Source organism: Peromyscus leucopus, chromosome 18, assembly GCF_004664715.2.
Source record: "Peromyscus leucopus breed LL Stock chromosome 18, UCI_PerLeu_2.1, whole genome shotgun sequence".
Lineage (NCBI taxonomy): Eukaryota > Metazoa > Chordata > Mammalia > Rodentia > Cricetidae > Peromyscus > Peromyscus leucopus.
Window position 1 is genome coordinate 39870189 of NC_051078.1, and position 1132739 is coordinate 41002927.

Here is a 1132739-nt window from a genome sequence, read left to right on the forward strand (position 1 = left end):
AAGTGTATATATACCAGAACTCCCAGGGCAGGAGAGGACAGGGAAGAGAGAAGAGAATGGAAGAACTAGACGGGTAAGAACCTGAGAGGAACGAACTGAGATGGGGAAGAACTAGATTGAAGGGCTAGAAGAGAGGACTAGAGGAACGAGATGGAAGATGAGGAAGAGCCAGATGAGAGAGAAGGAGACGGGAGAGGAGCTGATAGGGGAAAGAACTAGATAGATGAGAACCTAGAAGGGACAGAACTAGATGAAGGAATTAAGAAAGAACCTAGAGGGGATCACAGACAAGTGTAGAGAGAAATCAGGCTAAAGATGACCTAAATATGAGAGCAGAATATACGCTTATAACTGTCACAGAATAATAAAGTATATGAACTAAGGAGTTTTGTGTACATAGATTCATTTCATCTCATCAAAGATTAATTATCAGCTGGTTGTAGATTCTTCTCGGACCCTGGGAGGGGACTATCGAGGGGCTGGACCCCCATAATCCCCGATAATACACTCTTACTTCTGAACTATGCCCCCAACCCTCTGTGAATTTGTATCCTTGAGGATCTATTCCTCCCCCTTCCTTCTCTCCTAACAGATGAAAACAGTGCATTCTCATGATCTGTCGGAGTCATTATCTTCTAGGTCTTGGGATCACAGATGAGGATCGTAAGGGCAGTTTGCCTTCTCTTTCAGATAACCTCCCCTTTCTAACTAGATGCTAACGGAAGCAGACTTCAGAAGCATCTGGAACCCACTCTTCTTGGTACCCCTCCCTATGCTGTCCCTGGCTCAGAGGCAGGGGAGACCCAGGCCTTTGTTTGGGGCTATCTTGTCCTGTTCTGAAATGAGAAATCTTCCATATGTGAGGAGGATGGCCGTCGACTATGTGGTTCCACAAATCTTCAACCACCACATCCTTCCCAGATCTGAGACTTTACTGGTTCCTCAGCTTTGGAGGTTTATTTCTCATTTGGTTCACATGGGAAAACGTGTTAGCACTCTGCTGGAATCCCAGCCAAAGCCAAGGTTCTAGTATCTCCCAGCTACTGGTTTGCTAGAAACAACAAATCTCTTAGAATTGGGAGCAAAATGAAGATAGTCTCATTCAGATTATAGGTCTCCCTGGGACTCTTCTCCAGGAAGGAAATGTGTCATGGGAGGGTGGTGAGGGGGGTGGGGGGTGGAAGTGGGGGGTAGCTTTGAGGTTTAAGAAGCTCAACTCACTCATTCTTCCTTCTGACTCACTCTTCCTTCCAGCTGCCTGAGGACCCAGATGTAGGACTCTCAGCCCCTTCTCCAGCACCACGTCTGCCTGCACTCAGCCACGCTTCCCGCCATGACAATAATGGACTAAACCTCTGAACTGTAATCCAGCCCCCAGTTAAATGTTTTCTTTTATAAGAGTTGCCGTATGCCGGGCGTTGGTGGCGCACGCCTTTAATCCCAGCACTCGGGAGGCAGAGGCAGGCGGATCTCTGTGAGTTCGAGGCCAGCCTGGTCTACAGAGTGAGCTCCAGGAAAGGCGCAAAGCTACACGGAGAAACCCTGTCTTGAAAAAACAAAAAAAACAAAACAAAAAAAAGAGTTGCCGTGATCATGGTGTCTCTTCACAGCAATAGAAACGCTAACTACGACACTGCCCCAGTGATTGTGTGTGTGTGTGTTTCTTTCCATGATCAGTAGCATGACAAGGATTGAAACATGAGTGAAACCAAAGATAGCCTGGATACATTGCTCTGAGAACAAGAAAGAGAAATGCGGCCGGGTGGCGGCGGCGGCGGCGGCGGCGGCGGCGGCGGCGGCGGCGCACGCCTTTAGTCCCAGCACTCGGGAGGCAGAGCCAGGTGGATCTCTGTGAGTTCAAGGCCAGCCTGGGCTACCAAGTGAGCTCCAGGAAAGGCGCAAAGCTACACAGAGAAACCCTGTCTCGAAAAACCAAAAAAAAAAGAAAGAGAAATGCATTTTTTGTTTTGAAGAGTTTATACAATGGACAATGGATATATTCACAAGGATGGTTTTGGATCACCAAGATTAAGATCTAGGATTGAGTCTGTTTGTTTCTGTTGGGAGAATAGACAACCTTCTGGTTTAGCTGGTTATGTCTTTCGTTAAAGTAAACAGGGCTCTGGGGCCACGTCGCTTCACCTGTGTTGCCTGGTGCAATCACTATGTAGGGCACAGACGCAGAATCAGCACATCACACACACACAAATTTTAGCACATCTAAAAAGCCAGTTCTGCTAAACACTCAAATATTAGTGGTTGCTAGGAGTTAAATGGAGAGAGGCATGAGTGGGTGAAGTGCAGAGGGCGTTTAGGGCAGTGACAGGAGTGTCTGTGACAGCATAGTATGGCTACATGTCACTTTATATTGGTTCACATCCATACAGCATAGAACACCAATCACGGACTCTCATGTGAACTGTGGGCTTTGGGTGATAAGGACATGCCCTGTAGTTCATCACTGTTAACGAATGTGCCACGCTGGTACAGTACAGGGTATTGACAGTACAGTAATGTAGTCTGAATATGAAATGTCTCCCTCAGACACCCATGTGAATTGCTTGTTCCTCAAGTGATGAAACTGTATTGGAGGTGCTGGGAACTTTCGAAGGTAGAGCCTCGCTGGAAGCCGTGGGTCACTGGGGTGTGCCTTTGAAGGTTATGTCCTAGCTTCGGTCCCCTCCTCTCCGATTCCCGTCCCCTGTGACGTGAGCAATCCTCCTCTGGCACATGTTATTGGACACATGGTTTTCTGCCTCAGCACACATGAGAAATCAATGCAGCCCAACACCAAGACTGGAATCTCTCGAGCCATGGTTGAGAGTAAATATTCTCACTTAAACTTATGCTTTTGGGTATCTTGTTCATATCAATAACAAGACTAACTAATACAGCAGGAGAGGGGTTAGCAATAAATGTGAAAATTCCACTCGATTTGGCTGTGAACCTAAACTGATCTTAAAATTCCATTTTTAAAAAAGTCGTTCTTCCTTATAAAGTTCTGAAAAGACTAACAACAAAACCCTGATAGTTCATTCCTTCTTCAGGAGGCTGGAGAACAGTGTGAGCTATGGTGTTGGGAGGATACAGCTTGGTCTCCACTGGTTGTATGAATAAGGCCCCCAATCCTTTCCTCATCAGTCTCTTGTGCTAGAGGATTTTAAATAATTTCTTCTTCTGGCCTGTGAAAAGAGGACTTAGGAATTTTCAATCACAACTTCAAGTCTAAGTTTTAATTTAATAAAACTGATTTATATATCCCTCATTTTCAAAAGAATTAAGCAGTCTATAACAATATATACAGCTATTAACTTTATTAAATTATTATCAAAAAGACAGATTAGGTTTCAAAATAAAGGGTCAGTGTATTTAATAGTTCTAAGGTTAACACAGTCAGTATGATAGAGTTGATTACTGCTCTGAGCCTCTAGACAACCTTGGCCATGTCAGTTTTAAAATGAGAAACATAAAACATAAAGTTTCTCAGTATAAATTTTAAACAGTTTGTGTAATATGTCTCCCATGATACCATTAGAAGGGATATGGGAGAAAGTGTGGTGATCTGTCTCCCATGATAGCATTAGAGGGACTACAGAAAAAGGGTGTGTGTGTGTGTGTGTGTGTGTGTGTGTGTGTGTGTGTGTGAGAGAGAGAGAGAGAGAGAGAGAGAGAGAGAGAGAGAGAGAGAGAGAGAGAGAGAGATGCTTAAAGTTTGCTGAAAGGGCCTGGAGAGATGGCTTAGTGGTTAAGAGAACTAGCTGCACTTCCAGAAGACCTGAGTTTGGTTCCCAGCATCAACATCAGCCAGCTCACAACTGTCTGTACCTACAGCTCCAGGGGATCTGATATTCTCTTCTGGCTTCTGTGGTTATTGCCTGCTCCCCACGTATGGTAGCCGGAAGTTTCTCCAGTCCTGCCTGGCCCTGTGGTCGGGACCAGTCTCTCCCACCCACGTCCAGCAGCTGCTTGGTCTCAAGTAAACACACAGAGGTTTGTATTATTTACAAACTGTGTGGCCTATGGCTCAGGCTTCTTGTTAGCTAGCTCTTATAACTTAACCTCTTCCTATTAATCTATATGTTGCCACATGGCCATGGTGTTACCGGTCTGCTGGCATCTTGTGGCTCCTTGGGTGGTTGACTGGCATCTCTCTTTACTCTCCTTTCTTCTTCTGTCTCTTCCATTCCAATGTCCTGCCTAACCTTATTCTGCCTCGCCAACTGGCCAAATAGCACCAATCAGAGCAACCCATATTCACAGCGTACAGAAACACATCCCACAGCACTTCCCCTTTTCTGTCTAATCAAAAAAGAAGGTTTTATCTTTAACGTGGTAAAATTACATAGAATAAAACCGTTATCAAGCAAGAATTACAGTTACAATATCCGGTGGACAGTGGTCCCTGCAGACTCAACTGGTGAGAGTGTTGAGAATAAGCCCTTAACAGGACATCTATCACCTGTCCCCTGTCCCCCAAGGCTCAGGATACATCAGAGAAGAAGGGAAAGAAAGAGTGTAAGAGCCAGAGGATGGGGAAGAGTGCAGTGGAACTTTATCTTCCAGAATGACATACCTGTATTCATGAACTTAGCTGTGGCTACTCTCACAAGATCTGCAAAGGATTAGACTTGCCAACAAGGATCCCTTCAAAGTGTTCTATTCAATGTTTCTCAGTGCATTGGCAACATTGTACAATCACCTCTATCATCTAATCCCAGACCATTTTATCACACCCAAAAGAGGCCCATGTTTAATATAGTGATTCACTTGTCGTCCCCCCACCCCCACGCCAGTAAATTATGAACTAAAAGAAAATTAAGAATGAAAAATGAGTAAGTTGAAAGACACAGAACATTATCTCTGGATGTTTTGGGTGTAGAACACATGAATCTAAGCCCTTCCTTCCTTGGAAGACTATGAAGAATTAGAAGCAGTATTGCCAACGCACAATAAGATATGCTATGCTCATGACAAAATGACAGAAATTAAAGTCCATCACTCTGGGGCTGGAAAGATAGAGCTCAGCTAGTGAAATGCTTCTCTTCTAAGTATGAGGACCTGAGTTGAATCTCCTGAACCCACATAAAAAGCCAGGGTTGGTGGTGAGAGCTTCTAAGCTGGGGAGATGGAGAGAGGCAAAGTCCCACGTTCTATTGAGAGACTCTATCTCAAAAAACAAGGACAGCTCCTGAGGAACACCTGAGGTTAACCTCTAGCCTGGTGCATGTCTGGCAAGGATACATACAGTTGTACACGCACAAACATGTAAATACACCTGGGCAGCGCACACACATACACACGCACGCACGCACACACTCCATCATCTTCAAATTCTTGCAATAGAAGCTGTCCTCTTGCCCATCTTAGACATTTTAGCCTGAAACATAGGCAGAGCAGAGACAGGGGAGACAGCATGAGGGTGGTGGGACCACGGAGGGGCTACCTGAATGGGTAGCGGGGAGACTGAGAGGCTGTGAGCAGTGAAATCAGGTATATTTTCGGAACAATTTACCTCTTTCATCAAGCAAGTAGGATAAAGAGTCCTGGTTGCTCTAATTGTGGAACAGCGGCACTGGGGTAATCTGAGAACTTCTCAGAAACGCAGAATATCCGATCCCACCTCTGCATCAGAATGTGCATTTCAACACGGCCCCGTGTGAGGAGCACGGCTTTCCTGAAGTTCTAAGGGCACTTTACAAAAGTAAGAGAGAAGGCTGAGTGCTCAGTACCCAGTCCCTAGACCTGCGAGGACAGGCGGCTTGGGAACCAAGAAAGGGGTGGGGCCAGAGCCGGAGCTGCAGAGTCCAACCAACCAGCCGCTTCTGTCACCCATTTCCAGTATGCATTTGGCTACCTGTCCTCGCTTTCTTGGAGAATCCCCTTCTACGGCCCCGGAAACTTGGCTTGCCCAGCCTGGGCCTGGGAAGTTCGTCCTGTCTTCCGAGTCTTCTGAACCGTGGAGTCAAAAGCAGGGCGGTGGGCGGACGGACGCCCGGGCCCCGCCCCCCAGCCCGGGAGCCCCGCCCCCCGCCGCCCCGCGGGGGCGGAGGGAAAGCCAAGCCCCTCCCCTTCCGAGCCACCCGGAAGTGACGTCATGTAGGAGCGGGCAGGTCTTTCGGTGCTCTTCCCCCTCCGGTGCTCTTCCTCCCCGGTCCCTTCCCTCCCTTTTCCCCCTTTACTCCCCGGGGTCGGGGTTCTGCGGCCGCGGGAGTGGCGGAGGAGATGGCGTAAGCGCCCGGCGGCGGCCAGGCGCGCGGCCCGAGCAGCCACAGCCCGGAGGCATTGAGGCAGCGGGCGGGGGCCGGGCCCCAGCACCGCCCCTCCAGGTAGCCGGCTGCGAGGTGAGTGAGTGACCGATCGCGGGCGCCGGGCGCCCCGGGGTCTGCGGCCAGCAAGTGGGCTACGGCCTCCCCGAGCCTCGCGGCCAGCGACTGTTGCCCAGTGACGGGCCGGGTCGAGCGGGCCGGCGGTGGGAGGCCCGGGAAGACCGACCCAGGTAGCGCGACAAGCGGAAGGGAGCGGGTCTCAGAGGACGGTGACTCCCAGGCGAGGCCTTCGGGCGACGGGAGGGAGACTCGGTGCCGGGGTCGCCGACTGCTGGGAGAGTTCCCCCCGAGCCGGAGCAGGAGCTCGGGTTTCCGCGGTGGAGATCTCGCTATCCTTTTGGGAAATTGGACACTGCACCGGGACTGGTGAGACAGGCCCCCTTGTTTCTGAGACTCGGGTTCTGGTAACCTGGGTCACCAACTAAGGCCCCCCCGCACTCCGCTGGCCCTTCTCTGACGGTGGTTGTCTTTCTGGACTGGACGGTTATTGTGTGTGAGGTGGGTGGGGCAGATAAGGTTTGTGAGAATAAAATCCCCATGGGGGCTCCAGTGCGCTTGTTTGTTTAAGCTACAGAGAAAGGATAAAGGTTTAGACAGATAAAGCTTGCAGAAACTTCTTGGGATTCAACTGGACACGTTGCCTGTGATCAGTAATTAAGGCCACCACTGTCACCAAATCTACCTCTCTACCAGGATTGATGAGACTCCAGGGCAGCGACTTACAAGTGATTTGATTGTAAGTTCCAGCTGTGGTTTTTGCACATCAAATCCAGGGATTGTATGGTGACACTTTAAAAAGCTTTCTTTAAGTTATCTAGGTAGTATGCCTCTGTTTGGAAAAAGTAATTTAACAAAAATGCTGCAAATCAGTCACCCATTGTAAAACCCGAGCCTGTCTGGTGATTGCTGGAAAGATTCCTTTTCGACTTTGAAGGCTTTTCCCTCCTTAATAAAGGCTGGAGGAGAAGGGGGTTGTGTAAGGGAAAGTAACCCATCTGAAGATATGGGGCTTTATTCTGTTCAGATATATCTTACTCACATGGGAAAATTCTTCATTTCGTCTGTAAGAGCCGTAAACAACTAATACTCGTGTGTTGTAATTCCACACAATAGGACATTGCCATACAAATCCATTCTGTATTTGGAAATGATACCATTTTGATGTAGTTGAAATTTGTGATCTATCCTCTCAAGGAAAGAGTAGGGTCCTCTTACTGTGTTTCAACTCCCCTTCTATAGGAGTTGAAATCTGTCAAGTCTCTATCATGCCTCATTCTCCATTTCTTATGAAATCCTGTTGACTTTACCTTTTAAACATTTCTTGAGTTCTCATTGTCTTCATCTTCAGCATTACCTTCTAGTTCTATCCACCATCATTTCTCTCCCATCCCATTAAGTCTCTAGCATCTAGAATTGTTAACTCTTGGAGTTTCTATGCTAGAATTGATTATTTTCAAACTATAGATCTGATCCAGTTGCTTCTTCTCATTGGTTCTAGGATTACCTGGAAATCTTAATGTGCTCTGTAAAGCCCTGCACAGCTGTCCCCTCTGTGTGCTCTTCCAGCTTCATCTCTACAGTGCCTTTGGCATTCTTTTCCTCCCTTGTCACTGTGTCTACTGTCTTATCTTTCTGTTTCTCCTTCCACTACGTGGCTGTTGGTTATACTTCCCAGCAGTGTCCACGAGAGCCTGGAGATGTTCTAAAAGACCTTTGCTTCCGGTTAATGCCTGTTATCATATTGTTCACTTCAGGGAGACTTGATCAGTATAAATTCTCATCACTAAGTGTTCTCAGGACACCATCTCAGGGTTCCTATAGTTATGTCCCTCATCTGCTGATACTGCATAAATGCTTGTTAAACGAGTGAATTCACTGAGTGCTTACTAAGTGCACCAGAAATGTACTAAGTATTCTAGTTGTATCATTATCTTTAATAACCACAACAGTCATTAGGAAGTGTGGGTGACTTTCCCTCCTTTTTCATAGATTAAAAATTATGTTAGGTAGACTAATGTATTAGTTGGGGTTCAAAGTATATTATAAAGAGGATTATTAGGTTGGCTTCCACAACAGGAGCCGGGCAGTTCCAACATTGGCCATATGCATGCTAGAGTGCCTAACCTGGTAGATGTTCAGTCCCCAAGGCTGCATATCTGTAGGCCCATTCTGGTGTAGAAGGTTTGGAATATTCGTGGAGAGCAGCTTGCTTCTGTCTCTATTGGGAGGCTGAAGAATCTGGGTTCTGCTGTCAGCAGGGACGGCGACAGCAGTGGCAGCAGCAGGGTAGATTTAGTCACCTGCGAGGCATGAAAGCGGGCAGGGAAAATCAGCCCTGCTCCACCCTCAGATCTCTGTAGATCAGGGCTGCCGCTGGAAGGAGTTGCCTACTGGGGGGGGGGGCAGTCTTCCTCCCCACAGTTCATTCTTCCACAAAATCCCCTCACATACCCACCTTAGTTGACCCCAGGTCCAGTGATGTTGACAAGTGATGGTAACCATTACACAGGGTATTAGCATTGGTATTGGCTGTTGCATACATGAAGCCCTCGATTCTCCTACATTGCCGCATGTCAGAGTCACCAATGTACCAGTGATCAAGCCTCAGATGCTCTAAGTGCAGCTTACACACTGCAGTTTATGGTTCTATTCTTAGAGTCGGGACAGTCCATAGGACGCGGTTACCAGGGACTTAGATGTTTACCAGTTTGAAACCTTTGTGTTGTGGAACTCCTAAGTGTTTCACGAGTTCATTGTCACACATAGTGCTACTTTACACTTCGATTTTTCCCTTTCCTTCCTTCTGTTTTCTCCTCCCTTCTTTCTTTTCCCTTCCTCCCTTTCTTCCCTTTTCCCCTTCCTTTCCTCCTTTCCCTCCCTCCTGTCCCCTTTCTTTTAAGTTTATACACAATTTTTTTAAAAATTGCATTTATTTGGTATGTGCACTGTGTGGGTATTTGTGCTATGGTGTACATGTTGGGGTCAGGGCAAATTACCGCAGTAGGTTCTTTCTTCCACCGTGTGGGTCCTAGGGATGGAACTTGGGTCAAGTTTGGCAGCCCTAGGTTTTTAGGAAGGCTCTCATGTAGACCAGGCTGGCCCTGAACTTAACTGTTTAGCCAAGACAGGACCTGAACTCCCGATCCTTCTGCCACTGGGCATGATGGGTTTCTCTCTCTGTCTCTTCCTCCTTCCTCTTTCCTTCCCTTCTTCCATCTGCTTCTCCCCTCTCCCTCCCTTTCATCTCCCGACACTGTGTAAGTAACATTTTTATTGTAATACATTGAACAAAAATGCAAGCCAGTGCTAGTTTTTAATACTCTTGGGCAGTAAAAGACTCTAGTTATTTGAGATGGAAGAGTTATTCTAGCATAATGTGATTTTACGTATTACTTTTTTTGGTTGTATCTAGTGTTCATGATCAATTAATTCCCTGTGTAACATGCTACCCACTTTTGCCAGGTATATATGCAGTCTAGTGTTACAGCAGATTCACCTCTTGGTTCCATCGAAAGCCAGATGGTAGAGGGAGACAGTCGGGGAGCAAGACTGAAGTTACTTCACTCAGATTCATAGTCACTGAGCTTAAAGTGGCAGGGGGAAGATGGTTGAGGTTGAGTTCCAGGTGACATCTTAGTGGATGAGAAGAAATGGCTTGGATATGAACAAACATTTCTCTCATTTATAATTCTGTCTTTTAGGAAAAAAATCGGCTCATTTCTCTTCTCATTAATCAAATAAAAATTGAAAAGCTATCATTTTTAGAAAAGATCCAACCTGCCTGGGTCAAGTTTCTACCAGGCTAGCACTGCGCACTTTTAATCCCAGCATTTGGGAAGCAGAGCTTGGTGGATCTTGGTGAGTTTGAGGCCAGCCAGGACGAAATGGTGAGACCCTGTTTCAAGTACACAAACCAAAAGCCAACCAACCAAATCTCATGTAAGTTTAGGTAGTAATTTACTGTGCTGCTTTTCATTTTGTTTTGTGTTTGTTTCAGGCTGTATTTCATACATAGATTCACTGAAAACAATCCTCCCCTTGGCCTGTTCCACTTACTTTGGTTTTTGTTTGTTTGTTTGTTTGTTTTGTTTTTTTTTTCCGAGACAGGGTTTCTCTGTGTAGCTTTGTGCCTTTCCTGGAACTCACTCTGTAGCCCAGGCTGGCCTCAAACTCACAGAGATCCGCCTGGCTCTGCCTCCCGAGTGCTGGGATTAAAGGCGTGCACCACCACCGCCTGGCTATGTGCTTTTCCTTGAGTTTCTTTGGATGACCCTTCCCAAGGCAACAGTCTTCTGTACTTACTCATGGTGCTTAAAGTTTTTCCATCAGTGCAGACACCTGTCTCAGTTTGGGGCTTCTATATCAAAAACTCTATATTTCCTTATATTGTTATTTGCACAACTCAAATTATCCATATCCAAAATTGAGTTCCCCCTCCCCTACCAACAGTTACACCAATGCCCTGACTTGGTAAATGGCTTCCTCTCCACTTGGAGTTTGGAACTGGATTGCAGGTGAAGAGGGGGAGTCCTGGCTTTGTCTCCTCCCTTTGTGAAGTCACTAAGTTCTTGTCACTCTAAGCAGAACTTGTTTATCTTTTCTTTGTTCTTCCTCACTGCTGTTTCCTTGCTTCAACAGTTTGAAATGTGAAGTGTAACAAAGTTGCATAACGTAGTTATTTCATAATTATAAAGACATTTCTTTGTAGCTAGCCATCTTCGTCTCTGTTTCCACATGTAGTTTCCTTGGTTCTCTTGGTTTTTTGCCGTCTAAACTGTGTCATCTCTGAATACATGGTGACGGTCTCTCCAGCCTTCCATGCTCCCAGCCTCCACCCAGTGTATCTTCTGCTCAGTTGGATGAATTGACTAGTCATCTACACAATGCCAGGGAGCCTTCTGTGACTTCTCAGGGCCGGGTTTGTTCATATCATTCATTGCTCTGGGTAGTCTGGACTTTCTGGTGTCCTTTGCCATATTTTCTTCCTGCTTTTGTCTGAATGGCTTTGTTTTTATCCTATATCCTTCCCATTCTCTAGTCCTTGCTGCATGCCTTAAAAGCAAACATCTTTAACTTTACTCTCTGGGGAAGTCTTCGGTCCCTATGACTTTGCTCTGTAACGCTGCATGTCAAGTATGTAACATTTTATCACTTGTCTGAAGAATGAATCCTTCATAGTTCATTTTCCTTTATTCTCCTTCCCTCGGTTTCTTAGAATGATATCAGTCACCTAAGGGGTTTTCAAAAATAACTGATTAATTTCCATGTCTCCTGCCTGTGGGGGACCAGCCCCCACTTTTACAACCAGGGTACTCTTGAGCAGGGAGAAGTGGGAAACATTTAGACAGAAAGAGGTGCCTAGACGACGACGAGAGGAAAGAGAAACACAGGATAGCCTCGGGAGGGCCTGGAACAAAACCCACAAGTCCAGAACTTTATTCCAAAGGGCTTTTTATAACAATGCCAAGGGGCAAAGCAAAAGGACCTCCCCCTGCTAGAATCAACCACGTGTAGACCCTTCCAAACACCTGGTACCCAGGCCCGTGGTCCAGTCATCCTCTTATGCAGTCCTGCTGGGTACAGCCACGAGGAAACCTCGGTGGGCTCCCACACCTGCCTGTGTAATTAGCGTTGGTTCTGTTTGGATGCTCGATGGGTACCTCAGATTTGAACATCAAATCAGATTGTGAAACTCTTTTGTTTTCATCCTAAGTATTTTTGTCATTTTCAGTGTACATTATGATCTTTTCTGTATCACGACATACAATAGTCCTTTCTTTAATATTCTGCCCTCTTTTGTTCCCACCCGAAACATTTTGAGCTCACCTTTTTAAAAATGTTTTGTTTTTAGATTTATTATATCTTAGGTGTGTGAGTATTTTGCCCACATGTATGTATATGCATCATGTGCCTGGTGTCCATAGAAGAGAGAGGAGGGTGATAGATCTATGAAATTTTAGATGGATGTGAGCTACCATGTGGGTGCTAGGAACCAAAGTTGGGTTCTCTGCAAGAGTAACAAGTGCTCTTAACCCCTAAGCCATCTCTCCAGCCCTTTTGAGCTCCTCTTAATGTTTCTATAACATGGCACATTCATTCTCTGATTCATTGCTGGAATTTTGGCAGTCTGGTCTGCTGCAGGACTGATCACCTAAAGAACAGAAATATTTCCATTTACATCTGTCTGTATCCTGCTGTATAACGATGTGCAGAACATGCATGTGGTGCTAGTCTGGCAGAGCTAGAAGAGTGAATCAGTTGGTTTTGAATAGGATTTTGTATTCCTGTACCTTATCAAAGTCAGCAGCAGATGTTCCCAGAGAGCAGCTTGGCACAGCAAATAAGTGTTTTCATAATGCCAATAGCAATATTTTCTGACTGCTTATAAAATGCAGCATCACAGTAGAAAGGGAAAGTGAATCTATTTCCACTTATGTAGTTCAAATCTTTAATCGCAAAAAGTAGGTTATATTTGCATAAATATAACTAACAGAGCAAGCAGAATACAGGCAAATGCTGCTTTAGTCCCGTGGTCTTCAAATATTTTGCTTATGTATCCAGTAAATACATTTTGTGTGTTTTTAGGTTGATGGTATCTGAAGATTTTAAGAGCTGAAATAGTTGCAGAGATCTAATTTCTAGATTGTTGTATAGTGTGGTTGTGCTTTATTTAATCCGAGCCACGGTGTTTAGGTAAATATCATCACAGAGATGTATAGGACCTACAGTTTTTGTTATTGTGTGGTACCAGATATTGAACTCAGGGCCTTGAACATAGGTACACACGCTTGCTACCGCTGAGCTTTATGCCTAGTCATGAGTTAATAGTGTGATGTTTCTGTGTTACTGAGCTAGACCACCCCCACTCCCGTGTGTGTGTGTGTGTGTGTGTGTGTGTGTGTGTGTGTGTGTTAGTTTACTAGGATAGAATCATCTAGGGTCTTCTACATGCTAGAGAAGTGTTGTGCCTTTGGGCTGTGTCTGTAGCCCCCTTTCTACTTTTTAATTTGAGATAGTCTCACTATGTTTCCCAGGCTAGCCTTGAACTTGTAATCTTCTCCCTCAGCTTTCTAGGTAGCGTGATTACAGGCCTGTGCCTCAAGGCCAGGCTTAAGAACTCTTGATATCTCCAACAAAAATGGTGGATTTTTTTTCTTTTAATTCTGTCCATTTTTTTTTCTGCATTTATTTCAAAGCTGTCTTGTTGGGTGTATAGACACTCACAGTCGATGATGAATTGATAGCTTTGTTATTATAAAATGTCCTATTTGTGTTGTAGTCTGTTGTGCCCGTATTAGTATATCTCTGCCATTTTGTTGGACTTTCACACACCTTTGTATTTTTAGTGTATTTTCCTCTAAGCAGCTTATAGTTGAATCTTTCTTTTTAAGTAGTTTGATATTGCTACCTCTTCAGTGGAATTTAAAAGTTATTTTTTCCTGGATGTCTTTATTTTACTTTGATTTTTGAAAGTTTTTCTCCTAACCTATGTAATTTGTGGTAAACTATTACTTTTTTTAAAAAATAAGATTTGTTTTATGTGTGAGTGTTTTGCCTGAATGTGGATGTATGTGCACCATAAGTGTGCCTGGTGGCCACAGAGAAGAGGGTGTTGGATCTCCTGGGCCTGGAGTTAAGCATGGTTGTGAGCCACCAGTGGGTGCTGGAAACTGAACCCAGGTCCTCTGGAAGAGCAGCAGCCATCGTAGCCACCTCTCCAGCCTCAGGGAAGTACTTCAGCACTGAACAGACCTCGTTCAGTTATTCTGTACCTCCACAGTGTATGATGCAAATTCCGAGACGTGTTTTCTGTGGACACTTTAAGTCTTAGTCCCTGATTTTGAGTTACTCCGTGCGATTGTTTTAGGCATGTTTTTCTTTGTGTTTTATCCTTTTCTGTGGTGTACTGAGTTCCTTGGAACTTTGTATAGTTGGATGAAATTTGGCAAAGAACTGCATATTATTTTTTGAAATATTTTTCCATCTCTAAATTTGGGGATTACAGGTCCGTGCTGCCTGTTTGGTGCTGCAAATGAAGAGGGCAGGCTTACTCTGTTTTCTCTTTCTTCATAGTCAGCTGATAGAGTGATAGTGATACACCGTGTGAAATATTTAGGCCTAGAAAGGAAACCGATGGAATTTGAAATAATTTAAAAAGATTGAGGGCTGGAGAGATGGCTCAGTGGTTAAGAACACCGACTGCCAGAGGTCCTGAGTTCAATTCCCAGCAACCACGCTGTGGCTCACAACCACTTGTAATGAGATCTGATGCCCTCTTCTGGCCTGCAGGGACACATGCAGGCAAAATAATGTATACATAATAAATAAATTAATTAAAAAAAAGATTTATAAAACTATGCTGAGGACTCTCTCTCGATGCTTAAATAAACAAAATCTAACATGGGGTTCTAGTGATACCTCCAATTCTCTCTGGATTCTTTTTCTTCACTTTTTTGTTTTTCTTTTTTGAGACAGGATCTCTATGTAGCTCTGGCTGTCCTGGAGCTCTCTATGTACACCAGACTGGCTCGAATTCACAGATATCCACCTGCCTCTGCCTCTCAAATTCCGGGAATAAAGGCATTCATCATCATGCCTGGCTCTCTCTTTGAATTCTTTATCTGACTTTAGGTTAGAAACCTCTATTTTGAATTGTCTAAGCTGTGGAGACCCACAGAGGTTTCCTAGTGAGAACTGACTCAGGGTCCCAGAATCTGAACTTTCTTTACCCAGCAGGGCTGCATCAGGGGATGATTTGACGATGGGCGTGGTTACCAGGTGTTTGGAAGGGTCTGCACTTGGCTGTGCGGTGTGCTTTGATCTTGCAAGGGGGAGGTCTTTTGCCCCACCCCTTGGCATGCTATAAAAAGCCCTTTTGAATAAACGGAAAAGGCTGTTGGGTATTAATTCAGGCCCTCATGAAGCTATCCTGTGTTTCCATCTTCCCGTCAGGTAGGTCTCTAGTGTTTTCTTATTTCTCTCTCATAAGAACCCGTCAAAAGGTGGGAGCTGGCCTCCCACACTAAGCCCATGTCTTTGAAAAAATTTCCTGTAATTACAGACTTAGGGATGCTCTAGTTTGAAGAAAACTTCCTTGAGACAGCAGATAACATTTTTAAATGAGAAACGTTAAATGTAACAATTGTTAATCATTAACAAAAAGTTACTGATGATTATGTTTACTAAGCAGTTACTAATAAATGATCATCAAAAACACTGAATTATATCAAATCCTCATTATTTATTTATTTATTTATTTATTTATTTTTAGTTTTTTTGAGACAGGGTTTCTCTGTGTAGCTTTGCGCCTTTCCTGGAACTCACTTGGTAGCCCAGGCTGGCCTCGAACTCACAGAGATCCTCCTGCCTCTGTCTGCCTTCCGAGTGCTGGGATTAAAGGCATGCGCCACCACCGCCCGGCGTCATTATTTATTTTTTGATCAGGGTTTCTGTGTAGAGAGAGATGCCTGTTCTGGATCTCGCTCTGTAGACCAGGCTGGCCTTGAACTCTGAGATCCGCCTGGCTCTGCCTTCCAAATGCTGGTATTAAAGGTGTGCAGCACTGCCCGGCCAAAGCCTCATAAATTAAGTACATTTTATGACCTCATGCTTATCTATTTGTGTGTGGCTGGCAAGAAAGAGGGAGGAGCTGTGAGGGTGGGAAGAGAGTGAGAAGCCTCACTGTGGCTGCCTGTGCTGGCCAGAGGACAGCCTCGGGCTGGTTCTGGTCTTCTGTCTCTTGGAGGCAGGGTATTTTTTGTTCACTGTGTGCCCAGTTAGCTGGCCCAGAGCTCCTGGGTATCCTCCTGTCTCTGTCCCTCCTGTAGCGGTGCTGGAAGCATGGATGCTCTCTACTGTAGCTGTTTTTTCAGGTGTGTTCTAGGGTTGTCGGGCCTGTGTGACACGGTTTACCTACTCGGCCACCTCCCTAGCTTTTGTACATTTTCTTTTTCCATTTAATCCCCCTCCCTTTGCTGTCAGTGTTTTCCTGTTCCTGCTCCTCACTGTTGTGTTACGGAATAGTATTACTATTATTTTTTTCCGGGACAGAGTTTCTCTGTGTAGCTTTGGCACCATTCCTTGAACTCACAGAGATCCGCCTGCCTCTGCCTCCCAAGTACTGGGATTAAAGGCGTGCGCCACCACTGCCTGGCATAGAATATTATTTTAGGGTGTGTTGCTCTTGTTTATGTTGCGTTTGTTTAACTCTGTGAAGCTGTGTTACTTTTCCTGTCTGAAACACCTGATAGTCTAATAAAGAACTGAACGGCCAATAGCATGGCAGGGGAAAGGAAAGGCGGGGCTGGCAGGCAGAGAGACTATATAGAAGGAGAAATCTGAGAGAAAGAAAAAGAAGTAGCCAAAGGAGGAGGACTCTAGGGGCCAGCTATCCAGCAAGCTATGGAGTAAAATTTACATAAGAGAATTGGAAAAGCCCAGAGGCAAAAGGTAGAAGGGATAATTCAAGTTAAGGAAAGCTGGCAAGAAACAGCCATGCTGAGGTCGGGCATTTATAATTAAGAATAAGCCTCCTTGTGTGATCTATTTGGGAGCTGGGTGAGGGGCCTCCCCAAAAGAGCAAAAACAAACAATATATATCATTGTTCTCCTCTTCCGAGGCGTGTCTCACTCTGTAGGCCAGATTGGCCCCAGTTTGTAGCAGCTCTCCTGCCTTAGCCTTCCAAGAACTTGTTTCATAGGTGTGAACCACGGACATGGCTTGTTTTTTGAGATGATTTCAGACTAATGCTGCTCAGGTTGATTTTGAACTCCTGGACTAAAGGGATTCTCCTGACTCAGTGTCATGAGTAACTGGGACTATGGGTCACATCACTGTACCAAGCACTACTTTTCTTTTAGAAAATGGTTTCAGATCATTTCAGGGTTCAATAGTCACACACACACACACACACACACACACACACACACACACGATTTATTGCTGAATGAGACATTGGGTCCTTTAAGATTTATTTTGTTTTTACTGTGAAGAGTGTGTTCTGCACTAAAATTTCTACTCATGGTTACATTTTTCTGAAGACAAAAAAGTCAGCTTACAACTTTATATGGTGGTGTAGTGGTCTTTTGGGGAAGGGGTACATTTAAAAAAGTGTGCCTAAGACAAGTAGAAACTATTCAGTTTTTCCATAACTTTTTGTGTTTCTAGGTAACTTGAACTACCAAGTACTGCAGCCATGGAGTCCATGCTTAATAAATTGAAGAGTACTGTTACAAAAGTAACAGCTGATGTCACTAGTGCTGTTATGGGAAATCCTGTCACTAGAGAATTTGATGTGGGTCGACACATTGCCAGTGGTGGCAACGGGCTGGCCTGGAAGATTTTTAATGGCACAAAGAAGTCAACAAAACAGGTTAGTTATTAAATGTAATATGAACTACACACACCAGATACCAGAGTGAGTGCATTTTTCTATTACGAAATGCCAAAAGTTCTTGAATGGCTGCCCTGAGACAGTTAGTCAGGCTGTCCTCATACTCCAGCTGACTGTAGTTGGGGATGACCTAGAACTTGAATGTCCTGTCTCTACCCACATGTGGGCATTATAAGAAGGAGAGCCAGTAGTTCTGAATGACGTCTTTGTGTGTGGTTTGGACACGTCTAGGTTTGGGTGAACATGTGTGAGGAGGCTGGAGGTCAGCAATGGCATGTCTTCCTCAGTCCCTCTCTGGGTTATCTTTTGAGATTGGGCCTCTCATTGAGTTCAGTGCTCACTGGGTGTCTAGGCTGGCTGCCCCATCATCTCCGGGCACCCGTGGAGTTGTCTCCTCCCCGGCAGGCACCTCTCATTGAGCTCAGTGCTCACTGGGTGTCTAGGCTGGCTGCCCCGTCATCTCCGGGCATCCGTGGAGTTGTCTCCTCCCCGGTAGGCACGTGGTGCTTGCGGGCTCTACACTGGGGTCCTCAGGTCCACACAGCCAGCACCTCTGCTCACTGGCCATCGTTCCAGCCTTCCATGGCCTCTTCGGTGGACTCTTCAGGGCTCCTCTTATGAAATCAGAGCAAATGCTTTGAAATACCTCCTCTGTCTCCTGGTTGCAGATATCTCCTGGTTTGACATATCACCTTGCACTTTATGTCATGTTAGCATTTAGATGGTAATATTCAGTGAAGTATGTGTTTTAGGATAAAATTCTCAGTCTCTAAATTGTTTTAGTGTTTGTCAGTAATTACTGACAGAACACTCTGTTAATTTTTACCAGCATTAAGTATGTCTTACGTAGTACTTTTGTTGTTGGGTAATAGCATTAGGGAATTGAATATGGGTTTCAGACGTGTTTGGTAAGGACTTCACCAGTGAGTTGTACCTCAGCCTAGTTGCTGTGTTATTTGCTCTTCTAGTCTATAGAATTATAGAAAATAGATTTCTCTAATTTTTGTTTGTCCATATTTATTTACTTGGGTGTATTGTTAAACCTGATAGCTTTTACCACCACCAGAGAGGTACAGCTATGGGATATAACCTATTTTAATGGAGTAGTTTGAATGAGTTATATTGAAAAAATTGGCTTAAGACACCAGGAGATGTTTTTAGAAATGTAAAGGATGATTATTTAATTAATTGATAATGTGTATTTGTGCCGTGGGTGTTGGCACATGAATGCATAGACCTTCAGAGGCCAGAGGCAACAGCCCCTGGACTGGAGTTACAGGTGGTTGTGAGCCAACTTGCCATGGGTATTGGGACCGAATTTGAGTCCTTTGGAAGAGCAAGCACTATGTGCTGTTAAACACTGAGCTGTTGTGCCAGCTCCTGTTAAAATTTAAAAATGTAGGTAACTTTTTATTTATTTTCCATATACAACTGTGCCCCTGTGGTGGAGGACAACATGTAATTGATGCCTCTTCCCTTCTACTGTGTGGGTCCTGGGGTTGGAAGTCAGGTCCTCAGGCTTGTTGGCAATTGTAGCGCAATTGGTGTTACAATTTATTAGCAGTTTCTTTTGGAAATATCCAGCTTTAGCTGGGCAGTGGTGGCATATGCCTTTAATCCCAGCACTTAGGAGGCAGAGGCAGGTGGATCCCTGAATCTGGTCTATAGAACAAGTTCTAGGACAGCCAGGGATACACAGAGAAACCCTGTCATGAAAAACAAAACAAAACAAAACAAAAATCCAGGTTTAAATTTCTGTAGAAATATTATTTTCTTGTTTTTTTTTTTTTAATTGCCATTTGGTTGGAAATCTATTGAGATCCAAAGTTGATCTGTCTCTTAAACGATGGTTGATGTAAATTGTCAGTTTTGAACCTTGTTTTCTCTTTCAACTCACTAAGTCTGTCTAACAAGTGAGTGGTTACTAAGTATGGCCTCGCTGAGAAATCATCATGAAGGTGTAAATGGACAGTCTTCTACAGCATTAGTACAGATTGCTCCTGTAGTCATTTTCAGCCATATATTGCTGATGACTAAGATCTATTGTAAGAAATATTGATTTCTTCATTGTAGGAATATCGTAGTGTCATTAATAAACTATGACAACTTTGATATTATTAGGCAGTATAATTTTGGGGGGTACTGTCGTGTACTTTGATGACTAACACATTGTTATGCAGTGACTATGAATAAGATGAAAATCCAGGCCAGACTTAGAGAACACATTTTTATTAGTGTCTTATGCCTCACTAGAGAGTTGAGGGGCTGGTGTTGATGTCAGGGTCCACATGGTAAAATGCCTTGGTAAGTGAGGTGGAAGCTTCTGTTGCTGCTCACAGAGCAGGAGGCCAGGCACAGATGTCAGAGCCACAGTCGGCTGCCAGCTGTTGACCATGTATGAGCGGCTTCTCCCAGGAGGCCTTGCTCTATTCCATTCTTTCCTTAATGTGTTGCTTTGGGGAGTGGGAAGTATCTGGATAAACCAGTGTGTGTGGACGACATAGTTTCTGGGTTTTTTTAATTAACTTTTTTCACAAAATACATTTTGATCATATTTCCTGTCAACTCCTTCCAGATCCTTTCTACCCACCTAGCTTATGTTCTCTGTCTTAGACAACAGCAACAAACCCCCAAAATCAGAACAAAACAAGCAAAAGACCAATAAGACAAAGCAAAGCAAACAAAACCAAATGGAAATACAGTTTTGAATGATTTGTCTTTGGTGTCTGCAACCCCGGGGTCTTCAACCCACAGTATTTCTCACTCTGTCTTCCTCGTGCTGGGATTATTGGTGTGTGCTGTCATACGGGGTTGGCAGGTTTTCTTTACCTAAGAACTGTTGGAATGCTCTTAGATGTTGTCTTAGTTGGGGTTTCTATTGCTGTGGGGAGACAACCATGACCACAGCAACTCTTATAAAGAAGAGCATTTAATTGTGGCGGCTCACTTACAGTTCAGAGGTTCAGTCCATTATGGTCATGGCAGGAAGCAAGGCAGCATGCAGGCAGACATGGTGCTAGAGAAGGAGCTGAGAGTTCTACATCTTGACTCACAGGTAACAGGAAGTGGTCTGTCTCACTGGGCGTGGCTTGAGCATATATGAGACCTCAAAGCCTGCCTGCACAGTGATTCACTTTCTCAACAAGGCCACACCCACTCCAACAAGGTCACATCTCCTAATAGTGCCGCTCCTTTTGGGGGCCATTTTCTTTCAAACCACCACAGAGTACCCGACACATTCCAGTGGAATCCTACACTGCTCTGTGTGTTCTGCACCAGTTTTTTCAGTGGTTGGACCCTTGTAGACTTTGACCAGCTGTTAGTTTCTCTACATCCCTACCAACCTTGTCACAGTTATTCTTTTTAGTTTTACATCCAGTTTTACATCCCTGGTAGCTCTGAGATGGCTGCACACTTCATTATATAATTTAGATTTATTTCTTGAACTATATTGTTTTTGGCAGACTTCAGCCAAGCAAGGAGCTTTAAAAGTTATAAATCAGGTCCTCCTGCTTCAGCTTCTGGGGCGTTAGTATTATAGTGTGTTACCACAACTGGCCATTTTTTTTCAATAATTTTTTAGTTTTTTTTTTTTTTTATTTAAAGTTAGGCTAATTAAATACTATAAGAAAATAGTATTTAATTTTTTTATTACGTGAGGATTTCATACAATGTGTTTTGAACACATTCATTCCCTCAATTCTTCCTGTAACCATCCTCTTCCACCTTGCATCACTTCCCTCCCAACTTTGAGATTTCTTCCTTTTTTTCTTTCCCGTCCAGTCCAGTGTGTTTCCCAGAGCGGGGCCTGCTCTGGCATGGGCTGACCTCCTGGGTGTCACACTGTTAGAGAAACCGACTCTCCCTCTCCCTCTCCCAGCAGCTGTCCAGTGCCACTGGCTCCTCAGCTAGTGGCAGGAGCGGATGCCCACTTTGTAATGTGACTTTTGCCTGGCTGGAGCTTGCATAGCTCTTGTGCACACCATGGAAATTGCTGGGAGCTCATATGTGCATCTGCCTTGTTGTGTTCTGGAAAACACTTTATTTGGTGTTACCAACTACTTCTGGCTCTTACAATCTACCCACCTGTAATGGCTGTTCTTGGTTGTCAACTTGACTATAACTGGAATGAACTGTAATCCAGAACTGGAGGATACACTTGTGATTCGATCTTGAGGCTGGAAGGCACACCTTTAATCAGGGCCACACCTTCTACTGGAAGCCTATATAAGGACAGTGGAGTTTGTTCTTCGCCTGATTGCCCTCACCTCCATCAACACATTGATTTCCTTCAAAATCCCAGCAGTCCCAGAGCTGAGACATTTAGCTTTGGGGGACTGAGCAGCTACTAGATTCTTGGACTTTCCATTCATAACTAGCCCTTGTTGGAAGTCATTCCCTGACTAATACACCACCTTTTCCTTCCTGAGCTTTGGGAGGGAGGGATGTGATATGTTTGCCTCATTTATGGCTGAGCACTGCATAGTCGCTACACTTTTTAGATGTTGACCAATTGATCAACTACTATTATTAATATTAATTAATATTAATCGCCATCTACCGCAAAGAGAAGCTTCTCTGATGGGGTTGAGAGGTGCTCTGGTCTATAGGTCTAGTCATTAAGCAGATACTCATTTAGAATAATAACATTGGTCATAGGCCCTAGGGCAGAACCCAATCTAGTCACAGGGGAAAACAGTACTTTTAATGTATGCAGTGAGTAAACAATGGAATACCACTTTCTGAATTTTCACTTTAAAGAAAGATTTATTTATTTTTATGCATATGAGTACAAGTGAGTGTGAGATATATATATATATATATATATATATATATATATATATATATATATATATATATATATATATTTTGTGCCCAAACTTTTTGTTTCGCTTTTTCATTTTTGTGTTTTTGAAAGAGGGTTTTGTTGTTTAGGCTAGGCTTACCTCAACCTGGTGATCCTTTCTTACCTCAGCCGAGTGAGTGCAGAGGTACGGGCATGTGCCAGCGACACCCACCCAGCTTCTCTTGCCTAATCATGTAGTGAATAATATGGTTTCATTTCTCTTGTATACTTGAAACTTTGTATTGATACAATGAAAAAATTAATTCAAAATGATAATAAAAATTGTGCTAATTGCTAGTCTTCAGTGATAATCAGTAGACACTAAACATTTGAGAATCTTTTAGGTCTAAGACATTGTTACAGTCTATGATATTGTTTTGTGCTACAAAAACTTGGAATGTCTGCAAGGCCACAGGTACAGGGATTTTTATGGAAGTGGTGTTAGCAGAGTGGCGAGTACTGACTAATTGCCATTTCATGGGTTTGTGTGACCAGAAGTATTTCAGATTTTAGAGGTTTTTAGGGTTTTGGAATATTTGTAGACTTGACTTGTTGAGTACCTTTCATATCTGAACTCTGAAATTTTCTGAGCATCCAGGTTTCAATTTAGGAACATTTTAGGTTTCAGATCTTCAAATTAGGGTTGCTCAATATGATAGCAAAATAATAAAAATACAAGCTGGGAATGACATTGATATATTCCAATGAAAAGTTTAAAAGTGTAGGTATTTAATTTACAGAGTCATCAAGAGGCTTGACGAGGTTAACAATGCAATTTTGTTGAAATTGATTAATTGTAGTTAACTGAAGAAGAAAAGTTTTAAAGCTAGTTGATAAGCTCTTGTGATTTATGGGGGAGGAATCTGTCCTCTGACCTGGAGCAGGAAATTTACGATCTTCTGATAGAATTGTTTCTTTTTCCTCCTGAACTGGAGTGTTCTTCTTTAAGAGCAGGGAAATGGCAAGAGTGAGTGCCAGAGCCGTTTCATGTGATACGTTTTAAAAAGACACTGTGAAAAACACACTTAAATTAGATGCATTTATAAAAGGTGTTGTAGAAGAACACTTTCTAAAATAATTCTTTCCACATGAACACAAGTGAACAGTGAGGTAGGAACCTAGACTTTGAGGCCACTTGTTTTTAGATTTAGTTAGGATCCTGTGAGACTTTTTCTTTCTGGTTGTGCTGTATTTCTTAATAGTCAAAGAGGTAAGGTGCTGTAGATGTACAGTTTGAGTATCCCTAGTCTAAAAACCTAAACCCAACATGTTCTGCTTCTAACAATTTGAGTGACATGTGTTAAGTAGAAAATTCTACACCTGATTTCATGGAGCAGATTGCATTAAAAACCAGTGCCTAAATACTGTTTAAAGAATTTTCTTCAGGCTGTGTGTAAAGTGTATGTAAACATAGTGGACTTCATGCCTAGACTCTCGTCCCATCCGCAAGAGAGCTCACACATTTGTAACATCCTGTGTCTGTCTCAGGAACAACCCTGGTCCCAAACAGTTTTCTTTGTATAAGGGTTATGCAACCTGTATATGAAATTTAAAGCTGTCACTCAACTTCATTGACACCTACCCCAAAGGTATGTATCATATGAATTCTCTTTATTTATACTGTGTTATTTCTGACAGAATGGTGTGTTTGCTCTAGAATTAAAGACTAGATGCCCTGGGCTCGGACTCTTCATCTTTCTTGTTGTGGAGTCTTTACAACATTCATTCGCCAGTGTCGTTTTTTTAATGGGATGACTATAAAATAATATGTCTGATGGGATACTGTGAAGAATTGGATAATCCCTGAAAAGTACTTAGCCCAGTACATGACACATAATTGCAGATGTTCCCTGTTTCTGTAATTAATCAGCTGACTTGAGAAACACTTTATACGTTCAGTCTTTGGTAGACTAATGCCTGCAAGTTTAGCTAGAGGGCTTGTTGCATAAGTTTATTCCTCACCTCATTTCCTCTTGTAGTACTGTGGTTTGAAAATAACAATAGCCAGGTTTGAGTTCAAGGTCAGTGTAAGAAAAAGTGGCAAGAGTGGTATTCCAGTTTGGACTTGCATGCTTCTAGAAATTGGATTCTTTAAAAAAACAAACAAACAAACAAACAAACAAAACCTGTATTTGCTTAGAGGGAGGGGTGACAGTGAATGTGGGCACACTTGCCATGGCACTCATGTGCAGGTCAGAGGATATACTATGATAATTCTGCCTTTCCACCACTGGTCCTAGGGATCGAACACAGATGGATAGGTTGGAGACAGATGTCCTTAACCATAGAGCCATTTTTACTGGCCCTGGAAATCAGACCCTTAACCACTGTTAGTTACATTTTCGGTGTTAAATGTCTTTGACATTGGAGTGGCATTAGATTTATACCGTGCCATTTTACACAATCCTAATGTATTAATGTCCCTACTAAATTGGCATGAAACTTACCTGTTTCTTTCACAGATACTATTTGATCTTGAATGTGCAGATCATTGCTCAGGTGTATAGCATTGATCAGATGGGTATTAGCAGAAAATTGATACTTGTAGTAGAAAAGAAACAAAGGATAGGTGTTGGTGTTTAAGCTAGTGGTATTCCATGATGCTTATAGTGTGTCAGGGATTGTGGCCATTTATTTCTATAGTGTTTATTTGATCTTCAGGGATCAAATCTTCCCTTCTCCTGTTTGAAAACTTCAATGGCAGCTGGTTGTTGGGAGGGAAACTTTCTCAAAACTCTAGTCTGAACTTGTATAAATATATTGAGTGCTGTGTTCTGTTTTATTATGGTCCATGTCTTGGTTTCCAAGTGCTTGGAGTTCCTAGGTTGTCTCTCTGTGTTGCCTCTCTTTAAGGCCTTCATTCTCTAAAATCCTTAACCCACCTCTCTATGTATGTGGAGTGTCCAACTTGTTATATTTGAGAAAACTATTGATTGGGATTTTTCAATAAAGTCTTGAGGTGAAGTAGGCTTCCAGACTAACTTGTAAAAACAGTAATCCTAATATCTAAGCAAAAACCAAAAGCCCAGAAAATAATTAGAGAAGACAAATTAGTAGAATGGGAGGCACTCCGGGCTTTTGATAGTGACGGAGCAGTTTAATTTGAGGCTTTTGAAGGGGACTTTGAAGACTCAAGATCTCTGCTCAGAGAGTCTTGGCAAACACCCACTAGTCTGTGCCAATTGCTCCCAGCTTTCTGGAGTGCCGGCCACCTGTTGATGCGCTGTTTCTAGACTCACATAGACCGTGTAAATAGAACAACTTTCCTTGTGTATCTGAGAAAATGAAAATGGCAAAGAGGACGTAGGCTTTAGTGGTGTGTGTGTGTGTGTGTGTGTGTGTGTGTGTGTGTGTGTGTGTGTAATATAAAACCAAAAAATGGGAAAACTGTTAATGGTCTGAGAAGTGGGGGAACGGCTCCTGGACTGTGGACCGTCCGGTGACTGCCATGGAGGACGGGGAGAGGAAGGAGGAGGATAGGTCATTCACACGGAAGAGCTCCTTACATTGGGGGTTTGGGGTAGATGATCGTTCCTAAGGAGAACCTGTCTTTGTAAAGACCTTTTCAAGATTTGCTGGAGCTGGGTGTGGTGGTACAGACCTGTAGATCCAGTGCCCTTCAAGTAGAGGCATCCTTTTTAAAAATTTTATTCAATTAACATTTTTTTACATACTGATCAGTTTTCCCTCTTCTCCTTCTCCGGCTCCCTCCCCCACCACCCCATCTACCCTCCCTCCCCATCTACCCTCCCTCCCCATCTACCCCCCTCCCCATCTACCCCCCTCCCCATCTACCCCCCTCCCCATCTACCCCCCTCCCCATCTACCCCCCTCCCCATCTACCCCCCTCCCCATCTACCCCACCACCCCATCTACCCCCCTCCCCATCTACCCCTCCTCCCCATCTACCCCACCACCCCATCTACCCCCACCACCTCATCTACCCCCCACTCTCATCCACTCCCCTCCCCATCCACTCCCCTCCCGTCTCCATTCAGAAAGGGGCAGGCCAAGTAGAGGCATCCTTAACCTACATAGCCTGGGCTATATGAGACTCTCGTAACTTTTAAATTTAATGCTGGAAAGTTATTATGAGCAGCATTTTGAATTTTGAAGCACTTTAAAACACGTTTAAGAGTACTACATGGGGAAATGAGTGTTACATAGTTTGTGTGTGTGTCTTACAAGACAATTTCAAGATGGGGTTTTCCCAGTGTGTTCATTATTTGAGGACCTGGGGTCTTATACTTCTAAATATATTCAGATTTATTTATTTTTTTACTTAGCTTTTTGATCGGTATGTTATTGCAGTATTGCTAAAATTTCCATGATATTAGTTTTAGTTATTTGTTTATAGACTGTTAGATCACTTAGATATGATTTTACTGCTTTCATATATTTTCTAATAAAATTAGCTACATGTTTTTTTTAATTAGGAAGTGGCTGTTTTTGTGTTTGATAAAAAGCTGATTGATAAATATCAAAAATTTGAAAAGGATCAAATCATCGATTCTTTAAAACGAGGAGTCCAGCAGCTCACCCGGCTACGCCACCCTCGACTTCTTACTGTCCAGCACCCTTTAGAAGAGTCAAGGTAAAATTTTGAAAATTCCTACAGGAAATGTCCTGAATAAAGAGTTAAAAGTAACTATTTGGTCTATTTCAAATATTATCAACAAAATTTCTTGAAAAGTAAGTGTTGGGCTCTTATGGACCATTTATTACCCTAAAATTTGTTATTGTGCATGCGTGTGTCTATTTTATGTGTCTGTGTGTTGCTTGGGAGTTTATGTGCGCCGTGTGTGTACAGCCCGCAGAGGCCAGAAGAGGGTGTCACCCTGGAAGTGGAGGCGGTGGTTGTGTGCCACCCTGTGGTGCTGGGAGCAGAGCCTGGTCCTCCGAGGGAGCAGCCAGGGAGCTCTAACGAGGGAGCGAGCCTGTGCGTGTCATGTGGTGTTCGCACTTTCACGTTGTCAGGAGTCGGTAATTGCCTAGAGAGCTGTGGAATACAGCCACTGCCTGGGAGTAGATGGCCTTGCTATCGGCTAGACTTTCCAGTCTCCTTTTCACTAACTCTTTGGCCGTCACTTTTGCATGTGTGTCAAGCGCTGCTCTAGACACTAAACCTTTATGTCCAGTATGCCAGTCTGTGGTCCTCACTTATTTTACCATCAGTTGGACTTAAAGATTAGCTTGGGAGAGGTGGCTGAGATAATGAGAAAATAAGATTTATGCATCTTGACTGGACCAATCCTTTAAATACCCTTAAATAGCTTTGCAAGTTTTTCTACATATTCATAATCAGTTATTCAGACTTGGTTCCTCCCTCCTCCTTAGCCCATTGTTTCCATCCTAATTCAGAAGGGCTTACGTTGTCAGCCAGTTGTGTTATGTGTCCTTTAGGACGGTAAGGATAAGGCAGGAGGAGGCAACTAGAGGATTCCAGGCGTCCCATCTGCCTTCAGCTGGGGCAGCTTTCCTTTTGTCTGCATTACGTTCTGTTTCTGAAAGTTCATTGTTTGAAATCCGCAGTAACACTCTCCGCTCATGACTGCATACAAAGGCACAGACATTTACCATGTGCAAAATTGTGCTAGATGCTTTGCATCCCTTAACTCATAAGCTTTATAATTACACAGATTTGAGGGCTGGAAATACTGTTTCAACTCTGGCTTGGATGGCAGACCTGGGAGTTAGCAGCTTGCTTCCTAAGCCTATGCTTGCTCTGTCTGTCTGTCTGTCATACTATGTTGTGCCTACCAAGAAGTATGCTCACATCCTTTATTATAAAAATGTCTGTTATGTTAATTTGATCTGTTTGGCTTATATCTCATAATACATTTGAAGTTTCTTGAGGCGAGAAGGGCTTATCCCTATAGCTTCTTAGACAGTGATTTCAACATTCTAGAATTAGGAACTTAAACATTTTTGTATTAACTTGAGTGTGATATGGATGTGTTGGCACACATGTCATGATGTGTGTGTGGTGTAGGTCAGAGGGCAGTTTTGTGGAATCGGTTCTCCCACCATTGTGTGGGTTCTGGGAATTGAACTCAGGTCAACTGACTCAGGTCAGATTGAACTCAGGTACTTGCATAACAAGTTCTACCCGTTGAGGCATCTTGCTGGCTTTACAGTTAGGAATTTATCTCTGTCATCAGGAAGAGACACAATTCAGAGATTACTTCATGACATTTAGTTATAAGGTTTTTTAGAAATTGCAGTAAACATGATAGGAGGAGGGACACTTCTAGAAAAGAACTTCACTTTAAATATATTACTAAGATTGAGATGATAGCTTTAGATCCTGCATTTCTTGGGTTCAGGGCAGAAGAAGTTAAGCAGTATATGGCAGACACAGAATAAGAGTGCATAGCTGCTGTAAAATGATTGGCATCTTGGTACTGCAGCTCGGCTTAGCCTTGGTACTTTGTAGGTTTTCATTGCTAAGCATAAAGAGCTAAAGGGTTGGGACTTGGGCCCTGAATGCCTGGTCATTATGATGGCAGGGTTAATTTTAGTGCGCATGCACACCAGCCACTGGTGCTCTGCCTTGGCCTTTGCACGATTGTCTCATTTGGTTCTTACCATAGCCCTCCAGGACAAGTGGACAGAGTGAGGCTCAGAGACAGTGTGCATCATCACCAGGACAAAGAAATAGGAAAGCAAGGGCTGGCTAGATCTGACCTGTCTTCCAAGCTTGAGGTGATCAGTATGACATGGGCGTGGACTATTGGTAACCGTGGTAACATTCTCTGACACAGGCACAGACTGTTGGTATCCTTGGTAACATTCTCTCACATGGGCACAGACTGTTGGTATCCATGGTAACATTCTCTCAACATGGGCACAGACTGTTGGTATCCATGGTAACATTCTCTCACACGGGCACAGACTGTTGGTATCCATGGTAACATTCTCTCACATGGGCACAAACGGCTGGTATCCATGGTAACATTCTCTCACATGGGCACAGACGGTTGGTATCCATGGTAACATTCTCTCACATGGGCACAGTCAGTATTCCTCGGAACATTCTCTGAACATTAAAATCTTACAAATCAGGAGAAGAGTATTTGAAACTTAAAAACCATTGAATCCTTTCAAAATGGTGGGCAGAATAGATAAAATGAAGCAGTTTTGGTTGAAGAAAGACTGGGGACCTGTCTCCCCCTACTTGATCCTGTGGCAGATGTGAGAAAGCTGCGGCTCTCTCTGAGAATTACAGCCTTCTGTGTAAGTGTATATATAATAGGTTTAATGAGTAGTTTTTGAGTCAGGTTTTTGGCTTTTAGGCAATCATTTAAAAAGAAAAATTGAAATAGTTTACCTCTTGACTTTTAAAATTTAACATAAAGTGTATCTCAGTTGTCACAGAACTTAGTTTAAAAGACTGAATCATTTATCCAGTGTGATTTGTGTGTAAACTTGATTTTGTTGGTTGAGGGGTGTCATAATTATGCTGGGTTAGAAACCACAAAGTTTCTTACTAACACTTGATAGGTTATCTGCTATTTCATTTGTATTTAATTTGTATAATGTGTACAATGATAGTCATTCCTCTTCTGTTTTGAAACAGGGATTGCTTGGCGTTTTGTACAGAACCAGTATTTGCCAGTTTAGCCAATGTGCTTGGTAACTGGGAAAACCTACCCTCTTCCATATCCCCAGACATTAAGGATTATAAACTTTATGATGTAGAAACTAAGTATGGCCTGCTTCAGGTATGTAGTTTCATTTAATATGAAACAAGTTTTTTTCTTACAGTTTTTCACTGTTCCAAATTTATCTACCATGTAAACTGTTTTATGTAGTTTTGGTCCTTGACAATAATTTGAAAATTATTTCCGTAACTTAGAATTGTTGTTGTTGTTTTTATCATTAGGCTTAAGTTCTGTTTTATGTACTCGCATAAACAAACAAACTAGGGTCTCACTATGTTGCCCTGACTGGCCTGGTACTTGCTATATAAACCAGACTAGCCTTGAACCACAGTGCCTTGCTAAGTTATTTTAAATATATGAAACTGATGTATATATATATATATAGTAACCTTTGAGGAAGGCCACTTATTGGATGTTGGATAAGTTCTTTTTAATTCTTTTGAATCCTGTAGATTCATTTCATAAACAAAACTTTAAAAATGAAAATAAAGGTATTTAGTAAGAATAAAATAACTTTAAGGAAATTTAGAATATATTGAAAGATATTATTAGTCTTCTCATACATGCCTCAATTTTACGATTTTTTTCCTCTGCCTTCCAGAGAAGGAAAACCTTTAGCACCGTGAAGTAGACTCACTAGGAAATTCTGAGTTCTTCTGAAAGATTGTATTACTAAGTTTTAAACACCGTTTCTGATTTACCATTGTGTGTTGAGTGGGGGGGCACGTGTGAGGTCGGGACAGCTTGTGGGCGTAGGTTCTCCCGTGTGTTCTGGGTGGAACTCGGCTCGTCAGGTTTGGCAGTGAGTGCCTTTACCCGAGGAGATGTCACGCCCACCTTCTGTACTTTTGATGTTACGTCCAGGACGGGAGAACTTACGTCCTGAAATGTCTCCATTGTCTTTCTGAGAGCTCTGTAGTTTTTTGGTCATTAATACATTTTGAAATGGTTGATTTTGTTTGTTTTATTGGAGGTGGGGGACCCTGCAGTGTATCCAGGGATATTTTAAAGTGGAAATAAGATGATTTGCATGTATATTATTTATTATTGAGACAGGGTCTTAGTTCGTAATCATGGCTGGCCTGGAATTTTCTATGTAGACCAAGCTGGCCTTTGAACTCAACAGAGATCCCCCTGCCTCTGCTTCCAGAGTACTGGGGTTATGGGTTGAAGACATGTGCCACCATGGCTGGCTGACTGGCTAAAGTAAAAAGACAGAAAACCAGGATAACTCGGGCTTTTGTCCTTAGCAAATAGAAAAACAAGTGAGCATTAACTAGTATGGAAAGCATTCTAGGAGAAGTGAACTAAGTTTGGGGTAGAAACTCAGTTTCGGGTTGCTCTGAGACTCAGGATTACAGGAGAGTGGAGGGGAGAAAAAGTGGTCAGGTACTGAAGTCTAGATGTGAACGCGGAGGCCCAGCGAGGTCCGCTGGGAACAGTCAGCAGGTGGGTGATGCAAACGTGAGAGCCCTAGAGAAACACCTGGGGGACAGAATCGAGGAGCCAGGAAGAGAGACCGGAAAAAGTGACTAGGAGAAAGACGGGGACAGAGGTTTCTTGGAAGTCTGAGAGCACTCCCTGGCCAGACCTTCCTGTACAGACAGCCTTCTGTTTGTTTACCGGACTCCATAGTCAACTTCACACAGATGTTACAATTTAATCAGTGGGACAGTGAGTGCACAGTAAACATTTAAAAACTAGGCATAGTACTTACTACTTAGAAAAGTTGGATTTTAAAAATAAAGTGTAACTGCACAAAAATAGTAACTATCTGTAACTAAATGAGAATTCTTATGTTTCGAACTCCAGAAATGAATGAATTTAGGCAGCAGAAACTTCTTTCTGTTATTATAAAATGGAACTCTTCCACCCCCCACCCCCCACCCCTTTTTTTTTGAGACCTATTTCTCTGTGTAACCCTGGCTGTCCTGGAACTCACTCTGTAGACCAGACTGGTCTTGAACTCAGAGATCTGCCTGCCTCTGCCTCCAAGAGTGCTGGGATTAAAGGCGTGCGCCACCACCGCCCAGCTAGAAAAGGAACTTCTTAATAGATGGCTGCACTTGAGTTTTGTTGCAAGATTGCCCTCACTAGTTTGATTGCTAGCTGACTTGTGAAAACTTACTGGGGAGCCGGCAGGTCTCGTTCGATCTACAGTCATTTTTTTCAGGAGTAGTTTTGTTTTTCACTGCAGGTTTCTGAAGGCTTGTCGTTTCTGCATAGCAGTGTGAAAATGGTCCATGGGAACGTTACTCCTGAAAACATAATTTTGAATAAAAGTGGAGCCTGGAAAATAATGGGTTTTGATTTTTGTGTGTCATCAAGCAATCCTTCTGAACAAGAGGTAATGATGGCTTTACTGTTGGATTTGTTTTAAATCCTGGAGATCTGTGGTAGGCTCTGCAATGAACTAGAACATGTCAGGCAGTCTGGTAGAGTGTGAGACTCGATGATGGTGTACTGGTACATCTAACTCTAGAGAGAACTCCTGGGGTTGGTTGTGCCTGAGAGTATTCTCCAGATGATTAATTCTGTAGCTGTCTCGAGCAGTCGACTTAGTTAAACAGGAACTTCTTCCTTAGAAATCTAAATATACAAACTGATGTTGTAACTCTTAACACCAGGTGCCTGTTTGTGAGAATATGGGATCTTCCTCAGGGATCACAGAGGCAATAATGGTGATTATGTGCTGACATTTATTGAAGTATTTTATTAATTTAAGAAATTGGTTGAATTTGTCCTTTGGCAATACACACGTGCATAGATTACATTCTATTTGTTCTCATCTCCTTTTATTTTCTAAGGTTCCAACGTTTACTTATTTAACCTGACAGTAACTCAGTGTGGTATGGGGACAGTGCCTTTAGGTGGGTGCTGAGTGTGCAGCTGGGATGGGGGCCCCACTTCTTTGCCCCCAAGCACTGGTTTCCCAGGGATTCAGGGCACCTGTCCATTCACACTTAGAAACACTGCTTTAGGCAGCCATGCCCTGCGTTGATTGGTTCCTTATGACATCGAGTGGGACAGGGCCCCTGTTACAGCTTAGGTGTTTATTGGATGCATTTTCTGGATTTGGTGATTTGGGAATTTTAGAGTTAAAGGTGGTAGTAGCATTTTCACTTGCTTGACTCAATACAGATTTTTGTTGTTTATTTTTTGAAACAGGGTTTCTCTGTATAGCCCTGGCTGTCTTGGAACTCACTCTATAGACTAAGCTGGCCTTGAACTCAAGAGATCCACCTGCCACTGCCTCCTGAGTGCTGGGACTAAAGGCTTCGCCACCACACCTGGCCGGGTCAATGCAAATTTAAAAAGAGTAAAGCCTTCCGCTGTTACTCGACATTCTGACCTTGTCATCCCGTTTCTGTCTTCTTACAGCCCAAGTTTCCTTGTAAAGAGTGGGACCCAAACTTACCGTCATTGTGTCTTCCAAATCCTGAATACTTGGCTCCCGAATACATCCTCTCCGTGAGCTGTGAGACAGCCAGTGATATGTATTCTTTAGGAACTGTTATGTATGCTGTCTTTAATAAAGGGAAACCTATATTTGAAGTCAACAAGCAAGATATTTATAAGAGTTTCAGTAGACAGTTGGATCAGGTATTTATCTGTCAGTACTTGTTTACATGTTTCCTCAGCTTTTTTTTTCCTAAAATACAGACAGAAAATTCTTAAAATATATTTATTAATTTTTTAAGAATTTCATATATTTTGATCATATTCATTCCTTTCCTTCCCCTGAATCTTCCCAGATCCACCCCATCTTCCCAACTGTCCTCACAACTCATGTTCCTCCTTTTTTGATTTTTAGTAACCCATCAAGTTTGGTTTGTGCTGCCCATGTACTCAAGGGTACATGCTCATCCATTGGCATGTTACAGGCATGTTACAGACATGTCAGGGGCCATCCCTAGAACAGCCTTCCCTTTCCCAGCAGCAGCCGTAGCTCCTGAGAGCCAGGTGAGGGTGTAGGAGTCGTCCTCCCACAAGCTGGAGTGCTGACTGGCTTGATCTCGAGGATTCCTGTGTAGGAGATGGCATCTGCAGAACCTTCCTAAAAGTACTTTGTGTAAAATCAATTCAGGAAAAATAATTTCTGTAAAGGTTTCTGAAAGCTGGTCATTACAACTTTCATCATGGCATTTTCTAGAGTACCTAAAATGCTGCCCATCTTACTTTAGCAATGGAAATACTTTCCAGTATTAAAGATGTTTTTAGCCATTTTGGAAGAATAGTTAGTATTTGTGCAGTCAGCAGACAGACTGAGGAGGACGTCTGTGCTCATGTGTTTTTGCTCTTTTGAATAGTTGAGTCGTTTAGGATCTAGCTCCCTTACAAGTATACCCGAGGAAGTTCGAGATCACGTGAAACTGTTGCTAAATGTCACTCCGACTGTAAGGCCCGATGCAGATCAGATGACAAAGGTGAGTACAGCGAGGTTCGTAGTGGACGGTGGGCGGAGACTGAGAATGGAAGACGACGATGACGTAGGAGAGACGGACACCCGTCACTTGGTCTTAGATACTGGCTGGGTTCTTGAATGCACTAAAACTTGAGCTTTTAGCGTGAAATAGCTAAATAATTGATGCACATAGTTGTGAAGAAAATTAAGATTGTAAATGCACGGAAATCCTGATGCTCACAATTAGAGAGGCAGACATTCTGGATGCCCAGAGAAGTCAAAGCATGGTCTTTAACTTAGCAGATAACTAGTACTCATGCTTCCAAGGTATTTTATTTTAAACAGTTTATTTATTTTTAATGGTGTATTTGTGTGTGTGTGTGTCCGTCCGTCCGGGTGAAGGGGTGTATGTGGTGTCGTCCCCCCCCCCCCCCCCCCCCCCGCCCCGTGAAGGGGTGTGTGTATGAATTCAAAAGTTGCCTGATGTTTATTCTGGGAATTTAACTCGTATCCTTGGGAAGGCAATGCATGCTCTTAACTGGGGAGCCATCTTTCCAGACTCAATTCTCAAGCTGTTTGAAATTTCAGTATTTACAAATAATGTTACCGCTCAGCTGACTCACAGGTACTGCTGATTTGAATTTGAAAAGTTACTTATTTGGAGTTTTCTAGTTAGATTTTTTTTAATGTAATATTTAGAATATTGCTGAATGTTTTTGAATATTTTTTCACTTTGTTGTGGACATTTTAGATATGAGTAATTTTAACTGAATATTTATCAAAATAAGTGATGTCCATACTTTTAGATTCCCTTTTTTGATGATGTTGGTGCAGTCACACTTCAATATTTTGATACCTTATTCCAAAGAGATAATCTTCAGAAATCACAGTTCTTCAAAGGATTGCCAAAGGTTCTACCAAAGCTGCCCAAGGTTTGTTACCAATTTTTTTTTTTATTACATACGAGATTTTTATTTAATGTTTACTTGATTTACTATAAACCACTCTTCCAAAGACATAAAACAACTTTACCTGAGCTACATAAATGACAGTAACATACTACAAACTAAAGCCAAAGCTTAGTTATGGTACAAAAATAAATAGGATTTAAAAAATGAGGATGCTAGCCGGCGGTGGTGGCACACGCCTTTAATCCCAGCACTCAGGAGGCAGAGGTAGGCGGATCTCTGTGAGTTCAAGGCTAGCCTGGTCTACAGAGCCAGATGGACAGGTAGCAAAACTAAACAGTGAAACCCTGTCTCAAAAAACAAAACAGAACAAAAAAATTAGGATGTTGCCTGCGTTAAGGCTACCTGCGCTGGACATTCCGTGTCCATAAAGATGGAAACTGTAAACACCGCCAGTGGAGCCCACTGCCTCATCGGCAGTTAGGGATGCATTGGTGTTGGTGCAAACCTCCCCGGTTCAGACCAACCCAGTTCCTTCACTGGTTCTCTGACTTGCTAAACAATGAATGCAAACTCTTATTAAAGACAGTGATGAGGCCAGGTCTGGTAGCGCACGCCTTTATCTTCACTCCCAGCACCTGGGAGGCAGGGCGGTGGGTCTCTGAGTTCTAGGCCAGCCAGACTACGTAGTGAGACCCCCATCTTTAAAAGAAACCATAGTCGATGAATGCTAAGGAGGGCGCTATAGTAAAACTATGAATTCCTGACTAATGAAAGCTTCCAAAGCTTCCCCAGTCGCAGCCATTGGCTGTCTACCCTTTACGTAGGCTCTTTGGAGAGTGAACAGAAAAGTGTCGTCATTCCTCCTGAGGCCATTAGACTAAACAGAGGCAGGGTTGCCATCTGTGAACTGACAGAAAGTCAGGATAACACTATTAGCTAGGTGATAGGAATCAGTAGTGATGGCAGGATTAAGAGGAGAAACACTGTCAGTGGACACTAGTTAGGGATTTGCTAATGGTGGAAGGATGATCATGTGTCCCGTTCTTCTCCTGATAGTGCAAGCTGTGCTGTTTTATTGTAACTAGCAACAGACTCTTATTTTTTCTCTAAAAATGTTTGTTTCAGCCATGAACTTTATGGCCACTTCACACTGCAGTGTAAATACTGAAATTCTGAAATACGTTTGTTTTAGAAGTTTCTATTTCCCCTTTCAGCGTGTCATCGTGCAGAGAATTTTGCCTGCTTTGACTTCAGAGTTTGTAAACCCGGATATGGTCCCCTTTGTTCTGCCTAATGTTTTACTGATTGCTGAGGAATGCACCAAAGAAGAGTATGTCAAATTAATTCTACCTGAACTTGGTCCTGTATTTAAACAGCAGGAGCCAATCCAGGTATGTTGTGAGTACTTCTGAATGTTTACACAGTTCTAGTGAGAACTACCACCACTAAAAACAAATCGGTGACCTTTTGAGCTTTTGAAAATTGAGTAAGTTGCCAGGCGGTGGTGGCGCACACCTTTAATCCCAGCATTCGGGAGGCAGAGGCAGGCGGATCTCTGTGAGTTCGAGGCCAGCCTGGTCTACAGAGGGAGATCCAGGACAGCCACGACTACACAGAGAAACCTAGTCTCAACAAAACAAATAAAAACTGAGTAAGTAGGGGCTAGAGAAATGGGTTAGCATTTAAGAGCACTGGCTGCTGTCTCGGAGGACCTGGCTCGGTTCCCAGCACCCACATGGTAGTTCACACCATCTGTCTGTAACTCCTGTCCTAGTGGATCGAAGTTGGGATTCTGGGAGCCAGACACAGATATAAATTCAGGCGTAACACCCATATACATCAGATAAAAATAAATTAAAATTTTAAATGATTAAAAAAATTGAGGTAAGTATAAGATTTTTTTTCACTCGACAGAAAGTTACTTGGCATACATTTGAATCATTGCTAAGATAATTAAACTTAGCAAATGAGTGTCTGTGGCTTTCATTCTTAGAAAACAAATTGTAATCAAATTGTGCATGTGTTACATAGTTCCTAATTGAAAGATAGCAGTTGGAAAAATATATTTCTAGTTTTAGATGTTTTTATTTGGTTTGCTATTCCAGTAGTGAATTGGCAGATGATTTGTTTCAGTTGTTTCTCTTTATTTTTTTACTAATAAACTTTCCTCTAGGAATATGTGTGTGTGTGTATGTGTGTGTGTGTGTGTATATATATATATATAATCTGTGTATCCATGTGAAAAATGCAAATTCTATATGTAATGTGTATGTGTAAGTGAAGTAAATTATATAGGTTTTATTACAGTATATATTTGTCAGAAACAAAGTTGTCTTAAGTTTAAGAACAGTGGGATTGCATACCTGGATTTGGATATGGGTTTATCTCCTTTCTAGAATACGTATTAGTCATTATCATGTGAAAGCTGTTGCTGTCCACATTTCTGAAGTGGAGAGTTGTGGGCAGATACTAAATACCGTTAGGTGTTTGCACTGCTGGGTGACGGTAGCTTAGTCATCAGCTGTTAATTCTGATGCAGTGGCGCTGTGATGCTTTGTAGATCTTCCTTGAAAACGCAGCATTTGTCTTTTTTTAAAAATGAGCATGTAAGGTGTTAAATATCATCAGGATGCCTTTGAGCAGCATGCCTTTGAGCGATCCTCCTCTTCCATCCCCCAGCTATCCCTATCCCCCTGTTTTGAGATGGGGTTCACCACGTAGCTCTGACTCACTTGACACTATGTAGCCCAGGCTAACCTCAAACACTCCCCTGCCTCTGCCTCCTGAGTGCTGGGATTAAAGGTCTGCTACGAGGCCTGCTACCAGTTCTTCTTGTGGTTTTCCCCAGTTTCTCTTCCTTAAAGAGGGGACTCTAGAAGGCAGGCTGTGGGTGTGTTCCTCCGAACCAGGGAAAAGTCACAGGACAGAGGCATAAGCTTTAAAGCAGGGCTCCCTTCGGTTGTCACAGTGTCGCGAGGAAAAGTTGGTGGCATCACACTACCTAAATTGTTCATCAGTCGTGGTACAATCCAAAGACGCATGATCTCAGTCCCCATTTGACCCCATTCTTTTTATGATGGTAAAGTTTGTGGTTGGTCGGATACTGTGTGGACTCTCCTGAGACTCTCACTGTGACAATTGGCAGATCAGGTTCTCCTGGGGCTGTGCTTATGTGGGCAACAGCAACATTTCATGGGCTATGTCCTGTGCCAAATGAAAAGGAGAGAGCTGAGCCACTGGCAAGCAGTGTGTGTGTCTGTCTCTGTCTGTGTATCCGAACATCCTGTACTGAATGAAAAGGAGAGAGCTGAGCATTGGCAAGCTGTGTGTGTGTGTGTGTGTGTGTGTCTGTCTGTCTGTCTGTCTGTCTGTCTGTCTGACTGACTAGCTACTTCAGGTTCCTGCTGCCATGACCTTCTTAGACATTGGACCTGGGATTGTGATCCAAATAAACCCTTTATCTTCTAAGTTGCTGTGGTTATGGTTTTTATTACAGCATCAGGAAACCAAACTAAGGTGACTTGGTATTCTTTTTCCTCTTATTTTTTCAGTTAGTAAGCCCTCCTGAAAATTTTTAATTGAGCATTGGCAAAACTGAGTATTCTGGGGCCTGGAGCAGTGGCTCAGCAGCTGAGAACTGGCTCCTCTTCCGGAGGACCCAGGTTCGATTCCCAGCACCCACGTGACAGCTCACAGCCACCTGTAACTCCAGAACCGCTTTCTGGCCTGCATGTAGACACGGACATATTGCAGGCAAAACCATCATACACATACAAATACATGATTAAAAAAATCTCATTTAAGTATTTTGGTTTGTTCATTTACAATTTAGGTATGTAGAGGCAGCTAGGAAAAAATATTAGGAACAGTTAAACATGTTTATTTCTAGAATTTTTCCTTACAGATCTTTTTATTTCTTACTTGCAGAGAAACCGAGTGATAAAATTTCCCCTTTTGAGACATCTAACTTTGCTTTTATTTTATTTTTTTTAAACCTAGTAGTTTTCTGGATAGTTGAAACTTGTAGTGAAGTCATGTGTTACTGTAGACATGTTGGAGGCTAGTCTTTATTTAAATGAGTAAGTTGAAAACAGTTTAAAGTGTTGTACTTACAGAAATGTAAGAGACTTGATGTGTGTGTTTTTGTCTTTCATGCCTTCAGGCTAGCAACATGGTGAGTGTCAAAATACACAACTTTTTCTTCTGAAAACACTCAATTTTGACATATATTAAATTTTCTAAAGATTCTAGATTTTAATATATCTTTCCTTTTCTCACACAGATTTTGTTAATTTTTCTACAAAAAATGGATTTGCTCCTAACAAAAACCCCTCCCGATGAGATAAAGAACAGTGTCCTGCCCATGGTCTACAGAGCCCTGGAGGCTCCTTCCATTCAGATCCAGGTACAGTACCTGGTTTGTCTTTCCTTCATGATGGTCTCAAGGTAGGAGAAAGATATAGTAAGGCATATTACAGAATTCAATCTTCATGTTGTATGTGTGCTCAGTAGTGAATGTGTTCATTGGACTGCCCTGCTGATGCACTGTTATTCCTGTAGACTGACTTCTAACTAAAGAATAGACGGGGCTGCAGAGATGCTAGCAGTAGGTGCTGGTGTTTGGAGATGTCTTATTGTGTAGCTCAGGCTGGACTCGTTCGCAGAGCTCTCCAGCTGCTCCCTTCTCCTAAATGCTAGGATTAAAGATGTGTGCCACCCCACCCACCTTACAGAGAACACGAGTTCGGTTCCCAGCACCCATGTCAGGCTGCTCACAACTGCCTGTGACTCCAGCTCCAGTACTTTGTTCTGCACTCCCCCAGCACCTGCATTCACAAAGGCATGAACCCACATTCCGGCACACATGCACGCGATTAAAAAAGAAAAAAAGTTGGAGTTCAGTGTGGCAGCATATACTTGTAATCCCAGCACTTGAGATGTAGAGGCAAAAAGACCAGGAATTCAAGGCTAGCTTAGGCTACATGATATCTTGTCTCAAAAACACTGTGGCTGGGGTTGTAGGTTTGTACTGCCTTGCATACCATGTACTTCAGTCACGTTTTTGATGCATTTCTCTCTTTCTCTAAGTTTACTCAAGAGTGTGAGGTTGAATTTTTCCCCTCGTAATTATAGGACTCGTGGAAGCTGTACTTGCCTTACTTTCAGCTCTCTGGAGTTACAGCCTCGTACAAGTGGGGGTGCTGGCCTGTAATCCCAGTACTTAGGCAAAAGCAGGAGGGTGGCAAACTGAGGCCAGCCTGGGCTACATAAAGACCGTGTCTCAAGGGAAAACAAAGCAGTGCAGAACTATTTGTAGCACGCCATTGTAGCACGCCATTTTTCAAGTGATTATAACTATTATTTTCTTTTTTAAAAAAACTGCTGTAAGGACCAAATAATGTAAAGCATATGGGAGTTTATTTTATACTGTGAGAAGTTAGCCCAGTATGTGAGAGGAGGTCGAGCGCCTTTCCTTGAGACTGATCTGATTTATTTTTTCAATAGGAGCTCTGTCTAAATATCATCCCAACTTTTGCAAATCTTATAGACTACCCATCCATGAAAAATGCTTTGATTCCAAGAATTAAAAATGCCTGTTTACAAACATCTTCCCTTGCTGTAAGTAGTTAGATATTAAAATTTTTTCATGTAACTTATTTTTACACGTATTTGCTGTGTGTTGTTTGTGTGTGAGATCATGTGTGCATGCATGTGTTTGAGTGTTGTAGTGAGCATGTGGAAGTCAGGACAGTTTGTGGGAGTTGGTCCTCTCCTCCCACCGTGAGGTGCCAGGGATCAAACTCACATGGTCAGTTTGGCAGTTCCTTTGCCTGCTGAACCCTCTTTTCAGCCCTTCATGAAATTTCTGTTTCCCAGAACTTAATGAATTTGCCTTTTATAAAGCTTGATCATTTTACCCATCCATCTTTATCTTGTGGTGTGTGAATTAGAATACACATTAGTAGCTTAACATAGACTTACAGGTAAAGGCAATGTGACACAATTTGACCAGACATCTCCTCCATTTCAGTTGATGTTCCTTGGTAGAAAAGCTCTGATAGGGAAGATATAAATACTGAAGTAGTAGAAGGAAGCCATTACTGAAATGCAGGCATGGAGTGAAATGGGTTTTGTCCCTCTTTTGTTACTGACTGCCAATGGCCTTGAGCATGTCCTAATACTTCTAGGAAGCCCCGATTTTATGATTGACTTTTCAAAATAGATGGTTAAAATCTCAGTTTTTAAAATGCCATTTCAGAAACCTTATGGTTTATTTATACCATTATAAATTTCTCTTAATACAAGTCTTAAAGTATTCTGCTTCAGTTCTGTATAAATGTGAAGGGGTGTGTAAAAGTAGGGTGCAAGACACTTGGTGATCTACACTAGTGTCCATTGGTGTCCGCGTCTTCTAAAAATGCTAACTGGCCCTGGTCCTTCAAGACGGGGTGCTAGGGCTGGAGAGATGGCTCAGAGGTTAAGAGCATTGACTGTGCTTCCAGAGGTCCTGAGTTCAATTCCCAGCACCACATGGTGGCTCACAGCCCTCTATAAAGAGAGCTGATGCCCTCTTCTGGCCTGCAAGGACACATGCAGACAGAACATTATATTACATAATAAATAAATAAATAAATCTAAAACAAAAAAAGACAGGGTGCTGATGAAGATGTACAGGGAATACGTTTTAGAGCAGTAATTCTGGAATGGATTTGCATTTTATATGTTACTTTTAAAAACACATTTTACATGGAACTTCCAATGCTCCCAGCTTACCTTTGTGTGGCAGATCAGAATTTCTGCAGTATATTTACAGAAGCCCCAGCCCACTTCTTTACCTTAGGACGTGGTCTTTCTGAGCTTGCTCTGTAGCCCAGGCTGGCCTTGAGCTTGAGCTCTTCCTGCTCCCATCCTGAATAGCTGGGATCACAGTCCTGTGACACCAGAGCTGGTCGAGGTATCCTATGCTAACAAATGCCAGTTAAAGGTCCAGGAAGATGACTTGGCAGGTGCTGCCATGCCTGACCCACCTGACTTTGATCCCACAATCTACTTGCTGGAGGAAGACTCTGGCCAGTCATCTCGGACTTGACATGCACACTGTCGTATGCACACAACCACCCACATAAATCATTCCATAAATGCAACCAGTTCCAGCTAAATCTAGGGTCTGATGTGTATCAAAAGTTGAATGAATATAAAAATTTTACAGGAGCTCACAAATGTTGAATTTTAGTAAGTATATTAAAGATGTATTTAGAAGTATAAAGTTTTATGTAAGACACACATGGATAATTTTATAGAAGACTGGAAGCATCCAAGGTGGAATGGCCATAGATTAATAAGGACAATTTCAGTTAAAATATGTAGTTCTAAGAATGAGTTGAACCTCCCTTTAAGTAGCTGAGTCACTGTGAAATTGGCTATTGATGGAATATATTCTCTTTTATAGTTAAATTTTGCTATAAACACATATATAAAAGCCTTTAAAGTCCTGGAGGACTGGGATTGTCGCCATTGACAGCTTGGGTGATAGGTATAAGGGTCTCGTTCCCTGGCACCATAGGAAGTAATGAGTGAGCCGTGAGTGATAACTGTGAGTGACTGTTCCTGGCTGAAGCTGGTCCTTATTTATCTATGAGGATCTCAGTTGAAGTAGTCTGCAGTGCTTTCTGTAATGTGGGAAATCAGTGAATGAGTGCATTGCTTTGTTTAGTTATTTTTTTGTTTGTTGTATTTTGGTTTTCGAGGCAGGGTTTTTCTGTGTAGCCCTGGCTGTTCTGGAACTCACTCTATAGACCAGGCTGGCCTTGAACTTAAGATTTGCCGCCTTCTGCCTCCCAAGTGCTGTGATTAAAGGGGTGTGCTACCACTGTCCATCAAATTTCTTATGTTAATAAAGCCATGCTTATAAAATCTACTTTATATTGAGATTTTTAGCATATGTCTATTTGAAGACTAAATTTATACTAAAGTATTTCATTTTACACATAGAAACTTTACCTGACAAACTTACATTCCATTTCTCTCTTAATAGGTCCGTGTGAATTCATTAGTGTGTTTAGGAAAGATATTGGAGTACTTGGATAAATGGTTTGTCCTTGACGATATCCTACCCTTCCTACAACAGATTCCCTCCAAGGAGCCTGCAGTCCTCATGGGAATTTTAGGTAGCTGAGAACTTCATGTCATTTGGTATCATTCTATCTTACATAATAGTTTCGTAATAAAATGTTCCTTGTGTAAAACGGTTGCACATTATTTTTAGGTATATGACATTATGGAGTTGTAAAATGATTAGATAAATGCCACAATATAACTTCTCTCTGTTTTAACAGCAAAAGAAGTAGACTCTTGACATTTATAGACGAGAATGCTGGGGCTCTAGCACTTGACTCATATGGGCAAGTCCTGGATTTGAGTCCTAGGTTTCGGGAGTGGGGAGAAGATAATTTTGGTTGATGTGATAGTGTGTAATTTCCTTCCATAAAGTAGTATAAAGTACAAGAGGCCAAGCTGCTACACTGAGTTGTATTAGCAGAAGAAATGAAAGTGTAGACTGTTCTTCATTGTATTTATATTGAAACACCTTGACATACAGGGCTGAAATAGATGCTTTCAGGGTAAGATATTATTCTGTAACCTGATTGCTGGATTATCATAACCAAGCCTTTAGTTTTGTGTTGTCATTCTGTGTGTTCTTTTGTATTTTCGAGACAGGGTTTCTCTGTGTAGTTTTGGTGGCTGTCCTGGAACTCACTCTGTAGCCCAGGCTGGCCTCGAACTCGCAGATACTTACTGCCTCTGCCTCCCGAGTGCTGGGATTAAAGGCGTGCACCACCACCACCTGACCATTCTGTGTTCCTATACCAAAAGAGCACAGGAAAAATATGCCCTGGTGTTTTATACATCTGGGCTGATAGTGCAGCTGAGTCACTGTGGTCCACATGGAAGAGCATCCTCATTGTAAGAGGAGGAGATCTGTTACCAACCGCTTTCCATAGATACTGTATGGTCATGGTTTCTGTGAACTTTGGATGCCGGTTTCTAAAGTTTATTACACTGTTTTCTCTCAGGTATTTATAAATGTACTTTTACTCATAAGAAATTGGGGATCACCAAAGAGCAGCTGGCTGGAAAAGTACTGCCTCATCTCATTCCCCTGAGTATTGAAAACAACCTTAATCTCAATCAGGTGGGAATATTTTGTGTGTATTCAATTTCTTTTTGCTACTTGAATTATGTGCTTTTATTATATTACAAATACAGGTGACCAAAGTAAGTAGAGCATGCCACAGAGTTAATAAAGGTTATAGAGTGGAAGGCTAGACACACAGGCCTCATTGGGGGAGGCAATGAGCAGGGTGCTGAAAGATGTGGAGATTGCCTCTACTTTAGATTTGGGGCTGTGTGTTGATATGAACAGTCACAGACTGTGTTAGGATATTATTGCTGCATAAAAAAATCACCATAAACGTTTTAGTATTTTTAAGCAATGCATACTTACTAATCTTACATTTTCTGTGGGTCAGCCACGCCAGGGCTTGGCATAGTTGAATTTGTTACTCAAGACTTTCTTATCCTGTTGTAATGGAGAACTTGGTCTCATCTGAAGGATCCTTCTGGGGACTCATCTGCTGCTTGGTTTTCTTAAATGGTTGTTGCAGGACTTGGCTCCTTCTGGGCTGTTGGGCTGTGAGGGTCTTGTTTTTAGCTGTATGTTAGCCAGGTGCTGCTATCAATTCTGTATGCATAGCTCTCTCCCAAGTAGCAGCCTTTTCTAGCCAGGCTGAAGTCACAGTGACGGGACCGATGAGCTGCAATAAAGTAACATGATATTGGATGGACTTGAATATCTATCTGCTTTAGGGATTGAACTGTGAAGATGTGGTAAATGTTTCAGCAAAGGGGAAGAAAAATTATTACAGAATTGTTTCTGCATGCCCCTTTTGCTTTAGCTTTCACAGCTGTGTGTGCACTGAGATCTTGGCAAATATAGTCTCCTGGAAGCTGGGTGTTCTGCTTATTCATTATAGCCCAGTCATAATGCAGTGCTAGAAAGAGACAGTGAATCAACAGAAAACAGTAGAAACCTGGTGTCTAATGAAACATGCAGGGCTGAGCAAAGTCATTGTTTGAGGATCACTGGTAGATAGGCAGGGAAGACTTAGAGTTAGGATGGAAAAGTGAATAAGAGCAATGGAGAATGAAGAGCTGGGGGAGAGGAAGGTTTGGGCAATGGAGAAGAGTTCTGAACAGGCAGAGTTGTGAAGGAGAAGAAATGTACAGTTAATTAGACTGAACATTGCATCTCAAGTAGTAAGGTAAGCCTTTGACCTTTGCTCTTAGATTTAATGCTTCCTGTTTATCCTGGGTATCAGGTTAAGGTTGGCAAATGGGAAACACTGAATATGAAGAATAGGATAATAAATAAGCCCAGAACAGATCCCGAGTCTGTCATTTTCTCTGTCTGATTGAGGATGTTTTAAAGCATTTCCAAGGGCGCGAGAGAGAGCACTTGTTGCTCTGGCAGAGGACCTGACTTTGATTCTTTGTACCCACATGGTGGTTCATAACCATTGGACCCAGGGGATCTGACACCTTCTTTTGACGTCTGTGGACACCAGGCATGCACATGGTGCCCATGTATATGTGCGGACAAAACATTCATATACATAAAATAGAATAAAATTTAAAATCCCAGAACTTAAATGCTTTATCAGCCATAATGTCACTTCCGTACAAAGACGGAAAGCTTGCATTTGTGTTCTGAGTTTAAATGGACTGCCTTTGTGTCTTTGGTGCTCTGAGTGAGTCCTGTTCCACTGGGGAGTAGAGACTATTAGGATTAACTTACTGACTTGTCTTAACTAATTACATCCTCACCATATCCGTCTTATTCTGCCAGTTCAGCTCTTTCATTGCCGTCATAAAGGAGATGCTGAGCAGACTGGAGTCTGAACACAGGACTAAGCTGGAGCAGCTTCACATGATGCAGGAGCAGCAGAGGTGAGCAGTGAGATCCAGGACAGCTTGTGATTGATTTTCCAGAATATTGAGTAGGGAGATTGATGGATTTTCATTTGACTATACATGAAACATTTAAAATTTTTCCAACAGATTAATAATTTGAAATCATTACAATAGGACATTGTTGAAAGTGTGGAAATGGAATGTGATATGATCTTAGCATAAGGAAAACTTTGTTTCTTTTGACAGAAAATATGCTGTCAGCATCAAGGACATAAAACGAGAAGAAGGGCATAGGTATTTTTGGGATCTGTGAACCCCTAATATTATGATTGTTTCATCTCTTCTCTAGCCCCAGAAATGTGTAAGCATGTAGTAGTTCAGCATTGGCCCTTTTACTTTTAGAGGATTTTTAAGAATTATACAGAAAACACTGGTATTCAACAAAGATGGAGGTTGTTCATCGGAACTATTTTATTCAGGTCAAAAAGTTTACTCTGTTTGCTCCAGTGTAAAACGTGAGTTTGTGAGTTTAGCATATACCCCAAGAAGTATCTCAGAATCAGCAAAGTGTACGAACCATGAGCAAGGTCCCCATGTAGAAACTCTTCTGTCCCAGAGTGTAAGGTAAAGACTTCAAGGAGTGAATAGTCATGATGTAGTAGGTCAAACAACCCTTGTGTCTCTGTTCTCTGTGTTGTAGGTGTATGTGAGGCTTAATGCATTAAAGCTATAAAATTCATGTATTTTAGGTGGAAACAGCAATTAGTTTTGTTGCTGGGCATTGAATATAGAGCCTTGCACATATTAAACATGAATTTTGCCATTAAGTTATACCTTCAGCCTGAAACAAAATTTTAACATTTAGTATTTATATTGGATGGGCCAGGCAGTGTTTTGTTTTTCCTGTGTGAGTCCTTTTTCCTTTTCAAGCCATACATCTGGTCATATTACAGTGACTACAACATTTCTTGTTGTATTTTCAATTTAATCAACAGCCTATATCACATCCTGTTTCAGTGATATTAAAATCTTCAACAGTAATAACTAGCTTCGCTTGATTCATGGAATACTGGTATATTCATTAATCTTTTAAAGTTTTTAATTCTTATATTTTTGCTAGTAAATCTTAATTTTTAAGTAAAAGATGTTTGGTTTTTTTTTTTTTTTTTTTTTTTTTTTAAGGTGTATGTGATTCATATGAGTGTGGAGGTCAGGGGACAACTTGTAGGACTTAGTTTCCCCTTCCACTGTGTAGGTCCAAGGGAATTGAGATCTGTTTGGCAGGCTTGGGGCACACAAGTGCTTTTACCTGCTGAGCCATCTTGCTAGCCTGTTGGAGACCAGTCCCCACACTTATTTACCCAGGATTTCCTGAGGAATGAGGGCTAAGAGACTTAGTTAGAAATAGAGAGGGGAGAAAACAGAAGACACAGGATAGACTCAGGAGGGCCTGGATCCTTATCCACTGGCTTAGAACTTTATTCCAAAGGTCTATTTATAACAATGCCAAAACGTGCAAAGACCTCCCCCTCGCTGGTTACAAAACACCTGTACTCAGGCCTGTGGTCCTGAGTCATCCTCTCTTTGCAGACCTGCTGTGTAAAGTCACTAGGAAACCTGAAAATGGGCTCCCACACTGGTCTAAATATTTCCCCCAAGGTTTATTGACTTATTATATGCATGTATGTATACCAGTGTTTATGTGAAAATAGAGCATTAGATTCCTCAGAATCTGGAATTACAGGTGTATGGGAGTCATCTGATGTGGGTACTGGGAACTGAACAGTAGGCCATCTGGAAAAGCAGCAAGTGCCCTTAACTGCTGAGCCATCTCTCCAAGCCTGCCGGCCCAAATCCTAAATGTTGAATTTAAAAACAAACAAAAAAACCCAAATGAAAAAGCCAATGTAGAGATATTTTCAGTCTTTATCTTTTTTGAGAGAGAGAGAGAGAGAGAGAGAGAGAGAGAGAGAGAATGAATACGAGTGTTTGTGGTGTGTGTACATGATTGCCGATGCATGCAAGCCACTGCACGTTTAGAGGAGGAGGCTCTCTCCTTCCACATTGTTGAGGCAGGGTTGTAGTGATAAGGCCCGCACTACCACCACCTGTTCACCATGTCTGAGCGAGGGGCTGTGGATCAAAAAACAGACAAAAGACAGCGGGTCATTCGCCTCAGCAGAATGCCGAATGCTGTTTATTGAAGGAGGGAGGAGGTCTTAAATACAGGCTTACAGCACAATGGGAGAACCCCAGAGGGCAGAAGTTCACTACTGATATTTACAATCTTGCATCTAAGCTGTTAACACTCAATATGCAGGAAATACTCAAAATGCAGGATACACAAACAAGAAACTTACCTTAAGCATTCAGGAGGGTGGAAACTGGCAGGGAATTAGCATAGGGAGGACATCAAGGTTAAGGTCAGCAAACAAGACAACAGTTACCCAAACTGGGGGCCAGGGCCCTACAGGTCTCCCCTTTTTACTAAATGAGCCTCTGACTTAGGTTGCGTGGGATGTGAGCAGGTCACCTTACCCGTCATGGAGACACCTGCCCAGGCCACACAGGTGCTCACCTTAGGTTGGTAACTACCCCCCAGGTATTACCCGTCTCTGAATACTCATTATCATACAGACTCAACCATGTGAGCTGTAGAGTTAACTGCTGCCAAAGATCTCAAAGTGGTGCTGGACTTGCAATCTGTGTGTTTGACACAGAAAAGACCAACAGAAGTCCTAACCTACCCATAGCCAGTAGGCTAAAGGCAATTGAGCCATTCCCTTCCTTTGAGGCTTACTGCAAATTGGAGTCCTCGTAAGATGGTATCCCAAAAGCAAATGGAACTTGAGTTTTATAAATTTTATAACTTTCAAAGCCAATTGAAATGTATATAACTATTGAGTTAAATTTATCATGCCCAATAGAATGAAAGAGTAATTAACTGTGGTAGCTACTTATGCTGCCAGGGTCTCCATTGTGCTAGCTGTAGTAACCAATATGAAATGGTAATCCCAGAAACAGTAGCAGCGGTGGCCGCCACTGCTATAACAGCAACAACGGCAGCAGCAATGTCAAATTCTCTTCTGGAGTGTGTGGGCATCCACTGGTATGGACACAGCTCCAGGAACATGAACCACCAAGGCCCATATTTCTTGATTCCAGCATGACATAAGCTGGCAGCAAAAGAACAACTAAGAACCATAAAAAAAAAATAAATAATAATAATAAAAAAAAGACAACACACAAGGAACAGAACTAATGGTCTCATAATGCCTACATTCAGGCTCACAAATTTTAAGGTATCTTCAAAAGTGGTTAGATGAATTTTAGGAGGCCAATAAATGTTGCACAGAGCCATTCCTGAAAAGTAGGTACTACACCAGCTTGAAGAGGGTTGCAAAATGTGAAAAGGCTTAGCTGGCATGCTACTGTTAACAAATGGAGGTCAGTGACCTTCAGGGTTATCCTTGATCTCCAAGGTGTCTGGGTGACATGTTCTCAAACATACTTGAAAAAGCAGTTACCATACATTACCTTCTGGAGAATCCAACCTCATGGCTACAGTTCCTAGGCTTATGTTAATGCTTGCCAAGGCTGGCTGTATTGGGCTCTCAATCCCCATTGGCATCAGAAGGGGAGAGTTTTTCACAAAGGCCCAATAGGTCTCTGCCATGTTGGGCTTTAGCAGCAGCCACAGGGCACACACAGCGCTCAGGAACCCAAAGAGGAACCTCATTGTCCTGCAGAAAGACACAAACAGAACCCCAGGCCCACACCAACACTGGATTGGGTCCCCTCCAAGTACCAGTAGAAAGATCCTTCCATCGCACCAGAGGATGATTTGCAACAGGAGCCCTCCAGTGCTTATCTGCAGCAGATACTCCAGCAGAATCTACCGATAAAAAATTTAAAATATATAAAACAAGGGAAAGAATAGAATGTGGAAAGGAGAGGTGAGCCCCTACCTCCCCCCTTTTTACTTTAGCAATACATGTTTTTTCTTTTCTTTTTTTTGGGGTGGTGGTGGTGGTGTTTTAAGACAGGGTTTCTCTGTGTAGCTTTGCGCCTTTCCTGGATCTTGCTCTGTAGACCAAGTTGGCCTTAAACTCAGAGATCTGCCTGTCTCTGCCTCCCGAGTGCTGGGATTAAAGGCATGTGCCACCTCCATCCAGCAGCAATATGTTTTTAAGGTACGATCGCAGTGTTCTACTATAGCATGTCCTTGAGGATTATAAGGAATACCAGTCTTATTAACGATAGAAAAATCTTGGCAGAATTTTGAAAATCCTCTTGCTGCTGTAGGCAGGACCATTATCAGTCTTTGCATTTTGGCACTCCCATGTAAGCAAAAGCATGAAGACAATGATTCTTAACATCTTTAACCTTTTCCCCTGAATGGGCAGAAGCAAAAATTAGAGAGGAATATGTATCAATAGACATATGGACATATTGTGATTTTCTAAAGGAAGGCACGTGTGTGACGCCCATTTGCCACACATGATTAGGTAAAAGTCCTTAAGGATTAACTTCCAAATGAGGAACAGGTAAAAATTCAGCACAAATAGGACATGATTTAACTATCTGGATGGCTTGTTCCTGGGTTATGCCCGTATGATGACAAAGAGATCCAGCATTAAGATAACGTTGATGCAACTGAGTAGCATTTTCAAAGGCAGAACAAACTAATGTGACAGCCATACGAGTAGTGGCATCAGCCCTCTGGTTACCTTCACTTAGAGGTCCAGGCAATTGAGTATGAGCTCTAATGTGGCCCACGTAAAGGTTATGTGAGCGGGACCATATGAGTCCTTGCACTTGTAATAAGTATTCATGAATGGGAGAGATGGATGGTATGTAGGCTGCTGTCTCCAAAGGCATAACTGCATGTGCTACATATTGGCTATCAGTATAAATGTTTATAAGCTCATCAGAAAACATCTGTAAAGCAAGCAACAGTGCTTGTACCTCTGCCATCTGGGCAGCAGTGCCCTGGACTTTCATTCTCTTCACTATGTTACCAGAAACTACCACAGCAAAACCACATGAAGTGCCATCAATAAATACCACACAGGCCTGAGGAATAGGAGTCATCTGTACTATCTTGGGAAATATAACAGGATGCAATTTAAAAAATTTACACACATCATTGGAGGGGTAGTGAGTGTCAAACTGACCCTGCATGGAGCATGTCAATATAGCCCAGTCATTATCATTAGCTTGCAACCATGCTATTTGAGACTGAGTTTATGGGGTCACCACAATATCTGGTTCCTTACCAAAAGTTTGAACACTAATCTTGATTCCCTTAAATATAATCTGAGCAACAGCCTGAGGATATGGAGTAATGGTTTTAGCTGGAGAAGCTGGGGGATGTATGGGGGATTCCCATAGAATAGGATCTGTTTGCGAAAACACTCCAGTAGGTGAATGAGAAAAACAACGTATCAAATACAATAAGGGAGAAGAAAGATCTATATATTGCACATGAGCCTGCTCCAGGGCCTCTTGCACACGTTGTAGGGCTGTACGCACTTCAGCTGTTAATTCACGGGGAGATAAAGGGTCAGAGTCGCCCTTTAAGACATCATACAAAGGACAAAGTTGACCTGTTGGAATCTTTAAAGTGGACCGAAGCCATTGAATATCTCCCAAAAAGGTTTGGAAATCATTAAGTGTGCGTAGCTGATCCATACGCAGAGTAATCTTTTGTGGACGTATGCCCGTGTGAAACAATTCATGACCTAAATAATGACAGGGTAAAGGATACCTGTACCTTTTCTGGGGCTATTTGTAAATTAGCCAGGCTAAGAACCTCTTGTAATTTAGAAAAGGCATCAAAAACAAGTTTTTTTTATGTTTAGCAGCCAATAAAATATCATTGATGTAGTAAATTACATGAACATCTGGAAAAGCTTTTCAAACTGGAGCTATGGCCAAAGACACAAACTTGACATGTAGTAGCACTATTGGCCATTCCTTGGGACAAGACCACCCACTGATATCTCTGATAAGGTTCTTTGAGATTTTCTGATGGAACACTAAAGGCAAATCGAAGACTGTCCTTGGGATGCAAAGGAATGGTGAAACAATTCCTCAAGTCAACCACAATTAAGTGCCAATGTTTAGGAATTGCCACAGGGGCAGGCAAACCAGGCTGTGTTGCTCCCATGAGAAGCATGGTTTTATTTACAGCTCTAAGATCCTGTGATATCCTCCATTTTCCTGACTTCTTTTTAATAACAAATATAGGTGTGTTCCAAGGTGAAGTGGAAGGAGTGATATGTCCAGCATCTGTTTCTTAACTAAAGCGTTTGCAGCCTCCCCTTTTTCTTTAGTAAGGGGCCACTGTTCCACCCATATAGGGTCATCACTTTTCCAAGTGATTTTTATTAGTTGTATTATGGAAGGCTGCTGTACAGTGGCCCCTATGGAAAAGACTCTAATCCTCTAGTATTCCCAGGACCCCTAGTGACACAGTTTTTGTCGGTCACAGGGAGTGGGTCTCCTTGCAACATTTTCCCTAAGCCTCTGCCCGGGCAGTAGCCCTGACTCTTCAGCATCTGTTGTACAGGCTGTGTAGTAAGCACAGTTCCCATACCGTCTAACACATCCCATCCCCACAAGTTCACTGGAATGTCAGGTAGCACAAAGGGTTGAAAAGTTCCTGCATGACCTTCCTCATCCTTCCAATTTAAGAGTAGTCTACTCTGCAATGGCATCTGAGCTGTGCCGTATACCCTGTAGGTTGGAGGTGGAATCTTTATCTAACCTTTGGGCCAATGTTTTATAGTGATAACTGAAGTGTCAGCACCAGTATCTAAAAAGATCCTGAAAATTAGGATCATTAATTTTTAAATTTAGCATGGGTCTTTGTTCTGAGGTGGAAACCCAGCAGGCTAGAGGGCCCATAGAGCCAAATCCACCCTCACCTCTATGTGGTTTAAGAAAAGGATTATTAGTTTAAAAGTGAGGCATCAAAAGCAATTGTGCTATGCAAGCACCCCGGGAGATAATTGTCATCCCCTTACCAGCCTCAACCATGGTTCTAATTTCACCTTCAGAGTCTTCATCTATCACTCCTGGAATTACTCTAATACCTTGCATAAGAGCACTGCTCCTGCCCAGAATCAGGCCTAAAGACCCTGCAGGTAGTGGACCCATGACTGCAGCACTGAGAGCCTGGGGACCCATCTGAGGTGTTAATACTGCTCTGGCGGAGGTGCAGAGGTCCAATCCTGTGCTTCCAGGGGTGCCTCTGATAAGGTCTTGGACAGAAAGGGATTCCTTCGAGGAATGAACTGGATGGGATGGTGGGAAACTGAGGTTGGGACAGGTGTATCCAGGGCTCCATACACCTGGCTGTGGGGGTTCTGGAGCAGACCCCGCTGCCCGTTTCCCAAAGGTGGTAACGGATTTCCCTGAGCATTGACCTTAGATCGGCACTCCTTTCTCCAGTGACGGCCCTTTTGACTTCAGGGGCAAAGTCCCGGTGTCTTTGCCACTGCTTGGGCTTGAGGACAATTTTTTTCAACATGACCTTGCTGGCCGCATCCAAAACAGCCAGGGGTACAATTTAAGGCAGAAAAAGATTCAAGTGTAGCTGTGGTAAAAGGAGCATGGGGCCCATATGACATTACAGCTTCCTTAAGCTGTTTGATGCTTTTAAAATCTAGGGGATAGTGTTCCCTTTGAATCTGACCGTCAGCATTTTGAGTCTCTCTAACTGGGTAAGCAACTCCCCTCAATAACCCCTCTATGGGTGCGGAAGGAAGGACCTCCATGTTGCAAAAGTTAGGGTTACGGGCTGGAGGTCTATCCTTGTAAGAATTCTGTGATTTCCCTCTTAAGCATCTAGTATCTTTTTCTAATCTGACTTCTACATCATCACCCTCTGAAGATGACTCTGCAGAGTCAGAAACATTGGAAGTTTGAAGGGATCTGAGAGCCTCCTCTGAGACTCCTCCAACACAGCTTTAGCTCTAGTTAATTGTTCTTGAACTTTAATATCATCACTAAGCAACGCATCTTTAACCAAGTGCCACAAAGAAAAAGTAGCTAAGGATATGGAATCAGGCCCCTTCTTTATGCGAATATTTTTGTAAGTCAATCTTAACCTGTTCCCAGTCTGGTATAGTAAATCCTTCGGAGACCAGAAACCAAGGACTAACATTGTGGAGGATCTGAACGAAATCTTTAGCTGTCTTGCTCTTAATGACAGTGCCTTGTTGCCTCAGCAGTCCAATTAACTGTACCTCGAGGAGCGACTGTAAGCTAGCTGCACCCGTATCAATTCACCCTTCTCTTTTTTTCTATTTAAACTGCTGGCCAGCCTTACCTCCAGGTGTCCATCAGCTTGTCCCTTCTTTCTCGGATCTCAGTGGGACTCCATTTGTAGCGATAAGGCCCGCGCTACCACCACCCATTCACCATGTCCGAGCGAGGGGCTGTGAATCAAAAAACAGAGACAAAAGACAACGGGTCATTTGCCTCAGCAGAATGCCATTTATTGAAAAAGGGAGGAAACCTTAAATACAGGCTTATAGCACAATGGGAGGACCCCAGAGGGCTGAAGTTCACTACTGATGTTTACAATCTTGCATCTAAGCTGTTAATGCTCAATATGCAGGATACACAAACAAGGAACTTCCCTTAAGCATTCAGGAGGGTGGAAACTGGCAGGGAATTAGCATAGGGAGGACATTAAGGTCAAGGTCAGCAAGCAAGGCAACAGGTACCCAAACTGGGGGCCAGGGCCCTGCACAGGGTCTCCGTTTCTGCTGTGCTGTGTACTGCAGGATAGCTGGCCCTAGGGCCTCAGTTGATTCTCTGGTCTTTGCCCCGTGTCTTGCTGCAGGATTGCTGCATTTACAGATGCATGCCACCACATCTGCTTTTTCACTTGGGCTCTGGGGCTTGAATTCAGGTCACGAGGCTTTCATGGACCTAGATGTTATTATCATCATCATGTTGTTATTTCTGCAAGCAGACTAACCGTAGAAAATATTGGGAAAATCTGAGCTAAGGAATAAAGTTAGTTTCTTTTAACTACCTTTCCATAATTCTGTCCATCTTGTAGGTCTTTGGACATAGGAAATCAAATGAATGCTTCCGAGGAGACAAGCGTTACCCATGCTGGAAGTCAGGTAAGAAGACATTTATTTTTACAGAAAATGTTTGAGTGTGTCTCATTTAAGAGTCCTTAATCTTTAAGGAATAAAATAACATTTATTGGGGTGTCTTCAAGTGTTGAACTTGTATTTCAGCAGATTGACAAGGTCTTTAACAACATTGGAGCAGACCTTCTAACTGGTGGTGAATCAGAAAATAAAGAAGATGGGCTGCAGAATAAACAGAAAAGAGTAAGTTTCTCTACTTTAAAAAATATATTTTTATTGTGAGACTTCCTATAAACCATATATATTTTCTGGGAAATGCTGTGTAGTTTGACTCTTTATGAACTGTATTGGGAAGGAATGTGTGTAAGCTGTTTTGGGTTCTTTTACTACTACGCGCACACACACACACACACACACACACACACACACGCACACGCACCTGCATGCACGCACGCACGCACGGTGCCTTGTCTCCATTGCTTGACTCTGCCTGGCTGGTGCCGTCACTTGCAGTTTGCTTCCTGTCTACTCCTCCTGAATTACTGCTTATCACTAGTTACAATTTTATTTTTTAATTGTGTGTATTTGTGGTGGTGGGAGGGTTGTACACGTGAGTGCAGGTGCCCACAGAGGCCAAGGGCAGGTATTGGATCCTCTGGTGCTGGAGTTAGAGGGAGCTGTGAGCTGCCTGACGCAGATGTGGGGAGCTGAACTTGGGTCCTCTGGAAGAGCAGGTGACCCTTTCTAGCCAGTGAGCCGTCTCTCCAGCCCCAGCTTTTCAGTGTTCGAAGTCTCTTCTTACTACTGTCAGTATGAATGCCAGGCTGTTATCTTTTCTGTGGTTTCTAGTCCATGGTGATCCCTAACTTTTATGGCCTTCAGATATTCGTTCAAGTTGGGAGTTTGTTTTTGATATTGCTCAGGCTAGTCTTGAACTTGCTCTGTAGCCAGGGGCTAGCCTTGACTTCCTGGTTTCCTGCCTTCACCTTTATGTGCAGGCGTCAGAGGCTGGAGCCACCATGCCTCTCTTTCACTGACGTATTCAGAGGCTAACCCGTCGGGTATCTGGTAGCATGATGCTCAGTATGGAACTACCTGATATTTTCTCACAGTTAGACTAAGGTTATACCTGAACTTAGTCTTTTACTTTGTGTGTGTGTATGTGGGCATGCACATGCCATGATGTGCACATGGAGATCAGAGGTCAGCTTGTAGAAGTCAGTTCTCTCCTTGTGTGTGAATCCTAGGTATCAAACTCAGGTTATCAGACCTGATGGCAAGGATCCTTACCTGCTGAGCCGTTTCCCCAGCCCAGGCTACACACTTTTGGCAAGAATCCTATAAAAATGATGTGGGACTCTTCTTGATTTATTTTACTAAGGATATATAATGTTGATAAGCATTATTAGTGGGGAATGATATTTTAAAGAAAAATTTCAGTTAGATACAATTTTACTTTGCAAGCACCTAAAAGCACTCTGAGTATAGGTTTTATTCTGTTTCCTTTTTAAAGATTTACTGTCCTTATGGTTTTGAACAGTAAACCATTAGGTAATACTTTCCTATTGAAATAATGGTTTATATCCAGTAAGTCAAAATAAATGTCTTACTACTGTTGAGTTCATTCTTGTATTTATTTACAAAATACAATTATCTGTATATAGCGCTAATAGACAATACAGAGACTTGCAAAACTGTAAAAGAAAGTCTTATGAACTTGCTGTTTAGCAAAGTAGGAGTATAAAGACACACAACTCGAGGCAGACATTCATAGCAAAGGAGCATGTTTAGTTAATGCTTTCTTAGTCATTTATTTACTTAAAAATTTTTGTGGTATTGAGATTGAACTGAGGGCCTTGGAAATTCTAGGCAAGTACTCTAGTACTGAGCTCCCCAGTTCATATTTTACTTAAATTTATTATATTTATGTATTTACTTATTTTGTATGTGTATGTATGTATCATGCCAGGGCATTGGTGTGGTGGTCCGAACAACTGTGAGAGTCATTTGTTGCCTTTCCACCATGGGAGACCCAGGGATTGAACCCAGAGCATCTGACTTGGTGGCAACCTCCTCTACCCGCTGAGCTGTCTCACTTGCTCGTGTGTGTGTGTGTGTGTGTGTGTGTGTGTGTGTGTGTGTGTGTGTATGTATACCTGCCTACCTGTTGTGTGTATGTGGCAGTCAGAGGAAACTCAGGTGTCAGTGATTGCTTTCTGCCTTGAGACAAGATGAGCTTTCTTGTTCACGGCTGTGTAGCCAGGCTGGGGTCACAGGTGCATGCTGCCGTGTCTAGCTGTACTGGTTCTGGAGTCCAAACTTAGGTCTCCCAACTGCTTAGCCATCCCTCTAGCTCCTCTCTTTTTGAGACAGGGTTTCTCTGTGAGGGCTTGGCTGTCCTAGAACTCGTTCTGTAGGCAGGCGGGTCTTGAACTCACTGAGCTCCTCTGCCTCCCGAGGGCTGGGATTAAAGGTGTGCGCTACTACACTGGAGTCTAGCTCCTTTTTTAGAAATCTGGTTCTGCAGATGGAGTATAAAGTGTGGTTGACTTTGTTGTTCTGCTTTGCTCTAAGGCATCGCTTACACTTGAAGAAAAACAGAAACTGGCGAAAGAACAGGAGCAGGCCCAGAAGCTGAAAAGCCAGCAGCCGCTGAAGCCCCAAGTCCACGCTCCCGTGGCGCCCGTCAAACAGGTGCGCTCCCTCTGCGTCGTCTCAGGCACCCTTGGTAGTGAGGAGCAGAGTGGTGAGCAGCTAGTGTCTGTACAGATGCGTTTAAAGGATGATATGATCAAGTCAAGAGTGGGACCTAGGCTTCCCTGAGTAACCTGCCCGCCCCAATGCAGTGATTAGTCTCGGTGCTGTTACCAACGAGGAAATGGGGTGAATAGGTGGTTTGTAAGAAAAGATGTGGACTAATGTGTCATCATCAGGAATAGTCTATTCACGTCCTTAAGTGTTTCACAGCTGGAAGAACCTGCCTGTTTCTGGCTTTTCTCTTCTAACTGGCTTTGGCTTAGGAAGAGACATCACCGTCGCCTGACCACATTGATTCCCTCTGTTCTGGGCACTGTTCAGACGCTGGTGCTGCTGCCCTGGGGACGGGTCCTGCCTGCAGAGTTTACACTCACTGGTGTAGCTCGGAAGTATTTTAACTTACTACTACCTGTTCTCCCTATGTCTTAATCACCACAGTTCTTCCTCAGATGAAACAATGTGTGCGGGCTAAAGGGCAAAATTGAGAATTATTGGTGGAAGTATTAAGGTAACTCCACGTGGTTAAAAGGGAGGTTTATTTGGGGTTTTTACTTACAACAAGTAAAGGGATAGGTTACAGAGTCCGGGAGAGGTGAAGTGCTGGAGAATCAGCTTGGTCTACCTCCAATATCCAGGATTACCAGGAACCAAAGAGAGCTGACACATCTGGATCTCTGGGTCTTCAGGGCTTCTGTCTTAGCCCCGCCTTGTAGGCGGGACAGTTACCAAAGCCTCAGTGGGGGTAGTACTTACAGGTCAAAGCTGGAACAGCTACCCACTACATCTCCCCCTTTTGTCTAAAGAAGTTCTAACCTAATACAAATCTATATAGAATAGGAATGATTATCCAATATTGTCCAGGAGGAATAAGGGATAATGACCTAGACAAGATGGAACTACAACCAACACGAACAATATCAAACAAGAGACACATACTAAAATCCAGAGAATTCTGGAGCATAGGTATTTGGCACGTTACAGAGATCATTTCAAAAGGTGTCATATCCTAAAGAACCTAAATCTAACACTTAATATGTTCTAAGATACAAGAAGATTGTAACTATAACTGTTAGTCTCCAATCCCATCAAAGACCTGAGAAAGAATATAAAAATACCTGAGAAATGGGAGAAGGATGCAAGCAACTTTTGGGAGTCTTTTGAGAGTAGACAGAGACAGCTGGCAGCCTGTACAGTCACCTAAAGTTTCTCAGCATCTCTGGTGCATTCACATTGGCTACAGCCTAGAGTATCTGTCAGACCATTTTACCGTCAGCAGTTGAAGCAAGGGCAGGTCTTTGTCCAGTAGACCATTTTGTGCCAAGAAGAAGACAAACTTCCAAACAGAAATGTCTCAGAAGCCCAACATTCTCTCAGGATCAGATCAGTGTTGCCAGGAGCAATCATGTCTCACATCAAAAGAATTCCAAGTTATCAAAACATTTAAATGCCATAGTCTCCAGGTCTATGAAGTGTTTGAAGATTACTTATCCATCTGACACATGTTTCTGTAAGTCTGGAGAACCTAACTAACATAACTATAGAGATGACAAGCATAGGTGACTATAAATCTATTAAGTCTTATCTACCTAGATAACCTAAGGACTAAGGCTTCATGTAAACAGGGTAAACAGTCTGTAAGCAAATGTACAGTAAAAGGACAATGACCTCAAAATTGTGACAATACACAAAATGGGTAAAGCAGAGGTAGGAATGTATGGTACAATATGCAACATGACAATAATCCTAAATATGTATCAATATACCAAATATCCTAAACAGAGGTAGAACATACATACAGTATGACAAATAGAATTTTACATTTGTATCAATATACAAAACATTTCATATAAAAGTAGAAATATATGTACATTACAGCAAATATGTTTCTGTATTTGTATCAACATACAAATTATCTGGAATAAGAATATAAAAAGTTTACATTTATATCAATATGCAAGAATCCATAGCAGTGCAATTATCTAAGGCTGATATTTTACTAGATTAGTTTACTAGTACATACAATAATCTACCTTAATATCCTATACCTATCCACCACCACCCCCTTTTTTTTTAGGGCAGTACCGAGTCCAATGTTTTCTTCCACCCCATACATACATACATACATACATATATTTACATTATTTATATATATATAAAACCATCATCCATAACCCTCAGAAACATGAAACCTTGGGGAGTGAGGGCGTCATTTTCTTAGAATTGCTTTCTGCTGTTCAGGGCGATGGTATCTCTGAGTCCTGTAAGAACGCTCAGATAGTTAAGTCTCAGTTGGACTATCTGTCGATTCTGTAGCCAGTCTCAGAGTCATGGGTGAGACTGTCTGAGATTCTGGCTGGAAGTGAAGTATGATGAGTACCATGGCATCATTCTGGACTGGGTAGAGTTGTTGTAGTACCTATAGAATAGAGAAAAATGATGAAATTCAAAATAAATGGGAGAATTTTCAATTTTTTAAAAGCTACAGTTTTAATGAAAAGAGTTCTGCCCGGCATTTCACGTAATTGTAGTTTAAATTTACCATCACTGTCATCAAGTCAATTGCCCAGTATTGCTTACAAAAACTACAAAAATAAGTGGGAGCCGTTACATGGTGTGCAGGTGGTAGTTGACTGACTTGGTGTAGGTCATCAGCTTAACTGTAATTTGTCCTTTATCATGGTCTCTGTCCATGCTCTCAAGTTACCATGTACCACATCTGTCCAGTGCTCACTAGCTAGCATGTACTCTGTGCAGTGCTTACTAATAAAGTCCTTTGTGTTTCTTGGAGGGAAAGTAATTCACTCCTATTTTTCAGACTAAGGACTTGACAGATACGCTGATGGACAACATGACCTCTTTGACCAGCCTTTCTGTTAGCACTCCGAAGCTTTCTGCTTCAAGTACCTTCACGTCTGTTCCTTCCACGGGCCTCAACATGATGTTTTCTACACCAATTGATAATACAAAGAGAAATTTGACAAATGGCCTAAACGCCAACATGGGCTTTCAGACTTCAGGGTTCAGCATGCCGGTCAGTCCGAACCAGAACTTCTTCAGCGGCACGAGCACAGCTGGAGGGGGCACAATGACTCTGGGAGCCCCGCCCACTCTGTCAAGCTACAGCTCTTTGAGCAGTGCTCCTGCTGCTGGGAAGCAGGCGCCACAGAGACCAGCCGACATGTCTGCCCTTAATAATCTCTTTGGCCCTCAGAAACCCAAAGTTAGCATGAACCAGCTCTCCCAACAGAAACCAAATCAGTGGCTGAATCAGTTTGTACCTCCTCCAGGTTCCCCGGGTATGGGCAGCGCAGCCATGGGCTCACAGGTGAATGTGATGGGCCAGACTACCTTTGGGATGCAGGGCAATCCTTTCTTCAACCCCCAGAACTTTGCACAGCCACCAACCACCATGACCAGCAGCAGTTCAGCTAGCAATGATCTGAAAGATCTTTTCGGGTGACATGTCCTGAGCTGCTCTGTGGAGGGTCACTGCAGTTTCAATCATGGGTAAGCAGACTTCTGCCGGTGTGCAGCTGGCTGGAAGAAACTGCCTCTAGGGAGATGGATTGTTTCTCTGACAGAACACCTGCTTCCATGCCAGCCAGCGCAGGAGTTGTGCGGATCCTAACCAGTTGAATTGTTTTAAAGCAGAGGAGGATTTTCTCCTCTGACAAACTCCTCTTCAGGTTTTTAAAGATCCAGTCCTTACCAGTCTCAAAGTGCAAAAGGACAACCCAGTTATCTTGAGTAGCAGTTTTTAAATCAGATGTTTATTTTGGCTTGTAAATCTTCATGTTATTAAAAAGCTTGAGTTGATGGTAACCGGCAGTTCACCTGTTATCTACTTTGTGTTCATTTGTCCTCATTTAATGTGAAGAATCCTGATGCCGTGTTGATTTGTTTGCAATTCTATGACTGGGTGGTAACATGAAGAGAAAGTGGTGGGTCATTTGCTTTTTCCAGTCTTATTTTTCAAAGCATCTTAGGCTTCATACAAGAGACAGTAAAAGTGCTGCAAATCTAATTTATATTAATTTCATTGGTTAAAACGATTATTAACCATCTTAAATGTGCAAACTAATCATTGTGAATTATATTTTAGCATGATCTGCCTCAACTAGCAATGTATTTCTGCCTTTACTTGAATATGTTTAGGATCACCTTTTCATGTTGTATCACAGGAGAGCCATGTACTGACTTGTACAGAGAACAGAGCACCCGGATACGGCTTTCCCGGCTACTGCCCTCATACTTGAGTTTGAATTCAAATTTCTGAAGTTGCAGCATATATGAATTACATTTTCAAAAGGAGATTTGTAAAAGAAAAATATTAAACTATATTTAATGAGTAAACTTTTGAGATTTCTGCCATATTGTTTTGAGTGTAATAAACTCTAAAAATGAGCCATTGGGTACCAACAGATTAAATGTTAGCTTGCCATGATAGTCCAACCTTGTTAGTTACTACTACTACAATTTAATTATTTCCTAGGAGTTCCAGAAACTTTTTGCTTGGACCTATTAGTGTCTGTAAATCAGTCACTGTTAGAAAGGAAGAAGTCAGTTCTAACAGGACACGCCTCCCTTTTCAGAACCTTTCTCTGATGTTTATCTTTAATTTGCCGATTCTACCACAGAGCCTTATGCTATAAATGCCATTTGTATTTTTAAAAATTATATTCCACTGTTACGTGATAACAAAAGAACTCCTTTAAAAAAAACTGTGTATGTATTATAGTTGCTGCCATACAGTTTGTGGTTTTTAATTATCTGGAACCAGCAATCATTTAAAATAAATCGTATGAAGTTTAGTGTGCTGATACTAAGTTTATTAAATGGCTGAAGGTTCATTGAAACATAATCACATGTGCATGTGATGTACGGACTCTGCAGTACTTGATTACAAAGTAGTTTCCTGCCGTCACCAGTGCTGACAGCATCCAGTGAAAAGCACACTTCAGCAATGCAGGTTGGCGTTCAAACCTGGCACCTGTCTAGTTTTACTCCAGAAGAACTGGTCAGATGCAAAGGATTCATCCAAGAAATAAAAAGGCATTTTTGTCAGATACATTCACAACTTCACCTGACTTGTTTCAAACACAATAGTAATATTTCTTTTGGGAAATGTTTTATATGGAATAAAATTGTTGTTGAACATTTTTTTGTAACAATTCCATAGCTACTCTTTACTGAGAAATTCTTTTGAAATTTTTATGTTTGGGTGTTTTGCCTACGTGGTCTAGGCGCCCCATGAGCATGCAGTGCCGGGGACGGCCAGAAGGGGGCGCTGGATCCCGTTTCAGTTATTCCACGACAAAACACCATAACCAACGCAGCACCTTATAAAAGGAAGCGTTTAACTGGGGCCTCGCGGTCCCCCATCATGGTGGGAGCACGCGCTGCCTGACCCCCAAGCTTGAGGCAGAGAGAGGGGAGATGGAGGAGGGTAAGCAAGCGGACAGGAAATTGTGTTGGCTCTTGGAGTCTCAAAGCCCAACCCAGTGACACCTCCACAGGGCCACCCCTCCTAATCCTTCCCTAACTGTTGTGTCAATTGTGGACCAAGCTTCAAATACAGGAACTTTTGGGGGAGCTTCTCTCATTCAAGTCACCACAGATATCCGGGGCCTGGAGTTAAGATGTTTGCGGGCCACCACGTGACCGGGATTCAATCTCAGGGTCTCTGGAAAAGCAGCCGCTTAACCATTCTTAAGCACTGAGTCATATCTCCAGCCTTTTATTTTATAAAGTTACTTGATATTAGTGTTGAACTCCTTATTGGAAGGAAATAATATAATCATCTATATATGACTTTAAATATGCTGGTTGATTATTTGAAAAACGCAATATATAATTCGTAAGTAACTTAGAAGTGTTAAAAGTTGCTTAATGGCCTCCCTCCCTGAGGACTCAGGCATAGTCAATGAGGAAGGGAGAGACATTTGCATAGTTCATAGGAGTGGAACTCTAGTGGTATAGACATTATAAAGCACCATGCTCCTGTAAATAGCCCTAGTGAGACACACTCGGGGTAGGGTTGGAGGAAAGGGTGGTTGGGCAGAAGGGCATTAGAAGTCGGGGGTGGGCTAGGGAAGGTAACAAGGGGGTGAATGACTGAAATTATGTACATGGATGTCAATGAAACCTGTTATGTGTAATTAATATAGGCTAGTTTAAATGTTGATTATTGGGATGGGGGTATAGTTCTATCAGTAAAGTGCTTGCCTTGTGTGAGGATCAGGGTTAGGTCAACAGAATGCATGGAAAATCCCAGCAGTGAGGAGATGGAGACAGGAGGACCCTGGGGCTTACAGGCCAAACAGCCCAGCCTAATTGGAGCACTCTAGTCCAGTGAGAAGGCCTGTCTCAAAGGAGGGTGGGTGGTGTCGGCTTCCATTCACATACCCACCCACCAATGTAGGTGCGCCCTTCCCCGACATTTAAATTTATTTTTAAAAGTTGCTACTTGGTGCTGGAGAGATGGCTCAGAGGTTAAGAGCACCAGGCGTTCTTCCAGAAGTCCTGAGTTCAATTCCCAGCAACCACATGATGGTTTGCAACCATCTGTAATGAAATCTGGTGCCCTCTTCTGGCCTGCAGGGATGCAGGCAGAACACTGTATGCATAATAAATAAGTTGCTTCTTGGGCTGGGGCTCAGTTGATTAAGAGTACTTGCTTAATGTACACAAAGCCCTAGGGTTGATCTCCAGTATTATATAAACCTCTCGTGGTGGTGCATGCCTGTAATCTTATCAATCTGGAGTTGGAGGCAGGAGGATCAGAAATTTCATGGTTATCCTTGGCTGCAAGAATTCAAGGCCAAACTTGCTACAAGAGAGTCTGCCTTAAAAAGAAATCCATTGAGAACTGTGCTTTATGTTTCTAACAGAGTTGTTCCTACAGTTCTTCCCACTTTGTCAATGGGAATTTACGTTGTTCCTATCAATTGAATGATGGTATTGCTGCTCCTGTTGTGAAGTTGCCCTGTATTTAGGCTAATGTGTTTCTTTATGAACCCAATTTTTAAATTGCTAGACATTCTTAAGTCCATTTCAGAAACAAAGCATTTCAGTCTCTTGTCTTAAAATAGGAAGTTGCTGGGCAAACTCAAGTGTCAGGGCTGTTAATTTCAATGACAGGTGAGGAGGACTGGGGGACCCCCGTCAGTGGTGCTGGCAGCACCCAAATGTCATGGAATTAAAGTTGGTAAACCTGGGGAGGAGAGTACAGCAGGAGCAGCCAGCACTAACTAAATGGTGCTTGCTGGATATTAGAAATGTTTTCTATTCCAAGTTCCAGGTGTTCCTGCAGCCTGGAGTGTGTACCTAGGCTATGAGCTGTAGGTGGAGTTTTCCTGTCCCAAAGCTGCTCTCAATCACTCAGAGGCTCAATTATAAATGCTCAGCCGATAGCTCAGGCTTGTTACCAGGTAACTCTTACACTTCACCCATATTTCTTATCTATGCTTTGCCACATGGCTCATGGCTTGCTACCTCATTTTCTACATGCCCTGCTTCCTTGGTGGCTGGCTGGTGTCGCCCCTGACTCCGCCCTTCTTCCCATCATTCTCCTAGTTTGGTTGATAATCCCTGCCTGGCTAGTGGCCAACCAGCTTTTCATTAAACCAGTCGGAGTGACAAACCTTCACAGTGTATGAAAGGATTATTCCACAGCAGCAAGCCACATGTGTGGTTTCAGTGTTCCCATTTTAAAAAGTAAAATTCATGTTTAACTTTTCCCAAAATACTGTCTGGGTATGGATTGATAAAACAAATCACTGGGATATTTTCATTGCTTTTTGGCTCTTTAAGACTTTACATGTTTTTGCGTTTAGCACATTTCAATTCAGATTACTCGGCCTCCACACGTAGCTGTTCTCAGCAGGGAACTGGCACATTTCAGCTTAGCTCCAAGCTCCACACTCTGCCAGAGCTGGCTGCCCTAGACTTCCTCTTTGCTGGCAAACACTAGGCTTCATCACGAGAGGGCACTGGAGCTCCTGCATGGGAGCCTGGCTGTAAGCAGGGAGGCTTCATCAGGAGAGGGCACTATCCCTTAAGGGAACCTAGCTCTAAGCAGGGGAGCTGAGCTGCCTCTGAACTACTGTGGGCAGATTCAACTCTGCCACCCTGGCCCATGCCCTCCAGCAAGTTCTTCGTTGTGGTGGAAACAAATGGCGAGGGTAGTCGCAGGGTTGAGCCTCCCCATCTCTGGTACCCTTCTTTAAAAGGAAACCTTTTCCTCAGCGCCTAGCACTTTTTAAAGCACCTGCTGCTTGGGTGTCTTTTTTTCGTCTTACTCTTTTAGTTGGCCAGCTTCTAGCTGATGATTATTAACAATTTCTTGTTTATGAGGCTCTCAGGGCCCTACCCCTCCTTGGGAAACAACTGATGGATGCTGATGAAGGAGGAATTGTCTTCAGTTAATGTAGTCAGTAGATAGCTCCCACCCATCTTATGTGAATGGCCCTGGTTAAACTCAGTGTATCACAGAACAAAACTAAACAAACAAAAAACCCATGGCTGTGAGAATGAGACTTGTGGGGGGCTTTGATGGGTGAGAGTCATCAATACATTATACATGTAATTGTCAAAGAATAATTAAAATTTTTTAATATTAATTAAAAATTAGTGTGATTCCTGTCTCCTGCACAACCTTGATTCTGCTACAAAACTCTTTTAAAGTGGGTCCATGGTATACATGCACTCTAGCAAAAGGCATGGAATAGTTCATATCTGCATGTTCTATAGTAAGACTTCCTCTTTGAAAAGTTCTGAGTTGGGCATGGTGGCTCAGGTATGCAACCCCAGCATTTGGGAGGCTGAGATGGGTAGATTACTGTGCGCTGGAGGCCAGCCTGGGCTACGTAGTAAGTTCATGGGCAGCAGAGTGATACAGCACCTCAAAGGAAGAACAATTGTGAAATTGCTTGGAATGTGCTGATGGTAGTGGAATTATGGTTTGGCTGCTTTAGATCTGTTTGATAGTTTTAATGCCGCCGCCGCCGCCACCACCGCCACCACCACCACCGCCACGCTCCCTTCTTAGTATGTCCCTTTGTGCAGTGGTCTAGGTTGCTAGTAAACTCAGTGTTTGACTTTCCTGCAAAGGAACAGTGTAGAGACATGTCCGGAATTTGGACATAAGAATCGACAGTGATGCAGGTTTAAATCGTTCCTTGGGTGTCTAAGCCTGCTAGCCTTTCTAACTGTGGTGATGAACCGTCGCCAAAGTGAGGTATGCTGAAGGCATGCTAAAAGCATGCACTTGCTGGACTTTGGAGCCAGATAAAGGTGTATTTGTGTGCTGTTGGTTCTTCTTTTGTAAATTAGGCCAAAGTTACTTGTTTGTTCAGGAGTTAAACAGCCAAAATTGTCCAAAACAAAACAAAACACCAACAACAAAAAAAACCCTCTCCTTGTGTTCACTTAATTATTTGGAGACAAAGTCTTGCTGCCTTGAACTCGTGACCTTCCACATCAGCCTCTTGGGTTCTGGGATTACAGGCATTGATCACGAAGGCCAGTTACTCAAGGTCATTCTTGTAAATGGATGGCAAGGTTCCCATTGAGGCTGGCATCCTCACGGGTCCTCATCTAAGGAGTTATTTTCTGTTTCAGTTTCAGTCATTATGATTCTGTGACTGACATTCTGTCAGCATCAACACACACACACCAGAGAGCAAGCTTTAAAATCTCACCTTTAGAAAGGCTCAAATTAAGCATCCACTTCTCTGGAAATTCTGAATTAACCCCACTTGCGCCCTCTGTGCCTGGGTGGCTGAGTCTGGACCATGGGCTGTTACCTTTGTCACATTTAGCTTTGAACCGTGTTACGAAACCAATGCTGGGTGCCAGGAATGACTGACTTGCTCTGACATGGAACAGCTGCTTTGAGTTCCAGAAGGACAAATGTCAGGCTTCAGCTCACGAGGAGCGAAGGTTTAATTGTCAACTTGATGTGACCCAGAGTCATCCCAGGTGATGAGTCTCAGTGAAGGATTGTCTGCATGGAACTGGCCAGTGGACATGTTGGGGGTGTCTTAAGTAAATGGCCTGGGAGGACTCAACCCACTGTGGGGAGCACCATTCACTAGGCAGGGGATTCTGAATGGTGTAAAAGCAGAGAAATTGACTGAGCAGAAGCAAGGAAGCATTTGTTTTTGTTTTTTTTTCTGCCCCTGACTAGATATGATATGACTAGCTGTTTCCTGCCTTGGTTTCCCCACCATGATAAACTATAACCCGGAACTGTAAGCTGAACAGACCCCTCTCTCTCCTGCTTTTTGTCAGGCCCTCTTTATCACACCAGCAGAGAAACGAACGTGAGTAAATGTGCTTCGAAGCAGCTCACCGATTACTCTGTTCTTTTGAGAATCTTTAATTAGCAAATCAGGTATGGACAGCAAAAAGGGCCGGCCAAATTTTCAGGGTACTAAACTGAACATACAGGGTGTCACTATATGACAGGGGTCAGGGCTTACCTCCTGGCTGTGTGTGTGTGTGTGTGTGTGTGTGTGTGTTTATCCTTTGCTGTGATTTCCTTTTTTATATAAATATTATAAATTATGTGTGTATGTGTGTGCTGGGTGTGTTTGTACATATGAGTGTGTTCTTGGAGGCCAGAAGAGTACATCAGATCCTCTGGAGTTCCAGGTGGTTGTGAGCCAGAATTGTGGGTGCTGGAAACCAAACTTAGGTCCCCCATAAGCACTGAGCTGCATTTCCAGGCCATGATTTGCTTTCTTAAAAATAGAATCACATGGTGCTCCTGAACACTCCTGCTTTGGAATTAGAGCAAATATTTACACAGAGTGAGTGTTAAATATGTGTCTTTCCCAAAGCAGGGCAGGTTTTCTCAGGCAAATTCAGGGTCACAGCTCCCAAGCACAGGTCCGGTAGGGAAGTGTGTCAAGTCCCTGGTGTGTGCCCTGGACAACCCACAGCTTCCTGACAATGGGGCATACACCTTCAAACTGCTGGGATGAAAAATAAATGTCCCGTTGAGCACTGTTTGAATGCATTCGTTCTTCAGAAACTAAGCCTCTGAGGTGTTACGCACTTGGAATGGTGAGAATCTTGGGGCATGGATATAAACAGGCTGTAGCCTTGCCCCCGGGTACAGGTAGTACTTGCAGTTGTACAGGTAGCTGCGTAAGCAGTCAGTCTGAAGATTGGGAGCCAGAGAGCAGGCACTTGGGCTAGCCTAGGGGAGCTCTTGAAGAGGAGACAGGGCCCGAGCCTGGGTACATAGAGTGCTTGAGCCGGGCGGTGGTGGCGCACGCCTTTAATCCCAGCACTCGGGAGGCAGAGCCAGGCGGATCTCTGTGAGTTCGAGGCCAGCCTGGACTACAGAGTGAGTTCCAGGACAGGCTTCAAAGATACACAAGAGAAATCCTGTCTGGAAAAACCAAGGAAAAAAAAAAAAAAGCTTTCCAGAAGAGTGCTTGTGCTATCAATGGTTACTGAGAGAGAAATCACACTTTATCAGATTAAATTGGAGATGCTGGGGAGGGGATTTGTCTAGATAACTCCCAAAGTCCTTCTGAAACTGGAGGTCATGTTGAATTGACCAAATTTGCTTAATATTACTATATTTTTTAACACAACCTCGCTATGTGTTCTAGGCTGGAGTAAAACTTGAGGTCTTCCTGCCTCAGCCTCCTCAAGTGCTGAGATCACAGGCGTGCACCACTGTATCGGTTGGCCAAATAGCTCCTGTTTCACATTGTAGCCCAGGTTGGCCTTGGGATCCTGACCTTCTGCTTGCTTCCGTCTCTCCGATGCTGGGATAACAAGTACAAATCATGACACCTGGTTTCAAGTAACTTTTCCTGTGTGTACATTGTGGACGTGCTGTGCATGTGTGTATGCGTGTGTTCACGTGCATGTGTGTATGCGTGTGTTCACGTGTGTGGGTGCACCTGTATAAGGGTGTAGATGGCAGAGGCTGACACTGGGTGTCTTCCTCAGTCACTCCGTCTCTCACTTGAGAGAGTTTGCACTGGGTTACCCTGTCTCCAGTGTGCTGGCCTTACAGCTGGCCACTGTGCCCTCTGGGTATCACAATTCTGGTCCTCATGTTTGTGTGGCAAGTACTTGTGCCAACTGACACGTCCCCCCAGCTCTCTTCCAATAACTTTTGATGATAAAGGAAAGGTGGGGTTAATGTTAGCTTAAAATAGTTGGTATTAAGGCAACAACACATCAAATAGAAAAATAATCAACAGTGTTATTTGTAGCTCACCATCGATATTCTGAGTATTTTGGAAATTTAAGAATTCACAGGGTTTTGGTATGTATGTAGATAGAATAAATAACATTATTTGAAGACAGTGGCTCATTTCTGGGGGGAAATGTATGCTGTGAGTGAATCTATTTCATCTACAAACTACCAGAAGATGTCACTGTTTCCCAAGTGATCAGCCTGTTTTCCAGGTGCGTTCTTGGGATATGAAGAGGCTGTGGAAAACCTGGTCATCAGGGATATTTGACTTGTGGTTAGAACAGGACCTCAAGAAAAATTGTCTGGTCACTCAGGGTTCTGCCTGTACCTCAGGCACAGCAGAGGCGGGCCAGTGGGATGACTTAGCAGGAGAAGGTGCCTGATGGCCTGATGCCTGGCATCCACATGATAGGAGAGAACCAGCTCGGGCAAGAGGTCCTCTGACCTCCACACCTACATTGTCTGCCAGGCTGCCTGTCTGCCTGTCTGTCTGTCTCTGTGTCTCTGTCTCTGTCTCTCTCTGTCTCTGTCTCTCTGTCTCTGTCTCTCTGTCTCTCTGTCTGTCTGTCTCTCTCTCTCTCTCTCTCTCTCTCTCTCTCTCACACACACACACACACACTAAATTGAAACGTAGAAGTGACAAAAAATATTTCAATATGTCTCGCGATCTCGACTTTTTCTAGCCTTTCACTTTGGATTATTATGACACAACTGAATTTACTACATTTACCAGATTTTATCATTTATTTTGGTTTTGGATACCACCTAAGTATCGTTGACATTCTTAAACTCATTCGGTAAAGCCAATTTTTTGCCCCTATGGTAGAACGACACATGGTGAAAAGAGTCAAAATCTTCCCATTTCTTCAAGGGGGTGGGGAGGGGCACAGAAGACTCTGGCCAATGTTTGCTCACAGTCTACAGGCAGCTGGTGACACAGGAAAAAGAAAGGAGATCCCACTGTCATTACCACCAGGCAGAAGTGTAAGATACCACTGTATTTTGTTGGGGAGAGTGATGCCTTCTAAATGGGAATGGGAAATACGTTATAAACAACCAAGGTCGCTGGGCAGTGGTGGCGCACGCCTTTAATCCCAGCACTTAGGAGGTAGAGGCAGGCGGATCTCTGTGAGTTCGAGGCCAGCCTGGGCTACAGAGCGAGTTCCAGGACAGCCAGAGCTACATAGAGAAACCCTGTCTCGAAACAAAACAAAGAAACAACCAAAGGCAGCAGGCAAGGGAACCACGGCAGTGATTTATTTGTTTTTGCTTTTGAGACAGGCTCTGACTGGCTAGCCCTTCCTCCTGCCTCTGCTTCCCGGGTGCTAGAATTGAAGGCACATGCCACTACCCTTGGCTCATAAGTAGGAGTTCTTTTATAAAAACTGTGTGTGTGGTGGGGGGCAGGGCACATGTGTACATAAACCATTGGTGCTCATGTGGAAGTCACAGGACCTCTTTTGTGAGTCCCTTTTCTTCTTCACCTTGCTGAGGCAGAGTCTGTCTTGTTTCTGCCATCCTGCCATGGGCCTCTGGGTAATACTCCCGTCTCCATCTCCCATCATCTCTCACGAGGAATGCTGGGATGCGTACCATCAGACTTTTTTTTTTTTTTTTTTTTTAACATGGGTTCTGGGGATTGAACTGGATGGATCCAGCTGGTACAGAAAGTGCTTTCCCCGAGCCACCTTGCCAGCCCGCGAGTGTGATTCTTGTCCCATCTCTGCCTGATGCACATCATCGGCCATCTCCATTCCTTTCCTTTCAACATGAGGTGCAGTGGTGTGCCTGTGGGAAGTTCTGTGTGACATTACAAAGCGGAAAAGGATACAAAGCTGAAGGTATGAAGTTAAAAGTGTTTTATAAGTTGAATACAATAAATAATTTCATTTTTTTAAAGAAAATATTTTCTCTCTCTGACTCACCTCCACGCCCTCCTCCGTGTGTGTGTGTGTGTGTGTGTGTGTGTGTGTGTGTGTGTGTGTGTGTGTGTTTCATGTGTGTGCAGGTGCTCATGGAGACCAAAAGAGGGCATTAGAGTTACAGGTGGTTGTGATCATCCCAATGTCAGTGCTGGGAACTGAACTTAGGTCCTCCGGAAGAACAGCAAGTGTTGTTAACCACTAAGATATCTCTCCAGCCCTTTTCTTTTTTATAATAAAATGGGTTCTTTTCTTTTTTAAGCGCACAAACTATTAGAAGCTTAATAGAGGGAATCATGAAGCAGATAAGATGTACTAAATGTATTTTCTGTTTGTGCAGTCTCCATCAGGTTCCTTTGCTTTGCAAAGGAATAAGAAACTCGGACATTTTCCGTCTCATTTGTCAGCCTGGGTCAGAACATCAGCAACTTCTCAGATGCTAAGTGGAGAGTGTGGCTCATACAACATGTGACTGTTGGGCCTGGACACAGAACTTCTTCTTTTTAAATTTTTTTTTTTTATTTTAAACAGTGAAATATTTTCTCTGTAGAAAATAGTAAAAATGATAACATTTCCCATTAAGCCCTTTTAAGCCAAATAATAGCTGAGTTATATATATAAATATTGATTAAATTCTGGGATACTGAAGAGACCTATCTTCATCTGTTCAGAGATATATGTTTTACTTAAAATGTAAATGAGATTCCTATTCATCTTCCCCTTCACTGTTTGATGTATGGCAGACATTTTTCTATAGGCTAATCCATAATCTAAAAAAATTTTAGCCTCCCCTCCTGAAAGTATAGCCAGCATATCCTTTCATCAGCTTGATACAGTACAAAATCTAATCCTAATAGTGAGATGTTTCACTGAGGCTTGCCCAGTGATTGGGCAAAACCAAAACTTGTTATAAGCCACAGTCATCCTAGGGTCCCCCTGCTATGTAGCCTCCCTGGTTCTGTGGGTTGCAGTCTGATTGTTCTTTGCTTTACATCTACTATCTACTTATGAGTGGATTTGTCCATGTTTGTCCTTCTGAGTCTGGGTTACCTCACTCAGGATGATATTTTCTAGTTCCATCCATTTGCCTGCAAATTTCATGCTGTCATTGTTTTTCTCTACTGAGTAGTACTCCTAAAATGGGTACTTTTTTTGAGAATTTCATACATGACTACTGTATTTATGTCACCTCCATCCCTCCCAGAGAGTCTTTTCCTAAGTAAATTCTTGAGGTCCACGTTAATCCAACTCCAGCACTGACTGGACTCCAGTGAAATTGGTGAGAGAAGTTTGGCAGAGTAAACAGAATTTGTCATTAGGTTTACATATTGCTTCACACACACACAAAAAAAAAAACCCACTAACTTTGGACAAATTCTTGAATAGACTTCAGATTCCTTATCTGTCAAATGGGAATGATTGTTTGTTTGATGATCTCTATCATATCCTCTTTTCTATTCTAGTTTCTAAGAGTGAGACCAGGAAACTGAAAAGGTAAGGATTAGCCTCCTGATGGGGTATCTCATCCAGTCTGGGGTCGATGGTAAAAATCCTAAGTCAGGATCTAGGAAATCAATGCTTTGTGTTTGTAACAGGAATTGCTAAACAGTCTTATTAATAAAAAACCAAAAGCCAGCTATTGGGGCGAAAGCTTGAAAGATCAGAGAAGCAGAGCCAGCCACAAGTTCTTACCTCTACGAAATCCTCAGTCTAAAGAGAGCGAGTTCCTGTTTACTCACACCTTATATACCTTTCTGTGTCCTGCCATCTTCCTTCCTTCCTAGTGCTGGGATTAAAGGCTTGTGCCACCATGCCTGGCTCTGTTCCCACTGTGACCTTGAAATCACAGAGATTCTGATGGATCTCTATTGGAGAAATTATTTTGGCCACTCCACGTAGTTAAAAGGATATTTATTTAATGGCGTAACTCACAAATTAAGTAATGGGTAGGTCGCAGGGTCTGGGGAAGGTGTAATGCAGTCCAGCGGTGTTCTCCGGAGCTCTACACAGTCAATCTGCACTGGTCAGCGTCCCGGCACCGAGAGAGCGCCCAGAGCGAGCGCTGGCCCATCCAGCTCTCGGGTCCCCCGGCGCCTCCCCTCGCCCCGCCTCGTAGGCGTGACAGTTGCCAGAGTCTCAATGGGGGTTGGAACTTCCAGATCCAAGCTGGAATGGCTACCCACTACAGATCTCTGCCTCCCATTAGGATTAAAGGTGTGTGCTACCACTGCCTGGCCTCTATGTCTAATCTAGTGGCTGGCTCTGTCCTCTGATCCCCAGATGAATTTATTGGGGTACACAATATATTGGGGTACACAATGTATCACCACATGTGTTAATTTATTTTCACTTTGCTATTAGTTTAATTTCAGTCCAAACACTAATGAAAACGAATGTCTTAGGGTGCAATCTTGAACACTAGCCCCCTGCTGTATTAAAAAACACAAACAAACAAACAAAACAAAACAAAAAAAACTTCTGTAAACTTACCTACCATTAGGTGCACAGTAGGTTGCACCAGATTCCCACATGAACAAGTTCATACAACAGGACACACACTGCAAGCTCTGCACGATGCCCTTGTTCCCATGTGCTTTGGTTGGCTTCACTGTCACTTCCTGAAAGCGTCTGCCACCCCCTGCCACACAGAAGCCCTCTTCCGCTCTTCTCTGCAGGCTGCTGCTGGCATCCCCGCTTACACTGGAGGGACTCTTCCCTTGTTCATGTTTCTTTGTTTCTTTAAGGGAAATACCATTGTTTACACGGTATCACTGTCACCTAAAAAGCCACCCAGAAGACCCTCAAGAAAAGCAACAAAAGAATCTGTGAAGAAAATGAGCTCAGTTCTGAAAAGTTTGGTCATGTGAGTCCTAACTTCCTGCTCCTACAGTTAAATAGCCAATGTAACCAACCAATAAATGAGAACATTTATTTTGGCTTCTGATTTTGTATGCATTAGTTAATGATCAATGGGCCCTTTTCCTTTGAGTCTATGATGGAATGTTACGGTGAAAGTATGTACCAGAACAACATCATTTACCTTTTGGCTGAGAAACAAAGGAAAAGAGGAAAGAAGGATCGGGGTTCCACATTTTTCTTCACGCATCCAAATGACCTAAAGACCTCCCATTTGGCCCTGCCTCCTCAGGACTGGTGACACCAAGCTGAGGAGCAGGCCTTCAGCACACACACATTTGGGTTGTGAGGGAGGAAAGTGTTTATTTAATCTTACTTTCCAGGTTTACAGTCCATCACTGATGGAAGTCAGGGCAGGAACTCAAGGCAGGAACCCAGAGGCAGGAACTGAAGCAGAGGCCATAGAGAAACGCTTTTTTTAAATTAGCTTGCTGTTTAGTTCTTTATTTAGCTGCCTTTTTTCCCATCTTTCAATGGAAATTTTAGTATCCTACAGCAAATAAAAAAAATTATAAGGTGGAATCAATAGTATAACTATATGACTTAGAAAGCACACAATTTTGAAAGATAATTAGTTAAAAATTAAGTTTCCTGTGTATCACAATGAATGGAAATTGGTAGAACCAAGTACAACTCTTTAAGTTTTGAATTATAGCAAAGAGAGACAGCCCCTGGCTCACTGAGATACAATATAACTTTAAAAAATTCCATACATTGCCATGTCACGTGGTGGTGGAATATGCCTTTAGTCCAGAACTTGGGAGGCAGAGACCGGCTGGTTTCTGTGAGTTTGAGGTCAGCCTGGTCTACAGAGTGAGACCCTGCCTCAAACATTAAAAACAAAAAAACTCATATGAATTGTATTTCCTCCAAATAGAACTTTAACATGTATAGTCATAGCCATACACAGACTATGTTTTTCTACATTTTTTTAGTAAAAGTGTTAATGATGCAGAAATTTGTAAGAGAAATATTTTCCTGTATTACTTATAAAGTTATAAAACCTGATAAAGTTCTGCAAATTATGTCAACACCATTCAGCACTTCATTTTAATTAGGCCTATTTTAAATATCTTTATTTTGGAGATTATAATTTAACTGCATTTTTTTTTTTTTTTTTGGTGGGCATTTCCGATCCAAACTAGAACACTGGCTGCATGCTCAAACAACAGGTCTATACAGAGTTAAGAGATGAGTTCTAAAGCCAGGTCTCTGAGTTCTAAAGCCGGGCCTCTGAGTTCTAAAGCCAGGCCTCTGAGTTCTAAAGCCAGGCCTCTGAGTTCTAAAGCCGGGCCTCTGATCCCAGCAGCTAAGTTCCTTAGCTGTGTGAGCCTCAGCAAGTTTATTTAACCCCTCTGTTCCTCGATTTTTTCACTGGGTGCTACATAATGATAGAGCCTACTCAGGGTCATTGCGGGGATTAAATGAACCAGTGAAGAGTAAATGCTTGCAGTCTGGCACCTGGAAAATGTTCCAAACATCATAGTGATTATTATCACCAACCGTCCACAGCACCAACAGACTCATGTCCAGTACTTTCCTCAGCAATGGCTGGTGCTCTCAGCAGCCACTGGCCCTCAGAGACGCATGCGGTCTTTGCTGAGTTCTGCTCCCAGCATGTAAGATATAAGTAGTCTGAAACTATTTGGGAGTTGACGAGTACATAGACACTCTGCTAAGGGGATGCTTTCTGTGGAAGAAACTGCTTATCATGTTTGATTGGCTTGCATTTGCTCTGAACAAATGAGTGATCTTTGAGGGGAGAGATGGTAGAAGACATGTGGTTTCCTGGGTCCTTCAGGCTCTGTACCATGCAGGATTGCATCGGCAAGGCTGGTGACAAGAAAAGAAAATATCCCTTTAAGAGCACAGGGCTGGGCAGGTGTGTGTGTGTGTGTGTGTGTGTGTGTGTGTGTGTGTGTGTGTGTGTAGAGAGATTAACAGTGAGTATGAGAGATCTAGGTAGGTGACAGAAACATTCTAAAATGGCTTCATGGAGATGGGTGTACAAGTTGGTAAATTTTACAAAGACTCATTGTACTGTCCACTTTGGAAGAAAGAGACAATGCTGTTTGGGTATGCTAATAACAAGCTGTGTGATCTCAGACCCAGCTAACTTCGTCTTGCCTCAGTTTCCCGTCACTACAATTGGGAAAAGTAAGAAGTCATTGCATGTAAGCCACAGTAGGGCAGTCGTTATGGCGTGTGGGCAGAGTGCATAATACAGTTTGACTGCAGGAAGACTTTGGGAGGCACTAGGTCTGCTGGGCCTCTTAAGACCCACCGCTATTGAAGCCAATTCACATCTGGAGAAGGATTTGGACTGCAGTGTGTAGAGAACACTTGTAGCCTTGTGGAAATAGTTGCTGGGATCCTGAGGGTCTACCCACGCAGGGGGTGTCTCACAGCAATCTTGGGCTTGGAGCACCAGAGCTTCCAAGACAAAGCTGTTTCCTCACCGCAGCATTAGTAATGGAGGCATCATCTTGAAGCCTGTAATGTGGAAGCAACTGGCTATTTCCACACGAAGGCCCAGCAGGTGGTTAGGCCACAACCACTATCATCCAGGTCCAGGCAGTTTGGTGGTGTGGAAGACCGCCAGTTCTCCCAGTCTATGAGGCTTTGAAACGATGATGCCTCGGAGAGACAGGAATCTCCTGAAGCTGTGTAGATGAAGGGGCAAGAAAGGTTACCTCGGCAAGGGGTATCCCTTGAGGAAACCCCCGGAAGCAAAAGGGAGCTCGCTGAGTTCTAGCTAGGGTTGCTATGGAGAGCAGAGGGAAAGGAAATGGGGGGAGGAGTGTGGGGGGGCAGGGTCCCTGGAGAAGTTTCAAGTGCCTCAATGAAGCTTTTACTTGAGACAGGCAACAAGGAACTCAGAGCAGGCTGTGGGACAAACCCAGGTGTCCTTAGTCCTTAAGGCATCTGTACACCATCTCTCCTAGACGCTGTGGGGTACGCATTCAGCCTAAAGTGCAGCGCTTCCTTGAACAACATCCAAGCTTGTACCCAGCTGAAAAGCTGCCTTCCCGCTACCCTGAAGGGAATAAAAGGCATGAAGTGGTGGCTGAGAGCCTGTGTGTGGGGCTGGACCTCAGAAAAGGAGAGGGCTTGTAAATGTTTCATAAACTTCACTCGGGGCTCCAGCCCTGGCTGACAGCCCATTAATAAAGGGGCAGGTGGTGCGCTGGTTTCTACAGCATCACTCCGGGGAAGAAGCTGACAGCAGCCTCAGCAAGCTGAGGGAGGCAGGAGGGGCTGGAGCTGGCCTCCGAGGCGGCTGCTGCTGCTGCTGCTGCTGGGCTCAGGACCCCATGGGCACCGGAGCACATTTTAGCTTCTCCAGCTGCAGCCAGGGAGACGGGCTGGGCTCAGTCTGAGTGTGGCTGCCCAAGACAGCGGCCACAGGCTGCTGGCTGTTCAGCCTGTAGCTTTTGCAAGGGGTTGGATTCCTAACTAGCAACCCCCCCCCTCCCGCCCCAGCCTTGTTTATTCTGGAACAAGAGGAGAGGGTTTTCTCTTCTTGGAACACCTGGGCTGGGCTTCACCTTCTTTCTGATTTCAAGTAGTTTCCCCCCCATGAGAACTGAATTTGGAGTGTTTCTCAAGGGCAAACACAATGCCCCTGAGCTGGAGATGAGAGAGGAGGACAGCTCCTGAGGCTGCCTGCGGAGGGCTCAGAGGTGCCCCTCACCCCGATTCAAAATGCCATTTAAAGCATTTGATACCTTCAAAGAAAAAATTCTGAAACCTGGGAAGGAAGGCGTGAAGAATGCCGTGGGAGATTCGCTGGGGATCTTACGAAGGTAAACTCTGAACTCAAACTTGAGGCTCATTTCTGAGTACCCTCAGATTGCCACCCTCTGAAATATTTTGCGTTGTGTTTATAAAACCCGCATTTTAGTGGGAAGGGGGTGGGTCAGATTACATGGTTTCTGGGGTTTCTTCCAGAGCTAGATTTATGCCTGGAGACGAAAAGATGCATCAGAAAGTATTGGGTCTTGCCTAGTGTGCACAAGTCCCGGGGTTCAATCCCCAACATCGGGATGGGGGGTGGGAGTGTTGTTAGCTCAAGTTAAGAAAACACCAAGTCAAGCACTCTGTCTATCTGTTAAGACTAGTACTCACAGCTGGTGCTGCCGTTATACATGCTATGCTTGTCATCGAATCAAAATGAAATTTTGGAGGCAGTATTTCCTGTTAACTCAGTAGTAATGATATAGTTGTGCTTTGGGCTGAAATAACTTGAGATGTTCACTCTGATAGTCAATTTTTTTTTTTTTTTGCAGTAGTTTTTTTTTTTTTCCTTTTGGCTTTAAACATAAAATACACAATACAAAAATATATGAAATGGCTCTTCATAATATCATTCTCGAAAAGGAGAGTGGTTGCCAGGTAGTTTGAAGATGGTAACTTCAAACATTAGACAGAAAACTGTATATAGGGGCAGCGGGAAAATTCAAAGACTGTGAGTGATTTCAAAGTGATTTTAGTCTGTGCCCCAAATAAATATTTTAATGTAAAATATATTCCTAATAGCAGGAGAGTTTGCCATGTGTGAATGATTTGGTGTCACATTTTAATTTGTTCATTTTTTTTTAGATAATAGTAAATGTCTTCTCAGGTTTTGTGGATGAATTAATCAGTAGTCCTTATGTGCACAGTAACATGGTTATGTTATTTCTCAATATAGGAAATGTAAATAATATCCTTGATATGCTTTTTTGTATTTGAATACTTATTTCTAATCCTAGTGTGAAAAATGTGGTTTGGCTTCTTTTACTTTTCTTTTAACGTAAATGTCAAAGCTTTAGTGCTTAAAAAGGTCACTTGTGGGTAATCTGGACGGTGTCTGACATTCTTCCCATCTCTTGTATTTTACACCATATGTTCCTCTTGGTGCTGAGTTTTAATTGTGTTACTCTGGATCAGGGTTCATCCCAGAAGAGGATAGAATTAGCAACCTTCTTCCTTTAGTAATTAAAAACAGAAAGGCTTCCCTCTGAGATGCCGGACCGTCACGTGCAGATGAAAACTCGCCTCAGTGATAGCATATGAACCAGACAAATATAGAAAACGACTATAATGTTTTTAAATGAGTGTTTTCATCCCTCTGCTTGCCCTCTGTCCAGGTGGCACCTTATTGTGGTGGCCCTCACTTGATTCTAAATATGCAAAGACAGCACACAGTGTAATGAGCACACCCAAGGGCTAGCAGAGAATCTGGCAATGTCAGGAATGAAATGCTGGCTTTGGGCCGGGGTCACCACTGTAGCCACACCCTCTGCTGAGTTTGGGAAGACTTGACCAAAAGTACTGAGTCATCAGAAATGATAACTTTGTTAAGCTGAGGTCCCATGATTTCATTCTTCCCATAAGTGACGTATGGTCAGATTTTGCCCTCCATTACTATCCATTACATTTCATCAGTAAGAAGGAGTATTTGTTTCCCATCTCATTATAAACATATTTAATCTTAAGCAACCCCTCTGATTGCTTTTTTTTTGAAAATGTATCATTTTTTTGAAAATAGGAAATGGCTATCCTACGAGCTGTTTCTACACTTTGGCGGGATGATGCACATGGAGAGAACTTTGTGTACCGAGTTAGCTGGCTCAGGTTCATAACTGAACTTCCAGGTTACACAGCTTTACCTGGAAATGGAACTGTGGATCCGAGGCTCTTTGAGCAGCGCCTGGAGCCGTGGTTCTCAACCTTCCTAACAGTGCGACTCTTTAACATACTTCTTCATGCTGTGGTGACCCCCAACCATAAAATTATTTCGCGGCTGCTTCATAACCATAATTTTACCACTGTGATGAATCATAATGTAAATACCTGATATGCGACCCCAGAGGCAGGGGGCACGACCCACAGGTTGAGAACTGTCTGTCCGGAGACCTGTACCATAGAACAGCTAGCAAAGCAAGGCTAGGTGGAGAGCACACTAAACACACGCTGGACAGTGTCATTGCTGACATAATATGGGATGGCTTTAGAACAGACAAGCCAAACCCAAGATTCAGTGTGTTCATGGGGAAATTGCTGGCAGGGCAAAGAAGGGAAGATTAGAACTTGAGCTGTGATCGCTAGCCATTTTTGTGTCAGAATTATCCAGACCAGCTCTGCCACAAGTCTGTAAGATGATTGTTTGCAAAGTGTCCTTCCAAGAGTCCAGCATACAGGGGACATTTCCACCTTTTCACATAAAAGCAGGTGATAGCATCTAAGCTGCACGATAAAACAAAGCCAGAGCGGTTGTCTGTTTACAAGGGCATTGGGAAGGTAGAGGCCCTGCTGTTAGCTCCGCAGGGGAAGGGAGTAATAGGCACAGTCCTGTCATAATATTTAAGACTGAGAGTGCCATCTCAATGGAATTCTTGAGATGCTTTTTTTTAAATCATGGACTGCTCCTCCTGGTTAGGGGAGTGGCCGCCAAGCAGGGGAGCCTTTGAGAGTTCACGCATGAGGCTGATTACAGGCAGGCATCATTAGCTCTTGCTGGGGAATGGCTTCTGGCAAGAAGCTGCTGAACAATTGTTCAGCCAAAGGCATAATAATAGTTTAGAAGTGTGGAGTGAACGAAGATGCCCGGCTCTTAGAGTGGAGCCTGGGAGTGTCTCGTTGACACAGAAGGCTCTGAACTTGGAAAGCATGTCCCCAGATTGGCATGCAAATGTGCTCAGCTTCAGTGATGATGAGGGCATCCCATGATTGTTCATCTATAAAAAGATAATAATTATGGCAAATGCATACCGTATTCCAGACACTGGCGGTTATTTAATACTATTAAAAGCCCCACGAAGAGGAGACTACTACTGCTTCAGTTTTATAGATGAAGACATCAAGAGGTTGAGTAAGTTGTCTGAGGGCACAGACCTTACAGGTAGTGCGGCCTGGGCTTCAGACCAGAAGTTCTCTGACCAAATTCTTCTTGCCACTTTATTTTCAATTGACACAATAATTGCGCGTATTCATACAGTGTGATGATTTAATGCATTTACAATGTAATTTTCATATCAAGGTAATTAGCATCCCCATCTCCTTTAGCATCCAGCATTCTTTATGTCTCTTGTACTTTACAAGATAGATAATATGTTACTATCAACTATGGTCACCTCCTTTGCTGTCCTCCCATGCCCCATTCTCTTTCTTCCCTTCCTAGCCTCTGATGGTCATTATTCTACACTCTGCTTCTGCAACATCACCTGTGTGTGTGTGTGTGTGTGTGTGTGTGTGTGTGTATGTCTGAGTGTGTGTGAGTAGTGTGTGAGTGTATGTATGAGTGTGTGTAAATGGGTGTGTGTGTGTGAGTGTATATGTGTGTATGAGTGTGTGTGTGCATGTGAGTGTGTGAGAATGTATGTGTGGATGAGTGTGTATGCATGCATGTGTGTGCATGCATGTGTGGGTGTGTGTGAGTGTATGTATGAGAGTGTGTGAGAATGTGTATACATGTGTATGAGTGTGTGTGTGCATGTGCGTGTGCGTGTGCGTGTGCGTGTGTGTGTGTGTGTGTGTGTGTGTGTGTGTGCTTAGGGGGGATACTGGGAATTGAACCCAGGGCCTCACGCAGGCTAGTGTTGCATTTGTGTAATAAACAGATGTGCCACACATGGACTTACTGTCCCATCAACAAAGAACTACGTATTCAAGATGCTCTGAGATCAAGTGCGCCTAGGTCCCAACTGTTGTGACATCCTTTATCTGCATGACCTTAGGCTACACCAGGTGATTCTATTAAGCTATGTCAGATCACACTTCACCAAAGCTCACAGTGTCCCCAGAAATTCTACTTCAGTCCACTGGGTACTGTGTAGCTCTCTGGCACTTCTGTCCTGGCTTTTGCACACCCTGTTCCCAGGAGAGCCATCTAAGCTCACCTCCCTTCCCCCACCCACTTCCCTGTCCCTCTTGCTTCACTTTATTCTACCTCTGTGGGGCAGGGTTCTCTAAAAGCAGAGTGAGTCAAGGAGTTTGGGTGAGCCTGAGCTATAATTTATGGAAAGAGAGCTGGTCCATAAGAAAATGTGATGGAGGAGCCGGGTGGTGGTGGCTCATGCCTTTAACTCCAGCACTTGGGAGGCAGATTCAGGCGGATCTCTCCTTCCTCCTCCTCCTCCTCTTCCCAGCAAACGAACTCAGGGCCTTGCTCCTGTGAAACGTGCTCTGCTCTAGGGCTATGTGCTAGTCCTGGAAGTTTGTTGTTACCCTGCTGCCGAGACAAGGCCAATAGCCCAGGCTGACGTTAAACCAGCCTTCTGAGTAGCTGGGGTCATAGGCTCAAAGGACAGGACCTGCACAGCACCCGACCAGATCTCGCCATGTTATTGCCAAGTCTCAAACTCCTGGGCTCAGTCCTCTCATCCATCTTTTGAGTAGCTTCTTTTTAAGGCCGTAGGCCACTGTCCCTGGCTTTATTTTCTGGTCTCAAGATTATTTTTTTAACATTTTTCCCAAATTCTCCAATACATCTGTATAATAGCTAAATTCTTTAAATGCTTCTTTTAAGTGTAATACATAAAGAACCCACAGGCCATGTTTATTTTGGACACAGACATACTTAATGTATCAACACACAGAAGCGCTCTCCACTTCCATCCAGCAGCACGCTCCATCACTCAAAGGGCTTAGCTGCAATCAACAGACTGATAAAGTGGATTGGAAGCTAGGAAAGCAGGTCCAAGGCTGGGTGCTTTACCTTCAGAAGAAAAGCAGTGTACAACGTGCTGTGTGATGCCTCTAGATTGTTCTGGATGGAACATCACTACTCCCCCTTCCTGTCTGTTGGTACCAATTATAATTTGCTTCTAAGTCCTCTGACAGTGACCACAGAGCATGGCCCCTTCTCCATTTCACAGCCACCATTGTCCTTGTCATTCTTCCTGCCTCTGCCATCCTCTTGTTCCCTCCTCCCCCTCCTCCTCCCCTTCTCCCCCTTCTCCTCCCCCTCCTCCCTCCTCCTCATCTTCCCCCTTCTCCTCCCTCCTCCTCCCTCCTCCCCCCTCCTCCCTCCTCCTCCCTGGTCCTCCTCTTCACCCCTCCTGAGACTACCTGAGACTCCAGGAAAAGCAGTTTTCTCTGCAAGATCAGAATCTTAAGAGGCAGTTAAGACACTGGGCAGCTGTGGATAACATTAGTTTACTGAATTTATCTGCTCCTAAATGTGATTTTTATTTTTCTACTTTTGACAGTGACATGGGTTAAAAAAATACTAAATACATTTTTTCTTTTGAGTTTTAGCTGTAAGTGTCCTGCAAGTATATAGTGTGGCAACAGAGAGTAGTGGGGACTGCAGCACACAGGGGACCCATTTGCACCCAGGAGAGAGTGTGGACTTAATAATTCTAGGTCTTCAAGATTTTCAAAATAAACCAAAACTCCATTATCTCCAGACCAACCTATGAGTTTTAAACTCTGGCGGTTAATCCAGATCCTGCAAATACTCTCCAGCTTCACACATGCACACCACGCATGCCAGATGTGGCCAGATGTGGCTGTAGAGCTGTTGGCATGTCACCAGTGGCCCAAGGTCTTAGAATGAAAAGCAGCGATGACACACAGAGACTAAGTTTTCAAACACTCACACTGGGGCAGAAACAGCAACCCGGCCGGAAAGAGGAAGCAGCAAAGAGAGGAAGTATAAAACAGCATAGACTGACCTCGGAATCTCTGAAACTGCTGGATGGTATGGAGGATCCTAATCTGGGATGATCGGTGTCCTCACGAGGAGGCATTTATAAACACTTGAGGGACATGGAGGCGTAGAGGAAAGGCCGTGTGAGGACACCAGGGGCTGGAGTCCATCTGCAAACCAAAGCAGAGGATGCCGAAGAGACCAGGCTGGCCCAGACCTTAACCTTGGACCTGCGGCTTCCGGAGCTGTGACAAAATACACTTGTTGAAGCCCCCTTCCGCGGCGTTTCGTCCTGGCTGTCCTACCAATAGGTGTTATTTGCCCTCTTGCAGAGACACGTTTGCCTCAGAACTGTTGTTGTTGTTGTTTGTTTTTCCCATATGCTCAGTGAGTGGCTGGCTATTCGCTGAGGCAGAGGAAGTTAAAAGCACTGGCCACCACTTCCCTCTAGGCACCTGTGAACTTTTATTTTTAAAATAAACGTCTTGCTGATTGGATTACTGCTGTCACCAAATACCCTCCAAAAAGCAATTTAAAGGGAGGAGAGGTCTTCTTTGGCTCCTGGCTTGAAGGTACATGGTGGGGAAGGCATGGTGGCCAGAGCGGATTGTGGCTGTGGAGGTGGGAGTGTAAGGCTGCTTGCTCACATCTGGGTAGGTCAGGAAGCAGGGCTGGGTTATAGACCACAAGGTTAAGTCTACTTGGTGAGTCTCTTACTCCAACTGGGCCTTCTAAAGGTTCCTCAACTTCCCCAGATAACAGTTACATCCAGGGATCAAGTGTTTGAGCATATGAGCCTGCAGAGAACATTTTACATCCAAACAATAACTATATATATATATATATATATATATATATATATATATATATATATATATACATATGTGTGTATATATATGTATATGTGTGTATGTGTGAATACACTCCTTTAGTCCACAACACAGTCTTGAGAGAACTTACCCTTCTCTTACTTGGGATCTCACCATAAATACACGCCCCAAACTGACAAGTGAGTGGAATTTAAACACCCGTTAAGTGATCTGTGTGCTCTACCCAGTGTGTGTGATTGATATTGAGCAATTTCCTCCCAAGTGCCAAACCTTCTTCACACTCCGCGGACCATTTGGACTCACTGACAAGTTAACTGTTCTGAAAATGCTCGAAGGCCGCTCAGAACATCTCGAGCAGTCAGACGCCAGGGCTCAGATGCTTACTGGACAATTGCACGCGAGAACAATGGAGGGAGCCTCCCTGGTGTGTCCAGGGCCCCAGCCCCGTCTGCAGTTTTCTATATTTGGAGAAACAACAATGCTGGCTGTCCTCCTGGGAGGAATGAAGACTCTCTGAGCTAAAAGAAGAACCATAGGCAAAGATGGAGAGAAACCCGAGCGGTGGAAGCAGCTATTACGGATAATTAAAGTCCTCTAATTCTTAAGAACGGAATTCTTTTTTTTTTTTCCTTATTCTTGACCAAATGCACCCCCATCCTTCCTATAGAGATTATTTGGGGGCAGGAATGAATCGATTTTTCACCCTGTGTCTCTAAGGGCTGCAAGTCTGGAGTGATGGGGGCTAGCCCCCAATTCCACTCTGTTGGATGAGGATTCATTGTCTCCAGGAACTGTGGAACTAAAGACAAGGAGATAGCTCCCGCCCTCTGCATGCTCACCGTCCACCAGGTGGGGCAGGTCTTCATTCATTCATGCACACATGCATGATGTGGAATATTTACTCTCCACCCCCTATATGGAAGATAGCAAGACCTCTCGAACTTGATGCGGTAAGCATTCAGACAGAGGACTGTAAAATCTTACAGTGGCAGGTAATGCAGAGAATGTGCTTAGCACAAAATGAATGAAGCAGAAGCCAGAGCAACACATGAAACACCAAGGATGGCACAGAACCTCCTCTCATTTAGTCCATGTTCACTCCTTTACTGGCTGTAATGTCTTATCACTTGTAATTTAAAATAGTAACAGTTCTGTAATATTATATACATATACAGATACATATATACATACATATATATACATACATATATACATACACACACACACACACATATAGTTTTTATTTTTGTTTTTTTGAGACAGGATTTCTCTGTGTAATTTTGGTGCCTGTCCTGGATCTCGCTCTGTAGACCAGGCTGGCCTCGAACTCACAGAGATCCTCCTGGCTCTGCCTCCTGAGTGCTGGGAATAAAAGCATGGGCCACTGCCGCCTGGCTAACATATTTATTATACAGAAGAAGAAATGGGAGATTCATAATAGCCAAGGTACCTGCCTAAAGTCACACGGCTAGGCATCACATACAGGTTGTATGGTTATCTGGTGATTTGTCTCTCAGTCTTCCTCTTTGAGCTTGCCTATATAAAAACACCAAGCTAAACCAGCAACAAAACACAACAAAGTCCCAGTAATTTTATTTCTGAGACTGAGTTGTGCTACGTAGCCCTTGCTATTGAGGAACTCACTATGTCGACCCAGGCTGGCCTTGAACTCACTGAGATATAACTCTCTCTGTCTCCAGAGTCCTGAGATTAAAGGTATGTTTCACTAGGCCTGACATAATTTATTTTTTAATTTTATCATTGTTATGTTTTTGTTTTGTTTTGTTTTTTTGGTAGCATGGAGAACGAGACCCACAGCTTTATACATACCAAGCAAGTATTCTTTCACTAAACTACATCTTCTCACTATTTTTTAATATTTTTGAAACAAATCAATCTGATTTTTATCCCTTCCCTGGTAAAAATTAAATCCTCATTAGTTTGATGTCTTCCCACCACCATGCAGGCTGAGCAAATGACTCACAGACAGCTCAGAGGTCGCTCTAGGATCTACATTTGCTTCTGACTCTATGGTCTCTTAAAGCAGCGCTCAGCTATCACTTTTCAGGAGGGAGCCTGGACCCAGTGCTCAGCATCCTCTTAGATCCAGACTCCCAGTCTCTGCCTGGGCTGTGTTATAAGGAGGAGACTTCAGGTCAGGCAGCTCTGGGTCCTGCTACTCAAAGAGGTCACCCTTTCTTCATTTGGGGATCCTTACCCCCCTTTTGACCATTTTAATTACTTCCATGACCCCCATACTGTTGTGTGGCTTCTTGGGAAGGGTATCTTAGCAGGTACCATGTACAAGAAGATGCGCGTACTCAGTGGGGTCTTCCAGGAAGTAGACTGTAAGACAGGACTAGACATGGGAGGTGCGTGTTGAGGGAAATTGAGGAGGGAGTGGGGGTGTCTGGGGAGCATTCAGACCACGTGCTGTCTGTGGACAGAGAGGGGGGCAGGTTATGGAGACTTTCAGATCACACTACAGTGCGTCACGCAGAGACTATCACTGCGTACGTGTGTGTCTTCTTCCCTACCAGCGTAACTGCGGGAGGAGCATGGGGAACACGGCACGTGCATCGCTATTCTTCGCCAGCAGCACAGTCCCCGGCATGCAGTAGGCGCCTAGTAAATGTCTGCTGTGCTGACTTGAATCCAAGGATTGTTTGCTTTTCTTCCGTATATGTGCTTCGAATCTTAGCAAAAGAAGCTGTGAAAAATCATCTCCTGTATGCATCAGTGCGGAAAGGGAACTTTTGTTTTGGAAATTAACTATTTTGTTACTAATTATATTAGCTACTTATATTAATTGATGAAAACTGAGAATCACACTCAGAAGGATGATAGCATCACAGGTTATAAATAGCTCTTTTTGTGTTGTATGTGTGTATCCACATTTGTGTATGTGTGTGTGTGTGTGTGTGAAAGAGAGAGAGAGAGAGAGAGAGAGAGAGAGAGAGAGAGAGAGAGAGAGAGAGAGAGAGAAGGTCAGGTTGATTTTGAGTGTCTTCTTTAATAACTGTTCACTTTATTCTTTATTATGTTTGTTTATAAATATTGTTAGAGAGAGAGAGAGAGAGAGAGAGAGAGAGAGAGAGAGAGAGAGAGAGAGAATACACACGTGCATGTTCTTGCCACTGTGTGCATGTCAAAATAAGAGGATACCCTTTAGGACTTGGTTCTCTCTTTCCACCGTGGCACTTGGGGATAGACCTCAAGTCCTCAGGCTGGCCTGGCAAGTACTTTTCCCTCCTGAGCCTCCTTGTCTGCCTTCCACCTTATTTTTGAGGTAGAGTCTTTGCTGAACCTGGAACTCATCCGTTTGTCTACGCTGCCTTTACCTCCCACCTCAACAACGGGATTACAGACGTGCTCTAGAGAGTCTAGATTTTTATGTGGGTGCTGGGGACCCACACTTGCCTCCTTGTGCTTGTGTGGCAAACACTTTACCAACTGAACCATCTCCTCAGTTCACTAACCACTCTCCTTTCATAATTGATAGTGTTGTTTGCTCAATTACTTTTATTGCTTTAGACCAGTGGTTCGCAGCCTTCCTGATGCTGCGACCCTTTAATACAGTTCCTCATGTTGTGGTGACCCCCAACCCTAAAGTTATTTTCATTGATGCTTCAGATCTGTAGTTTTGCTACCGTGATGAACCGGAATGTAAATATCTGATATGCGACCCCTGTGAAAGGGTCACGACCCACAGGTTGAGAACCACTGCTTTAGACCACAGTAATTAGTTATAAGGACATGCCATCCCTTGAGCCTATAGAAGTCAGTGAAAATAATCTGTGACTGTTTTTTTTTTTTCTGTATATCATCTTAACAAGTTTATGTGACCTTAAAATAAAGGTTTCGTGACCCAAATGGTTGGGTCATGCCATGTGGTTGTCCTGTTTTTCTTTCAGCAGAAATTCAGGGCGTCATATTGTTAAGGACACGGAATCTGAATCTGGGCTTGCAAGCCTCCTCAAGTGAGATTTCCTCCTGTATAAATGGCGCCAGGGTACTCTGCCTCACTGTGTTTAAATGAAATGTAAAAGACTTCTTTTTTTTTTTTCCTTCTTTCTATAAGGCCTCACTCTGCAGTCCAGGCTGCAATGAGACTCGCTATGTTCCTCAGGCTTGCACTTGAGACCCCCCTGTCCCCACTGCCCCATGCTGGGATGAGAGGAGCACACGGCCAACCCCAGCAGGTCTGGATGATTTGGTGCCAGGAAAGCCCAATGCAATATCCAGAGCATTAGTCATTTTAGCCATTTTTCTCTCCTTTAGTAATAACGATGATGATAACAACTTTTAAAATACAAGCTGCACCCTTCTGTGGGTTTCTTCCTTTTGTTCCTTGGCCCCACTTTTATTTTTACTTTGTGCATTCTCCCTCACCTTGAACACTGGCTCTTATTCTCTCTCTATTCTTTGTGTGATGCAGAAAAATCGATGGGACCAATGAAGAAGAAGATAACATTGAGCTGGATGAAGAAGGAAGGCCCGTGCAGACCTCCAGGCCACGTCTCCCAGTCTGTGACTGCAGTTGCTGTGGCATCCCCAAGCGGTACATCATCGCCATCATGAGCGGGCTGGGATTCTGCATTTCCTTCGGGATTCGGTGCAACCTTGGCGTGGCCATCGTGGAAATGGTCAACAACAGCACTGTGTATGTGGATGGGAAGCCAGAAATTCAGGTCAGTATGGCGCTAAAGCAGGAGGGTGTGTGTGTGTGTGTGTGTGTGTGTGTGTGTGTGTGTGTGTGTGTGAGAGAGAGAGAGAGAGAGAGAGAGAGAGAGAGAGAGAGAGAGAGAGAGAGAGAGAGTTGTGTAAAAGCAAAGAGAGCAGTTCATTAATTGATGTAACAAACATATAGAGTGACAGCCCCATACTGGGCCCTGGACATGGTGACAGGGACAGAATGCTGAATGACACCGACAGGGACCTTGGACTCCAGGAGACATATGTAAGTGCATGTGACAATTTGGTGTGCCACTTACTAGGTCAATATGGCCCCAGATTCCTGGGCTCCTGTAGGAGTGAGCATATCAAGATTTTGGTGTTGTGACTTTCCAGAGAAAGTGATGGCAGAACCAGACAGAGATTTGGTGGGGTGGGAAGAAGGATGTTTGAAGAAAAAGGAACGCTGTATGTAAAGGATGACAAGGGAGACAGACAGACGAATCATGGTGTGTTAGAAACTGAGACATGTGACCCTCACTTTTCTGTGTTATAATATATAAACCCCTTTGAACCCTGTGAACAACCTGGTGAACCTTTGATCAAAGATAGTGTTTGAAATTCTTAGCATAATAGACAAAGAATTATAAAGGGAGGTGATTATGTTAAAATGTAGAAGAACATATTTAAATTTATGGTATAGAATCGTGGGCTTTCTTACCAGTACATCCAAATGCAAAATCTAGCAAAGTTTCCGAAATTGCTATAATTTTAATTGAAGTATAAACAGCACTTTGTGATCATGGCAACAATTATACTATAATTTGAACATGTTTCTGGCTGTCACTCAGGACACGGTAGTGGGACTGATTTTACCAGGTTTTTAACAGTGTTTATATTTTCAGAAATTCTAAATTTCAGTCAGCAGGTAGTGAAGATAAAAGTACTGACTTTTCTGTGGTTTACTAGAACATTTGACTGCAACTTTGCTGGATTACATGGAATTCCAGGGATACGGAGTGTTCTAGAAACTTGAACCAAAGCAAAATGCTTACCTCAAAGCATTCTATTCCAAAGTTTTACCCCAGCTACAATATAAATCAAGAAATTGTTTTGCAAAATATTTTCATGAAAGCAAACTCTTAATAAAAATATTATATATTAAGTTTGGAAAAAAAAACCTGGACTTTTCCCCATCTGAGTTCACAGACACACTGGATTCCTCCACAGATCTCAGAATGATTACTGCCCAATGGAAAGAGGCCTGGTAAAAGTTCTCAGGCTGGTGGTGTTGTGTAGAAGTACCGATGTTATTTAATAAATTGTTTTTTATGAATCCTGGAAACATAAACCTAGTTTTATTTTAACCTCGGGAGGCTTCATAAATTATAGGATGAATAAATGTCCCCGTAGACAGCCAGCCCTGTAACGTCTGCTTCACTGAACTGAACCCGGGCGTGAAGTGATTGTGGTAGAGCCTGGCCCTTCCCGGAGAGACATCTGGTGGATCTCTGGATGTCGGGGTTTGGATGCACGCTTAGATCAGAGTTTCCCACGCTGGTGTCTGGGAAGCCATGGCTTTGCTTACATGGTTTCGTACTAAGAAGACATAGTGCGACATGAAGCCTGGACCGTTTCTGCGTGCTGTGTGACTCTGAGGGAGGGACATGGGAGGTACTATTTCCTCAACAGTCTTCTCTTTGATGTCACTTCTGTTAGCATCACCCAGAACAGTCTCCTGCCAAGGACTGGCTTGGGGAAATTGGATGTCAGTTCATGAAAAAGAGGTCTTTAGCCGGCCTGCAGGCTTTCCTCTTTCTTTCCGAGAGATTGTTCTGCCGGAGCAAGGCAGCACCATGGAGATGCTTTAGTCTGCTTTTGATGCCTCACCCGTGTCTGTCTGAAAAAGATAGCCTGTTTATTTGGGGGGAGGGTGGTGGAGCGAGGAGGTGAGACAGAGGGAGAGAAATATTCAATGCATTAAAAAAAAAAAAGGGCTATTGGTAGGGTTTCAGATGTGTATCACATGCATTCTTTCAGCCTTTCGAGAGCAAGCCTGGCTGATTAGAACCTGCCTGCTGAGGCACAAACGACATGCAGTTGGCATCTGTTACCTAAAAAGCCAATGGGTCAATAGAGGCTGAGAAATTAGGGCAGAGAGAAGGCATTTTAATCACACGAAGGAGCAACGCTCACATGGGCCCACCAGTTTCTATGATGTCGCCTAGAGGGTCTGATCGAGATCTAAAATATGCTTCATACCATTCTGTCTGGCATCAAGAGTAAGAGTTTAGGAACTAGGCATGGTGGCTTATGCCTACAATCCTAGTACTCAGGAGACTGAGGCAGGCGGACAGGGTTGAGTTCAAGGCCAGCTTCGGTTAAATAGTGAGTTCAAAGACAAACTAGGTTACATAACAAGACCCTGTTTCAAAACAAACAAACAAACAACCCAAAACCAATGAAAGAGAGGGGAAAAAAGGAAAAATCTGATCCCCAAATAGGACCCCAAACAATAACCATCCCCTTGGTAATGAGAATAAAAACCGCACCCAAAACAAACAACAACAACAAACGCTCACACTCTAGCACTAATTTATGGCAGGCTCTTCCCTTGTCCACACAGCACAAGTTAGGTATCAGCTGAGTGTGACCAACAGGGTGACAATACTCTGAATGGCTGGCGTTCCTGTTTCGGTGTTTAGGTATTTTCCACCGATAGTTTTGGAAGCCTCATTTGTGGGGCAGGGTAAGTGCCATGAACAGGTTAAGTCTTTCGAATGCGTCCATGGCATGCTTTCTACAATTGGTACACGGGGTGATTTGGCTGATGTGTGGATAGTGACATTTTAGTCTAACGTCACGAGTTGCTGTGATGTCGCAGCTCAGGGGCAGAGCATGTGCTGAGCGTAGGTGAACCCTGGGTTCAAGCCTTGGCACTCCTCCCCCGAAAATTTATAAGTTAAAGCATTCGTAGCCTTTAGTGTCTGGCATCTGTTGAGCAAAAAAACAACTGGAGACTGAGAAACTTTGCAACAATTTCTCATTAGGGTTTCAGTGACTGGACTTCTCCTCAGAGGCGCTTTCAGACTTCATTGCTCATTAGCTCTCGGGCCTTGGAGAAGATGTCCTTGTGCCCTGGTCAGGGAATGCTGGTCACAGAGCCTAGAAACTCAGTGAGAGCAACTCAGATTGACAAGAGGATGGCAGAAGATTCCAGAGGAATCCCGTGAAAGTGAAGGGCAGAAAGCAGGTCGGCTGTGGAAGCTGGTGTGGGTGACCCATCTTGGGTCCAGCGTGCCCTCTCTCAAGGGAGGAAAGGCATCTTTGGGTAATTCTTGAGATGAACATAGCCCCTGTGGGAGATGTACACTGTCTTACCTTAGGGGAAAACTGGAAAGTTCTTTGCTAAGGTCTCTAGCTTGTGCGCCTTACAGGTTCTCTCAATTGCTTCTCCCAGTCTGCTCCAATTTCCTGTGTCTCCTCACAGACTACCTTCTGTTTTTTTTTTACCATGGCTTCTCTCTGTCCCCACAACTGAACCCCGTGATCCCGTCTGTGGTTTGGCTCTCTCTTCTGGTGTGCATCAGCTGCCACAGGCAGAAAGGAAGTATCCTGAGGCTGGGGAAACAGAATGCCCTCGGAAGGAGGGTAAACAGGGAGACACAAAACAGCACTCCTCGCCATCTTTTGCTAACCCTCACGGCCCTTATTGTAATGGAATGAAAAGGACTGTTTATAAATCAATAAGATGGGCTGGAGAGATGGCTCAGCGGTTAAGAGCACTGGCTACTCTTCTAAAGGTCCTGAGTTCAATTCCCAGCAACCACATGGTGGCTCAGGGCCATCTGTAATGAGGTCTGGTGCCCTCTTCTGGCCTGCAGGCATACATGCAGACAGAACACTGTATACATAATAAATAAATTAAAAAAATTATTTCTATTAAGCACCTCTGTGAGCTTCCTAGGACAATCATTACCACAACTTGGTATCTTAAGACAACACACATTTATTCTCTCATAGTTGTAGGGAGACTAGAAGTCAGAACTCAAAGGGTTGGCAGGAACTCATGTCTCTCTTATCCCTTGCAGAGAGTATCTCCTTGACTTTGCCATCTCTGGTGGTAGCCGACTGAATCATCCCGTCACTGCCTTCATCTCCAGAGCCCCATCCTTAATGTGACTTCTCTTTGGACTCCCATTTCCCTCTGTCTCCCCCTTTTTAAGTACACTTGTCTTTGGATTAAGGGTTCAGCTGGATAATTCTGGCTATCTCATTTCAAGACCCTTGACCTTTTCACATTTGCAAAGACCTGTTTCCAAATAAAGGAGCATTTTCAGGTGGCAGGGCTTTGATATGGGTGGCTTTTTGGGTAGAGAAAGAACTAAGAAAGAACCTCTAAGCTATAGTTTTCATCATTATTTTACTCTTCATTGGAGACAGGTTCTCATTAAGTTGTCCAGGCTAGCCTTGAATTCAAGTAGGTCTTGAGCTTGATTCCTCTGCTTCAGCTTCCTCGGTGGCTGTGACTGTTGGCCTGTTCCAGCTGGTCCAACTGAGAGCAGCCCTCTTGATAAAAATGTAAGTGTACAAGGCATTATCATTGACTGTAGATGCAGTGTTGATCTCCAAAGCTTATTCACTGGCTTGAGGGAAATACTTTATCCATTGATTGATTGATAACTCTCCATTTCCCTACCCCTCGGTCCCTGAAAAATCACTATTCCCCTTTTAATTCTATTAATTTGGCTATTTCAGATTCCTCATGTAGGTGGAATCATCCGGGATTTCTCTTTATATGTCTGCCTTGTTTCCTTTGATATCGTCTTCCAGTTCCACCCAGGCTGTTGAATATTACATAATGTCCTCTTTCCGCTGAAAGCACTTGCCACACGGTTCAAATTTATTTGTCAGTGGGTATCCAGGTTGTTTCCATATTTCAGATATTGTGAACATGAGAGTACTGATATCTTTTGGATAAATATTCCAAAGCATAAATGTTGAATCACATTTTTATTTCGGTTTTTAAATTTGTGGGGAAACTCTATACTGTTTTTATGAATGATTGCACCGTCCCACGTTCCCATCAGCAGCACAGAACATTCCGGTTTCTTCACATCTTCACCAATTCTCTTCTGTCTCCTCTTTCTATATGTACACACACACACACACACACACACACACACACACACACACACACATACACACACACAGAGAGAGAGAGAGAGAGAGAGAGAGAGAGAGAGAGAGAGAGCGAGCTCAGTTGTAGGGATATATAAACCATCCTGACAAATATGATGAGATAATTGTATTTCCCTGAAGGTTAGTGATATTTACCAATTCCCAATGGTTATCTGTATGACTATTGGCCATTTGCTTGTCTTAGTCAGTCAAGTGTTTGAGTTCTTGTTTGGCCCTTATTATTCAGAGGGACTCAGTGATGCTGAAAGTCACTTCTCAGTAGGTCTCTGGTTGTCAGGTATTCACAGAGCAGAAACACCATCTGCACAGAGAGGAAAGTGTGACAAGGAGACGGTGTCATGGACCGTTAACAGCTGGATGAAGCCGATAGACTTGAGACTCACCCGGGCATGGTGGTGCATTTCTGCAACCCCAGAAATCAGGAGAGAGGCTGGGGCATCACAAGTGTGAGGCCAGCCTGAGTTACATGATGAGACCCCCATCTCAAAACAATGACAAAAAGAAGTATTTGTTTGTTTATTATTTATCCTGGGGATTAAATCTAGGGCCTCACACAGCAAGGTAGTCACTTTACCACTGACCTACATCCCCAGCAAAATACATTTGATAATGCAATGATAACTCCCCCCCCCCATTTTTGGAGATTGAGTGCTTTAACCACTTAAATACTTCTGTAGCTCTTAAAAATATTAAAAAGATGAAAAGAATAAAAGGACTTGAGAGATCTAAGAGTGTAGTTACTGTTAGGTTCTCAGCCCACTGGCATCTGAACAACCCAATAAATGACATGGTAACTCCAGAAGGTGTTTCTTGTTTCCTTCACAAACTGTTTTATTTTCTCCTTAGCACACATGGCTATTTGGTATGTCACATTTTACACACGTGTGGGTAGGTACTTACCTTTGTGCATCTCTTCGCTCTCACTGGAAGGTAAATGTATAAGACCAGGGACCCTTTGTTTCATATTCCCACTGCTGTACCCCAAGTACTCAAGACGTCTTCCAGAAATATCCTCGGAAAAAGGAAGACCCCCGCATGCTGTCACATGGTGACGAATGGTATCAGTTGTCCCTTGCAAACACAGCGGCGTCTGCTTCTTGTTTTCAGACGGCGCAGTTTAACTGGGATCCAGAGACGGTGGGCCTTATCCACGGATCTTTCTTCTGGGGTTATATCGTGACACAGATTCCCGGTGGCTTCATTTCAAACAAGTTTGCTGCTAACCGGTAAGAATAGCGGGCATGATGAGTACTGCCTAGGCTATAACGGGGCCTTGTGCCTCTATTAAGTAAGTCTATGTGCTTGTTCTCAGAGTAGGGGTGCAGGGTGGGGAGCAGGAGCCATGAAGGCAGATACAGTTCAGAGACACTGATCCCAAATGGCATTAGTTTTTTTGTTGGCTTGCCCCCACCCCCCAATGTAATTTACCTTCTAGCTCACTAAGTGATTATGTGTAAGAAGAATAATTATTTGTGAGTCAGGGGAAGCGTTCTTGATCCCTCACTGGCTCAGTGAATTACCTCTACTGAACCACTTCCTACTCTTTTCTGGGGGAGTTTCCTCATCTGAGAAATGAAACAGTAGATTAAGTTGTGTTTTGGAGCAGTGGCGGTCTGTCCGTCCATCCGTCCGTCCGTCCATCAGTCTGTGTGTTTATGTTAACGTCACCAGCACAGCAGGGGTGCTGTCCTGTGAGCACTGAGGACTTGCCTTTACACCACAAGATGCTCATGACGTTCTAAATGCTACAGCAGTGGTATGGGGTGCAGTCCCTCCAGAACAGAGTGAACTGTCTATAAAGGAAGTGAGGTCTCTATCCCTACATGGTTTCGATGAGAAGAGTGTGTCCATCGCGGGGAGATGCCATAGACAGAATCATGGTCCAGAAAAAGAGTGGACCAAATATCCAGGTCTTTCCAGTATATTTGTCATGAGACATTGCATAAGTCATCTTCATGAAGTATATCAAATTTTGCAAGGCAGTTTCTTTTCAGTCTCTGAAATCACAATTTACATGGTTGTGAAATCAGGATAGTGCTTTCCAATGGGAGTTTTATTTGAAAAAGAGAAGAACAGAAGAGAATATAACTAAAGAATAGGAAGACAATAAAGCATTTAAATATGTTGTCTATGAGAGTTAAGTATTGGTTTCCAAAACTGGTCTCATTTACACGAATGTATGAATGTAACTATATCCTGGGCTGTAATATGATTGATATATATGTATATTTATCACATATGTGGTGTGTGTGTGTGTGTGTGTGTGTGTGTGTGTGTGTGTGTGTGTTAAGGTGGAGAGAGTAAGTAGCTGTCAGGAAATACGGAGTGAGACAAGTTCAGCTCAGTCACAGGTCTCCAGCTGTTTCCTGGATTGTGAGTATCCTCTTCTGGTCCATGGAGAGCACAGTGGGAAGCAGGAGGCAAAGCCCCAAACACACAGAAGTCACAAATAGGAAGGGTCACTTGGATGTAACCGGGTTGGATGTAGGTCTACATGAAATTTACCTTGGCACAGTCATCCTGTGGCCTTCTAGGACCTCATGCAAGTCGGGCATCCCTGTGCCACAAATGGTCCATGGACTGGAAGTTGAGAATCAAAGCGGCCCAGGGACCAGCTGGGGACATAGCAGATTGTAGTATACTGTCTATTTCTCAGAATTAATTTCTCTTAATTTCCTTCATGATCGTTCATGCACCTCTAAGCTGTTTTCTGATGTTTGACGGAAGTGCTGCATCCACCGTCATCCTGTCCAATAATACAGCGCTTTGGTCCCCAGGGTCTTTGGAGCCGCCATCTTCCTGACATCAACTCTGAACATATTCATCCCTTCTGCAGCCAGGGTACATTACGGCTGTGTCATGGGTGTGAGGATTTTGCAGGGCCTGGTGGAGGTAGGAGACCCATTTTCTTTACTGTTTTCAGCCTTGCCAGAGAAAGCATGGTATTTTAGAATTTTTCAGTTCTTGAAGAAAACCCCCTTTTTCTCAGTTTTTCAGGTTCTCTCTAGGACTCCCTTTTTGCATCTTTGAAACCACAGGTTGGGTGTGCTGGTTACATTTTGACATAAAACATTACATATAGGATATATGTCGACCAGTGATAATTAAGAATGTAGTCGGGCTCTGTGGTGCAGGCCTGTAATCTCAGTTGCTGAAGGGGCTGGGGCAGGAGGATCTCAAGTTTCAAGCTTTCCCGGGGAACTTAGGGAGGCCCTGTTGCAAAATAAATCTTAAAAGTAGCTAAAGGTGTATTAGTGATAGAACACTTGTCTAGCATGTGCAAAGCCTCGTGCTCAGTTCCCGGTTATCCTCTATAAGAAGAAAAGGCAGAAACATTTAGAGTTTGTTGAGTCTCCAATACCACTTTAGTCCTGTTGGAAGGATATATGCTGTACCTTGATAACTACTGATGTGGCAGAAAGAATATGACATTCAGGGCTGGAGAGATGGCTCAGAGGTTAAGAACACTGGCTGTTCTTCCAGAGGTCCTGAGTTCAATTCCCAGCACCCACATGGTGGCTCACAACCATCTGTAATGAGATCTGGTGCCCTCTTCTGGCCTGTAGGAATACATGCAAACAGAACACTGTATACATAATAAATAAATAAATCTTATAAAAAAAGAATATTACATTCATAATTGCGAAGACCAAGGCTAAAACCTGGTCTTAAGGCATCTGAACCTCAGATTCTGTGCCCAGAAATGAGGAGACGAGCTGGCCAACTGTGGAAGTCACTTCCTACACTCATATTCTTTAATAATATGAAATACAGGTATGACATCTCTCTGACTTTCCACCACACTAATATTTGAACTATATTTTTGAATGTCCGGATTGGTGTTATGAGTCAAATTTAGTTAAATTTAAAAAGAATTTAACAAATTAAAATCTGTCTGGGGGTCAGTAACGCAGCACCACAGATAATAGGCATTTATTTCTCATGGTTCTGGAGCATGGGAAGTCCCAGCTCTGTGTTGCCAGCACATTCAGTGACTGATGAGGGCCTGATGCCTGGGTCACAGACTGATAGTCATCTCTGTGTTCTCACATCACAGGGAGGGTAAAAGTGCTGCCAGGGTCTCTCCTGTAAGGGCACTAATGCTACTCACGAGGCCTCCACCTTGTGCCCGTGTTATTCCCAATGCCCATATTCAAACACAACCACGCTGGAGATTAGATTTCAGCATAAACACTTACTTGGCAATGTACACACATTGCATTTTTATATTGTACCTTGTGTGAAGCAGCAGCATTTGCATCTTAAACACAGAAAGGAATTGGAATAAAACTCAATCATCCCATGTTTAATCTTTCTGCCAGGGTGTGACCTACCCAGCCTGCCACGGGATGTGGAGTAAGTGGGCGCCTCCCCTGGAGAGAAGCCGATTGGCCACAACTTCCTTTTGTGGTAAGCGTGTTAGAATCGTAAGTTGGTTTAGGAGGGGCTTTTTGGCTGCATGTAACTGAGAAGTCTGCACAGAATCTTCAAAAGAACCTATTTTCCCCACACGACAGAATGCCTAAGGTGGATACTGCTGGTGCTGGGTCTAAAGCTCACTGAGCTGTCCCAGGTCCTGGAATGTTCCCTCCCTGGGACCCATGCGGTAGAAGGAGAGAACCAATGTCCATAGGTTGGTCCTCTGACCTCCACCCTGTGCCATGGCTTATGTATGCCGCTCCTATGCCCAAAAAATAAATAGATAAGAATATAATAAAATATTTTAAAGTGGAAGAGATGGGATTACCAAGTTCTGAACCCACGTTCATAATGAAGCAAAAATACCATGTCTTATTCGAGGTTGCAAAGATCCTCAGTCATGGAGCTGAGCTGAGACCGCTTGGTTCACAATATGGAACTTTCCTTACTACCCATAACTGTCATGTACACATTGTCACCAAGAGACTTAGTTGTGGGCATTGTATTCCAGATAAAAGATGAAGTGGAGTCCATTCATCTTACCTGAAAGCAGACCAGAGGTCCCTAAGTATTGACATGACTTCAACTCTTGGGTCTCCGAACTTTGTATCACCAAGGTTCTCTTCTAAGCATGGCTGAGAGAAGTCAGTGTCCTGTCGGGTTTATCTCAGTACTGACCAGCGAGAGAAACGAGAGCCACCAGCACAGTTATAAAATGCATTTATTTTTATAGAGGAAGGGGCCCAGGAAGGCAAAAGTACCTTAGTCCACAGAAGTTACAATATGATCAGGCAGTTAGAATTAGAATTTAGGTATGTATGACTTTTTTTTTTTCTACAGACAGACCATTATTGTTGCATTATAGGGCAGTTATGAAAATAAGTAAGTTTTTCCAAAACCAGTTTCAGCCTTAAAAAGAATCATTTACTATGAAAAAAGCTACCGTTATAATTATTATGTTTAGAATACATTTTATTTAAGTGTTCTTAGGAAGTGTTTTGTAAACATTTTTTGTTTACTTTTACTTCTAATTAATTTCTGACCCTTTTGAAAAGGAGTTAAAATATATTATTGTATACATGTTTTGCCTGCACATGTCCGTGTACCACATGCGTTCCCAGGGCCTGAGGGGGCCAAAGAGGGGCACCGGATCCCCTGGAACTGGAGTTACTGAAGACTGTTAGCAGCCATGCGTGTGCTGTGGGAACCGAATGAACCTGGGTCCTCTGCAAGGGAAGAGAGTCCTTTTAACCGCTGAGCGATCTAGCTCTCTAGCCCTTGGTTTTTTTGACTCTTAACTACTGGTTTTTATTTTTTGTATGCGTGTATGTGTGTAGGTGGTGGCGGCGGCGGCGGTGGTTGAGGTGGTGGTGGTGGTGTGTGTGTGTACGCATGCGTGCATGAGTGCGCATGAGCATATGCTATGGTACATGTGCATAAGTCTCTAAGTCTTCCCTTCCCCCCCGTCCCGCCCCCGAAACCTGGTATCAGTCCTCACCTTCCACCTTGGATGGTCTCTTGTTTTGTTACTGCGCATGCCAGGCTAGCAGGACTTCAGGCTTCCAGCCTCTGCCTTCCATCTTGGTGCCGGAACCCTGAGATTACAGGCGCTCACCACCATGCCAGTTCTACAAAGGTTTGGGCGTGGGGTGGGGTTGAATTCCGATCCTCACGCTTGTGCAGCAAGTACTTTGCCCTCTGCGTCATCTCTCCAGTCCTGCTCCATTTTTTGAGGCAGAATTTCACAGTCCCTTCGGACCTTGAATTCTTGATCCTTCTGCGTCCGTCTGCAGAGAGCTGGGATCCCATGGTGCATCACCAAGCCCTGCTCCCTGGTTCTTATTCTAAAAGGATACAAAACATCCCACCCTCCCGCTGACCTGGGGTTCATTTTCAACCATCGAGTGAAGATTGGGTCACTGAATGCCAATTACTGCTACAGTCTGGGTAACCTATTGGATTTTAGGTTTTTCACCAAGGGGACTAAAGCCCTTTTCTTTGTGGAGCTGGTTTGTGAAATGTCTGAATTCCCACTTCACCGCCTCTGTGAGCCGTTATTTTATCAGCATGACCCCACATATCCGATTTTTTTATTCATAATTAAAGACTTCTTAAAGCTGTTCATTTTGTTTCTCTTTAAGCCTCCTTAGCATTTCCTTGCGTAGTTCAGCTGGCTTTTTCAGTTATGAGGATGGTTTGGTACATAAGCAGCTGGTCAAATTGTCTGTGGGAATGTGATCTGCGGAGGGTTTTTTGAGACAGGGTTGGGCTGTGTAGCCCAGGCCAGCCTTCCAGCCTCCAACTCATAACCCTCCTGCCTCTGCCTTCCTAGGGATGTGATTACAAGGTCTGCACCACCACACCCAGCAATCTGATTTGTTTTTCAAATTATTTATTTATCTGTTATTTATTTTTATTTGTGTGTGTGTGTGTGTGTGTGTGTGTGTGCGCGCGCGTGCGCGCGCATATGTGTATATACACATGCCAGGGCATATGTAGATGTTCTCTTCTACTATGTGGGGTTGAACTCAGGTCCTTAGGCTTGGTGGCAGGGGCCTTAACCCGTCCTGTCTACTCAGTTCTTTCAAGCTATCATGTCTTTCCTAGGATAAGCTGATTTGAACTTCTTTACCAAGGGGAGAAGCCAACCTTCCTCTCTATTAATATGAGTGTCCTTATTTTTCTTTTGAAAATGATTTATGATATGTATATGGATGTTTTGTCTGTGCATATGTTTATATGCCGTGTGCATGCCTGGCACCTATGGAGGCCAGACGGTGGCAATGGATTACCTGAGACTGGACTTAGAGATGGCTGTGAGCTGCCATGCAGGTATTAGAAATTGAACCAGGGTTCTCTGGAAGAGTAGCCAATACACTTAACCTCTGCTCCATCTCTAGTCCCATTAATTCTCTTTTTTATTGTCTCCTTATCTCCTTTCAATCATCTTTGTTGCCATAAACTATCCCCCGGGAGTTTGGTGGGAGAGAGCGTCCGTGCCCCTGTTTTGTGTCTAGTTTGAAAGAGTGCTTGGCTGAGAGGTCTACTTGTCTATCCTCTTGATGGCCAGCGTGTATCCCCACCCTACAAAAGTTGCAACCAACCCCGGAAGATGGAAGACTGCCCACACGCTGTGGGTGGTGTGACCCTTGGCCTCATTTTCCATGACAATTGATTGGCAAGACCTTTCATTTTGATTTGCCAGCAAAATGAGTGTGACTAGTAGCCGCTCCCCATTCTCGGAGCGGCTTTATAGCCTTCAAAGGGCTGATTCAAAAATGGTTCGACTCAAGGAAAGGCTACCTGGTCAAGGTCGCAGGCCTAATTATGTTTCCCAGCTGGGGCGTGGCTTTCTTTCAGAGAACAGTTGAGGGGAAATGTCATTAAAAAATAAACTTAGGTCTGAGGTCAATCCATTCTTAGTCTTAAAAGATACTGGAGTTGGAAGAGACTAGAAAACGTGAGGTCACAGCCCATTGTTTTAGCGTTGAGGAAACTGGGGGAGAGAGGTGAAATTAATGTGGCTAGTGAGAACCGAACTCAGGATTCCCTCCCCCTCCTGCACGTCTCCGCTCTTCTCCATGGCACACCACTCCCTGAGGGCTTCATCTGCCCTCACGGGAGTAGGTGGGTGCTGATGTCCACTCTGCTCTCTAGGGTAGCCCCAGGGCTGGAGAGCCCACTGGGAACAAGCCCAAGGGGCTGTAAGTGAGGGGTAGATGACAGTGGAGCTGTGACTGAAGAGGACGGAGAGTCTGATAGACAGGGAAGGCAGTCTGGGTCAGTTATAGTCTTTCCAATGAAAGAATGCTTCTTTTCTTTTTTTGTTTTTTTTTTGAGACAGGGTTTCTCTGTGTAGTTTTGGTGCCTGTCCTGGAGCTCACTCTGTAGACCAGGCTGGCCTCGAACACACAGAGATCCGCCTGCCTCTGCCTCCCAAGTGCTGGGATTAAAGGCGTGCGCCACCACCGCCCGGCTGAAAGAATGCTTCTTACAGTGGAGGATTGTTGGCATTTGATGGTGAAGGAGGCAGGATTGGAAAACCACAGAGGCAGGATGGTGGTGGCGCAGGCCTTTAATCCCACCCCAGGGGAGGCAGAGGCAGGTGGATCTCTATGAGTCTGAGGTCAGCCTGATCTACAGGTGAGTTCCAGGACAACCAGGGCTACACAGGGAAACCCTGTCTCAAAAAAAGAAAAAAAAAAAAAAAAGGAAAGAAAGAAAAAAAAAAGGAAAATAAAAACCACAGAGTAAGGCCTTCTCTGGGTTTTTACACCCCTGTCATCAAAGACAACTCACATTTCCTCAGCCCTATAAAATGGGGGATAATATTTGTGTCTCCCTCATCAGTTTGGAAGAAGCTGAATAAAAATTACAGGTTCAGGATGCTTGGCCCACTACTTAGCATACAGCATGCACGGTAGCTGCTCATTATTTCTGACTCTTTCTGTGCCAAGGACAACTTTGGATCATGCAAACTTCACCCTAATACTCCCTGGGGCAGAAGACCACTCTGCATACACACATACACACACACACACACACACACACACACACACACACACACACACCACGCATACATGCACACACACCGTGCACACAGAGTGAAAGAAACAAACAGAGAAAGACAGAGAGAGAGAGAAAGAAAGGAAGCAGAGAGATTTCTTTGCTATTGTATGCTCTGGAATGTTTGCTTTATTGCTGTGAAGAATTCTGAGGTTTAAAATCAATGTGCCTTAGGGCTGGGGTTGTAGCTCACTTGAGAGAAAACTTTCTAGTTTGCAGGAAGACCTGGGTTATGATCCCAGTACCACCTGGGGACAGATGTGGTGACACAGCCCATAAACCCAGTACGTGGTAGGTGGAGGCAGGAAGATCAATAGTTCAAAGCCATACATAATGAGTTCAAGGCCAACCTAGGCTACCTAATAGCCTGTCTCAAAACATGTGCTTTGTTATTCTGTACATAATAAAAGCAGTGGCAGTTGGTGTCAATGAGACCATTTCCATTTACAGAGCATCCTGACACCACAGTGTAGATAACACCCCCAAGAGGCGGAGACATCATTCCTATCTTATCTTTGAAGGAGTCTTTCTACTTCCTCAGATCTGGAAGTCACATTCCAGGTCCCAGGCTGCCCTGTCTTAGATCAGGCCCAGCTTAGGCAGGTGTGATATTTTCCCATTTCCCTGGAGCATGACCCACTTCCTAAAGATCTTGCTTGGTGTTGGATTTGGGAAGTGAACTTTCCTTTCGTGCTACTCACTTTTCTTAAGGAAAAGCGTCTTGTTCATGGCCTGGAATGGGGGTGGGAAGATTTCAGAGAGGAACTCTTTTACTGAGAGTTTGCAGGGTTCTGGTTTCCCTAGCAATGTCCAGGGAGACCAGATGACCGCTTCTAGTCCTCACAGCAAGACAGACCTCCTCACACAAGCATACAAAGTTCAGAATTCACAAAACAAGAAATGTCAAAGGACAAAAACCACTGAAGCCTACGTTTAAAGATCTCAGTTGGCTTTCTTCTCTTTTCTAGAATCATCAGCAGTTCAGCCCATGAGACAGAATGATTGTTGCAAAGGGGACAAGCAGGAGAGGTTGGTTCATGGGCACAGAAGGGATGACATGGGGCAGGAACTAAGAACAAGAAGCAGATTGACCATTTCAGTGATTTTCCGTGCATGACCGCAGGGCAGACCGGGGACAACAGAGAAGTAACCAGTTAGCATCAGGTGACCCTTTTAATGTGAGGATCAAGGCAGAGATACTCAGAAGTCTGTTGTCACACCCGTGGAAACTAGTCTGTCACTTTTCCTGGTTTCTTAAAACAAAAATCTGATAAATAGTTTGGCTTTGCCTTGGTGATGTAAAGCCCTGGAGCTAGTGACTCCATTTCGATTTTTAGTCTGGTCTGTTGGGGCCAGTGTAAGAATCCACATCATCTAAAACACAAGTCTTCTGTAATTTTTATTCAACAGAAATGACCTTTAAAATGTACCCATTTAGGAAGTGGATGGAGAGAAAAGTTGTCCTGGCAGCCTAGAATCTTCCTGTGTGTGTGTGTGTGTGTGTGTGTGTGTGTGTGTGTGTGTGTGTGTGTGTTCTTTTATTTTTGAAAAGGCTATGAAAACATCTAGGTGGGGTCCTGGGAGCTCTGAAAGCAGGCTCCATATTCTTGTTCTTTCTGTCTTTAACACCCAACACTGTGCCTGGCTGTATTAATTTTTTATTTAATTTTGTTAATTTATACATTTTTAAATTTATTAATTTTCTTATCCTTTTCTCATCTCTGGATTGTTTGCTCATGGCATTCTCAACCGTGGTGGCCAAGCAAACTTCGTCTAATCCTTGGATGTGTCTCTCAGTGAAGTTACAAAGAGCATCCTGAAGACTTTCCTCTCCTGGACACTCTGTTTTAAGGCCCGCTTGGGGGCTGGGGTATAGCTCCGTCGCAGAGATGGGGCCTTAGTCTCCTGTACACTAACAACAGCTGTAACGTTCCCTGGGAGCCCCTGACTGTTGTCATGGAGCCGTCTGACGCGGCCTTCACCACACACGCTCTGCCTGGGCTAACCAGGCTTGTGTGATGACTGGTCAGTGTCCCTCAATCTTCTCTGCTTCCAGGTTCCTACGCTGGGGCAGTGGTGGCCATGCCCCTTGCGGGAGTATTGGTGCAGTACATTGGCTGGGCCTCTGTCTTTTACATTTACGGTGAGTGATTTGGTTTCCTGGGGTGACACAGATAGATATATTTTACTATATTAGGGTATACGGTTAAGGGTTTGCTCTGTGAAAATGGAAATACAAAGAGAAGTTCATTATACAATTGGGAAGCTTGCTTGTGATCAATTTAATAGTTACATTAAACTTGGCATTTAAAACAAGCAGAATGGTGCCTTCCTTTGAGTCCCAATCAAACAAGATAAAAACCACCAAGATGCTTCTGAGTGAACACACATTATCAGAACAATGAACCACTATAGGGATGGGAGCCAATGAGGCCGCGCCACTGAGCCTTTTGTTTTTTATCTGCAGGTATGTTCGGGATTATTTGGTACATATTTTGGCTGCTGCAGGCTTATGAGTGCCCAGCAGCTCACCCGACGATATCCAACGCGGAAAAGACGTACATAGAGACAAGTATAGGCGAAGGCGCCCACTTGGCCAGTCCGAGTGTAAGTAAGGATGGAAGGTGAAGTCCGCGCTCTCCCCGACATGTGCTTCTCTCCATGATTGTGCTACCTTCTGGGGCGGGGCGGGGCAGGGCGGGGCGGGGAGGTCCCTGCAAACACTAGCCGACAGAGGAATGATCCACAAAAGGCAAGAAGGAAATCCAGTTCAGCTCTCTGAACCAGCCATTGCTACTTCCAACTTCTAGAGTCTGACACTGGGCAGTTTGTTTTAGACCTATTTAAGTACAGTACAATTTTGGAAAAAAGTTTCCTGGTAACAATTATCTTAATACAACGTGTACAATAAAGCTTAAGGTATGACTAGACGGGAACTCTTTTGCAAAGTACATGTGACCTCTATCATGAAGATGGGTTCTATGGCTTAAGGGACTCGGATCTGGTGTGGTCTCAGTCATACAGATAGTGTAGAGGTCACCGGGATATAAAGGACCTGTGACCTCTTCCATAAGGATGGGTTCTATTGACTGAGAAGCAATGCTCAAGATAAAGGTCTAGGGAGGGAGGGTCTGTGATAAGCATAGTAGTCTGGGAGATTTGGGTGATGCCTGTCCCTATAGATAGCACCGATCACCAGGTTATTAATCACATCCACTCCCAGCCTTCTGGGTGGAAAACAGGTATGCACATCCTTTCTGTTGAAGAAACAAGCTGGTGTTCCTAACATTCTTGGTTTTCCCTGTGTTTATCTGTGAACACAAGGACCTCAGTGCTCTCTCTGTACACCTTCTTACAGAACTAAGATGTCACCGTCTTCACTCACAAGCTCATGGTCTTTTTTTCACTCCCTAGAAATTCAACACACCATGGAAGAGGTTCTTCACATCCTTGCCTGTCTACGCGATCATTGTGGCCAACTTCTGCAGAAGCTGGACCTTCTATTTGCTCTTAATAAGTCAGCCTGCTTACTTTGAAGAGGTCTTTGGGTTTGCAATCAGTAAGGTAAACATATAGATGCTTCCAATGCTCTTGAACTTGAACTGTCTCGATCCGATCGAGAATAACTTTACATGATAAAATAATTAAAATGGCTATCATTCACAAAGTTCTGCGACACGTAGCATCCCAGAGGTCAGACAATAGTCTGACTATTTAATTTCTTTTTAGTAGGGATCAAAGATGTATTAATCTGTGTTTAATGACGATGCCTCTAAACTAAGGGTGCTTCTGAAGCTAATGCAAACACTGAATATTAGTTCAAAGGTAAAAGTATTTAATGGCGTGGGTTTTTCTCTTCCTGAACTACTCCTGGGCTAGCGAGATGGCTCAGCAGGTAAAGGTGCTTATGGTCAAGTCTAATTACTTGTGTTTGGTCCCCAAGGACTCAGGTGGTAGAAAGAATGAATCAATTCCTGGAAGTTGTCCTCTGACCTCAGTAATGTGTGCTATGACCGGACCTCTTTCCCCCAAATAAATAAATGCAATAAGTAAGCTGCTAATTGGGTAGCAGAAGGAACATTGAGGCTAATGTTTCAGACCAGTCCCTTTTTTCATAATGGTAAACGTAGCAGTAACGGTTGCTTGGGATAGTTTAGAAAGAAGCTCCTTCAATGTCTCCAGCCATAGTCATTAGGTCGCCTGTGTTTCAGGGAGGTTTTGATAGTGAAACAATATCATCATCATGGAACAATAGAGCTTCCTTTCGTCAAGAGAAAGAGCTGTAGCCAGGCATAGGTAGATGCCTAACTAGCTCAGGTGCTATCAAGCAGAGACTGGAAGATCCAGCAGAGTCGTGTGATGGTCGATACCAAGTATGTTTTTCCTCCACTAGGCCTTGTTCTAGATAGGGGGGCCTTGTGATGAGTAAGACTTGTCTCTGGCTCTACGGAGCTTCCAGTTGGGTGGGAAGACAGTTGGTCCGTACACAGAATCATCACCCCATTCGTTCTTACTGATTCTGAAGTTCAGTCCTCCTGAGATCCCACATTAGATGGTTAAAGTTGGTAATGGCTGTGGGGCCGTGTAGTGGGGGTGAGCAGGGACTTGTGAAGATCTCTCAGAAGAATTTAAGTTGGGTCTTCATTTCCTTTCCTTCTAGGTGGGTCTCTTGTCAGCTGTCCCACACATGGTGATGACCATTGTGGTGCCTATCGGGGGACAACTGGCGGATTATTTAAGAAGCAGGAAGATTTTGACCACAACTGCTGTCAGGAAGATCATGAATTGTGGAGGTACTGTGCCGAGGGGCTCAAGTGGTTTCTGGAGACTTAGAGCAAACAGAATTGCAGAGCCAGCTTTAGAGGCAGCCCGTTGTCTCCCATCTAAGTACTAACTCAACTCAAGCCCGCTTAGCTTCTGAGATTGGACTCCATCAGGCTCAGTCAGGCTGAGCCTAGACGTTGTAATGGATCTTGAAGACATCTGAGTCCATCTCCTTGTAGATAGTTGAGTGTTGTCTGCCATATCCCTGAAATGTTGCCATGTGGCCATGTAGCCAGTACAATCTGGGGTTAGGACAGTGGCTTAGTTAGTGGCTGATGGATCAGGACACACTTAAAACCCAAGAAACACTTCTTCCTTCTATTCTGAAGCCAAAGTAATATAACTTCTGGTTATGTATCTGCTTGCTATTTATCTTTTCCACACATCCTTCCACTTATTATTTGCCTACATAGTTTACTTCCTCCTCTTCCTCCTCCTCTTCTTCAACTTATGTGTACATATATGTTTGGGTAAAATACAGAGGATATCACATAAAAAGTCAACGAAACTAGTCACGAGCCTCTACAATGTTTATAACGATTCACTTTTCAACCTCTCCATTTTTTTCTGAGCTCCTCTAGTTTGCTTTTTGAGTGTGCACTCTCGAACACTTTCAGTGCTATGCACTAACCTAGGTAGAAGTTTTCTTAATAGAGGAAGCAGTGGGTCAAGGGTCATGGCAGTAGAATTGAGCCAGAGGGATGCAGCTACAGGCTGAGCATCATGAGCAGACTCCATAAGCCAGCAGAGGCAGGAACAGATTCACCCCTCAAGTCTTCACAATGAACACAGCTTTGCTGACAGCTTGCTTTTATCTCAGAATGGCCCACTTAGGACTCCTGACTGACACAAATGTATGATAATATGTGTTGTCTTGAGTTGTTAGCCTTATGGTCATTTTTTACATCAGCAAGTGGAAGCTGTGAAAATAGCAGGTATCTCACTCCTCTGTCTCATTCCATACCAGTTCACCGTCGTCCTGGACAGATGTGAACATATCTGGTGTCTGTGATGTTGTTCTCTAACATCCTCTTCACTGTCAGTCCTGCTCACATTCTCTTTTTACCCCACTAGTCTCTACCAGTCATCAAGAGTTTAGATATGAATGACCCCAAAGGATGATGTGTTGAAGATCTGGTCCTCAGCTTGCAGCACCATTGAGAAGTGATTGGATCATGAAGCATGAGTAGGCCAATCTACAGATGAATAAATGATATTTTCTTCTTCTTCTGAGTATAGTATTCCTTTCAGTGTTTTCTGAAATGTTGACATGATTGTCCTGTTGCTATGTTTGTGTTTACCTTGGTATCTTCAGATTTTTCCATCAACTAAAAAGAGCTTTGCTAGATATAGTAAGCTTGGTTGGAAGTTACTTTCAGGGCTTGGAACATCATCTGATGCTCTCCTGAGTTTTAGGTTTGATGGCAAGAAATCTAATGTTCTGATATGCTTCCATTTGTAGGCAAGTTGACATTTCCTTTATGGTTTTTAATATCATTTCTTTGCTTTGTAGTTTTAACATCTGCCTCTGACATGATGTGGATAGGTTTTTTTCTGGCCATATCTGTTTGAGGGTCTAGATACTTCTTGTGTTTGGATGCTTACTTTTCCTCTAGATTTGGGAACCATTCTGCTATAAATTTATCAAATACATTTTTCATTCTTTTTTTTTTTAACTTTATCTCAACTACTCCCTTTACCTTGTGGGTCCTTAGGTTCAGTCTCTTGAATGTGTCTTAGAATTCTTGAGGATTTTGATTATGCTTATTTAGTTTTGTTTCCTTACATGTGTCTGATGTCTTGACCCTGTCCTCTGTCTCTGACATTTTTTTTCTTATGCTTGGTCATGTTTGTTGATGATGTTTCTCATTGTGTTTCATTTGGCCAACTAATTCATTTCCAGCATTTCTGTTTGGTTTTTCTTCAGAATCTCAATTTTCTTTCTGAAAATGCCTCCCATGTCTTAAAATACGCCTTCCAAATTGCCAATAATCCACGTTGGTAACTTTTAAATCTAGGTCCTGAGTGTATTTTCTTGCTTCATAATCTGCTTATTTCATTCTCCCCTCTCTCTATATAAATAATTTTGTTTTAAAATTACTTTTGGACAATTTCATACATATGTATAATTTGATCAAGTTCATCCTAATTCTCTCTTTTATTCATGTCTTACTTCTCAGAAATTCTCCTTCTTACTAACATGTCCCTTTCCTTCTTTTATGTCTTTTTTAAATTTTCCACAGAGTGTAATTATGGTTGCTTACATGCATATGGGTGTGAGTTATTCACTGGACCATGCATAACTTACCAGCAGCCATACTCTTGAAGAAAAACAACTCCCCCTCTCCCAGAAGTCATTAATTGCCAATAGCTTTTCAGCTAGGAGTTCCCCTCCCCCATCTACATTGGAATGTTGACTGGCTTGACCTTGAGTAGATACTTTGCAAGTAGCTTCAGCTGTTCCTGCTTTATGAATGCAATAGTCACAAGTCTTTTTTTTTTTTTTTTTTGGTGCCCCTTTTTTCTGTGATGTTCTTTGAGCCTTGTGTTGGAGTGGGTGGGGAGTGATCTGCTGAAAAAAAAAAAAAAGCCTTTCTGACAAAAATCAGCACTAGTCTATGGGTATAAGCATGAAAGAATGCAGTCCCATAAAATGTCCATTTAGCAAAGCAGCAGCAATAGGCCCTTCCCCAAGGCCTATGACCTCCTAAGTGAAGTGCTTTGACCAGATTTACAGAATCAGACATAACTTTCCTCCTATGGAGAGGCCTCATATCCAGTCAGGGAGTGGTTTGTTACCTCCATAACACCCATGCCACTTTGCACCAATGGGTACATGTTATGTGGCAGGCCTTATTGTATCGTGTAGGGTCCACTGTTGGATAAGACCATTGATGGTTTTTCCCCACAGGCCCAGTATACGATTCTGTATTTTTATCCCCTTATCTTTCCTTGGCACCAATTAATTGTGATTTGTTCAGTGCCTATTACTTGCTAGCTTGGTTCTGTGTTAAGAGTGTAGTTCTAGGATGGGGAGGTGGCTTAGTGGCTAAAGTTCTTACCACAGAAGTGTGAGGAGCAGCATTCAGGTCCCTGTCACTCACACAGAAGATAGCTGGGCAGGCATGTCTGCTTGGCAGAGGATCCCTGAGGCAAGCTGGCAAGCTAGAGTAACTGAACTGTGGGCGCTGTGTCCAGTGAGACAGCCTGCCTCAGGAAGTGGAGAGTGATCTAGGAATATACCTGTGTCAGCCTCTGGACTCCACAAGCCTGTGCACATGTGTGTACTCACAGACATGTGAACACACATAGACGTGTATGCATACCATGCGCAAGTCATACACACACATGCCAAAAAGTGTACAGTTTTGTAAGCTGGTTGTTGTGAAACACACCTATAAATCCTAGCACTCAGGAGTTGGAGGCAGAAGAGCATCAGGTCAGCCTAGGCTACACAGCAAGACCTTGTCGCAAAAAGCCAAGGATTAGGGCTGTAACACAGTGGTGAGTGTCCACCTAGACTGTCTAGCATGCGTAAAAATGTATAATTTTGTAGGAGAGGTAAAATGCAAATTAAAAATGTATAAGGTATTAATGATACGTTCTAGAAAATAAGAGCAAAGGAAGAGGAGAAAGAGGAGGAAGACGGCTTGACTGGTTGAGCTGAGGATGCTGTGGGCTGGGAAGCAGCTGGAGGGCTGTGTTGCGCCTGCGCGGAAGGCCGCTTCAGGATAGGCTGGGGAGCAGAGGTGAGGCTGGGGAGCAGAGAGGTGAGGCTGGGGATCAGAGGTGAGGCTGGCGGACAGGGAACTAGAGGAGCAAGAAGGGCTGTTACCAGACTGTCCTGGTGATGTGGAGCCCTGGCAAACACAGAGTCCCACTGAGCACGTGGTTTAGGAAGACGTCAAAGAGGGAAGGCCACCAATCGGGTGACAGGTGATAGAGCCTGCAATTAAGACAAAGGCGGAGATGGAGAAAGCAGAGGAAGATTTGATAGTAACTTCGGAGGCTGAGTACACATAATTGTATGTGAAAACTGAGGATTAAAGAGCACCTACGGTGGTTCTGACGCTTCTGGTTCTTCTCTCTCTCTCTCTCTCTCTCTCTCTCTCTCTCTCTCTCTCTCTCTCTCTCTCTCTCTCTCTCTCTCTCCTTCTCTCTCTCTTTGGTTTTTCGAGACACGGTTTCTCTGTGTAGCTTTGCGCCTTTCCTGGAACTCACTTGGTAGCCCAGGCTGGCCTCGAACTCACAGAGATCCGCCTGGCTCTGCCTCCTGAGTGCTGGGATTAAAGGCGTGCGCCACCACCACCGCTGCCCGGCTGGTTCTGATGCTTCTGCTTGGCTGTCTGGCAACCACGTGTGCACCCAAGTGCTACTTCAGCGTCTTGCGCCCCCAACTTCCTGTCCTTTTCCAGCGTTCCTTTAGGCTGTGTGGTCAGCTCTGCTTTTTTAATACGAGGAGTTGAAGAGATTCCATAACTAGTCCAAGGGTCCACGAGTCACGGTTTGGAGGCAGAGTCTGAAGTCAGGCTTTCTGACTCCATCGTCGACGAGGCCCTAAACAGGGCTAGGCTGGAGACTAATCAGAGAAGGGGAGGAAGACGTGGGAGGGGTGGTTTGCCTTGGGGTCTTAGGCGTGACAGCAAGAGGAGCAGACACTCGGTTTGCCACATTGCCCTGGAAGTTTTCCAGACTGAAGCCTCCACTCCAATCACTCCCACCCTTTGTGTACTGCACGGGGTATTAATGTCATCTCTGTCTGCCATTAGATGAGCAGGCTCTCTCCCTCTCTCCCTCTCTCCCTCCCTCCCTCCCTCCCTTCCCTCCCTCCCCCTCCCTCCCTTCCCTCCCTCCCTCCCTCCCTCCCTCCCTCTCTCTCTCTCTCTCTCTCTCTCTCTCTCTCTCTCTCTCCCTCCCCTCTCTCTGAAGGGAATACATGTCTTTATAATTATCTCATCTCTTTTTTCTTACGCTGGAATCACTGATTCTGATGAAAAGAACAGGAAGTATGTCCCCCTACTCTACTCTCTGTGCAAGTGTCTCACACTTCTTCCGAGGCCTGAAGCCTCGGTGAACTAGCGAAATGGACGTTTTGACTTGGGCTTCACTAGCACCAAGGCAGCCCTTTGTTTATTTATTTACTTACTCCTCCCCTTCCCTACTAGAGATGGAGCCCAGAGTCCTGTGCATGGCAGGTGAGCGTTCTACCCTTGGGCTATCAGCAGCCTGCTTTCTCCTCTTCTCTTCTCTTCCCCTCCTCTTCTCTTCTCTTCCCTCCCTTTTCTCTCCTCTGCTCTTCCTTTCCTCCTTCCCTCCCCCTCCTTCCTTCCTTCCTTCCTTCCTTCCTTCCTTCCTTCCTTCCTTCCTTCCTTCCTTCCTTCCAAGATAGGGTCTTACCATGTAGCCTGGGCTGGCCTGGCATTCACTCTGTAGACAAGGCTGGTCTTGAACTCACAGAGCTCTATCTGCCTCTGCCTTCTAAATACTGAAATCTGCTTCATCCCATTTTTTTTTTAATTGAAACAGGGTCTCACTATTTGATAAACTGACTTTAAATTCATGATATAGCCCAGGCTATCCTTAATCTGTGATCATTCTAACTTGGCCTCAGTCTTCAGGCCTGAGCCACCATACCTGACTAAGGACCTTTTATTTCAGATGATTATTATAGTTTTTAGAAGAAAATATTAAAGGAATGTTGTCATGTTATTTTTATGGAGAAAACCATAACTTACATAGACAAAAGGGGTCACTGGCTGTATATACAGCATTCAGACCAGCATGAGCAACCGCCCAAAGATTAACTACTCACATCTCTCATCCTGGGACCATCATTGAACCTACTGGGACCATTTGTTGTTCAGGGTTCACCAGGATAAGGTAGAAAGTTCACAGAACACCTAGGCAATGGCATGGTCACACAATCATGAACACTGGGGAATATCGTAGATACTGAGCTGGAATGTATGCACTTAAAGACTCAGGTTCACGAAATTTGGGTTAGGTTCACGCGCTCAGTCAACAGCTCGGCAGACTGACAGACACACGATGGTTCTTCTGTTTCTGTTGCAGGCTTCGGCATGGAGGCGACCCTACTTCTGGTGGTTGGCTTTTCCCACACCAAAGGAGTGGCTATCTCCTTCCTGGTGCTCGCTGTAGGATTTAGTGGCTTTGCTATTTCAGGTAAAACATGCCCTGGGTTTCTGAATTGAGTGTGTTGATTCACTAAGTCTTAGGAGGAAGGAAGACAAGGAAATTGTAGCACCTTTATTTAGCAGCCGAGGGATTCCTAAGGAACAGGGCCACAGTTTCATCAAGTGGGAAGGCATAAGATCCACCAAGGATGTGGTCGGAGCCCATTCTAGCGGGGATTGTCCCTACTAACTCTATCAGGGGAAAATTGTAAGTGCAGCTGATTTCCCTGGGGTATAAGCAGAGCCAGGCATGTATCCCAGGCTAGCCCCAGTCCACTCTACCTGACAGACTCACTTCCCATTAAAGGATTGGTAATTTTAGTTCAAATGGCCAGGCCATTTGACATGTGGTCACAAGCATTGGGAGCATTTAGGGCAATTTCTATAGTTTTCAATGAGCTTCTGTCTTCTTCATTGCTTTAATTTTCCAAACAAGAATGTGCAGATCTGAGGTGGGGTGGAAATCCTTCAGAACAAGTAGGAATAATAATAAAAATAATGATCTTGTGGGCTTAGTGTGATCAAGCATGGGTTCGATGCTGAGAATGCTCAAAACCCTCTACCAGCCGTTCTCACAACTACCCTAGGGGGTTTTGATGTTATTAGTATTTTCATTTGACAGGAGCAGACAGTTTACTGTATGGAGAAGATAGTGTGCAAAGTACCATCCTTACAGACTCCAGAAAATCCCTATGCTGAGGCCAATGAGAATGTAAAATCTGGTTATCTGTTTCTATAATTGCATCTGCCCCACAACATTTTCAAGCAAATGATGATAGCGGCATTTAACTGAATTTTTCATTATTTTACTGAATAATAATAATAATAATAATAATAATAATAATAATAATGGTTCTTCCCATTGTCACACAGTTAGTGGCAGACACAGACCTGCCTGTCCCCAAGTCCTTCTTTATACCTGGCTACCTTAACTATCAAACAGAATGGAAATACACCAGCACAGGAAAATATTGAATCTGTTTCCCAAACTACCCGAAGACAGAGAATTGAAGTATCTATCAAAATAAACAGAGCTTATTAGTAGGTATATTAGGGAAAAAAGAAAGAGCTGGAAGCCAAGAATTTGGGTTTGGAAGTACACAGAACTGGGTCTGAGATATTTCTTGACTTCTCTTTGTGTATAAATAACTTGCTGAAATTTTAAGATTCTGATCTGGAGACTGGAGGCTGGCGACACAGTGGTAGGTTGTTGGGAGGGCACCCGAGGTCTTTCTTTCCTTCTCTCACACTAATGACCACGTCACGGTTCTCATCAGCACTGGGGACATTGCAATGAACAATTCCAATGTTTTGCCCTCATAGAATTTATGTTCTAGGGAAAACAAGTTACTCAAAGGTCTTATCACAATGTTGGACGAGGAGCGAAGTTTTAGGTACTTACTGTTATCATTGTTCAATTACTCTGCATAGTGTGAGCTCAGTACTTCCCAAACGTTCACATACAGAGAAGGTACCCAGGGCCTAACAGAATACAGTTTCTGAATAATAAAGGTCCAGTGTGGGGCCCCTGAGAGTCTGCCTTCCCAACAAGCTCTGCAGAGCGATTCCGATTCACATCCACACTTTTTTTTTTCCTTTCGGTTTTTATGGAGGACCACAGGGCTTTGTACATTCTAGGCAAGTCCTCTGTCACCGAGTGACACCCCCAGTTTTTCTGGGTAGCTCAGCCGGATGTTGGACTTCCTATGCAGCTCACGCTAACCTTGAACTCTGGCTCCTCCTTCCTCTGCCTCCCAGTACCAGAATTACAAGCGTGCACCATCATTCCCGGTGGCAGTCCACACGCTGAATAGCAAGAAGACAGCAATCCAGATGTGTTCCTAGCAGGATGGGGAGGAAAAGCTTTCCTTGATGAGTCTACCATATAAGAGAGGTTCATATCCTCTCCTCAGAGATACGAAAGCCTCCAAGTTTGTATTGCTTCTTTTCTTCAGAAGCAATTTTTGCCAGTTAATTCTCAAGCAGAGGTTAAAATAAAGCAAGTCACAAATCCATTCTTCCAACCACAGCAGCTGCCTTCAAGCATTTATCCCATGTTGGACACTTTTTTACCCCTTTAAAAGTTTTTTTCTTTTTTTGAGATTATAATCTAATCGCAACATTTCCCCTTTCCCCTTCCCTTTCTCTAGAGCAGTGGTTCTCAGCCTTCTTAATGCTGTGACCCTTTAATACAGTTCTTTGTGGTGTGGTGACCTCTAACCATAAAATTTCCATTGCCACTTCATAACTGTAATTTTGCTACTGTTATTAATTGTAATGTAAATATTGCCAAAGGGTTCGAGACCCACAGGTTGAGAACCATTGCTCTAAATCCTTCCACATACAACTCCCCACTCTCTTTAAAATTCATGGCCTAATTTTTAAACTAACTCTTACTGTGTTCATATATATATATATTCCTATATAGTATAACTGTTCAGTCCATCTAATGCTACCTGTATGTATGTTTTCATGGCTGACTGTTTGGTATTAGATAACCAACTGATATGCTCTTCCCTAGGGAAGGCCACGTCTCCTATTTCCAGTCTTCCTCAGTTACCTCCCTTCCAGACTGCCTGTAATATTTTCATGTGCTACAAAAATCTATCAATGTCTCAGTTTCTCAGTGATTTTTTCTCATCCAAACACCAGCACTGTGTAGATAGAAGCCTAAACGGCTTTCCTCAAATTCTCTTTAGCTGGATGCAAATGTGCCGGCTGGCTTTGTATCCGAACAGAATGCTCAACAATCACACTAACTGGCTCTTATCTCTAGTTTCTTTTCTAATAAAGTATTAATTACATTCCAACCACAGCAAGATTAACCAATATTGCAGCTGTTCTGTGTTCCAGTTGTCTGGTACTTTGAGCTGAACAAGAAGATGTATTTATTACAGAACACATTTTAAAAAATTTCTCCTTGAATATAAGTAGAGAAAAATTACCCAGATTAGATGACAATTTTCTTTTAAATCTGTTTTCAGGTGTTTTTTTTTTTTTTCCCCCCCACAGAACAGAGAATTAAAAACCAAACCACCCATCAGTCGTGAATGGGTGAAGGGCTGGTGGGGCCCTACCCTTTGCCCCTCAACTCTTAGCTGTCCTGATAGACTCTGGGAGGGTGGGAAGCGTTGTTTTCTGTTGTACATTCACCGCTGAGCCCAGCAGGCTTCAGTAGACAGCTCCAAACCTGTGTTCAGACAGACAGCCTGTTTAAACTCAGCAGGTCACAGAACGAAACAGACAGGAATGTGAGAAAGAGGTTTGTAGAGGAGTGCGGGGGGGGGGGGGGAGGGGTAGCTGCAGGTGAGATTCCTATAGGCCAGACACTTCGAGAGTGCAGGGAAGAACGTGGTCAACAGGACAGATGGCTGCCTAGACCTCACATCCACGCATGTTGCTAGAGGTGGCTTATGCCTGTGATTGCCATTTCTCGGGAGGCTGAGGCGAGAAGATAGCTTAACTCCGTGAGTTTAAGACACTATCTCTAAATACATAAAATGCATAAACAAAAAGTGAAATCGGACCAATTTAGAGGTAGAGAGGCATGAACTTGGCTTCCACTTCTAGTTACCATTTACTTAACATCCCTTATTATTTAATTCCTGCAATGGTTTTCTAAGAATGATCACTCCAATTTACAGATGGAGAAACTGAGGGCCAAGAGAGTTGAATCTTTAGTCCAGATTAGCATCTCAGGTGAGCTACCAGAGCTGAGGTCTGATGAACTGGGCTCTCTGGGTGGAGTTGGTTCTGGGGATTTGGCTCTTTCAAGGCTTGGCCATGCTCCTCCTCCTTTTGATTCACACGTTCTTCTGAGAGTGGAAATGCAGGGGCGTTTGTCATTTCATCTCCCAGCAACATTCTCTCTGGTCGAAGACCTTAGTGCAGGGGAGACAGGGAGACGCTGCCCTGGAAGAGCAGAAGCCCAGCAAGTGTTGTGTGGTTAGAGTAGTGTGTTCTCACCATGGAACTGTGTGGTTAGAGTAGTGTGTTCTTACCATGGAACTGTGTGGTTAGAGTAGTGTGTTCTCACCATGGAACTGTGTGGTTAGAGGAGTGTGTTCTCACCATGGAACTGTGTGGTTAGAGGAGTGTGTTCTCACCAGGGAACTGTGTGGTTAGAGGAGTGTGTTCTCACCAGGGAACTGTGTGGTTAGAGTAGTGTGTTCTCACCATGGAACTGTGTGGTTAGAGGAGTGTGTTCTCACCATGGAACTGTGTGGTTAGGGTAGTGTGTTCTCACCATGGAACTGTGTGGTTAGAGTAGTGTGTTCTCACCATGGAACTGTGTGGTTAGAGTAGTGTGTTCTCACCATGGAACTGTGTGGTTAGAGTAGTGTGTTCTCACCAGGGAACTGTGTGGTTAGAGTAGTGTGTTCTCACCATGGAACTGTGTGGTTAGAGTAGTGTGTTCTCACCATGGAACTGTGTGGTTAGGGTAGTGTGTTCTCACCAGGGAACTGTGTGGTTAGAGTAGTTTGTTCTCACCATGGAACTGTGTGGTTAGAGTAGTGTGTTCTCACCATGGAACTGTGTGGTTAGAGTAGTTTGTTCTCACCATGGAACTGTGTGGTTAGAGTAGTGTGTTCTCACCATGGAACTGTGTGGTTAGGGTAGTGTGTTCTCACCAGGGAACTGTGTGGTTAGAGTAGTGTGTTCTCACCATGGAACTGTGTGGTTAGAGTAGTGTGTTCTCACCATGGAACTGTGTGGTTAGAGTAGCGCAGCTGTTCACCACAGGTGTTCACATCTGTATTTCTCCCGTGTTGTGTCACGGCATCTGTTACAGATAAATAACAATATTATTCCTCTACTTGGTTACATGATGGAAATAAGCTGTGAACCCAACCATGTGGATTTGAAACATAAAAGTCCTTTGTAAATTATTCAGAGTCCTGTCTACGTTTATGAAAATAAACATATGAATAATTATGAATAGTTAGAAATGTCATTTTTAAAATAAATTATGTGGCCACCTGGCAGACTAGTCTATGGAGGACTTTTAGGACTTTTTGTGGTGGACTGGGAGAGGCCATATGGGAAGATAAGGTTCTTTCTATTGTTTTTGATGGATACATTCTAGACCTTAGGATTTGGGGTTTTAGAGTTCCAGATCTGCTGGGCACATTTTCTATAATTCTCACCACCGTACACGCATCGCTAACCAACACAGACAGTCCTGCTTTGTGCAGGCACAGCCTGGCAGTGTCCAGCCCGGCCCTCTTGGTAGAATATCCGTTAAACATATACTAGAGAAGAGCAAATGGTTGAGCCTGGGGGCCAGCCACACATTTCCCCAAGGGTCTCAGGAACTCCGTTCTCCACTCTGATGCTGAGGTTCGGGCTCTGCCGTAGGTTTTAATGTCAACCACCTGGACATCGCTCCGCGCTATGCCAGCATTCTCATGGGGATCTCCAACGGAGTGGGAACCCTGTCTGGAATGGTTTGTCCTCTCATTGTCGGCGCCATGACCAAGCACAAGGTAATGACCTCCTTTGTGGCTGTGGGGCTACAACATCAGGGCAGAAGCACTGCACACACTTGAAAGCTCAGTGACCTACCCTGGTGTGTATGTGTGTCCTTGTCTGTGACTGAGTCTCGGACAACGCCTCCTTCTCTTCTTCCCTCCTCGTCTTCTCCTCCCTTCCCTCCTTCGCTTTATTGTTTATTGATGGCACCAGGACTAATTGTTATCTAGCTCCACATCTCCTCAGCTGAGACATAAATGTCTGGAGGAAAGAAGTAAAGGGCATAGATGTTGTTTAGAGACACAAAGAAGAAACTCAGGCGAGCCAACCCGGAATGGAGGTTTTTTTATTTAAGACTGTTTTATGATTCTAAAGCGGGTTAGCCCATGGCCAGTCATGACTTAGCCCGTCACACATGAAGTAGTGATACAGCTTCCCTCCTTGTTTAGGAGAAAATAAACAAGGCGTTAATGGGCTTTCTTAAGAACCACCTTGTCCAGCCTTGGCGCAAGGGGAGGAGCTAGGTCCTGTGATGTGCCATGCTTTGTTCAAGTCCATGGGAGACCTGCCCCTTTCTGAATGGAGACTGAGGAGGAGCTGGGGTGTGTGTGGGGGGGGGGGCGTTGTGGGGGTAGGGAAGGTGTTGGTGTGGGGAGACAGGAGAAGAGGAGGGAGGGGAAACTTCGGTTGGTATATAAAGTAAAAGAAAAAATGTTATTTAAATAAAAAACGAACCCTCGAGGGGGCAGGAGCGATGATTCAGAGGCTCAGCGCACTTGCTGCTCTTTGAGAGGACCGGGGTTCTCTTCCCTGCACCCACGTGGCTCCCAACCATTAGTAACTCCAGCATCCGATCCCCTCGAGCTAGTATTACAGGTAGGTGATTGTGAGCCACCTCTGTGTGCTGGGAACTGAAATTGGGCCCCCTGTAAGAACATCCAGGGCGCTTAACCACTGTGCCCTCTTCTGGTCTCCATGGGCACCAGGCACACATGTGTTACACAGACAAACACCCATAAACATAGTCTATAAATCCTGAATCTTCAAGGGTGTGGCGCTTAGTTTTTATTGAGCCTTTTTTTGTTGTTGTTTTTTGTTTTTCAAGACAGGGTTTCTCTGTGTAGTTTTGGTTCCTGTCCTGAAACTTACTCTATAGACTAGGCTGGCCTCAAATTCACAGAGATCACCTGGCTCTGCCTCCTGAGTGCTGGGATTAAAGGCGTGCGCCACCACTGCCCAGCCCTTTGTAGTTTTTAAACTTATTTTTATCTTTAAAAATATACTTACATTTATTCTATGTGAGTGAGTGTTTTGTCTGCCTGTGTATATGTATATCATGAAAGCCAGAAGAGGGCATCAGATCCCCTGGAGCTGGAGTTACAGATAGTCATGAGCCACCATGTGGGTGCTAGGTATTGAACCTGGGTCCTCTGTAAGAACATCCAGGGCACTTAAACCCTGTGAACCATCTCCTCAACTACATGTAACCTGTATTTTTTTTTTTACACACACACACACACACACACACACACACACACACACACACACACACACACTATCTTGGCATTCATTGTAGTCTTTCATATTCATTTTCAAGCCCTCAAATTAAGCATAGATTCTGGATGTTGACTCTATCATATGTCTACCCAGAAGCACACTGTAGCCTTTGAGGAGTGGATGTTTTCATCCCAGGAAAGGATTCTAGGGCTCACTGGTAATCTCTGTTTCTGCTTAAAGCAGTAATTGGATATTTCCTTTCTTAGACCCGGGAGGAATGGCAGAATGTGTTCCTCATAGCAGCCCTGGTGCACTACAGCGGTGTCGTCTTCTACGGGATCTTTGCTTCTGGGGAGAAACAGGACTGGGCTGACCCGGAGAGCCTCTCTGAGGAGAAATGTGGAATCATTGACCAAGATGAATTAGCCGAGGAGACAGAACTCAACCATGAGGCTATTGTAAGTCCCAGAAAGAAGATGTCGTACGGAGCCACCATCCAGAATTGCGAGGCCCAGAAGAGCGGGTGGAGACAACAGAGAGAAGCTGCCTTTGACGGGGAAGAGGCGTTATCCTACCAGAATGAGGAAGGGGACTTCTCAGAAACATCCTAACGCCCAGCTTCTCCTCAGCTTACGGCCAGAAGTATCCATACCCATTGCCTTTCCCATACCTCGGCTTGCCAGGGGGCCAAACCATGGGACACTGGAGGTAGTGGGAGAGGAGATTAAGTCAACAGCGGAGAAAAGAGAAATGCCTTCTCCCAGAGATAGGAGAACGGCTCTTGTTCTCAGTCGATAAAATAGTTGATCATATTTTTTTGTGAGGTGGGGTAGGGTGGGGGTTGGCTCTTGAGCTTTCTCTCAAAGAACTAGTTATTCAGAAAGAAATGGCTAGAAAAATAAGGAGTAGCTTGTTGCTCAGACAGACTTTGAAAGGAATCCCTCTTTGGCCTGGAGAAGAGTACACGGTGGTTGTCAGCGTGTCTCCTAAGATATTTGTGCACAGGAGAGCTTCCCCAACCTAATGAAGGGACCCACTCACGGAGGCCCTCTGTTGTGCCAGGTGCTTTATGAACATACTTACTTAACCTCCACACCCTATTACATGTAGTTATTGTACCCATTTTACAGCTAGGGATGCTAAAGGAATAGGATGACCCACCCAAGGTCGTCCTCTCAGGGCCAAGACTGAGACTGGCAGATGAGTGGGAGTTTTAGAAGGGTTCAGCTCAGTGTAGGGACATTTTCAATGACAAAAACTGAGAATGGAATCAGCTGTTTTGTGGGCAATTCCAAGTTTGGTCAAGGGTGTGTTTGTGTGTGTGTGTGTGTGTGTGTGTGTGTGTGTGTGTGTGTGTGTAAATATTTAGACTACGGGGGCAGAGGGGATTCAAACTTATGAAATTCTAGACTCAAAACCATTAAGGTCCTATATTACCTGATGGATCAAACAATTTGGTGAATCAATAGCTTTTTTTCTTTAAAAGTCACAGACTGGTAAAAATAAATAAATAAATAGAATAAAGCTAAGCAAGATAGCTCAGTTTCCAGGAATGGTTTAAAAGAAGTATATGGACCAGGTGGGATCATGCCTTTGATCCCAGCACTCAGGAGGCAGAGCCAGGTGGATCTCTGTGAGTCCGAGGCCAGCCTGATCTATAGAGCGAGATCGAGGACAGGCACCACAACTACACGGAGAAACCCTGTCTTGGAAAAACAAAAAACAAAAAACAACAACAACAACAAAAGAAGTATATGAAGAGTTGGCTATTAAATTTAAACCCTCTACAGTATCAAGAATGTGGTCAAATAATGTCCCAAGTTAACTATTAGCCCCTAAAACATTTAGTAATCTAAGAAGTGGTCTCAGGAGAGTTTTAGCCATTGGTCTCTGGAAAAAGTTTTGTTTAAGCAAACGTGTGTGACCAGCTTTCCCTGACAGTGAGTAGAACTGGAAGTGTGATCAGATGGCATGATGTTATGCCCAAAACATTTGTAAGGAATGTACCTGGAATGTTCACTGAAAACAAAAAGACAGCAGTAGTTTCACAGAGACATCCTGCAGCCAAAATGTCCGAGACACCCGGGCCTGTAATTGGTGTTGGAAAATTCATCTGTGATTGTGTCAGGCAAGAACATGAAACTCTCGGATACAATCCCAAGTGCAATGGTGGCATATGAGAGGTTATTAGAAAATAAAATTGTTTTCCTGCTTTGAAAATTTTGTTTATATTTTCAGAAGGAAAATTTAACATGATGAAAAAATACAGATTTACTTGTAGTGTATTATAGTGTCATATTTGTTCTCCAGTTTGTCCCACTTTATTTCTGGCCCCTTGTTATACTTAAGGAGTTATAATGTACTTGATAAAAAGACTAATGTTAGATTTTAAAAGAGAATGGCTGATTCCCATTAAATAATATTCTTTCGATCATTTGCATATAATTTGTGTTATCAGATGTTGTTAAATCTCCTTATTGCATGAATCCTTGTAAGTCCCCTAGAGCAGTTCCTGGCATAAAGAAGTACTTAAGAAAAAGTAGCTGTTACATCATCATGATCTTTAACTCCTGGGCGACCATGTCATTTGTAAAGAAAGAATGCTGTGTCCTTTCATCCACTGGCCACAGACTTTATTATGAAAATTGCACTGTTTTCTAAGTAAAAAAAAAATTAGAAAATAATAGCCAGTATTTATTTCTTTGTGTGATAATTAAGCACAATAATTATATGTATGTTAAAGCCTCATGATGATCATAAAGACAATGTTGTAGACTGTGACACAATCTGTTAGTGGTGACATCATGCAGGAATACCACGTTTTGCTTATAACTTGCATGTACAGTAGTTTTTTTTTTTTTTAACAGTGGGCTGGACCATGGCATTAAATGCTATACAGCACATTGCCTTGTGGTGATGTTCTTTCCACACAGATTGCACAGGGTCACTAATTATACTTGAACAGCATTGACAAGTGACAGTCCCCAGTTTTTTGTGCATCTTGCTCTTGCTGTCCATTTGCAGAACTACCCTTTGGAGATGGAGTGTTGATTCTCCAGCAGGAGGGGTCCTGAGGATGCTGGATTACTGAAATAAAGTCTTGATTGCACTTTTGCAAATAGTTGCAGCTTTGGCTATTCCTGAAATTGAGAAGAAGAAGAATGAATAGTGTTTTAAACACAATGGACTATTGTTATGTTTTCCTGGTTGTTAAATCCAATATGGAGCCCAGTATTTCTATTTCACACCACAGCCTCTCAAACTCAACAAACCTGTTTTTCCTTTTCTTTCATCTTTTCTTGCTTAATCATGTCATCCTCTGTTCAAGACAGAACTCTCAGAGATGTCCTTGATATAAGAAAATTTCCAGAGTTCTCTCTTTTCTCTGCCAGGTTCCTTTAGTTTATTTTTTCCATTTATAGATCCATGTCTGACACAGCTTTGGAAAATTCTACCATCATCTCTCAAGATGCTGCTTTATCTGAAAAAGTTATTAGCGTATATCAATTATTCATAACAATGGGTTTCATTATGACAGTTTCATTAACACATACACGCAACGTTTTTTGATTATATCACCCCCCCATACTCTGATCATGGACCCCCTTTCTGATCCTCTCTATCTCCCTATCTAGTCCCCTTCTACATTAATTTTGTTGTTGTTTTATGATCCAAAAACTTTCATTAGGCCTGCTTACCAGAGCCTGGTACCTTATCAGTGGCACTTACAAATGTCCCTTCCCCCCTAGCAACCAGTAACTACTTGTAGATCCTCAGGGAGGGACAGGCCCTTGTGAGCTCCTCCCTACTCTGTGAATGGGGAAGATATTGGATTTGTCTCAAATTTGTGCAGATCTTGTGCAGGTAATTATAGCTGCCATGAATTTGAGAGTGCAACAGCCATAGAATGCCTGGAAGATAGCATTCCACAACATTCTACTCCTTCCCCTGGCTCTTGTATTTTTTTTCTTGCATTTTTTTCTACCTCCTCTTCCACAGTGCTCCTTGCATCTTGGAAAGGGTGATGTAAATGTCACACTTACGGTTGAGCATTCAGCTGCTGCTTTGATCAGTAATGCACCTCTGAAGCTACCGTCTCTGACTAAAGCTGACAGCTACATTAATACATAGGCATAAACATGATTTAGAAGGCAATTCGATAGGCACATCCTTCCATTTAGCAAAGCAGTAGCCGTAGCTTCCTCAGTAGGACCTATATTTCTTGACTGATTTTATGGTACAAAGCATGAATTTCCTACTGTGAAGTGGACCTCAATTCCAACCAGAAAGTTATTGGTTGCCTCCATAACTGCCATAGCACTGATGCACAAGTAACCACATCTCGCCTGGCCGCTTGAGTGTAGGACACAGGGTTCACACCTGTGTAAAGCTGTTGACGACTCCCCGCCCACCCCACCCCACCCCACCACTGGCAGGCAGCTTGTATAGAACCTTCTAGCATTCTAAAGTATAGTCTGCTGGGAGGAAGCTTCTAGCTTTGTTCCAACTTGATTTCTGTATGTCCTGGCATGAGAATATGTAGTGCCTTTGGCAATGGGATCTTACCGTCTAGTTTTGGTCGACAGCTGGCAGCAGTGGTAATTGCCTTTATTGTTTCAGAGACCCCAGGGGGCACCCTGTCCAGCAACTCATAGGGAGGTCGCCCACGCTGGCACTGAAATTCTTACTCACTAACCTATGACGTCGGAGATCAGCTATATCTAGCCATGCAAGGCATCTCCCATGGAAACACTTATATAATTAACTAACAACTGCCTCTGTCTTTGGAATGCTTGGATTAAGAAAAGATGAGGGCCATGACACCCTGCTTTATTTTATTTTTAAATTAGCTAACAAATATCGGGTTTCCTTACAGCTTCTTCGTCCATCCTTACGTTGGTTGTCCCTTCCCGCTGCCTGCCCCCCATTTCTCTTCCCCTTCCTTTCCCCATTCAAACGTTTCTCCCCATGGGGTTCCCCCACTTACATGCCACATGTGCTCATGTATGCTTGCTTTCTGCTTTCTCAACTCAAGACTTCCATCTCTTCAGAACCTTTTGCTTGTTTATGTGTCAATCAAGATATCTTCGTCTGACTTATTTTCTTTAGTTTTTTTTTTTTTTTTTTTAATTTCTCTCCTTAGCAAGATCTAATCTGCAACAAGCTTTTTCCATTGTGTTCCTAATCTGGGTTATTTTCAGTTTTAGAATTTTGGGCTCTTATTTCATTTCTGCTGTCTTCTTAAAAATATTCCTGGTTGTCTGTTGAAGTTCTCACCATTGTATTTTTTTTTTTAAAGAAGAAAATATGTTTATTTGAGATTCCAAGTCAAAACAAGCAAATGGGGTGGTAGTGATCATAAAAATATTGCAAGTTTTATTTTAGTTAATCTGTGACAGAGGAAGCAATCCTAATGTACAGAAAAGAATGATATATTAACATGCCCATTCAAAAAAGTTCTAAGAATAATTATTTCATATATACAAAAGAATATTCAATGTTATTACATGCTACACCAGAGAGAAAAGCAAACTGACTATAGATTTACTTCTAAAATAATTGGCTACAATAAAGCAGTGTTTGGGGCTGAATGTATAGCTTAGAGGTTAGCAAGGACCTGTATTTGAGTCTCAGCGCTGCTACAAGCTAAAAAAAAAATAATAATAAAGTGATGTTTATAGTGTATTAGTGGAAAACACTAGAACTTAATTATTTTATAGCTATATATCAATTTTTTTGCTCGTTAAGCCTGACACTTTCTACTCATGTTTGTGTAAAACACTCATTTCCCCTTTATGACTGTAAGTAAAATATGCTACGCTAAAGTGACAGGTAATGAAAAATAAAAATGTAACAATAGAGATGCCATCGTATAAAAATTACATTCTGAAAATACAGAAATCATTTGGAAAATTCCTTTGAAGATAGTATGTCTTGACTATTTTATGTTGAGGGCCCCTTGAGCTGCTCCCCGGTGGCGGTCGGCTGTTGACAAGGCCACTCCAGTGCAGGCTCAATGGATGATAAGCACGGTTGAATTGCGTGGATGATCGGAATGGCTGTTATCCCGTCCAGAAGACAGCGTTCCACAGCCCTCCCTCCTACCTTGTGGCTCTTACAATTTTTCTGCCCCCTCTCAGACAACGTTTCATGCACTTTAGAGGTAGCGGAATAAACGTCTTTATGGTTGAGCACTCCATATTCACTTACTCTCGGCACCTTGCACAGTCACGTGTCTCTGCACTCACCACCGCTCACGGCAGAGAGACACCTATTTGATTAAGGCTTACGGCAGCATTCGTCTAGGAGTATAAACTAAATAGTTTTTTAAAGACCTTTCTGAGTATCTTACCTAGAGCCACTTCACTTTGCCAAGAAGATGTTTCTCCTGGCGTAGTGATGCCGTGACAATCCGGGGCGGGCGGGGGAGGGGAACCAACTGCTTTCTGATTGGATTTGAGGGCAGCTCTACATCCCATGCACTGTTAATATCTAGACTATACAAAGAACTAGAAACAAAAGCGTCACAAAACAAACAACTCAATACGAAAATGAGCCTGAAGAGAGTTCTGGAAAGAAGAGATGTAAACAGCTAGCAAACATTTCACCAGCCATCAGGGCCATGAGAACCCAAACCTTGAGTTCTGTCTCACCAGGATCAGAATGGCTGTCATCGAGAAATCAGCAAATGCTAGTGAGGATGTCGGCAGAAGGAATCCTTTTTACCGCTGGTGAGAATAATGCTATATGGTCCTGGGAGTCTTGAAACCCACTCTGTAGCCAACACTAGTCTTGAACACATAGCAATCCTCCTGCCTCAGTTTCCTGAATGCTAGGATAATAAGCGTCCACCATCACATCTAGCTCCTTAATTTTCAAATAAGGTTAATAAATTTGGGGCTGGAGATGTGGATGATGTGGCTCAGTAATAGAAACATTTACTGCTCTCACTGAGGCCAAGAGTCTGTTCTCAGCACCCTGTTCATGGCTCGCAACTTCCTGTAACTTCTGTTCCAGGGATCCCAACACCCTTTTTTCGGCCTCTGAAGGCACCAGGAACACACACGGTGCACCTATATACATGCAGATGCTCATACACAAGCATAGAAACAAACTTTTCAAAGATTAATAAATTAGTCTTTAATTTTTTTGTACTGAGGATTGAACATAGAACCCCATAAACGGTAAACACATGCTACATCATTGTACTAAACAGCAGCCCTAATTCTTAATTCAAACTAATTAAATATGAGATTTCACCCAAGGAGTGAATTAATTAAATATCAAATTTAGGATTAAATTCATATTTTGGTCTAATTTTAGTTTAATCTTCGACTTAGTTATTTATGTTTGCTTTGGTCTCCTCAGCTTCTCTGTGTGGCAGTATCTCCAGACAATGGTATTCTCAGCGACAGCACCGAGTCCTGCTTATTTTAGTGTGAAGGGAAAACCCTGAGAGAAGGAGCCTGGCAGTTTGGTCCAGGCCCAAGGACAGGCACAGGTGAAAACCAGATGAGCTGGTGGGCTTCCTCTTCTCACCCACTGCTCAGCTGGAGTGAGGGCCCAGAGCCAGGGGCTCCAGTTTCCTGTTTCCGCAGCTACTTACCGGGGAGTTATGGTAATTAGGAGGAGGAGGAGGGTTAAACCTGAAAGAGGGGGAGAGAGAGTGGAAGACGGAGGGGAAAGAGGGAGAGAGGGAAAGGGAGAGAGAGAGAGAAAGAGAGAGAGAGAGAGAGAGAGAGAGAGAGAGAGAGAGAGAGAGAGAGAGAGAATGCATGAGTTTTCCCAGGGGTCCTGAATTTTTTTCCTCAGGCATCCAGGGTTAGAAATAACTTGTCACATGCCCTGCAGCACATACAGGTACCCAGTAGTGGGGCTCATTCCTCAAAATCTACTATGGTATTTATGGAGAATTATATTGTCATTCAGGTAGACTTATTAAACACAACAGATCAGATGTAGATGTTTATATCGGCTTTCTAAAAGTGTGATTAAAAGTTTAAAAGCCAAGCCGGGCGGTGGTGGCGCATGCCTTTAATCCCAGCACTCGGGAGGCAGAGGCAGGCGGATCTCTGTGAGTTCGAGGCCAGCCTGGGCTACCAAGTGAGTTCCAGGAAAGGCGCAAAGCTACACAAGAGAAACCCTGTCTCGAAAAACAAAAAAAAAAAAAAAAAAAGTTTAAAAGCCATGTGTAGACGAGTCATATTTAGGTATTTTTGGGGAATGTGTGACTCTTAACTGACTTCTGAGGAACCGACTCGGAAAAGGAGGGCGCTGTCTTGGGTCACAGCCAGCGGGGAAGCTGCAGACTTGAAGGCACCAGGTACCAGCACCTCAAGAGGAGAGAGGGAGAGGAGTGAAGTGGGGTTGGAGAGAAGGGAGGAAAACATCAGGATTGGCTGGAAGTCAGGGCAGCTCAATTTAGCGTCCCCATTGATAACGCATGATGGGAACAGCAGTAGCCCAGAGCCCAGCTCCCTCAACCAGGAAACGGCTTATACCGTTCCTGAGGCAGGATGGTGGATTCTGGACTCCAGAACACCCATCCAGGTCAATAGTGGCCCCAAAAGGCAGAGTGTTCAATTTATGTTGGTCACTGATGTTTGTGAAGTACTGAGAATAGTGTCTGGCACTTAATTGTTACTTAGTAAATATTTGTCAAAGGGAGGAAGGTTACAAAAAGAAAATAATGACTTTTTCCCCCCTGAGACAGGGTTTCTCTGTGTAGCTTTGTGCCTTTCCTGGCTCTCGCTCTGTAGACCAGGCTGGCCTCGAACTCACAGAGATCTGCTTGGCTCTGCCTCCCAAGAGCTGGGATCGAAGGCGTGCGCCACCACCTGGCTAAGAATGATCTTTATTAAACAGGGAAATTAGTTAGAAGAAAAAAAGAATTTACATATGGAATGCTGAAGATTTCAGCTGCTTTCCTGGGCTGAGCTTCTGAATTTCTGCCAGTCAGGCTCGTATCCCTTATGCCGGTGATATATAAACCACAAAATGAAGGGTGGGAGCAGATTAAGAAAACGAATTTGCCAGGCGGTGGTGGCACACACCTTTAATGTCAGCACTCGGGAGGCAGAGGCAGGCGGATCTCTCTACAGAGTGAGTTCCAGGACCGCTCCAAAGCTACACAGAGAAACCGTGTCTCGACAACAAAACAAAACAAAAAAGAAATGAGTTTACAGCTGCTATTTGGGTGTGTCCTCATCAAAACAAGTAGATCCTTGCTCAGTGGTTTCCCGGGAGGCCTGCACAGTAAGCAGGAGAGATTCCATTGGTGGTTCATTCATTCATTCATTCATTCATTCATTCATTCATTCATTCATTCATTCTCTTATTCACTCAATAACTATCTAGCACCTACATTGAGCACCTGCGTCAAGCACTGGAGCCAGAAAGCAAGTCTCTGTTGTTGTTGTTGTTGTTGTTTTTTAAATGATAAAGCGGTGCTGGTTACCGTGAGGAAAGGTCATGAGGTACGAGTCGTCACGACAAAACTCAGTATCAGAGCTTTATTGTGGGGGACACACAAAAGAACCGGGCCTGGGGGAGATGCACGTGCAGAGAGAGAGAGACAGAGACACGGAGAGAGATAATGGGGGCAGGAGAGAACCGAGCAGAGAGAAGGGGGAGGAGTCTGTGTCCGCTCTTTAAGGATTCTCGTGCACGTGCGCAGGTAAGCTTACAGGGCAACACACACACGCGCTGATTGTGTGACCATGCTGTGTATATGCACGTAATCACCAGCACACACTGATGACATAAGACGCAAGACCCCTTGCTTAGCTTCTGAACTGCGCATGTGCGGTCATGCAGCTGGAGTGGGGGCAGAATCCTAACACACATGCTTTGCATTGTTTACATTTACAGGACAGATATAAAAAAATAGGTGGATGACTAACATATCACCACATGTCAGCTTGTTCATGGGATGAGAGAGCTCAGGAGAATGTGTTATATTAATATTCAGGGCTGACGTGGACCTTGATCAGAGAACTGAAGGCTGTGAGGGGTGGCATCAAGAACGTGTTTGGACAAGGGTTCTAGGCAGAGGAGAAAGCAGGAATAAAGACTTCCTGAGGGGGCAATGTTTGGCATATATCTATATCTATATAAATCAGCAAGTTTCTTAAGATGGCTAGTGTTATTTATTAAGTGGTGTTGTTTACTGTTGGAGAAAACCACGAGGTACAACAATGCCCACTGTAAGAGTTTATTAAGGGAAGGGAACAGAAGGAGGTGCTTAGGCCTATGGAAAGATCCTGCAGGAAGAGACGGGAGGGATAGGTGGAACCCGCTTTTTATAAGTTCCGCCCACATATGCGCATAGGGGCTTCCGTAGCTACGCCACGCACATGCATAAGATTAAGTCTTCACGAAGCACATGGACTACCTACGACTGAGGCCCTGGGATGACTAAGCATCTTGCCAGTGCATGCACGGTCATGGGGGAGTGGCTAGGAATTCTAAGACCTGACTTTTGAACAAACTTTCATGGAAGAGGGAACATTTCCTGAGAGGCAGGCGACCAGGGGAGGAGTAGATATGCTGATGGTGGGGGGAGAGGGTGAGGGCGGAATCAGACGTTAGGCTTGAGTTTGGAGGTCTACTTGTCTACGGGTGCTGTTGGGTGGGCAGTGTAAACACAGCCTGGAATTCAGGGCGGAAGTGGAGCTGCCTTTCATGAGTCAGCTTCGTTGGTATACAGAGATGAGATCTGGTGAGGTCATCAAGACTTCAGAACAGAGGACACAGTTGCATCCCGAGAAAGCTTCAACTTCAAGAGCCCGGGAAGATGAGCTGGAGCCGGTAGAAGGAACGGAAAGAGTAAGGTGGGGTAGGGGGCACCCAGAGAGTGGCCCTCAGCCGAGAGGAGCTGGCATGACGTGGGAGAGAGCTGGGCAGTTGTACCCAACCAAGCCTTTCCCGGGTCAAGTAAGGAAAGACAGAACAGACCATTGAGGTTAGCAAACGTGGGGGGTCACAGTGATCCTGACAAGAGCCGTTTTAATGCCCTGGTGACCGCAAAACCCCCAGGTGGTTTATGTTCAATAAAGGGCAGGATTTTTACTGCCTTCCTTGCTCTTGTGACATCCAGGCAAGGAGCTTCTCACAGATGCGGAAACTTTGCAACACAAGCAAGAAGATGCCTGGAGGAAACTAAGCCTCCCAGGGGGCAGAAAAACCCTCAGTTCAGAGGAGAAGAGATCTTATTTGTGAGACAAAAATAGAATTCTACTCCCTAGGAAGGGAGGAAGCAGCCAGAGGTGAAACAATGGGGTTGGACAAAGAGAATCCAGAGTATGGTCCATCAGGAGATTGTTGGGTAATTTAGAATGAGTGTTGAGACCAGGTTGTGAGGACTGGAAATCAGGGAGAGTGCAAAGAAAACCAGGTTAAGAGTTTTTGTTTGTTTGTTTTCCTTTTATTGAAAATAGATTTTTTAAATATATAATATATCCTGATTACAGACTCACCTATGCTGAGCTTTTGTCTACATAGACCATACAATACATGACATTTGAAAACAAAGGTTTTCCCCTAAGAAAATATAATATATATTGTTTTGTTTATTTTAATTTTAGAGACAGGGTCTTGCTCTGTAGGCCTGGATGGCCAGGAGCTCACTATCTACACTAGAATGGCCTTGAACTCACAGAGATTCTCTTCACTCTATCTCCTGGGTGCTGGGATCCAAAGTGTGCACAATCATGCTCATCCCTAATACCTCGTTTTTACAGAAAAAGTTCAAAACACATAACAATATACTGAAGGTAATAAAAATTAACTACCAACATTAAACTTACTCTTAACATTCAAGCCCATGTGCCTTCAGTATCTTTTCTACATAGTCATATTTTTGAGTAAAATTAAGTAGTACCTTCAGTAGCTTTTCTACATAGTCATATTTTTGAATAAAATTAAGATGTACAGTTTTACATCTTGTTCTTTTCAATTCATTATGCAATGAACTTTTCCTTCCTTCCTTCCTTCCTTCCTTCCTTCCTTCCTTCCTCCTCCCTCCTCCCTCCCTCCCTCCTCCTCCCTCCCTCCCTCGCTCCCTTCCTCCCTTCTTGTGTATATCTGTATGAATGTATGTGCATAAGTGTGTGTGGTGTGTGTACCTACCCATGTGCATCGAGGCCAGCAGAGGGCATTTGGTGCCTTCTAACACCCTCTACATGTTACTTTAAAAAATTTTTATTTTTACATTTATATTTATTCAGTGTATGCATAACTTTTATGAATTAAACTCCAATAAACATTACTGTCTTTTTGTGCACATGTGTTTTCTTCTGGCAAGTAGTTCTAGGTTACAGGGTACATGTGTATCTAACCTTTTAATAAGGCGCCAGTTTTCCACAGTGGCTGTACTATTTTTACTTTCCTACCATTTATAAATACAAGTTCTACCTGTTTTGTATTCTCATCAATGGGGATGTGATTATATAATGGCGGACTGGATTGTTTCACATTAGGCATCCAGGCGAGTTGTTTTAGGTTGCTTCTAGATTTTTTTCATTATTGCAAATGATAACAATGATGTTCTTGATTATAAATCCTTGCCTTTGTCCATAAGAGGTATTCTCAAGGGAAAGTTACTAAGTTTGCTTGTCTAAATTGTCTACCATCCACTGAGTAACGCGTTACATTTATTAGCTGTGACAACAGAACAGGTAGTGTTGGTTTGTGTCTGACTGTTCCTCAGAGGCCTGTGTGTTAAGGGCTTGCTCCTGAGCACGGCACTGTCAGAGGGGGTGGAGCTCAGTAGGTGGGGTCCAATGGGAGGTCTTAGGTCCTTCAAAGGGCGCCCTCAAGGTGCATTGAAAGAGCCCTATATCCCTGGTACCAAGCTATGAGATGAACAGATGCTTTCTGTCTTATGACCCCCTCCCTGGGAGGCACAGGGTCAACACAAGCCTTTGCAAAGCTTTGTCAGTGAAGAGAGGAACTGATTTTAAGGAAGCTTTGTAAAGCATTTCTTTAGGTTTGAAATAGACAGGCAGATGACTGAGATTTGAAATAGACAAGCAGGTGACTGAAATTCCAGGACTTTTAAAAGCACTTTAAACACGTATGTACCCAGTGTAATTATCAGCTCCTCCCCCTTTGTAAATATTCGAGTATTGTAATATGATGCCCGGGCTCTGAAATAACGTTTGCAAGAAACCACTAAGACATACCATTATCATGGGAGAACTTTGACCACTAAGACATACCATTAACATGGGAGAACTTTGACCACTAAGGCATACCACTAACATGGGAGAACTTTGGCCTCGTCGGCCATTTATATGGTAGAACTCCCCAGGAGCACCTGTCTCTAATGGAGATGGATGGCATCAAGCCTCGGTCAGTGCACAATTCATTTTTCTTTTCAAAGCCAGTGTGGCAGTAGGGATGTTTGGTGAAGCTCCCACACTGGTTGCCGCACCTTTCTCTTGTTGAGGAACATCACGAGGAAGGAAAAATGATGTCGTCACATCCTGAAGCTGGATAAGCATTTGGTGCTCTGCATGGACAAACTTCCCGTGTGTTGAGGTGGGACCTCCAGACTTCCCATTTGGTGGCGCATGGGCGGGACTCATGACCACATTCAGACAGTGTGATCAGAATGTCTATGGATCTGTTCATTTCTCTCAGCACTCATCGCCGGCTCCTGTACTCTTAGTGTTGACTTGATGTGACACAGGCTGAAGTCAGCCCAGAGTGAGCTGCAGACAAAACGTGTCGCTAGAGCTGCCTTTTCTGGAAGCCCGGTGCTTTGACTCACGCACCCAGTCTTCCTTCTTAGCTCCCTTTCTTCTCTTTTTGTTTATTCCCTATCACATTTTCACTACTTCCTTCCTTCGTTCGAACTTTTCACGTCTTCTCATCCTTCTCTGCACCGCCTTTCCCCTCCTTTTCTAGGTCACAGAAGTGTGGCTTGTAGTCACAGGTAGTTAGGCAGGTGAGAATATCTCCGGCACTATCCCTTTTAGACCCATCCCTACCCTTCCAGATGGCAACGATAAGCCACTGAAATTAAAAGGCTGAACTCAGTTTGAAAGTCCTAGCATATTTTCCTCTCAACTATGCCACACTTGATTACTATACGTACCCAAGCACGAGGAAGAACATTCCAGGGCAGTGGTTCTCAACCTGTGGGTCGTGACCACTTTGGAGCGGGTCACATATCAGGTATCTTGCATATCAGATATTTACATTATAATTCGTAACAGTAGCAAAATTACAGGTATGAAGTAGCAATGAAGTAATTTTATGGTTGGGGGTCACCACAGCATGAGGAACTGTAATAAAGGGCCACAGCATTAGGAAGGTGGAGAAGCACTGGTCTAAGAAGATAATGGAAATGTCTCTGAGACATGGAAAATATTCTGAGGTACTGGGAATAAACAGCTATAAAGACTGGCTAAATACTACTACTTAAAGAATTGTTCAAAATAGGCCTATTTATATAATCAAAATGAATCTTGTTTCTCTCTGGATTAAATGATTATGCACAGCATGAGTAAGCTTTTTACTAATTATGTAACTTTTTTTTTTTTTTAAACAAAATAGCTTTTCATGTTTTTAAGAGTTCCATTTGTTCAAAGTTGCTTCCAAGGGTTCATGGTCAAAGATCATCACTGAGTCTACATTTTTAAGAATGATGTAATGCTTCCTTGGTATTTCTGCCTCATGGGATCAGAACACTGTGGAGTTCATGGATGTTTCATTTTAAAATCTTCTTTGGGAATAAGTTTCATAACCAGTTCTGATAATAAATATTATCTTGATTGCTATGAGATTTTTAAAATCCTTCATTGAAATGGGAGTTGAGTCAAATGACTCTTTTTTTTCTAGGGCTTGTGGCTCCACATGGTTGGACTATGCTTGATGGAAGAGTTCACTGTGAGGAGGAGTTCCTAAGGTCCACTGGTCCAACACAGCTTCGTGAGCTGCTCTTTCTCTCTGATAAAGGCCATAATATATATATTTAATATATATATTTTACATATTTTAGAACTGCTGAAGACTATCCTTTTTATAGGTAAATTCATCAACATATTTGCGTCAACAAACCTGAAGAGCTGTATATTATTTTTCAGTGCATGATGAACTGCTGCTAAGTTTCTCTGTTTTCAGTGCACAAACCTATTTACTTGCTCACAATCCTCTGAGTCAGAAACCTGGGCGGTGCTCAGCGAGACGGTTCTTCTGCTGGCCTCCTCTGGGCTCAGTCCTGTGACTACAGTCATCTGATGCTTGGCTGTGAGTTGGCCTCTCACAGGTATTTGATGCTGCCTGTGGACTGTGGTTCCCCTGTTCCACCCCGTGTGACCTCTCACACTCCATTCTGGTGAACCTGGCATCTTAACAGGGTGGACTTGGGTCAGTGTTACGAGGAGGAGGCAAGAGGAGCTGCGGGGCCTCTTGAAGCCGGTTTTCATAGTCTCACAACGTCACGTCTTCTGTGTTCTGCAGAAGAATGTAGGCAGCTGAAATTGGACTTGTTGGGTTAAAGAGGATATGGAGTTGGGGATGGTATGGAAAACAGTGGATGTGGGAGGAGTTAGGAAGAAGAATATGGTAAAAAAAATCGTATGAAATCTCAAAGAATTATTAAAAAAATATTTTAAAATAGAAAAGAACTGACATCGTGTTCCTACCTGCCTTTAGTCCCATCACTTGGAGACCGAGGCAGGAGTGTTGTCTTGAATTTGAGGCCTGTCTGGACTACATAGCAAGTACCAAGTCAGTCAGTCAGCAAGACCCTATCTCAAAAACAAAAACAAACACAAACAAATAAACAAAAGACCAAGAGGCCGATGAGATGACCCAAAGGTTCAGAACATTGTTCTCACAAACATCCCAGTTTTGGCTCCCGACACCCACATGGCGGTTCACAACCATAAGTAACTTCCAGGGACCCCACACCCTCTTTTAATCACTTTGGGCACCAGGCACACATGTAGGCAAACATCATACACTTGAAATAAATCAATAAAAAAGTGAACCAAAACCACAACAAATAAACAAGCCCCCCCCCAACAACAACAGATGAGATATAAGTTACACATGTTGAGTGTGTGACTTTTAATCACCACACAAGAAACACTGTACTCATTAATAATCATCCTCCCATTCCCTGCCTACTTCCTGTCTCTATGGGTTTGCCCATTGTGACCATTCTTGTAAATAGCATCCTATGAAGTATGGTCTTTTGGGTATGGCTTTTTTCACTTAGCGCACTTTTGAGGTCCACCTATACTACAGCCATTTCCTGGCTGAATAATAGTTCACTGTATGGATGCACTGTACATTATTTTTATGAATCTGTTGATAGGAATTTGGTTTGTTTCTGTTATTTTAGACATTATATATAAACAATGCTTAAGCCTGCCTCTTTAAGAAAGTTTTTGACTACTGGCCTTTTTCAGTATTTTAAGGATATGGTAGAAACATCTCATTGGGTCCCCACAGTTATTAGAAGGATGCTAATAAGATAAAAGATTATGGGGGCTTGGGAGATGGCTCAGTGGCTACAGGTACTTGTTTTTACAAGTATAAAGAGTTTTAATTTCCAGAATGCACATAAAAAGCTGCGCATGGCTATGCATGCCTGTAACCTCAGCATTGGTTGCACAGGGGCTGAGGCAGGTAGATACTGAGAATTGTATACTGAGAGCTTGCCAGCCAATCAGCCCATATAAACCAAAGAGTTCTGGGTTCAGTTAAAGACCCTGCCTAGTCTTGAAAAAAACAAAACAACCAAAAAAAAAAAAAAAAAAAAAAAAAAAGACTTTGCCTCAAGGTAGTAAGGCAGAGCAATAGAGAAAGACACTGAGGTCCTGCTTTGGTCTCTGCATGGCATGTACACACGTAGATATATGCATACATGATTGTACAGATCACACACACACACACACACACACACACACACACACACACACACAGATTGGATTATGCTTTATTTTTTTCCCCTTAAAAACCTCCCATTGGCTTTCTTTTCATTCAGAGTAAAAGCTGGTCCTCAACACATCCTCGGATCCTCTTCACTTTGTTCTGGGTTCATTTCTTTGGGTTTCTCCTGCGCATCAGCTTCCCTGGGCTTCTGTGTTAAGCTTAAACATATGGCTTGGCTCCATTTAGGGACTTCCAGTACATATTCCATCTTCTTTGTTAGAGTGGAGAGCACATAAAGGGGAGGAATCACTAATGTGTCCCCTTTACTACTACATCTATGGCACACAGAAATGTGCCCAGCAGAATGTAGGTATTCAATAAATATATGTAAAATGAGTGAGTGAACATGCTTTTAAACCAAGTGGCTGCTGGCTCAGTCTGTATAAAACAACAGGCATTTTTGTGCTTGCCTGGAAGTGTGGCTTGCACTGTGAGCCTAACCCATGCTGATTAAGAGTCCTAACGAGTATAGATCTTTGACCAGGCCCATCCGCTAGACCCATTTCAAAAAACACAGAAATGGTTATGTAATGCATCCATGTATTTGGTAGGGAAAAAAGGGTTGGAAGCCTGGGATTTATGTGGGGGAGACTGTGGGGAAACTAAGGGGAATGGCTGGTGATGAGAAGCTTGGGGTCAACAGCTCCAAACGTCTATCTAAGAGGGTCTTGGAACATTTGGGTAATTACTGAGAAATTCCAGGAAAAGGCGCTTCATTCTAAATAAACGTTTATCAGCACATACCACTTGCCGGGCTGTTCAAAGGTTCCTGTTGCAACTCATTTTGGCAGCTCTTGTATTAAGCCGAGGCAGCAGAGAGTGGCAAAGGTTTTATTTATCTCCCGTCATTATCTGTTGACTTTCGAAGAGCTCCGTGACGGGCAGCTATAGATTCGCTGAGCTATGAGGAAGGGTGAAGCAATGTCTTGGGAGGCCCAAGGTTCTGTCAGCCCCCTCTTCATGGAACAGCTGTCTGGCCAGCCAGCACCCGGGGAGCAGAAGAACAGACTCAGAACCTCTGTAAAATAAAGTCTGGCTGAGGTAGACAGAAATGGCTGGTTTGAGAGATTGAATACTAACTGCTGCAAGTTCAAAGCAGACCTTTGACACCTCTGTGTCAGCACTACCTGGACTGCAACCTGTTGGGACAGGCTTGATCTTTCCCATGTAATATTCCAGAGATGAAGACACACGGAGGTTAAGTAATTTGCCCAAGGTTTCAAGTACAAAGCGGACCCGGGGTTCAAATCTTAGTCATCTTTGACTCTGAAAGTCCGTGGCCTTTCTTTAAATGATGGTGTGGGAAACTCTGTCTCCAAGGGCCTCACCATTTCTCTCCCTTGACATTCTCCAATGATTGATAATGACAGGCAGCGATGACAGCGTGTATTTAATGGTTGATATCTAGCAACAGCAGGCGTAACGCTCCAACTTCTGGGAACGTATAAATATTTAGAAGAAGAAAAATTCCTGCATTTGTGGAGAAGTAAAGATAATAGACATAATGATCATTTTTTAAGGGTGATAAATGTGGTGGGAAAAATGTAGAGCAAGTGGAGGGGGCTGAGAAGCATCCAGTGGCCAAGTTCAAGGGCCTTGGTAAAGGAAGGCAGCCCTCGCACAAAGGCTTCGAGGAGATGGAGACGTCCTGGATGGAAATTGGGAGGTAGAAAAGAGAGAGGCGGAGGCTGTGAGGTAGAAAAATCCCTTTGGATGTGAGGGACACCGAGCACAATACTCTTCCTAGAAACATGAGCACCAAGTGGAGAATGGTGGATGCTGAGGTGAGTGAGATGGATGCTAGGCGGTGTGAGGCCTTAAAGACCGCCGTACAGACAGACAAGGCGCCGTCCAGTGAAGAGGGGGCCTTGAGAGGTGTCAGGAGGAGAAATGGCCCGATCCAGACTACATACGAAGAAAAGGATCCGCTGGCTGAGTGGCGGTTGGGAAGGAAGGCCAGGCCAGACTCTTTGGCAATGTAGATGAGAGCGCCTGCAGTTTAAACCAGGTGGTAGCAATGCTGCTCGAGGGCAGGGCTGGATTTTGGATACGATTCCCTAAGAGACTGGAGGGAGAGAAAGAACTCATTCCTGACGGGTCCACCTCTCTCCCTGGACTGGATCTTCTAAGCACAATGCCACTGGGGATGGAGGGTTCCAGAACCTCCCCAATGTTTGTGACACATTAACAAGTAGTTTGTAGGCAGAGAAGGAACTAAAATACCATAAAGTAGTTCATCAGAACACTCCATTATAAGATATAATCTTTATAGTAGCAAGGATCAGAACCTAAACACTTTAGCCCTCTGTTTGGGCCGTTCTCAAGGCTATGGTCAAACAGAGCCCTTGGTCTCTCTGAGCCCTCATTTCTTGTGCTGTGAAATACGGAATACCCTTCTGCCCTGACTGCAAAGCAACAGGACTTCCATGAGAACAGTGGCTTTGTTTGGAATACTACCGGCCGGGACACTTGGCCAAGGTGCCTGGCACATAGTAGGTTCTCAATAAATACATGTTGGGATGACTAAATGAAAGAGAATGTTCTCAAAGACATTTGAGAAAACTCCATAGACCTATGCCATGTTAATTATCAGAGAATGAAGAAGCTGCTGAGGTGAGCCGCTTGTGGCAAGGCCTGAATTCACGAGGTAATGACTTTGCTTGGACTCAGCCTGTCATTCTGGTTGTTCAAGTAACGGAATAAAAAGAGATGCCTTCCTGGAGTTTCTAGCCCCTGGTGGCCCCTACGCCTTCTCATTAGCCAGGCATCTGGACAGCTGACGTAAGAGCAAGGTCGGATGAACATAATCTTTAGACAGTAGGAACATCTGTCCTCTGACCAGCTTCATTAGGGAGCCTCTTCACACCATGTAACTGTGAGACAGACAGGGCAGACACAGCGGGGAGCAGAAGCTAGGGGACTCCGGGTCTGATGGCAGGCAGGTGAGTCAACGCAGGAGAGCGCTTAGATTGGGGACAGCATAGCCCCGGGAGGCGCTGGCCATCCTCACGGAAGCGCTGGCCCTCCTTCCTACCATTGAGAACTCTCCCCCTCGCTCCCTGCCCACTTACCTCGTAAGTGATCTTGGGCACTTGTTTTTCTGGAAGGTGCTACGTACGTTACACGCAGAGGACAAGGAGTGAGACGACATGCCTGCTCCTGCGATCATCACCTGACGGCAATTAGAAGACAGTGAGGTGCTCTGGGGCTGGGGATCAGTGAGGAAACCCTTGCCTCGCATATGTGAGCCTCTGGCTCAGTCCCTAGCACTGAAAAGAAACTGACATTGGCAGCGTTCAACCTTTTCCTTGACAGTAGATCACTAAATGAATGTAAACACACTCTTGAGTGACTGTCCTTAGGTTCTCTAGACTTTCAGGTCCTCCCCCATAACTACTTCTAAAAAAATATTTAATATAACATTTAAGTATCTGGACTAATAATACATTTTTTACATTTAAAATTTTAAAATGCGTTCTTTGGAAATGTCATACATATATGCAATATAGTTTGAGCATATCCATACTGCACTTCTTCCTCTAACTTCTCCTGGGCCTCCCCAACCATGCCCGCTCCTGACTTCATCTCTTCTTTCTCCTCCTTCTTCTGCTCCTCCTCCTAATCTTCCTTCTTAAACAGCCCACTGGGTCCAATCGGTGCTACCCATGTGTGCATGGTACAGGGCTATCCACCCGGACACGGGCAGCCTACTAAAAGGCAACATGCCTGAAGAAACCTCTCTCCCTCAGCAGCCATTAATTGCCAGCAGCTTCTCAGCTGGAAGCAGAGTCAAGTAAAGCCTCGTCTCCTCCATGCTGGCACATGGGTTGGCTGGATCTTGTACCGGTCTTGTTCATGAGTGCAGTGGCCCAGTCGTGTCTAGAAGATCCTGTTCCCCACCAGTCCTCCACAGCTTCTGAGTCTTATAATATTCCCACGCCCGCCTCTTCCAGAATATTCCTTGAGCCTTCGTGGGCGTGGGGGGGGGAGGCTGATATAAACACAGCACTTCATATTGAAATACCGTGGCTCAAGACTCTGCTGCATTCAGAGTCCTACCTTAGCTTTCCGAGGACTCCTGTTGGTCATTTCCTGCTCTTCACGTGCCATCTTGTTTCTTACTTTTCCCTGTGTACTTTCAGGACAGACCTAACCACAGGGCAGGCCAAAACACCACTTCCCCAACTCAACGTTACTGTAGAGAAGAGTTTTTTACTATGCGGTTTGTTGGTTAACGTGAGCTGATGATATGCTACTTGAACAGACTAGGAAAGCCACTTCAGACGTGTGGCAGACTTCCTTAGAAGTATGTTTAATCATGGGCCCCAACTTCCCCATCAGAGATGGTCCCTTTTCGATTTTGATGTCTTGCTTTCTAAGTGGGTATTTTATTCCCCACAATTCCACATGCCTCCCTCCGGTTCTCCAGGCAGGTAGGTAGAAAGACACGAAGTAAGGCTGCGGCAGAATCCAGGCCACTGACTTTGGAACGTTGGATCAGCAAAGGTGAAGAGTAAAGAGTGAGTGGATAGCATCAGGATTGAAGGTAGATAGTGGACATCTCTGCTAGTGGATTAGATGTGGGTTATGGGAAAAGGAGGAAGGTCAGAGGTGAGCACATGAGTTTTGGTCTAAGCAAAAGTAAACAATAAAAGTAACTCATGATGATGCAGGTTATCTATACGATATCTAAAATATAAAAAGACAATACTTTACCACAGCCCTCTTGTCAATGTTAGACACTTGGCCTGTTTGTCTTAGATTATTTTTTCTTCCCTACTAATTATTTTATAGGCTTATATGTAAACAAATTCATACATGTTTATTCCACTAAAAAACCTAACATTTGTGAAAACATCTTTTTCTGTTAGGCACTGGAATTCAGACAAGCTTCCCTGTGCATTATCTTTTGGTACTTTGTTGTTGTTGTTGTTGTTGTTTGAGACAGGGTTTCTCTATGTAACCACCCTGGCTGTCCTGGAACTCTGTTTGTAGACTAGGCTGGCCTCAAACTTACCGAGACCCGCCTGCCTCTGCTTCCTGAGTGCTGGGATTAAAAGCATGTGCCAACATGTTTGGCTTATCTTCTGATATTTTGAATATTTCTCCATGTCATCAACAGATTTTAGAAAGAGTAATTTCAATAGCTGTATAATGTCTCTGATGATGTGTCTATGAAGTAACATTTAAGCTAGTCTTCCTTTGTTGGACACCTTCACCCTTTCTGTTTCTGTGAGTTTAAAATAATGTTACTACCTTTATTCATAAATATTTGTACATCAATCCAATGATATTTTCATGAGAGACTGCTAAGTGTGAAGTACCTGGTTAATATTTGTGGTGGTTTGAAAGAAAATGGCCCCGTAGGGAGTAGCGCTATTTAGGAGGTGTGGCCTTGCTGGAGGAAGTGTGTCACTGTGGAAGTGGGCTTTGGGGTCTCCTTCGCTCAAGCTACCCTCAGTGTGGCACATTTGCTTCGGCTGCCCTCGGATCAGGGTGTAGACGTCTCAGCTCCTTCTCCAACACCGTATCATCCCGCCTTGAGGATAACGGACTAGAACTTTCAAACTGTGAGCTAGCCCCAATGAAATATTTTCCTTTCTAAGAGTTGCCATGGTCGTGGTGTCTCTTCACAGCAATAGAAACCCTAACCAAGACAATATTCTTTTCTTTTCTTTTTTTGAGACAGGGTTTCTCTGTGTAGCTTTGGTGCCTTTCCTGGATCTCGCTCTGTAGACCAGGCTGGCCTCAAACTCATAGAGATCCGCCTGGCTCTGCCTCCCAAGTACTGGGATTAAAGCTGTGTGCCACCATTGCTGGGCAACAATATTCTTAAAGTAAAAAAATACTTTTTGATTATTGATCATATTTCTGTATAGTGACTGTGATAGCCATTCTTGGCTGTCAACTTGACTACATCTAGAATTAACTAAAACCCAAGTGGCTGGGGGCACCTATGAAGGATTTTTTCTTACTTAAATCATTTGAAGTGGGAGAACCCAGTTGTAATCTGGATCTTTTGAGATGGGAAGACCCACCTCTAATCTGGGCCACAGCTTCTGCTGGCAACTTATATAATATAAGGACATGGAAGAAGGAAACTCATTCTCTTTGCTGGCTTGCTCTCACCCTCATTAGCAAATCCATTCCTTCACTGATATTAGAGCCTACATCTTCTGGATTCCAGTACACACTGAAGACCACTTGAGACATTCAGTCTCATGGACTGAACAATTAACTTGATTATTGGACCTTGGGTTGGTAGACAGTCATTGTTGGACTAGCTGGACCAAGCCTGTAAGCCATTTAGCGATGTTCGAGGCAGTGGGCTAGCTCTTAATAGGCATAATTTCAGTTCTCAGAGCAGTTCTGTGGAGCTGATACTTTTATTTCCATCTGACCGATGGAAAACAGACTCAGAAAAGGAGAGACTTGCTTAATTTCGAAGTTTTTAAGTGGGGTCAAAATCCAACACCAGACTCTGTCTAACTTCAGAACTCTTTCTCACGCCCTTTCTTCCCCTTGTGCTAAATTAGTTTACCTTGAGCATTTCCAGAAATTCACAGCTATCTCACATAACGTATGCCCTGACCTCAGCTCCTTTAAGTCCTCATCGGCTCCACAAAAGAGTAAAGGCATTACTCCCACAGTGTAGTATCAGAGAGCTTGTAAGTGTTTATTCTAAGTGACGGAAGAGGAATAACTTATCGTTTCCATTCGCAACTAAACACTTGACAAGAGCAGGCACTGGGAGAGGGATTTGAAGGCGGCCAGTTCGCTAATTTGGTGTGTGGTGTTGTCACAGTTATGCATCAGCTGAGCTTGATGCTGACAGGCAGTTATCTTCCGGGAGCCAAGTGAATTTTGTGAGCATGGAATCTAGAGATGCTCGTTCTGCTTACTCAAACGACTTCAAACAGATTCTTGATTAGGACAATGTGGTGGTAGGGGAAGAAAGTATGATGGCAGATCCCAGAAATTCAAAAAAATACACATTTTTCAAACACTGTGGTTCCCGTGTTTCTCCCTCCAGTGTCTTTCGATAAATATATGGACAGTTGCAATTTTTAAAGTTAAATTGGTAGTTTCAAACTGTGTTTTCTTCAAATGACTTTAAAGTTTAGAGCAGTTTGAGCGTCGCAGCGACGTGAAGAGCATGCTGTAGGAGTTCCCTACATATGCCTTCCCTGCATAGCAGCCTCCTCCATCATCAACGTCCCCCACCGTAATGGCACATTTGTTATAACTGATGAACTCATCACCCACACAACGTCACCACCCGAACTCCATAGGGTTTGTGCCTGGAGCTGCACAATCTACGAGGTGGGGTGTGTGCATGGGGATATGGATCTTCCACTATGCCACCCCATGGGGTGTATTTAAAGCTGTTTCTTCCTATTGTCTCCTTTGCCACAGTGCTGAATCTGATCTGCTGTGCTTTGGAGTGCCAACATCTGCTGGGTGAGTCTTGTTGTACCCGCCTTGGCAGATTCTTCTCTGTCTTTTAACACTGGCATTTTTTTTTTTTTCTGACTTCTTCAAAAATTGAATTCAGTGCCATGAAGGTCGGGCTTTCATGAATGAGGCAGTGGATGGACATGAGCTTGCAGATCAATTTCTTGCTTCTTTTCTTCCACAGTTGCCTGCTCTGAGGAGCAGTGATTACATACGGTCACCCAGTGGCTGTCCCACATCAGCCAGCAAGCACTGGCCCCCGGTGTCCCTGACTCGCTCCTGGTACTGACAGCTCATGTGGACAGCAATGATTGGCTTGGAGATGAAGTCTCAGTGGGGTTCTGTCATACTCAATCTGTGCTCCACGGCCAGACCTTGTCTCTGAGGAGAGAAAATTGGAGACGTTAGGATATGAGGTGGTGATGGCAGTGTCTGGGACGCGAGCCATCTCTGGGACTGCTGGACAGAAAGGCAAAGAGCCAAGGCTGGAAGAATACACGAGTGTGTACAGAGCTTCAGGAGGGCATGAGCTGATTTCAACACAAGCACCGTGCATCACCATCATGTCACATGAAGGAATGGGGAGAGGGTCCTAAAGGACTTAAAACCTGACATAAGAAAAGCCATATCACACACAGACACACACAGACACACACACACACACACACACAGAGACACACACACATACACAGACACACACACACAGATACACAGACATACAGACACACACAGATACACACAGACACACACAGATACAGACATACACACATACACAGACATACAGATACACAGATACAGACACACACACACACAGAGACACACACACATACACAGACACACACACACAGATACACAGACATACAGACACACACAGATACACACAGACACACACAGATACAGACATACGCACATACACAGACATACAGATACACAGACACAGACACAGACACACACACACACACACACACACACACACATGAAAGAATTCTTTCCACTATGTTTAGTTTCTGTTTTCTTTGGTCATTTCTGCTTTTTCAAAAATTTATCATTTTTTCTCTGACAATTTCTCCAAATGCTATCATTTGTTATACTTAGAATTAGAACTTTTACATTTAAAATTCTCATTTATTTTTCCCCCAAAGTCAAATCCCTATAAGTAAAAGTTTAAAATAATTGGCTTAAAATAAAAAATAATGTCCTCATAAAAGAAGATTTTTTAATCAGAAGACAGAACCGTAACTCAGAAGGAAAAGAAGTTAACGCTGAAATGTTAAAATTCTGTGGGTCAAATTAAAAGATAGAAGATATTGCCAGTGCATACATCTGAAAAGATATGTAAAGAATAGCTACATATCAACCAAGAGCCAAACAACCCAGTAATAAAGTAGGCAATAAAAAAATTAGAGGAAAATAATTGAATAAAAAAAAACCTTAATGGCAAAGAAATCTAAAAAACAATCAGAGAAATGCAAATCAAAACAAGAGAACTGTTATTCTGAATGTATTATATCGAGAAAAATAAAAAAAAAAAAACAACCCAACAACACCATATGCTAGAGATGTAGTGAAATGGGGTATAAACTGGTAGGGCCAGTATGAAGAGCAACTTAATGAAGTTGAAAGTTGAAAATGTGTGTAAAGCACAACACATCAACTTCTCTTACTAGATAGAACCCTAAAGCATATTCAAACCGAGACACCTAAGGTTAAACATAAAAATCTTCCTGCATCACTGACTGAATTTGTGAAAAGAAAAAACAACCTTCATGAGATTGTTACTAACCAAAAGTTTGAAAAAAAAAAAAAAAGAATTTTATGTGTGGTTTATAACCAGATAGGCTGTGGAGATATAAAAATATGTGGAGGAATAATTTATATACAAAGCTTACCATAGGCATCTCTCTCTCTCTCTCTCTCTCTCTCTCTCTCTCTCTCTCTCTCTCTCTCTCTCTCTCTGTGTGTGTGTGTGTGTGTGTGTGTGTGTGTGTGTGTATGTATAGGTGTACATGCCCTTATGTGTATATTTGGAGGCCAAAGGAAGACATAAAGTGCCTCTCTGTCTTATTGTCAGCTTCATTTCTTTGAGACAGGGTCTCTCCCTGAACCTGAACGATGCTGTTTGGCCTGGGCTGGCTGGTCAGTGAGTATCTAAAATCTTCCTGTTTCAGACTGGAGAGATGGCTCAGAGGTTAAGAGCACCGACTGCTCTTCCAGAGGTCTTGAGTTCAATTCCCAGCACCCACATGGTGGCTCACAACCATCTGTAGTGAGATCTGGCACCTTCTTCTGTGTACATAATAAATAAATAAATCTAAAAAAAAAAAACCTGCCTGTTTCTGCCCCACAATGCTGGGGTTACAGGCCCATGCAGCGGCAACTGGCTTTTACATGGGTGCTGCTGAATTTAAACTCAAGTTTTAATGGCAGCCATCTTACCCACCAAGCCATTTGCCCATCCCTGGCTTTTTTTTTCTTGAGGTTTAAAAATGTATATTTGTTTCTGAATGTTTGAAGACATTTTATTATTTTAAAAAAAGAGGAAAGTCTTGAGGTAGTACAATGTATAAGTTTGCTGAAATCTAAACAGGAAATTTTAATGGAACTTCAGTGTAAGCTCAAGTTAAATTTAGAAGAATGCTACATTAATTAGAATTAGTTGAAAAATAGCTAAGTGCATGTAAAATGCAAATTTTCTTATTTGTAACAAAAACAACAAAGGTCTGTTGACTTGTTAAAAGCCCGCAGGGTGATTTTTTTTTTTCATGAAAGAGCAAAACAAAAAAGAGACAGGAAATAAATGAACAGATAATCCAATTAGAATGCTTGTCATGATATCCACTGATGCTGCTGATGTTTGCCAGTGTTTGAGTGGCATTCGGTAGGGTACTGTTCCAGCGCCTGCCACCGAGAACTGATAAAACAACCTAAACAAGGGAAAGCACTTCCTCCTTAGTGTAATGATGGAAAAGGAGCTCTGCAGTGTGACTCAGGCTTTTTGTCTCTCGTTGTGTGTGTGTGTGTGTGTGTGTGTGTGTGTGTGTGTGTGTGTGTCCTTGTGCACTAGGGGCACTTGGAGGTTAGAGGACAGTTTCAGATGTTCTTCCTCCAGTGTCATCTACCTTTTTGTTGTTGTTGTTGTTTTGTTTTGACTGGGTTCCTCACTGGCCTGGAACTTGCCAAGTAGGTTAGGCTGGTTGGCCAGCAAGCCCTAAGCATCCACCTCTCTCCTCCTCCCCAGTGGGATAACATCATCATGTGTGTGTGTGTGTGTGTGTGTGTGTGTGTGTGTGTGTGTGTGTGTGTGTGTTTTGAGAGAGTGGTGGTGCTGGAGATTGAACGCAGGTCCATTTATATACTGTGGTCTCTCTCCAGATCTGTTTTCTTATTCTCCACTTACACTGTCCTTGGTGCTGCTACTCCGGTTTCCATCATCACTTCAGCCATCTCGCAGGAGGTGAAAGGAAGACAAGGGCATACTCCATGCACCGTCATGCACATCCGTTCTGAATCTATTCCACGGCTACACCTAGCTGCAAGGGAGGCCGAGACAGACAGTTTTTATTATGAGTGTCTATGTGCCCAGCTAAAATTCAGTAGTCCTAAGTAGAAAGGCAAGAATAGCTGTTTGATAACAATTAGAAATTTCTGCTCAAGGCACAAAAGAAACTCTTTACCAGTTGACATGAAAATCTTCCAAGTGAAGGGAATGCCTTTGTTTAGGAAAAAAGCTTTATGGGTTATTAGGGTCTGAGGATAGAATTAGGACAGCTAAAAACAGAGGCTGGGCGGTGGTGGCACACTCCTTTAATCCCAGCACTTGGGAGGCAGAGCCAGGAGGATCTCTGTGAGTTCAAGGCCAGCCTGGGCTACCAAGTGAGTTCCAGGAAAAGGCGCAAAGCTACACAGAGAAACCCTGTCTCGGAAAAAAAAAAAAAAAAAAAAAAAAAAAAAGAGAAGGCACAATAAAATAAATCTGGATATTTCTCTACAAAGGTAAGTGAAGATGGGAGGAGTATCTTTCTTTATAAGGAGGGAGACAGAGAGTGCCAAGTTCCATTATCCAAGCCTGGACACCTCAAGTTTATATTAAATTACATTAAATTCGTATTAAAATTATATTATACACAAGGAAAAGCTCTTTGAGACTGGATTTTAGATAAGGGGCAAGGAGGATAACTGATTATCTGTGGGATCAAATATTGTGCATGACAGAGAAAGCACCCTGGAACGGAACAGTTCACACGGGGCAGCATGGTGGTACTCTGGATCCAACAGTTCTGCACCTTTGGATCCAATCAACCATAACACAAAATATTTTTATCTGAACTGAACACATACAGATATTTTTTCTTGTGATTATGCCATAGACAATGCAGTGTAGCAACATTTACCTTGTAGTAGGTACTTTAAGTAATCTCAAGCTAATTGAAAGTATACAGGACAGTGTGGGGAGGTTATAGGCAAGCACTATGCCATTTTACATGAGGGCCTTCCACACCTGCAGATTTGGGTACCTGTGGGAATGCCAGAACAAATCTTCCAAACAAGTCTACTCAGAGCACCCTCAGCGTTACACTCGGTTGTCACCTGTGAGTCTAGTTTTGGAAGCATTATTTCCTAAGACTCCCTTCAGGGCTCCTACCTTATTCATGCTGCTGTGCCTTGGCCCTAGAAAGAACGCAGACCAGCCTTCACCCATGGGCTTTACAAAACTCAGGCTCCCATCACTAGAGAGAGAGAGTACCGAACGAGGATTCCATGCAAAAACACCTCTGAACTCAATACATTTGTGTTAGTAATATTGTTTGAAAATAATCACAAGAACAGTCATGAATAAAATTGTCATTGTCTTAGATGCAGGTATGCCTCTGTAATTTGAAAAAGCTTTTGTTTTATAGCTTAAAGTTAAAAATAATGTTTAAGTTGATATTGTTTTTAAAGTTTTATATATCTCAAGTAGACATAGTGAGTGACATTCATTCATTCATAGCTTTTAATTGACTGTTCTAGTTATTGATGCAACAAATTCATTAAAAATTTTTGTTGTATGTATTCACTGCACATGGTACTGTGTTAGAGAAGAAATTTTCATATAAGTATGTATTATTTTACATTGGACATATTCTTTATATGCTCTCCCATCTTTTTCATCTCCTTCCCATCGGTCCCCTTTGGTCCCTTAGACTTGTGTGCTTTTATTTTCATGTCATGTATACACATGTGATTTAATGTGTCTGTATGGAATCCAAGAACTACATAGAAAAGAAAACATAATATTTGTCTTCCTGGGGCTGGCTTAATTCCCTTACTATGATTATCTCCAGTTGTATCCATTATTTTGCAAAATGACATAAATTTGTTCTTCTTTGTGGCTGGAAAAAATTTCCATTGTGTATACATATCACATTTTCTTCATCCATTCCCCCACTGATAGACACCAGGTCAGTTTAATAACTTAGCTGTTGTGAATAGTTCTGTGATAAACACTGCATCGAGTATCTGTGTGATAGTCAGCAAATATTTTTGAGCATCTATTGTACACATTTGCCACTGAGCTAGGAACGGTACATAAATGGGGAATGAGATTCCTTTCAGTCCACAGACTTTGCCAGAGGTGAGGCAGGTAAGGAGAAGAGTAATGTAAGACAGTGTGAAGCTGCTGCAGAACAGAAAAGCTTACTGTGCTGTGCCTGTTGATACCAAATAAATACACAAGTTTTAAAGCTATGGTCATTTGTGGTATCTTTCAGATAAAGTGGTGGGGGCACCCAAGAAAATGAAACTGCAGACTGGGAGAGCCCTTCTGGTTTCCAAAGCATCTGGGATTTCTTGGTATTGTTTATAGAACAGAGCCTGAGAAAAATCTTTGCTGCTAACAAGCCAAAATTGAGTTTATAATTAGACAAGAGGGCCTGACCACGAGACAACAAGGGGAGATGGAACATGGCTAGGAATCCGAGAGGAGATGGAGAGGAAGCAGTTTGAAACTAATTTAAAATTTCAGCTTTTAAAAATGTCTTGACGTCCATTGGTACCCAGCCTGACCCATCTCAGGAACTGGATGAAAAGCCCCGTTGTACAGCTAGTTACCTTTCAAAATATAAGTAGTAACTAGCAAAAACTTGTAGTGCCAGGGGCTTCTTATATTTGGTCTCAATCTTCATAAACATGTCCCATGGGGGTTCTTAGTCTCACTGTATGGGAGTGGAAACTGAGGCTCAGAAAGCATAATTTATTCACTTTCTGCTGTTAGAGGTAGAGGTATTCTGAGCCTCAGACCCTATGATCTTTACAATAAGACCATTTAGCTGTTCATTATGGTTATGTCCATGCTTCTTACTTCCAAAAGATATGTATAGTGAAACACACTTTAGTAAATGTGTAGAGATAGCAGTTATGATGACGAAGAAGGAAATCAAAAGCCCTTTGAAGGAGGAGCAAGGCCATCAAACTATCGACTCCCCACACAACGGTTGGTCGAGTAAATAGATTAATGGATTAAACTAGAATTAGCCAGATTTAACTTAGAAGTTTCTCTAGAGCAAAGAGGGAGTCGTCAGAGTTATATATCCGGCATCAAAAGGCATATCAATAAATTAGTGAAGCAATTTGTCACGTGGACATTAATGCCAGGACAACATAAATGACGTCTGAGATAATAGTTCAGAAGAAATCAAGATGATTTATACATGAAAACCATTTTCATGGTGCCTAAAAATACCTGGGGAACCCTATGAAACATTAAGAAACAAGCTAATATTCTGTCGGCCTGTCTTCTTCTGATGTGCTGGTTAATGCAGTCATTGAGCTCAGACATTGGAGAAGGATCACGGACTGGGGCTGGTAAGATCCCAGACCCCTGTAGACCCGACAAAGTGTGATGGGGAGAGAGTCAGTGGGTGGGAAACCAGGTGACCCAAGGTCCAGATCTAGTCCCCCTTTCCTAGCATTTCGCTCTTTTCTCCTTTCATCTTCTCATTTGTGGATTTATGGAGCACAGTGACAATTACTGAGATCAGTAAGAACGGCCACATAGTTGTGTGTGTTATTGTGGGCTTTGTTTGTTTGTTTGTTTGTTTGTTTTGTTTTCTGATATCTAATGGGGAAGGAACCATGATTGCCTTCTCCCAATCCAGCCACCACTAAGGTTGTCTTCCATTAGCTAGGCAGGAGGGGCAGAATGGAGCATGCGTAGGTGGGCACTTAGATGACTTTGGCCAATAATAAATAAGAGTGATGTGGCACACGAGGGACACTGTCTTGTGGGGTTTTCTGCTTAGACTGGTGGGCATGTCTTACTGCCTAGCAAGGATTCCTAGAGCCCCTGGTTCTTAGTGGAGGACAAACTATTGTAGAATATTACTTTAAGATGTGCTACATTTGTTTATGCTCTGGAACATTTGTTTAATGATGCAAAGATGTGTTGTATTATTTTATGTTGCATTTGTTTAACTCTGTGAGACTGTGTTACTTTGCCTGTCTAAAACACCTGATGGCCTAATAAAGAGCTAAATGGCCTATAATGAGGCAGTAGAAAGGCTAGGTGGGGCTGGCAGGCAGAGAGAATAAATAGAAGGAGAAATCTGGGAGGAAAGGAAGAAAGAGCAAGAGGAGAAGGAGAGGAGGACGTTGGGGCCAGCCACACAGCTTTAAGAGTAAGAGTGAAAGTATGATTTACAGAAGTAAGAAAAGGAAAAAGCCCAGAGGCAAAAGGTAGATGGGATTATTCAAAGTTAAGGAAAGCTGGCAAGAAACAAGCCAAGCTAAGGCTGGGCATTTATAATTAAGACTAAGCCTCATTGTGTGACTTATTTGAGAGCTGGATGGCAGACCCACCTCCCCCAAAGAGCAAAATCAACCACCACCACCAAACTCCTTCAGAGAGAGAGAGGGGGGGGGGAGGAGAGAGAGAGAGAGAGCAATACCAGCAGACTGGTGAGCCTCTGACCAAAGGTCACTGTTTGGATTTGCTAACCTTTGACTTTAGACAAGCCCCTACCCAATGTCAGCTACCTTATCTGTGCACAGAGAGAGCGGTATCCACCTTGGAAAGCTTGTGTAAGTGTTAAGATAGTTCTGTGACAGCGGCAGTCAATACATGACAAACAGGATGACATGACGATCCATCTTCATTGTCAGCTTGGTGGGAGTTAGAGTCACCGTAGAGAGACAGCCCTGAGTATCTGTGCAAATGTTTCCTGAAAGGGCTGAGAGGGGAAGACCCGCCTTGAGTGTGGGCGGCACCGTCCCTGTGGAATGGGGCCCCAGACTCAATAGAAAGGCGGAGTTAAGTTGAACACCAGCGTTCATCATCTCTCTCTGTTTTCTCACCATGGACCCGATGTACCAGCTGCCTTACGCTCTGGCTGCCATGGCTTCCCTGCCATGATTGATTGTAGCCTTGAACTATGAGCCAGAAGAGACCCTCCCACATTTGAGTTCCTTTTGCCAGGTGTTTTGCTTCCGTGATGAGAAAAGTAATGAATACCGATGTCTATCTAATTTTCTTTGATTCTCCTACTTGAAGCCATGGAGGTTTAAATTAATATTGACCTCTGTTCTTTTCAGCTGTCTTGAAATTTTATACTTTTTCCCACTTCAGTCTTTTTACTAGATGATGGGATGTATTTAGTCAGAAAACAGACTCTGCACTGTTGAACAGCCGGGGACTGCCACAGAGCCGAGGCTCTGTACATATGGACCGACTGAATGGATGAGTTAGTGCAGGAGTGATGGACTGAGCAGGAAGGGGTTGTGTCCACAGCTACCCTCATCCTGATCAGACAATGCATTGAGGTCCCTGAGTTCATAAATAAGGGGTACAGGATATGTGCTTTTGAAGAAGCTGAGAGAAGTGATTTCTCCCCAGCTGCTCACTGGCCTAATGTGTGTGTGTGTGTGTGTGTGTGTGTGTGTGTGTGTGTGTGTGTGTGTGTGTATTCATATTCCTTCTCCACTGTTGCCCATGGACCAGCTTGATTTTTTTAATCCTCCTATTCACTTCCTGGTACACCTCCCGAGGAGAAATGGACTCCATTTATGATAACTTTAGAGTTTGTGTATGGCTACAAGGGACACATTCACTTATTTTATTATACGGATAGAAACTCTTTTTTTTTTTTTGATAAAATATGCTCAGCAGTTAAGTACAGGGAAGTACACATTTGCTGGTAGGTGCTTCATATTACTACATAAAGGTGGTAATTTAACAAATTAGTTATTAATTTTTAAAAAGCCCATAGTAGTTGTAGTTGATCATCGACTATGATTTCACAAAGCCAACACTACCAAAATGATTAATAGAGACCGATGTTGGGACTGAATTAAAAAATCAGTTTAAAACATTAATAAGCCAAGTATCTAATTTTCATAGATAGGTAATAAAATCAGAAATGATGGGAGTAACTTCCAAGAATTTTCTTTAGAGGAAGAAAATTAAAGGCGGCATCCATGACAAAATTAAACTAGGTAATTAAAATCCAATGAGTAACGATGTAGTTTTTTTTTTTTTAATAAAGCACTCCTGGGCCTTGTTCTAATGATCATCTGATTGCCTTTGTTAAATACAATATCAGGGAAGGATAACAATTTCAAAATGAGCTTTGATAAACTAGCAGGCCATTGGTCTTTCCAGCTTTATCTGTGCTATCAGATTCTCAGACCTGATACAGATACACTCACTTCCTTTGCCTCGGAACAGGAAATAGAGGGCTGGGCTGACACAGATCTGCAGTGATTCATCATTCTGCAGCGAGTGTCTCCCCAGAGCACCACATCTTCCCGGTACAATGGACGATGATAAACGACAGTCGTAAGAACCTGTGTTTGTTTCTGAAATGCAAACCCCCAGAGATCAGTGCAGACAAGCAGCTGACCTTCTGCCTACTGTCCATGCCCTCCATGGAAGACGGCAACCTGGGAGCACATACCCAAAGGGTAGGGCCCGGTTGGTGGGCTGCACCAGGGAAAACTTGCCTGTCATGGAAGAAGCAGAACACAGCTCAGGAGGCAAGATTACAGCCACAAGGGCATGCTTACCTCTGAGGTGTTGGGTGGATGAGTAATCAGGTTGACCCCTACCAGAGATGCAAGTCAGAATGGTTAGCACCAGGAAAATCGACAACACCAAATGCTAGCAAGGATATGGTGTGTGTGTGTGTGTGTGTGTGTGTGTGTGTGTGTGTGTGTACGTGTGTGTGTGTGTGTGTGTACGCCCACGCATGCATATGTATGCAGTGCAAATACCCGTGTGTGTGTGGAAGTCAAATGTTGAAGTCAGGTGTCTTTACCGACTACCTTCCACTTTATTTCCTAAGGTAGGGTCTGTCACTGAACCGGAAGGGATTCAGCCTAGCTGGACAGTTTGCTCCACGGACTTGGATCACAGGCAGGCAGGCTGCTCTGCCTCCCCAGAGACTCCAAACTTCCCTCCCCATGCTTGTGTGGCAAGTGCTTTATCCATGGAGCCCTCTCTCTAATCACTAAACTTGTTTCTCTTCAGGACTCTTCTCCAGGGTTGTGGCAAGATCTTACTTGCAGCCAAAGTCTTTCCAACTGCAAGATATCATCCACACCATCCATCATTTGGCCACCCATTATCCGGGCCTGGGCTCCTGTGGCTCAGCAGTTTCTCACCCTGTGCTTGGGGTACCAAACTCCTTTCTAAGATTTAGGAACTTTGTGCCTACAAGACCAACTTTCTAGAAGCCCCGTGTAGTTACTTCCTGGGAAATCTGCCCATCATCCAAGGTTGGGTAGGGTAGGTATTCTTTTTAATTCTCTTCTACCTCCCAGAAACTAAGTTGAAATAAACACAGTAAAGGCAGCAGGGAACGCAAGGACTTGCATGTATGTGCAGCACTTTCTGAAGAATTCAGTAGTACAAAGAACTTTGGTTAAATGAAAAACCAAGTGTAATTAGATTTCCTATATTGGATACTATCTATTAGTATTGTTTCTGTGTCTGGCTGTGTTTGGAGCAGGGCCGCTGTCCTGATCAGTTTTTGTCAACCAGAGTCACTAAAGAAGAAGGAACCTTGATGGAGAAATTGGTTCCATTGACCAATGGGCATATCTGTGGGCATTCTCTTGATTAATGATCTGTGGAAGGCTCAGCCCCCTTTGGGTGATGCTACCCATAGGAGGTGGTCCTGGGCTGTACAGGAACACACACTGATTAAGCCATGGAGGGAAAGCCAGTAATCCACGGTTCCTGCATCTGCTCCTGCTTAAGTTCCTGCCCTCAGTTCCCTCGGTGACAGCCTGTGGTGGGGGTGTGTAAGCCAAATAATGCCTTTCCTCCCCAGTTGCTTTGGTTCACTGTGTTTATCATAGCAACAGAAATCCAACAAGAAAAGTGGTCTTAGCATCCTATACCTTTGGGTACTGGATGCTTTAAAATCTTAATTTGCCTCCATATTTACTGTTCCTTCTGCTTCCAGAGGTCTGTCTCCCAGTAGCTTTTGTTTTCTTCTCAATTAGCCTGTTTCTGCCTGTCATCTGTCTGTCTGTCTGTCTCTCTCTCTCTGTGAATGTGCAGCAAATGCATAAACTCTTCCCTCTTGGGCTGTGGTATGGCTTTTGTGGAGGCAGGCTGCGTCCACAAGGACCATTCATTGACTATCCTGCCTGACTTGTTAGAACTCATAAACATGATCCAGCACAAAATTTGAAAACACCTTCATTTGGTTTCTTCAGGACCAAGGCTCATAATGTCAAGTGTCAGGTTAATGTAGGCTCATGTTTATAGGGTAAAATGCCCAAGCAGTTTTTCTGGAATAATTTATTTTGAACAATAATGATGCATCTTTCGCTTAGTGGGAGAAAGAGTTCATTAACTCTGATTTTTCAGCATCCAACGCATATTTATTTTTTAAGAAACAAAATGTTTAACGCATTTTTGTTTCTCATTTTTGCCGCTTGGATCAAAAACTTTCCCCAAATATGCCCTGTTCTATTCTGCCTTCAGGATGAAGGATACACAGCATTGTCTTCTTTCTGTGGCCTCTTCACGATGGAATTTTAAGCTGAGTTCAGGCTGTGAGCAGCGGTGGGTGTCTCAGTCTCTTCCACTTCTGTTCCAGTTTACATGACTCCTAAGTTCTCATCAGCATTTCTAGCCTGCCACCTGTGGAGACAACTGCCACAGGAGAGCTAGAGGGTCTCTGGACTGTCACCTGAGCTCAGCTTAGGTCGGGACTTCACACAGCTACTCTAATGACAGGCTATGCACACTTATTTTGTGTCCTGATCTGAACTCTGTGAGACACTGAGACAAAAACCACTCAATTCTCCTTTAACTGATGAATAAGTAGATCCTCGGAGCAACGAAGAAAGCTGTCCTTAATTGAGGATGTAGTTCAGTGGTCGAGTGCTTGTCGTACATGCATGAATTCCTGGGCACTGCAGAAAACACAAAAGCTTTGCCCAGGGCCATTAAACCTGTGCCAGCTTTTCAAACTGTGGGTCATAGTAGTTGATAGGTAACACAATCAATTCAGGGGATCAAAACATATTAAAAAAAAAAAAAACAAAGAATAAAATAAAACAGAAGACACAAAGTAGATCATAAATAGAAGTTGTGCTTTCCTGTAGGTTTCCATTTCAGTCACTATTGTATGAATGTGCATTTGGACCATGTTGTAATATGAAGTTTACTTATCATTGTGAGCTGCAGTCCAACTCATTAGGAAACAAAACAAAACAGATGGCTGCTTTCTACTTGGGTGTTACAGGGAGCTGAGTTGTTGGAAATGTAAATTTTGGGGAAAATGGCAAACACTGAACTTCTTACAAGCAAATAAATGAGGTGACGAGTCAACTACCAATTTTCAGAGAGGTTACGCCTTCCTTGTGGTTCAGTGTGCATCAGGGCTAGGGGTGGGGTTCAGCTGGTAGAGGGCTTGCCTAGCCAGCACAAGGCCCTGGGTTCTATTCCCAACATCACCTGAATTGGGTGTGGTGGTGTGTGTGCCTATTTGGAAGGTAAAAGCAAGAGGATCAGAAGCTCAGGGTCGTCCTTGGCAACCTAGAAAGTTCCAGACTAACCTGGAATATGTGAGACCCTGTCTGAGTACAGAATCATGGTGGAAGCTGTGTGCACATACTTAGGAGGTACTCGGAATATTTCCTTGAGTTAAAGACACCTTCGGGGAACATTTTACACATCTGTCTAGTGAACTTAATGACGGGAGCCATAAACCTAAGCGACCCTTGACACACATGCCGCCATATTTGGGTTTCTCTCCTCTTTTCTTAGATCTAGGCCTTGCTTAAGTCTCCATAGCACCAGAACCTCTTCGCACAGATATCGGAACCTCTTCTCAGATATCAGGTGAACGAGCTGCTGTTAGGCAATTAGGCAGTAGACAAGGGTAGATAGATAACCCCCAGGGCAACATTTTCTGCTGGCTGAACAGCCCATAATTAAGTCCCTTCCTGCTCTCAACCCCCTTTGCCTTCCTATATATGCCTTAAGAGAAAAAATAAAATTTTGGAGTTGATCAGACATCCTGTCTTGCTCTTATTCTTTGTGTCTCTTGTCTCTCTCATTCGCCAGCCCTCCCTTTAGGTCCCCGTTGAGGACGCCGCTGGCCGGGGCAACTTCAGACATTTGTTGTGAATTAAATACCTTCTTTGTTACACAGAACACAGATACTCTTTATTGAGAATTTACTACATGCTAGGTCCCTTTCTAAATGTAGGGGTTCTAAACACAGGCTCTCTCATAATCCTATGCCAACTTTCCCCAACACACGGTCTTGCTATGGGTCCAGTGTTTTCCTACTGTTTCAGATGAAGAAACTCATATAGAAATGTGGAACGGCTTGCCTTTTAGAACTGGAATTCAAAGCCAGGTTGATTTCTGCATCCTTAAGAGAAAGGATAGCAGGTCCAAGTCTTTTGCCAGAATCTTTTCCTTCAGTGTTTAACAACTTTAGTTTTAGGGTTTTTTTTTTTTTTTTCCTCTGACAAAGTTTTTTCAGAGTTCCATTTAAATCGCTCACACTGCATTGAATCCCTTTCCCTCTTTGTCCCTCTTTGTGGTACCACGGAACAGCTGGTCACCATTCCCCCAGACAATGAATGGTGAGGCCGTCATCCAGAAGCGGCCAGTAATTGTCCTTCCTCAAAACCAACAATCTCAGCTCCTTGAGCCATTTTTCTCTCGGTCCTATTTTCTCCCAAACCTTCAATTACTTCATTGTTTCTTGCCTTGTCTCTTGGGGATAGCGCCAGAACGTATCCTTATCAGCCCTGGCTGTGCGGACTGGATGAGGTGTGGACATTTTTAGTTCGTATTTGTGTTCCTCTGTCCATAGGATGGGGGCCCATGGGCTGACTTCTCATGTGCATCCTGCCAGCCACTCTGGACCCCAGCTCGCTCACAGGTCCACTGCCCTGAGTCCTTGGAGTGGTACCTCTAGTGACCTTCAAGTCATTTGTGACTCACTGCTAATTGTCACAGTCTCCTTACCCCTGTTTCTTCCCGAGGATGCCCTTCCCCTGCTCCCTAAAGCACCTCACACGCTTCCTCCTCTAATCGGGTTGGACATTCAGCTGCACTTGGCCTGTGTATTGTTTTTCTTTCTCTCTAAGCCCTTTTTTAACTTTCTGTCTCGGAGTGTTTATGTGCTTGTCATCACCCATTTAAATATTGTTAACATGTTTAATTTATGAAACATAGACATGCTATGAAATTCAAACAGTGTAAAAGACACACACACATACACACATACAGAGAGAGAGAGAGAGAGAGAGAGAGAGAGCTCTCATTTTTCCTAATCCACCGTCCTCTGGAGGCAGATGACTAGCATTGGCAGTTTCGTAGACATCATTCTAGACATGTTTTATACATCCAATCTGTGATCTTTTACATACACGTATGTGTACCAGGCATTTTCATTTAGGTCACTAACCAGCTCCTAAATCAGGACATGGAGACTTATTTTTAGTTTTGAATGCTCCGCCTAGCTTAGGCTTATTTCTGGCTAGCTCCTTTAACTTAACTCAACCTGTTTCTCTTTATCTGCCTTTTGCCTCGGGGCTTATTACCTTTCTTATTTCTGTCTTTCACTGCTTCTCATGTCTGCTGGCTAGTGGCTGCCTGGCTTCTTGCCCAGGGCATCTCCCACATTCTCGCCTCCTCCTTCTCTCATTCCCCCCTAGCCTCGATTTCTCCTCCTATTTACTCTTTCTGCTTGCCAGCCTGGCTTATCCTTTCTCTGCATAACCACTGGCCATTCAACTCTTTGTTAGACCAATTACGTGTCTTAGGCAGGCAAGGTGACACATCATTACACAGCTAAACACACATCCTTACATGTTAAACAAATGCAGCATAAACAAATGCAACACACCTTTACACAGGTAAAGCAGTATTCCACAGCATAAACAAACATAACACATTTTTACCTAGTCAAAATAATATTCCACAACACTTATGCATGTACTTGTATATGATACATACGCACTTTGCGGTAGGCATGCGTGCATCCGTACATGTCTACAAACTGCACAAACTGGATGGCTAGGTCATTATGTATTTTCTTTTCAGCAGTACAGCTCGCTTACCACTCTGCTGGGCATTATAAAGAACCTCAGCTTGTATGTGACATTCCATTCCCGGGATGAATCCTAATTTAGTTCATGAAACCCTTTCCGACACACATTTGATTTTAAGAGCGTGGACTTTGGAGTGGCATTGCCCGGCAGAATCCTTTCTCCGCCACTTCCTAGCTCTAAGGACATGGCCACCCACTTCTTTGTGTGCTAGCTCTGTCACTGCAGAATGGAAACTGTCACACTAACTCCACTTCGGGTGACTGTGAGGATTAAATACGCCGATCAGTGTGGCACAGAGCTTGCTCCAGTCGGCTCTGTCTGCTGATTAGACTGTTCCCTAAGTTTGGCTAGCACCCCGTGTGTTGCCGTGAACAGCCTTGAACATAGGAGTGATATCCAAATATTTAACAACTGTTACGTCGTGGACACTGATTAATCAGTGATGCTGGCTGCAGTGCTGAAGTATGGTCCCAGAGGAGCCTGGTAGTAATAGGTGGCTGCCTCTTGGCTTGATGAGTTGTGCAAGTCTGGAGGTTTTTGGGAAAGGCCTGGATCTCAGACAACAGCGCTTGCTGTGAAGTGAGTGGCCAAGGGCTCTGACAAGCGGGTGTGGCATACGCCAGAGCGAGGTTAGCCGGACAGTGAAATCTACTTCCATACCCTCGTGTACATATCTTTTAGGATAACCGCCTAGACGAGGAATTGCCAGAGGAAAGCTTTTGCACACTTGCAGTTTATTCTCTTGGAGAATTCCATCTGCATCAGCAAAATGTGGAAGCACTGTTCCCTTGTCCCGTGATAGTTAGTGAACTTCTTTATGCCTTTGCTCATCTGCATCATTGCAAAATGACACCTCAGAGCGGTCTGAAATTGCACTCCTCTTGTTATAATTGGGTTTGGATGTTCTTTAATGCATCCAGAAGACACTTATAATATTCTTATCTGCCATTATTATCCCGGTTATGATCAAATGTCTTTATATGCTTAGCAGACCATTTCACTTACTTTTCTGTCCATTGTCTCCACACACCTTACTCAGTTTTCTTTGTTGTTGTTGGTCTCTTATTGATTTGTAGGCGCTGTTTATATAGCACATGCAATTCATTCTTCTACTTATCTGTAGAGATTCATTGAGTACCTAGGGCAGGTGGGGTACTATTTTAAGACTAGGGGCCATGCCGGGTGGTGGTGGCGCACGCCTTTAATCCCAGCACTCGGGAGGCAGAGGCAGGTGGCTCTCTGTGAGTTCAAGGCCAGCCAGGGCTACCAAGTGAGTTCCAGGAAAGGCGCAAAGCTACATAGAGAAACCCTGTCTCGAAAAACCAAAAAAAAAAAAAAAAAAAAAAAAAAAAAAAGACTAGGGGCCACATGAAAAACAGCAGCAGCCGTGGAACACAGTTCATGGCTTCAAGATGTCAACTACTGGAGGAGACAGATAAGGGAATAAATAGTTCTGATTAAAAACTCAGAAGTGCTCTGAGTATGGTGGCATTCTCTGGGAGTACAGGGGAGAGAGAGAGCGCGTCCGTGTGGGCTGTGTCTAACTGGGGATTCCACAAGCGGTGTTCAAAGCCTTGAATAAGTAGATGTTTGAAGGATTCTCACTATCAGTGCATAGGCTGGTGAGCTCCTCCGTTTCAGAGCCTTTTCTAAGAAGCTGAGCTCCATGATTTTCCTGATATCAGATACTGTTCTGTAGTCAGTCTTATTCTCAGCTCTGAGACACAAAAAGAATCGTGTGAATGCAGAGTACAGCTGGAAGGCCTAAAGCCTTGCTTTCTGATGATAAGTACTTTATTTATCTGAAAGGACTGTCAGCCATATTTCCCAAAGAGCCAGAGACCTTTCTAAACATACCCCCTGTGTGTTCATTTGTCCTGCCTAGTAATAACCTTTAAGCAACTATTGTTTTTTTAAATACAGGTTGGACACAATACAGCACTCAAGCCCTACAATGACCTTCACCTTTCTACGGTGTCTTTTATTGAGTACTTGCCATGAATATTTCACATCCAATTAACCCGCATAGTAACATAGCATAAAGTGGGTCATCCCGCCTTTTAAAAAATGAGTTAAATGTAGTTGGGCCAATTGATTGCACTTAGGGCTGAAACAATGGCCATGAGAAGAAGGAAAATCCGAGGCTGCTAGCGATCCCTTTCTGTGTGGTTCTTTGGCTCCCAAGCACAGCCAAGTCTATGAATAGCATGTGTCATACACTCTCAAGCTGGCCTGGCTCTACCCACCAGGTTGAGAGTTTCTGCTTTAGTTCTCGAAAGTACCAAACAAAAGGGAGACTATTGTTAGAATTAATGGATGAGACTGGCCACGCCATTTATTGGACTCCATACAAACCAAAAATATGAGGCCTCTTATTAGGAAATATTGCGAGTTTCCAAAGGGAGGCTGCGGAGTATCCATCAAATGCAGGTGCTTGAGAAGTACAGTCAGATCCACAAGCGTAAACTGAACAAAACTAAATTACATGGAGAATGGAGGAACAGGTTCTTAGCCACGTCTTGAAATGTGTAACTCTTGCCAAGCCACGACTTGTGTTATATAGCTTGTGTGTGTGTGTGTGTGTGTGTGTGTGTGTGTGTGTGTGTGTAGGGGGACATGCATGCATGTGTGTACATATACATGAGGAGACTAGAAGAGAGCCTCAAATGCCATTCCTCAGATGCCACCCCCACCTTAAAATATTTTTCATATTTATTTTATGATTCTATATATGAGTATTTGCCTGTGGTTCCAGGGTTGGGCTCTGGGACCTCCTGCTTCCCACCTGCACATTGTTTCCCACAGCTGGAGATCAAAGACACACCAATAAGCAAGACAGAGATTATCTGTCCATGTTTCGTGTGGTGAGACAGACATGAAATAAGTAAATACATGTCATGTGCTGGGAGGGAAAATAAAGCAAGGGAAGAGGGAGATCGGATGGGGCAGGAGCAGGAGGAAACGTGCACTCATAGCCTGTATGTCCAGAGAGGCCCCTCAGCTACGTGGGTGGAAAGCTAGGACATGATGGCAGACAGCTGACCAAAGAGCATTCCAGGCTATGGAACAGATTACACAGGGGCCTTGTTGTTAATTTCCCCCACTAGGGGAAAACAATAAACATAAACAGAACCTACAACCAACTGAGGCTCAATTCTATCAAAGTCCCCTCTGGGGAATCAGGAAGTTCCTTGGGCTTACTTACAGAGCACGGGTGAGAAGGATTACCTATGGGGGTGTGAGTAACTCTCCCCCAAAGACTGAACCAGACAGTCTTTACTCAGCAGGGTGATGGCTTCCCCACAGCAGAACGGAAGAAGCCTCCTTCTCCTAGTGTTTGGTGCTCTATATACTCTAGACCCTCCTTGCCTCAGGCCGTGTACAATTAAGGCAATATCGTTAGGGAGCGGATAGATATTCAGGTAAAGGTCATGTGACCCTCCCCTCTCTGAAGAGATGTAAACAGTCAACGAAACAGCTAGGGTGATCAGAGACGATGCTTTATGGGTTCAATGAGTGGGAAGGAAGCCGTGGGTCTAGAGCAAGTGATTGAAGACACTAGGGAGATGTCACAGAGTGGGCGTGGGGAATGTAGGTCTTCGTAGGTCACAGTAAGAAGTATGATCTTTGGTCTGGAGGAGATGAAAACCCACGGGAGTTTTGAGCAAAGCAGTGGTATGATGTTTTTAAGTGTTTTTTCCTCATTCTTGAGAGTCTCAAGAATACATACACACGATGAAATACGATCACGTCCACCCCCATTCTGCTTTCAACTTCCCCTGTGTCCTTTTACTATGTCCCTCCCAACTTCAGGTTTTTTTTGTTTTTTTTTTTTGATGACACACTAAGTCCAGTTAGTGTCACCCATATGGGGTAAGGGGTATGAGGTTGATCACAGGGGTATAGGAAAGCTGCCAGTGGTTTTACTCCCACGGAAGAATGATTCTCTCCTCCAGCAGCAATCAACTGCCAAGAGTGCCTCAGTAATGGGCAGGGCCTAGAGAGCTCTCCCTTGCTGTGGTGGTTTGAAAGAAAATGGTCCCCAAAGGGAGGGGCACTATTAGGAGGTGTGGGCTTGTTGGAAGAATGCTGTGGAATGTCGTTCTATATGCTGTGAGTGTGTGTTGCTCTCATTGGTTGATAAATAAAATGCTGATTGGCCAGTAGCCAGGCAGGAAGTATAGTATAGGCAGGATAAGCAGGCAAGGAGAATTCTGGGAAGAGGAAGGCTGAGTCAGGAGTCGCCAGCCAGACACAGAGGAAGCAAGATGACAAGGCAGAACTGAGAAAAGGTACCAAGCCACATGGCTAAACATAGATAAGAATTATGGGTTAATTTAAGTGTAAGACCTAAGTCAGTAATAAGCCTGAGGTAATGGCCAAGAAGTTATAATTAATATAAGCCTCTGTGTGCTTACTTGGGTCTGAGCCCCTGCCCTGGGACAGGGCAGGACACAGGAAAATTTCTGACTACAGAGGAAGTGTGTCACTGTGGGGCAGGCTTTGAGGTCTCTTTTGCTCAAGCTTCCCTCAGTGTGACAGTCAGTTGACTTCCTGTTGCCTGCAAGACGTAGCACTCTCAGCTCCAGCACCACGTCCACCTGCACAATGCCATGCTCCCCTTCATGATAATCATGAACTGAACCTCTGAAACTTTAAGTGAGCCATCCCAATTAAATGTTTTCTTTATAAGAGATCCCAGAGTCCTGGTGTCTCTTCAGAGCAACAGAAACCCTAACTAAAACATTTGCCTAGGCTAGAATTTTGACCGGCTTGATGGTGTTCAGGCAATCACAGTCCCATAAGCATGTCATATTTAGAAAACAGTATTTCACGGCATCCCTCACCATCTTCCAGCTCTTACATTCTTTCCACCTCTTCTTTATTGACACTCTCTGAGCCTGGAGGGGCGAGGGTTGGGGCTTGATAAAGATATCCCACTTAGGGATGGTGCTTTTGTTTTATCGACATTACTCTAGCCACAGTGCTGGAATGAACAGCAGAGAATGTGGAAATAGAGAGAGCAGCTGGGAGCCTGTGCTGTGAATCCGGAAGAAATCAGCGAGGCTCAGACTGGAGGGACGACAGCAGAGCGGGTGAAGAGGTGTTAGGTTTGGTGTACATATTTTGAAGGTAAGTTTTAAAAGGTTTTTCTGGTAGATTAATTTAATGGTGTGAAGTTGAAACACATAGTTGTTGAATTTTTTGAGAAAGCACTTACATAATGACCAGTGCTACTTTGTACAGAACCAGTGATCCAAAAGAGGGGGAAGCCCTCTGGACTTAGGGAACATATGGTCCTGTTGGGCAAACTTCCAGAGAAAATTCTAGCAATCTACTCTTTGCTGAGAACCTTCTTACAAGAGACAACCCCCGTGACACCAGCACTCCGCACACATTGATCCCTTTACTCTTTCAAATCCCTCCATGGAACACATAGGAATCACATCTCCATCTTACAGATGAGAAACTGAGACCCAGAGCTGTTAAGCAAAAGCCTAAGGCTTAACGTCACCCAGGTCATAAGCGGCAGCGCTAGGAATTAAACCCAAGTGGTTGGCACGAGTCTGCAACCATCACCTCCACTAATGCCAGAGAACAAAACCATAAAGTGGTTTTTTTCTCCCCACCAAGAAGAGCTGGGCTTGGAGTTACTGGGGCAGGTCTGAATTGAGGAGCACAGGAAGTGTTGGCACGATGCTTCTCTAAACAAAGGAGACTTGACAGAGTCGGAGCAGTGTGCTGTAGGACACCGGGAAGGTACCAAAGTGTGTGTGGGGGGGGAGGGGGGTGCATAAGACCTAACTGTGCAAAAGAGCGGCATGATGTAACATTTCTAATAGATTTGAGTGTAGATCTCCCATTAAACAGACTTCACACCAGGACACAGAGACACACACATACAAGCACACACACAGGGAGATAAACACACAATTATACACACATGCACACAAGTAGGCATACACGTGCATATACACACACACACAGACAAACACACAAGTACACACACACACATACACATACACAGAGACACATAGGCACACACAGACACAGGCACACATACAGGCACACACACACAGACAAACACACAAGTACACACACACACAGAGACACACAAGCAAGCACACATACACAGAGAGAGAGACAAACACACACACAGATATACAGGCACACACACACACACACACACACACACACACACACACACACACACGGCAGCCATGCCACTTTGAAAACTTGCTAGTTTCTCAGCTCCTTCATTGACTGCATTACAAGTGGTGATGCAATGCTTCCCGGAGAGACTTCACGGTAAACCAAGGATCACCAGCAATATGCCTGCTGCCGTGCCCGCCTTCTTGAAATTCTGCCTTTATAGAAGAATTGAGTGGAAACTGTAAAGTAGAAATAAGGCTGAAAGCATCCGGGGCAGGGGAGTTGGGTGGACAGAGCGGGGCAGATAGAGAATGAGGCTACATGATGTATGGCTATGGAAAGAGGGTGATGTAAAGATTATGTGGGAAAAGTGTGGTTGAACTTGTAGAGACAGGAGCTTGGCGCAGATGAGCAGAAGTTGGGATCTCTGAGACACAGGATGTGAGAAAGTCCTAGGAAACCAGATTAGGAAGAGGTGGCCGGAGATCAAGGGGTTCCCAAAAGTCTGACATTTTATGTGTACTTTTCCAGTGATGAGAACCAAAATGGGAGTTCTGATTAGGTCACATGGACACATATGGATAATGCTTTTAACAAGTAATGATTAGAAAAGAATTAATGGTGCAAAGTGATTGAGAAGTTGCTATATGCTGGGCACACGGCAAACCTTTTAACTACTCGTACAATTGATTGTCAACATATCCCCTCAGGTAGCTTCTCTAGGTGCATCAGTTCACAGGTTGAAACCAAATCTGAGAAAAGCCAAACAAATGCCTCCCTCGACGTCGAGGGCTTCTGAGTGTGCATCCGAACGAAGCCCAGGCTCAACGCAACTGGAAGACGGGAAAAGAGAAGAGAAAAGGAAGCCACGGGCTACCGCTGTTCTTCAGAAAGGAAGCTGGGGTAGACCCGACCTAGCAGAGGAGCAGGGTGCCTTGGAAAGAGGAGGAGGCATCCCAAAGGCAGAATCAGAAGGCATCGCTTACAACTTGATGCGGGAAGCCTGGGAGGAAGAAGAAGACTCAGGCAGGCTCATCTTTTCTAGCTTTCATTTCTGGGAAGTAGCAGAACTATGAAAAGAAACTGCCAAGCGAGGGAGGGCACATAGCAGAAATCTGGGCTCCCGGGACCCTTAGAAAACCGCCAGCTGATTGTCGGGAAAGGTGTGGTGTAGAGCTCCGATCTCTGGATTGAGCCGAGCTGTGGGGTTCTGATCTCTGGATGGTGCCGGGAATTTCGAAACTCTCTGAGGTTCCTCTCTGTGTTTATATCATTTAGTGGGGAAGGATTGTTAATGACTAATCTGTGTCCACGGGGCGCGGAGCCAAGGGAAAGATGCTACAGCTTATGCCGGAAGGCCGCCTGTGGTCACTCAGGCTTTTCCTCGAGTCTCTCCTCTTCCTGCCCACCCCACCGTCTCCTTATCTCACCCCAGAGCAGAAGTGAATTCTGAGCACCAGCAGTGAAATTTCTGGGCTTTGGAAAGGAGGACCGGGCTCCGAACCCTCCCAGGGCCTTGGACATCGCTGTTCTAAGACAATCCAAGTAAGTACCTCGTCGGTCTGGAAGAGGGAGTGTGTAACTCAAGGTGGCGGAGAAAGAACATGGCTTGCAGGCATCTCCTTGATACCTGTGCTTTTGGGTCAACAAACGAACTCCAGAGTTAGCAGGGGTTGATGTAAGAATAGTGGAGCACCGGAAGAGAAAGCTATTGTAAAGATGAAGACCGAGGTTGCTTTCTTATTGAACAATAATTGATAAATGACAAGCTTTCCACATTCTGGTCTCCCAGAGGGCACCACTGTAGATGGTAAGTGTCCCAAAATGGTTCAAGTCTGATTCTACAGAAAACCTGACCTGGGTGGTATGCTGCTACCTTTTGGCCATTTGCCAAATCTCCCTGTCCATTTGGGAGTATTGTCTGGTGACCCCGGATTGAAGAACGAACACAAAAATCTACACTTCAGTGCCGTGAATATTTTTCTTAGAGGGCTGGCTTCAGAGAGCTTTCTCTTTCAACTTCAGTTACACACTCCTCTATGGCTTTCCATTTCTAGCACTAATATCAGAAATATTAAAAAGATCGGAGAAAAAAAAGTGATGAAGGACTTCATTATTAAAGCGCCCCTGGACCAAAGCTGTAGATAAGGCCTGCTTGTCTGTTCACTGACAGAGTGGCACAGGCTGAGGAGCTCAGACAATTCCCCCTAATTGGACTTTGATTTAAGGGGGGGGGGCTACCAGACGACTCGCCTGGGGTTCTTAGTCTGAGCAGCGCACCCCTGTGCACTGAGGAGCTCCGACGGCACACCCCTGTGCACTGAGGAGCTCCGACGTCGTCGTCTTGGGTGTCCTCTTAGACCAGCCCAGCAGAGTTGCAGAGTCAGGCCTGGGGACCCTTCAGTTCATGTTCCTAAGACGACAATGAGAAAGAAACCATAGAGGATGATGAACAGGTTTATGGCATAGATTATGGTGATGGCTTTACATCTTTTTATGTCAGCCACACCTTAATAAAGTGGCGTGTGTGTGTGTGTGTGTGTGTGTTTCTTTCCCTTAAAAATGGGTGTGAGAGGTAGGAAGAGACAGTTGGGTGGCTGACATTGTGTGCCTGGCTTTGCTTTTCTACAACGATAGACACTTTCATCTCTGGGTCACTCCCTCCCCCCACCAGAGAGTGACCCTGTGCCGTCTGCACCCTGGACCCTTCTGTTTGGCTGACGGTGTTGCAACCAACATGACTGATGGAACTCCCAACTCACAGCTGAGGTTCCAGGCAGGACAGAGCTCCGCTGTCCAGAGACCCTTTGCAGTCTCTCTAGCGATCTCTAGGAGCGTCCCGCAGCTCGCAACTCTGCTGCAGAGGGAGAAGGAACACGGTACCATCCTTGGCTTGACTCCAAGATCAGAGCAAAGTGTACAGAACACACAGGGATTATGAGGCCTGAGGACCCCATCAGGAAAACGGAAGAAATGGAGGTGTGTGTGTGTGTGTGTGTGTGTGTGTGTGTGTGAGAGAGAGAGAGAGAGAGAGAGAGAGAGAGAGAGAGAGAGAGAGAGAGAGAGAGAGGAGAGAGAGAGAGAGAGAGAGAGAGAGAGAGAGAGAGGTGAAGCCAACTTTAATTCCATGTCTACTAAATGTCGCAGGCTCCCCCTAAACTGCCTGTTTCCTTCTCACAAGAGCGCTGTGTGGTGTGGAAGTCTTGTGAGTGCCCATTTTATAGATAAGGAAAACAAGACCCCAGAAGGATGAGTAACCTCTCCGTGGAGAGACAGCTAAGAAGGAGTGGCGTTGGAGCTGGAGCGTGGCTCTGTCCCTCGCTCCCCTGATCTTGCTGGGAAAAAGCCGACATTGACAGCTGGCAGCCATTTCAGTTAGACTGGGCTGGTTGTTAAAACCCACAAATGTTTTGGCGATTCCTAAAACCTCACGCACAGGGCATTTTCTAACGACTGCACTATCAGCACAGGAAATGGAAAGCACAGCACGCTGCTCTAACCCACATGCCACCAGAGCTGATGGGATACTTCAGTTATCAGCATCTTAATTAAAGCCCGGAATGATCACAGCGTGGTGCTGTGATTTAAGGACATTCTGGAAGGGATCCCAGCTCTGTGGTTCACAGAGGCCGCGGAGGGTGATGGACGCTGCAGCAATGCTTATCTTGATATGACAGAGTTTTAAAGGTTCTCACGGCAAAAGGCAAGGAAACGAGGTTCTTTCCTTGATGGGTCAAGCTTTCCCCACCTCGCTTCCAATCTCGTTTTCCCTCTAGTTCTGGTGACATGGATCACTAAGTAAAAAAACACGTTTCCCCCTAGTATTGAGGGGGAGGGTGGTAGGGCCAGGATTTGAACCCAGGGCCTTGTGCACTATAAGTACCTGCACTATCACTAAGGTATGCCCCCAGCATTCTCCTGCCTATTTCTTTTGTTTTTGTTTTTTTTTTTTTGTTTGGTTTTTCGAGACAGGGTTTCTCTGTGCAGCTTTGCGCCTTTCCTGGAACTCACTCTGTACAGGCTATTTCTTATTGTCCATGTATTTTCTGCAAGCAGAGATGGAGCTCAAAGGCCACATGTTGTGAGTTTCCTGAGTTCTAAGCTGCTGGTTCTCTCCTGCCGTCTTTCTACGGTTTTCAGGGATTGAATTCAGGCGGCCAGGCCTACACAGCAACGCCTTTCTCCTCTGAGCAATCTCACCCACCTGAATCTCTCTCATTTCAGTTAATGTCACATCTGAAAGGAAGGAGAAAGAGCAGAGCTCTGCATTTTGAACTCACGTAGATCTATTTGACATGGTTATCTGGACGGTGGGGTTGGTAATTCACTAGTCCACGGAGAGAAGAGTCCTGATGAGGAATGTCACCGACCAGAGGATGGCCCGCCCTTTGGGGCTGAGATTGTCCCTGACAGACTAGAAATCAAGCAACTGTCAGTTGCCCGAGAGCTGTGGGTGTTCTCAGCATAGACAACAGTCCACATTGCAGGCCTGGAGAAGCAAAAACTGACTGTTGTCCAGGGTTGGGTATAACAACATCTTTCTAAAGTACTTGTTTGGAAGCCTCTTGATCCATAGGGTTCTCGGCTCTGAATCTGAGGCCATGATTGGGTGCTAGGATCCAGGTATCCTTTGACACTGTATTTAAAATACATACACTTTACAGAGAATATTTAATCTGTAGGATATATAACACTAAGAGTGAACCTTAAGGCAAACTATGAATTTTGCCAGGTAACAGCATGTCAACATAGGTTCATCAGTTCATGAAGTATGTACCACTCTGGTGGAGGATGCAGATGGTAGAGGATTAGCTGTGCCTATTTGGAGGTAGAGAGCAGCTGGGAACTTTCTGTTCAATTTTCTTTAAACCTAAAACTTCTCCTATCAAAAATTTATTATTTTTCAATGTGTATTTTATGCTTTTCCTTAGAGATTTTTAATTTTCATTCCAACACAAAAATGCTGCACAACTTAAAAAAATAATTTTACTTTTATTATGTTTAAAATTCTAATTTATTTTGTGTATGATACTCTAGGTTGAACACATGGTCTTTTTTTTAATTTGTTGAAAACAGATTATTTTGCCAGGTGTTGGTGGGGCATGCCTTTAATCCTAGCACTTGGGAAGCAGAGGCAGGTGGATCTCTGAGTTTGAGGCCAGCCTGGTCTCAAAAAGGAAAAGAAAACAGATTATTTTCTCATACCATATATCCTGATTATAATTTCCCCTCTCTCTACTCCTCCCGGTTCCTCCTCATCTCCCCCTCCCTCCAGATCCATTCCCTTTCATCTTTTGTCAGAAAAGATCAGGCTTCTAAGAGATAACAACCAAACATGACAAACTAAAATATAATAAGATGAAGGGAAAACTGTCATATCGAATTTGGACACAGCAACCCAACAGGAGGAGGAGAGTCCCAAGAGCAGGTACAAGTCAGAGACCCACTCGTTCTCACAGTCAGGAGTCTCATACAATTCCAAGATTAAAACTATACTATATACACAGAGGACCTGGTGCAGACCCAGGAAGACCCTGTGCTTGCTGCTTCAGTCTCCGTGAGCTCAGATGCCCTTGCTTAGTTGAATCCAAAGGCCGTGTTCTCCAGGTGTCCTCCATCCCCTCAGGCTCTTAGAGACCTTCAGCCTTCTTGTTCATAGGATTCCCTGAGCTCTGAGGGGAGGGATTTTATGGATATGTCCAATTTAGAGTATCTCTCTACAGAAGGTCTGGCTGGGGGTCTCTACATCTGCTGCTGGAGGAAGCCTTTCTATGATGACTGGATAAGGCTGGTCTATGAGTATAAGAGTCATTTTATTGACGCATGTTTTTAGACCATTAGGGTTTGGTTTTTATCCTAAGTTTCTGGGCTATCTAGTATCGGGGTCTTGGTTACTCAAGCAGTGTCAGGCATGGGCTCCCTCTTGTGAACTGGACCTTAAGGCAAATTGGATATTAGTTGGCTACTAGTTCGAACACAAGGTCTTATACTTGCTATGCTATCATTGAACTGATCTCCTACCCTCTAAAAATTCTTTCAAAGTGTATCAATATATCTGCTTATAGTATTGAAATATACAGTTGGCAAATTGGAAGACATGGTGCTGTATCTCACAGAACTATATACTTGGTGATATACTCTGGTGGATTCAGGTTTTAGAGAACATTATAACAGTGTAACTAAGTCTACTATCTCTCATGACCTACCCCAACCCTACTCTCCTTTACTTCTCTCTTTCAGGGCTAAGGCATGCGATACCGCCTCAAACTTCTTAACCATTCCTTAATGCAATACCTAAGATACCAGGCCACAGGGAGTTTGTCCATTCTGCCCTCCATAAGCACTTAAGTAACTTTCACTTTTCACCATTAGAAACTGTAGTTTCTGTACTGCAATGGGAATCTTTGCATCGTGGGTTAAGGTTTTAGGGAGAGTGCCTATGAATTAGAGTTGCATCTTGTTCAAATGCACACTGCTAAAGAGCCCTCCCAAGAGACTAGACACCATACCCTCACCAGTGGTGTGCGAGAATGCCTATTCACACATGCTTTCCTCATCTTTGAATATTTATCAAACTTAAATCTTTAGACAACGTGATAAGTAAAACAGTAGCTAGTTATACTAATTTTGAATATTTTTTGGTTGTTAATTAGTTTAGTTGTGTGTGTGTATTTGTGTGTGTATGTGTGCATGTGTGTGTGTATGTGTGTGTAGTGTGTGTGTGTGCGTGCATGCGCATGTGTGCGTATGTGTGTGTATGTATGTGCGTGTGTGCGTGTGTGTATGTGTGTGTATGTGTATAGTGTGTGTGTATGTGTGTGTAGTGTGTATGTGTGCGTGTGTGTGTGTATGTGTGTGTAGTGTGTATGTGTGCGTGTGTGTGTATGTGTGTAGTGTGTATGTGTGCGTGTGTGTATGTGTGTGTAGTGTGTATGTGTGCGTGTGTGTATGTGTGTATGTGTGTGTGTGCATGTATGTGTGCATGCATGTGTGTGTATGTGTGTGTATGTATGTGCGTGTGTGCGTGTGTGTGTATGTGTGTAGTGTGTGTGTATGTGTGTGTAGTGTGTATGTGTGCATGTGTGTGTATGTGTGTGTAGTGTGTATGTGTGCGTGTGTGTATGTGTGTGTAGTGTGTATGTGTGCGTGTGTGTATGTGTGTATGTGTGTGTGTGCATGTATGTGTGCATGCATGTGTGTGTATGTGTGTGTATGTATGTGCGTGTGTGCGTGTGTGTGTATGTGTGTAGTGTGTGTGTATGTGTGTGTAGTGTGTATGTGTGCATGTGTGTGTATGTGTGTGTAGTGTGTATGTGTGCGTGTGTGTATGTGTGTAGTGTGTATGTGTGTAGTGTGTATGTGTGCGTGTGTGTGTATGTGTGTGTAGTGTGTATGTGTGCGTGTGTGTATGTGTGTATGTGTGTGTGTGCGCGCACACACACTCGTGTGTGTGTGCATGTATGTGTGCATGCATGTGTGTGTATGTATGTGCGTGTGTGTATGTGTGTGTAGTGTGTGTGTGCGCGCACACGCGCGCACGTGTGTGCATATATGTGTGCATGTATGTGTGTGTGTATGTGTGTATATTTGTGTATGTGCGTATGTGTGTGTGTGTGTGCTTGTGTGTATGTGTGTGTATGTATGTGTGCATGGGTATGTGTGTGTATGTGTATATGTGTGTGTGTGTGTGTGTGTGTGTGTGTGTGTGTGTGCTTCTTGGTCACTTGTGTTTCCAGTTTGGTAGATCCTCTTTGTATTCTTTGCCAACTTCTGCCTTGGATTGTTTATCTTTTCTGATTTTATTTATAAGAATTACTTATATATTGTTTGCTCTAATGGTTTGGCTGTTATTTGTTATCTTGTAGTTTCAGATGTTTAGCTTTGTTTATGGTTTGTTTCTGGGTTGCATGTTAATGTTGCAAAAGTTACTATTTTCCTACTTGTATCTTAGTAAATTAGTCCTTAATCCCCAATATTATAAAGATAGTAATGTAGCTTCCCATTATTCTGTCAACTAGTTTTGATAAATTTTGAAGTCAAATCCATCTGAAGCTGATTTCCAAGGATAATGATGGACATAAATCTTTGTTTTCATCACTAAAGTAGTAACTTATTTTCCTGACACAATTTCTCAACTGGCCATTCTTCCACTGATCTGAGCTATTTAAAGTCTCTCAGAACATACTGTTCCTATACCCACTTCCAACGAGCCATTCTCCCTTTCTAATGGCTACACTTTTTTATTTTTCTCTTTTTTCCTTCTCTTTTCTTTCTTTCTTTCATTTACTTATGTGCACCACATATATGCCTGGCACCCATGAAGGTCAGAAGAAGGCATTAGATTCCCTAGGAACTGGAATTATAGATGACTGTGAATCACCATATGGGTGCTGGGAGTCGAGCCTGGGTCCTCTGCAAGAGCAACAAGTACTCTTAACTCTTGAGCCATCTCTCCAATCCCCTTTCAATACTAGAGAGCAGATTCTACCCTCTGAAAGACTCCCTCATTCTCTGAGTCACATTCATGTTGAAAAACTACCAAAGACTTCCCCTTGGGGTAAGTTTCACACTCCCTCAGCCATGGGGGTGCTGCCTGCTTGGGTCTCATCTCTTAGGGTCCTTCCCTGAATGTCTCATCTCCACATACCTGGACTTGCATTCTTCTAACACTCCAAGCACAGGCTTGTAGTCCTTGCCTGGCCTTAGTTCTCCTTTGTGTAGTTTGCTCTCTGTCCTTCACAAATATCTGTGTTTGGTTTAAAGACCTGTTGTTGGAATTCTGCCATTTTGTCTAATGGCCAATGGAATGGAGTGGTTTGGCCCAATGGGTGTGGTCTTCTCCAAAGATATGCAACCCTTTAAGAACCCACTTTTAAGAGAACTCTTCTCTGGTCACCTTCTCTGGTATCCACCTAGATCCCTCTATATTTATCTCTTTTATTTTATCATGATCACTGTTGCTTACTTGTATATTATTTGTCTTCTGCTGGAATGTGAGCAAGCTCTTTGCTTTAGACACCACTGTATTTCTAATACTTATATCAAAGCTGGGAACATAAGAGAGTGTCAGTGAATTGGGTGAATGAATGCCCAACTTTTACTCCTGTTGGGATCTGAGTTTTTTTCTGTTATGATAATAATAATAATAATGACAGATTCTATGCTTTCATATGGCTGGTTGTCTGACACAGAGTCAATAAATGTATATTGACTGAATAAATGAGTGAATGAGTTAGAAACTGACATTGAGATGCTGTTTTTAAAAAGAATATAGTACTTTTAAGAAAATGCTCACTTTAGTCTAGATAAAATAATGGTCAATTTGTCATATCATTGGGAGGGGTTGTAGATAATCATATAACAAGCTGTCTCTCTCTCCTCTAATTTAATGTCTTAATTTTTCACCTTTTAAAGTGTTTTTTGCCTGAATTGAATTGCATGACTACTGTTAACAATGCCAAGTTAAGTTAGCAAAGTCTTTGCTTCCACACATGTGGACTCCATGTTGGCCGAGACACCTTCTTCTTGATATGACAGTCTTAGCATTCCAAGGGGAAAAATAGAAATCCAATGCCCACTTGAGGTCTAACCTCAGAAGGAGTACATTTCTATTCATAAAATCAAGTCACAGTGACAGCCCATTCAAGGGTTGTAAAATAGACCACTTATTTATGGGATGATTGTCAAGGTTAGCTCTGGCTCAAGAGGTCATTGCATTCACTAATACAATTTGCTTGAATACCGTGTGTGTCAGAGAAAGAGAGTGAGTGAGAGACAGACAGACAGACAGACAGACAGAGAGACAAAGACAGAGACAGAGACAGTGGGACAGATAGAGACAAGGAGTCACAGAGAAAGATAGAGACAGAAACAGAGAAAGATTGAATGAGTTAGCCTTTTAGAGCTCATTCATGCCTAAAAGATATGTCAATGTACTATGGAGTTTATTTGCCCATGGGTAAATACCTAGACAGTTAGAAATGTTTTTTTTTCTAGATGTCATTCTCTTTCTCCTTAACAACATACCTTTGCACTGATTCTTAGTCTCCCTCTGACCATGGAGTCACGATGATGCATTAAGCTTTGAAGAGGGAATCCCACAGATGCTTCAAGTAGTCTATGTTCCACAGCAGCTGTATTCACAGGACAGGGTTACCAGTGCCTTTGTGTGTGACTGTACACAGTGAGTCCACACATATGATCACCTTTTACATGCATCTCCCGAGATCTGAAGTTGCTCTCCACCAGCCAGAGCTGTTTAATTGGGACAGCATCTTTTCAAGGTCTCCATTTACAAATGGCATATGCTAAATTGGAGTCTCTGTTTATATCACAAACTTCCTGTGACATGTAGTATCTAAACAAGTGAATTTTGATAACCAGAAAGTGGGGGTCTATGCCATGAGCAACTATGTGTCATATTACAATAAAAACAAACAGCGCATACCACTTTCGAAGTCATTCTGCAGGCCTTAAATTAAATCTTTGATCACAGTGTTGTAGGAATAGACATCAAATATATGTTCTGTTCTGCTTGCACCAAGACCCAAGGCTTACTCTTTGTATTATCAGGCTTCTTCCCCTCCTTCGTCCTCCTTTGACTGTTTTAGGTTCCTGCCTCTCGGTGTCTATAGATGCCACTCTGGCGTGTACACCAACCATCTTAGTTTACCAACAATTTCCTAATTTTTTTCCTCCCTTGTCCACAGCTTTACTTCTGCCTCTAACATTTCCATTAAAGCACTCTTCTTTTTAAAAATATTTACTCATTTTTATTTTATGTATATGAGTGTCTTCCCTATGTGGTGGTTGGAATAAGCAGTGTCTCCCATAATTTCAGGGAGCTGAGCATGTGGTGCTGATGTTTGGGAAGGTTTAGGAGGCGTGGCCTTGCTGGAAGAAGGTTATCACTGGGCGTGGGCTTGAAGATTTCAAAGCCACGTGCCGTTCCTCACTTGTTCTCTCTGCTTTGGTTGAGATACGAGCTCTCAGCTTCCTGTTCCTGTCACTGTGCCGACTGCTTGTTACCATGCCGCTATTCCACCCACCATCATGGCGCCTTTATCTCTCTGGAACCATAAACCCAAACAAACTCTTTCTTCCATAAGCTGCTTTTCGTCGTGGTATTTTCTCACAGCAACAGAAAACTAACCACTATAACCTGTATGGATATGTGTGCACCATGTCCAGGTACCTGTCAGGGGAGGGCTGCTCAGGTTCCCCAGATGTGGGGTTACAGATGGTTGTGAGCCCCCCCATGTGTAGAGGGAACTAATTCAAGTCATCTGCTAGAACAGCAAACACTGAGTCATCTCTAGCCCCTAGAGTACTATTTTTTTAAAGGATGTATTTGTATTGCTTTTATTTGTGTGTATGTGTGTATTTGTGCACCTGAGTTCAAATGCCCACAGGGGCCCTAAGAGGGCGTTGGATCCCATGGAGCTGAACTAATGGGTGGTGATGAGCCACCTGAAGTGGGTACTTACAACTGTACCCAGGTCCTCTGCAGGAGCCAGCAAGTGCTCTTAACCACTGAGCCATCTCTCCAGCCCCTGGAGTATTCTTAAAGCCATATTCCTTGAGTCACTCAAAATATCCAGTATACCCTCACCGATCCCAGTTATGTCTGTCAAAACATTTTTCAGGAAGGCATTACTTTCTCTCAAAGCTTTTAGGAGGGTAAGAGTGACACTCCAATGAGCTTCCATATCTTTACAGTTGAGCAAGCTTTCTATACTGTATCATTAGGATTCAGCCAGTCATTTCATCACATGTATATGTGGATGTATAATTGTGTATAGTGTATATATAAGTTCACTCAATCTTTTCATATGAAATATTTCTAACATGCAAACAGCAGAGTAATATAACTAACTCCCTTGTATTGCTGCCCAGTGTAAGGTCAGCATTGAAGATGTTATAGAAATACTCTATGCACTCAACTCACTCACATGCTGAGTGACAGAGCCCTTGCTTTCATGTACATACATAAACAGAGCGGGGACGGCAAACTTCTTCTGTGAAGGGCAGAGAGCAAGTGAATATTTCAGGCTCTGCAGAGCACGTGGAGTGTTTTGCACCTATTCCACTCTGCCACTGTATTTTTACAGCAGCAGAAGACCAAAGGGTGGAGCAGGCCCCTGGCTCTGACGTCCCAGCTTTCTGAGCTCTGCAGTGGAGTGATAATATGATGTGTTTTGCAAATCTTTAAACATATATAAAGTACATCAGATCATATTTATTGCTCTTCATATAGCTGATTCTTCTGTTCCATATGATGGTTTTCACATATCCATATGAATACATGAAGCCCTGGTTCACTTTGTAATAGTTTTGTTCAGGTTATAGTAATTTAAATTGCCACACAGTGTCTGCATAATGTTTATTTATTGCACCCATTCTCTTGGTGATGGATGATCCTGCTGTTTCTGACTTTGGGAGTATGGTGAACATTTTTTGTTCATGTCACCCTATACACCGGCGTTGAAGTCTAGGGGAGGCTGCCTCTTTAATCTTCGCAGGTTTGAAAAACTTCAGGGTTGAAAACTTCGTGCAGCAGTGGCGTGAGCAGATCAGGGTTGAGTGATCCGTTCCAGGCCACACTTGAAAGAACTCAGAGCAGGCACCGTATCCCTGATCTCCTCATGTTTTGTCCTTTGAGGTTTTCCCACAAGACCACAGCTGTCACTTCTGCATGTGCAAGGGGTGGTTTAAAGGAGAAAGGTCACCCGTGGGTTCATGAATTTGAACACTTTGCCCTCCTTGTGTTGTTTGGGGGAGGGAATGGAACTTTGAGGGGGCACAGGCTTGCTGGAGGCAGTCATCACGGAGTGAGGTTTGAGGGTTTTTATACTTATCACATGTCCTTCCTTCTTGCTCTGTCTGCTTCCTGTGTGTGTGTGGAAATGTAACTGGTGAGTTTCTGTTCCTCCTGTCACTCTATGCTTTCCCTGCCTTTTGGACTCCAAGCCTCTGGAACTGTAAGCCAAATGGACTTTCTTCTTAAGTTGCTTCTGGTTGTGTTATTTTACCACAGCAAAAGAAAAAGTAACTGATACAAATCACACCCTTGCCAGTGCCGAAGGATGCCGAGGCACACAAGCTGATCCCTGTCTTCTAATGGTTTGTCATCTAGCAAAATAGTGAAGATAAAGTCAATGAAGGCAAGTTATTAACGATACACAAGAAAAAGGGAGAAGACTGACATGGGAAGCATCCGTTGGCAAGCTGGGAGGTAGACAAAAAAATCTGCAAAACTGAACTGTAAGAAGACATTTGAGTAAATGAAGACGTTCCAACGCCCTACAAAAGTACAACCAAAATATCACAAAACCCGTAAATAATCTCCTCTAAATAAATTTGGTACCATCTCAAATGCCCAGAGAAACCTTTTTAAAAGGTAATATGTCATATAAGTCACACTCACTAGACAGATGAGCCACGTGTTCAGCTGTAGATGCGTCTGTATCAACCTTCTCAGCCCCAGAAAACACTAGAAGGGTGGGCAGAAAGAATGTAAAAGTCAGGAGAGGCAGGGAGAGCTGTGAAATGCCATCTTCTGGACACGACGTAGCTGATGCATGCGTCACTCACAGCCTGTACAATACCTGCACCAGGTAAAGCCCATCAGAAGTCCAGCATGGATTGAGGAGGAGTCCCCGAGGCCTCTCCTCTAGCAGAAGAGCCACTGGAAGTTGATGGCTGCTGAGGGAGGAAGAGTAAGTTCCTCTGGGGATGTGACTGCTGGAGGCCACCCACGACCTATTGGAGAGCCCCACATCCATTTGCACATGTTCAGCACAAACTGGACTCATGGGCTGTCAATAATAACAATAACAAGGAGACTTGAAGTTGAGAGGAAGATAGGTTGATGGACCCTGGGGGTGTTGGTGAGAGGAGGTGGAGTCAATAAGATAAAAATGCATTGTTTATATGTACAGGGTTTTCAAAAATAATATATATATATATATATAATTTAAAAGGTACTATGATCTAATTTATGATAGGGAACAATTTGATGGAATATCTTAGGAAATTTTTGGAAAGAATGATATTGGTTAAGAAATGTAACCAAGCAATCAACAGAGAACCACAGTCAGGGTCAAAAGGACACATTATAAGGCAGCAATGAAGGCAAGATGTTCTTTCTCAACAAGCAATTCAGAGAAAGTCTATCCTGTAACATAAACTAAACATTATGAGCAGCAAAAATCAGCTTTAAAATTAATATGCTTAACCACACTGAATAGAAAACTTTTGGGGTAAAGATAATTTAAAAGCCATATATTAAATATTACCAAAATGTGAATATAGTCAACAACAACAACAAAATCTCTTCTAAGTCAACAGAAAGATGAACCACTCAGCAGAAAACTGGCAAAGACAAATGGAAACTGGAAACCATCACATATTGCCAATGAAGGCATTAAAAAAAAACTGTAAGAAACCTTATTACCAACCAGAGAGATGTATTTTAATTAAACAAGAAAAGGTTTGTCGCCTAGAGAATCATGAAGTATTGCTTGTTAAGAGTGGGTGATGGTACTGAAATTGTGAGGGGAAAGGATGCTGATGGCTGATCCCTATCGTCAACCAAGAGCAGGTACAATCACCATGGAAACAGACTCAGAGTGTGTCGAGGAGGGCATTTACAGAAAGGGTTCCAGGAAAAACAGTTTGTGTATTAAGTAAGCTAAATGAGTTCATTGAGAATGACTACATTAACACAGCGGGGGTGCTGATCCATCCATTCTGCACTCAGCCCATCCCGGGGCAAGGGTGGGGAGTGGGGAACTGAGGAAGGAGGTTGTGAGTGGGTGTGCAGAAATGGAGGTGGTCTTCCCTGTCTGTGCTAATTCGTTTCTGTGTAAAGAAACATGTGCGGCGGGAGTGGTGGCTTCCTGCTGTCTGGGCTTTTAATACTGACTTCAGAACCTTCGCGGGCTCTCAGTCTGTAGTTGCTTAATTTATTATTTGGGTAAAACCGTTAGCTCTGTTTCTTGGGGCTGTGCCATGTCACCTGCCTGTGGCTGAGGCCTGGTGTGTCTGCATTCACTCTTGTATGACAGACGGCTTTCTCTGCTTGTGCCCTTTGACACCGAGAAGGAGCCTCCTATTTGTAGAAATAGACTACAAGGCAGGGCATGGTGTTGGCCCGGTGAACACTAGCAACAACTAACATTAAACTCAACACAGAACAATTTTAAGTGTTTAAAATCTTAAAGTCTCTAGAAATTAAAATCAATTCATATATATATGTACATATGCAGAAAATCATATTTTAGTGGCTCCTTCTACATAAGGCAGTTTATTTTTCCATCCCTCAGCTACGTTGTGATGCAGCAGGATACCCTTGCTAGGCTATTAGCCCTAGTCTCTAGCCACCACTGGCATGAGCCAAATAAATCATTTTTTATATTGTAAGTTATTCAGACACAGGCATTTTGCTATAGCTACCCCAAAAAAACTATAAACAACATTTCCAAAATTAAAGAGTTCCCGTTCTAAAAGCCCCTTTTGGGGGTCAGTTGAGCCCAGGGAAATTGGTTTGAGTGGACCCTGCTAACAATTTGGGGCTAGGCGACTCTCTCGCTAGCTGGTCAGGGATGCCAACACTGTGGCTTCCCAGTGAGCAATAATCAACCAAGGGATGCAGACTTGGAGGAACTGAGCTTTTGCTTGGATGACCCAATGACAAATTGTATCCCGATAACAGGAGAATGTAATCTCTGTGCCAATTTCCAAGGGAACACACCAGATACAACAGAACTTGGCAAAACTATGCAAGAAAAAATAATAAACACAAATAGTTGAAGTGAGCCAACATTTCTTTGGCCTATTATGTGCCTGCCACTTGAATTTAAGAGGTAGGCATTAGAGTGAAAAATGCAAGTCTCTAAACATTCCCTAGCAGAAAGAAATCAAGTCTCTCCTAGTGGAACAATCTATAAATTTTGACCTATTGATATAATGCATAAATAGCCAAGGAAATTACAATAGGGAGTGCCATGAAGCTACTACTGTGTGCTTACCCATCCCCATTCAACTTTTAAATAAAGTTAAGAAAATAAATCAAAGATGATCCCTTTCTTAATTAAAGTCATTATATTTTTTCTGTTTTTCTTTCTATATATAAAAGAAATAGCCAAGAGGTGGTGGCGCATGCCTTTAATCACAGCATTTGGAAGGCAGAGGTAGGCACACCTCTGAGTTCCAGGCCAGCCTGGACTACAGAGCGAGATCCAGGATAGGCAGGGCTATACAGAGAAACCCTGTCTCGAAAAACCAAATAAATAAAGACATAACCTAAATGTTATCATGTCCTGTCTAAATCTCCCAACTCCTGAAATTTAAATGAAAAAACATGTGACATTTAAAATTAGAAAACAGCTCTTCTGAAAGCATATAACTTAAACATTTTAAGTGAGGTATAACCATAGTATTGAGACAAATGCATAAGAAGGCTATAGAGAAATCGCTACAGAGGAATCACTTGGACATCTAAAGGTCTGCTTACTTTCTACCTGTTTCTCTGGAGCAACTCCTGACCCCATATTGCAACCGTGAACTTCTCTATGTATCTGCCTTTCAGGGTTCTGATTTGAAGGCCCTGAAAATCCATCACAGAAGTACATTCTCAGACTGAAAACTTTGAGTGGTGTCCAAGATGAATCTGATTGAGCACTCCCATTTACAAGCCATGGATGAATTTTCTCTTTCTGAAAATGTGTTTGGTAAGTTGTCAAACTCATTTAAACAGGAGTCAAAACTATTTCAGAAGAAAGCCTCTGTAGTGAGTTCAAGAAAATGGTCTTGCTTCTTTTGAGTACTCAATAAGCATGAACTCTCCCGCCAGGTTGGACTTTGGCTTCATTGAACTCAATGGTCGCTTTTGTTTATAGATGAGGAATGTCAGTTTCCAGGGCTTTGCCAAGGCCATGCAACTAGATAATTAACTTATTGCAGAGTAGAAGCTACTTCCTGATCTAGAGCGAATTCTAGTGTTATTATAGCAGGCATTAAAGAATGAAATCATAGTGCTTATGGCTTAATATGATACCTATTAAAGGCTGAAGTTACCTGGTGCTCTGGACTGGGGGATCTATGGCACAGTGTCATGATTAGTCATTTAAACTAGGTTGAGGACAAATTGTACTAAGTGGTTTTAAGTAGATCTGTAACTAGATGACACCATAAAATAATATATTGCTCCACTTTATGCATTTATGAAAAACATCTAAGTATAAAGAGTTCAGTTAAGAACATCAGTGAAGAGTCAAGTGAGGACATGTTTTGGGTGGGGTGGGGAGCTTTTCCTTTCACTTTTTTAATGAATTATTTCTGTATACTAACCTTGCCCAATGGCTAGATTGCTCCCAGTTCCCATCCAACGTTATGTAGACCTTGGTAGAGTATGATAATTAAAAAGGGAAACACTTGCTCTCCCACCAAGTTCGACATGTCAAGTCATGATCCCTTATTTGGAGTCAGATATCCCTAGGAGATCCTAGCTATTGTTGCTCTATTCCCTACTGGCCACTATCTTTTTCTGTGTGGTGGTGACAATTCGTGCATTTCCAACCAGGGCGTCAGTATTTGCATTACCTACTTTGATATCTGCTTATCCATATACAGTGTAAGAACATTTAATGGTATCAGTTATGCTTCATCAAGCCTTGAATACTGGATTGATAGCAATCTAGGAATAAATAATAGAAAGGAAGCGTGAAAGAGGCAGAAGAGGGGAAAAGAGATGTTGATCTCAGAGAGAGCATATGCAGCAGTAATTTTTTGTTTAATGCCGGTTTTCACACATTGTCACGATGTTGTATTTCTCCCAAACGGCCACCATCCTGTGGGTCAGTGTGAGCAATGAAAGGCCGGGCCTCCATTTCTGATGACTTGGTCACTTGTTCTAGCCCACTCTTCTACATTTCCTTAGAAAAATCGACACATGGATATCTGGATAATTTTTGCTTCACCAATCAGAACTCACAGAATAATTAGGATTTTTACTCTTTATCATAGATGAGGGAAAATTCCATTTACGATTATTGTTTTCAAAAAATAAAACAAAACAAAACCCTACCATTTCCAATTCTAAAGTTTTACAGTGGTCCATTGAAATTTCCCAGTCTTAACATGATTAAAACAAATCATGTTGAGTTCAAGTTTGCACATGGGGAGGACAATGGGGAAAATGTAGATTTTTTGCTTACATGCTAGTCCCGCCTTATACCCCAGGTTGACCTTAAAGAGGAAAGGCTAGACGGTCCTGTCAGACTAGCTACACCAGCAAATGATAACGACGCATGTGCTGTTACCCCTGCTTTTCGTGCTGTGGCTCCCTTAGCTCTCATCATAAGATTGTATTCTTACTGGGCAGCGGTGCACACTTTTAGTTCCCAGCACTCAGGAGGCAGAGGCAAGCAGATCTCTGTGAGTTCGAGGTCAGCCTGGTCTACAGAGAGCTAGTTCCAGGACAGCCAAGGCTACACAAAGAAACCCTGCCTTGAAAATAAAAACAAAAATGAAAGAAGATTCTATTCTCATTTCCTGGTTTCTGTGCATGAGCTGCAATGTACAGCTGCTGTTTTTGGCTGGAATCAGATCTCTAGCCGGCCCCGCTGCTGGTAAAGCTACCTGGAACAATGCAAGACTCCTCTTATTTTTCCTCCTTAAGTTCTAGAGCAAGGCCTAAGCATTCCTTCCAAATCTGTTTCTTCTGGGGCCCAGTCACACCCTAATCTACATACTTGGGCTAGAGGTGAGAATGGAGTCCTTCATTCTGCTTCTCAGTTTTCTTGTTCAGCCAAGTTTGGGCTGCGGCATGTCAGCGCGAAGACTGTGAGCCATGGATGAGTAGCCCCCGGACCCTAATGCTTTACACTGTCATCTTCAGCTGTCACAGAGACCCAGAAATCTATAGCTTCAACTGAGCGGGGAGGCAAACTCTTTCCAGTGGTCTGTGTACTTAAAACCCAGCAGCTGTATCGTTATAAGAGCAAGCGAATTGCATGACAAGCATATGGGATCACTATCATTTTTGAACACTGATAATGACTGGGACATTGAAATAAAGCAATCAAACAGGGAAGATCTTAGTGGAGAATGGACTCACATAAGTATGCCCATAAGTAAATTAAAAAAATAAAACCACATAAGTATTAGGAAATAATACGGTAACTATTCGGAAAATAGGGTGATGTCACAGGGACTGAAAGGATGGACTGCCTTAATGGTAAGGCCAGTGAAGGCTTCTGCAGAATTGACAATTGACTCAATACTGGAAGCCAAGAATCAAAAACATTCTAGAAGGAAGGAATAGCAAAGATTTGAAGTCTGGAATGGACTTAAAAAGGTGTTGCAACTCTGGAGAAGTGGCTAGTTATTTTATATTTAAGTTATTGTAGAGGGCACTAATGACCTTCCTAAAGGTAGCTTCCAGGTTCTTCCACTCTCCAAAGACTACTTAAGATGAAGGGGGAATTCCAATACCTTGCAAATAGTCACTTCAAAAGCTAGTGTCTGAAAGAGGGACTGTGCAGGCACCTTAGGAGTAAGGGGAGAGGACAATGGGGGGCGGAGAGGAGAGAACACAGTGTGAGGTAAACCGTGAACAGGATAAGCTGAGACCATTGAGGGATTTCAAAGTGGGGATCAAGGACAGGGGCATTTAACAGCTGGTGTCTTTAGCTGAAGGTTCTGAGGCACCAACTCCCTTACCCTTCCAGACTATTCCTAGACTCAAACCAAAATGCTCTCTGTGGTATTAGAAAACACAGTGCAGAGTTGAGGTGGGCCAAAGAGCTGTGGTACTAGCATCAGTGGAGAAGAAAAAGCTGGGGCAAACGTGATATAGAATTTCGAGAACCACCTCTGCAGGGTCCTTTAACTCATTCCGGCACCCTATCAGACCCACATGGAAATCTAGCCCATCAGTAAACAGATCCCCAGGGATGGAAAGACAGGGAAACCTCATCCAGATAACTCTCCTTTCTCCTGGGATAGTCTACAAGCCGGAAACTTGGTCAAAGATTAATTTGATGGCTTAAAATGGGCATCTCTGATGAAAGAAGGCAAAGTTTTATGTAATTAGTGCACAATAAAAAGCAATAATGGCAAAGTCCAGGGCTTTCTGCAGCTCAGCACGGTGAACAGGGTAGGAGGTAGCATATTAATTGAAATCTGTGTTTTGTTTTAGTAAATTTTAGAAACTATGACCCCCCACCCCCGAACTCGAAAAACCAAATAAACAGACAAAGAGCTCTAATAACAGGGCTGTATAAGCAAAGGCAAGAACAGCTTGGTTCCTGGTTCATAGAGCAGCATGGCCCGAACCACTTAGCTCTGTGATGTTGGGCAAGGTACGCTGAATGGAAGTGGGGAAGGGGCAGTACAATTCAGAAAATCCAAGCCAGAGGCCCGTGGTGCTCTCCAGACTTCAGTTTCCTCCGGTGTGAACCGGTGAGAAGAAACCGCCTGGCTCACTGCGAGGACCGAATGGGCTGTGTGTGAGAGTGCTTCTTAATCCCGAAGGCATCACGAAACATTAGGGTTAATCTGGAGCTTGACTGCCATGCACCACATTTAAAATGGCTCAAATACTGAACACTACGCCCCTCATTCAAGGAAGGAAGTACTATTTATCTCAGCGTCGTTAATGATGAAGAATTTTCAAGGAGCCAAAGGGAATCTACGATATGTAAACAAATTTTGGGGTGTCTTAAGGAAGGAGAGACATGTACTGCCTCACCTTAGCATTACAGCGTTGCAATAGTAATAGTTTTGAAATCCCATGTTTTACATATTCTCTTTTATTATTTTACCTAACAGTTTCCCCAATCTCCACCCCACAGAGCAGCCCAGTGAGGAGCAGGAGGGAGACCCCACACAGTCCTGTTCCCATATTCCACAGCCTTTGCTTATTCCTCTTGATTTATATGCCACTAAACTATTTATGTCCATCTTCTCTGGGTATGATTTATGTTTAATTAGCGGACACTCACTTTGGAATCTGGTTCTTGCCGAAGTTGTGTACCTCAATTAAAAAGACTCTCCCAGATGTTGCAGGCCCACCCAGATGTTCCAAAATATAATTAAAAGTCTTGAGATGAGGATTTGCAGAGTATTTCTGACATTTGATTTCAAGTGTTTTTCCATCTCACTGAGCTCAGCTCAAGCGAATGCAGTTCCAACTTGTTGGGTGACCTAAACCCAAAAGTCTACAGAAGATGGAAAATTGTGCCAGGCTCAGACAGAATAAGCCTTATTTAGCATAATTGGGGCTTTTGTTCTTCTCTCTTTCTGTCCCTGCCCCCCAATGCTATGGATCTAAGCCAGGGCCTTACACACACTGTAGAAAAGCTCTCACCACTGAGCTATCCCTAGCGGCGGTAACTCCCTCATCCTTAAATCTTCCACAGCTCTAAACGGTCTCTGAAGTTTTCGATAATTCACTGTGGCTTTAATTTTTCCTGTCTCGGGAAATCTCATAGCCTGTGTTCTCTTTGTGGGGTATAGAAATGGAGCAAGGGAAGGTACCGAATGAGCCTTACCCTCTTACAACACCGATTGCTGCTGCTTTCAGCTAGGGCGTGCATAGCTGGGTAAAGGCACGGAGCGGGATGGAGAGTTACAGATAAGTGGGCCAGCTGCTCCGTGACTCTTCTAAATTCTAGAGTTTAGCCCTCAACCCTGTAGGACAAGGAGCAGATCCTTAGGGGTGCCAAGCTGAGAAAGAGTAATGATAAAATCAGACTACAAACCATCTCCCCAATACTTTCCGTATGTCAGACACCGTATTGACTAAGTACATTTTAGGTTTAAATCTTTTTTTTTTGTTGTTGTTCAAGACATGGTCTCAGATAGCTCAGGCTGGCCTATGTAGCGAAGGATGGCCTTGAATTCCAAATCCTTATCTCTCCATTTCCCAAACACTGAGATTTTTATATTCAGCTATTTTATGTATTTTTAAAGCAGACTCCCTGGTTCACTTCCATCTCTGCCCTCTACTGGCCTCTGGTTGAGACACATTCCTTCATTCTGTGCAAATTACTGGCCTCATTAAGTCCTCCTCCCAAAGCCAGAAGTGTCTAAGTGCCTGTACTCTATTTGCTTCTAACATTAGAGTTACAGCAATCCTCACAGCCCCCCTCTAGGGCACCTGCCGTTCCTATTACCCTTTTATGGAGAGAAAGCAGGCATTTAAAGATGTCAAACAATCTGCTTCGCATTCCTTCAAATAGCTCGTAGACCACCAAACTATAATTAGGACGAGGAACCGCACCTGGATGCTTAAGGCCCCCGGCTAAGAGAACACTTATATTTCCCTTCCTTAAAGAAGAAAGTCTTTTCCATAAGGCTGTATCACAGTACGCTGCCTCAGCTCCTCAGCAGGAGAGTGCTTAGACAGGCGTTGCCAGGATTTGCTCCAGGATGTCCCGTTTCTACATCATCACACCAGGTGCCCGGTGTGCCTTGGCTGGCCCACCATTCACACGGATCTATACACTCTAGCTGTGCTGTTCTCCAGAACATCGACATGTCCTGAGTCCACTTTACCCAGTGTAGCACGCACTGTCCACACTCGGAACACTGAAGTGTGAGGAGTGAGACTCAAGAGCTGGCTCACCTTTACTTAAGCCCAGGTGGGCACGGGCAGCCCGTGGCTAATGTCCCGGATGGCACACCTTTGCAGGAAAGAGAAAAATGGGTAACAGGAGGCAGTTTGTCTTCGTAGGGAGAATGGAGGGACCCAATCCATCTTTTGTTAAGAGCATCATTCTGTGTGAGGCTTACTGGGGACAAGAGGATTTCCTGGAGTCACTAATTGCTCATTTCTATTTTTCTTAACATTTGTATTAGCATATGTTGATTATAAGTAATCACGGGTTGCATTGCAGAATCTTCATGTATATCTGTATATAAAATGAATTTTTATCATTTGCATGACCCGTCATTGTCTCCATCCCCTCCCCAAACATTCCCGAGGATACCCCAGTCAGGTCTCTCTTTTACTCTCTTGTCTTTATTTATTGAGTCGTTTACAGAGTCCTGGGTAAAGGCTTATTTCTAGGAGTGTGACTCCTGAAGAAAATCTCCCAGCAATCACTGAGGTGCCTAGAAAGATTCAGGGAGGTATATATTCTTGAGAGCATCCTCTGCTCGGCTACCATTATCTGCCTGTAGGTCCTGGGTGGGCACAAGGGCCCTCCTCACCCATTATCGATGAGGCTGATCCAGTCTCGGGCAGGTCTTGTGCTGGAGATCTCAGCTGCTGTGAGATCAAGAGTCTAACGGTGGGTCGTGTTCCCGTGATAGTGTGCTACCACGATCAGCTCCTTACTCCTGCTCTTACGTTCTCCCGAGTCCTACAGGGCGTGATGCAGTTTGCCTTAGGTTTTTAACCATCGGATTCTGATTCAGGAGTCAGGTGTTAGAGTCTCCGCTTCAATTCCCTGTAAACTATACACAAATTATTTAACCTCGCTGAGTTGCTTTTCATCCTCTGTAAGATAAGGTTGGAGACAGCGGGCCTCATAAATAAAGCCCTGCAACATACGGTAGAAGTGAAGACTGGGTGAGAGGATACGTAAATACACTTTGTACACTTGTAAAGACTGTAGGGGAGCAGGCAATTGTGACATGCATTACCTTTGCCTCTTGAATTGGCTTTCATGCTGATTATCTTAAGTTTTCTTCACAGCAGGCCCGCGAAGGAAGTAAGCAGGGATATCATCTATATCTTACCGTCTGTTAATGCAGACAAATGGGGTCTACAGCAGCTCCGAGACTTACTGAGAGTGACTAGCACATCTGGAATCAACCCTGAACCTACTGAGTCCCCTGTTAAAGATTTCTTGCAAACAGAAGCAAAAACAAAAACAAAAAAATAACAAAATGAACAACAAAACCCCCAAACAACAACAACAACAACAACAAAAAAAAAGAGCAAAGTCTTAAGGTTGAGATTCAGAAATTATATGTAGGGTTGTTTTGTTTTTTTAAGGAACTATGTCTATTCAGTAAGAAGCCAAGCTACCAGTCTTAGCAGTAACTATAGTACCAGCGCAAGAACAAAGGCCACCCATATGCTTCTACCATTTCTGGTATCATTTTATTCAAATTGGATCATTTTTTATATTTATTCAAACTGGACATGACTATGAGTTGTGTTATGAACACCCTTCCTTTGAAAATTAGGAAATCAGGGCTGGAAAGATGGCTCAGCATTTAAGAATGCTTGCTGCTCTTGCAGGGGACCCAAGTTTGGTTCCTAGCACCCACAGGACAGAACACAGACAGCCTTCTGTCACTCCAGTTCCAGGGGATGCCATGCAATCTTCTGGCCTCTGCAGGCTCCAGGTACACAGGTGTTACTCATACGTACATGCTGGCAAAATGCCCATATACATAACATAAAAATAAATACAATCCTTTTTTTTTTAAAGGAGGAAATAAAGACAAAAAAATGGCTCAGGAATGTGTTCATGGTCCACAGAGCTGTAAATGTCAAGAAAGACTGTATTTATTTCATGGGGGAGGGGGGTTTACTGTGCCTGAATACCACAAACTGCATGGCCTAAACAATAGAATGTATTAGCTTTGAATTCTGAAGGTCAGAAGTCTAAAATCAGGGTCAGCAGGGCTGACTCCTCCTGAGACTGCCAGGAAGAACCTGTCCTAGGTCTTCTGTTTGGCTTATCAATAGCATCTTTTGTCTTCCCACTTCATTCTCCACATAGGTGTTTGTCTGTGGCCTGGTTTCTCTGTTTCTGTCTTTGTTTCTCTGTCTCTGTTTCTCCCCGCCCCATCTCTCTAATAAGGATATGAGCCATAGTATATTAATCCCCATTTTGATTATCTCTCTCTATAAAGGTAACCCATATGGACCTTATCTCGAAATGAGGTCATACTGTAAGGATTTCAACATATGAATTAGACTGGGACATGTGAGTGGGACATAATTCTCCACAGATTGCCAGATACAAACCCATTTGGCCAGGTAGACTTCTAGGGCTAACTGTGAAGTATTGTTCACTAAGGCTTCTGATGCTACAAATGCATCCTGGGAACAAATGTCAAGATCCATAGTATGGCATTTGACCTCCGGCCAGTATTAGAGGCAGTGAACAGAAATTTACCCTCTAAACGTTCTTAAGCTGGGAAAAGGCTCCCAGAAATGTTTATCTAAGACACCGGTTTCCAGCTTACTAGGCAATTTGGCATTGAGGACTTTTCTCATAAACATTTACAAATATTCTGCTCAGTGATGAAGTTAATCAGTAAACCATACAACCTCTGGCCCCTGTTACTTCTTACCTAGTCTCCTTTCCAGTTGCTGTGACTAGGCTGAGCATGGTGATGCAGTTTCCAGGCTTAGAAAATCCAATTCAGATTAGTCTTCCCCACAGCCACAGGCTGTCAGGATTTCTCCCGGACGTGATGAGCCTGAAACCGGGGAAAGGTAGGATCCTACTCATAACTGTCCTTACTCCAGACTCTCCTAGCGCACTGAGGAAATCTGGGGGTCTTCTGTTAGAGGTTAGAGGTCTCCTGTTAGAGGTCTGCCAAAGGGAGCCTCAGACAACCTGGGAAGACTGGGGAGGAGAGGGTGTGGGAGGTTGATTCTTGTAGTTCTAAGCATGTGGGTATCATATTGGGATAGTAGTTCAAACTGGTGCTATCCTTTCTAGTCAGTCAAATGTTAACATTAATGCCAGAGGGACACTTGAAGAAAAAGGGTGCTACTTAATGCTACATTTTTATGATACTGGGCCCCAGTCTCGTTGAATTCTGACACCTGTTCAGTGGCTGGGAACCACCATTAAAAACTAGAGTAGAATAAAGAAAACATCAACGTGCCTACCAAGAAGTAAAGATAAGCTTATTTTGTGGAATTTTGATTCAGTCGCATATGCGTAAGTGTGGGCAAGGGTTGTGATGAAAAAATGCATTGCAGACTGTGGTGTGTGGTAAAAAGCAATAACCAGAAAAGAAGAAATATCAATTTCAGCAACTAGTTTTGGAGCAGATTTCTTCTAGCATTTTCTGGCAAATGAGACAAATGAAAATGAGATTTAGGTTTAAGATATTTATTTTCTCTGAATTAAAACGTGCTTTTTAATGAAAGACAGTATAATATAAATATTACCTTAATATTTTTCTCAAACCATAAACTCACTTTTCAAAACTTCCACCAAAAAATAAATGCTAATCATTTCTACAATGATGCACATACTTCTGGTCATAGACTTGATGGCATCCAATTTTACTTAAGAGTGGTATTTCAGAGTGGCTGACGCTATATGTAGAAATAGAAATTACTTACACAGCTTGGTAAGGAAAATTTCCACCCCTTCTGTTTAACAAACATTTATTTAACATTTCTAATGTGCCAGGTATTGAGTCAGGTGCCAGAAATGATAGAAATGGGAATATAATCTAGTATTTCCCTCAGAGAGCTCCCAGGCCAACCCCAGCAGGAACAAAACAGAATGTACTGAATGTTTGCTTTATGTGGAGAATGCAATTTACATTCCTGGTCTCAGTTCTGCCTTATTGCAGCCTCTGACATAAGAGCACATTGCTCTGGCTTTATGGAGGCAGAAGCAGAAGCTAAAATAACCCCAGTGTCTTCCCCAAGTTCACAGATGGAGCAGTTTGCAGATGGAATGAGTTCAGATCTGCCACCTTATCAAAGAGATCCAAACATCAAAGAGATAGAGTTTCTCACAACACCTCAAGTTTAGCGTGGAAGATAAGGCTGTGAATAAATAGGAATGGCCATGCTTGCTCCTGATAAGTGTTATATTAGAAGTGTGTACAGAGGTTAGGAGACATTAACTATGCCTGGGGAACTGGGCCAGGCCTCACAGAGGAGGTCATCAGCTGACACCACTGGGAGAAATACCTGAATCCCAAGGCCTGGCTCCAGGAAAAGCCGACAACTTCACAAACGAAGCCATGTTATTGGGCCACGGCTTAGGAAATAAGAAACACGTTAAGGCAAGTTTCCACTCCATTCAATGCCACAAATATGCCTTGAACATTTGTTGTGCTTGGGCATCATGTCCAAGGTTAATAAAAAGAACTGGCAAAATGGGATCTTTTGCAGCAGACACTGACACTAACTGAAATCGTGGGAAAGAATCACCATTAACATTGTCTGTTCACAAACTCCCTAAAGATGTACTGCTGAATATGACTAGCCACATTGACTATTTAATTAAAATTTTTTATTACCAAGAATGATTTCAATTTAAAACCCTCTTATTATTACTCACTGCATCTCAGCTGTTTGATAGATATTCTCACATGGTTAACAGCTGTCATGTTGTTAGTACTAATCCCTCCTTTCATCTCAGAAAGTTCCTCTGGAGGAGAGTCTATGGAAAGCCAAGGGCCTCTGTCCAGAAACTGGCTTTCTAGGAGTTCTCAGACTCCCCTGGAGTTTATCCATATGTTCCTATTTAAGAACTAGTTCCTAAACTCTCATGGAGTTTCTTATCCAAAGGATCCAATAGATAGCGTGTAATAGATAGAGTGTGAGGAGTTAGGATCTCATAGTCAATTATATAGTAGACGTTGCTCTGGTCCAACCAATTAAAAAATGTCAGGGTGCTGAATCTTCAATTTCACACCGTCTGTGTATTTACCGCTCTGCTCTGTGGCTGGCCATGCAGCAAACCGTGAAATGTTAGGTGTGGGTATGCTTTGAGAATAGAAGCATTCATTTGTATTATTGTAAACTAGTCTCATACTTGGCCATGTTTTACTCTTTTAGTATCTTGAAAAAGCTTTATACTTGTGTGTATGTGTGCATGAGTGTGTGCTCATGTGCCCAGGTGTGTGGATGAAGGCTCGTGGAGGTCAGGGGTCAACCTCAGGTTAGTCTTTAGATACTGTTTTTTTGTTTTGTTTGGTTGTTCAGGGTTTTCTTGTGACAAGGTCTCTCACCGGCATGGTGCTTGTCAAGTAGGGTGCTCCGGGCACCTTTTTGATTCTGAATCTTCAGCTGGGATTACTCGCAATTCAGAATCAAGAAGATCTGTGGTGCTCACCCGGCTTTTGACGTGGTTCTGAGGAATGTAGATCCTCGAGAGTGTGTGTGGCTGGCATTTGACTGCCCGGATCGTCTCCAACCCCATTTGATGTTTTAATTTCGATGTTGCGGGGATAAATATGATGCTGATACCATTAACTGACCTGAGCTGGGACTCTGTTGTTTCTTGATTATGGGACTATTTGCTTTACTGAAATAATGCTCCGAGACCTTGAGCTGTCATGTGAAGAGCAAAAGTTCACCATTTTCCTGGGATCTCCAGAATCCAGATTCTGTTCATCGGTTCTTTGACCTTGAACTAGTTGCTCAACCTCACTAACCTGTGGTGAAGGGAGGTTGGGCTGAGGGTCAGGGGAGACTTGAGAGAACATGTTAGAAGCCTGAGTCTAGGCAAGAGTGAAACCAGTAACTTTTCAGTTCTTTTTCATGCTATTTATTTCTGAAATTTCAGTCATATTTGGTAAAGAAACGGACTGGGATTTTGCTTACATTTTATCTTTAATAATTTCTTACTTTATTCTTCTATACTGTACTCCTAAGACGAAGTGGCTTTACCCAGATCTGTCTGTCAGAAGCACTGTTGTTTTCTCCCCTAGCTGATACAGACAAGTTGGGCCCGAAAGGAAGGAAACTGATGTTTGCACAGATACTGTATATTGTGTGCTTGCTCAGTCATTTCCTGGGTCAGTGTAGAATGTAGTCTCAATATTTAATATGTGAAGATTCAGCTTTGCCATTGTAGAAAGTTTTGAATTCTAATATTCATAAAGAAGTCTTATGCTTATGAGATTTTAGATAGAAAGGACTAGAGGATGTTACATCCTTTCTTTATAGATGGGCAGAGAGAGGCCCAGGCAGGGTAGTAAGTAATGGTTTGGAGGCACCATTTAATTAAATTCAGAACCATGACTCCTCAGATCTAGCATCTGGGGGGACCACCCACGCAAATTGGTCCTTACGGTGAAATTTGTAGCCAAGTGAAGGTGAGTGTAATGAGCTCTGGAAGAGAATAGCTATGCCGAGAAACGGCCAGGTATAGGGAGCATGTGTGAAAAGTCCTGAGACCGGAAACAGCAAGGTAGCCAAGAAATGGGAAAGCTGGAACACGGAAAAATGGCTGGAAGGGAAAGGATCGTGCACGCGGCGCCTTGCAGACCTGTTTGAATTTTCTGTGCAAGCAGAAGTTGCAAGCTCAGATACAGAGGGCAGAGGAAGAGAAAGTCGTTGCCTCCCACGCTTTTTAAAGTGTCTCCCAGTTAACATCATTCCAGGGAATCCAGGGATTCTGTGCATGGGCTCTGAGGTCAGACTCCAAAGTCTAAACCCCAACTGCTTAAGGGAGGTAGGAGTAAGAAGTAACTCCAGCAAAGGCATTCTGTCCAGAGATGAAAACAACACTGAATCGTTGGAAGTGTGAAGAAGCAGCCCAGGAAACGCCTTTGTACACGAGAGAAATAATGGTACCTCATCCTACTGTTGCAAGGAATAACAGAATTGCAAATGCTTAGTATTAGGAAGAATTCATAAAAATGTCTGCTACTAGTAATAATGACAACAATATCAACCATTTGAGTACTTTGAAAACATTTCAAAGGCAAAGCGCACAGGTCCAGAATCCTCAGTCCAATTCCAAATTCCCAAATCACTTGAAATCATTGTTTTTTGTTTTTGTTTTTGTTTTTGTTTTGTTTTGTTTGTTTGTTTCAAGACAGAGTTTCTCTGTGTAGCTTTGCACCTTTCCTGGAACTCACTCTGTAGCCCAGGCTGGCCTGGAACTCACAGAGATCCTCCTGCCTCTGCCTCCCAAGTGCTGGGATTAAAGGCGTGTACCACCACTGCCTGGAAAATTGTTTTCTTTCTTTGTTTTTTTTTTTTTTAGACCATTGTTTTTTTAAGTTTAATAAGAATTCCTTTTGGTGGCCATTCTGGGGCTAAAGGACTCTGGTCATTCTTTATTCTACTTTGTGACAATGGTCTTAGAATTTCACTGAGGAAATCATTTGCTGTGTTTGCTTTTTACACATCACACCATGAGTTCTACCCAATGTCATGAACACCACTGTATTCTCTTCTGAAGTCTAAAAGAGACGTTTTTCTCTTTCTTTGCAGTTCTGGGGATCAAACCCAGGCCCTTGCCCAATCAAAGGGTCCTAAATTTTATTTATTTGTTTATTCACTTTATTAATTATATACTTGTGCATGCATGTGTGTATGTGTGTATGTATGTGTGTGTGCATGTATGTGGGGGAGTGCACTCACCATGTGAGTAGGTGTAGGAGACTAGAGGTTGATTTCACGTGTCTTCAGATGAAGACAGTCATCTCTCTCTCCACCTTATTTTTTGATTCTCTCATGGAACTGGAGTTGTGCCATTCAGAGAGACTGGCTGCTCCTTGGGCTTCTGGGACCTTCCCTCCCCCTCCTTGGTGCTGGCATTAGGGGTGTAAGTCAGCAGGGCTTGGTAGAGGGTGCTGGGACTCTGTCCTCATGCCTGCACAGCAAACACTTTACCCACTGAGGCCTCTCCCCAAAAAAGTTTTAAATTCTAAGACACATATGATTGTGTTTTCGATGAGGAGCTGCTAATCTGTCTATTTCAGTCAGCTATCAGTGGAACGCTTTATCTAGAAGTTTCCCTCTCCAGCTGGAGGTGTGAATACTGAATATGTATATGTATATGTATATATGTATATATATGTATATATATATATATATATATATATATATATATATATATATTGTATTTGCTTCAAGTCCCACTGCTCAGCAGGAACGGAGCTGGATTTGGGCTCTAGGGCTCCCTGACAGTGCGGGACAGAATCAGATGCACATCCACACTGTCTTGTCTTTTACCTTTTTTTTTTTTTTGCATTTTGCATACTTTAAGCATTTTGTTTTCTAAAGAGCACAGCTTGTATTTCCAACTATAGAAGTATTTTTGAAGCCCGCTAGTTTTTCTTGCCTAGAGGTTTTATATCTAAGCATCTTATTGAATAACAATGCTTTTAGGAAGAATTATTATCGCTATTTTAATGTCATCTCTACATTACATCAGGGCACCTCCTTCATGTCAAGTTTAACAACATGTTAGGTGTGTACTACCTCATTTCACCCTCACAACTAAGTTGCTATTGCGTCATCATTCCCCATTATCTGAAGAGAAAACTGTGGCTGCTAAGAAAATTCCCATCTGCACAGAGATTAAGTAACCGAACATGGATTTGAATCCAGGTAGACTAATGTTGCTGAGTAGTGCATTCTTTTCTTAAAAGCTCCCTTCTATATTATAATAATTAAAATAGCATGCCTATAACAAAAAAAAAACCTCAAACAGTAAAAACATTGTGTGGTTTCTTACCCCAGAAAATAATGTAATATCACCTTTCACACGCACCCCCATGTGGTTTATTAAAGATTATGAAGAAAGTTGCCTCACCTTCAACACACACACACACACACACACACACACACACACACATTACTTTTTATATTTATAAATATACACATTTTCTACAGTTCTCCTTTTGAAAATAATAGCTGCATATAGTAGAAACCCTTCCATATCATCACCATCATCATTATTGTACATTTTAATAATACTTGTGTATAAATACTGCAATTTTCCACCATATCCTACTGAAGTATGTTTCCAACTTCTTACAAGGTGCTGAAAATGAATGTCTTCATTTGCATAAAAATTCTTTTCATGTGGGATTAAATATATCTCTAAGATAAATTTTCCTGGCACTGAAAAAAATTAATGCAAGATATTAGAGTCTTAAATGCTGGAAGATTCTAACAAATTACCCTCTAAAAGTATTTGTTTTCCCAAGACTGTCTGTCATTCAACCTAAAACCTTCATAATTTGAGGATGAAAATGAGTATTTTATAGATTTAATTTGAGTTTACTTGTTATTTATTTTTAAAAGGGAAACATTTTTTTTGTGGATTTATGCAACAGTTTCTCAAAACTATTTATGTCTGACTTCTATCCTTCTCCATACGCTGTGGAATGTTCTCTTATTAGTTTTCAAAAGCTCATTACATATGAGCAACCTGCCATTTGTCTGTCCTCTGGGTGGCACATTTTTCCCTGCGGTTGTCATTAAACATTTTAATCTGTCTCTCTATATAAACACACATAATATATATAAAATATAGTATATTTATGTTAGATATACTTACAGATAAACACCTATTTTAAAAGTGAATTTTGTAGGGCTGGGGAGACTGGTTAAGAGCATTTACTGCCTTCCCAGAGGACATGGGTTCGATTATCAGCACTCACATCAGTGGCACTCACCTGCTTATAACTCCAGCTCCAGGGGATCTGATACCCTCTGCCTTCTAAGGGCACCTCCATGAATGTAGTGCACATAAACTCACCTAGGCACACACATGTACAGTAATAAAAAATAAATAAATAAATAAATAAATAATAAAAAATCTAAAGGTAATTTTATGTAGTTAAAGACATTTTTATAGTTTTAGCTTTTACATAGTTTATATTGAAATATATTTAGAACTGACATATTGCTCTGATTTCTAGAATGATGACATTAATCCAGTTCTGTCGGCCCTTCTGTTCAGGTGTGCTAACAGAACAGGAGGCAGGTGCTCTGGGGCAGAATCTGGATTTGGAGTCGTATTCACCATACAGCAATGCCCAGTTTCCTCAAGTCCAACCACAGATTTCGTCGTCTTCCTATTATTCCAGCCTGGGTTTCTACCCCCAGCAGCCGGAAGAGTGGTACTCTCCTGGAATGTATGAACTCCGGCGAATGCCGGCTGAGACTGTGTACCAGGCAGAGACTGAGGTGTCAGAGATGCCTGTAACCAAGAAGCCCCGCATGGCCACATCATCGGCGGGAAGGATAAAAGGGGATGAGCTGTGCGTGGTCTGTGGAGACAGGGCCTCCGGGTACCATTACAACGCACTCACCTGTGAGGGCTGCAAAGGTGAGTGCTTTCTGATTGGGTTCGTTTTAGTAAAATTCTCCTGTGTTTAGTAAAAGTGACTGCCACAATTTCTTGAACCAGTTTGTGGGTTTTTTTTGTTTTTTGGTTTTTTTTTGGTTTTTCGAGACAGGGTTTCTCTGTGTAGCTTTGCGCCTTTACTGGAGCTCACTTGGTAGCCCAGGCTGGCCTCGAACTCACAGAGATCCACCTGGCTCTGCCTCCCGAGTGCTGGGATTAAAGGCATGCGCCACCACCGCCCGGCTAACCAGTTTTATATGCAAGGAAATAACCAAACTTACAAATTAAGTATAAAGGAACTACAGAACTATCCCAATGAAACAGTAAGATGTGTTATGTGGTTTTGTTTTTGAACTGTCAGTAAGGCGTGGCCTCTTTTGAGTTTGTGTTAGAGTTTTGAGTTTGGCTCTGTGTGCCACGAAAGGCTCCATTTCTCCACCGCTTTTCTCTGAACCACATCTTGGTTCATTCAGAGCTCCACTGAGCCTGAGCTGGGGACGTATCGTGCGTATTAACTTTACCTTTGCTTTTTTTCTCACTGCTCTTGATAATTAAGTCACATTTCTTGCTGTTAATGAGATCATGGGTACAAACAAACTCTGAGGGCAACTGGTTTAGATGTCAGGACAAGATGGCCATAGAGATGATCCAGAGAAGCTATTATTAGTTTTTAAAAGACTATTATAAAATAAAATGCAATAATAAATTTAATATGGGGCCTGTGAGATGGCGCTGTAGTTAAAAGTGCTTGCCGACAAGTCTAGTGTCCTGATCCCCGGGACCCACATGGTGTGGGAGAGACTCCTGGAAGTTATCATCTTACTTCCATACACGGGCCGCAGCACGTGCATGCCGCCCTCACTTAAATAAAAAGAAAAAGCATATATAAATAAAAATAAATTTAACATGGGTGAAAGAGTTAGTAAAATGTATGGCACACAGTGAAAACTCGCCAAGTCTCTGCTGTTATTCCCGTTCTATTCCAATTTGTAGAGTGACGTAGATGTACAGCAGCGTGTGGCCGTTTCTGGAAATGCAAATTTGGGGGGTCCCACTCCTGGCCTATGGAGTGAGAATTTCTGGAACCAGAACCCAAGAATCTGTGATTTCACATGCCCTTCATGCTAAAGTTGGAAAATTCTGGGCATAAGTTATATCTAAAAGGCACCCAAGAGGGTTGGTTCACCTGTCTGAGCACTGTGGGGGGGGGGGGCAACAGAGAACCTGGGGGTGGATGCACTCTCTTTCTCTCTCAGGTCGTCACAAGGACAACTCCATACATAAAAATGAGGACTGGAAATCTGACTGGACAAATGCCAGTCTAGGTCATGTTTCCTGCCTGAAGAGAAAGAAAATGAAAAGAAGGTTCATAGCTTAAAAAGTCTAGATCAAAGGAAAACTCCCAACGTAACCACTCTATAACCTGTATGTGACAGTGGTGACTATAAGGGCTGATTCTCTCTGGGCCGTCACAGTAACTGTGGGAAATGGGCATTTTGTGTGCATCCGAAAGGGGAGAATACCATGAAATCCCTCCCCTCAGGGGCTCAGGGAACCCTGAGGAAGAGGAGGCAGAAAGAGTGTTAAGAGCAGGAGGGGATGGAGGAGACCAAGAAAACAAGGCCCTCTGAATCAACAGGATCAAAGCTCATATGAACTCACAGAGACCGAGGAAACCCATGCAGGGGCCTGACGGGCCAGCACCAGGTCCTTGGCGCACGTATTACGGCTTTCAGTTTCGTGTCTGTGTGGGATTCCTGAGTGGGTCTCTGTTCCCTGTGCCTTGTGTCTTCTCTTGGGCTCTTTTCCTTCCGTTTGTGCTATCCAATTCTGATGTGTTAGTTTTTGTTTTATCTCATTTATTATAATTTTATAATAATATTAAAACTTATATAACTTTATTATATTTAACATTTATTATATTTTATTACTTGATTATCCCTTAGAAGCCTGTTCTTTTCTAATGAGAGTCGGAAAGGGAGTGGATCCAGATGGGGGGGAGGGAAGGCGGGATTAGTGGGAACCAGGGGAGGGAAAACAGTAATCAGGCTACATTATGTGAGGGGGGGAAGCTATTTTCAAAAAAGAGGGAAAAAGTAAGGAAACAGAGGGATATACATATTATATCAGAAAGAAGCTGTGGTTTTGAGAGACCAGTGATGCGAACACGTGGAATGTATTTACGGCATTTACATTGACCACAACAGGGTTCTTTAATTTTCATACTGTGTGCTCATTTTGTTGATGAGCAAACTGAAGCCCAAAATGTTAAAGAACTGACCTAGGGCTTCCCAGCTAATGGCGGTGGGGGGCAGTCAGCTTTAAAACTATAGCTTATAAATCTAACTCTATACCTCGTGTAAGAGTGACTTCCAGGCTGAGCGGCTTGTCCTTGCTCGCCCGGTAAATGGGAGTCCTGCTCCTGGGCTGTCTGCTCACAGTGAATACTGATGACCTCAGTGCCCAAAGGGGGAACGTCAAATGCTTCATTTCGATACTGAGGTTTCAGTATTACCTCAGCCCACGGATCAAACATCAAAAGTCAGAAATCTGGAACAGTTCACCTCATAAGTAAACCCAAGTAAAAAGGTCCTAAGAGTTCTGGGGCATGGCAGAGTGACCGCAGGGAGACCAGAGAGCCAAGGGAAATCCCCAGGAGCACTCACCTAAAAGGCCTTCAGGGGAGGAAAAGACTCCCCAGGATGGAGAAGCTAAGTCAGAGGCAGCAGGCCTCCAGGAAAGCATGGGACTGCAGTTAGCAAGACACACAGGGTGGTCAGAGGAGCCTGGCCCTTTGAGACCATTAAGAAGGATTTGGATGTAGATACATTTTTAAGAGCAGAGGAAAGCAGGGTTTCCTTCGATTGATTTTGGTTTGATACTTCGCCCCCATCCTGCCAGCAAATGACATGCTTGCAAGACGGAGCCAACAGGGCCCATCCCCAAAGGGCCAGACTACAAACATGTCAGGATCTTCGACATGGACATGTCTGTTGGGACGGCTCCACTCTGCAGACACAGCACATATGCAGACCTGTAGAGTAGCCGTGGCCTATTATGGAAACAGGCAGGAGAATGAAGACCAGGGTATATTCTGTAGCCTGCTAGCACCCATTCCCAACCACAGACGAGGGCCAGTAACGAGAACCAGTAACCAGAACCAACAGCAAACACAGCAAGAACGCTCCACACCTGACCATGTGGGCAAGAAAAGGAGCCTCTTGCCTAATTGGATTTGATTCAACATCAGGCCCTGGGCTTCATTTCATTCGATTCCCAGGATCATCCCCCTACTCCTGCCCAACATCTTCTGAGTTGTGGTCAGGTACCAGGTTTAGCAGAGTGCTGGGGAGTGACGGGGTGGCTTTGTGGTGGGGTTGATCCTCAGTACTCTTGAGCTAGCCTGTTGGGGTGATGTTCTGGCTACTCTCCAGTCACCAGCGAGAAGATGAGGTGCTGTGCAGCAGCATCCTGGGGTGCTGAGTGCATTCCTCCTCCACCTCTGGCCCTATCTGTGCATTTCTTTTGGGTCAGGGACGGGTCCCTGCCGTTGCTGCAAGGCTGTGTCGAAATACCCGGCTGTACCAGGACCATGAAACTGTTGATGTGCTCCGTGCCAGGCTGGGCACAGGGGACCCTAAGCACGCAGGATCCCAGATGACACTGGGTTCTGTCAACTCTCAACCCACCTCTAGGATTCAGTCTGAAAATGGGGACACGGGAGGAAGAGAGTTCCAGCATCCCTTAGTTCCTCCTCTTTGGCTGCCGCCCTAAACACTGCTGGTCACAGGAGTGTACTACCTTAGATGTCGTATAGTGTTTGGGATTTGGGAGTTCAGGCTTTGGTAGGTTGTTTGTTTTTCCTCTTTTTGTCTTTTGGGGGGAACCGCCACCCAGCTCCCAAATAAATCACACACAGAGGCTTATTCTTAGTTACGAATGCCCAGCCTTAGCTTGGCTTAGTAGTAACCAGCTTTTCTTAACTTCAATTATCCTGTCTACCTTTTGCCTCTGGGCTTTTCCTGTTCTCTTACTTCTGTAAATCTTATAATGACTCTGTGGCTTGCTGTGCAGCTGGGTGACTGGGTGACTGGGTGACTGACCCCTAAAGACCTCCTCCTTCTCTCTCATTCCTTGATCTTTTCTCCTCCCAGGTTTCTCCTTCAATATATCCTCTCTGCCTGCCAGCCCCGCCTATCCTTTCTCCTGCCTTGCTATTGGCTGTTCAGATCTTTATTAGACCATCAGGTGTTTTAGACAGGCACAGCAAGACAGCTTCACAGAGTTCAACAAATGCAACATACACAAAAGTAACACAGTTTGAAATAATATTCCACTGCATTGGTGACTGAAAAGTCGGTAGCAGTCTGCCGTGTGGTCTTGTGTGTTCTCATTAAGAGAACAAGAGAACCTGCTGTAGCTTAACCATCAGGGAAGGGCAAAGGGCTTCGAGGAAGTGAGAGCCGCACAGAGTAGGATCAAATACAGTCCACCGAAGACCTGTTCCGGGAAGGTCTAATAGCTCAGCCAGCCCTGTCCCCACAACCTGCGGCTCTCGGTGGCGTATCTCCTCAGATACAAAGCTGATTTCACTCCGTAACGTTCTTCAAGAAGACTGTGGGCTGTGGAGTCAGTCAATCAGCGTGCCTCAGATCTTGGCTCTTTATAAATAATCAAGTTACTCAAGACGGCAGCTAGAACTCAGTGAAGTGAAAGAGAAAGCACTATTTCAGGCAGAGTGGAGCAAATACAGGGACAGGCAAAAGAGCCACAACCCGCTCCATGCTAACCTCGAGGAGTCTGCTCAGAGCTCTGCTGCAATCCTGGCCCGCTATGGCCTGGAGCTATGGCTGCTCGGCCACCGAGTAGAAAATGGGGACTTGAGAACGCACCACCATAACTATTTGCCACAGCAATGCACACCTAAGCTGCCATCTAGGGCCCAGGAAGTTGCCTTTGCTGGAATGAATGGCTCCAGGGCCGTATCTTGTCTGTTGAATCCACACACGTTGGTGTCCTGTGTCCTCTCTCTCAGTCTGCTCACCTGGAAGCTCAGCTGTTGCCATTACAGAATCCCATGACCCTGCTTGAGGGTAGAAAGGCCAGAGCACAGCAGCAGCTTCTCTCCTGTTCTGGACTGACTTCTAAAGGTGTCCTTATGGCAGAGCTTTGCAAGGGAGTCTGGGAGAAGTGGCCTGGAAGGAGGATGCCGTGGATATGAAGCTAGCCAAATCTCATTCTACCTAGCACTTTATTTTGTGTATGCCCCAGCTCTGAAAGTGAAGATATTGTCTATAGAGTGAAGAAGATTACTGTATATAAAGCTCCTGCTTTCTCTCTCATTTTGGGGTTGCTTTACAGGCTGCAGGGCTTATGAGATTTGAAACACAACCCCCAAAAGAGAAAATTTTGAGACTTAGAAACAAACTGGAGAGCATAGTGAAATTTCTTGCTGTTGTAGCTTCTGTCTCTAGTTCCATAAGAAATATCCTAATTTATCTGAATGTCTTATTTGTCATAGATACAGCATCAGTGAGAGAAATTGCAGTTTCTGGTGTTTTTTTAAAGTAACCACTGAAGACACAAGAATAGTGTAGACAGACAGTGACTGGCATTTGCTTGGCCCTAGATTAAATCTAGACCTTTCTTCCTCTGGCAGTCATCAGTACCATTTATGAAATAGTCACGTCTGGATGAATTTTGATTCAAATCTCAAATGTTGGCCATCAAAAGCCCATCTGCGTCTGACTGGGAATTTGGAACAGCTGTGTTCCCTAATAGGTCAACATCTGTCATATCAGCCTCAGTATCACAGTCTACATATGCCACAGAGAGGATGGTAGCACTCTTGAAAGGCACTGTTTGGTTTAATGGGTGGCCCCATTGTCCTTTGGAATATATTTTTATATAAGATCATGAACCAGCATTATGCTTAGTTCTGAAGTTATAGGAAATCTTCCAAAAATATTGAGAGGATTATCACATGAAATGGATTTAGGCTGTTTCCAATGGGGGACTTTGTTTATGGACCTTTCTGACTGGCAAGTAAGTAGCCCTGATACTCATATATTGAGATCGCACGTGTTGAGACTCTAGCTGGGATCAAGCACAATCTGGTTTGTGAAATTTAGTAATGACTCTAATAAGGTGAAATTGTTATAGAGCATGATGTAGTATGGGTTTCCAAGGATTTCACGGCACTGGGAGCCTTTGATAGGTGAGTCGTGACGTCACAGGTATAGGTCAGGACTTCTTTTTCTAGCTGTCCTATGTTAGTTCCTGTCTCTGGAATTCAGCCTCCTCACTTACAAAGTGAAGGTAATGCTGATGAGGAGAAAGGCGAGATGACAGGGGAGATAACGGTGGCAGAGATGACAGACAGACAGATGGAGAGGTAGATAATAGGCATCAGGTGATCACCACATGGAGGCCCTGCTCTGGGGCTCACTGTTGCTATAACTCATTTGACCTTTGGTGTGGGAGCCCACAGAGGTGTCCTAGTGAGAAGCTGAGCTTGCTTTACCCAGCAGGGCTGCATAAGGGGATGGACTGACCACACGCATGGTGTTTGGAAGGGTCTGCACTTGGATGTGTGGTCTGCTTTGATCTGGCAAGGGGAGAGCCTTTGCCCCGCCCCTTGGCATTCCTGTAGAAAGCCCTTTTGAAGCGACAGAAGGGGCCAGTGGATTTTGATCCAGGTCCTCCCGAAGCTAGTCTGCATTTCTGACTGTCTTATCTCCACTATCTTTCTATCTGCTAATTCCTTATGCCTCTCTCTTCCACATAAGAACCCAGTAAAAGGCAGGGGCGGGTCCCCCACACTGGCACAATTCCTTAGCTAGGTATTTACAGATTGCCATGATGTAGCTCTGATGTTCATACAATGCAGTGCTTTTTAACCTTCCTAATGCTACAACCCTTTGATACAGTTCCTCATGTTGAGGTGACCCCCAACCCTACAATTATTTTGTTGCTACTTTATAACTATAATTTTGCTACTGTTATAAATCATAATGTAAATATCTGATTTGTAGGATATCTCATATGTGACCCCAGAGGGATCGAGACCCACAGGTTGATAACCATGGATATGGTTGAGATCAAATGTACTGAGACTATAGTTGTATGGGAGGCAATTAACACACGCCCTGCCAATGGTAAACACTTAGTGCATGCTTGCTGCTATTTCATTACTTTTGCATTGCTGTGTTGAAAAACCCAGGCACAGCCTTTAAGATATCCAGCTCTCTATCTGGCATGCCTAAAGCTTCCTTAGGCATTTAGCTGTTGTTATATTTTCTTAGTGAATTTTTCTTATTTTATCATTGTTTCTGATTTGTTCATCTACATGCCCTAACTGGCATCACACCCTGCCTTCAAAACTATCTTCCTGGTGGTTAATTAAGTAATTAATTAAATTCTTTACTCATAAAATATCTTTAAGTATTACCTTATATGCCATTCACTCTTCGAACCTCTAGGAGATGCAGTGGTGAGCAAAACAGAAAAAAAAATCCAGTTCTTAAGGTTACCATTGTCAAGCAGTAGTGAAAAAACAATGCATCTAACTGACATACAATAGAAACAACAAAATGTATCTAACTGACATACAATAGAAACAACAACAATGTTTCTAACTGATGAACAATAGAAACAACAATGTATCTAACTGATGTACAATAGAAACAACAATGTATCTAACTGATGAACAATAGAAACAACAACAACAATGCATCTAACTGACTACAATAGAAACAACAATGTATCTAACTGACATACAATAGAAACAACAACAGTGTATCTAACTGATGAGTATAAAAGAAACAACAACAAAGCGAACTATAGAGATTCAAAACTATCACCTATCAACAAATAGTATCTGAAAAACCATACAGAAATCTAAATGGTAAAAGGATGATTTTAAGTGGACAAAATGGATATTTCAAATGAATATATAGGCAATACATCTTTAAACATGGAAAATGCCTAAGCATATAAACAATACGTAAATAGTGATTAAGAGAAACTTCGGAAAGCACAAACTATTAAAGGAGAGCAGTTACTGTTACATATACAAGAATAAACCAATGAAGCATGTAAACAACGATTCAGAGGGAAAGGGTTAAATTCCGGTAAGAGCAAACAACTTTGTAGGCTACTGCTGCAAGCAGCCCCAGATGCCACCCGTGGTGGAAATTTACTTATGGGAGCCCAGACCCCTGAGGGGTGCTGAATTCAGGCCGAAGCTCCCAAGAGTTTGTCTACATCCTGAGTGTCTAAATGACTCTTAAGGACATGCGGAGCCATGGTTTATCACAGCGTGGTCTCTGCCCTCTGTTCTCAGCAGGCACCCAGTAGGGACAAGGGTGTCAGCGGAATTATACTTTCTGTCCTTTTAGACTCTGTCATCGCTTAGTAAACATGCCCCCGAAGAGAGTCCATGTAATTCCGAAGCCAAATGAAGTTAAGGGAGAACTGTCAGGAAATGGCCTCTGCCCCCGCCCACTTCTACTCCAAGCCGCTCTGCAGAGGCTGTCACCGATGACATCCCACTTTCTAGTTTTTAGGTCTTTGGTTTCGATTCATTTTGTTTTTTATTTGGATAGTTGCATCATCTTCCCTCCATTCAACATGGAAGAAAAGACAGAGGAGGGCCAGATGAGAACTGACCTTGGAGAACATTCCAGCCCAGCTTCTGCTGGGTGAAGGAGAAGGTTGAGGTCCTCGGAGTCTGGGTGGGGGTGGCCTGCTCCTCTTCTGGTCTCCCAGGAGGCTCTGACAGCCTTCCAACACTTTTAGCCTGTTGATTATCTGAGAGGCAGTGCTTTCTATACATGTATTTGTTTGGGTTGTGGTAATGGGAAAACGCACATGCTAGAAAAATGCTCTACCCCTGTGCTACATCCACATCTGAGAAGCAATGTTTGGGGGACGGGGAAGTGCTGGCCATCACTTACGCCAAACCTGGCTGGCAAGTCTTTAAGGCAGTTTGCACATATCCATCCTTCATGGCGCACCATCCTCTTGGGCCCAACAAAGCTGCATGTATAGCAGCGTGCAGTTCTTGTGTGGTCTCTGAAGTCCAGAGCGTTCTACTCATTAGTGCCAATGATATTCATGACTGCCTCTTTTCTAGGCAGTTATGACAGGCAAATTCATCTTGGTCTAGTTACTGTTGCCAGTAGTCTTGATGAGCCAACAGCTGCTGATAATGGGCTTTATCCTTAGAGGAGAAGGCTGAGAGACTTTGTGGTGTGTGGTTCTTCCTGTTGGATTAGAGTCAAGGTGTTCTGATGTAAGCTCAAATTTTGGAAAAAATGATGAAAGGTTTGGTTCAAATCATATCAAGAGAAATTCATTTCAGAATCTACCCAGTGAAGTCATCATCATATAACAGAGTTGAAACCACAAGGCCAGACAAAAACAAAAACAAAAAATTCTAACGGACTGGGGAGACGGCTCATGGGAGACCACTTGCTCTGTAAGGACGAAGACCTGAGGTGAATCCCAGACATGTAGACTAACAGCCAGGCATGGCTGTGCGCACCTATAACCCCAGCTTCAAAGAAGACAGATAGATCCCAAGAGTCAGCTGGACAGCCAGCCCAGATGAAATGACCTTCCAGTGATACGCCCTGTCTCAAGGCAATAAGACTGAGTGACAGAGGGCCACACCCTGAAAAGCCTGCTCTGACCTTTGCGTGAGTGTCAGCAGGCATGCGCACCTCCCCACACACCCCATACAAACAAAGGAAAAAGAGATGGAGACCTATAGTTTTCTTTTCTTGAAGTGTTCTTGTGTATTTTTTGATATTGAAGTATTGCTGGCCTCTAAAAAGGCTGGAGAGTGTTCCTCTGTCTTCTAGAAAAGAGAATAGACAGATGGTCCTTTGTCTTCAGATGGTTGATCCAATTAACCAGCAAAACCACCTGGGCCTGGAAGTTTCTGTTTGGGGAGGTTGTTTATTAGTTAAGTTTCTTTTATTGGATAAGACTGTTTTGTCAATCAGTTCCCCATAGGCAAGTGTTGATTGGCATTATTCAAGGAATTCCATCCAAGTTATCAAATTTGTGAGCTTAGAGTTCTTTATAATCTATAGAGTTCTTTCTTCCCTTGTTTTCCTTATAATGGATCTGTACTGACAGGGCCATTTCACTTGTGTGTGATATTCATAATCAGTATCATTTTTATTGATTAGTCTCTCTAGGGATTTATTAATCTTATTGATAGGACTCATCTTTTAGTCTCATTGATTTTTTTATATTGTTTTCCTATCTGAAGTCACATTGATTTCTGCTCTGATTTTTTTAAATTAGTTTTAATTTGCGTACATTGGTGTTTTGCCTGCAGGTCTGTCTATATGAGGGCATCGGATCCCCTGGAATAGGAGTACAGACAGTTGTGAGCTGCCATGTGGGTGCTGGGAATTGAACCTGGGTCCTCTGGAAGAGCAGCTGGTACTGTTAACCACTGAACCATCTTGCCAACTCCTCTGCTCTGATTTTTTAAAACTATTTTCTTTTCTTTTCTTTTTTGCCTTCTTTGTGATTAATCTTCCCTTCTTTCTTAGCCCCCCTGAAAGCAAAGCTTAGGTCACCGAGTTTTAGATCTCAACATAGAAAATGCATTTTAACTCTGTCAGTTCCTCCCCCTCCCCCACCCGCACACACATGCGTGCCCCTGAAAGTATTCCTTTTGCTGCACACCTCCAGTCTTGATAGGTTGTATTTTCATCGATTCGTTTTCAGTGAGCTCTTCAGGCAGACACCTCTTCACAGATTTAGCTTATGTGTAATTTCTCAGAGGCTTTGAGCTGCAATTGCCATCCCCACTGAGGTTCGCCTTCTCTCCGGGGACTCTTCATGGGTGCTGGGCCATGATTCACAGAACCTGTGAGATTCATTCCATTCCAAAGCTTGGGGCAAGTTCTCCAAACTCTTCCCAGCTAAGCTGCTTCTGCTTCTCCCTACTCTAGATGTATTCACCAGTCTTTTACATTTGTGATGGTCCAGAATTACCCTTTCAATGAGAGCGAGACTTGGTGAAGTAAACAAGCACAAAATGATGACTATCCTCTTGGGATGGAAAGAAAATGAAAAATCAATCAAGCATACACAAATGACTCAATATTTTGGTTCATTTTAACATTATTAAAGAGACTGCTGGGGCTGGAGAGATGGCCCAACGGTTAAAGGTTAGGCTCACAACCAAAAAATATAAGAGACTGCTAGGTACTCACCATGGATCCAGCTTTGGGGAAGGTAACAGATCTTTGTTACAGGCTGGGTTTTTCCATGCTGGGTGAGATTTGGGGAAATTAACGTCTTGAGGAAACATTTTGGAATACAAACTCCTTATTCTATTTGAAGGCCCGTGAAGGTAGTGGTTGATAGCAGAGTCTGAACTGAGCCTACCAGGATTCAAATCCAGGCCCTACAATTCATTACCTGTCGTACTTGGAGCAAGTCAGCCTCTGTGGAACTCAAGGTCCGCTCCCATGGGACAGAAATAATTAGCACTACCTCACTGGATTAAGGATTAGATGAATACCACATGTATTTTTGGAACAACATATGAAACAAAGTAAGGGTATGTAAAGCGATCTTTGTGTAGGCCATGTTCTATATAAAGAATTCTGAGTTCCATGCTTTTTGCTGCTTTAAAATCCTTAAACATGTAAAACATCAAATGATAGTTCATGTCAACCACCAATGTCCAATGTGACATACATGCATATATGGGACTAGCACATGGCGCTGGATCCTATCTATATAAAGGACAAAAATGGTGGGTAATATTCGTTAGAATTACAAGATCCATGAAAATGCCATCTCCAAACTGTTCTGCAAGCCAGGGATTCCCTATCCACAAATTGGCCATGGCAGTCCTCCCCAGGCTCATCTATTATCAGGAAGGCTCTGTTCCTCTGTGACTCTCCTTTCCATTCATTTTCAAATGACTTTTCTGATATGAGCATTGTCGAATATGCACAAGAAAGAGCAAGATAGAGGCATAGCTTGTGTATGGATAGATTTGCATAAAGTATAAATAGAGTATATGTGCCCACATTTAAATGATGTAGTGATAATATTGTCTTGCTTTCCCAGAGTGAAAGCTAATTAATTCAGCTATTGAGATGATAATGATTTCCTTTTCAGATAATACCAGAGTTAAAGAGAAAGAAAAAAACCTGCAGGCTTGTTCTATGCACCCTTCCTTTGATTCATCTTGGAATAAGGAGTTTCATTCTCTCAAATATTGAGCTGTCTATCAGTATCTATTGCAGTTTTAAAGGGAATCATTCCTAGGCGGACTGGAGGGAAGACTGACTCATGCAGGCAGGCTAAGGTGTTCACTGAGCTCATGGTTTGGCACTGGGAGAAAGAGTTCTTTTTGCTTTACTCACTAAAAATGCACACTGTGGTATTTGCCCCCTCAATATCAATGCTAATCTGAAGCATGAAGTGTTCTTTTTTTGAAAGATTTGATTTGGTTGGATTTAACATTTAGGAAAGTGTTAAGATCTTTCCTCCTGAAATGCAGACAGCTGACAGAGGAGCCCAGGGCTAAGCCGGCCTTGACATACCTTTTCGTGCAGCCTCTGTTTTCACATTTAGTGAGCTACCCAAGGCTAGCATGTTCTCTCCTTTTCTCTTTTTAGGTCTCTCTCCCGGTCTAGCCTAGGCAGCATCTCTAACCTCTCAGCTATGGTATGGTCACGGTCTCCAGTCTCCAGTTCCACCTTACTACCTCCTGTTCTCCAAGAATTTTCTCCACATGAAGCTTAGGCCATACCTTCTACTGCCAAATTCTTCAAGAACCCCTCTTTTCCTACATAGCAAAGATCCCTTTGTGTGGCTTTCCAGGGCATTCAGTATTTATTTTCTCTCTTTAACCCCTTAACCACCCTTCACTCATATTCCCAGACTCTGCACGGCTCTACCAGGATGGATTATCTGCTTTTCTCCAGAGCTTCTGTAACGCTCTGCTTTGCTCCTTCTCAGAAGGTCTCTCCTCTCTCACGGTACACATTTCAAAAATTATTCTGTAAGCCCTCACTCAAAGTTTTTCTAAAGCCTTCTCTGATTCCCCTGCTTGGAATTAGAGTCACCCCAGCTCAACATCTGATTCTTTCCAATTTGTAGGCATTGGGAAATTCTTATACTATAGTTAATTTATTGTAATATATATTTTTGTTTTGTTTTGTTTTTTTGAGACAAGGTTTCTCTGTGTAGTTTTGGTGCCTTTCCTGGATCTCACTCTGTAGACCAGGCTGGCCTCAAACTCACAGAGATCCACCTGGCTCTGCCTCCCGAGTGCTGGGATTAAAGGTGTGTGCCACCACTGCCTGGTTATTGTAATAATTTTTGAATGATAGCTGGATAAGTTTTCATAATACATATGTAACTTTCCATATCTACACTATAATTGCTCCCCTCTCTCTAAAATGTGACACGACCTTTATAAGCACTTAGAAGGACCCCAAATTTTCTTTCTGTGGCTGTGATAAAACACTCTGACCAAAAGCAACATAGGATAAGAAAGGTTTATTTCATCTTATGCTTCGAGGCCCCAGTCTGTCACTGAGTGTAGTCCAGGGAGGACCTCAAGACAGGCCTGTTGGCTGTTTCCTGCAGCGTTACCTTCAGCAGAGAACTCCTTCATGGCCAGAGAAGTACAGTAGAGACCAAGCTGCCGACTCACTCCTGGCTTGCTCAGGCCCACGTTTGGCCTTAGACAGCCCAAGACTGCTCAGGGAATGGTACCACCCACAGTGGGCTGGGCCCTCCTACATCAGTGAACACTTAAGAGTCCTTCATAGCTATCCTCACAGACCAATCTAATAAAGACAATCACTCAACTGAGACTTTTAAAAATCCTGTTGATTCTAGGTGGGGTCAAATCGACAGCTAACACTAACTGGGACAGGAGTAAACCACCAAATCCCTCAATACAGCTATGAACTAGAACTGGAACAGCTTTGCTCTCATCAAGGAAGTGTGAATGAAAGTATCCCTGTGGTGGGAAAGGTAATTCATGACCCAACCCCAAAAGGAGTGTCAACTTGGAACTTGCCACATACACCCAGCTTATAACACAATAGTGCCCCTCATCCACCATGGCTGAATTCTAAGATACCCAGTGGAGGCTTTGTGTGAACCATATACATAACTATACAGGCACGAGTTAGGCAAGGAAGATATTATCAGTAATAGTCATTGACAAAACAGAATGATATGCAGTAGTAATAGTTGCACAAGTGAGATCTCTAAGTGCCACTGGGTGGGTCATCTGTACACCATGGATTTGCTGGCTAAAGAGATGATTCATATCCTGGGTGAGACTGTGCGAGATTTCATCACACTGCTCAGAAAGATGGACAATTGCAAAATTTATGAGGGGCTTATTTCTGGAAGTTTCTATTAGTATCTTTGAACTATGGTTTACCACATGTCATGAAAACCTCGGAAACTGAAACTGTGGGTGAGTGTGTAAGCTGCTGGACCAAGCAAGAACGAGTTTCTCTGTTACTTCTCTTGCTTCCCAAATACATGTCCCTGCTCACCACCACACCGAATCGGGAATTATTGGAATCTGTGGTTGACCAGTTGGAAGAGAACAAGTAGATGTGGGTCCCGAGGGCAGAAGGGGGTCGCCCCCCTTTCCGGCTTTAGGCATCTTTCCTGAAGTGGCTGCAGCTGTCTTCTCTCTTCTCTGGGGAGATATCACCTTTTAAATCGGGCTTGGCATTTTTATTGTTAGCCAAGGCTGTCATAATAAGTGCTGAAAAACTAAAACCTTGAGTCCAACTTTCCCCCTGAAATGCCTGGTGAACAACAACACACGCTCTGGCTTTTTGCTTATGGCTCACTTTCTAAGCTTTAGGAAAGGATTCTGTATTTCCTGTTGTGTGTGGTCTGAGTGTTTTTGTCTGCATGTGTGTATGTGTACCGCCTGTATGTCTGGTGTTCACGGAAGTCAAAGGAAGGGGACAGATTCCTGGAACTGGAGTCGTGGATGGTTGGAAACCACCATGTGAGCTTGGAGAACCCAACCCCGGTCCTCTGCAAGAACATCCAGTGCTCTGGACCACAGAGCCAAACCTCTAGGCCCTCACGTGCTCTATTAACCATTCCCTGCACTGGCTACGCCTCAGCACGCATCCAGTCAGCATCCACACAACCCTTAGTCTTCTCTTGTTTAGTTATTTGCATGCATTTGCTTTTGTTCGACCTTTAAACTCTGGGAGGGCAGGGATGGATTGCTTGCCTTTATAGCAGCAGCACCTAGGACTTACTGGCCTGTAATTGTCCCCCAATAAAGATAAATGAAAGTAATATATATTTAAAACAAACTGATTTTTTTTTTCCTAAGAAAGGCCCTAATTCCCCCTTGCCATGGTTTTAGAGAGATAAATTTAAAACAGCTGCCCTTTCAACAACGGCACAGGCAAAGTATCCATTGCTGCAGGTCCCCTTGCTCAAGGCTCATCTGGGTGATCCCCAGCAGTTAATGAAAAAATGCCCTGATGTACTTGTGCGGGACCTTCTCATACTTTCCAGTGTTTCTCCCGCAGGTTTCTTCAGGAGGAGCATCACCAAAAATGCCGTGTACAAGTGTAAAAATGGGGGCAACTGTGTGATGGACATGTACATGCGACGCAAGTGTCAGGAGTGTCGACTCAGGAAGTGCAAAGAGATGGGGATGTTGGCTGAATGTATGTATACAGGTATCCACTTCAAGCCATTAAATTCCACTAAAACCTCTTAAAGGAGGCAGGTGCCAGGTAACTCAATCATCCCACATTAACGACAGAGTCAGTTCTTGGAAAGGACAATGGCCCACTCAATGGTTTCAACGGCCACGTAAAGAGCATCTTATTTCTCTGAAAGAAACGCCTGGGGTTTGGTTTGGGTCTTGTTTTCCTTTGTTGTCAGGCATTTATACAAGGAGTGATATGTCATCAACATATTATTGAAATAACTTGGTTCAGTGAGCTTATAGATCGGCATTCTGAAAGGTTCCTCTAAATTTGATTTTAATGTACCTCTTATTTATTGCTTAATTACCATAAAAATTCATAGTCTTGGGACAATAACTGCCTCTGAATGATCTAAATAGTGTTTTAAACTAAGTCATTTTATTAAGAATTCGTCTCCTCTTGGCGTAGCTGTGAGCCAATTTGTATAGGTTTACACAGGAAATTAACTACCCCAAGTTTTAATATAATTTTGTCCTTCAATCTGATAAAGGGGCACTGTATTAAACACTGGCTTTATGAGGAATCGCCATCTTCAGCAGAAATTGGAATGCATGTTAGAATAACATCATTAATTTTTCATCCTACAGCCTACTCAGATTTAGAGATATGCCTTGTTCCCCCTCAAAACAAACAGTCACAGAAATGTCGCCAAGGGGATGACAACATTCAGGAAGGAATGCCCCATGAAATAAAAGTCCGGGGAAGGTGACTCCGGTCCTATTGTTCCCAAACCATATGGGTCACTGGGATGCACCCAGAGAAACAATGTGTGCAGGAGGGAGAATAATCGGTCTGTGTAAATAAATAATCCAGCCCTGGATGGATGAAAGTTTTATACGGGCTGATCACAATCACATTTTAGCATCCATGAAATAGGAGCCTGAACGGGGGTGGCGGCTGCAATCCAATCTGGCAATGGAAAGCCATTGACGCAGGGGGGTTCATGTTGCTCATTACTTAAACATGAACTTGTTCCATTCGAGCTCGTTTGGTAGGAGACCCTCCCCAGAAAAGTCTGCAGTTTTATTTATAAACACAAAAAGCTCCCCGTCAGAGATGTAGCTGTTTGATGAGTTTCTGCACAGAGAACTTCCTGGAGCTATTGTCGTTGAGAGAACAAAGAAATCCAGTACGTATGGAAGGTGTTTGGGCCTTGCTTGTTAAAGCTCCGAGTGTCATCAATGATGACATTACATGATCTTAAAAAAAAAAAAAAAAATTCCGACACTTTGTGTCAGTCATGTTTCTATCATTATTTAAAAATACCCAGGAGAAGAATTATTAAGAGAGACCGTTTCCTCTGGGTTCACGCTTTCAGAAGTTCCATGACCGTTTTCCACAGTGTTTAAGCAGCTGGTGGAGGTGCTGCGGGGCAAAGGTCCGGGGCTGGTGACAGAGCGCAGAGCTGTCCTCAGGACGTGGAAGAAGCTGGGGTGCCACAGTCCCATCCGGGGACACACCACTAGTGACCCACAGATCTTCTGGGAAGCCCCCCCTCTTAGAGTTTCAAGCACAACACTAGGGCTTCGTCTTTAACACAATCACACTCCTTAAGTGTTGTATCCTTTATGTTTTAAAATAACTCCTGTGGGTTAATAGGATTTCAATTTTTTTTCTGAAAGATGTTCGTGTTTGCTTTATTCAATAAGTTTAATGTGAAACTGAATGCACTCTCTATTGAACAGTATTAATATAGGTGAATAATAGTAATTGTATGTTCTGAAGCCAGAATCTCTGACCTCCTAGACCAGGAACGGGGAGCCTGTCACTTACCATGCTATTGACTGAACATCTTGTGCTTTGTATAATCCTTTACTATCACAAATTATTTACATAAAACCCAGCTTTTTAAAAAAAAAAAATGTAAAGCATTTAAGCAAAATTCTGCAGCAGTTTCTTTGTGTTTTACAAATGAAGACAAAGACTCACAGATGTCAAAAATGGGCCTTTTACCTGAGATTTATTTTTATTTATGTATATGTGTTTGTGTAGAGCATCCGTGTATGTAGGGTACCTGAGGAGGCCAGGAGAGAGCATGGGATCCCCTGGAGCTGGAATCACACACAGGTGGATGTGAGGCACTCTACACACACGTGATGTGGGCGCTGGGAACCCAGCTCCTCTGGTCCTCTGGGAGAGCAGCAAGTACTCTTAACCATGAAGCCATCGTTCCACCTGGTCTTCTCCTTTTAAATACCAAATGAGGGCCGGAGAGATGGCTCAGAGGTTAAGAGCTCTTCCAAAGGTCCTGGGTTCAATTCCCAGCACCACATGGTGCCTCACAACCATCTATAATGAGATCTGGCGCCCTCTTCTGGCCTGAAGGCATATATGCAGGCAGAACATTGTATACTTAGTAAATAAATAAATAAATCTTTAAATACCAAATGAGCTAGAATTCATTCTGCCTGTCCCCTCAGCTGACCATATAACGGCTGCTTCAGGACCACACACCCCATAGGATTTTCTATGCTTTTTTTTTTTTTTTCCAGGTTTGTTAACTGAGATCCAATGTAAATCTAAACGGCTAAGGAAAAACGTGAAGCAGCACTCAGATAAGACGGTGAATGAGGACAGCGAAGGCCGGGACTTGCGACAAGTGACCTCCACGACCAAGTCTTGCAGGGTAACAGAGAGTAACGGCGTTGCCAAGGTCAGCGGGAACTGTGTTTCCAGGAACCTGCCGGTCTGGCCAGGAGGCTGAGGCCTTAGCCACAGCCAAGTTCCATTTCAGCTGTGTCCTGAAATGGAGTCCTTTTTTTTTTTTTTTCCCCTTTTGAATCAAGAGGGGAAGGTGTGGAATTTTAAAGAGTAGCTGTGTATAAGGTAAAAAGTGAAGGTTCTTCTCTCCAGGCTACTACTACCTAATGGCTGCCAGTGGGGATGATTTAGTCTTCAGGATGGAGTGTTCCACTTGAGGTTTTGATTTTGAAACAGGATCTCACTGTCGACATGGCTGTCTTGGAACACATTATTTAGACCAGGAGAGCCTCACGCTGACAGAGATCCACCTGCTCCTGCCTCCCAAGGGCTGGGATTTGCTTTTAAAATTCTGAGATTAAAAGCTTGAACTGCCTGGCCTGGGTTCCAACTGAGTTTTTGAAGACCATACCCCTACTCCCCACCCTCACCCTTGCCCCTGAGAGAAGGAAAGCTCCAACTTGGGAAGTCTGGACCCAGCAGAGGCTAGGGATTGCTCCTCATCAGTGGGTAAAACAGAACCCCACATATATGTGGGCCAAGAGAGAAAACCCTTTTAATTGAACAACAACAAAAGTCTCTTAAGAAATGTGTTGACACACTAGGGACAAAGTGAGGAACACCTGGGCTGGTTAGTTAGACACACACAATGTTAAGTCACAGAACATCTGGAAGGATTCTTACGTGCTGGGAGCTGAAATACCAATAAACCATGATATCCAAGCTACGCTTTTGCCTGTATTCGTTCGGCAAGGACAACTTCATCCACTGTTAGGTTTTTAAACACATTCCTTGGATTGACTTCGAGAGAGCTAACCTTATAAAAAAGGATCACTCTGCCAGAGTGCCTCATCAGTAACGCTTTGGTGTAAGAAAGCAAAAAGTGGACACAATGGTTCATGTTTCTCAAGAGACAAGGAAGAGGGGAGAGATGCTTGGGGTCCGGGTTGAACAGACTGATGACTGTGGTCTCAGAAGACTTTTTTTTTCCTATAATGGGTAGATATGTAGGAGTTTAGGCTTTGGCCACACATTCCTCATGACAACTGTGTAACTGCCATTTTAATTTGAAAGCAGCACAGACGATATATCAGCAAAGGAACATGGCCATATTCCAGTAAAAAAAGGTCGATTTGGTCTAAAGACCACAGTTTGCCGTCCTTGAATATAGACGCGTGTGCATAGATGGACTCTCTGTCTAATACACAGGAATCTTTTTTATTGGTTTTTGAGACAGGGTTTCTCTGTGTAGTTTTGGTGCCTGTCCTGGATCTCGCTCTGTAGACCAGGCTGGCCTCAAACTCACAGAGATCCGCCTGGCTCTGCCTCCGAAGTGCTGGGATTAAAGGCATGTGCCATCTCCACCTGGCTCACAAGAAGCATTTTAAAGCTATGATTTAACCTTGAAATTCAACTGACCTTCAAGCGTGATTGGACTCAACAGCCTCCATATTCACACTACCATTTATTCCCATGAGATACGTGAAGAGGATATTTTATTGTTCGTATTTTCTAAATAGGAAAACCAGCAAGTTGAAACAACTTTAGGGAAATATGTAACTGATTGTGCCTGGACCCAGAGAAACCTACTTTCCACTATGTGTAAGCCCATAGCTCTTAAGGCTTTGAAAATCCTTTGTTATCAGTTCATTTCAGATGGTGTACATATTGGGATACGCCCTCAACTGCCCTCCCTAACATCTTTCATTTTCTTGCCAGTGTAGGAGAAAACTGAACTCACCCCAGATCAGCAGCACCTTCTGGATTATATTATGGATTCCTATAACAAACAGAGAATGCCTCAGGAAATAACCAATAAAATCGTATGTATGCTATCTGAATATACACTTGTTCAAAGTTAGCATTTCTCTGGAGCTGTTAGTGCCTTTAAGGTGGGATTTATGTATAAATGTGTTACTCAACGTGATTGTATTTGAGACTTCAAGTTATATATTCAAACTTTCCTCGGCCTTAAGCAATTAAACAAAGACGTCATGGGTCTATCTTGTAAATAGTAATTGATTTCCAAAGATCTTAGAAATGTGATCTGGGTCTTTAAATTTCTCTAGTCAAGTCTGTTGTTTTCCTTTAGTGATTTTATATTGAGTTATCCTTTTCCTGCCTATTGACTAATCATTCACTTTTTTTTCTTAAAATTTAGTTAAAAGAAGAATTTAGTGCAGAGGAAAATTTTCTCATATTAACAGAAATGGCGACCAGTCATGTACAGGTTCTTGTAGAGTTCACAAAAAAGCTTCCAGGTACTTTTTACAACAATAAATGTTAATATTCTTGAAATGTGTGAGATGTGCCATGATCATATTAATCACTCTGTGGGCAATATTTTGTTCAGTTCTTAAAGCAGTCTTATGTGATCAGGTCTATTGTCGTGATTTCTTTTGCTAGGTATTTTTCCATTAGCAATTACTCTACTACATTGTACAGTTTTCCTGTAACATTGAGAGCTTCGATTCACTATAAAATCAACATCGTATCTGACTTAATCTTTCTAGTTGCTATGGACATGAAAAGTTATAGGCAGAAAGCATATTCAGGATTATTTATAGTAACTCTTCCTTGGGCTGAAGTTGTAGTTCAGTTGGTATAATACCTGCCTAACATGCATGAAATTTCAAGTTTGATCCATAACACTGTGTAAACTGGGCCTTATGGTATGTGCTTATAAATCCTGGCACTTAGACGGTAGAATCAGGAGAAACAGAAGTTTAGGGTCATCCTTGGCTGAATATTAAGTTTGAGACCAGTCTGGTGTACATTTGGATCCTGTCTTAAAAAAGAAAAAAAAGTCTTCCAAATCAATAGGTCAGAATCGAGACTTTGCAAAGTTGGCATTTATTCACTTATCCAATAAGCAGTGGTTGATGCCCCATTAAGGCTATTCCCTTAAATAAGGGTAGTTAAAGGATATTACACACACACACATACACACACACACACACACACACACACACACACACACACACAGTGCTATTTGAACATAGAGGAATCGGGTTTGAGAAAACCTAAGAGCCTTCAGAAAGAATTATATAAAAATTGGATATTTTTAAAGATTTATGTTTGTTTTTGTTTTTTTTTTCCTGTGTGTGTGTGTGTGTGTGTGTGTGTGTGTGTGTGTGTGTGTGTGTGTTTGTGAGCAAGTACCTGCAAAGGCCAAAGATATGGACCTGATTTTGGATTTCCAATGCCCATGTAAACAGCCAGGCATGGGTGTTATGCTCTTCTAACCCCAGAACTGGTGAGGAAAGGATAGTAGGGCCCCCAGGACTTGCTGCCAGCCAGGCTAGCTGAATCGGTGAGGTCCAGATCAGTGAGTTTGTCTCAAAAATAAAATGGAGAGTGTTTGAAAAAAACACTCAAGCTACACTCACATGCACAGATGCACACACAATCAAAAACCACACACATGAACATATATGTCATCCTGCACACACACACACACACACACACACACACACACACACACACACACACGATGGGAGAAGAATTCCAGTGTGGCTACAGAATGTCTTTGGCAGGCTCTTGGATTACATAGTAAAGCAAATTGGCAGCAGATGATCAGGGCCTAACTAAGGAATTTAACCATTGCCCCCTGGGTGGTAAACAGGTTTAGGAAACAATGACATTTTTGTTGCAGATAGATGGCCTTATCAGGTGTATATGAGGCAGACCTGAGCGGAAAGAGACGAAGCGGGAGAAGCATTTGGTCTGCTACTAGGGAAGTCTAGGGAAGAAGGTTCAAAATAAAATAGTAAGAGTAGAAGAGGTAGAAGAGAGAAGGAGGAAATGTGGAAGATCGATTCAAAAATCTGTAGAGGTTGAGGAACGATACGTGTAAAGGAAAGGAAAGGGTGTGTCCCGAAGTGCTAAGTATATGAGCTTCTCCAGTGAAGAAACTGAACCACATTTCCCAACCTGCCCCATCTGTGTGTCCATGCCACTGAGACGTGCCGGTTTCAGTGGAAAATAAAAACCATCAACAAAGCTAGCCTGAGCTACCTAATCAAATGTCTCAAAAGAATTTTTAAAAAATGTTAGTGCATTTACAATTTCATTGTAGAGAGTGCCATAAATACCCATAGTAACAGCATAATATTCGTTAAGTTCCAGACAACAACCTCCAACACAGGTTTTTAATTAGACATGCTAATTTGCCTCTTTTTGCCAGCATTATCCTATTCTTTTATTAAATGCGTCACAGACAAACATTAGCCTAATGAAACTCATAAAACGTGGAAAGTTCTCACTGTCATTGAGACTTTAATATTCTCTTGTGTCTTTACTAACAATGAGGGAGAAGCTTAATTTGTTCTATGCTAATTAAGGTGACACCCCCTCTTGATTCAAACCAAGATCGCACAAAAAGAAGAACGGTGGGGGGGGGGATAAATAAAAAAGGTAGAGGGCGATGACATTTTTTAAAAAATTATTTATGAGATGTTTTTCAGTTCAAATGGTCAGTCGCTTTGCATCTGAGAAATAATAAGTGACGAGGCAGATAAGATGCAGCTCTCTGAAAGATATGACATCATTCCTAGTCCCAGTTTCTGAGGGGGAGCACAATTAATGTGTGTTCAGTGAATAAGGCAGAAGGAAAGATCTTAAAACACAGAAGGAAATAAAGGCAAAAAGCCTTTGCCAATCATCCCCCCAATAGCAATTATAGAAATAACATTACAGATATCAGCAATGGTAGTATGATGCCAATATTGAAAGGGGATTTTGTAGAAAATCAGTCTTTCTATTTAGTACATCATCTGCCAGACACTGTCCACAGTGCTGGGGACCCAGTAAGTAGAAAGCATGGTCCCGCCTGCAGAGGAGCCCTTAGGTTCTCAAGATAGGGACTCTTCTTTTAGACAGGGTCTCATGGAGGCCAGATGGACCTCAAACTCATGATAGAATAGAAGATGCCCTGGAACTTTGGATCAACAAGTACTGAGGTTACAGGCATGCACCCCCACATCCAATGTTAAATTTTATGCAGTGCCAGGGGATGGGTGGTCCCCAAGGCTTCATATAGGTTTAGGCAATCCTTCTATCAACTGAGTTGACTCTCTGGGCCAGGTTGTGACTGTTAGTCTTTAACATTGCTGCCTTTGAATTCTCCTTGCTGGTTCCTCTCCTAAGCTATTAGACATTGATGACGTTCTCTTGTGTGTTGGTATGCACAAAAATTTGTGGGGTTTTGTCATCCATCAACTCATTCATTCTGCTGCCCAGCAAATAATGTCGGGTACCTATTATGTGTCAGGCATTGAGGTTATAAGCGTAAGTAAAATAGACAGTCTCTGCTCTAAAAAGTTTATACTGCAACATAGGGAGCAGCCATTACATAAACCAGCGAGTCCATTGCATCATGACAGGTAGTGGTATGTTCTGTGGACAGTGATGAAGCAGATGGGGTCTAGTGAGAGCCTGGAGCTTTACACAGGATAGCCTTGCAGCGGAGAACTGATGCCTGGGGGTGGGGTGGGGGGGGGAGACCAGGGAAGGGCATCTCTGAGACAAACAGCACACATTCAGATCTCAGTAGAGCCAGACCCTCAAGAGGAGAGACGAGGAGAGGGGACATGTGGAGGAAGTCAGAGCAGTTGCTGGGGCAGGAGGAGGCAGTTCTAAAAGTCTGAATAAGGACTTTGTGACTTCCAGATGGGGTTCTAATCCTTGAAGCTAATAGTTCTTCCTCAGTTTCCTCTGTTTCTCCACATGGCATGGTGCAGACCTTAGCTCAGAAAACATCCCTCAGGATGACACTAATGAACTTGTGGGATATGTTACTCATCCTCTGCATTCTGACTAAGCCCTGGGAGTCAGCCCAATATTTAGGACACATGAAGACTATTTTTCTGGCTCTGGATGCTTTTCTTTTCTGAGTTGACCCTGCATGCCAGGTGTGACCAGAATAATGACTCCAAGAGAATCTGCCTACCCCTGGTTTCTGAGGCTTGTTTCGCCGGAGTCAGCTTGTTTCTGCCATTATGTATGAGCTTGCTGTGCGCTCGGCCTCTGTTCTCACTGCATCTCTCACAGTAAACCTGACTCAGTGCAGGAAAAAGTCAGCTTCTTTCTGAGGGGTTCGGTAAGGTATTCAACGGACTGCCCTTGAAGACCTGCTATAAAACAACTACAAGATCAGTTGATGGAAATGCTTTATCAGTATGGATGACGGATGATAAAATCTTATCATATGCATGCAATACTATCCTATGTAAACAGTGTGAAATAGTGTTGGACAAACTCCTTGATCCTGTTTGATCATTACCTTAGGGTTTCAGACATTGGACCACGAGGATCAAATCGCATTGCTGAAAGGGTCAGCAGTGGAAGCCATGTTCCTCCGCTCAGCAGAGATTTTCAATAAGAAACTTCCCATTGGACATGCAGACCTGTTGGAAGAAAGAATTCGAAACAGTGGTAAGTGATGGAGTTAAAGGAGTTAATCCAAGTAAAACTGGTGCGCATACCATGAAGATGGCCCCAGTCTACCAGGCAACGTTACATGACCCTGTGCCTGGCGTGAAGAAAGGCTCTAAAAGATACAGGTTAAATGGGTGGGTTTTTTGGCATCTTGGCTCAATAATCCTTTTGGTAACAGCAAAGTAATCTTCTCGGAACCAAGATGAAGCATCAGAATGAGACTCCTGAAATATTAAAAGGTGCATCTGATTGAAAATAGTACAACGGGACTGTGTTTATCCAGTTTAAGAAAAAAAGCTTCATTTATTCCCAACCTATAGGTATAAAAGACTAGTGTCAATCTATTATCGATCCTATTCAAAATAAAATTTAGAGAGAAAGTGCTAAGGTGAAGAGATTGATCACACAGGTTGCCTCCCTTGTGAAGTTTAAGGTCTGGTAGAGAGAGGATCTTACAAAGTCCAGTAAAATAGAAGAACAGCTAGCTGAGAGCTAACTTCTAACTGGGGAGCTTTCTAGTGTTGCTGGAGGGCTTCTCTCCAGGTTCTCCAAGCCCCGCAGTCCCACAATCCACTTATAAAATAATCATTCAGACGCTTATATCACTTATAAACTGTATGGCCATGGCAGGCTTCTTGCTAACTGTTCTTTTATCTTAAATTAACCCATTTTTATAAATCTATACCTTGCCATGTGGCTGGTGGCTTACCAGAGTCTCTACATGCTGCTTGTCCTGGCGGTGGCTGCAGTGTCTCTCCCCTCTGCCTTCCGCTTCCCAGAATTCTCCTCTCTCCTTGTCCCACCTACTTCCTGCCTGGCAACCTACTTCCTGCATGGTCACTGACCATCAGTGTTTTATTTATATAGAGCAATATCCACAGCATTCTAGTCTGGAAGGTTTTGTTAGCGTTTGAACTGGGCCTTGAACAGTACTTCATCCAGATGCTTGGAGTGCACTTGTAGGTCAGAAGGAGCAGGGTGGGTGAACGATTAAAGATCAGAAATCTGGGGCGTGTCCATAAGGGGTGGGTGCAGTTGAGGCAATGGATTTAGGCTTACAATAAAAAGGAATAGAGAGAGGGAAATACAACTAGATGGTTAAGGGCCTTGAATGTTGGGCTAAATATGATATTTTCTAAGCAATAGGGAGATATTGAAGGTTTTTGAACAGAAGAGGGAAAACATGAAAATAAATGTTTGCAAATCTCCTTAAGATAAGCCAGGATAGAAGACACTGTGGAGGAGATAAAAGGTCTCAAGAGTGTAGTCCCTGGTCCTGGGGAGAGAGAATGAGCGATCTGAGGCTGTTGTTCCAGACTTTCACCTTCTGAAAGGCATTGTGTTGTCCAGAAGTATGGATTATAGTCTCCATTTTTAAAGTATTGATTCTGGCCCAGAATATGTAGGCAGTAAAAGGCTGCCAGATACATTGCAGGTGGTAGATTTTATTTTTCACATGTGTTAGGACCTTGCTTTAAGCAGTGTGTGTGCATGTGCATGTGTGTTAGAGGTGTATAGGTGTGTGTGTGTGTGTGTGTGTGTGTGTGTGTGTGTCCCAGCACGTCGTGCTTCTAGGGGTAGGTGCTTGCATGCTGAAGAGACGTCTGTAGAATTAATGGGAGGAAGAATGGACAAATGAGTTGAGGTCAGAAGGGGAATAAATCAATTACCCATACATTCTAATATCCTAATGTTCTTCCTGTCTCTTTTTCCTCCCTCCCTCCCTCCCTCCCTCCCTCCCTCCCTCCCTCCCTCTCTTCCTCTCTCTCTTCCTCTTTCCCTCTCTCCCTTTCTACCTCTCTCCTCCCCCCATTACTGGATTTCTAAGAAGAAAATTCTCAATGTTATAAAAGTAATTTCTGCATGATCTGTTAGGGGCTGTGTTGATTGTGGTATCCAAAGTTAACACCGATTCGGTACCTGGGCTTCCTTCTAATTTTGGAATCTTTGGGTCTCATCAGAAGCAACTAAAGGATGAGATCAAAATTGCAAAGGACTAATTGATGGAAATCTCTCTGAAAAATAACAGGGGAGGAGTCAGGGTTAGCAAAAGAGAGCCTTCACACCGCCATGTTGATCCGGCACTTGTGAAAGGGGAGAGGAAGGCTTGACTGGGAAGAGATGCAGAGTGCAGTGCTGAGGTCTAACCTAGGCTAATGGAGAGGGATGAGGTGGGAGATGCCCACATGAACGTGCTGGCAACTGACATTGGTGTGTTCCTAACATTCACAGGTCGTGGCCCACACCTTGCATCATAAACATACATAATTTATTCTTTGTGACACTTAGAGATAGATTTTATTAGCCATGCACCAGACGTCGACCCTGTTAATACCCATACGTCTCCTCTAAAAGCTGCAGTGCCTAGGTTTTTGAAGAGCTGGGGCAGGAGTCAGAACCATCTACTGCTCCAGCTCACTCACATCTTCAACTCTGACTCTGGTGCCTCTTTCTTTTAAAGATTTTCCATTTACCGTCATCCACGAATCTGCCATCCGCTGGCTGAACTGCCTCCTTCCTCTGTGTGCATGCATGCGTGTGTTTGTATGCGAGAGTGGGGACACACGTGTCATGGTGGACCTGTGGAGGCTAGAAGACAGTTTCAAATGTTGGTCTTCACCTCAGACTTCGTTTGAGACAGGGGCTCTCCTGTTCTCTGCTGCACTAGCCACTCAGCCAGGTTTCGGCAACTCTGCGCCTGTCCCCATCCTGGTCAGGGTGTGTTGCTATTGCGGATGGTTGTGCTACTGTGTCTGGCGGGTCTGGGGATCCACACTCAGGTGGTTAGGCTGGCACAGTAAGCACTTTACACCAAGTCCATCCACTATCCTAACACCACTGGACTGCTTTTTGCCCGACTTCATTTCCCTCAGCCCTTAACTTCCGCTCCATCAATACGATCCTTTCTTGGATCATTTGCTGGCCATACTCAACTCCTTACTTATTTGGGGAAAGTGGTTTTGAGACAGGTTCTCCTACAACCCAGGCTTGCCATGAGCTCGCTGTGCAGCAGAGGATGGTCCTGAACAATTCCCGCCCCCCCCCTCCCCCCCCCCCCCCCCCCGGCCTCTACTTCTGAGTGCTGGGATTTCAGCCACGTACCATCTGCTTGCCTTATGCTCTGCTAGGGGTTAAGTCCAGAGCCTGGTGCGTGCTAAGCAAGCATGGAGCTGCAGCTCTTTGCCTTCTCCTCGCCCGAGACAACGACTCACCTGATAACTTGCTTTAACCGGAAAACAAAGACAGCTCGCCTTATGGTGCTGACCACAAGTGCAACCGAGGACTCTCAACTTGACACTCTTCCCCAGTCACTCGTAACCTTACGGGAAGCCATTGCTGTTTCCTCCTCCAATTTCCAATGCTCCTTTATTCTTGGCTATGCCTTTGTTAGAAAAGGTAGATTTTAAAACCATGTAATGCACTCAGCTAAAAACGCTGATTTTACAGTATAGCAGTGGTCCCCAACCTGGGATGGTCCATCCACTTCCTCCCTCGGACACTGGCAGCATCTGGAGATGTTTTTGATTGTCACATTTCGGGAAGGGGACACTACTAGCATCTGATGTGGAAGCTAGCCTCCCCCGCCACCACTAGCAACCGATTTATATAGTTCAAGATGTCAGTCAGGCCAAGATCGAGCAACGCTGCCGTAGACGGGTAAACTGAGCCACTGGGGCCATTTAACAGTGCCGTGTGTGTGTGTGTGTGTGTGTGTGTGTGTGTGTGTGTGGTGTGACGCCTCCTGCAGCAAACGTTGTACAACTGTAGTGTAGAGTGATGTGACATCATGAGGTTTTTCCATGAAGTTATTCAGTTGTCTTTGGACAGATCCATGTTGAACACTGGGGTTGCCCCGCATGCACAACTGTACAGTTGCTGAGGATGTATGGACAGCAGCCTGCCTGGCCTTTGTCCTTCTGGACCTGCAGGCTGGTGGAGGATATGGGAGAGCATCAGGAAGGAGCGTTGTGTAAATTGGAACACGGAGGAGCACGCTCACATCCCTGTGCAAGTGTGGTGGGCGGGCTCAGAAGTTGACGAGTGAATCCTGAAGGGTGGTGAGGAATGTGTTAAGCTATGAATGTGAGAATACAGTAGAGCAGGCGCAGCAGATGCAAGGGCCTGGCAGAACATGGGAGTTTCCACGTCCAGCATTCACAAGTGCCCTGATGTCTTAGCAAGTATTGCTTATGAAGCTGAAAATGCATTCGGCCGTTAAGGACACTGAATACCGCAGAAGTAGTTTAATTCCAGTCCAGTGGAAAACCTTCATCATATCGGAACAGATGCGTTGTGATCTTAGTTTGACCCCCAGAAAGAACCTGCTGGCTATAACGGAGATGCAGAGCTACAGGGGCTGAGAAGAAACAAGGAGACATATACAGAAACATGGAATATCTAAGTGAGAAATGATGAGGTGCTGTAGGGTTAAATGTGAATCAGAATCTAAAAAAAAAATCTTTATAATGTAAGCTTCAGAACTGTGTTTTTTCAAGTTTCATGAAGGTTCAGTGATAAAGTTTTCCAGAAAATAATCTATGCCAATAAATATGCATGTCTCTAGTTTATAATAAGAAACTGTCTCCAAATACCAACTCCGTTTTGTGTCAGTGAAAACCACCCGGACCCACATGCGGCTTTGTATTTTATTATCTATAACGGCGTTTCTTCCATTCATTAATATTCATGAGTCCCTTAGTCCTAGTGGATTTTTCAGAACATTGTCTTGTCCACGTGTCACATCAAAACCTGATCTGGCAAGATGACCTTTAAGAATAACTTTTTATTCTCATGCTAATGTAGTAATTCTCCTTCCCATTATATATTATTTCTGGAATAACACAGCCTTTCAAATTTACCCTGTTGATGCCTACAGAAGTCTTTAAAGTATACAATGTAACAATTAATTTTCTTATTCTGCCTATTCATACTCTTTCTATTATCATACCCAAATTATAGACACAAAGATGCCGCCGTCTCCTGAGATGTAGCTCCCGAAAGGGAGCTAGTGTTTATCTATGTTCACTGAAGCCACCCCGGAACTTGAATCTGACAGTCTGTGGGGGTGGAGTTGTTTCTATATCATTTGATTGCATCAACAGTTTTAATCCTAATGTAGTACTGTAATGCAAACTCGGCTTCTAACCTTCAAGTTTTAGTAAAAATAAGAACAGTCATTGAATACTATAAAACAGGATGGGACTGACATGGGCTTGCTAAAGCTAACGGTCGTGCATTTCAACGGCAAGGCACTCAGCAGCAGTAATCTTATCAGACGGAGCAACCTGTTCTATTTGCTTCAAATTTAACTAAATCCTAAAATTAGCAGGGCTTTTCAGTGTATCCTTTTTTTTGTTTCCACAATAGACATAAACTAATATCCAATTCACAAGTATTTGTCAGGATGACAGTGTATTTCAAGATTTTGGATGTTATTTATTTTCTGTTATCATCTTGTAAGTATTCTCAGTGGTCTCTATGGGAGGGAGTCATGGTCTGTGTGTCAAGGCTGCGTGGTTGATCAGCAGACATCAAGGAAAGGAGAGCAGGTATTTTGGAGGCCCAGGGCTCTTTCTATGTATTGTCCCTGTCATTTACCAAGGTCTAACATCTACCAGATTTTGGCCGGTCAGAATAAAACCCAGACAAACACATCATTGCCCCTTAGCAAGGAAATAAAATATGAGCAGTGGCTAGCGATACCAAGTTGCTTCTCTATGAATGATTACAGACAACGAGGTCAGAGAAACAAGAGACTCGTATCGGGGTGGGGGATGAAGCTGTCGCGAGCCATAGAGCCATACTAGACGATCCTGTGTGCGGTAAAAGTGTACACGGCCTCTTTTCTGGCCTTTGAAACATTCACGAGATAAAAACAGTATAACTACATTTTGCCCGAGAAACAGGTAAACCAAGGATGAGTTCAAACACTGCCTTTCAAAGGATTGGAAATGCAAAGTTCTGACTGTGTGATTCTGACTGTTTATAAGAAAGGCAAATGCTTAAGGTAGCTTACATTCTTTTTTTTAAGGAATTTTTTTTATTCATTTTACATACCAATCACAGATCCCCTCGCCTCCCTCCTCCCTCCCCTCCCTCCTCCCTTCCCCCTCAACCCACTCTCCATTTCCTCCTCCAACAAGGCGAGGTCTTACATTCTTACACCTCCGATTTTACTTTTCAAAGTGATCATGTGTTGATTTGGGCATGGACCACCTGAGGCTGCTGTCTCCGTCTCCTCTCCTTGTGTGTCGGCTTTAACCTCAGGCAAGTTCTTCTAGTTAATGGCCAGAGCCTGTCCAAGCAAGACAACCGTCAGGGTTGAAAATGAGAAGGAGAGCAGAAATCTCTAAGGGGAGCTTCAGGAAGAGGCTCTTTAATGTATGTCAGTGGCCAGAATTGTGCTGCCGTCTCTGGAGACTGCCTCTGTTATGGGAATGAGACCAACAGTGGCCCGGTCTTGGTCTGGAGCAAAGGAAACTTTAGGATGCTAGAGGAGTTGTTATTCCTCCATCAGGAAAATACTAGGGTAGGGGAAACTTAGTTTAGAAAGTTGAAGGCGGCCAGGCAGTGGTGGCACACGCCTTTAATCCCAGCACTCGGGAAGCAGAGCCAGGCGGATCTCTGTGAGTTTGAGGCCAGCCTGGGCTACCAAGTGAGCTCCAGGAAAGGCGCAAAGCTATGCAGAGAAACCCTGTCTCAAAAAACCAAAAAAAAAAAAAAAAAAAGTTGAAGGCACGCACAACCTTGGATGCTATGTTCAGATGTCTATTTAACTTCTGTGCTACTGGGGTGGTGTTATTTCTGGGGAAAATTCAAATTACATGGTCTTGAGCAAATAGCATCACTTTTAACAAGATGCCTAGTCTATCTTTTTTTTTTTTTTTTTTTTTTTTTTTTTTTTTTTTTTTGGTTTTTCGAGACAGGGTTTCTCTGTGTAGCTTTGCGCCTTTCCTGGAACTCACTTGGTAGCCCAGGCTGGCCTCGAACTCACAGAGATCCGCCTGCCTCTGCCTCCCGAGTGCTGGGATTAAAGGCGTGCGCCACCACCGCCCGGCTGCCTAGTCTATCTTGAGGCCACCAGTAAAAATAAATCATACAGAGGCATCAAGAGTACAGGGAAATGTGGCCTACACGATACACAGCCTCACATACAATGCATATTCCCACACCCAAAGAAGCTGCCTGTTCTTATACCTGTTTAATATTGGAAAGTTAGCCAGGTAAGAAATGATACATTTTAAAGAGAGCAGTGGTTGAGTACTTGTCTAGCACCCCTGGGACCCCAGGTTTGATCCCTAGCACCCTCAGAACACAAAACAAAGAGAAACAAAGCACAGTGGTGTTTTGCTATGGGTTGTTCTTTCAGATGGTATTTGTCATCCTTAAATAACCAATTCACCAATCATGGAGGTTCCCCACCCCCTCCCAAGAGAAAACAAACAACAGAGGTACAGAAAAAAGCCATTTTTCTTCTTACAACTCAAACTTTTCTGTTAGTGTCTAAGGTTGAGTTAGAAAATAGCGCCCTCTTGTGGCCAACATTCCCAAGTGAAAAATGAAACAAATTCAAGCGGTTAGGAAGAGGGAAGCCGGAAAATGGGAAAGGGCTGCCCCCTTCAGGATCATGTTGTCATTACGCTACATTTATAGCGGAAACGACTTCTTGTTTACACTGCTGTCCTTAGTAATGATGCGGACTCTGGCACTTCATCTGTCTTGTAGGAAAATTTATTTTAAAAACTCACCTATAACTTATTTTATCTATTTTTCTATACCCCTGGCTTCTACAACATGTACAAAATAAAATTGTAGCAAGCATTGTAACTTATTTTTTCCCCTAAACATCATCAACTATAATTAGCTGAAGGAGGCAGCATTTTTGGAGGATAAGTGAGGATTTAGAAGGATGAATGAACTAGAAAATTTGACAATCAAAGATGAATTCTAAATATTGAACATTTTCAGATAAGTTGATTTGGATAGTCTCTCTAAATCCCATGGCATTTAAAGTTATGACCCAGGGCCAGTGAGCTGGCTCAGCAGGTGAAGGTGCTTGCCAGATAGCCTGATCATCTGAGTTCGATCCCAGGGACCCTCTCCTAGAAGTTGTCCTCTCAGGCCGGGCGGTGGTGGCGCACGCCTTTAATCCCAGCACTCTGGAGGCAGAGCCAGGCAAATCTCTGTGAGTTCAAGGCCAGCCTGGGCTACAGAGTGAGTTCCAGAAAAGGCGCAAAGCTACACAGAGAAACCCTGTTTCGAAAAACCAAAAAAAAAAAAAAAAGTTGTCCTCTGACCTCCATATGTGCGTCATGACGTGCCTATGCACATACATACACACATAAACAAACAAACAGATGTAATAAGATATTTTTATGACTCACAGCTAAGGATTTAGTCTCATCTACCATCTAAGTGTTTGGCCTCTAGTTACATGCTCCAAGGAAATGAGCCACACACGCTTCACGAGACATCTGTTCACAGATCAGTTCTCTTCAAAAGCAACGTCCTGGGACGAATCAGTCATTCATAAGTAAGTCAGTGGTTCAAAAATAATAAAAATGCAATTGCTCATTCACGCAGTTGAGTCATGCGAAATGAACAAAAGTATGTGTGATCACTAGCAAATAGAACGAGCAACTCTCCAACAGATACATAACTATATGACATGTCCTTCTGTGACATTTCCTTGGTCTCTAGTCTCTTTACTGATATCTGCAGATGCTGCCAGTGAAGAAGCAAGGGTAGGAAGCAGAAAGTGTATTCACACGCACTCCACACACACTGCTAACAACGTGAAGATAATTTGGCTAGAAACAGATTATTTTGGTACTCAGGCCAATTAATTCAAATGTGTTCTAGAGAAATTTCAATAAAAATTAATCATTGCACTATTAGAAAAGTTTAAAACCTTCAAGAATTTACTGAGGTTCTTTTTTAAACCATTAAAAAAAAAGTTGTGGCCCAGTCATGACTTTAGCTGATTTTTCCTGGTGGGTACAGACCCTGAATATGGAAGAGGCCTTCCTTGATTTTAGACAGGGTCTTGCTGTGTGTCTTGGGCTATGCCCTGACCTCAGCATCTTCCTGCCTCAGCCTCCCAAGTGCTAGGATTAGAGGCATAGAAGTCCACTTACAGCTAAGACTGCTAATTTTTGAAGGTAAAAAAAATCTTTAGTTAAAAAAAAAAAGAGTTACAAACCTTTGTATGGCTTTAATGTCTAGAAAAATGCCAAGGCACATCACTGATCAGATAAGTTGTTTTCATCCCAAGTAAAATGTAAAATTATTTTTTAGCTGGGTGTGTGGGACAGGCCTCTAATCCCCACACTTGGGAGGCAGAGGCTAGCCTGGTTTACATAATAAGTTCCAGGACGGCTAGGGCTGTGTAGAGAGGCCCTGTCTCAAAAAACAAGAAACTAAAAGACATTTTAAACACAACATACATACACACACATCTGGCCTGGCAAGATGGCTCAGCAGATTAAGATTCTTGCTGCCAAGACTGATGGCCCGAGTTTGATCCTTCGGATCCACACAGTGGAAAGAACTGAACCCCAAGAGTTGTCTTCTGACCTCCTCATGGGCACTGTAGCACCCTACTCCACCTCACATGCACAAGAAATTAAGGGGAAAAAAAATATAGCTTTGTAGAAGCAGAACACAATTTAATCTAGACTAAAATAGACTGGTGTTATGATGAGTTTGTTAAAGCAATTAATCTGCATAACAATGGCAAATAGTATGTCTCTTTTCTTATTTATTCATTTTTATTTTTGCAGTCCTCAGGATTGAATGTAGAGCCTCCCACTCTAGGCAAGTGCTTCCCCCGGCTGTATTTTTTTACCGTTTTGAAATCGATTTTTATTTATTTATTTTAAGGTTATTTTTTGTGTCAGTTCACTCACCCTCCCCTCTCCAACTCCTGTGTCCTCTCCCCCGTGAACCCAAGGCCTCCTCTTCTTTAACATCTATTGTGTTCATTTGGTGTCGCTCCTAGGTGCGTGGGTTGGGGGCACACCACTTGGGATCAGGTAGCCTATCAGGGCCTCATCCCTGGAGAAGATGGACTCTCCCTCTCTTACCTGTAACTCATCTAGGATGGAGACTGGTGGAGAATTTCCCACATGCACGTTGGCACATGGTTTCTACGCAGACCTTAGGTAGGCAGCCATATCCTTGAGACTGCATGGGTGCAGAGCCGCCGCCACATCTAGAAGACACTGTCACAAAGCTGTCCCTCTGGTCCTCTGGCTCCTGGGATTCCCCTGAGCCTTGGGTGTCGGGGTAGTGTTGCAGATGTACCACCCGAGCTGGATTCACACCGTCACTCTATGCACTTGGCCACTTGTGGGTCTCTGTAGGTGGCTTTCGGCTCTCATAGTCGCCCAGCTTGCCTCGGACATGCTCTGTAGCTCAGGCCCGCCATGCATCCCCTCTCTTTCGTCCTCAGCCTCCCAGGGAATGGGGACTACAGGACTGCCCCACTGCTGGGGTCTCACTGTGAGGAAGCTTTGCAGTCAATACTCTGTATCATCTTATATAATATTATCATTGTACAACACATTTCACGGATGAGAAAACCGTGGCTTCAAACGTTTTCCGTGCTCAAGACCATATCAGGGCATCTGATTTCAAAGTCACAAGTCGCCTCACGACCTCTCACCCTGTGTTGGAAGCAGTGAGTTGCGTTCCCAGGCTCACACACCCCAGGCCTTTTAAGTTGTATCTAGTTCGGTCATGGGTGTTCCACTCAGTTCTGTAGCCGCTGGAAAAAGGGCGTCCTTCCATGTGATGTAATCACCCACTTGCTAAACAAAGACTCTGCTGTGGAGAGAGTCCACCAGGGTCAAGAACACCATTGAAAGTGCCTGGAGGAGAGGGGAGCACTGTGTTGAATCGCTGGGAAAGGCCAAGGGCTCAGTTCGGAAGAGACGTCAAACTCTCCCAAAGGTGAGGATTTGGCTTGCTGACAAAGCGGCTTTGTATCAAGCGTACTGCCAGTTGATGGCGGCACTCGGGAGTGCCGGGAATCCACCTGTATTCTCATTTGGCTCAGCCAGAACTCTGTGGCTCTAGATTTGGTGTAGAAAGGAAGAGAGCAGTGGATTCTCCCGTGGACCAGTCCTGACATGCTCATCCTCATCTCCATTCCTCAGCGAGTCATCTCCAACTCTCTCCTGGCTCCTTGATTCCTTAGGCCATGCTCCTCTGGAATAAAACCATGCATGTAACAAGCTCCAAACTAATATTTTTTTTCTTTAGTAAGTAGAAAAAAAATGGCACAAGAAGTCTTAAATTATAAACAAGAATTACGAAGTTAATTAAGAGAATTAAGGTTTTCCAAGAAGAGACAGCCATGTGTGTACAGAGACTGGGGAAACCAGATTGCTGAGGGAAACTGAAGTGGCTGAACATGGCTGGAGGAAAACTGATCGAAAAGCAGGGGAAACTGAGTCAAAGCCTGCCAACTTTGGTTTGAGTCCTGCACCGACTCTCACTAGCTGTATCTCTTGGGACCAGTTACCGACTTTTCTGTAAGCAGGGAGTGCAGGGATCCTCAACACATGGGTCATGACCCCACACGGGGTCACACATCAGATCTCCTGCGTGTCAGATATTTACATTACGATTCATAACAGGAGAAAACTTAGAGTTATGAAGTAGCAACGAAATTATTTCATGGTTGGGGGTCACCACACCTTGAGGAACTGTATTAAAGGGTCACAGCATTAGGAAGGGTGAGATACCCTGAGCTTGTGGGATTTAGAAAGCTGAATGAAGAAACAGCAGGAAAGGAGTGGATTTAGAGGAAGGTAGTTGGGTTTTAGTTGTCCTTCCTTCCTTCCTTCCTTCCTTCCTTCCTTCCTTCCTCTCTCTCTCTCTCTCTCTCTCACTCCCCCTCCCTCCCTCCCTTCTTCCCTCCCTTCCTCCCTTCTTTTCTTTTTCAAGAAAGGGTTTCTTTGTGTAACAGCCTTAACTGTCCTGGAACTTGCTCCATAGGCCAGGCTGGCCTTGAACTCACAGAGATCTGTCCACTTCTGCCTCCAGAGTGCTGGAATTAAAGGCATATGCCATCACTACCCAGATGAGAATTTGGTTCTTACCTGGTGTCTTTGATATTTGACACACTCAATTTACAAGGAGTGGCCAAGAAGTACCTACCACAGAGCTCAGTGCACACTGAGGACTCAGGAAACACAAACTCCGAGAGGCACAGGTCCCCATTTAAAAGTAAAGTACACATACAGCAAAAGCCATAGACAGGTTTTGAAGGTGTGTAAAAAGTAAGGAGAAAGTACGTGCCTTGAAGTTCAGGAAGGGTATTCTAGCATCTGGATAGAGAACGGATTGAAGAGGAATAAGAGACATGAGAGAAGAAGCAATTGCTGTGCCTCGGATAATGAGAGATGGTGGCTGAAACTAATTCAGTGCCAAGAGCTACAGAGGCAAGACACCCTGGCGTAAGGGGGAGAGGATAGGGTCGCAGGACCCCACACAGAATCTCAGCTGCCGGTCTGGGCAACTGGGTGGCAAGTGTAGCCATCACTGAGGACAGAGACATCAATCAGGAAAGGGGTGGGTTTGGAGAAAGTTGGGAGGGTTGGTCCCTACCTGGCATCTATCATATTTGATGTCCTGAGTTTTTAAAAAGTGGTCCCATACTGATTAATCCACAGTAGGCAATGGAAACCTCAGGTAGGTCCAAACCCGTTCAATCCCGGCCAACTGATTCCGTGTAACTGGTTATGCTTCTGAACGGAAGCACAACTATTTTCTGTTCATTGTTTAAGTTGCTCTCTGTCTTGAGTGTATCTACTGATGTTTAAAGTAACAGCCCCCCCCCCCCCCGAAAATGGTGCAATTATAGGAATTTTTCTAGCCCAAGAGCATTTTCCTTTATTGTTACACACTGGTGGCCAAAGACAGTACTGGATTCAAAGACAAACGCGTCAGACGTGAGCTGTCCTTTGAAGATTTTCCTTACATACTCTGTCTTTGGCTGAGATGTCCAATATACTATAACTAAATGAATGTATGTAGCTGGGGGCAAGTGTGAGTGTGCCCGGTTCTGGCTTTGCACTCTTCAGTCACTCTCAACTTTTCTTGGGCTGGTGAGATGGCTCTGAGGGTAAAGGTGCGTGTCACACAAGCCTGGGGACATGAATTTGATTGCTAGAATCCATGTGAAGGAGAGGACCAGCTCCACGAAGTTGTACCCTGACCACAACATGCATACACACACACACACACACACACACACACACACACACACACACACACACACACACACAGACACGCATGCACGCACGCACGCACGCGCGCTCACTCACCACGATGATAATAACCAAAATTGAGAGCCTTTTGCTGTAACTGTGTTTTTTTCAACTCCTACACAGGCATCTCTGATGAATATATAACTCCGATGTTTAGTTTTTATAAAAGTGTTGGGGAACTGAAAATGACCCAGGAAGAGTACGCTTTGCTGACGGCAATTGTCATCCTCTCTCCAGGTAATTTTACTATTACATTTGGATTTTTATACTGCCTTCTTCTTTCTCCGTGTCGTGTAGTTGGTGGTTTTTTCTTACTCGTAGTTCTTTGACCCTTTGGGGGCCCTGTCACCCAGCTCCCAAGTAAATCACACGGAGTCTTTTTCTTTCTTATGAATGCCTGGCCTTAGCTTGGCTTGTTTCTAACCAGCTTTTCTTAAACTATCTGTCTACCTTTCGCCTCTGGGCTTTTATCTTTCTATATACCTTTCTTTCTTTCCTACTCCACTGCTGGTTGTGTTGCTGGGTGGCTGGCCCCTGATGTCCTTCTCTTCTCTTTCTCTTGCTCCTTGATCTTCTTCTTCCCAGGTTTCTCCTATTTATCCTCTCTGCATGCCAGCCCCACCTAGCCTTTCTCCTTTCTAGCTATTGGCTGTCCAGCTCTTTATTAGACCAATCAGGTGTTTTAGACAAGCAAAGTAACACAGCTTCACAGAGTTAAACAAATGCAACATGAAAGATTGCAACACATGTTTGTATCATTAGATGAGTGTTCCAGAGCATAAACAAATGTAACACATCTTAAAATAATATTCCACAACAGTATAGTCAAAACAATGTCTATTAAAGAATACACAGAGACATACAAAGTAAAACGGTCCATAATTCTACTATTCAAATAGAACATTATTAATATTTTAATATTTTTTCAAAATATTATTCTCATGGTTTTAGTAGCTGCCTATTGAACATTTCGTACATAGTGAATATGGCTCCAGACTTTAGGAGTAAATTGGATACCACTTCTCTGAGACTTGTTCTCAAAGAGTGAGGAAGATAAGATATTTTTTTCAGCAAGTGGAAAATTCTATGAAATATGTAGTAATAATAGACAAAGTGACCCATGCCTGTAATTTCTGTGCCTGAGATCTGATGGAGGAGTACAAACTTGAGCTCAGCCTGGGCTATACAGTGAGAATTCATCTCAAAAACATTATAACAATAGACTATTTGGGAAGAAGGTGGGAAGAGACTGAATGGGATGTCCGTTAGTTGTTAGGGAAGATTCTCTGCAGAGGCTGACACCTGAGCAGGGATATTGAAGAAATTGTATATGTTATAACATAGCAAAGATCTCATCCTTTAAAAAATTCTTTAAGGGGGCTGGAGAATGGCTCAATGGTTAAGAGCACTGGCTGCTCCTCTGGAGGACCTGGGTTCAATTCCCACATGGTGGCTCACAACTGTCTGTAATTCCAGTTCCAGGAGATCTGACATCTTCACACCAATGCACATAAAATAAAGTTAAATAAATTAAAAAAAAATTATTTTAAAGACTTATTAACAGGTCTGCATTATGTTCCATTTTATGACTCTACAAAGACATAATCTTCATTGTGTTTGTACAGCTGTATGTTTCCAATTTTCTTGTTTTAAAAATTGCAGAAATGAATATCTCCATGTATGAAATTTTCTTTTTTTAAAGATTTATTTATTATATATACAGTGTTCTGCCTGCATGTATGCCTGTGGGCCAGAAGAGGGTGCCAGATCTCATTACAGATGGTTGTGAGCCACCATGTGGTTGCTGGGAATTGAACTCAGGACTTCTGGAAGAACAGCCAGTGCTCTTAAAGGCTGGGCCATCTCTCCAGCCTGAAATGTATTTTCAAAATTCACTTTAGTGATTTGGGTGCAAGTAATACTGTGCTCATAGTCTGTAAAACATATTGCGCTAGCCTTAAATGATTTTCATATGTGATAACTAGGCAGATGCTAGTTGCTACTCTTCGGGCATTAATAATTGTGATTGAAACCTGTTTGGCAAAGCTTCCTAGAGGAACACATGAAGATCCGCTATGGCCCAGGAAGTCTGGGGATGTCCCCCTGAGACAGAATGTTTACACCTGTTATGTGGGGTTCCTTCAAGGGATTTCATTGGCAAGGGAGTTTAGGGGAACTTCTGATGTTCCATATCTTGGTTTACATGTAAGTCCATTGTATATACATGTATATATTTTTGTTTGTTTGTTTGTTTTGGTTTTTCAAGACAGGGTTTCTCCATGTAGTTTTGGTGCCTGTCCTGGATCTCGCTCTGTAGACCAGGCTGGCCTTGAACTCACAGAGATCCGCCTGGCTCTGCCTCCCGAGAGCTGGGTTTAAAGACGTGCACCACCACTGCCCGACGTATGTATGTTTTTATGCATGTGTGTGTACATGCATGTAACTTTATCACACTGAAAATTCTGTACATTTAAGCATACAACATTTATAGACACACATTTTCAAAAGCTTAGCCATTGCGATAATTATGCACAATCGTTGATTTTTCACTTCTTTACCTTGCCGTTTTATTTCCAACCCCCAAATAGACAGACAATACATCAAGGACAGAGAGGCGGTGGAGAAGCTTCAGGAACCCCTGCTTGACGTGCTACAGAAACTGTGCAAGATTCACCAGCCCGAGAACCCTCAGCATTTTGCCTGCCTGCTGGGTCGCTTGACGGAACTTCGGACGTTCAACCACCACCATGCTGAGATGCTGATGTCCTGGAGAGTGAATGACCACAAGTTCACCCCACTCCTCTGTGAGATCTGGGATGTGCAGTGATGTGCAGGATGAGGGACTAGCTACTCGTCCCCCCCGGGACATAAATCTGATGTTGGGCATCCCTTACTTCATTTGTACCTGGTTTCACTCAAGAATCTCAATGAATATTTATGTAGCGATTGTATAACTCCCACAACTGTAAATACAGGCTAGATAGAATTGCTTTCTCTACATTACATTTTACAAGGCTTCAGGAAGCCCCATTGACATGCCCTGTTTGCCTAATGAAATCGATTGTTACTTCAATTCTGTCTGCTGAACTAGGGACAACCTCATTTTATTCATCATTTGACAATATTACATTTATTTTATTAAAGAGCTGTTTCCACTGAAACAATAAACCGAACATAATGGCAACAGACTTCTCTTTTGGAGAAAAAAAAAATATCGACGAGTATTTCTTTAAATGATGATGGCCATCTTATTGAGTCACAGGGTCGGTAATTTCTAGAAGGTAAACTCTCAGGCTCAAAAAGGGATGTTTCCATTCCTGGGGAAGCCATGGTTGGTATTCATGCCTAGGAAGTTAATGATTTTCTGCATAAAATATTCCCTGAAGCACTCCCCTCCCATGCAGTTGGGGGGGCACATGCAGTCAGGGCTCCCCTCCCATGCAGTCAGCGTCCCCCCATGCAGTCAGGGCCCCGACGCAGCATTTCCAGACAGAGCATGCAAATAACAATAGGGAGGGGACAGTCTCTCATCTCTCTGGAAAATGCACTGTGGCTTCCGCACACGCAGTTCATCATTTTTTTTTCTCATTGTTTTCTCCCCTACAGCTGGGTGCACAGCTGTTTTATACTTCCCCAAAGCAGGAATTGGTTCATTTCCTTCCTTCATCATTCAAGTGTGGCAGTCCTCTCCCCATTCTCCTCTGCTTAAGACAATAGAACACCTTCTGTAAGCAATGAGCTGAAATCTCCCCTTCTCCTGGAGTAAGCCCCGATGGAGTTTGCTTAGTAAGCAGAAGGTTTCTTAGTGAGAAAGACAAAGCAACCCCAGAATTCAAATAGAACACCGCTTGGGTTCTATTTGATACAACAAGGAACGTCCTCTTTAAATGCAAAGTTCTTTTGCTACTTTCCACGGAGAATACAGAGTTGGTTAAGATCCTGGAACTTCTGGGAGGGGGTTGTGCAGGAGGGCTGTGGAACGCAGGGAGGGGCTAACACAGAAACCTGAGAGAGTCCCGCGGCACAGGTAACACTTCCCCTGGGTTTTAAAGAATAGCTCGCTCTTTATGAGCCAGAAGGCACAAGGAAAAGAAAGGGCAGAGACAGAAGAGGGTGGGAACTTGAGAGGAGGAGGCAGAGCCCGCCACTGGGGACCCAATGTGGTTTGGTGTCTCTGCATCACAGGCAACACATGGGGGAAGTGGTGGGAAGCAGGAACTCGTGGGCACTGCAGACAACTCCATCCTGTTGGTCTGGGGGTACAGAAGTGGTCAAAACCCTGCAGGAGCAAACACTATGCTTACCACGTGGAAGAGTAATTGGGATACCGTTAAGAGTTGTAGTCTTAGGCTTACGTTAATGCTTGCCAAAGCTGGCCATAGTGGGCTCTCAATCCCCATTGGCATCAGAAGGGGAGAGTTTTCACGAAGGCCCAATAGGTCTCTGCCATGTTGGGCTTCAGCAGCAGCCACAGGGCGCACACAGTGCTCAGGAATCCAAAGAGAAAACTCATTGTCCTGAGGAGAGACATAAACAGAACCCCAGGCCCACACCAACACCAGATCATGTCTCCTCCAAGTGCCAGTAGAAAGATCCTTCCATTGCTCTAGAGGGTGATTTGCAACAGGAGCCCTCCAGTGCTTATCTGCAGCAGATACTCCAGCAGAATCCACCGATAAAAAATTTAATTATATAAAACAAGGGAAAGAATAGAATGCGGAGAGGAATGATGAGTCCCTAGTTCCCCCCTTTTTTTTACTTTAGTAAAATATGTTTGTTTGGATTTTTTTAATAGTTCAAATTTTTCTTTTTTAAATTAATTAATTTTTCTATTATCAGCTTGATACAGTATATTCTTATCTTAATGGATTCTTTTGGATTCTCCAGAAGGTAATGTATGGTAACTGCTTTTTCAAGTATGATTAAGAACGTGTCACCCAGACACCTTGGAGATGAAGGATAACCCTGAAGGCCACTGACCTCCATTTGTTAACAGTAGCATGCCAGCTAAGCCTTTTCATTTTCACAATCCTCTTCAAGCTGGTGTAGGACCTACTTTTCAGGAATGGCTCTGTGCAACATTTATTGGCCTCCTGAAATTCATTTAGCCCCCTTTGAAGATACCTTAAAATTTATGAGCCTGAATGTAGCCATTAAAAGACCATTAGTTCTGCTCCTTGTGAGCTGCCTGTTTTTTCTTTATGGTTCTTAGTTGTTCTTTTGCAGAGCTGCCAGCCTAAGTCGTGCTGGGATCAAGAAAAATGGGCCTTGGCAGTTGGTGTTCCTGGAGTTGTGTCCATGCCAGTGGATGCCCACACGCTCCAGAAAAGAATTTGACATTACTGCTGCTATTGTTGCTGTTATAGCAGTGGCAGCCACTGCTGCTATATTTATGAAATTACCATTTCATAATTGCTTACTACAGCTAGCACAGTGGAGACCCTGGCAGCAAAAGTAGCTACCACAGTTAGTTAATCTTTCATTCTATTGGACATGATAAATTTAATTCAATAGTTATATACATTTTGATTGGCTTTGAAAATTATAAATTTATAAACTCAAGTTCCATTTGCTTTTGGGATACCATCTTACAAGGACTCCAATTTGCAGTAAGGCTCGTTAAGGAAGGGAATGGCTCAGTTGCCTTTAGCCTACTGGCTGTGGGTGGGATAGGACCTCTGTTGGTCTTTACACAGAGATTGCAAGCCCAGCGCCACTTTAAGATCTTTGGCAGCAATTAACTATGCAGCTCACATACGATTGAGCCTGTATGATAATGAGTATTCAGAGACGAGTAATGCCTGGGAGGGGGCGCTCATCAATCTAAGACAGAGCACCTGAGTGGCCTGGACAGGCATCTCCATGACGGTGACCTGCTGATGGGTAAGGTGACCTGCTGACATCCCACGCAACCTAAGTCAGAAGCTCATTTTTTAGTAAAAGGGGGACCTGTAGGGCCCTGGCGCCTGGTTTGGGTAATTGTTGCCTTGCTTACTGACCTTGACCTTGATATCCTCCCTATGCTAATTCCCTGCTGGGTCCCACCCTCCTGAATGCTTAAGTTCCTTGTCTGTGTATCTTGCATAATGGGCATTAACAGCTTAGATGCAAGATTGTAAAACATCGGTAGTGAACTTCTGCCCTCTGGGGTTCTCCCATTGTGCTGTAAGCCTGTGTTTAAGACCTCTTCTCTCCTTCAATAAACGGCATTTGGCACTTAAAAAAAAGGGTTATAGTCTTGGACTTGGTTCCCAATTCCAGGCACAGATTCAAAAGCTCTCAGAACTCAGGGATAGTGGACAGCCCTGACTTCTCCCTGGTTTTAATGGGATTGGTTTGAGTTTTTCTCTATTTAGGATGTTGGCTATGGGTTTGTCATATAGGCCTCTTATTATGTTGAGGTCCTACACTCTCTCTCAGACTTTTACCATGAAAGCTTATTGGTGGGCAGTGGTGACGCACGCCTTTAATCCCAGCACTCGGGAGGCAGAGGCAGGAGGATCTCTGTGAGTTCGAGGCCAGAGCGAGATCCAGGAAAGGTGCAAAGCTGCAAAGCTGCACAGAGAAACCCTGTCTCAGAAAAAAAAAAAAAAAAAAAAAAAAAGCCTATTGGATTTTGTCAAAGGCTTATCCTTGATCATGTCATTTGTATTTAAGTCTGTTTATGTGATTAGTGATTTATTTTTATTGATGTTGTGTGTTGAACCAACCCTGCATCATTCAGTGGTGGGGTAAGAGGAACATCTGACATTCATAGCATGCTTCCGTTAGCCACATCTAAGCTTCTGCTGAGGAGATGACCCTTGGTGGGCCCCTAGATAGCTTCAGGATGGGCCAACCATGTGGTTAAAGGGCTACGATTCTCAGTCTCCACCCCCAACCCTCGGGGGTGGGGGGTGGGGAATGGGGATCAGATTCCATCACCAAAGGCCGAAGATGAAACAAATCATGTCTATGCAGTGGAGTCTCCATACCTGCCCTCTCCCCCAATAATGAGATTTGGAAAATTCTGGGTTGGTGAACACACTGGGGTGGTTTGAAAGGTGGCATGCTGGGAAGGGTAACTTGGAAGCTCCTTGTTCCCCATGACCTCTCACCTTGTCTTGTACATCCCTTCGATTTGGCTGTTTTGGAGTGGATGCGTCTGAGTGTGAGACGTCTCCCATAGGCTCTGGTTTGAACATTTGGGCTTCCCCAAGTGGTGGTGTGATTCTGGGGGGTGATGGGACCTTTGAAACACGGGATTTCACTGATGGAGGCAGGCTACTGCCCAGCTCTGGTCTAGCTCTGGTCCAGGGTGTGAAACCATACTGCAAGCTCCTGCTGCCGCTGACGGAGCCTCTGCATCCCCCAGCCTCCCTCAACACCATGGGCTGCGCCTTCTAACTGGGAGCCAAAAATCCCTCTTCTTCCTCCAGCAGCTTCTGTCAGGAACTTTGCCACAGCAGTTTAAGGCCACTGCAGCCACTGACCCAGTGACAGAGCTGCTTTCCTGGGGTCTGTGAGCTATTCTAAGGATTTACTAAACCTGAATGGGTGTTGCAGGAACTGGCAATTTATAGCCGGTTGGTCAGAGTCCGGTTGTAAATTGAGCCTTATGACTGTCGTTTGAAGAGACAGGGGAGGCTTGTGGTACTGAGCCCTTAACCTGGCATCTGTGTTAAATCAAGATGATTAGCATGGATTCGGGCAAGGATGTAGCTCAGTGGTAGAGGGTTTGCCTTAACTTGCTATTCAGTGACCTCGGTTTGCTCCCCAGCATTGCCAAGAGATGCTTAGCATCGGAATTGAACTGTAGTTCTCTGGTGTGAGAAGTGGATAATAGCCACATACTCCGTGTCAGAGCATTCTGAGTAAGAGTGAATTTTTTTTTTTCCCCTTGCAGGAAGAATTTTTTGTTTTTGTTTTTGGTGAGACTTCATTAAAAAAAAAAACAATTCTAGGTTTTCCTCCATTAGAGCCTCTCCCATTCTTGGGGTTTTCATTTTGTCTAACGTTTCCTTAATACATCTATGCTAAAGAGACCAGATCGGGTGGTACATGCTGTGCCAATCGCCCCAGCACTCTGGCAGAGTCTGAGGCAGGTGGATTGCTGTGAGTTCAAGGCCAGTGTGGTCGACATATGGAGTTTCAGACCAGTCAGGGCTACATAGAGAGAACTTGTCTGATAACAAACAAACAGTTAATCCAAGGGGGCTGGAGCGACGGCTTAGCAGGAAGAGTGTGGACTACGCTTCGGGGACCGGAGTTTGTTTCCTAGCACCCACCCTGGGCAGCTTACAACCACCTCACACTCCGGCTTCGGGCGATCCCAGGCCCTCTTGCCTCTGTGGACACCTACACTCGTGTATACATTCTCTCTCTCTCTCTCTCTCTCTCTCTCTCTCTCTCTCTCTCTCTCTCTCTCTCTCAAGCTAAAAAAAAAAAAATGAAAATAAATCTTTATCTTAAAAAATAATCCCAATGAGCCATGAGTCATCTGGACAGGAAAACGTCCTCCAGAAAGCAGTCAGTTCTAGAAACATCAAGAAACATGGCCATCTAAAGACACGCTGAGAGGGTGTCCAAGCTGTCCCCTTAATGAGGTGGGGACTTTCGCACCCCAGAAACCCTTCATCACCGCAGCGGCTATAGATCTTCACTGCTAAGCCAACCCAGTTTCTGAGTCCTAACGCAGGAGCATGACTTTGTCTGAGCTTCATCCTTTTGATCTCCCTGGTGTGAGCATGGCCTAAATCCTAACCCTCCTTACCCAGCCACTGAGCTCTCTCTCTCTCTCTCTCTCTCTCTCTCTCTCTCTCTCTCTCTCTGAATCACACCCCACCCCCACAGCTGCTGGCAGATTGCCATTGCTACACCTGTCTGCTTTCTTGGCCTCGAACTCAGAAAGCATGACTTTCCCTCTTAGTCATCTCTTTCCAAAAGCAACCTGCCCTGTTGTTTTTTAATTGCAAACTCCAACAAAATTATCCTTGAGTTTCCCTCTTGGTCTGTTTGTAGATCCTTTTAGCTGAGTCTACGGACCTGTAAACAGGACTCTGTCCTGAGTAACACTTTGTACGAGACTAGGAAGAAGAACATTGGCCTCCACCCACTGAAGCTGGGCGTGTCTGCGTAGCTGGCTTTGGGCTATGGAATGTGTGCTGCAGTGGCAATGTGCCAGTTCAGAACCGAGGCCCTTGGAGGTCTGCATGTTTCTGCTTGCTGCTCTCAAATCTACCATCTGCCATTTGCCACGAGAAGCTTGCCCTGGATAGTTGAGACCCAGAATGGGAGGCAGAAAAGAGTTTACCTTGACTGTACCCATAGCCTGAAGCAATAAACCCAACACCCAGGAGCTAAGGTGAAGATTTCTAAATAAGACACTGATGTTCTTCTTTTATTCTGTTTTCAGAAGCCAATGAAGTTGATGTTTCCAAGAAAGAAAGGAAGAGGGAGAGGAAGAGGGAGAGGGAGAGAGAGAGAGAGAGAGAGAGAGAGAGAGAGAGAGAGAGAGAGAGAGAGAGAGAGATATCCAACTAATGTATTTGTTTGTGTTCAGACCTACCCTTCCCATTCAGCTCTGCTTGTACTGGGAAGGGCAGCTAATTCCCAACAGGTTGTATCTTACACACTATGTGTCAGCCGCCTTTGGCCAGGTTCCATCAAGGAAGGCACTGGACAGATGACAGGAAGTTCCTCCCTCACTCTCTGGTGAAGATGGCATCTTCCACACGGCTCCCAGCTCTACAGGACAAACCCTGCCCTGGTGCTGATGGCTCTGGAATTTGAGCTCTTTCTTTGGACTTCCAAGTCTAGAACTGTTGTTGGGGTTTTTTTGGCTCTTTTTGTGTGTGTGTGTGTGGGGGGGTTTGCTACCCAGCTTTCAAATAAATCACACATGGAGGCTTACTTTTAATTATAAATGTCTGGCCTTATCTTGTCTTGTTTCTAGCCAGTTTTCCTTAACTTAAATTATCCTACCTTTTGCCTCTGGACTTTTCCCTTTTCTTACTTCTGTAAATCTTACTCTTACCCCCGTGGCTTGCTGTGTAGCTGGGTGGCTGGCCCCGGGAGTCCTCCTCCTTCTCCAGCTGCTACCTCTCTCCTCCCAGATTTCTCCCTCTATATCTTCTCTCTGCCTGCCAGCCCTGCCTATCCTTTCTCCTGCCTTGCTATTGACTGTTCAGGTCTTTATTAGACCATGAGGTGATTTAGACAGGCACAGTAACACAGCTTCACAGAGTTAAACAAATTCAACATAAACAAAAGTAACACACCTGAAAATAATATTCCCCAACACAGAACTATAGTGGTTCCCTGCTGCTTCCCATCTCTGGGTCACAGCATTGGCTCTTTTTTAAAATCTCCTCAGCAATTCCATTTCCTATAAAACCAAATCCAGGCTAACCTGCCTCTCTTTGAAGCACGTAGAGTGGTTTGTGTTTTCTAACCTGACCACTATACAGAGTTAGTTGTAGTGGGTAGCCGTTCCAGCTTTGACCTGGAAATACCACCCCCTTTGAGGCTTTGGTAACTGTCATACCTACAAGGTGGAGCCAAAAAAGGACCCTGAAGACCCAAGATCCGGGTGGGGGAGCTCACTTGGTTCCTGGACCCTGGACACTGGAGGTAGACCGAGCAGAGTTCTCCAGAGAACACCGCCGGACTGTGCTACACCTTTCCCAGACCCTGTTACCAATCCCTTCACTTGTAAGTTACCCCACAAAATAAACCTCCCTTTTAACTACGTGGAGTTGCCTTAATATTTTAACCCAGTATGTGGCGCCCAATATCTGGCACCCAATGTGGGGCTCGAACCCACAACCCTGAGATTAAGAGTCTCATGCTCTATCGACTGAGCTAGCCAATAGTTAGTCACTTTTTTAAGCTGAGCCTACAGGAATGTAGAGTTTGTGGAAAACATCTTGTAACCAAAGGGAATCTGAGAGTTATGCTAACACTCAAAAGAGAGTCAACGGATTCTGGTTGTCTTAGTCAGTGTTCTATTGCTGTGAAAAGACACCATGACCACAGCAACTCTTATAAAAGAAAGCATTTAACTGGGGGCTTGTTTACAGTTTCAGAGGGTGAGTCCGTTCTCATCATGCTGGGGAACATGGAGGCATGCAGCTCGATCCTATGGTGGAGAGAGAGAGAGAGAGAGAGAGAGAGAGAGAGAGAGAGAGAGAGAGAGAGAGATATCGAGATCTGGCTCCAAAGCCCACCCCCAGCAACACACTTTCTCCAACAAGGATACACTCAGTCTAAAGAGGCAGCAACCTCGGTTCGAATCCGAGTCACGGCACCAGATGTTGGTTTTTAGTGATGCTCTTGCTCTGTGAGGAAAAGTCACAAAACACGACAGAATCCACTAGCAAGAGTTCTGTTAAGATGAGGAGAGAAGGACAGATGTGATCAGACCTGCTGAAGGATACATGAGTGAAGGGGCGTGGGGGAACATGGGGACTGGCTTTTAAAGGCCAAGCCCCACCTTCGAACACAGGCCCACATGGCTACTCATGCACATAGATCACATGGTTGTACTGCACACTTTACAAAACCACGCAGCTACAGGGTCATGGGTCACGCAGGACATATGACCCAGAAATGACTAGGTGGAAATGACGAAGTGTCCCACTGGGCATTCATGACCCTGGGGGTGTGGTGGGAATTCCTATCAGCCATACCTCCTAATTCTTCCAAGCAGTTCACCAACTAGGGGATTAAGCATTCAACTCTATGAGCCTATGGGGGCATTTTTATACAAACCACCACACTGGTGATGCTATTTGGAAATCTTAGCTCACACTGCATGAATCTAGAGAATTTCATCGTAAGATTAATTATTTCTTTTTTGAGCTTTTGTGAAATGAGTTTGAAGATTTTTTTTTCCCATTACATGTAACTAAATGTGATGGAAACTTGATGATACTTGGATGATAAGCCAATCAGAGAAAATATGGTCTCCACAAGCCCCTGTCAACATTTGGGACATCTTAGAGATGGAGCAGGGGTCTGGGAAGTGCATCTTCATGCTGCTGTTCTAGCTGTGTGGTTAGTTTTATATCTCTGTTCAGATATAGATGGTATTGTCTCCATAAGTTTGGCAGCCTTAGACAACAGACATTCACTCTTTCACAGTTCTGAAGGCCCAGAGATCTAAAATCAAGGCTCCAGCAGAGCCAAGCTCCCTCCAAAGGCTCCAAGAAAATCTTCTCTTGAATCTCCCAGATTCTCATAGTGGCTCTTAGCATTCCTTGGTTTATGAATGCATAAGTCTAACCTCTGTTCCTCCCCCACCCATGTGTGTGTGTGTGTGTGTGTGTGTGTGTGTGTGTGTGTGTGTGTATGTATGTATGTATCTGTCTGTGTATCTGTTTGTCTGTCTGTCTGTTATAAGGAAGACTAATCAGATTTGGGGCAAAAGCCTACTTCCAAATAAACTCATATTTGGAGGGCCAGGTAGACATGAACTGGAGTGCATAATACTTAACCCACTACATAGACATTAATCATAACTGTTTGTAGGTAAAGTTTTCCGGTGTCCCATCCTGCCAGCAGTCAGGACAAATCTCTCCTATTAGCGTCCCCCAAGGAAACACACAGAGACTTATATTACTTATAAATTGTATGGCCGTGGCAGGCTTCTTGCTGTCTAGATCTTACATCTTGAATTAACCCATTTCTATTAGTCTATAAGTTGCCACGTGCTCGTGGCTTACCGGTATCTTAACATCCTCTCATGGCGGCAGCTGGCAGTGTCTCCTGACATCCTTTCACTTCCCAGCCTTCTCCTCTCTCTTTGTCCCGCCTATACTTCCTGCCTGGCTACTGGCCAATCAGCACTTTATTTATTAAACAATTAGAGCAACACATTCATAGCATATAGAACATCCCACAGCAAATGTTGTTATCACAAAAAGTCATACCTACCAGGCTTTTTCTTGTTTTATTTTGTTTTTTGTTTGTTTGTTTGTTTTGTTTCTGTTTTTCAAGACAGGGTTTCTCTGTGTAGTTTTGGTTCCTGTCCTTTATCTCACTCTGTAGACCAGGCTGGCCTTGAACTCACAGAGACCTGCCTGGCTCTACCTCCCGAGTGCTGGGATTAAAGGCGTGCACCACCACTGCCTGGCTCAGGCTTTTTCTTTTGGGCCACCAACCAGCTGCCAAATCATGACATGGAGACTTATTATTGGTTTTGAATGCTTGGCCTAGCTTAGGCTCATTTTTTTACTAACTCTTTTAATTTAAATCATCCTGTTTCCCTTTATCTACTTTTTGCCTAGGGACTTGTTACTTTTCTTTCTTTCTATGTATCTGACTTTCACTGCTTTTCCTGTCTGGCTGGCAGTTGCCTGGCTTCTGGCCCCATGTACCTTCCTTGTTCTCTCCTCTCTTCTCTTCCTCTGGAGCCTAGATTTCTCTTCTTATTTGTTCTCTCTGCCTGCCAGCCCCACCTATCCTTTCTCTGCCTAGCTACTGGCCATTCAGCTTTTTATTAGACCAATCAGATGCCTTGGGCAGACAAGGAGAAACATGCAACACATCTTTACGTAATTAAACACACATCCTTACATTGTTAAACAAATGCAGCATAAACAAATGTAACACATCTTTACACAGTTAAAGTAATATTCTGCAGCATAAGCAAATGTAACATATCTTTACATAATTAAACACACATCCTTACATTGTTAAACAAATGCAGCATAAACAAATGTAACCCACCTTTACACAGTTAAAGTAATATTCTGCAGTATAAACAAATGCAACACATCTTTGTCCAGTTAAAATAATATTCTGCAAGTCATATTACATGAATTACTTACATAAAATATTTATTAGTAAAATCAGTAGCATGCTTACAGTAGCACAGAGATCAGTATTGTTTTTATTGTAGCTAGATCTTAGTTGACATCTGCTGAAGGTATAATTTAATTGTGAATAAATCAAGATCTCTATTACGCAGAGATTTCTCACACAACACACAATGCACACTCCATAGCTGACACCCAATAATGTCAAACCATTAAGAACAGTTCCAAGGGGCTGGAGAGATGGCTCAGTGGTTAAGAGCCCTGACTCCTCTTCCAGAGGACCCGGGTTCAATTCCCAGCATCCACATGGCAGCTTACAACTGTCTGTAATTCCAGTTCCAGGGGAACTGGCAAAACACCAATGCACTTAAAAAATATATATATAGTTCCAAAACCATGATGTAAATAACAAAAGGTCTAAGAAACTAACTCAAAGCAAAATGCACATCAACCACAGTGCATTTTCAGCAACAAAGCCATTCTTGTAGGGCTGTAAAGAGATCATACCTTGGGGGACAGTGGAAGTTTTGGAGGATCTTCTGTGTTTGAAAAAAGGTTTTTGTTTTGTTTTTGTTTTTAGTCAGACAAATAACTCCCAATGTAATGTGCTTTAAAAACTCAGGCTTTCAAACATGATGCTTCCCGAGTGGGACATACTTTTGAAACTGGGAGGTCAGAATGGAGGGACTGGTTCTGATGGAAGAGAACTGGTTTTGTTGTTTTTTTAATGTTACATCTATGCCAATTTCAATTAAAGAGACAACCACTAAAACATGGCTATTAACCTAACCACCAATTAGAAAGCCTACACATGGAAAGTAGATTGTAGCTTATTTGCTGGAACCCTCAATTACTAATTGTAGTGTTAAAATCAAGGTAGGCAGGCTGGTCAGTGTGCTTAGGGGATGGAGTAATAATTAAGAATGAATACGGATGTGACGTTGTGAATGAAAGCTTGAAGTGAGAGAGAAGCAAGTTCAATCAGGGGGTCCCTCACCCAGATCCACACCTAACCAATGAGGAACACAGGCTGAGAGCAGTGACTGGCATGGATTTCCCGCCTCTGGTACACTTGCGACCACACTGCCCTACATCCTTGTAACTCCACAGACAAGGGAATAAACACAAGGCAGTCCTTAAAAAGGCCGAAAGTTTCCAGCAAGTGACTTAAAAATATTAAGAGCCATGTGCAAAGGGGGAATGTTTGTTCATATTTCTCACTGAGCATAGTTTCAGTTCTAAATTAATCGTATTCAAATATTTAGGCATGGGGCATACATGTAAGAAAAAAATTTAGAATAAAAATTGCCAAGCCGTGACTCATCAAGCAAGATTTATATAGCACAATTTATTATTAATGAATCAAAAAGTTTTTTTGGTGCTGGGGACTGAGCCACAGTTATCCTTAAGGCTTTGTAGGGAAGTGTACATATCTTCTTTTGATATCTAATTTAAAGCATCAACTTAAAACCTGCCTAAATGAGGAAAATTGCCCCATAGTTTTAAATACAAATATTGGGAAACACAAAGTGATTTTAACAGACTTTGTAAATTTCTATATAGTCAGTAAAGAGTTCTGAGATGAACTGCAATTAAAAAAAAAAAACAAAAACAAACCCCAAAACAAGAACAACTACAGTCTGATATCATCAAATCCATTTATCATGAGTTTGTCAATTTTTAATCACTGCCTTCTCCACTCAGAATTCTGGGAGAGCAGGATCCCTGGGCTTAGCCTGACCCAGAGCAAGAATGCAGTAATGCGGCTGAACTGTTCTCTAGTTCTTACCTTCCGCGTAGACGGATTGAAGTCGCTCTGGACAATTCTACTATTATCGGATCATCTCTCCTTCCAGGTCTGTTTCACACTTCAAACTGAATACACCCAAGGAAACCACACTGGGCCTCCACCACAGCTTGTTTTACCTGTAGTCCTACCTCCGTCCGTCCGGTGCCACCACATAACAACCCAGGCCCGCTTACATACTTCCAGACACTTCTTTCACACCCACCTTCTGAGCTAGTTTAGAGAGTTGTCACTGCTTTTTACTTTTATTTATTTTTAATGACAAACTAGCCTAGTCCCTTCTTCAAAATCCTTGAAAATGAACCCCCGCACGCACCCCCTACACACAAATAAATTCCCTCCTTATAATCATCTCAGCTGCCTCCGGGAAAGCATCTACGTTCTTCAGTATTGGTTAGTCTACCTCCTTCTTTGCACATACCTTCGGACTGTTGCTATGCTCTCTCTCTCCCGCTCCAAACTTCGCTTTATTTAAAACGAATACTCCCCAAACATTTCGCCTGCCTCCCCACGACCTGTATCTGCTGTTCCCTCTGCCTCTGCTGTTCCCTCTGCCTCGGAAGCACTCCTTCTTCCTTGCAATGACCTCCTCTGGCAGCTTCTTACAGTTCCTTCAAGATCTAGCCGCTCGCAAACCTCTGACCATCACCCTCCTTCACAGACGTCCGTTTCCACGCTCCTCAACACTTTGAAGACTCAGACTGTTCTCATGTTTCATATGAAAGCAACCGTGTGCCGTATTGTTTTTGTGAGAGACCACGCTTCCGTTCATGCCCACGCTTTTAGAGATGGAGAAAGACGAACCACCGAGGTGTCATGACTTAACAAAAGGGACCCAAGTGGCTGGAGGCGAAGAGCCTGGGCCAGAACACAGACTGCCAGGCTTTCAGCCACATAAAAAAAAAAAAAAAAAAAAAAAAAAAAAAAAAAAAAAAAAAAGCCACTTTTGAAGTTAATTCCCATCTATCACTATAGTATAACACAACCACATGGTTACATTGTTGCTTTGACATTCAAATCCCCTTCCCCCAGGTTTCCTGAAGGAAGGGCCAACATCCTCCTTTGGCAACCAGTGGTGACGGCAGGGTTCCTCTCCATCTCTATCTTTCACAGCCCGGAGTAAGGGGGTGGGGGATGCTCTGTCTGAAAGACTTCTGTTGAGGATCGGTCCCTGCTGGGTTAGTTTGTGTTTCTGGAAGCCTTCAGCGCCCATCCGGACGTGAGCGGATTTTAGGATCGGAAGCGGTTTTAATCAAACTCCTGGGAAGAGCAACATTCCAGGGCGCTCAGAAGCCGCCTAGTCCTGCGTGGCAGGACAAACAGAAGGGGTTGTCGCTGCCACTGACCGGCCAGACCCACGGATGCTCGGGTACAGCCTCCAGCGACCTGCAGCCCCGGGGGAGGGGTCCTCCTCCGTCCAGCGGCGCGGCAGGAAGCCCCGGGGGGCGGGGCTCCAGGCCACGCCCCCCAGCTCTGATTGGCCCCTTCGAAACAGGCGGCGAACCGCGGCGGCGGCGGCGGCGGCGGCGGCGAACTGCGGCGGTTGGCCCCGGACTGCTTGCACGCTCAGATTGAGCCCGAGTCGCCCGGCAGGGAGAAGTGACTTCGCTCCCGGGCTGGTGAGTGACTTCCCTGTTGGATTTCTTTTTTTCCTCCCCAACTTTCCGCCCCTTTCCTTCCCCGGCGGTCCCGCGGCCTCTCGGCTGCACGCACCTCGGCCCGGACTCCCGCCCCTTCGGAGTTCTAGCGTCCCGGGTGAAGTTCAGGTGGGCTGCAGAGCGGTGGGATCCCCCCTCCAGGAGCTCTGCCATTGGCTGGCTGGAGGGAGCCGAGGGCTGCGATTGGCTGCTGGGGCTGTCACGGTGACGTTTCAGCTCGCCTCCTGACACCTGCCCGCTCCGGTGGGTGCGAGGGGGCGACAAGTGTGAGCTGGCCGGTTAGCGGGAGGGGCGCCGAGGTGGAGCCGCCACCCGGCCAGCTCTGAGCGACAAGCTAGTGCAGGATGGATGGCCAGGGCACCCTCCTCCTCAGCGCCCAGCCAGAGAGGGTCACTGGATTACCCCCATCAACGCCCGGGGAAAGACGTGATGTGAAATCACGGGCCCTGGCCAGACTACGACTCACGATCACACTGCTGTCCCGTCCCGTGGCAGGCACTTGCAGGCTCTTCCCTATTTGTCCTCTGCAGGGCTCCGATCTCCCAGACTTAACGGAATTAGGGAACCTGAGTGGCGCCCTTGCGCAATGCTCTCCCACCCACACCCCTGGTTTTGGAGAACTGAACTGGGGGAGGCTTGCAGAATGCCCTGGGGAGGATGGAGGAACCCTGGCGTCCCTATGCAGCCGCCCCCGGGTTGCATCCTAGCCCTTTGAAACCGGGGGACCGAGTCGTACACATTAGAGTGCTCTGTACTCTTTACATTTTTTTTTTTTTAAATGTGTTTTTCTGCAGGCCCATCTAGGTCAGCGTTTGGGTTTTGCACAGCCCACGTGAGAGCGTTAATGACTACCCTTAGAAGATAAGCAGCTGTGAACTGCTATGGGCTCACTTCTCTTTAGCGTGACCACAGAATGATTAAAACTTGGGATTTTCCCACACTTTTGATTCCCTTTAGGAGGAAGGTAGTAAGAATATTCTGGTGTGGCTCCTGACGTGTTGTCATATCTGACTCATCGGTTTAAAAAAGCTCACTATGGCCAACTGACACTGAATGTTAGCTGTCTGCTGCTTTGACGTTGTTGAGTTGAAAGTGGGGTTTTCTGTTTGTTTGTGTGTGTGTGTGTGTGTGTGTGTGTGTGTGTGTGTGTGTGTGTTAAAGTGTTTCAGAGTTGGTAAGCATGTGGAGTTCGATAGCACTTTTTGCTAGATGTGCAACTTTAGTTAAATTATTAAATCTTTCTAAGCCTAACTTTCCGAATCCATTTTTAAAAAAAGATTAATAACAGCTTCTCCTCTATTGCCACGAGGGCTGTGGGGATGAAATGAAATAATCCATAGAATTACTGTAACATAATGCCAGACACTTGGTGATTATTATTTCCATGCTATTTAACTTGGGCTAAAAGTTATAAAACCATTAGTTTTTATTAAGCGGCTTCCCTAGACTGCCTTGTTTGTAAGGCTTAGATTGGTGCTTTGCTATGCAAATAGACTTATTTAGAATATTTCGTGATTCAAAATTACAAATAACTTATGGGAATTCAAAGTGTGTGATGGGAGATTGTCAAAACATGCACATCATCAGTTAAGAAAAAGGAATTCAATGGTGGTTAGAAATGAGTTCAAAAGGAATGCTTCCTAATTTGTATTTTCCCATTTGGTTTTTATTAAGCTTTCCCCTCCCTTTTTAATATCTTAATTTCAGTTTGGAGATAAAGGGCAAAGTCACTTACCTCAATAATGTTTTTCAAACTTACGGTTGAGAAAAGTGTAGAATTAAAATTAATGTGTACAAGGTTGGGGATTTAGCTCAGTGGTAGAGCACTTGAGGTCCTGGGTTCGGTCCCCAGCTCCAGAAAAAAAATTAATGTATACAATATTATTATATTTATTGTCTTTCAGTAGCGTGTGAATATATTTATCTTCTTTTTACTCGTTTTCCACGTTTGGATTAGGTACACCTTTACAAACCTAATGATGGGGTGTATATTGAGAGAATGGGAAGCAAATCTAATTTATCTCAAGTTGAGTTTCTTTATATTTAATTAGAATTTTATAATCATAGAGAACTGCCTCAGAAATAATTTTTGCAAGACAATGGTTGAAATTACATTTCTTAGGTGTTTCTTCTAAGAACCCAGTAAGTTTTCTCATTGAATTACACTGTGACACACCAGATGTTTTGATTAACAAAAAGTTACTAAATATTTCATATATGAATTATAAATCTTCACAGAACTTAGCTGTAATACAATGTAGCACATACATGAAATGTAATTCCATCTTTGTTGCTGATAGGATCTTGGGAGTATTTACCCATACTCAGTCAGTCATATGCTAGGTATGGATGGAGTGCTTCATGCAACATAAATTTATTGTAAGAACAAATTATGTTAGCTATGGTGGAGTCTCTCTTTCTTTGTGTGTGTGTGTGTGTGTGTGTGTGTGTTTGTTTGTTTTGGGGGCTGGAACTGTGGGCTTTATGCATGCATAGGCAGCCTATGACTTATTTATATTTCTGGCTGAAAATAAATTTAGTTATTTAAAAATGTTTGACTCTATTAAGAATTCTTTCTTTCTCTTTCTCTCTCTCTCTCTTTCTCTCTCTCTCTTTCTCTCTCCCTCCCTCTTTCTCTCTCCCTCCCTCTTTCTCTCTCCCTCCCTCCCTCCCTTCCTTCCTTCCCTCTCTCCCTTCTTCTCACTCTTTCCCTCTCTTCTTCCCTCCTTCCCTTTCTTTTGACCTGTGCTGTGGGCTGGTTTGAATGAGAAAGCCCCCACCTCCACCCCCAGGCTTATATGTTTGAATACTTGGTCCCTAGTTGGTAGAACTGCTTGGGAAGGATTTGGAGGTGTGGCCTTTGTTGGAGGTGTGTCACTGGGAGGCTAGTCTTCATTCCCAATTGGCTCTTTCTGCCTCATGCCTGTAGGGTGGAGCAGATGTCAGCTCTTAGCTACCACTCCAACTTTCAGATAAGGATGTAAGTTCTCAGCTACCGCCCCAGTACCATGCTTGCCTGCCTGCTGCCATGGATGGTCGTGGACTCACACTCTGAAACTTTAAACCCCAGTAAATTCTTGCTTCTCTAATCTTCCTCGGTCATGGTGTCTTATCACAGCAGTAGAAAAAAAAGCAACTGTTGATTTGGAACCCAGGCTATCCTCCTGTCTTAGCCTTCTGAGTGCTGGGATTAATGGTGTGTACCACCATGTCTAGAGAAAAGTTTTTACTTTTTACCCACACATATTTTCAGAACAGTACGAATGTTCCTTAAACTGTTTGATAAGTTTTCAGTTAATGGATAATTACATATATTTTTTCTAATATTTTGTTATGTTGGTGTACTATATTTCCCATGCAGTCTTTTAATTGGAGTGATGAAATTGAACTGATTTTAAATTTGCTTTAAGCCAGGCGGTGGTAGCACACGCCTTTAATCCCAGCACTCAGGAAGCAGAGGCAGGTGGATCTCTGTGAGTTCGAGGCCAGCCTGATCTACAGAGTGAGTTCCAGGACAGGCTCCAAAGCTACACAGAGAAACCCTGTCTCAAAAAAAAATTGTTTTGAATGTTTTGTCAAGGGTTGGGGGCTAGAGAGATGGCTCAGTGATTAAGATCGTGTACTGCTTTTGCAGAGGACCCAAGTTCAGTTCCCGGCATCGCTGCTGTGAGGTAGCTCAAAACCACCTATGACTAACTCCAGCTCCAAGAGATCGGGACCCTCCTTTGTCCTCCTTTACCTGAACTCACATGTATATGCCTTCTTAAACATGCACACAATTAAAAAAAAAAATCTTACAAAACAGTTTTTTGTATCCCAAAACTAAACTGAAATTTCTAAGATGAAACTGAGGTTTTCAGATTCAATATCTGCCGAACACTGTTAAGAGATGTTTTCAAATTCTCTAGCAAGGGAACTATCTCTGTATTTTGTAAGTGATATGTGATGTTTTAGTAAGTGAACTGAAAATCTTGCTCCTTGAAGGGCCTTGTGTATACTAGCCAAGTACTCTATTATTGAACTATGTCTCAGTTGACAAATTGTATTTTTCTGAAAAGTCTTCATCCACTATTGAAGCTGCATTTTTGGTAGGTGAATATACCACAGATGTATGTCATTATTAAGTATTACCTTTTAACCCTTAATAATATACATTGAGGTACCAATCTAGTTTTTGCTTTATGTTAATTTTTCTTCTTTTAATTTTGAGGCAGGATCTTGCTATATAGCCCAGGCCTTGAAATCTTAGACTTACTGCCTCAGCTCCCCAAGTGTTAGAAGGGTTCAAAGCCACACAGATTTATTGTCTTATAGTTTGAAGATAAAAAGACAGAGTTTTAATGGTGCTTATGAACGAAGGTGTGGGCAAGGCTGTATTACTTCTCTCCCTCAGAAAGAGACCTCTTTGCCTTTTCCAGTGTCCAGGAAGCCCCTGCATTCTTTGGCTCCTTCCATCCTCACAGCCTTGGTCTAGCATCTCAGATCTCTGACGTTTTCCCATCATGACCTCTCTTTGCCTCCTATGACTGTGGCCTTTCCTCAACCCTCTTTTAAGAACTCTTGGGATTACTTGGGATCCAACTCTTGAGATGGATCATCTCTCATCTCAAGGTCTTTTATCTATCTGCAAGGTTCTTTTTGCTTTGTCCCAGCAGATATTTTTTGCAGGCTCTGGGCAATAAGGATCATCTCTGGGTACCATTTGTCTGTCTGATACAGATTACAGTATAATAATATGACTGCATCCAGAGGGGCGGTCATGTGCATCCTTGAGTATCACAGTGGTCAGAGTCCTTAACCCTTTGTGCGACTATTTTGTCCTGCAGTCTTGGAACTCTGCCTGCCCTCCAGACTTGGTCGTTTGCTTTTCTTAGTGAGCCCTCTGACTTAACAGCTCATGTCACTTGCAGGTACTTCGAACAGTCAAAAATCCTTGCCAAGCTCAGAGTCGCTCTCTTGATCTGTGGATCAGGATGTAGCTCTCAGCTACTTCTCCAGCACCACGTCTGCCTGCGTGCGGCCATGCTCTGCTGCGTGATGATAACGGACTGACCTCTGAAACTCTAAGCAGGCCCCGAGTTAAATGCTTTCTTTTCTAAGAGTTGCCTGGGTTGCTGTGTCTCTTCACAGCAATAAAGCAGTGACTAAGACAGAGGTATATGTAAATTCTGTTTGTATCTGCGGGGGAGACACTTGTGGATACCAGTTCAGTCAGCGTTATCTGGCATTGAACTACTTTTGGGGCTTCCTAGTTCTCCCCCTTTCAGATTGCGCTCCCTCTCCTGGGGAGGCTCCCTATGCTGCCTCACTGTCTGTCCCTGTCTCCCCCCTGGTTCCTTTCCCTCAGTTCTTTTTCTTACATCTCCAGCCACATGCATTTCCGTTTTCTGCTCAACTCAGTTCTGTTTTACTCCTCTAGCCCTTTGTCCCCAGGGAGCTTTTTAAAACTCTGAGTGAGATCATGCCCCGACTCCTGCATTAACACCGTTTAGTGGTTTCCCGCTGCATCTAGAGTGAAATCTAATTTCCCCAACACTGCCTGTGTGGTGGGGCCACTCTCCAGCGTTATTCTAAGCTGCGCGTTCTCCATCCTTCAGCCACTCTGTTTCTGTAAGTTTTTGGAATGCGTCATACTTTCTTCATACGGGGCCTTTGTTAGAGCTGCTCCCTATGCACAGAACCCTTTTTCTTTTCTTGGCTAGACTATTACCATCCTTCAGATTTATGCTTTTCTTACAGGAAAATGATTTCATTCCATTTAAGTCTAAAGTAGGACCCTGATATTTTTCTCTTGAGAGATTCTGTTCTTTGCTGTTAAAACATTGCATGGTTTAACATCATACATGTATTTGTCTACTTTCCATTTCAGTCTCCTCCAGTGGGGTTTGTTATTAGCTCTGTAAGGGCAGTAACATGCTCATCACGTTTATCTTATTTATGGTAACTAGTTCAGTAAAGTATGAATATGATCAAACATCAATAGATGTTTATTGAGGACATGAATGTGTGTGTATATCACATGAAACAGGATATGTCCTGAACAGTGACCGAGAAATAAGGCTAAATGGAGCAAAGAATCTGTGTTTAAAATACCAATTTATGGGTGGATGACATGGCTCAGAGTAAAAATACTTTCTTTGCAAGGATAAGGACTAGAACCTATATAAAAGCAGGTCTTGCTTGCACATGTCCATAACCCAGCATGGTGAAGTAGAGATGGGCAAATCCTAAGAGCTCCCTGATCAGCCAACTTGCCTAAAATGGAGAGCATCCAGTTCAGTGAGAGACCCTGTCTCAAGGTACCAAGGCAGAGTGAAGGGCGTGGACTTTTGATGTCCTGTGGAGGCCTCTGTATGTGTGGCCTCTTGTGCATACACGTGCATTGCACATTCCACAACTTTATGAAGACTTATTCTAGCAAAGAGAATCCTAGGTTGTGTATTCTGACTTCAAGTTTTGATGTGGCTTTTATTTTCTTTTATAACCATACATTTGTTAGCAAAAGTAGCCTTCTAAGTTATATTTAATGGTGTTTGAATTCTGTTGGTCTTGTCTTATCTTTTTAATTTTGTTAAATGGACTGTAATTCTGTCTCATCATAGGCTTAATTTAAGTCATTTGCTAAGTGCTCCTAAGCCAGGTACTTTCTATGTGCCATCTCATTTTATTATTTTTTTTGAGACACCTTTAAACTTTATTCTCTAGTTTTTTTATGTTTCCCCATTTTATTCTTATAACAGCCATCTGAGGGTGATTGTGATACCCTGTTTTTCTGATAAACTTTTAGGTTCCAAGAAGTTAGCTATATCACGGTCATATAGCTGATTTATGTTGGAGCAGGACTTGAATCCAGATGAATCTAATACCTTGGACTATCATAGTGCTATTTTGATGGTGAGTATATTAGTATATACTTTAAAATATATGAGAAATATTTGGTATAGCTATGGCATTTCTATTTTCTCTGCTAAGCATCTAGGAAATATTTTAGAATTTTAAAGCTAAAAATTTTAAATTTTGACATATATCAGGAATACTATATTCTTCAAATATTATTTTAGAAAATGACATTAAAATGGCAAGGCATTTTGACATACACTGCAGGCATACAGACTAGTAGAAAATGCCACTCCTTTACTGCTGTTCCAGCTTGGCGCTGGTCATATCCTGGCGGCTCACATGTATGGGCAGTCATGGGGTGGCTGAGTGCGGGATGGATATGTGGGTCAGTAGCAACCCCGCCCCCCCCCCTACAAAGAATCTTACCTTGTTTGCCATTTTGCATCTTTCCCTAGTTGAGGCCAGATTTCTGTGTCACGGGACTTAAGTCCTTCCCATCAGTCCTGTAATATGGAAGTGGAATGAAGTGTGTTGTGGTTCAGAGCCTGCAGCTCTGGGAAGGAATGCTCCATGGAATGCTTTTCTCTCCTGTGATCTGAGGTCAGAGTTACAGAAGAGCCTTAAGAACAATAAATGCAAGGATCTCACTCTTGCTTTCTGGAGTGAGTGGGTCTGGCTCAGTCCTGGTCAAGTTGCATGTGGAAGACACATCCTGTTTCTAACATTTTCCCTGGGGTTTCAAAGCCTTATGTTTGCTTGTGAAAGACTCCCATCAGGATCGGGGTGCAGTTGGAACTTGGTCACGTGAGAGTTCTTGTTTTGTTTTTACTCAGCCAGAAGGGGGTAGAAGCCCGACAATCAAAAAGTCCCCGTTAAGGCTGGTAGAAAATTGAAGTCAGCTTCCCCAGTAAGACAGGAAGGAAGAAAGAGAAAAACTAAGTGAAGTGCGCCCCCAGGAATGAAGTGCACCCCAAGATCAAGGTGCACCCCCAGAATCAAAGTGCACCCCCAGGAACAAAGTGCACCCCCAAGATCGAAGTGCACCCCCAGGAGTGAAGTGCACCCCCAGGAATGAAGTGTTGTTGCTTCAGATTGAGGCTGAGATTCAGGGGAACCTAGAAATAAGGAAGACAGGATAAAATGAGGAAAGGATGATTGAGTTTGTGGTACGGACCAGAGTCGGGTTGACCAAGCAGCTACTCTTGGATGTGGAACTGGCTTACAAGAGGAATATGAAGAGCTAAGATTTGTGTGTGTGTGTGTGTAAATGTATTATCTGTATGTATATAAATATATAACACATGCATATATATACTGGCTCTCTATATCCAGAATGTAGTGAGTGCTCATTAAGTGCCTGATTAACTGATTTAGTCTGGACAGTTTATAAAAGTTTCCCCCTAAATGAGTAGTGCACACAATAGCTTTTCATAGCTGAGGATCTGTTACAACTTACCCGAGGACTGTTTATTACAAATGAGCTAATTCCTTTACTGCTGTAGCATGGGTTGAGCTCAAGGCTTGGCATACGCTGGACAAGCGTCCTGCAGCCGAGCCGTCCCTAGCTCTAAAGAAGCATTTTTAGAGGTAATGCGGGGGGGTTACGTTTCTGCCATTTCAGGAGTGCTGCTGTCTGTTGTTCAGGAAGAATTCGAAAACATACGACTTTTGCTAAAGTTCAAGTGATTGTTGTGCACACATTCTTCATTTCCTTCATAAAGCGAATTTTGTTGCCTTTTCCGTAAAAAAGTGCAGCTGCTGAACATTCCTGTGACGGCTCTTTTGTGAATGTGCCACTGTTCTGGGTGCGCGCACGCCTTATAATTGCAGCTTTCTTTTGTTGGTGGTCGGCAGCTCCAACTGCTAGAGCTCCTGTCTGAGTATGTGGAACTTCATTTTAATGGGAGCAGCTTCTTGGCTGCATTTTTAAGACATGGTCTCGGAAGCTTCCCACTGTGGACCTTTGTTGGGGACAAAGGGTTATTTATGTTAAAGGAAAATGTATTCCCCCCTGACTTAGCTGGTGGGCAGCATAACAGGCCCATTAATTAGCCATGCTCGCCTGTGCCTTGGCCTTTTCTGTGGCGGAGGGAAGGAAAGCTGAAATCAGAAAGGGCAGTCTGTGGTTTTTTGCCTTCTGCAGAGAAAATGCGCTGTGACGTTAAGCTCTTCGGCTAGCTTTAGCACGGGTTCCCCGTGGCACTTAGAGCATGCAGTGTGTAGAGTGTCTCTGTGCAGGAGATGTGTGCGGGGGAGCTCGGGGGAGGGCATAACTCTGGAAACAGGTGACAGCTGAGACTTACAAACAGTTCATAATTTTCTCTGAAAGTCTTCTAGTGGTAGTTTCTGATAAAAACAGAGCACGTTACGCTGCCGTAGACAAGCAACAAACCTATGCTTTTATGTAGTCGATATTCTTCTGTCTTCAAGCCTTCCACTCACTTTCTCCCCGAAAACACATTAGAGAATGTATTGACCTCATTTAATTTATTAAAGCTGATCTTTCCTTTGTAGATTTCAAGAACAGAGCTTCGGAGCCAACACTGCTGTTCCTTTTGTTTTTGACAAAGTCTCACAGGAAGGTATTGAGTGGTTTTTTTTTTCAATATATTTTTTAAGATTTATTTATTTATCATGTATACAACATGTATGCCTGCATGCCAGAAGAGGGCACCAGATCTCATTACAGATGGCTGTGAGCCACCATGTGGTTGCTGGGAATTGAACTCAGGTCCTCTGGAAGAGCAGTCAGTGCTCTTAACCTCTGAGCCATCTCTCCAGCCCCCAGGTATTGAGTGTTTTTAATTCACAGTTGAAACTGATAGTTACCTTAACTATCTTGTTATCTTGAGGGAAAAGCTTATGGCTAAGCATGTGATTTATAAAGTCCATCTGACTCATAAAGATATGATCACTGCAAAGAGATAAAAGATGCTTGAGTTTCAGTGTCTCAGGTGTTGAGTCAGAGGGAGCGCTGGGCAGTGGTGGCACTCGCCTTTATTTAATCCCAGCACTCGGGAGGCAGAGGCAGGCGGATCTCTGTAAGTTCGAGGTCAGCCTGGTCTACAGAGCGAGATCCAGGACAGGCTCCAAAACTACACAGAGAAACCTTGTCTCGAAAAAACAAAACAAACAAACAAACAAAAAACAAAAAAGAGGGAGTAAAGCACATGCCTGATTCTTGTAATTTGGGATTTGAGGGAGTAGGAGCTCTGTAATCATCTGCATGCTAATGCCTTTGTCTCTCTCCAGAATATTAGTTTCATCTCAGAGGACATGACCATGCAGCCTGCAATCCAGGTAAGTTTTCTTCTTGTAAAAGAGGAATATAAATTATGAATTGATATTATTTATTGATGCAGTTCTTTTCATGGCATGAGTTTTTTTAACACTACATTTTAACAATAGGCATACTGCATTGTGACTTTCTGGCTCCCAGATTTTAATTCTGAGTTTGACTTGTGCTAGATATTTGAAAGAATCAAAAGTACTTGGGGGCTGGTGGGCCAACCTGGGCAAATAAGTAGAATGTTTTAGAGCCTCCCCCTCATTAGACCACGGGACGTGTTTGCAGTTGAAGGAGCAGGGAGTACAAAACAAATACAAGATACAAGTCTTAGGTAATTATACATGTGCTTTATAATGACCCTGTACCTGACTATGTGTTAAAACTGATATTAAAATGAGTAGGGTTTTTGTTCTGTTTTGTTGTTGTTTGTTTGTTTGTTTGTTGCTGGGTGAAGCCAGCTGTAGGGAGTCACAGAAACCATGATAGTCTTAACATTTAAATGATTTTCAAAGTTGATATTTGCTGTATTTTTTTTACTTTTCTTTTGTTAGCTTTGCGCCTTTCCTGGGACTCACTTGGTAGCCCAGGCTGGCCTCGAACTCACAGAGATCCGCCTGGCTCTGCCTCCCGAGTGCTGGGATTAAAGTCGTGCGCCACCACCGCCCGGCTTTCCTTGGTTCTTAATAGAACAATGAAATGTTAATTTAAAGGCAAAAGTCACAGTGAACCTTTATCTGGAAAGATGCAGTCAGCTGGGAATAAATACACTGGAAAGTCAGAACTTAGAGTCAGTCACAGCTTAGTTCCGCTCCCACATCTGTCAATCTCAGGAGGGAGAGTCTGGTGAATTATCTTGCCTCTTATGCCTCTGCTTCATCACCTGGAAGGTAGGGGGAGGGTAGGAATTCACATTCTGCAGGGTAGTTGGGAATCAGTGAGAGAGAGAAAGCACACAGGGAGAACCTGCTAGGTCGCATACTGCCTAGTGGCCCTTCCGGAGTTTGTTTCTTTGGACATTCTTTCTCTAACATATGTTTATCTTACCAGAGGCAATTGGAAATGGGCTTTTCTTTTTCCCCTTTATAGTTTGTCTGCTCAAGTTCAAGCCAGACAAAAATCCCAGGAAAGAGAAGGGAAGTGCTCATGAAGACCCACCATAGCCAGAAGCCATGGTTGTTATCTGCTGGGAGAGGGACCATCTATCACTTTCCTGAGTGCAGAAACCGGGGTGTATAAACGGCACTCCACGGCAGACCTCCCACCCAGCAGTAGTTGAACAACAGAAGTCAGATCAACTTCCTGATTTTTTTCTCCTGTGACTTTTTGATCCGTCATCCTTGGAGTGATGTTTGGCTTTCTGTGGTCAGATCCTAAGGTTCATTTCCCTCCCATTCCATACTTGTCTCTTTCTCTAGCAGTGGGGAAAACGGCCTCCCATTCACTAACTCTCTCTATGTGTGGAGAGCTCTCACTGTGGCTGCGCCTTCTCCCGGTAGAGACACAGCTCACTTGGTTCAGAAGCTGTCTGTGGAAGCTGCCTGTGGGCTGTCCTGCTTTACTTCAGTTGAGTCCCTCATGTCCAGTTCCGAAGCAGACACCTTGCATAGGGTCATCCTTATGCATCCCTCAGGCTCCTGCTGTTTACATTCCAAGTCACCTCCCTTGAATAACTTCCTGCTCACCTCACTCAGGCTCTAACACCCCTCTTGAGGACAGGAACCATTTGTACTCCTTTAAAAAAGTGACTTCATGATTGTTTTTTTCATATTTTGCACAATTGAATCTTTCCTATAAACAGTCTGAAAGCAAATCTGTTTATATTTCAACTATTTTCAAGTGTTGACTTGTTAGTATATTTATGTAATTTTATTCTTATTTTTTACTTTAAATTATAAGCAATTATTTTAGGCTTTGCAGGCCAGTAGGCAAAATTGAGACTGTTAGATGGGTACTTGTATAGCAATCATTTTAAAATGTTTTAAGGGCCGGGTGGTGGTGGCGGCGGCGCACGCCATTAATCTCAGCACTTAGGAGGCAGAGCCAGGCGGATCTCTGTGAGTTCAAGACCAGCCTGGTCTACAGAGCGAGATCCAGGACAGGCACCAAAACTACACTGAGAAAACCTGTCTCCAAAAACAACAACAAAAAAAAGCTTTAATTGTAGGTCATAAAAAATACAGATAAAACAAATTTGCTTGGACTATAGTTTGCCATTCTATTACTTTAATCAAAGTATTTAGAAAAAAGTTTAAAGATGGCATTGTAGGGGATGGAGTGATGGCTCAGTGGCTAAGAGCACATACACTCCTGCGGAGGACTTGAGTTTGGTCCTGGGACCCAGGTCAGGTGGCTCACAGCTACCTGTAACTGCAACTCCAAAGGATCTGACGCCCTCTCCTGGCCTCCGTGGGCACTGATACTAATATGCACAAACCCACAGACACACACACACAAAATTAAAAATAATCAAATAAATATCTAAAACATGACAATTATGATTTGAAGTTTGCAGATGCCATTTATGCGTTCGTCCGTGGATCCACTCAACAGATGTTGGTTGAATCTGCTGTCTGTCAGGGCCAGTGCTAGATGCTACAGATGTGTGTCTTGTGAGGCAGGTGTCATTAACCCGTTTTATAGCTATGATGTGGGGATTCCGGTTTAACAAGTGGAGAAAAAAAGTACTATTGTTGAATTGTTTTCCTCTCGACTCTACAGCAGAACTCATTCATTAATTTAGTGTCCATTGACATGGACCACTGTGTTAAATATTGAAAACATTCGGAAAAATCCAGTTTGCTTCTGATTTATGTATTTCTATGAGATGGTGCAGTTTTGCTTAGTCTGTATGACTTATGCCTGCCTATGTAAACACGGACACATGTGGGTGGGTTACGGTGACTTTCCGCAAAGATTGGTGTCTTTCAGCTGTTCGGTGTTTTGTCTAGGTGTGGTTTGGAGAGGACCTACCTCTGAGTCCCAGGTGTCCCCTGACCCCCAGACACGGACCAGGACTGGCTGACGTCTGTCAGTATGACGAATGGATATCCGTGAGGCACGAAGCCACTCTACTGCCCATGCAGGAAGACCTCTCGATTTGGTTATCAGGCTTACTGGGTAAGACTTGCGAAGATACTGATTTTTTTTAATCTTCATTAAAGAAGTGATTGATTGTTCCAGATGCTGGGGATGTGCTAGTGAATGACAGCCAGGCCCTTGTTCTCACAGTCTGCAGAGCTAAAAAGATACTCTCGCTCTCAACTTTGAACTGTAGGAAACTTGAAATTTGATTGAAGTGGCCAGTCCTTTTGAATAATCAGTACTTCATGGTTAATTTTAATATGTTTCAAAAAATTGTGTATGTCTAATATTGATATTTTTATTGATTTTCCCAATCTTATATGAGCTGTAAGGTTATAAATGGAAGATATTGTTAGTTATTTAGCTGCGTTGTGTTCTTACCCTGCAAGGAAATGTCACGAAACACGACAGAATCCGCTTATAAGAGTTTATTAGAGTTAAAGGGATAGAGAGTGTGCAGGCCTGTGGGAGAGACACATGCGTGGAGAAGAAGGGGGACTGGGAACATGGCGCTCCGCTTTAAAACTGGCTGGGGGCGTGGCCAGGTCACATCACTACTCCACGCGTGTGCTTAGATCACATGGTCACATTGCGCGCTTACGTGGCCATGTAACGTCACCGATCCTGGTTACACGAGACGCCTTGACCCGGAACTTGCTAGGTGGAGGTATCTAGGTCCGTCGGGTATCCTGGTTACGAGAGACGCCCTGACCCGGAAATGCCTATCCTGACCTGGAATTGGCTAGGCGGAAGTGTCCGCCTGGTATATGAGACTGTGGGAGCGTGTTGTGAACCCTTCATTCCCGACTCTTTCCTTTTTTAAAAAAAAGAAAAAAATTGTGGTTGACTGGGTACGGGGGTGACGTTTCTCTCAAAGACTGCTTCCAGCTGAATAGTGGGCATTGGTTGGCTCTTGGGGGGGGGGGGTGAGAGGTATCTTGTGAAGTCCTGGGATGATGGTGGAGGTCCTGGAATGACGGTCTGCCGTCTCCTCATTCTGCAGCTGTCCATCCGTGCTGCGGCTGGGGACCTTCTGTTTGACAAGATACTGTTGACATAGAAAGAGCTTAGAGAGAAAGAATCATTATTATTTTATTTTGGAGTTGGCATTTGTCTGAGGTAGATTTGGCCTGCCCAGATAGAGGCATGTGACATTTACCTGAGGTAGATCTGGTCTTAGTACTCTGCTTAATTTCTATCTGAGACAAGCCTCATTAGAGGTAGTTTATTTAAGGCACCTGTTTCCCTTATTAGGTTAGCACTTGGGAAACACAGGTGATCAGTTGCTGAGTATTGAACAATGATAAATTGTAGTATTACATTATTCCTTACCGCCTGGATATTTTTGATGGTCCTTTTTGCCTCCGGCTCTGTGTGGCCCTGGTTGGGAAAGGAGGGGGTGGTACCTTATTCCTCTGGAATTGGCGGCAAAGCAGGGAATCCTGATGTCCTCTGGAGCTTGAGAGTGAGAGGCCCTGTTTGTTTCACTGTATATGAAGAGAGATTTTTCTGGGATGGAGGTGAGATAAAAGGTTTTAGGTGAGACAGGTGGACCCAGTGAGGAAAGCCCTCGAGTTTAGCAGCTGTGGGGGTTACAAGAATTACCTTGAAGGGTCCCTGCCACTTAAGGCAAAGAGGTAAAGGGCGCTGGCCTGGAGGAAAGAGAAGAACCTGATCCCCAGTGTGTATTGGAGATGGGCAAGGATTGTCACATGGCTGAGGCAGTGAACAGTCCACATAGCTCCATAGAATAGACCTTAGGTGACATAAAAGAGGAGTTAACAGGCTATCTGGAACAGTTGTAGGTTTGGAAAAAAGACCTGGTGTTAGAACTGGCCTTCCATACATTAGTTCAAACGGAGAGATTGAAAGAGGCTTTTTAGGAAGAGCCCTGAGCCTGAGGAGAGCTAGAGGCAATAATCTTACCCAGTCGAGATGAAGTTCCTGTGACATCTTGGTAAGAATGATTTTTAAAGACCGGTTGGTACGCTCCACCTTTCCTGAGGACTGGGGGCGGTATGGAATATGGAAATTCCATGAGATATTAAGGACCTTAGCTAGTGTCTGAGAAATCTGGGAAGTGAACTCTGGACCATTATCAGACTGGAGAGAAGCAGGGACTCTAAACCGAGGAATAATCTCTCGGAGAAGGAAGTCTGCAACTGTCTGGGCCCGCTTGTTAGACACAGGAAATCCCTCCACCCAGTTCGAAAATGAGTCCACCATCACGAGGAGATATTTAACTTTCCTGACAGTGGGCATATGGGTAAAATCAAGCTGCCAGTCAGTGCCTGGAAGGGAACCTCTAGCCTGGTGGGTGGGAAAAGGCTGACTCCTGTACTTGGTATTGGGATCTGTTTTTTGGCAGATCTCACACAAGGCAGTAATCGTTCTTAAAAACTGTAGATCCTCAGAGGTGGGCTGCAGGTGAGCTTTTACAAATTGAGACAGAGCAAGATTATTAGGATGAAAGAGTTGGTGTAGATAGGAAAGAATTTGTCTGGTGTCCGGAGTTTCCTGTGAGGGTGTAGGCTGTACTGTATGGATTCCCTGTGGTGGGTGAGGTGAGACTTGGCCCTGGACGGCCGCTGTTCTGGCTGCCTGGTGAGCCCGGTTGTTTCCCCTAGAGATGATGAATACTGTTTCTGAAACACTGAGGGGTAGAAGCAAAGAAAACCAAAAAGGAAATGTCAGTTGGAGAATTCCTGGCATTATATTTTTTTTTTTACTTTATTCAGGATTATGATGAGTGTTCTGAGCTTTCTTTCTGGGGTAGAGGCGGGGCTGACTTTTTGCTTTATGTATGTGTGGGTGTGTATGTGTGCATATATGTGTATACGTGTGTGTGTGTGTGTGTGTGTGTGTGTGTGTGTGTGTGTGTGTAACCCTGTGCATGCTAGCTTAACTGGCCACAAGCTCCAAGAATCTGCCTGACTCTGCCACAGGTACACCAATGCACCTCACTTTTATGTAGGTTCTGGGAACCCAAGCTCAGGACCTCATGCTTTACTAGTGAGCCTTCTCCTGAGTCCCTCAGGTCACTTAGCTACAGACGCTCAGATAGCATCCTGAGATTTTCATGAGAGGGAAAGCCTGAAGATGGCCTGAGGCCCTTGGAAGATAACCACACACTAAGCAGTTACACTAGTTTTGTCTCAGCTTGGTGATTGGAAAGTTGGCAGTGTAAGAATGCTTTTAAAGAAGTTATTTTAGAGGCAGAAGTTGATATTCCCAGACTGCTTATTCTGATACTGTATTTAATCTTTAAATTGCAATGTAGTCCATCTTATTTATAAAGAACATTTTCCCCTGTACAAGTGATATTAATGTGCAGTGAATTTATCTAACATAAATGTACATGTATTTTTTCTGAACTTTACGCACCACAGATGTTTTTCTTTTGTGTTTAACTGACATTGTTTTAATATACCTTTTTTAAGGGTGGAAACTTAGTTTCATCTGGTATTTGTTTAGTTTTCTAGGTGTTATCTGATCATGTTTAAGTTGTAGCCACTGCTTTTGAATTTGCTGCTTCTAGGTGGGTCTTAGCTTTAAAATATGTTTTTAGGTATTGACATTAAGGCAGAAAGATTGTTGGAAGAACTTGATAATGGAGTGCTGTTGTGCCAATTAATCAACGTTCTTCAGAATATGGTAAAAGCATGCCACTCCGAAGAACCAGGGGTAAGTAAATACTGACCACGGTGAAGTTAATTGCTCATGTCTACTTTATTTATTTGTTTTGCATCCTGACCACAGTTTCCCCTCCCTCCTCTTCTCCCAGCCCCTCCACCCCCTCTGCCTCCTCGCCCCATCCACTCTTCTGTTTCTATTCAGAAAAGGATAGGCACGCCCACTTATTCCCTCTGTGTGGGTACATCATATAACTGGCTGCAAGGCTTTGAACACTGATTTAACGTTTTGTGCATCTGAAAAACCATTATTTGTAAAATAAAGTCAGTAGCATTCACCTTGAGGATTGGAAGGTGGCTCGGTTGACAAAGTGCTTGTCGTATAACCTGAACCCATGTAAAAAGTGGCTGTGGCAGCTTGCGTCTGTAAATCCCAGTGCTGGCACATAAAGACAGGCAGGTCCCAAAGGCTCACTGCCCCACTAGTCTAACTAGTCAGTGAGTTTCAGGTTCACTGAGAGACCTGTCTTAAGAAACAAATCTCCATGGGCATGCACACACACACACACACACACACACACACACACACACACACACACACACGTGCGAACACAAACGTATACACACCAGAAATAACAACAGCACAAATGTTTGCCTTGCGGGATTTATTTGTGAATGTTCACTGATGTTAAGTCCATAGATGGTGTCTAGGACAGTGCCTGGTACACTTATTGTAGGTGATCTCCAGCAGCTAGATCCTCCACACATTGACAGTACCTTCCACAGGACTGCTATGTGGTTATAGGAGAAAAGAGTTTATGACAGTCTCTGCCTGTGCTGCCTAGTTTTATATCAACTTGACACGGGCTAGAGTCGTCTGTAAGGAGGGAACTTCAATTTAAAAATGCCTCCGTAAGATCCTGCTGTAGGGCATTTTCTTAGTGACCGATGGGGGCACCATCCCTGGGCTGGTGGTCCTGTATATAAGAAAGCAGGCTGAGCAAGCCATGATGAGCAGACCAGTGAGCAGTACCCATCCATGGCCTCTGCATCAGCTCCTGCCTCCAGGTTCCTGCCCTGCTGTGCTGACTTCCTTTGATGATGGACAGTATCACATAGAAGTGTCATCCAAATCAACCCTTTGGTCATAGTGTTCTGTCACAGCAATAGTGACCTAACTAAGACGACATCATCTTCTCCTCCTCCTTCCTTCTCCTCCTCTTCCTCCTTCCTCCTCCTCTGTAGTCTTCATCTGCTACCTAAGTGGTAAACTTATAAATATTGGTGGAATATATAGCATTTTAAAAAGAACAGCTTAAAGTGATGATTTGAAGTAGATTAGGTTTTCTTTCTTTTTATCAAATGTTAAGTGTTTGTGGGAGCTTGGAGCCTAGACATACTATTAGTTAGATGCAAAGTGGTGCCGTTATTCTTGGAGGACAACAAGTGAGGCACCTCTCTGTATGTGGATGTGGACATGCACACATGTGATTTCATATATGTAATATTGAAAACAAAGTGCACCTTTGATATATGAAATTCTCTGCTTCTAGGAATTCATTCTAAGAAAATAATGGGTAGAAATGACATAATCTGCTTATCAATAGAGGAGTTGTAAAATTGTATCACCTAAACATTGGAATATTATATATTTATTAGAAATAATTAAATGTGTTCTTCTTAAGTCTTCAATATGCCCACAACCTGTCCAGTGTACATACGTTCAAAGTGCATGCACACACATGCACATTGAACTGTAGACTCCTATCTGTGTGGTACTTTCTAGGTACATATGCATGGCTTTGCAGAGAGAGATTTTATCAAAATGTCAGTGAGAGGGATTCACTTAATACTAACCATCTTTGTATTTTGCTATATTTATTTGTATATTTTTGGTAATGATAATATATTCAGTATTTAATCATGCATGCAGGCTATTTCAGTTCTGCAAAATAATAGCACCCGGAAGGAGACACGTAGATTTGGTAATAGCGGTTGTCTCCAGGGAGAGAGAAACCAGCAGTGATGGAGGAAGACCTACTGTACCTATTGCATTAACAACATCACTCTTAGGAGTTGCCAAGTAAAAAGTAAAAGCAAAAGAACTCCCCTCTTCCCATCCCAGCCCCAGAGGAATAGCAGAAGAGTCTGGAGCTAGACAGTTAAGAAAACAAAAGTAACAACTTAGGGCCTTATGAAACTTAGGTCATCAAAGAACCCGAATTTAGAATGGGCGACTACTCCCATATTTTAGTCTCTGTAAGAGACTCAGGGTAGCCTTTATGATTCTGTGTGGGAAGAAGGAAGCAAAACTGAATATTTGTTGATCTAAAGCATAGCGTAGTTTTGTATTTGAGTAGAACTGTGTGGAGGGACACCGTTGATGCTTTGTAATTACCAGGCTGCCATTTAAATTGTGAGAGTCTTGTGCTATTTTAAAAAGAGGATTAGAGAAGCTTGAATCTACTGCTGATTTGAGTCGACCATTTTCCCAAGTGTCTTTTTCTGGAAGATACTTAAAGTAAAAGAAGAAGGTCAGTTTTGAAGATAATTGTTTTCCCTCCAAATGGTGTCGTCCATAGTTGTACTTAATACATCGAACAGTCACTTTATCATAGTAAAATGAACACTAATGAAAACGTCATTGATTCTTTTTTCCCCCTTTTTTTGGTAAATTGTCCTTATGTCTTTTCTAGAATTTTCCAATGAGAAAAGTGCCTTGTAAGAAAGATGCTGCGTCAGGTTCATTCTTTGCCAGAGACAACACAGCAAACTTCCTTCACTGGTGTCGGCATATCGGGGTTGATGAAACTTACCTCTTTGAATCTGAAGGTTTGGGTAAGTATTGTTGCTGTCGGAGCTTGTAGTGTTTATTAGGATGGGTTTGTGTCCCTCGTCTCTAAATTTCCTTTCTAAATAGTGACTCAAAATGCCATATCACTATTACTTACAAAATTAGTACTTTAGTTGTATATGAAATAGTTGGAGAATCAGATATCAATCAAATATAGTAGGCTTTTCACTTACGTTAATAGGCTTTGTATATCTAGCATTTTCTGAGTTGGCTGCCAGAAGATTCTGTAATAATGTTCTACTAATATTTTCCTGAAGATTGACTCTACCAGGTCTAAATTCTAACAATTCCTCTTTAACTAGATCATTACAGAAATAACAAGTGAAATGAGCTTATAGTATTTGGATTTAATTGTAAATAATAGCTGCCATCTTTATTATCTAAAAAGAATAATTTTTTTTTTGACATTTCACTAAAGAAATCATGCTCCAAGGTAGGTGGTGGTGGTGCATGCCTTTAATCCCAGCACTCAGGAGGCAAAGGTTCAAGGCCAGCCTGGGCTATAGAGTGAGGTCCAGGACAGCCAGGGCTACACAGAGAAACCCTGCCTTGAAACCCCACCCCCCCACACACAGAAATAAAATCGTACTCCACTGAAAAATTGTCGATGTATTTTTCTGATTTTTCTTAAGTCAGCAGACGCATTTATATGGCACTAACAGAGCATCTGGCTGGCTGTTTTACACACACGTTTCAAAGCATTTATAGGTGTGTATATGTGTACATAGGCATGTATAAAAATACACATGCATGGAACATATAATCGCTACATCGCAAAGAGGACACCGTATTCCTGGACAGAAGTTTTATCACTGGCACTGTTTACAGGCCCTGATTTATGGGGATGATTAAAAGCCAGCCGACTTTTAGTTGAATTTGTTAGTTTTAAAATTCTCCACCAACAGCGTGAAGTGTGGTCTGCTCTTGGATTATTTGCAGCCTGTTGGTGCTTCTGGCCGCCCCCTGCCCAGGATAGAATGGGATGCGGTGCTGTGCCCTGAAGGCCAGCTGTGCCGGACCCAGGTGTGCTGGTCGTTACTGACAGTGAAGCTGATTCAGTGGCACATCCAGCTACCAGAGATCAAAGGGAGGAAGAAGTGCTTTGAATCCTTTCCTCTGTAGCTTATTCTTTCTGAAAAGCTCTGAGATTGCCATTTATTTTTTAAATGTAAAAGACGTCTTCCAGACTGCTGAAGGGCAGTGTAGGACTAAGAACAATACTGTCAATACCAGTCACTCATTTGTAGGCATTGAAGTGAGAGATACATATTTACATTTGCTTGGAACTCAATGTGATTTTTAAAAATTAAATATGCTATTTTAAAGTACTTAGGATTTTATAAAAATAGGTTTGAAATATTTCATGTTAAGTTTCTTTAGTTGTGTAGATTTAAACTGAAATAGAGGCCTTTTGTTGCTTTCAAAGCTAATGCTTTGTACCAGGCATGTTGGTACACACCTGTAATCAAGGCCTGTTTGGGAGGAAACAGATGGGTTAGTGTATATAATAGATGCTATTCACGCCTCGGAGAACAAGTGCCCTTTCTGTTGGTGGAATCAGTGTGTGGGCTCAGAACACACTGCACATTAGGTTACGATTCCAAGACTTCCTTAGAACTTCTTGTAAACTCCAGGGAAAACCATTTCCACAACTGTCTGATTAAGCCAGCTTTATTTAGACTGACCAGATGGCTGCCTCCCCCTAAATTGGGGTTTCAGAGAGCAGCCCCCCACTGGCTTTTCGGGTCCCTTTTATGGGGAAGGGTTAGGGTTTATAGTAAACAGCTGTTGAGATAATTGGCTGTCAGCGCCTGGACAGAAGAGTCGGGGCTCAGGGTTCAAGGCTGCCTGTGGGGTAGATAAGCAAGAACACATCATGTGGAAGGCAGTTGTCAAGGTGTCTGCTTAGACACATTTTTGTAAGGCAATCATATATCACAGGTTCAGGAATTTAGCAAGGTAAATGGGTCATTGTGGGGTCACAAGTTCAGCGCAGGCCTGGAATTACAGTTCTGAGCAGTCATGTGGAAATAAACCAGGGTCCTCTGGAAGAGATTGGTGCTCTTAACTGCTAAGCCTCTCCAGCCTCAAAATAAAACGTTTTAAGTTTAGCTTGCGGTGGTGGCACACACCTTTAATCCCAGCACTCGGGAGGCAGAGCCAGGTGGATCTCTGTGAGTTCAAGGCCAGCCTGGGCTACAGAGCAAGATCCAGGACAGGCACCAAAACTACACAGAGAAACCTTGTCTTGAAAACAAAAACAATTAAGTTTGTCTCTTTTCTTTACTTTTTTGTACTTTGTCATATCTAAATATTATTGCCTAACAAAGGCAGTGAAGATCTTTACCTGTTTATCTCTTATTGTCTTGAGGCCACAAACAGTGCAATGTTGAATAAACTGGTGAGTTATCTTTAACCTGTCCTTGGGAGGAAGATTTTCCACCACTTACCTTACGTGGAAATGGTATTAGAATGTTATTAGCCGTACATTTTTCCTGGATGCCTTATCAGATGGAGAAAGTTCCCTTCTGGCCTCTTCGTCTTTTGTGTCACAGATTCACATGGTGTTAGATTCTTTCTGATTCTTTGGTCTGTGTGTTGTCCCCCTTTTATGTGGTGCTAAAACCCCTGTTTCTATTACTTACCTTGGTTGATTTTCATATATTGAACTGTTTGCCTTCCTGGCATAAATCTCACCATCTCCTTGCACGTACTTTCTGTATGCTGCTGGGTTGTGTTGACTGTGTGTCAGATCGTTAAGTCACGTCTTATGAGGACTTAGGTTTTAGTTTTCTTGTGATACCGTCCTCTGGCTTTGTAAGGAATTGCTGCTTCCTGTCCTTGTAAAGTTTGAGAAACACCGTTCAGAGTAAACTTGAAGTGACATGTCTCTTCTAACAGCAGCTCCTGTGGAGTGATCTGTCATACACTGTGCTGGGGAGAGGGCAGAGGTCATCAACAAGGGTCTTCAATGTTCTCCACCTTATTGTTGGGGCGGGGTTTCTTGCTAAACCTGGAGCTCATCGATTCATCTAAATCCGATGGTCATTGAGCTTCAGGAATATTCTGTCTCTGTCTATCCCAGCACTGTGGTTATGGATGTGTGCCCCCATACATGGCTTTTGCCTGGGTTCGAGATATCTGAGCTCATGTCCCAATGTCTGTGCAGGAAGAACTTTGGATGGAGCCATCTCCCAGCCCTTAACACCAGTTAGTGCTACTAAGTCCATAGATTTCAGTCTGAAATGCTAAACAAGTAAATGTCCTTGGCCACTGCCTGTTCTCTTCGTGCTCGCTGGTTTATTTTTAATGCAGAGGAAATTGCTGTGGTGACAATAAAAATGTCTTTTCTGAGTCTTGTCCAGACAAGTAAGCCTGTTGTCTGCAGTATTCTTTCCTTTTGCTCTCTCCTAGGCCAGAATGCATTTCCCAGTTTAGATCTGATTCTAAAAACATATGGTCTTATTTTTTTCCCCAGTTTTACATAAAGACCCCAGACAGGTGTACCTTTGTCTTCTTGAGATTGGTCGGATTGTGTCAAGGTACGTATTTCTCCATATTTCAGCATGTCAACATCAAAAATACCTTCAAGCAGTTTGATTTGATCGTAGTTTCTATCCCGAAAGAATACGCCTCTTGATTGGAAATGAAGTACCCGATTCTCTGTCCTGTCTCTCTGTGTCTTTATTCATATCTGCATGCTCACGGGTCAGCATTTGCTGTCTTCATTTACCTTGCTTCTTCATTTCATATGAAGTTGGGAAAATGCTACTTAAAATTTTCAGATCAAGAATAGGGTAAAAATGGGTAATTTCAAGCAGTTCAAAGCAAATCAAGTCCCATTTGGTGAGAAGTCTGAGGCTTTGTGTCCCCATGCCTGCATCAACCTTGTCCATCTACCAGCTTGTTTTGAAACTGCCTTTCGGGACTCCAAAAAAATATTGAAAATATCACATAACCCAGATATATGCTATGATATAAAGATTATAGTCTGGATTTGGGGCAATCTGAAACATTAAAAAAGACCTCTTCTAGCTGAGCGATGGTGGCACACTCCTTTAATCCCAGCACTCAGCAAGCAGAGGTAGGTGGATCTCTGAGTTTGAGGTCAGCCTGGTCTACAGAGTAAGTTCCAGGACAGCCAGGGCTACCCAGAGAAACCCTGTCTCAGAAAAACAAAACAAAAAACCCAAAAAACAAAAAAGAACTTCCAGCTGTCCCTGGGAAACAGTTTGTAGGGAAGAGTCGTGCAGACTTCGCTCCAGAATAAAACGTCCCCTGTTTTGACTGTTTGATCTGCAGAGATGTAGTTGGTACACATTGCATGATCGGATTTCCTGGCTTGTTTTCAGATATGGAGTTGAGCCACCAGTATTAGTGAAACTCGAGAAAGAAATTGAGTTAGAAGAGACGCTGCTTAATACCTCAGGGCCTGAAGAGTCCATCAACATCCCCAAATCTTGCTGTCAGCATGAAGAACTACACGAAGCTGTAAGTAACTCCTGTGCTTTGTGGACTCTTCCACCTGAAGGTTTACAGTTTTATGTATTTCTAAATTGCTGCTGGAAATACTGCGTATAGAAGAAAATGGTTTTTATTCAGAATATATGCCAGTTACTAATCTGCACTCTGATGAGTTCTGAGAGTATGTGAAGAGTGTTAGTTAGAGGCTGTGAGAAGTCCATGTTTTTGTCTTTGTTTTTTAAATATAGCATTATAATCTGACTTGTAAATAATAAAGGGTTGCTTTGTTGGTCATGTATTGTTTGTTTTATGGTACTAACCCAAGCATGAAGGGACGAGAGTTTCAATTTAACACACTAATGAGCAGTGGAGCAAGAGGAGCAAATGTAAGCTGTGTTTAGGAAGGAGAATTGACAGGATTTAATTCATGACTGGGAGGGAGAGAGAAGTCCAAGGTGGTTGGTGAGGTTGAGTAGACGGTACGCAGGTACTTGGAGGCTACAGGCGGAAGAAGGTTGTGAGGGAAAACTGGAGGGTTTTTCTGAACATCGTCCCTAACAGACAATATGCAGACTTTTTAACATGACAGGCCGTGTTCTGATGGTCTTCTCAACAGTACCTGTTCCTTCGGTAGAAATTACTAGAATTGTATTCCTTTGGCTCTAGAGCAGGGGTTCTCAACCTTCCTAACACTGTGACCCTTTAATATAGTTCTTCATGGTGTGGAGACCCCCAACCATAACATTATTTCGTTGCTATTTTTTAACTGTAATTTTGCTACTGTTATGAGTTGTAATGTAAATATCTGTGTTTTCTGGTGATCTCAGGCAATCCCTGTGAAAGGGTCATAGAAACCCCAAAGGGGTCACGACCCATGGGTTGAGAACCATTGCTCTATATCTCCTTCAATGACTGGTATAAGTGATTGAGGTGGACAGAAAAAACATTTTACACTTACTGTAATTTAGAATAACTAAAAGATTTGTGGCATTTTAAAGAAAAGTTTAGTGTACAAAATTACTTAATAATAAGAATAAATATTTAGTAATGCTTCTTGTTAAATGTAGTTTCTTTGATAAATCACTCAGCTTAAGGCCTAGAAAGCAGTTGATCAAGTACCTCGGCACAAATGTGAGAAACTGAGCTCAGATCTACAGCACCCCTGTGAAAACCAGGTCTGTGCTGGTCTGTGTTTGTAACGCTAGTGCAGGGACTCAGGCAGAGACACACAGCTCCCCAGAGCTCGCTGGTCCACCACTCTAACCAGTTGGTGAGTTCTGGTCCAGTGAGAAACTCTGTCTCAGAAAATAAGGTGAATGAAGAAGACACACTTAGTGTAGACTTCTTGTCTCCACATACATGAGTTCACACATGTGTGCACTCACATGTATGTAGACATACACAACATATAGATGAACAGAAATGGGCTGAGTTTAAGCATAAGTGCTAGTCAGTAGTAAGCCTGAGCTAATGGCCAAGCATTTTTAATTAATATAAGCCTCTGTGTGTTTACTTGGGTCTGAGCAGCTGTGAACTGGTTGGAACACAGGAAAACATTCAGCTACAGAAATATATTTTGTTAAGTGAAAAATAATTTATTATATGAAGACAGTACATTTGATAAGAAAAACACTTTCAGTGGGCAAATGTTCAAACAAGAGTAAAGTATAATGTTGACACTTGGTAATTCAGGGAATAAGGTGAGAAGAAAGTCACAAAATACCATTTTGTTTTAGTAGCAGAAGTTTTAAAAGTTGGAAAATTGAAAACTGTATAAATTGTGGTGAAACTATACTTAAGAATTATTATTGTTAATGAAAACTCATGTATAATTTTGAAAAATCAAAATTAAGAGTTACAAACATACTCCATTTTTATTATAATTGAGTTCAGTAAAAAATAAAAATGTTTATTTTACTATTATTTATAATGGTGGAAAATTTAAGTAACATACAAACCCTCCAGTAGGGCAAAGGCTTGATAATCTCAGTATTGTCACAGAATGATTGTTTTATGTGATTGCTATGACAATTATGTAGCAGGGAGAAAATGCTGATTTTATGAAAAATATGTATACATAGACAAAAATATGGGAGTGAGGAGAATGGAAATAAGGCAATTTTGATGTAGATTATTTTCTTTAGCTATTTCCTTCAGTGTTAATTATGCAATAAGTAGATATAGAAAAAAATCTTGTCCGTAGCTCATTACCTTGTGTAGACTCTGCTAGTACAGCTCTAGCATTAACAACTTCATATTGCTAAATGTAAGCACTTATTTGGGTATTCTAATCAGGGAAAACGAGGGGCTCAAATATAAGATCTGAAATCTTACTGGGAAAGCTAAAAACAAATATACTTTTTTTGAAATGTTAAATTAATGCTATGTTTACCTATACATGGATATGATGTACAGATATCCTGGATTAATATTTAGCATATAGGACAATTACTATTTGATTGATTATTTTGGAGCCTGTTAAATATGCAAATAGAATTTTATAAACTTCAGAAATTTTTACAGAAAGTAATGGCTAACAGAAACGCCTCCCATCCAGTTACTTTGGTTAACTAATATATAAACGTATTCTACTAACTGTCAGCTTTACCAGATTTCAGTGTCTGTGGTATATATGAACATAGATGCATATGTACCAGTCTATGAACAAGAGAAACCTTATTGAGTGACTTAGAGATTAATCCCAGTTGTTTGCAAGCACATTTTCCTGTTACGTAAACAACATGGAAATTGATTCTATTAATGTTCTTATCAAGCCCTGTGAATCCATAATTGTTAACTTACTTTTGGTAGATAATTAAGGCAATTATAAATTCCTCTTAGTGAGCAGATAAATTGGGCATATCTAAAGAGAATGTTTAAAACGTTAGGCCTAAATTCAATTAAATGAATATATTTTGATATGCTTTGTATGATAAGTAATTGCAAAAAATAGTTACCTTTTTTGTTGTTTTGTTTTGAGATGGGGTCTCACTGTGCCACCCTGGCTGGCCTGGAACTCAGTATGTAGACAAGACTGGCCTTAATAGAGATCCCCACCCCTTTTTCTCCTGAGGGTTGGGATTAAAGGTGGGCACCAGTGTGCTATTTCCAGGCATGACCTTTTTTTTTTTTCTTTTTTAAATGTAATTTGAGGAGAAAGCTCAATATTTATCTTACTGGCTGATATGTAATGTTTTTCACTTAAATCATATTTCAAAATATATCATCATTTAATCAATTTATTTTCCTTGTTTAAAATGTAGAATTACTAAATTTCTTTTTCTAGCCACTGTAATTTTACCATTTTCTTGAGGCTTCTCTCAAAGTTCAGGGACCATTCTGGAAGGGAAGGTCCAAAGACTGTAAGATCCAGAGGTCATGGAGGAGTACTGTGAAATAGTTCTGATACACTCTTGAACTCATAAGACGTGCACCACAAGATCAAGCCAGTCAATATCCCAGCATGGATGGGCTAGGATCTCAAGGCTTCTTAGCCCAACTAAGAAGCAGCTGGCATTTTATCCATATGGGGGTAGGGGTCAGATTTCCTCAGGTTGTCTGGCCTTTGTAGGTTGTCCATGATCCAATGGGTAGTGGTGTACCTACTTGTATATGGCAGCACTAATTGTACTCAGTGGATTATCAAAGAGACAAGGCATGAAGTTGGGAGGGGGACATGAAGTGTCTGAGAGGATTGAAGAGGGGGAGTTGGAAGTGATAGATGTGGTCAAAATACATTGTATACATGTTTGAAATTCTTAATCAGTAAAACAGCATTTTGAGGGGTAGAAGTAAAGTTATTTTCCTTTCCTTTCCTCATGAGGTGTTTGAAATGGAGCAAATACTTCTAGAAAAATGCTTCCTGAATTGAAATATTAAGAATTTTACCCCATCATGAGCATATAGACATATGTCTCTGTTTATATTAGCAGTAACTTGGAACACATGTAGGTGTTTTTCTTACATTTGTTTATCAGTTTAGCGTTGTCTTAAGGGAAAAGCAAAAATTCTTACTCAGCCTGTATCTGACTGGATGGTCTTTGATTTGACACAAATGTAATTATTCAGAGCTTAAAAATAACTCAAATTTAATGATGAGCTCATGTTCCTAAAGGTCAGCACAAGTGTTTTAAGTTGACTCTATGGTCTTAATCCACTTTCAGACCTTCAGTGTTTATAACTTGAACCCTGGTTTCAGGTCTAAGAGACAGGGAGACCTGGCCCTCACCATTGCTGGCTGTTGTGAATTTAACCGTCTGATTTCAAAAGCTGTTAGCAAGGAAAGGAGAAGAGATATTAGATAGGTGAACCGGCTATTTATTTTCCTATCCAATAACATTGCTTTTGATAGGCTATTTTTTCTAATAATATTGATATTTATTTTTAATTTTAGGTTAGACACATTGCTGAGGACCCTCCTTGTAGCTGTTCACATCGGTTTTCTATTGAATATTTATCTGAAGGACGGTACCGGCTCGGGGAGAAAATACTCTTCATAAGGGTCAGTTTGCTGTCGGCAGCCTGCATTCATACAAGCTTGTCTTGGAACTGGGCTTAGTCTTCACCAAGCTTCTGTTGATCCCCCTTTTACTTGTAAAAAAAAAAAAAAAAATAGAATAAAGGCTGCTATTAATGGAAGAATTTCACTGGACAGGAAAATATGGTATACTTGATTTCATGAATTTTAAGTGAGTTTGGGCAGATGCTTTTAACATTCAAGCAACTAGAAGACAGCTGAGACTATTTAAAACATTGAATATAACTAAATAAAATATCCTCATGTACTTTGGGGGAATTTACTGCATTTTTCAGATTTTCTTAAATGCAATGATTTTCCATCAGCTCCCTAAGAAAAAATGAACAAAATACAATATCCAGTAAGATTAATATTAATAGTAAGAAAATAAACAGAAATATTGCCATTCATAATGATAAACACTTCCAGGTGTCAGCATGAGATCCTTTTCTTAGGTTATAAACCATTGTGCGGATAACCCATGTTTATGGCCTTCCTTTGTCCCATCTGCAGTTAATTATTTCACTTTTGTTGATAAGGAAATTAAAATTTCACCTGTTTAGCATTTTTCTATTTCTTTTGATATAATGTAAGAGCTGTTTTCTCTCAACTGAGGAACATAATATAAAAGTACTCAAACATACAATTTCACCATCTACATTTTCCTCTATTTTACATAGAATCATCATATTTCCAGCCTGTATCCAGCTCATATAAAAACACCCAAATTCATTTTCTGTCTCCTAATTAGCTTTCTTGAAAATCTTTATTTGCTAATTTCCTTGTTGAGCGATTTCAGACGTGTACATGCTGTATTCTGATTATTCTCCTTGCCTTCCCTCCATCCTCTCCTTCCTTCTTCTCACCCCCACCCTCCCACCCCCGCACCCCAACCTCTGTCAACTCAGTCTCCTCAGGGCAACCAGTCCCTTCTGGTATGTACAACTTTAGTTTGGTTTGGTGACTTAATTGTTTTAATGGGGACCATCTTTGTAGCTGCTGGATTGGAAACTATTCACTGGAGCCCGGCAGGGTCATCGGTGGTTACACCTGCAGGCAATTTCCCCTCTCCATGAATCTGCTGAATAGCAAATGGAAGCAGAAACCAGGTCGACTTGACTGTTCATTTATTACCCAAACTGACCCGAAGAGAGATCAGGGAATAAGTGACTACTGTAGAAGCTTCCTGTTTTCTTTCTTAGCAAATAGTCGGCAGTGCGAGGTGGAGTCCCCGAAGCCCCGCCTCCACGCATGCCCCGTGGTTGGGCCCAGTCTTGTTCAGACTCTGCAGCTGGTTACAGCAGCTGGGAGTTCATTACTGAGGGCGGTGTCTTGCCCAGTAATGAACTTCCTCAGCCCTTTTTCCTGTCATCTGGCTCTTACATTCTTTCTACCCCCTCTTCCAACATGTTTCCTGAACCTTAGGGGACTGAGCACTCATCCATCACATAGACTCAGCACTCTGTGCAGCCATGAATCTGTCTTCACCACTGTTTACTGGAAAGAGGAGATTCTCTGGTTAGGGCCAAGAGTAAGGAGCACTTATCTGTGGTGCGAGCCTGGTACACTCAGAATGGGACAGAGAGCCAAAGGTGAAAGCTCCGCCCATAGAGATGTGAAGATTACCAGCTGAGGGGACAGGGACCTAAAACCCAGCCTGGGCTGCATTGGCAGAGCCGGGGTTTGTTTTATCCCCACAAAAGCCTGGTGTGATCGAGGCTAGCCACAAATGTCTTCATCTCTCTGAGCCATTCATATCTGCAAAGACAAAGTAATAGTAATTTATGTGTTTTAAAGATGAAATTGATAGAATATAAACTTTTAAATTTACAATTTTAAAATTTACAGTTTTAGTTTTAGTTGTTTTTTTCCTCATTACTTTTTGTCTCCCACGAGGCTTTTTTCTGCCTCTGTTTCTTGTTCCTTTCCTTCCTTCAGAACTCGATCCAATGAACAATATCACTATTGCAGTTTTCTATATTAACTATGTGGATTGTAGATGAAAATTACTTGTAAATATTTTTACTACAAAGTGGAGCGCTTTTATTACTAGCTGTATAATCTAATACTAAATTTATTATTTTAATACCAAAAAGAGACTGGTGATTTGAAACAAAGCTATTGGTGAATACTTGGAGTTTCACAGGTCACAGAAAATACAAATCATGACTGTTAACAGACTGAAACTATAAACCTCACAGTTTCACTGTTCTATTTTTTTCATTCTTGTTTTGGGGCAGATGCTTCATGGAAAACATGTGATGGTCCGTGTTGGCGGAGGCTGGGACACTCTGCAAGGATTTCTGCTCAAGTATGACCCCTGTCGGATACTGCAGTTTGCTACACTAGAACAAAAAATTTTAGCTTTCCAAAAAGGAGTTTCTAATGAAAGTGTGCCAGATGCACCTGCCAGAACACCCCAGCCCCCAGAAATGAACCCTTTGTCAGCGGTTAGCATGTTTCAGAAACAAAACTTAAAACCTGGCACGCCCGCGAGTGTGCCAAAGAGCAAGGAAAAACAGGTGCGTCCACCGGGAGTGTTGCCTCCAGCATCCTCAGGGAAGGGTAGTCCAGCTTCCCTGTCCGCCCGTTCGAAACTCCCCGAGTCTCCAGCATCATTGTCCCATGCCAGGGTCGCATCCTCAAAGGGCAGAGCACAAAAGCCGCACGTTCCTCCCAGCACTGCGTCGCTTTCCCTGGCTTCTTTAAATCCAGCGGGGAACAGCACCACACCAGCTTCGTCAAGCACTACAAAGTGTGCATCGGAGCCAGCGGGAAAATGTGTCACCGTCCCCAAGACTGCTAAGACCGTGGCTACTCCAGCCCAGAAGTCAAGAGACCTATCTCAGTCTAGACTTTTGCCAACTAAGTCTTCTGGAAAAACTGAACCGAAGTATTTGAAACACAGTCATCTTTCTTCCAGGGGTGAGTCACCTATAAATTTATCATCCAAGTGTCCAAAGCTCCCTAAAGGAAACATGCACGGAAGGCCTAACCCTTCTCTTTTCCAATCCCCTGCAAAAGTGACCAAACCCAGTTCCAAAACCAGAGCCATGGGTCTAGGGACGCAGACTCAGCCCCCTGGTAGAACTCTGAAACCAAGGGTCATCTCAGCACCAAGACTTCAGTCCACCTTGAATGTCAGCCATCCAGCTTCTGTGTGTTCAGCGTCCTCCACAAAAGCTGCTCGGGAAGCAAAAGGTGAGAATACAGTTTCAGTTGCCAGAAAGCAACCCCAGAGTAAGGGTACCTGCCAGAAGACAGGACCTGGCTCTCCAAAGTCTCCTGGCCGTACCCCACTGTCCATTGTGAGTGTCCCCCAATCTGCTGCCAAGCCAGAAACTGTCTCAAAGTTAGCACAGACTGCCGTGAAGGGCCAGTATGCAGCTAGAGGGCCTCCCAAAAGTGGCATGCCACCAGCGTCCACCAGGAAACCACCCTCATCTGGGAAGGGCACAGCCAGTGGAGATAAAAAACCGACTGCCAAGAAGAAGGAGGACGATGACCATTATTTTGTTATGACTGGAAGTAAGAAGCTTAGAAAATAAATACACTTGCATCATTTTAACAAATCCAGGTGACCGAGCAGAATGGGGATCCCCTCCACCAGGACCTCAAAAGGTCTTCCTATGTGTGTTTGTCGGGAGAGCTACAGACGTGAGGTCAAGATGGAGGATGAAGTCAGGAGACAGGGCTGGGTCGAGGAGAAGACTCACACGCGTTTTGTATGTTAATAGGCACATGCATGAGTTTAGATCTGTGCCGTCTGTTAATGTCTGCTGCTTGAGGAAAAATGCAAACGTTCAACAACACTACTAGAATTGTAACCATATAGTGGGTGTGTCTTTGAAGAGGTATTAACTATGGAGATTTTCTGCTAATAGCAACTCTGATGCTTTTAACACTAGTTACTGTGTTCAGTCATAAAGCAACGATGTGTTTGGCTTTGGGGTGTACCCTCTAAACCCAGCTCTGAAGGCTGAGGCAGGACACCTGCCCGGGGTACCTAGTAAAACCCAGCCATGGTTGACACATGCTGTAGAAGGCACTGAAGTTAACTTTCTGGTCAGGAATCCTGGTCCAGCAATCCTAAGTACCGATGGCTGCTGCTGCTGCTTGGTTTGACATTCTGGATTAAATGGAATTCTTATTATTTAATTCTCTATAACCTTTCCATATCAGAAGGAAATGGGTTTTTTTATTAAAATTGGGCTTTTATTAATATTAGTAGCATTGTATAATCAATATTTTTGGTAAAAAAAAGAAAACCCAACCAAGTAAATTAACTTATTGGAACATAACCTGAGATTTAGTAAAAACTAAGATATTTTTTTAATATGACAACCTACACACTTTGTATCTTATTTTTTTAGATGAAATCTGCCGTATGACAGGGAAAGAGACTTAATAGCTTCTAGCATATTTCCTATGTGTGCAGACAAGTACTTTTACATTAAAACAATGTGTTTTGATATCAGAATTAGGTTTTAACGATCTTAAAACTAAGATGATAGGGACTGGGGATCCCTACAGTTTGGATCCTTAACCTACATAGAAATGGGTGGGCATGATGGTCTACGTATGTAGTCCCAGCACGCAGGAGGAAGAGATGGGATCTCCTGGGATGAGCTGTCTGGTTAGACTAGGCAAACTGATGAGCTCCAGTTTTTTTGAGAGATGCTGACTCATTAAATAGAGTACTAAATAACAAAGGAAAACACTCAATACCAACTTCTGGTCTCTCTAGACACATCCTTGTGTGCCTGCACATGTGCACACACACAAAAAACTAAGATGATATTAAAAGGGCCTTGAGTGATACTATGTACACATTCTATCAGGTGACTTGTATGTCTTTTGATAGCACACTATCAGTTTTAATTAGATTCTCCAAATTATGTTAATTCTCATCAATAAAGCCATATTGTACTCAGTTTTTCAGTGGCCAGCAGACAGACAGTATGTGTGTGTGTCCATCTGTCTGTTCTGTAAGCAGGTCCTCTTCAGGAACATCCAGATGATGTAATGACAGCATAAATTCCTTCCACCCACAGGGATACTTGTAAATAATTTGCGTATGGGTCTGTCACTATTTAAAGTTTATTAATGTACTTTGGGAAGTTTTAAGGGTTTTAAGTAACTTTATGGTATTATCAATTGTCATAAGTTTTAGAAAAAAAACAGATACAGTGGTACATGCTTGTAATTCCAGAACTTGGGAAATAGAGGCAGGAGGATCAGAAATTCAAGGTCATCATCAGCTGTGTACTGGAGACATGTCTCAAGGAAAAAAAAATGGCATTTTGACTATTATAACTCCAATGCCTTCCCTTTTCTACCTCCTTCTCATCTTTCTTTTCCTTCATTTTCTCTGTGATACTGAGGATCCATTCTGGGACATCTCACATGCTAGATAAACATGACCACCGGGCTTCATCTCCAGCTCCTTTACATACATGCAGTTCCCAAAGCCAAACAAAACAGTTTACACAGAAGGGCAATCATGGAGTGACTAAGCCTCTTAGCTGGCTGCTGCCGTTCTACCGACGTACAGTGAGAGAACCTTGTGTAAAAGTCAGTGATCTTTACCCAAGGATTATGCTTAAAATCAAAGATCTACTCAGGATAGCTTGCAATAGAAAGCCACCGAGGTCTTGGTTTACTTCCCCTGTTCTGAGCGTTGACAATGGCCGTATTTACATCTTTGAAAGCACCTCTAGTGTGTAGGAGGTGCCAAGAACATTTCTAGTAATCGGGAATATCTAACCCTCCAAAGAGGAAGGGCTGTACCTTTATAGAGGTTATTCCCTCATGTAGGGGACCATAAATAATTTGTGTATCAGTAACTTCTGGGAATTAAGAGAAAAACGTAAATGGTATTATAGGCAGCCCTAGCTGTGACTCGGTAGATTTTTACAATTTTAATTATCTTTGTGTTGGGTAATCAAGAGTAAAGATAATTGCTCAGGTACCCGGCATAAATTCTAGAATTTAGAATTATTTATTTGGAAAATGAAGTGTATTGGTCTGATCTTCTGCAGAAGAGAATTTCTCCAGCTATAGTCATATAGAATGAATCTCTCCTTCTGTGTAGCTTGACTTTCCCAAACATACGCTTTATGTGAATAAGAAATTAAATTCCATGGGGCTGGAGAGGTGGCTTAGCAATTAAGAACACTTGTTACTCTTGCAGAGGACCCAAGTTTGATTTCTAGTACCCCCACGGTGGCTCACAGCCATCCCGAACTCCAAAACCCCCGGTTCAGGGTGTCTGATGCCCTCTTCTGGCCTCCCCAGGCACCAGGCATGCATATGGTACACATACATACATGCAGGTAAAACATTCATATATGCAATAAATGTAAAAAACCTTTCCCTCCCTCACAAATTAAAACTTAAAGTTCCTTCAAGTATATTGTGAAATTTTCTAAAGAGCTGATGAATCACTGGTACAATTTAAAAAAATATATTGTAGTTGTATTCACTTTTTCTTAGTAATAGTGTAATATTACATAAGGTATTTTTACGTTTAATATTTAATAAAGCAAATATTAAGCATAAAATGCTGAAGTACCTGGAAGATATGCGTGGTTTCTTAAAAATGGAATGTTTTTATTTTTCTTTGCTATAATTTATGAATGTATAATTATATAAAACAGAAAAGTGAAACACTTGTTTTTAGATCGGCCCTCAAGTAAGGTGTTTGAAGAGTGTGCCTTCAGAATGCTTGGAGTAATCAGGGACCTAGAAGTGTTGTCCACATTATTTTTTTCTTAGACAAGATCTCCTTATATAGATGTGGCTTGCCTGGCACTCTCTATGTAGCCCAGGCTGGCCTTGGGCTCTGTGGGGCGTTTACCCACCAACCCCACAGCTCCCCAGAGTTTTTTTGGGTGCGAGCAGCAGGAAATATTAGATAGAAGGATTTATTGCGGAGAATCTTGTGGAGATAAACATAGAAAATAAAGGATAGCCTCGAGAGGGCTTGGAACCTTTTCCAACGGGCCCTGACTGTCTCTGCTCCAGGGTATTTATAGAGACACCAAGGGGTGGAGCAAAAGACCTCCCCCCGCAGCACAGCCAAGTGCAGACCATCTCAGACACCTGCACTCAGGCCGGTGGTCCTGATCATCCTCCTCTATGGGGACCTGCTGGGTAAAGCCACAAGGAACCTGAAAATGGGCTCCCACGGGGCTCATAGCAATCCTCCTGCCTCAGACTCGAGTGCTGATTTTGAGCTACTACACTCTGCCAGAGTTTGTAGTTCTTAATGGATAAAGGAATAGTTTGAAGAAAACATTTTTTTTTCTGCAATCATTTCATGTCTAATTTAAAAATCTGTTACTTCCTTAAAAGGAGCTAATAAAGGTTTTGATGTACTCTTACATCCAAGTTTATACCGACTCTATGTGAGATTGGATTTGTATGGATTATGTTTTTGGTGTGTTTGTGTGCCAGCAGTATTTGTATCCAATTTAACTTATTTTTTCTCAAGTATTAAAATGTAAACATAAACCATAGTCTCTGCTTTTTTTTTTTTTGGTGTATTCTGAATGTATTTATTTGATCCATGTTGGAAGTTGCATACATAGAACTCATAAATTGAGAAGAGTTTGAAATCTTAGGTTATGTTAAATGTTTTTTTATTGTATTGCTCCTAGATGTTTGTTTCAGAAAGGCCAGATTCATAGTTAATAATCTGTGAGGTCATAGAAATCATCAGTTATTAAAGTCAAATTCTATAGGTCACACAAGCATTGTATGTTCAGACTTCTGGTTAATAATCTGTGAAGTCATAGAAATCAATTTTTTTTATTTTTTCTTTTATTTTACAGTACTATTCAGTTCTACATAACAGCCACAGATTCCCTTGTTCTCCCCCTTCCTGCCCCCTCCCTTCCCCCCAGCCCACCCCCCATTCCACCACCTCCAGATCAAGGCCACCCTGAGGACTGAGATCGACCTGATAGACTCAGTACAGGCAGGTCCAGTCCCCTCCTCCCAGATTGAGCCAAGCGTCCCTGTATAAGTTCCAGGTTTCAAACAGCCAACTCATGCCCAGGACCTGGTACCACTGCCTAGATGCCTCCCAAACAGATCAAGCCAATCAACTGTCTCACCTATTCAGAGGGCCTGATCCAGTTGGGGGCCCCTCAGCCTTTGGTTCATAGTTCATGTGTTTCCATTCGTTTGGCTATTTGTCCCTGTGCTTTATCCAACCTTGGTTTCAACAATTCTCGCTCATATAAACCCTCCTCTTTCTCACTAATTAGACTCCCAGCGCTCCACCTGGGGGCCTAGCTATAAAAATCAATTTTTAAAGTCAAATTCTCTAGGTCACCCAAGCATTGTATCTTCAGAAGGTCCCATAGTCCTGTTTTAGTTTCATGCTTTGATACGATGTGAATGTATTTGAAATACTTGTCTTATCTCATTTTTTAATGACCAGAGCAAGTATAAAAAGCAATTAATCTAGTATGTATTTCTGTGTTGTTTCCAAGAATGAAATCCAAAAATCACAAATGAAGTTTTATGTTTTCCATAAATGTGGAGAAAAAAAAAAAAAGAAAGAAAGAAAGGCTGGGCAGTGGTGGCACATGCCTTTATTTAATCCCAGCACTCAGGAGACAGAGCCAGGTGGATCTCTGTGAGTTCGAGGCCAGCCTGGTCTACAGATCGAGATCAGGACAGGCACCAAAACTACATGGAGAAGTCCTGTCTTGAAAAACTAAAAATAAATAACATAAATATAAAAAAATAAATGTTTTAGAAAACATTGGGAACACTTAAAACCTTTTGGAGTAAGTCTGAAAATACAAATTTTATTAAGTAGTTTTGCAGTATCTATACTGGTTATGTAAAAGAACACAATCTTGAAGAAGTAATACAAAGATAGTGTATTTCTATCTTTCTACATCTAGTTGGGAACAGTTAAAGTAGTGGTTACAGGTTCCATCAATACATACCTGTTCATAATTAACCTCCATGGCCCATCTTTTGAGTTCATACAGTGCGCTGTATTGGAAAGGATCAATTTTCTTATGTCACTTTAAATTATTTCACAGATTACAAAGGTATGCACCAATGGAATGCATTGAACTTGTGTATGACTGTCTGCCTCTAATGATAGCAGTGTTCAGGTCGGGCTGCTATGCGGGAGAGAAGGACGTAAGAAGAAGAAGGGCATTATGTTTAAGATTTTTGGGTGTGTGTCACAAAACAATTAGGTAACACCTGGCTTTCCAGGGATTCAATGAGCTAGGTATTATCTTCCCTCCACTGTTAGAACCATTGGGAAGGCAAGAATTATAGCTAAGAATTATAGCTATGTCGTTTACCTCCGTGTTCTCAAGAACCTAGAACAAAGTTTGGCACAGAGTAGGCATTTAGTATTTTTAAAAAATAATAAAAGTATTTTTATTCATGGAGAATTGTATACAATGTAAACTGATCCTTTTCACCCCTGGTCTTCCCCCACAATTTCACACACACACACACACACACACAGAGTCTCTTTATGTCATTATTTCCTCCTCTTGTCCGGTCCTCTGGCTTTTTATGATCTTTCCGCCGCCTCCTCTGTGATGTTCCTTCCCCGAGCCTTCAATGCAGGGCTTGTGTTGCAAATGTATCACTGTGGCAGGCATCCCGTGCTCCACTGGTCTCTGCGTTTTGGCCATTTGTGGATTTCTGTAGTGACTGCCATCAGAGCAAAAAGGAGCTGCTTTGATGAGGAGTGAGAGCCGTACTAATCCCTGGATGAAGAATTAGCAGTAGAATGCGGTTAGGGGTCGCACTGGTTTAGGAAACAGTGATAGTCAGTTGTCCAAGTCCCAGATCAGCTCCTCCAAATCCTCTGTCCTAAGTGTATGTCGTCTTCAGCAATAGGCTGTTACCTTCTTTTTTGGAAAGTACCAAGGATGATGGCAATGGCCTATATTGTTCTGGGGTCTCTTGTACTCACCTTTGGGAGTTCAGTCGAAGAGAGGGAAGAGGGATTATATGAGCCAGGGGAATCAAGATCATGATGGGGAAATCTACAAAGACAACTGAAACAAGCTCACAGGAACTCATGAACTTTAGACCAACAGCTGTGGAGCCTGCATGGGACCGGACTAGATCCTCTGCATAAGGGACACAGTTGTGTAGCTGGGTCTGTTTGAGGAGCTATTGGCAGTGGGATCAGGATCTATCCCTGGTGCATGAGCTGATTTTCTGGAGACCATTACCTTGCTCAGCCTTGATGCAGGGGGGGGGGAGGGGCTTGGTCCTGCCTCAACTGAATGTTCCAGGCTTTGCTGTCCCCCCATTGAGAGAACTACCCTTTGGGAGGAGGGGATGGAGAGGTGGGGGGTGGAGTGGGAGGAAGGATGAGGGGAATCTGTGGTTGGTATGTAAAATGAATAGAGTTTTAAAAAGTGGCACAATCAGAGGTGAAGAAGGGTGGAGTCGAAGTCGCCAGCGAGATGGAAAACAAGTCGAACATACAAAATGGGATAGAGGTAAAGGCCACGAGCCTTGGGGCAGTACATGGATTAATAGAAATGGGTTAAGTTGTAAGAACTAGTTATTAACAAGCCTGAGCTGCTGGCTGAGTATTTACAGTTAATAGAAGCCTCTGTGTGGTAATTTGGAAGCAGGTGCCAGGATGGGAAAAGTTCGCCTACAATTCTTCCTCCTTATGTAAGTCTCCTCCACTGTTTTTCCCATTTTCCTCTTCTTAGCAAATGTATCCTACTGTTCACTAAATGAATAAACTTGATCTTTTATAAAATGTGTTATTTATGTGTATGTGTCCATGTCAGGCACATGGTTGGGAGCGTAAGCCACAGCGCATGTGTGAAGGTCAGAGGACAGCCTTGTGGAGTCAGTTCTCCTCATCCAGGGATCAAACTCCAATGGCCAGGCTTGCACAGCGAGCATCTTACTCCCTACGCCATCTCCTCCACCTAGAACTCCCTTCTAGTGCGTGAGAAAACCAAGAGAGTTACTTAGTGTATATAAAATACCTACTGCGATTGGTTAAAGTTTGTTTAAAGGGCAATTTTTAAATTTATTTATTTGTTTGATGTTTGTTTTTACATCCCGACAACAGTTTCCCCTCCCTCCTGTCCTCTCAGTCCCCCTCCCCCACCCAGGCCTCCTTGATTTCTTTTCAGGAAAGGGCCGGCCTCCCATGGATATCAACCAGCCATGGCATATCAAGTTGCAGTGAGACTAGGCACCTCTTCACCTATTAATGCTAGAGGAGGCAACCCAGTAGGAGAAAACTTTTCTAAAAGCAGGCAACAAAGTCAGGCAGCCCCTGTCCCCACTCTTAAGAGTCTAAAGGACAACTTTTAAATTATATTTATTTTCTGTGTGTGGGTACATACGTGTGTGAAGGCCAGAGGACAATTTGCAAGAGTTGGTTCTCTCTCTCTACCATGTGGGTTATAGAGGATGAACTCAAGCCTGGCTGACGAGTGCCTTTACCTACTGAGTCATGTCATTGTTTGTTTTTAACTATTAATAATCTCCTATAAAATGTTGATTTGCTCTTTATGTTAACATGAGCCAGAAAATAGGATTTATGTACCATCTTTTTAAAGATCTGCTTTTAATTATTTCTGCTTTTTCACTTTCTTGGAAAAAAAAACCTCAATATAATTGCTTTTTAACAACCCTTTTGTCAGTATTGTAAATGTTAAAATTTAGATATTAGTTTATTCTGAAACTTTAGTTTAGAATTTAGATATTAGTTTATTCTGAAACTTTAGTTTCATTGTAAAGTACCTGACTATGTTTAAAGCACTGTTGTTAGAACAATGAACTATTGCATTAAGTCCCCAGGACAACAGAATAAAAATGCTCTGTAATTAACACAGGTAAGTGAATGAATAAAAGAAATGAGTTAAATGCACTACAGAACACTTATCTCAATTAAATTGACAGATAGTATAGTGGAAGTGGATGTTGGTGAAAGAAGATATAGGTGTCGTCTAGAATGTCCTTTATTTAAAAGAATATTTTTTGAATAACCAATGCTTCTTTTGAGTCATCAGGTTTCACATTTTTTTTAACAAAAGGGATAAGGGACAACCTTGAACATGTGATAGCACTGTGTGTTATGCAGAAGCCTCCAGTAATGTACCTCATGGATGCAAAACACGTTGATGAGTTGTTGGTGTTTATTGGAAGAGGAGTGAAATGGATGTTTAGCGTTTCTTTAATTCCAAACTTTGAAATAAAATCTAAACAGCAATTTGTAATGATTTCCGTTATTTGAAGCATCAGCAAAAGCAATTTCTGAAGTTCAGGAAGCCCCAGGAGTTCTTGCAGCTTGTCTTTTTCTTTCTTCTTCTTCTTCTTTTTTTAAATCATCCCCGCTGAGAATGACAGCCTTTGAAATCCCACATCTCGAGGCTCTGAGGGCAGGTTAAGAAAGGAGGGTGCTTTGGAGTGTTGAGGGTATCCCAGCAGGAGGTGAGGGCCAAGAGCTGTTCCTTGACTTCACTGTTTCCCTCACCTCAGCTGACCTGTTGGGTGAGCGCTGCTACCCTTCATTTGTCAGTGTGAATATCACTCCAAGGCTTCCACATCCCTCCGGCTTGAGTGGATGCTTACGGTGTCCTTTTCCTTACTTTAGTTTTTGCTGTGTCGAATGTAGCCGTGGGATTTTCCATTGTCTAAACCCCTCACCAAACCTGGACCGGGACTGCTATCTCATCCGTGTCCCTGTCTCCTGCATTTAACATGGCACCTAAATGTTTCTGGAAGGGAGGGAAGGAAATATCACTGATGGAAACCACCTCTCCATATGCAAAATCAACTTTGGGCTTCATTTTGTTGACCTACAACAGTACAAGAATCTCCCAGAGAAAAATACCGAGGTAGAATTGGAAAAGCAAACCTAACCTCATTTTTTTGGAGAAGAAAAGAATGAGGCAATAAGAGATGCTGAAGTGATATTTCTTCAGTTGGGTGGACATTTAGTAGAGATTGTAGTGTTTTTACAAAAGTAAAAGGTGGGCAATAGCCACATTTACCATCCAGGCTTAGTTTAAAATATCTCAACTCATAACAACACACTGGCTCTACTTAGCCAGTGCCTTGTTACCTACCACCCCTTCTCCTCATGCTGAGAAGATCTGGACACCCAGGCCAGCGACTCTTGATATGGTGAGTTTTAATTCTTCAAGACAACGTTGGAGCAAGGAAAGGAAGTCAGAGGGGGAGAGACAGTCATCTCAGGTCTTCACTTCACTGTCCAAGTACTGGACTCTACAACAGAGTCACTCAATGCATTGGATGGAGTCCAGCACATTTCTTGTGTTACCTGTCTTTATGATTGGTTCTAAAGCTGTCTACTTGGCCATAATGCAGTCAACACCAATCCATCCAGCTGCTCCTTCAGCAAACAGCTTTTCTGAATGCTTACTTGACACAGCACTGCTCTAAGACTAAGCTAGGTGCTAGGAATTTGGCGGTAAGACCATCTACGATTCTTTTATTTGTTTATGTTTTATTTTTATTTATTTATTTATTTTCGAGACAGGGTTTCTCCGTGTAGCTTTGCTCCTTTCCAGGAACTCACTCTGTAGTTCAGGCTGGGCTTGAACTCACAGAGATCTGCCTGGCTCAGCCTCCTGAGTGCCGGGATTAAAGGCATGCGCCACCACCGCCCAGCTATTTTTTATTGATTCTTGGTGGATTTCACATCATGCATCATACATTCCAATCCCACCTACTTCCCTGTCCCCTCAAAACTACCCTCTTCTCTTGCAAGCTCACCCCAAAACAAAACCAAATGGAAAAGAAAAGCCCAAAACCCAACAAAACAAAGAACACACACACACACACAAAAGAAGAATCTTGTCATGGAAGCTGTAGTGTGGCCCAGTGAGTCACACAGTTTACCCTTTAGTCCATTCATCTTGTGCTCATTGCTGTGAGTCATTGGTCTGGTTTTGCTGCACCACCGCTAACAGGCTCTCACTGGGACTCCTCTTGGATATCCTGTTGTCCTGTGTCATGGAGATTCTGCTGTTTTGGATTTGTAGGTTCATCCATTTCATGAGCTCCAACAGAACCAACCATTCCAGGGCCAGTGAAGGGCGGGGCTGTCTCAGCACAGCATGGTTCCAGTGATCTCTTGACATGGCCCTGTGCAGCAGCTCGGGGGCCCACATGCCACCATGGCTCAGGTGACAGCACAGGCCCCCTCAGATCAGCATAGCCCACCCACCCCACCCCCAGCATCAACATGGTCCCAGGTGGCTGGCCAGACCCCGGACATCTGCAGAGCCCTCAGTGGCAACTGGAGCCATGGACACCACCCCAGACCCTGGCCTTCACAGGGCCATGGACCCAGACATGGCCCTAGGCATCAGCCTGAGCCCAGAAGTCTCCATGGCTCTAGGTGGCAGCACCAGTCACCCAGATCAGCATGAACCTGGTGTGGCATGCTTCTCTGACACTGACATGGTCTGAGGTGGCCGACCAGACCTTGGTCCTCTATGTGACCCTCGGTGACAACAGGAGCCCCGGACATCAACTCAGACCCTGGCTGCTATAGGGCCATGGACCCAGGGACATGTCGCTCTGCAGCAGCCTTGGCCCAGACAACACCATGGCCTCGGGTACCACCCACAATTCTTAAGGAGGTCAGGTATTTATTATAATGGCTTAGTTAGAAACACACGAAAAAGGAAAACATTCTTTTAAACCATTGTTCACTCAGTTCTTTGTGATTATTTCACTCATGGGATAAAATACCTCCATGAGAACAGTTTCTATTTCCTTATATTGTTTTGGTTTAGGAGCCCATCTAAAGCTGAAAAAAAAAAAAACCCAAACAAAAAACAAAACAAAAAAACAAGAACAAAACAACTAGAATACTAGTTGTTTGTGTTTGAGCCTGAAAGACAAATGCTAAGAATTGCTACTCAGAAAACAGAAGAGGAAAAAAATCAATCCTAAATAAGAGGTTGAGTTAAAAATGAACCTGGACTTTCTTTGGGTAAGCCATTGGTTTAGAAATTAAGAAACATTTCTTGGATATCAGCGCAATTTACCAAGTGTGCTATGAAGACAGATCTGCGATCACCAGTTCCCTGAGCAGCAGACTGTTTTCTTTCTAGCCACTTTAGTGAGGGGAATGATGTGCCCTGTGACATCTCCTGCTGCTTTGGCAAATGGCAGAGGAAACATGTGCTGTAAGACTAACAGCTCTGAACCATAGAAAACACCTTTGAGCCGACTTTCCAGTCTTTCTGCAGCCCAAAGGGACCCGTGGGCATCCTGGAAAGACCTGACAACTTTAGTTCACCTCTTTGAGGTTCAAGAAACAGATTCAGTTCATCTTTTTCTAATAGTAAGTCGTTTTTATGGATACAAAACCAAAAGGACAGCAGGAATCTGGCATCAGCCCCCAAATTATCTGGACAGTGCCCCTCACCAAGGCTTGGATCGGAGAGTCACCCTGCTCATCTCCCAGCCTGCTGCCGACTCCAGCTTCCTCCTTGGTGTTCTGCAATGACCATTCTCTTTCTAAGCTTCTGCTTTTGGCTTTTGCATTTTCTCTACCCAACAAAAAGTAAAATCTCTCTGCGATTGTTTTCAAGTTCAATCTCAAGAGACAATCTTATCACTGTTGTCTCTTTTGGGGCAGAGCCTCTAACAATAGACCACTGCTGCCTAGGTTACCAGTCAACCAATGACTTGGCAGCTTTTAAAACTTGACAAATCAATATATGAAGAGATAAGTCACATGTTCTAGACCCTGGCTGCGTCAGAACAAAGAATAGTTTGCCTTTCTTGATTCTCAGCAGAAGCTGGTGCCAGTCTCTCTCTCTCTCTCTCTCTCTCTCTCTCTCTCTCTCTCTCTCTCTCTCTCTCTCTCTCTCTGAGACAATGTTTCTCTGTGTAGCTTTGTGCCTTTCCTGGATCGCTCTGTAGACCAGGCTGGCCTCGAACTCACAAAGATCCACCTGCCTCTGCCTCCCGAGTGCTGGGATTAAAGGCGTGCACCACCACTGCCCAGCCAGACATTTCCTCTTAAAAGACTGTTTTGTCTAATCCTCTTGGAAAAAAAAGCCTGATGTTTACTTGGGTTTTGCTTGTATTACCTAAAGAGGTCCTTTTTGTTAAGGATCCATTATTTTCAACATTGAACTTTTGCTGTGGGGTGGTCTTTCTGTACACTGTGAATATGTGTTGCTACCATTGGTTAATAAAGAAGCTGCTATGGCCTATGGCAAGGCAGAATAGAGCCAGGTGGGGAATCCAAGCAGAGAGATAAGGAGAAGAAAGGCAGAGTTGGGCAGATGCCAGCCTGTTGTCTAAGAAGCAAGATATGAAAGTACCGGTAAGTCACCGGCCACGTGGCTTAATAGAAATGGGTTAATTTAAGATGAAAGAACTAGCTAGCAAGAAGCCTGAGCCATAGACCAAACAGTTTGTAATTAATATGAAGCCTCTGACTGGTTATTCGGGTACCAGTGGGCAGGAAAGATCTATTCAGCTACAGGTTATTGTGACCAGTATGGTCCAAATGCATCTCTTAGATAGTTCCTCCTCCTAGTCCAAACCAGTGTTTTTGGTGCCCAATAATACTCAAGCACATGGAAGTTGCAGAGAATGATGTCCAAATCAGCAAGGCTGTTTTATCCCTAGATAAAGAGATATCTTTATCCTGAATAAGCCCACACTGGGATCTTTTCAAAGCCCTTTTCTGAGTGGGAAAGAAAATGTTCTATGCTCTTACTTTACACTTTTGTTTTGAGATGCCCCTTAAAGATCAGTTTTTTCTTTAAAGGCTTGTTTCCAATCCTGTGGTATTATTGGGAAATGGTGGAATTGTAAAAAGTTTGGACATAATGGGAGGAGGTTTGGTCTTTGGAAGCACTATTTTGAAGGGGTTATTGGGACCCCATCCTTTCCTTAGGAGCCACAAAGCAAAGACAAGCTATATGCTCCTACCACAACACACTGTCTCTATAGTTCCAAAGTCACAGGGCCAAGTCACCAGGGACTGAAATCTCAGAAGCTGTGATCCAAACTTGATTTATCTGAGACATTTGTTACAGTCATGGAAAACAGACCAACACACTTCCTGATTTCTAGAGGTACCACTTCTACATTTACATGATAACGTCAAAAAAAATAGTCATAAGTCACTCCAGTTCTTAGGAATTATGGAAACAAAACAATGGATTAGTTAGTTATTATGTTAGAGACTTGATATTGTGTAGATATAGTTTGTGTTCAGAGTCTGTCTGATGCCACTCATTCTTATCTCTGAAATTCTGTCCCAGTATAACTTTCAGTGACTCGTTTAAAGTATTCAAGGACTTTTCACCTGTTGTGAGTCTTCCATTGTTTTCTATTAGATAAAATAGCACCACAGTGTTGGGTAAATTAGGATTGATTTCTATTTAACAGTGGCTCTGAGGCTGGGAGAGATATTTAAATATCCTTGTCTCTTACCTTACCTCTTTGTGGGGCAGCAGACTTTTGCTGCTCTCCAGAGCTTGTCTTATTCACATGATTGTAAAACCAGACCATTAGCAGATTTTACCACCTACGGTATCTTCTTCCTCAAACCTGAGTGGGTTGGAGACCGTACCCCAGTAGAATGCATGCTAGCCCCTGTTCAAAACGCTAATGCCTAGTAACTCCGTGAGGTGGTTTCTAATACTATCCAGAGGCACCGGGAAGCTGTTTCTTTGTTTCTCTATGCCATGGTTTGAATGTTTGCGTTCATTGAAAATCCATGTTGAAACAATGTCTGGAGGTTAGAAGGAGATTAGCCCACGGGGTTCCATCTTCATCACTGTTCTTATAAAAGGGCTTGAGAGAACTAAGTACGGTTTTTCTGCAATGTAAAAACATGACATTTCCTCTCCATAGGATACAGTGACAAGATACTGTCTTGGAAGGAGAAAACCTTTACAGACACCAAGTGTTAGAATTCCTATCCCCCACCCCTCCAACCCTCCACCCACTATATAGGTTCTACCTATTCTTTCTCTCTCTTCCTTCATGGTCATTTCATAGGCCTATGCACACCCCCTCTCTATTCCCTTAATAAACTTTTTAAAAAATTTTTTACTTATATTTATTTATTTGTTTTGTTTATTTTAAGACAGGATTGCTCTGTGTAGCCCTGGCTGTCCTGGAACTCACTCTGTAGCCCAGGCTGGCCTCTAACTCACAGAGATCCACCTGCCTCTGTCTCCGAGTGCTGGGGTTAAAGGTGTGTGCCACCATCCCCCGGCTCCCTTAATAAACTCTTACAGTGAGTTTTGTTGTGCCTCGTGGCTTCTCTCGTACGGTAAACAGTGCCACTTAATAAATAACATTGCGCTGCTTAATAAACAACACCAAGTCTGCTGGTGCTTTGGATATCTTGCTTCCAGAATGGTGAGAAACCCAGCCTGTTAGATTTTGTCATAGTAGTGCAATTGAACTAAGAGGAAAGCCTGACACAAAATTATCTCAGACAGGGACTTGATTGTTACCTGTTTACCTTTTACTCTGTGATTCCCCCAGAGAAGTAAAACAAGCTGGTGATGCCTGCTATGGAATGTCCAGTATGCTAGTCTGTAGTACGCCAGAGTGCACAGGGGTAATTCTGCCTTTGGATTCCTTCAGAGTCATCACTGACCGTGACCTCAGCTCTTCAGCCTCTCTCTTTCCTCAAATTCTAAAGTTGCCTTCCTCTCTCCCTGTTTAGTATTGTTGTGTTGGGTAAGTTTCCCAGCTTTTCATCTTAATACTACATTCTCAGAGTCTCTGATTATACTGTCTTCTTTGTTTTGAAATCCTTTGATCCCAAGGGCCAGGCTGTGCTGCAGAAACTGTAAGAGTCTCGGTGACATATAGTTCACACTTGACATTTATTGGGGCTGGTTTCCTTTCATTGCAGTTGATCAGGGATCCAGGCTAGAGGTTCCATCCTGATGAATGATTCAGTGATGTCACTGGCAGGAAGAAGGGGAGCGGCCTGCCCTTTAAGAAATGCCATTCAATCCTCCTGTCGTAGGCCTGAGAGTTTGAATCCTGTGGACACTTACTACCGTTTTCTGACCTGCCTGCTTCCTCACTTCTTTCCCTGTTCCCAGAGGAGCAATCCTTGGTCTTCTTCTAACAGATATTCTTTCTTGGCAGTTTCTTAGAAACCACGGTCTCCAGTACTGGTTCCTTGTGAATGATTTTTAGATATTATTTGAAACCAATTTCCCCAGGTCCCAATGCCTGTGTCCATCGCCATTGGCCTCCTTCCATGATGGCCCGGACACCTCTTACCAAACAAAGAACTTAACACCCCCAGAAGAACCGTGTTTCCTCCTGACTTCCTTATTTCTGTTACGATCTCTTTCCCTCCCCTCAGTTAAACGCTCACATTATTTTAGAAGGTGCCTGACATTCACCCCTCTCTCTGTTATGCCCAAGTTCTTGGCTTTCCTCCTCTCCTGGAGGACAATGGCCTCCTGGGAGCCCTCCCACCACACTTTCAGCTTTTCCCTATGACTCAAGGGACACCTTTCCCACCCCCCTCCACATCAATGGCATCTCCTGCGGGGCTGCTCCAAATGGCCTTACAAGGCCATGCCTGCTGAAATCTGCCCACAGTTCATTTTGTCATTGTTGTTGTTTTCTGTTTTTTTAAGACAGGGTTTCTCTGTGTAGCTTTGCGCCTTTCCTTGAACTCACAGAGATCCGCCTGGCTCTGCCTCCCGAGTGCTGGGATTAAAGGCGTGCGCCACCACCACCTGGCTATAGTTCATTTTGAATCCTGACACTATACTGCTCAGAAATCTTTGGTACCGGGAGGATTTTGAGTTTGGGACCAGCCTGGGCTACACAGAGAGTGCTAGACTACACAACACCCTTCCCCTCCCCACTCACACATCATCCTCCCCACATCACCATGAATTTCCTTTCTGTCGTATACTAGGTAGTAATTGATCTGCTTCATGATAATGATTGAAGGATACTAACATTTGCTTGATAAAAGAGAAGTTATTCCTTAGTTGGCACAATAAATTAATAAAGACCCATGGGTTACAAAAGATACAGAAAAAAAAAAAGCAAGTTAAAATGGCGTACGTTTAACTGTGGCCCCTTGTCAATCCTGAGAATATAACTGAACTGTCTGTCATTTTGAATAGTTTCCTCGCTACTTGACAAAAAAAAGAAAAGAAAAAAAGGAAAAAAAAATGGAGGAGGTGAGTTTGAGAGGCGGATGTCTTGGCTCCCACACATGAGAACACAGGCAAGTGCCTCGGGCATGTCTGGCTGCCAGGCTCCACTGAGATCCACAGGACTCCCCCGGTGCCTTTCTGTTGAGGAGCCGACACCACAGCAGGCCTGTCTGGCAGGAACTGGAGCCAAGGAGGAGCCACAGCTGCTGCCAGGGATGCTGCCCAAGGCAACCAGAGGGAAAGAGAAAGTCTGGCTTCTTCCTCTTGTCCCTGAATGGCCCACTGGTGCCTCTATTGGCTGACCCTAGAATCTGGAACATTCAGTCTCCACAGCTCGGAGCAGGCAGGGAAAGGGCAGCGGTGGGCCTTCCCAGTCTACCAGCACAGGAAGCTTCCCCAGTGACACACACCGGAAGTTGGGTTGTGGCTCTGTCTGTGGTAGATATGTGCCTTCCACAAAGAGGAACCCCAAGGGCCTGGCTGAAGAGGTAGCCTTTGTCCAGGGGGGAAAAAAAGAGGAATTTGTGGAAGGAAGGGAAAGAGTTAAGGTAATTTATCTCTAGTTATAAAATACCAGAAGCAGGAAGGAAATATTTGGGCTCTAAGATACAAAGCGAAGCCATTCTAAAGAATAAAAACTAAGAACATAAAGCAGGGCTTCCCTCCCTGAGTTTTGGGTTTGCCGACGGTGGTCCTGACAGCGGAAGTGGGACATGGTCATCGTCTCCCACGTTCGGTGAGGTCACACAGGGAGCTGGTTACTCTGCTGCCGTCCATATGAGCCCCATGTTGGGCTTTGCTAATATTTCTTTCATCTTTTGAAGTGGCTGGAGAGCACTCGAGGTAGTGACCTTTAAAGATCTCTGATAGACACAAAGTGGATAAAATGGTCCTTCAGTTTATTCCTCCTTCAAAATCCCCAGGTCTCACGCTCAGGTTGGCTTTTTAGAGAAATGGCTTGACTTGACTTTCAAGTGACATTGATGGAATGTGCACAAAACTAATGTGAACATAATTAATAATAATAATAATAACAATAATAATAATAATAATGGAAAATGCAGCTAGGTGTGCTGAGCAGATTGAGAGACTTTGCATCATTCTTAGGGTAAGACTGATTAGTGATTAATGCCCTTTTGAAAACTTAACAGTAGGTTATTTCATGCTATTTTCCACAACTGGGTAAACTAAATTTTTGTGAGCCATGTAACATCTGACATAAGGAGATACACATAACATATTAATATATATGTCAGATGTTAACATATAATACACATTATATTAGCTAATATACATAATATATGATAAATATGGGGATGATATAGGGGAACTATGTCATACAAGCTAGGTATCTGTGGATTGCTGACTTTACAACTATTAACATCAGTTAGTAAGTATCAGTCCCTAGGCAGCTGGGAATATTAGCTCACCCCTCTACAGCCTAGCACTCATAATTCATTCAATCACTATTCATTTATTCATTCATTATACATGAATGAGGGGCATGCTACCTTCCATGAATTAAATAAATGAAGATTTATTGTGACTATGTGCTCCATTTTACATTATGGTAAACAAAATAGACCGGGAGCTAAGAGTCAAGTGCAGGTTGTATTAACTCTTTAGCAGTGGGGATGGGTTTTTAGCAGCATGACTACAGACTCAGTGGTCAGTGGATAAACAGTGTTCGTTGGGAATGAGTGGCCATCCCTCTTGAGCGTCCAGGGAAGGTTTCTCAAGAGGCTAATATAGACAACTTGAAGGAGTTGATTCTCACCTTCCACCATGTGGAGTCCAGGGTTCAAACTCAGGTTGTTAGGCTTGGTGGCAAGTATCTTTACCCATTGAGCAATCCTACCAGCCTCACCCATGGATATCTTCAGTGTACTGACCTTCAGAGCTGACTATAGCTCCATGTTCATAAAGCCTACCTGGTCTGCTGTGTCTTTATCTACCTTAGCTTGGAGCTAAGTATGTAGCACAAAAATGTTAGCTTCTCAAGGGCAAGGGATTCAATCTCTTCTGTTCACTGCCATATTCATACATTGATAACAGTAGTTAGATGATAGTACATACTTGATAAACATTTGCTGAATGAATGAGTATTAGAATATCTATAAGAGTTGGAACAAGAAAAATGACGAAGAATAGAAAATTTGTGGTGTGGGGAGTACAGGTATGCAGCTATGAGGAAATCCTCATCTCTGCTGGCATGAGACTTTTCAGTGATGCAACTGTTTTGGGGTCAACCACACTCCTTGTCACGATATCTGACCAGATGGTAGAGATCAAGAACGCAGACATTTCTAAGGACATGCAACAGGATGGCATTGACTGTGCCACACAGACCATGAAAAAATGCAACACAGAGAAGAACATTGCTGCCTAAATGATGATGATAAGAAGTAAAACCCTATTTGGCTTTGTACCATGGGGCAAAATTTTGGCTCAACTATGCCACATGTGAGCCAAAGCATTTCATCTATTTTTCTACGGGGCAAGGTATAACTCTCTTCTTCAGGTCAGGCTAGGTGCTTTGATGAAGGTCTCAGCCATGGCTGCAGTGACGGCGAGCAGGGGATGTTGCTGGGACTGTTCTGCACTGGGGCCAGCATCAGGAAGTCCTCTCCAATGTCCATGTTACTGCATGTACTGTACACTCGATTTCATGTGTGTGTTCCAGTAAACAAAAAACAAACTTCTTCCTGCTTGGTTGCAGTGTGTGTGTGGTGGTGGTGGGGCTGCTTTATGTTTATTTTTTTAAGGCTTTAAAAATATTTTTGGTTGTACTACACTAAAAAGTCTCCACCAGCCCTCCTCTTTCTCTGCTCCCTTACACAAAATAAAAGGCCCTCAACAAAGCAGGAAAGACTAGGAGGGCTGAGGAGAAAAAAAGAAAAAAGAAAAAAAAACATTTAATAAATCTGATACTGGCTTAGCCACCTTCCTGTTGCTGGGATAAAATACCCTGACAGAAGCAACTCAGGAGCAAAGGGTATTTTATTTTGGCTCACAGTTCAAGGTCATAGCCCATCATGGCAGAGAAATACAGCAGCAGAAGCTGGCGGCAACAGGCCACATTGCATACGCAGTCAGGAAGCAGAGAGTGAGGAAAGCTTGCACTTAGCTCAGCTTCTCCCTTTCACACAGTCCAGTATCACAGGCCAGGATCTTAGGGAATGGTGCCACCCACAGTGGGCAGGTCTTCTTACTTCAATTAATCTAATCAAGATAATCCCCCACAGACGTGCCCAGAGAGGCCCATCTCTCAGTCTCAGAGGGGATTCTAGGAGTCATTATGCTGGCAATTGAGATGACCATCAGAACCAACAAGCATGTACTCAGAAAAGCTTGTGGTGGGTTTTGTGAGTGGGCCTTCAAAACATAATTAGATATGGGTTTTATCCTCAAGGCATTCACACCAAGTAAAACCATTATCTACAGAATCAAAATACATTTTCATGTACATAAAAATCAGTGTGGCAGGCTCATGAGACGGCCCAGCAGGTAAAAGCTCTTTCCACCAAGCCTGGCGACCTGGGACCCACAAGCGGTTCTCTGACCACATGCAAACCATAATACACATACGTGTAAATGAATAAATTAAAATACCAGGAAGGATCAGAACCAATAGTAATTTTGGTTTTAACAAATAAAATAGGAATTTCATATCCCTTTAATTTCAATATTTAAAAAATTTTCAGCATGCTAACCTTAGCTAGCAAGAAGGAAATTTCAGAAAGCATATTGGAGAACAGTCTCCGAGTTATCCAGTAAAGGTAACAAAACATCAACTGTCTTCACACACTCTCTCATGTGTATCCATGGATACATGGACTTAGTGCTAACTGAAGCCCTGCTGGAAATGAATAGCCAGCAGCAAACAAGACACTCCATTAGTAGCAGAAAAGATAAATAAGCTGTGGCTGCCGACAAACAACAGATTCTTCTAGAGCTGTGAAAGCAAATGGGCTTGAACAATAATTATTCACATGACTCAATCTCACAGATACACCCAGCTTTAAAAAAAAAAAAACTCAAAAGCTGGGCGGTGGTGGCACACACCTTTAGTCTCAGCATTCAGGAGGCAGAGGCAGGTCGGTCTCTGTTGAGTTCGAGGCCAGCCTGGTCTACAAAGTGAGTTCTAGGACAGCCAGAGCTACATAGTAAGACCCTATCTCAAGACAGAATAAAGTAATAATAATAATAATAATAATAATAATAATAATATAATGATAATAATAAAACGATATTAGTAATAATAATAATAAATACCAAAGTAAAATGGTAATACAGCATGATACCATTATAAAAAAAACCCAATACATTATTTATATATACACATATACATATATGTAGGAAAATAAAAACTGCCTGGTAGTGTGACCAACTATCTCTGCTTGCCTAGAACTTTCTCTGGTTAGCACTGGAAATCATGTGTCCTGGTATAGACACATCTCTTTGGTGGTTTGAATAAGAATGGTCCACATAGGCTTGTGTATTTGGATGCTTAGTCACCAGAGTGGCACGACTTGAGAAGGATTAGGAGGTGTGGCCTTGTTGGAGGAAGTGTGTCACTGGAGTTGGACTTCGAGGTTTCAAAAGTCCAAGACAGTCTCAGGGTCTCTCTCTTCCTGCTGCCTGCAGGTCCAGATGTAGAACTCCCAGCTCCTTCTCCAGCGCCATGTCTGCCTGTGTGTTGCCCTGCTTCCCACCATGATGATAACGGACGAACCCTGTGAAACTGGAAGGCAGCCCTCGTTGAATGCTTTCTTTTATAGGAGTTGCTGTGATCATGGTGTCTCTTCACAGCAATAGGACACTGAGTAAGACAGTCTCTGTCCCAGACAAACCCAGCCAGTGGGTGACCTGGCTTGAGAAGGGCAAACCCTCAATTGAGAATAGTGGCTGCTTCTTGAAGGAAGAAAGCAACTGGAAACCAGATGCATTTGCGGTACGTTTTCCTAAGATGGATTATTATCAACCTGGTGAGAGAATGCGGTGTGGTCAGGTCTGGAATGAGGAAACCAAAGAATAAAGCTATCTTGGAAAAAGAAAGTGCTTCTCAGGGTAGCCATGTACCCACACACGCAGCAGGCCACGGAGAAAAGGTAACCGTTTGCTTTCATCAGGACCTGCAAACAGACTGGAGCAAGAGCCACCTCATCTGAGGTGTTCCTTTGAATGTGTGTCCCTCCTCTCCTACCACCATGTCCGCCACTCCATGCACCTAGACAGCTACTGCAAAGCCCAGACTGCAAGGCTCCTTGTTCTAGAACAGCACAGAAACACATGCCCACACCCACACCCAACACTCCTAAAGCAGCCTCCTAAACTTCTTGGAAAAGTACAGTGCCTCCCTAAACAAGGTCCAGATGGGGACCATGTGTGCCACTGAGTTCTGTGAGCAGCACATGGGAAGCACCAGAGCCGGGGCCCTGTAAACAGCTCTAAATTCTGGAGCTGCCACTTACTGGCTATATGACTGTTTGTTTGTTTGTTTTTGTTTTTCCTACTCTTTTACTCTTAGCTTTTTTGGGGGCCCGCCACCTAGTTCCCAAATAAATCACACATGGAGGCTTATTGTCGGCCCTTAGCTTGGCTTGTTTCTTGCCAGCTTTTCTTAACTTAAATGATCTCATTTACCTTTTGTCTCTGGGCTTTTTCCTTTTCTTACTTCTGCATGTCTTACTTTCATGCTTACTCTGTGGCTGGCTGTGTGGCTGTGTGGCTTTATGGCTGGCCCGTAGTATCCTCCTCTCCTTGTTCTCTTGCTCTTTCTTCTTTTCTTCTCAGATTTCTCCTCCTTTTTATTCTCTCTGCCTGCCAGCCTCGCCTATCTTTTCTCCTACCTCACTATTGGCCGTTCAGCTCTTTATTAGACCATCAGGTGTTTTAGACAGGCACAGTAAGACAGCTTCACAGAGTTAAACAAATACAACATGAAAGAATGCCACACATCTTTGCATCATTAAACAAATATTCCACAGCATAAACAAATGCAACCCATCTTAAAATAATATTCTACAACACCTACAACACGTGACCTTGGACAACTCAGTTCTTCTCAATTCCTCTACTTTAAAGTGGGTGACACTCTGTGCTGGCTAGTTTTATGTCAACTTGACATAGGCTAAAGTCACCTGAGAGGAGGAAACCTCAATTAAGAAAATGCTTCCATAAGGTCAGGCTGTAGGCAAGCCTATAAGGCTGTGGTTCTCAACCTTCCTGATGCTATGACCTTTTAATATAGTTCCTCATGTTGTGGTAACCTACAGCCATAAAATTATTTCATTGCTACTGTTATGAATCATAATGTAAATATCTGATATGCAGAATATTTGATATGTGACCCCTGTGGGGGTCACAACCTACATCTTGAGAACTGCCGATAAAGTGCATTTCCTTAACTAATGATCAATGTGGGAGGCCCAGCACCCCTGCCCTGGTGGTCCTAGCATTATAAGAAAGCAGGCTGAGCAAGCCAGTTAGCTGCAGTCCTCTAGGGCCTCTGCATCAGCTCCTGCCTTGTTTGAGTTCCTGCCCTGGCTTCCTTCAATGGACTGTGACTCTGAATAAAGCCAAGTAACCCTTTCCTCCCCAAGTTACTTTTGGGCATGGTGTTTCATCAAAGCAATACCAACCTTAACCAAGACCCCATCCCTCCCAAGGTAGACACTGTATCTAAGGACGTGTTAGGTACCCTGTTTCTAAGTAGAGTGAAGGTTTCATAAACGGCCAATTGGTTAAAATTTATACATTGAAATGAACTCCCTTCTAAGGAGTAAGGGCAAAGTATATTACATACATATTTCAATACTATGCAAATTATTTTAAACTGTGATATAGGATTAAAATAAACCCAGTGAGGAAAGATGTGAAGAGTCAACTTCTCATTCTTACCAAACCATCTGTGGGAGAGTTAAAATTAGAACATTCTTGTGACAGAGAATTGTCATGTTCGTTGAACTGCATTGAGAAAATAACGGTCAGGTTCTGTTTAGTGTAACGGTTCCTACGAAAGTAATTAAAATCTGAAGTTCTGGTTCTATTTTTTTTGGACATAATGTCTGCTTAAAATGGGCTCTAATTGTCCCTATTTACACCCTGACTACTGAGCGCCAGTCCCCAGTGCCGACAACTCTGTAATTAGTTCCATTCAAGAGCAAAACCATGGCCGTGTCTCAGCTGCTTTCTGGCTTCTGAGCCTAGGAGGCAAAGGGGAGGTTGGGTTTTTTTATTTCTTATTTTTGGCTTCCTTGCAAAATGGAATTTAAATCTGCCACAAGAAGTCAGTTGCAAGAATGATAATTGCACAGTGTGTTATAATTGATTTATAAAGGCCTTGGGAAGGAGTGAAGATCTCCTGGCTAAAACTGTCAAATGAATAACCAGTGATGTGTGAAGTTTTCCTTCCTTGGGATGTTAAGGGCTACATTGAGAATACACTCAGAATGTTGACCTATTTAGCATACAGTGTGCAACCAGTTGATCTCATGGAAATATTCCAAATCACTTGCATAAATCTCACTATCTTTTTTTACAATTATTTTTAAAATTTTATTTTATGCATATGGGTGTTTTGCCTTCATGTGTGTCTGTGTACCACATGTGTACATGTCCACAGAAGCCAGAAGAGGGCACTGAGTCTCTTGGAAATGGAGTTTCAGATGGTTTTGAGCCACATGCGGGTACTGGGAATTGAATCCAGGTCCTCTGGAAGAGCACCAATGCTCGTAACCTCTGGCCATCTCTCCAGCCCCAAATGTCACTTTCATGCCTAGTCACCACTCTGCGTTATATTCAGTGAAGGCTTTTAATGAATGGGGTAAAAGCAGCTGAGTGGCAGCCTGTGCAAGAATGCATGCAGTGGTTAAAATTGTGCTGCTCAGTCCACAAAACTTGGTCTGCCGCCAAAATCTTGAACAAAGAGCATGTAGATTGGATGAAGGGTACCCACCAATACATGCACATGCACATACATAGACACACAGACACACAGCAGTGACACATGCTCAGAGGAAACAAAGTGCATCCTAGTTTGGTATGTTTCATGCAAATATCATTTATTAGCATATAACAAACATAATATGCTAATTTATTATGGATTCCATACATATTTATAATGTATTTTTTTTTTTATCATATTAACTCCATTACTCTATCACATCTCTTTCCTACTTTTGCCGAGTCCTTTCCTCTTCCAAATAAATCCTTTTCTGGCTCTCAGGTCTCCCCGCCCCTCCTCCCCAACCCAGACCCTTGCACTTGCTAGGCAAGCTCTCTACCACTGAGCTAAATCCCCAACCCCATCTTTCTGGTTTTGTGAGTGCAATTCTTCTGTAGAATACTGAACATGACGCAGATTAACGACTAGTCAAGAAAGTGATTTTTACATCAATATGGGAAACTAAGTAGTGGCTCTGCCTCTGAAGAAAACATCAAACCCTCCCCAGCAACCACTGGCTGCTCCTCGGGAAGGGTGGGGCCTCGGGTGCCTCTCCCCATCCATGACAGAATGCTGACAAGCCCCTGTTTTGTGCAGATATTCACAGCTGCGTGAGTTCATGACAGTAGTGGCCATGCCATACCCCAAAGACAGCCATTCCGCAACACCCTTCCTTTCCTCTGGCTCTTCCATTCCTTCCTTCTTTCTTTAGTGATGTTTTCTGAACCCGAGAGAGGGTGATACAGATGTATTTGGGACTGTCACTTCTCAGGACTTTGACCAGTTAACCACCTCTGCAGTAAAAAGAAGTAGGTGCACACACTGACCTGTGGGCATATAGACAATGCTTAGAAGGCAGCTGGATAAGCAAGCATCTTATTGGTTTAGTTCAGCCCAGGAGTCTCTATGGCGGGAGTTTAACCCTTCCACACTTACCCGAGAGTGATGTATTCGACGGTACCCTCTGAGGCAAGTTTCTAGTCGCATACTTTGTCATTTGTTCCTCTTCGTCGAATCCTTCCCATTTTGTGTTATCTTTCCCTCTTCTTCATTTTACCAGTTTGTAAACATCCTATTTGTAAGGTCTCAAACCAGGGACTATGGGCTACCTGGGGTTTCTATTAACATACCAAAGCGGACGCTGCCGGCCCTGCTAGATTCTCCCAGCATCCTTCAGTCTCTACCCATTACAGGGTTATGACTGGCATACCTCGCCCCCTACCCTAAACTTCTCCAACCCAGGGGCTGGGCTGCCCTCCCCTCAGCTGCCCTCCCCGCAGATGCCCTTCTCTATATAATCCACCCATTTTGGTTTCTTCGTTCCTCTTTTTTGGTCTACCCTTTGCTCTCTTGGTTAATCTCTTGGCACAGGCCACCCTCTTGGTTGGCTGCTCCTCTCTCCTTTCCTATCCCCCCCACCCCACCCCGACTCCTCACCATGGCCATGTTCACCCCGGACCCTCCCAGATGCGCCTGCCTCTGACTATGCTCTCCCTTTTATCTACACTACATACACTACTGATTGTCACTTTGGTAGGGTTTTGTTTGTTTGTTTGTTTTTTGTTTTTTTTGGTAGCTGTAATGACTTTTTTCTCTTGGGGGGCCTGCATTATTTATGCTTCATTGTATGTGAATGTTCCGACTTGTTGGGTTTGATGGGCCTCTCTCAGGGGTCTGGACACCTCCTCTGTATCCTTCCTTTTTTTTCTTTCTTTCTTTCTTTTTTCCATTCACCATTTCACTTGTTTTCCTGGTTACATTCAAATTTGCAACACATACAAAAATGCAAGTCTCAGACAAACAAGGAGCTTAGACTATTGGCTGCCAAACTGTGCCCACCATCACCTCTCAAGGCTTTATTATCTACAGTTTCACCCCCCACGGCTTTAAATAAGAAATAATAATTATTATTTCTATTTTTATAGCTAGTAATTATTGCTCTTTTATAGTCAATAATTGCATCCTTCCTTTCCTCTTGGATTTATTTTCCCACTTCCTTTAGTAATTGTCAGGGAAACTCCAATAATAACCTTGCTCAGCTTTTGTGGGAAGATAGTATTTCCTTTTCACTCCATTGTTTGTTTTTTGTTTTTTTAAACAAAAAAAAAAAAAAAAAAAAAAAAAAACCTAACTTTTGTTCTCTTTTAGCTTTCCTTAACTGTGAACAGGGAACACCTTCATATATACACCATTCAAGCAAGCCAAGCAAGCTCTTGGAGACACCACTGCATTTATTCTGGTGTTTATCTTTGCTGGTTGTGAATTTTACATCTGATTGTCACTTTGGTAGTTTTTTTTTTCCCCTAGCTTTAATGACTTTTTTTTTCTCTTGGTGGGGGGCTGCATTATTTATGCTTCATTGTATGTGAATGTTCTAACTTGTTGGGGTTGATGGGTCTCTGGGGGGGGGGGTGTTTGGATCACCTGAGTTTGTAAGCCTGTAGCCATAGCCTTCACTCATTGTTAACAGAGAACTCTTTTTTTTTTTTTTGGTTTTCCGAGACAGGGTTTCTCTGTGTAGCTTTGCGCCTTTCCTGGAACTCACTTGGTAGCCCAGGCTGGCCTTGAACTCACAGAGATCCGCCTGCCTCTGCCTCCCAAGTGCTGGGATTAAAGGCGTGCGCCACCACGGCCCTGCTACAGAGAACTCTTAAACACTTTTATTTTTATCATGACTGTAAATTTGAGTATATATAAGGATTATAACTTACCATTTTGCTGTAGGTGGACTGAACATACCGAGGTCCATGTAGTTTTGTTCCTCTATCGTGACCAGAAATTATTGTTTGATTTTTGAAATTTGAGAAAAGATAAAGCAGAAAATTTTATCAAATGTATTTGGTTAAACAGGATACCCTGAGAAGCATTTGCAGGTAGATTATGGCTGTAAAATCTGAAGCTCCATCTCCATTGAGAGGTATATTTAGGTATAATGCTTTTTTTTTAAAAAAAAAAAACAACTGTGGCTTATGGAATAACAGTTTTAGTTTTGAAATTCAAAAATCACTTACTAGCCGGGCAGTAGTGGCGCATGCCTTTAATCCCAGCACTCGGGAGGCAGAGCCAGGCAGATCTCTGTGAGTCCAAGGCCAGCCTGGTCTACAGAGTGAGTTCCAGGACAGGCTCCAAAGCTACACAGAGAAACCCTGTCTCAAAAATAAAATAAAATAAAATAAAAAATCACTTACTAAATGTTTCTTTATAGAACTTTGTTGTGTAGTTTTACAGAGGTCACTAAACCATAGTGCTGTGGGATGTTCTGTATGTCCTGTGGGAGCCCTTCTTGGGTTCCTTGTAGCGTTACCCAGCAGGTCCGTATAGAGGATGATTAGGACCATGGGCCTGAGTGCAGGTGTTTGAGATGGTCTGCACTTGGCTGTGCTGGGGGATGGTCTGTATGTCAAGTTGTTCTGATTGGTTAATAAATAAAACCTGATCGGTCGTGGCTAGGCAGAAAAGATAGGCGGGACTAACAGAGAGGAGAGATAAAAGGACACAAAGGCAGAAGGAGATGCTGCAGCCACCGCAATGACCAGAGACGCTGCAGCCGCTGCCATGGCCAGCAGCATGTGAAGACGCCGATAAACCACCAGCCACGGGGCGAGGTATAGAGTAGTAATAAGCTCATAAGAAGTAAAGATACTAGTTGTGTATAAGAAGCAAGAATGGGTTACTTAAAGATATAGGAAGAGTTAGCAAGAAGCCTGCCACGGTCTTACAGTTTGAAAGCAATATAAGTCTCTGTGTTTACTTGGTTGGGTTTGAGCGGCTGTGGGACTGGCGGGTGACAGATTTGTCCTGACTGTGGGCAAGGCAGAAAAAACTCTAAAGCTACAAATGGCGCCCAACGTGGGGCTAAAGAAAAAAAGGGCTAAAGAAAAAAGGGCTAAAGAAAAAAAGGGCTAAAGAAAAAAAGGGAAGAAAAAAAGAGGGACTAAAGAAAAAGGACAAATGAACAGGGATAAAGGCCGGTGTTAAAAAAGAAAAAAAAAAATGCTAAAGACAAAGTCCCTTAACCAAGAGGCGCTCCAATAAAGTGTGATCTGAGAAGAATCCTCGCGTGGTGGTAAAGAGGATTCAGAACTCAACACACGGAGCGGTGACGTCGGTAAGTTCTCCAGGAACGGTGACGTCGGTAAATGCCCCACAGTTCCTAATTCTCTCTCTCAAATGAGCGGCAGCCGCCGGTTTGAGTTACTGGCGGGTTCCTGGCGTGTGCGCTTAACCTGCAGTAAGGCGGAAATGAGGCCTCTGCAAGTGGCACATTAAGCTGCGTGGTGGATTTAGCCTTTGCTAGTTACAAAACAAAAAAGGTTTCTGGGCTACACGCTGCTTGGATAAAAGCACAGACCCAGGATGGCTCCCAGAGCTGGTGGAAAACGTACCACCGCCCTGTTGGGAAGCTGAAGGGGGCGGAGCCAGCAGCCACAGAGCTGTTTCAGGCTTAGAAGGCTACAGTTTAAAGCAATAAGTTTGCAATAAGACAGATTCAGATGGAACAAGACTTTAAATGCTTTACAATGTGTGTAAAAATGTACATAGGCTTGGAAGAGAGAGGAAAAGGAACATAGACAGTTATATAAAGAAATAGAAAGTTTAAAAAAATAAAGTCTTTAAAGAGAAAGTAAAAGTAATATAAAAAATAAGCCATGTAAAGATGGATATCACACAGAGAGTTTGGATTATATTGTCTTTGGGATTTTTAACTGCAGAAAAACATTTGATCGTAAAAAGATGTTGAGTTAAACCAATATGTATATATTAAAGATATCTTGACTTTAAAATTTGGATATAAGGATGTGTTACTTTGGAAAGGAGACTCCGCTTTTGTTTTCACAGAAAGCCAGAGGCTATGGATTTGTTCCAGATTAAGATACATCAGGTTTGACCAGCCAAGACCCCCTGAAAGGTCTCCGATGACACCATGGCCCAGATGATCCAACATCCAGAATCGTTTCAAGGCAACTGGCTCAGATGATACAGCCTCACGGACTACTCCATGATCCTTAAATATTCTTTGTATTCCCATAAGATACAGCGACCCCCTCCAGCAGGAAGTAGTTAAGAGAAGCTACGCCCAAATTCCCAAATATACCAAGCTGGCTTTGGAGATGTTTAAAAGTTAAAACCTTCCTTTTTTAAAAAAAAGAAAAGGGGAAGTGCTGTGGGATGTTCTGTATGTCCTGTGGGAGCCCTTCTTGGGTTCCTTGTGGCATTACCCAGCAGGTCCGTATAGAGGATGATTAGGACCATGGGCCTGAGTGCAGGTGTTTGAGATGGTCTGCACTTGGCTGTGCTGGGGGATGGTCTGTATGTCAAGTTGTTCTGATTGGTTAATAAATAAAACCTGATCGGTCGTGGCTAGGCAGAAAAGATAGGCGGGACTAACAGAGAGGAGAGATAAAAGGACACAAAGGCAGAAGGAGATGCTGCAGCCACCGCAATGACCAGAGACGCTGCAGCCGCCGCCATGACCAGAGACACTGCAGCCGCTGCCATGACCAGCAGCATGTGAAGACGCCGATAAGCCACCAGCCGCGGGGCGAGGTATAGAGTAGTAATAAGCTCATAAGAAGTAAAGATACTAGTTGTGTATAAGAAGCAAGAATGGGTTACTTAAAGATATAGGAAGAGTTAGCAAGAAGCCTGCCACGGCCTTACAGTTTGAAAGCAATATAAGTCTCTGTGTTTACTTGGTTGGGCTTGAGCGGCTGTGGGACTGGCGGGTGACAGATTTGTCCTGACTGTGGGCAAGGCAGAAAAAACTCTAAAGCTACACCATAGTCTTTTCCTCTGTAAAATGGGGACCATAACACATCTCAGTCAACGTTGTTGTTGTAGAGATGAAGACTGGTAAGCGCTAATCCAGTGCCAGCGTGCTGTAGGGATTTAATAGGCGGAATAGTTGTTGTTAATGTCTTTGTTGTTATGGAGGTGGAAGATAAGTGGGTTCATTAGTTTGTTTTTGTTTTGGTTGTGTGTGTGTACCTGAGGCCAAGCAGTAACAAAGATTAGAAGTCTGTTCAGCTCACGGTTACGGAGCCCTAAGGGCACGGCTCCGTTCTCACGAGGTCCGTCCTTGCTGCGTCATGGAGTGGCGGGTCCTCTCCTGGTGGGGTCACCTGGGAGATGAAAGGATAGTGAGGAAGCCAGAGGGCCTGGGAAGGAGAGCTGACGTCACCTCTCTTTTGTGGTCGAGAAAATATGAAGCTCAGCAAGATGCCTTTTGTGTGGAGCCCCAACCACTAAGGGCAGACACTTGCGATCCATCCCCTTACCTTCTCCTTTGGTACCTGCGTCTCATTGGTGGGGACCCCACTTCCCATCCCATGATGCTTCCTCTCCAGGAAGAGTGCTTTGCCCCCTCCTCACACCACGCCGTGACAGTGACTGCAACCTGGTTGGTGACTTTGAGGGAAAACTCTGCCTTTTCTTCTTTGTGAAGAGAGGCTGCCTGACTAGGCAAAGCACTCTGCTTCGAGGTAGAGAGCATGGAGGAGAGAAGGCCCTAGTGGGAGAATGTTTATGTTTTGTTTCTGCCTGGAATCTGCTGCTTGACTTTTCCATTTCTGTCAGCTGACCCGGCCCCTTAAGACCCTAAACTCGACCCTTTCCCCAAGCTTCTATTATGAATAATAGTTGTTATTTTTGTTTCTTTCTTTCTTCCCTCCCTCCCTCCCTCCCTCCCTCCCTCCCTCCCTCCCTCCCTCCCTCTTTCTTTCTTTCTTTCTTTCTTTCTTTCTTTCTTTCTTTCTTTCTTTCTTTCTTTCTTTCTTTCTTTCTTTCTTTCTTTCTTTTTCTTTCTTAAGAAAAACAAGGTCTCAGGTGCCCAGGCTGGCCTCAAATTCAATATGTAGCTGAGGATGACCTTGAATACATGGTTCTTTTATCCCTACCTCCAAAGTGCTGCTCTCAGGCCTCAGCCACCAGGCCCCCTTTCATTTTTTTTTTCTTTGAGACAGGGGTTCTCTGTGTAGTCCCGACTGTCTTGGATCTTGCTCTGTAGACCAGGCTGTCCTAGAACTCACAGAGATCCGCCTGCCTCCACCTCCCGTGTGCTGGGATTTTAAAGGCAGTGCCACCACCGCCTGGCTCATTTCTATCTTTATATATTATTTAATTTCCCTACTTGCTCAGAACTGTGGCAGAGGCGATGATTATTATTTACTGGGGGTTCACTCAGAGAACCCCTGCATATAGTACTCTTGGTAAGCGTTTAGAAATAGGAAGAAAGCATGAGTTCAAGCAATCATGGGCAGATACTCCAATAACCCCAGGATGCAATATGATTCAGAAAATATATTGGACATTAACAGAAGCAAGCTTGGAGAACCCACTTATGGTATGAGTAGCAATTAATAGATGGAAATGCTGAAAATTAAACCAATTCTTCTAGGAGAAAAAAATCAATAGAGTAGAAAACAGATTGGCCTCTCTTACTGCCTAAGGCTCTAAGAGAAAAAAATAATCAATATAAACTGTCTATGCAGCCATTCTAAGACATACCATCAGAAATGAAAACTCAGGTGACTTGCACATTTGGGGGAAACCCAGGACCTACCACAGAGTTCCCTCATTCGTTCTCCTCTTTAAAAAGCATCTTAGGATGCAACCTGCCTGGATCCACAATGCTCACATGCCTTTGTGTTAGTGCTTACTACACTCCAGACACACGCCCCATTATAAACACACACACACACACACACACACACACACACACACACACACGTTGTGGATCTTCAGAACAAAGAGCTTTAGCAAACTTTTGAGTTGGGGATAACCTTGAATTTATGACAAGAAAACTCCTTCCCTTTGGAGCAGGGTCAGAAAGTTCATGGATGTGTTGTTGAAGATCAGGGTTCTTGCCTGGCTTAAATCCAGGATAGCCAGGGCTACTTGGAAAAACCCTGTTTTGGGAAAGAAAGAAAGAAAGAAAAAGAAAGGAAGTGTAGCAGGAATCTTAGAAGGTCTTTTTAATAAAAATCAAACCTGAGGCCAGTTATTGGGGTGAATGCTGGAAAATCAGAGAAGCAGAACAAGCCACAGCTACCTCACCTCGCCAGTTCCTCAGCTGGTCCTGTTTCCTTAGACTGGAAGACTCTGAGTCCTCATCCAGAATGAATCTCAGCTGAACTGTTGCTCAATGGCCTGAAAGCTTAACCAGCCAAATGCTTCTAGTTTCTGGTCCTCATGCCTTATATATCTTTCTGCTTTCTACCACCACTCCCTGGGGTTAAAGGCTGGCTTTCTGGGATTAAAGGCGTGTGTCACCATGGCTGCCTGTTTCCAGTGTGGCCTTGAACTCACAGAGATCCAGATGGATCTCTGCCTCTGGAATGCTAGGATTAAAGGTGTGAGTGCCACCATTTTCTAGCCTCTATATCTAGTGGCTGTTCTGTTCTTTGACCCCAGATAAGTTTATTAGGGTGCACAATATTTTGGGGAACACAATACCACCACAAGGAAGGAAGGAAGGAAGGGAGGAAGGAAGGGAGGAAGGAAAGAAAGAAAGAAGAAAGGAAGAAATAAAGGAAGGAAGAAAAGGAAAAGGTTTTAGGGTAATACCCAGACAATCCTCCCCAGGTCAGAATAGATAACCACATCACAGAGGGAAGGCTGTTGCTCAGCATCTTTCTGATTTTTTTTTTCAGCTCCTCTGCTTCTCTCCCAGACCTGTCAGTGTGTGTGGACAATGACCCTTCCCTCACTTGCTGTAAAGGATCTCTACTGAGTTTGGATTGCTTTTTTGGATGAGGAGATGAGTGGAGTCAGGGTGCATGATGGGAAATTCCCAAAGAATCAATAAAGAAATTACGTTTAAAAAAAAAGAACGAAGCGGCAAAAGACTAACACTTCATACCATTCTAGAAATGTGTGTTGGAAGTGGTGTGATGTGCGTCAAGTACAGAATTCAAAAAAGAAGGGCCACAAGCCATTCATTCCGTACTTCTTTTTACAAAGACTTATTGTTTTTATCTTTAATTATATGTATACATGTGTGTCTGTTTGTGAGGATGTGCAGGTGACCGTGAAGGCTGTACTAGCCAATGTCATTGGAGTGACAGGCAGGTGTGAGCTGTCTGGCGAGGATACTGGGAATCAAAGTGAGGTCCTCTACAAAAGCAGTGCAAACTCTTAACTACTGAGCCATCTTTCTAGCTCCGCATTCCATGCTTTTTAAATGAGCAAATATTATATAATTTATAAATATTATAAAATTTATAAACTTGTAATTTTAATAAACTTATAATATTATATCATTTATAAATATTATTATTATTATTAATCTTGAGATTACAGTAGCTATGGACTGTCTAGTTAAGCGAACGAACAATGATTTCACAGATAATAGCATTACTGTGAAATTCAACATTAGAATTAAAGAGGAAAAAAACCTAAAATTTCTGGAAATCTCATATCAAAAAAATGATCAAAAGCAAATATGGCATGTTATCCTTGACATTCTGTGGTTTTAATAGTGATTTTTGCCCTCTACTTTGAGATATGTGTGTAAACTTCCAGCAGAGTGTAAGTTCCGTAGCAGCAGGTGCTGTGTCTGATGAATACGCAGTCCCACACATAAAGACTGTGTCTGTAATGAGTCTTAGATGAAAGAATGGTCACAGTAAGACATCCAGCCGCACAAACTCAACAACTGCTGGATTCTTGGACCTTCCACTGGGAGACAGCTATTATTGAACTAGCTGGACCTCAGCTTGTAAGTCACGCTAATAAATCGTGTGTGTGTGTGTGTGTGTGTGTGTGTGTGTGTGTGTGTGTGTGTGTGTGTGTTTTAGAATACATGGATTCATTTTATCAGAAGAAAGCACTGTATGGAAGAATTCCAGCCCCAAGTCTGATATGAGCAAGAATTTTTCTCTAGATATTTAAAGTTGGTAGATCAATTTTGACATATGTGTTTAGGGATGCAAACAAAAGAAAAATCTTTAGTATAACTAACCTTAAAACAAAAACAAAACTTTCATTTGTCAGAAATAACTTTATTAGGATTACTGTTTTGTTTTAAGATAAAATGTTGCTGTGTACCCCAGGTTAGCCTTGAGCTTAGCATCTCAATACTGGGATTACAGGTGTGTGCTTCCATGCCTGACTGGCCAATGCTAAGGATTGGTTTAATAGTTCTTAGTCAGCAGCACCAACTTTGGCTGGAGTCAGCAGTTAAGAGCACTTGCTGTTCCTGCAGACGACCCAGGTTTGGTTCCCAGCACCCACATGGTGGCTCTCAACTGTCACTAACTCCAGTTCTATGGGACCTGATGCCCTCTTCTGACCTTTGCTGGTACGAGGCATACATATGGGGCACATACAGACATGCAATCCCATCAGAATGGCTGACGGCATGCCATTCACAGCCCTTTTCTTCTTTTCTAATTGTGGGCTGTCATTTAAAATATATTTTAACATTTTTTACTAGTAAATGAAAAATGTTTTTTAAATTCTCATTTATTTGACTACTACTGAGGTGGAAAAATTCTTTTGTGACCATCCTTTGCTCCTTTTATTTTTTAGAAGTCTCAGTGAGCTTGCTCAATTGCACAGTCATTATTACACAAAGGTAAAATATATAATCCTTTTCTTGTTCCAAATATGTTCTGCACATGCTTCTGAGTCTATCTGTGGTTTGGCCACATGTTTTATATGAAATTATAAATACTAAATTGTGTTCAGTGAGGTCTTACCTTCGTTATTTCTTCCATTACTCTCAAATGTTTAATACCTTCATTTTATTTTGACCTATCTTTTATTGTTTATTTTTGTTTATATTTTTCATTAATTAATTGTCTGGCTTTCAAGTAGAAAAAGCCAGGGGTTCTGAAGTTCAAGCTCAGGTCCTCATGTATGCAGTATAAGGACTCTAACTACTGACCTCTCTTCAGCACTCCACAGAAATAATTCTGTTTGAATTTTGCTTGGATGTCACTAACTTACAAAAAAAAATTGCCGAGCTTATTAAGATGACATCTTTAGATTTTCCATTTTCCAATACTGTGAATCAAATTTTCCAATACCTCTCCGTGAATCAAAATGTTAATGGAATGATTTAGTGCTTAGTTAGAGTGTACAGAAGCCGTACATGTCTCCCGGGAAAGTCACTTCCAGGAACTCAGACCGCTACTATAATGGGATCTCTTCTGCACCGTGTTTCCCAGGTGCTTGTAAGTGGTGTGGTGAGATGTTATGACGTCACATAGTGTGCCATTTAGTGTTTGTCTTGTTTCCTATTGTTTTGGAGTGTAGGCCCCACTTGTCAGGGAGCCTTAGGCGAAACACTGGGGGGGGGGAATGCGGGGGTGGGGGGACGACCCTCTGCATCATTAGCAGTCTGTGCTCTTTGTCTGAACTTGGGACAGGCCTCAGCAGTGACAGAGATGACCTATGTCATCGGGGTTACCTGGCCTTGAACTATTCTTTTCACTCCCACCCCAGGACAGCTGTCATGCCAGTTGTAGCCAGGAGCTGCCACTCAGGAATTTTCCTGACTGGGTCAGTCAGTGCTCCTGGCTTGTCTCTTTGGTGTTCCACATCTTGCTTTTGCCCGTAGACTTGGCCAACATTTTCAGAGTGCTCTTTGTGGCTCATGGAACTTCGTCCCTATATTAGTGTATTAGTTGGGGTTCTGTAAAGGAACAGGACTGATAGAATGAATCCATATATTCTATCCATATATATGAATCCATAACACACACACACACACACACACACACACACACACACACACACACACACACTGGATTTATTAGCGTGACTTAACATGCTGAAGCCCTGCTAGTTCAACAACAGCTGTCTCCCAGTGGAAAGCCCAAGAACCCCACAGTTGTTCAGTCCCTGAGGCTGGATGTCTCAGCTGGTCTTCAGTATGGGTCAGCATCCTGAAGAATAATGCTCTAATATCAGTGAGGTGAGGGCAAGGGCAGCAGGCAAAGGGCAAAAGCTTTTCTCTTCCTTGTCCTTTGTATGAACTGCCATGAGAAGGTGTGGCCCAGATCTGGGGGGTGGGGAGTGGAGGGGCTGGGAGGTGGTCTTCCAACCTCAATCTGGATTTAAGGTGGATCTTCTGACCTCAAGCAATCTGGATTTAAGGAGGGCCAATGATCCAATTAACTAAAAATCTTTCCCACACGTGCCCAGTGACTTGGGTTTTCAGTTCATTTCAGATACAGTCAAGTTGACAACCAAGAATAGCCACCACAGTCCCTCATTTACATCCTCACCAACATCACTTCTCTTGTTCTGTTGTCGCGGGTGCCACTACTGGGAGACTCTGTACCTATCTGAACCACTTGCCTGGGAGTCCTACCAGTCAGCACAAGCCCTGGTTCTCTTCAGGACAGAATCCAGAAGTAATAGGAGATCTTAATTATGTTCTAAACCCCAAGATAAATGTGTAACTAGGCAGCCTACTCCATACCTATCTTTCCTTTCACTTATTTAATTGTTTATCCTTTGACAATTTCATACATGTACATAATGCATTATTGTAGCTGAAGTTTTCCTGGTCCCGCCCAGCTCCCACTGCCCCATGGTCCCATAGCCGCTCAGACCCAAATGAACACACACAGGCTTATATTATTTTTATTTTTATTTATTTTTATTATTTATTTATTTATTTATTTTTTTGATTTTTCGAGACAGGGTTTCTCTGTGTAGCCTTGCGCCTTTCCTAGAACTCACTCGGTAGCCCAGGCTGGCCTTGAACTCACAGAGATCCACCTGCTATGGCCATGGAAGGCTTCTTGCTAGCTAACTCTAATATCTTAAATTAACCCATTTCTATAAATCTGTACTTTGCCACATGGCTCGTGGCTTAGCGGTACTTTACATCTTGCTTCTCTTGGTGGGGGCTGGCAGCGTCCCCTCCCTCCCCCACCCAATGCCTTCTTCCTGTCTCTCTTTCAATTTCCCACCTGCCTCTAAGCTGCCTTGCCATAGGCCAAAAGGCTTTATTTATCAACCAATCAGAGCAACACATATTCGTAGGGTACAGAAAGACGTTCCCCCATCACATTATTACCCTCCTCTCAACCCCTCCCATGCCTGCTGGACTAGCCACCTCTTCCCAAGTGCCCCTCCTACCATGTCGGTGTGTGACCCACCCAGTTTAACTAGACTTGGTAGCATGAACATCTGTAGGGGATAGAATGGGGAATGTAATAGTGGCTGTTCCACCCAAGAAGATGATGACTCCTTCCCCAGCAACCACCAACTGCCTGTGGCTCTCATGATCCTCCCCTCCACCCCTGGTGGAGTGGTAATGGGCCAATCTCATCGAGTGGTAATGGGCCAATCTCATCGAGTGGTAATGGGCCAATCTCATCGAGTGGTAATGGGCCAATCTCATCAAGTCCTGTGTGAGTAACCACAGCTGCTGAGTTCAGGGGTACAACGGCTATGGCTTGTCTAGAAGACAGTGTTTCACAGCATTCTTCCTCATCCTCTGCCTCATAGATTCTTCTGCCCTCTCTTCCATGATTTTTCCTTCGCTGTTGGTGAGATAGATCGCCTGTTTAGGGCTGACCACTCAGAATTCACCTATTCTCAGTACCTTGAACAGTTATGAACAGTCTCCGCATCGAGTCTCATCTCTTTTTGACGGTTTTCAATATTACATTTTTATCATGTTGTTTTATATATGATTTAGTGTCGTGAAGCACCTCAAATATTTTCTTAAAGTAGGCACAATACACACCATTAGCAAGTATTATTACTAGTAAACAAATTATGCTGTGTCCACCACACTGGAGAATCCTTTATCAGCTTGCTTTAAGCCCAAAATGTTTTGAATTTCAAATTTTTCCAATTTGGAATATTTTCATGTATGTAATGATATGTCTTGGAGATGGATCCAACTCCAAACACAAAATTCATTTATGTTTTATATATGTAGCCTAAGCTAATGTGTGTGCATGTGCACATGGGCCATGGTGTGTGTGTAGATCAGAAGACAACCTTGGGGAGTCTGTCCTCTCTCACTGTTGCTCTGGAGACTGAACCTGACTTGTACAGGAAGTGCCTTTGCCCACTGAGCCATCCCTCAAGCCCCTGAAGGTAATTTTATACATTACTTAATTTTTTTTTTGAGCCAGGTGGTGGTGGCGAACTCCTTTAATCTCAGCACTTGGGAGACAGAGGCAGGTGGATATCTGTGAGTTCAAGGCTAGTCTGGTCTACAGAGCTAGTTCCAGGACAGCCAAGGCTTTTACACAGAGAAACCCTGTCTTGGAAAACCAAAAAAGAAATATATATATGTATATGCACAACATATATATTTATTGTACACACATACATATGTATATATACACATATGTATATATAGCATATGTATATATATTGTGTGTATGTATATATATATAGTATATGTATAAATATATCATGTGTGTGTGAAAAAGTTGGTGTCCTTTGTGTTCAATTTCTCTTTGCTGTGTCATATTGGCATCTAACAGATTTGGGGTTTTGAGCATTTTTCAATCCTCACTTGTTTGATAAGGGATGCTCAGAAAAAAGATGAAGCATTGAAGCAAGAACATCTAAAATTGTTACTAAATGACTAATTTCCCTTAAAAAGTAACTAGAATATATTCTAGGTTCTATGTGTTTCTGTAAACCTGTGTGTGTGTGTGTGTGTGTGTGTGTGTGTCCATGTGTCTGTATGTACAGGTCAGTCTTTAAACATATCTGTGTGCATGGATGCTAATAAAATATTTTACAACGGTAATATAGATTAATATGCAAATATAAACATTTTCTAACAAATCTGCTAAAAGATGTACGTTGGGATTCAAGTAAACTTTCCAGTACTTCTAACGAATTCTAAGTTATTGGCTGAGTTTTAGAAGCTGCTGATGTGAACTTTCATCTGGATAAATAAAGCCCCCTTGTAGATCATCATTTCATCCAACGCTCTTAGCTAGTTCTTCATTGAATGTTTAGTGGTCGTGAGTGGGCTGTAGCCAGGATTTGCTGTAGGTGGGGTGACAAAGTCTGCCATTTGCTGTCACAGCTTTGGATGACAGAACTTCCCCATGGCCGAACCCACTGCCTTCTCTTTTTGGTGGGGCCACAGCTTGCAGCCTTGCTGGGAAGCAGAAGCCAGTCTGGAGATTTCTGAGGGTCTGTACTGATGAGACCAGAGTAATCTCAGCCTTCCGTAGACCACTGCCACCAGGTGGCGCTAGTCATAGCGTGCCAGACTGAAGCTCTCGACAGGTACTTAGTCTAGCTTAGATGCGACAGGGCATGTACGTGACTGAATTATTGAACTTGCTGTGTTAATGTGGGGAAAATCAAATTTTAGGTCAGTATGAGGAGATATTTTAATTCTTTCCTTTTCCATCATTTCCTTTTAAATCTGGGAAATGATATACATGAACAGTACAGGACAAGGTAGCCTCTGTGCACCCTTCCCCTAAACTCACCAATTCACTTACACCAATTCTTTTAAATTATTTTTTAACATTGTGTGCATGCATGCATGCATGTGTGTGTGTGTGTGTGTGTGTGTGTGTGTGTGTGTGTGTGTGCGCGCGCGCGCGCGTGCAAAAGCACACACATACATGAATTGAGGTTAGAAGAAATCTTGGGATTTGATTCTATCATTCCACCATGTGGATTCTGGAGATTGAATTTGAGTCTTCAGCCATCTTGACCTTGACACCAGTTCTTAATACTTTGCCACGTTCTTTCTCCACCCCACTTACTCTCTACATATGTGGGGGCATTCCTACGCCCAAACATTGGAGAATTAATTCTTACATGTCACCGTAGTATTCCAGCATGTGCCTCCAAAGAACAAGGACATTGCCATGGTCACACTCAGAAGTGTAGCCTCGGAATGCCATCTTTATGTAATAGACAAGTGTTGGTACTAAAGTGCCTACATTGTCCTGATAAAGCCATTTCCATTTTAACTTTCACAGTGGGGTGGTTCTTCAGTCTATTAGGGTGTGTCTTTTATGAAATTCAAATGTCTAGACAGACCAGCTAAGACACTTTCAATTTTCACATTCATTTTTCATGATTAAATGTAGGCGAAATATTTTTGGCAAGGACATCATCAAGGTGAGTTTCATTCTCCTTACAACAGCCCTCAAAAGATTCCAACAACTGTATCTGCACAACATACTTCTTAGTTCTGAAAAGAAAACTGCTAGCCACTGGATCCTAAATCAACTTTGAAGCAGGCTCTCATCTTTCTGACCCCATTTCCACAAGTATACCCCTGATAACATGGAGGCCTCGAAACATGGAAACAGAAAACACTGGTAACTCATGCTCATAAAGGGATTGCCTCTAACCATGGACCTCCTGGTCCTCATACATCCTGTTTCTAGTGAACGCCCATGTCTTTTCCCAGAACTCAACTTCCCCACTGTGGTGACAGGTCCAAAGATGGGCAATGTGACCTAAGCTGAGCCCGAATCTTCCCTTGGAGGTTACATGTGGATTCTAAAAGAGAAAGGCCCCCTTTCTCTGGGATTAGGACACTAATAATAATGCTGGTGACAACTCTCTGCAGTCATTGTCCCAACGCTGGCTCTGTAAGGGAGGAGAACGAGATTGACACACACAATAAAGCCGAGGTGAGCAGAGTCAAGAACACTGAAGAAAAGGTGGAGTTTGTCATCCCCGTGGCTTCTTCAGTCCATGGATAGAGAGCTATGCCTGACATTAGTTAGAATTCCCTTCTCTGTAGATCTTTAAATGCTATGAGCTACTTTGAGTTTGGTTCCTGCGTCTTGCAACTGAGTCTCAACTAATGTACTTTGTACTTAGGATTCAAGGACTTCTCAGAAGCAGATATATTTGTGTGTGTGTGTGTGTGTGTGTGTGTGTGTGTGTGTATAAAGCTGCAATGGCAGCCTAAACAATCTGGCAAAATGCCTCAGTTCCTTTAGCTGCAAGGACAAAAATACCCACTTCAGAGGGTACCAGTTGCACAGATTAAGGAGGGAGCCAGTCCACAGTTTCTGAAGCATGTTAGAGAGTCAATGGATGCTAGAACAGGGGCAACAGACTAGCACGTCTGCCAGCCTTCATTTCCTCTGTGCGCCTGAATGTTCCCTCACTCCATCGGACTAAGTCGGGCTTTGCTGAGGACAGTGCTTGTCAGCTATTATTCATTGCTCACGGCCCCCATTTTGGTTATTGGCGTTCCATTTTTCTTATAAGCAACGTGAACAGAGCACTAATGTATCTGGAGGGTGATGGCATTTGTATACTTGTTTTTTTTTTTCTTCCAGGTGAGAGAAGCCATGGCTGAGACTCAATAGCACTGAGTGGCATCGGCATTTTTGGCAGCAGGCATTCCGGACCTGACTGAGAAGGAAACAGGAAGTAAGAAATGTTGGGGCCAGCAGGTTGATTTTCCTTCTACTGATTTTCTACTAGTTTGGGCCTAATTTATCTCTGTCCGCAACGGTTCTGAGAGGGAGTTTATTCCGTCAGAGACATCCTCATGTTCTCTGATGCCAAAGGGGTTTGTGGCAAACAGATTTAACAAACGTACGTGCAGGCAAAACACTCATATATGTAAAAAAAAATATCTAAAAGAAGAGAGAGAAAATTCCCAGAGAAGTAATCAGAGAGCTGGTGGCCGTGTGTGCACAGCTCAGGCACATTGTGGGAATTCTGTAACTTCAAAGACACACAACTGAGGTGGCTTTCCTGGTTCTTTTTTTTTTTTTTTCTTTATGAATCATTTTATTGCTATGTTTTTTTTTCCTTTGGGATTTTTTATTATTATTATTATTTTACAACACCATTCAAAATATGGAACGCTTCACGAATTTGCGTGTCATCCTTGCGCAGGGGCCATGCTAATCTTCTCTGTATCGTTCCAATTTTAGTATATGTGCTGCCGAAGCGAGCACGGCTTTCCTGGTTCTTGACGTCATTACTTTATCAGCCACCAAGAAGACACCACCAGGATAGGACCAAGAAGATGCCATGACTTAACTTGGAGCTAGATCACTAGAAGTGACCCAGACTTGCCGGCAGGGACAGGCTAGCCCATGGTACAGGTATCTGGCTGGCCTGGACTTTCTGTGTCTTCCATGCTCTGTTTGGAATGGGGAACAAGGGTGCAGTTGGCAAACCCCCCTTGCAATCCCCTCCAGTGAGAAGAATCCGTTCACTCACATACTCCATCACTCAACCTAGTGTCCTGATGACCCACGCTGTGTACTCCAGTGGGATGCTGGAAACATCAAGTTGACTTTTCTTGGTTCCTGGGATAATAATTGGAGAGTAATCGCTTTCCCTACTTGGACTCACTAACAGGACAAGGGTTAGTGGGTAGGTCTGGTGGGAGCCTGTCTACTTGAAGGGATATTAAATACTTTAAGACTTTGTCTAAAACACAGTGACTACAGCACAGATTTCACCCCAAGAGCCAAGCTGCTAGTCCCCAGGCAGGAGTGGCTTGAACACAGCACAGTCCATCTTGGAGCACTGTCAACAGTACAGATGAAAACCCAGAACCTCTCCCACATCTCACATCTGTGAGCACTGGGAGCACAAGGCATGGTTGCTTTGGACTAGCCTTTGGGAAGGGCCATAAAGGCACATCCAAGCGCCTTGTCTTTTTAGCAGAGCAGTTTGGACATCTCAGTGGGACGTCAGGGCTCAGTGGAGAAGGATGCATGATGGAGAACAATGGTAGCCACGAGACATAGCAGGATGGTAGCTCCAGTGGGCCCTAGTGACTCCGGGGTCAAAGACAGGTAACAACTGCCTGACAGATCCCCTGGCAGGCACCCGGGGATGTGCCAGCACCAAGCTTTCAGTTGAATTGAAACTTCTGCAAAGACTACCAGGACAGTGGTTGGTAGGGAGTTGCACAGAAAACATTGAGATAGATCTCAGGGTACAGTGAGGGGGCAATGGGAGAGACCTGGGGACTTCTTTTTTACTGTAAATGTAAGCCCACCGCAAACCCTGACAGGAGAAATGGATATCGCCTATAATTAAAACCTGCCTGTTCAGATAACAAACAGTTTGTGGCGCAGAATTGATGAGGGGACATTCTGCTTGTTTGGTATAAAACCAGTTTGTGGGAAGCTGAATTTGGCTCCCTGGCACTTGGAGACCAGCATGGAGGAATCATAGTGGCCTCTGGAGGTCATCACATAGCCTTTCTTTAATTTTCCTCAAGGACTAAGAATTTGGAGTTCAGTTGAAAAATGTCTTGGGATTTGTATGCAAAAAGGTTTGAACTGAAACATTAATAAGAGAGACAATCATATCTATGTTTACAAAAAATTCTGAGCATGTGTCTCTCTCCAGGTGTCGATTGCCCAGCACTTAGATAACTGACAACAAACTGTGTAATATTTAGATAACTCTGATATAAGCTCTTTGGAAATACCATTTACAGAAGTATTGATTGAGCATGTAAAATCCATTACACCCTAGTGAGGCTAATCCATACACAGAAGTGTAAATTATAATAGGATTACTGACGTTATAATGTCTTTTAAAAAAAATTGTTCCACAGAAGACTCAGTGCGACACAGAATAAAGGATGTTGAACTTGAGGTCATGCCCTTCACTGTCTGGCTTGACCTTGAGGTGAGCATATCGACGGGCTTTGGCTCACCTACAGGTGCAATGTGGATACTAACATCTTGCTGACTTCCTGTCATTGTGTGCAAGAAATGAGCATCTCTAGGTTTCATCACGAATTACTAATGTAATAGTTGTGTGATCTGACCTCAACAAATACTGGACAAGCAAAAACAGCTCAAATAAACACACACTGCCAATTGAGCTGAGCACCGACATGATGACTGCAGTTGGCATTTACGTCAGCACTATTTGTTTTCAGTGTTCTGTTGGCTACAACCTTGGAGGATGCTGGCAATGAGGCTCAGCAGGTCTGAGCTGAATTGAAGCCACGGTCATTTCAAGCTGTTTGAACCTTGCCCTATCTATTGAGGTGAGAGGCTTTACTACCCTAAAGAAATAGAAGCCTGGATGCTTGGATTAAGTTTAGAGGAATAAGGACTGTGATTCAGCTATATTAAACATTCTAGAAAAATCAAAGCAAGAAGGGAAGAAAGAAAGGTACACTCTTGGTCCTCTGTTTAATTCAAATTTCTACCCTTGATTATCCTTGAATTAGGCATGGTGACTTGACTTTGTGGTTCTTGTCCCACACAACTGGACCAGTCCTGGGTAGACTACACAAAGACTTGTGAAGGCTCAGAGTCACTGTATCAGGCTAGGAAGAATTCAGTTGGAGGTAAATTTGTGAGTGTGTGTGTGTGTGTGTGTGTGTGTGTGTGTGTGTGTGTGTGTGTGTGTATGTATGCTGGTGCATAAGAGAGCTAGAGAACAACTGTGGGTGTCATTTCCTAGGCATTACTCATCTTTTTCAGATGGTTTCTCGTTGGTCTGGAGCTCATCAATTAGGCTGGGCTGCAGGTCAGTGAGTCCCAGGGATCTGCCTACGTCTGCTTCCAGGGTGCTAGGATTACAGGTGCACACAATAGCCTCAAATAATATAAAATATCCTGGTGTAACTCTATCCAAGCAAGTGAAAGACTCATATGACAAAAACATCAAGTCTTTGAAGAAAGAAATTATAGAAGATATCAGAAGATTAAAAGATGTCCCATGCTCATGGATTGGTAGGATTAACATAGTAAAAATGACCAGCCTATCAAAAAAAAATCTACAGATTCAATGCAATCCCCATCAAAATTTCAACACAATTATTCACAGACCTTGAAAGGACAATGTCAACTTTGTATGGAAAAAAAATCCAGGATAGCTAAAACAATCCTGAAAAATAAAAGAACTGCTGGAAGTATCACCATTCTTAATATAAAGCTGTACTATAGGGCTACTGTAATAAAAACTGCATGGTATTGGCATAAAAACAGACAGGTTGATCAACGGAATTGAATTGAAGACCCAGATATAAATGCATACACCTATGGACACCTGATTTCTGATAAAGAATCCAGAAATACACAACAACAACAACAACAACAAAAGGTATCATCTTCAACAAATGCTGCTGTTCTAACTGGATACTGGCATGTAACAGAATGCAAATAGATAGATATTTATAACCCTGCACAAAACTCAAGTCCCAATGGATCAAAGACTTCAACATAAAACCAAATACACTGAACCTGATAGAAGAGAAAGTGGGGAACAGCCCTGAACACATTGGCACAGGAGACAATTTCCTAAACAGAACACCAATAGCACAGGTACTAAGATCAATAATTAACAAGTGGGACCTCACGAAACTGAAAAGCTTCTAGAAGGCCTAGGTCACCATCATTAGGATAAAATGGCAGACTACAGAATGGAAAAAGATTTTTACCAACTCCACATCTAATAGAGAACTAATATCCAAAATATATAAAGAATTCAAGAAGCTAGATATAAAAGCCCCCACATATAATCCAATTAAAAGTGAGGCACAGATGTAAGCAGAGAATTCTCTATTGAGAAAACTCAAATGGCTGAGAAACACTTAAATAAATGTTCAGCATCCTTAGCCATCTGGGAAATGCAAATCAAACTGCTTTGAGATTCTATCTCAACTTGTACAGCTACCATGGAAATCAATATGGCAGTTCCTCTGAAAGTTGGGAATCAATCTACCTCAAGATCCAGCTATTCCACTCTTAGGCATGTACTCAAAGGATGCTTAATTCCACCAAAAGAACATTGACTCAACCATGTTCTCCGTTGCTCTATTCATAATATCCAGAAATTGGAATCAACCTAGAGGTCCCTCAACAGAAAAATGGATTTAAAAAATATGGTATATTTAAACAATGGAGTATTATGCAGCTGTTAAAAAGACGACATCATAAAATTTGTGGGTAAATGGATGGAACTAGAAAAAAAAGTATCCTGAGTGAGACCTAGAAAGATAAATATGGTATACATTCACTTATATGTAGATATTAAATAAATGATAACCAACCTATAATTCATAGACCCAGAGAAGTTAGGTATGGAGGCAGGGGCTGAGGGATACAGCCTGGGAGGAGGAAATAGAATAGATTTTATGGATTGACTGGGAGTGGTGTCAGATAAAAATGGGAGGATCATATGGGGAGTGGGAAGGAAGATAGGGCCGAGAGGGAGAATGCAGGGAAAGACACCTATACTTGAGGGCCATTTGAGGCATGGTATGGAAACTTAGTGCAGTGGAAACTCTCTAAAATATATGAAGACAATCCTAATGAAGCCTCCTAATAATAGGGGTAGTGGTGGTTTGAATAGGAATGACCCCCGTAGATTCCTGTGTTTGGATGCCCATAGGGAGTGGCACTATTAGGAGGTGTGACCTTTTTGGACTGCATGTGGCCTTGTTGGAGGAAGTGTGTCACTGTGGAGGTGGCTGAGGTCTCTTATGCTCAAGTTACACCCAGTTGTAGCACACTGTTGCTTCTGCTGCCTGCGGGTCAAGATGTAGAGCTCTCTGCTCCTGCTCCAGTATCACGTCTGCCTGCACACCACCATGTCCCTCGATGATGATAGTGGACTAAACTTCTGAAACTGTACGTCAGCCCCAACGTAACGTTTTCCTTTATGAGAGTTGTTTTATGAGAGTTGTTGTGGGCTGCCTGCCCAGGGAAGAAGCCAACCACACCACCTCCCTGGGTGGGCAGGCACTCCAAGAGGTGCAAAGGCAACACTGTGACCCCATGCCCACTGGGCACGGGGGGGGGGAGTGAGTAAGTAGATGGGGGAGTGATGGGCGAGGAGGAATCAAGTGAACGGGTGGTGGAGAAATGGAAGACAAGCAGTTTGTGGGCTGTGAAGGGGGGCGGAACTGGAGACACGAAGGAGGTTGTTCTTGCTCTTTGGGAAAAGGTGAATTACACCACCCATCCATCAGGCCAGTGACAAACACAAGTGTCAGTTTAGTGGGCCTCTGCTGTCTTCCTTTAAGAAAACCGACCACTGTATGAGTAACTGTGACTTCCAGAGCTGCATTCTAACCCAGGAAGAAGAGCAACACCTGCAGAATAGAGACCCACAACTGACTGGACGTGTCCTGTTGTGCCTCCTTCTCATCACTGGCCTAGCTGGCTGCTAATCTCTATGGTTGTGATGGTAGCAGCTCAACCATGAGACTGAACGACTCTACGTTGAACTATAGTTTTCTGTGCTGTGTCTAACTTTGCTAGAGATGTATTTCCTTTGGAAGCTTTGGGTTGGACAAACATTTTGAAGACACCCAGAGACCCCACCTGTTGCCTCACAGAGTAAGCAGGAAGAAGATACCTAGAGGCCCCTAGTCCAAAGTATAGCCGGCCCACAGCATGAACCATGATGTGTAAGTGTGACGTGGAGAGATGGGAGAGAAAGAGAAGCAGAATTGTTGGAGTTCTACAAAGAGAGGTGGATCTGAAGACTCAAAGGTGGAGAGGGACAGCCTGATGTGAGTAGCCTGAGAAGCCACCTGAAATCATGGTGAAGTTTTGGCCCATGCTACCACTGAAGGCCATGTCTGGGTCCCTGGTCAAGCAGCAGCAGGGGACTGTGCCAATGTCCATAGCCCATGGCACCGCCAAAGGCCATATGGCCGCCCCTGGTCTAGACTGCTCCCTGGGACCATGTTGATATCCAAGGACTGCACAGAGTTGGTCCTGCCCATCACTGGCTGCAGCACTCAAGAGAGCGGGCCTGGCACTACCTGGGCAGCACAGTAGAGCTGACCCGGTCGTCAGGGGTGTGGGAGTTTGGGGTAGGAAAGCAGTGGAAGGCTTCAAGCACTGCTTAATGGGCCATACTAGTAGAAGCATGGAAGACAGTGGTACTGAGGGTGATTTGAACTGTGGGAGCCTGGCTCAAGACGTTTCAGAGGAGAAGAATTTTAGTATGTTGCCTAGTGATTGTTCTTGTGATAATTTGTTGAAAAACATGGCTGCTTTTTGACCTTGTCTGAAAAGTCTGCCTGAAGCTGAAGTGAAGAGATTTAGATTAATTGCATTGGCAAAGGGCATCTCAAAACAGCTTAGAAGAGACTCTGTTGTGTGGTTACTAGTGTTGACTCTTATGAAGATTTATAATGAAAGGGAGCAGGATAAGCAAAAGGAAAAATACAAAATGTACAGACTGAGGAGAAAGAGCACCAGAAAGTGGAATGGAGCTAAGTCCTGTGTTCAAGGAGATAAACAGATTAAGAAATGGAATAAAGAGCATGGTAACCTCAGGACAAGATCCCACCCAGCTAAGTTTCCAACTTGTGAAAAGGAATTAAAGAACAGCTCAGGTCCAGGCATGGCTGTGCACACCTGTACTCCCAGCACCCTGGAGACAGAGGCAAGCAGATCTCTTAAGTTTGAGGCCAGCATGGTCTACAGAGCAAGTTCCAGGACAGCCAAGCTTAGGCAGTGAAGGAAACAGTTGAAAACAGAAAGCTAATAAAGATGTAATTGAATGAGGGGGCAATGTTCCAGCCCCAACAAGCAGAAAAACTTGGGCAGTTTTGGACACATGGTTCTGGAGTTAGAGTCAGGGATAGAAGAAAGGGGTTATGGAATCTTCCTTCGAGACTAAGGAAAGCTGCTGAGGCCAGGCATGCATCAGGGGTGTCCCTGAATGGAGGCCCAGAGAGGCCATTGTGTGAAGCTGTGAAAGATGAAGCCTGGATTGCCTTGGGGACCTCAAGATGTTAGCGATGACAGATTTGTGGTACACCTGCCGAGGAGAACTGCTAACAGGAAGTGGGACCAGCCCAAGAGAAAGAAGTGTGTTGTAATCAACAAATCTAGAAGGAGTTGGAGATCTGAAGAGCGATTTGACATCAGACATGGAGATGCAGAGTTTGGAGTTTTCCCCACTGGTATTTGATCTTGCTTTGGTCCAGTATTTCCTCAGTATCCTTCCTTTCCTCTAGTTTGGAATGGTAATGTATATCCTGTGCCATTATATGTTGGAAGTATGCGATTTTTTTTAAACTTTGATTTTATAGGTCATTACAGTTAAGAGATTATATGAATCTCGAAAGAGACTTCGTATTTTGGATTTTTAAACATTGTTGAGACTGTGATAGACTATAGGGACGTCTAAATTTGGACTAAATGCATTTTTGTATTATGTTATGGCTACAAGCCTGTGGAGGCCAGGGAGTAGAATGTGGTGGTTTGAATAGGTATGGCTCCCATGGAATCATGTGTTTGCATGCTTGGCCCATAGAGAGTGGCACTGTTAGGAGGTGTGACCGTGATGGAGTAGGTGTGGCATGGTTGGAGAAAGTGTGTCACTGTGGCGGTGGCCGTTGAGGTCTTATAAGCTCAAGTCTGACCAGTGTGATTCAGTGCTTTCTTCCGCTGCCTGTGGATCAAGATGTAGGACTCTCAGCTCCTTCTCCAGCACCATGTCTGCCTGCAGGCCACCATATCCCGCCATGACGATAATGGACTAAACCTCTGAAACTGTAAGCCAGCCCGGATTAAATGTTTTCCTTTATAGGAGTGGCTGTGGTCATGGTGTCTCTTCACAGCAATAGGAACCCTGACTAAAACAGGGATGATGGGGTCCCAAGTGGCCATCTCTCGTCACCAAATGAGTCTTCCAGTAGTAGGACTGGGATATGTTCAACTGAGTTGTTGGCCAAGGGGGTCCCATGGAAATCTCCAAACTACCCAGGCTGTTGCTACAACAATGGGTTGCTCTCCAGTAACTGGCTGTGGGGCCCCATTACTGAGGACAACACCCCCAGACCTCACTGACCACGAAGAAGTCAAGCTGGAGCCTGCATGGACCCTTCACCCCTACATTTTAGTGTCTTCGGACAGGAAGGTACTCTGCAGGCTACAAAGAGGAATGTCAACATCAACCCAGCCATAAAACCTTGGACCTACAATCTGTCCTGCCTGCAAGCTATGCCAGGGCAATGATGGTATAACCTTGAAGGAGTAACCAACCAATGTATGATCTGACTTAAAGCCCACTCAATGTGATGGAACCCATACCTGCCACTGCTTGGGTGACCAAGAGCCAGAGACTAGATAGCCCTGAGACCTATGGTAAAACAAAATGCTACTGGTCTTAAAAAAGAAAGGAACAGTAAAACAATTCCTAATGATATTCTGCTATATTCATAGGTCAGTGCCTTATTCAGCCATCAACAGAGAGGCTTCTTCCTGTAGCAGATGGAAACAGACCCACAGCCAGACATGAGAGAGAGAGAGAGAGAGAGAGAGAGAGCTTGGAACACACATACGAACTCACAGAGACTGAAGCAGAAAGAACAGAGCCTGCACAGTCTGCACCAGGTCCTCTCTGTATACATTATACCTTTCAGCCTGTTTTTTTTTTTTTTTTTTTTTTTTTTTTTTTTTTTTTTTTTTTTTTTTTTGTTTTGTTTTGTTTTGTTTTTTGTTTTTTGTTTTTCGAGACAGGGTTTCTCTGTGTAGCTTTGTGCCTTTCCTGGAACTCGCTTTGGAGACCAGGCTGGCCTCGAACTCACAGAGATCCACCTGCCTCTGCCTCCCAAGTGCTGGGATTAAAGGCGTGCGCCACCACCGCCCGGCTCAGCCTGGTATTTTTATGGAACTGAATTCCTGAGTGTGTGAACAAGTGGGTCTCTGATTCTTGTACCTGCTCTTGGGGCTCTTTTCCTTCTGTTGGGTTGCCTTTATCTTACTATATTTTATTTTGTCATGCTTGGTTGTTGTCTCTTAGAAGCCTGTTTCTTTCTAATGAGAGACAGAAAAGGAGTGGACCCAGTAAGAAAGGGAGGTGGTGGGGGAACTGGGAGGGATGGAGGGAGGGAAAACTTTAATCAAGATATATTGTATGAGAAAAGAATCTTTTAAATAAATGAAATGAAAACAAAACAACAAAACAAACAAAGAAAAACACCAAAAAAAAAAAAAAATACCACAGCGCCTGGCTTTATTCTTCTGGGCATGGATGTCATATAGCCTCATGTTTGTAATGCAAGCACTTTATTGACTAAACTGTCTATCTAGCTCAGGATGTGAATCCTAAAAAAACGACACTTAAAGGGTGACAGAGAGGCCAATCCATAGACAAGGAGCAATTCAACACTGCAGTGAAAGGGAACCATCTGTGTAAATGAGTGAATGAGTGAATGAATGAATGAGTGAGCGAGTGAATGAGTAATTGAATGCCTGTTGCCTAGGAATAGACTTGTCTCTAAGACCTGGCTTGAATTTCTGGTATTTAGCAGATCATACTGACCGCTCACCTTGGAAATGAACTTAGTGGCTAAGTACATGTGCCGTATGACTGGCCTCTGCTTTACGTCCTGGGCTGTCCTGGTTACTTACCGAGTGAGATATAGAACTAGTTAGTTCTCTCTTCTGTGGGGCCTCAGTTTAAAAGTCCTCTCAATTAAATGGAGGATGTGACTACCTCACAGGGTTCATGTGGTTAAATTAAAATCTGTACGCTCTTGGTACAATCTTTGACAAGTAGTATGCCCTGTTGGGTGGAGGGTAACATTAGCCATGGTTCTCCCTCTTCATCAGGTGACTTCCACTTAAGGAAAACCAGTGACTCCCTGTAACGAACGCAGGAGCAGCAGTCAGCAAATCCCAGGATGAGCTCGGTGATCACAAAACAAATATTTCCAAAAGAAGTTCACAGGTTACACTCTGAGTAACTTTCCTGGCCACACATGACTCAAACTCTGAGACTAGGAAGTGGTTTGGGGTCCCATCTTTGAACAGGCATATGGAATCAGACCCAGTGTACCAAAACGTAACATCCAGAAGGATGCGCTAGGGACTGTGGTTCTTTGAAAGAAGCAGCCTGCAGTTTCTTCCCTGACAGAGGGAAGGGTGGCGTGCAGGTGAGACAGAACACAATTGCAGAATTCACTGACTCCTGCAACTTTGGGTGAGTTATGTGACCTCCTCCATGTTAGGTTGCTCCATCTTTAAAATGGAGCCGCTGTTCTTAACTCCCAAGGTTGTTGTGGACACCGGACCAATGACTGAAAGCAGTGGACAGAGTTTCTGTGACCAGTGGTACCAGTGAAACCCAAAGGCACTCAATTCTTAGATGACTCACTTTTCTCAGAGAGCATCTACCTTTAATAAATATTTTAAGGAGATGAATTATTTATTTATTATATACTTGGATGTTCAAGGAAGGAAGTTGGTTCCTTTAAAATAATCACATCGATTGGCGTAAATAGCAGAAACAGCACTCTTCCATCCTCATTTGCAGACCCTGGACTCAGCTCCAGCACACGGTGGCACATTATGGATATATCTTCTGACCTTTAGACAAATATGAGGGTCAAAAGATCAATTAAGTGATCTGAACTCCTGAGTTGCAGGGGAAATACTTCAGCTAAAACATTGATCTTGATTCTAAAATGTAAGGCAGCTGAGCTAAATAAGTTCACGTATTCACAGACAACAGCATTGTTTCCTGGCTTGGATCCCAGCCTCGGAGAATGTCCCTGACAAAAGGCATCGGAGCCCAGGGCTGGAAGAAGAGCTAAGGGAATATTTGTAAAGGGCTTTTTTTTTTTGGTCCAGGCATATTACCTGGCCATGCCACATGGTCAATGCAGCTAATGAATGCCTTTTAATCCCTGAGACATTAAGTTCCCTGTATTCAGGTAATACCATGGACTAGCAGCAGATGCCATTAAAGTCAGGCTCCACCTCAAAAACCAATGTTCTTTATCACCTCCAATGGAACCATTTATAATTTCAGCCAACTCACCCAGCTTCTGCACCGAGAACCTGGGATGTAAGGACTCCTGGTAAGTTCTCTGTTCTGAAAGAGCTCACAGGTTAAAGATAACCCATAATTACCATATAGAGTGAAAAGGTTGAGAGGCCAATTCCCTATGACTTTAGCTTCAAGACTCCTCATTTTCTATACGTTCCTCCTAAATAAATGTAGGTGTCCGTCAGTATCTGTCTGAGATCAGTTCAGGATTTGGGTGCTAGACTGTTTAGATAAAACAGTGTAGTACTTGCAAAGAACCTAGATACATCTTCTCAGATACTTTCAATCACCTTTACACCACTTAGAATACTCCATACAATGCAAGGCCATGCAAATCATTGCTATACTGTATTTTAAGGATTAATTTCAAGAAATGAATGTACATGTTTGGTATAGATTCTAACTTGTCTTCCATATAGTTTTGATATGTATCTAGTTAAAGCGCCAGAGGTGGAGTCCCTGGGTGGAATGTGTCTGAGGTTTTATTTTTATTTATTTATTTTTAATTTTTTAAGACGTCCTCTTAAGTTGTATAAATTCCAAGCCCTCCCATGCCTGGCTTCTCTCTTTGAGAGCAACACACATGTGGGAGACAAGAACATCTGTATCATCCAGGAAGGCTTCTTGGTGGTGTCCCTTGTAATGGAACATAAGCAAGAGAAGGATTTTTGATCTCCGTAGGAGTGGGGCTGGTGAGTGGAGGTGGTACGGGCAAAGGGAACAGGTCACGTGAAGCACAGAGAGGACTAACACGTCCCAGCTTCCTCAGGAAGAAATGATGCTGTTCTCTGAGGTTGTATTTTAGAAGCTCTTCCCTGCAACAGGGCAGAGAATGGCTTGGAATTAGGATCATCAACCCCTGGCCTAGCCACTATTCTCCCAGCTTTAGTATCAAAAGCTCTGGCCACTCAGAAACCTCAGGAAAAGCAGGACAACGGATGGCCCTACCTGGGGAAATCACCAGAGCCAAGACCTCAGAAGTCGTCTCAGCCACCTCTCCAGAGATCCAGATGCTTTCTGCATCCAGCTGTGCACCGCTATGATGTCGTATTGCCATTCCAGGCTCCATGTGTTTAAAACCCCAGGACCTGCGAGCTTTGTAAAAGTGAGAACTGTGTGACTCGCTTTGTCCCTGCACATCCATCCAGATCTTGTGTGCTCAGTAAGGCCTTCCTCGAAACCCTTTTTATAACAGGACCCCAGCCCTAATGTGCCTTCTTGATAAACTTGCGTTGGCTTTGTTCTGAGCACTTACCATCACCCACCATGATAGCTATGCTTTTTTAATGTCTCCTTTTCTCCACTAGTAAGAAACCTCAGGAGGGCAGTTTGTTTTGCTCACTGTGTCTGGGACAGCGTCAAGCATGTTGTATGTATTTGGTGTGATTTGAATGTGAAATGGTCCCCAGAGGTTCGTGTGCTTGGTCTCAGTGGGTGGTGCGGTTTAAAAGGCCCTGGGACAAGCCGGGCAGTGGTGGCACACGCCTTTAATCCTAGCACTCGGGGAGGCAGAGCCAGGCGGATCTCTGTGAGTTCGAGGCCAGTGAGCTCCAGGAAAGTCGCAAAGCTACACAGAGAAACCGTCTTGAAAAACAAAACAAAACAAAACAAAACAAAACAAAAAAAAAAAAAAAAAAGAGGCCCTGGGACCTTCAGAAGTTAGAGCCTCCATGGAGGATGGGAGCCATTGGGAACCAGCCTTGAGGTTTTCTAGCCCAATCCCACATCTTTTCTGCTTTGGACTTCCTGACTGGGGATGGGATGTGAGCGGTTGCCTCCTGTTCTCACTGTTCTGTCTTCCCTGCTATGAACAAACCCCCATTTCCTTCAGCTTCTTCCTGTCAGGACAAAGTGATGAGAAACTTAGTAATAATTATTAGTAATAATAATACTGTTTTACTGAATGAAGACATCCTTTGGTCTTCTGTAATCTATCATGTGACACACATGTAATGACCAACTGTTGTGTTGGTTTTATGCCCAAAACAGACCCAGGCACAATCAGTACTCATAACTCCCTTTCCACTACCATGGCCTGAGCCACATCATAGCTCTAGGAGCATTCTTGTCTGATCTTCCTCTTTCCACCTCTACTTCCTCATAGTCTATTTCCAAGACAGTTGCCAGGAGAGCCTGTTAGAATGAACAGGAGGTCCTGTCACTCTTCTCACAGATGACTCTGTCTGAGGGGACAGCTAGCTGCCTGTCCCTGCACAGGAAAAGCCCCAGTTTCTTGCAAGGCTCTCTGGACTGCTCTCCAGTGCCCCTCTAGTGCCGCTCCTCTCTGCATACACTTACCTCAGCTTCTCCAAGTTCATCTTCAGCTGCTTCCAAGCATTTGTTCCCCCTCCAGCTACGTGGGCTTTCCTTACATGTGTCTGTATCCCTGGGTGTTGTCCTGCCTAGGGGCATCTGTAGTGCATGTATAGCTAGTATGCCTGAGCATTACACAGACCTAGAAAAAGCAGGGCAGAGAGAGAGAGAGGCAGCCAATTTCTGAAGATGTAGGTCGAGTCTTGGCATGTTTGAATATTTTACTATAGGTTGATTGGCTATTTTTTGCTGAATAAATGAATCATTGAGCAGACTATTTCTTTAAAATAATCTGAACTGGATTTCAGTCTTTTGAAATAGAGAATATTCTGTTAAGTACACCCTTCCTCACTGTTAAATGATTGTGTGTGTGTGTGTGCGTGTGTGTGTGTGTGTGTGTGTGTGTGTGTGTGTGTTTGTATGACAGACAGACAGACAGATGACCAATAAATGCTGTACATGTTATAGCAACAACCAACAATGCTTCACTCCCTGCTACATCTGTTTTCCCACATAAGCATGTAGTGGAAGAGTACATCTTCTGCTTCAGTATACCACTATTGTCTATAATAGTGTTTGTGGGATGAGTCATCCCTAATAGGCCTGAGGGCCAGCTGGCCCAAACCAGTAATAAAATATTTCCTGAGAGCCAACCTGGGTCTGCCTGATGGTCTTAGCAACAGCAGCTGAGACACAATCTGGGGATGACCTGAAACAATGACAGGCAGCCATGTTACACCAGCTGATGCATATTTATGAGACCTTCCCCCAGGATGGGGTGGAGGGTATATAAGTCCTGTCTCTTTCTGAATAAACTGAGCTTGTTGTTTCGACATCCTCCCTCCCAGAGTCTGTGTCATTGGCTCTGCACCTACTTACCCCCTCCCCCAAAGGGAACAGCACAGGACGCTGCCACGAGTGTTTGCTGAATAAACAGAAATTTGTTCCCCACCGTCTTAGTCAGGGTTTCTATTTCTGTGAAGAGACACCATGACCATGACAACTCTTATAAGGGAAAACATTTAATTGGGGCTGACTTACAGTTTCAGAGGCTTAGTCCATTATCATCACGGCAGGAAGCATGGTGGCGTGTAGGCAGATATGGTACTGGAGAGCAGCTGAGAAATCTACATCTTGATCTGCAGGCAGCAGAAGCAGCTGTGTGCCACCCTGGGCATAGCTTGAGCATAGGAGACCTCTCTACAGTGACATACTTTCTCCAACAAGGCCACACCTCCCTATGACCAAGCATTGAAACACTAGTCTATGGTGGCTATACCTATTCAAACCACCACACCCACTGTGTTGTATGGTTTGAATGAGAAATTTCCCCTCTAGGTTCAGGCATTTGAACACTTAGTTCCCAGTTGTTAGAGCTGTTTTGGGACTTCACAGGGAGTTGCATCCTTGCTGGAGGGAGCATTTTATGGGGGTGGGCTTTGAAAGCTTAAATCCTTACTACCTCTCTTCCAGTTTACCCTTTGCTTTCTGTGTGTGTTTGGAGATATGATCACTCAGCTTCCTGTTTCTTCCAGCATGCCCACCACTTATGTCCATGTCTCCTGGTTTCTTCCTCTGGAAGCATAAGCTAAAATAAACTCTTCCTTCTATAAGTTGCTCTTGGTCATGGTGTTTTAACACAGTAACAGAAAAATACAATATAATATTTGTATATAATAGCACAGTAGAAAGTTAGGAAACTCAATTGAATACAGATGGCATCTAGGAACCTCTTTCATCATCCTTGGTGTGTTTATGTCATGTCAGTGATGGATAGTCAGCCTCAGGTTTTCTAGAAAGAAACTTAACTGTCAAAGAGATATAACTGTCATTTTGGTTCCATTATCTTGAGGAGAGATAAAATCTCCATGGTTAGTACATTATGGCCCCATGTAATATGGGACCACATCGAGTGTAATAATAACAAAATCTGTATACTACTATGCTGTGGGATGTCTTTCTGTACACTGTGAATATGTGTTGCTATGATTGTTTAATAAAGAAGCTGCTCTGGCCTGTGGTGATTCAGGTTATAGCCAGGCAGGAAATCCAAAAGAGAGACAGGAAGAAAAGAGGCAGAGGCAGAGAGACACCAGCCACTGCCAAAGGAGAAGCAAGATACCAGCAGACCGGTAGGTAATGCCATGGCCATGTGACAACTTATAGATGAATAGAAATGGGTTAAGTTATAAGAGCTAGCTAGCAAGAAGCCTGCCATAGGCCATACAATTGGTAATTAATATTAAGCCTCTGAATGATTATTTTATAAGTGGCTGTGAGACCGGAGAAACTTACAGCTACACTACTATGTGCTGGCAGATGTTCCAGGTGTTTAAAACTCATCAGTTCCTCTGACATGGCCATTTTATGAGGTAGATGAGGTTGCTAGATTCATTTACACTGGTAAGGACAGAGGCAGAGAGAGATTTATAACTTGCTGAAATCACAGAGGTAGCACATGGAAGATCCTCTCCATAGTAAAGGACAAAGTCAAGAGTGATGGCAGTAAACCAGAGAAGTTACTAGAAAACCACTTGGGTCAATAGAAGGAAAAGCAAGAGGGAAGGACTTCATCTCACAGAGGAGAAAGTGAAGGTCCAGATCAGGGTTCATTTGAAAATTTTGCTTTGGCAAAATAGGGACTAGGAGGATTTATAATCAGCTCTTCCCTTTCAACATGCACCTTCTCCAGCTCAGAGCCTTCCATGCTTGCATGCTTTGGATATTAACCCCCTAAGTCCACGCCTTGAGCCTCCTGCTTGATTAAACTCCCTCCCCTGCTTCCGGTTGGGCCTTGTGCACCCACGAATAATGAGTGCTAATACATTCATTTTTTTCTTTTGTCTTTTTTGTTGTTCTTTCTAACAAAGAGTGCTTGGAATTCAAACAGAGAACTCCCGAAAACAGTAATAAAATCCCTTAGCCAAAGGAATATTTTGGCGTGTAATTATAGGCCTAGAGGTCCAGAGAAACTTGGATGCTTTTGATAAGAAAATAACTTTGGCTTACTCTCAATGGATGCTTGTTTTCAGTATCGCTTTGTGTCCAATGTTTATATGCTGTAATAGACATTATTAGTTTGCACTCAATGTGTGTTATTCAACTCATTTCTTCCACACTACAATAAATTGCTTTTTTCAGCTGGGCTCGTGGGGATGACTGGGCTGAAAAAAAATTCCCGGCTACCTTTGCTGTTCCTGTAGTTGCATGGTTATTGCATGGTTAAATTCTGGCCAGTGGGATACAAACTTCTGGTGCTAATTGGGGTTTATGGGAAACTGTCCTTAAAAGGGGAAGATCATGCTATTATATACCATCCTGGTAAGCTCCTGTCTAAGTTAGGGCTTCCAAGGCTGTGTGATAAAACACCACGACCCAAAGCCACTTGGGGGAGTAAAGTTTTTTTTTTTTTTCAGCTTAGAACTCTCAGGTCACACTCCATTACTGAGGGAAGTCAGAGAAGGAACCTGGAGGCAAGAGCTGATGCAGAGGTCATGGAGGGATGCTTGGGCTTGCTCTCCATGGCTTGCTCAGCCTGCCTTCTTATAGCACCCAGGACCACCAGCCCAGGGATGGCGCCGCTGACAGTGCTCGGCTCTCCCACATCAATAATCAAACAAGAAAATGCACCACAGGCTGGTCCACAGGCCAGTCGAGGGAGGGCATTTTCTCAGTTGAGATGCTCTCTTCGAAATGACTCCAGCTTTGTCCAGTTGTTGGGAGCCACATGGTCTAGCTTCAGATCAGCATATGAATGCTTGTCCAACGTGTCTCCACAAGAAAAAGCCCACTGGAGACTGTCTCACACGGCAAGGACCAGTGGACTCCAGGACAGCGCAGAATGCTGCTGGAACCATGTGGCCTGCACAATCTCTTCTCTCTCATAACGCTGATGATTCTCTTCGAGGTTTTTAGTATCACATTGTCAATCATGCATGGGACAGATGTGATCACTCCCAGAAACTCCATTTTTTTTTTCAAATATTTTCCCTTGGAATTCTTTGGTAACTGATGCTTCTCAGGTTTCTTGTCTGGAAGTACCAGCTGTCACTCCAGACCCTGGGAACTGTTCTGGTTCCGTGCTATCAGGATCAGGGACAATAAAAGTTAATGGACAGTTGAAAAGTGCAAGCTAACTGTGTGCCGGTAGCTTATAGCAGATCACCCCTGTTTTTCTAAATATGCTTTGTTAAGTTTTGAACTATATTGTAATTCTTGAAAATGTGTGCCTGTGTTTATCACCTGTTAGCTTTTTAAAGACAGGATGTGCCTGGCTCGATATTTAGCCAAGCTAGAAAAATGCTAAGCAATGTTTTTGTTTTAAAGATGTTTTGATGTAAAAGTTGGGAAAAACCATATTTGACAAATTTGGTTTTGCCAGAGGTTAACATTGGATGGGTAGGCGGTGGGAATACATGCTTGTTAGTATGGAAAAACATTATTTTTGAAGTATAAATAAAGACAGCTCAAGGAGCTATTTGGGGCTGGGCATTTGTATGAAACCCATCTGGTGGTCCGATACAACATCATTTCTTCACCAAAGCCCCTTCCCCACCTCAGGACTCGAACCAGGGCTGTGGTAGAACCATGGCAGAGTAGTGCTGAACAGCGTCCTGAAGATGGTATGTGCTGGGACTGAAGGGGGATAGGAGCCTGTCTGAGGGAGGTACAGTCCCGCCAGGAGAACCCCTGGTTAGAGGGAAGGACAGGTAATCAAGAACTGTTGAGAAGTGAGTGCCCCGTTCCAGCAATTATGGGCCAGTGTGGTTCTAAAGACTTGCCCTTTATGCCAATATTATTAAACATATGGTCAAAGCAAAAGGTTTAAAAGTTTCTACTAGTCATGGAGTTTCTACAGTTTATTATTTATCTAACCTCCTGATGAATGACTCTTGATGGTTGGTTTTGGGTGACTAAAGCCTATTTAGCTGGAGGCAATTTTTTTTTTTATTATGGAAAGTTAGATATGAGGACTTAATTCTTGTATACTATTAGTGGGACCAGCCTTAATATTATACATCCCAGGGGCTCAGGAGAGAGAACTACTAATGGCGAGGACTATTTTTGGGAAATAGAATCTCAGCACACCGGGCTCTATAGTCCACTTGCTTTAATTCCTCTGGCATAACATCCTATATACACAGCTTCAGTTCTGTTCTCGTGCCTAGCTCCTTTCTTGCCTGATTTCTCTCTATACTTATCTATTGCTCCCTCTAGGTTCTATCTTAATTCTCTCGTCTTAATTCTGCCTCATCTAGGTCCTTTTCAGCTTGTTCTTACCCAGCTAGTACTTCCCCATCTGGCTCTTCCTCATCTTCCATCTCGTTCCTCTAGTACTCTCTTCTAGCCCTTCAATCTAGTTCTTCCCCATCTCAGTTTGTTCCTCTCAAGCTCTTACCCATCTAGTTCTTCCATTCTCTTTTCTCTTCTCCGTCCCCCCTGTGCCCTGGAAGTCCCGGTATATGAAGCCCCTGGAGGGTCCAAGCTAAATTGTGTAAAGCTATTACTTAATGTCCACCTGACTAGGCGGTGTCTCCTTGTGGAATTTATCTTAAATCAGGAGACTTGTATATAGACTGTTATTACTGGTAGTCCTTGAAAGTGGCTAAGGGAGATAATCTGATTCCAGAGGAAGCCTTTCCTGAGGCTGTTCTCCAAATACCTGGAATGTGTATGTCCAGAGAGTGATCAGTCCACTCTGTTAGCCCTTCTTAGGGAAAAGTCAATTGGGAAAACTATGAAGGCACACATGATTTTCATAACAGAATACAGATGATATATAACAAGCCAAATAACACCAAAAGCTCCTTGGAATTTGGCTTCCTCTGGAGGAATTCCCTGATCCCTCCAGGTAGTGACTTCGCCATAACCAACTGAGTTCTTATGATATATTCCTGTGGCCCGCAGCACTTAATTTGTAAGGAGCTACCTATGGCAACACAAAAGAAGGAGGAGGAGGAGGAGGAGGAGGAGGAGGAGGAGGAGAAGGAGAAGAAGAAGAAGAAGAAGAAGAAGAAGAAGAAGAAGAAGAAGAAGAAGAAGAAGAAGAAGAAAAAGAAGAAGAAGAAGAAAAGAAGAAGAAGAAGGAAGGAAGGAAGGAAGGAGGAGGAGGAGGAGGAGTTGAGTTGTAAAACGCTGTGGATGTGGGGAAATGGCTGCTCAGGTGGTGAAATTAACAAAGAAAGGGTTGCGGACAGTGTCTCCCTGCTCCTGACACTAAACTGAAAATTCTGAATGGCGTTGAGCATGGTGGCTTCTGGTCGCCAGCTTACCTGTGAGTGTCCGGCCTGGGCAGGGAGCACTGCCAGGAAGAGCCGGTCCATCCCGACTTAGTTTCGGTTTACTTCGGCATCATTTGGACATTCCCTTAGAAGAAAAGAGACTTCCTGGACATTCTATGTGGAAAAGGTATTTGGGAATCTCTTTTCTATGTGTGTACCTATCGTTAGGCATCGCTCACACTCACTTTAAACCTATGCAGGGCTAGGGAGCCTTCCCAAGCTACCGCATACGTGAATTCCATGCACTTTGAAGTAAATAGGTTTCTATCAGGTATCAGCAACTCTGCTTTCTCCAGAAACTGTGGTTTCTCTTACGGTCTTTCACAAATGTCAAGTCTGGGTAGGGTTGGTCTCAGAGAAGAAGGTATTTATGTATCGTATAAAACTTAGGCCACAGGAACTGGCATTTTTCTTAGTGTAGAAATTTAATGAGAAGTCCCCAGCAACCACATGGTGGCTCACAACCATCTGTAATGAGATCTGGTGCCCTTTCCTGGCCTGTATATACATAATAAATAAATTAATATTTTGAAAAAAAAAAGAAACTTAATGAGAAGTAATCATAAAAACCTCAGGAAACTGAGGTGGGAGCGTTATGGGAACTGAAAATGACAGCGGCCTGTGGTGATGGCAGGTAATGGAGATTCACGCGACCCGGGAAGCAGGCGCTGGTTAGCTGCCCGGCCCAGTGTGGCTGTGGAGAGTGCTGTGGCCCTGAGATCGAGCCCTGCGCTATGTTAGCGGGTCTGAGGGACAGACGGGAGCCTTCCTTGGGACGGGAGTACCCTCAAGTGGGTCAGCCTGGCTACTCTTTCGCTGACTCAAATGCGGGTTTGGCTTGCCTGCCTAGTGTGGGACTTCGGCTCTGCTAACAGCAAGAGTCCCAGATGTCCCTAAGGGTCGCCGGGCTGGGAGATGACCAGTCGTGGAGGTTTTGAGAGAGAGACACTGTACTACGGGGTACTACAGTGCTACCAGTGACCCAGATGATTGGTTTTAAAGCAGCACTCTTACCCTATGAAGAAAAGTCATGAAGCACAACAAAACCCACTATCAAGAGTTTTAGGACGGGAGGGGACACGACAGGGTGGGGGAGAGAGTAGAGAAGGAGGAGTCTGTGACCGGCTTTTTAAGGATTCCCCTGCACATGCGCATATGGGCTCATGGAGCTATGCCAGGCATGTGCATAGATTGCATGATTACACTGAGTACAAATTACATGACCAAGCTGTGCACAGATTACGTAGGACGTAAGGCCCCTTGCTTGGCTACTGAACTGCACATGTGCGGTCGTACAGCTGGGGGCGTGGCCGGGAATTCCGACACAGATACTCGCAGTGAGACTTAAAACCCCGGGGCCCACAGGGATTACATGCAAACTGGGTGGCAGGTCTTGGACCGAGAGTTGGCATGATGCTGGTGATGGGTTGAGATTCTTTGCCCTTAGGGCCCTTCTAAGTGTGTCCTGGCCCAGAAGCATTCCTTTACACGGTGATGATGTTGTCACTCTGATTGGTTTAATAAAAAGCTGACCGACCAATAGCTAGGCAGGATTTCCAGGCACAGAGGACACTAGGAAGAACAAGAGGGAGGCCCAAGGACACACGGAGGAAGCAGGAAAGCAGGATGGGCAGTATGTAGATGAGGTAAATGAGCCTCAGGGCAGCACATAGATTTATAGAAACAGGTTAATTTAAGTTATAAGAGCTAACTAAAAATAAGCCTAAGCTATCGGCCAAGTTTTCATAATTAATAATAAGTCTCTGTGTCCTTTTTTTGAGGTGGCGGACCAAAGAAAAATTCGTCAACAGACTTTTGAATGTTTTTCTCAAAATTCCTAACTACCTCTGTCCGACCTGATTTCTGTGGACACACGGGGTGTGGTATTTCTAGGCAACTTCAAATGCCCATTTTTTCTGCCTAGTGTTGGACAAAAGAAAAAAATTTCTTAATATTCAAACAGTTTATTTCATAGTTGTGTCCAATCTTTCGTCTGAATGTAAAGATCACTTTTAACCCCTCAAACACCAGGTGGGTTTTATTTTATTTTCACATGACTGTGCGTTTCTTGCTCTATGTTTCTGCTTGCCTCATCCAGCCTGGAGAAATGTACTCTGCTGTCGTGTTCGCGATCGTTATTGTCAGTTTATTATTTCCAAATCCATGTTCTGTTATTTGAGTATTTGAAAAATAGCGCCGTGCCAGTCTTTGTCTGGGAAAGCAGAGGGGCGTTGCCGGTGGCGGCACACGCCTCTGACTCTGGAGCTGTTTTCTCCCCCGTCTGCCCCGAGCACGTGTCTTTCCCCTCCTACCCGATAGGTGTCACTACAGAGTTCCCTGCTTTGTTTTACTTTTACTACAAAAACCACACCCTCGTGCCAGGAAGCTTCCCCCAGCCCATGAAGAGCGGTGCCTCTCCTCTGTGATTTGGGACATTTCTCTCCGACGAGCTTTTCAGTCCATTTGGAGACGTCGGCATTGAAACTCTTGCTACCACGACACGTACCCCCCTCTGCTTCCTCACAGCTTCCCTTCTCTCTCTCCTGGAACTTCCTAAGGGATGCCTACACTCTCCAATTCTCAGGAGACAGTCTTGACAGTTTGACATAAACTTTTCCTCTTTTCACCACGGAGTGGCTATTTTGGTTTCTTTAACTGCATCCATTTTCATTCATGGTGCCAACCTCCCTGTGGATTGTGTTTATGATTGAAAAGTTTTATTTCAATACTAATGACTTCCGGAAGAGGGTATGCTTGTGTTTTTCCCCAGGACACTGACACACCTGTCTGGATTCCAGATTGTCTGTGAAACACGGTGACAACCTCCCTGTTTCTACCGACTAGCAGAAGATACAGGACTGTGTCCTCCTCAGCTGATGGAGCAGATGCCAGAAGAGCCAATAGATGATCTGTCTGATGATAGAGCTGGGCGGAAAGAGGAAGTGATGTAGCTGGGCAGAGAGAGGAAGTGAAATGGCAGGACACAGAGAGGATAGAGGTGTGGGTAGACAGGAAGTAGCTCTCTCTGGAGGCTGAGGAGTTGGTAAAGTGAGATTGGCTGTGGCTTGTCCTATTCCTCTGATCTCTCAGTTTTCACCCCAATATCTGGCTCTGTTTTTTTTTTTTTAAAAATTTTTATTAATAAGACCGTTTAGCAATTCATCTTACAGTCTGAGGATCCTCTTTTGTCTTGACTGTGTCTCATCTTTCAGTTCATTCTGAAGGTCATTCTCAAGCTGCACTTCCCGGCTGGGGTCAGATGAAAGCACTTCCAGAGTGGAGGATCTTGTACTTGATCAAGACAGCGACACAGAGCTAGCCAACAGAGTTGCTAAATTTGGTAACCTCGTAAGTCGTACCTTTTGAGGGTCATGGAAAAGCTGCGGGTGTTATTCTGATGAACGTTCTCCTGATGGAAACCAGAGACATGGGAAGTCAGTGTTCAGGAATTTTTTTTTTTTTTTTTTGGTCTCACTTTTACTTTTGGAAAACTAAAGACCAGTGAAATAAAGCCAGGTGGGACTCAAGTTCAAATCATCCTGACTGGAAACCCCGTGTGCTTAACCAGTATGTTATAATTTATTAGGTTGCCATTATTAATCCAGTAGCATGCTGGTAAATATCTAACTTGATGGGGTTTGGAGGAATAACTGATTTCAGCAGTTGTCAGTTTCCTGGTTGTAAATAACTCTACCAGGCCAGTCTCAGGCCAGGCCAGTAACTTGTTTGTAAAACTCATGAAGAGTTAAGAGTTGGCTCTTATGAGTGACTATAATAAGTCAGCTCCACAGTAGCCATGGAATATTCTCAGCTGGGCCTAATCCCAGGAAGTAGCAAGATATCTCCAGTTGTCATTCTTAACACCCAGGTTTTATGGCTCTGGCATCAACTATGGTGACACCATTTTAGAACAAGCAGAATATCTCTTGTCCCCGCATGATCTGGGGTGTAAAGTGATTAAAGTTTATTGGTTTTCCTTACTGCCTCCAAGGGATGTGAATGGACCTACATAGGAAGTGCTTTCCTGTTTCTCTTTAATGGATCAGTTTTCAGAGACCACAAATAGCAAATGGCTCTTCTGGCCAACAGTGGTTGCAAATATGTTTCCTGCTCATCAGTGCCAGGAATGCCATGGCTGGAGTGGAGGGAATGTACTTCTGCAGAGGGAGTCAGAGTGCGTGGCTTGGCGAGGGCATGCTGTTGCCACACATCCGCCATCAGCATCTCACAGGGCATATTAAAGGACATGGTCTTTCCTGTAGACATCAATGGATTGCAGACTCAGAGTTCAAAGAGAGCGGTAATTTGAGCATCTCCTGGAGAGGAAGACAGAGGCTCTTTAATTCCGTGGCAACAAGGGCAATGGGGCACACAGTGGACAAACCCTAACATTCTCTTCGTTACCACATCATTAGGAGGAGGGGCTAGGAACTCTTCTTGACCCAATGTGGGTTTTTTGTAGCGTGTTAGAAAGTGAGTTTGTGCTGCAACTATAAGTAACAGAGCTGGACTTATTTCCTCCCGTTGAATCATTTTGTTAGCTACACAGATTTCGGAGCCAGAGCCCCCCCCCCCCCCTTTTTGTTGAATCCAGAGTCTCAACCCAAAGACACTTTGGGGTGAGATTCAGAGTTCCCTGATCAATATAAGGCATTCAGCCAGAGCCTCAAATCCCCTCAATGGAGGCCCGATCCCCACTGTCCGCAGTGCCTGAGCAGGGTACCTTGGGTTGGTTCTGTTCTCACGCCTCTCTGCCCTCCGAAGGAATCTCCACCAAGGTAAGATGTAGTGTCTTTGATCCAGAATGCTTACTTTGAATTTGTTTTATTGTCCCCAGGTTGACATTACAAAATCACCCCGTTCATGCAGAGTCTAGTGTCCTCCAACTTCAGGACTGTAGATGTCTTACCAGAAGCATCGGAGGCTAAGGGTCTTGCCCTCCAATCCCACAATGCGCCTGTTCACAGAGGCACAGCTTTTGCATATTATTCGTCTGTGGACCGGCTTTGGAGAGCGCATAGACTCCTGACACGGGTGGATGGTGTCACTGGGTTCAGTTTTCTGGGCAGTAAGCCTATTAGCTTCCAAGGGGACTCTGAACATTGTCCTTACTGTACGAAATTGTAAGGATAAACTTAATAGTGTGTTCTTTATTTCCTACCGGCACTTCTTACACTTGGAAATAAGACCATATCACTTCCTCTTCCTGTTCACTAGGTGTAATATTTCTGTTACCTTAAGCAAAACCAAAACAACAACAACAACAACAAAAAACAAACAACAACAAAAAAACCAAAACAATAACATCAACAACAAAAAAATCCTCTGGCCTTCTCTGAGAAACCTCTTAGCAATATAGATAGACATGTAGGCGGAGAGAGTTGAAATTAATATTTCTAATCTGGGTCTAGTGCATCTTGTGTAAAAATATGGGAAGTGTTGATGAGAAGGCCCTGAGATGAATTTTAATTAGCAAAAATAAGTGAGATGGCTGAATAAAAACTTTCAGTATGTAACAGGAGAGAGTAATTTTCTCCAGAGAAAGGGTCTACTGTGCTTAAGAATGAGAAAGAGTGATGAGCAAGAAATCTTTAATTTTGGGTGACTTGCAAGGTACCCCTGGGTGAACAGCCAGGACATGACTAGGGAGCTTGTCAGAAAGGAAGGTGGGGGTGGTCCCAGCTTTCACCCCAAACCTGGGCCATCAGAATCCGTGTTTAGAGGACGAGCCTGGGGGGCTGATATGCAGGCAGAGCTAGGGAGTCATTGTACTAGCCCAGAGGTTCTCACCCTTCTTCATGCTGCGAGCCTTCCGTACAGTTCCCCACGCCGTGGTGGCTCCAACCGTAACATTATTTTCCTTGCTACTTCCTGACTAATTTTGCTACTGTTATGAATCATAATGTGTTTTCTGGTCGTCTTAGGTGACCCCTGTGAGAGGGTCACTTGACAACCCCCAAAGCTGTTGGGACCTACAGTTGAGAACCTCTCTGTTCAAGCCCATGTGTACCAATTAACCTGTGGGGGTGCTACTGTGAGGCTTTGCGAACGTCTCTTTTACCAACAACCTTTCACCCAGTGGCTTTAGTTTCTTAATGATGGTTTAATCAATGTAATAAAGGAGAAAAAAAAGAATACCCCCCATCTCCTCGTACTCTTCATGTATGTACCTACATGCATGTCTGTGTACCAAGTGCATGCCTGGTGCCCACAGAGGCCAGAAGATGGCGTCAAATCCCCTGGGACTGGAGTTATAGACAGTTGTGTGGCACTGTGTTGTTGCTGGGAACTGAACCTGAGTCCTTCGGAAGAGCAGACCATGCTCTTAAGTGCTAAGCTGCCTCTTTCTCCAGCCCCTCTTGGAATTTTTATTTATTTATTTTTTTAATTCTGAAAAGTGGAATTGATGTTAGCCATACGCTTAGAGGTCATTGCATCTCTTTCTGTGTGAGCTGACTACTCCTACCTTTCATGGTCACGTGGGCCTTTAACACGTGTTCTAAAAGTCACCAAGTTCTGTTTGTAACTTTCAAGTTAAGAAAAGACATCCAAAAAGGTCCCATTTGATCCTAAAAGCTTTTGAAAAGCCAGGGAAGGATAAGGACGGTGTTGTTGAAATGGAACAGCCTGAAAGACCATCTCATTAATCTGGAAAATAGGGATATAGCTACAATTATACGCATGAAATGTCTTGTCTGATGTTGTTAGGGACCTTGAGCAGAATGCTTGGGGGTAGAAGATTCGCAACCCTGGCTGAGGGCAGTCTGTAACATCTTTATAACCATCTAATAATGAAAGGAAGGCTGAAGTTGTCACAGGAAACTCAGATTGCTTTTCTGCTCATCATTTGCCTAAAACGAGGATTGGAGCGAAGGGGGCTTGCGTAGCTACAGCCACAGCTACAAAACATCACAGCCAGATGGGTGTCTTCCCTCAGGTTTGTAGGGTTCTGTTTTTAAGTGAAGTAAGAAAAAAATGAATGCAGCCAGCTCACCCACAAAGGAAGTTAAGTCAAAGAAACGATGGGGAAAAAATTTAAAGGACAAACAGCTCACCAGCTTCCCTGTCGACCTGAAAATCACCTAGAATAGTGGTTTTCAAACCTGTGGGTTGCAACCCCTTTGGGGATTGAAGGACCCTCTCACAGGGGTCTCCTAAGACCATCAGAAAACACAGCTACTTACGTTATGATTCATAACGGTAGCAAACTTAAAGTCATGAAGTAGCAAGATAAATAATTTTATTGTTGGAGGTCACCACAACATGAGGAACCGTATTAAGGGTTGCAGTGTTAGGAAGGTTGAGTACCATTGTTTTAGAAGAAGAAAGGAGAGAGAGAGAGAGAGCTGCATCTGTCATTCATAAGCCCTCATTCCTGGGCAGGAAGAAGAAATCAACTACCCCCATTAAGCTAGGAACTGCCTGAGAAATCACACTAAAAACATGCTGGGTTGGAAATGGAAGGGATGGATGACTCTGGATCCATGTAGTGGATGCAAAATAGCTCCTTACCCCCACTTGCAGGAGATTCCCCAACCAAAGCAGAGGTCAGAAATGATGGCACATGATTACCACGTAGAGGTAAGCACAGATTATAGATGATGAGCTATTTGCTGGGTGTGGGAGGCCATGCTCCCACTTTTCAAGGGTTCTTATGAGGTGGGGAGAGGGATAAGAAAATATTAGGTAGAAAGATAGCGAGGAGGAGAAAGACAGAAACACAGGACAGCTTTGGGAGGACCTGGGTCAATACTCAATAGCCTTTTTTATTTATTCAAGTGTCGTGATATTTTATTTGTGCTGAAATGTGATATTTTATTTGTATGTTAATAAAATGAAGTTTGCCTGGAGATCAGAGGTCATAGCGAGCCATAGACAGAAGTCAGGTGGTGGTGCACTCGCCCTTAATCTGATCACATGGCAGAGTCTGCGTGGTCAAGGACACAGCCAAGTGTCCTTTCCTTTAATCCCAGCACTAACCATAGAGACCTGGAGGTCTGTATAGACAGGCAGTGACGAGGAAGTGATATGGCTGGGCTTAGAGCCAATGAGAAGACAGAACAGGAAGGCAATCAGGGTGCAGATTAGACAGAAAGAAGCTCTCTCTCGGGAAGCTACAGCGAGGTGGTAAACTAAGGTTAGTCGGTGGCTATTTGCTATTTCTCTGATCTCTTCGGCTGTTACCCCTGTATGTGGCTCTGTGTTTCTTATTGAATAAGACTGTTTAGCAATTCATCTGCATTCAAGAGGGCTTTTTATAACAATGCCAAGGGGTGAGGCAAAAGACTTGCCCCTTGCTAGATCAAAGCACACCGCACAGCCAAGTGTAGACCCTTCCAAACACCTGGCAACCACACCCATGGTCAAATCATCCCCCTTATGCAGCCCTGCTGGGTAAAACAAGTTCAGATTCTTGAACCCTGAGTAGGTTCTCATTCTGCTGTGGGTCTCCACAGCCGGGTCTCCACAGCCAGACCTCGGTATTACGAGAGAATCTGTTTAAGAGTAATATACAAAACCAGACCATTGAAGATGAAGAGTGAGGCAGGAGACTGTATATTCATGAGTCAACTTGATTAAGATAGAATTTGTAAACAGTAAAATGCATGCATTGGAAAGGTTTTAACAATCTTCTACACCCCTTCTACTACCATTATTGATGTGCGGGATGTTTCCTTAATCTCTTAAATTTCCATTTTTGCCTCTCCCCATTCTGGGGGTCAGGCAACCGCTGATCTGTGTTTATTCGGCATAGATGAATTCAAGCTTCCCTTCGTGGTTCACTAACTAGAATTATGCACTGTTGCACACTTGCTCATCTTCTTTTGCTCTGTGTAATGCTTTGTGATCCTCTGCTCATGCCACCAATTAGTTCCCTTCCATTTATTTATTGTCCAGATACATCACAGCTTGTTCATGGACTCATTCATCGGTTGACATGGGAGCTGTTCGCAGTTTGGGTCTATTATGAGTGAAGTTGCTGTGGACATTTAGGTGTGAGTCACTACAGAATGGATGTCCCGGGTGTTAGCTATCCTTTCTCAGTGCTGTGGCCAAGTACCCGACACGAACAACAGAAAGGACAGATTTATTTTGGCTCACAGTTTCGAAGGGTTCAGTTCTTGGCTGCTTGGCTGTGGGTGCTTGAGCAGGTCATCATATGAGGGGGTGTGGTAGAAGAGCTCTCCTCTGGTGATGGGTAGGAAGCAGAGAGTGAGAGGATAAATTACAGCCCTAGGACATGTCCCAAGTAACCTACTCCCTCTGGAGAGGCTTCACTTCCTAAGTTTTTCAGTACTTTCCAAAATGGTGCCATCACCTGGGAGCAAGTATTCAATAACATTAGCTTGTGGGAGTCATTTCACAATCAAACGGTAACATCTGTACCCTCACTAACACTTGGTGATGTCAGCCCTCTAATGCCAGATATTTTAATGGTTTATAAGTTTGTGTTTCTGTGATAACATATTCCAAATGACTATTGGTCACTTATATATGCTTTTTTAAATAAAAATATCTGCTCATATTTATGTTCATTTAAAAACTGTACTCTTTTATCGGGAGAGTTTATATAATTTTTTATATATTCTTGATTCAAGTACTTTATCATAGACATATAGTGTGAATATTTTCTTCTCTTTTGCGTTGGATTTTCATTTGGTTAACTTTCCAAAGTGATTTTCATTTTAACAAAGCATTATTTTTTCCTTTTTATAATTCATGTTTATTCTGTTTTATTTAATAAATCTTTGCTGTACTAGCTATTTTAAGACTTTTATAATTTTAGTTTGTTCTCTTTTTGCTTCAGATACTTTGAATGTCTGTTTTGAGTGCATACATACTGAGAATTACTATGTTTTCTTGATGCAGTAGATTCTTAACATCTTCCTCGTCTCTAATTATATTACCTGTCCTGAAATCTACTTTGATAGATGATCATAGGTCTATGTCAGCTGAAACCATTAGTGGGTGGTGGACAGGTTTACAAGGCAGGAGAGTGAATGTTTTTGCTGGTCTCCTTCCTCCTGTTCGCTACTATCCTACATTCTGGGACACTATGAAAAGATCAAACATAAGAATAATAGGAATAGAAGGGGAACAATCCCAGCTCAAAAACCCAGAAAATATGTTTAACAAAATCACAGAAAATTTTCCTAACCCAAAGAAGGGCATGCCTATAAAAAAAGTACAAGAAGCTTACAGAACTCCAAATAGATTGGGTCAGAAAAGAAAATCCCCATGCCACATAATAATCAAAACACTAACCATGCAGAACAAAGAAAGAATGTTAAAAGCTGCAAGGGAAAAGGGCCAAGTAACATATAAAGGCAGATCTATCAGAATCACACTCAACTTATTAATGGAGATCCTAAAATCCAGAAGGGCCTGGACAGATATGCTGCAGACTCTAAGAGACCACAGATGCCAGCCCAGACTACTACACCCTAAAAAACTTTCTACACCATAGATGGAGAAAACAAGATATTTTATTTTACATATAAAATATTTTACACATAATATATATATATTTTACAAAGTCACGTTTAAACAATATCTGTCCACAAATCCAGCCCTATAGAAGGTACTAGAAGGAAAAATCCAACCCAAGGATGTTAGCTACACTCATGAAAACATAGTCAATAGATAACCTCAGACCAGGCAAACCCAAAGAAGGGAAACACACACACACACACACACACACACACACACACACCCCACATGCTACCACCTATAGATGAATTTCTAAATGGTCTTATTAAATTAAAAACAAAACAAAACAAAACAAAACCACGGAGCCAGATATATGGTGAAAACCTGAGAGATCAGGGAAATAGGGAAAGCCGCAGCTAACCTCACCTCACCAACTTTGCAGCTTCCAAATGCGAGATACTTCCTGACAACCCATGTCTATATGCCTTGCTGTTCTGCTATCTGATTTGCTCTCTCTGTCCAGCTACATCACTTCCTCTTCCTGCCCAGCTCTGTTACTTCCTGTCTGTCTGTACAGACCTCCAGACCTCTATGGTTAACTAGTGTTGGAATTTAAGGTGTGTGCCACCACAGTTGGCTCTGTTTCCAGTGTGGCCTTGAACTCACATAGATTCCTGCTTGACAAGTGATAGGATTAAAGGCTTGTGCTACTGTTGCCTGACTTCTTTGTTTACTTATAATGGTTGGTCTTTTTTCTCTGATTTCCAGGCAAGCTTTATTTATTAAAGCACGAATAAAATATCACCACAACCACCTCCACCAAAAAATTAACAGGAATTAACCATCAGTGGTCATTAATATGTCTCAATATCAATGGACTCAATTTGCCAATAAAAAGACAGAGCCTCCAGAGGATTCTAGCAACAGGTTGGCCCCATGCCATGTGGCTGGGGCACGCAGGACTCAACCAAATGCAGCCGGGGGGGCCTCTCCCCAGGTGGCTAGGCACTGTTATGGTGAGTATAGGGTGGGGAAGTGGAACAGAGAGAGAGAGAGATGGAGTGGTTCATCGGCTAAGGAGAGATGTGGATCTGAAGAGGTAAGGGTGCTGAGGAACAGGTTGACATGAATGGCTTGCTTGCTACCCAAGTCCTAGGTGATGTCTGGGCCTGAACTATAGCCAAGAGCCAAGTCTTGGTGCAGGGCCCTGAAGCAGCTGAGGGGGCCTGAGAAGAGGTGTTTGGCTCCTGTCGACACTAAGGACCGTTCTGTAGTCTGGGCCAACACCTGGGGCTGTGTTGGTGTCAATGGGCCATGCCAATCTGAGTGCCCTGCACTGCCACCAGGGCCATGGGGACAGCTGGGCCCTGGCTGCTGCCAAGAACCATGTCTAGATCCATGATCCTACCACAGCCAGGGGCCAGGTTGATGTCCAATGACCCTTGTTGCCACCAAAGGTCACACATATGCCTGGGGTCTAGGATACAGCTTGTGTCCATGTTGGTGTCCAAGAGCTGTGCTGTGGGACCATGCTGACTTGAGTGGCCAGCACTGTCACCTGGGGCCATGGTGTCATCCCGGCCAGGGCTGCTGCCAAGGGCCCTATCTGGGTTGGTGGTCCTACCACAGCTGGGGTCTGCATTGATGTCCAGGCTCCAAAAACACTGAGGGCCATGCTGATACTGGGGGTCAGGGCCACTGCCTGAGGACATATTGGTGTCTGAAGGACACACTGCCATGGGGGCCATGCCAAACCTGGTGGCCTGCAATGTCACCCAGGGCCATGGTGTTGACCAGGCCAGGGCTGCTACTGAAGGCCATGTCTGGGTCTGTGGCCCTACTGCAGCCCAGGTCTGAGTTGACATTTGTAGCTCTGGATGCCACCAAGGGCTGTGCAGATGCCCAGGGTCTAGTCAGCCACCTGAGAACAAATTGGTGTCTGAGGTCCACGTCACTGCAGGGGCCATAATGATCTAGGGGGCCTGTACTGCTATCAGGGGCCATGGACACATCTGGGCCTAGGGTGCTGCCTAAGGCCATGTTTAGCTCTGTGGTCCTGTAGCAGCCAGGGTCTGGGATGATGTCCAAGGCTCATGTCACCACTGAGGGCTCTGTGGATTCCCAGGGTCTAGTCAGCCACTGGAGGCCATGCTGGTGTTTTAGGGCTATGTGGCTGCTGGGGCCATACTAAGCAGGGTGGCCTGTGCTGTCACTGGGGCCATGGCAATGAGCAGGCCCAAGCTGCTGCGGAGGGCCATGTCTGGGTCCATGGTCTTGCTGTAGCTGGGGTCTGTGCTGATGTCCATGGCCCATGTTACCACAAGGGATCATAGGAACCACAAAGTACTGAAATCCCAGGGCTGTGTTGAGCTGGCCATGCCCCTCACTGGCACTGGGATGGCTGGCCCTGCTCCTCACAGGATACTGCAGCAGGAGAGCTGCTCCCTCACCCCCCCCCCCCCACTTAGGAAAGATAGCCCCACCCAGCATCATGGGCTTTTACCTCACCTGGGCAGCACACAGTTGACTCTGTGGGTGATGATGCAGAAGACCTCCCCCTGAGGGCATGAGAGTAGGAGAGATGACCTCCCCGTCCCCCACCTGTCACGTAGTGGCGTGGGTGAGGAAAAGATGCCCCCGCCACCTTGCTACCTATGGCAAGTGAGAAAGGAGAGAGGGTGGGAGAACCAGCCCTGCCCCTCACCAGCTGCAGAGCACAGGAGAGTGGAGCGTGCAACTCACCAGGGCACCACCCTGGAGCTAACCCTGTTGTCAGGGGTGCAGGGGAGCCAGCCCTGAGGGTGTGAGAAAAGGAGAGCTGATCCCATGCCCCCTCATATGCCTCCTACAATAATTGGGGGAGACCCTGCACCTCACAAAACAGTGGAGCTGGCCCTGGTGGTGTGAGTGTGGGGACCTGAGGACCTGAGAGACGAACTGGCTGCATTGGATGGGCTGGCTGAGGCAGTACTGGGGAGAGAGAGAGAGAGAGAGAGAGAGAGAGAGAGAGAGAGAGAGAGAGAGAGAGAGAGAGAGAGCTGGCAGGCTGACCGGTCCAGCTGACACCCAGGCCCAGGACTGGGGCTTTGAGTTGGCTCACTCCAACATCCACCTCATCTATGAACTGTTAGAGCACAAGAAGGGGAAAAGCCTACAGATCCAAAACCGCAGGATTTCCACGACAGAGGACAATGGCGGGAAGTCCAGGGGGAGCCCGGTGAGAGCTGGTGTGACAGAGGACAGAGGCCGGGAACCACACTGATGACTCATGGCAATGAACACTTGTAAATGCAGATGAAAGGACTGAAGGGTGAAGTGTGTGCGTGGCTTACCAGTCCACACCACAGCGTCCACGATGAGATTTTTTTTTTCTTTCCTCCTTTCCTTCCTTCCTTCCTTCCTTCCTTCCTTCCTTCCTTCCTTCCTTCCTTCCTTCCTTCATATCTCTCTCTCTCTCTCTCTCTCTCTCTCTCTCTCTCTCTCTCTCTCTCTCTCGTTATGCTTTGTTTGTTTGGTTTGTTTTTTGTCTTTTTCTTTTAAGTTTTGTTTTGCTTTGGGGGGCATTGCAAGGGCAGATGCAGTGGCAGGGTGGGAGGGGAGATGGACAAGATGGGGATGCATGAGGTGAAAAACCACAAAGAATCAATAAAAGTTAATTAAAAAAGACACAGGTTAACAGAATAGATAGGAAAACAGGATCCATCCTTCTGCTGCATACAGGAAACACACCTCAACATCAAAGACAGATATTACCTCAGAGTAAAGGGTTAGAAAAAGATTTTCCAAGTGAATGGACCCAAGAAGAAAGCTGGTGTAGCTATCCTAATATCTTTAAACCAAAATGAAACAAAAGAGATGGAGAAGGACATTATATACTTATCAGAGGAAAAATCCACCAAGATTCTGAACATCTGTGCCCCAAATACAAGGGTGCCTACATTTGCATAAGAAGCATTACTAAAGCTTAAATCATACATCAACCCCACACATTAATAGTGGGAGTTTTCAACACCCCACTCTCACCAGACAGAAACTAAATGTAGAAATAATGGAACTTACGGATATGACACAAATGGACCTAACAGACATCTACAGAACATTTCACCTAAACACAAAATAATATATCTCCTTCTCAGCACTCATGGAACCTTCTCCAAAATTGACCATATTCTCAGTCACAAAGCAAGTCTTAACAGATATAAAAAAAATTAAATTACCAGATCACCATGGATTAAAGCTGGATTTCAACAACAACAGAGACTACAGAAAGCCGAAAAACTCATAGAACTGAACAACTCTTAACTGAATTACCCCTGGGTCAAGGAAGAAATAGAAAGAATTCCTAGAAGCAATGAAAATGAATGCATAACATACCCAAACTTATGCGACACAATGTAAGTTGTACTAAGAGGAAAGTTCATAGCAACACTAAGCGCCTGCGTAAAGAATTTGGAGAAATCTCACACTAGTGACTTAACAGCACACCAGAAAGCTCTAGAGCAAAAGGAAGCAAATACACCCAAGAAGAGTAGACTGCAGTAAATAATCAAACTGAGGGCTGAACTCAATAAAACAGAAATAAACAAAATAATACAAAGAATGAATGAAACAAAAAGTTGTGTTTTTTTGGAAAAAATCAATAAGATAGACAAACCCTTATCCAAACTAACTAAAAGGTAAAGAGAGAATATCCAATAACAAAATCAGAAAGGAAAAGGGGGATATAATAACAGATACTGAGGAAATCCAAAGAATCAATAGGGCAAACACCTGTACTCCACAAAATTGGAAAATCTAAAAGAAATGGACAAATTTCTTGATAGATAACCACACACCAAAATTAAATCAAGATCAGATAATCAATTTAAATAGACTTTTTTTTTTTTTTTGGTTTTTCGAGACAGGGTTTCTCTGTGTAGCTTTGCGCCTTTCCTGGAGCTCACTTGGTAGCCCAGGCTGGCCTCGAACTCACAGAGATCCGCCTGGCTCTGCCTCCCGAGTGCTGGGATTAAAGGCGTGCGCCACCAACGCCCGGCTTAAATAGACTTATAACCCCTAAATAAATAGAATCAGTCATTAAAATTCTCCCAACTGAAAAATAAGCCCAGGGCCAGATATTTTTGGTGCAGAATTCCACCGAACTTTCAAAGAAGACCTAATATCAATACTCCTCAAATTATTCCACAAAATAGAAACAGAAGGAACATTGCCAAATTCTTTCTATGAGGCCATAGTCACCCTGATACCCAAACCACACAAAAGACTCAATAAAGAAAGAGAATTATAAACCTATTTCCTTCATGAACATTTATGCAAAAATACTCAATAAAATACTCGCAAATGGAATCCAAGAACACATCAAAAAGATCATCCACCATGATCAAGTAGGCTTCATCCCAGAGATGCAGGGATGGTTCAACACACAAAAATCTGTCAATGCAATCAACCATATAAACAAACTGAAAGGAAAAAAAAACCACATCATCATCTGATGTTGAAACAAAACGTTTGACAAAATCCAACAATCCTTCATGATAAAAGTCTTGGAGAGATCATGGATACAAGGGACATACCTAAACATAAAAACACATGTGGCCCCTTATGCTGGAGAGGATGTGGAACAAGGAGAATGCTCCTCCATTGCCGATGGGAGTGCAAACTTGTACAGCCACTTTGGAAATTAGTTTCTCAGGAAATTGCGAATCAATCTACCTCAAGACTCAACAATACCACTCTTGAGCATACAGCCAAAGGATGTTCTTTCTTACCACTAGGACACTTGCTCCACTACATTCATAGCAGCTTCATTCATAATAGCCAGAACCTGGAAACAACCTAGATGCCCCTCAACCAAAGAATGGATAAAGAAAATATGGTACATTTACACAATGGAGCATTACTCAGCAGTAAAAAACAATGACATCAGGAAATTCACAGGCAAATGGATGGAACTAGACAAAAAAATCATCCTGAGTGAGGTAATTCAAACCCAGAAAGACAAACATGGTACATACTCACTCATAAGTGGATATTAACTGTAAAGTAAAGGATAACCAGGCTACAATCCACAGCCCCAGGGAGGCTACATAAGAAGGAGGGCTGGGGGTGGGGTGTGGATCTCCCTGGAAGGGGAAATAGAGGAGATCTCCCGGGTGGGCTGGGGACAGGTGGGCATGGGAACTTGAGGGTTTGAGTTGGTGGGGGTTGGGGGTTGGGGTGGAAGGAGAAAGTGCTGAGAGAGATGTTTGGAAAGATGGTTGGATAGAAGCTTGATGCAAGGGAAACTCCCAGGAGTCTACAAGGATGGCCCCAGCTAAGCCACCGGGCAGCAGTGGATAGAAGCCCGAAATGGCTATCTCTGTGACTGGATTGGTGACTACCCTGAATGTCATCAGAGAGCCTTCATCCAGTGACTGATGGAGGCAGAGTCAGAGACCCACGGCCAAACACTGGACCAAGCTGGAGGAGTCCTACCGAGGAGAAAGAGGAGTGACTGTAGGAGCCATTCCTGGCTCGTGAGAACTCACAATCTGAACCAACAACCTCGGAGCCTGCATGGGACCAACCTGGGCACTCTGCATATATGTGACAGTTGTGTAGCTTGGCCTATTTATGGGACTCCTGGCAATGGGAACAGTGGCTGTCCCTGGTCATTGGCTGGCTGTTGGGAACCTATCCCTCATGCTGGATCGCCTTACCCAGTCTGAATATAGGGGGAGGTACTAGGTCTTAGAGCAAGTTGATATGCCATGCTTTGCTGATGCCCATGGGAAGTCTGCTCCTTTCTGAGTGAATATGGAGGAGGGATGGATCGAGGGAGTAGGCAGAGGGGAGGTGGGGAGTGGGAGGAGAGGAGGGAGGGAAGGCTATGGTCAGGATATAAAACAAACAAACAAATAAATAACTTTTTTAAAAGGTAGAGAAAAGAGACATTGGTAAGCCAAGGAAGAAAACAACAACCAACCAACCAACCAAACAACCAAACAAAAAACCCCATGACTTCCCTCGACACAAGAGCTCAGGGTCTTTAATTAAAGTCCCATTTCTCACCATGACACAGCACCCCAGAATCTTCCTGGTTTTAGCTACCACCATGCTCTTCCTTTTGCCTTTCAGGATGTTCTCTGGAAAGCCAACAATGAGCTTCTGGAGTCTTGGAGACTCTTCAAGAACATGCAGGTTCCCTTCTGACCTTGGCGGGGCAACATTGATTTGTTCCCTTCCACGTTAGTAAATATTTTAAGACTCTGGATTGGATTTTTAAATATCAGAGTCTTATTTTTATCTGACATAAAACTTAACTGAATTAATATTGGAGCACTAAATGATTTGATTCTAAATATTTGTTGAATAAGTCTTTCTAGAAGTCTTTTAATGACTTGTTTGTGGTGCATTGGTCTCTCCTGAGTACAGAGGCCATCAGATCTGGAATATTTCTAAGAGTGACAATATTGTTAACCAGTAGAAAAGTTTTACAAGCATGGGGGTGTCATTTAGGAATAGTTCCCTGGGAGCTGGATAACTTTGGAGTGAGTGCTAGAAAGTGATTTTAGTTAATCTGTCACTAATAGCAAAATGTTAGATTGCAATGAATAATCCCCACCATTTTTTGAGGGATTAGTGTGTTCCAGGTACTGGGGTGAGCATTTTTACGTATTTTCTCTTTTGAAGCTCACAGAAGTCTTCTGAGATAGATAAGACTGTAGCAGGAGGGGAAGTCTAAGAGAAATTAAATAATGTGCTCAAAGTTCCTCAGTGTGAAGGTGAATTTAACTCAGTCTAATGCTTGAGCCCTCACATCTTAATTATTCTTAATTATGGAGGTTTAATAGTTTTCTTCTCTGAAAATGAAGTTATTGGGTCATATCCAGGATTCCTAATTTGGGACTACCTTAAAGATGTGCCACCCTATCTCCTTCAAAACACCTTCTGCTATACAAATGGATGGCTGGTGGACAACTCATGGCCAATGACTGAGCTAGCGTGGTCACCAGCTGCTTCAAAAGGAATTTCTCCAATGGACAGATTTGGTTCAGGGACTCACCAACTGTCCAGCACTCCCTCAAGACTGCACTCCCATTTTAGATTCTTCCTACCCAGTCCCTTCCCTCCTTTCTCCAGGTTTTGAATCAATTTGATGATCTGAAGTCTCTCCCAGCTCCTCCCTAGCCCTAGCCCATTCATCCTTCACAGAAATTTCCCCCAGTGCACCTGCAGATCGAGTCCAGTCACGGCATCTGCTACTTAGGGGACCAGAATCTATACAACTTCCACCATGGGGAGAGCAAGGAAATATTTCAAAGGGTGCCCCTATCCAAGAAGTGGTCTTTGGATCCTGGATCTCACCCGCACATAACTGCAACTTTCTAAATGGATAAGGATGATAAATACAGTGCGTAATCATTTAAGAGCATGGGTGAACAGACAATACATTTTTTTCAGTATGTTTTCAATCAGTGAATTTTAAAAGAGTGTTTGCTAGAGAGATCATCATGCTTGAAAATACTGGATGACAGTAGGCGGACATGACTACGGGCTGTGTTGAGATCACAGACTCTCTGGCATCAGGCAGGCTTCACTCTTACTTCTTGCTGAGTAAACGCAGGCAGGTTGTGTTGTCCCTCTGCATATCTGTTCCTACAACTATGTACTGCAGCTGCTAATAATAACTGTTGTAGAAGTGGAGTAAGACAGACGAATATAAAATATTTTCCCCAGCACAGAGCAAGTATGCAGTGAGAGTACATCAGCATCATCAGCATCATCGGCATCCTTTGTTCCATCCTTTCTCTTCTCTTTCTAACAGGACCTCACTAGCCCTGGCTGCTCCTTAACATTGTGATCCTCCTGTCTCAACCACCTAAGTGCTGAGATCACACCACTGCACCTGGCTGTGGCTTCATCTTGTATATTAATTTTCACTTCTAAAACAAAAATTTATGGTCTATTTCATAATCCCTGACTCCACCTTTATCAGAAAGGGAGGCAATATTCCTCCTAAACTATATAATATAGCTCATCCTTCTTTGAAGAAACTGCATCTTGTGCTCAATACAGTGCTACTCCTCTGAGTTTAGACCTTCAAAACCAACTGTGCTTTCACTTAATCATCTGGAATAATCTGTCCCAAAGCATTTTTATCCATGTGTGATATCCCTTGACAGCCAGTTTGTCCTTACCGCTCAGGCTAGTGTTAGAACAGCAATGCGAAGAATCGAGGAAACCCAGCACCCACAGAACTCATCTCAAAAAGACGATTATTTTAGGCATATTTGGGCCCTTGAATTTTGGGTGCAGGGCAGTTTCAGAATAATATAAATAATTATTTATTGAAGTGCTGATTTTACAGTTGGTGGCGAAAATTCTTGTGGGGCAGCTCATTAGTAGACAGGTGCAGGCACAGCTGTTCTAATTAATGTGTTAGCAATCCAGTTCTTGATTTCCATTAGGGATCAGAGGAAGGTTTTCCTCTCTACCTGACTACATGAGAGACCGAGCGAGGCGGGGTAACATTAGGGCAGCTGTGAGTTGATGATAACAAAATACATAACTTCAGTGGCTTATCCAGACAGTTTGTTTTCCTCACATCAAATGAAATGAAACCAGGAAGCAGACGTTTGCTGGTATTGGTTTATCAGCTCGATGATGCCCACATTTATAGTCCTGAGATTCTTTGGATCTTTCTTATACTGGCCCCAAGTGACCCTGAAGGTTCTAATTCTCATCCTCAAATTGGCACAAAGGAGGGAAAAGGAATGGAGAAAACAGAACATAGGCAGCCATCATTGTAAGCAGACCCCACATTTAAATCTTTTGACTCTGCCAGGTGGTCTCTATATAGCTGCAAAGGAAGCTGGGGAATTAAGAATTTCACTTGAGAACCTTTGTATGATGGATATAACTAGGTTTCGATCACTAAAATAGCCAAGAAAGTATATTGTGAAGGCGGTTGGTCCTGTTTCCCGTCAGAGGCAAAGGTAGAGATGTAACTGGTATTTGTGTCTTTTCCATCACAGGAGGAAAGAGAGGAGCAATGGGTGTGGTCCGTGTCAAGTAACCATGCTAGAGGTCAAATACATCACAGCAAATGCCAGTGAGATGTTCACACTGCTCTCTCTAATTAAACAGCCACAGTATTTTGGGGGTTCAAACTTAGACATCTTATTTTAGTGGTAGAGAATTTGTTTTTGTAACAATGTCTCGGCAATGTGATTTACCTGCAACTACATAATTATAGAATGCAACAGATTAACAGATTCATATTCTTACGAAATTGCCTAGTTTCTCTGAAGCAATGAATCATATTTAGGAGAAAGTGCTGGAATCTGTTTGAGGGGCAGTTGAAATTTACTGGAACTTGTTGTCTCTAAATTCACAAAGTATTTAAAAAATAGTCAAACGACATCAGGAGCTTAAGCAGAATATAAATAGATCCTGTAGTCCTGAGGTGTGCAATATAAAATAGGCCATGCCTCAGGAGCCTCTTTGGAAGATGCCTGCAATGTGAACTTTTGGACCCTGATTCTGCAGAAATTACCTATCTTCAAAGCTGGGTGAAACTGTGGAAGTTGAACTTTTTCTCAAATGTTGACATTTTTCAACCTTTGATGACAATTGAAATATGTAGTTTGTACCTTATTTACATCTCAGACACTACTTAAAATTGATTATGTATTTCTTAAGGGTCAAGTTTGACAAGTACTATATATCTGTATTACTTATATAATTCTCACCTTCATTGATACGTTTAGTATGACATTTTATAGTCATAGTGAATATCTTTTTTAAAGATTAGCGATACTCTTTTTAAATTAGAATATCATTTCATCCTTTCCTCCTTCTCTTTCTTCCCTCCAACATCTCCCATACCCTGATCTGTTACACCACAAATTCATGGCCTCTTTATCTTTAATTGTTCATGTACACATATGTTCATATATACATTTATGTATGTACACATACATAAATATAGTAAGAGATAGCATAAAGAAAAATGATTTGTGATATTTTCAGACTATGTTCTTTCTGGAAAATTTAAATCCTAAAGAAAAGTAAAAAAAGGAAAATTTCAAATTATCTAGATATCTACATGCATTTATTGGTTTCTAATGATTACTTGGTCCAGCATCCAAGATAGATTGGTACAGACATATACAGTGATGGCACGTGCTTTGAATCTCAGGGCAAATATAATACTGTTCTAATCTCAAGTGACACTTGATGAGAGAGAGCAACCCACACCGCTTTGACAGGAGTAATGACCTCAGGGAGCGCAGTGATATTGGGAACTGGAGGAGGAGCTACAACTCATTTGTCATCTAACACAGAGGGAGCAGAGCGAGGACCTCATTATACAACGAGTGAGGTCCGCTAAAGTTACATGCTGTTACTCAGAGCTCAGGGATCATCCCAGAGAACAGTGGCCCTAATGATCCAAAAACATGGGCTGTTGCGCAAGGGAACTGCACACATTCCGTTAAAAATCTCTGTTTTTGTCAATACATTTCTCTTATTTTTGAAGATAAGCTTTAGATCTACATAAAAATAACACTGGGCAACTTGGATCTCCTAAACGTTCCCACATGCTAGCACCTAAAGGGTTAAGCTTGACAAATCAATACCCTGTTTGATTTGTGGTGTCCGGTGGGCACAGTGGTTAGTTAGTTCATATTCTGAATATCGTTCCACAGTGACAGGAATGGAAAGGAAAGACTAATTGGTTGGCAGTCTCTGGGTTCTTCCAGAAGATCCTGGAGTGGTAGTAATGGCATTGTCAGCCACTGAGAACTTCTTTTTGGTTAAAGGTGATACAAGGAGTGTCTCCCTATATGTCTCAGTTTGGCTACATCGGCCTTCAGGACACCGGCATGATGAGTATGTACCACTCATCTGTACAGAAGTCATTACTGTCAGAGCCATTGTACAGAAAAAACAGGAGCCAGCGGTTGAGTTTCCACCCAAGGAAACTAATAAGTGGTTCATTTACAGTATGTGCTTAGGCTGACTCAGACCCTGTGGTCAATTCTAAATCTCTCGTGACTCTGCCTTCTGGGAGTCAGTGATAAACACTTGCTGTGTTCTATTGCCCAGAGTTCTGTGCAAAGCACTGTGAGTGAAATTAAGAAAAATAAGACCCCCAATCCTGTTGGTGTGTAGTTCCCTGCTTAGAGAATTCGGTCAAGCTTCCCACATCCCCTCCTGCCCTGTTCTGAACAATACACATGTCCCTTCCTGTTTCAGGAGACCATTTAATGGGCAAACTTCAGAGTAAATATTTGCTGCATAGGACTCTTGATTTCGTAGTGCCCACTGTGGATTAGAAAGGTAGTTTTTTTTTTTTTTTTTTAAAAAAACAGTTTCTAGGGCATGGAAAATGGCTTTTTATGGCAGTTTTTAATTTTCCATACAGGGTTGGAGGTATGTGATGATGTTGTTCATAAATATGAACATAAAATAAAGAGATGAACTTGAACTCCATCCAGATTATTCTGAATGTAAAATGTTAACATCATTTCGACAGAATCTGACGAGAGACGAGTGTTTGTCCTCAGAAAGAAACCGGCATGTCGTTTATAAAATAGGATAAAGAGGGGAATAGTTTCCTTTAATCCATCATGGGCAAAAACAAAACAAAACAACAACAAAAAGAACACTTTTCTGGAAAAGATTTAGAGCATAGCTTTCATCAAGGTTACGGTAGCTTGTATTTTATCCCTGAAAACAGGGCAAATGAATAAAATATAAAGTTTGACGGATAGGCTTATCTCGAAGACGTGTTATTGGCAACTTACAAATCCTGAACTCATCTTTCAAATGTCACTGCCTCGGTGAAGTCCTGTGTGAATCCTGCAGAGAGAGCCACTTGCTACCCCAGGGGGATTCTGCCACTGTTTCATGATGGCATCACAACTCTTCATCTGCCTTGTTCCCCAAGAGTGGGAGGCAGCTGCAGAGCCCCCCTCCTGCTGCACCCAGGCACCCAGGTAGGCTGCTTCAAGGTCTCAGTCACGGCAGACCCGAGAACAAGGGACAGGCTCAATACCAACCTCCCAAAGAATGAAGTAGGTTTTTGCCATCAATTCCTCAAAAGGAGGCACAGAGTTCACGACCTCCATTCTGCCAAAGGGTCTGAGTATCTGAAGGACTTGCCTGGGCAGAGTAGCCCTAAGAGAAGTGTTAGTTAATTAGACACCGTCTATTAGTTCTTGCTAATTAGAAGGAGCTGCCAAGAAGAATTAACGTGCAATTTGTAACTCATTATCATTGTCTTTCCTCACAACGAGCTGGAACAGCAGCAGCAGGAGAAAGGAGTAGAGGTTACAGCCCACACTGCGTGGCCTTGGGAACACCCACGGGAGGCAGAGGCAGCTTCAGGTTTCTGGGGGATCACCAGGAGAGAGGACACTCAGCCAGGGATGCTGAGGAGTGCTGGGTGGGGAATGGGTGGGGTGAGCTGCAATAGAGGCTTCTGGGGCCAAAGTGGAGGCTTGGGGGGCACTTCCAGTCAGGAGCCCCCACATCGACCCGTTGAAGACTAGATGGATGACCACGGGCTCAAGTTCAGCCTTAAGTAGAGCTAAGCAGAGCCAAGGTGAAGAGACCCGGATGGAGAAGCAGCCTTGGACAGGGAGTAGAGGCAGAGATGACACTCTCCAGAGTCCAGCCAATCTCTGTGACAGTCCTGTGCGGTGGATATGGGAGTATTAACTCAGCAGATAGTGCAATGGGGCTCTGAGAGGGTGGCTGGAGAAGGCTCACCCAGCTGGAAGGTAGCTGACTGATGCTGAATAAAGCTGGCGCTAGCCTGGCACTTCTCTGGTCTTGGCCTCCTTTCTCCCAAAAGGAGGAAGCATGAGCACTGATGTTTCCTAGAGCCTGGCTCACTGGTTACCTGCTGTACCTCGCTGCTCTAGGCTACTAGGCCAAAGGGAAGTGCAATTTGGAAAGCTGGGTTAGGCAAAGTCAGGCTGAAAGCTGGGGTGCACGCTGCCAAACCTCCTAAAAAGCCTCCAGGTCTTGCCCTGTCAAATTTCTCCTCCTTGTGTGTTGCCCAAAGAGGTGGATTAGTCCCAAACACGGAAGACTAGCCTTGATGGCGTCTCTTCTATCCAAATTCATTAGGCGCCGGTTCGTTTAAAGCTGGGATTGCCATCACCATCAACCTGGCGCCACAATGTCAAGGATGTGATCATCGTGTCCGCAAGACTGTACAGTTGGGAACTCCAAAGCCTCCAGTGCACCCGACCCCAGGGCCATCGCGTCACCTTTCCTTTCCTCGTGATCCGCTGCCCACAGCTGCTCAGTTCTCTTTTCATCCACTCTCCATTTCCTAGACAGGTGATTTCCAAACCAGTGTTCTCAAAACAGGATGGGTGGGTTTGCCAAGAGGCACACCATTCAGTCATTCAGCAAACTGTGTTCCAGCTCCACCAGGAGGCAGGGCCACAGTAGTGAGAGTGAGACAGAAGGCTGCTCACAACTTCCAACGTCCCACTAAAGGTGATAGTATAATGTGCTGCGATGGGTCTGAACGGCTGTGGTCCGAATTACCGACTTGGCGCTCCACGCCTCCACCAAAAGTCCTCCAGTCAAGGTTGCCACCCTCCCCTGGGCTTTGGCCTCAGAGACCAGGCCAACCCTTTCTAAGCCCGTCCCCTGGGCTGGGCATGGTGCCTGAGAGTCACAGACCGTCGGACCCACCCCCTGCGTCCGGGGCGCGCGCTCTTCTCCGGTGGATCTCGCCTGGGAAGAGCCAGAGGCTTAGTCAGGGAGGTTGCGGATCCTCCCGGGACTCCCGGGCTTAGCCCTCATCACCTGGACCATCCCCGGTTCGCCCGGGGTCAGGGTAGGGGGGCACCGTTTGGCTCGCACCCAGCCGGGTCCCTCCGGCCGCCGCCCACCTCTCTGCACCGCCCCGGTTGCATCCCCGCGGAGCCCCCCGGAGCTCGCCCGCTGCCCACGCCCTCGCCGCCGAACCCCGGCCGAGGCTCCCGTACGCCGCACCTCTCCGGAGCGTGGCGGGCTGACTGGGCATGCTCCGGAGCCCGGCCCCGCGCCGTGGGAGCCGAGCGCATGCACTCGCCGGGCCGGGGGCTCGCCGTCCAGGGGCGCGGCGCTCAGGCGGCCGCTCTCGCCGATGCGCTGGCCAGCCTGCGCCGGACCCGAGCCAGGATGGCCTCCCTCACCGCCTACGGTACGGCTGGTGGGCGGGCGGGCGGGCCGGCGGGGCGTGGGAGCCGAACCGGCACCCCGGGAAACTTCGGGGTTCGGTTATGGTCTGTGGGGGCTGCCAGGGAGGGAGCCGAACCCTTGGGCTCAGGAACCCACATCCGCATCACCCGGAGGATGCTTGGGAGCCAGGAGGAGGGTACCTGCCAGTAGAATCCGGGGACCCCAAAAGGCTCACATTTGGGAGCCTCGGGAGTCCAGAAAAATCCCACTCTCTCTGGAGTTCTCACAAGGGACGCGGGGTGTGAGGTCCTGCTTAGGGTTTGAGCCTTGGACTTGGGGGACACGCGTTTGCTCAGAGGCCGCCTTGTCCCTGCCTGACCTTGGGCAAGTTATTTAAACTTTTCTGCTCCAGCATGTCTCCATCTGTAAAAGTGAGGCGAGAACATCCCTGGCAGATGCCGTGGAGTTAAAATAATATGCACCGATTTTTTTTTTTTGGATGCAAAAGGGAAATCAGATCGAGGCAATAAAAGTCCTGAGGCAATCAAAGGTGTGAATCCCTCACCCCATTTCTCGGTTAAAGAATATGTATCTGAGTACTTAAAAGCCTACAGACATGTAAGGGCATCCCACAGTTCTGAAGGCAGTCACCGGGAAGCTTTGAGATCCTGTGAGCAACCCTAGCAGGGCAGCTTCTTATCAACATTCCTGCTTGTGTGGGGAAAAAAGCAATTCTCTCCGCGTGGGTTAAAGGAAGCAAGCTAGCAGTCTGCTCGCCCTTCCCCTGCATGCAGTCAGCTGTGATAACATCTCCATTCCGAGTTTCAAGGGGAAGGTTGTGAACAGTCTTGGGCAGTGTTTTGCAGGGACACCTGCAAGTCTGGGGTTGCTGGGAGGCAGTGGGTGCTCTTGGGTGTGGAGGTCTTGGTCCTCAGGCCCGTGATGTCCCTGACCATCTCCCCAAGGTTAAAGGGGTGAGGTCTCTTTTTCTCTTCCTGATGATTTGGGTATTTCACGGCATTTGCAATGGATTCTTGGGAACCACTAACACACCGTGGATAGATTGTAAAGGACATACAGAATGGCCTATGCTTTTCTTTTCATTCAAAGCATATTTCTTTTTTTCTGGAATGTGACTGTTCATATTCCTCACACATCTGACATACAGTTTCCTCTTTCCTGGGTTCCTATGTGGGGGATAATTCAATATCCTGATGGTATTCTAGGCATATTCAATTGCCAAAACCTCACTAAATTTACATCTTTTTCTGTCAAAGAGTCTAACTTCTGATTTTTTCTTTTACACCACTGTAGATGCTGCCCTCAGGATACCATCAGTAATAGGTTTACATAATAATCAATTTTATAAGTTTCTAGAAACTCTAGAGATTTACTGGGACCCAGGGGGGAAGATAAAGTCATAATAAGTGAAATTACTTTGAAAAGCAAATATATTCAGTAATCAAAAGAAATGGGGGCTGATTAACTTGGGGGGTACTTAAGAATCACACAGGTTCTTCTTTAGACACTTAAAAGGAAGTAAACTGATTTAAATACAGGTATCATCTAGAAGTTGTGCTATTTTAAGTATTTTCCTCCTCCCCTCTTCCTAACACGTGAATACAGCTGGCTACCAAGTCCATGTTAATTCCTTGGTTCATAGTGAAGTAACTTCAGTTGCTACCCAGGTGGGTTAGTCCATTGGAGTTTTCAGCTTACTGAACTACTTAAAGAAAAACAAATTGGAACACATGCAGTATGTTCACCGTTCATGGAATGCTATGAAGACAATTATCTGATGTCTTTGGGTGGGGCTTGGGAATCTTCTACACACATCATTTTCCCGACAATTGAACTGCTCGTGAAAATGCTCCATTTCAGTTCTACTAGATATGGGTTTAGCATGATGGAGGGTGGTCTGAAGTAATTATTTTTGCCTAGAGCTTGTAGAGGCTCCAATTTTTGTATTCATTTGGCTGGTCTAATAAATGCTTTAATTCTGTCCTTAGCACTGGGGTTGTGGAGAGATTGGATACTTCCACTGTAGAGCTCATGTTTTAGTTAGAGAGATCTGGCTTATGCATTTCAGCTGCAGCAGACTCCAGTAACTCAGCTGCCTTCCAACGTGCATTTTCCATACAGGATTAGAACGTGCTCTTTCTATATTTTAAAATGGCGTTTTCTTTTATGCCACTACCTAAACTCAAATAGTCTAGGAATGTGAGGTGAGGGGGGGAGGTAATACATAGTTGTAGCATGCTCTTTGATGAGCATCTGTTCCATGAACAGGGTGATTTGGAAGACTCTTGATTTTTAAAGTCTCAACCCTTTATACTCAATATTGAAGTTTCTCTCCTTGTCCTTTAAATAGTTAGGCTCCTAACCACTTTTAGCTCATTACATAACTATATGTACAAGGCTAAAGATGGGTGACAAGTCTGTTTTGGGGAGAAATGACTGGCCATGCGATAGAAAGCGTGGAGCCATGTCCCATGTCTGATCCAGGAAGAGCCTTCTCTTTGGATCTACAAGGATGGCCTTGAGTGGCAATCTGGGATCTCAGGATGTGTAATAAGGAACTCAAAGAGGTATCATAGTGGCTATTTTATACAGGGGAGGCATCTCTGGGGAGATGTTTGAACAGAGAGCTGAATGGTTAGAAGAGAGTGAGCAAGGCATTCTACTGTATGGGGGGTGGGGGAAAGATGGTTGGTAAAATGATCCTAAGTGTAAAAAGGCCCTGTGGCAGGGATGAGCTATTCACATTCAAGGCTAGTTAGGAAGGCAATGTGGCTAGAGCAGAGAGAGCTAGCAGAAGACAGGAAGATAATACAAGTCATAGCTGGCACTGTTGTGACCATGCTCCCCTCGACTTCCCTAAGTCGCTTGTTTTCTAACTCCTCAGAGTAAGTCAGTGTTCACTTTGCCCTTGGCCTTTTATACCCCCACTCTCAATCACGTCCATAGTCTTGGTTATATACTTATCAAGGGCTAGACAATGGCTCCAGGTACAGATTCTGTCTCTTAGTGAGAAGCCTAACTAGGGAGAATAGAGTCTTCTGACATTAAGTAGAATGTAGGTTGTGCCTGGATGCAAAGATTAATAATAGTACAAATATTAATAATAGTATTAATAACTAATGATAATTATGTGAGTTATCTCTGCAAATTGTCACACACGACCTTTCAAGAAACTAGTCCCATGTTAACTCCATTCATTTGAAGAAAGTGTGGCACAGACAGGCTAAGGAACTCGCTTAGCCTCTGATGATAAGGGAGCCCAAATGCCGATGTGGGGAGTTTGGCTCTGAAGCCTGGAAGTGAGTGGGTGTCGTTAGGAAGAGCGAGAGAGATGAAGCCGTGCGTGTGTTTGTCAGAGTGTGGGAAACCTAGCTGAAAGGTTGGCTTGAGCCAAGGCTAGAAGACAATGGATATCCAGGCTCGTGCTTCTGACTGGAAGTGGGTACAGGTGGACTGAGTGGGAGGGACCAACAGTGCAACGTGTGAATCCAGAGAATCTGGAAGAAGGAGCCCAGCTTGTAACTTCTCCTTCTTCATTTTTATTCAAGTGTCTCCACATAGAAGTCAACTCAGAACTTCTTTCATGCAGGAGCTGGGTTTGCCTACCAGCTGTCTGCTAGACTTTTCGACTCGCGTATCCCGTTACCATGGCCAACTCAATGTGTCCACAAGACAAAATGCCTGCTTTTGGATGTCCTGTCTGCTATGAATATATGTTGCTAAAGCCATGAGCCACATGGCAAGGTATAGACTTATAAAAAATGGGTTAATTTAAGATGTAAGAACTAGACAGCAAGAAGCCTGAGCCATTAGACCAAACAGTTTAAATAATATAAGTGTCTGTGTGTTTATTTGAGTCTGAGTGGCTGCCGGCCCGGGGTGGGAGAGCTCCAGCTACAAATTCCCATCTTCCAGGAATGTCTCCAGTTGCTGAGCTCAAACCAAGTGTCCTGCTCTCCCTCGAACCCAGGGTTCCCAGGGTGAAGGAAAGAGCAGCGTTTCTCTCCCGAATGGCAAAGTCAACCAGAGCAGATAGATTCATAAATGAAGAGCTATAGTGGGTTGGGGATGCGAGTGGAGAGGGACGGGCCAACCACAGTTCCCCAGAAGAGGAGGAAACAGTAGTTAGAGATTGGTGGGGAGAAAGAAGGCATTCTGAGAGCAACAACGGGTGTAAGCAGAGATGAAAGAGACAGCCTCTGGGAGTGGAGGCAGCCAGGCAACAGAGTTCAGGGCAGCTGGGGGCATGATGAAGGAGACAGGGGTGTGGCCAGAGAGGTGCAGAGGCTAGTGTGCTCAGCCTCCACAGAGGCCAGGATCCTGGTTGTCATCCTCCAGCACTTCTTGGTAGTGGCCTTGGGTAGAGTGATCTACCTCCTACGCTGTTGCTTCTTTTAAAATCTATAAAGTAGGGCCATGGTGAGCTTTGGATGCAATGGTACTTGCAAGTGTGTATGAAGGGCCCATAGTAAAAGTAACTGGAGCTTGAGATCCGTCTTAGTTACTTTTCTCATTGTTGTGATAAAATAAACATGTGGTACGAATGACATAAGAAAGGAAGGGTTTATTTTGGCTCCTGGTTTGAAGGTATCGTCCATCGTGGTGGGGAAGTCATCATGACTGGAGGTTACAGCACCTGGCCACATTGCATCCTCCGTCAGGAAGCAGGGAGAGGTGAACACTGGTTCTCAGCTAGCGTTTTAGATGTGTCTAGGACCTCATCTCATAGCATGGTCAACTTACATTTAGGGAGCATCTTCCTATCTCCACTAACCTAATCTAGAAAAGCCTCCAAGGTCATTCTAGATCCTGTCAAATTGGCAGTCAAGATTAATCATCAAAGTCCACAGAGCCCCACATCCATGGATGCCCAAGTCCCTTGTACAACGTGGAACATTTGCATATAATCTGCATGTGTCCCTCTGTATTCTTTTAGTAATTTCTGGATCTCTGATAATACCTAATACAATGTGGGTGCTACAGAAGTGGTTGTGTTGTTTAGACAGGGATAACAAGTGTTTTGGAATATTAATTTAAGATGTGTTACATTCATTTATGCTGTGGAATATTTGTTTAATGATGTGAAGATGTGTTGCATTTGTTTGATTAAATAAAACTAACCTGGGGTCAGCAGGCTGAGTCAGCAGCTAGCTGACAGGAAGTGGTAGGGAGGAACCATCTGTAGTTTGGGTTCTTAAGTGGGGGCTGAGCAGAAGGACGCCCAATTTGGGGTGGGGGGAGACGCGGGCTAGAAGAGAAGGTTAGCTACTTGCTATTCAGCCTTTCTGAGCGGACAGAATTTCATCTCAGCCTTTGAGTCCTGAGTTCTGTAGAGGGATAGAGATCTAGATAAAGTTCCCTTTAGCAGTGATAGAGCTGGTGCCTGAGGGAATAGAATCTTGCGTGGCCACAGCCAATGTGGCCAAACTCGGTATCTGTGGAGTTGCACCTGCCGATTAGCAAAACAGTTGCTTAAGGGACAGCTACTGAATTTAATGAAAACAACAAAAACAAAACAGCAGACAAGTACACACACAATTTGTAAAAAAAAAAATTTTCTATGATCAGTTGACTGCTTGCATGCAGAATCTGCAGATGTGGAAGGCTGGCTGTTCTCTGTACTAGCTGTTCCCATCAACTGCTTCATCCAGCCGAGACACTCACCCACCAAGTCCTGTTGATTCTTCTACTTAAGCTGTTTCACTTTGGTTTATTCCTCTCCCTTACCCTGGCCAGCACCATTGCTCAGGCCGACCACAGCAGCAGCATCTCAGCGGCTGGTCCCACCTACATACCTCATTCTGTTATTTCTCTGCTTGAAACTTTGTTCTGGCCTCACTCTGCCAAGGATTGGGGTCCATCTACCCACCCTTCTTGCCCTTGGCTACATCGTACACTTTAGGGGAACAGGAGATGAGGATTTTCTTGGTTTCTTGGGTGCATTCTCTGAAATATACCTCCACCTTCCCTATCCAGATCTCATTTGTTCTCCTGACATCTTCTCCATGTCACATGGTGCCTCTTCTGTAGTTGGAAGTTTTCCTGTGTCCTGGCCAGCTGGTGGTCAGGACAAATCTTTCTGACTCCCATCCCTCAAGTAAACACACAGAAGCTTATATTAACTATAAATGTTTGGCCATTAGCTCAGGCTTATTACTGACTAGCTCTTACACTTAAATTAACCCATAATTCCTATCTATGTTTAGCCACATGGCTTGGTACTTTTTCTCAGTTCTGCATTGTCATCTTGCTTCTTCTATGTCTGGCTGGTGACTCCTGACTCAGCCTTCCTCTTCCCAGAATTCTCCTCATCTGCTTGTACCACCTATACTTCCTGCATGGCTACTGGCCAATCAGCATGTTATCAACCAATCAGAGCAACACATATTCACAGCATACAGAACTACATCCCACAGCACCTCCCCTTTTCTGTCTAATCAAGAAGGAAGGTTTTAACTTTAACATAGTAAAATTACATATAATAGAACAGTTATCAATCAAGAATTACAGTTACAATATTGAGTCTATTTGTATTTGGCAAAATTAAAGAAAATATTCTATCTATCCTATATTTGTGAGTCTAAAGTTTCACATCTAATTTATCTTTTATCATAACTTAGGAAAATTATAACTATCTAGTCTTCAACCACATCAAAGACTCCAGAAGGATATAATATTACTTAAGTAAACAGGAAATGTATTGTAAGCAACTTTCTGGAAATGACAGAGACAGCTGCCTGCCTGGACAGTCATCCAAAGTTCCTCTGCAACATTGGGACATCCATCTTCAACCTAGAATCTCTCAGTCATTTCTCTCTGTGTCCTGTAGAATGTCAGGCAGTTTCTTATGTGAAGCAGGAACCTAAAAGACCATCTCGCCTTACAGAGTTCAGTGGTCATCTTCCTATGGGTCCTGTATGTCCAGTTTATATAACATCTTGTCACATAGTCCAGGCAAGAGCAGTTTCTTGCCCAAATGGCCATTTTGTGCCAAGGAGAAGATAAATTCCATACAGAGTGTCTTTGTTGCCCATCTTCCTCTTTGAAGTAATTGGTGCTGCCATGAGCAGACATGTCTCACTGTCCAGAAAAGTCTTAAGTTTTTAAAACATTCTAAATGCCATATTCCACAGGTCTTTGAAGTGTTTGAAGATCACCTACCTAATTGAAATACATCTATGTATATCTAGAAAACTTAACTAACATAACTATAAGCATGGTTATCATAGATGACTGATTATTAATCTGTATTTCTTAATTATACATTGCAATTTTAAATGAGTTGCTTAAACATAATACCTTAAACAAGAGTAGAAATATATGTACAGTATAACAAAATTAACTTTAAATTTGTATCAATAAACTAAAATCCATAGCAATGTAAAACATTTTTAAGCAAGTTGTTGCTCTTTAAAAGTAGATTCAATAACCTACCCTTTCATCCTATCATATCTATATCCTATATTTCTATATCACTCTTCCAGGATGTCTTAACGAAGCTAAAGAAAGACTTACCCAGTAGCTTCCTGTTTTGTACTGCAACGAGTGTGTTGTAAGATCCCAGAGTGAAAGCTCCATTTCTTCCATCTCTGTGTTCTTGGTGCCTAGTACCATGCCTGGCATGTGACTGGCTTTTGGCTGCCTGCCTGACAGGAGGGCTGAGGGGACTCTGGACTGGGCTGTAGCAGAGAACAGTCGAGTGGTCCATCCACCCTTCCCAAAGCTGTTGTTTTCCTTTTAGAGATATGATCTCTGTGTTCTCCAGGCTGGCCCTGAAATCCTGGGCTCAAATAACCTTCCACCTCCAGCTACCTGAGTAGCGAGGATGACAGGTGCATCTGGCTGTCCCCAACTTTACACACACTTTTCAAGTTTTCTTTTTATTCTCTGACAGTCTTATAAATGTATATCATGAATTTTAGTCCTTTTTGCCCTGTAGCTTTGTCTCATCCCCATTTCTCCTGCTGAAATTTTCACCCTACTTCTTAACAAGTCCCCTCATGCTTTCATGTTTCATGAGTGTGTGTTCCGTGCGCATGTGTGTGTGTGTGTGGTGTGTGTGTGTGTGTGTGCGTGTGCGTGTGTGTGTGTGTGTGTGTGTGTGTGTGTGTGTGTGTGTGGTGTGTGTGTGCATGAGTCCCTGTGCACACACCCGTGAATGTGCACCTGTGTGTGCATGTGTGTGCGTGTGCGTGTGCGTGTGCGTGTGCGTGTGCGTGTGCGTGTGTGTGTGTGTGTGTGTGTGTGTGTGTGTGTGTCCCAGAGCTTAATTAGGGTTGTCTGCATGCACAATGATTGGAATTTTCTGGAGCATGGGCAACTTAGCAGCAACTACACCATTGAAGACAATATTGCACACGTCTTTGAGATTTTGTTTTCCTATTGAAATTTACAAACAAAATTGCCTTTAGCTTCCCCACCCCCAAACAAAACAAAACAAAACAAAAATACCCCATGAACATGCTGAAGAGAAGAAAAAGCATTCTTGCTACTGTGAAATGAGACACATGCTAGCCGGCTAGGACTCATGCTTCACTACAAATGACTCCAAGGAGCTAGCTGAGGACTTCTGTTTCCCCATCACCTCCTGGCATGCTGGTTTATTATGCAACACAGACAGTCATGGTCAGCACTGATTCGGATCCTTTGACTAAGGACTCTCTGCAAAGCGTATAGGGACTATTCTTTGACTTTCAGCCCTTCACATGGTGTAAGTTCCTTCCTGGGGTAAAAGTAAGTTGAAATTTTGTTTTGATTCGATGAAGAGTCATTTCACTTCTTTCCTGTAAAACATTCTATATGCATCTTTTATAAAAGCGTCTGAGAATATCCCAGGCTAGATATAACAAAACACCGTAGATGGAGGGGTTTCAACAGCAGACATTTATTTCTAGACAGTTCTCCCCGGTGGAAAGTGCCTCTTCATTGTGGTTGACTTGGACCCTCCTAGGCGTGTGCTCAGGGGAGAACAATATATTTGTTTTCTTTATGTGCACTAATCTTACCATGAGGCCCTACCTTCCAAAGCCAGTTACCTTCTAAAGAGCTTACATCAAATACATCAGGGGTCACAGCTTCAACCTGTGCTAATAAAAGTCTTGCGGACACAGACATCCAACTCGTAACAAACACTGATGTGGACTTTTCTATGAGAATGTAAACGTAGACAGATCCTTCATCTGTGGCTCCCAAGGAAGGTTCTAGAAAAAAATAATTCACTCTACCCTTTGTGTAAGGCTTACTGTGTGCTCAGCACTGTTGTTTCTGGAAGTACAAATAAAACTTGCCTGTTTAATGAATCTTAATATAATACTAAGGCTCAGGTCTTTATTCTCTGAGGAAAACGAACATGAAATGTGTGATTTTTCAGCACAGAATTAAGTAGGTTTGAGGAGGAAAGGAGAGAGTTCTCTAGTTAAGGTTCACGAAAGGACTTCTGTTAGGTGCCCGCTGCTAGAGTGGAGTCAAGAGAAGCTGAGATAATGAGTATCAGGCATGGTGTTTAAAATGCGTGAATGGTGGCTAAAGTGTTTGAAATCTTTCTGGAGGCATCTGGCAAACATTCGTTGTGCCTTGTGTACATGGGACAGAGAGAGCCAGGCACCACGGACATGGCTGCCTGAGAGAATGTGGTTCTTCCTCAGATCGGGAAGAGGATGGTGAGGATGTGCTGCTCAAGTGTTCGTGCAGCCTGGCCTGGCTTCTGGAAGTGGGCATAGAACACAAGGAACTGATGCACAGCCACTGTAATGCCAGGAGATGCCCGGAGCAGAGCAGGGCAGAGCTCATGGCGTGCTGTTTGTCTTTATCGCAGCATTAGAGAGACCTGGTTTTACAGAAGAAGCTACGGAGGCAGGCTTACTCTACATTTGGATGGATTTGTCAGTAGCTTAGCGAGAACTCCCCACACATCTGTTTGCATCTGGAGCTGCTCTGTGCCAGCTGTTCATAGGAGGCGCCAGTGCATTTTAGAACAGGTGACTGTCAGTCACAACACAAAGAAGAAAGTCTCTGGGAGACTAGGTGGAAAAAAAGAGGATGTTAGAAATGTTTCTACACAGCCAACGGGACATTGCAGCACAGCATCCTGTGTTGTGGTTTTTCTTTTGGGGGGGGCAGTTTGAGCTAAATCCCTCAGAATTCATCCCAGAGGTGATGCTCATCTAACTTGCGATTTGCCTGGTGGTGGGAGGGCCCCACCACAGCGTCTGTTCTTCTGCACCTGCGGGCAATTTTCCTCAGCAACTTCCTCTTACACGGATGTACTTTGCAAGGTGAATTCTCTTTATGGCACTTGTGTGATGTGTTTATCTTGTGATGATTTTCACTGGACCGTGAACCAGGGAGTGGGCATCTTATTGTAAGGGTGTTAACCCTTCAACTAATAAGGCTTCTTTTTTTAAAAGGTCTTTCCTCCTCAGAGCAGATCTTTCTGAGGTACAACTGCTTGAGGAGTGTTGCGGCTGTCATCTCTCTCTATGGCCTCAGGCTATCTGTGCTCTGCAGTTTTATATTTCCTTGGGTTTTGCCCTTCCTGACACATTGTGCTTCTCCCAGCTCTCAGCACAGGCTAGATCACACAGACCCTTAAAACTATCTTTGGATGGTTTCCAGGCTTTTGAAAATATCACCAACAAGCATTAAAGTTAAGCCATGGAGAAATGCCTTTTGTTTTAATGAGGTAGCAAGTAAGTCCCATGGGTATCTCGTTGAAATGGAGATCTTGATCTGTAGTTCTGGGGTGGGCACTTGTGCAAGAGCACATGTGTGCATGCACACACACACACACACACACACACACACACACACACGTAATTGTTACCACTCTTCCTCTGTTCCATTGCCCCCCCCAAAAATACATATGATATCACAGATTAAAGTTAGAAAGAAATACCGTTTGATGAGATCGATTTGTTTTGTAATTGTTGGCATTTACTCTATGATCTCATGTATCATCAAGTTTTGTAATAGTACAATATAGGCTTACTAGGTAAAGATGTAAAGGGCCTGGTGAGATGTCTCAGGGGGCAAAGGAGTCTGCCACCAAGCCTGCTGGCTTGAGTTCTATCTCAGGAATGGACTCCCACAAGCTATCATCAGACCTTCATACATGTGCTGTGGCATGTATGCACACCATACACATACACACAAAAAAAGTGTAATAAAAGGAATTAAGAATGTGTGTTCTCTGAAGCGAGGCTTACACTGAGATTATTTATGTTATGCAACTTTTTGTGTGTGTGTTTGTGAAAGCCAGAGGTCAATGTGGGGCGTCTTTTTGCGACTGTTGTCAACCCTTGTTTTTGAGACAGGGTCTCTCACAGGACCTGAAGCTCATTGATTTGGCTAAGCTGGTGGTTGGTCAGTTTCAGGGAGCCACTTGTCTTTGCAAGTCTGCCCCCCAAATGCTGGGGTCACAAGCACATGCCTTCTGACTTTTTTTTAGGACTCAGTGATTCAAACTGACTGTTAAGATCATGTTTGCCTGACAGTCCCTTTACCCACTGAACCAACTCCCTAGATCTCTTTAGCTTAAAAAATGTTTCATTAGCATATGTTAGTCACACATAATAATGAGTTTCATACATATACATAATACATTTTGATCATCTCTCCCTCCTCCCCCCATTACCCTCTATTGTCCTCTTCCCAGTCCTAATGATCATCTTCCTTCCTTTTACTTGTGTGTGTGTGTTTGCACTACATTTTTACTTGTCCAGCCAATCACTTACTAAATCTATGTGAAACTCTCTCCATCTGGTGTTGAATGTGCCGATCTTTCTTTGTAGTGTCAAAAATCAGTATACTAATTTCAATTTATTCATACATTTTGTAGTTACTTTGAGTGCACAGCTTTGAGCTTTTCATATCTTCCTGGAGAATCGAACCCTGAAATGTCTGTGTCTATTGCTGCTTCTTTTGTTGCCTTTTCATCTAAAGGTAACACAGGCCTTGGGTTTATTTGGGATAATATTTGCGTGATATGTTATCATTTCAGATCATTCTGGATCTGTTACTTCATTGTTTCCTGAGTCATGTTTTAGATGTGTCTTTCATCAACAATAATTTGTTTTTGTAAATCCATCTCACAGTTTTTTAAATAGCAGCATCAAGGCGTTTGTTTGCATGTACTGCTGCTGTCACTAATACGCTTGGGCAATGTTCTAGCATCTTACTTTTTACTGTCTTTTCTTCTTTGCAGTTTTCTTAGTTATTTCCTTTTACTAATTTGAAATTTCCATTAAATCCTGTCTCTCATTCTCTACCCGAGTTCTACTCCTGAACCCAATGAAGGGCTCTGGAAATTTGTGGTTTTCTATTTTTTATAATTGCTCTTGTGCCTTTACTTACAATTTCTTAACATTAGACATTCTCATCATATATTTTAAGTAACTCTAAATTGACTGTGCTAACTCGTTCTTGAGTAATACTTAGCCTTTTGAGCACCCGGCTTCTTGCATATTTTTATTACTTAGTGCTTTAAGTTTTTTAAACCTCTCAGATCAGACTAATTATTATTCTCTATTAATAATTTTTGTTCCGTGTTCCTACATACTTAACAGGTTTCAGTGGCAGGACTAGGCAAGTCTAGGTCTTTCTCTCTGTAGAGCAGATGAAAGGTGAGGTGCATCGGATCCGATTTGTGGGTGTTGTTAGATCATGTTGTTTATCAATAGAGTGAGAATAATTTGAGACACACGTGTGTTAATTTGCTCACACTTTCAGCTGAGTGGTCCCCTGAAGACAGATTCTGTTACCCAGAGCCCCCTTGCTTAGAACAACAGATAAATGACTTTCAAAGGCACAGTGTTGACCAGGGAGGCCTTCTCGGTGCGTTTCAGGGATGATGTCACGGAACACAGCTTGCTTGCATAATCTGTCCTTCTCTCTTTGTCTCTGTTATCAGTTCTTTTTCTTTTTTTTCTGTATAAAAATAGCCAACAGTTTATTTTTTTCCTTTTTTTTTTCTCCTAAAACTTTTCACAAAGAACTTCAATTAGAATATTGACTGTTTGATGTATGGACCATCTCCACCGTTAATTTTTCTAATCTCTCAGTCTGACTTTAATTATTTTTCTAGTGTGGGTCGTGACCCCTTTGGGGGGGTGTTGAATGACCCTTTCACAGGGGTCACCTAAGACCATCAGGAAACACAGATATTTACATTATGATCCATAACAGCAAAATTACAGTTATGAAGTAGCAACAAAATAATGTTATGGTTGGGGGTCACCACAACATGAGGAGCTGTATTAAAGGGTCACAGCAGTAGGAAGGTTGAGAATCACTGGGCTAGCTGTTCTGCCTTCTCTTTTGTTATATATATATATGACATATATATATATATATATGACATTCCAGATTTGTCCTACCACAATATCACACCCTCTGGATTTCTTTTTAAGTTATGAACTCTAACTTTGCACAAGTGGGAAAGACATGTTTATAATTAAACAAATAGTTGTAAGATGAATGCCACAGGACCACTGCCCAGGTCAAGCAATAAATCATAATTCGCAAGACCTAGCCATGCCCTACACCCTCTCATGATTTAAACTCTCTTTTCCCAACCACTACACTCACTTGCGTGGTAATTATTTTTATTATTTTTACATGCAGGTTTATTATCCACATATGAATCCAGGAGCAATGTAATTTAGTTTCTGTTTTAAAAAAAAGTGTTTTTGACTCTGTGTGTGTGTGTGTGTGTGTGTGTGTGTGTGTGTGTGTGTGTTTTGTGGGTGCATGTACATGCATGTGGACTCCAGAGAACACTTCATGGGTTGTTCATTTTTTGGGAACTTGCCCTGCAGGCAAGGCTGGCTGGCTGGTGAGTCCCAGGACCTGTCTGTCTCCACCCCTCTTGTCTCTCACTGGCATTACACAGAACACCACCATGCTAGGCTTTGTTTGTTCTTTATCGTGTGTTCTGGGGGATCAAACCCAGCTCCTCACACTTGAAAGGCTTCATTGATGGTGGTACCAGCCCAGCCCCTGTCCCCAAGTTTTCAGTAACAGAAACACATGTATTGTTTATTGTTTTTTAAATTCAATGTTATGAGATAAATTCATGCTACTTTATGTGGATTTCTGCCAATCATTTTCTTTCTATATAATATTCTGGGGTTTTTTTTTTGAGACAGGGTTTCTCTGTGTAGCTTTGCACCTTATTATTTTAAAAATACAGGAAAAGAACACTAGTCAACACCAAGCTAATGATTTATGTTGCTAGATGTGGTTATAGAAAGAGTCTGTTGTTAACTGATTTAATGTTCACATAGTAAGTCAAGTGCCTTTATTATCCCCACCTCCAATACAAAGGACCAGCTATAGAGACCTATAGAGAAATAACATGCCCAAGCATCGGAACAAGCTGTCTAATATATATATTGACTCCAGGATCTACAGGCTTCGTTGATGTCATTCAGTTTCAGATTTTCCCACTGGTTACTTGATGTTTTCACTTTCCTGAAGTTGGTTCCTTAAGGACTAAATCAATATTAAGGCTATCCTGAAAAGTCTGGTTTAAGTGCCCCATGTAAGTTGCTGATTGGTGGTTTCTGTTTGAGGCCCATAGGTGTGTGCACTTTTTTCTACACGATTTCCGTGTGTCACAAATTGCCACGCTTCTTGGTACGTTTGCTGTCCTACGTTTACCGTTGTGAGCGGATGGTTTTGCCATTCCAGTTTATCCTCCTAGGCACTGATTTCCAGTTCAGGCATCCGGCTTTTCTCTTGACTCCTCGTCTTCAATTCTCTTTCACGGCCAGCCTTCACCAATAGATGCTCTCTCTCTGTTTGTGTTGTGTGTATTTTCCATGCCTTTAACTTTGCCCCCTAAAGATCTCCTTTCCAGAATCTTCTAAGGACAGGCTGCTAGTGAAAGCTTTGGAAAGAATCTGGAATGACACCTTTAGAGTGGGTAGACTCCTGGGCTATGCTTTAGGTCTGGATTTGGTTGATGCAACAGATTCCACACATACTGACTTGTGGGCCACATTTATGTTTCCTGTGACTGATCCAGTTCTCAGGAGCTGCATCTTAAATCCCTGTCGCTCAGGTCAGCCTTAGAACAGCCAAGTTCAGGTGGAGATAATAATACTGAAAGGAATTAAACAACTTGAACAAGCTAAAGAACTTATACGGAGCAAAGCTGGGCTTCAAACCCTGGTCCTCCTGTTCCTTGTCTGTGATCATGACCTCTTTAGAGTTATAACTGGGAAGAATTGACATTGAAATTCATGTGCATATGTACTGTAACATGAATTGCTAAACGGTCTTATTAATAGAAAACCTGGAGCCAGATATCGGGGTGAAAGCTGAAAGATCAGAGAAGCAGAGCAAGCCAGCCACAAGTTCTTACCTCTATGGAATCCTCAGTCTAAAGAGAGCGAGTTCCTGTTTCCTCACGCCTTATATACCTTTCTGTGTCCTGCCACATCACTTCCTGGGATTGAAGGAGTGTGTCACCACTGCCTGGCTCTGTTTCTCTCTTGTAGCCCGGTGTGGCCTTGAACTCACAGAGATCCAGGGGGATCTCTGCCTCCCGAGTGATAGGATTAAAGGTGTGTGCAACCACTGCCTGACCTCTATGTCTAATTTAGTGGCTGGCTCTGTCCTCTGATCCCCAGGTAAGCTTTATTGGGCTACAAATATATCACCACAGTATACCTCCTGTAACTTTATTTCTCCCTTTTGTCTTGCTTTGAATCAATGAACATTGTGAAGTAGTTTGTATCTGCCCTTGACAATTTGCGTCTATTTGTCAATCCCTTGACAGGTTCAGGGATTGCTGGTGTGTAAAAGAGAGCACACAACCTTGTTTGCTTAGCTCCCACGGACCAGCGGATGAGTGTGAGAGCACACGTGTCACAGACACAGAGCCAGCTTTACTGTTTTTCTCAGTCGTAAGCTCACGTTGTGGTCATGGCAACCGTGAAGCTGTCTTAACCTTCTCGTCTCATTTTCTTAGCAGACAAGGATGTGAGCAGTGCGAGCTATAACCTGTCGTCTGCAACGGGCAGTTACTACAGCTGTGTCAGCCAGATCACCATCGGTGAGTGATCGCAGCAACTGTTCTAGAACAGGGCTCACCTGGGTGGGAGGGCGGCTTAGGAGGGAACGTGTCGAAAATGCACCTGGGGAAGAATTGATTCTCACAGCCAGCCGCGTGGGCTCGCTCCCTGCGGCGCCCTCTTGTGGATGCTTGCCGCCATTGAGAGGAGTTGGAAAACCTCGTCTACAGTGAACTAACTAGTCTTGTTCTATTTTAATAACTTTCTAACATTCTCTTAAACACTCTCATTGGTGCATCATCTGAACTGTTACACACTTATTATTATCACCATTGAGTTCCTTTTCAATACCTGTGGAGCATTATCAAATGCTCTTTTAGAAAGAAATCTTCTGTAACTGCAAATAGGAAATTAATGTTAGGAAATACTACCTGGATTTTCCCCCCCACTGATTCTTGGAGTAAGGGTGTATCCCTTCTGGTCTGAAGAGCGTGGGAAGCAGGTGTTCGTGTGGCGATAAAATCCAGAGTCAGACTCTCCTTGTTAGGATCTGAACCGAAGAGAACCAGACAGACATAATGTTCTCTACCTCCTCATTGCCCTTTGGCACCTAGTCAGGTTTACAATCTTGGCCAGCCTGGAAGGCACTCTGTGGTCTGAGGAACCCCGTGTGTACTAGCCACCCTGTCCCTGCCTTCTAAGAAATGATGTCTCCACATCCTACAGTATGTGACATTGGAAGTCTGAAGTCCGCAGACTGGGGCATAGTGTTCTCTTCCCTCCCTGCCTCAAAGCCTGCGGGACCCACAGTGCGTGGGCAGAGCACAGTGTGTGCACCTGAACTCTCCTACCTAAGCTTAAGTGTATTTATTGTGCCCTAAAGGGGAAGACCAACATTCTTTATTTTCCTGTTTGTTGAGTCCGTTCTCTCTACTTCTTTAAAAATGTTCTTGCGTCCAGAATCTTAAAAAGTAACTTACCAAAAAAAAAAAAAAAATTTAGTGGTAACCACAGCTCATGTTTATTTTGTATCTGTTGCCATTTTACTTACTAGGAACTCTGTGAGATATCTTTTCATTGTACAGATTAGGAGAGTTATTTTTTTTGCCATTCATCCAGTTATTAATATGCTCAGGATTTCAGTACAAGTCTGTTAGACTCAAAAACCTGTGCCTTGAGACTCTAGGCTGTGGCTCCTTTAACTGCCACGGTGGGGAGCTCTATAAAATAATGATGAAACTGTAAAATGGATTTAAATTCTTTTGATTATCAAGTTGCCCAAGTATATTTGAACATAAAACTAAACATAGACACCTTCTGTTCTAAATAGCCATAAAAATCGCATTGAAATTAAAAATCCTATAAAGCAAAATAGCCCCCCAATTCCCTGATTAGTTTAATAAAGTATGTGCTGTGACTTTCCTGGGGTGCAATTGCTGCTTGCAAGGCAACAAGCTAGTAGTTATAGTAAGAAGACCTTTGACCCCACACCGTCCTTCTGGGTATTTCATGAAGGGTCTACACTCTCATCACCTCTGTCTAATGTACTAGAAAGTCTGTTACTGCTCACTGGCATGAGGGTCCTGAATCTTTATTTGGTGAGTACACCCTAACATATCTACCCCTCCTCACCTCTCATGAAGTCTGTGGATTGCTATCACTTCATTCAAACACCAAAGCAGACTCAAGCATTGAAGTTAAATGGTAGAACTTGGCCCAGAATTTTGATTTTTTTTTTTTTTTACTGATTAACTTTAAAATGAAGAATAATGACATTAAAAATCCTCTGGGTCCACCCTTCAGAGCTAGATTGAAAATAGCAGATACTTGAAATGTTTTTAGAAATATTTGCCAGTCATTGGGAGGCCATAGAGGGAGGGCCTGCCGTAAGAGAATGAGAAGTTGACTGACCAGCATGGACGAGAGATGATTCTGAGTGGGCTTTCTGTGTTTCCTGTGGGAGAATTTGGTGTCCTAGGAGAGTTAGTGGCTGTGACTAGTCTTGATTTGAGACAGCAATAAACCAACTGTGCAGGGTTAAGAAGCACATCCCGGGGGAGAGGGATAGGATAGTGTTCGAGAATACTCACTGACTGCGTCTGAGGGTAGACAAGTGTGCTTTTCGTTTTGTGATTTTGAGTTAGAGTGACAATGAGTCTAGCCACTGCCAGAAATACGTAAGTTTGGAAAAGGATGCCACACATACAGTCTAGATGTGCTGGGTACAGCCATGATAGTGTAGATACGGGTTGTGCATGAAACTCCTTAAAATCCCTTGTAGGACATTGGAATTGTGGGTAGAATGGTCAGGGGATAAATCTAGAGGCACTGTCTGTGGAGAGGTCGGCCGAGTCTTTGGGATTGCCCAAGATTATGAGAGTAAGAGTTGCTACCTTCAGTGTGCAGGAGGCCGAGGACCTGCCTCTGAGGGAAACCCAGATAGGCGAGAAAGGAGCAGAGGGAAGAGGATGAAGCAAGCACATTTCTTGAAAATCCAGAGCAAGTCAGAGGTCACAGTCAGCTGTGGTGACAACCCTACAGGAGGATTCTGCAGGAGGATTGGTGGGCCCTGGATGGAAGACATTCCCAATGGAACTGGAGGAAGGGCTAGGAGGAATGATAGAGTCTTCTAAGAAACTTTGGGGGCAAGGTTTTCCCTAAGTGCTGTTTTGAGTACTTTTCTGTATTCACTCATTTAATAGTAACAAGGTCCTGAGGTAGCTATCACTATTGCCTCCACTTTATAGATGAGGAAACCGAGACCCTGGAGAGGTAAGCAATCGCCACTAGATTCACTGGTACTGAGAGAACTGGGGTTTAGGACCTTGCTTCTGTTGGAAGGCACTCTTGTGATCTGGTCTCTTGCACACAGGAACAAATGAGGTCTTGGCCCAGGAGCTGTAGCTACCACGTCAGGATGTATGGGTTATACTGTGTCTCCCACAACGCATCTTGAAGTTCCAGGCTTCCATGCCTGTGAACATGCATGTGTATTTTGAATGTCGTCACATTAGGATGACGTCATACTTGCTTAGTATGGACCCTAAATCCACCAGTGTGCCTTTAATGCGAGGGGTTACAGAGTTATGAGGGACAGCGCCATGTGATAATGGAGTAAGATGTCTGTCAGCCAAGGAATAGCAATGAATTTTAGGAACATAGGAACCAAGAGAAAGGCAAGGACCAGATTCTGGTGGAGCTTTTAGAGGCTGCATGGTCCTGTGACACCTCACTTTAGATTTCTACTGTCCAGAACTATGAGACAATACATTTCTGCTATGTTTAGCTGTATAGTTTGTGGCACTTGGTTACAGGAGCTCTACAAATCTAACCTCTGAAGGGGAGGTGGGGACAGAAGCTGCCTAGTCTTCTCCAAAGGTGACGATGTAACCAAAAGATTCCTGTTTCAGGTCCCTGATTGGCCAAGACCATAAGGAACTTATTATTTCATTAACAGAAGGCCAGAGGCAGGCCTGTTCTTCTAAACTGTTGTGAGAGGTCTGCTCCCCTCTGCCCTCTCGATGGTTTATCCTCATGGTGGCAGCCACAGGGTGGAGAAAGACACAGTGGTTCCTCCTCCTCCTCAGGCCTCCACTGGAGGGGCCTCAGCAGACCCGGCTTGTATCATCAGGTTTACGGGGTCCCGTGATCATCCCTGAGCCAATCAACTCACCTTATTCCCATCAAGGCCGCTTGAAGCTCCGGACAGGTGTGTGGGGATGAAATCATCTGGTCTGAGTCGTAGGGCTCTTCAGGGATGGGACAGATTCCCCAACAAAGTCAAGGCTGTTGAAGAAAGAAAGAGCATAGGATTCTGCAGAGGCAACGGGCAGCATCCACGTCCTACAATCTGTCCAAAGTCCAGGCACTTTGGTAACATTCATGGTAAACACAGAAAATGGCTGAGAACTCTACACACACAGTGCTAGAGCCACTGGTTCAGGGAATAGTCACCTTGCACAGTAGCCTCATGGGTGAAGATTCTGTTTAAGATCCAGGACTTGTGTGGCTTAATCCCTGCATGAGCTGCTGCAGCAGAGGTGTCAGAAAGGTCCCAGGCCCAGAAAAAACCACTCTTCCAAACCCTCCCAATATGCCTTGGCTCTTGGCTGACTCCTTATTTTATGGTGGTTCTTACCCACGTGTTGAATGTGCAAGAAGCCTAGAGGCGAGGACCACCAGTGTCCTCCCCAGACGGCTGACAGCGCTGGGCATGCTTTCTAGGGTTTCAAGCCTTCACAGTTTTGAGTCTGGCAAGTGACAGCGTTGATGTTGGGCTTTGGTTTTGTCTTGTTTATTCTTATTTTGGGATGTTGAACTTAAAGGGAACTGGCACACCTGTTGCCACCTTTCAGGCGGGCAGGAATGGTGTTGCAGGGGGCAGCACGGGCCTGCCGCTGGTGTGACGTCCCTGCCGCTGGTGTGACGTCCCTGCCACTGGTGTGACGTCCCTGCCGCTGGTGTGACGTCCCTGCCGCTGGTGTGACGTCCCTGCCGCTTGCCTCTTTAATGCCAGCTGTTCTTCCGGTTGGCTCTTCCCCCAGAATACTTTGACCTCATTGCTACTTTTAAATTTAGAGTGCCCCATTTATATTTGATCATAATTATGTGATTCTTCTTATAGCTCATTTGTATCAATGAAATGCATTGAAATATTTGCTAGTGAACTCCGTTTTCTGGAGCAAATGTTAGGAAAGGCTCCAGCCCTGTGAACAGGGTCTTTTCAACATTAAAGATGTTAAAAATTAGCTATGATTTTGGATAAGACCTGGTAAAACCTGAAATTTTAGAGAGTCCAGAGTTTTTTAGAATCTTCAAAAATTACTTTTGAAGGAAGAAAATATACATATAGTTATGTTGAATACAGTTATGATAAATTTGACATGTGTTTTAGGTAGATATTTAGAGTTTACAATGTGATATTTGATATATGCAAGATGTATAATATATAATATGCATATAATCAGATAATTATTAAGAAAGTTAACATAGCTATTGATTCCCGGTTTCCTTTAATTTTGTGTATGGTGTGTGCGTCTAACATCTGCTCTTCTAGCACATTTGCAGTGTATAATACAACGTCATTAACTCTAGTACTTATGTGGTAGATTGATTTATCTTTAATGACTAAAATGTGGTGTTCTTTGACCCACATTTCCACATTCCTTCCTCCTATTCCCCTGAACTACACTTTACTCCCGGTTTCTGAGTAGTCGACATCATTTGACTTTTCCTTCCTCAAAGACTGCATAGATAAGTGAGGTCGTGTAGTATTTTCCTATCTGTGCCTGGCTTGTTTCACTTAGCAAAATGTCCTGCTTGCTTATTATACAAGTGGCAGAGTCTTTTTGTTAAAGGCTCAACAATGGCCCATTGTTTATAAGTTTTCCCATTCTTAAATTAAGGGACACTTGTAGAGCCTTGAACACATTTTCACAGTGTGCTCTGTTCTTGGTAATGACTCTAGGACTTGGGAAGGTGGAAGAAAAAAAGAAAGAGACTTGTATGTGTATGTTTTCAGGACTGACCATTTGGTCCCGAATAACCAATTGGTGTGCACGTCCTTGGTGTGCACGTCCTTGGAGAAGGCCCTTTCTCCTGCTCTCAGTGTGCTCCTTAGTTGACTGCGCCTCTTTGTCTAGGACTGAGGCCTTGTGAGCCTTCTCCCCTTACACACTAGTATGCATATTGGTGTCGTCCTGCTCAGGTCATGCTTAGGAAGCCATACTGCTGAGACTTTATGGATGTAGCTTCTGACATTCTTTTTTTTTTTTCCGCTTATAAGAGTTTATTAGAGATACAGGGATAGAGAGTGCGCAGGCCTGTGGGAGAGACACGTGCGTGGAGAAGAGGAAGAGGAGAAGAGGGCCGGGAATATGGCGCTCCGCTTTAAAAACTGGCTGGGGGCGTGGCCAGGTCACGTCACTACTCCACGCATGTACGTAGATCACATGGTCACATTGCACGCTTACGTAGCCATGTAACGTCACGGATTCTGGTCACGCGAGATGCCTTGGCCGGAACTTGCTAGGTGGAGGTGTCCGGCCTGACCGGAATTGGCTAGGCGGAAGTGTCCGCCTGGTAAATGCGACCGTTGTGGGGGGGGAGGCGTGTTGTGAACCCTTCATTCCCGACTCTTTTATTTTTTAAAAAAAGAAAAAATTGTGGTTGACTGGGTACGGGGGCGACGTTTCTCTCAAAGACTGCTTCCAGCTGAATAGTGGGCGTTGGTTGGCTCTTGGGGGTGTGAGGGGTATCTTGTGAAGTCCGGGGATGATGGTGGAGGTCCTGGAATGACGTTCTGCCATCTCCTGGTTCTGCGGCTGTCCATCCGTGCTGCTGCTGGGGACCTCCCATTTAACAAGATACTGTTGACATAGAGAGAGCTTAGAGAGAAAGAATCGTTATTATTTTATTTTGAAGTTGGCATTTGTCTGAGGTAGATTTGGCCTGTCCAGATAGAGGCATGTGACATTTACCTGAGGTAGATCTGGTCTTAGTACCCTGCTTAATTTCTATCTGAGACAAGCCTCATTAGAAGTAGTTCATTTAAGGCACCTGTTTTCCTTAGGCAAGCCTTGCTGGAGGTAGTTTATTTAAGGCACCTGTTTCCCTTATTAGGTTAACACTTAGGAAACACTGGTGATCAGTTGCTGAGTATTGTACAATGATAGACTGTTGTATTACATTTTTCCTTACCGCCTGGATATTTTTGATGGTCCTTTTTGCCTCCGGCTCTGTGTGGCCCTGGTTGGGAAAGGGAGGGGTGATACCTTATTCCTCTGGAATTGGTGACAAGGCAGTGGATCCTGATGTCCTCTGGAGCTTGAGAATGAGAGGCCCTGTTTGTTTCACTGTATATGAAGAGAGATTTTTCTGGGATGGAGGTGAGATAAAAGGTTTTAGGTGAAACAGGTGGACCCAGTGAGGAAAGTCCTCGAGTTTAGCAGCTGTGGGGGTTACAAGAATTACCTTGAAGGGTCCCTGCCACTTAGGGGAAAGAGGTAAAGGGCGCTGGCCTGGAGGAAAGAGAAGAACCTGATCCCCAATGTGTATTGGAGATGGGCAAGGATTGTCACACGGCTGAGGCAGTGAACAGTCCGCATAGCTTCATAGAATAGACCTTAGGTGACATAAAAGAGGAGTTAACAGTCTATCTGAAACAGTTGGAGGCTTGGAAAAAAGACCTGGTGTTAGAACTGGTCTGAGGAGATGGCATATGGGTAAGATCGAGCTGTAGCCCTGAGGAGGTGGGAAGCCTCCAGCATGGCCATTATATGGCCTGAGTTAGACACGGATCCTCCTTTTGCTGTGAGAAGTCCACGCTCCCTCCAAATAACAGCATGGGACAGGAGGATATGAAAAGCATATTTGGAGTCTGTAGAGTTAGTGGCTAGGAGAAGAAGTAAGAGAGCTGCTGGCGTGTCTGGGAGGAGGCAAATGTGTGGAGTGAAAAGAAATGGACGCTCCTACCTTAGCTAGGAGATCCTTCCCCATTAAAGGTACAGGGCAACTTAGCACCACTAAGAATGTATGTGTGAGAGGGATGCCTCTGAAAATACAATTAAATGGTGGTGTCTGCTGAGGTAGATAAGGCTGTCCCCTGTACCCGACAATAAAGGAGAGGTGGCATCCCAAAACTCCCAGGACTGAGTCAATGGCTCTGGTGTCCAGAAGGAAAGAAACGGATCGCTTCCCTGCTGCGTTCTGGGTTCCCTGTCATGTCTGTAGCCAAGCCTAGGTCTGTTGGAGGTCTTAGCTTGATGTACCCATGCATCTTGGTGCCTGGGGGCAGTCAGCTGACTCTGTCTTTCTAGGCGGCACTTTTAACAAGGCTGTTGATGGCCTGGCAGGGCATTCAGTAGCCCGTGGCCTTTTCCTCATTTAAAACAGGGACCCAACAGCTTTTGGAAGTCAGCAAGTGCCAGCACTTGGCAATTTTGTTTTCGGGCTTTTATCTCTTCCCTGGCACACCCTAAATGCCACAGGTGACTCTTTTGCCTGTGGGGTCAGGAGCCTCGCTCTCCAGATGCTTAAGTTTTAGTCAGGTAGGTCTGGGGAACAAGAGACAGATTTTCGTATTTATCCTGAACTATTTACTGGTTTTAGGGCAGCCTTACAGAGGCCTGTCAGGAGACAGGTAATAAACTTATCTCTGGCACTGACAGCCACTCTGGGTGTTGTAGTCCCAGTGTGGCTCTTGGTCAGAAACCGCTTCGGCTCCTGGGGGGGTGTGAAAGGTTAGTTTAATGAATTTCGTCTGCGTGAATCCTAGCCTGCTCCCATACCCGCCTGTGTTCCTCCGGGAGTAAATTATTAGAAAGTATCATATATATATATATATATATATATATATATATATATATATATATCATGAAAGGTAAGACTATAAAATTGAGTTATATATTGAAATTGTTTAATAAAGGAAGCAGAATTAGACGTATAAGAACCCAGCTTAGTTTCTATCTGAGAGAGTTCTGCTAGAGAGAATGGAACATGAACTTTAACCAGTCCATCCACACCCGCCACCTCTCGCAAAGGGAGAACAGTGGAAGGTTCTGGATGGCTGGAATCAGCCAATTTAGCAGCTCGAGAGCGGGTGGTAGGGGGAGTGAAGTTTGGAGCCAGGGCAGGGCCTTTGGAAGCAGCCGCTGCAGAGGAAGAAACAGCTTTAGAAGAGGAAGAGTCTGGAGCGGAAGGAACGGTTGTTCTAGGAGTTGGAGCCGGAGGTCGGATAGGTAGAGGTTCATTAGCAGGGTCTAAAGTTAGAGAGTCCAGAGTCAGAGAATCCTCCGGTTTAGGCATAGCTAACATCATATGAGCAGGAGAGAAGGAAACGAGAAGAGACAGTTTAGCATTGAGAAAGAAGAAAGCAACTCTTTCCATTTGCCTGAACGCCGACAGTGATTGGATAGCTCCCATGAAATATCGGGATCTAAGGAGCCGCTCGGCGGCTCTTTGTTATTTTTTTAAAGCATACTTTGGCCACTTTTTTGAACATAAACAAGTTAGCTTAGAAATCTTTATATAAGGCATTAAACTGAGAGGTTTTATAGCTTCAACAAGACAGCCTAACGGAGAGGAAGGACTAACAGGGTTGGAAGCCTTGTTTCCCATGTCTGCAGCGGAGGCAGAAAAATAAAAAATAAACGTGATCCGGAGCCAAGGCCCCAGGCGTCCCCAAGGCTAAGGGCGGATACCGGGCGCAGGCTGCTCCTTGACTCGTCAGCCACAGAAGCAGGGGCCCCCTCCACGGTGAGGAAAGGATTCCCCGGGAATCCAGACAGCGTTTACCCCTTCGTCAAGGAGATGGACGTGTCGGCCTCACGTGGCTCCCAGAACGCACCAACGGTGGTGGCCCTAACTCGAGAAATATCTCAGGCTGCAGACGTGGGAGACGGCTAGAAAAGTTAGGCCTGCGATAGGGGCCGACCGTAGCCAATGAAGACCATGGTCAGGGGTTCCCCCGGTCTCAAGAACACGTGTGAGGCACTGGACAATCAACGGTCGTTCTCACAGATTCAGGAAACCGTTTACATTGGCCGAAAATGGGGGAACTCACCAATCGAAGAAAGCGGTGTTGGATGCAATTTGGATGCGATTCAGGCGAATGGAGAGCGGTCTGTTGCGTATGGAGCAGATTCCCCGGTTCGCGGGTTTCCAGGCGCAGAGCACCCGGGAGCGCCCGCTCGGTTTCGGCACCAAAATGTTAGTTATTTAGCTGCGTTGTGTTCTTACCCTGCAAGGAAGTGTCACGAAACATGACAGAATCCGCTTATAAGAGTTTATTAGAGATACAGGGATAGAGAGTGCGCAGGCCTGTGGGAGAGACACGTGCGTGGAGAAGAGGAAGAGGAGAAGAGCGCTTCTGACATTCTTAAGAGACACAGTCTCACAGCATACATGTGAGTAACATGGACAGAGCAGGTTGTATTTATATATTTAGGAATACACACATACACACACACACACAACAACAGTTAAAGGAAAAGAGGCTGTGAATTTGAAAGAGAGCAAGGTGAGGGAGTACATGGCTGGTTTAGAGCAGTGGTTCTCAACCTGTGGGTCATGACTCCTTTGGGGGTCGAATGACCCTTTCACGGGGTTCACCTAAGACCATCGGAAAACACAGATGTTTACATTATGATTCATAACAGTAGCAAAATGACAGTTATGAAGTAGCAACAAATATAATTTTGTGGTTGGGGGTCACCACAGCATGAGGAAGTGTATTAAAGGGTCACAGTGTTAGGAAGGTTGAGAACCAGTAGTTTAGAGGGAAGAAAGGGAACAGGAAAGTGATGTAATTATATTATGTCAAACAAAATTTAAAAAAATTGTTTAAAGAAAGAGACTCACCGGGCAGTGGTGGTGGTGGCGGCGGCGGCGGCGGCGGCGGCGGCGGCGGCGGCGGCGGCGGCGGCGCACGCCTTTAATCCCAGCACTCGGGAGGCAGAGCCAGGCGGATCTCTGTGAGTTCGAGACCAGCCTGGGCTACCAAGTGAGTCCCAGGAAAGGGGCAAAGCTACACAGAGAAACCCTGTCTCGAAAAATCAAAAAAAAAAAAAAAAAGAAAAAAAGAAAGAGACTCAAGCAGGTTTCTGAATGAAGTAACAAGGTAAGGATTCTTTGACATAAAAAAAGGCATTATATTTTCAATTTTTAAAAATAAGAAGGATTATAGTAAAATATCAATTTAAATGTAGTACTCTGGAACCTTATTTCCATAGCCTGTACTATCGTAGGAGTTAGGGGAGATTCAAGAGTATTGAATCAGCAGTTTAGTCTGAGAAACCTGACTGGGCTCAGTTCTGAGAACAGCATTCAGGCACTCTGGTTCTACCACAGTTCAGAACACTAGGAGTTTGAATTCTTGTTGATGAGTTCCAGGGGCTTCCTCATCCTTCTGGAAGATTCACTCACATTCCCTGCATTCCAAGTGGTGCCTTCTATGAAGATGACCAACTGAGGAGGATCAGAATAGCCCAGCTGGTGTATGTTTAGCACTTTCTTTTCCTCAAGTATTCTGATAACTGGGTTCCTTTATGAAAAAATGGTCCAGAGAGGAATAAACAATGTAAGGCTGACTTTTCAGGGCACAGCTCCCACTTCTGGCTCCCAGAATTGCTCTTGACCACTTTCTTAGCAATAGAGCATGACTTAATGATAAAGCACACCTGTGTTGTCTTCAGTGTGTCTGGCCTTAAACCATGATGTTTGTGTAGTCTTGACCTTGGGGGAAGGTATAACTCTCTTTAGCCTCATCTATCTCTTCATCTGTCTATGGGACTAACAGTGCAAGCCAGACAGGGATCTTGTGAGGTTGGCATGAGGTAGTGCTGAGAGTTCCCTTGGTGCTGTGCCCAGAAGTACTAGGAATATTGTCATTTTTTATTCCTAGGCTTCAGTGGTGACTTCTGTGGGGATGACGCCTGGATTTATGACACTTGCCGCGTCTCTCTTTGCCATCATTTCCGTTTTTCACGCTTCCCACCAGACATGTCCACATGACTGTTTCTACTAAAGCTCAAGTGCCCGATGTCTCAAGACATCAGGTTTCACTCAATCCTGGCAAAGCTCAACCCTTCTGACTACCTCCATTGAGCTGAAGAGATCACCAGTCTCTCTGCCATAGTCTTCTCCGACATCTTGTCAGTGAGAGGTATCCTGTTAGTTACTGTTCTGTTGCTGGGATGAAACACCATGACCAAGGCAACTTATAGAAAGAAGTGTTTTATTGGGCTCATGGCCCTAGAGCAGTGGTCCTCAACCTTTCTGATGCTGCGACCCTTTAATACAGTTCCTCATGTTGTGGTGACCCCCAACCATAACATTATTTTCATTGCTACTTCATAACTGTCATTTTGGTGCCGTTATGAATCATAATGTGAAACTATTTGACATGCAGGATATCTGATATGTGACCCCCCGAAGAGGTCATGACCCACAGGTTGAAAACTGCTTTTCTGACAAGATAAGGGTCCATCATGGCAGAGGGGCTTGGTAGAAGGAGTAGGTCACCAAGAGCTTGCATCCTCAACTGCAAGCCCTCAGCAGCAAAAATGAACTGAAAGTGGAGAAAGACTATAAGTTCTCAAAGCCCGCCCCACCCCAAGTGACGTACTTCCTCTAGCAAGGCTCCACCTTCCCAAAGTTCCACAGTCTCCCCAAATAGTGTCACTGGGCGGGGAACAGATACTCAAATATCTGAGCCTAGGAGGGACATCTTCATTTAAGCCGCCACAGACAGAGTTAGCGGGTGGCTGCAGCCTCCTTTTCCTCGTGTCCTGTGGCCGTGTCTGCGCTGCCTTTCCAGATGCCGGTGCTTTAATTTGGTCCTTTGGTGGCCTTCCCATGGCCTCTGTTCCACAGTCTTTCACCTGGTCTCCCTGCCGCCCCGTGTTGGGGAATTAAGTGAACAGAGAGTGTCAGCCCTGAACCAAGCGGCTAGGGACTTGGAGGAGGGAAGTGAGGGGAAAAAAAAAAAGCCGAAGAAAGAGTGGAAAGGAATTTTGAAGATAACTGAAGCTCCGTCTGTTTCAAGGGAGCCGCAGCTCACGGTGGAGGAATAAGGCTTGTCCATAAAGTGTGGATGGGGACAGGGTGACGTGAGTCTATGTCTGAGTGGTGTCTAGCATGGTGTAGGATGGAACGAATACACATTCCGTCCCTGCAGCCTCCCTCCCTCCCCTCTTTGTCTTGCTGGGTCTCTCAATCTGTCCTTCCCACACCAGGACTTTCTTCCTACACACTTCTGGTCCCTGCACACTGGTACCTTTGACTACGCATCACTTTTCCAGGCTGATACAGTGCAGAGAAGCCAGTAGCTTCCTGGAAGAGGGGATGCAGAGGAAGTGATGGTTCCGATGTCTTCACTAACACTAATATAATCAAAACTGTTCCCACTTGGCAGACCTTTAAGCGCCTTGCTTTGCCTTCTGAAAGTCCAGCCTTCGTATCTTGGCGTGTCTTGTAGTAACCCACCCTTTCATCTTATGCTTTCTTCAGACTGCATACGCATTACCCTCCCGTGGTCTGTACCTAAGTTTCATATGCAAACATCTGCAGAGGTCAGACATGCCCAGGAGACCAGTGAGGAAAGCTGGGGTGAGGGGCTAGGGAGCGTGGGGACTGTGGCAGACAGATATCAGTCTCCTCCACTTCCAGCAGGTGGGACTCCCATTGCTCTAGGTGGCAGCTGCCATGTGGGGATATGATGCAGCATTGTTTGATATTCATGAGAAGATCAAGAGGTTTTTTTTTTTTTTTTTTCCATGAGAAGTCAAAAAGCAGTTTTTTGGTGAGAGTGTTTTAGATGTAGATTTTATTCACTTCAGATTTTATTTCAAACTACCAAAAAGGTTGGTATACTGGGTGGTTTTGTGTGTCAACTTGACACAAGTTATACAGTCATCAGAGGAAGGAGCCTCAGTTGAGGAAATGCCTCCTTGTGATTCAGCTGGAAGGCCTTTTCTCAATTAGTGATCAGTGGGGGAGGGCCCAGCCCATGGTGGGTGGTGCCATCTCTGGGTTGCTGGTCCTGGGTTCTACAAGAAAGCAGGCTGAGCAAGCCATGAGAAGCAAGACAGTAAGCAGCATCCTCCATGGCCTCTGCATCAGCTTCTGCCTTTAGGATCCTGCCCTGTGTGAGTTCTTGTCCTGACTTCCTTCAGTGATGAACAGCAATGCTGAAGTATAAGTCCAATAAATCCTCTCCTCCCCAACTTGCTTTTTGGTCATGGTGTTTCGTCACAGCAGTAGAAACCCCAAGTGAGACAGGTAGGATAAACAAAATATTTCCACACAACAGATTTCTCCCACTGGCTGCTAGATGCCAGCTTTGTCTATAAGGCTGTGTCCTCGCCTCCTTCTCCATGGCCTCACTTCCCCACCATGGAGGGCTCTCGCCCTGAACTCCTGAGGGGAGATTCCCATTCTACTTCTGATGTTTCTTTTGTCCTCTTTGTATTGTGGGCAGTTACAGGTTTGGACTCAGGCACCTCTGGGCTTGCTTTCTACCTTTGGCACATGTGGGCTGGCTTGATCTAGGGAAAGCTAATCGCTCTTTTCATCACCCACAAAGCTGAAATAGTTAATAGTGCCCTTTACGGTTGCTGTATGGGTTAGAGATTGGCGATGTGAAATGTCTAGCATATAGTTGGCTTTCAATTGATTTTTAAAAATTTATGACCACAGAAGCCAAAGAAATAACTCAGCAATTAAGAGTGTTTGCTGCTCTTCCTGAGGACACATGTTGCGTGGCTTACAACTGCCTGTAATTCCAACTGCTTGGAAATGGACATGATCATTGGGCCTTTGTGGACAATTGTGACACCCCCCCACACACACCACAAAAATCCTTCATGTCTACAAATCTTACGTGCTTCGTTAGGGTAGCCAGAAGGCAAAGACTGGGCGTGTAACACACAGCATGTATTAATGTGATAAGATGAACACAGTTCATCAGTTGTGACAACACCTGCTTGTTGTGAGCATGCATCATTTCAGACGGTGTTTGAGTCGACTCACAGCTTAAGACTTTTGAGAAATACTAAAAACAGCAGTGTGTAAGGTTTCGATTGTGGTTACTGACCTACTCTGTTTCTTTCCACAGGCTATGATGTTGCTGGGCCTGTTGCAATTGGACTCACCCACTGGAAAAACCCCTATGTACAAGGCAGACCCACCCTTCCATCAGATCTGCCCCTCTTCCTCTCCAAAGATGCGGGCATCCCTGTGTACCACCCATCCTTCGCTCGCAAAGCTGACCTGGCCACACCCTTGTCTTGTCCAGCCTCGCTGTCCATCACCCCTGTGCCTTCTTACAGCAGCAGCAGCCAGGAAACCCTGAGTCAGGACACATCAGGTAAGGAGTGTTGGCCTCTTCGGAGGTCCGGGTCTTGGCATAGCTAAGGTTCTTTTATGCATTTCTCTGCTGAACAGACGGCTCCTATACTGCTGATGTGTGATGATGCTCTGGACTCATAGGATATCTCCAGGTTGCCTGTGTTTAATCATTTAGCTGGACTAGAAGGGAGGTTGTGCTTGGAGATGTGGGGCTGAAGTGTTGTTCCGTTTGGTAAAATCCTTTCCAGGAATCAACTTCAAATCAGAAGTCTAAGAAGAGTGTAACAAGTTTTTGCTGTTTGGTTTCTTTTTGAGTAACTTCGAGCCAGGTCGCTTTGCCCCACCAAATTGACCCGTGTCTGGGATCTTGAAAACCACTGCTTGGAGGCGAAATCTGGCCAGCCAGCTTCTTGCTTTTGAACAGCCAAAAATTAGGAGCAATTGTTTGTTTTTTTTACCTATAAAGTCCCACCAACATGGCTGCCTAGACATGTGATGAACAAGGACAGGTGACATGCTAAAGCTGACGGGGAGAAGACCATGAGGTCACAGCCCTATACAAAGAACTCCAGGCAACTAAGGATGCCGAGAGCAACAGAACTAGCCTTCCCCAGGGAAGAGCACGCCAATTGGTTATCCGATACCAAATGGTCAGTCCTGAAAACATACATAAAGTAACATTGTACAGACTGAGCAGGGTTATACTTAGTGACATACACATATATATAATATAGATTCGTATTTATGTATACACATATACAATACATTTGCATGTGACAACAATTAATGAAAAAAGAAACCATGAATTTAAAAGAGCATGGAGAGGTATATGGGACGGTTTGGAAGGAGGAAAGGGAAAGGTGAAATGTGGATTATATTATAATCTCAAAAATAGAAGAAAAAGTAGTTTTTTTTTTTACATTTTAAATGGTTGGAAAAAATTAATAATATTTTATGTGAAAATTATATGAAGTTTGAATTTTAGTTTCTTACATTGTGTCTTATTTGTATACAGCCATACTTTTATTTATGCATAATCTATAGTGATTTTTGCATAGCAATGCAGAATCAAGTAACTGTAACAGATTTTATATCCCATAACACCTAAAATATATGCTGTCTGGTCCCTTTTCAGAAACTGTTTGTTGACCACTGATCTATGTAATCTTTGGAAGTCATTAAATAACCAAGGCAAAAAAAAATTATGACCTGTCACATTTGACATCAGCTGCAGAAAGCTTGTCCTGTGCAAGGATGGCATGCTCACTGTCTTTATTTCGGAAGTCTGAGGTGGAGGTTTAATTGATGTAAAAATCTATGCTGCTGTATTTTCTTCCATAGCCACAGCACTTAGAGATAAGGTTTAACTACCCAAACACAATGCTGATAAGCCCCTATTCAGGAAATAAATCTTTGCATGATGGGAGTCCTTGGCAAGCAACAGTTCACAGATGCTGCCACCTAGAGACAAGATGCTGATGTTGCAGAAGCTCCAGGTGATCAAAGTCAATCACCAGATGCTAAGAATCATCACTGCACTTCTTCTTCTTCTTCTTCTTCTTCTTCTTCTTCTTCTTCTTCTTCTTCTTCTTCTTCTTCTTCTTCTTCTTCTCCTCCTCCTCCTCCTCCTCCTCCTCCTCCTCCTCCTCCTCCTCCTCCTCCTCCTCCTCCTCCTCCTCCTCCTTCTTCTTTGGTTTTTCAAGACAGGGTTTCTCTGTGTAGCTTTGTGCCTTTCCTGAAACTCGCTTTGGAGACCAGGTTGACCTCAAACTCACAGAGATCCGCCTGGCTCTGCCTCCCGAGTGCAGGGATTAAAGGCGTGCACCACCACCGCCCAGCTACATCACTGCACTTCTTAAAACTGAGGATCCCTAGGCCTCTACCCCAGGGGCTGTGTGCACAGTTCCACCCTCACCAATCTGTGTTCTGCTGACTGCCTCTCCTGGGGTTTTCATTGCTCACCTTCCCCACATACTGTAAGATCTTTTCCCCAAAGTCTTTGATGAAATTGTTCAGTTGAAATCTAAAGAGAGTTAGGGATCACTTGCGTGGACTTAGCCTTCTTTCTGTTTTCCTGACTGTTACTTTGGCTGTAGAGAAATCTGTGTGGTAAGCTAAAAAAAATCTCTAGGAGTTGATTTTTTTAAATTAATTAATTAATGTGTGTGTGTGTGTGTGTGTGTGTGTGTGTGTGTGTGTGTGCATACCTGAGTGCATGTGTTGTGTGCTAGCAGGTGCCTGTGGAGGCCAGAAGGGCTATAAAATCCCCCAGAAATGGAGTTAGAAGACAGTTGCTGGCCACAGTATGGATGCTGAGAATTGAACTTGGGTCCTCTGAAAGAGCAGCCAGTTCTCTTAACTGCTGAGCCATCCCTCCAGCCCCAGGGGTTTGAGCTTACTGTGAAGAAAAATGACCATGCTTGCTCTCATTCAATAATATTTGAAGAAATCCTGTGCCTTCTGTGGCCTCAGTAAGGAAGGTTATGGCATTTTTTTTTCTGCAGAGGACTGTGAAACGGGGGCCGCCAGCTGAACATTTTACATCCCTGTCAGTTGGCCCTTTCCTTCCCGAGGAGCAGGGTATGCAGAAGCAATCTGACTTCGGAGAGCGGTTTCTATTTTTAACTTACTGGTTTTCAAAAAAAAAAAACCAAAATAAATGTCCACAATTCTCTTCATTTCAGGGCTTTCCCCAACAATGATATTGAATTTCTCCATGTAACTGATAAGTTTTTATATCCCGATAAGCCTCAGACCAAATTAGGAAAGACCCAGTTTAATGGGTAAAGCATTCCCTGGTGATTCTCCCGCACCCCAGAGAGGAGCCGGAGATGTGAGATGGGAGATGGGAGTCTGTTTTCTGGGATGCAGCTTATACACCCTGTGGGAGTGGTCTTGAGCCTCTCTGGGGGAGGAGCTGTGTTTGATGGCTTTGAAGGGGCGGGTTTGGGGAAAGAAATGGGGGAAGGGAGTTAAGGTGGATCTTCCACCAGAACATTCCAGAGTCTTTGGGTATATGGATGCCAGGGTGCCAGGGGCTGAGGTGGAACTCCCATCCAAATGGTAACCATTGGTTACTATTTTCTTATCATTATTACTGCTGCTGCTATTTGTAACTTTGCAGAGTACAACTGAACATTAAAGATGTACTGTACAAGCATGTGATATTAACTTTTAGAAAATTATAGATGTTGGAGTAGCTTCTATAAATTTCAAGATTATGCTTATGTTGTAGGCCTATTACATTTATTTTCTTATGGCAATTTATTGATTTCAGTGTGTAAAATATTTGTGTGAAAGTTTTGCTTCCTTATTTATTTCTTTTAAAATACATTTAATTTATTTGTAGCTTTTCTTTTTTATTTTTTTCCCTTCTGTTTCTATCTAGAAGAAAATTCTGGGAGGAGAGGAGTCAGTGTAGCCATGCTAGAATGTCTTGGAAAATCCAGAACTTGCTAGGTATCCTTTAATGAATCTATTTTTTTCACACCATAAACTTCATCACTGATACAGAAGAGCTGATGAGGTCTGCACTTATGTAACTAGACAATTATTTATGGATTATTGGGATTTTCATATGTCTATGAACCTCCATAATCACATTTAAAAATCATTTTTCACGTTTTATAAATACCATCGCCGGGCGGTGGTGGCGCACGCCTTTAATCCCAGCACTGGGGAGGCAGAGGCAGGCGGATCTCTGTGAGTTCGAGGCCAGCCTGGACTACCAAGTGAGTTCCAGGAAAAGGCGCAAAGCTACACAGAGAAACCATGTCTCGAAAAACCTAAAAAAAATAAAAAAAAAAGAAAAATACCATCATTCTACATTCTAGGGTGAATTAACAAAACACAAGATGAACAGAAGCTCTTGAGCCCTCCATTCATGTTTTTACTGCTTTTTAAAATATATAACATTTTTTATTCTTTGAGAATGTCATACAATGTGTTTTGATCATATTTACTCCCCAGCTCCTCTCAGATCTACCTCTACCTCCCAACTTCATGTTCCCCCTCCCCACTTTTTAAAATAACCCACGGAGTCTAATTTCTGCTGTCAGTGTACTCCTGGGCATGGAGCCACCTCCTGGAGCTCAAAGAAATCTGACTTTTCCTTCTCCAGGAGCAATCAGCTGTCTATAGCTCCACTGTGAGGGATGGGGCCTCATGAATCCCTTCCCTTTCCAGGTTCTTCTTATTCTTGTACCATTCTACTCTACTCTATTATCTTTCTCTTTGTGTGTAACTGACCTGTCCAATAGGTCATTCAACTCTATCATCTTTCTCTTTGTGTGTAACTGACCTGTCCAATAGGCCATTCTACTCTATCATCTTTCTCTTTGTGTGTACCTGTCTAGTAGGTCATTCTACTCTATCATCTTTCTCTTCATGTGTAACTGACCTGTCCAATAGGCCATTCTACTCTATTATCTTTCTCTTTGTGTGTAACTGACCTGTACAATAGGCCATTCTACTCTATCATCTTTCTCTTCGTGTGTAACTGACCTGCACAATGGGTTCTCGTTCATTAGACTTAGCCCGGCTTGCCAGTGTGTGTAGTGAACAAACTGTGAAACCTTGAACATACTGCTCCTTTCTCATGGCAAATAATGTTTTTGTCAGTAAATAAATCGCAGCAGGTTAAGTTGAAAAACAGTCTCTAGTGCTGGCTTTCTTTATCGATTCGTCATCTATCCATCCATCCATGCATCCATCCATCCATCTATCCACCCACCCATCCATCTAACCATCCATCTACCTATCCATCCATCCATCCATCCATTCATCCAAAATGTACTAAGTTCTCTCTTCTGTGCACTGTGATATGATCTTTGGATAGGAAATTAAGAAAGACATCATAACTCCCTCAAGGAGATCAATGATTAGTGGAGAAAACAGATAAGAAAGTATTCTAAGTTGGTGTGATAAATATTAAACTAGAAGTGTGCTAGCTAGTTTTATGTCAGCTTGACACAAGGTAGAATCATCTTAGAGAAGGGAACCTCAATTGAGAAACTGCATTCATAAGATTGGGCTGTAGGCAAGCCTGTAGGGCATTTTCTTAATTAGTGCTGGATGTGGGAGGGCCCAGTCCATTGTGGGTGGTGCCATGCCTGGGCTGGTGGTCCTTGGTTCTATAAGAAAGCAGGCTGAGCAGGTCATGAGGAGCAAGCCAATAAGAGGCACCTCTTGTAAGCTCCTGCCTCCAGGATCTTGCCCTGCTTGAGTTCCTGCCCTGACTGCCTTCGATGATGAACTGTGATATAAAAGAGGAAGTAAAATAAATCCTTTACTCCCAAAGCTTTTTTTCCCCTCATGTTGTTTAATCACAGCAATAGAAACCCTAACTAAGGCAATAAGATTTCAGAGTGAGGAGTCACATGCATGCACAAACATAGTTCAGTCTTAAAGTAATTAATTTAGTATTAAAAATACCAATACAGGTTAAGTATTGCTTTTCAAAGATTGTTGGGACCCAAAGTGTTTCAAATTTTAGAATTTTAAAAATAATTTTGAAATGTTTTCATATACATAATAATACATCTTGATTGTGGAAGCCAAGTCTGAATTTTGAGTTCATTTAAATTTTGGATGTGTTATACTGTTGCTTGAGTTTTCCTGCCTTGCCCACAGTCAGGACAAATCTTTGTCACCCGCCAGTCCCACAGCCGCTCAGACCCAACCAGGTAAACACAGAGACTTATATTGCTTACAAACTGTATGGCCGTGGCAGGCTTCTTGCTAACTGTTCTTATATCTTAAATTAATCCATTTCCATGAATCTATACCTTGCCACGTGGCTGGTGGCTTACCGGCGTCTTCACATGCTGCTGGTCATGGTGGCGGCTGCAGTGTCTCTCTGCCTCAGCCTTCCGCTTCCCAGCATTCTCCTCTACTTGTCCCACCTACTTCCTGCCTGGCCACTAGCCAACCAGTGTTTTATTTATTGACCAATCAGAGCAATTTGACATATAGACCGTACCACAGCATTATACACATAGCATGAGGTAATTTTATACAATATTTTTAGTATTCTTGTGATTTAACCATGACCTATTACTTGAGGGTCAGATGTGGAATTTGCTACTTGACACATAATGTCGGTACTCAAAAGGTGCTGGAATTTGGAACATTTCAGGCTCTTTAGATCAAGGATCCTTAACCTGTAGATGTATAATATTATAAAATATATCATTAAAATATTAGTAAGACTATATTAAATAGAGATATATATTTCTTCAATAGAAAAAGATGAAGCCGGGCGGTGGTGGTGCACGCCTTTAATCCCAGCACTCGGGAGACAGAGCCAGGCGGATCTGTTAATAAGCTTAAGATAATAAATAACTATTTGTGATGTAAAAAAAAGTAGGCTAGGGAGCTCAAGATCAGGGCAATGGGAGAATTAGTCCCTGTGGAGAGGCTCTTCCTGGCATTTACACAATCATCTCATGGTTAGTGCTCTGACATTAAAAACTGTATTTATTTATTCACTTATTATTTAATGTGTATGGATGTCTGCCTGCATGTGTAACTGTGCACCACGTGTGTGTCAGGTGTCTGCAGGGGCCAGAAGAAGGTGTTAGAACTCCTGGACCTGGAATTGCAGTAGCTACCGTGTGGGTTCTGGGAACTGAACCCAGGTCCTCTGCAAGGGCAGCAAGTGCTCTTAACCACTGGACCCTCTCTCCAGCCTAGTGCTCTGACTTCTTATAAGGGTAATAATCCTTTTCAGGAGAGGTCTGCTCCATGACTAGATGCCTCCCAAGACACTGTCTCCAAATATATCCTGTGGGGATTAGGATTCGAGCAGGTGAGATTTGGCAGGACACAGGCATCCAGTCTGTTGAACCATTCTGATTCCCAAGCCCCAGACTTGGTGTCTGTATACTTTATCTGCTGGCTTTCAGCTTCTGTAGGTAGGTATGTAGGTAGACATATATTACAGCCACCTAGAAAGTATCTCTAATCAAGACCGTCTTCTCCATCCCTGCTGGCACCATCTCAGCTCAAGCTCTCATTTTCCTACTTAGTCCAATGGCGTTCTTCTTCCCAGCCTCTTTATTCCTTCCCTTCTGTGTCCAGAGCATTGACTTTCTCACATTCATTCTGTCCTCTCTCCCCCTTCCTCCATTCTCTTCCCCCTTCCACTTCCTACTTCTCTGGTTTTCTTCTTTTTTCCTCCTCCTCCTGCTCCTCCCCTCCTGCTCCTCTCCCTCCTGCTCCTCCCTCTGTAGTTGGAATTTTCTTTGGGCTGCCAGCCAGCTCCCCAATAAAGACATGGAGACTTATTTTAACATGAATGCTCGGTGTTAGCTTAGGCTTGTCCCACTCGTTCTTTTAATTTAACCTGTTTCTTCTATTCATCTATGTTTTGCCTCAGGGTTTTTTACCTTTCTTTCATTCTGTATGTCCTACTTTTCTGTTTCCTGTGTCTGGCTGGCCCCTGGCATCTCCCTGGTGTCTCTTTGTCTTTCTTCCTTCTCTTGAGCATAATTCCACTTCCTACTTACTCTCTCTGCCTGGAAGTACCACCTATACCTCCTCCCTCACTATGGGCCATTCAGCTTTTTATTAGACCAGTCAGGTGCCTTAGGCAGGCGAGGTAAAATAGCAACACACCTTTACATAATTAAACAAATGCAACACATCTTTACATAGTTAAACAATTATTCTGCAACATAAAAAATACAACATATCTTTACATAGTTAAACAAATCTAACACATCTTTCATAATTGTCTTTTGCAGACTGTGCCTTCTAGTTTGAGAGATTTTTTTCCCCAAAGGTAGAGATATTTTCCCCCTAAAGATGAAAGTCACACCCTTGATCTTTACTCCCTTATACCACCAGTCCCCAGTTTACACACTGAAATCGTCTTATAAATCAGATATCTTCTGTTAATGAACTCTCTGCCTCTCTATGTGTGAAAATAAATGAGAACTTGCTCCTCCTGTATGGCCCTTCTGCAGGCTCCTGTGTCTCACCCCTTTCCCTTCACTGGTCTCCTGCTAGAGTTAGGTTCTAGAAAGAGAACATTAATGAGTTGCAGTATTCTTTATGGGATTCCTAAGTATGCTCCTCATTGGTGGAAGGTCTTGAAGATGTGAGATAGCAGCTCTTTATTTCATTTGTCTTGTGTATCTAATGTCTGGGCAGAGCTCTTGGATCTTGTCACAAGGTGGGAAATACCTTTCCTCCCTTGATGGTTACCTATTGGGGCTTTCTAGTAGATGTAGACATGTGTGTGAATGCTGGATTCTTGACTTGTGCCTACTGGTGGTGATGTAATGAGTTTGTCAGGGGTATAGAGTGTCTTAAAACAAGTGCCCATTTAGTAACGTGAATTCAGTATCTTTCAACAAATTGTGACCAGATACTTTCAGGATCGATGTCAAAGGAAACATGGAGGAGCTAAATTTTCAGAGGTTGGATGCCATTAATAATGACCTTGCAATTTGAGCTACTGATATTGTATGGGGTACAGAGAGTAATCTGACCTTATTAGAGATCTGTATGATACAGGTTGGGGTCTGTCTGTGCTTTAGAACTAAGAGAATTATTTCAAACATTTATTTGACAGGAGAGTTGCCTATGAGAAGCAAATCACTGAGTTTTGTTCAAGTTTCTTGTTTCTCTAAATTGGATTATTCTTCTCAGAATTCAAGGCCATGCCATTCAGTTTTCCAGTCTAGCACAATTCTGTCAGTTCCTTCTCCATGTGTGGTAATTATTTTGTCCTAGAAGACTAAAATCAGTGGTGAATCAGGAACAATTAATGGCACACGGGGACAAAGCCAATTAAACGATATGGTTACGAAGTTACTTGAGAATTATAATAAGAAACTGAAAAACTTGAACACAGACTGCCTTTGGATGATATATTTCAGAATTGAACACTAAGATGCTCCATTAGAGTTATCCATTCACGCCGTCCATCACCTGAACTCTCACCATTCAAAGTGTGGTTCGTTGTTGATAACAGGGTCTGAGTTAGAGGCAGCTTTGGTAACCCTTGGGGACAGTGGTCTGTGGTACCAGAGTGAATGGATGTCATGAGTACTCTCCAGTGCCATAAAAACAGAAGCTCCTTTCTGCTGCAGTGACAACGATCACAACCAGAAACAACTCATCCATCACACCCCCGACCAAGCTGTAGGGAACGGGGGCTGGGGATGCAGCATCTGAGACACCCAGTATCAGCTTATGGCTCATATAAATGCGTTTGGACATTGATTCATCACTAAAATGACTGGGGCCTTTAAAACAAACCTGAAGCTCTGTGGTTTGAATGAGTAATTCTCAAACTTTATCATGGACACAATAAACTGGAGAGTTTGTTGAACTGCAGGTCTTCCTTTGGCTGGCCTGGGGAGTTGGTGGTACAGCCTGTGTTTCTAGCTTTTTCTCAAGTGATGCTTGTGCTTCTGGTCTCAGGATGTGGTACTATACAAGACCCAGATTAAAAAAAAATATTATGCCGAAGCATGCAGGGTAACCACACAGGAGGCAGGTATTATGAAAGATCTGAGTGATTTTAAAGAGCTCAGGCAGAATTATCTTTATCAAAGCATCCCTCTGAGTTCCTAAAACAGCATTCCAGAAAGGACATTTGCTTCACCCAACAGATATAAGTGAAAGGTCTGCTTGTACCCTGTTACCAGGAAGTTGCTGATTCATGAGATACATACTCTGACTCTCCTGTAGACATTGTGTAGACAAGGAAGCAAAATGCCAACAACTGTGACACTGACTCAAGAGTGATCTTAGTCGTCTTAGCTCCAGTTCCCGGGAAACTGATTCTGAGTCACAGATCTACATGCATGAACATTTACTGAAGTAGTCCTTGGCAGCAGTGTGTGTGTGTGTGTGTGTGTGTGTGTGTGTGTGTGTGTGTGTATGTATGTGTGTGTATGGGGAGGAGGGTAAAGGAAGATGCCCAGGTAGAGGTAAATTTTGAGAAATGGTGCTGTACAAGGAGGCAAGGGAGATCTAGAACTCTGACTATGCTCCAGGATGTCTCATAGCAAGGCGTTTGGGCCTCTCCCATGGTTGCCTGGATACAAGCTGCCACAAGGAAGGGGCGTGGCCTTGAAATTTTCTCTTTGTGGGCAGTTCCTCAAGAGAGAGTGATCTGGAAGCCAGCACCATCAACATCCAGAACAGCAGGCAGACTGAGATCTGTCACATCAGGTGAGCAACACGAAGCAGTTTATGGGAACCCACAAAAGTTCTCGGTGAGAATTCTGCATGAGAAGCTCTGCTGGCCTTTGTGAGAAGGGGGTATGTGCTTAACAACTTGTTTGTTGAAGTAGGATGGGGCTTTAAGAAGTTTTAAAAATGACGTTTTATTTATTTTTGTGTGTGTATGTACGTGTGTGCCCTACCACGTGGGTGGAGGTAAGAGGTAAGAGGATCACTTGTAGTCATTTCTTTCTTCTCATTGTGTGACACCCAAGGATAGAACTCAGACCAGCAGGCTTGGCTGCAGAGCACCTTTAAATGCTGAGCCACCTCACCAGTCCCCTAGGCTAGGGCTTTTGAGATCTGGTTTATCTGAATTCAATTAGTGGGACTGTGGACACCAGTTTGGCAAGTGATGTTGCCAGTCCAGACCAATCACAGAGTCGTCAGGAGCTCTGAGGTTTGTGTGTGTGTGTGTGTGTGTGTGTGGTTTTCTAATGTCCAGGAGCTGATGAATGCCTGGATTCCCATTCAGTTTGTAGTTTTCTCATTTGAAGGGTTGGAAAATACCCTCTGGTTACTTTGACCCTAGCTCGGAGGGTACATGGAAACTATAGTTCTTATCTTCATCAGACAAAGAAAAATAGAAGTAATTTAGGGTCATCATTGTATAATGAAGGTGTTAGTTCAGTATCTTATTCCAGGTTCTGTGACTCTTTTATTCATCACTGTTTTTCGGTGCTGAGTATCCTGGAATAACCCCAACACTCAACTTCTTTATGTAATAATAGGGGAACAGACCAGCAGAAGAGATAAGTATTAAGTAACTACACAAATAAGAAAATCTGGTTAGTTCAATAAAGGCAAAGAATACTCATAGGTAGACAATAAAGCAGGGATTAATTTGCCCCTGTATGGTAGTTTGAAGGAAAATGGCCCCCATAGGGAGTGGCACTATTAGGAGGTGTGGCTTTGTTGGAGTGGGTGTGGCCTTGTTGGAGGAAGTGTGTCACGGTGGGGGTGGGCTTTGAGGTCTCCAAGCTCAAGCTATACCCAGTGAGAGAGTCACTCCCTGTTGCCTGTGGATCAAGATGGAGAACTCTCAGTTCCTTCTCCAGCACCATGTCTGCCTGAATACCACCATGTTTCCCGTCATGAAGATAATGGACTCAACCTCTGAAACTGTAAGCCGGCTTCAGCTAAATGTTTTCCTTTATAAAAGTTGCCATGGACATGGTGTCTCTTCACAGCAATTGAAACCCTAGCTAAGGCACCTGAGGGTGGGGGAAGAGACTGAGGGCACGGCAGTAGGTTGAGAGAGAGCTCCAAGATGTCTTGGAGCTTATGGAAATTTAGTGAAAATGTGGAATAGAAGACTGAAGAGCTGGCTGCTGTCTTCAAATCTGATGACCATCACGTTACCTTTATCTGGAGGACTTGACTCCTTGTGTCCCAGTCTCTCCATCTGTACAATGGTGTCATAAGGCCTAAAGAAGAGAAAACAGGCAGGTGTGCTTTTGAGATCGTAGACCACAGCAAATGCTGTTGTCCTGGTAGTTAGGCCAGGTGACATCCTCCCCTTTGACTCTTCCCTTCCTTCTGTCCCCTGGGCTGAGCTGGTGGGCTGATTCTAGTTAATGTTTTAACGCTGGATAATTCTCTTGCCTTCTGGAATTCAATTTTTTAGGCTGACAACTAAATTAAAAGATACTTTTGATATTGCGTTCCACTGCTACTCCTCTTTCTGTTCTCTCTCTCCTGTTTACTTACACGAGAAAAGATATTTCAGGAAGTGATAATCCTTATTTGTCAGATCCTCCCGATAGTTTTCAATCTACTTACTCCATTATGTTTGGAAATTGGGCTAGTCAGGGTGTAGTAATGTGATGTCACTGCCTACTGATGAGTTACAACTTGTGATGTAAACACTGATCTAAGTAAGATAGGACCTGTAACATAGCATCTCCTTCTGAGATATGCAGGACTCCAGGAGCAATTGGTTCTCTAATATGTGGAAGTTCCAGTATAAGAAGGGATTTAATTTCCAGTGTATAAGAGGTGATTTGATTTCCAGTGTATAAGAGGTGATTTGATTTCCAGTGTATAAGAGGTGATTTAGTTTCCAGTGTATAAGAGGTGATTTAATTTCCAGTATATAAGAAGGGATTTAATTTCCAGCATGTAAGAAGTGGTTTCTCATTGAAGACTGATTATTAATGTTACATTAAATGCCCATAGCAGGGAGACAGCTTCCTCATATTGGCAAAGCCGTGATCTCACAAAGGGTCTGTGTCGCTGAGATTTTCACTGTGGTGAAAGACCCTGTCCCATTAACTGCTGCCACAGGAAAGCTGCCTACCAAATATTACGGTTTGGATATTAACTATCTCCCAAGCCCCATATGTTGAAAGCTTGGTTTTCAGTTGTAGGAGGGAGTTGTCATAGGTCTGTTGTTGAATGGTGGACTGGGATTCCAGACCCCTTCTTTCTTTTGCTCCCTAGCCACCATGATGTGAGCAGCATTTCCACACCATACACTTCCACTCGATGGTCAGTCTTACCACAGGACCGAAGTGATGAGGTCAGGTAACCATGGATGGAAACCTCTAAACCTATGAGCTAAAGTGTAGCTGTCCTCTCTTGACATTGAACTCAGGAGTTTTGTTACGGTGATAGGAGACAGACCGACATATCCAACCCCGAATCTCAGTGGTCTATAACACAAAACGTCTACTCAAGTAATCTCAACTCAGATGGGGGCTGGCTGTGGGGCTCCGCTTTCACGTTGGCTGATTCAGACCGACTGTGGCTAGAACCACGGGGGTGGGTCAGCCCCGCTCCACCGTCTCATCCTGCAGCAAGCATGTTCTTGAATGTTCTCAGGACAGGGACCGAGGGGCAAGAGAAGAGGCCAGGCTGTTCATGCCAATGTCAACCTTGTTCTGCTAACAGAGCTGCTAATATTCTGTCAGCCAAAGCCACATGGCAGGGATGAGCCCAGCACGAACTAGAGATGGACAATGTTGCAGCTGACAGTGAGACCACATGGCCATTAGAATTATGAATTATGGGAATTATGAATAATCAGGAGTAATGATACAATCTGCTACATCTGTCTTACATTCAGTCTACTGACCCCAAACAGATATTTGGGTATAGTCTCAAACCAGAGTCCTTGGGGGTGGGCCCAAGGACTCTGTTCCCCTCCTCACTCCTTACTTACAGTACCTCCCTTCTACCTGGTCCTCCCCAGACTTTCTTATGAAAGCCTTTCCCCCTAGTGGAGACTGTCTTCGCAAAGCAGGTTGCCTTCCTGTCAGTCTATGAGAGGAGCCTGGGCCTACCTGGATCTTGGCCATGGGTATAATGTAAATTAAGTCATTACACACACCAGATATTTCGCTGTCATCTTCTGTAGTTAAAAGAGATTTGTCCTTGCCTTGTAGCATTTTTTTGAGTTGATTCATGATGCTATGCCTCTAAATGAGAGATTTTAATGAGTGAAGCCACCACTGGTATGTATAAGAATATTGTCTTTTGTCTCTGCTTTTCTCCTAAGGTGCTGCTCTGGATCTCTCGCTATCTCTTGGCCTGCTTTGCTGTGTAGTCTCATGAAGACTTGTCTGTTTCTGTGTCTTCTGACGGCAGCATCACCATCTCTCCTGCTCTGAAACAGGGAGCAGAGTCATCTTTAACCCTCCGCTTTCACAGTCCTTATCTACCTCTCATGAATAATGACCATTATCCAACCAGACGCTGAAATTGCTCTTGGCTCATTTTCCGGGCAGGTTCTTCGCTAAGGAGTAGGGGCTGTGAGTGACTAAGGCGTGACTCTCCTTGAAGCTCTGCATTTCGTTGAGGAGGTGAAGTGTGACTACATAACTCGAGGTAATGGGGCTGTGAACAGCGTGTTCCCTTCCACCCCTGAACACACCTAATTGCTCATCAGTTCTTGCTCATTCTGCCCCAGAAAGAGCCTTCAAATCTTACCCTCTCTTCATTTGCCCTATGGCAACTGCCCTTGCAGTGGTTCAAGGCTCTGCCCTGTTACCCCAGGGGGCAGTAGTCTCCTGTCTGGTTTCTCTGCTATCTCTCATTCCTCAGGCTATCCTCTCACTGGACCCAAAGGGTTTCCACTTGTTATCATAGTCTCAAATATTGATCTGAATCTGTCCTTTCTTGGTTTAGAAACAATCACTGGGATGGAAAGTTCTTCACTAAGTGGGCAACACAATTACCAAATGGCCTAGCCATTCTACTTCTGAGTATAAACCCCTCCAAGAAATTCAGAGAAAATACTTCAAAGCTTGCAAGAAATGGCTATACCATCACTATTCACGACAACTAAGGATGGACCCAGCACAAGGCTCCTCAACTGAATAACAAAGTGTTACGTGTCTGTGCAGTGTCATATCGCGCAATCAAAAAAGGGTTGGCATTGGGTGTGGTGGCACATGCCTGTAATCTCGACACTGGGAGGCTGATGCAGGGGGATTTTTTGTGAATTCAAGGCCAGCTTGAGCTTTACAGTAAGAGCTTGTCTCAAAAGACAAAACAAAATATAGAATAAATAGTGCTATGTATTGTAATTTGGGTGATCCTCAAAAATGTTTTTCTAAATCAAAGAAGCTAGCCATGAAAGGACATACAGCAAATGATTCTGCTTATATACAGTTTCCAGGACTGGTGAATCTATAGGGAAAGAAAGCAAAATTATAGTCCCCAGGGGCTTGAGGAGGGGAGAATGAGAAGTGACTATTCAGTGTGTTTTGAGATGATAAAAACATTCCAGAACTAGATGAATTAGATAGCGGTGATAATTTCACACACACACATACAACACAAATTGTGATATAATACACAGACACACACATAGACACACACATGTATAAATTGTGATATGATACACATACATAGACACAGACATACAGACACATGCACACACACAGACACAGACACACACATATATAAATTGTGAGATGATACACAGACACACACATATAAATTGTGATATGATGCACAGACACACACAGAGACACAGACAGACAGACACACACATATGTAAATTGTTAATATGTTACACAGACACACACGCACACACCACTGTATCCATCAGGGTTCTCCAGAAGAACAGAGCAAATAGAATGTATTTGTGCTAAAAAGGGATTTCCTAGAGTGACTTACAAACTGACTGAGGCTGTGTAGTCCTACAGTGGCCATCTGCATGCTGGAGAGGCTGAGAACCGGTCCATGAAGCTGGTTTTCATCAGCCTCAGTCTAGAGCCAAAGGCATGGGAGATTCCTAGAGGCTCTGGCCTTCAGTCCACACTGGAACCCGAGAAGCTGGGTTCTGACATCAGTGAAGGATGGCAGCAACAGGAGCCAGTCCCAGCAGCAGGGGGACTACCCATCAGCAAGAAGTGAACGCCCCATAGGCAAGCAGCATGGCTCTGCTTTGGTCCTCTTGATGTCTGGGTCACCACCAGAAGGTTCACCTGATCTAGACCCTAATTCTCCCATGATGTTGACCCTTCCTGGAAATGCCTTCACAGACCTACTCAGAGGTGTGTCTTTTTTTTTTTTTCTTTTATTTTACAATACTATTCAGTTCTACATAACAGCCACAGATTCCCTTGTTCTCCCACTTCCTGCCCCCTCCCCTTCCCCCCAGCTCACCCCCCATTCCCACCACCTCCAGATCAAGGCCACCCCTGAGGACTGAGATCGACCTGATAGACTCAGTCCAGGCAGGTCCAGTCCCCTCCTCCCAGATTGAGCCAAGCGTCCCTGTATAAGTCCCAGGTTTCAAACAGCTAACTCATGCAGCGAGCCCAGGACCTGGTACCACTGCCTAGATGCCTCCCAAACAGATCAAGCCAATCAACTGTCTCACCTATTCAGAGGGCCTGATCCAGTTGGGGGCCCCTCAGCCTTTGGTTCATAGTTCATGTGTTTCCATTCGTTTGGCTATTTGTCCCTGTGCTTTATCCAACCTTGGTTTCAACAATTCTCGCTCATATAAACCCTCCTCTTTCTCGCTAATTAGACTCCCAGAGCTCCACCCGGGGCCTAGCCATAGATGTCTGCATCCAGATTCCTCAGTCCTTGGATGAGAGGCGTGTCATTAAGTCAATTCCAGATCCGGTTAAGCTGAGATTCAAAGTTAGCCATCACTTCACTAATGGTACATTTCATTGTCAGTTAGCACAATAAAATAAATGCAGTCCCTCTCCCTGCACATGCCAAGCCCTCCATCAATTGTCCCCGAGTCTGTACGTCATAAGCATTGACTTCCAGATCCTTCCGGTCTGTCCTCGCCTTCTGATTAACCTTGTGGTCCCCAAGCATTCTGGCCTCTAGGTCTCTCTGTGCTCTTAGTAACATCCTTTGCTTGTGCAGACTCGCCCACCCCTGCAGGGTTGTGTCCTACTTGATGGAACCACATCTGGTTCACATGCCAGTTCCTCTGTGAGCCTCTCCCTGTGCCACCTCACACTTCCTGTCCGCCATCACACAGCACCTGCTTTAGTTGTCACAGCCAATCCCAGCTGAGTAGATACCTTCACTGTACAAGACGACTAATAAAATGTCTGGTTTGAATTTGGGTCCTTGCTGTCCTGTGTGTGACACACAAAAGCTGGTTAGTAATTACTGGATGCAATGGCTTGATAATTTAAACCTTGGTTGAAATCTGCCTTTAAACTAATGTTGTATCCCAACCCTTTAATTTACAAACTTTGTAACGACCACTGCACTTGGATGATGCTCTTTCTTGTTTACAGTTGTTGAATTAATCGATCATGTTAGTTCAACAGACTTCTCTGCAGGTTATGAACACCCGCTCACCGCAGATATTTGTCCTCTTGGCAGTTGGAATGCTCACCTTAATTTCCCCTGCTCTCAGGTTTACTGATGTTGTAACCGATGTTTTCCTACCTCCTCCCTTCCCTGTTCTTTTCACTCTTAGCGGACAGCTCTGATGGAGGGTAGTTTTACTATTTTGCTAGAGATCATGGGGTCTTTGAATGATTGTCTTCAAAGGCGTTCTAAGTGGTCAAGCACTAGGGGATAGAGGCTAATGGTTCCCACTTAGTCTCAAGTCAGGGCTTCTGTGTTAGCGTCGTTATTACTATTATTGTTATTTTCTCAAGTGTTAAGATATGTCTTTCTTATCAAAACTGCACTCCTGGGGCTGGGAAAATGCTCAGTGGCTACAGTTCACGTTGTTTAAACATGAGGACCTTAATTTGGATCCTCAGCTTCCATGTGAAAGCTGTGTATGATGGCTCCTATCTGGAAGCCCAGGGCTGGGAGCCGTGTGGATGAGGGGGGTGGGCAAATTTCAGGGGCTTGCAGGTCAGCTCAGCCTAGGTGACAGAGAAAGACACCTGACAGGCACCTTTGCCCCAGCCCCCCCCCCCACATCCATAGACACATTTGACCACAAAATTTTAAAGGTTATGTCTAAGCGTTTTATTTTTTTATTTTTTATTTTTTTTTATTTTTCAAGACAGTGTTTCTCTGTGTATCTTTGCGCCTGTCCTGGATCTTGCTCTGTAGACCAGGCTGGCCTCAAACTCACAGAGATCCGCCTGCCTCCCGAATGCTGGGATTAAAGGTGTGTGCCACCACCGCCCGGCCTTTTTTTTTTTTTTTTTTAAGATTTACTTTTATTTCATTTGCATTGGTGCTTTGCCTGCATATATGTCTGAATGAGGGTGTTGGATCCCCTGGAACAGGAGTTACAGACAGTTGTGAGCTGCCATGTGGATGCTGGGAATTGAACCTGGGTCCTATGGAAGAGCAGTCAGTGCTCTTATCTGCTGAGCCATCTCTCCAGCCCTGACTAAGTGGTTTTTAACACTACCCATCCACACTGTTTTCGCTGGTTTTGACTACAAGGAAGGCTGCTAAAGAAAATGTTTTCGACGCTGTTCCTCGACTAATTCTAGAAGGGTTGTGATCACAGTGTTATGTACCCTGCAGTATATTATAGTTTGGAGCCTTCCCACATTTAACAGATTAGCAAAGATTGGGGGTGAGACTAAAGTTACCATTTAGATTTGTGCATGGACCATTATTTTACCATGTTACTTGTGAGAGAACAAACATTGCCCAGGGAGTGATATAGGAAGACAGGAGATGATATGACAAATTTCTTCCCACTCCATCCAGTATCTGAGGGTTTTTTTTTTTTTCAAAGCACTACCATATCTTGAAAGAGTCAATTGTTCCGCTGACTGAGAAACAACTACTACTTCCCATCTCAGAACAGTAAATAGTGAACCAGAAGAAAATTCGAGTTATCTATTTTGTTTTAACGTTTATTTTCTCAGGCTATCTAAATAAGTGTAGCGATGATAATCATACAAACCTCATTGTGTTTTTGTAAGAGTTCAAAGAACTACACAATATAAAAAAATCACAGAAGAGCATCGGCACCTACTTATTGCTATAATTTTATGACCATGCATCTTAATTAATGCAATATTTATGGAACACCTCCGATGTGCATGCCATTGTGCTAAGGACTGTAGATATTTGGAAAGATGCAAATGTAGGATCCCTGGTCCTTTTGGCACAGAGAGAAGAGAAGAGAGTTACATAAATAGTTATGATTCAACACTTATGATTCACTGTGATTCAGTAGTGTGCATGCATCCCGTCACCCCCCACCCCCATCCATGCCCACTCTTCCCAGAAGTGGCCCCATCTCTTTGGTCTCATCAGGGATTTTACTTTTCTAAATTGTTCTTCTCTCCTGCCCTCCTCCCTTTAGCACCATAGTCGCTCAAGTTCTACAGCTTTATAAACAATATAAATGCTCAGTCTATAACTACAACAGATGAACACTGAGCCGACATGAAACCCGGCATTCCCTCTAGATAGAGTCCTCTGCCCTTTCCTCCATAGTTCATTTCCATCGCAGAGAAGAGACCCTCTTGATTTCTCTACCTCTCGCTCATTCCCACCTCTGCATTTGGTACCTTCCTTATAGATGACGGCACCTGTTACACAGAATGTGAGCACAGGAGGTCATCAGTGAACTCCTAATGGCCAATCCCAAAAAATAACTTTCCATTCTTGCCTTCTCCACTCTCTGACAGGTATTTCCTTTTTTAATCAATTGTTTTTATTTTTTAAATTATGTGTATGTGGGTGGATCCGTGTCTGAGGATAGGGTCCTGAGTAGAGGTGCCCAAGGAAGCCAGAGACACTGGGTTCTCTAAAGCAAGAGTGACAGGTGGTTTTTAAGCTGCTCAGTACGGGTGCTGGGAATTGAACCCAGCTCTTCTGCAAGAGTGGTATGTGCTCTTAACTACTGAGCCATCTTCCCTTCCCAGACCCTCTGCTGGGCATGTCAGCTCTTGGGAGATTTCTTCCTTAAAGCTCCTCAGCTTTGGGGTTGGCTTCATTTATCTGTTCTGCCCCATATTACCCTTCACTGACTCCTTCCCCTTGGGTCTCGTAATGTCCAGATATCCAGAGCATGTGCCCTGGGCTCTCGTCTCTTGCTGTTTCTGCTTCTCTGGTCTCGTCTGCTACCCCCGTTTCACCAACAATCTGCATTCTGCACTTTTGGCTCAGATCTCTCATTTGATTTTTTTCTGACTCCCTTTCCGGATGCTCCGTCTTACTGTCTCTCACGCATAACAATTCAAGTTAACCAAAACCCATCTCTTGGCCCCAATTTCTTTCCTGTCCACACTGTATTTTCTATCTTGGTGAATGTGCCCAAGACAGAGGTCTAGACTAGCCATAGGCTTTCCTCCGTCCTGTCCATCATATTGAAATAGTATTGAAGGGACCTATCCCTCTGTCCCCATCCTGAGCATCCCTGCAGTGATTGGTTCAAAGCCTCGTGACTTGGTTTCCAGTTTTCCTTGGAGTCTGTTCTATCCATTTTCTACAAGGCTGTTGGGTAAATCTCTTAAAGGAAACATTTAGTTGTGTCACTCCCTTCTAGAAAACTTTTTTGTGGTTACACATCATGTTGTGTAGAACTCAAGTTCCATCCTTGTAGTCTGTCTGGTTGGCCTCTGCCTGCCTCTTTCCATTCCTGTCTCTGATAGTCTACCTACTCTGATGTCTTTAGTCTAAGGTAAGCCTGGTTGTTAAGACTCTGAGTCCTGTATGCCAAGAACAATAGCCTTATGGAAATCCTTGTCCCTGTGGAGGAGAGTGGCCACTGGAGACTTTGCATGAGAGAGAGCTGAATTCCACACTGGGAGGGATCTTTGAAGGCTGCTGAGTCCACTGGCTCCATTGATCTCCAAACACAGACCACCAGCCTGTCTGTTCTTTGTTCTCACGATGAAATGAGAGCGGGATTAACTTCCATGCAGGCGTATTGTGAAGTCTAAAGCAACTGTCAAATCTGTCAAGAAAGATTGTCTCTTTTTCCACATACATTCCTTTCCTATTATGCATTCTGCCAATTTTCCTCCCCTAAGGTCTTCATCAATACACATTTTATACCTTTTGCCCAATTTGAATTGATTTCCCACTTCCTTAAGAATTCTGTAATTTTTAATTTTTGTTATTTTATTCTTCTCTCATTACATCCCAACTGCAGTCCTCCCCCAACCCCAGTCCTTCCTCAACTCCTCTCTCCCCCACATCTACTCCTCCCCCATTTCCCTTCAAAAACAAGAGCAGGCCTCCAGGGATATCAACTGAACATGGCGTAACAAGTTACACTAAGACTAGGCACAAACCCTCAAATCAAGGCTGGACAAGGCAACCCAGTAGGAGGAAAAAGGGTCCTAAGCACAGGCAAAACAGTCAGAGACACCCCCACTCCCACCCCCACTGTTAGGAGGAGTCCCCCAAGAACACTGTGCTATACAGCTGTAACATATATGCAGAGGGCCTGTGCAGACCCACACAGGCTCCCTGGCTACTGCTCTAGTCTCTGCTCAGTTGAGCTCTGCTTAGCTGATTATGCAGATTGTGTCCTCATGGTGTCTTCCACCCCTCTGGCATCTACAGCCCTTCTCCCCTCCACCCCCACCCCCTGCTTCTTCTATGGGATTCTCCTGGCTCTGCCTAATGTTTGGCTGTGGGTCTCTGCGTCTGTTTCCATCAGTTGCTGGATGATGCCCATCTGCTGACAACTGGATTAGGCACTGATTTATGAGTATAGAGAATATCAGGAATCATTTCATTGACTTTTTTTTTTTTTGCCAGTTGTGTTTAGTTTTATCCTGGGTCTCTGGGCTATCCAGCCCCTGGTTCCTGGCCATCCAGGCTGTGACAGGCATGGGCTCCCTCTCACAGCATGGACCTCCGGTTGGACCAGGTATTGGTTGGCCACGCCCACAAGTTTTGTGCCACCATTACCCAGCACATCCTGCAGGCAGGACAGATTGTAGGTTGGAAGTTTTGTGGCTGGTTTCATGTCCCAGTCCCACTGCTGGGAACCTTGCCTGGTTATAGAAGATGGCCGGTTCAGACTTTGTATCCCCATTATTAGGAGACTTCACTAGGGTCACTCTCATACATTTTGGGGAGTTTCCACTGCATTAGATTTCCACATCACTCCCCAAATACCCACCCCCAATTCCAGTCATCTTTTCCAGTACTCTCTCCCTCAACTTCCCCACCCCCTGCCTGATTCCCTTCTGTTCCCATTCCCACCTGCCCCCAGTTCACCCATACAATCTGTTCCATTTCCCCTCCCCAGGGAGATCCCGTGTCCCCCCTCTTGAACCCTCCTTGTTACTTAGCCTCTCTGAGTCTGTGGCTTGTAGCATAGTTATCCTTTACTTAACAGCTAATGTCCACTTATGAGTAAGCACATACCATATTTATCTTCTGGGTCTGGGTGATCTCACTCAGGATGATTTTTTTCCAGTTCCATCCATTGCCTGCAAATTTCCTGATGTCATTCTTTTTAACAGTGGAGTAATACTCTGTTGTGTAAATGTACTGCATTTCCTTATGCATTCTTCAGTTGAGAGACATCTAGGTTGTTTTCAGTTTCTGGCTATTACGAATAAAGCTGCTATGACCATAGTTGAACAGACAGACAGGTTGGTCAATGGAATTGAATCCAAGGCCCAGATGTAAATCCACACACCTATGGATACCTGAGTTTTGATAATGAAGCCAGAAATACACAATGGAAAAAAGAAAACATTTTCAACAAATGGTGCTGGTCTAACTGGATATCAGCATGTAGAAGAATGCAAATTGATGCATATCTATTACCCTGCACAAGACTCAAGTCCTAGTGGATCAAAAACTTCAACATAAACCCAGACACACTAAATCTAATAGAAGAGAAAGTGGAGAATAGCCTTGAATGCATTGGCATAGGAGACTACTTCCTGAACAGAACACCAATAGCACAGCACTAAGAATAACCATCAATAAATGGGATCTCATGAAGCTCAAAAGCTTTTGTAAGGCACAGGCACCCTAATAGGATAAAACAGGAGCCCACAGAATGGGAAAAGATTTTCACCAACTCCATATTCGACAGAGGGCTAATATCCAAAATATATAAAGAATGCAAGAAATTAGATATCAGTAAACCAAATAATCCAATTGAAAATGGGGTACAAATCTAAACAGAATTCTTTTTTTTTTTTTAAATATTATTATTTTTTTTTTTAAATTTGGTTTTTCGAGACAGGGTTTCTCTGTGTAGCTTTGCGCCTTTCCTGGAACTCACTTGGTAGCCCAGGCTGGCCTCGAACTCACAGAAATCCGCCTGGCTCTGCCTCCCGAGTGCTGGGATTAAAGGCGTGCGCCACCACCGCCCGGCTTAGAATTCTTAACAGAGAAATCTCAAATGGCAGAGAAATACTTAAAGAAATGTTCAACATCCTTAGCCATCAGAGAAATGCAAATCAAAATGACTCTGAGATTCCATTTTATACCAGTCAGAATGGCTAAGATCAAAAACACAAGTGACAGCTCATGCTGGCGAGGGTGTGGAGCAAGGGGAACACTCCTTGCTGATGGGAGTGCAAACTAGTACAGCCACTATGGAAATCAGTGTGGCAGTTCCTAAGAAAATTGGGAATTGATCTACCACAAGACCCAGCCATACCTTGGATATATACTCAAAGGCCTCTCTACCCTACCACAAGGATTCTATATTTTAATATAAGAAGAAAATAAATTCAATACTCTAAAACATCTTATTAGTCAGGAAAGGTCAGAAATGTCATGGGGCCCACATGGTACTCAAAAGGATTATGAAGAATGAATGCTTTCTAGGTTGGATATAGGCACTCAGGAGACTTTCAGCAGATTTCTCCTTCTTCTGCCTCCAGCTCTTCTGCCCCGAAATGTTCTGACCCAGCATTGCAGAGCTCACAGAAGAGGTTCTGGGTCCCCAGTCACCTGCTCTGGGTCTTGGCTCATTCAGAATGAGAGTAAGGCTGACATTGACCTGTACTTGGATGTGTGTTGTTGGTGCAGATGGTGGCCTCGGTGTAATGTTCAGCATGTGGCCAGTGCCTGGAGCAGATGGCAATCCTTTTTCTCTACCAGCTGACACCTGACTCTTCCTGAAAGGCATGAATGCAAGCAGAGTGAGGCCGTGTGGAGACAGCAAGCTTCCCAGACACTACCCACAGAGCTGTGCACCAGCCACCTGCCTGGCCTCTATGGAAATTGCAGCCAGAGTGCATCTGTAGGTGCAGGTCTGGAATTTTCTTTTCTGAAGTGAGACATGCTATTCTCTAAAATTTTATGAATCAGTAATGACAGTCACCACTTACGCCATATTGAAGAGTTCACGATGTGCTAGTCCACACACCCATTCATACGCTGTTCACCTTGGCCCTGTGTAAGTATCAGTTTTTAGGCCTGCCGGACAAGCTTTTGCAAATGTGGTAGCACAATACAACACATGTCTATTTTCCCACACTTCTGAGGGCCAGACGTTTGAAAGCAAGAGGGGAGGACCGTTTCCTGCCTCCCCCAGCTTTCGTGTCCCTTAGAAGCCCTCACTTTATGATGGTGGCCTCGGTGTGATGTTCGGTGTAACTCCGGTCTTCATGTGGCCTTCTGTGTCTGTCGTTCCTTTTCCTGGGGTGCTTGTCTTGGATCTAGAAGCCTTCCAAATCCAGGGAGGTCTCATCCCAAGAGCTATAACCTTAATTAAATCTTCGAAGGCCCTTATTCCAATAAGAGCAAATTCTTTGAGGGCAGAGATGCTCTTCAGCTTGTCACAGCTACGAGTCCTCACCCGAGGAGGCGTAAACTCGGGATAAACGCTTTTGCTGGTAGACACAGTAGGTGAGTAGAAATGAGAGGAATGTCAATTTCTGTATGTGTGCATGCACTTGTGTGTCTAGGTGCACATGTATATACATGTGCATGTATGTGGAAGCCAGAGATCAGTGTTGAATATCTTTCTCAATTGCTTTCTACCTTGCTTTTTAAGAGTCTGTTTTCTGAACTCAGAGCTTACCGATGTGGCCAGAATGGCTGCCAGCAAGTTCTAGGCATCCCCCTGTCTCACCTCCTCCCCATTCAGTATTACAGCTGTGCTGTCATGTCTAGCTGTTTAATGCAGATTTTGAGGGACTGAACTCAAGACCTCACATTGGCACAACAGTGGCCATTGCCCCCTGAACATTTATTTTATTCTGTGTATTTATTAAGCACTTGCTGTATGCCCCGTGAACTGTAAATATATCTGTCGAACTATGAACCAAGTAAACTGGAATTATTTCATTATCATGACTGAGGCCAGGGTCAGGGGAAAGTGAGTCTTGGCTCAATCACGTCATTTTGTTTATCTTCTGTATCCTGTTGTCAGAGGTGTCAGGAAGAGCTGGGCAAAGCTCGGATGATGGAGTCCTCTGGTCAGTGTGGCTCAGCTGACCTGGTAACTGCCCCAAATCCTCAACACGCTAATGGTGGCAACCTACACTGTTTCCCTTCTTTTTCGGACAAAAGGTACCTACATGCCAAATTGAAAACTTAAGGAAACACAGACAGTGTTTTTGTTTCTCTGTACATTTATTAGGAGGACCATGGAATCTGAGATACAGGCCAAGGTTGTGCTATGCTTTCTTTTAAAAACTCATTTCATAATGAAACATTCAAGTATCCAGTTGTCTCAGACTCTTCCCAGGGTACTTTCTCTGTCCTCCAGGGGTACTTTCCAAAGTGCTAAAGCTTTTCTTTCTTTTTCGCCTTCATGTGAAGACTTACTGATCTACTGTGCCATTTTTTTCCCAAATAATTTTCTATTGATTTCTTTTTATTCACTTAGACATTTTATTGTGAACTATTTTGGATGTATTAAAGTTATTAAAATCAGTGTATCTTCCAAATTGGATAATGCTTTTCTCTGCACTTTCTGTGCAGGCTATGAGAGAACCCAACTCAAGTAAGTAAGACTGAGGTCTCAACTCAGACAAAACTTTTAAGTCTTACCTGAGTGGTGCTGGTGCAGGGGAAGAGGGAATAATCTGGGCCAGAATCACTAGTGCCTTTGACGTCTGACTGCATTATAATCTTCTCAGTGGAGAAACATGGCTTCCTTGGAGGGAAAGGGCCAGAGACAAGGCAGATAAATAATTTGAGAAAATCCTCTACCTGAAACATCTGCATGGAAGTCTGGAGATGTGGGGGATTGGGTGTAAGAGCTTGTCTTCAGCTGTAGGTGGTATTGTCGTCAAAGAAAAATACAGCTGGGCTTCCTGCTCAGCCTGTAGAGGTCTCAGTCCCTTCCAGAACCGTTAGGTCAGACACTAGGCAAAGACAGACGGGTGGTTCTGGGGTGGCCATGTCCTGAACACCCAGCCTGTGCCCAGTACCGGTGCTTACCCATGCACTCAGAACTCTTGATAGCCAGTTTCCACACCAGCAGGAAAGTAGGGAGTTCCTGCTTGGCTCATTGGTGAGTCCTGACTCTAAAATAGTGTTCAAAGCACAGCACATGTCCAGTGGGTGTGCACCAAGTGAATCAATGCTGCTTCCCATTGAGTCTTCAGAGCAGCCTTCTGGAAACTGTTAGGTACTGAGTTTTCCCTTACAGATGAGATATCTGTACCTATGGGTCTCAGTGAGATTAAATAACTTGCCCTAGACGTATACCTAGTAACTAGGGATGCTGAAATTTGAACCAGGTTTCTAGGACTGTGAATATGGGGTTCCTCTAGAATATGCTTCCGTGGTTTCCCTGTAACATTCTATTCATATCATGCTTCACTGGGAATTTACTTTTTAATTGTTGCTCAATTTCGGCAGTAATATCTCATTTCTGTAGAGTCCACATGGTCCGAAGAGCCTGAAACCACTGGCCAGAAACCCACTGGCCTGGTAGCACTCTCATTCCAGGGGACAATCCTTGTCTTATATCCTACCAGATAGTTCTCCTCCCCTTAGTCTGAAGCAAATTATCCACAACACATATAAAATAGGAAAGTGAATAAATGCACACAACTACATCCCTGTAAGGCTTACATCCCCCTGGAGGTATTTGTTAATTGGTTAAACATTTAGTTACTCCCCGACCCCCTGTTCATATATCATGTATGTTCTTCTTCCATAGGTTCAAATAGGAGCTACTGATAATAGTGCACAGTGTATTTTAGCTTTATTTCACATGACTTCACTTGGGTGCTTTATTTTAGATCACATGGGCTTTTGTGAACTAGTCTTAAATTTGGTCAATATTTACAGTATTGTTTTTTCATCAAACCATAAATCCTCCTTACAGTGATTGAGCACATGCCAGGTTCACATATAAAGTGAACACACAGCCCCTTATTCATGTGGAACTTGTTTTCTGAGTTCTAAACAAGTAAATAGAAGCCACTTTCTCTCTAAATGTAGGACTGTGTGTTGTGCATCTAAGAGAAGCAGCAAGAGCCAGGGCCATATTTGATTCACAGTCCTCTAAGGACCTTAGCTGTGGGCTGCATTTAAACTGGAAAATCTCCCGACAACCCTGAGTGGCTAGGCTAGTTACAGGTGGCCATTTTCATTCATATCCGTCTTTGGGATATCACTTAGTCATATGTGTTCTAGAATGAATGGTTCAGGTGATGCATAAAGCTAAAACTTGTACTATTGCTCACTGTTATTTGAGGATAATAGGTGAGTCAAGAAGCTTTTGTTGATTGTGGATGAGTTCATGGAAGTGCTTACTTGATTATGCTATCATAATCATCGCGATTGAGTTTTATAAGGAGAAAGTGTTCTATCTGTCAGGAATACACATTAAAGTGGGTAAAAAAAAAAGTCAAATGTCTTATCTTCTTAAAGAAAGAAACATACTGAGGCAGAATAAAATTTTGGTGAAGCCTTTAGTTTCCTTAAAAGAGTGAGGCAACACTAATTTATTGTTAATGTCTTGAAGAAATATCAAAGTCAATCTTTTGTACAGAGGGTCTGTTAGAAAGTCAGATTTGGTCTGGTTCTTACATAAGTCCCAGCTCATGGATGATTTTCCAGAGAATCATAGACAAATCTAAATAGCACCATGCCTAATGCATATTGTACATTAACCAGTCACTTGTGAGTACCATTTTAACGCACGAATGTGATTCATAGAATGGAGTTATATGGCAAAGTGATAATAGGAGGTGTGTAAACTCCTATTTAAAGACTTCTAAAATATGTAGTAGTTGAGGCTTTGTGGAATTGTAGCTGTGGAAAACAGGAATCTTAATGTACAAGTTCCTAGAAAAGAGCTGTCAGTATGGTGCGGTGGTCTGGGTCTGTCATCCAGCTACTTGGGAAGTAGAGGCAGAAGTATTGCTTCAGTCCAGGAGTTTGCATCCAGATTGGAAAATGTACCTAGACCCTGGCTGAAATAGATAGATAGATAGATAGATAGATAGATAGATAGATAGATAGATAGATAGATAATTTAAATCTGAGAATAGCCATCTCTCTCTTCTTTTCTCTAAGAAGCTGAAGTCTTGCCCTGGAGGGCTGTTGACTAGCTCTCAATACTTCATAATGTGTGTATTTCTTAACCATGCTAGGAGAAATCGAGGTGAGAGGGGGGTCATGAACTCTTCTTACTCTGTGGTTCCAGAGAGCCAGTGAGGACAGGCAAGGTGTGACAGGGTTACTGTCCCTTCAGTGAGGCCTTGGAAAACCATTGCATGAAGCTGTGGGGGTGAAGCCTAGATGTTGGTGGATACCCCAAGATGTTAGAGCTGCCAGAGCCATGAGTCATCTTCTAGGGAGATCTGCCTGCTGGGAGTTGAGCCAGCTGGAGGAGAGGAGCCATCAAGCTGGAGGAGTAGAGCCAGCCAGGCATCTTGAAGCCAAAGACCCAGATAAGAGACAGATTTGATGTTTGCCTTGCTGGCTTTCAGTCATGCATTGGACTAGTTTTTCCTTGCTATGCACTAATTAATTCCCACCTTTTGGGATAGGAATGTGTGTTTTGTGCTGTTTTAGTTTGGAAGCATGTCATTTGTCTTTTGATTTTTACAGGGAGTCTCAGAGGTTACCTTGCGTCTTAGAAGAGACTCTGAACTTGAATTTTGAATAGCGCTGAGACTGCTAAGGACTGTAGGGGACTTTTAAAGTTGGAGTCAGCAAATCTTTCATCATGAGCTGGTCATGAACTTATTGGGGCCAGGCTCAGCATGTGGTTTCTATGAAAATGTTTCCCCTGGGCTTGTATATTCAAAAAATTGGCCTGCAGTTGGTGGTGGTATGTGGGAAGGTTATGGGACCTGTGGGGGTGTGTACTTTGCTGGAGGAAGTCCGTCACTGGGGGCGGGCTGTGAGGTTTGATGGCCTTGCCCTACTCCCTGTTCTCTCTTCTGTTTCTTGTGTGTGGATGAAGATGTGATCAGCGAGCTTCCTGCCTCTGCCACCATGCCGTCCCTGCGCATCGCCGTCCCTGCGCATCGCGGTATCTTCTCCCCAGACTCTATCCTCCTGCAACCCTGAGCTGGAATAAACCCTCCCTTCCCTGTGTTGCTTTTCGTCAGGGAGTTCTATCGCAGCAACAACAGCAAGGGTAACAGAGCCTGAAGCTTGGGTTCCCTGGAGCCTGGAGCCAGGAGAACGAGCTTGTCGGTGTGGTGGACTGTAACTATAGGGGCTGGTCTGGAGCCTTGGTTAACCGAATCTGGTCCCAGCCCCTGGGGATGTGCGGCCAGTGTGTTGCTCTGTAGAGCTGGACTCTGAATCTGAAGGTGCTGGTCTGGAGGCTGAGTTCATATGGATAACCAGGAGATACTAGGACTTCACTGTAGTCTACTGGGGTGATCCTAGACTCTGGGTCTGCTGGAGCATGGGGTGTTAGGGTCTATTCTAGTATTGGAAGGCTTTGTCTGGCCATGCTGTCCTGGAACCTAGGGTAAAGGGGGTTGGCCTAGCCCATGATCTTATTAGAGTGCTCATAAATTAGGTGTTCACATCGTCCTACTTCCCTCCTATGCTGATTAGGCTTTGACTAATAACACAACTTACACCCATCTGGGAAGAGGGAGTATCATTTGAGGAATTGCCTCCATCAGATTGGCCTGTGGTCATGTCCATGGGGGCATTTTTCATGATTTTTAATGGATGTATCAGGGCCCAGCACGCTGTGGATAGTACCATCCCTACTTAGGGGGGCCTGGAATATCTGAGCAGGGTAGCTGAACAAGTCAAGGGAAGGAAGCCAGGAAGCAGCCTTCCTCCAGGGTCTCTGGTTTGGTTCCAGCCTTCCTACCTTGAGTTCCTATGTTGGCTCCCCTTGATGAAGATGAAATGAACTCTTTTTTCTCCTCAAGCTGGTTATCACAGCAGTAGAATCTGAGTAGAACACCTCCTATGTGGGTGTCTTTCTCTGTTCATTGTAGTGTTTGGGACTGAAGGAACCATGAAGCCATTCTCCATACCGTCTATATGTGCTTGCTTACTTCATTATAACAATGTGCTATCATCTCTAGCCTGCTCTTCTTAGGTCTTGTGAATTATTTGTATGAATGGGAAGTTGTTCAAATTGATATTTTTTTTAAGGGAACAAGAGCTGAAAAGTCCTGTCCCACCATTTTGCTGCTGTTACTTCTAAACACTGCATTGTTATCTTGCACAGTTATGTACACTGCACTATTACCTTGCACACTTATAAACCCATGTCTCTCTTTTGTCTCTGAGTCCCTTTGTGTCAGACCATTGTCCATATTTTCATTGTCTGTCATTGTTCTTTCTATAGTAGCTCTTCAATATATATGTTGAATTGAATGGCTTTATTTGGTTTGTTAGAATCATTTGTTTATTTGCTTATTTATTTATTTATTTATTTATTTATTTATTTATTTATTTATTTATTTATTTCAAGACAGGGTTTCTCTATGTAGCACTGGTTGTCCTGGAACCCACTCTGTAGACTGGCCTCGAACTCAGGCTGGCCTCGAACTCAGAACTCACAGATCCTCCTGCCTCTGCCTTCCAAGTGCTGGGATTAGAGTCATGCACCACCACTGCCTGGCAGAAGTTTAATTTTTAAATTCCACACATTTATGTGGATAATTTTATGAGTATCTTTCAATGAGAGGAATTGGATAATTTTCTGTCACCAAAAAATGTTACCATTTCCACAGATCCTCAGGCTTCCCGGTGCTCAGTCCATGGCACAGCAGTGTTTGGTGGTACAGCTCTGCCTTTGTGAGGTCTGAAAGGGACTTTCTTCTCCTTTAAATCTGGGCAATTAATAGATATTACATGTCATGTCATGCATCTCTGTGCCTCTGAAAAGTGTCAGAGGTGTACAAACCGTTTGTTAGGTGGCTATTTATGAGGAGATCAAGAAGCAACCAAAGTCTAAAGAAACAGAAAACACCCGATGTGTACATTCTTAAGCTAACAGGACCTCTGTGCTTTTGCACAAAAGATCAGTTTTCTTTGGTCGTATTTGTTGAATTATGAAATTATACATCTGTATCAGTCTCGCTTTTCTCACTGGGGTGCCGGGTATCCTGAGAGGTATGCAGCTAGAATTTTAATACAAAAGACAGCTATTTCTGATCTGGCTGACTCCTGAAATCGAGCTAACTTCTTAATAAATAATATAGGAAGATACATAGGCTAGTGACAAAGATAATGGAGATGGAATTAGTGCTCAGGTATTAGGATGTAACAATGAGAGCTCACAGTGTGGTTGTGCTATGGGGTAGAAGAAGATGCCCTGATGTCCATTCTGGCCTGTCCCTTTACTAACCATTGTCCAAGGGCAGCCCTTCAGACTCTCTGAGTCTGGATTTCCTGTTTGCCAAATGAAGCTCCTAGAAATTTGCATACAATGTTGTGATATTTAAATTAATATGCATTGGTCGGAGGAGGCCTTTGAGTGTCTTCTGTCAATTGCCACCTTTTTTTTTTTTTTTCACTTTTTTGAGACAGGGTTTCTCTGTGTAGTTTTTTTTTTTTTTTTTTTTTTTTTTTTTTGCCTGTCCTGGATCTTGCTCTGTAGACAGGCTGGCCTCAAACTCACAGAGATCTGCCTGGCTCTGCCTCCCGAGTGCTGGGATTAAAATCATGTGCCACCACCGCCTGGCTACCACCTTATTTTTTTGAGGCAGAGTCTCTCACTGGATCGGGAGCTCACCTTTTCAGGTTGGAGATTGTGTTCCAAGGACCCACCCATCTCTGCACAGTACTGGGTTTACAGGCACACGTGACGGTGTTCTGTTTCTATGCAGGGCATTTGAACCTGAGTTTTCTCTGCAAAAGCTCTTGCCTTCAGAGCTGGCTCTTCAGTCTGGGGGTGGGTCTATTCTAACTGTACAGGTAGATAGATTGTATCTATATTGATATCTTGTAATTGTACAATTAGAAAAGAAGAGCAGCCTACCTGGTGTGGGTTATTACTCCTCAGGAATCTCTTGGTTGATTGGGCTTAGTTCAACACAGATTCATTGTAGAATGATAGAATTTCATGCATGTGATCTCTTCCCTGCCACATCCTGTTCCATGGTAGGGCCATAAGCCATTTCTTATGGATATTCAGAAGCTACAGGCAAACTTATATTAGTCAGTGAAAAGATATTTGCTTAACACAATTTCAGAAATACACTGAGTGCTATTTGGCATATTTTCCTTACTAAAGTTCTCTAAGTTTTCCAGAATTCTCCCTTATTAATTCCAATTCATTTAACTTAGAACAACTGTATTGCACAGGTAAAGATACACATTATATTATTTCTAGACTAAATACAATGATATATATATATAACACAATGTTCCCCTTTTTGCTTTGGCTACCAAAAAGCTCAAAGCTCTAATTTCAGTTTCGTGATTATTTTAGCCAGTGTCAGCACCGCTTAGGGGATTGGTGTCAGAGTCACCCAGATTTCCTGCTCATGGTCCTTATTACAGGTCTAGATTTTTTTTTTTTTTTTTTTGTTTAGTTTCAGAGCTGAGCATCTACATTCCTGACAGAACACTGGTTATTCTTAGGAACACTAACATTTGAAAATTACTGGTTTGGGATTTCATATTTGTGCTTCTTTCTCTCATTACAGTTTTGATTATTTTTTTGTTTCTATCATAGTAGGTACAAATTGTAGGCTTTTTGAAAGTGAGCAAGAGCAGAATGACGGAAAACAAATGTTCATTTTCAGAAGTCACAGTGACGGAAACAGTTTGTACTTGTCCCCTGGCTTTTTCTTTCCTTAGCTCTAAGGGCTGCAGGTCAGCACTGAGGGAGGCAGGGAGGAGAACGTGTTGCTAGGGGCTGCTGGCTCCTCGATGGCTCCTGCATCTGTTAGGAGTGACATGTACGTGGTAGAAGAGTTCCTGGAGACCCATGCATTCCACAATTAACACTTGGAAAGAGGTCCCATCTTGATTTCTCTTTTTCCTTGATGCTTATCTTTTGCTTGATTACAAGATCCTTCCTAATAAAAGGTCAGACTGTTATTTTTGTACACATCTTAATCAGATCCCAGTGCCTCAACTTTAGAATTCATTTGGAAGGTGAATTATGTTGATGGGTATCCATAATCCAAATGTAATTACTGACTTAATTTTGAGACTTTCTATATCATTGAATGTATCTATCTTTAAAATATACATTAAAAAAACCAATCTAAGTTAACTAAAAATATTACTCTCTAGTTCTCCCAATACCACATACTCTATTGGAGAGGAATGGATTTGGCAGGAATTATCAGGTTTTGACTGTGAGTCAATCTACTGGAGGCAGGAGATGTTTGGCCACTGGGGGCAGCATGGACCATAGCAGTTGAGGACAGGGAAGCTGGAGTATGGATGTGAAAGACAGAACACTCCGCTCACACCCACAGAGACCAGAGGGGTCTGTGAGGTACTTAACTGAATTGAGCAGCCAGGGCTCAGGAGTAGCAGGTGAGGAAAACAAGCTAACATGAGAGCAGCAGCTGAGACTTCAATCATATTGCAACAGTGCAAGCCGCAGGCTGAGCTAGAGAAAGCTCTAAATACTCGCTGGTCTATGTACTCTCGTGTACGGGTGTCGCAGTCAAGCTTAGGTGCACCGCCACGGTGTAGGGGGGCTTATCTCATTGCTGGTGGAGCTCAGCACATAAGAATCCTACAGGTGTGTGGAGCCAGGGTCAGCAGAGGAACTGGAAGCAAAGCAATCGAGCGGACTGGGTCAGAACGGAGAGAAGTAGCTTCAGAATTATCTCAACACCAAAGAAAGTGCCTTGGCTAGGCATGCAGAATGGCATGGCCAGGGCACTAGACTTCAAATGTTTATGGAGACTTTAGTGCATTGTCTGTGTACCAGGTCTGATGCAGAGAAGGGTGGTTTCCCTTGGGATGTGTAGTCCTTCTAAATGCAGAGGACTGGAAATGATCTGGACTGGAAATGATCTGGGGGTGAATAGGCATGCACAGCAGTTAAACACCATTTAGTAGAGCTGTCCTTACAGCACTCAGGTTGGCACTGACTAAGGAAGCATGGCTGAAAAAAGACAGCTTATTGCCATGGTGACCTCGGCCTTTTGTTTCTCCTGGTCATGAGCAAATGCTCTTTCTTCTTTAACTCATTTAAAAATGGGTTTTCATTAATTATTGAGGAGATATAAAACATTTACGAAGTGTAAGTAAGACACAAAGGATCACGCGACCTTAAACATCTGTGTATCCATCATCCAGTTTAAACAAAAGAACAGGACTGTGGCTTTGGAAGGTTCCTGTGGCCTCGCCCCACCTCTCCCACACTTAGAGGTAACTGCTTTCTCAAATTTGGGGTTGCCTTGGTCCATTTGGGCTGCTGTAATGAGATAGCATAAATGGAGTAGCTTATAAACAACAGAAATATATTCCCACAGTTCAGGAAGCTGATCAAGTTGCCAGCCTATTCTGTGTGTACTACAGAGTCCACTTCCTGGCTCATAGATGCTGTCTAGTCACAGTATCTGGGTAAAAGCAACAATGGCCTCTTTGGGGGTCTTTTAATGAGGGCACAAATTCCAGCCCACCTCCAAAGGCCCTGGGTTCAATGCCATCACTTTAGAATAGGCTTTAAGCATATGACTTTTAGAGGGATACAGATGTTTAGGCCATAGTTCAAATTTATAGTATCTTTGCTTTTGATTTATAGCTTTATTATTCATTCGTATCCTTAGAGAGCACAGAGTTTGGTTTTGTATGCTTTTATATAAACACATTCAGCTCTCTATGTTATTTTTAAGGCTTAACTTTATTTACTTTGAGGTGATCCTTATGGTTGTGAAGAGCTGTAATTCATTTATTTCCGTAGCCATTTAGTCCCCAAAATATTAATATATCCAACATCCTTGCATATTCTAATGTTCATGGACACCTACATGCTTCTGATGGGGGCTGTTAAGAAGAATAGTATTGCATGCAAATGATGTCAGGTGTGATTGCAGCTCTGGTGTTGGACCCTCCAGTGGACTCCTTGAGTCACAGGACATGAACCTGCCCAGCTTTACGGAAAAAAAAAAATCAAAGTATTTTCCAAGTTAACTGTATCAAGGAACACATCCACCATTGGTCCACTGTAACAATTTCAGGGGTAATCACGATGGTGACTGCTGATGGTAGCTAATTCACATTGCGTCACTGCACACCAGACTCTGTCTAAGCACTTAATGTACAGTTCATTTACATCCCATAATGATGTGGCTTGTCCTGTGTGTTTCATTATCTTGCAGCACCCCAACCTGACTGGCTTACATTTTTTTTTCAGTAATCTGGAGACTGTGGACGTTTATCTCATCATCTCATTGTGGTTTAATTCGTATCTTTTCTGGTTGTTACCTGTGCCACACATCTCTTCACAAGTCTATAAAGTGCTTTTCCACTTATTTCCTTGAATTTCTAATTGTGTAACCTGTGGTGGTATATTGTGTACCCTAACAAAGCTTGCCTGAGGATCAGAGGACAGAGCCTGCCGCTAGATTAGACACAGAGGTCAGGCAGTGGTGGCACACACCTTTAATCCTAGCACTCGGGAGGCAGAAATCTGTCTGGATCTCTGTGAATTCAAGGCCACCCTGGACTGCATGAGATTGACTCAGTGTAGGAGAGAAACAGAGCCAGGCAGTGGTAGCACACACCTTTAATCCCAGTACTTGAAGTCTCATGCCTTTGCTTGGGAAGCACACATCCCAGGAAGTAATATGGCAGGGTGAAGAAAGGTAAATAAGGTGTGAGGAGACAGGAGCTAGAGGCTCTTTTTGGCTGAGGCCTTTCGGGTGGGGACTCAGAGGCTTTCAGGATCGGCTGAGGAGTTGGCAAGGTGTGGTTGGCTGTGGTTATTAGGGTACACAGTATATCACTACAGTTACCTTTATACATTATTCTTTAAATGGGAATGACTTTGTCTAGTTTAAAAGAATCTCTTTATTGCAATTTGTGTCCTATCTTCTTTGGTTTAATTGTAAGTTTTCTAAAAGACTGGTAATGCCTTAGATATGTGTGTGCTTATAAACCAGGCATTGTTCATTGAAGCTGGCCATTACACAATGATATTGATGGAATGAAATAATCAGAAGGACACTCTTTGGCTTGCATAGTGATGATCCTTCCCATATGCTCTTCACATAGAGATACACTGAACACCTGCAAAGGGATTATTACCTGGAGAGGAAGTGGACAACGTAACACAAATTTCCACTAACTCAAATTTCTCAGTCTCTGGGAAAACTCCTTCCTGTCCAAAACAGCTCCTTTGTATTAAGCCTCTAAACCCTGACCCACCAGGTTCCCTGAAACCCACAGTTGTCTGCTTAAAATGCACCCCAAGTTTCTTGTAAAATATAACACAGGTATGCAGGCCATTGCATAAAAAGCATAATGTATTCAATTATACAACATTCAAATCACTTTAAAAAAAAAAACTTCTGTTCTGATAAGGTTGAAGGCTAGCCACCCTCTAGAATTCAGCTTCTTGGTATGGACCACAGAGTTGGCAAACTGTGGGCTAACCATGGCCCACTGCCTGGTTGCGCTAATACAGTTTTATTGGAACATGGTCATGCTCATTTGCTCTCATATCATCTATGATATTCTAATGTTTTGACCACAGAGTGGAGAAGTCACAGCAGGGATCATACAGGCTGCAGGGCTGAAAATACCCACTATTTGGCTCCTTATAGAAAAGCGTTTGCCAACCAAGGCTCACTTGTAAAAGAAATAATTTTCTCTATGTCCTGTGTGGATTTACTCTCTCAGAAAAGCCATTCTAATGGATCTGTTTGAGGATAGGAAGTTAAATAATTATAACATTCAAATATATCAAACTGTATAATCTATTTTAATGAAAGCTCAAGAATAGCAAGAAACTAAACTCAAAGCAAATTATCTCTAAATCTTGACCTCCTTAAAGGTCTGCTGAATTACACCAACAACATTTATAACTAGAAGATTGGAGCAGCCCAATCATTTTTTAGGTCACGGGGTGCAACTAATTGAATAGAAAAGGAGATCAACACCTCGAGATTCTATCCCTGGAGAAGGTAGTACCTGAAACAGATTGAGTTTTTTGATTAACTTATTCCTTAGTGAGTAGAGGTTAAACATCCCCACAGATGAAAAGACCTAGAAGGGAATAGAGGAGAGCATCCACCATTCTGTAACTGACATTTGGAAAGTGTGTTTGCACAGCATGCCTTTCCCACAAACCCACACTCACATGTGTGTGTGCTCACAGTTGCAGACCGATGCCTAATCGGACAATCCAAAATGAAACGGCCCCTGTCCACGTGTTTTCTCCTTGAACACAGAAGGCTTTGGATTTAATTCTTTTCTGCTCCCCTGTAGCAAAATCAATTTAGTTTTCTCTGGACAATCTCATAAATGGAAATAAAAAGCGGGCAGTGAGTTAACTGGCTATAGGGGAAATGCATTTGAAGACAGATGGCTGCGCAGACTTCACGTTTTCTAAAAACTCAGCTTCGTCTTTCCTTGAAGCTGTATTTCAGTCTAAAGCTTTCTAATACTCTGGAGAAAGTATTGTTTTGCTTCTTGGAGGCCAAGAATGAGTTGTAATCCAAGAAAAAAATATATACAATTCCAAGCTTCATTACGCTGCCTACCTCTTATCTTCCTTCCCAATTTAAAAAATAATTACATTAAAAAAAATTGTCTTTCAAACTTGCACTCAAAGCATGCCTGCTGGGTAGGGAGAGGGGGATGCCTGCGTGAAAACGGAATACTTTAAGACAGAAGCCTTTCAACTGTATGGAGAACTGTTTCCCCTCTCCTGCTTTTGAAGAAAAGAGAATCGTCTATGCCTGGTGATGCACACTTCTAATCCAAGCACTCTCGAGACTTAGGCAGGAAAACCTTTAGTTTGGAAAGAAAATTTGGGGAAGAGAGAGGAAGAAAGGGAAGAAAAACTTGAGTAGCTTTCTACCAATTGTGTATATGTAAGCACCTAATGGACATCACCGTCTATACTAGTCTATTCTGAAGTCGCAGGCTTTTCGTACTGGGAACAGGTACCAAAACTGTTAAACGATAATTACAGTATAACACTTAAGGCGGGCTCACTCTGCGTCCGCTATTCATTTGTGAATTAATTCTTTTAGTCTTTGGAAAATCCTATAAGGTAGCAGTTTTATTTTCCTTGTCATGGAGGAGGAGAAATGGAAGGACCAAGGGATACTGGCCAAGTTTCACAGACAGTGTGATGGTTCAAATAAAAAATATCTTTATCAGGGACTGGTGTGTAGTTGTGTCGGTGGAGTGACCAGTTTTAATCTCCAGTGCCACATAAACTGACATGGTGAGATCCACCTGTAATCTCAGTACTCAGGATGTAGAGTCAGGATGGTAAGAAATTCAAGGTCATCCTTGCCCATGAAACCAGTCTAAGGCCAGCCTAGGGTACTTGAGACTGGTTTCCAAAATAAATAATAGCTTGTTTTTGATTTTCTGTTTTGTTGTGGTTTATCTTAGCAGGTTTATAGCAGGTTTGAACCCTTGTTTCCCAGATGGTGGCACTGTTTGCCTTTTGGACTTGGGGTCTAGCTGTTATACAAGCAGCAGGGGCAGGACTTCATAGTGAAAGCTGGTCACAAACTTCCCTAGGCCGGCTGCTTCCTGATAGCCAAGGAAACGTAGCCAGGAGCTTCCTGCTGTCATGGCCAATCAGGAGCTGCTCAGCACCGTGCCTACCCCACCATGGTAGATGATCCCCTACCCCTGAGCTGGGAGCCAGAATAAGCCCTTAAGCTGTAGTTCTCACCCTTCCTAATGCTGGGACCCTTTAATACAGTTCCTCATGGTGTGGTGACCCCAACCATAAAATTATTTTTGTTGCTACTTTATAAGTGTAATTTTGCTACTGTTATATAGCAGTTATGTACAATTCTTCATGTTATGGTGACCCCCAACCTTAAAATTATTTTTGTTGCTGCTTCATAACTCTAGTTTTGCTAGTGTTCTGAATTGTAATGTAAATATCCGTTTTCCAACGGTCTTAAGCGACCCCTGTGAAAGGGTCATTTGGCTCCCAAAGGGGTTGCAATCTGCAGGTTAGGAAATGCTGGCATAAGCTGTTTCTCTCAGGTATTCTGTCACAGAAGTGAGAAAAGCGACCAATATATCCAGAAACGAGTGGACCCAGGAGTCCAGGATGGGCATGGGAGCTTCTCTGTGAAAGTTCTCCACAGTGACTGGAGAGCTAGCTCCCTCCAGACCCACCCCGGAGCTCTAATTTGTTAATGACTTAGCTGCTCATCCCTCCAGTAATTTAACCTGGTGGCCTGGGAAAAAAGAGACCTCGCCAGCACCTTACCTTGCCCTGTTTTCCTTCACCTTTCACCAGGACCCACAGAGTGTAGAGGCTTCAGTATAACGGCTGGAATCTTGTTCGGGTTATCTTGTGGGACCAACATTTGGACAAGAGTAACTTACAGTGTGAAGGGGCGACTTAACCTCATCATAAAAATAAAGATCACCTTGAAGAGCTAGTCTTTAATTGATTAGTTAACATTTAAAAAAAATCTCCTCTGTCCCAGACCCACCCATGGCTCTTTTAGTCTTTGTTTTGCAGATACAAAAGAGCAAAACCAACCCCCTAAAAACAACAGTGTTGTCTTTTTCCAAGAATTCCTGTCCTCCTTTCCCACTGTGAGTACAGAATGAATTCCTTGCAGACTGAATTGTGGAGAGCTGTCTGAGTTGAGAGCAAGGTGCTCCAGTGTTAGGATGTGAGAAAAACACTCATGTTGGGCTGTACAGGGACCCCTGAGGGACACTGCTTACCACGTGTCTTAGGTGAGTGGACAGGAATGTAACAGTTTCAGAGTGGTCAAGGGGCCCTAAAGAGAGTTCTTCGCTTTGTAGCTGGGGCAGAAACCATCTCTGCTGAAATCCCTCTCTGCTTCTCTTTGTTTATTTTAGAGTGCTGTATGGGAAGAATAAAAACCCAGGAGAAAGGGGCACCCCTCAAAGACCCCCCCCCCTTGACTAGGAACTAAGAGTCCCAATATTCAGCTTTTCTAATACCATAAAAAGAGTCTGTAAAAATTACAAGTCTCCTTTCTATGTCTTATTTGGTGAAACAAAACAAAACAAAAACATTGCCACTCATATATAAATTTGGTAATAACCAGTATTCTTATTTTGTATCATTATTGCTTAGGTTCAGACTTACGAAGTTAATCCCTCTGTTCCCTCCCACAGAATATATTTTGCCCTTAATAAAGACGGCAAAGACGAGCCAATAAGCTTTCCCTTATATTCATAGTTCTCACTCAGCAGCATGATTGAGTGTGCTAATAAGCAATATTCACACAGGTTCTTAACGCTGCCACTGCACGGTGAGATTCCCTCGGAGTTAAGAGCCTGGCTTACTTTTATTTTAGAAGACAGCATTTACGATTTTGAACCTTCTTTTTCCTTCCTCTTTGCTACAGAATAGTTTGATGGACTCAGGTACTTTGATGACAGAGAATGGGTGTGTGCTTGAATTTCCTCTGGGATCTTAGCGTGCTTGGCGGTGATGTGACTCAGGAGGGCACGGGTGTGAGTCAGTCAACACGTGCAGAAATGAGACAGTGACTGTCTAGTACTCCAGCACTTAGTGTTGTCTTCTTCGGCCACTGAGGAGACTCAAAATACAAAGAGGGCAGAGAGATGAAGTCCAGAAAGGGCAACTCACAGGAGTCTCTTCTGCCCTGATTTGGGGCTGCCTCTCTGGCTGGAGGGTCTATAAAGAAGATTGCCTGAAGGTCAGAAAGTTCTGGTCCCTGGGAACTAAGGACGCTAGCCAATGTCACCTCTGTGGCCCGCAGTCCTTTCAGTAGTAAAGTTGGCTTCTGCCTGTAAAACCTGTAGCTGTCAGCTCTGGTTAAGCATGCTAATCAGTCAGACCTCGATTTCCCCAAATTTTATTGTAAGATTTAAAACACAAGAATATTGGAAGATTTTTACAATGAACACTCACCACCCCGATTCTATTGTTAAAATTAGGCTGAACTTCTAATATTTATTGACCTCCCTCCCTCCCTCCCTCCCTCCTTTCTTCCATCCCCCTCTCATTGTAGACTATATACCTATGAACTTAGGGAGAGTAAAGCAGGGAGATTTTTCTTTCTGTGTTATATGCCTGCATTTGTAATTTGTTTTAACAATAAACACCTATTACTACATTATATTACTAAAACAAACAAACAAACCGAAAACATACCATAACAAAATACATGCACCTATACTTTTCACCCAGGTCTCTTAACTCCAAGGTGTGTTTACAGTAGATCTGAGTTGGGGTTTCCTTTTTTTTTTTAAGTGTAACTTGGATTGAGATCAAGAGTTGCGTGCTCTCCAAAGCGCTATTGGAGTCTAGTATCCTCTGAGCCATGTTCTCTCCTCTTTGGTCAACCTGAATTTCCCCTCCATAGTGGACTGGTTCTCCCTAGATTGGCTGTGGTTTCTGTGCGCACCTCACAGTTCGACACTGCCGCTGCCATGACAGTGAGCTTGCAGCTAACCAAAAGTGCTTCTCCGTCTTGGAGAGAGCCTCCGATTCACAGGATTGCAGGCTTGCTTCTTGGCGGTTTCATTTTTATATTCTGATCCAGTCTACCACGGCAGCCAGCAATCTCAGACCTTCACCCGGAAGCCTGACAACTACCTGCTTCCGCTCCTTCACTGGAGGTGGTATCCCAGTTGGCTGTGGTTGAGATTGAGACCTGCCACGGCCGTCCTGGGTGACTCTGCGGTCACATGGCATGGACTCAGTTCAGATCGCTCCCCAGAGGAATCGTTTCTCACGCCTACATCTCTTCGGTTATTCTGAGCTCCCCAGACATCCCGACCTTTAGGGCGTCCCATTACTGTCCTCAGCCACATTGCTACCGTCTCTCTGTGCTCTGTCCTCCCTAATTGGTCTTTCTCATCTTTGGGTCCCCAGTTGGTGACACTATGTAGGTTCTGCATACTTGCCCTCTGGATCAATAGTGGATGCAAAGTGTGTGTGCTTTTTAAAATATTCTTGGTAGGACTTTTGTGCCTCTGAAAGGCTATTTGTATTAGCCAGCCATTTAAACATTAATTTTTAGTTCATTAAAGTTACAAATTCATAAGCCTAGCTTTTCCCTTAAGGTTTTTAATTTGCAAATATTATTCTCCAATTTATGAATATAAATAGTCACTTATAAGGAATATGCAGTTACAGTTTGGTTTCATTTAATTAAATTCCCCTAGAAACATTTTAATGTATTAATAATTCTGATAGCTCTTTTTTTGTTTTGTTTCGCTTTGTTGAGACAGAGTTTTCTCTGTGTAGCCCTGGCTGCCTCTGCTTTCTAAGTGCTGGAATTAAAGGCATGCGCCACCACTGCCTGGATTTGATAGCTTCTTTTAAGGACTTTTTCCACATAGCAAACAAAATCTCCCCCATTCTTATAAATCTACTGAACTAAGAGTATAAAAACAGTAAAACTTACATTCTGGTAAACATTTCAATATTTTCACAAATTTTGCAATTTTTTTCTTTTCTTTTTTTTTCTTTTCTTTTCTTTCTTTCTTTCTTTCTTTTTTTTTTTTTTGAGACTGTGTCATACCATGTAGCCCTGGCTGGCCTTTTACTCATTATGTAGACTAGGGTAACCTTGAGTTCCCAGAGATCCTTTTGGCTCTGCCTCCCAAGTGCTGGCACTAAAAAGGCATCTGCCACCATGCCAGAATCTAGCTTTTAATTTGAAATCTCAAGTGGCAGCCACATACTTTACCCAACCACACACTTTAATTAGTGTCTCAGTGCTTATTTATTAGATAATTTCTAATATGCCAAATTCTCTTACAATCATTAGCCCTTTAATTATCACAAATAATGGTGCTGCCGTGACAGACTTGATTACTCCATGTCCATGTTTTGCCAGGTTTCTCAACCTTACAGCTACTTGCTGAGGGAGTAGCCCTCCTAAGGGTTATGCTGCTGTGCTAGTTCTAAATTTGGGAGTTGCTGGGGTTCAGGTTCAGGTAGACCCCCTTTCTGTAGATGCCAGAGAGGCCCCCGAAACTGCATGTCTACCAGGAACAGTCTCACTAACCTAGGCTTCCCTTCTCCAGCCTGAGGCCTTTAGTCATCCAGCCAAATTGCACATTACTAGATTATAATTTAATTAACCTATCTATTGTTTGATGGAATTCCTTTGTATTCTGGCCACAACATATTTAGAAAATTGAATAATGTCCAACTGTCTTATATTAATTCTAATGACAGTTAACAGTTGTCTTCCCAAGAAGGATGCTTTTCATGATTCCCTACCACAGATGTACGTTTTTGGAAGACTTAAAAAAAAAATTGACATCATTTAATGAATGGTAGTTAATTTGTAATTGCTTTCTTCTGGTTACCAGAGGATAAATTTATCCACCTATCATAGTTTCTCATCAGCCTGGGATAATCAGTGCTTACACAATGGGTTGACATAATTCCAACCCAAATGAAAGAAATCACTTCTGTTCACAGGAAGCTTAGTCAGAGGCAGACACCTAATTTCTTCAGGCTTATTGCAACCTGAGGATGGTGCTTCAGGTCCTCATTATTTCCCGTGTAGACGTCAGGTTGGGAACCACAGCACAGTCCTACTATAGCTCTACTATAACTCTACTATAGCTCTACTTCGTCCTTCTCAAAGGCTTGCTTCTTTGTCTCTCATCATCTTGGGGTTTCATTGAAATGTTTCCGTGAATGTAAGCTTTACCCCTTTTATGCGTTTAGTTGACCTTCCTTCCTGCATCTCCACGCCACTCTTCTCTCTGGTCGTAAGTATCCTTCCTTTCACTAAACTCGTGCTTGGAGCAGGAGAGATGGCTGGGCGGTTAAGAGTGCCTTCTGTCCTGAGTTCGTTCTCCAGTGCACACAACAGGTGGTTCATCACTCCAGCACCGGGAGATCTGATGTCTCTGGCCTTCGAGGGTACCTGCGCTCAAGTGACTATACCGCCGTTTCCCATATACACACAATGAAAAATAAGACAAAAGAATTGGCTTTGTTCAGGGCCTGGCTTTCTTCCTCCTTCTAAGCCTTTTGAAGGTGGCCCACAGGAAGCCCTCATTCTTTTCCCCTTTACGCCAATGGATGTAGCTTATTTTCCTCTTTCACACTCCTCCCTATTAAGGACCACTTAATTATAGTTAAGTGCCATCTCCTCTGGGCATTTTCTAATTGCCGTAGTTAGCTTCAGTTATCAATTTGACACGAACCTAGAGTTACCTAGAAAGGGGGAAATCTCAACTGAGGAACTGCCTCCATCAGATTGACCTGTCTGTGGGGGCATTTTATTGATTGCTAATTGACGTAGGAGGGTCCAGCCCACGGTGGGCGGTGCCAACCCTAAGCAATGGGGCCGTGCTGTGTAATAAAGGTAGCTGAGCAAGCTTGGGGAGGCTTGTAACAGCATTCCTTGTAAACTTGTAAACAGCATTCCTCCATGGTCTATCCTTCAGTTTCTGCCTTTAGTTCCTGCCCTGACTTCCTTGATTGTGAATGATAACGTGTAAGCCAAACAAATCCTTTCTTCTACTAGGTTGGTTTTGGTCAGTGCTTAGCATAGCAGCAGGAAAGCACAGTAGAACACTGATTGTCTCTCATTTAGGCGCCTGCTTCTTTGGTTCTGGGTTGTAGCCTTTCAAGTCCATCTTCTGCTTGTGAAATATTGTTTCCATCTTTATTTTCTCCACTCACAACTGTCTCTTTCAGTCTGGGTACCACAACCCATGGCTGAGCAATGGCCAGTGTTACACCTTGAAACACAAATCTGTCCCTGCCTTACCTAATTCTTACAGCAAATGCCAACCAGGAATCAGGATAGGAAACAGAAGTCATTCTTTATATTTTGCATACATGAAGATTAATTTTAAGTTTCTCATTCCTCTCCATCAGCACATATTAATTATTTAAATGAATGGGTTCCATATAACATACTCATCCATGTATACAATGTACTCGGTCATATTGTCTCCTTTTACTCCTCTGGACCTGTTTGCCCTTCCTTTTGGCTTCCTTTTCATTTCCCAGACAGCCTCCTTCAATTGTCATGCCTATTTAAAAAAAAAAAAAATCTAGGTGGGGAAAAACATTTAATGTGAGAATTTGTGGACTTCGAAATCAGTGGAGGTTTAGAAGACAAGATATGGTCTACCTCTAAAATCTCTGTAAGAAATGTAGAGTCAAAATTCTTTTAGCCATAGTCACCATCCATGGGTCACGAATCCTGGGATGCCACTCACCAGATGTGCCAGCAGCTGTCTTCCCATTATTATGACAAAATACCCACGATGACCAATTTGAAAAATGGAAAGGATTCATTTGGCTCAGTTTTGGAGACCTCAGCCCATCAATAGTTAGATCTGTTTTTTGTTGTTGTTGTTGTTTGTTTGTTTTTTGTTTTTGTGGGGGGGCAGTGGTGAGACACTACATCATGGCAGGGTCACATGGTAGAAGAACACGTTGATTCTGTGGTAGTCAAGAAGCTAAGAGAGAGAGGAGCAGGGGCTGGGGGGTCTCAGTATCACCATTAGGGATACAGCCACAGTAACTTCCATTCAGTTCCCCGGGTCCTGCTTCCTAAGGTTTCAAAACTTTCTAATAGTGCTGCAGGCTCATGACCAAGTCATTACCTTCTAGACCTTCAGGGGTATTCCAGATCTAATCTACGGTACTTGCCCTTCCTCAGTCAGGAAGGGATGCCCATGATGATGATGCCCTGCCGAATGGTGCTGTCAAGAAAGCACACATCTCTCTGATCTTGTCAAAGAGGAAAACAGAGTATCAAGGTCAGGAAGATTATCCCTACCTCATTTCCACCTTCTGAAGCTCATACAAGAGCACTGTGGAACCCTTTCGGCCTCTGCTTCGAGGAGTCTGATGAGAGCAAGGGATGCAGGGTAAGCAGTACCCAGGGCTTCCACCCCACCAGGCTGTGGCTGCCTACAGCAAACGCAATCTAACCTTCGGGGCCGTGTGCAGCTTCATCACGGGCAGCTGCATATGACTAAATCCCTGGTCTTATTGTGTTTGCAGAGCCACTGACAGGTCCTGGGCATATTCTTGTCAAATGCATGAATGAGCCTGTGAATCCGACCCTGGCCCAGTTCTCTTGCCTCTGGCTGTGGCTTTAACAGATGCAGCCTCCCTTACCTTCTGCTACCTGCTCCAGGCCGGCTTCCTCCCCCAGTTGCTGGTTGCCCTTTGTGTCTCTACATTATGGCTACTGCTGTGTCGGAGCAGAGAAGCGGGTGCAGCTGTGTATCACTTTTACCTGCACGCTATGACTGCTGGGAAGCAGCAGGTAACTTCTCCTCTGACGGGGCACCCCTCGCCAACCCTTATCTTATGTTTTACCTCCACTTCTCCTCACTTTCTATGGCTATCGTGAACAGTTCTCTTCTCTGGATAGCCATTTCCTTCCTCTTTATTCCACTATGGTTAGAACTGAACTTGGTCAGTTGTAGACACAATAAAGTCTCCTGTGGCCGATCCTCATGTGTTGGTATTCTTGCATAGATCTCCACATGCTATTTTTTTCTCTGCTAACATGTTTCCTGTTTTGGCCCTGGGCAGGGTTGCAAGGCTTGGAAGGAAAGGGAAGGAAAGGAAGGAGTTCTTCTGTAAATTTCTTTTACATTTTCTTAATAGAATTCACTGTGCAGCCTTTGTTGTTTGTTGGGTCTTGACAAAGGAACCGTACTGCTGGAATATTCCATTTCTCTAGTAGTCACAGTTTGTGGAGGTCTGAAACAGCGCTGACTGAGTCTTCTAGAACTTCTCTTGCTTTCTGTGGGGAATGAGAATTCTCTAATTCTCCTCCCTCCTCTTCCCCCTCCCCCTTTACCCTTCTTTTCTGTTCTCTCCTTCTTCCTCCTCTTTCTTCGCTTCCCCTCCCATCTCCTTCCTCTGACTCTTCCTACCTCTTTTTCCCTTCTTTACTCACCCTGCTCTCTTCCTCGCCCTCTGCCTCTCCCCTCCACCTCCTCTCTGGACCTGCTGCATTGCCTGGTGTATATGCTACATGAGGTAACTGAAATTGTTTGTATGAGCACGCACGCACACACACACACACACACACACACACACACACACACACAGCACATATACACTCACACACAGCATGCACTCAGCACACACACACACACACACACACACACACACACACACACACACACACGTTGTGGGGGGCAGGAGGCAGGGTGTGAAATCACAAGAGATTATCTGCTCCCTCCTCTGAGGTGGAGTTAAAGGTCTTTGCAGGATGCCTGGCTTGCTACACAGGTTTTAGGATCTACCCTGGCTCTCACGGTCATGAAACAGGTGCTTTTAGCCTCTAAGCCGTCTCTCCAGCTCCTAGATTTTAGTTTTAGAGCCGGTTTTGGTTCATAGCAAAACTGAGTAGTTATCCCTCTGCACCTCCCGGTTCCTCCATCAACACTCCGCATCTGCTTGGCTCCTCTCTTGCAGCTCACTTACCTCACTGTAATCATTAGTCTTTACTCTTTGTATTATCCCATCCATGAGTTTGGATGAATTGATAGAGACACAATATCACTGTAATATCACGCAGAATGGTTCCAGTGACTTAGAAATCTCCTGTGCTCTGCCTATTCACCCCTCCTCTAGTCCTCGGCTGCTGATAGTATTGTCTTCATAGTTGGCAATGGACAGCATGCAGCCTTTTCACAGTGGCTTCTTTGTTTGGTAATATAAATTTAAGATCTCCACACATGTTTTTTGTAGCTCAATGGCACACATTTTTTTAGGCTGAATATTATTCTGTTGTCTCAATAAACCACAGTTTCATGTATCCATTTATTTCCAGAAGAGCATCTTGCTTCCATGGACATTCTGGCAATTATGAATAAGGCCACTGTCAACACGCATGTGCAGGTTTTGTGAGGAACTGTTTTCGGCTCCTTTGGGCAAGTACCAAGGCACATGATCGCTGAACCATATGATAAGAGCATGTTCAGCTTTGTAAGAAGCCACCGAACTGTCTTGAAAATGGCTGCACCATCTCTCACCCCTACCTGTAATGCAGGTTTGTGTATGTTAGCGGTTCAAAGGACATCTACAAGTTTAAAAGTCAAGAAAGACATCCCTATAAAGATATGGACCGTTCAGTGTATGAATTTAGTTTAATTTTTATCAAAACCCAAGCATATCATAGCCCTTTAAAATATTGGGTCTGCTTTCACCTCCTGGTTCAAATCACAGAACCGAAATTGGTTGCTGAGATATGAAGGGACGTTCCATGACAATGGGGACCGGAGAGTCACCTCACTAGCACCAATGTTACAGTTCACTCACAGTGTTTTGGCCGTGTGTCAGCAATGCTGGGAGGCTGGGGGAAGCAGGCATACTCCAACTCCTTGCTGTCAGGCTTTTTAGTCAGGGCCCTGCCATCTAACGGATGGATTTCCTTGCTGGTGGATTTAACCAGACTAGTATTAAACCATTCTTTATATACCAATAGTCATCACAGCTGGCTTTGTGCATGTGAGTTTTATTTTCTCCAGTTCTTTGGATGCATGGCAACTTGTTTCCTAGGAGGTAGGGAGAAGAGAGGAAGGAATTGTGTAACCCTGAGGCTGCTGTGGAGAGTCCATTGGACACCCAAATAATGCCCTGTTTCCTAGAGTCACATCTACAGCCATTCATACAATCATCCTCACATTGGGAGGCCACTGGGCTGCCCGGGAATATCTGTAGTGAAATCCTCCTCTCGAGAAGGTAGGGCTCTTGCCACTCCCAACTTAAGTAGTGGTAAGATCTCTCTAAGAATTCCTTTCTGCCAGAGTCCGTATCCTTTTCTCCACCAGGCAGTTCAAAGCAGAAAGTATGTGTGGAGTGCTTCATTATCTCCAAGGGGCCTCCATTAGTTGGGCTAGCCTAAAAAGCCAGGAGCTTCCAAGGAAGTATCCTTATGAATTAATGCCTGTGGTGTTTTATAAAGGAGAAAAAAATTAAAGATTTGAACTTTTTTTTTTAAAATGAGCTAATTAGAAATCAGTCCAGAGAGTATTTTTTTTTTCCTTTTGAATACTTGGAGCCAATTTTTTCCCTCTCTTTGGGCCAATCATATGCAAACCAATTCCACACGTATGCATTAAGCACCCATATGCTCTAGGCATCATAATGAGCTGAGTGGTTGGAAAGACAGGTATGATTCTCTTTTAGCTCTCGGAAGATATGCAATCTAGCAAGGGAGCCAGATACACCGAGAAGCAGGGCTTTTTATATCCATTTATTTAAGTGCTTCCAGAGAAAGTTCCTTTCGGGGGATGTGAAGATGGATAAGACTCAGGCTGGGACTTCCTTGTAGGAAGCACATACTAAGGCCCCTTTATGATTTTTGTCTGTTTTTGTCTGGACTACAAAAATGTAGTCCAGGCTGGCCAGAAACTGGCAGCAGTCCTCCTGCCTCAGCCTTCCAAGTGCTGAGATTACAGGAATGTTCCGCTGCACCGTGCAGCAGTTATTTTACTATACAATTAGTGCCAACGTCGGGGGTGACCTCATCTCTTCAGATGTAGGAGGAGTGATGGGGAATACTTTAAATATGGAATAGAAATGCTTGAATTGGGCCGTAGAGAAGAAGCGTTCCAGGGACGAGGAGACATGAGAGAGCTGTGCCGGGTCTCTGCATATTAGGATGTGCTTGATGAGAGGGGACAGCAGAGGGGTGGGAGTAAGAGGAAAGGGAGGAGGGAGTCATGGGCTCCCGTGTGCTACAATCAGGAACATCCTTGGAGAAGGTAAGAAGCAGGGAAGAGTTTCTGCCAGGGAGGATGCTGTGGTGTCCTCATCCCAAACCTCACAGGCAGCAGCGTCAAGGGTAGATGGGTTAAACCGTCGTTTTCGACCTGGGGAACATTGGCAGCTAGACTAGGGCAATGGCTGCAGGGGGAGGGTGGAGGAGGAGGAGAGAGATGTTTAGGAAGGGATGTGGGCATGATGGGTAAGGCAGAAACAACATCAACACTGAGACAGTTACTCATGGAAGAGCTGAGTTCAACTGAGGTCATTTTCTCTAGGTCACAGAGCCCATCAGGATGCATAGAAATGGAAAAAGAAAAGCCAGAGAAAGAGTGAACTGAAGAGAAAAAGATGGTTTTATATTCTGTCTAGGGAGCCTTTATCTTCTTAAGAAAAAAACCAAAACCCCCAAACTTCTTATTTTCTATTTCCCGTGATGTAAAGCAAGTTCATATGACTGTTTGGTCACTTACCACGCTATTGCTAATTGAAAATATTCTAATTGGAATGACCATCGGAAAGTAGCCCTCATACATTATACAGGATTGCTGTGGTTATTTATTTATTAGGCCTCCTGTAAGGCTGAGCTAATCAGGAACAGGGACGCTCTGGACAGGCTCTGGAGGATTTTTGTGTGGCTTGCCTTTGAGATAGCTCCCTGAGAAGAAAGAAAAATTGTCTGGATTGCTGGGCTCCCCAAAACTATTTGTTCTTGTCAATACTTCAGAGATCAAGGACTGTACACATTTCTTCCCAGGGTACACTGGGGCCAGAACAGTTTTAGCATAACATAAGAGAAGGGAAATGTGAAATAGGAATCCAGGGCAACCGCTGATTTATGAAGCAGCGGCCAAGCAGCAACTCTTAGTGCTTCAGTTCTGCAGGTGAGAGTCACTGTGCTGGGCTTAGCCCTTTCTGGGCTTTCCGAGCTGGCAATTGCCATCTTTGTTTGCAAAGTCCTCCCATCTCTGGATAGCATTTTAATATTTGTTGATAAGTGTCATAAATTATTAAATGCCTATGCAGACTTGAGCATTGTGGCACGGTTCTGGGTTGTTTTATTTTATTTTATTTTTTAATGAAATGACCTCCAATACATTATATCTGTCCAATAGTCAAAGGTAATTTGAACTTCATACAGCTATAAAGGACACTGGGACACATCTGTAAATGTTGGTCATGCTATAAATGTTCAGGGAGTGGATACTGAGTAGGCATTCTGTTTTGGACTCCATTAGTAAGGAGCATGAAGCAAATGGTCCTCACTCCAGCAGAGCATTCAGTGAGGCATGGAGGGTAAACACTAAACACGTCATCAGACACGTCAGTTTGTTACACAAATGGCATGAGAAGGGTGACGAGAATACAGACTGGTGATATCAGGGAAGGCTTTTGGATGAAGCGACACCCCCAGGTCTAGGCTGAGTGGCTCCAGGCAGAGGAAACTCTTAACCGACTCCTGGCAAGTTCAGGAAACAAGGTGAGGCCTGGCCCTTATATAGATGCTTGGCATTAGGAAGGAAGGACTGCCTTTCCCAAGCCAATCATGGAATGCTTATCAGATTCATAAACACAATAGAGGATATATTATTGCACAGATACATAATTATATGCATTGATATGTGTATTATAGATCCCGTCTAATTTGACCACATGCCAAAGTATGTATTATTGTTTCCAATTCCTAGATGAGGGGCTTGGGTCTTAGAGACCAGCTCTCCACACCAAGAGGTTGAATCTGAGTCCCAGGCTCTCAGAGGCTCTCTCTCCACTTCACCCCAACTGTAGATGAGCAGGCCGAAAGCCAGGCACTTGGGATGACTTCAGTGCTGAGTCACTGGCTCCCAGGCTGGTTTGCATAGGATAACTGTCTGCACACGTTTTGTGATGACTGATGAAACCTTAGTAGCGACAGCAGTCACCAGGCAGTGGTGGCAGTAAGTATGTCTCCAATCATGTGTTTATACAGCTTTAGGTACTTTACTCGCCAGTCAGTACCTTACTTGTAGCTCAGAGAAGTCCTGGCATATTAGAATGTAATTTAGTCTCTTTGAGGTCGAGGAGACACAGACTAAGTGCTGGGACTTAGCCCTTCTGATTCTAATCCAAAACCCTCTCCTTAAACCACAGAAACTCCCATTGGAAGGAGGGGCTATTTATACACTGCTGATAAGTCTGTACTCCTGCAGACTTCCAGGAAACAAGCTTGGGCTTTCTTCAAAGTGCTTTTGACTGTAAGAGGCATAAGAAGGAGTCATTCATTCATCATGCACTATTGCGCATCCGATGCTTAGGGTATTGAAGGATCTCAATAAATTGCTTAAAAGGTACTAATTTAGTATAATGTATTTGTTATTTGTAGTTGTCACACGAGACTGAAAAAGAATACATTATGGGAAAACAGAAGTGACTGAATCACATCGGACAATTTGGTGCCTTGACCAAGAAGATGATAGTGAACTGGAAAATGAACAGTAGAGTGTTTCCAGGGAGAGAAGTACGGATGACTGTTCTAGGAAAGTGGATTACCACAGCCAAGGAAGTGGTGTCCATGGGGAATCCTAAATTATCAAGTGTAATGAAAGCATACAATGTAGGGGGCACAATGGTGGGAATTGACACCAGAAGTGTAAACCGAGGCCAGATTGCAGTAGGCCCTCAATTTCAAGTTCAACAGTGACTGCATTTGGTCTGACCACTCCAGATTTTTAACAAGGAAATGGCATGATGACAATTGCTTCTATTTTAGGAAGAAAATGCTAATGATAATAGGGAGGTTAGCTTAGAACAGGGGAGAGACTGGAGGCCATTTTAACGTTTAGAAGAAACAATAAGCCGGGCGGTGGTGGTGGTGGCGGCGGCGGCGGCAGCGCACGCCTTTAATCCCAGCACTCAGGAGGCAGAGCCAGGTGGATCTCTGTGAGTTCCAGGCCAGCCTGGGCTACCAAGTGAGTTCCAGGAAAAGGCGAAAAGCTACACAGAGAAACCCTGTCTCAAAAAACAAAAAAAAAAACAAAAAAAAAAAAAAAAAGAAGAAGAAGAAGAAGAAGAAGAAGAAGAAGAAGAAGAAGAAGAAGAAGAAGAAGAAGAAGAAGAAGAAAGAATAGTGCTCCAAATTGGTTGTTGAGACCTAAGGACTAATTGCATGTAGACATTTCAGTAAGATTTTAGATGCATACACTGACATGCATGTCTGTGCATAGATGCATTCTCTCTCTCTCTCTCTCTCTCTCTCTCTCTCTCTCTCTCTCTCTCTCTCTCTCTTTCTCTCTTCATTTTTCTTCTGTAGACTCAGCCTAACTCTCCGTCACTCTTTAGGTCAGATATTGATTTACTTTGCTATCTTCAAAAACAGGAGGAAAAGCAAGCGGGCTGTGATCTTCATGGATTTTTTTTTTCTGCATGGTTTGATCTCTGACAATCCCGGGGGATTCTTCTGGCTTGAGGAATGCTGAAAACAAACACATTTTTCAAGACTTGGATGCTCTGGTTATAGTTATGAGCCTCAGATGCCTCTCATGTACTTGGAGCCGCTGTTGACTATCTGAAAGCCCGCCTACTAAGCACTTTGGGAAATTATTCTCAGCCAGTCAGTGACCCTTAGCAGGTCAACCTATTCTCTCTGCATTCCAGACCTCCCACAGGAAGCAGAAGGACAATTTAGATATTAGAAACGGGACTTTAATGTTTGTGTCAATCCCATGCTTTTCTGGAATATTCTTTCCTTTTCTTTTTCTAGTAGTTGAGGACAACTCAGTCTGGCCTTAATATGAAACTGTAGGGTCAAAGTTGAGGAAAATAAATCAATAGATATAAATTGTTTTCTCTTTAAATTGTGAGCATTTTTTTTTTTGCTGTTGCATAAAAGGTTTACATTTAGTCTCTGAAGTAAATAATCTTTTTTTTCTTTCTTTAGCTTAGACTTTCTCAGTCCCACTACACTCAAATTAAGGTGACAGTATGAGAAGGGTCCTCTTTGCAGCCACATGGACCGAATCAGAAAACATTCTTGAAGGCTTCTGTGTCCACCTCAGTATATTTCCATGAAAAAGAGGAAGTGTTCTGAGGCCAATCAAATTGGCCACATAGGCAGTCTCTTTCACCGCCCCTGTGTGCACATTGCTCATGTCTTAGGAGTGCACCCATCAGGCTGAAAAACACATGGCATCACTAGAGTAAAGCCCGGGATGAAGCTGGGTTAGCAAAGTGGCTAGTACCTTTAGATGGAATGGTTACCTTATGCAACTTATTATAAGTTGTCAAAACATCGACTGATAAAATGGTATCTGAATTTCGTTGATTCTCATATCTCCCTTGATAGGTTTTGATGTTAAAAATGGAATGGGGGGCTGGGGGACTCGGGGAAATGACTCAGTGGGTAAAAGCACTTGGAGGACCTGAGTTTGAATTCCCATGTAAGACTGGGAATGTAGACATCTAGACAGGGAGACAGGAGAACCCCTGGGAGCTATCAGGCAAGCTAGCCTGGTAGGCACAGTAGAAAACAAAACCAAACCAACAAAGAGACACTGCCAATCTCAGATAAAGTAGACAGCCAGGACCATATCTAAGGTTGCCCTTTGCCCCTTATGCATGCTGCAGTGTGTGGCATCTTTATGTACACACACAAATTGTAAACACACATGTACACAGAATTATACAGCCATCTACCCTTGTAAGAGTAAGCTTTTTTTTTTCCTTCTTAAGCTGGTTACCAAAGGTAGACCCAAGCTTTACTGTTCCCACCCTGCTTTTGAAAGACTTGCCTCGACACATCTTTATCTTCTGGCTTTATAAGTTGTTGCCAGCGAACTTCCTGGGAGATGATCTCCTGAAAGAGCATTGCTGTGGGATGGTCTGTATGTCAAATTGCTCTGATTGGTCAATAAATAAAACACTGATTGGCCAGTGGCCAGGCAGGAAGTAGGTGGGACAAGGAGAGAGGAGAATTCTGGGAAGCGGAAGGCTGAGGCAGAGAGACACTGCAGCCACCACCATGACTAGCAGCATGTAAAGATGCCGGTAAGCCACCAGCCATGTGGCAAGGTATAGATTTATAAAAATGGGTTAATTTAAGATAAAAGAACAGTTAGCAAGAAGCCTGCCACGGCCATACAGTTTGTAAGAAATATAAGTTCTCTGTGTTTACTTGGTTGGGTCTGAGCGACTGTGGGACTGGCAAAGATTTGTCCTGACTGTGGACAAGACAGGAAAACTCTAGCTACAGAGCATTCGTTTTTTTTTTTTCTTTTTAAACAAACTGATGTAGGTACATAATTCACTTTATAGACAGAAAGTTCGACCTATTGAGAAGTCTTAAAATAAGGCATTAAATCATGCACTTGTAGAAATTTAGTAAGACTCTCCTTGGCCAATCAAATGGCCATCCAACAAATATTTCTTGGGACCTATGATGTTTGGTGCCAGCAAGCAAGGTACAGTGTGAGATTCCCTGAGTTTAACTGATTTTTTTGTTTGTTTGTTCATACAGTGCAAAATTAAACATTGTTTATTGCTGTCTGAAGCTGGGGCATTCCTATCATCATTTGAAGAGGGAGGAATAGAGAAGTGACCAAACTTTAAAAATTAATGACATTGGAGTGACTAGAATACCATTTTCATTGACCCAATTGTCATATAAATGTACAATTATTTAATCTAGTAGGCAATTTGTATTTCTGAAGCATTATCCTTTTCACGCTTCATTATCCTCAGACATAGTCAAGGTATTGAGTCCATTTCATAAACAGTATTAATCTCAATTATTCAGGAGCTTTGAATAATCCCCTCTTTAAACACATGGTTTGATATGCTGACCATGTTATTGTCACATTTGGAGCTGCTGATGCCAATCAAAACAAGTACTCAGCTAAAGAACCTCAAATGTTAGGTGTTAAATGTGGGCCGGAGAGGTGGCTCAGAGGGGTGAAGGTGCTTGCCACAAAGCCTGATAGAACTGAGTTCAATTCCCAGGACCCACACGGCAGAAGGAGAGAACTGCCTCTCACAAGCTGTCCTCCATACGTATACTGTGAGTTGTGCGCACCTACCACCCCACATACGCACACAAAATAAATAAATCAAGATTATTTGTGCAGTTATGTTTCCCAGATAGCTTGGGCCGTAGAAAATGCCCTATGAAATGCACAGCTTGACAAACCTTTAAAAAGAATACTTTCTAGGATATTAACATTTGCCTGTGGGACTATACACTCCTTGAAGGCAGAGGGCATCTCTGCACCCTTTACACACACAGTTGATGGTCTTCCTTATATTTGCCAATTTGAGTTGAACTAGCTTGAACAATGAAGCAGCATTTGAATCTCTCAGATTTCTCTCATTTAATGTACACACGACCACCCTGGTAAGCATCCTTTTCTTCCTCATTTAAGCAATCTCATTTTATTAGACTTGTCTTTGATGGGGACCATTTTATGGGCCCCTGCTCTGACTCATTCTGAAGCCATGCTCACTGCTTCCTTGGAACCTAGCCCTTCTTTTAAAGCGGTGGTATTCAGGTTCCCCCGTGTCAGCCTGCAGTTTGCCCATGGCTAGATGGCATAACAGAATGTCCAGTGAATGTCCAACCTCTGAGCGAAAACGGAACTAAAATTAGAAACCCAATGTCACATAAAACACAGAGGGCCGGTATCTTCCTATTTACTCCAGACTAGAAGAGGGAATTGGCTCGTCTGCTGAGAAAGCGTCTTTAAACACTCCTCCAAAGTTAAAAAAAATCAGCAAGCTTTATTATGATATCTCATTGAGCTAGCATTTAGCCTCAGAAACCACCTCCTGATCCAATTTAATCATCACAGGCAAACACAGCTTCATGTATATATTACCAGGGTTCTAGGCTTGATCTGAAAATAGGGCAAATGGGAAATGTTTAGAATTATCCATCATTGGCCATCAAGGCCTTGGCTCTTTTCTGTTAGCATAAACTGCGGCGTCTCACTTCAGTGTTTATAAATTAATACTATTTACCTAGAGCATGTATGTCCTGTCTTAAATCATGGCTGATTTAAGAGCTGTCGAAGAGAACCCTAAACTGTCCCCGGAAACTCACCTCTAACGGCATTTTTATACAAACATTAATACAGAAACTTAATGAAGATGGAGGGTCAAATTCCCACAGAGACCTTTAACCCTTTTTCTGTCTAAATTTCTCCCACGACGTGGAAAGCTCTGTTCCTGGCCATCCCCACCTACGCTTTGGCCATAGAGAGGCACAGGTCCAGAGGACCACTTTTGAACCCGGGGGCGACCTTGTGGAGGGTCCACGTCAGAGTTGTCTGATATGTGAGGGATCACCGTGCCTCACTCCCTGGGCTTCCTGCAGAAATCCGGTGGGATGCCTTGGGAAGTGACTGGGTGGCCGGCGTAACTACGGGGCTTTGGGAATCGGCACACGGGCAAGCCCATATTAACGGAGACTGGGGAGAAGGCAAGCTGCCAACCCTGCCCGAACTTCTGTTGCTGTGTGCTGCTGGCAGGGAGCTGTCCTGCAGCTCCCAGGACCGGCTGTCATCTGTACTCCCTTGTCACACAGACAACAGCCCCCTAGCTGGGCTGATTGGTTGCTGGCAATAACTGATATGGAATACTGATGTGCTCACCGGCGGTTCCTTCCACTCCAAAGAGACTCCTTCCTAACCCAAACCTTGCTTTCCAAAGCCTAGCCCGGTCGTCTCCCCCCCCCCTCCCCGCCCCCCACATGCCGCCCCTGCACCCAGTAGGGAGGACCTGTCCTGGGCGTGATGCTCTGAGATTGTGGTGAAATTGGCCCCAGCTGGCTGCTTTCACTCCGGCTTGCTTCCCCCGAGAGTCCTGTTCCAGACTTCTCAGGGTTTCCACGGCACCAACAACTGCATGCGGGCTGGAGGGGAGACTGAAGAGGACTTGTGTGTGGCGGGTTTGTTGCCTCTCATCACTTTCCCCGGCCTCCGCGCGGAGTCAAGCCTGGAGGTTCCCTGTGAATTTCTCTCCACCACAGACACTGAGGAAGGATCCCTTCTCCTTCTGTTGACTCTTTCTATTTTTATGGTAAGTGCTTGCATTGAAGCAGCCCGTTCTGCTGCAGTGAAAGGATCGCTCCCTCTCTTCCCAGCTAGGCTTAGTGACCTTCCTTCTGCATTTCTTCTGTTCCCATGGTCGTTTTTTTTTTTTTTTTTCTGGAGGACCCAGCGAACTAAAATACCTGGGGTCATCTGTCTGCATAGTCTGTCTTTGATTTATTATTTCTTCATAAACCCGAGCCCTTCGGCTATGACGGAAACCTAAGTGCTAGCTCTCTTTGTCCTTGAAGCTGCGGCTAGGCAAATGTGTTCTCCACAGCAAACTGCAGCAGTGTGCAGGGGATCTGTGCAGGCTGGCTGACAGATTCCGGCAAGACGATTCCTCAGCATTCTAAGGGGCACTCTCTCAGAACCTGGAGGGACCAGGGGTGACCTGCCACATTGCAAAGACTTCCATCTTCCCCGGGGTGAGCATGAGCACACACGTGTGAGTTATGTTGGAGTCTGTATGGGCAGCTGTGCTTTGAACATCTGCCGGTGGGTCCAGAGTGGCCCTGTGTCTTGTGGGGTTTACAACTTGAGCAGGAACATTAGCGGTGAGAGGAATCCTGCCCTGGCTGGCAGATGAGTAGACTGCATGACCTCATCGCTTCTGAGTCTCAGAGCACCCAGTTCTGCAAACCGTGCGCTGTGTAGCTTCTTCGGAGGGTGGTGGGAAGTGAAGGGAAGAACGTTTATTTTGGAGTTGACAACATAGTTTCATCTTCCTCCTGAGAGATAAAAGCTTTGAAGCTGTTGGAATGGTTAGACTTTTTTTTTTTTTCAAGAGAAAACAAACAGCTTTCCAATGAAGAGCGTGTGCATGGCAGGTTGATTATCCCAAGGCAGGCTGACTAGTGCTTTCATTTCCCACCTGGGCTCCCAGGTTGGCTGTAAAGAGTATTGCAACTTCAAGTCTGTTACTGGATGCCTTGGGGAGCCCGAAGGAAACCTAGAGTATTCCTGGAGTTTCACCTTGTTGAACTTGTGCACTGTAGGAGTCTTTCTTTACAGGGAGCTTTCCCTTCCTTCCTTCCTTCCTTCCTTCCTTCCTTCCTTCCTTCCTTCCTTCCTTCCTTCCTTCCTTCCTTCCTTCCTTCCTCCCTCCCTCCCTCCCTCCCTCCCTCCCTCCCTCCCTCCCTTGCTCCCTTCCATAGCATGGTGAATTATGTTAGTCAAAGCAATAATGTAAATCATAAACTTCAAAGTTGTCATTCTCCTTAGTTTGTTTAATAAGTTTTGGGCTAAGTGTTGGTTATCTACTTGTACGTGGGAATTGTGTGTGTAACTCTAGGAAGAATTGCCATCAGGTGTAATTTAGCCACCAATGCATGTGATTTGTGTGTGTGTGTGTGTGTGTGTGTGTGTGTGTGTGTGTGTGTGATGAACAAGGGGGGAATACAGGGTGAAGTTTCTGATCTCTCCCCTTGCTCCTTGGGAGTTTCGAGGGTGAAGTTCTGGCGCTCTCCTGCTCTCTTGCACCACCTTTATTTCCACTGTCTGTACATTTCTCTTAAACTAGTCTTGATGACGGATGCTTTTATCCTGTTTCCCGGGTCCAAAGTAGATACATTTGGTGTTTTGTTTGCATTTTGTATTTTGGTGATTATTATATTTTGTTTGTATTATTTCTTGCATTAAAAAAGCTTGAAGGCATCCCTTTACATGGCTCAACTATTCAGATGTTTATATGACCCCTCCAAACCCACTCAAGAGTAGAATGAGCAAATGTTAAAATGTCTCTTTAACAGTAAGAGAGAAAGGGGATTGTTCTTGCAGACTGCAGTCGGAATCCTTAAATGATGTTTGAAAGACTTCAGCGGTACTGGAACTGTAACTGATACATAATCTTTCCTGTGTGCAGTCGTGTTTTATGGCAGTATTGGGATGTGCCTGGCAGGTGCTTCGTTTCCTCAGATTCTTTCATGTACAGCTCTTTGCATTGTTTCTTTAAGGTACAGCCCTTTACTTTGCTTAATCCCATCTCCAGCTCAAATGATTTTCTTGGGAGTCTGGGGCCGGCAACTTGTGGTATTCATCAGGATGGAAAGAGTTAGAATCAGCTTAGATGGATTGGAACTAACCTCTGCACTTCACCCTCAGGCAGTGTTCAATGCATTTAGAAAACATTTCATTGTAATTAGCAGCAACTTTAGTGTTGAGACAAAAAGATCCTTTAGGCTTACTTTGTTTTGTTTAACAGATTGTTTCTCTAAGTAATCAGAATCATATATGTGTGTGTGTATGTATTTACATGCATATATGTAGAAACACATTTACAAGCAAATATACCGAGATACTGTTTACTTTTGATATTATGTTCACTATAATTATAAAATTAAAACTATGAGAGGGAATTGTAGGAAAATTCCTGCGACATTGACAAGCATTGTCTAGAGAGCCTCATGTGTGTGTGTGTGTGTGTGTGTGTGTGTGTGTGTGAGAGAGAGAGAGAGAGAGAGAGAGAGAGAGAGAGAGAGAGAGAGAGAGAGAGGATTTCCCTACTCTCCTCACTCACCTCACTTCCAGATAATGCCTTTGGGGATTTCTCTGAATCAGGGGAGTGTTCTCCTCAGCACCTCTTTGTTTCACAGCAGGCTGTCATGTTAATTCCTCTGCAGTCTCTGCATAGGAAAGTACCCCAGGAACTGATGAAAAGCTGTGCCGAGTGGAGTCTGTGTCCTCAGTGTGATGAAGTCACTGCAACGTTTTATCTGCCTGTTTATTCTGTTGCTGTGCAACTGAAGTTATTTCAAAAGGGTCTCAGATTCCTAGACCGGCGCAGATGCAGTGGTTCATTTGTTCACACTCCTTAATCACAGCCTCCATCCAAACCTTCCTCTCCCTATTTCTTTGGGTGACATTTTAATTTGAAACCTATAGCTTGTATTGTGAATCAAGGGTCTCTCCATTTTTATTCTCTTGTTTCCTGTATTCTGTCTTCCCTACTTTTCTGTTCTCCATGTTTGAGCCCATATATGGATACCTTGATAAACTCAGTGAAAATGAAAAACGTACGATGATTAATGAAGTTATAGCTTTTCTTTAGGTAACCAAACTGCAATTGTTCACACTCTAATGTAACTGGGAGATGAAACTCTCCACATTAATATACATATCACCTCATGGTTCTGCAGGTATTCTTGTCATCGAAACTATTTTCCATAGCTGATTACCAAGGGACCAGAAATAGCATCACTTTTGCATTTTAATTAATGGCATTCTAGACCTGCCTAGGTTAGATTGCCCTCGGTTTTTGACATGTTTACTGTCTGAATGGTTTTTATGTTAAGAGGGAAAGTTTGTGAGTGATACAAAGTAAAGTCATTTGGTTATAAGATCCAGCCTGCCTTTGAAAACTGCCTGAGCCATGTTATTAGGAGGTTTTCTTTCTGTTGCCCTTTTCAATGTAATTAAGCCAATGTATCCCCCTTTACCATCTTCCCACGAACTCCTTTTCACAGAGTAAAGGGACTAATGTACAACTCCCACATCAGCTTCCTAGAGGGAAGACTGTTCCTCAGCCAGCCATCAAAACCACTTCTCTCACCAGCCTTGGTGATCTACTTGAAAAGGAACTCACTATTCCATTGGCCGCACAGACTAATTGTATAAAATAGGAGAGACGTTTCATGAGCTGTTTGTCAGTGACTGTGATTAGGATCTGTGCCGTCCTACTGAATTTAGAACTACAGTCAGTATATCAACCTCCTAGGGGAAAAAAAAAACCTATGTTCCCAGTAGAATAATAATTAATCCAGATTGTCTTAAATGTTTATGTTGTAAGTTTTATATCTTGGGTGGTAGTGGGGGATGGCAGAACTCTGGAGGATAACCACATCAGAGCCCCCAAATAATGCAAGATGAAAGGGGGAAAATTGTTCCTATATTTAGCATTCAATTCTCCAGTCAGACCGTTGGTTAAGTCTGAAGAGCCAAGAAATTGTTCAAACATATCATGACAGGTTTTGTGTACTTTTTTTGCTATTAGAAGTCTTTAACCCTTCATCAGGCAGCTGAGTCAGCTGGTAGCCTTTCTTACAGAGCACAGACATCAAGAACTCACTTTAGTGTTCTTGTTGACACCCTGTGGGGAGTTCTTGTAAGTGGTGGAGTGGTTGCAAGTAGAAAGGATTGGGTATCAAAGATGAGCTGGTTATAGAAGCATGTCTTTGGCACCCTTGAACTCTAGACCTTACCACTGTCTCTGTGATTCAAATTCTGCATGTGTTACCTTAGGCTTGGGCCAGCTCTTTTCAGAAGATGCTAGTCTAGCCATGAAAAAAAAAATGTGAGATGTTGTGTTTCCATTTATCCATTACTAATCTGATGGAGATACTTGACTCATGTTCGGTCTTCCTGAAGGAAGTGGGTTGCACGTTCTCTTGACCCTAGAAAGCTCCCAGAACTCAGATCTTAATGTGGACGTCAGAATGCCTCAGATCAGTATGAGAATTTTGAACTGTCCTGAACAGGGCTCAGGTGTGATCACTTGCTTACCCTATGACATTTTTAATGTCCTGTTGTCAGAAATGACGTTGAGGAACATCTGACCTTATTTGGTACAAGCTAAGGAAATAAAGCCATTCCCTGAGGTTAGAGATCTGCCTAGCATCTGGGCAAGGTGAATTTAGTGCAAAGCATATTTATTTATTTACTGGGAACCCTGCTCTATTTCTGTTGTGGGACCTCTTCCACAGCACACAGCTGACATCCACCATCATTCATTGCTTACAAAACTGCTTTGTGGCAACTAACTCACTGGTGACCATTATGTCCGGGCTCACTCAATGCAGATTACGTAGCTGTACCAGTCAGCGTGAGTCACATCAAGCAAATGTTTATGGTAATTTCGCTCATGCTTGTGTGGTAATGCTTTTTTTTTTTTTTTTTTTTTGTATTGAAATTTTGCTTTTCCTATGGGCATCTCAAGAATTTTGCAAACACTATGATTAGGCTTTCCTTTTACACTTAAATTATTCAAGTGATTATGACTGTTTATGGATTGATTCCTTCATGCAGTTATGAATTTGCTTACTGTTTGCCACGCATACACTATGTCCATCCCACATTAGATACATTACTGAAGCAGCCATACATGGCCATCACCTTTGCTGAGTGCTGTCTACTCAGGCTTCATACAGCTTACCTCCTCTTGATTCTTAGCCTGTGTTCTGCTTGCTGTCATATCTCATTTCTGAGGGAATCCAGTTGCTTGGGCAGTTGGTACCTTTGGTTTAGTCACTGAGAATTTCTTTTCACAAGAAGTCAATCTTTGCTGTTACTGTAACATGCGTCTTGCTGTTTTCTAGAGCGCCTGCAGCTTGTGGTTTTGTTACCTGACTGAACAAAAGAGATTAATTAGGGAAACTGGTTTATACCATTGCCATGTGGTGAAATGACAATTCCGTTCTTGGGGAAAACTCGCCTGTTTCCTCGGATCCTAAGTGACAGCTTGGGTGGAGCAGCGTATATGGAACTAATCGCAGGTTGAATTACTCTTATGAGCCATGCCCACCTTAATGTTCAGCGCTGGCTTCCTTGTCCACCTTGTTCTGAAGCAGACACGGGATGTTCCAGGAGTTCTAAACCCATTTGCAGTTCTTAGAAATGCCCAGTGTTCTGACTTACCTCAGTACCTTTGCACATGCTGTGTCTTCTGCCTAGATTGTCTCCCCTCTTCATGCAGTAAACTTTGAAAGCACATGTAGGAACAATCCCCCACAAATTCTTTAGATGCCATTCTCATTAAACCTTTTTGTCCAAAACCAAGCTAGCTGACTCTCCTCGAGTGTGGGAACTACACTTTCATCTCTGTACCCCAAGTCTCAGCTTAGTAACTAAGTAGTAGGACAAACACCAGGTCCCCTGAACAAAGGATAGGGAATGGCCATCCAAATCCTGTGGCAGTGTCTGGTCTGTGTGGAAAGGTTAATTTAAGAATACAGTGTGTCTCCATGACTTAGACTGAAAAAGAGAAAGATAAAGAGAACTAGGTTTAGTCCACTAGAAGTCCTATGTAAAAACCCCTCAAAATGTCTTTGCCTCTGTTAGACCCCCAAAAATCTAGGGTCTCAAGTGGGCGCCCCAAGAACCCAGACTCCAGTCCAGTTGATGCAACTGCACGAGGTTTATTTTTGCGGCTGTACAGTCGGGCAAACTCAGCTCCAGAGAGCAAGAGTCACATCTTATTGCAATCACATGGGTACTTTTAAAGGAAAAAGCCACAAAAGCCGTAAGATTACAATTCCCATACAATTTCGTTTCACAAGATCATGGTCTGATCACAGAGTGGGTACAGTCACATCTGCATGTACATTCTTCCCGAAACCTCAAGGGGGGATATCAGGGCAGGCGTGGAGTTTACACAAAGGTCACAGTGGTCCTTCCTGGAACACCTGCAACTATCCCAGTCACAGTTGAGCGCATCTCTTAACAGAGATCTCTTTACATTGTTGCATTGTGGCAGGGGTGGTTGAATAAAGGCTGAGTCAGGTTGCCCTTGGAACTAGTTTTCTTTTTAGTTCCTTATTCTCCTGGGGCTTGGGGGTGGGGGTGTGTAAGCCTGAAGGGTTAGGGTCTTTCAGCCTCCAAATGAATTTAGATAAAGTAAATGTTGAGAATATATTGCGTGCTCTCCATGGGCAAAAACCAAACCAAACCAAACCTAATTCCTGTTCGTGAAAAGGTTATACACTAGTAAGGCTTAGCCTGGTGTGTAAATTACCTTACTTGGGAGCAGACAGTCATAAATAGAACAGGTAGGCCATGACTTGCAAATATGACAGAAGAGAGGGGATTCCAGATTAGGGGCCTGGGGAGGGGGGGACTGGACCTGATGGAGTGTATCAAAAACGAGGAGGTTTTGGAAGGAGTGGAAAGGGGTAGTCATAATGCAAGGGCGATGGGAATGGTACCAGAAGTTCTAAATGTTTATACTTGGGAAAGTTGGGGGATAATCAGTTTAGGAAAAGTCAGTTGTGGATATGTGTTTGAAATCTCTTCTTGTGCTTAATTACACCAAAGCCCTTCATTCATCAGAGATGGCCGTTGCTCTTAAGAGACACACTTTTCGCTCATTCCTTTTGTTCACTGAGGTAAAATGGGACAGTCAAAGTCTTCCCAAAGAGCCAGGCTTGGTGGACTGGTTATGTGATTGTATCCAACCAAGAGCTTAAGGCAGGAGGATCACATGTCTAATGACTACCTGGGCTACAGAGTGAGTTCTAGGCCAGCCTGGGTAACTTAGTAAGACTGTCTCAAAATTAAAACGTAGGAGGAAGTTTTCGATGCAGTTTAGTATTAGAGTGTATATGAGATTCTTGGGTTCAAGCCTCAGGAGCACAGATGAAAAATCATGGCAAGGAATTAAGTCAGAAAATCTAACCTAAAACCATCATTTAAGACCTTAGAGAGAATTTTGGATTGAGATCATTGTGGTGTTAATTAGCAAACTGTCTAGCATATGAGAAGCCTCATGGGTCCATTGGCATTTTATTGCTAATAACATAGTTACGTTTCTTTCTCTTTGGCAATTAACTTTCTGCTATCACAAGGAATATGCTTATTTTGTGAGCCAGTGGGATATGCATGCATAAGCTAGTTTTCACGTAGGTAAAGAAGTGGCTTCGGAAATTCTACTTGTAATGGACTTAGTTCATCCCCTGAACATGACTTCTGTCATGCTGTTGCCTTCCCATTTCCAAAGCAAAGCAAAACAAAACAAAACAAAAAACCATATTTAGGGGGTAAGCTGGTGAGGTTTGTTACCTTGGAATTATATCTGGTCAGATAATGCTCTTCCTTGAGAATTAATCTAATTAATCTAATTCTCACTGAAGAATTTGGACCAATATGTGTAACTCTCTTGGCTAGAGCATGAGAGCAAATACATTTTGTTTATAGAGTAAGATGAAACAGAGAAGATTCTTTTTTTAAAAGATTTATTTATTTATTATGTATACAGTGTTCTGTTTGTATGTATGCCTGCACACCAGAAGAGGGCACCAGATCTCATTATAGATGGTTGTGAGCCACCATGTGGTTGCTGGGAATTGAACTCAGGATCTCTGGAAGAGCAGTCAGTGTTCTTAACTTCTGAGCCATCTCTCCAGCCCCCGAGAAGATTCTTTCATTCCTTCGTTTGTTTGTTCCAGAGTGGTTGTTGAACATTTAGCTGTGTTCTGGGCACAAGAAGCAACAGTGAAGAGTCATCATCCTGTCTTCATGGGCTAGCATCTGATGGGAGTGGTAGGAATAACACAAAAGACCATTAGCAAATAGGAAGTTGACCTGAGCATGATTAGTACAATGGACAAAAAGAAAATGAATGTGCTTGCCATGGTTTTCATCCTTGGTTTTCCTTCAGCATTTAACCCCTGGGGCCATCTTAACCAGATTTTCACCGTTGTGACAGAATTATCCGAGGTAAATAAGTTGCAGGAGACACAGCTTAGTCGGACTCGTGGGCTCAGAGCTTTCAGCCGCACTACTGTGAGGTGGAGGCAAGACAGAAAGAATGCTATGATGGAGAGGGGGTGAGGGAGGAGAGCTGCTCATCTCAGGAAAGCTGGGACACAAGCGAGACAGAACGGAAGTGTTCAGGGCAAGATCGACCCTTCAAAGACACCCTCCCAGTGACGTACTTCCTCCAGAGTAAGCCCTACCTCCAGCCAGCACATTCGGTATGAACTCAGCAATGGACTGCCTATTTATTGATGAAGCCAGTGTCCTCTTGATTCAGTGCCTATCAAAGACTGGATCCAGTGACTGGGGACTTAGCCTTCAACCCATGAGTCTTTGGGAGAGCATCTCATACACAAATTATATATTATGTTTAAATTATTTTCTTACCATTCATTTGTTGTTCTTAGTTCATTACATTTATTTATTTGTTTGTTTGTTTATTAATTAATTTATTTGCATTTTCCTTTTGACTAATCTTTCAGTGTCTTGTGGTTTTTTTTTCCCCCTGTTGAAACAATTAGACTACTCTGTATAAGGACTATAATAATAAAGTCATTTCATTCTTAAATTGGTTACAAGAAAAAGCTCTATGGACATCAAAGGTCATGTAAAGCCAGAGTTTCGATGAAGATAGACGTGGCTTTTCTCTTTGCTCGCATCTGAGATCAGTTTGGCGGGTTATCCTGGGAGAACTGGCGGTCAGGGGAACTGCAGCCCTTGAAAAGGGCAGATAACCATCGATGTAGCACGTACCACTCAGAGAAAGGGACAGGAGGGAACTAGAACATAAACCCACATTTCTAAGAATGGGCATAACTGGGAATGCCAACTTCAGAGGTTTTAAAGGTGATGAATGAGATGCTCTAGGGATGGCACTTAGCACAGTGCCTACAGACAGGGACTGTCTTACTCTGCTTCCTGTTATTGTAATGAAATACTGATTAAATCAGCTCAAAGGAGAGGGGGATTGTTTAGGCTCACAGTGCCAGGCTTCAGTCCATCGTGGCAGAGGCGTCACCATGGTGGAAACTCCCGAGGGAGCTGGTCACATTGCACCTGTAGTCAAGAGGCAGAGAAACAAATGCATGCTTAGGCTCAGCCTGTTTTCCCCATTTTACACAGTCCAGGGTCCCCTGCCCAGCAGTAGTCCTGCCCCTAGTTTACGCTTCCGGAATCAATGAACACATTCAAGCCACACCCCATAGGCATACAGAGGCTCATCTCCTAGGTGATGCTAGAGTCTCTAAGGTTGACGCCATCACAGTTACCCAGCACATGCTGATTTGTTCTCATTATGTGTCCTTTAGTGTGAGGTACATGTGTTTCTCTGACATTTGTGTGTATATTTTCCTGCTCAGTAATGTTCTTGTGATAACTGTCTCTTAGCTACTTTATTATAACTTGAAATTCCTTTAGACACTGTCACAGGGACGCACTTAACTGCAGACAGGGCCGCGTGGCCATGGGACCCAGGGAGAGCCTCTGTGAATGGCTTTGTGGCAGAAAAAGCAAAAAACAAAGCAGAAGAGAATAGGCACAAGACAGTAGGAAAAGGTGATTGAATTCCTTTGTCTCCGCTGACAGAGGGTTTATGGGCAGCTGTCCTCTAGGTGGTGTGCGTATAGAGATAAGTTATTATCAAACATAGCAGACAGTTTCCAGGAGGAAATAAACAAGGAAGAGGGATTGGTGGGGATGGAGGCAGATGGTTTAAGTAGAGTGGTCATATGTAGCTAAGTTTGTTAGGAAGATTTCTGAGCATAGAGTGGTTGGGTTACAGGTCACATGAGTTTACATTTTTTTAAAGTAATTTATTTAACTTTTATTTTATGTACATTGGCATCAGATCCCCTGGAACTGGAGTATAGACAGCTGTGAACTGCCATGTGGGTGCTGAGAATTGAACCTGCGTCCTCTGGAAGAGCAGGCAGTGCTCTTAACCACTGAACCATTTCTCCAGCCCTGAGTTTAAATGTTTTGATGGCTCTTGTTGACTTACTGTTGATTGAAGTATGAAGTTTATGCTCCCAGCATCTGTGGATAAGAATACACCCTTCTTTATGTCTCAGTTCACCGGTAGACATTTTGATGTTTGCTGCCCTGCCTGGTCAATGGAGTATCTTAGTTAAGTTTGGAAATCTTTTAATGTGTTTAGGTTTTTCCTCTATGAACTAATTTTCTGTTGTAGATTCGCCTTTAATCCCAGCACTCGGGAGGCAGAGACAGGCAGATCTCTGTGAGTTCGAGGCCAACCAGGGCTACAGAGTGAGTTCCAGGAAAGACGCAAAACTACACAGAGAAACCCTGTCTCGAAGAAAAAAAAAAAAATCAAGGGTTTTGTCTTCTTGTTTTTTTTAGCAGTTTTTAAATTTTATTTTATTGTCTATTTTTCTTTTATTGAAAATGATTTTTAATGCAATATATTCTCACTGATTTTCCCTCTCCCAGCTCTTCTGAGATCCTTTTCACTTCCCCTCCCATCTGAATCCACACCCTTTTCTCATTTGAGAACAAACAGGCATCTAAAGAATAGTATGAAAATAAAATAAACAGGGCATGCTGGTACACACCTTTAATCTCAGCACCTGAAAGGCAGAGGCAGGGGGATCTCTGTGAATTCAAGGCCAGCCTTGTCTATATAGTGATTTCCAGAACAGCCAGGACTGCAGAGAAAGACCCTGTATTAAAAACAAAGCAAAGCAAACAAACAAACAAACAAAAAAATACCCAACCAAGCAAATAAATAAGAAGGAAAAAGGAAGGTAGAACAAATGAACCAAACCCAAACAGTAAGAGGACAAAACAGAAGGGGAGCCAAAGAAAAAGCAGGAGAAACAGGTACAGATGCAGAGATGCACATGGCCCTACACACAGGAATCCATAAAAACATAAAAATGGCGGCCATGATAGATACAGAAAGGACTTGTAGGGTTAAAAAATGAGAACAAAGGAGAGAAAGAAACGCCCTGGCAAACCATTATGAGAAAGAACCTCCAAAGATGCCATTGAGTTGTTTTGTGTTGGCCGTCTACTGCTGTTCACTGGGCCTGCCCTTAAGACTGGTTTGTGTACCCACTGAAACTCTGTTAGAGAAAATGAAGTTTTCCTTTGTGAACAGTTATCAGTTGGAGATAGCTTCTGGGTTAGAGATGGGGGTGTGTGTCCACTTCTCCCCTCGGCTTCATCTGGCTCAGAATCATGAAGGCCTATTGCATGCTGCCATAGTCCCTGCGAGTTTGTGTGTGCATCGGTCCTTCTGTGTTTAGGAGGCCTTGTTTCATCTATGTCCTCACCCCCTCTGGCTCTTGCAATCTTTCTGCCTCCTTTTCTACAGGGTTCCCTGAGTCCTGAGGAGTTTAGCAGTCTATACACACACACACACACACACACACACACACACACACACACACACAAAGAGTTCATATTTCCTTATGACTTTCCACAAAATGTTTCTCTGTATTTGTTATTTGTCTTTGATATTGTTTATAGTGCTTGTCACATACATCTTTTTTTAAAAGAAAAATTACCACATTGCAGGCAAGGCATAGATACACTATTCAAGAAATGTTTAGGAAGATTTGTGTCAATGTTAACTGAGTACAGTGTTTAAAATTTCTTGTCTGAGCCCGTGTTGAATTTAAGCTGGGAGGACCTAAGCAAATGTAGCTAGGAATTAAAGTGCACAGGTTGAAATGAGAGGGCTGCTGTTTGGGAAATTACAGGGCACTGGAAAGTAAAGGGGGATGTAGAAGATGCAGTAGGGATGCTTTAGCGTTCAGATGCCCAGTATGGTGCATGTGCCCACACTACGTTAACTGACTCATTTGTGCGCTTGAGAGCGGTCCTGGGTCGTGTGTGCTGCACACGGAGTTCCTGTAATTGCTTTACTCTGGGAGCCTGGGTTAAATAGACTCTCTCAGAAGTATGTAAGCGGTGTCTACTTTGTTGAGCAATGCGGTCCACAAAAAGGCTACACTTAAACGTAACTTGAAGCAATCCGAGAGCCTGAGAATCCTCATCAAATAGCCATCACGGACCAAATAACACGAGAAGCTGGGAGCTCAGTGAGATGGATGGACAGGAGAGAGGGATAACGGGGCAGGGGTAGGGTGGGGGACCACACAGAAAGGACCTTCAGGTCTTCATCTTAAAATCTGAGTGTTGGGAAAAGGAATCTAATATGAAAAGTTATAGATTGCTTTTACACAAAACCAAGAGACAGGGCACTTTTCTCTTCTAGTGAAATGTTACGAGGTTCCCAGAGAGGCAACTCAAGGTCAGTTCCCTTATCTGGGAAGTCATCTCTGAGTGCAAGTTACATCGGCTCCAAGTCTTGAGTGCATTCTTGTAACCAGCGTGATGTGTTTTGCCATGAAACAAAGTATATTTGAGAAAATGTTTTATGGTATCCTTCTGGTCAGGCTCTGATCTTAGGAGGATTTTTAGGTGGCTTGTATGGCTACACATTTCAAGCTGTGAAAACTGATGGTGAAGTCTATGCCCATAGACTGCCTCATTGCGCTGTGGACCGGGTAAATTTCTACAGCACATGATGAGTAGGAATCCAAACTGTGCATGAGTGGAGACTGTTCTCTCGGTCCTACCTGAGACCAGGGCTCTAGTTTGGTGCACATTATTGTTCTCCAGTTGGCTGTACAGTAAACCATGTGTGTTCCTCTGTTACTGAATGAACTCATTGATGGAATCTGGTGCTGTCTTCGTAAGTCTCAAGGTTAACCTTTTAGTTCCTTTAGTAGGTGATGGATGAGATGGACATTGCTAACTCTAGCAGTCTTCTGTTTCCCCTTAGTTGACCCCAACTGCTCTCTTTTTTGTGTGTAATTTCATAGAGACTTATTTCATGGGGTGGAGAAACAGCTCATGCTTAAGAGCATACACTGTTCTTGTAGAGGGATCAGGATTTAGTTCCTGGGCATCCGCATCCTATGACTCACAACTGCCTCTCACTACAACCACAGAAGAGAATCAAACACTCTCTTCTGGCCTCTGCAGGCGTCTGCAAACATGTACACGTGCACTCATACAGACACATACATATACATAGAGGAATGCATGCACATAAATGATAAAAATCGATCTCTAAAATCTATGCTTATACTGTTGTTACACTATGTGTGTTTGCATGTGTACATATATCCCACACATATGTATATGCACATTAGCATTTGCATACACATAACCCTGAGAGCGCTCTCACTATTTTTTTTTTTTTTTTTTTAATTCTTGAGACAGGGTTTCTCTGTATAGTTTTGGTACCTGTCCTGGATCTCACTCTGTAGCCCAGGCTGGCCTTGAACTCACAAAGATCCACCTGGCTCTGCCTCCCGAGTGCTGGGACTAAAGGTGTGCGCCACCACCGCCCGGCACTCCCGCGTTCGTTTAGTGTTGCTTTCTACTGTAGACATCTCCTACAGTGTCTGGGGAAGTCTCCAGACGTGTTTTCCCCACCGGTTTTCAATAGGAAATCTGATGTGCTTCCCTCTCCTGCCCTCTGCTCTGTAGACTGTAGACATCTCTTTGAAATAGGAACATTCTTATTTTCATTTCAGTTCTTATAATCCAGTGTCTGTCACAAAACAGGAGTTCAAAAAAATTGATTGTTGAATGAAACTGGAAAACAGGTTTTGATGTCTCTTATTTCTGTTTTCTGGCTGTTACTGTTCTGTGGGTTAAATGCTCTGCATCCACTTAGTTCAGAAACGCTTTTGGAAACTCTAAATGATTACACCTTGTGTTCTTAGCAGTTTGGTTTTATGTGATAGTCTGTAGCAAATTTGTGACTCTAGCTTTAAAAATAGGTGATATTTTAAAGGGAAGTTCTGTTTCCTTTATGGGTATAGAGAAAGCATTGAACAACAGGACAAAACTACAGTGTGTGGGTATTTTTATGTATATATATTTCCTTATACATGCGTAATAATTTGTAACCATGCATAATGGTGTGGGGTAAAAGTAGATCAAAGGTAAAGAACAAGTTGGGAACAAAATGGAATCGGGAACAGTTCAAGAGCTGTGGGAATGACCTCAGCATAGATACAGGGGCCATGGTTTTGGCTGTAAGCACTCAGAAGGAGGGGGAGGGATGCTGGTAGATGCAAAGGCCAATCAGTGGCTTAGGATGAGACCAAGGTTCTCCCAGGAGTCCTCAGAAAGAGCACACTTTGTTGTGTTAGGAAAGTCAGCAAAGCAGGTGATGCTAAATCTCCTGAAATCCATTGTGTTAACTGCAAGGCTCTCAGAGTTTTAGGAGAGCAATAGTCCAAGGCACCTTTAGGCACCAGTTCTCTGATGGCCAGACTTGACCTGGGCATCTGAAATACATGGATTACGTTCCTTGTAAGCCACCTTCCCTGTGTATTGATTTTTCAGCTAAGGCTTTTAGAATCATTAACATTGAACTTGAGGCCAGGAAACGCTGCTTGGAAGGTAACCGCAATTACTGTAAATTCATGAAAATGGCAGCCATGTCAAACCCAGAAGAGAGTGTTTCACAATACTGCTCTCACCTTCTGTTTCTTGCGATCCTTCTGCATCCTCTTCCGTGATGTTCCCTGAGCCTTGGTGGTGGTGCACAAGATCAATTCAGCCAAAACTCCGGATAGATGGGGGAGGTACCCTCGAGGGCCCGCCCCTTATTGAGGCGCTACTGATAGCTGATGGCTGCTGGAGGCAGAATCATTCTTCTTTGAATGTGTGGTCGCTGGAGGATTTCCCATGCTCCTGTGGGTGGCCTCATACCCATGCACATGTGCCCAGCACCAGGTGGACTTACTGGGTTATTGGAAAAAAAAAAAAAAAAAAAAAAAAAAAAAAAAAAAAAGGACATAAATTTAAGAGGGAACTGTGTTTATGGGTGGATGTGTTCACATTTCATTGTATATACACATCAAATTCTTAAGAATAAAGAAGAATTAAAAGAATACTTCCTGGCAAATAAGGTCCAGAGTGCAGGTATTGTGAGGCCAGTTAAAGAGAGACTTTTTCTATCAGTGCCAAGTTAAAGCTGAGGTTATCATCTTTTTAAATAGAAAGTCTTGAGTTGCCTGGTAAGACTTTGGAGTAAGAAGCAGGTTAGGTTACCTACAATGAAGACATAGGGAAACTGAGCACTGAGACTATGATTATACACAGGAAATTGGGTATTTTTTAGTGCTCAAATGGGTGATCCACACCAGGAGCATTAAGTAGGTATTCAGATAGGTGTGCACAGATAGTTAGCAATGGACTTGGAGAACATGATTCCCTAAATCTAAACCATGTGCTTAGACTCACTTCTCACATGCCCATCTCCGATCGTTCTTTTCCTCAATTAGAAAAGCAAAGCATCCCTCTTCTCCATCCCAAATCTCACCACTGTGCATTGTGCAGGGATATAGAGAGGCTTTGAATACTAAACAGAATATATTCTTGAAATATTCCTTTGCAGACAAACATAATACTATAAGCAATAAAATGCTTTCAACGTAAACAACATAAAATATGCTACATCGGGGTAAAATTCTTCAGAGAAGCAGACTAGATATGAGTTTAAAGAGAAAAAGCACAAATTTCCTCACTGAAGAAGGAAAACATGAGTTTGATACAGTATTTTAAAAATGGAATATGATCATATTCAACAGTTTAAAACATTTTTCATATTATATTTATTCATTGTATGTGTGCATGCTTATGATGTTATGCACTGGGGCATGAACATCCCATGGCCTGTGTGTGGAGGTCAGAGGATATCTTTCCAGAGTTAGTTCTCTTCTCCTAAGATGTGTATATCTTGGGAATTGAACTCAGGTCATCTGGCTTAGTGGCAAGCTCCTTTGCCTACTGAGCCATCTCCCTGGCCCAACGTTTTGTTTTAGAAATTTACTATTTACATGTATGAAAAACCATAGCCTTTGTAATCTTACAAATATGTGATTATAAATTTTAAACTTCTTGACAGTGTAACACAAAGTTTCAGGAGGAAATATGTAGGATGTTCTGTTTCTAATCTTTAGATCAGGTGTGAGCAACTCTGTTTTTCCAGCACTATCTATCCTATATTACAAGGAAAAAGTCATGTCAGTTCAATACTTGCTTTACTTAAAAAGGAAAACATGCATTGAAGATAGGTCAGATCTTTTAAGAAAGAGAACATAGGCTCAGAAGATATCAATGTGACACTTATAACCATTTCTTCCTAATTTACTGGTGTCCTGTGATTGGCTCACTACAGCCACCTCCTAACTCTGAGCTTGACATTGAAGCCTAGACTTACCTAGTTAAAAGAGAAGACATCTCCTATGGCTCACTGTCCTCAGCTGCATGGCCTCGCTGCTGACCTCCTGAACATCAATCAGCATTCACGTTCCAGCCTCCGGTCTATACCACTGTTTCCTCTGTGTATGGAAACTTGACTTTTCTCCTTGGCTGATCACTTTTCTCCTTGGCCAATCTCTGACCATGATGTTCGAAATTGCACAGATTTCTCACCTCACGGTACTCACAGACCCTTGTAGCTTCCTGTGTATTAGGTGTTTTGTCTTGCAGCGTGCCGTGGAGTTTACTCACTCATCTTCATTATGTCTGTCTTCATTGATCAGAGGTCAGGAATTTCATACACAGTGCTCCTTGGCATTCCTCAGAACCAGGAACAGTTCTTGATACATCACAGATGCATGGTAAATAATCAATGGCTAGACCTATATTTTGTATAGTTTTCATGTCAAATTCAGTATTGTGAGTGCTTTTATTAACAAGATAGGTAGCAGAGAAATAGATCCCAGTAGAGATTCTTTAAAAGGCCCAATTACTAGTTAATGTTACATTCAATTTGAGTTTACAGTTTTCTTCCTTTAATCTTATTTCCTCATTCCCTTGGTATCGGTTTTAATTTAAATTTTATTTTCCATGTTTATCTTGTTTGAGGTTTCTTAGTTTGAAAATTATTCTTTTGATTTTATTGGAGAACCTGTGTACCTTAAACGGCCTCAAGTCTGTTTGGAATGGATAGCGGTTGGCATAGTCATGTGAGTGTTGGGCCCCGGCTGGAGGAAAGCCTGGAGCGGGGAGGGTATTCAGGGTCCTTGGTGTTGCTTCTGTCCTTCCACCTGCCTCACCTTTTAAATGCACATTTCTCAGAATAAGACCAGGTAGTTGTAAGAGTCACAAGATGTTTGGGAAGCCACACTGATGGGAAGTAACAGAGTGTGAGTCCCCAAAGCCTGAAGGGTACAGTCTTTTGAATCTTCTGTCCCTTCATGGCGTGGAATACAGCTGAAGTACACTTCCAATAATGAACACATTTCACTTTTATGTTAAAAAGAATAATTTGGCCACATAGTTATGATACCACTGATTATAGATCAGTAACATTTTTCTCATTTTGCCTTTGATGGATATAGAATATTAGTTATTTTGGAAACTCACTTATTGAGGTATGGATGACATATTAATGTACACAGTTTGATGAGTTTGGAGAAACTATGAAACCATCACTATAATCTATACTAGTTATCCATAACCTCCAAAAATTTTGTGTGTGTATGTGTGTGTGTGTGTGTGTGTATGTATGTACGCCTTAATACCACTCAATATAGACCTACATTTTAGCTAATATTTAAGCATACAATACAGTATTTTTTTCTACTGAATAATGGATTTTTAGGGTTTATTTATTTGAAACTTTTTTTTTCATTGTTGGCAGCACCAGTGATCCACAGAGGGAATATAAAAAGGGAAAGTTTATGTGAAGATGTGCTACATCTATCCCTACTCTATGGAGTTACGTTTTGTTGTTCAGTAGGCATTTGTAGCAGAGACGTGTGCATGTTTGCTTAGATGGTTGTTGTTGGTGACTGTTCATTTCTGGTGGTGTTGGGGGTAGTTTTCAATGGTATTGATGGTTGCTGCTGGTATTGCTTAGATGATTGTTGTTGTTGGGTGTTCATTTCTTGTGGTGTTGGAGTCATTTCAGATGGTATTGATGGTTGTTGCTAATGGTGTTGGAGTTGTTGGTATTGATATCATTATGGTGAATAATGAGGAGGTGGTAGCAGTGTAAAGCTTTCCTCTCACCAATCCATAGTAAGATCTACTATGCTATACAAATTAAATGAAATTACTTCCATCACTTTACACATACTTATATATACTTACACACACATATATATACTTATATACATATACTTATATATGAAACATACTTATACATAAATATATATTTCACACACACACATATATGACAGTTGATATAGTTTAAGGTAGTTATTGCTTTTATTTGAGTAAGTCTTTCAAGAAATCCTTGGGTTCCCAGGAAATTCCTCAAGTCAGATTGTGAAAGCCACATATGTACTTGTGGTCCTTCAGACTCACTCTAGATTTTAACAAGTTGAGTTGTTTGTGCATCTGATGGCTGCTCATGCATGCACCCTCCCTCTAACCAATATAGATTCTCTGTCTCTGTTAACTAAGGTATTTTCAGCTTAATCTCTTATTCCCATCCCAAATCCCAGCAAGACCAGGCTTCTGTGTCTCCGCTGAGCCTGCGGTGAAGTCTTAGTGCCTTGATACCATGTTGCATTTTCGAGGATACTTTACACTCAGCCTCACTGTGTCCCTGTAGGAGGCTTAGGAGGTAGGCACTGGGTATTTCTGTCTTTATATACCGTTTGAAACTTCACAGATAATAAAATAGATATGTAGGTGGATGAATTACTCAGGGTCAGGATAGCCCAAACAGGGTTAGAACTAAAAACACCTATTTGCTAACACTGGATCCACTTAGCAACACTATTCTTGCTTGTTCTATCCTCAAAGACCCCCCCCCCCCCAGACAGCAGCCTCCTGAGATTTAATTTAGCTCCTGGCTCAGATCATTATGTCCTTGATCCAGCTCTTACTCAACCTCAAATGTCAGGGCAGCTTCTATGTATAACCTGCCTCCCTTTCTTCCCAGTAGATGACTGTACATTAGCATAATCCTCACAGAATGCATTTGTATATTCTGATTACCAAGTAGAAAAGTAAAAACTATATATGCTACATTTGCCAAAATTCTTTCGGTGGTGCCTGATGCCTTGGGCAATACAGAAAGACAGGCTTTTTAAAAAATGAGGTCGCTTTCTGTATAGTATACCTATTCCAAGTTAGACATCAGTGACTTTTAGGAAATTTGTCACATTGTGAAATCATCATCACAAATTAGTTTTAGACCACTTTTATCACCCCAGTGAGATTTACCATTCTATTTGCCCTTATATCCCCCCTCTCTCTTTCTCTTCCTTCCTTCCTTCCTTCCTTCCTTCCTTCCTTCCTCCCTCCCTCCCTCCCTCCCTCCCTCCCTCCCTCCCTTCCTTCTCCTCTCCCTCTTTTCTCCTAAAATTTAAAACTCTGTGAGTTCCAGTGACAGAATACATACAGGCCAGCAAAGCCAGAGGTAACCAAGAGGGACAGACCCAGCATTGAATCATTCATCAAAGCAAGGACACTGGCATCTCCTATTTTATTCAAACAAGCGAGCAGCGTCCTAGTGTTCTCTAGCTCTTCATTGATTTTACTTATATAAATATAACATGGTGCTAAAATGAGACTCTATCTCAGTTTTAGCTGATATCTACGAGATCAGAAATAGTACGATGATTTCCCTTACAGTAGTCACTTATTCAGAATATGGTTAGAACTTTGCCAAAATTATGTGCTGTCTGTCTGTCCTGTGTCTGAAGTTGAAGTCGGGGCCCTGGTGAACACTGAAGGTTTAAATCAGGGTGCTCAGTCTTCACTTCAAACTGAACAAGAAAAGCCCATGATGAGCTTGACATGTACTGCCAGCTAGTTGAGGTATATGAGGTTCTGGAGTCTCGTAGTCTATCTCCTGATAATTGTGAGGAACTGGTTCCAGAACCCCTGAACATAACAAAATCAGAGGATGCCCAAGTCCTTGGACCGATGGTATGGTATTTACATATAACTTATCCACAGTCTCCTATATATTTTTAAACCATATCTAGATCACTTACACCCAAATATAATGTAATTGGCATATGAATAATTATATGGCTTGAAGAAAAAAAATACTATACAGATACAACTTTAAAAAATACTTTAAACCCAGGGGTGACTAAATTCACAGGTTTGGAAACTGTTGAAACAGGGGACAGAGTGTGTGTCAGAATCTTGAAAACCTGGAACTGAGGGGCCAGAGGAGAGAGAAGTAGAGAGATCAATACGAGCAGGTGCAGGAGGTGGTATGGTTTTCTCTAATGGATCCAGTGGATGATTTAGGATTTGTTTTAGGATAAAAACAAAATGCATCCACTACCCCTTCAGAGAACTTCTGCATGCCTGGTGGGGCTAGAGTGGAAACAAAGCATAGGATGATCAGTTCCTTGATTATTCTGGGTAAAACTATGGAAGGCAGCAAATAACCATCAGATAAGGAGTGGCCCATTTGCAGTTTGCCCACCTTACTGCACGGTTCTGAATTTTATTCTCTGTAATCCTCTTTTAAATCATTTGACCAAGACCTTCGGCATTTTTATGGCCACCATTTGTTGTGTGGCACAATCATTGATTCATAACTCCTGGAACTTGCACTTTAAAGTGTTTTTTGGTTTTTGACATTGTTTGGTGAATTCGACTATTCTATAACACATGTGGCTTAACTAAAGATCTGAACTAGTCGTTAGCAAGGTACCATGAGCATTAGCCTATAACCTTCAATATTTCACAGACTTAGAGTATTTCATGAACTAACTATACAATGATTTACTTTTATTTAGATTATAAATTTTTGTGAAATTTTATAAGCCTGTGTTCATAAATGCAGTTTGAATATACAATTAAGTGATATGAATGCTTACTGATAAGTCTGATTTTCTGAAGACTATAATCAGATTTACTAGTTTTTAAATAGGAGCATTCAAGCACTGCATTTAAAATGTAGACCTTTATTTAACAGATACCATATATGTGTATAAACTTATGTGTATTTTTTTCTGTCAACATGGAAGTTTTGAAGTCAAAATTGAATGTTTAGCGCTGTAAAATTATGAACAAACTAAAAATTTAGCATATAGTTAAGTAACAAAAATAATACTGCAATGAAATAAATGTCTGTTGCATATAGAAACATCTCTTCTGCAAGAGCTACTTGGGTGATGGGATTGGGGCTAGTAAGACCAAAATTTTACCAAATTATGAATACAGTGATGTAAAATTTTAAACCCTCTTTATTAAGGGTAAACACTTAATCTTCTTTCAATGTTCCTAAAGCACCTAAAGTATATTATAATACTAAATACATGTCAGAATATTTTTGTTTATTTATTTAAAAATACATTTTGAACATTCACTGTATGCCAGATGAGTTATTACTTGGTGGGCACGTAGTAGTGGGTATGTTCAGTCTCAGCCCCATGGAACCCACAGTGGATAGATGCATAAAGAAACAATATAGCTAAATATATACAGTTATACACTGTGATCATTACTATGAATAATAAAGCAGAAAGTATGAGGAACAGTGGATGGTGAATATTCTAAGTGGGAGTCCCTAAGTGGGGAATCACATAAAAATCTGTAGGCATTCATTATTCCAGTGTATAAAAGGATTTTAGATGGAGGGAACAGTACATACAAAAGTTCTGTTGTAGGAGGGGATATAAAAGGAGGAAGCAAGAAATGGGCATGGGCCAGTTAGTTCAGAGGTTATAGGAGCATTTCAGTTTACAAGTGAAGTCTAGAGAGTAAATTTAAACAGGCCAGGTGCCTGTAAAGTTGGAAGGGAATGGAGAGCAACAGTGACAGCTGACCTGGAGAGACAGGCCCTCTGACGCAGTAGGGGCTACCCTCTAATTGGACTTAAGTCTGACACCATTGTCAGGCCAAGAACCTGTGGCTGGACAGGTCATAGGCCCTAGGGAAGAACCTGCTATTATTATTTTGCTAAATGGACACAGTATTAACTGACTTCTAATGACTTATCATTGCAACCATAAATGCTCATTTCTCAACCCTCATCAAAGAACCTTCTATTTGCAGTAAACAGTAATTGACACAGTGTTCCACAACTGGCCAGGGTGCCAAGAATAAGACGTTACAGAATGCTTGGCCCTAAATGGGACTCTCTCATATCATATCCCCTATTCCTGAGGCTCGGGGATCATTGTGGAAGAGGGGGGCAGAAAGTCAGTGGGTGAACATGAGCAAGTAGTGTTCTCTGGGCAAAGCAGGGCAGCTGACATAGGAACTCACAGGGATTGTGGCAGAATGCACCAACCCCATGCACACTCAGGACAGACCGAAGCCCAGCATGGAGAGGGGAGGTGGGCATGGAGTCAAGTCTGCCCCTAGCTGAAGAGCCTTTGGCAAGTGGAGGATGCTGGGAGAAATCGAGTTGGTTTTCTTTAAAGATATAGTCCCTGATAAACCAGCCGCAGTCCAGTGGAAGGCCACATGTCCAAAACTGTATGGGCAGCACACATTGGACATGATAGGTGAAAAAGAGAGAATGTGAAGTTGATGAGTAGGGAAATGGGGAAGAACCTGGGAGGAGTGTGAAGGGGTTGAGGATGATCAAAATACATGGTATGAAATTCTCAAAGAACTAATCAAAAAGAAATAAGGAGAGTTTGAGTTGAATAGAACACAGCATGGAAGGGATAGAAATGAGAAGGGGAAAAAACACTTGAGGAGTTGAAACTAGAAAAAAAAAAAAACATAGCTTTACATCTTCTTCCATGACTCATGTGTCCCTTTACCTACCTTTCCATGTGAACCTGCAAATATAAATAAAATTTAAGGAAGGAAGGGAGGCAGAGAGAGAGAGGGAGGGAGGGAAGAAGGGAAGGAGGGAGGGAGGGAGGGAGAGAGAGAGAGAGAGAGAGAGAGAGAGAGAGAGAGAGAGAGAGAAGAAAGTTAAAAGGGAAAAGGGAATGTTACCAGCGCATAAGGCTGTTGGCGAAAATGATGACTTGGAGACTTGGATTCAAACAAAGTAAACTGCTCTCTCTCTCTCTCTCTCTCTCTCTCTCTCTCTCTCTCTCTCTCTCTCTCTCTCTCGTAGGTTTTTTTGGGGGCACAGTTTCTCTGTGTAGCCCTGGCTGTCCTGGAACTCACTCTGTAGACCAGGCTGGCCTAGAACTCACAGAGATCCATCTACCTCTGCCTCCCAAGGGATAGCATTAAAGTGGTATGCCACCATGCCCAGCTCTAACTTCATCCCTTAAAGTCTTAAGGTTAGCAATCAGAACTTGAGATTTCAGATATAAAAATAATCAGTTAGTATTTATTTTGTGGTAAATGACTTGGAACAGTTTCTTGACTGTGGAATTTTGGGATACAATTGCTTATCATTTTGCCTTTGGGTTTTTTTGAATCTTAGAAAATATAAAATCCAAGTGGTAGTTGTTAGTATGCTATAGTGCATAGAGAAAGGTTTTTCAAGATACACTTTAATGGGGAGAAATGCTTATTTGGCTTTTGGGCACACTTACACAATGTGACTGTTTGTCAGACAGTTTCACTTCAAGTTATAACTGTGATTTGTGAATAATATAATTGCTCTCCAGCAGGCACAGCCAAGGGTCAGCCCAAACTAGGTTAGCCTAGTTATAGCTTGATTGGATTCTCTGGGTTTGGGTAAGAGTTGAGGTTTTGAAATGAACTATTTGAAAAGAGTCAAAGCATTGTTACAATGGAGCTAAGAATCAAAGCTGTAGTCCAAGGAAGGCTGATTATTATACAGACAGCCAGACCTCTAACCACTATAAATGATGCTGTAACGTTATTGCCACGTCTCCTTAGGAAAGAGTTATAAAGTTAGGGAAACTTTATAGCCAGGTCCAACAGCATGTTGTGAAGCTGTTGAGCTCTATATCCACCTTGGAAGTCAGTCGTGGCTTTCTACATTATTTTTATTTTTATTTATTATTTTTTTGGTTTTTCAAGACAACATTTCTCTGTGTAGTTTTGGAGCCTGTCCTGGAACTCACTCTGTAGCCCAGGCTGGCCTCGAACTCACAGAGATCCATCTGCCTCTGCCTCCCAAGTGCTGGGATTAAAGGCGTGCGCCATCGCAGCCCGGTGCTTTTTACGTTCTTTGAGACAGGGTTTACTTTCTGTTCATTGTCACTACTGACTACCTGGCCCCCAAGCTTCTGGGCTTCTCCTGTCTTTGCCTCTCATCTAGCCAAGGGGCACCGGGATTACACACAAGCATTACCCTCCCTTCTCCAGCTTCATGGGGTTCTGGGGATGCAAACTCAGGTCCTCATGCTTGGGCAAGTGCTTTACCCACCAATCCATCCCCCGGCACCTACATTCTCTTTCTTGCATCAACTGTGCCTGTAATTCATTACCTTTGAGGACCTAGACCCTTGTAAAAACAAGCTAAGGGCAAAATTCATTAAACTTTTGATGAACTCACCTGGTGTTTCACGGGCCCCCACCCCCCGCCCCCAGTCATACTCCAGATGTTCTTCAGTAATGTTTTTCGTAAGTGTGACTCAGCCTTATTAAGTGCTTCCAAAGGATTCAACTTACCTTTTTTGGGAATGCCAACTTAATTTTAACATTCCGTTGGTTTACACAGCATTTAATTAAAACCCCATCATCACCCTAGTAAGTAAAAATGGCAGAAAAAGTTTAGGGAATAAACAGGACTAACTCCTTAAAATAGTACAACTTAAAGAAGGAAACAGAAATGAATTAGTGAATGTAAGCTGTGAGTTTTCTTAGTTCTTCTGTTTTACAAAGGGAATGGAGATTATAGGTTAAGCTGGAGTTCGATAAGGGAGCATCTTTTGCTTTGAATATGAGCTGGCTTCAGACTCATTAGCCTGTACTTTTATACACTAAATCAGATAGATATAATTCTGCTTAGAATATAGCTCCTAGCACTAAAAAATGATAGTAATAATATTCCATCATTCACTTTGAGAAGGGTATAATTTTCTGTTTAATTAGTAAAATTGTAACTGATTTCTTGTGGGTTATTTTTGTGTTATATTCGCACTTAATGTCTCATTATGTGCCATACACTTCTCCAACACTAGAGATCTTATATTTCTTCTTGGTTATCTCTTTGGATTGCTTCTTGGGGGTCTCTTTCTTATTGAATACCTGCATCTTAATGCACATTTCAGCTTCCCTTCCCTTGGCCACAAGGACTCTCACACTTGACCTCAGAACTATAGCGTGATCAGGCAACCCTCCAATTACTTTGTCAATATAACCTATTGCCAATTTTGGGCATTTCTGTATTTGAACATCAGTGAACGAGCTCTTGTCATTCCTGCGTTTTGAGTCTTACTAATCTTTTTGTTCTGTTCTTAACCATGAATCTGTTTGATATGGGATCTTCCTAACTAGCCATGGCTCATCTGGAGCTTGCTTAGTAGTTCAGAAAATTGACAAGCCCTATAAATAAAGACTCTGAGAAATGTGATTGAAATGATCGGCTTTTGAGTGACTATGGCATCATAGATTAATTTCTGATTTCTCCATTGGGAGGTTCTAAGTCAGGACTCAGAATATACAGACGTCACTCATTACAGAACAAAATTCATTCCTTATAACACCATGTAGGCTTTGTAATAATATATTTAGTCAAATATTTACAGATCACTTATGTGTGTTAAAATTTGACATGATGGAATATATTCCTATGCATATATTAGTGAGTAATTTGTTTGTTGGAGACAGGATCTGAATCTATAGTCATGTCTGTCCTGGAACTTGCTAGAGAGCCCAGCTTGGATTCACATTTTTCTACCTTAGGCCATTAGTGCTCAGATTATAGGCACATAGCACCAAACATGGCTAATGAAGATTTGAGAAATGCTTCCAGCCTACTCCAGTAATTCTTCTCCTGCTTAAAATTGGACAGACAACTCTAGTCCATCATCCCAGGGCCTCTTGACTTTGCTTCAGTCATTCATTTATTTATTATTTAGAGACATTTACCTCACATCATTTTCTCCTCACTTGACACATACCATCCCTTACACGTCCTTCACATTGAGCTTTCCTCAGAAACACATGGCCTAACACTCTGGTTCGAGTTTGTTGCTTTGGATTTTTGCTACTATAGCATGCTTCTAGAGTTGTCTTAATGCAAGTGTGCATGTCATATCCTGGATAGCGAGTCTTTCAGAAGTATGCACCATCTCATGTACCTTTGTATGGAGAGCTTAGCAAGGTGAACACGGTATTTGTCCAATGTGTGTGTTAACTGAAGAGCCATGGGTTGAAATTTTTGCTCTACAAGGTTCAAAATTTGGATATAGAACCGTGTCTTTAAAAACTGATTCTTAAGCTGGGTGGCGGTAGTGCACGCCTTTTATCCCAGCACTCGGGAGGCAGAACCAGGTGGATCTTTGTGAGTCCAAGGCCAGCCTGGTCTATAGAGCAAGATCCAGGACAGGCAACAAAACTACACAGAGAAACCCTGTCTCGAAAAACCAAAGAAAGAAAGAAAGAAAAAAAAACACCAAAAAAAAAAAAAAAACTGATCCTTATATACAGTGGATGAAGAGAACAGGAACTTGGCAGAGAACAACAATAAAAAAACCCAAGAGTTAATCTAAAATCACATTTTAAAGTGCTAGGGGATAATAGATGAATATCTTCTCAGCAGGCATTTGGTGAGATCTGGAGACATAATGGATTACCACAATTTGGAGGCTATTCCTAGCATTTAGTGGACAGAGGCCAACACTCCTACAAAAATCCTACAGTTAGCCTCCAACTGCAAACACTATCAGTCTAAAATCTCAACAGTCCCCACCTAGAGTCCCGGCTCCGAGATTTTGTAAAGTATTTTTTAGTATTTTTAAAGTATATTTCACTTCCACCCCCAGGGGGATCAGGCCTAGGATATTAGGTGAATTCAGCAGTCCAGCAGATCCTTAAATGGGGTTAGAGTGATTTTTTGATGAATTAAATAACTTAAGCAGAGGAGAATGGTTATAACCCAACCTGACTATTCTATACCGCTTCTGTTTCAGCATTCTCAAACATCGGTTAAATAGAACGTGTTGAACAGAATAGCTAAAAGTGTTTATTATTTCTATAGTGTGACGTTTCCCAGTGCTGACAGATAGATCTCAGAAGGATTTGTAGAGAAGGGGGAAAGGTGTTTAATGATGGGGATCTTAAATGCTATAATGTTGCTGAAAACTATATTTAAGCAAATAGTAACTTGCAGAGACATATATATTCTTATGATTTAAAGTAAGATGTATCAGAGATATAAAATTGATATCTTAGTGTGCTGAATCTTACAGCTTCTGATAAATTCAAATGAGCATCACTGCTGACAGAATTCTACATTATTTTGAAAGAAATACAGGTTGTATTTTTAAAACTTGTGGTGGCTGATCGTTATGGCTTACCTACGCATATTTTTTGTGCAATGAAGTTTGACATAAACCTGAGGACAGGCTTCAGAAGCAATTGCATGAATCCAGGCCATATTTTTCTAAGTGTGAGTTTTTAATCTCTCTCTAAAATGTTTTATATCACAGAGTGGAAATATGCACACCTTTTGGAGGCAGCAGAGGGAGAATAGAGAGTGTTCCTTCTCTTCTGGTCTGACTTCTTTCTCTTTCTTTCCCTTCTTTCTGCCTTGCCTACCATGCCTTTCTGAATAGTGGGATCTCCAGTAATGGTGCCCAGATTAGAGGTCAAATCAGTAACTGGACGGTGGGCATTTGTCTTGCATGTCTCCAATGCCCAAAGCCTAGAGCGTTGAGCTAAATTACACCTCTGATCCAGACCTTTGGCCTTTTCTCTGCAAGCAGCCCTGGCAAAACTTTCTCTATTAGGCGCTCTGGTTTGTGTCTCTCTGGCTTTCAATCTACTTCTTACAGTTTCTCTGTTCCTCCCTTCTTGCTCATTTTGGTATTTACAACCAGATTCATCCTTTGATCTATGAAGATGTTACCCTTTTTAAAAAGAATTATTTTTTTGTGGTGTGTGTGTGTGTGTGTGTGTGTGTGTGTGTGTGTGTTGCACACATGTGCAACTCAAGACAACTTTTGCGGGAGTTGGTTCTCACCTTCTATCTTGTTTTGAGTCAGAATGTCTTGTTGTTTCTACTGATTTACTACACACTGCAGGCTGGCTGGCCCGGAAGCTTCAGGAAATTGTGCTGTCTCGGCTTCCTGTATTACTGTAGGAGTGCTGGCATTGCAGATGTAAATTCCTGTATCTGACTTTTCATGTTGGATTCAGGGGTCTGAACTCAGGCCATCAGGCTTGGACAGCAAATGCTTTTCACCACTGATCGTAAATGCGTATGCTCTCTTCCTGGACTTCTTTCATTTTTTATCACCAAAGAGACCCTTCTTAAAGAGCTCAGTGATAACCTCTCCTGCTTTCTCTTTACCATCCGTGAGGAAAGTAGACTTCAAGGCCAATGCCCTCCTCTTTCCTACCCTGATTGTTATGTCACAAGGAAATTTACAGAGCATCAACAGTGATTACAACACATGCATTTCAGTCCATGCCGAAAGAGATTTGTGGCATTACTGTTTCAAGAAAACCCAAGCACCTGTCTCATAATGGAGAAAAATTTAAGTCAGCGAGCTTATCTCTAACTCACCATGTTGAAGGAAATTGAGTGTTTTAGAGCTGTCAGTAGTGCTTTGAAATTCTTTCTCTACTACCGTGCCAATTAATATTTCCTCCCTCGAAACAGAAATGGTATGTAGGCAAAGTGTTAGCCAGAAGTCGAGACTCCGACCCACTTCCTCTATGCGGGATTAACTGTACAAGTGTCTTCCAAGGGATGTTGGTTTTCAGCGTAGGGTTATAATAGCAGTATTTTTTTCCATGTTCGTGAGGAAACTGATAAAGGAATACTTTTCACCCTTCTGTTTTGCCATCCTTGTCCTAATCGACATTCTCATTAGTGATGAAAAGCCCAGTGATTGAAGTTGTGCTCATGGGACATATTTTGTGTATCTAACTCTTTTTTCTCAGTATGAGGATCAGTAGTTCTGCAGCTGATTTACCTAGTTTGGTCATTCCATGGCCATTTCACTTTCAAATAAAAGTGCAGGTGGTTGTCAGAACTGAAGGGACATTACTGTTCTGATTGGCTTCTAAATTCATCTGAGGATGCCCTGGAGGTACTTGTCAACAGCTTTATTTATAGAAATGGTTTGTGCAGTGTAGTCATGTCTAGTGAGTTGCCATATGGTCTTTTAATATGCCATCAAATGGGTAATCAAAGCTTAGAAACAAATTTCCAGGAACTAATAAAACAACTGTGATGTATAGAATGAGCTTCATTTGTGACAATAAACATTGGTGGCTGGGGCACTGGGAGTTCTGTTTTCTCTTAGCTGTTTGGTCGATGGAAGTTCTTCACTGTGCTCTGTACATCTAGTGCTTACATTTTTAAAACTATAAAAGCTACACATCCTTATTGTCAAAAATATCAGTGTGGCGTGGAAGAATAAAAATGAGATGACCCAGTTTGCCTTTCCAGTTTGCCTTTCCAATCCCCAGTGCCACTCTTGGGGAGGTCACATGGAGCAAAGAGTAGAGATGAAACCACCATCACATGGATGAGGTTTAAAAAATGTGTCATCATCTATGTGGTGATTTAATTGTTTTCCCAATGGATTTGTCCTAGAAAGTGGCATGTGTCAGGAGGATACAGGGCTGCCTCACTGTTTCCAGGAGCATTGCTCTGCTGAGGATCATAGATGCACTGTAGATGTGAGCCTTTGATTGAAAAACAAGGTTTTCCCTATTGTTTTGTTATTATGAGCAGTGAGCAGGCACATCTGTGTATCTTTGGATACAAAGGTTATGTTGCTCAGTATGAACACTTAGGGATGGACCTGCTTACTCAACATGCATGTGTTAAATATTGATGAGATTCCCCACGACAATGACTTGTCTGTCATCACTGAATAGAAGTATTCACTTTCCCTCACCTTCATCAGGGACCTCATGCTCTTCTTGATGGGAAAACACTTGGTGTGTTTTTAGTGTTTTGGTACATAAACCCTCCCCTGACCTCGCTCACCAAAAGGGACCCTGTCTTAATCCATAGATGTGATGAAACAATAGAAAACAAAAATAATGAAAAGCAAACCTCCAAATACCTGGATCTTTTGAGTGACTAGGCAAAACCAAAGCAAACAAAAGAATCTCTTGCATTCCAAGGCTTCTGCCTTCCCCTGTGCTGAAGTTGGCCAGATGAGATTACAAAAGAATGGAGCCAGCCTCGATTGCCTTGACAAGTCAGCCCTGTTTTCCCATCTTTTCTCAGAGTCCCCATTCAAGTCTCACAGCTAACTACTTCAACTGGAGAAAGCTCACAACCTAGTGGTGTACACACATCAGAGAGTCTTTGTCCTGAGACTTCGCAGGTGCCATCCTGAGATCTTCTCAAGGAAGGCATCAGTCCCTGACCTATAGCAACTGAGAGGGATGGTTCATAAGCAAGAAAGCCATGTGTATGTACACACATGTATACACACTGACACACACACACACATGCACACCATCCACACACACGTGCATACATTCACACACATACATGTATACACATATGTACACACACATATAGATGCACACACAGTGAGAGAGAGAGAGAGAGAGAGAGAGAGAGAGAGAGAGGGGAGAGAGAGAGAGAGAGACAGAGACAGAGACAGAGACAGAGACAGAGACATACAACAAGTGTCTCCAATGCAGTAGTGAAATGACAATGACTGGGGAGACGAGGGGCAGGAAAGAAAGAACATCGACCCAGTCACCGTGAGGAAGGACAGCCCTGAGCCTTAAATCACATCAGCCATAAGTTATCACTTGATAAGCGAGGTGAAGGCTCAGGAGGTTAAAGAACTCAAACTTCTGGCAGGGCCTGGCAACAGTGTGTTAGATGCTCCTCTCACACATCCTCTCTGTGGCCGATTTGAGTCTTTGCCTTGAGTTGCAGAATTTGCTGTTTCTCTCCTTTGTTCTCCCTCTGGAGGTCTTACCATTCACTACATCCTGCTTTGCTCTGTATTTTTATTGTCTTCTCTTTTTCTACCAACAACACTTCCCCTAACTAAATCCAATCCCATTCTTTCCACTCAAAATGTTATTTTTTTTTTTAAATCATAGGCTTACAGATAGCTCACCACACCACAGAGGCTCTTTACATTGTAATTCTGTCTCTGCTCCATGTTGTCTGTGTTACCTGATTCTCAGGTTAGGAAAATAGTTTATCAAAAGTATAGGAATAGGAATTTCTTTACAACATTAGTCAATTTCCAGTCAGATAATTTGTTTTATAGTTTAAGTTAATTTACGTACGTGGCAAATTCTTTGGTAAGCCAGGCTCAAATTCTGCAGCAGAAGCAGGAGGTCATCTATAATTAGATTACCAAAAGAAACAAATGGATCAATAAAATGTCCCTCACTTCACATAAAGGTGAACAGCAATTGCTCTTGTCCTTTAAACACCAAAATGTCTTCTTCTTTCCCACATTGCCTGTTTTCCCTCTGGTCTGTGTCCACTTACATGAGAGTTGGGGCACATACTATTATTTTTCTTGTAAGTATTGGTTGGAACTCTGGGAACCTGGAAAAGACTTTGTGGTATCTTTCTAGACTAGAAACTCATGCCACAAAGTTTTTTTTTTCCAGACAACTCTATGTTAAACAATTTAAAAAACTAATTTATTCACAAAAGTCAATAAATTTATTTTTACATGAATTTCTTATGCCTCCCCACTAGTTGTTTAGGATGAAACTGTAGTTGCCAAGGGAATTTTTAGATCTAAAAGATATAGTTTCTCTGTAGTTTGAAATGACTCCACAGGTAGCCATTGCAACAAAATCTTTTTGTAGAATGAGCTATTATACATGCACAGTGTGTATTTGATGAAATGGTAGGCAGTTACAGCTTGAATAAACATGTACTGTATTGTAGAACAGTATATAGAGTAGTAATTGGATTTTTTAAACAGTACCCTACTAGTTAGACAATAGGAATAAAAATGTTATAAATTTAGTCACGAAAAGTACCATTGAAAAGTGGTTTTTTTAAATAGTCTTCAATATTTTTCTGAGTGCAAGTGGGCAGATGGATAGCTGAAAAATAACATCATCATAAAGAATAAATGTGACTACTTTCAACTTAACTTTTCACAGCTGGGATCTTGTTTTTATTGTACTCAGGATCTCATGAATGCTTTGTAAGTGGTTGACTAATTCTCTAGACCACACCTGGGAACTTTCCGTTTTTATTTTTTTAATTGTTATTTTATTTGTATGAGTGTTTCGCTTGCATGTATGTCTGTGCACCACATGCATGCCTGATGTTTGAGGAGGTCAGAAGAGGGGTAGGATCCCTTGGAACTAAAGGTACAGATGGTTGTCCTGTGGGTGCTGGGAATTGAACCTTCATCCTCCAGAAAAGCAGCCAGTGCTCTTAACCAATTGGCTACCAGGCACACATTGGGGGCTTTTGTGGCTCTGGAATGAGAGTGTACTATGAAGAAAGCTTGCCCAAATCTCGAGATCCTCATTTTAAAAAAAAGTATGGCTTTGACAGACATAATGAATGGATGAGACTTTTAAAAAACTACTTTCTATGACTATTAATATTTTCACTTTGAACAGATCACGTAGGAGATAAGCTTCTGGTCAAGTCAGTGAGGGACTCTGTGGACTAGGTTAGCTTCTGGGCATGCCTTAGAGGGATTTTAGATCAGATTAGTTGAGATGACAGACCCGTCTTACATGTGGGCAGTACCAATTCTGTGAGCTGGGGGCTGGGGGCTGGATAATCGGAGGAAGCAAACTGAGCATGAGCATTCACCACTCTGCTTCCTTACTGTAAACACAGTGAGACCAACTGCCTCCAACTTCAGCAGTCTTATTTTCCTTACCGTGGTGCCCTGCACCCTTGAACTGTGAGCCAAAATAGGCCTTTGTTCCTGCATGTTGCCTTTGCCACAGTGATGGAACCAGTGACTGAAAAACCTCTCAACTGCAAGATTCTGAAATTTTGTTAGGAATTTGAATAAGTGATGATCAAAAGAAAGACCAAACCAGCTTTACAAATTTTATACAAACTTCCAACCAAATGCTCTATTTAGTTTAAATTTGTGTGTTTATGGATTTTCTAAATAAGTTTTCTTCAAATGGGCACAAAATGACTTCTGGACTTGGATACAGTATCATATTAGCTGGTATTCTGCAGAAATGCAACTCTGGATAATGCCAGCTTGTCACAGATGGGGATAAATTATCCAAAACATCCAAATGTTACATAAAGCAACATTGGCAGCTACTGGGGAAGATCTTATCAATGAAGTACCCAGAGCTCTGGATGTTTACTTCACAGAAGAAATTACTTCATGGACCAGAAAACTAAGTTGTCATAGAAACTCCCATGCGTGTATTTTGTTTTGGTTGGAACACTGGCAGATTAAGTAGATTCATGGAGAAAGAAAGCCATTTCCATATTTGTGTATTATTTTATTTTAAAATGTGTTTATTGATATCTACTTCTCAAAGGACTTGGGGAAGAGCGCACAATTGTGTGTGGGGCTGCATGTCTGTGTATGTGTACATGTGAATGTAATTCCTCAAGATGGTCTCCAACCTTGTTTTTTGAGACAATGTCTCTCGTTGGCCTGTAGTTCACCAACCAGGCTAAGCAATCTGGCCAGCAAGCCCCTGAGAGCTGCCTGTCTCAATTTCCCAACCATGCCTAGTTTTTTACATGGGTCCTGGTGATCAAACTGAGGCGTGTTACATACTGAACTACTCCCCAGCCCTCAAAAGGACCTTCAACATCGTAAAGAGAGAAAGTGTTCTTTTGCTAACTGTCTGTGTTTTTCTGCTGAAAAACTATGAAATTGAATCTGGTTGTTACAAAATGTATTTTCACATGATTTTTCTTTTAAACTTTGTGTCATCAAATTGACTTCACGGGTATCATTTGCAGACACAGGAAGGAGTATGATACACAGACTCCAAAGAAAATCAATGCTCAGTTTTGCCATCTAGTTATTTTTTTTTTTATTATCTGGAAAGCTTATACTTATTGAAGACCAGCTATGGTCCTGGGAATGCCAGAATCTTGATTGACTTGATTTCATTTGATTCCTTAACTATTCTGAAATATATAATTTTCCATTTCTTGATGTGTGATTTGAAAGAGATAGTAAGCGATACTCAAAATGCATTTCCTAATGGCGTCATGTTACTCTATGTCATGTAGATAACCAGACACACATATCTAAAGAATAGACCATCTCTGTGACAATAGATAAGAGAATCCCGGTTCTCTAATAAGAACTGGTGAGTGTTCAGGCCTTACATGTGATTTTCTCAGCTAGACTTTTAGACCTTGAGTTGGGGCCCCAGTAATCAGCTTCTTATCTTGTGTGAAAATTTGGAACACTTGATTATGGACATCAATATATTGCCATACAATTAACAATAATTCAATTTGGTAAATGACTTAAGACATGCGTGCATCTGTTTATAGCTCCTAGAAAAGGCAGGGTGCGATTTTTGGGGCCCTTATCTGCCTGATATGTTCACATGTTATTTTTGTTTTTATTCTTAAAATTGCAGAAAATACTTAAATTACATAAATTACTTTATTATGGTAACTCTTAGCAAAGCCTTGGGATGTTGGTTAGCAAGGAATTTGGACTGAACCATCATTATCCAGTGGAATGTAAGCATTCTTAACTTAGCCAAGCTCTGATGATGGGTGGGTTAGATTTACCATCTTCAGCTCTGTTGTGGTCGATACGCTGCTTAATAATGGGCAGAGCTTAGTTTAGCAATTTTTATAAGCAAAATACTGTGTGGCAAAGTGAAAATCTGAATTGGAATATGAAAAACGACTAGAGAGGAAGGAGTGTGAGACTATATATCTATATATTATGTAGATTTTCAAAAATAACGTGTCTAACGTCAGAGATATTATACCATCTTTGATGGTATAATTGAGAAAGAAAATATATGGAAAAGGGTGTTTACCCACAGAAAGATCACAGAGCTCATTCATTCAATATAATAATGTTTTGATAGATGCAGCTTATGCAATGTCTACAGAAACCCAGAAGCAGCCATTACCATTGATGTATAAAGCTCAACTAATCATATTCATGGATGTATGATGGTTAACACCTCTTGTTTGTACTGGGTGCCCACTGTGCTGGGCGCTGTCTGTGGTGCTGAAGCACATTAGGGCCCTGGTGTTCATATGGAAACTGCAGAGGTGATTGATTTCCTCCTTTCAGCCACTCTGCACCCTGTTCTGTTGCCTAATGCTGTGCTTGCATTATGAATGCAACGTATAAACCTATCGGGAACACTTATTACTATTGGAGTTTTCAAGGATGGGAGCTCAGTGGAGGTCTCAAAACTTAAACATTGGCTGATACAGTTCCTGGTATTTTTCCCTGTCAGATCTCCCTGAACTCTTCACAACTCAGTTAATGGCAACACCATTAAAAAATTAAATTATGTCTTTGACAATTTCACATACATATATAATGAAGTAGAATCATATCTCCTCCTCATTTCCCTTTCCAACTTCTCTTGGGTCCCCCTAACATGACCCCCTCTCAGCTTCATGTCCTCTTGTCCTCTTCTTTTTCAAAAGATTAAAAGATATTTTCATTAAATTAATTAATTGATTAAAATTAATTAATTTTAAAGACATGGTCTCTCTTTGTAGTCTTGGCTATTTTGGAACTCTTTGTAGACCAGGTTGGTCTTGAGCTCACAGAGATCCACCTACCTATGCCTCTCAAGTGCTGGGATTAAAGGCGTGCACCACCACTCACAGCTTTTCACCCAGTTTTTAATATGGTAAATTTTTATTATGTTTTTCCTCTCCTCAGACTCCTCCTAGACCCTCCTGCCCTTCCCTATCCCACCCAACTTCATGATCTCTTTCTCTCTCCCTCTCTCTCAAAAATCCCTTGCAAAACCAAAAAATGAAAATAATCAAACAAAACACCGATAAGACAAAAATGCCAAAGTAAAATAAAAAGCTCACCCACTCAGCCCCATTAGTGTATCCTCCAGTGGGTGGGCCACAACTCTCCTTAGTAGTTCCGGTTGAATCTTCAATACAATCCTTCACTCACATTCTGCATATATCGAGTCTACCCTTAAAATGTAGTCAGAATCTGGTCAGTGTTCTCCACCTCACTGGGACCTTCCTTCTACAGGTGACCATCACGTCTGTCTGTTCTTGGTCATTTGTGTTGTCCATTGTCCATACTCACTTCCAAGGTCTCCTTTGCCCATTAGCCACAGTACCGCTGAGAAGCCCGAGTGCAGCCATATCTCATTGTGTAGAATCCCGGGATGGCTTGCTGCTTCAGTAGAAGCCAAGGTCCTGGCATAGCACTTTAAATGACATGGACTGTCTGCACTGAGCCCATTTTCCTCTCTTGCTCTGTAGTATATTTCTTTCCAGCCACAGGGCGTTTTGATGATTTCCAAACACACCGAACAATCTTGCTATGGGACCTTCATATTTGCTGGAATCCAAAGGGATCTTATCATCATCATCTGCAGGGATTATTTCTGTACTTTCTTGAGGTCTTTACTCAAAATGTTTTCATTAGTAGTCTCTATTTTCCTGTTTAACTTTAATAAAAAAGGAAACAGAAGAACCTTGTCCCCTACTAAGTCTGATCTCCTTGTCCCAATTCTATTCTTAGTAATTCTTTGTCTGTAATCTGGAAAGCTGTGTGTTTTAATTGAATATATTTTATGTGCTCTTACGTGTAGACTAGCTCCTGGCACATAGTATGAACTCATTAAATATTTACCAGCTTAATGAATGAATGAATGAATGAATGAATGAATAGAATTGTGTTCACAAATGAATGATTTGGGGAGAATGCCATGCTGATGTTTGATGGTATAAATAGATACATCTCTTATTCTCCCAGACTATGACTCCCTAGTAAAAGTAAAACGACTTAGCGTTGAATAACCTCTGGTTAGGATTCTAATACTCAGAGGTACTGCACAGGGTGTTTGACCTTTGTAGATAAGGATGTTTAGAGGAAGTGAGGTCCTCAAGAGAACATTCACATAAGATCCCCAATCTCACTCTCGTATTTGTTATTTACCCCTACTTACAACGTATGTATGTCCTAGGGAAGCTGAAGGCTTCTGCTGGTGTGTAGTTAAGAGAGGTGCCTGCCTCAAATCATTTCAAGTGGGTTGAGCTAGATTCCCTCTGGGGCTTTAGTTCTGGAAACAGGGTTTGTGGAAACATGCTCATGATAAAAATGATTTGATAAATTACACCAGCCACTAGGGGGTGGTAGACATTCATTTCGGAGTAGGATACGGCGTGTCAGGCATGGCAAGCGGCAGGATGTTTAATCTAAACACCTTCACGGTATTTCCTTATATCCCTTTTTGCATTTTGAGTGAGGTCTTCATTCACTTAATATTGCCATCATCCCTCCCCACTTTCCATTATGATCAATGGTTTGTGGGTGTATCTGGGTCCTCACCTTTAGTCCCTAGTGACCTCATCCACTCTCCAAAGGGTAGTAACTTGTGCTGGGAGGGCCAGGCACTGGATCTTCCTAGCACTTTCCGGTCCCTTAGCATCTCCCTACTTTCCTGAAAAGTGTAGAAGACTGAGGTGAATCAGCCTGTGTGTCAGAGAGATTTTAGAAAAACGATTTTCAAAATGACTCATGTTTATGCATAGGATCTCTTGTTCTGTCTGATTTTTAGTGTCATGCTGTTTTAGTTTAGGAAAACAATTGCATGCAGCACCAACTTATTCTTTATGTCATTTATATGTGACCACTGAGAAGGTAATGGGAATTCCAGTATCATAGTCAAGACTTAAACAGAAAGCAGAAAAGGGGTGGGAAGTGGATCTAGAAAGACCTACAGATAGTTTCTCTCCCCCAGTACAGCTTGTTAGATCCTTAGCTTAAATCTCAGTCCTTTTTAGTTACAACAAAGTATTTATAGCATTCTTGTGACAAAACACCTATCTTGTTGTCTTAAATATATTAGTTGGTGAAAATAGTGGACCAATATATGTTGTTATAATATAGTAATTTAAGGTGGATTATTTGGCGTTATAGACCTTGATTTAAAATTGAACTATATTAAAATTAAATTATATTAAAATTAAAACTATTAAAATAAAACTATATTAAGCTATTTTTCAGGCGAGTAACTTCAAGTAACGTATTTTTAGCTTTCACTTTCCTTATCCATTCAATAACTATAATAATTCCTATCCTATAAAATTATTCCTGTGTATATGTATGTATATATGTGTGTATACTATATGTATATGTACATATGTATATCTACACTGACTATCACTATACATAGGTGTATTGACTATCAAGAGAAGTAAGTAAGTATGGTGTGCAACAGCTACTTTATAGAAATTAGTCCATAGTATGTGAAACACATGTAAAACTATCTGTCCCTCCAAAGTATTTTCCTTTTTAAAGTAATTTTTATTCTTTGACAATTTTATATATATATATCCAATGCATTTCAGTTACCACCACCACACACACACACACACACTCGTCTACCTGATCCCTCCCTCCCCTCCCTCTGGAAATCACCTTTTTCCTCACATACCTTCCTCTCCAACTTTAATGCTCTTTGAAAAAAAAAAAACACTGAGTTTAATTAGGGTTGCGAGCATGTGCATGGGGTGATGGACTGCTCACGGCCAACTTACCAGCAGCTACAACCCGGAAAAATATTACTTTGTCCCCTCGGAAGCTACCAACAGCTCCCCAGCTGGACTGGGACCCTAGACCTCTAGACATTGTTTCTGTATTTCAGAGGTTGTGTGTCCACTGTCTGTGCAAGATTCTACATTATGGCAAAGAGTGGCAATGGTTTTACATCTCAAGACTTGACTCTTCCACAAAATAATTGTGTGATATTAGACAAGTTCATTAATTTGTTTGATTCATAGCTCTTGGTCATAAACAGTACTAGTACTTTTTCCAATCTAGCAACATTATATAGAAATGTGTGAAAGTGTGTATATCTAAGCACTCTATAATCTTTCATTTTTATGGTGTGTGTGTGTGTGTGTGTGTGTGTGTGTGTGTGTGTGTGCATGCACACATGCATGTCAATTTTCCTGTGCACATGGTGAGACCTGAAGAAGATGTCTGCACCATTACTCATGGCTTTGGTATCTTGAGACAAGGTCTCTCACTAAACCTGGGGACCTGGGAAATCCTAGGGATTCAGTCCTCTTCTTTCCACCCCCAACAGTGCCAAGGTTGCAGGTGTGTGTGCATCCGTATGTGGACTTTTACATGGGCACTGGGGATTTGAACTCAGGTCTTCATGATTTTGCAGGAAACACTTTTATCTGCTGAACCATTTCTCTGTCCCCACTCCATAGACTTTTAAATCACCCAGAATTGCAAGTCATTTCTCACTGTTGAGCTTTGGGCCGCTTCCTTTTCTTGTCAGACCCCATTTCTGAAACACCATAGGTTGCTGTTGTTCGCATAGAGAATATTTATTAAGAGTTCCAAGGTGATGTGCAGAGTCACTTTTCTCCTCTTTCTTTTATAGGCAGTGTCAAGAAATTTGCAAGAGAGAAAATTGAGGATTAATTGGAGGAAGTTCTGTTTTGCCCAGGGGGTGAATGATGCGCAAAATGCGTTAGACAGCATGTAGGAGTCCACTGGATTTTTCTTCTGCTTGAATGTTCCACATGTCCCTTGAATGACCCCAGACTGATTCTCTTCTGTGAGCTCAACACATCTTTTTTCACCCATGTAAGACCTTCTCCTGCACTCTTGCCATTGACCTCATCTCTTAGAGCAGATGACTTGCCCCTGGCACTGGCATGATGACTATGCTATGGACCCTGAGCCCCTCCATCTGGTTCCAGGGTCCTCTGTCACCCTCCCTGCTCAGGCAGTGACCTCATCCCAGGTGCTTCTCTATCACCACAGCTGACTGCAGAGATGGTATTTCCCACATCTTCCTTTCTACTCAAGAGTATTTATAAAGCATTGCAAAGAATTTGACTTCTCATTTGCTGCTGCGTTGAATTCACTTTACACTTAATTATCCACATTGATCACAAAGCATAAAGATTTTTTAAAAGGAGTTGACTTTCCCTCTCCCAGTCAGCATGCCACATGCCTTTCTGAATATTATGTAGAAGCCTGTCTCCTGTGAAAAATAGATTTGACCTACACCTCAAGACTATCATAAAAATAATTTCTGTCTCACAGCATTTAATATAAGTGTACAGTATATTTTAAATTTTAATGTGGGTAAAACTTATTTTGTTACAATGTCTTTGGATAAAGAATTGCACCTCGTTGGAATATGCCATTTTGAGCTGATCTTTAAAAGTGTGTAAGCAACCTATGGTTGTTGACTAAAGCACCTAATAGAAAACATGGTGACATTTTAAAAGTTGTCAGGCTGCACTGGGTGACTTCTTGAGGTTGTTACAAATATCTCACGCGAGTGACATTTAGCCATTTTTCCCCTGGTACCAACTGTCTTGCATAATGCCTTTTGAGTATGATGATGCTTGTGTATCAGGTGTCTAAGAGGTGCCTGGAGAGTTTGTCTTAAAAAAAAAAAGTTTCTCTCTGATGGAAATTTGCTGTGATTCTGGATTAACCCCTTTTGCCTTTTTGTTTTTGGGTAAGGTGTCCCGGAAGAAACCGAATGAGTACTTCTCCTGTGTCTATATTGTATATTATATTTGTTCAGGGACTGCCGTCAGTGAGTTACAGTGATGGGAAAATAGACACCAGGATTTAATGGGGACAGAGTAGGGAAAACATGATTTGAAGGCATTAGATTGCTGTGTGTGGTGATGAAGTTGGCAGGGAAAAAAAGGGTATGGGAAATTTTGAACACAGGAATTTAGTGATTGTTGGTTTTGAGACAGGAACTTATGTAATCAAAGTTGGCTTTGAACTCATTTCATAAACAAGGTAACCTTGAACTCCTGATTCTCCAGTCTCTACTTTCCAAATACTGGATCACAATTGTGTGCCACCATACATGTTCAGCACATACTTACTAAATCAAACGTATTTAGTAAAGTAAATCTGTGGTTTCATTAAGTTGTGATCAAGTGGGATTCCTGGGTGTTAGGAAATATGTGCTTTGCAGGGCTGGTTCTATCTCTCTTTCACTTAGCTGTGACTTCATTTCTATGGGCTACAACTTCCTTGTTAGAGGAGTGACCACTTGGGACGACACAACTTCTAAAGTTATATGAGTCTCAGTTTTCTGCAGCATAGGCATCTGCATTTTTAAAATGAAATAGTGATTGCTGATGTTTATTGAGGGATGAAGATGTAGTGAGCTGGTACCATTTTCTCAAATTTGCACACAGTATAACTGGTAAATAGACAATACCCCAGTCTGTTCCCAAGTCAGAGCCAGGATTGGAACTGAGGTCCTATGGTCTAGCTGCTCATGCTTGTAGCTGTTGTACTGCCTGGCCTCTGAGTGAAGGCTGTTGAAGAAGGGAAATCTTACACTCCCCATCCCCGGCGAGACTCTCCCAGATCCACTCACCATGTTCCCAGGAGAGTCATATGGCTCCCCATTTCTGAGATCTCAGAGGCCCTCTCAGATCCCAACTATTTCTTGTTAAATGGAAGAAAACTTTCTGTGAAATCCATGACTAACGCTGTCTGTGACAAATGATGGACAGGGAATGGTACTGGAATCAGTCAAAAAGAGTCAAACCTGGGGAAATTGTTTGAAATGCCTATTTGAGAAATCTGGCAGTGCGCGGCAGTGTGTCCTCTTATGTAACTCACAGCCTGCTCTGCGTGGAAGTGATGTCATGTGCTGATCTTCACTTTCGATCTTGATCAGTTTCTCTGAAACTTAGGTAACCATGGCTGTGTGCAGCTGATGCTGGGAACAGCTGTATGACTCCAGCAACACACAGTTAGAAAAGAACAATTGTTCTTTTTCTCTGCTGTGCTCTTGGGCTTATATATTTGTTTAGACCTCTAATGACTTCAGCTGGCCTCCAGCCTGAGTTGAAACTGCTCTCCTTTCAAGATGTGTTGAAACAGTTTTATCTCAAGAGAACCGAAGTGAGGTTTTAGAGACATTTTGAGCTAGGCTATCTTAAAGATTTCATCTGAAGGAAGAAGTAGCCAAAGGAACAATTTAAGTTATTGCTTTCTTCCCCAGATCTATCTCACTCACCTCCAATATAGAAAGCATCCAACTGCTAACACTTGTGACACAAGCTAAATAAATATTTAAACACTTGTATAAACAACTCACTCTTAGACTTTCTAGCACACAGATTGCCTGTGATTTATACCTATAATCAAATAACATAAAAAAACTTAAGATAATTTGAATTTTTCCCCATTTCATTTTCAAAAAATGTTTTGTATGTATGTGTGTGTGTGTGGTACATTCACATGGATATGCACCCCTCCACAAACATGTGTGGAGGCCAGAGGAGGATGCCAAAGTGTATTTGTGTGTCTGTGTGTGTGTGGTAGATGCATATGGGTATACAGATGTGCACACCTGCACAAACATGTGTGGAGGCCAGAGGAGGATGCTAAAGTGTGTGTGTGTGTGTGTGTGTGTGTGTGTGTGTGTGTGTGTGTGTGTGTATGTGTGGTAGATGCAAAGGTATGCAGGTGTCGACACCTGCACAAATACGTGTCAGGGCCAGAGGAAAATGCCAAAGTGTATTTGTGTGTTTCTCTGCATGTGGTAGATGCACATGGGTATACAGATGTGCGTACTTGCACAAACATGTGTGAAGGCCAGAGGAGCATTCTAAGTATCTTTCTTTATTACTGATTGCTTTAGTTTTATTAGATGGGATCTGTCACTGTCTGGGATCTGCCTGTTTCCATTCCCTGTGTGTGGGTTACAGGTTCGCACAGCCACAGCAGGCTTTCTACTGTAGGTGCTGAAGAGTCAAAGTCAGCTCTTCATGTTTTCACAGCAAGTGCTCTTAACCACAGGCCTCTCTCAGTCCCTTTCCCATTTCATTATGAACACTAGGAGGCTCTGGGAAAGAGGACTATACCTTTAAAACATATTGAAAAATGAGAAAGATTTATAAAAATTATATATAAAATATAAAAAAAATTTAAAAATATGGTTTAGAGTGACAAATCTATATTTTGTTTCAAATAATTGAGAAACAAAAGGCCAAAGAGTAATTACTTCTTATATTTAAAATATAACCTCAATATCTAATAATATACTATTGTGTAAAAAGGGCAATATGCAAATGATATTACATTTAATATATGTAAATACATTAATTTACTTGGAATGTACATATACACTCACTGTTTCATATTCTAATTAGTGTTTCTTACAAAATGCAAGTTTCTGTCTTTACTTACTTTAGTAGTAGATTCTCTATACTCTGTCACCTCAGACTTAATTTTGGGTTTTATTCAGTGCCCCTCCAACTTCATTTGATCTTCTATCTAAGTCTTCCAAAGACTCCCTTGGAGCTATACATCAACTTCTCTGATTCTGAGTTTCCCACTGTCCAGCTTGTCATGGGAACTTGAGGAAGATGTCCTTCAGAAGTGTGGAATTTCAAGGTACTGGTTTTGTACTCCTTCCCTTGGGTGGAAAGAGACAGACCACCAAGAAGATGAAGGAAATTCAATGTGTGTTAGTGATGTGTGATGTGGAGACCTGTAAGGCATGGCAGAGCAGTAGAACATGCTGTGGTGCAGGATTTACAAGTAAAAAACAAAAATGAACAGATGAAAACTGATCAGAGAAGGTCTCACTAGGAAGGGGCCTTTGAAAAAGAGCTGATGGATTTAGATGGAATGAGGATGCAGATACTTGGAGAAGAACAACCAGGGCAAAGAAACAGCAAGCACAGATACTAGAATCATGTATTTCCTTGGCACATTGAGGACCAGGATAGAAGCCAATGTGGCTGGAGAGATGCAGCTGTGGATGCAATCAGAGATCTAAGAGGGAACCAGATTGTGGACATAACTCATGAACACAGTGCAGGCTCTCGTCTGAGGTCTTATGGTCCAGGAGGATGCTTAAATGTGCAAGGACATACTTCAGTACAGTACTGCAAGTACCAGAATTTGGCATGGAACAGATGCTAACTGCACCTGGACAACAGGACAGACCTGGCTAGATCTCTGCTCACCTGACAGGACCACCAGGACAGGATGTGTCTTCTTATGTGGATCCTGAGTGTCTTATGAAGTGTCTGCCTCATACCTTTGGTCTATATATTTTGAATTCACTTTGGGTGGCTGACAATGGCTTGGATGAACACAGTGTATAGAGGATGATCAAGTCTTTTCCTTAATCAAACAAAAGGCTTAAAGAGTCTAAGCAAGATAGGAAAGTCATGGAGGACAGAAGATTTCAGATTTGAATGTCTATATTCTCTCCTTAGTACTTTTTCTATTTCTGACATCATTACTTTATCTTATAAAGTCTTGAAAACAAAACTGCCATCAAGATTTTGGAGAGGCAAATGTCTTTATTAGTTGCATGATTAGTAAAGTCAAGAGAGTGGATCATTTAACTGCAATTTGCAGACATGATTAATTGGTTTATTTGTACTGTTTTATCCCCAGGTGGAAGTTGTGTTACTTGCTGGTATAATTTTTTCTCTACAGTGTACCAGAGAATACCCAAATGTAAAATAAGACTGCACCTCCATATGGCTGCAGGCGGCTATCAAAGAGGATGATAATATGATTTTTTTCTGTCTCAACTGGGGCTACCAGTACACTCGGTCACTTAGTTTTACCTAGTGCTGATTGGCTCCTTCTACACTGCCCTCTTGAATTACCTAGCGGAGACGTGGTGCCCTTATATAACTAAGTGCTTACATTATTTAATTAAGCAAGGTGCTACATAAATCAACAAAACAACTGAAGCTGAATATAGGAAAACACATTTCAATTAGTGACAGCAGGGCCAGTGCCTGAGGGCCCCATTTATCAGGTAGAAAATGTGACAGTGCCAGAAAAAAAATGAAAATTCATTTCCCATAATATTGTGTGCAGAACTAGTAGCTATCGAAGTCAGTAATCTTCACATCTATCTCTTGCTCACCTCTGTTCATAGTCCCTCTCTTGATATGTGCAGCCATGGCAGATGGACATGTTGATCTGTTTAGTATTTGTAAACACCTGCTAAAGTTTAATTGGACACAGACACTGCCTTACTTGAAAAAATGTTTTGAATCAGGCACTTTACTAGGGATTTTAGGGATGCAAAATATGAATATAATATGAAGTACTAAATTTTCACTTAAGAGAGAACATGCCAGGCCAGGTGGCGGTGGCACATGCCTTTAATCCCAGCACTCGGGAGGCAAAGCCAGGCGGATCTCTGTGAGTTCAAGGCCAGCCTGGGCTACAGAGCGAGATCCAGGACAGGCACCAAAACCACATGGAGAAACCCTGTCTTGAAAAATCAGAGAGAGAGAGAGAGAGAGAGAGAGAGAGAGAGAGAGAGGAGAGGAGAGGAGAGGAGAGGAGAGGAGAGGAGAGGAGAGGAGAGGAGAGGAGAGGAGAGGAGAGGAGAGGAGAGGAGAGAAGAGAAGAGAAGAGAAGAGAAGAGAAGAGAAGAGAAGAGAAGAGAAGAGAAGAGAGGAGAGAGAGAGAGGGAGAGAGAGGGGAGAAAGAGAGGAGAGAGAGAGGAGAGAGAGAGAGAGAGAGAGAGAGAGAGAGAGAGAGAGAGAGAGAGAGAGAGGTGTCATCATTCAAATGTTATAAGGATTGTGATGCAGAATGTTTTAGAGAACTCTGAGAACCCACAGCAAAGGGAAGGTGTTCTGATGGGGCACAGCAACAGATCTCAGAGAAATCAGTTGGAGAAATGGAGAAAAGGGAAATAGGGTTCTAAATGAAGAGAAGAGCCTAGAAAATTGAGTCATGTCCCGTCCAGAGTACTGTGTGATCTGAGTATAGGATGGCCGATGAAAGTGGGCAGGCTCTTTGGATTTCTCAAGTAGGTCTTGAGGAGCCAACGAGGTTCCTATGGTTGGGTCATCAGGGCAGAAGATAGAGGCGAGTTCTAGAACTCCTAAAAGAAGGTTGATGAACACTGATTCTTACAAAGGGAAGGATTTACATGAGAGCCTGCTGTGGTGGTTGGAAGGAGAATGTCCCTCACAGGCTCATGTATTTTAACACTTGGTCGCCAGTTGGTGGTGCTGTTTGGGAATCTGATGCAGCCTTGCTAGAGGCAACATGGCACTGAGAGCATGCTGCGGGATTTCATCGGCTCTCCCCACGTCCAGTACACTCTCTATAGTTGACGACGCAAATCTCTCAGTTTCCTGCTCTGGCCAGCATGCCAGCTCTCTGATGCCATGCCTCCCCGCCGTGATAGACTCTCATCCTTGTGGAGCCACGAGCCCAAATAGAAACTCTTCCTTGTGTAAGTTGCTCTTGGTCATGGTGTTTCATCACATCGACAGAAAAGTAACAAAAATATTTATCAGATGCACTTAAAATGACTATCAAGGCTTTGCCTTGAGTTGGTCTACCAGCAAACTTCTTTAGTAGTAAATATTAATAACGGTAAGTAAAACATATTCTTAGTAAAATAAAAATGATGGCTATAATATTGACCACGTTGTGGTGGCTGAATCTTAGTGAGTTGGCATTTGAAGAATGTTGTTCCTATGAGGTAAGTTAGTATTTATGTCATTTTTTTTTTTTTTATAAATGTGAAGAGTTAAGCACAGAGACCTCATGACCATTTATCCAAAGTCACAGAGCTGGTGAGTGATGGGTTCTTGATGTCTCCAGAAGCTAATGGCTTCAGGGAGCATACTTTCAACCTTTTACCATGTTATGTAATTTTACCTTGTAGATGGTCCAATCATTGTTTGAAGGGCTACATAAGTAAAAACTGTCCTCTCATATCCCAAGGGCAGGGCAAAACAATGTGAATGATCAAAACCCGTAAAAGAAAGCTTTCAGCAGACTTCTTTTCTTTAGGTTTCCAAACGAACATGGTATGGCGATTCCATCCTCAGGAAGCTTGTGCTTCTTAAAAAAAAAAATGGTTATTATGTTTTAAATTTGCACGCACAGTAAGTAGATTTTATTGTGGTATTATCAAACAAAACCTCTTTCTTGTTGTTTTTATTCTGCTACCTTCTTAGAACTGCCTCTTCCTCTAACAGGCTATGTTGGGTGTTCAGCATGAGCCAGCATTCAGTGACTTCTGCTGGCACATATCAGGCCTACCATTGCCAGGACAGGGAATGCGGTGGAGTGGCTGACCCTTGTGATGACTGAGTATGAACTTAAGGTGCAGTGGTACCAGCTGGCTGAGGCTGGTGAGGGATATCATAACAGATGCTAGCTCACATAAATGACTACAGAGAACACTGACCAAAATGAGTTGAGTGCTCACCTGGTGAGAAATGACTGATCCCAATTGTTGCCTTGGTTTTGAAAATGATTCCGAGATGATAGTTTCCTAAGAAAAAGAATACGAATGTGCATGCAGGCTAAAAACCAAAATATCTGCACCAGCAGCAAAAGAGGAATACAGAAGAAAAGGAATTCCACGGAGATTGGGAAGATCAAAGAAAACCCTGTCAAGAGGAAAGAAGCAGGACCAAATATGGGATGGGAAGACAGCTTGAGCAGAGATATGATTGACACAGGTGGTGCATGTGGTGAGTACAGAAGACAAGGAAGGGATCAGGCAAGTCAGATGTGCAATGAGAAAAAAACAAGCCTGGTGAATGGAATGAGCTCAGAACATGGGGCCTTCAGAATCAGTTTGGTATTCAAATCATAAGAAGAGGCACAACCGGAAAGGATGTGCTAATAAAGGAAGAAAGATGATAGAAGTCCTGATACGATGTGTAGCCAGAAGTTTCTCCACTCCCGCCCAGCCCCACGGTCCCACAGCTGCCTATAAAATAAATCGTTCAGAGGCTTAATATTCATTGCAAATTCTATGGCCTGTTGGCTCAGGCTTCTTGCTAGCTAGCTCTTACAACTTAACTCAATGCATAACTATTAATCTATGTATCGCCATGTATTCCATGGCTTTAGCTGCGTCCCAATACATGTTGTCCTTGGACAGTGGTTTGGCATCTCTCTCTGCTCTCCTTTCCCCTTTCACTGTCTCTCTTGGATTTTCCCACCTGGCTCCATCCTGCCCTGCCATAGGCCAATGCAGCTTTATTTATCAACCAATCAGAACAACACATATTCACAGTGTACAGAAAGACATCTCACAGCAATGATGGATTCAGAGGGGTGCAGGTTAGAGGACCAGTTAGGACTTCAGTTATCATATGTATGATGTATGCTGAGCCTGTGCATCTGAGAAGCAAGGGACCACTTTCAATGGGAGCCTGAAGCAAGGTCTGATAACAATACAGTAGAAGAGGGAGAAGTGGAGAATGAAGAGGAGAAGGTGAAAAGGAGGAGGAGGAAGAGAAGAAGAAGGAAGAAGAGAAAAGGAAGAAGAAGAGGAAGAAGAAGAAGGAGGAGAAGGAAGGAGAAGGAGAAGGAGGGAGAAGAAGGAGAAGGAGAAGGAGAAAAGAAGAAAAGAAGAAGAAGAAGAAGAAGAAGAAGAAGAAGAAGAAGAAGAAGAAGAAGAAGAAGAAGAAGAAGAAGAAGAAGAAGAAGAAGAGGCTGAAAGGAATTCAAGCCCTGCCTTGAGGTGAGAAGATAGAGAACACTCATTACTAGACTTTATGAGAAAATTATTTTTCCAAATTAATTGTCCCCTAAACAGGCTGCTGTTGTTCCATCATTTCAAGGTGTGCATCTTTGTAGCTGTATCTCTGTGATCGGGATCAAGCCTCACTGCCTTGCCGTTGGCCAGACAGTAGATAGTGTCTCTCTCACTGCTATTGACTGCAAATTTATCCTAGAGCTTGCACATCATTTCAGGGATATTATGATGTCAGTTCTTGGAGACATGAAGTTAGTTAGGATTGCTTAGTAAAAATGTAGGGGGCACTTCAAATGGAGAGTTTAGAGATCCCACAACAAAATTATTTTGTTTTAAACCCAGCACAGGAATGATGCATTCTGAAAGTCATTTCAAAGTCATAGGAACTTTGAGAGTGCTTTTCAAGAAAGTTTAAGAAAAAATGTAAAATTGAATTATCTCATAGTTTAGTTGGATTTTATTTTTCAACATGCATAGTAATGGGGCATAATTAGTGATATTTATTATTTAATGAAACAGGGTTTAAAGTCCAGGAGTTTCTGCTTGTTTAAAGTTTTGTTGTGAGATGGTTATGACAAATGAACATTTTAAAGATTGATTGCTAGTAGAACTTAAGGCTGAATGGATATAGATGTTGCTCACTGCTGACATTTGTGGCAGAAGATCAGATTTAATTTCCTGCCTTAAGTGTGCTGAAAAAAACTAACGAATTATTGGGAAATGTGTACTTGTATAAAATGTGTACAAGTCTTTTCTGAATCCCAAGTGATATCCTGTCTAGAATATTCACATTGCTCTTTTTTTCTACTAGATTAGTTTTGTGTCTATGGGTGTTTTACCTGCCTGCATGTATGTGTACCGCATGCATGCCTGGTGCCCACAGAGTCTAGAAGAGTGCACCTTATCATCTGGAACTGACATTACAAATAGTTGTAGGGCACCATATGAGCGTGTGCAACCTGTGCGCTCAATTACTGAGCTGTAGTGGGTAGCTGTTCCAGCTTTGACCTGAAAGTCCTACCCTCATTGAGGCTTCAGGTAACTGTTACTCCTACCCAAGACCTACCCTGAACACAAGGCTAAGAGGGGAGCGCTTAAGAGCTGAGATCCAGATGTGCCAGCTCTCTTGGTTCCTGGTGATCCTGGATGCTGGATGGTAGACTGAACAGAGTTCTCCAGAGAACCCAGCTGGACTGCACCCCAACTCTCCCAGATCCTGTAACCAACCCCTTTACTAGATGTAAGTTTTCCCCCAAAATAAACCTCCTTTTTAACTATGTGGAGTTGCTTTCATAATTCCACTAATACTGAGCCATCTTTCCAGCCCCTCACATAAGTCTTCATAGAGATATGGATTCCATACTGCATGGGAAATACAAATGATTTGAACCTACTATCTACTACATACTTCTGGTTACACTGACCCTTCCTACACACGTGGCATTGAGAGTGTGGCGTCTCACTTCTTACCTCGTGTGTGTGTGTGTGTGTGTGTGTGTGTGTGTGTGTGTGTGTGTGTGTACAGTGTGTTTACTGATTTTTCTGACATGCAAAGTCCTTAGACTGAAAAACAAGCAAGCAGCAGTGGTAACAGCAGCAAAAGCTGAGTGAACAGAGAACCACCTTTCTCTGGACAGTGACTTGGGGTACATTGTCTGTGCCTTTCAGACCCAGTGGAGCTTACTGCCTTTGAGGCAGCTTGCACTACTACATGAGTAGTTGTTTTAGAAATTGTGTTAGAAAGACTTTATTGTAAGTGTTAGAAAGTTTAAACTTGGGAATAATTACATCATCTATGGATAGAGAGGTTTTGTGAAAAGTGTCCTTCATCATATGCTGGATGAAGCAGTTTAGACAATCATTATGTCACTTTGCTGTTAGGGAACTTGAACCCTGGGGGCTGAGTGACTTGTTCTGTATACCAGTCAGAGTAGGGGGAGATGACTTGCCTGGATGACTCCTTATTCATCCTTTCCTGTTGAGCTGTTCTAGAGGTTGGGATTGGAAGCAAAGTCAAGCTGTACCCCCATTTCCTGACTCATGCTCCACCAGAGGCATGGAAACAGCCCTTAGGAGATGACATCGTTCCTTTTCAGGCAAAACACGTACCTTTTCCAGCAGTACAGGGACTCACTCAACGGTCCCTAAAGTTATGGTGTGATATTTACTGGAACAGTAGGCCAGCTTTACTTCCCTGTGGATTGGCCAAAGGGGTATGTGAGGCTATGAATGCTATTATCATTTCCCGAATTTGTCTCTGACTAGCCTCCTCTAACTGTACCACAAAACTGAGATCCTTCTGTCCTTCAGTTAGACCTCAGACTTGCCAACAGCTGTTTAGGCATGCTTGGAACATGAGGTGCTGAAACTGTACGAGACAGTCATCTTCGTTTCACTAGCCAGTGGACTGGAATTGGAGGGGAGCAATGGGAAAAGCTTAGCAAGTTGTGTCCGTGCCTTAGCACCCACTTGCTGGATCCACAGTTTCAGGATTTCATGCGGTCCATCCTGATGATGGGTTTATAGGGGAGATTCAAATATATCTCTTTAATGCTGATACTGTACTAATAAAGGATAAATGACCCTTTTATGCAATCTGTTGTGATCATATCTACCCCATTACCTTTTTTTTATATCACCTTCCAATATTGATGACTCCTTCTTTCCAATTAGTCCCTGTCCCACTTTAATGGATTTTCTTCCTCCCTCCTTCCTCTCCCTCTCTCTTTTTCCTCTCTCCTCTCTCTCCTTTTTCTTCCTCCCTCTTCTCCCTCCCTCCCTCTCCCCCTCCCCATCTCTTCCTCCCTCCCTTTCTCCCTCCCTCCCTCTCTCCCCTCCCTCCTTCCTCTCCCTCCCTCCTCCTCTCCCTCTCTCCTCCCCTCCCTCTCCCTACCTCCCTTCCTCCCTCCCTCCTCTCCCTCTCTCCTCTCCTCTCCCTCTCCTCCCTCCCTCTCCTCCCTCCCTCCTCTCCCTCTCTCCTCTCCCTCTTCCTCCTCTCCCTTCCTCCTCCCCCTCCCTCCTCCCCTTCCCTCCCTCCCTCCCTCTCTCCCTCCTTCCCTTCCCTCCTCTCCCTCTCCCTCCTCTCCCTCTCTCCACCCCCCTCCCTCTCTCCCTCCTCCCCCTCCCTCCCTCCCTCCCTCCCTCCCTCCCTCTCCTCCTCTCCCTCTCTCTTCTCCCTCTCTCTTCTCCCTCTCTCTTCTCCCTCTCTCCTCTCCCTCCCCCTCCCTCTCTCCCTCCCTCCCTCCCTCCCTCCCTCTCTCCCCTCCCTCCTTCCCCTCCCTCCTTCCTCTCCCTCCCTCCCTCCTCTCCCTCTCTCCTCCCCTCCCTCTCCCTCCCTCCCTTCCTCCCTCCCTCCTCTCCCTCTCTCCTCTCCTCTCCTCTCCCTCCCTCTCCCTCCCTCCCTCCTCTCCCTTTTCCTCTCCTCTCCCTCCCCCTCCCTCTCTCCCTCTCTCCCTCCCTCCCTCCCTCTCTCCCTTTCTTTGTGTGCAGGTTCTGTGCAGGCAGCCCCTGGCGGCTGTGTATTCATAATTGCAGTGGCTGTATCCTATCCAGAGGCGCCATTTTATAGCACTCTTCCTATCTTCTAGCTCTTGTAAGCGTTCTTCCCCCTCTTCTGTGTGGTCCACGGGCCTTGGAGGAGGTATTATAGATGCCCTGTTTAGGGCTGAGCACTCCGTAGCCACTTATTCTCAGAACTGTGGCCAGCTACGACAAATGCAAACTTACTGTTAAACAGCCACCTCCTACCGAAAGCCAAGGTCATAATATTCGTTATTCATCTCTGGGCTCTGACTATCTTTCCTTTTTACTTCTGCAGCCTGACCTTTGTCAGCTGTGCCATTTTCACAAGCCCCAGCTCTTTCCTGGCTTTTGTTCCAGTTCCCTGATATTCTTCACATGGGTCACTGCTATTCTATCTCATTCTTTGTTAGACATTCCTCTTTCCATTTTTATAAGGCTGTTTGGAAACCTGAGCCTCTCAGAAAGTTCCCTCTGGAGAAGACCCGTGTTCTCTCTGAATCTCAATCTCTCTCTGTCTCTCTGTCTCTCTGTCTCTCTGTCTCTCTGTCTCTCTCTCTCTCTCTCTGTGTGTGTGTGTGTGTGTGTGTGTGTGTGTGTCTGTCTGTCTTCAGTTGTATCTTGATCGATGACTCCACCAGGTCCCACTGGATAGTTCCAATGGAGTCACCAGTGGGTATACAACTGAAGGCACATACATGCATGTGTACACAACCCCCCCCTCAGACCTGAGGTTATAATGACATTATTTATAGTCTCTGTCTTTTTAAAGACATGGTGCTTCTAATTAGAACTTCCAAGTGTAACATCATGCTTGTCTTCCATTTTCCCCCAGTATAATCTGTCTTAGTCACATTGTACTTCTATAACATAATAATACCATATTATGGCTAACTTCTAAATAATAGGAGCCAATTTCTCATATCTCTGGAAATTGGGAGGTGCAAGGTCAAGATGCTACAAGATTCAGTGTCTACTTGGGTTTGCTCTCTGCTTTTGGGATTGTGCCTCATGACTGTGTCTTTGGGGGAGGGGGGAATGTGGAAGAACAGAGGGTCTAGTTTCGTCTCCTCAGCTCCTTTGTAAGTTACAGATCCCACCCATGATGAGGTGTCCTTACATACTAAAGACCTCCTGAAGGCTCTGTCTCCTGATATATGGTGTTATATCAGGACTAAGAATTCAGCATAAGTTTTGGACACAAACACTCAGCTCCAAGATGATGCATTTTCTTCTAGACTTCCCGCAATAGCTTCCTCTTACCAGAATTGTGATGGAGAAACTCTGCTCATCTTTCCTATAGTATTAATAACATGGGTTAAAAATCAAATCCATGCCTACTCTCCACGTCACTCTAGGCAAATGGTGAGAAAGAGTGAAATAGTGTGCACCCCATATTTAGGACAGTGCTTGGTAGATTGTCAATCTTTGGTTTCTTAGTGGTTATCATATTCATTGTTAACACCAACACCACACTTCTGAGGATAAATTATCGTTAGTGCAAGCCAAGAACTAACAATCGCCAAAGAAGCACCAGCAGGGTAATTTTTTAACTCTGGTAGCGTGTTTATAAGCTTTATTAAGAAAATATTACTCACTCCTTCCATTGCTTCATTAAGAGCAGATTGATTAGTTTTGTTCTTTGACAATTTTCCTTAGGCCTTCTGATTACTTTCTCTCCTGGCTTCTTCCTCTCTTTCTACCTGTCCCTTTCCAGATTCATGACTTACTCAGTTTAATTAGGGCCATCTGTGTGAATATTGGAGTGGAACTATTCTTCAGAGCTTGGTGGGGGTCACCAGTGGGTCTACAATGAACCCGATCCCTAAATCTATCAGTACCATTGCTTCAGTTTTTTTGTATCTAGCAGAATTAGGATCCTTACCAACATTTTAAAAGTACTCCGTAAAAGTGTGTCACAAAAGTATGTAACTTAGAAAATGGATGAACTATCCAGTGAGCACCAAAACTCCCATAGTTACAAATGAGAACCACCCCCTCAAACACAGAGAAAACAATGTTTAAGTTGGTGAGAATTTTGAATAAGAAGAAGCCACCGCCTTAACTAGTCACCATAGAGTAAATGATTCTGCCATGATGATGGGGTAGAATTATCCGAGAATGATTGTGTGAGTCTAGTATTCAATTTGAAATACATAGTGAGAAGGTCATATTGAAATCCTAGTCAAAGGGAAAGAATGCTGGGTTATTAGACAGTTCTCTTCTGATTAAAGTTGATCTGAAATTGTTGCTCGTTTATTTCTGTCAAAGGCAAGTCAGGGCTTAGTGGAGATTCCTGGGCTGCTGAAGTCACCCCTCACCGTGCTCTTATTTGGCATATATCAGGTACTTTCCGGGGCTACAGAGGTGAGCGAGACACACGCCACCGTGGACCTTAACGACAAGAGCTATTAAGCAAAGGAACCGTCAGGAAGACAATCTCACACAGTGCTGAGAACTATGAAGAAAAGAGAAGAAATAGGATAATTGAATGCATAGTGCTAGAGGAGAGAAAATAGGTACTTAGGAGTGAGAGAGGGATGATGGGAAGGTTCCGGTCTGGAGGAAAGTACTTTGAGGTGAAACTAGGTAACATAGCTCATCCCATGTGGGTCGGGGGATGGGATACAAGAAACCCAGTAACATGCTACACTGATTCCTCTGGCTTCTTAATGGTGGATATTCTAGAAGGGGTTGGGTGGATGTATGAAGACCTAGTCAGAATACGGTGCAGAAGGAGGAGGAGGATGGGGTGGACGAGAGCGGAGTAAGTGGGAATGGAGAGGAGTGAATAGATGTGGTGTGTGTTTTGCTGGCTTCATAGCCAGGACATTGACTAGACATGGTTATGTGTGGTGGGAAAATAGAGGGCTGTTAGTCGAGGCAGAGCCTTTTATTGCTGTTTCAGAGGGTAGAGCCATTTATTGAGGTTTTTGGGGTTTGTTTTGAAGTAAGAAGATGCAAAGAGCAGAAGGAATGAAAAACCAAACCTTGTAAAGCTTTATGTGACACTCACGTGGTGTTATTGAACAGGCAGCCAGAAAAGAGTCAAAACAAGAGATATGTTTGAGGACATCCATATATCTGTGGCATTTATATTATGGGATGGGATATAAACAAGAAAGAGAAAAAAAGATGACTTGGGGCAAAGGTGTGGAGCTGCAAGTTAAATAGACGAGCAGAGAAAGGAGAGGCTGTCAAAAATGTTGGAAAGAGAGCAGAGGAGAACGTGGCAAACAAGGAAGGCATTTTACTGGCGAATCCAGAGAAGAGACTCTTCAGGGAGATGGTTTCCCACCCTGTCTAGTCCTGCTGGGAGATCATGATGCTAAAACTGATGCTGGCATGAGAGAAGGAACCCTTATAAACTGCTGGCACAAATGTAAGAAGTGCAGCCTTTATGGTGATCAGAATGGAATTCCTCAAAAAGAATAAAAATGTAGCAGTGATGTGATCTAACTATACCACTCCTATAGTCTAGGTCAGCATGCCATGGACCTGATTTCACATCCATGTTTACCCTTTGCAGCACTGTTCACAATAGTCAAGATATGGACCCAGCCTAGCTACCCATTGACACATGATTAGACAAAGAAATCTAACACACACACACACACACACACACACACACAGTGAAGTTTTATTCAGCTTCAAAGAATGGAGTTACATTATTTGTATGAAGATGGATGGAACTGGATATCAGATCATCTCCTCAAGGAAAATGAGCCGGATTGACACAAAAGCATTGGGGACTGGTGGGAGGGCAGGGGAGGGCAGTGGAGGCGGGGAGCAAACGTGAACTGAGTGCAATGACATGCAAGTGAGTGGACAGGGTGGAGAAACACGGCTCCAGGTGAGTGAGTAGTGAACAGAAGGTGAGGGAGCAGGTGGAGGCTGAGCTCACCTTGACATTTTAAGAAGTGATAAAGGGTCAGAGAAAAGGGAGGACCTCTCCGGTGCTGTGAGTCAGGTGGAAGTGAAAAATTTCAGAGATGCTCCTCAGTGGAACGCAGGCTGTCATGCAAGAAACCATCTGGGATTGGAAGGGTAGAAATGGCGTGGAGATAAAGTCTCTTTTTTTCCTTCCCTTGTCCCTTCCAAAGGGACATTACTCAATAAATATTCATGGCTGAACACTCACGAACCAAGAAATTGGTTTAAGATACTTGCCATCAAATCTTTAACAAAAATCATCAGGGCTATGCATGGCGGCACATGCCTTTTATCCCAGTACTTGAGAATCAGAGGAAGGCAGATCTCTGTGAGCTCCAAGCCATCCTGGTCTACGAAGAGAGCACCAGTACAGCCAGGACTATATGGAGAGACCCTGTCTTTAAAAAAAGCCTAAAATTCATGGATATAGTTTATATATTATACATACATGGTACATGAGCACAGAGATAGAGTATGTATATGATGAAGTTTCAAAGAATTTCCAAGAACATAATCACTCTATAGCTCATCTGCTCCCATAAGGACTAGGGAAAGAAGGAAAAGAAATGACAAAAGAATATATTTTAAAGCTGTTTATAGTCTACTTAGCACATATTTTACCATTTCAGTTTAAATTAAAAGCTATCTGTAAAGGAAACCAGAGGTCATCCTTGGCAGAGATTGAGGTCCAAAGGATCTTAATAGCCCAAGAAAGGACCTAGGACCCAGCTTCCAACATAAGAACCAGAGCTTTTGGATCACATAGACCTGACCTGAAAGGCTCCTTTCGCTATTTAGAAAATGTGAAGCCATGGAAGTGTTGTTATACAGGTCTGCTTTCCAATCCGTGAAAGGAAATTACTTGGAGACAGAGAAGGGATTGCAGATTGATTAGCAAGGCACAGTAGCTAGAGCCCTCCTGATTAGTGATGACTCTCATGCCCCAAGACCCTGAATGGGTCAACAGTACACTCTGGAGACAAAGTGAAGAGATTCATAATGCATAATGGTCATTACACTTTCTGTTCTTACTGTTATCTTTTGGGTAGACCAAGGATCTACTTCATTCAGTTGGGATTATTATTGAGGTAATTGTTGACTTGCAAAATGTTATAACAAAAATGGAGTGAGAACTTTTGTATAACTCTCCCACCATGGCATCATTTAAAAATGTCATCTAATATCACTTGATAATTTGGTATGCTAAACATGAACTTATTATGGCTAAAAGCAATTAAAACATCAGAAGTCTTCCTTCAATCTACATTACCTCAACTCAAAACAAAGATTCTGAAGTTCCCAAATTACATCATTACTCATACAGAAATATATACAGTATGTACTTCAATTCTCTGCTCTCAAATTGTTATTAATTTTACATAATTTGGAGCTAAAGCAACATCCTGACTTGAGCATCAGAGGGGACCATTAGATTAATGGATGGAGTGCACCTGACCTTGGCCATGGTGCTGAACTTTTAAATTCTAGGGCTATTTGGAAGTTGGGGCAAAAGAATCCATCTGCTAATGCATAAGAATATCTTGGATGAATTAGATGCCTTGCAGTGGTCTCTCTTGCCTTTGTTCTTAATGGACTCCCAAGTCTCCTTGGTTCCCTTTGCTCCACTTCAGAAGCTTCTCAATCCTTTACACACCATCCAGTCTCATCTCTGCCATTTTTCTAATAGTGTTCCTTCCATCTCTTATGCTGCTGGCTCTGTCTCTGCTTCATTCCTTCCCTGGTTTACCTGCTAATGTTCATGCAGACTTAACCTCTGCCCTTTTCTCTCTTGCTCTCTGTCTGAGTTTTATTGTCTAAATCAGGTTTAGCAGAGTCCTTTAGGGAAAGCTTCCGTATCTTCCAGACAGGATTACCCTAGGGTGATGCCATAGCTCCCTACCCAACTTGCTCCCTTTGCATCCTGGTCCTCTACTGCATAGAATGTTACCCCGTGTCCTTGTGCGTCATCTAATGTCTGTTCCCCAGGACATGGGGTTGGGGCTGGAAGAGAATGGCGTTGTTCACCGTTATATAATACTTATCATAGTGCTTGCCATTGAGTGGGTATTCAATACATTACCTATGACATGAGTGAATGGATAAGTTCAATAAACATGCACTTAGCTTTTGGTGAGAAAATACTATGCAGATCAGGTAGAATTGTGGATGGCATTTCTTTTAGTATATGACTCATCTAGATTCAAGGCTGTTAAGTGTTTAAAAATATACCTTTGTAGGGTGGTTTGGCTTTCCTTTTTTTCCCGTCTCCTTTGTTTTCCCGTTGGAATCTCTGTAATTATATCTTGCAAAGTACCTCCAACAGTGGCCAAGATGGCTCCAGAAAGGAAGACAACCCAGAAATAGAGGTGCATGTTTGCGTTGGTGCAGCGAAGAGTCGTGAACGCGATGCCGTCTTCAGAGGCGGTGAGGACAACGTATTGCTCTGCCTCATTTCGGTTCAAGTGGTGAAAGTGCCCCACTTTTAGGCCAAGGTTACATATGCTAAATGCATATGGATGCCAAGTGCGAGGCCCTCACTGCAGATACAGGGCTGAGATAAATGCAATGTTAACTAGTACTGCCTGCTGTGGAACCTCATGCCAAGCTGAAAAGAATCCAAAGCAGCTTTTGTCTCTAAATGATCTGTCTCCCCATGGAGACCCTGCATGGGCACGTTGTTCCTGCTCCCTAGTGCTTCTGGCTGTTGCAGGATGAGCCCTTGAGAGCCAGCTCTCCGCCCTCCTCAGCACTTCGGTTTGGAGGAAATTTCAGAGAACTGTTTGCCTTGGTTTTTTTCCTAGTCACTTAGAGGGTGTTTTTATCCTCAAGGAGTCCAGGCCAGAAGGTCCCAGATACCAGTGGTTCCTATACTAGAACTGTTGTTAGCGTATCCAGGTAAATACTATAAAAATACGGATTCCAGAACTTTGTACTCTAAGTCTGTTAGTAAGTTTGGGATAGGACCTGAAATCAGATTTTTGCTTATTTGTTTGTTTCTTTTAAGGGATATTGATGTGCATCCGAGCTTGGAAACTGCTTTTCTGGGATTCCATTGCTTGGACACCTTTGTGCCTATTGCTGCCTTTAGGCTCAAATCTCTTCACACACACACACACACACACACACACACACACACACACACACACACACAGACACACACACACACACACACACACACTCACGCACGCAGTTATTTGTGCTCTTGTTTCTCCAAAGGTGTGCTGCTTCAGCCCATGACCTCAATCAGCCTGCCTCTCAATCCAACCCACCTATTATAGGTTCTTGAATGTTCCACAGGCCCCTTAACTTTTACATATGACTGAGCAAGGGTTACCTCCTCTGTGGTGTGGTAATTTTTGCTTGTCTCTTGGATTTCTCTGGATTCTTGACTGGGTTGGGTTTTCTTGCCTTATCTGGGTTCCTTTTGTGTCTTCCTCTCTTGCATTAGTTACTTTTATGGCTTTTGTGAGAAAATTTCTAAAAGAAGCAGCCTGGGGAAAGGGGAGGTATGTTTTGTTGCAAGCTACAGTCCATCATGGCTGAAAAGCTTGGAGGCAGGAGTGTGAGACAGATGGTCATAATGTGTCTGGATGCAGGAGGAAGAGAGATGAATATATGTTCAGCTAACTTTCTCCTTTTATTTGGGTGGGGACCCCAGACCATGGGATGGTGCTGCCCACATTCAGGGTGGGCATTCTGTGTTCAGCTAAACCCTTCTGGAAACGCCATCACAGACACACCCAGAGGTGTGTTTCCACTGCGACTGTTAAACTCAGTCAAGCTGGCAATGAGGTTGAACAGTTACAACCTTCCCTTTCCTTTCACACTTACCACGCAGTATTGATTTGCTGGGCCCTGTGGGTGCTAGATAGTTACAACCTGGATAGTTGATTGTATACTCCTGTCTTCCTTACTACAGTGTGAGCTCCTGAAAGGGAGACTGGTTATCTCTGTCACTTTCTAGTGCATGGAGAAAGTTAAGCAAATCGTAGTTAAATGAACCAATGAACGAATTAATACTTAATAATGAAAACTAAATAACCTTATTCGTTGAATAGGGACCACAATAGCAGTTACTGCTGTTCTGAATAGGAGAAAATTTCTCTCTCACAACAGACACAGATTTTACTAGAAAAAAAATGACTTGAGTCATTTTCAATACTGGATACTTTGAATATTAGGAAAACGGATATGTGTAAGCAAATTATCTTATGTGTATTTTTAAGTGTTTTTGGCTAGCATGGTAGGCAACAGTCATGTGTAACAGATTCTAAAAATATAGAGGACATGCAGGGTAGAGCCTCCTCCTGTCCAGCCTCTAGACAACAAGATGAAGAGGCAATCTTAGTGTGAGTCTTACCATTTTTTCAAAGACAGGTGGTGATATATGCTATGTGGCATTCTGCTCCTTGCCTTTTACTTAATATGTGTTTTGGCAGACATCTCACATGAAGGAGTGCACAAGAACTTCTTTTTTCTTGGCCTCTTCTATAGATCCCAAGTCTCCTGCTCTAGGGTATATCTAATTCATTCTGTGAGTTCCTTGCTGATGGTTTTGCAGGTTGCTATTTCAGATTTGAAATGAGTTAGTTTCCTCACCCATGTCATTTTGTACATGCTTGTGAATATGTAGGAAAATTTCCAGTGCTAAATTTGCTAAGTTGCTGGATACATGCCTTATCATATCGCCAACATGCAAGATATAGAGAGTGCATTGATTATCCTGTTAGATGTCATTGCAAATCTGTGATATCTGATGGTCCTTGTAGGCTCTGGCCATCCTGCACACCGTCTTCAGGCTCTGCAGTATGTTATGTGGTGCATGACTTTCGTAGGAAAATATAAAGAAGGCTCTGTTTATCCCCTATATAAAGGGCATTGACAGAACAAAAAGAGAGTTCTGTCCAAGCAGGAGCACAAATGACTCAAAGGCAGCTGCATCGTTGAAAAGTCCCACCCCAGCATGGCTGACTCATGAGCAGCTGCATTGTCTAGCATTTCCAACCCCTGGTCAACCTTTCACTGCCTCTAACTCTAGCCTCCCCAAGGCCATGTGCAGCAGGGCAAAAGGGCTGGTGGGAGGACTCTCAGATGAAGATCTTGTGATTCCTCTGTTCTCCCAACAGGGGATGTTAATGGTTTCATCAAATTAAGTAGACCAATCAGCTGGGTTTTCCTGCTTATTTTCTTACCAAGGACTAGAGGTCATCACAACCTCTCTGCTCATGACGAAGGTGCTTATGTGAAGTCTGGAGGGAACAGTCACATCATATTCTGTTATGTGCATTTGTTTAAAATGAATTGAAGGTATTTAAAGACAACTTAAACTCTAAAAGCTGTGTGACCATTCAGGCTGCTTTTCCAGATTGCCAGTATTTATAAATTGAACTCACAATCTAGTTTGAGATATTTAATCAGGAACAAGTTAAATAATTGATAAAGTGTAGAGATTTTCTCCTTGGAATTTCATCAATGTTTTCCCCATTGATCCTTGAAGAGGGAATAGTCCCTTGGTGTCATTAAGGAATCTGAGCCAGGCCGTGGTGGCGCACGCCTTTAATCCCAGCATTAGGGAGGCAGAGGCAGGCATATCTCTGTGAGTTTGAGGCCAGCCTGGTCTACAAAGTGAGTTCCAAGAAAGGCACAAAAACTATACAGAGAAACCCTGTCTCAAAAACAAAACAAAAGGAATCTGAACCCAGAGGCAATAACAAAGTTGCATGGTGACTGAAACAGTGGCCTCTATAGCCAGCTGGTCAAACCTACTAAACAGAATTGTTCTGTTTCTATTATGTTAAGGGATCATGTCTCAGAGCTGAGCAACAGATACACATTGTACTTGAAATACAAAACAAGATAATTAACCTTCACTTTAGCCCTTAAACTATCAGTACTAAGCATCATGGGAACTGTGTTTTAAATATGTGGCATTCTTTCATTATTATTATTATTATTATTATTATTATTATTATTATTATTATTATTATTCCTCTCATACATTATATCCCAACCACAGTGTCCCTTTCCTCCCCTCTCCTCCAGGCTCCCTCCCCAAATCTCCCTTCTCCTCCAGATCCATGCTCAGAAAAGAGCAGTCCTCCCACGGACATCAACCAAACATGACATAATATGCTACAATAAGACCATTGTGGTGACATATTATGTATCCCAATAAAGCTTACCTGGGGATCAGAGGACAGAGCCAGCCACTAAATTAGACACAGAGGTCAGGCAGTGGTGGCACACACCTTTAATCCTATCACTTGTGAGGCAGAGATCCTTCTGGATCTCTGTGAGTTCAAGACCACACTGGACTACATGAGAGAAACAAAACCAGGTAGTGGTGTCATACACCTTTAATCCCAGGAAGTAATATGGGACACAGGACACAGAAAGGTATATAAGGTGTGAGGAAACAGGAATTCACTCTCTCAAGGCTGAGGATTTCGTAAAGGTAAGCTAGTGTCTGGCTGTTCTGCTTCTCTGATCTTTCAGCTTTCACCCCTTGTGATATGATGGAACATCCTTTGGGGATATGCTCAAGAGTGGGTCTTGAGGAAGATGGATTCCCAATTTTCTGAGAAACCACCATATTGATTCCCAAAGTGGCTGTGCAAGTTTGCACTCCCACCAGCAATGGAGGAGTGTTCCCCTTGCTCCACACCCTCACCAGCATGAGCTGTCACTTGTGTTTTTGATCTTAGCCATTCTAACAGGTATAAAATGGAATCTCAGAGTCGTTTTGATTTGTATTTGCCTGATGTCCAAGGATCATGAACATTTCTATAAGTGTTTCTCAGCCATTTGAGGTTCCTCTTTTGAGAATTCTGCTTAGATCTGTCCCTCATTTTTAATTGGATTATTTGGTTTTCTGACATCTATTTTCTTGAGTTCTTTACATATTTTGGGTATTAACCCTCTGTCAGATGTGGAGTTGGTGGAAATCCTTTCCCATTCTGTGGGCTGCTGTTTTGTCCTATTGACAGTGTCCTTTGTCTTACAGAAGCTTTTGAGTTTCATGTGGTCTCTATTTATTCATTGTTGATCTTAGTGCCTGCACCATTGGTGTTCTGTTCAAGAAATTGTCTTCTGTGCCAGTGCATTCAAGGCTACTCCCTACTTTCTCTTCTGTTGGGTTCAGTGTAACTGGATTTATGTTGAAATCTTTGATCTACTTGGGCTTGAGTTTTGTGCAGGATTATAGATATGGATCTATTTGCATTCTTCTACATGCTGATATCCAGTTGGACTAGCACCATTTGTTGAAGATGCTTTATTTTTTTTCCATTGTATATTTCTGGCTTCTTTATCAAAAATCAAGTGTCCATAGGTGTGTGGATTTACATCTGGGTATTCAATTTGATTCCATTGATCAACATGTCAGTTTTTATGCCAGTACCATGTGGTTTTTATTACTGCAGCTCTGAAGTACAGCTTGAAATCAGGGATGGTGAAACCTCCAGAAGTTCTTTTATTATATAGGATTGTTTTAGCTATACTGAGCTTTTGTTTTCCATATGAAGTTGAGTATTGTTCTTTCAAGATCTGTAAAAAAAAAAATGTGTTGGAATTTTGATGGGGATTGCACTGAATATGTAGATTGCTTTTGGTAGCATGGCCATTTTTACTATGCTAATCCTACCAATCCATGAACATGGGAGATCATTTCATCATCTCATACCTTCTTGAATTTCCTTCTTCAAAGACTTGAAGTTTTTTATCATACAGGTCTTTTCCTCACTTGGTTAAAGTTACCCTAAGATATTTTCTTATTTGTTGCTATTGTGAATAGTGCTGTTTTCCTGATCCTTTCCCAGCCTGCTTGTCATTTGTATATAGAAGGGCTACTGATTTTTTTTTTAGTTAATCTTGCATCCAGCTACTTCGCTGAAGGTGTTTATCAGCTGTAGGAGTTCCCTGGTGGAATTTTGAAGGTCACTTATGTATGCTATCATATCATCTGCAAATAGCAATACTTTAACTTCTTCCTTTCCAATTTGTATCCCCCAGTCTCCTTCACTTGTCTTATTGCTCTAGCTACAACTTCAAGTATTATATTGAATAGATATGAAGAGATTGGACAGCCTTGTCTTATTCCTGATTCTAGTGAAACTGCTTTAGTTTCTCTCCATTTAATTTCATGTTGGCTATAGGCTTGCTGTAAATTGCCTTTATTTAGCTATGTGCCTTATATCCCTATCTCCCCAAGACTTTTATCATGAAGAGGTGTTGGATATTGTCAAAGGCCTTTTCAGCATCTAATGAGATGATCTTGTGTCTTTCTTTTCCTTGCAATTTGTTTACAAGGTGGATTATATTGACAGAGTTTTATATGTTGAACCATCCTTGCATCTCTGGGATGAAGCCTACTTGATCATGGTGGATGATCTTTTTGATGTGTTCCTGGATTCGGTTTATAAGTATTTGTTGAGTATTTTTGCATCAATGTTTATGGGTGGAATTGGTATGTAATTCTATTTCTTTATTGAATCTTTGTGTGGTTTGGGTATCAGGGTGACTGTGGCCTCATAAAATGAATTTGGCAATGTTGCTTCTGTTTCTATTTAGTGGAAAAATTTGAGGACTATTGATATGACCTCTTTCTGTCCTAAAACTGTCTGACCCTAGGCTTTTTTTGGTTGGGAAACTTTTAATGATTCTATTTCCTTAGGGGTTAAAAGTCTATTTAAATTGTTTATCTAATCTTGACTTAGTTTTGATAAGTGGTATCTATCAAGAAATTTGTCCATTTCTTTCAGATTTTCAAATTTTGTGGAGTACAGGTTTTTGAAGTATGACCTAATGTTTCTTTGGATTTCCTTGGTGTCTGTTGTTATGTCCCCCTTTCCTTTCTGATTTTGTTAATTTGGATATTCTCTCTCTGCTTTTTAGTTAGTTTGGATAAGGGTTTGTCTATCTTGTTGATTTTCTCAAAAAACCAACTCTTTGTGTCATTGATTCTTTGTATTGTTCTCTTTATTTGTTTTATTGATTTCAGCCCTCAGTTTGATTATTTTCTGTTGTCAACTCCTCTTGGATGTATTTGCTTCTTTTAATTCTAGAGCTTTTGGGTGTGCTATTAAGTTGCTAGTATGAGATCTCTTTGATTTCTTTATGCAGGCACCTAGTGCTATGAACTTTCCCATAACTTTCATTGTATTCCATAAGTTTCAGTATGTTGTGTATTTTCATTGAATTCTAGGAAGACTTTAATTTCTTTCTTTATTTCTGCGTTGGCCCAGGAGTCATTCAGTAGGAAGTTTTTTCAGTTTTCATGCATTTATAAGATTCTGTTGCTTCTGTTCTTGTTGATATCCATCTTTAATCCGTGGTAGTCTGATAGGATACAGGGGGTTATTTCAATTTTCCTGTTATCTGTTGAGACTTTCTTTGAGACAGGGTATGTGGTCAATTTTGGAGAATGTTTTGTGAGGTGCTAAGAAGAAAGCATATTCTTTTGTGTTTGGGTAAAATGTTCTGTTGATATCTGTTAGGTCCATTTGATTAATAACATCTGCTAGGCCCATTTCTCTGTTTAGTTTCTGTCTGTATGACTTGTTCATTGGTGAAAGTGGGGTATTGAAGTCTCCCACTATTAATCTGTGAAGTTTCATGTGTGACTTTAAGCTCTAGTAATGCTTCTTTTACAAATGTGGGCCCCCTTGTGTTTGGGGAACCGATGTCAATAATTGAAACATCATCTTGATGGATTTTTCCTTTGATGAGTATGAAATGTCTTTCTCCACCTCTTTTGATTAATTTTTGTTTGAAATATATTTTGTTAGATATTAGGATAGCTACACCAGCTTTCTTCTTAGGTTGTTCATTTGCTTGGAAAATCTTTTTCCAACCCTTTACTCTGAGATAATGTCTGTCTTTCTTGTTGAACTGTGCTTCTTGTATATAGCAGAAGGTTGGATCCTGTTTTCATATCCATTCTGTTAGCCTGTGTTTTTTTTAATTGAGGAGTTGAGCCCATTGATATTGAGAAATATTAATGACCAATGACTGTTAATTCCTGTTATTTTGTTGTTGTTAGTTGTAGTAGTAGTAGTAGTAGTAGTAGCAGCAGCAGCAGTTTTTTTTTTTTTTTGTGTGTGTGTGTGTATGTGTGTGTGTGTGTTTCTCCTGTGGGTTTTACTGATGTGAGATTATTTATTGCCTGTGTTTTTGTGGGTTTAGTTAAGTCTTTGGAATAACGTTTTCCTTCTAGCACATTCTGTAGGGCTGGATTTATGGATAGATATTGTTTAAATTTGGCTTTATCATGGAGTATCTTATTCTCTCCATCTAGGTGGTTGAAAGTTCTGCTGGATATAGTAGTCTGGGCTGGTATCATGGTCTCTTAAGGTCTGCAGCACATCTGTCCAAGCTCTTTCTGGCTTTTACAGTCTCTGTTAAGAAGTCATGTGTAATACTAATAGGTCTGCCTTTATATGTTGTTTGTCCTTTTCTCTTACTGCTTTTAATATTCTTTCTTTCCTCTGTATGTTTAGTGTTTTGATTATAATGTGGCATGGAGACTTTCTTTTCCTACCCAATCTATTTTATGTTTTCTCTAAACTTCTTGTACTTTCACAGGCATGTCCTTTAGGTCAGAAAAATTTTGTTCTATGATTTTGTTAAATATATTTTCTGAGTTTTTGTGCTAGGATTTTTCTTCTCCTTCTATTCTTACTATTCTTAGGCTTGATTTTTCCACAGTGTCCCAGATTTCCTGGATGTTTTGTTAGGAGTTTTTTAGATTTAACATTTCTTTGACTAATGAATCTGTTTCTTCTATCTTATCCTCAATGCCTAAGATTCTCTTTTCCATCTCTTGTATTCTGCTGGTGATGCTTGCCTCTGTACTTCCTGTTTGCTTACCCAGAGTTTCCATTTCCAGAATTCCCCAAGTTTGTGTGTCCTTTATTGCTTCTATTTCAATTTTCAGGTCTTGAATAGTTTTTTCACCTGTTTGTTTTTCTTGACTTTCTTGACATTCTTTAAAGGGTTTGTTGATTTCCTCTAATTTTTGTTTGTCTCTACCTCAATTTATTTAAGGGATTTCTTTTATTATTTCCCCTTTAAGGACCTCTGTCATCTTCATACAGTTGTTTTTAAGGTTGATTCTTGTGTTTCAGCTGTTTTAGAATATCCAGGTCTACTGTCATAGGATAGCTGGGCTCTGGTGATGCCATATTGCCCTGACTCTTATTGACTACATTTTCACACTGGTGTCTGGGCATCTGGGTTTGGGATGATGGTAGGGAACTTCTGTCCAAGCTGGGGACTGGCCTTCTGGTGGCTAGCTTGGCCTTCAGCACAGCAGGGGGTCTCTGTTGTTCTGACTGGTGTGGCCTGCACTGTTCTTCTGGTTGGTGTGGCCTGTACTTGTTCTCCAGACTGATGTGGCTGGCCTGCACCTGTTCTTCTGAGTGGTATGGCCTACACCTGAGCAGCAGAAGTCCACAGGGGTTGGGGACAGGGCCCTTTAGCAGTGTGGGTGATAAATTAGGAGGGTGTGGGTGGTGGAGTGGGTTTGGGAACATAATTTAGGGAGTGGGGCAGTTCAGCTGACAGGTGGGTCATTCACCTGTTCTGACTGGTGTGACCTGCACCTGAGCAGCAGAAATCGGCAGGGGTTGTGGGAATTCTTTTTCCTTTTTAAAAAGATTTCTTTGATCTAAGTACTTTTTTTCTTGCTATTAATAAAGCTTAGGAAATTCAGAAGTACAGTTTAAAAAAGAAGGAAAATATACCTAATCTTGCCATTTAAATGCAGAAATTTCTTTAGTTTTTAAAAATGGTATTTATGATTTAATTTACCTGAAATCTTATGCTGTGTAGTCTATATGGGATCCTGATTTATTTCAACTATGATTATGATATATATTTTTAGGTTTCTAAAATTAAAAAAAACTATTTTTAATGAATGGCACATTAATATTCTATGTCATGTATGCAACATAATTTAACCATTATCCTGCCATGGAACAGTTATGTTTTCAACTTTTAACTCATAAAATATGTCACAGTTGACAACCAGTGAATATTGGTCTTTGTATATAATGACCTTACTATGTAAAATGAAAGTAGAAATACCACTTCAAAAATGTATAAATACTTTAACATTCTTAATATTCAATACAAAATGCTTCTAACAAGAGTCTACTAATCTGTACCTCTGTAATCAACTATTGTATTTCTAATACTGCTGTGCTTTCAAACACTGTTGCTTTTCAAAGCTGTGTGTGTTAAATGTTTTTAACTTTATTATTAGTGAACTATAATTTTTTGAGACAGGGTCTCACCATGGTTCTCCTAGAAGTTGCTGTGCAAACCAGGCTAGCCTAAAACTTACAGAGATCTGCCTGCCTCTACCTCCTGAACTAGGCATTTAGATACTCATCCATGTCTCTTTTCTTCGTACTTCAACAGTATCATTAAAGCATTTAAAATGCAGAACTGTAGCAATGGCTTAGAACTTAAGAGTAGGGGCTGTTTTTCCAGAGGACTTTGGTTTGATTCTCAGCACCCACATGGCAGTTCACAACTGACTGTCAGTCCAGTCCCAAGGCATCCGACTCCTTCTTCTGACCTCCAGGAGCACTGTATGCATATGGCACAAAGATGTACATGCAGGCAAGACACACACACATACAATAATAAAATTTTAAGACAAAGGAAAAGAGCTTCAGATGCTTACAGTGGTCATTCTATAAAGTATCACCTGGTGCTGAATGTGAAGAAGAGGCAAAGTCAATCAAGCAAGAGGGATGTGTGGCACCAGCTGTTGGGGAAAGCTTCCTTGGTTAAAAATGGACAGTAACCTGCACAGTGCCTGAGTGAGCCAAGCTGTGAGAGTGATGTTCCAGCAGAGGGACCAGCAAGGGCAAAGGTCCTTAACGGGAGCACATCCAACACCCCCATAGAATCTCAAGAAGGTTAAGGTGGGTAGAACTCAGTAGTGAGGAGGGGAGAGAAGAAATCAAGGTCTGAGCGAGAATGATCTGATTCACACTCCATTTTCAGTATTTTAGATTTGCCTCTTAGTGATGGAAATACCATCACAGGGATTCAAATACACATGTGGCCTGGCATGACTTACTTTGGAAAGAATTATTCTAGGTGCTTAATGAAGGTACAGATGCCTAAAGGAGAAAGTCCAAGTAGAAGGAAAATCAGAGCAGGGACCCCAAGTATGATCCGTCTGCCATGTGGGGTAATAGAAGTCATGCCAGCATGGACAGTAGTGGGTCGGGGGGAGCCTCGGGGAAGTACGTCTTTCAGTTTCTCAGTTTCTTATTGATAATCTAGTTTTTAATATTTGTTGAATTAATTGCCCTGGTTTGTAGTCTATCAGAATGTTGCCATTTTGTTATTGCATTGAAATATTTTCATAGAACTTTTTATCTATCTCTATCATTTATATTCCTTTTGAAATGTGTGCATTTTCAATATTAATGGCAAGAGTAATATACTTAAAATGTATATTTTATATTTATATTGTACATATTAAATCATACATGTATATAAGATATTTTATGTATTATATATACATTTTATATATTAAATCAACATAAAAGGATGTGCCTATTAATTAGGTTGCACTCGGATGGAAGAAATTCTACTATTGACATTAAATCAAATGCATTTTAATTCTCTAGCCTCACTTATAAGAAATCCTGAAAAAGAACAGTTAGGAATAATTCAGCACTCAGGGAAGACATCAAGGTTACAGGTTCCTATTGCTCGAAAAGTGATCATTTGACTATGATCCTCCAGTTTACAAAACTGTTGCCTTTATTCAGACATCAAGTGCTGTATTCTAGGCAGGAAGAAGGAAGAAAAGGCCAGGGGTGGTAGAAACTGTCCTGTTGGATTTGTTGTTGTAGTTTGAGCGGGGTCAGGAAACATTATTGCTCTGGCACTTGTAGTCATCATCTGATACTTCCTAGTATCCATATACTAGGTTATATCTGCTCTCAGTTTCAAGAGCGTCTTGAAACAGGTTTGGTGCCGTCTTAATTACATACTGCATGTTAGGAAGAGGGGACTTAATTAATCAAGGGCAAGTTTGGAACTCCAAACTGAAATAGGGTATTTCTCCCGGGGGAAAAAAAAATTAGCCACAATGGACTTCCAACAGAAAAATGGGTACAAATAAGTCAAAAAAGAAACTTTACACACGTACTAGTCAATATTACCTAAAAATCAGGAAATCTGTGGTATTTGAACATGTAAAATTAAACAACAGTCATTTTCACATCTGTTCACCAGGTTTTTGGTTTAAATAAAAGTGACAGCCTTCAAAGTCAGCAAGCATGCAATAGAGCAGTCCTGGTTTACATCACTAAGGGAATTATAACTTGGTGTAGCCTTCCTTGGATCAAGTGAATAATTCATGTCTGTCTGTAACGGAATCTCATGGAGGGTTTGTTGGGCATTTCTCTGGTGGCAAGTGAAGTAGAGTGGCCTTGCTGAGGTCTTGTGACCATCTGAATCTCCTCTGTGGTAAGTTGTCTGTTCATGTCTCTTGCCCATTTCGCTACTTATTTGTAGCCATGTCCAGAGAAATACGAAGTGTCTGTTTTCTGGATATAAGCCATTTGCCTGGGGTATGTGTGGCACATATCTATGTAACGCGATTGGCTTGCTAAAGTGTGCTTACAGTCTTTTCTAATTAGAACATTGATTCTAAAACTGTTTACCCCATCCTCTCCCTCTCCTTTTACCTCTCCCGCCACCCCTGCCTCTCCCTCTTCCTTTATTGTCCCCCTACACCCCCCCTCCCCCCGCACCGTGTGTGTATGTTGCTGGGAATTGAACCTAGGTCCTCATGCACGCTTGGGAAGTCCTCTACCACTAAACTATATCTCCAGCCCTGTCTTTTGTTCGTTGCTAATATGTTGTGTGTTATATGCATGAATTTTTCTATCCTCATGACAGTAATTCACAAGATAATGTTTTAGAAGATGGATAGGTTTTGCCTTTATGCTTGTGTGAAGGTAAATCATTTAAAAGACTGCCCTCTCTAGTGACTGCATAAAGAATGTCCCTTTGCCACGGTTTCTAAGTGCTGCTCTCTTTTTGAATTCTCGCTTCTGTCTTGCTGGTCTGTCAGTCACTCACTCATTCCACTCTTTCCTAACTTCTGTATTTAAAAAACATAACTCTGGTTTTAAAACTTAATGCCGTTCCTCTTTTATTCTCTCAGTTTAGAGCCCAAGATAGTCTTCCTTTTGCCTCTCTCTAGAAATTAGAGCATATTTCCTTGCCCTATTCAAGTCTAACTGCTGATGGTCATATACACATAAATGTTTCACACATGTGCTCACCACAGGCTAAAGGTAGCATCCCTTTCTCCTTCACCAACAGCACAAAGCCCTAAGTACAGTAGAACTATGGTCTTCCCACTCGTGTGTTTATTATGGTGGTGAGTGCTTTATGTATGCCAATTTTCTGACCATCTCCACATCAGCCATCCCTACTGTTCTGTGCTTTGATAGCGAGTAGTTTTATGTCGATTTACATACGTGACTACTACCTTCCTTACTTGCTGCTTTGGGGGCTTGCTCACTCCATCTGGATTCCGTGTGGCCCCCAGTAAGCAGCCTCTTCATGAATGCTGCGAGTGCAAAAACCCTCTACCTTACTTTATTGAAAATGCCTCTGCTTTGTGCAGGAATATTAGGGTTTCCAAGTATAGATTTCTAGAGGTTGTTACTCTTTCTCTTCTCATCACGTATTTTCTTAGAAGTTCTGAGAGGTTTTTCAAGGCTTTCTGACATCCTTTGTAGTTGATGAGACTCCTGTCGATCCAACAATGCATTTTGATTGTAATTGTCTTTTTTCTGGTTATTTAATTACTTCTTTTTTTTTCTTTGAAGGGGCATATTATTACTAGCCATGCAACTCTGGATTAGGTTTAGAAGTAATGCGCTTTGACTATAGAAAATTTCAGTTCTGAGTATTATCTCCCTCATTTTTTCAGTTTGGAACTTGTATGTACATAAAGTTGAAGATTTGCTTGTGCATGCTTCCTGATGGACGTTCATGTTACTTCGTTTTTCTTTGCCCCATTCTGTTACGCTACCCTATCAACTCACTTTCTCAAGCTGGTCTCTTTTAGAAGCCTTTGTTCTCTCTGATCCCTGTCCTTAGCCTCCTCACTCACTCTCTTAAGTGTGTTCAGTTAGAGTATTTTTAATATATTTACTTATGTATTAAATTGTATTAACATTTATAAATTGAACTTATCATGGGGCCCAGGATGCTGTTTTAATGCATACGTGCAACATGCACTGATACAGTCCAGCTTGCTTTTATCTCCATGTTCTCTCTGTCTTTGCCCAGCCTCTATCAATCACTATTCAGCTTTCAGGGTACATTTTCGATGGTCTCTAGATAGGAAGCAACTTGTGGTTCTTGTGTTTCTATCTCTGGCCTATTTCACTTGCCATAATGTCCTCATTTGCTACAAATGACAAGATTCCACTCTTTGAGGCTGAGTAATATTTCCTTGTGAATTTATCCCACATTTGAAACTCATTCTTCCAGTAATGGGCACCAAGGTTGATTTCATTTCTTAACTATTACAAAGAGTATCTTTTAAACTTTTCTATTTCTTTAATTATTGGGATACACCTTATTTTTTTCTGTTAATCTTCCTGGCAATATTTCATTTCGTGATGTTTTGTGCTTCCTGACTAGGCATTGAGTGTCTTCCTTGCTTCTGTGGCTAGAGAATTCTATTTCTTGCTTTCAAGCTTGGCTCTATATTGCTTTCTTTGTTATATTTGTGTATTTAACTTATCTTATTATCAATGCCAGCCTCTTTCACTACATCCTCTTTCCTCCCCCTTATTTCTGTTTTATCATTAGTATCTTTTGATTCTGTCCTTTGAGTTTATTGTTATTAAACTACGTTAAAAAGTCTTTAAAAAAAAGAGAAATAAAAAAAAAGAAAACCCAGTTCTCCATTATCCTATCATTCGGTAGAGGGGTTGTGTTTATTCTCTGGATATACCCTAAATCTTTATTCATGGGGCTCTCTAATTACAATCATGCCATATATTTGATTTTGTATTCTAATTCTTCTGGTTTATACTTTCCCTTGTTTCACAGTAATCCACAAATCACTGCATTCAGTGCCTCTGTGGTAGACTTTTGAGTTGGCACTCTCTCGTGCTGTAGAATGTGGCTTGCTTTTGCTGTTAGAAACATTTTCTCTCAAACATTGTCTGTTGCAGCTCCTGTGTTATATGGTTAATGTCTCTTGAGGGGCGTGTAAAATTAAAACTTCTTATGCAGGTTTGGCCAGCTTGACCTACGAAGTGATTCTTATTTTATGCTGACAGCAGGAATAAATTCACACACCACCATCTATTTAACACCAGCTTGTACGAGAAGGGCTGTGCATTCTGCAAGACCCAGAGCCTTTAGGTAAATGGTTTTGTCTGTTCAGACAGTTTTCATTTTTACCTCTCATTTTGCAAGGGCTGGTATTAGCAAGCCGCACACTGTAGAGTCGTGGTGTTGTACACCATTATAGACTTGTTTATTTTAAACATGAAGAATGTAATTGCTAAACAGGTAAAGGAGTGCTTCAGTTTACAGTAGAAACCTGTCTTTCTGGAATACCCATTTAGATCCATTTATGACTCTATCCTCACTCAGGTCTGAGAGAACAGATGTCAAATAAAGCACAGGGTGTGTCCTCACAGCCGGTTGGGGGAAACAGATACATCAAATAATTGCATAACTTTAGGGGAATAATAATGAATTGTAAGGTGTGTGGTGTATACTCTGGGACACAGGTATGGGGCAGCTATTTCAGCTCAGCAAAGCAGGTGAATTTGGACGGCAGTAAAGTATAGGTACGGAGAAGTTTGTCAACTTTACCAAGATCGTAATGAGGCAACTTTCTTAGCATAAATGAGGGCATCCGGATATGGGACCAGAGTGGGGACATGGCAGGTGAGGCGGAGAGGGACAGAGCACAAGAGTTAGATGGTGTCCTGGTGACCAATGTGGAGTTCATGGCCTAGAGAAAGAGGATCTTAAAACATTTAAGAGGGAAACTTGGCAGGACTTTATGAGCAGATGTGGGGCAAGGCTGTGCAGAGATGAGCAGCACGTGACTCTGCGGTCTATTCAACTTTTCTTCTCTAGACAGCTGCATTCATCACATTTAAGACAGTAGAGTTTCTGTGTCGGTAGAAGCAATGTGGTGCATACCATATGATAGAAACTCTCATCAGTCATGTGGAGATTAGGAGGTCATCTAGACACATCTGGAGGTTACTGCCAGGGGCCATGCACATTTCCAGTTTGTAACAGTTCTCATTTATTTGAGGCCGAGTTTTAGTAAGAAGGTTGAATATGTCAAATTACATTCAATAAGGTTTAGAAAATCTTAAGTGGAAAAATCAAATGGACATTAGCAAAGTAGAGAGTTTCCCTACGTGGTGGAATTCATCCGTACAGAACAAGCCTTGGTGATAGTAATACCTGCTGTTCAAGGGATACTGACCTTTGTCCACATGGTGCTTCACATTCTGATAATATGTAAGCCTTACTATAGCCCCTACTCTGGGAAACAAAAGCACACAGAGCATAATTACTCATACAAGACCACCAAGTCCAGATGTGTACCAACTCCAAAGACTCCCCTCATAACAACCTCCATATAGCACCTCCCTGGGAAGCTAATGGACTAGAAGACATGGTCATGGGGTTTTCTGAGTTTTGCTGTCAATGACTAGAGCCATCCATGTGAACTAAAAGGTTTGGTCCCTTACACCAGCTATGTTAGAGGAATAGCAGAATGTTACATGAAAGAAAGAAATTAGATAATCTCAGATGCCTTGAGTTTGCAATGGGGCAATGAACTTCTGAAGCGAAATTCAAAGTAGCCTACATCCCTACTTTTCTTCCAAAAGAATCTTCTCACTAAATAACTGAATGTAAGAAAACAAAATCAATGGCCTGTAATCCAGCCATTGAGGATAGTGAGGCTGAGGGATCATGAGTTTGAGGTCAGCCTGGGTTACATGAAAAGACTTACAAAAAATAAACCAGAAATAAACATAGCAAAATCAATCCAACTGAAGGTTAAATTAAATCTCTCACCTGAAATCAAACCACTATAGCTAGAAAGCAAAATGAAATATGACATGTATTAATTCTTAAACAGTGATGTATGTTTGAAAACACAATTACTATCTTCTATGATATATGATTGAGGATATATTAGGGAAAGTTTTATTCAAGCTTTAGAGAGACTATATACATGTTGTATTTAATAAATTAAACTATAGACCTCACACTAAACTGAGAAATTAGACATTGTCTACGTGTGTGTATATAATGTGTGTGTATATAATTCATTTCCACTTACCTGCCTTTGCTTCTTAGAAACATTAAGCCCCATGTTTAAACAAACAGACAAATAAACATCTTTTAATTGCTTTAGTTTGACAGACAACCCATCATTTGCACATAAAATAAGCTTTTTTTTTTTTTTTTTTGGTTTTTTGTTTTTTGTTTTTGTTTTTTTGAGACAGGGTTTCTCTGTGTAGCTTTGCGCCTTTCCTGGAACTCACTTGGTAGCCCAGGCTGACCTCGAACTCACAGAGATCCGCTTGGCTCTGTCTCCCAAGTGCTGGGATTAAAGGCGTGTGCCACCACCGCCCGGCAGGAAATCTGTGGCTGTTATGTAGAACTGAATAGTAATGTAGAACTGAATAGTATTGTAAAATAAAAGAAAAAAAATAAGCTTTTGTTTATTTACCAGTCCTCCATTCAGAATGATTATTATTTTTATTGAATAATTCTGCTCAACTTGGAATTCTTATAAAGAATTAAGGTTTCTGTCTACTTACAGATGTAGAGTAGAAGTTTGGGATTTGGGCTCCATTTTTTAAAATCAGCTTTCTGTGTCCTGCCAATAACTTCATTGGAATAAACCCTCCCATCATCTCCCTCATTTTGTTTTCTTTCTCTACCTCTAGTTCCCTCATTTGCTGACTAACCCTAACAGTGGTGACTGAGACCCATGTTGAAAGTAAGATTCCCAAAGTTCTGAACTGGAATGGAAAGTGTTACACACCAGATTTTAAGTCATCGAATGTGTTAGCCTTCATGCAAAGAAAAGTCAAGCCCTGGGCAAAAGGTCCTATAGTCAACACATTCAAGAAGAGCATGCTCAGGCCTCACTCCTGTCTCAGCTTCTGTGGCGCTCTTCGGGGATGTTCTTTGTTAGTTGCTTCCCTCCAACCCTAGTTAGCTTTAGCTGTCAGCTTGACCAGACCTAGGTTCATCTGAGAGCAAAGCCTCAGTTGAGGAATTGTCAAAATCACATTGGCCGGTGGGCCATGTCTATGGAGTATTATTTTGACTGTTGATTGATGTAGGAGATCCCAGCCCACCACGGGTGGCACCATCCCCAGAAAGGTGGTCTTGAACTGTATAAGAAAGTTATCTGAGCATGAGCTTGTGAGCAAGCCAGCCACCGGCAGCATCCTTTATGGTTCTGTTGTACTTTCCTGACTATGAGTTCCCTAGTTGGAGGCCATGCTGTGTGGTTTCTACCTTGACTCCCCTTAACCAGAGACTGAGACCTGTAAGTTTAAAATGAAATGAACTGTGTCCTCCCCACCTTGTTTTTGGTCAAAATTGTTCCAACAGCGGGAAGGGAGCTAGAACACCTCCCGTTTGGAATAGAGTACATTTCTCTTCCATTGGATTCAGAGACAGCCATGTCATTTGTCTTGCCCAGTTAAATGTGAGTGATGTCACAATTTAGCAGATGCTTTAAGATGCACATGTGCTAACTTCTGATACTGACTTTTCTGTCAGCTTGAGCATCTAAATGATGAAGTGAACAGGGCCACTCAGCTGTCTTGCCATGGGTAAGTAGTGTAAGCAAGAGCATCTTCACTTTTTTTATAAATCACTGAGACTTACAGGGTTTTCACTCCAACAGAACCTGATCTGCCTCGACTATTATAATAAACATGTATCACAGACTCATAAGATGTATAACAGATGAAAATTGTTTTTAAAGATTAAAAAATGTATGCCTCTCCCCTCCTACTTTCCATCCCTCTCCCACCCCATGTGTGTGTGTGTGTGTGTGTGTGTGTGTGTGTGTGTGTGTGTGTGTGTGTGTGAAGAGGGCACCCTATTTCCTGAAGATAAGACAGGCAGTTGTTAGCCACACAGAGTGCATACTTGGAAACCAAATCCAAGTCCTCTGCAAGAGCAGTATGTGCTTTTAACTGCTGAGCCATGTCTTCAGCCCGCAGATGAAAATTTCATGACACCATCTAAACACTAGTTGAAAATGATTTGATGACTTAAAAATTTAAAGGACTTTCAAACATTCACTTGAAGAGGATATGCTTCGCCGCCCCACCCTATTCCTACATACAGAACTATTTAACTTATCATACAATAACTTAGTGTTTATAGATCTGCATCTGCTCTGACAGGTCTTTGATCATAGGGATGTTGTCTCATTTGCTTTTAATCCTGGCAACCTGACACCACGTGTTTCGTTTCATAGGCACTTAACAGTGCTATACAGATGAATGAATGGGACCAGAATAAAACCTGGCACATAGCAAGTGGTCAGTGAATATTTGGTTATTGACTATGTTTATACTTGTGGCTACACAGAGTGCCTTGCTGAAATCTCACCCCTCAGGAACACTTCAATCCATGTTTCAGGTGCAAAGACTCAGTTGAGTGTAGATTCTTATGCTGTATTTTCTCTGCACCCCAACCTTGAAAACCTTATTTAAAGAAGTGCCACCAGTGCAGTGCTGGCTGGAAGGATGCTGTATTTGCATATTAACTGGTTTGGAGTAGATGCTGAGCTTGCATCCGATCACCTTTCCACTGGACATTATAATTAGGGGAAATTCCAATGCTGAAACTTGGCTGCTGCTCAGCTATTGATTCAAAGTTTATTGCCTCACCAGGGATTGTGAAGAGTTTTATTTGGTTCAAAAAGTGCTTAATGCATATTATTCTGAGGTCTTGAAATATTATCAACTTGGGCCTTTTGTGAGCTCTCCTTGGTCCAGTAAAGGACCTGCCAGCCCTTATTTAATTTGTTTTCCTCAGAAACAATTCTGGTATCTGGAAAATTTATATACACAAGGCTGTTGCCATCAGGTCCTTCATACTTCCTTCTTCAAGTGTTTCCTGAATTTAAATGTTCTAAGAGAAGGGTGCCTTCCTGCATCTCTGTCCTTTGTCCAAACAGTTTACCAGATGTCCCAGTGGACCTCCCCACATTCATTTATCCATTCTCCAATGTATATGAAGAGCTTACTCTACTAGACATGCTCTAGGTCTGGTGAATATAATTTTCTTGGAACTCATATTTAATTCATTGGAATAATAGATGAAAACCAAAAAGTGAAGACACTTCGGGTGTCTATAAGTGGTCCAGACGGGTATTAAGACAGGGGAATTGTAATTGTGGTGCTAGGACGGTACTGTGTTACCAAGTGGTATAAGAAAACGAGAGCCCAGCTGACATTGCATTATCTGAACAGAAACCTAATACCTTAAAGAAGTGAGTGGAAAGCCACGAGCACATGGAAAGGAGATGGAGGGGTTCCCAGAAGAAGAAACAGAAAATACAAAGCCATGAGACTTTCAAGGGTCACATGGTATGGAATAACCCTGGAGTGGGTTCTGCATTCCACTTGGGGCTTTCTGGTTAGGTAGTTCAGTTTTTATCTTGATTAAAGTCAGAGACTCGTTTGTTTGTTTGTTTTTAACAAAAACCCGTCATTAAAAAGATGGTGTTGAAGTAATAATAGGCTATGGGTGGCTGCAACAGGGACAGCGTAACAGGTTAAGAATTTGCTGGAACAATACCATCTTCAGGTGAAGGCACTGGTGCACAGTACTCAAGAGTTTGTTCTAAGTGGATCCCCTTCTACCTTTCCCAGCCTGGATTAATGCCACATCTCCCAAGCGCTCCTAACACATTCCCTGCTGAAATGCAGGTATGCATCTAAGTCCACACATACCTGGAGATAGACAGTGTATGTAATTGTTGGGGAGAGGCTCACTTTGAGGGTACTTGCCTAGCACCCAGTAGAGACTCAAGGTTATGCTCCCAACATAGGAAAAGTGAAAATATTTTCAAACAGCCACTACAGCAGGAGTTCTCTGAGCCAATTTTCTATTAAAACAAGGTTTACCTAAATATAATAAAAGAAGCAGGCTAATTAAAACTGTGTCGTGTATATTATATACTCACTATAGAAATGATATATGCAGCTTAATAAAAGCATGATAATTATAGCAATTGTGTAGAATGATAGACCATATAAAGGAGGAGCATTTCACTCAGGCTTAAAATTGCCAGTGAAGGGTCTGGGGAGATGACTCAGTGGTTAAGAGCACTGGCTGCTCCTCCAGAGGACCTGAGTTCAATTCCCAGCACCTACACTGTAGCTTATAGCCATCTGTAACTCTAGTTCCAAAGGATATGATGCCCTCTTTTGGCCTCCACTGGCACCAGACATGCGCCTAATGCACAGAAAAATGTGCAAGCAAAATATCCATACACATAAAATAATTTTTTTGAATTGCCAGTAAATGGCAAAATAATAAAACAACAAACTGACTCGGGATATTTTAGGACTGTTACAAAATTCTTCATTAAATACATTCTTCAGGGGCTGAAGAGCTAGTTCAGTGGTTCAGAGCTCTTGCAGAGGACCCAAATTTGGTTCCCAGCACTCATGTTGAGCAGTTCACAGCCACCTATATATAACTCCAGATCCTGGGAATTGGACACTATCTTCTGACCTCCTTGGGTTCCTGAGCTTACATTCACATAATCCCATGCAGACACATAGTAGTGAACACATTTTTAAACATCCAAAATACCTTCTTTATGCTCTGTATCCAGGATGTATTTGTCTCACTGTCATACCCTTAGGATGTCACTGGGAGAAAGTTTTCTGTTGAAAACACTCAACTCAAAGTGCCTTGAACTAAAGAAAATGCTGAAGGACTGTCTAGGCGAGGATTGACCCTATGGACTCAGGGCCTTCAGATCAGCCGCACATTTCTCCAGCCTGTTCTCCTAAGTTGCCTTCCTTTGCAAGCTGCCTATTCATAGTTACAGTGAACAGTGCCTATTCTGACGATGGCTCTGCCATCGAGTGTTCGAGTTCCAGGTCTTTGCACCAAAAGTTCCTTGGTATGACTGCTAATATCATATGCTTATCCTTGAAAGAACCGCGGTGGCCCAGAAGATGTAATACTTGCTCTAGCTAGACAAGGCCTGGGTCACATACTTCTGTTTGGACTTGGGAATAAGTGAGACCATTCCATAAGAATTATATGCAAGCGCAGTAGGAGAGGAGACCCCTAGGAACAACCAGGTTACTGATTGCTGAAACAGGAACACATAATGAAAAGTCACACAGTAACCATGTAATAGAAGCAAACATTTCCAAATTCTGTTCTCAGCAAGTTCCCAGTTGGTAAATTAGGCATATAAGTGTGAAGTTTTCACTCTGAGATTGACTTTAGGTTTAGGTTTTCTGGAGGTATCTTATCATCAACCTCTCACACACATCAATGCCCTCACATAGAGAAGTCCCAATTTGCCTCAGAAACTTTACTTGGTCTTATAATAGTGTGTGGGAGTGTGTTGTGGGTGGGTGTGTGGGCAGGGGTGTGTTCAGAAAAATACAAAATAATGCCTTACAAAATCAATGCTTTGTAGTCCCATTGAAGCTGTAGGGATCTCAGTCTCAGTGAGAAACAGATGGTACACTCAAATTAGGATAATTTGAGAAAAATGTAATAAAGAGATCATTTGCAAAGGTGTGGGTAGTGTATAAGCAAACTTCAGAAATGTGATGGCCTCTGAGACTAGTTACTGAGGCTCTGTTTACCTCCTCCAGGCTCACATGAGTGGAATAACGAGGGGGACATTGGCAGAGCTGGCAGGCCAGGGCCACATGGCCAGCTCCTGATGATTCTACAGGGAAGGGGCTGGGGAGTGCTGACCTGATATCTCTCTCCCTCATCGTTCTTGTCTTCCTTCGACTGTGTTCCAAACTGGCGAAATGCACAGGGCAGGGAGCCCGTTGACTCTTCAAAGGGGAGGGGGAAGTGGAGAAGGGAAGAGAAAGATCTGGAGAGGCGTTGGACATTATCCAGAAGAGCCCAACCCCTTTGCCTGCTGATGTGTGTGCTCATCTTTTAGCTAAATGAAAAGTTCCCGTCTCCTTCACGGAGGATGCAGGAAGGTCTGTTGTCCGTGGATCACTGAGGGGAGGGGTAACTATATTCCAGGCGCTCACCCTCTTCAAATCAGTAGCTAGAGAATAAAGGGACACTACAAAGCATAGTTGTTGAGGTTCTGGACTCCAGCACACGCTGTCTACTCCAGTAGTACTCCATGGCCCCTTCACTTTTGCTAGCCCCTCAGCTCTAAAGAGCTGGATAGGGTGTGTATAGGTCGGGGAGTGGCTGAGAACTTGACTCCTGCAGTTACAGAGGCTGAAATGCATCGAGGTCTGTAGCCAGCAAGCCCGGGGACCAAAGAGAACCAACAGTTAGCTTCTGTGTGAGTGCAAAGGCCCGAAAGATTGTTCAGTTCCAGTCTGAGCTTGATTCCAAGAGCAAGAGAAAACCAATGTCTTGGCTCGCGTCAGGCATAGAGAACCGTTCTTCTGTATGGATCCTCGATGGTCCATTTAGTTCTTCAGTGGATTAGGTAAGATCTGCTCATACTGCTTTTGTGAGCCCACTGATTGAGACACCGACCTCACCCAGGTAAGTCCTCCTAGACACACTCAGCAAAAAGTTTAACCAAGCACCAGACACCCTGTTGCCTAGTTAAATTGCTCCATGAATCAGCTATCATAGACCTGGCTTTGGTTTTTGCTGCATGAAGTGAAAATAGGAATTGTTACACCTGGATTCTCCAAGTCTTGTGTATTCAAACCAATCTGCAATTCCTGTGATAATTGTAGGTGAGTAGCCATGGGGATTCTAAGTCTTCCCGTGCATACTGATGACCATATGCTCAGGGAGTTCAGCCTTTCATTTGTCTTCTATGTACTTGCTAGGGCTATGAGAAGAAACCAAGAAACTCAATCATCTTTATAATCATCACTGTTACCATAGCAATTAAGTGCTTGGGCCACTTACTCTCCCAGTACCTTCCTTCCCACGTGCATTGCATCCTGTCCCACTACTGGTGCCAACTTGAACAACTGATGTTGTTACTTTTCCTGGGTTGCCTGTGTTCCATTTCCTCCCATCAAGGAGATTTTATTTGTATCTCTCGAATAAATGACCCATTGTTAGACCCCCCTTCGTGGTCTCAATAGAAAGTAGCATGCTGAAATCAGAATTACAGCAGGGGCCAGTTCCTGGGACTTGAAGACGGATAGGGCTGTATAGAGGCTGAAGACCAGCATCAAGGTCTTCAGTTGAAGGATACCCCTGGTGCTCTGCTTTTGACATGTTGCTAAATTTCATATATGAAATGCAGCAGATCCCATTTAAAATGCACCCTATTTAAAATTTCAGACAATCCTGTGACTTCCATTTTAAAAGACTGCAAAATCATTATTTCTGTTTATTTAGTTATTCTTAGCCTCTTCTCTAGCTAATGGGATTTAGTTAGGTATCATTTATCGCTTCTCGGCCTTTTGGCTAAGATCAAGTGTAGGTATCATTGGCCATCTACTGAAAAGCCAAGTTGATATGGTGAGGATTCATGTGAACTTTTCATTAATAGGGTATAGTCCTTGAATCAAAACTGTTTGTCATCCTATATATTTGCAGTAGTTTTTAAAAGAACTGCATCCTGAGAATTTTTCAACTTTTAAATACCATTACAGCATGATTTATTTGAATCCCTTAGCCTTTTGGTCACTTTTTATCACCTATTGCTTTCATTTAAAATTTAATTAGTGTTTTAGGCTCCCTTTTTAGAATGCAGGACAATAAACAAACTTTTGTAGTACAGCTTAGTAATTTATAGTCCAGCAAATCAATACCCAGATTCTAGACATAGGAACTATTTTCTTATCTGTTCCTCAGATTGCTTTCCATATTTATGGGATGCGATTCTATAAGTTTTATAGGTTTGGGGACTGCAGAGAAGCCCCCTTCCCCATAGGAATATTTTCAGGTGTTCTTAGGATGTGCCCTTACCCACCTGGAGAATGAGTACATTAACCTGTCTTCAGTGCATCCTTTCTTTCTACCTGGTGTTTGGAGGTGAGAAATGGCACAGTTGCCCCTAAACATCACTGCTCCCAGGTGTGAACTGGGCCCTGGGAATCCTTCTGCCAGAGCTCTTCCTGGCAGCCTATCTCTATCCATCATGTTCCAATTACTGGGTTTTTTTTTTTTCCTAATCACCTTGGGACTTTGATGAGCTGTTACTCAGAGAAAGAAGGTCATTTGTTATGCTTGTGTTGTTGAAAAGGGACAGGATGAGACAGGGGTGTTATTATCCTTCTTTGAAAGTCAGCTTCTTCACACAGTGATGTTGAGGTAAACTGCAGGCAATTATCTTTCTCCAGAGCTCTGGCCTGATGCACTCTGTTTGCCCTTCTGCTGTAGCATGAGACATCTGGTGCTTTGGAATGTGTTTTTACCAATTGTTCTCCTCTGTGCCCTGAGTGCCTTAAGATCAAGGACTGTTACTTATTTCCCATTTACACAGGGTATCTTTTCTATTCAGGGTGCTTTAACTGTGTACCACAGACCTGATGGATTATAAATAATAGAAATTTATTTCTCATAGTTTTGGAGGATTGGAAATTCAGACTCAAGTCAATGAGAGTTGATGTATGCTAAGAATCTGCTTCCTGAATCATACATGGCCATTTTCTTTCAAAGTCCTCAAATGGTACAGGGAATGAGCAAGCTCTTTGGGGGCTCTTTTGCAAGGCCTCTAACTATTTGTTGGGGTTCTCCCCCATCACCCACTCACTTACAAAGACCCTATATTCCAATACATGGCATTGGGAGTGAAATTTTTATCATATGACTTCTGGAAGGTCACAACTCTATAATGAAAAATTGCTTAGTGTGTAGCGTTCAACTGAGTAAATTTTTAGCTGTAAACTCACCTGACATGTCTTTACATCTATCAATAATTACCACTAATAAATACAAAAGTTATGATTGCTTAGTGGTGCTATTTGCCTCATATTTACAGGAATATGACCATTGCATTAACTGTTTCAATATTTTTTCATTTACTCATTGAACATCTATAAAGAATATATTAAATGCCATGCTCTAACTTAGCTTGAAGCCTCCAAAAAGATTTTTCTGCCTTTCCATTTTTTCCATGTTTCCCTTCAGTTAGGAGAAAGACACAAAAGAGAAATGGTACTTGACAGCATTAGAGATGCCACCACAGGCAGAGTGGAAGACAAGACTGGATGTGGCACCTGAAAGTTGTAGTCCAGCCTCCTACAATCATGAATTGTGGCCTCAAAGTCAACTCTGTATTCTGAACATCCTTAGTAAACTAATGTGGTTGGGAACATTGTTTGTGTGTCCAGGTTGCCATTTGCATAGTGTTTTGTGGGGCTAAGTTGTTATGAGCTGCAGGATTAATGTGCATTTTCAGCTGAGCAGGTCATTAAAAATAAATATAAGTCCAACCCAGCAATTCTTTTAGCTTTAGCAAACTAATATATTTCAGGAAGAGCTTTCTTAATTCATAGGAAAGAGCCTCAAGAATGACCTCATTTGCACTTTAATTTATATTCAAGTAGCTGTAATTTGTTAAAAAATGGGACACACCAGCCATCTGAAAATTAGTTATGTAATTTCTATAAGTCACTGCAAGTAATTTTCATCTCAAAATCCATATGCTTCCTTGAGCTTCTATGGGATAAAAATAATATTGCAAAACTACCAGGGACTTTTCTCCCTCTACTCAGACTTAACACATACTTACTTGGAGTCAACTATATGCCAGTAAACAACAAAACCCACAGACACTCTTTGCCTGACCACTACATGAAGTTATACAAAGCAATTTGTTACTAGGAGGGCTCAGGTGAGAACTTGAGAGTAGAGATCTTAAGTGTCACTAGCAAATGTATTGCTATGGAGCCTTAGAAGCACATGAGGTCCTTAAAGGGAGCCCAATACTGAAAAGAGGAAAAGGGTTTGAGATAGTGTTTGGGACTTCCTGTATCGGACAAACAGGAACCACAGCTGGCTTTACAGAGAGGCCACCTGTGTGGTGGCACCGGCATCCAACATGTAACAGGGTCTCATGGTTAGGACGGTAGTTTGTTATTGCAGCCTTGAAATTTCTGAACGGTTTTAACAAGGGGTCCATATTTTCATACTTCACCAAGTTCTACAAATTATATAGCTGCTCCTATGGAGAGTTCTTCATGAAATGTAGAAAACCAAGAGTGTGTTGTCCCAAAGTCAAGGGCAAAGAAAGCCTTCAGGCAGAAAGATGGACTGAGCGAGCAAGGGACAACTTGCGGAAGGGATTACTGGTGAGGGGACATGACACAAGGCATGAGAGTGGAGGGTGGCAACAAGAGAAACCCACTGAGAGCCACCTGTACCCACAGTGTTGTGGGCAGGAAGCTGGAAAATGGGGCCATAGTTTGAAGGGGATGCTAGGCCAAGGAATGCTTGGGAAAAGAGGAGAGAAGTAAAGGTGTTTGATTCCTTGTGTGGGTGACTTAGCAGGGTGTCTTAGTCAGGATTTCTATTGCCATGAAGAGACACAATGATCACAGCAACACTTATCATGGAAAACATTTCATCGGGGCTGGCTTACAGTTCAGAGGTTTAGTCCATCATCATCATCATCATCATCATCATCATCATCATCATGTGGGAAGCATGGCGGCGTGCAGGCAGACATGGCATTAGAGGAGGAGCCGGGAGTCCTACATCTGGATTGTCAGGTGGCAGGAAGAGAGAGACACTGGGCCTGACTTGAACTTCTGAGACGTCAGACTCATCCCTACCAATGACATGCTTCCTCCAACAAAGCCACACCTACTCCAGCAAGACCACACCTCCTAATAGTGCCACTCCCTATGAGCTTTGGGGGTCATTTTCACAGAGGTAGGAAGAGATGCTGCAGAAAATAAAGGGAGGAATGGCAGGGTTGATGCCTGAAAAGGTAGGAGGCTGCGGACATAGGGGTCAGCTGTAAGAATAGGTAAATATGTATTTTGAAAGCAATGAAAGCAGGTTTCTTGACCCCATTTGCAAAGACATTGAATTCTTCCCAAAACATGTTCTTAGAAACGTCATCAAATGTTAATTGACTAAAAGTGTGTATGTTTATTCTTTGGTTCTATGGCCAGTCCTGTTGTTTCATATGTTTGCTTTTGTGCCAGTACCACATTGTTTTGAACACTTGGATTTTGAAATATAATCAGATAGTGGATGACCTAGAAACAAAGACTCTTTTTGCTCAAAATTGTTATGGCTTCTTGGTATCTTTAAAAAGGGATTTTTGTCATTGATGTGTGGCCTTCCCCCACCTTTACCCAGGATACTCTTGAGGAGAAAGGGATAAGAAATATTAAGTAGAATGATAGGCCTAGCCAACAAGAGGAAAGACAGTATAGCTTCAGGAGGACCTGGGTCAATACCCAATGGCCCAGAACTTTATTCAAAAGGGCTTTTTTATAGCAATTCCAAGGGGAGTGGCAAAAGACCTCCCCCTGCTAGATACAACCAAGTGTGGACCCTTCCAAACACCTGGTACCCAGGCCCCTGGTCCAATCATCCTCTTATGCAGTCTTGCTGGGTGAAACAATCTCAGATTTCACTAGGAAACCTCTGTGGGCTCCCACATTGATGTAATGGCTGAACCTGAAGGGCATTAGGCTAGGTGGGCATTAGGATCCGAACATGGATCCCAGATATGGAAAGGCAAATACCACATAATCTCACTTAACTCTGTCTCTAAAAGAGTTGAATCCATTGAAGCAAAGAACATGATAGTGATTGGTGGAAGCCAAAGGCCCAAAGTAAAGAATGGAGAAATGATGGCCAATGGCAGAGGAATACATTCTGGACCTGGGTTTCACAGCCTGTTAACTGATTTAATAATAACACGGATGTGAAAATCTCTGGGAAGAGGCTTCAGATGTCTCGCCACACATGGAAACATATGTGTGCTTCAGGTGAGGTAACATGTATGTGAATTATCTTGATTTAAACATTACAAATATATGCATATATATGCATTGTGTGGTGTTTTATATATATATGTATATATAACATATATATAAAATATCACATTGTACACCATAAATACAGTTTTCATTGGTTGATTAGACTTTATGTTAAACAGGAAACAAAGAAAGCAGGGATTATGGGTTGAAGTAAGTTGGTGATGTGGAATATTTTTTTTCTTAATGGAATATTAATTAGGTGAGGGCATTAGCTGAGGGGAGTGGGAGAGTTACAGATTGCTGAGTTATTTTAGAGACTGGAAAGGTTGACCTTGGCCTGAGTTCCCAGGTAAAGTTTTGTGAGCATCTGCGTAGTGTGTCAAAATCCCTAGGTAAGTTTTTCCCTTCAGCGTGTCTCAGCTGCCTGGTGTGACAGTAGAGGAAACGGATGGATGGGTTAGTCAGCTGCCTTCATTATGGTCCCTGTACTGCTGATGGAGAGACTGGGGTTCAGAGAAGTAAGTTATTTACTTGGCAGCAATTGGCAGAATCTGGACCTAAATCTCTCCCCTAGACCCCAAGCATTTTGAGAACTTGGTCAGTTTCAAACCATTCTTGCTGCCTTGGATGAATCAACATAGGTTCCACAAATTTCCATTTCTTTCTCTAGTGTGAGCAGGCAACTGGGAAATACTGTAATTTGGATATTAAATTAGATTTTTTTCTGTACTGATCCCCCTGTTTTTCAGCTAGACACCAGATCTGGTCTTGACAGTCACAAAGTAAGAATCCTGGTGGACGAGGGGGGGGGGCAGAGGGGTCAAGTTTGAGTCCAGCCTCTCCTGCCAACCAACCGGCTGTGTAACACACAGTTGATAGACTCTTTATCACTTTAATAAGATTTATTATTTTTATTTAGTGTGTGTGTGTGTGTGTGTGTGTGTGTGTGTGTGTTTGCCTTGTATGTGGGTGCCTAAAGAAGCCTGAAGGGCAATCAGATCTCCTGAAGCTGGACTTACAGGTTATAGACTTCCTAACGGGGGCTCCAGGATCTGAACTTGGGTGCCTTTGGGAAAACATCAAATGCTCTTAAGTGCTGGTTCATCTCCCTAAACCCACCTAGTCCACTTTAATTGAGCATCTGAGGAGGTAGTGGTGAAGCTGACTCAGTCTTGTCCCCTAAGAAACAGCCCAGTGAACTCAATGAGACAGCACATGCTTGGTGGGCTTGTGTTCAACACACAGAGACCCCAGGCACTGACAATTATTGTTGCCTTCTCTACATAGTTTGGCATCAAGAGCCAACATCTCTTAGTGAGAACTCCAACACACAGTGGGAAGTTTGTGCTGGTTTCTCAATAGATATATGCGCGAATATCTGGTGTCCCCTTCCCTACCCTCAGCTGAATCAGACTCTCAGGAACCTAGAGCCAACACAGGGTTCTTGCTGAGCTGATACTGCCTGACTATTCCTAAAACAATAGACATGGCAGTAAGTTAGTGTGGTTGTCTCTTTGCAATGCTGGCCCAGTCTCCCTAGAGAGTACTGTTCTTTAGCTGCTGGTTGCTTTGTTTTATTGTATTTTATTTTTTAATGAGGGGAACATCTGATCTTCCTGGTTTATTGGCTTTCATTAGGGAATGAGAATTGTTTAAATGAAGTGAGCCAACAATTGATAAATCCTTGGTTTTACAGTCTCGGTGACACAGACTTTGATTTGCCGGTCAGTATTTATTTCTGGGTCTTCAGACCTTGGCAAGGTCTTTGTCATATTTGAGTTAGGGCGTTGTAAGTAACCTAGCCCTGGGGAGGAATCTTGTGGCACAAAGAAGACAGTATTTTACCCTCCTAAAGGAGAATCATCTGTCTTACACCCCTGTATCAGGGTGTCAATCAGGGCCAGTTTGTTAAACAGACAAATGGACTCACGGTGTCGTCAAGTGGGGCGAAGCTTGCTTTGGATTAGTAAACTCAGTTAAACACCATAAATCTCACTTTCTAACAATTTCTAGTGCAGCCACCATTTCTGTCAGTGAAGCAGGCCACTGGAACAGATCCACATAAACACTGGATGCATTGTTATGCAGTCAGTTTAGCCTTTTGCTGGCCATGCTTCTCCTTTACACAGCAATCATGTGACCGGGAAAGGAGTAGGAGCGGAAACTCAGAGGCCTGTAGGGTCGTCTGCCCTGTACCGACAGAGAGGATGACTGTCATAGCTGTGGAACTCTGTGTCATTAGCATGCAATCATAAAGCCACTCTAAACGTTATGAGATTATTTTTTTGGTTTATTCTTGTAACTCAATTGTGCAACTTTTGGGTGTGAATTTTGTGGGCACATTATATCACCATGTCAAAAAGGTTGGGCAAGTCTGCTGGAGTGTGAGTCTAATTGTGTTCTCTCTGTGAGACGGGAGTCCCTGTGGGCTGAGATTTTTGTTTGTGTTGCGTTTAGCATTCACATCAGTGCTGGTCACATCACAAATGCTAAATGGATTACTAGTTAATGCTCATTTACTCTCTGGAGGAATATCGAGAGACATTTGCCAACCAGCCAAAATGCAAGCGGAGATCTTTTTCAGTCTGTCTTGCGATCCCATATCAAGCAAGGGGTTGGCATATTCAGCAGTTGTCAACTCTTGGCATTACCCTTTGCCTTCATCCTGCAGAAATTCGCTGAATGTCCTCTAAGGTCCAACACTTGGGATGCATGGATGGAAGAAGACAGTCTAGCAGGTAAAGCTTCTGTCTGGTTAAAATAGAGGTCTGTAAAATTTCCATGGAACAGGGAGAGGGGAGACCCCACAGGAGTCTCAGAAGGGTCTGCAGGATGTTTGATGGCCCTGAAAGGATTGAGTTCCAAAATGGCGATGGTTGAGCATCCTTTTGTGGGAATGGAGCATGTCAGAGTGAGCCAGAATCAGCACGTGGGAGCAGAATACAGACAGGAAGGATGAGATGCACGTGTTTATGGAACGGTGAAATAGCCAGCACATACTGTGTAGTGATGTAAAGTGACTTGAGGAAGGAGTGGGTAATATGGGAGAGTGATAAGCTGACCGAGAAACTGAAGATGGCATTAGGCATCATGACCAAATGAAAAACACAGAGCAACAATAACAACCAAAAATTGGGGCGAGCGCTTTTGGAAGATGAAAATGAAATTCTTTAAGTCCTGTCTCAGTTGTGGAAGTAGCAGTGGTTAATGTTCAGTGAGGACCATTTAAAATGTGTGAGTCATTCTGTCTTCATAATAATTATCAGGATACAGACCCTATCTTTATCCTCATTTGGCGGATAAAGGAACTGAAGCATTAGAGGTGCCCTCTGCAGGGTCCCAGAGCTGGTTAGCCAGAGTCTGCTCTTGATCAGTAGTGTTTATTGTAGTACACAAAATATATTACACTATTGCAGTTCCATGGTTAATTGTAAAGCAATGAAGTTCCAGAGGCTGGAATTTAATTTTCATTTCAAGTGAATTAAGAGCATCCCGGACCACTGCTTCTGCCCTTCTGACTGTTTTAAAGGCTTGTCTGCTATTGCCTTAGGCTTTGCTCTGTGAGGGGAACAAAGTTTAGAGTCGCTGCCCGTGAGACTCACTACCATCACACGTACGCAAGCCCTTTTGTGAAATATGTTAAAGTGTTTAATACAACTTCCAGCTGGGATGGTGGCTGGGAGGGTGTTTAGCCTGTCTCATGCACAAAGACATTCTATGTGTCCACATACTCTGATAGCCCCTCCTTCACACCCACACCTCCATGCCTACGTCAGTCAAGTTCACTGTGGTTCTTGGTGAGAGCTGACTTCAAAGAATGCACTAAGCACTGGTTAACTCTATTTCTCAAACTCTCCACTATTTGATAGCAAATCCCCCATGATGCTAAAGGATTTTTACATTAGCTTCCTACCATTTTGCCATAGCAATTTGTTGTGACGGGAAAGATTGAGACTGGTTCTGATTTTAGCTTTTTATTTAATCTACCACTGAAATTGTGTAGTCTTAGGACCACATATTGAACTGTGTCGTTTCTTGATGTGCTCATCGTGGGAAATGGGAGTGGTAGCAGAGTGAACTGTGTGCTTCCTCCTACCTGCAACAGTTCGTATTTATGAAGTCTTATAGTCGAACACAGTTCTGATGAGGGAGGAAGCACCTGTGGCCAGTGCTGTTTATTTTATACTCTTGTATCTATCTAGGTCTGGCTGTTGTCCTTGAAGACATTTGCTTCCATTATGATGTAAGGCCCCATGGTCTTCTCTTGCCTTGACAAAGACTCTGATTCCATTTATATCGGTCAAGAACTCAGTGATTGAAACTCATTACTTAACCTCCCTTCTGCCCTGTTTGTTTATTCTTAAAGTGGCATTGTTAATAATGACCTCATAGTATGGAACTTTTGTCATCAGGTCTTAAAGAAAACTTTAATATGATAATACCCCTAGGGATAATAAGAAAACAGCTAATATACACTGGATACGTTCTCTGATCCAAGTATTACTGAAATGTTAACAGCCCTGTGGGTTTCCATTAGGCCTCCCATGGCTGTGACAAGTAACTGAGAGAAACTGCCTACAGTAGAAATCACTTATTTTAAAGCATGACTTCAGAGAGTCTAATTCATGGTCAGCTGGCTTCCTTGCTTTGGCCTGAGGCCTGGCAGAACTTCACACTGGGTCATGTCAGCTTGGACACAGAGGAAGACAATAGCTCCAAAATTTTTTTAAAAATCCATAGTGGAGAGGACATGATGGACCAGGGCTGATCATGCCGTGGTAGAACCTACATCCCTGAGTTCTCCTTTTCTTGTGTTTTTCTCTCTCCAGACCTCTAGCAGACAGATGAAGCCACTTACATTCAGGAAGGGTCTTCCCTTCTTAGTCAATCTTACTCCCAGAGACACTCTTGACTAATATAGTAGGTGTCTATCAAGCCAATCATATTGACAGTCCATGTAAATGTTACTGTTATTCCCACAGTTGGGTGATGTTACCTGTCCAAAGTCACACAACTGGAAGAAGGAAGAAGCAGAGCACCAGGCACTCAGGTAGGCTAGGGCCAGAGTAGACAGCTTTAAACTCTTTATCATGGAACTGTTTTTCTCCCGTGACATTGTCACTGTATCATTGTGAATATTTTTATGCCTCTCCCTATGTAAGTGGAACTGCTCTCGCTTGAAGGTGGATGGTATCAGTATCTCCACTTCTAGAGATAAGGAGCTTGAATCCCCCTGGGCATTGATTGAAAGCACACAGCAGGTAGCAGAAGGGGAGGACCTGAACTCATGCAGTCTGACCCCCCGGTCACGTCCTCAGCCATGATGCCTCCATGTGAACCACTCAGTCCTGTTCATGTAAGAAAGTCATTACAATGCTGCATACCAGCCCACTAGTGAGCCGATTGTGGTGTGCTGGAATTCTGCTTGTATTCTTCCTTGTTGATACTTGTAGCAAAAGGAAAGAAAAACAAACAAGCAAACATTGCCCCCTAACATTTTGCTTTGTGATCCCCTAACCTAGGGGAAAGTCTAATGATTAATGCCATTGAATTTGGGGTTTGATGCTGCTTGGAGGATATGTTCAAGTAAATGCAATAGCACATGCTTATTTTCTGTTTCTCCCGATTTCTGGGAGTCTTGAACATGCCATCCCACATTTGCTGATGAAGTGCTTGCAAGTGACTTAGCCGACTTCCAGTGTTCACATTGCTATGAAAATGGCATCCAATGAGACTCATCGCTACATCAACATTTGAGTTTATGGACACACACATTTATTTTCCACAAAACTGTGTGACAGCGATGACAAATCAGATTTTGAAAGAACTAATGTAGAATGAAAACATGTGAATCTATGCTTTACTTTGAGCTACTTCAAATCCCTTGCTAAATAAATACAGGGTACATTGTAAATTATTTTAGATAAATGTCTAAGGAAAATAGAATGTGATTTCTAAAGACTAAGACATTTCACAAAAAGCTTTAAAACACAATCTTTATCTGCCAGAAGGATTTCATTCATTATTCATTATATCAGAAATTTAATTATGTGAGCATTGAGGTTAGTCAGGATCAATTTTATAACTCAAAGCACATAAATCCTCAACATTATTAATTAAAAAGTTGATTTAAATGTTGCATTTCAGACTTAAATGTAATTTAAAGTCCCTTTGTCACTGTTTTTCAAATATATGTGTCCATAGAGATACGTTGCGTGGCTGAGAATTGGATGGCAATGTTATGGATGAACATAGAGCCATAATCAGTGAATAATCACTGGCTTGTACTCTAGAGTTAGTTTTGATAAATTTCTAGAAACCTGAGAAATAACATTTATATTTTTGGTTAGTTAAGTAAATGAAAAATTGATTAAGGCAGTTGGGATGGAGCTGACTTCATCATCTCTCTCCTTTGAGGACCCCTTATGAGGCTGACCACCTCAACCTGGGGTAGACAGGATGTCATGCTGTCTAGGGAAGCTGTAAAGGAAAACATGCAGACTTGAAATTATTTTCCATTGCTTCAGTAAGAATGGTCAGACACCAAGCTGCTTACAGTGTCGGCTGTAATGTCTTGCTGTTCTGTAGATGGAAGCGAGGCACAGGTCTTACTGAACTACAAAGACCTAGCACAGTTCTATTCCTGCTGGAGAGAAGGACCTGTTGTCACCTTTGACAGCTTCTCGAGCTGCTCTGTTCTTTCTTTATGACCCACTTTCCCCTTTAAGAAGCATCTCTGAGTGCAAATGTAAAGGTTGCATGCCCTCACATTGCTCTCTACTCTACATCCCAGGACAATCTCCTCATCTCCAAGACTTCAATTGAACCTGGAAAGTTTCTCTTGCCGTGCAAGGTGACATTGATGTCTTCTCAGAGACTAGGTCAGCATTCTAGAAGGACAAGTGTTTTGTTAATGATATGATTATGACTGCAGCGTGTTGGACTGGCTGTGCTTCCTGCCATTACTGCCCCATCCTCTTAAGCCTTTTGTGTTCTGATGGCTTTGCCTACTTCAAACCTTTCTCTCCTCAGATCTCAGTGTTTTTGATTTTCCTTTAGCATGCAGTTTTATTGGCCCCTTTTTTCTGCCAAGAGCAATATTGCAGGCCAAACCACTTGGGGTCAAATTGGACTGCACAACTTAGTTGAAAAGATACTCACAATCCTCGTTCCTCAGTTTTCTCCTCTATAAATGAGGATAAAGGATGTGTATGCAGGATTAATGTAATGATTAAATTGCTGGACATATTTAATGCTCTCAGAGCAATGCCTGCCCCCTGCTCAACACATGCTATTGTTGCTTTTCTTTTGGTCATTCTCCTTCTACTGGCCTCTAGATGTTATCTGTGAGCTTGTTTCTCTTCTCAAGGATTTCTGGCTTCTCTCAAAGCTTCAGCATTAATCTCTAGGCGAAGAAGTCTAGCCAGACACATTTCTAAGCTCCATGTCTCTATTTATGGCCATACTGGGTAAACACATTTTTCAGTTAATTAATTTTTTCTTTCCTTGTTTTTATTGGCTTTTCACAGTTTCATAAATGTGTTTTTGTATATGTTCAATCTTTTCTCTTGACTACTCGCAGACCTATGCCCCTTTTTGCTAACTACCCAACTTTGTGTCATAATCTCTTTTTTTAACTCATCAAGCACAGTTTGTGATGTCCATATATTGGGTTTGTGGTGATCCTACAGGAGCACGGGTGACCTATCTGCGCCCACACCCTTGAAGGAAACTGATTCTGTCTCACGAAATAGCTATCAGTTGTTCCTCACCTACTCACTTCCCTGTTCCACACTGAAATTCTGTCCAGCTTGAGCTTGCTCAGTCTCGTGCATGCTGTTACTGCCGCCATGGGGTCATAGGGGAGACTGCCCTGTTGTTTCTGGAAAACACGGTTTCATTGAAGTTATCTAACACCTTTGGCTCTTAACATTCTTTCCACCCACCTCCACAACCATCTCTGAGCCTTGGGAGCAGAGGGTATGATATAGATATCCCATTTGAGCCCAAACATTCCAGACTCTCTTATTCCTCACACCCTGATCAGTTGTCTGTGTTAGTCACTATGGACTGCAAAAAGAAGCTTCTCTGATAAAGCTTGAGAGGTGCACTAAACTAGGGGTGTCATAATAAGTCATCAAGAGTTGGTTTAATGCTATATCCACTTATCAGAATAGTAGTAGTGGATTCTTTTCTAGGGCTTGTTACTAGTCCAGTCACAGGTTCTTGACCCAGCAATGGTACGGAGTATGGGTTTCATCTTGTGAAATGGGCCCAATGACAACCAAAGAGTGGTTGGTGACTCCCGTGATGCTCATGCCGCAGTTGCACCAGTAGGCATGTTTTGCCTACATGGTCATTGTTGGAGCTCATAAAAGTCACAGTTAGTAAGATTGGGGATTACTTCTTTTCTTCTAGTAGCTTGCAGAGTGCCTTCCAGCACTATGAAAGCTGGCCAATAGGGATGAAGCTCCCAGGTCATTACCCGGCTGACTTCTCCATGTTCTACAACTCAAGTGTATGGTGTCAAGAAGCTATTTCCGACTGACAGCTGCCTGTAAAGGAAGTCTCACTGGGTATATAAACTACAATTAAGGGTAGCTCCAATGCCCAGCAGTAGATGGCCAACACAAAACTAACTCAGTGGTATTTTTATGGAATTTTTCATCTCATATTGCTTTGTTTTTTTCTTTGTTTGTTTTTGTTTTTTTATATCTTACTGGTCTTTTGCTTGTGTTGTATATTATGGTTTCCAATTTTAGTGTGTGTATGTGTGTGTGTGTGTGTGTATGTGTGTGTGTGTGTTGTATGTGCTTTTTCTTTTCTTTTTAGTCTGGTTTGTTTTTATTTGCCTATTTATCTTCTAAAAATAAAGAAGGCATGGAGTTAGATGGGTGGGGAGGTGGGTGGATCTCAGAGGATCTGGAAGACGGAAACCATGATAGGAATATATTTATGAAAAAGTATTTTCAATGAAAAAGAAACACACACAAAGTATGTGGTGTCTTCAGCAAAAGGATTGTACTGTTAAGTCTGGCAGTGGAGCAGGTATGGGAGAGACAGCGGCAACCGAGAGCATCGGCAATAGCCTGTAATATTTGAGAATCTGTGGGACCTTACTGGCTAACAACTCAAAACAGGTAACCAGTTCCTGGCACTGAGCTTTTTTATCTGTAAGCCTGTGGTGTCTGGTGGGAGCATTGCTGCCCCACTAATAGGGTAACTTCTTTTAGACTCTTTTATTGCATGTTCATGTATGTTTCAGGAAGCTTCTACAGGCTTCCATAAGATTGTTCAAAAGGTCTTTAGTGTAGTGTTCTCTCCTGTAGACTTTTCTCTACTGTGTTACCACTTCTATCCCATTTAACCCTTATGCTTCTGTTATTCCCCTTAACCTTTTATACCACCACATTGTGTCCTTCCTTCCCACGGCCCCTTACTTATTTCCTGTCCTCTGTTGGCATTCCAAATTAAACAACATATCTAAAGATCTAAAAATAACATCTATAAATGAGGAAACATGTGATGTTTGTCTTTCTGGGTTAACCTCCCTCAGAATGATTGTTCTCCACCTATCCGTTCTTCTGTGAATTTTATAATTTTCTTTGTCTTTGTAGCTGGATAATATCCTGTTCATTAAATACACCACATTTTCATTATCCATTCATTAATTAATGGACATCTAGGACATTTCCATTTCTTGTCTATTGTGAACAGAGCAGCAGTGAAAATGGATGAACAGGTATCTCTGTAGCAGGACTGGGTATATGCCCAAGAGCAGTACAGCTGGATCATGTGGTGTATATATTTCTAGGTAATCAGTATAGGGAAACTTTTTTATGTTTTAGGGAGCCACAGACCCAGCATATTTGAAGTGGAACTTGCCTATAAACTATTTCAACCATCTTCTTGGTTTTATGATTACCCCTGTAGTTTGGATCCTAATTGTCTCCCAAAAACCCCATGTGTTAAAGCCTTGACTCACCAGGGTAATGCAGTTAGGAATTAGTGGAACCTTTAAAATAAGGGGGATATAAAAATAAAAGGGAGGACTATTTGGGGACAAAAATGGGGCAGCAAGCTGAGCCTAGGAATCAAGAGGGTCGTGGGAGAGAGGAACAAATAGGAATAAAGTATAACGTATGTATGAAAAATCCACAGTGAAACCCATTGCTTTGCAAGCTACCTTAAAATGATTAATTGAGAGAAGAGATGGAGCCTACAGGGAAGTGTCACAGTCATTTGGGGTTTGATGAGGTGACATTCCCTCGGCTCCTTGCTCATACAACTCTAGCTATCCCCATTTCCAACACATTGTGAGTTTCAGGTTCCTTTATGAACTTGTTAAAACTGTAAAAATTCAATGCAGCAGACCATTAGTTTAGATCTAAACAGCCGATGTTCCTGGTAACACATCTCCAATGTGTATAAAACTGGACACTTCTTCCTTTCATGAATGAGGTCTGTTCCTTCACAATGGCACACCTTCACTCTGGTAAACACTTGTCCTCACTCCCTGTGTCTGTGTCAACTTACCCAGCAGCCTGCTCTCCACAGCGACCCTGCTGGAAGTCTTCTCTTATGGTTTTTCCCCCAACCTTCTGAGTCAGGGGTCAGCAAACCACAGTCCTGAGACTAAATTCAGGCTACTGTTTGGTTTTACAAGTAAAACACATATTAGACCCGACCACATAGATTCGTTTATATATTGAATTCATGTCTGCTTGAGGGCTACAGCAGCAGGATGAAGAAGTAGAGGCAACAGAGACATATGAACCCCCAAACCTCAAATATTTATTCTTTTCCATAAAAAAAATGTTTAAGTACTTCTCTCCACTGGAGATCATGCAGTTTTCCAGGTTACACAGTTACACACAGAACATCTCCCTTTTGTTGGAGTTACTTCAGATAGCTTTCTTCCTTGAAAAATACTCTCTTCCTTTAGACATAAGTTCTGCCTTTACCATCCTTGTTTCTGGGGCCTGGCAGGTTGTAGGCTCAGCAGTTATTAGTAGACATAGATTACTCTGTAAAATAAAAACTTTTTTTTTTTTTACTAAATGTTATGCATTTGCTTAAATGACCATCATTTTCTACAACCCTGATCTCTTTAGGGGGTTAATGCTTATCGTTTGATGTTCCTGGGAGGAAACTGTTTTGTGTTTCATTTCCAGAAAGGTTTTATTGACTGCTAAGACAAGCCATAAAGTTAAGTTCAAGGATGTTAAGGAGTAATGTTCTTATGCTCACTCGGTGATGCCATCTAATAAGTAGCTGCGCTGGAATTTAGGATCACAGTACACACCTTCTTACAAAGTGTGGTTTTCACCACATGAAGCAAAGTGCCTCATTCCTACTTAGCTATTTTTGTTGACTACCTGAGGTTTGATAATATTTGGTTATGATACTCTCCTGTGAAACATGCTCAATGACTACATTTATTTTAGGAAACCAGATGCTTCCTTGGTTACTTAAGGAGAAACCGAGTGGCATGGCCTTTCCTTCTTTATAAACCCAGGAAGAATTGATGTCCCCCTTCATGTCACATCCAACCTGTGCTCTTTGCCAATGGTTGGGTGCTGTATCCTCTGTGAGATGGTGAGCTGCCTGAGTGCATGGACTCTGTTTCTTTCTTTCTTTCTTTCTTTCTTTCTTTCTTTCTTTCTTTCTTTCTTTCTTTCTTTCTTTCTTTCTTTCTTTCTTCCTTCCTTCCTTCCTTCCTTCCTTCCTTCCTTCCTTCCTTCCTTCCTTCCTTCCTTCCTTCCTTCCTTCCTTCCTTTCTTTCCTTCCTTCCTTCCTTCCTTCCTTCCTTCCTTCCTTCCTTCCTTCCTTTCTTTCTTTCTTTCTTTTTGTTTTTTGAGACAGGGTTTCTATGTGTAGTTTTGGTGCCTGTCTTGGATCTCGCTCTGTAGCCCAGGCTGGCCTTGAACTCACAGAGATCCGCCTGCCTCTGCCTCCTGAGTGCTGGGATTAAAAGTGTGCGCCACCGCCGCTGCCTGGCTTGGACTCTGTTTCTTAAAGCCTGTTTCATGTTTCAATGCTTGGTGCTAAGAAAGCTCTTGACAGGTATTTAATGAATTAGTAAATGGAACAATTGAAGACCGCACAAAGACCTGTCCCCCAAATATTGCAGCATATAATTGTCTGTGCAGTTCATATTAAATGTCATCCATGCCAATATTCTGTTTAAACTTTAGTTAAACAGTACTTACAAATCAATGTTCATATGAGAAAGGCAGTCAAATATGATGGACCAAATAAATGACTAGAAGAATGAAAGACTTGCTACATTTTCCTATCTTAAGTGTTTATTTTACCAATATGTTTGGTATGTCATGTGCAACATATAAGTGTTGAACATATTTAACTATTCCCTACTGAGTGGAATCATTGTGAATAATACCATTATGAAATGAGTGATTGTTACAGTTATAATATCTGTGTATATACTTTCTATCTATCAATAGTGCTTTGCAGAGAGAGGTGTATCATCCTCAGTCCACCAAACACAGAAAAAATCTCTTTATCTTCCATGAGGTGACAAGAAATCGCTATCTCCTCTTTATGTAGCTCTGAGTGAGAATGTAAAGATGGGATAAATTAACCCCCATAAAGCAAGGAAAAGGGAGAAATCCAGCATCTAGACTGGCATTTGGAACAGTGAATGGAAAAAAATTAAAAAAAAATAATAAGCAGGACAAAGTTTTAAGATCCCATGTATTTGAGAACCTTCTAAAGCAATTTTCAGTGATTGCTTTGGTTTTTCAAGATGTTGAACCATTAGTGTAGATGTAACCAAAGCCTGTATGGGTCCAGGCTGGCCTCGAACTCGTGATCCTCCTGCCTCCGCTTCTTTCAGCAAATCCTACCAGCGTGCACCACCACAACCGGCTGAGTGTAGCTTGGGCCTGAACTGGGCTTCACAAGGCCACAGGCAAACAGCTTTTTCATGCATTCGTAACACGAACGTTGGGTGTAACACGAACATTGGGCACTAGATGTAGATGTAACCAACCATCTTATTAAATAAGAAAAATAGAACCAACGTAAAAGAGAAAGCCGAGAGGTCAGAGCTCAGAGCTAAAATCTTACCTCCTGCGGTGCTCCTACCTCCCTGAAAGAGAGCTGCTTCCTGTGTGTCTGTCTTTAAATAGTCTTTCTGTTCTGCCTTTTCATTGGTTGTAAACCCAAACACATGACTGCCTCATCACTGCCTGTAAGTACCGCCCTCCAGGTCTTAAAGGCGTATGTCTCCAATGCTGGCTGTATCCCTGAACACACAGAGATCTAACTAGCTCTTCTACCAAGTGCTGGGATTAAAGGCGTGCACCGCCACCGCCACCACACTCTTGCTATGGCTCTAATAGTTCCGACCCCCGGGCAACTTTATTTATTAACATACAATGAAATTCACATTTCAGTACAAATAAAATATAAGGAAGCAGACATAATGAGGAAATATTAGACCAAAGCAAAACCCAAAACCAGGTGGGCAAACTCCAGACTCTTCATCTCCATGTCTGATGTCAAAACACTCTTCAGTTCTCCAACTCCTTTCAGCTTTGTTGACTGCAACACACTCTTTGTCTTAGGCTGTTTTGACTCTCAGTTAGTAGCTTTCTTTGGCAAGTGTCCCACAGCTCTGGCATCTCCAACATCTTGAGGTCTCCAAAGCAATCCAGGCTTCACCTTCACAGCTTCATGCAATGGCCTCTCTAAGTCTCTATTCAGGGTACCCTTGACATGTGTGTGGCCTCATGTCTCAAAATCAGATATCTGTTAGCCTCTGCCTTCTAAGTGCTAGAATTAAAGGCATGCATCACCACACTCAGCTCTAAGCTTTTCTTTAATTCCTTTTCACAAGTTGGAAATTTAGCTGGGTGGGATCATGCCCTGAGATTACCACTTCCTTTATTCAATTTCTTAATCCATTTGTCTCCTTGAACACAGGACTTAGTGCTGTTCTACTTCCTGGTGCTCCCTTTCTTCTCAAATTGCACATTTTGTATTTTTACTTTCTTGGCTTGCTCCTTTTCATTATAAATATTCGCAAGAGTGACCACTAAAAACCATATGACAGAGTCAATACTAGGCTGTTTTGAGATTTCCTCTACCAATGCAATTAATCCAAAGCTCTTTGCTTTAGCCTCAGGTAGCTTCTTCAGACAAGGCCAAAAAGCAGCCACATTCTTCACCAAAATATCACAAGAATGATCTCTAGGCAACATATTAACATTCTTCTCTTCTGAAACCTCTTGAGCCAGGCTCCCACAGTTTAAATTATTCTTAGCACCACTGCCTCCCATGCTCCTACTAGTATGTTCCATTAAACAGCACTTAAAACATTCCGCTGCTTTCCTAACTCAAACTCCCAAAGTCCAAATTCCTCCAAACAAAAAAGCATGGTCAGGCCTAGCACAACAATATCCCAGTCCCTAGCTACAACTTACATCTTAGGGTGTCTATTGCAGTGAAGAGACACTATGACTATAGCAACTCTTATAAAGGAAAGCATTTGATTAGGGCTGGCTTACAGTCTCAGAAGTTTAGTCCATTATCTTCATGGCATTGTGAAGGCAGACATGGTAGAAGAAGCTGAGAGTTCTGCATCTTGATCCTCAGGCAACAGGAAGTGAACTATGTACCACACCAAGCATAGCTTGAGCATAAGAGACCTCAACGCCCACTCCCACAGTTGGCACACTTCCTTCAACAAGACTACACCTATGCTAACAAAGCCACACCTCCTAATAGTGCCACTACCTATGGGGACTACTTTCTTTCAAACCACCACAGCTAGAGAGAAGAGCTGAGTTGTTCAAAGTTTCTTGATTTACCACTTCCTCTGGTTCCTCCCTCCTATGAAGTGTCAGGTACCCTTTTTGGGATGATACAGACCACTCTTCCTTAAAAAACAGCTAAACCAGGTATGGAATTTGAGAGGACTTGTATAATTTAGTTACTTTGTTCTATACTTGAAATACCTTCCTTCTGTTCCGGTCTAGGGAAGTCTACATTTAAGTCAGCCATCTTTATGTCTCTGTGATCAAGATACTTAAGAGAGGGAGGATTTCTCTGGTTGACCCTCTCAGAGGGATTTCAGTCCATCCTGGTGGGGAAGGAAGTTGGAACAGCTCCACACATGGCAGTAGGAGTGTGGAGTGGCAGCTTATTCACTTGGTGTTAGACAGGAATCAGAGAGTCCAGGCCAGCAGCAAGGCCAGACCCTTGCAAGAGCTAACTCCTGCCTTCCATGCCTCACCGACTACAGGCCCCACAACCTTTAAAATAGTACCAGAAGCTGAGAACCAAGCATTCAAGACTCAAGCCAGTGTGTGACATCCCATAGTCAAGCCATAACCACATGAGTGTTGACTGTGAATCACACATCGTGATAAGCATTAAGTAAGATGCAGAATGAGCTCTGAGTTCAGAGGAGAGAGAGGTAGAGAATCCTATTGCAGATAGATAAACTTTAATGTTGCTGTATATGTACCATGTGGCAGCAGAGTGCAGGGAGGTGTGTGTGTGTGTGTGTGTGTGTGTGTGTGTGTGTGGTGTGTGTGTGTTTAGGATAGTGTGGGATGACTGGCACAGTAGGAGGTGGAGCAATGAGATTTTCTTTCAGAAATACCATGAATGTGCTGATTCTAGAATGTGTAAGATTGGGGTTCTGGTGAACACTTGGGGTAAGGAGAGTGCTTATTTTTAAATCTGCAACTCATGAGTAAGCTATCAGCATTGGAATTACTTTGTTTCTCCCTGTGTGTGCTATTTAGGGGGCCATGCTCAGTCATTTTCTGCTGTGTATCACCCACCCCTCACCTCAGTGGTTGACACCCAGAAAATTTGATCTTTCATTTCTTAGGGGAAGCTTGGTTACAGTCTGTGGTGAAGCCCAGTGTATTCTGTGTTTCTCATTCTATGACCCATGACTACCTAAGAAATGTGTTTTTGATAGTAGTAACAGAAGCATAGGAGGCCAAGACCACACCACAGAGGCATATTTCATATGTCAGCTTTTATCATGCCCCCAACCATCTTTCTGGACAAGGCAAGTCATGATGGCCAAGTTCCATATCAAGGAGGACTCTATGCTTTTCCTCTTAACTAAGAAGAGCTGCTAAGTGACTACAAAGCAGAGTGAAGGCAGGAGCTGGGAACAAAAATCTACTCTGCCACCAAATTTCCCTGAAATGAAGTCCTTCTGGTAGAATTCTGAAGCTGAGGACAATAAAGGAGCTTTGCATTTATCCCTACCATCAGGAGGAAGGTACAAAGAGGCTACAGATAGTTTAAAGGTAGATTTGAAAGAGAATACACCAGTAATCCATCTGAGATGCTTTATTTGAATTCTAGGGATGCTAGTTCAACATTCACCAAGGCTCTCATTCTATAACTTCCTCCCACTGACATCAAGGCAAATGTTAAACTTGGCTGCATTTTATATCCAGCCCTTAGAATTTTGCCCTCTTTTCAAAGTGTGTGAATGCCATGTTCATGTATCATCAGACATACAACTGTCCACAAAATCGCAAATCACTACATCCTAGAAAGAAGTTCTTCCTGGTTTTGATATGTTAGTACTGCCAGATCTGTGTGCCATTACTGATGCCAATCTGTCAAAAAAAAAAAAATCCTGGCACATATTGAGAAATGTACGTACACACACACACACACACACACACACACACACACACACACACACACACACCAGAAGGAGGCCTGCCGGAGAACCTTGTGTGACAGAGGATATGACATGGCTAGAGCAAACTCTCCCATCTAGGAAACATCCATTTTCAGGTCTCTAGAGGAACCCAGATCGTTTAGACCTCAGACCCTCCCTAGAAGGTACCCATTCTAGTTAACACCTAATTCGAATGGTGCTCAAAAAAACCTCCTTGGAACATGTTTGTCTTAGGTCCACTGGAGGTCACCTTGTGGAGGGGCACTGATTTGTACCCTCCATGGGAACATGCCAAAGTTAAGGTCTCACAAGCTGTTCTCTTCTAAGTACACGCCTCTGTTTTTGACCTTTTTCCTCCCTAACATCACAGGGTGTCTCGGCCTATTTTATAAACCTTGTACAAAATATTCTTTGAGCCAAATAAGAGAAGTTATTAGAAAAGTCCCAGAAAGTTGGAGAAAGTTAACCCAGACCCGAGAGTAAACAAAAACATCTTCACCTCAATTTTGTTTGGGGAAAGTGCTAGATTCAGTACTCTCCACTTTCTAGTCAGGGAGAAAAACCAAAAATAAACAGCCCTGCTGTGCGGATTGTTATCTTTTTAAATTGGGAATAAATAAATAAATCCTGTGTTTCGCTCCTGGGTGGTGACATTGAAAACAGAGTTTTTCTATGTTTTGAACAGTAATTTACCCGGGAAAGGACAAGGAGGGTGATGTAGCACATAGTTACTGGTGCCACAAGTTGTAAAACACTTGACAGAGACACAGCTCTTCTGAATCATGGGAATGACGTTTATATGAAAGCAGATCGCTGCCCCAGACCCCCTCTCACCCTCAGCTCAACCAGGAACAATGCCCCTTGGAGATGGGCCAGGAGGAGGATTCACCTGAGACTTTGATTTTATTGATAGAAAAAAAAACCCCTTACAGTTTAGTGTATTTTCAAATTATGAAAAGGTATGGGACCACAAAGAAATCTGAGCCCCCACCCTTTTAAACCAATATGTAAAGCACTTACGGTGCTCCTGTAGACGCACTGGGGTTCTCAGTAATTTGATAGATACCACTTACTGAAGTTAAATCAAGATCAGATAAACAAATAGACTAATAAGCACTAAGGAAATGGAAGCATTCATTAAATGTCTCCCAACCCAAAAAGCCCAGGGCCTGATGGTTTTTAACACAGAATTCTAGCAGACTTTCAAAGAAGAGCTAATACCAATACTCTTCAAATTATTCCACAAAATGGAAACAGAAGAATTATTCATTTTATGAGGCTACAGTCACCCTGATACCCAAACCACACAAAGATTCAATGAAGAAAGAATTGCAGACCAGTTTCCCTTATGAACATAGATTCAAAAATACTCAACAAAATACTTGCAAACTGAATCTAAGAATACACCAAAAAGATCATCCACCATGATCAAGTAGGCTTCATCCCAGAGATGCAGGGATGGTTCAACATATGAAAATCTGTAAAAGTAATCCACCATATAAACAAACTGAAAGAAAAAACACAAGATCATCTCATTAGATGCTAAAAAGGCTTTTGACAAAATCTAATACTCCTTCATGAATAAAAATCTTGGGGAGATCAGGGATACTAGGGACATACCTAAAGGCAATTTACAGCAAGTCTATAGCCAACATCAAATTAAGTGGAGAGAAACTCAAAGCCATTCCACTAAAATCAGGAACAAGACATGGCTGTCTACTCTCTCCATATCTATTCAACATAGTACTTGAAGTTCTAGCTAGAGCAATAAGACAACTGAAGGAGATGAAGGCGATACAAATTGGAAGGGAAGAAGTTAAAGTATTACTATTTGCAGATGATATGATAGTATACATAAGTGACCTTCAAAATTCAACCAGGTAGCTCCCACAGCTGATAAACAACTTCAGCATTGTGGCTGGAACAAGATTAACAACCATAAAACCAGTAGCCCTCCTATATATGGATCAAGGAGGAGAGGGAAGATTGAAGCTTAGGAGCCAGAGCAAAGCAGGAGGAATGTGGGAACTGGACACACAGAGGTGCAGAGACATGGGGTGCATCAGATCAGCTGGGCACCTCAGACATTACCAAGGATGTTGGAAGATGAGAACCCCAAAATCAGACCATGGGGCACCACCACTGTGGCAGGCTAATAAATATATGTCCAGATCTAAATTCTTGGATTTATAATTATTCTTTGGAAAGAGTCTTTGCATATGGGATTATGTTACAGGTTTTGAGAGCAGAGATTATCAAAATTATGCAGATATCCCCTAAGCATTATCACAAATGACTTCTAAGAGATAAACTGGACAACCATAGAAGGCTGTGTGACCACAGAGATGAGAGGTTAGCGACATATGACCACCGGGCCAGGCTCACCATAACACCAGCAGACTGAGAAGCTGAAGGAGGCAGGGAACCTATTCCCCTCCAAAGCTTCCAGAGCAAATAAGACCCTGCCAACACCTTGATTTCAGACTTAGCAGCTTCTAGAGCTCTGAGACAATAAGCACCTATTGTTTTAGCTCACTAGTGTTGTGGCGACTGGCTACAGCATTTTAGGAACTGAGTACTCCTACCTCTAGGACCAGAAAAGGAACAAGGGTTTACAAGTAAGAGGTGGCAAAAAAGCTTAATGTCACAGAAACGAAAGCAAGAACTTAAAAACAGACCAGAGGCAATGGTGTCAAAGGTTAGGACCGAGAAACCCAACTAAGATTAGGTGGAAGCCATAGGAAAGACGAAAGGTAATGGTGGCAGCTGCCTGGAACTGAGAACCTACTGTGTGCGTCTGACTGTGTCTGACACTGCCGTAGCATGTCACAAGCATTGGCTTAATCTCATAGCAACCTTACATTCAACCCCACTCTTTGGCAGAAAAAAAAAAGCTTTAAAAACAGACAAAACAAAGCTATCAAATCACTTACTCTAGGTAAGTATGGCTATGATTTGAGCCCCCAAATTCTGACTCCAGCACCTGTATCCTAACTCCTGTTGTACTTACCCCCTCTTCAGCCCTAAAGATGTGCGTTTCTAGAAGTTCTGGCTTTGGAGCCTTTATCAAGGTAAATGATAGCTCTCAGATAGAAGAAGTGTTTTTCTAAATGCAGCTTCTTGTTGAATGGAGGGAGAGAGAATAGAAAACTTACCTCATCTGGACCTCCTCTTCCTGTCTGATAGGAAAAAGAAGGTTTCTGTTGAAGCTGAGGGAGATGGCCAAGTTGTAGGTCACAGGAGTATAGAGAAGTATCATGGTATAAATGTGAAACAGAAAGTGCTTAATTAGAAATTAGCCATTTTATTGGCTAGCTTTTGCTTGTGTGTCATCTGTGACCAAGGTGTGATTGCATCAAGTAGAAGGCAACATATGGAGGAGAAAGGGCTGGAAGAGGGAACCATCATCTCTCATCTGTTGTATGGGAAGTAGTTTGCTCAGAGCCAAGGAAAGAATGAGACAAGTGAAAAGTATGCTTCTTGCCAGCGGAGATTTGATCTTCTTGGAAAACAAGCCCTTGGTGGTCCAGAAGATGAACCAGAGTTTAAGGATGTTGCATAATAAAGGGCCTGTTGAAATATTAAAGACTAGAGTACTAACTGGAGTGAACAGAGGAATTGAAATGTTTCAAAGAGAAGGGACGGGACCAGCTGGTTCTCACCATGAAGGTGTTTGAACGACAGTCAAGAACCAGAAGGGCATTTGAGCGTGATGGTGGCATGAATCAGGGGAAGACAACCAGGAGAGGATTCTAGAAGACAGTGGTTCAAAAGAAGGTCGGAATTTTATGCTTTCCTATCTCTACACAAATAGACCTCAAGCTCTTGGGACCACTGCGTGCTTAAAACAGTCATGCTTTGTATTGGTATTCAGTCTGTCCTTTTACATGGCTTAGGTAAGAAGAGCAGAATCATCTCTCTGTGTGACCTTGGACAAGTAACTTCTTGAGCCTCAGGTTTCCTATCTGTAAAATACAGATCCGTCTCTCTCTCTCTCTCTCTCTCTCTCTCTCTCTCTCTCTCTCTCTCTCTCTCTCTCTCTCTCTCTCTCTCTGAGTGTGTGTGTGTGTGTGTGTGTGTGTGTGTGTGTGTGTGTGTGTGTGTTACATTTGTGGTGAAGCATTAATGGGATAAAAATCAATGTATAGAGCAGTGGTTTTCAGCCTTCCTATGCTGTGACCCTTTAATACAGTTCCTCATGTTGTGGTGACCCCCATCCATAAAATTATTTTCTTGCTACTTCATTACTGTAATTTTGCTACTGTTATGAATCATATAAATATTTGATATGCAAGATATCTGATGAAAGGGTCATTTGACCCTCAGAGGGGTCACAATCCACAGGTTGAGAACCACTGGTCTGGAAGAATGCCTGATATTTTGTTAGCCAGTGTCATCATTCTCTAAAGTAATTAAGAACAAATTAGGCGATGTAACTTATTGGATGATGATTCATTTCTAAAGATATGACTTTGCAATCTTTTACACTTTTCAACATTTTCAAATGTTTGCAGCACATTTGTTCTTCTTGTATTAGATGTTTGTTTACATCTCTCTCATGTCAATGGACTTGGCCCTTGAGAAGGAGAGATTTAATGTGCCAAGCCTTGTTGGGCACTCTGAGGACTCCTGATTTGTAGGAGGATTAGGATGGGTTTGTTTCAGCATTGGGGATTCTTCCAAAATTCCACTGTGACATATTTCCCCTCCTCATAGCTGCGCTCTGTTGAAACTACTCATAGGTCACTTATTTTTAACGTTCTCCCCATGATCTACATTATTACATTTTTTAAGCACAAGATTTAACAGTTTCAAGTACCTATGCCGCTACATATCCACAGTGTGATTTTTATCCTCATTTATGTCACTTTATACTTCTTTGAGAGGTGTTATATAACACTGAGGAGTGCCATGCTGAGCTACAATCCTGTTCCCTTTACCCAGCACTCACCCATAGAAGGTATAATAAGTAGAAAGTGGCCTAGCTAATATTTTCAGCCTGAACCTCCATGTGCTATCTAATGTTGACTGAAAAATTTCTCCCCCCATCCCTTTTCTCTGTCATCTACAAGTTTGTATGAACTCTGCTAGAGTCTTCTGGGTCTGGAGACATCCAGGCTGTACTCTGAAAATGTGGAACTTACAATGATATGATGGAGGAAAGTGGACGGGAAGAAAGATAGGTTGAGACCAGTGTGCCAGTTATGGCCCCAGAAAGGGACATCTTCTATTCCCTCATGTCCATACTTTGGCATCTCATCAGGGTACTGACTGACAGAGGAAACCTACCAGAATGTTCCCAAGGGGCTAGCTAGCTAGTCCAAACTTGGGTGAAACTTCAAAGGCCAATACTCAGACTCACGGTATCATGGGTTTGGAAACCAGATCTTGGGGAGAGACTCACACTAAGCAATCCATAGGGAGGTAAATGTACAGAACCCTAGGACAGAAGTTTGTTAGCTTTCCCTGAATTCCCTACCAACCATTGGATGGGAAGAAAAGTGGAGGTTACCCTCATCCTATAGTGGAAGACAAGCCCTAATCCATAGACTGTCCAGTAGACACTGCCAGGATGAGGAACTTAATGGCATAGGAACACACAACTGTGCCATGGGCCTATATGGCTGTTCTGTTATCAACAACTTTCTCTTATCAACTATTTGGCTCCCTTGAGATGTGGTTGGTACTAGAAAGACAGGATAAATATTTGCTTCTTTTACTTTGACAGGTTCCTGAATAATAACTTGGTATTTTAGCCACCTCCAATGGTAACCAATGTGTGTTTTTAAAAACTAATTTGGACCTGGAGATTTTTATTTTTCCAGGCTGTTCCAATCACCAGTTCTGGCTTCTCTGTTAGTCCCATGAAGAATGATTGTCATTGACACTCCAGATATTCAGCATCAGTTCCTAGATCCCAAAGTGTCATAAAATGCTGTGGATGATTGATTGATAAATAATACGCTGATTGGCCAGTAGCCAGGCAGGAAGTATAGGTGGGACAAAGGAGAGAGGAGAAGTCTGGGAAATGGAAGGCCGGGCAGAGGAGAGGCCAGCCTGCTGTCCAGGGAGCAACATGTAAAGGCAGCAGCTAAAGCCATGGAACATGTAGTGACATATAGATGAACAGAAATGGGCTGAGTTTAAGTGTAAGAGCTAGACAGTGGTAGGCCTGAGCTAATGGCTGAGCAGCTTAATTAATATGAGCTTCTGAATGATTATTTTATAAGCAGTTGTGGGGTCCATGGGGCTGGGTAGGACTGGAGAAAACTCTACCTACAATAAAATATGACGCCAGGTGGTGGTGGCACACACCTTTAATCCCAGCACTTGGGAGGCAGAGGCAGGTGGATCTCTGTGAGTTTGAGGCCAGCCTGGACTACCAAGTGAGTTTCAGGAAAGGCGCAAAGCAACACAGAGAAACCCTATCTCAAAACACCAAAAATAAATAAATAAATAAAAAATAAAATAAAATATGAAACTATGCACAGATGTTCCCAGGAGTTTAGAAGACAGTTTGTTAAGTTTAATATATGACACAGTAATTCCCATTTGTAGGATTTCTTTAATGAAAACTGAGGATGTCCCCATTTAAATGAAGCACTGTCTAGTAGATAATGTAAAAAAAAAAAAAAAAATCACAATTCTAATGTGACTCACAAACCTTAGGAATAGTTGCAGATTTTCTCTGGAGTTCATGCCAGGACATAAATTTGTGTTTTAGCCATTCCAGAACTGACCTCTTCAGTTAATGGTGCTATTTCTCATTGCAGGTTTAAGTTTATCTATTCATGGGGCTGAAAGGCGCTTGCAAATCCATCAACGGCGAAGTGTGGCAAGCCGCCCAGGGTCACGTCGTCGCCTGCCTGTGGTCAGGCATTCCTCACTCCCACCAGGCAGAAGGTCAATAAAAATGGAGGCCAGCTCTTCTGGAATCGCTAATGGAAAAAACAAAGTTTTCCACGCAGGTAATGAATGGGCAAGTTCAACAGGGACCCACTCCATCAGCAACACCATTCACCTACATTGTGCTGTTAGTACCCTGTGCTACGCCTCCAGATGGCTTAGGTTTTAAAAAGAAGTCTTATTTTTCCTCTTCGCCAATCAGTGGCAAATGTCACTAGGACCAATAAGCAGAGAGATAGACAGACAGACAGACAGACAGACAGACAGACAGAGACAGACAAACAAACACACACACACACACACACACACACACACACACACACACACACGAGAGAGAAAGAGAGAGAGAGAGAGAGAGAGAGAGAGAGAGAGAGAGAGAGAGAGAGAGAGAGAGAAACAGAGACAGAGAGACAGATAGAGAGAGAGAGGTGACAGAGGATCTTAAGGACACATTCCACCTATACTGGCCAAATCTAAGTGAAAACCACAATGATAAACTCTCACTCAGTTCTGAAAGCCTTGAACAATTGAACAGAGTTAGCCATTTTCCTCATAATCTGCTCTAAGACAACCCAGGGAAACTTTGTTTTCGAGTGTCCACTCTGAATGGGAGTGAATTGTCTGGATTGGCTTGCTTGCATCACCCTGAGTGAGACATTGTATTAAATTTCAAGGTTTCTATGAAGCATTTGTGATCTAAATGTGTTAAGCCAATTCTACATTAAAACCTATGATTTCAACTAAAAGGTTGTATGTACTTGTTTGGAAAGAGTCTCATTTAAGTAGTCATTCATGCATTAAAATTCAACAGGTATGTATTGAGTTCTTGCTGTATGCTAGACATTGTTCTGGGAATACCACTGAACAAGACAATGTTCTGGTCAGTTGAAAGATGATTCAAAAGTCATTTAGAATAGGTTTTACCAAATTCCGGTTCTTCTCTCTACTGTCCTATAGATGATGGCCAGTTGTGGAAGCCAAGCCTCCAGCTGTTGCTCAGTCACATCCTCCTCTCCCTCTGAACTGGTGGCTTTGTTTCCTAACCTCTCCGAGAAAACCCCCAGGCTGCTGAGAATGAATGACTAGGAACCCCTTCTTCCATCGTCCTTTTTGTCCTATTTTCCAAGGTCAAGATCTTCCCACTGACTTTGACAAGCCTGTGCCTGTGTCCTTTGGCTTGGACACCTCTCCTCTCTGGAGAAGCAATCAGAAGAGCGTACTTCCTCTTCTTCCTCTCTTTATCCCTCATATACTGCTGGCTGTTCCCTTGAGTGTATGCCAAGACTCATGCTCCGCCAGTTCTAATCATCTCCACTTCACACTGTCTCTCTCCTTTATGTCTTTTTTTTTATCACCTTTCCTTCTTCTAAGCTAAAGGTTGCAAAGAAATGTCACCTTTGTTGCTCTTCTTTCACAATTCCTAGCCATTCTTTAGTTAATCCAATCCAGTTTCTAGCCTCTCCCACTCCCCGCTTCTTTGTGACTGTTCCTTGTTATCAACCTTCCATTACCACAGTGTGGTAGATGCCTGCTCCACTCTTCTGATGCTCTGGGACTGCACTGGACCATGCCCAGTCCCCAGATGCAAATCTCTAGGCTTCCATGGCAACCCAAGTCCTCTTAGCTTTCCCTTCCCCTTGCCTGCTGTTCCAATGCATCCTGTATCTTAAATCCAGAAAGAACACCCAAGTTTCTGATCCTGGGGGTCACCTTTCCCGACCTTCTCGTGAGAATGATAAGAGCAGCTCCAACAGAGACAGAAGTGAGATTTTGTTGTCAAGTGGGTCAAAAGATTTTTTCCCAATGGACCAGATGTGCAATAAGAGAGAACCTAGAACTAATGAGGACTCTGAAGGTATGGGCTAGAGAAAATAGGCGTAGTATCCACTGAAATGGGGCAGGCTTCAGACATCCTCTGCTGGAGGAGAAAAATGGAATGGTTAGGGTTTTGATTGTAGGTGAGACGGCATTAGAACTAGTGAGGTCTTTTGGATGGTAAAAGAAATATCTCTGGAGTTTAAGGTCACTGGGAATGAGATTTAAAATTGACATTTGTTAGAGTAAATGTTGAATTTAAAGACAACAGATAGAGATGACCAAGAAAGAAATTCAACTGGCCATTCGAATCATCAAGCTTCACATTCTTGGGTTTTTGTTTGTTTCTTTTTTCTTTTTTTTATTATTTAAAGCAATTTTAAATTGAAATATATTTTGATAATATTCTTCCCTTCCCCGAGTCCTTCTAGGTACTCTCCCCCTCCATACCCACCCAATGTTAAGTTCTTTCTCTAAAGACAAACAAAAATCCAACACAGCAACAAAATCTCCCTAAACCAGGAAAACAAAATAAAACCATACCCAAAAAGAATAAAAGAAAACACTAAACTGTAACCAAATAAAAGCATACACACACAATAAAAAAAATGGAGTCTATTTTCTTTTGATAAACTACTCCTAAACATGGGACCTGCCCTGGAATGACTAATATACCCATTGTTACTCCATTGGGGGGAAAAAACTGATTTTCCATCTCCCAGCAGCTATAAATGATATAGGTTGAGTTGATAACCCTTATCATAGTGGCTAGGTTTTCATTGCTTAATTCATTTTTAAAAAATATAACAAAATAAAATATAAACCAAAAACTATCACATCAAAGTTGGACTTGTCAAAGCAGCAGAAAGACAAGAGCCCAAGAAAAGGCACAGAAACCAGAAGCCTACTCATTTGTACACTCAGGAATCCCATTGAAAACACTAAAGTAAAAACCACAATGAAAATGCAGGGAACCTGGTGCTGACCTGTGCAGGCCCTGCGTGTGCTGCCTCCGTCTCTGTCAGTTCATATGAGCTTTTCTCGTGATGATTTAGAGTGCCTTGTTCTCCTGGTGTCCTCCACTCCTCCTGGCTTTTACACTCTTTCTGCTTCCCCTTCCACGGGGTTCCCTGAGCCCTGAGAGGAGGGATTTGATGGCAACATCCCATTTAGGGCTGAGTGTTCCAAGGTCTTTCACTCTTTGCATATTATCTGGCTGTGGGTCTCTGCATCCGTTCCCATCTGCTGCAGGAGGAAGCTTCACTGTTGATTCCTGAACAAGGTATTGTTAAGTAGAGCAGAATATCATCGGGAGTCATTTTATCACTCCATTTTTCTTTCTTTTTTTTAGACCAGTATTATTTGGTTTTACCCTAAGTCCCTGGGCTATCTAGTCTCAGGTCCTTGGTCACCCAAGTAGTGTTGCATATGGATTCCATCTTGTGGAGTAGGTCTTAGGTCAAATCAGATATCAGTGGGTGACTCCAACAAGCCTTGTGCCGCCACTGCTCTAGCATGTCCTGCTGGTAGTACTTCATTGTGGATAAAGGGTATGTGGCTGGTTTGGTGTTTACATTTCTCTCTTGATACACCATTCAGAGTCTTTTCCTGTACCAAGGACACTGGAATATAGGGGTGAAAACTCTGTGTGGGCACTAGCTTGATGTGTCCGCGTTCAATGAGCTGTGTGGGAGGTATCTTCAGCAATGGGGCCTTGCTTTCAGTTTGCAGAGAATAAGCTATAGTCTTGGCAACAGCCTGGGTTACTTGGGGATTCTCACGGGGCCCCTTTGGCCAACAACTCAAGTAGATGTAACCCAATTCTGGTACTGGAAGCTTCCTTTAGTGACAACAGATGTCCAGTCTGGCTTCTCTCTCCTCAATTCTTTGGTGATTTCATTTAGATAACCTCCATATATATGTATGTATTTTAGGAAGCTTTTACTGTATTGGGGTTCCATACTGCCTTCAAATGCCCCTTAATTTTAAGCTATCTCTCCCTGTATTCCTTCCCTTGTCCCCTTTACCCCGCCCCTCCACACTTCAACCTCCCATTCCACACTCTTGGTTTTAACAAAATATAGGTGAAAACTATCATATGTGTGTGGGAGGGAACTTGTCCTAAATATGTGTATTTCATTCCTGTCATCATTCTCTAAACAATACACTGTAACAACCATCCACCTAACATTCACATTGTATTATGTATTAAAAATAATGTAAAAATGATTTAAAGCACACCGGACAGTGCATGAGTTCTGTGTAAGCACTACACTCTTTCATATAGCTGAATTGAGCATAGTTCTTGAGGCCAATCTGCTGTGGATACTGAGGGGTGATGTAGGTGGAAAGGGGGAGGGGTTCAGCAGCTAAGAACTGAGCACTGTCAATCAGCAGTTAGGGACACAAGCCACTAATGAAGGCCAGGAAAGAACAGACGACAGCCACAGAGGGAAATGATTTGAAATGAATTATCAAGAAGAGGAGAGTGATTATCTAGGGGAAACGCTGAAAGTCAAGTAACATGAGGTCTGAGAATCAGCCACCGATTGCCACAGCCGTCTGCGAGGAGTTTGTTAAGAGCAGTTTTAGTGAGGCGGTGGTGGTGGAACCCCATCTGAGGTGGATGTGAAAGAGAATGAGAGGATACAGACTAGAAGCCGGGACACCAGACAACGTTTGAGACGTCTTGGAATGAAAGATGATGAAGAACCAGGGAAACAATTGCAGAAGTGAGGCAGGAGAGTTTCTTTCCCCAGTTCCACATCCAGAGCAGATGATGGTCAGAAGAAGGGAAACGTTTCAGTGGTAGAGATGAGCACTCTGTACGGTAGAGTCAAGGGTGGTATCTGTGATGACAGGTAACACGGAGGAAGGGGACTATTTGGATTTTTAGCTGGTGTAATGAAGTTCCTTTCCCATGGTGTCAGGCTCATCTTTGCTGTAAAGAAGCAAGATCATAACTAAGAAGGATAATGGAGCTGAGGAAGAGAAAGATAAGGGTCCAAATGGGGAGTTTGCTTGACATTCCACAGTACTGGGCAGTGAGACTCACAGCCACGAAACAACTATCAATGACTGTATCTCTTTAACCTTATTGAAGTATGTGAGTATGTAGAGTCAGATGAGAGTCCTTTGACTAGGATTATGATGTTGCTAAGGCAGAAGGAAAAGAGACTACAGACATTGACAAGACATAGAAGGGATATAATGAGTATAATGATCTAAGCTTGATAAATCAGGAGAGTAAAGATATCCAGGGAATAACAGTGGTGAACATAGGACCAGAGTTCCCAGAGGGGACAGGGAAGTGTAACAAAGATGATATGGAATATTAAACAAGGATACTCTAAGAAGGGAGTACATGGTGGTAATATTGTAGAGGAGGGTGCTGTTACTGGTAACAGCAAGCAAGATCTATACCAGGGCATGAAGAAAAGAGACTGTAATAAATTGGAAGACAAGATCATTGAAGAATTTACAAGGACCATCAGGAGTCAGAAGCAGCCTGATCTTTGAGTCTGAGGCCAACGTGGTCTATAGACTGAGCTCCATAACAAAGAAACCCTGTCTCAAAAAAATAAAATAAAATAAAAACAAGAGAAAAAAATATAACTCACAAGGATCTCCTACAGTCCTATAGTGTGGGAATGACTATACACATAGTTGGCTTCCTGTATTCAGAGGCCCTATTCTGCATCTGTAAATTTAACAAATGGTGAATCAAAAATGTTTGGAAAAAACTATGTCTATACTGAGCAGGTCTTCCAGTGGTCGACCACATAAGCAGTGTAGCATGTCAACTGCATATTGTTTACAGTGTGTTAGGTATTGTAAATAGTCTTAAGATAATTTAAAGCCCACGGGGAGATATTGTTAGCCTAGATGTAGACGCAATGCATTTGGTGTAAGGAACTGAGTAGCTGCACAGTTGGGTATCATCAGAAAGCCTAGAGCCAGACTTCCATGAACTTAGAGGGCTGAGTTTACACTGAAGTAGTCAGAAACTGAGTCATTTCAGGGTGTGTGGAAAGCCAGGTTAATGTGCTAAAGAAGTGACTAAATGAGGCCCAGAAGTAGCAGGTAGAAGTAAGATGAAAGAAGGTAACAGGACATAATAACATGAGATTAAAGGATCGGGGGCCTGGGGAGAAGAGAAGGGAAGTAGAATGAAGGTGTCTTTGAGACTCAAGAATGACATCTATTCTCCATCCTTATCTGCTGTGGGACAGATTAATTGATGACTGATTGATTGATAATCAACAGAATTCTGCAGGAACCAGTAGAAGGATTTGGAAATTGTGTTATTAATTGCAATGGCTCTATCCAGCTTCCCACATCACCCTGAATTCTTGATTTGAAGAGGGTCAATGGCAGTCCTCCTCTTGAAATTTCTCATGACCATCTAGAAGGAAGTGTTGACTTAGAAACTAGTTTCCAGGTCCTCTGTAGTTCAGTCTTTCCAGACTTAACCTCCTTTTATATACCACCTCTCAACTTCATTCTGCTTTGACCATTTTTTAATAAAGTACCTCAGTTGGGCTTTTACTGTGCCATTTCTTGGATTTCTGTGTCAGCTTGGAAGGCTCTTTACCCCAATCTTACACTTCCTTACACTTTCCTACTTTTAAGGCATTTACATCTCTCTTCCTCCAAGAAACCTTTTATGGTCTAGCTGATCGGAATGGAGGTGCATTTTTCCCAGCTCATAGGAGTCAGAAGCCCTATTATAGACCCATTTGTTTTAGGATTTATGATTCTGCTGCTAGGGACAGCACTCAATTCTTTTTTATATCTGCTCTTCCTCCCAACCCTAGGCATTATTTTGGAATATGTTTTAAATAAACAATTATTTGTTGTTTGTTAAATTATATCTACCTGCCAGATATATATTTTTATTCAGAAGTCATACATACTAAATATGATTTTACTTTCATATGATCTTTCAGCTGTTGAAAAACTCATTTCTCAAGCTATTTTCCAATTGAACTATTTCCTAGTTTCCACATGGTTTATTTAAAGATTGACATTCATATTCTTTACCATCCGGCCACCCTGCCTTTAGAAACAATCATTTCATTATTGCCTTTTTAGCAAGTACAGTGCCTAAAGCTGGATACAATATCCTCCTCTAACTCAAGCTGAGTATCATCAGCCAGTTTTTCCTTTAGTTGATAATCTGTGTTGACATTAACATAACAACAATTAAAGAGATTTTATTAAGATATTTCTTAAAAGTATAACATAAACCAGGTGTAATTTAGCAAATCTCAAGTTGCTGTCTTCACTTTTAAAAACACATTTCTATGTTTATCCAACATTCAATGGTAGGTTCTTAAAGCCTGTGTATAGGGACTCTTGAAGCTATGAATAAAGTCAATCCTTTAGCACCAAATGCTCTGAAAAAAAAATTCTATTAAGCAAATTATTCTAAGAAACCCATTTAAAAATACATATTTAAAGCATGAATTGTTTTGGCCAGGTGACATGTGACCTTAGTTGGTCCACTTTATTTTTAGTGTACCGACACCAATGCATCATAGCTCCTATTGGGAGAAGAACCCTCACATCGCAGTTCTTATGTCTGGTGAGTCATCGATCGTAGAAGCACATGCACATTTTAGTCATCTTGAGACCCTTTAGTCATCTAGCTGCCCTTTACACAGTTAGTGATTCCAGTTCCCAAAGTGAGCGCTAAAAGCCCACTCAGACTGGTCATTCAGTATGAAGAGAAGGGCAGAAGATACCTCTGGCCCTTTTATGTTCTAACCTGAACATTTTGTTTGTGTATCCTACCTTTGAGGTTACAAACACTTCAGAGTGCCTACTGTGGACTGGCAAGTATTTATTTGGAAGACACCTTGCTCAGAGTTAAGGTGGAGCAGAACTATAAAAAACATGGGTCTTTGCAATTCACAATCATGTGCAAGGGATGACTTTTCAGGGCTCTTTGTTAATGACAAGAAGAACTAGTTATTAACTACTGTGGACCTGCTGCATCCTGGTTCGGGTCCTGACAGAGGGAAGGGGTGTCAACAAGAAGAAATGAATTGTCAGACCGCCAGATGAGTTTCACACAAGTGCCTGGCCCTGAATAGCTCAAGCTATTTATACTTCAAAATCAACATGCTTTTCCATCATACTAACAAACTTGTTTTTTTCCACCCTCCAATATTAACCTTCAGCAAAATAAATACCAAATAAGTTTTTTCCCAACTTTTACATCAAAACATTTTTAAACCAAAAACAACACTTACCATTTTGCTAGCTTGGCCAAATATAGAAAAGCTAAAAGGTGATCAACATAGGCACACATTTTCAAGAACAATATCATTCAAAACTTAATAAATCATATTTACAGAAATAGGGGTGATCTGCCTCTGATCCTGTCAGCACTGAATCAGGACAGCTCCCAGGATCTAGAGTGGCAGCTGGCATCCCCAGACAGGAAACCTGAGATGCATCAGTTCCTAAAGAATTTTAGGGGAAAATATTTGAGGAAAAAAATGAGGTTTCTGGGAATGATCACCTCTGTCCCATGTGCCACTGACAAAGTGACACTAAAAACCGCCAAGTGAACCATAATTATTATGAGAGGGTAGAGAGTGTGCAGGTCACGTGGTTCCAGCAGTATTTGGTGCTGTCCTGAAGTCCACTGGTCCTTGCCATGTGAGACTGTCCCTGTGAGCTTTGCCTCATCTGGAAACCTGTTGGATGATCACTCATATACTGGTGTGCAACAAGGCCACACAGCTCCCAACAATTAACGAAGCTAGTGAATTTAAATTTGAATGACATATATGGAATACTAGAGAATCAGCCTTGAAAAAGGAATCAAGAAGTGAACTATTGGACTGTCTTGAGTAGGTGAAATCTTACCTTTTCCCCCTTGTGTGATTTAATTTGAGATTTTGTAAAGAAAGTCCAACTGTTCATGCACCTTCCCCTTTGTTGGGTAGAGAGTGATAGACAGAAGGACACCTCTTCCTTCAACTTTCTTTATGGGTGGGCAAGTGTGGTGGGTAGTTATATGTCAACTTGATACAAGCTAAAGTCATCTGAAAGAAGCAAACCTCAATTAAGAAACTGACTCCATAAAATCAGGTTGTGGGCAGGCCTTTAGGATACTTTACTAATTAGTGATTGATGGAAAAGAGCCCAGCACATTGTGGGTGGTGCTGTCCTAGGGCTGGTAGTCCTGGGTTCTATGAGAAAGCAGACTGAGCAAGCTGTGGAGAGCAAGCCAGTAAACAATACCCATCCATGGCCTCTGCATCAGCTCCTGCCTCTAGGTTCCCACCCTGTTTGAGTTCCTGCCTTGACTTCCTTCAATGATGGATTATGATGTGGAAGTATAAGCCAAACAAACCCTTTTCTCTCCAACTTGCATTTGGTCATGGTATTTTATTACAGCGATAATACACTTAACTAGAACAGCAGGATTCCTTAGTGTCCCTGCCTACCTATACTATTAACACTGAGGGAGGGACCCATGCCTCATAGGGAATAGAAGTCACATGAGGAATGAGAAATGTGTGCAGAAAATGCCCACTGTGGCAGATGTTCTGAGACTGCTGTGGGAGAAGTAAAACTACATCAATTTAGGATCAGGGGTAAATTAAATTATAGGAGTATTGTTACTAGGGAATGTCAGTAGGAAGATAAGATGGCCTTTCACATAGAGAAAGGAGCCTGATACTACAAATACTAATAACTACAAAACCCTGAATGACTTACTTAACTTGTCTCAATGTCAGTTTCCTCATTAATAAAGTAAGGGTGTTAATGTCCCTTCTTGCTATGTTAATATTGTCAGGTTAAACATAGCCTATCTAGTTAAATGTAAAACCAAATAAGTACTTTTGTCTTTATTTTTGAAAATTTCATACATAGATATAACAAAACATGATTGTATCTGCCTCGCTTCCCCCATCCAGTTTCCACCATATCCTCCCTAACATGCCCCCTCCAAATTCAGTGTCCTTTTTTTTTGGTATTTGCTTTGTTTTGCTTTGATAACCCACCAAACCCATTTAATGCTGCTCATATGTGCATGGGTGTGGGGCCATCCATTGCAGCATGAGAAGCATGCTAGTGACCATATCCTCAATAAGGAATAAGTTTCCCTCCCCCCAGCAATTACCAACTGCCAGTAGTTCTTTGGTCGGGGCTGGAACCTGGTGATCATCTATCTCACCTATGCCAGAATTGTGGCCGCCTTGGGCTTGTGCAGGTCTTGTACAGGTAGCCATAGCTGCTATGAGATCATGAGTGCAGTAGCCATGATGTATCTGGAGGACAGCACCGGATAGCCCTCCTCCCCATCTTTCTGTTCTTACATGCTTTCCACTTCATCTTCCCTAATGTTCTCTGAGCCTTGGTGGGGATGGGATAATATAAACGTCCCATTTATGGCTGAGTACTTGGTCTCTTATTCTCAGCACTTTGACCAGTAAGGCATCTCTTGACTGACTGCTGCTCACTGCACTGAGAAGCTTCTTTGACCAGGGTCACAAGTAGCCCACATCTATGGGTATAAGCATAAATATTTAGAAAGGAATTTGACAGCATGCTCATTTATCAAAATAATAACAGGCTGTACCCTAGGGCCTTTCCCAGTCATGGGCTTTTGACCAGAATTATAGTACCAATAATGAAATTCTTTCCTATGAAGCCAGTCCCTAATCCAATCAGAAAGTGGTTACTCACTCACAATAGTGGTAAAACTATTTCCTGGCAATCAGTATTACAGCATGCAGGAATGGACAAGGTATTTTATTAAGGTGTTTTCTTCAACAGAAGTACTTTTCAACATATACCTTGACTGTGGCGTAGGGTATACTTGTAATAAAATCAAGATTTTTATTTGCAAGTCAAGTTTAGCTGGACATTTCGTGCTATTGTATTCTATTTGGCGGTCTTTTGTAGTTTTGTGGCAATTAAATAAATTAATTCATGTAAAATGCTCAGCATGATGCCAAGGACAAGTGGTCCATGTGAATGAGGATAGTCTTATAAAAACAAAATTTGGAAGTCTGAAGGTACATCTATCCTGGAATCATCTTATGCTTAATCACCATACTATAAAGCAGCATCCTAGTTAAGATGTGAGCAAATCAGTAGGATGAGTTTTCCCCATGCTGTACTGACAAAAAAAAAACATTCTGTCATCTTTAATAGTTTTATTTTCCTTCTGTTTTTGGTATTTGTGTAATCAATTTCATTTGACTTAACCATTTAGCCATTCATAATTGATGAATATTATTTTCTTCTGCCCTTTATAGCCACTAGTCCAAGTACTACTATGAGTTTGGGACTATGACTTAGGAGGCAAGAGCAGAATGCACTAAAGCCTTGATTTCAATTCTTTGAGTTTGAAACTGTAAAGCAGAGTGGGTAGATCCAATTCTTAGCCTAATGATGCTACCATACAAAATGGAGCTAGTAGCTTACTACACTATTTCTTTATCTATTTCATTATATGTTAAACACATCATCTAGCCACAGGAAAGTGTCATTAGTCACATACAATACCCTTTGTTCTTCTTTTGAGTTTATGAAATGACACTTTGCTGTTAATGATTCATTACTTTCTTTCCCAAGTGATTTCTAGCACATCTTTTATCTCACTTTTAAGAACCTAAGTGGTCCTTTCCCATTTATACATAATCATTTCTCTTTACATGGAGATGGTGTTTGATACCGGTTGTATTGATTTCACCAGAGAGAAGCTTTTATTGTTTCCAGTGAACTAGAGTGATCCCCATGCTCTGAATGTACCAGTATTAAATGTGCAATTTGATAACAACACAGTTACAACTATGATTTATTAAGCAACCTATGCATCATCTACCTCAAGAACTGTTATGTGCTTTCAATATCTCATTTAATTTCCATTGTATCCTCATTCTGTTATCCTTATTTTGTGGCTGAGGAAAACAAGGCCCAAGGAAGGGTAATATATGGCCAAGAAATGGCAAGGGCAAGATTCCAGTTGTAGAGACCCAATTTGCTCATTCACATGACTTAGTTACAATATTTCTATAAAGTCAGTTTTAGACATAAACCCGAAATATTTCAGTTTTCGGTATAAGAAACTCAAACAGGGGTTAGATAGGACCAGTTAGATTCTGTTGAGTACTCTGTTGCCTCCTTAATGGCGTAAGATAGGATCAGTTAGATTCTGTTGAGCAGACCATAGTTTCCTTAATGGCATAAGATAGGACCAGTTAGATTCCGTTGAGCAGACCATAGTTTCCTTAATGGCATAAGACAGGACCAGTTAGATTCTTTGAGCAGACTGTAGTTTCCTTAATGGCGTACCACTGTTTATTCCCACATTCATGTCATCATACTTCATAGCATCTCCTTTATGCTCTGTTTTACACTCTTTTTTAAAATCCTCCCACTCTCTGGCTATGATATAAAATGTAATCATGTTTCCCTGCATTTCTGTGTTTACTTCCCAAATGAACATTAAGTCCTGGTCCTAAATCAACAGATTCAGTAAGTACCTTCTAAGGTGCTTTTTTTAATCTAAGAAGGAAGAAATAGGGAAAAGGTAAATGCTTGTTTAATCCTTAGAATGATCATTATTGTGATACCACAACATTATGTTGGGACAATGTTCTGTTGTTTCCAAATGTTCACTTCAGTGAGTTGACACAGCAGTCCTAAAGGATAGGTTTACACTTGGCTGTGATTTGGAAAATAAAATGACTTTCCTAAAAGTAAAAATGTGATCACTGACAACCCAACAAGAACCTTACATCTTAATTTCTTATGTTTTTCCTGTTCTGTCATCTTTGTTTTTTTTTTTCCCTAGATGAGAGTGGTGTAAGTATGAAATTGTGTTTTCTCATCCCCCTTTCCCTGAAAACTGGCATTTTCTTGGGAAGTTGCGCTTGTTTCTGAACCCAAGGCAATCCCCTTTAACAGATCTGAAATTTGTACAAAATTATCCAACCATTTTTCTATTTGAAGGATGGATCTTTGATGGGGAAGAAAGGTCCACATGACTTTACACTGTATGGAAGAAAAGACACAGGGCTACTGTGGGCTTAGATTCCATTTGTCTTTGCATGGAAGGTGGGTTTGGTGCCTTTCAGAGCAGCTGGTGCTGTGGGTGGTAATAACACTAATCATCCTTCATTTGAATCTCTTCCTCTGTAAGTGGATTTTGTAGAGGTATGACATGAATTCAAGAAATAAGGTATGCTTAAGAAAATAATCCATGTGGATTTTGGTAAGCACAGGTATCAGTGCTCCTGAATTTCATTTGCTGAGAAATGAGATTGTGCTTCCTAAAAAAATTCACACTCAGTTCTTCTCTTATTTACATTTTATTTTTCCTTTGCCAAGAAATGCAGACACATATTTTGACCTATAGAATACATTCAGGTAGGATTTTCTGAATCATCTTTGTTGCATTCAAAGTCAATGAAGAAAGGCTAAGAAAATGCAGCCACAGAGTATCCAAATGGATACTCTCTGGGGAGGCCATCATGCTTATAGAATTTGAAACTGCTTCTTATACCCAAGGCTTTCAGTGAGTTTTATTTTTAAGAAGTTTGAAGAGATCTAAGTGTACAACTCACGAGCATAAAGCAAGTAGGGCTGGACCTTCAAAGCATATGCCCTTAACCATAGTATGTGATCAGGTGATGGAAACGTCTTCTTGTGCTTACTTAAGAGCTGAACAGCCGATGTGCAAGGTGCCAAGTTCTGGCTCCTATGAGTCATGCTGTGTGAGTGGCAGGTTCCTCCCACTCTATCCCTTTCTGAATATCAACAGTTGTCATTCATACTGGAAGAGTAAACAACATGTTAGTAATGCTGAAAATCTCAGACTTTCTGTTCTCCAACCTCTTCAGATCTTGAATTCTCACTTCTGCTCATAAGCACTAGTCCACACCATCCAGGAGACTACAGAACACCAAGGAGACCTCTCTTTGGGACTCACAAGAATCTCTTTATGTTTATAGCTTTTGGTATAAGGATGTGTTATAATTTAGGACATGACCATCCTGCTAATCCTAGGAAAGATCAAGGCAAATTTCTTGAAGGTGACCCATTAGGCTGAAGGCCTCAGATGGTTTGTTCCATCTGTACCTGAGAGACCTTTCTCATGATTAGCCAAATGCCATTCTCCAGTATGTCCCAAGTCCATATTGATTGTAAGGTCCACTCAAGTGTTGATAACATTCCAGATTGTGGCACATTAAATGATTTTGCTAGAAATGAAGGTAGAAATGAGGAGGATGGAAGGTGTTTATAGGACCAGATATATCCCTACACGTGTCTAGTTTCTGATTCCAGACCCTCCAGAAGATTTGAATTCATTTCATTTCTTCCTTCTTCTAAGAGTTCCCCTGAGCTACGGCTGATGTAAATGACCAGGTAAAAGGACAGAATTCCCTTGTTTCATTCTCCATGCTGCCCTCCTCCAACTTTATACTGCTACAAGAATAGTTAACTCACCTGTGGAGGCTCAGATCAATTTCTCAATCTAAAATGTGGCATCTTTGCTCCCTCTTACATTCAAAACTCTTCCATGCGAGGATTTATTTTAGAGTCTAAGTTTCAATTTTGAAATATCACTGTTCACCTAATTCTGTAAAAAAAAAATCCATTCTTAGAGATTTCTGTTGAATATACTTCTGACATCAACTACCAATTTTATCTTTAGATTATAAAAATGATGAAAGGACAGCCCAGATCCAGTTTTATTTGTTATGTAGAAATCATCATAGAAAATGCCATTTATTCTCTCCCACTTTGCTTCCTTTACGTATTGCTTATCATTTGTGTTGCACAGAGAAGGTAGCATTTGATTTGTGAGACTTTATTTCACTTTTAATATGAACTATTCTTTCTATTTGATTAAGGACTATTATGCCATAAAAGCCTTTAGCAATATCTTAAATTAAATGTAATTAGAAAAGTAAATCTTCTATTGTAGAGAATGTGCATCGTGACCAATTTTCAATACTTTCCTCTTTATGAGCAAGGAAATTATTATTTTGTTTTTATTATTAGCATGCACTTATTACATAAGATGACAGCTTTGTGATGGCCTCTCAATACGGGTCTATCATGTACCTTTATTATCTTCACCCGCTTGTTACTCTCACTTGCCCTGTTCTCATACTTCCCAGGGGTGTCCTTTCTTATCCAAAATATCTCTTTCTATTTTCACATACTATAAAATCTAGAATCTTCGTATGAGAGGAAACAATGTGATATTTGCCTTCTGAGTCTGGCGCATTTCACTTTGCACAATAACCTCCAGTTTCAGCCATTTTCCTATAAATGATGTGGTTTCATTCGTGTTGAGTGTATTCGCCATACAATTGCTATTGTTTTCTGGTCTGTTGGGATATCTTAGAAAGTACTTACCCATGCCTAGATCTTGAGGTGTTTTCCCATGGCAGAGGATAGGCATGGTGGTAATACCTAAAAGGATTTTATTCAGGAAACATAGGCAAAAATTGTTACAGGTCAAGGCCAGTGTGGTCTACCCAGTGAGTTCAGACTGATGGGACAGAGATAGTGTGAGACCATATCAACAAAAGAAACAAAGTGAAACAAAAAGTCAGACTGTCTTTCTTCAAGAAAACAAGGGACAGGAAATGCTGATAAGGGTTTGAGGGAATGTGAACTCTTATTCACTGCTGTAATTATAGACTGGTGTAGCCATTATGGAAACTGGTTTGGCTGTTTCTCAAAAAACTAAAAATAGAACTACCACATAATCAAACTGTACTACTCCTAGGCATATGCTCAAAAAAACTCTATAGCTTACCGCAAGGATTCTGGCTTGTCCTTGTTATTGTTGCTCTATGAACAACTGCAAGGAAATATAATCAGTCTAGATGTCCATCAATGGATGGAAGGATAACAAAAAATATGGGAGATATACACAGTGGAATTATATTCCTAAACATGAAATCATGGCAGTTGAAGAAAATGGATACACTGGAGAATATTATATTAAGTGAGGTAACCCAGGTTATGAAGAAAACCACCCCATGTTCTCTTTCATATGCATACCTTAGCTTTTAGTTCTTGTAGTTTTATATTTACATGAGAGTGAGTGGAAACTAGACAGGAATCTATGAGAGCATAAAGAGGCTCCAAGGGAGAAGGGTAGAAGGGTCATAGAATATATGGGATATAGAATTAAAAGGAGACTTTCAGTAGAAGACAGGCTTAAGCAGGATTGGGGTCAGAGAGATAAGGGACAGGAGAGGATTGGGGGAAAGTCAATTAAAATTATATATGAAAATGTTATCAAGAAACCTGTTACTTTAAGATGAAAGTCCAGCAGTTCTCAGAAAAGGCCAACTTTGACCTTTGTGATTTCACTCTATTGTAAAATTATTCATAAATATGTCACTAATCACAAAAAGAAAAAAAGCAACAATGGTGTGTGTGTGTGTGTGTGCGCGTGCGCGTGCGCACGCGCGTGTGTATGTGTGTATGTATGTGTATGTGTGTGTGTATGTGTGTGTGCCTATGTGTGTATGCATATGTGTATGTGTGTGTGCATATGTGTGTATGCGTATGTGTGTATGTGTATGTGTGTGTGTATGTGTGTGTATGTGTGTGTGTGTTTGTGTATGTGTGTGTGTGTGTGTGTGTGTGTGTGTGTGTGTGTGTGTAAATAGCCAATTGAAACTCATAGATGGTGATTTGAAGGGAAGAAGGCTGGGACTGCAGAAAAGGCAGCAACTGGTTTTCACTGTAAACCACTTGGCCCTTTGAAATTGTAGTTATTATTTGATGAAATTTAAGCTTAGTAAAGGCTACTAAAGCAATCCTGAACAAAAACAATATGGGACTAAGTGTCACCACACCTGACTTTAAGCAATATTACAGATCTGTAGTAATAAAAACAGCATGGTACTGGTGCATAAAAACAGACACGTAGAATTGGGAGCCCACAAAGAAGTCCAAGCAACACAGTCACTTGATTTCTGAGAAAGATGCCCAAAAATGCACATTTAAAAAAAGACAGCATCCTTAACAAATGGTACTGGGAAAACTGGATTTCAACATGAGGACTACCAGGTCCCATTCTGTCACTACACATAATACTCAACTCTAAGTGGACCAAAGATTTCAGCATAAGACCCAGTACCTTGAAATTAACAGAAGAAAAAGTAGGGTGCACACTTTAACTTATAGGAACAGGTAAAGGCTTTCAGAATGACTCGGTAGCACAGGAAGTAAGACCAACATTGGACAAATGTGGTCTAATGAATTTTAAAAGCTCTGTACAACAAAAGAAACTGTTAAGTGGGCGAATAGACAGCCCACAGCATGGAGAAAATCTTTGCTAGCTATTCATCTGACAGAAGATTGGTGTCTAGAATACAGAAAGAACTTTAAAAAAACCCAAACATTAAGAAAATAAACAACTCAATTGAAACTGGACTGTGGAACTGAAGTGAAAATTCTCCAAAGAATAAATGCAGATGGTTAGGAAACATTTTACAAAGTTCCCAGCATCCTTGGGCCTCAGGAAACTGCAGATTAAAATTACTCTAAGATTCTACCTCAGGCTCTCAGTATTCTTTAGCTTTCAGTAGGACTGAGACTTCATGGGCTTTCCTCATCCACGTTGTCCTTGTTCAGCTTATGTTTAGGCAGCCACGCCAGTGAGACTTCATGAGTGTAACTTCTGACATTCCTAGGAGATTCAGTCTCACAGGAAACTCTCTGACCCTTGGCCATTAACATCTTTCCAACCCCTCTTCTTCAATATTGCCTGAGCCTGAGGTAGAGGAATTGTACTGTAGATGTATCTATCGGAACTGGGTTCACAACTCTCCATTTGATTGGCTGTGGTTTTCTGTAATGGGATCCCCTGATACAGAGAGAAGTTTCCCTGGTGAGGGGTGAATATCTGTTTGTTTTGGGGTATTTTATTTTGTGTATGTAGCTGTTGTGAATGGGATTGTTCTCCAAGTTTCTTCTTCGGTTTGCTTGTCATTGAGAAACAGGAAGACTCCTAATTATTGTCTGATAATTTTGAATCTTGTCACACCAAACGGTCAGCCCTGAAAGCACATATATAGGTAACATTATACAGACTGAGAAGGTTGTATTTATATATTTAGGAATTTGTGTATGCATGCACGATAGTGTGCATGTGCGTGTGTGTATACGTGTGTGTGTATACGTGTGTGTGTGTGTGTGTGGGTGTGTAAAACAACTAATGAGAAAAGAGGCCATGAATTTTGAAAGAAAGCAAGGAGGGGTTTATGGAAGAGTTTGGAGGGAGGGAGGGAAGAGAAGGGGAAATTTATATTGTAGTCTTAAAAAAAAGAAATAAATTCACAGCATCATTTTTATTTTTCTATTAAGATAATATTTTTTATTCATTTTACATACCAATCACAGATCCCCCTCTTCCTCTTCCCACCCTTCCAACCTCCCTACCAACCCACCCCCATTCCATCCTACAAGAAGGTAAGGCCTCCCATGGGGAGTAAGCAGAGCCTGGTACATTCAATAGAAGCACTTTTAGAGTTAACAACTAACTAGGTATCTTTGGTGTGACTGTTGTAGGAGCCTGTTGCTTGGTAAACCAGAGTATTTTCAAAGACTTACATTTAATCTTTACTAATATAATAATGCTATTACTAGAATTTATATGTTTAGGAATATGTGTGTGTGCAGGGGGTGTAAAAACAATGAAAAAACATGCAAACTGAAAAGTTGTATTTATGTATTTAGGGGTGTGTGTGTGTGTGTGTGTGTGTGTGTGTGTGTGTGTGTGTGCGCATACATGTGTGGAACAGCATCTTTTCTTTACCAGTTATCAGTATAAAATTTATACTCATTATTATCCAAATTCAAGTGTTAGTATTGGGCACTTGTAAAAACTAGACATTGAAATGCACAGTGTGTAACACTTTTTTAAGTACCTTTTATACCTTATTTTTTAAAGTAAAGTTGAACTGACAAACACTATAAGCAAACATGTTCAAAAGAATGAGGTGCCAAATAATAATATGCTAAAAAAAAAAAAAAGAAGATTCTACCTCACCTCAGTCAAAACAGCTATCATCAAGAACACAAACAAGACAAATTCTGTCATGGATATGTTGAAAAGAAAACAATGTATTGGTCAAAGAACAAACTAGTGTAGACACTTTGAAAGCCAGTCTGGAAGTTTCTTACAAACTAAAATAGAATTGCCATGTGACCCAGATAATCCGCTCCTTGACGCATAGCCACAAGACTTTCTATCCTCCTATAGAGACACTTATATGTCCATATTCATTGCTCCACTATTGATAATAGCTAGAAATGGAATAAGGTAGATGCCCACCAACAGATGCATGGATTAGAAAAGCATGGCCCGTATACATAATTGGATGCTACTCAGCTGCAGAGAAAAGTGAACTCATGGAATTTTCAGGTAAATTGATGGAACTGGAAGCAGTTATACTGAGTGAGGTAACTCGGGCCCAGAAAGACAAATGTCGTCTTTTCCCGCTCATACACAGATCCCAGATGTAAATCTCTTGTTTCATGTAGTTAACTTGGGACACAAGTGGAAACCAGGGAAGTAGAATGGGACTTTTGAAAGGGGGAGAGGACAGGACATGGTGAGGGAGGACAGTAGTGAGGTGGAATACCAGGGAGGGGAGTCTTCAGCAGAGAAGGGAGTGGGGATATGGGGAAAACCAGGGGATGAGTAGATTATGAAAAGCCATATGGGAGCCACTATCTCACAACTCAACTTAAAAAAAAGTTGAAGGATAATAGAAGACACGTGAAAAGCAAAAGGAGGGAGAATATTAAGGATTAAAGGATTAAGTAGGGATGGAGATTGTGAGGTAGGGGAGAGAGGAGGGTAGTGGGGGTGGTTAACCAAAATTGAGGATGTATGGGAGAACCTTATGGAAACATTAATCAATATTATATCCACCACCACCAAGACTCAGAGAGCAGGGAGCTGGAAGAATAGGGAGGAATGCTGTGAAATGCTGTCTCCTGATACAGTATGGCCGGCACACTTATGACCTCACAGCATCTGTGGCTACTGCACAAAATCAGGCCAACCCCAAATCCTGGCATATATGGGATAGACGGTCTCCAGGCCTGCCCCTTACTGAGGAGTTACTGACAATAGATAGCAACCAAGGAAGGGAGAATCATTCCTTATTGAGGATGTGGCCACTGGTGCCTTTTGTTTTCCATGCCGGGGTGAATGACATGACACCCACGCACATACAGTACTGATCATTCTTAGTGTGTTTACAAATAAATAAATAAGTAATAAGATATGCAGTTCAGAGAGGGGTGTGTTGAAGTGCATCTGCAAAATTTGAGTAAGGAATTGGGGCACGTAGAATATGAACATTGTTGGGGGGTGCTTGTGGGTTTGTGTATTTCAAAAAAAATGAAAAAGGATTTTACAAAGTGAAAACAAATGCTTTTTATATGTCTGTCACAGCTATCTACATACAACATATCAAGATACCTTCTTTTCTCCCCGCCCCCACTTTCTTTTTAGGTAGCAGGCTTCCTTAATGGCATTTTCTTACATCTTGTGGATTAGGTAGGGATAGGAAAACCAGAGCATTTTGTAGCCTGTAACTGTTACTACCACTAATGAGGTAAAATCACAGTTAAAAGACCTCAGCTGAGCAATGGCTGTAGTCAACGCCTTGTTCCGGGTATTGCAGGAGATAAAGGATGGACTCAGTTGTGCCCTGGAGCTGCACTGCATTACAGTTCCATTGAGGATGCTACCCGTAATGTAACATCTATATGAAGAAAAAGAGTATTCCTCATATACCCTGGTTTCTGCATTCTGTGCTATAGACCTTAATTTTATGGCAAAAAATACATTAGAGAAAATATAAAGAATAAATAGCTTCATGGGCTCAATAGAAGGAAACATTGTATTCACATATCAGGACCAAAAGAAAAAAAAATCTTTGTGAAACAGAGAGTGTGAGGGGGCCTTGACAGTAGAGAGGAGATGGCTGCCTTTAGTCAGGTGTGAGATGGGACCCTTGCTCAATTGGCTGTTCACTAACTGAGAAAGACATGTTTGAGGTTCAGGTTTTGTTCTTCTTGTATATAAGCATTTAGCTAAAATCCAAGCTAGATCCAAATAGGAAGTGAATTTTTAACATGTTGTTTGCCCAGCTGAAGACCTTTTATTAAATGTAAATGCCACTACAGAGTTTCTTTTGTTGGCTCTGTGTTCAACCTTATTCAGGCAGAAGAGCCATAATGAAGAGCTGAGGTTTAACCACGTCTATCCACTACGCATGTGAAAAGTAAAAACCCAAATTTGGAGAACCTTCAGACTTTATAGTTGGTTAAAAATTGTTCCGTTTTTTCACGTCTTTGAGGAATATTTTTAGTTTCTCTCTTTAATTTAGTCTCCATAGTTTTATATGTGGTTGCATGTTTATTATAATCTTTAAACACGCTTCATTTGAGGAGCTGGAGAGAGGGTTCAGTTAGCAGTTAAAGAGCACTGAGAGTGGACTCGGTTCCATTGCCAGCACTCACATGCCAGCTTACGTCCATCTGTAACCCCTGTCTCCAATGCCCTCTTCTGACCTCCTCAGGCCCCAGGCACACACATGGTTCACAGACATGCAAGCAAAAAAACCACTCATACATATAAAACAATCATTTGAAAAATGTTTGGCTTGAATCTGTCTGTTCTTCCCATCTTGCCTAGTAGGCACTTCCATGCTCTGTTAGTTTAATCCAAGTTAAAGGTACTAGTGATCATGAGGAGGGTCTCAGATTTTTAACTTTGTAGTAATCATATCAAAACCAAAAGAGTAATAACAAATAATCAAATAAACAAATAAGCACAAAGTAAACATGTTATATTTTATATATTAAAGCCATTGGCTGTCAGTTAGGCAGTGTATGCTAAAACTGAAAATGTTCACTTTCAAGAATTTCTTGGAAAGCATCCTGGTGCTCTGGTCTCTCTTTATTGTGAAGTCTTTGTCATTTGGGGTGGCATGAGTAGGTTGCTATTGAAGGTTCCACATTGTCATTTTATACTGTGTGTGTTCCAGAGTAGAGGGGGAAAGATGCCTTATGTCTTAAGGGTTCCAAGTCTGATTTTAAGTTACACTATGAAGAGAATGTTAACTCCTGCGATTTGGAGTCATTTTATGCATACATTTTAAAAATTGCATTAATTTAGAGTCTTTTTTTTAAATTGAATAATACCTATAATTTAGCATTAATAGTTTATGCTGTGAGTCTGAATTCTGAAGTTAGTTATCACCTTTCACTGGACCAGTCCAAAAAATGTAAATGTCTATATGTATATCACATGTTTGTTGTGAGAAGCAGAACACTAAGACTAAAATTTAATGATTTAACTTTTTGTAGCTAACTTCTGTACTTGTTGGCCTGTTTTGTTCCTGCCCTTCTCAATCATATTAATGTGTGCTCTTCTTTATTATACTTGAGATATTTTATCTACACCTGCATTCTTGGTGGTCTCCGTGGCAAATAGGCAGTACTGAATTGTTATTTTTCTATCTCTAGTGTGTGTCGGGGGATGGGAGTGTTTGTCCATGAATAGAACAAAGTAGAGATTGAAAAGCATGAGAACTTTTCTCTGACCATTTGAAGTAGCTGACCACGGAAGGAAAAGATAAACGTGTTGTTTTCATTATGGGATCACAGGAAGAATGTTTATTTGTTCTGAGAAGCTGTCCCACGGGTAACTTCAGATATTGCAGCAAAGCAATTGTGTGCACGAATCTGAAAAGTTTGTTGTGGTGTCTATCGTATCAGACAGCATTCCCGGACAGTTACAGGAATGCTCACTAGGCTCCCTGCTATTCAGTGTGGAGAAAGGCTTTGCATAGATAACACTGTAGCCTTAATGAATCACTATGGATGATAACACAAATGGCCTCCTTTACTATTGACTGTGACAGCTAAGAGCTTTTCTGTAACAGTCCCTTTAATCCTCCTGCGACATTATTAGGCTGTATTCCTCAAGCCTCGTTTTCACACAAGGAAACCAAGAACTAGAAAGGTTTAATGTGACCTAATCACAATTTCGATGCTGGCATTTAGCTTTGCTTTCGCTCCACTGTGTCTCATAATCACTTCACAGGCTCATTCATTCATCCAACTCACACTCGCTGAGGGCAGGCCCTGCATGAGGCACTGTTGGAAGAGCTGGGGCCACAACATGCAGAGTCACCTCCCTCCTAAGGCTTCCCTACCTTCTGCTGTATGAAGTAACTAGTGAACATTCTGTAAGACATAGGCTATGATTTCTTATTATAGAGTTTTTGGAATGTAACTGAAATTTTATGTGAGACTAAATATACAGAGTAAGTCTCTATCTATCATCTATCTATCTATATCTACACATATAAAAAGATTATTTCTTTAAAACACATGCATACATACTGCATGCTATGGCATACTCATTTTATTCATCATGTTACCTATGTATTTTAAACTTTGTAGATTCTGAAAAGTGTTCTTACCAAGAAGTGTTGTTTGGTTGAGAGCCTAGCCTTTAATGGCTAAACTGACTCTCCCTCCTGGTCTCTTTTGGGTCCCTCCCCTCAGAGCTCTGGAAACCTCACAGAAGAGCAGGGGGAGGAATTGTGGGAGCCAGAGGGGTTGAGGACATGGGAGAGCATGGGAAGGAGGGGGGATAGAATGACCTGCCTGCCGAAATCAACTAAGCAAGAATCATGGAGGTTCATGGGGATTGAAGCAACCATCAGAGAGCCTGCATGGGTGTGTGCTAGGTCCTCTGTGTATATGGGATGGCTGTTGGCTTGGTGTCCTAACAGTGGGAGTGGGGGCATTTCTGACTCTTTTGCTTGATCTTGGGACCTCTTTCCTCCTGCTGGGTTCCCTCGCCCAGCCTTACTGTGAGGGTTTGTGCCTGGTCTGATGGTATCTTGTTGTGCCATGTCCAGTTGATGTCACTGGGAGGCCTGCTCTTTTTCTGGGAGGAAATGGGTGGGGGAAGTGGATCTGGGGGAGAAGGGAGATAGGAGAGGTCTTGGGAGGAGTGGAGGGAGGGGAAGCTCTGGTCAGGATGTTTTGTAAGAGAGAAGAATAATTTTTTTTTAAAAAAAAACATTGTTAGTGATAAAACTACTTTCTGGTGTCCTGTTTTCTTAGGCCTAAGTGTTCTGTGGTTGTGTGGAGCATCAGAGAAAATCCTTCTGTCTTTAGAACACACTCACATGATTGCACAAACCTCCTGCAAGAGGCTTAATTATTTTGTAATATAGACTGAAGGATCCTGCCACAGTTAGGATAAATGTTGTAGCTGAGAAATCTCCTTGTGAGTAGTAAAATATTGATACCTTGTTTTCTCAATCATATTCTGAATAACAAATCCTGAATAGCAAGAATGAATTAGTATAATTTTGAAGAGAATCACATCATAGAGTGGTTTGTTAAATGCCACATTTTATCTACATAGAGAAGATGAGAATAATTTTAAGTTTCCATGATTGGAAGCTACGATTTTGTTTTAGCTGGGAAAAATGCCAGTAAACACTATGAAAGCATGTTGCATTTTTTAAGTAGTTGTTTTATTTTTCAGTGGGAACATTTTTGATACATAGAGAGTGAGGAGATGTGTGTCTGTCTCTTTCCATTGTGAAGTCAGTTGTCTAAGAGGAGTGATCACTGGCAAGCCAACTAGCTGTTCACTTTAGATGTTGATGTCACTTCTCAGGGCCTTAATGCTGGACCCTGCTATAACCAGTGCAAACTCCATGGGTATCTTTCATTTCTCTAGAAGGTGGAGTGGATTTACAAGGCCACCAGCTGGATATGCAAATCCTGCCCGACGGCCCAAAGAGTGACGTGGACTTTTCAGAGATTCTTAATGCAATACAAGAAAGTAAGTTTTCACTCAAATTTTAAATTCACAAGAGGAAAAAGTATTATAATATTGGGCAAGGGTTAAAGAACCAGCAGCTTAGCTGTTTCAAAACTCAAAAGAATAATCAATCCATGTGGTCAAAAAAATACTGTACAAAACAATTTTGAGACAAGAAGAGACACTGTAATTGGGGTTAATTTGTGAAGCTGAACCATAAGATATTGGGATCTTTGGAGAATTCTGTGTGTTTACAATAATACGGTATTTTAAAAATATTTAAAATGTTTTAGGTTCAGAACAATTATAACCAAAGAAAAAAATCATTTTTAACAAATCCAAATCTTGTTCCTCTGCTGAAACACAAGAAGTAAGAACTACATGTTGACCCACTAAGACCAAATCAGAACCAGACTGTCTAAAACAAATATGTGGTGTTGTCAGTGAAGGACCATGTCCCAGAAATGAGGCCCTCCTTTCCGCACATACTGGTTCTCAGCGAGAGGACTCTCCTTACACTGTTTTGTCTTCTGTAACTGTCGCTCAGAATTCTATTTTGATCAACACAGTTGCTCAATTATAGATGGAGCAGTGAGCAAGTGATGGTCACTGCCGTCATCAACAGCAGACTCTAGACGATTACATCAGTTGCTATCACACGATGCTGAGCTTGAAGCACTTATAAATGAAGAGCATTTCAGGAAAAACAAGTGCATTTTTTCTACTTTAAATTACATTTTTTGTACCAATTTCCCTTTGTGTACATAGCTCTGGGAATTGGACGCAGGGCTTTGGGAATACCAGGCAAGTGCTGTGCTTCTGACCTCATCATGCTCAATTCTTATGAATATTTCTCATCAGTTTTCTACTCCTTTCCCCCACCATTGCGCTGTTTTCTTGATTTTATAAGATAATGACGGGTTTAGTGTTTTTCTGTGGGGTAAACAAAGATGGGAAAATTAGCAAAGAATTCAGATAGCCGTTGGAGGTCAGATTAGAACAGAGACGGCTGTAGCCTTTGTTTATTCCCTCATTCAGATTGAGTTCTGTTCTGAATTTAAACGTACTAAGATGAAGGTGAAGCTACGTTTGAAAGAAGTGGTTTTAATTAATAATATATGAGGACCAGTTATTGGTTCCGGATGGTCAATCCTTCATGTTAGTTAGGGAGTACAAAAGGAAACATTTCCCCAGGAGGATGAAAACTCAAATGAATAGACAGGGGACAGAAAGTTATAAAAGTATGTAATTATTTCATCTGCTGTGAAGGATGACAAATTGTATAGTTCTCAAAGGATTAAAAATAATGTCTCCACTGGCAAAATCCGGCTCCATATAAATGCTGGAGATGAACTTAATCGATGTGCTTTTAGATCTGAATTAACCTCTAGCAAAGTGAAGTAGTAGTTTATAAGGAAATATTTTTTGTAGCCATTGGTCATTAGTAGACCTCAGTTAAAGGTGTCTTTGTCTCTTGCTTCTGTTTGCTAGATTAAAATGATTATATCTCTATAAATATCTCTTATGAATAGAGGAATGCAAATTTGTGGGTATTTTATAAAGTTCAAAATAAGATCATGGCGTGGTGCTGGAGAGATGGCTCAGTGGTTAAGAGCACTTGGTACTGTTAAAGAGAAGCCGAGTGTGGTTCCCAGCACCTGCATGGTGGCTCACAACTTTCATGACTCCAGTTCCGGAAGGTCCATGTCCTCTTCCTGAGACAGCAGGCAGATCCCTTGAATTCCTGTGTCAGCAGACTTTCCTGTCACCTAATGTTGCTAACAGTTTCTCTCTGAGAGCAGGAGCTTCTAAGGGCTTAATGTTTACATAGAAGAACCAGAGAGGAAAGACTAACTTCCTGATACCTCCCCCTCAGTCTTCTGCAGATGCAGTGGGCAAAATGATGAGGAAACAGTTTCGCTCAACGGTGGCCTCCTGGCCTTTCTGTGTGCCCCGTTCCCACTTAGTGCAGAAGAGCCTTAATCTCTAATTCTAAAAAGCTGATATTTTAAAACAGCATCACTAAGATAATTAGAAGAAGGAAAATAGCCTTCCCAACATGGAGAGGGGTGGCCAGCATGAAAACCCCACTCACAGCTGAAGAACTATTGGCAGGTGTTAGCAGCTGGGAAAGGAGGAGTCCGTTTTCTCTAAGATGGTAGCCTTGGGTCTGTCGACTCTCCTCCAGTGAGAGAAGCACATCCAAGGATATATCGGCAGTACGGATTGGGCTTAATGGGTTAAAAAAAATAGAAGAGGACACAAATGAAGTGGATGGGGAAGGGGGGTAGATCTGGAGGGAACTGGCGTGTGAATATGTAAAACACGTACAAAATTCTCAAAGAACGAATACATATGTGTATAACTATCGATATACTGACAATTAGCTGATTTTTTTAAATGTTGAGACGAATATTGAGTGTCTCCTATATTCTAGCTTCTATGTCAGCCTTCCATATAATAGAAAACGGTGCAGACATAAAAACGGATTTATTATAAACAGTCAAGTGTTAAAATTGAGACATAAACCACCTTTATATGTATGTATGTGTTTATGTATATACCGAGTTGCTCCAAGACATGTCCTTTTTTATGCTTCCTAGTGGTGCTTTGAGGTCTGTGTGCAGTGCTTTCAGAATTCCGTGTTTCAGATGTAATAATCTGCAATTTATGACAAAAATAGCATAACGAACTGGCACTCTGCAGAACAAATATAGACAGCAGGATTATGCCTCTCATGTCTTCCACTGTGACCTATAATTTCACCTTGTTTTGTGTCCAACGCAAAGTACTAAGATTAAAGAATTCACGTACTGCACTGACAACATGAGGTTATCCTGATGCATTTGGAAAATTAAAGAGCAATGAATCAAGTTCTTTGATTTTTTTTAAACCCCCTACTCCCTTTCAGACTATTTCTCAAACACATTTACTGTTCCCTTTTGCTTTTAAACATTGACTGTATAGCATTGCCTCCCGATGTCTCTCTTGCCTGGAAGTGTAAGGAAAGGCTTCCATTCATGCCTCCTCTACCACCTAACACTAAATGCTGGCTCAACAAACACATGGCTCATAACTCATAATTAGTTAATCTGATTATTATCCTTGCGATCTCTTTTCCTTAGAGAATTAATAATCACTAACGCCAAACACCCCAGATGATTTCCCCTAGAGAAGCAGTTGAAGTAATTATAAATATTTGATGAGTGGAATCATTAGTTTTTTCATCACATAAAGACAACCTTGGTCTTCCCTATGAAAGGACCAGGATATCCCTGGTCCTCTGGTTTCTCTCCTTTGTCCTTGTCCTGGCTTGGAACAGAAAGAAAGCTTAAATTTTTTTTTTTGTGCTGAGTGGGATGTTTGACTCAGATCCTATAGCTGGTGTTTGGTTTCCCAGGCAATTTGAGCTCTTGACTCTTGCTCAGTTATTGTATGTGAGTCTCTGATGTTCTGTTTCTACCCCCACCCCCAGCTGTGTTCCTAATTTCTGAAACAGAGTCTTCCAGTATCTCCCTTGCTCCTCACATGGACTGAGCCCTCCTGCGCTCACTCTCCTTGCTGTCCAGGTCTGTTCACTCAGCTCTTGCTCAGTTGGACTCTGCTGTGGATCCCGGACTCGGATCCCATGTGATTGTTGCTCTCCCCCTCCCTCTTATTCTTTGTAATTGATTCCCCAGAGCATTTTGGCTCTCTTCCTCACGTAATGAGCCTCAGAGCAGAACTCTACTATATAGATAATTATCGAATATGTTCTGTTTGAGGGGAAAAAATTAAGGGAGGTGATGAAATCCATTATCAAATGATCTTATATGAATACATGGCATCTCTGTGAGGTTCAGGCCATGGATAGAGAAGTCGCACTCTCTACTCTGGATGGACAGTGAGCTCTCTAAGGTAAGGATCCATGCCCATGATGTCCAGTACCTTACCCCCAATCCCTAGCCTAATACAGTGTCTAGACATAGTAGATACTTAAAATATTAGTTGAACAAATAGATTTTTTTAAAAACCCATTGGTTTACTTTGTAACCTAAGGCTTGATTTTCTCCTTCAGGAGATAACATAAGTTTGTATATAAGAATATTGTACTTCATTCCTAAAACCTACCCAGTAGTTAAAGATGAAGAGACCAGGAGCAATGTTGACAGGCTGCAAAGCCTCCTTCTCTTTCTCTTTGGAGTATTCTACTGATGCCTTCTTAGCTGCTCGTGCTCTGAGAAGGAATTTAATGTCTGCTAAAGCTATGGAGGGTTTTACAGGTGATAAAGATGATTAAATTAAATATTCCTTTCCCCCCCCAAAAAAATAATGGATTTCTGTGGTATACTGACTTCTCTGAACATCCCCCCACTGACAGCAGCCCCTTGGTGACTTCAGACAGGGAAGGTAAAGGGCTCCCCTCCATTCCTCATCAGCTGTCTCCATTAGTGTCAACGAGTTGGAGCCTTAATGCAGAGTAGGGTTTCTCAGCCTAATACCACAGTAGTCCTCTGTTGTTCGTGGGATGTTCACTCCAAGATCTGGAACTGCAGAGTGCCAACCCCTTTGTGGGATATTCTCTGGGTGAGCGACAGGCAGGTAGCACACACCCCTAAGTGTGTCTGAGTGTATTTTCAGAGAGGACTAGCTGAGAAGAAAAGACTCACTCTGAATGTGAATGTGACCATCCGTGGTTGGTGACTCAGACAGAACAGGATGGGGAAACAGAGCAGCATGAGTCTCCCACTGCTTTCTGTCTGCCTCTGCAATGGGACCAGTCACCAACCTCACACCAAGACTGGAGCCCTGGCCCTGTGCTCCTCCTCTCCCTGCGAACAGTCATCTAAAACAAGTCTTTCTTCCTCCAAGTTGATTTTTCCAGATGTTTGATCGTCACAATGAGAAATTGACTCCTCGAAGCCGCCTGTCCATCTAGTTAATGCCCATTTTACTTTTTTGTACCGATAAAATGAAGACTTAAATGTCTGAAAGTCTGCAGTTGACAACTCACATTTCTGGTCTCCACACGTCACTATGCAAACAGCATGCCCATTGTCCCCTTTAATCTCCCTAGCCACTGTATCAGGACCCAGCATCTGAAATTGCCTCCAGGCATATTTCAGATTATCCAGGTGTAATGCTCTTAGCATCTTCTCAGCATTCTCATGTCTTTAGCAATTGCACCCATTTCGGCTGCACCTTTACACATAAGTTCTCCAAATATTTTTGCTCTTTCACTTTGTTCACAATTCTCAATGTAAATTTGGCTAGAATCAGCCAGTGATACCCAGACTACTTCATTGACACTTGGCTGGTAAACTTGTCATTCACCTTCAAGCTCAGCCTCCTATACAGTCTCAGGGTATGGGCACAGTCCGTGCAAATTCCTTATACAGACACAAAGGTGGTCTTTACTCCAGTTCCCATAGAGTCGTCATATCCCTTTGAAAACTCATACTCGCAGCTTCTACCGTTCTACCATTAGCATTCAGACCTTTTGAACCCTCATCAGATCACCAGCTAAATGCCGCTTGCAGAATTCTAGACTTTTAGCCTTCTTCAAATGTTTCTGTGTTTCTCCTGAAAGCCAGTTCCAAAAGCTAGTCCACAGCAACACCTCTGCTTCTCAGTGCTCACTTTCCAGGATTCATTCCTGTGATAGCGTTCTGTGATTGCAACCAATACCCAAGACAATCAATTTACAAACAGAAAAGGCTTGTTGGTGCTCCCAGTTTGGGAGACTTCAGTACATGGTTGACTGATCCTATTGCTTTTGGTCCTGTCCTAATGCTATATCCTAGCAGCTAGTGGGTGACAGAGTAAGGCCTCTAGACCCTTGGCTACAATTTAAAAAGAAAAGAAAATTCTCCCAGTGACTAGAAGACCTCCTGCTGGGTCAAGCATATTAAAGTTTCTGTAACTTCTCAACAGTGCTAGCTTTGAGATGAAGCCTTTAAAACATGGTCCTTTAATATCCAAAGAATGATAAGAAGTCTAAAAGATTTCTACCTTGTTCTACAAAGAAGCACAAATTTATACAACTAAGTAAGTGTTTGCAATAGCCAGCAGGCCTTTGACTTTGTTAAAATGACATTTTGTCCTATGGCTCAAACCTAATCAATAACTACCTGTAATTTCGTCACTGTCTACTTGAAACTGTGAATTCCCGGCTCAACCATAAAAATCATGAGTGGAGTCCTAGGCTCCATGATATTCGAGGAAAGAGATTCTCCTATGGCACTAGACCACAGTCTACACCATCTAACAGGTTCCCCCATGTCTTTTAACAAGGATGTGTTGAGGACTGACTCTGTGCCAGGTTCTCTGTAGAGCTGTCAAAACTGGCCAAGTCACTGCCCTGCATTCTGATAAAGAAGACCACTCATGCATCCGTAAACATGAATAAAGAAGGTAATTACAGACTGTGTGGGAAAGACGTAAAAAGAGTATGACCATGGAAGGGGGAGCTTCTCTACCCAGGGTGGTCAGACAATCTGTCCTTGAAACACTGCACATATTGTGTCTTCAAAAGCATCCGCTCCTTCAGCTCCTCTCTTTGAGCCTGGCTATGTGGAGAGACCACGAGGTTTTCTTTTCTGTAGTCTTTGTGGTCTAAATACCAATGGTGACTACATTCATCAGCACTGGTGTGAACTGAAATACACACACTTGGTATCGTCAAACAATGCATCTGATGAGCTGATGATCTGGAGGTCAGACCCTGAGATCAAGGTGTTGGTATCTGCATTCCCGCTGGAGGCGGTGTGGGACAGTCTGTTTTGTCGGTGTTGCTCTCTTCTAGAGGCCACCTACTCGCTGTGGTCCATGGCTCTGCCCTCTCTTCAAAGCCAGCAGCATAAGCATTTCCACTCCCTCTCTCTGACTCTGACCGTCCTGTGATTTCATGGAGCTTACCAAGTAATCCAGGAGAAGTGACCCCCCCCCCCCCCCCCCGCATGTGACCCTTAATAGAAACACATCTAGAAGCCTTTATTGATGTAAAGGACTATATCCACAGGCTCTTGGAATTTGGTCACCCATGGAGGAGAACAATGATTGAGCCTGTCTCAGTAAGCCACGAGTGTTACTCATATTTTCATCCGTTTTGCGTTGCAGGTGAAAGACTTGAAAAGACAGGAGAATTGCATAAAGTCACATACTTGGCTATAGTTTTAGAATCTGGATACCCTAACTACACAGATTATCTCTCCTCTGTACCCGACTCTGTTCTTTCTTTTTAAACTACTCATTGTTTGCACTTGTTCGATCTATTTCCTTTTTCCACAAAGGCAAAGAGCCACATCACTTTCATTCACCAGAATATGCCTACCCCACAGCTGTACACTTGGCACACAATGTGAGCATGTCTAAAACATTTATGAACGAAAAGAACGACTGCTCAAATCCAGTCTGCCACAAGTCATTTTATGCAACAGCTTCTGGCCAGTTATAGACCCTTGGACACTTTTAAAGCATCAAAATAAAAAATAATTGTAATGTCGGGACATAATGTAAGGTGGTGAAGAAGAGACCCATGCCTGGATGACCAGTCATTGGGGGTGTTCCTTCACAGTGTGCCGCAAGGTGCATTTGAACTTTGTGATCTCCCCAAGAACCCTGTTGTACAGCTCTTTGTATTGTTGTGTCATTAATATAGTCTATAGGAGGATCCTCTGAATGGCTCATTCCTTTCATTTCATCGTTAGAGGAAGAAAGAAGACAGGAAACCTAACAGTATGTTTCATTCTTGAATTTATTAGAGAGATTATAAAGGAAGAAATGAAGAAATAAATAAATGCCACTAAGCCATGCACGTGGCACTTTTATGGGCTGCCTTGTCAAGCTCTATGGCTCTTAAGTAAGGAAATATAGCATTAAAAAGCACAGCTCACCTTCCCAACCTGGGGGATGAATTCTTAGTAGTTTTAAATGAAAGTACCTTTCTCAAAACAGCTATATAAAGGCAATCTGAATAAATCACCCTTTGTTATTCTGGAAGACAAATTAGGTTTATGACATGAAGGTGTTTTACCTGCTTTTTCTTGACTAATGTCACCTCTTTGGTCAAACAGATTTTACGTCTGACATCTTTTCTCTTAGGGAGGTGTTGTTGAAACAGTGTGTGCATAGGAAGCCAAAGGGGGACACCTCCTCTCACTGTGCTGATGTCCTGCCCAGCTTCTTAGCCTGCTTTAACGTATGTGCTTTGCTTCTAGTGGCCAAGGATGTCAATATTCTTTTTGATGAATTAGAGGCTGTCAACAGCCCTTGCAAAGATGACGATTCCCTCCTTCACCCTGGAAACCTGACCAGTACTTCAGAGGATGCCAGCAGACTAGAGGCAGGGGGAGAGGTAAGAGTTTGCACGACTTCCTGAAAGAGAAATGCTTCAGGTGGGATCCCGTAAGGCATTCCAGCGGTCTGTTCTGGGGTAAATCCCATCACACCGCAGGCTCCTGGGAAGCATAGGCAGGTTTTATATGTCTGTGCTGCTCCATGGCTCTAGTGCATCTCAAGGACCTGAAATGGACATGTGCTCAAAACTGAAATGTTGATCACGTACTTGCGTTCTGACATCTAGAGATGTTTAATGTATACAGAGGAAGATTTTCCCCGACTGCCCATCATTCTATGATGCAGCCTAAGTGTTCCTAACTAACGGAAAGAAACTTGACAAGGGTGAACTTCCTAGTATAAACCCCCGAGCCTATGAACTAGCAACATAAAACACACCAGCTTTTCAGGACACTGTTGTCTGAAACCTCTGAGTTTTCTTTTGCCTCTTCTGTGAGTGGGAGACTTCACTGTGGTTGTAAATAGACCCATCTAGGGGAGGAAAAGTATTTTGTGGGGATGTCCACTGTTGCTCAGGCCATATCTCAATGAGGTTTAAGATTTCTTTTGCTGTATGCCACACAGAAGTGGCAGGTATACAGAGGCAAAGTCAGCCATTGACTACCCCTACGCTATACCTTCACGTTCCCAGTTACCCATTGAATGGATGGCACCGGAAATTAGTAACATCTACCAAGCTTCGCAGACCCCTCCCACAAATATCACAGTCTCTCTCTTTCCCTCCTGTTTTTCTTTAAGAAAAAAAAATTGTCATCTCTACACACTTTGGATGCTGTATAGTAGTAGCTTCATGAAGGGACATTGAAAGGACCCCAAACAGCAACGGATTCATTTCCCTTCCAGAGAAGTGGCAGTTTCAGTAAGTTCAGGGCTCTGCTGGAAGGAGAACAGGTCACCCCTCAGTCAGAGCCAGGCTTCCTCCCAGCGCTCTTGGGGAAAGCCCTGCTGTTGTCTGCCATGTTGTTGTGTTGATTGTAGCCTTTGGAATTGAACCCAGGACCTTGTGGTCCTAAGCAGTGCCCTCTCACTGAACTGTATCCTCACCATAAAGTCCTGCTTTTGAAGGCTGATGCTGTTTTCCATTTGGTAAATAACTGTTCATAGGTGCCTCTTCAGGCTGACTTCCAAGTGTGTGGTAGAGGAAGAGCCAAACAGTGGTTACAGGTTGAAAATGTCAGTGCTGAAATGTGGGGCACAGGCCTTCTGTTCCTCCTGGCTGAGGATGAGGTTGCATGCATACATAGTACTTGAGCATGGATGTGATGCTAGCATGGTGTCAGAGGGCTAACATGTTTTCCAACTTTATACGGTTTTTGAAGAGTGATGCATTCTGTGGTTGAGAAAAGACAGGTTTCCCGTTTCCACTTGGCTGGGTTTGCAGACTCAATTGGGAGATCTATTAGCCTGAGACACTTGGCTCCAGCTTGAGCAGCACAGACTCGATGTTCTCCTTCAAGGCCCTACATTAATACACTCTAAGGAGCCTGTGTGAAAAGCCAACCTATCTGCCCACTTCTTCAGTTTCTTGACTGTTATAAAATAATGTGCATGACTTCTTTATGAGTTTAATAATAAAATAAACATCAATTGAACTATCATCCAGTTTAGGAATTAGAAAGACACTTTTCAAGTTATGCCTTATCAGGGTTGCTAACTTGTGATTGCTTTTAATGTAATGGAACATCCATATCAGAGTGTATGAAGATAGAAGAATGCATATTGTTTTGTCTTAGTTGTTTTGTATACATGTATTTACATATACAGAAAGATAAGAAAATAAAGTATTTTTCTTCTCTTTCTCTTTACTTTCTTTGAGACAGAGTCTGTACAGCCCTGAGTGGCCTAGAACTTGCCACATAGACCAGACTGGCCTTGAATTCACAGAGATCTCCCTGCCTGTGCCTCCCGAGCACTGGGATTAAAAATGCTTGTCATCACATCCAGCCTTTAAAATGTTTTTTATTTGTGTGTTTGTTTTGTTTTTACTGTGGGCAAACTGTCTTGAAAAACCATAACTAGAATATTGCTAGAACCATTGCAGCTACTTGTGATCCTTTTACCATTCCAGGGGCCCCATCCTCCCAATGTTCTTGTTTTCTTTTTCATTTTCTAGCTCTAAAAGTTTTACTACATATAGTGTAGACTTAGAAATTTATTTTGTTTTATGATTTATAGAAAATTGTGTTATGAAGCCTTCCTTGACTTGCTATTTCCCTGTAAAAAGTTATTCTTCTGCAATACAACTTAGTTTGTTCATTTTCATTGCTGTATAGTATTTCACTAAATGTATATCCAGTGCATAATGTATATGTCTGAGTGTGATCTAATTTTAAGTTTTTCTACTATTCTGAACAACGCTGTGATAAATATTTATCAACATCCCTTAGTTGCCTTGCCAAGAATTTCTCTAGGGTTTTATGACATGCAAGTGTTCAGTTTTACAAGATAATGACAATATGTTTTCCAAAGGTACTACTTCAGTTTTCACTCTCACCGGTAGAATATAATGATTCTCCGTTGCCCCATCTCCCTGTCAACACTTGCTACTTTCCAATGTCTTGCATTTTGCCCCTTTTATATCATGCATCTTCAGTTTTTATTTTGTTTCTTCTTTTTTCTGTATTTCATTTTATGAACATGAAATTTTATTGAAAGCGTGGAAATTTCATTTAGTTTTAGTTCTCCTCTTAGGTTACTCACCTGAAGCTCAGGCTCACGGATGGCTTGAACCGCTCTCTTTGTCTTTGTACACAGACAGTGCGAGAACGAAGCAAAGCCAATGGACTTTACTTTAGAGACGGCAGGTGTCGAATTGACTACATTCTTGTGTACAGAAAATCCAACCCTCAGACTGAAAAAAGAGAAGTATTTGAGAGAAATATTAGAGCAGAAGGACTGCAGATGGAGAAAGAGGTAAATGGTTTTCTTGCATGGGAACACACACATGTGCATGCATGCACATGCACATGCACATGTATACACACCAAGAATTAGATTTTTCTTTATTAAGAAAATTTTTATTCATTTTACATACCAACCACAGATTCCCCCTCCTCTCTTCCCTCCTCCTGCTCCCTTCCAAGCCTCCCCTGCAACCCACTCCCATTCCCTCCTCCAAAAAAGTAAGGGCTCCCATAGCGAGTCAGCAGAGCCTGGTCCTTTCAGTAGAGGCAGGTCCAAGCCCCACCCCCTGCATCAAGGCTGTGCAAGGTGTCCCACCATAGGTAGTGAGCTCCAAAAAGCCAGCTCATGCTCCAGCAATGGATCCTGATACTACTGCCAGGGGTACCCTTAAACAGACCAAGCTATACAACTGTCTCTCTTATGCAGAGGGCCTATACAAGAATTAGACTTTTAAGTGAGGCTTTGACATACTAAACAGGACATTTTATTTAATTACTTTCCCTATTTTCAGTATTTGGGAGATGTGCCATGTATTGGGTCTTTGAAGCACATTTTGTCCTTTAGAGTATTTTAGTGTCAAATGACTTCATGACAAAGTATTTTGTTCCAATTAACTGGGTTGTTTTAAGCTACGATGACTTATCTGACTTCCCACATCTGCTGTGTTCTGTATCTATAACAGGGGACTCTAGTTACCCATGGTAAAGTAAACTTCGAAGGCAATGTAATCAGCCCCCTCTGGAGGCCGTGGTTACATTTCACGAGCTATAATAAACGTGGGCATCCTTGTCCACCAGAAGAGATTGGCTATTTGGGGGAGGAGGAGAAACCACTCAGCTAAAATATATAAAAACGACTTCAGTTTTAAAAAAACATTCAGATTGTTTCTTAACAGGTTCCCAGCTCAACCCTTAGCTTGTCTCCACTCCCGCCCCCTCCTGTCTTCTCTGCGTGGAGAGTTTTTCAGAACTAAATAAACAGGAGACCCTGCCAAGCCTCTGATGATAATCCCTGGGAGGCTGGTTGTGCACCCGACACTGTGTGTGTGTGTGTGTGTGTGTGTGTGTTCCTGTTAGCTGAGTTATGTAACTCTCAGAGTCCCCTAAACATTGTGTGAAGCTCATATGATCAATAAGAAAAACACCCTGACAAATTAATATATCTCTTCTGCCGCTCAAGGCTGAGTGATAGATCACTGAAGTCAGACTGCCAGGTTTTCATTGCTTGGAGGCATCAAATATTGGAGGCATTTTACACCCACACTGGTTATGTTCGTCTTGGGAGACAGAGGATGAATGGGACTTTCCCAGGCTTGGTAGACTGACCTCATCCCTTGAACATTTTCAGTACATAAGCAGTATTTTTCTGGAATGTCTCCAACAAGAAACTGAGAAAATGATGAGATGAATGTTGCCTAAGGAGAATCGGTTCTTATCCTGGGAGACTGGGCCGGTTTGCTCAAAAGCGCTTCAGATTGCGTTTTTCCCTGGCATGGCAAACAGAATTAAATGTTTTTTCATTGTCTTTGTGGGGTTCCCAGAAAGCTTTCCTATGCTGACCAACTGAGCGTAGCACATTATATTTTTTTCTTAAAAGGCCTTGCTTTGTCCTATAGTCTCACTTCTAAGTGGCAGGATTTTTATATGAAAAAAAGATGAAGATTATAACATCTTCAGAGTCTGAAATAATGAAAATCCCTTCTGACTTTGTCAAAATTTTGATTCCTATCAAAATAGAGAGCCCTGTGCAATTAATGAAAGATTGGTATTTTAACCTTCATGACTATTCTCCCATTCCCAGGGCTTCCTCTGCATAGCTCATTTCAAAATCATTTCATGAATTATTCATTCAAGCTAAAGAAAAGCCTAATCCTTTTTCAGAGAGTATGCATTACTAAACCACACGCCAGCCTTCCACGTGTCTCCAAACACAGGTGCCGCAGTATGTAGCTGCTGGTAGTGGACCTGCGGCTGAGGCTTGCTTAACCTGCTCTACAGTGTGGCATGCTGTGATGTGTGCCCATGGCATGACAGGTGGCCTGCTTATGTGATTTGGGTTGTACACTAGTTCATTTGTTTGTTATTGCTTTCGAGTATGTTCATAGCTAGGTGTTCATTTCAATGTGCATCAGGACAAAAAGAGGTGGGAAAAGTATTACCGCACGCCAAAACTCAAAAATGAAGCTCCCTCAGCCTTTTCCTCACTGCCTGTTCTACAGCTTCCTTACTTGTCATTTTCCTCACAGTCCTCTGTACACTGCGGGCAGACAGACAGGCCTCTTTGGGGAACTGTTTTCCCAAGCAGACTCTGGCTTCAGTCTTGCCCTAGCTCCCACAGTCTGCATAAGTGATACAGCATGCCTCTGATGTATTATCTCTTTACTCTCTGCATCTCCTTGTCCTCAGCATTGGTGGTACAACGTGTTTCTAATGCAGCATCTCTGCATCCCCATGTCCTCAGCATCGGTGGTACAGCGTGTCTCTAATGCAGCATCTCTGCTCTCTCTGCATCCCTGTGTCCTCAGCCAGTTCAGAGAGAAAAGAGATGTTTGCAGGGGAGTAAGAAGTCATAACTGAAGTCAGATATCCCTCAGGGGCATCTGTATTTGTGTTGTGTTATTAGACATGGAAGCTGTCAGAAGCACTCTTCTAGAAATCAAGTGCTTTCCCAACAGTCCCAGCAGAGAGACAAACATTTTAACAGTAATTTCAGCTCCCAAGAATTACTTCAACCTATTAAAAGACACAAAGCAAAGAATGAAAAAGAAAAGTAAAAGAACCTCAAGGAACTTTCCATGAATCCGTGCACAAAGAATTATTAGTATTATTAGGATCTTTGTCCTACAATATCCAAAATTACGGGAAAGCTATTTTGCAGAATGGGGTTTGAGTATCCAAATGGTTGAAGACAGGCTCTTTACTTCAGTTTAATATAAGAATCTCTATCTCTGTTAAGGTCGGATGTCTAGAAACATAGGAGAATCCTTGGAGCTGGCGCAAGTGTTTGCCGTGCAGGCATGGGGACCTGAGTTCGGATCCCCAGCAGTCCTGTAAAAAGCTGGGCATGACTGTGCATCTGTAACCCCAATGCTGATGGGGGAAAGAGCAGAGACAAGTGTATCCCCAGAGCTTGCTGGCCAGCTAATCTAGCCAATAGCTAATTGGTGGGCTGGAAGAGACCATCTCAAAAAATACAGTGGAGAGTGACTGAACATACACCAACATTGACCATGTCCACATGCATATGTACACACATGTAAATACACCAAACAAGTGAACATCTTTAATTCATGATACATGTGATGACATATTATAAAAATTTAATCTTTAAATCTTTGTCAAGGTCTCCACATCCTGGGTCTTCAATATTCAGTAACTATAACCTCATATTATCTAGAGTAAGCACTTAATAGCAACATTCTCAACATCAGAGAAAGTCCAAGTTAATTTATTTTTGTATCTGTCTATTTAAAGTTACTCCCTTTTAAAAAATCTGCTCATATTATTAATTTATAGTTTTTCATGTTTAATTCTATTTCTTATTGATCCTTTGCTATGTCTTTGAATCATCGTTTTTAAGGACACATCTTTTCCCTTATTGCTTGACTTGTGGATACCTTGAAATCCTTAGAACATGTAAGCAACAGTTGTATTCATGAGACATGCCCCCTCTTCTGGCCCCATTAGTCATGTGGGACCTGAGAGAAGACCCCTATCATTAAAATAATTATAAAATAATTCTAATTGTATAAATAAAAGCATCTGGGAAATACTGATTCAACAAACATTGTTTGTACACCCACCATGTGACAGGCCCTGCTGTGAGTACTGGGAACTCAGCAATGAATAAAGATAAGAGTCCTTGCTTATGGGAGAATCAAACACAGAGTAAATAAGCAAATACGTGAAATACTTGCAAGGGAAAGAAAGAAGGATGTGTTGGGAAGGGCTTGAAATTTTTTAGAAGTTGCCAAGGTGAGCCTTTCTTTCAGACAGACAGAAGAGTAAGTGAAAAGGCCCTGAGACAGGAACATGTCTGGTACGTTGAGAAAACTGCGATGAGGCCACTATGACTGGAGTTAATTGAGCAAGGCAAAAGATGGAAACCCAGCGACATTAAAACCTAGCAGCGGTGGGGGAAATTGAGCTTTTATCTGAGTGACATGGGAGGTCTTAGAAACCTTTTATCAGAAGAATGTAGAGCTCTGTTTTCTGTTTCTGAACTCACTCTGAAAAACCTTTTATCAGAAGAATATAGAGTTCTGTTTTCTGTTTCTGAACTCACTCTGGCTGGCTGCCTGCTCAGATGAGGATGGGGGCGGGCAGGGTGGCATGGTGGGGAATCTAGAAGATTTGTTGTAAAAATCTAAGAAAGAGATAATGGCTTCTTGGCCAAGCATTTACCAGAGATCATAGTGAGACGGCTCAAAAGTAGAGCTGCTGAAAATGCAGACAGATTGAATAAACAGTTTGAGAAAAGTCAGCCAGGCGTGGTAGCAAACGCCTTTAATCTCAGCACTTAGGAGGGAGAGGCGGGTGGATCTCTGTGATTTCAAGGTCAGCCTGGCCTACATGATGTGTTCTAGGCTATCCAGACCTATGTAGAGAGACCCTGTTGATATATCATTCATATATATATATATATATACATATGGAGAGGGGGCACTCAGTCTTATGCTACATTCTGTTTGTGAAATCAGAAGAAAGGTTTTGCCATTTACAGGGATGCAGGAAAGAGCAGATCTCACTGTACAAGTCTGTAACCTTATTAAGTCTGTGACATTCCAGTGGAGACATCGGATAGAAGAGCCTAGAGTTTGACAAGAAGTCCAGGCTAGAAGTGTATACTTGGAAAAGGTCCCCAAAAAGAATGACTGCAAAGAGAGACCAGGCCCAAAAATGAAGCACAGGACACAGGAGTGTTTCAAATGTGGACAATAAAGAGGAGCCAGAGACAAAAAGTAAGGAGTCTAAAGAGAATTAGACTGAAAACCTAGTGGCTGTGGTGCCTGGGAATAAATATTTCAGAAGGGAGCTAGGAATAGATGCTGTTTATCCTGTTGGAATAAAGATCAAAGTGGAATGCCAGCCATTGGGTTATTGGTGTAGGGTCTAAGTGAACCAAAAAAGACATTTCACTGGAGAAATGAAGGTGAGATTATCGTTGAAGGATTTTCAGGTCCTAGCTGCTTTGACAGCTGCAGATAACTCCTCAGACATCGCCAGACCTGAGAAGTACAACACATACAACCAGTCTCCAAAATGGCATCAAGACATTTGAGTCACCAAGATAGGACTCTCTTAAGGGACCTGACTCCAAGGTTCTGAGGAGCCTGCATTTTTCCAAGAACCACAACAGGAAGGATATACACGTGTGCCCGCGCGCACACACACACACACACATATGCATGCACACACGCACACTCAAACAATTCAAAGGCAATGAGTGTGTATGACAAGCTTATCAAGGCCCTTGTAAAGCATGTGGAGGTTAAGCCCAGGATGCTAAAGGAACCCAACCACAGACTCTTCTGATTTGCTTTCATAGCCTACCCCAAGCTTGGGAAGCAGATTTGTGCTGTATGGCCAAGGGCTATATGCTGCCAACCAAAGGCCAAGGACTAAACCAAGGCTGAGGCTGCAGCTCCAGCTCAGGCTGGAGGTTAACGGAGACAACAGATAGAAGCAGCTGTTTCCAGGAGGTCTTTCATGTTAGTGTATAGCGGAGAAATCTAATCAAGGAAAAGTTCTTTTTTTATTTAAGATGGCAGAAATAAGTGCTGCCTTCATGCTAATCTGTGTGTCCATTTGCAAGGGGATGTTGGCGTACGGGAGAATGAAGAGACGTATGGAGATGTGTGTTTGAAGTAATAGGCAAAGAATGACCGCAAGCTCCTCCCACAGCACGGCCCTTCCCTGTATGTGCACACGGATACGATATTCTGGGAACCTAAGGATGTCCTCTCTGTGCTCATAGCTAACCACCCCTTCACTTCCCGCACAGTACCCTATCCTCAGAGTAACACTCAAATATATTACCCTCCATATTGATGAGCATAGTAAGCCTTTTGAACTAAAATGGATGCCAGTGAGCTGGCTTAGAGGCTAAAGGTATCTACCTGAGTTCAATCCCTAGAACACACAACATTTTGTAGGAGAGAACCAACTTCCACAAATCTTGTCTTCTGACCCGCATGTGCAAGCCAAGGCATTCTCTCTCTCTCTCTCTCTCTCTCTCTCTCTCTCTCTCTCTCTCTCTCTCTCTCTCTCTCTCTCTCTCTCTTCCTCTCTCCCCCTCTCCCCCACACACGAGAAAATAATAACAATAAATAAAATAATAACCTTAAAAGTTAAAATCTAAAATACACAAAATAAAGAAACTGGTTAAGACAGTTTCTGAGTTTGCCAGTCTCTCAGAATAAAAATATCTGGCTGCAATAAATAAAGGAATACATGCACATTCAGGACTGAGTATATTATATATTTCTCCTTGAAATGATAATAGAAATACTATTATTGAGATTTTCACACATTTGTAAGCACAGACTATCATACCCTCTATTAGTTGAGATGATTCAGAACAAATGGTAACCTTCCTCAGGATAGGAAGAGACAAACACCTATGTTCCCTGTGAATGTCAAGGTCAAGGAGGTTAGGAGGCTGTCTGAGAAGACAGCTAGGGTTACAGGTAGAAAAAGAACCAAGGAAATTAGAGTGCACAGCAATGCCAGGAACCCTCCAGACTGTACATCATGTGCATTTTTGGCCTCTAGTAGTTGTGGCTTTGTCTCATGGTGCAGTTGAGGCAGAGCTGAGTGGTAGTGGACAACTAAGCTATGCAGACTTTCTGAGTCTCAATTTCACACATTTGATAATGAAGGTAGGATAATACTCCACTGTAGTGGGTAGCTGTTCTTGACATGCCCTGAAGCACCACCCCTAGTGAGGTCGCAGGTAACTGTTGCACCTGCCTATGGCCTGGAGGTACATGCCCCTGGGGCATGGCCACTGGGACACTTAAGACCTGGGATGCATGTACAAGGCTCTCTCTTTGCTACCTCGTGGTTTTGGATGCTGGGACGGACCAGGGCAGAGCTCTCCAGAGAACAGCACTGGACCATGCCTCACCCTTCCAGGATCCTGCAACAAATTTCTTTACTCTATCTTGTGAGTTCCTAATAAATTCATTTTCCTCTAAAATAGACTCTGTGGATTTCTCCCATTACTCCAAGAAATGATAAGAGGATTAAGTGACCCCCACATATGGGATACACGATAGCATGTCTTCAATTATTTTCATACTTATTTTTCCTCTAGTTTTTATCCTAAAACATTGGGTTCCTCCCCTGCTCCGCCAGGATGTTTCTTTAATTGTCTCATGCTTATGGGAAATGATATTGATTTTTAATTCATAAATATCATCAAGTGATACATGAAATTGTAATTTCATAGATGATATAGACATTTTTAGGACTCATGGCAGACACACCTGAAGATCTATGATTCTTGCTTCCTTTTCACACCTTTACATAATTCCTGCCCCTCAAGTGCAGGGGCAGGGCCCATGGTATATTCCTAACTAATAGAAAATGACAATGCCATAATAGGCTATGGCCAACCAATGTCAATGTTACAGTTACATTATGACATATGAGATTCTATCTCAGCAGGCTATTACTATTACTATTACTATTACTATTCTATTACTGTAAAGAGACACCATGACCAAGGCAGCTCTTATAAAAGAAAGCATTTAATTGGGGGCTTGCTTACAGTTTCAGAGGGTGAGTCCATTATGGCAGGGAGCATGGCGGCATGCAGGCAGGCACTGAAGCATCATCATGGTCATCATGATCCATATGCAGAGAGAGAAAGAGACTCTGGGCTTAGCATGAGTTTTTGAAACCTCAAAGCCCACCCCAGGTGACATACTTCCTCCAACAAGGCTAGGGCGCCTCCTAATCCGTTTAATCCTTTCAAGTAGTGCCACTCCCTGACAACTAAGCATTCAAATAAAGGAGCCTCTGGGTGTCATTCTTATTCAAACCACGAGGAGTAAGACACCATGTTGTGATATGGCTCATGAAGAGCCCTGTGATGAAGGAAGGTGGGTTATCTTTAGAAACTTGCCAAAGCTGTTGGTTATTGGAACAGTCTCTAAAGGAGAGAAAAGATGAACCACGTAGGGTTTCAACTGGACATGGACTTCCACCTGATCCAATAAGGAAGCTGTAAGAAAGTATACAAGAAACCTGGGGCACTTTTAAGGAAAGAGTTCCATTGGCAGTCACTGGATGACAGATGTGGAGGTGGTGGGTGCTGTTCATTTTTCCAACCCATCTGGGCAGCGCAACTAAAGCACCTGTTACCACTGGTATTGACACCAGAATTGCCAAATCCATAGTATCCGGACAACCTGTGTAGCAGTCTTAACAACTGCATAACTCAGGGGATCTTAGCTGAACATAAGGAGAACAGGAGCAATGGAGATGGGCATGGATTCAGTTTTAATCTGCTAATTTTTTCTCCTACATTTAGAATACTATACTTTAGAGTTAAGGACCCCATATGGCTTATGTAATTTCTTTAAGAGAAAATTCTATCTTACTGGGTTTTTTTATCTTAGAGACTTACTCTAGTGCTTAGCTGTGGAAGTTTGAATTTGGTACAAAATATTATGGATAGCTGATTTCTATTTATTTACTTTTCAGATTTGTTTATTTTACTTTATACGTGTGAATGATGTGTCTGCATATATGTATGTGCACCACATTTTTACCCGGTGCTAGCAGAGGTCAGAAAAGGGTGTTAGATACCCTGGAACTGGAATTACAGATGGTTGTGAGCTACTCTGTAGGTTCTGGGAATTGAACCCTAGTCTTTTGTAAAAGCAGTATGTACTCTAAGTCACTGAACCATGCTGTGGGATGTCTTTCTGTATGCTATGTCTTTCTGTATGCTGTGAATATGTGTTGCTCTGATTGGTTGATAAATAAAATGCTGATTGGCCAGTAGCCAGGCAGGCAGTATAGGTGGGGTGAGCAGATGAGGAGAATGCTGGGAATAGGAAGGCTGAGTCAGGAGTCACCAGTCAGACACAGAGGAAGCAAGATGACAAGGCAGAACTGAGAAAAGGTATCAAGCTACGTGGGTAAACATAATAAACCTGAGCTAATGGTCAAGAAGTTATAATTAATATAAGCCTCTGTGTGTTTACTTGGGGGACGCGAGTAGGAGAGATTTGTCCTGACCACTGGCCAGCCAGGACACAGGGAAACTTCTATCTACAGAGCCATCTCTCCAACCCAGTAAATAGCTACGTTCTATGATTGTGTTGAAGTAACACTAGTCAGTTCAGTCCTAGGGTTTTCCAGTGTTAGAGACATTTGGGGCTGCATAATTCTTTGTTGTGGGTCTTATACACTGTAGGATGTTTAGCAGCAGCTGTGGTCTCTCCGTTGCTGGTGCTAGTAACACCTACTCTGAGTCTCTAAGCATTCTTACTTGTCCTGGTAAGAAGTGACAGGGTCAGGAAGGGTTGACCTTGGCTAAAAATCACCAAGTTAAACAACTGATCCAATATTTTGTGGTGTGTTGTTGTGTTTATGAGGTACTGAGAGGAATTAAAGGTGGATGAAACCATTCTACGGTCCAGGGGACCAACTGGTTTAAACAATGGAACAGAAGACAATTGATTCAGAAGAAAAGAGCCTAGTTATTTGAGGAAAAGAATAGGATCTAAGTTAGGAATGGCCTCTCAAGCCCAGCAACTGAGATTTGGATCTGCTTACCTCTGTACCACTTACTAAGTAAGTAATTGGGTAAGGTTTTTAACCTAGGTGGGTATAATGGTGAGCACAGCTGCCTTTCAATTTCTTCATTATTAATTAGCATGTAATTCTATGAAACTCTTCTGAAAATAAAGTGAATTCTGAGTCCTCTATTCTATTCCTGCTAGGAGAGTCTGGCATAGATTAAGTGCCTAATCATAGGCAATGATGCCATTCATTATTAAGAAGGACATGGCTTCATTCACTGTTCAACCATTTGGCTGGATTTTTCAGGCATTCATCCTTGTCCCCATCATTTCTTGGGATGCGAGTCCCTAACCTGTGTCTAGGAAAAGTAGAAGATGTCATGTCTCAGACAATAATGTATCAAATGGCAGCTCTCTACCAGTACCCAGTCCACTTCCTGCCCTCCCACATTAACACACAGAAACAGCATTGTTCTATCAGCTTCTTTAGGCTGTTCCATTAAAACGGTAATGGGGACAGTGATTCTTCTTCCTCTTCTCCTCTGCCTCTGATTTCCGGTTTAATTTCTGAGTTCAGTTTAAAGTTCTCAGGACCTTAACTGCTTTTGTTTATTTAGGGGGAAAAAAGTTGAATCAAAACATTTCCATTGCCAGGTCAAGATGACCAGAACAAAGTTACCTTGAACTGATTTACTCCAAAGATGCCCTTAAATCAATACATAGTTTCACATGACTCATTCGTATCCTTTTAACATAAAAAGCCCAACTAAATGGAGAATAATGTCCATTTTCCAAGTCACAGTAGAGGATTCAAAACTGTATAATATACTTCCCAGAAGAAGAAACACAATCGGAAGAATCCCCTCAGAGCTCTGAACTGACTTATAAGGGATAAAGCACATTTTCCATTGGTGTATGTTTACCACATGGGAGCATCATATTGCTGCATCCAAAAGGAACTGAAGTCTTCCTTTTGTGGAATCCTTTTGTTCCTCTTTTTCTTTAATTACATCTTAGGTTAAACTGCCGAAAACCGTACAAAGTATACCAATTATTGACACCAATTATTTATGAATGAACAGAGAGACAGAAAAGCTTTGAAGCAGTCTGGAGAACTGTCCATCCATGGTCTTGCTTATCATTTTTCAAAAGTAGAAAATTTAAACAGAAGCTTCATTACTTAAGCCTGATAAGTCTTAATTGCAAAAGTGGTAACTTTTGGGAGGATGGGTGGGTGGGGGTCAAGGCTTAGCTCAAGAGAAGCCAATGTCATCTGATGACTGTGGTTTTGGATGCAATCATTCATTCACTTTTCCATTCATCAACTACCTCTCGAATGTCCACTATTATTGAGGATAGTGAAATATGAAACAAGACATTGTATCAGGTGTGGTGAAGCTACAGAGAAACATACAGAACTATAAGGAAGTAGCATTTCATTTGGGAGTTCAAGGCAAGTCTTTATGATAATGGGGGAATTGCACACACAGAGGATGGAAATTCTCATTTATAAACCTGACTCTCGAAGGCAGCTATTGAGATTGCTCTCTTATTGTGTTTCCCTAACATACGAATGTAGGAAAAACCAGTAGAGCTGGACTGGGGAGGAGGGCTTAGATAGAGAAACTAACTGGATTTGGCTGCAATCTGGGAGACTGGGAGAACTCTTACAGGGTACAGAGCAAGAGACAAATTAAGTTCTTGAGCAGTGTTGGAGCCTTTGGAGAGGCTCCACCCGGGTGCAATCTCACCCTCACCTGCCCTTTGCTGACACATCGCTTAATTTCCAATATGTAAATTACTCCTTCACTTGACTGTGTACCCCAAGTTTCCTTTCTGAAATTCTCCCCTAGTGACTCTTACAGTTAAAAAGTATTTGGGAAAGTTGGCTATTCTGTCTTCCAGTAACAAAGCGTTTCATGCAGATGCTGCGACACTGAGTAGAAGGCCAGGACCCAAATCAGGGAGGCCACATCTGGCCCTTCAGCCTGAAACCTAGTGTCAGGGAGTCTAATGATACTTCAGATTTGAGTGTCTGCCACAGGGTGCATGAGTCCCAGACACCTACTGGAGATGCTTTGAGCCTCACATTTGCCTGTACAACTGAATCCCACTGGGTGTAGAAAGAGCTTTCCTTTTCCAGCTTCCAAATCCTGCCTGAGTGCTTGTCACTGTAGACTCTAACTCTAACCAAGAACCTCATGAAGAAGGAGATTCTTAGAAATAGGACCCTGGTTTCTCCCCAGTAAAGCCAAGAGGGTTCATCTGGGGGTGGCAGGAGACATGCCAAGATGGCAGCAGACATCATAGAGATGCCACAAGCCCTTCTCCTAACAGAACTGACTGGGGAGATGTCCCTTTACCTGAGGCTGTACCAGAGCCATCTCTGGAAAACCCCAATATTTCACACTACGATCTATGAACTCTAGCATCTCCCTTTGAGATGATTAAGAGGGCCATCTCGTTCTGGGTCTCTGCCTGGACACACTGGGTAAGTCGCCCTCAGAGTGCCTCCTGACACCCACACCATTGTTCTGACGCCAACCTTAGTTAATTGTCTCTGTCCAGAGCAGAGCTCGGTTTCCTCAGCACCAGCCTTCAACTTGGGAATTGGCAGGAGTCATAAGTCTGTATAAGGAAACATCTGGAATTGGCCAGTCACGGGGGGGGGGGTGGCAGACAGACAAGGTGACAGTTCTCTGCCCCACAGAATGAAATCGAGTTCCCTTCACCCCTCCCAGCTGCTCCTACAGTGTTAGAGTAGCAGTCTTTATGAATGCATGTTTCAAATCTGTTCTATTCCAGGCCCTCTGCCAGGCACTGGAGACTCAAAAATGAGTAAATGCCCCAGTTATCTCTTGTTGCATAAAAACAACTCCAAGATATGTGGGTTGAAACAACAGGCATTTGTTTTGCTCACAGATCTGCAGTTGAGCAGGGATGAGCAGGGATGGTTTCTCTTGGCTTCACTGGACACAACCTGGATCAGCCCCACTAGGTCCTAGAGTGGTCCCTGGCCAGGCACGAATGTGAGCTGAACTCTCAGCCAGGGCTGCGGGCTGTGTGTATTGTTTTCTTCTCATGCATGCGTCTCACAGGCTGCTTGGGCTTCCTTGTCACATGGCGGCTGCATCCCAAGGTTGATGCTCGTTCTGGCAGCATGTTGCCAGAGCCGTTTCTTTGACTGTACTGGCTGAGGCAGAATCCAGAGGGAAGAGCGTAGATTCCACCTCTTGATGGAGTGCAGGAAGATTGCAGATGAGTGAGATGACATGCAAACCACTGTCGGAAAGTGCAGCCTGCACAGCGTGTTTACAGAGCTCTCGCTGCAACAGAGAAACAAAGGATAATGTAATCTGAAAAGTTTTTCTTTTTTTTTTTTCTCCTGAAAACACTAAGGGAATTACACAGTTTCCAGAAGCTAAAAGAATGTGCCGTGGGTCTTAACGGAAGAACATTACTAACCTCCTTGGATTGGGATTCCAGAGGGGAAACACATTAGACTTGCCACAATTAGCTTGAGATTTAGTCATCCTGGCTCAGGGCTGCATCTCTCTTCCTAGTGGGACTGTGAATCCCAGGAAGACCACACAGGTTTCCCACCATCCCTGTATCATTCCTTCTTGACTGTCACATCATTTATGCTCACTCCGCATTTTCCTGTGATGATAATGCAGGTCAGATACAGTTGTTCTTCCAAGTCCCAGTGAGAGAACCAGGCAAACACAAGTTTTCACTCGTTTCCTCTAAGTGTTCTTTACAAATAAAGCCCATTCTGTTTACTACAATTTAAATTAAAAAAAAATCATCTCGAGAGCTTTATTTCAGGCTAAGAGTTTGACTAAACTACCCATACAGGAATCCTGACCTTGAATGGTCTTCAGGGAATATGATGTTTATTGCCCAGTGGAGTCTTTTGCTTTTCAGTTCCATTTTCCATTCCCATTTTTTGCTAGACATGTTGAAATTAAAAAGAGCTTCATAGAAGGCCAGGACAACAGTAGATGAAAGAAAGAAACTATGCTGCCCGTGATTCCCCTGACCTTAGCAGGCCGGCTGGCAGGAAAGAAAATTACACATGGTGAGACCTTGTGGCCATTAGTGTTCCAGAATCGCAGTATGTTGTGCCTGGGGGCCCCTCGTCCTCAGTCTGAAGGCTCCTGGTGCAGCTAGGATATTATTTTGGATTGTGCAGCTGTAAATCACTTCAGCATTCATTTGAGGCTGCCTAGGTTCAGTTTCTCAGACTCTAATCAGTGCCCGTGGGTCTTCTGAAATCTACTTCTTCATTCAGTGACTTGTGGACAACACTATAGTTCTAAAAGGGTATAAACCGTTTGAGTCATTACTACTGCCCGATTGCCTGAAGCTGTCTCCTACCCTAAATTCTCAGTGCAAACTCCGCTTGAATGAATAACTCCCAGTCTTGATTCTGTCTGTCTCAGGGTGCTGTATTTGGTTGGCAAAGCAAGCAGCAGGTTGGCACTGAATGTTAGTTCATGGTTTACCTTTTTCTTCTTTCCACCTGAAGCCTCTGTGCAGCAATGCAATAAATCATGTTCAGGAAACCAAGCATTATAACTAAACTCGGTAATACTGGGAGCTAGTACTTGGAGCTGAAAACTTGCTTTGTGTGAGCTTAAATATTCTAAGAGTCATTGGGAAGTAAACTGGATATGATAACGAGCCTATTGGCGAATGATTCTGAACATTTTGAAAGCATCATTTTGTTTCCCTGGTTACTGAGGTGCAGTTCCATTGTTCATCATTGAGCCTGCTCACATGTAAGCCCCTGAACGCTCATACTGCTTTGTTGCTTTGGCTTCTTTGCCTGGGAAAGCCTTGACTAAATTTGATTAAGTGTCACCTTCTTTGTCTGTATCTGATGCTAAAGTGTGGCTGAATGTGTGTGTGTGTGTGTGTGTGTGTGTGTGTGTGTGTGTGTGTGTGTATGCCAGATGCTTCACTTTAAATCATGACTCTAGCCTCAGCTGGCACCAAGAATGCTTGGGGAGCCTCATAGTTTTGCTTTTCCTCCTGCACAACTGAATAACTTTATGTCTCACTATTTCCCTCTTTCCCTGGCCCCTTCCATCCTGCTCTTCATGTCTTCCTTCCTTCTTCTGCTCATCTACTTGTTCGTGTGAGTTATTCAGTAAATATATAGCACTTGGCATGAGTGTAGACACTTGGGACATGTCGGTGAACACCAAAAGCCTCACCCTTGCTCACAGGCAAGTGAGTGTGACGGTGGGCAATAGACTGCGTGATACACCAGTGGTGTGGTGTGTGAGAGGGTGATAAATAATACGGCAAAATTAAAACAGAGTGTGGATGGGAGTACTGGAGAAGGGATAGGCATTTTAAAGAGAATGTTGTGTGGCAGATATTTCTCCTTAGGTGGCATGTGACTGGTCTGGATATGCTGGGGATAGAATGTAGTAGCCGGCTCTTATTTCATGTAGTCCACTGACCTCTTTAATCTTCTTACCTTATGCTCTGCATCCTTAGCTGAAGTTCTGCTGAGAGCCTTGCCTATACTGTGATAAAAAAAAAATGAACATAATCAGACAGGAGCTTTGGTAACTCCCCTGTACCCTTTGTCTCCCCTCGTCCTGCTGTGTATGAATGTCTGCCCATAATTCCAGAACCCCCCTGTGACTCCCCAATCCCTTCTCATCTCACCTTCTCAAGGACTTTCCTCCTGTACTTGTCTCCTCTTTCTCCTGCATCCTCATGGTGGCTTCTCGATCCAGTCATTAAGAATGTGCTCCTGATGCTTGTACATTAGGAATAAAAATCTCATAACCGCATAACCTAATGAACATTCTGTTTCTCTCCTACAATGCACAGAAAAAATGACTTAAAAGATGTGTCTAGTGTCCTGTGTCTGTTTCATTCTCCTTCAATATTCCTTAGAGGTTACCTCTGTCCAGGTCATGTAGCCAGGCTCCACGGTCCATCCCTTTCACTTTGCTTTCCTCTAATAGAGGCTTACCTCCTCTTGAAAAGCCTCAAGTCTGGGTCATAGAGACAGCACATGCTCTTTTGTGTGTCTCTTCTCTGCATATTTCTTAAACTTCTCGGTCATCTCCTTCTTCTATTTAATATCTAAATACTATGATATCTTTGAACCTGATCTTGGGTCCCCTTTACTTATCTCCATCTCTCTGTGACCTCACCCAGACCCATAGATGTATACAAAGTCTGTATGTGTCAGTTCAAGGCTTTGTTATCCCAAGCTTCAGGAAGAAGTCACTGCTTAATTTCAGGGTGATAGAGTGGACCGTAGGTGCTGTTCTTTGTTGCTCCCTGAGACCAGAGATGATGGAAACTTCATTTAGGCACCTTTGTCTGCAACAGGGTAATAGAACTTACACAGGATTCTTGCAGGTTCTCTCAAAGCACATTGCCTGGAACTCGAGCCCATGTAGCTAGCTGGAAAGTTATGTTTCCATATGAACCAAGGAGAAAGAGAGCCAGATTCCAAGTCCACTAGTACACCCCATGGTTTCAAATCTATTCTATATTTCAGATTAATGTGGTATTGCATATTATTTATACATCCTCTGTGAACTAGGTAAACATAGCTATATTCATTATGCCAATGAAAAATGAGTTAATGTAAATTGAGTTATAATTATCAGTTAGATAGCTCTGTAAAGAAAAATCATAGAAGCCCCATTTCATAACAGTTTTCTCATAGCTTTTAGGTAAAAATAGTTGGTAAAAATATACGACATGCTCTGTAGTGTCCTGTGGTTTAGAGCAATATCCCACTGAGAGGTAGAAGCACAAGAGAGTTGACAGCTCCCACTTCCTCAGTAAGAATTTCCAGATTTAAACTGCTTCCTCAGTAGTGGCGGATGCCAGTTTTCCTGTCCTTTCTGGGTCTTGCTTGTTTCACAGCTGTTCATTACTCCCATTCACAGAAAGCATAATAGCACATGGGCTATTGATTGGAACCTAACTGTGAAGGCTAATCAGTAGGTCTGTTATTTGTGATAACATAAAACACAAACATGATATAGTTTCCCCCAAATACGTGTGTGTGTCCACTATTTCCAAAATTAAGAGTGTACTTTTCACAGACACCATAACTGAAATATGGATTACCTGTCGCTCAAGTCTGTGGTTAATGTTACCTTATTGACAATTCTACCACTTCTACTCAGTGACAGCCAGGGGGTTATTTGTTTCTATGGCAAAACTCAGCCAGCCACATATTGATTGTCTCAGATACCTGATGCTCTATTTCCTAGTTGGATGTGGAGGGCCATCAGGGTTGATGCAGCAACTATATTGTATCCTACAGAGAACCTTTGATGGTAAAACTAAAGCATTATCCTTACCCCCTCAGCACTGGAAACTTCCTGGTTGTCACCTAGAGGAGAGTTTATCTTAATTACCCATAAATTCAACCACCTTGAAACCTTTGTGATATCAAGAAAATTAATATTTTTCTAATAATAGTGTTTTAGCAAGGTAGTCAATAGTGTGAAAAAACTACCAGACATATAGATCCCAAACTGTTCATAAATTAATTTAACAATTGTCCTCAGTAAGCACTTGCTTAGAAACATTCATATACTGCCAGTATCACTTGGGCAAAGCTGCACACAATAGTATCATTGATATAACAGTGAAGTGTATTATTATAGCAATAATTTGCCAAAATGTGTGTTGGTTTTATATCACCATAGAAGAGATTATTTCAGTCCTAGAATCTTGAGGCAGCCTGTGTTTATGCTCCCATAGTTTGCAAAGGTCAGGAGTCTGGGTGCAACTAGGTACATCCTCTAATCAGGATCCTCATAATGACATCCTGAGGATGTCAGTTAGATTGCATCTCTTTCTGGGGTTCAAGATCCTCTTATGCAATCATTTAGTTCCTTTTGGTTGTTGGACTAATGCTTCATTTTCTTGTAGGCTGTCAGCCAGGCACTTTTCTCAGCTTCCAGAGGCTACTCAGAATCTCTTGTCCTCCTAGGCCTTCTCACAACATGGAAACACTTTGTTTCAAGGCCCGTAGGAGACACTTTCTTACATCTAAACTCTCTTGTGAGGATTTATCTGACTAGTGCAGGGTAATTTGGAAGAATCCCCCTTTTGGTGAGCCCATGGTCAAGTGTTGGGTATCCTAGCCACAGGAGTGGTATTCCTTCTATGCACAGTACCCATCCACACTCAAGAGGCTGGGTGCCATCATTCAGGTTTTGCTGTCTTAGATGGCTGCCTGCCCTACAACTCGAGACCTAAGCACCATGAATTTATCAGACAAAGAGTTTCTATATGAGACTGTTAGAAAATTGGCAGTTTGGAAATAGGAAGAAAGAAATCCACTGTGGCAGGGCCCAGAGACAGAGGGAGGTGGCGCAAGATAAGGAGTGGCCAGAGCAGGTATTGGCCACGTGATGATTTTTCCAGAGGGATCCGGGAAACGATGATCGCAATGCATTTTTGTTTTTTAACCCCCGAAGTCCAACCAATGAGTTTTATGGGCTGACATACAGGAATATGAGTGAGAGGTTACCTGCAGGAGCAGAAATGACTCAAAGGCCACCCCATATGGGTGACAGTTTTGCAAAGACTAGGAACCTGGAGCATAGTGTGCAGCCTGCAGGCAGCTCAACAGTTTCCAGACTCTACGCCTGCAAGATTTGATGAAGGAGGCAGAGGCAGGAGGATCACGATGCATTTTAAAAGACATCTTTGATGTCAGTGACAAATTAGGCAAGGATGGATGAGAGAACTCATCTATAAGGCTGCTGCAGTACTTAAGAAGAAAGCAGATTGATGGTGACTTGGAGGACGGTGGCAACATCTGTAAAGAGAAGTAGTTAGATTCAGGGTAGTGAAGAGATAAAATCGATAAGACTTGGTGATGAAATGGCTGTGTCATGAGTTATAAATGGGTACAGGGTGACTGCTGAACTTGAACCGCTAAGTGGGTAACTGTGACATCAGTGAGAAGAAGTGGGTCTAGGTAAGTATCTTGAGTCAGACATGCCAGCAAGACAGCCAAGAGCAGACATTATGTAAGCCTTGGCTAAGGTGATCTGGAACTTGGACAAGTACTCTGGTCCAAATATATGCATCTCGGAGGTATCAGATGATATTGGATGCTATTGAGAAGACATGAGATCATCCAGGGAGAATCAGGAAAATGTGACTAGAGCTGAATGGAGTCCTTAGGGAATCCCATTTAACAGTCTGTTAAAGGCTATTTCCTATGGCAGATGCTAATGTCATCTTCAGCGAATAAGTGCTTTGGTCATTTAGAACCATATAATAGTACTACCAAAGCTTCTTTCCCTTGGGAGTCTGTCTGTCTCTGTCTCTGTCTCTGTGTGTGTGTGTGTTTGTGCGCGTGCGTGCGTGCACGCGCGTGTGCCTATGCACACACAGTAGGAAGGAATTACATCAGCTAGCTCCATCAGAATCAGCCAAAAAGCCTCTTCAAACTACACCCAAACTCTGATGTGTCTCTAAGAAAATCAAGAATAACAGGCACAAAAACAGTCTCCTTAGAGACACATGCCCTCATTTTTCAGAGAAAACCAAAGCTCAGAAAAGAGCAAGTCATTTGCCCGGTGGCACACAGCTGGTTAGAGAGCAGCCCCCTGGGAGGAGCTGAGATTGCTTAGTGATTTCCCTCAGATCTCTAACCCTCCAGGAATGTATATTCCTCCATCAGTTTCACAGCTTATAGGCACAAGGAGACACTCTAGCACCAGTTAGTTTTTAGTGTCCGGATGCCAGCCAAACATTTAGTAAGCATGGGAGGAAGAAGGGAATACTCCCTTGTGGACTTATTTCTGTCCAGTCACATATTAGCCTTAGAGGAGCCCTGCAAAATGTGCATGCAAGTTAACGAATGTTTCCAGGAACACACAAGGGAGTGAGTGGCAGAACTAGCCTGCAAGCTGGCTCTAACTATTGGCTTTATGTCAATCACAAGATATTTAGAGCGATCCCTACACACTATCCTCAGGGTTTTCAAATATAACTTATCATTCTATAAAATAATAATGGGAACCAATAGATAATTAAGGATACCTATATGAGCCCTAGCTACCCTCTTTTGAAGTTCATGGGCGGGCACACACATCCCCCCCCCCACACACACACATGCACGCAGGCACGCAGGCACGCACGCACGCACACGTACAAACTTCTTTGTGAGACAGAAGAATCACTTGTGTTAGATTATGGTATAGGGCTTCTTTTATTTACTTTCTCCTCCTATGGCTCTATTTAACACTGACTTATGAAATTCTTATATCCCAAGGTAAGGACTGTGATTTGCATACTTTTTTATTCCTAGAATCTAGAAGATATTAAATGTATTCCTGTTGAATAAAAGAAAGAAATGAATATTTTATCTATTTCTATTACAGGTAGTTCCCATGCTACTTGATAATTTCTCCAGTTGTTTGCCTGAGCACATGTGTCCAAATGTCGCTAAACCATCGTTTTCCCTTTCACCAAGGTTCTACCCTAAGGAATGTTTATTGCAATATTTTAATGACATAACCCATTTTCACTTCTGTTCACCCTGACACTTGCACATTTGGGTTTTTGTGGCAAGGGACACTTAATAACATGGAAAGATCTGTTTTAAATGGCAGCGTAATCATTCAGCAGTAGAGAAAAGAGTGATGTATGAACTGTATAATTACCAGTCATCTATTTCACATTTATTATTCAGAGATGGAGCTCAGAAAGTATTCTGTATAGGTCAGCGCTATTAGTTACTGCTTGAATAGTTGAACACAAATAATAAACCACATACACTAAATTTTCCCCATGATCATTTAAAAGGGGCACACTTAGACACACACGAAAACACACAGAACCCACAAACAAGTATTTATCATTATTCTTGGGAATTGGTCAACATTTTTCTCAAGACAATGAAAATAAATGTGACATCCCCCAGTCCAACTTGGTTCATTGGTAGCTTAAGTTTTCTTTTTTTGTTTGTTTGTTTTTTGTTTTTTCGAGACAGGGTTTCTCTGTGTAGCGTTGTGACTTTCCTGGAACTCACTCTGTAGCCCAGGCTGGCCTTGAACTCACAGAGATCCTCCTGGCTCTGCTTCCTGAGTGCTAGGATTAAAGGTGTGAGCCACCACTGCCGCGTGATGTTCTTTATTGCTATAATTCTGTTGCTTTTATTTCTAAAGTAGAATGTTCTTTCAAGATTATCCTGTGTAAGGCAATAGAAGGACAATTCAGAGAATGTGCACCTTAAGAAACTACTAGATAAAGTTCGCAAAGGTACCCAGAGCTGTGGGCACAGGATCAGCTACATGTGGGACAGAACTTCTGTGTGTTCATGAGTCAGCCAATCTGCCTCTCTCTTCTCCAAACCACCCAGGAAAGCCTCTCTCCTAAGCTTGGGTGGGGATAAAGTGAGGTAACACATAAAAGTGCTTTGACAGCAGAAAGCACTGTGAATAAAAGTTATTTAAATGTCAAGGAAAATAAGTAAAAATAAGCTATGGTTTCCTGAAAAACATCATGGGTTTACCATGTTGGAATTTTAGTGAAAAAAGCAAACAAATGTTCAGGTAAAGAACTTGGCTTTTTCACTCCCCAAAGCATGGCGTTGATGATGATCTGTGTGTGGGATGATTTCATGTATTTTTCCTTCCTGTTTCCGTGCATTTATATAGATCCCAGTGTGGTTGTTTTCCCATGGGCTGGTTTATTCTGTGCAAATTAGCCATCACAGCAAAACCATGGAGAAAATAGACTCTAAACATATATTATGCTCTAAATAAAAGTTTGTCTGTTTGGGTGAGTTTCTCAGATTATGCAAATCAATCACATTCCTGTGTGTTGTGTTCCTGCGTTTTCATAATTTTACTCTTTTATAGGAAGGTGGAAAAATAATCTTACAGGAAACCTAGCTTTGCACTACTGTGACACAACACTTGAGAGAAACTTGCAGAGGAGGAACTGTTTACCTTAGCTCACCGTTTCAGAAGTTCTAGTCCATGGTGCATTGGCTCGTTCACTTTTAGGTCTGCTACAAGGGAACACATGGTAGTTCAAAGATATTTACCATATGGTGACCAGGAAGTGAAAACAAAACAGGAAGGAGCGGGTCTCTAATATATAGTTTAAACCTGTGGTGACATAACTTCTTTCCACTGGGATCTACCTTCTAAAAGTTCAGACACTTTCCAGTATCCCTGGAAACTGGTGAAAGCCCTCAATACACAGGAGTCATATGCACATGGGAGCCTTTAACGTACAAGAGGCTTCAACACATGAAAGCCTTATACACAGATGAGCCTTCAACACATGAGAGCCTTATACACATGGGAGCCTTCAACACATGGGCTTTGGGGAGGCATTCAAGATGCAACTATATACATAAAGAATCCCACTATTAAAATTAAAATCTCCATGTGATAAAGGCATGATGGTACTTACCTGTAACTCTAGCCCTCAGAAAACTGAGACAGGAAGATCTCAAGTTCAAGCCTAGCCTAGGCTGCTAAGGAAGTTTGGGACCAGCTATATAGCAACACACACACACACACACACACACACACACACACCAAGTGAGGATGTCACAAAATCATCCTGGACTCAGAACTGTATCTTTAATATAAACAAAAGTGACATTTTAGGAAATCCAATCATTCAGATAAGATCTTCCATGTACGTTACAACTTTGAAAATATACTGTGCATTGGAAAGCAAAACACAGTCTTTTCAAAAGCCTAAAATGTTGAAATGCTCTTGATTAGCATAAATGCAACTGCAGTCATGCATGGATCAGGCCGTGGAGGAGGAAAGAGAAAAAGAGGGAGGGGGAGGGGGAAGGTTGGAGGGAGAATGTGAATGTGCATACATACTTCTGTCTGTCCTAAACGGACACCACAATTCATGAGTCCATTCATATTCCTCTGACTATTTAGCTTGCAGGTTTTCACAAGGAGAATAGTGTCATGGATCACTGGCTTGCCACACTTTGACTCCTTATTTAAGGTGACTAGCTATGACAGCTTTAAAGGCCCCTTCATTGATGGTGACTTCCAACTTCCCAGGACTCTCTGCATTCTTCTGTGCTGGTCCATCTGCTCACAGTTTGCAGAAAACCTTTGTGTCTCACAAATATGGGGGCATGTGCCCCCTCTATACCAAGCACTGCTGCAGGCTCAGGGGAACAGAAATGTTCCTTGTCCCCAGAAGGTCCAAACTCAGGACCCTACTTGTCCCAAGTTAGAAAATAAAACCTCTCCTTAGTCCAAATGTCCAGAAAGTTTGATTTCTCAGGTGCCCCCTCCTCCCACTATGGACATGGGCACTGCCCTTCTCTCTTGGGAGTTTCAGCATTGTTCTGAAGGTCCCGAGAATACTGTCATTTGCATAGCAAACAACCATTTACAATTCCAGCTCCAAGAGATCGATGCCCTTTCCTGGGCTCTGTACGCACCACACACGTATATGCTACACAGACTTACGGATAGTCAAAACACTCCATACACATAGTAAATTAATAAAAAATGTAATTCCCTGGAGTGAAGATTTACCCCAGAGAGAACATAAAGTTGAGCTTTTATCAACTACCCAAAAATTAAAGTTGACGTTTTTTAAAAACATTCTTACATTTGAGAATTTCATATACATATGAAATATGATCATATCCACATGCCATTTCCCTTTCTAATTCCCTCATATTCTACTCAGCATGCCCCTCCACACTTCATGTCTTGTTTATTTGTTTGTTTGTTTGTTTGGGGGGATGTAGCCCTGGCTATCCTAGAACTCACTCTGTAGACCAGGCTGGCCTTGAACTCAAAAATCCACCTGCCTCTGCCTCCTGAGTGCTGGGATCAAAGACATGTGCCACCACCACAATGCCTTCTTTTTTTTTAATAACCCAGTAAATTGGTGCTGCCCATACATGCTAAGTGCAGGGCTGTCTACTGGAGCACAGGAAGACTTTCAGTGGGTTCAGGAAATGATGGTTGTTAACCCCCCAGCTACTTTCACTGCCAACAATTCCTCAGAATGGGGTGGGGCCTAACGGCATCTACCCATCGATGCCACCGTTTGGGCTGGCTTAATCTAATGTCGGTCTTGTGCAGGTATCGACAGCTGCTATGAGTTATTGATTGCGATAGCCTTGTCATGTTCTGAAGACAGTGTTGCACAGCACATCTCCCTGTCCTTCGGCTCCTAACATTCTTTCTGCCTCCTCTTTCCTAGGATTCCCCCAGCCTTGGTGGTGTTGGGATAATATAGATGTCCCAGTTAGGGCTGAGCCCCCAGGGCCTTATTCTCAGCATTTTGACCAGTTATCTCTACGGACTGCTATCCACTGCAAAAAGAGTCTTCTCTGACCACAGTTGAGGGCAGCACGGGTCTACGCATATACACATAAATATTTAGAAGACAATTTGATGATATGGCCATTTAACAATATAACAATAACAGGTTCTCCTCTAGGACCTATGACCTTCCCAGCTATGAGTTTTGGACCAGTATTACAGTGCCAGACATGAAATTCTGTCCTGTGGAGAGTCTCAAATTTGATCAAAATCAGTTAGTTATCCCATAAGAGTCATACCTAGTGCACCAGCAGGTACATCTTACCTGCAGGTCCATATGGTAGTATAGTTCAGGACTAGACAGGACCACTGACAGATTTTCTCTCCCAGCATAGCCCCTTTTAGTACTATGAAAGTTTACAGTACAGAGGACGCTTTCTGATCGGCTTGATGTTTCTGTCTCCTATTTAGCCAAAGTGTGTTGTTTTCAGTACAGGGTCTTACTGTGTCCTTCTGGTGGTAACCAAGGGCAATGGCAATAACTGGTGTTGTTTTGGAGACCTCTGGGCCTCCCTAGCTGATAGCTAACAGCCCCCATGCCTTGTACTGTGACTTTCATTTAGTAACCCACGCCTTCTGGAAGTGACATAGTCCACCCATGCAGGCCAATTCTGTTCGAATTCTTTTTTTAAGTTGTATTTTGAAATTAGCTTATTAGCTGGTCTGTTTCAGTAGGCTTTTTAATATATCCTTGGTTTTGGTTAAGCCACTCATCACCTTCTGCTTTCCCTCTCTACCTCAATCCCTTCTTGATCTGCTAAACCTCGGCATTCCCTCCCCCTACTACATTTTTTTTTTTTAAATTGGGCAATAGGACAGTATGATTCCATATTTCTATACTCCCTTCCTCTGGATTACGTCTCCACCCTACTCCCTGATTGCCCCCTGCCCCACAGTCCCCTCCACTCCCTGCTGGAGCATTTCCATCCTCAGCATCCCTCACTCCTTTCTTTTCGCCTGTAATGTTCTTTCCTCCCCTCTTGACATGCCCCTCCATGGAAGGTTCCTTTCTGCTCCCCTGCCTTCTCCTTCTTCTCTGAATTAACCACACAAAACAAAAGATTGGAAGCTGGGATCTGTTGTTGTTTGTTTTTACTCTTTTCTTGAATGGGCCTGTCACCCAGCTCCCAAATAAATCACACACAGTGACTTATTCTTAATTATCACCTTAGCGTGGCTTAGTTTCTTGCCAGCTCTCCTTAACTTATTCTTAATTATAAATGTTCAGCCTTAGCTTGGCTTGTTTCTAGCCAGTTTTCCTTAACTTTAATTATTCCATCTACCTTTTGTCTCTAGGCTTTTCCCATTCTCTTACTTCTATAAATCTTACTCTTACTCTGGGGCTCGCTGTGTATCTGAGTGGCTGGCCCCTGGAGTCCTTCTCCTTCTCTGGCTCCTACCTCTCTCCTCCCAGGTTTCTCCCTCTATATATCCTCCCTGCCTGTCAACCCTGCCTATCCTTTCTCTTGCCTTGCTATTGCCCAGTTCTTTATTATACCATCAGGTGTTTTATACAGGCACCGTCACACAGCTTTACAGCGTTAAACACATGCAACATAAGCAAAAGTTACATACCTTAAAATAATATTCTACTATAGGGATCTCCATATGGAATTTGCCCTTTGGGGCTAGAGTGACCTCACACAGTGTATTGTTTTCCAAGTTCTATCCATTTACCTATAAATTTCATTTTTCTGTACAGATGAATGATACTCCATTTGTATATACGTCACATTTTCTTATCCATTTTTATGTTGATGGAATGTATTTGTTTAGTTCAGTTCCTAGCCATTGCACATGGAGCAGTAATGAGCATGGATGTGCAGGTGTCTCCATGGTAGGATGTAAGTCTGGGGAAGTGGAATGGATGTGCAGGTGTCTCCATGGTAGGATGTAAGTCTGGAGAAGTGGAATAGTCCTACATCATTTCTGTTTCTAGATTTTGTTTTTTAGAAACCTTGTGTCTGATTTCCAAAGTTTGTAATAGTCCCACTGACAGTGTGTAAGACTTTCCTGTTTGCCAGATTCATGGCGGTATTTATTGTTATTGTATTCCTGATGATGCACATTCTAACTGGAGTGACATAGCATCTTAACATAGGTCACTTTAATTTGCATTCTCCTGATGGCAAAGGATGCTGAACACTTTTTGAAGTGTTTCCTAGTCATGTTCGTTTCTTTTTTAAAGAATTTTCCATTCGGTTCCATACACCATTTTTAATTGGGTTGTTTATTTTCTTAATGCTTAGTTTTGAGGATCCTTTGTGTATTCTAGACACTGGTGTATTCTGTCATAAATAGCTGAAAAATATGGCTTTCTTATTCTGTGGACTACCTATTAATTCACTTCACAGTTTCCTTTGCTGTATTGAAGCTTTTGAGTTTCATGAGATCCTATCTGTTGGTCATTGGTCTTATTTCCTGGGCTACTGGAGTCTTTTTCAGTCCTCATCTGTGAGTTTTTCCTTGGTGTCTCCTGACTAGTTTGGGTTTGAAGTCTGTTTTTGTCAGATATTAGGATAGACAGGCCTGCTTGTTTCCTGGTTCCATTTGCTTGGAGTACCTTTTCCAATCCCTTCACCCTAAGATTGTTGTCTGTTGTTGATGGTGAGGGGTTATCTCTTGGAGGTGGGATAAAGATGGATCCTGTCTTCTGATCCAATCAACTTCTGTGTTTTTATTTGGGGAATAGAGGCCATTGATATTCAGAGTTACTAATGAAAAATGTTTATTTAATTCCTATCATTTTGTTGATTTTGTAGTGTTATCTTAGATCTCTTTTGATTAACTGTCCTGGCATTTATTTATTCCTTATGACCTCTTTGGTGTGTTTATCTTTTTCTTCGGACTGAAGTATACCAGTATCCCATGTTGATCTGGCTTAACAGTCATAAATTCCTTTAATCTGTTTTTATCTCTCCTTCAATTTTAATAGATGGGTTTGCTGGTATAATATCTGAGTTGACAGTTGTGATCTTTTAGGGCATGAAATACTTCTTTCCAGGTCTGTCTGGCTTAAAAAAGTTTCTGTTGGGTAATCAGGTATTATTTTGTGGGGCCTGAGAGGCTTGGCCTTTTCCTCTTGTAGCTTTCAATATCCTTCCTCTGTCCTTTATTTTCAGTGCTTTAATTACATTATGTCATGGATATTCTTTTCTGGTTCTGTGGGCAGAACCTAGGTACATATGTACCTAGGTGGGAATCTGTCTCTCTAAGTGTAGTAGTTTTTCTCCTTGATTTTACTGAAAGTCTGATATATGCCTTTGACATGATATCCTCTCCTTTTTTGTATGTGGATTTTTATAAATTTGTCACTGCCTTTACTGAGTGGTTCAAAGCCTCCACCTTGTCTTCCAGTCCTGATACCTGTCCTCCACAGGATCCATTCTATAGGTGGGGCTTTCTTCACACTGAGGGTTTTATTTGGATTTTTGAGTTTTTCATTTCCAGCATAATTTCAGTTTGGTTTTTCTTCAGTAATTCTTTCAATTGGTTTCTGTTCTCATAGCTTGTGTTGACATCCTCATTTCATCCATGCCTTAGACTCTAACTTCTTTTAGTTGTTTGAATGTAGTTATTATCATTCTTTTGAACTCTGTCTAGAAGTTCTTCCAGGTCATTCTCATTGGGGTCTATTATTACTGGATTGACAATTTTTGGAGATGACACGTCTTGGATTCTCAAGCTGTTTCTGGTTTTGCCCTGGAATTTGCACATTTTTAGTTAGTTGAATAGAAACCTAGGGCTGGTGGTCTGGAGACTGCTTACCAGTTAGCACCGGGAGTTAGGGAAACTGAGGAAGGGTGGGAAAGGAATTTAGGAACCAAGGAGCTCTTGCTTATCAGCACCAGGAGCTGGGCAGACGAGGGAAGTTTGGGCAGAGTGGTCAGGGCCTGGGTGGGGTATAGGGGCTTAGCTGTCAGCAGAGAGAATTGCGAGGAGCTGGTAAAGTTAACATTCTTGACTTATAAAAAACAAAACAAAACAAAACAGTGTAAGTGGCAAGCCGCATGCATAGAAGGATCTGGGTAAACCTTATATGTTTAGACTTTTTGGATTACTCTCTACTTCTTCCTATTACTCTCTTCTCCCTATGGGAGGCAAAGTCCAAAGAAAGATTTTGCAGTTGGTCATTCACATCCTTCTTCCCATAGGCAAAGACCAAAATCTGTAGGGAGCTTATCAGGGTGTGAAGGTCTAGTTTACTTCCCTATCCGAGTAATTCGTCAATTTAAAAGCCCCCAAAGACACAATACAGGCCTTGGGAAAAGCTGCCTGGTACCAGCCCAGCTTCAGATCTCTTGTCTCATTGGTGCCTCCTTCTCTGTATCCTTTGCCAACTTGTTTTCATCTTGTCGGCTGCGAGTATTTCTTCTTTTCTTTATTCTTTTGGGGAGGGGGTATGAGTGTGTGATATATGCACATGTTTGTATGAGTGCTTGCATGTGTGTGGGTTCACATGTGTGGACATGTGCAAAGGTTGCTATCAGGTACACTCCATGATAGCTTTCTACTTTGTATGAATGCCTTGATAACTTTCCATGTTTGTATGAGTGTTTGCATGTGTATGGGTTCACATGTGTGGGCATGTGCAAAGACTATAAAGGTTGTGAACAAGTATCCTCCTCGATAGCTTTCCATTTCATTTACTCAGGCAGGGTCTCTTGATGAGCCTCGACCTCACAGACTCACCTCTGCCTCCACGGTGCTGGGATTACAGCAGGGTCATACCTACCTGGCTTTTATATGGGTTCTGGGCACATGAATTTCAGTCATCATGCTTGTATGGCAAGAGCTTTATCCGCTGAACCATCTCCTGACTCTCTTTCTCTCCTTTCAGTAAATCTCTCTCTTATAATTTTTTTCTCCACTAAGAAGCCACGGTGATCTCTGGGCACCGAAATCAAGATGGCTTCCCTATGTTCTAACAGTAAGACCCAACAGCCTAGGAAGTGCCCTACAGTACACTCTCTTCTTCTGCTCACTTTCTCGGCCTCTAATGTCCCTCCTCTACTTCACCTCAGCCACTCCTCCTTCCCTTGAACACACCAAGCAATTTCTCACCTTGTCCCGAGCCTCCCACACTCTCTACCCAGCAGGTTCCTGTGCCTCCTTCAGGTCTCAGCTCAGGCCACCCCAGAGAGGCCTTCACTTGACCCCTTGTCTAAAGTAGTGTGTGCCTTCTCCACACAACCCTTTCCCAGTATCTCATCTTCACAGTATTCACCACTACCTGAATTTATCCCCCTCTTTTAAACTTGTTTTCACATATGTCCCTTTTAAATATTTATGGATCATGTAAACATCCCTCTTCTTTTATTCACAGCTGCGTCCCCGGTGCTTGGAACAGGGACATATTTGTTAAATGGCTATGTGCACACTTTAAGGGACTGGCTTATTGCCAAAGAATGCCCCACATTATAAACTCCAAGTTCAAACATTCCCAGTTCCAGCTGCATTGAAACTGGAGGAAATTTTGATATACTTTTCAATTTAGTTTCTTTTTTCTGTTTCAGTCCTCTCTAATAAATAGTGACATTATCTTTGTGAAGTTGCATGCCCCATGGGAAGTCCTTGGAAGATATGCAGAGCAAATGAATGTAAGGATGCCTTTCAGGTAGGTGTGAATGTGTCTCCCTGCTGCTCTCTCTTTCTCTCTCTCTCTGCTGCTTCATGGTAAACCTAATGACACTGTTTCTTGGAACAAATAAAAGCATAGTACAGGCTGGAAAAGTCATTAAAGCAGAAAATTTTCCTAATGTTCAGAAAATGCAAATAAATCTCCTGCCTGCTATCAAGTAGCATTTCCAAGTTGCATTTGCATTTTGAAAATGCCATTTCTAGAATCTCTGTGTAATGCTGCCATGAACAGCTAGACACCATATACCATGGTCTTTACTGAGCAGTACCTTCCACAAAAAAATTAAAAATCAGTTTTTTCCAAGAAATAAGTTTAAGAAATTTCATAAAATATGACTTTTAAAAAATAATCTATTTTTAAAATTAAGACGTCATAAATTTTATATAAGTACAAATAATTGTTAATTGTTCCAAGGTGGTGAATAAAGATACTTTATATGGATTGCTAGGTTATTTAAAAGGATAAATTTTCCTTTGTCTCAAAGTGTCTATTCTTATTTCATTATAGGTTAAGGAGATGTGATCTTCCTTTGTTAGATTAAAAACAAAATGAAATAGTAAACCTGAAATTACAAGTGCAGAGATGTGTGTGGAAGAGTGGGGTGTGGGATGGGGGGAATCACCAATAGAATCTGCTAAAAGGCAAAGGGATTTAGCGCCAAGGACAGTTCAAAAATGACTTGTGAGAGGTACTTTGGGTTTTCAGCTTGCCTATAAGACCAAGATAGATGGCAAGAATTAGGCGAGATGGTATCGACTCTCAAAATGCTTCTTAGTGGGCTGTTAAAATTACAGAAACCAGTGGTCTGCTAAACTCAGAAGGGGTAGTGGGGTGGGGGAGAGAGAGAGAGATTTACAGGTTTACAGATTTACAGAAGGCCAATTTCCATTCATAAGCCTGTAATATATCTCTCAGAACATTTTATTTTCTTTATTGGTCTCTATGTCCTAATATCAAGTCAACATATAGGCTAAGGTTTCCAGCATCTGTTTTCCTGGAGGCAAAATTCTCAAAATAGATAAGCATAGTCCTGGTCTTATGATTTATTTCTGTGTTTAAAATGTTGAAAAGGAAAGCTGAGAACTCAAGGGCAAACACACACACACACACACACACACACACACACACACACACACACACACGTAAATAAACAATAAGGAGAAAAGAAAAACCATGGTTTGTGCTGAAAGAGGCTATGCTAAAATAATTAAATCCTGTTACTTGATGATATAATAATTATGTAATGTAGACTAATACCACATTATGCTTAAGAACAAAGGGGAAAGAAAGCACTCTAAATTACATTTAGACAGAAATTAATAACCCTTCCGCAGTCTAAAAACTTACAACCCCTCTAGCAAGAACACATCTCTATAATAAAGAACCTAAGGAAACAGAAACCTGAATGATGCTAATACAAAGCCAACTCTCTTAGTACTTGGAAGGATTTCACATCTGAAGGGCCCGACCTCACATGATAGAAAATATATTGCATGTACATTTCATGGCAGAGAAGTTCTGCCTCAAGTAGCGTGAATAGTTTTATAATGCAACACTAATAGACCAGGATGCAAGCAGTAAACTGAAAGTGAATTTGAATAATAATCTACTCTCAGATGCAGGAATTCCTACAGGAAAGCAGTTTGAAGAGAAAATGCTGTCATATGTGAGAGTAATTGGCCTCACTAATATTGATATGGTTTTACCTGAGCTTAGCATCACCTGTTATGACCCGATGCATGCAAACCTTCATGAGCATATATTGTCCTTGGTTTTACGTGTGGTTCTAGCCTGAGGCACATGTAATTCCAAAGGAGGAATTTCCCCACCATACCATTTTAGGAACATGTACAGATATCAATTTAGCTAAACTCAAATGTTCCAAAGTATCTTACATGATTTGTTTCTTTCAGTAAGACAGTGCTTCTAAATCTCAGGTTTAGTTTTCTTCCTTCTTAACTCTATAGTTAATAAAAAGAAATGTAAAAATAGCTTTTTGTGGGAGATTTCTAATAAACTTGTTTCTTAAGTACCTCTGTGTCCATAAATTTGTGGTTTAAAAATGATAGACTGTTTTTTGAGCATTTTTAGGGTTAGAGAAAATTGGGCCGATATCACAGTGTGTCCCACATCCCCACCTTCTACAGTTTTCTTACCAATATCTCCTGTTAGTATGGGTATGTGTCATTTTGATGGAGCAATAACATATCATTAACTAAAGTCTAAAGCTTATGGCCCACTCATATACAGGTTTATAAATATGTGTCATTGTGTAGAATCATAGAAAATCATATGTAGAATCATACAGAATATGATATCCTAAAAACTCCATGTTTTGCCTGTCCATTCGTTCTGCCTGGCCCAAATCTCTGACTTCGTATTCTCTGCAACTGTTGACCAAAATGTGGCAGATATTGTTTGATATGTAAAGTCCCCTCTTTGCAAAAAGTGAAGTAGCCCAGTGACCATGCAGAATGCACCCGACCTGCCCTCATCTCATGATTGATCCCTTGGTAGACACTTGAACGATGTAAAGAGATTGCGTCTAATGAGGTGTCCAACACACATGCTCTCAAATTACACCCAGAGTTCTCATTTAAATATTTTTAAAAATTACCTAAAGTGAAGCAACATATCAGATCTTTACTGTATCCCATTCTTGGTTTTTTTGGTTTCCTAGGATTGTGTGTTTTTCCCTGGTTAGTTCACCTGTAGCAGTCAGGAGGTGGTTATGCCCATGTGGGTATTTATAGTTGACTACTGATACAATCTTTTCTTGTACTAGATGTGAAATACATGTTTTTATACCTCTATCAAGATCGTGATAAAAGTATCCTGTAAACCCAAATTGCTATATAAATAGTACCTTAATGTAATAACACGTCTGTTAAATTATGTCTGCTGCCCTTAGTTCTCCGAGTTTCCCTTGATGAAAGTCGACCTCCACTAAATCCATGCAAAATACTAATCCCTCCAATTTATTACTCTGCCTGTGCATGTGCTGTAGGCCAGATGCAGCCCTGAAGAAATGATAGTAATGAGAGGAAGAAGCAGTGATAGGCGCCGTCCCCTAGGATGTCTGTACTGACTCACTTCTCCTTGTTAATCTCTCTTTAGTGTTTTCTTCTTCACCTCTTACAGGCTTCTATCTCCGATCTCCTTTCCTCCCTTGCTAGTTCAAACTGTAACTGACGGTGGGTTTTCTTCTCGACTGGCTTCATTTTTGCTGTTCTTCCAGGAGAAAAATCTATTACCTGCCCCGCCGGTACAAGTTCATGAGCAGGTGAGTAGCTCGCTCTGTCCCTGTGGTCTTGTCTGCTGATGATGTACTCTAGCAATGACAAGGACCAACAAGCCCAGGAGGATGGGAGATGATACTGTGACTGCCAAGCACATCCCCAAAATAACGTTTTCACACTAGCCTGACAAATAAAGTTGCAGATGCCCTTCTCAGAGTCCTCCCCTTCCCTGGCCACCTGGGAGCATGCGCAACAGCATCGACAGGTGTGTTGAGCTTGTCCCTTGTCTGGCCCGACCTGTAAAACCGATTGCCCCAAATCCCAACCGATCAGAGAAATTTTAGCCTGGAAGCTGTTGTCTTCCACATGAATTTCTCCCTCCACTGTTCGTAATTTGCGAGATCGAAGGGCAAGCGGTCACCCTGTCAAAAAGCTGGTGGCTACTCCTGCATCATGGGAGAGTCCTTGGTATCGGTGACATTTGGTTGATATGCTATTCACATTGTATGGGAGAGCTCTTATGGCACTTTGCACAGGAAAAAAAAAAAAAACACTGGGCAAACGTTGTCCTTCCTGTAGTTTGTGTCCTTCCAAAGCTTGTTTTCCTTGTTGTTCTGTTAGAAGCCAAGGAAAAAGGGAAAATATCAGTGATATCCTCGACTTGGCTTCATTTTGTGATCATTGGTGACTCTAACTTCAAAATCTTAATTGGTCTTATATACCTCCTCCCCCTGAGCTGAACTTATGTCTTGAATGGGCATCCCTTGGGTTTCTCTAAAAATCATTAAGGTAATTCAGTTCAGTGAGATTCAATATGTAGACCCAATGTTTATAGTCTATATGTAACATAAAGAATATATGTAACATATAATATATATTCTTTGTAGTCTATATGTAACATAAAGAATTAATGTAACATAAAGATAATAGATAATATATATTCTTTATAGTCATTTATAATCTGTGCAGAATGGTAAGTAATGCAGGTCGGTGGGTGTCCTCAAGTATGCATTCACCAGCAGAGTATGGCCAGCAGAGCAGCTTCCACAGGAACTGAGAGGTTGTGATTTCTCACCACGTCTCTGGGCAGCTCTTTCATTAGGCAATAGGTCTGGCGTTTTCCCTCACCATGATTTAGATTACTCCCTGACCGCAGAATGCTCCTTGGTAGAAGCTTTGTACCACGCTCAAGCCCGTGTCAATAGTTCTCAGATTTCAGCCAGCACCAGAGTTACCTGGAGAGTTTTAAAGCACAGATTTCTGGGCCCCGCCACACTTCTGTTTCCACCACTGCAAAACAAAAACACTTCGTTTCTACCCTGTGGGGTTTCTGAGGGCTTCATGTGTAGCCTGTGTTTGTAGGTGATTGTCATATTTGTGAAAATTATCTCAGGTGTGTATATACCTCCTGTTCTACCTCTTGCCTCACTCTGTTCTTGTTTCTTCTGAAGACTAGTCTTCTAATTCTAGCAAGCCCTGATTTTATTTGCCAAGTGGCCATGTGTATGCCATGAAGCCCCCACTTATGTGCCCCTATTGGCACAGCGTATGCCTTACACCTCAGGGTTGTACTGGGCTCTGCACTCTTCCAGTCAGCCTCTTGAATTCTGCACATGCTGCTCCAGGGTAACTTCTAGGATCCATTTGATGCTCTTCACGCCTGCCACCGTTCCTTATATTCCTGTCTTTGTTCTGATGATTTGAAAGCAAATTGTCCTCTGTGGCCAAAATGAAGTGAAAAGGCTTGACCTAACCACAGACCTGGATAAAATGTCTTCATGCATCTCTTGCCTCTTTATATTAATGCCATGGCTCCCGAATGCATTACGCAGCTTGGATTTACATATTGTTGCAGAGTAGCCCTTCTGGATAGTACTTCCTTTACTTTCACCAAGATAGTACCGACCCAGACTGCAAAACTCAGTTCCCGTGATTTGACTTTCTGAGTAGGCCAATGACGCCGCTTTCCTTTCTCCAGCTGGTACCCTTTATCCCTGTCACCTCATGCTGCAGTCTATTGCAGAGATTCCCATCTCCTCAGCAGGATGGTGTGGGAATCCAAGGATAGTACATTCTGTTTCACATTTTCAGCGTCTAGTACCTAATATATGGGGTGAGTGAATTCATGAATCTCATACATGTGTAAGAGGAGTGGAGTGGGAGGAAAGGTGGACACATGCACACACATACACACAGTGGAGTGGGAGGAAAGGTGGACACACACACACATACACACACCACAGTATACAATACACCCATGTATACAACACATACATGCCACAATACACACACATGCACACATTATACACATACACACATAGCACACACACACACACACACACACACACACAGATACATACACATACATACACAACACGCCCATACACACAACCAAGTCTGGCTAAAATGGGAGACACTGACCTTGGGCTGAAGTATGTGCCTAGCGATGGAAGATGGATGGAAAGACTTGAAGACTTACATGATGGCAGAAGGAGAGAGAATCTCACAGTTGGGGGAGGCATCGATGTCAGCAAGTCCAGTCACTCATGAGATTCTTCATCCTCTGCTCGGCTGCCATCCAGCTCATCTTGGAACGTGCTGGAGATGGGGACATGCATAGTCCATTTGTCAGCGGCTCTGATGACTAGAAAGTTCTTTAGAGTAAGCCGTACCAACTAGTCTCTCGTGCTCACTCTCTTTCATTCCCTGTGCTCTCTAGTCTTTCTCCCTGCTCCCCCTCTCTCTCTACCCGTTTTTTCTCCTTTTCTCCTTAGCTTTCATTTTTAGTCATAGTTCTGCCTCCCAAATAGACCAAAACAAAACAAAGGAAAGTAGATAAAATTGTGCATCTTCAGACGAAGGGTTCGCCCTGATACAATTGTGAAACTTCAGACGAAGGGTTCGCACTTCACGGGTATTTGGAAATGGGGAGCGGAAAGGGAATCTTTACCTATGAGGAGGAAAAATACAGCTGGAGGCATGAGAGGGGTGAGACCCAGCAGGCATACATGTGTGACGAGGAAGACAGCGTACATGTGTGATGAGGAAGACAGCAGCCTTCTTTCAGTAATTCTGCATTACTAGCTGGGCAGTGGTGGTGCATGCCTTTAATCCCAGTGTTCAGAAGGCAGAGGTAGGAGGATCTCTGAGTTTGAAGCCAGCCTGGTCTACAAAGTGAATTCCAGGACAGCCAGGGCTACACAAAGAAACCCTGTCTCAAAATAAAAAAAAAAAAAAAAAAGAAAAGAAAAGAAAAAGAAAAAACCTCTTCATTGTAACTCAGTACATTGCAGGAGCATCGGTGTCCTATAGGCCATAGGGACTGATGGTGAAGCCATCCAAATGAAAAATAGAGCTAGATAAGCCAACTGGACATGAGTGGCAGAGAAGCCGTCACTCTGGCCAGGAGGATGTATGGGGTTTCCTGGGAAAGATATAAAGAGTGAAGAGAAGAGACCCTGTGGCAATTTCTCTTTAAAAGATGCATTTAGGGGACCAGAAGAGACAGAAGAGGGTGAACAGAACAGTCTGGGAACAGAAGGGGAATCAAGAGCAGTTGACATCAACAGCACCAGAAACAAGTTTACACAGAGGTGTGCATTCTTCAGCTTCTGGTGGGTAGCGACAAGTGAGAATCTATTCAGCACATTTACAAGTCAGTAATAATGGCCATAGTAGCACTCTCTGTGGAAACAGCATTCTCAAATATGAGTCAGGATTACTCAACAGCTGGGTTTCTGATTCAATAAGTCTACATGTAGTTGATAAATGACCTCTCTTTTAAACAGTAAAGGATGCTGATTCTGCTAGGAGAGAGACATGTTTTTGCTGTATCTTTCTGGTTGGTTGAGACAGAATCTCACTTCAAGAAGAGCTGACCTTGAATCCACCATATAGCCCAGACTAACCTAGAACATGCAGAAATCTTTGTTCTTCAACCTCCCAAGTTTTGAGATTATAGGCACACAACACATACTGTGTAAAGACAATAGTTCTAGGAATCATGGCTATAGAATGGAAGTCATTAGACAAGTTTCACAGGCAATAGTGTTCAGTGCTGTTTTGATAAGGAGTATGGAAGAAAGGGAAAGACAGAAAGGATTTAGAACAGGAGTCAACAGCAGGAAAGCAGAGGAGACTTAGTTTATGACCATGTTCTTCAAGTATGAAAAGGACATAGTTTGAGTGAACATGAGCTTGCCTCTAGAACTAGAAGAATGGCTTAAAAAACACTAACCTCTATCATGAAAAAGTTGACTTTCAGTGTGGAAATTACCATCTTGGAACAACTGAGACAATGGAACATACTGGAAGAATGTACCAGAATAAAAGAAAAAGAAACCCCAATTATGGTAGTAAGTATGACACATTGGCTGGGCAGGGCTCTCTGGAGATAATCTTCATTGCTGCCATGCAGCATTTTGTTTTGGACAACACTGGAGTGAAGTGTTGGCACTTTCTGAAGCCCTCTGCCTAGTGGCTAACTTAAAATGCAGTTAAAAGTCAGGCGGTGGTGGCGCACGCCTTTAACCCCAGCACTCAGCAGGCAGAGCCAGGTGGATCTCTGTGAGTTCGAGGCCAGCCTGGTCTACAAAGTGAGATCCAGGACAGACACCAAAACTACACAGAGAAATCCTGTCTTGAAAAAAACCAATAAAATAAAATAAAATGCAGTTAAGAAGAAAGCGTGCTGTATGTTTTACTCAGCGATTCACCCCGGGATAGACTAATTGAAGTGATGAAGAGCATCCACCCCTTGTAGCTAACTCTGAAATTCAAGTTCAAAAGCACAGCTACCACTTGTGTTATTAACAGCACCCCAGCAATGAAACACTTGACCTTCAGTGTTCTGAAATTCTCCTGCCATACCGTATGTGGGCATTCAATTTACTGTTTAATTTCATCTACATAAATTGTATTTAGTTCCATTAGCCCATGAAAGTACTCTCCATCCCAACTCTCCTTAAAGGATAAACATATTTAAACAAGTCTAAAGTTTTTTTTAGCAAGAATAAAACACCTTTTTATAAACATCTTTATATAAAAAAACTCACCCAACTCCCATAAAACATCCTCATGTAGCTCAGACTCATGTATTTGTAATAAGTACCTTTTAATCCCTGTACCTGGTCTATTAAACACTGCTTTGATTCTAATCTCTAGGCAGGTTTACAGGCATTATAAACTATCTATTCAATAAAGTGGAGGAGTTTATCATCTCTTCTTTGCCTGATTTTTTTTTTCTGGGATAAAATGATTGTGGAAAACAACCTTCAGAAAATATTGCAAAGTAACGTAACAAATGTAATTATTGTGGGCAGTTATAGTTGAAGTCTCATAACTCCCCCTTTCCCTCCACCCCCACTGTGGGCACTCGGCCTAAGTTTATCCTTTATTGTAACACTAGACCGAGGGAATGCAAAGCCCTATGCATTATAGGCTCTGTTTATTACAAACATATCAGATGGGCATACTAGCAGAATGAGGAATGGTTTGTATTTTTCCATCCCTACTATTAAAATTTAATGTATGCAAATGTTCCAGGGCCCTTGGACTCATCTGTAAGATATTTAGGCTATGCTCCAAATACGAGTCCTGTGACCTAAAGAGGAAGCATTAGCTTCCAAAGACACCTAATTCCTATCCAAGGAGATGCTGTGAATGCAGGGGACCTGACTCTAAGAAGAGAAAAGGGAAACCCAAGCCTCCTGTTGCCTGTTGGGAGTCCAGGAGGACTTCACTTCCAGCAGACAAGAGCTATGAGCTACCTCTGCTAGGAAAAACTACCAAGAAAAACTCATCTGTAGCCTCCCTCTCTCCAAATGTATTGTTAGGACACGGGTCTAGAATATGCTGGTCCAGGGAAATGCAAGTGTCTCTAAAGAAGCCTCAAGAACATTGCAAGAGGAGGGGGCTGGAAGAATGTAAGAGCCAGAGGATCAGGGAGTTTGCTATGAGACTGTGTCTCCTACTAATGTCAGCCATAAAATCTCATCAACATGACCACCCATGCATGAGCTGAACAAGGATGCCACCAATGACCATACGCAACTAGACAGGGAAAAGCCTGTGAGGCCTCAACCCTGCACAAAGAACTAGAGGCAACTGAAGAATGCTGGGAGCGAGAGGCGGTCTTCCCCAGTGAATAGCACACCATCCAGTGTGCTATTAGCCCTGAAAACACACATGCAAGTAACATTATATGGAATTAACAGGTTATATTTAGGAATGTATATGTATATACATATAGGCATATGATAACAATTAGTGGGAAAAAGAGGCAATGAGTTTGAAGGAGAGTGGGTAAGTATTTATGGTGGTTTGAATATAATTGGCCCCCATAAGCTCATAGCGAGTGGCACTATTAGGAGGCATGACTTTGGAGAGGGGTGGCCTTGTTGGAGGAAGTGTGTCACTGTGGAAGCGAGCTTGAGGTCTCATATATGCTCAAGCCACGCCTAGTGCCTCAGACCACTTCCTGTTGCCTGCTGGTCAAGATGTAGGAATCTCAGTTCTCAACTCCTTCTCCAGCACCATGTCTGCCTGCACACCACCATACTCTCACCCACCATGCTCTCTGCCACGATGATAATGGACTGACCCTCTGAAACTGTAACCTGCCACCTCAGTTAAATGTTGTCTTTATAAGAGTTGCCATGGTCATGGTGTCTCTTCACAGCAATAAAAACCCTAACTAAGACAAAGTAAATGGGAGGGTTTGGAGGGAGGGAAGAGAAGGGAAAAATGTACTTATATCACAATTTCAAGACTAAAAATAAAAAACAAAACAGACAAAACAAAATTTCGTCTGATCAAGTCACTAGTGTTGACTTCCTCTAGGTATTTAGGGCTCAAAGGAAAAGCGATTTTCTTCTTGTCCTTCAGGATACGCCTACAGTTGGGATCATGCATAGAGATCATGTATAAAGGCCTTTGCCAGGCCAGCTTGCCAGGAGTAAGGAAGGTCCTTGGCATGTGACCTTTTCTCTAGTCATCGCTCTTCCTAAGGGTCCCAGGGTTCACATGAAGTCTTCCTAAGATCCACCAGAGGAGGCCATTTCTTAAGAGCTGGCAAATCTGCCTGTTTACCTGTGTTGCTTTTCAGGTGTTTTTCTAGAAACTTACCTGCCACAAAGGCTAGAAAACCCTAGACTCACCATCCAAAGAGGTTTCTATAAAAGTAACTCACCTTGTAGTTCAGATATTAACTTGTGTTCAGGCCAGACATGCCCAAGTGGTGATCCATCTTCTTTTTATTGATTTGCCCGTGTAGTCTGTAAGAGGGTGTTTGCTCAGTAAATAGGATAAACAGAACAAAGTGACAATATATCCAAGCCAAAATCAATGCTAAATCAGTAAGCCAAGGCCTTCGTGAAGTCTCCCTGCCCCACCCATCTCCAGGCACTGGAGACTAGGAAGTAAGCTGCAATCCTATTCTAAGAGATGAATGGAATGCTTTCTGGTCCACTCATTTTGCTACTTTAACATATCACAGTAAACTTCAGCTTTACCTATTGTGAGATGTTTGTTAGAGGTGATGCAGACTGATGACCCTTGCATATAGGGGACGACTGTAACCTTTTAATTTCTATTGGAACCCAGTACTTCAAAATCCTGTCATCATCATTGTTTTCTTTATCCTAGGGACCAGCATTAAGTGGAGCCCTTTGCACACCCAAGGAATTGTGTAAGCACTGGTGTAGCCGAATTTCTAAGCGGTCTTATTAAATAAAAAACACAGAGCCAAATATAAGGGTGAAAGCCTTAGAGGTCAGGGAAATAGTGAGAGCCACCAACCAACCTTACCACACCAGCTCTACAACTTCCAAAATGCCAAGACTTCCTATCTACCCAGGCTTTTATTGTCTTGCTGTTCTGCCCTCTCATTGGCTCTTAGCCCAGCTACCTCACTTCCTTGTCACTGCCTGTCTGTACAGACCTCCAGGTATCTATGGTTGGTACTGACATTAAAGGCATGCATTAGCACACTTGGCTCTGTTCCCTATATGGCCTTGAACACACAGAGACGCTGCCTGCCAAGTGATCAGATTAAGGACATGTGCTAACACTGCCTGACTTTTGTGTTTACTTAAAACGGCTTACTATTTCCTCTGATCTCCCGGCAAACTTTATTTATTAACACACAAATAAAATATCACCACATTTCAGCACAAATAAAATATCGCCACACATTGGCATTCACGAACTTGATTGATGCCCACACCATAAACATGATAGGCACCATCATCTCAGGGAGGCTTAATCTCCCTCACACTCACCTAGCATCTCTCTCAGTTAGCAAACTAAGCAACTAGACTGTGAATCAGCATCTAGCAGACTCCTAACTCATCCCGGCATATGGAAGATTTTCTACTCACTGCAACAAAGTTCTTTAGTATGTTCATTTACAATGATATACCCGTGATATTACTGCCTAACCCCCACCAACACAGCATTGTTAGCATAAAGAACACATAATTGGTGACCATTTTGGAGATGACGGCACTAAAGCTTGATGGGGATGAGCATCTTATGGCAGGACTCGCTGGTACACAGAGACGAACTGGAGAATTCCAGTGTGAGCCCTATGCCTTCCAGCCCACTGGTGTTCATGCTCTTTCCTCTTTGCGTGGCTGAAGCCTGACATTGGCAGTATGGAGACATGGTGTTTGTGAGATCAGCCCAGGAGAGCTCACATTCACAGAGACATGGACTCTTCTCCCTGCCTGGGAAGTGGGAAGACACAGAGTGGCAACCTTACTACCTTGGGTGCCTGGCTAGCCACAGCCTGGCTTCTAGGGCAGGCTAGACTACCACTGTGTTTAAGAGGTGTATCCACATAACACATTACCATGAACTGTGCTGCACACACCAACACAAGATAATTAACCTGGTTTCGAAGTCCTATATTTGGGCTTGCCAGCTGATTTCTTTGTTCAGGGTCTTCAATGGCCAAAATCAAGGTATAATGCCTGGGCTCTCACCTGGACTCCCAGAAAGGTAATGTACATCCAGACTTCTTTAGGTTGCTAACTTTTTCAGTCCCGCTTTATACCATCAGCGGGCTGAAATCAACGTCCTTGCAGGCTGCTGATGGAACATCATTCTTATAGAAGTAACGCACCCTACGACTTCTCATCCTCAAAGGCAGCCATGTAGGTCACATGGTTCTTTTGGTCTCTCATCTCCCCATCTACTGTCTCTATTGCTTCCATCCAGAGGTAGTTCTCTAACCTTTTAACTTCCTATGTGGTTAATTGATCTTGTCTGAATTAACCAGAATGTTCTTTCCTAAGTCCTACAGTCATAATTCTAACTTCCAAAGCTCTCGTACCACAGAGCCTAATATACAAGTTCCTGGCATTAGAGGAAGAACACCTTTGGGAGCAATTCTGCCAACCGGGAGGAAATCACACAAGCTACTGGCCTTGTCTGAGTGCTGGTGTCTTCTGTCATTGTGAAAAGCAGTGATCATGGAGTAGGTCTCTTCAACCCTGGGCGGTCCATGCTTCATTCTGCATCTGTGCAAGCTCCCAAGGAAAGCCCAATGCTCCTAAGCCCAGCAAGTGTCTCAGTTTTACTTGAAACATTCTTTTGAATGTCTTTCTTCCACTGTGGCATTTTGCCTTGTTTTGTTTGTCTGCTTTTATTTTATAAGTCAGGGTCTCAGGTATTTTATCAGTCCTGATCTTCCTGCTTCTGTCTCCCAGGTGCTTGGATGACAGCACTATAGTGTTTTTAAAATCCAGTTCTTCTGCTTCCTGTCACTTTCCCGGTAGTCCTGAGGGTTCCTTTAGAAATCATTAATGCTTGCTATGTGTCAGGAGACTTCTCCAGAGCTTTTCACATGCATCGTCATTTATAAACTTCCTAACCAGCCTGAGGGTCAAAAGGATGATGATGATGATAATGGTGATGATGATGGTGGTGGTGGTAGTGGTGGTGGTAATGATGATGATGATGGCCACAATGATGCCAGTCATTACTATTACCCTGTTTTATACCTCTTGATTCAGGAAGGTTGGTGACATTGCCAGTAGACAGCAGAAACATGCTTTAGGCACGATGGTGACAAGAAACATCTTCACTTTCTCTGCCAAGTCAATCTCCCGTCGCTCCACTCTCGCTTCCTTTACCCTTCATTTTTCAATTAATTAATCATTTTCATTACTCCACTGTGCTCTCTCTTTACTGTCTTCACATTTCATTTAAATTGTGGTGCCACAGCTGGCTGCTGAGAGCTGCCACTTCATTCCCATTGAGTATTTATGTTTGATTTTTCACACAGCTTCATTTGTTTCTGTCCACACTGAGAGCTGTTACCCAGCTGGACTGAATTCATAGTCACTACACACAGAGCCCAGATTCTGCAAAACGCAATCCGATTAGTACTGCAAGCTGGAGGTGTGTGGCAGGTAAAAGTTCTGTTACAGAAAACCTCTGGGCCAATGTCTTCTTTCTCGAATGGATTATAAGGCAACCAGATGAAATAAAGCCAAGAGCCATGGGGCAGGCAACCAACTTAATACAGGAAGTCTAATAATGTGTGAGTCCAGTTAAGGAAGAAGTCACTGAGCTTGCCTAAGTGAACTTTGACAGGAGGTTTCTGATATACAGTTCACCTTGACTTTAAAGGCAAAAGGGAACTGTTGAGAGGCACACTATTAAAAAAAAAAAGAAAAAAAAAAGCTTATCATTATTTGTGATAATCCATCAGTTTTTTTAAGTAAAAATTATTGACTTTTTAAAGTTAGCATATAAACTATTGGGTTTCATTAGAGTATTTTCATGCCTATATGTCATTACATTTTGTTCTTGTTCCTAGGTCTGTTTTTGAAGTTATGCTTTTCTTCATTGGTGTTTTTGGCAAGTCCATTTTTGATACAGAAAAACTACTCATTTCTGTATGTTGATTTTTTTATTTTGTTGCTGAAAGTATGTACCAACTCCAATAATTTTCCGGTGGTACATGTAGAACCTTTGAAGCACAGGATCATGCCATCTGCAGTTAAGGACACTTCCATTTCCTATCCTGTGTATGTTCCTTTTGTTCCTTTCTCTTTTCTCACTGTCCTCGATAAGGCAAAGCACTGCATGAGGAGAGTGAGCATGCTCGTCTCATCCTGGTTTTAAAGGAAACGCTTCCTGTGTTTCCGCAGAATGTGGGTGTGCATTTGTCTTATGCAGCCTTTATTTTGTTGAGCTCTGTTCCTTCTTTTCCCGCTTTCTTCAGGACTTCTGGCAGGAGGAGATATGGAACCTTGTCAAAGGCTTTCTTTGTGTCTATTCAGGTGATTTGTGATTTCTGTCCCTAAGTCTAATTATCCATTGTATTACTGTTATTGATTTGCATATGTTGAATTAACCTTGCCTCTGGAATGAAACCATCTTGGCCATGGTATATTACCTTCTTAATGTGTTCTTGAATTTGGTTTGCAAGGATTCTATTGAGAACTTTTATGTCTAAATTCATCAGAGAAACTGGTTTATAGTTTTCTGGTTGTGACTTACCTGGTTTGGGCATCATAGGAACACTGCCTTCATAAAGCTTGGTAGTGTGCCTTCCTTTCTGTTGTGAAGCAGTTGGAGAAGAATTAGTTTAGCTGCTCTTTAAAAATCTTTTGAATTTAGCTTTTCTTTGTGGGTAGACTTTTTATTACTGCTAGAATCGCATTGTTTAGTGTGGATGTGTTTATAGCTTCTTAGTTTAACTTTGGTAGGTCATATTCATAGTTATCTTACAATTTATTCATTTCTTCTAGATTTTTCAATTTTAGAATTTAAGTTTTCAAGGTATTTCCTAATGATTCTCCGGACTTCATTGGACTTTTTTTTTTTTTTTTTTTTTTTTTTTTGAGACAGGGTTTCTCTGCGTAGCTTTGCGCCTTTCCTGGAGCTCACTTGGTAGCCCAGGCTGGCCTTGAACTCACAGAGATCCGCCTGGCTCTGCCTCCCGAGTGCTGGGATTAAAGGCGTGCGCCACCACCGCCCGGCTCATTGGACTTCTTTATAACATTGTTTTTCTATCCATAACTTTATTAATTTTGTTCTTTTCTCTTTTTTCTCCCAGGGGTTTATCAATCTTATGTCTTCCCAAAGGACTAAATTTTGTTTGATTCCTTCTGTGTATGATTATTTAGAGTTCCATTTCATTAAGTTGTGCACTGATCTTTGTTTTTGTTTGTTTTTTTGTTGTTGTTGTTTGTTTCGTTTTATTTTTTGCTACCTACTACTTAGAGTTTGGCTTTTTGTTGTTTTTCTAAGACCTCAGGGTGCATTATTAGGTTATTTATCAGACCTTTCTAGTTATATTAAAAGCAAACATTCATAGTTACAGGCTTTCTTCTTAGAACTACCTTAGAGGGGTCTGATAAATTAGGCATCATTTTAATTTGATTCTAGGAAGTTTTGAGTGTCATCCCTCATATTTTCAGTGACTCACTGGTTACTAAGATTGTATTCCTCAGTCTCCAGGTATTTTAGTAGTTTCTGAGTTTCCCTGGTTATTGATTTCTCATTTTATTCTCCTACAGTCTGACAAGATAGAAAAAATTATGTGATTCTGTTGTATTTGTTAGTTTTGATATAGTTTCCTAGAATGAAGTCTAGTTTAGAGAGGATGCCATGGGCTGCTAAAAAGACATTTATTCTGTATCTTTTGGTCAGAGTGTGCTGAAGATCTCTGTTGAGTCCAGGCTCTGTGTAAAGATGAGAGTATAATACTGAACTATCTGCTCTTATTGTTTAATTGTGTCAGTGTCTATGTGACCTTCTGTGCTCATTAGTACTTGTTTTATGAAACTGGAAGCCCTATTTTTTTAATACATAAACATATATATGTTTCTGTGTGTGTGTGTGTGCGCGCGCACACACACATTGCTCCCTTTATTAACATGTAGAGGCTTTATTTCTTCTGGATGCTTTATCATGACGTCGATTTCCTCATTAGAGTAGACTAGACCAGTTTATTTGGCTTATTTGGGGTTCCCCCCCCCACACTATGCTTAATAGATTAACTGCTATCCTTTGATGCCATCTCTGTGAATATCTTAGCCAGTGAGGGATTTTTCTGGGGACAATAGATTGTTAGTACTTGTTTCTTAATCAAATTAGCTCATCTTCTCCTCTTTGCTGATAGTTGAGCTATTCACATTTAAGCCTATTGTTGAGGTTCTAGTAATTTTGTGGGTTATTTTCCTGGTTGGCTAGATGATTTGTTTTTTCTTTCTCCTTTATGTTAGTATTAGGCACAAGGTGGTTTACTGAGCTGAGGAGTTCCGATCTTCTGGAGCACTGCTTCTCCACCTTCCTAATTCTGACCACAACCATAAGATGATTTTCATTGCTACTTTGTAACTGTAATTTTGCTGCTGTTATGAACTGTAATGTGAATATCTGTGTTTTCTGATGGTCCTAGGCAGCCCCTGTGAAAGGGTTGTTGGACCCCAATGGGTCACAGCACATGGGTTGTGAACCACTGTTTTAAAGGAACCTGGATGCCTTGCTTTTTCGTGTTCTTATATTTCTAGGTTGCAATTTGTGTGTGTGGTTGTCTCAATAAATCTAATTTGGGGTGATTTCTTATTGAGAAGTTTATTTTTCCAAGATTTTTTATTTTCAAGCTCTCATAAATGTATATATTACTATATATTATATTGAATATATTCTCCCATACTCCTCTACTCAAGTGCTCAATCCTCAACACCACTAAGATTGTAAACAAACGCTGTAAGAGCCAAGTGTGGAAGGCACAGGAATATACTTAAAATTGACTAAGGTCCTCTATCACCAATAGAAAAAAAAATAGAACCTGGGAAAACTAAGACAAATGTGCTATGAAGCTAAAAATTATTTAAGATAAACGTGTGACTAGTGAGTAAAGTAAAGGAGATGGGGGAGGGAAAATAAAGGAGAATCAAGGTTTGATTAAAAAGGAGAGGGAAAGTGGCAGGGAGTGTTGTGGAAGGGAAGAGAAAAGAGTGAAATACTAGGGAAGAGAAAAAGCAACGACCAAAAAGAGAAGTAATGTCAGCAGGGCAGTGAAAAATACAAGCAAGGTCTTCAAAATAAACCCCACATGTTACTAACAGCAGGGCAGACTGCAAAAGGGGGACATGGCCCCAAAAAGAAACGAAGGGAAGGAAAATAGAAAAGGTTGGTCAATGAAAGTGAAAAAAAAATGCTTAAATGAAATTAGGTAATTGCATAAGGAAGAATTACAAGCATAAATATTTTTATTACAGTACAGTAAAAACACTACTAAACTGTAGTAATAACAATAATTGAAGGAGAAGCATGGGGAACCAAATTAAATGAGTGTTAGGGTGGCTTGTTCCTGGTCTGCAGAGCCTTGGAGACTTCCTGTTACATGTAGTGTGCTGTAGGGTCAACTGAGCCTGTGGACTCTTGTCTTCCTGTGATGTCACTTGTATCGAGTCTGTGTCTGACAGGCGTCTGACGTTTCCCAGAGCTGTCTTCTCTTTGGTGGCCCCCTTCTTTGCATACCAGGGACCTATACTGCCCACACCTCTCTGTGGATTCTGTGAGTTAGACACAAGTTCTCTCTCACCATCCCCAAATTCTCCAAACATCTCCCCCAGCTGGGGAATATTTCCCAAGCTCATTGCAAGTGTGGGAAGCAGTCATGGCACTGGCATTTATATAGCGAAAGAACCCGTCTTTGTACTTTCAGCATCTTCTACGTACTGATCGCTCACAGTGGGGGCTACATCTCAGAGTTCTCGGGCTACAGAGCAGTAGATGGAGGTTAGAATGGTTCCGGAATTTGATTCCATCTGCTGACTTAGGCTGAGGGCTGTCAACTCTGCTGTTGCTCTGTTGGGCCACAATGACTGAGGACTCTGAACCTCCTGCATCCGGCACTGCATCTTCAGCTTGTTGGTATACAGCTCTCACAACTGCCTGATAAGGTGGTCTCTGGCTTTGGGACTGAGGGAGGTTAAACTCATCTTCCTAGCTTATGACTGCCATGATTGCTTAGAGCTTAGGATGGCTCCATTTTAAACAATAGGTTCCCCCTCAAGACAGTGCCCAGCCCCTGACCTTTAAGTCATATACAGTGGTAAAATGGATTCCCTCTCCATGTTTGGCCTGTCCCTGAGAGGGGTTGCTGTCTTACCAAAATCACCAACTTGATTGACACCTGTGAGGGTTGTAGATGTGTCCTGAGGTATGGCTACCAGTCTTTTCTCACCAGATCCATCAACTGCCTTTGACTAAGGCTTCTGCCTCCCCTCCCGAAGCAGAACGTTCTATGGCTTGAGCTGTATATAACTCTGTTTCTTCTTAACATGACCTTATCTGTTTGTTGGCACCTTTGACGAGTTTCATTAGCACTTTTGTGAACTTCTGATGTTCTTTCTTTCTCGTGGAGCCACGTCTATTCCTCCATGCACTGGTTCTTCTCCCTAATGTGGTAACAGGGAGGCAATTTATAGCCTGCCATCTTTCCCAACTGCTTGCTTAAATTCTTATGTATTATTAGAAATGGTTAAGACATGGTAATAGAAGCCAGCACTTACTGTTTATCAGACACTGTTCCGAAGAATAATATGTGTAATATACGTAATCTATATCCCTGTTCATTTATAACCCTGTGAACTGGATGTTATCATAATGCCCATTTTAAAGATCAAAGTGCTTGAGGCAAAGCAAAGCTAGTCTACTTGTACGAAGTGGTGCTGTTTACATTTACAAAGCCGGGATTTTAATCCTGACACTCAGACATCAGAGTTCATGTTCTCAACTGCTGTGTCATGCTGCTCCGCTAAGGCACATCATCTCACTGCATTCTAAATATTACTGTTGTGTATATTCATGTCTTTAGGTATCTTTAAACAGGAAGAAAAGTGATGGAGATAAGAACGTTCTCTCTCTCTCTCTCCTAGGCTCTTTCAATCTACTCTTCTTTCCTGGTTCCATGAACCTGGGGCAGAATTCTAACTTCTCTGTATATGAGGGGATAAAAAGGGTTTTTTATGAGCAAAACAATCTAAGGTAGCTTGAGTATTCATTTAGGGACTCTGCCAGAGTACAGCTACCACTAGACAGAGTTGGCATGATGAAGCTTGATTATGCTGAGAATAAAGGAAATAGTACAAAAAAATTACCATTATTTTTTGTGCTGCTTTGCCTAGGCCACAGGATTTCCAGATACCTGGAAAAAATATTACTTGGCAATGTGTCTATGAGGGTGTTTCCAGTCAAGATGAGCATTTAAAACAGTAGAGTGAGTAAGAAGTTGGCCCACTGGGGCTGGAGAGATGGTTCAACAGTTAAAAGCACTGGCTGCTCTTCAAGAAGACCTGAATTCAATTCCTAGTGTCCACATGTCAACTCACCACCATTTGCAATTCCAGATACAGAGGATCCAACCCATAGACTCTGCATGTGTGTGGTGCACAGAAATATGTGTAGGGAAAATACTCCATACATATAAAATTTTTAAAATAGTATTTTTAAAGAATTTAAAACTAAGTTGGCCATTATCAAAGTGGTTGGACACCATCTGGTCCATTGAGGACCTAACTTTAATAGAATCAAAGGATGGAAAATAGCAAATTTGTTCTCTGCTTCAGCTGGCACATCCACTGTCTCCTGCCCTCAGATATCAGCACTACTATCTCTGTCCTTCAGACTCACATAGGGCTTTACAACAGAGCTTCACAAGACTGTGGAGGCTAGAAATCCTATTAACTGCAGTCTGCTAGCCATGATCTAGGAAATCTCACAGTCCTAGTCCATATATAAAGGACTTGGAGCCCGGGTGTTGGAGGCAGAAGATAAATTTGCTTTTTGAGCTTCTATTTATCTGCCATTCACCTTCTGCTTCTATGAGGGATCTCAACATTTTTAATGATGTGTACTAGTGATGGCCAAAGTCTTGACTCACTCTGCCATGGCCTCTTCTGGAAACATGCTCAGAAGCATAACTAAAGTAATGTTTTTACCAACTACCTGGACATCCCTTAGCGCAGTCAAAGTTATCTACAACGATAACCATCATGTTTGCTTAAAATGATAAGTTGGTGTACAAATGTTTTAATTGGAAAAAAATAAATCCTGCCCAAATACTGTGTTTTCAGTTAATAGATATAGAAAGCATTAAGATATCTTCTTCTTTAGGGATATGTGTTTCTTCTGTGTCCCTCACATGTAAACCCCTTTGCCAGCAAACACAGTGATCCCTAAAATCAAGAGTCTAGTCTGGCTAATTTGGGGTCTCTTTTGTATGTGTAAAGTGCAAACGGCACCTGTGTGTCCTACCTCACACAGACGCTGCTTGGTATATGTACTTCCTCGCCCAGAGAACACATTCCGTAGTACAGATACTAAGGTGCAATGCACACACATTTTAAATACACATTTTGATCCTTCTAGTTGTTTCTATGAGCAAGGCTGAGCTATTTCTATTAACTGGCCAGTTGGAAGGTAGGTGTGTTCAGTAGTCAGGATGACTGAGGGTAATGTCAGTCTGGAAAACGTCTTTTATAAACCACAATCCATCACCAGCCTGTTCCCTTTCGCCTGACGTTTTTGTGCACAGTGGCCCGAGTGACACCTGTGTGCCCTGGTACCCCAGGGACAGGAGAACTCTGCACTTTGAAAAGCATGGCAAAAGCTAAAGAGGCAGCTATCTGCCCTGCTGTCTTGTCAGAGAAGGTGTGACGGGCAGAGAGCCAAAATCAGGACCGCATGTTGTCTGTGCACAGTCGGGGTGTACTATTGCCCCAGCCCCAAGTTAACCCCAGCTAACACTCTTCTCTGACCTCACCTTTTCTAGACACAAATTGCGTTGCTAGCCTCTACAAAATGTCACATGTGATGTTGAAAAGGGCTCACTACTTCCTTTTCCAGAGCCTTCCCACCTGCAACCAGTTCAGCATTCATTAACATGCGGGTGAATACGTAATCCAAATCTGTTTAAAGATAGTGATGTTGAGGCCACTTAGTGAACCTGAACGCATACCAGGTCCCCAGCTGTCTTCTCTCCATCTGGAAGAATGAGACTGCTCTGAGTGTAGTGAGAATCCCTGGAGGGAGCGGCGTTGTCTCTGTGACTCCGTGGAGACTTCCCTCCTGTGTTTCAGGGTGATGCTGACGTGCTGTACCCTTTGGTCTTGCCTTCCATGTACCACAGGATCGATAAACAAATAAGCAGGTTTCGGAGATGGTTACCTAAGAAGCCAATGAGGCTGGACAAGGAGACACTGCCAGACCTGGAGGAGAATGACTGCTACACTGCCCCTTTCAGCCAGCAAAGGATCCATCAGTGAGTGTTCGGTGGGAAAGCCTGCGTCTGTGGAAGGATGGACAGCATGGTGGGCGGGGCCTGCCCCTGTGGGCGGGGCGACGTAAAGACTTTTGTCTCTCGAGCCTTTAGTCCTTATCCCTTTTATACCAGTCGGGGGTGGGGTGGGGGGTGTAACCATGACCCACCCATCTCAGGAGGCTTCAAGTGGTCCAGTGTGTTTGGTGACTGACCCTCTCCATGGTGACTCAGAGACCCAGATTCTTTCTGTCTGTGGCTCTGTCCGTTCCCAGTGCTCAGAGTCCAGACAGAGGAAGTGGAACGTGCCTTCCATACTGAATGAAAGTTTAGTGTGTTTGCTTGCTTTCACTGCGGTTTGCTGCTCGGTTCTCCTTTCCTTCAGTAGTTCAGCAAGTGACCGCAGGGAGAGCCACGTACCCTGGCAGCCCACTTGCCAGCTCATCCATCAGTCACTTTTGTCACTCGGGCAGAAAGAAAATGTTGACTGAGTAATGTGGCCTGGAAAGAGTTGCAAAAGCAATCAAGAATTTACCCTGAGCTTCCTAGGATGACAAGGAATGATGGGAAGAGGCAGGGTAGGCAATGGCAGAGAAAAGCATCCCACAGACTATATACAGCTGGGGAGAAGAGCAGCCTCCCAAAGAGAGCATTGATCAGGTCAGCCCAGCCTACATTCAGACAGACTCGGGAATCCCTGGCCTTCCCTGTGCCCAACCTGGTGACAACTTCAGTGAAAATGACTTACCTGAGGGATGGAAAGGAGTGACAGATTGTTTTACAAATAGGTTGCCAATTCTGATCTTTTTTTTTTTTTTTTAAAAAAAAAAAAAAAATGTAAGCCAAATGGCAGTTGTCAAGAAGGTGCAGGGAATGCAAGGTGAGTGCATGTTTTAGCAACAGAAAAAAAAAATCAATTAAACTCTGGGAGCCAAGGAGAGAAGAAAAACGATGTATAGATGGTCTGCATTGAAATGTGTTGTGCTGGGGAAGATCGATGTAGTACAAGAGAAGCCATGGGAAAGCCTGTGAAATAAACAAACCCTGCATCCCCATAGGTCTGATGGTTCATTACTTGGACATATAAAACAGGAAGCTCACAGCCCAAAGGCCTCCACGGAAATTAGCAATCAGATGGTACTCGATATTAATCCAAAGATCAGAATCTATGGGTGTTTTCTCAAGAAAGAGAGAAAAGCTAACATGTTTCTGCTTTTTCATTTCGATCCTGGGAGGTCTTTTTAGAGCAGTGATTGATGTTTTAATCCTTCACAAGTGGAGACTGGTTTGCTGTCACAATTTGCCTTTGCTTCTTAGATGACTGGAAGTTTGCCTTGCACAGTGTAGGAAGAGCTCAATGTTTGGGGATGATGGATATATGCATGGATAGGTGGGTAAATGGATGGATAGATAGGTAGATGGAAGGATAGAGTGGAAAGGTGGGTGGAGGGACAGAGAGATGGATGGATGGGTAAACAGGTAGACAGGGTTATCAGTGGAGTATATGGAATACTCCAGTGGAAGTTTTAGGTTGTTTTAAGGGAGCAGAGCAAATGGAGGGGAAGGTGTACCACCACCATCTTCTCGCCTGTTGTGTGCCTAATGTCCTTACTGTAGGACAATGCTAGTCTTCATGTCTCTCAAACTTAAAAGAAGCATCTAGATACCCTCCAATATTACTAGAGATCACAAACAAGAATTATATTTTGGTTAAGTATTTTTAAATACGGAACAATTCAAGGGTGATAATATATGGGGATCATGGTATTCTGCTGTCTCAGAGCCTTTCAACACATGTGCAGGTCAGTTCAGGGAATAAATAATTAGTTCAGCAGCCACTAACTCAATGTCTGCGCCTTTGCAGGCGTTATCTGAATATAAGCCAAATAACATGGTTTTGACTCCAGCATGGTAATAGATACTGTGTTTGAAATAACTGCAACTAGTCCAATAATGCACCTTTAAAAGCAGAGTAGAGGCGCTCCTGATTTGGAAAGATGTTGGTAAATGATGAAGGTTGATTACTAAGGAATGGTTCACACAGATACAGACTTGGCCAGCTAGGTAAAGAAGGCAACATATCCTAAGAATAAGAGATGGTAAGGTAGGAAAGAGCACGGACACTGGGTAGGATGCTTGGGAAACCACAAGTCGTGTTCTATAAATATTTCCGCAGATTCGGTTACAAGGTGTGCAGAGGGCCTAGCATTGTTGTTCAAAAAAAGGAGACCAAGCTGAGACTTGAGGCAGAGCAGCTAAAGAAGAAAAGGAGAAGGGCAGCTGAAATAAACAATCATAATTACCCGAGTTCAGGGGCACCGAGAGAACAGAGGCAATGATATCATGCCAATGGGACATGAAAACTTAAGCAAGGTCCTAGATAGTATGGGTGATGGGAATGTCTTGCTGTTTGAAAATCATTGTGCCACACGGGTAGCATCCCTTGGATTGGTGTGTAAAAGTAAGATGTGAAGAATGCTGCCTGCCAAGTTGGAAACAATTATTGATATAATTAGAAAACAAAACTCCCCAAAGATGTTTTGAGGATGGGATTAATGGGATTAATCTAATCAGAAATAGCTGTTTCATGAGCTCTGGGAGCTGTGACATGAGATCCCAGCTTTCCACATGCATACCAAGGGCTGGTGCGATGTGTTGATTTTGCAAAAGTCAACTTTGTGCGTGTGCTGGAATGATGGAAGTTGTGGATCATGAATGTGATGGATGAAATAGAACTGCAAGGTTAATAAATCATAATCAGAATGGGAAAGTGTTAAAAACAAATACTCAGGAGCTCCTACCTCTGCCTCCCAGGCCTGTGCTTTAGCTGTGCTGAGCTCTGACCTCCTTAAGTCACCTTGTGCTTTTCTCTTCCCTCCTACACTAGTTCCTCCTTCCACCTGGAACAACCTCTCCTTAGACTCCCCTCTTTCGGGATTTACCAAAGACATTTCTCCCAGAAAAACTTTCCATGGATTCCAACCTCTACCAGGGATTCCCAGGCCTATGCAAACTTCCATGTCTTGGTAATATTTTTTTCTTTTCCTTTTAGTATGGTATTTTTTTTCTTTGAATATAGTATGTTTTACTTTCTTGCTCTCAAACTACAAGTCCCACCATTTTCAAATCCTACAGTCAGTGCTTACTGTGGTTTGTTCGGTGGGAAGAATGAGTGACTATGTGAACCCGATACCACACTGTGTGGGTGAAGAACAGAGGCAGTGGAATTAGCACACTCACCTCAGACTGGACTCAAGTCTCTTCTCCACATGCGCTGCCTCCATCATTCCCGAGTGCTCATGGCACCGATGCTTACTCAGTTGTTGGCAGCCAATACCATAGCCACTGTAAACTTGTATGGTATCTTGACAGATGCATTAGGTACCCGCTTTTGTAACTGGTTTGAATTACCCTGTGGATTATTGCTGACTGTATTCACCCTATTAAGAAGAACACTATCACAAGCATGGCTTGTGCTTGCTCACCATCCCCTTCTCGTCCCTCTTTCCCTTTGCTTTTCCAGCCTTTGGGAACCACCATTCCACTCTGGCCTTCTGTGAGATGAACTTCTTTAGACCTACGTATAATGAGGTCATGAACTGTTCAAGTTTCAGAACTCAGCTCCTGGAGAAGGTTTCTTCCGAGAGAAGCCACCCTGTCTCCCTCGCTTCCTGTCAGTCATTCTAAAGATCAAATAGATTTGTTCTTCACTCTATAGAAACACGGTTTTGAGAGGGGGAGTGAGAGAAGGTGGGGGATGTGTGTGTGGTACGTGTGCATGTGTGCATGCATATGGAGGTCGATCTCAGGTGTGTTACTCCATGTCCACTTTCCTTTTGGAGACAGGGTCTGGTCACTGAGAAGATCACTGATTTGCCTAGGTTTCCTTAGCCAGCAAACCCCAAGAATCCTCGTGTCTCCACCTCCCCACCAATGGGGTTACAGGTGTGGACCAAGACATCTAGCTTTTGATGTGAGTACTGGGATCCAAACTCAGATCTTCATGTCAAGCTGCAGGTACTTGACTGACAGAGCCACCACCCCCCCCCCCCGCAGCCAAATAGCATAGTTCTTAGATAACACTCTGCATTTGAAATTTACCAATTTTTCAGCATTTTTTTGTTAATTCAGGTCTCTTCAGGCAAACTGCAAATACTCTGGGGGCATAGGCCCTGTCTGGTTTTGCCTACAATCATATCCAATCTAATACAATACCTAACATACAAATAGGTACTCAACATTTGTTTAGTAAATGAACAAATTAAAGAAAAAAAGGAAAAAAATAAAGGCAGCACAGAATAAAAAACTTTTACACTTTGAATTGTTATTACACAAGAAAGAACTGAAATTGAGAATCAGTTTAAAAAGCAAACAGGTGGCCTACCACTCTACTTAAACATGGATCTGTAGCTTTCTTTTTTGTGCTTTCTGTTTTGGGATGAATTAATGAAGCCCATGGAGACCAGCTCCAAGGCTGCAAATAGGGTTTGAGGAAAAGGTCCACAGTGTAACGAAACTTAATTTAAGTCTTCTTTTTATCTGAGGGATATTTTCTAGGAACGGAATAAATTCATATGTGACCTGTTCAGGTCATGCTCTCTGATTCTTTGGCTGTATATTCCTTTGTTATCACTCTAATTATACTGCTACAAGTGTCAGTTCTACCTGTGTTACAATTTCTGCTAGTTTCTAATTCCTTCTAAGTTCTAATTCCTTCTCGTTCTAATTCTCTCGATTCCAATTTTCTCTATCTCTCCTCTCCTCCAATTCTCTACAGCTTACATATGTATTCAACTGCAAAACTTTTTGCAATAAAATAACTGAGGGGGGTGAATAACCATGGCAATGCCTGGCTTCAAGGTCCCTTGTATATAAACTCTGACCTGAGGCCAGGGGCACAATGCCCATGAGACAGGCTCCTGAGAAATCTATACAGGGAAGCAGGTCTTTATCGGCCTGACTTGGCAAGTGAAGAATTGGTATAACATTTTAGGTTGGTTTATGTTAATAACCTTAGTTAGACACCTGTGACTTATGCATATCTATAAAATTTTTAACTTATGATCCATTTACAGAAATATTCAGTCTAATTTGAATCTGCTTTGAGGTTTCAAATCAGCAAAATGTATGTAGCTTGTCTTAGACTGGGAGTTAAAGGAACAAAATAGGCTTTTAAATGTCTTATAGTCCTTGTGGAACAATATAAATATATAATTATGAAGCATATTTTAATATATTTTCTATATATCAAAATTATACACCTTAATGAGAGGTCATCTTTCTGACCATCCATAGATATATATGCCCATAAGATTGAGATGCAATCATAAAATTTTATGTGTGTATGTATATATATATATACATACACACATAAATGTATATATATATAATCTTGTATGATATATATAGATATATATGTGTGTGTATATATATATATATCTTACAAGATTACACATTACAATGCAAGTATTAGGGAGATACCATTGCTATTTTTGCACATGTGATATTACAGACAGGAGCAACAGTTTTCAGAGTCAATGGTCCCGTTAGCCTTGCTCAAATGGGATTCTCCTCCATCAGAGAATTTTTCATCTGATGGGTTGACATCTGAATTATCAATTGCTACTGCTATATTTGCATCATGGCCCACAATATCTCATGACAGTGGATAAGTGCAGAAAAGTATAACTGATCATGAGACTGTAAAATCCAGTCAGAAGCACCATAGCTTCAACATGGCCAGACTATTCTAACGATATAGAAGTTTATTGAGATGTATAGAGTTCAGGTCTGGCTAATCTCACTGTGTAATGCTTTTTGATTTCTCTGTAGTGAAATGTTATTTTTCTTTTTTCCCTTTTATTGAAAGTAGTTTTATTTTTTCCTCACATAACATATCCTAATTACATCCATCCCCTCCCCCACTTCCCCCCAGTTCCTTTCCACCTCTCCTCCATCTGGATCCACCCCCTTTCTGTCTCTCATTAGAAAACAAACAAGCTCCTAAGGGATAATAATATAATGTAATATAATACATAATAATGAAACACAACCTAACACATTGGAATTGGATAAAACAAAAAGAAGAAAAGGAACCCAAGAGAAGGCATTTAAACAGACCCACTTGTTCACATACTCAAGAATCCGTAAAAACACTAAGCTGGAAGCCTCAATACATACACAGAGGGCCTGGGGCAGACCCTGTAGACACTGTGCATGCTGACTCGGTCTCTCTGAGTTCATGTGAACTTTCAGCATGTTGATTTCAAGGGGTTTGTCTTCTTGGTGTCCTCCATTCCCTCTAGCTCTTAGACTCTTTCTGCTTCTTCTTCAGCAGAGTTTCCTGAGCCCTGAGGGCAGGAATTTGGTGGAGACATCCTATTTAGGGCTGAATGTTCCAGGGACTGAGTGTTCCAAGGTCTCTCACTCTCTGCATCATGTCTGGCTGTGGGTCTTTGTATTTGTTCCTATCTGTTGCAGGAGGAAGTTTCTCTGATGATTCCTGAACAAGGCTCTGATCTATAAGTATAAAAGTATGTCACTAGAAGTCATCTTAATGCTACGTTTTTTAGAGCAGTAGTATGGTTTAACCCTAGGTCCCTGGGCTATCTAGTCTCATATTCTTGGTCACCCAAGTAGTGTCGTGTATGGGCTCCATCTCATGGAGTGGGCCTTAAGTAAAATCAGGTATTGGTTGGTTACTCTCACAGAGTCTGTGCTACTAGTATATCTTTCTGGCTGGACACCATTGTAGATCAAAGGTTTTGTGGCTGGGTTGGGTTTGCACTTGTCTTATGACAGTGTGCAGAATTCCTTCATGGACCAGAGATGTTGGAGCATAGAGGTGAAGGCTGTCTGAAGGTATCTACTTGACCTCTCCATGTTTGCTGAGTGGTATAGGTGTTGTTTTCAGCAATGGGGCTTGCTGTCAGTTTGTGGAGAGCAGCCTATAGTCTTAGCAACGTCCTGGGTTGTTTGGGAGTTCCTATGGGATCCCTTTGGCCCATAATTTAATGAGAAGCAACTCAGTCACAGTCCTAGAAGCTTTGGGGCTCTGTCTCTCCCATTACTTGGTGATTTCTTTTAGATTGCCTTAATATATGTTATTTATTCTAGGAAGCTTCTACCTTATTAAGTTTCAACACTACCCCTCAAATAGTCCTTAATTTTGACCATCTCTCTCTGTATTCCTTCCCTCATACCCTTCTCTCCTCCTCCTACCTATATGACCCTCCCATTCCAGTCCCTCCATCCATTAATTCATTGTAGCTGGAAAGTTTTCCTGTGTCCCACCCAGACCTGTAGCCACTCAGACCCAAATAAACATACAGATGCTTATATTAATTACAAACTGTATGGCCATGGCCTATGGCTCAAGCTTCTGGCTAGCTAACTCTTATAACTAAACTCAGCCCATTTCTGTTCATCTATGTCACCACGTGTTCTGTGGCTTTACCTGTGTGCCATTACATGCTGCTCCCTGGATGGCAGGATAATGTCTCCTCCACCTCAGCCTTTTCTTCTCTCTCTCTCTCTCTCTCTCTCTCTCTCTCTCTCTCTCTCTCTCTCTCTCTCGAATTTCTTGTCTGGCTATATCCTGACTCACCACAGGCCAGAGCAGCTTCTTTATTAACCAATCATAGCAACACATATTCACATCATACAGAAAAACATCCCACAACAATCCATAACTATTTATTCTATTTTCCTTTCCTAACAAGATCTATTTCCCCAAGTCCTTTACTCTATTCCTAACTCTGTGGTTCTACTACAGATTGTATCTTGGTTATCATTGACTTAACAGCTAATATCCACATATAAACGAATACATACTCTCGTTGTCTTTTGGGGTCTGGGATACCTCACTCAGGATGATTTTTTTCTAGTTCCATCTATTTGCCTGTAAATTTCATAATGTCATTTTTTTAAATGTGAATAACACTCCATTGTGTAAATGTACCAAATTTTCTGTTGAGGGACATCTAGGTTTTCCCAATAATTGGCTATTATGAGTAGAGCAGCAATGAACATGCTTCTGTGGTAGGATAAAGTGTGTTTTGGGTATTCCCTGTAGTACTATGGCTGAATCTTGAGGTAGATCAATTCCCATCTTCCTGAGGAACCACCACACTGATTTTCATAGTGGCCGTACAAATTTGCACTCCTACCAGCAATGAATGAGTGCTCCCCTTACTCTACATCCTTTACAGCCTGAGCTGTCATTTCTTTTATTGATCTTAGCCATTCTAACTTGTAAGATGAAATCTCAAAGTAATTTTGATTTACATTTCCCTTGATGGCTAAGGATGTTGAACATTTACTTAAAGTGTTTCTCAGTTATTTGAGTTTCATTGAATTTGAGAATTCTCTGTTTAGATCTATACCCCATTTTTAATTGGGTTATTTCTTTTCATAATAGATAGTTTTCTGAGTTCTTTATTTATTTTGGATATTAGTCCTCTATAAAATGTGTAGTTAGTAAAAAAAAAAAATCTTTTCCCATTTTGTAGCTGCTACATTGTCTGAATGACAATGTCCTTTGCAGTGCAGGAGCATTTCAGTTCCATGCGGTCCAATTTATTAAATACTTATCTTGGTGCCTATGCTACTAATGGGGTTCTGTTCAGAAAGTCATCTCCTCTGTCAGTGAATTCAAGGCTATTCCCTACTTTCTCTTCTATCGGGTTCAGTTTATCTGGTTTTGTGTTGAGGACTTTGGTCCATTGGAGTTGAGTTTTTTGCAGAGTGATAAGAATGGATGTATCTACATTTTAGAATAAATGAAAGCAAACTTGTAGGTAAGCACCTTCATAGGTCTAAGATGGCACTTGGTTATTTTACATGGTATCACCAAAGATACACCTATTAGTGAAAAGATAAACTTTCTGTATGGCAGATAGGATCCTAAGAGTTTTGTGTAAATACTCCTAAAAAATCCTTGTATGGTCACAGATATCAGTATCATCATCATCCAGATGAGGAACACAAGGCACAGAGTCACCTCCCTGGACACACACAGTGGTGATTTAATATTATAGAAGTTTAGCTGTTGTTAACAACCCTGGCTAATGTGGCTCCTTCTCAGAAAAGAAGGTACAGCATGCCTGCTCCACGTAGCCACTCGGGTACTTAGGCTCATGTCTACTACTCCTGCCACCCTAGGTTCCTTCTAGACGAGAAAAGAGAAATGGATGGTTTCTTACGAAGGTCATGTCTTCCTGGGCCAGGCTTAGACACTGTCTGTAGCCCTGTACCCACATTGCGGGACCCAAAGCTCAGTCATGCACTTGTCCCTAACTCAGGAAATGCTGGGATGCTAGCTTGCCAGTCTTTGCAGGAGGAAAAAGAAATCAGGCTTATTAAAGAAACTAGGCAGTGATGAAGAAGGAATTCTAGCCCAGACATGGAGGCCCCCTGTATGGGGCTAATGCTTTGTTGTGGAGAGCCACCTTATACATTATAAGATAGTTAACAGGATCCTGGCCTCCACTAGATACTAGTCACGTCCCTTCTCCACCTTGGGATGATCAGACATCTCTCCACACCTTGCTAGGTTTTCCTTTGGTGCTGATGGCAGAGTGGTACAAAAAATTGGAGCCCTCCTCACTGCCTGGAGAATCACTGTGCCTCTGTCCTTCATGCCAGACAGTCTCCAGATCTGATAAATGAAGTTCCACAGGCATCTGATGACTGTGGTACACACGTCCATTTGACCATTAATTTATTCCTCTTCATCTCATTCCTGGGGATGTTACTCTGCTTAAGTATCACACTGCCCTTTATTCTTAAAAAGATGTTAGCAGAAACATCTTCAAGAAAATTGCTTTCTAAGGTCAATACCCATAATAAAGATTTTCTATGGGTGCTAGATATAAAAAATGGAAATAGGGGAGAGTTGTGTTACTATTTATAATGCATATGCAGAAAATCTTCCAAGAAATGGATCTATTTTGAATTGCCTTTCAAAATGTACGCTAGCTACACATAGGAATATTTTCCAGTTCTTCTTTATTTCTATCACTGTCAGCATCAATTATTTTCATTAGATTGTACTCTCTTAGAGCTTAGATTTTAGCTAGTGGCAATCAGCTACAAATTATAAACCAGTGAGCATCAGCCAGGTGGAATTGTGCAGTGCCTTAAAACGTGTTTAAATGTCACAGCTTAGGAGTGGGTACTGCTCCTGGCCTCTGTGAGGTAGAGGCCCAGAACACTGCTAACCACCTTATAATGCACAGGATGAGCCTCTCCACAAAGAACTATCCAGCTGTGCAAGTGGTTGGATTTCCACATTGGACTGTCACCTTCAAAGACTACAGCAATGCACGTTCTTATTTCAAGCAACTAGTTTAGTGGTGATTTGTTGTATCTGCCGTAGGAAACTCCTATATAGGAACAAGAGAGGACTAGGCCAGAGAGCCTGGCTTCAGAATCCAAGCACTGGAATCAGTGGTAAATAAGTGTCTAGGAATTATGTGCCTCAGTTTCACCCTGCTATGAAAATGTGGATAATGACCGTATCTAGTTCATATGGGTCTTAATGGGATAAAAATCAGGGTATGTCAGGACTATATCCCTTTCTGGAGACTATGGGGCAGATATATTTCTCTGTCCTTTCTAACTTCTAGAGGCTGCTGCGTTCCTGACTTAAGACCCCTTCCTCTCTATTGAAAGCATTATATCATTATCAAGATTCTGTTATCGAATCTTCTTCCCTGACATTTGCCCACCTTTTCCAGTTCTGTGTGTCCTTGTGATTACATTAGGCCCGCCTGGAAATTCCAGAAAAAAATCCCTGTCTTAGTCCACCTTGTGTTGCAGTAATAAGATACCTGAGACTGGAAACTGTGTGAAGAAAAGATATGCATTTAGCTCACAGTTCTAGACATCCAAGACCATGGCCCTGGTGTTGGCTCCAGTTGAGGGTGTTTTAGCTAATAGAGTAAGATCTGGAGAGACATCACATGGCAGTTGGAGAAACACAAGTTAATGGGGAGAGGGCAGGTTTGTTCTTTTCTAACAACTCCTGTGGGAACATTTCCACTCCTACATCTCAAGACCTCCTCTAAAAGATTCCGGCACTTTTTAATATCCTGACACCAGTTGTCAAACCACATTTAAACCTTAGCATTCTCCTCCTTCACGTCAGCCAATGAACAGCCTCAATTCTGTCTGCAATATAATTCCTCTTTGCCATACAGATTGGTACATGGAAAAAGTCTAGAGATTAGACAGCAGACATATTTGGAGTACCACTATTCTGCCTTACAGAGCCATATAAATTTGCTGGACCATAAAATCCCAAGGTTTGCAGACAAAGTAGCAGCAGCAGCTGGACTGTAGGCCAGGGCTGTGTTGAGGATCCTCGGAAGACTTTCTGACTTGAACTGAAATAGAATTACTTCCGACTACGCTTGTCCTCCGTGTTCCAGACATACTCATATGTATTAGTACCACATTCTGGCTTGTCTCTTAAATCTTCACAGCACAGATATCTGAAGATATTGATTGCCAAAGCATATACTTTCTACTGTAATTTTCCTTTTAGAGCATTTGGAGTTTTTCTGTTGTTTTCATCGATCTGAAGTCTTTGGAGAGTCCTTTAGGCAATGAGATACAAGATTGATTTCAGTAGGATTAATGTTCTCCTAGTGCCCCAGTGACACAGGGCAGTCTCAGGACGCGTGTTTTATTGCAGTTTCTTGCTGGCATCAGGATCCTCAATATGCAGGCTGTTGAGGTTGCTCTACAGTCTCGGGAGACATAGCTGTGTTCTGAAAAGTTTTAAGTTGAGGCCACGGCGTAAAAGCTGTGAAGCCTGAGGTTTGTGCTGCCGAAGCTCATGTGATTCCTTTCAAGTAGGGCTTAATGACATAAAACTTAGGTTTAAGGATCAAAGATATTACCTAATCATATGGGGAAAGCAAAACTGTGGGTGGCTGGAGATTCTAAAGATAGGTGAAGTCTCTTAATATTTGAGAAACCATCTTTCATAACTCGTTTGGAAATAACGTGTTTATGTGTGTGTGTGTGTGTGTGTGTGTGTGTGTGTGTGTGTGTGTGCATGTAACAGAGGGTAGGAGAGAGAAAAGAGAAAGGGGAGAGGAGTAGGGGGAGGAGAGAGGGAGGAGGAGGATAAGAGGAGATAGACTCTTACTCTATAGCTCTGGTTGGCCTGGAACTCACTGTGTAGACCAAAATGGCTTAAACTCACAGAGATAGGCCTGATTCTGCCTCCCAAGTGCTGATATTAAAGGTGTGGGCCACCATACCTGGCCACATTTTTTAAACCTTTAAATGTCATCTATTTATCAGCTCAATCTTCAAGAAAAACTTTCAATGTCACTTGCATGCCAGATATTTTAATACAGAAACATATGTCACGATGTGGTCATAGGTATATTCTCGTATGGTATGTGTTCTTTATTTAAAAATTTAACATGAGCATATTAAACTTGATCTTAAATAGGGTGTTTTACTCATCAAATATAGTATAAGGCAATGTAGCACACTTATAAGTAAAGAGATTTGGTGAATTAAAGTACAATAAAATAAGAGAGGGTTGATGTAAAGTTGAAGAGAAGAGATGAATATTGTACTGTTACACAGAGTGGACATTCGTAACCATGCTGTGAATTCTGTCATTAGATAGAGCAGTGGTCCATGCATACAAAGGTGAGCAGGGGTCAATGGAAACTTTGTGCCCCACAGGATCTGTGGCCAGGATCTGTGAGGCATGGCCCTTGCCACCATCTCCTTAGACCCTTGACCCAGCCTTGCAACATCAGCGCATCCTCACCTTACAGAAGGGGGAGGAGATCAGCATCCATGACCGTCTCCTCCAGGCCCACCCAGCCACAAGCAAATTCTGGAGTTAGAACGGCAGTTCGTGTGATCACAAACTCAAGCTCTGTGTATAACCCATCTGGCTCTCACTCAACACGGGCTACCCACAAGACTCAGAGTATTTCTGAAGGCCAGGCCCAGACCAGAATACTTTTGACCCATTTCTAGGACATGCATGGAAGTGGCCTTTCAGAGGAGGTGTTAAATATATAAATGTTGCTGATAATGATCATTGAAATGACCAGCGACCCAGAACTGCATCTTAGAAATGTCTTTATACCTAGGGATAAACCTAGCTCTTCACATCCCCACCTTCCTCACCCTGAACACTGTATACAAACCATCAGTTTTGTTTCCCACTCAAGAGAAAGGATGTCACCACTGCCGGTTGTCTGGCTTTTATACTATAACCCTCCCTACCGGTCACCATTATCAGTAAGTCCTGTTGGTCCTTCCTTCTCACATCTGACCTCACGCCCGTCACCCTCTTGGAAGTGGCTGCCAGCTCTTGCACAATCGGGATGTCCCCCCACCTGCCCTGTCTTTCCTCACTGTCACATCTGCCTACTGTTTTCATGTTACGGATCATTCGCAGGACTCCAGCCACAGATGCATGCAGCACCTTTGCCCAGTGAGGAGGTACTCTTCCTCCCTGTGGTGGCTGGAATGAAAATGGCCTCCAAAGGCTCATAGGGAGTGACACTATCGGGAAGTGTAGCCTTGTTGGAATAGGCGAGGCTTTGTTGGAGGAAGTGTGTCACTGGGGGGGGTGGGCTTTGATGTTTCAGATGCTCAAGCCAGACCCAGTGTGTCTCCCTCTCTCTTCCTGCCCCCTGCCAATCTAGATGTAGATTGGCAGCTCTACTCAGCACCTTCTCCAGCACCATGTCTGCCTGCATGCCACCATGCTTCCCACCATGATGACAACAAACTAAACTCTGAACTATAAGGGAGTCCCAATTACATGTTTTCCTTTAGAAGAGTTGCTGTGGTCATGGTGTCTCTTCACAGCAATAGAAACACAAACTAAGCCACTTCTGGATTCTCAGAACAAACAGTATGGGCAAGATTTCAATACCCATCCCTGGTCCCTTCAGTTATGTACCTCCCATTCCAAGTACTAAGCTATGCCCACGAATTAACAATAATTTCCTATCTAACATCTTTCAGTGACTTCCCTAGGACTTTGGGATAAAGCTCAAACTCCTTTAAAACATTTCTTACCCTCTTCTGTCAGCTTTCAGGGCAATATGCTCTTACAACACAGCCATACAAGTTCTCTAACTACTCCCTGACTATTGATCTTCCCTGTGAGGGCCTCTCTCCTCTCTCTCTGATGGAATCTTGTCCCTTCCGCAAAGACTTCAGGGGCCATCTTCTTTGTGAAATGTCTCATGTCTCATGCACATGATATTAAACTTCTGAGTTCATTAGCCTGTCCCGTCTTTTATCTGCACTTCTCAAAGGATATAAAGGAAATCCACATAGTGGTCCCTCCTAGGCAGCTATTTATTTATTTTATAAAATTTGACCTACCTTTTGTTGTTCTAAAATCTTTTGAAGTTCTGATCAAAGTAAGAGTTTGGTATTGAGCATATGACCTGTTAGATCCGTGTTGTCCTGTATTCATCACCCATCACCTAGATTTGTGACAGAAAGCAGCCACTGCCTGGAGGCTGTGTCAAATATATTCAAAATGGTCTCCAGCTTTTCTTAAGAACCATTTATAATCCTGATCTCTCTTCCTTTCATGCCCTGTCTTACTTGGGCATGTCTTTCCCTCATCTCTGACAAAAACATCCTTCCTCTATCCCAACCCCTAGAGCCTTTCTTCTTCCTTTATTGTTCCTCCCCACCCCACAAGTCTCATCCCTCTTCCTCTTTCTCCTCCTCCATTTCTTGGATTGCTGTGGCTTTTTACCAGTAGGGGTGGGGAAATCTGTCCTTTTGAAGCTGTAACTCAAAGGATGATCTTCTCTAGGTCCAAGGTCATGTCAGTCAGGTTCCACTAGGTTCTGCTGCAGTAACTAGTAAGCTTCTCATTTCAGCGGCCTCTTCAAATGATTGTTTCTTTTTTTTTCTTTTTTTCTTTTCTTTCTTTCTTTTTTTTTTTCTTTTTTTTTTTTTTTTTTTTTTTTTTTTTTTTTTTTTTTTTTTTTTTTTTTTTTTTTTTTTTTTTTTTTTGGTTTTTCGAGACAGGGTTTCTTTGTGTAGCTTTGCGCCTGTCCTGGAACTCACTTGGTAGACCAGGCTGGCCTCGAACTCACAGAGATCCGCCTGCCTCTGCCTCCCGAGTGCTGGGATTAAAGGCGTGCGCCACCGCCGCCCGGCTAAATGATTGTTTCTTGAACACCTAACTCATTAGCTGTGACTCAGGTGAAGTTTGCTTCAAATGTCATTTTTATCACAATGCCTGACTGAAGGAGCAACCTGTACCTCACACATGCATTTTCATGGCGAAGGAGAAAGTCATGGCAAGCCCCCTAAGTGTCTGCCCCCAATGTATCAATTCAACTCATGCTCCGTAAGCCGGAAGAAGTGTTACTGCCAAGGATGGTGTGAATGGGTTGAGGAATCACACTCTTCCTCTAGGAAAGAGGATCACAAGTCACATGACACATGACTGACACATAAGAAAGCAGTACACTGGGGATTGGAATAGTCATAGAAACCCCGAGTTAATTACAGTTGTCCTGTGACAATTATATAATGCCTTAGTCTGTGACCCCTCACAGGGTTCAGATGATGCCATATACTATTTTTCTCTGTTTTTAAACTCCTAGTATGTTTTTAAGAAAGGAAATTTCAGCAGAAGAGAGAAAAATCCTGTAGGGTAGAATTAGACTTCAGATCAGCATCTTTCAGAATTCAAATTTAGGAATGGCTAGTCATGTTGGCCCCCATCTGTAATTCCAGGACTTGGGAAGAGGAGTGAGGGAGGAGGAATACTGTGAGTCTGAGGTGAGGCTGGGCCGCAAAATGAGATCCTGTCTCCAAAATCAGCCAGACAAAAACCAAATCCAGAAGCCACCTTTCGACTGTATCAATATTCTATTAGATAAGCAAGAAGGATTGGTAAGGTAGCTACTGTGTATGTAGTTTCTGATTGAGAGGTAAGAGAGAAAAGCATCTTTCCCTCAAATGTTTCTATTTATAGCCTCCTATAACACTGGTATTCTGTTCAGGAAGTGGGAGCTTGGTGGTTAGCGAAGGAGTTAACATGGTGAGTTCAATAGCTTCAATGTCACAAAGGAAACACAGAAGTTAGTCACATGACTAACGACTGTAGGAAGTGAAGCAGCAACTGCCGCTAAGGCTCATGGGATAAAGAAAAAGACTGAACGATAAGGACCATGCAGGTAGGATGGAGCTGAGCCCCAGACCTCTGAAGAGAAGATGCTGTCCTGCCAGCACCAGCGTGCAGGGGGCACAGAGCAGGGAGTCTTGTTTGGGAAGTGCTTTTCTTTGAAAGCTGGAATCTGGACCCAAATTCCATTTTCAAGTTGAAGGATATTGATTCCTAGGGCAGCACTGGCGGGAACAGGTAGGCCAGTGAGCCGGAGGAATCTCCTCAGCTTTCTCTTGTAGTTTCCATCTAGTGTTGTGCACTGAAAAAGCAAATCAGAGCTGGGCAGTGGCAGGTAGTACACGCCTTTAATCCCAGCACTCGGGAGGCAGAGGCAGGTGGATTTCTGTGAGTTCGAGGCCAGCCCTGGTCTACAGAGTGAGATCCAGGAAAAGTGAAAAGCTACACAGAGAAACCCTGTCTCAAAAAAAAAAAAAAAAAGCAAATCGAAGAGAGCAAAGCATGAGGGTGATTTACAGAGTTCCCATTCTAATATCACAGAGGAGAGAGACCAAAGGGAAGTCAGAGAGACAGCCTAATAAACAGTGCGTTCCCTAGTACCTACGGCTTTGTAATTTAAACTCTCATCCTTGGAGTAAAGTCACCTTTGGAGAAAAAAAAAGTGTCTATTGTGAAGGCAAAAAAAATTAATTCAATTATTTATTTATACTCTATTGTAAATCATTTAAAAATGTTTAACGGGAAGAAGAGCTAAAGAAGGGGATTTTTACTCTACCTGGAATAGTTACAGAATGCCATGAAAATAACAGAGATGGGGAAAGATGAAAATGGGGTGATCAGGGAAGATAAATGTGATCAAGCTCCCAATGTTGCAGGCTCTTAGCAGAGTCCCTGGCTTTGCTGTTCCCAGCCGTGTAAACAAACTAGAAGATCATCCTGTTGCCATCCTTGGGACAGTGGAGCTCCAGAAAAGGAGAAATAAACCGAGAGCCATAGCCAGGACTGGACGGGCACGGTAGCTGTGGATGAGTCTCTGGATAATGGATTCATGCCATGGCAATTGTGTAGAGAATCTGAGTAAAATGCAGCTCTTGACTGTCAGTGGCAGCCTCATTAGCAGAGAGCTGGGGGCCAGTCTTATTTGTGTCTTTCTGGTCTAAGGATTAAATAGGAAACTGTTTATTGTTTCCAAACTTCTTTTAATGATTTTTTAAAATGGTCTTTTTTTTTCATTCTGGTTTACTCTTTTTTTTAAGTTATTTATTTTTATTTATTTTACAATACTATTCAGTTCTACATAATAGCCACAGATTCCCTTGTTCTCTCCCTTCCTGCCCCCCTCCCCTTCTCCCCAGCCTACCCCCCATTCCCACCTCCTCCAGATCAAGGTCTCCCCTGAGGACTGGGATCGACCTGATAGACTCAGTCCAGGCAGGTCCAGTCCCCTCCTCCCAGATTGAGCCAAGCGTCCAAGGACTGAGTGCTGTGGGATGTTCTGTATGTCCTGTGGGAGCCCTTCTTGGGTTCCTTGTGGCGTTACCCAGCAGGTCCGTATAGAGGATGATTAGGACCATGGGCCTGAGTGCAGGTGTTTGAGATGGTCTGCACTTGGCTGTGCTGGGGGATAGTCTGTATGTCAAGTTGTTCTGATTGGTTAATAAATAAAACCTGATCGGCCGTGGCTAGGCAGGAAAGATAGGCGGGACTAACAGAGAGGAGAAATAAAAGGACATAAAGGCAGAAGGTCTGTGCTGCAGCCGCCGCCATGACCAGAGACACTGCAGCTGCTGCCATGACAAGAAGCATGTGAAGGTGCCGGTAAGCCACCAGCCACGTGGCGAGGCATAGATAAAAAGAAATGGTTAATTTAAGGTAAAGGAACAGTTAGCAAGAAGCCTGCCACGGCCATACAGTTTGAAAGCAATATAAGTGTCTGTGTTTACTTGGTTGGGTCTGAGCGGCTGTGGGACTGGCGGGTGACAAAGATTTGTCCTGACTGTGGGCAAGGCGGAAAAACTCAAGCTACAACTGAGGAATCTGGATGCAGACATCCACGGCTAGGCCCCTGGTGGAGCGCTGGGAGTCTAATTAGTGAGAAAGAGGAGGGTCTATATGAGCGAGAATTGTTGAAACCAAGGTTGGATAAAGCACAGGGACAAATAACCAAATGAATGGAAACACATGAACTATGAACCAAAGGCTGAGGGGCCCCCAGCTGGATCAGGCCCTCTGAATAGGTGAGACAGTTGATTGGTTTGATCAGTTTGGGAGGCATCTAGGCAGTGGTACCAGGTCCTGGGCTCGTTGCATGAGTTAGCTGTTTGAAACCTGGGACTTATGCAGGGATGCTTGGCTCAATCTGGTTTACTCTTGAATACTCACTAAATCTAATCTCTCATGAACTTGGATACTGCAAACTTCTCAGTATGAGTATTAACCAGTTCAGCCAGCATCCAACAGTTAGAGCAGCAGCCTCAGTCTGCCTCATCCGGTGTATAAAAAACATTAAGCACTAAACACAATACTTCGCAGTAAAGGGTCTGACTGCATATCAGAGTGGATGTCTTAGTTTTGGAAGTAATTCTAATCTTCCAACTGTAGATATCTTTGGCAAATGTACAACTAAAAAGAATTCGTTCTTTCCCTTTGTCCCTCTCTCGCTCATCCCCTCCCTGTCAGCCTTTAAATAAAACTAAAATGCTTTAGCTCCACAGTCTGAAGACTGGAATGTGAAATGGTCCTACGTGGTTATTCATTTCTCCTCCAAGCTAGTTTGGCTACGGGTTTGCCAACTTTGGTTTGCTGTTTCCAACGAAACCCAACATTTTGATGACCCTTGGTGCTGCACTTTCGAGTTTCCATCTCTCCAGTACCTTTGTCTGTTTCTTAAGATTTGCTTTGTGTCCTAAGTATGACATATTTTGAGGAAAGTTCCATGTGTTGATGGAAAAATGCATAGTCTTCAGCTATTGAAAGTAAGCTCCATTGATGTTCACTGAGTTCATTTGATTTTTGTGGATATTTTGTTTTGATGCTCTCCCTACCGGTGAGAGTGGGATGTTGAAGTCACCCATTATTGCTGTGTTGGACCAATTGCTCCCTTTATATTCCACAGTGTTTGTTTCTTAAAAGTGTACTCTCCAATTTTCAGATCACATGTGTTTATGATTGTTATATTTTCTTGAGAAACTGTTCCCTTCAGCAATATATAAAATCTTATTTGTCTCATCTGACTAATTTTGACTTTTAAAATCTGCTTTGTTGGATGTGAATATAGCTACTACTGCTTGTTTTCACAATTGCTGAAATAGCATTTCAAGCCCTTTCATGCTCAGTGTGTACGTGTTTTGCTGGTGAGATGAATTCCTTGCTAGCAGGAATTGCTGGATACTGATTTAATCCAGTCAGCCTGAATTGTTATTTGAAGAACTGAGGCCATTTACACTCAGGGTTGTTACTGTAAGTTATATACAAATGCCTATTATTTTGTTGTGTTTTCTCTCCCCCTCCCCGGGTACTTTGTATGATCTATGTTCATTGCTTCCTCCTTTATCTAATATAGAGACTTGATGGTTTTCTGAATCAATGGTTTGATTCCTTCCTATTTCTCCTCTGCTATCTATACTTTTAATGAGATCTGCTCATTTTTCCTCCTTGCCATACTAGAGGTTGACCCCAGGGCCTCCTGCGTGTTTGATGAGTACTCTACACTGAGCAGACCTTCTGGTGAGATTTCATCATACCTCTACCCCCATGCTCTAAGGACTGTGTTTTTCTTGCTTCCTCTTCTAGGTGCACAGTCCCTTTGGGTATTGTCCAGTATTCTGTCAGTCTATGCTTATCTTGACATGTCTTTGTTATTCCATTGGTTGTGGAGGATATTTTTGCTGACACTGGTATAATCTGTGATCTAGATTGGCACTGTTTTCTCCCAGTGTTTGAAATATGTCATCCCACTCACTAAAGCCTTTAGTGTTTCTGTGAAATCTTGCATTATCCTGATGGGTTTGACTTCATAGGTGAATGGGTGCGTCTCTTTTGCAACTTTTTGTGTTCTTTCATTGTTTGGTACTTTTGGCACTTGCAATATATCATGGGGAGGTTCTTTTCTGTGACTTCTATTTGGAGCTCTAGATAGCTTCCTATATCAGATCACCATGTCTTCCCCAGGATCTAAAAAAAAATTCTGCTTTTTTATTGAATAGGTTTTTTATGCCTATAACCTACACTTGGGTCCTCATTTATTACTATTTTTATAGATTTTATCTTTAGTACTGCCCCAGAGATCTTGTCTATTTTGTTCATTTATTATTTTTTCTCACTTTTGTCTACAAGTGATAAGTCATCAACTTTGTCTTCAAGTTCTAATATTATTCTGGTTTTTCTAGTCTACTGGTGAGGCTTTCGATGGAGTTTTGACTCACTTAACTTTTCTCTTCAAGAATTGGAGTTTAGTTCCTTTTCTGTCTTAATTGCTTATATTCACCTGTGCATTTGGATATTCTGTGTACACATGCTCCTTTACATCTTCATGGCTTTGGGGAGACACAAATTGAATGCAAGTACTTAATTTGCCATCTCTAGCTAGAAGCCTCAGCAGCAGATTTTTTAGTCCATATTTAACTCTTAGTAAAGATGCTATCATGAAGCACAATTAGAAGTAACTATTTGAATTTTTTAAGCCCTACTATTCCGGTAGCTTATCACATTAATCCTTAGAGGAGACTTGGAAATCTTTACCTGTCTGAACTTTGACTATTATATATTTGATATGATAATCCCCCCATTCTTTTTCTCTTAACAAGCACACTTAAGATAAAAAAAAATTAAGCTTTTGCACTCTGGTTGCCTAAAGCCCAGAAAACTCTCAAAATAGGCCTTGTCACATAAAAAATTAATTGGTTGCTTTGTTCCTACTTAGCTTTTCATTAATTTGAGGACATAATTTAAGTGACAGTTAACTGTATCACCTTTGCCTCTCTCTGTTAAAATAGAAATCTCTATTTAAAAGTCTAATTAAGAAAGTTTTCTGAAATATTTATTTTTAAGAGATTAACCTTTGCTTTTTTTGTATTATGAAGTAATGTAACTTCAGCCACCAGGAAAGGCCCATTGCTTAGCTTTTCTCCCAAACAAGCTACTGTAAAACTCACTGGGTTTAAACAACAGTCATATTTGCAATTATGCTGGACTCAGCTGGGAGAGTCATCTGCTGGGTTCATGTGGAATCAACACATGGCTGTAACTCTTCATTGGCTGCCCTGGTATTTGGGGCCAGCTCTTTGTATTGTCTCATTTTCAGAGAGGCTAGTTCAGGCTTTTCGCCTTGTCCAATGAGGCAGCAACCCAAGGTGCTAAGGGTGTAAGTAAAGAGCCATGTCTGAGATCACTTCTCTCACAACCCTTCTAAGCAAGTCAAAAGTCCTGTTCCCATTCATGAATTGAAGGGATAGACATCACCTATTGGTGTGAAGAGCAAGAAATTCACACCCCAAAGCAGAAAGGAGGAATTAAGATAAGGATGAATTTTGGTCATTTTTTATTATTATCCACCATAGTGTTCTCTGGCTTTCCACACGTGGATGGTGCACTGGTGAGCTGGGAATATATAGTTCACTGGAAGAGTATTGTCTGCTACAGACATATGAGAGGACCAGGTGGCCAAATCAGGGCCATAACAGGCTCACCTGACAACCCTGACATGGACCAGGCCTTAGTTTCAGTTCACTAGAATGGACTGGAGTTGAATAAACAATTCTCAGGAAAGCCACAACTTAGGGGCAACCAATCAACAGATGCCCCCCAGCCTCATGCTGGCTCAGCAGGCACCCCGAAGCCCCTTCTGCTGGCTCAGCAGATGCCCCACACACTTCTGCTAGCTAAAGGAAGCTTTTTCTACCCTCTCATCAATAAGCCCTTAGATGCTAGACTTCTGCTAGCTAAAGATAGCTTTCCCTATCCTCTCATCAACAAGCCCCCAGACACTAGACCCCACCACCACCAATGGACCCCTAACCATTACAGCCTCCCACCAATCAGCCCCCAGACTAATCTTTCCTCTACCAATCAGCACCAGATCAATCCCTTCTCCCTGGAATTCCCCTAACTCTGCTTAAAAGGAACTTGTGACCTTCTTTGGGGGTCACTATTCGCCACCCCAAAAAGCTGGAAATAAACATTCTTGCTATATTACATACATGACTATTGATCTTTCTAGGGGGTTTCTCTCGTATGCTAACAATATAGATAATGAGTTTGATAGATAGATGGATAGATGATGGATAGATGGATAGATATAGAGATAAGGTAGGTAGACAGGCAGGCAGGGAGACAGACAGACAGATAGGAGAATCCATTCACACCCCAGCTCTCATTCCAATACTACATGAAGCTCAAAGCATAGGATATGCTATTTTGTCTTAGGTTAGATACAGATGAAAATCCTTGACTCCAGCTCCACTATGGCCAGAAACCTGTGAATGAGAACGATAAGTGTTCTGTTCCTACGTGTCCAATATGTAGTGACAAGACAAGGTCAGAATAACTATAATAGACACTGTTTTCATCCTGGGAGCCAAAAACCAAGGCACCCAGAGCCATCACCTATAGATTCATCCTGAGATCCAGTTGACACAGGGTCCAGGCTACTTCATTTCAGAAACAAGAAGCTTGCCCCAATATGTCATCCTGCTCTTCTTCCTACTTTGATACATCTTAGGCTTTTAAATATGTAAAGGTCAATTAGATAGCTACAATTATCAAATAATTGCAGAACACCACTTCCAGATTCTTAAATACTTCCTGACAAAGTTGCTCCTTGAAATTTTAAATCATGGAGATTTTCACACTGTTGAGAGCACTTGTTCTAATGATCTCAAAAAATTCAGAGTAGTAGTTGAAGAGGAATCCAAAGAGCTGGATGGACTGGATGTTGGACATGAGAGGAAAGAGGGTGAGGAATGCATTCAAGTTTGTGACGTGTGAAGTTGAGTATATGGCAGTCTCTTTCTCTTTTAAAAGGGAATAGAGGAAGAGACAAGTTTTCCTTTATAAGGCTAGAGATCAAAAGTTTTATTTTGGATGATATCTAACCCTGTCCTTGAGCAATAAGGCATTATAACCCTCTTTTTCCCAACAAGTAACTATGTTCCCGAAAGACTCAGAGACTTATTGAAGACACAGCTTTCATGGGACCATAAAACTGGAACCCAAGTCTTATGGCTGTCTACAAATGGCCCTATAGGGCAATCCTCACTCCTCAGCATTCCTGTGCTTCATCTGTTTCCAAAAGCAAACATCAGGTTGATATCCCATCGGTGAGATAGAACTGGGTGCTGCATGGTACCCCAAGGATCAACTATGACGTAGGTAACTGTTGCCTGCACTGTCAATTTGGAGTCTACTAGCCACAACTAAAATTAATTAAATTGAAATTTACCCTCTTAGGTACACTATCCATAGATCAAATTCTCAGTAGATACATAAAGTGGGTGGGAACCATATTGGAGAGCAAAAATAGAGAACACTTTTGTTATGGCTGAGATTTCTGTTCTGAAGTGTTGAACTCTAGCTATTCATATTAGAGTAATCTAGAATGTGACGAAAATGAACTCTTAATCCTGACGAGCACAGTCTACGAAGACATTTAGGAAAAAATGGCTGTTTTCTTGACACATTTCATAGGCTGACTCTCACTTAAGCATTAAGGAGCACCTTTCCCCAACTCACACCCTTGAACGTTTGCCTCTTTTTTATCCAGCAAGTTTAGGATCATGGCTGAGGGCAGGAGCTGGGTTAGTTTCACCTTTGCATTTCCTGCACTAAAAATATATGGTTCTATAGTACCTGTGTTTACCCATGTTCCACCCACTCCCATGTATTATACACACTCCCAGTGTACAGTGCTCTGCAAAGAAAAGGCATACTCTTTATTGTGAAACAGCTCGGCATATCTCATTGTACCGCTGTGAATAGTTGCCCAATGGAGGAACTAATCAGTAAAAAGCAAACATAACACTGAGATGTTTGTAGCTAAAACTAGCTCCAGAGTGCAGTCCTTTCCCGACCCTCCTCTCCTGGCAAAAAGAACATTGAGACTCTAATACTAAAAACTAAGGCTGCTGACCACCATAAGAATCAGGAGTTGAGACCCTAGCAGGGAGGTAGTTGGATCAGGCTCACCTGTCCATCATTTAGCAAGTCCCACCCCCCTCTCCAAGGAGGACAGTGACATCTAGAAAGGCTGCTGTCACACACATGCAAGCACATGGGCAAACTGTGTTCCTAAAAGGTCCTTTTACAAAAAAAATAATAACAAGACATGAAATAAGCAGGTGTTCCTTAAATTTTATTTTTATTCTTTTATGTGTGTGTGTATGTGTGTGTACATGTCTGCCACATGTGCGTGAGTGCCTGTAGAGACCAGCAAAGGGTGGAGCTGGAGGTACAGACAGTTATAAACAGCCTGACATGGGTGCTGGATCTGAACTTGGGTCTTCTGGAAGAAAAGCAAACCTTCTTAACTGTTGTGCGCCACGTCAGCAGACTCAGCAGATGGTTTTCCAATTCCTTCTTGTCATTTTCTGTGTGTCTTGGGATGCTACATAACCCCGTAAAGAGGTAGAATAAGGAGAGGAATATATCAAGCTTTGACCCCAGAGTTTCTCCTCTACCAATCTAGAAACTTATTCTCCTTGTCTTTCATGGTAAAGCTAGGAAAAGACTCGGAACAAAATTCATTTCGACTTGATTTTCTTTTCAACTTTTAGTCCAAGCAATTTTCAGTACAAGTGATAATTTCCCTAAGTGTGCATGCAGGGTTTCCATCCCATCTCCCCAGATATCTTATTCTCCATTTGAGACAACTAGTGTGCCAGGACATTATACACAGACATGCATACACACATAAACATGCATCTTATACATCCTCCTACAGTCATTCTGCACACCTATCACCAAATGTGTGTGTCAATACAACTGTGTGCACATGTCCTCCCCTGACATAAACAGCCCTTTACCTATCTGAAACTTGTTTTCCTCCCATACGGTGCCACCACCACCATGTCTGGCTCAGTTTGGACATTTGTAGGACTTACTGTGCACATTGGCCTCCTCCCAGCTACAGAGTCTCCTCTAGGGAGGAGTATCACAGCTTGTTCGTCTTATTCCCCACTTGAAGAATTAGATAGGCTATTTCTGGCTTTTACTATTAAAATTCATGCCTTAATGAGCATTCCTGTACATCTGGGCATGTGATATAATTGCCCAATTCCATGTGGGCAATTATGTCGGTGGAATGCATTTTCTTTTTTCCTTTTTTTTTTTTTTTTTTTTTTTTTGGTTTTTCGAGACAGGGTCTCTCTTGTGTAGCTTTGCACCTTTCCTGGAACTCACTATGTAGCCCAGGCTGGCCTCGAACTCACAGAGATCCGCCTGCCTCTGCCTCTTGAGTGCTGGGATTAAAGGCGTGCGCCACCACCGCCCGGCGGAATGCATTTTCAAAAAAGAAGTTCAGATTAGAAGATATAGGAAGATATGTGCATGATATTGACAAACGTGGCCAAATGGCCCCCAAAGACTCCTTTACCATCCTCCCAGCGGATTGTAAGATCAGAGGCAAGTGTCTAAGCTTGTGGATCCTTTCTCAGAGACTTGTGGCTTTAAGACATGTATTTGCCAGAATTGATCAGGCCAGTGTCTGTGAACATGTCCATGTGTTTGTGTCAGTGTCTATGTCCATGCATATGTGTGTGTGATTTTTTTGTAGCAAAAAAAAAAAAAAAACTGAGAACTATAGTATAGTGAACTATCACTGTCCCTTCTCCAATTCCTCCTATTTAAGAGAGAGAGTCCACCACCTGCCAGATGTCCTTACACATGTGGTGTTGAAAGAATGACTCAATTGATCCCTGGAAGAAATAGGATGGGTAGAAAGAGCTCCAAGAACTGGATAAGAGGCCAGGGTATAAGAGGATAAGATAGCTAGTGTTCTCCAGAAGGTCGGCCCCTTTAGAGATCAGCATGTGTTTTGCCCTGTGCTAGTATGAGGAATGTAGCATGCTCATTCTATATTCCTGCCCGCAAGAAGCTCACATGGAGAAGCCAGGGATGCAAGTGAGGTCCTACTCCAGGGTAGCAGAGCCAATAGATGTGAAGACCACTAACTCTGAGACCTTCCCAAATATTAAACTGTTTGTCATCTTACCAAATTCTCTCTCTCTCTCTCACACACACACACACACACACACACACACACACACACACACACACATATATATATATATAACCTCTGAGAGTAACATGAGCTAACCTCAACTCCCAAATATGACCCAATGCCACATAGTACATGGCAAAGGTTAGGAATAGACTGGGGTCTCTTTGACTTCAGAGTCTCAGAGGTGAATCGGAGATGCTGAGCATGCCCAAGCTCAGCTCCTGTATCCCTCCTCATCTCATCAGTGTTTTTTTTTCTCCTTTCTCTTCATAATGACATGGTTTATGGTAATGATGGAGAGGGGGATCAACTAAGAGTATTCAAGGGAGATATTGGCTGAGCTGAAATACAAAGTGAGTAGGAACAGGAACATTCCAGATAGAGTAGCTGGCCTGACCTCAGGAAGTGCCAACCTTCAGGAGGTAGGAGGTATCCAAAGTAGAGAGAAAAGCAGATGGGTGTGGGTTAGTCAGGAGGTTAGCCTCTGCAGCCAGGAATACCCGAGTTCTAATCCTGACTCCGCACCTTATTAGCTAAATGATTTGGCGTACATGTCTTATGCCTCTGATCCTTAGCCTGTAAGATTTAGCAAATAAGTTCTTTCCCTCACAGGTTGTTGAATGGATTAAATGAGTTTGTGTATTTGGGATGCTTAGAATGGTGTCTGGCTCATGCCCACTATTGTCTGCTCACACTAGAGACTGTCCTGATTCTAGGATAACCTAGATATAAAGAAGAGGAAAACCAAATTTGTAACTTATCTGTAGGATTTATTATAGAGAACTATCACATGTGCTCAGAGATGTAAATGGAGCCATAAAAAGGAAAGGAAGCAGAAAACTGTTTAATGGGGAAGACATGGGCCTTTGGCTCTGATTGTCCCATCAAATGTGATTGAGCTTGTGGGCTTTCTGATGTAAGTCCAAATGGGCTTTGTAATGGCTGTCTATTTGTTTATGACATCTTTATTTGACATTAAAATGTAATGACTTGTCTCAAATAAGGTGAACAAGCAGAGAAGGACAAGTTTAAAAAGAAAGGCATTTGGATGTAACTCTTGAATTTCCCCTTTTACTCTTTGATACCATAAAATATCTCAAGAAAACCCAAGTGGGAATCAGAGAAGGGCTGCAGCTGCTCCATCTGCTCCGCCTTCTCTTCTGTTCCTGTCAAATCACCTGCAGAGCCACATCTGGGAGGGACTGCAAAGGAAGCAAAGTCAGGGGGGGGGGGCGGGGGAGTGGTGGATATTTCTCCAAGGAGTCAACTGACGCAGTTTTCATGACTCCATATTCTCTGGTTTTCTTCTCCTTATGTGTCTCCCACTTCCCAATCTGAGTCCTAAAATGAAGCTAAAGTAGGACATCCTTTCTCTGGGCCAGTTTTTGTCTCTTCTTCTCCCTGGTCAACTCCCAAGAACCCATCTTCTGTAAGAAAAACATGCAGTGGTCACTTCCCCGATGTAAACCTTCCATGCTCTCCCATACCTGCATTCTAACAACTTCTGAGATACTAGAGCTACGGAATTAGGTCTCAGCCACTTCTCCTAAGTCAGCTCACATTCTTAAATGGGAAAACGTTCATGCAAATGAAGAAGGAGTGTACCCTTCCCTGACATAGGAGCAGGTTCCTTTCATTCATGACCTGCCTTCCTCACCAGACTTAATCTCAAAGACAAAGATTTGATCGGTTTTCCTTATCAGTGCCTTATAGATTATCCTCTGTAAACATCTGGTGAAAAAGTGTAAACATAATGGTCAATGGTTGTAAGAGAAACAGTTTAGAGGCAAGAGGATTGCTCTTTGAAGGAGTAGGGGTACAATTAGGGACCGTAGAAACTTAAGGGAACAATGATCCCCATGCTTAGTTTGGAAGAGATAGCTACCAACACTTACATGCCTTCACATGGCATTCCACTTCTAGGAGGAACCAACTGGGTTGATAAACCAACTGGGTTGATAAACCTTATATTTGGGGGAGTAACTCCATGTATAATATTGATGGTAGTCTGTAACTCATCACGTTATGGGAGAAGGGAAGACATGACTTCATGGTGAACTATATGGCCTTAGACATTCTGTCTGGTACCCGAGAACCCTGTCCTTAGAGTGACATGGCTATTAGAAATGAAAGGTCAACATTATTGTTGGGAGGAGGAGGAGAGAGAAAAAGAATCCAGAAGCTAGCTCTCCACAAACACTGGAACTGGCCAGATGACTAAGTGAGAGAAAAAATCTTAAGTGTCTGCTCTAGAAAGTCCTCACCAGGAAAGGATATGGGCAAGGGAGGCCAGGCTCAGGGCTGAGCCCCAGACACTGAGTTCTCACCTTAGTCCGCCCCAAACTGGATCTTATTACCTAACTTCCGTCTGCATTGCTCAAGCCAACTTTGAATCTTAAACTCCCGGAAGCAGTACATGATCACAGCATGGGAGAGGGCAGGGCCAAACACACGAGAAGATAAAAACAGAATTCACCCTATGGAGAAAAAACAAAATACAAGACCTAAACTTGCTGTCAACCTGTTTTAAGGTTTCTTAATTTTATGAAGCCCTGACTCCTTTCCATTGTTATGCTATCAATGCCCAAGATGCCAAGAACCAAAACTGTTCAGAGTTGTGAGCTGCCCTGGTGTGATCTCTGGGCTCTTTCGTGCTGTCCCAGACAGACCCTCTAGGACTGGGTTGAAAATGCCCCCATCTCAGCAGCACCAAATTAGAACAGGCAAATTCTCTTATCTCCCACTAATCTTCAACTTGTGTTTCCAATGTGTGTGTGCAGCTTCATCATACACAACAAAGACACTTTCTTCAACAATGCCACCAGAAGCAGAATCGTGCATCATATTTTACAGAGAATAAAGTATGAAGAGGGAAAGAACAAAATCGGTGAGTACATTGTTAGTGTTACAAACACTTGACGTTTGGGGATTCTCTAGACCTTCTCCTTGGGCCTCCTTACGCCCTCTCACTACCCGCTTGATGGAGAATTCACAAGTGCACTTAGCACCCTTAATTACCTTCTTTGAACAGCGTTTTATCTCATTTATCTATGATCACTGACACATTCTCTCAATCTGGCAGATGTTTACAGAGCATCCATGGGCAAGGGATTAAGGGGATAAATGTAGTTTTTTCTTACAGCTTGCATATTAAAAGCTGAAAGAACACATAAATATAATAATTAACATGAAGAAATGATAAAAGGTGACACTTGGAAGGTAAACTGCAGAACTAGCTGAGGGGTAGGAGAAATCTTCACCGAAACACTGAAATCTGAACTGAGCTGAGAGTAGCAGAGACCATGTGGGATGATGGAAAGGTGGGGTGTCACCTGAAGGGGAGCCACAAGAGCAAGATGGAGTTGTACAAAAAAATCTCTCCCTCCCATTAAACAGCCTTCAAACATTATATTTTAGGCATTTTATAAGAATAATTCCATGTGATATGATCATGCCTTACTAAATAGGCTATTATATATCAGGAAGGCTTGGGTGGCTTTGTCCATATCTCTGTCCCAGCAAAAAGTGTTACTTGAATAATGATCTATATCAGTCAAGGTACAATGAGAAGACAAAAGCATCCATCGTTGGAACAAGGAGATCTTAATATAAATAACTATGGCAGGATTGGAGCTGTGGAGGTCTGGCTGACCGAGGATAGGAACACAGGAGTAGAGAGGATAATCGCAGGTCCTCCATGATTCCAGTCTGTAGCACGAATCTTAAAAAGTCTTATTAATAAAAACAAACTCAGAGCCAGGTATTGGGGTGAACGCTGAAAGATCAGAGAAAAAGAACCAGCCACAGCCACCTCACCTTGCCAATTCCTCAGCTGATCCTTTATTCTCAGACTGGAAGCCTCTGAGTCCTCATCCAGAATGAATCTCAGCTGAACTGCTGCTAAAAGTCTAAAAGCTTAACCAGCCTAGTTCCTGGTTTTCACACTTTATATACCTTTCTGCTTCCTGCTATCACTCCCTGGGATTAAAGACTGTGTGTCACCATGCCTGGCTGTTTCCAGTGCGGCTTTGAACTCATAGAGATCCGAATGGATCTCTGCCTCCAGAATGCTAGGATTAAAGGCGTGTGTGCCACCATTTTCTGACCTCTGTGTCTATCTAGCAGCTGTTCTGTTCTCTGACCCCAGATAAGTTTATTAAGGTGCATAATATGTTGGGGAACACAATATCACCACACCAGTCCTCCATGGATTCCAGTCTCCTGTGATTTCAGCCTTCCATGATTCCAGTCCTCCATCTGAGGACTAGACCTGGTATAAGAGCTACCGTGGAAGCTGGAGACTTTGCTGGAGACCTGCTTTTTTGGAATACTCGGGACAGTTGTCTAGAAGGTTCCAGGGAAGCATTATCCCATGGAGCCATGTATAAAGATACCAGGAAACATGCCCTCAGTCACCACACACTGCAGGTGCTAGTACTACAGAGGCAGATGCTGAAGAAATTTGGTGAAGGAGGCACTGGATCAAGGAAGCAAAGTCTCGTCCTCCATCAGCGTCCACCCAGTACCTTCAACCAGCACGGTGTCACCCAACACCCAGAAATACCTTTAAGGTCCACTTCTATTGCTGAGAAGCCGAGTGAAGATATATCGGGCGCTGAGGGGCAATACATCCACTACTGACTTGTAGCGGAAATGACCTGCTCATCACTCTTCCTGTGTGTAAGGCTGGACGGCCGTGTAAATCGTTTTAGCCACTGGATCCACCGCCTCAGACATCTCGGCTGCTCTGCCAAGCCCAGAGAGACAACATTTAACAGTTTGTAAATGTGATGGCCTACACGCAGATTCAGCAAAACAGCTACCCTATGGGATGTGGGAGAAGTGTTGTCCAACAGCACCGTGAAAGGAACAGATTTGAGCGCCGTGGACTCCGGCTCAGTGTGAGTCACCAGCATAATGAAGCTGTGAAGAAGGGGGATGGGGAGGGGGATTATTTTAATGCTGAACTGCACAAAGCAAAATGTAACGGAGAGAAGTGGATGCTCCACATCTGAATACGTGTGGCATGGAATATCCAGAGAGCATCGGTGGCAGCTGGATCTGAGGAGACTGAAGTTCATGTATGTCCTTCTTAACATGGGTGACATTACAACTGAACATAGCCCATCGTCTCTGCAGGAGTCATCCTCCCTGAAGACATGTCTTTTCTATGTCTTTGGTGACATTCTGGCTGGAGACAATTCCTCCTTCTTCTGGATTCCTGTGACTTTTTTTTTTTTTTTTTTGCCTGGGGAGTGGGGGACATTGAGGCAGGGTTTCACTGTGTAGTCCTGGCTGTCCTGGAATTTGCTCTGTAGATCAGGCTGGTCTCAAACTCATAGAGATTTTCTTACCTCTGCCTCCCAAGTCTGGGATTAAAGGATCGAGCCACCACTGCCCAGCTATTTTTTGTTAGTATTTACTGTTTGTCACACACATACACACACCTCATTTTATTGTCTTGAGATACTTTCAATCAAATTATGCAAATCTGCCACCTAAAGAGAACCACCGATGACACGATCTCCTAAATAATTTAAATAGTACCTAAATTACTTTCTTCATGTTGATTCCTCTAAAGTGATTTATTAAGACAAACTTCAGTTGTGCTGTGCAAAGCTTTCTATCATATTTTTTCAGTTCACATGGTTTTATTAAACATGCTAAATAGCAAGTGAGTCAATGTGGAATTGTGGAAAGAGCTACTAAGGACTATTTCAAAAACTAAAAATAACTCTCAAAAGTAATGCCTTTAGTAACATTTATATTATAATTATTGGCATATGTCACAACTCATAACACACTAGTAGGTTGACTATCTACTACTGAAGAGTACTAGTTAAGATAGCATGTTCTTAACTCTGAAGGAGTGATCTTACGCATCTTTGTACCATTGGTGTCTACTGTCTAGAAGGATAAATCAGTTAATGTTTGTCTCCTTTTCACCGTCCTTACATAATCAAAAAAACCTTTACAGCAGCACCATGGGGCAATTATGATGCCAATTTTTTTTTCATCTCAAATTTGGAGCTGTTCTCACAACTAACCGAGAGGAAATACAAAGAAGAGAGAGTTTGACTTTCAGTATTCCTAAGGAGCACTGAATGCCGCAGTGTTGCTTGTCAGGAAGAGTCTTGGTAGAAAACTTCCCAGTTCATGAAGAAGAAGGATTCTAACCAAGGACTGCATTTTTAAAATCTGGGAAGGAGCCAAAGATGATACCCAGTGGTAGAGCACAGCCCTGAGGTTTAACTCCCAGCACCACAAAGGATGAATGACTAAACAACAAGTGTTCGGAAAACTGGTAAAGAAGAAATGGCAGGATGTTGAATGAGAAAATCAATCAGAGAATAAATTGTCAACCAGCAAATTGTGAGCCTGAGTAATTGGCTGGAAAATATAAAGTAAAACTACAAATGATTTGTTTATCTAATATTTCATTGTCATCTCTGGTTTCATAAATGGAAGAAAACACGTTGGAAGAAAACTGAACTTAGTGTTCAGCCTATGTTGTTTTCTGCTGAAAACCCTTCTCAAAATGTCACCTTGCATGAGACAACATTGATCAGAAGCAACACAAGAATATTGATTTCTAGACATGATTCATAAAGGTGTTTTAGTGGAGTGTAAACTGTCACTGTGTAGGGTTTTCAGCCTCACTCTGAATGTATTCCAACTGTGAAAATCAAATCTAGTAAACCCCACTTTCAAAACAGGGCAATTAATAACTCAACAAAGATCTATTTATGTACGTGTACATACACAATTACTCTTGAAATTGATTTTTATTCTCAAGTCTTGTGTTTAGAAGGAGAGTTAAGGAGATAGACTATAAATACTAGTGGAATTTAGACAAAGCCATCCTCAGCATCCAATAGGTCCCTGGGAGTCCTGCTTTTTTTTTCTAATTCTCAACTGAGATTCCAGGAAACCCAAGCTTTCTACATAATCAATAATTTACTCATTCATTGCAAAGGTATCTGTTGAAGGACTTATGTGTGTTAGATAAAATGCAAGTGTCCCCTAATATTTGCACCTTAAGTGTGCTCCTTAGACTTACTTTAATGTCAGGCATCTTAAGCCATTGGGGTGTTACTGTGATTCTTGAATGATAGAGGTGAATCAGGACACATGCAATTTTTTGATAGGTTAGGCTAGGTTAGGTCAGGATCTGACATATAAAGAACATTCTTCAAAAAAAGGAATAAAAGCCACTTGAGAGACATAAAACCTGTTGATGCTTTTAGAGGTCATAAAAAACTATTTGGTTAACTCTGAGGATTTCATACAAAGTATTTGGAACATATTTGCTCCCAATTCATCCCCTCAACCCCTCCCAGATCCATCCCTACCTCCCTAATGCTCCCTAATGTCCGTGCTCTTTTTTAAAAAGTTTAATAACCCATTGACTACAATTTGTGCTATATTTATATTCCTGGGTGTGGGTCTATTCACTGCAGTATGGCTGACTACCAGGAGCCACATTCTCAAAGACAACTGACTGTCCCTGCCCATGATGTCATCAGCTGTAATATAACTCCTCAGTGAGGGATAGTTACTCAGGAACCTCTTCCACTTTATGCTGGATGTTGACTGACTTGACCATGGGGGGAGATCACAGCTGTGCAGAAATCCACAGTTGGTCAAAGTGCAGAAAATAAGTGACTGAGGTGTGCTCAACCACAAATGAGACATCTATATCATACATCTACATCATACATCCTTTCCCAAGGCTCAGGGACCATCGTGGAAGAGGAAACAGGAAGACTAGGGTTCATTTTAGGAAGCTGCACGAATCTTGATCTGAAAACACCTGAAGTAACACTGTTTGAAAGAATAAAACTTAAAATGCATGAAAAATTATTTTAAGATGTTAAACACTGATAAAGTATTCAGAAGAGTCTCTCATGAGTAATGAGTATTTGGGACTAAACAAACCCCACCTAACATATGTAAGAAGAAACACCCAAAAGAGCACATTCTCTATAAAAATATTTATATAAATGGTCAGGTTACTGTATACAAGAAGTTTGGAGGCTGAAGTATGGTGCATTCAAGACTAGCCTGGGCTGTGAAGCTAAGTTCTAGGCCAGTCTGAGCTATATAGCAAAATGCTGTCTTAAATACACACAAAAAAAATATTTATAGAAATGGAAGAAAAATTCAGCAAGGAAATTGAGACTTTTGCTTCTTTGAGAAAGAAGCAAAAAGCAAGATGGAAATGAAAATCTAAGTAAATCAAACAAAAATCACACTGAAAAGCATCACCAAATTCAAAATAAAAATACAAGGATGGAGGACCACATCATGAAAATACCACATGAATAAGCATGACTACAATGTCCAAGAACTCTGTAGTATGATCAAGATACCAACCAGACAATCCACGGGACAGGTAAAAATTAAAGGTAAAAAGAATCTACTCACTGCCATCATAGCAGAAAATTCTCTAAATCCAGAGGAAAACATGGACACATAAAAATTAGTTAATGAATCAATAGGCATAACCAGAGAAGATTGTTTACAATATAGCACAGAATAAATTCATAAGGCTATATGGCCACCTGATCTTCCATTCAAGCATCAAAAACATTGGGAAAAGATAGTTTTCTTGACTCGTGGTGCTGGGGAAACTGTATATTCACATTGAAAAAAAAAATGGAACTAAATCTGTTTGTCTTACCCCAAACAAAACTCAAATTTGATATGGCTGAGTACCCTTAATGTAGAGGCTGAAATTTCTGGAGGAAAACAGGTAATGCGATTCAAGGTACAGACATAGGACTGTATGGAAAAGACTCGAAGCACAGGCACAATCCAGAGGCTGAATACAGAACAGCAGGAAATCAGCAAGCTTGGTTATCAGAGTGAAGAGAACAAAAACGGAGAACTATTCCGCTCTGATTTCAATACTTACTACAGGCATCCAGTAAGTATTAGTGTCGTAGTAGTTTAATTGTTGACAAATAGGTCAGTGGAACGTAGAGAATCCAGAAATGGAACCACACATATTTGAACAATTATTGTCAATGGCTCAAAAGCTAGTCAGTGGATAAAGGATTCCCTTTTCAATAGTGAGATTATAATAATTAGAATCTATTTCAAACAATCAAACTTGGACCCATATACAAAAAGGACCTTAAGTGAACCATACATCTAAATGTAAAAGTAACACTATAAAAAGTCTAGCCAACCAATTGTATGTACCAGGCTTTGCTGACTCTCCATTGGGAGGCCTTACCCTTTTGAAGGAGGGGATGGGAGGGTTCAGGGGAGGAAGCTTGCGGGGAGTGGGAGGAGGGATGAGAGGGGGATCTGTGGTTGGTATGTAAAATGAATAAAAAAATTTAAAGGAAAAAGTCTAGGCAAAAATATTTGTGATATGGGTTAATGGAGGATATTTTTAAGTATAACACTGGAAATAAAAGAAACAAAAACAGATAAATTGAAGTCCATAAAAACTGAAATTTTACTCTTCAGAGAACTATTGTCTTAGAACAAGAAGAGAATCCACACAATAAAAGAAAAATTTTCAAAGCATATATCTAATAACCTATATCTAGAACACGTTACAGCACCCAAAACTGTATTATAAAACGTGAATGGCTGTTAGATGTGAACAGACAATTCACGTGTGATATGCCAATGACCAGCAGCCTGTAAAAGCTTTTCATCAAGGAGGTACAGATTAAACAAAGATGAGCTCTCACTGCACACTTAAGACTGACTATACCGTATCATTGGGTGTGGAGGAATCTGAAATTCAACATGCTGCTAGTGAATTGTGCATGACAAAACGAAAGTGCTCCAAAGGTAGATTCAAGAGGATTGCAAGTCTGAAATCATCATAAACTACCTAGCAAGTTCCAGGCCTCAGAGGGTACAGAGTGAGAACCTGTCTCAAAAACAGAAAAAAATGAATGAGGTAAGGTGGGGAGAAGAGAGCAGAAGAGGAGACAAAGAAAGTAGAAGTTAATAATAATTAGTAACTGTCAATCAGGAGATTGAAGACAGAAAAGTGCTGAGTTTGAGATCAGTCTGGGCTACATAGGGAGTTCCAGGCCAGCAAGAGCTAGCATGGGACCCTGATTCAATAAAAAAAAAAGTGAATAAAACAACAAAAATAAAGTAAAACCATGTACATAAGCAACAATTTTTATGTTAATGCTAATAGGACCTTTGTATGTAACAAAACTTAAGCTAGAAACAACCAAAATGTCCATCATCAGGAAACTACATAAATTGTTATACACCCATGTGATGGATTCAGCAATAAAGAAAATGAGTTGCTGGGACTCATTGTTTATGAGCATATGCTGCTCTTACAGAGGACCAGTGTTCCTGTCCCAGCACCTTGTTTTGTTTTTGTTTGGTTTGGTTTGGTTTGGCTTTTTTGGTTTTTTTCAAGACAGGGATTCTTTGTGTACTTTTGAAGCCTGTCCTAGAACTCACTTTGTAGACCAGGCTGACCTCGAACTCACAGAGATCTGCCTGCCTCTGCCTCCCGAGTGCTGGGATTAAAGGTGTGCTCCACCACAACCTGCCGGCAATCTCAGCACCTTGCTGGGAAGCTCACAACCATCTGTAATTCCAGCTCCAAGAGGTCTGATGCCCTCTTCTGGCCTACTTAGGTACCTGCACTCATGTGCATGTCCAACACACACACACACACACACACACACACACACACACACACACACACACATAATGAGAAAAATCTTAAGAGAGGAAGGAGTTACTAATGCTTATCATATGGAAAAGTCTCATGCTGAATAAAAGAAGTCAGAAGAAGTAAATATTGGGTGACTACATTCATAGAAGACTCTAAAAAAAATAGAAATTGAGAGTGACAGAAAACAGGTCAGTATTTATCTTGTTAATAGCACAAGAGGCAGATTACAAAGTGGCATAAGAAAGCTTTTGAAGTGACAGATATGTTTACTGTCTTGGTCATGTTGGTGGTTTTCTGAGTGCACGTGTATATCAGGACTTAATAACTGTGCATCTTAAATATGTGCTCCTTATTATATGTTAGCCACACCTCGATTTCTTTATTCACCTCAAACATTTTTTTAAATCCACATGTCTACTCACTATTCCATTTTAGGAGTAGATCTTTGGGGAAGAGGATTTGTCCCAAGTCATGTGCCACTGGCCCAGTGCACAGGAGGTTTGTTTCCCCGGGGAAGCTTCCAGGAAAGTCAGGAGAGTGCCTGGCAGACAGTGATCTTTTAGTGTTACGTTGGTCTGCTTCTCCCATGCATGTCCTACTCCTTCTCTGTACCAACACTGTACTGGGTACACACCACCATCTTTCTTTTCGAAAACCCAATTCTCAAAAAGCCTCTACACAGCTATGGAAATAATCGACAAATTGAAAGGCAACTTAGTGAATGGGAGAACATAATTGCAAACCATGTTTCTGATGAGGGCTTGATAGCCAAAATATTTAAGAAACTTAATAGCAAAAAAAAAAAAAAAAGCACATAACTTGATTTAAAAATGAGCAAAGGACTATAAGAGATACTTTTTACACAGAAAGCACACACCTGGAAAAATAGGTGTGTGAAAAGCTGCTCAACATCATCAACCTCAGAAAAATGCAAGTCAAAAGACACAGCACTTCATACCTGTTAGAATAGCTGTTACCAAAAGGACAAGAATAGGGCATGGGAGACTGGCTGCGGGTCGCAATGGCCTACGCCAACCAGCCAACAGGGTGGGTCACGGAACTCATCAAAGGGAATGTCAAGTTCATTATCGAGAACACAGACCTGGCGGTGGCCAATTCCATTCAAAGGATCTTCATCGCCGAGGTGCCCATCATAGCCATCGACTGGGTTCAGATTGATGCCAATTCCTCAGTCCTTCATGATAGATTCATTGCTCACAGGCTTGGATAGATGTCCCTCACTAGTGATGACATTGTGGGCAAGCTGCCATACTCCCGGGATTGCACATGTGAAGAGTTCTGCCCTGAGTCTTCTGTGGAATCCACTCTTGACGAGAGGTGCAATGAAGACCAGACTCACCATGTTACATCTCAGGAATCTCATCTCCAACAGCCCCTGGGTTATTCCGGTGACATCCTGGAACCTGGATAACAACCCCCAATGACTATGTGGAGCAGGATGACATCTTTATTGTCAAGATGAAGAATGGCCAAGAGCTAAGACTTCAAGCCTATGCCAACAAGGCCTTTGACAAGGAACATGCCAAGTGGAACCACAGGGGTGGCTTTTGAATATGATCCAGAAAATGTCCTTAAGCACATGGTGTATCTCAAGGTGTATCTGAGGACTAGCCAAAGAGTGAGTACTCTGAGCTGGATGAGGATGAGTCATAGGCTCCCTATGACCCCATTGGCAAGCCAGAGAGATTTTACTACAATGTGAAGTCCTGGGGCTCACTGCACCCTGAAATTATTGTCCTCTAAGTCCTCTCTGCGTTAAAGAAGAAATTGAGTGATTTACAGACTTAGCTAAGCCATGAGATCCAGAGTGACATGCTCCCCCATAAACTAGCTACAGCTAATCTGCTGCAGAAGACTAGGTTCAAGGTGACCACTGGACTTCAGGTCTTGGGAGCCCTTCTGCTTTCGAAGCTCTAGACTGCAATGGAAGCTCATCAGAGAGATTGCCAGGACTTCCACTGGTATTCGACAGGGCAGTATTTTATGAGGCATTTAGCACCTTATTGATCACTGTGGTATTCCTCAGAACCCTAGGCATCCTTTCCATCCTGTTTCCTAGCTCACTAGTAGGGGGCCCCTATTGCTTCCTAATTAAGAGCCACTGGCCTAGACATCTGGTCACTCCAGCTGTTTAAATCTCTACCCAAGGAAAGGAGTTTTCACAACCCTACCTTAGGCTTCTGGTGTTGAGACTAAGTATTAGGACTTTCACTGAAGCAGCCTGTGACCTTTCTTCCCAGGGTCAGGGCCCGCTTACTGGCACTTGAAGTTTCAAGTGTCCCTAAGCTGAGATGTCACCCTTTGGGACTAGTATTAGACCCTGACTATCCTCTCTGTCCACAGGTGAGCTTGCTGCTTTATACTCTGGCCTGACACTTTTTGGAGTCGGGAGGTACCTCAGACCCCATATTTCCTTTCTCTTTAGTAAAGTTCGGGCCCTGCCTTAGCATGTCTCCAGGTAGGAACAGACATGCCCATAGTAGTTTCCAGGCAGCCTGGGGGAAAGCGCACACCAGCACAGAAAGGAAGGGATATTTATTGATCAACAGTAATAGTCTTTCTACAAGTTTTTATTTTTGGCAATAAAGAGCACAACATTAAAAAAAAAAAGATAAGAGTAGATGCTGGTGGGAGTGAGGAGGAAAGGGAAGCCCTGTGTACTGCCGGTGGGAAAGTAAACGGTGTCGTCATTATGGAAAACAACATAGAGGCTTCTCGAGGCATTGGAACTCAACTGCCATACTCTCCAGCAATCCAACTTTGGGGTACACATCCAAATAAATCAGTATGTTGAGAAAAACTTTCCAAACTGAGCCTGTGTTTATTCAGCATATTTAGAACAGTCAAGGTATGGAAACAATCTAAGTGTGAATGTGATACATGTATAGAATGGAAATGTATTCCGCCATCGAAAAGCCTTATGACAATATGGATGAACTTGGAGGGCTTAGCCAAACGCAGAAAGACAAATACTCCATGATCTCACTTACATGTAGAATATAGAGTAATCAGGCTTTAGAGATCTGATGTACACCATGGTGGCGATGTATATATTAATAAGTTTGACTAGAGCAGTCATGACACAGTGTGCACTTTATATACCATAATATATCCAATCTTGAGAAATTTAATATTTTTCACTAATCAAACCCTGCTTTCCCAGCACTTGAGCCCAGTGCCCTGGTATATAACAAAGGTTCCTTCCTAATCTGTTCGTATCTAAACTAGTTTTTACTCACTGTTGAAAGCCCAGGCTGTGTTTTCCAGGAAGGGCCACTCTGCCTTCACTTAGTCTGATCACTGAAGATTCAAGCTCCATGTTTACTGAAATGGGCTTCCTTGTTGCTGCAGGTCTGAACCGCTTGCTTACCAATGGCTCCTATGAAGCTGCCTTTCCCCTGCATGAGGTATTGTGTTTCCTTTCCTTACCTCTCTTCAATTTCTTGTTACTAAAATTGGCTTCTAGGAATAGCCTTTAATTTGTTGATAAGGCATACATTCAGAATTGATTTAACTTGTTTAGTAATTAGAGATCGTCTACTTGCTTCCTTCCATCTCTCCCTCAGTGTCCATTTATTTCTCTCTTTTTATGTAACTGAAACAACACTTAAATCAAGAGTCACTCAGCATGAATCCAGAGAAATAACTGGAGACTCTAAGTCATGCAATTAAAAAGGCATTGAAAGGAAGCACCAAGGGAGGATAAATGTTCCTGAACTATACAGACTGTGCAATAAATACATTTATAGCTATTCTTTGAAAGAATGAGAGCAAACTTTTTCAAAGTATTAGATAAGCAAATGTAATGAATAGAAATTAATAATATTGTATTCATTATTGTGAGATGTGTAATGATGGTGTCTTTATTTGCTTAGTACTAAATAGGACTTTAATAAATCATTTGTAATGACTTTCCTAAGTATAATGGTGATGGCCCTTATCTTGAATTTTCTAATGGATCCTGGATTATTTAATCCAAGATCTATCCCCAGGTTTATAGAAACAGAATCTTCATGATTATTTAGAAATTGTCACTCCATAAATGGGGCTGATCTCTGATGGTGAGTCATTGTATAAATATAGACAAATACCACAGCTCCTGCCCTCTTGCACCCGACAAGGCCAGTGGGATGGGGGTGGGGCACTGTTTACCAACATACTTTGGATGGTGCTCCAACGCTGCATAAACAACAAGTTTCTCCAAAACATGTATTGTTTTTGTCACGTAAAGTTTCTTTTCTTGATTTTTTTAATACCAAGAGTATGTCAAAGGTTGGACAGAATTTTTAAAACCTTCTTTATTATAAAAACTAGACACCATAGCCTGTACTCTTACTCATAACTTACCAAGAGACATTGATGAAACAGCAAGCCAAAGCTTTGACACATGGTTTTCGGGAGGCACGTGCTCCTGACTCTGATCATTAATACTCACCCAAAGCATCAAGTGGCTTCCTGTGGTTATTAGCTAACATGGCCTGAAAAGGGGTTTCAGTGGGCACTGTGTGCCCTGCCCCTAGGTCCTGACCCTGTGTCTGCGTGGCCGGGGGTGATCAGGCATAGTGGATTAAAGAGGAAGTACATCCCCTCTCATAGAGAACAAGCCCTTCCTAGCGGCTGTCACCCCCTCCTACCACTGCTACCTTAAGACACGGGTGTCACTCTCTGGTTCCTCGTGACTTTGTATCCCTCACCAGCAGTGGTGTTCTTCTCCCAGGGAAGTTACAGAAGTAAAAACTCCATTAAAACCCACGGAGCAGTGAACCACCGACATCTCCTCTATGAGTGCTGGGCTTCCTGGGGTGTGTGGTATAAATACCAGCCTTTGGATCTTGTAAGGTGAGTTTTTAACTGACTGCACATATAAACGTCGCACTGACTAATGAGGGCATACTGACTTCTGGAGGAAGCTTACTTGGGGAAGCCACCCATTCAGCTCTTGCTCTAACTTGGGTTTTTCCAGAGGGTAGCCTCTCAGAGGACATTGGCTGTTCCTGGTCAACCCACCCTCACTCTGTTGAGGGGGATGTTTCCACCAGATGGACCTCAGGGGAGGGCCAAGGAAGGGACAGAGGTGATGGGTTAGACATCCCACAAGACTCCATGAGGAACAGGTCACCCAGTAGAGAGTTAATACTGATTAAATAGATTAGTGATGATCTAGAATATTACTTCCCACAGTTGACTATCTCTGATCCAAAAATCCAAAACTGCTTCTCTAATCCTAAATCCTCTGATCACTAATAATATATGACAAGGGGAAAGTTCCACACCTGATCTCCTGTGATAGGTCAGTCAATACAGGGGCAGAGTAAAAATACACAGCCATGAATGGAAGAGAATTCTATGTGTAGACTTAGGTCCTTTTCTAAAGATGCCTCACTATGTGCAAGTATTTCAAAACCCAAAACTTTGAAAGTTGAAACAGATTTGGAAGTTGTAATACTGATGATTTCCAGCATTTGGGGTAACAATTAATCACTGATTTGTGCAAACAGGGCAGATGACGCACTCTCATTCCAGGGTGCTCCACGATTCATTTCTTTTAATCTTACACGAATAATCCTTAAAGAAAGATTGTTTTAATTTGTAGTTCAAAAATGAATCATCCGTTAGCTTGTGATAATTGTGTACTTATATTTTTTTTATTGTCTAGATCTGTCCAAAGTGTCATGGCAGCATTGGATACTACCATCTCATTATTTATTTAAAGACTATTTCTTAAGGTTGAGTGATAGCAATCCACAACCATAAATTCCTCATTAAAGAGTGAGCCATATCTAATTCCTTAGACTAGCTAGATATGTTTCATTTACATCTGGACCCTATAAAAAACAATAACTATAAGATAAAAAATTATATGAACTCAGAATGGAGTAATAAAAAGATAACTCACTTTATATTCCATCTTCCCAGGTAGCTGTTCTTCCTACCACAACTATTGCCACCTGTTTACCACATGTTTATTCCTCATAGACCAAGATATTGATAAATTGCATCCCCTTCTTTGTGGGTACCACATGATACAGATGACCCAAGTGAGGAAAAAATACTTCCCAAGATGGGATCGTTTTCCTTTGACCAGATGCAGTATATGGTTAAAAAAAAGAGGGGGGGAGCAGAGGAGGGAAAATAAAAGCAAATTTTCTTCCAGTCTCTGCCCCTTTAATTACACAATTTCACTGATGAGAAATTAAAGAGCATTGCTAGAGCAAACCACCTCCATGAGGACAGCATTATGGTTGGAATTTTATAGTCAGTCTGTGATCTCTGGAGTTGAGAAACTCAGTTTCTTACAAGAGAAAAAGACCCTGAGTATTTGAAACAACTAGAAAAAAATTACTAGGCTGTGAGTAATTAGATAAAATATGTGAGAGAATTTGTAAGGTTTGTACCAGTTCAGTGAATGGAAAAGACTGAACGTGGGTCAGCATGTTCACAAAAGTGGGGCAGAGCTGATGGCTGTTGACCTTGACTTGGTCTACCAAGACTTGAGTGGAATGAATTAGGGAGCATCTAGAGAACATAGATCTTAAATTCTTCTCATTCTGTAGATGCTGCATTTTCTTTATCTCTTGAATCTGACCGCATCCTCACATCCTCAAGTCTCTCCTGCCCACCCGTGATGCCCTTGCTCATTATCTGGTTGGTGGCAAGGACACAAGCCCCCCTACCTGGCTCCCTTTCTCACTGTGACTCCTCCCAATCCATTCTGTATTCTCAGGATAAGCTGGTATATAACAATGTCCTTTCAGCGGCAGGGTAATCTACTCCCCTGGCATAAAGCAATAGGGGAGAAAGTTCATCTCAGAGCTTTGCGTTGATCAGATAGCTGTGTCTTCTCCTGGCTCCCCTTGTCTGCTTTACCAGGAAAAACACTCTAAGTGACATCACTGAGCGAAGGGTCATAACCCTGAACTTCACACATCACTGTGGTTTCAAGGTGTTTGTGTCCCAAACAGGCGGTATTTTGGAGAGAAGATTGGACTGTATTTTGCCTGGCTGGGCTGGTACACAGGCATGCTCTTCCCCGCGGCCTTCATTGGTTTGTTTGTCTTCTTGTATGGCGTCACCACTCTGGATCACTGCCAAGTCAGGTACGGGGAAACTCATGGGTGAGCTTGCTTTTGCTTGGAGGTCATTCACAGTCTGAACATATATAGTTTTTCACTACGTTCTCAATCTCAGTCTCTGGTGGGAAAGTCAAAAGCTTCTCCAGGTTTCCTGTGTCCCTTGCCCACACAGCTTTGGTCTTTTGCTACCATAGAAGCAAACGTTATGACTACAGACAGACGTGTGAGCAACCATAGATCCATGGAACAACTTCACTCCTATTCAGTGGCTACAAGTTGTTCCCCTTCTGAGTTTTTCCCTGTCTTAAAACTGGTACCTGCTGATGCAGAATAATAGGTAGCAATCCTGTTTTCGTGAGTTCTTTATTTCTGCAAGGAATCTCTCTGCTCCTAAGCCACAAAGATTCTTCATCAAATTACTGATGCCTATTGAATGATCAGCCTCTAGATGCCAATCCATCCCTTGATTTCCTTACCAGAATGTGGCTTCAGATATCCATAGACATCTTATTGCAGAGCTGGGCCGTGCTGATCTTAAACAATGATGTTCCTTTTAAGAATGAGTGATTTTTGCCTCCTGCCCACAGAAATATTTTACTTTCTATGACATTTTTAATAATACTCGGTTTTCTCCCAGGATTAAAATCTTTAGTTATTCCTCTAATTTATTGATTTTTTATCATGTGCATAGAAATGAAGGCAGGCTTGGGGGTATCCTCCTGTTTCCATAACTCAGTATGAAATTGCTTCACATGGTGAAATGTGGTGTGAAGGCTTGTTTAGCACAACTTGGGGTATATAACAACAAATGTTTTTTTTTTCATGTGTTTCCCTGAGTTTAATTTATTAATATGCAAATAAAGATTATTTATAATTAAGGTGGTAAGCAATATTAATACATGCAGAGGCTGTTTACATTCATATCAAAAAAAAGACTGAAAAGCTTCTGGGGCACAAAATGACATGTATATTGGGTCTTATTTGCCAGTCGGACACTCCAGCAGTGTTTCAGAGGAAGAACTGAAATACGTTCCGTGTCATCAAGAGGCCATCCTTCTCTGTTCTCTTTTTCAGTAAAGAAGTCTGCCAAGCGACAGATATCATCATGTGTCCTGTATGCGACAAATACTGTCCATTCATGAGGCTGTCGGACAGCTGCGTTTATGCCAAGGTAAGTCTAAACAGGCTGCATTGTAGGTGGGACGGAATCTAACGTAAACTTCCCCGCACAGAACACTGGGTGGCTTTTTCCCTCTGTTATTTCCTGCATTTGAACCTCAAATTATGCTGTACGGTGGGGACATCAGCCTTCAGCGTTCCGATGCCAAAGCCTTTTGAATGTGGTGCATCTAAAAGATGCGTCTCCAGGCACCATCACAGGATGCTGGCCGTAGTCTGGTGCGAAGAGCGCAGTGTTAGAGTCAGGGCAAGTTCAGTTTATGTTTTTGTAGTTGTTTGAGTGGTTTGTATTTATTACTGATGCCATGTCGGGGTAATGACACAGGTCTCTCGTGACGTAAATTCTGGGAGCATCAATGTGATTTGTGTTGCGTTATTTTTTATAATCCAATGAATTTTATTTTTACCCATGATCTTAGCCAAAAGGCCGGGAAGCAATGGACTTTATGATTTACATTAGAAAAGGTTAGTCATAGAAGGGGTGCTGTCTTAATTTCCTTTCCTGCTGCTGTGACAAAATTCTCTGGCGAACTGGACTTCCTATCATTGGTATTCATAGCAGCCTCAGGTGTCTCATCACTGGGACAGTGAATAAATACATAAGAGAAATACAAAAGGTTGATTCCATCTCACTGACTCCCTCCCAGCACGGGGTCTAGACAAGCTGCTTGACTCCTTTGAACCTTACTCCTCATCTTCAGAATGGAAGTAACAGTGCAATTCACATCGTGTGAGAACTGGACAAGATAATGTTCATTGATCACTTAGAGCAGGGATAGAGTCAGTCCAGCTCAGTGAGAATGCCAGGATGGGGCCTTTTCTCCCAATCTCCTGCTGCCTGTGCAGAGTGTGAAGTGGACTCTGTGTTGAAGATTCCATAAGAGTGATTGGCTAATGAGAACTTGGTGATTGTGGGGAGTTGCAATGTTATAGATCCAGAGACAAATTATTTTGGACAATGTTTTGTCTCCTTTTGGCTCGAGTCTACTTCTGACTTCACATCTCTTTGACTATCAGTTAAAATATGTGAACTGTATTAACTCAGCAGACTATTAGTTTCTATGAACCCAAAACCTAAGGAGATTTTCAGATGTCTACAAAACCTACACCAGGAGGTTCCCTTCTCTGTTGTAACCTGATGTTCCCATCAGTGAAGGTGGTAGATACACTGACTTAGCTTTTTTTTTTTAATCAGGGTGTCATTTATCCCATGGACTAAAACCTACTATTGTGGAATATTAGTTGAAGATGTGTTACATTTGTTTAATGATGCAAAGATGTGTTGCATTGTTTTATGTTGCATTTGTTTAACTCTATGAAGCTGTGTTACTTTGCCTGTCTAAAACATGAGATTGGTGCAGTATAGAGCTGGACGGCCATTAGCTAGGCAGGAGAAAGGATAGGCAGGGCTGGCAGGCAGAGAGAATAAATAGGAGGAGAAATCTGGGAAGAGAAGAGGGAGGAGCAAGAAAAGGAGAAGGGGAGAGGACTCGAGGGGCCAGCCACCCAGCTACACAGCCACCCAGCCACCAAGCTATACAGCCACCCAGCCACCAAGCTACCCAGCTACACAGCCACCCAGGCACCCAGTCACCCAGCTACACAACAAGCCATGGTAAGAAGTAAAGAAAGGAATAGAGAATAGAGAAAGATAAAAGTCCAGAGGCAAAAGGTAGACGGGATAATTTAAGTTAAGAAAAGTTGGCTAGAAACAAGCCAAGCTAAGACAGACATTCATAAGTAAGAATAAGACTCCATGTGTTTATTTGGGAGCTCCATGGTGGACCCCCAAAGAGCTAAGAGAAAAAAAAAAACCCAACAACGTACTATATAGCTATTAATGACCTCAAACTTTGGATTCTCCTGCCTCTACCTCTGAGTACTTGGATTGTGATAGGCACTCCCATATCTGATTGATGTGGCACAGGGGGCAAGTTCAGGGCTCTGTGCAAGCTAGGCAAGAGCTCTACCACCTTAGCTATAGCTCCAGCACCTATGATGACGTCTTTTGCTTTTGTGATTATGAAAGGCTCATGTAGAGCAGGGTGATGACTCAATGTGTAATAGAACCTGCTGTGCAAACCTGAGGACCTGAGTTCAGATCCTGAAAACCCCTGTCAACAGCTGGGTAAGGTCACATGTACCTGTAACTCCAGATGGAGGGGACATGCTGGCTACCAGCCTAGCTTCAGGTTCAGGGGTAAATGTGTATGGTAATAGAGCAGGACTTCCAGTGTAGTAAAGGTGTACGGTAATAGAGCAGGACTTCCAGTGTAGTAAAGGTGTACGGTAATAGAGCAGGACTTCCAGTGTGGTAAAGGTGTATGGTAATAGAGCAGGACTTCCAGTTTCCTCCGGCTTTTGCAGTGCAAACACAGCATAACACACAATGCATGCATGCATTTGAGATGACTGTTGTGACTTGCATAGACAAGGGCAAATCAATGAGCTTTGTGCCTGGTTTACAAGTCTTCAAAATGAGCAATAATTAATTCACCATCTAAGGTTGTTGAGGATAAAATGATTGAAGAAAAAAAACTGTTGGGAACAGGGCCTGGCACATGACTAGCCTATAAAAGTGCCTGCCTTATTACTATAAAATATTAGCCTTGTACCACCTATTGGAATAAACTGTGTCTTTAAAAAAAAAAAAAAAAAAAAATTCTCTGGCGAAAGCACTTAACAAGGGAGGAGTTGATTTGGGCTCACAATTCCAAGATAGCATCCAACATGGCCAGGAAGGCATGGTGGCGGGAAGCACAGTGCATCCGTGGTCAGAAGTGTGGGAGGATGAATCTGTGTTAGCCAGCTTTCTCTTGTTCCTATAGTCCACCACTCAAGCCCAGGGAATGGTACAGCCCACTGATGTGGACGGAGCTTTCCATATCAGCTAACCTAATCAAGATAGTCCCTCCCAGGCATAGCCAGAGGCCTGTCTTCTAAGTGATTCTAGATCCTGTCCAGTTGACAACTCAGTATTACCCATCATAGATGCACGGGTTTACCAGACTACTAAAGGGATCTGTGGCAGAGAAGATGGCTGAAACCCCTGCTCTCGACATTCTGTGACTAACCAGGAACCCAGACACCCACGCGTTATTCTCGGAGACCTCTGCTACATGCAGGCTCTGGTTTTGACTCTACTCTCTATCACTTGTTTGTCAAGAACAAGTTATTTAACCTCTATGATCCTGAGATTCTTTTCATCCACAGAGTGGACATACCCAACAGTAAGATCTCAGTAAATGACAACTGTGGCGAGGTAGCTTTTCTTTATCATTACTGTCAGTAACCAGATCAAGCCCAGCTCCCTGCCCATTGCCCGAGCATAGGTGTTGCCTTTCTGGGACTAAGCTTGTTGTTCTTAAGTGCATTAAGTACCATTCCCCTCTGACCCACTCCATGACACATCCTGATAGCTGAATGGTGCTTTGAAAAATGCTCAGGACATGACACTATGATTTCTGTCATGTGCTATCTCATGCCCCTTTCTCATGGTACATCTTACTTTAACAAAATATTAGATACATCCATCAGATTCCTAGAGGATTTTTTTTTAACTTCAGGGCAGTGTCATAATTGCAAACAAAATCTAGAGTCCAGGTCAACACAGTCTTTCCTAAGATCCACTGCCTATGTGCTTGCCTAGATTCCAGATATAAAAGGGGTTGGCAGACTTTATCAGACACCTGTGATTACGGCAGCCTGGATCTGGCTAATTACTCTGTTGGCTTTGTACTGTTTTGTTCACTTAGGACAAGAGAACACTTGATAGGCAGCCCACAGCCCGCCCATCCATAATGGCTGCAGCCCTGCAGGTGCTGAGTTCTGTGGGCAGAGCCCAAGCTGCAGCAGTCAGCTGGGAGTCTGAAAGGACTGGGGCTCTAAGTATATGTCACAAGAGACCAAAAAAGCACAAAGTGCCTCTCCCTCTCTTTAGAGGACACGTAGATGGAGACTAGAAGGATGAATTAAGCAGAGCAACCTTAGGAATTGCACAGTTAAGAAATCAAGAACCTTTGTCAGCAATGCGATTTTATTGAAAAGTCATGAGATAATTTATGTTTTAAAAGCCTGCTTTTGGAAATCATCAAATTTTTATGGTTTAATATTTGTTTGGTGCTCTGTGTGTGTTTGTTGCTTATGAAAGAATTTCTAATATGAAGAGTTGCTCGAGCAAAATTCCCTTTCTAGGAAATCCTTAATAAGTCCTTTAATTAAGCATCATGAATAGTTCAGAGTACTCAAATTTCCCAGGAGCTTCTGTTAGCAGTAATTCTGCCAGAAATGTAGAATAATCCTAATTCTAATGTTAGGTTATTTCCATAATTGCTAGGTAGCGTGTGTTATTTCTAACCTGCATGTCAATTTTGAGGCAGGTGTTATTGCCATCATTTTTGCTCAGAGAAGTAAAATCTACTCATCCTTACTCATGGGACAGTAAACCTGATAAACATGGGCCTCGGTTTACCAGACCACACAACACGTCTTCCTTACCACCTGAGCTGTATGATGTTTAGACTCTGGATTTTGTGTTTGATCGTCTCTGAAAACTTTAGACTCAAGTCAGGAGTGACAGAATCAGAAGTCTACAAGTTTCCTTTAGAGTCACTTATTAGAAATGTTAAATGTCAAGAGTGAGTCTGTGGGTCTTGTATATCGAGAGTAGATCCAGCCCAGCCAGCAGATGCTCTGCTCTCTCATCAGATGGTACCTTACCCTCATCCTTGACAAGTACAAGAGCCTGAAATCTACCTCCGAGTGGTTTAAGTAGGGAGAGACTGGCAAGCTTATTGTTTTCTGCAAACAAACAACAACAAATCACAAAGTAGCTCCCAGCTTGAAGCTGGCACCCTCCAGACCCCCAGTGGCTCTCCAATACATTTGTGCACACTGTCATTCTGCAGACAGGTTTACTTGCTGAAATGGGAAGATGGCTGTATCTCCAGGTTTCTCTCTTCCTTCCTTCCTTCCTTCTTTCCTTCCTTCCTTCCTTCCTTCCTTCCTTCCTTCCTTCCTTCCTTCCTCCTAAAGTATCCTTGTTGTGCTTATTTTAAATTCTTGGTCTTTGGACTGGGGGTAAAACTCAGTGGTGGTGCATTTGCCTGGCGTGTATGAGGCTCTGGGTTTCATCCCCATCATTAAAAAATTGCTTCAATTTTTGCTCTGTTGTTCTAGAGTCTTTGCTCCTTCAGAAAGTGTCTGCTGGGCTGGGGAGATGGCTGAGCAGGTAAAGCATTTGCCACGCAAGTGTGAGGGCCAGACCTCCGATGCCTAGCACCCACGTAAAGCCCAGGTGGATGTGACATCATGCCTGTAATCCCAGCATGTCAGAGGCAGAGACAGAGAATCTCCTAAGCAAGCTGGCTACATTGACTGAGTCAGCAGGCTCTGGGTTTGACTGGGCGACCTCACCTCAATACATAAGGTGGAGAATAATCAAACAAGATGTCTGGATTTGATCTTATGCCTTCACACATACATGCACACATGGAAATGCATACTTATACTCATATGCATGCCCATACATACACATGCCCCACACTGATCGGTGTGAGACCACTGCCCATCTCCTTGAAACATCTTGAGGTCTTTAGTCACACATTTTGTTAGTATGTGGAGCCTATTCTCTTGCTTTTCTTTGGTGGGATTTGGCCAAGGGAACCATCAGATGAGCTAGACTACCACTTTGCTAGGAACCAGAAGTCCCCATTTTCTCATCTATTCTAATTCCCACTGATAAGCCCAGCAGAAAATTGTCTCCTCAAATGTTTATATATCCTGTCCCAAGGAAGTACTCTGCTGGGTCCTACTGATCATGTACTTCTTGGAAACAGCTTAAGAGACATCTGTTGTGTGGGTGGGAATGATCTAGGCAGCCACAAATGACAGCCACAATTCAACCGAGAACCTACTCTCATGTTACAAGCTACTACATTCACCAAATATCCAGATAGGGAGCCTGAACCCACCATGCACTCTTAGAGCTGTCAGATCATGTGATGCTGGGCGGCCAATTCCAGTGCAACATTCCATCTGGCATATGAAAAGAATAGGATTTAGATACTTGTGTCACATTTAGTGTTTGAACGCAACCCAGCTCTCCTATGTTCAAAGAAAGAAAGAACATAAACTTTTGGAATAATACAAAATACTTGACACTATGATATGGCAAGAAAACACCTATTTATGCTGGGCCTATTCTTTAGGGACAGTAAAGTATACTTTACTAGGGAAATATAAAATGCCTCAAAGGCTATGCTTTATGAAACTATCAGTCATCACTTTGCCATGGCCTTTGGTGTGATTTGGACTGGAGGTAGAAATGAGTATGGCTTTTTTGCAAGAATGGAACTTTAGATCGTATTTTGGTAAAAAGGTATTGCTCACTGTCTTTGGGTTCTAGGAAGTGGGTAAACACAGTGATTACCTCAGACTTTAATGAATGTGAGAGTGAATTTGATAATGGTTCTTGTCTCTTGCATTTACAATGCTGAAATGTAATGTAGCCCACAAAACATCACTTCAAAACTTTAGGAGCAAAGTAGCTATGTTTCTGAAGTAAGTAAATGTAACTGGAGTTCTCTCTAGTCCTGCCAGGCCTGCAGCCACTCATACCCAAATAAACACACAGACACTTATATTATTTAAACTGTTTGGCCTAATGTTTCAGGCTTCTTGCTATCCAGTTCTTATATCTTAAATTAACCCATTTCTATTAATCTATAATTTGCCACATGGCTCGTGGCTTACTGGTACTTTACACCTTGCTTCTCATGGCAGCGGCTGGCAGCGGCTCCTGACTCAGCCTTCCACTTCCCAGAATTCTCCTCTCTGCTTGTCCCACCTTTGCTATACTTCCTGCCTGGCCACTGGCCAATCAGCGTTTTATTTATCAATCAATCAGAGCAACAGTCTTTCCTACCTAGCTATTGCCAAAGTAAACAGGTAGCTGGTTCTCGTTGTATAATGAGAATGTGCTGTGTGGACCCAGGAGTCAGTGTTCATTATGACATTTTGTCAGTCCCCTAATGGTTCTATTCCATTCTAGAAGTCTGAAATGCATAATTTTAAATCCTTAATAAAATTGTATCTAATTTTATAAATTAAAAAAAAGTGCTGGGGATGCTGTGAATGTGTTGCTCTGATTTGGTTGATAAATAAAACGCTGATTGGCCAGTGGCCAGGCAGGAAGTGTAGTAAAGGGGGGGGGGACAAGTAGAGAGGAGAATTTTGGGAAGTGGAAGACTGAATCAGGAGACGCTGCCAGCTGCTGCCATGAGAAGCAAGGTGTAAAGTACCAGTAAGCCACGAGCCACATGGCAACTTATAGATTAATAGAAATGGGTTAATTTAAGATATAAGAACTAGATAGCAAGAAGCCTGAGCCATTAGGCCAAACAGTTTTAATTAATGTAAGTGTCTGTGTGTTTATTTGGGTCTGAGTGGCTGCGGGCCCGGGCGGGACTGGAAAGAACTCCAGCTACAAGTAAATTGTAGACATTAGAAACAGTGTTCGGGGAGTTAAGAACATGTAAACCAACAACATGAGCACCTTCCTGGTCCTAAGTATAGTTATATCCATATCTACATAGATGTATGAGAGTTTTCAGACGTGAAATTCTTAGAAACACGATTGGAGCTGCTGACAAGTGTTCAAATACATGATCCTGATGTAGGGAACAAACTCTTTCCTCCACATCTGAACTTCATCGTCAGAAGACACCCAGCCCCTTCTTGCTCATTGTCAATGGGAATATTCACCAAAGAACCCTTATAAAGCTCACAGCATCACCATAACTTTTTTTTTATGCAGCAGTGAATATAGCAGTTAAAGTGTTGTTCATGAGAAACTAGCTGAACCAATTCTGTTATTCCCAGGTGACCCACCTTTTTGACAATGGAGCTACTGTGTTCTTTGCTGTGTTCATGGCCGTCTGGGGTAAGTGAACAGCAGCCGAAAAGCTCAAGTCGCCCTTATCTGCCCTGTGGCATGTTCCTTTCGAGCCTCACCCTGGATATCAATGGAATAAGCTTGAAAAAATTCAGTTGGGTTTTCTGTGGACAACAAACAGGTCACTGATTTACTTGGTTTACTCTGAAAGTGATAATATACAGGGGAAATATGTCCGATATTTCTTTAAGATCTTGGACAGCTTCATCAATTTCCTTGGAATCATCTGCCATCTCCACTTCTCATAATCCTTCTATGGCTGATAGCTATCAAAGATGTTTGCATCCATAGGCTATCTGTGAATAATCTGGTTCCTGTAGGAGTTCTATCTTCCTTGGTGGAATATGTGACAATATCTCACCATTTTGCTATCCTTAAATCCTCAATGCATTTGTATCCCTTATCAATAGGGAGAGGAGGAGGAAGAAGAACTAAGCCAATGATTTCACAGAGTTTTGGCTACAGGGTTGAGATAAAGATAAAAAATAATACATATCTTGCCTCCCCAGAACATATAGGTATCATGATCAGGAAGTATAACAGGCAACCAGTGCTTAAGTTTTGCCTTTGTTACAAATGAAATGACTTTAGAAAATGAACTTATATCTTCAGTCCATGGTACATAACTTTTTCTGGTCCCAGCCACATATAAAATGGAAGTAGCTTCCAGGCATACTGGTGGATATTAGAAGCGCTTGGTGATAGCCAGGGATAAAGCTGCCGTAAGCATCCTCACCTAGCATTCCCAAAGGCTAGCTCTTCCTTGAACAGTAGTCTACTAGTGATAGTGAGGTATGTTTATGTACAACCAGCAGTCTCCTGGTGTCATTCAGGAAGAATTAAATACAAACCTCCCATACCTACTTCAATATTTCTCCAATTTCAGATACTCACTGATAGATCTTTTGAGTGAGATAAGTTTTATCCTCCCACAACTTAACCTCTAAGGTTATACTGAAGTGAAATTTTGGCACAATGCCCTTTGTCTGGAAGGTAGAATTGTCACCTCTTCCCCAGTAATGCTATTGTAAAAGAGATTGCATTTTTTTTGCAAGTTGTCCAGTTCTATGAATGACAGCTAAGTTTTACCAATGGCCCCTTTGCCCAGATTGACTGGTTGGTGGTGGAGCATGGAGTTGAGAAGATGTTAAGATTACAAATGGGTAGGCTGGAGACTTGACAGCTCTGTGCTTTGGAATATATGCAGTACGAGTCTGGTAGAGTTCCTCTAAGACATTTTTGTCACAGAGGAACACTTTAGGGCAACTCTAGGCAAAGCAAACCTTAGATAATTCACCCTCTAAATTGCTTCATCTTGATTGATAACTTATTGCTTAAGTCCTATGTTATTCCCAGAAATGTGCTTGTTTGAAAGCAAGAATCTATCATCCCAGGTATTCCTTTGCAGAAAGGCATGTATCTTTTGCAGTGATCTAGAACAACCAAAAATAATGACAGTTATACTAATAGTATGTGGTTATTGCTACACACAGTCGTAATCATTGTACATATCTCACTTAATCCCCACCATAACCTTCAAGAAAGCTACAATGCTCATGTAATAGCTGAGAAAACTGAAGTAGAAGCCATTATAAAGCAAGGCCAACAGTTAACATGAGCAGTCTGTCTATAAAGCTCCTTAGCTTTATAAGAGGCATGGGTGTTATTTGTAAGCAGTTGCTTCAGCTTTGGAGATCCCAGCCTCCAGATTACAAAACATAATGTTCATCCTGAACCTCACTTTTGCTGCTTTGGGATGGTGATGTTTTGTAGAGGTACATAAATTCTAAATGGAGCTCAGTCTCATCCTGTCAGGATCATGTCTCAGGATTGACACGTTACAGCGTTTAAGAAAACAAACGCACTCTATTTTCAGGATAATTGCTAAGACAGAAGCTGATGAGACAGAGTGATTTGCAAGACCTCTGGGTGGGTGTGCTGCTGACTGCATTGCTGAACAATCAAACTCCGTTTGGAGCCAGTCTGCCACACTGTCCCCACCCTGGCTTGCATGTTATTTTGCTCATGTTCCCACATGTATGGCAGTGGGGCTCCATGGAGATTTTCAAGTTACAGCATTAACCCAGGATTCTGGACTAAAGGTACAATGTGGCTCTTTCCTCTGTGCCCTTTTGTGTTCACAAGGAGGCGAGGGACAGGATAATTGTGGACTAAATTAGCTTCTCTCCCTAGAGAGAAATGAAGGATCATTAGGAAAGCAGATGCTGGCAGAGACCTGGAAGTCAGAAAGTAGATTATCTCCCTCTGAACTTCATTGCCGAATCCTCTTCTGAATCCTCTTTTTTTTCCTTAATTTTTTTTTTTTTTACTTTTCAATGTTGTTTTTAAAATTAACCCCAGCAAAAAAGCAATGAGGTGAACCGTGGGGCTCCATAACCCTCCAGTCAAAAATGACAAGGTAGTGGTTACTTTGTGCAAATTGAAAGGTTTTGTACAATTTTGTAAGGGATTAGCAAAGGAAATCTGCCTCGTTTTAAATTCATGTTATTGTAATTGGCCTTTTGTTTCTGGAGATTGTATAACTTCATCTTTTGTAATCTTATCCACATGTCCAACAAAAAAACAATATTGTCACATAATTAATAAAAAACATCACACTAAAAGTTAATTAGTTAAAATAGTATTGTATAGTCAAAAGAGAAAAGGCATATGATTAAAAAAATATCCACTATGTGTGGGTGTGTATACATATGACAGTTCATCGCTTTCTCAGAAACCATCAGAATGGATCACTGTTTCCATCTTATAACTGGAAGGACTTAGAAGCCCAGAGAAGCTCCTCGGCTTACTCAAAATTACGAGGTAGCTAATAAGAAATGGAGTCTGGTGTTTTAGCCAGACACTGTCTGTGCTATTCTAGAGCCATTTCCAAGTCTCCTCCAGAGGGCACATCAATTAAGATCTTGGTTAGCAGCAGACTGTACACTCCTTGTCACTGGACACTGGGTGCTGTTGGCTGGTACAATCCCTGGAGTGGTGTGAACTAACATCTACTCACCTGAGGTAGGGAACTGATGACAGATACCACCAAAGTCCAGTTTGGTGGATCCGTGAGTTTTACTAGGGTTACTTACATAAACGTGGCTGAGGCATTACTTAAAGGAGCAGAAATGACTCAAAGCTGCATCACCAGAGCCCACCCCAGCATGGGTGACAGCTCACAAAATCTGGGAACCTAGAGCACACTGTACAGAAGGTGGCTGAAAAGGTTGAAGAGTGTCCTCTGTGGGTAGTTCAGTTGGTCTGAGCTTTTCCCAGTTGGAAGGATGAGGGGTAATGATATATATATGATCTCTATATACCAATTCCTTCCACATATTTCTTTACTCCCCTACTCAAATTCATGACCTCCTTCTCTTTACTGTTTATATATATATAATATATATTATAATTTAATTATTACATATATACATACATATAAGTACAACCTGCTGAATGTTCAGTGTTGCATATAATTTCTTTTTCAGGGCTGACCACTTGATACTGGATAACCAATTAAGGAGCCCACCCCCGGGGGAGGCTGTTTCTTTCTCTTTCAGCAAGTTGCTAATTGCCTGTAGCTCTTGGTCAAGGGATGGGGCCCCATGAGATTTCCACTTCCATACTAACATACTAACTTCCACATTAGTGTGTCTATTGGTGTTATCATTGCTCAGGTCTTGTTTAGGTGGACATATTGTTGAGGTTTCCTGTCTGTAGCTTCCCTGTTATGAGACACGGTCTCATGGCAGGCTCCCTGGTCCTTGGACTTACAATCCTTCTGCCCCTTCTTTCATGATGTTCCCTGAGCCTTAAGTGTGGGGATTGCATTTGCAGTTTCATCAGTGGAGAATGGGTACCCACGGCCAGCTGTTCACTGCATTTGTCGGCCATCTGCAACATCTCCTACTGCTGCAGCAAGGGGCTTCTTGGATTAGAGGGGAGATCTGCATTTACCCTGGAAGATTTGAAGCTAGGGACCACAAATAAGAGACAAACCAGTGCTTGTCTTTATAAGTCTGGGTTACCTCACACATGTATGGTATGTTCTAATTCCATCCCTTTACTGAAATTTTTAATTATTTAGTTCTTCTCTACAGCTGGAGAATATTCCATTAGGTATATGTACCACATTTTCATTACCCACTCATAAGTTCAGTGGCATTTAGGTTATTTTCATTTCCTAGCTATTGTGAATAGAGCAAGCTGTGGACATAGCTGAGTGAATATCTATGTGGTAGGTGTTGAGTCCCTTGGACATATGCCTACAAGTGGTATAGCTGGGTTATCATGCGGTAGATTTATTTTTAGCTTTTTAAGAATTCTCCACGCTGATTGACAGAGTTGCTGTACCAATTTGCATTTCCACCAAAAGTGAATAAGGGTTTTACACACACACACACACACACACACACACATACACACACACACACACCCTTGCCAGCCTTCATTGTTCATGATTCCGTTGATCTTAGCCATTCTGAATAGGATAGGATGAAGTCTCAAAGTTGTTTTCACTTGCACTTTGCAACTTGTTAAGAATGATGAGGACTTGGGAGATGTTTCTTAGCCATTTTTATTTCTTCTTTTGATACCTCTGTGTCCGTTAAGACCAGTTTGTACTGCATACACACACACACACACACACACACACACACACACACACACACACACACACACACTCATGGGTGTGATGTCATAGTTAGCCTAGCAGAGGCCACACCCTTAAAGAAAACTGACTCTCTTTACCATCAATCATCAATAGCTCCCCAGTTAGGGGTAGGACTGTTAAGACACCTCCCCCTCCATGCTAGAACCAGCTTGCTCTTGTGCAGGTCTTGTATAGGCAACCATAGCTGTCATATGTTCATGAGTACAGTGGTCCTATCATGTCCAGAAGACACTACTTTCTCTCAAGTCTTCCCAAGGTGGCCTTCTAGCTAGTACCCTGCCTCATTTTGATGTCCTTCTCCCTGACACATTAAGACCATTATTTTGGTCCTGGTGACTCCAAGCAATGAGCTGATGTAGCAACCCTGAGTGAGCTACAGTTATCTCCCAGTTATCACAGCTCTTCGCTGTCTTTTAGCCATGTGGGTAATAGTTATTTTATTATATTTTAGTAGTTAAGCCCTCAAGCATGAAAGTGAAAGTCCTCAGACCACTGAAGTTTGGTACCTTTTTACAAAAAGGAAGCACACCCTTAATAGGCCCCATGAAACTGTAGTCCCTTGGAAAAAAAACCTCCAATGCCTGTGGGATTCCCTCAGCTACCAGCTCAGAAATGTCAGCATTCCCAAAGTTAATGTGTCTTGGAGAAACGGTATTCTCTTCCATACTTTTCCAACATCGGTGTATAATACAGAATGTGAAAATATATTTGGGACAGAGAATATTTTAAAATGACTCTCAAGAATCCCTGGGGGCTGGAGAGATGGCTCAGTGGTTAAGAGCACTGACTGTTCTTCCAGAGGACCTGGGTTCAAGTCCCTGCACCCACATGACAGCTCACAACTGTCTGTAACTCAAAAATCTCACATCCTCACATAGTCATACATGCAGCAAAACACCAATTGCAAATAAAATAAAAATAAATAAATTATATTTTAAAAAAAAAAAGAATCCCTGTGTCAATCGGGCAGCGGTGGTGCATGCCTTTAACACCAGCACTCAAGGAGCAGATCCAGGCAGATCTCTGTGAGTTCGAGGCCAGCCTGGTCTACAGAGCAAGATCCCAGACAGGCACCAAAACTACACAGAGAAACCCTCGAAAAAAAAAAAAAATCCCTTTGTCAGGATGCTTGTGAAACCAAATGTATTATCATGTCTCATTTAAGCGTGGAAATCATTACATCTAACCAATTATTTGGGACTTTTGAATTAATGGAGTCAATGGTTGTTAAGTGAATGGAGGGAGGTGCCTGGTTCTTGAGAACCATTTCTTTCAGCTTGATTAGCCAGCAGTGTTTGATCCTATTACATAGAACACCCCTAGACACTGGGTTTCCATCAGGATGTTTTTAGAGTGTTTTATGGGAGATCAGACTTTAACAAATTGGCTTCTCAGGCTTTTACTCCCTGAGTTGTGAATCCCTTGTCCTGCATATAAATTCATGTGCTCATCTCAAAGGTGCTGGCACCGACAGTTAGCTTTGATCTTATTAAAATATGTCTTCATTCCTGGCTTCCTAGACTCTGGAATTAACTCATTTTGACATATCACAGTATCTCATAAACTTTTCAGCTTCTCATTTGCATGATTACACTAGCCTCTGTTGGGTCTCGTAAATTAGTAAACATGTTACAAAAATAGGTTGCTTGGGTTCTTTAATAACAATATTTAATGCTGTTAGTTTGATGCTGATAAGGTTTATGTGAAGATTTTTATTTTTTTTTTCTCTTGAAAATTGTGAGGCTTTTTCTGCAACCCAGCCAATGAGAACTGAGAAATGTCTGCCGTTTTACCTGGTGCACCGACCTCAGTTTGTTCCAATCCCCAACTCCCTACTAAATGATTTTTCCCCTTCTTCAGTCTTGTGCTCTGTGGCCTTCTTAGCTTTGAGTTCATAATTCTTAGCTCAGTGCCTTTTGTATATGTGGATTTTACAAGTGAGGCTGTTAGGAATTGCCCTCCCTGCTCTGTTTCTTATGTCTTGGGAGAAGCATACTGGTCTAGTTCTCCACGTCTTATCCAAACAAACATTCTCAGAAAGTTATAAAGGACTGATAAAAAAAATTAAATCTGTTAGCGTTACTAGTTTCATTTTTAAAAAGAAATTAGTATTGGTGGGGAAAGTGGTTGTGTGTGTGAAGTAATTCATTCTACATTTCCTCAAAAGTGAGAACCTTGTTTATTTATAATAATAATACATTTATTAAATCAATAATAAATTATAACCAATAATAATTACTATCAACTATTGGATTATTATCATTTTATTATTCTTATATTATTATTATTATTATTATTATTATTATTATTATTATTATTATTATGTCCTGGAGAGCAACACCAGAACCATATGTTTATAAAACAAGGCCTCCACCAACCTAGCTGGGTCTCCAGCTTTGAGTCATCGGATTGGCTTGGGAGCAGCCAATCATCATCAGATGCTTTGGGAGAGGTCCCCCATTCAGAAACAAAAGTTACCCATTCCTTTCATGCATACTGCCAATTTTACCTAGCCTTTATTCTTGTTTTTATTCATATAAGTGGAACTCAAGCTTTTGACAAGTTAGCAGGGAGTTACACCAAAAGATCTGTAAGTCTCTTAATTTTTCAAATATAAGGGAAATGCCTTTAGAGTTATTTCCTAACAAGCAGTATAATTCTTCTCTTGCCATTCCAGAACAGGCATTTTAAATATAAAGAGTCAAATTTCAAAACCAATTATATTACCAGTAGACCAGAAAAAAAAAAAAAAGGAGCATTATATCCCCTGCAGCTTTTGAAATAAGTGTGGGTTTTTCTGGGCCCTCTGGAAGATTACAGATTTGTATGAAGGATACAAGTAAATGCCAGGTTCCCCCACTAAATGTATTACCCTGGAATAGCCCATTCATATTTATAGCTGTTTCAGCACAATACCCACCCCCCTCAAAAAATTGGAAAAATAAACTTTCTCTTTCTCTTAGAATCTTGTCACTTCAATAGAAGTTTAGATTAAAGTGTAACCTAGTAGTAAAAAGACAGATGACAAATCAGAACAAAATTCCGGCTCTGTCGTTTCCTAGCTGTGTGATGGTTAGGGAACACAGCATGGGAATTAAGAGATAATCAAAGGGAAGAGTGTTTCTGCCGAGCATCTCTAAATGCCTATGTGAGATGGGGTAGTCACTCAGCGGCTTCTTTCTTCTTGTTTACAGAATTTAACCATTGGCTGTATTTTCCAGAAAGAAGCCAAATCAGCTTTAATCCACAAACCCCTGGCCTTCCATGGAATCTAAGCAGGCAGTCCTTATTTTCATTCAGATGAATGGCTAGGTTTCTTCTGTCATATGCCTTCATCTTCTCTCTCCATCCAGGAAAAACTAAACAAAACAAAACAGAGAGCCTGAGGAAGCATTATCTATTGCCTTCTAAATCTTCAATCCCAAATGAAGCCTGTTATTTAGGATCATGTGGATTATAGCCATGTCTAGTTTCAATAAATTAATGTAATAAATGGCTGTAGTAGAAATTGTAACAACCTGCTGCAAATTTATTTGAAATTGACAATGACTGTTCTACTTCAGAAAATAATTAAGTATAGTGTGTATCTTCACCATTAAGTGTCCCATCACAATATCAGTCTTCTCATCTGTATATGATTCTAAGCTAAAAAGTGTTCTGGCCTAATAGTGCCTTGGCTGTAATTTGTTTGGTTTTGTTTGTTTTCTTTCTATTTTAATTACCTCTGGTCAACCATGATTCAATAATATTAGATAGAAAATTCCAGAAATAAGTTACGTTTTAAATTGTACACTGTTCTGAACTAGATGATGAAATTTTACACAACCCACCTCCATCTCTCCATGGGGGTGTGTCAACTCCATCCAGAGTATCCACGTTGTATGGATACTCATCTTCTAGTTATTCCGAGAGGCCACCTCAGTTATCAGATTGAGTGTCACAGTATGACAAGGCTTGTGTTGAAGTTGTTTTTCTTATGAATGGTCTTAATAACGGACCTGAAGAATACCAGTGTTGTTCCTGTGTATATGCCAGAGAGATGTTATAAAATGCTTCCTGAGTAAAAATATGGGAATTCTCTACTCAATGAGAAAGAAAAAGTGAGTGTTGGGTTGCTAATATCTGCAATAAGACCAAATAGTAAAAGGTGTAGAATACACACACTTTGGTACCATATACAATTTCAGGCATCTGTAGAGGTGTTGGAATGTATACCACACAGACAGAAGAGGTTGCTGTATTTGAGCACTAATTTACATAAGTCCTACCCCCATTCCTACCTGTGCTAAGAGGGGAGACGTCTTGTATTTTCCTAACATGTCAACTTAATGTCACAAAAGGATTGCTGTTTGGGATTGAGGTTAATGCCTCAGGTGAACCTCACTGTGGGAAGATTAGGTAATAGTACAAAGCAGGAATGAGGGTAGAAAGGAAGAGAAAATGAAAATCCCTCTTTTATAAGTAAAATTAATGAAGTTGTAGGTAAATAGCTTGAGACTATTCTAAGATCTATAAGGGAAATAAAATACAGGTGGTTATGTCTTCGTGTCTTCAAAGTAGTTTCCCAACAGCCACATGAAATTTAACCTCTTCTCTGCATAGTAAAGCGTCTATATTCATTAAGATATGACTGGACCATTCTAATACACAGATCTAACATCTTTCTGTAGCATAAATAGAAGTAATTTCTTGCTTACATAAGTGCCCACTCTGGTCTCTTGGACCACCCTACTGTATGAAGTACTGTTGAGTAAACATGTTCCTAGCAACAATTCTTTTGCTGTGCACCAGGAATGCATCTCAGAGAATAGTTGGTGATCTTTCCTGTAAAGCCCATTCAGTCAAGCAGTGTAAGTAGAAGTCATAAAATTTACCAGACAAAAGAGAAGCATAGTTAATTTCAAACTTCGATATTATTGTTTTGGTGATGTTGATGGAAAAAAAAAATCCAAGAGTTGTGACTACATGTTCTTCAATCACACTTTAATATCCTTATAACAAAAGGATTTTTATTTTATTTTATTTTTGTGAGACAGGGTTTCTCTATATAGTCCTGACTGTCCTGGAACTCACTATGTAGACCCGGATGGCCTGGAACTCACAGAGATCTGCCTGCCTCTGCCTCCTGTGTGCTGGGATCAATAGCATGCACTACCATGCCTGGCTAGGATATTTACATTAGGTACAAATGTGTTTACATATATCTAAATGTGGTTAAGGTATTTTATATACTTTCCTCTGAAGAGAATTTGGGAATAAGAAATCACTGCCCATCAACTGTATGCTGAGTTTTGGGGTTGTTTTTCTATTCCTGGATGCCTTTTATATTTAAAAAAAATAAACGTCGTATCATTAGCCAAGATATTGTCAGGAAAATTTCCTGTACTTTTAATTCCAAGATCTTCGTCTGTGTTAAATCTACCCCAGCTTGCAAGCCATCTTACTTTAATTCCAGGCAAAATCTCTAACTTCATTGCATTCGACTCAAGTTTAGTATTTATCAAAATTTCTCCTGATTCGGTGGTGGACGCCTTTAATCCCAGCACTCGGGAGGCAGAGGCAGGCAGATCTCTGTGAGTTCGAGGCCAGCCTGGACTACCAAGTGAGTTCCAGGAAAGGCGCAAAGCTACACAGAGAAACCCTGTCTCGAAAAACCAAAAAAAAAAAAAAAAAAAAAAAATTCTCCTGATTAAATGGTGTCCAGTTAGAAATTCTGGTTTAAAAAACAAAAAAGGATCCAAACAACCACATTGTCTGCAGTGCCTTCCTCATTCACTGAAACTATTGCTTTTTATTTGAAACGATCTTTGTTCTGTTTGTTCCAGCCACCGTTTTCCTGGAATTTTGGAAAAGACGCCGAGCAGTGATTGCTTACGACTGGGATCTGATAGACTGGGAGGAGGAGGAGGTCTGTACCACTTACCTCAGAATATCTTATAGCACCCCCCCCCAAAATGCACTCCTTGAGCTGCTGCCCTCCACTGAATGATGGAAGTCAGGTTATCCAGAAAGCAGTTTTAATACCTGTCTTTGAAAGAAGTTTCAAGTTATATAAAGAAAGTCTGGGTGACATACCTATGATCCTAGCATCTGGGAGGTTGAGGCAGGAGGATCTCAAGTCAAGGCCAGCCTGGGTTACATAATGGAACTTGACCACGAGGCAGGAGATGAGGAAGGCTGGCATCATTTGGCAATACTGCCATCAAACCCATGAGCTTGATGTACCCATTCTGATACATTAGTGAATTAAAATTCCACTGGTCAAGAGACATTTCTCTAATAGACATAGAAACATGAGATTCAGGGGGACAGTCCTTACACATCATCCATTTTCTTACTTTAGTAGAAGGCAGTTGTTTGTTTACGATCACTTGGCATGTGAAACACACCTCCTTAGAGAACTACTCAAGGAAACATTTCTGTGAGCCCAGGACCCACACCAGCCCCTAGATATGCACAAGTTCAGAATTACATCAAGGGCTAAAGGCTGAGAAGAAGCTGCTCCAGGTAGCCGTCTTGGTGGTGTGGACAAATGTGGGGTCAACTGTAGACCAAGCTGCCAACGAGGGCAAGCTCGGCCCTTTGGGCTCTTTCCATGCCCTCCTTCCAACCACTTTGCTCCCCGTTTCCTCATCTAGCTCAGTATATTGTGTTCTTTCCCAATCTGTGCCCAATTCTGGTTCTCTTTTCTTGACCAATCTGTTCGTGCTAGACTCGATTACCACACCCTTCCATTGGACCCTACTTTCTCTGGGCCTCACTCATTTTCCTAACCCTTATGTTCTCAGAGCTCCCCTTAGTCCCCAATCATCAAAGCCTTGATATGCCTGTGAGTCATGTAATAAAACTATAATATTATTATAGCTACTATGGGTGTTTTCTTTCCTAGAGGAATATGTGTGTGTTTCTTTATATTAACAGAAGGCTTTGAGAAACACAGATTATGAAAATGTTAGCTCTGTGACTGGATTGACAAGGGAGATAATTTTGACAGGTTTTCTTCATATTCCGTGACTGTGCTGGGGTTTTGTTTTGTCTTTTGTTTTGTTTTGTTTTGTTTTTGCTTAGTTCCTTTTTGTTTTGTCGCGTCTACATAAGATATGCAACAAGGAATTTTGATACATGGCACTGGGGCTTTTCAGTAATTCTTTAATAAGAATTCTGAAAGGCAGTCACTCCTATGCTTCATAAACATTCTTCAGAAAATGGTTTTCTGGGTTTGGAAGCAATGCTTGGGTCAACGAGGAGACTGTGGACAGCAGCTCTTACATCTGTATACTAAGAAACTGAGAGTTTCCGGAGGAAACAGAAGAATCTCTCTCTCTGTATCCTCAAACTTCACTGCCTGAAATAAAATGAAAGAAGGCCGAGCACATCTGTAAACATGTCTTCCTACAGAGCATGGCTATTCTCAGACTAGGCCGGTTCTCCATTCTCCATAATTCTCTTCTGTCTCCCTTGCCTCTGTTTTCATCTGATCGCTCTGTCAGCATGGACTTAGTCTCCAGCCCATCTGGTTTGCTCATTTTCCTTCTTTTCCCCAATTCACTCAAGTAGAGCGTGCACTTAATTAACCAGGAGTGCTCTAGTATGATCTCCTGTTGATTGTCTTTTCCTAATCCCATAATTGCTTTTTAGTTGGAAGCTGGTCACACTGGGATAGGGCTCAGTTCAATGAAACAAAAATCTCTGCTTGACTTGGGATTGAAGGAGCCTTGATATAGCCCCATTTGGAAGGTGTTTGGGCAATTAAGATTACATTTAGTATCTATGGTTAAGGGTGAATTGCCTCCCATAAGAGCTTATTAAATGTAGATTCACAATGGATTTTAGTGACCTAAACCTAGGCACACAAAAATAAAACTATTTTTGGCTTTAAAAATAAAGCTAAGAATGATACTGTCAGTATAAATCACAAAATAGATTGTGAACATTTGCCTACTTAGAAGACTTTATTCTACTGTCCATGTCATTACCCAGCAATAAAAGTGACAATTTCCAAAACACTAGGCATGGGACAGGCAGTCAGTTTTAAATATCGTTCCCTCTTCAGGGAGAGTTTATCAAGAAAAATGAGTTCCATTGGTTTTGAAGATAATGAACCTTAATCACCATATTAACAGATGTTCTTCAAGGGATCAATTTCCAAATGTTTAAGGCTGTGTTTGCAAGCCTACTTCATTGACTGGCTGATTGGTGTGGCAGCCACAGATTCCATTTTATGGTGGGGTAAAAGGATGTATCCTATTGTGAGTACTCTTCAGCACATATGGGTATGTCTGCTTGTCTTTCAGGAAGAAATACGCCCCCAGTTTGAAGCGAAGTATTCCAAGAAAGAGCGGATGAATCCCATTTCGGGCAAGCCAGAACCTTATCAAGCATTTACTGACAAATGCAGCAGACTTATCGTTTCTGCATCAGGAATATTCTTCATGGTTTGAAACTTTTTAAAGGAATCTCTCTAGTTTAATAAGATACAAACCTCTGATAGAGCAACAGTAATCATGCCGGGTGCTTGCACGATCTCATAGAGGGCTTTCACACAGTTTGCGGTTTAATCCTCACTGCTGCATTTGCTATCGTGGATGGATCGCGGGTGACATGGCTATGACCATGTGACAGATGAGGCAGGTTAAGGGATTGCCCAGGGTCTGCTCATAAGGAAGTGTCCCATTCCGATTTCCTGTTCCTCCCTCTTGCCGTGCCCCACTGTGCTCTATTGAAAGGACAGTATATAGGCCGAAACCTCCACGAACCGAGACAGTCTACTCCTTTAGCCAGCGAAGAAATACAGAATTGAAAGGAGAGGCAGATTGCAAAGAAGGGTTCAAACCCATACCCTTCTTTGGGTACCACGTCTAAGCAATAATGCCATGCTTTGCTTCCACACACACATTTGAATTTATTGGTGTATTTCTCATAGAAGGTCTAGATACATAGATTATGTTTTCCGTTTCTACAGACACAGACCCAAAAGCAGAGGAAGCTGAGGCTGTAGAGAAGTCACACTTGTGGCTAGTAGCGTAGCTAGAACTCAGCCTTGTCCTCTGATTCTCAAGGCAGTGGCCTGTCTGCCCTCATAGCCCTGCCATGTATGACCTTCAGTGTGGACCTCGTCTGCCTCCCAATCATCAGCACTAGGATTCAGATATTTGTTTAACCATTATTATGTTCCTTCCTATCATCCTGGTCAGTCCTAGCCAAGGTTTAGACTCCATTTTTTTGTGTATTTCGCACCAGAAGTGAGCAGAAAATAAAGTTTATACAGAAATACTGTAAGGAAAGGAATCTATAAATCAGTGGCTATTCCTGCAGGGACTGGATTAAAAACCCAGCTTTAGATAATGAAGTGGGCCATGGTCTTTATTAGGAATCACTGAATGAAAGTTCCAAAACTGTTTGGGGTCTCAGATTCTGTTTAGCTTATAAAAAGATAGAAGATAGACCATAAGCTATTCCCAAGTATCATGAATCTTCAACAAAAGATGCTTCAGTCTAGGTTTGCATCCAATTGTAAGATACTGTGTGTCTGTCACATCATTAGTTTATTCAACAGCACATACCAGGAGTATACAGATACTTGTCACTGCCTCTGGGCCTTACTTTCTAGTGGGAGAAAGTGACAATAATCCAACCAATTGTTAGAAATCATCAGTAGTATCCTGGAAGAGGATACACCCATTTAGCGCATGTGCCATAATCTAGCAACAACAACAATGCTCTTGTGCCAGGGCAAAGATTCAGTTCCCAGTGGTTCTCAAGCTAAGATAAAGGGGTGGATGTGGGTGTTTCCTAGGCTGTGTATAGGTGTATGCGCTCTGGGCAGGAGATGAGTGCATGGGTGTTATAGACAAAGGAAATAGTCTTGAATATTGAAAATGTGTAACTCCTTTGAAGCAATGAGAAAATGTGTGTGGGTTGCCATGATGGCCCAGCAGATGAAGGTATGCAAAGCCATCAAGCTCGACTACCTGAGTTTGATCCCTGGAACCCACATAGTGGAAGGAGAGAACTGACCCCATAAGTTGTTCTCGAACTTTCACACATGCACCATGACATGCATGCCTCCCCCTCCACACACACATGCACACACTCATCAAATAAAGAAATAAAAAAATAATATTTTTTCACAAAGAAGAAAATGCCCAGGGTTCCCAGAGAGTAGAGAGAATGGTGTCCTGTGGGTCGAGGAGCCTTGCAGAACACAATAAGAATTTTACCTACATCCTACAATAATGGGAACAGGAAACAAGCTATTGTAATCAGAAGCATAATACATTTCTATAATAAGTATGCATTGGTCTGATCGCTCAATTGTTCTTATTTAAAAACTGTTACCCCCTACCTTGGGCAGGTCTTTAGCTTTCAAACAGTGTGGTGTTCCTACTCTGTCAGAAAATCCAGAGAAAGTGTTCACCAGGATGAAAAGTGTCCCTATTCACGGGGACAGTCTGGAAGCAAAATCACCGTCACTTGGTTTTTGTTTTTCATCAGAACACAAATCTGCTTCCTAACACCTGACATTCAGGTCTCACTGGGTTTTCTCCATCTTCCTTCCAGATCTGCGTGGTGATCGCTGCCGTGTTCGGGATCGTCATTTACCGGGTGGTGACTGTCAGCACTTTCGCTGCCTTTAAGTGGGCATTAATCAGGAATAACTCTCAGGTTGCAACCACAGGGACTGCAGTCTGCATCAACTTTTGTATCATAATGCTACTGAACGTGGTAAGTGGGCAACAAGGTAACAAGCCAAGTGTGGGGGCGGGGCGCTGCTGTAATGTTTCCTTCTGTTTCTGAAGAGACTGGCCTCAAGGCAGCAGGTCTATATTTAAGAACTCGCTACAAACGCTTGGGGAGGCGGGGTGGCTCGGCTTTTATCCCAGCACTCAGGAGGCAGGCAGCAGAGGCAGGCAGATCTCTGTGAGTTCGAGGCCAGCCTGGTCTACAGAGGGAGTTCTAGGACAGCCAGGGCTACACAGAGAAACACTGCCTCAAAAACTAATTAATTAATTAAAAACTCAATTCAAATCCAGGCTCCAGGGCTATCTGCACAAGGCACAGACCTCCCGGAACCTCAGTTCCCTTGTTAATTCTGTCAGGCAGCATTGACTTTCCCTTCAGTGAATCCAAGAGTGTGTTTAGAAAATCCAGCTCAGAGACTGTAATGTAGCTCAGCAGTATTGGCCTCCACCCTTCTTCATTCAGAACATGATAGAGCAGCTGGTATCCAATGCATTCTTTGAGATACCCACGTCAGTAAAACGTCAGAATGATACACGCTGCTCGAGCTGGTGGCAGACTTTTTGCAATCACATATTTCAGGCCAGAGCTCTCCTCTGAGCATCAGACCTGCATGTGAAATGGCCAACCAAGGCAGTCTCCAACACTTTCATTTTAAAATGTTTTATTAGATTTGTTTATGTGTGTACATGCACTCACATTCGTGAATGCACATACATACACATGCAGAGTGTTATGCATGTGGAAATCAGTGGGCCACGTTGAGGAGTTGGTTATTTCTTTCTCTCATGTGGGCACCAGGGATGTGTCAGGTGATTAGGCTTGGATGTAAGTGCCTTTATGTGCTGAACCAACCTGTAGGGCCCTGCTTTCTCATTTGTTCTTCAAATACAATTCCCTATCTTCCCATAATTATCAGCTCCTTCCAGAGCCTCTCTCTTACAGCTGTTTAGTCTAAAATAAAGCTAGCATATCCTTCACGCATCCATTTCTCTCTCCATCAAAATGTGGTGTCACACATCTGTAATTTCAGCAAGAACAAGGCCAGGAGGAGGGTCAAGGTTCAAAGACAGAATTAGACCACTTTTGACACATCCCTGAGCCAAGTCTCCAGCATCTCTTCGCTGGGTTGTCTCAGTGGCTTTCTATCTGGACTCCTAGCCTCTACACTGGCTCACATCAATCTTGACTCAATGCAGAAACCACATGGACCACGTTGCATGTAGGTCAGGCATGTGACTCCTCCAAAGGTTTACAGGTCCATGGCTTTTCTTCTCACTCAACGTAAAAATTCATGTGTTTGTGTCTTCTTGCTGTTACCTCTTCCTGGAACATTCTGTCCCTCCCTTCCCCAGGGTCTGCGTAGTGTACCCTCTCACCTTCCTCTGCTCTTCGTTCAAATATTACTTTTTTAATAAAGGTTTCCCATCAATGTGCTTCAGGTTGCAACTTGTCCCTGCCATCTGTTGACTCCCTATCCATGCCTGCTTTATTTTCCTCTGTACCATTGATCACCCTCTATTATACTCCTGATCTCATTTAATGTCTTCTCCTCTGGGTGTAGGTCCCAAAGAGGAGAGAGCCCTTTCTCTCTCTGTTTTATTTTTACTGTTCTTATGCCCTAGGATCTGGAGAAGCACATGGCACATCGCAGGCATTCGGTAAATTTTTGCCATTTGTACAACAACAACAAAAATAACAGCTGGCAAGGTTAGGCTTTGAGGTCAAATGTACATCAAAATATTGACCTTAGAGGTTTATAGCAGGAAATAGTTGAGATAAAATATGTGCTGAACACTGTGTCAGGCATGAATTAGATGTCCAACTCATAATTGTTCCGCCCATGCTCATTTGAATTGCATCTTTATTATGACTCATCGTGCTGAAATGCCAACATCTTTACAAATGACTGGGACTTTTAGAAGGCCAAGTAGCATTATCCTGCTCTCCCACAGGTGTACACTGTAGGTTGTCATGAACAAAAACAGGCTCAGCAGGTGGGATCTGTATGTGTTTGTGCACACACATAAATGCATCAACTTGAGAATGGGGTGCTTGGGAGGAGTTCAAGATAGCATATCGGGGATTGCCTGGATGGAGGGGAAGGAAGGGAGGAAGTGGTATAATTCTGTTTCAATTAAAAGCATGTTTTAAAAAGTGAAAAAAAAAAAAACACCTAGTAAAGGAAGAGCTCTGAAAAACATCTGAGTTCCATAACCAATAATCCCATGTAATTCCCAAGAGAATTGGACCCACCCAATAATAAACAACCTTAGCTAGGGTTACTAAGTGAACCAGTAATCACTGAGCTAATGAAATGCAGATTGCTCATTGCTAGTAATTTTTAAATCATAAGGACTTCCTATTTTAGGAAATGATGTTTCAAAATCAGAAATGGTTGGGTAAAAACATTGCTAATTGTTTGGTGTGATGATTTCATGGGTGCTTCATCCTGTGGAGACTGAAAATAGATGGTTGGCGTCCCTTGATGGCCCATACCCTCTGGCTCAGTTAGTCTTCATGTTGATTGTGAGAAATATGTTGTGAAGGAGGGTGATTCATAGTAACTTAACCAAACAGTAGAGCTTTGAAAGTTTCTGGGTCTTCACGGGGTACAATGATTGAATGCTTGCTGTAGTCTTAACCAATGTCTTTTCATTTCAGTGTTTATCAAAAATTTAATTTAGTTGGAGATGTAGCTCAGTAGGCAGAGTGCTTGCCTAGCATGTACAAAGCCCTGGACCCAGTCCCTGGAAGTTCACACACTGGGTGTGATGTCACACATCTGTAATCCCAGCACTTGGGAACCAGGGGCAGGATCAGGAGTTTAAGACCAGGCTCAACTACATAATGAGTTTGAGGTCAGCTACACAGTGCCCTGTCTCGAAAAAACAACAATAATTTCAATCTAGGGATGTAACACAGTAATGGAGTGGATATTGAACTTATATAAGGCCCTGGAGTCCATTCCCAGCACTAATTATAATAAATAATAATAATCTAACTTATATACCTCCTTAAGAAATAAAAGACTGTGTGCATTGAATCTAGATGCATGTGTTTGTCTGGGGCCATCATCAGAGAAATACTTCATGCAGCTAGAAAACAGGATGTAGTCATCTCTACTTCAAAAGATGATCAAGAAAAGATGAAGTAAACCGAAATGGGAAAGAAGGTGTATGGAGTGGGCAAAATATCCAGTTGCTGGCATTACAAAACACCTACTGTGTGGTGAGATCTAAGCCATGAATCTACCGATACGTTTTCTAACAAAGTTTCATCCTACCAAAACCCACACACTTAAAGTGTGTCAGTCAGAGGCATCACTTCCAGATATATTTTTCAGTTTAGGTGAGATGGGGACACTTTTGGTATTTGGATTTTCTGGACAACCTCAAGCTAAAATAGCGTAATATTCCTAAGTAAAAGACACCAGTGAGGACAGCGGTGACAGGCCACAGCAAGGGAGAGAGAGAAAAGAGAACCAGCACATAAGAACTCGGGAAGCAGCCACAGCCAGGACCCTTGTTCAGTGGCCGATTGTCCTACCCACCCACCCCCCAGGTCTCTCTCCCTTCCCAGCATCACATTTACACGCTTGTCATTTGCCCCGAAGCTTCGTGAGTTCCATTATGAGAGTAGCCAAGTGTGTAATGTAGTTTGGAAGAGTTTTCATCAGAATATAAAAACATAATAATTTAAGTCCTTCGGAAACAATCGCAGCCTAATGGACGGCCAGTTAATGACTGGAACACAACCTAGCATAGCCAAAAGCATTGAAAAACTAAATTCTCTATTGACTTCTGAAAATACTCAATTTAAGATATTTTTATTATCCAGTAATATAGTTATTTTTAACGGCTATCTAAATTGGTTTGGACTACTTAAATTTTTTGACCAGTATGGCTTTTCAAAATTAAAAAAAAAAATCAAGATTTAGATGTTAATTATTAACCCTTTTTATTAACTGACAATAAAAACCTCGAGGAAAAGATTTTTTTAATATTTATTTGAAAATTTGTGCAGTTTTTTGTATAACATATCCTGTTTCTGACTTTTTACTGAGTTTGTCTAATCTTAATTAAAGAAGCAAATTTATACGTGGTGCTTATTTTCAAGATCTTGTGATATACATTTACTTTTGTGTATGTGCTTAAAAATAGAATTTGTATTTACCAAGTTATTTGCACTCTAACACTCCAGTGCCTCTGGATGACTGATTAAGTCACGTTTATTGATTTGCATTTTATTCAGCGTCTTAAAAAATAGTTTCAAAACAGAGTGAAGGGGACCGGCATTTTTCTTCTTCTCACACTGTTTCAACTGGGTTCTGCTTCCCTAGTGACCACATGGCATCTCAGAACTGTGCTTTCACACTAAGTAGACCAACAAGAGAGAAAAAGCAAAGATTATAATAATCCTTTTTATTCATCCATATGGATGTGAATCAGGTATTTCACCATGCTGTAAAAAGTAGAAAACATAATGTTGATACAAAAAAAATATAGTAAATCAGAAACTATTATTTACATTAGAACAAATTCACAAGCATTGATCAGGCTGATATGATTAGAAGTATTTATAGCTGTCTTATTTTGAAAATTACCTTAAAGTGTTGTATCAGTTACAGACATTAACAACCATAATTTACAGTATCTAATAACATTGTAAAACAAGTTATAAAATGGCTAAAGCAAGATCTAACCTGGGGTAATTACCTTACATGTTAATGGATTAAGATCTCCAGTTAGAAGACAGAGCGACAGAATAGCTAATATAATGACACCAAACTGTGTGTTTCTTAAAGAAATTCGCTTTACCCGTAAGGCAGAAGTGAAGAGATGATAGTCGCCCAAATGGGATCCGAAAGGAAGCAGGACTAGTCATGACCATATTAAATAAGATGGGCTCTAGATTACAAGTACTAAAAAGATAAAGAATTCCATTATACAATGATAAAGGTTGAATTAAAGAGGGGGAATAATGTGTTTCATTAAGTTTGGAAACAAATTTTTTCTGCTGACCTTATCAGAATAAACCGTCCATCTTTTCAATATCTTAATGGACTGGTAAGAAATGAGCTGTTTTATATAAACACTCACCTAAGGGTCCCTTACTTACAATGATCCCCTCTCCACCGATAACCTTTTCCTGATACATAGCCAAGGTCTCCTGCTTTTCTCTTCTCTCTCTCCCTCATTCCCTCCCTCCCTCTCTCCTCCCCCCTTCCCCATGTATTCATTGATGCCATGGATCCTTCTCTATACTGTATTTTCCCCAAAGGTAGTACAAATCACATCTATGTTATTTTTTAAATGCCAGTTTTTCCAGTGTTCGTACCCAGGTGACTGGACCAGAGATCTTTGAGATACGTGTCACAAGTAAATAAGGGTGTGTTATGTGGAAAAGATAAATAATAAACTGAGAGCCAAAATTATACTTTTCAGGAAAGTGTTTTGCCAGGCACATTTAATATTCTTTGACAATTATGTAATTAAGCAGTTTTAATGATAGCGTATTTTGTAATGCTAAAGTGAGTTTTACTAAAGCATCTATTCTAATCTCTTGTTTACAGAGATTTTGTTTTTATGGTCAAAGGAAATATGACTAATCTACATCACGTAATTTCTAGCTGTAATTATACCAATCTCTTTTAACATTGGACTCCATGAGTCTGGGGTTTCTGTATGCTAAAGTTAATTTTAAGGCTTTAGTAATTATATCTTTGTATAGAAAAATCACATGCCTTAATAGAGCAAATGGCCATTGATGAATGTTTGGAGTCATACAATCGAAGTGTTTGGCCTGGCTCCACAGTAAGCAAGAATCTTGGGGAAGAGAATTCAGAAATTAGGAAAGATTTTAATTTCAATTAGTTTGAACCCATTCCACCTATATATAAGGGAGCCGTGATCTCAAGGAGACGTGAAGCAATATAGTCAAACCTCATACCTTCCCAAAGGGAATGCTGGCATTCAGCCTGGGGAATTGTAAGCAATGTGTGTTAAATACTTCAATCTGTGATCTTAGTTTTCATATTGTTCAGCACATTAATGTACTTTTCATTTATCATCTTTTCAGAGAAAGAAGTTTTTATTCTCTCAATTTAGTTCCTCTCTGGAAAATATCTGCTAGCCATATTTTATTGAACAACCTTGTGCTTTTGTATGTGCACACACATGTACACACACACACACACACACACACACACACACACACACACTCAAACACACATACACCCTCCATTCCCTCTGAGGACCATCTGTCAACCAGATAGCTGGGTGAGTCAAGGATGCATCCTGTGCACTGATGGAGAGGCGGGACCACATGCTCTGGCATTTATGAGTGCTGTAATGTAGAATCTACAGCATTCCACAATAAGATGACAGGCCCTTACCTGAGAAGCCAATGCAGGATATTTGCCTTCAGTTTTTGACACCCAGGCATGTGATGACTATCCAGCCTCACTTAGGAAACTGGTAATTAGTGGCAGCTAGTCTCATTGCTACAGAATTACCAACCCCAAAACAGGAAGCAAGATGTTTAAAATCAGAAAGAAGACCTTACACATTTCCGATTATCCCCGAAAGTGTGCAGTTGCTCACAATGTTTCCACTGTTTGAAACACAAAGTAAAAAAAGTTTCACTCATGACTTGATTGCCTGTCTTCTTTACAGTTATAGGCTTTAGAACAGGTAGAGTTCATTTGTTAAAGGTGTGGAATTTATTTTACAGCTCTATGAAAAAGTCGCGCTCCTTCTGACCAATCTAGGTGAGTACAAGCCTCCTACTGTGTAGTGCAGTCGGGGTCTAGAGTAAAGCTTCCTTTCTCAGATGCTGAAATGAACAGCCCCGCTCTGGCTCCTGGTAAGCCAACCACTATCCAGTTGGTGGCGCCACACTCATGAGTTTATGGGCAATGCAAATTGGACTTGGTGGGTTATTTTTAACAAAAGAGAACATGAAGTTGGGACAAGATGGAGGGTAGATCTGGGAGGAGTTAGGGGGAGAACGTGGAGATGAATATGATCAAAATATATTAAATGCATATATTAAATTCTCAGAGTTAATAAAAATACTATATTTTTTAAAAAAAAGAAATAACCCCTTTACTGAAGATTGTATGCAACACTTTATTCTTTCCCTTCAGCAAAACAACTTAAATATGTCTAGTAATAAGATCTTTTCATTCTGTACTTTTCAAACCCGCCGTATCCCTTATGTGCTATAAGCAAATGAAGTTCAAAGTTGTTATTTTTCCCTTATGTACACACAGAAAATAGCACCACAAAAGTGCGCATGTAGGAAGTATCCAGGATCATTTCAAACGTGTTCACTAGCTATTACCTATATTTTAGAATTATAGAATTTTAGAATTATAGGTGGATTCTGCAAAGCACAGTGGTGTACTCATTGTCCCCGGCAGTTCAGGAGGCTGGAGCAGACCAATGATTTTAGCTCAAAAGTTTGAGACATGCTAGGATAAAATTAAAAAAAATAAAAACTGTAAAAGTGTCAAGTTTTCAAAGTTAGTAATTTTAAAGAGTAGTGACCTTTTAGATCAGGAATGCAGTCAGGGCAATGATGATCAACATTTGTGGAAATACATTCATGTAAACAAATGGTCTCTAAGAACATTTCTCTGGCCTCAGAACATACCAGAACAATCTGATAGCCAGCTATAAAGTATACATTACTATATTTTTTAAGGTATAGAAATTGCTTCAGTTTTATAATGAGATATTGGCTGTTCTACAGCCAATGAGAAAATCACATGCTCCCACAGGTAGCTTGCTTTAATATACTCCCATATATAGCTTGTCCAAAGGGGAGACATTCCAAAGTACTTTTTTTTTAGAATAGCCATATACCACTGAATCCATTTATTGATTTGAGATGTGCTGTGCAGAGATGGCCACTTTACTGTATCTATCTTCTTTAACATCACTGGCGTCATCCATCACCACTGTGCCTTTACCAAAAAGGAAAAAGATTAACCATGGTAGAGGGAATTGGCCATTGTCAGGCTGTGTCCCGGAGCAACTGGATCAAAGATGGCCACCATGTCATGATTGGAGATAAATGAGAATCCAGCCAGCTGACAGCCGATAAAACCTTCACATATAACTAGGAATCCAGTTTGCAGACATGAAATTCAACCCATTGGGAAGTGTTCGGTGTTTCCTCCTTCCACAGAAGCACAGCCTTGTTCTAATGCTGACATTTCCATCATTGTAGGTCTGAGGAGCTTTCTCCCCTCTCCCCTTCTCAGCTGTACTCCCAGGAAGCGTTCTGAGTTTAAGTCATGGAAAAGGAATTGATGGGGTGAAATGTTAAAGGTGCAGTTAGAAGCTTGGGGGGATGTGGGAACAGAGAAAATGTTATTGCCTTAAGTACATTTTCTTTGACCCTGCTTGAGCTTGGGGGTCAGTTCCTCGGGAAAGATAAGTGGGTCAGACAGGAGGTGTCAAGTTGGAGCCTTGACCTCAGGGGCAATCAGCTCCATAGTTTGGTTCACACCATAGTGTCCAAAGGGTCTTTGCGTTATGGAAGTCAAAATATGATGAGCTTCAAGTTGGCCCCCGACTGAGGTCACAGATGTGTACCGTGGATGGTGGTATATGGGGAAAGCTCTAAAGATGAGGCCGTCCTTTGGTTTTTATCTGTGAGGATGATAGAAATAGCAGATGAGGGGAAAGGCCTAGGAGACAAACATGCCTGGTGTCCTGGGATTTGCAGTTCCCTCCCTCACGTGACAGGAGATATATAGGAGCTGAGATAAAGAATCACTAGGCGCTTGATGGGGTTCTGACGCAATGCATGCCCTACTCAATTGGCAGGACCACCTGGGTGCTCACTTCCTTCAGAAGTGCCTGTAGCCACCTGAGACCACACTGTTCTTTGAGCTGGTCCGTGAGCTGGAGGTCTATCTCCTGCATGGTCTGCTGCCCATCAGGTCAACTGTCAGCAAACTGGAAGCTCCAGTGCCTTCTGAAGACCCTCTGACTCTGTGTGGGGGAGGGGAGAGCCGGAGGAAGGAGGGAGGGGGAGGTCACGTTCAGCCTCTCAAACCCTGCTCCCTTTTGTCCACAGAACAGCCTCGCACAGAGTCCGAGTGGGAGAACAGCTTTACCCTGAAAATGTTTCTTTTTCAGTTTGTCAATCTGAACAGCTCCACGTTTTACATCGCATTCTTCCTCGGAAGGTAAGAAGCGCCTCTCTGTGAGCTCCCAGCCCTGGTGGGAGTGGATTGCTCGGAGCCTGATGGCCAGGGCCCTCCCTGTAGGGTGATCAATACAAAAAAAGGGTAGAAAGAGAAGATCAAGTCAGCCTCGACATGGGGGTCGGGGGTGGGGTGGTCCTGTCTCAACTTAGTATGCCAGACTTCGTTGACTCCCCGAGGGAGGCCTTACTCTCTCTGAGGAGTGGAGAGGGGGTGGAATGGGGAGATGTGGGAGGGAGGGAGGAGAAGAAAAGAGAGCGGGAACTGAGATTGGTATGTAAAATGAAAAAAAAAAAACTTTAAAAATAAATAAATAAATAAAAACATAAAAAATACTTTTAAAAGAAAAGAAAGAAAGAGAAGATCAGCCACCTCCTTTCCCTTCCCAAACTGCAAAGCCACCTCACTTCCTGGGAAGGGAAATAGCCTCCACCCAAAAGTCCCTGGACCTCTTTGGTTGTATAGCTAAGTAGCAGGAGATAGTTTATGCGTGAAACAATGGATTGAAAAGCTTGTGACTCCCATCTCCCCTGAACCAAGCCTGTGGATGTCACACCTAAGCTGGCAGGTGACATAAGGAAACACAAGCTGGAGTATGGCGGAAGTCCCCGGCTTCACAGAAGAATGTCCCAACAGGGAAGAGGGCAGAAATGAGAAGCCAGGGCTTCCTAGGGATGAAGACTTTGGAGGGATTCCCTGTTCTGTATTGATGCATGCATGATTCCTACCTGTCTGAGGCCCTGAGGCCCGTTTGGTGGGATGGATGCAGTGGCCTCTCTTTTGTTGCTTAGCTATTTCAGCAGCATGAAACTCTAGTCAAATACTATGACAACAACAAACCCCACACTGCTGGTGTTCAGAAGATCAAATGTGGATAAATGCAGGAACGTAGCTTCTGCTTACACAGGCTGTGTGTTGAACAGGAATGTTCAAAACCATAGGAAATAGCAGGAATGGGCCCCTCCCATCAGTAGCTGGGCAGGAAGGCCAGGGGAGAAATGCTCCTGGGAGAATTCCAGAAGTTCAAGTAATGACAGCTCTGGAGGGTTTCCTCGTTCCTGCAGACGTGATCCTTAAGGGCTCCCATCATTTACTTTAGAGGATATGCCAACTTGAATGTAATGCTCACCGAAAGCCTAAACCTACAGAATGCTAACGGCTTGCTTCTGTGTTGAAGATTTACAGGACACCCAGGTGCCTACTTGAGACTGATAAACAGGTGGAGGCTAGAAGAGGTCAGTACTCTCTCCTTTTTCCTTGTTCCCAACAGACTCCCATTAAACAGCCTTCAGGCAGCTTTGTGCAGACTAGAAAACTGTCACTCTTCTCTTTGCTGATTGCTGTATCTCTGCTTGCTTGCCTCACAGTGCCACCCCAGTGGATGCCTTATTGATCTCTGTATGCAAATGGGTATTATAATGGTGCTAAAGCAGACCTGGAATAATTTCATGGAACTAGGCTACCCGTAAGTACCTTAGCTATCTCACGGAGAGGCAGTGTGGCTCATGGTTGGCATTTCTGAGTGTAAGCAATATGACTCGACAGTTAACCCAGTATGTCACATGCAGATTCAAATGCCGTCATAAAAACAGTAAACACCGGGGACCAGTGAGATGCCTCGGTAGGTAAAGGCTTTTGCCACCCAAGCCTGACAACATGAATTGGATGTTCTTGGAACTGACCCAAAGTATGCCATGGCACACAGTCCACACACATACACAAACAGCAATATATTTTTAATTAAAAATAGTAAACATTGGTTCTTTTAGGTTTAGCCTAACTCATACAAATTAAAGTGAACATTCTCTTTTTTTTAATTTTATCAATGTTTTGAGAACTTCATATATTTTAATAATTTCACTCTCATCTCCCAACTCCTCCCAGATCCATCCCCACCTCCCTACCCATCTAAACAAATTCATGTGTCCTCTTTTTTCTTCTCCTTCTAAGTCTATCATGCTACCCAAATACTCTTGGGGTGGGAGCATGATTGACCTATCAGTAGTCACTCTTACAGAAAACTGACTTAGCATTCTTTGTGAGGCCTCTGTGCATGTGCTTACACTGGCTGGGTGAGTGTAGCATGCTCTAATGATGTCTTTGACTCTTTCCGTTCCAGTATTGTAGGTTCTTAGCTATTTATCACAAGATCTTTATTCCCCTATTCCCATGGTAAATAAGAATGTTAATTTAAAACAAAGAAAGAAAAGCACTGTAAATTCAGACGTCACATAAAAGGAACTTGAAAAAGGAGAAAATGTCAGAGATGTTAAAGTGCATATTTTTACCTGTAAAAATATTGTCACCCCGTGGTAAGATTTTCTGGTTGATGACAGTGACCAGGAATTTGTGTCATTTCTGTAAAGATAACCTTGAACTTGGCTCTGACAGCTCCTGCTTAGCTTGGCTTTGAGGACACGGATCCCTGGTCTTTCTGTGTCTGACAGGATTCCACCAGGTGGTTTCCATGTCAGCTCAGTAACTCTGGGGAGACATGGCTCTCCAGGACTGAGGGAAGACCACTCAGAACAGGAGCCTGGGACTTGCTGAATGAGGAAGGTCTTTTCATAGGGCCCTGTCAGAGGCAAGGCCAATGATTTTCTGTTCTTAGATTCAAGTTTTAAAATCTTGCTCCAAGTGTCTAATGTTTTCTATAAGGCTTTTAAAAAATAAACACAAAAAAGGAAATATGATGTTTCCCTTTCTGGAATGTTTGATCGAATCTAATCGAAATGTCGAAGGGTGACTCGGGATATGCAGCTGAGCTGTGAGGTAAGCAGGGTGTGTCTGATAGCCACCCCTCGTTTGTCCTCTTGGAAATACTAAAAACTTGTCACTTTTTTCTGGAACACTCCAGCTCATAGACCTGCCTCCTCTGTGGCATTTCCTCTGTCTCTTATCATATTATACAATGTACTCCTGCATCCTGCTGAGGGCAAACAGCTCAGCTTCGAGTCTCAGAGTGAGATGCATCCCACGGGAGTCAGAGACCATGTCAAGCTTGAGTCTAAAGCACCTGAGCCTTCTCGTAAGGAATTATAGGAACCTGAATGCCAGGAGAGGGAGATGATTGTGATTTCAGATTTTTCTAGGTCCCTGAAGTCAGAATATGTTGATCGTAATAACTCATCTGCCAGGACCACTAATGGGTACGGGTTCAGACTTCAGCCACCTAAGCTAGACCTTCTAGCCATTGAACATCCCGGTGTTGCCTTGGCCCCAAGTCAACTCAAGGTGCTTTCAGCCCTCTATCCAACTATTTCTAAACACGGGACCATTTCATGGACGATTAAATAAGTTGGTCACCATTCTGTCTACTCGCAAACAGAAGTGCTTCAGGTGTGCAGAATTCTTTCTAGTTCCAGACATGGCTTCCTGCCTGAGTGAAGCTGGGTTTGACTCATTCCAAATGCTAACTCTCCTCTTTCTCATTACTTAAGTCTCATGAATAGTTGTGTGTGTTTTTATAAGAAACTAATCTTGTCACCCAGGTTAATTCAGAATTGGTGGACTAGAAGAAAAGTTCGACAAGAACATGGCACTGAAAGGAAAATAAATTTCCCACAATGGGAAAAGGATTACAATCTTCAGCCAATGAATGCCTATGGACTCTTCGATGAATACCTGGAAATGAGTATGGAAATCTGTTTTGCCTCTTAATTATAAATGCTCTCCAGCTACACTCAATTAAATGTACATCTGTTATTATCTGGCCATTCATGTAAGGGGATTCTGGTGTGAGGGCATTCCAAGCACCGTGTGAAAGGGAAACAAAATCCTAAGATATTCAAAGCCAGTTTTGGAGTTATAGCTCAGTGGTGGAGTCCTTATTTAGTATGAACAAAGCCCTGAGTGAGATTCCCCAGTACAACAAATGAACAAAGTTCAAATCCTTCATGATATTGTATCTCTCTCCTTGAACCATGAGAAGGGGCTCAAGTTGTAGCTTATGAGTAGAGAGATTTCTTAGCATGTTCTAAGTTCTGGGTTCAATCTCTCTCTCTCTCAATTTCTCTCCCTCCCTCTCTTCCTCCCTCTCTCTTTCTTTAACACACACACATACACACACACACACACACAAACACACACACACACACACACACACACACACACACATTGATCCATTCAGGACATTCATGAAGACTCTACTCTATAACCCAAAGACCTCCTACTATGTCCTATTTCCCTACCTCCCTACACTGCCTTATTACGGAACCAAATAGCCAAGAAAAAAAAAATGTGGAGAAATTCAGTATATAAAAAACCAGAAAGAGTCATTACTCAAAGTGATTGACTCACACATCCAGCTGACATCTGTTCAGCTTTACTCAATGCCAAAGAAACAACTACACTTGGCACCAGAGACAGAGAAAGGGAGTATGACACAGTGCTCAGCTTTCAAGGGTGCATAGGCTAATGGGGGAAGAGCCAGAGACAGGAAGTGCAAGTTCAGGAACTGTCACGGTTGCCGAAGCATGAATCACGGGAAGTCTGTAGGGGCAGCCATTTTTGCTGTAGGAGGAAAGTGGCAGAGAATGAGGAATGCTTAACCCGGCTTCACATAAAGAATCCGATTTCTTTAGCATCAAAGCCAAGTTAGTCTCAGTATGGATCTGGGGAAGAAATAATAATAATGAGGATGCCTAGTCAGATACTGTGTGTATAGTCACTCTCTTCTTTTGAAAATCTGTTTACGCTCTGCAACCTAGGGGTGAAATGGGAGCAGAGCTGGGCATGATGAATTACTTCTAAAGGAAGCGATCCTAGCTGGGAGAACTTGAAAATTAAAAAAGCAGTAGAATTGATGCTTAATGTTTCTTAGATTGCTTCTGTCCTAAGTATCTATTGATGCTTTTGGAGTTTCAATTATAGAATGGCCGAATGATATAACTTGGAAAAGAAATCAATGTGGGCATTAATAATAAAGCTTAATAAAGGCAATTCATTAAGAGAAATCACCAATTTTGAGTCTCTTAATGGACTTTCCCCCATAAAGAAGGAAATGAACAATAATGCTCCTGGAAAGAAGCGTTTATGTGGATGGCATGCTACAGCTCCTGAGGTACCACTGCAGCTTGAAACAATATGAGGTGCATCACAGACAGACCCAGGAATCCTTCCTGCTTCCTCTTGTTTTCGTTTTGATTTTTTCCTAATTATTTCCTGGATTTATTATGTTATTAAATACTATAACTTACTGGATTACAATATAAAGTAATAGAAAGTATTTAAATCTCAAGTCTACAGATGACTTTTCAGAGACTTATACATGAAGCAGCCACGTCTATGCAGGCAAGTGGCTGGCAGACAATTGTCCACAGTCCAAACTCACCCAATAATTTTTATAAGTGACGTTTTCTAGGAACATCACACATCCACTCTCTTAGACACAAATATATCCTGTTCTAAGGGCAGGTAAAGAGGGCTGTGCCACTTTTTACATCCATGTACTCAAAAATTGTTAAGCTTTTATTTAAATATTCTACTTGGTATATAGTAGCATCTCATTGTGGTTTTAATCTGAAAGTTATGGCAATTAATGACACCAAATATCTTCCATATGCTTATGGCTATTTGAATATTCTCCTTAAGTTTCTATCAAGACCCATGATTGTGTGTGGGGGTGTCATTTTCTTGGTGATTTGTAGAAGTTATTTACATAGTGTAGATATGAGTCCTGTATTAGTTGATTTTTTCATTACTGTAAAAAAAAAAGTCTGTCAAGGAACAGTTCAGTAACAGAGAGGTTTCTGTCAGTTCCTGGTGTGAGGGACGCAGTCCATCATGCCAGAGAAGATACTGTGGCAGACAGCTCCGTGTATGCAGAAGCCTATGTCAGCTTACATCTCATCCAAACAGGAAACAGAATGGGCTGGAAACAGAGCCACACTAAATATTAACCATACCCACCCCCAATAACCCACTTCCTCCAGTTAGATGCCAATGCTCACAATGGTTCTCAACCTGTGGGTAATGACCCCCATAGGGGTCATATGTCAGATATCCTGCCTATCAAGAGATTTACAATATGATTCATAACAGTAGCAAAATTACAGCTATGAAGTAGCAATGAAATAATTTTATAGAGGGGGGTCATTACAATGTGAGGAACTGTATTAAAGGGTCACAGCAATAGGAAAGTTAAAAACCACTGGCCTAAAGGTTCTACAATCTCCCCACATAGTACCACCAGCTGGAGACCACGTGTTCAGTCACAGATGTGTGTATACATCTCATATCCAGACCACCACATGTCAGATAAAGCTTCTGTAAGTCAAGTGTCTGAAGGCTTGTCTGCCTATCCTTAAGGCTTTCTTCAAATGTACAAGTTTCAATTTTGTTCTTCAAAATTAGCTCCAACTAATTTTACATTAACATTCCTAATTTCCATTTTAAAAACAACAACTTTTGCTGAGGTATTGGCTGGGATTTAGTAGGACAATTTGAGCAATACATACATATTTTCCAATTCATGAATATGATATATCCCTGCATTTATCTTTATACACTTTTGCAGTAGTTTTAGTATACAGGGTTTGTATTGCATAAGTTAGCTTTATTACTAAGAAGTTGGTAAATTTTGCAACTAATGTTGATTTCACAATTTTTTTTCTGTTTCTATAGTGTTTGGAGAATGGAGTTTTTCTGTTTTGCTTTGTTTTGTTTTATCCTGAGGATTGAGCCCACAGCCCCATGAATTTTAAGTACAACCTCTACCACTGAGCTGCACACATGGCCCTACTTTTGGTTTCTATTTTGTTGCCACTATATAAAGTTATCATTGGTTTGTATGTTGACCTTGTATGAAGTAAACTTTCTGAAAACTAATATCAATTATAGTTCATAGATATTTTTGACTTTGTTCTCCCACATCATCTACAAATAATGGTAGTTTTATATTTTCCTTTCTAATCACTAAACATTTGGGTTAACCTTGCTGATGCACTGCACTAAAACCATCCTTATAATGCTGGCACAGGCATCCTTGCTCCTAACAGGAAGGCAAAAATGTCCAATACATTACCGTTATTAATGATGCCGGCTGCATTTTTATACATTTCTCAGATTAAAGACGTGTTCTTATATATCTATGTTTCTGAGAGTCATTGTCATGGTTTTTACTTTGACCTAAGGGGCGGGCTGGCCCTCTTTGTCATCCAGCCTTTCATCATTGTCATTATATGTCAGTCAGTGAGCCAGCATTATTTAGTACCTAACAAGTCCCTTCCATACACAAACCACTCCAGTGTGTATGTGGGAAAGATAAACATAATGAGGCCCCCATTCTTACTTTCTCAAAGCCCAGTATAATGAAGGAAAAGAGAGATAAAGGCAAATAAAGTTCATTCTGTGTTGCTTGGCAGCAGCGGAGGCTAACAGAGGAGGCCGTGCTATTGGAAGTCTCCAGGAGAGGGCGCAGTTGAGCTTAACCTTAAAGGACGAATTGCATTTCATCACTTTATCAATAGAGACGTTAAGTGTATCTTTGACTCAAAACACCAGAAGTCCATTGTGACCAGAACAAAGGAATTTTTTTTTAAAAATCCGGGACATGGTGGATGGTTGAACTTGAATTTTAGAAATCTGCATGGAAGAATCACTAAGATCTTAGAATGGCATGGAGAAAAGGAGGAGTTGGTCTGTAGGTGGTGAGGACCTTCTGAAGCCTTTCCTGCAGGGAGATGATAAACAATGGCCTAGAACCAAGACTTCGTGCAGACTGATAACAGCGCAGTGGAGAAGAGGGGTGACAGTCAGGAGAGACAGAGCCAGTTGGGTAGCCAGAGTCTGAACTCAAGTAGGGATGGTGGGGAAGAAGGAGATGTGGGAGACAGTGATGAGGAACCATTGATGGACCTTGGGGTCTAATGATTCTGAAGGCTGAATGAGCAGAGATCTAGGTTCCACCCGTGAGGACCATGAGCAGAAAAAAAATGTGAGGAAAAAAAAGACCATCATATCAGGGGTGGGCTATATTAGCATATCTTAAATATTATGTGAGGAGACAGAAATATACAAACATCCCATCTTCAATATTCCACCCACTAATTTTAGTATTCTCCCATGGCTGCAAATTTAGCAAAAAGTTTAATTAATGGTGACTTTCTGTCCTCTCCATTCCTTCTGTGTTTATGAATTAAATTCTACCGTGAAGAAGAGCCGCACTGTATTCCCTGTGTGTTTTCAGTTTATGTTTGTTAGTGTTTATGTAGCCATGACTTTGACAGCCTTGAGCTTATGACCCAGTGCTGCTAGGACTTTGCTGTGCCCATCATTCCAGCGTCGGCTGTTGGCAATGCCTACACATCTGTCCTGTTGATGCCCCCCCGCCCATCGTTTGCTGAGCATCTCTTCATTTTCTCACATCATGAGACAATCCAGTCTCCTCTTGCGGTCTTTCCACCATGACCTAGAAGCAAACATTCTGCCAAGAAGCCCTGGTTCCATCAATTAGTGAATGACATTTAGAAAGCATTGAGATCCGAGATGAGCTTTATGCCACTCAGATTCCATTCCCAGGCCAAGGAAATACCTTTGTCCAATCTTATCCATCTTGTTGTAAGGGAGATCCCTTCAGTTTATGATTCTTTTTTTATTATTATTAGGAGATTTTCTACTCATTTTACACACCAACCATGGATTCCCCTGTCCTCCCTCCTGCCACCCCCCCAGCCTTCCTCCTCAATCCCCCCCCCATTCCCACCTCCTCCAAGGCGAAGTCTCCCATTGGGAGTCAACAGAGCCTGGTACATTCAGTTGAAGCAGGTCCAAGCCCCTCCTCCCTGCACCAAGGCTGAGCAAAGTGTCTCACCATAGGCCCTAGGTTCCAAAAAGTCGGCTCATGCACTAGGGACAGGTCCCCATCCCTCTGTCTGGGGGCCTCCTAAACAGTTGGAGCTAAACAACTGTCTCACTTATCCAGAGGGCCTAGTTCGGTACCATGGGGCTCCTCAGCTATGGGTCCACAGTTTGTGTGTTCCCACTAGTTTGACTAGTTGTCTCTGTACTTTTTCAGTTATGATTCTTAATGATGGGGGGAAATATGGTATCACAACGGCGCATTCCGATTCACACTGCCATGGTGTGGAGACTGCAAATTTTACGTGGGGACTGTGGAACCTTTCTGAAGCAGCGATGGAAAACTAACATCTCTCATTGTCTTCCTTTCCCTCTCTAGTCCTTCAGTTCGGATTCACAACCATCTTTGTAGCAGCTTTTCCTCTTGCACCACTTCTGGCCTTACTGAATAACATCATCGAAATCCGACTTGATGCTTACAAGTTCGTTACACAGTGGAGAAGGCCCTTGGCTTCCAGGGCCAAAGACATAGGTAAGTTGCCTTCAGGGATGCTTCTTTTTTTTTTTTCTTTTTTGAACATATGAAACATCTTGCATGTAAACTTGAAAAGCCTGCCTGGTGCGGCGCCACATACCTCTGATCCCAGCCCGGGAGGGGCAAAGGCAGGTGGATTTCTGTGAATTCAAAGCCTACTTGGTCTATATAGTGAGTCCTAGGCCCTTCAGAGCTGTCTCAAAAATAAATAAATAAATAAATAAATAAATAAATAAATAAATGCCATGCACTTTAGGAATCCTTAAGGTTTGCATGTAAGAGGATTCAAATGATTTTTGAAAGAAAAAAAAAAAACTATGTTGGTTTTAAATAATATTATACAAGAAATAAAGCTACCCAGTTAGACTGGTTTAGATTTCTAGTGTTTTATGAATTTGTGCTTAAATTGATTCTTAGTTAGGTTATTTCTACCATAAGACTTTAGAATCTAAAACTTTGATTCATCGTTTTAAAAATAGACCTTCTGTTTGCCCCCCCACCCCCACTTTCCTTGATATTCTCCTGACTCACATGGAGTAAAACCTGATTCTTTAGAGGCAGACATGAGCTTTGGTCTTTGACTGGAGATAACATTGAATTAGATGCCGCGCTCTCAGGAGCTGCTGAGATGGGGACTGTCTGATACAAGTCTGCATCCAGTGCTGAGCACAAGGCAGGCACCATCCAATGAGTGTGGCCGAGAGCTGATGGAGATGCTTTTCTCAGAGTGGCCTCTGACCCTCCAGATGAAGCAAGTGTTTACTCATTGGCTTGGGCCAGTGCATCAGGGACAGTCCGCAAAGGTGAACAGAAGGGACCTGGTCAGGACCACTGAGGAGTTTCCAGTCTGTTAGGGACTTGACACTGTGTGCTGATCTTACCAGATGGCACTTGAATGTCCTGTTGGCCAGAATTCTTTGACTTATATCTGGTGTTGACCAATAAGCTGCAAGTACATTGGCACATGCATGGAACCACAGAAATTCCTTCAATTCCAAACTGTTTGGAAACACAAATTCTAACTCCTTGTTGCCAGAGGCATTTGGAAAGATGAAAAGGACTATGAGAGGTGGGTCAGCCTTGTTGTTTTTCATTCTTACTACCTCTGGAGGAACTAATACCACATTTCTGTTTGAATAGGAATTTGGTATGGAATTCTGGAAGGCATCGGAATTCTCTCTGTTATTACGAATGCATTTGTCATAGCAATAACATCTGACTTTATCCCTCGCTTGGTGTATGCTTATAAATATGGACCTTGTGCGGGCCAAGGAGAAGCCGGGCAAAAGTAAGTGCTGCAAAATGATTGTGAAACTTTTGTTGGCCATTGTGTGGTGCCGGACACAGAGAGAGAAGCTTGTGTACTGGGCAGTGACACACAAGCCCAGACAAGGTCTGTAGTAGGGGAAGTGAAATTATAGCATTACACTGTCAGCCAAAGAAAACACATCCCATTTACAAAAGGATTGGGGCTCAAACAAGTCAGACAAGTTTCAGATGGACTCTAATGTGAGGGAGGGAGTTACATTTTCCTCTGACTCCTGCCAACTCTGAATTCAGAAATGTGTGAGATCCTAATGTGCAGAACAACAAAAACAGCATGTGACCTAGTGTAATATGTAGTTATGGAAATGATATGAGTTTATAACAGGATAATTACTACCTGAGATTCACACTGCCGTGGTGTGGAGACTGCAAATTTTACATGGGGACTGTGGAACCCTGTACCTAGAACCCAAAAGGTACTTAATAAATATCTGTAGAGTATGAAGATTATTTATTCCTAGCTATGATCAGACCTGTGTCTGTATTTTGCCAGTCAAATTAAGACACACTCCTGTGTTCTGAGGTTCAGACTAAAATATATGTAGTCTGATAAAATCCTAAATGTCATAATAATATGCCACCTAGCTTTTATTTCTATACTTTGCAAAAAGTCTTAGCATACACTAACAGTCCCTAGAGTCAGAATAATAATCCCACTCTAATTGTGGTGTGTAGGTGTCTGCCTAAGGTCTTTGATGCCCAGAAAATCATCTTACATGGGCTGGTAGCTAATAGAAGCAATCCTGTTCCCTGGTTTATAGTCTGAGGCAAATTAATTTGTTCCCTAAACCATTGTAGGCAAATGGAGTACCCAACCTAAGTTAAGCAAACTAGTCAAGGTCTAGTTTCATCATTAATCCCACACAAATGCACTAAGACTTGGATAATTGGGGGTGTGTGATAAATCTCACAACCCAGCCATCTGAAGAGGCTCCTGTGAAGTCATTTACTATAACAGTCATGGGGCCATTAAACACTAATTGTCTAGCAACTTTAAGCGAGCATACCAACTCTTTAGAACAGAGACTTAAAGACGTGGAGTAGACTGCCCAGGCATTACTGCCCACCATCAACATCTTCTGCTTGACTTAGCCTGAAGAAGCTTTCCTTCATTGTAGCCACATTTCTACATTTGATTCTCAAAACGACTCAGAGTGGGCTGTGCAGTATTTTCCTCACTCTGGAGAGCAGAGGGATGTTAAAGAGGCAAACTCCACCATAATGGCTGGAACCTGCATACAGGTAGAGCCACGTCCACACGGACCTCTCCATCCTTAGCTCCAGGGCCCCAAATGGCTCTCTGGCTCACCTCACTGTAAACCTCCTGAGTTTCAGCTTCAATGGTTGAAGTCTTTGGTCCTTCTCCAGTTCTACTACTTATAGTGCAACCTGTAATTGGTTTTTGGAGAATCAAAAATGAACTGGGAACAGATTTATGGAGTTGATAATGAACCAGAGCTTCAGAAGTCTAGCAGCCTACCAGTCTCATAGTAGGTCAAGTCTCATGATTATCATGAGACTTGACCTACTATGCTTTGGTTCCATTGTATTAGACTATTCAGCTCTGGGCACTTTCTTTGCAAACTTTTCTCTTTATGAGCCATCTGCAACTTTCCAGGTTATACCTCTTGTCTCTAAGCCACTGGCCACTATGTGTGTGTGTGTGTGTGTGTGTGTGTGTGTGTGTGTGTGTGTGTGCGCGTGTGCGTGTGCGTGTGCGTGTGTGTGTGTGTGTGTGTGTGTGTGTGTGTTCCTTCATGAATCTTAGCTCTGTCATAGCAGACACCCTATTACTTTGCAGTGATTTTTTTCCCCTTCTTCTCTGTTATCATTGTCTTCCCCCACCTCCCTCCTTCTCCTCCTCGCCCTCTGCTGCTTCTTTCAATTTGGAAATGCTCTAGAAGTAAAGAAAGCTTGCAGTGTAAAACCACTGTAAGATCCCGGGAAGTCGTGAGCTTTTGTGATGCACAGCCCTAGTCAAATCCCACTTGTGATTTAAGCCAGCTGTAGAAACGGCCCGTTTCCATTTAAACTGAACCTCCATCAAAAGTATTCTATCCAAGCCTGCCACTGTGCCTCTGCACGTAGCTCCGAGTTACATCAGTGCCTCCCCCATTACTAGTGGGTGAGTTTACTGTGGCTCCTCCAGGGATGAAAGTTTTACTCATGGACCTCGCATCCTTTGGTTCCCATGATCTTTGTCCCTGTGATGGCACTTTTAGGTCTGCCTAATGTCATTCCTGACTCTCCTATCGGTGTTGTCCCCAGATAGATTGTAGGTGGCTTAAAAAGAAAGACCAAACCTTTCATGTCTGACCATGGCAGAGAGAGCAACTCTCATGGTGTGAATGCCCAGCAGTCAAGGGTCCAGGGATGCTGGCAGGTTGACAGTCTGTTTTAGCCAGGTCTGGTAAGAAAAGACATGGTTCAAGGCAACGTTTTCTACATATCGCATGCACAAAAATCTTTCAACTGTGTTCCTCTGGATGCATTCTTCTTCGTCTTCTGTGGCTGCAGCTCAGACTGCTCATTGTTGAAGAATCCACCTCCTCCTCTGAGTGAGGCCACTTCCTCTTCTAGGGTATCTTTACATGGGGTCCTTAAAAGGGAACTTGGAGAACTTTGGGCAAACATTACGATTCAGGATCATGATAGGGACACAGATATGATTCGGGATCATGATAGGGATACAGAATGCTCTTGGCCTTAGAACTACCATGTGGCATGCACAGAAAAAATAGATGCCCGTGGTGAGTTGCTAAATCAAAGCTGCTTTTCCACAGAAACAATGATGTCATAAAAGGCCAGAGCCTTGATCAAGGACTCTGTTCATTCACAGAGTTAGACACCAGCATATCTTACTCAATGAATAAGAGAGAATATATTTGTGTCAATCCTGTAATCACTTCTGTACTCATCTTATGAGCCTGAGGTGCTTTATCTATTAAACACACTTGCCTTTAAGTACATAAACCCAGTCTTATTTCCCCTGACATTTGCAACCTTTGATTCCCAGTCCCAGGCTGTTAGTGTCACAAGACCTGAAACCTCAAAGGCAAATTTTATAGCTAATTCAAAGACAGTCAACAGGAGTTCGATCTGAAATCGACAAACCTGAAAGCCAGCTTCTGGCTCTGTTCTTCCCCTAACAGTGGTGATAATGACCACTCCTATGTCCCTGTCTTGTCCATTGAGGAAGTAAAAACAAAAAGGAACTGCTGTTTTCAAAGGAGAGTCCTCTCATTTAAAAATGTGGGATATTTTCGAAAGTTACATGAGAGAAGTCTGTGTCCTGATCTAAACAATGCCTTTTGAGAGACGCATTCGAAGTCTCCTTTCTTAGCAATGCTCAAAGGCATCTACTGGTCCTTTAAGAAAACGTCCTTTATAATTGCAAGAGACTTTTCTTGGGCGGTGCCTCTCATTTCTCTCTCATCATCAGGATATCTTAGCTTCATCCTCTCTCTCTCTCTCTCTCTTTCTCTCTCTCTTTCTCTCTCAATGGTAGTAGGTATGCAGAGCATTTGCCAGCAAACCAAGTGGCAGTCATGAGGTCCTCTTCCCCTTCGTGGTCCTCCAGTTTTGACAGTAGGTCAGTGAGTTGGTGAATGGGCACCACTGGCTGAATTGTACACCATAAGGTGTACATGAAATTTCATTTCCCTGCATTCATAGCAAACTCAACTGCTTGATGTGGTAGTAATAGGATTTCACCACTGTAAAAAGAAGCAGGGAGATGTCTAAGCAGCTCAGTATCAGTGGTCCTTCTCCTGTGATGAGTGAGATGGTATGGAAAGAAGATAACAATATGCTTGTACTCTAGGTTCATTTTTGATTCTAGGTACCTGTGAGTAACCAGCCACTGGAGACACATTCTCAATATGGGTTTGTGCCTGGGGTTACATGAATATGCTCAGTGAATAAATTCACAGATTTATTCTCTTTATTTCTTTGGGTAGAAGATGGAGGATATCTTTCATAAGACAGGTATTTTATTTGAATTTGGATTTTTGTCAATGGAAATCCTAAACAGAACCAACTGATAGCAGCTTTAATCTCCATAAAGTCTTGGAGCTCCTTTGTGAGCTAAGAGTGTAGGCAGTAGTATGAATACTCCATGCTAGTGCTGGGCCTGGCTCTTGCCAGTTCCCAGACTACTGCTCAGCTCCTAAGACCACTCTACTAAAGTTTGTGTGTCCGAGCACTGCCTCCTTCTCAGCAACAACTGACAGTCACCAAGGTGCTAGCTAGTACGTCTTCATGCCATGTTCTAGACAGTTCACTCATTCTTCTTCCAGACCATCCTTTCCAGGAGAAGCAGGTGAGGACTGAGGAATGTTGCACACCTACTAACCATTTGCGTAATGCACAAGTGTCTGGACAGATGGCTCCTTAAGCTCAGTTCATTTTTGTAAAGGTCAAAGGGCACTGATTTGTCCTGGGCATGACAGGAAGAAGCCATGTGCTGTCGGAATTGCTTGTGTCATTGTTTTGGCTTAAGATTCAGCAGTTGAGGATAATCACATCAGACATGAGAATGACGAGACCCCGGAGACCATGATTCATTCGTTCCATACGACGTACTGACCTGCAAAATGCAAAATGTACATAAAATGAATAACCATCACTCACATTTGTCTTGCTGTTGGCTAAATGTAGTATTATGTGCTTTACCTACATAGTGTCATTTACTCCCTAAATGAGTCTAGGGGGTGGACATTCCTTTCCACTTAAAGAATCACATAAGGTGGAGCCAGTGAGCCAACTCCGCCGGTAAAGGAGTTGGCTACACAAGCCTTGCCACCTGAGTTCAGGCCCCCAAATTCATGTAAATGTGGGATGAGGGAACTGTCTCCACAAAGTTGTCCTCTGGCCTCCTCAGATAGACTACAGCATATGTGCCCACACATATATATGTCATATATTCATTCTCTCTCTCTCTCTCTCTCTCTCTCTCTCTCTCTCTCTCTCTCTCTCTCTCACACACACACACACACACACACACACACACACACACACACACACACAATAATAGTAATAGTGATGGATACATTGTTTTTCATTAAAGAATTATATAGGATGAATATGACCAGAGTACAACTGTATGAAAATGTCGCAGTGAAACCCCTTATGTTGTTCTCTAACAAAGATAAGAAGGAAGGGAGCCGACAGAGTAATTGTTAGAATTACTCACCCTCTCTACTCATTCAGTCCAGAAAATCAACAGAACCTCTGACACATCAATTTCCTCCAATCAAGTTAACCAAATCCCATGTTTCTGGATTTCAACAGTACATAAAACTGCTAGATCCTAAAGTTAAAAAATAAGTAAATAAAATAGCACTTAAGACATCCACTCTACTCCCACAATCCTACAGTTCAAGGGAGATTGTGGTAGCACTTCAGAGAGAAGGGGGTGAGTCACGCCGACTGCAGGTAAGAACGTCTTCTCGGAACAGATGGTGTTTTGGTTGACCACTGAAGGATAAGCAATATTTACTCTTCCAGAGAAAGGAGTAGGGCTTCCAAAGAAAAGGAAACCCCAAGCAGAGGCATGAAAGCCTGGGAAGCGTCCATGGCATAAGCATGGCTGTAGAGGGAGATGTGGGTTGGAGAGGAGGAGTTAGGGAGATAGAGGTAACGGGAACGGCCACTGTGGTAATAATACAATCTGCCTTCGCATTCAGGTGTATGGTTGGCTATGTAAATGCCAGCTTGTCTGTGTTCCGAATTTCTGACTTTGAAAACCGGTCGGAGCCAGAGTCTGATGGCAGTGAGTTCTCGGGAACTCCTCTGAAGTACTGCAGGTGAGTGTGAACCTCAGCGGGCTGGACTGGCTCTAGCATGGAAAGGTTTTGCTAACAACCCTTCTTGCTGACTTTGAAGCAGTAGGTCTCAGAATCAAAATAGATTATATGAAAAAAATATATATTTTCAGTAAAAGAAAAAACACCCAGTGTTTGGGCAAAAAATGTCTTAAAATTTTTTTTAAGTTTAGTGAAAAAAAAAATCAGGCTCACTGGCTCTACCTTATGTGATTCTTTAAGTGGAAAGGAATGTCCACCCCCTAGACTCATTTAGGGAGTAAATGACACTATGTAGGTAAAGCACATAATACTACATTTAGCCAACAGCAAGACAAATGTGAGGGATGGTTATTCATTTTATGTACATTTTGCATTTTGCAGTTGAGTGTACACATGATTAATGTGGTAACTAGGCTCTGGCAAGGGTGAATGTCCACCTCACCAAGGGTGAATAGAATTTATATTCCCTGCCCAGAAAACCATGCTTCAGAGAGAGAATAAAGGTAACTAAAGACTTCATGGAACATGTTACAACAGCAATATAAATTGTGACTTGCTTATTTTTTGTTTTTCAATCCTGAGGGCATTAAAATCACCTGCTGATTTTTTTTTCACTAGTTCTCGGGGAATTTCATCCAATACAATTTGATCATATTCACTCCCTGCCCTACTCACCCCCTTTATCTTCCCATTCCATTTTGTGCCCTCTTTTTTTTTTAGCTCATCGAGTCCAATGTGTGCTGCCCATACACTGCTGGCCATGTGGCCTTCCACGGAGAATGGTCCATCTACGAGGGGCCACACCCTTAAAGAAAACTGACTGTCCTTCCAGCACGTATCAGTTGCCAATAGCTTCTCACTTAAGGGTTGGACTTCATGTCCACTTCCCTATCCCTAATTTGTCTGCCTTGAGCTTCCATAGGTGTGTCTCGAACACTGTGAACTCATATGTGCAACTGCCTTGCTATGTCCAGAAAGCACGTTTCCTTATAGTCATCCACCTCTGCTGACTTTCAGTCTTTCCACCCTGGTCCACAGCTTTGAGAAGAGGGTGTAGAATATAAATGTCCCATTTACGGCGGAGAATTCTCCAAGTATCTTATTCTCTGAATCACAACAAATCGTGGGTCCCTGTGTTAATCACTATCTGTTGCAAAAAGAAACTTCTTTTATCAGGGCTGAGAAATGTACTAATCTACAGCTATAATGATAAATTATTAGGAGTCCATTTAAGAGTATCCTCATTTAGCAGAAAAATAGTAGTAGGTTCTCCCCCTAAGGCCTATGACCAATCTATCCATAGGTTCTTGGCCATGTAACAGTGCCAGGTACGGATTTCAAGTTGTAGAACAGGCCTTAATTCCGATCAGAAAGTGGATCGTTACTCTCCATGACATTTATCCTGCTATTGTGCCAGTGGGCATATCTTGCCAGGCCAGTTATCATGTAACTAAAAGAGCCCACAGCTGGGTAAGAGCGATAGTTTACTCTTCGGTAGTATGAACAGCACCTCTCAGCTCTGTTGAGATAAAGTCAGCACCAGCTTGATTTATCCATGTTCTGTGAGTCAAATATTTGGTGTCTTCCATGAGAGGGTCTTACTGTTAAGATCTGGAGGGCGCCCAAGAGCACTGACAGTAGCCCGTGATGTTTGAGGATCTATGGGAACCTTGTTGACTAACAGCTCCAAAAGGGGTAACTCATTTGGACTTTTTATTTGTTAGCTTGTGGTGTCTAGTAGGGATATTTTTGCCATATTAACTAACACTAAAGACTTTTCAAATTTTTATGTAGAAAGCTCTTAAAATATATATATGCACGTATATAAAAGTTTAAATGGATTCAACTGGAGAATTTTAAATCCTTCTCTATTTCATACTGTGACTCAAAACAACTAATCTCCAGGTGGTTTGACTGACAGCCATAGAGAACACTTGACCTTGTTCTACCTTTCTTTATCTCTTGCCCACACTGTGTAGTATTGTGCTTTGAAAAGGCCAATGGATAGAAGAGCAGAGTGCTCATTGATTGTAGCTTGTTCCTCTGCAACACATGCTCATGCTCTCTAAAAGGAAATTAAACTATACCTCCAAGTATTTGTACAATAATAATGTATGAAGAATTTACTGGGGACCTAATATTTGTTGAGAATTATTACTTTGTTTAATAATAATACTAACCTTCTATGGTAGGTGGTATTCACCTATTTGGCAGATGATAGGACTCCTGACTTTCATGGTAGCATTCTTCTAAGAAGCCTCACAACAAAGGTGCCATAAGGGCATGGCTGTGACACACCCATGCATCACACTGGCCTGGAAATGACGCTTTGGGTAGAGACTAATAGTGAGGTTCAGCATGGTTCCCTCTCGAGTTAATAAACAGCCTCCATGCATAGGAATGTTCAGCTTTCTGTGAGCCACAGTCTGATAATCTTTCCTTTATATTAGCCTCTTAATGACTAACAATAAAGTAATACACTTGCCCATTGTGTATCCTTCACCTTTCATTATTTTGTTTTCTTCTTTATTCAGAGAAATGAAAAGAGGGATGTAAACTAGATGTTAGTACCTAACATCAAAATGTATTTGCTTAGTCCCAGAATAAAACACCAGACCTGATACTGGAGAAACTCCTTTGGCCTATGAGGCTAAAGTCACACTTTGCTTACCATGTAGACAACAGACATAAAAACCCAGTGACCTGTGCATGCTCAGCTCCAAGAAGACAAAAGATCATGTGAGAAGCTAGATGGGCCCCACTGCTAGGCAGCAACCACATACAATTGCCCTCTAAGCACCAAATTAACTAAGCAAAGTCCATTAACTCTCAGGTTTCATCATGCATTTTATCTCCACCTCCTATACTGATGGAGAGGTCATAGGAAGATATAATAGATAGGACCTAGTCCTGCACTGGATCTCGCTGAAGCCTGGAGGTGGAGGGAGGATGCAAACAAGCAACAGCACTTGGTGTTTTCTTAGAGTCTTCCCTGTGTTTCCAAACCATGTCACAAATAAAATAATTTAGCATGCACTCTTACATGCATATAGCAGTCTAAGAAGAAAAGAGGGAAATAAAATTATAAGTATTATAATTTTAATTTAAAAACCATTTGGTAGACTTGGATTGAAGGGCAGTTGTTGAAGCGCTTGCCTTTCACGAATGAAACCCTGGGTTCAGTCTCCAACAGCACAAAAACTAGGTGTGATGATACACTTGGATCAGCACTCGGGAGGTGGAGGCAGGAAAATCAGAAGTTCAAGGTCATCCTTGGTTACATAGTGAGCCGGAGGCCAAGCCACCTCAAAAAAAAATGGATAAAAAGGTTTACTTCTAAAACCTTTTTGTTACTTAAAAATAAGATAAAGTACAGAAGAACACTTTTCATTTCTTGCTTCCTATATTATGTCTAGCTGTCCTACATAATAAAATAAATTACCTTTCACAATTACTAACATAAATGGGATTATCTTCATTTAAGTTGTGATCATTTTGTTTAATGTTTTTTAAATTCTTCTCTGAAATAATATTTTCATATTTCTTCAAATCTTTCAATCACAAGAGAAATGCACATATATGTCTGTAAAATACATATATACATCCATCGTGGAAAAAGCAATGTTAGAATTCTTTTCTTAGTCATGTATCAGGTGATGCACCTGAATTGGCTCCCAGCCTGAAAACATCAGAACATACTGTTAAATTTTTAAAATACCTTCTCAAGTGGATCAGTGGCCTGGAAGAAATTGTTTCCTAAAACCAAAACTAAGTGGATAAAGAGCCAAGATTACACAAGAGTATTATGACCAACTTTTACCCAAAGACAATTTGTTGAACTAGGAAGAATTAAGCTTTGCTTTAAGGTTTCCCATGGGTAGGGAGGTTGGAAGAAAAGAGATAAGTGGCAAACCCATGAGTAATTCTAAACATATACTACATAGAACAACTATAATATAGTCACACTATAATAGTGTCTATTGTATAGTAGTGAAAATAAGCAAGTTACAGGCAACATAACTGTAAATAAAAAAAGCAAGTTTCAGAAAACTGTGTAAGATGTAACATACTTTAAGGGTTAGAGAGATTGCTCAGCAGTAAAGAATGTATACTGCTCTTGAAGAAGACCACATCGTGTGGCTCACAACCACCTGTAACTCCAACTTTAGTGAATCTGAAGCCTTCTTATGGACTGTGGGCTCCTGCATTCACACATGCACATTCTCTCTCTCTCTCTCTCTCTCTCTCTCTCTCTCTCTCTCTCTCTCTCTCTCTCTCTCTCTCTCTCTCACACACACACACACACACACACACACACACACACACACATACACACACACACAATTAAAAATTAAAAAATAAATCTTTCTTAAAGGTATAATATCCTTACGTCAAGATCAAAAGGAAATAGTATACTATTCTCACAAATGTATAAGCAAATGTATGTATTGGTTACTTTCCTGTTGCTGTGATGAAATGTAATTACCAAAAGCAACTTAGAAAAGAGTTCATTTTGGCTTATGGTTCCAGAGGGCTAGTCCATGATGCCCAGAAGGCATGCCAGCATGAGCTCAAAGCTGGCTGATCACATCTCACCCATGCACAGGGACCAGAGAGAGCAATCAGGAAGTAGGGCAAGGCTATAAGCCTGCAGAGCCCACCCCCAGTGACACACCTCCTCTAGCAAGGCTCCACCTCCTAAAGGTTCCTTAACCTCCCCAAACAGCTTCACCAACTGGGGACCAATTCAAATACATGAGTAGTTCTCATTCAAATTACCACCATATGTATCAATGATAAAAATAAAATTAAGTAAGAGGAATGAAACGAAGTGAGAGCATGGAGGAAATGTCAAATTATTAAAAGAGACGTATAATGAACCAGTAAGTTTAATTATAAATCAGGAATTATGGTTAGGCCAATTCTGTGTACCTAAGGGCTACGTAATATTATGTGTAGGTGAAAAGGATCAAAACAGTCAAGACACTTTTGAAGAAATAGTAATAAAAGATGCATCTTATGCTAAGACACAATATATAGTAATTAATGTGACAGTGTCATGGTAACAGAAGTAGAAAACGATGTAGAATTGAGAATTCAAAGCTTTATTACATAATAACTAGGAGACAATTCACAAAACAGCACATATATTTAGGTTCTGTTTCTATTAAGTGCAAAGGAGAAAAGGTAAGCATAATTTTACTCAGGAAAGCCCTACACAGAGAGTGAAATTGAAGACCCACAAGAGGACGGTTGTCATGGAAATTAGAATAGTTGTAGTGTTTCAGGGTGCCTGGGAATGCCAACAAGACACCTCTATACCACTGCCCCTGTCTTGTACTTATCTTGGCTAGGAGTCCACTTGGTTTATTTTTTTCTTTCAGAGGTATCACTATAATTTTCAGTTTAAAAATAGGACTAGATTAACTCCAGCTGATGCTAGGAAAATCATGTTTTCGGGCCAGTCATCCATTTCTTGAGAAATAGAGGCAGCTTTGGGGATGCGTTTTAGCAAAAGGGGAAACTAGTGTCAGAGAAGAGGCATCCAATCATGTGAAAAATAATAATACCACATCAGAAGCAGAGCAGTGGGGCTGAGGTGGAGCTCAAGGCTAGAGCAGAGAGCCCAAGTTCTTGTCATAAGGAATCCCTCGGTTCAATCTCTAGCACCCAAAACAGAAACAGAAACAGGACATAAACAGCATCTGAGCTTGGCATAGGACAAGCTTTATAGGGTCAAGGGTAGGCAAAGGCATAGCTCAGAGCATTTCAACAACAGTCTGCAAATCCAGAGTACAAAAGAGAATCTGGAGGTTTAGACTAGCATGAGACAGACAGGAACTAATTTTATTGGTACGGACAACTGATACCCAGAAAATAATTCTGCAAATTCTGTTGTGGATACTGATGTGAAAAAAAAAAAAGTTTAAGAAGTCATAGAAAATGACGCTGCAAAGAATTTTAAGTCTAGCCTCTTAAAAATATAGTTTTGCCTGATAGCCATAAGTATAATAAACGGTATTTGCGTTTTTCTTCTAGAATATCTCCTGGAGTATTTCTGAAATACTAGTGCCTGAAAATGAACAGAAGAATTTTACATGATCCCTGGCTATTAGGTAGTTCGAGGAAAGTAAATGAAGTTTAGGATAATCTGTGTAAAATTTAGTCCTGAACAAAGTTCTTTTTCCTGGAATTCAGTGCACAATTCTTGGACCACCTAGGGTCAGATGAATAACCATGTATTAGACAATGGAAATTTAAGCACTCTGCCTAATCCCTATCACCACGGAGAGAACCAGCAATTTGGAGGCATGAAGGCATTCACTCAATTTCAGCACAAATTATTCATTATAAGTATCACTCTAGTGATAAAAACTTCATGGTATATCATCACTACACACCCAAAGGCACTAATAATAATCAATATGATGATCGTGATGGTGATAATCATGACCACAAATACTGTTTCAGGTCCTTGATATATTTCAAGCATAATCTTTATAGCAACTTATTCTGGATCATCTGTAAATTAGTACTGATCCCAAGGTCAGATGTTAGACTCCATCTTTTACAAAAACCTGAAAGATCATAACTTTTATTCAGACAAGATAATTTTGTGCATCTGTACATCAGAAATGTTCAAACAACATTACATCCAGATCATTCTAAAGTTCTGTAACAAAAAGGAGACTGAGTTCAAAATGCATGAAAACTTATGACATTGGAGTCACTTTTCAGTAGTGGCAGTAGTGATGGTAATGGTAACAATGACATGTACTTGTGTAAATTAAAGTTCCCAGGACAATGCCTGACCCCAAATAGGTGTTCAACAAACACATGTGCAGTCCAATGTCAATTCAAATGTTAGAGACTGAGGTTGTAGGAGGAAAGACTTGTTAATGGCAAGCAGCAGAAACCACATGTAAATTGACAGGCACAAACAGAAATGTATTGTTTTCGGCAACTGGAGCATCAAGAAGCCATACTAAGTCTTTTTCAATAACAACTGAGGGCTAAGAATTGGTCACAGTCAGCAGACTGTTATCTCTGCTGCTCCATTTTGTTCTGTTTTCATTCTCTAGCATGTTCTCTCCCTCTCTCCCTCCCTCCTTCCCTCCCTGACACCCCATATAATTTGTGGTAGGTCCTGGAAGTTCTGTGGACTGCGCACTTAGCGATAATTCATTTAATAATAGTTCTAATGGACATCCTGGTGATGAGTCACAAAATTTTTGAGCTGAGGTTGAGGAAGAGGTAAATCCTACCCAACCCCATGGGTAATTACCCAGAGAAGAGTTATATTCTGTTGGGGGGGGCGGGGAGAGGTGGTTCAAGACAGGGTTTCTCTGTGTAGTCCTGGCTATCCTGGTATTTGTTCTATAGACCAGGCTGGCCTCGAACTCACAGAGACCTGCCTGCCTGTCTACCTGCCTCTGCCTCCCAAGTGCTGGGATTAAAGGCCTGTGGCACCACCTCCCAGCTAGAAGAGTTATCCTTTTACCAAACGAAGAGATGCTGGACAAACAAAGCAACATCTAGCATGGAAAAAGTTTTTGTTTATTTGTTTTCAAAATTTATTCCCATGTATAAAGACTACATAGTGAAAATGGAAGAGATCTGAGGATCTGAAGAATCAGAGTTGGAATGTAACCCCCTCCTGTGTTTATAGATATCGGGATTACCGGGACCCTCCTCATTCACTGGCACCTTATGGCTACACACTGCAGTTCTGGCATGTCCTAGCAGCCCGGCTGGCTTTTATCATTGTGTTTGAGGTGAGTTTTCTCAAACAGTTCCTTTATTTCCTTTGGCGCAATGGAGTCACTTGGAGTAACAAGTAAATACGTGGCAGAGACTTTCAGCACAAAGACCGACTTTCTAAAGTAGCACGGCCGTATACTGTGGCCTCTTTTTCATCTTTTTCCTTAATTGGAATGTTTGAATTTCCCAAGAAAAGTTTCAGAGTCTCTCAGTAACAAATCAGGAATCATGGATCCTACATTTAATATTCTAACCTTTAAGGGAAATGCAGTTTTCCCATCCCCACCTGCAGAGGTACTGAGGCATCCTGTTCATGATGTCCTTTTCACAAGCCTTCCAGGATGGTACAGGGGCTCACAGACTGTCTGGAAGACATTGAACTTGATGCCACACCTGTTGCCTCTGTGTACGTCACCACTTCATTACTTAAGCACTGATTACTGAAGAGTCAAAATAGACTTAGAAAGTACAGTCTCCCTGGCAATTGTTTGTATTGTGTTTCAATAAGAAAAATACATCAGCTATTTTCTTTCAGGCTTTTAGGAAATTGTCTATTTCTGTGACTCCATGTCAATTCCATCTCTCGTCACATGCATTGGAGCCACATTCATGCATATCACAGATGCCTTTGTTTGGACTAGAAGTATCTTCAAACGTTGAGAAAGTTCTATCATCGCTTTGCCCTCTCACTCCAGAAAGCCAAGGGAAGATGATACTAAGTTCTTCTCCTCTGGAAATTAACGAATGGATGGCTCAGTCCCTCTTTTTAAGCATCATTGCTGTGTTTGTTTGTCTGCGTGTGCACGCACGTGTATGCCAATGGCAATGTGAGTGTATGGAGGCCGGGGGTAGCCTACTGTGGCAGCCAGTTCTTTCATTCCACCATGTGGACCTGGGGGACGGAGTTCAGTTTGTCGGGCTTGGTGGAGAGCGTCTTTACTCAGTGAGCCATCTCACTACCCTCGGTCCCACCTTAAAGAAGATGTTTTCTGTGTGTGGCGGCAGCTCACGCCTTTAATCCCAACACTCAGGAGGCAGAGGCAGGAAGATCTCTGAGTTCTAGGTCAGCCTGGGCTACATAGAGATTTCTGGGCCAGTGAGATTCTGTCTATGAGAAGTAGATATGCTTAGCCTAACATGGTCTTCATTTTTTTTTCAAATGAAGGAAGAAAGGGTGCCATGGAGGTGGTTCAGCAGGTAAAGTGCCTATGTGCAAGCGTGAGAGTCTGCCTTTGGATGCCCAGTGCCAATGTAAAAGCCAGGCGGGGTGGCACAGGCCTGTCATCCCAGCCTGGGGAGAGGTGAACAGGTGGATCCCAGGGGCCTGCTGAGCAACCACTCTAACACAAACAGCTCCAGTTTCAGTGAGAGACCCTGTCAACAAAAACTAAGGTGAAATATGGTAGAGGAAGACTCCCAACACTGATCACTACCCTCTGCATGCATACATACTAACAAACACATCTGCATACACACACACACACACACACACACACACACACACACACACACACACCATACATTAAAATACATACATACATACATTCATACAGGGTGATATTAAACTACTAAATGGCTATTCATTTAGAACTTTCCATATCCTTTTTGTATATTATTTAAAGTATGCAGAAAAGCCTCTAGATTTGGCAGAATTTTGTGCCATCTATGCGACAGTGAATTTGTTTTTAAAAACTGAAGAATCCTTATTGCTGTCCTTCAGCACAGCTTTATTGTTATTAAGTAGCTTAGAATTACAGGGACTCTTGCTCACACTGTCATCTGGTAGTTCATGGGTCACCACGATATAGACAGACAAAGATGACCACGACTCTAGAATTCCAACCATTTGCATTTCAGGTAGAGAAGGTGTGGCACTTTCCCAAAAAGAGAATATTTCTTCCTGAAATGACCATTTCCCTAGGCCCATGGGTGACTCTCACTGGCAAGGTGTGTAAAGAAAATTAAGTAGCCATCTACACAGAATTTTCAAACTACTTCTGTTTTTCACAGCGTCCTTTGACAGGGGAGTGAGCTGAGGCCCAGAAGAGTGAAATGCCCTGCACTCAGGTGGACAGTCGGTTCCTAAGCAATGAAAGCTGCTGAGCCAGGACTCGCTTTTGCGGTTTCTCCTAGTCTCCACTGAACATCTCTCCTCATCTTCTCCCTCACCCCCTGGTCTTCCTCTCTAGATGGTGTCAACAAACCAAGTTCAGTTCTCACCTGACCTCGGTCCTTTCAGTGCGTGCCTCCCCCAGCCTCATCCCACTCCCACATGTCCCAGAGACAAGGCTCCGCATCCCAAACGCTCATTCTGATTCTGTCGTGTTCTCTTGTTGTGTTTTTAGCACCTGGTGTTTTGTATAAAGCACCTCATTTCCTATCTGATACCAGACCTCCCGAAAGATCTCAGGGACCGAATGAGGAGAGAGAAGTACCTGATCCAGGAGATGATGTATGAGGCCGAGCTGGAGCGCCTCCAGAAAGAACGGAAGGAGAGGAAGAAAAATGGAAAAGCACACCACAATGAGTGGCCATGACCAGGTAGGTGACCAGTGTGCCCTGGGGGAAGCCACACTCAGGTCAGGTGAGGATAGGCTGCTCCGAACCCCCAGAAACAAATTGTAGAGTTTTCACCAGCAAGGCTCAAAATGGGTGCTCCCCAAACCAGCTTATTTCTGTAACCATTGCAACTCCCACATGGTCAGGCTACCTTCTCTTTCTCTGGCCAGGTTCTGGACTGAAGTTAGAGTCTTTTTTTTTTTTGAGACAGGGTTTCTCTGTGTAGCTTTGCACCTTTCCTGGAACTCACTTGGTAGCCCAGGCTGGCCTCGAACTCACAAAGATCCGCCTGCCTCTGCCTCCCGAGTGCTGGGATTAAAGGCGTGCGCCACCACCGCCAGGCAGAAGTTAGAGTCTTATAAGTTTTGCCAGGAATAAACCTTCCTCTCCCTTCGGCTCCAGCCAGGCTATTTTCATTCAATCCTCAGAGTAATGTGTCCCTTCTTTCTGGTCGAAGTCAGCATCTCCACTGTCCCATCAAGGACTTCTCTCCATCAACCACTCACATTTTCCAGATGTCTTTTTGCGCCACACCATGCCTTCTAAGAAGGTTTCCCAGACCTCTCAGCCCATTGAGACTCAACTCCTAAACTCCTCTGGTCATGACCATCGTTATTGGTGCTAAGTGCTAAGAGATACACCAATTTGTATTATTAATTTGTGTTCCTCAAAAGCTGTAATCAGGCTATCTCAACACAGTAGTGAGTTCATTGTAGTATTAATTCTTCCAGTTAGCTAGGGGTAGGCACATGGCACCTAAGAAGTATACATTCAATAATAAGAGTGGAATAGGCTGAAGCTGTATACATTCCATGGAAACTCAACAAAATCCCTACACATCCTATCGAAAAGTTCTGAAACTTTCTATAAGTCAGTGACTAGCTACATAACCTTGGACAACCTAACTTCCCTGAGCCTGTGTTTCCTCTGTAATAAATTGTCTAGAGGAGCCTCTGTTATCATATTCCATGAGACTAATATTATAGGGGGGAATCTTTGTTTTTTTTGTGTTCTTCAATGTTTTCTTCTTTATTTGAGCAAAAACTTCGAATTTTTTTTTTTTTTCAAATTCTGCCCTCAAAGGAAAACTGAGATCCAGAGGAAAGGAATTCCCTGTTGGCTAAATTATAACAGATATCTGCAGAGATGCATATTGTTGATGGCAAAGTTGTACCACCCTTGCTGCATGTTGACAGTCCCATGGGTTATTGTGGCTTTGATAAGAGGCTGAACTTGGCAGAAATAAGATAGACCTAACTCTCTCAGGAATAAACACCTGAACACCCGCCCTGTACTCAGGTGTAGGGTTGACTCAGGCTTCATGTAAAAATGAAATAATTCTGCCACCTTTAATATCTATGCTTTGGCTGTGACTGTGGTAAAATTACTGAACTTGTGGCAGTCTACCTATTGAACTGAGTTAAAATGCAGCTCAAATAAGGCGGTACACGGGTGGCATTTCCCAAGCACTAACATATTACAGAGTCTCCAGCGTGTGTTACTGTTAAGCACCATGGTATAGCCTGCTGGATTCCATGTCTGTCTTTTACTTTCTGTGTGTGTGAGAGTAAAGAGGGGAAGCAAGCGGTACCTTAGGGAATGAGTTGTTCTAGGATTTTAACATATGTTCTACCCTCGCAGCCCCTGGTTCATTCTGATCACCTCCCTGGGCCTTCTTTGGAGAAGAAAGGCTGAGTGTATCCAGCGGCTTTGGGTGGGGTGGGAAGCAGACATCTCCACAGAGAATTGCTCCTGATAGCTCCAGTGACCATAGGCCAAGGTGCATATCATTGTCCTCAGAGGCCAGGCTGGGCTGCAAGGCAGGTGACCCATCCTGGGGAATTCCTTCTGCCTTCACCACATGCTGCTTTCTGCCGACTTCTCATATTTTATTTGGAAGCCTGGTTTTTGTCTGTCTTTATTCCCGCAAGAGTCAGCAGGACCCCTGTTACTTCAGATTGCCGTAAAGCAGACATAATGTTTATCCTTCCCTTACTCCATTTGGGGTTCCAAATTCTTGGGATGCCTTTGACACACAGTGAGTCCTCAAGCTGTTGTGCACCATGACGTAGAGATGGCCTAAGTGTGTAAAATCCTGATGCCTTTTCTCTTTCCAGGTGACCGTTGATTTCCAGGCAGACGACCTGAATTTTGTTTACTTCTCCGAGCAGTGCAAAAGCACATTCAAGTGAATGATTAGCGATGCACCCGCAGTGCATGCTGCAAGACCCCGCCATGCAGCCGCAGACAGGGCGGCAGTCAGGGGAGGACAGAGGTGGAGTCCCGCTGCCGTGAAACTATGCTGCAGTCCGGCACACAATTGCTCTCTATCCATAGACCACTCTTGACCAAGCAAGCATGCACGTTATGGGCAGTTAACATTCTCAAGTTTTTAAAAACCAAGGGGGAACTTGTATACTGGGCCTGTTTTTCAGCCTGTTTGCTACCTTTTTTGCATTCTACCCCATGTGAATTTTACAGACACTGGGCTAAAAAAAAAAGGATATTTGGACACCTGGACACATTCCTAGAATGTCATCATGTCCTAACTCTACGTCACCAAATGACACAGACAAGACCCTGTTTACAACTTTTTCTTTCCTTTTTTTTAAGTTCAGATCTTTCTGAGGAGATGATTCTATATGACATATCTATAGCTACATGTATGGCCATAGATGTATTTCTGTGTGTACATATGTATAGTCATGTATTCCTACATATGTACATACAAATGCAGAGGTATATAAAGTACATAGGAATTCCTTACTTGTAAATAGCCAAAAATACTGACATGAATGATGAATTTTCACATTTAAACAGTCACCAACATGAAGCCATGTTTAATGCTTGTATAATGTGATACAATAAAATTTAAAATAAATTTATGCACATGGAATATTTTCAGCTGGCTCCTCTGAACTTCTGTTGTATTTTTCTCCTTCTGGAATGAAAAGGGATCGCACAGTGCAGTTTTTAATGCAAGCTTTCTGACTCCCACCACGCTACTTGTGAATTACTCCAATCGTGTTCTCTTCCTTGCCTCTCTTTCCCATCTTGCTTCCTTACTATCTTCTTGGGGTACAGAGCAAATTGCTTAAAAATCAATATGAAGGGTTTGAAAATGCCACCGGCACGGTATGTAAGGGGAAGAGAAAATTTAATCATCAATACTGAGAATGCTTCTATGTCCCTGCCTGCTAAACTATTGCACTAATTCTGAAGAGCTGACCAGACAGGGGGAGAGATATGTTTTAACTACTCCTCTTCCAGAGATGCAGAATCTTTTAAGTTTGTTTACACCGTGTGTATTTGTGGTGTGTAACATTTTTTATAATCATATTATTAGCATGTAATGATCACTAGAGTCAAATCTTTGTGCTCACATTATACTAGTCCATACCTCTATAATAAAAATACTTAAGACTGGATACTTTATAAAGAAGAGAGATTTATTTAGATCACAGTTTTTAAAGGTTGAAATCTCAAGCTTGGGTGACCCCAGCTGTTTGGCCACTGATGAGGAAGCCTCCATTTGCAACAGAATGATAGAACAGCAGAGAAGTGAGGCCGCTTTGGAGAAGGACAGACAGCCTGGCAGGACAGGATGCCACAAAAATTCAGGGCTTGGGCTCACTTATTTTCAGTAGCACAAGTCGCTAGTGTCCCACAAGAATTACATTAAGCTTTACCCTTGACAGACATAATATTCTTCATTAATGTTAGCTATTCATGCCAACTCAGGTGGCTTGACAGCTTTCTCTGCCTCTCTCAGAGACTTCTTGTAAGCCACACCCTGGAGGCCTCCACCCCGAGACTTCTCTGGCTGCCAGGCCTGACCACGGGAGGGGAGGAACTCCAATGGCTAAGTCCCGTCCCTGATGAGCTGGACAGCTGGGCCCCACCCCCCAGACTTCTCTAAGGGGTCTAACTATTCCCAGCTCAAGATGGGAGAGGCCCACAGGAAAACAAAAAGTCCGAGATCAGGCCACAAATTCCCACCAATCCCTAGCCCCAAGATCAGGCCACATAATCCTGCCAATCTCAGGCTTCCCTTGAAAACTCCACCCTCAAAAAACCCTGTATAAACCTGCCTTCTGCTCAGTTCCCTGCCGCCTCTCACCCAAGCAGACAGAGGCAGCCACCACCTTGTGTCTCTCCTGATGAATCTCTTGTGTGAGGTTTGTTGTGCACTGTGACTTGTGGTGTTAGTTCCTGACTACCAGGATGCATTCACCTTCAGAGCTGTAACACTTGCATGGAGAAGCCTTTCCTTGCAGAACTGTAACACTTACAACTAGTTGCCAGGCATCCAGGCAACAAAACCAACACAATAAGGAACAGACTTTCAGCAGGTGAACATTTGGCGAAACTGCAGCCACCACCTTCCATAGTTGCTTCTGAGTATGTGTTCATGTGTGTGTGTGTCAACTGGACATACCAGTTGGGAGAGGTGAGAGTGCCCCATTATCACATCCATCAAATGGTGTGTTGCCTTGGATCTTGATTCTCCTAGGCTCAGATAGGAATAGTTGGTCATGGGGGCAGGCTAGATCTTCAACTGTTTTTTAAAGTGTCTAGAACTCTCTCTGGACAGATGTGCCAGGTAGTGAACTACTAACCCTTATGGATCCTAAATGAAGGGAATCACTCTATGATTCTCTCAAAGACAAGAAGCTAAAAGATTTCCTTTTCCATTATTGGGTAAAACATCTGAAGAAAATTTCATGTCAGACTTGGGGACAGAAATTTCCAAAGGCATCCTCAAGAGATGAAATACAAAAGGATGCTCCAAACACACAGCATGCACAGACTCAGCCTGGCCGCTGACAGCTGCTGTGCCAAGCTCCACCCACACACCATGGCCCAGTCAGTCCTGGGGCTTGACACATCTTTATCTCTTCTCTGACTCCCCAGTGCAGGGAAGGAATAGTGAGTTCCTCCTTTTCATTGCAGGGCCTTGACATTCAGACATAGGTATAGGACCAATCAAGGTACTAGTCTAGAAAAATAAGCACACATTTATTAAATAGAATTTTCTACCTGTCATAAACTTGAGGCAAGGGCAACTGTGGCTAGCAGACTTTTCTGCATGTGTGATTCTGCTCCTCTATTCCAAATGCCTTCGGCAGACATGTTACTGGTATGTATCAAGTAAACCATTCCTTTCTATTTATATTGGGGACCACAATGATTAGTATCATGTCCATAGGGTAAAAAGGACCAGGACAAATGTACACTGACCCTGACTTGACACCAAGACCAAGACCAGGGACAAGAAACAGAATCCTACCAATCCCCGAGCTTGCCCCAAAGTCTGACCACAGAATCCCACCAATCCCAGGCCACCCTGGAAATCACCCCACTCCCAAGAAACCCTATATAAAGCCTGCCTTCTGCTCAGTTCTCTGCTGCTTCTCACCCAAGCAGAGGCAGCCAACTTCTTGGGTTTTTCCCTCCCAAGGATCTCTTGTGTGAGATTTTTTTGTGCAGTATGACTTTGTGGTATTCCTTGGCTCCGGACTGCCAGGATGCATTTCCATCCAAGCTGTAATTCTTGCATGGGAAACCTTCCCTCACTGAAACAGAGCTGTAACACTTCTGTTGGGGAAATCTTTCCCTTCAGAGCTGTAACACTGACAGTGCCTATCGCTTGCACTTATCCCTTGTCCCTATTTGGGGTGTGAGGAACATGTGGTGAATATCTTTAAATGTTTTAGGTATGTGGGTGAGAACAGGAAGCAGGTTACAGAAGTGCATTTCTGACGGAGTTTGGATAAAATAAAATGATGGCTGCTCACATTGATGCAGGACACTATGGGATTTCAGGACACATATAAAAACGTGCTGATCAAATCAGGGTAAAAACCATTTCCATCGCTTTGTTGCTCTTCTGTGTTTAGAGCCTTCAAGCTCCTCTCCTCATATTCCATAAACTATCAAATGTCTTATTATAAACTATCATATTGTAATTCTCAAATATATAGAATGTTCAAGATTTTTAATGTTTAAAGATAACAAAACATTAACTTTTAAATTTTGATTATTATATAGTGTGTATGTGTACCTAATGATCAGACTGTAACTCAAATCTTCATATAGTTAAAATAATAATTTGGAAAATTTTTTAGTTATTGGATGAAAATATGCAAAAACGTAATATTGTGATAAAAGTATTAGCTTATGTTTCTGATGAACTTTCCCCTCAGTCATGATTTTGGAAACAAGGCATAAGAAAGTGTGCAATCATCTGAGAGTTTGCTAATTTACTATTATGGGTCTTTGAAGGACTGCAGTATTAGAAGCATCCTGCTTTGAATCAGCAAGATTTCTCGGCAGGTAAAGGCATGGGCTGCCAAGCTGATGACCTGAGTTTGAGTCCCAGGAGGCACATGGTAGAAGAGAAGGATCAAGTCCTGAAAGGTGTCTTCTGACTTCCACACATGTATGTGGCAGGCTTGTGTTTGCACACACACCAAATAAATAAACAAATAAATAAATAAATAAATTCAATAGAAAAAGAAATGTCATTTCTTTTTTCCCTTTTATTAAACATAGCTCTTTTCTCATACAATATAATCTGAATACAGTTTCCCCTCTACTCCTTCCAGTTCTTCCCCCACCTCCTCTCCCACCCAGATCCCTCCTTTTCTGTCTCTCATTAGAAAAGAACAGGCTTCTAAGAGATAATAGCAAAACATAACAAAATAAAATATAGTAAGATAAAATGAAAACCACTAGATCAAAATTGGACAAGTCAAATAACAACAAAAAATAAAAGGACCCTAAAAAAGGCACAAGAATAAGAGACATTTATACACTCATGAGTTCCATGAAAGTACTAAACTGAAAGCTATTATATATTGTATGCCTAGGACCTGGTGCAGACCCATGCTGGCCCTGTGCATGCTGCTTCAGTTTCTATGAGTTCATATGAGCTATGCTCAGTTTTTTTAGTAGAGGGCCTGTTCTTATGGTGCTCTTCACCCCCTCTGTCCCCCCAACTCCTTCTACCTCCCCTTCTGTGGGTTTCCTTGAGCTCTGAGGGGAGGGAGTTGATGGAGCCATCTTGTTTAGAGCTATGTGTTCCAAGGTGTGTGTGTGTGTGTGTGTGTGTGTGTGTGTGTGTGTGTGTGTGTGTGTGTAATGTCTTGCTGTGGGTCTTTGCATTTGTTCTCATCTGCAGTAGGAAGCCTCTCTGTTGGTGGCTGAATAAGGTACTGATCTATGAGTATAGCAGAATATCATTATGAGTCATTTTATTCTTACTTTTTTTAAGGACCAGTAGTATTTGGTTTTATTTGGTCTCTGGGCTGTCTAGATTCTGGTTCTTGGAGCTGTGTCAGGCATCAGTTCCATCTCATGGAGTGGGCCTTAAGTCAAGTCAGACATCGGCTGGTGACTCCCACAAGCTCTGTGCTACCATTACCCTCTCATACTTTGCAGGCAGGACAGACTACAAATCAAAGGTTTTGTGGTTGGGTTGGTGTTTACTACTTTTGATAGCCTGCAGAGTATCTGTCTGTGTCATAGACACTAGAACATGGGATGAAGATTCTATATAGACACCCGCTTGGCCTCTCCTTGTTCAGTGAGTTGTGTGGGTGTTGTCTTCAGCAATGGGACCTTGCTGTCAGTTTGCGGAGAGTGACCCATTGTCTGGCAGCCTAGGTTGTTTGGGGATTTCCATAGGACCCTTTTGGCCAACACTTCAAATGGATGAAGCTCAGTTCCAGCACGGGACACTTCGTTTGGTGACAAGAGATGACCAGAAGGGGTTCCATCCTTCTCATTCTTTGGAGATCTCATTAGGATCGCTTCCATATATTATAGGAGGTCTGCACTGCAGTAGGTTCATGCCGCCCTTCAAATGCTCTTCAGTTCTGGATGTCTACCCCCTCATTGCCCCCCTCAGTCTCATCTCCCCTCCCCCTTCCCACCTGGTTCTTCTGCATCAACCCTCCCCCACTCCACCCCTCCTCTGCCAGCTCCAGTCCGCCCATAAAATCTATTCTATTTTCCCTTCCCAGGGATATCCATGCATCCCATCAGCCCTTTCTTCTATGTCTGACTTCTCTGGGTCTATGGGTTGTGGCTTGGTTATCATTATTTATTTGCTAATAAACAGATATAAATGAATACATGCCAAATTTCCCTTTCTGGATTTGATTACTTCACTCAGGATGGGTTTTTTTTTTTTTTTTTTTTTTTTTTGGTTCCATTTATTTGCCTACAAATTTCATGATGTCATTTTTAAAAAAAGAGCTGAGAAATACTCCATTCTATAAATGTACCACATTTTCTTTATCCATTCTTCTGTTGAGGGACATCTAGGTTGTTTACAATTTCTGACTATTGTGAATAGAGCAACAATAAACATGGCTGAGCAAGTGTTCCTGTGGTAGAATGAAGCATCCTTTAGGTATATGCCCAACAGTGGTATGGCTGAGTCTTGAGGTAAATCAATCCCCATCTTTCTGAGGAACCACCATATTGATTTCCATAATGGTTATACAAGTTTGCACTCCCACCAGCAATGGAGGAGTGTTCCCCTTATTCCACATCCTCTCCAGTATGATCTGTCATTTGTGTTTTTTATCTTAGCCAATCTGAGAGGTGTAAAATGGAATCTCAGAGACATTTTGATTTGCATTTCCCTGATTGCTAGAATGCTGAACATTTCTTTAAGTGTTTCTCTGCCATTTGATATTAATCTGTTGAGAATTCTCTGCTTAGATATGTATGTATTCCGTTTTTTAATTGGATTTTTGTGGTTTTAATATCTAGTTTCTTGAGTTCTTTATATATTTTGGACATTAGCATTCTATCAAATGTGTAGTTGGTAATAGCAAAAGAAATGTCCTATTTCAACATTATACTCATCATTAAAATCTCAGTTGTTTAGGTCATTCAGGAACAGAGTGATTTCAAGCATAAAGTTTTTCAAATCACTATCAAAGGGGTTAAGTCATTGAAATTGCAGAAATTTTTTTTGACTAAAAGTGGAAACCTTCATATTTGTGTGTGTGTGTGTGTGTGTGTGTGTGTGTGTGTGCGTGTGTTCACGTGCACTCGTTAGACACTTTCTAAGCTTCTTGTTTGTTTGTTTGTTTGTTTGTTTGTTTCTTCTTGAGACAGGGTCTCATGTAGCCTAGGATAGTCTTGAACTCACTGTGTGGCTGAGGATGGCCTTGATTCTCCTTTCTCTGCCTGCTGAGTGCTGGGATTATACCATATCTTGTTTCTAGATATCCCATTAATCTCGTGGTGTGTAAAGGGGGTGTTATTAGAAGTTCTTGCTGGGATTCAATGGACAGCTCTTCTCAGCATGCAAAAACATAATCTTCAGCCAGGCATAATGGTGCATGCCTTTAACCCCAGCACTCAGAGACAGACGTAGAAAGATTTCTAAGTTCAAGACCAATCTGATCTATAGAGTGAGTTCCAGGTCAGTCAGGGCTACACAGAGAAACCCTGTCTCAAAAAACCAAACCAAACTATATGGCATCAGGAGTTTAACTAATATTGAATCTCAGGATTTTACACTTGTGTTAATAGGATGATGCTAAAACCCCAGATGTTGGGCTGGAGAGATGGCTCAGAGGTTAAGAGCACTGGCTGTTCTTCCAGAGGTCCCGAGTTCAATTCTTAGCAACCACATGGTGACTCACAACCATCTATAATGAGATCTGGTGCCCTTTTCTGGTGTGCAGGGATACATAGAGGTAGAACACTGTATACAAAATAATAAATAAACCTTCTATTTTAAAAAAAGCCAGATGTTTTTATGAATAGCAGAATCAATTTACCACTAAATCATATAAGATGCTCCCCACCAAATCCACTCTGGTCTACAATGCATGCAACTATGGTCTTAATACTGTTTCAGCTGTTGAAGGGACTACTAAATAAAATCCTGAAAAATGCTTCCCTCTTGAATCATTTTTTTTAACATTTAATTAAATGCTATAACTTGGATCTGGAGTAGCCCCCAAAGGCTGTGCATAAAAGCTTCATCTTCAACTTACCATTAAAAAGGAATGGAACCATTCAATAGAAAGTGGACTCCTTATGAAAATGTAGGGCAGAGCAAGATGGCAGCTAAGACCTTCCAGTGATTGTCTGCCCGCGGGGGCGCCAAGTGGAGCAGCTCCTCAAAGAACAATTTGCCTTCACGAGAGCTCATGGGATCAGACATGTGAAACCCTGGAAGGAATACAGTAAAGATGCTAGTACTGAGTTCAGAAATCAACAGTCTGATCTTCAGTGGGTTAACAAGGTGGCTGAATGAGGCCCAGCACTCCTGGGATCCTCCTGAGAGAGCACAGAAACAAAAGAGAAAGAAAAGGCTGGCAAGCTATCAGTGCAGACCCCAGCAAGCCTGGATGTTTGGAAGTATTGAGAGCTTTTCAGGGTTCTGCTCTAAATATGTAAGAAGCATGAAACTGCTTCGGAAAAGAAATTCAGTGGTCTCCCAGCAAATCTTCATGGTGTTTTAACCAGGATTTATCTTGGGAAGGAACTTGGTGTCTAAGTTCGGACTAATCCAGGAGTGGGAAATCCTTACCTATTTTGGGACCTGGTAGACATTCCTCTTCTCTGGCTCAGCAGGTTGTCGCCAATCAAGCAAGATTTGACCGGTAGTGACTCTGCCGCAAACCCACTGAGAATACCACAGTGCGGTGCAGGGTGTTGTAACGGAAGGAGAGCAGAACCAAGGCTCTAGGAAGCCTGCCTGCTGAACCTGGGGGCACAGCCAGTCACAAGTGGCTTTCATAAGTGACAGGAATGCAGTCATTTCCCTCATGGTTTCTACCGTCTGTACCAGCACAGTGCCTCCTACCAAGCAATATGCTCTCGAAGACAGTATTGTCAGAAACAAGCAGATGCGCGCGTGCGTGCATGCACACACACACACACACACACACATATACACACTCACATACACACACATATGCACATACACATGCATGCACACACATATACACATGCACACACATACACATATGTACACACACATATGCACACACATATACACATGCACACACATACACATATGCACACACACACACACACATGCACATGCTTCCTCTCCATCATGAGGACAGCAGGATTGACCATGGGCTTCCTCCTATGATGTCTTGCCTTGACACAGGCCCAAAACATGGACTGAAATCTGTGCACCAAAATATACCTCTTATTGGACTTGGGTATTTGTTACAAAAGCAGAAAGCAGACTAATACAGCGACTAAAGAAAGCAAAAGTGAGGAAGTGGATAAAAAGTGTTGGGAGGGAACTTACAATTTTACATAGAGACCAGAGAATACCTCACCTGAAGGGTGGTGTTTGAATAGAACCTGTAATAATTCAGGGACTGAGCCACATGACTATTATGGGGTGTTCACCCAGGCAGTTCAACAACCTTGAGACAGGGTGTGCTTTTCCAGGTTTGAGGGATAAAGAGCCAGTGAGGCTAGACTGAAGTAACGGAGATCAGAAAGATGACGTGCACAAGGTGGTGGGATCTACATTTGTCAAGCAGTGCCCCTCAAATGGAGAAAGTCCCGTGCTTGTCGCTCAGTCCTAGGACTAATCTGTCACTCAAACTGACTGCCCTCCATAGTCGTTCCTTGTGTCTGTGGGCCGTTAAGGAGTAAAGGGTCAGAGAGAAGTCAGGAAGGTAGCTGAGATGGGTGACCCCTTCCCATGAACACAACATCAGAAATGGAGAGAGTGTGCCACTGAAAGATAGCCGAGGGTGTTCTACATGTGTCAAGCATATCATGACTGCTGACGGTGGAGGTTAAGTACAAAATAAAACCACCCAGGGAAACGGAAGAGGGGGAAATGATACACATGCCACTAGGTCCTAACAACCAAGCAAGTGTTTGTTTCAAAGATTCAAGATATTGCAAGGGGTGGCTTGCCTGTACAAGAGGAGTGGGTTGTATATGTAGCACATCATGGGAGCTCAGTGTAACATGCACAGGAAAGTGACAGCTCTCTAGAGACGCTCCTCTCACTGAGGGGTGTGAGCCTTGGTAGACAGACAATGAGGACATAGCAACTTGTGAGTCAAGAGTTGTCAGACTGAGTTCCCAGAGAGGTCACTGTGAATTAGAACCATCATCTTCCGTATGTGATTTGTAGACCAGAGGCACCATCACCCTCAGGAAATCACGAGACGCATAAAATCCCAGGCTCTGTGCCAGTGCCACCTAATCAGAAACTGGGAGTGCAGTCCAGCCCCTCCAGGTGACGCTGGCTCTGGCCGAAGCTCTAGGACAGAATGTGAAGTGGCCGCTGTGGGTCAGAATGAAAAGGGAGCGGAGGAAAGTGGAAGAGGAAGTTGCAATCTGCCCATGCAGAAGTGGATGGGAACATCCTGAGCAAATGCCATCAACCGACACTCTGTGCTCTTTTGGGTGAGTTCGCCCAAAACAAAGATAAAAGGGAAAAATAGGCCATTCTAAAATGAGGAAATAAGTGCTTGTGAGTGATAAAAAAAATTGGAACTTTTCAAAATGGTCTTTGGTTTGATGAATTTAAATCAAAAAGATTTAATCTAACCTTCAGAGTGAAAAGTCATGTGGAATTCCCCTCTCGGGAGCATTGGAATTTTGCTCACCCAGTGACTGGACAGGGAGTAAGTGGGTGCTTCAACTAAACGACCACAAGTGGCCGAAGAAGAGGTTCTTGCCAAACAGGAAACTTGGCATCTGCTTGCAGAACACTTTTCCAAGCTAGGTAGTTGGGTATAACCACAGTCATCTTTTGTACCTAAACCTTTCTTTAGCTTGACTGACTACTTTATATCCCACGAATTATAGCTCTGAGATAAAAATCTTAACTTTAAAACCCTTTTCAAGAAGATGACAATTTGCAGATTGGGTGTTTCTGATGCTAGTCTGACATCCTGCTGTTACCAACAATTATTCTCACTAATTTTTTAAATTTCACCAACTAAAAATTGAAGTTGATACAGAAAAGTTGGTCCTTTTTTTGTTGTTCATTTATGTTTTATTGGTATGTAAGAACAAACCTTTTACATACTAGACAAGGGCTCTTCCAGTGAATCCTGTCTCTAGTCCACTTCATTTTGTGCCCTTTCGTATTAGTGAACTTCACATTACTACAATGAAATACCTAAGTCAACTAATCTTTAAAAAAAAGGAAAGGTTGGTTGAGCTCACAGACCTCAGAGCTCACGGCACAGCTGAAGTGGCCCTGTGCAGGAAGCTAGCTCATCATGACTGGAACACAGGAGAAGCAAGTGATCAGAGACTGAGGAGAGATGATGGGTGGCATTCAACAATCACCTTTGAGGGCATTCCTGCCTATGACCTGAAGACCTGCTCTAGATTCCACTTCCAAGGGACTCAAGTCTCTCCTGGGTGTGCCACCCCGTGGACCAAGCTTCAATCATGGCTGTTTGAAGGACAGTCAGCCAATATGTAAACCATAGCATTTCTGCCTTTGAGTATGTTAATTAATTGAAATATGAAATGGTCCTCAATGACAAAATTGTACAAGTTCATCTGCTTTCAGTTTGATGATTTATATCCAGCATTTAGTTTGAAAGCGTCCTTTATGCAGTGAATAGGGTAAGAATAGCTTTGCATAAAGGTAGGTAACATTTGTTATATTCAGTCAGACAACCAAGGACAGACAACCACAAAGATTTTTTATGGAAATTTTAATCAGTTAATTGAAAAAATTAGATTTGTAACCATATTTTATGTAGAAATATTCAACTTCCCCCAGAATTTCACAAACAATGGTACAAAAGTTAACTCTAAATGCATTTTTAAGAAACTAAATGGTCATACACTCGGTTGACTCGCGCTACGATGGAAGCCTAGGGTCTTGCGCATGCTCAGTAAGAGCTTTCCCACTGAACCACAACTGCTTCTCAGTTTACTCTTTGTCAAGACTCTATGGCAAGACTCAGAATTTCCTGTAGGAATCAATTGAGGATTGTTCACTCTGCCTCAACCTCCACTCTGACCCGTGAGCCTACATCATATGCTCACTTAATGAAACAAATTGCATTCCCCGTGCTTGTCATCAATGAAATGAAATTAGGAGATCTTAGCAGTCATGTATTTCATATCATCCTAATGTGTGGCTGGATTAGAAACCATGTAGAGGGGCTGAACTGGCCTAAGACTGGACTAAGTACCCCCTAATTGTGAAAATGTCTTAACATTACTCAGCATCACAATGTTCCGCAAGCTAATGGTATTTTTCAGACAGAAACATTAGGTTGTTGATATCTAAAAAGCATCAGCATTAGAGTTCATGGTTTCCCAAACTACACACACTATTAGTATCTTCAGCAGACTGGGTTTTTTGGTTGGGGAAGGAAAGCTGCCAGATCCCACGGGACTTTAAGCAGTGTTCCCCCATTTAACTCCCTATGTGACTGCCATTCTCCCCTCATTGTGACCTCTTAAATTCCTCAACATGTCCCCAGAGGTGCACAATGGCCTATGCTGGTTGCTATTAATCTCAAGAGAGAGAAAGAAAAAAAAAAGGACCGTGCAAACAATTCATCGTATTGGTAAACACGGATCTTGCTGTTTGACATCTTACCTCTAGGGTTTTCATCTCTATATAGAATGAACAGGACTGAGCCATGTCTTCATTTAAAGTTTATATTCTTTCCGTTAGAATCATCCCACTGATCCTCAAATGTGTCTTATTCCTGCGGCACACATATTTTTAGAGAAGGTCTTTTCTCTACATCATGATAGTACAGATTCTTCTTAGTTCAAAAAAGAAAATAAACTAGCAAACTGCTTTTGCCTCAAATTATTTGAATTAATAAAGTCCTATTCTGTCAAAGCTCTACTCCTTCACACTCACACTATTTCTGTGAGGTACAAAGTCTAATGCTTATACCATCCTTAAATGGAATTGAGGGCAAATTCAAACATGTATTTGTCAACACCAAAAGATACTGACAGACAATTTGCATGGTTTTTTTTCTTCCTTTAAAGTGTCTATGATTCAATAAAACTTAGAGAAGATGATTTACATTATATTATAATATTCTGACATCTCACCTGTATTTGATTTGCCTCAAATTTTAAAAGTATTTTAAACAAGCGCTAGTTAGGTAATAACAACCTCATTTTACTTTAAGACTTCCATCCCGCACTCCTGTGTGTTTGCAAAAGTAAACCACGGTATTTCCAAATGTCACAAAGATCTGCTTTGTTTTACAGGAAGTTGACAAAATCGTCTGGAATATCATTTCTCAAAAAGAACACATTGCACAATCTCTGGGCAATCAAATCAAAGAAAAATTATTCAAGGAACCTGAGTCTCATTGCCAAACCTGAACACATATTCATTCAGAATTATTTGATAAATAACTGTACTTCAAATCATAGTTATAAAAGTCTATATATAAGATTATATGACCCTGCTCATTAGAATACTGCAAGAGTCACAAAACTTGATTTTTGTTTACAAATATGGTGATCAAAATATATTTATATACATAAGAAATAAACGAATACATGGTTGATTTAAATGGTATATAAATCTCTTTGCTTCAGATAAATGCTAATATTTTTTAATATTTTAGTTTTCAATCTCAGTGAACAACCTTTAAATGTACAAAGCATGGCTGTCTAAATATGACAGACCAAGAAGTATGTATAAAATTATAAATTATTTTTAAAATGTCAATATTTCTCTTTTAAAAATGTGAAAACGTTCTTAATCTTTTAAACAATATCTAATGTGGTATTATAGAAAAATAAGTTATTGATGAAATTCCATAATGCAAGTTATAGCTATGAACATAGCCAAATAAATGGCTGAGAACTTTGAGACTACTGCTTGAAATCTTAGAAGATAGAACAAAACATGTATGTAATAAGTCTGGAACAGGTGAAAAGAAAAGTAGTATTTACCTATGAAATTTAGCTCTTTAAATATATGAATTAGTAGTTCAACTTGACAGCACTAAAAACAATTATCTGACCCCATGGGACTTTACCATTTTTAAATATACAATGTTCTTGAGTCACCAAATCTTTATGAAGTATGCATTAGTCAGTATCAGGTGAGTGGGCATATATAATTTATAGGCTGGGACCTGGTGGGTGAGGAACAGAGGTGACATGATTCATATTGGTTGTCTCAAGACATATATAAGCCCAGGAAACTGGAACAGTTAAGCCTGGACAATGTGCCCAACAAAAGCAAGATTGTTGGGACAAAAACTAAGAATGATGACAAGAACTATAGGCTATAGTCTGTAGTCTACAGCCAGTGATCTATAGTCTATAGACAACAGTCTATAGTCTATGACCGGCAATGTAATTGGCCAATAGCCGGGGATCTCAGGGGGAATTAAACAGGCACAAGAATGTATTAAAGATTATCTTGATCCTTGCGTCCCTATTGTGTCCTAGGCAGGATCCTTTTGTTTACTCCATTCCAGAGGCAGAATCAGTAGCAAAGTTACACCATGGGCTGATCCAGAAGTAAAGATCACAGATATGCTCTCTTCCTCCTCATTTCACTACTGCCGAGAAACAGAATATGTAGGGGAGGCAAGAAATCTCTTTCCAGGATTTATGATTCTAGTTAAATACCCCAGAATTTATATACTAGTACCAAAGGCACAGAAAATATTTTCAATAATGTCCAAGTGTAAGAATATGCCTTTGATCAAGTATCATATGTGTATGTCTGTATTTGTCTTTCAGACATGTATGTGGTCATAATATTCACAACTGTAACTCTATTGAAATATGCTGATGTTGAAACTCTTAAGTCTAGTGTAGCATCAATAAATTAGTGTAGAAAGTAAACCAAGTTGAGACTTAGCTTTAACAAAAACAAATCTTCCAAAACACCTATGATAAGGGTTTGAAAAAATGATCTGATCCAATTATCCTAAAACATATTTAAAAAAAAAAAAAAAAGACAGGCATGACATGGTAGTCTCTATCTAGCTCTGGATTGCTTCACAAGCGCGTTCCGTTCATCTTGCCACTGCGATCTGTGGAGTTTGGTTCAATGTGGTTGAAGGCGGGGTTATCAGTTCCACCATCTTCCAGAGGATGCAATTTATAGCTTAAAACATGATTCTTCTGAAAATAAAAAGTTACATGAAAATTTTTTTTTAAAAGAAACTTCATTTGTTCAATGACAGAGAATTGTTACTACATTTTCATTTCTCTAAATCTACTGACAGCGAGTGATAGCCAAGCAATATAAACCAGGGGAAGATAGAATGGTGTACATTAGACACTTTGGCTATGAATATCCATATATTCTCTCAAATAGTGCTTATCTATTAATTGTACACCTGTAGATATGGATATAGAAATATCCCTTCTGTGTGCCTGCTCAAGAAAAGGGTTGGGGACTGATTAGTGTTCTATTCTGGGGATTAAAAACCCAATTTTCCCTAATTTAAGATAACCAAACCTAACTTACTTTCTTAAAGGCATCAAAATTGGATAAAAAGTCCTGTTTGGTTAGTAAGAATCGGGGGTCTAAATTCTGTTTTCTTCCTCCTGAAAAACAAATACATTATTTACATTGTTATACAGCTCTCCCATTACATAGGCTTTTGGCTTATGAACATTCAGCTTTATACACACATAAAATGCAAACAAAAAAAGCAAACAAACAAAAAAAACACACCAAAAAAAACTTAAAGTAGTCCTGATCCAGACACTACTCCCTGTCCCTAGATCTCAGATCCTATAAGTGTCTAGCTGATAAATATGAATTTTGTGATATCTACATAGATAAATAGATGCAGAGAGATAATAGCTCTCACTCCTAACCCAACTGTTTCATCTGATGCTGCCTGGATTAAAGAGTTGACTATCCCAATAGTGATAGGAAAAGCTACCCACATGACCTGCCCATAAAGTGGTAAACTGCCTGCCCCTCCACCTCTGGCCCCTGTCCCTCTGCCCATTTGCCTGTCTCTGTTTCCTCACCCCCTACCCCTGCTCCTGCCCCTCTGCCTATCTCTGCCCCTCTGACCCTCTGCCCCTTGCCCTTTGTCTTTGTCCCTCTGTCCCTCTAACCCATGCCCATCTGCCTCTGCCAGTGAGCCTACTTTCCCTGACTTTGTAACCATGAATAGTTATGTGAGTGGAGAAATTATGACCTGTCAAATGAGTTAAGCAACCTCATGCTCACTGGTGTTTTTTTACAAATCCTCTTCTCTAAGGTTTTGTTTTAGAAACTAATCCTTTGATTTGGCCTTGCTTGTTTTCTGTCTGTCTGTCTCTCTCTCTTTCATTTTTCTTTTCATTTTTTTTTCTTGGTGGACCAAATAAGATGCTCTTGAGAACCATGTGTGTGGACCTCAAACCACCACTATCTAAATCTTTGAGAGATGTACTTAGAACAGAGATCCCTGCACTTCAGCTTGGACTGACCAAATTGGAACTGGGGGGGCCACTGAATTCTTGATTTTGCTCAATTTCCAAGGTGATTTCTCTATCTGCTCAAGTGTGAGAACTGCCCCAGCACCAAACCCTGTTTTCCTGACAAAAACAGACAAACACTGAGTGCAAAGAGCCAGATGGAGCTGCATGCCAATCAAGTTCGTCCGTCTGGATTCTTATAGACTTCTAGTGTTCTACGGTTTGTTTTAAAGAACATCAGAAGTGTATGTTTCTAGATATTTTTTTCAAGGTTCTCACTGCTGCTGTGAGGGAAGAATGACTCGCTAGTAAAACCAATGAAGTAAAAAGCATTTTTTGTCTAGATATCCGCTCTCCTGGACATAACTCCATGCACTTAACAAAATCAAAGAAGTTCAAAGAAAAGGAAAATGCCAGCAGGAGCCCTCTGATCCCCCAGTTTCTTTAAAAGGGAGAGAAAGCAGAAAGGGGTGATAAAAGCCAAGGATAGAAATACACAGACATAGTATAGATGTATTTCAGATATGAACAACTGGCTAATTTGTGAAAATAAATTGTACTTCTCAGAACAGATTAAGTAATAAGGCTACTAAGTGAATATTTCATGAAAAAAAAAACGCAATCCTTTTGGAAAGTGATGCAAATGTTATCGTTACCAACCCAAAGTTGGTAAGATTGAAAGCAGTGTTACCTGGATGCCAAAAATCAACAGTGCCAGCCAGATTCTACAGAGGCTGCGTCTACCTTTGTATCGTGCAAGCCACGTGTTTGGACAAAGTGTGGGATAGCTGAATAACTGATAAAGAAGGCAATGCAGCCTTCCCCCGATCTGGCTGCTATGGATATAGATATGAGAGAAAGTATTGGGGGGGGGGGTCATGGGTTAGGATCCCAGCACTCCACCAACCCCCAGCCCCAGCCACTAGGATCTCTCCCCTGGATATTTCAAGAGTCTACCTGCTCTCCTCCTACAGGCTATTCTTAAACTGGATCAAATGCTTCTTTGGGAATTGTTGGAAAAGTAATTGGGGAAATTTTCATAGATTAGACCTAAAAGACAGAAATGGAAAGCAGGAAAGAAAAGACAAGAAAATTAAAGGAAAAGTCCTTAGAGGCAAACATTTGACTGGCAGAAGTTTCCAGAAGGATGAGACAGAAAATAGAAAGAAATTACAAAAGGATAGCCTAAGGAAATGCCCAGGATGGATGGGTATGAGACTTCAGAGTCAAAGGGTCATAGGGCAAGATAGTCACTGAAAATGTGCCTTTGGAAAGGTTAGCAGGTAGCCTGGCATTGATGTTCAAAACCAGCAAAATGAGAGGAGAAATTAAGATTTTTTTTTTTTTTGGAATGGAACTTACACTCAAATTAGCAGTTAAGCACAGTAATTTTTTAGACATGTGAATTTTCCAAAACCTCTTTTCCTCTCTGTCCTTTCCAAGAATGTGCTATATAAGATGGATGCACTCAATTAAAGGGATAAACAAATGGGTAACAGGGCTGGTTCCACAGCTAAGAACGCTGACTGCTATTGCAAAGGACCCAGATTTGGTTTCCAGCACCCACATGGTGCTCAGAAGTAAGGAAGGATATGGCACCTTCTTCTGGCTTCTGCTGGCACCAAGCAAACACACAGTGCAATTACATGTACGCAGGTAAAATACTCATACGTATAAAAATATCAACTGATTTAAAAATAAACTTAGGCACAAATGTAAGTGAGAAGTCGTGGGATATAAAAACACAGGAAGGGGGTCAAGACAATGCCCACAATGAGAACAAAACAAAATCTCAAGATAAAACCTCCATTCCAGATAAGTTTGCACTCTGTGCATTGTCAACTGATTATTAAAACTTTGTTTAATCTTTATGAACACTTCCCAAGGCTTTCTACTATGTTCACACATAAATATTATAGTTATTATTCATTATATATGTGTACACTTTTGAAATTTACAAAGAATCTGTATTGGACAATTGAAACATCCTGGCATAAAGATGTCAAGATATGCATACAGCTCTCTCATTGTAACAAGTAACTATGTAACTGTGTAACAAGTAACTATGTATGATTTGGTTTTATCTTATGTCTTCATCATCCTCATTTTATACATAACAGTGCTAAGGCTCTGTGTAGAGTGGTTACGTACCTTGCCTGAATCCAGGTAACTATTAAATGGTAGAACCAATATTATAATAGTGATGGGTTAAGTTCTTCTGCCTTAAGTTTAGGTTCTCAAATATTCCATGGGTAAAATTTTAAAAATTAATTTAAATCACTAATAGGATCTTAGTAAAGTGTCATAAGGAACTATAAATTATACATAGGAAATGCTTGTATTTTTAGAAGTGAACAGAAAAATGTTAATTACCTGTTGATAAACTGACAAGTATCCCCACTAACAATGTTACCAACGTTCCAATAGTACTGAAATACAGATATGATATTGAATACCAATTGTCCATCAGCGGAGTCCTGAAAGATACCAAAAATATAACTATAGTAATTCACCATGTTCCTAACAACAACAAGTGTGTGCACCCATGATCCTGAAAGTAAAAATGCAATTTTTAGCCACTTTTAATGTCATAATTAACTGGTCTGATCTCTAATTATTAAATCAGGAATGTGAAATATGGCTTCACTTGGACTATGCACATGAAAAAGGACTTTAGATATTGTAAGAGTAAGGGACTATAAATCTTTGGTGCAGAAAAATCGTAAAGCAGGAAGAAACAGTCACCTAGGTCATTACAGGCTAACAGGGGCAGCTTTCTGTGGACCCCCTGAAAATACAAGGGTAGCACACAGCCCCATCAAAATCTTCATTTATTATTTATTTATTTATTTATTTATTTATTTATTTATTTATTTATAATTCTTACCTGAAATACACAAATAATGAGTAATCAAATCAACAACCTATGCTATTCCTGACCCTGTAGACCACTGACCAAAGCAACTGCAACAATTTTCCACTAACTCTTACTTTCTTTTCATAATCTATTTAAATCCCTGACTCCTCAAATGCCATTTGGGGGGGACTTATTCTAAATAACTAAGTTTGTGTTATTTTTCTGAGGTGTTATCTTTGCTTTAACACACCCAGCATGTCTCGCTTGCCTCTTAGGTTGGCAAACGGATAGAGTTTGAAAAAGTGTCCCCTTAAGGCTCATGTGTTGAGGGCTTGGTCTTCATCCCCACCTATTGCATATGGTAAACTTTTAGGAGATAAAGCCTAGTAGGAAGAAGGTAGGTCATTGCAGGAATCCCTAGAAGGGGATATATTGGGTGCCCAGCCCTCCCCCTTCTCTCTGTCCTCCAGTTCCATGACGGGAAACAATCTCCACCGCAGGCTGTCACCATGATCTACTGTACCACCAAGACTCAAAAGTATGAGTGTTAGGCCATCATGGCCAGAACTCCCTGACCCAGATGTCATTTTCTTTTATCAAGTTGGTATTTTGTAACACAAAGCTGACTGACATGCATAAAAATATTAAGTGTCAGTGTTTATTCATTCCACTCTTCATTATGGTCCCAATATGATTCTTATCATTGAAGTCAGCCATAATTAAGGTAGATAAGATTGTTGTCCACATAAAACTTATATCCAATGAAAGAGATATACAATATGCAGTATACAGTAAGCAAATGATGGGTAGTCCTTAAGAAAGATGGAGTGATGCCATATGACATGAACTGGGTAGAGAGGGGAGGTCTACACTGCAATGTGTGATCAGAGAAGATCATTGGGAAGATATGACATCATTCAAGGATGTCACTTTCAGCTTCAATAAAGCAGCTTAATTAAGATTAATCACCCTGCTAATAACAAAATGTGGAAACAAGTTGGCATCAGAAAGCTCAAGGAAATGAGAATTTCAAAAGCAAAAAAAAGGAAGAAGAGAAACAGGCTGAGATAAACTAATGAAGTTGAGAGAGTGTGATGTTGAGCAAAGACAGAAAACATAGAGTAGAATACTGACCACCTCCACCCCTCACAGGAAACTGCCATTTGATTTACATTAGTTTCCTCACCAGCAAATCTTGATGGACAACAAGGGATTTTTTTTTTCAATAAAAGATGCTTGATTTAGTGAAAATCTACATGAGGGAAAAAATTAATCTTGATCACACCATTCATGTCAGCCTCAAATGGATCACACTTTATAAATGTAATAGTTAACAATAAAACTTTTAATTTAAAAATTAGAGAAATAGCCAGACATGGTGTGCACATCTTTAATCTCAGCATTCCGGAGGCAGAGGCAGGTAGATCTCTGAGTTCGAGGCCAGCCTGGTCTACAGAGAGTCCCAGGACAGCCAGGGCTACACAAAGAAACCCTGTCTTGAAAAACCAAGCAAACAAAAAACAAATAAATAATTAAGAAGAACATGTTTATGACTTCAAAGTAGGCAATGATTTCTTCAACAAGACTACAAAGAACTAATGATATAGGCAAAAATAGGTTGTGAATTCTTAAAAAAAACTTGGCTAACAGTGAAAATTAAACCTATTGATTGAGGAAAAATATCTTCAAAACATATTTTGAATGAAGAATATATCACCAACTCCTAAATAAATAAGAAAAAAAGACAGAATCTGTTAAATATTGGAACAGTTCTCAAAAGGAAAGTGACAAAAGCAGATATCTGAATGGCCAATAAAAGTATTAAAGGTGGTCATCTTCATCAATCATAAGAGAATTAAAATTGAAATCACCAAGATATGCTCATCAACCATTAGAAAATTAAAAGAATGCAACTCAATCTGGAAGGCTTGAAAGCTTATCTAGGCAGGTACAGGATGTCTCACTGAGTCTTCAGCTGTCACTTGCTGTCCTTATAATGTAAAAATAACACAGCAGGAAAGCCACAGGGGTCTACCCATTTCAGAGTTAGGAAAAAAGCAGTGTTATAAGAAGACAAAAAAACAAACAAAAACAAAACAACTGGAGTCCCCTACTTGTCACACATAACATCACGACATAACATGAAACTTCATACCTCTCCACATTGTGGATCTGGAAAGCGCTAGTAGAAAACGGCATTTCTGTGGTTGATATCCAGGCTGATCCATTGTGTGTGATGTTACAGCCATGGGTTTCAAGGGATAACGGTAAGGTTCTCTCGGGAAGCGGAGGATAAAGCTGAGCTCCAATTCCTACCCATAAAGAAATGGCAAATCCAGCCAACAGACCAGCGAGAGCTCCCTGAAAAACAAGAGTGCTTTTCAAAGAAAAATAATGTCATTCTCTTTGAGGTCAATTTAACATGAGAATGCCAGTTTCACAATGGTCAAAGCCCCCTATCTGACTCTCCTCCCTTCCAGTATATCTGCCTCTTACAAAGGTTGTCATAGATCTCTGGTCTCTCTGCCCAGAGTCGTAGAGATTCACTAACCTCATTCCCTCTTTACCTAACCAATTGTTATGATATAAATGTCTCACATCACTTATGTATATTCTAGATCTTCAGCTATAGAAGAAATGGACTTCCTGTTGGTTTTCAGAGAAGTCATTTGGATTCCATTTATTCCAAGTACAATTTTGTATTTCCAGACACAGACATGTTTAGATAGCAGAGATATCACCTCTTTCTGAAAAAATATTCCAATTATATTCAGGGCTAGAATGACGAGCAGGAGCCCTGGCTTGAAGTACCAAAAGAACAAACTTTGTGGTCACAGTGGCAAAGATCAACTTCTCTTTGCTGTGCTCCAACTACATGCAGTCTTTAAATCTAAGCCTGATGACCTCCTTCTTTACAGCCTAGACATTTGATTTTAAGAAGGGCAAGAATTTAAATGTGTAAGAGATGCTGGTCTACTTACATTATGAGTATTTAAATTGCACTGCATGATTTCGACAGTTTCCATTTGGCTTCCTATATACAAGACCTCAATGCAGAGCTCTCCCCCGTATGCTTTATCAAAGTCAAAATGAGTGATTTCAGTCACCAAGACAAGTAACTAATGACAGGTCTCAAAGCAACCATGTCTTTACAGCTGAGAAGAAAGATATCGTTGGAAAAGTAACCTTTAGATTTGTCCATTAGTTCTACTTACAATTGAATTGGCAAAGGGGACTAAGATGCCCAAAGAAAACAGGCCCAGAAGTGGTCCACCAACCATGCCAAATATGCTGAGTGCTGCCTACAAAAATAGCACAAAATCACAATCAGTAATTTCAAACCCAAGCATAAATATTTCAGGCAATTTCATCAGGGTAGGTATTAAAGTATTCAGTCTCCTCCAGAAAAAAAAAATCCTAATTTTATTCATAGTAGTCTTATCCTTGGCAAAGATCATTAACACCTGGAAACCTCTGTTTCTCTGTCTTCAGCATTTTCTGTTCTTTGGGGTTTTTGTCTGTTTGTTTGTTTGTCTGTTTGTTTGTTTTGAGACAGTGCCATCTCACCTTGTAGCCCTGGCTGTCCTAGAACTTACTATATAGACAAGGCTGGCCTTGAACTCACAGGGATCCTCCTGCTTCTACCTCCCAAGTGCTGAGATTAAAAGTATGCACCACCACAATTGGCTTGTCTGTCCCTTCAGGTACCCTCAAATAGGCAACAAAGAGCTGGAGAGATGGCTTAGTGGTTAAGAGTGCCTACCTTTCTTGCAGAAGACCTGAATTCAGTTCCCAGCACCTACATCAGGTAGCTCACAACTGCCTACAACTCCAGCTCAAAGGGATCAGATGCCCTTTTGTAGCCTCCATAGGCACCTACACTCGCATCTACATATTCACCCAGACACACACATATACACAACTAAAAAATATTTTTAAAGACTACCAAAGTGGCTGGGAAGACAGCTCAGTCTATAAAATGCTTCACAAGCACCTGAGTTTAATGCACAAGTAAAACCTAGATGTGGCAGTGCATGCCTTTAATCCCAGTGTTGAGGAGATAGAGACAGGAGGGTTGATGGGGCTTGCTGGTCAGCCAGTCTAGCTGAATTAGGTTCAGTGAGAAATCCTGTCTCAAAAAATAAGGTGGGGAGCAATTGAGGAAGATATCCAACACCAGCTTCTGGTTTATGCACGTACATGCATGAGAACCCCTCCCTACCACATGTACACACACACACACACACACACACACACACACAGACCAAAAAAGGCATCACAATGTAAAGAAGACAACGAGTCATGAAACCATTGGAGCATCTCTATGAGTGCACAAATCAAGACAACCCTTCTCAGCTTTGTCCTGATAAATCACCATACTCCCCTATGCTTTGGTGATCTCAAAACATTCCTCTGCACAAGACTGAGTAAGAACTGCAAACTGGCCAAGGATAAGGCTAGGATTCATGAGCATCCCTGGTCTGATCTGATAAGGATGTAATTAGATTGAAAATTGGATTTAAAATAATTGATCCAATGTAGAGAAAGATTTAAAATCTATTTGGATAATTGAAACTTTTCTTTGATCATGGAGATACTAAAGCCATGAGACTGAAAATGATTTGCAATATGAAAAATGGAAATGCAAACAATGCTCCAAGATGTATGCTCCTCATAACCTAGTAATTTCAATAACATAACGTCTAATTTTGAAGACTGGGCAGAATAAAACCTAGTAGTTGGCCGATGGGTACTAAGTTATAATATTATAAGGGAAATACACTCAGATGGGCTAGTGTGATGATGGAGAGTGATAATGGATTACATGTCTCAAAAAAGTCTTTGAGAAATAATATTAAATGTTTTCATCACTACAAAATAATAAATATTTGAGGAGATAGATAGATAGATAGATAGATAGATAGATAGATAGATAGATAGATGATAGATAGATAGATAGATAGATAGATAGATAGATAGATAGATAGATGGATGGATAGATAGATATTGTTTTTGTTTTTTGAGACAGGGTTTCTCTGTGTAGTTTTGGTGGCTGTCCTGGATCTCGCTTTGTAGACCAGGCTGACCTCGAACTCACAGAGATCTGCCTGGCTCTGCCTCCCTGAAATAGATATATTTAATCACATTTGAATGTAGTAAAATATACACATGTACTAAAGCATGATATTGTACACCATAAATATGCAGTTTTATTTGCCAATTAAAACGTAAAAAGAACCATTAAAGAGTGGGAACACGGTGACTTGTCCACCAAGAGACCAAACACAACGGAAAGAATGAATCAGAGAGTATACCAAGGAAATGTTAGAAGATACATACTGAACTGTTGATTCAAATGAATTCTTCCAAAAGTCTACACTGTGAAGTAGAGACTGTGTGGACACTGTGAAAAAGAACTGGTGTGTGAGAAGGATGTGGGCTAAGGGATATGATAGGGGGTCTGTTCTCAGCAGAGTCATAGGATGTGAACTAGACTTCATTGTGAGGTGTGAAGATAACACATGGCCATGAAGCCATTTACAACAACGTGATCTGGGAGCATGCTTACAGAAATAAGGAAGATGCCTCAGAAAACATTCTATTAGAAAGAAGGACCTTGGCTAGGCACAGCGGCACACACCTTTAATCCCAGCACTCGGGAGGCAAAGGCAGGCAGATCTCAGTGAGTGTAAGGCCAATCTTTTCTACAAAGGGTGTTCCAGGACAACTAGGGCTACACAAAGAAACCCTGTCTTGAAAAATAAAAACAAAATGGTTAAAAACAAGAAAGAGAGAGAGAGAGAGAGAGAGAGAGAGAGAGAGAGAGAGAGAAAGAAAGAAAGAAAGAAAGAAAGAAAGAAAGAAAGAAAGAAAGAAAGAAAGAAAGAAAGAAAGAAAGAAAGAAAGAAAGAAAAGCAAAAGCAAAACAGAAAAGAACACCTTAGTGATGCAGCAAGGAGTTAGGGGTTAGGCTTGAAGTTAGGATGGTTTTGCTAGAAGATTTCTCCGAATAGTCCAGAGGTGATGAAGAAAGAGAAGCCAGTCACAATAGGAGCCACCAGCCACAGTGCAGATGATGTGGAGAGCACGTTCACACCCTCATACCAGCAAAGGTCAATGAGGGCCTGAGACTGAACACTGCTACCTGCACCAAGGCTCCCCACACTGGGCAGTAACATAGGAGATCTTGTAGACAGTAGCTGTTACCAAGGCATGGAAGTAAGGCAGCTACCTCTACTACGGTACCAGCAGAAGTCACTTCGCATGTTTGGGGATGTCGGGTGTCGAAACTAACCAGTGCCCTCAAAAACAAAGCAAAAATCTTCTATCCCAGTTCATTGTGCAAAAAAGACACACTTTATACTTCGCACATTCTGGCTGCCCTCTTAGAAGACAGAGAACAGATGGATGTCAGTTGATCATAAGAATCTCTATCAAGGGACCATCCTCAAACTTTGGACAATCCTTCTGTTTTTTAGTATTCAGTCCAGGCTATTTGCTAATTTTTTTTTCATAAAGAAAGTTTGTTAGATAAAAGTAAATTTGGTTATGGTTTCTAAAAGTTATATCTGCTGAGATGACCTGGTTCCTGGAAACCCCTGGGAGAAGGCTGGAATTTCCAGAATTGGGTTATATTATAGTACTAAATGGCCCACAGTTACTTGGATGGGCCTATGGCTATCATTTATCTTGTAGCCATGATAAGGTTCATGTTTGACCTCTTGACTCTGAAGAGGAGCAGTAGTTAACAAGTTACCTGAACTTGGAAGTCTGCCAAATCCCAAACAAATTTCTGTTGATGGATAAAGAGCAGTCTTTGGCAGTCTCAGAACAATCTGGTGGGAACGTAACTAAGTGGGTGTCAACGGGCCTGTCAACAGTCACAGATCTGAGACAAGCTTATGAGCCCCAAACCCTTCCTTCTGGGAACCAGTTACTGATGGGTTTAGGAGGAGAGGCAGTCATGGTCTTCAACTGTGGAGCCCACAATTGTCTTCACTGAGGAGCCCACCTGGCCCCAGCACATAATTCCAAACCCTTGGTCACACACATGATTCCAGTTCAACTTAGTCTCAAAAATATTACAACAACAACCAAAAAAAAAAAAAAAGACAACCCAAAATAACAAAAAGTCATGAATGTGAGAGAGGAGACTTGTAAGGAGGAGGGAATAGTCACAGAGATTCAAGGTTACAATAATTAGAATATACATTATTTGTGAACGAAATTGTCAAAGAACAAACTGGATAAAAATTTTTCTGTTGAAAAAATTTTTAAAGAAAAAAAATACTTCATTTAAAAAATGGACCAGAAAATAATTTTTACTCTGTTTATTCTTCACTAACAAATTGAAATCTTTCTTTAAAACTGAAAATAAATGAAATGAATGGCAAAATTCTCTTGCTCGCTTACTTATGCTATCCAATTTTCAGTCTTCATATGTGAGGACTTGGTGTGGTCTTAGTAACTAACTTTCCTGGGGACAACCTCTCACTTTCTGTTTTATTTACAGCAAAGATGAATGGTAGCTGTGCCTTGAGCTGTTTATCCTGGTAGTGCTATAAGTGATTGCAAGGAGGCACCAGCCAGGGTCATGAGCCAGATACAATCGGGGACAGATACCAACTGACTAGAAGAGTCTCCATCCAGACACCAGCCTCGGAATTTGGGGTGGTTTCCCCCTTTTTCTATACCTACATTCAGCTGGGTCAGCTCCCAGCCATTTCTCCCATAAAGGGAGTTGAAGATATCCTGGCAAGGGCAAACATCATTCTGAGGTTTAGAAGACTTTCCATGTGTGCTGAAATGGCCTCGTCTCCTGCAGGTCCTGAGGGCCATAATTAGAAATCCCTAGGGTCAGGCTGCATTACAGTGTAACTAACACACAGGCTCAACCTTGCCAGGCACCTGAGTGAGTCTACAGCTGTGACTAACCTTATTGTTGCTATATGTCTCATAGCATTCTACATATCTGCACCCAACACAACTCAGGTGTTCACTGGACTTTAAATTCAGAGCGGTGGCAAAGCCACTGGCCCTTCTGACACTGTGTCAGGGGAAGCTGCTGAAACAGAAAGTGTGACATCCAAAATTTCACCTCATAATGAAAAAGGTCAGGTTCCAGTCGAAATTCACTCTTGACAGCCAGAGCCAAGAAGACTTAAAAGGTTTCTTACTAATGGATCTATGGTGATATTTTATTTGTGCTGAATTGTGATTTTATTTGTATGTTAATAAATAAAAGTGCCTGGGGGTCAGAGCTAATAGCAAGCCATCTAGCAGAAGTCTGGCAGTGGTAGCACACGCCCTTAACCCCGATAACATGACAGGCAGATCTCTGTGTGTTCAAGGACACCACCAGCATGGAGACACATGCCTTTAATCTCAATACCAACCATAGAAGACCTGGAGGTATGTATAGACAGACAGTGACAAGGAGGTCATGTGGTTGGGTTTACAACCAATGAGAAGGCAGAACAGAAGTAGACAGACACACAGGAAGTAGGTCTCTTTCTCGGGAGAAAGATGGCAGCGGCAGCGAGGGGTAAGAAGGCTGTCTTGGTCTCAGCTCTTGGCTGCTTCTCTCTGACCTCTGGGGCTTTTAACACTGCATTTGGCTCTGTGTTTCTTATCTAATAAAACTGTTCAGAATTACATCTACATAGATCTCATTTACATAACATTCTTCCATGTGCATGTGTGTGTGCAGGTGCACACATGCATGTGAGGGTGCTTATGGAGGCCAGAAGTCAACATTGAATGTCTTTTCAGTTGGTCTTCCCCGTGTTTTTGAGACAGGGTCTCTCACTGAATCTGGAGCTCACCAATCCAGCTAGATTAGGTGGCTGGCAAGTCTCCTGGATCTGCCTCCCCATGACTGGGTGACAGGCACATCTAGCTTTTCTATGTGGGTGCTAGGGACCTAAACTCAAGTCCTCAAATTTTCACAGCAAGCACATTGCCTATGGAACCACTTCCCCGACACCTTTATATAACAGTACTTTTTTTTTTTGTTTGTTTGTTTTTTTTGTTTTTCGAGACAGGGTTTCTCTGTGTAGCTTTGCGCCTTTCCTGGGACTCACTTGGTAGCCCAGGCTGGCCTCGAACTCACAGAGATCCGCCTGGCTCTGCCTCCCGAGTGCTGGGATTAAAGGCGTGCGCCACCACCGCCCGGCTATATATAACAGTACTTTTAAAAAGTTATTACATTTTTATTTCGTGTGTGTGTGTGTGTGTGTGTGTGTGTGTGTGTGAGAGAGAGAGAGAGAGAGAGAGAGAGAGAGAGAGAGAGAGAGAGAGAGAGAGAGAGACTGGGGAAATCTGAGGAAAGCTTCCAGGAGGTAGTTCTCTCCTCCCACCATTTGGGGGAACAAACCCAGTCACCAGGCTTAGCAACCTGAGACATCACATTGATTCTCTTTATGTAACATTCTTAACACAAAAAAAATGACAAGAATGGAGAATAGATTTGAGGTTTTCAGAGGCCTGGGATGGGTGTGGGGAGTGAGGACTGAGAGAGGTAGGCAAGGCTGTGAAAGGTAGCAAGAGGAGCAAGCATTGGTGGGGATCAAATCATTCTGCATCCTCACTGTTTCATCACCAATATCCTGTCTGTAACAGCATCCTGTCAAGATGCTACCACTGCCGGGTGTTTCTGTAAGGCATTGCTATGGAGATATAGATATAGATACCTCTGCATTGGTTTAATTTCATATAAATCTACAATTATCTGAAACTATATTTTTTAAATATTAAAAACAAGGGTCCAGAACGATGGCTCAGCAGTTGAGAGTTGCTTACTACCTTACAGAGGACCCAGTTTCAGTAGCCAACACCCACATGAGACAGCCAACAAAACTGGGTCTAACTTCTGGGGCCCTTTGGCCTCTGTGGGCTCCTGCCCACACGTGGTACACATACAGACAAGCAGGCACACACACACACATACACACGTAAAAGAAGAAAGATATATATTTTTAAATGTAAAAATAATTCAGTCATCTTTGTGCCCAGTGTAGATAAATATATAAAGTGTGTTAAGCCGGGCGGTGGTGGCGCATGCCTTTAATCCCAGCACTCGGGAGGCAGAGCCAGGCAGATCTCTGTGAGTTCGAGGCCAGCCTGGGATACCAAGTGAGTTCCAGGAAAGGTACAAAGCTACACAGAGAAACCCTGTCTCGAAAAAAAAAACCAATATATAAAGTGTGAAGGTGGCGTCATGAACATTTACACTAATAACTTAACGATTATGACACCAGTCTTCAGACTCAGCTCTTACCTGTAACAAGGCTCCCATCAGTGATGCCAGAGCAGCCATTCCGATACACAGTGCTCCATACAGCACACCTACATGACAGCATAAAAGACAGTGTACCAGTGTAGACCCAGAGGATTACAGTCCTCCATAAAATGAGGGCCACGCCTTTGAGCCAAAGTGAATAATACCATTGAGGTGAGAACAGCCCACGCATTAAAGTCAGCAAGACAAGGCAAAGAGGCATTTTTTTCTAGAAGACCAACAGGGTGCAAAGAAGACAAACAAAGCCCTTACCCTGCGCCTGGGGATTAGTCACAACAGTACATTATATAAGAAAAGAATCCCTGGAATTAACTGCAGGGGTTTTAAAACTTAGCACCATTGTGCTATTCATTTAATCTCCCACAAACATTTGTCTATAAAGGGAGGTGCGGGACTCGGCTCGGGACAATGTGGAGGAGGAAAAGGCGAGTAAACACCAGAATCAGAGCCTTCTGACTCTCAGTGTTCCTTTGTCCTGGGAACTGGTAACCCACACCAACTGTGGTTTGGCTGCCTTAGCCCTCTCATAATCTCCAGCAGCAATGCCCACGTCTTCCCAGTTAATCTGGCACAGAAAGGTCACTTTAATCCATATCATATTCCACCTTCCCTTCTCCAAACTGCTTTACAGAAGTTCTCATCACACCCCTGGCTGGTAAATGGCAGGGTTTTTTCTTTTCATGCTCATTTCCTTTGATAATTTCATCGTCATCATCATCATCATCATCATCATCATTGTTCTCTCATCATTATTCTCTCGTACATTACATCCCAATCCTAGTTTCCCCTTCCTCTACTCTTCCCAGCCCCCATCTTCCCTCTCCCCCATATCTACTCCTCCTTTCCCTTCAGAAAATGTACTGCTTTTAAAATTAAGAAAAACTACTTCCTTAAGCATTAAAAAAAAACCATTTGGAAAAAAAATTAACAGCAGAGCCGGGCGGTGGTGGCGCACGCCTTTAATCCCAGCACTCGGGAGGCAGAGCCAGGCGGATCTCTGTGAGTTCGAGGCCAGCCTGGGCTACCAAGTGAGCTCCAGGAAAGGCGCAAAGCTACACAGAGAAACCCTGTCTCAGAAAAAAAAAAAAAAAAATTAACAGCAATCAACCAATATAGTTTTCTATGTTCAATATTAAAAGAAGAACAACAGATGAGCTATTTCTTATCATAAAGTTAGCACATTCCCTCTGCTGTGGGTACCGCCTTCTTTGTCCCAGCACTCATACTTTTGTTAAGAATGTTATGTAAATTATCCGATCCCAGTTGAAAGAAAAGAAACATCTTTTTTTTTTTTTCAAAGTGCTCTTGTTGTAATAATGTCTATAGGGCTCAATCTAAATATAAATATCAATTTCAGTGATTTAGCTTAATTCTTTCCCATTTGATAAGCTGTGAATGATCACCATTATGGGTTTGGGTGCCCATAATTAATGCAAAGTCAAGTAGACTGTCACGTTGTCTGTGATGCCCTTGATTGCATTACCTCAGTGTAATAATAGCACAGAACCCTTCAAAGTGAATGAAAGTCAGGCCACCTGTAATCTCAGCACTCAGGAGGATGAGGCAGAAGGATCATGAGTTCCAAATCAGACCAAGCTGCATAGAAAAACCCTGCTTCAAACTTGAGTGAGAGGGAGAATGAGAGTCTTATCACTAATAGTAGTTATCATGGAGGAGAACCAAAGAGGATGCTGGGGCATTGTCCTTCGAGGCTCTCTGACGATTAGATAGGTTTTTTTTTCTTTTTGAGACTAACCCCAGCTACCCATGAACTCATGATCCTTCTGCCTCTGACTCCTGAGGGTCAGGGTTACAAATGTGCACCACCACTGCCATCTTAAATGTTTGAATTCGTGCCCAAGTCTTCTTGGTAGATACGATCATCCCTATACCATTGTAAGCACATGATCCTGGACATGTATTCATACTATGAGGTACTTATGCTTCTTCAGAGGACAATTTCTAGTGTCTCCAAAGCAAAGCTAAAGTGTTTCTCAAATGGAATCATGAGAAAGGAAACACGGAAACGCACTCATTCCTTGGGAAATCCAAGACAGAGACTTCTCTGACAGTGACTTGAAGTGAGGTTTGATGAGATCTTCCACGGTCACCGCAGCTAAGGCATTGATGCTGGAGGACACTGTGCTACAAGAGAAGAAAAAAAAATTGATTTATGATATGTTAATTTGAATGGTACTTTTAGTGAGAATGAGGAAGAAGAAAGCAAATTGACACTTCTACAATAGAAGCAGATGGCGCTGGAGAGATGGCTCTGTGTTTAAGAATACTAGCTGCTTTTTCACAGGACCTGGGTTTGATCCCCAGCACCTGCAGTAGCTGAGTCACAGCCATTTGTAACTCAAGTCTCAGGGGATCGGATGCCCTCTTCTGAACTCGAGGGCACTGAATGCATGTGGTGTGCAGACATACATGCATGTAGGCAAAACACCCATGCACATAAAATAATAAAATAATTTAAAGAGAACCGTGTTCTTTTATTTTTAATGATCATAGCACCCTCTTCCAGGAAGCTATTATCTTTCATGAATGAGTCAGGCAACATAGATAGATTGGACAGTAAGAGAGAAAGTAAGAGACAAAAGATATTTCCCAGCTTGTCTTCTGTATCTATAAAATGAATTTTCACATATTACTCAGATTATCACATAACAACTTTAAGATATAGTTTCTTTGTGCACGCAAATATTTAGATGTACAGTATTCAGCACACATAATTAAGAGATTTGAGTCTGGTTTTGCAGGTTACAATGATTTAGCCTCACACATGTTCTAAACCAAGACAGAAGCCACTAATGTTTAATACTCAGCAAATATTAAAGCCACCATCAAGTGATCATCATCACCATGACCATATTGAGTATGCATTGCTGTGGTAGGAAGCAGAGACCTAGAGAGCCGGATGACGGCAGAATGGTCCCATAGGCAGCCAACCAACAGAAGGGTGCATGGAGCAGTTTGCCTATTTTAGGCCATTTGTGACCACGCCCAGAATTCATCTTTACCTCTCAAAATACCCAATAAGAAAAGAGAGAGACTCTGATGGTTATTCTTAATTGTCAACTTGATTAGATAGGAAAATGCCTAGGGGATTAGTGAAACACATCTCCGAATTTATCTTGATGATTTTCCAGGTCAAAATGAACAGATTACTACCTTGATGAGGTGCACCATGATAGCATTATTGAGGAGGGTAAATAGGTAGTGGGTAGAGCCTGCTTGGATGAAATGGGTCACCGCCAGTATACCACTGGGGACTCTATCTTGCTCTGGCCTCTTCCATGAAAAAGGTCTTCCAATGCCTGCTCCCACCACCAGAAAGATTTGTCAAAATACCTAGGGCCAGGTGAGTATGGGTTGAACCCTCTGAAATTATGATCTAAAATATGTAATTCCTTCCTTCAAGTTGTTTTCTTGCAGGTCACAATGTGTTGGTCACAATGACAGTGAAATGTACATAAGTCCTTACAGGAATGACACCTTCATAGAATCAGTTTTCTACCTTAACGTCCCACTGTAAGCACAGGCCACAAAAAGTCCAGGAACTCCCGGGTAATTTCGCAAAATGTCCAGGACCAAGTAAGGCATAAGCTGAAAAATTCCAAAATTTACACCCAAGTGTTAGTTGCTATTAAACAAAATTAATACCCAGTCAATTTCATATTCTTCCAAAAAGAATAACAGATAGCCTACGTAACCCCAAATGTGTAAAATGAAATCAAAATATATTGTTCAAATTCTGAAAGAATAAATTTAAAAAATAATCTAAAATAATCTTCTCATTTCCTAATCCCAGTTACATGGGCAGTGGGGAGGTGTTACATTTGCACCAGTGTGATTTTGCCTCTTCATTCTGAGGCCCCAGGCACTTGGTCAGCAAGCAGGTTTTGGAAAGTAGACTTTAGAGGAGCCCAGGCTCCCGGAGTCAGGACACGCTAAGCTTGAACTGTGCAGCAAGTTTACAAGAAAGTGCAAGCTACAGAGCCTCCAGGAGCTCTAAGGGCAGAGCCTAGGTCTGAAGCATGGTCCCAACTGCCCATGCTTACTCAGTACCTTGGTTTCTTTTCTTTTCTTTCTTTCTTTCTTTTTTTTTTTTTTTTTTTGTTTACTGCCATGATAGTTACAGATTAGCATCATTTCTTTTTTATTTTTATTGTTAAGAAATTTAATATTCATTTTACATACCAGCCACAGATCCCCCTCTTCTCCTGCCCTCCAGCCTCCCCCCCACCAACCAACCCTCATTCCCACCTCCTCCAAGGCAAGGAGTACCTTGGTTTCTTAAAGGAAAAAAAATGATACATGCTGCTTCCTAGTCTAACTGTGAAAAGTAAAAATTAGACTTTAAATAAAGTATATTTATTTATTTATTAGATAAAGCATATTCATTCATTCATTATTTATTTATTTATTTATTTATTTATTTATTTATTTATTTATTTATTTATGTCTGGCCTATTGAAAAGACTCAATAAGCTCTCACTGTAATTCTTTTTATTAGCAATGTGACCTTGTGCCAGTAAAACCCCTCTCTGAGTCTGGCCTAGTGGCACACTGCTTTTATTCCAGTACTTTGGGAGCAAAGGCAGGTGGATCTCTGTGATTTTGAGACCAGCCTGGTCTACAGAGTGAGTTCCAGGATAGCAAGAGCTACAAAGTAAGATCCTGTCTTGAAAACAAAACAAACAAACAAACAACTCCTGAGATTCATTAAGCTACCTATGAAACTGGAATTACAGTGTTGTGGAACTGAAATTAAGCATGGTAAGACTCCAGACATGAAATCTCAGTGCACAGGATGCAAACTCTGTTCCCTTCTTAGTCTGTTTCTACATTTAAAACTAGAAGAGATGCTCAGTGGTTAAGAGATTGTTCTTGCAGAGGACCTGGATTCTGTTCCTAGCACCTACATGGTAGCTCACAGTCATGAGCAATTCGAGCTCCAAGGAATTTGTCTCCCTTTTCTGACCTCTGGGGGCACCGGGCAAGCATGTGATACACAGACATATATACGGGTAAAAATACTCACACACATAAAATAAAATAGATAAATGTAAAATTTTAAAGTAAATTAAAACTGGAAGACTGTTTGAAGTGAGTGCTCTAACAATATCCACAAACTTCTTCTACGTTATGTGTTTTGTATAGTTTCTATTATCTGAGTTTACTTCCAACCCCGAGTTTTTCTATCCAAAATCTGGCTTGAAATTTCTCCAGGTGTTTGAACAATTTAGTTTCTGATACAGAAATCTTCACACGTGCTCTGTCTACTGCAATGTTTTTGCCAAATGCTTTATAGAAGTGGAAGGTGTCTAGTTGTGTTGTGCCCACTTGATGGGTCTCTTCAAGAACAAGAGCTTTCCTTCCTGGTATCACGAATGCTTTGCAGTGCCATTGTTACCCATGCGAGAAAGATGTGGTTCCAAACCTGGTCAACTTCCGACACTTTCTTAGATGTCCAGGGGTCACAGTCATGGTATCTGGAGTACAGGGCGAGCCCACAGAACACAGAGCAAGTGAGGATCACCCAGAGGCCCACAAGGTTGATGTAGAGAGACCTAAAGGAGAGGATGGGCAAATAACAGCTGTACTTTCTATCCCAAAGACTAAGAAAACTGTTACAAGAGCAAGAAATAACGTCATGATTATACTTAATAATTAATTAATTAATTAAATGTTTTGATTCTCAAAGATGATTTCTAGTCTATCTGACTGTCCTCTTTGACGTCAACCAACAATGTATCTAGAAATCGTTCAGGTAGATGCTGTTTCTCAGTGAATGTGTCCTCTTACTTAAAATCCACAGGCATCCATGGCTTTATAGTAGTATCTCATTATAATACACTGAGTCCTCTTGCCATAAAATAAGGATTTTAAGAGGCACTAGGGCAGTAACTGGCTCATTTTCCTTTAAAAAAATAGTTTAATTATAAGCTGATAAACATGATTCAGCATCTACATATCAATCCACTAATGTTCTTCCATAGTTTCTAAGACAACCCATTAAGGACAAGAAACACCCCTTGTATTCCCGAAACCAGTTTCTCCTCCTAAACAACATTCTCTCTCATCCATTAGTTCACTTGTCACATCCCATTAGTGACAGCAGAAATGAACATTTACATGTGAATGCCCAACACAGTACTCTTCCACACTTTTCATGTGGTCATAGTATTTCCTGTACTCATTTGCAAGTTTAAATCTGAAGCTCAGTGAAACTAAGTAATTTGTACAATGCTGTCCAAGTAGCAAGTTAGAAGGCACTATAATCCAGGATTGAGGCTGATAATACAATGCATGCTACTACATCAACTCTTGAATAATCACTTTTTCATTGTTTTGAGGAACTTACACTTCTGTCCAGTGTCATTTCACTGTTTCCAGATTGCATGTACTTTTCTAATATGATGCTAAATTTCCTCATGATAAAAGTCATATATATAGTTGTTTTGTGGAGCTCTAGCAAATTTGGTAATCATTCTTCCATTAAGCTCTCCTTTATATTTTTTTTAACTTCCATGGGTTCTTGAGACATTTATTTTCTTGATGAGGGCTCTTACTTAATAATCCATAGAAATATTTTCAAATGCTTGATTGAAAACCTCTAGGACCACTCTGTGCTCAACTATAGAACCACACACCAGCCAACCTTGGTCCTTTGGTTCATCTATTTTTGGAGTTTCATGATACAAAAGACTTAAGATTGAACTAAAGTTGACTATGGAAGCATTTCCATAAGAGAAATGACAGTTATTAATGATTCATATGCCATAGTTTGGCTTACAGTTTTGCATGGAGTCTGTTTTTACAGGAAATGTATCTCTGTACTTGGGACTGGTTGATACCATAGATGGTGGTCCACGTGAAAGTCCCTCCGATGATAATTGTCCAGAATGTGTGTCTTTGCAGAGGGCTGGGATTAAAACTGGATGAAAAGAAAAGGAAAGTGAATACAAATTGTTTGCAAGAGAAAATACTCCTAGTATACTTTGAGACGCAAGCATATACACTCGCAGACTTACATAAAGATGTCCAAATTTATGTCAAAACATAAATATTTCTAATTTAAATTTAATTAAGTAAACAATTATATTTCCAGATATTAGGATATTATAGATGGAATTAGGAGAAAATACATGTTCTTATCACTTTGAGCATTTAGATATATTTTCTCCCATAATGTTAAGAACTAATTGGCCATGCTATACTGGGGGGAGGGGATTCAAAGTGTACCATGTAAATAGATGTCATAACAAAGTAAATGCAATTTAGCACACTGTGGGAACATAATTCTTCTTCTAGCACATGTCTAGTCATAATTAAGCTTAAGAGGTCAGTATAATCTATGAGTATATAGTTGGTAAAATTATCACGTCATTATCACTATGCTTTCTTAGAATTCCGTGTGCAAATGCTAACAATTTAAAACCACTTCATGGCAGGCACACAAGCCCAAATACTATCTTGAGAGTTATCTCCACATTAACCAGAAAAAGAGTCAAAAAGATTCAGTGAGCTACTTGAAGGATCTAAGACAGGATAGAAAAACAAAATTCGGAGATTTTAGTTCTTTTCATTTTTCCCAGGCAGGAAAGATAGTGTGCCAATTACGTCTCAACACATTTCAGGATAATAGGGAACATTCTTGAAAAGTCTAGAACACAACGGACCTTTTCATTACCATTTAGTTGTTAGCAGTCTTCAAAGATATGGTCACTAAAGTACCTATTTTTTATTTTAAGGGATCTCTTATTGATGTATGAAGACTATATATATATATATATATATATATATATATATATATATATATATCCTCTGCATATAGTGACAGTTATGCTGCAGAAAAGTGATTGACTTTGTATGCTGTCTCCTCAGCCTGGGCATCTTGGAAGAGACTGAGCATAATCAATATTTTCTACACAACCATTGGTCATTTCCAGCTCCTCTGATCCATCTCCTGGTAAAATCAATGTGGCTTTGTTTTGATGAAACTATGCTTTCTTCATTAACCAGTCTGAGTAAATATCAAATAAAAGTATCTTCCTGTTCTGCCCTAGCCATGGAAGGAACCATAGCCAAAGGCAGTCCAAATAGGAGCGCTCAAGATTCATATCTGAATCTTGAAGTAAAAGAAGAAACAAGTATTAAAAACAGTTGAAGGTGATTCCCTGACACACATTTCTTCAAGTGAATAGGGTGGTGCTGTTTGGTTCCTGGAAAAGCCTTTCTCAAAAGAAGAGGACTATTTTAAAAGACACAGAAGAGCCATCTTTAAAAAAAAAATCATCTAAGTGTTTTGTTTGTTTGCTTATTTGTGTGTTTCTTCCCACGGGTGATTGTAGATTTCCAATCTCAATTCAGGCAGGACTATTTAAACAGAAGAGAATATGCCCCAGGTCAAAATAACCCTCTTTCCACATTGAACGTGGTGCATCAAGGTAACAATGTTGAACCAAGGGAAAGGTGTTTTTGTAATTCTCTAAAATTGTCTGATATGCTTTGGATGCACTATCTAGGTTTTCTATTGTTTTAGACATGTTTATCCTATGTCAGGCTATCACTTGAAACATCAGTCATAACTTTTCTGGTCAGTTTTAATTTTTTTATTTTAAATATTTATTTATTTATTTTAGTTTTTCAAAACAGGGTTTCTCTGTGTAGGCCTGGCTGTCCTAGAAGTCACTCTGTAGTGACTTCTAGTCCTCGAACCCACAGAAATCCACCTGCTTCTGTCTCCCAAGTGCTGGGATTAAAGGTGTGCGCCACCACCACCTGGCTCTGACCAGTTTTTAGGAAATAACATAAAGAGGTGCATACATGAAATGCTATTCAGCAATATGCTATTTTACTACGCTACATATGGATAGAATGATATCAAGCTACCTTCTCAGCGTTGGTTAAAATAAAGCATTCTCCAAATGAAATCTGTCTTTCAGGGTTTGTCTCTTTGGGAGTCTTGCTTACCTTTCACCATTTTTTCCCACCCTACTTTCAACCTGTTCCAGACTCTAACCTCTGGAAGAAAATATGTTTTCTGCTCTAATGTCCTTCTATGGAGAAAGAATCATCATAATACTATACAACCCGGTGGCATCAGTTTGCTTTAACCCCTCAAAAACTGGCAAAAACTCCCCAGACATTTACTTGCCAACTTTAATTTTACAGACCTCCCCCCTTAGTAACTTATTTACTTTCCAGTACAAACTTACTATTCCAGTAAAACTATTTCTTACAAAGAAAACAAAAGATACATTCTTTTAACCAAAAGGTAAACAGCAACTTACTTCCAGAAGTTTAATCTTCCACCATTGGAGGCATCACTTAAAACTGTATTGATCCCACCTTGAGTTATTGCCGCCTGTATAATCACGGATGCAAATCCAGCCACCATGATCCCAACTTGAAAAACATCTGTCCAGACAACTGCTTTAAGACCACCCTTAGAGAAGAAAGTGTATTAGGATTAATACTTCTATGAAATGTGATTATATATCTCTCTAAATGTGAATGTACTATACTAGACAAAATGATGAAACATGGAGCTTGGTCAAGAAGGCCACTCAAAGGAGATGGTCATCTTGAAAGAATGTTTATTATAAAGATGAAAATATTTAACCTATCCCTCAAGCAGAGGCAGAGGCAAAGATGTAAGTTCCTGCCAGGTCAGAAAACAGCCTGGGAAAAAGCAGAAGAGAAGAAAGCTATACATGGTCTACTGAATGAGGCCAGATAGACACTTTGGACAGAAGGGAAGTGGGGTGAGGAGAATGTTGGAAAGACAATTCAGAGTTAAATATAAAAGTCATTGTGTGGGCTAATACACAGTTTGTACTCAGATACCCATATTGTTTAAAATACTAAAATTGTTGCATTCTAGCACTGCCACAAATATTTCTCTTCAGCCTCTGTGGCCTGGGTTTAAACAGGCTCTATGTAAGGATCTTGTTTCCTAGAAGATCAAGCAAAATAAAAGGTTAATATAGAGACTATCAAAGATCACATAAATTTACGTTGCTGCACATAGCCTGCCTCCACAATAAAGCAGCATCGTGTCTTGATGGTTGTTGCATATTTTGTCATCTCTGTCTATAGTTAATAGACCATTATCACAAGTCTCTATGCTGAGGTATTATATAAGTATATATATATATATAACTTTTAGAAACTATAATAAGGAATGAAGAGATAAAAACAGGGACCTGTGTCATGGTTCAGATGAAAGGAAAATTGTAAGCCATATCTAAGAACCAAATGTTCCTTACAAAAATGTTGAACTGTGAGAAGCCCAGAGGAAAAAGAGTAAGTATGAGCAGTCACTCGGCAGCACGTGACTACTTGAAATTCCAGTTTTGCAAAGTGAGTAGAGTAAAAGGGAAATGACACTCTTCACATACCATTGTGCAGTAGAAAGTGCAGACCACCCCAGTTGCCACCACTGCGCCCCACAGATCAAATCCTGTAACTGAGAAAAGAAGAGAACACATACTCAACTGTGGAATGTGGGTAACAAAAGTACTTCTCAAGAATTACCAGGGAGGCCTCTAGCTCCATACCTGCTTGCTTAAAACTAGAATCATGTCTCATCAATGCCCTCAAGACAGATGGAGAAGAAAACCCTATTTGTTAAGTTCAACAGACATACTGTTTGTTAATATTCACAGACACCATATAGATCCAACACTGGCTAAATGAAATACATAGAAAAAGATCTGTGTTGTAATTAAGCTAAGAAACTGCTTGATTCTGTGAAGTAGTTCACCAGACTGAATGGGATCAAAGGGGATTTCCCATCCCTTCTCATTGGTTCATATATATATGCTATTTCATCAGACTTTGAAATGTGTATTTTTAAGATAAGACTTGAGGTAGGAAAGTCTATTATTTGTTACCAGTTATCTAAAAAGTGGAGGGATATATTTTAATGGAAGAATAAATAAAAGCCAATAGAAAAAAAGTTACCTATAATATATAAAGGATAAAAAGGACAAAAGAGATGGAGTTATGTTAGACGTCTTCAAATATATTTCTATTTATAGATTTGACCTTGGAACTACTACATAATTATACAATTGGAAAGGGTAAAATTAAGGACCTCAAGAAACTAAAAACTAAGAACTGAGCAATACCCTTAGACATGTAATTTATTACTTTCAAAACTTGCAAGTAAAGGGAGGAACCAGACAGCTGTCCTGCCGTTTCTATACAAATGATTTTTCAGAGGAACTAGGCAAGCAAAGAAAATTCCTCTTATGTGTGTTCGATCTAATCAATGAAGAGGAAATTACAAAATTAGAATATGATGCACAATAAGGTCTAACAACCAAGAAGCTTCAAACCTTTATTATTACCTAGAATACAGCTCCAAAATTTGACCTGCTTTTGGAAAATCATGAACTCTCTAAGTACTGCTTACAAGAAACATTAAGGACTTGGGAACTACTGAATGGCCCAATATGGGTACAGTCAGTAAAATGAAAACCATGAGAAGTTTGATGGGACAAATAATGCAGTTTCTTTAAGAAATAAACAGAAATTAAAAGTGAAAACAGATGAAAGTTATAAACTAAGAGAGACCTTTTAAGAGAATTTCAAACTACATCTAGTGGAAACAAAATGGCGGAAATAAACAACTCAACAGTTGATGTGTAGATTTAAACGTCTTTAGTGACCAATAGGACACACTTCAAAGCCTCAGAAGAGGGCACCCAGTGAAGATGGTGGACTAGAGGCGGTCTCCATGTGACCCGGTGAAAGAAAATGTCAGGATAAGGAAAAAAATTCTACCCTCTTCCAAAGAGAGGAAGAGGAAAATCTGCTGGAAATTGACAAAAGGAGTGGACAAAAAGCTGGAAAGTGCAGAGAAAAGGGCTAGCCTCCAAAGGAAGACAGTAAAGCTGAGCACAGCTCCAGCCACGTGATCCACTGGAGGAAAAACGGAGACAAAGACTGCATCTAAAACACAAGCCATTTGGCCTGGTGAAGAGAGACTGGCGTCCTACCCACAGAATAAGCCCAGAGCTCTGGAAAACCTCAGATACAGTTCTAGATGCTGTTGAGGGAGAAAGCTGGGAGGATTATGGTGGGGCACCATCTTGAGAAGAAACTATTGTTGAAAACTTAGCTGCTCTGGGAACCCAAGAACAGGGAATGATCAGCAATCGGGAAGCAAAGACTTCAACCTGCCACAAGCCCAGAGAGAGAGAGTGTGTGTTCTAGGAGGCAAATGTGGAGGGCAGGAAGCCAGATGTTAAAAACCAGAAAAGTGTGGGCAAGAGGAGGCTCAGTCCAGGCAGTGGAGTACACAAGGAAAGTAGGTCTACCCTTAGTGCCTGGCAACAGGCCTCATCAGCTGAGAATAACTTAGAATTGGATAGGCCTGATCCTAGGGTCAGCAAGTAGAAGCACCCACCAGCCATCGGATTCGCGGCTATAGGGTCCGAGAACTCTGAAGCTCCAGCATCCTAGACACCCGCAGGGCAGGGTGATGGGTGTTGACTATGCTCTGAAAGCATAAGAAGAGATCCATCTGCTCAGATCTCATCACTGTGGTTGTCCCTTGTGCTCCCAACACATTTTGGAAACACCCTCAGAACGCCAGCCATCTCAGGGGATTCAAAGTGAGGAGTCTCCGGAATTGTGGGGAGGCTGCTCTGCCTACACGCTAGAAAGCTAAGAAGTGTGGTCTGCGGAGGCCCCTGGCATGAAAAAAAAAAAAAAAAAAAAAGTGGAGAGGAGCTAGTAAAATGAAGATCGCTCAGGCAGACTTGGGACGCTTGGATTCGGCTGCAACTGCAGCATAAATCGCAGGAATACAGAAGTCCAGAACATCTGGAAGCCTCCAAGATCCAAAACTAAAGTCATTCTAATATTTGTTTTCTAATTTCTGGCTCCTTGTGCTCTACCCCCTTTTTTTCTCTATGCTTTACTTTTTTGCTAATATTTTACTCGGTGGTACTTCTAAACCTAATGTTTATTTTACCTTTCATTAATGTATCTAATTATGTTTGCCATAATAACTAAAACATGATACTAGCAGAAACCCAGACACACCATGTGATAGAACGGGAGACCGGAAAGGGTCCCACACAGCTACAGTCACCTAATGCTTGGCAAAGGCATCAGAAACATGTTAGAAAATACAGCCGCGTCAACAAATGGGGCTTGAGGATGGGATAGTCCCATACACAAGAATCAAACCAGGGTGGGGGGCGGCAGAGAGGGCTCAGTGGTTAAGATCACTCATTGCTCTTGCAGGGGACCCAGTTGTGATTCCCTCCATCCGCATAGTGGCTCACAACCATCCATAATTCCAGTTCCAGGGCATCTGATATCCCTTTCTGACCTTCACAGGCACCAGGCATGCACATGGTACACAGACATACATATGACCAAAACACTCACACACATAAAATAAAAAATAAATAAATCCATTTTTTAAAAAGAGTGAAACTAGATCCATATCTCTCATCATGTACATCTTTCATCATGCACAATAATAATTAAATAAATGTAATAAAAATGGATCAAATATTTTAATGTAAAACCTGAAATGCTGTAATAAAACATTGGTTAAAACACCCGAAGAAATCAGCGTAGACAAGGACTTTCTGAAAAGAACTACAGGAAATAAACCCCAAAATTGACAAATGGGGTCCACATGGAAAGTGATATAATCAGCAAAGTTAAGTGGTAGCCTACAGAATGGGAAAAAAAGTCTTTGCCAACAATAAACTCCATGCGGAATTAAGGTCTAGAATACATAAAAAAAAAAAAAAAAAAAAAAAAAAAAAAAAAAAAAAAACCTATTAAGAATTAAATATTAAAAACCAAAATCATCTGTGCTGGCTAGCTTTACGTCAACTTGACATGAACTATAGTCATCTGAGAGGAGGGAACCTCAATTGAGAAAATTCCTTCATAAGATACGGCTGTAGCCGGGCGTTGGTGGCGCAGGCCTTTAATCCCAGCACTCGGGAGGCAGAGCCAGGCGGATCTCTGTGAGTTCGAGGCCAGCCTGGGCTACCAAGTGAGCTCCAGGAAAGGCGCAAAGCTACACAGAGAAACCCTGTCTCGAAAAACAAACAAACAAACAAAAAAAAAGATACGGCTGTAGACCAGCCTATAGAGCATTTTCTTAATTAGTGATTGACAGGGGAGGGCTCAGCCCATTGTGGGTGGGGTCACTTTGGGCCAGTGGTCCAATAAGAAAGCAGGTTGAGCAAGCCATGAGAAACCGCACCCCTCCATGGCCTCTACATTCGCTTCTGCCTCCAGGCTCCCACCCAGCCTGAGTTTCTGCCTTGACTTCCCTCAGTGAACTGTGATTCAGGATACGTAAGCCATATAAACCCTTTCCTTCCCAAATTTCTTTTGGTCATGGTGTCTCATTACAGCAATAGCAACCCTAACTAAGACACCATCCAAATTACAAAAAAAAAAAATGCTAATGAATTAAATAGACAGTTCCCAAATGGAAAAATACAAATGGCCGATAACTATTTGGAAAAAGTGTTCATTGGGCTTAGGCATCAGGGAAATGCTTTGAGATTCCCTTTTACCTTAGGTGGCTATCATCAAGAAAACAACCAATGATACAGAAAAAAAAAAAAAGATACACTGCTAGTGGGGATATAAACTAGTGCAGCCATGACATAAATCAGTATGGAGGACCCTCAAACACTAAAGTAAGACTGCCATTCCATCCTGCTACACCACTCCAGTATATATAGTCAAAAGACTCTGAGTCAACCTATCACAAAGACACCTGAACATCCATACTCAGTGCACTGTTTACTACAGCCAAAATATGAAACAAGATTAAGTGCCCATCAACAGATAAATGGATAAGGAAGTTGTGATATAGATTCACAGTGGAGTTTCATTCTACTGTAAAGGAAAATGAAATTGTGACATTTGCAGAAAAATGGATAGTTTTAGAAACCATTACATTAAGCAAAATAATCCAGATTCAGGAAGATAAATAGCACATTTTCCCTGATGCAGAATCTAGATATAAATGTGTGTGTGTGTCTGTGTATCTATGTGTGTGTGTGTGTGTGTGTGTGTGTGTGTGTGTGTGTGTGTCTATGCATGTGTCTCTGTATATGGGTCTGTGTGTGTGTGTGTGTCTATATATGTCTCTGGGTGTATCTATGTGTGTGTCTATGTGTGTGTCTGTATGTGTGTCTGTGTATTTATGTGTCTGTGTGTGTCTCTTTATATGGGTCTGTGTGTGTGTATTTATGTGTGTGTCTATGTGTGTCTGAATACCTATGTGTGTGTCTGTGCATGTGCATGCATGCATAGCACTCACAGGACATTAAATTAGAAAGAGGAAGGAAAAGAAGATGTTTAAGTCAAGCATGGAAAAGGCAGGGTGATGGAATATTTACTTCATGGAAGCAAAAGGAAGGACTATTGGAGGAAACAGGGGGACCAGCAAGAGGTGGAGATGGGGAAGAGGAAAGCAATGGAGAGGGAAGATTAGAACAAAGTGTGTGTGTGTGTGTGTGTGTGTGTGTGTGTGTGTGTGTGTGTGTATATAATATCTGTAAATAACTCAGGTCTTCAGACCTTCATGCAAGTGCTTCTACTTATTAAGCCATTTCACTGTCCCAAGAGTTGGTTCTTTGAAAAAACAGACAGGATTGAGAAACCTTATCCAAGCCAAAAGAAAGAGAGAGAAGACCCAAATTGATAACATAGAGCTGAAAAGGGAGACATTACAACAGGTACCAACGAAAGCCAGAAAATAGTAGACATACCTTAAAGTCTTATATTCTACTAATTTGGAAAATAAAACAAATGGATGAATTTTTATAACTTTGGCCTACCAAAGTTAAACCAGTGCGAGATCAATAATTTAAACAGATCTATAACAAACAATAAAATTGAATCAGTAGTTTAAAACAGCCCATCTAAAAAGAATCCAAGCCCAAATAGATTCAGGACAGAATTCTGTGAAGTTCTAAAGAAGAGCTAATACCAATCCTCAAATCACTCCATAAAACAGAAAATGAAAGAAGATTTCCAAATGCATTATGAAGCCAGTGTAACTCTGAATACCAAAACCATGTGCAGATAAAAAAAGAAAATCACAGACAACCTCCTTCATGAACACAGATGCAAAGTGTTATCAATAAAATACTTAAAAGTCAACTTCAAGGACATATCAAAAAGAAAATTCATCATGATCAACTTAACCTCATTCCAGAAATACAGGGATGGTTCAACATAAACAAATCAATAAATGTGATATATCACATGGATGACCTCAAGGGATGAAATTGCATGATCATTTCAAGAGATGCAGATGGTCTTTGGCAAAAATCCATTATCTTTTTCATGACTAAAAATCCTGGAGAGACTAGGATGGAAGAAATATATCTTAGCATAATAAACACTATATTTGACAAACCTATAGCCTAAACAGCATAATAAATGCAGAAAAACTCAAATCATTTCCACTAAAATCAGGATGAAGACAAGACTCTTTCTACTGCTCAATATAGTGTTTCAGTCTTAGCTAGAACACTAAGAGAGGGAAATAAATTTGATAAAAATGAGAAAAGATGAAGTAAATATATCATTTTCTGTTGATATGATTCTATATATAAGAGACCTTAAAATATCCACCATAAAATTATTAGAGTTCATAAGTTCAGAAAAGTGGAAGTATACAGAATTAACATAAAACATCAGTAGGCTTTGCCCATAGCAATGGCAAAGGTACTGAGAAAGAAATCATAGAAACAACCCAATTCACAGTAGCCTCAAAAAATACATTGGAATAAACTTAACAAAGGGAATGAAAGAGCTCTACAATGGTAACTTTAAAACACTGAAGAATAAAATTGAAAAAGACAGTAAAATATGTAAAGATCTCCCCTGTTCATGAATTGTTATAATTAGTATTGTGAAAATGGCTGACCTACTGTAAGCAATCTACAGATTCAATGCAATACCAATTAAAATCCTTACACTATTCTTCACAGAAATAGAAAAAAATCTATCTTAAGAGTCATATGGAAGCACAAAAGACCCCAGATACCCAAAGGAATCCAGATCAGAAAGTACAATGCTGGAGGTATTATCATACCTGATTTCAAATTGTGCCACAGAGCCGTAGTAACAATAATAGAATGATAACGGCACTCAGGCAGAAACATGGGTCAATGGCATAGAACAGAGTACCCACATACAAGTCTACACAGCCACAGCCACCTTGATTTTGACAACGTTGTCAAAAACATACACTGGAAGAAAGACAGCCTCTTCTGTGAATGGTGCTGAGTCAGCTAGATGGAGATCTACATGTAAAGCATGAATCTAGATTGGTTTTTCCACCCTACACAAAACTCAACTCCAACTGTATCAAAGACCTTAGTGAACACAAGGCCTGATATCCTTCTGAAACAGCAGAAGGAGGGAGCATGGGAAACAGTTCAAGACACAGGCACAGAGAAGGTCTCTTTTCTAGGACTCCAGGAACTCGGAAAATGTGGCCAACAGTCAATAAATGGGACGTCATAGAATAAAAGCCTTCTTTATAGGAAAGGAAAAAGTTTGTCAAGTGAAGGGTTAACCCACAGAATGAGAGGACATCTTTGGCAACTGTACATCCAACAGGAAATATACAGATTATTTAAACAATAACTTAAAAACACTAAATGACAAGAAAACACACAACTCAACCAAAAAAAAAATGCCTAAATGATTGACCTGAGAGTTCTCGAAAGAAGAAATTAAAATGGCCAATAAATAATCTTTTAAAGTGTTCAGTATCCTTAGCCATCAGAGAAATGCAAATTAAAATTGCTTCAAGATTCCATTTCACCCCACTCAAAATGGATATCATCAAGAAAACAAATGGTAACCTATGACAAACATGTGGAGAGGAAGGAACCTGTGGTCACTGCTGATGGGGGTGTAAACTGTTGCAGCCACTATGGAAGTCATTCTTCCAGAATCTTCCCCTCTCTAAAAAACAAATTAAAAATGGAACTTTCATATGACCCAGATATACTATCCCTCAGGATATACTCAAAGAACTCTAGTTTTTTAGGGGGTGGGAAAGCTGTCTACATTCATAAAACACAAAAATCCTAACTAGGCATGATGAGGCATATATGTAATCCCAGCACTTGGCTGTTAGAAACAAGAAAATTAAGAATTCAAAACTAGAGCTCAGTGGGTAAAGGGACTTGCTACCAAACCTGAAGACCTGAGTTCGATCCCCCAAACCTACATGGCAGAAAGAACTGATCCCTATAAGTTGTCCTCTGACCTCCACGTGGGCACCTCTCTCCAACATACATGATGAATAAGACATAAAACACAAAACTAAGAGTTCAAGACTAGCCTCAGTTACATAGCATATTTATGGGCTACATGAAACCCTGTCTCAAAACAACATGAACAACAAAAGGGAAATCCAAAATACTAAGTCGAGCTAAATAGTAAGTTTATTTTGACCATTTCATGAGCCAAGAAACTCAACATCAGTAGTCACCAGAAAAAAAAAAAAAAAACAAATTAAAACCACAGTGCAATAATATATAATACATGTTAAGATTGCTAAAATTGAAAAAAAAAAAGGAATGCTAAGTGTTGTTGAGGGTGTAGGGTGACTTGAATTCTCAGATATTGTGAAATGGATATTTAAAATGGGACAAATGCTGAGAAAAACTATTTGACAATTTCTCTTAAATTTCATGCATACACTTGGCTTGGCCTGGTTCAAGTAGATGCATGTTTAACTTTATGCTACGTTCACATACTTCATTTCTGATCAAATGAAAGCAGGTACAGAAGCAAAACAATGCATAAAAATCTGGGTGCTGGTGGCGCACACCTTTAATCCCAGCACTCAGGAGGCAGAGGCAGGTGGATCTTTATGAGTTCCAGACCAACCTGGTCTACAGAGCAAGATCCAGGAAAGGCGCAAAGCTACACAGAGAAACCCTGTCTCAAAAAGCAAAAAACAAAAAAATCTGTATGAAGATGTTATTAATGTCTTTAATTCATAGTAGCCTAAAACTAGAAGCACCTCAATGGCCATCAGTAAGAGAGTAGATGAACAGATTTTGGTGGGTGTATGCAGTGAAATATCTCTAGTGATGAAAAATAGTGAACTAAACTCATGAGATGGCTCTGTTCTTAGTATGTTTGCCATGCAAGCATGGTAATGGGGATTTGGAATCCCCAACCCCATTAAATGCTAGTTTTGCATGACTGCTTGCCTACAGGTCCAGTGTCAAGGAGGAAGAGACAGGAAATCCTAGAGTAAGCTTGTTAACTGGATCATTGACATCAGAGAGTTCCCGGGTTCAACTGCAAGAACCCACCTGGAAATGGAGAGAGAGCCATTGTAGTTGATTCCTTAAGGCAGCCTTAGGCCTCCACACATGCACACACAAGAGAGAGGTCAAAGGATACAAATGAACTACTTATTCATCTAGCAACACAAATGAATCTCAGAAGCAGTTGGCCACCCAAGAAAACCGATACACAAAGGCTGTCTAGGCTTGCACTCACATACACTCTAAGAACAGTAAAAACTCACTTATGATGATAAAAGTGAAAAGTAGGTCACTTAAAACAGTAGGAGAATTTAATAGAAAGTGGTGTAGGAAACTTCCTAGAAGCAGATTCTGGGAATAGTCTATATCTTGAGTTGGATTGTAGTTATATGAAATTATACAGTTCTTAAGAAGATCCATAGCCAAACACCAGGCCAAGCTCCAGGAGTCCAGTTGAAGAGAGAGAAAAGGGATTCTATGAGCAAAAGGCATCAAGACCATGATGGGGAAGCCTACAGAGACAACCAAACCAAACCAGTGGGAACTCATGACATTTAGACCAATAGCTGTGGAGCCTGCATGGGACCAGACTGGGCCCTCTGCATAGGCGAGACAGTTGTGTAGCTTGGTCTGTTTAAGGGGCCCCTGGCAGTGGAGTCAAGATCTATCTCTGGTGCATGAGCTGGCTTTTTGTAGTCCACTACCTATGGTGGGACACCTTGCACAGCCCTGATGCAGGGGGAGGAGCTTAGACCTGCCTCTACTGAATGTACCAGACTCTGCTGACATCCCATGGGAGGCCTTACCTTCTTGTAGGAGGGAATGGGGGTGGGTTGTGGGGGAAGGCTTGAGGGGTGGGAGGAGGGAAAGGGGGGAACTGTGATTGGTATGTAAAATGAATAAAAAAACTTAATTAAAAAACTAAAACAAAAAAGTTTCATCCAATTGTACACCAAAGCTGCATGCATTTTTTTATGTATAACTGTACCTCAATTTAAAAAAAAAAAAAAAAAAACTGGCTTTTCACTTTTAAAAACAAGAAAAATAAATGTCAGACATATCCTTGTTCTTAAACAGGTTTACTTGGATTCCAATTCTAAGAAATTGAAGAACATATCAGAGACATCTAGAATTAATTTGATAGGCAGTTAGAGAATTGGTACTAATATTATGGATATGATGATGGGATTATTATTATGTTTTTTTTTGTTGTTGTTGTTTTTGTTTTTTTGAGACAGGGTTTCTCTGTGTAGCTTTGCGCCTTTCCTGGAACTCACTCTGTAGCCCAGGATGGCCTCGAACTCACAGAGACCCGCCTGCCTCTGCCTCCCGAGTGCTGGGATTAAAGGCGCGCGCCACCACCGCCGGGCTTATTATGTTGTTTAAGGACTCACTGAAATACAGATGAAATGATGCAACATTTCAGATTCACAGCAAAGTAAGCTACTGGGGGAAGGGAGGTTAAATTTGTCTACAAGTAGATAATTATTAAAATAAAGTGGTAGAGCCAGGTGGTAGTGGCGAATGCCTTTGATCCCAGCACTTGAGGGGCAGAGAAAGGAGGAGGATCTCTGTGAGTCTGAGGCCAGCCTGGTTGGTCTACAGAACTAGTTCCAGGACAGCCAAGACTACACAGAGAAACCTTGTCTTAAAAAAACAAATACATACATATATATATATATATATATATATATATATATATATATAGTAGTGGTACATTAAGGTTCGATGTAGTGTTCTCCCTAACTTAATATCTGTTTGAAGTTTCTCCATAACAAAAGAAAACGAAATCTATAAAGATAATTCTGTGGATACCAAGTTCCAGTTCTACGAGGATTTACAAGAATCTGCTATTCAGAAGGTTCTGGGTCTAATTTCCTGGGGACAGCAGACAATTGATATTCTAATTATCCAGATACAAAATCTCTGGTTTAATTACCTAGAAAGTGGCTCCAGACTTCTCCAGACTGAGAGGACAAAATCCTTGATTTCATGAGAGATTAAAGTCTATGCTTAGATTATTCCCAGAACTGTGCTTCAAAACTCTGACACCTTTAATAACACTTAAAGACAACAGGTGATGTATCAAGTTTATAACTCAGGTCTTAAGATATGAAATAATCCATTTCTGATGCTGGGGATGCTGACATGGATCATGCCTGACATGCAGATGGTCCAGAGGACATTACATGCTGGAGCTCTTCTTTGTAATGATACCGTAATATTTCACAGACTCTGGTAGTGGTTATTACCACACCTGTCATAAAATGGAGCATGGAGTTAGTAGGTTTTCCCCATGTTGTACTTACTTCAGGAACTGTACCACATCCATAAGCATCACAAATACCATCGACCCATTTTACAAGGAAGTTTTGGAGATAAACTCACTTTAACTGATAAGAACTCAAAGGGCACAGAGCTTTCCCGTAGTTCTTTTGAAGCTGTGACTAGCCAAAAATGCCTCAATACATTGTTACAGTTTCACTGATTTTGTCAGCAGAAATCTAAAGAAAATAAGTAGTTTATCGATCGGTGCCTTGCTGGGTTTTTACACACACAGTAGTCACTTGGAGCCACCTCATATGACAAATCACACCACTACTGTCTATTTCAATCTAGACCTTACAAGAAGTAGGGGGAGAAAGAGCAGATTCTATCGCAGATCTGAGCAGAAAACAGAAACTTCTGGGGGACTGTGCTGGCCAGGTTTTTGTCAACTTGACATCCAGGAGGCTAGAATCATCTGGGAAGAGGGAACCTCGGTTGATTAGCCTGTGGGAAAGTCATCGGGGCATTTCTTAATTAATGATCGATGTGGGAGGGCACAGCCCACAGGGGGTGGTCCTGGGATGTATAAAAGTAGATCGATAAGATGAAACTGAAAAGCTTCTGCATGGCAAAGGGCACTATCATTCACACAAAGTGGCAGTCTACAGAATGGGAAAATATTTTTACCAACTACACATCTGATGGAGGGCTAATGTCCAAAATATATAAGAACTTAAAAAAATAGATAGCGAGAAAACAAATAATACAACCTTAAAAATAGAATACAGATCTAAACAGATAATTATCAATAGGGTGAGCCCAAATGGCTGAGAAACACTTAAAAAATGTTCAACATCCTCAGTCATCATAGAAATGCAAATCAAACCTACTTTGAGAGTCCATCTTATACCTGTCAGAATGGCTAAGATCAATAAAACAAGTGACAGCACATGCTGGTGAGGATGTAGAGCAAGGGGAACACTCACCCACTGTTGGTGAGACTGTAAATTCATCCACTGTTGGTGAGACTGTAAACTTGCACAGCCACTATGAAAATCCCTCGGGACGATGAGAACGACTCTACCTCAACATCCAGCTATACCACTCTTGGGCATATACCCAAAGGATGTGTGGTTGTTTGAACAGGTATGGCCCCCATAGACTCGTGTGTTTGAATGACTGGCCCATAGGAAGTGGCACTATTAGGAGGTATGGCCTTGTTGGAGGAAGTGTGTCACTGTGGAGGTGGGCTTTGAGGTCTCATTATGCTCCAGCTATGCCCAGTGCAGTACACAGTCTCCTTCTGTTGCCTGTGGATCAAGATGTAGCACTTTCAGCTCCTTCTCCAGCACCGTGTCTACTTGCATGCCACCACATTTCCCACCATGGTGACAATGAACTCAACCTCTGACCTGTAAGCCAGCCCCAATTAAATGTTTTCCTTTATAAGAGTTGCTGTGGTCATAGTGTCTCTTCACAGCAATAGAAACCATAACTAAGACAGGATGCTTCATCCTACCACAGAAACACTTGCTTAACCATGTTCATTGTTGCTCTATTTATAACAGCCAGAAATTGTAAACAACATAGGTGTTCCTCAATGAAAGAATGGATAAAGAAAATGTGGTGCATTTACACAATAGAGTATTACTCAGCTATTTAAACAAATGACATCGAGGCAGGCAGCCGCAGCGGCAGGTGGCGGCTGAGACACAGTTGCAATAAAGACCAGAAACTGAGCTATTATCCGCTGAAGAGTTAGTGAAAACAAGCTCTTAATCAAGAGCTTGGAACAGGGATGCCTTTAATCCCAAAACCCAGGGAAGAAGCCATCTCCATGGGACGAGACCAGAACGGATCTGAACACTCTGTCTGAGGCCAACCCAGGACCCAACTGCCGATCCTGCAAAACCCAACAACTTGGAGGTGTTGGTGAGACTACCCTGCTCAGCTGAAATCCATCCGGGAGAGGATTCAGAATCCTACAGTTTGAAGTCTGAGGAAACAAGATCAGCTGAGGAGTTAACGAATTAGCAAAACGTGACCTGAGAACACAGAAGAAGGCGCCGCTCAGCCACGGAACCAGATCACCAGAATCCTAAGTATACACTTCACCAACTGGGAGCAGGTAAGCTCCCATCTCCAGACCGACAGATCAGGTCTCTAGCCCCTAGACCCTACCCATCTGAGTCCCAGAGACCAGAGAGCTACCTTGCCCTGCTCCCCCACCAAAAAAAAAACAAAAAACAAAAAACAAAAAACAAATGACATCATGAAATTATCAGGCAAATGGATAGAACTAGAAAAAAATCATTCTGAGCGAGGTATTCCAGATCCAGAAAGACAAATATGGTATGCATTTGCTTGTATGTAGGTATTAGCCATTAAGACAATGATAACCAAGCTATCATCCATAGAACCACAGAGGGAGGGTATAGAGTAAGGGACTAAAGGGTACCAATAGACTTCATCAGGAAAGGGAAATAGAATAGTGTGGTGGTATTGTGTTCTTCAAAATATTGTGTACTCTAATAAATTTATCTGGGGTCAGAGAACAGACAGCCACTAGATACAAAGGCTAGAAAATGGTGGCACTCACACCTTTAATCCTAGCATTCCAGAGATAGAAATCCATCTGGATTTCTGTGAGTTCAAGGCCACTTTGGAAATAGCCAAGCAAGGTGACACACGCCTTTAATCCCAGAAAGCCAGCCTTTAATCCCAGGGAGTGGTGGTAGAAAGAAGAAAGATATATAAGGTGTGAGGACCAGAAACTAGAGGCATGTGACTGGTTAAGCATTCAGGCTTTGGAGCAACACAATTCAGCTGAGATTCATTCTGGATGAGGACTCAGAGGCCTCCAGTCTGAGGAGACAAGACCAGCTGAGGATCCGGCGAGGTGAGATAGCTGTGGCTTTTTCTGTCTCTCTGATCTACCAGCATGGACCCCAATAACTCGCCTCAGGTTTGATTTTATTAATAAGAACTTTTAAGATTCATGCAACATCTGGCGCCCAACGTTCGTGGTATGAATTCATGAAAAAGCTGTTTGCCTGTGGCCTTGTGAGCCCCAGCTCAGGCCCAAGTTACACTCAGCCGGTTGTGGTGGCGCACGCCAGTAGGATTTGCTGAAGGAGACAGAGGCAGGAGGATCCGGAGTTTGAGCCAGCCTAGGAGGCTTGGGAGAAGCTTTGGCCTGGACTGAGCCACAAACAGTGGTGGGACCATGGAAGCAGTGGCTACTGCTCCACGTTGCCAGCTCCTTCTCATCATGTTGGTGACTTCGGTGATGCTGCTACCTGGAACGAAGGGTTTACTGCTGCTGGTTCAGAGAAGAATTACCAGGACCATCGTGTTACAAGAAAGCATCGGCAAAGGTCAGTTTGGAAAAGTTTGGCAAGAAAAATGGTGGGGAGAAATTGCTGTGAAGATTTTCTGTACTAGGGAAGAATGTTCATGGTTCCAAGAGACAGACATTTATCAGACTGTGATTGCTCCAAACCGCAGAGGAGGCAAAAAAAAAAAAAAAAAAAAAAAAAAGTCTGCAGGAAACCATGACTACGCCTAACAGTGACTTTGAAATCTTCAAAAGATGACAGGATCCTACAACGATGATTCCACATGGACTATGATAAAGCCATTAAGCCGATTAACACCATGGAAGAATCGACTTTGGACTACAAACTGGTCAGGACAATTTCGAGAGGACTAGTTGAGATAATCCAGCCTGACAGACTACTTGAACAAGGACTTGAAACAAGCCCTGAACTTTCCTATTATGCAGAGACTGGACAAATGATACAGGACTTGATGATTAACCCAAAAATTTTCTTTTCAAGATTCCCTAAAGATATCTTCACCCCTAGAAAGCAAAAAGAAAAAGAGAATATAGATATGAGATAGATCATCGAATCTACTCTGAGAAAAAAGATAAAAAGAGAATATAGATATGAGATAGATCATCGAATCTACTCTGAGAAGAAAGATAAAGAAATAATAGGATAAATAGGTAGATCATTGAATCTACACTGAAGAAAAAGGGGAAGATATAAAAATAACAAAAGGTAGACTACTGAATCTATTATGAAAAGAAAAAAGAGAGAATATGGATATGATAAGATAAAAAGGGAGATTATGGAATCCACTTTTAAAAAGGAACTACTTGTTTTAAATAAGATAAGTAATGAAAATTTTTTGGTCTGAGTTTATCAGATGTTACTGGACTGGACATTGTTACTATATATAATGGAGTTTTTATCTGAATCTGTCAAATGTTAATGGACTAGACATCATTAATGTAATTTTTGGCTGTATATATTGTATATACTTATTGGATAGTTTTTTCTTGTATTAGTTATAAGCTTTTTTTTTAATTTTAGACAAAAAGAGAGGAGATGTGGTGGTATTGTGTTCTTCAAAATATTGTGTACTCTAATAAATTTATCTGGGGTCAGAGAACAGACAGCCACTAGATACAAAGGCTAGAAAATGGTGGCACTCACACCTTTAATCCTAGCATTCCAGAGATAGAAATCCATCTGGATTTCTGTGAGTTCAAGGCCACTTTGGAAATAGCCAAGCAAGGTGACACACGCCTTTAATCCCAGAAAGCCAGCCTTTAATCCCAGGGAGTGGTGGTAGAAAGAAGAAAGATATATAAGGTGTGAGGACCAGAAACTAGAGGCATGTGACTGGTTAAGCATTCAGGATTTGGAGCAACACAATTCAGCTGAGATTCATTCTGGATGAGGACTCAGAGGCCTCCAGTCTGAGGAGACAAGACCAGCTGAGGATCCGGCGAGGTGAGATAGCTGTGGCTTTTTCTGTCTCTCTGATCTACCAGCATGGACCCCAATAACTCGCCTCAGGTTTGATTTTATTAATAAGAACTTTTAAGATTCATGCAACAGAATAGACATTTATGAATGGGGGGACTAGAATGGAAGGATCGAGTAGAGAGAGAAAGGAGAGAGAGAGTTGAGGGAGGGAATACATGGAAAGACAGGTAAAATTAAGGAGCATTTGAGAGTAGTATGGAAAGCTAATATAGTTAATATACATACTATATATATATATGAAGGTGATCTAAATGAAATTGCCAAATTATAGGGGAGAAAGAGCCCCAACTGGACATCTCTTGTCATCAAAGGAAGTCTCAGGATTGGGGTTCCATGGGACTCCCCAAATAACCCAGGCTTGCTTTTGCCAAGACAATCGGTTGCTCTCCACAAAGGGATAGCAAGAGTCCATTGTTGCAGACGACACCTATACAACTCATCGAACATGGAGAAATGGAGCTGGTGCCCACACAGACCCTTCACCCCTGCATTCCAGCAGCTTTGGTACAGGAACATACTCTGCACGCTACTGTACTGGGTGGTTCTGTGTCAATTTGACAAAAGCTATACAATCAGAGGAAAGAGCCTCAGCTGAGGAACGCCTCCTTGAGCTCCGGCAGTTAAGACATTCTCTCATTTAGTGATCCACGGTGGGTGGTGCCATCCCTGGGCTGCTGCTCCTGGGTTCTGTAAGAAGGTAGGCTGAGCAAGCCATGGGGAGCAAGCCAGCAAGCAATTCCCCGTCGTGGCCTCTGCATCAGCTCCTACCTCTAGGATCCTGTCCTGTTTGAGTTCCTGTCCTTCCTCCCTTCAGTGATGAACAACAATGTGGTCGTGTAAGTGGAAATAAACCCTTTGCTCTCCAACCTGCCTTTTGGTCACGGTGTTTCATCACAGCAACAGAGACCCTAACTAAGACAGCTACCAAAAGAGAAACATAAACAGCAAGCCAGCCACAAACCCTTTTATCTACAATAGTGTCCTGGCTGCAAGATACGACAGTGGCACAGAGCTTGTGGGACTAGCCAACCAGAGTCTGATGTGACTTAAGGCCCGCTCCACGAGATGGAACTGATACCTGACACTGCTTGGGTGACCAGGAACCAGGAGACTCGATAGCCCAGGGACCTAGGGTCAAATCAAACACTGCTAGTCTTAAAAAAAAAAAAAAAAAAAAAAAAAGTAGTGATAAAATGGCCCCTAATGATACTCTGCTATCCTGCAGCAGATGGGAACAAATATAGAGACCCACAGCCTGATATTATGCAGAGAGTGAGAGACCTTGGACCACTCAGCCCTAAATGGGATGTCTCCATCAAATCTGTCCTCTCAGGGCTCAGGGAACCCCATCGAAGAGGAGACAAAAAAAAAAAATAAATGTGAGAGCCAGGAGGGATAGAGGACACCAGAACAAATCCCTCTGAATCAGCATGATCAAAGCTCATATGAACTCACAGAGGCTGAGGCAGCATGCACAGGGCCTGCACGGGTCTGCATCAGGTCCTCTGTGTATATATTATGGCCTTCAGTTTAGTGTGTTTATGGGATTCCTGAATGTGTGAACGAGTGGGTCTCTGATTCTTGTGCCTGCTCTTGGGCTCTTTTCCTTCTGTTGGTTTGTCTTGCCCAACTTCTATATGATAGTTTTTGGTTGTGAGCCTAGCCTTTAACAGCTGAGCCATCTCTCCAGCCCAGTTTTTGTTTGATAATATTTTATTTTGGGTTTGTTTTATTTTGTTTTTTGTTTGTTTGGTTGGTTGGTTTTTCAAGACACAGTTTCTCTGTGTAGTCCTGGCTGTCCTGGAACTCACTCTGTAGACCAGGCTGTCTTCAAACCAGATCGACCTGCCTTTGTCTCTGTAGTGCTGGGATTAAAGGCATGTGCCACCACTGCCTGGCATTTTGTTGTATTTTATTATTATGTCTTATAAGCCTGATGTTTTCTAATGAGAGACAGAGGGGAGTAGACCAAATGGGAGGGGAAGAGGGAAGGAATTAAGAGGATTGATGGAAGGGAAACCGTGATCAGGATATACTATGTAATAAAAGAATCTATTTCCAATAAAAGAGGGGGAAACACATCAGGGTTGCCTAGAGCCAGGGAAGAAATAATTCTAAGGAAATATGAGAGAAAACATTGATGTGATTTCTTAATTGTGATATTGGTTACATGAGTTAACATGTGTCCACTTTCACTGAACTCAGTATTAGAGTTGGCACATTCGATTACATGGAAATTAATCCCTAATAAAGTAGATCTAAAATTTAAAAAATAATACAGTAGGTTTTCATAAGAAAAGCAAAAAAAACAAACAAAAAGCATTGAACAAGCCATGGACGGCAAGCCAGGAAGCAGCATTCCTCCAAGGCCTCTGCTTCACTTCCTGCCTCCAGGTTCCTGCCTTGAGTTCTTGCCTTGACTTCCCTTCATAATGGACTGTAAGCTATAAGCCAAAACAAACCCTTTCCTCCCCAAGTTGCTGTTGGTCACGGTGTTTGTGGAAGCAATGGAAAGCAAATTAATACAGGGGTGGACCCCAGGAAATAGTCAAAAAAGGAGGGAGTGTAGTCATTTGGCCTACACAGTGGGGAGGGGCATGGGTTGGGAAGAAACAAAGAATGGCTGGTGGACATACCACATAGAAGCAACCGCTCTTACCCCCATGGCGTCCCCAGGAAGGTCTAGGTCTGTCCTATCAGCCTATAGAGAGATATTTCTGAACTATCTAATCAAGACATCAAAGAAGCTAGTATAAACACTAAGCCCACCCCACCACCCTCATAAAACCCATAAGGACTACCGGAAGTCCTTTTCCATATGTCTGTCTCCCCAAGAAGAAAATAAAGCTTAGCAAAAATGAGCCCAACACTGTGAGCTCCACGATTGCCACTTTAAATGTACCTTGATTCAAAGCCAGAGCAGGGGCATAAATAACAATTCCAGTATACAGAATCTAGTGGGGAGAGAAGAAAAAGAATGAATAACATGAACTATAAAATGAATGAATTACACATGAGAATTATAAAATCAAGTATGAATTGATCCTTTTCAGTATATTTAGTGTGCTATTATAACTTGGAAATACTTAAATAAAATTGTTTTTTTTTCTTTTCTGTCTACAGTGTGGCTAAACATCACAAAAATCTTTTATGAAGACCTATTTTTAAAGTGTGGTGACTAGTAAAAAAAATACGTTTATTGATCCATCACCTTAAGCTTAAACTATATTTTCATAGATTTAAAATACTTAACTACAAAGAAAGAATAATAGGTTGGTCTCTTAATTATATGCCTTCGAATATTGCTAAACACCATTTTCTTTCTCAATACTGGGGGTGTAATCCAGGGCCTTAGGCAAATGTGATAAGCAATCTAGAGAGGAGCCACAAACCAGCCATCCAAAATGATTTTTTTTTTCAAAGTAAAATTTTTGAAAACTGGCTTTTAAACTAATTAAGACAAAAGTGTCAATTTGCACCAAAAAATTATGAAACTTTTCAAATATTATAACCCATCATTTTATATAATCACTTTCCACTCATATATTCAACAAATATTTATTGGCCTTGAGTACAACAGTTAAGAAAAATTATCTGTTTCTCAAAATATCATTTCATTGCATTCACCCTTCAAAAATACATTCTATACCAGGGAACACCAAGTAACATTATAAAGACTTATTATATGCTAACTGAATGCTTAATGATCCTACATGGAGGCTAATCCTTCAGAAAGGATGTGCTAGAGCTCCCCTTGTTTTGAAAAGAAGCGAGCTAGTTCCCATAGTCATTAGTCTGTCCATGTTGAAGATCTGAAATGTGATGGGCTGTCTTCCCAACAACTGTCTCCACTTCTTGTTCATGAAGGCATTTTCAACACGAGCATAGAGAGAGGCTCATCACCAGTGGCTCTCAACCTTCCTAACGCTGCGACCCTTCGATACAGCTCCTCGTGTTGTGGTGACTCCCAATCATGAGATCATTTTCATTGCTACCTCATAACTGTAACTTTGCTAGTTATGAATCATAATGTACATATCTGATAGGCTGGATAGCTGATATGCGACCCCCCACCACGGGTTGAGAACCACTGTCTAGAAAGTTAATACAAACAAGCAAGTTGCCTTAGAATATCAGACCCTCCACCAGACCCCAAAGCTACCTGCCTTTCATACTTCAAGTGCTAAGATGTGATGGAATGTACAGAGATATAAAATAAAACCAAGTCAAACAGTGGGGGAAGTCGCTCTGTCTCATGTCTCTCTGGAGCAAATGCTTTAGCAGCTTTTGACCGGAGAAGTGAAAATTGTCGACCCCCCTTACCAAATCCAGACCCAAATGCTCAGCTGTGGAGGGAGAGAGAGACAAACGATGGGGTAACGATCATGCAAACCCTCCAGCAGCCTCTTATGGAAGCATCAATACAGCGGTGCGTGTCTGTACTAGCCACTTGGCAAACCTTTGCTTTCCATTCATGTTCGTCAATACGTCTACATTTGCATATTCTTGAATGGCTGGATTGTGCGTGTGTCTTTAAAATCTCTTCTAAAGTTTAGATTCTCCTTTATACTAAATGATACTGCTCCAGTTGGGTCTAAGAGCTCAAGGTTTTAAAGAATGCCGATTCATTTTTCAAGTACATTTTTACACAAAATTGTCTCCTAAAGTCTTCTTGTCAGATTACATATGTGTGTGTGTTATTAATATATATATTATGCAATCAGTTGTAAAAGGACCAAGAAGTCTTCACCTTGTTTTCCTTGTATATTAAATTCCTCCTGTCATTTAAATATTTAATAAAATTTAAATATTTAATAAAAATAAAATTTGAGGGAGAATGCAGCTCCCTCAAATATTTCTGTCATTTAAATAATGCACCCACTGTCACTTTGGTCCAGGTGGGGAAGGCTAGAAAGGGTATTTCCCTAAAGCTCCATAGCCATTCCTTGACCAATACAGTATTTAAATTCACTTAAACCATTGTTTTTCCAGGAAGTAACGTCTTCGCTGAAACACGGTTTAGGGATCTTCAGGTTTCATTCTTGGTGATGACAAGTGTGTTTTGGTTTTGTGTTTTGTTTCTTTTTCATTTCCTTGTGTTGTAATCATCTCCATTTTATCTTCCAGGTATTTCCCAAGCAAAGCTCACCCAGTGCCAAGGACAAAAATGTTTTAGACCACAGAAGAGAAAGTAGATTAATGGAGCAGTGCTTACTGTTTGAACGATGAAGAGGATTGTCCCACAGAGACGGATGAATCGATTAAATCGAAGTTCCAAATACTGTTGCCAAAAAAGAAAAAAGAAAAACAGGGACATGAATCTTCTAAACACATTATAAATTGGCTCAAGATAGAAAGGGTGAGATATTTAAAGAAACTTATTTGCATTCTGTGTTTTTGTTTTACTAAAATGATTTTTACTTACGTTTAACAAAATTGATGCTTTAGTCTATAACTCAATGACTTTTAGTATACATAAATATTTATGTAATCCTCTCACACAATCAGTACGTGAGAACTCCCTGGAGCTGCCCCTATCAGTCACCAATCTGTTCTTCACCCCCAGTTTGGCATGGAAAAGTTGGAAAATTTATCACATAAATGGAATTATAGTCTAGCCTTTTTTTTTCCTTTAAAGTATATGCAATCTATTGTTTCTTCCTTCCTTTTAGTCAACACTATACACTTTGGTTCGATTGAGAAATCAACCTTCTGTTAGTTCAGACTGGAAATCTGCATCAGAGAAAGTCACATGACCACAGTACAGCCAATCACCTTCTCCTCCCAATAGAAGCTGCTAAACTGAGAAGGGATTGGATTGGCAGGGACTGATCTTGACCTTAAGAACTAAAGAAGCTGGGGAAGCTTTGTCATTTCCAAGAGCTGTTTACTCAGCCTCCCATGCTGTCCTGTGAACCACCTTCCAACTCTTTCCTCTACTATTGTGTGTGCGTGTGTGTGCGTGTGCGTGTGCGTGTGCATGTGTGTGTGTGTGTGTGTGTGTGTGTGTGTGTACACGTGTGTGTAACTTAAATCACCCAGGTCAAGTTTTCTGTTGCTGTTTGGTCTTGTTTTGTCCTGTCTCCGAGACAAGGTCTTATCGTATAGACCAGGCTGGTCTTGTTCTGTCGATCTTCCTGCCCTTTACACGTGAATTACATCTATATGTCACCGTTTCTGGCTACCCAGGTCAGTTTGCTGGCTTGGGTTTTGTTTTTGATCTTTTGTTTTGTTTTGTTTTGTTTTGTTTTGTTTTGTTTTGCTGTGTAGCCCAGACTGGCCTCAAATTTCCATCCTTCTGCCTCAGTCTCTTGTGTGCCAAGTCATCTTCTGTTTAGAGCTAAGACCCTGCCATTTTTTCCAACTCTCCTTGAAATCTAATAAAGCTTATAATATAGTCTGTCTATTTCCCGTGTTGTGTAATATATACTAATATATTACAGAGTTAGAATCAGAATTTCTGAATTGAAGGTCAAGATAACTATTTAACTTGAGTCTTATCAGTAGAAAGAAGTCAAGGTCTACCAGTCTTGCTGCATAAAAGGGGAGGAGACAGAGAAGGATGTGGAGAAGGAGAAACTGGCATTAGCTAATCATCAAATGGAAAGACATACGGGTATTTTTGCTCCATAGTCACAACTAATACCTCTGGCATACTTGCTGAGCACATTGTGAAGCAGGCACTGTGTTAGCGATGAAGACCAAGCTTGTAACCTAATTGTTGTCAGAGATGTGACACAAAACCTTAGAAACTTTAATACATACAATTCTATGTATATAACCACATGGATGAAGAAAAAATCTGACCAAGAGTTAAAGACACAGTAAGCATGTGGTGCCACAGACAGTAAGACTTTGAAAAATCACTGAAGGGCGACAAATGTCCATCACAGCGCAAGGCATTGGCAGCAGTTCCAGCTCTGGACCAGTCCCATGCCTGACTCATGAAGTTGAGGCCATCATTCTCTCAATCTCAGGTTCCTCATGTTTAAAATGAGGACCATACAAGCAATTCTTTCTCTTTCATTTGGCAAGGGAGAATATCCAATGATATGAATCAATAAGGAGATGTACAGTGTTCAAAAGTAGGATGCTAAGATGAGTGGAATCAAAAAGCCAGGCCCTTGTGAATTATCTTAAAATCATGTTAGGGTATTTGGGAGACATTTTGAAGAGTGAAGTTTCTGAAAACTAGAAACAGACTAGTGTTATTTTTGAAGAGTTTTTTGTTTTGTTTTGTTTTGTTTTGGGTTTTTTTGTGGTTTTTTTTTTCCTTTCTTTTTTTCTTTAGTAAATCTGTAGTACACAGGAGTGGATATGAATAGATGGAGAAGTCTTTTGCTTTTCCTAGATCCATGTATGTGATTGCTGGAGACTACACAAAGCTTAAGAGACGGTGGCAGAAAAAAAATGTAACAAGCTCAACCAAATAACTTGAAAGTTTTTACACTTAAAATTATGCCCAATTAATCTTTAGCCTTTTATTAAAGACATTTTTAGTTGTTTTTGTTTATTTAAAGTTTTTTTCATTTTACATACCAATCCCAGTTCCCCCTCCTTTCCCTTCTCACCCCCCATCCACTCCTCAGAAAGGGTAAGGCCTCCCTTGGGGAGTTAACAAAGTCTGGCATACTAAGTTGAGGCAGGACCAAGCCCCTCCCCCCTGTGTCAAGGCTGAGCAAGGTGTCCCACCCTAGGGAATGTGTTCCATAAAGCCATTTCATGCACCCAGGATAAGTCCTGGTCCCACTGCCAGGGGCTCCACAAACAGATCTAGTCACATAACTATCACCCACATTCAGAGGGCCTAGTTCCGTCTCATGCATGTTCCCTAGCTGACAGGCCAGAGTCCATGAGCTCCTACCAGCTTGGGCCAGCTGTCTCTGTGGTTTTTCCCCCATCATGATCTTGACCTCACTTGCTCCTGTGATCCCTCCTCCCTCTGTCCACTGAAATCTAGGAGCTCAGCCCAGTGCTTGGTTGTGGATCACTGCATCTGCTTCCATCAGTTACTGGATGTAGGTTCTATGATGACAATTAGGGTAGTCACTAATCTGATTATAGGGGAAGGTAAGTTCAGGCACCCTCTCCATTATTGCTAGAAGTCTTAGCTGGTGTCATCCTGTGGGTTCCTGGGGATTTCCCTAGCATCAAGTTTCTCTCTAATCTCTTAATGGTTCCCTCTACCAAGATATTTCTTTCATTGTTCTCCCTCTCTGTCCCTCCCTCCACTTGGCCATCTCAGTCCCTCATGTTCCCATCCCCCATCCCTTCCCTTCTACACCCCCCCCCCGAGTTTACCCAGGAGATCTTAACCATTTCCCCTTCCTGGGGCCCTCCATGTGTGTCCCTCTTAGGGTCCTCCTTTTTACCTAGCTTCTCTGGGGTTGTGGATTGTATCCTAGTTATCCTTTGCTTTACATCTTTTTGAGGTAGTGATCATTATTCATAATATCCAAAACCTGGAAGCAACCTAGAAGCCCCTCAACCAAAGAATGGGTAAAGAAAATGTGTACATATACACAACGGAGTACTACTCAGCTGTAAAAAATAATGACATTATGAAATTTGCAGGCAAATGTATGGAGCTAGAACATATTATCCTGAGTGAGGTAACCCAAACTTAGAAAGACAAACATGGTATAAGTGGATACTAGATGCAAGGCAAAGGATAACCACTACAACCCACAGCTCCAGAGAAGCTAGCTAACAAGGAGGACCCTAAGAGGGATGCCTAGATTGCCCTAGGAAGGAAACATAGGAGATCTCCATGACTGAACTGGGGATGAGGAGGGGCAATAGAAGGGAGGGGATGAGAACATGAGGGAGCAGGATGGTTGAGCTGGGGAAGAATGGAGTGGGAGAGCGATGAAAGAGATATCTTGATAGGGGGAGACATTATGGGGTAAGGGAGAAACCTGGTGCTAGGGAAGTTCCCAGGAATCCACAAGGATGACCCCAGCTTAGACAACTAGAAATAGTGGAGAGGGTGCCTTAACTGGCTTAACCTGGTAATCAGATCGGTGACTACCCTAACTGTCATCATAGAGCCTTCATCCAGCGACTGACAGAAGCAAATGCAGAGATCCACCACCAAGCACAAGGCCGAGCTCCAGGAGTCCAGTCGAGGAGAAGGAAGAGGGATTCTATGATGGGGGGGGGTGTCGAGATCATGATGGGGAAATCTACAGAGACAACTGAACCAAGCTCAAAGGAACTCACAAACTTTAGACTGACAGCTGTGAAGCCTGCATGGGACCAGACTAGACCCCCTGCATACGGGAAACAGTTGTGTAGCTGGGTCTGTTTGAGGGGTCCCTGGCAGCGTGATCAGGATCTATCCCTGGTGCATGAATTGGCTTTATGAACCCCATTGCCTATGGTGGGACACCTTGCTCACTCTTGATGCGTGGGGGGCGGGGCTTCGTCCTGCCTCAACTGAATGTGCCAGGTTTTACTGCCCCCCATGGGAGAACTTGCCCCTTTGGAGGAGGGAATGAGGGACTGATTGGGGGGGAAGGTGGCAGGGGAGAACGGGGGGGGGGGGAGTGCTGGTGGGGAATCTGTGGTTGGTATGTAAAATGAATAAAAAAAATTTTAATAAAAAACATATAATTTCTACTAGAACTCTGGGTTTGCATCCTATAGATTTGTAAATAAATATATATATTGGAACTTTTTCACTGTAAAAAGAAAAAAGTAATCATACCTTAAAGTTGTCCCACAAATCAGCTGACAGATATGTTTACATTCACACAAAACCAGTTGAAGACAGAACCAGGAAGCCTTGGGTCCTCTTACTAGACTTCGGGGAAATGCGTAAGGACCTAAAAAGAAGCCCTGGTTCCACGGCAGGGAGCTTAGAGAACAGTTCTCAAGTTTACAAGCAAAACTACAGAATGAACCGTGAACAGAGATCTTTCACAGTCCTTGGAACTTGGGATACCTTAGCGATGTGAAGGCTTCGGGTTGATATACATAAGTAACTAAAAAAATCAAAGTCGAGCCTGAGTGATCCTGAAGATGTTATTAATTGCACTGGATCCCCGCAATAGGCTTCCTGTCAATCTGTGGGTCTGGACATTGTTAAACAACTATCAGACCGATATTTTGACAGCAATGATAGAGCAAAATGTTTGAGACCCACCAAATTGGCCTATAGAAGTGGAAAAACAGAGCTAGTTCATATTTGAGCAAGAGTGTGGAGGTAACCATTACTCCGTGTGGGACAACATATCTGTGCAGGTGTCCTCAGTAGAGTCACAAAGCATCCCCCAAGAAATCCTCTGCTGTGACTAACTGAATGTACAGACACAGCAAGCTACTCCACCTCCTTCTCTCTGACACCTGACACCCCTCACTGGACAACAGTGTGCTGTTAAGTTCAAGGGTCCTGTATGACGTCCCAGGTTCTCCATGAGCTGGCATGAATCCTGCTTGGGGTTATAACCAACTCACCAGAGCCCTCAGAGGCGGTGAGTTGCTTGGCATGGGTTCTTGTTCCTCCCCTTCTCTCACTGGCTTAATTTGCTCTGAGGCTTTCCATCCGGAAAACAGGGCTCTAAGCATACCCTTTCCTTCCAAGAATCTAGTTGGGTGCTGAGTCTGATAACGTGTGAAACATTCAGCCTGGGGCCCGGCACGAATTCATCACTCAACAAACATTGGATTTTTGCCATTTTTAGCCAGAATCCTTGCTAACTTTAACTCAGTGTCGGCATAGCCCACCTGGTAATGCCCGTGATTGACAGAAGCCAGGCATTCACATCCTTCATAGACCACCTGGTAGCACACATGAATGACAGAAGCCAGGTGCTTACATCTCTTAAGATGCTGGAACATTCCTCACAGCCTCTAAGAAATACCCTCTGTCCCTTAACTCACTGACCAAGGGCCCCTTCATCACTGGTCATTTTCCATGCGCACATTTTGTGTAGGTAAGGATTTCCCTGCCATGAGGAAGGGAGGGTGCAGGCATGAAAAGCCTCAGTCTAGGCATTAACAGAGGAAGGGCAGGGACTCTTGCTGGAGGCCCAGCGGCCATAGGAAATGTGGACACAATGTCATCAGCCTTCTGAGTTTTCAAAAGACATCTGAAATTTTATTTGGCTATTCTTCATCATTAAATTCTTAAATTTACATTTTTTATTAAACAAAATAAGCAGGACTTCTTATAAATGTTTTGGGAAAAAAAAAAATTAAAACGGCCGTGGAAGCTGAATTTGGCCTGGGAAGGCCGGTTTGTCACCTCCCCTCACAAACAGAAATTTCCTCCTTCTCCCACTTAGGATGAAGACTAAGATTCTGTAAACATGGTAACCACAGTTAGAAGATAATGCAGCCTGGGACATGCCTAGACCTGGGTGACATCACTAGAACCCAGGCCCAGTTTGTTATCAACTCTCGTTATGCCATTGAGGCAGGTGCCCAGCACAAGCTGAACCAGACTCACTATGAAACCACGTTCCAGTGACCCTGAGCTTCAGGGAAACAGGGCACCAACTCCAGGCCGGAGGGGCTGCTGAGCGGGGACACCTAGACCTCTGGCTGGTGGCCTAGTGCAGAGGGAACTTGTCTGTGAAGCCTGTAAGTTGGGGTCTGGGTGAAGGACAACCTCCCCCACCCCCAGGAGTCTGAGGCTTTTTGTTGTTGTTGCTTTTGTTTGTTTTGTTTTGTTTTGTTTTGTTTTGTTTTGTTTTCTGAGACTGGGTTTCTCTGTGTAGTTTTGCGCCTTTCCTGGAACTCACTTTGTAGACCAAGCTGGCCTCCAACTCACAAAGATCTGCCTGCCTCTGCCTCCCGAGTGCTGGAATTAAAAACATGTGCCACCACTGCCATACCACCCTGAACGCCCCCGATCTCGTCTGATCCCAGAAGCTAAGTAGGGTCGGGCCTGGTCAGGCCTGGTTAGTACTTGGGTGGGAGTCTGAGTTTTTTAACGGGCACACACACCTCTGACATCTCCAAGTGAAACCAAACCAAATGCTCTTCGTCTTGAAAAAACCTTTTCCTGAGATCAACTTTTAAAATGGACATCCAAAAAAAATAAAAATAAAAATGTATAATCCTTTGGGGAAAGAAATGGACATCCAGAGGAACAGGGCAACAGATGAAGTGTGGGTCTCTTTCATGAGAAGCACTGTTTAAGAGCCTTGCTGTTGCATTTTTCTCAGCATCTCAGGATAACCTCCGTCACAATAATTACACTCAGCCCAAACCCAGCATCTACTCTGCGCTAGGCTCTATTCTAAATGGAACACCTTGCATCCGCTCGCTTAATTCTCTCCACAATCGGATGAGGTTGGTGGTACCATTTTCTTCTTGGGATGATTAAGACATCGGTACAAAAGGTTAATTAAGTAAGTGACCCACGGTCATTCACATGTAAGTGGTGGAATTCGGTCTCAAGGCAAGCTCTGGAACAAGAGCAACATCTTGACCACTTGGGTGGACAAATTCTTTCTTGATCTTCCAGAGCTGAAACTAGAACGACTTAGCCTTTCCAACACACACACACACACACACACACACACACACACACACACACACACACACACACACACACACACACGTTTTAGGAAAGACTTTAGTGAGTCCATTCCACTCAGTTTGCTTTGGATCTGAGCTCAGAAAATTCAATCCCAAGAATTTATCTCCCTTAGAAGACACATGCCTCAATGCGGGGTGAGAGGTCGAGGTCCAAGATGCACCCACAAGGAGAGATTCCCATATGGCAGTAACTGCTTGCCCCCAGAAAGTTCCTTCAGGAGCCTGAAAATGCAAGCAAGCCTCCCCTCTCTCCCGCCACCTCTTACCTCGTAGGTGCTGGTGATCCCCAGCCTATAGAACACGGGAAGGAAGACCTCCGCGCTGATGACCACCACAAAAAAATAGGTGATCCCAAAGATGCTGAAAATTGCCCCAAAACGATAGACCTCGGCGGGGGTGCCCAGGACAGTGACAGCGGACATGAAGCTGGCGGTGAGGGACAGAGCCACCGGCACCGCGGTCATACTGCGGCCACCCATCAGAAAGTCCTTGGAGGTCTGCTGGCCGCCCCCCGCGAAGGCATAGTAGATGCCGATGGCGGCCGAGATGAGCAGCATGCCTGCAAACACCACGTAGTCCCACACCACAAAGCTGCCGATGTCCCGCGACGCGTCCATGGCCCCCCGCGGTGACCTGAGCCCGGGAGTGAGCTGGTCGCTCGCTTTAGCCTCGGGCGGTGCTAGCTTCTTTTCTCCCTGTTGCAGCAGGAGGTGGCGTCCCGCGGAGGCCAGGTACGTCCGGCAGGCGTGGATCCTCGTGGAGGTGGGAGCCTAGCTACCGGCTGCCAATCACCCGGTGGAGGAGACCCCTGGCTCGCCAGCTGCGCCCCTGGAAGTCTGGGATCGGGGGACGTCGGGCGCAGCGCTGAGCGCTCACCAGGTGCGGCCCGGCGGACCGGGGTGGCAACTGCCTAGGCACCAAGCGACTCTGGGGCGGGTGAGAACTGGAGCCTCTCGCCGCGTCCAGCGAATCCACGGTGCGCGCTCCGCGCAAGTTTTATTAAGTGACAGCGGCGGCGACGCACCATTTAAACGGGCAGGTGATGGGTGTGTGGAGAGGGGTGGGGGGTGGGGTGGACCGAAGGGCAGTTGTCACGCCTTTAAGTTTAGCTTTCCAGTTCACAGTCCAGGTCCTTGCTTGAAGGTACACCTAGAGTGTGAGGCTCATCATCGCTTGACAGATTAATGGGTGATGGGGGTGACAGCGGCGGTAACTGAGATCATAGTGGTTATTAGACAGGTGGGCAATTATGAAAAAGACGAAGGAGGCTGTGCTGGGCTGCGGGTTGCTTGCATTTTCACATTTCTGATCCCTTATAGTCCGTCTGATCCCTACTACAGCCTGCAGTGGCAGGGACGGCTGTTATCCTCTGTCTAAGGAGATTTAGGATTAAAAACAAACAAAAACAAAGATGTGCCTACTGCCTTTTGCAGTAGCGAGTGTGAGTCTTATAATTATCCTTATGATAGGAATGATCTCCATTTTTCGAAGGAGGGAAGCTGCTTCCAGGAGGTGAAATCAACATGCCTGTAATTCTAGCACTTGGGAGGTGGAAGCAGGAAGACCAGAAGTTCAAGGTCATCCTCAGCTGTTCAGCAAGAACTGCATGAGACCCTGCTGGGAGAGGGAAGGAGGGTGGTGGTGGTGGTCGAGGGGGAGGAAGAGATAGAAAAAGAGAAGAGGAAAGGGTAGGAGAGGAGGTGAGTCACTTGCCCAAGGAAATGGTGGGGATGGAGGCTTTAAGCCAAGTCATGTGTTAAAGGCAGACATGAATATTACACTTAAACGAAGCCACCTAAATATCTCTATTGCTTTTTTAGACTTATTTATTTTTATTTTATATGTAATGAGTGTTTTTGAATCATGTGTGTCTTTGAACCATGTGCATGCAATTCCAGTGGAGGCCAGAAGGAGGCGTCAGAGTCCCTGGAATTACAGACAGTATTGAGCCGCCTTATGGGTGCTGGGAATCCATCCCAGGTCCTCTGGAAGAGCAGCCAGTGCTCTTAACCAATGAGCCATCTCTCTAGACCCTGAAAAGATCATTTCTAATACCACTTAAGACATGTTTTGAATATCGTACTTTGAACTATTACTCCCAACATGTGACACATTCATAAAATAATAAGATTCTCTGGGTTTCCTTCTAAAATAGCCCTCCATCCAAGTGTACCCAGCCTTCTAGCAATTTCAAACTGTCCTAGCTAATTTTCATACCTTTTTATGACTTACCAGTTGATCTGCAGGAAGCAATCATCAAATACCTTCAGCCCAGCCCAGCGTGAAGAAAGCTCTATCAGGTTTTTTTTTTTAATCAGCTGGCATCATGTATATATCATTTGCAGAGTGAAACACAAGCTCAATTCAAGCAACCCAGTCATTTAAACGAGATGCAGCGTGGAATTGTGTCCCATCCATGTGAAATGCCCATCTACATATCATGTGTGTACCTCTAACTGTAAATACAGCACGGACAGATCCTAGGAAATGAATCTGCTTCTGAAAATGCTTGTAAAACCAACAACCCTACGTTTGAGAAAAGGTTTTTAAGTGGAACTCCTCTCTTTGACACCTAGAGTGAAGTACAGAACTTCTGGCTACCTGTGAGCAATGCCTCACCATAGTCACTCAGAGGCAGACTACATTTGCAGGCTCAGAAACTTTGCATTCTATCACCCATTGACCATGCTTTAGGCAAGACCCCACTTCTGTACCTTAGTTTCCTTTATTAAAAATGATTAGCTATATTTTTATTTTTACATCTACTTATTTTGTCTGTGTGTGTGTGTGTGTGTGTGCATGCTTGCATATGTGTGTGTGTACATATGTGTGGTCATGGGCATGCCACAGCATACATGTGGGGGTCAGAGAACAACCTGTTTGTTCTCTCCTTCCACCATATGGGTTCCAGGGATTGAACTCAGGCCATTAGGCTTGGTAGCAAGAGCCTTTCATTGCTGACCCATCTTCTTGGCCTCTAAGAGACAATGATCCTTCTTTTACAATGGTAGAGGGTTAAATGAGATGATGCATGAAGAAAGCCCTTGACATGGGTAAGTGCTGACACTTGGTAAATGTTTACTTGCTTTCCAGTTTAGTAATAACAGACTGGCCAAAGCTGTAGTTTAAAAGGTCCACTTTTAAATATATGCATTTCCCTTCATTGTGTGTGTGGCCCCCCCACCCCCCCACCCCCCACCCCCCACCCCCCCACCACCCCCACCCCCCACCCCACCCCCACCCCCGCTTATAACATTCAGGTAAGAGCTGTGTATAAGCCACACTCTGTCCTTTTACATATCCTGGGGGTCCTGATACAAGTCTTCAAACAGTATCTTCAAGAAGAATGTGTGAGTGGTCCGTTTTGTGCCTTTGGACACATGGGTCATCATTTGTTATCTTCACACAACCTTTTTCTTCAAAAATTTGCAAGAATCGTCTCTCTTCTTCTGACATTTCTTAATGGAGAGCTGGGGTCAACCAGTTCTTCGTTTCCTCATGAATATCTGGTCTTCCAGCTGAATGTTCAGTGCTTGTATTCCCAAGCTTTCGGCAATCTCCAGAAGAGCACATTTTCCATTACTATCAAAGTGATCCCTTCAATATAAATAACTATGATTTTTTAAGTGGGAATGTCCAAGGCTGGAAAGAGAGCTTTGCAGTTAAGAGCACTTGCTACTACTGCAGGAAACCTGAGTTTGGTTCCCAGCACCCATGTCAGGAAGCTCACAACCACTTGTAACTCCAGCTTCAGAAGATCCAATGCCTTTTTCTGGCCTCAAAGGGTACACACACACACACACACACACACACACACACACACACACACACAGTTAATTATAAAAATAAATTTTTAAAATTGAAACTTCTTGTTGTTCCAATTATTCCAGACTCTTTCTCGGAAATCTATAACCTTCCATCAGTAATTTATAGTTTTTATATGAACCTCTTCCCCACCTTTAACCTGTGGGTCCTAAGTTGGTCTTTTTTTTTCCCTCTGAGACAGTACTTCTCTGTATAACAGTCCTAGCTGTCCTAGAACTTGCTTTGTAGAGCAGGCTGACCTCGAACTCACAGAGATCTGCCTCTGCCACCCAAGTGCTGAGATGAAAGGCATGCACCATCACTGCCTGGCTCTGAGTTTGTCTTTTATGGCATTAGTTTCAGTGTCTAAAATGGTATGCTCTACTCTACTACCCTTGCTGTGGATTCTACCTCTACATTAGATTAAATGCATTAATATGATATTATATATATTAAGCATTATATTAAAATACTTCTACATTTTAATATAAATTTTAAAAATTATCAAAACCATTCCAAAGTCTTTTTAGCTTTAGAGTGCTAATTTTTGTTAATTTTCTTTTTATTTAATCCTTGGAGTGATAACTTTTACCACACTTCATTTTGCTTGAATCTTTGAAGGTAGTCTCATTTCTTTGGGCCCTTGGTGTCTCTCCACCCCACATTGGACATTGTCTTAGTTAGGATTACTATTGCTGTGTTGAAACATCATAACTAAAACAAGTTGGGGAGGAAAGGGTTTATTTGGCTTAAAGTTCCACATCACCGTTCACCATCAAACAAAAGTCAGGACAGGAACTCAAGCTGGCAGGAACCTGGAGGCAGGAGCTGATACAGAGGCCATGGAGGAGTGCTGCTCACTGGCTTGCTTCCCATGGCTTGCTCAGTTTGCTTTCTTATAGAACCCAAGTCCACCTGCCAAGGGGTGCTGCCACCCAAAGTGACCCGTGCCCTACAGACTTGCCTATAAGCAATCTGGATGGAAGCATTTTCCCAATTGAGGTGTCTGTTCCCTAAAAACTCTAGCTTGTGTCAACTTGACAAACAAAACTAACCAGAGCACAGCCTCTGATTGTACGCATAGGTATGTTGGTGGAGGTCATACAGACAACAGAATACAGGCCACCCAACACTCTGCAGGGGGGTCATGTAATGATTCTGAACCCAATTTAGACAAGAAGGATTTCTTTTTATGAGGTATTCCCATCTCAGTCAGTGTGAACAAGAAAGCATGTGTGCATGTGTGCATGCATGCATGTGTGTTAATTCAGTTAAATATGGCCACAGATGGGTGTAATGGCCCATTACAAGCCTTTAATGCCAGCAAGGATTAAATCAACTTTAGAAGACAAGAGGATCCTGAGATGGAGACCAGAAGGCTACTGAGTGAGTTCTAAGCCAACCTAGGTTACAAGGACACCCATTTCAAACAGCAACAACACCAAAATGTGGCCTCTAGAAACTCAACACTACCTGGCCTCTAACAAGCTATCGGACATCTCCTTCCATTTATTTTCCATACTTACACACCTGCAGCAGCATCCTCCTCTTCCTCACTGTGCCTGGGATCTCCAAACTTACCTGTCCCAGGGCCTTTGCACAGTTTTCCCTGTCTGGGACATTCTTCTTCCAGCTATCATCAGGACCCACACCCTCACTTTACACGTGTCTGTTCAAACACGCTCTCCCGGGCAACCTTTCCTGAGAACTCCGTCATCACCTTCTAGTCGTTTACCTTGTTTCTTTCTGTGCGTCCTGGTGTCGGATTTCTTTGTCTTGTTTGTGGCCTGCTGTCTTTCACTACGAGAGAAAGTCATGAAATCAGGGACTTTCATCCGTTTGTCCACCCCTATACTTCCTGGGTCTACAACAAATTCCTGGTATATGGTAGGTATGCTTTCTTAAGTGTTCTTAATGAATGAATGGACAGCAAAAAGGAATTTATAAGAAAGCCTCTAAAATGGGTTGATTTAATCCTAGTCTTTCAGTGTGTTCATAGGAATTTTGAAGGTAAAAATTAGGGAAACCGCATCAGAAAGTACTTTTTTTGTTTTGAAGCTGTATTTCAGAGTTAACGTTTTCTTTTATTTACCAATATGGTTTCTGTTGCTGTTGTTGTTTACCCATTTCATCAAACAGCACTGAAGATGGCTGCTCGTGACAGAACAGACAAACAAAGAAGGTTTGGGCAAGATACGAGTTAGAGATAAAGGTTTTTCTTTTTTCTTTTCTTTTAACATTTTTCCCCCTGAGACAGGGGTGTGCTATGCAGCCCAAACTGGCTTCAAACTCATAATCCTCCTGCCTCGGCCTCATGAGTGCTGGGATTACAGCTTGAACCGGCATGCCTGGCTTTCAGTGGCTTTCCTTAAGGCCGTTAGCATGGGAGTGACCCATGGATCTCATGAGGTAAGCTCCGAAGACAATCTACACACCTGCTTTATTCTTTCTTGTCTCACCAAAGGGATTTTCTCTGCATTGTCATAGCACGTGGTCAAAATGCCCCAGCCAGCTGATACAACTCCTCAGTGTTGGACGGTAGAGGATAATTAGCGTCTTTGACTTCTAATTCTAAATCTCTTGCAGAGGAAATCCAATGTGTATAGTTCAGGTCACGTGTCCTCGGACCTGTAACAATTCAGCAATAGCCAGATGTCAGGACTGTCATCTGCCAGGTTGACGTTGAGGTGGGGAGGGGAATGGGCTGTCTGTGTAGGAGGGTATTTTCCCCACTTGCACACCCATGGCCTCATCGTCTTCCTTACTGTGCCTGGGACATCCTCTATTAATCATCTCTGCCTTCTTATCTTCTCTCGTAAGAGATGCTGACCTGCACGGGGAAAGACCGCTGCTTGCTCATCTCGGTAAATCCCCAGACTCGAGCATCGTGTGTTGCCCAAGGAAATGTGTCGCCACGCTCAGACTACTTCCTAATGCCTCTTGGCACTGAGATGATTTTCGAAGACTTCTAAATGCAAACTTTGGAAAGCTCAGTGGGCTATCCCTGGCCTGTGAAAAAAGACAGCATACTCACGTGCTTTCCACTGGGGACAAGGGGTAGCGAGACTCTTTTCTCTCATTCTGAGAGAAAAATTCAAATACATTGTGAGTACAGGTCCCTAATCATTCTTTGCCCTGAAATCAGAGTTGATAGAAAGTTCTGGGCAGCGATGGACTATAGATAGCAGGACCTGATACGATGTATATCTCAGGATTCTTGATAGTGCTGATTCCTCTTTTTTGTTCACTTAACACAAAGCATATTTTATTAGCTCTATAATCAAAATACAGCGTGAATTTTGCCACTAGTTCTGCTTGTACCATGGCACCCCCGAGCCACGCTGCCTCTTCTCCCAGCCGAACCCCACTAGAGTCCCCCCACCTGCTTCACTTCACAGTCTGTTTCTCACAGGCAATTCTTACTGTATCGCTCCTTGTTCAAAACAGCCCAGCCATCTCCCAGTACAAATGCTTTGATGACAGGCAAGGCACTCCTGAGGGAGTCCCTGGCCACCAATGTCGCCTCTCTTTTCCACCGGGGTTCCTCACACCGGTGTTCTTGCTTTGCTTCTGGTACATCCAGCAGGCTCTGACCCAGAGAATTAGACTCACTTTTCTGGGACCCTCTGACTTGACATTCACACTGTCAAGAAATGTCCCTTAGGACGCTTCTGTTTCCTTTCCCTGATGATGCTGCCTAAGATGCGTCCTGCCTCTCTGTCCCCACCCTCATCACTCCCTGCTATCTTTCTTCTGATGACTTTCTCTAAAACTTCCCACAACCTGCCTTCCCACGGTTCACCCCTGCTCTGAATCAGAGCAATGACGCAAGCAGACAACATCAGTTAACACCTCAACTTGAGCATAGTCTTCACGTGACTGATTTAGATCCCCTGGGCCCAGGAAGCGATGGAGCCAATTCAACATCAACTGTGACACACCATCTTATGATCCTGAATGTGGTGCAAGACACCTCCATCCTTCCTTTGTAGATCTCAAGGAAGCAACCATCATGTGTCTTTATTGTTCATTTCTCTTTTTTGCATTAAATATTTAATTAAACATACACTGAGTATTATGTGAATGCTTGGTGAACATATACGTAAGCCCTATAGTGACTGCCTATGAAATAATTGCCTATTTTAATGTGTTAGCATAAATGGGTATTAATCTGGGGGCTTGAGAGGAAAGACATTATTTCCATTGAAATCTATATTAAGTTCATTTCAACCTATAATAATTCTTCCTACAGGGGCTTTTGAAACCAGAGGATGTAATTTCTTGCTTGTTTCTTGATTCTTCCCCCCAGCAGAAAGCCAGTTCTGGAAGGAGAGTGACACTGTGTCATCTAGAATAGTATCTGAAACACTGAAGTGTAGCTCAGAGGCAGAAGGCCTGCATAGCGTGTACAAGGCCCTGGGTTCAACCCCAGGAACTGCGTCCCCCCAAAAAAATAAAAGGTGGGAGAGAAAAAGAACAAAGTTTAGTTCCAGTAGGCACTCGATAAATAAATATGAAAACCCATTAAAATTCTCTCAAATTGCCAGTCAGAAAACACTGTTCTGTTTTGGAGAAACCAACAAAAATGGCTAATTTCTATGGTTACATCAAATGTATAAAAATAAATGTTGGAAGGAAAGAAACATATACGAGAGTTATTACTTATGAGTTGTACTTATTCGTTCTGATGCTTTTTTGCTAAAAACAAATTCAGTTTTTAAAACTGAAAAAGTGTTGTTGTTATTTAAGTAAATTCGCCAATAAAAGTTGGTTGAAGTCCACAACGTGGACTCCAGTACCCGTTGCTGTATGACTTTTAGTAAGTCTGTGCATCTGTGGGCTTCGGTTTTCTCTTCCGGAAGTGGCAGGCGTGAGGCTTCCCAGTTCCTGGGTTCTAGTTCTCCTCCGCTGGAGTCAGTCACGCCACGCCCTTCCCATCAGCGCTGGCTCGGGACAGATCGTCAATGGGCTGATGGAAACAGTCAGGGCTGCTGTCTTGCCTAGCAGTCTTTGGGCTGGTTCTTTTCTTTACGGCACAGGTTCTCTGGCAGTCCAGGAGGAAGCTCAGTGCCCTAATCGCAGTGGTGTGACCTGTTCTCAGGATTCCATTCTCTCAGGACCGAGGGGACCTGTCCGGAAGCCCTGCCCCTGACTGACTGGCAGGAAGAGGCACACCCCACAGCGTGGCTCCTGCTTTTCTGGTTTGGGTGGGGCGATGGGCTGGCCTGAACCTCTCTTTGCTTTCTTTATTATCTGACTCTCGCCCCCCCACACACACCCAGAAACAAGCTCCGGAAGGGGAAGCGTCTTTGGGTGACCATCTGATGGAAGAATCAGAGGTTTAGAAAGACTAGCCTGTAAACCCTGTGTGCCTTGGCCAGGTTTCACCCTCCAGTATTGCCATCTCTAATTTGCATATGTTCTCACGGGGTGTGTGGTCAGATGGAGAAGCTGGGAAGGGAGGGACTTAAGAGTCTCACTGAGTAAGCTGTATTTCATGTCACATAGCAGTGGCCTCTCAGTTTCAAAATCTCTAACCATAAGAAACAGCGTCTTCCTTTCATCCGCTCCTCAACTTGTGACACTACTACAAGTCCCAATTTTGTGACAAAGGTACCACACCTTTGTACCCATCCATCCATCAATCATTTCCCAAAAGTCTTTCAAGGAGGATCAAGTATAACCATCTTGTGCAGAGTACATCAGCTTGTTCGACAAAATCAGCAAATACTTCAGCTTTAAAAAAGAAATGTTTTTTTTTAATCTTACGTGTGTGTACCTGAATGTATGTCCATGCTCCGTGAGCATACAGTGCCCACGGAGGTCAGAAGACGCATCAGATCCCCTGGAACTGGAGTGACAGGTGCTTGTGGAGCTGCTGGAAACTGAACCTGGATCCTTTACAAGAGCAGCAATTATTCTTAATCTCTCCAGCCCTCCGGATGAGCTTCTAAGAGCAATACTGAGATAATCATGGCTGGAAGAGTTATTTTAAGGATTAGATGAACTAATACACACCAGATACTTAAATCCTGGCATGTAATTAAGTAGTCAATTAAAGTAAGCTGTTGTTTGATTAATTATTATCCCAGTATTAGGATACTATTGGTGATTCATTCTCCTTCTGGAAGGAAAAAATAGTCAAGATTCTCGGTCCAATCATAATAGAAAGAAATACAGATATTCTCAGTTTAACTGAGGTTTCTGTGACAGCTAGTCCTTGATGTTGTGTATAGACAGAGGAAATTATTTGTAGATGTCATCATCAGCACAGAGTATACATTGAATATCTGCCACGATCTGGGTGAGGTGCTGAGACAGAAGGAAATATGCCACACACGAGTTTTCGAGATTCGTTTTTCTCTCTGTGTGTACGCGTGTGTACCACATGCACGCCGACGTCTGAGAGGCCAGAGGACAGCGCCACATCCCCTAGAACTGGAGTTACAAGCCACCTTATGTGGGTCCTCTGCAAGGGCAGCTAGTACTCTCAGCTGCTGAAAATAGTATATATATACTGTGCTTTAGAACTTTTTCTTTATAATACATGTCTGTCAAAGACACATTGTAAGGGTCAGCAAGATGGGGAGAGGCGCTTGCTGGCAAGCCTGAATACCCTAAATTCCATATCTGGGACTCACATGAAGGAAGGAGAAAACCAACTTTGGAAAGTTGACATCTGACCTCCAATACGGGAGCCATGACACATGTGCGCACGCACACAAACACACACACACACACACACACACACAAGATACATAGATGATAGATAGATAGATAGATAGATGATGGATGGATAGATGATAGATAGATAGATGATAGATAGATAGATAGATGATGGATGGATAGATGATAGATAGATAGATGATAGATAGATAGATAGATAGATAGATGATAGATAGATAGATAGATAGATAGATAGATAGATAGATAGATAGATGAAAACACGTACCCTAATCTTCTAAATAGTCATGTGCTCAATCTTTTTGCAAAGATGCCTATCTCAAAGCAGATACCTATTTTTTTTAACCTAGTTTGTAACTCAATTTCTGCATTTCAGGTTTAATGTAAGATATAATGCCCCTGCTTCTGAGACTAAGAAATGACTAAGGATGTTGTCCTATCAGTACCAGATCAGGGTAGACAGGCTGTACATGACTTTTGAGCAGCTATCTCTGGAGAGTCTGGCAAGAGACTACTCAAGGCCCTACTCACCTTGATGATTAATTCTGCAACCCGTAGACATGGAGCTTCTAAGATGAGGCAAGCCAACGGCAGAGAAGGAACCCCGGAATATCCTTCCTTCTGATGGTGCAACAGAGAGAGCTGGGCTCTTTTCTTCTTCTTAGGCAGCCCTCCAGACCAGGTGGGGGGTTGGAACTCTGATGGCTAACAAGCATTTGAGGCAAAAGGATAACTGATCCCCGGAGAAACCCTGACCAGCACGCACAGAGGAACATCCCCAGATATGCCCTGGTTGCTTTTCAGACTTCAGCTTTTGGGGGGATTTTGTTACCTGAGCAGAAGGCACAGGTAAACCAACTCAAAGGTCTGTAGACTTAAAGCTTTCTCCTTCTCCAGAAAATGTAAAGCTTAACTGAAGCATTTGGGAAGTTTGCAAAGTCCCACTAAGCTAACTGTGCTGTCAGCTTCGTTTGTCTTCCGTGGTACCCTGTGAGAGTGGTCTTCCATGGTACCCTGTGAGCGCCGTCTTCCATGATACCCTGTGAGCGCTGTCTGCCATGATACCCTGTGAGCACTGTCTTCCATGGTACCCTGTGAGCGCTGTCTTCCGTGGTACCCTGTGAACGCCGTCTTCTGTGGTACCTGTAAGCGTTGTCTTCCGTGGTACCCTGTGAACACCGTCTTCCGTGGTACCCTGTGAACACCGTCCTCCGTGGTACCCTGTGAACACCGTCTTCCATGGTACGTGGTACCCTGTGAGAGCGGTCTTCTGTGGTACCCTGTGAGAGCGGTCTTCTGTGGTACCCTGTGAGAGCGGTCTTCTGTGGTACCCTGTGAGAGCGGTCTTCTGTGGTACCCTGTGAGAGCGGTCTTCTGTGGTACCCTGTGAACACCGTCTTCCATGGTACCCTGTGAGAACCCGCTGGCAGTTGCCTCCCTGCTACTTGCCATCACAAGTCCATTGAAGAGTTCTTTGAAAGGAGCATCGCAGAAAAAAACAAGTCTCCTAGCTCCTCCTCATTTCGGAAAAGGGCTCCTGCACCCTTGAAACTTAATGCCTGTGTATCTCTCTAGAAAAACAACTTAGGGAAAGGCCTGGAAATCGTTCAGGCACTTTATAAATATTCAAAAGGCAATGCTGTTCACTTGCAGTGGGAAGGAGTTGAATGGATGGGCAAAAGAAGGAATAGTAAGTTTGTCTAGACTCTCCTAAGACAGAACTCCTAAGATCATTGGATTTGAAGTGTAGGGAGTCCCACACAAGTTACATTCCTAATTCACTTTAAGATAAGAATGCATACCATTCCCACGTTATCAAAACACCCCATGAGGCACCTGTGAGGCAATAGCGTTTTACTGCTTGGGTTTTATAATGACAAGGCCACAAGGAAGCTAAGACTCTCCCTCAGAGACTCCCATGCCTCCCCAGCACTGAAACTGGAGGAAAGAAAGCTAAGAGCAGCACCTCCTGAGCCAGCCTCCTTTGAAGGATTTCCCTTTTCTTTGTTGATGTGTTGATACGATTTTCTGGGGATTCTGTTGTTGTTGTTGTTGTCCCTTATGACTTTTAAAGAAGACTAGTTGATCTGGCCCATGTTAAATAGGAATAAGTTGATTCTACAAAAGCTACAAGGAAATGTTCATTTGCGTTAAAATAAGGGTTGAATCCCAAGAGTCAGAGATATAGTCTTTCCCAAGGGAAGAACACACCAATTGGTTATCCAGTAGCAAATGGTCAGCCCTGAAAACATACACACAAGTGACATCATATAGACTCAGCAGACTGAATTCAGTATTCACGTTTTTAGGAGTGTGTGTGTGTGTGTGTGTGTGTGTGTGTGTGTGTACATAAAATAATAATTAATGAAAAATAAGCAGCCATGAATTTGAAAGAGCAAGTGAGGGTTTGAAGGCAGGAAAGAGAAGAAGGAAATGATGTACTTATAATCTCAAAAAGTTTAAAAGAAATTAAAATTTCAGAAAACTGAAATACAGCCAATAATTTAAAAAACTAAAAAGGCAAAGTGTGGTAAATGACGACGCCTAATGGAACTCGGGTGGGTTCACGCTTGTTTGCATATGCACTTTTCTTTGCCATAATGTTACAAAAGATGACAATGAAGCAATAACTTTTTAAAAAAAAAATCATAATCTAAGTGTGTAATGAGGACGGCCCTCTTCATGGTAGTTGCCTTGCAAGACCGTTTTAGTCTTATTACATGGCCATCAGACAAAGCAGTTTCAGAAAGAAAACGACTTTTAGAGTCATTTTTCGCAGCTGGGTGGGGTTGCCAGACAAACTGCAGGTAATGGTTAAAAGTGAATTTTTTTGTAAACATGGGGCATATCTCCACTAAAACCTCTTTGCTTACTGAACTGCGTCCTTGCTCTGTCATTGTGAATCCTGGCATCTCTAAGCCTGGGTACTTCTGTACGAAGGCCTTAGCCGACACCAGCCTTCCTTGAAAGGCAGCTGAGATCTGACTGTTTATAGTCTGTCAGAGTAAAGGCTCATGTCAAGAAGGATAACATCATCTTGAAACGCATTTTCTGATGAGACTTGTGAAGTCCAGAGAAACTTGGAGCATTTACCAGGAGTTTTTGTAAGTTATTTTTAAAATTGGCATACAAAGAACTTTCATGCATATCCCAAATCGTTATAATCAACACCAGGATTTGGAAGTGTGTAGCCCCCCAGTAGTTAAGATGCTGAGCAGGGAGTAAGGAGTCAGAGGTGTGTGTCAACTGTCAGTGTCACTTTAAGGACTGGTCTCAACCACTGAACCTTTGACATTGTTGGCCATGAGACCTGGACAGATTTGGTAACTCGTTGGCCTCATAAACCCTTTGGTTTAGTTTAGAAGATCTGCACAAGAAAAATGCTTCTCCAGAGATAATCAAGTGGATTTACTCTTCCTTGGTAAAATAACTCTCTCCATGAAAATGTTCAATCATTAATGATAATTCCATTACTTCTGATATGATATATTCTGTTTTATGCCCATTCTTTTTATGATAATTTTTACTTAAAATTTAATTAAAAATTTTAATTAGCAGGCACAGTGTTAGATTTGGTTTGTGTTGACTCTCAGGCCACCCCTTCCCCATCATCCCTCTGGCACATTCTTGTGCCCTTCAGCCCTATAGCCTGCTTTCCATTCATTTATATTTGCCAAAGTGCTTGGCAGTCACTACTCCATAAAGTGCCGGTGCAATATGGGCACTTTATCACATCATTGTTAGTACTATTGCCATAGTTGTTTTCATAATAGCACCACAGTGTTGGCATATTAGGATTCATTCAACTTTTGAAAGTGTAGTTATACTGTGTCAGGAAGAGTAAGTGGTTTGCCATTAAACAGCATCAAACAAATGCTCCTTTTTTTTTTTTTTTTTTTTTTCAGTTAAACTGCCCCTAAGGAAGGGGTATTCGGTAAAGAACACTCTGAGTTTCCTCCAAACTTGAAAGTTAAAAGGTGGATAAATACGTGTGTGTGTGTGTGTGTGTGTGTGTATTATTCAGGTGTTGTGGCACACACTTTTAATCCCAGCACTCAGGAGGCAGAGGCAGGGGGATTTTTATGAGTTTGAGGCCAGCCTGGTCTACAGAGCGAGTTCAAGGACAATCAGGACTGTTACACGTCCCTTTCTCTAAAAACAGATAGATAGATAGATAGATAGATAGATAGATAGATAGATAGATAGATAAGGTGAGCCAGGTGTGGTAGTACATTCCTTTAATCCTAGCACTTTGGGAAGCAAAGGCAGGTGGGTTATTATGAGTTCAAGGCCAGCCTGGTCTACAGAGTGAGTTCCAGGCCAGTTAAGATAATGTAGTATGAGCTTGTCTCAATAAATAAATTAGGTAAAAACAATATTCTACTGAGACATGGTATTCCAAGGCACATTTCTTGGCAGGTGGTTCCACCCTGAAATAAAAACAAAACGAGAATCCTTTCAAAGTTATGAAAATATCAGTCTGCTAAGTCAGTGAGTATGTGGTCCTCAAAATATCACTGATCCATGATAAAACATCACTAAAATCAAGTTTGCATCTGTTGGCAACTTCTTTTTTAAACAGAATACAAACAAGCATACAAATACACACAAAAAATAATAACAATTGAGCATAAAAGGAAAATGATGATAGACTATGTTAAAATTGAAACGTTTGCACTGAAAGACAAAAACTGCTGGGTATTAGCTCAATAGTTGAACACTGGCTTAGCATGCTCAAAGCCCTGGATTCAAACCCAGCACCACAAAAAAAGTGAAAACACAACTATAAAGGTAGAGAAAAGGGATGCAACTAATAACCCTACCCAGTTATGATGTCTATGAACCACAACAATGACCGGCATGACCAGATGCAGTAGTGGCACACATACCTTGGCAGTAACCAACAGCTCTCTAATTGGACTTAAGACCCGCTCAGCAAGAAAGAAACCATGCCTGGTACTGGAAACCTAACAGATTACCCAGGGCTAGTGAAATCACTGATCTTGGAGAAGAACCTACAACTGCTTTACTAAACCAGCATAAACCCTAACTACTTTCTAAGTATTTGTTCTTATACACATAGATAAGTATAGTCCTCATCCCTTATCAAGGACACTTCTCTTTGCAACAGACAGGGGCCATTACAGAACATCATAACCAATTAAAATGCAGAGTTGTGGAGCCTAGTTCCAATGGAAGCATCTATAAGACAACTCCCACACCTAAGGCTCAAAGAACACTGTGGAAGAGAGGGAGGAAAGACTATAAGAGGATCAGGGAGTTTGCTGTGAGATTGTGTCTCTTAGGAATGTCAGACGCTACACTCATGATGTCTTACTAACATGGATGCCTAAGCATGAGCTGAACAGAGACAACAGTAGACATGCTAAAGCGGGTGAGAGAAAGACCATGAGGCCTCAATCCTCCACAAATAACTACAGGCAACTAATGAATGCCAAGAGTGGGAGAAACAGTCTTTACCCAGGGAAGAGCTCACCCATTGGCTATTCAATACTGAATGGTCAGCCCTGAAAACATGCGTACAAGTAACATCATACAGACTGAGAAGGTTATATGTAGAAATATATATGCATAGACATATATATATATATATACACATATATATATGCAACAACAATCAATGAACAAAAAAGGCTATTTATTTGAATGAGCACAAAGAGGGGTACCTAGGAGGGTTTGGAGGGAGGAAAGGGAAGGAGGAGATGATGTAACTGAAGTATAATCTCAAAAATAAAAGAACTAATTTTAAAAAATTATTTGAGGATAAACTCAAGGAAAATTTTGAGAAGGTATTTTTTAATAATAATGATAGATAAATTATCCATGTCCACAATATATAAAAAAATTTTTACAGATTAATTAAAAAAAGATTCTCAATAGAATGATAGCCAAAAACTTAACATATCAAAAATAACACAAATACCTAGTCAGCTTACTTACAAATATTCATCTTCTGTCATCAGGGAATTGCAAATTAAAAAGTATAATGGGATCTAAATCTTACCTACTAGAATGACTACTATGAAAAAGATGAAAAACACCAAGTGTTGGTAATTATGCACAGCAACCAGACCACATTATTTATAGAAATATAAATTAATACAATCTCTTGGAAAATAATTCGGCAGTATCCACTAAAGCTTGACACATACAATCCCCAGAGCCAGCAAATCTGCTCCTGTGTGTATACCCAGCAGGAAGGCACGCATGGGTTCAGCACAAAAACAAGCACCAGGATTTTTTTTAAGGACTTCAAATAATTACTCCTGTAATGGTTAACATTCATGGTCAGCTTGACTGGATTTGAAATCACATCTGGGTGGGTATTTCCAAAAAAGTTTAAATGAGAAGACCCACCATGAAGATGGGGGGCACCACCCTACGGACCAACGTCCCAGACTAGACGAGAAGATCATCAGGAGGGAGTGACCTGAATGCTGACACTCCTCTCCCTCTCTGCTTCTTGGCCACAAGTGCAGCGTGACTAGCCATTTCTACTCCCCCCAGCCATGCCTTCTGTGGCGGCTAATCTTGACTATCAACCTTGACTACATCTGGAGTCAACTAAAACTAGGTGAAGACACACCCCAATCTAGGTCCCTCCTTCTGGTGGCAGCCCACATAAAAGGACATGGGAAAAGGAAGCTTTTGCTTTTTGCCTATTTATTCTCAATCCCTTTAGCTAGTTCATCTACCCTGTTGCCAAGGCATTCATTCCTTCACTGGTATTAGAACCTACTTTTTCAATTCCAACATAAAATGAAGACCACCGGCCCTTTAAGAATCCTCCAGTACTCCATCACCCAGTTGAGACAGCTGCAACATCCAGCCCTGTGAACCAGGCAACTAGTGGATTTATGGCCTTTCAGTTGGGAGACAGCCATTGTTGGACTACCAGGCCACAGACTGTAAGCTACTCTGTTCTTTAGAGAACACTGGCTAACACATTTTCCCACCAGGATGGATTATGTCCCCTCAAACCATGAGCCATAATGGACTCTTCCTTTCTTAAGTTGGTTTCATCACATAGTTTTGTCACTGCAAGAAGTAAGAGTCCCCACATGAACTTTCCCCAGTGCCCATCTACAGTAGCAGAGATAGACAAAGGATGTAACCACACAGTGAGTTCTGTGTACCCAACCTATAGCAGCGTTGGTGAGCCTCAGAAATATAACCTTGAACAAATCAGCCAAACACCAAAGACAGCAGATGATATTTGTTTCCTTTATGTGAAACAAAAAAAAACAAAAATTCAAAAGACTTGACAATTTTAAAAGTTGGTGGTTCTACTTGGTATAGGTAGAGGAATGTAGGTAGTGACTGAAAAGAAACACAGAGCTGCTATTGTGCTGTTTGTGATGTTTATTCATTTGAGTGTGTGATGAGATTGTGCTCTTATGTGCAAATTATAGTGTATATTATTGTGCAATATTCACTTCAAGTATTAGTACTATAAAAAGATCTATTGTCTAAAATGGCTATCAAAATTTCACTCGGAGAGTAGTGTGTGTATGATTGGAAACAATATTTTCCTACAATGCTTAAGGGATGTGTTATAACAGACAACTGTTGCTTTGCCTGCCCTGTATACTTCCTTGTTCTTCAGAAATAAAATCCCATTTTTTCATATGGTTACCTATCAATTGTATAGACTAATAACACCCTTCCTCCCTTCCCCTCTACAGGGGTAGGCATGAAACTCCAGTCAAACACTCTGAGAGCCTCAGGCATCAGGTCACAGCAACTGGGCCCAATCAAGTGTACATGTACTCAATCCAGTTAATTGCCAAATTGTCTTGTGAGGAAGTCCATTTGAGTTGTCGTCATCCATTTTCCGTTTGGATATAACAGAATATCACGGCTTGAGTAATTTACAAAGAACAGTTTGTTTGGGTCACAGTTGCAGTCGTAGAACTCCAAGGAATAGTGGCAGCACCCGCTGAGGACTTCTGTCCTGCATTATGTCATGTAAAAAAAAAAAAAAAAAGCAGAAGAGCATGCGAGTGGATGGAGAAGAGACAAAGTGCAAGGGCAGAGCTGTTCTACAGCAACCAGTCTTTCAATAACTAACCCGCTCTCGTGGTAGCAGCACCAGTCATGCCCCAGAGCTCTGCTCTCACAGTCCAGTCATATCTCATTCTGTCACACAGGCCACCTCATCCCCGGGGATGTGGCTTCCAACGCATGAATGTGAGTGACACATCCTAACCGTAGCACTACTTAGCAGAGAGGTTTGGCTGGGTGGTGTATGCAAACTTTCCCCACACTTAATGGTTTGGCTGGGTGGTGTATGCACACCTTCCCCACACAGGACTTAATCTATCACCTTGTAGTAAATTGCCACAGATGGAATGCTTCAAAACAAGACTTTCATTACCTCAGCTTCTGTGAGACAAGAGCTGCAGATTTTAGGATGGCCCTTGGCTTCAGGATCGCCCAGAAGACTTTCAGGTGTTGACCAGGGCTGAGGTCTCATGTGAAGATCTAATGTGGAAATCCTGCTTCCGTGCTCACAAGCTCCAATTCCAGCTGACAGACAGCACTGTCCTTTCTGAACAACATAGATCTAACATGGCTGCCTCGTTTTATCAAACTACACAAAGTGCGCAGGCAGTGAAATGATCTGCTAGTGAAACAGAAGAAAAACTCTGATGGGACCTAACCATAGAGATGATCTTGTGTCACTCAGGCCCTTACAGTAGCTGGAAGCACATTTCAAAGCCAGTCTACATGGAAAGAAGAGGGAATCGGCGCAGGGGACCTGAGTCACTGAAGACTGTTTCAGAGTCTGTCCACCACAGTGTTCAAGTATTTAACTCAACTCTAATATCCCATTGAAAAGAGTGTATGATCATCTGCCTGGCCAATGTGCTTCATCCTGCTGCATATTCACAGAGAGTAGAAGCAAACATAAGGCTGGAGGCAGGGCCTAGAAGGTCAAAGAACTTGCAAATATTAGTGAATTAAATTAAACCTGCCCACACAATGCGGAAAACATTTTGTAATAAGATATTCCTCGTCCTCTTGAAGCCTTTGAGGAATCAAAGGAGCATCGTAAACTTTATGAGAGCTTTGCTTTGAGAATGCTGTCTGTCAGGCCATTGCCTGCCAGTAAATTGTCTTCACATTAGTCATCGCTAGACATTAGGCATGCTTCGGAAAAGACAAGACAAAGGAGTTGAGATCACAACTACTCAAACCCCAGATTGAAAGCTTGAAAAGACAGAGAAACATACATATAGCTTTGTTTATAATGTGATTTTATATATTGCTATAGAAATGTAGCCTCGAACTCACAGAGATCCGCTGCTGGGTGGTGGTGGTGCACGCCTTTAAACCCAGCACTTGGTGGGCAGAGGCAGGCGGATCTCTGTGAGTTCGAGGCCAGCCTGGGCTACAGAGTGAGTTCCAGGTAAGGAGCAAAGCTACACAGAGAAACCCTGTCTCAAAAAAAAAAAAAAAGAAAAGAAAAGAAAAGAAAAAGAAAAAAGAAAAACATAGCTATAAATATTGCATATGAATTATATAGAAACCATATATTATACACTATTTTCCTTTAGTTTATACAAACATCCCTTTTAAATTGAACCTTTTGAGGCTATTGGAAGGAAAAAACACTTCTATATCCACAATCAAACCGTTTAGATAAAAAGAATTCACATCACTCAAATACAAGAATAAGGACACAAAACCATGCTGATAGTAAGTATGTCTGGGCAACTTAATTCTGGAATATATTCCTCAAATCATACTATTTCAGGCTATAAAAAGACAGTGTTCCAGAGCTCATTTGTAAGTATTCACTAAATGATATTGTGACCATTATCACGGGCATACAAAATGAAAAAATATATAAATAATTCTGGAGGTGTGGTTGGCAGCAGTATCCTCTGCCATGGGCTGTACATTTGGGTTCAGGAAGGTTTGAGTCAGTAATTTTCTTGACTCCTCATACCTTGGCATGAGGTCCTATGTGTTGGAACTTAAGTAATCGTGTAAGATCTGTGAGAGTCTTTGAATCCTACCCACTCCACTAGATCATGGTACTCAGCCTGTGGGTCACAACCCCCAAAGGGGCCACATATTAGATATTTACATTATGATTCATAACAGTAGCAAAATGATAGTTATGAAGTAGCAAAGAAATAATGTTATGGCTAGGGGGCACCACAACATGAAGAACTGTATTAAAGGGTCAGAGCATTAGGAAGGTTGAGAACCACTGCACTAGATGAAAGCTTGGGAGATAGGAAACTGAAGAAATAATAATAGTTGAGGTGGAGAGAAAGATTAGGGAACTTCACACACCTGGGGTCTCCTTTCCCATCCTAATCTATGTGAGCACTCCCCTCAGATCAGACAGCGAGCTCAACAGAGTTATAGAGATAAGAGAGCTGAAGGAGGAGCTGCTTTGGCTTGCCTATTACAAACGCCTCTGTTTTGATTGCCCAGCATCTTCCCCGCTCTTCGTAAGAGCACTTCCGGTTTTCTTGATTATCTCCTGTCCCACTTAGTCCATGCAACCAGATCATTTGACCGTAAGACTCTTAAGGTAGATAGACACTCAGTTCTAAACAGTCAAGAGCCAGGGTAATTGGCTCATGGATTTGTTCGAACAAGACATCCAAATTGGATCAGTGAACATCAGTTATGGGACATTTTCTAGAATGATGACAAAAGAAACATTCTTTGCGGGTGCTAAGATGGCTGGATACAGAGCCACCCTGAGAATGGAGTCCTCATGGGAGAGGGGTGAAACAGCATTTGAGCAACAAATCCAAATGTGACCCCATCCAAAAAAAAAAAAAAAACTATGGTCAGTAGTCAATAAAAATTCTAAGTATTTCCAATGTCTCCTAACATGAGTGACAGATACCAGTGTCCCTGAAATTCCCAGAAAAGTTGGAGATGGCCTTCACCTTTTATGTCCCTGAACTAACTTCTGTTTCCCAAAGTCTTCCTTAGCTTCTCCAGGTGAATAGCTATGAGAGTATACAGGGAGTATGTATACAAATGAGGCTTAATGTATGGAAATGGCATTATTGTTTTTAAAAATTCTAAAATGATTCCCCAAAATGAAATGAAACATTTTTCAAAGCTCCACAAAGTTGAGGATGTATCACTGAGACTTGGGAACATAGACAGTGCTGTGGTTTAAATCTGAACATGACTCACAAGATCATGCTTTGAATGTGTGTTCCCCATGTGCTGGCACTAATTCAGGTATCAGTGAAACCTTTAGGAGCTGTAGCCTGGCTGGCAGAAGCAGGTCACTAGGTGGTATGCCTTTGAGTGCCTTGCCCCTGGTTCTGACCTCACTCTGTTCCTCGGTCTGTTATAATATGATCAGTCTCTGTCATATGCTCTTTCCACTAGAAACTGAGCTTCCAAGCCATGCCTTACCATGATACATTGAAACCCGCTAACATAGCCAAAATAATTGTTTCTTCCCTTGGGTGATCTCTCTTGGGTACTGTATTCACGGTGAGAGAAAAGTAACTAATACAGAAATCTAGTAGCAGAGAAATGGGATCATAGCTGGAACCAAACCCAACCATGTGGTTGTTAAGCTTTTGTAACTGGTTTGGGGGGGGGGAACTTCAAGAATTTAGAGATATAAACTGGAGAAGCCCTAGGATGCTATCAGCTGGAGGGTCAGTGGGAGTGCAGATCAGAGTGCTCATAGAAATTCAGACAGTGAAGGCTAGACTCATGGGGTTTATATGGGATCAAGAACAGGAATTAGACTAGTGGTCATTCCCATCTCATTCTGGGAAAGACTTTGTGTATGTCTTCCCTGTGCCCTGAAAATCCGAGTAATGTGAATTCAAAAGTAATGGACTAATTAAGTTAGTAGAGTAAATTGAAAGACAGCATAGGATTCAAGGCACACCATGGTTACTGCGGCCTACTGTCATCCGCAGTCACAGTAAGATTATGAAGCAGGAGGCAGAGTGACTGGAGTGAAAACCCAATGACTTGGTCCAAACCCTAAATCCCGCAAGGCAGCAAGAAGGAACTGACTCCTCAAAGTTGTCCTGGCCTACACACACATGCTACGGTATGCATGTGCCTGCACATGCGTGTGTGTGTGCGCGTACGCGCATGCCACACACATACATACACATACACCAATAAGTAAACATTTTAAAAATAATCTTGAGCAAAAAGCAAAAGCATACAGATGTGAAAATACATAGTCAGAAAGAGAACACATTAAAAGTCTGTGGACAAAAGAGATTTTCATTGTTATAGATAATAATGTCATTTAAAAAAAAAAAAGCCAAGCTAGTAGATGCCTGCACAAGATCTACACAAGATCAAGCCAGTCAAAATTCCAACATGTCTAAGAGAGGAGTTCATGAGGCCCTGCTCTACTGGAAGAGCTGTTGGCACTTAATGGCTACTGAGGAAGGGTCAGTCGCTTTTCTTTGGAAGGGTGGCCATTGGTAGGCGTCCCCTGACCCAGTGGATGTCCCCACATGCCTTTGTATATGGCCAATTCTAATGAGACTCTGTGGTAAGAAAGAGGAGAAGAGGAAGAAGAGAAGGGGGAATGAATTTGGGAGGAAGACAGGTTGGAGGGGGCGGTCTCAGAGGGAGTTAGGGGAGGCATTCGGGTATGAAATGTTCAAAATGCATTGTATGCATATATGCAAATTTCAATGAATAAATAAAGCATATTATTAAAAAGTAGAGCTGGGCATGGTGGTGCATGCCTTTAATCCCAGCACTAGGGAGGCAGAGGCAGGAGGATCTCAGTGAGTTCAAGGTTGGCCTGGGATACAGAGCGAGTTCCAAGTCAGTCAGGGTGGTTATACAGAGAAACCCTATCTCAAGAAAATGAGGAGGAGGAGGAGGAGGAGGAGGAGGAGGAGGAGGAGGAGGAGGAGGAGGAGGAGAAAAAGATTTGCTTCAAATCTCAGGAGAGACTTTGAACTTTGGACTTTTAAACAGTGCTTAAACTGTTAGGACTTCAGTGAATTCTTGAAGTTTGACTAATGCATTTTTGTTATGCGATTATGAGCCTTTGGGGTCTGGGGGCAGAAGATCGTGGCTTGTACGTGAACCATCACGCACAGGCTCATGTTTCGAATGCTCATTCTCTAAATGGCAGCATTATTTGGAAGCTGGGATACTGCCATGAAGTGGGGCCTACCTAGAAGTATGTCACTAGAGGTTTGAAGGTCATTTTGAAGGTTATCCCCATACCATGCTCTCTACTTTCTGTTCCACTAGAACACGAACAGCCTCCACCACATTCATGCCACATGTCCCACACTGCACCGTTCCTCACATCTTGTCTACCACATGCTTATCCCACATGCACCACACCACACCGTTCCTCACATCTTGTCTACCACATGCTTATCCCACAATGCCCCACACCACACCGTTCCTCACATCTTCCCTGCCATCATACACTGAAATCCTTTGAAACCACAAGCCAAAGGAAAGCTCTCCTCCATCAAGTTGTTTCCACTAGTTTTTGGGGTCACAGTCATGCCATGGTTACTATGATGACTAGTAAATAGCAAAGCCAAATTATAATGAAACCCGCCTGATCAGAAACACGGTGTGCCTTCCACCATGTTGTCTAGTGCGGTAGATCTACACTGATGTTTTGGTTCTCCTCTGTTCTCCTATCAATGATCAGGGGTATATAACTTCCAGATAGATACTGTGATGGTTAACTTCATGTATAACTTATCTAGGCTATGGAGTGCTTAGGTATTCAAACATTCTTCGTGTGTGTGTGTGTGTGTGTGTGTGTGTGTGTGTGAGAGAGAGAGAGAGAGAGAGAGAGAGAGAGAGAGAGAGAGAGAGAGAGAGAGAGAGAGAGAGAGTGTTTATTTCAGGTTAACATTTGAATAGGTAGACTGAGTAGATTGTCTTCCCTTATGTGAATGGGCTCATCCATCTGCTGAAGACCTGAATAAAATAAAAGGAAATAAGAAACAATTCTTTCTTGCCTATGTATTTAAGCTGGAATATCAATTTTCTGTCTTTAAGTTTACTATTGACTATCAAGGGTCTTCAGCTTAAAAACTAAAAATATTGGACTTCTTCCCTTACATATGATTGAATTCTTTTCCTTTCTTTTTTTCTTTTTTCTTTTTTTGGTTTTTCAAGACAGGGTTTCTCTGTGTAGTTTTGGTGCCTGTCTATAGACCAGGCTGCTTGAACTCACAGAGATCTGCCTGGCTCTGCCTCCCAAGTGCTGGGATTAAAGGCATGTACCACCACTGCCTGGCTAATTGAATTCTTTATAATAAATTACTACATGGTTGAAGCTATTAAGAGATACATGATAAATGATAGGTAGGATAGATAGATAGATAGATAGATAGATAGATAGATAGATAGATAGATAAATAGATAGATAACTAGATGGATGATGGGTGGGTGGATGGAGAGAGAGAGAGAGAGAGAGAGAGAGAGAGAGAGAGAGAGAGAGAGAGAGAGAGAGAGAAAATAGAACTTCTATCAGCAACGATGATGCTGACCAGAATGTAAGATGAAGAGACTGGAGTATATGTCTTTACCTAGCACAATGGCTATAACAGAGAATCCATTGACAGGCCTGGGTGTGGAGGCCATTAGGAACAAATTATAGAAATGATCCCTGAAAGCATAGTCTTATGGAGGCCATTAGGAACCTTCCACTGTTAGGTTTCACCAGCTTGTCACTGAATTTCAAGGCAGGGTCTTGTAACTCCTACCCAGTTTTATGATGCATAAATAAAATCATGTTCCATGCTATGCTGTACAATGTTGAAAAACTGTTATGGTTAATCTCCATTACCAACCTGACTGGATTAGAAGCAACCAGGAGACACACCTCAGGACCTGTCTGCGAGGGTATTTTCAGAGAAGACTAACTGAAGAGGAAAGTGTCACCATGAAGTGGATGCCACACCTGGGCTTGTTGCTCAAACTGAATAAAAGTGTTAAAAAATGAAAAATGCTAGGTAAGTGTCAGCCTTCATCTCCCTATTTCCCTGGTCTGCTCAGAAGGGAGTGAGCAGCCTAACATTGCTACCATTAAGCTTTCTCTATCATGATGAACTGTACACTCTCAAACAGTAAACTAGACAAGTGCTCTTACTCTTAATTTGCTTTCTGGTAGGTCTTCCATCACAGCAACTAGACTAGTAGCGGATGCAAACACCGTTAGTGGAGGCCTGTGTAATCCTTTAGCCACTAAGGCTGATACTTCACTAGGCTACACCCTAGTCCCACAGCCATAAGGGCCTGCACAGTCTGAGTTGGAAGCCAACACATTCTACAGGGGAAATGCATGAAGGCATCTCACTGAGGCACAGGTTTCTGCCTCATGCTGAGGCAGGTGGAGAGCTCTGTGTGTGAGCACTGACCTGGGATAACTATACTACTCAGGGTTAGAGGAGCAGAGGAGACGCTCCTGAACACCAATTCTGAAGCTAAGCTGTGTAGCACGAATTTCTAAAAGGTCTTATTAATAAAAAATAAAAAAAAAAAAACTCTGGAGCCAGATATTGGGGTGAACACTGAAAGATCAGAGAAACAGAGCAAGCCACAGCCTCACCTCGCCAACTCCTCAGCTGATCCGTTTCCACAAATCCTCAGACTGAAATCCTCTAAGTCCTCATCCGAATGGATCTTAGCTGAACTGCTGCTAAAAGCTAAAAGCTTAAAGAGACTCTAGTTCCTGATCCTCAGACCTTATATACCTTTCTGCTTCCTGCCATCACTTCCTGGGATTAAAGGCGTGTGTCACTATGCCTGGCTGTTTCCAGTGTGGCTTTGAACTCTCAGAGATTCAGATGGATCTCTGCCTCCGGAATGCTAGCATTAAAGGCGTGTGCTACCACTGCTTAAACCTATGTTTAATATAGTGGCTGTTCTGTTCTCTGATCCCCAGATAAGTAATTTATTGGGGCGCACAATATATCAACCACAAAACTGGGCAGCATCAGAGTGTCACTGTGGCTGGGAAGGACATGGTGTAAGCTGGAGGCTGGAGGTGGGGAAGAGAGTCAGGCCCAAAGTCCATCTCCAGGGCCAACAATTATGCAAGTGAGAGCTTGAGCCTAGATGAGGAGAGATGATTCAGAGGTTTCCAAAGGATTCATGTCAATTCCCGGCACCCAGTAGCTCAAAACCATCTGTAAGTCCAATTGCATGAGATCTGATGCCATTGTCTAGTCTCTTTGGGCATGGTACCCATACATACATGCAGGAAAACATTCGTACAAATAAAATAAAAAAGAAAAATATTTGGAAGGAAGGAAGGAAGGAAGGAAGGAAGGAAGGAAGGAAGGAAGGAAGGAAGGAAGGAAGGAAGGAAGAAGCCTATCCCACTGGGCTGCTCGTCTCCATCTGCTGTGAGGATGTGTCTAGAGACTCTTGATGAGAGTTCTACCTGAGTAAGGCCTTTATTTTCTTCCTGGCTTTGGAGTTTCACCAGAGCAGCCCTAGCTCTGAGCTCCAAGGCAAAGTTCCCCATTTTCTTCTGTACCTCATTCCTGAGAAAGTAGGCCACGTTCCTGACTAGCTGCATCAAGGGATGGCAGGGGCAGTCATTCGGCTGCTTGGCTAACACATTTCAGTTGTTCACGCTGTGGGTAATAAATAGACTTTGGGGCGGGGTCATGGAACTTGGCTTGGCACCTGAATTCACTGAAGTGAGACAGGTGCTGGGTTTCAAGTCTAAGGCCTGGACTTAATTCCTTCTACCTCCTCCAAACGGCTGGTGTTCCTCTTCATGTGAGTCAGAAGCGGCACGGGCGGCTCCTTCCTGCTTTCTTTTGTGGTTACTTTGTTGTCGTTGTTTGGTTTTTGTTTGCATTATTCACTTGTTTGTTTTCTGCTGTTATTGTGTTGTGGTGTGGTGTTGTGTTGTGTTGTGTTATGTTGTGTTGTATTGTGCTGTGCTGTGGTGTCTGCAGTTTGGGTTGATTAGTTGGCTAGTTGGTTAGTTCAGTGTTTTGGAGACAAGCTCTAGAGGTGTAACCCAAACTAGCCTTGAACTCCCAATTCACCTGTCTCATTCTCCTGAGTGAGTGAGTGAATCTCCTGCGTGAATTTCAAATGCGTGCCATCGTGCCCAGATTCTTTCTTGACTTCTTCAATGCAGCTTAGTCTTAGACTGAGGCCAGACCCAATGGTCTTACAAAGATAGCAGTCCATGAATATTCAAATCTGCATCTTGGAGGAGATGATTTCAGGACGATCTTCCTCAGACACAACTTTTTCATCGTCTTCCACTCAAATCTGTCACGTTCAGTGGTGTAAGCCTTGTAGATAAACAAAGGAGAGAGAGATCATGTGGACATATGACATGTCCGTGTAGATATATTTGATTCAGCAGCATGGAGAGATTTCTATGTTTGAGGCGATGTGCTGGTCCCTGTGATGGACATAGATAAATACAAACATGGCCTTGGAATTGGTACACTTTAGGTTACCCCAAAGACAACATATATAAACTTTCCAGCATACACATAGCTCTCAGCAGCTCTCAGTTCTCTTATACTATGCTTCCCTTCCAGATTTTTTATTTTTTCATTTTACATACGAACCACAGTTCCCCCTCCCTCCCCTTCTCCTGCTCCTCCTCCCCTCCCACTCCAAACCCCATCCACTCCCCAGAGAGGGTAAGGCCTCCCATGGTGGGAGCCTGGCATATCAAGTTGAGGCAGGCCCAAGCCCCCTCCCAGCTGCATCAAGACTGAGCAAGGTATCCCACCATAAGGAATGGGCTCCAAAGAGCCAGTTTATGCACCAGGGATAAATCCTGGCCCCACTGCCAGGGGCCCCACGAACACCAAGTCACGCAACTGTCACTCACATTCAGAGGGCCTAGTTTGGTCCCGTGCAGGCTCCCTAGCTGTCAATCCAGAGTCGGTGAGCTCTCACTAGCTCAAGACAGCTCTCTCTGTGGTTTTCCCCATTATTATCTTGAACTCCCCCACTTACATAATCCCTCCTCCTTCTCTTTGACTGGACTCCAGGAGCTCAGCCTACTGCTTGGCTGTGGATCTCTGCATCTACTTCCATCAGTTACTGGATGTAGGTTCTATGATGACAATTAGGGTAGTCACCAATCTGATTACAGGAGAAGGCCAGCTCAGGAACCCTCTCCATTATTGCTAGGATTCTTAGCTGGCGTCATCCTTGTGGATTCCTGGGAATTTCCCTGGCACCAGGTTTCTCCCTAACCCCACAATGGCTCCCTCTATCAAGATATCTTTTCCATTACTCTCCCTCTGGGTCTCTCCCCCAACTTGACCATTCTGTTCCCTCATGTTCTCATCCACCATCCCCTCCCCTATCCCCTCATCCCCAGTTTACTCATGGAGATCTTAACTATTTCCCCCTCCCAGGGCAATCCATGTGTACCCCTCTTAGGGTCCTCCTTGTTACCTAGCTTCTCTGGAGCTGTAGATTATAGCCTGGTTATCCTTTGTTTTATATCTAGTATCCACTTATGAGTGAGCACATACCATGTTTGTCTTTCTGGATCTGGGTTATCTCACTCAGGATATTTTTTTCTAGTTCCATTTACTTACCTACAAATTTCATGATGTCATTGTTTTTTACAGCTGAGTAATACTCCATTGTGTATATGTACCACATTTTCTTTATCCATTCTTCAGTCGAGGGGCATCTAAGTGGCTTCCAGGTTCTGTCTATTATGAATAATGTTCCTATGAACATAGTTGAGCAAGTATCTCTGTGGTATGATTGAGCATCCCTTGGGTATATGCTCAAGAGTGGTATTGCTGAGTCTTGAGGTAGATTGATTCCCAATTTTCTGAGAAACCACCACACTGATTTCCAAAGTGGTTGTACAAGTTTGCACTCCTACCAGCAATGGAGGAGTGTTCCCCTTACTCCACATCCTCTCCAACACAGGTTGTCATCAGTGTTTTTGATCTTAGTCATTCTGATGATATCTCAGAGTCATTTTGATTTGCATTTCCCTGATGACTAAGGATGTTGAGCAATTCCTTAGTCTTTCAGCCATTTGAGATTCTTCTGTTGATAATTCTCTGTTTAGATCTGTACCTCATTTTTTAATTGGATTATTTGGTATTTTGATGTCTAGTTTCTTGAGTTCTTTATGTATTTTGGAGATCAGCCCTATGTCAAATGTGGTGTTGGTGAAGATCTTTTCCCATTCTGTAGGCTGTCATTTTTGTCTTATTTACCATGCCCTTTGCCTTATAGAAGCTTCTCAGTTTCAGGATGTACCATTTATTAATTGTTGCTCTCAGTGTCTGTGCTACTGGTGTTAGATTTAGGAACCAGGTTCTTATCCTTAGGGCAAAATGAAAGATCCCCAAGAACCCCTTTTGTGTGAGTTGAGTGCAACCTTTGGCGCTTCAGGAATCAAGCATCACTTAGCATGTACAAAATTTCACGCTGGAAAAGAGTCAGAATTTCCCAAGTAAATAATTTATAGCTTCATTACCTTAGCTTTTGACTTAAGACTAACTGGGAGAAATGCAGACTGGGATAGAGTAACCCCATGTGGGGCCAACAAGAGAAATTCCAGGAACTGCATGTTCCCACACAAGGTCGTGTCCTGTTGTCCCCATTCATTAGCAGTTTGGGCAGCTCTGACCACTGCAGGCTTGGCACACACTCGTGTTCAGGAAAAACTGGCATAGAGGAATCCTTACACCTCCATTATTTATTCTTGCCGAGCGTGGTGGTTTAGATGAAAACGGCCCCATAGGCCCACAGGGAGCGGCACTATTAGGAGGCGTGGCCTTGTGGGAGCAAGTGTGGTCTTGTTAGAGGAAGTATGTCACGGGGGCGGGGGGGGGGTGAGTTCTGAGGTTTCATAAGCTCAACCTAGGTCCAGTGACTCACTTTTTCTGCCTAAGGATCCAGACGTAGAACTCAGCCCCTTTCCACAACCACGTCCGCCTGCATGCCACCATGCTTCCTGCCATGATGATAATGGACTAAACCTCTGAACTTCAAGCCAGCCCCAACTAAATGTTTTCCTTTATAAGAGTTTGCTGTGCTCATGGTGTCTACTCACAGCAATAAAAACTCAGAGACAGAAGTTGGTACCAGGAGTGGGGCATTAATGTGATAGGCTGGACCATGTTTTTGTTTGGAGGAATATGGAACATTTTGGGACTTTGGACTAGAAAAGTGATTGGACATTTTAAGTGGGGCTTAATGAGCCATCCTAGTAGGAGCATGGGAGATAGTGGCACTGATTGGAACAGTGGGGGTCCAGCTCAAAATGTTTCAGAGAAGAACATTAGTACGTGGCCTAGAAATCATTCTTGTGACATTTTGACAAAGAATGTGGCTGCTTTTTGTCCTTGTCAAAAAAGTCTACCTAAGCTAAGTTGAAGAGTTTTAATTGTACTGACTGGGGAGATTTCAAAACAGCCTAGTGTTGACTGTACCATGTGGTTATTGGTGGCTAGTCTTATGCAGGTCTATAATGAAAAGGAGAAAGCTGAGCAAGGAAAAATACAAAATGTACAGTTTGAGGAGAAAAGGAGCACCAGGAAGTGTAAACAGACTAAAGAAAAGCCTGATGCTAAGTGGAATAAAGGGAGTGGTGACCTCAGAGCAAGAATCTACCCAGCTAAGCTTCTCCTGTGAAAAGGAATTAAAGAAAAGCTCAGGGCTGGGAATGGTGGCATACACCTTTAATCCCAGCACTTGAAAAGTGGAGGCTGGTAGATTTCTAAATTCAAGGCTAGCCAGGTCTACAGATTGAGTTCCGGGACAGCCAGGCTTAGCCAGTGAAGGAGACCCTCAAAAACACAAAGTTAGTAACGATGTAATTGAATGAGGGGGTCATGCTCCAGCCACAGCAAGCAGCAGAACTCAGCATCTTTGGCAACATGGATCTGGCTTTAGAGTCAAGGATACAAGAAAGGAGTTATAAAGTCTTCCTCTAAGACTAAAGAAAATTGCTGAGTCCAGGCATGTGTCAGAGGTATCTCTGCATGGAGACCATGAGAGGCCATTGTGTGAAGCTGTGAAGGTGAAGCCTAGACTGTCTTGGAGACCTCAGTATGTCAGAGTCATGGGATACCTGCTGAGGAAAGCTGTTAACAGGAAGTGGAACCAGCCCAAGAGAAAGACGTGTTGCAGTCAACAAAGCTGAAAGGAGTTGGAGATCTGAAGATATTAAACATAGAGATGCAGAGTTTAGAGTTTGCAAAGCTGGTTTCTGGTTTTGCTTTCATCTGGTATTTCCTCACTATGCTCCCTTCCCCCCCTTTTGGAATGGTAATGTGTGGTGATATTTTGTTTGTGCTCTAACAAATAAAATTTGCCTGAGGATCAGAGGACAGAGCCAGCCTCTAGATTAAACATAGAGGCCAGGCAGTGGTGGCACACACCTTTAATCCTAGCACTTGGGAGGCAGATATCCGCCTGGATCTCTGTGAGTTCAAAGCTACCCTGGAGTACACAATATTAAACCAGTCTAAAAGAAAAACAGAACTGGGCAGTGGTGGTACACACCTTTAATCCCAGACTTGGGAATCCCATTTTTTGTTTCCAGTATTTGGGAAGCACACAGGCCATTAATCCCTGCACTAGGAAGTCTGAGAGAGGAAATGATATGGCTGGGCAGAGAAAAGCATATACGGTGGGAGGAGACAGGAACTCAGTCCTTTCTCTGAGGGCTCAGGGGCATTCAGTCTGAGGAGTTGTGGAGACTGGATCTTTCCCTTTTGGCTGAGCAGTTGGTGAGGTGAGAAGTGGCTGTGGCTTATTTCCTCTGATCTTTCAGCATTTACCCCAATTATCTGGCTCCAGGTTTTTTATTATAAATCCAATTAGGATTCATACTACAGTAATGTATATCCTGTGCCATTATATGTTGGAAGTATGTGATCTGCTTTTTGATTTTGATTTTAAGGAGATTATAGTTAAGACATTGCATGGGTTTCAGAAGAGACTTTGAACTTTAGACTTTCAAACAATGCTGATACAGTGATAGACTATGGGAACTTTTGAAGTTGAACTAAACACATTTTGCATTATGATGTGGCCACAAGCCTATGAGGGCCAGCGAATGGAATGTGGAGGTTTGAATGAAAATGGCTCCCATAGTCCCATAGGACACCAAGTGACAGAACTCTTTGCACATAAGCCACGGAGGATGGTCTTCCTCTAGATAAAACGACCCAGAGGAATTGGAGATCTGAAGAGTGCTTTGACAGTCGTGACAGTTCCTGCAAAGACATGAATTCTTTTATTTTTAAGATGAGAATACACTGGCAATTTCTAGTTTCTCATAATCTACACACTGGCTGACACATTTAGATACTCAGGGTATCTCTCTGTTGTTGGATAATGAGAGAACTAGAAGAGTCACTCGTGAATTCACCATGTTTGACTGAGATTAGACTCAGATAGAACTGCAACGGTGAACATGTACATAGTTCCTATTATAAATGAGGCACTGTTCAAAGAACTTAAAAATAATATTTTATATATATATGTATATATATATATATATATATATATATATATATATATGTGTGTGTGTGTGTGTGTGTGTGTGTATATATGGCCAGGTTTGGTAGTGCATACCTTTAACCCAAGTGCATAATGATCTTTTTTTGCTGTTTTTTTTTTGCCAAGTTTTTTTTGCCAAGCTGCCTAACTATCATGGCAAGATAGTTAGGGATATCTTTAGGGATAAAGATGCAATAGTGTGGGCCTGGAAAGATGGTTCACAGGTCAAGAGCACTGGCTCCTCTTCCACAGGTCCTGAGTTCAGTTCCCAACAACCACATGGTGGCTCACAACTATAATAAGATCTGGTGCCCTCTTCTGGTGTTCAGGCATACATGCAGGGAGAACACTGTGTACATAATAAATAATTTTTTTTAAAAAAGATGCAATAGTGACACTCATATCTTGGTAGTAACCAACAGTTGTCTAATTTGACTTAAGGCCTGCTCAACAGAATGAAAATCATGCCTGGTACTGGAAACAGAGCCAACTACCCAGGGCTAGTGTGGTCAATGGTCTTAGAGGAGAACCTACCATGGCCATTTTATTAAACCAGTATAATTCCTAGCTGCATTCTAAATACTTCTCCTTCTACCCACAGATAAGTGCAGCTCTCATCCCTCATCAAGGAAGCTTCTCTTTTCAGCCGTGGGACACCACTGCAGAGAGCCACAACTAGTCAAAATATAGAAAACAACTAATTGTGGGGTGTCCAGCCCAACTGACACATGTAAATACAATTCCCAAATCTGAGGTTCAGAGAACACCATGGATGAAGGAGGAGAAAGACTGCAAGAGCCAGAGGCACACAACATCTGCTGCGAGACTGTGTCTTCTAAAATGACAGGGAAGCTGCGTCCATGAAACCTCCACAATATGGCTACCTAAACAAGACGTGAAAATGACAACACCAAGAGACATGTTACCACGGAGGGAGAAAATCCCAGGATGTCCCATCTCTAGATGAAGAACTACAGGCAATTAATGACTGCTGAGAAAGAGAGACTTAGTCTTCCCCAGTGATGAACCCCCTAATTGGTTTTCCAACACCAAGTAATCAGTCCTAAAAATATATACACAAGCGACACTACATGGACTCATTGGGTTATAGTTGTGTATTTATGCATTTATACATATATGTAACAATAATAATTAAGGGAAAAGAGGCCATGAACTTAAAAGGAAATGGGGGAAACATGGGAAGAGAGGAAGTGGGAAATTATATAATTGTATTTAATCTTTTAAGTTAGAAAAAAATGACTTAATCTTACATCATATAAGATGGATACAATTATTCATAGGAAAAAATACTCCCATTGGAAAGGTAGGAAAATAAAGACTTAGATAACCAATATGTGTAACATTGTCCAACTCTCTCCTGACACAACTTAATCAAGCCCAGCCAGTCTTGCTAGAGGATCAGTGTTGCTAATCATTGGGCAACACTGCCTCCTACAAATGGTGGTGGTGGTGGGGGGGGAATCCCCATTTAAACTGTTCCCTTCTCATAAACAAATATATAAACATGTGCACAGCCATATGTGTTTTGGGTAAATATGTACCTTCATGCTGTAAACTTAGTACAATTGGAAATAGTGAACTCTTTTCTATCTAGTTAGGACCATGGAACTAAAAACAATACAGTCCATTTCAATTGGATTTGGATAAAACTCCACAGCAGAAAGTGAGGAATAATGGTCTGTAAATACACACCATTACATAGCAACTAATGTATAAAAGTCCATGAAAATAGTACAGTAATGACTCATAAGCAAATACCTCTATTCCAACAAAGAATTCTCCTTGGTCCTACATAAGGAGCTTGATATTATTAAAGGATTCTGTGATCCAATACCTTCTAAGGACCATTTTTCTATTCAATTTATTCACTCTTAAAATGTACTCTACAGAATAAATATATAAGAATCACCTAGATGTGAGGAAAAAAATGGATTTCTGGAGTCCACCACATAGGTGATGAATGAGAATTTCCAGGGGCCTGAGAACCTGCACTGTAGGCATTTCCTTCTATGAAGAGCTAGTAATTGTCAGCTTGACAGGATCCGCAATCACCAGAAGAGACAAGTCTCTGGACATGCGAATGAGGGATCACCTACGTTAGGCCAACAGAGAAGACCCACCCTAAATGTGGCAACCCCTTCCACGGTCTTAGGATCCTGAACCCCACAAAAAGAAGTCTATCGAGCATTCACCTCTCCCTGCTTCCTGGCTGCAGATACAATGATGTCAACAGCCCCATGCTCCTTCCAGCATGCCACCCTCAGTATGATGGACTGTAACCTAGAGCTATGAGCCCAGAGAAACCCATCCTCCCTCAAGCTGTCAAGGTTTTTAATCACAGCAATGAGAAAAAGTAACTAATATACTGGTCCTGCTTATCCACTTCCTGTTCACGCGCACACTAAATTACCCATGATAGCAAGTCCCACTATAACCACCAAGTCCTTAATCTATTAGAGGCATCACCTCCCTCTCCCTCATTTGAATCCTTAAGACATTTATTTCTAAATCCAGTGAAAGCCGGTTTCCCTCTCACTGTTCTGTTGTGATTTTAAGGGAAGTGAAATATATCCCTGAACTCTGAGCCATATCCTGTTAGTCTCGGGTTATGGTGTTTACATAAGGTTTTAATTCCACATACACTGATTTACAATTCAGCCAGTTCACAAGTTCCAAGTTAATGTATGAGGGACATCTAACAAATGATCGCTGGAAAAATAAATGACCAACTTACCCTTTGTATTTTGTTGGTTTTGTTTTCCTCATCTTGGCATTGGTTTTAATCTCTGCTCTTGACTTTCATCCAACTCGGCAACTCTGAGGTCAGCATTTGTTATTATGATTTTGGTCAAATGAAGCTAACAGTTATCCATGATCCCATGGGGAAAAAAAATCAGTTTAACGCCAATCATCACCGATAGCCATGAGTAACGTTCACCGCAGTTCTCTGCTGTTCTAGGAAGAGTAATGGTTTCTGGGGCTGGGGAGATGGGTCAGTTGGTAAAAGGCTTTCTGCACAAGCATAGGGACCTGAGTCTGATCCCTGACGTCCACATAGAACAGCTGGAACAGTTAAATGAGCCTGCAATCCTAGCACTTGGAAAATGGGAATGGGGGATCCTGGAGCTTGATGGACAGCCAGTCTAGCTAAATGAGTGAGTTCTAGGTTCACTGAGAGATCCCCCATGTCAAAAAAAAAAAAAAAGTGGAGAATGATTGAGGAAGATACTCAGCATTGACCTCTGGCCTCCATGTTCACACATGTGGAACCACATTCATATCTCAATTATTAATTTCATACTTCTACATTTACACCTTCAGCCATCACCTCTTTTCTGATTACCAGCCACTCAGCCACCTAAAAGGCATATTGAATTCAGCACACCAAGACACAGCTCCACCCACAATCTCCTCCTATATTCCTTTCTCAGTTGCTGACTTCACTTAGTAGTCTTGGTGATAAAACTATAATGATTTACAGATACTATATACTTTCTTTGGCATCTTAATTGATTTCAAGTCCTTCCCTATCTTCTTCACAAGCATATATTTGCTTTAATTGAGTTTCTAGCCATCATTATCCTTACTTCTTCCTTCTAACTCCAGACAAAGCACTGTAAACCAAAATTTCTCTGAGTATCAAGTGGCATAACTGAATAAACAGTCTCAGTGTGGGTATCATAGCATGGTGGCAAACTAGAAACACTTGCTTTATCTAAAACACTTCCAGATCTTTGAACAAGATGCAGAAGTTAGGTGGCCAAAACTTAGCAGATGGAAACCTAGGACTTTCATGAAATATGTGGGCCATATACCTTCAAATTAGGAGTAATGAAGGTAGGGATGGCTGGTCACATGAATAAAGTATTGGAAAGGTAGGCTGTTGATTAGGGAAGCAGAAAAGTTGAAGCAGACCTGGACTCATTAAGTTTAGATGTTAGAAGTTGGTGTAGTGGATATTGAGTGGATTATCTATTACGTGTCGACTTGTACCCCACTGAACAGATATGCTCAGGCCCTAAGTGTGGCTCTGACTCCATTTGGGGTTGGGCATGACTTAATCCCCAATACAATCCTATGGAGAGGTCAGGCTTTTAGGAGGGGATTAAGCTTTGAAAGTTTGGCTGTCTAGAATGGGACTGAAGCATTATAAACAGGCTGGAAGGAACTGGATTGTCCCTAGTGTCCTTCTGCCTCTTTCTGCAACATGAGGATGTCATAAGAAAGTGACAGCTAAGAAACCAGGCATCAGTTCTTCTGGCACCACAATCTTTGACTTCCAGACTCTAGAACAAAGAGAAATAAACTCCAGTCATTAACAAGCCACCTACTCTGTGGTATTTTGTTATAGAAGCAGGAAGTCTGTACTTAGGGTCTTTGCAAAAGTAACCACACCAAGATGAGGTTACACTGCTTAGGGAGGACACTAATCCAAAGCCTGGTGTCCTTGTAAGAGAAGGGACATTTGGACACAGAAAGACACGGGAGATAAACACACAGAGGAAAACCCCAGGTACAGACATCGTCAGAAGCTGAAGTTATGTAGTTACCAGACAAGGAATGCCAATGATGGCTGCCAGCCACAGGACCCTCAAAGTTCCTCCATCATACTACGTGAGAGCCCATGCTGGAGAGCTGAAGTTCTAGGCATTAGGACTTCAGCATCTGAAGTTGGGGAAGAACAAGATTGAACCCACAAATCTAAGAGGCCCCTGTTGACCCTGGAAGTCCTGAGACACTTGTGAAAACTTAATATTTAGCACCCGATGCCTTAAACAAAGGGCGTGATAGTTTTGGCAACAGTTCCACACTTGTTTGTGAGAATGCGGCTGGGATTCCGGGTCAACGAAAATGACGTCAATCGAACTCTTCCAAATATTTAGGGACAGAAACTGGACCTAACTCTCTGTGGTCTGTCCCCACCCGTTGACGTGCCACTGCCCTTAACAAAGAAGCTGCGTTTCTAAACGCGCTCACAGTACTTCTTTGTTTTGTTCGCTGTCGGTTGCAGGCTGAGGTCTTGGTGTGTTGCAACCCCAACTACCTGCACCTCAAAATAAGACAGGTTTTGAAGTCATATTTTGATGTTCAAAGCTGTTGAATTAACTGAGGCCATGCAGGTGGGCCCTGACCTAGCCTGGCTGGGGTCCTCAGAGGATGAGAAAATTTAGACGCACGGGGAAAGGACTCAGGAACAAGGACTCAGGGAAAAGGTGCGGCTGTCACAAGCCCAGGAGAAAGACCTCAGAAGAATCTGAACTCACGGCACCCTAGTCTTGGACTTCCAGCCTCTAGGACCATAAGGAAATACATTTCTATTGCTTATTAGGCCTCATCTGTGACAATTTATGATATCATCCTAGGTAACTAATGCCATCTTTAATTTTAAAACCTTTTTTGTTTTTTGTTTGTTTGTTTTTTGTTTTCAGTACTGGGGGCTGAACCTAGGACCTCAGGCAGGGAAAGCAAGCAAAAACTTTTGCATTTTAAGAGAAAGATCAGTAACAGTGAGGCCAGCTTCCTACATAAGGAACTATGCTCATTAACTTCAGGATCAAGAGTAGAAGCATGTAAGTAGCCGAAGCTCTAATTTGTAAAAGTTAAATAAGGGGCACATTATTTCAGTGTTGTTGGTTTTTGTTGTTGTTGTTGTACATTTCGTTTAAATTTGCTCTGCAACTAATGATACTTCTTAGACATTTCCTTAACTCAAAAAATATCATATGTAGGCTGGGCATAGTGGTGCGTGCCTTTAATTCCAGCACTCAGAAAGCAGAGACAAGCAGATCTCTGTGAGTTCGAGGCCAGCCTGGCCTACATAGTGAGTTCCAGGACAGCCAGCGCTACACCAAGAAACCTTGTCTCAAAACAACAACAACAAAGACACGTCATGTTTATAAAAAGACAGAGAAGGGGTTAAGGAAATGGTTAAGTGAGTAAAGCAGCTGCCACATCAGTGTAGGGACTGGGGTTCTGGTCCCCAGGACGCACATAAGAGCCATCTTTGAGTACACACATGCACCACATGAACACACACGCACACATGCGTGCATGCACACACGTACAAACACTGCATACACGCTGCACATACACAAACAAAACAAAAAATTGGAAAAGTCAACAAAAATTTGAAAATGAGAATTAGATGGGCTCACCAGGTAGCTCAGTCAGTAAAGCATGTCTTGCATGCAGAAGAACTTGAGTTCAATGCCCAGAACCCATGTAAAGATGCCAGGCATGTATACACGTGTAATCCCAGCACTGGAGAAACAGACACAAGAGGGCCTCTGAAACATGCTAGCCAGCTGGTCTAGCCTAACTCATGACAGCTAAGCCAATGGCAGGTCTTGTCTCAAAGGAAGAAGACAGCACCTAAGGAATGACTTCTGAGCTTGTCCTCAGGCTTCCACCCAGACCTGTACACACACGTGCACAAACACATATGCACACGTATGCATTCAAAATGAGACTTAGAAATGTCTCATCACAGGTGAGGTTAATGAGGATTCAAAGCCTTAACCTGTGTGACTCTATGGCCCAAGGCTTTTTCTCTGTCGTGAGGAACAAGGGCAAGGGAGGAGCCTGTCTAAATTCCAGCCTCTGGGTAGGTTCCTTATAAGAGTTACCTCATCTCATTTTCCCAACAACTCCATGAAAGAATTGTGAATTCAAGAGCAATATTTCTCAACCAATTCCTTTGGAGTATCTTCCAGGAACAAAAGAGGTTGTGAGAGGCGCTCACCCCTGTGTGACTGGGTGTGTACACACGTGGGAGCTGATGTGCAAACAAGAAATGTTTGGGCATCACCTTTGAATTCGATGAAAAATGTAGGCTTTGAGGGGGCTGGAGAGTTGGCTCAGAGCTTGAGAGCACTGGTTGCTCTTGCTGAGGACCCAGGTTTGATTCCCAGAACCCACATGATGGCTCACAAACATGTGTAACTTCAATCACAGGAAATGTGACACTGTCTTCTGGTCTCCACAGTCACTAGGCATAACGTTGGTATACCTACACATGTGTAGGCAAAACACACATATGCATACAATAATAAAATAAATAAACAGAAATTTAGGCTTTGAGTCAGGCATGGTGGCCCCATGTCTTTTATCCCAGAACTTAGGAGGCAGAGACAGGCAGAGCTCTGCAAGTTTGAGGTTCACTAGTGAGTTCCAGAATAGCCTGAACTACACAGTCTCCAAAACAAAACAAAACAAAACGAAGAAAGTTAGGCTTTGTCTCTATATAGTGTCTTTTAACCAAGTGTCTTAGTTTGCTTTCCTGTTTCTATGATAAATACTGTGACCAAAATCAATCTGGGGAGGAGAGGGTTTATTTGGCTTACATATCCATTATTGATGGACGCCAAGGCAGGAACTCAAGCAGAGACTATGGAGGGGTGCTGTTTCCAGGTTTACTCTTCATGGCTTGCATAGCCTGCTTTCTTATACAACCCAGGATTACCTTCCCTGGGGAAGCACTACCCACAGTGAACCTTACCACATTAATCATTAGTCAAGAAAATGCCCTAGAAGCCAGCTTTTAACACCAGCCCTCTGAGAGGCAGAGACAGATGTATCTCTGCAAGTTCAAGCCCACTGTGGTCTACATATCAAGTTCCAGGACAGCCAGGGCTACATAGTGAGACCCTGTCTTTAAAAAAAATAGAGAGAGAGACAGACAGACAGAGACAGACAGACAGAGACGGAGGCAGAGACAGACAGACAGACAGACAGAAGAAAAATGCCCCCACATACTTACCTATAGGCCAATCCGATAGAGGCAATTCCTCATTTGAGATCTAAAACTAACACAATGAAGTTTTCTCCCTCATTTTAATCTTGAAGTAAATTGTTATTACAGAAAGATTGTCCCTGTTTAGGCTGTGGCTCCCATTGCATTTCTTTTGAGGGAAAGGTTTAGGGTCACTGTTTTAGTTAGGGTTTCTATTGCTGTGAAGAGATGCCATGACCACAGCAACTCTTATAAAGGAAAACATTTAACTGGGTCTGGCTTACAGTTTCAGAGGTTTAGCCCATTATCATCATGGTGGGAAGTATAGAGGCATGTAGGCAGACACGGTGCTGGAGAAGGAGCTGAGAACTGTACATCTTGATCCTCAAGCTGCAGAGATGAATGTCCCACTAGACCTAGCTTGAGCAACTGAGACCTCAAAGCCCACCTCTAACAGTGACACACTTCCTCCAACAAGGCCACACCCACTCCAACAAGGCCACACCTCCTAACAGTGCCACTTTGGGGACTATTTTTATTCAAACCACCACAGTCACCAATAATAAATTATTGATGATTATTTGTCCCAGTTAATAAGAAGTTATAAGTTGTACAGGAAGACAAAATATGCCGACCTTATATACCACAGTGCCTGTACATTTAAAATAGTATCTAGAACACAAATATATATATTTATTTGATGATAATGTGATGTGAAATATTTATTTGATGATAATGAGAATATGAATTTCCTATAAACAGAAGAAGATTCCAGTTCCACTTAAGAAGCTGAGGAAGATTCTGCCCAGCTGCACTGTATTAACATTATATGAACTGGAAAAGACAGGGTGAAATGTTGCTCTATCCAGAAGTTTGGGTAGGAGATTCTTTTCTTATTTCAGTGACAAGGACATTGAGGACAAAAGGCATAGCACATAGATCAAAAGGAAGTTTCCCTTCTTGGTTCCCTCTCATGTTCCTCACTAAGCAACACACTGACAAGGCCAGCACAGATCCTACTCTCATTCAGGGGTGGCATTCCACTATAACACTAACATGGTTACCTGCTTAAGTGCCTGAAGACTCCATCTGTCTTTGTTTGCTTCAGAAAGGTGGATGGAAGTGGATGGACATCTTTGGCCTTTTTGCTAGAGTTGGAGTCCTGATCCATATCTAGTGACAAATCTTTTTGCCTTTTTTAGTACAAAGGGATATGTTTTCAGAAAACAGCATTGCTTCAAGAAGAGGATTGGAAGACATTGCTGTTTCTGTCCCTTGCAGAAGCTATGTGGCCTTTCTCCAGGAGAGGACACCAAATTTTAGGTGTAACTCACTTAAACAATAGACAATTACCACAGTGCACTAATTCAAACTGATTCCTAAGACAAGAAATAACCAGTCCTGTCACAAAAGCAAACTTTTTGAGTTTCTGTCTTAGTCAGTGTTCTATTGCTGTGACCACAGCAACTCTTTTTTTTTTTTTTTTTTTTTTTTTTTTTTTGGTTTTTCGAGACAGGGTTTCTCTGTGTAGCTTTGGAGTCTGTCCTGGATCTTGCTCTGTAGACCAGGCTGGCCTCGAACTCACAGAGATCCGCCTGCCTCTGCCGCCTGAGTGCTGGGATTAAAGATGTGCGCCACCACCGCCGGCCACAGCAACTCTTATAAAAAGAAAGCATTTAATTGGCGCTTGCTGACAGTTCAGAGGTTTAGTTCACTATCATTATGGCTGGTGGCCTGCAGGCAGACACGGTGCTGGAGAAGTAGCTGAGAGCTACATCCTGATCCATAGGCAACAGGAAAAGAGAGAGACTAGGCCTGGCTTGAGCTTTTGAAACTTCAAAGCCCACCTCCAGTGACACACTTCCTCTAACAAGGCCCTATCTCCTAATCCTTTCAAATAGTGACACTCCCTGAAGGCCAAGCATTCAGATCTGTAAGCCTACTCAGGCCAATCTCATTCAAACAACCAGAGTTTCCCACAATAATAATACGCTGAAAATTTTAAAACCAGGTTATAAAATATTTAATATATATTATACAACAATATTTTTAAGTAATGTATCTGTGTGTACAATCACAAGAAAGTGCTGGAACACTATACCCCAGAGGGCTCTATTAGAATTTTATGAAATTTTAAATTTTCTTTTTGTTTATCTAAATATTCTAATTTTTATGCCACAAAAATATTTTGAATTTTAATAAGACAAAAATGTTTCAACCACTAAAGTAATGCAAGAATCAGACAACCTATGGCAGGGAGCTTGTTCAGTTGGTCAAGTGCTTGCTGTACAAACAGAAAAACCAGAGTTCAGATCCCCAGGGTCTCAGGTAAAAGGCAGGTGTGGAAATGGGCATCTGTGACCCCAGTGCTGGGGGGAGCCGACACAGGTGGAGACTGGCAGATGCTGAGAGCTTATTGGCCAGCAAGTCTCACCAAATCATCGACCTTCAGGTTCAGAGACAGACCTGTCTCCAAAACATTTTTATAAAAGGGGAGAGGGAGGGGGTGGAGACGGATAGAAGAAGATGGCTTGCACATGTGCACACACACAAACATGTACATACATACACACACACACACAGAAACTCTGTGATTCTGAGAACATCATAATTGTTCTTATAGACCATGCCTCGACAAGAGAGTAAGAACACTTAGACACTTTTTGTTTGTTTGTTTTGGGGGGTTTTTGTTTGCTTGTTTGGGTTTTGTTTGTTTGTTTGTTTGTTTGTTTTTTCGAGACAGGTTTCTCTGTGTAGCCCTGGTTGTCCTGGATCTCGCTCTGTAGACCAGGCTGGCCTCAAACTCACAGAGATCCACCTGGGATTAAAGGCGTGTGCCACCACCGCCAGCCCAAACTTATAGGTTATGAATGGAGTGCCTTCTCAGGCACACAGACACTCCGCTAGCCTCTTTTCCTCATCCTGAGTCAAGGCAAAAGATTCAGTTCTCAGCAATGCCGGTGAGAAAGGCTGGTCTGTTGTTGTCATTTTAAGACTAAACATGGGTGCTCCTGCTGCCCGTGATAAAGGCTCTTTGTGAGAGCGAGTGGGAAGCCCTTCTGAGACACAACTCTCTCAAGGGAAGAGTTTCTACCTCACATCTGGCTGACAATTGGCCTCTTGTTCTAATAATAACTTGTAACACATCAAGGCTTTGCCTCAACTGCCCTTTGTTTTCTTGTCCTCTTGGATGTTTAGTTAGGTATTAATAGGACTTTGATTCACCATTACACCCAGGAGCTTCAACTAATTTATCCGCAATATCTCCTTGTGGTCACATTACTTCTGGGAAGAATACAACTGCCAGACATTGTTTTCCCATCATGAAGGGACACGGTGGTGAGGACTTACATACTTCGCCTTACAGAGTGAGTTTGGCTGAGTGACAAGTGGCAAGGAGCCAGCATTACAAGAGGAGAAGGAACCTGAGCAGATATGGACAGGCAGTGACTGTGGGAGTGGAGCACAGATTTGTGGGAGAGGCAGTAATGAAGGGAACGTGCCTATACTAACAACGGGAGCGCTATTTATAAAGTACTCACTGGCGGCCAGCCCCCGGACTACAGGCTTTTACATGCGTTAAGGGATTCATTCTCACAAGCAGGAGCTGATCCAAGGTTGAGTAGGGGTGGGTTACAAATACAACACATGCAAAGTTCTATGAGAGTCAAGCACAGGTAAGGTGACCTTCGGGGAAATCTCTCTGAACTCCATGGGCCAACTGTGAACACTCTAAGTGCGCTTTTATCAATTTTGTGTGTAACGACTCTCTGCAAGGCCAGGGAACTTGTCCATTCTAGAGCTTCTCAGAGCCCCCAAATAGACAAACTCCTGACTGTCACAGGACAGATTCCCTCAAAACAGCAGCACAAACACACTAGAGTGGTTCTCTAGGTTCCTGGCAGAGGCCAGACACTGTTGGAACCCCCAGAGCCTGGGGGTAAGGAGTCTTGCCAAAACCTGGGTAGGAATTTGCATCTTTCTGATCCTAAGAATTGGTAAAAGAAAGCTTCTGTTGAAATGGGGATTAGACAGGCTTTAATGATCCTCTTAAAGACACTGAGAAGGAGGGAAGATCTTTGCTAGCTGTATAGACAGAGGATTAATATCTAAAGTATTCCAAGAACTCAGTGAAAGAATAAGAAATCAAACACCCAATCAATAAATTGGCAAATGAACAAAGCTTTCTCAACAGGCAAATGCACAATAAACACATGAAACATGCTTACCTTCACTAGCCATCAGAAAAATGTAAAGTGAGACTACGTTAGGAGTCCATCTCACTCTATCCAGAATGACAGTCATTAAGAAAACCAACAGTGGGGGAAGAGGAAGGCAGATCTCTGTGAGTTCCAGGCCAGCCTGGTCTACAGAGCAAGTTCCAAGACAGCCAGGGCTACATAGTGAGACTCTGCCTCAAAAAGCTAAAAACTAAAGTAATAATAATAACAGTAAGAAGAAGAAAAACAAATAAATAAATAGGCAATAAATGATGAGAATATGGTTAAAAAAAGATCCACATATACTGCTGGTGGGGATGTAAACCAGTCAGGCCACTAGGGAAATCACTATGGAGGTTCCACATAAAGTAGATCTACCATGTTACCCAACTATACCACTTCTGGATATTCATCCAAAGAACTCCAAGTCAACATACCACTGAGGTACTTATACATCAGTGGCGAATGCAGCGCAACTCACAGTTGCTAAGTCACGGAACCCAATGCACATTGGTTCCTATGCACAGGAGTGGACAGAGACACTGTGGTAAGACTGGGTATGGTGGCACACACCTATAATCCCAGCACCCTGGAGGCAGAGGCAGATCTCAGTGAGTTCAAGGCCAACGTGATCTACATAGGGAGTTCCAGGCCAGCCAGGGCTACGTAGTGAGACCCTTTTGTTTAAAAAACAAAAACAAAAAGGTACATATACACAATGGAATGTTTTTCATCAATAAAGAAGAATAAAGTTATTTGCAGGAAAATGAGTGCAACTGGAGATAATATTGAACAAATTAAATCATTCTCCAAACAGACAAATGTTTTATGTTTTCTCTCATTTTTGGTTCCTAGACTTTCAATAGGTATAGAAAACCACGTATGTACATTCGACATGGAAGTAAGGGCAAAACTGTTTAGGAAAGCAAGAGGGGGCCAGCATGAGGGGGAGAGTAAGCCAAGGGATGGGGGGGGGGGGGGGGGTAGGCTCAATGTATATTCTAGATATGCAAACATATTCTTTTTTCGTTCTTTTACTAATGAAGTTTTTTTTCATTTATTTTACATACTGACCACAGTTTCCCCTCCCTCCTCTCCTCCTGTCCCCTCCCCCCTCCTCTTCTCCTCCCATCTACTTCCCCCCCCCCATCCACTCCTCTTTGGTAGTCACCATTCCAAAAGGGGCAGGCCTCCCATGGGCATGAACAAAGCATGGTCTATCAAGTTGAAACAGGACCAAGCTCCTCCTCCGAATCAAGGCTGGGTGAGGCAATCCAGCATGGGGAACAGGTTCACAAAGGCCAGCTAAGTGTGCCAGGGGCAGGTCCTGATCCCACTGCTAGGAGCCTCACAGTCAGACCTCACAACTGTCACACACATGGAGAGGGCCCAGGTCGGTACCATGCAGGCTCCCTAAGTCCAGAGTCCATGAGGTCCCAACAAGCCCAGGTCAGCTGTCTCTGTGGGTTCCCCATCATGATCTGGACACCCCCCCTGCTCATACAATCCCCCCTCCCTCTCTTCAGCAGGACTCCTGGAGCTCCGTCCAGTGCTTGGCTGTGGATCTCTGCATCTGCTTCCATCAGTTACTAGATAAAGGCTCTATGATGACAATTAGGGAAGTCACCAATCTGATTAGAAGAGAAGGCCAGTTCAGGCACCCTCTCCACTTTGCTAGGAGTCTTAGCTGAGGTCATCCTTGTGGATTCCTGGGAGTTTCCGTGGCACCAGGTTTCTCCCTGACCCCAAAATGGCACCCTCATCAAGGTGTCTCTCATTACTGCCCCTCCCACACCCAGCCCACCCAACCTGATCCTTCATGTTTCCACCCCCACCCCCAGTTTACCCAGGAGATCTCCTCTATTTCCCCCCCCCCAGGGAAATCCATGCACCCCTCTTGGACCCTCCTTGTAATCTAGCCTCTCTGGGGCTGTGGATTGTAGGTTGGTTATCCTATACTTTAGTCCTAATATACATAAGTGAGTACATACCATGTTTGTCTTTCTGGGTCTGGGTTACCTTACTCAGAATGATTTTTTTTCTAGTTTTATCCATTTGTCTGCAAATTTCATGAGGTCATTGTTTTTTACAGTGCCACATTTTCTTTATCCATTCTTCCATTGAAGGGCATCTAGGTTGTTTCTAGGTTCTGGCTGTTATGAATAATGCTGCTATGAACATAGCCAAGCAAGTGTCCTTATGGTATGATTGTGCATCCTTTGGGAATATGCCAAAGAGTGGTATGGCTGGGTCTTTAGGTAGATTGATTCCCAATTTTCTGAGAAACTGCCATATTGATTTCCAAAGTGGCTGTACAAGCAAACACATCCTTATGTAACACAGAACCATGTAAAAACGAATACACATAATGAAAACTTTAAGGAAAAAAAAGAAAATTTAAGAAAACAAAATTAAAAAAAAATGGTATTAATCTGAATTCTTGAGTTGGAAAACAAAAAAGACACTGAAAGTCAACATGGGGTCAGTTTTGTCAAACCTAACAACAAAATATAAAGCTATGAGGATGTGAAGGAAGGAATCGCATGTACACATATCTGACAACATGAACTATGCAACAGACTGTTGGAAACACAGCCCTGCACAAAGACCACCACAACTTTATACAGAAAATACTTATTGTGGTAGTTTGAATGTAACTGGCCCCATAATTGGCCACAGGGAATGGCACTATGAGGAGGCGTGGCTTTGTTGGAGTGGGTGTGGTCTTGTTGGAGGAAGTGTGTCACGGTGGGGGTGGGGTTTGAAGTCTCTTATGCTCAAGCCACACCCAGTGTCTTAGACCACTTTCTGTTGCCTGCTGGTCAAAATGTAGGACTCTTGGTTATTTCTCCGACACCATGTCTGCCTGCACACCACCATGTCACAGGATGATGATAATGGAGTAAATCTCTGAAAATGCAAGCCAACCCCAATTAAATGTTCCCCTTTAAGAGAGTTGCCATGGTCATGGTGTCTCTTCACAGCAATAGAAACCCTAACTAAGACACTCATACAAGGATGTCTGCTCATTAACTGCTTGACTAGCTTTGAAGAGATGCCACCCTTCTAGTTCATTCTGTAGCCAAGCAAAATTGATTCAAAACAATTTTGGAAATCTTCCTCAATTAGCCCTAAAATTGTCCCCTGGCCTCCAGCTCTTTGAACACACGTGGTTTAATTTTTGAAGACATGTCACTGCAGTGCCTCCTGCTTATTCCCAGATAAATTGTAATCATTCACCCTTTCTCTCTTCCCCTGCCCTCCCCTTACCTTTCTCCTCTCCTCGGCTGTTCTCTAGGTGGACAGGACATCAACTTCCTAACACTTGCATGTTTATTTACGTAAGAGACAAAACACATCTCAGCAGATGCCCAAAGAACTGTCCTAAGAGCGACCTGAAGGCACGAGATACAGCCCAGCAGAGGCAAGGGACTGGATTCTTTCCTCCCGAGGCTGGGTCTGCAGCAGTGGACTGAAGAGGTGTCCAACACAGGGCACCGGATGTATGGTGCCTTCACCCTACACTGGTATTGGGTGGGAAGTGACCTTCCATGACCTGGAGCAGAGAGACTACTAAAGCTGTTATGCAGTTTACCAGGTTGTTCTTTCAGAATGTTCCATGAGAAGACCTTAACCTCAAGGTGTCTACACTTCCTCCCTACCTCCCTTCACTCTCCCCTCCCCTTCTCATCCCCTCTCCCTTCCTTGCTTCTCATCCCCTCTCCCCTCCCCCTTCCTATCCCCTCTCCCCTCCTCTCTCCCTCCCTTCCCATTCCTTCTTCCCTCCCTCTCCCCATCCACTCTCCCCTCCCTCTTCCCATCCCCTCTACCTTCCTCTCTTCCCATCCCCTCTCCCCTCCTCCCTTCCTCCCTTTCCCATGCCCTCTCCCCTCTCCCTTCCCATCCCTCTCTCTTCCTTCCTCTCTTCCCTCCCCCACCACTTCTCTTTCCTCCACCAACTACTAGTGCTAGCCTACAATGTGCCAGAGGTCATACGAGGCACTTAAAATATTTTAAGAAACTAAACACAAGAGAGACTTCAATGGGAGAGTGGAGAGGATGAGAGAGGATGGGGGGTGTGAAAACAATTAAAAGTCTTTACATCCATGCATGAAAATGCCAAAGAATTGAAAAGAGGGGTTGTAAGGGAAAAAAACAAACATCTCCTTCAAGAAGCAAGAAGTATGTTGAGGAGGAGCAAGACAGTAAATAAATAATTTCAATAAATAAACTCTGGTGGGAAGTATAGCACAAGAAGAGAAAGATTCACATAAGGAATTAACCTTTAACCAGAGGCTCTAGAATACAATAAAAATCAGAAACTTCTGATGAGATGCTTACTGTATGCCAGGCAACATTCTAGATCTTCATAATACATTCGTGTACCACATAGCAGTGTTTCCTTCCACCTGACTATGCTTAGAACGGCGATCTCATGAGACTACAGTGGAGCTGTACCCTATGGACATGGAGACTGCTGTAACATTGTAGAACGAGACATCACTTTGTGTTTATGGTGATGTTGGGGTAAACCAGCCCACCACACTTCCTGCTGTATGAAAGCACAGCACACATGACTATGTACAGCAATCAACGATGATAATAAAGGTCTATGTCACTGTTTTGTGGATTTATAGTACACTTTTGCTGTGATTTATTTTTCTGCCTGGTAGGGTATGAACCCAAGGTCTCATGTATTTGAAGTAAAAGCTCCACCACTAAACTACATCTGACTCATCTATTTACTATAATACTTTGATCATCATTTTAGAATGCATATTTATACTTGTAAAATGTGCTTCAACTTAGTAAAATGAATGAATGAATAGATAGATAGATAGATAGATAGACAGATAAATAGATAGATAGATAGATAGCATACCATGATATTGTTTGCTTTGCTAGTCTAGGAGCAACCTCATTCATATCGTAGCCTCCTACATCTCATGATTACTGTATCTCGAATGCATCAAGAGGCTAGGTCAAGGGCCAGCAAGATGGCTTAGCAGATACAGGTGCATGCTGGCAAGATGACCTGAGTTTGATCCCTGGGTTCAGAGTGGAAGGAGAGAGCCAACTCCAGCAAGTTGTCCACGTGTGCAGAGTGGTACATAAACACATGCGCATGCATATGCACATACAATAAATCAGAATGTAATAAAAAGTTTAAAAGCCATAAAAGAAGCCAAATAAGCAGCTGACCTATATTACCCAGGCTTTTATGAGTCCATTCTGTGACATTTGCACAAAAACAAAAGAAAAAAAAAACCCTGATGTATTTTGAAGGATGTATCCTGTTATTGAGAGGATCTTTACAACAACCCCATGAGACAACTGTAGAAACAACAAAATTCAAGCAGTAAAAAACTAAGCGTTTGTTGGGGTTTGAGGGAAATGGCCCAGACCGCTGTCTATTCAGTCACCAGAGCCCGTTTTTTCTCTTCTTCTTGAGAACACACTTCCCAGACTCCCTTGCAGTTAGGCAGAGCCAAGTGAGACTGAGTTCCAGCTGATGGAACGAGCGGCACCATTCGAATGTCTGACCCATTAAGTCCTTGTTCCCATCTACACGCCTGCCCTTCTGTGTCTCTGGAAGCACATGTTGAAAATGGCTGACTCTCCACTGATCTGGGCTTCTAGCTAAAGGAGGGCGTACCTGGTTATTCGCTTGTCCAAAATAATCGTGCAAAACTGCCGGTTAAGCAAGAAAAAAACTTTTATCATGTGTGAACTGGCAGAAACCTTTGTGTCTTTTTAAATTATAGCAATGATTCTACATCTTTAGGAATATATATTTTGTTTTGTTTTGTTTTTTTGGTTTTTCGAGACAGGGTTTCTCTGTGTAGCTTTGTGCCTTTCCTGGAACTCACTCTGTAGCCCAGACTGGCCTCGAACTCACAGAGATCTGCCTGGCTCTGCCTCCCAAGTACTGGGATTAAAGGTGTGCGCCACCACCGCCCGGCAGGAATATATTTTTATTCTATTCTATTTTTTGTTTTCAATACAGGGTCTCACTAGATAGCTCTGCTATCCTGGAACTCAGTCTGTAGACCAGGCTGGCCCCAAACTCACAGAGATCTGCCTGCCTCAACCTCTCAAGTGCTGGGATTAAAGGCACTCACCATCACACTTGGTTTAGGAATATATTTTTAAAATATTCTACTGTGATTATTATGTGTACACATGAAGAAGCAGCAGATTACTAGGTAAACGAAGGATGTCCTATACATATAAAAAAAAGTTAGCGGGGCGGTGGTGGCGCACGCCTTTAATCCCAGCACTCGGGAGGCAGAGCCAGGCGGATCTCTGTGAGTTCGAGGCCAGCCTGGGCTACCAAGTGAGTTCCAGGAAAAGGCACAAAGCTACACAGAGAAACCCTGTCTCAAAAAAAAAAAAAAAAAAAAAAAAAAAGTTTATTGGGGCTTTGGGGCTCTTTCCTTGGTTCACTAGACAACTTCCATTCCTGGGCATCCATTTTCCTTTCCTAAAAATCTGTCTATTTCTAGTCCATACCTAACTGAAAAGAAATGGCTTTTTCTCCATCTCTCCTCCAGATTGCTGCCAGAATTTTCACGTAACTAGTACTACGTTTCTGTTTCTCTCTCTCATACACTCCCTCTCTTCTTCCCACTCTGTTCCCCATCTCTTTTTGAGATAGGGTCTCACTGTTTAGACAGGGTGGGTCTTGAACTCACAGAGACCTATCTGTCTCTGCCTCCTGAGTGCTGGGATTAAAAGCATTCACCACCACACCCTGTTATTTTTCTCTTAAATGCTAAAATAAATAAATAAATAAATAAATAAATAAATAAATAAATAAATAAATAAAAAGTCCTTGAGCTCCAAAAAAAAAAAAGAAAAAGGTTTACCTAGTACTGAGGCTATGGCTCAGTGGACAAATCTCTTGCTTTGCACACATGAGCACTGGAATTTGGATCCCAGGTATAAATGTAAAAGCCAGGTGGGCATAGACAGAGGATCCTAGGACAAGCTAGTTAGCTGGACCAGAGACCACAACTCAAGCCGGGCATGGTGGCGCACGCCTTTCATCCCAGCAGTCTGGAAGCAGAGACAGGTGGATCTCAGAGGCCAGCCCCATCTACAGAGCGAGTTCGAGGACAGCCAGGGCTACACAGAGAAACCCCCATCATGGAGAGAGAGGGGAGGGGGAGGGGTGAGAGGGAGAGACTGACTCATGCCTCGGTGGCTAGCAATTGAGGAAGCCACTGGATGACAAATGCTATGAAAGCACATGGACACATGTTTATATGCACCCCGATCTGCAGACACATGAGCTCATACATGCAAATAGATAACACACATGCAAGTACCCCCACACATATACACATGCAAAAAAAAAAAAAAAAGCTTATTTTTTCCCTGTCTTCAGAAGATCTGGTAAATTCTTCTTTTAACATGCGTATGATGGTGTCGACCTGTAACTGAAGTATGAAGGATTCTGAAGTGGAAGGATTGTGAGTCTGAGGCCATTCTGGGCCATATATGTAAACCCTGTCAGGAAAAAAAAAAAAGACTAGAAAGGAAAGATGAACAAAATAGAAACGGCAGGTATGTACAGTTTGGATTCAGTAGTGAGGATAGGCGAGGGTCATATTGCTAGTATATTGGTTTTTTCTGAGTTACATGAAGCAGCGTCATCTTGCTGAAAGAGTACTGGCCGTGTGTGTGCAGGTGGCTGAGCTGTGAGGGAACAGGTTGAGCACCTAAGGAGCCTGTTCTATTAAAGTGCTGATAGAACTGGTGGGAAGGCAAATTTCAGGGCACCTCCACTAGCTTTCGGGGGCATTGCTTCAGAGCAGTGAACCCTCCCTTTTTGGATTTTAGTTCATTCCAGATGGAGTCAAGTTGACAACCAAGAAAAGCAACCACACAGGGCAAGCATGAAGAGTGGAGTTTGGATCCCCAGCGCCCACACAAATGCCAGCCAGACAGCAGTCTGTCTATAATTTTAGCACTCAGGGAACAGAGATCCCCAGAGTAAGTTGGCTACTAGACTAGCTGAATCAGTGAGCTATAGCTTCACTTTCGAGACTCTGCTGTAGCACATAAGGTATAAAGTGATCAAGAAGACACCCTACATCAACTTCTGGCTTCCAAACTTCGGTGTACACACACCCATGCCCAACGCATGCTTTACACTATATGTGTGTGTGTGTGTGTGTGTGTGTGTGTGTGTGTGTGTGTATGTATATGTGTATATATGTATATATATGTAGCCACCTATATACCTGACATTCTTTTCCTCAAGGGGCATGATCTATGTCTGTTCTTAAATCTAGTGAGCTCTGACTATCATGGAGTAGGGTCAGTTCATAAAAGGCCACGAAGTTTCTGTCTTACTTGCTGAGAACACTAGTATATAAATGCCTATATTGATCAGAACAATGAATTAATTGGAAAGACCTGATTAGGTTGCAAGTAATGGAATGCCAACTTACACTTGTTTGAACACATGGGCTTACACACTGAAAAGTTCATGGGCAGATGAAGAGAGAACTAAATGCCCCAAATTTGTCACCTGGGACTTGACCTCTTCCTTTATGGGTTCCACATTTGTTTATCCTCATTCACTCATTCTCTTGCTGGCTGTCCCTGTAAGGTAAAATGGCTACCAGTAATCCCAAGTTTATCACCAACTGTATTCGTCACTAAGTAGAAAGAGCCTTGTTCCCCAATAATTCAACCAACAAGTTCTAGGAACAACTTTCACTGAACTGACTGGGAACACACACACACACACACACACACACACACACACACACACACACACACACACATCCCTGAACTGATCACATTTGACTTTTATACTCCGATTGTGTCTATCTGGGCCATGTATCAAACCCTGGAGACAGGGCAACCTTGTTGTCATTGTAACTGCATGGACTGCGAATAAACAAATGCAAGTGGGGATCCCAGAAGAAAATAGAGAATAAAAATTGTGTAGCCAATACAAGCAAACTAGGTAAAAACCACACGTGTACATGTGTCTTGTCTGCCCCATTTCCATAATGAATTTGAGCTAAACGGCGGAATGATGGCTGCTCAGCATGGTTTCTTCCACCCCACCCAGATGAATGATTGAAGGACCAAAATCTAATTACATCTCTCTATCACATTAAGTGGATAATAAGACCAAGTGGCTGTAGACATTAAAGGAAGGGCTTGCAACAATCCCAGGAGCAAGAGGATCTCTGGACTTGACCTCAAAGGCTCTAGAGTTGTGCCCTTGAATCACCTGAACCACACACTGTTTCCGAATCCTTTCCACTGGAGAGGCAGCGTAGTGCATGGACTAAGAGTACAGATTCTGAACACTGCCTGAAAATGTTAGGTCCTGGCTCCGACTGAATTATGGGATTAGCCAGTCTTTGCCAAGTCACTCAGTCTCCCTGTCTCTTAGCTTTCATTCCCATTGGCAAATAAAGATAATAATAGAACTACTTCGTAGGAAGAGTAAATGAGTCATTATATGCAAAACACTTGAAACAGTGCCTGGGGCATAGTAAGAGCTATACGGTGCCAACTGCTCATCACCCGGAGAGATGAACCTGGTGCCAGGGCCTTTGAAGCCAGAGTAAGAAATTCTGGCACTGGCAAGCAAAGCACATGACCTTGGTAGAATTACTTATTTTCTCTGGAATTGATTCGTTTCTTTCTGTATGATATGATGGTAATTATATCTCTCTGCATTACAGGGCTGTCATAAAGACCAGTGGAGGTAACGGATGCTGAATTCTTGAGAAGCTCAAAGTCTTTTTATAAATAACAAGTCTTATTATTTCCCTTTGGATTATTTGGTTTGTGTATAATCAGTGCAGTTTCACACCTTACACTTTAACACAAAGAATCATGAGGGGAAAAGCTGGATCGTGGTGGTGCACGCCTTTAGTCCCAGTACATGGGAGGCCAAGACAAGTGGATCTCCATGAGTTCAAGGCCAGCCTGGTATACAGAACAAGTTCCAGGGCAGCAAGGGTTACACAGACAAACCACATCTTGACAAACAAGCAAAAATATCATGAGGAAAGAAAATCAACTCCTTCATGAAATGATGATGGATCGGCCAATCAAGCTCAGTTCCGAAGTCACTGGAATTGTTTCATGATTTTGAAATACCCAGCATTCCAATAGTTTAAAGTTGATTACAATGAGAAGGGTTCTAAATGGGGGTGAGGGCACTTAGTTCCCAGTTCTACTGTTAATTTCCTGTATCATCTTGGATGATTCACTCTCTTAACCTGTGCCCCTATGGTCTGAAAAATGATAGAAGTGTGTCTATAGCCCTTTGAGTTCCTCTCCACTTACTGTATTCTATGCACTAGGGGCTTCTGGCTGCCATTATTCCAGGCTGGAACTCAATCCTATTTTTGTGCAAATAGCTCCATGGCTCATATTCTCTCTCTCTCTCTCTCTCTCTCTCTCTCTCTCTCTCTCTCTCTCTCTCGTTAGGCTTCTGCTTGAATGTTATATATACAATGTTTGTGCAAATTTTTATAACTCTGTGATTATGTATCTTGTGGCAGACATACTTCTGAGCATAAAGAAAGCTGGTCACTGAGGTCAACTACCCATTGGATCTCTGCAAAATAAGTCCTCTTCGCCAGAATTTTTTTTTTCGAATATAGTATTTGATTAATAGAAATATCCAAAAGTATATGCCAAGCTTCACAATGTTTTCTCCTCTCAAATTTCCTGCAAACACAAGCCCAGATTACCTTGTAGATACCCCAAGTCTATGAGGCAACTCTCTACTTACAGCTTGTCTTGACTCTGTAAGATATGAGCACTTTAAATTAAATATTTCTTTGTAGACTCTCAGGAAATATTTGATCAAACAAACATGAAATGGAGAAAAGGTATTAAATATTTAAAACTGTACATATATATACATACATATATACACACATTCTATATAACTGCACAATTATATTTAACAACATGCTACATGCAACGTTAAACTGTTAGGGAAAATACCAAAGGAAAAAAGCAGTGAATGAAATTAAAGAATCTTCATTGAATTCTCTTTCTTTCTTCAAATTAATAAAATCATAATTAGGAGCTGTGGGATCTAATAGCTCAGTGGTAGAGTTGTTTCTTGGCATGCATGAAGCCCTAGCTTTGATTCCAGGACCAACAAACACAAACTAAAACCAGAACCTCAGAATTTGAGTGTGAAAGACCATCACTTACAAGCTGCACAATGTGGGTTTCCTTGAATGCCAAGGAGTCTTAAAAACACATACACCTCACATTTAGAGTCTAACCAGCATTACTGCAAATTAGGGGGGAGAAGGGCTTTGGACAGTGCAGGGTATATATTGAGCAGCAATGTTAGCGGATGACGAGTGTTATGTCTTCTCTTATAATAAAAACATCTTTTTATTAAATTTTATCATGCAATATACTTTGATCATGTTTTTCTGTCTCCTATTAGATCCTCCCCACCTACTCAATTTTATGTTGGACTCTAAACAAACAAACAAACAAGTAAACAAGCGAATAAATAAATAAATAAATAAATAAATAAATAAATAAATAAATAAATAAATAAATAAATAAATGGAAGAAACAAGCTGGGCGGTGGTGGCGCACGCCTTTGATCCCAGCACTCGGGAGGCAGAGGCAGGCGGATCTCTGTGAGTTCGAGGCCAGCCTGGGCTACAGAGCGAGATCCAGGATAGGAACCAAAACTACACAGAGAAACCCTGTCAGGGGCGGGAGAGATGGTTCAGAGGTTAAGAGCACTGACTGTTCTTCCAGAGGTCCTGAGTTCAATTCCCAGCACCCACATGGTGGCTCACAACCATCTGTAATGAGATCTGGTGCCCTCTTTTGTGTACATAATAAATAAATAAATTTTTCAAAAAAAAAGGAAGAAACAAAAAAATCCATAGAAAAGAAAATCAAAACCAACAGGAAAATGACCGAAAAGGCAAAGAAAACTGCTCTAAACACACAAAAAGTCCGCAAAGCTGCCACCGAGTTCGTTCCGTGGAAGAAAACCGCGCACCTACAAACCGCAGGGGCACAGGCCGCCCGGAAGAGCGCGCATGCGCGGCCTGCCTCTTCCGCCCACGTGACCGGCACGTCCCGGCTTCCCAACATGGCGGCGCCCAGCGGCGCGGGCTGCACGTGAGGAAGCGCAGTCGAGCCGGCGTCGGAGAGTAGCGCGTGTGCGCCGCTTTCTCCCGCGTGGAGCCCGCGGATCCCCTCCCTGCCTCCCCGAGGCCCTCGCGGGCCGCCGCCCCTCGGCAAACCATGAAGACCAAGCCGCTTTCCCACAAGACGGAGAACACCTACCGGGTGAGCGCGGGAGTCCAGGCCGGGCGGGAGCCGCGGGTCCTCCTGCCTCTGCCTGACCGGCTGATAGCGTCACTCCTGGGCCTGCAGAGTGCGGGCAAAGGCTGGGCTGCTTTGCCCACTCGCCCCGGGCTCTGGCGAAAGTGGGAGGCTGTGCTACTGTGGTAAACATGAGTTCCCGGGGAAGTTAGGAAGTTTGAACTGCAGATCTCGCCTTTCCACGGTGAGATCTGCTCTGTCTCGGCGATTCCCTTCCCTTCAGGCACATGTATTGCCCTGGGAGATTTCGTGCACACTCGTCTCCCCCTTTTAACTTTAAAGACTGAACTGAGGGGCGTGGAGCGGGCGGGCAAGCGGTGAGTGACTTCCAGCTACTGTAATACTTTCTAGTCTTTCCAGATCCTGTTGTAACTGAGTCCGCCTGTGTTTTAAAAAACACACTTGTTGTCATAATTTACCGAGATCCCTGTGCTTTTGGTCCCGTGTGGAATCTGAAAGACTCAGCAAGGGTCTGCTTGTCAGCGTTCATCCAGCTTCCTCCGTCAGTATGGAAATTGTATTTGGAAACCGTACCTTAGGAGGTAGCATTGGTATTGCTCTGGCGTGCAAGAAGCCCTAGGCTGGCTCTCAGCATACCTACACCCCATCAAAACAAACAAGTAAAGGTGTGGCGGCTAGTGTCTGTTGTCCCAGAACTGAGGATGTAGAGGCAGGAGCATATGAAGTTAAATTTAAAAGTCACCCCCTTGGCTACATAGTTCCAGGCCAACCTGGAATGCATAAGTCAAAACAAAACAAAAAAAAAACGACAAAAACAAGTAATACGGAAATATAGCAGTATTTATTACTGTCAAGTACTAACACCGTGCATGTTCAGAGTTCTTGCATTTACTTTCTTTGTTTCATCAGTGATAGCCAAGGGCACTGTTATTTGTGGTGACAGCTCATAGAAAGCCTACTGAAGCTCTGAACATTCTACCTTCAGAGTCTGATGTGATTATGGTATAGTATACTCCAGTCGATATCAAGATATGATAAGCCTAAATGCTAATGTGTCTTAAATGTGCTTTTCTTTGCAGTTTCTTACATTTGCTGAAAGACTGGGCAATGTGAACATCGATATTATTCACCGTATCGATAGAACTGCAAGCTATGATGAGGTAAGAGGATGTGATATTAGCAACCCTCAGACCATTTTACTAATATAAGTAAGTTGTTTTTCAAGACATCTTTAATGTGTTGTCTAGTAAAGAAAGCACACATAGCAAGTACATTTTTGTTTGTTTGTTTGTTTGTTTTTCCCCGAGACAGGGTTTCTTAGTGTAGTTTTGGTGTCTGTCCTGGCTGTAGACCAGGCTTGCCTTGAACTCACAGAGATCCACCTGCCTCTGCCTCCTGAGTGCTGGGATTAAAGGTGTGTGCCACCACCACCCAGCATAAGTACATTTTTAATTCACTTTAAAAAGTCCTCAGTAGCTGTGTGCAGCTAGCTGTTGCCATACTGAAGAAGTGCCATCCCGGGTGGGACATTTCCATCCTTGCTACAAGTTCAGTTGGTGATGCAGTGTTAAACAAGCCTGACTTGATTTGGAGACTCTTTTCTCATGTACACTGTAAGCGGGTGTACAGTCCTGTATTTTTTTTTTCCAGCTCGGATTTCAAAGTGATTTTAATGAAGTCACTTCCTTAGGGTTTAGTTTCTTCCTCTTTAAAAGGAAATTTTGCTAGGCTGCACGATTTTCCCGTCCTAAGCACATTCCTCACTCTTGTTCTTCTGTGAAGAATTGTCTTCCTTTTTGCTGCATGCTTCTGCTAGCCTTTGAAGGTCTTGTGATGTAGACACCTTTAACTGGGGTTTTAACCTCGGGTCGTCTTCGTGTGTCACTAATCAGATTCCGTCCTGAGTCTTGGCGTGCTTTGTCTCCTAGCACTTTAGTGTGTTAAGTGGTATCGTGTAGATCAGCATCAAATGCTTTGAGAACTCACAAAGGGTATCAGAAAGGATGTCAAAAGAGAATCTGCATACGATGGTATGGGAATTGAGTTTTGCTGTTTGTGCAGGTTTTAGTGTGGCGAGAGGACTAGAATGGCTCTTCCAAGCCGAGGGAAAAGTCTACACAAAGCAGCAGAAGCTAGGACATATGTGTCACCTTTAAGATACTACAGAACTGTCGGTCGTACAGATGTGCTTAGGGTGCATGTGTTTGTGGTGACTGGAATAGGAGAGGAGGGTGGCTGGAGAGATGGGAAAGATCATAAAGAGTTTTCATGTGCCAAGCAAGTTTGGATTTTATCCTGGAGCTAGAGGATGCTCTTCCAAAATCGTACCAGGGGAGTGAGTGACCAGGCTTAAGATTTTGGGCCTGCCTGTCTAAACCAGCTGTGAAGATCTGATGGTCGTCTAAATGAGAAACGATTATGGTAGTGGCACCCAAAACAGAAGAAAAGTTTCAGGGATAGTAAGTAGAGTGGATAGGAACTGGGGCCTACTGGGTATGTGTTGAGAAAGGGGATGGGATTAAGGTTTTTTGGTTACAGTTGCAGGACGGTTGAAGATACCACTCGGCAATATAGATTTGTGAAGGTTTTGTGTGTGGTGACACATACTTGTGATTTCAGCAGAGGCTGAGGCAGGAAGATTGCCAGTTTTAGGCCAGCCTGGACTGCATAGTAAGACCCTGCTATTCACGTGTGCTATCTATCTATCTATCTATCTATCTATCTATCTATCTATCTACCTACCTATCTATCTATATGTATATATAATGCATTAAATGCTAATGAGAGAGAGAGAGCACAATTCTTAGAGGAAGATAATTAGCTGCACTGGAAACTTTCTAAATTTGCCGTGTAGTACCTGTGACCATGAAAATTATAGTGGCCATAGGATATTTGGGAGAAAAGGACAGTACCAGAAAGCATACTGAATCCTAACTACTAGACCGTCAGGGGAAACATTAAAAGACATTTGACTAGCAGGGTGTGTTGTTACGTCTTTAATCCCAGCACCTGGGAAACAGAGGCAGGTGGATTCTGAGTTAGAGGCCATTCTGGTTTACATATCTTGCTTCAGACTGGTTATGCTACATAGTAAGACCCTGTCTCTAAAAGTGTGTGGATCTAGAGCATAGGTGAATTCAGAGATAGATTATATATAGCCTTGGGTTCAGCAGGTAGTTTTAGTAGAAGCTACAGGAGTGGTCGAAAGTACCAAGCAGTAAAATGTTAAAGATGAGCATGTACAATAAAACAAATTACATAATGAGTGTATATTGACATCTGATTTTTCTTACAAAAATTCTTAGGCTGAATGGTTCAAAATGACCTTAGTTATGCATATAGCAGTTGGGGCTTGTTGGTCTCCATTATCGTTGTCTTAGTGAGATTTCTATTACTATGATAAAGACCATGACCAGAAGCAACTTGAGAAGGAAAATGGTTATTTCAGCTTACCATTTATAGTTCATCAAGTAGGGAAATCAGGGCAGGAACTCAAGGCAGGAGCCTGGAGACACAACCTGAAGCAAACACCATGGAGGGAGCTGCTTACTGGCTTGCTCTCCTTGGCTTGCTCAGCTCGCTTCCTTATACCACGCAGGACCACCTACCCAGGGATGGCATGGTCCCCAGTGAGCTGGGCCCTTTCACATCAATCATCAATCAAGAAAATGCCCCACAAACTTTCCTCCAAGGCAGATCTAGTGGGAGCATTTTTCAGTTCAGGTTCCTTTTTCCAAAATGACACTAGTTTATGTCAAGTTGACATAGAATTAACCAGGACACTCTTCATATCATTGTTTCTCCTGTACAGCTAGACCGGCCTTTGCATCATGTAAGAATCTTTCTAAGACAGTGATAACAGGAAAGGCACCCCCTCATAAAGCCTTGTTTTGGGTGTGGCAGAGTCATTTCCATCGTATGTCTGTTGTTCATAGAGGGACTTATTAAACTCTCTATGTCCAACTTGCATTATTCAGCAACTCAGGTAGTAATTTTTAAACCAGCCATTCCAACACAGTACAATCAAAAGATACACTAATTTGATACATGCTAAAGAATGACAATAAGAAAATATTAAAAAGTCTTTACTTTCTGTAATTAAACCATTATGTTTTACTTGTCCAAAGTGCAAGACAATATATACTGTATTAAAATAATATGTATAGCTATTTGTAAAAGTTTCTTTAAACTTTCTTTAGAACTTTTTTTGCTTTTAATAAGAAGAATAAGATACCAACCAGTATATACTTTACATATGCTTTTTAACACTGGGATGTGCCATCAATATCCTTCTACTTAATGATGATAAAATTATTTTAAGTTTTGTTGCTGGGAATTGACCCCAGGACCTCACGCATGCTAGATGTGCTATCTACCACTGATCTATATACCCATCCCTAATATTTTTGGAGGGGTGGTTTGAGACAGGGTTTTTCTTAGCCCTGGCTGTCCTGGAACTCTAACCTCAAAATCAGAGCTCAGCTTGCCTCTGCCTCCTGAGTGCTGGGATTAAAGATGTGCACCACCACAGCCCTGCTCCTAATAGAATTTTTAATAGCCACATAGTACACTCAGTGTGTATAGACCATATGTTACTACGACTCTTGCCTTATTGTTGGGTTTTTAGGCTGTTTTGACCCCTCTCATTGTAATAAAGCTGCATAAACACCTTTATGTGTATAAATTTTACAAGCTATAACTTAAAAGTAGAAATGGTGTGTGGTGTGTAAGAGAGTATTTACGTTTATGCCTAAATAAAGTCCAGATTCCCTCCCCACAGGGTTGTAGCAGTCCATATGTCTGAAACAGAATGAGAGAACCTTGAGAGGCCACACATTTCTGTGTAGGCAGCTTTTCCTATGATTATTACATGGCCTTAAGTCAGTCCCTTGCTGCATCCAAAGCAGCAAGCATTGTTGTAATTCATTTGTGGCTGTTGCATTTCAAAACACAAAGAGGAGATTTTAACCCCTTAGTCCTTGTCTTGTGGTGCTGGGGTGTGGTTTGTACTCAAGTTTGCTCAGTCAGTGGTCTTGGAGTTGCTTCACTAATGGGCTCCCTTGTTCTTGCAGGAGGTTGAAACCTACTTCTTCGAGGCTCTGCTGAAGTGGAGAGAACTGAACCTTACAGAGCACTTCGGTATTTTTAATTTGTATTTTCTTCTCATGGCCATAATTGGCACTTTTCATGTTTACAACAACTAGTGATGTAGTGATGGAGAAACAGAATGTAATCTTTTTTGCTTTCTTTCTTCTTTTGCTAATCCAGGGAAATTTTACAAAGAAGTCATTGACAAATGCCAATCTTTTAACCAGTTGGTCTATCATCAAAACGAAATAGTTCAGAGCCTGAAGACTCACCTGCAAATTAGGAACAGTTTTGCCTACCAACCTCTTTTGGAGTAAGTCACATCTCAAATGAAGGCTTGATGGTGTTTATCTGAGTTTTAAGAAAGGTCATGTTTCATCAGTGGCTTTAAGTAGTGTTTATGATTTAGAAACAAGATGAGCCGGGCGGTGGTGGCTCATGCCTTTAATCCCAGCACTCGGGAGGCAGAGCCAGGCGGATCTCTATGAGTTCGAGGCCAACCTGGTCTACAGAGTGAGATCCAGGACAGGCACCAAAGCTACACAGAGAAACCCTGTCCCAAACAAACAAACAAACAAACAAAGAAGATGAATCTGCCTTTCCTGTTAATTTACTGTCTCAGAAAAAGATAAGATGTGTTGCCATAAAGCAGGGTAACACCTGCTCTGTAATCTGTATATTACACGCGTGGCTTCCGCAAGAGCGGTGTGCTTCTTTGACACTAGGGATGGGCGCCCTGAGTTCTGCAGTAACTAATTTGAATTGATTTTTCTACTCATCGGTTAAGATTTAAAGAATTTTGTATCTACTAAGATTTGAGCTGCTGGGCAGTGGTGGCGTACGCCTTTAATCCCAGCACTTGGGAGTCAGAGACAGGCGGATCTCTGTGAGTTCTAGGACAACCAGGGACACACTGAGAAACCCTGTCTCAAAAAATAAAAAGAAAAGAAAAAAGATTTGAGCTGTGAATGATGGTACATTACATAATCCTTGCACTCAGGAGGTAGACGCAGGTAGATCTTGTCCAGCCTGGGCTACATAGCAAGACAAGATCTTGTCTCAAAAACTAAAACAGCAAAAACAGAGATGACTTAGAACTAAACTGACTTTGTTTAGTTCAGAAACAATCACAGGTTATCTATATCATTAAACGGCCTTTTTTTTTTCTTTTTTAAATTGGTCGCCTCTTTTTCAATCCAGTTTAGTAGTGCAGTTGGCACGAGACCTGCAGACTGATTTCTATCCACACTTTGAAGACTTCTTCCTGACAGTCACCTCCATCCTGGAGACTCAGGACACAGAGCTGTTAGAATGGGCTTTCACCTCGCTGTCGTATCTTTACAAGTACCTGTGGAGACTGATGGTGAAGGACATGGCCAGGATCTACAGGTGACCCTTCCCCTGTAGTGTGTTTGATTGCCTTCTTCCTCTGCCCCACCTCTCCCTGACTCCAGGATACCTTCCCGGTCCAGTGCTCATTATTTCCTTGTTCAGAGTCGATTTGCCAGTCACTGTGATCTAATGTTATCTGCAGGCTGCTGTGTGTATCATACCTACTTACTTTCCTCATCAACTCTTAAAATGACTCCCACCCATCCAAGCTTGACTCGGAATTCATCATACTAGCAACCCCTGCCCCCATGTAGCCGTGATAGTTTTAAATTCTGTACCTCTTTGGCTGTGTTTTGTTCCATTTCTTCACTTAGATCACACAGGCTCTATTATAGTTCTTTGTAATATAATCCTGTCCTCTGCAAAGCCCTGAACTGTGTAAGAACCCTGTTTAAAATGCACAGCTAAAAGAGATAACCATTTTTAAATACACGGGGTTGTGGATGGAGAATAAATTCCTTGGAAAAGATTCCTATCTGTTTCAATCTGTCAGACTTAATAGAACTCTCCTTTTGGTTTTCTGATTATTTCTACTGTAATTAGCGTGGGATCAAAGATCAGCTCTGCATCCCAGTAGAAGGTGTGGATGTGGAGGACAGTGAGACCAGCGTTCTTCCTGTCTTGGCTCCTCAGAGGCATCTTTGATCTAGTCATTCAGGATTCCAGGACTTCTCTCATTCATACAGCTCAGTGAACTTGTGTGACTGCTGTTTGCTGTTAAATCACTTGGGATAGTCACAAATAAAACAGATAGAAGTCCTTGTTCTATATTTACATTAGAATGTTTATATTAAGGTTCCTGGGCACACACTGGCATGTGTAAGGGCGAGTGTAATTAGGTAACAGCCAAGGAACAGTAGGAAAAGGACAGATCACAGAGGGTCTTGGATCACTGGAAGGTCTTCAGCTCCATTGCAGGAACTCCTGAAATATCTTCTGGGACCACCCTTTGCCCTTTCTCTCTGATACTTGCCTCTTTTATGCCTTGATGCCTCAAGTTTCCATTATTGACTAGTTTTTCTTTCTTTTTTCCCAGAGCTGAGGACTGAACCCAGGGTCTGGTGCTTGCTAGGCAAGCACTTTACCACTGAGCTATATTTCAACTAGATCATTAGCCTCTTTTCTTCCTTTATCCTATATGTTGCATCAAATTAATCTACTAAAATATGATACTCGGCCACTATTTATTTGCACCTGCTATTAGTAAGGAGCTGTCAGATACTAGGTACATGGTGAAAATAGGCTAGCCATATTCGGTGTTTTTCCATCATTAGGCAGGCTAACCTTGTGGTTACATAATTAGTTATAGCTGTTGAACAGTTATAACAATGATACATATATATATATATATATATATATATATATATATATGTATCATTTATATATACAGACGGTTTAGCCTTTCCCCTCAGCTCACTGTCTAAATAATGGCGGGAATAAGAGTGCCCAGCTTACAGAGCTGTGCTGGTTAAATGAAGTAATGCAGAGGAAGTACTTGCAGAAATGTAAACTAGGGCCAGGTTCCTCTGCTTGGAGCTCAGAGTGCGCGTTTACCGGGGCTGCTTTACCCACTGCTCCGCTCTAGCCATGTCACCACTCTTTGAAATGTATGTCTTGCCTCCTTATTTCCTGAGTGTGTTATTTATTTCTACTTGCCCCATCTTTGCCCTTCCTAATAAAAAGCTCTCCATTTCACACCCAAATTCATACCGCCTTCCCGAATTCACTGTGAGTTTCACTGTGTCATGAAGTTTTTCCTGGAAGACCAGCACCAGTAGCCTACACTGCTGTCTGTGGTCTCGGCCTCTGTTGACATTCGGCTGTCTCTGTGATCATCTGCCGCATCGCCAGCACTGGTGGCCACATTGCTGACGTGTGGCTCATCGGTACCAAACTGGTACTGTTGACATTCGGCTGTCTGTCTGTGATCATCTGCCGCATAGCCGGCACTGGTGGCCACATTGCTGACGTGGCGCATCGGTACCAAACTGATGCTGTTGACTAAACCGCCCCGTTTCTCTCCTTTTACAGCTTGTACAGCACCCTCCTGGCTCACAAAAAACTACACATAAGAAATTTTGCTGCCGAAAGTTTTACCTTTTTGATGAGAAAGGTTAGTCTGATATTTTAGTGTTTACTGGTAGTAAATTGTCAAGAATCTGATGGCCAGAATAGATGTCTTTGTTACTGTGATTATGAAGTAACTTTTTAAAATCCGTAAGCAGAAGCTTGTTACTGTTTTCACCTCATGTCACCCTAAGGTTTAGTCTCTGTTCACTAATCAGTGAGCTGTAATTTGAGTCATTCTGTTACTTAGGTTTTTACAGCTGTCAGTGTACATAATATAAAGTGCCCTTTGATTGAAGTCACTGAGGGATTTCTGTAATGATTTCTTGCAAGGAAACAATAGCATAGTACCATTTATGTTTGTCTGAATTTTTCTGGTGAATTTTAGGTTTTGGTAATAAAATAAAACATTGGTATTAAGTTTCTTTTGTGCTATAAAATATAAATACTTGACTCAATTTAAAAGATAGAATGTTGCGTTAGGTTGTTTTTCTTAGCACATGCCTTCCTATCATACCAATGAATTCATCGCCTCACGTGACAGTTACAAGGGCAAGTACATGATTCCAGTAGTTTGAAATCAGTACACATGTCTGTTCCTTTCAGAAATGTTCAGAGTCTATTTAAATCTGAATATATGAAATAGAAAGTATGATTTCTTATTTAGACATACTTGTAAATGCAACTTTCCATTTCTCATTTTAGGTCTCTGATAAAAATGCACTTTTCAATTTAATGTTTCTTGATCTTAATGAACATCCAGAAAAAGTGGAAGGAGTTGGACAGTTGCTCTTTGAAATGTGCAAAGGGGTCAGAAATATGTTTCATTCCTGTGCAGGCCAGGTAAAGAGTGGGGGACACTTGAGTCTGTGCAGAAGGGCTAAACAGAGGGAATAAAGGAAAGCGGTGGGGGTGGGCAGAAGTCCTAGAACACACAGGAAGCACACGCTGGGGAGTGTCAGGGCTAAGAATGTGCTTCTGAACGTGGACTTCGGGTTCTTTGACCTACAAAATCACATTGGTCTTCGTGGTCCTGAGTACTTGGAGGCTGTAACCTCAATTGATGGTCATGGATAGAGGGGGAGACACTGTTCTATGATCAATTCCACATCCTAAGGCTAGGCAGTGTGGTTTGTACTCACTTGTAATCCCCAGCATCTGGGATGTTGAGGCAGATGGATCGCCACAGAGTTAACAGATCTGCTACATCCTCAATTATTCCATGCTAAGGTTTTAATAAAATCAGAGTGATAAGCCACAGATTAAGACTTTCTTTTAAAAATTGCTATCCAAAACTGTTTAAATTGCTTTCTCTTGCATTCCCACAGGCACTGAAGCTCATTTTGCAAAAACTGGGACCTGTTACTGAAACAGAAACTCAACTACCATGGACTTTAGTTGGGGAAACCCTGAAAAACATGGCCAAATCCACTGCCGGCTATATCTATAAAGAACATTTTGGTGTATTTTTTGACTGTTTGCAAGTAAGTTCTAATTTTTAGGAATGGGTATGTAACAGGACTGTCTGCATACCCTTTGTCGTTGCTCTGAGCTGAGCTGAGCACTGTTGGAGATTGTATTTTATCATCATTTCCTTTATTTGAATACCTACACATTGATTGATCTTCCTTCCTCCCCTGGAGAGAGAGAGAGAGAGAGAGAGAGAGAGAGAGAGAGAGAGAGAGAGAGAGAGAGAGAGACTGACTGTGTGTGTGATGTGATGTGATGCGATGCGATGCCGTGGAGCATAGTGGCTGAGAGAATTGCCAGATTTCCTCTTTGCATCTTGGTACTACAAGTGTGATTTGGAGAAGTTATGTAGAGCGCCTGTTGCTCAGTATTTTCTTATGGTAAAATGGGGCTCATGTTACCTATGTCGAGGTTGCTATGAGGGTGTTGAGTAAAGACTCCAAAGAACGAAGACCGAGTACTCAGTAAATACTGGCTGCCACTGTCTAGTGATGTCTGAAATAGGCCCCCTTCTTTAGAAAGCAAGCGTGTGGGAAGGTGAGCTGTCACAGGACATCCCGTTACTGCATGAGCACATGGCTTTGGTGTTGTGTAGTTACTTACTCTCTCAAATTCTTGATTTGAAGGAATCACTCCTGGAGCTACACAGCAAAGGGACGGAAACAAACTGCCGTGAAAACTCTGAACAGATCAGTCGGCTGCTGGAAACATTGCTGATCCTCGTCAAACACGGCAGTGGGTCAAAAATAACAAAGCCTGCTGACGTCTGTAGGGTGAGTTTCCAAGTCTGATGTGCTTAAGAGTTCGTTAAGGGTTGTGCACCCCCCCACCCCCCCACCCCACCCACCCACCCCCCACCCCCCCCCCCCCCCCCCGCATGTGCAAAGGACTGATGGTCCCCGGCACCGGAGGCTGGGGCTGGATGTAGATTGCTATATGTGCTTTGTCTTTTCTTTCATTATTACAGGTATTGTCTGAAGCATTACAGACAGCCAGTCTTTCCACATCTTGCCGGAAGACCCTCTTGGATGTGGTTTCTGCTTTGCTCCTAGCTGAAAATGTTTCCTTGCCAGAGACCCTCATCAAAGAAACCATAGACAAAGTAATTTACTTCGCCAGATGTTACTTGTGTAGTTAATAATGTGTTTAGCATTGAGTATACCTCTGAGAAATAGAGATGAAGCGTGGCAAAGGCTCTGCCCCAAGGGATTGAGCTTGTTAGGAAGATGGGAGCTGCATGCCATCATGGAAACAAGCAGCTAAATCTCAAGGCAAACATGAGTGAACGTGTATAGTTTGCTGTGCAGTGGGCGTGTGCTGCATATTCCAGGGTAGCTATGATGCCTTCCCTTCTGACTGGGGAAGGGCGCCTGGGAGTGGGTAGTTACCATATGGTGAACTAATAGCTTAGAGATGTCTCTTGAATTATAACTGTTAATTCTACTTACTGGGGGAACAGAAAGCTTTTCAAAGGACATAGACTTGGAGTTGTCTTTAAAGGTTTCTTAGCAATTTGCCAACGGGGGGGGGGGGGAACACCTGACAAAGGAACTTTAATGACTGACTTGTGTTCATCATGGGTGTAGTCTGGGCACACAGGCACTGGAGAAAGTGTGACACCACAGCAGTGGAGCTCTCTTGGCTTTGAAAAGTTAGGCTCTATCCTGCAAGTAGGGAAGGCCCCAGAAGAATGCTAAGCAGGGTCATGTCTGCTGTTTTGCATTTCGTGGGTTTCCAAAGTATGTTGAAATGGGACTGAAAATAAAAAAACTGAGTTTCTGTGGACCCTGCTGCTTTTCCTGTTGTGATTGTCTGTACCTGGGCAGAGCCAAGCAGCCTTTAGGGCCTACAGTAGTCACTGAGACACTGTGCTCTGCATCTACGTTCCTTCAGAGCAGGTTAAGCCTTTGGATGGAATGCTGCTGATTGGCGTGTGGTGTGCCTGCCATCCCTGACTGCAGTTACATTGGGATTGAGGGGAAAACTGCTGTATACATTTATAAATACTTTTGATCTTTGCCTCACAGATATTTGAAAGCAAATTTGAGAGACGTTTGATTTTGGATTTTTCTGAAGTCATGTTTCCTATGAAGCAGTTTGAACAGGTAAGCAAGACATTCATTTTAGGGAACTTTTTAAATATGTCATGATATAATCACATTTGAGATTCTGTGACTTCTTTTTTTTGTTGTTGTTGCTTTTTGAGAGAAACAGAATTAATGATTGCTGTTTAGTATAATTTTAAAGCAATTATTCATTCATAGGTTATATGGGATACTTTATATGCTAAGTCATATAAAACGTCCAGGTTGGACTGTAATCCCAGCTCTTGGGGGGTAGAGGCAGGAAGACTTGACAGGGTGGTTAAGGCCCATCCGGGCTGTTTAGACCCTGTCTCCAGCACCAGCACAGCCCAAAATGAAGCCAGTGTGGGGCATGCTTATACTTCCAGCACTTCAGAGGCCAAGGCACGTAGATTACTGTGAGTTCAAGGCCTACAAGGACTGTGTAACAGCAGCCAAACTAGCCAGTGTTAGAGTGAGACTCTGTCTTAAAGCACACACACACACACACACACACACACACACACACACACACACACCCCAAATGATAGCCAGTAGCCACTATGCTTTTAGCAGTAATTGAATTATTTAGAAAACTGGTAAAATTGAAAAGTCAGTTCAGAGAACTTGGATTTAAATTAAAAGTGTAGAGAATAGTTTCATCCTCAGCTCCATAGCAAGTCTTAGGCCACCCTGTGCTGCATGAGATGCATCTCAACCCCCACACAAAAATAAAAAATAAATCTTATCTGGATGTCATGGTTTATACCTACGATCCCAACACTTGAAAAATGAAGACAGAAGGATTAGGAGATCTTGTATCAAAAAAGCTAAAAGTGTGTGTGTGTGTGTGTGTGTGTGTGTATGTATACTCGTGTATGCATGCATGCATTCCTTTGTCTCCTCACCCAGGACAGATCTATCTCAAGATTTGATTGAATCCATATTTACCACTTATATTTATAAGCAGGGTGAATTTTAGAGTTAGATGTATTTTGTGTATGCCGCCTTATCTTTCCTTGAATTAGCAATTGCCTCACTCTTCACACAGGTTGAATACCTTATCTGTGGGTTTGTCTCCAGTAGCATCATGAGTACCCACATGGCAACTGCTTTTTTCTACTTCCTTAGATTCCTCCTGGAGTACTTCCTGTTAGGTATTGCTCTCAGCCCATTGGACAGATGTTCCATAACGATGGCCCTGTAGTTTCCTGGGCTCTACATTTCCCTCTTGTTCCTACTTTACTCTTTTATCTCAGTGTCATAGCTCCTTCAGATTCCTGGGGAAGGTAAAGGGCAGGAACATAAGATTTCGTGTATCTGAAAATACGTTTATTTCCTCCTGCACTGCATTGATAGTAGGCTAGGCATCCAATTCTAGGTTGTTGGTCATTTTCCCTCACAGTGTTCAGAGTGTTGCCACGTTGTCGTCCAGCTTCTGTTGTTCACCTGGAGAGCTTTAATGCTGATCTTTTGCTAGGAACTCTGTTGAAGTGTTATTATATTTTTCCTGGGTGTTCTGGAATCTCCTTCTGGTAATGAGCGTTAATTTCCTTTTTTGTCTTCAGCTGTTTCTACCAAGCTTTCTCTGGTACATTGAGAATTGCTTTTTGATGGGCGACTCTGTGGTCTGCGATGAAGCACTGGCCATTTTAACCAAGCTCATTCTGAAAAAAGCTCCTCCGCCCACTGCTGGCTCTATGGCCATTGAAAAATACCCTCTGGTTTTCTCACAACAGACTGTGGGGTAAGTTCTAAATGCACTCCCTATGGTGATGGTAAGATTATCCATTTCTAATTGAATGTTCAAGTATACTGCCCAAAATGATGATCTTATATATTCTCTAGAAAGATGTCCATGATAAAGTGCTGTGCCTATACACATAGTGATTCGTAAGATTGTAGTTTGCAGTGTTTAAAACAAAGTTGTGGGGCTGGAGAGATGGCTCAGAGGCTAAGAGCACTGACTGCTCTTCCAAAGGTCCTGAGTTCAATTCCCAGCAACCACATGGTGGCTCACAACCATCTGTAATGAGATCTGGTGCCCTCTTCTGGCCTGCAGTCATACATGCTGTATACATAATAAATAAATAAATTAAAAAAAAAAAACCAAAGTTATGTGTGGGAATATAGAAAAAAGTGGATGGAGACATAAACCTGTTAGCTTTGTTTATCTCAGAAGGTGATTAAGAAAAGAGGTGATTAGCTGGACAGTGATGGCACATGCCTTTAATCCTCCCAGCACTCAGGAGGCAGAGGCAGGTGGCCAACCTGGTCTACAAAGCGAGTTCCAGGACTGCCAGGGCTGTTAAATAGAGAAACCCTGTCTCCAAAAACCAAAAAAGAAAAAAAAAAGAGGTGATTATTAATGTTTAAACCTTTTAAAGATCATTTTAGATTCATGTGTAATTTCAAGAACTAGTATAGAGAGGTTCTGTGTTACATTTCCCACTGGTACCATCCTTATATAATCTTGCTGTAGTATTGGAACCAGATACAGCTTAGCAGCCTCACTCAGATTCCTCAGTTAGTGTGCACTCACCTGAGCACTGTCCATGTGTAGATCAGTGGGTCTGTGCAGGCGATCACTCACTCACCTGAGCACTGTCCATGTGTAGATCAGTGCGTCTGTGCAGGCGATCACTCACTCACCTGAGCACTGACCATGTGTAGATCAGTGGGTCTGTGCAGGCGATCACTCACTCACCTGAGCACTGTCCATGTGTAGATCAGTGGGTCTGTGCAGGCGATCACTCACTCACCTGAGCACTTTCCATGTGTAGATCAGTGGGTCTGTGCAGGCGATCACTCACCTGAGCACTGTCCATGTGTAGATCAGTGGGTCTGTGCAGGCGATCACTCACTCACCTGAGCACTTTCCATGTGTAGATCAGTGGGTCTGTGCAGGCGATCACTCACCTGAGCACTGTCCATGTGTAGATCAGTGGGTCTGTGCAGGCGATCACTCACTCACCTGAGCACTTTCCATGTGTAGATCAGTGGGTCTGTGCAGGCGATCACTCACCTGAGCACTGTCCATGTGTAGATCAGTGGGTCCGTGCAGGCGATCACTCACCTGAGCACTGTCCATGTGTAGATCAGTGGGTCCATGCAGGCAATCACTCACCTGAGCACTGACCATGTGTAGATCAGTGGGTCTGTGCAGGCGACCACTCAGCAGATCTATCACCACCGCCTGAAGGCACAAAAGTATTCCTCCTTGTCCCTTTTTGTCCTCCAGCTTTTAAAAATCCAAAGACAATTCCATCATTTCTCTTCTCCCTCCAGCCTCTCCCATGCTCCCCTCCCCCACTCACTTCACAATTCGCTTATACAACTTTTAATAGCCGCACGCACGCTTGCATTCCTAACCCCTTGTACTCAGAGTTGGCCCTCCCTCTTTTATAAGTGTGTCACTGTGAGAGTGTTCTGTAATAATTGTGCAGTGTATCTTTTATGATTGGTTGGCTTTTTTACCTAGCACAATTCCTTTGAGATTCACCCAAGTTGCTATATCAGTAAACTCACTCAGTAAACATAACACTTGTTTAATCATTCACATGTGGAAGAACTTTTAGTTATTTCTGCTTCTTGGCCATTGCACATTAAGCTACTGTGAACATTCATGTTTTCAAAGTGGAATTTTGGGGGTTTATCATAAGTATGAAGAATTGCAACCCACTTCTTGTAAATAGCCATTATAGTGACTTGTGAAGGCATGATTTTGAAGAGCCAAATACAATTGAATTCATGATAGAAACAGCAGTTCTACCAAACATTGAAAAAATTGAAAGTGGTTTTGTTGTTGCTGTTGTTGTTGAGAGAGGATCTCACTATGAATTCCCCCTCCCTCCCTTCCCCTCCCCTTTCCCTCTCTCTTGCCCTTCCCTGTCATATGAAGCATGTAACTCGTTATGCATTGTTGTGTCAGATTTGCAGTTTTGGCCCACGGGCTGTTGACTTGTTGTGTGCTGCCCTTGTACTTGGGTCGTAAATCACCTGGGCATGGTTTCTGTCTGTGTCTGTGCTCCATAGGCTGCTCCGTTTATCCCGTGTATTGCAGCTGTTTAAAAAGGCCACGGTTCACTTTCTCCTCCGGTGGTAGGTGGGGTGGGTGCATGGCATGTCTGGGAAGTCAGAAGATAGCTTTTGTGAGTAGGTTCTTTCCTTCTGCTCTGTGGGTTCCGGGACTCAAACTCAGGTCCTTGGGCTTGGCAGCAAGCGCCGTTACCTGCTGGACCATCCCACTGGCCCATCCCTTTGCTTCCATGCTTTAGTTTGTGTTTGCTGGAGTGGTTGCACCTGTCCAGTCTGGTTTGCTTTGAGACACTAGGGTAAGTGGATGGGGTTCCCTGAGTTTGTGTTAAGGACTTGGCTTTGAACTTGGCTGCCTTCTCTGGGATGAAGGGATTGTCCACACAGTCACACAGCATTTGCTTTTGAATTAGGGGAGCTTGAGATCTGGGGAGCTTTGCCTCCTTAATGCCTGCGTACATCTCCTCCTCTGAAGGTAGCTTCTCTGTCAAATGTGCCTGAGCAGAGTCTTGCTCTCTTTACCCGAGTCTGGCTCTTGAGAAGTGAGTAATGAATAACTCCTGGAGAATCATTTCCTTGGGCCTTCTATCTCAATTTCACAACCTAGAGCCAGTCTCCAGCAGGCACATTCTTGCCAGTGGCCAGAACTCTGGGTTCTGTGCCATGGAGCTTTGTTCTTGGGTTCCCCAGGGGATTGATAAGGCCGTCTCTCACACCTCTCAGTTCTTTAATCCTCCTGAGAAAAGTACATAGTAAAAAAAAATCTAGATCTTTTAACCCAAAAAGCTAGTGCTACAACTTCAGTGTCTGTCTCTAAGAAAGCATTCCTTCCCCTCCCCACACCGCACCACATACAGTCTGTGTGAATAGTCACTTTTGTCTTGTATACTCAGCTAGAATCCAAACAAGAGGAGTGTTGGATTTGAAGAGCTTGCAGGGACAGGCTCTTCAACTCCATGTGCTGACCTGCTTCTCTGGCCTTGAACTTGTGGCAATCCTCCTGCCTCTTGCCTTCTGAGTGCTGCTGACATTACAATTAACCAACTGTTTCCTTTTTACATGAACTTTATTACTTTCCAAATGAAGAATGATGTCACAAAGTGACCATGGTAAAATTGGCAAATAACACTTTTATTAATTATGATTGACAGTTCTGACTTTAACACGGCACAAGGTTGTTCGGTGGTATTTTCTGACTTAGCATTTGTTTGTGGGTATGTGTTAGACATACAGTTATAACTCCCCCTTTTCTATGCTGGCAAGCACTCCTCCAGTCAGGATGCAGCCTTTCAAACTTGTGCCTGTAGTGAGTAAATGTCTGTGCGTTGTTTTCCCTCAGATCCTACTTAAAGCAGAGGAAGACTGACCCTAAGAGAAGAAAGGAACAGTTTCCCATCCTAGACCATCTCCTGTCCATAGTTCAGTTACCCCCAAATAGTGATACCACTTACCTTTCACGGTCTTGGGCAGCCCTTGTGGTATTACCTCATATCAGGTAAGAAAATAAACTTTAGTCTTACAAGTGTCTAACGTTTCGATTAAAATGGTAACCATTCTTTGCCTTCCCGTGAATAAGCCGTTAACTAGAAACTTGCACATTTCCCTTTTTCTCCGCACTTGTTGAACAGACCTCTTGAGAAGGAGAAGGTGCTGGCTCTCGTGTCATGCTTCATCGAGTCCCTCTTCATGGCTGGTGACAAGGGGAGCTTTGGGAAAGGTCAGTGACAATGAGCACTTGTTCTCTGCCTGCTCTCTTCTGGCACACCCAAAGGAAATGTGAACACGGCAATGCCAGAGAACAGTACTAACACTATTCTGCTCTGACTCCCTGTATGAAAAATGCATGTGTGGCAGGGACATGTGTAACTTGTACCCTGTAGTGTGGTGACCGGGTCCAAGTTGCGTGAGCACAAGGAAAGTCAAGTGTCAGAGGCTGTTAGTACTTGAGACACTTGAGCCCTGCTGTCCCCCGGTCCTCCTACCCTTAGAGACACCTGCTCCGAGTGGCATCATCCTTTAGTCCCCGGAACACAGTCTGATGCTCTGTGCGAGGACCTTCCTAAACTCCTTATGCAGCACAGTCTTTTCCTTCCAAACACCACTCAGGTTGGTTGCTTGCTGTTGCTGTGATAGAACACCACGCCCAAATGTGGCTTAGGAAGAAAGAGTTTGTGTTATCGTACAGTTCCAGGAGAGTACATACTGGCGGAGGAGGCATGGCGGCAGGCAGCCAGAGAAGGAAGCTGAGAGATGACTTCCATCAGCAAGGCCCTGTAGCCTAGGAGTTCCAGAACCTCCTCCAAAGAGCACCCCCACTGGGGACCAGGTGTCCACATACAGGAGTCTATGGTGGGAACCCGCTCATTCTCATCCAGACTCCACAGGGGCATCACTAGGAGGGCCTACCTGCCTCCTGTAGGCAGGAGTGGGGGTTGCCATGCTCCAAGTCACTGTTTAGTTAGTGTGAACTGAGTTTCTGAATTTCCAGTCTATTGCATAATATAATATAACATAACATAATATAATATAATATAACATAATATATATATATTAATATAAACTGAAGAGTAATTTTATGTAAAGATAACAGCTTTTGAAAAGTCCAGGTCTACTGTTACAGAAAGGTCTAGTCTGAGTGATACTGGAGGGTGGACTGTATTCCTCCCTTGAAATGCTCAGGACTAAAATGCTTCAGATTTTTGAGTCCCTCAGATTTTGAAATATGTACATGTATTTCACTGGTTGAGGAGCCCCCCTGAAAATCCCAGATCTAACATTTGACTCTGAAACTAAGCACACAGCACAGTAGGACTCAGACGTTGAGGTTTGGAGTAGATCTCTTGACCTCAGCTTGCCTCTTGTCTAAGTCAGTGGCATGAACTTTTATTCTCTGCCTCAGACATGTGTTCACTGTAACAGAGACAGTGTCTGACTTAGAGACTCGACTCTCTGTTGCTTCTGTTCCATTAGACATTTGACATGCAGCACTGCATCAGAGCGCAGGCGTGTTCCAGTAGACATTTGACATGCAGCACTGCATCAGAGCGCAGACGTGTTCCAGTAGACATTTGACATGCAGCACTGCATCAGAGAGCGCAGGCGTGTTCCGTTAGACATTTGACATGCAGCACTGCATCAGAGAGCGCAGATTCCCTTTAAATGAGCTTTCTGTAAGGACTGTTGGTAATGAGATGTTTCACAGCTGAGAAAGAAATACTTACTTTGGTTTGTCTTTCTGTCCTTAGGAAACTTATTTGTTCTCTGTCAAGCTGTAAGTACCCTGCTAAGTTTGGAAGAGTCTTCTGAACTTCTTCATCTGGTTCCTGTGGAGCGGGTGAAGAATTTAGTACTGTAAGTAAGCTACTTCTGTTTGTCTTAATAAACAAAATACCAAGAGCTCCCATTTTTGTGTAGTCTTGGATATAACAGAAATCTTTCTAATCTGTTTTATACCCGAATACAGTCACATGGGGAAATTAAATGTTGACATCAGATCCTTCAACTAAAATAAGTAATTTTTGACAGATTTTAAGTATATAGTCATCTTTGCAAAGGAATACTTCATTATATGCCTAGGTTTTGGGTTATAAAGTTAAAATGCCAGCTGGATTTTTTTTTTTTAAACAGGGTCTCTCTACACAGCCCTAAAACTCAATAGGTAGACCAGGGTGGCCTTGAACTCCCAGAAATGCATCTGCTTCTGCCTCCCAACTGCTAAGGTTAAAGGCATATGTCACTATGTTCAGCCCAGTTGGATTTAAAAGGGAAAAAAAGTTATTTTATTTGGTAATGCTAAGAATGGAACCCAAGGCCTCACACACACTAGGCCTGTTCTGGTTCAGGTAGGTTGAGGCCAAGGCTGTGGATAAGCAATGTACAGCATGAGGCAGCCCCTAGCAGAGTGTTCCTGCCCTGAACGCTGATATTGTTGGGAAGCCCTCTGCCTGTGGTAACACCCTCACGGGGAATAAAATCTGAAGTCCTCACCAAGTCCCTCTGACTTTTTATGATCTAACTCCTGTGACTGCTGACATCACCTGTATTTCCTTGTTCACTTGGCCCCAGTTACACTGGTCTCTAATGCTCTTGTAGGTTAGAATGCATCGGCATGGGCCGTGGCTTCACTCTTCTGCCTAGGATGCTTTTCCTTCAGATCCCCCTGAGCCCACGTTTCCATTTCTTCCAGTTCTGCATTCCGTGACCGTCCTGTGTCAGAGGCGCTCCACTTTTCCCACTGGTCCCTGCCAACTGCTCTGCCCCTGCTTGCCCCGGCCTCCTTCCCCTGAATCCTTTGCTCCCCGGCATTTATCACTGCTCTACTGACTATCTTTTAGTGTGCTATGGCTCCCTTTTCGTAGAAATTTGAGTTTCAGGAAAAGAAGAACTTTGTCTTTGGTTGACTTTCTCTCAGTGTCTAGAAAAACCACTGGCATACACTAGGCTCTCGGTCCATATGTGATTGAAGTTGGATGGAGGGTCTGTAGCTTGTCACAGGGGACGGTTTAGAAATGGCTGCACTTTTCCTCACCATCTCAGTGCCTGGCATGCAGTACACACTTCACGCATTTCACACGCCCCCTTCTTGTGCAGCTGCCCCTCAGAGCTCTGGGTTGGGGGAGCAGCACTGGCTGTTCTAGTCCCCCTCTGCCTCTCGCCAGCTGGTTGTGGTAAGCACAGCACTCACGTGGCAGACCTAGTCTTCTGCTGTAACTATAAAATGATGTTGGCAAGCTCTATAAAACTTAGAGCCTGCTGCATTTGACATTCCCTCCTCCGCGGACATTTCTTGGTAACTTAGCGGTGTGATGCAGTTTGAATCTCGTAAATGTCTTGTTGCAGAACATTTCCGACGGAGCCATCTGTGTTGCTGTTGGCTGATCTCTATTATCAGAGGCTGGCCTTATGTGGATGCAAAGGGCCGCTTTCTGAGAAAGCTTTAATGGAGTTATTTCCCAAGTTACAGACAAACATTTCAACTGGTGTCTCCAAGGTAATACTGCATTGTGCGTTCGGCCCATGACCACGTGGTCCCTCAGTAGAGGGCACTGCGGGGGATTTCTGTTGGAACAGTGGTTGTTAACCACTGGCCACAGACTAATCACTAAGACTGCTTAGGGTGATCAGATTACAAATCCTAGGGTTCTGCCTCCAAAGATTGCGGTTCAGTAGGACTGGGGTAGAAAAAGCTAGAGAAATATTTTTTCTTGAATTTATGGACTCATAGTTGGCAGTTGTTTGACTACATCTCCGTTATAACATCCTTGCATAGTGCGCATTTTATGGACTAGATAATTGTGCTTACACTCACAAGTGAACAACCTGTCCATGTCTTACAACTTAAACCTAGAAGAATGTGCTCTTGTGATACATTGCTGCTCTCAAACAGTTTTCAGATTTCATAGAAAGAAAACGTAGGCCAAGCATTGTTGTGCACGCCCATAACCCCGGTAGTCAGGAGATGGACAGCCAGGACTGCAGAGTAAGACCCTGTTCTGAAAAATAAAAAAGGAAGAAAGGGGAAAAAAATTGAGATGGTTTACCTACTCATTCGAGTATGTGAACATACCCATGTGACTAAGTGTGGAGCTGCTGATCTTAGCTGAATGTTGGACAGGCTTGGCCAGGTCCCACACTTCTGCCATAGCTAAAGCGAAGTCACAGTGTGTCGAGTGGCCCTCCCCACTCGGTCTCATGCCGTCTGTAATTCATTGACTGATTAGGTATTGTCATTGCTGGCTATGAGACAAGGACTAGAAAAAGCCGAGTTTTACTCTGACAATAGTACCTCTTAGATCTGGTGAGACGTGGGTCTCCCTGACTGCACATCAGTTTCTTCCTTCACCTAAATCTGCAATTGGAAATCTCCTTTGTGCTCTCTCTAGATTCGGCTCTTGACAATAAGAATCCTAAATCATTTTGACATCCGGCTTCCAGCATCAGTGGAGGTATTGTAATTATTAGAGTGTATAGTTTTAAAAAAGTGTAATTTGTCAGTGGTCGTGGTGGTGAAGGCCTTTAATCCCAGCACTCGGGAGGCAGAGCCAGGCAGATCTCTGAGGCCAGCCTGGTCTGTAGAGCGAGATCCAGGACAGGCACCAAGACTACACAGAGAAACCCTGTCTTAAAAAAAAAGATAAATAAAACATAATTTAATTTTCAAAATGATGTCTTTGCTATATAACTATATGTGGCTAAGCTATATAAACATGTATGATAAAAATTGTTATTTTTGGAAATCGAATCCTTGCCGACCACTAAGTCTCTTAAATGTTCTTTCAAGTCTTGCGGGTAGCAGACATGATGGGAGCTCATGGTACCATGGGACTCTTCCGCATCAGTGCCTCTGGTTCTGCCTCTTTCTTTAGAAGTTAATGGTGCCCGCAGTTTAAAATCTTACCTGCTGCCTGCTAATGGGGGTTTAAGTGGGGCTTTCGTTACCTTTTCCAGTGTCTTCGACAGCACCACAGTGAGCGCCCTTAGATGGGTATTTTCACGTATAGAACTGTTTCCACGGTACAAATGCTAGAAGTAGACTTGAACAGTGAGACTGTATATATTCTGTGTGGGTGGGTGTGGGTGCGTGGTGCGTGTATGCTTTTTCATTTGAGTAGATGCTGTTAGTCATTTGGAATCCTTTGACAGTTTCCCGTTTACTCTGTGGTGTGTGGTGGGGGTATGTGCACGTGCGTGCATGTGTGTGTGTGTGTGTGTGTGTGTGTGTGTGTGTGTGTGTGTGTGTGTACAGACACATGCTCATATATTTAGTGCACATGAATGTGGAGGCCAGTGGGTGACATTGGATGTTTTCTGTTGTTCTCTACTTTTTTTTTAATTTAAAATATAGTTACAACACTTACCCCCTCTAACCTCTCCCATCCCCCCCACTTCCAATTCTTTATTGTTACATATATTTAAGTATGAATAAATGTATAAGTACAACTTGCTAAGTCCATTTACTGTTACTTATGTGTATATGTGTTTAGAGCTAATCACTTTTTTTATTTTAAATTATTGTATTTTATTTTTATGTGCATGGATGTTTTGCCTTCATGCATATCTGTGTACTGTGTACATGCCTGGTACCCAAGGAGGCCAGCAGAGGGCATCAGATTTCCTGGACTGGAATTACAGATAGGTTATGAGCTACCATGTAGACACTGGGAACTAAGCCAGGGTCCTTTGAAAGAGCAGCCAGCTCTTAACTGCTGAGCCAGCCCTGATCATTGCCTTTTGAGACAAAATCTCCCACTGAATCAGCTAGGCCTACTGACCCCTGAGCTCCAGGAGTCTGCCCTTCTCTAACATATTCTAGGTTGAGTGTTGTTTTGTTTTTCTTTTTGAAAACCTTTAAGCTGAGCATAGCGGTGCACACGTTTAATCCTAGCCCTCGGGAGGCAAGAAGCAGGTGGATCTCTGTAAGTTTGGGGCCACCTGGACCACATAGCGAGGTCCAGGCCAACGAGGACTATATAGTAAGGCCTTATCTCAGAAAACAAAACCTTCAGTCTTGCTTCACATCCCTTTTGGAGTCAGGATTCTGAGCTACCCTGGGCTTTGTCTGCTGTTCAGGGTGACGGGCTCTCGGAGCGGCAGTCGGCCTTTGCTGTCCTACGCCAGGCTGAGCTGGTGCCGGCCACTGTGAGTGACTACAGAGAGAAGCTGCTCCACCTGAGAAAGCTGAGGCACGATGTGGTGCAGGATGCAACCCCCCCGGGACCGCTCCAGGAGGTAACCGTGGTGTCTGTCTGTCTGTCTGTCTCTCTTGAAAATTGTTTCTTCAATTATCTTTGAAATCTTATTTTGGAGATCGGGTCACAGAGTTGTCAACAATGAAAATGTTCTTATAAGTGAGACAAACCCTGCTTCTCTTCCATGCTTCAAGTTCAGTTGCTCCTTCAGCCTATTAAATAAGCTGGTGTTCTTTTGTGTGTGAGGTAGGACACAGGGACCTCATCTTGTGTTGCTTTGCCTAGAAAGGACGCCTTGGCTGCCACAGCAGCTCATTTCACCTGGGTTTTTCCTGTATTTCCTACCTAGGTATAGCACGCGAGCACTTTAAAATGTGATACTTCACTTTCAATAGTTGTCTGGCTTCAAGGGCCTTACAAAGAAAGAAAGAAACCGGTTTTGTTGACAGAATAGTTCTAAAATGTGGGTTCTGGCCTTTAAAAGACACTATAAAGGGCGGAGTATGATTGGTGGATGTGGCTGTAAAGGATGGAGTGTGACTGGTGGATGTGGCTGTAAAGGGTGGAGTGTGACTGGTGGATGTGGCTGTAAAGGATGGAGAGTGACTGGTGGATGTGGCTGTAAAGGATGGAGTGTGATTGGTGGATGTGGCTGTAAAGGGTGCAGAAATGTGCCACAGGAGAAGCAGAGCTAACTGCTGGCCCCTGGCATCCCGCAGCAGCTTAAGTAGAGTACTCAGGATTACCACGGTGAAGGATTGGCACCACCATTTCCTTGTTTGTGAATTAGGAAAACAATTGTCCGTACTCCACTGTTGCTATAGGAATTACATGAGATAAATCTAAAATCCCACTACAAAATACACTACCATCTAAGCACTTTATGGTAACTATTATTAACATTAATTATGTTAATCTTCCATCAAATATGTCGGCTAGTAATGACTGGGTGCTGGTGATAAAGATCACAGCAAAAGCCCAGCCTCTGCCTTCAAAGAGATGATGTCAAGGGCAATGACTAGGGAGCCTGCCATCTAGAGTGAGCAGGCCCTCTGGTACCTGCTCAAGAGTGTGTAAGTTCCTAGGATTTCTAGAAGGGTGAGGTTTGGTGGAATCTTGAAGGAGGCGATAATGTCCCAGTGTAGAGGAAGAGCGTGCAAAGGAAGCAAGATCTGAGAGCCTGTAGGTCACTCAGGGACACTGCAGACAGGCGTGGTCCCCAGGCTCAGAGGATACTGCTACATCTTCATCTCTTTGATGTCACACATGTGCTCTCCTCCTCCCCAGCCATCCTGCTGGCTTTGATTATCCTGCTTGTTGATTAGCTGTGGGTCACAAGACTGGTCTTTTTCCCTCTGGAAGGAATTCCTTAGTCCATTCCTTGAGGGATTCAGGTCGTCTTTTAATCATCTGAGCAGAGTGCCCTGCTCCATGGAGTCGGCTTTCAGTGAGAATGTGTTTGTGTGATCCATACCGGGGACATAATCTTTTTTTTTTTTTTTTTTTGGTTTTTTCGAGACAGGGTTTCTCTGTGTAGCTTTGCGCCTTTCCTGGAGCTCACTTGGTAGCCCAGGCTGGCCTCGAACTCACAAAGATCCGCCTGCCTCTGCCTCCCAAGTGCTGGGATTAAAGGCGTGCGCCACCACGCCCGGCTCCGGGGACATAATCTTATTATCATTTTCTTTATTATATGTCATTACAACAGGGTGACAAAAAACATAGGAAAGCTTTTTTTTTTTTCTTTTTAAATTTTATTCTAGACATTGTCCTAAAAATGCAAATGCCTGTTAAGTCCATTGAAAGTAGACTAGGAAAACATGGTCCTCCCATATCAAGAACATTTCATGATATAATGATCTCTGGCCACTGCTTTTCAAAATGGGTGGTGGCTAGCTTTTAGGATTCAGAGAAGGGCCATGAAATGGTTAACAGTCAGAGCACTCACACTTTGCATTGCCTGTAAAACACACAGGGAAAACTGTAAGACTAAAGTTGTTGTGGTAGTTGATCCTGATTCTGTCCTTGCCGTTCAAGAAAGGACAAGTCGCCGCTGTCTCCAGAAGTGTCTTCTTGAGAAGGAACCTTGGGAAGCCCCGTGGTTTTTCTCGTTGGCTTTAGGCACTGCCCAGAGGCTAGAGACTGAGCGGGAGGCAGACCAGGATCCTCTGCAGAGAAGAAAGCCATGAGCGTCACGTTTACTCAGGGTCGAGTAGTGCCCAGCTGCTGGGGTGGGATGGAGCTGAGGCATCTGATCCCGGCCATGCCGTCAGCTGCTGTGCAGCACTGCCTCCCTCAGTCGGTCACAACTCAAGCAGTGCCGCCCGGCAGCACTTGAGAAGCAAGTTCGTGTTGTGAAGCGGTGTGTGCACGAAGCCCAGTCCGCCTGGGAAGAGCCGCTTTCTTTCCTTACTGTACTTGGAGGTTCGCAGCATGCCTTTCCATTCCTAATTCTTCCCATCCGGCTCCTTCTTCAGTTCTCACAGCCGGGTGAGGGCAGCCTTAGTCCCTTTCCACAACTGAGAAAGCAGGCTCATTGGCTCCTGGTGGGGGAGGTCACCGCGTCAGGTTTAAAGCCGGTGTCCTTTACCACATGCATTCACTGCTGCTGGATTTGGCTCTGCCTTTGAAACCCATCATGGACTCCCTAGGAGCAAGGTAGAGGAAGGCATTCCTCTTTCGTTTACTTTTGCTCTTTGCTGTTTTAAATATTAGTGTCCTGCATTTCATTTGGAACAGGGATTGCAGCTGGAACCTCTACCAACATCCCACCCCCAGATTTAAAAACATCTGCCGTTCTCCATTACATCTTCCTAGAAAATCAGGCGTTGGTAATAATGAATGCTGCTGTTCAAAAGTTGACTGAGAAAGCTTTTGGCCCCCTGAACTGGACTCTCTGAAAGTTCAGTTTCAAGAATTCAGACATCTGGCCAGGCATGGTGGTGCATGCTTTTAATCCCAGCACTTAGGAATCAGAGACAGACCTCTGTGAGTTTGGGGCCAGCCTGATCTAAAGAGTGAGTTCAGGACAGCCAGTGCTATGTAAAGAGACCCCAAGAAGAACTCAGACATCTGCTGTGCAGGAGGCTTGAGCGCCGTTCCCACGGTGCTGTTGTTGTTTTATTGCTGTCCTTCTTTAGTGTCTGCTCTCGCTAATGATGCTCTTCGGGTGTTGGCAGTGCTGGTTAGGATGGAATTTTGTTCCCAGTGCGATTAGATTCTGTGAGTGAATGCCTGGATTAGGATCTTGAATTCTGTGTTCTAGTGAAAATGAGTGAGATTTTAGGAGATGGAGAAAAATTATTATACACTGACTTCTAATACCAAAACCTTTGCTCTTAAGTGCCAGCGTCTTCCAGACTTCGCTTTGCCCCAGGGGTGTGTGCGTCTGAGCACTTCTCTCCTGCCCTTCTACTGCAGCCTGTCCGCCTGTCCTCCTGTCCGCCTGTCCACGCTCACTAAACCAGTCTCTCGGACTTGCAGGTGCCGCTCCGTTACCTGTTGGGCATGCTGTATGTCAACTTCAGCGCCCTCTGGGACCCTGTGATTGAGCTCATAAGGTAAGCGTGGGCTGAGTGGACGGGACCGTTCACACTAACTGATGTGGAGTGACGGTGCCAGGCTTGGTCCAGCCTGGTGTGATTTAAGTGCGTGGGTATCTGAATCCTTTGGGGAACAACACAAAGAAGAAAAATAGGCTTTCTCTTTGGTGCCTGTTTTTTGGTAGTTTAGGTCTATGAATACTTCTGTGCATTTAAATGACTGGAGAATTTTCTGTTTATTTTATATGATACTATTTGTATGATGAAAAGATACATTATGATAATTACATACTTTTATTTTTACATATTAGATCACTGAACCATACTTTAAAAATGAGGACTTTTCAAAACCCTTGCTGTCTAGCATACACACACACACACACACACACACACACACACACACACACACAAATCCCTTTAGCTCTAACAAATAATTTTAATAGTCACAGAAAATAGCATATGCTGTGCTGAGATGTAGAAATTTGTCCTTTTACAAATGTTTGTCCTTGAGACTTTACTCTGGTTTTTTGTCAGACTGGAAATATGTCATGTGTCATGTCTTTCCGGATCCTATTAGTTCTTACTTGACAGAAGCAGAATAAACAAATCCCTTTCCAATTTTAAACCAATTTGCCTGCTTTTACTTCCTTTCAGAACCATCAAACAAGTGTAGTGAAAATAAATGGCTTTTGACTTCAACCTGGGGTTGTTTTTTTCTTCTTTCTTTTTTTGGTACCTTCAAAAGATAAGAAGTGACATATTTGTAATCAGTGGTCCATTATCACAAATGTTGGCTCCTAAATGCTTTTAAAGTCTCTCCATAGTGGCTGGGCTATTTTACCGTTGGGGACCGTTCTCCATGTATAATATACAGCATACATAGTTCTCATATCTAGTGTAAAGATTATGTATATTAGAAAGTTAAGGGGAAGCCAGATGTGATGATGCACACTTTTAATGACAGCATTCAGGAGGCTAAGGCAGAGAGGATGACAGTTTGAAGCTAGCCCGGGCTACATCACTATATGTCTCATGAACGAGGAGGATGAGAGTGAAGGGAATGGGGAGGAAGATAAGAAGGAGAGAAGAGAAAAGGGAAATTATTGACAAAGAGTAGAGAAAACTTGAAAATATTATTGCAAGGTCTTTAAACTGTAAAAACAAAACAAATAAACAAAACCAAAAATAACCCTAGACAATTCATTTCATGTCTCATCATTAAGTTCTGGAAAGTCTGTGTTTGAGACAGATCTAAATATGTAGCCCTGGCTGGCCTGGAACAAGCTCTGAGGAGCAGGCTGGCCTCAGACACACACAGATCCCAAGTGATGGGATTAGAGGCGTGTGCCCCCACACTCCGCTGAAAAGTATATTTCAAATGTAGAGTCATGTGAAGAGAGTCCTTGAGTGGTTTTCTTTACCAGGTTGGTCCAAGGACTTGTCTTGATTGATCATTAATGTGGGAGGGCTGTGGGCAGCACAGTCCCTAGGTAGGTAGACTTGAACTGTGTAAGAAAGCCAGCTGAACTCCAGCCTGGGAGCAGGGCAGCAAGCAGCTTTCCTCCATGGTTCCTACCTCTGGGTTCCTACTTTGAGATCCCGCCCTGACTTTCATCAGTGAATGTGACCTGGAAGTGTAACTCAAGTAAACATTTTCCTCCCCAAGTTGCTTTTGTTTATGGAGTCTGTCACACCAACAGAGGAACGAGCAGAGAGTATATCATGCTTCATTTTCATGTCTTTCTAACTGGGTATGGAAATTCATGCCTTGTCCTAGCACCCAGTGCTGGGGCCAGTGGATTGGGAGTTTGGGGCTTCACGATGGTTCTAGGCCAGCTTAGACTGCATAGAAAGATTCCAAGCACCTTCAACAGCAAAGCTAGTCTCACATGAGTCTACTTATAGTTTAATAAAATATTCTGTAGTTGTTTCTGACTATAAAAATCATTTCTGTGGGTTGGCAAGGAGGTGCAACAGGTAGAAGGTCTTGCACAAGCCTGTGACCTGAGCTCAGTCCTTGGACCCCACAGAAGGAGAAGTGATTCCTCCAGTGTCTGTGCACGCACTGGTACATGTACACCCCACCCACTCATGGGCATCACACACATAGTCACATATAACAATAAAGTAAAATGAAGAGCCGATGCAATGTAGGCAGTGTGAAAACAACAGAAAACTGTGACATTGATTTTAGCCTCATGGTGAAGGCTAATCGGATTAGCATTTAGTTAATTCTTGTACATTTTTCTAGTGGGATATCTCACACTAAAGACCATGCTGTATCATGTATTTTATGATCTTTTCTCAGTTCTCATGCCCATGGAATGGAAAACAAGCAATTCTGGAATGTCTGCTATGAGCATCTAGAGAAAGCAGCTGCACATGCTGGTATGAGCGGGAGTCTCGAGGGCTGGGGACACCAGTGCTTATTGAGTTGTTGATTTTTACTGTGTTTTATGCATGAAACCGGGGAACATGAGAAATACATTCTCTTTGCTAAAGCTCTGAGATAGGTCACTGTTTCCTCTGTGTTACTAGGAAGCACGTGTCCAGTCTTAGGGATAAGTGTGATCATCGACAGCATTAGGATGACAGTTTTCTCTTGCAGAGAAAGAACTGCAGAAGGACAGGAGAGACGAGCAGCCCACTGCGGGTGGAGGCTGGGAGCAAAGCCAAGAGGGAGACGTGGGCGCACTTTACCAGCAGCAGTTAGCATCGAAAACCGACTGTCGGGAACGACTGGACCACACCAACTTCCGATTCTTGCTCTGGCGAGCTTTGGCCAAGTTTCCAGAGAGAGTAGAGCCCAGGTCCCGGGAACTCTCTCCACTGTTCTTGAGGTTCATCAAGTAAGTACCTAGGGTGATGTCCCAGGCACAGTGTGAGAGTAGGGGTATCAGCCTCCCCCGGCGGCTGAGAACTCGGCACATCTGTCATGTTTACAAAGCACTGCCTCCTCAAGAGAGTACTAAACTAGTTTTGTTCCCCATTTAGTTTTATGTTTGACTCAACGTACAAATGGTGTGAATCAAAATCGGTCAGGTTACCACAGAAGAAGGGCCATGTTGCAGTTACAACGGCCTTACTATTTCTTGCCCTGTTCATTGTTTTATTACTTGCCTGGGTAAAAGCTGTTTTCCAGTGACCTAAGCACGACTACTGTTTTGAGCCTCTCGATGTCAAGGAATGTGCTCTTGAAGAGTAGTAAGAGCTTTCTGAAGCCTGGTTTTGTTTTGAGTATCTGAGTGTGAGAGTCTTGATGGCTTTGAAAGTCTAACAAGGACGTGTTGTACAGACTAGAAGTAAACAGTAAGTGTGTGCTCCGGTGTGCCTCATTGCATGGGAGGAAGGTATGGGGTCAGGCTGAGCAGGATGTAAGCCATGGCATGTCTGCCTAGTCCCGGAACAGTGGGGTGGGGGTGAGCACTGCAGTGTGATCCCAGAGGAAGCGGTGGAGATGGAGCAGGAAGTTAGCAGTGGGGCCTTGTGGGAAATCGGCCTTTGCTGTCAGAGAAGAGAGGGAGTTGAAGCAGAAGCGCCAAGGCCTTGGAGACGCTGTTTTGAGAAGAGATTGTAGAATGCAGTGGTGGGTGGAGGGACGTCAGTCAGAAGGAGATTGCAGGTGTGAGCAGGGTTCGCTGGCAGACTGAAAAGATTCTGCCCAGGTCAGTTGTGTGACTGGAGGAGGTGGTGGTTGGAGGGAACAGAAGGGAGTGGGGAAAGGGAGTCTCTCTCTCTCTCTCAAGGTTGTAGGCTGAGCAGCTAGGAAAGGCAGGTCACCAGCTTAGGGTAAAGGGACACAGACGCTGCTGGTTTGTAGGGGAAACCAAGGAGATACCCAAGTAGGCATTACGTTTAGAAAGATTGAGTTCAAGGAAAAGGGTTGATCTGGAGATAATAAATTGAGAATTATGAGCAGATGAGCAGTGTTTAAAGTCACCTGACAGAATGGAGTCTCCTAGAGAGACCAGAATGTGAGACCTGCAGGGGCTGCTGCTGACCAGTGTTTAGAGAGAGGAAGTCAGGAACCAGCAAAGGAGGCCATGGAAGGCATTGGAAAGGAACAAGACATGGATCTGAACTTCCTAGTGTGTCAGTTGTCTGTGGTTTCCCTCAAGAAGTAACATCACCTCTTAGTTTAAAGATCAGTGTCTCGGGGGCTGGAGAGATGACTCAGCGGTTAAGAGCACTGGCTGCTCTTCCAAAGGTCCTGAGTTCAATTCCCAGCAACCACATGGTGGCTCACAACCATCCGTAATGAGATCTGGTGCCCTCTTCTGGCCTGCAGGAATACATTCAGACAGAACACTGTATACACAATAAATAAATAAATCTTTAAAAAAAAAAAAAAAAGATGAGTGTCTCGGGGAGGGATAGTCGGTTGGATCAGAAAATTAGATATTTCTGAGCAGTCAGTCCTGTGTTAGAATTAGACTTGGCCTTTGGCTTAAGGGAGACCTTGCCCAGAAAGATACACAGAGACTGTAATGAGTTGCTTTATGTAATCTGGATGGAGGTCTGGTGAGATGAGTCTGGAGAAGGAAGAGAGGAACCTGTGAGTCCTTGTAGTAAGATGGAGACTGAGGGGATGGAGGGGGGGAGTGGAGAGGGCGTGTCTGGTGATGGTTTTGTTATTCAAAGTTGAAACAGCTTATGTGAATACTGTTGTTACAAAAGATCAAGAAGGGCAGAAAAGGTAGGTGGTTAGCGCACATCACCTGGAGACAGGGGCAGGTGAGTTTCTGTGAGTTGGAGGCCAGCCTGGTCTACATACCAGGTTCCAGGTCAATTAAGGCTGCACAATGAGAGTCTTGTTTTTTAAAAAATGGGGACTACAGGGAGGAGACTAGGAACCAGGAAAGGGTAGAGCATACAAACCATGCAACAGGTCAGCAGTGGGAAAATAATGTCCCCAGCCCCAGAATTGTCTGTGGGATGGTTGTTCGTGGGATGAGAAAAGAGGTATCTGGCTTTTCTCTCACATCGTGTGTGTCTTAAAAGATGTGTGAGCTGAGTTTAAGGTAGCAAGGGCCATGTTAGTGACTGTGCCCGTCCCTTTCATCTAAGAATAAAGACCTTCCTGTAAAGAGACTAGGTGGTAAAGGGACAAAGAGACCTGTAGTAGAAGGGGAGACTTAGAAACTAGTACTCATGTTTAAGAATAGGTGGCATTTTTTGTTTTATGTGCTTTTGGTTACATTAAAAAAAGCCTTAGCCTTTGACTGAAATGAAAGCTTTCCTTCTTGTCTCTTTTCCCTATATAATTGTAGGCCTTTTACCTTAAATGCACTTTTCTGTTGAGTCCTGTAAGTGGTGAGAGACACAGGTCTGGTTACATTCTTTTGCACATGGTTATCCATTTGCCCCCTGCATCATTTATCAGGAAGATTGCCCTTTCTCCAGAGTTCTCGGTGTCAGTGAAAGGCCAGCACTGGCTGTGGCCAGCTTGTATGCTAATGCGATGCTGTTGTGATCAAGCTTTTTAGTCTGTTAGGAAATTAGGTGATGTTTCTGACTTGACTCTTCGCTTGCTATTGCTTTGACTATTTGAAATTGTAATGCTATGCTTTTGAAAGGACATTGGCAAAGTAGGAAAGAAATCCAGTCCTAATGCTCACATTAATCCTTTACTCTGTAGTCCACTCTGACCAGCTGTGCTTCCAGAGACAGAGGCTGATTTCACTCCGGTCTAGAGTAGACATTTCAATTTTCGACAACGTATGGAGCAGACTGTCTTTTACAGTTAGTGATCGACCTGTCAGTGAGAGAGATTAAAGGAAAGAGAATACTGGTGGAGGGGCCAGAGAGATGGATCTTTGGTTAAGAGCACTGGCTACTCTTTTAAAGGACCAAAGTGCAATTCCTAGTACATATGGTGGTTCACAACCATCTATAACATTAGCCAGGGGATCCAGTGTCCTCTTCTGACCTATGTTGGTACCAGGCACATGTCTGGTACACAGATACACATGCAGGCAAAGCACCCATCATATAGAATAAAATAATTTAAGAATGCTAGTATAAAGGCACCTTGACGAAGGCACTGTGTGTGTGTGTGTGTGTGTGTGTGTGTGTGTGTGTTCCTGTGTACTATGGATACTTTTCCAGTGAAGTATACTGCTCACTTGCGTTGTTATCACATGCTTCCTCTTAACAGCAATGAGTATTATCCAGCTGATCTGCAAGTTGCTCCAACCCAGGATCTACGCAGAAAAGGCAGAGGAGCAGAGGCTGAGGAAGTGGAAGAGGAGCCTGCTGTGGAGGAAGATGAAGAGTTGGAGGAAGAGGCAGTGCCCGCAGATGAAGCCCCCCAGAAGAAGAAGACAAGAAGGGCCGCAGCCAAGTGAGTTCCCCATCCCCGGCCGATCAGGGAGCTGTGGTTGTGGGGGGCATTGCAGGCCTCTGTGTCCGTGGGAAGCAGCTTCATGAAAATGAGCTCCTCCGATCAGTATTGGCATGCCGTGGTGCATCTCCCTGGATTTTCCTGGCAGTTTTGTCAGTCTTTGAGGATTCTTACTCTGAAACATGCTGGTGCCAGGCATTGAGAACTGGCTTTAGTGTTCTGTGACGCCAACGCCAGAGGAAGCCAGGCCCAGAATTACACACGGGACCTTAGTGGGATCTGCTGGCCTTGGTGCTGCCCAGGACCACACTTCTGTCAGTGTGCCCTAGTAAACTGGTGTGGCAATCCTGCCTCTCTTGGCCTCTTTCTTGAGTCTCTTGGCACCGTGGGCACTGTTGCTGTGTTTGGCAACAGTTACTGACTAGTTTTTCCTGCTTCAGCACAGAATCTTAGGAGCCGAGGGACTTTGATGTGGTTCATTTTTGTTATGGGTCCTTTAAAGATGAGAGCATTGCAGCCTGGAGTGCTGAGTACCTTCGGCGCTGTGGTTGTGTGCCAGGGTCGCAGGCACCAGAGTCTCTGGTCAGCACTTCCCTTCCCTTTGACTTAGCCCTGCTGGTTACTTTTTTCTTATGCTACGACACTTTCTAGTTCCCCTGGTTACTCATTTACTTAAATAGTTCCAAGCTGTTTTTAAAAAAAACCCTCTCTCAGAGGCTTTTTGAATTTACCCAGAGATTGTCTGGATTGAGGGGCTGATCCCCAAGGCTGGTGTTGCTCTTAAACTTTTAGATCTTACTTGTTGTGGATTTCCACACTAGCCATTTATGAGTGTATCCACTTGGTAACTGCAGCCAGTGCCCTTTGCTAAGTGTAAGACTGCAAAGCTGAACCGCAGCCACCTGCAGTGTAGGGATAGATGGTCAGATACTTCGATAGGCTTACGGGAGTACTGTAGAGAATTACTCCCGTCTACCGCAGAGACAGAGGCAGAGACTCAGAGAAGGCCCTCTGCAGAGGAAAGGATCCTTTGCTGCCGAGAGATGAAAGCTCCAGCCGTGGGCAGGGAAAAGACCTATCAACCAATGGAAATGGTGTGTAAAGCATGGGCCCACAGCCAAGCTGCCTGAAACTCTAGTCTCTTCTCTTTCCATCAGCATAATCCCTAGCAAAAGATTAGTTCTAGGTATGTGTTTGCTGAATAAATGAATAAGCCATTTCTCTGTCACATCTTGACCATTCTCACCCCCAAGACCTGCACACATGCTCTTGCCTCTGTCCAAATGCCCTGGCCTCATTTCTACCCACTGAGAGAATCCGTTCACACTTCAAGATGTACTTCTAGCCATAGTTCCCTCACTGAAGGTTTTCTGGTCTTTTAAAGTAGAAATTATCTTACATGATTCAAACTCTCATAACCGATTGATTATACTTGTAGAATGGAATCCCTGCTTGCTTTGGATATTAGCTCTTTACAGCTCTTATGAAAATCAGAAATTCCTTACGGGCTGCAAGTGCTGTTCTCGCTAATAACTGCCTGCCTCCCTGCACTTTGAAGTGTTCTAAAGAAGCTTATGTAAAACACTAAACATGAAGATGTGCTGGGCTCAGTGGGCAGAGTGCTCGCCTAGAGTGCACGTGACCCTGGGTTCAAGCAGCACTTCATGTGTAGTTCACACCTATAGTCTTAACTTGCGAGCGGAGGGAGGAGGGTCAGAAGTTGAAAGTTATCCTCATCTGCATAGTTCAGGGGCAATCTGGAGAGATAGGTGGGTGGATGGAAGGGAGGGAGGGAGGGAGGAAGGAAGGAAGGAGAAATTCTATGAGGGTTAGGTCTCTGTTGTAATTCATCTACCACCTATATCCAAACCTAGAATATTGCTACTACACACCATCATTTAAAATGTGAATTAAGGGGCTGGAGAGATGGCTTAGTGGTTAAGAACACTGACTGCTCTTCCAAAGGACCTGGGTTCAATTCCCAACACCCACATGGCAACTCACAACTGTCTGTAACTCCAGTTTCAGGGAACCCGACACCCAGGAACATCAATGCACATAATATTAAAAAAAAAAAAAAATTTAATGTGAATTAATTGTTCTGAATGTGTGGCACACACCCACATCTTTAATCTTAGCACTCAGGAGGCAGCAACAAGCATATCTCTCAGTTCAAAGATAGCCTGATCTACATAGCAAGTTCCAGGTGAGCAGAGCTACACAGTGAGATCATGAGACCCTTGGGAGAAGGTTGAGAGGAGTGAGTGAATGATCTTGGTGCTGTCTCAGTATGTGCATAGCCAGCTTTATAATCTTCCTTCCTAGGGTCCATGTGTTAATTAATTAGGAAATCAGATGGGCAGATGAGGTAGACACATCCTTCTCCGCCCGTTGTAGTAGATGGTGTCGTTTGCTCTGGACAGCCCTATCTTCATGGTAACTTTTAATCTCAGGGCATTGCTGCTTTTTCTGGTCAGTCGTATAAGCAAGAGCCATTGTCACCCCAACTTGGACCTCTGTTGCATGCCATCAAGTGTTTGTGTTCTCCTGAGTGAGAGGAAGAGTGAATCCGGCCACTTGCCTGCCCTTTGGAACCTAGCAAAGGAATAGGTCCCCAGGTCACCTGTACTCACATTTTGAGAGCAGTCTTTTAACCACCTTCTTTCCGGTTCTGGTTTAACTTAAGCATTTCTAAGCATATCCTGAAGGTTTTTCTAGTGTGGAAAGCCTGCCTGAGAGTCAAAGTTTCCAGAAGATAATTTTCTAATCATTAAAATTTGCTTGGGTAATTAACAGTAGACTTATGGGGGTGTGTGTTTGGAATACTTGTCAAAGAATAAAATTGTGGACAATGTTCTTTGAAGATCATCTTTATTCTTTACTACTACAATAACCTCTTGTTTTGTTTAGGCAGTTAATTGCTCATTTGCAAGTCTTCTCTAAGTTTTCAAACCCACGGGCCTTGTATCTAGAATCCAAATTATATGAACTATATCTTCAGGTAAGTCAAATAAATCCTCAGTGCATTAATCCTTGCAAACTTTCCTCTCATTTTTTTTTTTTTACCAGAGTAACTTAGGTTTTTGGTAACCGTGGATGGTGTCCATTTCTTCATTTAAGTGCTGTTTTTGTTAATAGGCATACTTTTAAAAATCATCTTAATGAGCCATTTTAGATTGCAGTAATCGTGTTGACTTTAAAGTCAGCTTCAGGACAGAGTGACTAACACTGAGCAGCTGGATTAGAAGTAAGGACAGTAAGATCATGCTATATCAGAGGAAAGGATGACTGGCCGCCTTTGCTGCTTGAGCCCAGCCGTGGTGGGGACTTGGCGTCTGCGTCTGTTAGATGGAATGAGAACAGATAGGTGAAGTGCTGAATTATAATGTATGTCCCCAGCCCCAGACAAGATGACAGAAGTGCAATTGGATTGTCGTTCTAAACCCACTGGGGACATGAAGTTTTCTCATATGTTGATGGTCTTGGTGGAACTCCATCTGTTCAGCAGACTTTGTCCATGCTCTGCACATAATTCACATAGACCTTACTAGAAAGTCTGAGCTCAGAAGTCTCCTGCCACAGGTAACAGTGGGACCACAGCCAAGTCCTCTCCTGATAGCTGACTGACCATTAACTTTATAGTATAGGGTGTCCTTGTCCCAAGACCAGCCCAGTTGTTTAAAATCCAGGTCACCCACAGTATTCAGGTCAGAGTTTCCTTTCCTTTTCTTTCTTTTTTTCCGCCCAAGTAAAGTCTTGTTATTTGGTTTATTAAACAAGTTTCTATCTCATGGTTTGTGTATATATTACTTCATTAAATTATTCTGTAAAACCTCTTTTCTAGTTACTGCTACACCAAGATCAAACAGTGCAAAAAATAGCCTTGGATTGCATAATGACCTACAAACACCCTCATATCCTCCCTTACAGGTGAGCTATGTAGGTAGGCATACAAAACGTTACTTCCTTTTACCTAGAGCCACTTCTGAAATAATGTCTTAAAGGCCTGAGAAATTTCCCTCTTCCAAAGTAATCATAACCATTTCCAGGGAAGAAATGAAAACCAGTAGTGTATTTGTTGAATTATTCTCTGTAGATAACAAAGTGGAAAAGAGATTATTAATTTAAAATGTCTTGGAAAGTGGTAACATTTCTCTGTTAATGTAATTCCATAAAACTTTTGTGATTACCTAGGGAATGGGAATGTCTAAGGAGTAAAGCTTTTGTGTCATGTGCTTTTAATTTTAAGCATGGGATTGTGGACCATCTCTAGTCCCTTCTAACCCATTTACCTCTTGAAATTTGAAGATATTTTTATGAGGATGGCCTACTGGGTGTGAGCCTCATGAACTCCTCGGTGTGTTACTTTATTTAGTTGTACCTGCAAATACTGCTCTTGCCATCTTTGGAAAGTGCTGTGGACTGACGGTTGTTTGAACTGACTCTGTTTAAAGGGAGAACTTACAGAGGCTGCTGGAGGATAGGAGCTTTAAAGAAGAGATCGTGCATTTCAGCATTTCAGAAGACAGCACCATAGTGAAAACTGCACACCGGGCAGATCTGTTTCCAATTCTGATGAGGTATTCATACTCTTTAAACATGTGAATCAAACACAGTTCTGGCCGGGCGGTGGTGGTGCACGCCTTTAATTCCAGCACTTGGGAGGCAGAAGCAGGCAAATTCTCTGACCAGGCCAGCCTGGTCTACAGAACAAGTTCCAGGACAGCCAGTGCTACACAGAGAAACCCTGTCTTGAAAAACAAAAAAACAAACAAAAAACAGTTTTAATACAGTCATGTGAGTCTTCTTTTTTTTTCTTTAAATGGGGTCTCATGTAGCCCAGGCTGGCCTCGAACTCACTGTGTAGCTGAGGATGGCCTTGAGCTCTCGCTGGGATTGCAGGCATGCATCACCATGCTCTGTTTCAGCAGTACTGGAGATCACAGGTAGGGCTTGTGTGTGCTGCTGGGCAAGCACTCCGCCTGCTGAGCCGAATTTGCAGCCTTGCTTTTTCTCTTCTTTCATTGACTCTTTGGACAGTGGCAGCAAACTACACTTGTCACTCATCATGGACACATAGTTGGAGAACGAGGTGAAAACCAAGGACTCCGTCCGTCAGTGTCCTTCGAATGCTCTGGCTATGGCTCTGTTTACTGTTTTAGGTGCTGAATTAGACGTATTGTGAGATACTCCTGCTGCACACTGCTTATCTCGGGGATGACATCTGTGCCAGTGTATTACAAGCTGTACCAGATGCCCCCCCCCACACACACACACCCAGTGCAGCACCATTTTTATTTGAAAGCCTAAATAATGAAGCATCATTCTTTTTATACTTGGGTGTTTCACAAGAATTTTCTTAAACGCAAATGCAGTAAGTTTGACAAATCAAAGAAAACAAATGACAGAATTGGTTTCAAATTACTAAATTTTAACAATCAAGTGAAAATTAGAATTTTGGAAAACTTCTGTTCCTGTGAACTTACAACTTCCCAGTAACCTGAAAACATGTCTGATGAGGTAGATGACGGTACTTTGAAAAGCTGATTAGTGTGCCTCTTCTTTTGGTTGACAGTGGGGTGTGTCAGCCTTTGACATTTCTGCGTGACTTGTTCAGCCATTGTTTCCCAAGTAATGGATGGATGTCACAAAGTCAGCGTGTACAAAGCTCAAGAGGAATAGACTTTAGTAAACAGTCAATAGAGTCTGTTGATAGATTTTCATATTCCATGTTGCAGCCAGTTGCTATTTGTTTCGTATCAAAACGGAGTAGACACAGTTATTGTAACATGGAGGGCTTTTCTTCCACCCCAGTGGGTTAGCTGCAGAAGCAATGTGAACATCTGGTCATGATCTGTTAAACCAGTCAGAAAATAAAACAGAGCCTTCAGTCTCACAAGTGCTGAGATATAATTATTTTTTCATTAAAAAGTTATTTATATTAACATGTAATGAACATGTTTTGCTTCAGTGAATTCAGAAAACAATATTTTAAAAATTGGTCTGTTTTAATTTCTAAAAATCATAACTACCATAGGTAAACTCACACAAAGGTTCTTTATGCCTCTAATAGTTTAAAGGTGTCTTAATATTTTTTTAAACCATATATTCAAGTTTTGAGTGTTGTCAGTAAATTTTATTATACTGCAAAGAAGCAGTTAGCTGGGTTGCATGCCTTTTATCCCAGCACTCAGGAAAGAAGAGGATGCTGATGTCTGAGTTACAAGCCAGCCTGGTCTATGTAGCAAGTTCCAGGCCAGACAGAGCTACATAGTGAGACCTTACCCCAAACAAACAAAATAGCTTTTATTAAATATCTAACGGTTTATGAGAGATGGATGTTGAATACCGTTACTAAGCATGTATTAAAATGGTCATGCTAACTTTTTATCCCCATGCATGTACTGATTGCTCTTTGCTGCATTTCCTGGGGTGATCCTTACTCAATTTGAAAGCATCAGTTGATCCTCTATTTAGAAATGTGATGTGAAGGCTGAGAGATGGCTCCGTGGCTAAGAACACGTGGTGCTCTTGCAGAGGACCCTCTTCAGTTACCAGATGTTCACAACTGTTAGGTGTTCACAACTGTCTGTAACTTCTGACCTCTGGCCACCAGGCACACATGTGGCACACATACTTACAAGCAAAACACACATATAAAATAAATGATAATCTTTTAAAAACAAAAGAGAAGTGTATTTTGAGTCTAGTTTGGTTCTGCATGCATGTGATCCTAGGAGCTGGGTTCAAGGCCAGTGTCGGCAGTACAAGGAAGGGAGAGGGACAAGTGTCGTGTTTTATGCTTGTGGCTTAGTCTAGTGTATGGGTTGATTGGGAGGGAGGGGAGTGGGAATGATGGTTTATGTTTAGAAGCAAATTCGAGTTGGTTTTCATTTTACTCTTTAACTCATCCACGTATTACTTCTACCACCTTCCATAAAGGAAAAAAATGCTTTTCCCTTTTCTCTCTGTGCTGTGACACTGTAGCATAGGAATCATGTTTTTCCTTAAAGGCTTTTTAAAAATTGCATATAAAACTAGATAAGTTTCATGTGATTTTTGTTTTGTTTATTTTGTTTGTTTGATTTGAGATAGGGTCTCATTGTATAGCTCTGGCCACCTAGGATATATTTTTTGTTTCTAAATACCTTTTGCTGGTTTATATGTTTTTTTTTTCTTCCTTATTTCACTTCCTTCTAGTATCTGTATTATTGTTTTCATTTATCCTTGGTTTAACTTACCCTGAATTGCCTGTTTTATTGCTTTTTTTCCCTGTCATAAGGTGAATTACCTTCAAGCCTTTTTATTTTCTGTTTCCTGCTGGCCTTGTCTCGTTGTTTTCCATGGTCCCTGTTTTCCTTTCCCGTCACTTTATAACACGGCCGTTGGAGTCTCTGGATTAGCTCCTTAAACCTGCAGCAGAGCAGGCAGCTAGTGATAAGTGCAACATGCATGTGGATGACGCTGTTTTGACTTTTCAGAATTTTGTATGGGCGGATGAAGAATAAGACAGGGAGTAAAACCCAGGGGAAATCCGCTTCCGGCACCCGCATGGCCATTGTCCTGCGGTTCCTCGCTGGGACCGAACCTGGAGAGATCCACTTGTTCTTAGACCTGCTGTCTGAACCTGTGAAGCACTTCAAAAACGGTAGCTACCCATTGCCTCTCTGACCAGTGCATACCCCTGTGGTGACCTTGAACGCTCCAGGGCAGAAGTCTTCCTAATGGGGCTGGTTCTTCCCACCTCACTGATGTCTGTTTGCTGGAATGCAGTCCACTGTAAACTGCTGATCTCAGTTGACCCTGGGTTGTCAGTACCTTATATTAGAAGACTGCTTAGAAACTGTGTATTCTATTGGTGTGCATTTCTACCAATGAAAAAACGTGCCAGACTAGTCTATATAACAAGTTCCAAGTCAGCCAGGGCTACATACTGAGACTGTATTTTAGAATACACACACACACACACCAGAGGGAGAGGGAGAGACAGAGAGAGATTAAGAACAAGTTGCTGGAATTCTTGCTGTTTAGTCATTTATTTATTTATTCACAGAATCATTTACCTGTTCAACAGTGAGCAGCAGCTTGTCCATCTTTCCTGTGGCCCAGATGCTGGCCTCAGTTGAAAAGCTGGGAGAAGTGTAATAGTGCAGGCTAAGGTCGGTGTTCTCTTCTGTCATAGCATGTGACGTTTGTCATGGTGATCACTGCCATGACTAGATGTGTGGAGCACTTACTCCACACATAACGTTATAAAAGCCCTTTGCACAAACACAGGCACTCTCATTATGTAACTGCCCATTTTACAGATGAGAAAACTGGTAGAGGTAGGATTTGAACTCAGACCTTTCAGATTATAAAATCCTTTGTTCTAGTTCCAAAATAGATTGGCTTTAGCCCAACATAAATACTCATTTGTAGTTCAGTTTGTTTTGTCCCAGATCATTGGTTCCCATCTAGTATTATTCTTGTCCTGTACAGGAGAATGGCACTAGTGAGTACTAAGGTTTTGTGGGTGGGTGGATACGAACGATACAGTTATAGGTGCTGCCGTTAAATGTATGCACCAGTAAGTTCATCATCCGATTTCAGGTCCTATGCAAAGCTTAAGCAGTACCCAGTGCAGATCTGTTTAGCAAATTCTACAATCAGTAGTGTAGCAGTTGTTTATAGAGTCATTTTTATTTATTAATCTGAAATTATATGAGAAAGAGGACACTTTATTCTTAGTCTTCTAGCAGTTTCATGACTCTGCCACACTCAGCATCGCTCAGTAAGTCCAGTGTTCAGGAACGGTATTTTTATTAAATTGGGTGAGCCGGGTGTGGTGGTACACACCTTTACTTCCAGCACTTAGGAGGCAGAGGCAGGTGGGTCTCTGATAGTTTGAGGCCAGCCTGGGCTACAGAGTGAGTTCCAGGACAGCCAGAGCTACATAATAGAGAGGCTCTATCTCAAAAAAGAAAATAATAATAAAATAAATTTGGATGAGATTTACACTTTAGAATCAGCCCTCCAACTAACTTCTTATCTTTCTTTATCCCTCAGTTTCCCTATCTGAAATGTGAATAGCAAACCCAACTTAATCAGCTCACTGAGCATTTCGTAGAAACTGGGAGATAATATATGAGAAAAGTGCATTGACACCTATAAATAACACAGCACTGGGAAAGCCACATTATTTAGGGAGATGGGAAGGACACGGTGATCCCAACAGCCTTGCACCTCACTGAACACCACATCCTCTCTCTGACTAGGGGAGTGCCATTCTGCAGTCATTCGGGCAGTAGAGGACTTGGATTTGTCTAAGGTTCTTCCCGTGGGTCGTCAGCATGGCATCTTAAATAGCATGGAGGTCGTGTTGAAGAACATCAGTCATCTGATCAGCGAGTACCTTCCAAAGATTCTGCAGATCTTGCTGTGTATGACAGCGACCGTCTCACACATCCTCGAGCAGCGAGAGAAGGTGAGGGCCTCAGAGATGCTGTCTTCTCAACTGAAAGAAACACTCTTTCTTGGGAGCTGGGTTGGCATCTGAATCACTAGTGGCTTTCAAGGTTAAACTCCCTCTGTAACCCTTGTTATGTTGAGAGTCGCTTAGACTTTTGGAAATACATGCTGAAGCCAATGTGGCCAGTGTTCTGAGGAAGTAAGCCGTGTGATGAGCAGGACTGGTTAGTTAGCTGGCCGACTGCCGGAAGGGGAGCCTGTAGATTTTTCTCAGAATTGTATTCCAGACCTGTTCTGTTGCAATAGGAAAGTGGCCGTGAGTTTACATTCAGGAACCTAGGGGAATAGTTTGTACATTAGATGCACAGAAGGCTCCTGGGAGCAATTGGATTTGAAGTAAAGACCCAGGCTCCGATTCTGTCTTTTGAACTCTGGCAAATGGGCAAAAATTTCAGTTTGTCAAGAAATGGTCTCTGGGGGTTGGAGAGTTGGCTCAGTGGTTAAGAGCACTGGTTGTTCTTCCAGAGGACCTGGGTTCAGTTCCTAGCACCCTCGTGGCAGCTCACAGCTGTCTGTAACTTCAACTCCAGCGGATCCAACAGTCTCTTGCAGATATGTGTGTAGGCAAAACACCAATGCACATGAAATAAAAGTAAATTTAAAAAAAAGAAAGAGAAGAAATTGTCTCTGTTAATTCATAACACACCCCGTGAACTGCCGTTCGAATACAGTCTTAAGTAGAAGTTGGCTACTTTTTAGATAGACATAGGTTGGCCTTGATGATGAGGGGAGTCACCAGAGCTGACCCCCTGCAGTGGCACATCTGCAGTGTGTCCTAAGAAGAGACAAGGCAGAGGTGTCGAGAGAGTGTCCCAGTGAGTGGAAGTGCCCAGTGAGTGAGGCTGGTGATAGGACGTGTGTTCGTTTGAAAGGATGGATAGAAACTTCCTTCCTCCTGGGAGATTCCTGACGCCGTAAGCAGGGGAGTGATAAAGAGGCGGCTTCATTCCGGGTGTGGTGGGCACACCAGTAGCTACGATTTGCTGAAGGAGGCAGAGGCAAGAGGATCGCGAGTTTGAGGCCAGCCTGGGCTACACATTTAAAAAAAAAAAGATGCTGTTTTATCCAGGTGTGCTGGCATACACCATTAATACCAGCACTCTGGAAGCAGAGGCAGGTTGATCTCTGTTGAGTTGGAGGCCAGCCTAGTCTACATAATGAGATCCAGGACAGCAAGTGGCTACATGGTGAGACCTGTCTCAAAAAAAAAAAAAAAAAAAAAAAAAAAAAAAACAGAAAAATATTGCCTTGGTTGCTTTGTAGGAAAGAGGCTTGGAGAAGCCAAAAAATGTCTTGGGAAATTCTCTGTTATGTGCGAGCTTAAAGGCGAATATGAGTGTTTCCATCGGTGCTTCAGAGCAAACAGAAGTCAGTGTCTCCGCTGGTGTTAAATCACGAAGGTGACAAGTTTCATAAAGCGGTGTCCTTTGGACTTCTGATGATTAACTTAGAAGTTACTCAGTAATGGGCCTTGCTCCCAAGCCAACATTTGGTAACTCCAAGGATCATTTGTGCAATTTCACGGTTCATTAGTTCCTGAGGTGTTAGGCTGGCTCACGGATGTGGAGCCTCTTGCTCTTTTACACGGGTCCAAGGAGTTCCTCTGGGAGGCGTAATGAATCACGCCATGGTGATTTTGTCCTAATATGTGTTTGAGCTCAGTTACACACTTGCTGTTTATGACTTTCATAACCTTTGGGGTGTTGGCTGTCGTGAGTGTGTGTTAAGGAAGTAAATGGTTTGTGGTGTTTGTACATTGAAGCAGTGGCCGTGTATAAATATACATAAAGTCTACAAAGTCTTATTTTCCGGCTTTTCCTCTGGCTTGGTCAACAGGACTGGAGTAAACTGGACAGCTGGAACTATAGTTATAGAAATGGTGGCATGTGCCTATCCTGCCCGTAGAGAGAAGCAGGGATGGAGAATGGAGGGGCGTCTTATTTGAGGTCTTGTTTCCTAACGCTGGTTTGTCATTTGCTCCAGACCATCACAATGCCTTGTGACCTTTTCTGTCTTCTACCAAAATCCGACTCCAGGGACAGCACAGATGCTCCCAGTGGACTGGAAGCAGATCAGAGTGCTTGTCACTGTGTCACCTTCTTGTATCTGCATGATTTCCTCTGTACCTTGACTAAGGAGGTGATCAGATAAAGGTGGATTGTGTGTGAGATCCAGGCTTCCTTGAGCTTATGTGGCAGATGAAGAGCATCCTTGTTCATAGGTGCTTGAATTTAAAATGAGCGATTTCAGATTTAGACCTCTCTGTTGGTCAGAGTATTGGCTTTTCATGGCAAGGAACTCCCCTCGTGGTTTTATTCATTGTGTCTGGGACATAGACTTGACATTCACTACGTAAGAGGGTTTCCCTTGTTGCCCTACATTTCAGGATGGTTTTTAGGTGAAGCTGTAGGAAAATAAGGCCATATATATATATAAATGCTAACACCCCCAATATATTGATCAGGTAGAGAGGTGTTGAGGATTTGAGTCACCTGATCTGTTGGTTTTAACATTATTTGTTTGGAGAGCATCACTCCAAAGCCCTTGTCTCTCCTCTCTGAGGCTAAACACATTCATTCTTTAATATCCAGTGGGAATTCTGCGTAATGTTTGTCATCCCCAAGTTTATAAAATCCCCCACATATTGAATTCAGAATTTTTAGTCCCTCATATAAATACAGACTATGGCTGTAATGCCATTGATGGAGACTCAGTAAGTCTGCTTTGAGCCTGAACATACGGCCTGCATTGTTACAGATTCACACCATGTAGAGAAGGAGATGTGATGTCTGTTTAGTGTTTGCTGTGACTCTCTAGCCTCTGTGCGTCCAAGCAGACATAATTGCTTTATGCATATAAGTGTTTTCACTGTATGTCTGCGCGTGCAGTGCCTTTGAAGGCCAGAAGAGGGCATCAGATCCTAGGAACTGGAGTTGGAGATAGTTGTGAACTGCCGTGTGGGTGCTGGGAACTGAGCCTGGGTCCTCCACAAGAGCAGCCAGTGCTGTTAAACACTGAGCACCTCGCCAGCTCTGAGTCTTTTTTCCCTGCCACATGAGCCAGAGTGCCTCTAAGGAATCGTGTGTGTGTGTGTGTGTGTGTGTGTGTGTGTGTGTGTGTGTGTGTGTGTGTCTGCCTGTCTGTCTGAAAAAGACCTTTGTTTGCAGATACAGCTACGGTTTATTAACCCACTGAAAAATTTAAGACGTCTGGGAATCAAAATGGTCAGCGATATCTTTTTGGATTGGGAATCCTATCAGTTCAGAGCAGAAGAAATCGATGCTGTGTTTCATGGTGCAGTCTGGCCCCAGGTAAACCTTGACTTGATTTCTATATCCTGCCTGACGACTTCTACTTCTCCCGTTATTTTTAATTCGCCAGCATAACCCACCACCCAGACATGGATGCTGTCTGCTCTTTTTTCTTGCATCAAGACTCTATTTCTGCAAGTTGATAGAACATTTAGACCTAAAGATCAAGTCAGTTTTTAAATGCCGTGACATTTGTACTGAAGGTTCACTTGACTGTGACTGTGTGCCTTAAGGAAATGGGTTCTGACTTCCACAGCACCGTGTACTAACAAATGTAGGGGAGGTGTGTGTGCTCACCAGCATTGCTTTCCTGATTTCTCTGCTGGTGGGCAGTTGTTATGGTAAATGGTTAGTTAGCTAAGAGGATGTGGGAGACGTGGTCCTGAGAACAGTTTCTGGCTGTGTGAACTCAGTCATTTCTGACCATTGAACCCCAAGCAGCTGCTCCCGGTATCTAGACGCTCCGGGCACCACGGCTCCCATTTTCTCCTGGCATCCTGGCTGCCCTTCCCTCGCCTGCCTCTGTCCTTTCTGCGTGCTCTCTGCCCTGGTCTGTCCATCCTCCCCTGAGGTGCTGCTCTGTTTAGTGGCTGCTTTGGTTCTTCTCTAAGTCTCTGTTTTATACTGCCTTTATTTGGTCTCCTAGATCTGCAGGCTTGGATCTGAGAGTCAATATTCGCCTACTCCTCTACTGAAGCTAATTAGTATCTGGAGCAGAAATGCAAGGTAAGACTTTCCTTCCTTTGAAAAAGAGCAGTGTTTTATTCTAGTCAGAACTGGTCTAAGGCCGTCTGCTGTGTAGGGAGTTACTTAAGTACAGTCAAAACAGATAAATTTGAATAAAAACATGGAAAGAACTCAAAATACATCATTTAAGAAAACTAGTGGACTGAAACAATATACGTGATATATCCCAAGAAAAATGTTCATAGATATATTTGTCTATGAATATGAAATAAAACAAAAATATCTAGGATGTGTGAGAAACTTTAAAAAATAAATATATAAGTTTTACATGTTTGTGAAGTATATCATGTACATTGTATAGTGTAAAAATCAGGATGAACATACATCCTCAAATATTTTTTCTTTCTTGTAAAAACATTCAGTATCCTTTCTTCCATCCTTTAGAAATAATGCAGTGCACTTAGCCTTGCCTGCTGTCACCCCACAGTGCAGTAGAGTCCAAAGCTCAGTGGTACCTGCTGCCCAGGGTTTCTCTGTCCCTCCTCTGTCCTGCCCTTCCTGGCCTCTAGTAACCACTGTCTCGCTCTCAGCCTCTACATCACCAGCCTTTCTGGACTGCTTGTGAGAGTGAGATCTTAGCCGGGAAGGGAGGCGTCATATGTCCTTTGTAATATTTGAGTATTTCACAACAAAAACGGTACAATTGCATCTTGCAGTGTGATATAAAGGAAAATTGTATACAAAGTCCAAAGCGATGCCAGGCATGGCAGTCGATGTGTGTGTGCCTCCTCCACAGTGTGATAACTGCATCAGTCATCTGATCTGACCTGGCCAAGGGAGAGGAGTGTAGATCGCGTAAGGGGTGGCATCCTCACATAACTTTACTGTTTTGGCCTGCTCTCCCCAAAAATAAATGCTCATTTGTTCATTGATAGTTGATTGTGTCTGTTTCCCAGTTCTTACTTGAAATGGAGAATTAAAACTCCTGTCTGAATAAACATGCAGCTTCTGTGTCAGGGAATGCTTTGACACTGATCTGGTGGTGATTTACATGGCATTGGTTTTTACAAAATTGGGACCATACTGTATAACCAGTTTTTCATTTTGTTTTTCATCGTTTACCGTTATGGCATGAGTATTTTCTTGTTGTTAAATAGACCTCCCCTAAGACCCAAAAATGTTTTCTTCATCTGTTCTCTTTACTAGCAGGAGAGCCTGTTTGTTGGTAGGAAGAGGCCTCACTTCACTTATTTCCACATTTGATATGGCGATTTTGTGTCTTACTCTCGAGCAGCATACGACTACAGTGTTCTGTAGTCGTATTTAAGACAAGTTCTGTAGTGATGGATACAAACAGGCCACTCAAGGCTTTAGTCCAGGAAGGTGCCACAGTGCAGTTTGATCTTACTTTATTTGGTTCCTTAGTCAAGGCACATCCACATTGGACACCACTTCATGAATCCTGAAATTTCTTCCTCTTTTTTTGCTGAGAAAGTAGACGATGGGCTAGAGAGGTAGCTCAGCAGTTACAAGCACTTGTTGCTCTTTCAGAGGACCTAGGCTTGCTTCCCATAATGCTCGTCCAGTGCTGTAACTCCAGCTGTTTCCTTTCCTAAGTAGTACTCACCTGAGAAGTATTTCCAGGAGGCCTGACTGACTGTAGAATCCCAGTAAACACAGACACACATAGAGAGCTGTATGTGAAAGAATTAATGAATAAATGTGTCAAAAACTGCTTCATGAGGATGGTACTCTTTTCAAGGGCAGAATAACTAGCGTTAGCATAGACCTAGTGCCAGAGGTATGGTTCATCGGCCGAAGGCACACGGCCTGAGTTTGATCCCTTAGAGCCACAAGGATGGTGGAAAGAGGGAACTGGTTCTAACAAGCTGCCCTCTGGATTTCCACGTGTACTGCTTAGTAGCATACACTCACTCACACACATGTGCACACACAAAAATAAATCAATGTGAAAAAAAATGTAAAGCTGCCACTTACGTAGTACCAGTCAGATGTTAAAATTGATTTGTCCATCTATAGAAACGTCTAACGGTTGGCTTTTGCAGTAATCCAGTTAGAGCAGAGCTGTGTCACTATCCTTAATCTTACGAGGAAGAGTACATTGTCTGAAGACTTCGGGGAACTCAAGCCAGCTAACACTTGTTTACTGCCCGGTTGCACAAACTAAGACGTCACTGCCGACGGAGACATGCAATTTTAAAAAAGTAGTAATGAGCCAGGACGGGCACTGTGGTCTGGGAGCCTTGACTGACTTAGCTGCGTGATTCTAGTCACGACATCCACCCATGTCCCCCATGGTACCCATCTCTGCCTTTGAGCTTTGTCGGCCCAGCAGTCTGCCGTCACGCCTGGCTTGTACTCTAGTTTCCTACCTAAAATATCAGAGCAGAGACCGGTTCTCCTCCTGGTGTGTCTCCCTCCACAGTTCTCCTCCTATCACAGGGGTGCTTGGTACTCCTTGCGTGTCCAGAGGGTGGTTGAAGTTTCTGGTTAAGCCATGGCCTTCAGCATGGGCATGTGCATTGCACCTTGGGTCTCGGATCCTCCGCTTGTTCACTGTAAGACAGACGTAACAGAGCCTAGGGCTCGGAGATGGATCAGTGAGGTCCCTAACGGGCAAGGTGAGAGCCGGAGTTCTGTTTGCAGGACCGTGTAAAGGCAGGCAGATGGGTGGTGGAGGCAGACAGATGTGTGGACACTCACTGCAGCTGGCCTAGCCCGCTTAGCAAAGTTCCATGCCAGTGAGAATCTCTGTTTCCAAACAAAAGTGGAAGAAGACCCCGCGGTTGTCCTCCGACCCCCACATGTGAACACACACGTTCGCACAGGCAGAAATAACAGGCGTACCTGACATAACAGAAATAACTGCTTATGATGACGATGTGTGTGAAGGGTTGAAGCCTGTCCATACTATGTCAGATATTAATTGGACCAAAAGGTACAGAAACAGAGCTGCTTAGAACTTCTGTTAGTGTGCTGGTGCCAAATACTTGAACTCTTTCCAATGATAAAGTTAATCTACCCAAGGTTTTTTTCCTAAAAAGTATTTGATATGTTTCTACACAGAGGAATATTCTGCTTCTTCCTGGGTGCTTTGTTATTAGGATGGCTTTGTCCTCTCCAAGTGATCGTATTCTCTGAGTTCTATATATCCACATACATAATACAACACTGTGTTGTCGTCCATAGATCTCTATATAAGTTTGTAGACATTGCATTTTAGAAACCTTATCACTGAAAACCGAACCTTCCTAGGCTCTTTAGAAAAGACTTGAGACTGGAAGTCCAGCAGTGACTGGAGTCTCAGCTCTGCTGTTTCATAGGATAGCTCAGTCGCTTTAGCAGGTCTGCCCCTCTTCATCTGTGATGTGAAATAGTGGTACCTCATAGAGATGTCATGAAGACTCACTCTCTCTCTCTCTCTCTCTCTCTCTATATATATATATATATGTGTATATATATATATATATACACACACACACACACACACACACACACACACGTATGTATGTAATAGAATGTTTATAGTGTGCTTAGAATGAGCCATTGGGTTCTAGATTTAAAGTAATTTCTCCTCATATACACATACACCTGTTAAAGTCAATGCAGAAACTCTTAGGGAATGTTTTAGACATAAAGACACTGAGAAATAAGGTAATTGTTACAATGCCTTTCTCCTTGCAGATATTTCCCTCTTCTGGCTAAACAGAAACCTGGACAACCAGAATGTGATATCCTGACCAATGTCTTTGCTGTTCTCTCTGCAAAGAATCTGTCCGATGCCACAGCCAGCATTATAATGGACATAGTCGATGACCTTCTCAGCCTTCCAGATTTTGAGCCCACAGAAACAGTGCCGAGCTTGCCGGTTCCTGGCTGTGTGTACGCCGAGGTGGCAGACAACGCAGGTGTGTGCGCTGTGCAAAGCGGGTGGTTCACAGACTTCAGAGTAGCTGTCGCTCTCGGAAAAGAATCAGTAGCATTTGACTTTCTTAACAGCCGTGTGGTGTGGAAAGGTTTCTTGTCTCAGAGAAGTGTGTAATCAGAAATTCCTTGCACGTGTAGATTACTTCTTCCCAGGAAGTTCTTAGCTGTCCTCCAGGACACTGGGAAATGTTTTCCGCTGTTGTACCTGAATTCTTCTGTTACACTATCTATCCCAACAGTTCCTGCACTGGTGTAAGCGATGAGTTATGTATCCTAAGGTCTTACATGAATTGGTAATTTAAGAGCCGGTCAGTGGTGGCGCACACCTTTAATCTCAGCACTTGGAAGGCAGAGGCAGGTGGATCTCTGTGAGTTCGAGGCCAGCCTGGTCTACAGAGATAGTTTGGGGACAGCCAGGGCTGCACAGAGAAACCCAGCCTGGAAAAACCATAAATAGGGCTGGAGAGATAGCTCAGAGGTTAAGAGCACTGACTGCTCTTCCAGAGGTCCTGAGTTCAACATGGTCCCAGCAACCACATGGTGGCTCACAACCATCTGTGGTGAGATCTGGTGCCCTCTTCTGTATACATAATAAATAAATAAATCTTTTTTAAAAAAAGAAAAGAAAAACCATAAATAAATAAATACGTGTGATTTAGCTTCTGGTGTCTCTCTTTTAAGGAAGAAAAGGTTATTTAATGATTAGAGTTGAAATTTAAATGCTCATTAATAGTTGAATACTTTCCTTATCTGTCATCAAGAGGATAATATATAATGATGAAGGAGAGTTAATTGAAACAATCACTGTTGCAGAGCCTGTCACTGTGGGAGGGAGACTGATTGTGCCTCATGTGCCTGCGATTCTTGAGTATCTCAGCAAAAGCACAATAAGTGCAGAGAAGGTGAAAAAGAAGAAGAACAGGGCACAAGTCAGTAAGGAGCTCGGCATCCTTTCCAAGTAAGTGGCGTCCGTCCGTAAAAGGTCCGGGGGACGCTCATGGGTTAAAGTTTTTAAAACCTCTAACTGAACAAATGAGGAAAAAAGAACAAAACCTGTGCGAGGCACGTACAAGATGCTGGGTTGAATGTCCAGGGGTGAACATCATACAGAAGGGGAGGGAGGCCCAGCACCTGCTGAGTCTTCCAGGCCCTGGTCAGACTTGCTTGCTCCTCCTTTGCATAGCTGCTTAATCAGTCTCAAGTTTTGTTAGATCACTGAAAATACTAGAAAGAGCAAACTGTTTGAAGGCTCAAGCCTGTTTTTTTCAAAGACTTTGGCAGTAAAAGTAATAATATATAATCAGTTTCTCTAAAGGCAAAGTTAGTAAGAAATGATTTTATCTTAAATTTTAATGTAAGCTTTATGAAACATTGACAACTTTTTAATATTACTTTCAGCAACATGAAAACGATAAACTGGGATAGAAGCCAGAATGTTTTATGTACGTTTCTAAGTTTCTCTAAGTGTTGGCCAAGTTATCCCGGGTCATCGATGTGGCAGTGGAAAGATGCTGAGCCCTTAGGCTCCAGGAGGCCAGAGTTGCGGCCTCACACCACAGCCGCTCCTCTTAGTCTCGGTTCTTCTCTAAGCAGCATGGGCCTGAATAATCCCTCTGCTGTGGCGTTGTTAATGGAATTGCATGGAAATCGTGTGTGTAAAACCTTAGTGGTGGCGCTTGAGAATGTTATTTCCTTGCAAAATAAGGAAGCATGGATTGCCTGGTCGCAGCACTGACATCCGAACCCACCCAGACAACCGGGTCCCGTGAAAACGACGACTCAGCAATGGCTGGAGTGAGAGCGCCCGCCGCCCAGCTGACGGTTCTCTGCTGCTTAAGGCTTAGCCATGCTTCTTCCTGGTGCATCTTCCTAACGTGTCCACTGTCTTCTTTAGGATAAGCAAGTTTATGAAGGACAAAGAGCAGAGTTCTCTCCTCATTACACTTCTCCTTCCCTTCCTCCTCCGGGGCAGTGTTGCTCAGGTACAGTTCACAGGACGCTAACTTTGTCCACGGAGGGTTGCTCTCCCCTTGGGTTGTTTGTGTGGATGATTTTACTGGTTAACCTCTGTGATGTAGTTGCTCCAGAAAACCTAAGGCTGTATAGAAGTCAAACATTTGAAGTAGAGGGGGATTGGGCTAGAATAGATGGGAGAGAAGCCATCACCTGCCACCCCCTCCTATTACTTCTGTCCGTTCCTGGATTCTTCCCTCTTTAACAACAGATAGAACCCAAGAAGTTCATTGTGCATTGTGGAGTCATGAGTATAGATCACACTGGCAAAACTGAGTGAAAAAATCTCTCTTTTAATATTCAACCAAGAGTTTTTGATCAGATTCTAAAACCCTAAGTCCAGTTAAGAGGTCTTCTCGAGGCTCATTTATCGGGTATCAGGAATGACCAGACAGTCAGTCATTCAGCTGTAAGCCCACAAATCTATACACAGCCAGAAGCATCCATTTTTCTCAGCATGCTCATGCCATTGGCTCCACTTTGATTAACCAACCGAAGAGAGTGCTTCAAACTCACATACAGTCTGTATTAGAATTGAAGGAAAAAACCGTAACCATAGATTTTGTGTTAAGTTAAAATGCTAATTTTTTAAATGCCATGAAATAATCTTTTCCAATTCTTAGACTGTTTCCAATTCTATCATAAAATAGAAACTGAACTAGGTGTGGTGGTACACACCCGTGATCCCCGCACTTTAGGAGGCAGATGCAGGAAGATTGTTGCAAATATCAAAACCAGGTCTCAAAATATATAAACAGTGTGTGTGTGTGTGTGTGTGTGTGTGTGTGTGTGTGTGTGTGTGAGAGAGAGAGAGAGAGAGAGAGAGAGAGAGAGAGAGAGAGAGAGAGAGAGAATAAATACAGTTCTCTGAAATACTGAAATGCAGTTTCTCCCGATTCTCAGGATACAGAGCTTGATATCCTGGTGACAGTACAGAACTTGTTACAGCATTGTCTGGACCCCACCAGCTTCCTCAAACCTCTGGCTAAGCTCTTCTCAGTTATTAAGAACAAGTTGTCAAGACAGTTGCTGTGTACCGTTTTCCAGGTATGTGAGAGGCATTTTTATCCCAGATCGCCCTTTCCTTTGTCCCCTAAAACATCGGAGCAAGCCACCTTTGTTCTACTAGATGATAGGTGACGTTGAATGGCTTGGAGGACTAAGGCGTTTAAAGCAGAACAGTTAGTTGTATCCATTGCTAATTATGCTCAGAGCCAGGAATGGTGCCACAGGCCTGCAAGCCAGCATTGGGAGGGTAAGGCCAACCTGGGCTACACAGTGAGAAACTGCCTCCTAAAACTCAAAGAATGAATGGATTGCCCTTTCCTTTCAGAGTCTGTCTGATTTTGAAAGTGGACTAAAATATATTACAGACGTTGTAAAGGTAAGAAAGCAAGCTTTTTTTTTTGGCTTCAAAAGTATTATCATTTTGGTTTATTAACCCTAATATCTATTTATATGGTTTTTGCCATCATTTCTTGTAGCTTAATGCCTTTGATAAAAGGCATCTCGATGACATCAACTTTGACGTCCGCTTCTCAGCATTCCAGACCATCACCTCTACCATAAAGGAGATGCAGACGGTGGATGCTGACTACCTGGTCCCTGTGATGCATAACTGCTTCTATAACATGGAGGTGGGTGCTCGCGGCAAACGTTGAGACTGTTTGGACAGGACACCACTAAATACGGTGACTGAATTCCTAAATTTGTTTCAGAAAGAGGACAGGGATTTTTAGGGCAGACTTTTCTTTTTTAAATGCTGACTTTTTGTTTTGTGAACCACTTTCTGCTACTCTCGGGATTTGAAGGACTAAAACGTTAATAAGTACATGGAAGCAGTTGGAATCAAATCAACAAGTTATGTATTGCCTGAGTGGCGGCACACTTCCACGGTCTCACCCCTGGGGAGGCGGGACCGGGGATCGCAGGGTTGATGCCAGCCTGGTCTACAGAGCAGGCCCCTGTCTTTCGTTGCTTTGTTATTTGGTTTGGTTAATGTTTGCATATGGACAGAGTCTCACTGTGGGGTCCTGTCTGAACTGGAACTCCATGTGGACCAGGCGGACGTCACATTCACAGATGCTCCGGCCTCCGCCTCTTCAGTGCGTCCTGCCGTCATAGAACACCACAACCGGCCCCTCTTAAAGAAGAGCTGAATGTTGCCAAGAGTGTAGGGAGGGAATAACAAAGATGAAAACCTCTGGGAAGGAGGTTCCAATGATGGTCACACAGCCCTCTTAATAGTCTAAAACCCACGAGGGCCAGCACGCTGGCTCAGTGGGTAAAGGCATATGCCAGTCAAGACTGATGACCTGAGTTCAGTCCCCAGAACACATGTAAAAAACCAGATGTGGTATTGCACATCTGTAATTCCAGCAAGATGGAAGAGGGAGACTAAAAAGCTTGATAGCTAGCTAACCTGAAGTACTCACAGCAGTAGAAATTCTGCCTTGCTGGGGTGGAAGGCAAGACTGACTCCTAAAAGCTGTCCTCTGCCCTCCTCCACACATGTATGCATGCATGCGCTCTCTCTCTCTCTCTCTCTCTCTCTCTCTCTCTCTCTCTCTCTCTCTCTCTCTCACACACACACATACACACACACGCGCACGCGCACAAGTAAACATTTTTAAACTGTTGAACTTTAAAAGAATGAATTTTATGGCATCAAAATATGTTCATCCCTAGGTTAACTGTTACTTAACCTAACAGAAGGTTTATCTGCTTTTATTGAAGATTTACTAGAGGTAAAGGGTGTTTGTATTAAGTGCCATATTACTTGATGGAATGAAATCTGAAACAGGAAATGAAACCAATGACTTGTTAACCTGCAGTGACCTCAAGTAACTGGTATTTCTTACTCTGTCTGAGGTTAAGAGTTTCTATCCAGGGCTTATTTCTTCATTTATCATGTCAAATTTCAGCACAAGGAGGCTGCATCTGCCTGCTAGCTGAGTTGGGAAAACCTTCTCTGGACTCCCCAAGTTCTTTTGATTTTTTTTTTTTTTTTTGGAGGTTGGGGAGGGCATTGAGACAGGGTTTCTCTGTGTATCTGTTGCTGTCCTGGAACTTGTTTTGTAGACCATGCTGGCCTCAAACTCAGAGATCCTCATGCCTCTGCCTCCTTTGCTGGGATTAAAGGCGTGTGCCACCACCGCCTGGCCACAGGCATTTCTTAGTAGGGTTTTGCAGAATAGCTTTAATGGGGTTTCGCTTTCTTGGGGAAATAATAGTCTGTATTGTTTTAATAGATAACAGTCATTAACAGTAGAATAACTTGGGCTTTTTCTTACTTTCAGTTAGGAGACATGTCTTTAAGTGACAATGCCTGCATGTGCTTGACAAGTATCATCAAAAGGCTAGCTGCTTTGAACGTCACAGAGAAAGACTATAAGGAGATCATTCACCGCACTCTCCTGGAGAGACTGAGGAAAGGACTGAAGAGCCAGACAGAGGTATTGAGACTTCATCCTTTCCTTACTACTGTCTGCGGTGTTCTCCCTCCTCTGCTGTTGAAAAGTATAAATAATTCACAGTTACCAAGTCTTTTGAGGAGAAGGCGGTGGGAGTGGTGTGATGTGGTTTTTTACTTTATTTTTTTTTTTCTTGAGGGGAAGAAATGATTTACTTAAAATAGCAATAGCTTTTTCATCTACCTTATATTATCTAGGAAACGGATACTTTTAAAATACTCCTTTTTTTGTCTCATCTTGATGTTTGCAGAGTGTTCAACATGATTATACTCTGATCCTTTCCTGTTTGATTCAAACTTTTCCCAATCAACTGGAATTTAAGGACTTGGTGCAGCTCACTCATTACACTGACCCGGAAATGGACTTCTTTGAGAACATGAAGCACATTCAGGTAGATGCATTCAAATAACACTTGAAACAAGTCTGCCTTTGGCAAAGATGGCCCGAGGTTCCCAGCTCCTTTCCCTGCTCTGCGTAGCCATCGGGCAAATTTGCAAATGAGACGATCATCTCCTGGGAGTCTCGATCATCTCCTGGGAGTCTCGTTTCTTGGTGGCATCACCAAAGACAAATCGTAACAGTGTCAACTTTCTCCGGTTTTCCTAAGGGTTCAGGTCCATTTTTAAGTGCTATGCATTACATTTCTGAAAACAAATCAAGGCCCGGGTGTTTGGTCACCTAGTCCATGACCAGGGTTTCCCACCTGTACACAGTTCAGAGAAAAGCACATAGGGTTGAGGCAGAGGTGTTTTAGCAGAGAGCGTGCGGTAACCACTGAGTGTTTTATCTGTTTTCTAGATCCACAGACGAGCGAGAGCCCTGAAGAAGCTGGCCAGACAACTCCTGGAAGGGCAGGTTGTACTGTCTTGTAAATCTCTCCAGAATTACATCATGCCTTATGCCATGACTCCAATTCTTGATGAGAAACTGCTCAAGGTAAACCACTAGGCAGAGGAAGCATGAGCATTAGTAACCATACTAATTTTATCATCATAAGTAGATTGAAATGAATGTGGTTCGGATTTTTTAGAACCACTCCTGGCACATGGGAAATTCTGTGTAAATTGTAAATATATTTTTTATATTTATTATTATATATTATTATTATTATTGCACATATGGGCCAATCTCCAAAATAAAAATGAAATTCACCTTTCTAGAAATTTCTAGATTTCTAAAATGGTTTCTGGCTCTTTGAGAAAGAATCTCACTGTGTGGCCCACGGTGCCTTCAAACTCTCAGTTTCCATCTCAGCTCTCCAGCTGCTGTCCTTACAGGTGTGTGTGTTTGGTTCATTGGTTTTCTTGTTGGTTGGTTTGTAGACTCACTCTGTACTCAGGCTGTCCTAGAACTTACTGTGTAACAGAGGCTGGTCTCAAACTCACAGCGATCTTATTGCTGCAGACTCCCAGGTGCTGGGACTATAGGCCGGAATCACCATGCCTAGCAAGATCCTTCCTTCCTTCTTTCCATATTCTCAGGGTGGGGGTGGCTCATTGTGTTACCCAGTTTGGCCTTGAACTTATGCCCTCCTCCCTTCCCAGTAGCAGGACTGTGGTCATGTACCACCATACCCAGCCTTCAAGGTTGCTTCTTTAAATCCCAGTTTTAAAAGCCAGTAAGAACCACCAACTCAGTGTTGTGTTCAAATCAAAGGAGCCTTTCCTCAAGCGGCCTCTCCCGTCTCCCTGGACTGTAGGCTACTCCTCCCTGGAGACCAACTACCATGCGCAGCGTCTGTCTCTAACTCAGAGACCAGTTGACTCTTCGGGGTTCTTCTCCTGTGCAGGAACCCCACAGTTCCTGTGTGTACAGAAAATTCAGGTCATGGCAACGTTCACGTCCTTCCTCTTGGGGAGCACTGTTCTCTTGCTGTATTGAACATCCTGGGTTCATTTTGACAGCTGGGTTTATTTTGTCCACTTTTCTAGTTGAAGAGCAGTAAGCAGTAGTATGTAGTTTTTGACATTGGTCACAACTGCTTTTCTTTCTCATTCACTACCAGGAGTCTTGAACCCATCTGGAAGATCTGGGTAACAAGGTGTTCAGAGTGCATTAATATTAAAGAATTTAAAGAAGTTGATACCATCCTTTTCTGGGATTAGGGTAGGAAAAGGAGTAAGGATGATTTATTTGACAAATGTACACAATGTCCAAATCAGTATTTGTGACAGTGGTTGGTAAACTTCCTTGAGAAGGAACGGGTAGTCTCTTTCCTTCTGTAATTCCCAGCGGCCTGCTGCCCTGTGGCCTTTACCAAATTAACCTTGTGTTCTATTAGCGATACTTGTACATTGATGCTCTCGGTTTGTTTACAGCATGAAAACATAACCATTGCTGCCACAGAGGTGATTGGAGCTATTTGCAGACACCTGTCTTGGCCAGCCTATGTGTATTACTTGAAACATTTCATTCACGTCTTGCAGACAGGCCAGATCAACCAGAAGCTGGGGGTCAGGTATAGTCAATTGTCTTTTGTCTTTACCATGTAACCTAAGCATTGCTTCCTAAAGGGGTCTTTCTGAGATCGCTGACAGTATGCTCACTGTGTGGTTACAGTCATGCTCGGTAGTGTCACGTGGTAAACAGTCGTCCCGTTGCTATCCTCACGGTCCCTCTCCCCTTCATAGATGATATTGCTAATCAAAGGGCATGTCTTTATCTTTTTTGACAGTTTGCTGGTGATAGTGTTGGAAGCGTTCCATTTTGACTACAAAACTCTTGAAGAACAAATGGGAAGTGTTAAGAATGAAGAAAGTACGTTTTGAAACTTTCTTACATTAGATTCTCATTTTATTCCTGGATAATTTGTGATAATTAAAGATGGCAAAATGCACTGATTTTTCTTCTCTTTGTAGTAAGGACCAGTTACTGAGTCAGACAGAAACTGAAATAAATGAAAGGCTTATTCTTAGGAAATCTTACTTACCTGTATACAAGACACATACACCTGCAGTTGTCTAATGTAAACACCTGAGCTGCTATTTCTGTCCTAGAGGTCTCTTTCCCTATGTATGGCAGTCTGCCTGTGGGTACCAGCAGTGAGATCCTGGGCCCAGTCAGCTCAGGACAGCCCTCTTCCTTCTGTCTCCTCTGTGGCAGCCTCCTCTGTACTGTCCTCAGACTGTGACAGCAGCATCCCACTGAGACACAGCCAAAACCCTTGACCCCAGGGTAGCCTGAATCAGCACTGGACCAACCCAAGATGGAGGGGCCTTCACATCCAGGTTGAGGATGAAGAGCATCTTTGACTTACAGTCCCTTATGATGCTGAGCCAAGAGTTTTCATTTTCTAGTTCTTAATTCCATATGTTAGTTTAAAGTGCTCAATAAGACAGGTGGTGGTGGCGGCAGCGGCGGCGGCGCATGGCTTTAATTCCAGCACTGGGGAGGCAGAGGCAGGCAGATCTCTGAGTTTGAGGCCAGCCTGGTCTACAGAGCAACCTTGTCTTGAAATTTTAAAAAATGCTCAACAACAATGAAATGGTAAATGGAATTTTTTGAGCAGATGGGCAGTATCTTGTCATTCTGATAGGCACCCCTCAAGAACCCATTCGTTACCTGGATTTTCATAATAGAATCTGAGCTTTGGCTACATAAGGAAACCAAGTTTCACAGTCAATAAATGACAAAAGAAGGGACTTGGTTTTTTAGTAGTTGGTGGAATAACAAACGTGTTTTAGACACTTACAGAATTTACTTCTCACAGTAGTTTGGCAAGATGGGCGCCTCTTCCCTTTCACTGGTGAGTTGAAAGCGCACGGGGTGAGGTGGTCAACTGAGATAGTGTGTTAGCAGGGTCACGACTGGCCTGCCTCACAGTCCTCCTCTGTCTCAGTTCTCTCACGTGCTGAAGCTTAGTGATGCAGCACTCAAGCACTGGGCCCTGGGTTCTGCCCAACACAGCAAGCGGACATAAATAAGCTGAACCCCAGAAGACCATTTCCCCACGAGAGCCAACAGCTGATGACTGGTTCTCGTTCTTGTAAACGCGAGTTTCTGCTGTAAGGAAACTAGCCACTCTGTTTAGGAAACCTTCTCTTGGCTAAGAATCCTAATTGCAGTGTGCTCCCCCCGACTGTTCGAAAACAACCGTCCTGGCCAAGGCACATGCGTCTGTAATCACCCTTCCCTTGTCTCTGTCCCTCACTGGACTCCCAGCTGTGAGAAGGAAAACCTCAGCCTTTCACTCCCCGCGGCTTCCTCCGCTCTTTCCTCACCTGCCTGTGACTGGAGATGAGTACTGTCTCCTGGACGATAGATACTGATGGGAAGAGCAGTGGCCTGTCACCGCTGCACAGCTTCATCGTCATCATTACCATCGTCATCATCGTCACCTCCTCCCCCACACCCGCCCCCACCTCCTCCTCCTTTTCAGACAGAAGCTGACTCTGTAGCTCAGGCTGGCCTCTTGAGAGGACCACTGTGAAGATTGTTAGTTTGGTTGAGATTGCAGACAGGTGTGACCCCCACACCTGGCTGTGACCTTTCTTTATGTAATTAAAGGTGACTTTGGTTACAGACACAGTTGAAATGACTGAGTCACTGGAACATGAAGCCATGGAATTGGAGCCCGTGGATGAGGGAGAGAAGGAGCAAACGTGTGAGCATTCGTCAGGTGGCAGGGAGCCGCTGGAGGCCGCCGAGGCAGCGGCATCTGGTGGGGCAGCAGCTGTGCAGCAGGAGTGCGGCTCCAAGTCCGTCTCTTTCCTTCCTCGGACTCGGGAGGAGTTGGAAAGAACCATTCAAACCATCCAGGGAGCCATCACCGGGGACATCCTCCCCAGGCTCCACAAGTGCCTGGCGTCTGCGGTAAGGACTGGGGCAGCACATGCTGCAGCCAAAGAAAGCTAACTAAACACTAGAATCTATTTCCCTTTCTGCTCTTTGCCTACTTCTGTACTGTTTAAATGTCATCTTGGGCAGACAGTGTGGTCAGACAGATCCATCTTTCTCCTGGTTGACAAGGGTAACCTTAAACAGTGCATTCTCATATACCCAGAGCCTGCCTTTCTTGGTATAAAACAGCTTGGGCGTTTTGTTTTTGGGGTTTTGTTTTATTTTTAATAAATAAAGTTTTATTAGAACACAGCCATTGTTTTGCATCATAGCAGCAGAGTTAACTAGCTTCAACAGAGACAAGCAGAGTAAGAGCACTTGGTGTGCATAAAGACCTGAGTTCGGTTCCCTGGCCTCCTCCTCAACACCTGGGCATGGCTGTGCCACATGCCATTACCCAGTGCTGTGGGGAGGGTGGGTGGCTGAGGTCTGCTGGCTGTCCGCCTCGCTCCAGCTTCACTGTGAGACTGTCTCAAAGGAATACGGTGGAGCGATAGAGCAGGACATCGGACTCCCACCTCTGACCTCCCATTGGGTACACATGCGCACACACGTAAACGAGCAGTAGGCTTAAAATAGAATAATTGTCTTTTAAATGTAAAGATAGGGGTCAAGAAAGTTCACTGTAGCAAACCCCAAGACCTGGGGTTCAGTCACTGGCCATAATCAAGTCTGGGGAAAAGGAGACAGTCAGGTGCAGGATACAGTGTTGGCAGGCCTTTGCGGTCCTTAGTGTTTGAATTTCCCCTAAACTTTTCTTGCAGACCAAAAGGGAAGAAGAGCACAAGCTGGTCAAGTCAAAGGTCGTGAATGAGGAGGAAGTGGTCCGAGTCCCCCTGGCTTTTGCCATGGTGAAGCTGATGCGGTCCCTCCCACGGGAGGTGATGGAGGCAAATCTGCCCAGGTGAGACAGATGGGAGGAGTTCAGAGGAACTCAGGACTTGCTCCTTTGCCTCCTAACTGGGAATTCGGCTTGTGCATAAGTGAGAGACAAACAGACGGGCGTGCTTTTATGTTTCTGCCTCTTGATTATTTTTCAACTGTGCTTTTTCTAGTGTTTTGCTGAAGGTGTGTGTCCTCCTCAAGAACAGAGCACAGGAAATCAGAGACATTGCACGCAGTACTCTCACCAAAATAATCGAAGATCTGGGTGTGCACTTTCTGCAGTATGTTCTCAAAGAATTACAGACGACCCTTGTCCGTGGGTACCAGGTGAGCCAGGGTTTGATCGCACAGGAGTCGTAGTACTGTGTGTCTGTCTTCAGTGAAGCTGACTGAGCGAGCAGTCGGCAACATTCACGTTTCCAGTCACAGCCCAGTTTGGGGACTCATGTCTCTCTTCCCAGTACTGGGAGGTTGAGAAAGGAGCGCCAGCAAGTCAAAGGCAGTTCCGGCTCCATGAGGCCCTATCTCAAATAACAGCAAAACCAAAGTTTCTCATCAGTATCCATCAGGTCAAAAGACCTTCCGTCTTACTCTACTTTCCTCATAGGCTAGGTTACATGGTCTTCTTTCTTTCACATTGTTTAACATTGTTTCATAGTCTGTAGATCTTCATAAAATTTTGTTGTCATGTTTATTTGAAGGCATTGCCAACTGAGTGAATAAAAAAGATATGTATATGTTTAATGTTGTAAACTTGGCATAAATAAAATTAGTAAGGCTACCAGGAAATGAAACATGAGTAGTTGCGTGGTGGTCTAACCTGCCACAGCTCCAAGTGTGGGCCTGGACAAGGTGCTCTAACCTGCCACAGCTCCAAGTGTGGGCCTGGACAATGGTGGTCTAACCTGCCACAGCTCCAAGTATGGCCTGGACAGCAAACTAGAGCCCGCCTGCACTTGCCTGTAGAACCTGCATCTACCAGGACCCTCGGGTCAAGTTTAGGGAGCCTTACAGCGTGTTCAAATACTCATTTAAAGTTCCTTGCATGTCTTAACTTACTGATTGATGTGTAAGGAACATGCTCTAAGTACAATTCCAGTCTTCCTTCTTTATGTGGCTTTTTTCGCCAGCATATATGTTTGAACGGTGTATGAAGGTCAGTATTTTACTACTCCAAGTGAAATGTGGAGACTCACTGCTGTGTGGGTGCTCCCCCCCTCCCCCCGATGTATTGTGGTTGCTTCTGTGTTTGAGGAGCGGGAACTTCATAGGGTAATGTTGTAACTTCAATAGTCCAAGGTGGAAAGCAGTCCTGCCCTGGGGAGTTACCATTGCCTCTTTCTTCTTTGGGTGTGTCTGCTGATATTCCCTTCAGTCTGAAGAACTTCTCTAGTAATCATAGTGAATGTGGGGCTGGAGGCAGTGGGGTCTCACTTCCCTCCTTCTGGGAGGCCTTTATCTCGCCTTCCTTCCTGAAAGGGACATCACTCCTGAATTCAGACTTCTACCTTGACAAAAGCATTGGACACCCTTTGTGGTGAGCTGTTCTGTTGGTTCCCTTCCAAGTAACATGTCTTTCTTTCCCTGGCTGCTTGAAAGACTGTGGTGTGTTTCTCAGCAGTTTACGTGTGTCTGAGTGCCTTTCCTTCATAAATCATCATAGTACCTAAGCATACCATTGGATTTCTGAACACACTGTATTTTGTACAAGCCATGCTTCTGGCAAAGGACCTTAAATGGTGATGTGTGGTAGCAGGTCTCAACGCTGCTCTGGGCAGTAACTAACGCACGGACTCTTGAGTTGTGGACAGCACCCTCGTGTGTAGGGAGGGCTCTTAGCCGTTTGCATTCTAACTGTCTGTGTATCTCATCTTAGGTCCACGTGCTCACGTTCACCGTTTACACATTGCTGCAAGGCCTCAGCAGCAAGCTGCAAGTTGGGGATTTAGACTCTTGTCTACCAATAATGACTGAGGTAAGATTCACAGAATGCAATTCTGTTTCCCTTAAGTGGGCGACGATCATTTTAACAGTTCACAAATAAGAATAAAAATAGACTATAAAAGTGAAAGTAGAATGTCAGGCTTCACTCAGTGGTGGTGGGTTCTTAGTGTGTGGAAGACCCTCTCTAGGTTTAAACCTCAGCACACATGCGCACGCACGCGCGCGCGCACGCACACACACACACACACACACACACACACACACACACACACACACACACGAGCGCACAGCAGATGTTAGAAAAGCTGCGACTTTGTTGCCATGGCATTCTGTTGTTGCTAGTGTCTCAAAGTTAGTTTAACCTTGTTTTTCAAAAGAGGGTTGGCATTGCATGTCAACAGCTTTTGAAACAAAATTGAAATTTTTGAACAAAAATTTCCAGTTATCTCCAATCATCTTGGTTAAAGGAATAACTAGAGGTATGTCATGGATTTGTTGAAAAAGCTAAAAGTCTGTTCAATCAGAACTTTATAATAATGAAGAAATACTTAGGTTTTCAAATTAAATAATTTAAATGATTTGGGAGGCAGGATTAGGAGTCTGATGAACTTGACACACCTTTTGTTTGCTAATTTTTAGAATGTGGGCTCTAATTTTTGAGCTCATTTTCAAAATTCATATTCACTTCAGTTGTTAAGTGGCAGATATGAGGCTTTATGGATCTCGGCGTGTTGCTCTGTGTTGTTCCTTGTGTTGCTTGGTTTCTAAAGTGCGTTGAAAATGTGGGAGATCTAACAGAGCTTCCTCTCCCTTCATTCCAGCCCAGTCTGACTTGGACTGGGTCCTGTGGTGCCCGTCACGGACTGCTAGTTGGGCATGCCTTGCTGAGTGCTCATCTCTACCATTTGTCCTTTTTTCTTTCAAAGATTTTTAACCATGAATTGTTTGGTGCCCTTGCTGAAGAAAAGGAAGTAAAGCAGATTCTGTCCAAAGTCATGGAGGCGCGAAGGAGCAAGAGTTACGATTCTTATGAAATCCTGGGCAAGTTTGTTGGAAAAGATCAGGTTACAAAACTTATTCTTCCGTTGAAAGAGGTAAGGACTTGAGTGAGATCCAGGAATACCCAACGTTCTGTCGCTGAGCTCCTCAAAGTCTTGTGGGGAAACACTGTCTGTGTCACCCAGGGTTGCCTTTTGTGCTAAACAGACAAGTCCCTAATGGACCTGGGTGGCAGCCTTGACTTAGGTGCTATGATCAGCCAGTCACGGTCCCTGACAGAGACAAAGTGTGACAGGAAAGGCAGGAAGAGTTGGGGTGTAAGTGCATTTTACAGCTCTGTCTTTGGAGGTAAGACAACTCCCATACTGACAAGCAGAAGAACGCTCCTGTTAAATGTTCTAAGCATGGGCCTGGGGAGATGGCCAAGTAGTTGGCTGAGTGGTTAAGAAATTAAGGCTTGAGAGGAAGGAAGGAACGTGGTTACAAAAACTCAGGATTTAGTTCTAGACCACTCCAATCCAAAGGTCACAAGCTTTCTGCTGTTTTGTTTTGTTTTGTTTTTGCTGCTAGAGAACAGGGACTCTTAAGTTACCCAGTTTCTTGTTTTCCATGCCCATTTCAGTGACAGCCACTCAGTGATGTCGGTGATCACTTTATTACAGCACTGGGTAGTAAAACTAGAGCAACACGTGTAGATGTAACCAACCGTCTTATTAAATAAGAAACACAGAAACAATGTAAAAGAGAAAGCCGAGAGGTCAGAGCTAAATCTCACCCTTCCTTCTGCTGTCCCAGCTTCGCAAAAAGAGACCTACTTCCTGTCGGTTTGTTTTTTTATAGTATGTTGTTCTGCCTTCTCATTGGTTGTAAACCCAAACACATGACTGCCTCGTCACTGTCTGAATGTACAGGCCCCTAGGTCTTAAAGGCATATGTCTCCAATGCTGGCTGTATCCCTGAACACACAGAGATCTTGTGGGATTAAAGGCGTGTGCCACCACCGCCACACTCTTGCTATGGCTCTAATAGCTCTGACCCCCAGACAACTTTATTTATTAACATACAATCAAAATAATAATTCTGTACAATTAGATTACCACCACAAACATGTGCTATGTGGAATGACAGGTTACTTTTAGTCCCCGATGTCTTGGTGGGAGGTCACGCTGTCACTAGAGTGCACGGACCTAAGAATGTTGGGTCTGTTTTGAGATGGAAAGGGTCTCACACAGTGAAGTGCTGAGTCTTTGGCTGAGGTTGATGATGATCCCAAGTTCCCACCAAGTTCCTTTGAGTTTGTCCTAAAGCCTGACCATCGAAGTCCTTAATTCACATGGTTCCTTTTAAATAGCAACTATGCATTTTATTGATAGGTGGGTGTGGGATCTGAGTGTGAGTGAGTGAGTGTATGTGTGAATGCACAAGCGCGCATGCACACACATGCCTACCAGTCACCCCTATCAGTGCACTTGGCAGATGATACCTACAGCTTTGTGCCCTGAGCCTCACCAACAGGAAGAGGTCGCAGGAATGGAAGAAATCAGAAGTACAGAAACCAATCACAGTGACTGTCTCTAGAGCTGAGACTGTCGGGAAAACACAGCTCTCCCCTCAAAGGGAGTACGAGATTTTTATGCTTTTTATTATTCTGAAGCCAAATATGAGTGACCATGAATTCATATCACCTCAACTACCATGTTCCAACATGGTAACAGATTTGTGAAGTTTTTATAGTAGCAGAAGAAACAGAGAAATAAATGAAGGCGTTTTAAAAGTGCGTTGTCGAATAGGCTAGGCGGTGGTGGTGTACGCCTTTAATCCCGGCACTCAGGAGGCAGAGGCAGGTGGATCTCTGTGAGTTCGAGGCCAGCCTGGTTTACAGAGTGAGTTCCAGGACAGCCAGGACTACAGAGAGAAAGCCTGTCTTAAAAAAACAAAAATGAATGAATGAGTGAAATACACTGTGGAAACATTGGGTAGGTCAGTTACAGTAAAGCCAGAGTCTCTGAAGCAGCCCTTGTCTTGGTGGAAGCTGGAGTCTGTCCTACATTCCCCAAAGGGTTTACTAGATAGCCACAAAGATGTGAGGTCAAGCACAGAGGTGCACAGTGAATGACCATTTGTGGGCTAGAGATAGCCTGAGATCATTTGTTTCTGGGCCTGCGACATTCCAGCTCTCCACAGTCACTGGGGATTTAATTGCTCAGTCAGCCTTGTAGACTGTTTTCTTTTGGAGACTTCAGTTCACAAGGTTGTGCCTAACTTTTCTGTATGTGTTTTAGCTATTTGAAGATGCAGTACATACATTCTTTAATTAGAAAAAGAACACACTAGGAAGCAAGTCTGTGTAAGAGCCATTACAGCAAATGAAAGTGTGGCTGTGTTCATCTGTGTGCTGTTCTCTTTGCTAATTTAGATCCTACAAAACACCACCAGTTTAAAACTTGCCCGGAAAGTTCACGAAACCTTACGCCGAATTATAGCAGGATTAATTGTGAATCCAGACATGACTGCAGAATCTCTTCTACTGCTCAGTTATGGTTTGGTCAGTGAAAATCTGCCACTGCTCCGAGAAAAGGAAAAGTAAGTTATTGGGGGGACCTTAAGATAAACATGTGTCCTGTGCTTTTCTCCAGCAAGTCCTCGGTCCTTGTCTCTTAAGTACGTTAATTAATAATCGGATGTAATGTAAAACCAAAAGTTAGCTAAGCCCGTCACTGGATGCCTGTAATCCTAGTACTCGGGAGGCAGAGGCAGGAGAATTGAGTTGGATGCTGGCCCAGGTTAGATAGCAGGATTCTTCTTAACTCTGTGCTGTTCGGGCCGAGACCCTTCCAAATGACCCTTTCAACCTGAGATTGTCTTTTGTCGTGTGTAGTTAGTTGTGCATATCTTTACCCCAGCACTCAGGAAGCAGAGGCAGGGGATCTCTGAATTCAAGGCCAGCCTGGGCTACACACATAGTGAGTACCAGGACAGCCAAGGCCCTGTCTCAGAAAATAAAAAAATAAAATAAAAAAGTTTTGAAAGTTTATTTTTCTCTTTGTGAGTTAGCTTGAAAATGCAGTCGGTCATTTTCATACCTTTCTCTGGTGCCAGCTTATCTTAAATATTTACTGAATGGAAGGATGGATTTGAAATGTGTTGCTGTTGTTCTGATAAAAACAGGTGTGAAACTTAAGTGATCTAAAAATACCGCATGCACATCCTTTGGATTTTGCTCTGTGTTCTGAAGAGACCTTAGCATTTGTGTTCAGATTGCAACCGCAAGTGTCCTCCTGGTGTCCGTCTCCATTCAGTCCGTTCTTTAGTCTGGCCTCCGTTGCTAGGGGTTGCCGTAGCTCCGGGCAGCCCTCCGTCATCTGCAGGACGGGAGAAGACCATGCTAGAGCAGCCGGGCCTCCCAGTGCCGCTCAGGTCTGCACAGGCCACGGTGACGTCCTTAAGCACATGACATGCTCTTTCTCTTCCGTTGTGATTGACAGGAAGCCAGCAGCCCCCGCACCTGACGAGCGACTGCCACCCCAGAGCTGCCTTCTGCTCCCCCCAACTCCAGTTCGAGGTGGGCCAAAGGCTGTGGTGAGCAAGAAGACCAACATGCACATCTTCATCGAGTCTGGGCTTCGGGTGAGCCTTTCTTTCCTTACGCCCTGTTTCCTGTTACGTCATCTGCAGAACCTCGGGAGCCTCTCGCCTCCGTAGAAATGCTGCGCCGTGAAGTCATTACAGAAGTGTTGGGGGTGCATTTGTTAAGGGACTGTTTGTCTCTACCTACTTCCGATACCAGGCGTCCCTGGCTGGCCTGAGACTTTGAGCGACCCACGTGTCTCTGCCTCCTAAGCGCTGGGGTAACAGGCGTGCACCACCACTCTTGGCCCTTCCTCGATGATACAGTTGACTCCGCTACTATTCTGACTCTTCTGTTTATTAGAGTTCCACTGTCTTTTTTTTTTAATCTGATGATTTTAGTTCCTGTGGCTCACAGTCTTCCTGGTCCTTTTGGGCTGCAAGGCTGCAGACTCCTACTGCGCCATCCCAGCCTCCATTGCAGTGAGCCTAGCTTCCCTTCGGTTCTAAAGTCACCTCACTCTCTTTGAGTCTCTAAGAGCCCTCAGGACAGGGACCAGGGCTGTCCTGGTCATTGCTGTCCCCTGTGCACCGGGCCAGTGCCTGGAATCCCAGGAGATGCTGAGCGCTCACTTGTGAATAGCATGTCAACTGCAGGCTGAGTTCCCACGCACTTGACTTTCTGAGACTCACTTCTTAGATTCCTTCATTTTCTTTATTATTCTGAATAGGAGCGTCTTGAAATGTCGCATTCATCTCTGCAGGTCACTCCCTTTACCTCACCCGCCTGGCATTATGGGAAATAATGTAAAATATCTTCTTCAACCCTTTTAGCTGCTGCATCTGAGTCTAAAGACTTCCAAGTTCCAGTCTTCAAATGAGCATGTGCTGGAAATGTTGGACCCTTTTGTGTCGGTGCTCATAAACTGCCTGGGTGCCAGGGATGTAAAGGTGAGTACTGGTCCGTGCTGGATCATCCCTTCCTGCACAAGGGCCGCACTGTGTGGAATACTGGAACGTACCTCAGGAGCTGTCGCTTCTGAGATGACCAAATTAACGAAGGGATTTTTAGTACAACCATCACTGTCCACCTCATTGAAAATAACCACTGGGGCCAGGAAGAAGACTCAGTAAGAAGAGTTGATGGTGTGTGAGCATGAGGACCTGAGTTTGGGTCCCAATGTGCACACAAAAGCCACAGCGCACACAAAGTCCCTTTGTTTGGATAGCCCTTCACATCTTGGAAAGTCCTTGTAGGTAGGTTATCTCATTGATTCTCAAAACACCTTCAGTGGTGTCCCCAGGCCAGTGATCTTCATCTTCATCATGGTCACTATTGCCATTATCTTAATGACTTCACCTCCAACCTTCCAAATTCCTGAGGCAGATTTTTTTTCTTTTTAAAGATTTATCTTAGTTTTATTTATATTGCATATATGTTTGCATATATGTATGTGAATGCTCAAGGAACTCAGAAGAGGGCGTTGGATCCTCTGAAACACCAAGGTAAAGCTGTGAGCTCTTTGGTGCAGGTTCTAGGAACCAAACTTGGGTTCTCTGAGGTGCAGCAGACTCTGTCCCCAGCTCGCCGGTTTCTGTTGTAATGACCCTAGGTCTCTGCACACTAGACAAGGGCCGTACCACTGAGTTCTCCTCCAGCCCAAGGCAGATCGTAATGAGGAAGCTGCTGCTGGCAACTGCTCATGATCCAGATGCTGAACCTCTGTCTGCCAGACTCCAGAGCCTCCACATCTCCAGAGTCAACACGGGCCATCATTTCAAAAGCTCAGATTTAAGCCCAGAACTTCCAGGTGGCCCGGCTTTTTTTTGGTTTTTTGAGACAGGATTTCTCTGTGTGGCTTTGTAGCCTCTCCTGGAACTCACTCGGTAAACCAGACTGGCCTCGAACTCATAGAAATCTGTCTGCTTCTGCCTCCTAAGTGCTGGGATTAAAGGCGAGCACCACCACCGCCCCCACAGCGCCTGGGCTCCTTCTCTCTCATAATCCAGCCCAGTAAGGGTGCACTGTGCTGGAGGGAGTGTGCCGGGTATTTGCAGAGCTATCTGAGCTGGGAACTTGGGGATCCGTCTGTATTCACAGAGCACCGGCACTCGCTCTCCCTGCACTTAACTGTACGACATGGAACTTGTTCTTCAGCTGGCTTTGAGCCAGTTGTCTCTTCTTAACAGAAGTTATGTGTGCGTTTATTTGTGGGTTTTTGAAACAGACTCTTTAACTGTGTAGCCCAGGTTGGCCACAAGCTCAAGATCTCCCTGCCTCAGCCTCCCAAGGGCTGGGATTACAGGCTTTCACTACCATGCCTGGCTATCTTTGTATTTATCATGCCCAGTAATGTACTGGGAATGTAGATCAGTGGCCAAACATTTACCCAGCATGTGAAGGGCCCTGGATTTGATCCTAGGACTGATGTTTTTCTGGCAGCTTAGCGGCTGCACATGAATCTACGGATATTTTAATTATGTCTGCAACCCCACGGCCCGCAGTTAGCGCCCACTAGCCACTCTGGCCACGGCCTGGAAGGCCTTCTGGTCCCACAGCCACAGCTCTGCCGCTGCCTGATTGTGTAGGTTTAACTAAGTCTCTGTCCTTCTCTTTACCAACAGACTCGGAGTCAGATGTGAGGGTGAAAACCTAGATCAGAGAAGCCAGAAAGCAACCAGCTGGCCTTGATTTTTGGCCAGAGGCCCAGCAAGAGTCTCTGGCCAAAACCAAAAAGGAAGCCCAAACTCACATTCCCCTACCCCACCCCCCACCTCCGCCCCCTTCCTCCCTGTGCATCTTCTCTATCCAAATTGCTGGCATCTCTATGGCCAGTTCTGGTCAGCTAGTTGCTAGCCTCGCCCCCTGATTCAAGGTAAACTTTATTAACAGTCTCTGAGTGTCTCTGTGAGATCAGAATTCCCATACATAAGCCTTCGAAAAAGGTGGTAGTGTTGGTGGAAGCTCTAATGATACCCAGTGGAGTGCTTTGTATATCGAAAACAAACTTCGCAAAGATGGGTTACATTGAAATGTCATTCTAGAAAACAGGAAGCTATTTTAAATTAACAAAAGTCCTAAAATTGTCCCGTCTATCCAAATCCTTAAGAACTTGGTAAGTGAGCACATTTGTTTTTACTCATGATCCGCCTTCACTTGCTGTGACAGGGAGTCATTTCTTCTGCAGCAAGAAATAAGTGACTTGGGGCTGGAGAGATGGCTCAGCAGTTAAGAGCACTGCTCTTCCAGAGGACCCAGGTCCCGTCCCTGCACCCACATGGCTCACAGCCAGCTGTAACTCTAGCTCTAGAGGGTCTGATGCGCTTCACGTATACACAGAACAGAAATAAATCTACAAAACCTTTTTTTTAAGAAGTGAGAAACTCTAGCCTGTGGTAGTTCTCCCACAGCTGGCCCAACACCGTCCATTGCTTCCTCACCTCCCCGCCCTGTCCTGGGTCATAGCTCTGCTTCTGTTTTCTCAGGTCATCACAGGGGCTTTGCAGTGCCTGATCTGGGTCTTGCGGTTCCCTCTGCCCTCCATAGAAACGAAAGCAGGGCAGCTGACGAAGCACCTTTTCCTCTTGCTGAAGAACTATGCAAGACTGGGGGCTGCCCGGGGCCAGAACTTCCACCTGGTAGTGAATTGTTTCAAGGTGAGAAGAAACAGTTACCCTGAGAGAGAAAGCCAGGACTGGGATCCACATCCCATCTTTAGTCAGATTGGTTTCCTGGGTTGTTGTTAAGATCTTTTCATTTCATTTGACCCTCACGTTGGGTCTGATTCACTGTTGTGACTTACAGTGTGTGACCATCGTTGTCAAGAAGGTCAAGTCCTATAAGATAACTGAGAAACAACTTCAGGTTCTCCTGGCATATGCTGAGGAAGACATTTATGATACCACAAGACAAGCCACTGCATTTGGTCTTCTCAAGGTATGATGTTGCCAGATGTTGATTTTGGATGTTTATGTATGCACATCAGATCCTTAGAATCATATGGAGCGTACTACTTTAACTTCTGAAATTAAGTAATTAATAAAGGTTATTATGATTTTGATAGTCAGATACAAGCTAATAGAGTATTTTCTAAAAGGAATTGTTTCTGTATATGGCTACTTTGTCTGCGTGTATGTCTGCACTCCACAAGAGGACACTGGATCCTATTGTGAGCCGCCATGTGGGTGTTGGGAATTGAACTCAGGACCTCTGGAAGAATAGCCAGTGCTCTTAACCTCTAAGCCCTAATATAGTACTGAAACATGAGGTCTGTGAGAATCTTCCCAGAGGGGCTGGGGATTTGTCTCAGTGTTGAAACACTTACCTAGATTAGCAAAGGCCCTGGCTTCAATCCCTAGCATTGCATGTATGCATACATATGTATGCACATATGTACATACATGCTTACCTAAGCCCGGGGAGTCCTGGACACATGCCTTGCTCTAGGTTATCGTGTTGGAGGGTCTTTCATTGTTGTGCTTAATTTGGATGAATTTACCATGATTTATGTGGTAAAATAAAAGTACATACTTTTTTTTTTTTTTTGGTTATTTTCACTGTGTTTAAAAACTGCCTGTGACTCTTTAATGTCATGCCTACTTAGATCATCTGTGGATGAAATTTATATGTCTTTCCCCCTTATATTTCAGGCTATTTTATCAAGGAAATTATTGGTCCCAGAAATTGATGATATCATGCGGAAAGTATCCAAGTTGGCAATTTCTGCACAAAATGAACCTGCCAGGGTACAGTGCAGACAGGTACGTAGAGGGAGCTTCTTACTGCAGTACAGGCTGGGCCACACCTGCCAGCTTTGACTTTTCCAGCTAGAGAGGTCACCTCTGACTGGATTCTGAAGACTGCTTTGTGTGATGTTGTTGCTGTGTTCTGAGTTCAAGCTTCTAGGGCAGAAGGTCGGGAAGGCCTTCCTGAGGATTGCCGTGTAAACCGAAATCTGAAGAAAAGTAGGCTTAATCTTCAGGTGAAAGAGCAGTAGACTAAAGTAAACTTTCTGTCATACCGGAGAATGTCTATACTCTTCAAGTTCTGCGTTCCTGCATGCTGTGATAGGAGTAGAAAATGGCTGGAGCCACTAAAGAGCCTGTCAAGATGAAAAAAAGCACTCTGAAGGAAGCCCATCAAGATCATTACACTGCAATGGTTTTTTTTTGGGGGTGTTTTTCATCACTAATACATTTCATTTACGAAACAAAGGGTATTAATTGGGGGTAAATTTTTGCGAAGGCAGACGTTACAGAAGTCCAGCTGCTGCGTGATGATTTGCTTGGCACCCACACCCCCCCTTCACCAGCTCTCCCTTCCTTCTCCCTCCCCTTTCCTCCCTGTCTCCCCAGGGCTCTGTTACGATGTGACTTACGGGTTGGGGATTTAGCTCAGTGGTAGAGCGCTTGCTAAAGGCCCTGGGTTCGATCCTCAGCTCAAAAAAAAAAAAAGGAATTCTAAGATGTGACTTACAGATAAGAACTATCTGTGGGGGCCTTATTGATAAAAAGAAGTAGAGGGAGGGGGGATAATAAGATGGTGGGGGCTGAAATAAAAGTAATTTAACGTGTGCGTTTAGAGTAGTCAGTCCGTGGGTTTTTACGTGGAATGCTGTGGTTCAGTGACAGTCACATCAGACCTGTCACTTTACCTGCCACGTGTGGGCATGGAGAGCGACCTTGTGTGCTCTTGCTGAAGCCTGAGTTCTGGGTGAGGTGACGGCAGCCTCCCCCGAGCATATCTCTCTCCTCGCCTGGTGACAATAGCGCACACTTTGTAGAAAGACGTCAGTAAGGAAACGATCGATTCCGACCACCAAGTCACCAGCATTAGGATTAAGCTGGTGCCTGTGTACGTGTTTACAGTGCTGACCTTAAAAAACGTGTCCTTCACAGCATCTTACCTCACTGGGTTCTGAACTAGCTCAGGTGGCACCAGCTCACAGGGAACTGTGGGCATTTCACTATTTCCTCAGTGTCCACCAGACAGTTAGTTTATAATTGTTTCCTGTGTCTTTCTACCTCACTTTCCCTGGCTGCTGTGGCCTGGAGAGCAGGGACAGTTGTTTTCCTCTCTGGTTCCTCGGTCTAGGCACACAGAGAGGCTCCCTGGCTGCCTGCACTCACCGCGTCTACCTCAGGGAATCTGAGAATGCATTCTGCTCTTTCAGGTCACGTACACTCTCACCTCAGACATCCGCACAGCTGGGTGTGGCTCACAGCAGCCCAGATTTTTGGATTGCTCTTTGCATCTTGTCAACCAGAAGAGCTCATTCAAAAATGGAAAAGCAAAAAGAAATCCACGGAGCCTGTAGCAGTCAGGTTCCTAACAAGTGACCTTGACCAAAAGGTACCGTTTGCTTCTGTTGTTTTTGTTTTTGTTTGTTTGTTTTTTTAAGGCAGAGTCTCACTATGTAGCGCTGGCTAGACTAAAATCCAGCCTTCTGCCTCGGCCTCCCAAGTCCTAGGACTTGAACTCCTGCCTCAGCCCGTGCAACTGGAGCACGAAATCTGATGAGGGACGCCGAGGTCAAACAGCACTCTAGACTCCCAGTTTCAGTTCGTCAGGGAAGCAGCTCTCTTTATTCGTACCAACATGGGCTTATATACCCCTCTAACAGCAGGAGTCAAGGAATGGGTTACTCTGTATCCGGTGGCAAGCCGGACACTGTTTTCCAAACAGGAAAAACCACAGGGGAACTGATCCCCAGCACCCTCCGGAACCCAACTGCACATTTTTAACTGGGACAGGACAAAAAGGGCATTTAAAATTAAGGCAGCAGACTTACTGCTGCCGACAAACTCCCCCGTGCCTGGCTTGGGTTTGGTTGCTGTTGCCCGTGTGTCCGTAAGGAGAAGTGTCTCTAACCTTGTCCCTCCCTTCGGACCTGGGTGAGATGCATCCTCTGGTCTATGCGGCTGTCTTGGGGTGGGAGACGCAGCAGCTGATGACTTGCGTATGTCATCAGTAGGCGTTTAAGACATGCTCCCACTGTGTGACATAGCGTTGTTCGGGAACTCGGTGTAGCCCGGATTCACAGGGCTCTTGTCTGGCTCAGGCTCCTGGCGAGCTCCTGATGGCAGATGTGCGCCACCACACCCAGCTGTTGTGTGTGGCCAGCAGATGTGCTGTCTGTCTGCTGATGTCCTTTTCTTTTCACAGATGAAGAGCATCTCTCTGGCCTCATGCCATCAGCTGCATTCCAAATTCTTAGACGAGTCCCTAGGAGAACAGGTAAGAGTGAGTGTATGGAGTCTCTAGTATAAGAGAAGCAGCCGACAGACGGTTCCACCAGCAGACTAAGGCAGCTTACATTTGTTATTCACCTTCTCTGGGGTTTTGTTGTTGTTTTATTTGGTTTTGGTTTTTCAAGACAGGGTTTCTCTGTGTAGCCCTGGCTGTCCTGGAACTCACTCTGTAGACCAGGCTGGTCTTGAACTCAGAGATCCACCTGCCTCTGCTGCCTGAGTGCTGGGATAACAGGTGTGCTCCCCACCGCCTGACTGTTACTTGCTTTCTTCTGCTTTCAACCAGCTTTGATATTTGGTAACATGTAAACATCCACTGCAGTATGTGTGTCGTTACGCATACGTGTCTAGTTGGCTCTGGGGTCAATATTGGAATAACTGTGGCTTCATCACCATTCCCAATAAAGATGATAGATTAGAGAAACTGTTTACCTGTTGGCCTTTAACCTTAAAATACCAGTTCTACTTTGTGACTAAAGCTTGAAAGGAGTTGGTTGATGGGTTAATACTCTAGTAGAACCTGGTATTGACTCTCCTTCCCATATCCCTGGAAGTTAAAAAGAAAGAACATCATTCACAGTCTGACCTACAAACTGGCTGTCCCTAAAAGCAGATGCATCATTCCATCATTAAAAATAGTTTATACACTTCATAGATGAAGTGCAGCTGTAGCTGGTGTAGTGGCTCGTGCCTGTAGTCCCTGCACGTAGGAGGCTGAGGTGAGAGGGTTGCCATCAGTGTGAGGCTAGCCTGGGCTACAGGGCCTCTATCTTTAAAAAGTAAATGGTAACATGCTTTGCATATGGCAGGGTCAGGGAAGCAGTGGACAGCCATTCGGTGGAAGGCCGAATTAAGTACTTGGCATTGAATTCTACTTTTTTTTTTTTTTTTTTTTTTTTTGGTTTTGGTTTTTTGAGACAGGGTTTCTCTGTGTAGTTTTGGTGCCTGTCCTGGATCTCACTCTGTAAACCAGGCTGGCCTCGAACTCACAAAGATCTGCCTGGCTCTGCCTCCCGAGTGCTGGGATTAAAGGCGTGTGCCACCACCGCCCGGCGGCATTGAATTCTAAAGACTGTTGGTTCCTGGTTGACCACTTGTGATATTTTATATTAGTGTAACTTACAGCAGCTGGTTTCCTCCTAGAAATATCACCTCAGAGAGATCTTCCACAGGTGAATCAACATGGATAGAAAACAGCTAATCAGTTCAGATTATTTCTGCATAATTAGGTTCAAAGAATTAGTGCAAGATAAATGACGGTGCTTATTCCCTGGGAAAAGGTTTTCTGCTTCTGAGACTCTAAAGACAGAACTGGGCCGGATGCTAATGGTTACGTGAGAATGGATCTGGATACTTTATGGAGGAACTTAGGAGTTGAAGGAACGCCGCCAGTGTCATGGTGCTGGGTGCCCACCATCTGTCTCCCGCCGCTGGGTTAGGGCCCAGAAGCCTTGCTTGTTCAAAATCTAACCTCCTCCCTCTCCCCCTTTAAGGTTGTTAAGAACTTACTGTTCATAGCCAAAGTCTTGTATTTACTGGAACCCGATTCTGGGAACAATCGAGGAGAGTTGAAAGACTTGGAAGATGCTCTGGCCAGAGAGGCGGCAGGAGACGAGGCTGGTGCAGATGGGAAGATGGAATCTGAGAGAGAAGAGAAGGAAGAACCCAGCAGGCCGGCCACACTGCTGTGGCTGATCCAGAAGCTGTCCCGGACGGCTAAGCTGGAGGCTGCTTACTCGCCGAGAAACCCCTTAAAGGTGCCGCAGGGCGACTCAGGCTTTGTGGTTGTTTTGTTGTTTCTGTCTGAGGCAGGGTCGCAGCTCACTGTGTAGCCCGGCCTGACCTGGAGCTCTGCTAGGCCCGGCAGGCCTGGAATTAACAAAGATCTGTCTGCCTCTACCTCCCAAATGCCGGAGCGTCAGAGGTGTGTGCCACTATGGCAGGCTCTTGGTTTTTGACACCGGTTAGGTTTTTGGGTTTTGTTTTCCAGTGTTTAGAGACAGGGTTTCCTGACGTAGGTTCTATAACTCATGTGCCTGGTGCTTGCTTTATATATCTTAGGCAGGTCTGAAACTTGTACTTGTAGGAATCCTCCTGCCTCAGCCTCCCAAGTGCTAGATTTATTATGGGAGTAAGTTACAATGCCTGATGTTTTGTTTATTTGGGAGTTTTGATTTGGGGTGTTGGTTTTGGGGCTTGGTGTTTCTTGCTGAATGTTTTTACGTTATTGGTAAGACTTTCCGGGTCCCCGTTATTTTGTAATTTGAACCTAAAGCAGCATCAACATCTGTCTCACAATCGAGACCTTTGCTTTTCCCATGCACACTGTTGGCATGGTGGATGTTGAGCAGAGGCGTTTACAGTGACCAGTCTCTCCTTACAGAGGACCTGCATCTTTAAGTTCCTCGGTGCGGTGGCCGTGGACCTCGGGGTGGACCGAGTGAAGCCCTACCTCCCAGTGATCATCGCCCCGCTGTTCCGGGAACTCAACAGCACCTACGCAGAGCAAGGTAACCCTGTCCTCTGAGCGCACACTGGGACACTGGCGTCTCTCCTGAATGCCACACCACCCCTTCCCTCCTAGAGTGCAAGGAAGACAACATTCATTTTCTGCTTAGTCAACAAACCTTGTGTTGGGTGTGCGCACGAGGCAGGTAGATCTTGATAACTTCAAGGCCAGCCACAACTGCACAGTAAAACGCTATCTAAAGAGAGAGAATGCTTTACTTCTACTCCCGGGGCAAGTTTGCGGTATTCCTAAACCTCACCGTGAGCTGGACAGGCCGTGCACACCTGTAATCCCAGCACTCTGGAGGTGCTGGCAGAATTGGGAGTTTGGGGTTTGCCTGGGGTACGTGGGGAGAGGATCTCAACAACAACAACAACTGGAAATGGAGCAGTTGTGTTAGACTTGGCATTAGATTCCCCGGCTTTCATATCTTGCTTACTCACAAATACCTCATAATTTAATTTTTTTTAATGTGTGGCTTAAGTAACTAAGTATAGAAAGAAAACAGTCCATGATTTCATGAGACCTTAGCAGTTGGTCCTGAGGTTGATGTTCCCGATGCTCTAGTAAGTCACACTTTTAGAAGACGCTGGGGTTTTGTTGTTGCTGTGGAGTTGCTTTGGATTTTCAGGACAGAGTTTCTCTCTGTAGACCTGGTTATCCTGGAACGTGTGTAGACCAGGCTGGCCTGGAACTCATAGAGATCCGCCTGCCTCTGCCTCCGAGTGCTGGGATTAAAGGCGTGCGCTTGTCCCCACCCAGCTGAGGAGGCTGTTTTTAGCTGTTCAGCCCCATTCATCTTTTGCTCACTGCACTTAGTCTTGAAGTGATATTCTTTAATGCCCAGGGTGTTTGGTATACATCTTAATTCCCACGGTATTTGAGGAATAAGCAACTGTGTGGCTGATTTGCATTTTATAAAGAGAAGGGCTTTTTATAAGACATCTGGGCTCTGACCTGTGCCCTGGAGGCTAGAGAAAGAGCTTGTCTTACCTCTTCCACATCTGCAGAGCTGTGGGCTCGCAGAGGAAACCCAAATGCTGCCAGGTTCTTCGCAGCCAGCTTCCTGCTGGGAGGTGGCCCCTAGAGTCGGCTCTCCTGTTGCCTTCTGCCTGAGGTGGGCACTACAGGTGCCCCACCCCCGCCTCAGGAGCTCCGAGGCCAGTGGATTTGTGTTGAGTGGTAATTTAAGTCATGGTGCCGCAAGAGTTTAAATGTTTTGACGTGTGACCGACCGCCTCTCATCTTTTTTCCCTGTGATTAGATCCTCTGCTGAAGAATCTCTCCCAGGAAATCATAGAATTACTCAGAAAGCTGGTTGGACTCGAGAGCTTCTCCCTGGCCTTTGCCTCTGTGCAGAAGCAGGCTAGTGAAAAGAGGGCGCTCCGGAAGAAGAGGAAGGCCCTGGAGGTGAGTGAGGCGGCTGCTGTGGCTGGCGGGGCCACAGGTATAATTAGTGCTAGGAGTGCTGTGCACACGTGTGCTACTCTTCCCCAGGGCAGGAGGAGGGCTGGAGGGGAGAGGGATTGTCACTAATGACATCTCTGCGTTCGATCTGGATTCTTTTCATGTGTACCGCAAAAGTAATGAAAGATCTCTGCTTTCTCTTCAAGTTTGTAACCAATCCTGATATCGCTGCCAAGAAAAAGTTGAAGAAACATAAAAATAAAAGTGAAGCAAAGAAAAGAAAGATAGAGTTCCTGCGCCCGGGCTATAAGGCCAAGAGACAAAAATCCCACAGCCTAAGAGATTTAGCAATAGTGGAGTGAGGTCTCCCTGTGTGCATACCAATAACTCACGCTGTCTCAACTGGGGTGAAAACCTGAACTTCCGGCTTCATTCTCCTGGACTGAATACCCAGCAGATTGTTTTCTAAGTTAAACTTTGAAAGGTGGGTGTGGCTTCACACCTATAATCTCTGCACTTGGAAGGCTGAGGCAGGAGGATTGCTGCAGGTTTGAGGCCCGCCTGTGAGTTTCAGGCCAGCTGGACTACTGAGAACAGGTCTCAACGAAAAGAAAATGAGTTCAACTTTGGCATAGATTTGTAATGTATATTTTAATGTAATCATGCTTGTATTTTTTAAATTAAAAAGTTTAATATCCTACTCCTGTATCTTTGTCTAAAAAGTATATGATACTAAATGACATGGTTTAAAGCTTAGCTTTTTCACAAAAAGATCATTTAAAATGGGGAAAACCTGGTGTGTGTGTACATACACACACACACATATATATATGCAAAAAAGGAGATATTAGGAATAAATAAGTAAAACAAAGTATTTATAATAATATCAGAAGGCATTGAGAAGTCTGTGCAAACAGAAAGATATAGCCATGCTGGTGGATTAGTATAAAATGCTCTTTTCCCAAACTCATCCCATTGGTTGACTACATAGGGGAGCAAAACCCCAAAAATTCATGTTAAGCTAATTAATAAAGCCAGTTCTGAAATTTTCATGGAAGACAAGACAATGAACCAACAAAGCAAGGTGCCTTTAGAAAAGGATGAAGTCTCAAAGACATACAAATGCTGTCGGTAGGGGAACATGGGCATTTCTACTGCATGGAAGAGGAGCTTTCCTTCCCGTGGCTCAGGGGTCATGAGCAGCTGCTGCTCTTCCCAGGACTCCAGGTCAGTTCCCAGCACCCATTCGTTCACAGAAATGAAGTAGAGAAAAATGAGCTAGTTACATCAACATCGGCGAGTGCTAGAGACTGTTAGCCAGGGAAAGCAAGTCATAGAAAAATAGAATGACACTGTGTTATAATAAACTTGAGAATCTGGACATGTGCACAAACACTGTATGATGAAGCCATTCTTGTTATCCATACACACGTCACACACACACACACACACACACACACACACACACACACACACACACACACACACACACGGATAACGAGAATGATGTCAGTGTTTAAAGATAGTCCTGAGAAGAAACACGATTTAAACCCTTAGTGTTGGTGGCAGAGGTCTTAAATTGTCCTAGCAATACTCATGAGATTTGGATTTCCAGGTTTTCATGTTTTGCTTGTATGCAAATGCCTCAATTTAAATGCGGCAAACAACAAGAAACAACTATTAGTATATGCTTTCCCTGAAACTACCAGTTGATTCTAAGGTCGAATATACATAAGTCTGCAGTGACTCACTTTGAAGGAAACGGTTTTCAGTTGTCCAGCCACATCATTTGCTCATCACACTCAACGTTGTCGCAATATTCTTCAGTGCTCAGTGTATTTGTAAAACAGTCCACCATGTGTGTTAGGTACTTGGCAAACATCTAAATTCTGATACTATCTCTGAGATTCAAAATTGTTTGTATTTTATAGATGAAACAGACTCAGTAAATAACCTAAGGAGATGTGAAATGTAGAATCAAGATTCAAAACACTTCCCTTACAGAGCTTCTTACACACATGCATGCACACGCATGTATACACACACACACACAGACACTCTAGTATTCAGATTTACTTTGTAAACATCAGCATCGGAACTCAGGATATATCCTAGCCTCTATGTGATAAATCAGCAGAATCATGATCAGATTGAGGTGGTGGGTGCTGTGTGCCAGGCAGCATGTGCCTGCCACACCATTTTTCCAGGGTTCCAGAATCATAGGGGAATACTTAACACCTGAAGAATAAACCGAGTCACTCTATGTGCTGCCGCCATTGGCCAAGAAGGGAACTATAAATTGCAGCGCCTCTTGTCTAGCTGACAAATATAATCCTATGTCGACTTTAGACTTTTTTGCGTGGTATATGTATAAGGGTGTGGGGGATGCACTTGTCTGTGTGTGCAGATGTGAAGGTCAGAGGGTGACTTGAGTTTCATCTAGTACTCCATCTTGTTTCTGAGATAAAGGTCTCAGTGCTGGACTCTGCTATTTCACTAGACTGGCCCCAAGCACTGAGGTTCAAGACATGCCTGGCTTTTTACATGCTTGCTGGGTATCAAACCTCATGCTTGCATAGCAAAGTTAACCCATGGAGTCACCTCCCCAGCCTTAAGTATGAATATATTCCAATGGAAGGGGATGTCCACATATATGGGTACTGAAGTCTATGAAAACAAAACTTGTTTTTGTTTTGTTGTGTTGGAAATAACGGTGCCTAGAGGAAGAAGGCCCCTAAAAAGACTTCAACAAAATCAAACTAAATAGAAGCAGGAACAAAAAGGTTATGAATCCCAAGCTGGCCATGATAGTAAGCAGCCACAACCTCGGCACCCCCAGACATGAGAATCACCGGGAGTTTGAGGCCAGCCTGGGCTAGCTCCAAAAAATAACAATCCCTCAGGAGCAAAGTGCATTCCTTCACTCAACCCCACAAAATGACCATATATGGGAGGGAGGCTAGAGACCACATCTCTAGCAATGTCTGATTTTCAAATGCCAGTCGTCCATGTTGGAAAGGACTCCCAATGTTAGTAATACTGTGTATTACATTACTGTTACACTGCTGCTAAGTGCGTGCTGGATGATTAGCTTGGGAAAGCTCCTCTGAAGACCATTTTAAGCCTGCAGTTAGGCCTAATTTTTAAAACTAGGAATATTTAATTTTTGCTACAGAACCAGTAAGATTCTTATTTTTAACCAATTTAATACTGAAAAAGGTAAATGAATGGAAGACAGTAAAGACATCTTGTTAATACTTATTAAAATTACTTTTTATTTCCTTTCATGTTACGTTTTTTATTGTGTTGTGAACTCATTAAATACAGCCATTTGGATCATTTTGACTGTATCATTTATCATTTTACTAGCATAGACAAGAGTTTATATAAACATTACTTTGAATGTCTGTAACTACTTTAGCATAATTTGTCTGTTTGTTTGTTATTTTTGTTTTGAGACACAGCCTCAAGCAGCCCAGGCTGGCCTCAGATTCACCACAAAGCTGAGGCTAGCCTTGAACTCTTGGTCCTCCTGCCTGTCCCGAGTCCTAGGATTACAGATGTGTGCCACCACACCTGGGTGTCTGCATTCCCATGTTGGTATTTCCAGATACAGTATGACTTGTAACACAAATTTCTGACCCAGAAGCCTGACTCGGGACTCTACCTCACCTCACTATATAGGGCCTGGCCAAGCAACACAGCAGAACCTTGCTTTTCTCACAGGGTTCCTGGTACAATGTTCAGATCAACATATATAAAATTCTTGGACAAGTATAAAGTATTGTAAAATAATGTAAGTCAGTAAAGTGAGCCAACAAAATACTTCTCATGCCTATAACCAAAAACTCTTAAGTGGAATAGCTTATATAAACTAGTCAGTTAGGCAAGTGATGATTATATTATACACACTATTTCTAATCTACTTTGCTAAGACTAATCTTTGGAAAGCCTGAATTCATTTTAAGGGAGAAAAAGTCTGAGCTAAATATTAGTGTTCATACAAACAAAATGCAACCACTAATTTAAAAATAGGAGGGTTCCCCCCAAGAGTGTACATTCTTTAATAGAATTGTATTTGTGTAAGAATTCCATACAAATAGAATATATACCTTAACACAAGAAAGCAAGGAAGACTATTTTACATTACATAAAGCATCTGGGTGATTCAATCAAGCTAACCCTCTTGCCAAATACTTGTTTTTTATATTTATTACAAATAGTGGAGTCAGTTCTGTACAGCCTGCAATCACACAGTCCTAACAGTCAGAGAAGCACATCCGGCTGATTCCAATAAGGATGGGACGTAGCGTTGGGTTCACAGGAACTGATGTAAGCGGACTTACTGTCTGCTTTTCAATGTTTCCACTAACCTGCAGAGAGAAAATGCAATATAGTTAACAAAACCAACGTCCAGGTATAAAGCATGAACATTTACAATATAAATTTCAAAATTAAGATTACAAATATTAACACAGATTAAAGATAAAGCCCAAGTATCTATTGATTTTTCTTTCTTTTCTTTCTATTTATGTTTTTCTTTTTTGAGACAGGCTAACCTTGAACTCACCACAGAGCCAAAGGTGGCCTTAAATTCCTGACCCTCTTGCCTCTGCCTCCAAAGTGTTGATATCATAGGCAGGCACCATCAAATGAGTCTCAGGTATCTATAGTCTGCTATTACTGCTGGGATGTATGCATGCACAGTTCAGAGATAGAAACTGACCTCTATTCTCAAGCATCTGGAGCAGACACACCTCCTGAACAATTATAGACTAATGGACAAGCACCTGTCACTGGTCTGTGACAAGGGCACATAACTTCACGCGTGTGGTCAGACAGTGGGATCACAGATGATGCACTTGAGGATCTTTTCGGGGGAGGAAGACAGTTGCAGCAGGGTCCCACTATATAGCCTCAGCTGGTCTTGCTAAGCAGACCAGACTGGCCTCAAACCCATAGTGATCCTCCTGCATGTGCCTCCTGAGTGCTGGTATAAAGGGATGAGCTACCACCGTGCCTGTCAAGAATCTTCTTGACAAGAAGCAAGCCTTATCCTAATTCCTGAAGGCCTCGGAACTGGAAGGGGATGTAAAGCAGAGGGGCAGCTTACCTAGTAATAGCAGTTATGTGAGTGTGGCTGGAATGAAGACGTTTACTCAGGAAGACAATGGGAGAAAAAGCTGGAAGAGGTGTTTATTCTATCTGTCTAAAAGCTGCTATCTAAATGTCATCCCCAAGAAAATCAGCGCTGCATCATAGGCCAGTGTGGTAATGCACACGGGTCTGGTCCCTGCACTAAGGAGGGCTGAAGCAGGATCAGATCCTGGGCTGTATACCAAGACACTGTCTGGGGAAAAATAAAAACTATCCTATAAGGAAGCTCGCCATATGCACGAGCAGCTGGCTTCAAACAGACACTCACCATTCCATCGCCTCATCAAGGCCAGTGCCTTTGGTTGCGGATGTTTTAAATATCTGCCACTTTCGGTCTTTCAGAGCAGGTAACCCAAGTGCATTGGCCATTTCTGAGGGTGTCATGGCCTGCTCCATGTCCTGCTTGTTTGCAAACACCACTAAAATGGCCTTTCTCAGCTCTTCTTCCTAAATAAAATAGAAGGAAATAATAAATTAAAAAAATAAAGGAAAAATCCTTTCATCAGTTTGTACCCTTGAATTGGGAAAAAACACCAACATTAAACTGTGTTGAAGAGAGTGTGCTGGTGCATCCATACTCCTGTGAACATCTCTAATGAAATGCACTGGGTCACAGAAAAAAGACAAGAACACGGAAGGAAGGCCCGCTGGGAGGAAGGGGCTGGTGGAGTGAGAGGAGAACCAGAGAAGATAAGGGAGTGCACATAAACAAACACAGTGTGTACACGCACACAGGGCAATGGAAAGAAACCCACTGCTGGGTACAGCTGGCGCGTGCTAAGGAGACAGACGCATCCAACCACACAGAGAAAGAGAAAGGACAAGGACGGCAGTCTTGAACTTGGAAGGCCAGGGCAATCAGTAAAGTCCGAGGCTAGCCTGAGGACATGGCAAACAAGTTAAGGCCAGCGGAGGCTAAAAGCAAGATCTTATCTCAAAAAAAAACAGGACCACTAATCAATCCTGATTTCCAGTCAGTCCTGATTTCCTATCTTATTTGTTGGTATTTTTAGCACACCTGAATTTTGAGGGTTTTGAGTTGCAATTAAACCTTTTTGTAAATCCTCCCACTGTTTCAGAAAGGCTTTCCCAATCCAGGTATCTCAGGCTTATCCACCTACACATTCATGTAGCTAATTTCCGTATTTTACACATATTTCATTTGGAATGTGTTTATGTACACAAAGAAGGTAAGAACCTAGTGCTCTGTGTGTGTGTTTTAATGTGAACAGTACAAAATGGCACTAGACCTACAGTTCACCTAACAGTGTCTGCTGATGGACACAAAAGCTACTTCCTAACAACGTGACTCCCAGTCCTTACTCGGTAAGGTTTTGTGTTCTCCAGAGTGAGTTAGGGAAGCACTCTGCTGAGCTACACCCCACCTTCCCCACCTTGGTTTTGAGTAAGTCTTTGAGCTGTGTAGTCCAGGATGGTCTTGTCTCATGATCCTCCTCCTCTGCCTCCCAAGTACTAGAATAGAAGCACGTACCTGTAATTACAGGCCCATCTCTGTAAGATTTCATAAACCAAACCCTTATGTTGCAAATGACTCCTAACAATCTTGCACAACTCCAGAATTATAAATTAAAGTTAATTATCAGTCTCTCCAAAATAATACTCTATATAATGTGAACCAGGCCTAAATAAAGCTGCTGTTTTAAAAATCCATTATATGTAACAGTGGTCAATAATGGAAACCGGCCATGAGAGTTAAAGAGAGCAAGAGGTGTAAGGAGGGTCCCAGGCATCCACTGGCCCCCACTCGAGTGTTTGAGGGGGCTCAGGGGGCGTGGCCTGAGGACGAAGGTAAGTCACGGGAGGGGGGGGCGGCCTTTAAGAGGAAGTGAGGTGTGTTCTCTCAGGTTCCCGCTGCAGTTGACACTGTGAGTCCTCAGCTTCCTGCCTCTGCTGCCATGCCTCGCCCCCCAGTGTCACGGACTCTAATCTACGTCTGGACCCTCCTGTACGTGGCCTCCGCTGTGCTGCCGCACCCCAGCGGCAGAGGAGCCAGAACCGGTACTTAAGCATCAATTAGCTGGGTAAGGTGGAACTGTAGAAAAAGGAAGAGCCACTTCATTTTCTAAAGAAAATGTTACTGGGCTGTTGTTAATGAATCGAAGCATATTTACTTGAGTCTTTTGTTTAATGAATGCTCTAAATTTGACGATCTCAGTAAATGTATTGAGTTTTTGAGCTAGAGACACAGCTAAGGGGTAGAACTCTTGCTTAGCATGTACACGGCTCTGAGTTCAACCCCAATACCATTTAAAAAAAAAAAAAAGAACTGCAAGGCCTTATGGCCTTTAATCGCAGCACTTAAAAGACAGAACCAGGTGGATGGATGTCTGTGAGTTCAAAGGCAGCCACGGCTACAGAGCAAAGCCTTGTCTCAAAAGCAAACAAAACTGACGCAAAGCATGCTCCTGCCTCACTAGAGAGGGCACCAGTGCAGACAGGGGACAGAGACACGAGGAGCGGGCACTGGGAGTGCAGGAAGCGCAGGTTCAGAGGAGCTCAGCACGGCTGCTGGGCTGCAAACAGTGACAGGAGAGCCTCCTAACGCAGGGCAGAGCCGCACTGCAACCCAGAAACACACCTTCTCAGTGCACGACGTTTCCAAACTGGCCAAAGGGAAGACAGCAAAAAGACGGGACTGGAGAGATGGCTCAGTGCCTACAAGCACTGCTCCTCCTCCAGAGTTCGGTTCCCAGCACCCGCAATGGGTGGCTCCCAACTGCCTGGACTCCAGTCCGAGGGGGGCTGACACCCTCTTCTGGCCTCTGAGGGCACCCACATGTATGTGCACGCACCCACATATATGTGCACGCAGACACAAACCACAGAAAAAAACAAGTCCTTTAGAAGTCATACTATTGGGGCAGCAAGTCGGGTCAACAGGTAAAAGTTGCCTAAGTGTGGCAGCAACCTGAGATACATCTTTGGATCCTACATAAAGGTGGATGAGAACCAGCGCTACAAAGGTGTGCTCTGACCTCAATGGGCAAGTGTGTACACATGCAAACGCGCACGCACACAGACACACAGACACAGACACACACAGACACACACACACACACACACACACTAATAGTTTTGTTTTGTTTTGTTTTTTTAAGTTGATTTATCTTAAATTAAAAGAGCTCTCAACTTTCAGGGAATCATGAAATCTACCTTACAGGAAGCTATAGGGTTGGATTTTCATTCCATCCATCATCATTCCAACTGTACTTCTGGAATAGGATGTAATGCACACTTTTTAAAAAGAAAAGAAAGCAGGAGAGACAGACAGACAGACTGACCAACTGACTGGCTGACTGACTGACTGACTGAGTGACTGACTGGCTGGCTGGCTGGGATAGAGGGAGGGCTCTGGTTAAGAGCATTTTGCTGCTCATGCAGGGAACCCATGTCTGGTTCCCAGACACACATGGTAGATTACAACCATCTATAATGCCAGTTTCAGGCAGACCTTCTTCCAACCTCGTCAGGCACCAGGTGCACAGGTGGTGGAGAACCATCTGTGCAGACACACGCAGACACACACACACACACACACAGACACACACACACACTTCTTTTAAATAAATCTTTAAAGGGGTGGGGAAAGTTAGCCCAGTGGTTAAGAGCACTTGTTGCTCCTGCAGAGGACCCAGGTTCAATTCCTAGCACCCACACATTGGCTCAATCATCTATACCTCCACTCCCAGGAAATCTGATCATCTCTTCTGACCTCCATACACACCAAGCATGCACACAGTACTCACAAATGATGCAAACAAAACATTCATACAGGGCTGGAGAGATGGCTCAGAGGTTAAGAGCACCGACTGCTCTTCCAGAGGTCCTGAGTTCAATTCCCAGCACCCACATGGTGGCTCACAAAACATTCATACAAATAAAGAAATAAAACAGATAGAGAAAGAATAGAGGAAAACTATCCTTGCGTGTTTTTCCATTATTTCACGTGATAATATACATAGGAAAAAGTAAACAAATTAAGTGATCCCTCCAGTTCCTCATTTTAATGTTTAATGTTAATATTTAAATGTTTGCTTACCTCCAACATGGCAACTAACTCTGACTTGGAAATGCCAATTCGGTCTCGGTCACAACTGTCAACTACATAGATGACAGCATCTGTGTTTGAATAGTAACATCTCCAGTACGGCCTAAAGAAAGTCCAAGAATGGAAAAGATGTTATCCCGAGAAAAAACCTGACATGTCAATTTCCAAGTTGGACTTGGGTCAAGGACAGGGAGATGGTGAATACATGCCAGCCCTGCTCCACTCTGTGCAGAACAATGCCTTATGATCTGCTGTTTCTGATAGAAACGCATCTTGCATCACACTTGGTATGACTAGGTTGAAAGAAGAGTGATAAATATTAAATTATAGGCCCAAAATTACAGTTTCAAAGTAAGTTTGAATTTCAGGCTGAGAAGGTAGAAATATAATCCACAAAGAACACTAACTACACCGATAGGAAAACTGTACACAGACCTGATAACTGTAACTTACAAGTCTTTAACCAGGAACTCTTACAAGAAAAGGATGTCTTTTGTTTGTTTGCCTTTTCCCCTCGACACAGGTTTCTCTGTGTAGACCAGGCTGGCCTCGAACTCAGATCCTCTTGCCTTTGCCTTCCGAGTTCAGGGATTAAAGGCATAAGCCACCACTGCTTGGAATTTTTAATGTGACTTTATATGTCCTTAATCACTGATGACAATCAGAAGTAGAATTGGCTACAATAAGAAGTAATCTCAAAAGTGACTTAAGTGAGTTACTGAATGGGAGAATATTTAGTGACTATATTACTGATATATATATTTCTTTTGTCTTTTATGAGACAGTCCACTATGTATATCTGGCTGGCCTGGAACTAGATATGTAGACCAGGATAGCCTCCAACTCACAGAGATCCTCCTGCCTCTGACTCCGATGCTGGGATTAAAGGTGTGCACCGCCATACTATCAATCTCTCAACAGCAACCTTACTACTGCTCTGGGCTGGTCCCCTAAGCCACTGGCAGTCAGTCATGCGCAGTCCAGTTGCCGAGCACTGAATTTCACCGGTCACCTCTATTTATGTCACTGCTGCATGGCTTTGTATGGGTGCCAAACATCCTCGGAGGATCAAAACAAAACGTAAACCAGGGGCCGGTTTCTGAGCCTTTCAGGTTCTCATGAGAGGATTTTCACTTAAGTGATTATCTGAAAAACTGAGTTCCTTAGATCTTAATTACTGGATGCTCTCAGGAAATTCCTAGTTTCAAATCCCACCTCATTTAAACAACCGCACCCCTATCTAATCTGCAACAGAGATTTAGTATTTTGGTTTAGTATTGCCAGCACTAAAAAGAGCCAGTAAATGTCAAGCACAACCAAATGACCTGGTGTTTACAGCATACCTGATACTTGTCTGTCCTCCTAAGTCCCAGACTTGGAATTTGAGGTTTTTGTATGTCACCGTCTCTACATTAAATCCAATAGCTGAAAGAGAAATCAAATCAATAGTAGATGTAGACTAACACACTCTCCCGGAGTTTTAGCAACTGCTGTTAATTTTCAAACATTTTGGGCTGGGTTATTATAACATTTAAGACAATATACTAAGATACACACACACAATTAACAAGATCAGCACCACCTTCAGGTTACAAAAAAACCTCGTGACCACTCTGTGCATGTTATGCATGTTATTAACACAATTGCCGGCACCCATGTGTGTGAGAGTGTGTAAGCCAGAGGACAAAGACAACACTGTGTGTTCCTCGGTCACTGCCCACCTTTTTTTTTTTTTTTTTTTTTGAGACAAGTGTCTCTTGCTGGCCAAGTAGGCTGGGCTGGCTGGCTGGCCATCAAGCCCTGGGCATCTACCACATGCAGTCTGTTTTTATATAAGCCCTAGGGACTGAACTCTTGTCCTTAGCATTTTACCTACTGAGCAATTTCCCCAGTCCTAGAGGTCTATTAAACTTCCCTGAGTACTAGCATACAAGTGTTCAGAAAGGCTTTTGCTTGTTTGTTTATTTGAAACAGGGTTTCTGTATGTAACAGCTCTGGCTATCCTCGAACTCACTCTTTAGACCAGGATGGCCTCAAACTCACAGGAATTCACCTGCCACTGCCTCCCAAGTGCTGGGATTAAAGGCGTGTGCCACCACTGCCCAGCATCTTCAGAAAGTTTTATTTGAAAAGCACAGTTATAGATATAAGAGCTGAAGTTCTGGCAGATAGTAAAAACTAAAATTATAATGACAGACTTATAATTAAAAACTAAAATTCAGTGAGGACACAGCAATGACTTTGTGGGAGCCACGTTCTCTGCGGGTGTCAACCTTACAGACCCTCTGCAGACATCTCAACAGCTCACTTGTAACAAGGTCACAGCTGGCATGGTCTATATCTCACCCCTTCTGTCCACCATTCTTCCTAGGTGTAGCTCTGGCACCACACGGCTGAGACCAGATACTACTTTCAGAGAAAGGAGTCTAAACAAGGGAGAAAATGATGCTGAAAACACTTGGCATGGACATGTACAAAGTTTGCTCACATTTCCTAAGCTTTAAAAAAAAGTCAGAGTGAAAAATGACTTCCAGTAACCACTGATTTTTGTTCCCTATTAACGTTGTGTTGGTAGATGATGTATTTGGTGGGCAAGTATGCACATTACAACGGAAAAATAAACCACAGCAATCGTAACACACTGAAAACCAAGTTCCTTCTCCTTCAGAACTGGACAGACGCAGCTCTGTTCTTCACCATCAAGAGCAGTGTTCATGTGCAAAGAGCAGGGGTGACAGCAGCCCACACTGCCGTCCACCCACTGTGTGGACTGGGATTGCAAAGTGACGTCACCAAAAGCTACCCAGACGGAGGGGAGAGTCTGAGAAGTGAGGGTCAAAGGAAATGAAATAACAGATGCTACAGAACCCAAACCTTCTTCCATAAAAGCAAAACAAAAAATCCTGGAAGGGTTAGTACAAAATGACAAGTCATTCAGAACACAGTTTAAAATCTTGAGCAAACTACATGGATTCTTCAATTTAATTTAAATGTATTACTCTACACATTTAGTTCAACAACGGAAAAAGTATAAACATCATAATTAAAATTTTATTTTAAACATCAAGAGCATCCCTATGTAGTAAGATAGATAGGACTACTCGAAAATAATTTTCTAGGACAGCAAGAATAACAAGGCTATGAACAGAGTTAAAGTTCGGGTGTTCCTTCTTAGTTCTCAGGTAACCTGGTCATTTCAACACTCAGCCTCTACAATTCCCATCTTTAAAAGTGATCTACAGAATTACTCAGGAGAAACTACACTGTGATTCAAGTAACAAAAACATGCAGAAAAATGTACTTTGTATACAACACCACCAATGTAACATCTCTATATTCATTAAACCATTAGCAAAGCACCTTGTACACTTCATTTACTTACTGGACGAAGCCAGTAGATATTTAGTATCCTCATTGAGCATAAAGATTTAGTGACTTAAGCCAACTATAGCTCTAAACAGACATCTGTTTGCCTGCCTGGATAGGAAACAAGTACATTAAAACGCTTCTTACTCCATTTAAAAAAAAAATTTTGTCAGTATCATTTTTTCCAAAAAGTTTACAAACCCCTATCAACCTATCATATGACTAATTTATTCAGAAAATTGTATTAGATAGAAATCAGAAAAGTTCTATGAGTTATCAAACCAATACTTACTGGGAATAGTAGTAACAACTTCTCCAACCTGTAATCTGTACAAAATTGTTGTTTTCCCAGCACCATCTAATCCCAAAATTAAAATCCTCATTTCCCTGGTTCCAAAGAGACTGGAAAAAATACTTGAGAAAAAGCCACCTACAAGAGAATAAAAACAAAAACGTACTTAATATCATCTTTTAAATTAGGGCCATAGGACATTTAACCTTGCCTTTTGAAAGCTATATGCCTAATCGAATAGCAAAATATCTCCCTGGATGCACAGGTGGACACTTTTGCTTCCAATGAAACACATTATTCAACAGCAAAGTACTAAGTGATGTTCCCAGGTCCCGAGTACTGTCAGGAGGCAGGAGATACACTAATCAGACACGCAGGACACGCAGGACATGCAGTACAAGTGCCTTTGGTGCACTCCCACTAACCCACAAAACTACCACAAGAGACTCTGATGGCCACACAGGACAAAATACATTTTGTTGCTGATTTGTTTTTCTAATAACAGCTACTATGGAAAAGTCATTTTATTATTATTTAGGGGGATTATTTTTTGAGACAAGGTCTCACTTTGTAGCCCAGGCTGACCTGGAAATCAGTATGTTGACCAAGCTGGCCTTGAACTCATAGAGATCTGCCTGACTCTCTTTCCTGAATGCATTAGAAAACTCATTTGAGACAGTAAGACTCATCCAGTATTTTATGAAATATTTCCAGGAAACATTATGCACCCAAGGCACCCTGCAACATAAAAAGTATTTGTGGCACACACAAACTCTTTGCCTTCAAAAGTCACTAAAGAAAAAAAAAAAGACAATATAAAGTGAGAAAAGAGAAAAGTGGGGGAATATAAAGGAGAATATGCTCAATATGCAATACGAACAGGATATATTTAATCTTAAAAATAAAAGGCAAGGCCTTTGGCTAGTGGTCCAAGCCTGTAATAGTACCAGCTACTTAAGGAGGCTAAAGCGCCTTGAGTCTGAGTTGGCTACAGCATGAGTTGAATTCAAGGCTAAACAACTTAGTGAGAGCCTGTCTCAAAGTTTTAAAAAGACTGGGACATAGCTCAGCAGCAGGGCGTTGCCTAGCACGCTCAAGGCTGACTTCAATCCACACACAGGCACACACGGAAAGGAGAAGGGCCGAAGACAGGAAGAAGAGATGTCACACTGTACACAGAACCTTGGGGAAAGAATGGGTGTGACCCGACAAAGTCCTTTCAACCCTTTTACACGTAGACGAGAGGCGGAGAAACAGCACTGAAGGGTGACAGGCAACCCAACAGAATCAGGGTGCTCGGGATCACTGTTGAGAAAACCGGGGAGGGACCGAAAGCAAGCAACTCCCCAGAGGGAGGCTCCAGCTGTCCTGGGGGGCGTCACCTTAGGGGTGCGCTGGGGCCGCTGCTGGCGTTCGGTCCCTCACCTGGGGGAACTGCAAATCGTGCGAATCGCGATAAGGAAAACAAAAACAAAAACATAAACCCACGCCCTGGGCGGGCTGTTAACCTCCCACTTCGCAATTCCACCAACCGTGCCAGCGGGCGAGCAGGCGAGAGAGCAGGCGAGCGGCGCCCGGAGCCACCGCAGCACCTGGCCTGGGCTGTCCTCAAAGTGACGCAGCCCCAACGCCCACGCAGAAGCCACCCGAGGGGCCGGGCACCCGACGCCCCGCTCCTCCCAGCCACCCGAGCCGGGGACGCGGGGGGACGGGGTTGGGGGGAGACCCGGGCCCGGGGGCGGGGTCCCCCGGCAGGTGATGGTGGCTCCGTCGCCCGGGGCCTGCGGCTCCGTCCGTCCGTCCCCGCCGCCGCCGCCCCGGGCGCCCGCCGCCCTCCCCACGCTCCTCACCCATGATGAGCCGCCGCCGCGCCCTCGCCGGTCCCCGGAGTCAGGCCGGGACTCGGCAGCGAGTCCTAGTCGAGCCTGGGCGCCGCCACCTCCGCCGCTCCGGGCCTCCGGTTCCCAGCCAGGTCGGCCAGCAACTTCCACGTCGTCCACCCGGAGAGGGGGCGGGACCTGGGGGGGCGAGAGAGGCTACTGCGCCTGCGCGCCGCCGGGGCACGACGGTCTGGGCGTCCGCGTCGGCGTTTTCGACGCACAGCCTCAGCGTGCTGAGCGGAGCTGACGTGCCGCTCCACAACGATCACCCAAAAGAAAAAAAAATTTTTTTTTTTTAGAAACCAAAAATCAGTCTCCTGATTCCTATATTCAAATCGTCACGGTTTGGTGTTTTTAAATCCTGACACCCAGTCGTGGCGAATCGGCCAGCGCAACGTAAGAGTCGGAGCGCGGTGGCGCGAGGGCGCAGGATGCTGGCGCACAAGTGTGCGGCGTCGCGGCGGCTGTGGATGGCGCTGCGGTCTGCGGAGGCGCGTCCGCTGCTCCCCAGATGCTCTCCCGCAGCGGCAGCCGAGGTTACGTAACAATAACGGGAAAGCTTCCCCCCTTGCTCCCTGCGAGCCGCCCCTCCTCCTTGCGTGCCCCCCCACAAACACACGGAGCAGCCTCCGCCCGAGGTGTCCTAATTTTTTGTCCCCTAGGTGGTCACCCGACCACCTTCCCGCCTCCGCAGGACTGGGGAGTCGCTGCCCCCTGCGACTTAGGTCGGAAGTGAACGTGTAGTTTTCGATCGCTGCTGGGTGGTGTCGGAAGGGGTTGGGTGGCCCCGGACATTGCTAGCCACGCGCGTCGCTTCGGCGCCCGGAGGCTCGCAGGCTCGCAGGCTTGCGTGCGGTCCGGGATCGCATCCACCCGTAACCCACCCACCCACCCAGCGCCATGGCCAAGGCAGCCACCGCGGCGGCGGCCGCGAGTGCAATGGACGTCCATGCGGCCTTGAGAGAGGTGCTGAAGACCGCCCTGGTCCACGACGGCCTCGCGCGAGGAATCCACGAAGCTGTCAAAGCCTTAGGCAAGGGCCAAGCCCGCCTGTGCGTGCTCGCCGCCAATTGTGATAAACCGATGTACGTCAAGTTGGTGGAGTCCCTCTGTGCGGAGCACCAGATCCACCTCATGAAGGTTGATGACAGCCGGAAACTCGGGGAATGGGCAGGCCTCTGCAAAATCGATCGGAAGGGGAGACCCCGTAAAGTGATAGGGTGCAGCTGTGTGGTGGTGAAGAACTATGGGAAAGACTCTCAGGCCAAAGATGTCATTGAAGAGTACTTCAAATGCAAGAAATGAACGGCAACCACAAAATTGGCGCATTTTCTTTTAAGTTCCTAAAAACGTAGACAAATAGCATTTATCTCAAAGTCTTGAGTTTTCGCCGGAAATGGCAGCACTTTTTAGGTTCTCTTCCAAATGTAAATTTCGTGTATTATGTTCTTATTTATTCATGGAAATTTTCATCTATTTGGAAGTTTACGAACTGCATGAGATTTGGTCTAGCATTAAGGTTTAATTGACAAAATCATATGTATGCTGCACAATGTGATGTTTTGATATGCATATGTATATACTATATAATCATTTTGGGATATATATATATATATATATATATATATATATGTATCTGTTTGACATACTAATTTACTTTGTGTAAATACCCCAAAGTGAATACTACAGTATTTATTTTATTTTTTGAAAATCTCCATACTGTTTTCCACAATGGCTATAATGCTTTACATTCCTACCAAGAATGACTATTTTGCTTTTTACTTAAATTTACTATATAGATGTTGAATTAAATCTTCCAACACCTTCATCGTCACCCAAAGTCCTAGATTCACAGAAACATTCCTTTTGAGGAAAAATTGTCCCAGGAAGTGAATTTCTACCTAGACACCTGTGAGGTCTGGAGAGTGATCTACGGTAGGCACAAATGAGTTTATTAAGTATACAATAAGCAAAGGTAAGACATTAAATAGCCTGTAGGAGATAGAAGCAACAGATAATAAAACATCAGTTCAAGGTGCTCACCATATCCAGCAGAGGCAAACTGAGAGAGCAAACAAAAGGTGGCATCCAATCAGGAACTTAAACATCCAGAAGTCGGCGAGAATCCTCACTGAAGCAACCACCTCGAGTTCCAGAGTGTCCCCTTAGGTGGGGCTTCCGTGTAAAAGAACAAATGACCGCAGATACAGACACCATCGAGTCAGGCTCTTGCAGCCATCCAGCAGAAACCAACTGGGCCAGCCCCGAAAGCAAAAACAGATGTCACCATTTGAGAATTCCAAGAGCATGGCATCCATTCCACTGGTGAGCTTCCATCCACTGGTGAGCTTCCCATGGCTGCATGGCTGGCTTTCCACTTTCATCCTAGCCGTTTTTATAACATGGAGTAAACACTAGTAATTTCTGTTAGAAATGCTTCTCTTTCTAGCTGTTCTCAAGGACACAGCAATTTTTGTTTTGTTTTTGTGTTTGTTCCTTTCTGCTTTTCTCTTCAGGTTGCAGAGCCACGGACCAGGCTCACTCAGCATAGGGGAGGGGGGGAGTTTTAGGATGGTTGACCCTGAAGGAGTACAGCCAGCCCTGCCTCCAGCTTCAGCTTAAAGAGCACGTGACACTTTACCAATCAACGCCATTACAACACCTGAGCCTTTTGAAGGTTATTTGTACAGACTGCCTTGTCTTTGCATGCTTCACACATGAAGCAGGCTTATGATGCCACTGGCCTCCCCCGTTCGTCCCCACCTGCTCTCCGACCTGAGTCGCTACACTTGGCAGGTCTTGGTTACTGCTACTTCAAACCTGTGCTCTTACAGATTTATCTCTGAGTACAATTGCAGAAAACACCTGAGGGTATGGATTCTCTTTAAAAGAGGCCAAAAGGAAAACTTTGCCACATTTGTAAGTCAACTAATAGACAACACTATAAAGGATGGGCAGCACACACCTTTGATCCCAGCACTTGGGAGACAGAGGCAGATGGGTCTCGGTTTTCAAAGCCAGCCTGGTCTACAGAGTGAGTTCCAGGACAGCCAGGGCTACATAGAGAGACCTTGTCTCAAAAAAAAAAAAAAAAAAAGAAAGAAAGAAAGAAGGAAGGAAGGAAAGAAGAAAGAAAGAGAGGAAGAAAGAAAAGGTGTAGCTGAAATTTTTCCTGTTGTTTGTTTATTATATATATTTTTACTGTTAAAGTTAAAACTTTCAGCCGGGCGGTGGTGGCGCATGCCTTTAATCCCAGCACTTGGGAGGCAGAGCCAGGCGGATCTCTGTGAGTTCGAGGCCAGCCTGGTCTCCAACGTGAGTTCCAGGAAAGGCACAAAACTACACAGAGAAACCCTGTCTCGAAAAAAAAAAAAAAAAAGTTAAAACTTTCCTTTTTAATTAAACAGAAAAGAGGAAATGTTGTGGGATAATGCTTTTGTACACTGGTTTAATAAAACACTGATTGGCCAGTAGCTAGGCAGGAAGTATAGGTGGGATAAGCAGACAAGGAGAATTCTGGGAAGAGGAAGGCTGAGTCAGGAGATGCCAGCCTGCCATCCAGGGAGCAGCATGTAATGGCACACAGGTAAAAAGCCCCAGAACACATGGCAACATACAGATTAACAGAAATGGGCTGAGTTTAAGTGTAAGAGCTAGTCGGTAGGAAGCCTGCGCTTATAGCCGAGCAGTTTTAATTAATATAAGCCTGTGTGTTTATTTGGGTCTGAGTGGCTGCTGGACCGGCAGGTGAAAGATTTGTCCTGACTTTGGACCAGGTGGGACACAGGAAAACTTTCAGCTACAGAAAGACATCACTATAAAACTACTGTGAAAATAAGACCCTGTAGGCAAATTTTGGAACCTCTGTTTTTCAAACCTCCACAATAAAGAGTAGTCTTGGAGGCTAAAGAGACAACTCAATAGTTAGAATCTCCTACTGCTCTTGCAGAGGACCCAGGTTTGATTCTCAGCACCCACATGGTAGCTCCCAACTGTCTGTAACTCCAGTTCCAGAGAATTGGATTGCTCTTCTGACCTCCATGGGCTCCTACATACACCAACTGTACACAAATACATTCAGTGTACATACATACATATATTTGGTATTTTTCAAGACAGGGTTTCTCTGGGTAGTTTTGCTGCCTGTCCTAGATCTCGCTCTGCAGACCAGGCTGGCCTCAAACTCACAGAGATCCACCTGGCTCTGCCTCCCAAGTTCTGGGAATAGAGGTGTGTGCCACCACTGCCCAGCAAATTAAGTATATTTTAAAGAGTGACCTTAGAGGAAGTAGAACTATAAAGTCATGCTCACAATAAACTTATACTGCAAAACTTGGGATTTTTGTTCTTGAGACAACCACACAGAAATAACTTGTTTAACATGTTCACTCAAATGTCATATTTAAAATCACAACATGCCCCACTTCCCATTGTTCTAATTTTTAGTACAAGTTCTTATCCATGTTGGACACCAAACATAGACGAATTTCTAAACAGTCATATTAAATAAGAAACACAGAGCCAAATACAGCTGATAGCTGAAGAGATCAGAGCAAAGAGCCACGACTGGCCTTAGCTTTCCACCATGAAGTAGCTTCCACAGAGAGAGCTTCTTCCTGTCTAAACTGTGCTTTTATTGCCTTCCTGTTCTGCCTTCTCATTGGCTCTAAGCCCAGCCACATCACTTCCTTGTCACTGCCTGTCTATACAGACCTCCAGGTCTTTATGATTGGTACTGGGATTTAAAATGCTTGTCACCATGCTTGGCTGTGTCCTTGACCACACAGAGACTCTGACTGCCATGTGATCAGATTAAGGGCATGTGCTACCACCACCTGACTTCTGTTTATGGCTATGACTTCTGATCTCCAGGCAAACTTTATTTATTAACATACAAATATCACATTTCAGCACAAATAAAATATCACCACATTTCCCCTTTTTATTCTAATAAAAAAAAGTTGCCGGGCGGTGGTGGCGCACGCCTTTAATCCCAGCACTTGGGAGGCAGAGCCAGGCGGATCTCTGTGAGTTCGAGGCCAGTCTGGGCTACCAAGTGAGTTCCAGGAAAGGCGCAAAGCTACACAGAGAAAGCCTGTCTCGAAAGACCAAAAAAAAAAAAAAAAAGTTTAGTTATAAGAAAAATTATATACAATAAGTACAATAGCTATATACAATATATACAAGCAATAAATACCTAAACAATGTCTAGTCCATTTGCATTTGACAAACTCAGAGAAAATATTCCATTATCTATCCTATTTGGTAAGTAATATACCTGAATCATTTTCTATCCTAACTTATATTACTAACAAAGAACTATTTTATAATATCTTTCAAATTTATACACTTACACCTCTTAGTGAGTTTCTTTTCTGAAATTCTTAACAAGGAAAACTATAACTATTTAATCTTCAACTAACTATAACTATATCTAATCTTCAGCTCCCTCAGAGACCCAAGGAGGAAATAATATTACCTAATAAAACAGGAAGTGCAAGCAAGTGGCTTCCAAAAAAAAAATGTGAGTTGACAGAAACAGCCAGCTGCCTGGACAGTCACCAGAGGTTTCTTCGAAATGTTGGGGCATCATCTTCTGCCTGTAGGCTTAGCATATCTGACAGACTCATTTGTGAAGTAGGATGTACACAAGGCCTACAGTTCGACCTCACATTTGGTGCAAGTAGTCCATGTACCAGATAAACCTGAATTCCACCAGTGTCCTGTCGTGATTCAGGATTTTAAATTCTGGAAATTGTTAATATTTTTGGAATTCAGCTGTCCATTCTTCTTAGCTTGTGGGTGGCTTCATCTCGGCATCCTGTTCTTCCCTGCATCCCATTCTTCTCAGCTTGTGGGTGGCTTCATCTCTTTTATTAAATGCCAGTCTACCATTGAGAGGTTAGACTCCGTCAGCTTAGTTACTCTTTCAAGAATAACTGTTTCAGCTGCTGTTCCACTGCACATCAGAATCCATCGGTCCACTGCCAGTTCAGCTGCCTTTGAAGAAAGGAGCACTGTACCTTTTCCAGATTGCAAAGGCCACTTCGGTGATGGTATCATATTGCCCTGACCTTAGAGGATGCCTGTTGCTGAAGACACAACCACACTTGTCTTGACAAGAATTGGTAGTCCTTTGTTTCGTGTCCTGTCTGTTCATTTTGTCCTGTTTGTCAGCAGTCGATTCGAGGACACTTTGTTGTCCAGTGGCTAACTTTTGCCACAATGAAAGTTAACTCCATATACAGTTTCTTCAATGCCCATATTTTCTCTGAAGTAGATTGGTGCTGCCAGGAGCCAACATGTCTCATAGTCATAAAAAAAGGAAAAAAATCTAAGTTATTAAAACATTTTAAATACCATATTCTGTAGATCTCTGAAGGGTTTGAAGATGTCTATCTAAAATATATCTGCTTGACCTTGAGAACATACCTAATATGACTACAAGTTTGATTGTAATGTCTAACTACTAACTTTTATTTCTTTATATCCTAATAGTTGGTAATAATAACACTCAAGGATTAGCAAATTGCATTACATTGTTAAATGGGCTGTGTAAATACAAAATCCTGAACAAGATTAGAAATATACCTACAGCATTTTCTAACAGGAACCTAATTTGCTCACTATGTACTTGTCTTATGCTTATTATCTTATATTCATTCACTAAATGTAAAATAGGTGATTTTTTATTGTTATTGCAGAAGAGCACTGCAGAATTTGTTTTTGTTGTTTGTTATTGTTTGGGTTTTTTGTTTGTGTGTTTGTGGTTAGTTGGTTGAGAGAGGTTCTCCCTCTAGCCCTGGGTAGCCTGGAACTCACTGTGTAGATCAGGTTTGTCTCCTGTGTGGGTCACCATGCCCAGCTATATGCTAAATTAGAAAATGAGATTTGGGGACAAATGCCATGATCATTAGTCTAGTTCTTCAATGTTATATCATTGAATTTGTTACCTACAGTAGTCATAAATGAACTATTAATGTGATACTGGAGGTCAAATTACCAAAGAACCGTCGTAGTCAAGAGCGGCCACTAGGTGGAGGTAGTGCTCCAAACCCATTGCCCTTAGACGCCTGTCAATTGGTCAGTTTATTAGAAGCGGTGGACAACTTGCTATTTTATCTGTTTACGGGACAGAATCTTACTGTGTGATCCAAGCTGACCCTAAACTTGTGATCCTCCTGCTTCAACTCTCTAAATGCTAGGATAACATAGTGCATAGTACATAGCCTAGCTTCGGAGGAAACTGTTTTCCTTTTTTTTTTTTTTTTTTCAGAGTCCCACTCTGTAGCCCAGGCTGGCCTCAAACTCATGATGATCCTGCTCCTTCAGCCCCGGCTCCCCAGTGCATCGATTATAAGCATGAGCCACCACACCCAGCCGATTTAATCTTTTTCAGCTGATATAATCCAATAATAACTTACTGAATTTTAAAATAGATGTGTTTTCACAGTAGGTACAGCATTTTAAGTTTCTATGGTTCCTCAGAGAAAACGATTGAGTTTCTGTTGTTTCTCTGAGGATCTTGAGGTCCTAAGAAGCTGATGGTGGCTGCCAGAGACCGAGGTCTCCTGGGCCAGTGGCAGGAAGCAGGAGTGGATCTGCCCATGGCAGGCTTGTGTTCCTCCCAGAAACCAGAAACTGGTCTTCAGTGAGGACCACAGATGATGGGACTTCAGCCGCAGCACGGCCCCCCACAAGGAACCAGATGCCACCATCCAGCAACGTACACAAGGGGAGGCAGGAACCCTGGAGGCTGAAGGTAACAGGGTGTGGGGAGTCAACAACGCCTCTCAGAGAGGACATTGGGGATCACTGTATTTACAGCAGTACCCCCCACCCCCGGGGCCTCTGTAGGGCCTCTCCAAAGGGTAAGACGGGGTTTGTTCACACCACTCTGACAGAGATGCTGGGAAACAGCACCTAGCCATTTTGTAACCTTTCTTCGCTGGGAGGCTGACGACTTCCTGTTCCTGCAGAAAGACTCAGATTGCGAAACCACACTGGTCTAAGTGAAAGGCCTGGAGGCCTTCCTGGTTTCCTTTCTCTTAGTATCTGGGAAAGTTTCAGACTTCCAGCTTGATGTGCATCCTCATTCCTGAGCTGCAGAGAACCAGTGTTGACTGCCCTAAGGATGTGGCAGGGCCTGGGGTGTGGAGGGGAGAATTTCCCCTACCCCCTGGGCTTCTGGCTGTTTCTGCACCAATATCATTCTTGAAAGCTTTGTAACTTTTCAAAGACTTGAAATTCAGCCCACATCTCAATTCAGCCCTCCTCTAGCCCAGGATAGCCCCTTGAACACTCAGCAATATTCCTGCTCCAGTTTCCTCGGTGCTCGGGTTACAGGCTTGCACCACCACACGGTTTCTTTCTGAGGTCTTAATCAAAGGTCCTCCAGGCACACCATTGGATTTTCCATTTTGCCGGATGGAGAAACTTGGAATGAAGTCTCGCTTTCTAATCTTTTCAGTCATTGGCCAGCTCTCTGCTCATAGACCCAACCATTCTCCTCTCTTACAACTTCTTGTAGTTCTCAGGAGCAAAGTGATTCCTTCAATACCCCGCCTGGAAATAGCCCAGCTTGCTCTGAAAATCCATTAGCCATGTGACACAAAGTTCATATTGCTACAGGAAGGTTTTGGCCCTTTTCACAGCTATCTGCCACAGTTTGTCCCCAGCCTGGTGACCCTTCACTAATAGCCAAAATAGCCTGTTTTTCCAGCTCCCGTCCACTGTGTTCACAAGCCAAGGCCACATTTTAAATTTTCGTGTACCCATGTCTGCTACTGATTTGTGTGTCAGCCAGTACTGCTGTGTAACAAGTTACTTTAGAAATTAGTATTTCCGTGTAGGCACCGTGGTGTGTGTGTCCCAGCACTTAGCAGGAGTGTCACTGTAAATTTCAGGCCAGCCCTGTTTACATTGTCATTTCCAGGCCAACCAAGGCCACACAGTGAGACCCTCTCTGCAAAACAAAACCAAGGCTGGGAACACAGCTTAGTGGTAAAGTACTTGACGAGTATGCCTGAGGCCTCAGGTTCCGCCCCAGCACTACACATTCATACACAAATTCAAGAGATTAAAGCAACAATAAAGTGTTACTTATTCAAATCATCTGGATTAGTTGAGCAGTTCTTTCTCTTTCCATAGTCTCCTGTGGGGCTACTTGTGCAGCAGTATTCAACTGGTTTGCTGCCTGGCTGAGTTGACCTCTTTGCTCATATGGTCTTCTTCTCCCCAAAAGGCTAAACTGGTTCTGATATGGCTCACAACAGATGCATATGTGTGCACCAAGAGGCATGTGCAGGGATGCTGAAAGGACCAAGCAGATGCCATAACAGGCTGCTCAGTCTTGTCTCAGAGATCAGGCCTCAATTTCAGTTACGTGAGACTGAGCAAGCAGTCTCTGGGAGGGGCGTGAACAAAAGACATAGTCCTTGCAGTAGCTCCCTTTCTGCACGTACTCTGACTGCTCAAAGTTCAGTCAGATGTTTACTGTCTGGGGCCCCTCACCAACTTAGAGTTATGTGCATGACGTGCTAGGCCAGCCAGCCCCCATGGCGGCTCAAGGACAAAGCCTGGGACTTGTGCTGGACAGCCCCCAAAGTGATAATTGTAACCACCAACCAGTAAATTCAAAGGTTACATACCCTCACCCAATTAAAAGAGAACAGAGATAAAAAATAAACCAATCTGAGTTGCACCCGTGCAAGCCCCCCTAACCCCCCTGAAGGGCTTGTGGTTTTTGCCTTTAAATAGCCAGCCACAGAAAGAAAAGGCAACTCCTCCCTGCCTCACTGTATTGGGTGTAGGAATGAGTCCCCTGTCTAGACTTGTATCTGCAGAATAAACCTTGCTGTTGCATTCTGGACATCCAAGGTCTTCGGTGGTCTCTTTGGGGGGTCACAATCTGGGCATAACAATGCTTAAACAGCATTATTCACATAATCAAGGACCAAACAGCTCAAATGTCTGTCCTTGTGTTATGTTTATCACCTTTAGCAAATGACTTTGGGGACCACACTCTGAGTAGGATTGAGGAGGAGGAATTGTTTCTAAAGCCACAGCACTTTTCCTACCTCATACCGACTAGCCTATCCTCACACAGGACTATCCTATCCTCACTCAGGACTAGCCTGTCCTCACACAGGACTATCTTGTCCTCACACAGGGCTAGCCTATCCTCACACAGGGCTAGCCTATCCTCACTCAGCACTAGTCTCTCCTCACACAGGGCTAACCTATCCTCACACAGGACTATCCTCACTCAGGACTAGCCTATCACACAAAACTAGCCTGTCCTTCTTGCGGGCTGCAAAAATATATCATGAGATTCAGATGTGTATTAAAGCTGAACTTTGACCGGCCAAGGGTCTGTCAAAAGGCAAGCCATTTATTCTGAATATTTGGTGTTACCTAGCCTTTAATATCTCCAGCTGTCTTCTACTATGAAATCCTTGTATGCCCAGACCAATTGGTAAACAGTTCAGCTCCTCAGACCTGCTGAACCTACTAAGTTACTAACTGCCCTGCTGAGTTTAGGAGACAAACTGGTGGGAGATGCCTAGCTTTGTTTCTTGTGCTAATGAAGCTCAGACCATCCCCTCGCCTTGAGGGGGCCTAATGATTCTCTAGAGCAATTGACTGAGAACAAAAGAGGTTTTTACTTATCTAGGTAAGAGATAAAACAACTTTCCTGAGGAGGCAGGGAACCATGTGCTCAGGGAAAAAAAGGGCAAGCATCTTCGGTAGACAAGGACAGAACAGCATGGTGAGAGAGAAGAGAGGTTGACAGAGGTTCCGTAGAGAGTAAGCAGATCTCTAGTAGAGTTTTCTGAGTTCCAGGAGTAGAGAGTAGCAGAGATGGAGAAAGAGCATACAGAGGATGAAGATGAGGTTGAAAGCATAGGAGTTTAGTCGTTAGCAGGACTATGAGCTAGGGAGCTGGACGGAACTGCAGTTATGGAGACAGGATTTCATCCCAGAGAAATAAAGTAGATGGATATAGAGCTTGGCATGTCTAGAGTTATTCCTGCCTTGAATGCCCAGTGAAGCTATAGCTGTATTGACAGAATTTTGTCTTAGAGGAATAAAGTTAACAGACGTCAGAACATGGTGTACGTAGACTTTTCCCTCAGCTCCCACGCTGGACTTAGCTGAGTCCCTGGACCCTGGGTACTCCATATGTCCTCACACAGGACTAACCAGTCAGTACAGAGCAGTCTGACAGATGACCCCTGAACACTTGTGCAATGCGAAGAGTCCAGCATGACCCAAGAAACCACACTGCAAAAGGTAACCTGAGAGATGGCTCAGGGGCTAAGAGTGCTTGTGGAGGACCCAGGAGGATCACGGGGCTTGCTGGCCATCTACACATTTCAGGTGCTGTGAGAGACTCTAGCTCAAGAGAATAAGGAGGGGGCTGTAGAGATGGCTCAGCGGTTAAGAGCATTAGCTGTTCTTCCAGAGGACCTGGGTTCAATTCCCAGCACCGACGTGGCAGCTCACAACTGTAACTCCAGTCCTAGGGGTACTAAAACACCAATGTATATAAAATAAATTGTTTAAAAAAAAAGAGAGAGAGGGAAAAATAGCCAGGCATGGGGAGTGTACACCAGGGCTACACGGAGAAACCTTGTCATAAAATACTAAAAATAAATAAATAAAATAGGGCAGTGGTGATACAGGTCTTTAATCCCAGCACTTGGGAGACAGAGGCAGGCGGATCTCTGTGAGTCCAGGACAGCCAGGGCTATGTAGATAGATAGATAGATAGATAGATAGATAGATAGATAGATAGATAGATACATACATACATACATACATACATACATACATACATACATAGATACATAGATAGATAATAGATAGATGATAGATAGATAGATAGATAGATAGATAGATAGATAGATAGATAGAAAGACATAGGAAGACACCAATGTTGACTTCTTGTCTCTTACACAGAGAGAGAGAGGGAAGGAGGGAGGGATAGAGTGTACCATACATAACAACAATAATAAATGTTTAATTAGTGAAGAAGAAAGCTTAAACTTCTTAACATGGGATTAAAATCCTTCTGCATGACAGGGGATTCACTGTCTGATTTGGACTTTTAAAAAAAGCTTTCTATTATCCAAGGGAAGCCATTCAACCTCTCCATGGCTCAGCACCTTTCCAAATTGAGGTTATACTTTTTTTCTAAAGATTTACTTATTTTATGCATGAGCAATATCTGCATGTACACCTTTATGCCAGAAGAGAGCATCACATCCAACTAGAGATGGTTGTGAGCCACAAAGTGGTGGCTGGAAATAGAACTCAGGACCTCTGGAAGATCAGCCAGTACTCTTAACCACTGGACCATCTCTCCAGTCCTACACTTTCTAAATTGAAGGATCAGCTGATGGTGTAGCTTCTCAGACATTAATGCGTTAACATACCCAAAGATGAGAGCCAAGCAGAGCCACACATTGATATTGTAATTGTAAAGCTAGGGGGTACTCATGTTGCTGGCCCCCAGACCTCCCTTTGAGGAACTCTGAAGTTCTATTCTCTGTTTACTGTGTTTTATACGGTTGGCATTGTCATGGTCTGTGCAATGCTCCCTGCTCCATGCTTTCTCCATTATTTCTCATGACATGAATCCTGCCCATCTCTGCTGGCTTTTCTCTATGCCGTTCTAGTACCCAAATATTGGTGAAATTATTAAGGCCACTCCTCATAGTTAAAAGGAAAGTTTATTAGTGGCACAACTTACAAATGAAGGGATAGATAGGTTGCAGGGTCTGAGGAAGGTGTATCACAGTCCAGCGGTGTTCTTTGGAGCTCTGCTCAGTCAACGTCCACCGTCTAGGGTCCAGGAGCAGAGAGCACCATGTCCGGATCTCCAGTCTTCAGGGCCCTCCCTTGGCCCCGCCTTGTAGGCGTGATAGTTACCGAAGCCTCAATGGGGGTTGGAACTTTCAGACCAAAGCTGGAATGGCTACCCACTACACCCAAATCTTCACTTTCTCTACTGTATTACAGTACTCAGTAATGGTGATTGGAATTTGCACTCATTGTCTATAACCATTAACTATAGCTAATTATTGGGTTCATGCAAATATCCAGTTATACACTATTCTTTTTAAAAACTGTGAGTCCTAAACAGCATTAACTGTCAACTTGACACAGCCTAGAATCACCTGAATAGAGTCTCCATTGAGTTTGAATGTGGTGGCACTTTTAATCACAGCACTCTGAAAGCAGAGGCAAGCTGATCTTGTGAATTTAAGACTGTCCATGGCTACATAGACAAACTCTGTCTAAGGAAGGAGGGGAGAAAGGAAGGAAGGGAAGAAGGAAGGAAGGAAGGAAAGAAGGAAGGAAGGAAGGAAGGAAGAGTTGGTAATTGTCTTTATCAGGTAGGCCTGTGGGCGTGTCTGTAAAGGATTGTGGATTATCTTGATTGGTAATTGACAGATGACCCAGCACACTGTGGATAGCACCGTGACCAGGCATAAGAAAGTCAGTCGACCATGAGCCCATGAGTGAGCCAGCAAGCAGAATTCCTCCACGGTTCCTGCTCCATGGTCCTGCCTTGAGTTCCTGCCCTGACTTCCTTCAGTGATGGATTGTGGCCTGAAAGTGTAAGCCAAATAAACCCTTTTCTCCCTAATTGCTATTTGAGATTTTTTTCTGTTTGTCTGTTTTTCGTTTTTTTGATTTTTTTTCCAACAAGAAGAAAACTAGAACCTTGAGGTACTGGAACTGAAACCAATGCCTCACACGTACCAGGCAAGAGCTTTATAAATGGAGCAACATCTCTAGCCCTTTTCTTTCTTATGAAGAGTAGTATCGTACCTTACATATAGTAAGTACTTAAAAGAGCCATCCTTGAATATTTGAGCGAATGAATGACTCATTATAGTGTTATTCCTCAGAAAGAAATCAGTTGTTTTAATGTGCGGTACTGTTTTGTAGAGCGTGGAGGAAATAGTCAATATGGAATTTCCCTAATCTACTCGAAGGAAGCAGTGTAATGTAAACAATCTGGTCTGCTCTGCAGCTTACAGTTTTAGGATTATCTAAAGTGAGTTTATTATTTTAAGATTCAACTTTCTCCTTCAGTGTTGGAAACAATGAAATTGGCCACTGCTGCCCTGTAGTTCAAAACCAAAGACACAGCATATTACTCATGTGATTTTTTTTTTGTTATCACTTGAACAAAAACTAGTTCCATAGAGCATTTCTTGGTATGATGGTTTCAATAGCCAGTTTAGACACCTGTTTTATCCCAAATGCATGTCAAATAATAGTGTGAACTCCCTGCCCGGAAAACAAAGAATCTTATTATCAATATAGAGAAGTTATTTCAAATTTTAAAGTTAAAATAAGGAAGTGTTTTGAATGTTGCCTAACTCACTATTGTGGGAAAAAGTTAGAAGCAGTTCAGACATGCCATCCTACTTTGCATTTCTATTGAATACTTGGATTTTTTTAAAACCAACTTGCAGTATTTGTCTCATAATCTTTAACCTAAATATTAAAGTACAATTTTTGACAGAAGAATTATATTGTATATGACCAAATTATTAATCAGGCAGAAGTTTTAGTTGCAAGTTATTGAAGTTTACTATGAAAGCTATAAAGTGCTACATAAATCTGAAAACATTTTTAAAAAGTGTGTATTTATTGTATTTGCATGTGTGTGTGCCTGATCCCCTGGAGCTGGAGTTATAGGCAGATGCTGGGAACTGAACTGGAGTCTCTGGAAAAGCAGTACACACTCGTTACCCCTAAACCATCTCTCCCAGCCCTCTGAAAACATTTTAAATCATGGCAGATAATGTATAACATTCCTATAAAATGCTACAAATATCAGCTAAGTGATATACCTCATAAAAGCAATGTAATACTTGTATAGGATATACAGAGCATAATGGATCTTAGTCTTGGTGTATATTAGTCATTTAGAGCTGTTTTTAGACTAAAGGACTCCCATTCATTAATCAAAATATTCAATAAATACAGTAAAAATAAAAACTCACAGAGGATAAAATGTCTTTATTCTCTCTCTCTCTCTCTCTCTCTCTCTCTCTCTCTCTCTCTGTGTGTGTGTGTGTGTGTGTGTGTGTGTGTGTGTGTGTGTGTGCAGACATGCACCTGCTGCAGCACACACATTGCCATCAGAGGACAACTTGGCAGAAGTCACTTCTCTCATTCCACCTTGATCAGAGGTAAAGTCTCTCTTGTTTCTGTCCCTGAGCGGCATACTCCAGGCTGGCTGTCAGCTTCTGGCCATCTCTCCCCCTTTTCCTGTGTCCCATCTTGGCACAGGAATGCCCGGAATACAGATGTGCATCTGGTTGTTGTTTTTTGTTTTGTTTTTATTTTTTTTACATTGGTTCCAGGGTTCCAACCCCAGTTGTCAGACTTACAGAGCAGGTGCCTTTACCCACTGAGCCGCCCCCCTGGCTCTCATTGTCTTTCATGTCTTCTGGTCCTCTGTTATGATAAAATGTTCATGGGAGGAGGTCATCCTTAGTTCTGAGTTTGCAAATCTCTCTGCCATTCTCTAATCCAGTGGTTCTCAAAAAAATGCAGCAACATGGGTCTAGACCAGGAGAACTGAAGCAGCCCTGGAATTGGAATTTTTATGGAGTTGCAGTAGCCAAGTAAACCCGAGACCACCTGGCCCTGTCTCTCCGTTTTATGGGTGGGGACATTGTGGAACCGAGGCCACCTAACTCAACAGGCACAAAATCAGATTTCCTAGTTTTCTTCAGGCCGGTTCCTTCTATCTGACTGAGACTGTGGAAAACTCAGGCACGTAAGAGCATCAAGAAACAGGAGTATGTGCTAAGGAGATGAGCAGAATGATTGTCCCCGAATGAGGCACTGGGCTTTTGGTCTCAGAACTCTCAGCCCCTGAAAACTGCCTTGAGGTTCAGCTGGGTCTCTCTGTGTTTCTGAAGGTGGAACTATTTCTTTTTTCTTCTTTTATCTCTCTCCTCTCTCTCTCTCTCCTCTCTTCTCTCTCCCCTCTCTCCTCTCTCTCCTCTCCTCCCCTCCCCTGCCCTCCCCTTCTCTCTCTCTCTCTCTCTCTCTCTCTCTCTCTCCCCCCCCCCACTCTGGATGACGGTCAGAGTCTGAGCTTGCCCCTTTCCCCTGCCCACACTTTCTCTAAAGCTCCCGGTCCTAACATTTGGTTGCTTGTCCGCCATGTCTCTAACCTCCATATCAGCTTAATTCAAAAGTCATGGTTTGGTGGGTTTTCAATTTTGTTTCCTTCTCTTCTATCAGCAGCTGCTGAGATTTACAGCTTGCTTGCCCTAACTTTCTTTGTTTTGTTTCTCTTTTAACCGCTACTAAAATTTTCCTAGAGAAAACCAAACCAGAACCACAAGTTTCTCGACGTGGTGGGGTTCATGCCCGAAATCCCAGCGCTGGTGAGATTGAGGGAGAAGGCAGCTTGGGCTATGTGGTGAATATCAGGCCAGCCTGGATGCAGAATGAGAGAGACAGGGAGAGGCTCGCTTCTCCATGCTCCCTCCAACACTCTTTGTTCCTGAGACACCTACCTGAGTGTCAGCCAGTGCCTGGAAATCACCAAATCGTTGGCTCTATGATGGAATGTCTCTGTGTGCTGAACACGTTTCATCATCCTTGCCACTAAATGGTCAGATTTGGAAAAAAAAGAAAAGCCATGGTTGGGGTGGAGCTGAGTGGTACAGGTTTGCCTAGGCATCACAAGGCTCGGCTTTAATCTCCAAAAGATCAACCAACAAAATAAGGTACACATTGACCTTATTTAGAAGTCCTATTGTATGAGCCCGGCATGTTCGTCATGGGTGTGCATTATGCTGACATTTAGCAAGTGTTTCTCTTTCCTTGGCCTGTGTGCTCCTCGATTCAACTACATTACTTCACCTGATCTACATTTGAACACTCAGAGGTAAATATCCTTGATTTAAAGTCAATAAAATCAACATTTAGATAAGTTAGACAATTTGCTCAAGGTGTTTAACTGGTAAGTGACTGAGATAAAATTGGCCCCAGCTTTTTGACGTCAGAACCAGGCCTCCTGGGCACTCTTACCAGCTTCTGGAAACGAAACTGGAAAACTCCAAGTAAGAAATTTCTTTGTAACCGGGAAGTGGTGGCGCACGCCTTTAATCCCAGCACTTGGGAGGCAGAGCCAGGAGGATCTCTGTGAGTTGGAGGCCAGCCTGGGCTACCAAGTGAGTTCCAGGAAAGGCGCAAAGCTACACAGAGAGACCCTGTCTTGAAAAAAGAAAAGAAAAGAAAAGAAAAGAAATTTCTTTGTAGCTGATATGAGAGCACACACCTGTCACCTCAGCACTCCAGAGGTAAAGGCAGGAAGCTCATGAACTTAAGGTCAGCCTAGACTAGGAGGTGATTTCAAAGCCATCTTGGCTACTTAGTGAGGCCCCATATAAAAAACAAAACCCAAAGACAGAAACAAAACCCCACTGCTTCTTCCTGGCTGCGATGATTTGAAAAGACCTGCTTCTCCACACCATCCATCATGATGAACTTCCACCATAATGAACTTCCTGCCTCACTATAGGACCGGAAAGATGGGACTATTGTGCCATGGACCAAAACCTAATAATACAATAATAATATTGCGATTAAGATGATTATTAACACATACTAACAATACAAGGCAGGTCTTTGCAGGAGCCTCTGAAAATTCCGCAGTTCTCTGGCCCTCACACCCGTTGTCTTTGAACAGGATGCTGCAGTCCAACCCTGGGGACCATGTCTGCAGTGGGACAGGACTTGATACGGTCGTAACCCAGCTTTCAGGAGAACAAAGGGACACCCCCATACACACCAGCTGATGAGGAAGAGATCACATCTCCTCCACAGAGACAGTGACTCTGGAGCAAGTTGACAGTTTAGAGAGCCCAATATGCAAAAGAGATCACACAGTGGAAGAAGGCTGAGATTTACCCCGTGATCACCTCGTTCACAGCGGCTGTATTGTGACATGGCCACTGGCACGTGTCCCATATGTAGGACATTTTTAAATGGTAAGGACTCCTCTCAACAAACCCAGAGCTCCGAGGCCTCTGCTAGTGACAGATTTAGCGGTGAAAGGCAGTTCTATGACCAGTGGCTTTCTGAAGCTAAAGACTTTTCTTATCATAGCTTTAATTAGCTCAAAATAAAAAAAAATGGTACCTACGACATGTAAGATGCTGGGATCAATGCATAATATCAAAAGATATTACACATACATATATAATAGATGGATTTAGGGTTCATATAAAAAACCCCAATCTAGCCGGGCATGGTGGTACACACTTTAGTCCTAGCACTGAGAGATACAGAGACAGGCGGACTTCTATGATGCCAACCCGGTCTCTATAGTGAATTCTAGGACAGCCAGGGTTACATAGAGAGCCTTTGCCTCAAATTAAAAAAAAAAAAAAAAAAAAGAGGGAAGAGAGATTAGAAACCTCAATCTATCATATTAAAGCAGTGAAATTTTTTCTTCTGTAATGAAAGTTAATACCTCCCTGCCTACAGATTGAAAACCAAATGTCTCCTGTCCCTTCAATCACAGTGATAATTTCATAGCCGTGAAAGTTAATTACATCAGTTTGCTGTTTTCCCCCAGAGTATTTCCCTAGGGATGGGCTCTGCTACAGTGAGTTCTAATGGATGGTCGGGGCCTGTCTCCTGCCCCTCCCCATCTATCAACAGGTTTTACATTAAAGACAGAGGATTTGGAGCTCTAAAGCCCTGCGGGTAACAAGTCCTTTGTGTTTTACTTGTACAAAAGTATTCCCCTTTGACTAAGCCATCAGCAATGGCTTGAGGCAAGACTAGCCAGGAATGGCAGACTAATGGTTTGTTTGTCTTCATCCTTACAGCAAACCAAGGAAGTCACATGGATGTAGCTTGTCACTCCACTTTTTTTTTTTTTTTTTTTTTTTTTGAGACAAGGTTTCAAGGTTTCACTCTATAGCTCTGGCTGTCCTGGAACTCACTATGTAGCCCAGGCTGGCCTTGAACTCACAGAGACCCACGCCTCTGCCTCCCTAGTGCTGGGACCAAAGGGGGGCACCACTATGGACCTGGCTGCATTTTAGTTTCTTCATTGTAGTTTTCAAAGACTACTTCTGGAGGGGCACTTTCCCTGGAAGCCACTTTCCCTGGAAGCCAGCGTGGCATGTCTAGGGAGTCTGGTATTAGTAGGACTCTCATTCCCTTCAGGGGGATGGATGAAATACACAGCTTCTGTATACACAAAAAACAAGTGTTTGAAATACTTAGTTCTGAGATTTTTTTTTTTAATGATCTCACATTTACTGTATTTTGTTCCAGAGAACAGAAAACAGTTCCCTTCATAGAACTAGAAGTATTTTATCACTACTTTTACTGCCAGATCACTGTATTTTATTTGCTTGGGTGGTTTGCTGTAGGTTCCTGGAGGCGAGTGTGTGCGTGCCTGTGTAAGGGAATATATGCGTGTGAATGTGTGTGCTTATACCTAGGGAGGGCAGAGGTCAACCTCAAGTGTCCTCCTCAGGAGCCATCCAAGCTGGGTTTTGAGAATGAGTCTCCCACTGGGGCCTGGCGCTTATCAATTAGGCTAAACTGGTTGTCCCATGGGCTCCAGGCTCTGTGTGTGTCTCTACCTTCCCGTCCCTGGGGTCACAAGCATGTGCCACCGGGCCTAGCTTTTTATGTGGGAGGTGGGGATCAAACTCAGGTACTCATGCTTGCATAACAAGCACTTCACTGACCCTAGATCCGTCTCCCCAGAACTAGTTTTCTGATTTGTTACTGGTTTTTTGTTTGTTTGTTTTGAGGCCAAGCCTATCTATATGGCACTGGCTGTCCTAGAACCACTGTGTAGTCTAGACTGGCCTTGAACTCACAGAGGAATTCATTTGCCTTTGCTTCCCAAGTGCTGGGATTAAAGATGAGTACCACAATGCCTGCAATGTGGGGTTTTTTAAGACAAGGTCTCATGTAGCCCAGGCTGACCTCAAACTCACTATGTAGTCAAGGCTGGCCTTGAACTCCTGATCTTCCTGCCTCCACACCCCAGATTCTGGAATTATAGGCATGCATCATCATACTTGGTCCAATTTGCTGTCCAAATAGATCCATTTCATATTTTTTAAATTACATTTATTTATTTATTTATTTATTTATTTATTTATTTATTTATTTATTTATATTTTGGGTACACAGGCCTGTGTGTCCCTCCCTATACAGCACAGTACACACGTGGACGTCATGAAACATGGGTCATCAGGTTTGGTGCATATGCTTTCCATGCTGAATCATCTCACTGTCCCCTTAATTTCAAGTGGAATTTGTTATGGGGGTTTTTGGTTGTTTTTGTTTTGTTTTGTTTTTTGTTTTTGAGACAGGGTCTCTCTACGGTCCTGACTGTCCTGGAGCTCACTATGTAAACCAGACTGGCCTGAACCACTCAGAGAGTCTTGGTCCTCTGCCTCCTGAGTGCTGGGATTGAAGGTGGCATGGTGGTTTTACACGTTCCAAAGAACCACCCAGTCAGAGTGCCTCAGGCAAGAGAAGAAATGGTGCAACTATTTCTTTTTTTGCCAAGTCTAGAAGTCTTTGCTACCAGTTTCATAACATCCGGCACCCTAGCTAGGTGTCAGAGAGGAAAAGAACTGAGTGTGCACAAGTTGGAATTCATGTGACTTTCCCACGTTGGTGCCAGCGAAAAAGCCGATGCATAAGTGAAAAATAACTTTTGGAGAAAAAAAAATGACATGACTAAGCAAAACTGGCCCTGGCAAGCTGGTTCTTCTTTTTGTAAAGGATTTGAAACTTGCTAACTTAATCCGAGTGTTTCTCATGCCCAGAGGACCGTTTTCACATCCTGCATTTGCCAGCTTAGTATTTCCTTCCTTATTACTTAAAAGGTTTCTAGGTCTTCTGGAAGGAGAGACGTCGATTAAGACATGCAGATAGCTTAGCCGCTTCTCAAAGGAGAAGGACAGGAATTGATTTGATTTGCTCTGTAGAGGGCAAGGAACTTTGATTACTTATTAAATTTTGCTAATCATGGGGGAAGGTGTTATATCTGTATTAAAAGTAAATGTGCTTTTAATATTTGGTCAAGTGGAGGAATTCTTTTTTTTAAATATTTACTTATTTTTATTTCATGTGTCTGTTCTGCTTGCGTGATATGTACCAGCACGTGTCTGTTCCCCCGCCCCCCACCCACCCAGAGGGCAGAAGAAGACATTGGATTGCCCGGGTTTAGATTTACACGTGATTGTGAGCCACCATGTGGGTGCTGGGAAACTGAGTCTGTGTCCTCTGCCAGAGCAATGCTTTTAACATTCCAGCTCCAAGTGAAAGAATTCTATATCCCATGTTATCCTTTAATTTTCTCAAACTGTGTGTCTTCACATTGCTTGTGAGTAGTTCTAAGATTAAAAAAAAAAAAGAAGTCAATTCTCCATGATGATACACATACTTTACATTACAGAAAATTTTGAGACCTGATTGTTTTCAGTTTTCTTTCTTCTTCTTCTTTTGTTTTGTTTCTTTCCTTACAGGGTTTCTCTATGTAGCCCAGGCTATCCTGGAACTTGCTCTGAGGACCAGACCGGCCTGTAGACTCAGAGATCCATCTTTCTGCCTCCCAAGTGCTATATTAAAGGCATGTACCACCACTGCCCAGCTTTCTTTATATTCTTAACAAGTAGAATTTGTTTCTCTAGCAGACTCCTGAGTGGGATGTGAACATACAAAGCACATGAAAGCTACTGTGGTGGGCAGGGTCCATGTAGTCTTCCGAGTACTCCATAGAATGGTTTGAAGTGCTGCCCTGCCCCCATCTATGAAAACTGCACAAATGTGAAAGCCAGCGCTGCAGGAAGGCTAACTGGTCGACCTTAAAGCCTACAGAGGGCACATCTTAGCCTTTGATGCTCAGTCTAGCATTCATCAAAACCATATTTTTGACGTCACTGCTTTATCTTTAATGAATTGAGACCCAACCGAGAGTGTTTGGAGGTTGTTGAGGGGCCAGCAGAGGTCCATTGGCCACAGGAATCAGGCACCTCAAGAAAATTCTTAATTTAAGGAAGCACTTAGAAGAGAAAGATCAGGCAGTGGTGGCACACACCTTTAATCCCAGCACTTGGGAGGCAAGGGCAGGTGGATCTCTGTGAGTTCAAAGCCAGCCTGGTCTACAGAGTAAGTTCCAGGATGGCCAGGGCTACACAGAGAAACCTTGTCTTGAAAAACTGAAAAAGACAGACAGACAGACAGACAATTATTGTTTTGTTTCTTTTTTAAAATATTAACTACTAATTTCATGTGCATCTGTGTATATGTATATAGGTGCACATGACGTAGCGCACGTGTGGAGGACAAAGGACACTCCTACCACGTGGGTCCCAGGGATCAGCCTTGGGCTTTGTCAGATTGGCAGCAAGTGCTTTTACATGCAGAGCTGTCCTGCCCTCCCTTTTTATTTTAAAATGAGCCACCCTGCCAGCCTCTGCCCTCTCTCTCATTGGACAGAGTCTCACTATGGGTCTGGAACTTGCTATGTAGAACCGACTGTGAATTTGCAGCAATCCTCCTGCCTCTGCGTCCTGGGTGCTAAGATTTCAGCCTTTCCTAGAATGTCAGAAGATTCAAGCATTGCATTTTAAAAATGTGACATGTTCCCTAGGGACTGGGCTGTAGCTCAGTAGAACACTTGACTAGGGTACACATAGCCCTGAATTCCACACCCGACACCACTAAATAAAATGCTCCTGCATAAAGGCGACTGGTTTTGCTTTGTTTTGTTTTGTTTTGAAGTTAGGCTCTCTCCAGGTAGTCCAGGCTGGCCTTGAACGCACAGAATTCAACCCGCCTGAATGGAAGGATCAAAGGTGTCCTCCACCACAGGGAAAGACAGTTTGAGTCGTGTGTGCTGTTTATTACTCAGAGTTGAAGAATTTGTGTGCCATCTCAAAATTCAAAACTAGACAAGTTGCTATGTTAGAGAAGCTTTTTGTGGGACGTGATGGCGGAAAGGACACCTTGTTGCACTTTACAGTGCACTTATGGTGTTCTTGCGGAGTCCTGTGTGGTGTGACAGTATGCAGAGTCCTTGTGTGGTGCCATCAGAGCGTGGACCTGAGCCACGGCTCACTGCTTGGAGGCTGACCATCATCCACATGGGCTTTGCAGTGGGGTTGAGGATCTCTCAGGTGTTGGTAGAAAATGAACCCAGAGAGAGGCTACTTAACTCGATTACTGCATTTCTCCTTTTTCTTCCATCTCTTCCCCATGGCAACTGTCTGGAAATAACGGCACGAATCTACCTGAACTGATACAAAGTATGTGCTAAATTATATTGTTGTTAAAGAATAGTAAGAACCAAAACAATATAGACGTTGTGCTATCATTTATATTAAAAGAAACACCAGGCAGAGGTGGTGGTGCATGCCTTTAATCCCAGCACTCGGGAGGCAGGGTTAAAGGCCAGCCTGGTCTACAGAGTGAGTTCCAGGACAACCGTGAGCATTTGCATAGGATACATACTTGCAAGGTTTCATTCCATTATTAGCAGGGATTAATTCTAAGGTGAACTCCCAGCACAGAAGTCAAAGTAAGACAAAAGCTCACTCTATGGGGGGGTGGTGTGGGGGTTGTGGTGGTTGTGGTGTGGGGGTGGTTAAGTTACACATTGAAAAAAAACACAAATTTATTTTATTTAAAAATTTTCTTTATTAGACATTTTGTGTGTGTGTGTGTGTGTGTGTGTGTGTGCCGCCTGCCCATATGGAGGTCAGAAGACAGCTTGTGGGAGTGAATTCTCTTCTTCCACCTTGTAGGTCCTGGATTAACCTCAGGCCCTTAGACCTGGTGGCAAGGGCCTTTATTCACTCTGCTATCTCACCGGCCTCTAGTTTTGGTTGGAGACAATATTTCTAGCAGATCAGGCTGCTAGAACTCACATGTAGGCACTCACTTTAAATTTAGAGGGGGGAAAAAGCTCACCGCATTAAGGTTATGGATTAAGACTTCTTACTGATTCCTAAATCCAGTCTATCAATCTATCAACTTATCTAAAGTTTCTGTTGATGGTCTTCAATTTTGCAACATTAAACACTCAAATGGGTCTAATAAATGAGTCTATGGCCATACCACTCTGAACATTGATCTCAGAAGCTAAGGAGGGTCAGGCCTGGTTAGTACTTGGATGGGAGACAACTTGTGAATACTGGGTGCTGTAGGTAAAACAAACAAACAAACAAACAAAAACACCCAAATAAATATCAGTAGGCTTAAAAAGTAAGCCCTGTGGGGTGTGGCGGTGCATGCCTTTAATATCTGCACTAGAAATGCAGAACAAAAGGGATCTCTGTGGATTTGAGGCCAGCCTGGTCTACAGAGTGAGATCCAGGACAGCCAGGGCTACATAAAGGGACCTCATCTCCAAAAAAGACAAACAAAAAAATTAATCCCTACATTTCTATAAGAGCCAGAACAAGGCAGATCAGGAGACCATTAAATTGGAGGTGGTGACATTGGTAATGACAGCCAAGTGCTTACTTCTATCCTGGAGCTACATGGCATAGTAGATATATTTCCTCCGTGTTTCATGTTACGTACTCTCCTCCACTGGCAGCCAGGACCCTACTCATGCCTACCTCTGAACCCCATTCCAAGTCTGAATTCTCTCCCCAAGTCCCTCAAGCTCCAGGTTTCCTAACCTCTTTTCATCATGTCCTTCCAGCAAACACGAGACAGTCACACTCAAGTATCAGAAGAAAGAACGGCATTAAGTGATGTCACGGAGTGGTTTTTCTAAAGAATGATAAATAACATGGGGTGCCAGGAGGAGACTGCCTGCCCCGAGTCTGAGCTTTCCTGGAGGCTTTTCAGATTCTACCCCAGAGAAGGCCAGTCAGACGAGAGCCGTCTTTCTGCCTTCTTCAATGCAATTTGCTTACTCATGGCTCAAGCTGTTCCTCTGAGAACGATTACTCAGCAGTCTTCCAATGGTTTAGCAAGAAGGGCCAGAGGAGGCTGCCCGAGACAATCAGATTTAAATTAGCAGTATGGAAAGAAGTCACATTACTTCATTAGCTAGACCTTTGCTCTAGTAGGGGGTTTCCCATTTTACTTACACAGATAAAGGAAAAAGGGACTTTAAAAAATTAAGGTATTAGAGCTAGAAGACAGTATCTTCTAGGCAAATCCACACATTGTAGCGGAGAAGGTATAGTAGCCCCTATGCTAAGTCTCCCATGACCAGCCAGCTTACAGTAGATCTCAGCCCTTAGCTCTTCCAGCATCAGGTGTTATATTGTTCAGAACACGATGTAAACAATACAGTTCTATCTGCCTGGCATCCTGTGATAAAGCCCTGCCTTCACCACTAAGCCGTTACTGTCCTGACTGCAGGACCCTACCTGGTTTTGCTTGTTGCTTGCTATGATAGTGTCAGGTGCATAGCCAGTGTGTGATGAATATCTGCCCGGTGAGTATCAGCCAACATAATCAACTATCAACACATTGTAAGTTAACACAGAGTCAACACCGTACGAGTAACAGACAACTGAATGCTTGTCAAGGCGTTACTCACACGTTATATGGACAGGCTTAAGTTAACCAAGGGCATGTCAGATTCTACTGTGTTACAGCTCTGAGGAGAAAGAAAGCCTTCCCAGTGGAAGTGTTGAAGCTCTGAGCAGAAAGGTGTCCTGGCAATTAGGAGCCAAGAAATACCAAAGTCACAGTGCACAACCAACCTCACACAAGAGCTTCATCAGGAAAGACACAAGAGGGTGGCTACCTCTGCTGGGGAGAGAGAAACAGCAGGGGACTGAGCTGGAGGCAGGCTTATAAAGGGTTTCTTGGAGAAGGAGTTTTTGAGGGTTGAGATTTCCAGGGTGGGGATTGGTGGGATTTTGAGCTCAAGGATTGGTGGGTTTGGGTGAATTTTCAAACCTTTCAACCTTCAAACCTTTTACCCTACATCTACTACCTGCGTTATATATACATTTCTAAATTGCAGTGGCTGCATTCGTCACTTTTAGTGTTGCTACGGCAAAATAACTGGTCGAAACAACTCAAGAGATGAGGGAATTGCTTAGCCTCCCACTGTAGGAGTCAGTGGCTGCTTGGGCTCCTGAATGTGGGCAGAAGCATGACAGTGGAGGACGTGGAAGAAGAGGTTCATCTGTGGAATGCGTCTCTACACTGTGTGACTACACATCACTGTGATTGGTTTAGTAAAGAAGCTGACTGGCCAGTTACTGAACAGCATAAGGTTAGGCGGGAGAGCCAAACTGAGAATGCTGGGAAGGAGAAGGGCGGAGTCTGGAGTTGTGAGCAGACACAGAAGCAAGACGGACGTGCTGTCCTGAGAAAAGACGCCAAGCCATGTGGCAACGCGTAGGTAAGAAATATGGGTTAATATAAATGTAAGAGTTAGCTAGTAACAAGCCTGAACTGCTGGCCAAGCATTTATAATTCATATTCAGTCAAGTAATATTAATATTACATGGGAACATCTTGTAGGACAGAAACTTCCACCTACATTCATCACTTCATGAAAGACAGGATGTAGAAAGAGAGAGGGGTAACTGAAGTCGAGTTTATAATATTCAAAGGCATTCCCCAGTGATCTACTTCTTCCAACTAAGTTTCTACAACCTCCTTCGAATAGTGTCATCATTTGGTAGTCCAAATCTCTGACGCATGAGCCTGAAGGGGACATTTCATGTTCAAGCCCTAGTGTTCTACCTCTGGCCACTCAAAGGCTCATAGCCATCTCATAATGTAAAATGCATTCAGTCTGTCTCTAAGAGTCTCCCAAATTTTAATGGTTCCAACATTAAAGTCCAGAGTCTCTTATCTGTGAACTCATCTAAAGTCAAATCAAAAGGAAATTACATGCTTCCAAAATACAAAGGCCTGGTGTAAACATTCCCATATCAGAAAGGGGAAATGGGACCCAGAAAGGAGGAATAGGACCAACCAGAGCAGGTATGGAACCCAGCAGCACATGCTAAATCCTGTAGCTCCATGGCCAACATCTGTGACATATATGTATGCATGTATGATGTGAGTCCCAATAGGCTCAGGCAACTCTGTCCCCAAGACCTTACCATTGGCAGTCTACTTGGCCTTCCGCTCACTTGGGTTGGCTCCACCCATCGCTCAAATTTTGTTCAACAAATATTCCATGTCCCTAGTGTCTCCATCATCCTGGGGCCTTCATTATACCCTGAGCTTCACTTTCACAGATTTATGCATTACCCTCTTGGAAGCTTTCTTTAGAGATCCTGCCTCTGCCACACATGGGCTGGCCTCTTCTGATATGCAGAGTTGAGCAGGAATATAATCTGAAGTCTTAAGATAGTGAAGGAGAAAGATACACAATGAAGGCTGAGATGCCAAGCTTCACCCAACTTTCCCTTACTCACGTTGTAGCGCTCTGCTTCCAGGCATGACAGATCCACTGCCATCTTGACATCAGAGTAACTGATTATCCATGTGTTGTGTAGCAATTTCCTCAGAGATTCATTCCACCCTGCAGGGAAGCTCTTTAAGAGGAAGTAAACAATTCAGTCATTTTCAGGAAGTCCCTGAAACTGACTATATTCACTAGGCCAGAGGAAGCAGAGCCAAACTGTAAAGAAGACTCTGAGACTGGTCCAGCTATGTGGGTGGGAGAAGCAGAAACCAGCCAAGCTGTGTGGAAGAGGTTCAGACCAACTAAGTCACTTAGAAAGGACATTCTCCAGCATGTTAAGCTGCCGGCATGCCGTGCAGTATGCTCTGGGTTCTACCATGTTGGGGTGGCCTTTGGTGATGCCACTGCCTTTGAGTCGTTTCTGCTCCTGTGAGTAACCCCTCACTCATCTTCTTGGATGGCATCTGTACTTTGCTCTGTCATGGGCTCCCTATCTAGAGTAAGTAGGTGTGTGTGGTGTCTCCCAAGGAAAAGTCTTGTCACATCACACCACTTGAGATCCTCACAAGACTAAGCCCACTGACATGGCCCCAGGGAATGAATGAGGGCACACTAGGCAATGTATAAAGCAGATCATGAGACACCCAGGCCCTCATTTCCCAAGCACATATAAACAGGAAGCAACTACTGGGAGAAGATATGTGTGTGTGTGTGTGTGTGTGTGTGTGTGTGTGATGTAGCTGTGTATGAGGTGACCATTGTAGTCGGAAGTTTCTCGGGTCCTGCCCAGCCACCCCCCTCCACGATCCAGACAAATCTCTCTCACTGGCGGTCCCGCAGCCACTCAGACCCAAGTAAACACACAGAGGCTTACATTATTTACAAACTGTATAGCCTATGGCAGCCTTCTTGCTATCTTTTTTTTTTTTTTTTTTTTTTGGTTTTTCGAGACAGGGTTTCTCTGTGTAGCTTTGCGCCTTTCCTGGAGCTCACTTGGTAGCCCAGGCTGGCCTCGAACTCACAGAGATCCGCCTGGCTCTGCCTCCCGAGTGCTGGGATTAAAGGCGTGCGCCACCACTGCCCGGCACCTTCTTGCTATCTTACTGTGTACTCATCCTGTCTGTTTAACTTGCCTTTAAGAGAACAATGAAATTTATGCCAACTTTTATGACCTAGGCTAAAACATAGCTATGACCTTAAGATATGAAATGTCTTAGGGTTTCCGTTGCTCTGAACATGTCAACATTTAATAAGAAAACCATTTAACTGGGGCTGGGTTACAGGTTCATAGGTTTAGTCCGTTGTCATGATGGTATGCATGGAGGCACAAAGGCAGACATGGTGCTGGAGAAGGAGAGGAGAGTTCTACATCTGTGTCCACAGGCAGCAGGAAGAGAAGGTGAGCCACTGAGCCTGGCTTGAGCTTATGAAATCTCAAAACTCACTCACAGTGAGACACCTCTTCCACAAAGCCACACCTCCTCCAGTAAGGCCACCTCCTAATAATGTCACTCCTTATGAGCCTAAGGGGGGCATTTTTATTCAAACCATCACATGTACCTTCCATGCCCAGACCCAGAATAATGCATGTGTGTTTGCATGTGCATTATGATAATATTGTCTGTACCTTCCATGCCCCAACTTAGAGCAATACAAGTGTGTTTGTATGTAAATTATGGTAAGATTTTCTAAAACCAGAAAATGGGACAAAAGTGGCCTTGTAAATGAATATCAACCAACCACAAATGTTGAACACACCATACAGATATTGCTTGATAAACCATGATTTTTGTGGTACTGTTTGTTATCTGGGTCAGTACAAAATTCTGTTAAAGAGTTCTGTAAAGTATCCCCCATTTCTTCACCATGTGGTGCTTTCTGTGATGTTCAGTCAAGACAGCCAAGCCCTTTGTCAGGGATAGACATAGAGACACACAGACATGCACAAATACAGACGGACATACAGACAGACAGGAACAGACAGATTCACACGGCAGCCTTCAAGCAGGCACAGATTGCATGCAGCGTATAGGGGTGCAAGGAGACACCGGCAGATTGACGTAGAGACTGTTGACCAGAGAGGAAGTTAAGTGCAGGGGCCTCAACACCAGCATGGGGCTTTGATGGCAGCTCCATGGCAGGTCACAATATTCATGAGGTGGAAAAGGATTCATGAGATAGAAGGGATGGTTGCCCAAGTTTGGGTCCTTCGAGCGGTCACGTGTGGCTAATGGAGAGAGAGTAGACAGCTACAGCATCATCCCAGAGCCTATGAGGCCCAGGAAGCCAGAAAGGAACATAGCTAGAGCATGACCCTAATTTCCCTTAGCCTGGGACCAAGTGGCATGAGCCAACCTACCCTACTGCATCCAGAGGAGTGGGGACATATGCAAAAGCCCCCAGACAATATGGTAGCATGAAGAGGCCAATTTAAAAAAAAAAACTATAAAGTTATGTGAATTAAGAAAACTATAAAGTTATAGCCCCATCCATGCCACGGTACCTAATATTACTTTCTAAATTAGTATTTATAGCTTTGACCAGCCTGGAACTCACTCTATAGATCAGGCTGGCCTCGAACTCACAGAGATCTACTTGTCTCTGTCTCCAAAGTGCTGGGGTTAAAGGTGTTGGTGCGCCAACACCAGCAGAGTCTTCTGGCTTTTGGAAGGTACAGTACAATATTTCCATGTGGAGTCGTCCCATACCACGGTAACCCCACACCAGCATTTCCGGTTCCATCTGACTTTAACTTGATAGCTGTTATCAACCTGTTCCGTTGGAACCTCTGACTCACCCCTGCACAATTCAGAAAGCCCCATGCCCTCTCCCCTCATCCCAACCCCACCCACGCAGAGAGTTTCCAAACAAAGGAAAGCCACCAAAAAAGCCCAGTTCTGCATTCTTGCTGCTGCTGCAACTCCACACTCACTGCTGCCACCAGTCCAAGTCCTCACCAAACCGTTCAGTGTTTGACCATACCTGGGCACAACCCAGCGTGTGGCAGACACATCATCACCTCTGGACTACAACCTATAAAGTCTCCCTGCTTTAGTTCGAGGGTGAGGCTTCTCCAGCCTCCGTCTCTGGGACTGGAGAATTTGCTTAGGAGTTGCTTTGCTCAAATAAACCTGTATATATATATATATTTATTTTCATTTCAGCTTGATCTGGCTTACCGCACTGGTGGAGAAACCAATTATGGGAGGGATGGGGCAGAAAACCCATTATCTTGGTGCCAAAAACCAGGGAGGCGTTGAGCTCCTAGCCTGGTTGACTGTGTCTCCCAACTGCGTGGGCGGCTACTCCTCTCCCTCTGTTTTTCTCTCCACCAGATGTGGTCAGTTTTCAGCTTTGGGCAAGTCACCAGGTTCTCAGCCATGGTGTAAAGAGGTACAAGGTACCTCTTCTGGGTTCAGGACCCTCAGGGATCCCTGTCAAGCTGTGGCCTCACCAGGGCAAGCCTGTTCCATTCTGGATCTCTTTTCCTCGGGAGCCTCTGAGTTTGGAGAAGTCCTTTCCAAAAGCTGCCCACTCACACGGCTTGACCCCAAGCTATCAAGTGGGATGCCTCACCCTAACCTTTGATCTCTGTCACAGACTTGGAAATGGGTAACCCCAGGTCTAAACCCGATCCTCAGTCACCCCCGGGGTGTCCCCTGCAAACTTTATCCAAATTAGGGCTGTTGCACACCGTGCACTCAAAACAAATGTTTGAGCTCCCTTACGTCTGGGGTTTCTGAGCTCTGTATTCCCACCCCGCTCTCCATAGCCAGTGCTCAGTGGCCCAGGTTTGGTTGGCCAGGGCTGTGCTGGGTCCAAATGCCTTTTCACCCAGGGACTGACCCTGAACGCTCCAACCCGACTAAGGCACCCGAGTGACTGGTACTCTCTCCCTCTCTTCGCCCTCTTCTTCCTCTTCTCTCTTCCCTGCTCTCTCTAGCTGGCTGCCTCTCTCATGTCCCCACTCCAAGAGGGCCTTTCGTTGTTACATACACACACACACACACACACACACACACACACACACACACACACACCCCATAAATCTCTTGCACTAATTCTGTTGCTTGTGGTGTGTTCTCTTAGTGGCATACTTGTGGCAGGGCCTGAGGAAATGTACCCACTTTGCTTTTTTTTTTCCTTTTTTCTTTTTCTTTTTTCATTGGTGCCAGAGACTCACTAGGCTCTCCCGATGTTTGGTCTGACCGCGCTGGAATCCTACCCACCTGCTCTACCACAACAGATCCTCTCTCCCTGTTTGTTTCTGTCTGTGCTCTCCCCCTGAGCTGCATAAATGTTTGTTACAACATGGGAGTCAGAGCTGGAGAGGGCAGCTGTGGCATGCGCAGCACACACCTGTCCTCCCTTAGAGTGTCTACTGATCTAATCCTCAGTAAGGCATATATTCATTTGTCTATGAATTTGATTCCGAATTCCAGAGTCTGATTCTTCAGCTGCTGCTTCCCCTGCCCTGAGTTGCCATCCACTCGGGCATATGTGTGCAGGTCCGGCTCCTGCAGCCCGCTTGCGACAGCCTGGGAGTCCCACGCTTTCCCTCTCTCTCTCTTCCTCCATGGACTCAGATTGGATTACAACAGCTTAGCCTCACTACAAATCAATGGCTAAAATTGACAAAAACTTGATTTTCACATTCTCACAAATTGTTAACTACTGCTGCCACAAATAAATGATCCCCAAATACCTTATATCTAAACTTGCTCTGCTACGCCTCCAAAGCCACTTTCCACTAAAGCTCTACTTCCTCAACCTAAAAAAATCTTCTATCCCTATGATTTCTTTGCATGCTGCTCTATATATTAAGATTACACAATAAAATCTTTTTGTTGTTGTTGTTTTGTTTTGTTTTTCGAGACAGGGTTTCTCTGTGTAGCTTTGTGCCTTTCCTGGAACTCGCTTTGTAGACCAGGCTGGCCTCCAACTCACAGATATACACCTGCCTCCGCCTCTGCCTGCCTCTCCCTCCCAAGTGCTGGGATTAAAGGCATGCACTACCACGCGGCTTACACAATAAAATCTTATCTCAGGCTTTGTAAGTTGCTCATCTGGCATGGTTTAAACCTGTGTAATTTGTAACAAAGTCTATTTCCCTTGGAAAATTTTGTTTGTCTTGTTGTTAGAAAAGTTTTGTTGACACTCCCCACCCCCTGGGCTCCACACACTAGGGCTCCCAGCCCCAGCAGCTTTAATGGAGCCCAGAGTGGTCCTAGGAAACCCCAGGTAAGATGCTGCCCACCACCTGGTAAACCCTTTTAAGCATGTCCAATGACCCCAGGCTCCACCCCCACCCCTGGGTTCCATATCCCGGTCTACTACTTTGGAAGAAGTCTTTACCAGAGGCCAGGCAAGATCTAGAACCCCCAGGTAAAACACAACCCACTGCCAGCTAACACTCTTTAAAACCCAACCAATAACCCCAGCCTACACCCCCTTCCTGGGGCTCTATACTAGGGTCCAAAGCCTCAGCTGCCTTAGGGGAGGCCAGGTTGGTCCTAGGAACCCCAGGTAAGACACCACCCACTGCCCCTTGAAGCCTGCCCAACGACCCCACATTGTACACATCTACTTTAACAGAGTACAGGCCAGATGGAGGGATCCCAGCCTCACCAGCTGTACTGGAGGCCAGACTGGTCCCGGGAACCCCAGAGACCAGACTGGGTCTAGGGACTCCAGACTGCACTCCCCCTTCTCGACTCCATATCCTGGTCTACAACTTCAGAAGAAGACCAGAGGCCAGGTCAGATCTAGAGACCCCTCAAAACCCTAGAGAGGATACCATACTGGACTTGAAGACACACTAGTCACCAGAACCCTTAGGCATTTAGGCCCAAAAACTAGAGGGGAAAGAGAAACCAAGGAAAAAACACCCATTCAACAAAGACAAATGGAGGAACCAACACCTAGACCTATAACCATCCTAAATCCAGATGCCTAGACACCAGTGTAAGAATACAATCAAGAGTTCAAGGCCAGCCTGGTCTACAGAGTGAGTACCAGGACAGGCTCCAAAGCTACACAGAGAAACCCTGTCTCAAAAAAACAAAACAAACAAACAAACAAGGACACAATCAATAACAGAAAAGTCAGTATGGCATCACCAGACCCAGCTATCCCACAACAGCAAGACCTATATAGCTAAAACATAATAAAAAGATCTTAAAAATGACTTTATGAAGATGATATAGGTCCTTAAAAAGGACATGAAAAAAAATCCCTTAAGGAAATTGAGGAAAAGACAAAAAAATTAGAAGGAATCAATAAATCCCTAAAAGAAAGCCAAGAAAAAACAAAGTAAACTGTTAAATACCTGAAAATGGAAATAGAAGCAATAAAAAAAAACCCACAAATGGAGAGAATCCTTAAGATGGAAAATTTGGGTAAGCAAACAGGAACTATAGATGCAAGCATCACCAACAGAATACAAGAGATTGAAGAAAGAATCTCAGGCATTGAAGACACGATAGAGGAAATAGATTCATCAGTCAAAGAAAATGTTAAATCTAAAATATTCCTAACACAAAACATCCAGGAAATCTGGGCACAATGAAAAGACCAAACCTAAGAATTATAGGAATAGAAGAAGGGGAAGAACCCCAGCTCAAAAACCCAGAGAATATATTTAATAAAATCATAGAAGAAAACTTTCACAACCTAAATAAAGGCATGCTCATAAAGGTACAAAAAGTTTACAGAACACTAAATAGATTGGATCACAAAAGAAAATCCCCTCACCACATAATAATCAAAACACTAAATATACAGAACAAAGAAAGAATATTAAAAGTGTCAAGGGAAAAAGGCCAACTAACACTAATAGGCAGACCTATTAGACTCACACCCAACTTAACAACAGAGACCCTAAAAACCAGAAGGGCCTGGACTGATGTCTTTCAGACTATAAAAGACCAAGGATGCCAGTTCAGACTATTACAGCAAAACTGTCAACCATCATATATGGAGAAAACAAGATTTTTCATGACTCATGACTAAGTCAATTTAGACAATATATATCCACAAATGGGCCTGGGGATCTAGCTCAGCGGTAGAGCGCTTGCCTAGGAAGAATAAGGCCCTGGGTTTGGTCCTCAGCTCTGAAAACAAAAACAAAACAAAACAACAACAACAAAAAAACACCAGCTATACAGAAGGTACCAGAAGGAAGACTCTGACCCCAGGGGTTAACTATACCCGTGAAAACATGGGCATTAGATAATCTCACACCAGCAAAACCCAAAAAAGGGAAAGACAAACACCCCTCCCCCCCACACTCCCACCACAACCACCAAAATAACAAAAATTAACAATCATTGATCATCAAAATATAGAAATCAGAGAAACATCACCCTTTACAATAGCCACAAATAATATAAAATACCTTGGGATAACACTAACTAAACAGGTGAAGAACCTGTATGATAACAACTTTAAGTCTCTAAAGAAAGAAATTGAAGAAGATATCAGAATATGGAAGGATCTCCCATGTTCATGGATAGACAGGATTAACATAGTAAAAATGGCAATCTTACCAAAAGCAATTTACAGATTCAATGCACTCCCCATCAAAATCCCAACACAATTCTTCACAGACTTGGAAAGAACAATACTCAACTTCATATGGAAAAACAAAAAAACCCAGGATTGCTAAAAGAATCCTGTATAATAAAGCAACCTCTGGAGGCATCACCATCCCTGATCTCAAGCTCTACTAGAGAGCTATAGTATTAAAAACAGCTTGGTACTGGTATAAAAACTGACATACTCACCAATGGAATTGAATTGAAGACCCTGACATTAATTCTCACACATATGAGCACCTGATTTTTGACAAAAAAGCCAAAACTATACACTGGAAAAAAGAAAGTATCTTCAACAAATGGTGCTGGCATAACTGGATGTCAAAATGTAGAAGATTGCAAATAGATCCATATCTGTCATCCTGCACAAAACTCAAGTCCAAGTGGATCAAAGACTTCAACATAAATCCAGTTACACTGAACCTGATAGAAGAGAAAGTAGGAAATACTCTTGAATGCATTGGCACAGGAAACCACTTCCTAAATATAACACCGGTATCATAGACACTAAGAGCAACAATTAATAAATGGGACCTCCTGAAACTGAGAAGCTTCTGTAAGGCAAAGGACAGGGTCAATAAGACAAAAAGACAGCCTACAGAATGGGAAAAAACCCTCACCAACCCCACATCTGACAGAGGGTGATTTCCAAAGTATGTAAAGAACTCAAGCAAGACATCAAAATACTGAACTATCCAATTAAAAAATGGGCTACAGAACTAAACAGAGACTTCTCAAAAGAAGAATCTCAAATGGCTGAATGACTTTTAAGGAAATGCTCAACATCCTTAGTCATCAGAGAAATGCAAATCAAAATGACTCTGAGATACCACCTTACACCAATCAGAATGGCTATGATCAAAAACACTAATGACAGTCTATGTTGTAGAGGATGCAGAGCAAAGGGAACACTCCTCCACTGTTGATGGGAGTGCAAACTTGTACAACCACTGTGGAAATTAGTATGGTAGTTTCTCAGAAAATTGGGAATTGATCTACCTCAAGACCCAGCCATACCATTCTTGGGTATATACCCAAGGAATGCTCAATCATACCACAAAGATACATGCTCAACTATGTTTATAGCAGCAGTATTCATAATAGCCAAAACCTAGAAACAACCTAGATGCCTGTCAACTGAAGAATGGATTAAGAAAATGTGGTACATATACACAATGGAGTACTACTCAGCAGAGAAAAACAATGACAGCATGAAATTTGCAGGCAAATGGATGGAACTAGAAAATATCATCCTGAGTGAGGTAACCCAGACTCAGAAGGACAACCATGGTATGTACTCACTCATAAGTGGATTCTAGATATAAAGCAAAGGACAATCAGACTGCAAACCACAGAACCAGGGAGGCTACATAGCAGGGGGGGCCCTAGGATGACTGTGGCTTAGAATAAGTTTTGGGTTTACTCAATTACTGGGCAAACTTCAGTGAAACATTTCACTATTACAATAAGATTTGTACTGTATCAAGCTCATAATAGAAAAAATAATAATAATAAAAAAGAAAATGTGGTACATTTACATAATGGAGTATTGCTCAGCTGTTAAAACAAGAACACCAGGAAATTTGAAGGCAAATGGATGGAACTAGAAAAAATTGTAGGTAGAAGTTTCTCTCCCACCTGCTTGTTCCCAAATATCCAACAGCTGCTTCTTAAATAATTGACTCTGCTGTGGAATAATCCTCTTGTACATTGTAAGGATTTGTCACATGAATTGGTTTAATAAAACAATGTTGTCTGGTAGCTTGACAGGAAGTTAGATGGGAAAGCCAAATTGAAAATGCTGGGAAGAAGGAGGGCAGAGTCAAGGAGTCACCAGCCAGATGCAGAGGAAGCAAGATAAGAATGTCAAACTGAGAAAGGTACCAAGCCATGTGGCTAAACAAAGATTAGAATTATGGATTGATTTAAGTTTAAGAGTTAGTTAGTTAAGCCTGAGATACTGACCAAGCATTTGTAAGGAATATTAAGCCTCTGAGTGGTTATTCGGGAACTGGCAGGTGGGAGAGAACCATCTGTCTACAAAAAAAAAAAATTATTCTGAATGAGTTAACCCAGACCAAGAAAGACAAATGTGGTATGTACTCATTTATAAGTATATATTAGTTGTAAAATAAAGGATAATCATGCTACAATCCACAGCTCTAGAAGAACTAGGTAACAAGGAGGGCTCAAGGGGGAAACATGGATCTCCCTGAGAAGAGAAAATACAAGAGATTTTTGTAAGTGGACTGGAGGTGGGTAGGGGTGGAAAGATTAGCAATCAGATGATGGGGGAATGTTGGGGGGAGTACTGAAAAAGACTATTGGAAGAGGGGGCATTCTGAGGTGAGGTAAAACCCTAGTGCAAGGGAATCTCCCAGGAGTCTATAAGGATGACCCCAACTAAGACTCCTAGCAAGAGCAGATATGCAGCCTGAACTGGCCACCTCCTGTGACCAGGTTGGTGCCTAGACCAATTGTCACCAGAGAGGCATCATCCAACAACTGATAGAAACAGATGCAGAGACCCACAGCCAAACATTAGGTGGAGTTCAGGGAATCTTGCAGAAGAGGGAATGAAAGGATTATAGAACCCAGAGGGGTCAAGGACACCACAAAAATACTCACAGAATCAACTAACCTTGGCTCTTAGAGGTTCATAGAGACTGAACTGACAACTAGGGAGCCTGCACAGGACTGACCTAGGCACTCTGCATATATGTTACAGCTGTGTAGCTTGGTCCTCTTGTGGGACTCCTAACAGTTAGGAAGAGGGGCTGTCTTCAACTCTTTTACTGGCTTTTGGAACCCTGCTCTTTATACTGGGTTGTGCTGTGGGATGTTGTGTATGTTCTGAATGTGTTGCTCTGATTGTTAATAAACAAAGTGCTGATTGGCCAGTAGACAGGCAGGAAGTACAGGTGGGACAAAGAGAGAGGAGAAGTCTGGGAAGTGGAAGGCTGAGTCAGGAGACACTGCCAGCCGCCGCCATGAAGAGCAGGATGTAAAGTACTGGTAAGCCACGTGGCAAGGTATAGATTTATAGAAATAGGTTAATTTAAGATATAAGAACTAAATAGCAAGAAGCCTGAGCCATATGGCCATACAGTTTATAAATAATATAAGCATCTGTGTGTTTATTTGGGTCAGAACAGCTGTGGGATTGGTGGGTGAGAGAGATTTGTCCTGACCGTGGGCCAGGCAGGACCAGGAGAGAACCCCAGCTACAGGATTGCCTTGCCCAGCTTTAATACATGGGGAGGTGTTTAGTGTCACCACAACTTGATATGTCTTCTTTTGTTGATACTCATGGGAGAACTTCCCTGTCCTAAACAGAAAGAGAGGAGGAGTGGATTGGAGGATGGGGACAGAGGGAGGTTGGGGAAGAGAAAAGGGAGGAAAAACTGCAGCCAGGATGTAAAATAAATAAATAAATAAATAAATAAATAAATAAATAAATAAATAAATAAATAAATTTATTAAGAAAGGAAGGAAGAGAGAAAGAAAGAAAAGCTCTGTCTATTTTGCATTTATATATGGATCTGTGCCTGTAAGCCTTCTTGTGGGCATGAAGCCACAAAAACTTGCATCAGGCTCAATTAAATGTATAAATGTCTGTGGCCATTGCATGTTTGTTTCTGACTGATCTTGGATGCATGCTTCTACTGTGTTCCCTGATCAGCCGTTACAGTTGCAGCTAGCTACCTGGGCTCAGAATTTGCCTCTGAGATTTCTGTCCACTGAATCTGATGTAATAACAGAGATTCGTATATCACTTGGGTAAATTTAATATTAAAGTTTTATGCTGTTCTACTTTATTTAAAAAAAACAGCTAAGGGAATTGGGTATGGTTAAAAATCCATAACAAAAAAAGTAAACTTAAACCCTGTAACTCCAAGTTGGAGCTGTTCTGGGAAATAACATGTGGTTTGCCACCATCTTAGTTAAACTAAGTGCAGCCACGTGAGTGGTCTCCATTTTGAGGAGGGTTGGAGAAGAGGGTTGTCATGTGACTTTGCCATCAGTTTTGGGCAGCCATGTCTCTGGCGGCCATCTTTCCTAGGGTTGGGGAAGAGGGATGTTATTGACTTTACTACCATCTTGACTAAAGGTGACCACGTGGAGTGGGTCTACCAAGGAGGTAACGACCAGTCTCCAAGATATTTTGGCTTAGGATGGATTTTTGTATGCTAATTCTTGTCCGGTCCTAAAAACTAGGTTTATGAAAGAGGATAAAACAATGCTGGTTTAATGAGGTATTAAAGCTGCATCTCCATGTATTCATGTACAGGGATGTAACTTTCTGGGAGCCACATTGTGTAATGTAAGAGTAATCCACTTGGTATCGATTTTAGAGACACCGAATTGTTTACACTGTTCAAACTTGGTTTTGCCTTCTATAAATTATGATTCTGCTCTATGTCTTCATTCTTGAAATTAAAAATGTACTTTAGGTAGCTATTACCAGATCACACAGTTGAGGGATCTTAAACTTCTTTAAAAGAAATTTTAGAGCCTGGCGGTGGTGGCACACGCCTGTAATCCCAGCGCTGGGAGGTAGAGGCAGGTGGATCTCTGTGGGTTCAAGGTCAGCCTGGGCTACAGAGTGAATTCCAGGAAAGGCACAAAGCTACACAGGGAAACCCTGTCTCAAAAAGCCAAAAAAAGAAAGAGAGAGAGAGAGAGAGAGAGAGAGAGAGAGAGAGAGAGAGAGAGAGAGAGAGAGAGAGAGAAAGAAAGAAAGAAAGAAAGAAAGAAAGAAAGAAAGAAAGAAAGAAAGAAAGAAAGAAAGAAAGAAAGAAATTTTCGAGTTTTACAGAAATTTTAAATAAACTGGATATTCTTTTTTTTTTTTTTTTGATTTTTCGAGACAGGGTTTCTCTGTGTAGCTTTGCGCCTTTCCTGGAACTCACTTGGTAGCCCAGGCTGGCCTCGAACTCACAGAGATCCGCCTGGCTCTGCCTCCCGAGTGCTGGGATTAAAGGCGTGCGCCACCACTGCCCGGCTAAACTGGATATTCTTAAGAAACAGTTTTTAAAATGCTTAAATTTATAAGGCTATGGGACATTTTACATTTATAAGACATTTAACCATGACGCCTTTGTTAGAATATGATCTTGATAAATAATAAGTAAAAATCTAAAACTTAGGACTACAGCTAAACACCAGGACCTGAGGTATTCCTCTCTTACGATGCAACAAAGTAATGACCTAAGCAGTCTGGCCAAACCCTTGGAACCACTGGCTTAGAGAACATCTCTCCTTACTTCAGGTCTGTCCAAGCTAACAGACTGATTTAAAGGGGCACATCTAACCTCCTTGTTTTTCTAGCATTGTTAAGTCATAGATATTTTGATAAACCGAGTTATACAAGAAACTGTTACGTTTTATAATGGTACACTATGTAAGGATCAGGGTGTTACACCTAGATGGTCAGGTGCCATTTGAAAGGAGAGAGACAACACTTAGGGGTCCCCAAAAATTTTAATAAGTCACCACATAAGTGGGTCACTGATGGATCAGGGCTGCAGGACAAGGACTCGGGAGCCTTGTTTCTTCTGACAGCCCCAAGGAGGGCAGAAGTGGGGTTTATAAGCACAAAAGTCACAGACATTTGTTGCCAAGTTACAGTTACAATTTTCACCCATCAGGATTTAGCGATTAGGGGCTTCCTTGAGTGTTCCATTATTATTAATCGCGATACAGTGCAAGCCTTTCAGTCCAACCAATCAGATTCATTTGTTCCTTCTGCTGTTAGGAACAACCATAATGTTTCTAGAGAACTAATGATGCATAACGACTATTTCTATGGTTTAGGGAGGAGGTTGGTCAGCCATTGAAAAGTTCTCAGCTCCCCCACGGCTTGGGAACCCAAAGTCAAAATGGTCGTAATTAGGCCAAAGGTGCTTTTGCCTGCTCCCTTCAAGTGAAGTTCCCAGTCTCTTTGTAGACTATATTTAAAAGTCTTATCTTGATATTAAAGGAGCTTCAATTCAGAAATTGTTACTTTTTAAAGGCTAAACTTAACAGAAATATTTAGCTTTTATATATTTTTCAAAGTTAAGCCTAAAACAAGAAACTAGAAATAAGCAATGTTTGTCTAGTTTAGATGTACTTATAATGATCCTCAAATGCTTAGGAGATCTGAGAATACGGCATTTAAAGTGTTTAATAAAAAAGCTTTTTGTGATGGAGAGTCGTGCTGGCTTCTGGAAGCACCCCTATCTCCTCCTTCCAAAGAAGATGATGGGCACAGAAGAACCTCCACCTGGAGCTTGCATTAAACGTAACAAAGCTGGCCACTGGTTAAGAAAAAACTGTCCTTCACCTCAACTGCTGCCATGACACTTTCCAGTGATGCATTATCTAATTGTTCTTTATCAATAAAAATTGGGAGTTTGATATGGGGGTAAGAACCTGAATGATCAGAGAAAGAGCAGAGAAGCGAAGAGTGATTTCCTATCTCTCCCATTCCTCCATCGGAAAAGGCCTTAGGTCCTCTCCAAACCCTGCCTTACTACATCCTGTCTCTCTATCTGTCCTCAGTCCTCCAAAACCTCTATGGATAATTTTGGTTCACTAGTGGCTAGCTCTGTCCTCTGACTCAAAACAAACTTTAATGTCAGAATGTGATCAAAACATCACACAGTAGTCCAGACTGTGGACAAGCAGGACACTGGAGAGTTGATTGTCTGACTTTTCCTAGACAAGGAGGTTCCCCCAAGTCTCTACTCCACAGGAAAGTCGGTTGAATCTTCCGGGCCTGGCAGATGAAGACTGATGTGGCCCAACCCGCTGCTGGCCGCTGTGGAGTTGCAGTTGCTGATCAAGACGGCGGTTGCTTAAGGGACAGAAAGAGTAATAAAGAAAAACAACACTTGGCGGAAGGAGGGGTCATGCCAGTCAACTCTGCTGCATCTGCCATCTGGGTCTCTTCATGCTAGCAGTCAGCGGCCTCCTGCCCAGAGAAGTCAACACAATTGGTGAGAGACTTAGGAAACCTTTTAAGAAAGTAGTAGAGAATTAAATATTATCGATTTTTTTTCTACATTAAGAATGGGAAACATAACAATGCAGGGTGCTAGAACTTTGTATACTGCTACCTTAGAAGGCCTGAAGTTAGAAATAGACATTTAATGATTTAATAAGACATTTAATGATTTAATTGACACTGATATAATACTAATAATAATTACTATTAGTATGGTAATTAATATCTTATCAGTAATAGTCTTGGTGGTTTTTTATGCTAAACATGACAAGTTAATTTAAAAAAAAGTTTATTAATAGGAAGCAAGCCTTGGAAAAATATACTAAAGGAAAATGCTCAGACACAGACAGAGAAAAAAACAAAAGTTCTCAGACATAGAGGAATTTAGAGCAGAATTTGCCACACCATGCATTGTAAAACTGAAGAGGAAATGCCTAAGATCATTAGAATACCACCTTTAATATATCCAGTTACTGTTCAACAAAAACCACCAGATGGTACATATCCCCAAGGCTATACACAAGTTAATTGGAATCTTATAGATATGTTAGACTTAAAGAGATTTAAAGAAGCAGTAGTTTTATATGGCATGCATTCACCCTTTGTAATTTAACAGATGTTAAATTCATGGACAACTAAGAACAGAATTATTCCATAAGACTGGGTAGATTTAGTTACAGCAGTTTTAGGAGCTGGTCTTCAGTTACAATGGAGAATCTGGTGGAGAGAGGAAGCCAGGGATCTGGAACAAAGAGTAGGACTAGAGGTCATGAGATTTCACAAGACCAAATTCTCGGTGAGGGTCAGTATGCTGACTTGCAAAAACAGTGTTATATTGGATGATAACACCCTAACTCTATGCCTTGTAGCAGCTTTGAGTACTTAGGACAGGGTTGAAGAATCAGAAAAGAAGACTGAATCATTTATTAAAATTATACAAGGCCCAAAAGGAGTCTTCACTCATTTTTTTTTACATAAATTAACATCAGCTGTAAATAGAATGATATCTGATCCAGATGCTAGGCAAATATTAATTGAATCTTTGACTTTTGAAAATACTAATGCAGAATGCAAAAGGGTTATTAGGCCTTTAAAGGTAAGATCAGCACCCATAGAAGAATGGATCAAAAATACAGTTGATATTGGCCCCATATTTCTAATGATGCTACTTGGATATAAGCACCACTTTCTAAAACTACTAAGAAAAATCAAAATGTTAGGTGTTTTAATTGCAGTAGACAAGGTCTTCTGAAAAGGGATTGTAGGCAAGGTGCTCCTAGAAACAATATTTATTCTAGAAATAATTCAAACAGAAGGCCTCAGCCTTCTGGAGTATTTAGAAAGTGTGGCAAAGGCTGGCATTGGACTAATGAATGCAGATCAACAAGGGACAGACAAGGTAACCCTTTGCCTTGTCTGAAAACACCCTGTGGGGCCTCTTGCAGGCCCCAGTATCAATTGTAGTTCAATCATTCCCTGCCAGCATTAGGGAAAATCCTCCACAAAACAATTCAATGATTTAATGCCTGTTGTTAAAAACCATACGGGTCTGGATGCCAGAACAGTAGATAAAACAAAATTTTAGAATATAAAACAAAGCCGGGCGGTGGTGGCGCACGCCTTTAATCCCAGCACTCGGGAGGCAGAGCCAGGCGGATCTCTGTGAGTTCGAGGCCAGCCTGGGCTACCAAGTGAGCTCCAGGAAAGGCGCAAAACTACACAGAGAAACCCTGTCTCGAAAAACAAAAAAAAAAAAAAAAAGAATATAAAACAAAACTTTCAGGAGAAGCCATAAAACAAATATTTTGGCAAACTTCTATAAATGGTCAAAGACCAAAGAGAAAGATATGAATAAATGGCATAGAAATTGAGGGTTTCATAGGCACAGGTGCATATGTAACAATAATTGCACCAAATCATGGCATCCAGGTTGGCCTCTTCAGGAAATAAATGTTCAGCTTTAGGAATTGGCAGTTTGTCTCAAGTAAAACAAAGTGCAATATGGGTTGAATGTATAGGAGCCAGAAGGACAGAGAAGAAAAATAAAGCCATATGTGACTAATATAGCAATGAATTTATGGGAAGTGATTTACTACAGCAATGTAATCCTCAGATTGATATCCCCCCGCCCCCAGTCTCAGAAACAAACTATAAAACAAGGAATGCTTCTGAGAGAAATATTAAAAACTACCATCAAGGCAATCACAGATTATTCAAGCTGTACATAAGCAGGGCACAGCAGCTGTTGGCACTTCAAAGGTCCTAACAGCCCTACCTTCCAAATGGTTGACATACAAACCTGCTTGGTGGAAAAGTGGCTTTTGATATCAGAAAAATTACAGGCCTTAGAACAGCAGTTAAAGCGTAACATATTGAACACTCAACCAGTACTTGGAATTCTCCTGTATTTGTTATTAAAAAGAAATCTGGAAAATGGAGAATGGTAACAGATCTAAGAGCTATTAATAAGGTGATTCAGCCAATGGGCTCTTCACAGTCTGGAATTCCCCTGCCTTCTCTACTAGCTAAAGGATGGTCTGTTATAGATATTCATTTAAAAGACTGTTTCTTTACTATACTTTTACAAGAAAAGGATAGAGAAAATTTTGCCTTCATGGTGCCTACTTATAATAATTCTCAGCCCATTAAAAGATATCAATGGAAATTTCTCCCACAAGGGATATTAAACAGTCCCACCCTGTGCCAATATTTTATACAACAGCTGTTGGAAATGATTCATGTACAGTTTCCTCAATCTATAATTTACCATTATATGGGTGGTATCTTACTAGCTAATTCAAATGTGAGATACCTTAGAGAAAATCTTTGAAGAAATAAAGAAAATTTTGCCTTGCTGGGGATTACAATTTGCTCCTGAAAAAAATACAAAGAGGAGATTCTATTAATTATTTAGGATACAAGATAGGTTTACAGAAAATTCAGCCATAGAAAGTACAAATCAGGAGAGATCAATTACAAACCCTTAATAACTTTCAAAAATTGCTGAGAGATATTAACTGGCTATGGTCTACAATTGGACTAACAACTCAAGAATTAAGTAATTTTATTCAAACTCTAAAAGGTGATAAGGATTTTAGTAGTCCAAGAAAATTATCAGCAGAGGCTGAGAGAGAATTTGCTCTGGTAGAACAGAAATTACAAGATGCACATGTGGATCATTTGGATTCAAAGCTTGATTGTATTTTAGATATTTTGTCTTTTACTCATTCTCCCACAGGAATTCTGATGCAAAGAGAGGATAATATCTTAGAATAAATATTTTTACTACACAAACGGAGTAAAAAATTAAAGACCTATGTATAAAAAGTTTCTGAATTGATTCTTTTTTTTTTCCTTTTTGAGACAGGGTTTCTTTGTGTAACAGCCCTGGCTATCCTGGAACTCAATCTGTAGACCAGGCTGGCCTCAAACTCACAGAAATCTGACTGCCACTGCCTCCTGAGTGCTGGGACTAAAGGCATGTGCCATCACCACCTAGCCTGAATTGATTCTTAAAGGAAAATTGAGAATGTGTCAGTTAACAGGAATAGACCCAGCAGAGATTGTGGTACCTTTTACTAATGATGAAATTGCTTCATTATGGGCAGAAAAGGAAAATTGGCAAAGAGCTTTCAGTAATTTTTTGGGTGAGATAAGTAACAAATATTCCAAATGCAAAAGGTTTCAGTTTATAAAAAATTTAACTGGCTTTTACCTTATATAGGAAAAGGTACCCCAATTTCTGGAGCCCCTACATTCTATACTAATGCAAATAAATCAGTGAAGGCAGGTTGTAAGTCAGGAAAAATGAGTAAAGTGGTTCAAAGCCCTTATGATTCAGTTCAGAAATTAGAATTATATGCTATTCTTATGGCATTATTAGATTTTTTCAGAACCTCTTAATATAATTACTAACTCTCAATAGACTGAAAGCATTGTTTTATGTATTGAGATTGCTGAACTTATTCCAGATGATTCAAAATTAACTCTGTTATTCATTCAACTGCAACAAATAATTAGAAGTAGAAATCATCCCTTGTATATGACACATATCAGATTCCATACAGACCTACCAGGCCCTCTGGCACAAGGGGATGATGAAATGGAACAGCTATTTGTAAGAAATGTGCTAGAAGCTTTAGAATGTCATAAGAAACATTATGTTAACAACAAAGGTTTAAAGAAAGATTTTTTTAAATCACTTGCCAACAAGCCAAAGAAATTATAAGGAAATGTCCTACTTGTTTCTTTGTGTAATCAAACTCCATTACATGCAGGAAGTAACCCAGAGGGTACTCAAAGAAATGAAATTTGGCAAATGGATGTTTCACTTTGCAGAGTTTGGAAAGTTAAAATATATACACCATACCATAGATACATATTTAGGATTTCAATGGGCAAATGCTTTAAGTTCTGCAAAGGCTGATTCTGTAATTATACATTGTTAGAAGTTATGGCCACTCATGAGATACCTGTACAAATGAAGACTGACAATGCTCCAGCATGGGTGTCTAGTAAAATGAAACAGTTGTTTGAATATTATAACATAAAGCATATTACAGGTATACCACACAACCCTACAAAACAAGCAGTTATAGGAAGATCTAATCCAACTTTTAAAAAAATGATTAATAAATAGAAAGGAGTAATAAAGACACCCAGAGATAAATAACACAGTGCTTTATTAACTTTAAATTTCTTAAATGCTAATGAAAAAGGAACAACAGCTGCAGAGAGACAGAGTAATAGAAAAAAACCTGATGAATTAAATCAACCTATATATTTTTAAGATGTATTAAGCTCGGAATGGAAACCAGGATATGTGCTACGTTGGGGGAGAGGTTTTGCTTTTGTTTCCATGGGAGAAGAAAAACTTTGGATACCATCAAGATTGATAAAGAATAGATTTGAACAGGAGAGCCTTCATGATGAGGAGAGGAGGTAGCTAAGAGTCAAATTGGCCTAATGATATAGTATATCTCCAACAGGATAAAATTTCATAAATCTTCCTAAATATTTCTTTTTGTTGTTCTTTATAACTATAAAAGACAAATGGTCTCCCCCCACCACCACCATAGGATTTCTCTGTGTAGTTTTGGTGTCTTGGATCTCACTCTGTAGACCAGGCTGGCCTTGAATTTACAGAGATCTGCCTGACTCTGCCTCCTGAGTGCTGGGATTAAAGGCATGCACCACCGGCCAGCAAATGGTCTTTTTATAGTCCCAATTTAATTAAAATTTAAAGCTGGCTTTGGAGTTGGAGCATGGCTCTCTTCTTCTCTAAACCCAAGCATGTTTGTTAAAAGAAAATCCAAAATCTCTGTCTCATGTCAGAATAGCTAGCTACCTGATGTGGGACAGAAGAAAACCAAACTTTAGGGAATTTTCTATTGCCAATAATCTCGTAATCCTTTGGTTTTATTTCAACTATTTAAAACTTTTCATAGACATAAATATTAGTCTAAATTTATAAGACTGTTCTGAAGGTGGGCAGAGCTCCGCATAGCGGCCAGAGGGAGGAACAGTCGATCCTCCCACCCAAGAGAAGCCGGGACATGACATCCCATGCGGCCAGTCAGAAACGCTGGCGAACATTTACCAGCCACAGTAGAAGGCCTTGTATATATAATATGAAAAAGCTGCTCTCAACCTTATCCCCGACACTTTTAGAGAGACCTTTGGCTAAATCTGGACATCTAGCTGTAGGGATTGCCAACACAAGGTAAAGAAGAGGCAGTAATCACATGGGCATACCCAGTTGTCTTTGAAAACATCGTAGACAAGTCTTCCAGAAGTGACTTTGAAATGGAATTGTTTCGGCCACCTCTAGAAAGACCTCAGGAGCGACACTCATCCTTGTGTGTTCAGTAGTCAGAGGACCCAGTCGGAGGAAGAAGGGGTCTGGAGTCAGATTGGTCTTGTGAAGATGTCTTTTTTGGTGTTCTAACTATTGTAATGTGTATACATTTTATTCATCTCCCCTCGCGCGCGCGCGCGCACGCGCGCGCGCGCGTGTGTGTATGTGTGTGTGTGTGTGTGTGTTTGACAATGCCAAGTAGTTTTTGGAAATATCTTTCTAGATGCTCTAAAGTACCTGGCATATTTTATAAGTAGTGAAACACCACATTACGTAAATACGTTTTTGTTAGGATTCATTTGAAATATTGCATGGGGAGGAATAACCGCACCCCTCCTGAGTTGACCACATTGTGTTTGGGCCCTGGTTCCCGGGAAAAGGGCATGCAGAGCTCAAGCCATTGTGCTGCATAGGTGGAAAAGAAACCACTGTCTCATTGTGTTTGGCTTTGCTGTGTACACAGTATGTGTAAAGTACAACGGAGTCCTAACTTACAACATCTGGTCACTCTAGATGGTAAAGAGATTGCCAGGGTACGACAAAGTAGAGGTAGTAGAACAATACATTTTATACTTTTTGTGTTAAAATTTTTAATTATTACTCTTGTTACATGTGTGCCATTTACTGGACTGCTGTGTACATAGTGGACAACAGTCCTTACTTGAAACATCTGGTCTATCTATATGTTTAGAAGTGCCCAAATGTATGTTAAATGTAGAGGTAGTAAAATATCACTTTGTAAATACCTTTTTGCTGAAATTCATGAACCGCTGCCCTTGGGAGTAGAATTTGAACCCCTCTGTGAGCAGGGCTGTCTGGACTTGATCAGTGGTTTGGAGGAAGGGCTGGCAGGCTGTGAGGTCACATGCTAGTGTTTATATGGGGCCTCTCAGATGCCATTTCTGTAGATTTGCATTTTTTAGTTTATTTGTTCATCATGCACACAGTGATCTGCCTGCACAACTGAAGAGGGCGCCAGATCTCAGTACAGACGGTTGTGAGCCACCATGTGAGTGCTGGGAATTGAACTCAGGACCTCTGGGAGAGCAGTCAGTGCTCTTAACCTCTGAGCCGTCTCTCCAGCATTTTGTTTTGCTGGGTGTCTACTGTAAATAATGGACAACTCTGAAATCTTCAGCTTCTGGTCTCTAGATGTTAGCGAGGTTGCCGATCTATGACAAAGTAAAATTAGCACATTGTGTACACTGTTAAAATTTATAGGGAAGATTGTTCTGTAGATGACTTGGGGATATGAGTTGGGTCAGCTATTTCTAAGCATTACATGTGTCTGTATTTGTCTACTGGTTTGAAGGCAGAGAGGAGGAAGAAGAAGGTGGGTCGAAGCCCAGATGGTTGTGTTTAGAAGATACCTCAGATAATAACCATGGCTTTGCATACAGTTATTTACCAGTGCAGTGTGGATAGCAGATAAGATCTTAGATGGAATACCTAATCTTTCTTGATGTTTAGAAGTGCACAAAGTATGTTCAAGGTAGATGTAGTAAACAATACATGTTGTAAATTCTCATTTAAACTCGTGGTGAAATGCTGTCTTTTGGAAATGGAATGCTAAAACCAGTTCTGAGCAACACAGACTTGTGCTGGTTTGGGAGAGAGGAAGAAAGAACGCGTATGAAGGAAGAAAGAAAACTTACTGATGTAAGTTTGGTAATGCAAGATTAGCTATTGTCCCTTATCTCATCTGTGCGTCTTGTTTTGTGATATACCGTGTATACAGAAGATAGACAAGTCCAAATATGCAGTGCCCAGTCTTCCTATACGGTAAAGAGGCTGCCAGTGTGTCACCAAGTAGAGTTAGTGAAAGGACATGGCTTAAAGTTGGGTTAAAATTGGTAGGAAAAAAACTCTTAAAACCACTTAGGAAGTGAAATTGTTAATATCCCCACACAACATGACAGTTACATAAACCTGACCTCTGCATTGAGAGAGATGGGAGAGGTTCTTTACCACCCTGCACTGTGCATATGCTGGGCAAACTGGAGTGTTACTGAAGACATCTAGTCTTCAGACTTTTAAGCGTACAATAGACTTGCTGTGGTAATGCACGCCTCTAATCCCAGGCTGAGGCAGGTGGACCTTGTGAGTTCCAGGCCAGCCAGGGCTACACAGACATTATGTGCATAATGCACATAATGCACAGAAAATGTGGATAATGGGCTGGTAGGGTGGCTCAGCAGGTAAAGGCGCTTGCCACCCAGCAGGTGATGACTTTGATCTCCAGGATCCACATGATAAAAGGAAAAAAACTGATTCACAAATTGTCTTTTAGCCTCCAGACAAGCACAGTGGCATGCATGTGCCCACATGCATATGCTAATTCATAAATGTAAAAAATGCACAACATGGTAAAAATAAAGGGCTACCAACACCTTTTAAGGGTTGTTATTTCATAGGAATGGTTACACTTCGGGAATGGGATTGTTAAACTTGGTCTTTCTAGAATGTAACTGCCAATCCCATGTTCCATAATGAGAAGAATCTAAAAGACGTGCCCTTCCCATCTCCGGAGACTCTCAAAGCCCAGGAGCACAGACCTGTTTGCATTTTCACGTGTCAACGGATGACCCTCAGATGAAGGTGTAGTCCGGCTGAATTTTACACTTCAGGTTATTAAGGTAGGGTAGAGGGAGGAGCAGGTCATAATATTTCCTTAAAGGTGAGGCTTTTCCTGCGGCTTTATTTAACCCAAGTCACATAACAATGGCGGGCTGGAGAGATGGCTCAAGATTATGATCATTGGCTGCTCTTCTAGAGAACCTGGGTTCAATTACCAGCACCCATATGGTGCTCATAACCTTCTGAAACTCTAGTTCCAAGGCATCTAACCGCCTCGTCTGACATCTATGGGCACTCCAGTTCCAAGGCACACATGTGATGCACAGACGTGCATGCAGGCAACATATACATATACATATACATAAAAATACATACATACACATAAAAAGTCAATAGTTTCATAATCAAATTATTGGCTTTCATCATCCGCATACTTCATGGGAAAAGAAATTAGAAATTAAATAAAAAACTGGAAAATATTTTCTCTGAACTCATGGAGGAGAGCTGGGTTTCTGGACCTCCTGGATTCTAGGATTAAAGGTGTGTACCAGTACTACACTCATCCCTTATCACAAGCGCACCTTAGTTGGTTTCTTATCCAACACAACAACAGTTTACTACCCTTGAACTTAGACTGTCCTCCTTCGGTAGCCTACCTCTGTTGTACCATTTTTATCTTACGTCTATGACAGTTCACTCTTTTGTAAGGAGTCCATTTGTGAGTCACATGCTGCTTTTCTTAGTTTACTTAGAACACCTACCTTCTAGCTCCATCTTCACTGAAAATCAATATCCCTTCCCTTTTTGCTATGGTGTTAGGAATCAAACCCAAGGCTCTATTCATGCTCGGCAACTGCCGTACCAATGATTTACAACCTCTTTCTTCTTCTTCTTCTTCTTCTTCTTCTTCTTCTTCTTCTTCTTCTTCTTCTTCTTCTTCTTCTTCTTCTTCTTTTGGTTTTTTGAGACAGGGTTTCTCTGTGTAGCTTTGCGTCTTTCCTGGAACTCACTTGGTAGCCCAGACTGGCCTCGAACTCACAGAGATCCGCCTGGCTCTGCCTCCCGAGTGCTGGGATTAAAGGTGTGTGCCACCACCACCCGGCAACCTCTTTCTTCTTAAAAGTTGAATAATACTTCATTGTATAGTACACATAAGTATATGCATGTACATATGTATATACCACAAATTCTTTGTCTAATCATCCACTGACACATTATCTCACTGTCTAGGATAATGCTAGAGTGGACATAAAACATAATTGATTCATTTCTACATATCATAACTATGTACACAGATTGGGATGACTGGAGCATATAGTATTCTTTTTGGTTTTATGAGGAAACTCCACATTGTTTTATTCTGCCAGTTCACATTCCCAGCAGTTCTGGGGTTCCATTTCTCCACATCATGCTTCTTCACATAAAAAGAAATGGAAACAAACAGGCCTTCTGAGTAGCCTGATTAGGTAAAATCTCTACCTTAGATCCCTACTGAGCCTTGTGCCAAGCCCCATTTCTATCTCTTCTTTTAAGACAGGGTCTTAGTATACAGTTTAGGAGAACCTCAAGTTCACAGTTTTTATGCCTTGGCTTCCCAAGTGCTGGGAATACAGAGATGACTACAATGCTCAGCCATGGATACTACATTTAGGAAATAGTCATGAGGAAAGGTTTTCCCATGACTCCATCTCACATATATCTAGCAGGCTCTTGTACAAGAGCACAAGGTTATGCGTGGAAAGTGTGGTTCTATACTATACAAACCATACTATACAAACAATATTTATAGGAAACGTACTGTGTGTGCTATACCTACTACACTGCATATAGTGTTACAGGTACTTATAGCAAGTATGTGCATATATGCACACCCACCTGTAGGAAAAATACACTCGCCCCACAAACTTAAAAGGAAATAAGCCAGCAGTCCTGGCTTAAATGTGTGAAATGTCACAGTGACATTAAAGCAATAGAAGGAAAAATCCAACCTAGGGAAGTTAAACACACCCATGAACACTCAGGCAATAGATAATCCCACACCAACAAATCCCAGAGAAGGAAAACACAACACTACCACCAAAACAAAAACAAAAACAAAAACAAAAACAAAACAAAAACAAAAACAAAAACAAAAACAAAAAAAAAAAACAGAAATTAACGATCACTGGTCATTAATATCCATCAATATCAGCCGGGCGGTGGTGCCGCACACCTTTAATCCCAGCACTCACGAGGCAGAGGCAGGCAGATCTCTGTGAGTTCGAGGCCAGCCTGGTCTCCAAAGCGAGTTCCAGGAAAGGCACCAAAACTACACAGAGAAACCCTGTCTTGAAACACCCCCCCCCCAAAAAAAATGAAAAAATAAAAATAAATAAAATAAAAACTGAGCTTGCAGAGTGGCGGGCACCTCCTCTAGCCTCCCCGGTGTCAGGGTGCTTGACCTAGTCCTTGCCGCGCAAGCACGCAGCTTGAACTGCTTTGATAAACCTTGCTTTTGCATTTCAGTGAGTTCTTGTCTCTGGTGGTCTCTTTGGGGGTCTCAAGCCCAGAGCACAATAGCACTATCTACAATTAGTAACTATAAAATATAAAATAAGCTGGGTGGTGGTGCTTGTGGCTGCAGCGGCAGTGGCGGTGGTGGTGGCGCACACCTTCAATCCCAGCTCTTGGGAGGCAGAGGCAGGCGGATCTCTGTGAGTTCAAAGCCAGCCTGGTCTACAGAGCGAGATCCAGGACAGGCCCAAAGCTACACAGAGAAACCATATATATATGGTTTTATATATAAAATATAAAATAGTTTTCTCCAACAGAGTTTCACTGGGTATACACACAACTCTTAAAGAAGAGGTCCCTTGCCCAGCAGTAAATGCCAACAGTTCTGGGGTTTACTTAGAACACCTACCTTCTAGCTCCATCTTCACTGAAAATCAATATCCCTCCCCTTTTTGCTATGGTGTTAGGAATTAAACCCAAGGCTCTATTCATGCTCGGCAACTGCCGTACCAATGATTTACAATGAATTCAATGTTAGTTTGGAAGGGTTTTGTCTCATAGTACTCTGCCTGGGCATTTTTCTTTTTGGCCTTACAGGTCTTTTAACTATATGTTATAGTTTCTGATTTGGTGTCTTTATGGGATTTCTGGTTTCTCTGTGTGTCTCAGTGTCTGTAATGTTTCTTTCCTTTTTAAAAATTATTTTTATTTTATGTTCATTGGTGTTTTGCCTGAATGTCTGTGTTAGGGCCTCAGGGGCCCTGGAACTGGAATTATAGACAGTAGTGAGCTGCCTTGTGGGTGCTGGGAATCGAACCTGGGTCCTCTGGAAAAGCAGCCGCTGCTGAGTCATCTTTCTTTCCAGCCCTATTTTTTGTTTGTTTGTTTGTTTGTTTCTTTGTTGTTTGTTTGTTTGGTTGATTTTTGTTTTTTGGCTTTTTGAGACAGGGTTTCTCTGTGTAGCTTTGTGCCTTTTCCTGGAACTCACTTGGTAGCCCAGCCTGGCCTCGAACTCACAGAGATCTGCCTGCCTCTGCCTCGTGAGTGCTGGAATTAAAGGCGTGCGCCACCACCGCCCGGGCTGTTTTTGTTTTGAGGCAGGGTTTCTTTATGTAGCCTTGGCTGTCCTAGAACTCTCTCTCTCTAGACCAGGCTGGCCTTGAACTCACAGAAATCTGCCTGCCGCTGCCTCCTGAGTGCTGGGATTAAGGGCGTTTGACACACTACCAAGCCCTATATTTGCTTGTTTGTTTTTTGCAATTCTTGTTTGCTTTCTAATGAAAGAGCAAGAAAGGGTGTGGATTTGATTGGGTTAGGGTAATCTGGGAGACAGGAAACCATAATCAGAATAAAAAGATTGAAAAAAAACCTATTATTGGCCAGGTGTGGTGGCATACACCTTTAATTGCAGATCCAGGGAGGCAGAGGCAGGCAGATCTCTGAGTTTGAGGCTAGCCTGGTCTACAAAGGGAGTTCCAGGCACAGCCAGGTCTATCTAGAGAAACCCTACTTGAAAAACAAAAGCAAGCAAACAAACAAAAACAAAAACAAAAAAAACAAAAAACAAAAACAAATGTAGAGAGAGAAATCTAATTTCAATGTTAAAAAAGAACTTTATTTCCCAACTAATCCATTTTTACTGAAATATAGAGTTGCCATTCACACATTACTGGAACAAATACTGTCTTCATGGGGGTGAAATGTCTCAACTAGTAGAACTAGTAAAGGCGCTAAACCTAACAACCTGAGTTTGATCTCTGTGTTGGAAGAGAACCAGCTCCTCAAAGTTTTACTCACAAGTACATTCATGAGTGTGTGCATGTGTGAGTGCATGGGGGGGGACGACGGGATACTGGAGGAGGGAGGGTTGAGGAAAAGGAAGGTCTGGGGGAATATATGTTCAACATATAATATCTATGTATGAAAACATAATCAGTAAATTAATTGTTAAATAATGCTTTTATGTTTGAAAGTTTTACTTGTATTTTTTTCAGTACTTGTATTTACTTGTATTATGCATAGGTGTGTGCATCTGTGTGTAAGTATGCTTGAGTGAGTGTGTGTATCTGTGTGTAAGTATGCTTGAGTGAGTGTGTGCATCTGTGTGTAAGTATGCTTGAGTGAGTGTGTGCATCTGTGTGTAAGTATGCTTGAGTGAGTGTGTGCATCTGTGTGTAAGTATGCTTGAGTGAGTGTGTGCATCTGTGTGTAAGTATGCTTGAGTGAGGCCAGGGGCTCTTGGAGGCCAGAGATGTCAGGTCCCTCAAAGCTGTGGTTACAGATTTGGGTGCCAGGAACCAAACGCTGGCCCTCTGGAAGGGCAGCAAGTGCTTTTAATAGATGAGTCATCTCTGCAGTCCCATCATTAATGACTTGAAAAAAAATATATGTCTGCAGTTTAGCTCCTAGAGAGGAGTCAGCTCAGGAAGATGGGACACAATCACACTTCACAATTGCTTGCACACAATCACAATTCAGAACCCAGGAAATCATCGGGCTTCTGCAACCTCCGCAGGACCAGAGTTCTATGGCTGGCTTCTCTGTGCAGGACCATAGTTATAGGGCTGGCCTCTATCAGGGCTAGATGCCCCCTAACTGGCCCTGCATAGGATGTTTGCGTAGTAATGACTGGTACATAGAACCTATAGAGGATACGTGTCCAGTCTGAGTGATGGAGAAGTACCAGCTGCGGCAAAGGAAGATTGGGATCTGGTTTGCAGTCTTGCCGCATGATGCTTGCCTTGCCGCTAACACCCGCCCTCAGGCCCTAGGGGAAAGTGTGCTCTCCTGCACTATCTCAGTAAAAGCTCCAGGACACGGCCCCTCTCACATCCTTCTCGATCAAGAGATAAAGACTCAAAGTCAGGTGGCTTGGTGAAAAGATTCCCGCTTAGATTGAGATAGACCTGTTTTGAAAACCTTTGCCTCAGCCGGGCGGTGGTGGTGCACGCCTTTAATCCCAGCACTCGGGAGGCAGAGCCAGGCGGATCTCTGTGAGTTCGAGGCCAGCCTGGGCTACCAAGTGAGTTCCAGGAAAGGCGCAAAGCTACACAGAGAAACCCTGTCTTGAAAAACCAAAGAGAGTGAGAGAGAGAGAGAATGAGAGTGAGAGAGAGAGAGAGAGAGAGAGAGAGAGAGAGAGAGAGAGAGAGAGAGAGAGAGAGAGAGAGAGAGAAAACCTTTGCCTCTGGCTGGATGACCTTCAGTGTGTGGCCTCTGTTTCCTTGGTTGAAAAGTGGTAATAATTGAAAGGATAAACAAATAAACAAATAAATAGCCCAGCATTTGGTGAATGTTTCCCAAATACATTGAATGAATTCTCAAGAGTAAACTGCAACCACATACTTTTAATCCCAGCACTCAGGAGGCAGAGGCAGGTGAGTCCCTGTGAGTATGAGGCCAGCCTGGGCTACAGAGTGAGTTTTAGAACAGGCTCCAAAGCTACACAGAGAAATCCTGTCTCAAAAAAAAAAAAAAAAAAAAAAAACAACAACAAAAAACAACAACAACAAAAAAAACAAAAACAAAAAAACAAAGTGGGGGGAAAAAAAGAAAATAAATGGCATAATAACTTTATGGGAAACTAAAATCTTACAAAGGAGAAATAAGGACTAAGGTAGTTGTTGAAGTTTATGCAGTAAGGAGCTATGAAGCCACAAAGATACAGAGAAACAACACCTCCCCGCGCTGTGGTTAGGTTTAGATGATGGCTTACGAGGAAGAAGTAATTGTAGAGTAACATGAGAGAGAAGGTGCAGATGGAACTATGGCGTGAGAAGGTTTTCACATTGAATATGAATTAGTATAACAGTAATTCCAGAGTATGTTGAGTTAAGAATGCAGGACTTGCACTCCAGAGACAGACGCAGGCAGATCTCTGAGTTCAAGGCCAGCCTGATCTACAGAGCAAATTCCAGGACAGCCAAGGCTACACTGGCTTAAAAAAAAATTTAAAAATGGGGCTGGAGAGATGGCTCAGTGGTTAAGAGCACTGACTGCCTTCCTTACCAAAGGACCTGGGTTCAATTCCCAGCATCTACATGGTAGCTCACAACTTCTATAACTCCGGTTCCAGGGGATCCGACACCAAACGCAGACATACATGCCAAACATGCAAACAAAACACCAATATGTGTAAAATAAAAAATAAATCGGAGTTGGGGATTTAGCTCAGTGGTAGAGCACTTGCCTAGCAAGCACAAGGCCCTGGGTTCGGTCCTCAGCTCCGGGGAAAAAAAAGAAAAAGAAAAAGAAAAAAATGCTGAACAATCCAATTAAAAAATGGGCTAAAGAGCTAAACAGAGAATTCTCAAAAGAAGAATCACAAATGGCTGAAAGACATTTAAAGAAATGCTCAACATCCTTAATCATCAGAGAAATGCAAATCAAAATGACTCTGAGATACCGCCTTACACCTGTCAGAATGGCTATGATCAAAAACACCAATGACAGTCAATGTTGGAGAGGATGTGGAGCGAGGGGAACACTCCTCCACTGTTGGTGGGAATGCAAACTTGTACAACCACTGTGGAAATCAGTATGGCGGTTTCTCAGAAAATTAGGAATCGATCTACCTCAAGACCCAGCCATACCACTCTTTGGCATATACCCAAGGAATGCTGATTCATACCATAAAGATACATGCTCAGCTATGTTCATAGCAGCACTATTTGTAATAGCCAGAACCTGGAAACAACCTAGATGCCCATCAACGGAAGAATGGATGAAAAAAAAATGTGGTACATATACACAATAGAGTACTACTCAGCAGAGAAAAACAATGAAAGCATGAAATTTGCAGGCAAATGGATGGAACTAGAAAAAATCATCCTGAGTGAGGTAACCCAAACCCAGAAAGACAGTCATGGTATGTACTTACTCATAAGTGGATTCTAGATATAAAATAAAGAACAATCAGACCACAACCCATAGAACCATGGAGGCTATATATATAGCATGGAGGTCCATAGGACAACTGTGGCTTATAATAAATTTCGGTTTTACTCAATTATTGGAAAAAAATAGCCAAATGAATGGAAACACATGAACTATGAACCAAAGGCTGAGGGGCCCCCAGCTGGATCAGGCCCTCTGAATAGGTGTGACAGCTGATTGGCTTGATCTGTTTGGGAGGCAACTAGGCAGTGGAACCGAGTCCTGTGCTCATTGCATGAGTTGGCTGTTTGAAACCTGGAGCTTATGCAGGGACACTTGGCTCAGTCTGGGAGGAGGGGACTGGACCTGCCTGGACTGAGTCTACCAGGTTGATCTCAGTCCTCGGGGAGGCTTTGCCCTGGAGGAGGTGGTAATGGGGGGGTGGGCTGGGGTAAGGGGAGGGGGTGGGTGGGGGGAGAACAGGGGATCCTGTGGCTGATATGTAGAACTGAATGGTATTGTAAAATAAAATAAAAGGGGAAAAAACAAAAAGAAAATATCATCCTGAGTCAGGTAACCCAGACCCAGAAGGACAAACATGGTATGTACTCACTCATAAGCAGATACTAGATATAAAGCAAAGAACAATCAGACTGTAACCCACAGAACCAGAGAGGAGATAGATAGATAGATAGATAGATAGATAGATAGATAGATAGATAGATAGATAGATAGATAGCATGGGGGACCCTAGGATAACTGTAGCTTATAACAAGTTTTGGTTTTACTCAATCACTGGGCAAGACTCAGTGAAACATTTCACTATTAGGATAAGAATTTGTACTGTATCAAATGGCAAAAAATAAAATACAATAAACTTACTTTCCCTTCAAAGATTAAAAAAAAAGAACCAGCTCTTTAACCGTCTAACTATTTATTTAACTAGAAATTGGGGCTTAAATTTGGTCCTCCTTTGCCTGGCTTCTGCGGTTCCCTATTCTCAGAAAATGTAGTCTTCCACCTGAAGAGCAGCACCATCTGATTCAGACACCCTAAAACACATCTGTTGCTTAAGATTTTCCAAAATAATTTCTGTTGGCACTGCACTGCGGACAGTGAATTTCTGCAAGAGTGTCTGTCGCTCGGGGAGACTCTCTGGACAGCCCTTGACGGGCTATTCAGCTCTCTTCCGAACTTCAGGGCAATATTGGTACCTGGACCAGACTCCTTCTGAAGGAAAAAACCTGCTTTGTGTGTGCCAGGCAGCCATGTCTCAGAGGCAGCCATCCCCTAGGACAGGCTTTGCGTATTATGCACAACATAGCCAGATTTGCTATTTCATTTTGGTCTGGAGACAGGGTCTCTGTATCCTAGTAAGGATTCCAGGACTGCAGTTAAAGGGTTCACCTAAAATAGTGTGCCAAAGTCGATCATGGTTAGCAAAAAAAAACAAAACAACAACAACAAAAAAAAACAGCAAATAATTGACAACTACTTTTCAACTACACAAGGAGCCTCTGGAGGAAGGATTGTGAGTTCAAAGCCAACTGGGTACCATAGCAAATCCTCAACTTAAAAATAAGGAAAAGAGAGAAAAGAAAGTAGTAGGTGCCTAAGGGCGTTTTCCTGGGAAAAGATCTCCAAGCGTCCGACAGATTCTGGAAGAATAAGATTTTTTTGTTGTTGCTGGAAAGCTTTTCTCCAGAACCTACCAAGCCCCGCAGTCCCACAACCCACATATAAAATAATCACTCAGACGCGTATATTGCTTACAAACTGTATGGCTGTGGCAGGCTTCTTGCTAACTGTTCTTATATCTTAAATTAACCCATTTTTATAAATCTATACCTTGCCATGTGGCTTGTGGCTTACCGGTATCTTTACATGCTGCTTGTCCTGGTGGTGGCTGGCAGTGTCTCTCCCTCCTTCCTGTTCCCTTAATTCTCTCTCCTTGTCCCGCCTATACTTCCTGCCTGGTCACTGGCCAGTGTTTTATTTATACAAAGCGATATCCACAGCACTTCCCCTTTTCTTCTTTTTTTAAAAAGGGAGATTTTAACTTTAACATAGTAAAATTACATATAACAAAATAATTATCGAGTAAGAATTACAGTTATAATATTAAAGAAGGTGTCCTATCTATCTTATATTTGTGAGTTTAAGGTTTTATATCTAACTTATCTTTTATCATAACTGAGGAAATTGTAACTATCTAGTCTTTAACCACATCAAAGACCTCAGAAGGATATAATAATACCTGAGAAACAGGAGAAGGATGTAAGCAACTTTTGGGAGTCTTGCAGGGTAGACAGAGACAGCTGACAGCCTGGACAGTCATCTAATGTTCCTTTGTAAAGTTGGGGCATCTGTCTTTAGCTCACAGGGCTAGAGTCTCTCCATCATTTTTTTAGTGTCCTGTAGAATGTCTGGCAGTTTTCTCTGTGAAGCAGGAACCTGAAGGATCATCTTGTCAAGCAAAGTTTAGTGGTCATCCTTCCATGGGTCTTGTATGTCCAGTCGATCAAGCAGTCCAGGCAAGAACAGTTTCTTGCCCAAATGGCTATCTTTGCCAAGATGAAGATAAACTCCATATGGAGTGTCTTCGATGCCCATCCTCCTCTCCGAAGTAAATCCAGTGCTGCCAGGAGCAGACATGTCTCACTGACCAGAACGTCTAAATTTTTAAAAAATTTTAAATGCCATATTCTGTAGGTCTTTGAAGTGTTTGAAGACTACCTATCTATCTGAAATATATCTATTTATAACTAGAAGACTTGTCTAACATGGCTATAAATATGATTATCATAGATGACTAATTACTAATCTATTTCTTAATTATCTATTACAATTTTAAATGAGTTACATAAACGTAATACCTCAAACAAGAATAGAAATATATATACAGTATAACAAAATTAACTTTAAGTTTGTATCAATAAACTAAAATCTATACCAATGTAAAACATTTTAAACATAAACTAAAATCTATACCAATGTAAAACATTTTAAACAAGTTGTTGTTCTTTAAAAGCAGGTTCATTAATCTACCCTTTTTTAAATCATCTCTATATCCTATATATCTATATTATATCCCCTTTTCTTTTTTAGAAAGAGATCGCATTTATAATCAACCTGTTTTAAATAAAAATATTGGTTTTTCTCTGTCCCACACCAGAGGGCTCTTCTGATTTGGGACACAAGAATCTCTTAACCATTTTTGTTTAAAGCAATATGTCTGGGTTTAGAGGGGGAGTGAGCCAATTCCACCTCTAAAGCCAGCTTGGTATACTTGGGAATTTGGGCGTAGCATCTCTTACTACTTCCTGCTGGAGGGGGGCGCTGTATCTTATGGGGACACAAAGAAAATTTTAGGCCCATGGGGTAGTCCTTGAGGCTGTATTGTGGGAGCCAGTTGTCTTGAAACGGTGCTGGATGTTGGATCATCTGGGCCATGGTGTCATCAGAGATCTTTCAGGGGGTCTTGGCTGGTCAAACCTGATGTATCTTTTTTTTTAATTAATTTATTTTATTTTACAATACCATTCAGTTCTACATATCAGCCACGGGTTCCCCTATTCTCCCCCTCCCACCCCTTCCCCTTACCCCCAGTCCACCCCCCATTCCCACCTCCTCCAGGGCAAATCCTCCCCTGAGGACTGTGATCAACTTGGTAGACTCAGTCCAGGCAGGTCCAGTCCCTTCTTCCCAGACTGAGCCAAGTGTCCCTGCATAAGCTTCAGCAAACCTGTGATGTATCCTTTTTTTTTTAAGATTTATTTATTATGTATACAGTATTCTGCCTGCATGTGTCCCTGTAGACCAGAAGGCACCTCATTACAAGTGGTTGTGAGCCACCATGTGACTGCTGGGAATTGAACTCAGGACCTCTGGAAGAGCAGTCGGTGCTCTTAACCTCTGAGCCATCTCTCCAGCCCCTGATGTATCTTAACATCTGGAACAAATCCATAGCCTCTGGCTTTCTGTGGAAACAAAAACAGAACCTCTTTTCCAAAGCAACATATCCTTATATTCAAATTTTGAAGTCAAGGTACCTTTAAAATATACATTTTGGCATAACTCAACAGCTTTTACAATCAAATGTTTTTGTTTAGTCACGAATATCAGAGACAACATAATCCAGATTGTTTGTGTGATAGCCATCTTTATGTGGCTTATTACCTTTACTGTTTGTTTAAAGGATTTATTTTTAAAAACCATCTATTTGTTTATATAACTGTATATATATTTTTTCTCTTTTAAGTCTACGTACATTTTTATACACATTGTAAACTATTTCATCTGAATCAGTCTTATTGTGAAGCTATTGCTTTAAACTGTAGCCTTCTAAGCCTGAAACTGTGGTGTGGCTGTTGGCTCCACCCACTTTAGCTTCCCAACATGGCGGTGGTATGTTTTCCGCCAGCTCTGGGAGGTATCAACTCTCAGAAATAGTGGGTCTATGTTTTTATCAAAGTAGCATGTAGCCCAGAAACCTCTTTTTGTTTTGTACTAGCAAAGGCTAAATCTACCACACAGCAGCAGCGTAATGTGCCTCTGGCAGACACCTTATTCCTGCCATACTGCAGGTCAAACGTGCAGGACAGGAAACTGCCAGTAGTTCAAACCCGCGGTGTCTAGCTGCCCGTATGAGACATGAAGTAGGAACCTGGTTTTGGCTCTGTTTAGAATTGGTTATTAAATATTGTCAGGTTTAAGGTGGAAACTCGAGCCGTTGGGCACCATTTGTTGCTGGAAAGCTTCTCTCCAGAACCTACCAAGCCCCGCAGTCCCACAACCCACATATAAAATAATCACTCAGACACATATATTGCTTACAAACTGTATGGCCATGACAGACTTCTTGCTAACTGTTCTTATATCTTAAATTAACCCATTTTTATAAATCTATACCTTGCCACGTGGCTTGTGGCTTACCGGCATCTTCATATGCTGCTTGTCATGGTGGCAGCTGCATTGTCTCTCCCTCCTTCTTCCTGTTCCCTTAATTCTCTCTCCTTGTCCCGCCTATACTTCCTGCCTGGTCACTGGCCAGTGTTTTATTTATACAGAGCAATATCCACAGCATTTTTTCTTCAAGGAATAGCCTTGAATAGAACACAAATAGCATGCTCACTAAGATCAACAATTAATAAATGGGACCTCATATAGCTGAAAATCTTCGGTAAGGCAAAGGATACGGTCAAAAGAACAGAGTGGCAGTCTACAGAATAGGAAAAGATCTTCACCAACCCCAGATCTGACAGAGGGCTGATTTCCAAAATATATAAAGAACTCAAGAAACTAGACATCAAAACACCAACTAATCCAATTTTAAAAATGGGGTACAGATCTAAATAGAGATTTATCAACAGAGGACTCTCAAATGGCTGAGACACACTTAAGACGATGTCCAACATCCTTAGCCATGAGGGAAATGCAAATCAAAATGACTCTGAGATTCCATCTTACACCTGTAAGAATGGCTAAGATCAAAAACACAAATGACAGTTCACACTGGTGAGGATAAGGAGCAAGGGGAACACTCCTCCACTGCTGGTGGGACTGCAAACTTATATAACCACTTTGGAAATCAATATGGTGGTTTCTCAGAAAACTGGGAATTGAGCTATCTTAAGACTCAGCTATACCACTCTTGGGCATATTTCCAAAGGATACTCAATCATACCAAAAGGATACTTGCTCAACTATGTTCATAGCAGCTTTATTCGTAATAGCTAGAACCTGGAAACAACCTAGATGTCCCTCAATTGAAAAATGGAAATGGAAAAAGAAAATGTGGTACATTTACACAATGAAGTATTATGCAGTTATTAAAAATAATGACATCATGAAATTTGCAGGCAAATGGATGGAACTAGAAAAGATCATCCTGAGTGAGGTAACCCAGACCCAGAAAGACAAACATGCTATGTACTCACTCATAAGTGGATATTAGCTGTAAAGGAAAGGATAACCATGCTACAATCCACAGACCCAGAGAAGCTAAGTAACAAGGAATGCTCCAGGTGTGGGTGATACATGAATCTCACTGCGAAGGGGAAATGGAATAGACATCACAGGTAGAAAGAAGGGTCTGGATGGGGACTGGCATGGGAGGGACCAGGTTAGGGGAGGATGGAGGGAGAGGGTACTGGGAGAGACAACTGGATTCAGGGGCATCTCTGGGATAAGCTAGAAACCTAGTGCAATGGGAACTCCCAGGAATCTGTGAGGGGGACCCTAGCTAAGACTCCTAGAAATGGAGGATACAGAGGATACAGAGCCTGAACCGGCCATCTCCTGTAACCAGGCAAGACTTCCAGTGGAGGAATTGGGACCCCAACCCAGCCAAACTCTTTGACCTTCAATTTGCCCTGCCTGGAAAATGTGCTGGGGTAAAGGTGGCAGAGAAATTATGGAATTAGCCAACCAATGACTCTTCCAGCTTGAGACCCATGCCACAAGCTGCCTGGAGGGCCAGGGCCCAGAGACTGGATAGCTCAGAGACCTAGGATGGAACCTAACATGACTCACGATGTCTTAATGACATTCTGATATACTCATAGATTGTTGCCTAGCCCAACTGTTATTAGAGAGGCTTCATCCAGTAAGTGATGGGCACGGAAACAGAGGCCCACGGCCAAACATTAGGCAGACCTCAGGGAATCCTGTGGTAGAGGGGGAAGAAGGGTTGTGGGAGCCAGAAGGGCCGAGGACAACACAAGGAAATCCACGGAATCAGCTAACCTGGACTCAGGGGCTCACAGGGACTAGCCCACCAAGCAGAGCAAGCGCCTGCATGGCACTGACCTAGGCCCTCTGGACGTATTGTTACAGTTGTGTAGCTTGGTCTTCCTGTAGGACCCCTAACAGTGGGAGCAGGGCTGTCTCTGACTCTGCTTTTGGGACTCTTCCCTCCTACTGGGTTGCCTAGTCCAGCCTTCATAGGAGAGGGCGTGCCTAGTCTTGCTACGCCGTGGCTGGCTGATATCCATGGGAGATTTGCCCTTTTCTGAAGGGAAAGGAGGAGGAACGGAGAGGAGGTTAGGGAGGGGAAGAGGGGAACCTGATGTGGCTGGAAAAAAATAAACCAATTAATTGAAAAAAAAAAAAAAGAAAGACTTTTCTATTTCTGGTTTTTTGAGACAGAGTTTCTCTGTGTAGTCTTGGCCATCCTGGAGCTCACACCAAATATTATGAGACAAAACCCCTACCATTGTGTGTCTGTCAGGTACTGCTAGGCCAGGGGCCTGCCCTTGAGAGTGCTTTGTGCTCAGTGGTGGTACACGCTTTTAATCCCAGCACTACGGAGGCAGAGGCAGGTGGATCTCTGTGAGTTCCAGGCCAGCCTGGTCTACAGATGAAGTACCAGGACAGCCAGGGCTACACAGAGAAACCCTGTCTTGAAAAACAAACAAACAAACAAACAAACAAAACAAAACAAAGAGTGGTTTGTATACCCAGTGAGACTCCATCAGAGAAAATTAATTTTTCATTTGCCAGTGGTTTTCTATTGGAGATATATAGTTTCTGGGCTAGGATGGGGGCTCATGTCCACTTCCTCTCTCAGCCCCCCATCTGGTTTAGACCTGCGCAGTCTGGGCATACTCCCACCCTCTCTACTTTCCTGTGCACATTTCGTCCTGTGGTACACAGAAGACCTCATTTCTTTGGTCTCCAGGCCCACCGGCTCTTTTTGTTTGTTTGTTTTTCGAGACAGGGTTTCTCTGTGTACTTTTGGTGCCTGTCCTAGATCTCACTCGATAGACCAGGCTGGCCTCGAACTCACAGAGATCTGCCTGGCTCTCCCTCACGAGTGCTGGGATTAAAGGTGTGCACCACCACGGACCGGCGGCTTGCCCGGATTAAAGGTGTGCGCCACCACCGCCCAGCTTGCCCACCGGCTCTTAGGACTGAACGGTTGCATTTCTCTCTTCTAACCCAGAACAGTGTTGCACCTAGACACGACAAGCCTACTCGCCAGCCTCCCTAAAGAAGGCGGCAGCGCTTTCTCATGGATTGATTACACAACCTTTCCTCGGCAGCAACCAGGTCGTCTGTAGCCCGGACTGGTCTCTAACTCCCTGTGTAGCTAAGTAGAACACCGACTTCTGATGTTCCTGCTTCCACCTCCCTGCACCCTTCTACCCCCAGCTTGATGCCGTGCTGGGGATTGAACTCAGGGCTTTGTGCGTGCTGGGCACTCTACCAAATGAACTGCTTCTCCGGCCCTTTGCCAACATCATTGCTAGTTTACTTATATGCATTTGTGGTCGTCGTCGTCCTCATTATCTTCAACATCATCATCCTCATCATCTTCAACATCATCATCCTCATCATCTTCAACATCATCATCCTCATCGTCATCCTCGTCATAGTTGTTGTTCATACCGTCGTCCCCGTTGTCCCCTTCCCCCCCTCCCCCTGCCCCGAGATGAGGTATCACTGTATCAGTCCACCAATTTAGCCTCCCCAGTGCTGAGATTATATGAGCGTACCTCCATACCCTGCTGAAAAACTAGTGCTTAGAAAGTTCCTGTCCTCACATTCATTTAAAACACAGCCAAGCCAGGCACAAGAGACAAGCCCCTGCGGAGCCCTGGGACGGTGCCAGCTTCTGCCTCCTCCTGGTCCACCTGTTTCCTGCCCAGCCCTCCTCCTCCAACCCCGACCTATGACCCTCTGGCCTTTGCTCAGTGTCTTGACTAAGCTGGCTCTCCCTTCCATCCCCTGTTCCTCTCCTCCCCTCTCGGGTTTGCCAACACAGACTCTCGACATGTTGCCCAGACTGGCCGGCTACTCCTTATGGAGCTCAGGCTCCGGCTGGCCTCCAAGATGAAGACCATCATTTCCTCAGTGGTACACGTGCTGGAGATGACAGTGATGAGGTTTCATTTGCTGAGACAGGGTCTCAGCTATGTGGTTTAAGCTGACTTTGAACTTGCAGTCCTTTCTGCTGCCCAACATGGGATTGTAGGTCATTGTATTTGTTTATTTATTTATTTGGCTTTTAAGACAGGGTTTATCTATGTAGCCCTGGCTGGCCTTGACCTCACTCTGTAGACCAGGCTGGCTTTGAATTCACAGAGATCTGCCTGTAATCTAGAACTGCTGGGATTAAAATTGTATGCAATTATGCCCGGAAGCTATTGTACTTCTTTTAAAAAATATATACTTTATTCTCATTAGAACCAGTTTAGAGACTTGGCTCTTAGACACCGGACAACTACCGAGTAAAGAACTCCAAAATACACATGTATCAAGTGAACAATATGAATAAATTGGATGTCTTGAAAATGGGTGAAGATTTGTTGGGGCTTGGGATCCAATAAAAACAAATCAACAGAGTGATTAGGGTTCTATTTTTTTTTAAGATTTATTTATTTATTATGTACACAGAAGAGGGCGCCAGATCTCATTACAGATGGTTGTGAGCCACCATGTGGCTTGCTGGGAATTGAACTCAAAACCTCTGGAAGAACAGCTAGCGCTCTTAACCGCTGAGCCATCTCTCCAGCCCCCAGGGTTCTACTTTTGTTACTTTAACATCTACATTTAAGAAGAGGGGCTGTTGGTTATATTTGCATAACAAACCATCTCAGACAAGAACAAATTCAAAGGTGAAAGGTAAAAGGTGAAAGATGACCGGCACACAGCCTTCTCAATCTTCCCACCCACAAGATTTACTGAAAATTTGTTTAGATTCCCTCCCCCCACCTCTACCTCACCCCTCCACCCACCCCACCCACTCCCACCCCCGACCAATTGGGATCGCTCTTAAGAAGGTCCTGTGGAGGCTTCGGAAAGCCTTCTGAGGAGGAGGAGTTTGTCTCCACATTGATCAGACGCTGTGTTGGACAGGTTCTCTCTCCATATCGATTGCACGCTGTGTTGGACAGGTATGTGAACCACATTTGCGGCGAGGATGCATCGAAGAGGCCTGGAATGTCTCCCAAATTTCCATCAGAGTCACCAAAAAGCCACTTTAACCTTCGGGTTAAGTGGGGGACTCCTTGGCACCAGTTGCTGGAGTGTCTGTGGACGATGAAGATGGTGGCCATTTTTTATCAGTTTTTCAAGACAGGGTTTCTCTGTGTAGTTTTGGTTCCTGTCCTGGAACTCTCTCTCTGTTGACCAGGCTGGCCTCGAACTCACAGAGATACGCCTGCCTCTGCCTCCCAAGTGCTGGGATTAAAGGTTTGCGCCACCACGGCCTGGCTCCCCACCTTATTTTCTATGTATTTGTGTTTTCTCTGTGTCTGTCTGCAGCCCTGAAATATTAGTACCCACAGAGACCAGAAGAGGGTGTCAGATTTGGGGCTGTCATGTAGGTACTAGGAGCCCCTGGAAGAGCAGCCAATGTTCTTCACTTCTGAGCCATCTCTCCAGTTCACCCCTTTGCCTCTTGAGACGGTCTTGTGATGTAACTGTTCTTAAACTCCCAGTGATCCTCCTGCCTCTGCTTACTGAGTGCTAGGTTAAGTGTGACACCACAACCAGACCTTTCTACCCTTGGAGGGAGTCAGTTCTGGTTCCGGGATAGAATTCAGATCACCAGGCTTGGCAATGAGTACCCTTACCAGATTACTATTCCCTCTTGAATGAACTGTGGGTTCTCATGTTTAGGCCGGTCAGGAAAAGCTATGATGCCATGGCTGGGCTCTAAATCTTTTCTGTTGTTGTTGTTGTTGTTTTGGTTTCTCAAGACAGGGTTTCTCTGTGTAGTTTTGGTGCCTGTCCTGGATCTCACTCTGTAGACCAGGCTAGCCTGGAACTCACCGAGATCTATCTGCCTGGCTCTGCCTCCCGGGTGCTGGGATTAAAGGTGTCACCACCGGTCCCGGCTCTAGATCTTTTTTTTTTTTTTTTTTAAAGATTTATTTATTTATTAAGTATATGAAAGAAGGCGCCAGATCTCATTGCAGATGGTTGTGAGCCACCATGTGGGTGCTGGGAATTGAACTCAGGACCTCTGGAAGAGCAGTCAGTGCTCTTAACCTCTGAGCCATCTCTCCAGCCCCCGGCTCTAGATCTTAAAGGAAGGTTACAAAGCATAATCAGGGCTGGTACGGTTTAGGCTGCGGAGGCTCATTAGGAGGTCTTAGGGCAGGCTGTTCAGTCTAGAGAAGTTATGGTCCCAAACTGGGAGAGAAGATACATTTTTAAAAAAGGAGCGGGCATGAGAGACAGGTCAGAGGCCTCTGGACAGGCTAAACAGATCAGAGAAATTGAGCGGGGATGGGAGTGGGAGAAGGGGGGGGTTGGGCCTTGAGTTTGATTCTAAGAGTTGGGCCCAAAGAATGCAAACTAGTACATGTCCCTTCAAAATAATAGCCTCTGACATCTTTACTGGCCACACCAAGAAATGGAATTATGTAGGCACTGTATCTTTTAAAAAAAATCCCCTCCGTAGCACTTCCTTAAAAATAAGTATTTATTGCAACTGTGCCAGCGTGTTCTTGATAGTGTCCTCAATGACATCGCAACTTGGTGAAGAGTTCAAGTGTATCTTCCTGGTAAGTGTTCAGCCCATGTTTCTCCAAGCCCTTTATATTAACCGCCCGTTTTCTCTTTCAGGTGGATGCTTCTTGCTTGGGCTGTTGTCTTATTTGTCTGTTGAGTTGCAAGTGTTCTTCTTTCCTTTGTATTTGCTGCTTAGGTGTTGGGAGAAGAGTCTGGGGCATCAGTTAATGTGGTGCTGGGAATGGAAACCCAGGCTTGAGGGGATCCAGCCCCAGAAACTGCAAATTTACAGCACACTCTAAAATGAAACTGCTTCAGCTCCTTTATTTATAGTTCACAGAAACCTTGCTTTAGGAGTCTAGTGTAGAGTTTGCTTCTACTAAAATACCCCAGGCACCTTTGAATAATATTTAGTTCAACGTACAGCAAGCTTCAGCACCAATGGGTGAAGTCATGATTGCCTAAAAAGTCATGGATGGCTTTTAAAAACTATCTAATACTAATAATGTTCATTTGGTGGGTGGCACAGCTAAAATCTCAGCGTTTGGGGAGACTGACAGAGGATCGACATGAGTTTAAGACCAGGCTGGATTACAGAATGAGTGTGAAGCTAGCCCAGGCAGGGTCCATAGCCACTATCCTCAAAGAGCAAATAAATGGACCACCCAAAAAAAAAAAAAATTGATCAAAGAACACAGCCCAGACTGGATTTATGAATGTTCTTGTGTTTTAAGTGAAGTGATGTGATGCAAAGATTATGCATTGTGCTTAGGCACATACTTTTACCCAGCACTTGATGTTTTAATACTGATATTTCAGAGGGAGGTAAATCTCTGAGTTCAAGGCCAGCCTGGTCCACAAAGTGAGTTCAGGACACAGAGAAACTCTCAGAAATAAAAAAACAACAGCAAAAAAATAAAATAAATGCTAAACATTAAATAATATTAAAGAGTGTCATCTATGTTTATGGGATAAGAACTCGAGTTAACAGCCTCTGGCTTTATTTATTTATGGTTTTTTTGAGACAGGGTTTCTCCATGTACTTGTGGTGCCTTTCCTGTGTAGCTTTTGGAGCCTATTGTGGATCTCACTCTGTAGACCAGGTTGGCCTCGAACTCACAGAGATCCATCTGGCTCTGTCTCCCAAGTGCTGGGATTAAAGGTGTGTGCCACCACCGACCGGCTAATCAATATTTAAAAAAAAAAAAAAATAGAGACCCTTTCTCAAAAAGTATTGGGGGGGCAGTTAAATAATAAATTTGTCCAGATGTGGTCAAGCATGTCTACAGTCCCTGAGCTCTGGAGGCTGAATTGCAGGTTCAAAGAGAGCCTGAGCTGAGATCTTGTCTCAGAAACAAAACAGAAGCTGGAGAGATGTCTTAACAGTCAGAGGCACTGGCTGCTGGTCCAGAGGACCCAGCTCCAACTCCCCGAAGACACATAGGTTGCTAAGGCGAAAAAATTGAACTTCAAAACTTTTCAATTAAAAGCATTTGGGAGTGGGACGAGATCGTCTCCCTACAGCCCAGGCTGGCCACAAACTCCAATTTGAGGTAATCTTCCTGATATTTAGCTTTGTGGGTGCCAGGGTTATAATAGAGTGCTAGATAGGACTATAGGTTTGCCCTGCGGCGCCCAGTTCATAGAGCAGTGTTTAAATAATTGGGATTCTGCAACGTGTTCCTGTGATTTCTGTTCTCTCACCAGTGAAGGAGTGAAGGTGACCCACCCACCACCTTCAGCTGTTTTTACATTTAAGACCGTGTAGGAGCAGAGGTGACCGACAGTCTGCAGGAACAGGCGTTTGCCCTGTACACATGAGAGCCGGGCGTAGGGTCTCCAGAACTGCTGGAAATACTGATGTGCTAGCTAGTTTGGGGTTGTAGATGCTGTTTTTGTCTCCTGGCACAAGCTAGAGTCATCTGGGAAGAAGACATTTAACTGAGAAAGTGCCTCCGATAGATTGGCCCATAGGTGAGTCTGTGGAGCCCCCCCCCCCCCCCCTCCGTGTTCTTGATTTTGTTTTATTTTTTGAGACAGGGTTTCCTGTGTAAAAGTCCTGGCTGACCCGGAACTCACAGAGACGCATTTGTCTCTGCCTCCCAAGTGCTCCTGTGGAGCATTTTCATGATTGACTGCGAGAGGGCTCTGACCACTGGCTGTTGCCACCCCTGGGTGGGTGGTCCGGAGTTGTGTAAAGAAAGCAAGCTGAGCAAGCCAGTCCATGCCATTTCTCTGTGGCCTCTGCTTTAGTTCCTGCCTTGGGTTCCCGCCCTGACGTCCCCCCCAATGGTGGACAGTGACATACAGTAAATCCCCTTTCTCTCAAGTTGGTCATGGTGTTTTAGCACAGTAATTGAAACTGCCGGGGGGGGGGGGGGGGAGGGAGGGAGTGGCCTCCTGTAATCCCAGCACTGGGGAGCATGAGTCAGCACGAGCTGGCGAACTTGACCCAGTCAGCAAATTGTGGGGCTCAAGTGAGAGATCCTGTTTCAGTATGGAAGGTAGAGAGTGTGGTGGAGGGAGACACTCGGCATCCACTTCTGCTCTCTGTACACACTGGCATGCATGATCAGCCACACAGACATGTTTGTTACACACACACACACACACACACGTACACGCACGCACATGCACATGCACACGAATGCATACAATATGCATACATAGAATGACAGAAAAGTGAAACATTCATAGGAAATCTTGGGGAAAGAAAATTTGTTCCCATGAAAGAATTAAGATGATGGCATTTTGCATTTATAATATTAAAAAAAACATTTTCTGGGCAAGATCTGTTCATTTAGGATCAAATTAAAAGTTCCTTTTGTTTTAAGGTTAATCTCATACCTGTAATCCCAGCATTCCAGAGGCCACTCGGGAGGAGTGGTATGAATGGGAGGCCAGCCTGCGCTACAGACTGAGTCCTTGTCTCAATAAATAATAAGTGTAAAACCTATTTGGGATTGTCCTTTTACTTATTTTCCTTCCTCCCCCAGAACTGGTTACTGAACCCAGAGCCGCGCGCGCAAACAGGCAGGAGCTGTTCCTCTCCCCAGTTAGTGAACAATGGTCAGTGCTTTTGTTTGTCTGTCTGTTTTTTATCTTCACTCTCCTGGTTTGAAACTGAGACTTCTTTCTTTTTGAGACAGGGTGTTATGTATCCCGGGTTGGCCATATGTGGCCAGGGGTGACTTGAAGTACCCGCTCATTCTGCTTCAACTTCTAAGTGCTGGGATCATAGACATGTGCTACCACGTGGTGCTGGGGACTGAACCCATCATTTTTATTTATGCTATATACAACCTTATACCGTATGGAATTCTATAATTTTTATAGTATTTTAAGCTATAGGATAAATACTTTGGGTAAGCACCAGACTGAAAGACCAATGCTTTAAATACTGAACTAAGAAACTGGCTCTCACATTTGGTGACATCTGAGCCACTACGGATTGTCTATGGCCAAGAAGCTGGTGAGCATTCTACACTGCAATGAATGAACAGCCTCCTGCAGTGGGAAAGAACTTAGCCAGTCTACTGTGCCTGGAGTGCGGAAGGTGAAACTCTCCGAGCAAAACAGCAAAATTACATTTTATTAATTTCAGAACTCCCAAATTGCACCGTTGTTGCCACAGACTTGCACTGAGCAAGACAGCCTGGGTCAAGCATTCGAGGATGCTTTTGAGGCGCTGACACAGCCTTCAGTTGGAGAACTTCAGTACTTGCCAGGTAAGAGCGGTCGTTCGCTCTCATCTCTCGGCACATGTGTTGGTCACATACATATGTAAGAGTAAAGGCATGGACACCTGATAGACGTACAATGTCTGGCACTTGCAAGCCTGGGGGAGGGGTCTCCCATGGGCTTCCCAGCTAGCCAGCATACCCTCATTGATGGGTTCTAGGCCAATGCAAGACCCTGTCTCAGAAAACAAGGCTGTTGAAGGATGATATCTGAGGTTGACTTTGGCTCACACACGTGTGTACCCACATACATGTACACCTGCATGTGGTACACAGAGAAACATGCAGGTGAAAAACCACCCACCCACATCCATAAAATAATTTTAAAAAGTAATGTGGAGCCGAGGCAAAGGGGTCATTGTTTTGAGGCCAGCCTGATAATACATAGCTAGACTTTGTCTCAACAAGACAGAATAAACATAAGGTCTGCTTACCATTGCTTACTATATTATTATTCTCCTGGTTTTGCAAGAAAAGCTTTTCCTTTAAAAAATGGATATGTCAGCACTCGGGAGGCAGAGCCAGGCGGATCGCTGTGAGTTCGAGGCCAGCCTGGGCTACCAAGTGAGCTCCAGGAAAGGCGCAAAACTACGCAGAGAAACCCTGTCTCAAAAAAAAAAAAAAAAAAAAAAACCAAAAAAAAAAAAAAAAAAAAGGATATGTATATGGTATATTGTGTATATGTGTATGGTGTGTGGTGTATTGTGTACATGTATATGTGTATGGTGTGGTGTGGTGTATTGTGTATATGTATATGTGTGTATGGTGTGGTGTATTGTGTATATGTATATGTGTGTTTGTATGGTATATTGTGTATGTATATATGTATGGTGTATTGTATATGTGTATGTATATGGTATGTTATGTATGTATATTGTGTATTATGTATATGTGTGTGGTATTGTATATGTGTATATGTATGTATATTATTATCTGGACCATTATTAGAGTATGGAAGTCAGGGGACCACCTTGGGTGTCATCCTTGTCTCCCTTGTATTTGCACCAGAGTCTCAATACCATGCACATGCCAGGCTAGCTGGCCTGAGAACTTCTGGGACTCTCCTGACTCTGCATCCATCCCATCTTGCCACAGACACACTAGGATTACAGTACTCCGCTTTACTGGCTTCTGGGGACTTGAACTCTGGTCCTTACGTTGATGTGGCATGTGCTTTTCCCATGGAGTCATCTCCCAGCCCATTTTCTTTTTTAAAGATTTATTTATTATGTATACAGTGTTCTATTTGCATGTATTCCCGCAGGCCAGAAGAGGGAGAGATCTCATTACAGATGGTTGTGAGCCACCATGTGGTTGCTGGGAATTGAACTCAGGACCTCTGGAAGAACAGCCAGTGTTCTTAACCTCTGAGCCATCTCTCCAGCCCCCCCCCCTTTTTTTTTTTGAGACAGGGTTTCTCTGTGTAGTTTTGGTTCCTGTCCTGGAACTCACTCTGTAGCCCAGGCTAGCCTTGAACTCACAGAGATCTGCCTGGCTCTGCCTCACAAGTGCAGGGATTAAAGGTGTGCGCCACCGCCGCTGGCCCTCAGAACAAGCATTTTCATTGATATATCTCTCAGGCCTTCCACTCACCTGAGACATAGTCTGTGTGGAAGAATGCAGTGGGTTGTTTTTTTGGTGTTTTGAGATAAGGCTTCTCTGTGTAGCCCAGGCTGGCCTCGAACTCAGAGATCCACCTGCCTCTGCCTCCCAAGTGTTGGAATTAAAGGCATCTGGGATTAAAGGCGTCTGGGGTTAAAGGCGTCTGGGGTTAAAGGCGTCTGGGGTTAAAGGCGTCTGGGGTTAAAGGCGTCTGGGGTTAAAGGCGTCTGGGGTTAAAGGCGTGCACCACCACTGACCCGCTCTATGGTTATTATTCTTTGATCTATGTAAGATGCATATGTTGTCGATTGAGTTTACATATGGTATCGGAGAGTTCCAAGGTTAAAAGCAGTCAGGGACAGGAATATTTCTCCATAAGGCAAATGGGTTATGAAGAAGAGTATCTATAATATTAAAATGTTGGGAGCTGGGTGGTGGTGATGCACGACTTTAATCCCAGCACTCAGGAGGCAGAGGCAGGCGGATCTCTGTGAGTTTGAGGCCAGCCTGGGCTATGGGGTGAGTTCCAGGAAAGGCTACACGGAGAAACCCTGTCTTGAAACCTGCTCCCCCCCAAAAATTTAAAATATTGGGGTAAATACCATGGGAGAAATATAAAGTGTTAAGAAAACTTAGAAGGCAGCAATCAATAGAATTTGGGTCGCCTTGGGCATGGGCATGTGTGGGTATGTGTGCATGTGTGGGTATGTGTGCATGTGTGGGTATGTGTGCATGTGTGGGTATGTGTGCATTTGTGGGTATGTGTGCATGTGTGGGTATGTGTGCATGTGTGGGTATGTGTGCATGTGTGGGTATGTGTGCATGTGTGGGTATGTGTGCATTTGTGGGTATGTGTGCATGTGTGGGTATGTGTGCATGTGTGTGTGTGTGCATGTGTGTGTGTGTGTATAAATGAATGTGTGCTTGTAAACTTGGACTTATGAAATGTCTTTCTGTTCTGTTTTTAAATTAGAAAATAATAAAAATTACATGGCGTTCCTTAACAATTATCCTCAAATCAGAGGCAGTTCCAGTTGGTGTGGAATGTTACCCCCAGAAGAGCCCACCTATAACTGGAGAAATGTAACTGTGAGTATGCTCAGGGAGACTAATCGCTGGGCACAGAACAGCATCCACACCAGCCATGCTTTTGGTGTAGAATGAGTGAGGTTGTTCAGTTTAAAGCTAACATGAGTAAAAGAACGAGACAGCAAGGAGCAGAGAGATAGAGCCTCGGGTCAGGCGTGCAGAGGAAGCTGGAAAGTTTGGAAAGAGTAGAGCAGTCACCTAGAGTTCCTGCTAGGCAGAGGGCGCCAAGCAGAACATGATCTCCAGGGTGAGACTTGGAATTCCCGCCACAGGCGTTTTATATCGCATATCAATGAGTCTTTAACTTTAGGGAGGCGCCTGAGACTAGCTCACCTTTCAGGTGCGTTCAAGGCTATCATGTTTTTGTTTTTCTTTTTTCTCAAATGACCTCCTGTTCTCAAGGACATGGCACTCCTCGACTGTTTTCTACTTTCCTTTTCTCCTTCTTCCAGGGCCCGGAGGCCCTGGCCCAGCCCTGGACAGTGGAGTCTTAGGAGACATTTTAAGAGTAACAGGCTTGACTCTGAAGTGAATATCCATGACAGAGTGAGCAAGTAGCTTTAGATCCCTTTCCATGAGTCCATCACTTGCATCCCGTCCATTCTCAGCTTTCTTTCTTTCTTTCTTTCTTTCTTTCTTTCTTTCTTTCTTTCTTTCTTTCTTTCTTTTTCTTTTCTTTTTCTAAAGATTTTAATAATTATGTATACAGTGTTCTGTCTGCATGTGTCCTTGCAGGCCAGAAGAAGGTACCAGATCTCATTGCAGGTGATTGTGAGCCACCATGTGGTTGCTAGGAATCGAACTCAGGACCTCTGGAAGAAGAGTCAGTGCTCTTAACCACTGAGCCATCTCGTCAGCCCTCTCAGTACCCTTTCTACATGTTCTATCACACCTCTGTGTACATCTGTTTACATATATGTACACACATTATGGATGTGTGTATATGCATACTAGGGTCCGCATCTGAGGGAGAATATGCAGTTTTTTCTTTTTGAGATTGTGTGACCTTACTTAATATTATACATACTAAGTTTGTCCATTTTTCTGCAATTCTGTCATTTCATTTTTCTTTCTAGGTTAATAGTAATGCAGTTTTACATAGCTTTTTCAAGTTTTAATACGGTAGGTCTGACTGTAAAACTCGGTTTTTCCGAATAAAGGCAGTGGGGAGACAGATGAATAAAGAGAGGGAGCTGGCCATGGTGCCACATACCTATAATGGCAACATTTGGGAGGTAGAAGCAGAAAAATCAGGAGTTCAAGATCATCCTCCACTACATAGTGTGTTTTAGGACAGCCTGGGCTACAGGAGACTTAAAAAACAAAACTATGGGCTGGAGAGATGGCTCATAGGTTAAGAGCACCAGCTGCTCTTCCAGAGGTCCTGAGTTCAATTCCCAGCACCCACATGGTGGCTCACAACCATCTGTAATGAGATCTGGCGCACTCTTCTGGCCTGCAGGGACACATGCAGGCAGAATACTGTACACATAATAAATAAATAATCTTAAAACAAAACTGTGAGCCGGGCGGTGGTGGCGCACGCCTTTAATCCCAGCACTCGGGAGGCAGAGCCAGGTGAATCGCTGTGAGTTCGAGGCCAGCCTGGTCTACCAAGTGAGTTCCAGGAAAGGCGCAAAGCTACACAAAGAAACCCTGTCTCGAAAAAAAACCAAAAAAAACAAAAAAGGGGGGGGATTGGGGGGCTGGAGAGATGGCTCAGAGTTTAAGAGCACTGCTTGCTCTTCCTAGAGGTCCTGAGTTCAATTCCTAGCAACCACATGGTGGCTCACAACCTCTTGCAATTGGATCTGGTGCCCTCTTCTGGCCTGCAAGGACACATGCACACAGAACACTGTATTCATAATACATAGATAAACCTTTAAAAAAATACACATTAAAGAGGGGATTTGGGTTCCAACTAACCTAACCTCTTGTCCTTTTCCGATTGCCAGGTAAAACAAACTAGGGTTGTCTAGCAGCCCTGCTTTCATGGCTCTTAGCTTGCAGAGTGTAGACGGCTTCTTGTAGTTGGGAACCCCTGGCCTGACAGTGTGGGGATGATACAAGATGGCTCAAGTCCAGCCCCGTCCACTCCGTCTAATTAACAGTGGACACAGACGCGTCTTTGCCACCTGCAATGGCAGGAACTTCTTCCTCTTGTCCCTCAGTCCCGTCTGTCATCATTCTTCCCTTACCCATGTAGGCGTTCAATCCACGAAATCCATGAAGAATGAAAACCCATCTTCCCTTGGCGCTGACACCCTAATCTTTTGATCGTTTCATTTGGGGAGCAGGGAGGGGGGTTCCTGTTTTCTGTTTTTTGTTTTTTGTTTTTGAGACAGGGTTTCTCTGTGTAGCTTTGGCGCCTGTCCTGGATCTCTCTCTCTCTCTGCAGACCAGGCTGGCCTCGAACTCACATAGATTCACCTGGCTCTGCCTCCTTAGTGCTAGGATTAAAGGTGTGTGCCGCCATCACCCGGCCCTCCTGTTTATTTTTTGAGATATAGTGTTTGTCTACAGCCCAGGTGCTATAGCCCAGCATCTCCTTACTCAAAGCAGTCCTCCTGCCTCAGTCACTTGCAGCACTGCTTTAGCCTTAGGCTTCCTGGTGCTAGGGCTGCGGCTGCGGCTGCGGCTGCGGTTGTGAGCTGCCATGCCTGATTCACGCTGATTCTCTTGGCTCTCTCTCACTCGGGGCATCCTTAGAAGAGGACCAGTCACCTCTTTTCTCATGGGTGGAGGAGTCAAATGTTAACTTCTTTTTTTTTTTTTTTTTTTAAGATTTATTTATTATGTATACAATGTACTGCCTGCATGTACACCTGCAGGCCAGAAGAGGGCTCTAGATCTCATTATTGATGGTTGTGAGCCACCATGTGGTTGCTGGGAATTGAACTCAGGACCTCAGGAAGAACAGCTCTTAACCTCTGAGCCATCTCTCCGGCCCAAATGTTAACTTCTATCCTTGGTCCTCTCTGTATCTTTTGATGATCCCTGAGATGATCTGGCTGCGGTGGAGGTGGCCCTTGAGAATCCAGATATTTAGTACCCTTTGCTCTTAGCATTGGTCTTCAGCCACTGACTGGGGGTGGGGCAGGGAGGGACAAACTTCCCCTTACTTAGCATTCTGCTGTCTTGTGTATGTAGAATGGCTCTGGGGACTTGTATTTGGAAGAGAATATCCATCAATCTCTGCAGAGCATAACTGAACACCAGCTGGCACAAGCCACCCTCTTCCAGCACAAGGGAGGAAAAGGTATGCCGAAACGACACCCTTACAGAGATACAAAGGGATGTTATATGTGTTTTGGATTTTTTTTCCCTTTCTTCTTTCATTATGTAGCCCAGGCTAGCCTGGAACTCACTAGTAGACCAAGATGTCTTCAAATCCACAGTCCTACCTCAATGTTCTGAGTGTTGAGATTATAGGCATACAGCCCCAAGCTGGATGGAGTTCAGAATTAATGATATTTCTAAGTGCCATCTTGTAGCTGAACATGATAGCACTCAGGTCCAGCACTGAGGCAGAAGGATTCCAAGTTTGAAGCAAGCCAGGGCTACATGCTAGACTCTATCCCAAGAAAAATCTGTTAACAGCCTGAGTTGAACCATTCCAAGAGTGTTGGGTTATGTATTGGGGTCATAGGCAACTTACTGATGGTTACAATCTAGAAGAAGAAAAAGTACAATAACTATATACAATATATACAAGCAATAAATACCTAAACAATGCCAGTCCATTTGCATTTGACAAACTCAGAGAAAATATTCCATTATCTATCCTATTTTGGTAAGTTCAAAATGTCCCTGATTCGCTTTCTATCCTAACTTATATTACTAACAGAGAACTATCTTATAATGTCCTTCAAATTTATACACTTACTCCTTTTTAGTGAGTTTCTTTTCTGAAATTCATAACAAGAAAAACTATAACTATCTAATCTTCAACTAACTATAACTATCAATCTTCAACTCCCTCAGAGACGGAAGGAGGAAATAATATTACCTAATAAAACAGGAAGTGCAAGCAAGCGGCTTCCAAAACAATTGTGAGTTGACAGAAACAGCCAGCTGCCTGGACAGTCACCAGGGGTTTCTTTGTAACATTGGGGCATCATCTTCCGCCTATAGGCTTAGCGTATCTGACAGACTCATTTGTGAAGTAGGATGTACACAAGGCCTACAGTTCGACCTCACATTCAGTGAGAGCAGTCCATGTACCAGAAACACCTGAATTCCACTAGTGTCCTGTCGTGATTCAGGATTTTAAATTCTGGAAATTGTTGATATTTTTTGGAGTTCAGCTGTCCATTCTTCTCAGCTTGTGGGTGGCTTCATCTCTTTTATTAAATGCCAGTCTACCATTGAGAGGTTAGACTCCATCAGCTTAGTTACTCTTTCAAGAATAACTGTTTCAGCTGCTGTTCCACTGCACACCAGAAGCCATCGGTCCACTGCCAGTTCAGCTGCCTTTGAAGAAAGGAGCACTGTACCTTTTCCAGATTGCAAAGGCCACTTCAGTGATGGTACCATATTGCCCTGGCCTCAGAGGATGCCTGTTGCTGAAGACACAACCACACTTGTCTTGGCAAGAATTGGTAGTCCTTTGTTTCGTGTCCTGTCTGTCCATTTTGTCCTGTTTGTCAGCAGTTGATTCGAGGATACTTTGTTGTCCCGTGGCTAACTTTTGCCACAATGAAAGTTAACTCCATATGCAGTTTCTTCAATGCCCATATTTTCTCTGAAGTAGATTGGTGCTGCCAGGAGCCAACATGTCTCATTGACATAAAAAAAGAAAAATTTTCTAAGTTATTAAAACATTGTAAATGCCATATTGTGTAGATCTCTGAAAGGTTTGAAGATGACCTGTCTATCTAAAATATATCATCTGCTCGACCTTGAAAACATACCTAATATGACTACAAGTTCTATTGTAATGTCTAACTACTAACTTTCATTTCTTTATATCCTAAAATATGACTACAAGTTCTATTGTAATGTCTAACTACTAACTTCCATTTCTTTATATCCTAATAGTTGGTAATAATAACATTCAAGGATTAGCAAATTGCATTACATTGTTAAACTGTACAAATACAATATCTTGAACAAGATTAGAAATATACTATAGCATTTTCTTTTTTCTTTTCTCCCCCCCCCACCAGCTGAGGACCAAACCCAGGGCCTTGTGCTTGCTAGGCAAGCACTCTACCTCTGAGCTAAATCCCCAGCCCTTCCGTATAGCGTTTTCTAATTATCAATCTCAATATATATCATTTGTATACAAAATACAAATATCCAATCCAATGTAAAGTATTTAAAACTAGTAATTATCTTTTTTTTAAAAGATTTATTTTATTTATTATGTATACAGTGGAGGGCACCAGATCTCATTACAGATGGTTGTGAGCCACCATATGGTTGCTGGGAATTGAACTCAGGACCTCTGGAAGAGCAGTCGGTGCTCTTAACCTCTGAGCCATCTCTCCAGCCCCAGTAATTATCTTTTAAAAGTAGATTCAATAACCTTTTTATCTACATCGTATCTATATTCTATATCTTCTCTTTACGTTCAGAGTAGATCCAATAATCTACCAACTGACTCCCTATTGCTACAATGCAGGCAGTCTCAGATTTTGTGTGGGTTTTGTGCAGGTGGCCATGGCAACAGTGGGTTGACAGTACAATGGCCATATCATGTTCAGAAGACAGTGTCATCGTTTGTAAACCCAAGATAATACAAGCCCTTTGGGAATAAACTATCCTAATTACTCAAGGAGAAAATAGAATCTAGCTGAGAGCTATGTTCATAGCAGCACTATTTGTAATAGCCAGAACCTGGAAACAACCTAGATGCCCATCAAGGGAAGAATGGATGAAAAAAAAGTGGTACATATACACAATGGAGTACTACTCAGCAGAGAAAAACAATGAAAGCATGAAATTTGCAGGCAAGTGGATGGAACTAGAAAAAATCATCCTGAGTGAGGTAACCCAAACCCAGAAAGACAGTTATGGTATGTACTCACTCATTGGTGGATTCTAGATATAAAATGAACAATCAGACCACAACCCATAGAACCACAGAGGCTATATATATAGTACGGAGGTCCCTAGGACGACTGTGGCTTATAATAAATTTCAGTTTTACTCAATTATTGAAGAAAAAAAAGAATCTAGCTGAGAGGTGTTTTTTTAAACTACTGGTGGATCCAGTGGGACATGATACAGCATAAGCTAATTTGGATGTCAGGGAGGTGACTGTCACTTTAATTTCATGAGTTCTATCACAACACGCAATCCACACAAATCCTCTAAATTTCCATATCTAGTCATTTTGAGACACAAATGATTACATTTCCTAAAAAGATGACAGAAGCTGACCTCAGCACTTCATTTCATCATAGTTGCAAATGACAATGACCTTAGGCATTGCTCCTGGACAAGGGCATGAAAACTTTTTTTTTTTTTTTCCGGCCTTTCTACTGCAGTTTTTTTTTTCTTTCCAATTTTCAGGACATTTTACCGCTCCAGAGCTAACCTCTAAGTCATGGCTAATAATTCCCTTAATATTTTAGGGCCAAGAGGTGACAATATTAAAGAGCATTGGAACTAGAGGTAAAGATGGCCGTGAGCCGAGATGTGGGTGCTGAGAATCGAACCTGAGTCTTTTCTGCAAAGCTCAACAAGTGATCTAACAGCTGAGCCAACTCTCCAGCCCCTTGTACATTTCATAATGTGAAACGATAGTCGACATTTAACTGTGAAGGAAGACCGCCTTCAGATGAATCTCCAGATGAGGAGGCCCAGGCTTCCTGTTTCCCTAGGACAGTAAATAACTTTTAACAATTTCCACATCGTAAGTCTAGTGCAAACTTCAAGAGGCCTGTGGATCCTTCTGGCCTGCTGGTAACTTCCTAAGGCAGTGAGTGTGAGGAAGCAGGCCCAGTGAAGCTTCCATTTCTGGGGCTCTCAAGTCCTTCACAGGACCTTCCAGGGACAGCCACAGAGGGTTTGACGTCTCCTCTCTCCCTTCCTTGCAGGCAGGAGGAAGCTTCGGCTGTTTGAATACCTTTATGAATCTCTGTGCAATTCAGAGATGGCATCTTGTATTCAGTGGGTCGATAAAACCAAAGGCGTCTTTCAGTTTATATCAAAAAACAAAGAAAAGCTTGCTGAGCTTTGGGGCAAAAGAAAAGGTAACCGAAAACCCATGACTTACCAGAAGATGGCCAGAGCCCTGAGGAACTATGCCAGGACTGGAGAGATCACGAAAATCCGGAGAAAGCTGACCTACCAGTTCAGCGAAGCTGTTCTCCAAAGACTCTCTCCATCTCCCTTCCTGGGGAAAGACCTCTTCTACTCACAGTACGGCCAGTCTGATCAGGAGTATCTCAGCTTGAACCCCTGGAATGCAAACTACTACGCTTATGCTGGTTACCAGAACTAAGCCACTCCAGCTTCGAACTGTTCTATCATTTCTTGCTTTGCTAGGATCAGAAAACCCAGGGCTTCAGAATTTTCCCTCACAGATCCCACATCCATGATACAGAAACAACATCTAAGGAGGGCTGCGACAGAACATGTGCAGACTTTTCTTGTTGTCCTGACAACTTTTTTGTTTGTTTGTTTTGTTTTTTTTATTTTTTCGAGACAGGGTTTCTCTGTGTAGCTTTGGAGACTGTTCTGGATTTCGCTCTGTAGACCAGGCTGGCCTCAAACTCACAAAGATCCGCCTGGCTCTGCCTCCCGAGTGCTGGGGTTAAAGGTGTGTGTCACCACTGTCTGGCTTAGTCCTGACAACTTTTTAGGTAGTTCAAAGGAAGCTGAAGATATACAGATCGCTGCAAGTGAACGCACTATGAGCATCCTTCTCATCGTTTGCTTTTGTAACAGACTTAGTGTCCATAGATTGGGTAACCAAGAACAGTGTGGATCAGACTAGATGCATCTCCTGTGGTCCAGGGTGGCACAGAAATCCAGGTGGATCTCAGTCTCCCAAGTGCTAGGATTAAAGGTGTGTGCCACCACTTGCTGGCCTCTGCTTAATCTAGTGGCTGGCTCTGTCCTGATCTTCAGGCAAACTTTATTTGTTCGAGTGCAAACAAAATATTACCACCAATTTTATTGTATTTTTTTTATTTCATTTTATTTTATTTTTGGTTTTTCAAGACAGGGTTTCTCTGTGTAGCTTTGTGCCTTTCCTAGGACTCAATCTGCAGCCCAGGCTGGTCTCGAACTCACAGAGATCCGCCTGCCTCTGCCTCCTGAGTGCTGGGATTAAAGGTGTTCGCCACCTCCGCCATTTGGCTCTTTGTTTGTTGTTTTGTTTTTTCAGAGCTGAGGACTGAACCCAGGGCCTTGCGCTTAGGCAAGCGCTCTACCACTGAGCTAAATCCCCCAACCCCCTGGCTCTTTGTTTTAAGACAAGGCTTCTCTGAGTAGTCGTGGAACTCACTGTGTAACCAGACTGGCTTCTCCAATTGTGGAGATCCACCTACCTCTGTCTCCCAAAGGCTGGGATTTAGGGAATGGCACCACACCACCACAGCCAGGCAGTGATGACCACCAGGCTGTGATCAGTGTTGATTGTCAAGTTGATTTAAACTGTAACCATCTAGGACATGTGCCTCTGGGCATGCCTGAAGGTATTTCTAGGAAGGATTAACTGGGGTGTGTGTGTGTGTGTGATCCTCCCCCGAATAGAAATCTGCTGCTTTGCTCGCTGGACCACCCTCACCTTGCCGGAACCCGTGCATCCCCCTGCCGCCGCCGCCGCTGCCGCCGAAGCGTTTGTTGCCGTCAGAACTGCGATGCTGGACTGAAGACTATTCCAAGGCCCTCGTGGGCTGGCTGGGCAGCTGCTGGTTCTCAGTCTCGGGTGGCATGTAGACAGCCACCGATGGACCACGGGACCCCGCCAGTCATTGCTCTCAGTCACCTGCTCAGCAGCCTTAGAATTACGTTTCAGTTCTGTTCTCTAGAGTGCTTCACCTGTAAACATGTGATAACAGAGCCCATTGCTTTGTGCAATTAATACATGCTAATACAAAATGTTTGCAACAACATGGGTGAACTTCAGAAGAAATTTTAATCTTAACCCCAGATAGGTTTATTAGGGTGCACAATATTTTGGAGAACACAATACCACCACATTTCCCCCTTTTTGTCTAAAATTTAGAAAAAGGTTATAACTAATACAAGAAAAACTGTCCAATAAGCACATACAATATATACAGTCAAGAATTACATTAACAATATCTAGTCCACTAACATTTGACAGATTCAGAAAAAAACTCCATTTTATATATATTAATGTCCAGTCCAGTAACATTTGATAAACTCAGACAAAAAAAATTTCATTACTTATCCTATTTAAAATAAGTAAATCCTTTTTAAGAGTATTTTTTCTTTTCATAATAGATTCAGTAATCTACCTTTTTATCTACCTTTTCATTTTTATATTTTTCTTTTGTTTTTTGTTTCTTTCTTTTTTCCAGATCCGGGTTCTCTGTGTAGCCCTGGCTGTCCTGGAACTGTTTTTTGCAACAGGGTTTCATTATATAGCTTTGCCTGTCCTAGACCAACGTAGACCAGGTTAGCCTGAAACTCACAATAACCTGCCTGGTTCTGCCTCTCCAGCACAAGCGGCAGAGGTGTGTGAGACCATGTAAGTGAAATGAGAGGCACAGGGAGGTAGGGGCCTCTGTCGTCTTGTGGAATCAAACCTTGAAATCCTGGCAGCAGAGTTACCAGGGGCCCCGACCAGGGCTTGGGGAGGTGCTGGCTAAGGAGCAGAGCTGTAATTAGAAGACGTTCTGATGTCCTAGTCCTCCATAAGGTGACAGTTAATAGTGTCACTGTACATGTGAGATGGCTCAGCTCTGCCAGAGGAAGCAGCGCGTTCCTCAGCACCTACATAGCTCACGACTGCCTGCAATGTCAACTCCAGGGGACCGGCCGGCCACTCTCTTCTGGCCTCTGTTGACAGCCAAGCACGGCATACGTTCACAAAGACACACATGCACGTGTACAAAAACATCAACACATCTTGAAAATAGAAATACTCTGTATATTGCAGAATGGATATTTTAAATGTTCTTAAAACAATGATATTTGAGGTGATGGAGATACGACAGTAGAACGGGACTCTTGCACAGCCTGGGGGGGGGCGTCCCTCCAAGACCCCGGATTAGGCACAAACCACACCCAAACACCTGTTTAACGAAGAGATCCTTAGTTAAATGGGAAAGAAAAGTTAAAGGCAGAAAAACAGCAGTGAAGAGAAGAGGAGGTCTGTGTTAGAATGGGCTAGGATGCAGCAGTCAAGAGAAAGGGGACGAGGGAGAAGCAGGTGGACAAGGGGAAGGGGTCAGGGACACTTGTCCTGGAGGCTCCAAGGACTGCATCTGGATAGAGCGGAGACAGATGTGGCACATAGGAAAAAGGCGGCTTATAAAGGTAACACGGGAAACCCCACGTTAGGAGGAGGTGAGCAATTTTAATTGGGCATGTTAATTAAATGGAACACACGGGGCTTTTGCTAGCTGGACTTTGGTAGTCAGCCTCTGGAGGAGGAAGTGACCAAATAAGGGAGTAGACCTTGGTAGCTAGCGTTAGGAATGTAATCTAATGGTTTTTAGCAAGGCAGAGGGGATGAGAGAGGACAAGGCCTGCCAGAGCCACGTGCTGGAGTGGACTAGTGACCGACCACCCTTCAATAGTTACCCCAAATTGACCACTCCAAGATGGTTAGCCACATCAAACATACACAGACATACAATTATTTAAGTACACACAAAAAAATGGGCATAGTTATCTTCAGGCTGTGTTTTCTCTGCGCTTCCATTCATGGGCTGTAATCTTGGAGTGCTAAAAGAAGAAGGTCCCAACTACCACAAATCATTTTAAGGGTCAGTGTTTCAGGCTATTCTACAGCTCAGCCACGGGGAGGCGCTGCTGCCCCGTTCTCGCTTCAGCCCAATCTGAGACCAAGAACCAGATTTTCCTTGCTCTGGTGAAGACTAATTAGCCAACTGAATATGGACAATTGGGACCGAAAGCTCAGGCTTACTCTATACATAGCATGAGAGTAAGAACCCTAGAAAGAACCCAGTTTGGCAGATTGCTCTATATACACAGTTCATGTATTATCACAAAGCAGGGGAGTTCTCTAACCTGCCTGAACGTACCATCTTCAGGTCAAGCTGTGGTTCTCAACCTTCCTAATGCTGCGACCCTTTAATACGGTTCCTCATGTTGAGGTGACCCCCCCCCCAACCATAGCATTATTTCCGTTGCTGCTTCCTAACTGTAATTTTGCTACTGCTAGGAATCATGATGAACACACCTGATATGCAGCCCGGGTGGGTCGCGACCCACACGTTGAGAACCACTGCCGTGGCGCCCCTGCGGCCTGGAAGTCTCTGACTTTCCTTTTCCTTTGTGCCCATAGGAAAACTTTCCAGAATCCCCGAGAACATCTCACGCCTTAGAGTCCAGACACAATAGGAACCCTTTTTCTTGGGGGGGGGGGGGCGGGAAGGGTCACTGTCCTGGAGGGAAGCAGGAAAGAACACCGGCATAGGACAGACTTTGCCTAAAAGGAGACAAGGAAGAAGACCAGAAACACGGCCGTCCAGCCTTGGGCTGCCCAACATTTTTACATGCATTTCCAAAAATGTTCATGTTCCCGTGGAAGCTACACACTCCCTCAGGGGAGGCACCTGCGACTACCCAAGCAGCTCCATCCGGGAATTCTGGAGTAATGCCCTCTTGTCTCCTCTGTCCATGGCTGCATTTGTCCGTGATGCTCCAATGACGGACAACAATATGGAGTCTGATTTGGAAAGGACAAGAGTCACAAACAACCCCAGCCCCTTGGAGGTAGCATCTATGTAACTGTGGGAATGGTGAGTTTGAGGCCTACCTGGGAGAGGAAGGCGGTCTTGGCTGGCCATGTTTGTCTTTGTAAGCATTCTTTGTTCTCATATAACCCAGGCTGGCCTCAAACTCCCTGAGTAGCAGCTGTTGGCTTTGAACTCCTGATCTTTCCTCTACCTCCTAAGTACTGGAATCATACGCCTTTTACATCACATCAAACTATAATATTTTTTTTGTTTTTTTTTTTTGTTTTGTTTTGTTTTGTTTTTCGAGACAGGGTTTCTCTGTGTAGCTTTGCGCCTTTCCTGGGACTCACTTGGTAGTCCAGGCTGGCCTCGAACTCACAAAGATCCGCCTGCCTCTGCCTCCCGAGTGCTGGGATTAAAGGCGTGCGCCACCACCGCCCGGCTTCAAACTATAATATTCTTCATCATATTTGTGGTCCTTAGTTCCACCTCACTAAATAATCCCCTTGTTTAAATTTTCTCTACAGTAGTATTTGAAATGAGAATTAACCTTTTTTTTTCTCTCTCTCAAATACAGCATACAGTGATATGTTGGCATGAATGAGTTCAGGGGACTGGGATTGTTGGATCCAGAATTTAGCATTTCTTATTGACAACATCTCTTTCTTTCTTTCTTTCTTTCTTTCTTTCTTTCTTTCTTTCTTTCTTTCTTTCTTTCTTTCTTTCTTTCTTTCTTTCTTTCCTTCCTTCCTTCCTTCCTTCCTTCCTTCCTTCCTTCTCTCTCTTCTCTCTCTCTCTCTCTCTCTCTCTCCCTCCCTCCTTCCCTCCCTTCCTTCCCTCCCCTTGCTCTTTCTTTCTTGAAGATAACACAGAGAAATGTAAGACAATTTTTGATAAACATACAAGTTTGTCACTTCTCTAAAGTCATTCTTTGACGATTTCATAGCTGTGTACAATGTGTTTTGATTATATTCACCACCCCACCCACTACACCTTTTTAAGATCACCTTCTGTGGTGGTCTGGATGAAAATGGCCCCATAGGCTCATGGCGAGTGGCACAATTAGGAGATGTGGCCTTTTGCAGTAGGTGTGGCCTTGTTGGAGGAAGTGTGTCACTGGGGGGGTGGGGCTTTGAGGTTTCAAGTGCTCAAGCCAGGCCAAGTGTCTCTCTCTCTTCCTGCTGCCTGCCAATCTGGATGTAGGACTCTCAGCTCCTTCCCTAGCACCGTGTCTGCCTGCAGGCCACCAGGCATCCTGCCATGATGACAGCAGACTAAACCCCTGAGCCTGTAAGCCAGCCCCAGTTAAAGCCCTTCATTTATTTATTTATTTATTTATTTATTTATTTATTTATTTAATTTCATGCCGAATGCCATTAATTGAAGGAGGGAGGAGGTCTTAAATATAGGCTTACAGCACACTGGGAGAACCCTGGAGGGCAGAAGTTCACTACGGATGCTTTACAATCTTGCATCTAAGCTGTTAACGCCCATTATGCAGGATACACAGACAAGGAACTTCCCTTAAGCATTCAGGAGGGTGGAACCCAGCAGGGAATTAGCACAGGGAGGATATCAAGGTCAAAGTCAGCACGCAAGGCAATAGTTACCCAAAACAGGGGTCAGGGCTCTATTGGTCCCCTCTTTTACTAAAAAATGAGCTTCTGACTTAGGTTGCGTGGGATGTCAGCAGGTCACCTTACCCATCATGGAGACGCCTGCCCAGGCCACACAGGTGCTCTGTCTTAGGTTGTTGAGCGCCCCCCAGGCATTACCCATCTCTGAATACTCATTATCATACAGGCTCAATCGTGTATGAGCTGCAGAGTTAACTGCTGCCAAAGATCTCAAAGTGGCACTGAAAGCCCTTCCTTTATAAGAGTTGTCATGGTTATTGTGTCTCTTCATAGCATTGGAACACGAAGACACCCTCCCACTTGAACTCTTCTTTCCAGAAAGGTCTCCTCCTCCTTTCATTTTTTTTTTAAATGATCCACTGAGCTTAATTTGGGTTGCTTGCATAACCATGGGTATGGGGTTATTTACTGGACAGTGGACCATTTATGAGTGGCCGCACTACTGAAGAAAAATGACAGCCTTCCCAAAGCATTAACCACCAACAGCTCATCAAGGGGCAGGGCCTCATCTGCTCCTCCTCCACCCACACTGGAATGTCGAGGGACTCAGTCTCATACAGGTCTTCTGCAGGTGGTCACAGCTGCTGTGAATGCAACAGCCATGTCATCTCCAAAAGATGGAATTTCACAGAACTCTCAATCCCCTGGTTCTTACGTTCTTTCTGCTCCCCTTTTCCATGATGTCTCCGTAGCCTTGGGGGTGGGGAGAAGGAGAGATGGGGAGAGGAACTGATAAAAGAGATGTTCTGTTTAGGGAGGAGCACTCAAGGATCACTTATCCTCAGCATTTTGCTCACTTAAGTCTCTGCGGTAGCAGTAACTGCTGTCCACTGTAAAAAGAAGCTTCGCTGACCAAGATTGAGAGCAGCACTAATCTATGACTATAAAAATAAATATTTAGCTGCATGTATGGTGCCACATGACTTTAATCTCAGCACTCAGGAGGCAGAGGCAAAAACAGCATGGTCTACACAACAAGTTCCAGGTCATCGAAGGCTACATAGTGAGGGGGAAAAAACTATAAGTAAGTAAGTAAGTAAGTAGATAGATAGATAGATAGATAGATAGATAGATAGATAGATAGGTAGGTAGGTAGGTAGGTAGATAGATAGATAGATAGATAGATAGATAGATAGATAGATAGATAGATAGATAGAGAAGGCACTATGGCACGTCCATTTGGCAAAGCAGCAATGGTAGGTTCTTACCTATGGTCTATCACTTCCAAAACCTTGGGCTTTTGACCAGTTTTACAGTACCAGGCATGAATTCCTTCCTTTGGAGTGGGACTCAAATTTACTCAGGAAACAGTTACTGTGGAAGCTCACAGAGGCTTCCTAGTGAGAAATTACTCAGGGTTAGAGAATCTGAGCTTGCTCTCCCCAGCAGGGTTGCGTAAGGAGATGATTTGGCCACTGACATGTTTACTAGGTGTTTGGAAGAATCTACACTTGGCTGTACGGTGTGCTTTGATCTTTCAAAGGGATGTCTTTTGCCTCACCCCTTGGAAGTGTATAAAAAGCCCTTTTCAATAAAGGAAAAGGCTGTTGGTTATTGATCCAAGCCCTCCTGAAGCTATCCTGTGTTTCTCTCTTTCCTCTTGTTGTCTAGGTGTCTCTTTCTATCTAATATTTCCTCATTCTTCTCTCCTCTACCTAAGAACCCTTCAAAAGGTGGGAGTGGGCTCCCACAGGTTACCTCCAGCACAGTCATACCACTGTTGCATAACTGTTATAAAATGCTGCAAAGCCATCATTTTAGAATGTAGCGTCCACCACAGGTAAGACAATTGGTCATTTTTCCTCTCCTAGCAGCTTACATGGTATCTTTTTAGCACTATGAAAGCGAACCCGCTGTGAAGACATTTCCAGCTCAGGTCTAGCTTGATGTCTCTCTCCTGCAACCAAAGTGTGTGGTGCCTTCAGGAATAGTCTTATTGTTCTGGTGGGCAACAGGGAGCAACAGCAAGAGCCTGTGTTGTTTAGGGGTGGGGGTGGACCCCTTGACCACCAGTGTAGAGGATGGTTGGGGTGGGGATGGGCCCCTTGACCACCAGCTCAAAGGTGGGCTTAGTCCTGGGATTCTTGTCTAAAAAACCCATGGCTTCTGTGAAAGGCACTATTCAATCAAGAGTTTTTCCATTCAAGAGTGATTATCTTTCTGGGCCTGGGTTACTATACTCATAATATTCCCCAGTTCCATTCATTTGTCTGAAAATTTCCTAATTTTATTTTTTTTATTTGTTTGTTTTTTGTTTTGTTTTGTTTTTTTGTTTTTTGTTTTTTGTTTTTTTTGAGACAGGTCTCACTTTGTAGCTCTGGCTGTCCTAGAACTCACTCTGTAGACCAGGCTGGCCTCAACCTTGGAGGTCCATCTGCCTCTACCTCTTTAGCACTGGAATTAAAGGTGTGCGCCACAACCACTTGGCCCTCCTGATTTCATTTTTATTTTCTTCACAGTTGAATAAAATTTCATGTCTTACACTGAATTTTGAAACAGTAAATTTTCTTTGCTGTCACTAACTGAAATTATCAGCTTTGGCTTGACTTAGTAGAAAAGGAAAAAAAATGAAAGATTGCTTAAAGAATTTCTGGGATGGCTGGAGGCAGCTGAAGTCCAAAGCACATCAAAAACATGGTCAAGACATTATGTCACATTGTTGCCTATATGAGACTCGTTGTCACCTCAGATGTCCCTGAACAGAGCCTTAACAGCATTGGTACTGATCCCAGGGCAATGTGACAGCTCCCAGAGATGGTTTGCTACTGTTCCTGCTCCATATATATCACTAGCTCCCCATTCAAATTTTAGGAAGAGGGCTTCTAATTGGATGAGACAAAGTCAAGTGCTTGTGCATTTGGAAACTGTTTTTGTCTCCTACCCAAACTCACAAGATAAAAAAAATCCCCCAAATGCAGGAAATCTGAAGATGCTGGGAAATGCCAAAAGAATGGTAAAAGTTCACTGGAATTTTAACTCCAGTAACGAGGCTCGGGGCATGTGAAGTTAATTTTAAAGACCTTTGTTTCCATCTGGCTAATGTCCAAAAATTCTCTTTGTTCTTAATACTTCTGTGATCATAGGAATTTGGATGGTTCCTTAACTGTTCCTTATCTTCCTGAGAAGGCAGTTTCTGCATGGTATTTAAGTCCTCCAAATACCAAGTAAAACTGAAACTGAGTTTTACTTTATATGGCTATAAATTGGCTCTTGGTGATGGAGCAAATATTATCACCTGGCAAAGGCTCTTCCTTAGAGGAATATTATAGCATCCCACCATGAAGATTCCGTGCCTGGCTCCTACCTTCTCAGAGCATATGGTGATATTTTATTTGTCCTGAAATGTGATTTTATTTGTATGTTAATAAATAAAGTTGCCTGGTGATCAGAGGTTATAGCCATTAAGCAGAAGTCTGGCAGTGGTAGCACATGCCCTTAATCCAATCTCATGGCAGGCAGAGTCTTTGTGTTCAAGGACACAGCCAGCATGGTGACACACACCTTTAATCCAAGTACCATAGAGACCTGGAGGTCTGTATAGACAGGCAGTGATGAGAAAGTCATGCAGTTGGGTTTAGAGCCAATGAGAAGGCAGAACAGAAAGGCAATAAAGATACAGACACACAGGAAGTAGGACTCTCTCAGGGGAAGGACGGAAGTGACAGGAAGGGTAAGAAGGTGGTCTTAGCTCTTGGCTACTGCTCTCTTATCTCCGGGCTTTTAACTCTTCATTTGGTTCTGTGTTTCTTATTTCATAAGACCACTTAGAATTGCATCTACAAGAGCAGGTTAAATTAGTGTCAAAGGACCCCACTGTTTCCTAAGTAGATGCTCACAATATCCATGTTCAGCCTCTGCTTCCCCTGTCCTCCACTCTAAGCTGGAGTGACTTAATCCAACTCTCTACATCACATAGAATCTGCAATTATATAAATAGTTAGCTCTCTAAACAGAGGGCCTATGGATGCAACTGTATCATTTAGAAATTGTTGGACAATTACCTTGTTCTTGAGCCTATGTTGACCCATGACCCATGACACCTGTGCCTTGAAATTCTGAACATCTCAAGAGAGGAAAACCAACTTGGCTCTTGAGTTTTTCTTTCTGTGGACACATTTTTTCAAGTTTTCTCTTCTAGGCCAAGATAACCACTGTCCTTTTATTGAGCATTTGTAGTTCTGTTTCTAATGTCTGTTTTCTCTCTTGATGTGTCTGATTAATTTTAACTGGGGGGGGGGGCAGGCATTACAATAGCAATTCTGGGTGATAGTATTTCCTCCAAAAAGATTTCTCTTCACCTCCATTAAAGGATAAATTAGGAACAAGTCACTTTAATCCAACCAGAGACAGTTAATTCAAGACTGGGTTTCAGTCTTGACAAGGTATGACCTACATCTTTATAAAACCGTCTCATGGTTATATGTATATGTATCATGTATGCATTTAAACATTTAACTTAAAAGTCATGATTTAAAAATTAAACCAAGGGGCAACACCTTTAATCCCAACACTCAGGAGGCTGAGGCAGGTGGATCTCTGTGAGTCTGAGGACAGTGTGGTCTACAGAGCAAGTTCCAAGACAGCCAGAGCTACAGAGAAACCATGTCTTGGGGAAAAAAGAAAAAAAGAAAAAGGTTGAATCAAGCCACTTGTGTGGGCACATGTCTTTTATCTCAAGTGTTGTGAGACTGAGGCAGGAGGATTAAAAGAAATTCTAAAGCAGTGTTTCTCCACCTTCCTGATGCTGTGACCCTTTAATACAGTTCCTCATGCTGTGGTGACCCCCAACCATACAATTATTTTGTTGCTACTTCATAACTGTAATTTTGCTACTGTTATAAATCATAACATAAATATCTGATAGGCGAACTCAAGGGGTTGCAACCCACAGTTTGAGAACCACTGCTCTGAAGTAAGAGAAGGAGGGAGAAGAGAAAGAATCATGAGATGAGGACTTTATAAAGTTACACTTTCTTTTTCTGAGACAGGGTTTCCCTGTGTAGCTTGCGCCTTTCCTGGAACTCACTCTGTAGACCAGGCTGGCCTTGAACTCACAGAGATCTGCCTGCCTCTGCCTCCCGAGTGCTGGGATTAAAGGCGTGAGCCACCACTGCCTGGCAATAAACTCACACTTTCTAAACATGGCATTAAACTATAAAATTAATATGGTTCTTTAGTCTTAAAATTAAATTTTATAGCATGTAAACAAAAAAGGGGAGTTTTTTTGTTTGGGTGTTGAGGACTGAATCATTTGTTTCTTTAACTTCTGAGCTATGGCCCTATCTCCCATTGTATTGATTATGTGTGGTGATATATTGTATACCCTAATAAATCTTGCCTGAGGATCAGAGGACAGAGCCAGCCACTAGATTAGACATAGAGTTCAGGCAGTGGTGGCACACACCTTTAATCCCAGTAATGGGAAGCACATATGCCTTTAATCCCAGGAAGCGATGTCTGGGCAGAGAAAAGTATATAAGGCGTGAGGAAACAGGAACTCACTCTCTTTAGGCTGAGGATTTCGTAGAGGTAAGAACTAGTGGCTGGCTATTCTGCTTCTCTGATCTTTTAGCTTTCACCCTGATGTCTGGCTCTGTTTTTTTTTTTTTTTTTTTTTTTTTATTAAAAGACCATCTATGATTCAAACAATTATGGAAGGTAAAATTAATGAATTCTCTAACCTGTAACATGACTTTTTTATTCTGTGAGATGGTTCCCAGGATTCATAGTCTTTGTACTTTAGGAGAACATTTTGGAAGCACCAGGTGTATATAATTTTGCTTTCTTTTCCTTCTATATTGCTCACTTTTCAGAAACTTTAGAACATTACATGACAGAGATTTATAATTAGTCCACACGGTTTTTTTTTGTTGTTGTTGTTGTTTGTTTTTTTGAGTCAGGGCCTCACGTAGCTGAGGCCCATCTTGAACTCCTTATATAGTCAAAGCTGCTCTTGAACCCCTGATCTTCCTGCTTCTACTTCCCAAGGGCTGGGTACTAGGTGTGTCCAATGCTCTCAGCAGCCCCACTGTTTTAGGATTTATCAGTTAATCATTGTGCTTTTGTCCATGTATTGCTTCTGGCCTTTTCTACCTATTAAATATACTTCTACATTCATTTTCTTTGCCTGCTTTTGTAAGATGACTAGTTTACTCAGAGCCAGTAACATGATTTATTAATCTCAGGTGGCACTTCTTTTTTAAAAATATTTTTATGTGCCACCTATTAAATCACCAGGAGATCAACCTAATCTACTACAAGAAGAAGAGAGGTGGTGGTTACAGGACTATCTGAAAGACACAGTATTGCAATGCTTCTAAGTCTATAAGGCAGCTGAAAATACAACAGAACACTGGTTCACAGGAAATGGTTTTCTCTTTTAAACTTCCTTATGTAATTTTTTCAAAGGCAAGAACCAACACAACATTTATTATGAGTATTTTTAGAAGCATTTATATGAGAGGACAGCATGATAGGAGGGTGATGTAAAAACATTTCTTGTAAAGCAAGAACGTCCTCTCATGTCCTCTGAATGGCAGATGGGATGTGTCAATCCGCCTCATAAAAATGTTTCTGCTATCTTATTTCCTCCAAACTGAATGACTTATTCAGCTTATTTGACTTCGGTGGAGTGGGTATGAGGATACTTACTTTGATTGGAAGAGAGGAGAGAACTTTAAAATTTGTTTCTTTGATTTGCATGTGACTTCTGATGACATAGAAATGCTTGGGGGGGGGGTCCTCTGTAGGAGTTGTAGGAGAAAGGAGATTACAAGTGAATGAAACAGCTAAAAAGGCATTGTCTAGAGGCTTATGCCATGGAAAATGTTACTGACAGAATATGATGTAGTGCACATGTGTGCTGCTGAGGATTAAACCCAAGATGTCACACGTGCTAGGCCAGTGCCCGGCCACTAAACTACATACTCATCCCATCTTTCAGTTTTTTTTTTCTTTTTGTTTTTTTTGTTTTTTCGAGACAGGGTTTCTCTGTGTAGCTTTGTGCCTTTCCTGGAACTCACTTGGTAGCCCAGGCTGGCCTCGAACTCACAGAGATCCGCCTGCCTCTGCCTCCTGAGTGCTGGGATTAAAGGCGTGCGCCACTACTGCCCGGCTTCCCATCTTTCAATTTTTTAGAAAAGGGATTTCCCGTGTTACCCAGACTGTCTCCATCCTTGTGGGCTCAAGTGACCCTCCTGCCTCCGCATCCCAAGGAGGTGAGACTGCACTACAGTTATGCAGCCATGAGACCAGCTTTAAATTATGTCTATAGCTGGGCCTGGTGGTGCAGGCTGCAGTCGGTCAGTCAGGAGGACAGGTGGAGGGTTCCAAGTTCAAAGCCGGCCTGGGACACACACACACACACACACACACACACACACACACACACATACACACACACACACACACACACAGAGTGTATGTGTATGACTGTGTGATTGGAGAGTGTTAAGTTTCCTCTCTGAATGTATATCAGATTAAAGTAAAAAAATAAGTTTGAGTTTGACTCTTTAATCTTGGACAGGTACCTTGAATTCTCCAAAACACAATGTATTTTAAATCATCTTGTTCAAAACAAAGTAATTACAAGAATATTTCATAATGAAAGTAACTGGGGTCCTTACATGTCTGCAGCTTGAACCTCTCTCTTCTCTGGACACTTTTCCTCCCTGGGACTGGTTGAGACATCAACCTCCCTGTCGCCACTTTGGAAAGTTCACTCTGATGGTTTGTGGAGGATGTCATTCTGAGGACCATCACGATGCTACAGGGAACATTTGCGGAGCTCTCACTGTGTGCCAGGCACCTTGCTAAGGGCTTCTAGGCCTTATCTTACTAAATCCACATGGCCACTCAGTGTGACACCAAAAGAGATCTTGGGGGATCTTTTGTGACCACCAAATCTCCACCAGGACCTTAAAATAAACATTCTAAATCAAGAGTAAACCCAGCTTCAAACACAGCTCCTCACATCTCTCTCCAACCACTGCCTCCCCTAAGCCCTCACTGTATGGGAATCCTGGCACTGGTGCCCGGCATTTATGCCCCACAGCACACAGACCAGGGAAGCGAGGGCCTGGAAGATTACGTAAGTTGCCAAAGAGTCTTCAGCTAGGAAGAGGCAGGCCAGAGTTGGCCCAGAAAGGACCTTAGAAATGTCATTTACTGCCTGCATGTGGGAGCATTCTTTTTCTTTCTTCTTTTTTTTGGGTGTGTGTGTGTGTGTGTGTGTGTGTACTGTTTCCAAGCCCCAGATGCATCCATATATGTGGAGATTTTCCTACTTCTGCAATCACATCATCACCATGGCTCAGCAAGAAGCGAGCCTCTGCAGTGTGTGAAGGGCCAAGTTTTGTTGAAAGGTTATCTTCACACTCATGTAGAGAATCACTTCAATACAATTTGAGCAAAACGTTGCATACATTGTCAAAGTTTGTAATTGAAGTGAAATCTGCTGTTTGTTGAACACACATATGTTGAGGTTTGCTACGATCCAGGCCCTGTCCTAGGTAATAAAGATACAGTGAGTCACAGGACAGGCATGGTCCCAAGGTCATTCATTGGGCTCGGTTTCCACTGGGAGGGAACAAGTAGTTAAACAAACAAACAAAAAATCTTAAACGTCTTGCAGAGAGTTAAAACTGGGGGATGGGAAAGCAGGATGGTGCCTGGTTATCTGTTTAGAATAAGCTGGCCAGAGAAGATGGCCTCTGCACTGAGATCCAAAAGAGAAGCCCCACAGGGAAGGCTGGGCCAGAGCATGGGTCAGGAAGAGTCAGGTGAAAAACGGGAACCAGAAGGAGAGGGAGTTAGAGGCCTTGGAGGCCATGGCCGGAAGTATGATTTGCTTTCGTTGTTCTAAAACTACGTTTTCATGTTATTTAGTGTGTGTGTGTGTATGTGTGTGTGTGTGTGTGTGTGTGTGTGTGTGTGTGTGTGCTACAACACTCAAGAGGAAGTCAGCGGACCACCTGCGGAAGTGGGTTCTTTACTTCTACCTGTGGGTCCCAGGGAACAAGCTCCAGGGAACAGGCTTGGCCACAAGAGTCTTTACCACTGAGCTCTCTCTCTGGCCCTGTTTTGATATTTTGAAGAAGGGTCTCACTACATAGCCCAGGCTGACGTTAGCTCCCCATCTTCCTGCTTTCAGTGACTTCCTAGGGCTGAGATTGCAGATGTCTAGTATAGAGGTGTGATTCTATCAGTAGGATCTGAAGAAAAAAATGTGAAGACCACTGACAGATTTTACAGAGTTGTTACCACTGCGGGGAGATGGCGCAATCTATAAAGTGCTTGCATTTCCAGAAAACTTTTCCGAATTTTACCTCTTTCTAGGGGGCCAGCTCTTTTAAAGTTCCAACTGCAAGTTCAGCCGCAAAAATAGAAACCCAGGGCTCTGACGCCTGAGCCATAACTCATGTCAGCTCACATCCTGCGGCCGAGTGCCTCTGTTTTCCACTGTGAAACAGGGCTCGGACCAGAGTCTCAAAATAGCGCGCTCCCTCTCCGGAGCATGCCAGCCTCTCACTGGTGTTATCTGGTCCTCCCAAGAGGCCAACAAGAATTCTCGGCTCTGGGAACCTTGGAGGAACTCCACCTCTGTGCCAGGCCAGACTTAGCCATCAAGGCGTAACGTCAGGGAGCTGCAGGCAATTGGACCCGTGGGACAGCAAATGGGAATGCAGACACATGGAGCCGGCCAACTCCCTGTCTCCACCCGGGGCAGGAGAGCCTGGTGTCATATAGAGGAGCATTCTGAGTTGGGGGTAAAAGGTCAAGACTCTGGTTTCTGTGGTTCTGCAAACCCAGCCTGGCCGTCTTCTGCTTTATGCTCACTCTTACTTATAAATTACAGAACGGGTTTAGGGAGGGTCCAGCATTTCCAAGCCTCTGGTGTTTAGTAGTGTAACCTAGTAATAGTGACTGTGCACCAGAATCCAACAAACTGGAGACACTATTCACCCTCACACCTCAATCCATGAGACCTTGTACGAGACTCTCAAACATTTCCAGAATGAATCTATTAAATATCTTCAGTTTTGTTCCCTCTGCGGTACAGGACTGACTCCCGAGAGGGTTGTTCAGAAGACAATTAGCGTATTAAAGATATCTAAGTTAGAGCAGCTACATTTTATTTTTCTTCAGGGGAAAAAAAAAACTCTTACAGTGTTTCTTACTATAATTGGATTTTTACCAACGTCTTGCCAGGGTTATCTGCTCAATAAACAAACATTAATGGGCACCATATTAAGGACTGAAGAAACACATTGAATAAGATATTACCCAGGGTCACGATCTAGAACAGTGGTTCTCAACCTGTGGGTCACGACCCTTTGGGGGTTGAATGACCCTTTCACAGGGGTCACCTAAAGCCATTGGAAAACATGAATATTTATGTTACAATTCATAACAGTAGCAAAACTGCTGTTATGAAGTAGCAATGAAAATATTTTTTTTGGTTGGGGGGTCACCTCAGCATGAGGAATTGTATTAAAGGGTTGGAGCATTAGGAAGGTTGAGAGCCACTTATCTAGAAAGATCTATCCATTCAGTTCATTCAACACATGCACCGCTGCCCGTGAACTAGGTACTGAGTGTCCAGCGCCTACTCACAGCCATCTCCGCTGTCCTGAACAAGGACACAGACACAAATCCAGGGTTCTCCTGCTTCTACTTCTTACTCTGAAGCAGTTTCACACCAGAGTCATCCTGTAGACCTGTGAAAGATAATGAGCAGGCTGAGCCTCTCCTTGTTAAAACATAACTTCTGTTTTAGAATGGGATGAGAACATCTCACCTTAGCAGGTGTCCCTTGTGTGGCATGGTCTCTTCCTGCATCTCCAACCTCAGCTCCCGTCATCACCACCTGTCATTTCCGAGGACCAGCCCAGCTCCTTCCCATTAGCACGGTCTAGAAAGACCTCTTCGACGCCCTTTGGATAACAGGCTCCTCCTCGGTTCTTCACATATCGGCCTCAGGGCCATATTTTCAGAGCTGTCCCCTGATGACTGCGGTTACTCCCTATTACAGTATCTGCTGCCTTCATAACCTGTGTTTACCATCTAATTTCTTTGCTCACTGACGTTTGCCTCTCCCTCAAACAACATGAGAACGCCAGGCGGTGGTGGCGCACGCCTTTAATCCCAGCACTCGGGAGGCAGAGCCAGGCGAATCTCTGTGAGTTCGAGGTCAGCCTGGGCTACCAAGTGAGCTCCAGGAAAGGTGCAAAACTACACAGAGAAACCCTGTCTCGAAAAAACAAAAAAACAAAACAAAACAAACAAACAAAAAAACCAACATGAGAACATAGTTTTTATTTTATAGGAAAATAGAGGGCAGCCGGGCCTTGGTGGCACACACCTTTAATCCCAGCACTCGGGAGGCAAAGCCAGACAGATCTCTGTAAGCCAGGCAGCGGTGGTGGTGCACGCCTTTAATCCCAGCACTCCGGAGGCAGAGCCAGGCGGATCTCTGTGAGTTCAAGGCCAGCCTGATCTACAGAGCAAGATCCACGACAGGCACCAAAACTACACAGAGAAACCCTGTCTCGAAAAACTACAAGAAAGAAAAAAAGAAAGGAAGGAAGGAAGGAAGAAAATAGAGGGCTAGCTGTGCACAGTGATGCACACCTTGAATCCTAGCACTCTGGAGGCAGAGGCAGGAAGATCCCTGACTTCAAGGCCAGCCTGGTCTACAAAGCCAGTTCTGGGAAAGCCAGGGCTACATAGAGAAACCTTGTCTTGATAAACAAACAAACAAACAACCCCAAAACAAAAACAAAAACCAACCCAAGAAAACAGAGGGACTGGAGAGCTGGCTGAGTGGCGAACAGCACTCTCTGTTATAAAATCATTTGATAGGAGGAACCCTTGAATCCGAGTAAGGGGTGAGGGCTTAGGGCATGCCTGCTAAGAATTAGCAGTTACTTGTGCTCTATGTTTGGAGCTGGGGGTCAACACAAAGCCTTGTGTGTGCTAAGTAACTGCTCTTCCATGAAGCTACCTCACTAAAACAGTTCGTTAGTTTCTTTAAAAAGATTTTTTTGACATGTCATCTAATTAAAAGATGTTTGCCAGCGTGTGGCCCCGTGCTGGGTAGGTCAGAGATTGTAGCGGAGCACCATGCCACAGCAGTTAAAACTCAGTCGGACGGGGTCCCAACGGGAGCTGCTTATTCAGACCTCGAATTTAGAACAAGTTTCCGGGCATTGATGCTGATGATGTGCATTCAGATGCCAGCAACACCTCTCTGGCCTCGGTTTCCCCACCTGAGATGAGAATCATAATAGAATCTTCATGGGGGTTGGGGGGAGGGGTTAAGAGGTTTTGATGAGGCCTCCTCTCTGGTTGTTTTTTTTTTTAACAAAATTTCTTTATTTGATAATTAGGTACATAATGTTGTCCACCCAATAAAAGCATTTCTCAACCCCCACCACCACCGAGACCATATACACCAACACACACACAGAGACACATGCACACTCGCTTGCACAGTTATCAGGCTCTGGCTCCATCTTCATTTCTTATTAGCCTGAGCAGTACCAATAACACACTGGTTCACCTTGGAAGCAAAGCGTGGTGAATTGAGAGACTCGGAGACATTCTCTTCCAGAGGGGAAATGTTCACAAACATGAGCATCTTGGCACTGCCGCCCAGAGAGTTCCGCAGCAGGTAGGTAAGCTTGCTGTTCCTGTAAGGCACGTGGGACTCCTTATTGCTTAGGGCCACTATGACCAGTCCCAATGTAGACAGACTGCTGTTGATGGCCTGCGTTTCCCGAAGACGGTCACGCTTCCCGGGGCCCAGGGTTAAGCCAGGGTCTAGCCGCTCACTCCCAGCCAGGTCCACAAGGTTGAGGGGAGCACCACACTGCAAGACCCGAACAGCATGCTCTCCAGAAATCTGCAGCTGGAACACACTGTGACTGCGTGATGATCTCTCATTCTGGGCAGTATGGGCCACGGCCTGATTCTGGCGAGCCAGCTGGAGCAGAGCCTCTACCTCCTTCTCACAGGAACCGGGACGTAGCTTGCATTGGCGACAGTGAGCTCAGCACTCCCTGGACCTGCCCCACGAATCTCACACTTGCTCTCTTGCCCCTTCCGGGTCCCAGTGGCGAGCAGGTCTCGGATGGTCTCATTGTAGATTTCTATGTAACTTGCCACAAAACGGTATGTTCAGCCCTGGCCATTCATCTCCTGGGCCACAGAGAAGAGATGCCGCACAGGGCCCGAGGGATCAGCCCTTCCAACTGGGGTCTCCCCCAGGCCCACCTTCCATAGTGAAGGTCTTGCCGCTGCCTGCCTGTCCATAGGCAAAGATACACACAGGGTAGCCATCCAGGGCTGACTGGACAAGCATGGCGATCTCCTCCAAGACTTGGTCCTGTTTGCTTCCTGGTGGGAATACCCGATCAAAGGAGGAATCGTGGCGGGTAGTGGGTGCTGGTGCCCCAGTCTAGGTGGAACGCCGCCGATCATCAGACCGTGAGAGGCTAAGGCGGGTCGGGGGATCAGACGGTCCAGCGGGGCCATGGGGAAACAGGAGGAAGCCAGGGGGTGGAGTGGGGGGTAGAGTGGGTTCCCCTGCAAGGACAGGGCGCACCCAGCAGAACACCCGGATGTTGTGTGGATTGCTGTTTTGCAGTAAAAAAGTAATTAAAATGAATTCACAGCAGTACTACCTTATAAAACATGCTGGGATTTAATGTAATCGGAAGTTTTCCTGTGTCCCGGCTGGCCAGCAGTCAGGACAAATCTCTCCAACGTGTCCCTCAAGTAAGTACACAGAAGCTTATATTAATTATAACTGCTTGGCCATTAGCTCAGGCTTATTACTGACTAGCTCTTACACTTAAATTAACCCATAATTCCTATCTATGTTTAGCCATGTGGCTTGGTACCTTTATCAGTTCTGCCTTCACATCTTGCCTCCTCTGTGTCTGGCTGGTGACTCCTGACTCTGCTCTTCCTTTTCCCAGAATTCCTTTAGTCTGCTCACCCCACCTATAGTTCCTGCCTGGCTACTGGCCAATCAGCATTTTATTAAACAAGTGTACAAAAGCATTATCCCACAGCAATTTTAGGGATATTTTATACTATACTGTGCAATTTGGTAACTGCTATGTGCTTTTTTTTTTCTAAATTTTCCATACCAACCACAGTTTCCCCTCCCTCCTCTCCTCCTGTTCCTCTTCCTCCCACTTCCTTTGTATCCCAAGATCCATTCCTCAGAAAATGTAAGGCCTCCCATGGGAGTCAACAAAGCATGGCATGTCAAGTGGAGGAGTACCAAGTTCCTCCCCCCTGCATCAAGGCTGGCTGAGGCATCCCACCATAAGATGTAGGTTCCAAAAAGCGAGCTCAGGCGCCAGGGACAGATCCTAGTCCCACTGCTAGGGGCCTCACAAACAGACCAGGCTACACAACTGTCGCTCACATGCAGAGGGCCTAGGTCAGTCCCATTTGCTAAGTACTTTTAAACACTATGGCTCTTGAGCATTTTAAATACTTACAGCTCTTGGTCATTTAAAATTTGCTACATATTATTCTGCCTCAAACAGACAAACATGGCTCCCACACATGAAGAACCATTTTATACTAACAAATTTTAATTTTTGAAAGTTTGATGTGCTGTGGGTGTTTGCCTGCTTGGGTATCTATGCACCAGGAGCATGTTGTGCTCACTAACGCTGGGAGGAAGGTGCTGGATTCCTCTGGAGCTGGAGTTGGAAGCAATTGTCAGCCTCCTGACATGAAGCCAAACTCTGGTCCTCTGCAAGATCAGCAAGCATTCTTAACTCCTGAACCGGCTCTCCAACCCCTAAACAAAAAATTGATTATTACTTATAGCTAGAGTTTTCCTGCCTTGCCCACAGTCAGGACAAATCTTTGTCACCTGCCAGTCCCACAGCCGCTCAGACCCAACCAAGTAAACACAGAGACTTATATTGCATACAAAGTGTATGGCCATGGCAGGCTTCTTGCTAACTGTTCTTTTTTTTCCGAGACAGGGTTTCCCTGTGTAGCTTTGCACCTTTCCTGGAACTCACTTGGTAGCCCAGGCTGGTCTCGAACTCACAAAGATCCGCCTACCTCTGCCTCCCGAGTGCTGGGATTAAAGGCGTGCGCCACCACCTCCCCGCCTGGCTGCTGACTGTTCTTATAGCTTAAATTAATCCATTTCCATAAGTCTATACCTTGCCACATGGCTGGTGGCTTACCGGCGTCTTCACATGCTGCTGGTCATGGTGGTGGCTGGCAGTGTCTCTCTGCCTCAGCCTTCCGCTTCTCAGAATTCTCCTCTCTCCTTGTCCCACCTACTTCCTGCCTGGCCACTGGCCAATCAGTGTTTTATTTATTGACCAATCAGAGCAATTTGACATACAGACCATTCCACAGCAATTACTCTTTTTATTGACAATGTTTTTTTCATATAGTATATTCTGAGTATGGTTCCCCCCACACAACTCCCAGATCATTCCAACCTCCTCACCCAGCCAAATCCAAACACAAACCTTTCTCCCTCTCTGGAAAAAAGTCACTAAAATAAACAAATAAATACATTAAATAAGATAAAATAAAAACAATCCAGAATAGGACAAAATAGGAGGAAAAAGCCAAAGAAAAAGCCCAAGAAACATAAACAGACACAGAGACACACACATAGAAAACACATATAAATAAAATCAGAAACCATAATATATAAATAAAAGACCTGTAAAGTTTAAAAATACTCCCAGACAAAGCATTATGACACATAAAAACCTCCAATACTACCACTGAGTTCAGCAAATTAAAAAAAAAAATTTTAAATGTAATTGTCACAGTACTTTTCCAGGGCCATGTGAATGAAGTTCTGTCTGCCCTAGGTAGCGAATCAATGACACCAAAGAAATAATGCTATCCAGTTCCAGCCAGTGAACCAATGGGCATATTAGATTCATAGGAACATGAGTGACAGCTTACTCAAAGGAGCATGGGTGATGAGAAACGGTCCCACCACAGAAAAGTCCTGACCCAATGGAAGCTGTGTCATGGGGTCCCACCTTCAGTTACCCTCCACATCCTATATCCAGCATTCTCACCCCAACCAAGACCACATGCAAACAGGGGATAGGGTGGGGTGGTAGATGGAATCCCAGGTGTGGCTTCAATGAGCCGCCCCCTTTTATCTACTAGGAGTGTTAACAGTGTCACCATCAGTATGGCAGACCTAGATATCACTGCACTATTTATTTTAATGTCATGAGTTATCCTTGTCATGTTATGCCTGGAGGGAAAAGTTACACTATCACAGTAACGAATACAAAAAAAATATTAGTGACATATTTTATTTATTTTATATCATGCTTTTAAAATCTGGATTAAAATATAACACATGTCCATCTTGACTGGGCACAGTTGAAGTGTTCAACATCATCACAGATTAGTGGATGGACAGTACAGGTATGATCTCTGCAGCCAGAAGCCCTAAGAGAAATTACATCATGTCTCTGTGCTTCAGGTTTCATGACCATGAACTAGATCAACCTCCTTTAGAGCTGTGATGGGATTAAGCGGGTATGGAGATCGTTGCCCGCCACTGGGTTGATACTCAGTGTTAGCTCTGACTATCAACACTGTAAGTATAATGCCGTCTTTATAATGAGCAAAGCAGCTTTTCAGCTAGGCCCTAATTGGGACTTCTACACAACGACCACACATCTTAGCACATTCATTTTCCACTCCAGCTTTCCTGCCTCCCTTCAAGCTTAGTAGGAAGAGCTGGGGGTTTGAGCCTTGCTCTTGCAAAGCTGGGTAACCTGTATGTAACCCGACAGACCTCTTTACACTCGTAGGTCTGCAAATAGAGTCTTCTAGAATTTTCCAAGCAAGCAGTATCATATTTTTATTAGGCTATAAAATTAGGTTCACAGCTATTAATTTTCCCAGCTTGCTTTTTGGTGATCTCTGAAGAGATCGAAATCTTACTTCATTAGGGTAAGAAAATAGCATCTGTCCTTAAACAGTGGCTCTCAACCCACAAACCTACATTAGCGTCCCAGGGTCTAGTTGATGGCCCAGACTATATAAGTTCTTCCCTGGGGGAACTTGTGCTACAGTGTTTGAACAAACAGTGCTGTAACTCATTGGGTGAGTCCATTTAAAGTATGCCTCTTGGGGGCTGGAGAGATGGCTCAGGGTTGAGAACACTCACTGGCTGCTCTTCCAGGGGACCCGAGTTTAATTCCAAGTCCCCACATGGTGGCTCGCACCTGTAACTCCAGTTCCAGGGCCTTCGGCACTCCCTCTTCCTCCATAGGCACCAGGCATGCACATGGCACACAGATGTACATGCAGGCAAAACACCCATACATATAAAATAAAATGATAACTTAAAAACAAAAAAATGTATCTTGGAAATTCCCAGATCTCTAATTATTTCATGTATATGTGTAATTCCTAACTCATTAAATTATATGTTTGGGCTGGACAGTTCTGCAGGCAAAGTGCTTGTGTAGCATAAGGACTCAAGTACCCATCACTAGCACCCTCATAAAAGACACGAACCTACAACTTCAGGGCCAGGGAGTGGAGCTAGGTGAGCCAGGGGCTTGAGGCCAGCCAGCCTATCTGAACTGGCGAATGACTCTCATGAAAGTGCTCACCAATTTTCCTTTTTCCTCTCGCCTTTTATCTCTCCCTCTTTTTAATGTGCCATAACTTAAAATTGTCAAGGAAACGAAGCCAGAGTTTAAAGGGGACAGAAGGAATTCTCCCCCCTCATTTCCCTCCAGGGTTTTTAAGACTATATTTTCTAGAAGAGTCCTTTAAAAATGTCATTTCACAATAATTTTTAAGTTTCTATGTAAAGGAAATAAATGTAAGCCTGTCTTCATGGGGGGGGGGATGCTGAAAATTGTCACAGACTTTAATAAGTGACAGGCACACTGTTGTCAACAAATTGTAATAGACTGGAACCTGCCCCTTGATGGCAGAGTCACCCTCAAAGGAACCGTAGAGATCAGTAATTCAGTAATTGTGTCTGCTGATGTAAAGATGAATTGTTCCAAAACCAGCTCATTGGGTTGGAGAGAGAGCTCAGCCTTTAAAACCAATTCATAAAACACGTGTCTTTGGCTAGGTGTGTGACTTAAGTCCCAGAACTAGCTAGCCTGGTCTACAAAGCAAGAGTACCAGGCTAGCCAGAGATACATAGTGACATGCTGTCTAAAAGGACACAAAACATAACACAGCATATACATTTTTTAAAGCACATAAAATAAATTAAAAGCCTTTAGAAGTGGGAAGACCCATTTCGGTCTCTTAAGATAGACTAATGAGGGGCTGGAGAGATGTTCAGCAGTGAAGATCACTTGCTTACTGCTCGTGTAGAGGACCCGATGTGGTTCCCAGAGCCCACATCAGACAGCTCACAATCAACTGCAACTCCAGCTCCAAGGCGTCCAACAGCCACCTCGGGCCTCCATGTGTGTCCTTACACATGGAACATACACACAGAAAATAAATCTTTTAAAAACAATCCACTGGTAAACAAACAGGCCAAGGCCCCACCCTTGTTGAAAGGGAGTAAATGACAAGGGACAGAAACAGTGAGTGTTTTACAAGGCACCGTGTCATGGATAGGGAAAAGGACGACACTGAGAATCAGGGCCGAGAGTGGAGGTGGGCAGACAGGCCACACTGTTGAGGATGGCCAGGAAAAGGCTCACTAAGGGACAGCTGAGAAACGATCTGAGGAAAGCACAGGCTTTGGTTCAAGCAGAATATCATCAGGAATTTACCTGTTCCTGTCTGGCTTCTGCTATTCCCTGTGATGCTTCTCAGGCAGGCTCTCCCATGGAGGAAGGTGTGCTCAGGTATTCCTTCCTACTGTTCCCACATAAATAACCAGCCCTCCTGGGACCTGAAAGGACCTTAGCCATTCACTTTGATTTTTGATGTTTTTCCTGACTCTGTATACACTGACTATAGGTGTCTCTGCAACCACTACCCTTTATCCCTGTGGTTTGAAATGAGAACTTTATTTTAAAAGTTTGTTTTATTTTGAACTATGTATATATGTAAATGTCTGGTGCATGCATGTGAGTGTGAGTGCAGGAGACTTTGGGGGCCAAAAGAAGGTGCTGGAGTCCTCAGCCCTAGAATTACAGTTATGAGGTGCCTGATGTGGGTGCTGGAAACCAAAGTCAGGTCCTCTGCAAGAGCAGTGTGCGCTCTTAAGTAGTGAACCATCTCTCCAGCTCAGAAGGTGGGAAATAAAAAATAATAATGGTTGGAGCAGACTTACTAGCCTGGCTTTTCAGACCAGAGGCTATATAGTCCTACAATGGCTGATCTGCAAGCTGGAGAACGAGAGAAACTGGTAACAAATGGGTCCGGGAAAGGGGAACCAGTGATGTAGCCTCAGACTGAGGCCGAAGGCCTGTAAGCTCCCTGGACAGTTGCCAGTGGGAGTCTGAGTTCAAAGGCTGAAGATACCAGAGTCAAATGTCCACCAGGAATGGCAGTAGCAATAAAAAGCACCTGCCCAAGAAGAGTAGGGGTTCCAGTCCCACGGGTCTCCTTCTGTGAAATGGGAAGCTAAAGACTTGGTTGTTACTCCTAAACCCCTCTGGTTACTATCTCCCTTAATTATCCTGACAGCTTGATTTCTAGCCTATTGAAGGTGCGATGAGGAATTGTGATGCACAGATTTTTCGTTTTCTGAGACAGAATCTTACAATGTAGCCCAGGCTGGTCTAGAATTTGTGATCCTCCTGCCTCAGCCTTCTGAGTGCTAGGATAATAGGTGAATGTCATTATGCCTGACTCACAATTTTTTTTTTTTTTTTTTTGGTTTTTTGAGACAGGGTTTTTCTGTGTAGCTTTGTGCCTTTCCTGGATCTCGCTCTATAGACCAGGCTGGCCTCGAACTCACAAAGATCCGCCTGCCTCTGCCTCCCGCTGACTCACAAATTTTAAAAGCAGCATAGGTGGACTCAATTCAGCAAATGAGTTTAAAAGAAGGCAGATTTGTAGTTTAAAATGAAAAGTTACAGCTATTGCCTCAATGTGAGACCAAGAGGGTCAACACTAGACTGTCGCTTACCCCATACTTTTTGGAAGAGAGGACTGAATGACACTTAACCCAGCCTTGGAATGGCCGGCTCTAGTGGAAAGAGATCCTTGTCAGTAATGCCAGACAGAAACTTCCATTATTTTACCCGGTCATGAACTCCCCAGACTGGCTGGATGTGTAAGTTTACTTTTGAAAAATGCATTTATGTCCTGGGCTGAGAGAATAGTTCAGTAGATGCTCACCTAACATGCATGAGGACTTGCATCTGGTCCCTAGTACCTCAAATAATGATCATAGTAGTAACAACACAGCTACTTTTTATTCTAACACCATATTGCTTTTTGCCTTCACAACCTTTTCAGTTTGTTGAACATATTTTTTCAAGTCCCCTGTGTTGGATCCTACCAGACAGAATTCTGAAAAAAAAAAAAAAAATGTCTCTACGATAACTGTTGTGGTACCTTCTCAAGGCGGAATGACCCTAAGTCATTCTGTGCCAGTCTGCCTCACCCCTCAAGACGGTGACCCTAGGTCTTCCTCCAGAAAGTCACTGTAGGGAATAAATGAATGCAAGTAAAATAACCATAACAGCCTCTGTATATAATAACTGTTCAAAGTCTGTCAGTGATTACCACTGGATTGAGGGGCACATACCTGTAATCCTAGCAAATGGGGGGCAGGTGGAAGAGATTTGTAAATTCAAGGCCAGACCAGGGCTGGGTAGTTGTGGCTCACGCTTTTAATCCCAGCACTTGGGAGGCAGAAGCAGGGTGATCTCTGTGAGTCTGAGGCCAGGCTGGTCTATAGAGTAAATTCTAGGACAGTCCAGGCTACGCAGAGACACCCTGTCTCAGGGGGAAAAATTAAAAAGCACAACAGGTCCCAGGCCAGCCTGGGCTACATAATGAGATCTTGTCTCAAAGCAAACAAACAATGTTAATTGTCTTTATTGTTTACCCACCGGAGACTCATGAAATCTTAAACTATGTGATTTCTCTAGAATACAGAGTTAACAGTCCTTGAGCGTCTCACCACTCACCAATCAAACCTTTCAAGGATCCCGTAAGCACCCAGCATTTGATATCCGTGACCACAATACCAAGAGGACAATCTGAAAAGTCGGCTGAGTCGTCATGATGAGCAAAGGATCTGGCTGAGATAGCAAATCACATGGGCAGAAATGGCCCTACTCTGATTTTGTTGTTGTTGTTTTGGTTTTGGTTTTAAGACAGGGTTTCTCTGTGTATCCCCTGGCTGTCCTGGAACTTACTCTGTAGATGAGGCTACCATGAACTCAGAGATATGACTGTCTCTGCCTCCTGAGTGCTGGGATTAAAGGCCTTCGCCACCACTGCCCAGGTCCGATTTTTAGTCAAAGAACATTTTGTCATGTTTTGCCCAGAGATAGCCCAACCTTGTGACACCTCCGGTTCCCTGTCCCTCACCTAGAATGGGACTGATACATGGCCAAAGCACCCGAGCTAAGTCTCTTTCCAGCATGCCATTTGAAGGAGGTTCACGGGCACAGAGTTCATCTCTGCCATGCGTTAAGACCTAAACGTTTGCCCAGCGGGCATCGCACCAAAGGCAGCTCTGAGTATTTGTTCGCTTTGATGCTTGTTTCAAGGTAGGATTTTACAAATCCGTTTGCTGCAAACTTAATCATGGAGGCTTCAGGAAGGCAAGCCAATTCACAAATTCCCTTTTACCCCTTCCGAATCAGTTCTCTATTCCTGCCTCAGGTTCCAGACTCCAGGTCTAATCCTTTCTTGTGACTGCTCTAAGTCAACAGTGACCAGAGGCGGCTCAGACCAAACTGAAATTAATTTTGAAGTAAGGGATTATCCCAGCTGAATATGAGGCGGCCCCGGCCCACCCCCTTCAGCAGCTGGTGCTGCTTCTCAGTATGTATATAAAAAAGTTTTCTGCAGAAATGTCAACCCTACCAATCCGGGGGTGGGACAGAAGGCAGACTTAACCAATCGGGAAGATATTTTTCATGCCACCTCAAAGTAAGTGACAGATGCCGGACAGCTGCAGCTTGTCCTGGCCCTCCCGATGGGATTGCTCTATGACTCAGAGGTCTGTTTATGCCAGAGAATGCCTGCCAGTGTGACCCAATCCCAGCGATGTCCCAGGAGAAAACAATTTGGAGGAAAGAGTAGGAAAGGAAAGAGTCAGAGTCAGACCATATCTGAGTGTAACTGTCAACAAGGTGGGAATCAGACTAGGGAGTCAGGCCCGAACCACCATCCTGAGCAATCAGTTAATACACCTACTCATTCAACCACTAGTTACCGTCATCAATCATGTGCTAGTTATGCTAGTCCGGATTGCTTGAGAAATACAGATTAATTATCAAGATTATTTGTGGGGCCCGTGGAAAGGGAAAATGCAGGCACCCATTCAAAATGATTAAGAACGTCAAGACGGATTAGAGGAATGTAGCCCTGTGAGATGGACCCTGCCTCGCTGCCCTCTGTGTCAGTGAAGACAGTTTTGCTGTTGACCTCGGGTGGGAAGCGGTCTTGTTCTCCGAGAGCCGGGTTTCTGGGGGGAAATTCACAGACTGTACCCACTAATTCGGTACCATGACTGTGACAAGGGCAGTCGGAGAAGCCAGGCATGGCGCTGTGAATGCCTGCGGGTGACGAAGGGGAGCGGGGCTGGTCAAGGAGACTGGAAAGATTGCACTGGGTGAGAGGTGCTTAGGGCGAAGGGGGAGAATAGGGGTGAAGACGGCCAATGTGGAAAGTGCACGTGGAAAGCACTCTATCACGTCAAAGCCGATGGTCAGAGATGAGCCTGCCAGGTAGAGAGAGAAAATGGCTGCTATCGTGTATCTGTTGGGTTTCTCCTGTGGGGAGTGGGAGGCTCCTGAAACTCTTCAGAATGCTACTCAACTCACCCGCTTCCCCAGGCTTTATAAAAGTGCTGGCAGAGAGGAAGTCGGACACTTCTGCTGTGAATTTGTGCAAAGAGCTTGAGTGGCAGCTATCAGGAATCCTCACCCACACTAGGGCGGGGTTTTCAGGGATACAGCTGCCTGTCACCCATGTTCTTTTGAGGAACCCCTGATCCACGCTTCTCTAAGTAACGTCAATAAATGCACTGTTCACAGAGTTAAATTTGTGTAGGATCGTTTCTTTGGGTTGGGGACTGTGCCCTATGTTCACATTCTCCCCAGGAAAGGCAACACACATGTCTGTATGGGGAAACCAGGAGTGAGCTGGGGCATGGAGCCCAATGAGGGTAGTGTTAGGGGAAAACACCAAAGATCCATGGGCTGGCCCTAACGAGTAAGCCCATGTGCCCACACAGATGACTACACCCCCAAATATCCAGTGACATGCCTGGCATGTGGGCCACCTACATCTCTTCCTAAGAATTGTTTCTGCCCGGAACTTAGCTCATCTTTTCCCAAACAGATGATCCAGCTCTCGGTCTTACAACTTCTTTCTGAGAGGGATGGTAGGGTACAGAGAATGTCAGCCCTAAATTCTCCTCGAGGAATGAGCCACCTTGATGAACAGATGTGTGAATACACATCGTGGGAAAGCTGCCTAGGTCTAACTACCAGGCTGCCCATCTCCACCACACACACACACACACACACACACACACACACACACATGCACGCACGCACGCACGCACGCGCGCGCTCAAGAGAGAGAGAGAGAGAGAGAGAGAGAGAGAGAGAGAGAGAGAGAGAGAGAGAGGAAGGGGGAGAAGGAGAAGGAGAAGGAGAAGGAGAGAGAGATACTGAGATGCTCACTGCACACGCATTCTATCTGTTGTTTCCGTTCCAAGATATAGCAAGTCTTTCATGGCCTTCACAATGCTCTTCTCTCTGCCTGGAACAGAGTACTCCATTCTCATCAGCAAGTGTGGCCTTTCTACTTTTTTCTCTTCCTCCCCCTTCCTCACTCTCTCTTTCTTTGACTCTTACTCTTTCAACATATCTCACTTTAACATTCCCTTAAAGAAATGCCCCCACAAACCAAAGTAGATGATTCGTTTTTTCCTATTATCCAAAAATATCTTATGCAAATAAACAATGAATACAGAATGTCATCATTCTTATAGCCCGTTTTTTTCTTGACACGTTTACCCAACATCTACATATCAGCAACAACCAAAATATAAAAGATAGGAAGAAAGAAAAAGAAGGGAGGGAGGGAGGAGCGGAGGAAGAAGTCAGGCAGGCAGGAACGTTATCTTTCTTTTCTTTAGAGGGGATGAAGGAAGACTCTCATCTCCCAACTCCCTTCCACTTGGTCTATCCCTCAAGGGGCAAGAGAAAGTCCCTAGATGGACAGTCAGTGTCTTAGGGTTTCTGTTGCTGTGAAGAGACACCGTGACCACAGCAACTCTTATAAAGGAAAACATTTAATTGGGGTGGCTTAGAGTTTCAGAGGTTCAATCCATTATCATCATGGCGGGACATGGCAGTGTGCAGGCAGACGTGGTGCTGGAGAAGGAGCTGAGTCCTATATCTTGCAGGCAATAGGAAGCGATCTCAGTGTCACACTGAGGGAAGCTTGAGCAAAAGAGACCTCAAAGCCTGCCCCCACAGTGAGACACTTCCTCCAGCAAGGCACAGCTACTTCAACGAGGCCATAACTCCTAATAGTGCCAATCCCAATTACATTCAAACTACCACAGTCAGTACTAGTCAGGAGGCTCATATTAGATTGGCTGGTTCCCAGGGATGGGGACCAGAAGGGTCAGTGACCAAGGAAGAGAAAAGCAGATCCACGAGCAACATATCAGGAGAGGAGAGTGGAACTTTATGTATGAAGGAAGAATATAGAATAATGGGATTTACTAAAGACAAATCGAATGATGAACGGAACAATCTCACAAGAGATTTTTTTCCTTCTGAAATAAACATTTTAGACTGATGAATTTATAAAAATTATTTCACCTCCTGTAAATTATTATTATTATTCTTATTATTATTATTATTATTATTATTATTATTATTATTATTTTGTTTTTCAAGACAGGGTTTCTCTGTGTAGTTTTGGTGCCTGTCCTGGATCTCACTCTGTAGACCAGGCTGGCCTTGAACTCACAGAGATCCGCCTGGCTCTGCCTCCTGAGTGCTGGGATTAAAGGCGTGCGCCATCGCCACTCGGCACTTGGATAGATTTCTAAATAAGTATTTTTAAAATAAAAATAGATTCTTCAGGTAGAAAATCCCCAGAAGATTATCAAATACAATAAATGTTAAGAAGTTATTCAACCTCATTAGAAACTAGGGAAACCCATGGCAAAATGATGTCATATTTCGAGAAAGCCACCTGGGCCCAACTACAACGCTGCTCATCCCCACCATTCAGGGGGAGGAATTCCGGAAAGCATTAAGATTATTAATATCTACAAGAATATGAGAAAATACATATGCCCATATACTGACATTGGGAATTTCAGTTACTATAACTTTGGGGAAAAGAAATGTCTGAATGCCAGGTGGTAGTGGTGCATGGCTTTAATCCCAGCACTTGGGAGGTAGAGGTAGGTAGAACTCATCTCTGTGAGTTCAAGGCCAGCTTTGAAGCAAGTTTCAGGACAACCAGGGCTGCTACCAAAGAAAATCTGTCTCAAAAAACCAGAAAAATTAAAAAAAAAGAAAGAAAAAAATGTTTGAGTACACATTAAGACTAAAAACACAGTATCTGCTTACCCAGGAATTAGTATCTCTGTCCTTGTTTGCTTTCTTTTGCTGAGATAAAACACTGACCGAAATCAGTTTGAGAAGGAAAGGTTAGTTTGGCTTGCAGATTAGACCACCATTAAAGGAAGCCTAGGCAGGACCTGAAGCCTGGAGCGTGGAGAAACGCCATTCACTGGCTTACTCAGCCTGCTTTCACCTGGTTAGGAGTGAATAAACCCACAGTGGTCTGAGCCCTCCCACAGCCACCATTAATCAAGAGAAGCCCCCACAGGCATGCCCACAGGCCAACTGGAGGGAAGCAGTTCCTCAGATGAGAGCCCTCTGTCCAGGTGACTAGTTTGTGGCCAGTTGACACAATGAAAAGCACACCCATAAACTACTGAAGACAGCAGACTATAAGAGATGTGGCAGTTACTCTTGGTTGTCATCTTGAGTACATCTGGAATTAACTAAAACCCCACAAATGGAGAGCACACCTGTGAGAGATTTTTGCTGAATTTGAAGTAGGAAGATTCATTTCTTTTCTTTTCTTTTTTTTTTTTTTTTTGGTTTTTCGAGACAGGGTTTCTCTGTGTAGCTTTGAGCCTTTCCTGGATCTCGCTCTGTAGACCAGGCTGGCCTCGAACTCACAGAGATCAGCCTGCCTCTGCCTCCCAAGTGCTGGGATTAAAGGCGTGAGCCACCACAGTCCAGCTGGCTGGAAGATCCATTTCTAATCTGGATCTTTGAGGTGGGAAGACACACCTTTGATCTTGATCTTTTGAGCTGGAAAAACACACTTCTAATCTGGGCCACGCCTCCTGCTGGAAGCCTCAATAAGGACATGGAAGAAAGAAATTTTTGCTCTTTGCCTGCTTGCCCGAGCTCTCATAGGGCAAGTCCATTCCTTCACAGGCATTAGAGCCTACTTCTTCAGGATTCCACTGTGTACTGAAGACCAGCTGGGACATTCAGCCTCGTGAACTGAGCAACTACTGGATTCTTGGACTTTCTGTTCATAGCCAGCCATTACTGGATTAGCTGGACCACAGTCTGTAAGTCATTCTAAAAAGAAAAAAATCCATAATTTTTATATATATATATATATATATATATATATATATATATATATATATATATAGTTATATATGGGATTTTCTCTCTTTACATATATATATTCATTCTATAAGTTCTGTCATTCTAAAGAACCTTGACTGATACAAGATATTTATACAAATATGTTCATTTTTTATTTTTTACAAATTAGATGAAGTGTTTTGTTGGCTATCTTCATCAATAGAACAGTTTTATAGTTAGGAAACTTCTCTCAAATACATGCCTAAGAGTGACGAGATGATGTGCCAGTCCAGCTTCCTTTGGTGTCTTTCATGTATTTCTCAAAGGCTGATGAAGCCTTCCCCCCACACCCTAATTCTCCAGGTCGGGGGATAATCTCATTATATATAGAGAGAACTCCAAAGGAACCCCAACCAACCAAATGATCAGCAAGGGTAACTTGAGGAACTTAAGAGAGATAGTTTTATTCATTCTGGTAGCTAGAGACCTGTGCCTTCAGTCAGGGGCTAACTCTGGACCTGCTGGAGTATCTCATGGCCTTAGGCCTGACAATAAGAGTCCTGCCTCCCCACACTATAGCCACATCCATCAACTACTGCCTCCCACACTACAGCCACGTCCATGGACCACTGCCTCCCACACTGCAGTCACGTCCACGGACCACTGCCTCCCACACTGCAGCCATGTCCACGGACCACTGCCTCCCACACTGCAGTCACGTCCACGGACCACTGCCTCCCACACTGCAGCCATGTCCACGGACCACTGCCTCCCATACTACGGCCACATCCACGGACTACTGCCTCCCACACTACAGTCACGTCCACGGACCACTGCCTCCCACACTATGGCCACATCCACAGACCATTGCCTCCCACACTACAGCCACATCCTCGGACCACTGCCTCCCACACTACAGCCATGTCCACGGACCACTGCCTCCCATACTACAGTCATGTCCACGACCACTGCCTCCCACACTACGGCCACATCCTCGGACCACTGCCTTGCCCTAAGTGTTCTTGTGGCTGGCCTAGGGCTGTCAGCATTTCTTTAACTGAAGGAGGCTGTGGCTGTCAGTGAAGGGACGCTTCCCTGTGGCTGAATGCATAGGGGGAAAAAAGCCCCTTAACTGAGCCCAGAATTCCGCTACTACTTACACCCCAAAATTAAGTCTCCTGACAACAAATTGAAACTCGTCTTGCCTGACTTGGACTTTTCTAACAAATGTTTTAGACTGGAGAGGCGAAATCACACATACCTGTTTTTCCTAGTTCTGGAGGCTGGGAAGCCTGAGATGAAGGTGCAGGCTGGTCGCATGTCTGCTGAGGTGTTTACACATAGCCATCTTCTGGTGGTGTCTCCACGTGGCAGAGGGCAGAGAAAGAGAAACAGAGAAACCTCTCACCGTTTGTGAGCCCTGAGGAGAGGGCTCAGAGGACTCAAACACCCATCCCATTACAATGCTGCTTGGCACCAACCACGCAGACTTTATCCTGTACTTCAAGCCTCATTTTGATGAAGGGAACATTTTTTTTTCTCCTGAATCCCCCAAAAAGGTCTTCTTGATCTGTGCCTAAGGATACAATGTCAATATGTAGAGAAGGGCGTGGGGTCCCTAAGTACTGATTTCTTCACAGAGTTGTATTTAATGAAGCAAAAGTCAAGCCTCACCCCCATCCCAAATTCCTAAACACTTGCAAAGGGGTTTCTTTTCTTTCTTTCTTTCTTTCTTTTTTTTTTTTCCAGAGCTGAGGACTGAACCCAGGGCCTTATGCTTGCTAGGCAAGCACTCTACCACTGAGCTAAATCCTCAACCCCGCAAAGGGTTTTCAAGAGAACCCCCAAAGCACCTATCTCAGCAATACTTATTGACCTCCCCACTCCCCCTCCACCCCCTCCCTGACCTCTCTCTCCACCCCCCCACCCCCGTTTAGCTCATCTCCTCTGCAGTCTGCAGATGCAGGCCTTTCACGGTGTGTCTAGACTGTTCTCTGTCACCCAGTCCTCAACAACTCATGCCTCCTAACCCCCAGCCACCTCTGCCACCTCGTTTTTCTTCCTGGAGCAAGATTCCTCTCTCTTTAGGGCTTTAAGAGGAGGGAGAACTCCCTTTGGCAGACAAGAGAGGAAAATACAATCGTGGGTACTCACATGTTCCCCCTCCTTTTCTTGTTTCTCATCACAAGGATGTTTGCTGACATCAGGGGAAAAATGTGTCAGATCAGATGTAAGAGGAGACGCCAAATAAGGAGTGGAGAGACACGTGAAGGCGGGGACAGCAGGCGGGTTTGTCAGAGTGGAGCGAGTTGACACAAGACCTCACTGTATCCTAAAATACCATCTCCGCTGCTGTCACCGTTGGAAGCTACTGCGGTGAGGAAATTCACACAACCGCTCAGTGGTGTCTCCGGGAACATAAGAAGATGTAACAGTGATAAAGGTTAAGTGTCCGGTGTGACCGTGAATTATTGAGAATTCAAACCAGGAGTAAGCAAAGCCCATCTCCAGATTTTGCTGAAATGAGGATGTTACTACTGTGAAAATGAGTGTAAGGCCAGAGGCCCAGTCTGCAAAGGAGCTTGCGTTTCCTCCAGCATGCAGGAAGGTTAGAGGCAGACAATCTAAAGTCAAATCGCTGCAGCCCATTTGCTGTGGATATGCTCTATATGCTGTGAATATGCTCTGATTGGTTAATAAATAAAGTGCTGGTTGGCCAGTAGCCAGGCAGGAAGTATGGGCGGGACAAAGAGAGAGGAGAATTCTGGGAACAGGAAGGCTGAGTCAGGAGTCTCGAGCCAGACACAGAAGAAGCAAGATGTGAAGGCAGAACGGGGAAAAGGTACCAAGTCATGTGGGTAAACATAAATAAGAAACATGGGTTAATTTAAGTGTAAGAGCTAGCTAGCAAGAAGCCTGAGCCATTAGGCCAAACAGGTTTTTTTTTTGTTTGTTTGTTTTTTTGTTTTTTTGTTTTTTTTCGAGACAGGGTTTCTCTGTGTAGCTTTGCACCTTTCCTGGAACTCACTTGGTAGCCCAGGCTGGCCTCGAACTCACAGAGATCCGCCTGGCTCTGCCTCCTGAGTGCTGGGATTAAAGGCGTGCGCCACCAACGCCCGGCTTAGGCCAAACAGTTTTAATTAATTGTGTTTATTTGGGTCTGATCAGCTGCGGCCCAGGAAGGGGGGTCCTGGAGAAAACTCCAGTTACACTCACTAGCAAACACAACGCAGAAGCCGTTACTCCCGTGTTTCTAAGTGTAAAATAGTAATCCTCACACACCGGGATACTGTATTTGATACATTGTTGTACCAGTAGAAAAAATAAACCACTCGAGTAGCCCTGAGACAGGGAGCCAAGAATGGTTCCTTTTTCATATTATTGCTACTATTATTATTAATTATTACTCTGAGACAGGATCTCACTACATAGCTCTGGCTGGCTGGGGACTTGCTCTGTAGACCAGGCTGACCTTGAACTCACAGAGCTCTAGTTACCTCTGCTTCCTGGGGGCTGGCATTATGGGCGTGCACCACCACCAAGCCGAGCTTTTTTCTTGTGTTAAGTTTTTCAGTGAGGGAACCGAAACACAAATGGAGTAAAGGGAAAGGGGAAGAGGCTGGACAGATTTCCTTACTAGTTTAGATCGCGCTGTGGTAATAAATTACTTAGAAGTAGAGAGCTGCAGGTTATTGGCCAGCCATTCACTGTTACCATTAGCACGTTGAATCTAACCTGAAGCCAAAACTCAGACTCTCCAGTGAGGCAGTTTGAGCCTATATTTATAACTACTCCGGATGTCTGCAGCTGATGCGAAAGATACTTACTCACTTGGGAACCTAGTCAAGTTCACGCAGTGGAAGTAAGGAGGAAAAAAGGACCTCTGTAACTGGCGATAATCTGAGGTAGGGCTTAGAATCCATGTCCTAATGTGCCACAGGGTATTTTCCACAGTGACTACTGAGTGATGTTGAACTTGGACGAATCTTAGTATTGTCCAGCTAAACTGTGGGATTTGGCCAATCAACAAACACTTCTTCCCCCTTTTCTCCTCTTCTTCTTTGGCAGGGTCAATTACATGAAGTAGATCAGGCTGGCCTTCGAGCTCACAGCTCTCCTAAGGTGTGGTCCATAATGCCTTCCATTTATTAATGTTTTTTTTTAAAAAATATCCTCTCATTTATGATTTGTTTGTTTGTTTTTCGAGACAGGATTTCTTTGTGTAGCCCTGGGCTGTCCTGGAACTAGCTCTGTGGATCAGGCTGGCCTCTAACTCACAGAGATCCATCTGCCTCTGCCTCCCATGTACTGGGATTAAAGGAATGCGCCACTATTGTCCAGCTTTGTTTATGATTTTAAATGCTTTCTTTTATATTTGCCACAGCAAAGACTCAAAGGCTGGAATTGTCTCAAATTGCTTACTTCAAGGAACAGTGGCTTTGGGCATGTACCCTTGGTAATAACATCCACCTCTCCACTCCCCCACCCCCAAATCCAGTTCCTACCGAAAGAACCTCCAGAGCCGCATCACACAGGCAGAGCTGGAAGAACTCAGTGTTAACTGAAGTTATGAGGGTTTTTTTCTTACTGTATCCGCCACCAACTAAACCAGACACCCACTCTGTATGTGACATCATCATTCCTTCCAAATGCTCCTCCAGGCCAGGGGAAGTGAGGCTAGAGGTGATTCTAGGCTTGGAGTGGCTTTTGAAGAAAGAGGCGGTGTGCAAGGGTGGCTGTGGACTGTGCTCGATCACCTTCTGGTTGAAGTTTTGCAGTTGCCTCCGAGTCTGGGTGCTTGAACCACTTTATTGCCGTGTGCACTAGGATAAGGCAAAGAGGAGTTCCTTGTGCCGGGTTCAAGTGCTCTCGTGACTATCCTAAAATAACCCCGAGCGTGAAACAGGAGGACTTCACGTAGCTAAGTGCACAGGCTTTCAACTTGTCCTTGTCACCCAATCGTCGCTCTTCCCTCCCCAAACAAGCTGAGCTGGTGCATAAAATTTTCCATCATTGATCCGAGTGGCAGAACCCTCCTGCTTCTGCACTTCCTGTTCCGCTGCGTCTCTGTCAGTCACAGAGAAAAGCACATCAGCGGGGTTGCCCACCATCCTCTCTCCCTGACATTTTCCTAACGACCTGCACCTCTCTTCACCCGGATTAGAATCCGGGTAAAGTCAACCTTCCCATTTGACTTCCTTTCACCGAAGAGTCTAATTTTGAGATTTGCCGACTTCTTTTGCAGGAATTTTAATTCTTTTCCCGTAGTCTTTTATTCATGCAGCCAGGTACACCACCATCCAGTGTGTATGTATTCCATCGGCCAAGTTCTTATGCCTAGTTGAGCATTAAAGAAATCTGATAGCTCCCTTGGTCTCTATTTTGGAAGATGTGGGAACTTTTCCCTAGTGACAGCATGCAGCAAGATTTAAATAAGGCTAACAAAGAGGAAGAGTTTGGACGAGAAGGGAAAACTTCAAGCTGTCTTGTTTTAAATCACACCAAGATGCAGCATGGGAGATGGAAAAGAGGACTTTTCTTTAAAACTGGAGCAATTCTTGTTGGGGTGTGTGTGTGTGTGTGTGTGTGTGTGTGTGTGTGTGTGTGTGTGTGATTATGACCCAAATACACTGAATTCATGTATGAAATTCTCAAGGAATAAATAAAATGAAATGTGTGACAAGGCAAAGAGGTTCCTTGTTTGGGGACCAAATGCTTATGTGCGCTTCTCTCTCTCTCTCTCTCTCTCTCTCTCTCTTCCTCCCTCCCACCCTTTTTCTTCCTTCCTTCCATTTTTTTTATTTAAAAATTATTATTTTATGTATATGGGTGTTTTGCCTGCATGTACCTCTCTGTGTACCACATGCGTGCCTGGTTCACATGGAGGCCAGAAGCTGGTGTTGGTTCCTCTGGAGCTGGAGCTACAGATGGTTGTGAGCCTTCCTGTGGGTGCTGGGTATCTTCTTCTAGAAGAGCAGCCATGCTTTTGATTGAGGAGGCATCTCTCCAGCACTTGGTGCTTTTAAAAATAATCAAAACTGGACAGTGTTTGGAGCAAAGCTGTACATAAATTGTATGTGTACAGGACAGTGTGGAGATTATAAACAGAAAGGAGTGCTGGAGTTTGCGATTGTTTGATTTTTTTTTTCTATATTGAATGGAATTTTTAATTTTCTACAGCTTTTCAACATCCGATCTATTGCTACATGGTTTCACGGCCTCTTTTGCGTAGAATTCTTTCTAGAAAAGGAAACACTCATACAAAGTAAAAAGATTTTGTTTTGTTCTTGCTTTATTTATTTTTACTTTGTTGTCTTTTTAGAATGGATCTTATTTTCATCCTATTTGTTTTTTTGTTCCAGGCCTGGTCTCACTATGTGGCCCATACTAGTTTGCATTGATTTGTTTGTTTGTTTATTTTGAGACAGAGTCTCACTATTTAGACCAGGCTGGCCTGGAGATCACTGTGTAGACCGGGCTGACCTCAGACCACAGAGCTCCACTTGTTTCTGCCTCTGGAGTGCTGGGATTGGAAAGCAAGCACTGCCATGCTGGTTCCATGCTAGCTTTGAATTCATGTAGACGGGGCAGTCCTCAAACTGAAGGACCTTCTGTCACAACTTCCCCCAATGGCATTTCAGGTGTATGTCTTCACACCTAGCTTCCTCTCCACGGTGGATGGCTCACAGACCACCTGGAACTCCAGCTCCAGGGGCTCTGACACCCTCTTCTGGCCTCCACAGCTAAGTGCATACACACATACACATAAATAAAAGCAAACCGCGCAAAAATTAGTGTTTACTACTTTCTTTTTCCCTCTGGTTGCAAAAACATGTATGGCATGGAAAATGAGAAGATATTATAATATAGCTCAGCAGCTAATATTGCTCCACTTTTTAAAAATTGTTTTTAAGAGTATGGAGACTGGAATGCACTGTGTGGACAAGGCTGGCCTTGAATTTGGGTAGATATTCCTATTTCTCCTTCTGGAGTGCTGGAATTATAGTTGTGCATCACTATGACTGACCTCTACCTCATTTTTTATGGCTTTTATCTTTTTTTTGCATACGCCATTTGATTATGTAAGATTTATAAATAATACCTGTTAACTAACACACAATCATTAGTTAGATTCCCATTATTAAACACAGGCTTATTTTCTATTTGTTTGCCTAGTTTGTCTATTTATGTTTCAGCCAGGGTCTCACTATGTAACCCAAACTGGTCTTGACCTCACTAAATGACCTGTTTTCCAGCTCTGTGTCTTCTTCCTGCAGCCTTCTGAGTGCTAACCTGAAGGGCAGCAAGCCACAGCGCTCTGTGGTGCATCTTAATCACTCAGAACAGTGCTGCACCAGTGAAGGTCCTTTCCTGTCAACTTGACCGTCTTGCATATGGAGTTTTGTAGAGCTGACTTTGGGCTCCTCAATCTTGACCACGCCCACGGGATGCCGATCTGAATCTCCCACCACACACTGCTGACGTCAGCGCTGTCTGCGAGTCCTGTTGGGACTCCGGTTGGGAGCTTGTGACTGGCCATTTCCTCACCGGTAGCTGGTACCGCCCCTTCCATCACAGCTGACCCCACCCCACCCCACCCCACCCCCACCTCTGTGCGTTCCCAGTACGTCACCCGGCCAGCACCAACAGGGATGACCACATCACCTACGAATGCTCCTGTCTCATCAACCTTATCCCGTGTTTGTATTGTTCTGGTTCCAGATTGCTGATACTTTAAGCCCGAGGCTCTAACTTGAGCAGGAAGAGTTTATTTTGGGATGAGGAATCTCTCCCCCCCCAACTCCCCAGAGACAGGCCTCTCTACCAGTGTCTCTCCCTCCCCCTCTCCTCCATCTCATGCCTCTCCTCCTCCCCTCCCCCTGCACCCCTTCCCGCCCCCTCAACTCGGGAGCTCTGGAGGGCGAATTGGTTTCTAAAACTGCAGAAGTGCGCTCCTTTCTCGCTCAGAAAATTCAGTGTTTTCCACATCTACTCACTTAATAGTAAGGGGTCGTGCTGACTGTGATGTTAGTCACTTATGGACAGCGCCCCTATAAATCTCCTTCAGTGTGTAGAGCTGATGGGATAAATACATGCAAAATACACATTTCATCAGCTCTATAAAAACAAAGGAAGAAGGAAGGCCTCGCAAACCCGACTTTCAAAGCGCCATGACAGGGGTGGCTGGGAGAGGGGGGTGGGCATGAAAATGTGATAGGATTACATTGCACGCATGGAAGAAATTCTCACAGAATAAATCAAATTATCGTTAAAAAGTGATGGCACAGCAGCTTGTTTCTGTTGAAACAATACTCCCGGCATGTGTTCATGCCATTTGACCTCATAAAAAGAAAGAAAGAGAGAGAGAGAGAGAGAGAGAGAGAGAGAGAGAGAGAGAGAAAGAAAGAAAGAAAGAAAGAAAGAAAGAAAGAAAGAAAGAACAAGAGCTTGCTTAATATTTTGTTTTCTTCAAAAGATTAGTTTTGTCTGGGCATGGTGACTCAAGCTTTTCAATCCCACCTCTCAAGAGGCTGATGCAGGAGAATTGCTGTGAGTACCAGGCCAGTAGTCTGGACTACCCAAAACACTACTCAAAAATCAGAAAAAGAAAAAAAAATCACTTTGATCAATAAATGTTGTGTTAACTACCCAAAACACTACACAAAAATTAGAAAAAAAAAATCACTTTTGATCAATAAATGTAATTTTTCTTACAAGAGCATTCATATGACCTTAAAGAAAGGGCTGGTGAAGTGACTCAGGATGTAAAGCAACTTGTCCCCCAAGGCTTACAATCCGAGTTGATCCCAGAAAGCCACATAGAAGATGAAAACTCCAAGGATTGTCCTTGGACTTCCATGTGGGCACAGTGGCACACATATGTCCCCTTATACACAGTATAGATTTAAAAATATAGAATGTGATTAAAAAAAAAATCTTTGAGAAAAACACAGAAAAGAAATGTACATTTGTGATCAGCCTTTCCAAAACAGAAATGGGCGGGCAGAGTGTTGGTGCCCTTCAATATGTACGTGGGATTTTCTCAGCAGAGATAAAACGGGTGGGTTTTTATGGAGTTGGTAGAAAAATAGGAAAAAATAACAATTTGTGATACATTCGTGATACCCACTGGGCAGTGTTGTGCCATGAAGGGATAAGTTTCATTCTGTGACATCTTGGGACTGCTTATCATTTTTGTAGCCTGAGCAGATGTCCTTAATATATCCAGATCTTTGCATCCTCTTTGTCTTTTAGACAGTGACTTAATATTACAATCTTGTAAGCAGAGCATTTCACAAACACTTAGGTGATATGGGACCTAAAACACGAGTGTTTATATTCATTTGGTTTTGTTGAGCACATTGGAATTCCCTATAGAATGCCATAATGTTTATTTTATTTATTTATTTCTTTATTTAGAGACAAAGTCTCTCTGTGTAGACCTGGCTGTCCTTTAGTTAGCTAGGGAGACTAGGCTGACCTCAAACTCACAGAAATCTACCTGCCTCTGCCTCCCCAGTACTGAGACTAAAGGTGTGCACCACCACATTGGCATGCATCAGAATTTTAAAGGAAAATATATGTAATAACTTTGGTAGGAAATGAGAAGAAAAGCCAATGTTTTCTGTGACTTATGAACAGACATGACAATACTCAGCTATTAGGTTTTCAAAATTAATCACACAACCTCTCTCTGAGGATTCTTTTTTTTTTTTTTTTTTTTCCTCTGTGTAGCTTTGAGCCTTTCCTGGAACTCACTTGGTAGCTCAGGCTGGCCTTGAACTTACAGAGATCCGCCTGGCTCTGCCTCCCGAGTTCTGGGATTAAAGGCGTGCGCCACCACCGCCCAGCGATTCTTTTTCTATTAGCTTTCTTGGAGGTATTTGTGATAGTAGAGTACCATCAGCTACTCCACAAAAAGATGTTCACTAGCCACCACTGTCAGAACACAGTCTAAGATGGAGTCCACTTGAGGAATACCCAAAATATATAGATTATCAAGGTCAGGAAAAGGGGGCTCCTGCTATATGGTTATGAGAAGCCATCATCAATACTAGATAGATTTCCAAGTGTGACGAGATTTCTGAGTACTGATGAGAAAACTCCTGTGGAGCCCACAACTGACTCAGTTTCCCAGTTTGAATCTGAAGTCTGTTCTGAGTCAATAGAGTTCAAGCTTGCTTGCTCCAGGGTTGTGAGAAAGTCCTGACTAGCCCATGGGAAGGAACACACTAGCTAGCTAGCCGCAGGCTGCTGATGCCAGCTGGAGTTCCATCGAGATAGAAAACGAAACTGCTTGCTTGACCAAGGCAGGATGGATAGTGGTTGAATGTCATGCTGTGCATTGTTCTACCCCTGTCCTTCAAGACTGATGTCCTTCATAAGCTGGCTGTGAAATAAACTCGGGCTGTCCGGCACTGACCAACAGACCTCTCGACTCTTTTCTGTCTTCTTCATTGTCTCTTCAATCCCACACCTCTACCCAGCTACCCGGCTGACTGTCGGCAGGCTCCGACAAACTCCAAACAAAAGAAAACAAAACCAAAAATAAAAAATAAAAACAGCAACAACAAAACAGGCAAGAGCCTGATGACCTCAGTTTCTTCAAAAACACAGAGTTGTTCTTGGATGATGCTTTGTGCCCTCCCAGGTGTAGCAGATAGGAGCGAGTTTACTTCAGACTATTCATTACAACTGGCTATTGTTACTTGTTTACATACCTGTATGTATGGTGGTATTTTATTTGTACTGAAATGTGATTTTACTTGTATGTTAATAAATAAAGTTGCCCGGGGGTCAGAGCTATTAGAGCCATAGCAAAGGCTGGGCAGTGGTGGCACATGCCTTTAATCCTAGCACTTGGTAGGCAGAGCTAGGTAGATCTGTGTGTTCAGGGATCTCTGTGTGTTCAGGGATACAGCCAGCATTGGAGACACACGCCTTTAATCTCAATACCATAGAAGACCTGGAGGGCTGTACAACAGACAGTGATGAGGCAGTCATGTGGTTGGTTTTACAACCAATGAGAAGGCAGGACAGAAAGTCTATCTAAAGACAAACAGACAGGAAGTAGCTCTCTTTCAGAGAGGTCTCTTGGCTTAAGAGGCTACCTGCAGCAGGTGGGTAAGGCTCTTAGCTCTGATCTCTTGGCTTTCTTCTTTACATTGGTTCTGTTTTTTCTTATTTAATAAGACGGTTGGTTACATCTACATGTATGGGAAAACATGTTTCATTTTTGCCACGGGCAGCTTATGGGCAGCTTGTGCACCACAGGAGCTTGCCCTTGTGATTGGACACTTAACTCATGAGACTCCTCTTAACCCTCAGCGTATAAATTGTCTGATGCTCCAAGTAAGTTGGCTATTGCACGAGACTTTAGTCTGCCTTATTTATCGGCTCCATTCTCCCAGGTCCCACCCTCTGGATCGGTGACAAGTCACTATACAAAGGACGCTCTGCTACAAGGATAACCTTAGGAAGATGACATTCTAATGGGGCCCTCCAGAGATGCCTCCATGGTATGAAATGAGCTATGCTGGTCAGTCAGTTCCAGCACCAGAGCCTAAAATGTCTCATCCCCTGAGGGACCATTAAGAATACATTGATGAGGGCTGGAGAGATGGCTGAGTGGTTAAGAGCAATGGCTATTCTTCCAGAGGTTCTGAGTTTAATTCCCAGCAAACATGTGATGACTCACAACCATCTGTAGTGAGATCTGGCACCCTCTTCTGGTCTGCAGGTGTACATTCAGACTGAACATTGTATATGCAATAAATAAATAAATCTTTTTAAAAAAAAAAGAATACACTGATGACAGATGATGGAGTTCCACTTTGCCTCCCACCAATTCAATCAAAACGCAGGCTTGGACAAGGCAGTCACACTCCACCATAGGTGTTTTCAATTTCTCCACAAGACTCCAATGTGTAGCCAAGGTGCAAACTACTTGTCTAACTTTTAAACTTTGTTTTGTGGGCCCCAAGAAACTTCCAAGTAGCTGGATAAAATTTGAATTATTGCATTCCTGTCAGGGTGGGCATCTTGGTTCACTGAGGGTGTTACCATAGTTCCTATGTGGAAAGTCCCAGATGACAAGTTGATTGTAGAGTTTACAGAAGCCATGAGAGGGGTCGGCCATGTGCTTCCCAAGAATATAAATGGGAATATGTCCAAGGAAGAGGTAAATGGAATAAGCAAAGATACCAAATGTAACTAGAGAATTGTTCTGTCTTGAGTCTATATGTGCACAGTGTTAGTGCAGAAATAGAATCAGGAACATCAGGGATGGTGAGATAATCAGTCGAAGCTCAGGCCTGGACAGCAGGGTTGCTGGTAGACTGTTTATCCTGGAGGAGAAATGAGAGCAGCCATCTTGTGTGAGTGATGCAACTCTGAATTTTTTTTTTTTTTTTAAATTGTTGTAGGCAGGAGGCCATACGTCTTCAGTCAGGACAAGAGATCAGATGGGATGCGGATGTGTGATGTGTGACTCCAACCTGGACGATGGATGGGGAGGGCAAGTGGGGAGCTCAAAACCAAGTTCTAGGCCGTCCTCGGTTACAGTGTGAGATCTTGTCAACGCAATGAGAGAGGGAGGGGAGGAGGAGAAGGGGAAGATCTCTCTTCTGGCTTCTTGATTGCTTTCAGGATGTCACCAGGAAATCACGAGAGACCAGCAGTGGTGGCTGGGGATCTTGTCGTGCAGTTGCTTGGACAGATGCTGAGCCAGGACTATAATCATGAGGGTGGTCATGTGATGTGCTGCTGCTGAGTCTGTCTCTGTGCTTTCAGGGGAACGCTGTGACTTTCTCACTGAGAATACCGAGGGATAATAACACTATGTCAAGTCCAGAGAAAGTAATGTGTAAGTAGATGTTTGAGCAGAACTTGAGGGTCCTGTATCAGGCCTGACATGGAGTCTTGCTTACATTTGGGAAGGTGTCACTGAACAGTAGTAACAAGTAAAAGGTGCCACCCCAACCAGCCATTTGGTTTTCTTTTGAAGGATTTTACTTTCAGAAACTAAATTCTGGAGTACCCTATATAGCCCTTGGGTGTAAAGTTCATGTGTGCAAGTGTGGCTTGAAAAATCAGATTTTACCACAGAACCACAAGGCTAATTCTCTCAAGTGGATATTGTATCTTATTAACTTTTAAGATTATTTTACTTTGTGCGTATGGATGTTTTGCCTGCACATATGTATGTGCACCATGGATACGCTTAGTGCCTGTGAAGAAGAGGGCATTAGAGCTCTCGGAATAAGAATTACAGATATTGTGAGTAACTACGTAGGTGCCGGGAATTAAGCTCAGGTCCTCTGGAAGAGCAGCCTGTGCGGTTAACCACTGAGCCAGGTCTCGAGCCCCCTCTGGGTATTTTAAAGTAGAGTTATAAGAGTCTCCTAAGCGGAGAATTTCTTTTCTATTTTTAATACTGGGGATTTGCAGTACCAGGACTTTGTACATGCTGAGCAAAGACTCCACCATTGAACTATACCCCAGCCCACCAAATGCTAATGCAAAAATTCATATATTGACATTGCTACTCTCAAACCTTCCTACACTTGGTTCTAAAAAATGCACAGCCCTCTAGGTCAATGAGAAACCCACGTATACTTAACTGAGCCTGCTGCTTCTCAATAAAAACGTGCCGATGGTTGGGAGTTATTTAGGACTAGAGATGTTGTATAGCCTGAAGACTCACACATCACTTAACAATTCTTCTCTCCATCTCATGGCATCCTGAGCTCCTTTTTTGAACCACTGTGGTTTGGGCTTTGACATTTCTAAGTTTGTTCAACTCACATTAACTGATTCTGTCTGTTCTTAAACCTCAGATGGACTCTGAACCAGGCTAGTGCTTCCTTGCTGTTGGTGCCTCTTCATCTCCTAAGATAGGTTTCTCTCTCACTCACATCAAGCACACACTTGACCCCATGTAATATACATAATAGGTTCCCTCTTAGCTAAAAGACCGAGAGCATGATGGCCTCCCCGGCTAGGAAAATCTCTTTCATTTTGCTTAACAGATATCACAGACAATATAGCTCCTATAATTTCTATAAATAATTGTGTGTGTGTGCATATGAATGTATGTGTGTGTGCATGTGTGTGTGTGCATATGAATGTATGTGTGTGCATGTGTGTGTGTGTGCGTGCACGCGTGTGCATGCATGTACATGCATACGAGCATGTCCGTGCCATGGAGTTCAAAAGAAAAACTTGTGAATGTCGATTCTCTTCCACCATGTCAGTTCTGACGACTGAACTCGGCTCATCAGACTCACAGCAAGTGCTTTGACCCTCTGGGCTGTCTCTTTGACCCTCAGGAATATTTTAAATGATATCTATGATTTTTGTTTCATGATCCTAACCAAAATCATTCTGTTGGTGTATCCTTGAAAAATTAAGATAGTGAGACTTTTATTTTTGCAGCTTCCCCCTTCAGAACTAATAAACACACAATTCAAAAATCAACTCAGACTTTGCTAATTGATCAATACATTTTCCTCACTTAGCTCAAATATATTCCAGCATCCTCAGAGTTGTGTGACAGATGGTCACCTTGAAGATCATGTGGGTGAGCTTGACATAATCTGCGTCGTGTTAAAGGGGCTTAGTTTAATAACTAAAACCATATATTCTGAAAAACATTTTCAAATACTGGCTCTACCTTTAATGGTGAGCTTTGGAGATAATTCAGTTTTTTGTGGGGGGGAGCCTCAATTTCCACATCTCTTTTTTTGAAGATGAGAATAACAACATGAACCCTCTCAAGGTGTTTTTTGGAGGGTGGAATGAATGAAATAACCCATGAAAATGCTTAGCAGGCTGCCTTGAACCCTGTACATGACGAAATGATGCCGATCATGTTCTTTTAGGAGACAACTGAGGAAGTCCACCTTCAACCAGTGAGGTACATGAGTCTGCTCAGACAGCCGCGATGCAGCTGAGCAGGCCTAGGGTCTTTTCAAACAAAGACACATGGCAGAAAATAAATCAGAGCCCCAGAATCTCATCCCACAGGCTACAAATAGAAGCTGCAGCTGCAGGTCCAAGGCTGGCCTTTACATGTCCAGCGTGCAAAGGGACTCTTGGTGACAAGCTGATCTTTTCTGTCACACCCACACAGACTCGGCAATCCGTGGAGTCAACTCTGAATATTAAGGAGCCATTTTTAGTAGACTATAGCAAATTGCCTAGTAATACAGACTGTGTAGAAATAGAACATGGTGAATTTAGTGATTAGATGTCCCTGCATGTACCATAGATGATTCTGGATTATGGAGCTGCCAATAATAACCCATTCCATTTGTAGAATAATTAATCATGTCCAGGCACTGGACCAAGGACATCCAATGTTAGCTTACTTAATCCTCCCACACCTCTGTGGGGCAGATATGATTATTATCCCAACCTAGACTTCAGAGGGAAAAAAGGACCAACAGAAGACAAAGAAACCAAGATTCAATGAGATTAAACATTTACCCAACTCACAGAATTCTAGGTGTAAAGCCACGTTTACACCCAAGTCCATCTAACCTTAGAGTCTCATCTCTTACCCTCTTCCTTCGGGTCATATCTAACTCACACACTATTCCATGCACTTACTCCTTACTACATGTGATGGTCTCTGTGGAGAGGCTACTGCTGTCTGGCTGGTTCCATAGCCCCAGGATGATGGTGGTACTACAAGGGAAAAAGAAAACAATGCAAAAGACTTGCCTCTTAACACACACTCACTTTTAATTGGTATTTGCTTAATTTAAAATTCTCATATGCACTTTATTCAGTTACAAATTATTGCTCACTCCGTGAACAGTCAAGACAATTGAGAGCATACCCTTCTCCGAGAGTACTACGTCTAGTCGAAATGTTTCAAATTCAAATGTTTGCTTGGGCTCAACAGCTAATAAAAAGGAATATAAACAACTCAAGGAGCAAAGTGATATGCTCTCCTGATGATTGATTCATGATGGACTTATTGCCACCAAGAGAAACTGATGGACCTACTGTTACATATGACCCGAAGGAAGAGGGTAAGAGAAACCAATGGACCAATTGGCACCAAGAGAAAGTAACTCTCATGTTTTGTATGGTTCTCATGTTTGGTATATAAAACAGTGCATGGATCAAATGAGACATTTGGAGAAAGGATTTAGGTCATAGTTTTCCAGGTTGTGGTCTCTGGTAGAAGCAACAGGGAACACACATAACTAGAGTGTGATCACTATATAAAGAGTTTAAATAAAGTTTTCAGAGAAGTCAGTCTAGTTCCAGCAGGAGGACCTGAGATTTTGTAATGGGCATTACCCTGAGATGTTTGTTGTTGTTTGTGTTGTTGTGTTGTTGCTGTTTTCTTCTTCTACAGTTGGACCAGCTTCGGATCCATGCTAACAGGATAAAACTTTCCTTCGGTGACAGAAAATGGTCAGAGCAGAGCCTGGCAGGTAGGAAAGCTGAGCCATGGCCAGTGACCTTGGAATTACACTTTGGATTTAAGACTTTGCTTTGTTATATGTTTTTGGCTTCTTACTGCAAATAAATCGACTCTATCCTTCCAAAGCTCTGGGAACATCATGGAAGAGGAAGCGGAGCAAATGTCAGAACCAGAGGATGTGAGGGAAGCTAGAAAACGTCTTCTGGATGTGGCAAAGCCACCACACTCCTGAACTCACAGCAGCTGCAGTTATCTGTTTAAGACCTGCCCGAGACCGGACTCATCAATATTCCACCCTGCATGGAAGAGGGGCACATGAGACCACACCCCTCCCTGAAGGAGTATTGACAGTTAATGGTTGTTGGGGGAGAGATGGCCCTTATTTAAATTATTTATTTATAACTTTCAAATATATCTTTGGTAATGATAGTTGCCCATGCTCCAGTAAATAACCTTCAACCCAAGGCCATGTAAGAAACTCTAATTGAACTCAGTGGTATACACACACACACACACACACACACACACACAAAGGCTTGAAAGTAAGAAGGGGACTCCTTAGGAAGAAGGGGTTCAACAGGAATGGAAGAAAGGAGATGAAAAGGACCAAAATTTGGGCTGGGCATGGTGGCGCACGCCTTTGATCCCAACACTTTCAAGGCAGAGAGAGCCAGATCTCTGTGAGTTCGAGGCTAGTCTGGTCTACATAGCAAGTTCCAGATAGACAAAACTACATCGAGAGACCTTGTCTCAAAAACAAACAAACAAACAAACAAGAAAATGGCCAAAATTCATCATATGCAAATGAAAGTGTCAAAATGAAAAAGGACAAGTAAACAAATAAATTCACACGTCAGACATTAAAAACTACTGCAATGCATCTCTACCCATCAGAACTGGGACAAGGTTTGCATTTTTCCAGTGAGCACCATTAGCAAGAAGCAGAAGACACGGAGGTGAAAACTTGTTAGGGTTAAAACGTTAAGGCCCAGGAACTGTCACTACTTGTAGCTTACTTAGTGGTGTGTGGTAGGACACGGAGCTTAAAAGAACGTCTGAGTCTTGGAAGGGATCCAGTAGAGATACCAGACTAATTTGGGAGATGAAGGGTATGTCTTCTGAGGAGAGGTTTAGAAGGCTTAACATGCTTCAGTTTTAAATAAGGAGGCTGAGTAGAGTTCTATTGATAGCCAGCAAGCCGTCAGTAGGAACTTGTACTTAGTACAAAAGAAAACTCAAAGTCACAGAAAGGATTGCAAGAAGGCAGTTTGCTTTCTTTATTTTTTTTAATTTCAAACTTAACGAGCACAGGAACATAATAAGCAAAAAGGAGGAGACTAATTTTTCCTAAATGAAATCTATTTACATAAAGCTTTTAAGGGAAAAAAAATCTTCAGTTTTAATATCATTTATTAAAATGCTAGATTTAAAGAACCATTGCTCATGTTATCAGTTCATAATATAGTAGAAAGAAATATTACTGTTCCATAATAGTTTGTCTGAAACAGTTTCCCATACATGTATGCATGGGGAAAAAAGAATTTGCTTAGTGATTGCTTTGTACAACTCTGATAAAATTTGAAAAGTTCCTTAAACCTTTGTTACTCATGTCATGGATTTTGTTTGTTTGTTCAATTTTTTCAAAGACAGTGTTTCTTTGTAGCTTTGGAGCCTGTCCTGGATCTCGCTCTGTAGACCAGGCTGGTCTTGAAACTCACAGAGATCCACCTGCCTCTGCCTCCCAAGTGCTGGGATTTAAAGGCGTGTGCCACCACTGCCTGGACATTTTTTTTTTTAGGTTTATTTATTTATTATGAATACAGTGTTCTGTCTGCATGTATGCCTGCAGGCCAGAAGAGGGCGCCAGATCTCATTACAGATGGTTGTGAGCCACCATGTGGATGCTGGGAATTGAACTCAGGACCTCTGGAAAAGCAGCCAGTGCTCTTAACCGCTGAGCCATCTCTCCAGTCCCCTCATGCATTCTTTTCTGCTTCACACAGAGTGAGAGATTTCACGGCAGGGAAAATGGGTAGACACAGACTTTGGGTAACAACTGTGTGGACTTATTCCTCATAGTTTTGGGAGGCTATGTTCCCCAGGCTAGTCTCAAATTCTTGATGCCCCTGACCCAGTCTCCCAATATAGCTGTGTAGAACCATGCTTGGCTTCATTTTTCAAATTTCATTTTATTTAAATTATTTTCTTTTTGAGTTTCATATAGGCCCGGCTAGCCTCAAGCTTGCTACATAGATGAGGATGACTTTGGATTCTCCATCCTCCTGTCTCTACCTCCTCAGTGCTGGATTATAGGCATGAGCCACCATCTCCAGCTTTCATTCTTCGGATTTTTTTTGAACTTGTTCTCTTTTGAATTTTGAATTTCAGGTTGGATCCTAGATTTCTGCTTTCCATGTCGTAGGTGAAAACTCAACTGTGGTGATATTTATTTGTGCTGAAATGTGATATTTTATTTGTATGTTAATATATAAAGTTTTCCTGGAGATCAGAAGTCACATAGCAAGACATGAACAGAAGTAAGGCAGTGGTAGCACACGCCCTTAAACTGATCACGTGGCAGGCAGAGTCTCTGTGTGGTCAAGGACACAGCCAAGCGTGGTGACACATACCTTCAATCCCAATACCAACAACCATAGAGACCTGGAGGTCTGTATAGACGGGCAGTGACAAGGAAGTGATGTGGCTGGGCTTAGAGCCAATAGAAGGCAGAACAGGAAGGCAATAAAGGCACAGGTTAGACAGGAAGAAGCTCTCTCAGGAAGCTACGGCGTGGTGGTAAGTTAAGGCTAGTCAGTGGCTCTTTGCTATTTCTCTGATCTCTTCAGTAACTATTTATTTATTAACATACAAATAAAATATCACATTTCAGCACAAATAAAATATCACCACACTCAACCCTCACTCCAAGTATACATAGGAAAAACTGGGGGGGGGGGCGATGTAACGCTTTTAACAGTTGCATTATCTCTGATTAAAATTTTAGTATTCAATTTAAAGAAAGCTCAGGTTCCAAAGTAGAGGATCAGGGTTAAGGTTGAAGGTGGGTTCTGGAAGTCCTTTACACTCAGCTGACAACATGAGAGGGGATTATTGAAGGAGAGGATGCGCCCAGGGAGCAGACAGAGGCAGAAGTATTAGACTCCATCTCTTCCTCGCTGTCATCATCTAAACAGAGGTCTTAAATAAATTTGTTCACATTCTTTGCAGCAAAGGCTGAATTGTGCCCCTCTGTTTCGTTTAGTTAGGTGCTTATACCTAACTCACTGGTGGTATTATAGACTTGTGAATATCAGTTAGGTTGGAGTGAGATCCTGAGGGTGAAGCCCTCACATGGCATTGAAGCCTTTACAGGAAAAGATGCCAGAGAGATTCCTCTGTGTCTCTCTCTACCCTGCAAGAGCATAAGGAGAAGGTGGCCATAAGTGAGCCAGGAAGAGGGCTCTCATCAGGACTCAGTCTTGCTGGCACCCAACCTTAGACTTCTAAATTGCAGAACTGTAAAAAATAAATCTTGGTTGTTTGTTTGGCATTTAATTGTGGTGCTCCAAGTTGACTAATAGCACCTTTAAATTGCTTTTGCATAATTTGCATGTATTTAAAATTCTCCATCATAAGCTTAAATGGTTACAAAGGCTGTAATTGTCATTGTCCAATAACAGTGACCTATGTACTTTCAACTGTCTCTACAGGATGAAAGTGTGATGATGGTAGAGTCCTCCATTGACTGTTCTAGACTGTGAAGAAGTCCTTCATTTCTCTCAGGTCACAGTTTCAGAGGATCCCGTCTACCACAGTGTAGAAGGCATGGCTGGGAAACAGAAAGAGGAATGCTGGCCACAGGAAACACGTCAGGCATCAGAGACTGAACACGGTTTCCTTCTCTTCCCAAACAAACATTTTGATTCCTCTCAATCACAGGATTTTGTTTCTATCTAATACGATATTTTCTTAAGCACTCAAAGAAATCTTTTCACTCAAAATTTTCATATCAAAAAATATAAAAACTGAAAAAAGAATTGATTTGAGACAAGGCCTCACTACATAGTCCTGGGTAGCCTGGAACTCACTAATAGATCAGGTTGGTCTCAAACTCATGAAGATCTGCCTGCCTCTGCTCTCAAGTTCTGGCATTAAAAACATTCTCCACCATGCCTGGAATGATGAAAATTTTTTAAAAACTTTTTTTCTGTGACCACAAGGCTGATATATATATATATATATATATATATAGTATTTTAAAAGTCCATTTGTTATTAAGTTACTATCATGAGTACCATTTATATACAATTGACTAAAACAACAGAAAAGATAATACTAACTGAATACTAACTAAATAGTAAATAGTATCTTACTAAAATATGATTTAGCATTTCTATTAGGTAGAATTCAGTATTTTTCTCATTAGTTTATAGGTAGATCTTATTTATTGTCAGAAAGGAACCTAATTCAGTGTCAATATCAGATAAAATAGATTTTATTTCAAAAATTGTTTCAAGATAGAGACCACTAGGTATTAACAAATATATAACAATTGTGAACACAAGCACTATAACTCCAAAATATGCAAAGCAAACAGTGACAGATTGAAGGGAGGAACAGATAGTTCTGTAATGATAACAAATAATTATTTTTTAATATTTAATAATTCAAAAGAGAACAAGTTAGAAAAAAATCTGAAGAATGAAAGCTGGGGATGGTAGCTCATGCCTATAATCCAGCACTGAGGAGGTAGAGACAGGAGGATGGAGAATTCAAAGTCATCCACATCTATTTAATTAAAAATATAAATAAATAATAAGTACACAATAAATAAAAAATAACCATCAACACCTCACTTTCAATAATCAAAATATCCAGACAGAAGATAAGTCTCTTAATAGTCTATTGCAGTGAAGAGACACCATGACCAAGGAAATTCTTATAAAATAAGTGCTTGGGGGCTGGTTTACAGTTCAGAAGTTTAGTCCATAATTGTCATGGCGCGGATGATGGAGGCATGCAGGCAGACATGGTGCTGGAGTAGTAGCTGAGAAGTACAGCCGGATCCACAGGCAGCAGGAAGAGAGTGAGACAAAGGCCTGGCTTGAGCTTCTGAAATCCCAAAGCCCACCCCCAGTGACTCACTTCTACCACCCAGGCCACACCTACTCCAACAAGGCCAGACTTCCAAATCCTTCTTGATTAGTGCCACTCCCTGATGACTAAACAGAGAAGGGAGGGGAGGACCAACAGGAAGACACTGTGTCTGAAGATGACATAGTTAATCACCAGCTGAGCAGACGGCTCAGTGTGGAAAACATCTGCTGTGCAAGTGTGAGGACCCGGGTTCTGATTCCCAGAATCCATGTAGAACCAGACTCAGTAGTGGGCCTCTGTATTCCGTGCTTCTGCAAGGTGGAAAGCAGAGACCAGAGGATCCTTGGAATTCATGGGCCAACAATAGCGTGGTGTATAGTGTGACAAGGACCCAAGGTTGTCCTCTGACCGCCATACATGTGCACATTATAAATACAGACAGAGAGAGAGAGAGAGAGAGAGAGACAGAGACAGAGAACTCAATACTTTGAAATTTTATTTTTATTTCGTTTGTGCATGTGTTTTGCCTGCATGCATCTGTGCACCACACGCATGCCTGCTGCCTGCAGTGTTTGAAGAGGGCATTGGATCCTCTGGGAGTGAAATGAGCTGCCCCGTGGGTGCTGGAAATGAACCTAGATCCTCTGCAGAAGCAGCCAGTGTGCTTAACTGCTGAGGCATCTTCCCAGCGCCAAACTTGGTGCTTTGCATACTAATTTAAAAAACAAGTTTTAAATGGGGATTGTGAATTCTTTTTTCTTTCTTTCTTTTATTTCCTTGTTCTAGGTGTGAGCATGATAGCTAGTATACTAGAAGCCTTTTTATTTATTTAAATCAAATAATTTAAAATATTTTAACTTTTTAGACTTATTTATTCTATGTTATGTGTATTGAATGTTTTGCCTGCAGATATTTATGTGTACCACATGTGCACCGGATAACCGTGGAGGTCAGAAGAGGGGTCAGATCCCCTAGAACTAGAGTTATGGGCTGCTATGTGGGCACTAGAATTCGAGCGTGGATCTCCTCAAGAGCAGCAAGGGCTTCTCACTGCCCAAACAACTCTTGAGACTCCTTAGGAGTTCTGAAATAGTTTTCACTATGTTCTCCAAACTGCTCTCAAAGTCATCCCCCTGCCTCAGCTGCCCACAGGACTACATGTGCAGCAGGCCACGGTGCCTGGGTGAAAGGCATTTTTTCTTTTGGCTGTGATGTTACCTGACTGCCTATATGATTCGGAACTATTTGATTTTGGCCTTGCTTTATGTGGGAAAGAAGTGTTTCTTTCTTGATTGAACTGTTGCTAGCCATGTGTGTGTGTGTGTGTGTGTGTGTGTGTGTGTGTGTGTGTGATGGTTAGCCAACTTCTCCCTCAATAACACACACACACACACACACACACACACACACACACACACACACACACACAAATTCAACAAAGCAAAGCATTTAACCAAAGGAAGGGGGAGAGCCCTGTTGACCATTTTCCCTTCTCCAAGAGTCTTCAAATACCCGTATCCTAATTTAAAATTCCACAGTAACTGCCTGGTAAACTGTGTGGTTATTTATTATCTTGGAACTTGTCTATCCTTTCAATTCCTCCAACAGCGTTTTCTTCTTTGTAGTGAAGTCCCTTGTTACCAAAAAAGTTCCCCTGGTCATCAAATACTTTCTCCGAGGACTGCAGCATTTCCTGGCATGTGCTTGCTCAGTAAAATGATCCGTGTATTAAAAGCCCACGGGGCCTCTGCTGAAGCCAAGGACGGCACTGCAGTTCCTTTGCGGCGTGTGTGAAATCTGCCCATCACATAAACATTCTTCTGCCACACAACACTCTGCCTCTCTGTCCATTTCACACGAAATGCTCAGTGTGCTGGGAATGCTGGGAAAGGGATTCCTTTTTAGGGCCTTCTGCCGCAACAAACGTCACAATGTTAGAGGCATATCGGACTGCTGAGATTAGTTTTAAAATCCTTTATTTGACACAAGAGGAAACTGAGGCACAGATTGGCCACCAGACTTCCTTATAGCATCTTGGCTGGATTACACCAGGTCCACAAACAGAACCTAAGGATCCTAGATCCTTAACTAGTTTCCTGTGTGACTGGCATCCCCATAAAAGACACAGGGAGCTCTCTGTCCTTCTTTCAAGCCATGTCTGTCTAAGTCAGTCTGTCGGAACAGGCCATTCTGTGGTTGACATTAACAGGCTGTCATCTGAAAGAATCTGTTTGAAAAGCACATGGTGTGTTCAGCAGAACTAGAGAAGGCTTTCTTTACAGACTATAGTCACTGAGAGGGCCGTCTAGCTGCCTCCCCCTCTTCCCACATAGCAAACTCATGATGCCATGGCGTGCTCAGTCGAGTTCCCATCCATATATGAAAACTTAGCTTGGCACGGTGCTTGTTAGAACTAAGTCCGACCAGCTGTATCTCAGCCGCCAGGGAGATAAACAGACAATGTGGTTGCTTCGGAACAAGTCGTATCAAAAACACACACCATTGAGGGCGTACACGTGGATGCCTTTCCATCTAAGCAGATTTTAGCCCTTGGTCTGAGGTGCCATGCATATGGACAATGAAACACAGGGAATACCTGTTTAATGGAGCCCTTTGGTAGGTCATGTTTCTCACTAGATCCTCTAGAGTTTCAGGAGAAAGCGACCAAGTCTGATACCTCCTGCAACTGTCTTAGGTTAGGTTTTCTGTGCCCGTCTGCCAGAAAACTAGTATTTATTTATTAGTTTGTGTTTGTTTTTTGAGACAGGGTTTCTCTGTATGTACCTGGCTGTCCTGGAACTCTGTAAACCAGGCTGGCCTCGAACTCACAGAGATCCACCTGCTTCTGCCTCCTGAGTGCTGGGATTAAAGGTGTGCACCACCGCCTGGCCCATTTCCCATCTTAATAATCGCCTTTCTGTTTCCTCTCTATTTGTTCGTGGTGTTCTGGTTTATCCGACTTCCTTTACCCGTGCCCCACATATCCACAAAGCCATGCAAACGTTCCCACACTCCAGTTCCGGAACATTTTCATCATCTTCAGAAGGAGTCTTGCCTTCATGAGCACTGAGTTCTAACTCTGCTTCTCCTGGCTTGTGGCAACCACTAAGCTGTGTTCCAATGCTATGCGTTTATCTATTCTGCACATTTCACAAAAGTGGAATTGGATAACATGATTTTATAGTCAGTGTAAGTTACACTAGTGTAAGTCCTACGCACGTAGGAGCATATCTCCTTGCTTCATTCTTTTATAAATGCTTGTATTTTTTAAAAGAATATTTCTTGAAAAAAATGCAAATGCAATGTATCCTTTAAGAGACACCTTTGTTATTCTTGGTAGAGAAAACAAAACAAGATATTTAACTTGGAACTCAGTTTGACCGATTAACATTG

The 1132739-nt window shown here is 42.8% G+C and overlaps 10 protein-coding genes, 1 long non-coding RNA gene, 2 other non-coding genes and 2 pseudogenes across 25 annotated transcripts; 11 read left to right on the forward strand and 4 right to left on the reverse strand.

Annotated features, from left to right (window-relative positions):
* The first annotated feature begins 6086 nt into the window (after nucleotides 1-6086).
* Scyl2 (SCY1 like pseudokinase 2) lies at nucleotides 6087-63203 on the forward strand. 4 transcript variants are annotated; one of them, XM_028880315.2, is made up of 19 exons: nucleotides 6087-6341; nucleotides 17494-17698; nucleotides 27002-27159; nucleotides 30145-30289; nucleotides 32427-32576; nucleotides 33611-33832; nucleotides 34540-34656; nucleotides 35441-35566; nucleotides 36760-36936; nucleotides 39708-39719; nucleotides 39828-39950; nucleotides 41051-41164; nucleotides 43581-43713; nucleotides 44620-44738; nucleotides 46452-46552; nucleotides 55596-55662; nucleotides 55783-55878; nucleotides 58210-58329; nucleotides 61208-63203. In XM_028880315.2, exons 2-19 carry the CDS (start codon nucleotides 17522-17524, stop codon nucleotides 61850-61852), a joined length of 2802 nt encoding a protein of 933 aa, XP_028736148.1. In that variant the 5' UTR covers nucleotides 6087-6341; nucleotides 17494-17521; the 3' UTR covers nucleotides 61853-63203. The 4 variants fall into 4 exon arrangements, with proteins under 4 accessions (XP_028736148.1, XP_028736149.1, XP_028736150.1 ...); XM_028880316.2 differs by having other exon boundaries at nucleotides 55786-55878; XM_028880317.2 differs by lacking the exon at nucleotides 39708-39719.
* Nucleotides 63204-79161: 15958 nt separating this feature from the next.
* Slc17a8 (solute carrier family 17 member 8) lies at nucleotides 79162-124416 on the forward strand. The gene is made up of 12 exons (XM_028880314.2): nucleotides 79162-79262; nucleotides 90362-90614; nucleotides 96907-97025; nucleotides 98577-98691; nucleotides 100122-100209; nucleotides 106841-106927; nucleotides 107252-107391; nucleotides 108199-108348; nucleotides 109445-109577; nucleotides 115681-115791; nucleotides 121161-121288; nucleotides 123038-124416. Exons 1-12 carry the CDS (start codon nucleotides 79162-79164, stop codon nucleotides 123380-123382), a joined length of 1770 nt encoding a protein of 589 aa, XP_028736147.1. The 3' UTR covers nucleotides 123383-124416.
* Nucleotides 124417-170201: 45785 nt separating this feature from the next.
* On the forward strand, nucleotides 170202-243328 carry Nr1h4 (nuclear receptor subfamily 1 group H member 4). Of its 7 annotated transcripts, none has more exons than XM_037196830.1 (10): nucleotides 170202-170438; nucleotides 185485-185626; nucleotides 201551-201919; nucleotides 217516-217668; nucleotides 220194-220327; nucleotides 222126-222224; nucleotides 222563-222662; nucleotides 226690-226836; nucleotides 240240-240353; nucleotides 242705-243328. In XM_037196830.1, exons 2-10 carry the CDS (start codon nucleotides 185560-185562, stop codon nucleotides 242941-242943), a joined length of 1422 nt encoding a protein of 473 aa, XP_037052725.1. In that variant the 5' UTR covers nucleotides 170202-170438; nucleotides 185485-185559; the 3' UTR covers nucleotides 242944-243328. The 7 variants fall into 7 exon arrangements, with proteins under 7 accessions (XP_037052725.1, XP_037052726.1, XP_028736145.1 ...); XM_037196831.1 differs by having other exon boundaries at nucleotides 217516-217656; XM_028880312.2 differs by having other exon boundaries at nucleotides 170203-170438; nucleotides 220194-220354.
* A 13908-nt stretch (nucleotides 243329-257236) lies between these two features.
* On the forward strand, nucleotides 257237-292943 carry Gas2l3 (growth arrest specific 2 like 3). Its single transcript, XM_028880310.2, has 11 exons — nucleotides 257237-257341; nucleotides 264168-264274; nucleotides 266735-266802; nucleotides 267473-267520; nucleotides 270458-270626; nucleotides 274159-274274; nucleotides 276919-277060; nucleotides 280555-280618; nucleotides 281429-281567; nucleotides 285934-286041; nucleotides 288297-292943. The coding sequence occupies exons 4-11, from the start codon at nucleotides 267497-267499 to the stop codon at nucleotides 289602-289604; spliced, it is 2070 nt and encodes a 689-aa protein (XP_028736143.1). The 5' UTR covers nucleotides 257237-257341; nucleotides 264168-264274; nucleotides 266735-266802; nucleotides 267473-267496; the 3' UTR covers nucleotides 289605-292943.
* Nucleotides 292944-331974: 39031 nt separating this feature from the next.
* LOC114700653 lies at nucleotides 331975-332081 on the reverse strand. Its single transcript, XR_003735724.1, has one exon. It is a non-coding gene; the product is annotated as a U6 spliceosomal RNA (small nuclear RNA).
* A 44567-nt stretch (nucleotides 332082-376648) lies between these two features.
* Ano4 (anoctamin 4) lies at nucleotides 376649-772073 on the forward strand. 3 transcript variants are annotated; one of them, XM_028880306.2, is made up of 30 exons: nucleotides 376650-377127; nucleotides 393103-393183; nucleotides 407757-408008; nucleotides 577138-577332; nucleotides 601881-601985; nucleotides 610163-610299; nucleotides 613056-613214; nucleotides 642830-642930; nucleotides 646193-646237; nucleotides 664354-664485; nucleotides 693629-693735; nucleotides 704893-704948; nucleotides 706259-706380; nucleotides 708504-708638; nucleotides 709689-709785; nucleotides 717675-717735; nucleotides 728245-728327; nucleotides 730714-730854; nucleotides 732980-733144; nucleotides 739895-739931; nucleotides 742253-742364; nucleotides 743560-743617; nucleotides 743750-743847; nucleotides 745874-746016; nucleotides 751561-751713; nucleotides 752857-753004; nucleotides 758730-758849; nucleotides 766519-766624; nucleotides 768956-769151; nucleotides 771287-772073. In XM_028880306.2, exons 1-29 carry the CDS (start codon nucleotides 377007-377009, stop codon nucleotides 769145-769147), a joined length of 3462 nt encoding a protein of 1153 aa, XP_028736139.1. In that variant the 5' UTR covers nucleotides 376650-377006; the 3' UTR covers nucleotides 769148-769151; nucleotides 771287-772073. The 3 variants fall into 3 exon arrangements, with proteins under 3 accessions (XP_037052727.1, XP_028736139.1, XP_028736141.1); XM_037196832.1 differs by lacking the exon at nucleotides 601881-601985 and having other exon boundaries at nucleotides 376649-377127; XM_028880308.2 differs by lacking the exons at nucleotides 376650-377127; nucleotides 393103-393183; nucleotides 407757-408008 and adding an exon at nucleotides 465122-466308.
* On the forward strand, nucleotides 549180-549368 carry LOC114700652. Its single transcript, XR_003735723.1, has one exon. It is a non-coding gene; the product is annotated as a U2 spliceosomal RNA (small nuclear RNA).
* On the forward strand, nucleotides 701484-704885 carry LOC114700631 (annotated as a pseudogene).
* Nucleotides 772074-782846: 10773 nt separating the features above from the next.
* On the reverse strand, nucleotides 782847-840720 carry Slc5a8 (solute carrier family 5 member 8). The gene is made up of 15 exons (XM_028880304.2): nucleotides 839978-840720; nucleotides 832378-832443; nucleotides 830065-830116; nucleotides 811150-811217; nucleotides 810040-810194; nucleotides 807540-807680; nucleotides 806184-806313; nucleotides 804258-804346; nucleotides 802770-802882; nucleotides 800717-800784; nucleotides 793653-793739; nucleotides 792593-792798; nucleotides 789954-790057; nucleotides 786631-786710; nucleotides 782847-786281 (listed from the first exon to the last, which is right to left on the reverse strand). Exons 1-15 carry the CDS (start codon nucleotides 840326-840328, stop codon nucleotides 786156-786158), a joined length of 1836 nt encoding a protein of 611 aa, XP_028736137.1. The 5' UTR covers nucleotides 840329-840720; the 3' UTR covers nucleotides 782847-786155.
* A 26183-nt stretch (nucleotides 840721-866903) lies between these two features.
* LOC119089269 lies at nucleotides 866904-875473 on the forward strand. Its single transcript, XR_005093136.1, has 2 exons — nucleotides 866904-866969; nucleotides 873316-875473. It is a non-coding gene; the product is annotated as an uncharacterized LOC119089269 (long non-coding RNA).
* Nucleotides 875474-896790: 21317 nt separating this feature from the next.
* On the forward strand, nucleotides 896791-980323 carry Utp20 (UTP20 small subunit processome component). Its single transcript, XM_037211919.1, has 58 exons — nucleotides 896791-897011; nucleotides 898088-898168; nucleotides 902081-902147; nucleotides 902277-902409; nucleotides 903297-903485; nucleotides 905520-905601; nucleotides 906261-906398; nucleotides 906884-907039; nucleotides 907652-907798; nucleotides 907993-908127; nucleotides 909053-909130; nucleotides 910657-910835; nucleotides 914463-914618; nucleotides 914752-914840; nucleotides 916369-916474; nucleotides 917963-918113; nucleotides 919006-919068; nucleotides 920693-920851; nucleotides 924292-924368; nucleotides 926659-926738; nucleotides 926959-927199; nucleotides 930508-930693; nucleotides 933604-933694; nucleotides 934538-934623; nucleotides 935148-935273; nucleotides 938175-938341; nucleotides 939951-940159; nucleotides 943371-943514; nucleotides 944161-944240; nucleotides 947907-948130; nucleotides 948963-949107; nucleotides 950044-950131; nucleotides 951066-951209; nucleotides 951496-951546; nucleotides 951647-951799; nucleotides 953462-953617; nucleotides 953886-954026; nucleotides 954434-954571; nucleotides 955954-956093; nucleotides 956310-956392; nucleotides 958158-958447; nucleotides 959239-959378; nucleotides 959530-959686; nucleotides 961236-961334; nucleotides 962230-962397; nucleotides 964719-964885; nucleotides 965788-965929; nucleotides 966704-966820; nucleotides 969356-969526; nucleotides 969675-969806; nucleotides 970520-970676; nucleotides 970769-970851; nucleotides 971964-972221; nucleotides 973035-973106; nucleotides 974614-974877; nucleotides 975504-975630; nucleotides 976894-977039; nucleotides 977243-980323. The coding sequence occupies exons 1-58, from the start codon at nucleotides 896967-896969 to the stop codon at nucleotides 977396-977398; spliced, it is 7950 nt and encodes a 2649-aa protein (XP_037067814.1). The 5' UTR covers nucleotides 896791-896966; the 3' UTR covers nucleotides 977399-980323.
* Nucleotides 980324-981060: 737 nt separating this feature from the next.
* On the reverse strand, nucleotides 981061-991923 carry Arl1 (ADP ribosylation factor like GTPase 1). The gene is made up of 6 exons (XM_028880303.2): nucleotides 991771-991923; nucleotides 989921-990058; nucleotides 987606-987687; nucleotides 986254-986365; nucleotides 982462-982640; nucleotides 981061-981409 (listed from the first exon to the last, which is right to left on the reverse strand). Exons 1-6 carry the CDS (start codon nucleotides 991772-991774, stop codon nucleotides 981379-981381), a joined length of 546 nt encoding a protein of 181 aa, XP_028736136.1. The 5' UTR covers nucleotides 991775-991923; the 3' UTR covers nucleotides 981061-981378.
* A 100-nt stretch (nucleotides 991924-992023) lies between these two features.
* Nucleotides 992024-994823, forward strand: LOC114700599 (40S ribosomal protein S12-like). Its single transcript, XM_037196833.1, has one exon. It carries the CDS (start codon nucleotides 992701-992703, stop codon nucleotides 993103-993105), a length of 405 nt encoding a protein of 134 aa, XP_037052728.1. The 5' UTR covers nucleotides 992024-992700; the 3' UTR covers nucleotides 993106-994823.
* Nucleotides 994824-1061047: 66224 nt separating this feature from the next.
* On the forward strand, nucleotides 1061048-1075205 carry Spic (Spi-C transcription factor). 2 transcript variants are annotated; one of them, XM_037196836.1, is made up of 7 exons: nucleotides 1061068-1061140; nucleotides 1062795-1063061; nucleotides 1064084-1064156; nucleotides 1064692-1064815; nucleotides 1067403-1067518; nucleotides 1070669-1070777; nucleotides 1074565-1075205. In XM_037196836.1, exons 3-7 carry the CDS (start codon nucleotides 1064154-1064156, stop codon nucleotides 1074969-1074971), a joined length of 759 nt encoding a protein of 252 aa, XP_037052731.1. In that variant the 5' UTR covers nucleotides 1061068-1061140; nucleotides 1062795-1063061; nucleotides 1064084-1064153; the 3' UTR covers nucleotides 1074972-1075205. The 2 variants fall into 2 exon arrangements, with proteins under 2 accessions (XP_037052730.1, XP_037052731.1); XM_037196835.1 differs by lacking the exon at nucleotides 1062795-1063061 and having other exon boundaries at nucleotides 1061048-1061140.
* Nucleotides 1075206-1093375: 18170 nt separating this feature from the next.
* Nucleotides 1093376-1104621, reverse strand: LOC114700646 (annotated as a pseudogene).
* Between the last annotated feature and the right edge of the window lie 28118 nt (nucleotides 1104622-1132739).

Excerpts from the sequence above, each read along its gene's own strand:
- Scyl2 (XM_028880315.2), top strand. The coding sequence starts at position 17,522 with ATGGAGTCCATGCTTAATAAATTGAAGAGTACTGTTACAAAAGTAACA. Across the intron at positions 30,290-32,426 it reads CTAAGTATGGCCTGCTTCAG|GTTTCTGAAGGCTTGTCGTT; the intron begins GTATGTAGTTTC and ends TTTTCACTGCAG. Across the intron at positions 39,951-41,050 it reads CTCCTTCCATTCAGATCCAG|GAGCTCTGTCTAAATATCAT; the intron begins GTACAGTACCTG and ends TTTTTTCAATAG.
- Slc17a8 (XM_028880314.2), top strand. The coding sequence starts at position 79,162 with ATGCCATTTAAAGCATTTGATACCTTCAAAGAAAAAATTCTGAAACCT. Across the intron at positions 90,615-96,906 it reads ATGGGAAGCCAGAAATTCAG|ACGGCGCAGTTTAACTGGGA; the intron begins GTCAGTATGGCG and ends TCTTGTTTTCAG. Across the intron at positions 107,392-108,198 it reads CCCACTTGGCCAGTCCGAGT|AAATTCAACACACCATGGAA; the intron begins GTAAGTAAGGAT and ends TTCACTCCCTAG.
- Nr1h4 (XM_037196826.1), top strand. The coding sequence starts at position 194,253 with ATGGTGATGCAGTTTCCAGGCTTAGAAAATCCAATTCAGATTAGTCTT. Across the intron at positions 201,920-217,515 it reads CACCTGTGAGGGCTGCAAAG|GTTTCTTCAGGAGGAGCATC; the intron begins GTGAGTGCTTTC and ends TTTCTCCCGCAG. Across the intron at positions 217,669-220,193 it reads GGCTGAATGTATGTATACAG|GTTTGTTAACTGAGATCCAA; the intron begins GTATCCACTTCA and ends TTTTTTTTCCAG.
- Gas2l3 (XM_028880310.2), top strand. The coding sequence starts at position 267,497 with ATGACCATGCAGCCTGCAATCCAG. Across the intron at positions 267,521-270,457 it reads CCATGCAGCCTGCAATCCAG|GTGTGGTTTGGAGAGGACCT; the intron begins GTAAGTTTTCTT and ends TGTTTTGTCTAG. Across the intron at positions 286,042-288,296 it reads AGAAAATACTCTTCATAAGG|ATGCTTCATGGAAAACATGT; the intron begins GTCAGTTTGCTG and ends GTTTTGGGGCAG.
- Ano4 (XM_028880306.2), top strand. The coding sequence starts at position 377,007 with ATGCACTCGCCGGGCCGGGGGCTCGCCGTCCAGGGGCGCGGCGCTCAG. Across the intron at positions 601,986-610,162 it reads TCTTAATGCAATACAAGAAA|TGGCCAAGGATGTCAATATT; the intron begins GTAAGTTTTCAC and ends CTTTGCTTCTAG. Across the intron at positions 613,215-642,829 it reads GACTGCAGATGGAGAAAGAG|TCCTCTCTAATAAATAGTGA; the intron begins GTAAATGGTTTT and ends TTTCTGTTTCAG.
- Slc5a8 (XM_028880304.2), bottom strand. The coding sequence starts at position 840,328 with ATGGACGCGTCGCGGGACATCGGCAGCTTTGTGGTGTGGGACTACGTG. Across the intron at positions 802,883-804,257 it reads GCTTACAGTGGGACGTTAAG|CACAGTGTCCTCCAGCATCA; the intron begins GTAGAAAACTGA and ends CTTCTCTTGTAG. Across the intron at positions 786,711-789,953 it reads ACTTGTCAGTTTATCAACAG|GAGGAAGAAAACAGAATTTA; the intron begins GTAATTAACATT and ends TTTGTTTTTCAG.
- Utp20 (XM_037211919.1), top strand. The coding sequence starts at position 896,967 with ATGAAGACCAAGCCGCTTTCCCACAAGACGGAGAACACCTACCGG. Across the intron at positions 943,515-944,160 it reads ATGGTGCAGTCTGGCCCCAG|ATCTGCAGGCTTGGATCTGA; the intron begins GTAAACCTTGAC and ends TTGGTCTCCTAG. Across the intron at positions 961,335-962,229 it reads GTCTACCAATAATGACTGAG|ATTTTTAACCATGAATTGTT; the intron begins GTAAGATTCACA and ends TTTCTTTCAAAG.
- Arl1 (XM_028880303.2), bottom strand. Across the intron at positions 987,688-989,920 it reads AGTTGTTACTACTATTCCCA|CTATTGGATTTAATGTAGAG; the intron begins GTAAGTATTGGT and ends TTTCTCTTTCAG. Across the intron at positions 986,366-987,605 it reads GGAGGACAGACAAGTATCAG|GCCGTACTGGAGATGTTACT; the intron begins GTATGCTGTAAA and ends GACTTTCTTTAG.
- LOC114700599 (XM_037196833.1), top strand. The coding sequence starts at position 992,701 with ATGGCCAAGGCAGCCACCGCGGCGGCGGCCGCGAGTGCAATGGACGTC.
- Spic (XM_037196835.1), top strand. Across the intron at positions 1,064,816-1,067,402 it reads AGAACTTCAGTACTTGCCAG|AAAATAATAAAAATTACATG; the intron begins GTAAGAGCGGTC and ends TTTTTAAATTAG. Across the intron at positions 1,067,519-1,070,668 it reads ATAACTGGAGAAATGTAACT|AATGGCTCTGGGGACTTGTA; the intron begins GTGAGTATGCTC and ends TTGTGTATGTAG.